The following is a 1,153,433-nucleotide window of genomic DNA, read 5'->3' as shown; positions in this document are numbered from 1 at the left end:
CGCTGGAGAAGCCTGCATTAGGGGGTTCCTGAAAGACTGAATGTTACATTACCGAGACACCGTGGTTTCCTGTCCTGGGCTTTCATTTAATATATCTGGCCGTTCAGAGGTTGGGTTAAATTCAATTGAACAAAATTAAGCAACATGTGGATAGCAAGGTAGTAAGCTGAGTTAGGAGGTTGCTACTGGCATTTGGTGTGTTTTTGAGTTTCATTCCTACCAAGGCTAACTCTGTTTCTTTAAAACTCTCAGTTAGAGCAATCACAGTCGTTTGAATAGATTTGATCTGTCCGCAACTCTGCATTATTACCACCAAAAGTATACTTTGCATAATTTTGTTGAAATTAAGTTAAATTTAGCCCCTGCTCATCAGGCTGGCTGAACTATACACTGAAAGCGGCTAATCAGCAAATAATTATAGCTGAAATTTGGAGCAGACGCACAATAATAAAGATGGCGGCTGAAAGGAAAGAAATACAAGCCAGAGCATCATTGAAGCGACTGAGTGACTGATATACACACATGACAAATAATAAAAATTAAAAACATTGTGTGAGGACTGGGCGCAGTCTTGGAGGTGGCAGGGCCTCATGTTGAGAACTATCTAGGAAGAGCTTCTGTCCCCTCCGCCAAAAAATGAAAGGTTGCTGAGGCTGGAGCATTTTCACATCACTTAATGGGGGTGCTCAGTGTAGCATCCTGCTACCAATTATAACAGACTCAGGTTTACCGTTTCACAGAGCCTTTATTCCACACATGTGTTCATGACCTCGTCCCTACTCTAACTGTCCCTAGACCGTCCCTCAGCTCCTCCCGTTCCTGTTAATCCCCTGGCTCCACCCCCCAAACACTAGACTGCATCACACAATATTACATCTCCCCCCCTGTTAACAAAATAAGCTTAGTGTCCAACATGTTTATAGTTCCTCAGTCAGCCACACAGGTCCGCGGGCCGCCCGTTCAAACTATGGAGACGCATCTCCATTTCCGTTGTGTGGCTTTCTGTTGCCTTGACGAGAGCATCCTTTATTACAGGAGTGCATCTTTGAAATTGCCAGACGTCTCGTGTGGTCTTCTTGTGCTCAGGTTTGTGGTGGTTTCCAATCAGCTTCTGGGTGATCCACTCATCTTCAGTTTCTGAGGTGACTGTGAAAGGCTCAGCTTGATGTCGGCAGTCTGTCTTCCTTTGTGGTTCTTGTTCGATTGATGCTCGATCTCCTTCATGAGGGAATGTTGTTCTGGTTCTCTTCCGAGCACCCGCATATGATTCTACTTCTTTTTGTCTTGACCGGTTGAGGGCAACACTGCCCTCCTGTTCAAAGTCATGTATACCAGACGGTAAGGCGCTATCTGAAGAGACCATCTTAGTTTGGTTCGGGGGATCATTCGCTGCCTCTGGTTGTCTCACCCACTCCCACTCGCGTTTGGAACTGGTGAACCCTTTGACTGTCTGGGCATGTGCATGTTTCTCTCTCATCTGATGATGATCTGTCCCTGTTAACACATCTGGCTTTCCTTGCAGAGTGACTGGATAGTCCTTTACCATCCGGTGGGTAATGTCCATTATATCGGTTTTCCTTCTGTAGGCCCTGCAGGTCAGCCTCGCTGACCCCATCAGGGGTGAAGGTATATTCTTTATGTCTTGATGTACCTGCGACTGACATGACAGATTGTCTTGTGGAGTGATTGAGTATTCAGAGACATTGGTGTGAGATACGTTACTCTTGATGGGAAGAATGTCCTTTGGTTCTGGGGTGTGTTCAGGTGGTTGACGCCATGGCTGTCGTCGGGACCATGACTCGGTCCACTCGAGGGATCGAACAGACATGCTTTCTAAATCGGAGGAGTCTTTTGTCGATTTCCTTTGATAACATTCCTTTGAGTGTGTCTTGAATGGAAGATTTCTGAAACAGGTAGGCCGTGACAAGCTGCTCCTAGAGTCGGAGTTCTCTTTGGGATATTTCTCCGGGTACCTTTCTCGAAGTGATTTCGGTGTCATCTTACTGGAGAGGTTGTTTGATAACCACATATTTATTTCTTGTGTTTGATCCCAGGGTATTTTGTCTCTGCCTCTCTCGTGTGATGATAATGGCCTCCTCTCAGTTTCTTCATTGTCTCGGATGTCGTGGATGCGTTTGTCTTCCCATTTCCGGTGTCTGAGTGGATCAGTCAGTCTTATGGGGTTTGCTTCTTCTTCCCGCTTGTTTTGTGCACTGACATCTGTGTTACGGGTGTGATCGTGTACCGATTTCCAGTGTTGACGTGACTGGTCCAGTCTTCTGTAGTTTGCCTTTCTTGCACATTTGTTGGGCAGGCTGTCATCTGGTCCATTGGTGCGATCTGTCCCACTTGAGGCTTGATCTGTTTCAGAATCGTTTGCACCATATGCTGAATGCCTCCTTGAGGTTGAATGACTCCTTGAGGTTGCATCCGTGAAGCTGTCGCAATCCTGGATCATCTCGGTCTTTTGTGTTGTTGACTCAGAGTATTTCATGTCACTTTGTCTCTCCCGTTGTCTTATCTCTGATCTGTCTTCACCCTCCCTCTTTCTGGTTTTGCTCGTTTCTTGGGCTTTATTCACAGACATGAGGGATGTCTCTTTCCTGGTATCTTGGTGTCTTGCATTCGGGTGCAATTCTTTTGATGTTTCTCTTGCTTTGATCCGCTCTCCCACTTTGGCTTTCCGGATGATTTCCTTTAGCGACCACTGCCCTCGAACGATCTTGTGTTTTGTATTAGAACTTGAACAGCCTTCGATTACCCGGGGGCGAATCACATCCTCATTTGTGAATGCGTTGAAATGGCAGCATTGTACCAGACTTTGCAACCTGGTGATGAAATTTGGCAATGATTCTCCTGGTTCCTGCTGTGCTGCATTAAAAGCGATGCGTTCATGATCCACGTCTTCCCTTGCGTTGAAATGAGTGCGTAGCGTCTCTTTGATGTTTCTATATGTCTCTGTGTCCTTTGCTGAAAAGGTTCTGATTAGGCGTCGGCCTTCGTGACCCACCAGCTGAAGTAGTAGTAGTAGACGTTTGCCATCTCTTCGCTCTCCGAATGTTTCAAGAAATGTATCCAGTGACTCCAGCCACCGGTTCCATCTGAGGCCCAAACTCTGGCTGCTGGTCTGTGTCACTGGGGGTGGTACCTCGATACAGATGTTGAGTTTTTGCTTTCCTTTCTTCACCGACATGACAGAGGAAACTCCTATTATACTAATGTCACAAGACTGTTCGCTATGCTTTCCTTATGATTCGATCACCCTCTGTGATCGAGATCTTGTGTATGATTGTCTCCTCTTTGATGTCAATTGCTTACTTTCATTTAGCACTGGAACTTACTTTGGGACTTGTATCCACTCGCGCTTGTGGTATTCTAGACTTGTATTTGCTCGGGCTTGTTGTATGTGGGGCTTGCATGGGCTGATGCTTGTTGCATTCGTGACTTATGTTTACTTTGCGTTCTTGTGCTTGTCTACTGCAGGACTTGCAGTTGCCTTTGCTTGTTTGTTCTCGAACGTTGTCCTCGCTTGGTCCTTGCATTCGTTTGTGTTTATCTCGTTGCAATTCTTGCATTTGCTAATGTGTATTCTTTTACGTTTGCCAATGCTTGTTCTGTTATATTTGCTAAGTCTTGTTCGCTTACATTCATCAGTGTTTGTTCTACTTACATTCGTCAATGCTTGTTCCTTTGTATTCGCCAGTGCTTGTTCCTTTCGTTCACTTACATTTATCAAGGCTTGTTCCTTTACCATTGCCAGTGTTTGATCTTTTATATTTGCCAATGCTTGTTCATTTACTCTTGCCAATGCTTGTTCATTTATATTTGCCAATGCTTGTTTCTATTGTTGACTTACATTTATCAAGGCTTGTTCCTCCAACTCGATCTGCCTGACTTCAAAATGGCCGACTCGGATCCCTGACAGGGGATTGGAGGAGTCGCCTGACTCCAAAATGGCCGCCGCTATGGGAATATCGTTTCCCACGAGATTTGAGCTCATCCAGTCTTCAAGCTTTCATTCTCTCAACTGGCACTCACCAGCAGTCGGTCTTCGCAGCGAGCAGCACCTCCACATGCTTCTTGGACACCAGCGAAGCAGGTAGGATCGGGGTGGGCTCCCGACCTTTGTATATTCCACCGCACCACTCGACCTCACGTACCCGGGGTGGGCACCCGGTTCTGGCGCACGACCGCGCTTTCTTCAACTGGGCAATCGCAGCGCTCACCAGCTCTCTTCCGCCTGGGTTCCACTCGACCAGATGGTCACAGAGCGGCGGACATTCACCACGGCCGTTTTCACTCTCGGCGGTGGTCCAGGCACCCGTGTCGCGACGGCAACTTCCTCAGGGTGCGGCGCGGGACAGGTCACTCATCTTCAGGGGTCCGGAGGATGGCAGGCTGCACCATCCCACCCTCGTCGCCAGCTGTAGCATCCTGCTACCAATTATAACAGACTCAGGTTTACCATTTCACAGAGCCTTTATTTCACACATGTGTTCATGACCTCGTCCCTACTCTAACTGTCCCTAGACCGTCCCTCAGCTCCTCCCGTTCCTGTTCCTCCCCTGGCTCCACCCCCCAAACACTAGAATGCATCACACAATCTTACACTCAGAGCTTTAAAAGACAAGCTGGAAACCCACTCGGAGCAGTGGTTTCCAGCTTGTATTCCCTGCCACCGTGTGATAACAACTCCTTACTGAGGGGCCATGTGCAGGGAGCAGATACGCATGACACACAATGGCACTGTCTGCAGATGCACTCTGAGTGAGATTATGTTTTTAATAAACAAGTTACTTATCTTTGGAAACTCTTTATCTGGTAGATACTCTGTTAGACCTGCCATCTTTAGAGTGGCTTACACCAATTTTTTTTCTTTTTTTTTTTTTGTTTTGTTTTATATAGCGCAAACTAGACCCGAGACATCGGATATCAGAGCACTTTACATGAGCACCAGTTACGTTACAGACGGACACATTCATTAGGTCTTGCAGACCTAGCGTTGCAGCGCGCACGTGCTGCTTGCTCTGCGAGGCATATTGTAGTGGAGGAGATTTTAGAAGTGGACTTGAACTGGCATTTGATTGTAGATGAGGCTTTTTAGTCCCTCCTTGTTACCGCCCAGTCTCCTTCTAGGGCGGCCCATCCGGGCTGGATCGTTTGCTTGCGGCGTTACACCCACGGTCTCCATAAGTCGGTGAGAACTTTTTTGTTTGTTATTTGCAGCGCGGTCATCTTTCACTTTAGGGACCGTGCTTGTTCATTTAATTGATTTGCTGCGCGGGCCGCTTTCACTGCACTGGTTTGTTGATTTAATTAATTTGGAGCGCGGTCAGCTGACTTTAGTGGCCGCGGTGGATTTATTTATTTAATTAATTTGGAGCGCAGTCCACTGACGTTAGCGGCCGCGCTTGGTTTATTTATTTAATTAATTTGGAGCGCTGTCCGCTGACTTTAGCGGCCGCGCTTGGTTTATTTACTTGTTTTTAATGGTTTTATTTGCTGTTTTCATCAAGTGTGGCACCTCAGTGCTCTTGCCACACCTCATACACAAGGTTGAAAAGGTTTTCTCCGCTGCTGGTGATCTGTGTGAGCTGGCACTGCAGTGCCTCCTATGGGCGCCTTCTGGATTTCAGGCACAGTTGATAGCTCAGTGTGCAGGGGTGGTGTGGGTCAGGGCACCCTCTCTCTGCTCGGCAGGTTGGCACCCTGGGGCGCGCCGCCGGCCTCTAAGCCCTCACTGATGATTTCTGGGTGCTACATCGTCCTGTGGCCTGTATCTGGACAGTGTGACAGTCTCTCTTCCTCGGGGTAAAGTGTTTGATAGAGGGCGACGGCTGGTACCCTCCATCATCACCCCCACCCTCTGCCCCAGATAACGCTGGTTAGAGACACTGAAGGAGCGTCCTCTTAGGTCTCAGCCCACATAGGACTCCACTCACTGTGACCCCCGCTCTCTATCCAGTCCCCCATCGCTGCCAGTCACCAGCCTTGGGCACTCTATAATGTCACTCTGTTTGATAAAGGGTTTAGAGCTACTGTGACATTATTCACCGGTGACCCCTTATTATCAGGACAATATGTCAAGCCCTGCGCGCCCCCCTCACACACACATGTGTAATGGCGCTTTTATTCGTACTTGGCTGACGTGTGCGCGCAGGAGCTTTTAGTGCCGGCTGGACAGGCCAGGCTCAGCTCTCTGCTGATGTATGTGCCTGCAGACGTGTGTGTGGGCAGGCCCTGTTAGTAACATGTGAGCAGACCTCACTGCTCTTCTAGCCCTGTTAGTGTTGAGTGGACAGGCCCTGTTAGTGCTGGTTGGGCAGACCCTGCTTCTCAAGGTCTGTTACTGCTTGGTGGAGTGGTCCTGTCCTAGTGTCTGCTGACGTATGTGCCTTCTGATGTGTGTGAGCAGGCTCTGTGGGCAGGCCCTGCTCCTCGAGGTCTGTTAGTGCTGGGTGGACAGGCCCTGTTAGTGCTGGGTGGGCAGGCCTGCTCTTTGAGGTCTGTTAGTGATGGGTGGACAGGCCCTGCTCTTTGAGGTCTCTTAGTGATGGGTGGACAGGCCCTGTTAGTTCTCTGTCGGCAGGCCCTGCTCTTTGTGGTCTGTTAGTGATGGGTGAACAGGCCCTTGCAGTGCTGGGTAGGCAGGCCCTGCTCTTTGAGGTATGTTAGTGATAGGTGGAGAGGCCCTGTTAGTGCTCTGTGGGCAGGCCCTGTTCTTTCAGGTCTGTTAGTGAAGGGTGGACAGGCCCTGTTAGTGCTGGGTGGGCAGTCCCTGTTCTTTGAGGTCCCTTAGTGTGGCCCTGTCCTGCTGTCTGCTGATGTACCTTCATTCTAACATGTGTGGGCACCGGGCCTGTTTGCCCTGCACTGAACGCCTTGTTGCTGCTGTGTGGGCAGGCCCTGCCCTACTGTCCGCTGATGCACTCTGCTCTCTGTACCTGGCGCTGTAAGCAATAAAGAGCCCTGGCACAATCATGGCTGTCTGGCACAGTGTCTCCCTCCATCTGTCCGGCTGTCTCCCTCTGTGTGCTCCGGGCCACGCAGACAGCCACAGACCCCGCAGGGTAAGATGGGGCTTCTGACGTGGCGCTTGATGGATGATGTGCGTTTACTGCTGGGGCAGCTTCATGTAGAGAGCGCTGCCCACTCCCCGGCAGGGGCCCACCGAAGCATCAACGCACAAGGCTTGTCAGCGAAGATGCTAAAACAAGCATTTGCAATACAATAGGTCTCACATTTACGCAAGTTTGAGCTATTCACATTGCAAATAACGATGCCTTTTATTTTTGTTTTTAAAACTTAAATAAAAGGCACTCATTTACAATGCCAATAGCTTTAACTTATGTAAATATGAGACCTATTGCATTGCAAATGCTTGTTTTTGTTAGGCACGGGGAGATTAAGTGATTTGCCCAGAATCACAGAATGTTGAGCGTCGCTGCTGAGACTCGAACCCGGTTCCCCAGCTTCGTGGTCGACCGCTCTAGCCCTAAAGCTACGTCCTCTCACCCTTACCTCCTCTTTTTGCTGATTCTTTTTGTTGGCCTTAGAACTCTGAGCACTTTACCACTGTTGACCAGAGCTAAAGTGCATGTGCTTCTCCCCAAAACATGGTAACATTGGTGTATACACATTTGGCATATTAAAACAATGTGTATGTCCCTTGTAAAGTGGTGTACCTTCTATCCAGGGCTTGTACATTAAATGCTAGTAGTTGGCCTGCAGCACTGATTGTGCCCTCCACTCAAATAGCCTTTTGTAGTGAAAGCGAAAACACTAGATTGAAGTTAACTCGTTTATTAATTAGGCCCCAAAACATCAAGTAGGAGATGCTTGGACAGCCTCCTCTCTCTCCTCCTCAACCGCCACGTTCAGCATTCCAACAAAAAGTGCTCATGCCATGGAATGCAACCAGTGGCTATGGTGTCACTACATGGACACAATACAAGCATTAAACATTACATCACAACCCACACTCCCCTCACCGGAAGGAAAATAATAAAATAACTTTAATCCTAAACCCAAAATAAAACATTGTAACAGAAGGTGACACACCATGTCATATCACAAAAAAAAATAGATACCTAATTGCATACATAGTTCTGGGGGGTTTTTGGTTTGGAAATCTTTCTTCTTAACCTACTCAACTTCACACAATTTACACCAGGTGAATGAATGAATGAATGAATGAAAGAATTTATAAAGCACAATAGCTGCCCTGAGACGTCCTAGCGCTAAATGAGTGATGCTTTCAGGTAAGACTGCTAAAAAGAGATTTTATTCAGCTTTCTTAAAAAGGAAGGTTTTTAGATGTTTGTGGAACAGGAGTAGGTTAGGCTCGGATCTCAGATGGAGAGCGAGGGAGTTCCACAGTTTGGCTGCGTTATTCAAGAATGACCGTCCCCGTATCTGGATCTCTTGATCCTGGGGACTGTGGCGAGGTAGGAGCGTGCTGATCGGAGCTGTTTGGTAGGGTGGTAGGGGATGATTAGGGAGTGATTGATGGCAGCCCCCGTTTTCCAGAACGCACGGTGGGAGATACAGAGGGTCTTGAAATTGATTCTCTCCCTGACAGGAAGCCAATGGAGGCTTTTTAGACCGGGCTTGGTCGGAAGGCAACGGGGGATCTGAAGCAGAGTTCGAGCAGCACTGTTTTGCATGATCTGAAGCTTCCGTAGGGTAGTTTGGGGGGCTCCCAGGTAAAGGGCGTCACTAAACTCAAGACGGGACAGAATTAGGCCTGGACTATGATCTGCCTTTCCCCAAAGGGCAGGAGGGGAAGGATCTTCCGAAGTAGCCTGAGAAGCCCGAAGCAAATGGCTGATAGTTTAGCTGCCTGACAATTGAAGCTGAGTAATTTGTCCAGCCAGATGCCGAGGCTCTTTATAGTGTCTTTGGGTGTAGGGGGGTGGGGTGGGCAAGGCAGGCAGGCCAGTGAGCTGATCGTAGAAGCAGGGGGATTGCCTAGGAGCATTAGCTCCATTTTGTCTCCATTTATTTTAAGGCATGAGGAGGTCATCCAGTTGTTGACCTCTTCTAGACAGCCCCTCAGGTTGTCCTGTGCTTTGTGTGAATCTGATTGATTGAGGGACACCACTAACTGAGTGTCGTCGGCATATATGATGATTTTTATCCCGAACCGACAGACTATCTCAGCTAGTGGACTCATGTAAATATTTAATAGCGTAGGGCTCAAAGAAGAGTCCTGCGGCACCCCACACCCCAGACGCTTGATGGGGGAGGTGATGTCACCCTCGAAAACCTGAAATGAACGATCATCCAAAAAAGATTCAAGCCAGGCAATTGCTGTCCCTGAGACTCCTAAGCTGGTGAGCCGGTGCAGAAGACTTTTGTGGTTCACAGTGTCGAAGGCAGCGCTTAGATTGAGGAAGATGACTGCCACCGATCCTCCCCGATCCAAGATCCTCCTGGAGGTAAATGGTTGTGCCTTCCCTTAGTGGTTTACCTATTTCGTGAATTCCATTAGTACCTCTATCAACATGAAAGATTTTAGGAAAGACCAAGCCAAGGTAACACGATTCGTACCAGTGATCTGGTAATCTGTAATAAGCTTTGTTCCCAGACAAAAAGTATATTCCCGGAAAAACTGGGTAATTTCCACCTTTAAATACCCATCCCTCTTTGATAATATAAGTATCTTCACATTGACCTGCACCCACAAAATAATTGTCATACACAGTGTTATCTCTTTAAATACATAATTTCCCTAACAATGGTGTATCTTTATTTATAGCCACATTTACATTATGTCCCTCAATATTATCATCTAAAAATGCCCACTTTGTAGATTTTGTCTGTTTCACTTTTTCTCGTCTCTTATATTGTTGTCTTCTTTCCTCAGCCATATTCAGAAAAACCTTCTCTTCATTTCTCATTTTACAAGTCAAATTATGTTTAAAGGCATAATCATGTGTTAATTCTTGTGTTTCTAAGAAATATTCGCCAAAAATGTTTGTAGGCTTAATCTGATTTAGTTCAGCAACAATTTTCAATTTTGCAAATACATCATCAGAATCATAAAAATAATATGCTAATTTTCCAGTTCTATCAAATAAACTTGTTATTACACTACAGGTTACTCCATATGTCAGTGGTAAATGATGGTAGGTCATACCCTCAGAAACAGATGCTGGTAATTTCACACATACATAACAGTCACTGGCATCCATTGTTCTTACACATTCAGATAATAATCTCGAAAAATTATTTTTAGAAAAGTCGCCGAGCAACTTATCTTGATGAATTTCAGGCCTATATACATGTAATTTTTCATTTTTCAAATCATCATTTTTATCTTTCAAACTCTCATTTGCTTTCAATTTTTAAAAATCAGGTCTAAAAGGAATGATAATAGCAAGAATTAACCATATTAACATTAATATTCCAGTGCAAAGTAGCCACGTTCTACACCATTTTCTAAAAATAGAACATTTAGATTTAATCACTTCATTAGTAGCCAATCTTTTTACCCTTAAATTGTCTGTTTTTAACCTTGTTTTCACTTACAATGTTCCCTTCAAGTTCAATTACAGCTTTTGTTTATATATGTGGCGCCGCGGCCAGGGCGACTGACTCTGGAATCTGGGGATCACGGTTCGATCCCCGGCGCCGGCAGCAGATTAGCCCAGGATCATGTGACTCTGGGCAATAGCATACTTAATCTTCCTGACGGCCCCCAGCGCCTAGAGACCCTCACGGGTGATTGTTCGCACTCTACAAATGTGGATTATATATATATATATATATATATATATGGAGCATGGCGGGAGGTACCCACGTTGGGTTATGAAATTGGGACTCAAAATACCACAATGCACCAGGTGACACGCCCACTACGGCGGACTTCAAAATCACGCTGCAAGTGCAGCGTCACTTCTTCCCTCCCCAGCGTCCAAATGCCGAGCCAGTGGAAAAGGGATTGTTTCCACAAATGCGTATGGCGACTGAGGCACACTGCGTGTGAATTGCTGGATTTGTATTCTGCAGGCTTCCATTAAATGATGTAACGACACGCTGTGTGGGCTTTCCAATTTTTGGGTGTTTACATATGGAGTATTAAGTGGCCTGCCTTGGTCACGGAAAGTCCCCACGGGAAACCGTGAGTCTTCGGCACTGTGGAGAAAGTAGTGCCAGCAGAACAGCGTGTAAACTTTGGCAGCCAAACAGAAGGCAGAATACTCACCTGGCACTCTCACGAACCTACTAAAGGTAAAGAACTGATTAGGAGCATAGCGGAAGGTTCCCACGTTGGGTTATGAAACTGGGACTCAAAATACCACAATGGACAAGGTGACACGCCCACTACAGCGGACTTCAAAATCACGCTGCACCTACCTTTTCATTTATCAGATCACGCAGCCATCTATTTAGAACTGGAGGGGTTTCCTAAGAGTCGTATGAGAAACTGGTCATTTGATCGTTCATTGCTCTCCTCGTTGGATGTTATCAATGCCCTCAATGTGGAGGTGCAGCATTACCTGGAGGATAATGTTGGAACAGCTTCTCCCGGAAGTGTATGGGATTCACTAAAGGCCTTCTTAAGGGGCCTTATAATAAATAAAGTTACACATAAGAATAAGATCTATAGAGAAGCTGTGACTTCCTTAGAAATGGAAATGGCCAGAGTCCAGACAGAAATAGTCATGCACCCGGATGCCCCTATGACCAAAGTACAGGAGTGGCAAAATAAAGTAGTTACTCTAAAAGGGGAATTGGGCTCAGTTCTGAACGCTCGGGTTCTAGAGAGATGGGAGGCAGGTAAGTTGGCTCATTTTGAGTATGGTGAGGGGGCTGGAAAGTTACTAGCCTGGAAAACAAAGACCGAGCAGGTCAGAAATAATATCTATTCAATTATCTCCAATGGCATAACATACTCTACTGATGAAGAAATCAGGGGGGTTCTCTGGGAATTTTTTAGTGAAATATACCGTGAGGACAAAAAAATTGAAATCGAACAAGTTGAAGGTTGGTTGACGGGAGTCTCTCTTCCTACACTCACATTAGAACAACGTGTTGTTTTAGATGATCCAATCTCCCAGGAAGAAGTGAGATTGGCAATTATTAATAGTAAAAAGGGAAGGGCATCCGGCCCAGACGGCTTGCCATCAGAAATTTATAAGGTTTTGAATTTAACAATCCTCCCTTTCCTTACCGAGTTGTTTAATGATATCCTCCAAGATGGAATGCTCCCTCCTATTTCTTGGAACAGTGCTTCAATAACATTGATACTGAAACCAGGAAAACCGGCAACTTGTAGTGGGTCATATAGACCAATCTCTATCCTGAACTCTGATTACAAAATCTTTGCATCAGTGTTAGCAAATAGGTTGGGGGCAGTTGCTGCAAGTATCCTGCACTCAGATCAAAAGGGGTTTGTAAAGGGACGCCAGCTCTATGAGTTGACCTATGATCTCATAGGAGCAATTGATATGGCTTCTGCAAAATCCCTTCCACTGGCTGTTCTCACTCTAGACGCCACCAAGGCTTTCGATAGGGTCAACTGGATATACCTATCGGAAGTCTTGGGAAAATTTAATATCGGCGAAAAATTTAGGCGTGCAGTGAGACTTTTGTATCAAAATCCATCTGCCTCTTTGTTAGTCAATGGTGAATTAACTAACCCATTTAACATCACGCGGGGGACCCGCCAGGGTTGCCCTCTTTCTCCCCTCCTATTCGACCTATATATTGAGCCTTTCGCTCAGCGGCTACGTGACGACTGTAACATCAAGCCCTTTAGCTTCGAGGGATGGGAGAAGAAGGTATCCCTGTATGCGGATGATGTCCTTGTTTTTACCTCTGAACTCCGCTCGGCTTTTCCAGCTATAATTTTGGCCCAGGATTATGGTAACATGTCTGGTTATGAAATCAATGCCTCGAAGACGGACATCATGGTCTGGAACGACCCTGAGCCTGTGGCAGGGGTTCAGTTAAGTTCTGTTTTACGCTACCTGGGCCTAAATATATATAATGATATAAACGAAATAGTTCCATCAAATTTTTCGTCTACTGCTAAGGAGTGTCGCAGATTGATGAAATCATGGTCTTCGCTTCCTTTATCTCTATTGGGCAGAGTCAACTTAATTAAAATGTCTATTCTCCCTAAAGTTACTTTTTTGTTTAATACCATCCCTCTTTTTTTTGAACCCTCTATGATAGCCAAACTTCAAAGTGATATAAGTTCTTTTATTTGGAATGATCACATCCCTAGAATAGCTTGGAAGAAACTAAGGCGCCGTAGGGAAAAGGGTGGTTTGGCGGCCCCTGATATCCAGCTATATGCGTGGGCTTTTCAATTCTCACACGCCAGGATGTTGTTAAAATCACCCATTAACTCTGCCTGTGGGTATATGTTTGCAGCATTGCTTAGAGGGGAAAAAATAGCTGAGCATGCATTCTTGTTTAAGTTTGGAGACCCCAAGTTTTTTAAGAAAATAAAACTGAAGGTTTTGCGAGATATATCTAAAACATGGTCGAAACTTAGGCGCTCCATTAAACTTGATTATTTCTCTGGTAGATCTCCACTCTGGAACTCACCCGGGTCCCCGAGTTGGCTTTTGGATGGTCTCGCAGCACCTCTGAGAGAGGCAGGATTGCAGGAGTGGGGGGACCTCTTTGTGGAGGGTAGATTACTCCCATGGGAGGTGTTATTCTCTAGGATAGGGCCAGGGCTCTCCAGGTTTAAATACCTGCAAATACGTAGCTGGGCACACTCACAGGTTTCTGCTAAGGGTAGATTTCAGTTAGGGGGTAATAGCAACATGGTCTCCCTCTTAATTGACAAGCCTATAACAAAGAAAGAGGTGTCATTCTGGTACAACCTACTACTGGAGGAGGTTGATGGTGAGTTTCATTTGCCCAACACATTGTGGGCCGCACACGTCCCAAATCAAAATGTGGAGAACCTGTGGTTTGAGTCCCTTAAGATCTTGTGGAATATAGTGAAACCATCTTGGTTACGCCGAAACCACCTTTTTACCCTACATAGGGCGTATTACTCGCCCGAGAGGCTCTCAAAGTTCCCAAACAATTCAGCAGTGGCATGCCCTAAATGTGGTCTGGTGGCGGCTTCTGATCTACACATGTTTTATGATTGCCCTTTGCTACTTTCTTTTTGGAATGCGGTCTGTCTTACACTCACTACCGCCTTAGGTTCCCAAGTCCGGCCATGCCCCGCTCTTATAATCTTTGGGTTTGCACCAGAATTCCAGGGTTCAGCAAAGAACTTACTCTTTTTTGGAATCTTGTTAGCCAGACGGGAAATCTGCAAGAAGTGGAAAGATCCGTTACCCCCCTCCCTGCAGGACTGGCGAATTTCAGTTCTACAAACATCAAAAATGGACCTACAAAGATCGGGTAATCCAGATAAGAGAAACTTTTGGTCTTTACTACATTGGCCATAGTTGAGTATGTGATCGGGGTTTTTTTTTTTTTTTTTTTTTTCCCCGAAGTCCAATGATTACGCTGTTTGGAAATCATTTTCTTTTACGTCTGTATACCCAATAGGGCGATTCGATATAGGATTGGGTACTTGACTGCAGCATACTACCCTGATGGCTATCTTGACGTGGTGCTGTGGGAGCATATAGAAGTACTGATGGGCGTACCACCTCATAACATCCAATGCCTATACCAGTTTATCTGTGACAGTACACTTATCTCTACGCACTACTACTCAGATACCAAGGGCGTGAATGAGGACAAAAAAAATAAAATTTAAAAAAAAAAAAAAAAAAAAAAATCACGCTGCAAGTGCAGCGTCACTTCTTGCCTCCCCAGCGTCCAAATGCAGAGCCAGTGAAAAAGGGATTGTATCCAGAAACGCGTATGGCGACTGAGGCACACTGCGAGTGAATTGCTGGATTTGTATTCTGCAGGCTTCCATTAAATGATGTAACGACACGCTGTGTGGGCTTTCCAATTTTTGGGTGTTTACATATGGAATATATATATATATATATATATATATATATATATATATATATATATATATATATATATATATATATATATATATATATATATATATATATATATATATATACACCCTTTCTTTTCACTGTTACTCCAAATCTCTTGAAAATCCTTTTTCTTTCTTTGTGTCACAGTTTACTCACTTTCTTTTTCAACACCTGGACAATGCAAGTTCTCCTGGCTGCTGTTTACTTCTCTTATTGTAGGCAGCACCATGTAGGTCCACTCAGGTGATTTATATTTTTGATTTGGTCTTCTCACTCTTTTTGGCCTTTGTACAATCTCTATTTTCTTTCCCAACAACTCTTTCTGACTGGTTATTTCATTTACTTGATTCTCTTGTGCTTTTGCTTTGTTAACCAGTTTGATTTTCAGTCCATCAATTTCTTTAGGCCAATTATCTCCTTTTGTCACCCTTTTTGTTTCAGGTTCAGTAGTGTTTTGCTCCACTCTCCAAGTTCGTTTTCTTGAACTTCTCCTCAATTGCGTTTCCTCATCACTGTCATCTGTCTCTGTTTCAGATCTTTCTATAGTTTCATTTATAATTAATTTTACAGAATCTTATTCTTTTTCGGATCTTAAATTCTCTTTGGTCAGTTCTTTCACACTGTTAGGAACTTCTCCATAGCTGGTACTTGGAAGCTCATCCTCATCGTGAGTTATTTCCTTTTCACCAGTTTCGAGATTTCGGTCCTGCTTTCAGAGCTTTCAGACTGTCCTTCAATATCTCCCGGATTATCATTTTTAGTTTCACTTAGCTCAGTGTCCTTAGTGGTATCAGTTTCTACCAAATCTCGACTTACAGGTCGATCCTCAAAATTTGGTATTTCAACAATTTCATTTTCTCCTTTTGATGCAGAGCTAGTATCTGATATCTCCAGATGTCGACGAACAGGTTGAGCTTCAGTATCTGGATCTTTTTCTGGTTCACCCTCAGTGTCTGAGTCAGTGGTGCTTTCACTCTCCTCCTGCAGATTTTCAGGCTCCGGCACGCGAATAGTGTGGCTGACGTCCACCCACCTTTTGACTCCAGCACATTTAACTGCAGTGGTACTAACCAGAATAACTTGTCGAGGTTTTTGCCAGCGAGGCACTAGACAATTTCTTCTCATGTGAATCTTTATCCAACCCCAATCTCCAGGGACTAGATCATGACCTGGATGTTTTTCTTTTGTTTGTGCCTCAGTTCCCACCTGATGGAACACAGAAGTTACTACGTCAGACAGATTTTTGCAGTAATCCAGTATGATATCATCATTTATGCTCAACAGTTTATCAACTGGTACAAATGCTTGTCTCATTACTCTTCCCATCAAACTCACATGGGGACTTAATCCTGTTCTTTTGTCAGGAGTACTCCTCAGGGTCATTAGAACAAGTGGCAATGCATTGGGCCATTTACTCCTGTGGCCAAACACATTTTCGCAATTCTGTTTTTTATTGTTCCATTTACTTGTTCAACCACCCCTGAAGCTTCTGGTCTGTAAGCACAGTGAAACTTTCGACGAATGTCCAGTGCTTCACAAATCATTATTCATTAGTTCATTGTGAAAATGAGTTCCACGATCTGTTTCAATTGTTACTGGTAAACCGTAGCGTGGTATTATCTCACGTAACAGGAGTTTGGCAACAGTCACTCCGTCATTCCTCCCAGTGGGGAATGCTTCAACCCATCGTGAAAATAAACATATGATCACAAGTACATATCCAAGTCTGTTACATGGTGGTAGTTCAATGAAATCCAACTTCATTCTTGTGAATGGACCTCCCTCCCGTCCTATGGATCCCAAACTCACAACAGTTTTCCTTCTTGGGTTCAATTGCTGACATACGAGACATCTCTGACAGAGACTCTCGGCAATCATCCTAAACTTGGGATTGTGCCTTGTCTGTCTAAACATTCTTATCATAGCATCTCTTCCAATGTGTGCTTGACCATGATACATTCGGGCCATATTTGAGATCATGTTATCAGGCATTACTGGTCTTTCATCTTTATAAACCCAAATTTCATTTTCTTCTCTTTGTCTACATCCTGCTTTTAACCAATTATATTTTTCTTCTTCACTAGCTTCTTCCTGCATTTGTTTTACCTCCTGCCATGTCTCAACTACTGTTGTTAGCATCAAAGGACTTGAAACATGTTCAGTTTGCCTATCCGGATTAATAGATGCAAGATTTTTGGCACAGTATTTTGCAATTGAATCTACATATTTATTACCACGAGTGATGTAATCATCTCCTTTTTTATGAGCTGCACATCTTACAACAGCTATCTTGCCTGGTAATTGAATGGCATCAATTAACATTTTCACAAATTCAGCATTTCTAATGGGGGATCCTGCCGAAGTCATATAACCTCTTTGGGACCACAGTTGACCATAATCATGGACAACCCCAAATCCATACAGACTGTCAGTCACTATGATGATCCTTATTTCTTTTCCCAAACACAATCTGTCAACAAACATCACATAATCAGATTCAGGTAAAGGTACATCTTTGATATCCGGTCTTGGTTTAGTGCAGTATTCTAGAACATCCAAACATTTGTTATCCACTTCATCTCTTACTTCCACATTGATGACATCGGTTAATAATGTAGATGGATTCACATTTACACATCTTGAAATTGTTACATTGTCTGCACCTAGAATTGTTTTCTCATATTTTGTCATTCTATTATTTGTAAGGTACTGTGTCTTGGTTCTAGTTAGGAGAATCTCCACCGAATGAGGTACATACACTCTCAAAGGAAATCCCATCACTATACCTTCACTTTGTTCAAGACTCATACTTGTAAATGCTACTGCTTCTAAGCATCCCGGCAACGCCCTTGCAACGGGATCTAAAACAGCAGAAAAGTATGCTATTGGCCTTCTCAGTTTTCCATGCCTCTGTATTAGAACTGACAATGCACATCCTTCTCTCTCACTGCAATATAATTAAAATTATTTTTCATAATCCGGCATTCCCAATGCTGGTGCTTCACATAAACTTGTTTTTAGCTGCTTAAAAGCTTCCAGTTCTGCCTTATCCAGTATTATTGGATCTTTTATGTCTGCTTTTGTCAATCTTTGTAATGGTGTAGCTATTAGTGAAAATCCACTAATCCATTGTCGACAGTATCCAACCATCCCAAGAAACATTCTCACCTGTCTCTATGTTTTTGGAGGTTTCATTCCTTGTATCATTTTAATTCTTTCTATTGTGACTTGTCTGAGTCCCTTAGCAATCTTGTGGCCCAAATATTGTACTTCTTTCTAACAAAATTGTAACTTTGATGGTGACACTTTATGTCCTTCTTCTGCGAGATGATTCAACAAAGCAACAGTATCTGAAACACATGCATCTTTTGTTTTTGACGCCACTAACAAATCATCAATGTACTGCACTAGAACTGACTCTCCAGGTAGACTTACATTTTGTGATAATTTCTTTAACAATTGATTAAAGATAGAGGGACTTTCAGTATACCCCTGAGGAATTCGGCACCATGCCAAAATATAGTCTCTCAATTGGAAAGCAAATATTGGTTGGCTTTCAGGGTGTAATGGAACAGTGAAGAACGCATTACATAGATCAATGACTGTATACCATTCTGCATCATGTGGAATTTGCTATAGAATTACTGCTGGATTTGGCACTATTGGGCAACATGGAACAACTATCCTATTTACCTTTCTCAGATCCTGTACTATTCTGAATGTTCCATTAGGCTTTTTCAATCCCATTATAGGCAAATTACAAAGACTGCTTTCTATTTGTCTCAAAATCCCTTGCTCAATCATTTTATTTATTACTGGTGTTATTCCTTCAATTGTTTCAGCTGTCATTTTGTACTGGGGAATATTCGGATAACTTATTCCTTCTTTCGCAGAAACATTCACAGGATCTACGTTTTTCATCAAACCAATATCTTCTCCTGTGAAATCCCACACGTGCTCTTTGACTACCTCTTTCAATTCATCAGGTATTTTCTTTCGATCAAACACAAGAACATACTATTCTTTTCTGCTTCTATTAGCGTCATTGTCCTTTTATACAAACTATCCTCGTCTGGAGTTTGAAGCTCAATGCCATCTGGTGAACAGTAAATGGCACAGTTAATTTTGCACAGTATATCCCTTCCAAGAAGATTTACAGGACTACTGTCACACACTACAAATCAATGCATGTCTTTGAAATTTCCAATCTCTATTTCAATTGGTTTTGTGAAGGACTTTTTAAGCTGCTGATTTGCTACACCTACAACTTTAATGTGTTCACCCGAGAGAGGAAGATTTTGAATTTCCACTGATCTAACAGTAGATCGGGTAGCACCTGTGTCCACTAGGAAAGTCACATCTACATCATTCACCTTCCCATTCACATATGGACCAGACTGATCTACCTCTAGAGTAGCGCCAAGCACGCACTCTTCTCCCTCTCTCAGGCACCGTCAGAAACTGTCATCCGACTCGCTACCATCTTCTTTCAGCCAATATTGCGGACTCACATGCACTCTGGGATTTCTTGTTACCTGATCTCCTGCGCAGAACCCTGTCTCTGTATTGTATCTCTGTAGGTTTACATTGTGAGGAAGAGGAGGTTGTGGCACTGACACTGTGGATTAACTACCTGTTGCTGTGGCGATGGCTGTTGAATTATCTCATTCTGCTCCTGCTGATTCAATGATGTATTTTCTGAATTAACCTTCGGTGGAAACTTACACTCTTTCCTTCAATGCCCCATCCTACTGCAATTATGACATGGATATTTCTTCTTTAATTCTTCTATATTTCCAGTTAATTTTGGCTTATTGAAATTTCCCTTTACTCTATTTTGGTTCCCTTCTGTAGTTTTATTTTCTAGTTGAGCTACTTGATGCTCTGCAACCTTTACTTGTGCCCTCATTGCTTTCTCCTTGAGTTTCCTTTGTTTTACTTCAATTTCATCACTACAGTATTTTGCAGGTCTCAAGACTTCGTCCACAGAACATGATTGCCATCCCATTAAATTATGCTTAATCATATCCCCTATTTCTGGTCTCAATCCGAACACAAAGCAATATACAAAATGACTCATATCCTTTTCATTCAATTCCTCATATCCACTATACTGTTTAAACACCAATAACAGTCTCTCATAAAATGTGTGAACTGACTCTTTGGCTTCTTGTATTGTCCTGTCTATTTATACCCAATCTGTCTCTTTTGGTGGAATTTTGTTTTTCAGAAACACTATAATTTGCTCATATTTTTGCATTACTTCAGGTTCTGGAGCACCTGTCACTTTATCTCGTGGATATTCAGCTTTTGGCCAGTCCACCGTAATCTTACACTCTGACCATAGATCGGCTGGTACTACTATGTCAAATAACCCATCTAAGTCTTCCCACAAAACCTTTGAAACTTTCACAAATCGATCTACTTGCCTATACCACTCTACTGGTTTTTCTCTCAATCTGGGAAAATCATTGGTGAATGATAAAATATCTTGTCTACTCCAAGGTACATGCACATATCCTCCTCCGGGTATTTCTCTAAAAAGAAATTATTTTACCACTTCTTCCTTTTCTCTTACTGGGAACGCTAATGTAGATTTGTCACTGCTTTCCTCTCTTTTCTTTGTCCAAATAATTTTCCACTTATCAATGTCTCCCCATTTTCTCAATAACACAATTAACTCTTTTATTTGAGGGATTCTCCCTGCTGTTTTCATATTTTCTATATCTTTGTCAGTAAAATCCACTCTATAGGTTTTCTGCAATGCTTTATATTTGTAAAAACCTACATCCATTTCACTTGCTAACCCTTCACATCGATCATGCATGCTTTTGGTTTCCACGTAATACTCTTACACATGAATGTGATCTCATCGTCCTGATAACTTTTTAATCTATCTGTACCAATCATTCCGATTATTAGTTCTTCCATATCAACTTTTAGTCTTACTACATCTAACAGTTTTGTTCCGTTTCTTTCAATTTTAAAGTTTTAATCCAATCACTTAATTCCTGCTCTGTTGGCCCTACTGGAGTTTGTGTTAAATCAATTTTCTCTACACTTTTCTCAGGAGTTATAGAACCAGACTCTGCTCCTGTTGGAAATTTATACGGGAGACTCTGATTAAATGTCAAATCCGGCGGTGTCATTTGATTAGTACGTTTAATTTCTGACAAGTCTGGGTAAACTTTTTCTTTTACTTTTTGTAAACTCTGATTTAAAGGAATAGTTAGAGACGGTTCTTCTATTTTCTGGTTTTCAAACACTGGGATTACAGGACCTATTGTTACTGGAACAGTTACGGCTTCTATATTTTTAGTAAGCTCCTGTATCTTTTCAGCCAATTCATTCGTTGAACGTATATATTCAAAAGTACTCTGTTGTGCTTCAACTTGTTGTTCTACTCTATTTCCAATTCTCTCTGTTCCATCCCCTTGTTTAGGTGTCCCAGTATATCTAGTTCCTATTAATGGAACATCCGAATCATATCTCATTTTTACTCTCTCTGGGACATCTCTGAAGTTTTAAAATCATTTTGGAGTTTCTCCTAGTCTATCCTCTAACTGTGGAGCACTTGGAGTTGTACCCATAGAATTTGCTTGGTATGGCGGTGGTCTCCTATTTAGGATCTCCTCCAGCACTGCATCCTCGGACCCACAATCCTCATAACTTCTTCTTCCTGTTTCTATATTATTCCTCTTTTCTGTACATTTTCGCCCTTTTTCCTCATCAACCAATCTAACCGGATACATACCATCACACATGATACCATTTCTCCACCTTCGCATTCTACTCTCATGTGTCTCTCCCCAAAATCCACGACCTCTATTCCTTGGTCCCATGTAACTCCGAACCTTTCTTGCTCTAAATCATGCATTTCATCTTCCCACTCAGCTAAAGCTTCAAACTGAGTTGGTCTAGGTCTTGGTTCATGCTTCATCACCTTTTCTATCAGATTCTTCAGAACTGCAAGACTGATAGATCCTACTTCTGGAAAAGCTAATTCACCATCATTTTTGGTACACCTTGCCCAATTTTCCAACCATATACATGTATGGTAGCCATAATACGTCATCATGTATGATGCAGGCGTTTTTGGCGGAGGAATTAATTTTCCCTCCCTTGTTTCAATTACTTTATCCTTTTTAAACACATTTTTTAATTTTTGAAACCATGAAGATTTCTCGTTCTCCAGTCCGTAATAAAATTCCATTTTGCTATTAATCTCCTGTCACACTCTTCCGTAAACTGCTTCGTAACACCAGCCTATCGCAGCGCGGTTCACACTAACGCACCAATTAGAACAAGATATGCTTCATTAGTGCTCAACCAATTATTTCACTGCTTTCGCTGATGCACCAATCAGCCCTTACTCTGTCTTAGTCACGCGGACCAATCCCAGCGCGACACATTTGACGTCAGCCTTTACAAAATTTATCGGCACACTGTATTTACACTTTTATACAACTAAAATCAGTTAGTAACCACATAAAACCACTCCATTGGTCTGTTTCGCTAAACCCAAAGGGATAGTTTCCTCAATCACACAAGATTTCTGTATTTCCAGTAGACAGCGCTTACCTCTTCTCTACCACAGAATTTTTACTTTCGCCGATAAAGTAGCACTTCTCTCTACCTTACCCTTCTCTCAAGCTTGGGTTAAACTTTATTACTCTCTCTGGGTAGAGTTTTAGCCAGAATGCACAATGATCCCTATGCTCAGGCCCAAGATTTCACAGGTTCCCCTCGCTATACATTCACCACTTTTACACGTAAAGGTCCCTAAACTTCTACCATACGACTTTGTCACCACTTTGAAACAGACTATGTGATGTGCGACTTCACTTGCCACACTTCCTCTGCCTGCAGACAGAGTGACCAGCTTCCCACACTTTCCGGAAGCCTTTTCCAGACTACATATAACGTAATGCGAACTCAACAGATGTTAGTCCAAAAATTCTGTACATAAAATTCTATATACTCTACCCTACACATCATATATCCTAGTCAACCTATAGGAACCATCCTCTGCTACCAAGTATAACTGGTGCAGCGCGGCTCCAAAAATTCTTCATAACCCATCACCTTATCCCACGGAGCTATTCACTAATTTCTCACAAATGGACCCATAACTTCTACCAATTATTCATTCACACATTTATTCTGCTCTGAGGATTCAGTGAAGACCAAAAGTAGAGCTGCGGGGCTATAACGGAGAGCCTAAACTTAAGATTTATACATTATGTACACCTGCAGCACAAATAAACAGACAAAAATTACATTCATGCAATTTCCAATTAGATTATGACAAATGCGTAGCCTTTATGACACACTACACAACAAATTAGTAAATTATGCTTGGCAATTTCATGCAGATTAATATCCCACGTGTATTTGTGTGTGTGCATTCTATTCTATGTTGGTTAATTTCAAAACCACATGTTTAGTACATATTACTGTTATGGAAAGTTATTTTCACAAGGGTTATACAAAAATGTTTGTTTCCACCTTGCTCCATCACCGTCTACATCACCACTGTGAGAAGTTGGCCAGGTATATGCTGTCCACTAATTAAAGTGGGCACCTTTCACCAGTCCAAACAACCCTTATGGTGATTTAAGTGGTCAAAGATAACCTTATAAAGCTATACAAGTGGTAGCTGTGGAGAGCAGCCTTCAGGGTTAGTCTTGAAGGAATGTTAAGCAGATTGTTTTACCAGAATGCAAACTTATAGTATTGGTTAAATGAAATGAGAACCGACACAGTAGTTATAAAAAACATGTATTCATTAATATAACACTCTCTAGTATGACACAGTATCTTCTACACAAAGATACTCTCAAAGCACCCAATATTGTAGCATAGAAACAATAGTAAATAGCACAAATACACAGTGGGTCCCAGGGGGGTACCAAACTATTTACTAAAATATTGGTATAAGAACCACGACTCAAGTCAAGACAGTGTCTAGAGGACATAGAATCGCTGGGACCCCAAGGAACCACCGAAGGTGAGTAAGTAGGGACCCCCCATGGAGGACTGGTGCACCGTACATCTCTATGGGGAAGTTGCGGTTGAAGTTTTAGAGTTTAAGGACCCTTCCCAGTGGACATCGAAGACACCACTTGGAAGTTAGGAGGTTGGAGAGCCCTCCCCACCGTGGATACTGTAGTTCCAGAGTTACCTATCCCAGGAGAGCCGGGTGCAGAGGTCTGAAGTGGTGTCGTAAACCGCTGCCGATCTCAATGGAACACTTCGAAGAAGTGCCACTGCTGGAAGGAAGAAAAGTGTCAGTTGGAATCTAAAGGTGGATTCTTGTCGAAGGGTACCTTAAAGCAGAGGTGACAGAGACTGGGTCATCTCAGAGTGACCATGGGCTTGGTAGATGAATGCCCACCGATGTCAGATGCTTCAGGTGTGCTGAGGGGGGAAACCGCTACTGTGGAGCTCCACGCCTCCACGTAGCACCTGCGCACCTGCCCTCACTCCTCTGCTCCTCCCACTCTCTACCTGAGTGATGATGGCGGCTCCCTCTGCAGCAGCAGCGGCGTTGGTCTCCGCGTTTTTTTTTATACCCTTATTGCCTGCATTGTAGCCTTCAAAAAAGCTGTGAAAGGTGGTGCCTCTTCTCGGCGGTTCCAATGTTTGCTTCCCTGAACTATGGAGTCCGTGGATCGGAGAATTGAGCACTTAAAGGGGCGGCGAGAGGCGCAGGCTGGCATTCGAAGCTCGGAGTCGTTCTGGGCTCAGCAGCGGCATTTCTTTCTGCATTCTCCTCTCCTCTCCCCTCTCGCGGGTGTTCCGTTGCGATGGCGGCTCGCTTCTGAGGCATTGGAGCTGCTCCTGGTCCTTTCTTCGTTGTCAGCCTGCTTCTGTCGAACTGCTTCTTCCTGGGTTGAGCTTGCTTCCTCTATGCAGAGTCTTGATATGATGTTGTTTCACTGCCCTTGCTGGGCTCTGCTCCTCCGAGGTGCTATGTGTCGGCAATAGTTCATGCTTGCTCAGTTTGCCCTATGTGGATTTTGGTTGGAGAGAACTACATATCCCACAATTCCCTGAGGTGTGTGTGTACCTATCCTCCAAACGGCGAAAACCTTGGCTGATAATAAGTGGAGACAGCAAGTGTCTTGGGACTTTTTCTTGACTTTTTCTGGATCATACCGTTATTTCCATTATTTCTCCATCTATTGGGTGCATTCTTCGGCATTTCCAGCGTGGAGAGGACTACGTTTCCCATAACTGCTTGCAGCATAGCCATATCACCAGCTGTGGAGAGACATTTTTTTTTGCCTAGCAGGGAGTTGTTAGGCGTTTGCTGGTGAGTGCTCTTCTTAGACTGCCCACAAGTGCCTATTATTGTCTACTTTTGCCTTCTATTTTCCTTTATATTTTTCTAAATCAATATTTAATGGGCAAACTTACAGGCGTGTGCGCTAAGGCGAGAGCCCGATGCCTCCAAGCAAAAGAAGAAGCGGCAAAGTTAGTAGGCCAGGAGGGCAAAGCGGACAAAGAGGATAAAGAGGGGATTTCCTCTGTGAGTTCTGAAGAAGAGTCAGAAGAGACGCTTACCAACGCTCTGAATATTAAATCTCTGGCTCAGTCTCTGGACAAAATTACTGTGGCTGATTCTACACAGATGGGAGATCCTAGACCAGATGCTGTGCAAGGTGTGACTCATCTAAACACACCAGGGACAAATAAACCTTTAAAACAGTTTCCCTTGTTTGAGACTAAGACTAATCTATCACTAATTACCAATCCCGCCCGCTCTTGCCTGGTTTAGCTCCGGCCTCAGTCTCAGCAAATATTGGTGCTGGATCCTCACAGGTCAGTGGTCCAGTTTCAAATATGCTAGACATAACACCTCCCCACTCCCTGAAGACTGTGGTTCCAAATGAGGTCGCTGTTTCGGATGCTTCAAGGCCAGTTTCTATTAATGCTTCGGTCAATCTTCATAATGTACCACTTGCTACGGAGGGAATGGATCTGTTAAGTCCTATTCTATCCATGGACACCGAGTTGTCTCAAGCCTCCGGACAAGCTACTGGAACAATGTAGATGACGGTTAAAGACATGTTAAATCTGATACTAGACGAAATACGGGAAGTTAAACAGTTCCAGAGGGCCGAGCTGGCAGGGATTCAAAATCATCTGGACAAAATTGAGGACCTTGTATCTACATTTCCCCCTCGCCTTCTGGAAGCCGAAGGCAGAATCTCCGTTTTAGAGGATGAGATGTCCAAAGTTAAGGCAGACGTTAAAACTGTTTCAAAATCATCCAAGGCTTTGGTAGATAAACTGGATGAACTGGAGAACTTTAATCGCAGATCAAATCTCAGAATAGTTGGGGTTCCATAAAAAATTGAGGGTTCTAATATGTTTCAGTGGGTATCCTCTTTTTTGTTACATGAAGTTATTCCTGAGTTTAAAGGGGATTTGAAGATTACCCGTGCTCATCGGGTTCCGGCTCAGCCCTTTGCCAATTCCACTCTCCCCCGCACCATTCTGTTAAATTTTGCAGACATTCGTATTAAGCAATCCATTCTCTCCAGGGCCATTAAACAGGGTCAATTTGCAGCAAATGCTACTACTAAATGCCAGATTTTCTCTGACATGTCCGCTGCGGCGGCCCGTCGAAGAAAAGAATTTGTAAAAATCTTACACCTGTTTAAAGCTAAGGGGGCTCAAGCCTCAATTGCACAGCAGTCAAAACTAAAAGTTTTGATTAAAGGCAAATTCCACTTGCTGACAGATGTAGAGGAGGCCCAAGAACTGCTTAGTAAAATGTCCCCGGGGTAATTAGCTCAACTTAATTCTTTTTGGTCCTGTATTTTTTATCTAACCCTTTTCTCTTTTTTTTTTTTTTTGGGACCATTGTCAGAAGGTGTAAGAATTTAGAATGTATTTTGAGGAGGGGCGAAGAGGGGTGGGGACGGTGTTCGGGAGGTAGTGGGGTGTGACACCAAGACACCTCTATGGTAAGGGAGAAGACCCAGTGGCAGGCGTGGTGGAGGGTTAAAGGAAGATGGCCACGGGTGAAGTTCAGGGTGGGGGTTTGGGTGGGTGGAAGAATAAAGGATGAAAATGGAGAAGTTTTTTGCAGTAGATTTCTGCTCAGTAAAATAGTATTTTCGCATGGATTCTTGCTATTCTATGGAAATGCATGCTTTGTGTTATTTACGATGTTGAAAAGTCTAACTTTTACAAATAGCACTATGTATTATTTCTTCTAAATGGGGGAGCTGAAATTGATTTAGTTTAATGTTAATGGTCTCAATAAAAGGAAAAAATGCGAGCCATAGAGTCATGGATTAGAATTGAGAACCCCACTGTAATTATGCTACAAGAGACTCATCTTACTCCATCTAAAAAGGAGGAGTTTTCAATGTTTAAAATCTGGGCTTTATTCCGGGGCTTTTTGTGTGCTAATTGCTCACAAACCGGAGTTGCTATTTTTCTGAATAAAAACTTGAAAGCTGAAATTATCCAGTCGGAACAGGATGGTTTGGGCCGTTGGCGCTGGGTTTCATGTTGTCTCAAAAATCGTCCAAAGCCTATTACTTTTGTTAGCTTCTATGCTCCTGTAGAGAATAATTCCCAGAGTTATGATGGTATGTTCCAATCCTTGTTATTAGTGGGAGGGGACCTTGTTATAGGCGCTGATTTTAACATACTTATGAACCCCAACTTAGTCTCTACCTTATCCCTCAAAGGACAGCCCAAACCTAAATCTCTAAGGACTATGTTACAATATATGTCAATTTTTGATTTATGTGATCCATGGCGCTTGAAGAATCCCAGGCAAACAGACTTTACTTGTTGGTCGGGCAGGTTTAAATCAGCCTCTCGAATTTACTTTTTTCTTGCTTCTAGTCAGTTAAACTTCTCCTCTCAGAAAATCTGGCATAGTGGCTTTTCAGACTATGCAATGGTGGTTATTAAGTTCGCCATGGGAGACAATATTAGTACTCCTAAACAATGGATTTTTAATAAAGCTTATTTACAAGAGACAAAATAGGTTACAGCTCTTAAATTAGAGATTACGGATTTTATTTTACATAATGCTGGCACAGCTCCCATACATATTATTTGGGACTCCCTGACGGCTTTTATTCGGGTCATCGTTATAAGCAAGGATGCAGCTGAATGGCTCGCGGTGAAAAAGATTAGGAATTAGTTATTACAAAAAATTCAGGACTTACAAAACAACGCTATCTGAACCCAACTTGTATTGTTCAGAAACAACTCAGTGAAGCAAAACGGGAACTATGTACCCATTATTTCACACAAACTGAAGAGGTTTTTCGCAGACAAACTCATATGAAGAAAGTAATTTTACGGGGACATTTTTGGCCTGGCAGGTTAAAGAACAAGCTGCCCTTAATAGGATACATTCGCTAAGAAATCCAGTAACTAATATTGTGTCATCAGACCAGGCTGAATTAAGCTCGATAATGTTCTCCCACTATCACAAAATCTATAATACACAGTATTCCATTGACCATCATAAACTGGCCGATTTTCTGGGTAGACATGCACTTCCGAGTCTATCATTGGGTGATCAATTTACCATGCGAAGCCTATTCACTATTGAGGAGGTTAATGTGGTTATAAACGATCTCCCACTGGGCAAAGCATGTGGCCCAGACAGCTTTCCTGCTGAATTTTTTAAGGCTTTCTTCAGTTCTTTTGTTGATCTTTTCTAACTAATATTAAATTCTATGCTTGATGATGGGCAGGTTCCCGCATCCTTTCATGAAGGCACAGTAGTTGGTTTTTTAAAAAAGGGGAAAGATCCTAAGAATCCAAACTCATACAGACCGATTACGTTATTAAATTTGGATTATAAAATCACCACCAAATTATTATCATCTCATTTTAATATCACAGCTGATTTAATTCATCCCGATCAAAATGGGTTTATCATAGGCCGCCAATTACTCACAAATACGCATTTTTTAACTGAGGAACTAGATTATTTTGAGTCATTTGGTGTTCCAGCTTTGGTTATTAGATGCAGAAAAAGCTTTTGATTTAGTAGTTTGGGATACACTTTTTATTATTTTGAAACATTTCGGGATCCCACAACAAATCATCAATTTCATACAGAATCTGTATACGGGTGCCACAGCTAATATAATTATTAATAAGTTATCAGCGGGTTCAATCTTAGTTCAGCGGGGAACTAGGCAGGGATGCCCCCTGTCTCCCATCCTTTTTGCCCACTTCATTGAACCTTTAGCTGTGGCAATTCGGAACTGTGTACAGATTATTCCTCCGGTCATTTCTATGCCCAAGATAAAACTTTATGCAGATGACATTATGCTACTTGTTAAGCCGGACCTTCAATCACAGACACAGGCTCTTCGGATCTTTGAAGAATTTGAGGTTTTAGGGGGCTATCGCATCAACAAAATTACCTGTGGGGGTGCTGACCCAGTATTACATCCAGATTTGAAGAGCTGTATTAATCCTAAACCTAAAAGATACCTGGGGATCTTATTCTCTCCTACAATCCAGGATCTTTATACACTTAATTATGTCCCTCTGCTCCAAAAGTTCCGCTCTATGTTTGTTCGTTGGGATCCATTACCATTAACCATTCTTGGTCGCATCGCTCTGATAAAAATGTCAATTCTTCCCCTTTTTAATTTTTACTTTTCTAATATTCCAGTATTTCTTCCTGTATCTTTTTTTGCGCGCATAAAATCCTTGTTCTCTAATTTTGTCTGGGCAAAAAAAACACCTAGAATCGACATACGGACCTTATATGAAGAAACCGAATATGGCGGCCTTTCTTTACCAAATTTAAAAGACTATTATAGTGCATATTTTGCGTTTTATTTCGATAGATTCAAAGATACAACTCCATGCACTGGTTTATTTACACATTTTTTCTTTGACTTAATCTCTTTAGAAATTCAGATTCCTTCCCCTCTCCTTGTCCCTAAATCACCCAAATTCGTTCGATACAAGATCCTGAATTGTTTTTTTAAATGACGGGATGCCATGACTAAGAAATAATCCCTTCGCGTTTTCAACCTAACTACTCCCCTAATTGGTGCCTTAGCTTTTTTTAAGGATTAAAATTGATCCCTCAATTATTATAAAATGGGGATGTGTTGGGTTTAAATCATTATCCGATTTTATGAGGCATGGATCTTGGCTATCTGTTAATGCAATGTCACGCATAATTCCCGGTAATTTCTTATTAATCAGGTCTTATAGGGTGATTTATGAATCTTTGGTACAACTCGATATTAGTCATATTAGTACCCCATCACAGTTGGCAGAAGATCTTTTTGTTAATGTCTCAATAAAGAAACCTGGGGATTGGAAGCATTGCTTGGCACAAAATCGAGAGGAAGAGCTGAGTGCCAAAGTTTTACGAAAATGGCATACACAGGAAAATTTAGTGTTACCCATAGTTATATGGAAAACTATTAATAAGTTCAATTTCAGTACACTACGGGGAGCTAATTGGCGCAGAATGCTTTTTTTTAGTAAATGGCTGTTATATCACACCCCTGCAATATTTGCCAAAATGTACGACAATACGCCCGCCAATTGCTTTAGATGTCTTCATTGCGATCAAGCTAATTATTGTCTATTGTCCAAATATTCATTTTTTCTGGGAAGAAATTTTCAATTTTCTTAAAACTTATTATGCAATTCCGATACTTTGTACTGTAAACTTAAAACTGTTTGGTTTCGATCCAGTTTGTAAACTCTCAGAATTTTTGGCTAAATTGGTATATATTGCAATGGCTGTTGCTAGATCTCTGCTATTCCAGAATTGGCGAACACCGCAGGTTCCTGTGTTTCAGGCGTGGTTTAATAAAATGAGAAGGGTCAGGAAATATGAACAGATGTACGCAAAACGGGTGGGGGGGGATAAAAAAGTTTGCAAAGATCTGGGGATTGTATTTTGAGTAACCTTTTCTTTTTATATTATGTTATATTGGCAAGAATGACCATGTGTATTTGTGAAGATTTTTTTCTTCTTTCTGTATTTGATTTAGGAAAACCTGCAATTTACTCCAATAAAAAAAAATTCAAAAAAAGAGGGGGTTCTTGACTCTGCAGCCACGGGGAACAGGAGATGTCAAGGACAACCAGGTGCCACATACGAGCTGCTCCATGAAGGATGTCAAGTGCTAAGGGGTCAGTGTCCAGCAGGAGCACCGACAAGCTTTGGCAACGGCAACCCACACAGAAGGTCAAAGAAGGTTACGGTTCGGACCAGCAAGGTCCAGGAGACTAACCAAAGCAAGGGGAGTCAGGGCAGGTCTGGAGAAATCAGGGGAGCCCAAGAAGAGCAAAGTTGACCCTCAAGTGGACTCACAGGCTGGAGGCACAGGAGTCGCAAGAGGACCTTGAGGGATTTCAGCAACAGCAGCCCACAGAGCACTCGGTGCGAGGAGGCTGGAGATCTTGGTAGGAAATAGTGCCAGAGGTTGGGGCTACTTGGAGCCCAATGCACTTGCTTTGGAAATGCCAACAAGTGTATGCACTTGCAAATTAACGCAGTGCACAGAGGTACGGGTATTGCAGCCCCAATGAGGAATTCTGGCCTGAAACTTGGTAAGAGGGCAGCTCAGACCTCGAGGGACGTAGGGACACACCTCCTGTATTGCTGGTGTCTTCGGAGTCCGTAGGAGCTCATGAGCAGCAGACCTGTCAGTCGTGATGTGGTGCCTGCAGATACAGGGGAGTGACTCCTTCACCCCAAGGGTGATATCTTTGGTTGTCATTGATGCCCCACAGGTTCTGCATGGAGCCTGTATGGTGCACAGGCACAGACAATGCTTTGAACTGAGAAGAGGGAGATGTAGTCAGGCTCAAACGAAGTCCAGAGTGTCCAGACAGTCAAAGTTCAGTGGTTTCTGGTTTAGAATCTTGTCCATGTCGAATCTAGGGTCCTACAGCCAGGTAAGCCCTTTTTGTACCCATGGCAGAGGGTTGGACAGATTCAGGGGACCCTCTTAGGGGAGGGTCTGTACAGTGGGGAGGTTACTCCCATGTCGATTTTTCCAGTTTCGCACTAGAATGTTTGAATTGGACTATGCACAGGGACAGCAAATGTGCCACTCAGGCAGACTTTCGGTCGCTGGCAAGTGCACCCTCCCAGGCCTAATACACTAAATCCTACCTGGGAGGTGGTCACACCTCCCTGTGACAGGATGCCTGTTGTTCTGCCATCCCCTGCTCGAACTTGGCTCAGCAGCAGGAGGGGATAAATGTGTCTCAGGTCGGCAGCAACTATTTTGTGATGTCCGGGACTAGAAGGCTGGTACCGGGAACACAAGGAAGCCCACGAAGCTCAATTATGAGGTATGGAATCATACCTCCCACACCGGTTTCAGCCAGTAAAAGTAAAAGAAACCACTTTTATACCTAGAACCTTGATAGATATATAAGGCATCCTCCATAACAATGTAACGGAGACACTTACTGAAGAGAAAGAAGGAAACATACAAGCACAACCAAGAAGATTGAACCAGGCCACCAAGAAGGTTGTAGGTAAAATGCACCGACATACACAACATAGAAGGCCAGACGACCATACGTGCAAGCAGACTCATAGATATATATGAAGTAAAAGACAGCTACAAGAGATTCATTCAAGAGATAGGCATATACTTGCCGAGACATTCCAATGTAAATGTATCAAAGGATAAATCTGCACATAAACATAGAAATACCCGTAGACACACAAGACATACGGGTAAAGCAAAAGTATATCCACTCCTCCAGAGGGAACACACATCCTCCACTAGGGAGTGGGAGGACGAGTAGTGGGAGAACAGAGGATACGTGCAGCATGCCTGCCTCACCCGAGGCTACTTCTGGTGTATACAGAAGTGTCCAGAAATGAAAAACAAAATATTTAAAAAACGTAATGACTTAGCCTAGAGGACTTGGTTTTAATCTGAAAAATGACTAGTCATTAGTATTTAAAAAGGTTTTGGATATAGCGGTAGTTGGGTTACTGAACTACCATATCACTGTTTAACAGAAGTCGACATGTTTCAGCTCTTCCGGCCCACAGAGGGTCAATGGAGCTTTCGTCAGGACAGAGAACAAACACTTAAACATATATGGCACATACACCCTTTATGTGTATGGTGAGAGTAACACAACGGAATTTCCGATCTGTGAAAGAAACCAACACGGTCATTGTGTCAACAGTGCATTAACTGGGTAAAGGCAGACAAAACACAAATTAGCATTACTAAATGCTGAAACGAGGAGTAAACCTAATTGTGGCTTAGCTCTCGAAAAGAGAGTACATAGGAGAAAATTCATGGGTGGATACTTCCAGGCTAAATGGCTTTAAGGACTTTTGTACAGGGTAAGGTGTGGAGTTCCAAAAAATAGAGGTGATTTTTGTGACGGATAAGATTTAGAGGTAAAGCGGCATAGTGACTATACATATCGCCGAGTACAAGTCTATACACAACTGGTGAAACGTTATACAAGAGAACGACTCGCATGTGCAGTGAGACTCGGGTGTAAGGAGACCTGGGTTTTACTAGAGGGGTTTACAACATATGTGGTTTGTGTTACCAACTTCATGCACACCCCAACGAAGACCCATAAGGTACCTGGTGTTTTCAGAGGTGTGGTATCCAACAGGGAATCAGAGTCGCATCTGGATTTACTCTGTATTCGGGATAATGTACATTCATTCAGGTTAGTATAGGTCGTCACCTTACCTTATTTCTTCTGGAGAACTCTAAGAACGCCATTCTTACCCATGCGGCACCAGTCTGTGGGCCTTGTGCTGGCTCTGCCCCTGGTTGTGGGCGGGTCATGAATTGCTGGTTATTTATAGGCCAACAACACAAAAAAAGGACCAGTTGTTGTAGTTTTTTAGGCCGCTAAACAGAATAGGCGTGAGGGGATTACGGAACCTGCTCGTGCATCTCAGGATCAGAGATACCTGGTGTTCATTAGGCAAGATGGAGATCTCTTTAGTTAAGTTGATTCCACGGAATGTGGTCATTCATTCCTATTTCATCTGTCTTTAAGCGATCAACCCATCTTTGTTCTTTATTAAAAAGAATTTGTTCTGCGTTTTGATCCTTGATTTCAAGCATTTCTAGTACCGTCCACTTCAACTCATCACATGTATGTCCAGCTTCTATGTAGTGGGTGCATAGTTTTGTTGAGTTCTTTTTCAATCTTACATTACTCCGATGTTCCCCTATGCGGAGTTTGACTTTCCGGCAAGTCATGCCCACATATTGCTTTTGGCAAGGACAGGTGATCATATAGATCACGTGCGAGGAGTTACAGTTAGTATGGCTCCTTTGAGTCCATTTAAGTTTGTCATTTAACTGTAATGTCTTGGTGCTAGATGTAAACTTACATACTCCGCATGTCCCACATGGATAGTGTCCTGTGACTGGCATCATATGTACATCTCTGATCGTAGACTTTAGGAGTGTTTTCCTGGGTCTGGTGTGTACCAGGAAGTCTTTTAAGTTCTTGGTTCTTTTGTTGGCAAAGCGTGGCTTTGGCCAATTCAATGTTCCAGAGGTCAATATTTGCCAGTTCTTCTTTATTAGTTTTTGCACCTCATAGGTAGCAGGGCAGAACGTGGTTACACAGGTTACGAGATCTTTGATGGGTTCTTTTTGTGTGCTTTGTAGTAGGCAGTCTCTGGGTTGGTTATAGGCTCTTTTTTTGCATTTTGATATTGTTTTTGCAGTGTAGTTTCTCTTTTTGAGTTTTTGGCTCAATTCGTCTGCTTGTTTTTTATAATCCTCCTTTTTACTACAGTTCCGTTTATGCCTCAGGAATTGGCTATATGGGAGATTATCTCGCAACGGACGTGGGTGATAGCTATCATAGGACAGCAAACAATTCTTAGCTGTTGGCTTAGTGAATGTTTTCGTCTCCAGTTTTCCGTTTTCCACGAATATGGTGAGGTCCAAGAAATCAATAGTTTTCTTGTGTGCTGTGGAGGTGAATTTAAGCCAGCGATCTCTGCTGTTTAGCCATTCCAGAAATGTTTCGAGGTCATTTTTTGTGTCCCAGATAAGGAGAACATCATCTATGTAACGTTTCCAGTATTTTATACTGGAAACGTACGGGTTGCTGTCGTGTAGGATGTTTTCTTCTTCAAGGCGGCTCACGTAGAGTCCTGCCACCGAAGGCGCAAACGCACTGCCCATGGATGTCCCATGGCATTGGAGAAACAACTGGCCATTGTACTCGAAATAGTTTTCTTGCAGTGCTAGTCTGCAGCATTCTAGTAAGAAGTGACGTGGAGTTTTGTATTTCCAGTCAAGCTTGAAAAGCAAGTCCTCCAACATGTTCAAAGTGTCTTCTTGAGGTAGGCTGGTGTAAAGGGATTCCACATCCAGCCCTACCAATAACATGTTATTTTGATCAAAAGTGATTCCCCCAATCTGGTTTAGTAGGTCTCTCGTGTCCTTGAGGTAAGTGGGTGTCTTTTGTACCAACGGTTTAAGGAACTCATCAGCAAACTTGGATAGGGGCTCGAGTAGGGAGCCGATTCCCGAGACTATCGGGCGTCCAGGTGGCGGTGTTTTGTTCTTGTGAGTTTTTGGTAACGAGTAGAAGAAAGGTATTTTCGGTGATTTCGGTGTTAAGAATTCCGCCTCTTTTTTCGAGATCCATCTGTTTATTTCTGCTTCGTGTACCATTATAGCGATTGTATTAGTCAATCTCTCAGTGGGATCTTCGTCCAATTGTTTGTAGAAGGTTTCGTTGGACAGTAGGGAAAGGCATTGTTCGTTGTAACCTTCTTTGGTAAGGATTACTACCCCGCCACCCTTATCAGCGGGTTTAATGATGATCGTCTCATTGTCTCTAAGTTCGAGCAGAGCCTGTTTTTCTTTTTTGCTCATGTTATGGTATACCTTTTTGTCTTTGTCCATTTTGTCGATTCCTTTCATTATGGCTTGTTCGAATGTTTGGACCTCGATAGGTACATTAGCTGGTGGAGGGCAGAATTTGGATTTTCTTCTAAGATTGGTGTCTCCCTCCATCGGGGGATTGTCAGAATTGCCAAAGAAAGCCTTAAGTTTGAGAGTTCTACAGAACTCTGCCGCTTCACACTTGAGTTTGAAGCGGTCCGTTGTAGGCGTCGGTACAAATCCCAGTCCTTTATTAAGGACGTTTTTTTGGTCTTCAGTGAGGGTGATTGTTGTTAGGTTCACTATGAGCGAATCTACTTGCTCGGTCCCGGTTGTGCTGAGGCCATGCTTCTCGTTTGCACGTTGGGTTGTTGGTCTTGCCACTTGAGATTTTTCTTTTTGCCTCTTGTGGTGTTGTGGCCCCTCGATAAAAAAGGCTGTGTTTGGTGTTGATTGGCATTGTTGGGCATATGTTGATTTTCCATTTGTTGCTGTTGGTTTGCATTAGGATGGTACGGATTCATCCAACCCGCAAAAGGTGGCATGTAAGGGGGATAGTAGGGCATTGGGTTGCCATGAAAGAACGGTGGTCTCTGCCATCTGTTGCCTCATCGGGGACGTGAGAACCTGAAGTTGTTCCGACCCCTTCTTGGGGTAGAACCATCAAAACTCGCTTCTGACCCATCTGAGGAAGTTCCTCCTGATGTGTCTCCATCAGTACCATCGTTGGTAGCAGTGAAGTCTTCCTTAGAATACGGGTGCATTTTCTCCTGGCTGAACTTTTTTAGTTCTTTTGCCAGTTTCTGTAGTTTGTTTTGTGTAAGATATTCTTGCGTATCTTCCATCTCTTTGTTAATTTCATCCAGACGCTTCTTGTATACCTGGGGATTGATGTTTTTCTTCATTTCATTTTCTAAATCTTGTATTTCTTGTAAAAGTGCGTCCGATAATCTTTTGGCTGTTTTCACTATTAATACAAGGTAATCCAGTGTACATTTCCACGAGATGGAAGACCAATCGCGTCGGAAGACTAAGTCGTGTAAAAAGATTCTCGGTGCGTTGGTGATCCATAAGCCTTTCGGCGCGGATTTAGATCTCAAATATTCGGTCATTATTATACCGTGTATTGCTGTCCGGATTTGCTCCCGTTTTTTTGTGGTCAGAGTGTCCCACTCGTCTGTCTGCGCGATTGTGTCGATGAGTTCTTGGTTCTGTAGTAACGACTGACCTGCTAGGATTTCGTCGATGTCACTGCCTGTAAAGCTTAAACCCATATTGTTCTCCATGGTTCCTCTCTCCAAGTGATTCAGAGTCTAGATAGTACTGTAACTAGGTCTCTGTAGAATCCCTGCAGCTGTGCGCTGCTTAAAGACTTATATCAAATCAAAAGAAGGGAAGAGGATAGGAAGTCCATTCGTTTCCCCTTAACTGATAGCTATTAATCAAAAGAGAATGGACACTTGTATCTGTAAAAACCATTAGTTTTTATCGAAGACCCTCATAGACATCCTGGAGTTGTTATAGCGGTATATCTTTTCATCCGCCCCATCAGGAGTCTTGGCATAGTCATCGGATCAACGAGTAACGTGCAGCATGCCTGCCTCACCCGAGGCTACTTCTGGTGTATACAGAAGTGTCCAGAAATGAAAAACAAAATATTTAAAAAACGTAATGACTTAGCCTAGAGGACTTGGTTTTAATCTGAAAAATGACTAGTCATTAGTATTTAAAAAGGTTTTGGATATAGCGGTAGTTGGGTTACTGAACTACCATATCACTGTTTAACAGAAGTCGACATGTTTCAGCTCTTCCGGCCCACAGAGGGTCAATGGAGCTTTCGTCAGGACAGAGAACAAACACTTAAACATATATGGCACATACACCCTTTATGTGTATGGTGAGAGTAACACAACGGAATTTCCGATCTGTGAAAGAAACCAACACGGTCATTGTGTCAACAGTGCATTAACTGGGTAAAGGCAGACAAAACACAAATTAGCATTACTAAATGCTGAAACGAGGAGTAAACCTAATTGTGGCTTAGCTCTCGAAAAGAGAGTACATAGGAGAAAATTCATGGGTGGATACTTCCAGGCTAAATGGCTTTAAGGACTTTTGTACAGGGTAAGGTGTGGAGTTCCAAAAAATAGAGGTGATTTTTGTGACGGATAAGATTTAGAGGTAAAGCGGCATAGTGACTATACATATCGCCGAGTACAAGTCTATACACAACTGGTGAAACGTTATACAAGAGAACGACTCGCATGTGCAGTGAGACTCGGGTGTAAGGAGACCTGGGTTTTACTAGAGGGGTTTACAACATATGTGGTTTGTGTTACCAACTTCATGCACACCCCAACGAAGACCCATAAGGTACCTGGTGTTTTCAGAGGTGTGGTATCCAACAGGGAATCAGAGTCGCATCTGGATTTACTCTGTATTCGGGATAATGTACATTCATTCAGGTTAGTATAGGTCGTCACCTTACCTTATTTCTTCTGGAGAACTCTAAGAACGCCATTCTTACCCATGCGGCACCAGTCTGTGGGCCTTGTGCTGGCTCTGCCCCTGGTTGTGGGCGGGTCATGAATTGCTGGTTATTTATAGGCCAACAACACAAAAAAAGGACCAGTTGTTGTAGTTTTTTAGGCCGCTAAACAGAATAGGCGTGAGGGGATTACGGAACCTGCTCGTGCATCTCAGGATCAGAGATACCTGGTGTTCATTAGGCAAGATGGAGATCTCTTTAGTTAAGTTGATTCCACGGAATGTGGTCATTCATTCCTATTTCATCTGTCTTTAAGCGATCAACCCATCTTTGTTCTTTATTAAAAAGAATTTGTTCTGCGTTTTGATCCTTGATTTCAAGCATTTCTAGTACCGTCCACTTCAACTCATCACATGTATGTCCAGCTTCTATGTAGTGGGTGCATAGTTTTGTTGAGTTCTTTTTCAATCTTACATTACTCCGATGTTCCCCTATGCGGAGTTTGACTTTCCGGCAAGTCATGCCCACATATTGCTTTTGGCAAGGACAGGTGATCATATAGATCACGTGCGAGGAGTTACAGTTAGTATGGCTCCTTTGAGTCCATTTAAGTTTGTCATTTAACTGTAATGTCTTGGTGCTAGATGTAAACTTACATACTCCGCATGTCCCACATGGATAGTGTCCTGTGACTGGCATCATATGTACATCTCTGATCGTAGACTTTAGGAGTGTTTTCCTGGGTCTGGTGTGTACCAGGAAGTCTTTTAAGTTCTTGGTTCTTTTGTTGGCAAAGCGTGGCTTTGGCCAATTCAATGTTCCAGAGGTCAATATTTGCCAGTTCTTCTTTATTAGTTTTTGCACCTCATAGGTAGCAGGGCAGAACGTGGTTACACAGGTTACGAGATCTTTGATGGGTTCTTTTTGTGTGCTTTGTAGTAGGCAGTCTCTGGGTTGGTTATAGGCTCTTTTTTTGCATTTTGATATTGTTTTTGCAGTGTAGTTTCTCTTTTTGAGTTTTTGGCTCAATTCGTCTGCTTGTTTTTTATAATCCTCCTTTTTACTACAGTTCCGTTTATGCCTCAGGAATTGGCTATATGGGAGATTATCTCGCAACGGACGTGGGTGATAGCTATCATAGGACAGCAAACAATTCTTAGCTGTTGGCTTAGTGAATGTTTTCGTCTCCAGTTTTCCGTTTTCCACGAATATGGTGAGGTCCAAGAAATCAATAGTTTTCTTGTGTGCTGTGGAGGTGAATTTAAGCCAGCGATCTCTGCTGTTTAGCCATTCCAGAAATGTTTCGAGGTCATTTTTTGTGTCCCAGATAAGGAGAACATCATCTATGTAACGTTTCCAGTATTTTATACTGGAAACGTACGGGTTGCTGTCGTGTAGGATGTTTTCTTCTTCAAGGCGGCTCACGTAGAGTCCTGCCACCGAAGGCGCAAACGCACTGCCCATGGATGTCCCATGGCATTGGAGAAACAACTGGCCATTGTACTCGAAATAGTTTTCTTGCAGTGCTAGTCTGCAGCATTCTAGTAAGAAGTGACGTGGAGTTTTGTATTTCCAGTCAAGCTTGAAAAGCAAGTCCTCCAACATGTTCAAAGTGTCTTCTTGAGGTAGGCTGGTGTAAAGGGATTCCACATCCAGCCCTACCAATAACATGTTATTTTGATCAAAAGTGATTCCCCCAATCTGGTTTAGTAGGTCTCTCGTGTCCTTGAGGTAAGTGGGTGTCTTTTGTACCAACGGTTTAAGGAACTCATCAGCAAACTTGGATAGGGGCTCGAGTAGGGAGCCGATTCCCGAGACTATCGGGCGTCCAGGTGGCGGTGTTTTGTTCTTGTGAGTTTTTGGTAACGAGTAGAAGAAAGGTATTTTCGGTGATTTCGGTGTTAAGAATTCCGCCTCTTTTTTCGAGATCCATCTGTTTATTTCTGCTTCGTGTACCATTATAGCGATTGTATTAGTCAATCTCTCAGTGGGATCTTCGTCCAATTGTTTGTAGAAGGTTTCGTTGGACAGTAGGGAAAGGCATTGTTCGTTGTAACCTTCTTTGGTAAGGATTACTACCCCGCCACCCTTATCAGCGGGTTTAATGATGATCGTCTCATTGTCTCTAAGTTCGAGCAGAGCCTGTTTTTCTTTTTTGCTCATGTTATGGTATACCTTTTTGTCTTTGTCCATTTTGTCGATTCCTTTCATTATGGCTTGTTCGAATGTTTGGACCTCGATAGGTACATTAGCTGGTGGAGGGCAGAATTTGGATTTTCTTCTAAGATTGGTGTCTCCCTCCATCGGGGGATTGTCAGAATTGCCAAAGAAAGCCTTAAGTTTGAGAGTTCTACAGAACTCTGCCGCTTCACACTTGAGTTTGAAGCGGTCCGTTGTAGGCGTCGGTACAAATCCCAGTCCTTTATTAAGGACGTTTTTTTGGTCTTCAGTGAGGGTGATTGTTGTTAGGTTCACTATGAGCGAATCTACTTGCTCGGTCCCGGTTGTGCTGAGGCCATGCTTCTCGTTTGCACGTTGGGTTGTTGGTCTTGCCACTTGAGATTTTTCTTTTTGCCTCTTGTGGTGTTGTGGCCCCTCGATAAAAAAGGCTGTGTTTGGTGTTGATTGGCATTGTTGGGCATATGTTGATTTTCCATTTGTTGCTGTTGGTTTGCATTAGGATGGTACGGATTCATCCAACCCGCAAAAGGTGGCATGTAAGGGGGATAGTAGGGCATTGGGTTGCCATGAAAGAACGGTGGTCTCTGCCATCTGTTGCCTCGTCGGGGACGTGAGAACCTGAAGTTGTTCCAACCCCTTCTTGGGGTAGAACCATCAAAACTCGCTTCTGACCCATCTGAGGAAGTTCCTCCTGATGTGTCTCCATCAGTACCATCGTTGGTAGCAGTGAAGTCTTCCTTAGAATACGGGTGCATTTTCTCCTGGCTGAACTTTTTTAGTTCTTTTGCCAGTTTCTGTAGTTTGTTTTGTGTAAGATATTCTTGCGTATCTTCCATCTCTTTGTTAATTTCATCCAGACGCTTCTTGTATACCTGGGGATTGATGTTTTTCTTCATTTCATTTTCTAAATCTTGTATTTCTTGTAAAAGTGCGTCCGATAATCTTTTGGCTGTTTTCACTATTAATACAAGGTAATCCAGTGTACATTTCCACGAGATGGAAGACCAATCGCGTCGGAAGACTAAGTCGTGTAAAAAGATTCTCGGTGCGTTGGTGATCCATAAGCCTTTCGGCGCGGATTTAGATCTCAAATATTCGGTCATTATTATACCGTGTATTGCTGTCCGGATTTGCTCCCGTTTTTTTGTGGTCAGAGTGTCCCACTCGTCTGTCTGCGCGATTGTGTCGATGAGTTCTTGGTTCTGTAGTAACGACTGACCTGCTAGGATTTCGTCGATGTCACTGCCTGTAAAGCTTAAACCCATATTGTTCTCCATGGTTCCTCTCTCCAAGTGATTCAGAGTCTAGATAGTACTGTAACTAGGTCTCTGTAGAATCCCTGCAGCTGTGCGCTGCTTAAAGACTTATATCAAATCAAAAGAAGGGAAGAGGATAGGAAGTCCATTCGTTTCCCCTTAACTGATAGCTATTAATCAAAAGAGAATGGACACTTGTATCTGTAAAAACCATTAGTTTTTATCGAAGACCCTCATAGACATCCTGGAGTTGTTATAGCGGTATATCTTTTCATCCGCCCCATCAGGAGTCTTGGCATAGTCATCGGATCAACGAGTAACGTGCAGCATGCCTGCCTCACCCGAGGCTACTTCTGGTGTATACAGAAGTGTCCAGAAATGAAAAACAAAATATTTAAAAAACGTAATGACTTAGCCTAGAGGACTTGGTTTTAATCTGAAAAATGACTAGTCATTAGTATTTAAAAAGGTTTTGGATATAGCGGTAGTTGGGTTACTGAACTACCATATCACTGTTTAACAGAAGTCGACATGTTTCAGCTCTTCCGGCCCACAGAGGGTCAATGGAGCTTTCGTCAGGACAGAGAACAAACACTTAAACATATATGGCACATACACCCTTTATGTGTATGGTGAGAGTAACACAACGGAATTTCCGATCTGTGAAAGAAACCAACACGGTCATTGTGTCAACAGTGCATTAACTGGGTAAAGGCAGACAAAACACAAATTAGCATTACTAAATGCTGAAACGAGGAGTAAACCTAATTGTGGCTTAGCTCTCGAAAAGAGAGTACATAGGAGAAAATTCATGGGTGGATACTTCCAGGCTAAATGGCTTTAAGGACTTTTGTACAGGGTAAGGTGTGGAGTTCCAAAAAATAGAGGTGATTTTTGTGACGGATAAGATTTAGAGGTAAAGCGGCATAGTGACTATACATATCGCTGAGTACAAGTCTATACACAACTGGTGAAACGTTATACAAGAGAACGACTCGCATGTGCAGTGAGACTCGGGTGTAAGGAGACCTGGGTTTTACTAGAGGGGTTTACAACATATGTGGTTTGTGTTACCAACTTCATGCACACCCCAACGAAGACCCATAAGGTACCTGGTGTTTTCAGAGGTGTGGTATCCAACAGGGAATCAGAGTCGCATCTGGATTTACTCTGTATTCGGGATAATGTACATTCATTCAGGTTAGTATAGGTCGTCACCTTACCTTATTTCTTCTGGAGAACTCTAAGAACGCCATTCTTACCCATGCGGCACCAGTCTGTGGGCCTTGTGCTGGCTCTGCCCCTGGTTGTGGGCGGGTCATGAATTGCTGGTTATTTATAGGCCAACAACACAAAAAAAGGACCAGTTGTTGTAGTTTTTTAGGCCGCTAAACAGAATAGGCGTGAGGGGATTACGGAACCTGCTCGTGCATCTCAGGATCAGAGATACCTGGTGTTCATTAGGCAAGATGGAGATCTCTTTAGTTAAGTTGATTCCACGGAATGTGGTCATTCATTCCTATTTCATCTGTCTTTAAGCGATCAACCCATCTTTGTTCTTTATTAAAAAGAATTTGTTCTGCGTTTTGATCCTTGATTTCAAGCATTTCTAGTACCGTCCACTTCAACTCATCACATGTATGTCCAGCTTCTATGTAGTGGGTGCATAGTTTTGTTGAGTTCTTTTTCAATCTTACATTACTCCGATGTTCCCCTATGCGGAGTTTGACTTTCCGGCAAGTCATGCCCACATATTGCTTTTGGCAAGGACAGGTGATCATATAGATCACGTGCGAGGAGTTACAGTTAGTATGGCTCCTTTGAGTCCATTTAAGTTTGTCATTTAACTGTAATGTCTTGGTGCTAGATGTAAACTTACATACTCCGCATGTCCCACATGGATAGTGTCCTGTGACTGGCATCATATGTACATCTCTGATCGTAGACTTTAGGAGTGTTTTCCTGGGTCTGGTGTGTACCAGGAAGTCTTTTAAGTTCTTGGTTCTTTTGTTGGCAAAGCGTGGCTTTGGCCAATTCAATGTTCCAGAGGTCAATATTTGCCAGTTCTTCTTTATTAGTTTTTGCACCTCATAGGTAGCAGGGCAGAACGTGGTTACACAGGTTACGAGATCTTTGATGGGTTCTTTTTGTGTGCTTTGTAGTAGGCAGTCTCTGGGTTGGTTATAGGCTCTTTTTTTGCATTTTGATATTGTTTTTGCAGTGTAGTTTCTCTTTTTGAGTTTTTGGCTCAATTCGTCTGCTTGTTTTTTATAATCCTCCTTTTTACTACAGTTCCGTTTATGCCTCAGGAATTGGCTATATGGGAGATTATCTCGCAACGGACGTGGGTGATAGCTATCATAGGACAGCAAACAATTCTTAGCTGTTGGCTTAGTGAATGTTTTCGTCTCCAGTTTTCCGTTTTCCACGAATATGGTGAGGTCCAAGAAATCAATAGTTTTCTTGTGTGCTGTGGAGGTGAATTTAAGCCAGCGATCTCTGCTGTTTAGCCATTCCAGAAATGTTTCGAGGTCATTTTTTGTGTCCCAGATAAGGAGAACATCATCTATGTAACGTTTCCAGTATTTTATACTGGAAACGTACGGGTTGCTGTCGTGTAGGATGTTTTCTTCTTCAAGGCGGCTCACGTAGAGTCCTGCCACCGAAGGCGCAAACGCACTGCCCATGGATGTCCCATGGCATTGGAGAAACAACTGGCCATTGTACTCGAAATAGTTTTCTTGCAGTGCTAGTCTGCAGCATTCTAGTAAGAAGTGACGTGGAGTTTTGTATTTCCAGTCAAGCTTGAAAAGCAAGTCCTCCAACATGTTCAAAGTGTCTTCTTGAGGTAGGCTGGTGTAAAGGGATTCCACATCCAGCCCTACCAATAACATGTTATTTTGATCAAAAGTGATTCCCCCAATCTGGTTTAGTAGGTCTCTCGTGTCCTTGAGGTAAGTGGGTGTCTTTTGTACCAACGGTTTAAGGAACTCATCAGCAAACTTGGATAGGGGCTCGAGTAGGGAGCCGATTCCCGAGACTATCGGGCGTCCAGGTGGCGGTGTTTTAAAGGACTGGGATTTGTACCGACGCCTACAACGGACCGCTTCAAACTCAAGTGTGAAGCGGCAGAGTTCTGTAGAACTCTCAAACTTAAGGCTTTCTTTGGCAATTCTGACAATCCCCCGATGGAGGGAGACACCAATCTTAGAAGAAAATCCAAATTCTGCCCTCCACCAGCTAATGTACCTATCGAGGTCCAAACATTCGAACAAGCCATAATGAAAGGAATCGACAAAATGGACAAAGACAAAAAGGTATACCATAACATGAGCAAAAAAGAAAAACAGGCTCTGCTCGAACTTAGAGACAATGAGACGATCATCATTAAACCCGCTGATAAGGGTGGCGGGGTAGTAATCCTTACCAAAGAAGGTTACAACGAACAATGCCTTTCCCTACTGTCCAACGAAACCTTCTACAAACAATTGGACGAAGATCCCACTGAGAGATTGACTAATACAATCGCTATAATGGTACACGAAGCAGAAATAAACAGATGGATCTCGAAAAAAGAGGCGGAATTCTTAACACCGAAATCACCGAAAATACCTTTCTTCTACTCGTTACCAAAAACTCACAAGAACAAAACACCGCCACCTGGACGCCCGATAGTCTCGGGAATCGGCTCCCTACTCGAGCCCCTATCCAAGTTTGCTGATGAGTTCCTTAAACCGTTGGTACAAAAGACACCCACTTACCTCAAGGACACGAGAGACCTACTAAACCAGATTGGGGGAATCACTTTTGATCAAAATAACATGTTATTGGTAGGGCTGGATGTGGAATCCCTTTACACCAGCCTACCTCAAGAAGACACTTTGAACATGTTGGAGGACTTGCTTTTCAAGCTTGACTGGAAATACAAAACTCCACGTCACTTCTTACTAGAATGCTGCAGACTAGCACTGCAAGAAAACTATTTCGAGTACAATGGCCAGTTGTTTCTCCAATGCAATGGGACATCCATGGGCAGTGCGTTTGCGCCTTCGGTGGCAGGACTCTACGTGAGCCGCCTTGAAGAAGAAAACATCCTACACGACAGCAACCCGTACGTTTCCAGTATAAAATACTGGAAACGTTACATAGATGATGTTCTCCTTATCTGGGACACAAAAAATGACCTCGAAACATTTCTGGAATGGCTAAACAGCAGAGATCGCTGGCTTAAATTCACCTCCACAGCACACAAGAAAACTATTGATTTCTTGGACCTCACCATATTCGTGGAAAACGGAAAACTGGAGACGAAAACATTCACTAAGCCAACAGCTAAGAATTGTTTGCTGTCCTATGATAGCTATCACCCACGTCCGTTGCGAGATAATCTCCCATATAGCCAATTCCTGAGGCATAAACGGAACTGTAGTAAAAAGGAGGATTATAAAAAACAAGCAGACGAATTGAGCCAAAAACTCAAAAAGAGAAACTACACTGCAAAAACAATATCAAAATGCAAAAAAAGAGCCTATAACCAACCCAGAGACTGCCTACTACAAAGCACACAAAAAGAACCCATCAAAGATCTCGTAACCTGTGTAACCACGTTCTGCCCTGCTACCTATGAGGTGCAAAAACTAATAAAGAAGAACTGGCAAATATTGACCTCTGGAACATTGAATTGGCCAAAGCCACGCTTTGCCAACAAAAGAACCAAGAACTTAAAAGACTTCCTGGTACACACCAGACCCAGGAAAACACTCCTAAAGTCTACGATCAGAGATGTACATATGATGCCAGTCACAGGACACTATCCATGTGGGACATGCGGAGTATGTAAGTTTACATCTAGCACCAAGACATTACAGTTAAATGACAAACTTAAATGGACTCAAAGGAGCCATACTAACTGTAACTCCTCGCACGTGATCTATATGATCACCTGTCCTTGCCAAAAGCAATATGTGGGCATGACTTGCCGGAAAGTCAAACTCCGCATAGGGGAACATCGGAGTAATGTAAGATTGAAAAAGAACTCAACAAAACTATGCACCCACTACATAGAAGCTGGACATACATGTGATGAGTTGAAGTGGACGGTACTAGAAATGCTTGAAATCAAGGATCAAAACGCAGAACAAATTCTTTTTAATAAAGAACAAAGATGGGTTGATCGCTTAAAGACAGATGAAATAGGAATGAATGACCACATTCCGTGGAATCAACTTAACTAAAGAGATCTCCATCTTGCCTAATGAACACCAGGTATCTCTGATCCTGAGATGCACGAGCAGGTTCCGTAATCCCCTCACGCCTATTCTGTTTAGCGGCCTAAAAAACTACAACAACTGGTCCTTTTTTTGTGTTGTTGGCCTATAAATAACCAGCAATTCATGACCCGCCCACAACCAGGGGCAGAGCCAGCACAAGGCCCACAGACTGGTGCCGCATGGGTAAGAATGGCGTTCTTAGAGTTCTCCAGAAGAAATAAGGTAAGGTGACGACCTATACTAACCTGAATGAATGTACATTATCCCGAATACAGAGTAAATCCAGATGCGACTCTGATTCCCTGTTGGATACCACACCTCTGAAAACACCAGGTACCTTATGGGTCTTCGTTGGGGTGTGCATGAAGTTGGTAACACAAACCACATATGTTGTAAACCCCTCTAGTAAAACCCAGGTCTCCTTACACCCGAGTCTCACTGCACATGCGAGTCGTTCTCTTGTATAACGTTTCACCAGTTGTGTATAGACTTGTACTCGGCGATATGTATAGTCACTATGCCGCTTTACCTCTAAATCTTATCCGTCACAAAAATCACCTCTATTTTTTGGAACTCCACACCTTACCCTGTACAAAAGTCCTTAAAGCCATTTAGCCTGGAAGTATCCACCCATGAATTTTCTCCTATGTACTCTCTTTTCGAGAGCTAAGCCACAATTAGGTTTACTCCTCGTTTCAGCATTTAGTAATGCTAATTTGTGTTTTGTCTGCCTTTACCCAGTTAATGCACTGTTGACACAATGACCGTGTTGGTTTCTTTCACAGATCGGAAATTCCGTTGTGTTACTCTCACCATACACATAAAGGGTGTATGTGCCATATATGTTTAAGTGTTTGTTCTCTGTCCTGACGAAAGCTCCATTGACCCTCTGTGGGCCGGAAGAGCTGAAACATGTCGACTTCTGTTAAACAGTGATATGGTAGTTCAGTAACCCAACTACCGCTATATCCAAAACCTTTTTAAATACTAATGACTAGTCATTTTTCAGATTAAAACCAAGTCCTCTAGGCTAAGTCATTACGTTTTTTAAATATTTTGTTTTTCATTTCTGGACACTTCTGTATACACCAGAAGTAGCCTCGGGTGAGGCAGGCATGCTGCACGTTACTCGTTGATCCGATGACTATGCCAAGACTCCTGATGGGGCGGATGAAAAGATATACCGCTATAACAACTCCAGGATGTCTATGAGGGTCTTCGATAAAAACTAATGGTTTTTACAGATACAAGTGTCCATTCTCTTTTGATTAATAGCTATCAGTTAAGGGGAAACGAATGGACTTCCTATCCTCTTCCCTTCTTTTGATTTGATATAAGTCTTTAAGCAGCGCACAGCTGCAGGGATTCTACAGAGACCTAGTTACAGTACTATCTAGACTCTGAATCACTTGGAGAGAGGAACCATGGAGAACAATATGGGTTTAAGCTTTACAGGCAGTGACATCGACGAAATCCTAGCAGGTCAGTCGTTACTACAGAACCAAGAACTCATCGACACAATCGCGCAGACAGACGAGTGGGACACTCTGACCACAAAAAAACGGGAGCAAATCCGGACAGCAATACACGGTATAATAATGACCGAATATTTGAGATCTAAATCCGCGCCGAAAGGCTTATGGATCACCAACGCACCGAGAATCTTTTTACACGACTTAGTCTTCCGACGCGATTGGTCTTCCATCTCGTGGAAATGTACACTGGATTACCTTGTATTAATAGTGAAAACAGCCAAAAGATTATCGGACGCACTTTTACAAGAAATACAAGATTTAGAAAATGAAATGAAGAAAAACATCAATCCCCAGGTATACAAGAAGCGTCTGGATGAAATTAACAAAGAGATGGAAGATACGCAAGAATATCTTACACAAAACAAACTACAGAAACTGGCAAAAGAACTAAAAAAGTTCAGCCAGGAGAAAATGCACCCGTATTCTAAGGAAGACTTCACTGCTACCAACGATGGTACTGATGGAGACACATCAGGAGGAACTTCCTCAGATGGGTCAGAAGCGAGTTTTGATGGTTCTACCCCAAGAAGGGGTCGGAACAACTTCAGGTTCTCACGTCCCCGACGAGGCAACAGATGGCAGAGACCACCGTTCTTTCATGGCAACCCAATGCCCTACTATCCCCCTTACATGCCACCTTTTGCGGGTTGGATGAATCCGTACCATCCTAATGCAAACCAACAGCAACAAATGGAAAATCAACATATGCCCAACAATGCCAATCAACACCAAACACAGCCTTTTTTATCGAGGGGCCACAACACCACAAGAGGCAAAAAGAAAAATCTCAAGTGGCAAGACCAACAACCCAACGTGCAAACGAGAAGCATGGCCTCAGCACAACCGGGACCGAGCAAGTAGATTCGCTCATAGTGAACCTAACAACAATCACCCTCACTGAAGACCAAAAAAACGTCCTTAATAAAGGACTGGGATTTGTACCGACGCCTACAACGGACCGCTTCAAACTCAAGTGTGAAGCGGCAGAGTTCTGTAGAACTCTCAAACTTAAGGCTTTCTTTGGCAATTCTGACAATCCCCCGATGGAGGGAGACACCAATCTTAGAAGAAAATCCAAATTCTGCCCTCCACCAGCTAATGTACCTATCGAGGTCCAAACATTCGAACAAGCCATAATGAAAGGAATCGACAAAATGGACAAAGACAAAAAGGTATACCATAACATGAGCAAAAAAGAAAAACAGGCTCTGCTCGAACTTAGAGACAATGAGACGATCATCATTAAACCCGCTGATAAGGGTGGCGGGGTAGTAATCCTTACCAAAGAAGGTTACAACGAACAATGCCTTTCCCTACTGTCCAACGAAACCTTCTACAAACAATTGGACGAAGATCCCACTGAGAGATTGACTAATACAATCGCTATAATGGTACACGAAGCAGAAATAAACAGATGGATCTCGAAAAAAGAGGCGGAATTCTTAACACCGAAATCACCGAAAATACCTTTCTTCTACTCGTTACCAAAAACTCACAAGAACAAAACACCGCCACCTGGACGCCCGATAGTCTCGGGAATCGGCTCCCTACTCGAGCCCCTATCCAAGTTTGCTGATGAGTTCCTTAAACCGTTGGTACAAAAGACACCCACTTACCTCAAGGACACGAGAGACCTACTAAACCAGATTGGGGGAATCACTTTTGATCAAAATAACATGTTATTGGTAGGGCTGGATGTGGAATCCCTTTACACCAGCCTACCTCAAGAAGACACTTTGAACATGTTGGAGGACTTGCTTTTCAAGCTTGACTGGAAATACAAAACTCCACGTCACTTCTTACTAGAATGCTGCAGACTAGCACTGCAAGAAAACTATTTCGAGTACAATGGCCAGTTGTTTCTCCAATGCCATGGGACATCCATGGGCAGTGCGTTTGCGCCTTCGGTGGCAGGACTCTACGTGAGCCGCCTTGAAGAAGAAAACATCCTACACGACAGCAACCCGTACGTTTCCAGTATAAAATACTGGAAACGTTACATAGATGATGTTCTCCTTATCTGGGACACAAAAAATGACCTCGAAACATTTCTGGAATGGCTAAACAGCAGAGATCGCTGGCTTAAATTCACCTCCACAGCACACAAGAAAACTATTGATTTCTTGGACCTCACCATATTCGTGGAAAACGGAAAACTGGAGACGAAAACATTCACTAAGCCAACAGCTAAGAATTGTTTGCTGTCCTATGATAGCTATCACCCACGTCCGTTGCGAGATAATCTCCCATATAGCCAATTCCTGAGGCATAAACGGAACTGTAGTAAAAAGGAGGATTATAAAAAACAAGCAGACGAATTGAGCCAAAAACTCAAAAAGAGAAACTACACTGCAAAAACAATATCAAAATGCAAAAAAAGAGCCTATAACCAACCCAGAGACTGCCTACTACAAAGCACACAAAAAGAACCCATCAAAGATCTCGTAACCTGTGTAACCACGTTCTGCCCTGCTACCTATGAGGTGCAAAAACTAATAAAGAAGAACTGGCAAATATTGACCTCTGGAACATTGAATTGGCCAAAGCCACGCTTTGCCAACAAAAGAACCAAGAACTTAAAAGACTTCCTGGTACACACCAGACCCAGGAAAACACTCCTAAAGTCTACGATCAGAGATGTACATATGATGCCAGTCACAGGACACTATCCATGTGGGACATGCGGAGTATGTAAGTTTACATCTAGCACCAAGACATTACAGTTAAATGACAAACTTAAATGGACTCAAAGGAGCCATACTAACTGTAACTCCTCGCACGTGATCTATATGATCACCTGTCCTTGCCAAAAGCAATATGTGGGCATGACTTGCCGGAAAGTCAAACTCCGCATAGGGGAACATCGGAGTAATGTAAGATTGAAAAAGAACTCAACAAAACTATGCACCCACTACATAGAAGCTGGACATACATGTGATGAGTTGAAGTGGACGGTACTAGAAATGCTTGAAATCAAGGATCAAAACGCAGAACAAATTCTTTTTAATAAAGAACAAAGATGGGTTGATCGCTTAAAGACAGATGAAATAGGAATGAATGACCACATTCCGTGGAATCAACTTAACTAAAGAGATCTCCATCTTGCCTAATGAACACCAGGTATCTCTGATCCTGAGATGCACGAGCAGGTTCCGTAATCCCCTCACGCCTATTCTGTTTAGCGGCCTAAAAAACTACAACAACTGGTCCTTTTTTTGTGTTGTTGGCCTATAAATAACCAGCAATTCATGACCCGCCCACAACCAGGGGCAGAGCCAGCACAAGGCCCACAGACTGGTGCCGCATGGGTAAGAATGGCGTTCTTAGAGTTCTCCAGAAGAAATAAGGTAAGGTGACGACCTATACTAACCTGAATGAATGTACATTATCCCGAATACAGAGTAAATCCAGATGCGACTCTGATTCCCTGTTGGATACCACACCTCTGAAAACACCAGGTACCTTATGGGTCTTCGTTGGGGTGTGCATGAAGTTGGTAACACAAACCACATATGTTGTAAACCCCTCTAGTAAAACCCAGGTCTCCTTACACCCGAGTCTCACTGCACATGCGAGTCGTTCTCTTGTATAACGTTTCACCAGTTGTGTATAGACTTGTACTCGGCGATATGTATAGTCACTATGCCGCTTTACCTCTAAATCTTATCCGTCACAAAAATCACCTCTATTTTTTGGAACTCCACACCTTACCCTGTACAAAAGTCCTTAAAGCCATTTAGCCTGGAAGTATCCACCCATGAATTTTCTCCTATGTACTCTCTTTTCGAGAGCTAAGCCACAATTAGGTTTACTCCTCGTTTCAGCATTTAGTAATGCTAATTTGTGTTTTGTCTGCCTTTACCCAGTTAATGCACTGTTGACACAATGACCGTGTTGGTTTCTTTCACAGATCGGAAATTCCGTTGTGTTACTCTCACCATACACATAAAGGGTGTATGTGCCATATATGTTTAAGTGTTTGTTCTCTGTCCTGACGAAAGCTCCATTGACCCTCTGTGGGCCGGAAGAGCTGAAACATGTCGACTTCTGTTAAACAGTGATATGGTAGTTCAGTAACCCAACTACCGCTATATCCAAAACCTTTTTAAATACTAATGACTAGTCATTTTTCAGATTAAAACCAAGTCCTCTAGGCTAAGTCATTACGTTTTTTAAATATTTTGTTTTTCATTTCTGGACACTTCTGTATACACCAGAAGTAGCCTCGGGTGAGGCAGGCATGCTGCACGTTACTCGTTGATCCGATGACTATGCCAAGACTCCTGATGGGGCGGATGAAAAGATATACCGCTATAACAACTCCAGGATGTCTATGAGGGTCTTCGATAAAAACTAATGGTTTTTACAGATACAAGTGTCCATTCTCTTTTGATTAATAGCTATCAGTTAAGGGGAAACGAATGGACTTCCTATCCTCTTCCCTTCTTTTGATTTGATATAAGAACAGAGGATACTCCAAGAACAGAGGTAATCAAGGAGAGACAGAAATAATACACCCGATTGTCATCAAGAAGAGGTTACGACAGAAAGTGAGGTGGGGACAGAAAGACAAGGCGTGAAAACAGCAACACAATGCTACATAAGAGTAGGAAATAGAGGGTATAACCCACTACAGCAAAACAAGGGAAACCGTCGTAGAATCAACACCACCGACTGAGGAATGGTTCAAGCAGGCGGTAACAGGTGAAATGAAAATAAACAGAATGTGAAGTCCACCATGAAGAAGAAGAAGAAAAAACGCAAAGGTGAAATAAAAGGGCTGGCAAAAACGAAGGACAATATATAGTTGATTTTGACAATCACGCATCATCCCATCCAACTCATGAAAGCAGGAGATGAGAAACAAGTAAGAAACATGAGCAACGTGTCATGGAAGCTTGAGGAAAGATAGGATATGCCCCATGAAAAAGTAATGAAATACCCCCACAAGGAAGGGGGGGGAATGAAACCTCTTTCATAGAAAACGGGGCGAACGCCACAAAGCCAGAGCAGAGGGAGGAAAGATACAAGAAAGGGAAACCCACCCTCTTGTGAAAGAAGGACACCAGTCGAGGATCCAAACCAGCAAGTGGACTGGAGTCCCAGGTGAAGAACAGCAGGTACAACAGTTACCCCACCATTACGATGGTAGATATATATATAAAACAGGCAAAAGAATACTAAACTGCTGGAGACAAAAGTCAGAGGAGCACGACAAGGCTGGAGTTGTGGAACCCAAGCATGAAGCAATAGGAATATAACACGAGAAATCAATGTGTTTCAGAGAGTATAACAAAACAAGGAGAAGGTACACACCAAAAAGGGTTGAAGATGGAAATGAAAGCAAATCAGGCCCAAGAGGTTGCCTGCCTGCGGCACCAGCATAGTTCATTGAGACATAAGGGCAGAGAAAAGAAGAAGGCGAAGTCCCTATAATGGTCACGAAGTGCATAAACAACGCACAAATATGCCTCCAAGGCTTACAAATTAAGGACCCCGAAAACGGGGAACAAGTCTAAAGTGCAACCAGATAGCATAAAGAGAATACCTGCCACAGAGTACGTACCCTGGTAGAAAAATGTAAGCGGCAAAGAAGCCAAAGAACAGACTTCCAGGAGACTGCAAAGTAAGATAAGTTTCAGATGACTGAAAATTAAACCTATCACTGACAGCATAAACAAGAAAAAAAATACCTGCAGAAAGCGGGAACACCACACCAGGCGTATCCCTGGTGGGGAGCGAAGAGCTCTGCCCTAGGAAGGTGGGAAAGAGTCAAAACAAGGGGAAACAACAGTCCCTGACGACCTTAGTACAACAGAGTTAAGACTCTGTACCACAAGGACTATCCCTGAACCGGCATAAAGCTGAGTCGGCGTGCACATCAAAAAGGGAGGTGCCATCAAAAGAAATGCTGACTAAAGCAGTTCGCACATCCTCCGAAAACTGCACCAACGTCACGTAGAGCAATGAAAAAGGCCATAGCCCAGCCAACAGAATCGGTAGTATCCATACCACAGCAGAAGCCAAGTTTGGCAGCTTGCTGCCCATCTTGTACCAGCAGAAAAAGAGCAATCTGGGCTTCCTTCGGAAGGAAGAGCAAGAGAGGTGCTCCACAGAGTCCCACAAGGTGTGGGAGAAGTAGGCAAGCACACAAGAAGTGTTCAGAAAGCACAAAGCCGCACTATAAGAAGAGAAAATATGCCAGCCACAAGCGTCAAATTGCCTGGCCTCTGTTTCCGGAGGGACAGTCGGAAGAAAGTCAATATTCTGTGTGGCTAAAGAAGCCTGAACCAAAAAGCTTTTAGTAGAGGGAAGTTTAAGGGGATAGTAGGGATTCTCCGGACCTGGGAGATGCCTGTGAGAAATTGAGCGATCCACAGGAGGTCCTGTTTCGAGTTTTGTCCAAGCACCCAACAGGATATCAAAAAGACCATCACTATAAGGAAGTACAGGCTATACATTAGACTGTGCAGGGTGTAGAACATTAATTAAGGGGTCTGTTGACAATTCCACCGAAGGACGGTGTAAATCTAGGGCAACCAAAACTCGATTGAGCATGTCCACCAGCGCGGAACTCGCCTCAGTAGCTAAACCAGGGGGAGACAGGAGGCTGGAGGCGGTGAAGATTGCAAGCCACTGGTGTCACCCAAGTCAAGTAACCATCCAGAATGTATAAGGGGTGGTGCTGTGTCCGAAATTGGTGGAGGACACACCACACTGTTTATAGACCTTCCACAATCATGGTACTCAGAAGGAAAAACCAGAGGAAGGAAGTCTGAGGCGGTCGGCTCCTTTTAAGCCGCATCGGACACCATGACCAAAGGCCGGCGACGCTGAGAAGGCGACGCCTCAACATCGGAAGGAGTGTCGATCAGCGTCGACGGCACCACCATCAGAGCCCGCACACAAGGGCCCAACTCCAACATTGAAGCTTGAAGACCAAAGGCGGGACCGAAGGTGGAAGCCACGATGGGCTGTGCACCAGTGCCACTGAGGTGTCACATACCAAAAGCCAACCTGAAGCCAAGGGAAAACCCAATGGTGGAGTCACAGGCACAATCTCATGCAATTCTGTGGAGTCCTAGGGTGCTCCAGAGGGAGGTAACGATCCACGAACAGAAAAAGGAGATTGAGAATATTGTCTTATCTGGGTTAAAAACGCCCTTGCCCCAGGAAGTGTGTGATGATGCGGGCAGACTCATGCCTCAGCACTTCAACAGAAGAGTGGGCAACAGCGGTAGACGACGAAGGTGGGAGGCGGCGAGACTTACCCCTAGTACGGCGCCTCAGCAACGTCGGAATCCAGGACAAGGCGCTGGAATGGATCATCTCCTTCCTCGACGGGAGAACACAGAGAGTCCGCCTACCACCGTACAAGTCAGAGGCCACCGAAGTCATCTGCGGCGTCCCCCAAGGATCATCTCTGAGCCCCACCCTCTTCAACGTCTACATGAGCCCCCTCGCGGCCATCGTACGCAAACACAACCTCAGCATAATCTCCTACGCCGACGACACCCAGCTGATCCTCTCCCTGACCAACGACCCCGCCGCCGCCAGAGCCAACCTGCACGAAGGGATGAAAGAGGTAGCCGAGTGGATGACGACCAGCCGCCTGAAACTGAACTCGGACAAGACGGAGGTCCTCATCCTGGGCTCCTCTCCCTCCGCCTGGGACGACTCCTGGTGGCCTCCCGCCCTGGGCACGCACCCAAACCGACAGACCATGCACGCAACCTGGGCTTCATCCTGGACTCCTCCCTCTCCATGACCAGGCAAGTCAACAACGTCTCCTCGGCATGCTTCAACATCCTACGCATGCTACGGAAGATCTTCTGGTGGATCCACACCGAGACCAGGAAGACCGTCACCCAGGCCCTCGTCACCAGCCGACTGGACTACGGCAACGCCCTCTACGCCGGTACCACCGCCAAGCTCCAGAAGAGACTCCAGCGGATCCAGAACGCCTCAGCCAGACTCATCCTCGACATCCCACGAACCAGCCACATCTCCGGACATCTGAGAGACCTTCACTGGCTCCCCGTCAACAAAAGAATCACCTTCCGCCTCCTCACCCACGCACACAAAGCCCTACACGACCAAGGCCCGAGCTACCTCAACAGCCGAGTCAACTTCTACGCTCCCAAACGCCACCTCCGATCAGCCAACCACGCCCTCGCCGCCGTCCCCCGCATCCGAAGAGCGACTACAGGAGGAAGGTCCTTCTCCTACCTGGCCGCCAAGACCTGGAACTCCCTCCCGACCGACCTGCGCCTGACCCAAGACCACCTCTCCTTCAGGAAGAAGCTGAAGACCTGGCTGTTCGAGCAGTAGCGGCTCCCCCCCCCCAGCGCCTTGAGACCCTACGGGTATGTAGCGCGCTTTATAAGTGTCACTGATTGATTGATTGATGTCAAAGGTGAATCACACCCGTGGGTACGACTCCTAGAATGGATGCGTAGTCAGTCCCTAGAACTCTTAGGGGGTCAAGGGCAATAAGAAGACCTCGAAGATTGTGACATCCGTGTCGCCACAAGCTTTCATGCAAAGTTCCCTGCATACTTTCGGTCAGTGCTGTTGACAAGAGTCGTACTCATTGGAGTCGTGGTGCTCACCCAGACACCACATGCAAATCGAGTAAGAGTCCATGGCAGACATTTGTCGACAACAGGCCTCACAAGGCTTAAACCCTGAGGACATTGAAGAAAGGCACTCTGCTTCGTTGGTGAAAAACATCAATTAGGCCAGCAACGGCTGGAGGAACTGCAGTGCGGATCCTCATGTTAACGCTGAAAAGGAACTGATATCAGCGGGTTGGGGGAGGGCATATATGGACTCTGTTGATGTCACATCCAGGAGTCGACGTTGCTGCAGAGTCGCTCAACCTCTCTGCTGATGCTTGAAGGTACTGTTGAGAAAATGTCCAGATCCCGTCTGGCATCGGTGGAGGATTCTAAGATAGGGACTCTGTGGCTAGATGTCTCTATCAGATTGTAGATTTAGGTTGATTTGGTTTCTTATCTCGCATGGAACTCCACTTTTTGCCAGGCTTCAGTCTATTGACCACATCTTTACCCTCTTGTTTGCTGTCACTATGAGTTTTTTTTTTTGTTATCTGCCAACACAGCCTTCGCACACCTTCCAGATAGTTCGGCCCTTTTGACAATGTCAATGACCTCGGGTAGCAATGCCTCTCCTTTCACCCACAGTTTGTCTTGAATAGCAGAATTTGTTGCATGCATGACAATTTGATCTCTAATTATTTCTTCATGTAAGGAGCCAAATCGACAAGCCAATGCCAGGTATTTTAAGGTGGAAACATAAACAATTGTTTCCACCTTCAACTGCTTTCTATAGTCGAATTTGTATCTGTCAATACTTACACACAATGTGGGCGCATAATAAATATATGTCTTACAACGCATTTAAAAAACATATCACCATCTCGTGGTTTTAAAAAAAAATTGTGATTATATACTTTCAACGCTAAAGGACCCAAAGAGTTTAAATTGTTTCCTTCTATCAGCAATAAAGTCATCATCCTCATCTAGCATAGCAATGTCATTAAGAAATTATTCTTTCCACTCTTGCAATTTAATTGAGTTCTCTCCAGAGGTTGGTGTAAAGGGTTTGAGGCAGAGTTAGGTTCAATGCACTGCTTGACCACATTACCAGTACACAAATAGCACCAACTGAAAAAAATGAGTAGCAAATGCCAATTAAAAAGACTTACACTACATCTGGTGTAGTGAAGACCGTGCCACACAGTGCATTCTGAGAATAAAGGAAAATGTCCTGCACTGGCTCCAAATATTGCCACTTGCAGCAGCTTGAGACAATAATATTAGAGATTGCGAATCTTGAGTGCAAGCCTTCAGGCGTGGTGCCACATTGGGAGACTCGTACACGTTAGTCTCTTTTGAATCCGATGCATGCAGTCAAATGAATCTGATGTGATTGGAAAGTTTGTCCGATGTTGTGTAAGGTTGAGAGACTAGTGCGCATCAGTCTCCATCAATCTCTATCTCCAGCAGCATCTAATATGCCTAGCGGGTACAAGAGCGTTCTGCCGCTGCGTCCATCACCTCATTGCATGGAGGAATACAAAATTTGCTAGCATTTGCGCCAAGAATTTTCAATTCTATTAAGGACACATAGGCGAGGATTATTGCTTCTCTTTCTCTACTGTCAAAAAACACAGCATGCCAATGAAAATGTTTTCACATAACATAAAACTACATTTCCCATGATGCTCTTGCACCAATCATGTCCCATCAGACCCTATAGGAGCCATCATCTCCTTCCCATAAACCTCTTTCTTTGCTCGAGTCTTTTAGTCCAAGTGCGAACATTAATCCAAAAATCAACAAACATTATCCTCCAATGTGGAAGAATTTAACCAAAACCGGGACTTCGTCCAACTTCTTCACCCAGAAGATTTTCTTATTCGGCCTTCTTTTCAGAACCTGAAATAAGTGAAGCAGAACAACCCGTAATCTCTGTTGATCAGAAATCATGTTACAAACGGGTGGGTAATTATTACAATACATATTGAAATAAAACAGAGTGGGATAATCCTTGCCTCCGTGTCCTTAATAGAATTAAAAATTCTTGGTGCGAAGTCTAGCATATTTTTTATTCTCTTACAGGACCGGAGACTTTGGATTATTGCTCTTTTAACGCTTATCAAATGCTACCATAGTTATTAACCCACCGGTTTATTATAAAATTGTTTAAAAGTAGACTCTGATGACTAATCAGCCAATCTCATAATGTCTTGAATGGTTGATCCAAACATAAAAGTTTTTGATGCCATGGCGCCACGTACAGAATGTGTCCCAAAAAGCTGACTATCAATACCAGCCTTCTGCATGACTGACTCCAACCATCTGGCTATTGTAGCAGCGGACACTGGCTTAAATGGTTTTTGTAAGGCAAGCAATAATTGTGTAGAACCTTCTGGTCGTAAGGACTGTGTACATTCTTCGTAAGCTTTAAGGCACTGCCCCACACATAGTTTAGCATTAGTGGGGAAAACATTATATTCAATACTATATGATAATGACTTTGTCCTGCCAGAAATATTAAATTAAATACCTTCTGGAGTAAATACTCTCCCTGTAAGATCCAGGGCTCTTACACAGTGGCGTAACAAACGCCCCCGCAGCCCCTGCAGTGCGGGGGGCACCAGTCTCTTCAGTAAATAAAGGGGGCCCCCCTCAGCTCTTCTGAGAGCTGTGAGAGAGGCTTGTGCTAAAGCAAGCCTCTCTCCCTCTAAAGCAGGCGCAGGCTGTCGGCAGCCTGCTCTGGACCCTGCACTGAATGAAGAGAAACAATGTAACAAGTTGCAATGTTTCTCTTCAGTCAGAGCGAGCAGGCCCGGAAAGAGGATGGGGTGAGGGCCCAGAGAGCAGGAGGCAGCACAGAGCACTGCTCGGGACCCTGACAAGGGTGGGAGTGGGGGCCCTCAGAGTCAGCATTCTCCAGGGCAAAGCTCATATGAGAAGGGATTAAGCAGCAAAATGGTGCCCTCCAGTAAGCACTCTTGTTAGAACGCACCGTGTGGGCGTCCGCAGGGGGGGGGCAAGGGGGGCCGAGAAGGGTGCAAGGCAGAGGGGGAGAAGGGTGCAAGGCAGAGAGGAGAAGGGTGCAAGGAAGAGAGGAGATGGGTGCAAGGCAGAGGGGAGAAGAATTGTGCAAGGTAGAGAGGAGAAGGTTGCAAGGCTGAGGGGAGAAGGGTGCAAGGCAGAGGGGAGAAGGGTGCAAGGCAGAGGGGAGAAGAGTGCAATGGGGAGGGGAGAAGGGTGCAAGGCAGAGGGGAGAAGGGTGAGAGAGTGGAGAGATATTGGAGTGAGAGAGAGTGGAGAGAGAGTGGAGAGAGTGAGTGGAGAGAGAGAGAGTGGAGAGAGAGAGTGGAGAGAGAGAGAGTGGAGAGAGAGAGAGTGGAGAGAGATAGAGTAGAGAGAGAGTAGAGAGAGAGAGTGGAGAGAGAGAGTGAAGAGAGAGAGTGGAGAGAGAGAGTGGAGAGAGAAAGTGGAGAGAGAGAGTGGAGAGAGAGTGGAGAGAGAGAGTGGAGAGAGGGAGTGGAGAGAGTGGAGAGAGAGAGTAGAGAGAGTAGAGAGAGTAGAGAGAGTAGAGAGAGTAGAGAGAGTGGATAGAGTGGAGAGAGTGGAGAGAGAGTAGAGTGAGAGTGGAGAGAGAGTAGAGAGAGACAGTGGAGAGAGAGTGGAGAGAGAGTGGAGAGCGAAAGGAGAGAGAGTGGAGAGAGAGTGGAGAGAGTAGAGAGAGTGGAGAGAGAGTAGAGAGAGTGGAGAGAGAGTAGAGAGAGAGTGGAGGGATAGAGTGGAAAGAGAGTGGGGAGAGAGAGTGGAGAGAGAGTGGAGTGCGAGAGGAGAGAGAGTGGAGAGAGAGTGGAGAGAGTAGAGAGAGTGGAGAGAGAGTAGAGAAAGAGTAGAGAGAGAGTGGAGAGAAAGAGTAGAGAGAGAGTGGAGGGATAGAGTGGAAAGAGAGTGGGGAGAGAGAGTGGAGAGACAGTGGAGAGATAAAGTGAGAGAGAGTAGAGAGAGAGTATAGAGAGTGGAGAGAGACAGTGGAGAGAGGCAGTGGAGAGAGAGAGAGAGAGAGAGGAGAGAGTAGAGAGAGAGTGGAGGGAGTGGAGAGCGAGTGGAGAGAGAGAGAGTGGAGAGAGAGAGTGAGAGAGAGTAGAGAGAGTTGAGAGAGAGAGAGAGCGAGGGGGAGTGGAGAGAGAGTAGAGAGAGAGTGGAGAGAGAGACAGTGGGGAGAGAGTGGAGAGAGACAGTGGAGAGAGAGAGTAGAGAGAGAGTGAGAGAGAGTGGGAAGAGAGTATAGAGAATGGAGAGAGACAGTGGAGAGAGACGATGGAGAGAGGCCATAGAGAGAGAGTGGAGGGAGTGAAGAGAGAGTGGAGAGAATAGAGAGAAAGAGTGGAGAGAGAGTGGAGAAAGACAGTGGAGAGAGAGAGAGTGGAGAGAGAGTGAAGAGAGAGAGTAGAGAGTAGAGACAGTTGAGAGACAGTGGAGAGAGACAGTGGAGAGAGAGAGTGGAGAGAGAGAGTGGAGAGAGAGAGAGAGTGGAGAGAGATTAGAGAGAGAGTGGAGAGAGAGAGAATAGAGAGAGAAGAGAGAGTAGAGAGAATGGAGGGAGAGCGTGGGGAGAGAGTGGAAAGAGAGTGGAGAGAGAGAGTGGAGAGAGAGTGAGAGAGAGTGAGAGAGAGAGAGAGGAGAGAGAGTATAGAGAGTGGAGTGAGATAGTGGAGAGAGACAGTGGAGAGAGACAGTGGAGAGAGACAGTGGAGAGAGACAGTGGAGAGAGAGAGAGAGAGTGGAGAGAGAGTAGAGAGAGAGTGGAGGGATAGGATGGAAAGAGAGTGGGGAGAGAGAGTGGAGAGACAGTGGAGAGAGAAAGTGAGAGAGAGTAGAGAGAGTAGAGAGAGTGGAGAGAGTGGAAAGAGAGTGGAGAGAGAGGGCGGGAGTGTGGAGAGAGAGTGGAGAGAGAGTGGAAAGAGAGTGGAAAGAGACAGTGGAGAGAGAGTGGAAAGAGACAGTGGAGAGAGAGAGTGGAGAGAGAGAGAGGAGAGAGAGAGAGTGGAGAGAGAGAGTGAGAGAGGGTAGAGTGAGAGTATAGAGAGTGGAGAGAGACAATGGAGAGAGAGAGACAGAGTGGAGAGAGAGTAGAGAGAGAGTGGAGGGAGTGGAGAGCGAGTGGAGAGAGAGAGAGAGTGTAGAGAGAGAGAGAGAGAGTAGAGAGAGTAGAGAGAGTAGAGAGAGTAGAGAGAGAGTGGAAAGAGAGTGGAAAGAGAGTGGAAAGAGAGTGGAAAGAGAGTGGAAAGAGAGTGGGGAGAGAGAGTGGAGAGAGAGAGTGGAGAGAGAGTGAGAGAGAGTAGAGAGAGATTGGAGGGAGTGGAGATAGAGTGGAGAAAGAGAGAGTGGAGAGAGAGAGAGTGGAGAGAGAGAGTGAGAGAGAGTAGAGAGAGAGTAGAGAGAGAGTGGAGGGAGTGGAGGGAGTGGAGGGAGTGGTGAGATAGTGGAGGGAGTGGAGAGAGAGTGAGAGAGTGAGTGAGAGAGAGGAGAGAGTATAGAGAGAGGAGAGAGGAGAGAGTATAGAGAGTGGAGAGAGACAGTGGAGAGACAGTGGAGAGAGACAGTGTAGAGAGAGAGTGGAGAGAGAGTAGAGAGAGAGTGGAGGGAGTGGAGATAGAGTGGAGGGAGAGAGTCAGAGAGAGTAGAGTGAGTGGAGAGAGAGGTGAGAGAGAGTGGAGAGAGAGTGGGGAGAGAGTGAAGAGAGAGTGAAAGAGAGAGTGGAGAGAGAGTGGAAAGAGACAGTGGAGAGAGAGAGAAGTGGAGAGAGAGTGAGAGAGAGTGAGAGAGAGTGAGAGAGAGAGAGAGAGAGAGAGACAGTGGAGAGAGACAGTGGAGAGAGACAGTGGAGAGAGAGTAGAGAGAGAGTAGAGGGAGTGGAGATGAAGTGGAGAGAGAGAGTCAGAGAGAGTAGAGAGAGTAGAGAGAGTGGAGAGAGTGGAAAGAGAGTGGAGAGAGAGTGGAGAGAGAGTGGAAAGAGACAGTGGAGAGAGAGAGTGGAGAGAGAGAGTGGAGAGAGAGAGTGAGAGAGGGTAGAGTGAGAGTATAGAGAGTGGAGAGAGACAATGGAGAGAGACAATGGAGAGAGAGAGACAGAGTGAAGAGAGAGTAGAGAGAGAGTGGAGGGAGTGTAGAGCGAGTGGAGAGAGAGAGAGTGTAGAGAGAGAGAGAGAGTAGAGAGAGTGGAGAGAGAGTGGAGAGAGAGTGGAGAGAGAGAGTGGAGAGAGACAGTGAGAGAGACATGTGAGAGAGAGTAGAGAGAGATTGGAGGGAGTGGAGATAGAGTGGAGAAAGAGAGAGTGGAGAGAGAGAGAGTGGAGAGAGAGTGAGAGAGTAGAGAGAGTAGAGTGGAGGGAGTGGAGGGAGTGGAGAGAGAGTGGAGGGAGTGGAGAGAGAGAGTGAGAGAGTGAGAGAGAGAGAGAGAGAGTGAGAAGAGAGATGAGAGAGAGAGAGAGAGAGAGAGGAGAGAGTATAGAGAGTGGAGAGAGACAGTGTAGAGGGAGAGAGAGTGGAGGGAGAGAGAGTGGAGAGAGAGAGAGTGGAGGGAGTGGAGAGAGAGTGGAGAGAGAGTGGAGATAGAGTGGAGAAAGATTGAGTGGAGAAAGAGAGAGTGGAGAGAGAGAGAGGAGAGAGAGAGTGAGAGAGAGTAGAGAGAGAGTAGAGAGAGAGTGGAGGGAGTGGAGATAGAGTGGAGAGAGAGTGAGGGAGAGAGAGTGAGAGAGAGAGAGGAGAGAGAGTATAGAGAGTGGAGATAGACAGTGGAGAGAGACAGTGGAGAGAGACAGTGGAGAGAGAGTGGAGAGAGAGTGGAGAGAGAGTGGAGAGAGAGAGTGGAGAGAGACAGTGGAGAGAGACAGTGGAGAGAGAGTAGAGAGAGAGTGGAGGGAGTGGAGATGAAGTGGAGAGAGAGAGTAGAGAGAGTAGAGAGAGTGGAAAGAGAGTGGAGAGAGAGTGGAAAGAGACAGTGGAGAGAGAGAGTGGAGGGAGAGAGTGAGAGAGAGTAGAGTGAGAGTATAGAGAGTGGAGAGAGACAGTGGAGAGAGACAATGGAGAGAGTAGAGAGAGTGGAGGGAGTGTAGAGCGAGTGGAGAGAGCGTGTAGAGAGAGTGAGAGAGAGAGTAGAGAGAGTAGAGAGAGTGGAGAGAGAGTGGAGAGAGAGTGGAGAGAGAGTGAAGAGAGAGAGTGGAGAGAGAGAGTGGAGAGAGAGAGTGGAGAGAGAGAGTGAGAGAGAGTAGAGAGAGAGTGGAGAGAGAGTGGAGATAGAGTGGAGAAAGATAGAGTGGAGAAAGAGAGAGTGGAGAGAGAGAGAGGAGAGAGAGAGTGAGAGAGAGTAGAGAGAGAGTAGAGAGAGAGTGGAGGGAGTGGAGATAGAGTGGAGAGAGAGTGAGAGAGAGAGAGGAGAGAGAGTATAGAGAGTGGAGATAGACAGTGGAGAGAGACAGTGGAGAGAGACAGTGGAGAGAGAGTGTAGAGAGAGTAGAGAGAGAGTGGAGGGAGTGGAGCTAGAGTGGAGAGAGAGAGTCAGAGAGAGTAGAGAGAGTGGAGAGAGAGTGGAGAGAGAGTGGAGAGAGAGTGGAGAGAGAGTGGAGAGAGAGTGGAAAGAGACAGTGGAGAGAGAGAGTGGAGAGAGAGAGAGTGCGAGAGAGTAGAGTGAGAGTATAGAGAGTGGAGAGAGACAGTGGAGAGAGACAATGGAGAGAGAGAGACAGAGTGGAGAGAGAGAGAGTAGAGAGAGAGTGGAGGGAGTGTAGAGTGAGTGTAGAGAGAGAGAGTGTGTAGAGAGAGAGTGAGAGAGAGAGAGTAGAGAGAGTGGAGAGAGAGAGTGGAGAGAGAGAGAGTGGAGAGAGAGTGGAGAGAGAGTGGAGAGAGAGTGAGGGAGAGTGGAGGGAGTGGAGATAGAGTAGAGAAAGAGAGAGTGGAGAGAGAGAGAGAGTGGAGAGAGAGAGTGAGAGAGAGAGAGAGTAGAGAGAGAGTAGAGAGAGAGTGGAGGGAGTGGAGATAGAGTGGAGAAAGATAGAGTGAGACAGAGGGAGAGAGTAGAGAGAGCGTGGAGAAAGAGACAGTGGAGAGAGAGTGTAGACAGTTGAGAGAGTGGAGGGAGTGGAGAGAGAGTGGAGAGAGAGAGAGTGGAGACAGAGTAGAGAGAGAGCGGAGAGAGAGTAGAGAGAAACAGTGGAGAGAGAGAGAGTGGAGAGAGAGTAGAGAGAGTAGAGAGAGTGCAGAGAGAGTGGAGAGAGAGTGGAGAGAGAGTGGAGAGAGAGTGGAGAGAGTGAGAGAGAGAGAGCGAGAGAGAGTGGAGAGGGAGAGAGTGGAGAGAGAGAGTGGAGAGAGACAGTGGAGAGAAAGTGGAGAGAGACAGTGGAGAGAGACAGTGGAGAGAGAGGGGCAAGAGTGGAGAGAGAGAGTGGAGAGAGAGTAGAGAGAGAGTGAGAGAAGAGAGAGAGAGTGGAGGGAGAGAGAGTGGAGGAGAGAGAGTGGAGGGAGAGAGTGTGGAGAGAGAGAGGACAGATAGAGAGTAGAGGGAGAGGGTGGGGAGAGAGAGGGGGTAGAGAGAGAGAGAGAGTGGAGAGAGTGGAGAGACAGTGGAGAGAGTGGAGAGACAATGGAGAGAGACAGTTTAGAGAGAGAGTGGGGAGAGAGTAGAGAGAGAGAGTGGAGTAGACAGTGGAGAGAGAGAGTGGGGAGACTGTGGAGAGAGTGAGCGAGAGAGAGTGGAGAGAGAGAGTGTGTAGAGAGAGAGTGAGAGAGAGACAGTAGAGAGAGTGGAGAGAGAGAGTGGAGAGAGAGAGAGTGGAGAGAGAGTGGAGAGAGAGTGGAGAGAGAGTGAGGGAGAGTGGAGGGAGTGGAGATAGAGTAGAGAAAGAGAGAGTGGAGAGAGAGAGAGAGTGGAGAGAGAGAGTGAGAGAGAGAGAGAGTAGAGAGAGAGTAGAGAGAGAGTGGAGGGAGTGGAGATAGAGTGGAGAAAGATAGAGTGAGACAGAGGGAGAGAGTAGAGAGAGCGTGGAGAAAGAGACAGTGGAGAGAGAGTGTAGACAGTTGAGAGAGTGGAGGGAGTGGAGAGAGAGTGGAGAGAGAGAGAGTGGAGACAGAGTAGAGAGAGAGCGGAGAGAGAGTAGAGAGAAACAGTGGAGAGAGAGAGAGTGGAGAGAGAGTAGAGAGAGTAGAGAGAGTGCAGAGAGAGTGGAGAGAGAGTGGAGAGAGAGTGGAGAGAGAGTGGAGAGAGAGTGGAGAGAGAGTGGAGAGAGTGAGCGAGAGAGAGTGGAGAGGGAGAGAGTGGAGAGAGAGAGTGGAGAGAGACAGTGGAGAGAAAGTGGAGAGAGACAGTGGAGCGAGAGGGGCAAGAGTGGAGAGAGAGAGTGGAGAGAGAGTAGAGAGAGAGTGAGAGAAGAGAGAGAGAGTGGAGGGAGAGAGAGTGGAGGAGAGAGAGTGGAGGGAGAGAGTGTGGAGAGAGAGAGGACAGATAGAGAGTAGAGGGAGAGAGTGTGGAGAGAGTGGACAGAGAGAGAGTGGAGAGAGAGAGAGTGGAGAGAGAGTGGACAGAGAGAGAGTAGAGAGAGAGGGTGGGGAGAGAGAGGGGGTAGAGAGAGAGAGAGAGTGGAGAGAGTGGAGAGACAGTGGAGAGAGTGGAGAGACAATGGAGAGAGACAGTTTAGAGAGAGAGTGGGGAGAGAGTAGAGAGAGAGAGTGGAGTAGACAGTGGAGAGAGAGAGTGGGGAGACTGTGGAGAGAGTGAGCGAGAGAGAGTGGAGAGAGAGAGAGTGGAGAGAGACAGTGGAGAGAGACAGTAGAGAGAGAGTGGAGAGAGAGAATGGAGAGAGAGAGTGGCGAGAGTGGAGAGAGAGTAGAGAGAGAGTGAGTGGAGGGAGAGATGGTAGAGAGTGAGTGGGGAAAGAGAGAGAGAGAGTGGGGAGAGAGAGAGAGTGGAAGGAGAGCGAGAGAGTGGAGGGAGAGAGAGAGAGAGGAGAGAGAGAGAGTGGAGAGAGAGAGAGTAGAGAGAGAGTGGAGAGAGAGAGAGTGGAGAGAGAGAGTAGAGAGGGAAAGGAGAGAGAGTAGAGGGAGACAGTGGAGAGAGGAGTGGAGAGAGGAGTGGAGAGAGAGTGGAGAGAGAGTGGAGAGAGAGTGAGAGTAGAGAGAGTAGAGAGAGTGGAGAGACAGTGGAGAGACAGTGGAGAGACACAGTGGAGAGAGGCAGTGGAGAGAGACAGTGGCGAGACAGTGGAGAGAGACAGTTTAGAGAGAGAGTGGAGAGAGAGAGTGGAGAGAGAGACAGTGGAGAGAGAGTGAGAGAGAGTAGAGAGAGAGAGAGAGAGTGGAGGAAGAGTGGAGATAGACAGTGGAGAGAGAGAGTGGAGAGACTGTGGAGAGAGTGGAGAGAGACAGTGGAGAGAGAGAGTGGAGAGAGAGTGGAGAGAGAGAGTGGAGAGAGAGTGGAGAGAGAGAATGGAGAGAGAGAGAGAGAGTGGCAAGAGTGGAGATAGAGGAGAGAGAGAGTGGAGGGAGTGGAGAGAGAGTACAGAGAGATAGAGAGAGAGAGAAGAGAGAGAGAGAGTGGAGGGAGAGAGAGTGGGGAGAGAGAGAGAGAGAGTGGGGAGAGAGAGAGAGTGGAGAGAGAGAGGGAGAGAGAGAGTGGAGAGAGAGAGAGAGAGTGGAGAGAGAGAGTGAAGGGAGACAGTGGAGAGAGAGTGGAGAGAGAGAGAGAGAGTGAGAGTGGAGAGAGAGAGTGGAGAGAGAGACAGTGGAGAGAGAGAGTGAGAGAGAGTAGAGGAAGAGTAGAGATAGTGGAGAGAGAGAGTGGAGAGACAGTGGAGAGAGTGAGCGAGAGAGAGTGGAGAGAGAGAGAGTGGAGAGAGACAGTGGAGAGAGAGTGGAGAGAGAGTGGAGAGAGAGTGGAGAGAGAATAGAGAGAGAGAGAGAGTGGCGAGAGTGGAGATAGAGGAGAGGGAGAGTGGAGGGAGTGGAGAGAGAGTACAGAGAGAGAGAGAGAAGAGAGAGAGTGGAGGGAGAGAGAGTAGAGAGAGAGTGGGGAGAGAGAGAGTGGGGAGAGAGAGAGAGTGGGGAGAGAGAGAGAGAGTGGGGAGAGAGAGAGAGTGGGGAGAGAGAGAGAGAGTGGGGAGAGAGAGAGAGTGGAGAGAGAGAGAGAGTGTAGAGAGAGAGAGAGAGTGGAGAGAGAGAGAGTGGAGAAAGAGAGTGAAGGGAGACAGTCGAGAGAGAGTGGAGAGAGAGAGAGAGAGTAGAGAGAGAGAGTGGAGAGAGAGAGTGGAGAGAGAGACAGTGGAGAGAGAGACAGTGGAGATAGAGTGGACAGAGTTGAGAGAGAGAATGGAGAGAGAGAGAGCGAGAGAGAGAGAGAGAGAGAGAGAGAGGGGAGAGACTAGAGACTGACTGACTCAGAGACTGAATACTGACTGACCGAGAGACTGACTGGCTGAGAAACTGACCGAGAGAGAAAGAGACTGACTGACAGAGCGAGACAGACCGACTGACTGACAGACTGACAGAGAGAGAGAGAGACTGACACTGACTGACTGACAGACTGACTGACTGAGAGAGACTGACTGACTGATAGAGAGACTGAATGACAGAGAGAGAGACTGACTGACTGACAGAGAGAGAGAGAGAGAGAGAGAGAGAGAGAGACTTTGATGGAATTGGGGTCACAGTGTGTAGGAAGCTATGCAATGCCTCTTAAGATTGCTATTGTCTACTAATAAAAATGTACTAGCAAAATTTGCTCTTTGTAGTTACATCTGCTTTTGAAATACTGCATTGTCGCATTGTCTAATGTTTTAAAACGGAAACAAGAAGGAGCAGTGGATGCACTTTTGTCTAAACTGAACGATGAGTGGGCCCAATGATGTATATCATGGCAGGAGTCTGCATCAGGAAACCCACCTAAAATTGGGCAAACTTCCCCGGCGTACTGATGGCAGGGACCCTGTAATGAATGGACCACCACCTATGATTGCCTGCTGGTAGACTAAGCCCAGCCTTTAACTCCACCATCCAGTGTTACTTATAACGGCTGGATTGGTGACAGTGGCGTAACAATAGCCCCGCATCCCCTGCAGTATGGCGGGTCGCTGGCCTGAGAGCTCTAGAACGGCACGGAGGATGGGAGTGGGGCCCCCTCCATGTAGTTTGCAGGGGGCCCCCTCAACTTTCGTTATGCCACTGTTCTTGCATCAGAAGAGCGTTTGCATGCCGATAAACACAAAAGCATAGCTAGTTTTGCTGACAAACTGCTTCCTGGAAAATAAAATTGAAACAACAAAAAAACATTGGCAAGGTAGATAAGTTGATAAGCGTGGCTCAAATTCACCCGAGTGACTTACCGCACTCACCTATAATCACTATATAGGAAGTCAGCCGGACAGTGGAGAAGAATGAACAAAAGTCTTTATTAGGCCAAACAACATCTCATATGAGAGGGCCCTGTCCGACCTCACTCCTAGGAGTGCGAACGAGAGGACTGACTCTCCGCATCACAGCAATACATTATAATGCAGAACAAACAGTAAGGGTACGCCCCTAATGGAAAATCACCGAAACTCGGAGCAGCGAACAATGCCATCATACAGCAGGCATCTGCACCTGCAAGGGATACATCGCTATCTCTACTCAAGGCCATGGAGCTAGGCTTCGGCGTCTCTGGGCATGAGAACATTACTGATAAAGAGACTTGTTAGTTTCGGCCACAGCAAGCCGAGAAACGAAAACTGCTGTCTTAGTGAATTTCTGTATTCCTGCGGGAGGGGCATATGAGCGAACAAGGCCCGCAGGCACAGAGGGATACACAAAATGGTGGCACACAGGCTAAGCTAAGAAACTAATATGGTCACACGTACATTTGAATATAAGTAAGGAGCAAGTAAAATAATTCAGCACAGGTGCATATACGAACTTCATCAGTTAGCCATATGATGCTAACTCACACATCATCAATGGGTAATTAGGGTATCGAAAAGTGAATTCTATCAGACCCTCCTTTTAGCATCATTGGCTAACTATGGCCTCATTTATTTGCCAAAAGGTAGTGCCGACATCCATTCTAGGGGCAGGACTTTTTCTACACCCTTATTTATTTCTTTAGTCTAGAACATCCTCTGCAATAAACATCAACCAACTTGCATCAGCAGGAATTTCAGTAATCATAGAAGTTGTATATTGACCAGGTAACTTCTTTTTCGGACGTAAATTCGTAGCACACATTGAGCAACATGGAGGGAGGCAATATACACAAAGGCAGCAAGTCAGAATTACACTCACCACTCCAACCAAACCCATCAATATTTTACAACCCCAGGAAGAGAAGGCACCCCAGAGCCACCCCTGTAAGGACCATGTCCCATTATCCTGATGTAGTTCAGTCGCTAATCTATGTAATTTCTGTACTGCCAAGTTAACAGTCGGGGCTGAGTCAGGTATATAAACGCAACAAGACGTCCCGATGACGCGACAGGCCCCGCCCCTATCAGCCAGTATGACGTCAAGCACCATCCTGTTCTGGATCGTAAACAGTCTCATAGCCTGAATCTCGACAGATATGTTAGTCGTAATGTCAGCTTCAGTGAGAACTACCTTTTCCATCACCCTGGACAGTCGCCTAATAGCCCTGCTGTTAAATATCGGACCCCAGAAAGGCAGCAAACCCTTAGAAAAATCAGTCCATTGTTGGTACGAAGTGTCCGTCTGATCAACGTCATCTACCTGAAGCTCCCTCCTTTTACGCTGCTCTTGTGGACTGGGGAATCGACGATGAGTTCTGTGATAATCAGAAGGAGCCACATATACAGGAGGAATCATGTAGGCTAGGTAACACACCCCACCCCAACCCTCGGGCAACCACAAGTATCCATTATCTCCGCACACGAAATAGATGCTGGGTGGGGCAATCAAAGAGGGGCTGAGAGGGAAACGTATCGATGCAGTCACATTACAGGAGCTATTACCAACTTTGATGGGACCCCTTCCCTCTATACAGAAATATGGAGAAGGACCTACCACAGCCAGGGGCACTAGAGACTTGGCACTATCATTACCCTTCGGGGGGTGTCTGTAAGACAGAGAGGCATTCAATTTCATGAAACTTTCCCTAACTTTGTCAGTATCATTTGGTATCAGAAACCGGCCCAACTTTTTCTCACATGTCTCTATAAATTTCTGGTCAAAACGTCCGTCAGTATATATTCGTCCAAGGGAAGATGGAAGTAGAGGGCGTACTTGCATAGTCATTGTCCACCCCCTATTCTGCAGTCGAGGAGTCAGGGAATCTGGCTGCTGGAAATATTTAACAAGACCTATGAGAGTATACCACCCCACACAACTATTCACAGGCGTCAAAGGGAGGGCAAGAAATCTGTCTTTCTTATAGGCAGCAGAAGGCAAGAGCCCACAAACCCAACAATCTGTCAAGTTGGTAGTGGCGTATGCATGGTGCAAAGTCTTAATAAAAACATTTTCTTTATAACCTTTTCTCAACATTCTTTCACCATAATCGACAGTAATCATATTATGTTCAGGAACGGCAGTGGGTGTGGGGGCAAACACATGAACGGGGTAAGCTTTATCCAGGAAAAACAATATTCCAAGAGTCACTATAAAAGCAATCAGAATAATAATGATGACCACGATCTTTCCCTTTCGGGGAAGGGCCAACCAGGGGGAATCAGGCACAGGTCTCGGAGGAGCCGCAAAGGGCTGCTCCTCATCAGGAATGGGGCGTCCAAAAGGATACATTCTCAAGAACGTTCAAAATCTACCAAAAACAAAAATGAAAGAGGACAAAAAAAAACAACACTTCTACTAAAAAAATAATCCCAGACAATCCTCAACCGGCCAGAGGGGTTCTTCAACCCTTAAAAGGGATCTTCTCCCTGTGTCCTTCAAAGCCTCACAGGCAGGCTTTTACCGTCCATACCTTATTCCAACGTCGCTGTTTAATTCGGGCCCCGCACCACTCTATAGTCTCATAACACACAATCTTCGGCTAAACACCAGGGCTCTTACAAGTCCATCCCTACCACTAAATCTTCGTATTCAGCAAGTTCACTAAGCCCTTCTTCCAGTGTTTAGTCCATCATATTTCAACACTGTTATTTATTTTCTTCGGGGCCGCAAATTGTATCGAGTGCTCCCTGGCACTTCGGGGTCAGTGAACAAAGCAGGTGTATCTGTGACAGATGCTGAACTCTCTGGTGTCTCTTCACTAGTAGCAACAGGAGTAGTAGAGCTCACTGAATTCTCTATTCCGCTTCGCTCTTCTCCGATCAGTGAAGCATCCGAGAAAGGAGCATACCTTGGTATATTCTCATGCTCTTCGTCAGCAATGCCGTCCTTTACCCACTGGTCATAGGGCAACGGGAGCGGGACCCTCTTCACATGTGAGGCGTGGGTCCACGCCTTCCTTCCTTCCACCCGAAGCGCCGTACGCGTGGTGAGGAGCACCTGGCGCGGCTCCGACCACCTTGGCTCCAGACAGGACTTCCGCTGATATCTTCGGACAACAACCCAGTCCCCTGGGTTGATGGAGTGTCCTGGGCCCTCCGGCAACGGCTTCAGAGTGTCTGCTACCTGCTGATGAATAGAACGAAGATCTTTAGTCAAAGCATACAGATAGTCTGTCAACAAAGGGTATGGTACTTCTGAAAAACATTTAGGCCTGGGCACTCCCCAGATATTGGCCGGGCGGCCGAATACTACTTCATGGGGGGAGACACCCGTTTTTGAGTTCACTGTTACTCTCGTGGAAAGCAAGGCTAAGGGAAGGGCATCTGGCCAACGGAGACCTGTACTCTCACATATTTTGGCCATTTTTAATTTGAGCGTGCCGTTAAATCGCTCCACAAGTCCTGCTGCCTGAGGATGTAAAGCTGAATGAAATTTCTGGGAAATCTGTAAGCCTTTGCATATTTGCTTGACTAGTTCTGCATTAAAGGACGTACCATTATCACTCCAGATCACCCTAGGTAATCCAAAGCGAGAAAAATACTCCTTTATCAACATTTTTGCAGTAGAAATGGCCGTGCAATCTTTCGTTGCGTACGCCTCCACCCACCTACTAAAGGCGCATACAACTACAAGGACATATTTTAAGTTGTTGACCCTTTCCATTTCAATGTAATCCATCTGAATCACCTCAAAAGGGAATGAAGGAGGTGCAAAGTTTCCCGTTGGGACAGGGGTACCCTTACCAGGATTATGCCTCAAACACACCATGCACTGTCGAACCAAGTGAGTGGCCACTTTAGAGATATTCTTATTGCTCCACACTGGGTCTAACAATTTACAAATGCCCTTTGCACTAACATGCGCAGGCCCATGCGCCATCGTCACTACTGGAAGAACATATGCATTCGGGAGTAACCATCGTCTCTTATCGGTCACATCTGTCCAACATTCATCCGCATCCAATCGTCCCTGCCCATCCTTCCATGCCCTCAATTCATCTTCTGTCGCTTTTCCCTGTATGTTCTTTACACTCTGTACAGTGTCTGAGAACATATGAACATCTGGGACCCATCTAGCTGGTCCTGCCACAAACATTTGTGGTAATTTTTCTCTAGCAGTCTCTTTTGCTGTTTCATCGGCGAAGGCATTGCCTCGTCCTACATCATCCACTATTGTCTTGTGTGCGCTACACTTTATCACAGCCAATCTTTTGGGTAGTGTCAGTGCCGCTAGCAGTCGTAATATCAGTGGGCCATGTTGTATGCGTTGTCCGTGAGAAGTCAGAAATCCCCGTTCTGCCCAAAGTCGCCCATAATTATGAGCCACGCCAAAGGCGTATTGGCTATCAGTATAAATGTTCACGTCCAGTCCCTCACTCAATTCACATGCTCTCAGTAGGGCTATAATCTCAGCAGCTTGGGCAGAATTGTAAGGTATCCTAGAAGTCTCCACTACGGTCTGTAATGTTGTTATTGCATATGCTGCTGTCGATGTACCGTCTGGCAATTTAAAACAGGACCCATCCACATACAACTCCCCGTCTGGTTCGTCCAAGGGCCTGTCTGTCAGATCCACCCTCCCCTTTGTCTCCTCTTCAGTCCTAAACAGACAGTCATGTATGTCATCGTCTTTTGTATCTGTGGGGATAGGTAACAATGTGGCCGGATTCAGTGTTGCGCACCTTTTGATCGTAACATGGGGTGCAAAAAGAGTCATCTCATAACCCGTAAGACGAGCACTAGTTAAGTGCTGCGTCTGTGTCCTGTTCAACAAAATGTCCACAGCATGCGGTACCATGACTGTGAGATCTGATCCCAATACAAGCCCTGCCGATTGTCTTATGGAGACCGCAGCAGCCGCCGTGGCTCTCAGACAACTCGGCAGCGCTCTTGCCACATTGTCAAGCATTGCAGAAAAATAAGCGCAAGGTCTCTGTTTCCCCCCGTAACACTGAGTTAAAACAGACAACGCGCAACCTTCCGCCTCATGTACGTAAAGAACAAAAGGCTTCTGGTAATCAGGTGTTCCAAGAACAGGCGCAGAACATAAAGCCGTTTTTAGTGACTCAAACGCTTCTTGACATGCGGGGGTCCAGGGTAGGGGTTCGCGCACTTCCTTGGTAGTCAGATACAATAGGGGTTTTGTTAGTAACGCATAGTTAGGTATCCACTGGCGACAATACGATGTTATGCCCAAGAACGCGCGCACCTCTCGCTGCGTGTTAGGTACCTTCATGTTATTAATAGCTTTTATGCGCTCTGGCGTCAATCTCCTCCCCACTTTCGAAAGGAGGTGACCGAGGTAGGTTACCTCCGTTCGACAGTATTGAAACTTTGGAAGGGACACTTTATGCCCTTTTTTAGCCAAATGGTGGAGTAATTTCACAGTAGCATCCCGACAACCCTTCTCGTCGTCCGATGCTATCAGGATATCATCCACATACTGCAACATGACGTTGCCAGGTGGAAGTTCCAGTTCATCCAATTGTGCCTTCAATGCTTGACTATATATACTCGGACTCTCAGTGTACCCCTGAGGAATTCTCTTAAAGCGGAAGCTTCGGCCAGCCAATGAGAATCCGAAGAGATAACGGCTGTCTTCATGTACTGGAATACTGAAGAAAGCATTTTTCAAATCTAGGACAGAGAAATATTTCGCAGAGGGGGGGATCATTGTCAATATTGTAGTGATGTCCGAGACCACCGGGTACTGTGGCTCCACTACTCTATTTACGTGTCGCAAATCAATCACAAATCTATAAACATCAGGAGTATTATCAGTAGCTTCAGGTGATCGTCTTTTGAGGATGGGTAAAATAGGGCTGTTACATATGTTCGAATCAGTCTCTTCCACTACCCCAGACCGTATTAAATCTTGTATTATTTGTAACAGGGCCTTCTCTTCCTCCCTAGGAATCCGGTACTGTGGAACCCTGGGTAATTTCGCTCCCACCTTGACTCTTATGGTCACCGGGGTAATATCCATTTCACCTACATCTGTATCATTGACAGCCCACAAGCTGTCGGGTATGCCCTGAAATTCAGGTGGTAATGGGTCATCTTTCGAAAAACATTGCAATGGGCGGGCGACATTCGGGCCCAAAGTGAGGTATACACCATCCGGGGAACAATAGATGGTGGCGTGCAACCTTTTCAATAGATCTAAGCCCAGCAAATTTTCCCCACAATTCGATGTCAATAGAAACGGTGAATCAACAGTGAAAGGGCCAATCGTTAACGTGAGAGGTTTAGAAATGGGGCTAATCACCGGAGTTCCTGCGAAACCCACAGAGATGTTACTTTTGCCAGACAGAGCCGCCCCTGGGACCCGAGAACGAGCCACTGAACTTTTCATTGCACCCGTATCCACTAGAAATTTTTGTTGAGACCCCAATAAGTCTGCTTCGACATAGGGTCCCCTCTGATCAACTTCCATAAGTACTGGTCCCATGCTCTGTCCTACGCTGTCCTAGTTGTGGGAGAACCCTGTCAAATCGTCCACCGAGTAATCATCGTTATAGTATTGACCACCACCCCTCTGCAACTGTTGTCTGTCTGTACCGTTGTCAAAGTAATTTCCTCCCGGTCTCCCGCCTCCTTCTGACCGTGTAGCCTGTCTCCCAAAATCGCCGCTACCTCTTCCTCGTCCCCTGCCTGGACCAGCGTTCGACTGAAGCAGTGGGCAGTCCCTCCACCAATGCCCCTCCTGCTTACACTTTGCGCACTGATTCGGTCCCAGCCTTTCCCTACTCTCACCTCTCCCAAAGCCGCCCCCTCGACTCGGCGCTACACCCCTTCCTCTGCCTCTAGCCACTTGCTGCAACAAAACTCTTGTCTTTAGATCCTTAGCCTTCTTTTCCTGCTTGTCCTTACTTTCATTTTCTCTGTGTTCATAATACTGTGCCATACTGAGAATACCCGAAGGAGAGGACGTTGTCCACGTGCTCTCCGACGCTTGCAGTCTTGCTGAAATTTCAGGCAATAAGTTCATGACAAACCTAACAAAAAGCCGTAACCCGCCATCTTGTGACACATCTTGCCCACTAAAATCTATGAACGTTTCCTCAAACCTCGTAAAGAAGTCCGAGACTGCCTCATCCTTTTTCTGCTTACAGGCCGTCAACTTGTCCCAATCTACCTTTTTCGGGGGAATGAGAGAATGCATATATTTTATTATGCGCCCTGGTAAAGCTAAAATCTCAGCCTTCGGCTTCTCCCCTGGCTTACGCTCCTTATCCCAGTCCTGCAACTCCTGCCACGTACCTCCTAACTCTTCCGTATGATCAGTACCCTTCACTTGCCGCCACACATCAACTGGGACCAAAAGTCCGAAAAACAACTCAACATCAGCTAAAGTCATCACAGTGGAAGACGCGGCTTCTGTTAGCTCTTTGTAGTAGGCAGTCGGGTTCTTTCTAGAATCTGGTAGCTGAGCCTTCAATGATAGTACCTCACTTCTCTTCCATGGCGTATACACCCATTGCTCCTGGAAATGCGCATCTATCCTGTCCCTAGTGACAGCCCTTGTAATAGGATCTACCACCTCGGGAATCTCGGGATGGAAAATAGGGTGCACCTCGCGCATAGGATGTAGACCTGGGAAATGGGGCATGCCTGTAGAGGGTAATTCATTTCTGTATTGTAATAGGGCACGTAAACTACTCATCACCTCTTTCACCCCGGTATTCGTTCTATAGGCTCCGGCCTGTATGTCTCGTAAAACCGCTGGAGCCACACCTCCATACCCCTGTTCCCATAGCGGTATCAGTACATTTGACATATGCCACAAAGCGTGCTGTTGCATCAAGGGCTCAAAATCCTTCATAGTGGACCAAATATCTTCAAACGAATAAATATTATTCCTGGCCCACTGACATGCCTGATTAGCCACCATACTCTTCTCATCTAAACCAACCGTAGAATGCGTAAGCAACTTCCGTACCTGCGAGAGTAATCCACTACCTGCGCCTCGACTCGGCGTTAGCATCTCCTGACTGGGGGTGGTACTAGCTGAAACAGTAGGGAGTGCTAAAGAAAATTGGGAGGGTGCGGGTGAAGTGGTCTGGAGTAATGAAACAAGGGGTGTCGAGGGCGAAAATTGTTGGGGGGCACTTGCTGAAGGACCCGGAACTCCACTACTGGGGGTTGGAACTGGCAGGGAGGGATACAAGGGCTGTGGGGCATAAGGGGGAGGGGGTCGGGTGTTCAAAATGTCTTCCATCTCATCTGGGTCGTCCTCTCGCACTACATAACTTTTATTTTCTTTCAACCTACAAAGTCTATCTGAGCGCTCCATACGTAGCGCATTCTCATTTCCAACCTGTTCTCTCGCCTTTTGCGCCATAGTCTGGGTGGACTTTTTATAAGCCTCTTTCTCGTCTCTCAGCTTGCGTTTCCTGGCCTCTTTCTGCCACACTCGCAAAGAATCAAACATACTCTGACGGCTACGCCTAGCAAACAATTTGTCTTGCAAATAATCCAATTTATCTTCATCGAAAGAACCCGTCAAAGGCCATTGTAAATCCACATTATCGGCAGTGTACCGGTGCCACAAAGTACCAAACAAAATCGGGACCAATCCATGCTTGACATACATATCAAAGCTTGGAGTGCCTTCAGGGGGTGCAGGTTGGCTCTCGGCCAGCCTAGTATCTGAGGGTCGACAACAACATCCAAAACATCGCAACTTACTAAAACACGGCATCTCTACTTCAGTGTGAAAGAAACACTTCACCACAGGCTTCGTTACCTTGAGTCGCTAGCTCGAGCTCGTTCATACACACATATAGACATACATTAGGAAACCACACACGCACATATACAATACCTCCAAACACGTGTTACCAAATGGGACAAGGCCCGTCGACCAAGTCCTGGGGAACCTGGACTCTACCGCAGACCGAACAGTACACTAACTGTTCTGAGGATGGGGAAACGAATCCGCTCCCCGTGCGGCACTACGGATCACTGCGCACTTTACCACGGGAGACCCAGGACTCACCTCCACTGAACCGCCACTCTAGGAGTTCAGGGCAAGCACCGGAGTCCACCCGCAATGAGCCACGCCTTCACCACAGTACCACCCGGTCGGATCTCTACAAACAATACATCTAGATATTTCCCCAACCTCGTCAAGTCTGTCAGAGCGCCTGCTCGCACTCCGAGTTCCCCGGAGCACACTAGCCCCAGGAGCACACCGGCTCCTCAAACCACTGGAGACACTCTAGTCTCCCGGAACACTCCCGTTCCTGCAACAATCACAGGCGGACCACTCACCTTCCGTAGGCGGCACCGACCTCTACCGTTCTCCACCTCCGGCTGCCAGGACCAACACGGTCAGCTTCAAGTTCTGCCTTCTGGACCCCGGCGTAAGATCCGAACCGGGACCTCTCCCGATCAGCAGGGTGGGGCAGCGCTGCGAGAACCAAGCTCGGCATCAGATGGGTACCCGGGCCCACCGTGCCGACCAGCGGGTCCCCGGCCTTCTGCTACCCACTTACGGGTGAGAAAGATCTTTATCGCGGGGTCCCTATTCGGGCGCCATCTGATAAGCGTGGCTCAAATCCACCCGAGTGACTTACCGCACTCACCTATAATCACTATATAGGAAGTCAGCCGGACAGTGGAGAAGAATGAACAAAAGTCTTTATTAGGCCAAACAACATCTCATATGAGAGGGCCCTGTCCGACCTCACTCCTAGGAGTGCGAACGAGAGGACTGACTCTCCGCATCACAGCAATACATTATAATGCAGAACAAACAGTAAGGGTACGCCCCTAATGGAAAATCACCGAAACTCGGAGCAGCGAACAATGCCATCATACAGCAGGCATCTGCACCTGCAAGGGATACATCGCTATCTCTACTCAAGGCCATGGAGCTAGGCTTCGGCGTCTCTGGGCATGAGAACATTACTGATAAAGAGACTTGTTAGTTTCGGCCACAGCAAGCCGAGAAACGAAAACTGCTGTCTTAGTGAATTTCTGTATTCCTGCGGGAGGGGCATATGAGCGAACAAGGCCCGCAGGCACAGAGGGATACACAAAATGGTGGCACACAGGCTAAGCTAAGAAACTAATATGGTCACACGTACATTTGAATATAAGTAAGGAGCAAGTAAAATAATTCAGCACAGGTGCATATACGAACTTCATCAGTTAGCCATATGATGCTAACTCACACATCATCAATGGGTAATTAGGGTATCGAAAGTGAATTCTATCAAAGTTATAGCAAAAAAGTTAAGTCACACTTACCCAATGGATCTAAGCGGACACACTTTTCATTTAGTATTTTTACTCTTTTTTCATTTTTCACGAAATTCATTTATATATGTCAGAGAAAGATACAATTTCAGTAGCAAACATTCACATGAAATTACACTTTTTACAACAAAAATTCAACACTCACTGTGAATGAGACATTTACATTTAAACACTATGTACACAATATATACATGAAACACAGACAAAAAAATGCCTATTCTAAATCAATATTTAAGGCACCAGTCCTATTATACAACCTATAAACAACAAGAGGCACTAGGTGTTTTTGCTAGCCTGCTTGTTTGTTTGTACTGGAACAATAGCAAATAATAGGGTCACAAAACAGGTGAAATCAAATCCATAATCACAATCCTGATACACCCTTCCTGAATCTTGTTCCAGTAGTATGTCAACGCGTTTCGAGCCCGCGTGTTAATGAGGGGCTCTCCTCAGGACCTGGACTGGAAACTGTCCTGAACTGAAGTGTCAGTTGTGTAGGGCCACAGTGTTCTTCTAGGGGCGCTCTGAAAATATGTATCTCAAATCGGTGTCTTTTATGTCGCCGATTTGTGAAACGAAGCAATGTGAGAGACGGAGTGCCGGAATAACAGCGGACCTTGAAAAGAAATTTTCCCTCGAAAACTACAGAAAGTGTGAGGGTCCCGCTCGACCGCCCGATTACGAGTAAACAGTGCCGGTGACCATAGTTAGAAGCAACGGACCCTTCATAAAAGACACCGATTTGAGATACATACTTTCAGAGCGCCCCTAGAAGAACACTGTGGCCCTACACAACTGACACTTCAGTTCAGGACAGTTTCCAGTCCAGGTCCTGAGGAGAGCCCCTCATTAACACACGGGCTCGAAACACGTTGACATACTACTGGAACAGGATTCAGGAAGGGCGTATCAGGATTGTGATTATGGATTTGATTTCACCTGTTTTGTGACCCTATTATTTGCTATTGTTCCAGTACAAACAAACAAGCAGGCTAGCAAAAACACCTAGTGCCTCTTGTTGTTTATAGGTTGTATAATAGGACTGGTGCCTTAAATATTGATTTAGAATAGGCATTTTTTGTCTGTGTTTCATGTATATATTGTGTACATAGTGTTTAAATGTAAATGTCTCATTCACAGTGAGTGTTGAATTTTTGTTGTAAAAAGTGTAATTTCATGTGAATGTTTGCTACTGAAATTGTATCTTTCTCTGACATATATAAATGAATTTCGTGAAAAATGAAAAAAGAGTAAAAATACTAAATGAAAAGTGTGTCCGCTTAGATCCATTGGGTAAGTGTGACTTAACTTTTTTGCTATAACTTATCTACCTTGCCAATGTTTTTTTGTTGTTTCAATTTGAGTGGTCTAGGCTAGGTAGTGTATAGACCCAGGCCTTTCTTGTTCCTCTTCCTGGAAAATAAGGCGTTAGCCGGCCATTTGTCAAATAGAGAAATGACTAGTGACACGTCCCATAAACAGGAATACTTAGGTTCAGGGGGTTTGGCCACTCTGATTCCTTTAAGCAACTTACACACGACTGGATGCATACCCACAGGTTTACCGTCCACCTCTGTATGGCCTGCTGATATGGGCGATCTGAAATTATTGACTAAACGATATGCTAAACCTTCCGAGGCTTTATCTGACAGGAAGTTCACAATGTGGGACAACTCTGCACCCCACGGGTTTCAAGTGCCATTCCACGCACCAACATACCCATCCTTTTGAGGAAATATAAATTTTTGGTCAAGTTGTGTTCCCTAGCGTGTACCCCACCGTCTCCATGTACCAGCTTAAAGTGCATGTAACTTCCCTCCTGTGCCAGCTATGAAGACGCAAATACATTTGCGTCCAACGTTAACATGTCTTCCTTCAAACCCACCCAGAATGGGTTGAATAGTCCGTTCCTAAGTATGCTATGCCAACGTCTTTTTGTAGTGTACTTTACACGTTTTTCAGCTCTGGCAAAGTAGGCCCTGAATTTCTGCCATCGAGCCTTTTTCTGGCTTCTGACTCTGAAAGCCTCAGCCCAGGCTGTCTCTGTACCCGTGAACTCTGACTTACTTCCAGCGCGGCCCACCGCGCTTAGCCCAGCCTGCTGCCTGCCAAGATTGACTACAACCTTCGAATTATCTGTTCCGCTCCTCGAAAATACATTCCTGCCTACTAGTTTAAGTAAACATTCCCCCAGCTGCAGAGCCGAAGGGCCGGCCTGTCTCCGTGCAAGTAATTCATAGCCTCTGTTACCATGCTCCCATGGAAGGCCCATGCCCCCACGCTTCTCATGCAGACACTCAGGCGCTTATACACGCACTCACAGTCAGTATAGAATAGCTTCTGCCCCAGAGACCTTTTCCGTTCAGATAATATGGTTCCCAAACATCAGATATCAGATATGATAGAAGTACAAGTTGATCTGACATGCCAGACTTCTGTCTCTTTCCGTCAGTGTAAATGTCAAGTCCCCTGCACCCTCCAGTTTCACGTCAATCACACGTCATGCAGCTGCGCGCGCATCCAAGCCTCCGATTTCTGCTGACATTGCAACATTTCTGTTTTGTGCCACCCACTTATGACACCTACCTGTGACGTTTCTAGCGCACACCTCTAGTTCACGCCTAGTCCACGCCTTCTGATTACGTACTAGTAACACGTGGATGCTGTTATCTTGTCTTCTCTCAGCTGTTACGCCTACTATATTGCTTTCCATGATGTGAATTAAGTATATAAGCTATGTATTGTCAATAAAATATTGCTCTATCCCTTCCTGAACCCCTTGTGGTTGCAGGAACCTGATATCCAGTTCCGGAACGATTCCTTTTTAAGGAATAAAACCCCTAAGAACTCTAACACCACGGACTCTGTTTCTTTCTTTCCGATTGAGTTATTATTGATTAAGTACTTACCTGCATAGAAATTAAGACGGTAAATTAAATATTTACGACATTTTGGCGCCCGAATAGGGACCCCTCCCCCACCCCACGCGCCGGTTGGTGCGTTGCAAGCTCTGTCCCCTGCCATCAGTTAGAAGGAAACTACGCGTACCGGCAGGATTTCCTGTATCTCCCTCTGGCCAACGGAGGTGACGAAGACTGCGATCAGCACCCAGACGAGGCGGTGAGGAGTGCGGAGGATCCCGACCAGAGCCTAGCCGAAAGAAGCAAGGTCCGAGGTGTCAAGAGGCCCACCAGTTTCCCGAAGTTTTCCGAAGTATCCACGTGTCGAGTCGAGTCGAGTCCGGTCCAGTCCAGTCGAGTTTTCCGAGGCCTTCTGTTTTCCGTGCTTCCCGGTGAGTACCATTGCTGGGACGTATCTAGACGGGTTTGGGTACACAAGTCCGGTCTGCACTGTTTTAGACAGTGTATCTGTACTGTTTAGCAGTACATCAGTTATTTCAAGTTTTTGCACTGTTTTTAGACAGTGTATCTGTGCTGTTTAGCAGTACATCCGGTATAGGGGGTAGTCATATATGTCTCAAATGTCTTTTCATGTGATTAATGTCGTGGTATGAGTGTGACTGTTTTTAATGTGCATTATTGTGTTCTTGTATAACTAACTGTATTCAGTATTAAGTAGGTAGGATTGAGCATTCAGTACTAAGTAAACAAGATGCCGTTTTTCAACAAGTTAAAGCAGATAGGAACTAGGAAAGGGATACTAGAGAAAGAAATTCCTATCCCCCCTAGGGACACTCCTGGAAATTTTATGTACCATAAGCATGGCTTAGATGCCATATTGTATCTAGATTTATGGGCCGATTATACTAAGCATCTAGACGAGAGACACAGATGGCCTGTTACCGGAACATGGGATGCCGAGTGCATCATGAAGGTAGAGGAAGCATTATGGAAAAAGAAAGCCAGACAATCTCAGAAAGACGCCATAGAGTTTTGGCGTAAGGAATCACATAAGCGTGCTGAAAAAGCACTACGTAGAGAAGACAGACTTAAAGAATCAGATCAAGCCCAAGAAAATGAATTAGTTACTGAAGGGATCCGAGTAAAATCAGAGCAAATAGACCGCGCACGAAACAATCTCGTAAACGGTGTATCTCGCGGCCGAGGGTTCGCCTGAGGCCATTTCAGAAATACCGAAAAATCTGCCGCCACCATTGATTCCAACTAAAGTAACTCACAGGACCACTAAAGACATATTCCTGAATTCCTATCTAGAGGATGTAGCACCCGCTTACACCAATCTGCCTGTTCGCGTCCCGCCTACTGACGGTGACGGGGGTGTCAACCCGCCTCCAGACCAAATTCTGCCACAACTGCAACCAGGTTTTCCCGTTCGATCGGCCATTCCTCCACCTCCACCACTTCCCGCACCTAAAGTTGATCTACCGAAACCACGTCTACCTGACCCTACTAAAAGACAAATTCAAGTACAGATACAGACTCCACAGAGAGATACTGTCCAAGCTTCCGCCTCAGGAGGTGAGACCGGGGGTCTTCGGACCCCGCCATTAACACACAGATCACACCTTAGGGATATGCAGAGTCCTTTCACGTTCAAATCACCCCGCCTCGACATACTCAAAGAACAACTTACAGTTTGCAGATATGATCCAGTACCCGGCAAAGACGATAGAATGATGATGGCATCACTACGGTTACGATCTGCTACTGATTTTCTGCTGTTATTTGCAGGAATGAAGGAGCGCCTAGATAGAATATATCACTTTGTTCAGACTGGGGAAGACCCTGACAGTATTAAGGATGCTATGGAGCATCAGAAAGTTGACACTCAAGCATATATACTACGTTTTTTCATAAATTGCTTAATAAGAGAACGAGACAGGCCTGAGACAGATCAGGATGAATTAGAGGGACTCAACAGGTGGGGCCAAAATATAGCTGAAGGAAAACATGATAAGGGGACTTGCATAGCCAGTATGTACAAGAAAATAAGAAAAGCAGTGATAGAAATACACGAAAAAGAGAAAGAAAAGGCTTCCTCCGAGGGGGAAGAAGAACTTGAAGAACCAGAAAAGACTACAGATACTATAGCGTATGTAGGTAAGGGAACTTACCTTAGGAAAGGCATTCGTCCAGAAAGCAAGAGAGTTTTTCTCTCTAGCTTAACCAACCCGAATTCTTCTGAACATCGGTTCCAGGAGACTGATAAAAGGCTTCGAGAACGAATGGGGTACCATGTACTCAATTCTATGGATGAACAAGAACTAGCCCGGTCAGCAATATTATGGGCTGACAATCCAGACATATACAATGATGACACCGTAGCACAGACATTCCTGAACCTTTCCCCAGACGAACAGAAATTAGCAGGTGTATACATGATTCAGCACCTCCTCACGTTATACAGAAACCAACATTCTGATCCAGGTCCCTTACACGAAACATTAGAAGCACTACTCATGGATAGATGGAGAGGTCTAAGTACCAAGTTAATACAAATAATTCTAGAACAACGACATAGATATAACACTTTCGTAAGCTCCGAATATGTTCCCGCTCCGCCCCCAGAAAGAAAAATGTATCATATGGAGCGTCTGCATGGCATTGAAAGTCAGAACCCCTTACGAGAAGTACATCCAGTTATGGGTGAGGATCATACCTTGAAACGTGTGTATGTACACACGCCTCTGACCAAGTTAGAACTGTTAGAAATGAAGAAACTAGTCCCGTGTCATGATAAAGACCCTGCAGGTTTTCACAGAGAACTTAAAGACATGTTACTGATGGGGGATTACACATATGAAGATATCATGAAAATGTTAAAGGTACTGCTGCCCATGGGCATCTACGAGAAACTAAAGGAAAAAGAATGGGAGGTGGGAGAGAAAAAGATTGTATGGGCAGAAATAGAAGACGAAGAGAACAAACGTGTCCCAGGGGTAGGCCTTGGGGAGAAAACTAAAGCATTACCAGGTTTGATAGTACAGGTTCTGCCAAGATTACTGACAACAAGAAAGGAAGACTGGGATGCAATCTCAGCATGTAAACAGAAACCCGACGAAGATACTAGTGACTTCTATTCAAGATTCGAGAAATGTTTTATTATTAATAGTGGTCTTAAACCAAGTAGCGAGTCGTACCCGCATCTTTTTGTATCAAAGTTAGTCGAGAATTCCCTGTTAGCAGTTAAAAACCGTGTATACAAGGTTGAGAGTACATGGCAAGCAAATACGCCATCACAGATGTTACAAATGTTACAATACCATCAGAACAGAATTAGAGAAGAACAGGATCAGGAACAGAAACGTATGAAAGACACGAAAATGAAAATGCTAGTAGCCCAGTCGGTCCCAACCGACGGCCACAGAAAGGGTACGACCCAGACAGGTCACACCACAGCTCCCGTTAAAGGGACATGCAACTATTGCAAGCAGCCAGGTCACTACGTACATGAATGTCCAGTTCTGAAACATAACATATCAACAGGGAAAACTAAAGAGAGACCGCATCCACCAAGACAAGATCAGGCCCAGCAACAGACCTCACAGAACGTACAGCCCATGCAGAACACGCAGCCTATGCATGCTTCATCTCATACAGCACAGACAGTAGCGGTATCACAGCCACAGCCAATTGCCGCGACTCAACAAGTTTCCCAACAGATGTACCAGTATGCCCAAGCTGCTTACCCCGATTACCAACGATACGCATGAAACAGCCTAGAGAGGGAGTTGGGTTTGCCTCTTATTGAAATTCCTGTAGATCAAGAAGGTCCTTATGTACACAGTCAAGTATTGGGAAAAGACAGAAAGTTTTTAATTGACACAGGGGCAAGCCGCACCACAATAAGCCATGACGAAGTCCCAGGGGCACCCCTCTCAGGCTCACAGAATGTTTCCCTTGGTTTTTCAGGACAGCCCATTGTAAATGAGGTATCAGAACCAGTCCCCCTGGCTGTGGGTCCATTATCACGTGTTACAGACTTGTTACTTACGAAATCATGTCCAGAAAATCTGTTAGGAATAAAAACATTGAAGGCTCTAGGAGCTATAATATGCTGTTCCCCGGAGGGAGTTAGACTCTTTCTGCGGGATTTCAAGGGTCATTATGTATTACGAGAGTTTGATGTCAGATTGAAAAATGTACCAGATCACTTGTGGGCAAAAGGCCCAACTGATGTAGATTGTATGCATATCACACCATACCGTGTTACACTCAAGACAGGAGTTGTCTTACCCCGAATCAGACAATACAAGTTACCACCTGATGCTGTAGTGGCTTTACTGGAAATCATTGAAGAGCTCATTGCCCAAGGAGTGGTCGTAGAGACCGACTCCAATATCTGTAATTCACCCATCATTCCAATTCTTAAACGTACTGATCCCAATGCACCGCCAGTATATCGGCTGGTGATTGATCTGCGAGAACTGAATAAATGCATTATACCACAGTACCCTGTGGTTCCCGATATCTCTTCCCTATTGACTGCTATTGATTCTGAAGCAACGTTCTTTACTGTAATTGACCTCAAGAACGCTTTCTTTAGTGTACCCATTGATCCAGAGAGCCAATACCTCTTCGGATTCAGTTTAAATGGACGAAGTTTCAAATTTTCCCGCGCACCTCAAGGATTCACAGAAAGCCCCAGCATCTATAGTCAAGCACTGAAAAGACAACTAGATTGTATTCAAATGCCAGTTAACACCGCTTTACTGCAATACGTCGATGATCTGCTGATCACCGCACGAAGTGAGCCCGAATGTGAACAAGCATCACTGACAGTTTTACATTTTCTGGCCAACAAGGGACACAAGGTGTCTCCTTCGAAGCTACAATTCTGTGTTCAGCAAGTTGTGTACTTGGGTCACTTGCTGTCCAAAGTGGGGAGACAGCTCACTCCCGATCGCATTCAGTTAATTGTAAATATGCCACAACCCCAGACACAAAAGGAAGTGCGGGCCTTTATAGGCCTCACCTCGTACTGCAGACAATGGATTCCTCAATATGCATTTCTAGCTAAACCACTCATCCAGTTAACGACACAGGAGGCAGCGACTTCGACTGCCCTTCCTTGGACTCAGGAACACACACAAGCCTTTGAGGAATTAAAGAAAGCATTATGTCGAGCACCAGTTTTAGCGACACCATGTTACAGTAAACCGTTTACACTTTTTGTTACAGAACGTGATGGCACAGCATTGTCTGTCCTCACTCAAGACCAAGCAGGTTCACATAAGCCTTGCGCTTATTTTTCAAGTACATTGGATTCAGTAGCCCAGGCACTCCCTGCGTGCTTAAAGTCAGTAGCAGCAACAGCATTAGCAATCAGACAGAGCGATTCAATTGTTTTAGGCCATCAGTTAACAGTACAAGTTCCACATTCTGTAGAGGTTCTTTTAAACAGAACCCAGACTCAGCACTTGACGATAGCACGACTGACAGGTTACGAATTAACGCTATTCCAGCCACACATAGAAATCAGACGCTGCAGCATTCTGAACCCCGCAACACTGTTACCTTCAATTATGACAGATCCAGCCCCGCATGATTGTATAGAGATCATTAATGCAGTAACAAAGCCTCGACGAGACTTAACAGATGTTCCACTGACAAATCCAGACCTGACACTTTATGTGGATGGTTCATGTATGAGAACAAGTACAGGAGAATTAGTGGCCGCGTATGCAGTGACCACTGAAACCGAAGTTAAAGAAACACATCGTATTGACACACTGTCCGCTCAAGCGGCAGAGCTTATTGCTCTGACCCGAGCCTGTATACTAGCCAAGAACAGAAATGTCAACATATACACTGATTCCCGTTATGCGTTCGGAGTTGTACACGACTTCGGAATGTTATGGCAAGAACGAGGTTTTTTGACCTCTCATGGTGCCAAGATCCAACACGGTCCCCTCATTCAAGCACTGTTAGAAGCAATACATCTGCCTTCAGGCATATCCGTCATGAAGTGAAATAAAGAAATGGACTGAACTAGGAGGGATCCAGACAGATCAAGGTTGGATGACGAAGGGAAAATCTACATGGTCCGGTTGGTTCTGGACAACGTTAACCGCTTGGGGATGGAAGATCCTATCCTTCCTAGGCATTGGCCTAGTCCTAGTATTCAGTTGCTGCCTGTGCTTACAGTGTGGGCCAGCGATTTGTGGACTGTGTGCCACATCATGCATTGAACATTCCAGTTTTCTTTCAAGACGTGAAAGAAAGAAAGAAGAGCAAATGATGTTACAAGAACAAACTGATCGATTCATGAGGATCGATATATCCTGAAGGGTCCATAGGGAACAAGGAGGGAATGAGGAAATATAAATTTTTGGTCAAGTTGTGTTCCCTAGCGTGTACCCCACCGTCTCCATGTACCAGCTTAAAGTGCATGTAACTTCCCTCCTGTGCCAGCTATGAAGACGCAAATACATTTGCGTCCAACGTTAACATGTCTTCTTTCAAACCCACCCAGAATGGGTTGAATAGTCCGTTCCTAAGTATGCTATGTCAACGTCTTTTTGTAGTGTACTTTACACGTTTTTCAGCTCTGGCAAAGTAGGCCCTGAATTTCTGCCATCGAGCCTTTTTCTGGCTTCTGACTCTGAAAGCCTCAGCCCAGGCTGTCTCTGTACCCGTGAACTCTGACTTACTTCCAGCGCGGCCCACCGCGCTTAGCCCAGCCTGCTGCCTGCCAAGACTGACTACAACCTTCGAATTATCTGTTCCGCTCCTCGAAAATACATTCCTGCCTACTAGTTTAAGTAAACATTCCCCCAGCTGCAGAGCCGAAGGGCCGGCCTGTCTCCGTGCAAGTAATTCATAGCCTCTGTTACCATGCTCCCATGGAAGGCCCATGCCCCCACGCTTCTCATGCAGACACTCAGGCGCTTATACACGCACTCACAGTCAGTATAGAATAGCTTCTGCCCCAGAGACCTTTTCCGTTCAGATAATATGGTTCCCAAACATCAGATATCAGATATGATAGAAGTACAAGTTGATCTGACATGCCAGACTTCTGTCTCTTTCCGTCAGTGTAAATGTCAAGTCCCCTGCACCCTGAGGTTCCGTGACAATCGTAAGTGGTGTTTTCGACTCGCACGAATATGGTCGAGTCTAGTATCTATGAACCGCAAATCACGAGTTTAGTAAGTGTGCGCAGTTTCGCAGTGCTAACTTAAACCGTTCGTTTGTTATGTGGGCTTCTCATCTGTACCCACGGGTTCCATCTTAGATACGGCATCCATTTTGTCTCTTGCCCTCAAGTAGTCAGCGAACGGACGCTGTCCGCTTCGCGACCCTGGGACTCCCAAGATATTTGCGGAAGACACATGTCCTTTGAAAGAGTCTTTATGACAAGGGGGTTGCTACTGTAAGGCAGATGGCGCCGCTCGAGGCTCATCTTGCCGCACGGACTTATTGTCTCAGCCGTGCATCTCATTAGGCACGTCCCTTTGATGCCTGTATCTCGTGCTTCCCGACACCTCCCCTTTTACACCCTTTCCGATCTCCCCACTGTCTCCGTCTTCCTCTGCACCTGTCTTCGTTCCTGTTTCGATCCACTTTACTGCTGATTGGAATTTGCTAATGGTGGGAAGATGGGTTTTTACAGTTGGGAACCACCAAATGTTTCCGTACTTATGTTCCGGACCTTGTATGTCTCAAAGCGACCAAAGCGACCCCTCTGGGAGCTAGATGTGGGAACTGAGTTGTAAACCTTTGTGTTCAATGTTGGCCGATGGGTAAAAAACTGTATAAAAGGAGCGATCCACAAAACCAATTTGAAGCAGTCTCCCCAAGTTGCACGTGTTGTACTTGTCGTGACTTCTGTGTTCCCTGCAGTAAATAAACCTTGACTCTTTGACGCCGAAGGAAGTGTCCCGTGTCTCTGTGACTCGTACGCCGGAGCAGGTTACCCACGAAGGTTTCAGGTGTTGTGCCCTGGCACCGCTGGGTCCAAAAGAACCCAGTCCTTCAGTTGGCGCCCAACGTGGGGCTGCATCAGTGGTACCGGTCCAAGCCCGACGATCGTGAGGAACTTCGTGTGAAATCTCCGAGGGAAGGTGCACCCCGCTTCATCGATCCTGTTGTCGAAATAAGTGGCCCGAAGACTTTTCCCGCGAAGATTCCCGCCTCCTAACGGCTGCGACGGACTGCTGCCCTGACTGTAGACCTGTTTTGGCGCCTGGCGTAGACCTTGGTATAGCGAGACGATTGACGGGCCTTCCTGAGGACGCCATTGATCTTTGAGTTAAGTATTTGTGGGTCGCTCCCAGAATCCTTGGTTGTAAACACTTTAGCGAGTGTTTTTGTTGTAGACACTTTAGCGAGTGTCTTTGTTGTAAACACTAGTGTTTTTGTTGTGCACGCTGTGTGAGTGTTTTTGTCAGTGACACTTTGCTAAGCGTACTTTGTTGTTGTTGTATTTGTTTGACGACTGCAGCCGCCAAAGACCGAGGGTTTTGTTCTTGCTGGGACTTGGTAAATCCCGTAACCCTTGAAGTTTGTGAAACTCGGCTAGCGTGCAAGATGCCTGGTCGCAGTACTTTGTTCAGTTGTTTTAGACCTTGTGGTGCGGATTCCCTGCTGGAGGACTCGTGTCCGATACCTCCGGTTGGAACTCCTACTTATGACTTATATAGCAAACATGGGCTAGGCCCGATTGCTTTTAACGATTATTGGATAAAATATACAAAGAAAGACGGCGATCTTCGTTGGCCACCTCATGGTAGCTTCGAAGCGTCGATCTTAGATAATTTGGAAATAAAGTTGTTCGAACGCAAATCTAGGCCGGCCATGTTTGATGCCTTTCGGTTGTGGCGCAAAGAAGCCCGACAGAAAGAGATCAGACAGAATAAACGTAGTGAGCGAGATAATGTTGCTACCATAGCGAAGAAAGCTGAGCAGTTTCAGCGTGATAAGGAGGATAAGGATAAGGAAGTGTTTGAGAGGCTACAGCGTATGTCCATAGATAAATGCTATCCTGCTTTGCCTACGGAGTCGGATAAGAAGGAAGAGGCAGTTGAGGATCCTTTAATGTCCTATCTTATGAAGTCGCCACCTCCGTACGTACAGGGTATCGCAGCTCCTGTGGTCCCTGCCGTACCTGTTCTTCCACCTGTTATTCCTCCACCAGTTCCTCAACCTGCACCCGCTCTTCCGACTATTCCTGCTCCTGTGCCTGTTTCAATTCCTACTGCTCCTCCGCTTCCACATACTCCTGCTCACACTACTGCTCCTGCGTTGTTAACCCCTGTTGTTGCTAATGTCTCTACTCCTTCTCTTGTTAGTCCTGTGTCTTATTCTTGTCCCTCTACTCGTAATCGTAATTCTCCTAGTGTGCCAAACTTCTTTCAGTCGCTTGGACCTGTTTTTGGGTCTGCTGGTTCTGATGGTCCTCAGAGACGTAGCCAGCTTCCTGCTAATAGAGAACGTGTTGCGCTATATAATATGGCGATGGGTTGGATAGTAAACCCTGTTAGAAATCCACCTCGTGTTGTCTTCGAAACGTTTGATCAATTCAACATACCTACTCAGAGATATGTGTTTGATGAAATGTGCAAGTTCCTACATGATCAGATAGCGGCCTTTGCGCCTGACGAGGTGCTGTACGCCCTGTCTGAACTTCGGCTTCAGTTCGCAACAGGACTGATAGTCGACACTAATGTCCGACGTGCTATTGAGCGGTTGTTATCTTTTCGTCCCGCTCCTATTCCTCATGCATTGTTCGTTGAGGACATTGAAAAACAAGATGAGTCTGGCCAATATCCTATGCGTGAAGTTCCGCCGGTTTGGGTACCAGCTGATAATACTAATGCTAATGCTCCAGTTGCGGCACATTTCCAGAGAGTGTGGATACACCTCCCATGGAAACGATCGGAAGTGCTTCAGGTGAAACAAACTTTACCCGATCCTCGCAAAAATCCTGCAGGGTATTATAAGGAATTATCGCAGCTCGTAGACGCTACGATAATGAATCTTGCCGATATCGACATGTTGTTTGGCAATGTCGTACCGCAACCGGTATGGGCCAAGATTCGTCACCAAGATCACGCAAATGAATTAGGTGGTGATTGGGCTGCTATTACAGCGGCAGACGCTGGACAAGTGGCTGCTACTAAACCCGATCAGTTGATTGAACTTCTTCCCCAGCGAATCATTACATTAATGAAAACGCTCATGCCAGCTATGAGGGTGAATTGGGATAAGTTGTCAGCCTGTAAGCAGAAGAAGGATGAGAGTGTTTCAGACTTCTTTACGAGATTTGAGGAAACATTCGTTGATCATAGTGGACAGGATATGGGTACAGAGGGTGGACAACGGTTGTTTGTGGATAAATTCGTATCGAACTTATTGCCCGACTTGTGCAATAAATTGAAGAATTCAGAAAGTGCGTGGGCCGTTTCTACCTCAGCTCAGATATTGGCCACGGCACAATATTACGAAAATAGAGAAAAAGAGGAAACTGACCGTGCTGATAAAAAGACGAAAGAGCTAAAAACTAAAGTGTTGTTGCAACAAGCATATCCGCCGCGTTCTAATCAGAATGCGTCTTCACAGAATAGACCGCAGTCGCAATCGAATCGATCGCAGCCGCGTAATGATTCCTCTTTCCAAAGATCTTCGTTAGGGTACAATCAATGTGCTTATTGTAGACAGGAGGGACACATTAAATTTAATTGTCCTGCTTTAAATGACCGTAATAGTGGTAATTCGTCCAGAGGAGGCCGTGGTGGTTCACAGAATACATCACGTGGTAGAGGTCATGGTGCTCAGAACGACCGTTCGGACAATTCATCTAATTCTAATAACTGTTTCGATCAACGTGGATCATCACAAGGACGATCTGCGCAGTATAATGTAGACGATTATTACGTCGATCAGGGAACTGACGATTGTAATTACTAGGACAGCCAAAGACAAGGAGAGGGAGTGGTATCAGTTCCGGTTGATCAGAGAGGGCCTTACGTCGCAGTTGCTACATCGGGCGTCGTTGAGCCTTTTCTGTTGGACACTGGTGCAGCGAAAAGTTCTATCATGCATTCGAAACTCCCTGGCGCACCTTTGTCTGGCTTAACAAATGTTTCCGTTGGATTCTCTGGCGCCCCCGTTAGCAATCCAGTTTCATGCCCTTTGCCCCTTAAAATTGGGCCTCGTGAGCTCGAAGCTCCGTTGATTTTAACCACGGGTTGTGGTGAAAACCTTTTGGGTCTGGATTTGCTTAAACGTTTGTATGCAACTTTGTATTGTTCTCCTGCGGGTGTAAAGCTTACGTTTGGCGAGAGAGTAGTCTCTCCCATGTATTTGTCTCTCGATAAGCTTCCACCGGAATTGGATTCTCTTCCTGCGTCTTTGTGGGCGACGGGTCCAAATGACGTGGGCCTACTTGATATCTCCCCTTATGTTGTTCAGTTGAAATCTAATGTGCGATTGCCACGTATTCCCCAATACCGTATCTCCCTTGATGGTGAACGAGCTTTGTTAGCGATCATCTATGATTTGATCGAGAAAGATGTTATTGAGGAGACACGGGGAAACGTGTGCAACAGCCCTGTACTGCCCATTCTTAAACGTACTGATCCTACTAAACCGCCTGTTTATCGTTTTGTTATCGATTTACGGGAGGTAAATAAAATTGTGGTTCCTCAATTCCCTGTTGTGCCTGACATCACGGCGCTACTGACTCTGATTCCAGCTACTGCTTCGTGGTTCTCGGTGATTGATTTGAAAAATGCGTTTTTCAGCATCCCGATTGCCGAAGAGAGCAGGGACCTTTTCGGTTTCTCTCTTGGTGGACGTAGCTTCCGCTTCAAACGCGCTCCTCAGGGCTACTGTGAAAGTCCATCGATTTACAGTCAAGCTTTGAAGGGTCAATTGGATGCGTTTAGGTTGCCGGTTGGTGCGGCTTTAATCCAATATGTCGATGACTTATTGGTGGCTGCTGATACTCAGGACATTTGCAAAATTGCTACGGTATCGTTGCTGCAACATCTCTGTGAGTTAAATCACAAGGTGTCACCTTCTAAACTCCAATATTGTTGTCAAGAAGTAACCTACCTAGGTCACTTATTGTCAAAGGAGGGAAGGAGATTGACCCCAGAGAGAATTGCAGCGATTGCGCGAATGGCTGTGCCACAAACCCAAAGAGATGTGCGTGCCTTTCTAGGTATCACGTCGTACTGCAGGCAGTGGATTCCTAATTTTTCATTGCTAGCGAAACCATTGGTGGCCCTTATGTGTAAGGATGTTTCTACTCCTTTACCATGGACGGAAGAATGTCAGAAAAGTTTTTCTGAATTACGTGATTCATTGTGTTCGGCTCCTGTGTTAGGTACTCCTGATTACAGCAAACCGTTCACGTTATATGTTCACGAGAGGGAAGGTTGTGCTTTGAGTGTCTTAACGCAACCTTTTGGTGGTAAGCAACGTCCATGTGCATATTTTTCCTCGACCTTAGACCCAGTAGCTAGAGCATTGCCGAGTTGTTTGAGAGCAACTGCGGCAGCTGCGGTCTCTATCCGACAATCAGCAGGATTGGTCATGGATAATATGCTCACGGTGATGGTTCCGCATGCAGTCGATACTCTTTTGAATCGAACGAAAACTCAGCACTTGACGAGTGCGAGGTTGTCCGGGTACGAGTTGACGCTTTTGGCAAGCCATATTCAGATAAAACGTTGTAATGTCCTAAATCCGGCAACTTTGTTACCAATTAGTGCAGAGTCAGATGACGTAGCAGAACATGACTGCTACTTGCGGACAGAGGAGGAAACGAAAGGTCGTGTGGACCTTAAAAACACCCCATTGGAAGACCCTGACGGCACCCTGTATGTGGATGGGTCATGTTTTAAATTGCCGAATGGTGATGTGACTACTGCTTATGCTGTTGTGACGTTGAATACTGTAGTTGAGACTGCGAGATTGAGTCAGAATTCTGCCCAAGCTGCAGAGCTGATTGCTCTTACTAGAGCATGTGTATTAGCAAAAGGTAGACGTGTGAATGTGTACACCGATAGTCAGTACGCTTTCGGTGTAGCGCATAGCTTTGGACGGTTGTGGCGAGAGCGTGGTTTCTTCACGTCGCATGGCACGAAAATACAGCATGGCCAGCTCGTGAACGATCTTTTGGATGCATTGACTTTGCCTGCTCAAGTTGCAATTGTTAAGTGTAGTGCGCATCGTAAAGTGACGGATGATGTTGGTCGTGGTAATGCGTTTGCAGACGAGATTGCTAAGGAGACTGCCCGGAACCTTAGCACTCGAATGTATGTGACGAGTTCGGTTAGGTGGCCTACAGAATCGAGTATGTGTGAGGATACCATAGAGAGTGTGAAAGCAATACAGAATGAGGCCACCGACACTGAAAAGATGAAGTGGAAAGAAAGTACGGGAAGGTTGGATGTGAATGGTTGTTGGATTGATTTGTCGGATCAGAAAAGATGGATGTTGCCTGATGCGTATGTGCTGGCCGTTGTGACAATGGCACATGGGTTAGCACATATTAGCGCGAAAGGTATCTGCAAGCTGTTGGCTGATGTGTGGAAGAATGATGGAATTGCGAAGTGTGCTGAACGTTTGGTGAAGAATTGTATGGTGTGTATAATGTACAATCCTGGCAAAGGAACCCCAACTCCCCCTGGCAGTTTTGCTCCTCCTTTGTATCCCTTTGAGGTGATCCAATTGGACTTCATCCATATGGAGCGATGCAATAACCTGAAATACGTTTTGGTTGTGGTTTGCGCATTCTCCCGATGGATCGAGGCCTATTCCCTCAAAGATAATACTGCTTTGTCTACTGCGAAAATCCTACTGAAGGAATACTTTCCTCGGTATGGAATGCCTAGAGTCGTGTGGTCAGATAACGGAAGTGAGTTTGTTGGAAGTGTGATGAAGAGTGTGTGTAAGGGCCTTGGAATTAATCAGAAATTCCATAGCGCCAATCATCCCCAGTCAGCTGGATTGGTTGAAGGGTACAATGGCACCCTTAAACTAAAACTAGCGAAGATTCAGGCTACGACTGGACTTTCGTGGCCTGACGCTTTGCCTCTAGCATTACTGTCAACTAGGGCGACTGTACACTCCCGACTAGGGCTTAGTCCCTATGAAATAGTGTTCGGCCGTCCTGCGAATGTGTGGGGGGTTCCTAGGCCAGGAATATTCGTTGATCTTGAGTATCCGATGTTGATTGATTACTTACATGACTTGACTGCTAAACTGAGATTAATTCATCAACAGGTTTATGACGCCTTGCCGACGCAGACGGAGGGTCCAGGCCACCAGCTCCAGCCCGGTGATTGGGTAGTCACCCGTAACTTCTCACGCAAGAAGAATCTGGACCCCCGTTTTGTTGGACCTTACCAGGTGCTCCTGGCCACGAGGACTGCCGTTCGTCTCGAGGGGCGGAAGAATTGGGTACATGCTACCCATTGTAAACGAGTCCCTATTCCTTTGCCGGCAGACCCGTGGGTGAGGAAAGGCATTGCGTCAACAGAAGCAGAGACATTGCCGGCGTTTGTACCTTTTAGCGACGCACAGCTTGTTGGTGAACACTCAGCGCAGCAGAAAGCCACTGTCGAACATTTGTCAGCAAAAGACTCAAGATCAAATCAACCAATTGATCAACAGGACGCTGTCTCTTCAACGGATCCTTTGTTCGACGAGCAGACACGTCCCGGGAAACATCGATATTCTTTGCGTTCTCATACTAAGGACAAATAAATTTTTTTCTTGTTTTGCTGAAACTGATAACTGCAATATCCTCGTTTCCCCTGATCAACTGTGAACAATTCGTATCATTGAAAATTGTTTTTTTACATGTATTAAGATTTTTTTCTTGTATCTTTTTCCTTCCACAGCTGAACTATTTGTGCTAAATAAAATACATATTGTGTATTGAGGGCCGTAGGGCCGCGCGCGTACTTCCTTCTGGACAGTAGGTCTTGACGCTAGGTTAAAGGCCGTCGGTTCCTAGGAACTCCTGGGAATTGACTATTGCTGCACAGAACGAAGTGCGTCAAGAAACGTTGCGGACGGTCGTAGGGAAATGGCATTTTCGAAGCTGAACGATTTGGAAGGAGCTCAGGCGTACAGAGTCAAACTGCAGAAACTCAGTCGTACTAAATGTTTTGTATTCCAATTGTTTGTACTGTTTTTAACTGCTTCTGCATTCTTGGCGGGTGGGGTGTATTATGCTATGTCTTACTTTTTACTTCCTACCCCTACTTCTACTCCTTACCCTAACCTTACTTCTATTACTTCTACTGTTTCTCCCCATTCCTTTCATATTTTACCGGAACACGAACAGGCTAGACGTGTAGAATTCCGCAACAATTCCTTTATCCAGCTCCTCCATCAGCATCAGTTAGTGGTTAACACTACTAATTGTTGGGTGTGTGGCTTGATGCCACATACTACGGGTAAGGGAATTCCATATCTGGTACTGCCGTATAGTTCCCAAGGGTCAGCTCGAGCATACCAAATAATGCTTCGAAGCGCACTGGGTTTCCACCCCTCTCCAGAACGTTCCCCCAAACCTGGTCCTACCTCGTATCAGTGGGTGCTATCGATGGCAATACAGGATTTGGAAGATGAGATCCATGATGCTTTTCTCATCCCTAAAGAAGAGGTACAAGCCTATAGGGTCCTAAGTAGAGGGGAATATAGTACGTTCACCAATGAAAAGCAGCTTAAAAGCTCGTCTCCAATATGGGTTGTACCCCACACTGGTAATTTTTGTCTTGTGGGTCGTGGTTCGCAAGCCTCACTTGGAGTAAGTGCTTGCACTGAAAGTTACCTTCTGCCAATGTCCCCGACCCCTGTGTTTCTGGCTGCCAAGGGTACGTACTTCATCTGTCATGATCGTGCATATACATGGTTGCCCTCAGACTTCATGGGCTCATGTTTTGTTGCAAATCTGTTGCCTCCGACGTTCACTGTAGATGCCGATTACCACAAGACTAGAGTTGTACGAGGCGTAATTAGCGAAGAGGATACTGCCGGTCAAGAGGCAGGAGACTTTTTCAAGGGTTTCCTCCCGTTTTGGGGACCTATGGTTAATAGTAGGAACCTGAGACATTTGACTCGAGTGGTAGAATCGACAGCTAACATTACTGCCAGTGCCCTTGGTAATATCACCACAGAACTTCAGGCGGAGAGACTTATGACGTTGCAAAACCGTATGGTTTTAGATGTCGTCTTGGCAGATCGCGGTGGGGTATGTAAAGTGATCCATTCGAGCTGTTGCATTTTCATACCTGATAATGCTCCTACTGTCTATCAAGCCATCTCGAAGTTGCATAAGATCTCCGAATCCATACACGTGGATGTAGGGGATTGGACGTTACTCGGTTGGTTTTGGGGCCTGATGTCGACTTGGGGTTGGAAGATTCTGATGATCATCGGGGTTGTGGTAGTGTTCCTGTTCACGTGTTGCCTTTGTGTGCAGTGTGGTTCTGCCTTATGTGGCCTCTGTGCTACAACGTGTATGAGACAACCACCTGTTACCAAGGGGACTCGGTCGGACAGAGCTATGCTACAACGACATCTTGATGGTCTGATGAATATCGAATATGATTCCGACTAGTGCTTGCCTACATGAGGGCAAAAGGAGCGTCTGAGGTTCCGTGACAATCGTAAGTGGTGTTTTCGACTCGCACGAATATGGTCGAGTCTAGTATCTATGAACCGCAAATCACGAGTTTAGTAAGTGTGCGCAGTTTCGCAGTGCTAACTTAAACCGTTCGTTTGTTATGTGGGCTTCTCATCTGTACCCACGGGTTCCATCTTAGATACGGCATCCATTTTGTCTCTTGCCCTCAAGTAGTCAGCGAACGGACGCTGTCCGCTTCGCGACCCTGGGACTCCCAAGATATTTGCGGAAGACACATGTCCTTTGAAAGAGTCTTTATGACAAGGGGGTTGCTACTGTAAGGCAGATGGCGCCGCTCGAGGCTCATCTTGCCGCACGGACTTATTGTCTCAGCCGTGCATCTCATTAGGCACGTCCCTTTGATGCCTGTATCTCGTGCTTCCCGACACCTCCCCTTTTACACCCTTTCCGATCTCCCCACTGTCTCCGTCTTCCTCTGCACCTGTCTTCGTTCCTGTTTCGATCCACTTTACTGCTGATTGGAATTTGCTAATGGTGGGAAGATGGGTTTTTACAGTTGGGAACCACCAAATGTTTCCGTACTTATGTTCCGGACCTTGTATGTCTCAAAGCGACCAAAGCGACCCCTCTGGGAGCTAGATGTGGGAACTGAGTTGTAAACCTTTGTGTTCAATGTTGGCCGATGGGTAAAAAACTGTATAAAAGGAGCGATCCACAAAACCAATTTGAAGCAGTCTCCCCAAGTTGCACGTGTTGTACTTGTCGTGACTTCTGTGTTCCCTGCAGTAAATAAACCTTGACTCTTTGACGCCGAAGGAAGTGTCCTGTGTCTCTGTGACTCGTACGCCGGAGCAGGTTACCCACGAAGGTTTCAGGTGTTGTGCCCTGGCACCGCTGGGTCCAAAAGAACCCAGTCCTTCAACCCTCCAGTTTCACGTCAATCACACGTCATGCAGCTGCGCGCGCATCCAAGCCTCCGATTTCTGCTGACATTGCAACATTTCTGTTTTGTGCCACCCACTTATGACACCTACCTGTGACGTTTCTAGCGCACACCTCTAGTTCACGCCTAGTCCACGCCTTCTGATTACGTACTAGTAACACGTGGATGCTGTTATCTTGTCTTCTCTCAGCTGTTACGCCTACTATATTGCTTTCCATGATGTGAATTAAGTATATAAGCTATGTATTGTCAATAAAATATTGCTCTATCCCTTCCTGAACCCCTTGTGGTTGCAGGAACCTGATATCCAGTTCCGGAACGATTCCTTTTTAAGGAATAAAACCCCTAAGAACTCTAACACCACGGACTCTGTTTCTTTCTTTCCGATTGAGTTATTATTGATTAAGTACTTACCTGCATAGAAATTAAGACGGTAAATTAAATATTTACGACACTTTCCAAGCTGAAGAATATCTTTTCCTTGTGGAAGGGCCCCAGGCCATTTTAATAAATGCAGAAGCATTGTCCAAAAAAACTGGCATTTCCCATTGTTGCCGGAAAGCCTCCATGCCATCAGGGACAACGGCCTTGAGGTCACCATCGGATGCCGTTCTCCATGCGGGCCCTGGAGTATCGTCTGAGACCAGGGGAGCACCTGGGAAAGTCGCAGCTCATCTAGCATCGGGAACCAGGACTGCGACTTCCACAGGGGGTCACCAAAATCACATCTGCCTGTTGTTGGGCTATGTGAGACGTCACTCTGAGAACCAGGATGAAGGGAGAAAAGCATAATTCAGACCCCCATACCAATCCTGGAGGAAGGCATTCATCGCCCTTGCTAATGGGTCCGGTCCCAAGCTGAAGAACGTCTGTAATTGACGGTAAAGTCTGGACGCAAAAAGGTCTATCTGGTAGGGACCCCATACAGCCTGTTACCACTGGAACAATTGAGGTTAGAATTGCCAATCGCTGTAGTCCTTTAGATACCTGGAATTCCAGTCCGCTACAGTGTTCACCTCACCCGGGATGTATTCCGATACCACTGATATCTGCCGACTCAGGCAATAGTGCCAAAAGTCCTTCGCTATCTCCACTAGTAGAGATGACCTCGTGCCTCCCAACTTGTTAATATATCTCACTGCTGAGATATTGTCTATTCTGAGAAGGGTGCAGCAAGAGACCTGCTTAGGGGAGAGTGTGCATATTGCAAAAGATCCTGACAACAACTCCAGACAGTTGATATGAAGGAGTAGCTCCTGAAGGGACCACCTTCCTCTTGTGGAGATATCTCCGCAACGTGCCCCCCAGCCCCAGTGGCTGGCGTCTGATTCTATAATGACTTCTGGTTGGGAGCCGAAGATAGCTCTGCCATTCCACGCTTCTACCACCATTGCATTTCCACCCGCACTTCCTGAGACACAGAAACCAGATCTGTCTAAGACAGACCCTTCCGAAGGTGCTGGAATTTTAGTCTCTGAAGGGCCAGGTAATGAAGAGGCCCGGGAAGGTTGCCTGTATGGATGAGGCCAGTAACCCCACTATTCTGGCAATTGTCCTGAGGGAGACTGACTGTTTGATCAGTACTAATGTGAGCTCCTTCTTGAGATCCTTTAATTTTGATTTGGGAAGACTCAGCTGAGCTGCCTGTGAATCTAAGACAAAACCCAGCAAATCCATTGTCTGAGAGGGGAAAAGGGCTGACTTGGGTTCGTTGATCACAAATCCCAAGTTCTGCAGAAGGGATATCATCATTTGCAAATGTTGATTGGCTAAGGATGGAGTCTGAGCCATGATAAGTATATTGTACAGATAGACTATCATGCGAATACCCTGTTCTCTTAAGTGAGCTATCACCGGCTTCATTACTTTGGTGAAACAACATGGAGCTGACGAAAGGAAGGGCCAAATACTCCAACCATTGGTTCCTCCATTGAAACTGCAGGAATCATCGATGGGGAGGGAAATCAGAATAGTCAGGTAAGCATCCTTTAGGTCTAATCGGACCATGCAAACTCCCTTTTTAAGTAAATCCGCTAATAGATGGATACTCTCCATTTTCAAGTGCTTGTAAACCATGGATTGAATTCCCTCAGGTTCAACACTAACCTGTGACCACCACCCTTCTTCTGCACTAAGAAGACATTGCTGCAGAATCCACGAGGCCCGTTGTCGCAGTAAGCAATTTCGTGCTTCTGCAGCAATTCTTCTATTTCTGGGTCTATAAAAACACACTCTTGTTGGGAAAAACTGAGTTGTCTAGGATAAGTGTCTTGGAGTGGTGTTTGATAGAATTTGAGATGGAAACCTTGAACAGTCTGCAAAATCCATGCATCTTGTGACAACTATTCCCAATTGTGGACGAAGAACTGAGTACGACCCCCCATGGGTAAGGGAGAAATTTCAGTTAACTCTTACCTGCAGAATTTTGGGATTGAAAGCCTGCTCTGTGTCCACCCCAGTTGAAGCGATGCTTGTTGAACCTCTGTCTCGTGGGATAGAAGTTTCCACCTCTGGTAGAGTCCCAGTCACCTCTACAGCGTCCGTAGTCTCCTCTCGAGGGACCTTGGTAATATTGGCGGCCTGGCAAGCGTCCCCTGCTTTGCCCAGCCCTGTTAAAAAGGCCTGCCTGAAAAACGCGTTTTATCCTGGATTGGGCCTTGTCCAAGGATGTAAAAGTACCCACATACTTCGAGACATCCTTAATAAATCTTTCGACAAAAATATTGCCTTCTGCAAGTGGACCCGGTTCATCCGAAGCCAGTTCCATAAGATTCGAATCCATCCGCATCAGCAGAGATTTGCGCCTCTCTGTTGAGATGGTGCAATTTGCATTTCCTAAGTGACATGTCACTCTCTGTGTCTCTGTGAGATATTTTCCTTGCAAGGATTTTAGAGAAAACGTTTGAGTCACAGTTTATAAGCGTGATCGGCCTTTTTGATCCCGTTTCTAATGGTGATTTGTCTTTTTTTAGGAAATATAGAGATTTTAGCATTGGACCAGGAAGCGGGCGGAGAGGACCCGTTAAAGATAAAGGTTAATAAAGAGGAGAAAATGGACTTTATTTGGGGAGCAAAAATGTTATAAAATTCCACAGGGATAGAAGTGTGGCTCACGGTGTAGAGCAGGCAGACCCGGAAGCTGAGGTCAGACCAGGGTTCAATTCCCGACGCGGCAGGGTCTTGAGCTCAAATGTCCACGGACTCGATAATTCTCGCTTCGGTGCCTGCTCTAATCATGGGTTCTCACTCTGCAACTCTGGGCATTAAGCTTGCTTAATCTCCACAACGGCCCCCCTGCGGCGGGATGCCTGGCTTTCACCTTGGGGATGCCCTGTAGGGGCTATCTCACAGGGAAAAGCCAGGACGGGTTCCCAAGGCAAGCGCCGGGAAACCTCCGGGTAGCTGTGCGCTCAATAAATGCAATAATAATAATAATAATAATAATCAACCCCTGCAGCTTTCCCATCCGGTAAACTGGCTAGGGCTTCGGCAATGTCTTCCCAAGTCGGAGTAACGTCAAGCTGATCGCGATTTTCCGTACTAAGTTGGGCTAGAGTTACTTCTTCTATGTATTTAGTGATCTCGTCCTCTCTTACATCTACTGAACTACTGTTCTTCATGGTATATAAATTAGAATAGAACTCTTGGAAGCCCTCTTGTACTTTACTGGGGTCATTAGTCTCCTCTCCCGTTGCAAGTTGGATCAACAGTATTTCACTACCTGCAACCTGCTGCCTGGTTTTAATAGCCAAATGATGGCCAATAAGGTCACTACATTGGCGTGGCTTGGATGCCGAGGAGGTAGGCAGCGTGAGCTCGGAGCTCCGTGCCCGATCCCGGAAAATATCCTGAAAATTCATTCGAACCCTGAGATAAAGGACATTATCCGGTACTGGACGGTACTGCGGAGGGTCCGGGACCCGCGGAAGACGACACCGAGCCTTCCCGCAGCAGTAACTTAACTTCGAAAGCTGAACTCGGCCGAGAAGTCGCGGACCCCAAAATGGCGGCGATGGCATGAGATCGCTTGTGACGGAGACATCTGCCCGGAGACCCACTGAAGACCGCTCCCGGATACGCTAGGGGTGCTGGCGGCCGTGTCGCGCCTCTCCCCAGGTGTTGGTAGAACTTTGGGCGCGCCCTTGGGCGGTGGTTGAGGACCGTCTTCTGATTGGGGCAACAACGGTGCGACAGTGACTCGAAGACGAGAACCCCGGATCTCAGGCGCAACTGGCGCTGGCCGAGCCACGACCGCTCGGTGCTTCCTGCCTCTTGGTGACATTTCTGGACCTGAGAACCCGGCCGGAGGACGGTGCCCGGCGACGCTCGGAGGGCGACCAAGAACATATTTGAGGACCACCGCCCATCCCGGCCCAGATGGGGAAACCGAAGGGGAAGGGGGATGGCGCGACCGACACTGAGGCGGCGGAAGGAGCAGAGAGAGACCAGGCGGCGCTACAGCGGATGCAGGATCGCATCCTGGAAGCCATCGCCACCATAAAGGATGCCCTACAGCAAGATATAGCTCAGGTGGCAACGGGCCTGGGCCTCCTGAAGGCCGACCACGACAAACTTAAGGACAGGGTGAAATCCGTGGAGACCACGGTTAAGGACTTAGCCCCGGCCCAGGCAACGGTGAAGGCCCAGATGGCCGACGTGATGGACCGTCTGAAGGTACTGGAAAGGAGGGCCGAGGATGCAGAAAACAGGAACAGGCGCAACAACGTACGCCTAGTGGGCCTGCCGGAGAAAATTGAAGGCGACGACATGGTGGGCTACTTGGATAACTGGCTGCGGACGGAGGTGGCACCTGAAGGCCTGTCCCCCTTCTTCTCCCTGGAGCGGGCACATAGAGTTCCGGCGCGTCCGCCAGCCTTAGGCCTTCCTCCTCGCCCGGTGGTGTTCAAGTTGCTCCATTATCGGGACAGAGACTGGCTTTTACAGAGGGCGAGAGAGGCAGGGCCCTTTCAAGTGGAAAACAACAGAGTCACCATGTTCCCGGACTACACGTTTGAGACTCAGCGACTTCGGGCAAACTTCTTGTCCCTCAAGCGCGAGCTCCGCCAGGAAGGCATCAAGTACTCCCTGTTGTTTCCAGCCAAGCTGAGAGTGGTGGTGGACGAAAAGTCTTTATTCTTTACGACTTCTGCGGATGCATGGGACTGGTGGGATACTTATAAGGCAGGAACGGACGGTGCTAAGGCCAGGGAGGAAGAGGCCAAGATGGAAAAGCCGATCAGACAGTCCCAACGGATCAGAAAGAATCGCAGGAGGACCGGGAAACCCTCGATGTCGCAGACGGAGGCGGAGAGGCAGGCGGCCCTACAGGCGGTGGTGGACTTATCTAGAGCCGCCAGGACTCAGTCTGGGAAGGGCACGGATTCGGAGGCCCCGGGAACGGGCTCAGAGACAGGACAATCAGAATTTGGTGGAGCCCGGGGCCCTATTGTGACGCCGCAGACCTCGGGAGAGATACTGGAGGCGTGTTGAACTGGTTTGGCGGAATGGACTCGTTGGTTGGACACCGGGCGATGGACCCGCAGCAGTGGAAAGACATTGATTGAGGTTTTGGGGATCTGTAATGTGGGGATTGTGGGGTGGAGCGCGCGGGGCTGATTTGTTGGAGGTTCTATAGCATTGAGCCGCGCCTTACTGGCCCCTAAGGTCATCGCAGTGGGGACTGCGAATATTACCACCTTTCCTTGAGGGGTGATCGGGAGTGTTGGTTTGGATGGGGGTACTTCCAGTTGCGGGGGGGCCTGTCCTGGGGGGGTGGGAGTTGCGAGCAGTTGGGGTTGCTCAAGGGGTTGTAGTTGTTGGAGGGGTTTGGCTTCCTGTTTGGAGAGGGTGGGGGGGAGGGCCCGTGGTCGCGGGAATTAGGCGAACACTGTTCTTTGCTGTATGGTCCGGTTGTGTAGGGGGGAATGGCTAGTACTGGAGCGTTGAAATGTGTGACCTGGAATGTGCGGGGCATGCAGTCCATGACGCGCAGACATAAGGTTCAGGCGTACCTCAAGCGTAGGGGGGTTCATATAGCGTTCCTGCAGGAGACGCACCTAAATAAGCAGGAAGGGGCGGCTCTACAAAGGCGCTGGAGGGGGCAGTTATTCTACACGTCATTTTCAGCATTTGCGAGGGGGACATTGATTTGGATACGGGCGGGGGTCCCCTTCCAAGTCTCGAAGTCATCGATAGACCCAGAGGGCAGATATGTGGCGGTGGAAGGAAGGCTGAGAGGCAGGATGATATCGCTCTGCAATGTGTATGCTCCTAATGTGGACCTGCCCGCTTTCTTGTCTAACGTCTCGGGCAAATTGGCAGGTTACTTGGCGGGGCCGGTCCTCCTGGGGGGGGACTTCAACTCGGTTGAGGATGTGCTACTAGATAGGTCCCATCCCCCGCTACGCGCGTCCCCAGCACATAGGATCGCCAAGCGTAGATTAGAATGGCAGGAGAGCTGGGCCCTCACGGATGCATGGAGGGCGTTGCACCCCACCACTAGGGATTACTCCTTTCACTCGCACCTGCATGATTTACATGTGAGGCTGGATGCGTTTCTTTGTTCGGAATGTGTGCTCCCTGCGGTGGGAGGGGCGGAATACTTGGCAAGGACGATATCGGACCACAACCCCTTGTTGATGTCTCTGGAATGGATGGTGACTGTTAACTGCGTGCCAACATGGCGCCTGCAACCTGACACCCTGGACGACTTGTTGTTCAGGGAGGCCCTGAGTGACCGTATCGAGAGGTATTTTGAGGATTACAGTGGTTCGGCTTCCACGAGGGCGGTTGAATGGGATGCTTTCAAGGTGGTGGTGCGGGGACACTGTATTGGGCACACGGCAGGGGCACGGAAGACTTTGTTGGACGACTTAGACAAGGCTGAGACACGGCTGAGGGATCTTGAGAAGAGGCGCCCGAATCGCCCAGAACTGCAGGAGGGGCTTAGCGGGGCGCGGGAGGGGCTGGCGGTAGAGCTAGAGCGGCTGCGTAGCTTCGACCACAAGGCATACGTGACGAGGGCGCATGCGGAAGGTGATAAGGCGGGGGCGATGTTGGCTTGGCTTGCTAACCCTATCCGGGGGGGAGGGCCGATCATGAGGATACAGGAGCCAGGGGAGGAGCCTTGCCACACCCAACCCGGGATCCTGAACAAGTTCCGAGCTTATTATGAGGGGCTCTACCTGAATGGTGATACGGGAGGGGCGGAGGAGCTTGAGGAGTTTTTGGACGGGCTAGAGTTGCCGCGAGTGGACGACTCGGAGGCAGAAGAGTTAGGGCGGCCAATCTCCCTCGGAGAAATAGGTTGCGCTGTAAAACAGATGGCTAGAAACAAGACCCCGGGCCTTGACGGTCTACCGATCGAATATTATGGCAAATACCTAGAGCATCTTGCTCCACGGCTGCGCGAGGTATACAATGAGGCGCAGGAGAAGGGCCGACTCCCGGGCTCTATGTGCGAGGCCCTTATGATCCCACTCTTGAAGCCGGGCAGAGAGGGTGCGGCGCTGTCCTCGTACCGTCCGTTATCTATGTTGACGACGGATTACAAAATCCTCAGTAAAATTCTGGCCAACAGATTGCTGGTGCACATGACGAGCCTGGTTCATGGTGACCAGTGCGGTTTCATACCGACACGCAACACCACTCATAACATCCGCAGACTCACGAGACTGATGGGTGTGGACTGGCCAGACACCGTCTCCCCATTTGTCCTGTCCATCGACATTGAGAAGGCATTTGACAGCCTCGAATGGGGATACCTGTATGAGGTGATGCGCCGCTTCGGGTTGGGAGACGGATATATACAGTGGACCAAGGTCCTCTATACTGAGGCGGTGGCGAGGGTCCGGGTGGGTGCGCTGATCTCGAGACAATACCCGATCAGGCGTGGCACTAGACAGGGTTGTTCCCTGTCCCCGCTGCTGTTTGCGTTAGCAATGGAACCCTTCGCTGCGGTAGCCAGACTGGGCCGCCACTACGCAGGTCTGCCTTTTAGGGGGAGGCCGCACCTCATCTCCCTTTACGCGGATGACTTGTTGATGTTTTTGGCCAATGCCGGCGCCGACCTTCAGGGGGCGCGGAGGCTACTGGAGCAGTTCGGTAGGTTATCGGGCCTGAGGGTCAACTGGCCTAAATCCTGTCTGTTTCCCCTGAGGCCGGGAGAGCCGTGCCCACTCACTGCTCAGGAACTCCGGTGGGAGCCGCGCTGCCTACATTATCTAGGGGTTTATGTTTACCACACCCCGTCCGACCTGCTGGATGGCAACGTAACTCGCTGTATCAACGCCCTGCGTGGATCTATGGATTTCTGGGCGACTCTACCGCTCTCGCTGGCTGGTAGAATTTCCCTGCTTAAAATGATAGCCCTGCCCAGGCTTTTGTACTATTTTAGGACACTGCCGGTATGGATCCCGAGTTCGGTTTTCAAACGCCTGAGGTCACTGATTATAGTGTTCCTGTGGGGCACGGGTAGGAGACGCATAGCGCTCGACACGCTGCTACGCCCCAAAGATGAGGGAGGTATGGCAGTGCCGGACTTCGAAGGATATTACCTCGCTGCCCAGCTGCAGACTTTTACTCAGGAGGTGGCAAGAGTTTATAGAGGTCCCGAGGACGCGAGAGTCGAAGGCACCCCGCGACACGTTCTGGCTTATATCACGCTGCACCAGAAACTCCGAGTGGGAGACCTGACGGTCGAGGAGCAGACTTTCCGTCTATGTTGGGACCGGGCCCGTAAGCGGGCGGGTGTCCGCCTTATGTACGCCCCCGAAATACCGTTGGGAATGGTCACTGCCCTCCCACATGGAGGTGACTGGTCACGCTTGCTCGGGTGGGAGGAGGCGGGAGTACACGTGCTGGGTGACCTCTACGAAGATGGGGTGTTGCTGCCGTTTCGGGACCTGCAAGAGAGATTTGACCTACCGAGGGGTGACTATCTGCTGCACGCGGCAGTCACAGGCGCCATGCGAGCCCACTGGGGAGAAGGGCTGCAGGAACCAGGTACCTCAATGGCCTGCCAGTACGCCATGATGGCGGCGGGAACCTTTAAGGCCGTCACATGCCTGTACTCGCGGATACAGCGGGAGGCCTTGCAACCTCTGGCAGCCCTGAAGGCCAAGTGGGAGCTGGACCTCCAGGTGGAGATACCAGACACGACCTGGGGCCAACTGCTGAGGAGGGCGCGGAAGAGCTCGAGGAATGCCAGGTTCCAATTAATCCACTTCTATGTTATCCACAGGGCATACCTTACGCCCGGGAAAATCCAACAGTACTTTGGGGCGACCGACGCTGCTTGCCCCAGATGTAATACAGCGGGGGCGGATTTCTGTCATATGCTGTGGGATTGCCCCTCTTTAGGCGACTACTGGCAGGAAGTTGGACGGGCCCTTAACGGGGCGACGGACAGGGATATCCAATACACTAAGGCAGTTGGCATCCTTCACTGGTTCCCACACACACCTAGAAATACGATGTCAAGTAAATTTATAGACTTAGGGCTTATCCTGGCCAAGCGGGAGATCACACGAAATTGGAAGTCCAGAGTGGGGCCCACGTATAAAAGATGGTATGGGGAGTGTCTGAGATGGGCCGCGTGTGATAGTACTCTACGATACCAGATGGCCTGGAGGTCGAATGATGAGAAAGCACTGGAAAGGGCGACTGCATGGGAGGTGATGGTGCAGGCGCTCAGGGATGTGGACGATGAGGGGCAGGAAGGCGAGAGCGAACTAGCCGGAGCAGACCCTAACACTATACAGGAGAACACACCTTAGCGATTGTTTGCTTCCTCCTGCAACACACCAGGCACTGATACATGGTTACTCAAGCGCAGCGCGACCACGGGGGAGGGCGGGTAGGAAGCTGGTTTGGAGGGATGTTGGGGTACCGAAATTTGGGGAGGGGGAGGGGCGTAAATCACAAAAGCATTCCAGGGTTATGTGCACAATGAAGCGGTCAGACAATGTAAGATGTATGAGACCAAGACGGAGATGAAGCTGCCCACATCGCAAGCGGGGAGAGCGCCCCGGACGAAAAACGAATGTATTCAACTGAACTGATCCATGTCAAACTCATTTTGCTGAATATCTTGTCTGTACTTTTATATTGGTGATGCAATAAAAATGATGTTACAAAAAAAAAAATAAGGTCACTACATTTGTAGTTTTTTTCACGCGTCGAGGCCCACTTAGCTGCAACCTTCTCTGCAAATACTGACCCAATTTCAGCTTTAATGAGTATCACTTCGTTTTGGGTAGACTCAGTATACCCCCCTGATTGAAAAATTCAAATTAGTTTCTCCTCTGCCTGTTTCAGCTTTTCTTGAAGTTCATAGATCAATAGTTTTTCTTTCTTGTTTTCCTAATTGAAAACCTAAGTGTCTCTCCCCGAATACCTGCCTTTAATGTGTCCCATATAGTCATAATTGAAGCCGATCCCATGTTTATCTCAAGAAATTCTTGAACCCCTGCTTGCATGTGTGTCCGATATCCTGCATCTTGTAATAGTGCTTTCTCGAAACTCCATTTCGGGTTTTCCCTCCAGTTTCCAAGTCCCCCAATGTTTAGAATAAGCTGATTGTGGTCTGACATAAAACGCACAGCAATATCTATGGAGCATGTGCGGAGTAGAGAGGACGAGATCAGAAAGTAATCTAATCTAGCAAATGACCGGTGTGGGGCTGAAAAGTAAGTATAGCCCGGCAGAGTAGAATTTATTTTAGCCCAGGCATCACTAAGCCCATGATTTTGAACTAGGATAACTATTGCTTGGTATACTCGGGGCTTCCTACCCACATAGTTCCATTTATCGTCCGCTTTCCAATTACAGGGCAGGTTGATATTAAGGTCGCCATAGATAATAATTGGAGAAGGCCAGTGGGCGAGCTCCCCTGTAATCCAGTTAATTATCCCTGGGTCGTCTGCGTTGCTCCCATAGATTGAACATAAGGTAAAAGGGAGATTAGGTGGCAGATGGCACTCTGCGATTACCCATCTGCCCAATGAGTCAGATTTCACGCAGGGGTATTTTAAAGGTAGTCTGCTTTCAGCCATGACCCCTACGCTTTTAATTTTCTCACCCTGTGTAGTACCCCCAATAGGTTTAAACCCCAGTGAATTCAGTAAGTGCTTTTGTGAACCCTCTGTATGCATTTCCTGGAGGCTAACAATATCGGCCCCCAGCTATCGTAAGTCTTGTGCTACTTTTTGTCTCTTTGTAGCTTCATTCAACCCCCATATGTTCACTTGAGCATTTTAAGAAGATTAAACCAATAAATTCTTGATCCCTTAAATGCGCTTGACTTTGTGAGCTTATTTACTTTACCAGGTGTTTTAACAAGTGATTGTGTGTAAAAAGAAAAAGTGTTCTCAATTCAGCCATTTCATTGCGATCCCCCCCCCCCCCCAATCCCCTCCTCTCTCAATGAGCAATCAGGAATAACCTGAGTAATGGTAGTCAGGAGAAAGTCTCTGCCACTAGATCACACCTTAGAAAGTTTAAGTAAGCCTTCGGCTAGGTCTAATCACACCTTATATAAAAACATTTAGATAGATGCACCCTAGATTCTTGATAGAGCTAATCAAAGAAAAGGGAGAACATAATGATAAAGAGAAAGAAAGAAGAGATCCCCGCCCCTTCCTCCTTCACCCCACCACCAAAAAGCATGGAGATAATCTCCTTAAGGTTAACCTGAGCCCTTCTTAGACTTGATTTCTCCCAGGTATTCACCAGCTTTAATCTTGGACAAAAAGATTTTAGAAGCCCCATTAAAGCTAACTTTAAGTCTGGCTGTGTTCATTAGATACACATGAGCTTCAATCTGTTGGAATGGGTAAATTAGCTGACGCAAGCGCCATCTTTGTTCTACCATCTGATGGCAAAAGTCAGGTTTCTCAAAAAAAGTTACCCCATTGGACCCCTTCAGAGAGTTGGGGCGGTCCTGGTCGTATACAAGTTGTCTAAGAAGAAAGTTTCTAAAGTACACCAAGAACGCCCTTGGTTGTCGTCCAGATGAGCTGCTGCCGTTGCGCTGTCATCTCAGATTAAAAGGGAAGCGATGTGGCCTTTGTACCGCATGGTCCCAGTCCCAGCTTGGATGCTCAGGAAAGGATTCTTGTAGAAGTTTCACTATGTAACGTCTAGGATCTTCTCCCTCCTTACCCTTCTGGGATTCCAAGCAGACGGAGGTTGTTTCTGCGTTGTCGATTCTCCTGTTCCTCCATTTTTGTCATTAGATCAAGCAGACAGGCGGTTTTGGAGTTGCTCTGATTTTATACAGAGGAGACCTCTATTTCCAAACACTTGGTGCCCCCTCGGTCGCTTATGTCAGTTCAGATTTTATTCAGTCTTCTCATGCCCCCTTGTAGTTTTTTAGCAGCCCCTTTCGCTGCACGGTTATCCGCTGAGCCTCTTCTTGGAATTCTTTTATAGAGGCTAGAATAAAAGCTAGTGAGGGTTCGGTAGGGTCTTCCGGTGCGCCCTTTGTGTTTTCCCACAGCGTCGTGTGAGAGTCATCTTCTTCAAGAGGGTAGGACATCTGTGAGTCTGAATAGTCCCACTTGAGCTGACTGCATCTTTTAGCCTTGCTTCTTGCCTTCCTAGGGCGTTGTACTGTTCCTGTGACCTTAAGTAAGTCCTCACTATTGTCTTTGCTTGTGTTAAACCCACCCTTGTCCGAGGAAGTCCCAGTGCCATCCGATACAGAGTAGAAGTTTTCAGTATCTGTCTCCGGTGTCCATGGGACTTGAGGGCCAGAAGCGGCTTCTAGACCCTGGATATAATTTTCAATACCGGCTTCAGGAGTTTTAGAAGTATTCTCTAGGGTACCTGTCATGGGGTCAGGATCACCTCCTGTTTTTGGACTACAAGAGTTAAAGATATCACGTTCCCCTGAACAGTCGGTCCCCCGGCATCTCCGTCTACATGAAGACAGGGGGGGGTCGAGTTGTCAACCGTTTCTTTCAGTCCACTCGTTGTCCCCATGCCTGCTTGTTGTACCCCTGCAGGGTTTCCCTTAGCTGAGGACATTCCTTGCTGAGTGATCAGCATAGTTGGCTCGTCAGTTAGCGAGTCCACGGGGGCACTTTTGGGGGGAGATGTGTGAGGTGCAGGGTTAGTCTTAGAGACTGTAGCAGGAAGTGGCCCCTTAGCTTAGCAATTGAAGGATGGGAGCCCACTAAGTCCTTATGTACACCACCACACCCGTGCCTCCCTACCGTTTTTTTGGGAACTGACCTCACGCTTGCTTTTGGACAGGTTCTCTCCTTGTCAAGTGTCTCCGGTGTCAGCGTTGGCAATAGCTGCTCTTGCCTTGCTGGTTTTTCCCATCTTTGCTCCCCTGGTCGACATATTCCTGGACCAGCGCCGATGCCGCTGAGCTCTCTTTCGTACCCAGATCTCAAGCTTAGAGAGGGTTGGAGCGAGTACCAATGAAGCAGCGCACCACACAATCCCAAAAAAAAAGCAGCCTCCGAAGCCCCCAACACACTTGTGCAGGCGCTAGCACCACCCGGGAACCTTTGAAGTCTTTGGATTTTACCGCATCCGCAATAAACAATTCGATAACGGCTGGCCGAGGGCATAGACCAATCATCTGCAGTCTCCTCGCTTTCTGGGTCTGATTCAGCATCTGCATTGCATCGCATCGCAGGGCGCCTAGCCGATGATCAATGTGGCTGGCGTGTGCAGCCGAGCTGCGTGAGTTTCACTCTGACTCCATCTTGCTCCGCACTGCCGCCAGCAGCCAGTCTCCAATAAACATCAAGGAGTACATTACCTATAGACAACATACACACAGGAAGGTTAGGAGTGTCTGAGCACTAATCCGCATTCTGATGGCCCTTTCTGGGCACTGAGGGAGGGAGGAGCTGACACTTGCAACTAAATAGGTTGAGTGCTACCCCCACTCCAAACGCTGATTACTCCATACTGATAGTCTGTAGCCAGGGCTGGGAAGAAGCACTTCTGTGCACTTTAAAGACCCTTCTTTGAAGTCACCCCCATTTTAAAGACGTGAGTCCCTTGCTCACTTTGCCACTGGATTCAAGCAAGCCAGGCTGAAGATGGCTGGAATGCTGGTTTCCGGTCCAGGGAAGGCATGGCTTGGCAGTTCGGGCTGGACTGCTCCCATGAGGCACAGGGTCAGACTGATTTACATATAGCCAAGTCTGAACTGGGGTGGCAGAGTGGGTTAAAGAACACTGATGGATTAAACCCAGATCTTTTGACTGGGTGTGAGTGTTTGATTGGTTCAGATGCTCCGTCCATTACCACCCCCTTTTGTACCGCTTTTGGCCGCCATAAGTGTGGCAGGGTATGCTCAGACGTGAGTCTCTTGCTCACTTTGCCACTGGATTCAAGCAAGCCGGGCTGAAGACGGCTGGAATGCCAGAAACCAGTCCTCGGACGCTTGTTTCCGGTCCAGGGAAGGCATGGCTTGGCAGTTCGGGCTGGACTGTTCCCATGAGGCACAGGGTCAGACTGATTTGCATATAGCCATGTCTGAACTGGGGTGGCAGAGTGGGTTAAAGAATGGTGATGGATTAAACCCAGATCTTTTGACTGGGTGTGAGAGTTTGATTGGTTCAGATGCTCCGTCCATTACCACCCCCTTTTGTACCGCTTTTGGGGGTAATTCTAAGGCAAGGAATCTATAACTAATGGCCTATTTCAGATATCAGTTTTACACAGTAACAGAGTTGAATAACAAAGCTGTCAGACTTGAGGCAGGAGCTTCAATTGCAGTATTGTTATTCTATGGATGGAAAAGATATGTACTGCATACAGGTATTTGCAAACAGTTGTAGAGGGTACCCTTTAGGACTCAAGGTTGTTGGGGGCTAAGGTCCAAAGTACCACCAGCAGTTCGGGTTTTCTTGCCCTGGTGTATATAGGTCCATAAGGGCTGGTCACGATGATAGCCTCGAGCATGGTTAGCTGTCAAACTTTGAAGGGACCAATCAATCAATCAAAATTGACTCAATTCGCATTTGATAAATGTATAAGAGTTCAAATATTTAAGTAGGCAAAATGGGTCCGCCGTCACCCTGGAAACAATCAATGATTATCCCAATTTATAAGAAGGGAAATCCATCGAATCCCGCTAACTATAGCCCAATCTCCCTTTTGGATTGAACAGCTAAGCTAATGGGGAGATTGCTAATAAATAGATTGGAGGATTGGGCAGTTGACAACAATGGTTTGGCAGAGATCCAATATGGATTTAGAAAGGAAAGGGGGACAGTAGATCAGTACTTAAATCTTGCCCTAATTGCAGTGAAATACGTCTGTGCTAAAAAGGAGAGTTTTATATGGACTTTATGAACTTGTCCTCAGCCTTTGACTGTGTGTGCCACAGTAATATGTGGGCCATCATGGAGTCCATGGGCATGGATAACGCCATCATTTATTTAATTAGGAAACTTTATAGAGATTCAGGGGCTGTAATCAGATACAGGAAACAGGGCGAATGCACAAAACCGTTTAAGTTCGAAAAGGGTGTCCGACAGGGATGTGTTCTCGCTCTATTCCTTTTTTTATTTATATACCAATACACTAAGCGAAGTCCTTAGTGCTAAATGTAAGGATGCTCCAGCTGTAGGCGGTATACCCGTGCCCGTCCTGCTTTAAGCAGATGATGCTGTCTTAATGGCCAGAACCCCATTGGCTATTACACACAAAGAAGGTCCCAGGGGTAAGTTTATAGACCCTACTGTTAAGCCCCCTGTATATAAGTGACACCAACCTAGAATTAACAGAGAGTCAAGAAACAAACAGACAATGTACCCCAATAAAGTTACACAGGAAATAGTTATTAAACTATGCGAGTTCCCATCAGTCCACCAACGAGACCGCCCTTCATCATCTGGGATCTCTGGTGCATAATTTCTGTCACATTAGAGGGTAAAAAACCTGTGCTGCCAGCACAGGTTTTTTACCCTCTAATGTGACAGAAATTATGCACCAGAGATCCCAGATGATGAAGGGCGGTCTCGTTGGTGGACTGATGAGAACTCGCATAGTTTAATAACTATTTCCTGTGTAACTTTATTTGGGTACATTGTCTGTTTGTTTCAGAACCCCATTGGCCCTACAGCGTTCTATTGGTATATATTCAGATTATTTGGCAGAGTTGGGTCTGTTTGTTAATAAATCTAAAACTTTTGTTATTGTGGTCGGTATCAGAAAGAAAAAACAAATAACCTTACAAATAAATGGGAGAACCCTGGAACGAGTGGAGAATTTTATGTATTTGGGTATACTTTTTGATGCCAAATTAAACTGGTCTGCAATGCTGTTAAATAGGGCAAATCTTATGAAAAAAGTACAGCACCTCTGTGGAAATTTGCTTCAAACCTAGGAAAGAAATTGAGTAAGGAAATGGTGGAAATTTATCTGGTAAAATCAGTATCCATAGCTTCCTATGTAGCTGCTATTTGGGACACAGCTCAAGTGGATGTTTTGCAAGCTGTAGAGGACAAATCTATAAAAAGATTGATGTCAATTCCAGGCTCTTGCCCGAGTATTATTGCTCATAAAGAATTTGGTCTCCCCTTAATAAATGATTCCCTCAAATTAGCTCAGCTTTTACTATGGCTAACAATTTGGAAAAGGAACTCTGCTGAACTAAATCAAATGGCGCTTGGGGATGTACTTACTCTTGACCGAGCCTCCATTATTCATTGGTTAGCATATGTAAAACAGTCTTTCAAAGATCTGGGTTTAGCAATCTTGTTCGATTCACCATGTAATTGCCTGACTTTACCCAAACCGAGGGTAAGAGATCTTTTTACTGCCATGTGCGATCATGATAGATGGTAGTTTGGTCTGCCCTGTTCCCATGATGCACTGGGCCAGGGACAGACTAATTTGCATGTAGCCAGGTTCTGAGCTGGGATGGTGCAGTGAGCTAAAAAATGGTGATGGATCAAGCCCTGATCTGTTGACTGGGTACAAGTGTTCTGCTTAATTCAGATACTTTGTCCATCACCACCCCCTTTTCTGAATCATGATAGATGGCAGCAAATAAGAATTTATATTTTCCCTTTAACCCCTCCCCTGCTGATGACGGAACCGCTCCGTCATCAGCCGCGGTGGCGCTGTGCTGATGACGGAGCGGTTCCGTCATGGTCCGCCCGACGCGGATTCCGCGCCTGCGCTGAGCATTCTATTGAGCGGGCGGGGCCTTGACGGAACCGCTCCGTCATAAGCACAGCGCAACCGACACTGCTGACGGAGCGGTTCCGTCACCAGCATGCGCCCGCCGCATTTCCGCCCGCCCCCTTACCACTGCGGCGGAATAGCCGCCGCAGTGAAGGGGTTAATAGTTGGCTACCCCTCAAAAGTTTACTCTTTTAATCAATTGTCTCCTTGCCCTTGTGACGAGCGGTCCATCCAATCCATTTCTCATATTTTATTCTTCTGCTTATTCTATACAACTGAGATGAGTACATTTATTATCCCAATGTTGCGAAAATTGAGTTTACACCCGCATTCCCAAGCTCTTGCAGTGTAAACTCATTGGAAACACCTTACACATATTTTAACTCAGCAAGTTTTTTATACTCAGTTTTAATGACTAGAAAGAGTTAATCCGCTGGAGGGGTTGTTTTATCAGATCTTTTCATTACTAAATAATGATATTTAGGCTTTTGTGAGTGCAATGCTTTTGCGGAGATGGATGTTCTTTGCTCCTTAAGTTTGTTTAGGACACTGCATGCTGCGTTTTAATATTTGAAAATAGCTAGATTGTATGTGTTATAGTCTTTTTTAATATTTGTACTTTATACATTTAGCAAATGCAAATACATTCAATGTTGATTGATTAACCTACCAAAACAACAGTGTCTGCAAAAGGGGACTTGGGGACAAATCCAGCAGAACCCAAAGGGGGGCTCAATTCATGGGGAATCCTAGGCCAAAGGGACACAGGCAGAAGACGTGTTCTCGGGCTGTGGGGCACGGGTTCAGAGGTGCTGGCTGGTGGGCCGCTTTAGTGTAGGAGGCTCTCACGGATCTCTGTATAACTACAGAGGAGGGAAAAGATGCACAGCAGGGTCACTCTCGGTGTGGAGCTCATCTCTCTTTCGTACTCCCTCGATGTGCAGGTAAGTCTTTTGGGGGGTCGTGTCTGGTCATAAACAAGCCTTGGAGGGCACAAGTGCCCCAGTAGTCAAGGTATTGGTGAAGGGGGCTCCTGGGGGGTCTAGCATCTTGAAACTGGCCAGAGAGACGGGGCTGGCCTCTAAAGCCTCAGGGACCTCCTTGTGTTGCACTGCTCCTTAAGAGGGCCCCATGGCCAAAAGCAAGGGTTACTGGACAGATGCAGGGGGATGGCTCCTCAACTCCAAGGAAGATGCTGCCTGTTTCTTGAAGTTGCTGGACGGTCCTCTACAGCTTTGGAAGGAGTTTAAGTTTTGGATGATTCAGGGCAACTGTCGATGTTCCAGCAGAAAGGCAGGGTTTGGACCCAAGTAGCGGTAAAGTCCTCCGTTCTCACGGTGACAGCTCTTCTTTGTCCTTCCTCCAGTTCCCAGTATAGAATCTGCATTCCTGGGGTCAGGGAAACCCCTAAATACTAAATTTAGGGGCATTAAGGGGAGTATAGGGTAGTAGGCAATGGTCTACTTACCTTTGCAATGACTACACCCCCTATTTGAACACTTCCTGGTTAGTGGGCATAAACCTGACCCAGAGTTGCTAGTTTCACCAAATCCAAGATGGTGAAAACCTTCTTTCATTGTTCACTTCAGGTAGCCCACCTTGGAATTGAGAGTAGCCTGTAAGTGAACACGCTTTCTGACTGCTTAATTTCCTGCCTGCTCTAGTGCAAAATGGGCCCCAGGATAGGGGGTGGCACTCCCGGGTCTAGGGGGAAGCCGGGGTCGTATACAAAGGTGGCAGAGGCTTTGAAGCCTTTAGCTTTGATATGCTAAATTCGCTAACCATTCTGTTAGAGGAGGTGTGATCACCCTCCTCCAGACAGGCATTATTTCTGTCCCCAGAGAGCGCAGGTTCTCACCTGCAGGGGGTCAGAAACTCGCCTGTAGTAACAGGCTGGGAAATACCAGTCAGCAAGCACACTACGAGACTAGCAGGATTCGGGGGCATCTCTAAGGTGCCCTCTTGCTGAATGTCATAATAAATCTAGTACTGGCATCAGTACAGATTTATTATGACGAGGTGTTTGATGCCAAACACCATTATTTTTAGTGAAGCCATTATGTAGCTAGGTAACTCGTAATGGCCAGTGCCCAAGACATATGCTTAAGATGGCTTTCTGATCACTTTCAATGTCATGCAAATGGAACCAGACATCTCTAGGGAATATCGGCTCATGCAGATATATGTCTTCACATATAAAATAATGCACCATGCTTTATGGCTCTAAGGCCTGCCCTAGAGGAGACTTACATATAATGTATGCAGTGGACAGGGGCATGGCACGGGCGCGCCGACTGTGCGCCAAAGGCGCGCCAAAGGCAAGCCCGTCTGCGCCTGTCCATGCCTGGACCGCGCCCAGCGCCAGGACCCCTGGCCCCCGAAGATGCCTGCCCACACGACGGACCTACGACGCCGCCACCCTCAACGCACTCAACGCCGGCCGAACCCCCGCCTGCTACCCAGCCACCCCGAAACGCACCCACGGACCCTTCACCTGCCAAGCCTGCACATTCACCTGCCTCCGGACCTGCACCGCACCCGCCAAGCCGAGCACCAGCAGCAACCACCAAGTGCATCCTGCTCAACACCCGCTCCGTCCACAGACACGCCAGCGAATTTTGGAACCTGCTCGACACAACCTCACCAGACATCGCCTTCCTCACAGAAACCTGGATGAACGCCTCCTCTGCACCCGACATCCCCATTGCCATCCCAGACGGATACAAGATCACCCGAAGGGACCGCACCAACCAGACTGGAGGAGGCATCGCCATCGTACACAAGAACACCATCCGCATCACAACCAACTCCAGCAACACCTTCTCCGCCGCCGAGCACCTCCACTTCCAGATACACACCGACCCAAAGACCACCCTCAGAGGCACCCTCGTCTACAGACCCCCGGGACCACGCACACAATTCAGCGAAGACATCACAGACTTCATCAGCCCGCACGCCCTCCCCTCCGCTGACTACATCCTCCTAGGGGACCTCAACTTCCACCTGGAGAACAACAAGGACCGCAACACCGCCGCCCTGGTGGACAACCTCGCAAACCTCGGACTCAAGCAACTGGTCAACACCCCCACCCACTACGGCGGCCACACGCTTGATCCCGCCTTCTCATCCAGCAAGCACATCACGTTCAGCCACTCCACCGGACTTCACTGGACCGACCACAGCTGCGTCCACTTCAGCTTCAGAAGAACAACGACCCACCACCCCCGCAACAGGTTCCTCACAGATCACCGCCGAGCAGCTCACCACCTCCCTCAGCCAGAACCCGCCCGCCAGCACAACGGACCCCAACGAAGCAGCCCACAACTTTACACAGTGGCTGACTGCCTGCGGAGAAGACCTCGCGCCACTGAAGAACTGTCGGGACACTCAAACACTCTCTTACCTGTAGGGTGCTTGAAGGGGTTTCGCAGAGACGCTATGAGCCAACTTCCCAGAGCTCTACTAAATAACCTATGGTTTTTTGAGTACACTAGGCTACACAATAGAATCCCGGGAGGAGGGCCGGGTACTGGACGCTGGCGATGTCCTGTTGTCGACCTGCGAGGCAACAAGACATATGTATAAGAATACTACCCTGAGTTGTTTTTTGAGCTAACAGTGTAAGACCCTCTGACCTTTAGTTCAGAAATTCTAAAGAAAACCTTCCTACCTGCGATCTTTAGGAATTGGGAGTGACGTCCAGTAGTCTTGTGATGGTGAAGATACAGTTTCAGAAGTCGTGTCAGCAGTAGGCGTAGTCAGAATGATGATTGCTTATTTTCTAGTACACAACAACAAAAGAGTAGACCAGGTCTGGGGGTAGTGCGTCACCAAACAGATGACTCTGATGCAATAAGATGCACATGTGTATCAGTGTTGCTGGAAATTATTGGACACAAAAGGCTAGAAAAGGTCCCATCAGACCACCCAGCTGGTGGAGTTTACGTCACGTGGGAGATTTGCTGATCAATCCTTACCACACCCAGCCTAACAGTGCTGTAGTGGAAAAGGATGTCCGCGGTCCAGCCATAATGATTCCAATGGAGTGGACTAAATAAAGTGCAGTGCTCAAAAAAATTAGTGATAAAGTAAAATTGGCTACACTGGCCCAGAGAGAGTGTACGTACTAAAGTCAGTGTGTCAATGGTTAAAAACACGCCTGGTAGAGAAGTTGAACTACCCAGTGGCGCTGTGCTAATCGGTCGACATGTTTCAGCATAAGGGGCCATTCCCCTGCTTTCTTCAGGACCTTGGGTATATGATCGCTACTGCTACTATAACCACACATGATAAAATAAGTTGGGGACTGAATAACTATACCGATAGACAGGACAAATACATATCTACCAGGAAGTAGAACGCTTGGACGTCCACTGGCGGAGGAGAAGCATTTCTTCTTCCTATCAACAAATAAGAGAATTTTTGTTGTACAGCAACATATAACACACATACATCTGCCCGCATACAGAGCAACCGCATAGAAAAACACTTGCAAGAATTATTTTACATTCTGCATATATAGGTTCAAGCATACTAGCTTAATCACACAGAGGAATTTCCTCGTGGTGATACTCACCCAGCCTTGTGTGGGTGACGACCTCACCTCACCCGGCAACCGCTCGGGAGTATGAGGCCCCGCTCTGCAGTGTAGAAAAGGGACAAAGTGAATACAAGATTCTACAGTGTCACAGCCAATTGCTCTACACCAATAACCCAACAAACGTGTGATAGGTGCTCAACTGCCAGACACAGTCCCCGCCACATCAACCCCAAAGGCACATTGTCCATCGCATATACTGCGAGATACAGCGAGTTACATAATTTGATGTCAACGCATGAAAGTATCCCTAAATACTTTGTAGAAAGCTGAAGGACACCTAAAGTAGAAAAAGTCTTACTCTAGACCTCTCATGTGGCGTTAGAAGAGGAACAAGTTGCCCTGAACAGACCTGCTGGACTAACCGTGTTACAGACCTCCTATGTAGAGGCTGGACAAGGAAAAACGGAGTCCTCTCTTAATGCATAGTGGCATCAGGGCTAAGAACCGGATGAGCCGAAAGGTTAGTTTCTATATACTAAACGAGCTAACTGAATTCCAGAAGCTAACTAACATAAGAAGGGTCCGGCGGGGTACTCACCTATCCGTCGGTACCCCTGTAGTTGCACCAAGCGGAAGTGGAGGTAATGATAGGTACGCCTTTCGCTGTTAAATAACCACCGTCCGGTGGTGAACAATGCGGAAAAGATTAGCCAGGCAAGCGCAAAGGGAGACACTAATCCGTTGCGCATGCGCGTTCCATTCCGGAATCACCGGTGAGGGTTAGAGAAATAAAGCATATTGTTTCGTTCATCAATTAGGGAGCATACAAGAATGATTGATCGCTAATGCGTTCGGAGCCCCCCAAGGGGGCCGCGTCATGTGCTCGGTCTGATGTCTGCCACCGAGCTAGTGCACATAGCCAACGCGAGGGAACACTACTCCTCTTGTCATGCGCCGGCAGTAAGTTATAACCAGGATTTATAAATTCTTGGTAAATGGCTCTAGCGTGTGCTCCACATAAGAAAAACAAGTAGCGTGTCTATGTAGGTTTTATTATCGTCATGGAGACGCGCACACTGGTTTGGGCTGAAAATTGTTTAGATGTAAGGGTCTGACATATTAGTTCTGAATATAAGTGTCAGTTGGAATACCTATGCAATATACCTACAACTCCACCTATTAATAGAAGGAAAAGCCGTTCTATGTGACCAGAAATGAGTTTGACAAAAGTAGCTCAGTACTGGAGCATGTCTCAAAATCCTCATAACTCATTCAGTGTTTTAAGTAATTATAATGTGGCCATGAGGGGTAGGATATTACAAAACAAGTGCCGTTGTGGGGAGGACGCGGCCGCGACCGGAAGGACAGAGAAGCAACACACACAATTAAGTTGGGTGAGCTAGGAAAATGCAAACACGTGGTGTTTACAATGAATATATAGACCCGCAACTGAAAAGTTGCTCTAAATACTACAAAACAAAACTGTATGGAGGGTCAAGGGGGATATTTAAAGACCTGTCTACTAAATCCCCTAGTCAGGTACACAACAACAAAAGAGTAGACCAAGTCTGGGGGTAGTGCGTCACCAAACAGATGACTCTGATGCGATAAGATGCACATGTGTATCAGTGTTGCTGGAAATTATTGGACACAAAAGGCTAGAAAAGGTCCCATCAGACCACCCAGCTGGTGGAGTTTACGTCACGTGGGAGATTTGCTGATCAATCCTTACCACACCCAGCCTTACAGTGCTGTAGTGGAAAAGGATGTCCGCGGTCCAGCCATAATGATTCCAATGGAGTGGACTAAATAAAGTGCAGTGCTCAAAAAAATTAGTGATAAAGTAAAATTGGCTACACTGGCTGTTAGACCTGGCACCTTGGCGTGAGTCTCCCTCCCACTTTTTGCTGATGTGCCTCCGATGTTTTGCTGGTTTTCCGATACTCAGGGCACTGCGCCACGGCTGATCCGTGCCGCAGTGCAAGTGCTCCCTACTGTAAATTGTACATACGATTGGTATCCATGATTGGTGCATTGGATTTACTGTTAGTCCCTAGTAAAGTGCACGAGAGAGTGCCGGGGCTTGTAGATGCCAATACTGCTGGTGGGCCTGCAGCGCTGGTTGCGCCACCCACCGAAGCAGCCGTAAAGATGTGTCTGGGAACTGCGACCGCAGAACCCGCGTGCGGTCTCGTACTGTCACGCTAGCTGGGCAAGTGTCCCCACTTGCCAGCACCGACCCTTCCCTTGACTACATATTAGTCACCCCTATGGTAGGCCTGCGGGCAGGGTGCGTTGTAGGTGCAAGGCAGGACAAGCCCTGATGTGCGTGGCATGTCCTAGTAGTGACTTACAACGAAGACCGTATTTCACTATTGAAGGCTACCTGCTCCATTAGGCCAGACTGAGCTGCGAGGATTATTACACCCTATAATCCCCGCAGGCTCAAGGAGCATGGTAGCGAGTCATGTTTAGTATGCCTGAACTCAGGATGATAAGATATTTCTTGTAGTCAAGTTTATTTTAATATCCTGGGTTTGCAAATGCTACTTTTAGAAAGTTAGCCTTTGCTTGCTTAACCATTTCAGCCGCCTCTGCTGGTATGTGTATCTGACTGTCTGGGATGTGTGAGTGACAGGGCTGGAGGGATGACAGGTGGTGAATGCGCAGATTACACCTTAGTGGGAGGTAGGAGTGCCTCTTGACTCGAACTGTCACTGTGCTCGGCCACCACAATGCTGGCTCCACCCTCCTGGGGAGCGGCGGATGACTCTGCCGGCACCTGGCCCAGGAAGGGCGAAGCCCCCATCAACAAGGTACTCTGGCCACCCCTGTCCGGACAATGCTGGCTCCACCTCCTGTGGGGCGTCTGATGCGCCTGCCCCTCACACTGAAAGCAGAAGCCGGAGTACACCCGCCGGGGTACTCCAGAACTGAGAGTGGCTATGCAAAGGCCCCCCTGGCCTGCGAGAACAAAAGAATTGGCCTATAAAAGAAGGAGCCCTGCTCCTTGAAAATTAGATCAGGTTTGGGCCACAGAAGGACTCTGCCCTACGAGAAGGACCGTAAGAGACAAGGAAGGGTGCTGACTCTTGCCTGTGTCTGGTGCCTTGCTGCTGAAGGAGAGGAAGACAAAAAGACTACGAAAAGACTTTTGCTCTACTTGTGCCAAACTCTGCTAAAGAGATCTCCAAGGGCTTGCAACTGAACTTGCCCCCTGACCAGCGTCCCAGGACCAGTGGACGCTACCCCCCTTGGAAGAAAGCGACTGCGGGTGCTGGCCATCGCCGCAGCACCGACGGAGGAATCTCCTCCAAGGCAACGACCTCCCGACCACCGTGACCGGGGCCCAAAGCAACAGCGGAAGCAAAGTAAGGACCAGCCGCCGCTGGCCCGAACACCGTGACCGCAACTGCACCGGGAGCCCGAGAGCAAAGCAAAGGAGGACCCGTCCGGTCCGAGCTCCCGAGGTGACTGCATAACGAGCAGCCACTCACCTGCAAAGACGGACAGTTGCCCTACGAGAATCCGCAAGGTCGGTAGTCTGCCCGACAGCCCGGCTGTGAGCCCACAGCTGCACCGACATTTGGCTGGGTACGTCCTGCACTTGGGGACCGTACTGCCACTTGTCACCACCGCACAGCCGCCACCTCCAGGGTCGGAGCGGGCGACGAGGAGAGGACCCTGCCGCCACAGAACACCGCTGCCCCGGATGACCAGTGACCTGCTCGGCTGAAGAGCCGCAACGATCAGCGACCCCGGGAAGGCAACGCGACGTGGGACAGATCCCCTGGAAGCCGCCGGCTCCACAAGAACTTTGAGTAACACCGGCCTACGGGCCTCAAGAGAACTGCATAAGAACTGTGGTAACCCGAATTGAGTAATCTGCAACCGTTTTCATAAAGTATATTGACTGTATTCGCAAGCCTGCTTAAAATCTATATAAAGATATATATTTTTACAGAATACAGTCTGGTCTCGTTGTGTGGTGGGTTGGTTGTAAAGGTGTACTGTTGCAAGTGTTTAACCCTATGTGCCCCAAAGATTAGCCTACGACTGCTTAAGCCACACTACCTAGAGGGTAAGCAGAGGTTGTCTGGAAGGTAACCCTCAGCCCTGACGAGGAAGAGAGAGTCCCTGCTTGTCGCTAGTGTTGCACTGCGCCAACTAGAGCCTCCCCCTTCCTACACTGGCCCAGAGAGAGTGTACGTACTAAAGTCAGTGTGTCAATGGTTAAAAACACGCCTGGTAGAGAAGTTGAACTACCCAGTGGCGCTGTGCTAATCGGTCGACATGTTTCAGCATAAGGGGCCATTCCCCTTCTTTCTTCAGGACCTTGGGTATATGATCGCTACTGCTACTATAACCACACATGATAATATAAGTTGGGGACTGAATAACTATACCGATAGACAGGACAAATACATATCTACCAGGAAGTAGAACGCTTGGACGTCCACTGGCGGAGGAGAAGCATTTCTTCTTCCTATCAACAAATAAGAGAATTTTTGTTGTACAGCAACATATAACACACATACATCTGGCCGCATACAGAGCAACCGCATAGAAAAACACTTGCAAGAATTATTTTACATTCTGCATATATAGGTTCAAGCATACTAGCTTAATCACACAGAGGAATTTCCTCGTGGTGATACTCACCCAGCCTTGTGTGGGTGACGACCTCACCTCACCCGGCAACCGCTCGGGAGTATGAGGCCCCACTCTGCAGTGTAGAAGAGGGACAAAGTGAATACAAGATTCTACAGTGTCACAGCCAATTGCTCTACACCAATAACCCAACAAACGTGTGATAGGTGCTCAACTGGCAGACACAGTCCCCGCCACATCAACCCCAAAGGCACATTGTCCATCGCATATACTGCGAGATACAGCGAGTTACATAATTTGATGTCAACGCATGAAAGTATCCCTAAATACTTTGTAGAAAGCTGAAGGACACCTAAAGTAGAAAAAGTCTTACTCTAGACCTCTCATGTGGCGTTAGAAGAGGAACAAGTTGCCCTGAACAGACCTGCTGGACAATCCGTGTTACAGACCTCCTATGTAGAGGCTGGACAAGGAAAAACGGAGTCCTCTCTTAATGCATAGTGGCATCAGGGCTAAGAACCGGATGAGCCGAAAGGTTAGTTTCTATATACTAAACGAGCTAACTGAATTCCAGAAGCTAACTAACATAAGAAGGGTCCGGCGGGGTACTCACCTATCCGTCGGTACCCCTGTAGTTGCACCAAGCGGAAGTGGAGGTAATGATAGGTACGCCTTTAGCTGTTAAATAACCACCGTCCGGTGGTGAACAATGCGGAAAAGATTAGCCAGGCAAGCGCGAAGGGAGACACTAATCCGTTGCGCATGCGCGTTCCATTCCGGAATCACCGGTGAGGGTTAGAGAAATAAAGCATATTGTTTCGTTCATCAATTAGGGAGCATACAAGAATGATTGATCGCTAATGCGTTCAGAGCCCCCCAAGGGGGCCGCGTCATGTGCTCGGTCTGATGTCTGCCACCGAGCTAGCGCACATAGCCAACGCGAGGGAACACTACTCCTCTTGTCATGCGCCGGCAGTAAGTTATAACCAGGATTTATAAATTCTTGGTAAATGGCTCTAGCGTGTGCTCCACATAAGAAAAACAAGTAGCGTGTCTATGTAGGTTTTATTATCGTCATGGAGACGCGCACACTGGTTTGGGCTGAAAATTGTTTAGATGTAAGGGTCTGACATATTAGTTCTGAATATAAGTGTCAGTTGGAATACCTATGCAATATACCTACAACTCCACCTATTAATAGAAGGAAAAGCCGTTCTATGTGACCAGAAATGAGTTTGTCAAAAGTAGCTCAGTACTGGAGCATGTCTCAAAATCCTCATAACTCATTCAGTGTTTTAAGTAATTATAATGTGGCCATGAGGGGTAGGATATTACAAAACAAGTGCCGTTGTGGGGAGGACGCGGCCGCGACCGGAAGGACAGAGAAGCAACACACACAATTAAGTTGGGTGAGCTAGGAAAATGCAAACACGTGGTGTTTACAATGAATATATAGACCCGCAACTGAAAAGTTGCTCTAAATACTACAAAACAAAACTGTATGGAGGGTCAAGGGGGATATTTAAAGACCTGTCTACTAAATCCCCTAGTCAGGTACACAACAACAAAAGAGTAGACCAGGTCTGGGGAGTGTGCGTCACCAAACAGATGACTCTGATGCGATAAGATGCACATGTGTATCAGTGTTGCTGGAAATTATTGGACACAAAAGGCTAGAAAAGGTCCCATCAGACCACCCAGCTGGTGGAGTTTACGTCACATGGGAGATTTGCTGATCAATACTTACCACACCCAGCCTTACAGTGCAGTAGTGGAAAAGGATGTCCGCGGTCCAGCCATAATGATTCCAATGGAGTGGACTAAATAAAGTGCAGTGCTCAAAAAAATTAGTGATAAAGTAAAATTGGCTACACTGGCCCAGAGAGAGTGTACGTACTAAAGTCAGTGTGTCAATGGTTAAAAACACGCCTGGTAGAGAAGTTGAACTACCCAGTGGCGCTGTGCTAATCGGTCGACATGTTTCAGCATAAGGGGCCATTCCCCTGCTTTCTTCAGGACCTTGGGTATATGATCGCTACTGCTACTATAACCACACATGATAAAATAAGTTGGGGACTGAATAACTATACCGATAGACAGGACAAATACATATCTACCAGGAAGTAGAACGCTTGGACGTCCACTGGCGGAGGAGAAGCATTTCTTCTTCCTATCAACAAATAAGAGAATTTTTGTTGTACAGCAACATATAACACACATACATCTGCCCGCATACAGAGCAACCGCATAGAAAAACACTTGCAAGAATTATTTTACATTCTGCATATATAGGTTCAAGCATACTAGCTTAATCACACAGAGGATTTTACTCGTGGTGATACTCATCCAGCCTTTGACAAACTCATTTCTGGTCACATAGAACGGCTTTTCCTTCTATTAATAGGTGGAGTTGTAGGTATATTGCATAGGTATTCCAACTGACACTTATATTCAGAACTAATATGTCAGACCCTTACATCTAAACAATTTTCAGCCCAAACCAGTGTGCGCGTCTCCATGACGATAATAAAACCTACATAGACACGCTACTTGTTTTTCTTATGTGGAGCACACGCTAGAGCCATTTACCAAGAATTTATAAATCCTGGTTATAACTTACTGCCGGCGCATGACAAGAGGAGTAGTGTTCCCTCGCGTTGGCTATGTGCGCTAGCTCGGTGGCAGACATTAGACCGAGCACATGACGCGGCTTCCTTTGGGGGCTCCGAACGCATTAGCAATCAATCATTCTTGTATGCTCCCTAATTGATGAACGAAACAATATGCTTTATTTCTCTAACCCTCACCGGTGATTCCGGAGTGGACGTCCAAGCGTTCTACTTCCTGGTAGATATGTATTTGTCCTGTCTATCGGTATAGTTATTCAGTCCCCAACTTATTTTATCATGTGTGGTTATAGTAGCAGTAGCGATCATATACCCAAGGTCCTGAAGAAAGCAGGGGAATGGCCCCTTATGCTGAAACATGTCGACCGATTAGCACAGCGCCACTGGGTAGTTCAACTTCTCTACCAGGCGTGTTTTTAACCATTGACACACTGACTTTAGTACGTACACTCTCTCTGGGCCAGTGTAGCCAATTTTACTTTATCACTAATTTTTTTGAGCACTGCACTTTATTTAGTCCACTCCATTGGAATCATTATGGCTGGACCGCGGACATCCTTTTCCACTACAGCACTGTAAGGCTGGGTGTGGTAAAGATTGATCAGCAAATCTCCCACGTGACGTAAACTCCACCAGCTGGGTGGTCTGATGGGACCTTTTCTAGCCTTTTGTGTCCAATAATTTCCAGCAACACTGATACACATGTGCATCTTATCGCATCAGAGTCATCTGTTTGGTGACGCACTACCCCCAGACCTGGTCTACTCTTTTGTTGTTGTGTACCTGACTAGGGGATTTAGTAGACAGGTCTTTAAATATCCCCCTTGACCCTCCATACAGTTTTGTTTTGTAGTATTTAGAGCAACTTTTCAGTTGCGGGTCTATATATTCATTGTAAACACCACGTGTTTGCATTTTCCTAGCTCACCCAACTTAATTGTGTGTGTTGCTTCTCTGTCCTTCCGGTCGCGGCCGCGTCCTCCCCACAACGGCACTTGTTTTGTAATATCCTACCCCTCATGGCCACATTATAATTACTTAAAACACTGAATGAGTTATGAGGATTTTGAGACATGCTCCAGTACTGAGCTACTTTTGACAAACTCATTTCTGGTCACATAGAACGGCTTTTCCTTCTATTAATAGGTGGAATTGTAGGTATATTGCATAGGTATTCCAACTGACACTTATATTCAGAACTAATATGTCAGACCCTTACATCTAAACAATTTTCAGCCCAAACCAGTGTGCGCGTCTCCATGACGATAATAAAACCTACATAGACACGCTACTTGTTTTTCTTATGTGGAGCACACGCTAGAGCCATTTACCAAGAATTTATAAATCCTGGTTATAACTTACTGCCGGCGCATGACAAGAGGAGTAGTGTTCCCTCGCGTTGGCTATGTGCGCTAGCTCGGTGGCAGACATCAGACCGAGCACATGACGCGGCCCCCTTGGGGGGCTCGGAACGCATTAGCGATCAATCATTCTTGTATGCTCCCTAATTGATAAACGAAACAATATGCTTTATTTCTCTAACCCTCACCGGTGATTCCGGAATGGAACGCGCATGCGCAACGGATTAGTGTCTCCCTTCGCGCTTGCCTGGCTAATCTTTTCCGCATTGTTCACCACCGGACGGTGGTTATTTAACAGCTAAAGGCGTACCTATCATTACCTCCACTTCCGCTTGGTGCAACTACAGGGGTACCGACGGATAGGTGAGTACCCCGCCGGACCCTTCTTATGTTAGTTAGCTTCTGGAATTCAGTTAGCTCGTTTAGTATATAGAAACTAACCTTTCGGCTCATCCGGTTCTTAGCCCTGATGCCACTATGCATTAAGAGAGGACTCCGTTTTTCCTTGTCCAGCCTCTACATAGGAGGTCTGTAACACGGTTAGTCCAGCAGGTCTGTTCAGGGCAACTTGTTCCTCTTCTAACGCCACATGAGAGGTCTAGAGTAAGACTTTTTCTACTTTAGGTGTCCTTCAGCCTTCTACAAAGTATTTAGGGATACTTTCATGCGTTGACATCAAATTATGTAACTCGCTGTATCTCGCAGTATATGCGATGGACAATGTGCCTTTGGGGTTGATGTGGCGGGGACTGTGTCTGGCAGTTGAGCACCTATCACACGTTTGTTGGGTTATTGGTGTAGAGCAATTGGCTGTGACACTGTAGAATCTTGTATTCACTTTGTCCCTTTTCGACACTGCAGAGCGGGGCCTCATACTCCCGAGCGGTTGCCGGGTGAGGTGAGGTGAGGTCGTCACCCACACAAGGCTGGGTGAGTATCACCACGAGGAAATTCCTCTGTGTGATTAAGCTAGTATGCTTGAACCTATATATGCAGAATGTAAAATAATTCTTGCAAGTGTTTTTCTATGCGGTTGCTCTGTATGCGGGCAGATGTATGTGTGTTATATGTTGCTGTACAACAAAAATTCTCTTATTTGTTGATAGGAAGAAGAAATGCTTCTCCTCCGCCAGTGGACGTCCAAGCGTTCTACTTCCTGGTAGATATGTATTTGTCCTGTCTATCGGTATAGTTATTCAGTCCCCAACTTATTTTATCATGTGTGGTTATAGTAGCAGTAGCGATCATATACCCAAGGTCCTGAAGAAAGCAGGGGAATGGCCCCTTATGCTGAAACATGTCGACCGATTAGCACAGCGCCACTGGGTAGTTCAACTTCTCTACCAGGCGTGTTTTTAACCATTGACACACTGACTTTAGTACGTACACTCTCTCTGGGCCAGTGTAGCCAATTTTACTTTATCACTAATTTTTTTGAGCACTGCACTTTATTTAGTCCACTCCATTGGAATCATTATGGCTGGACCGCGGACATCCTTTTCCACTACAGCACTGTAAGGCTGGGTGTGGTAAGGATTGATCAGCAAATCTCCCACGTGACGTAAACTCCACCAGCTGGGTGGTCTGATGGGACCTTTTCTAGCCTTTTGTGTCCAATAATTTCCAGCAACACTGATACACATGTGCATCTTATCGCATCAGAGTCATCTGTTTGGTGACGCACTACCCCCAGACCTGGTCTACTCTTTTGTTGTTGTGTACCTGACTAGGGGATTTAGTAGACAGGTCTTTAAATATCCCCCTTGACCCTCCATACAGTTTTGTTTTGTAGTGCTTATTTTCTAGAACATGAAAACACATGAATAAGTTTCTAATTTCTCTAACTGTTCTATTTAAACACTAGAACTTCACTTCCATCTTTACTTACTTCCTTCTGATTCTCCTATGTCTTTATACCATCATGTTTCTCTAAAAGTAAACAAATATCATGCAACACATTGCACATACAAACTACTTAAAAGCATTGAGTCCTTTAAATTCTCCTCGGTTTTCTTCAAAGCTTTGGTTGTAAAGAAATGTTCCAAAAATTGTTCCTTTAAATAATTGAGGATTATCTTTCAAGTTCTGTTCTGTCTTGCGATGGGCGCCAGAAAAAGAAACGTTCACTTAGCTTTCTTTCTGCTTCTTTTCTTTCCTTAGGTGTTTCTGCAATGCTGTGCTGCCATCTAGTGGTTTTCAGAAGAAGAGAAGAATCAACGCCGAGAATCAGGTGAGTTACCAGCTTTCCTCGATCCAAGCTGGAAGGCTAAGCGACGTGCTGCGTTGGGTGTGGCATCATATAGTCATGCCACACCCAAAACGGCTGTTACGTTGCACGTAGTGACGTGCCTTGATTCCCGACCCCCAGTAAAGAACCGGGTCGGGTCTTTCATTTGTTAGTGCTGAAAGCAGCTTGTAGACTGCTCAGCACCAATGCTTGTTTTAGTTCTGCTTAACTGCTGAAACGGAGCAAACCTGACACCAGTTCAAAACGCAAGGGAAATGCTTCTATGTCAAAATGAAAACGAGGAATAAAAACAAGCATTGCTACATGCAAGAGATATCTAAAGCACAATGAGCACTACAAAATAAAGTTATACACCTAAGCACATTAACCCATTCACATATACATATGGAGTGCTGGTTGGCACGGGACAGGGGAGGGGAGGGTTTCAAAAGGAGGAACAGTTTTTAGTTGCTCATGGGTGACGAAATGCATGTAACACTGTACTAGACATGATGTACAGTCCCTATAGAAATACAAGGGTTCAGAGGGGTGTATGAGAACTCAGAGCAAGATCGGGAATCATGACAGTACCCCCCTCTCAAAAGCCCCCCTAAGACCAAGGGTACTGGTTTTGGTTTGTCAGGATGTCTTCTATGAAAAAGTTTTACAAGTTTTGGAGAATGTTGAAGATTAGCAAGAGGCTCCCATGACCTTTCTTCAGGGCCATACCCCTTCCAATCCACCAAATAATGCAATTTACCTCTGATTCTCTTTGAATCCAGGATTGTTCGAACTTCAAATTCGGGTTGACCATCAATTTTAACAGTGGGGGGAGGAGCATTAAAACGAGTTTGTGGAAGAAATGGTTTTATCAGAGAAACATGGAAGACAGGATGAAATCGGTACTTGGATGGTAATGTTAATCGTACACATACTGGATTTAAAACCTTTTCAATGAGAAATGGTCCAATGAAGCGAGGACTTAATTTCCTACTGCTTTGTATTTTTAAATTTTTTGTGGATAACCACACCTTGTCTCCTATGGCATATGAAGGCTGTAAGGAACGATGTTTGTCAGACCTTTTTTTTTTAACTTCTTTAGAAACTGCCAAATGACGTTGTGCGAATTGTTGAATGGACACCAAATCTTGCACATAAGCAGAAACTGAAGGGGTTCTTTCAGACTGAGTTTTTTGACCTGGAATGTTTTGCGGATGAAAACCATAAGCACAAAAGAATGGGGACATATCAATGGATACATGATCGGAATTATTGTAAGCAAATTCTAGAGCCCATAATATATCTGACCATTCTTGTTCACAATCAGTCAACATGCATCGTAAGTATTGCTCTATGGTTTGATTTGTACGTTCTGTTAAACCATCCGTTTGTGGATGATAACTAGATGATGTTCGGATTTCCATGTGTAAATTTTTTCCCAACTGTTGCCAAAAATGAGAGATGAACTGAGGGCCCCTGTCAGAAATGACAACCGAGGGAATTCCATGCAATCTAACGATTTCCCTCATAAATACTTGAGTAAATTCTTTGGCTGTTGGTAATTTCTTTAAAGGGACAAAATGGGTCATACGTGTAAAATGATCTATGACAGTTAAGATGGTAGTAAAACCTGTTGAAGTACGGGGTAACTCCACAATAAAATCAAGTGATATTGTATGCCATGGTTGTGGAGGTAAGGGTAAAGGGCGTAATAAACCACTTGGAGCTTGATGCATTGACTTGTTTTGAATACAGATAGCACATGTTTTTACAAAATTTTGTACTTCATCAAACATCGATGGCCACCAAAAGGTTCGTTTTAGCAACTGATAAGTCTTAGTGACTCCTGGATGCGCAGTCAAAAGTGTATCATGATGTAAGTGAATTATCTGATTTCTCAAAGACGAAGATGGTACAAACACCTGAGTATTCATATACAAAAGATCATCTCTCCATTGTAATAATGGATAATCTTTTTTCCAATTCTGCATTTCTTTTGTCTTTAATTCTTTTTTGATGTCTTGTATTATATCATTATCAATTACGCCAACATGGAAACATTGGTCAGGCAAAATAGTCTGTGGTTGTTCTTTTTTTATATTACAATCATCATTAATTCCAATTCGTGACAAAGCATCAGCTTTGTTATTTTCTTTTCCTGGCCGGTATGTGATAACAAAATTATAATCATTAAAAAATATTGTCCATCTTAATTGGCGAGCAGAAAGAGCTTTGGCAGATCGTAAAGACTGTAAGTTGCGATGGTCAGTATAAATCGTGACCGGGTGATGGGCACCCAACAGGTAATGACGCCATTCTTCAAAGACAGCCTTTATCGCCAATAATTCCCTGTCAGCTATGGCATAATTTTGTTCTGTGGAAGTTAGTTTTCTGGAATAATAGGCAATTGGATGCATTTGTCCGGTATCTTTGTGTCTTTGCGATAGAATGCCTCCAATGGCAAATTGAGAAGCATCGGCTTCAACTATGAAAGGTTGGGATGGGTCAGGATGCATCAAAATGGGGGCTGTAGTGAATTGTTTCTTTAAGTCCTGAAAGTCCAATTCTGCGGTGTGATCCCATTCAAATTTGGTATTTTTTTTTAGTAATTTAGTAATTGGGGTTATAAGCTTAGAAAAGTCGTGAATAAACCGTCTATAAAAATTAGCAAATCCTAAAAAACTTTGGATTTGTTTTACAGATGTTAGGCTAGGCCACGCGAGTATAGACTGGATTTTCTTTGGGTTCATTTCAATTCCAGATGGAGTGATTATATACCCCAAAAAGTCAACTTTAGTAACATGAAACATGCTTTTTTCCAATTTCACAAACAGTGAATTTTTTTAAAAGCTGTTGAAGAATGGCTCTTACTTGTTTTACATGGTCTTCCTTGTTTTTGGAATAAATTAAAATGTCGTCGATGTACACAACACAACAGATGTCTAGATAATCTCTTAAGACCTCATTTATAAAAAACTGGAATGCTGCTGGGGCATTGCAGAGTCCGAAGGGCATGACTTGGTATTCATAAAGACCGAACTTAGTTCGAAATGCGGTCTTCCATTCATCGCCCTCTCGGACCCGTACAAGATGATACGCCCCTCGCAAATCCAGCTTCGTGTAAATAGTGGCGTCCTTAATTTGATCCAACAAGGTTGGTATTAGTGGTAAAGGGTACCTGTTCTTAATAGTCACATTGTTGAGGGCGCGGTAGTCTATGCACGTGCGCAATTCCCCCCCCTTCTTCGGTATGAAAAAGAGAGGCGAAGAGACCGGGGACTTAGAATGTCTAATGAAACCATTCTCTAGATATTCATCTAGATAAGCTCTTAAATGTTCATTCTCTGACTCGGTAAGTGCATAAATGCGACTACAAGGTAGTGTAGCTCCAGGTGTTAGGTCAATTCGGCAGTCGAAGTCTCTATGAGGTGGTAATGTGTTCGCTCTTTTTTTATCAAACACGTCAAGAAGATCTGTGTACTCGGATGGAACCCCCTGTATGGCTAACACATTTTCTGATGTTTTGGGAAAGTCATAACCTTGTATTAACAACTCAGAACTATGGTGGTGAAAACACACTGACTGACAATGTTCGGATTTGAACAATAATGTTTTTTGTACCCAGTTTATCTGCGGGTTATGTCGAACTAACCATGGGATTCCTAAAATAAGGCGAAACTGGGGAGCGTCAATTATAACAAAAGTAATGTCTTCAAAATGTTGTTCAGAACAAATCATGAGTAGATTTTCGGTATGAAATTGTATTGGGCCTGAGGTTAATTCTTTGCCATCCACTGCTCTTACAATCTCTGGGTTTAATTTTTGTAGCTTTTGAAACCCTAACTCAAGTATGAACTTAGTGTCAATAAAATTGCCTGTGGCTCCGGAGTCAATTAAGGCATCCACGGACCATGACAAGGCTTTATTGTTGAAGGATTGTATGGTCACCCTTATACTAAGATGGTTAGTTGAGACCGTAGGAACAATAGAGGCCAAACTTGACTGCTTACTCGACAAAGCGGCCTCAATTTTTGCCGAGTGATCTAGTTTTCCGACTGTTCTAAGACAGCCACCTCATTGCCCTTCCCTTTTGGTTTGTTTGGACGTGTAGGACACTCTTTTACGAAGTGACCTGATTTCCCACAGTACAAACACTGATTCATTTTCCTTCGCTTCTCCTTTTCCTCTTTAGTAAGTGGGCCTCTCAAAGTTCCGATTTGCATTGGTTCTCCCATGTCTTCCTTAGGAGATAAGTCACTTTTTGGATTAGATTTTTCTTTGAATACAAACATCTTATGATCAGTTTTCCCTTTCTCTCCCTTTCTTTCATTTAACCTGTGGTTTAATTTCACCACTAAATCTATGAATTCTCCACAATTTTCGGGCGGATCCAGGATTTGCGTAACCATATCCTTTAAGTCATCTCTTAGACCTCTATAAAACAGAGAGACTCTTTTTTCTTCAGGCCACTCAGCTTCAATCACTAATCGATTGAACAAGGAGATGTAATGAATTAAATCAGATGATCCCTGCTTCAAGTTAAGGAGTGCATGATCGGCTGACTGAACGAACACATGTTTGGCAAACAATTTTTTCATTGTCTCTTTGAACCGTCTAAAGTCATATAATAAAGGATCATTACGTTCCACTATGGGTACTGACCATAAAGCTGCATCACCCCCTAAATAAGAAAAAATGAAAGCTACCTTTGCAGAGTCATCAGGGAAAGCAGTTGGTTTTGCTATAAAATGTAGATGGCATTGATTCAGAAAAATAGTAAATTTCGCACTATCCCCATAAAACCTTTCCGGGGGAGCCAAGGGCACAGTAACTGGAGTTACAACTTGAATTTGCGTTGGGGCAGAGGCAGAGGTACTATGAAGAGTCTGCAAGTTTGGTTTAAAACTAGGTGGCTTTAAAATTGGCTTCTCTGCCGAAGGCGATCCCCATGGGTTAGAACTAGAAGTAAGGGTTGTTTGCATATTATTTTTCAAAGCTGAGATATCTCTACGCAACTCTGCATTCTCAGCTTTAATATCAGACAGAATTGCAGCAATATCCTGCAATGAGATCTGTGAAACTGGATTCATAGCGTCTGGGCGAACTTGTATTCGTGGGCTTAGCCTTCTGTCGGGACACTCAAACACTCTCTTACCTGTAGGGTGCTTGAAGGGGTTTCGCAGAGACGCTATGAGCCAACTTCCCAGAGCTCTACTAAATAACCTATGGTTTTTTTGAGTACACTAGGCTACACAATAGAATCCCGGGATGAGGGCCGGGTACTGGACGCTGGCGATGTCCTGTTGTCGACCTGCGAGGCAACAAGACATATGTAGAAGAATACTACCCTGAGTTGTTTTTTGAGCTAACAGTGTAAGACCCTCTGACCTTTAGTTCAGAAATTCTAAAGAAAACCTTCCTACCTGCGATCTTTAGGAATTGGGAGTGACGTCCAGTAGTCTTGTGATGGTGAAGATACAGTTTCAGAAGTCGTGTCAGCAGTAGGCGTAGTCAGAATGATGATTGCTTATTTTCTAGAACATGAAAACACATGAATAAGTTTCTAATTTCTCTAACTGTTCTATTTAAACACTAGAACTTCACTTCCATCTTTACTTACTTCCTTCTGATTCTCCTATGTCTTTATACCATCATGTTTCTCTAAAAGTAAACAAATATCATGCAACACATTGCACATACAAACTACTTAAAAGCATTGAGTCCTTTAAATTCTCCTTGGTTTTCTTCAAAGCTTTGGTTGTAAAGAAATGTTCCAAAAATTGTTCCTTTAAATAATTAAGGATTATCTTTCAAGTTCTGTTCTGTCTTGCGATGGGCGCCAGAAAAAGAAACGTTCACTTAGCTTTCTTTCTGCTTCTTTTCTTTCCTTAGGTGTTTCTGCAATGCTGTGCTGCCATCTAGTGGTTTCCAGAAGAAGAGAAGAATCAACGCCGAGAATCAGGTGAGTTACCAGCTTTCCTCGATCGAAGCTGGAAGGCTAAGCGACGTGCTGCGTTGGGTGTGGCATTATATAGTCATGCCACACCCAAAACGGCTGTTACGTTGCACGTAGTGACGTGCCTTGATTCCCGACCCCCCAGTAAAGAACCGGGTCGGGTCTTTCATTTGTTAGTGCTGAAAGCAGCTTGTAGACTGCTCAGCACCAATGCTTGTTTTAGTTCTGCTTAACTGCTGAAACGGAGCAAACCTGACACCAGTTCAAAACGCAAGGGAAATGCTTCTATGTCAAAATGAAAACGAGGAATAAAAACAAGCATTGCTACATGCAAGAGATATCTAAAGCACAATGAGCACTACAAAATAAAGTTATACACCTAAGCACATTAACCCATTCACATATACATATGGATATGGAGTGCTGGTTGGCACGGGACAGGGGAGGGTTTCAAAAGGAGGAACAGTTTTTAGTTGCTCATGGGTGACGAAATGCATGTAACACTGTACTAGACATGATGTACAGTCCCTATAGAAATACAAGGGTTCAGAGGGGTGTATGAGAACTCAGAGCAAGATCGGGAATCATGACAAGAACCCTCCCAGCAGACCCAGAAGCAAGAAAGCCACCTGGTTCACCGACGAACTCAAGGACTCCAAGTTGAAATGCCGCACCCTTGAGAAAGCCTGGCTCCTCGACCAGACCACAGACAAGATGACCACTCTCAAACAAGCCACCCGCAAGCACCACCAGCTCATCCGCACCACCAAGAAGAAATCACTGAAGGAACGACTGGACAACAACGCCCACGACAGCAAGGAACTCTTCAGCATCGTCAAGGAGTTCTGCAACCCCAGCTCCGGCAACAACAACATCACTCCTTCACAAGACCTCTGCGACTCTCTCGCCTCGTTCTTCCACCGCAAGATCGCCGACATCCACAACCGCTTCGGCGCACCATCCACGCACCCAACCGTCGAACCAACGCCCCCACCGCCACCCTCCGCACATGGACCACGGTGACCACCGAAGACACAGCCCGCACGATGAACACCATCCACTCCGGATCTCCAACCGACCCCTGCCCCCACCACGTCTTCAACAAGGCCGACTCCATCATCGCACCCCAACTCCGGGACATCATCAACATCTCCTTCAACACCGCCACCTTACCGGAGAGCTGGAAGCATGCCAAGCTCAGCGCCCTACTGAAGAAACCAGCAGCGGATCCCACCGACCTCAAGAACTTCCGCCCCATCTCGCTCCTCCCTTTTCCTGCCAAAGTCATCGAGAAGACCGTCAACAGACAGCTTGCCGCCTTCCTCGAGACGAACGGTTCCCTCGACCCCTCGCAGTCCGGTTTCCGAGCCAACCACAGCACCAAGACCGCCCTCATCGCAGCCACCGACGACATCAGAACCCTGCTCGACAACGGGGAAACAGCGGCCCTCATCCTCCTGGACCTCTCCGCAGCGCTCGACACTGTCTGCCACCGCAACCTAATCCAACGGCTCAGCAACACAGGTGTCCAAGAGAAGGCACTGGAATGGATCATCTCGTTCCTCGCCGGAAGAACACAGAGTCCGCCTCCACCCGTTTCGATCCGAGGCCACCTAAGTCATCTGCGGCGTACTGCAAGGATCATCACTCAGCCCCACCCTCTTCAACGTCTACATGAGACCCCTTGCAGCCATCGCACGCCAACACAACCTCAACATCATCTCCTATGCCGACGACACCCAACTGATCCTCTCCCTCACCAGAGACCCCGCCACCACCAGAACTAGCCTACACGAAGGGATGAAAGACGTCGCCGAGTGGATGAAGAACAGCCGCCTGAAACTGAACTCAGACAAGACGGAAGTCCTCATCCTGGGACCATCGCCCTCCACCTGGGACGACTCATGGTGGCCCCCCGCCCTGGGCATCACTCCCAAGCCAACAGACCACACACGCAACCTGGGCTTCATACTGGACTCCTCCCTCTCGATGACCAGACAAGTCAATGCCGTCTCCTCATCATGCTTCAACACCCTACGCATGCTCCGCAAGATCTTCCGAAGGATCCCGACCGAAACCAGGAAGACGGTCACCCAGGCACTCGTCACAAGCCGACTGGACTACAGAAACACCCTCTACGCCGGAACCACAGCCAAGCTACAGAAAAGACTCCAACGCATCCAGAACGCCTCCGCCCGACTCATCCTGGACATCCCCCGACGCAGCCACATCTCCGGCCACCTGATGGACCTGCACTGGCTCCCCGTCAGCAAGAGAATCACGTTCAGACTCCTCACCCACGCACACAAGTCCCTCCACGACCTGGGCCCCCAAGTACCTCAACGACCGCCTGACCTTCTACACACCCACCCGCCAACTACGTTCGACAAGCCACGCCCTCGCCGCCGTACCACACATCCGCAGAGCCACCGCCGGAGAAAGATCCTTCTTCTACCTGGCGGCCAAGACATAGAACTCCCTCCCCACCCACCTTTGGCTGACCCAGGACCATCTCGCCTTCAGGAGACAACTCAAGACCTGGCTGTTCGAGCAATAGCTGACCCATTCCCCCAAGCGCCTTGAGACCCTTCCGGGTGAGTAGTGCGCTATACAAATGCTATGATTGATTGATTGATTGATTGATTGAGTGTGCCATGTCGTGTTTTTTGGAATGGTTTGCACCATTTTGCACAGCTTGCACAGCCTGTCTGCATGCAATTTGGGTGTGGGTCCCTTCGAGTGGATAATACATACTGCAGCTCTGGGAAACTCTTTAAGTACTCATGCCCTAGGTACCAGGGATACCATTTACTAGGGACTTACAGGAGTGCTAAAGTCCTTGCCAATTGGGTTACAATTAGATGTTTAACTTGGTTTAAGTAAAAAAACACTGGCGGCCTGGTTAGCGGGGACTCAGTGCACTTTCAGTCCGAAAGCATCAGTACTAGGTCAAAAGGGGGGGGGGGTAATCATGTCACAAAGGGGCACTTTCTTACAAAAGAGAAACTACTCAGAAGTAAAGGGGTTTTTAAATGGCACCTGTCTCGGATCAGGTTTTCTTTTTTAATTCGGAAATACCATGATCAGTGGACAAAAATAGCAGCAGGCTTCACAAGGCATTATTAAATACTGAAAAGAGCACACAATAAAGAAGCAAAACTGTTACTTGGCAGCTAGGCAAGGAACTGGCATCCAAGTACTCCTCCTTACTTTTTGGTAAACAGTTTTTTCTACCAGCAGAGGAGACTGGCTTAGTCTTCCTTTCATCATGATCCATCAGAATTTAAAGAGGATAGTTAATATACCGTTCATTTATGGGATAAGATGGTGCAAGCATCACGAGTCTCAAGTTGAGTTACACTATCCTAAATTATTGCTCCCATCAGCTTGGGTATTACTTCATTAAAATGGTTTTCAATAGTTATTTTCCTTCAGTCTGGTCAACTTCCTTCTGTTGTTCCTACTCTTGTATTTGAATTCCCCAGTTTGGAAGCTTCTCTGTGACAAACCTCTCCTCCTTTAAATTGGGATCATTTTCTAGTTTGCATTAATCGATTGTTTGATTCCCTGTTTGTGACAGCTGTTCAAACTTTGCTGTAATAATCTATTTTGCAGAAAATTATTTTGCATTAGGAGCACAGCTTTGGATCCCAGAACAAAGCAGAGCCATCGACATTTAGGTGAGGGTATGGACCGAAAGAGTGGTGTATAAAGCTGGCTTAGTATTTGGTGGACACTTATTTAAGTGATGCACCTGGCACTAATCTAGGCAACCCTGATGGTGATTTTAGTGGTCTAGCACAAAATACAGTGGAGACCAAACCATATATTACGAAACTGGAATGTGAACTGCGACTGAAGTCAGGACTTGGACCAGGAGACTCAGAGGACAAGGGGACACAAGGAACCATCCAAGGTAAGTGTAGGAAGCTAGCTCTGTAAATACTATGCCAAAGTAAGGTATAGTGTTTACAGCGTCCATGACGTCTGCAGAGATTTAGTTGAGGCCAAACTATGTACGTCCCAACAGCTCTCTTTGAGGTAGTGTGGGCAAGCAGTCAGGCTTATCCAGATGGTGTGTTAAGCATTTATTGTATTCGCTCAATCAATGACTGATACACACACTCAGAGACAGACTGCAAACCAATGAGGTAAGTATAAAAAAATATATACTTATGTTTTATTTTAGAACAAAGCATGACTTGGAACAGGTGAGTAATATATACTTTCAAAATGCAAGACTGTTCAAGGTAATGCAGTTTTGCCTGGATTTACAATGGTTACAGGTTTGTATCACTTTTAAATGTAGTTTGTATCATTCAGTGAATACTTTCAGATTACTTTTGAGTTACTTTGGATTACTTTGAGTACTGAGTGTGGTATGCTTAAATACCTCACCTTAGAATCTCTACATACAAGGTAAGTACAACTTTTTATACTTTGCAATGGAGTTCACTTTTCTCCATACATTAACAGTTCCTCACAGAATATTTTTAGGCTCAGAATCTTATAACATGGGTTCCTTTGGGAGAAAAATGGTAATTGATTTTGAAGGTAAGTAATCACCTCACGAAGGTGAGATTAGGGGGCGAGGACCAAGGTTCACGAGGGTCTAGATAGGCACACAAGTTACACCACCAGCATCACTGGGACAGTATTGTGCAGGGGCCCAACGTTCACCAAGGGGGCCTTCGGTTAGGGACTGCTGACGAGCAGGCCACTCGGTTATGGAAGCAAAGCTCCAACAGTTAAGGTCAGCACTGGAGGGGCCAATGGCCAGCACAGGAGCTGCACCACCAGCGGCACTGAGGCAGTCGGGTGCATGGTGCAAAACAGACGTTGGGGATCCTGTGTTTCCCAATGGAGACCTTCGGTTTCACAAAGTTGCTGCAGGCTGGGTAGGGGGACTTCCTGAATGCGACCACTGGATGGAGAGGTAAGTTGGGATCTTGGGGGATGCCTGGATACAATCAGTTGGGCCATCCAAGCTGTGGGGCATTGGGTGCAGGGGTGACTTCTGGCATCAGATTTTCTTTCCAGCTCCGGTCGAGGTCATTCTTCAGGTTGTGGCTGCAGGCATCATCTGGAGTCTTGAGGGAGGTCGGGGCTCCGGACTCGCTGGGTTCTTGCTGTAGACAGGGTGTAGGGCTGGGGCCAAGACAGTTTGTGCCCTCTTCTCCTTCCTTGAATCTGCCTTTTTGAATCAGGGCTGCCCCTTAAATACTGTATTTAGGGGGCGTTTTGGGGGGTCTAGGGTTAGTGGCCAATGGGCTACTGACCTTAGGGTGACTACACTCACCTTCCCTGTCACATCACTGCAGTGTGCAGGCACCCTTTCCTGCTGAAAAACGAGCACTGGTAAGGGCAAAATCGCCGTTTTCCCGCCAACTTCATTCCCCTCTCCCTGACTGGGACACGCCCACTTCGAGGCCACGCCTCTTGCATTGCTCCCTCCCTACAAATATGTGCATGTTCCGGAAGCGCAGTGGACGAGCGCAGCGGGCGCGACGATTGCGCGCCAAAGGCGCGCATAAGGCAAGCTCGTCTGCACTCGTCAGCGCCGAGTCCGGGCCCTGGGCCACCCCCCCTGCATCTCAGCCACTACAGCACAGATGCTACAACATAGAAACCCTCTATGGACTAAGGCCCTCTGCCAGTGTCTGCACCCGGCATATTTATCCAGCCGAGGATCTGCCGCAAACCTGCCCCACTTGCCGACTCCCCCTCAAACACAAACCTAGCCTCGAACCCACACACGACTTTCGCATGTTCCTACTGAATTGCCGCTCCCTGCCTAAGCACTGCGCTGAAATGGCACTTTTGTTAGAGGAATACACTCCTGATATACTGTTCCTGACGGAAACCTGGCTCACCTCCGACTCCGATCCCGCGGTAGTAGATGCTCTACCGTCTGGCTTCCAAATCACAAGGCAAGACCGACCTAATGGGAGAGGAGGAGGCCTGGCTATTATCTACAAGGAACAATATCACTGCCGATTCATCTTTGAAACCATCCCGGACTGTGAGAGTCTTGGCTTTAATATCGAACTCTCACCCAACAGTTGCTTCTCTGGTACTCTTATCTACCGCCCCCCGGACCCCCCAAGCAGTTCCATTAAATATTACCATCCAGTGTGGCCGATAGAGTCAGTACCACCTCTAACTTCACCTTGCTAGGTGATCTCAATTTCCACTTCGACTCCCTCTCTGACCACACAGCCGCCACCCTGACAGACGATTTAGCGGCCCTGCAACTCACCCAACGTGTCACCTCCCCCGCTCACGCCAAAGGCCACTTGCTGGACCCTGTCTTCAGCAACTGCCCCGACCTCTTAGTCGGCTCACCAATCCCTCTGCCCTGGACAGACCACCTTTTGGTCCCCATCAGCTGGACTTCGTTCAAACCACCGTCACCCGCCCCTACCTCAAGGCTCAGGCGAGCCTGGTCGCGCCTCGAGGTTGACAACTGGTCTACCAAACTCACCAGCTCTCAACCCAGTGATCAGAAAGACCCTGTCCTAGCAAATCAAGCCTATGTCAACTGGATCACTCAAACTCTTGACGCTACTCTCCCAATGAGCAAGACTATGCTGAAGCGTTCCCAAAAAACTGCCCCTTGGTACATGCAGGCTCTCAGGGACAAGAGAAGCCTATGTAGAAGGTCGGAAAGATGCTGGCGTTTAGATGACTCAGCAGACAATAAAACTCACTACCGACAATCTATCGGCGACTACAAAGTTCAAATAAAAGCAGCCCAGTCCACCTATTTCGCCGAAAAAATTCTACAGGTCAAGTCCAAACCTAAGGAGATCTTCCAGATCGTTAAAAAGTTAACGAACCCCCCTCCTGCATTGCAGGTCGAGAAATCCGTCACTCATTGCAATGATGTCGCTGAATTTTTTTATCAGAAAGTAAACACTATCTATTCAGCCTTCCCCCCAAAAAAAATCAACTCATCTACCCAATCCAACTCACTATCTCAACACACCATGTCCCACTTTCCCCTACTAGACCATACCACCCTTGAACCACTAGCGCGCAGTGTTAAGTCCGGATCGCCGGATGATCCTGCTCCACCAGACATAATAATGGCTGCCTCTCAGATCACCCTGCCTATTATTAGGGAGGTACTAAACGCATCCATCACCTCCAGCACTGTACCGACCGTCTGGAATCAGGCCATGGTCATGTCGCTGCGTAAAAAACCCAATTTAGACCAGTCAGACTTGGCCAACTATCGCCCCATCTCCCTGCTCCCATGGGTGAGTAAGGTCTTAGAAAAATATATTAATCAACAGCCAGTGAACTTCCTGGAAAATCATCACGTACTAGATCCCACCCAGACGGGCTTCAGACCGAAACACGGGACCATGACCGCTCTCCTCATGGTCACCGAGGAAGCTAGAAAAATCCTGGATCAAGGAGGATCAGTGGCAGTGATCCTCCTTGATCTAAGCGCGGCATTTGACACGGTCAGTCATGACACCCTACTGGACCGTTTGTCCTGCGCCGGGATCAAGGACAAAGCCTGGACATGGTTTAAATCCTTTCTGGAGAACAGATCCTTCAGGGTCTTTGAGGGTGAGCCCGTCTCCTCTAGCAGACCTCTAAAGTGCGGAGTTCCTCAGGGCTCCTCTCTGAGCCCCGCACTCTTCAACCTGTATATGAGGCCACTGGCTGATGTTGTCCGCCCATTCGGAGTTAAGATCATCTCCTATGCGGACGACACGCAGCTGGTGGTCTCACTGGCGCAGGAGACTACCCGGCCTGCATCAGGTGGGCTTAGAGAATGCCTAGAGGAGGTGAAGACCTGGATGTCTTCATCATCCCTCAAGTTGAATGGGGATAAAACAGAGCTGATGCTCTTAGGCCCCCCAGATCTTGGCCTCCCCCCTCCTTGTGGCCTCCTTGTCTGCCCCGCCCCCCCCGCCCCCAAGAACAATATTAAGAGCCTCAGAGTGTGGCTAGACAGATCTCTGTCCTTCAACGCTCAAGCCACAAAACTATCAGCCACCTGTTTTGGCATCATGAGGATGCTAAATAAAATCTTCCCCCTCCTCCCCCTGGAAGCCAAACAGGTGGCCATACAAGGCCTCATACACTCACGCCTCGATTTCAACAATGTGCTCTATCTAGGCGCCCCAGATTACACTCTGCGCAGACTGCAGATAGTGCAGAACTGCGCAGCGCGCTTACTGCTCAAGATCCCTCGGAGACAATCAGTGAGGGCCGGTCTGGTCAGCCTTCACTGGCTACCGATTCGGCAGAGAGTCCTTTTTAAAGCTATGTGCATAGCCCACCAAGCATTCTGGGACACAGGCCCCAGCATTTCACGTGACCTAGTTACTCACTACATTCCCAACCGAAGCCTTCGCTCCAGCCAGACCTTTTTAGCAGTGGCGCCAAGAATAAAAAGATCCAGGTCAGGCGGAAGGACGTTCGCCTACAATGCGTCCAGAACCTGGAACACTCTGCCACTACATCTCAGAGCCAATCCCAACCTCACTGTGTTTCGTAAACAATTAAAGACTTTCCTGTTTAATTCCCCCCACTAATCCCTAGCTTCCTCCTCATCTGCTCTTCGGTAGGTTCTGGTTACCCTAGCGCTTGGACGCCTCCGGGCAGCAATCGCGCTCTACAAGTCTACAGGTTTACAGGTTTACACACTTGGTGTGCTCACCCCACGTGGGGGAGTAGACACTTTTCCTAATCCTGATTGGAGAGTGCCTGCCATCTGCAAGATGGCAGGCACTGAAGAGTGGGCATCACCTCGCCTACCCCACCTGAGGAGTGGGATTGGCAGAGGTAGGCACACCTTTTGGGCTGTTCTAATTTTTCCTGCCTGTCTTTCTGCCGAACATGGGGTGAGACAGGAAAGGGGCCTGCTCCTGATAGCAGGAGCGGCTGGGGGTTGAGTTGCAAAGGTGGCAGGCCTTGAAGCTCCCCTGCCATAGATGGCTCTTCCTGACCTGGGGGAGGTGTGAACACCTCTGCTGAGGAAAGGATTTGTTTTTGGGGTCAGGGAGTGAAGGCTCCCACCCCAGGGATCCAGAAACTTGTCTCATGGTGGTAGGCTGGTGTTTACTAGTCAGGGAACCCACCTTAGGCTGGTTGTTTTTCAGGGGGCATCTCCAAGTGCATTGTAAAATCAATTCCATACTGGCATCTGTGTGGGTTTATAATGCTGAGAGGTTTCGTACCAAACTTCCCAGAATTCAGTAAAGCTATTATGGTGCTGTGGAGTTCGCAATGACAAACTACCAGACCATATACTCTTTATGGCTTTACTGCACTTAAAATGTCTAAGAATCGACATAGACACTGTAGGGGTATAGTGCTCATGCAACTGTACTGTCACCAGTGGTATAATGCACCCAGCTAGAAGGGTGACTGATCTATACCATAAATAGTGGGTTACAGGCATTGCACACCGGGATCTGTGCCAAGTCGACTCTTCACTTTTCTCTGCTCCAAAACACACAGCCTGCAATGGCAGTGTGTGTGTGTTAAGGTACAGGACCTCTAAGGGTGGCAAAATATGTCTTGAAGCCCTTAGAGGTCTTCCCTAGTCACAGTGCACGTGGTACCCATAGTACCTTTTACAAGGGACTTACATGTGGCCAGAGGGATGAATTGTGGGTACAATTGTATAGTTTTGGGGACAAAACCACAGACCCTGGGAACCTGCCAACTGTCTCTGACACAACCTAGTGTCGAAAGTTCTGTAACAAAGATTTGCAAAGAAGGAGACAGATGTGACTATAACTACCATCCAAGTGTCAAGACTGATAAAAAAAACAAAAAGATGGTGCCCCTGGGGCGAATGGCATTCCCTTTGCTTTATTTAAAGAATCGCCCGACTTCTGGTCAGATCATCTTACAGATGTTTTCAATGATGTGGTTGAGAGAGGAGAAATACCGAACTCGTGGAAAGGCTCGCTTATAATTCCAATATTTAAAGAAGGCCACTGGCAACAGCCAGAAAATTACCGTCTAATTACCTTGCAGGACTCAGATGCAAAGTTGTTTGCCAGTATTCTTTTAATGAACTTACCAGAGTGGGCAAAAGAAGTGCAGGTAATACCCCCAAAACCAAACAGGCTTTGTCAAAGGCCTTGGTACAACAACAAATCCTTTAATATTAGCAATATTAACTGAAACGGCAATACGAGCAAAGTTACCCTTATATTTGTGTTTTGTAGATTTTAAATATGCTTTTGACTGTGTTGATCATGAGCTTTTTTGGGCCAAGCTTGCAAAACAAAGAATTCCAGTCAAGCTGTTAAAAATGATTAAACTCTTGCATTCCGATACTTGGGTTAGAGTGAAGATGGGTAATGGCTCAACGGTAACTAAAATAATTCCTACATCGAATGGGCTTAAACAGGGCTGTGTGTTAGTTCCCCTACTTTTTAATTTATTTTTATCGCATCTCACTTCTGACCTAAACAACATCAATGCCCACCCACCAAGGTTGGCTCAAACTCCGATATCAAACTTGCTATATGCGGACGATGTTGTTCTAATGAGCTATACAAAGGTGGGGATGCAACGACTGATCAATGGGATATCTAAATACGCCAAGGAAAACGGTATGCACATAAATGATGCCAAGACTAAAATGATGGTAATCACCAAAAATTTACGATTAAAGCATGAGCATACTTGGTTTTTAGAAGGCAAAAAAGTGGAACAAGTAAATGATTATAAGTACTTGGGAGTAACTTACGTGGATATTTGACAAGTAATCCTCCTCCCCTTCCTAAGCGCCTTGAAACCCTCTGGGTATGTAGTGCGCTATATAAATTCTATGACTTGACTTGACTGACTTGACAGCGATAATGGCAAGTTCGTATATCACAAACGTGAAATTACAAGGAAAGCGAACTCCATTATCGCTGCAATTAGATCTATCCAGAAATCCATTGGATACTTGTCTTAGCGCCCTTTATTAAAATCAATAGCAGCTAAACTACTGCCTTCTCTAACATATGGGAGTGAGGTGTTCAACGGGAGTGACGCAGAGATTATAAACACCTCGGTAGCAAAAACCTATTGTCATTTATTTTCACTCCCTAAGAATGCCTCACAAGCCCAAGTGAGGTTGGAATTTGGTCTGAACAACCAATCTTGTGCAAGAAAAGGAAATATAATGAAAGTCTGTAATGAAGAAAAAATGATTATGACAATGAAATTTCGCGTCTTCTTTGGCAAGAAGTAAGCAACAACTGTTCCTTAACTATTGCCTCCTATTTAAACCTGGCAATTAAGGACTATGGTTTAGCTCCTATTTGGAACAACACGGTCAAGCAGGAGAGTTTCAAGAAGACAGTAAACAAAATGACTGACTATCTCTCTTTGATAAAGGACAAAGATAATTTCATTAAAAGACAGCATGCGTGGTCAGTAGTAAATGGTTTTAAGAAAAAGAATATCCAAACCTATTTGGAAACATCATGGACGAAAAAAAATAAACAAATCTTTATGAATGCTAGGTTCGGTATCTTTCCAGGCTCATGTAATTTGGCACCATGGAAAAGAACTGATGAAATCAGGACGTGTACGCTTTGTAAATCTGGTCAAGAGAACATCATACACCTAATGTGCCTCTGCCCGAACCTGGAAGCGGAAAGAAAAGGTGTACTTAAGAAACTATTTAATGAACGAGGTGTAAGGACTTGTAGGCAGGCTCTTATGGCAACCTTAGATCCAGAAGACTTAGCAATTGATTCAGCATTCGTGAAATATCTCATATTGGCCAAAAAAAAGTTGGACGCTTGTGTTTGAATAGTCTATAACGACTGTCAAGATAATTAATGGAATAATTTTAAGGATCAGATTACTTTTTAATAGTTTTTTTAGGAGTATTTGAATATATATACTGGATTAGCATTTTAGATTTGTATAAGTCTTATCCGTTTTGTAAGATTTTAATTAATCAAACAAATGAAAACAAACTGAAACTGAAACTGACTGGAAGGGACCCATAGCACATCAAGTCAAAGTGCATCAGAAATCTGGCAAAAAGTGTGTGGGGGGGTGGGGTTACTGGAACAGAAACCCACTTCCCTTCAGAAAGTAACCCAGTAGCCCCGCAGAGTGGAAACACAGCCGTGTGTCCAACAGAAGACAACGGGGAAGTTGTGATTGTAGTTTTGAAGAAGAAGGATACTTCAGAGTTGACTCTGAAGAAACCCTGTGGAAGATAGAAGGGTTTTAAATTTTTTTTTATTGCATATACCATAGTTTACACAGCTTTCAGCCTACAACCCTGGGGCAGGCAGCACGTAACATAATTGTTTTAAAAGTAATTAACACAGCTGTTACGCCAACATCCCATGGGGATGGCAGCGAATCATACAATTATAATGCTCGGAAACATAGGTTCAAAAATGGATCCAGGTATAACCAATATGTTTATTCTAGCATATGTTACTAAAAAATAGAGAGTATCGGATTAGCACCGTGCACAAAGAATGACAACTTGACGGTTGTTTCGTGTTAAGACCCAGCCACACTTTACCCCATCAACAGACTGCAATCTGTACTAACGTACGTGATTATTGTGTCTCATGTGAAGGGTAGTCGCATCCAATCTGCAAGTGTTTACATTACTCTATGTGGTCAGATTTTTCCGGAGATCCACTCTACTCGACCCCTGCCTGCTTACAAAGGGTTCCCATATGTCTATAGGTTTGGATCTACTGGGCATTAACTCCCAATAGTGGGATAGTTGGTTTCTGCAGTAGGTGGCAGCAGTCAGCCACTCTGCTATCGTAGGAGGATGTTGTTTTTTCCAGTGTATGACCACCTGACGTTTTGAGAACAAAAGCAACATGGTCGTGAGCTTGAGGGAACCCTTTGGGACGTCTAAAACAAAACCCAGTAATGCTACCACTGGTGTCACCATTAATTGATTGTTAGTGATGTGGCCAATATGTCTAAATACCTCCGACCAGAATTGTGCTATTGGTCTGCAGTCCCAAGCCAAGTGGGAGAACGTGGCGCTCTGAGCGCCACATCTCCAGCATCTAGTATCAGGATGCAGGCCCATGGAGTGCAGTTGGGGTAGTGTGCGATATACTCTGTGTATAAAGTTGAAGTGAATAAGCTGCAATCTATAGTTTGGTGAGAGGTGTTCCAGTTGTAAACAACAGAAGAGCCATTGTTTTACTGTGGTAGATAGGTCAATGTCTCTCTCCCAGTCCACTTTAGATGTGGTGGAGATGATAGGAGAGTCTCCTTGTGTTATGCTGTAGATGCAGGTTATCAGTTTGCAGGGAGATGGATTTGATAATATATTTTCTAATGCAGGCAGTGTGTGAGGCGACTGTGGGAAGTCTTCATATCTGGCCCTGCATGCCGCCCTAATCCGATAATACAGCAGCATGTCCGACGCTATAGGTGTTTGCAATTTTCACATCTGCTGGAGTGTCATGAAAGTACCATCTGGGTATAGATCGCTCCCCTTCCCTAATTTATGAGCTCTTGCCCTCATTGTAGTTGTCTTGTCTATTAGTGAAATGTAAAATTGATACTTGTATAGCGCACTACTCACCCGCAAGGGTCTCAAGGCGCTTGTACGAATACCGCTGTGGAACCCATCCTGCCTTTCCCTGTGAGGCGTCCACTCCTGGGCACCCCCAAGGAGTGGAGCAAGAAGTGGATTTCTACCTATAGGCATGGATGGTGCATATAATACCTTTTGACACGCTCTTTTTGCTATGCCCCTCCATGCCCATCGGGTTGTTTCCACTGTGTATTTCCAAGTGCGGTCGCTTATAAGGCAGATATAGCGCTGTGTTGCACAAGTTACTACTTGTGTAATGATATATCTGTAAGAGACATTAGTTAGTGATAGATTCCTTACCTTAGAATATCCCCAGGCTTCAGACTGGATCCGGAAAATTTTGCGTAGCAATACCCCTGCGCGCCAGCAGGCGTCGTCCGCGGCTCCGCATCAGTCGTCGTGTCGTTAGCGCCGGAATGACGTCGTCGGAGTACTTAGACGCCGCCCATGCGCGCAGACGTCAGTTCTGATACACAGCTTTTCCGCGCCAGATACGCAGAGCCATGATAGAACCAACACTGGTGCCATGAAACTAGGGCCCTGAAAGGGGATGACCTTAACCCTAGATATCGGTTCGCAGAGCGGGGGGGATGGGTGGGTCGGTAAGGAATCTATCACTAACTAATGTCTCTTACAGATATATCGTTACACAAGTTGTAACTTGTGCATCTGAAAGAGACACGTTAGTGATAGATTCCTTACCTTAGAATAGATACCCCAGCAATACCAACCCCGGTGGTGGGTCTGCGAACCAATAATCACACCAGAAAGTCCTGGAGGACAGAACGGCCAAAGAAGCCATCCCTCCGGACTTGGCTGTCCAGGCAATAATGTCTCGCAAACGTGTGCAGCGAGGCCCACGTAGCTGCCTGGCAAATATCTTGCAAGGGTACTCCTCGGCCCAGGGCAGTTGTAGTCGCCGTGGCCCGAGTAGAATGAGCCCGTAGACCCACAGGGGGTTCCTTCTTCGCCAAGGAGTAACCAACCTGGATACACAAGATGATCCACCGCGAGATGGTCCGCTTGTGCACCGTCTTTCCCTTCTTAGTGCCCACGTAACCAACGAAGAGTTTGTCATCCACCCGGAACTGGCGTGTGCGATCTAGATAATAAGAGAGCGCACGTTTTGGGTCCAGACGGTGGAGCCTTTCTTCCTCTTTCCTTGGGTAGGAATGAAGGTCGCGTCCGCAACACAACCTTGTCCGGATGAACAGAGAGGAAAGGAGGAGTAGAAGAAAGAGCTTGGAGCTCACTTTCTTCTCCTGGCAGAGGTGATGGCAATCAGGAAGGCAGTTTTCAAGGTAAGAAGACGGAGAGGACAGTTATGGAGCGGCTCAAAGGGAGCACACATTAGATAAGTAAGTACAAGATTCAAGTCCCACGTGGGCATCACGAAGGGAACAGGAGGGAACATATGAGTGATGCCCTTTAAGATTCTGTTGACAATGGAGGACTTGAACAAAGAAGGCTGATCAGGTAGCCGTAAGAAGGCGGAAAGATCAGAAAGGTAGCCCTTGAGAGTGCCAGAGCAGAGCCCTGCTGGGCAAGAGAAAGAAGGAAGAGAAGAACCTCAGAGAGAGGGGCAGAGAGAGGATCCACAGCCTTTGCTGTGCACCATGCCACAAATCTGTTCCACCTGCAGGCTTATACCGACTTTGTGGAGGGACGCCTAGCTGCCAGAATGACATTACAGACTTCGGGAGGCAAGTCAAATGGCCTCAACTGTCGCCGCTCAATCTCCAAGCTTGTAGGTGGAGACTGGACAGGTTCGGGTGGAGGACCGTCCCCTGCTGCTGCGACAGAAGGTCCTCCCGAAGAGGCAGACGAATCGGGGGATCGACTGACATGCCGAGTAGCTCGGGATACCAGTATCTTTGTGCCCAGTCCGGAGCCACAAGGATAACCTGGGCCTGGTAGCGCCTGATCTTCTTCAGCACTCTGGGCAGAAGTGGCATAGGCGGAAAGGCGTTTAATAGACCGCAACTCCACTCGCGACGAAAAGCGAGTGCCGCCTTGGAAACTCCAACGCGCAGAACTGATGACATTGCGCGTTCTCTTCTGTGGCGAATAGATCTAACCAAGGCTCTCCCCACTGCTGAAAGAGGCCTTGCGCCACGTCCGAGTTCAGACGCCATTCGTGATCCATCATGCACCGTCGGCTGAGTTCGTCACACCCTGATGTTCCAGCCGCTATCAGAGGCGCAGAGGGTCCACGACCCCACCCCGCCTTGTTTGTTGCAGTACCACATGGCGGTGGTGTTGTCCGTGAACACTTGCACTACACTCCCCCGGATAGAGGGGAGGAATGCCTTCAGTGCAAGACGAATCACCCGCAGCTCCAAAAGGTTGATATGGAGCCGGGACTCCGCCGAAGACCAGAGGCCTCTGATCTCCGCCTCTCCCATGTGGCCTCCCAGCCCTGGAGGGACGCGTCCGTCACAACTACGTGCTCCGGGTGGGGTAGGGAGAGTGATCTGCCACTGACCCATTCGCGGTCCGTGACCCACCACTGCAGCTGTTTTGCAGTGCCCTCCGAGATCAGGACATGGTCGGACAAGTTGCCCTGATGCTGAGCCCACTGAAACTTCAGGTCCCACTGCAGAGCCCGCATCCGCCACCGGGAGTGATGCACAAGAAGGATGCAGGAGGCCATTAGCCCCAGTAGCCGCAGCGTCAACCTGACCGAGACCCGGGATAAAGGCTGAAATATCGGAATCAGAGCCTGAATACCCAGAACCCGCTATTCGGGTGGATAAACCTGAAACTGCGCAGAGTTCAGAACGCCTCCGATGAAGAGGAGCTCCTGAGAGGGACACAGGTGTGACTTCGGCATGTTGATGGAGAACCCCAGCAGATGCAGGAGATCGGCCGTAGTCTGGAGGTGGCTGACGACTGTCTGGGGCGAGCCCGCCTTCAACAACCAGTCGTCGAGGTAGGGGAAGCCTGAAACCTCTAAACTGCGCAGATGGGCTGCGACCACCGCCATCACTTTGGTGAACACCCGTGGGGCGCTGGTAAGGCTGAAGGGGAGCACAGTAAATTGAAAGGGCTTGTGGCTTACCGTGAACCTGAGGTAACGCTGATGGGCCGGCAGGACGGGGATGTGAAAATAGGCGTCTTGCAAGCCCAACGCTACCATCCAGTCTCCTGGGTCCAGGGCAGCTAAGACCTGAGCCAGAGTCAGCATCTTGAACTTCTCCTTCCGGAGGAAGCCGTTGACGTTCCGTAGGTCCAAGATAGGGCGTAGGCCCCCTTTGCCCTTCTTGGGTAGCAGAAAGTAGTGGGAGTAACAACCACACCCTACTTCTGGCCCAGGAACGTGCTCGATGGCCCCCTTGGCCAAGACGGCCTTGACTTCCTCTTGCAGAAGTTTCAAGTGATCCCTCGACACGCAGTGGAATTGAGGTGGCATGTCTGGAGGGGTCGCCTCGAAGGGGAGGGAGAAGCCCCTTTGGACGATTTGCAGCACCCACCTGTCCGACGTGACTGTGCTCCAGTGGAAGAGGTGATGGCAAACACTGCCCCCCACTGGCGTCACATGGGCCTGAAAGCACGGACTAGGAGGGTTTTGAGGCAGGTGCTGCGGGGGAAGGTGTGGACTGGCCACGTCATTGTCCCCGACCGCCGCCACGGCGGTTTCCACGGCCGCCACCGCGCTGTTGGACATTCTGCGGCACATGGCTGGCAGTACGTGTGGGGGCGCCCCTTCCTTGGCCACGAAAGGAGCGAAAGGCACCCGTTTGCTGGCGAGGGGCTGAGAGGCCCAAGGACTTGGCCGTAGCCCTGGAGTCCTTAAATATCGCTCCAGATCATGGTCTGCCTTGTCACCAAAGAGGAGACGGCCATCAAACGGCATGTCCAGCAGAGTGGCCTAGACATCAGCCGAAAAGTTGGCGGACCTCAACCAGGCGTGGCGTCGAACCGCCACTGTCGTTGCCATCGCCCTGCCCAGTGAGTCCGTGGTATCCAGCCCACACCGGATGGAATACTGTGCTGCATCTTGGACCTCCACAAGGGTTTGGGCGAGTTTTGCCCGGACCTCCTCCGGACACTGGCAGCACATCCGCGACCACGTCCCACAGGGTGTGGGTATAGCGGCCCAAGAGGCATGCGGTATTAACTGACCGCAGTCCCAAACTGAGGGACGAGAACACCTTCTTCCCGAACTGTTCTTACATCTTGGATTCCCGATCGGGCGGGGCCATCGGGAATGCGGTCTGGGAAGTGGAGGCCTGGATGATCAGGATCTCGGGGTGGGGTGGGTGGGCAAAAAGCAAGGGTCGCCCGGGGCCGGGCGGTAGCGTCTGGCCACGTTCCTATCCACAGGCGGACCTGTGGCGGGCTTGGACCAAGTGCCCACAAGAATGTCACACAAGGCCTCATTAAACGGCAGCAGAGGCTCACTGGAGCTTGCCTGCGGTTTAAGGACCTTTGTGAGGAGGTTAGTCCTCACGGCCGCAACAGGGAGTTCAAGGTTTAGGGCCTTGGCTGCCCGTGTCAACACTACACTATAAGCTGCCCCCTCCTCCGTAGCCACGGTGGGAGGGGAGACAAACCCAGTGTCTGGCGAAGTGTCAATGCCACTGGCCTCCCCAAGCTCATATGTCTAGTCCTGTGGTCACTGGCACTCCCGTGCCAGAGGGTCCTCAGACCCCTCCCAATCACCCTTGTCACCCATCTCCTGTAGCACAGGTTCAACAGATGGGTCCTGTTCATGGAAATAGAAATCTCCAAAAGCCGTCGGTAGCGGCGCCCATCGGTGCCGCTCCAGCGCCAGAACCGGACCAGGGGTGGGATTGGGGACGGCGCCAATAACAGGCACCGGGGGGGTGACACCCATAAGGCCGGCGTCGGCGAGGTCGACCGGCGATGACCCGGATCCAGAAGCGGATCCAGAGAGGGCCTGCGGCGCCGAGACCGAAGCACCCGACGGCGTCGGAGCCGAAGCGCCCGACCCGCTAGGCCCTCCAGCCGGGGCCGTTGGGCCCGAAGGCGCCACGGGACCCGGCTGAGGAGGGAGGGACTCCTTGGCCATGAGGTACTGCTCGACCTCCTCAGGCGTCGTGTCTTGCCCAGGGACCCGAAGGTGTGGGGCATACAGCGACTCCGGCGGAGCCGCGCGGGTGATGTCACCCGCATCGTGCGAGCGTCGGGGTGGGTCGGAGGAACAATGATGTCTCTCTGACCTCTTATGCCTCTTACCTGAGGATTTGGATCCAGACGACCGATGTCCACTCCCGGAGCTGCGAGGGCTCCGACCCCGCACCTGTCCCTCGACCTCCCGTGGGACCGGGACCTGGAGATGCGCGGGCCGACTGCCGGAGCTCCAGTCGCTTGCGAGACCGCTCTCGCCTAGCCTTAGACGTCAGGGCCCGGCAGTCGGAGCAGGTGCGGTCGTCGTGGTCGAGGCCTAAACACTTGAGGCACCGGCGATGGGGGTCAGTAACCGACATCAGTCGGTCGCACCTGGAACAGGGATTAAACCCGGGCATCCCTACCGGCACCGTAGGAGTCGAAGACTCGAGCAAAGAAAATGATCAAAAGGATCAAAAAGTTTAGTCAAAAAAGACTAAGGGGTAGAGCTTCTCCGAATCTGCGCTAGCTGGCGCGGAAAAAAGAAGAACTGACGTCAGCGCGCATGGGTGGCGTCTAAGTACTCCGACGACGTCATTCCGGCGCTAACGACGCCGACGACGGCCGCGGAGCCGCGGACGACGCCTGCTGGCGCGCAGGGGTATTGCTACTCAAACTTTTCCGGATCCAGTCTGACGCCTGGGGATATTCTAAGGTTAGGAATCTATCACTAACGTGTCTCTTTCAGATAAGTGGGGTAGGAGCAACTAGATCAATTTCAATGGCCACATGGGCTGATCGGGTGTCTGGTGCTCCCAATCCTCCCTGGGCAAAAGGCAGTGTCAGTAAACTCCATGAAACACAAGGTTGTTCTCTCGCCCAGACCAGTTCAATGATGTTAGAATAGAGTTTTTTGAAAAAGTGCGTGTTCAGCGGCATGGGAATGTTTACAAATGTATAGTAGTTTGGGCAATACCACCATTTTTGTAATTGCTATACGTCCAATTAATGATAATGGCAACTGTTTCCATCTCTGTATTTTACTTTCTAGCCAGTCTATCACTCTCCCGTAGTTTGTTAGCCATATTTCTGGAAAAGACCTACTAACCTGTATTCCCAGATAACGGATTGCACCCTCAGTTCACTGTATTGGAAATTCTGTGTCGAAAGGAGTTGTTGTATCTGTAAGCGGTAACATCGTGGATTTCGCCCAATTTATCTGTATACCCATTAACCCACCATACCAAATCAGTTGCTTTATGACTACGTCAAAGTTGTCCCTGGGATTTATTCAATGTATTGTAATATCATCGGCATACATTGATATCAGAAGGCCTCTGGATGTAACTCCTATGCTCTTGAGTGTGTGATGTTGTCTGAGCCTGGCTGCCAATGGTTCAGTGGCAATCACGAATAATAATGGCGATAGGGGGTGGCCCTGCCTTGTCCCCCATGTAATTTCGAAGGGTTCTGATACCTGTCAGTTTACTCTGACTCTCGCCATCGGATTTGTATATATTATTTGCAGTTGTTTAATAAATATGGGGCTAAGTCCCATGGGGGTCAGCAGAGTGAAAATGAATTTCCATTCTAAGGAATCAAAAGCTTTAGTGGCGTCTAACAATGCAGCCACTGGGGGGCCAGATAGTGCAGGAGTCCAAACACTGTTCTCAAATTGTGGGCAATCGAGCGACCTGGAATAAACCCAGATTGGTCCGACAATGCTATCTGCGGAAGCATCAGTTGCAACCGGTTAGCGATTAATTTGGCATATATCTTCGCATCAACGTTAATTAAGGACAGCAGACGATAAGAATCCGGCTTAGTTGGGTCCTTGTCGGGTTTCAGTAGCATGGTTATAGTGGCCTTGCGTACCGTTGGGGGGGGAGAATGCCTGTGTCCATAGCCTCTAAATACACCTGTAATAAACGGGGGAGGGAATATCAACATATTCCTTGTAAAAGGCTGCAGTTAATACGTCTGCTCCGGGGCCTTGCCAGCTGGCATGCTATTTATTACTTGCCTAATATCATCCACCGTGATCGGCAGTTCCATATATTCTAAGCACCTCTATTAAACCAGGCCAACACTACAGAATCTAGGTAATCGATTATATCTTCCTGAGATGGATTAGTTTGAGATGTGTATAACTGTTGATAAAATTGGGACATTGTATGTAAAATGTCCGGTGGTGTTCTGGCTACCACCCCGTTGTCTGTGTGTAGTTCTGTAATGTAATCAGAACCCCTTGGTGTTCTCCACCAGTGTTTTCCCAGAGCTCTCTCCCTCACCATAGCACCTCGTCTGCGTGTATTTATACATATAGGTTGTTTCTCTCACAGCTTCCTTCTGGAACTCTGTCAGTTTAGACCTAATTTCTGCTGTGGTGACAGGTGATGGAGTCAATAGTTGTGATCGTTCTAGCTCACTGATTTCACGCTCAAGTCTATGTAGTGTGGTTCGTATGTTCTTGAGAACTCCCGTTTTAAGGGCTATGCAGTTACCCCTTGTGACCAATTTAAATGCCTCCCACAATGATCCCAGTGATTCTACTGTGCCCTCGTTTAGTGTAAAGTATTCAACAATTTTTTTCACGTAATTCTTCCCGGAACACCTGGTCTAACAGTGCACCCGATGGAAATCTTCAAGTAAATGGTTGGATGTATGGTGCGGGTATTTGCAGTTTTATTTGTGTGGGTGCGTGATCAGAAAAAGTGCGCGGGTGGTGCGTGGCATCTATAACCCAGGTATGAAGGTCCCCGGAGACAAACCAATAAAACAGTCTCGACCATGCATTACGATGATGTGTCACACATGTACCTTCCCTTTTCATTGGGTGTAATGCCCTCCAGGAGTCAACTAAATGGATATCCGCTATAATGTCAGATAGCGCCGCTGCTGCTTTCGGACGAGGTTCACGCGATGCTCCCAGTCTGTCTGCCATGGCAGATAAAACCCCATTAAAATCACCCACCCCACACAGCACTGCTGTGTTACCCATTGCTTTAACTTTCTGCCAAATGTGCTGAAAGAATCCTGGGCTATCTGTGTTTGGGCCATATGTATTTATTATCACCATAGGTGTGTTGTATAATGTACCTTGCAGCATAATACATCTCCCTTCTCTATCTGAGATCGTGTGATGCAACCTCCATTGCAGTCCTTTGCGTATTAGTATTGCGACACTCCTGGAGTAGTTCGAGTAACCTGCTTCCACCACCTCTCCCCATCTGTTATTTCTGAGCTTACCCGTCGTAGTAGCTAAATGAGTTTCCTGTAATAAACAGATGTCTATCCCATGCCTCGTAAAATAAAAGTGGATCAATCTAGTCTTTCTGCGATCATTTAAGCCTCTAACATTTCACGTTACAGGTCAGGGATGTCACGGTGGTATCATGTGACATAAATATGCGTGGTCAATTGATCCAATACAGTTACTTGATTCATAAGCGAACATTGGTAAAGTGTGATGAGGCAATACTTGTGAACTGGCTTGCCAATGTGAATAAACTGGTGCTGGTCAGTCTCCTGTGTCTCGTGCATCTGTGCATTTACCATGGCAGTTCTACAAAACAGAACGCATCCCCCCCCTGATTCCACCCACACCATTCCCCCAATCAGGTTGTAATGCTCCCTCCCACATTCCCATTAATTGTAAACAAACAGTCCACAGTAGTGAACATGCAGAAATCATCCCATGAGGGTACCTGGGTCCGCCTGCAATACTACCCTGCCCTTATGGCAAGGTGGCCGAGCACATAACGTACTACCACGAACCGTGAAACCAATCAGTACTACATATTCCCATCTGCTGCTTAGGCGAACTATCAACAAACTATCGAACAGCATGGTCACATTTGTTGTTTCAATGTACTACCACAATCAAAAGTCCAAAAATTCCCAGTATCACAATGTTCCGAACACATCACTTATCTGTACAGCCAAAGCTCAGGTGCATCAATTGTTGTCGCTTAGATTATTCTCAGCCTGCGAGTCCCCAGCCGTCGCTGCTCCTTCGCCATTTGTTTCGCATATGCCAATGCTGCTTTTGCGTCAGTGAAAAAGGTGGGCTTGCCATGTCCTTGAATCCGTAATTTAGTAGGGTATATCAGAGCGTACTTGGTTCCAAGTTGTTGGAAGATTTTCTTTGTAGGGAGGAACTCCCTACGGGGTGCCTGAAATTGCAGTGTAAAGTTCGGATACATTGCGATGTTATTACCTTTATATTGTATAGCACCTTTCCCCCTAGCCAATTTGAGTATCGTGTCCCGATCTCTGTAATTGAGCACTCTTGCCAGAATTGGTCTTGCCGGTGCATCTGGCCGCGGTCTATTGCCAAACGATCGGTGCGCTCATTCAATTAGAAACATGGCGGACAGGTCTGGCCCGAAGAGGTCTATCATCATCGTCTCTATATAGTTCTTCATGTTTTGAATGTCCGTCGTTTCAGAAATTCCTGTGATTCTTATGTAACTTCTCCTTGATCTAGCTTCCAAGTTCTGTCTGATGGCATACAATACCTGGTCTATTTCATGCATTTTCTTTTCCATTCTGTCTGCCCCTCTTCTGTCTCTGTCACTCTCATTTCCAGGACACTCAGGTGGCCCTCCTGTTTTTCCACCCTTTGTGTCATTCTGTCCATTCTTTCCGCTAGTGAGTCCATTTTAGAGTCTATGCCTTGAACACTTGTTTTCATATCTTTGAACATTGTCCGAATGTCCTCTTCTGGCAGTTGACTTGCAGCGCTGTCTTCTGTATGATCCTGCTGACCGGTGTCTCCATCCACAGATTTGTTGGTTTTCCTGTCAAAGGTTATCCGGGGCTGGCGCATGTCAGGTTTCCCCATTGTGACCAGCTGCAATTTCTGAGATGTCGTAGGTTAACTATGCCCTTTGCATGCTGCACCCGAGTCAGGCGCCCTGCGTAGTTTGTCACTGCCCTTGTTGTTGCCACCCGAGGACGTTTATGCACCCACAGCTCAGTATCCCACTGATGTTTCACATCCTGTGTGCGTTTTAATGGCCGTTGGTCTTACTGACAGTCACTCCCTACTTATAGTCCACTGTGTTGTGACCTTGCAGATGGTCAGGCTGCCGTGTCCCCCGCCCAGACCGCATGAAGTATGGCTTGAAGTACACACTGGTATTGTTACCTATGCGCCCGGGCCGTGCTCCCGCAGTGTCCAGCAGCCCAAGCTTATCATATGTAAAATGGCAGAACTGTCCTTGGCAGTGTCTATCCTTCTCTTCTGAGCAGGGCGGCCCACCGACTGTGGTTTCCAATTCGTGCCTGGCACAACCGTCACTCACCGGTCATAATCACCCCTAGCCTGGACAGTGCGCTGGTATGAATCCTGTATCGCTGTAACAGTGGTGTTGTCTAGGCTACAATCTGCAGGTTCGTTCGACTTCCTCTGGCCACTGTAACAAGGGCGTGCTTTAGCCCGCAATCCCTAGGTTCAGATTCTGCCAATGTACCCAAAACAGAAAAGTTCATAAATCAACTTCAAGCCGTTCACCATAGCCGGTACCTCTAATATGCCCCAACAACATGTGTGCAGTGAAAGTCTGGAGTCCTGGCGGTGTTCCCGGTTACATGTCTTAGACCCGGTAGCAGCCTTATTTATCTCTATTACGATGTCAGCCCGGCGTTTATACAGCCCTCGAGGGCCCTCTGTGTGCTCAAAGCTTACTCCAGCAGGATTTGAGCCGGGCCTGGGCTTTGCGATACGGCTCTGGTTATCCACGGCCCGGATCAACAAAATGGCGGCTTCAATTCCGAATACCTCATCGTGGTTTGGAATTGGTCCAGGACAACGGATATCTCTCCTCTGCTCCGTGGTCCATGCAGGTATTCCCCTACGTGGCATCTCTGATGCTGCAGGCAGTTCCCCGACTACAAACACTAGTTCCCGCTGCTGCCACTATTTCCTATGGCACCCTGCAGATCCACCCAGCCCACAATCGTCCACAGTCCTCAGCACACCATGGTGCATCGCAAGAGCTCCGGGTGCACCACACCTTACCCAGAGACTCACGGCAGCACTCTGCGGAACACCGCACCAGCCCTCTTTCTGTCCACCCAGCCAGAGAGACTATCACTGTCTCCTTTCACCCAGATGCCTCGCACTGCGCTCCGGGGCGGCGCTTACTTGAGGTCCCGGCTGTGTGCGGTGGTCCCGCGAGCAGGCCTTTTCCCGTCCCGGGTCTTTCGACAGCTGGCAGCTCCGTCTCCACAGGGAGATACCCCCTCGCAACGCTGACTCGTCTGAAGGGTGTTTCACTTTATGTGGCTCATAGTCTACAGCAGAATTAACGGAAAAATGTCAGATTTTTAAGGCTCGGCCAGCGGAGCCGCTCTAATGCGCGGCCATCTCGCTACACAGCGAAGCCACGCCCCCATGGAATATAGACGGTTGGAGAGAAACCCACCCATGGATACCCCCGGAACCAGGATACCTACACCAGGGGTGCATAGGTGCGAAGTGACGTCGGAAACCGGCGTAGACCACAATGGTGGACTTCAGGAAAGATGCAGCTGGAGAACACTGTACAAGAGTCTGGTGGAATCCAAGGGAGAATTCTTTAAGTGACGAACCTGTAAGCAGAGGGGACAGAGTCTATGCCACTCGGAGGTGACCAGGAAGCACGGAAGAGCAATGCCCACTAATGTTAGACGGTTCAGAAGTGTTGACAGTGACCTAGTCGCTGTAGCTGTGAGGACCAGGCAACGCTGAGGAAGACCAGGAGCCGTGCACCAGCTGTCCCACACCGGAAGTTGAGAACCAGAGAGTTGGTGTCCTGCGTGACCACCAACAAGCCTTAGCAGCTGCAACTGACGTGGAGAGCAAAGAAGGAGCAACGTTGGGACCAGCAAGGTCCAAGGGATTCACCCCAAGCAGGAGAGTCAGAGCAGGCCTGAGCCAGCTGGAGAGCCCACTGGAGCAGAATACGACCCTCAAGAGGACCCATAGGCCGAAGACGCAGACCCTCAAAAGGACCCATTGGCCAAAAACGCAGGAGTCATCAGAGGGCCTAATGCAGCTCATCAAAAAGGAAGGCCCACGGTGCAGAGGATACAGTGAGCATGCTGTACTTGGCAGGAAGGGATGCTGGAGGCTGGGGCTTCTTGTAGCCCAAAGATCTCTGGAGTGCAGAGCCAACAAGCCTCGGCAACAGCAAGTTGACATGGTGCACAGGGGTTTGGTCCCAGCAGTTCCAAAGAGGGATACTGGTCTCAAAATTACAGGAAGGACAGGTCAGGCCACGAAGGAGTTGCATAACCACCACCTGTGTTGCGGAGCCTTTCGAAGTCCGTGGGACATCAGGAGTAGCAGACCAGTCAGCTCTGTTGCGGTGCATGCAGATGCAGGGGAGGGACTCCTTCACTCTAAGGGAGATTACTTCGGGTGTCCTGGTTGCCCACAGGTCTGTTGAAGATCCTGGAAGAAGCACAGACTAAAGACTAGCAGAACAGCGAGACCAGGAGCAGTAGGATTTGTCCTTGATACAGTCTGAGTTCAATTCAGCAAAGTCCAAGTGTCCAGATGGTTCAAGAGTGGTGTGGTTTCAAGCTTGAGTCTTGTCCCATGGCGAATCTGAGGACCCACCCACAGGTTAGCCCTTAAATATCCTAGGAAGGGGATCAGTACGACTCGGGGGTTCCCTCCCAGAGGAGGGTCTGGACAGATGGGAGGATACTCCCAGGTCCTTTGTCCAGTTTTGCGCGGGAGCCAAGGGCTCCCTGAACTGGCTCAAACCAGAGTATGCAAGAAGTGCATCAAAGCAGTCCGGTAGCGCTGGCTAGTGCCTCCACCGAAGCCCAGCCCAATAAGTCCTGTCTGGGAGGTGGTCACACCTTCCTGCAACCTGAAACCTATTGTTATCCCCTCCCCTGCTCGAGCATGGCTCAGCAGAAAAAGGGCAGAATGGTGCAGCAGCACTAGCTTGCTGTCAGATTCTGAAAGGTTGTAACCGGGAGTACCGGGGGGGAGGGTACCCTAAGGGAACCCCCTCCCCCCAGTACATGGGATCGTACTTCAACACTGGAATCAGTGATGGGGTATAATTCCAACACATTTAATACCAAACATGACCAGGTTCAGTGCAGCAACTATATAGTTAGATCTCCTGTAATGACTGATGCCTGCTATATGTATCAAAATGGCTGACTGCATTTACAAAGCCTGGAGAATCGACTCCAGGGTTTGTAGGGGTGTCCTATTCATGCAGGGGCACCCTCACACCTACAACAAAGCACCCTATACTCAGGACTGAAGAGCCTGCCATAGGGGTGACAGTGGTTTTAAGCGCAGTGACCTCAGATATGAGGAAACTTCTATTGGTCGTGAGAGAGGCAAGCAGTAACTCACACAGGATGCAATAGCAGGCCTGTAGTCACAGTTGACGTGGTCTCTCATGGGTGGCACAATACATGCTGCAGCCCATGGGAGACCCCTGGTGTACCGATGCCCTGGGTACCCCAGTACCATATACTAGAGACTTACAAGGGTAAACGAGTGTTCAACTGTGGATGTACAACAGTACTTACCAAGGTATAATGTATGCATAAACCACAGTGACTTGGGTCCTGATTAGCAGGATCTCAATCCGACTAATCAAAGTCTTACTGACACCAGGCAAAAAGTAGGTGTAACCATGCTTAAAGGATCCCACCTTCCTACATGCTGTATCAGTTGAAAGCATAATTACAGAATACTTCAAGCTCAATGGCAGGATTTTCAAAGTAACCTCACTAGCAATGTCTTCCACAGCGGTTATCTGATTTGGAAGCATTATCATATGAAGGGCTGGACTTTTTCTTGGGTGTGTCAACAAATCTTGCTGCGATTCAATACAAAACATTAATGGATCCCTTTTGTGGTTACATGGCAACAACCTCTCCAAGTTTCTGGTGTACTAAAAGTGAGGTTTGGGAATAAAATAACAGAGAGCTCATCTTCAGAAGTATTTCTTTGACCACACTAACATTAATTAAACCATGCCATTATTGTTCTTTTCTCAAACCATCATAAAACAATGTTACACCAGGTAGTGTTGAATTTAGAAACATTTTTCACAACTATTGGTGGAAACCGGCAAACAGATTGATTCATTCTTTACAAGTAAAACAGATTAATAGAATGGAATAGACGTCTATGGAGGAAACACCCACTAAGAACGCATCTTAAAGAATCTGATCAACATTGTGTCCCACTGGAGATACTTGCTCAGCAGGATCTAAAGCAGTTGGGGGTGGATGGAAATGAACAACTTAATTACCTTCTGTAATGCTTTTTAGGATATAGACTCCATCTAACCGTTGATTAATCACCTTAGACTATTTTCCAGGTGTCAGGCTATATCCAGAAAATCCTGAGCAGTATCTCTGTGCGCCGATAGGTGAAGTAGTTCTGTCGGCAGTGACATCACAGTGCTTATATAGATGTAAACCTCGCGACTTTAGCTTTTGTAGGAGAGTGTAAAAATTCACAGATGCGGAATGAGATAAATCAGCAGCAACAGTTACTGAATGAACAGCTACAAATACAGCGACAGGTGGTGATTCAGCAGAATGAGATACCTTCGCCGCCATTTCCAAATTATGTTAATGAGCAAAAATACAATACAGATACAGGATTCAGTGGAGTCCAGGAAAACAGACCTGATCCAGTTAAAATTGCAAACAAGCAGGGAAACTCATTTCCTAATGTTCCACAGTACAAGATGAAGCCAGAAACAATTCCTGTTATTGAAACATTCATTAAGCAGGGTGTCCTAAAAGAGATTGAGAACAGTCTTTGTAATTCACCAGATATGGGAATTGGAAAGCCAGATGAAATGTATAAAATAGTACAGGACCTGAGAAAGATTAACGAGATAGTTATCCCTTGTTGTCCTATTGTGCCTAAACCAGTAGAGATCGTTTATCAGATACCAAATGAGGCTGAATGGTATTGGGTTCCAATGCACCCAGAGAATCAAATAATTTTTGCTTTCAGGTTCCAAGAGAGAGAGAGAGAGTTCCCAGTCAGGTAACTATTGAGAGAATTAAAATGATTCAGGCAATGGAATTCCCACAGGTAAGAATGCTCCTAGGCATGGTTGCATACTGTTGCCAATGGATTTGTGCTTTCTCAGTATTTGCAAAACAATTGCGGAGACTGACTAAAGCAGATATAAAAGGCCCAATTGTCCTGACAGAAATTAAACTTGAGGCCTTTGAGCAATTTAAAAGGAGTTTGTGTGAAGCTCCTGTTCAGGGCATGCCAGACTTCAATAAAGAATCTGAGCCTCTAGACCAAATAGCAGAGATAAAATGTGCTGGAGAGAAAAATGATCATGTCTTAAAAGGCGATGAGCACGCAGGTACCATTGTTAAATTTTGTGCTCAGGAGTGGGTTGCAATCAATGGGGAAAAATTCAATGAACATGTTTCATGCATCCTCATACTAATCTTTGCAATTCAGACATGGCAAGAGTTAAAACAATTACAAGATGAGGCATATGATGAGGAGAAAAACACATGGTTCAAAGAAGGTTTCAGACAGCAAGAGGAGGATGAAATTTGGTTTTACAGAGATGACAGACCTATTATGCCCAATTGCATGATTGCTGACATGGCACAGATGTACCATGGTCCAGGTCATTTAGCAAGAGACACAATGATTCAACTGTTCAGGGAAACATGTCTGACATGCCAGAAAAACAATCCAGATCAAAAGACAATTGAGAATTGGGGAACCATAGGCCGGGAGGGTGGTTCATTTGCAAAAATTCAAATAGATTTCTTTGAAATGCCCCAACAAAACAAACTGAGATATGTCCTAGTCATCATTTATTTATTTTCAAAATGAGTGGAAGCTTTTCCAAAAAGAAAGAATAATACAGTTTCTGTATTCCATCAGTTGGGAATAGATGTGGAAAAGGAGCAGGCTCATGATTTATTGCCAAAAGACTTGGTCAGAACAAAGGTTCATCGGAGGAGAAACTGTCTAGTACCCAGGTGGCAGAAAGCAAGTCAGGTGACAACAGATACTGGATGGATGCATATCAGTAATACCCTTTGTGCACCTGCACCTGATAACATTGATTAAGTTAGTGAAGACACTACAACTGATTCAGACTCTGAAAAAGAAATTCCTGTAGAAAATCCAGATCTTGAAGATCGACAAGGTGGTCGACATCTGGATGATGATGTCAAAAATCCAGATCTTGAAGATCGACAAGGTGGTCGACATCTGGATGATGATGTCAATGTGAATGAAACATTGAATGAAGAAGATCTAGAGATTGTAATTCTAGATTCAGAAAATGATGAAAATCTGCTAGAAAAAGAATCTCAAGAAAAAGAGGAAGATTCAGAAGCAGAAAATTCTGAGCAAGAAGTTAATCAAGTCCAGGAGAGTATTGAAAAGCAGAAGAGTAGCCCTGAATGCGGGAACAAGAATCCTGAAACTGGGAAGCTGAAGGTGATCCCTGAAGAAGAGGAAGAATTACCAAGTACCAGCTGTAAGGATGGTGTTCCTAATGGAGTGAAGCTGCCGAGTAAAGAAGTTCCTTGGTACAGATTTAAAGTCTCAGAAAATGATACAGATGGGAGTGATGAAGAGTCTGAAATAAGAAAATTCAGAAAAAGGGCTTGAAAAGCTGAATGTAAAGAAAGCAAGCCTAAGAAGAAACTCTTGAGAAAAGGTGAAAGCAAGTCTAAGAAACTCTTGAGAAAAGGTGATGTCTGGCCTAAAGATTTAAAGTTCAAATTTGAAGGGTCAAGTCAGAAGAGTGATTCAGACAAAAAAGAGCAAGCTGGAGAGAAAATTGAAATGATTACCAGGAAGAGCAAAAGACCATTGAGACCAAATGTAAAATACAAGTCTCCAGAATGGGCCTACATAACTATTCCTCCAATAGTTGAAGAGTGCAGTAGCAGTCAAAATGGTGACAATGACTAGGTTTAGTTTTCTTTAAGTTGAGGTTTATTTTTGGCATAAGGCTGAAGAAATAATGTTAGGTGACACAAGGTCGAAGAAATTGTGTTAGCTGGAAACACTTCTATGTAAGACACTAGGTTGAAGAAAAGATGTTTTAGAATTTGAAAAAAGAAAAAAGGGGGTATATACTATGTACTAATTTTTCAAAAATTTTCAAAAATTTACTTTTTGTTTTGTTTTATACTACTCAGATTGATATTTGTTTTGTTGGTGCAATTCAAAATGTAGTTATGCAATTTAAACCGTAGTTTCCTAAATTCATTGGGGGTTGGGGATTCAAAGGTGGAAAGGATCCAACTTAGCTGAATAAAGAAAGGGTAAAGGATATAGAATTAGTAGAATGTAGGACTCAATACTCATTATGAGAGTTGCAGAAATATAGATGAAATTAGAGCTTAAATACTAATCCTGAGTAAGCCTGAAACATGTTCAATTGATAAAATTTTAAGTAAAATTTTTGGGTGTTTGGTGATTTTGAAATCACCAGATGAGGGAGTTGATGGAGCGAGCTTTAGAAAATATTTTATTCTAGCTCGTGATGTCATACTCTCATAACTTGAAATAATATATTAATGAGTGTTTGCATGATTTGTTTAATTAACTCAACCTAGATTAAGTTTGCACCACACATGAACACGCGGGAAACTAATTACATGTGCTCTTGTTGCATTTGCAAGTTTGTTTTTGTAACACATGATTAATATTGTCTTGTTTGTTATGTCTGTCCTATTGTCTTTGTCACTATTAATATGCGGCTGATCATTCATGGATGGGCTTTTATATGTGCTTACATGTTTGTCCTATGTTGTGATTGTCTGTTTGTGTATCATTTAATCATATTTTACTCTTTCAGAAACATAAAGCTGGATTACATGAAGAATGGTAGTTATTTTATGTGTTGCTTTATTTGTTTGCTTTTGCTAAATGTCTTTTATTAGTGGGTTAATTAATAATTAGCAAGGGCTGGGTGGTACAGAAGGGTTTGTTTTACCTGAATTAATTATTCTTTTGTGTTTGTTTAAATAATAGTTTTTCTGGAAAGTGACGCAAGCTAAAAGTGGCGCAGTGACGCAATCAGAAGCGGCGCAGAAAAGGCCTGCTGTTGTTGAAAGCCACATGAGACAACTTTATTTTGAAGTGGAAGAAAAGCCTTTTATTGTGAAATGGTTTAAAAAGAACTGCAAAAGGCACTCTGTGGAGTGGTTTGGTTGTGCCACGGAAAGCTCAGAACGGACAGGCTCAAGGTTGAAAGGAAGAGACGTGACAAGATTTTGTATTGCTTGAACATTTTTGCTACAAAATGTAGCAGACTAAGGAACTGTCGCCAGGATTCTGTGCATGAACAATGGCTCTGTGTAAAACCTGGTCTCATGGTGGAAGATGTCACAGTTTACTGTGGCGTGAGGTGATTCAGCCAATGGAGAGCCAGAATTCAGCTGTTGGAATGTGAAATTAGTTAGTTTAGCTGTAGTTTTAGGGTATAAGAATTAGCTCAAGGAGCAAACTTTTGGGCTTACGCTTCTTGATTCCAGAGGGACGTTCTGCTGTCCGATGAACATACGTTAGGAAAGGTAACTTTTAAAGACTTTGTTTCCAGGCGATGAGGGTAGAGACAGAGAGTTAGTTAGGTTTTGGAAATGCTCTCTTTCACTTATTTCTGCTAATGAATAATATTATCTTGAATTAAGCTCTCTTTATAAAATGCTGAATAAAACTTTCTTATGACATTTTCTAATGCTTGCTTAATAAAGTTCCAAACCTAAGTTTTCTTAAATATGTTTTAATAAACTTTTTAAAATGACAAGCTGGTTTTGTTTATTGAAACGAGTTCAATTTCAACATATAGTATCTATTCACCTCATGATTTCTTATGGGCCTGGTATTGATTGGTAAGTGTGATATTGGATTATGACATCATTTATAAAGAATTTTAGTTGCTGCGCTTCATCACTAGCTATGCACTGAAAATGTGAATCCACCCAAAAAAAATCAATGTTACTTTTAAAAACAGTGTGCAGTTGTGAGAAGTTGGTCTGATATATGATGCTCACTAGTTCTAGTGATCACCTTGTATCGGTCCAAACAATCCTTATGGTGATTGCTTGTAAGTCAACCTTATAGACCAGCTATCCTAATGGTAGCATGGACAAAGCAGTCTTTAGGCTAAACTCTTTTGGCATGTGAAGCCAGCCGTTTTACCACATATAACCCCTTGAATACCAAGTGAAAGGACACCACACAGGTTGTTATGAAAATAAACAGTATTTATTAACTAACATACACCTCTGAACTCTTTATGAGGTCAGAGGCCTAAGCACATGACAATACTAAGAAAGAAATACGAGTTAGTACAATATTTACAAGTGTGCCTTAGGGGCACGACAAACCATATGCTGGAAACAATGAAATGCGAGGAAAGAAAATAATGTAAGGAGATCAAGAGGCTGGAGGATCGCTGGGACTACGCTACCAACTAGGTAAGTAAGGAGCAGGAGGCCCACGGGACTCACGTGCAGAGTGGAAACTCTCACGCGAGATGCGTACCAACGTCTATGGATGCTACAGTTTAAAGAGTTACGGATTCCGGACGAACCCGGCTGGATGGAGGAAAAACAACAGTGGACCTGAACACTAGGATAGTGAACACAGACTTCAGCACCTAGAAGCTTTAGTTACCTAACCCACAGGCTGCGGGTGCATAGGGCTGGAGTGGTGTCGGGTTTGCTGCGTTGATCCTGATGAAGCCTGAAACAAGTAGTTGCTGGCAGGCGGCCAGATGAAGGAGTCCGGTGGTTCCAAGGATGGAACTAGGAAGAAGTCGTCCTGAAAAGGAAGGGGACAAAGTTGCGGTCACTAGCCAGTGACGGTGCTGGAACCAGGAGGGAACCAGATGCTGTCGCCGCGTTCAGGTGGAAGAAGGGACACTTCTCTCTGTAGCTGCGCGGACCAGGAGCTGTTCTTTACGACCAGGTTGGAGGCACGAGCTGTCCCACGTAGTCTGCTGCGGTTGGCGGTGTTGGATCGTCGATCTGGTCAACAGGCCTTGGCAAGTGCAAGCCACGCGGTGGAACAAAGATGGCGTCTGGTGCGGACCAGGAGGGTCCGGGGTGCTTCTCTTTTACAAGGAAGCAAGGGCCAGTCTGGGGGACCAGACCAGCAGTGGTGAAATCTTCAGGTCGTCGTCTCAGAGGTTACTAGCCAGCCGGCAAGTGACCTGACAACAGGAAAAGCAGCAACCAGGCAAAAGGGCCCCACGCAGATCACATGGATGCTGGGGGGCTGGTCTTTGATGCAGGAGCTGCGTCGGTGTGGGGCTTCTCAGACCCCAGTGCACTCACTCGAGGATCCCTCGGCGGTCGTGCTGGAAGCGCTGTGCAGGTTTCTTCAAGATGGCCATCTCCAAGTTGCTCGTCGCACCCACGGGTCCCAGCTGTGCTGTGGATGTGGGTAGAGGTCAGAGGAGTCTGGAGGTCCGGGTCTCGTCGAGCTGGGTCGTCGGGTTCCAGGAAGGAAGGACTTGCAGCAAACCGCACAGGAGCTTGATGGTGCCTGCAGAGCAGGATGGTCACTCCCTGACCATAGGGGAGATTCTTCAGTCTTCTGATAATCAGGAGGGCAAAGGTCAAGAGTTCTTCGTGGAAGTTGTCAATATTAATCTAATCTGGAATGGGACCAGCTCCTACCTTTATTAAGCTAAAGGGGGCTGCACTACGACTAGGTCCCTCCTCTGGGTGGGACCAGGAAGGGGGGTGGTTACACCCCCTTTCCTTTGTCTGGTCTTGCGCCAGCTCTGGGGCTGGAGTGCCCCAGGAACTGGTTTGGACCGGTGTATGCACAGGGACACCTTGTGCGCCCCAGGCATGTCTCATTCCTTTCAGCCCTGTCCTATCTAATACACAAAATCCTGTCTGGGGTGGTGCTGGCACCTCCCAAGGCAGGAAACCCTTTGTCCGAGCCTCCCTCGCTGGAAGGACTCCCAGCAGCAGGAGGTCAGACTTGTGTCTGTGTTGGCAGCATCCATTTTTTGATGCTGAGGCTCGAGTTAACTTTAACCGGGGTTCACAGTTACCTACATGTTGTGTCCCTCTAGAAGGGTGGAATGCTACCCCCGTCGCCAGAATTGGTGAGGGGGTAGTATTCCAATTCGTATGACACCTTACTCGACATGTTTTGATCATGCTATACCAAAGTTAGCATTTGACCGCGAGGTTCATAATGCACTTAAGAGTATATAGTATAGCGTTATCATGGAACAGCTATTAGGACTTGGTTCCGCAAGCTGCAAAGGGGCTCAGCTCATGCCAGAGCACCATCTCACATAATTCAAAGCACTCTGCCTTCAGGATTGATAAGGCCTGCCATAGGAGTGACTGATAGGAATATATGTGTCCATTTTAGGGTTAGATATAGGAATACTATATCTAAAGCAAAGGGTGATTACACCACCTTGCCCCAGCTGTCGAGCAGCCAGTTGTGTCTGTTTAGATGGCCAGCCAGGGGTGGCATAATACATGCTTCAGCCCCTGGTAGGCCCTGGGTACACCTATGCCCTGGGTACCTATAGTACACTGTACAGGGACTGATAAGGTGGCCCAGTACCAATTGGTAAATGCACCTAAGGTACATGCTTGTCAATTTAGAGAGAGAACAGCTAGGCTGTGGGTCTGATTAGCAGGCCCACAGCCAGGGAAAGTCGTAAACCAGTGAAGCAAAAAGCAAAAATCGGGGGTGACCATAGGATTGCAGACCCTACTCTCCTACAGCAGTGTCTCAAGGGATCTTTTGGGTAAAGAGCCCAATTCGCTGACTAGTTAGGGTTGTGTTAAATCTGCAGTTAGATGGAATCTCTACCAGAAAAAGTGTTGCCAAAGGTAAGTAGCTTGTTCTTCTGATAGAGATTTCTAACTGCTGGTTCCTCCCTTAGAATGCATATCCAAGCAATATCTGCCTGGAGGTGTGTTTGTGAACCGGCTTAGGCCCAAAAGTCCTGGAGGACTGAACGGGTGAAATATCTATCACAACGGACCTGACTGTCCAAGTAGTAGTGCTTCATGAATGTATGAAGGGACGTTCACATGGCAGTTTAGCAGATGTTCAGAAAAAGTACCCTGCATGCTAATGCAGTAGTGGTGGCTTTGACCCTGGTGGAGTGAACCCACAAGCCCTCAGGGGGTTGCTTCTTTGCAAGAGCGTGGCAGATTTTTATGTAAAGTACTATCCACTGGAGATGGTTAGTTTCTGCACAACCTTCCCCTTCTTCACTCCGGTGAGCCCAATGAAGAGCTGATCGTCCATGCCATGATCTTAGGAGAAATCACTCTAGAATGACAGAGCTCTTTGAGGATCCAAGTGGAGTCTCTCCTCTTGGACTGATGAGGTGGAGCGTAGAAAGCAGTCAGAGTAAAGAACAAGCTACTTAACTTTGGTAACGCCTTATCTGGTAGAGACAATCTAGTCGCAGATGTCTTACCTTTGATTAGCCCCAGGTGTCAGACTAAATCAGGAGGACATTTTTTGTGATCAGCTCCCCTGCATGTCGGTAGGTGGCATAGTTTGAGTCCACATGGTGTCGTTTCCATTGTCCGCGCTGGAAGGGATGTGCTCAGGGCCTATATAGGCACCACCCCGCGCACTGATGTCAGTTTCTTTTCGCAACTTTCCACACCAGAAGCGGAGAGGCACGTAAAGTACTGAACACTGGTGCGTGAGCCTAGAACACTGAAAGGGGATTAGCCCTGAATCTAAAATCTGCTCGCATAGCAGGGAAGAGGGGTGGATTGGTAAGGAATCTGTGGCTAGACAGTAGATTTCACACTAGAAAGTCCTGCAGGACCGAGGGGCCAAAGTGCCCATCCCTACAGACATGACTTTCCAGGCAGTAAAGCTTGGTAAACTTGGGCAGAGATGCTCACATTGCTGCCTGGCAGATATCCAGGACAGGGACTACACGTGCTAATGCAGGATTCACAGATTTCGCCCTAGTAGAATGAGCATGCAAAACCTCAGGGGGTTGCTTCTTGGCCAATATGTAGCAAATTTTGACAAGGAGCCCGATTCAATAGATGGCCGTTTCTGTATCACCTTTCCTGTCAGGGCTCCAACATAGCCCATGAAGAGTTGTTTGTCTACTTGGAACTCTTTTGTGCTGTCAAGGTAGAATAACAATTATTTTTTTGGGTCCAGCCGGTGGTCTTGCTCCTCTTCCTTAGTGGGATGAGGTGGATCGTAAAAGGTAGACAGGGTGATGGACTGGCCTACATGAAAGGGAGTGACCACTTTCGGAAGTAAGGAAATTCTAGTGTTAAGGTCGAGCTTGTCTGGTAAGATGATGAGGTATGGAGCCTAAGATGACAAGGTCTAGCACTCACTGACCCTGTGGGCAGATGTAATTGTCACTAGAAAGGCCTTCTTGATGGTAAAGAGCCTGACAGGAGAGTTGTGTAGCGGCTCAAATGGAGCAGACATCAGAAAAGCTAGAACTACATTTAGGTCCAACTGAGGCATGATGAAGGTGGAAACAGGTGTTGGGGGGGACTTTAAGAAACTTGTGTATAATAGGGGACTTGATTAGGCATGATCTGATACTTGCATGGATATTATTACAACAAAATAAAGAGAAATGATTGGATGATCTGGTAACCCCAGGAATGATGAAATAGCAGAAATATAGCCTTTGAAAGTGGCCAAAGCAAAGTCCTGGTGGGCAAGAGAAAGAATAAACAGTAGGACCTGAGAAAGGGGAGCAGAAAGGGGGTCAACCTGTTTTTCTGCACACCATATCATAAACTCGCCCAACAGCAGGCATATACTGCCTTGCTAGAGGGACGCCTGGCTTCCAAGATGACATTGCATACCTCAGGCAGAAGGTCAAAACATTGACCGGTTCAGGTGGAGAACCCTCCCCTGCTCCTGCGAAAGAAGATCCTCCTGAAGGGGCAACCTAATCAGAGGGCCGATGGTCATGCTCAGCAGCTTGAGATACCAGACTCTCAGAGCCCAGTCCAGAGCCACAAGGATGACGTTGTCCTGGTTGTTCCTGAACTTGTTGAGAACTCTGGCCAGGAGTGGTAAAGGCGGAAAGGCGTACAAGAGGCCTGAGCTATACTTGAGACAAAAAAGTGTGTCCAAGCAAGAGCCGCCTTGAAAATGTTAGTGCGCATAACTGCTGACATTGCGCGTTGTCAGCGGCTGCAAACAGATCCAATTGAGGTTCAACCCACTTATGAAAGAGACCTTGCACCACATCTAGATGGAGATGCCAGTCGTGATCCCCTAGGCATCCTTGACTGACTGTCTGCTCCGGCATTCAGAGATCCCACCAGGTGTTGAACCATCAGGGAAATGCCCAGACATTCCAGCCATGTCCAGAAACGCAGGGCCTCTTGCCAAAGGGTCCAAGACCCCACCAGTTTGTTGCAGTACGACATAGGGGTGGTGTTGATGGAATACCTAAACTAGCCTTCCATTTATGGAGGGTAGAAAGGCTTTCAATGCCAGTCGGATCGCCTGGAGCTCCAACAGGTTTATGTTGAATCCAGATTATGCTGGAGAGCAGAGGCCTCCAATCTCCACTTCTCAGAGATGGCCACCCTAGCCCAGGAGTGATGTAAAGGTCACTACAGTCAGCTCTCATTGGGGCTGTGAGAGTGGTCTGCCACTGACCCAATCGCAGTTTGTTAGCCACCACTACAGATCTTTGGCAGTTCCCTCCGAAATCTGAACCATGTCAGAGAGATTCACCTGATGCTGTGCTCACTGGAACTTCAGGTCCCACTGCAGAGCCTGCATTTTCTGGCGGGCATGTGTCACCAGCAGGAGTCCATGAGGCCCAGCAGCCTCAGTCCCTTTTTACCAAAATCCAGTCTAGAGGCTGAAACATCTGTATTGCAGCCTGAATATCCTGAACTCGCTGTTTGGGAGGATAAGCTGTGTACAGAACATCTCCAATGAAAGGGAGCGTGTGGGAAGGTGTCAGGTGTTACTTTGGCACGTTGGTAGTGAACCCCAGCGAGTGCAAGAGGTCTGCATAGACTGGAGGTGGGAGACAACTGCCTGGGACGAGCCCGCCCTCAGCAGTCAATAATCGAGTTATGGGAAGACTGGTATCCCTTATCGATGGAGATGAACTGCAGCCACCGCCATCACCTTGGTGAACACCAGAGGGGCGCAGATTAGCCCAAAGTGGAGCGCGGTGATCTGAAAGTGCTTGTCGCCTATCGTGAACTGCAGGTAACGGAGGCAGGCAGGATGGGAATGTGTAAGTAAGAGTCCTGAAAGTCCACAGCTACCATTTGAATGAAAAGGCCCAAGACCTGGCGGTAGCTCTGCTGTCCTTGAACCACTCCGGTGCTGTATCGGTCTTGTCCCCAAAGAGACTGGAGTGATCAAAGGGCATGTCCATGAGCAAGGACTGGACATCCTCTGAAACGCCAGTGGTTCTCAAACAAGCTTGGTGCCTAAGAGCCACTGACAAAGAAACCAATCGTATCCAGTTTATAGCGTATGGCGAATAGCTTGAGAGAGTTTGGCTCTGGACTTTTGCGAGACACTAGGTAGCATTTGCACAAATGAGTACCAGAGAGGGAGTATAGGCATGTGATGCTCACCAACTGCAGTGCCAGGCTGGTGGAAGAAAATATCTTCTTGCCAAAGGTATTCAGCCCCTAGGATTCCCTGTCTGGTGAAGGGTTAGGAAAGTGCTAGGATTTAGTTTGGAATTGAAAACTTGGAACACCAAGCTCTCTGGGGTGTGGTTATGGATGAGGGAGTTGGGGTCTCCTGGGGAGGGCCAATGTCCAATTCACAGTTGCTCTTGTGCAGGGCTTGGACCAGGCCCAGAGTAGGACGTCCATGACTGCTTCACTAAAAGGAAAGGCAGTTCAGAAGGGTGGACTCCTGGCTGAAGCACCTCCGTCAAGACGTTCATCTTGACAGCCACAGAGAGAAGCTGAACAGGACCTCAGATGCCCTCCTCATCACCATTGCAAATGAGGCTCTCTCCTCCGTAGCCGCAGTAGGAGTAAGAGACCAAGCCAGTATCTGAGGAGGTGTCCAATCCACTGGCATCTGCCAAATCCAGACACCCGCTGTCCTCATAGGTGCATAGGGACTGGTATTTATAAGGGTACAGTGGCTCCTTCCAATCTTCTCCAAGTCCTAGCCCATAGAAGTAGGGCTCAGGCTGCGGCCTGGATGGAATGTCACCAGTCGGCGCCTGGGTGGGCGTCGGATGGTGTCCATCCGACTCTGTGCTAGAGTCAGGAATAAGAATGGATGCCGGAGGGACTGGACCCAAGGAAGGTCAAGGTGAATCATCCGGCATCGGTTCAGATCTGTCCTTTGAACCAAAGGGCCCTACTGGTGGTGCAGGGCAAACCCATAGGTGGAATACCAGTCCCCTGCCCTCCCGACCAGTGTGACTCTAGGGCAGACCAGTGGGGATGGGCCGCCCAAAGATGGGATGCGAGGCCTCATAAAAATCTGTGCTGGGCAGTGGTCTCTTTGGCTCCTGCAAACTTGGGGAGGCGTGGAGACGGCCCAGGCACAGCCTCAACTCCGGAGTAAGGCCTTAAATGCCAACGTTTCCTTGTCTTATTGGATGGCTTAAACGGACGAGGTGAAGTCGAATACCTCTTCGACTACTTATTAGTTTCTTTTTGTGGGACTTACCTGAACATTCAGATGTCTGCCACAATAATTGATGGCTCTGCGACCAATCTTCGAGACCTCCCTTGCTACTGGGATCAAGATTGTTGCAGCTTCGCACATCGAGCAGCAAGGCACTTTAGGAATCGCTCCCCTCAAGGCCTTGGGGTGTATGGCATGACAATTGACAATGGCCTTGGTGTCGTGATCACGCTTGACACACCAGAGGCAGACAAAGTGTGGGTCAGTTGCAGATATTTGCCAGTGACAGGTGGCATAAAACCAGCCTTCCTCAGACATCCCTGCCAAACCAGAAAACAATGTCTCAAATATTCGTCGACAAAAGGTCAAAAAATGTCAGTCAAAAAAATGACTGAGGGTAGCTCTTCTCCGGATCTTCGCTGACTGGCACGAAAAGAACAGTTGTCAGTGCGCTGGGGTGGCGCCTATATAGGTACCATGCACGTCACTTCTGGTATTAACGATGCAACGTGGAGCAGAATAACGCCACCTACCAGCATGCAGGGGTACTGCTCATTAAATGATTCTGGATCCAGTCTGATGCCTGGGGGTAATTCTAAGTTAAGGAATCTGTGGCTAGAAGTCTCTATCTGAGCCTGAAGCTCACTGAATTGCCTGGCCGAGGTAATGGTCACTGGGAACACGGTTTTCATTGTCAAGAGCCTCAAAGGGCAGCATTGCAGGGGTGCTGTAGGAAAGGATGATCTGCTTTGATGGTCACTGTTGGAATTAGGTAGCCTGGCCTAGGGCAAGACTAACATTTAGAGGCACAGTGTAAAGGTTGCAGACCACCCAAAAGTAACTTCACGCAATAGCACTCAAAAAGAAAACACTACACCAAAATTATATGAAAATACGTACTGCTTTATGTAAAATTAATATTCTCTCTGTTGTCAAATTTAAGTATCTCACATGTAATTAGCTCAAAAACAGTTTAAATCACTTTCAGGGTCAACAATTACGCTTTTCAAATTATTGGCAGATTATCCCTTAATACATTCAGGTTGATTGGATTATAGCAGGAATACTTTTTCAAGTCTAAAACATAAGAGCGACCAACATTTGTAAAACAGATAAATCACCTGGACATTTGGCAAATAATTCTTACTCTTTTATAATTCAATCAAGTAATGTCTGTACCCAGCTTACTTTATATTATTTCCAAACACAGCTTTACTTTAAGTTTTGGCACAAACAACTTCTAAATCCCAGCAGAGCAACACTCCCATCTACATAAGAGACATTTAGATAATCTTATTACTCAAATGAAGGCCATTGGGTTAAGCCCACTTAAACCAGCATTTAATTATGCCCTTGTAGGTAGTCGAATGGAATTCTATGGAGTACACTATGCTTGATTTACACAGTACCAGTACCCTCCTTCTGATAGTACATAGTCATTGAGGGATTTCTCAAGTTCCCCCTCCCACTGAAGATTATACCACTGTGGAACAAAGCTCATTGAATGAGTTATTTCTTAATTGGGTCATAGCGTTTCTCTCCCCTTCCAATAATACCTCCTTACTTGCTTGTCAGGCGGTGATGTTCTGGTTGTATTAGAGGATGAGGGAGGGGCAGTGGTTAAGACAACGGGGAGACTCGTGCGGGTGGGGTATATTAATCTCTGAGGAGCCCCTCAGCTCTCCTCCGCGTACCACCAGCACTCAAAGAGGCAGAAGGCCTCAGAATACTTCAGCCGCTCTTGGGCTTTTAGGCTCTCCCTACCCGCTCGCGCTCGCCTCACCAGAGGGCGCTTGAACAGGGGGGAAGAGAAGCTCTTCTGCCTGGCTTCTGCCGAGGGACTCCCGGCGCCTTTCCTCACTCCACCCGGTGTCGCGCTGATCCTCTGGTCATGCGTGTGGGCTCCTCCTCACTCGGGAAGGGGTCGCGCTGTTCCCTGGGGCATGCGCAATGCGTCTCGCTCCTCCGCAGTTGCTCCCGCCTTCCTCGATCCGGCTCCACCTCACGGAGCCCGGCGTCGCCACAGAGCATGCGCGAGTGATCAGCGTCTTACCGCTGGAGGCCGCGCTGCACTTCCGATGCTGTCCTCTCCTCCCGGCTCACTCTACACGCCGCCGAAGACTTCCCTGGCTCCGCTCCTCACCTCAGCCCTTGGCACAGCTCCACAAGCGCGTCGCTTCCTCACACCGCTGAAAGGACAGCACGGCCAATTAAATTACCGGTCCGGCTCCCTCAGCGTTTCCACACCGACCCAGGTATAGAGCGACTCGTGGTCCTGCGGTCCCCGCTTCTCCAGCCCTGGTGGACGCAGGTAGGGGTTTGGCACCAGGGGGGGGCGCGATCTCAGCAGATAGGCAGCACTGGGGTACCAGCAGAACAAGGGGAGGGCACCAGGTTCAGCCCTTCTCTGTAGGAGAGTCCTTCTTTTCAATCTTCTCCAGAGGTTTACAAAGTAGGGGTCAGTCTAGAACCATTTACCAGTCCCTAGACTCCCTATGCTGGGCAGAGGACTGCACACCGCAGCGCTGCAGTCTCCTTCTCCTGAAGCTGTCCCTGTATAATTTTAGACAGGGGGCCAGCTAGGCGCCCAGGGTCTCCAGTAACTTCCCACAGCGGGGCCAGGACAAGTAACCAACAGGGGAGTTGGGGACTGGGCCAAATAGACAGCTTCCAAGTCCAGGAGATCAATCCAAAGTCCAATCTTCTCCCACCCTTAGCCACCACCTGTCCTCCAGCTGACTTCCACAGGTAGACAAAATGGCTGCCTCGCATTCCGCCTTATATAGGCTGCCCTTCAGTGGTCCAGAATGGACCAGAAGGTTCTGGAATGCCCTATGTTAGGCTATGGCCAAGTTCTGTTGGTGACAGTTGGGGCAGTTGGTGGCCACCATTTTAGGTGGTGCCAACTTTCCTGTCAGAACAGGCCTCTGGGCCTGAGGTAAAAGATTATGAGGGGGGAAGAAAACACCTATCCCCCTGACCAACACCTACAAAAAGTCAGTAGACACAAAAATTAACAAGGGTATGAGGGGCAAAAAGGGGACAAAATAAATAAAAATTAGGAGGGACTTCGCCAAAAAGCCAGACAGGTCTAACACGCGTCCCCCCCAGCTGAAAGTGGGGAGAACTACCCAACCCCTTGGGAGTCCTCATCACTAAGGCGGAAATACCTGGAGAGACCGTCTGCATTGGCGTGGTCCACTCCAGGCCGATGTTCCACCCGGAAGTCCATTCCCTGTAGGGAGATGGACCACCTCAACAACTTGGGATTTTCCCCCTTCCTAGCACCATGCTTGAAAAAGACCCCCATCTGCTGGCAGAACATTCTCAATTGGGGCACAGAATAGACTTCCAGGTTTTCCACCGCAAACTCCATGGTGAATCTGGCAAACCTGGATACACACCAGAAATTTCAGAGGGGTTAGGGTAACCTAAAACCAACTCCACCCACCACCAGGAATAAATTTAGAAAAAACAAAAAGACTAATTGGGAGGGCCGCAAGGAGAAAACTCCTGGTGTAGGTTGGGTGTATTACGCCAAATTACTAGTAAGTAGCTGCAACCAAGTCCGCAATCCCACCGCTAGGCACCAATATGTTGGAATTAGGTAGCCTGGCCTAGGGCAAGACTAACATTTAGAGGCACAGTGTAAAGGTTGCAGACCACCCAAAAGTAACTTCACGCAATAGCACTCAAAAAGAAAACACTACACCAAAATTATATGAAAATACGTACTGCTTTATGTAAAATTAATATTCTCTCTGTTGTCAAATTTAAGTATCTCACATGTAATTAGCTCAAAAACAGTTTAAATCACTTTCAGGGTCAACAATTACGCTTTTCAAATTATTGGCAGATTATCCCTTAATACATTCAGGTTGATTGGATTATAGCAGGAATACTTTTTCAAGTCTAAAACATAAGAGCGACCAACATTTGTAAAACAGATAAATCACCTGGACATTTGGCAAATAATTCTTACTCTTTTATAATTCAATCAAGTAATGTCTGTACCCAGCTTACTTTATATTATTTCCAAACACAGCTTTACTTTAAGTTTTGGCACAAACAACTTCTAAATCCCAGCAGAGCAACACTCCCATCTACATAAGAGACATTTAGATAATCTTATTACTCAAATGAAGGCCATTGGGTTAAGCCCACTTAAACCAGCATTTAATTATGCCCTTGTAGGTAGTCGAATGGAATTCTATGGAGTACACTATGCTTGATTTACACAGTACCAGTACCCTCCTTCTGATAGTACATAGTCATTGAGGGATTTCTCAAGTTCCCCCTCCCACTGAAGATTATACCACTGTGGAACAAAGCTCATTGAATGAGTTATTTCTTAATTGGGTTATAGCGTTTCTCTCCCCTTCCAATAATACCTCCTTACTTGCTTGTCAGGCGGTGATGTTCTGGTTGTATTAGAGGATGAGGGAGGGGCAGTGGTTAAGACAACGGGGAGACTCGTGCGGGTGGGGTATATTAATCTCTGAGGAGCCCCTCAGCTCTCCTCCGCGTACCACCAGCACTCAAAGAGGCAGAAGGCCTCAGAATACTTCAGCCGCTCTTGGGCTTTTAGGCTCTCCCTACCCGCTCGCGCTCGCCTCACCAGAGGGCGCTTGAACAGGGGGGAAGAGAAGCTCTTCTGCCTGGCTTCTGCCGAGGGACTCCCGGCGCCTTTCCTCACTCCACCCGGTGTCGCGCTGATCCTCTGGTCATGCGTGTGGGCTCCTCCTCACTCGGGAAGGGGTCGCGCTGTTCCCTGGGGCATGCGCAATGCGTCTCGCTCCTCCGCAGTTGCTCCCGCCTTCCTCGATCCGGCTCCACCTCACGGAGCCCGGCGTCGCCACAGAGCATGCGCGAGTGATCAGCGTCTTACCGCTGGAGGCCGCGCTGCACTTCCGATGCTGTCCTCTCCTCCCGGCTCACTCTACACGCCGCCGAAGACTTCCCTGGCTCCGCTCCTCACCTCAGCCCTTGGCACAGCTCCACAAGCGCGTCGCTTCCTCACACCGCTGAAAGGACAGCACGGCCAATTAAATTACCGGTCCGGCTCCCTCAGCGTTTCCACACCGACCCAGGTGTAGAGTGACTCGTGGTCCTGCGGTCCCCGCTTCTCCAGCCCTGGTGGACGCAGGTAGGGGTTTGGCACCAGGGGGGGGCGCGATCTCAGCAGATAGGCAGCACTGGGGTACCAGCAGAACAAGGGGAGGGCACCAGGTTCAGCCCTTCTCTGTAGGAGAGTCCTTCTTTTCAATCTTCTCCAGAGGTTTACAAAGTAGGGGTCAGTCTAGAACCATTTACCAGTCCCTAGACTCCCTATGCTGGGCAGAGGACTGCACACCGCAGCGCTGCAGTCTCCTTCTCCTGAAGCTGTCCCTGTATAATTTTAGACAGGGGGCCAGCTAGGCGCCCAGGGTCTCCAGTAACTTCCCACAGCGGGGCCAGGACAAGTAACCAACAGGGGAGTTTGGGACTGGGCCAAATAGACAGCTTCCAAGTCCAGGAGGTCAATCCAAAGTCCAATCTTCTCCCACCCTTAGCCACCACCTGTCCTCCAGCTGACTTCCACAGGTAGACAAAATGGCTGCCTCGCATTCCGCCTTATATAGGCTGCCCTTCAGTGGTCCAGAATGGACCAGAAGGTTCTGGAATGCCCTATGTTAGGCTATGGCCAAGTTCTGTTGGTGACAGTTGGGGCAGTTGGTGGCCACCATTTTAGGTGGTGCCAACTTTCCTGTCAGAACAGGCCTCTGGGCCTGAGGTAAAAGATTATGAGGGGGGAAGAAAACACCTATCCCCCTGACCAACACCTACAAAAAGTCAGTAGACACAAAAATTAACAAGGGTATGAGGGGCAAAAAGGGGACAAAATAAATAAAAATTAGGAGGGACTTCGCCAAAAAGCCAGACAGGTCTAACAGTCACCCTACTTTTTGCTGGTGTCCTTATGTTTTACTGATTAGTCTGATGGGTATCCTGCTAATCAGTACCCAGTCTCTGTTCTTCTTACCTAAATTGGACCTGGTGAGTACTTAGGTACCCCCCAGATTGGTTACTGATGTAACCTTGTGAGTTTCTAGTATAGGGTACCAAGGTATCCAAGGTACCCAGGGTCTAGGTACACCAGGGCCGCCCACCCCCCCCCCTCCCACCCATTGGCTGAGACATGTATTACACCACCAATGGGAGACCACTCAATTTGAGACTACATGCCTGCCATTGCAACTTGTGTAAGCTGGTGCTAGCACCACTTATGACAGATATACTTTTTCTTATGTCTGAGGTCACTGCACTTAAAACCTATAAGTTAATCCTGAAGGCAGGGTGCTGGGTTCTAAGTGTGAGGGTGCCCCTGCTCGGATCCATTCTCTCAGGTTGTAAGTGCATCAGCCATTACGATACAGAGTGGCCATGCGTCATTATGCGATGGCTATCTCTATACTGGCTGAAACAAACCCTGTTGTGTGTTGTATCAAACATGTTGGAAAAATACCCAAACACCGTAAACGGTGTTGGAGCTATTATTCCATGCAATGAAACGCTCCTCTGGGAGGCCCTCAGTGCTCCCAGTACCAGTCTTCTAGACCCAGACAGCAAACTATGGCTGCTGCCGACCAGAGACACTATTCTGCCCTCCTGCTGCTGACTCAAGCTCGAGCAGGGGAAGGCAGGACAATGGGTTTCCTGTCACAGAGAGGTATGACCACCTCCCAGACAGGTCTTTGTGTACTGGGACCGAGTGTTGGCACTTGCCAGTGCCACTAGACTGCTTTGAAGGGCACATTTGGTGCCCTCCTTGCATACTCCAGTTGAAACCAGTTCAGGGAGCCTTTGGCTCTCGCTCTGGCGTGAAACTGGGAAAAATGGGAGTATCCTCCCAACTGTCCAGCCCCTCCGCTGGGAGGGATCCCTGAATTGTCCCAACCCTTTCCTTATGGTACTTCAATCAATCAATCAGGGATTTATGAAACCCACTACTCACCCGTGGGGGTCTCAAGGCGCTGGGCCGTGGGGTACGAGTAGCTTCGTCTTAGCCTAAGAGCCTAAGAGTCAGGTGGTTCCTGAATGCTTGCAGTGAGGGGGTTCAGCTTATGTGGAGGGGGAGTTTGTTCCAGGTCTTTGCCGCGATGTAAGAGAAGGCTCTTCCTCCTGTTCTGGCTCTGCGGATGAGTGGGTGTTTCGGCCTGGGCACGGTTAGCAGAGCCTTAGGTTTCTCTTGGGTGCGTAGAAGGAGATTCTTTCATTGAGGTATTGGGTCTGGTGTTCTAGAGGAAATTGTAGGCGTTAGTGAGCAGCTTGAAGGTCACTCTTTTTGACAGGGAGCCAGTGGAGGTCTCTCAGGTGCTGGGTGATGTGGTCTTGTCGTGGGATGCAGAGGATGAGTCTGGCTGCAGTGTTCTGGATGGTCTGGAGTTTTCTGAGTAGAGATGTTGTTGTTCCCGGAGCAGAGGGCGTTCCTATAGTCCAGTCTGCTGGTTATGAGTGAGTGGGTGACAGACTTTCTGGATTCGGGGGCGATCCATTTGAAGTTCATGCAAAGGGTGCAGTGGGTACTGAAGCATGTGGAAGAAGTGGCATTAATCTGTTGCTTCATGGTGAGGAAGGAGTAGAGTATGATGCAGGCATGGTCCGTGGGTGTGGGAGGGTTGCCGAAGGCAGTGGGCCACCAGATGTTGTCCCATGCCGAGGGGATAGATCCGAGGACTTCTGTTTTCTCCAAGTTGAGCTTCAGGCAGCTGCTGCTCATCCAGGATGCAACATCTTTCATTCCTTACTGGAAGCTGTGTTTGGTGAGGGAGAAGATGAGCTGGGTGTCGTCAGCGTGGGATACTATACTCAGTCCATGCTTTCTGACCTTGGTAGCGAGGGGGGGCCACACAGATGTTGACGAGAGTGGGTCTGAGCGAGGATTCTTGGGTACTCCGCAGCTGATCTCTGTGGGCTCAGAGAGGAAGGACGGGAGTCTGATTCTTTGTGTTTGGCTGGTGAGGAAAGAGCGGATCCAGTCTAGTCTAGGCAGTTCCCTGTATGTTGGCACCGGGGAGTCTGGTGGTTAGTGTGCGGTAAGGGACGTTATCAAAGGCTGCTGAGAGGTCTAGCAGGATGCGGGCAGCTGTGTGGCCCTGAACGAGGAGAGAGCGGATGTTGTCTGTGGTGGCTAAGAGGGTGGTTTCGCTGCTGTGAAATCCAGATTGGGAGGTGTTGAGGATCAAGTTGGAATCTATGAAGTTCTTGAGCTGGTTGTTGACGATCTTCTCTGTGGCTTTGGCTGCAAAGGGGAGTAGAGAGATGGGTTCGTAGTTCTTGAGGTGCGTAAGGTCTGCTGAGGGTTTTTTGAGGATGGGCTTGACTTCTGCTTGTTTCCAGTCATGGAGGAACGTGCTGGTTTCAAAGGTGAAGTTGAAAGTACGTCGTAGTTCAGGTGCTATGGCGGCAGATCTGTGGAAGATGTGCGGTGGGCAGGGGCATGTGGGGGCTCCGGAGTGTATGTTCTATTATGGTCTTAGCGGTGTCTTCTGTGGTGACAGGGGTCCAGACGGTGATGGTCGGCTTGGTGGCATTGCCAATGGTAGATTTAGTGTCAGTGTCTTGGTTCTATTAGTTGAAGTTGCCACAGAGTCTTGACCTTGTGATGGAAGTAGGAGCAGAGTTTGTTGCAGAGGTCCTAGGAGGGACGGGAGCCTGGAATTTCGCTGGGGGTTTGGTGAATTCTTGTATGATGCTGAAGAGTTCCTTAGTGTGGCGGACGTCGGAGAGGATTAAGTCTTGGATGAAGTTCCTCTTCATGGGCCTGATGAGTAGGTGGTGTTCTGTCATGGTGGTTTTGTAGGCGGTGCGTGGTTCCAAGGTTTTGCTGTTCCTCCATGCTTTTTTGAGTCGTTGGCACGTGTGTCTGAATTCTTGGAGGTCGGTGGTGAACCAGGTGGCTTTCATGGGGCATTGTCTGTCGGAGTTCTGCAGGGGGGCGAGCGTGTTTGCGCATTCAGTGATCCATCTGTGGAGTTTGTTGGCTGCAGCATTGGCGTTGTTGTGGTTGGTGGAGGAACAAGGTTGAGGGTGGAGTGGAGGTGCTCTTCGGTGACCGTGCTCCAATTCTTGCGCGGGGGTGTGGTGTAAACTTGTGTGCAGTGAGTTTTGAAAAAGAAAAAATGGAGGCTGGGGTGGTCGGTCCGGAGGGGTTGCATGGTGTGGCTAAAGCAAATGTTGGACCTCCTGCGAAGATGGGGTCGAGGGTGTGTCCTGCCTTGTGGGTGGTGACTAGCTGTTTCAGTACGATGTTGGCGAGGTTGTCCAAAATGCGTGAAGTTGGGGTCGCTGAGGTTGTCGAGGTGGAAATTAAGCAGTACGTAGTCCATGGAGGCGAGGGCGTGATGTGGTCTGTGATGGGTGTGGTGAATGTGGTGCTGTCTTGATTCTACTAAGCAGGTGTAGAATTAGTAGTATGAGACTATTTAGAATTGTAGCTCATAATCCGTTTTTTATATAAACAAGGCCTATTCAGTAGTTCCCAGAAAGCGTGTTATATATTAAATAAATTTATCTGGGTATAGTTTTCTAGTATTAAAAAAAAATCATTCCTTATATTTTTTTAGTATCCATCTATTGTACATCCAGCTACTATCCATTATATGTACTTCCTCCTTCTCCCGTTCATGAGCCGAGTATTTATCTAGCGGTAACGACTACTTGGAGCAGGGAATTAACTATTTAATACTAGAGTCCATTTGGAAATTCATTTTTAAATTTTTTTTTTATTAAAAGACCTTTATTCTTATGAATCATAGCTTGCGTTACACAACACATATGTTCACGTATTTTGTAGTAATAGTGCAACTGGATCGCTGAGCTTCGTAATGTTGAACACAGCCATTTAGCCGGCATCCCGGGGGCCCGGCGGTGTACAAGGCAGCAATCCGTCGTAGCTAACATTGTGTGGTCACAACCCTTCAGCAGTGTATAGTGGGCCATAATCACTAGCAAGCATCTGAAATTCGCTCGTATCTAAGGTCTTAGGAAACCAAAGAAAAACCAGAAACAAATTAACTAACCCAACAATCCCCCACTCCCCCTCCCGAGTGCCTGCAATAATGTCCCAGTGTGCTAACTCCAATTATGTGTGACAGTGTACTAATATTACTCTACCTACAGTCATCATCTCGGAGACCCTTCTCCCCACTCCAATCCACCTGGACGGGACCCTGCTCGTACTATCTCTGATCCCCACCACACCTCCCCCGAAGCCCCCCTCTAAGGAACACTATGTCAACCACGGCACCTAGTCCTCCGTGGAATCCGGGAGGTCCATCGTCTCCGCACCATCCGAGCCCTCCTCGACCCCCCGCTGCATGTATTCCTGATAAAGACCCCAAAAGTTTTTTGGCCTGCTTCTAGGGGGGAGTAGTTCACTATAGAGTTCTGACTGAGTGCAGCAGTAGAGTAGGTCACCTGCCCACCTTTTCTTGGTGGGGAGAGGCCCCCTCATCCAGCACTGTGCCACCACTCTCCTAGCTGTCAGTAGGGCCATATCAACTAGACGACGCTGGGAGGCAGGGAGCGGCTTAGAATAACCCAACAGAGCCAGCTCTGGGCTGCTAGGTAGCTCCGAGCTCAGGATCTCACTGATCTCCGAGAAGACCTCTGCCCAGAATTTCTGAATGCCCGGGCAGTACCATGCCATATGGATAAAGTCTGCAACCGGCGTGTGACAACGTTCACACTCCGCCGACTGCCGTAGGCCGTACCGGTGGAGTCTCTCCGGGGTGTAGTATACCCGCTGAAGAAACTTAAAATGCACTAGCCTGTGCCTACCGTTGAGGGAGAGTCTACGCGTGCTGGAGCAGCAATACTTCCACATGTCGTCGTCAATTGGCGACTGCAGATCACCTTGCCACGCCTCTCTAGCCTTGGAGTACTGGATCTGCTGGTGTGTAATACCCAGCTTATTGAGGTTAGAGATTAGTTTACTAGGGGACTTGTTTTTAAGAACGTAGGTGAGCTCAGGGACCTCCGGGGGTTCCTCCATTGTCGGGCCCAGTACTTCCTTGAACGCAGACCGGAGTCTGTGGAACTGGAACCGCTGCAGCAGCGTAGTACCCGAGGGAGTGAGGGGGAGCTGATCCCATTTCTTCAAATTACCCGCTGCAAACAGTTCCTCCATTTTCACGAGCCCCAGCGCACAAAGCGCCTCCGTAACTCCCTTTTCCCCAAGGGGGTCCAGCCACAACACCCAGTCAATCTGCATTAGCGGCGAATACAAAAATTGACAGCCACGTGCACGGGTCAGCGAGTGCCATGCATGATTGGTAGACTTAAGGGAGTCCAATTGGCCGATGGAGCGATCCTCTGGAAGACAAGACGGTGGCTGGGAGGGGGAGAGGTTCTGTAAACAGGCGCTCCAGGATCACATGCGGTATGCGTGGGTCCCCATGGATCCACGAATGTAAATGCGACGCCTGCGCAATGCGGTCGTATCTTTCCATGTCAGGAGCCCCCCATTTCACAAGGGAGCATCAGAGTCGCCCATTGGACTCTAGGTTGTTTGCCTCCCCATGCCAATCTGATAAGCACTTGTGTAAGTTGTTTGAAGAAGGCTTTTGACAGGACCACCGGGATATTGTTAAAGAGGAAAAGGAACCTCGGCAGCACTATCATTTTCATGATAGCTATTCTGCCCATGAGAGATAGTGGAAGTTTACACCAAGCTTCAACGTCTTCTACAAGTTTATTGTAAGCTACGCCATAGTTGTCCCTGACCAAAACTTCCGGGTCAGTGTTTGGAAATTCATTTATGGCCTTCATTTATCAACAATGGCTCTTTGAGTATCAATTCATAATAAATGTATTATGGATGTGCCCTAAAATATGTTCTGGATGTACCTTAAATATCCGTTTGTTACTGGCTATTTAATTGCCTTACTATGAAGAGGATTGAGTATATTATATTAGTTCTGTTACCGTTCCCGCACACAGCTTCCGTACTACTGCAAGCCTACAAGTTTATCTATCTTTCTAACCTTACTTCAGAAAGAAACGATTACCCGTTTTTCACCGCACTTTGGTTTCAGAAGCGGATACCTTTAAGAATACGTGTGAATACTTTATGTGAACTCCCCATGTGGACATCTAAGTTTTACGTATAAAGGCGGGCCCGTAAATGCAACAGGTGATACTATTCCCAACGGCCACGGGACGCCAGCAGCTATCTTTTGCAGCGCCGGGGCTTTCATATATGCAGCACCGGGTTCTCTTTATTGGTAAGGACAGCTTTGCGCACTCGGTCAATCGTTCTGCACATTTCTGAGTCTCCTTAATTTTAGTTAATCACGCGATTCCTGCTTCTGAATATTGTAAATTATGTTTTTTATTCAGAATCTTATCGAGTGAATTTTAAGCATGAAGGTGCAACAGTAACTATCCATTGCAACGTTGTGGCATTGCTATAGGCAGCCTTCAATATTTTTACCGGTAAGGAAGACTTTTTGAATTCCATTAACCGTTTTGCTCAGATATTTAACTTCGGTATATTAAGCGGGTCCCTTTCTGAATATCGCGAATTGTGTCTTTTTATTTAGAAACCTATCGAGTGCCAAGTAAACAGGAAAGTGACACAGATATTTGAAACAGACACGGGAGATTTATACCCATATTTACGAGCAACTAGTTCTTCCAGTGTTGAGCAAATTTGTCTCGGTTGCTAACTGTGGCTAATACAACTACATTTACATGTAAGTTTAACCCACTCATTGACCGACATGAACTGTATCATCTTGTAAAAACTGTATGCACCAACAGAAGCATATTTGCAAACTATGGGGCTCACACCTTGTGTCTCACTCCCCTCTTTTTCATGACCGCATATAATTGCAACATAGAAATCGAGCGTGAGAAAGGGAAGGCGTTGTTTTTAGTTTGAATACTACAGTGCATCGATCGCCCTTACGTTAGTATTAGGTAAGTGGTTGTCTTTAATAAGCCCTAAGCCAGAAGCTAAACAGAAGTTAGTTTGTTTAATTGAAATATTTACTAGTCTCTTATTTTATGGTTTAAGATTCATATATAAAGAATGTCACTATGTGTCTTTAATTAATAAATCAGGATATTCATTTGGCACTAAACACAAAGATCGCCAATGAAGTTTAAAACATGCAATCCTTTAGGGGTCTATCTAAAAGGTTTTTCTCTGTCTAAAAAATAGATTTTTTAAAATGAGAACATATAATAATACAATATAATATACCGGTGATGCTTGTTAAAGCCCCCTACTGGATATACCTGCATCTTACTCCTAAACTGAGATTAGCAAGACCATCTAATATTAATACAGTATTAATGACATTACTGGTTGTTGAAACACATTAGTCTGTGTCAGTTATTTAGACAATTGTTTTCTGACGACCGGGACGTATTGTAACATTGTGGTGTTACTAAATACGATGTTTAACATTCATCCTCTTTTATCCACAGTCATTAAATGACATAATCTTACATCTCTGGAATACTATTGGTTAAGGGAACATGCGTTTACTATAGACATTGAGTGGAACTTTTTATAGTAAGTATATCTCTCTCGCATTATATGATTATATTTAGATATATCTAGAATCCATTTGATAATATCTATAATCACCAAGCAGTTATCATTATGAGTGACCGAATAGTCCTGGCCTTTTAGGTGGATCATTCCACTGGGTTCCTATCCATCTTAGTTTAGATAATTAACAACTGCTCAAATATATAAATATTAGCTTTGTACCTTGTTTAGCAATTATTATATTGCTACAGCAAGTAGGGAAGGAGTGCTATTTAGGAACTTGTTTTGAATTTGTTGTATAAATTGTTTTAGTTGATTTGAATTAATGATGTTGTATATGACACATTGACAGTGAAAAATAATTTTTTTAATTCATGTAATTGATTTTGTTTTTATATTTTTAACTATTCGTTTCAGACAGAAATCGTGGCTCCTGAAGAAGGCGTCACTTGTAACGCCGAAACGCGCGTCGGAAAGCATTGATTGCCACTACTTTGTTTTTTTAATACTATGTGATTATATTGTATTGAAATTGTATAATTTGCTTTTTTTAGTTTTTGTCTTATTTTATGTCATATTAGTGTTTATGATGTTTGGTTTTAATATGAAAACTTATTAAATGAAACAGAGCATTTTATATTTTATTGAGTTTGTGGTTCCTTTATGTATTTACCTTCCCCCTTTTCTTGCTAAGATTATGCCATGATATGCACACAGAAGTGGTGCATGGTCCAGGAGGCCTGTAGGCGAGGTTACCACGTAGAGTTGTTATGGGGTTGATCTGGAAATGGAGGTATTCCATGGGTACAGGAAAGCGTTTGTGCTGGCTGTAGTAAGTCGGAGGGAGTTTTTGTGCACAATGGCAAGTCCACCTTCATGGTGGTTGGGGCGGTTCTTCCTCTGGATCTTGTATCCATCCGAGATGGCCGTTGCGATGTCGGGTGCAGAGCTGGCGTTGGTCCAGGTCTCTGTGAGGAAGGGGACATCGGGCGACAGGTGTTGATATGGTCCCAGATCTCTACTGCTTGTTCGTGTAGGGAGCAGACGTTGAGGAGGAGGATGCAGCTGAGGGGTTTGGGCTCACCGGCGTCAGGTGGGTTGGAGGTAGCGGTGGGTGTCCGGAGGTGGGTGAAGGTGTGGCGGCAGGATAACTGGCCATGGGTGGTGTTTGGCATCGACAGCTGGCAGTTGCTGTTTGTTCCGGGATTGAGTGCATGGAGGGTAGTTGAGTCGTAGCAGTGGGTGGTCAGAGGACCAAGGTCCCTGGCCGCGGTCGAAATGGTCCCTGCAGCTGCCATTAGGTAGGGGTCAGGGGGAGAGAGAGCAGCTGGGGGAGGAACATGTGGGGGAGGGGCCAAAGGTGCAGCAGCGGCAGGAAGAAGGAGAGAAAGCAAAACGGGAAAATTTAAGACAGTACAAAATAGGCACAAAGAGACAAAAAACAACAAACAGACAAAAAGACACAAAGAGATAAAAACAGCAGGCACAGTTCGACAAAAAAACGAAAAACAGCAAGGCTCTCCCACTGGACCACCAGGGATGAGGCGCAGGCAGGAGCCTGCAGGTGGAGGAGGGCCTCGAAAACCTACCTAGAAGCAGAGCGGTGCAGGGGGAAGGAACACAACGATGGACTGCAGTAGGGGAGAGCAGTTTTCCTGACCAGGAGGTCAGAGGTCTTGCTACTTAAAGGCATAACTGTGGGTGGACCCAAGATTCGTCGTGGGTCAAGTTTCAGATCTGAAACCATTTCATCTTCCTCCATCTGGGCACTTTGGACTTCGCTCTTGAAACCAAAACTGCAACTGGGAAGACTCTTGCTGCTCATGGTCTTGTCATCCTGCCAGTCTTCTGCTTCATCTGTGCCTGTGCTCCATACAGGTTCTTCTACAGACCTGTGGACATCCAAGACACTCAAAGGAATGTCCCTTGAAGTGAAGGAGTCACTTCCTTGCATCAGCAGGCACCACAACAAAGCTGACCGGTCTACTGTTCTAGAGCTCCTAGGGACGCCGAAAGGTTCAGCAAAACAGGTGATGGTTCTCCAACTCCTTCGAGGCCTGCATTGTCTTCACAGAAAGTTTGAAGCCACTATCCCTCGGAACAGCTGGAGCCGTACCCCTATGCACCATGTCGACTTGACGTTGCCAAGGCTTGTTGACTCACCAGAGATATTCGGCCGCCAATAAGCTCCACCTCAAGCATCTCCTGCAACCAAGATCTTTGCCTGTGCGGCATTCTCTGCACCGTGGGCCTTCATCCTTTGGTGAGTTGCTAGAGGTCCACTGGCAACTCTTGTGCCTTCAGCCTGTGGGTCGTTTTGGGGGTATTCTTGGGCTCCCCTGCTTGCTTGGGGCCTGCTCTGACTTACCTGCTCGTGGTGAGTCACTTTGACCTGGCTGGTCCCGGTACTGCACCTTTTTCGACTACTATGCTGGGTACCGTTGCCAAGGCTTGTTGGTGCCTCTGCCGGACACTGAACCCCTGGCTCTTGACATCAGACGAGGGACAGCTCGTGTCCCACAGCGTCACCTGGTCCGCACAGCTCCAACTTCAAGAGCACCGTCAACTCTCCTGCATCCTAGACATCGGTGGGCATTTATCTTCCATGCCTCCTGGTCACTCTTGAGTGGCATCGACTGTCCCTTCTGCTTGCAGGTACCTCTCATCTTGAATCCACCTTTGTGGGTCCACAGGATTCACCTTCTTCGACCAGCATCTTCACTGAAGTCCTCCATTGTGGTCTATGGTGGTTTCTGACATCACTTTGCACCTATGCACCCGGCTTCCCTGGTGTAGATATCCTGGTTCCTGAGGTACCCACGTGCAGGGTAACTCTCCAACCTTCCATCTTCCACAAGGTTTCTTCAGGGTCCGCTGCAACTGCGACTTACCTATTGGCTTGTATTGAGCACGCTGTCATGTTCCTACTCTGCACACAGCCTCCGTGGGGTTCCCAAGTAGTTAACTTGGGTAGTTCCTTGGATCCCTAACTCTTCTGCATTTTCTGGGTTCAGTCCCGACTTAAGTCGTGGTTCGCATTACGCTATTTTAGTATATGGTTTGGTCTCCCCTGGAGATCATTGTGTTTTTGTGCTACTTATGTGTTCTATTATCAACGTACTGTGTAGATTGTGGTTATATCTCTGGGTAGGAGATATTGCAATGTGTTAGTGAGTGTTTATAATAAATACGTAATTATTATATCTACACTGTGCGGTTCTTTTTCACATAACCCATAAGATTAAGTACTGTTAAAATAAGCAGTGTTACACTCCTTCTGGACTAAGCCTGAAGGCTGCTCTCCACAGCTACCACTTAGGTTTCTAAGGTTGTCTAAGACCATGAAAATCGCCATACGGGTTGTCTGGATTAGTGCAGGGTGCTACACTTAAGTGAGCAACATATACTAAGCTAGCCTCCTATAGGCGCAAAGAGAGAACTTGGGTGAAAACTAAGCACCAAATAAAGGTCCCATTAGGTCAACAGAAAAAGAGTAGGTAGGAATAGATGTTTTAAACTTTACAAGAACTGAGTCACAACGGGTGACTTAAACAGGAAATAAAGGCATGGCAGCCACAAGAAAGCTCAAATGGCTGGCAAATAATCTTTAACTGTGCCCAAAGCAAGGCTTTGCCGGGCTAACAAAACCTCCTCAAGAAGTGCAGAAAGAGGGTCCACATGGTGTAAGGAACACCAAGCCGCCAACCTATCCCAACGGCAGGCGTAGACCGTTCTAGTGGAAAAACGGTTGACAGACAAAATGACATCATAAACTTCAGGAGAACGAAAACTCAAATGTCTCAGCTCAATCTCCATACATTAAGGTGGCGTATGTGCAAGTTTGAGAGTAGAACCATGCCCTATTGCTGCAACAAATCCTCCCGAAGTGGCAGCATGACTGGAGGACATATGCTCATGCTCAGGTGTTCCGGATACTCTCTGTGCCCAATTTAGAGCCACCAGGATAACTTGGGCCTAGTTGGTCCTGATCTTCTTGAGAACTCTGGACAGGAGTGGTATGGGTGGGAAGGCGTACAAGAGAACAGAGTTCCACTCGAGGTGGAATTCGTCTCTGAGCAAGAGTTGCTTTGGAAATTCCAGCACTCAGAAGTGCTGACTTTGTATGATCTTGGTGGACGTGAATAGATTTAGCCAATGTTCTGCCCACCACCTCCAGATGTTGACGCATTTATGATCTGCAAAGCATTACTGGCTGAGTTTTTCCGCTCTGGCATTCAGAGATCCCACCGATGTGGTACAACCAGGAAAATATTCTGTTTTTCCAATGATGTCAAGAGGCGGAAAGCCTCCTGACATTGAGTTCACAACCCCACCCTGCCCTGCTTGCTGCAGTACCACATGGCAGTGGTGCTGTCCGTGAACACCTGAACCAGCCTTCCTTGGATTGAATTAAAGAAGGTTTTCAATGCCAAGTGAATACCTCTCAACCTCAACAAGTTGATGTGGAGCTCAGATTCCACCAGAACAGAGTCCTCTGATCTCCACATCTCCTAGATGGCCACCACAACCAGGAATGACACATCTGTCACCACTGTGAGCTTTGGATGGGAATAGGAGAGGGGTCTTCCACTGACCCAACTGTAGTTCATCAGCCAGCACTGCAGATCTTTTGGAGTGTCCTTTTATATCTAGTCCAGGTCTGAAATATCACCCTGATGCACAAGTTACTTACCTTCTGTAACGATATATCTGTAAGAAACAGTAGTTAGTATTAGATTCCTTACCTTAGAATATCCCCAGGCATCAGTCTGGATTCGGAAATTTTTGCGTAGCAGTACCCCTGCGTGTCGGTAGGCGTTGTCTGCGGCTCCGCGCCCGTCGGCGCCGGGTAGACGTCACCGGAGTACTTAGACGCCGCCCTTGCGCGCTGACGTCAGTTCTTATACACAGCTTTTCCGCGCCAGAAACACAGAGCCATGATAAAAGCTAATACTGGTGCCATGAAACTAGGGCCCTCAAAGGGATGACCTTAACCCTAGATATCGGTTTGCAGAACGGGGAGAATGGGTGGGGCGGTAAGGAATCTAATACTAACTACTGTTTCTTACAGATATATCGTTACCGAAGGTAAGTAACTTGTGCATCTGAAGGTTAGTATTAGATTCCTTACCTTAGAATAGATACCCCAGCAATACCAACCCCGGTGGTGGGTCTGCAAATCTATAATCACACTAGAAAGTCCTGGAGAACGGAACGGCTGAAAAAGCCATCTCTCCGGACTTGGCTGTCCAGGCAGTAGTGTCTTGCAAACGTGTTCAGCGAGGCCCACGTAGCTGCCTGACAGATGTCCTGCAAGGGGACTCCCCGACCCAGGGCAGTAGTAGCCGCTGTGGCCAGAGTAGAATCGGCACGCAGCCCCACTGGAGGCTCCTTTTCAGCCAGGGAATAACGAGCCTTGATGCACAAGACGGCCCATCAAGAAATGGTTTGTTTGTGCACCGCCCGTCCTTTCTTAGCTCCCACGTAACCAACAAAGAGTTGATCATCCACCCGGAACTGGAGTGTGCGATCCAGATAGTATGAGAGCACACGTTTTGGGTCCAGGCGGTGGAGCCTCTCTTCCTCTTTCGAGGGATGCAGAGGCGGAAAGAAGGTGGGCAAGGTGATGGACTGCCCGATGTGGAAGGCTGTGACTACCTTGGGCAGGAAAGAGGGTCGCGTCCGCAACACAACTTTGTCCAGATGTACAGAAAGGAAAGGAGGCTGTGAAGAAAGGGCCTGGAGCTCACTCACTCTCCCGGCAGAGGTGATGCCAACCAGGAATGCAGTCTTAAGAGTGAGAAAAGAGGGGGCTGATCAGGTAGCCTTAAGAAGGCGGAAAGGGCAGAAAGGTAGCCCTTGCTAGTGCCCAGAGCAGAGCCCTGCTGGGCAAGAGAAAGAAGAAAGAGGAGAACCTCAGAAAGGGGGACAGAGTGGATCCACAGCCTTTGCTGTGCACCATGCCACAAATTTGTTCCACCTGCAGGCATATACCGATTTTGTGGAGGGACGCCTGGCTGCCAGAATCACATCACAGACTTCAGGAGGCAAGTGAAATGGCCTCAACTGTCGCCGCTTAATCTCCACACATGGTGGAGGCTGGACAGGTTTGGGTGGAGGACCGTCCCCTGCTGCTGCGACAGAAGGTCCTCCTGAAGAGGCAGACGAATCGGGGATTGACTGACATGCTGAGTAGCTCGGGATACCAGTATCTCCCATCGGGAGTGTAGTGCAGGTGTTCACGGACAATTCCACCGCCATGTGGTACTCCAACAAACAGAGTGGGGTGGGGTCCTCCCAAACCCGCTGTCCGGGAGGATAAACCCGAAACTGCGCCGAGTCTAGAACCGCTCCGATGAAGAGGAGTTTCTAAGAGGGACACAGGTGTGACTTCGGCACACTGATGGAGAACCCCAGCAGGTGCAGGAGGTCGGCAGTAGTCTGGAGGTGACTGACGACTGTCTGGGGCGAGCCCGCCTTCAACAACCAGTCATCGAGATATGGGAAGACTGACACCCTTAATCTGCGCAGATGAGCTGCGACCACCACCACCACTTTCGTGAACACCCGAGGGGAGCTGGTAAGGCCGAAGGGGAGCACGGTAAACTGAAAGTGCTCGTGGCCAACCATGAACCGCAGGTAACGCCGGTGGGCTGGCAGGACAGGGATGTGAAAATAGGCGTCCTGCAAGTCCAACGCTCCCATCCAGTCTCTCGGGTCTAGGGCAGCTAAGACCCGAGTCAAAGTCAGCATCTTGAATTTCTCCTTCCGGAGGAAGCCGTTGACGTTCCGCAGGTCAAAATATGGCGTAGGCCCCCTTTGCCCTTCTTGGGAACCAGAAAATAGTGAGAGTAACAACCACACCCTACTTCTGGCCCAGGAACGCGCTCAATGGCGCCCTTGGCCCAGAGGGATGTAACTTTCTCTTGCAGAAGTTGCAAGTGATCCCCCGACACGCGGTGGCATGGCTGGAGGGGTCACCTCTAAGGGGAGGACAATTTGCAGCACCCACCTGTCCGATGTCATGGTGCGCCAGTGGAGGTGATGGCGAACCCTGACGCCCACTGGCGTCAAATGGGCTTGAAAGCTCGGACTAGGAAGGCTTTGAGGCGGATGCTGCAGGGGTGAATGTGGACTGGCCTCGCCGTTGACCCCATTACTGTCACGGAGGTTACCACATCCGCCGCCGCACTGGATGTTAGTATGCGGCCCGTGGCTGGCAGAACGTGTGGGGACGCCCCTTCCTTAGCCACGAAAGGAGCAAAAGGCAGAAGTCTGCTGAAGCAGGGCCGACAGCCCAAGCACTTGGCCGTAGACCGGGAGTCCTTGAAGCGCTCAAGCGCACTATCTGCCTTGCCACCGAAAAGGTGGCTGCCATCGAACAGTATGTCCATGACGGTGTTCTGGACATCGGCCGAGAAGTTGGGGGACCTCAGCCGGGCGTAGCGGCAAACCATCACAGACATGGAAATCGCTCTTCCTAGCGAGTCCGTGGTATCCAGCACACATCGTATGGAATACCGCGCTGCATCTCGTCCCTCCGCGAGGGATTGAGTGAGCTTCATCCTGGCCCCTCCAGGCATTCCGGCAGCACGGCCGCAACCGTATCCCACAGGGAGTGGGTGTAACGGTCCAAAAGGCACGCAGTGTTGACCAACCGCAACCCCAAACTGAGGGAGGAGAAAATGTTCTTGTCAAATTGTTCATACCTTTTGGATTCCTGATCTGGCAGTGCAGTCAGGAATGCGGACTGGGAAGTAGAGGCCTGGATAACCAGGCTCTCGGGGTGGGGTGGGTGGTCAGGAAACTAGGGTCGCCCGGAGCAAGGCGGTGGCGCCTGGCGACGTTCCTATCTACAGGGGGATCTGTAGCGGGCCTGGACCAGGTGCCCAACAGGACGTCCGTGAGAGCCTCATTAAACAGCAGTAGAGGCTCCGGAGAGCTTACCTGCGTCTTAAGGACCTCTGTGAGGATGTTAGACCTCACCGCTGCGATGGGGAGCTCAAGAGCCAAGGCCTTGGCCACCCTCGTCAGCACCACACTATAAGCAGCCCCCTCCTCCGTAGCCACGGTAGGAGGGGAGACAAAACCAGTGTCTGGGGAGGTGTCCAGGCCACTGGCTTCCCCTAGCTCCTCTGTCCAGTCCTGAAATGACTGACACTCCCGTGCCAGAGGGTCCTCAGACCCCTCCCAATCTCCCTCGTCCTCCATCTCCTGGAATGCAGGGGTAAAGGATGGAGCTGGATCATAGAAGAATTGCTCTTCAGCCGGCATAGAATGCGGCGTCGATAGACGCCGGTCCGACGCCGGATCCGGACCGAGGGAGGTACCAGGGACGGCGTTGTGCGGGGGCGACACCCTTGGGGTCGACGCCGGCGGGGTCATAAGGTCGAACAGCTGCAACCCGGATCCGGATCAAAGTTGCCGACGGCACCGGGGCCGAAGCACCGGGCCCGCTTGGGCTCCCAGTCGGGACCGCGGGCCCGAAGGCGCCCCGGAACCCGACGGAGGAGAGAGGGACCTCATGGCCATGAGGAAGGCATCGATCTCCTCCGGGAATGGAGCAGGCCGCGATGTCTGCGGTTCTGACGGAGCACCGTGGGCGGTGACGCCCAAGATCCCCCCCCCCCCCCCCACCCCACCCGTGTCGCGCGATCATCAGGGGGCGGGGAGGGAGAGTCAGAAGAGCAATGTCGCCTCTTCGACTTCTTGTGCCTCTTACCTGAGGACCTTGAGCCCTACAAGTGGTGTCGACTCGCCGAGCTGTGATGACTCCGGCCCCGTGACTGGTCCCTCGACCTCCTCCCGGACCGGGACCTCAAGGGGCCGACTGCCGGATCTCGAGGTGCTTACGGGACCGCTCCCGCCTAGCTTTCAACGACAAGGCCCGGCAGTCTGGGCACGACTTGTCATCGTGGTCAGCCCCTAAGCAATACAGGTACCGGCGATGGGGGTCGGTAACCGACATCAGTCGGCAGAGGGCTTGAACCTGGGCATCCCTAGCGGCACCAATGGAGTCGTTCGACTCGAAAAACAGATCAAAAGGGATCAAAAAAGTTTAGTAAAAAAATGACTAAAGGGTACCACTTTCTCTGGACCGGCGCTTGCTGGCGTGGAAAAAAGAAGAACTGACGTCAGCCCACGAGGGCGGCGTGTAATTACTCTGGCGGCGCAATCCCGGCGCCAACTACGCCGACTATGGACGCGGAGCCGCAGACGACACCTTCCGATGGGCAGGGGTACTGCTATGCAAAAATTTCGGGATCCAGACTGACGCCTGGGGATATTCTAAGGTAAGGAATCTAATACTAAACTGTTTCTTTCAGATGCTCCGTCCTCTGGGACTTCATACCCCACAGCAGAGCCCACAAATGCCAATGTGCGCATTGTACCAGCAAGATGCAGGAGGCTATGAGACCCAGCAGTCTCAGAGTCAGTTTCTCTTAAATCTAGGATAGAGGCCGAAACATTAGAATCAGTACCTGAATATCCTGGACTTGCCGCTCCGGAGGATGATCGCTGAACTGTGCTGCACCCAGGACGGCTCACATGAGAGGGAGTCAGGGGGGACTTTGGCATGTTGATAGTGAACCCCAGCGAATGCAGAAGGCTTGCCCTAGTCTGGTTGCAGGCAACCACTTCCTGGAACAACCCGCCTTTAACAGACAGTCTTCACGGCAGGGGTAACAATGGAACCCCATACCTCTACAAATGGGCTGCAATCACAGACATCCCTTTCGTGAACTCCATGGGGCACTGGTGAGGCCAAAGGAGGACAACAGCGTGGCCCACTGTAAACCGGAGGAAACGCCAGGTGGACCAGAAGAATGTGGACTTGAAAATACCGGTCCTGCAGGTCAAGAGCCACCTGGATCCAGGGAAGACAGAACCTGAGCCAACGTGAGCATCTTCAATTTCTCTTTTTTTCAGTAAGGCATTTCGAGGGCACAGATCTAGTATAGGGCACAGGCCTCCATCATTCTTTGGTGCCAAACGGAAGCTAGTATAACAACCACGCCCTACGTCTGATGCGGGAACCCTCTCGATGACTCTTCGTAAAGCAATGAGATGCTCCGCCGTCCTTCATACTTACGATGGTGGGAGGAGCTGAGGTGTACCAAAAAGGACAGGCGTATCCTTTTTGCACAACCTGAAGCACCTACATATCGGATGCGATCACTGACCACTGGGGGAGGTGGTGGCCGATTCTGCAACTAACCGAAAGGCTGTGCTGGATGAAGGGTGCACTAATGTGGCTTGGAGCTTGCTGCTTCTGGAGGGGTGGCTGGGACTGGCATCCACAACCTTTTTGGGTGCCATGGCCCCATGCTCAAAAGAAATGAGAAGCCTGCTGGACTGGGAATGGTTGGTACTGCAGGCGCCCAAAGTTTCCCCTTCCATGTCCGCAATGGGGCGAAAGGACTGCTTTTGCGGCTGGGTTGAGAGGGAAAGGCCAATGGATCTGGCAGTGACTCTGTTCTCTCAAAAGCGCTTGAGTGCTGCTTTAGCTCTGTCACTAGAGAGGCGGGAGTCAGTAGCAGCTGCTATGGTGCCGTGGTGTTGAGGCGGGCAAGTGGGGGTGGGGGGAGGCGGGGAAGGTGTTTAAAAAAATTTATTTGGATTTACCTGACCGCCACCTCTCCTCTGGTCTTCATACTACGATGAGGCAAGAACAGGAAGGAAGCACCCAGGCTCCCTTAGCCAATCCCGATGCTGCTGATTGCCGCATCATGATTGGTCTGAGCGCCATGGCTCGGCGCTAAGAGTGGGAGTGGGCACCTGGGCGTGCACATACCACTCCTCTCCCGCTCGCTGGCAGCCTAGCTCAGCCCTGCCCGTCCCTTAATCAAAACTGTGCCAGCCCATTACCGTAAAAATAAAGTGATAATAACGTTATGTCATTATCATTTTATTTTTCATGTGGGGGAACGTCTTCCGGCTTAGCGGTGGAGCCGTCACTGGCGGGAGTTATTAAAGGGCATGGCATTCAGTTAAGACTGGACCTCTTCAGAGAAGACAGTGAACTATAACCAGGTGTGGTAATGTAGTGTCACCTTAGAAGCCATGGCTCTACTAAGGTAGTCTCTGTTGGTCAATCCACACCGAATGGCGAACTTTGCTGTATCCCTGCTGTCCACCAAACCTTGGTTGAGGATTTCACGGCCTACCGTGGGCAGTACAGGAAGCAGCTGAGCAAGGAATCCTAACATGGGAATATCATTCAAAGATGCATGCAGTGTTCACCGACTGCAGGGCAAGGCTAGTGAAGACACGTCTCCCAATGTTGTCAGGCCTCTTAGATTCCCTATTCAGTGGTTTGGTGGGGGACACACTTGGGTTTACCTTCGCTTTTGAGGCTTACACCACCAGTCTCATAGGGGAGGGGAGATGGGAGAGGAAGGCTGGGTCTCCCGGGGTGGGGTAGTGCAGCTGGGTAATATTTAAATGCACAGGAGTACCTGTATAAGGTTTTGTCCAGGCCCTCAGAAGCATGTTGGTGAGGTCTTTAATAAAAGGTAGTAGGGATTTGCCCAAGCCCCTGCTACCCCCAGGTTGTACCACCTCTGTCAAAACAATGGTCTTGATTTAGATGACTGGCATCTGGAGATAGAGAACCTCAGCTGCTCCGTCGATCACATTGGCAAAAGATGCGCATTCCTTTAAAACCTGGTCCAGGAAGTAAATCATGCCAGAGTCTGGGGAGGAGATGGTAAGACCTGCAAGGCACCAGCATCGATGTCACATTGTGGTACTGGGCAGGCGTCTGGGATAATGATCGACTCTTCTTCGAGCAGTGCCAGCGACGACGGATGGGACTGATGCAGGGGTGGATCCAGAGAGCCCAGCTGGCGAACCCATCAACCGTAACTCTGCAGGGGGACTTTTTGGCTAAGTGGGGATGGAAGGTGCTTCAGAGGGAGTCAGTGACCCAAAGGTGGGGTCAGTCAGGCAATGTGTAACTCGAGATATTGCGGAGTGGGCCCAAATGCTGGCTCAGTAGGTGGAGTGCAGGAGCGGGCATGGAATCATGATGCTGAGACAGTGCTTCGACGACATCTCAGGCCTTTTGTACTTACCTGACTTTGAGGAGGGTGTCTTCGAGCAGGAAGACAAGCATCTGCAGAAACAGCCCTGAGAGCTTCCATGGGAGCGAGAATGGGACCAGCAGCAGGGCAGAGCCTTCTCTTACCCCACTTCCAGGAGTTTCATTGCCCACTCACAAATCGCCTTCGGGTGCATCGACTTGCATCCCATACAGGCCTTGTCTCCTGACCCCAGTCACCGGAGACAAACCAAGAGGAGGTCGGACACAGACATCTTTCTGTGGCAATCCCTGCAAGGCTTGAATCCTGAAGGTTTTACAAGGGACATGTCCCAGCACACAAAGTAAAGCTCAAATTTGTCAACAAAAAGTTGGTCAAAAGAAGATGAGGTAGCTCTCCAGATCTGCGTCTATATAAGAACCGCAACGTCATTTCAAGTGCAGAAGACGCTGACTTGAAGCTGAACCATGCCACCTACTGATGCGCTGAGGTACTGCTCAAGATTTTCCAGATCCAGTCTGATACCGGAGGAATATTCTAAGATGAGGAGTGTGCAGTTAGAAGTCTATCACAAAAGCCCTCCTGATTTTAATGGTAGAACCAAAAGCTGCTCTTCATAAAATCAAGGTATAATATGTTAACAGTTTTTACAATGGCGACTCAGCTTAATGCTAGGGAACAGTAAAATAAAAACCTTAGTTCATTCGACAGTCTGATGTAACAAAATTAACTCGAAACCCCATTTTCAGAGCAAACCACCATTCTTTATTAGTTATTTCACTATATAATAAACCATCCACTTACAAAGCGCTGGTTTAAAAATGAATTGCATTATACAGAACTTACAAACCCACACACCTCAAATGTCATCCTATCACAAGGAACTCTGAGAGAGCGTAGGAAATCATGTTATTGCCATATTCTTGTTTTACTGCATAAAAAATACACCTCCAAGTTTTCAGTGGATGTGAGGAAAATATCTCTTCCCCCACCAATTAACCCTGTGAAAAAGCAAATTTTACTTTCAGGCATACCAAACCAAGACACAAGCAAAAATCAAGATGTACTCATGATTGTTTTACATAGTGTCATAAAAGTGAACACAATAAGGAAGGGGGTATGATAAGTCTAGGTCTTGGAGTTTCCAATGGTTTTTTCAAGTCACCAATTTCAGATAAAAGACAAACAATGTGGTTCTTTAATTCAACAAAGCTCTCAAGCACCACAAGCATGATGATTTATAATAAGGTGTCACTAGGAAAGCAAATATATTCCTAAAATCAATTATTAAAACCAGGCATATCGAGAATGATTCATGATGATCTTTTGAGTTTGTTTCAGAAACTTAGGACAAATCCCCAATTGCAGTTTTCAAAGAAAAACTGGAAAAGCAATGCTATTAGATGGCAGATACCTGCCTTGTCTTCTACCTTTAATTATAGCTATCAGGATGAATTGTCTGTTTTTGGTAGCACTCTTTTGCAATACAGTCTTTGGTATCAGGACTCAAACCACTTCAATCAACGTTCCACAAAGAAACCTTTCTGATGACAAGTTGTAACAACATTCTACTGTACATACATTTAATAATGGTACAGTGTGTTTAATTGAAAGGAATTGGGGGTTGATTAAATAAAACTCACCTTGTGACACTCGAAAAGTTATATCTTAAAACCATAACACAAAAACAATGCATTAGGTTTCAAATAGAATTTCAAGTCAATGAAAACTCACTCATTGTTCCTACATAAAGCGCAGGTCACAGTGAAATAAATATTGTTGTAATTACTAGAACAGGCTATCATCAATAGTCCAATAACATGAGCTCTGCAAGAGAGCTTGTAGCCAAAATCATGAGTTTAAATATCTTATATACCACAAATGTTATATTTGAGAGGTTATAGACAATGTTGCATACTGAGGTAGAGGAGCATGCAGTCATCAAATCAATCAGTAGGTCTAGAACATCAGGCAAGAGCAAGTAATGTTACTTTAAAGACACCAGATGCTGAAGTGAAAAGAAAATCGAAGGAATTTTAATAAAACAATTTTGTCCAATGGGTCTCTTGAGACACAGGAGGGAGACCTATTGTTCCTTTAAATTATGCACAGTCTAAAATACATTAAGCAGGCAAAACAGGAAGTCCCTGGTCTCCTACTTCTGGTTACTCAATTTAGGTGACTGAAAGGGGTCTCAATAAAAGAGCAGTAAGAAGCTATCTTTAATCAAAGATTTGATAAGCCATATGTCACTACTGGAAACCAATCTTATCTATGTAATTCTTTAAAGGTAAATGTGTGGTCTTAAAAACATGTAATTAGAAGTGAAGGATAAAACTCAAAATTGGGCGATTCATCCACATTATGAGCCACTGCTATCCAACAAAGACTTTACTGTACCATAAATAATTTGGACAAATCTTTCTAATTTAAGGTTGCCAGGCACATCACCAAAATGAACATATTTCAGGGGAGTGCACAGTACAAACATATATGGGCGTGTAAAGTGAAGAGACAAAGGCATGAAAGGGCAGAATCCAGTGTAACACACTTACATAGGACTTCTTAACCTAGGTCCTTTTCACATATGAAGCGGTCTGGAGAACCACTAAGCAAGACGATATTTCAGACCATGGAACAGTGTTTATTGACCTAGTTTCTAGTGGATCTTGAACTAGAAAGAGGTATGTAGCACCGTAATAGCAAAGGTACTGAGAAACCTATAAAGGAAGAAGGGTAATGTTCACATTTTGTGACCCGAGGGATATAGAAGGAGTTTATCTGGAGCAGACTGAGCTACGAAATTGCAAAGGGAGGAAATATGGCTATTCTGACCAGAGACAACCTAAAGAAAAAGATACATACTTTTAGTAAGGCTGGAGAGGTTTAAATGGTCAGTATTCATTTGATTATCTTTTTAGCAACTCAAAGAATGGGATGAAGCACGGTGGATGATAAATTAAGTTACCACTGCAAGGAGCTGCTCCTACAAATACCAAAGATAAGCAGAGATGGTGGAGCAATATCACCTGATCACAAGAACACTTGATGATTACCTGTCACTGGCCTAAACAGAGAAATATAATTTGTTAGTGTAACAACATATAGTCAGTCATGTCATTGTGAGTAAAACAAAATAGGGGCTCAGAAGGTCACCTCATACCAAAGTAAAAAGTGGAGTTTGCGCGCGTTGTGTGTGATGAAACATCATAAAAGGTAAGAGAAAAAGTGGAATTTAAAAAAGGATGATGTAATAGTAGTAACAGTTAGATGTGGACATGTGATCTTGAAAAAAAAAGGCCTTACCACTACCCGAACAAGCAAATCTAAATATGTGAAAGCAGCAATAAGATGGCTGATTATGTAAAAGCAGGCAATGTAAGGGTATGTATATAAGATGGAATACAAAATAGAAGGTGACTTAGCCCCTTAAGTGCTGCCTCGGTGCATTGGCCGACGGCAGCACTACCTCCCCAGTGCTGCGCACGACCATTGGACGTCCATTCAGCACTAGTTCCAATGGACAACGCAGCACTGGGGAGGTATGTTTAATAGCATCTATGAGGTTAAGGGGCAGAACGATGCCATCTGTCAGAGTGGGTGGATATGTTATGCAAACAATTTCAGATCCAGTGTGACTCCTTGGGGATACTTAAAAGATGAGCAACTTGAGGTTGAAAATATTGCTGTTGAAGAAAAAGTTACACCTGAGTGTCCCAAACCCACCACAGATGAGGATGCAAGAGGACACCTGAATAGAAAAATCAGAGCTCCACATCTCATGGTGGTAACGAATATTTGGAGGACTTGGATGCTCACTAAAATAGAGGTATGTTCTGCAGTGCAACACAAAAGTGGTCAACAGATTACTCTGCAAAAACGGACTAGTTACCAAGCACCCAAATCATACGGACAGTGATGCATGAAGGCAACAAAATGAAATGGATCAACAGATATCTTCTATAGTTAACCTTCAACAAAACAACCTTTCTAAAAACAATTTCAATTGCGAGTGAGGAATCAATAAATGTCACGATTTGTTAAAATATTGTCACTTTAAATATTACAAAATGCTTTTTGCCTTATCACCCCCCCTACCACCTCTGGAAATATGCATACCTTATACAAATAAAAGCCACATAAGATCCCAGTGTTTCCCATTTATGAGGATGTCCTTTTTCAGCACCTTCACAGGTCCATACGAATAAATTTAAATACAAAAACCCACTGTACAGCAAAGTATATAAATAAAAATACTGACATGCTAAGCGTCCTCAAACCCTAGCCAAGAACACTTCCCGTTTATGAAGGGTTTGGGTAAATTACTACTTATCAATCCAACTCCAGCCCTAAACATTTTTGGGCTTTGGCTAGATGTCAAAAACCTATTGAACTATTAATTGTTTATTATGTCTTACTGTAGTTTACAGTTTCTCTGGATAACATTATTTACTTCCATACTTCTATAATGAGCAAGGGGTATTCGGTAAGCCTTAACATGAACAAGGGGCATTTAACTAGTGAAACGAAAAATTATTTGGAAAAATAATAGGACACATACGTGTGATAAAACCCAGTTTGGGAAACAAGCTTTGCACATATCTATAAAATAGTAATTCACGAAAGGATAGCCATTCACAGGAGAAAAAAAAAGACCTACACTGGGTTATTGCTAGAGGAAAGAAAACTTATTTTTAAAAAATAAAATACAAGGGCCTTTATGTACTAACCCATGAGAACCTTCTATTTGCATAGCTAAAAACATTTTGGTGAATTAAATATGTATCCAACTTGAAGGGTCTGCCCCAAAATAGCCATAACGAATGCCATATCAGACTAAACAGAAAGTTTTCTTGTACTTCACTTTCAGGTAGTTAAAGCAAACAAACATATATAAATGGTGAGTGCAAATCAGTTAGGCACCGGATAACACTGCAGACAAAAGAAGGTCCATCCATCACACCTCAAACCTCATCCTTGCCACCACGCATGTTGCTGGGCATTCTTTATTTTACCATGAACTCTCAGAAAAAGCCTACCTAATCCAGCTGTCCAAAGTCGATTACTGTGGTCATTTGGTGTGGGAGAATCCTTCTTCTGCAACCTAGTAACTTGCTTTATTAGCAGTTAGCAATTGAAGTATTAAGTCTTAGGTGATGTAAAAGTACTAGATGGTTAGTGCTCAAGGATACAGCTTTCAAAATTGGAATGGCTATTTATCCCTCTTTCTAACAACTTTTCCTAGAATGGGAATGGACAGGAAGGTACTAAAGAGAGTGCTTTGTTACCAATAGTCCAATCTCAGTACTAGTTAACTCAATTGTTGAATTACTTAATTGTCGTTTAATGTAAAACTCACTTATACCAGTCCTTTTACTCCGTAAATTGGCTGTTATTGTATTTTTTGTCATCACTGTAGCTTACCTTTTGTATCTAGGCATAAGGTTATTCAATGTGTGGTACATGTTTTTTGTTAGTTCTACAAATTTGTACGACTAGTCTTCCACTAGTTCGCTTCCTGCTTAAAACTACTCAGTGATGCGGCTATTACTAATATCTGGCTCGGAACTACTATGAAAAGGCTTAATTTTTGTAATCAACAGAGGGTTATGATTGAAAATCTTACTCGGAAGGCCCTGTAAAGTCTTCTGTTGACTTCTGGGCTTGTTCTTGGAGATTAACTGCAGCTAGCTGGAACACGGAGAGAAGATCAAAGTCATTTTTTCTCATATCATCAACTACCAAGATGTACATTGTAGACACTTTGGATGAGAACAGAAGCTAACATGTTGGCCCAGTAATGGCCATTTTTTTAAGTTGTACTTTAATCCTTTAATGCCACATCATGTCAGCCCTCCACCCAACGTAACAGGATGACGCCAACGAAAATCGTTAAAAATGTATCTTTCTTAAAACAATAATTCTCTTCAACCACATGTAGGCTATCTTTCTTTTTGGAAATTGGGAACATGTTGCTTGTGCTATGCTGAAAGAAAATGCAATTCATGGCAGCGCCTCCATAACCTAAAAGGAAAGATGAGGAATTGAAGTTAAACTAGGACAACAGGAATGATGTCACCTGTTAATACCAAATGTAAATTGCGTTGATGCCAAAAAACATGATTTTGATGAGCGACACCTTTAAAGTGTCCCACTCTTAGCATACCCTTACAAGTTAAGATTGCTGGTCAGTGCAGAAGCTTTATAGGAGAACAGGAACCAAAATGAAGTGGGTTTGGCACGTCACACACCAACTGGCTGAAGAAAATCGTTGCCCGGTATCTCAATAGCCATTGATCAGCAGAGCAACATTTGACTTGTATGCAAGGGAGTCCGATGGATGCTCATGGACCAGCACTGTCATCTTAAGTTTTCAGTCAGCCACAACTTAAGCGTGGGATAGGTTTCAACAGAGGAATATTAGACCTTCACTCCAGAATATAGATGATGATTGTAATTCTTAACAGTTGAACACTGACTGTCACAAAGCAAAAAGGCAACAGCTAGAAAATTGACAACTTTGGCAACAGTTGCGCAAACTACGACAACTCAATGAGAAGTCTGCTTATCTTTTGAATGAAAATGCTATATGTCAATCAGATAATGCCATTTGCATCAAAAACAATACATGATTTTAAAGAGAATAATCAGTGAGATTTTTTTCAGCTGCAGCAAACCAAGTTTTTAGGTAGAGACAAGTTTTACAATAGCAGCCATGCCAGCAAACAGCAAGATAACCGCTAAATTCCTACATGGATCGCTTGTTGGAAAGTTTACAGTGAAATACTTGTGTTTGATCAAAATGTGCAGCACAGGAGAATTTAGAAATGGGATCTCGATATATGCACCAATTTTTCTATTGTTGCTTTTTATGTGCCTCCTTTATTTAGAATTCTTGCCATCAGTTCATGTACTAGAGGTGTATTTATTGGGGGTAGAGTAATTGGCCTTAAAGATCCTCCCATATTTTCTTGGCCTCATGTATAAACAAAGAAATACATTAAATGTGTTCTGGCGAACATACGGCACTGTTCTAATGTGTTGAGGTAAACTTTTAATATTACATCTTCTTGCTTTCTGCGATTACACTTAAGATATAGGACGCTGCAAACCAAAATAAATTATTGAAGAAACTAACAAATCCACAAGCATTGATTTTTCTTTTAGAACCACTACACAGCACACTACTGTTTATTCAGGATTCATGAATGTACCGACTAATTGACGGTGATCCCTCAGGATGTCCTCACTAGCTGTTGAGACTTCAAAGCCCTCACCGGGCGCACTTATGTTCCATGGTTGCTAGTGTTTTATTGCTGAAATGTAAGTTTGAAATCTGAGAATGGTTTAATCATTAGTGACAAGATATGATAATGAGTGCCAGATGGGGAGAGCTTTACCAAACCCCTCCTCCTCCTCCGAACCCAGTGAAGCCAAACGCCCACTATATGATCAGCTTGTGCAGACCTTTTTCCACTTCCATCTTTGGCAGAGGTGTAAATATTTGTGTACGTGCTAGCATACAGTGATGGGTTTCTGATAGGGAGCTCCAGCATGTAGAAAAATCCTAAGTAGGCTGCAACTTCCCCCTCACACCTTAACTTTTCAACAGGAGGCCTTTTTACTTGCATAAAGGCTTTTAATTAACTTATTTGGCATCTTAAATTGTTGTTTTTTAATAAAAAGGGACACATCTTAGTTGATTGATTTTCTTTCTTCGCTTCTGTTTTAATTTCTATTCCATCTTGTGTAAGTAGATCATGAACCAGAGACATTCTTTTATGTTCATCTTGCAGCAGTAAAGACAGAAACAGACAGATGTTCCAGTCATCGCTTTGCACCCTGCAGTGTGCGACCTTCAGGTACATGGAGCTCAGTGGCTAAACTGAACGAGGCAAGATCAATTGGTGTCCATAGAATCACACTCTTGTCCAAAATGTACCCGCCTGGAGCAACCTTCGTCATTTTCATCTAAAGCCTTTCCAAGTGATGCAGGGGCTGAAGAGGACTTGGAAACTTCGGTATTCCGTCGCTGGTAAAACAAGACATAGGCTGCTTTTGTCTGAAAAATTAAGAGAGTAATGTTAAAGTGGGCATCTGTATTTTGTAGTGATTTGTTTTTTTTAATTTATTTTTTTAGGTTTTGGGTCATTCTCAAATTACTAAGAAAACTGAAAAGACGAGTGTCCTAGTACAACCACTACTTAAATCATCTCAATAGGTAGTTATCTTTCGGTCTAGAAAACTAATATTGAATGTTCACACGACCCCTCTCAGAGTAGTTGTCATCAACCCTTTTTTCCTCCATACATTAGAAAGAGCCAAAGCAGAAAAATAACTTTCCAGCAATTAAAAAAGATATCATATTTTCCTCATTCTTTAACAAAGGGTAAATCATCTCTCCTACAATTTCAGCTCAAGGACAATGGAAACTTTTTTACACAATCTGTATTTCTCTATCTGTTGGACGCAATGAGTGGTCTGCTGCTTACTTCTTAAGCTTTAAGATATAATGTTTCTATTGATTCTTAAACTGCACTGTGTCAGGTTCGAGACCATTACCTGAAATGATATTATTGAATCTAAAAGCAAACCAAGTAATAAAAGTGACAAGGTGTGGTTATACCACTTAGTAACATCTCTTATTTACTGATCTTAGAAACCTTATAAGTGTACCATGAAGCGCTATTTAAAAAGCAAATCCTTAATAAACAAGTTAGTGGAACTTTACAGGTCTATGCAGTGTATTCATCTATACAGTTAGAACAATAAATGTGAAGGTAAAAATGGACAAGTTACTTACCTTTGGTAACACCTTATCTGGTAGACACAATGTAGCTGCAGATTCCTTCCATCAGAATAATTCCCAGGCGTCAAACTGGATCCAGAGATTTTTTGTGAGCAGTACCACTGTGCACCGGTAGGTGGTGGTGGTGTTTGGCTCCCCATGACGTCTTCCACGTCAGAAGTGACGTGCGCGTTGCCTACAAAGGCGTCACATTAGAGCGCTGACGTCAGTTTCTTTTGCTACTTTCCACGCCAGAAGTGTGGAGCCACGAAGAACACTGACCACTGGTGCGTTAACTAGGGCCCATAAAAGAGGAAACAAGCCTTAACTCTGAAATCCTTCCGAAGAGCGGGGATGAAAGGTAGGTCTATAAGAAGTCTGCGGCTAGATAGTCTCTCCCAGTTGAGGAGTTACTGAAGATAAGTAACTTGTTCATCTGATAAAGGCTTCTAGCCGCAGATTCCTTACCTTTGTATAGACACAAGCAATACTTCCCCAGAGGTGGGAGTGCCGAATGGATTATACCAGAAAGTCCTGTAGGACCAAACGGGCAAAGTGACCATAACGCCGGAAGAGACTCTAGGCAGCAGTGCTTCGTAAATGTGTGCAATGAAGCCCACGTTACTATCGGACAGATATTCAAGCAGGAACTCTGCGAGCTAACGCATTGGTCGCAGTATTGGCTCTGGTAGAATGAGCTTGCAAACCATCAGGAGGTTGATTTTTGCCAATGCGTGGCAGATCTTGATGCAGAGCACTATCCATCGTGAGATGGTCCATTTCTGCATCGCTCTCCCAGTCTTAGCTCCTATGTAGCCCAGAAATTGTTGATTGCCCACTCCGAACTCTTTTGTGTGGTCAAGGTTGAACAACAATGCCTTTGTTGGGTCCATCTGATGGAGTCTCTCCTCTTTTTAAAAAAAAATCTTTTTATTAACTTTGCAGAAAACAGTGGTGATCGTCACAATCAGACAGTTGAGACATACAATTGTACCTTAGGAAAGGGTTGTGTACCTTTGACATTACTCATTACAGTTCATCATTATACATTCAACAATGTGAGTGGTTCGTCAATCCCGGTAGTCTGGGGGGTTCGCAAATGCGGCCCCTGTATTCATTCCATTTGGACCAGATAGCAACCCATTTCTGTGGGCATCCCCTGGCTCCATAGACTGTCTTCGCCTGGAGGATGCACCAGTCCATGTCCGTTTTCCAGGGACCAAGTTTCGGAGGCAGCGCTGCCCCCCACAACTTAGCAATGTTCCTTTTTGCCATTGCAAATCCCAGTGTGGCAGAATTCCTCCCACGGGATGACAAGTCAGTGGGCTCCCAAATATTCAGTAGACACCTCTTTGCCTCGACTAGTATCTCCAACTCTCACACCTCCTGCATGCAGTGATGTATTTGTTGCCAATAAACCTGGAGCAATGGGCACTCCCATATAATGTGGAAGAATGTCCCTACCTCTCCACATCTCCTCCTGCAGAGCCCATCCGCGCTGCGGCCCATCAGTTGCAATCTTGTCCCTGAAATGTAAACTCGATGGAGAATTTTAAGCTGAATCAAGCAAAGTCTGGCTGATATGGATACTTCCTTAGGGGACGCTAGCGCACTTCTCCACTCTTCCTCGTCTATTTCCAACCCATCAGACTTCCATTTCCCTTTAAGGGATTGCAATATGTCTGGGGAGTTATTAATAATTTTTTTATATGTGAGGGAGATGGCATGTTTGGGAAGGTGGCCATCCAGTAATCTGTCCTCCAGGGGGTACGAGGCTGGGGGAAGAGTCCCTGGGAGGATGTTGGATTGGAGGGAGTGTCTGGCCTGCAAGTATCGGTAATATTCTCTTTGAGCAAGCTCATACGTATGTTGGAGTGATGCAAAGGACACAACACCACCTGAACCCCACAAGTCTTTTATGTGGGAGATCCCAATCAAGTCCCAGTTGCGGAACCCTTTGGTGCGGCTCAGAGTGCCCAGTCTTTCTGAAGCCCATAATGGGGTAGCCATAGTTAGAGTGTCGGCCCAGCCCAATTTCCGTTGCACTATGTGCCAGATTTGTACTGAGTGCTTGGTGGGCCCGGTAAGCCGGTATCTGCCAGGTTTGGAGTACAGCACAGCCTTAAAATCCCCCCCCCCCCCCGGTAAAAGCCAACAGTCCATTCCATACCCCGGGTCATTGCCATCGCAGTATGTGCCCTGATTAATGGCAGAGAGGTGCGCAGCCCAGTAGTACTTCCGAATGTCCGGGAGCGCTATGCCTCCATCAAACCAGCCCAATGTAAGCTTCTGGAGGGAAATACGAGGCGCCCTGGACCACAGTAGCTCTCGCAGCGTGGTCTCGAGAGATGCAAAATACGACTGCGGAACCAGGTCTGGGTAATTCTGCAGGGCATATAAAAATCTCGGCAACGCCATCATTTTAAAGAGTGACGCCCTACCTAGTAGGGACAACGGGAGCTTCCGCCAGGAGGCCGAGTCCCTCTTGAACCGTTGCAGAGGCGGCAGGAGATTCCTCTCATATCTGGAAGCCGTGTCTTTGGAGACAAAAATCCCCAGGTATTTAAACCCATCTGTGGCTATCTTAATCGGGCAATTCCGGGGGGCCGCCGGAGGGTCGCCATGAAGGACATAGATTACGGACTTGCCCCAGTTAATACTGTATCCTGAGTTCCTCCCGAAACTAGTAAAAATGTCCATTGCTACCATAAGTGACTTGCGAGGGCTCGCGAGGTAGAGAAGGATGTCATCTACGTAAAGCGATATCTTGTCTTCCCAACCGTCAGCCCAGCGGAGCCCCTTTAGGGAAAGGTCTTGTCTGATCCAGGCAGCTAGTGGCTCCAGAGACAGGGCAAAAAGCAAGGGCGAGAGGGGACACCCCTGTCGTGTCCCTCTCTCCAAAGCAAAGACCTCGGAGATTTTATTGTTGACAGTGACCTGGGCCAGGGGCTCAGAGTAGAGGAGACGCACCCACCCGATGAATTCGGGGCCGAAGCCCAGTTTGAAGAAGGACCGCCATCATATACGGCCACTCCAGGGTATCAAATGCCATAGCGGCATCAATGGATACCACCACTGCATCTTCCCAACAGTATGGCAGCACCTCAGCCCTCCGTGTAGACGGCGGAGTTTGAGCGCCATATTGCAGTGGGGCATAAAGCCAGACTGGTTCGGATGGACCAGTGACGGCAGGACTGGCTTGAGCCTATTGGCCAGAACCTTAGCCAGCATCTTGGGCTCCGCGTTCAGCAAAGATATAGGCCTATAAGAGGCACATGAGTCTCTAGATTTGCCATCCTTAGGGATGGCCACAATGGTGGCTATACGCTGGTCTCGCTGCAACATTCCCCTCTCCCTGTTTTCCTCAAACATCCGCTTCAAATATGGGCTGAGGCCGTCAGATTTAATCTTCTAAAGTTCAATAGGAAGCCTGTTGGGTCCCATGGCTTTCCCTGAGCGGAGGTTGCTAATAGCTCGACCCTGCTCTTCAGCCGAGAGCAGAGCCTTCAATGGTTTGTCGCTCTGCCTGTGAGGGTAGGCAGACGGATGTCTGTCAGCAGGTCCACTGAGTCCTCCTCCGGCCGGTCAGACCCTCTACAATAGACCTTACGGTAGTGGCGCTCAAACTCCTTAACAACCTCACGAGGTTCTGTGATAACTGCTCCTGACTCGGTCCTGAGCTCCGCCACTACTTTCTGTAACTGTTGTTTTTTGTCCAACCAAGCTATGAGCTTGCCTGCCTTGTCTCCCTGATCATAGATTCTGCCCTCTCTATCCCTAATAACGTTTTTGGCGGCATCAGTGGCAAACACCTTATATTCAGCCCTTTTGTGTTCAATCTGGTGGGTTATCTCTGGATCGCCCTCGGTTAGCACCGCAGCTTCCAACTCCCATAAATCTCCCTCCAGTTTGACCATTTGCGCCTCCCGCTCCTTGCGACGGCCCGCAATCGCCGAGAGGGCCTCCCCTCTAAGTACGGTTTTAAAAGCCTCCCATAACACCACCGAGGAGTCCACCGTACCATCATTATCCTCAAAGTATCGGTCAATCGCAAGTGCCAGAGCTTTCCGCGTGTCTGCATTACGGAGATACCAGGCATTGATCGGCACTATACTTCCCTCCAGTTGATCTGATAGTGAGATGGACCATCAACGGGGATTGGTCTGAAATGCCCAGCGCTAAGTGTGTGGCTTCTTGTACGGTGGTGCCATGCTGTAAAGGTGTTAATATGTAGTCTATGCGGGAGAATGAGCGATGAGGGCCTGAAAAGAAGGTGTACTGGCTGTCTTTGGGGTGTTTGAGACGCCATAAGTCAGTAACGCCAAATGTCTCGATGAAGTCCCCTAACCACATATGACCGGATGGTATGTCCCTTGGTGGATGTCTGTCACAGTGCCCCGAGACCACAGCGTTAAAATCCCCGAACCCACAAAGAGCTGCCCCTCGGGAAGGGAAAGGAGCAATTTTCCTAAATCCTGAAAAGATTGGGTTTGAAGCCCAGGCTATAACTAGTGACCAGGTTTATTCTGCGGCCCTCCCATTTACCCGAGAGAGCAGCATAGCGACCAAGTGTGTCAGAATCTGTATGGTCTATGACTAAGAGAAAGCTACGTCGTATCATGATACCCACCCCGCGGGACCCCGAAGTAAAACCAGCATGATTCACTAGAGAGTACCCCCAACTGTTAAGCGCATGGCAAGTGTTACCCAGTAGGTGGGTCTCCTGCAGGAGCACTACGTCCGGCAGGTTTCGTTTTATAAATTGCACAAAGGTTCTCTTGAGTTTATCCCCAGCCCATTGACGTTCCAACTCAGAATCCTGAGGCTTTTATCCCACCTCATAGCAGTACACAGTCCGAACTGCACTAAAAGCCCTGAAGCCCCTGGTACATTGCATTCTAATATTCACATCAATCTGATGTGACCACACCAAACAGTTCCCAACCCCCCCCGACAGCCCCCCCCAACTCCCCCCTCTCCCTCCCTAACTCCCCCCCAGACCCACCTCCCTGCTCCGTAGGTTCAGAACTACCCACTCTACTACTGAAGCAATTCTGGTGGTGCAATTAGCAGGCCAGAATCCAAGCTTTTATATGGCCCATGTTGCCCTCCTCATATTGCTTATGGAAAATGCACTCAGTTCACCTGGATGTGAGCTTGGGGATGGCCAATGTGCGACTACTACTGTGCAGCTCAGCTGCTAGTGGTGGTGGTCAAGGACTGGCTGAGTGGGGGCTAATAGGGGTTGTTTAGGGCCTAGATAAGATCAGAGGGAAGCTGTATGGTAATCACATCTCCTCACAGCTCCCTGAACCCCCAAGGCTGATTTTCTCGACCTGGTAGTTGGCAATGCAGTGGACTGGATGGGACAGGCAGGCCACGCTAGAGACTACACTGTGAGCGAGCAGTTGGCTCGGCCATGCCTCCTCCTTGTCTGGGTTCGGCGGTTGTGACAACATAAGGGTTTCCACGATAGGAGATGTCATTACAAAGGGCACAGGAGACAACCTATTGAGGCCTCTACAAAAACACAAAAACTAGTGACTTTGATAGAGCGGGCTGGCAAATAAACCTTGGCATAGACTTCTCTCTGCTGGATAATCTAACTGCAAATTTCTCACCTAGGGAATATTCCCCCCAGATGTCAGACTAGTTCTGGAACTCAAAAGCAGTTCTCCAGCATATTGTGCTGCTTTTGGCTGGTGTTGTTCAGCTCTGAAAATGATGAGCAGAGGTGCAATATAAAAATCACCCAGGCGTGCTGATGTCAGTTACTTTCCAAGTCTTGTCTGCGCACTCAGGCGCAGACCACATAAGCAAATTGGCACGATCAGTGCACAGATTTCTAGGTTGGGACCTTTTCAGAGGGAGAAAAAAGTCCATCCTACAGAATGGGGAAGAGGAATGGTCTGTGGAGAATATCCACCAGAAAAGGTACGTAATTTGTTTTTCTGATTAATATTTTAACCCCAGATTCCTTACCTACTGAATAGATCCCAAAGCAATACAATCCCTAGAGGAGAGTCTGTGGAATAGCTCGAACCAAAATGTTCAGCAACACCGATCAGGCAAAATGCCGGATGGTCCTGACTGACAAGGCAATAATGCTTTGTGATTGTGTGCGCTGATGCCAATGTAGGATCCTAACCGACATCCAGAACAGACGATCCACGTGCTAGTGCAGTAGTAGCCTTGGTTCAACAGAAAGGAGTCGTCAATTCTTCAGGAGGCAGCTTCCTAAATAACTCGTAGCAGATTTTGATGCAGAGGACTATCCACCCAGCGATGAAACTTTTCTGCACTGCATTGCCCATCTTGGCTCCCGAAAAGCCCACAGAGTTGGTTAGTATGATTAATATTGAAACGAAGGGCTCTCTTAGGGTTTAAGCAATGTAGTCTCTCCTCTCTTTCGATGGAAGCAAAAGAAGTTGGAAGAGGGATATTCTGCACTTATGGAAGGGTGTTACTACCTTTGGCAGTAATACAGCTCAAGTTCTCGGCACCAGCTCATCTGGGAAGACCTTCGTTTAAGGTGGCTTGACCGAAAGGGATCGCAGGTCATTCCCACGATAAGTTGTCGTGATCACGACCCAATAAAATGTTTTCAGGGAGAACAGATCACACATGCCAACGATTTTAAACTGGAAATGGGAGATTTCGAAATAAAAATCAGAGGAATGTATTTTCCCTATTGGTTTATATTGCAGCAAAAGCATTTTTAGGCAGGAAATACCTAAAAAAAGCAAATTTTCTAATATAAAAAAAATCTGGAGTCTCCTCCCTGAATTGGGCATATTGGCATATATGACAGATGTAGTGGACTGCAGTGCACTGGCTCAGATGGAGTGCACATTATAAAAGTGAGAACCAAATTCAAGTTCCACTGTGGCAACACAAAGGGCTTCGACTGAAACGTGCAGTAATCCTTTAAGACATCTCATCACAGTAGGGAATTCAAATAAGGAAGGCTGTTTTGGCAACCTCAAAACAGCAAAAAGAGGAGACAAATCTACTTTAACAGTGCCAAAATCAAGTCCCTGCTGGGCCAATAACAAAAGAAACAAGAACACTTCAGACAACTCGGTTAGTGTTGGGTCAATCAAAGTATTGTTGCACCAAGCAACAAACTTGCCCCAGAATATGGTGTACACTGGTTTGTAGACGCTTGGCTTCCAGCATCACATCAACAACTTCAGGAGAAAAATCAAAGGAGACCAGCTATTGCAACTCACTTAAAAAAAAGGGAGGTTGTAGAGTTCAGAGGCCCAGGTGCAGGACCCTAACCTTTTACAAGAGTAGATCCTTCCGAAGCAACAGCTTGATTGGAGGACAGATGCTCCTGCTCAGGAGATCTCACTACCACACCCACACCCCCTTATCCAGAGCCTCCAGGGTGACTTGGGCCTAGATAGCCGTGATTTTCACCAGACCTTGAGAAAAAGGGGAAGAGGTAGAAAAGCATTTAGGAGTCCCCTGCTCCACTTTCTCTGGAATGCGTCTCCGAGAAAGAGCATTCTTGAGAACTCCAGCGTGCAAATGTTTTGTCACTGCAAGTTCATGGTGGCAGAGAAGAGATCTAGGCAAGGTACTTCCCAGTTGTTGGAAGATGTTACTGTCATTTGTGATCCGTCAGGCATCAGTGATCCATCAGGCATCACTGAGTTCATCCATCATGGCGTCTAAAGATTCTGCAAGGTGGTTCATGACCAGGGAAATGCCCCAAAGATCGAGCCAGTTCCAGTGACAAAGTGCCCCTTGGTACAGGTTCAGGACCCTACCCTGCCCTACTTGTTGCAGTACCATATGGTGGTGTAGTCAGTCAAAACCGGAACAAGCCCCTCATTGATGGATGGTAAGAAGGTGTTCAGTGACAGGCATATGGCCTGTAACCCCAAAAAGTTGATGAGAAGGCAGGCCTTCCCTAGAGACTAGAGTCCTTTGATCTCCAACTCTCCCAGACCTGCCCATCCCAGCAATGATGCATCAGTCACCACCATAAGCTTGGGGTGGGGTAGGGTAGGGTGTCCAATTGCGGTTAAGCAGTCCCCACTGCAAATCTTGTGCAGTCCTCTCCGAGACCCTCATAGAATCCAACAGGTTCTATAGGTGCTGAGCCTACTGAAACTTTGGTTTCCGCATATGCTACCTGACAAAGTCACCGAGCAGGATGCAGGAGGCCAAGAAGCCCAGAAGTCTCACAGCCACTCTCACAGAGTGAAAAGTTTGAATGACCCAAATGTCCTGGGCTCATTGTGATGGAGGGAAGGCCCAAAACTGCAGCGTCTCAAGGATGCTACAATAAAACGGAGCCTCTGAAAGTAGTCAGGTCTGACTTTGGCACATTGGTCTTGAGCCCCAACAATATCAAGAGGTTCACCTTTGTCTGGGAATTAGCCTATAACTGACATCTTCAAGGTAGAGAAAAACTGGAATTACAACCTCCGAAGGTGTGCAACCAGCCGGGCAGCAATAGTAAAGCAGAAGTGGAACACAGCATATTGAAAATGGTCCTGACCCACACTGAACTGCAAGTAGCATCTATGGGACTGCAGTACAGGTACATTTAACTAGGTGTCCTCCAGGTCCAAAGCCATCCTTCATTTGCCTGGATGCATGGCAAAGAAAAATTGGGCTATCCTGATCTTGAATTTGTCCATCCACAAGTGTTCAGAGGACAGAGATCTAAAATAGGACGAAGGCATCCATCCTTCTTCGTTGCGAGGAAATAGTGAGAGTAAGAGCCACTGCCGATATCTGGGGTCTGAACCCCCTCCATGGCTTCTTCGGTCAAAAGGGCATGCAGGTGCGCATCTAAAACATAGTCTAATGTGGATAGAAGAGAAGGCGGATTGAAAAGGGATGGCTGGGTGATGTAAACAGAAATAAGATGCCACAAATAGATGCTCCAGGAAACAGGTTTATTGCAGCACAATAACAGGTAGGACCATCCCTCATCTGACCAGAGCTCCAACTGCCAACAGGGCGAAGGAGAACTCCAGAACAGGGAACACTCGCAGAAGTCTAGAGTGCTAGCCCCAGGGAAGAGCTAAGCACTGTACAACATATCTTCCCCCCTTAACAAGAAAAGAAAACAAAAATGAAAGGTAAAGCACAAGAAAAGATCAATGCACATAGTCATTCAGATAGGTGGGTGGACGACGGGAGCGAGAGCTCCTCAAACCGACACCCAACGAGGAAGAAGAGGAAAAAACAGGAACACAAGTGGTAGGGGTAGAATCAACCATAGAACTACTATGTACACTCAAAGAAGTAGAAGCATCCCCACTACCCACCTCCCCCCGTACAGTTGGCAGAGTGGTGGAGGAAGAACCACCAGAAGTCAACAAGTAACCATTGCACCCTCCTGAACCATTAGTCACCACATCATCAGGAGAAGAGCCTTTCCTCTTTTGGTATAGTGCTACTCTCCTGTAATTCCAACTCTCCCCATTGGACAGAACAATAAAATGTGGAAAGACTTTCTTCACTCTGTAGGGACCCCTAAACTTGCTAAGACCCTTAGTGCACCTACCCGGTTTTACCTTAACTAGATCGCCCACAGAGATAGGTAAAGAGACATTACTGTGAGGTAAAGGAACTTCATCATCTAAACCCCTTAACCAGGCAGGAGTTAATTTAGTCACTGGAGTACGCCCACGCATTAATTCAAAAGGGGATTTTTCCCCACTCTTATGAGGTGTTGACCTGTACGCCCAGACCAGTTCCTGGACACGCTCATGTGAAAAACAACCACTCTCCACGAACATCTGGATCACTCCCTTAACAAGACGGTTTACCCTTTCGCAAAGGCCATTTCCCTGCGGGTTGTAAAGGCTAGTCTTCTGATGTCTGATGCCACAATCACGTATAAACGAAGCCATCTTAGAGGACGTCAATTGAGTGCCATTATCTGAGATAAGGACAGAGGGGTATCCTTCATTCAAGAAAACACCCTTCATGAAATTAATGGTGGTGTCTGTGGTTATTTCCCTCACAAATTGCACACAAAGCCACTTCGAATAACAATCAATTATAACTATGGCATACTGTTGGTTTAAAGGTAGTTCACTCATAGGGCCTATGAAATCTAAACAGACACTGTGCCAAGGCACATTCTCAAAACCAATTTTCTGTGATGATTGTGAGCCAAGAATTTTCAGACGCTTCTCGCCTTCTTTGCAAAAGCTACACTTCAGTACACAGTCCACAGCATCCCTATCAACAGAGGGCCACCAAAAGTTTTCTCTGACACGACGCTGGGTGAGGCTTTGGCCCAAATGGCCTTCATGAGCCAAATCAAGAATCCTGCTCCTTAGCGAACCAGGAGGAACAAAGCGATCACCCCGCATCAGAACATCTTTTCCTTCTAAGGAAAGTTCATCTAAGACTTTCAAATACGGCCTAACTTGGGGGTCAACAGTGCTCTCCCTTCTTGCTCCTTTCGAGATAAGATTAATGACAGCCTTTAAAGTTTGATCTTCTTCCATACTTTTTGACCACTCGTCACGGGAAAAAGAACCACCACCTACAAACAAAACATCCTCCACAATAGCAACAGCTAGATCATCCAAAACATCCTTAGAAAGACCATCACAGCTAGAGGATCGAACAGGAAGCCACGACAAGCAATCTGCTTGGATGTTTTTCCAACCATGAACAAATTCAATCTCGCATTGGTAGTCCTGAAGTCGAGAGGCCAACCTCGCTAACCTTGGAGACCCCTTACCAGCACCACCTGGAGCTAAGACATTCACAAGGGGTTTATGATCCGTACGGAGAACAAACTTTTAACCCCACAAGTAGGTTCTAAAGTAGTTCGTGCCCCAAGCAGCAGCAAGAGCTTCACGCTCTATGACAGAGTAATTAGATTCCGAGACAGACAGGGGTCTGGACGCAAACGCAATGGTCCTCTCCACTCCTCCATGTTTTTGCAGGAGAACTGCACCAAGACCTATAGTACTGGCGTCAACCATCAAAATAGAGGACCGAGCAGTATCAAAAGGGGTAAGGACATTAGCAGATTTAAGTTCCCTTTTGATCATACTGAAGCAAGACTCATGCTCCGCTGTCCAATTGAACTTGACACCCTTCTTCAACAAGTATCTCAAGGGAGCGGTCTTTGCAGAGAAGTCTCTCACGAACTTCGAGTAAAACTCAATCAAACCCATGAACGACCGAAGTTGATCCTTGTCAACTGGGAAGGGAGCTAGTTCAATGGCCTCCAATAAGTTCCTCTTAGGTTTAATACCTTCCTCAGAGAGGCAAAAACCTAAGTATTCGATTTCTCTCAAAAGAAATGCACACTTCTCCCTTCTTAGCGTTAGGCCAGCATCATCTACTCTTCGTAACACATTATGTAAAATATCATTGTGCTCCTCCAAGGAATCTCCATGAATCAGGATGTCGTCCTGAAAGTATAATACTTTATCTAAACCCTTAAAGACCTCGGAAACAAGTCTCTGGAATACACTAGCGGCAGAGACAAGTCCGAAGGGTAACCTTGTGAATTGGAAGGTACCTTCGCTGGTGATGAATGCGGTCAAAGGTTTGGACTTGTCATCCAAGCAAATTTGATGGTACGCATGCTTTAGATCTAACTTACTAAAAAACTTGGACCCCTTCAGTGTCGAGACTAACTCATTAATGTTTGGTAATGGGAACACATCAGCAACAACGCACTTATTCAGTGAACGTAGGTCTATACAGAACCTAATTTTATTGTCAGGTTTTTGTGAAATCACTACTGGCGAAACCCACGGGGACGCCTCGATAGGTTCAATAATGCCACCTTGAAGCATCTCCTCCAAAGTAGCTTTAACCTCTTTACGTAAAGCGAAAGGGACTCTCCTCACTTTATGCTGGACAGGACAACTTCCTTCCTTAAGAATTATGTGATGGGAATAACCTACGAGTTCCCCCAATTGATCCCTAAACACATTTTTAAATGTATCCAGTATCTCATCAACAGATGAATTATCGACGATAGACACTGGATCATCAGACCTGGGATCAACCACAATGTGTAAATCATACTGATGGTGACGACCTAATATGGCTGGTCCATCTGTTGAAATATAGATTTTTCCAAATGCTGATCTATTTTTAAACTCAATCTTAGCCTCAAAATACCCCAACAGGTCAATTTTCTCGCCTTGATAGCCAGACGGAAAAATGTCACACTCTTTTAAAACTCTTTCACTCCACACACTCTTCATCAAGGAAAGTGGGATGATGGTCCACTTGGAACCTGTGTCCACCATGAGAGTGACAACTTTCTCGTCAATCCTAAAGTCAGCCTTAAAAGCACTTCCCCTTCGATCCCTGCAAGAACATACATTGTCATCCAAGTCCAATATCTTGTTCACATCACGCTTCAAATCGCCACAGTCATTTACTACAGTCACTCTTGAATTATTCCTATTTTTGCACATCTTTGCGAAATGCCCCATCTTTCCGCAACGAAGACACTCTTTATTGTTCGCAAAGCAGAACTTCGCATCTGAGGTATGTGAAGAACTCCCACACTTTGAACAGATTTTTTGACTATTCTTACTGTTTGACGATTGTGGTATATTCTTTTTCTGAAGAATATAGCCCTTTTTCCTGACAATAGCTATAGCCATTGCTTCATCATCACTATTGTCACTACACATACTTTTGTTGGAAACTTCTGCAACTTTTGTTTCCACACCACTCTTCTGTAACTCTCTCATACATTTCTCGCTCTCTTCTACTACTTTTGCTAACTCTATAGCAACTTTCAACGTAGGATTCTTCGCTGCCCATAACCGTTCTTGGACCTTCCTGTTGTTGGCCTGAACGATTAATTGGTCTCTAATTAGTTCTTCCGCCATTTGGCCGAAGTTGCACTTTACAGACAGTTGACGTAGCCGTGCAACAAATTCATCAATGCTCTCATCTGCCAACTGTTTGTTTTTATAAAACTTATATCTCTGTAGGACTAGGTTTTCTTCTTTACCAAAGCTGATTTCTAGCCGTGCCACCGCCTCTTTAAATTCATCAAATTCATCTAGCGACCCAGAAGGTAATGCTTGCGGTAAATATTGGAAAAGGCGCTGTCCTTCTTTGCCCAACGTGGTCATTAAAAGAGCTTTTTTTCGTTTTGGTGAAAAATCTTCTCCATCTAGAGCCTGAATATAATTATTGAACATGACAATCCAGTCTTCCCATGTTACAGATGGACTCCCAGGCTCACTCAAAAATTGCGGTGGAAGAGCAACATTGACTGCTTGGGCCATGAGGACAGTTTTAAATAGGCACGACAAAAATAAAAAAAAAATTTGCAGAGTACAGAGCACTTGTGACACAGTTTACAAGAAAAATGGTCCGCTTATTATTCTATTATTTTTGTCATATAATAGTCACTTACAGCGATAAATGTATCCAAAGTCCATTGACACTCGACGCTGTTTCAACGCTGTTTCTGGTAATAAACAGGGATATTCCGGTGGATTGTGTTTCCTAGGCAACCACCGACAACCAAAATGGCCGACAGCGTCGAGCGTAAGCTTGTTCACGTTTTAAACGTGATTACGAAGGTGCGCACGAAGAGGAATGCGCTTCAGCATACGAGCTTAGACACGCTCATGATGTCAACACTCCAGTGTAGACACGCACAACAATAGATGCGTTGCATGCGTTTCAGTGATGTGTACAGCGTGGTTGCTACGCGACACACCAGGACGCATTCAGATCGCGCTCACCGTCATCGAAGAGACGTTGATGGAGATGACGTCACTCACTTGGACGGCGGGGATGTCGGAAGAAGAAATCTTCAGAAAAATCCTTCCGAGATAGCGATCACCTCTGCCATGAAGAGTTGTTCTATGCAGTAAACCACACGGGGTTCGCGAGGGAGCTGGAGACTACCGTTCTGTGATTCTTCAAATAGACTGCAAAATCGATCAAGAAAGCTGTGGCCAGACACATCACCAGTCCAAGTCGCCAAATGATGTAAACAGAAATAAGATGCCACAAGTAGATGCTCCAGGAAACAGGTTTATTGCAGCACAAGAACAGGTAGGACCATCCCTCATCTGACCAGAGCTCCAACTGCCAACAGGGCGAAGGAGAACTCCAGAACAGGGAACACTCGCAGAAGTCTAGAGTGCTAGCCCCAGGGAAGAGCTAAGCACTGTACAACACTGGGCCTTGTAAATCTATCTGAAGGAACCACCTATTGGATGATACATTTAGCCACCACTGGAGAAAAAGTCTGATCCTGCCTCCTATGGGGCGGCCTTGAGCCACTAAGAGGAAAACCAAATTGGCTTGGAGGCTGATGGCAGAGGACTAAGGCTGCTGCCACGGAGTAGCTTGAATATGGTCTGTGTGATCCCCGCCACTGACCTCAAAAGGGCTGGGATGCCTGGTGTCGAGGAAATGGGGCTTGATATTACAAGTAAGCCAAACCTCTGTTGTAGCCTCAAACAGGGAAACTGCTGAGGGTGCATTATTGCCATTATGGAGAGACCCATCGAACACACTGTGGGCCACATTTCTTTGAAGCGTTCCAATGCTGAACTGGCCTTCTTGCCAAAAAGGCGATATCCATTGAATAGCATGATCATGTAAGAAACCTGCGCGTCATCAGAGAAGCCAGTTGATATTATCCTAGAGTGACACACAAGACCACTCTAGTTGTAACTGTGCTGCCCAAACAGTTGGACGTATGCCGTCCTGAAATAATTATATCGGACCATCCTGGATGGTTTGAGCCAAGTTGGCTTGAAACTCCTGAGGGACTGCAAGGAAGACCTCGCCAGTCATTTCCCATAATTCAAGGGAATTCAGAAAACTGAGCGACTGGAAGTCTAGGGTGGCTGAGAAAAGCATTGTTTTCTTGAATGCTTTATTTATTTTCAGCTCTGTCTCGGGATGTTAAAAGGAATAAATCTGGCTTCACCCTTCTAGTAGAAGTCTGAAGCACCAGCCTTTCTGGCGTAGGATGCTGTGCTAAGACGTCAGGGTCATTCTGTGGAGTCTGCCAACTGGCCTGTTCACCAGTGGACAGGAAGAAGGCTTGAAACAGGTGCCAATTAGGGTGTTATTCAGGGCTTCATTGAATGGTAGTAAAGGCTCAGAGGAAGTCTGCTCAGATTGCAAGACTTCTGTTAACACTTTGGTTTTTACTTCGAGATTACAGCTGCATGAGTAATACCTCTGCTGCCCATTTCATCAACGCAACAAAGGAAGCTCTCCTATGTTAATGGCTTAGGGGGAAAGCACAATCCATTGTCTGGGAAGTGTCAACCCACTGCCTCCTGCAAGTCCATGTTCAGATTGTCATCATCGTAGTAGGACGGAAAAGGATTCATATGATCTCCATAGGCTGGTGATCAGAGTCAGAACAGAAATGTGAGGCTCAGAGTTATGGCACTAAGTTGGACTGAACAAGATTAATTCGGCTAGGAGACAGATAGGTCTATTGGGGCAGGGTCTTCTTTCGCGCTGTCATAGGGACCGGCGTGGATTTAGGTGCCAGATTGGAAGTTGGCTCCAATGTTGGAGCAGAACCTCAGATGGGTTCAAGAGGCACAAACAGCGCATAGTGCACACCCACCAGCAGTAACCAAATTTGAGGCCTTTGTGGGTACTTGGGGCCCAGAGGTGCTATAAAGGGAGTTGGAACAATGCAGAAGAGATGCAACATGGCCTCTTAAAAGGCTTAAATCTGTTGTGACAATGCCCCAGCATTCTGGGCGGGGTTCATCCTGATCCACTGAAGAATCAACTCCTTAATGGGGGGCCAGAAGCAAGACTGAGAGGCACCCTGATATTCTTGCAACTTCTTAAGCTGAGAGTGGAGGCACTGAGACGAATCCCATTTGGCCTTCCTGTGCTTACTGGAGGTCCTGGACCACGACAAGAACCTGTTGCAGGAACTGCTTTGAGACCAGGAACAAGTTTGCACCCTCTACTTTGAGCATTTTGGTGTTCAGAGATGTACATCTTCTCGCTTTTAGGTTCGCCTTCAGATTCATAAGCAAAGAACAAAGGAGGGTTTGGGCTCTTAATCAGCACGGCCGGTCCTGTTCAGATTCATAAGGGCACACTTCTGGGGAACTTTCAGTTATGTCTTGAACCTACCAGAGGGACCAATTTTAATATAAACACGTTACCAAGGCTCTTACAGCAGATACTGGAAGACGCAGACTATGTGCAATGAGCATTGCTGATAGCACAGATGTTATCTGATTAGTACCCCAAAGTGTAAATTTGTACAGTGCCACTTCCGGACAGAGTTGTCACTCTTTGCTGGCAAGAAGACGCTTGTTTAGCCTTTCGGGTCTGGTGTTCAGAGACCTGGCCAGATGGTTGGCTACTAATCGAATGCCATTCTAGTGTGCCCAGGTCCAGAGCCTCAGCCCTTCTCAACAACGGAGGCGAGACCCACATTTCCCTGTTTGTTGACATACCACATTGCAGTCATGTTATCTGACAAGAACAAGATGGGTTGACCACAAAGGGATGGGAGGAAGGCCAGCCAAATTCCTTTAAGTTTGAGCAGGCTGATGGGTAGAATCTGCTTCTCCAGAGGCCTCTGATCTGCAACTGGGCAGGGAGGGGTGGGGGCACAGGGTACAGAGAGGTGGGGGCACAAAGTTGGAAGGGGGGGCGATAAGACAGGCACCCGCTGAGACTGGTGGCCCTCCACCAACCACTAGACCGGCTCTGCCAGTGTCCAAGGAGATCAAATGGTATCTGTCAGATTTCCCCTGTGCTAGAACCACTGCATGTAAAAGCACCAAATATGCCAGCATACACATGAACAAGTAGGGTACAGGAAGCCAGTTATGGCTATAAAATCAGCTGTACCCAGGTCAGCTCTAATTATCTGTCTGGAGGTATCCTTCTTCTCCTGAACCACCTCTGCCAAGTGGTTGGGTAAATCTGGTACCACCACCTGCACCAGACAAAAAAAGGAGTGTGTATACCTCCTCATCAAACAAGATGCATTAAGAGAGTAGAGTGGGGGACTTTTAGATGACCTTCGGCTCTGTCCAAATGGGCCTACAGGAAGGAATCCATTTTTTCCTCTGCACAGGAGGCTTGCACACTACAAGGTTTTTGGGAGAAGGGGGGATAGATACAAGTTGGATCTGCTGGTGATTACCTGTACCACCTGGTGATCAACTGATTCCATGCTAGGTAGATGTAGGATTCTATGAGGCAGATGTCACTGGGTCAAAAAAACACCTCATTGAATGGCTATACACGTTCAGAGGTGCTGGCTGAGGGCTCTAGTTCTCTAGTTGGATTTGGGTTCTATCAAGGGGGAGGGAAAAATCAAGGACACTGGCGGCGTTTCTGAGCAATGCATTGAATGAAGCCACCTAAGGAGGGCCTGGACCTGAGGGGCTGTCTATCTCTACTTATGGGGTGGTATCAATCTGTTAGCCTGTTGAAAGGCTAAGTAACCTGCCCTGTCAGATGAGAAGTTTGGAAGCAGATGGGTTTCCTCTATATTGTCATCAGTATCATGCTCTACTGGATCAAGCATTTTAAGTGGGTCAGTGTCTGAGCCAAAAAAGTTATTCAACATTTGCCAGTAAGACTGGCGTAATTTGTCCCACTGGTTCCTTGAATATTGCCTCCTGAACAAGACTCTCGGATTCCCCCCTGGTTCTTTGTAAGTGCATCTTAGTTTTGGCTCCACACTTAATAGAGGACACCTGTATCACTGCCACAGGTGCTGGCATCCGCAGGGCTGGAGAAAGCATCAAGGGGAGGTCAACCTGCCAAGACCTCAGTGCCGGGAAGCTTCCAGGTGGCATCAGGTATGTTTTATGAGGAACAGAGGGGAGGAATGGCTTTGCGGGAGCACCCAATGTCAAAATCCGAACAGAGCCCCAAAAGGTCTCATGACGCACAAAATCAATCCTGTGGAAACACTATATGCCTAAACTTCTCCATCATGAAGTGTGTAAAGAATGCTGGATCGGCTCGCAGCACAAGGAACTCTGGATAAGTCTTAGGTGACACCGGAAAAAGCAAAGATGGTTGAGGGGCCGGAATGGGCCCTGACATCCAATGCACTGCACTTGAATGTTAATTATGCTGAGAAACTATCTTTGAAAAACCGCTTAATAGTGAAGGTGAGGGAGAACGCTTTGGATTCACATCAAAGTCCCCCCAAAAAAAAAGAACTGATGCCAGTGTACCTGTGTCTGCGCAATGTGGCTTCAGTGATGTCCCAATCATGGCTATGGTGCAGAGTTGAACCTAGTGCTCCCTGCTTGCCCAGGAGAGCTATGAAAATTCAGATTCATGTTGGACGCCTGGGGATATTTTATAGGTGATGAATCTGCAGGAAGAAGCAACTATTGAAACAAGGAAACTTCCTCAGTGGGAGGCCCAAAGGAAACTTCAATTTCATCTCAGGGGAGGCATCCAGGCCACTGGAACTCCCTCCGGAGCCAAATAGTCAACGCTATCCATGCTGTTAGGAGGAAGGAAATTGTCTGCTTTAAATCTCTCACAATAGTCATTGTAAACTATAATGGGCATGTGAATGGGGTTTGAAGCAAGCCAAAAAAGTCCCAAACCCTGAAAAAAAATTAATCACGGTGCATAGTTATGTAAGGGAACTCTTCCTTTATCAACGGCTATGCTTTGTCTCATGGAGTGGTAAAGGGTTGGGATAGCCGGAGTAAAAGCCACAAACAGATTTATCCAGGGGCTTAAAACACTGGATATGGAGCAGAGGGCTCGGTTACAGAAGCCATTTCCTTGGTTCAAACCAGCACCTGTTGCATCTCCACCAAAAGAGATGACGTTGAAGCCGGAAGGATGACAACAGGAGCACCTATCAATCGGTTCTCAGATACTACCGTCAGCATATCAGAGCCAACAAACGCTCCATTGCTCACCAATTGCATCAAAAGCAGCACTAACAGCACTAAGGAAATCTTCGCCATAGTAAAAGACTTACCCCCACATGCATCAAAGTATTTTGGAATCGCAAACGGTGCGATTCCTTAAAATCGTCCGTTTGCGATTCCAAAATAGCTTTTTGGAATGCATCATTCAATTTTAGAATTTGCATCATTTTTGCGATTTCTAAAATTGCATTTGCTTTTAAGAAATCGCAAATATGCGATTTCTTAAAAGCAATGCATGAATATTTTTCACATTGCGAATTCGCAATTAGGGGGTTAAATTTACCGAGTGGTTGAACCACTCGGTAAATTTGGAAAAAGGTGTAAAAATGCTTAAAAATGCTTTTTTTAAGCAGTCATGTTACGGACACACATGTCCTTAGGACATGTGTGTGTGTAACATGATGCGAAAAATACATTTCAGGGGTGCAGGGGGGGGTCCTTTGGCCCCCCCCCTGCACCCATGAAATGCAGTAACAAATTGCGATTTTCAAAATGAAAATCGCAATTTGTTAAAGCCTTCCCATTGATCCCTATGGGCCTTTTGGCCCATAGGAAACAATGGGAAGTGCGAATTCGCACTTTGGAATTCGCATAATATTTGAGAATCGGTAAAAATTGCGATTTTTACAGATTCTCAAATATTTTGCAAAAATGTACATGCATCCCATTTTGCATTTCCTAATTTGCGATTCCCTAAAAATCGCAAATTAGGAAGTGCAAAATGAAACAATGATGCATGTGGGGGTTAAATTCTCAAGCAGCTAGCTCAATCTGTGTAAATCTCTCTCAGGACCTCTGCACGTATCTGTCCCTATTCTTGAGCAACACCCAGAGGATGACCTAACCACCTGGTCTACCATCACCACTCAAACCACAACAATTATGCAGTCCATACACTTCGAAGCACCCTCGAACCCCTGCCCTTACCATGACTTCACCAAAGAACTGGACCGAATAGCGCAGCTCTCACCTCCTGGAAGCATACCACAGTCCCCCGCCCCAAAAAAGAAAGCCTCAGCATATCCAAATGGTCAGCCAAATACCGGCATTTCTCCCTCCGATCATACTCGGCAAAGGCCATGGAAAAGATGATAAACAAATGCCTAGTAACCCACTTCAATGACAACCACCTCCTCAATACCACTCAATTTTGACTCGGCCCCATCACAGCACATTCTCATTGCTGCTACGAATGACATCTGGATGGTCAAAGACAGAAGCGACACTGCAGTCATCATCCTACTGGACTTTTCTGTAGCCTTTGGCACAGTATCCCACCCACTACTTATCCAACAACTGCATGAAGCCAGCATCCAAGGATGAACACTTTTCTGGATTTGCTCCTTCCTGACATGCTGCCCGCATTAGGTCAGCCTGGCGCTCTTCACCTCGGATGCAGTCAACCTCATCTGTGGATTCCCACTCAGCCTCACACTGTTCAATACCTACATGTTCCCACTCACCAGCATTCAACAAAGCTCACACAATCAACACTATATCCTACACTGAAGACACGCAGTGCTTACTCTCCCTCACTGACAAGACATAAAACACTGACCAATTTCTTTGCCTACATGACCTAAGTTGCCAGATGGATAAAAACCAACTAGCCCAAGCTCAACACCAACAAGAAGGAAGTAGCAATCTTCTGCAGAAACGCCTCGCTCCACCTGGTGGTTGCTTAACTCAGACCCACAGCCCTTCAAGGACCTATTCAAACAACCTTGGAAAAGTATTAAAAAAAAACAAGTCACCACGAGCAGAAGTGAAAGCAGTCCCCATTTCCTGCTTCCACGCACTCAAGATGCTCAAAAAGATCTTCGAAGAGCTGCCCACCAACACTCGCAGAACAGTCACCCAAACACTCATCACCAGCAAAGCTGGACTAGGGCAAAACCCTCCTTGCCAGAATCAATGCTCAAAATGACCAGAAGATTCCAGTCCATACAAAACTCAATGGCCAAGCTCTCCCTCAACCACCCATAAATCACCATGCACCTCAAACCGCTCCACCAGCTTCCAATCCAGTATAAACCAGCACTCTTTAAACTCCACATGCACACATACAAAGCTTTACTGAATTCCGCAAGAAACGGAAGGCCATGCTCTTCACCTCGCCCTGGCTATGGCTGAGCCTATACAGCTTTTGCTCAGCACCAGGATACCTTCACGGGGGCAGTCCTACGCTAAGCAAATCCACAAAAAATATCATACTGAAATGCTGTGTGAATCATGGGCTTCAAATAGTGGCCTAATTTTTGGCCTCGAAGATTAGATAATTTGGGTTTCTTGTAGCTCCTGGTATCCTCCTTTCGCATTAAAGCAGGACTCACCACAATTTGATCTTCAGAAGTCTTTGATACACTGCTGTCATCAAAATTATACCAGTTGCCATCGATTTTGTTCTTTGCAAATGCTGTATCTGAATCAGAAACAAAAACATAAAGTCCACACAAATAAATAGTTGTCTAAGTACTTAGCACCAAGAATAAACAAAATCTGTGTGAAACTCAACTCTACAATATTTACTATGATTTTTTCAAACATAAATTTGGAATTTTATAAGGTATTAAAAAAGGACAAACATTTATGTTAGTAGTCTAGATTTATTTCTCTTTGTAACTTTGTTATTAGTATGTCCATGATACAATCGGAAATTTAAATTTTAACATTCAAGTATCCACAGATCTCCACATAACTCTTTTGCCAGGTAGGTCAGTCAAAGAGACAAAAGGTACAACCAGATTCTATTCTTAAAGAACAAGTTACTCACCTTCGGTAACACATTATCTAGTAAAGACATAGTCTAGCCGCAGATTCCTTAACTTTTGAATTCTCCCCAGGTGCCAGACTGGATGCGGAAATTTTTCAGCAGTACCTCTGTGCGCCAGGGGACAGCGTTGTATGACTCAGCGATGACGTTGACTCCGGATGTGACGTCATTGAAGTCATACAAGTACCCTCCGGTGCGTAGACGTCAGTTTCTTCTGTTGAACCTTCCGTGCCTCAACACAAAGCCACTATAGAAACTGGCTGTGGAAACAGTGTGCCAAAAAAGATCAATGTATTTTTTAATAAATAACTAGAAAATAGAACTGAATGGTATGGCAATACCAAGTCAGGACCTACAAGGTAAGATCAAATGGTTTGTTGATGAGCGATCAATGGTGTATAAAACCAGTACTGAAAAAGGGTCAAACTCTTACAAGCAGACAAGGTCCATAAGAAAAGATCAAATGGTTCGGTAAAGCACATAGCTACTTGAAACACTGACCACCGGTGTATGAACCACAGTTATAAAAGGAAATACCTCTTACACTGCAAATCGTTCACAGAATGGATAGGATGGCTAGGATGTTAAGGAATCTGCAGCTAGACTATGTCTCTACCAGATAATGCATTACCGAAGGCAAGTAACTTGTCCATCTGATCAAGACATCTAGCTGCAGATTCCTTAACTTTTGAATTAAATACCATAGCTATACTAACCCGGAGGAGGGTCCGCAAACTAATCCTACAAAAGTTCTCAGAGAACCAGCTGGTCAAAATTAATAATAAACCAGACGTACGTAGGAATTAGAAGAAAAGCGCATGAGCTCCTTATAAAAACCGTAACAAATACCAAGGGAAATATAGATAAAAACAACACTACAGGCACAGAAAAAACATGCCAGAGGGCAGCTGAATAACACTGTGTCAGGAGACAACAGTCAACAGTAGGACAGTAGTATATGACTCAAAGGGTGAAATTAGCCTAAGGACTAGAAGGGCCAGAGGCAATTACCAATACCCTGTAAACTACAGTTCCCTACACCAGTAAGGAAGTATTCAAAAACACATTAGAGCTTAGATGGATAAACACATTCTTTGTAAAGTTGGATAGACTAATCCACAAACAAAAACAGATGCAAATCAAAACTCTAACCTTGGTGAAAACATACAAAATGACCACTACAAGGGTCCCATAACACATAGAACCCATAGAGACTAAAAGATGGCAATTATATGCATATATGCAGATATGAATAAGCCATATATAAAAAACAAACAATGCCCATATATATATATATATATATATATATACATACATATATATACATACACACACATTCAGTCATAGATAAAAGTATAGTGAAGAGAGAAGCAACAGCAACTCATAGTAAGATTTTCAAAAATACAACACAACAAAGCTTTATCTAAACATGCAGAACACAGATACATTAGCCCTCTATGTATGCCATATACCCTGGCTGACTTAGCATTAAGATAAGCTCAACTGCTCATAAGTATCCTGAGAGGCTGCTACTATCATCATACTAAAAGAAAACACAGTGAGATTAACCCTTGCCAACAAGCAAACACTTACGACCACACTTGCCAATTAGTCAAAATTAAGTACAACCCAACACACTGAAATCTCAAAAAGAGATATCCAATTCGAATATTGGACTGCAAGGAATATTGAACCAAACCGGACCGTAAAACAGATATCCTCCCAGAAAATGCTCGACATGGCTGTAAAAGCTAACCCCTAGGGTCAAAAATTTCCGACACTGCATTCCAGGTAAGATTACAAGCCGTGATCGCGGAATACCATGTCCTAAGAACAAAAGTAGTCCATAAACCTCCATAAAAGAAGGTAAGCGATATTAATATACTCATTCAAAATACAAAATAGAGCCATGAACTTGCCATATGTAACGCCTCCAAGAAAGAAATATCTATCAAGGGACAAAACTCCATGCACAGACCATCAACACACAACGTGGTAAAGTTGGCATAACCAACGTATAGGGCAGATTAACCTTTGCAAAAATCACAATGCAAAAGCAATCTGTGCACACCCCTGAATACAAAGCAAAGTGCACCCTGCCAAAACTAGCGAAAAGAACTGCAGTCAATTGAAGGACCGATCAAACAAGAATGTCCTAGTGGAAATCTTGGTTAAATCAGACCCAATAACTGCACTTAAGTGGAAATACAGAGTAGGTGTAAAGAATAAGCATACTCTCCTCTGTCTAAAAGGTCTCCCATAGGCATAAGCATGTCACTATAAGAGAGATTGAAAATCACAAATAATGCATACCAGCATGCCGGACTGCTTCCAAAAAAGCATGAGGCATAGGTAAACTTCCTAACCGGAGGAAACATCGCAAGCAAATAACCTCTTGAACATGAAGCCATCATCAGAGGTAAAAAGTAAAGGGAAAGCTATGCAATAGGTAACTGTGTACCACATAACCTGTCAAAGACAGTATTGAAACAATAATATCTGCTAACAGCAGAAACACATCAGGTGTCACCAACAGACAGAACTTATACCACACCACAGCACTACCATAACATGACCAGCCGTGAAAAAAACCAAAAGATGAATATCCCCCATACAACCCTAGTATAGGGGAAAAAATCAAACTTGTATAAATTTAGAAAAAGAGAAACAAAGACTGTTTCAAGAAAAACATGTGGAGTACACCGCCAGATTCAATGTCCAATATATATCTGTCCAATAATCCTATGTATTCTAAAATAGTCTTTATTTTTCTTGATGATAACACAGGACAGCCGACATGTTTCGTTCAGAAGACATGAACGTCATCAGAGTAGATGAGAAATGAAGAAGAAAGGTTCCTTTTCTTATTAACTCTTTCTTTTCTCTCTCAAATTGAGATGGCATTAAAGTCCTCAGAGTTAATCCGAACTCTATCACCAAAATGTTGGAATGTGATCATCAGGGACCTGTATAAATCCCTCAAAGCACATTGTAAGCACCCAAAAATAGTCTGAGCAAAGCACATTTTGATGGGGTTTTAAAAAAATGGGACTGATATACATATATTGGATATTGTATCTGGCATTGCACTGCACGTTTTTCTTGGACTTACCTGACCTTTTGGTGGCACCTTTGGAACAGCAAGTGCAGAGTTTGTGCACGCAGTAAAAAATATTTGTTAAGGACATGGGGACAAAGAGCGAGGTTGCGATTGGAGCTTGGGTTCGCTGTTTCATTTTGTCTTGTATAAGACCTTCTTTCACCTTGCCATCATGGAAACGCCGTAAAGCAGAGTCGGCCTGGGCACCAAAAAGATGGGTGCCATCAAAGGGCATATCGACCTAAGCAGCCTGGAAAGCTTCTGAAAAACCTGAGGTATGCAACCAGGTACCAATGAAGATGTGCCACAAAGGAAGCCATGGCCCGTCCTACTGAATCAGTAGTAGCCATGCCACATCTGATAATCAGCTTAGCTGCCTGCTGTTCATCCCGAATCAGCTGTTCAATATTAGACTGGAGGTCATCCAGAAGCACTGGCAACATAGTCTGAAAAATCCTATAGTCCTAGTTCTCTAAACTTTGGTTTTTTAACATAGTCTGAAAGTAATCCCACAAAGCATGAGAAAAAAAAACACCACCACAAGACATGTTAATGGATCTTAAAGAAGAACTCATCGAGGAAAAAATAGGTTTGCCACACGATTGTTTCCTAGAATCTCCATCCAATGGACCCTTAGGTAGAGAATCGATATTTTGTGAGGCTGAAGCAGCCTAAACTACCAAACTATGAGGGGTAGATTGCTTTTGAAGACTAGCTGGATCTCCCAGAGCAGACAAGTGGCTGCAAGATATACCCCGATCCACAAAGACCCCCATATCAGGCTTGGCCCAAGTGCCCAACGGTATGTCGTTCAGGGCCTCTCTATATGGTAAAACAGGCTCCACCCCTGTCTGTCCTTGATAAATGACATCAATAAGAGCATCGGTGGACTTATCTACCGTAGGCAGAGATAATTCCAATATTGTAGGTACTCTTTTCTACATATCTGCAAAAGAGGAACTCACCTCAGTAGCACGACTAGGAGGAGAAAGTAACCCAGAGCCTGGGGAAGAATCTAGCCCACTAGCCTCACCGAGTGCAGATAGCCAATTATTCTCTATAAGAGGTGGAGAAGTCTCTGAAATAGGCTATAATAGCCCAGACTCTTCAGTTTCACCCAATAAAAGGTGACTTTCAGAAGCCCCACCATGAGAGGAAAGTGGAAAAACAACATTCTCCTCAGTTGGCTATATATACTGAGCCCACACCGGATGGCGGTCGACTTGAGGAAGAGGAGAAATTACTTTTATCTGTGCCACCGACGTCAATGCCAGAGTCGGCTGTTCAAGGATGGATGCCGAAAGTGGAGACCCCAAAGGGCTGTACACTGGCGCCGAAGAGAATCAGCCCATGCCGACCGGCGCCGACCCAAAGACAGCCCAAAGTGCACCGAGGGCAAACCCACTGGCGTGCCTCCTCTCCCCTCCATGGGTCCTACTGTGCTCCAGAGAAAGGTGGGGGACCGAAGATAAGATGCAGAGAATAGTAATCTCGCATTTGGGCCATAGACGCCCCAGCTTCCAGGAAAAAAGGGGAGGCGCGGGATGGAGTTGTGTTCAGCCTCCTCAACCGGCAAGCGGGAGAAGCCGTGGGAGACTGATTCTCCACACGGCGAAGTAGGGGAGTGCCGTGACTTCAGATGCCTGCGCTTACCTTCGGGATGTTGATTGAGAGCGGCGGCTCCGTGAACAACCCTCTGAACGAGAAGGAGACCGTGGCCGACGAGAAGTCTCGGTAGACCGCGACATCCATGCTGCTAGAAGTTTTATACAAAGTTCCTTTAGCGCCTTCAGCTTCTGGTAAGAGCAGTGGTCTTCGGAGTTGTGGTGTTCCCCTAAACAACACATACAAATGGAGTGTGGGTTTTCCCTACTACATTGCAGTAAGCCGGAAGGCGCTATTTGACACCAGAGAGCGACACGCCCAGCTACTTCGCTGCCTAGATTTCAGGGCCTATCAGGCCAAAATGCATGCCGGGGGAGACTAGCCTGGCTAACTTTTAACCTGATTTCTCCACAGTGCGAATTCCCACAACTCCAATCGCCATGCTTCATCAATCATCGTCTTGAACTGTTACAAGTCAAGTAGATATATACACCGACTTTACAACATATTATAGATCTTTGTATGACCCCCCTTTCGTAAATGAAGCTGCCACTATACAGGCCACCTTAGAGGGCCACTTGTTACCAACTGTCGAGCCACTGGCCCGTGAGGATCTGCAACTTCCTATTACAGACCAAGAGATAAGAGCAGCCATTAAGGGATCAGCTTCATGTAAAACTCCTGGACTTGATGGTCTTCCAGACGAGTTTAATTGGACCTATGAAGACCTACTGGTCCCTAAGTTGCTGGAGTTGTATCAGGCAGCACTGGAGAAGAGCAACCTGCCCCCGACACTACGTGAATCCCTCATAGTTTTGCTACTAAAGTCAGGCAAGGAACCACTGAAATAGCCTCTTACCGTCTTCTTTCCATGTTAGGGACAGATTAGAAGATATGTAGCAAGGTCACTGTGGGCCGTCTACTGAAGCATATGCCCCAGCTTGTACACACGGATCAGAATGGCTTCATCCCTAATTGATTAACTAGCCTCAGCATCCGTAGACTCCACAGAGTGAAGGAGCTGGCACCGTCCCGCTGGCCATACGTAGCCTGCTTGGTAATAGACTTGGAAAGAGGGTTCCACACTGTGGACTGGACCTATATTTTGGCGACGCGCTCATGGTTCGGCATCCCAGGGCGCCTGCTACATCTCCTCCACTTATTTTATACAGACACCATGGCCCATGTAAAAGTAGGTCCATTAATTTCAGCTCAGTTTGTGATTAGCCAGGGTACCCGATCCGCGACGCCCACTGTCCATGCTCCTTTTTGCTTTATGGATGGAACCGCTCACCCACAGAAACCGGCCCCAGGATGCTTGTTTCTGGTTCAGGGAAGGGCTGGCTTGGCAGTTCTGGCTGGACTGTTCCTATGAGGCACAGGGTCAAGTCTGATTTGCATATAGCTGGGTCTGAACTGAGGTGGCGAAGTGAGCTAAAGGATGATGGATTCATCCCAGATCTGTGACTGGGGGTGAGTGTCTAAAAAGTTGCAGCGCTCCGTCCATCGTCTCCTTGCGTTTGCTTCACCCACCGACTGCTGCAAAAACAACAGTTGAGGGACAGAATGCAGAACAATGTCATACATTCACCCCAGTACAGAGATCTGGGCCAAAATCCATCGTTTTTTTGCACTCCACACCACCCCAGTTCAGACATGGCCATATGCAAATCAGCCTTGACCCTGTGCCTCATGGGAACAGTCCAGCCCGAACCGCCAAGCCATGTCTTTCCTGGACCGGAATCAAGCATCCTAGGACCGGTTTCTGGCTATCAGCCGTCTTCAGCCAGGATAGCTTGACTCCAGTGGTGTGGAGAGCATGGGACTCACGTCTGAGCATACCCATCCCACTCGGGTGACAAATGCAACAACAGTTGATGGACAGAATGCAGCACAATGTCATACAATCACCCCAGTACAGAGATCTGGGCCTAAATCCATCGTTTTTTTGCACTCCACTCCACACCACCTCAGTTCAGATATAGTCATATGCAAATCAGCCTTGACCCTGTGTCTCATGGGAACAGTCCAGCCCGAACTGCCAAGCTATGTCTTTCCAGGACCGGAATCAAGCATCCTAGGACCGGTTTCTGGCTATCAGCCTTCTTCAGCCAGGATAGCTTGACTCCAGTGGTGTGGAGAGCATGGGACTCACGTCTGAGCATACCCATCCCACTCGGGGTGACAAATGCAACAACAGTTGATGGACAGAATGCAGCACAATGTCATACATTCACCCCAGTACAGAGATCTGGGCCTAAATCCATCGTTTTTTTAAACTCGGGGTGACAAATGCAAAAACAACAGTTGATGGACAGAATGCAGAACAAGGTCATACATTCACCCCAGTTCATTGTTCTGCATTCTGTCCATCAACTGTTTTTGCATTTGTCACCCCGAGTGGGACGGGTATGCTCAGACGTGAGTCCCGTGCTCTCCACGCCACTGGAGTCAAGCTATCCTGGCTGAAGACGGCTGATAGCCAGAAACCGTTCCTAGGATGCTTGATTCCGGTCCAGGGAAGACATGGCTTGGCAGTTTAAATGAGATCGAGCTAATTGTGGAACTCCAACTATTTTGCCCGCCCTTTATGTGACTTTGTGATATTCTATGGCACCTGATCCTTCTATTTTTTTATATTATAAAATGGAGCCTTTAGTATCCTGTCATTCGCATGGTATGTTCTACAGCCAGTTTTAATTGAAGTTTTGCTACACTCGCTTCCCGGGAGGCAGAGTCAGGTTCTAATTGATTTGCTATGATGTCATTGATTAGCGGCCGGCCCTGGTGGTTGTAGGCCCACATTTGTAACTGGTTGAAGTATTAATAAAGGTTTTCCAAAAAAAAAAAAAAAAAAAAAAAGAATGCAGGCAGACGGTGCAGAGGATGTAGTGAGGGAGAAGATCTTGGTTACAAGAGATGCAGGAGACTCGAGCTTCTTGGAGCCCGAAGATCTCTGGAGAAGAGTCAACAGCAAGTTGACGTGGTGCACAGGGTTTCTGTTCCAGCAGTTCTGACTAGGGATACTGGCCTCAAAATCTGTTATAAGACAGTGCAGGCCTCCAGGGAGTTACAGAAGTACCACCTTTGTTGCTGAGCCTTGCGAAGTCCGGAGAACGTTAGGAGTAGCAGACCGGTCAACTTAGTTGCGGTGTCTGCAGATGCAGGGCGAGATCAACAGGATTTTCAGGTGATGTCCAGGCATCTTCATTGGATAGGCCATTTGATGTTGGTCACCTTATTGAAAAGAAAGCGGACTCTATCTGGAACACTTGAAATTCATGCTGCCTGTACCTATGTTCATTTTTAACAAAATACCTGCCAGGGCCCCTGTCAGGAAGCCATTGAAGGTTGCACCACCCATTGCCCCTGCCAGTGATTGTACCAACTGAACTATTAACCATTACACTCTCACATGTGTGACAATTCAGAATAATCCTGGGCCTCAAAGCTATAAGAATGCCTTTGGCAGCAAGTATTAGTAATGTTTACATATATTGAATTAATAAACCATTGTTGTTGCGCTCATCTTTAAATTAGGCAAACAGCGCCACCATGTGGCATACTGTCATGAGTGCCAGTGTTGACAAGTAAGTGGCGGTGCGCAGCACCGGAAACCACTGGCTCAGATTAAGCAATGGTACCAGGCAATTTCCTCAGCAGTTTCACTCCTTTCACTGCTTTTCAACATACAACCACACAATAGGAGTCAGAGTCAGACATTTTCTCCAAGGATGGCAAGTCTTCACTTTGGATGCATGGGTCCTCCAACTCATCAAGCAGGAATATGCGCACCCAATTTCTTTCTCCCTGTCATACCGGTTACACATCTACGGAGCTGCTGAAAGGTATGGAATAAAGCCAGATTAGGTATGCGGTCACTAACCAGTCAACTAATCACCCTAAGACGCAGGCTCATGAGGCCCTATCACCACGCTTCAAATAGACCATATTAGGTCATTTTTCATGATAATGCCTCACTAAGGGCCAACTCAAGCCCCGAGGCTAAACCTAGCAGCCGATTTTTGCTGTTAAGTTTTAGGACCATAGGCATTTAACATTTAGTTTAGAATTGAGGATTTTTGTAGGGATCAACAGAGGTCCTGATGAGTAGGCAGGGAGGGGGGTCTGCCTATGAAACATGTCATGTCAACAAAGTGGACCACACTTGTAATTCTACTTACTAACCCCCTTTTAATGTTCCCAGCTTGCGAAACCATTAAAGTTAATTTTTTCGACTAGCCAGGGAATTTTTAACCCATTTTTACACTACCATTCACGCAAATAGGTCCCTACACTCCCTAACACATATCACTATCCTCATCACATCACATAGCCTATTTTCAAAAATATAAGTGCTCCCGCGTCACTCGTAGGTCGAAGCACGCCCCGCCCCGTAGAGGGACGGGAAGACCCCAATGATGGGAGAATGACACTATGGGATTCATAGTGTGTGAGGGGTATTTTAAAACACACAGTGCCCTCATTCTGCCACCCGCAGAGAGGCCTAATTTTCACATTACAGTATATTCACGAGTTTAGAGAAATATACAAAATCATATAAAATTAGTCACCACTCACATTGATAGAATCCCATTGTTTACATTCCTACATCAACATGGATGACAGCATGAAAAACAGGCCCTTATTGCCAAATAAGCCATAGAGAGGATTCCGGCCTTGGAAGTGAGAACTGGGTGTTTATCCTGCTACCTGCTTGTGCCTAAGAAGGGTGGAGGCCATCATCCTGTTTGAGACCTCCGTCCTTTCAATGCCTTCCTGCTGAAGGACAAATTCAAGATACTCACGCTAACCAAGGTCTGGTCTGTCCTGTATCCCAGAGATGGTGATATTGGATGTGCAGGGTGCGTATTTCCATATTCCCATCTATTAACGCCCATATGCATTACCTGTGGTTTACCATGGGCCAGGAGCATTTTTCAGTTTGTGGTGCTTCCTTTTGGCCTTACAAGTTCACCTTGTGTGTTCACGAAAGTGATGGTGGTGGTTGCAGTGCACCTTCTGAGGTTGGTTGTACTAGTCTTCCTGTACCTTGACTGCTGGTTGTTTTAGACGGGCTGACCCCATTAGGTCTTAAGACCACAAACCTCCACACATCATTGGGGTTCACTATCAAAATGTCAAAGCCACAACTGACTTTCTTGCAGACTCTCCTGTTAATGGGACCTATGCTGGTTACAGTGCAGTTTAATGCCTTCCCCCTGCAGTGGGGAGTCCAGGATACTCGGGCTATGATCAAAATGTTTCAGCCTTTGTTCTGGATCTCAGTGAGTATGGCGTGGAGGCTGCTGGTACTATCAGCCACCTGCATTCGGTAGTTGAACACGCAATACAGCTCATGCAGGCTCTGCAATGAGACATGAAATCCCTTTGGCACAGCACCATGGTTACCTGTCGGGTTCTATCTAGGACACAGAGGAGACCACAGAAGATCTGCAGTTGAGGCTGCTAGACTATGTTTAGGTCAGTGGCAGCTTTGTGGTACTGCAACAAGCAGGAACGAGTGGAGTCTTGGGTGCAATGCCAGGAGGCTCTGCGTCTCTGAAAGTGGCTGACTGGCCGGAGCATTTCTGTGGTCGTGAACCATCTAGCGGGATCTCTGATTGCTAGGGTGGACAAACTCAGTTGCCAATGCCTTGCGGATCACGAATGGCAGTTACGCCCGGAGGTAGCGAAAGGCGTTTTTCAGCAATGCGGAGAACCCTGACCTGATCTTTTCGACATTGTCAAGAATAGCAATGTCCACATTTTTAGTGTTCGAGTTCCCAAAAAGGCTCCATTTGGTATACATTCCAGATAGTGCCGCTCTGGACTCCTGTATGCCTTTTTACCTCTACCCCTCCTGTCTCAAGTTCTGAAGATCAAGCCCAACCAATTGATTTGCTACAAAGAAAGCAGCCCCACTCTTGGAGGAGGGTGTCCCCCTACTTGTACCAAAAATTCCTGCAGCACTTAGGGTGCAAAATGGCCATCCTTCCTCACCTCGGACTCCAAGCAATAATGCTAAAGTGTGGAAGGAGGCCCATTTTGCCGCCTTACAGATGTCTATCACAGGGACACCTCTAGCCAAAGCTGAAGATGAAGACTTGGCTCTAGTAGAATGAGCTCTAATACCTTCAGGCTGCTCCTTCTTGGCCAAGGCATAGCAGAACTTGATGCACAAGATGATCCACCTGGAAAGCAGTCTCTTGTGGACAGCTTTGCCCTTCACTCTTCCCTTTTAACCAACAAAGAACTGATTGTACAGCCTCAAGTCCTTGGTACAAGTCCTCTGTACAAGTAGAAGCTGACTGCCTATTAGGGTCCAAGCGGTAAAGGCTCTCCTCTTTCTTGGAAGGGTGAGGGGGAGGCTAGAAGGTAGGTAAGGCCCTAGATGAAAAGGTGTGACCACCTTAGGCAGAAAAGCTGATCTGGCCATAAGAACCATCGTGTCTACATGGATGGTTGTAAAAGGAGGCTTAGAACTAAGAGCCTGAAGCTCACTTACCTTCGTAGCAGAGGTAAATGGTAACTAGAAAACAGTTTTGGATGTAAGAAGCCTCAAATCAGACAACTATGAAGAGGCTCAAAGGCAGAACCCATCAAGAAAGTCAGAACCAAATTTAAGTCCCACTGAGGCATAATAAAGGGAGTGGGAGGAAATCTATTAGTGAAGCCCTTAATGACCCTCATAACTATGGGAGACTTGAACAATGAAGGCTGGTCTGGCAAATAAAGGAAGTCTGAGCCAAGGAAAGTAAAAAGCTAAGAACAACCGATAAATGGGCCTTCAAGGGATCAATTGAGCGCTCTCCACACCACTTAACAAATCTGGCCCATCAACAGGAATAAACAGATTTGGTGGAGTGTCTTCAGGCCAATAAAGTGGGAGAGAGAGAGAAAGAACTCCGGTTTCCCCGTTCATTCTCCAGGCATGAAGGTGCAGGCTCAGGCATGAAGGTGCAGGCTCTGGTGGTGGGGATGTAGAACCTGCCCCTGCAACTGCGAGAGGAGGTCAGCCCTGAGAGGGAGACGGAGCGGCGGGTGAGATGAGAGATGAAGGTGGTCTGTGTACCACACCCTTCTTGGCCAATCCAGGCCGATCAATATGACTTGGGCTCTGTCATGGCAAGTCTTACTCAGAACCAGAGGAAATAAAGGGTATGGGAGGAAACACAGAAAAAGTCAGACTTCAATCTAATTGAAACGCGTCAACCAACGCTCCCACATCTGATACTGGAGACTGCAGAACGACGGGCAGTGTGCATTCCAGTGAGTGGCAAACAGGTCCAACCAAGGAAACCCACATCCTGAAAATGTGTGGTGGACCGCCTCCGGATGGAGACGCCACTTGTGATCAGCCGAGTATTGCCAACTGAGACTGTCCGCACGCACATTCAGCACTCCGGCCAAATGATTCGCAATTTACGCAAATCCGATGGTCCTGAGCCCAGGACCAAAGCCGCAGAGCCTCTCTGCAGAGACGATATGACCCTACTCCTCTGTGTTTGTTGATGTACCACATTGCGGTAGTGTTGTCTGTCAGGACCAGAACCAACTGACCACGAAGGGAGGGAAGAAAGGCCTTGAGAACCAACCAATTGCCCGCAATTCTATAAGATTGATATGAAGCAATCTTTCCTCTTGAGACCAAAGACTCTTGATCTCCAGATCCCCCAGGTGAGAACCCCACCCCATAGTGGAGGCATCCGTTATCACGTGGCCACTGGAGAAGGAGGTTGAAATATCTTCCCTTGAGCCAGATTGCCTGAAATACTCCACCATAACAGATCCACTGCAATGTCTCTGGTGATTCTGCCACCTCCTGGAGATCTCCGTTGTGTTTTAACTACTGCCTGTGGAGGCACCACTGAAGTGCCCTCATATGCCACGTGCATGGTTGATCCAACAGTATGCACGAAGCGAACAGACGAACGGACCGAGCAGGCACAAGACTTTCAGGACTGGAACTTCTGCCTCTAATTGAAACAACAAAATCATAGCCTGGATGTCTAGAATCCTCTGAGGAGTCGGAAAGGCAAGATTCACTGTAATGTTCAGTACTGCCCCTATGAACAGGTTGTGCCGAGAGGGCACCAGGTAAGATTTGGGTACATATACAGAAAAACCCAAGTCGAACAACAGCCAAGCTGTTTGCAGATGATGCAGCACTAAATCTGGAGACTTCGCTTAGAGCAGCCAGGCATCCAGATAGAAGCATACCGGAATCCCTGACCTTCCGAGATGAGCTGCCACCACCGCCATCACCTTTGTGAAGATCCGAGGTGTGGAAGTAAGGCAGAAAGGAAGGAACCGCAAACTGGCAGTTTTGAGATCCCACCGTAAAACAGAGATACTTCTGATGCGACTGCAGGATGAGGATGAGGGAATCCGCATCCTGCAAATCGATAGACACCATCCAGTCTTCCTGCCGCAGCGCTAGAAGAACCTGAGCTAGGGTCAACATCTTGAACTTCTCCTGCTTGAGGTAAAAATTCAAGACCCAGAGATCCAGGTTCGGTCTAACCCGCCTGTCCTTTTTGGGAATCGGGAAATATCGGGAGTAACACCCCAGATGCCTTTCCTGCTCCGAAACCATCTCTATCGCACCTTTCTGTAGCAAGGATAGGACCTCTTGCCACAGGAGCAACGGATGATCCTCCGAACACCAGCGCTGGCGAGGAGGGTAAAGAGGGGAAAGGCAGTGCATCTCCCTTCCACAAGGCCTTGGCCGAGTTTAGCCCGGACCTCCACTGGGCATTCTGGCAGCACGTCCGCGATTGTATCCCACAGAGAATGGGTGTAGCGGCCCAAGAGGCACGCAGTGTTGACTGACCCCAATCCTAAGCTCAGGGAGGAAAATACTTTCTTCCCATATTGTTCGTACCTCTTGGATTCCCGATCGGGGGAGCCTACGGAATGCGGTCTGGGAATTAGAGGCCTGGATAACCAGGCTCTCTGGGCTGGGGTGGGTAGACAGAAAGCAAGGGTCGCCCGGAGCCGGGCGGTGGCGCCTGGCCACGTTCCTATCCACAGGCTGACCTGTAGCAGGCTTGGACCAAGTGCCCAGAAGAACGTCAGATAAGGCCTCATTAAAGAGCAGCAGAGGCTCGGCCGAGCTTGACTGCGGTTTAAGGACCTCAGTGAAGAGGTTAGTCCTCACGGCCGCGACGGGGAGCTCAAGGCCCAAGGCCTTGGCCGCCCTCATCAGCACCACACTATAAGCCGCCCCCTCCTCCGTAGCCACGCTAGGAGGGGAGACAAAACCAGTGTCGGGCGAAGTGTCCAGACCACTGGCCTCCCCAAGCTCTCCTGTCCAGTCCACAGAAGACTGACACTCACATGCCAGAGGGTCCTCAGACCCCTCCCAATCCCCCTTGTCACCCATCGCCTAGTACTGAGGCTCAAAGGATGGGGCCGGGTCATAGAAATAGAAATCTACAAGTGGCGTTGAATACGGCGCCGGACCCGAATTGAGGGTAGGACCAATGACGGCTTCGTCCTGGGACGACGCCGGGGGCGACACCCTTGGGGCCGGCGCCAGCGTGGTCGACCGGTGGCGACCCGGATCCGGATCCAGAGGGGCCCTGCAGCGTCGGGATCGAAGTCGCAGATGGCGCCGGGGCCAAAGCACCCGACGGCGCCGGGGCCAAAGCACCCGGCTCGCGTGGGGACCCAGTCGGGCCGCTGGGCCTGAAGGCACCGCGGAACCCGAGGGAGGAGTGAGCGACCTCATGCCGAAAGGAAGGCCTCGATCACCTCTGGAGTCGCGTGCTGCCCAGGGACCGGCAGGTATGGAGCAGGCCACGACCCCGCGGCTCCGGCAGAGGGGCGGGGGCGGTGTCGCCCGGACGCCCAGCTGCGTCGCGCGAGCGTCGGGGGGAGTCAGAAGAGCGATGGTGCCTCTTCGACTTCTTGTGCCCCTTACTTGAGGACTTCGAGCCCGAAGACAGATGACGACTCCCTGAACTGTGGTGACTCCGGCCCCGCGACCAGTCCCTCGACCTTCTTTCGGATCGGGACCTCGACCGGCGCGGGGCGGACTGCCGAAGCTCGAGTCGCTTACAGGACCGCTCCAGTCTAGCTTTAGACGTCAGGGCCCGGCAGTCTGAGCAGGACTGGTCGTCGTGGTCCGGGCCTAGACAGTGCAGGCACCGGGCGATGGGGGTCGGTAACCGACATCAGTCGGTTGCAGTCGGCGCAGGGCTTGAACCCGGGCATCCCTAGCGGCACCTTCGGAGTCTAAAGACTTCGAAAATAGATCAAAAAGGATCGTAAAAAGTTAGTATAAAATTGACATGGGTACAGCTTTTTCCGCATCTGCGCTTGCTGCCGCGGAAAAAAGAAGAGCCGAAGTCAGCGCGCGGAGGCGGCATCTAAGTACTCAGACGATGTCATCACAGCGCCCACGACGGATGCGACGCTGCGGATGACGCCTACCGACGCGCATGGGTACTGCTACGCAAAAATTTCCGGATCCAGTCTGACGCCTGGGGATATTCTAAGGTAAGGAATCTATCACTAACGTGTCTCTTTCAGATGAGCTGTGCACCACAGCCAACAAGGATCCCACTACAGAACCAGAGGGCCTAACTGAACCGAGGGACACCCAGTCGGCATGGATTCAGTCAAGTCTCCTCTGACCTCTTTGGGGCTGAAAAGCGCACCAGAGGGAAAGACTCTTACCCGACTCCTCAATCAGAGGACGGGGAGGGGAATCGGACGCTGCGCATACATGGCAAATCCAGGGAATACAGCGACTTTGACCGATTATGTTGCAACTTACCTTTGGACATCAAGGTTGATGGTCGTCCACAGGAAGGACTGCTGGAGCAGGCTCTCCAGCATTCCTTGGAATGAGAAGGAGGCCGTGAGCTACCTGGAGCCTGCGACAACCACACCGCCAAGAGTTTCATGCAGCGTTCCCGCAACCCTTTTGGCCGAATTTGGCGACAGAAATCACAATCTTCTGAATCATGGTGTTTGCCAAGACACCACATACAAACAAGGGTCTGTGGCTGACATATGCCGCCACAGGATCCAAAAAGGTTTGAACCCCGAGGACATTTAGAAAAATAGACACTGTTCTGTTGACAAAAAACGTTGATAGGCGACAAAATAGCCCGGGAACCGCTCGCCGGATCTCTCCTGGAAGGACCTAAAGAAAGAAAATGGACGTCAGTGCGTCAGGGAGGTCTTATATGGACTATGTTGATGTCATTCTGGTGGACGACATCGCTACGGAGTCACTCAACACACTCTACCCACGCTGAATGATGGTACTGCTGTAGATAATCTTCCGGATTCTGGCAACTGGGATAATTCAAGGTAAGGAATCCTCAGCTAGATGTCTTCATCAGATATGAAATGTTACTTATTTTCAGTAACAATCTTTCTATGGATACTCTATCTACCTGCAGATTCTACACCTGGAACACCCCAGAAGTCAGATTGGATCCGAATCCTTTAGAGCTCTCACATTGCCGTTGGGAGCCACTGGCTTCAGTCAACGTCAGATGATAAACCTAAAGCCCTAAAGCACCTGCACTGGGGTAAGGACATGTTTCCATCCATTTTTTTGCAAGCCTGCAAGGCAAGCAGACAGATTGAAGACAGAGTAGTGCAGTAGCAATAGAAAAATTAGGATCTTATTAACTTGGCTTATAATTCATCCATCAAAGAGGCAAGTGGGTTAGTGAGGAATCTGCAGACAGATTGAAAATCCACCAGAGAGATCATTACCACAAGTGAATCTTTCTTCTAGTTGATTCTCCTACCAGCAGATTCCTCACCTGCAATACCCCACCATAGGAGGAGGGTTGATAGATGGATAGACAAGAAAATCCAGCTGAACGGACCTGGCATATTGTCCGTTCCTCAACACCTTGGAATCCAAGCATTAATGCTTGGCAGAAGTATACAGGGATGCTCACGTAGCCGCCTTGCACATCTCTGTGATGGGGACGCTTCTGGCAAGGGTGAAGTCGTAGACATGACTCTGGTGAAATGAACTCCTATACCTTCTGGTGGTTCTTCCTTGGTCAAGGCATACCAGGTTTTGATGTAAAGAATGATTCACCTCAAGAGGGTCCTTTGCTGCACAGATTTACCCTTAGCACTGCAGTACACCACGAAGGGCTAGTCATTCAGATTTCCTTGGTCCAAAGACAAGTTGACTACCTGCCTAGGATGCAACCAATCCTCCTCTTTTGAGGGATGAGGCAGGGGCAAAAGGTTGGGAGGGTAATGGACTGAGTCAGATGGAAAGAAGTCAACCCTTTTGGTAGGAAAGCAGCACTGGTTCTTAACACTAACTTGTCAAGGCAAAAATAGCTAAAATGAGGATGGGAACGAAGAGTTTGCAACTTACTCACCATCGGGCAGAGGAACTAGCCCCCAAAAACAACGTTCATAAGGGACAACTATGTAGGGCCCCAAATGGCCTCTCCATTAGAAAAGTCAAGAGTAAATGAAGGTCCCACTGAGGCAGAACCAAGGGAGCATATTTGTCAGCCCCTTTAAAAGAATGCAGGACAATAGGGAATGTATGGTCTGGCAGACAGAGGCCAAATGGAAGTACTATGTACTGGTAATGATCTTGACCTACGACAAACTTCAAGACTTTGCAATGTTTCTTTACTATTGGGTAATGAAAGCACGCATATTGGAGGTCTATCAAACAGAGCCAGTGTCACTGGTGTATCCGGGGATAGATCTAATGCAGTGCTTTCATTCTAAATTGTTCTCCTCAAATCCACTAGTTGGCTAGTTTCAAATCAAGAATGGGTCTGAACTCATTTCTGAGACCTTTCTTTTTCACCAGAAAGTAACGGAAATAAATGTATGTGTCTTGTTTGGGAAGAACTGTCTCCACCGCATACTTCTGGAGAAGTAGGTTTACTTCCAAGCACAAAATATGTAGATGGTGATTGGATGGTTTTGGTGGAATATATGGTGAACCTGAGACAATACCCATTCTATACAATATTTAATATCCAGGCATATTGTGTGCCACTCTGTTAGGAAATAAGAGATATTTGCTCCTACCGGAGGGGATAATGGAAGAGGGACAAGTAGAGATTCATGGTTTAGAGCCTGCAGCAGGCTTTCCCCCCTGAGCATGCTGTTGGGTGACTCTTCCCCTAGGCTGATGACGCTGCTGCTGTTAAGTTCTCTGCGGTTGGTTTTGTTGACTACCTTGGTACCAGTGAAGAGGTTGAACCCGCCATGGGTAAAAAAGGTGTTGGCAAGGTTTGTAGGTGTGCTTTTGCTTTTCTTTCGACTTTTTGAGACTTACTGCCTTCAGCTGAATAGTGTGTATCCTGAGAATGGAAGGTTAAGAATTTGTTGCTGGGATACATGTTTAAGGGCTGTAACACCGTGGCAGTATTCGTAGGTTGCTAGTTACGATGGGTCAGCAGAAGCACTAATGATTTGGTTGGAGATCATCATGACCACGTTGACCACTTTGAGGAAGTCCTCTCTTTTATGTCGAGTGAGGTTGTCTGCAAATCTTTGTAGAGACTCCCACACAGCTCTGTCCTATCTGCCCAGGTGAGCCGATGCACTTGCTGCCTTCATGGTGGTGGCGATACAGAAAAGGGGGTGGTGATGAACAGAGTGTCTGAATTAAGCAGACCACTCTTACCCAGTCCAAAGATCAGGGCTTGATCCATCACCGTTATTTATCTCACTGCCCCATCCCAGCTCAGAACCTGGCTATATGCAAATTAGTCTGTCCCTGGCCCAGTGCATCATGGGAACAGGGCAGACCAAACTACCAAGCCAATTCTTCACCAGAAAGGAGACAAGCTACCGGGGACCGGTTTCTGGCATTTCAGCCTCTTCGGCCCGGCTTGCTTGAATCCTGATGGAGCAGTGAGAAAGGGACTCATGTCTGAGTATACCCTGCCACACCTATAGTGGCCAAAAACGATACAGAAAAGGGGGTGGTGATGAACAGAGTGTCTGAATTAAGCAGACCACTCTTACCCAGTCCAAAGATCAGGGCTTGATCCATCACCGTTATTTATCTCACTGCCCCATCCCAGCTCAGAACCTGGCTATATGCAAATTAGTCTGTCCCTGGCCCAGTGCATCATGGGAACAGGGCAGACCAAACTACCAAGCCAATTCTTCACCAGAAAGGAGACAAGCTACCGGGGACCGGTTTCTGGCATTTCAGCCTCTTCGGCCCGGCTTGCTTGAATCCTGATGGAGCAGTGAGAAAGGGACTCATGTCTGAGTATACCCTGCCACACCTATAGTGGCCAAAAACGATACAGAAAAGGGGGTGGTGATGAACAGAGTGTCTGAATTAAGCAGACCACTCTTACCCAGTCCAAAGATCAGGGCTTGATCCATCACCGTTATTTATCTCACTGCCCCATCCCAGCTCAGAACCTGGCTATATGCAAATTAGTCTGTCCCTGGCCCAGTGCATCATGGGAACAGGGCAGACCAAACTACCAAGCCAATTCTTCACCAGAAAGGAGACAAGCTACCGGGGACCGGTTTCTGGCATTTCAGCCTCTTCGGCCCGGCTTGCTTGAATCCTGATGGAGCAGTGAGAAAGGGACTCATGTCTGAGTATACCCTGCCACACCTATAGTGGCCAAAAACGATACAGAAAAGGGGGTGGTGATGAACAGAGTGTCTGAATTAAGCAGACCACTCTTACCCAGTCCAAAGATCAGGGCTTGATCCATCACCGTTATTTATCTCACTGCCCCATCCCAGCTCAGAACCTGGCTATATGCAAATTAGTCTGTCCCTGGCCCAGTGCATCATGGGAACAGGGCAGACCAAACTACCAAGCCAATTCTTCACCAGAAAGGAGACAAGCTACCGGGGACCGGTTTCTGGCATTTCAACCTCTTCGGCCCGGCTTGCTTGAATCCTGATGGAGCAGTGAGAAAGGGACTCATGTCTGAGTATACCCTGCCACACCTATAGTGGCCAAAAACGATACAGAAAAGGGGGTGGTGATGGTAGTTTGGTTTGCCCTGTTCCCATCATGCACTGGGACAGGAACAGACTAATTTGCATACAGCCAGGTTCTGAAACTGGGATGGTGCAGTGAGCTAAAAAACGGTGTTGGATCTAGCCCTGATCTCTTGACTGGGTGAGAGCTTTCTGCTTAATTCAGAGACTCTGTCCCTCACCACCCCTTGTTGTACCTATTCATGGTGGTGGCAGCTGTACCGCAAACCCCACTGAGTTAAATGTTTTACTCTCCTTGTTTGGAGGCACTGTAGACGAAAGAGTGGTGGAATGTGGTTTCCTTGCTGCCAAAATGACCACAAAAAAGGGGGTGGGTCTGAGTGGACAAAAAGTAGGTCATGCTCTGGCAGATCTGTACTTCCTTTTACAGCCTAGACGGAGCAGATTGGGCAGAGGCCAGAGTGAGGAACAGGTCCATTGCTGGTTCTAACAGGTTCGAAAGAAATGACAGAAGACACTGATCTGTGGTGAAGACTTTCAAAAATGACAGATGTAGATGGTGCAGGAGCCAGCATCAGGATATTTAATTTTGAAGTGCCTCTCACCAGGACCTCCTGGAAGGTGCTGATATGATCCACTGGGGAAGCACTTGGCTGAGGAGAATCGAACAGTGTTGGTGAGTATCTGCTTGCACTGGGGGACAACTGGAGAAATTTGAATCCGGTCTGATATTATCCAACAAAATGGAGGAACCACTGAAAAGCCTTCATATGCCCTTGAACAAGTAGAATGAAATGGTCAGGAGGCCAGTAGCCAATAGGATTACTCAAGCCAGACACTAACCCCTGTCCAAAGCATTAAAATCATATCCTGAATGTCCTAGACACCCTTACCAGAGAAAGCCACCTCAATAAGCAGCAAACGCAGAGTGGGCTGGAGGTGGGACCCGAGCTGGCCGAAAACTCCAGACTGAAGAGCACAGAAAGACATTCGGTTCTGGAGATTCGGCAACACCAGCTGCGGCACACAGTCTTTAACAACCAATCATAAAGGGACAGAATGCATGCCTCTCCCAACTGCGCAGATTAACCACAATTACTGACATGACCTTCATAAAAACCTAAGGGGCTGATGTAAGGTCAAAAGGAAGTATTCCAAACGGATAGAGAGAAGGACCCACAAAAAGAACATACTTTTAGTGTGACTGCAGGACAGTTAAATGAAAATACTTATTCTGCAAACTGAGCAACACCATCCAATCCTTGGACTGCAAGGCCTGAAACCTTGGAGTCTTACACTTATTTTATCTCTGAGCATTCTCAGACATGTGTTCCTACTTTCGAAATAGAAAAACATCTACAAGTCCCAGAATCCAAGGGAAAAAAACAGGGCTGGGTGCATTACTTAGGATAGTTTGTGTACTCTCTTGTGGATACTATAACAATGGAAATGGCATAACATACTCCTGTTTGTGCAATTCAGTTAGCATGACTGAGCATCTCCAAGGTCTTACAGAAAAAGCACTTCAATACTTTAAATATCCAAAAAGGGTCGAAGCACATGGTCCTCCATGGAAAACAAAGTAGCAAAAGTAACATTTATAGTCTATATGTTTTGTGCCTCATCCCAAAAGGGATAGCACAGAATTGAGGAGGATTTTAGCACAATCAGCTAAAGTGGCAAATCAGATGAGAGGAAGTGAGGAGGATTTTTGAAAAATGAATGGGTATAACCCAAAACAGAAGGATATAACCATTCTCCACAGTCAGGAGGGCACAGAGGTTTAAACTGTCAACCACTGTGCAGCAAAATGAAAACATTTGCCCTTCCCCAATTGGCACTTATGTTTACTTAAGGACAAACTAAAATCCTTTGAGGCAGAAGAGGGCAAAAACGAGAATTGCTCCTGCAGATTGTGTTTGCCTCTGGAACCACCTCAGCCCCTGAAGCCACAAAAAACATGCTGTAACTGAGGAACTAGCTAAAACGGCCACCTCAGACGAAAGGAGTAGCGGATTGAAGATAGCAGGAATTTCTGGTGCTAGTGGTGAAATTGGCTTACCAGGGAACCCAAGCCCAGGTAGTGCGCTGTGGCATAGATCTATTTGAAGCACCAAAGTACCAAGTCAACCTTCTCCCTTAAAATAAACTATCAGAATACATCCAGGTGTGACAGCAGTGCTGATGGATCTGACAACAGTGTTAAGTACAAAATTCAAAATGTGTGTGGCCCCGTCCTCACCATCTCTGGCTTGGACGATGACACCTGTATCACCATACTCTGAGGCCAGCAGTGGAGAAAGAGGAACTTCAGGCAACCAAAGCCAGGCTATGGAATCTAGCTACCGCACAATTCACACCAATTTAACATAAAGAACGCTTTTTGCAGGGTTAGCCATTTGAAGGGGACTACAATGAAAAATTGCTTCAAATGCATTCAACAAAAACCTCTTGTTAATATTGGTTGTAGTCTGCTCCTGGCAAGCAGTGATTTCATAAAAGAGAAGAAAACAAGTTACTTACCTGTAACTTTGGTTCCCCAGTATTCGTAACTTTCAGATATTCCCATGCTTTTGTATCATTCCCCGTCGTCGGAATGGGAGTCTCTGTAATAAAATAAAATAGCAGTAGGTACAAAAGATAAAGAAAAAGGCCTAGGCCTCATTCACTTTTGTATCATATCCGCCTCTTTTTGCAAAAGAGACCAAACTTAGGCATCAGCCAATCAGAAGAGCCTCACCCCTTAGAACCCTCCTGAAGGAACCTCAGAGCCTCAGATTTTCATAGCCGTTGTGTAACAGTCACCATATCTGCTGAAGGCTGAGCTTTCGTCGGGGAGGTGGGTGGGCGCATGGGAATCTATGAAAGTTACCAATACTGGGGAACCAAAGTTACAGGTAAGTAACTTGTTTTCTTGCCCCTGTATTGGAATTTTCATAGATTCCCATACTTTTCTATCAGAGTAGCAAGCAGTAGGCAATAAAAAACAAATTTTGTAGCATAAATATACCTTGTAACAACCAGCAATGCATGAAGATACAAAATGTGCAGAATACTGAAGGTGGGATAGAAAGGAAAGCTCAATAATCAGTGGAAGAGGTTCCTCAGGACTTACTGACCCACCGCTGTGTCTTCCTGTTGAAAGAAGTCCAAGCAGTAATGCTTTGTAAAGGTGTGCACGCTGCTCCAAGTCGCAGCCCTGTAAATGTCTTTGATGTGCACTCCCGCGAAGAGAGCTGTTTAAGAAGCCACTGATCTTGTGGAATGCTCTCTAACTTTGCTGGTCAGTGGTTTACCCACTGCAGTATGGCAATGTAGAACGGCACTTGTAATCCACCTCGCAATACCTTGGTTTGATATTGGGAGACCTTTGCAAGGACCACGAAAAGCAATGAACAATTGGGAGGATTTACGGAATCCCTTGGTGCGATCCAAATAAAATTTTAAGCACCGTTGTATATCCAGAGAATGCAATGATCTTTCCGCTGGTGTAGTAGGGTGAGGAAAAAAAGCCTTAAGAATAACCAGCTCATTCAAGTGGAAGTCTGAGGGCACCTTGGGTATGAATTTCGAGTTCGTTCTCAAGATTACTGTATTTCTTTTGAACTGGAGAAACGGCTCTTGGATCGTAAGAGCCTGCAATGCCCCAATGCGTCTTGCAGATGTAAGAGCAAGAAGGAGAGCCAATTTCCAAGAAAGGAATTTCATGTCTGCTCGATGTATTGGCTCAAATGGGCCCTTCATGAGTTGAGTGAGGACCAAATTCAATTGCCAAGTAGGAGGCGGAGACCTCACCGGTGGGTAGGCACGAACAACCCTTTGAGAAATTATTTCACTATCCTGGAAGACCAAAGAGAAGGTCCAGACTCAGAGCGTCTGTATCTAGATATTGCTGCAAAATTAACTTTAATGGATGAATGGGCCAGCCCAGTCTTAGACCAGGACAAAAGATAAGGCAGAAGTTGATGAGGTTTTGAAGAAAAAGGGTCAACCCCTTCCTTCCTGCACCAAATACAAAATCTCTTCCATTTGAGACGGTAAGTCTTGTTCGTGGAAGGGGCTCTAGCCTGGGGGAGAACTTCTTTTATTTCATTAGAGATAGGAAGATTCATAAATTCTCGCTGTTTAGGAGCCATGCTGTCAGGTGCAAAGACTCCGGATCCGGATGACAAATTTGTCCTTCGGACATTGTGAGAATGTCTGGAATGGTTCTCGAGGGAAGAGGAGGAGCCAGCGACAAAGAATGGAGTTCCGTGAACTAGAACTGTCTCGGTCAAGCAGGGGCTATCAAAATCATCCTGCAAGGTTCCACTTTGATCTTCCTGATGAGTCTCGGGATCAGCGGAATGGGGGGAAAGGCGTAGACAAATGTCCTTGACCAGGCTATCGAAAGTGCATTCCCCAATGATCCTCAGTGGTGAAGCCTGCTTGCATAAGACCGGCATTTCTTGTTGGTCAGTGTGGCAAATAGATCTATTGTAGGTTTGCCCCACTGTTGAAAAACCTCGTCCAGAATCCGCTGATTCAGTTCCCACTCGTGACCGATCGAGGATCATCTGCTTAGTCTGTCTGCACTCTCGTTTAAAACCCCTGGTAGGTGTTCTGCCTGCAGAGATATCCTGTGAAGGATCCCCCATTCCCAGATTTCTTGAGCTTCCTGAGACAATGGGAGAGATCTGGTTCCTCCTTCTTTGTTGACGTAATGCATGGCCGTGGAGTTGTCCGTTCGGATGAGAAGCTTTGAACCTCTTAGGCAAGGGAGAAAAGCTTGAAGAGACAGTTTGATTGCTCTGAGCTCCAAGAGATTGATGTGGAGCCGACTGTTCTGTGGAGACCAATGTCCACTGACTTGCAGGTTCTCCATCACTGCTTCCCAACCATCCAAAGACGCATCTGTCGTCACCACCTGAGGAGACGGGTCGCTTACGAAGGATAGACCTTGGACAAGTTTTCCTGCTTTGTCCACCACAAGACCGCTTTTTTCATTGCGAGGTGATGGTCACCTTGTCGTCGAACGACTCATGTATCTGTTTCCATTTAATGTCCAGCTGCTCCTGAAGAGGACGCATTCTCAATCTGCAGTGTGGAATTAGAGGAATGCATGATGAAATCACCCCCAGAAAAGATTTGTAGCGGCGTACTGAAAGACACCTTCTTCTTTGCAAGTCTAGCGCCATGGTCTGCAGTTTTACTTGCCTCTCCAAGGTTGGGAAAGCTTTCTTGAGATCAGAGTTCAAGATCGCTCCCAGGAAGCGTGCTGTCCTGGACGGGACCAGAGAGGACTTCTCTCTGTTTAAAGTGAGACCTAAATTCTGAAACAGGTTGGTACATGCCTCAACCGCGTCCCTCGCGGCCTCCCTTGACGGAGCCTTCAGTAACCAATCGTCCAGTTAAGGAAAAACCTGAAAGTGATTCTTCCGTAGAAACGCTGCTACTGGTGCCAGCACTTTTGTGAATATTCTCTGGGCTGAGCGAAGACCAAAGGGCAAAACCCTGAACTGAAAGTGGCTCTTGGCTACTGTAAACCGTAGAAACCTTCTGAGTGCTGGGTGAATCGGAACATGAAAGTACGCATCTTCGAGATAGAGCGTGGCCATGAAATCCCCCGGGTTGATTAGACGTAGAATGTCTTGAAGAGAGACCATCCGGAAAGACAGGTTAGATGAGATAGGTGTTGAGCCCCCAGAGATCTAAAATGGGGCGCCATTTCTCTAGCGTCTTCCTGACCAGGAAGAACCTGGAATAAAATCCCTCTCCTCTTTGGGCAGAGGGGACCGGCTCTTTAGCACCCTTCAGGAGCATTTGATGAACTTCGAGCCGCAGAAGACGCAGATGTTTTGATGGAATGGCAGCAGGGGGCTTGGATGGAGGGATTTGCGTGAATTCCAAAGAAAGGCCCTTTCGAATGATGTTTAACACCCAACGGTCTGATGTTATCTTGGACCAATTCTGAAGGTATTGTGACACCCTGCCTCCTACTGATGATCTTTCGGAGGTGGGCACAGTAGGAAGAGCCAGGAGGCCGCTATTGTCTCTTGGTCGTATCATGTGCTTGGCGAGCCTGCTTCCCTCTGTTATTAGGTCTCGAGAATTTCGAGGACTGGCCGTGCCTTTGCTGATAAGTTTGGCTGTATTGTTGCGAACCTGAGCCATATGATGAGTACCTTTGCTGTTGATAAGAGCCTCTGTAGTTGGTGCTTTTGCCTCCAGAACTTCTAAAAGGAGCCTTACGGTACTGAAGCGTACCCAGAGATCTAGTGATCTCAGTATCTTTAATATCTTGGAGAGTGTCATCTATCAATTTTCCAAATAATGCTTCTCCATCAAAAGGAAGATCCAGGATTTTATTCTGGATTTCAGGTCTAAACCAAGTTGCCTTAAACCATCCCTGGCGACGAAGGACCGCAGCTGCAGGCAAAGAGCGGAATGCCGTTGTGGCAATGTCCACTGCACCAGTCAATGATTTCCATTGATGTTGCCTCACCTTTTTGCAAAACTTTTTTAGCCTCTGTTTTTGCCTCTGGAGGAAGTTGATCCAAGTATGGTGAAACATCACACCATAGTTGGCGATCGTATCTCCCCAATATCGCAAAGGCATTAGCTGCCCGCACTAGTAGACTCGCCATGGAAGAGAATCTTTTCCCGGCGTTATCTAACCTCCTGCCCTCTTTATCCGGAGGAGTTGTCAATGGAGCTGAGGGGTTGCGTGACTTTCTCTGCGCCCCTTGAGAAATAACCGAGTCCGGTCTCGGATGTCCCGTCAGGGACGCTGGACCACCTTCATGCGCTTTGTATTTTTGTCGAGGCGGGGTAGCACAGGGACCACCGTCGCTGGATTTTTCATTGCTTTAAGGCCCTCATCCCAAAGATGCTGGACAATAGGGATAGATCTTGTTGTCTTCTTATGAGGCTCTTTAAAATCGTATAAGAAACATTCAGTGGCAACGGAGGGCATAGATAGTTTGAATCTCACAGCTGCTCTCTCCATTAGCTTATGAAATCCCCCTATATCCGCTGGCGGGGAGTCCACCAGATCCGGACATGGAGATGCTGGGTCCGGGATGACAAATTCATCCCATTCTGTATCTTGATCAGTCCTGTCATCATCCGAGGAATCATCATTAGTGTTCACTGGAATCGAAGACTCCTGTGGAACCGGTGTCTGTGGCCGAGAGGACTCCTGGGCCGGCAATTCTGGTGCAGCCATTGCTGGAGTCGCAGGGATAGGCATGGCTTGAGTAATTGGAACAGCAGCAGGTTATAAACACCTAGACTTATAATCCTGTAGTATGCTGTGAAGGTCCTGTAAGAGACGATGGTACCGACACCATGTCTTGTCTCGAGTACTGTTGTGGTTGGGCAGAATGATGATGATTATAACCACATTACTGATTGTACTCCCCGTCAGAATCCGTGTTTTGGCTTTAAACCAGAAGCTGGGATGGACTGTTTGTATAGCCATAAGAGTCCTGGTCATCATCCTCTGATTCATCCTCATCCTCCTCTAAAAGTAGAGCTGGAGGCAAGGGGGTAACTCTCCTAGGAGATGTCATGTCCGGTGTAATCCTGGTCATTGAAATTGTAATCCTTTTTTCCGATGATAAAATAGTTGACGATCCCGTCGACAATGGTGCTGTTAATACTGCCGTCGTCGGCCTCGTCGATGGCGAAAGAACACTCGACGACGAGATGGGCGTCGTCGAAGCCCTCGACGACGACACTGTCGTCGTCACCACCGTCGACGAACACGTCGCTGTCATCTTAGTCGACATCGCTGTCGTCGTCAACACCGTCGTCGACAGAATCGATGTCGTCGACACAGCTACAACTGCCGTCGTCGACACTGTCTTCATCGACAATCCCGTCGACGTAGATTGCCCCGTGGACGAGCCCGTCGACGGTACTATTTTAAGCATAGGCTTCAATTTCTTCGCCGACGGCTCTTCATCGTCGATGACTTGGATCTTCTGTCAGACTTTCCAGAAGACTGAGAAGAGGGTTTCTTGAAGGCTGGAACAGTCTTCACACCCAAAGAAGGCGTAGATGGTCCCACCCTCTCCTTTTCACCATGGTGAGGAGATTCGACTGGACCTTGGCTCTCAGACTCTCTGGGGGTCTTTTTTGAGACCTTAGAAGGATGCTCCACAGAAGGGGAACCCCTACACCTTTTGACTGACCTAGCTAATGATGCTGAAGAAGAGTCCTCATCACTGGAGACTGTGTCCTTTCTGGACTTCAACTTCTGGAGCCATGTAAGAAGCCTACCCTCACAATCACGGAGGGTCTTGGTTGAAAAGGTGCGGCAGATCTTGCAGTCCGCAGCCTTATGATCAGTAGATGCAATCCTTATGCTTATCCTCAACAAATAGGCTTTTCTGGCCACAGGTGGAACATGGCTTGAAAAGGGCCTTCTTCTCTTTATTTGACAGCCTGGAAGGAACAGCTAACAACTTGTAGAGAAATCGTGAAGAAAAAAGTACTGAAGAGTAGAGATTGAGCAGAGCTCAAAGGAAACTCCCTAAGCACAACGTGCAGTAGAAAATCTGAGGCTCTGAGGTTCCTTCAGGAGGGTTCTAAGGGGTGAGGCTCTTCTGATTGGCTGATGCCTAAGTTTGGTCTCTTTTACAAAAAGAGGCGGATATGATACAAAAGGGAATGAGGCCTAGGCCTTTTTCTTTCTCTTTTGTACCTACTGCTATTTCATTTTGTTACCGAGACTCCCATTCCGACGACCGGGAATGATAAAAAAGCATGGGAAACTATGAAAGTTCCAATACTGGGGAAATCAGTATGCCTTGCTCGCAGAAATGAGCAATCTTGAGAACACCGCCGCATTACAGGATGTGAGACATGGTTTATTTTGAGGAGAACATAGATTTTCTTGTTCCATTATTCAAATAGTTTTCACTTATGATGGGTTACCCACCACTATGTATAAACTAATAAGCATTATCAAAGCCAACAGGTCCTTGTGTATTGAGCTAATGTATGAACATTAAACTCCTCAAAGCCTGTTAAGAAATTAAAGGTGGACTATATTGAAGTCTCCATTGCCTTCAATACAGACATGGTTTCATTGGCATTGAAAAAAAATGCCATCTGAGAACATAGCCTTCATTATAGGGCTTCCTTAGTTTCAATGAGGTAAAAAGTAAGGAAGATCTTTATTGAAAACTTTCCTTAATTCAACCTCCTTTTTTATATAAAACAAAAAAACAAAAAGGAAAGTTATTGAAATGCGGCACCTTTCAGTATTGCCAACCTTTCAATTCTAAGAAATGAAAAAAACTTGGTCCCATTGGCACTTAAGAGAAACCGCCAGGGGGAACAAGCAAAGAAGCACTCAGGGGAAGGAGATGAGAGGATAGCAGGTGGGGAACAAGCATCACAAATAGCATGAAGGTAGGGGCGGAAGAGAAATACAAAAAGGTGGCTGGTGGCAGGAGAAAGAAGTGCATGTGGAAGGAGGGAGAGGCGGAAACGGAGAACAGAAACAGAGGAAGAAAACAAGCCGGGAGCCAGCAAGACTCGACAGAGATGGCTTTACTTGTCAAGTAGTCTCTCTTGGAGTTCAATGCCATTAGTCGAGTGGAAGCAAAAGCATATACCCAAATTGCCAGTAGCATTAGGTGAGGTGAAAAATACTCCACTTGGAGTATGACTGAAAGAAGCTGATCAAAGTAAATCCAATGTTTGAAAGGGGCAGACCTAAAGCCCACTCCATGTATATTGAAGAAAATAATTCTGTTCAACAGCTATGAGGTCTAAACACAGACCAAAATCTAACCACAATTTTACATTTTCCTTTCCAAAAGGGATATAAAACTGTTATTTTGGCACTCCATTGTTGAGCCCTAAAAACATTCTACAAATGACCAAGTCTCAGAGTTATGGCTTCTTGAAGGTGGAGAGGACAAAAATGTGAAGAGTAAAAATCCTTAACCACATATTTTTACTGTTGTATTTCAATTATGTATGTTGAAAGGTCCTCAGTTATGAAAACATGGATCCCCGCTTTCTTATCAGATAATGTCGGGTCCACCTCCATCAACATTGTCTGGGATACTCTTGAAAGCCGGGATCCGGGGCAAAACGTTGAAATTTTCCTTTCACCACAATAAGACCGAAAAAATAAAAATGGCCTTACTAGATGAAGATCTGTGTAAAGCAGAAGAAGGACTTATTAAAACGATACAGGAAGGTAATCCAATTGCTAATGCAGAACGCAAAGTGGCTATTGCTAAGAATAAGATCTCGTCAATATTACTTGATAGAGCAGCTATTAAAGCTAATGTCAAAAAGGCTCAAATATACGAGTTAGGGGAAAAAATGGGCCACCAATTAGCTGTCAGAACCCGCGAAGAAACATCTTTTGCTTTAATCAAAGAAATTAGGGACCCGGATTTGGGCCTAAGATCAGATCCATCTGAAATAAGAACATCCTTTCAAAGGTTCTATAAGAACCTCTATCACGAGGATAATACCGAATGTGGTGATCCCAATATGTACTTGGAATCATTTACCCCGCCACACTTGGAAACTACTGATCAGGAGATTTTAGATGGTACAATCACTTATGATGAAATACTTTTAGCAATCAAGGGCCTGGCTAACGGAAAGGCAGCAGGCTTGGACGGGATTCTTTACCTTACATTCGCCCCTCAACTTGAGAATATCATAACTCCCCTTTTCCAAACTATCTTCTCCGGGAGGAACCCGCCAAGGTCGTGGTCCACTGCCAAGATAATAGTATTTCCCCAAAAAAATAAAGATGAGAAAGAATTGGGCTCATATCTACCAATCACACTGATTAACGGGGAATCTAAAATATATTCAAAAATACTGGCAAATCGATTGGCACCCATAATTCACAATATTGTTTCAGAAAGACAACATGACTTTGTCCCAGGAAGGTCCACGATTGATCATATACAAAGGGTTATTTCCCTTTTTGATTATACGGGGGTGACAGGAGACCCTATGGCCCTTATACTGCTCGACGCTGAGAAAGCGTTCGTAGGGTCTCCTGGAAATTCCTGTGGGCGGCACTTTCAAACTGTGGGATAGGCAGACAATATTTAACTGCAGTCCAACATCTCTATGTAAACCCAAGTGCTCAAGTTTTAATCAATGGGGCTTTATCTGATGGGTTCGCCATCACGCGGGGTACATGACAGGGTTGCCCCTGTTCGCCCCTCCTTTTTGCTATCTATATTGATGTTTTTATTCACAATTTGGAAAATAACAATTTAATTCCCTCAATTCAAGTGCGCAAAATAGAAACCAAATGTCTGGCATATGCCGACGATATAGCTATTACCACTGATGATCCGAATAACGCCATTAAATGGATAGAACGAGAAGCCCATGCTTTTGGCAAAGTTTCGGGTTATAAATTAAATTGTAGTAAAACCCAGATTATTATAAATAATAAAATTATGATGCAAGATCCTCGAATAATTAATAAAGCAATCTATCTAGGCGTGAGTATTGATGCCAAAACCTAGTTGACGATAATCTTAACCCCCTCATAAGTCGCACCAAGAAGGAACTACTGCACCTACATAATCTACAGCTCACTATTCGGGGGAGAGTAAATGGCGTCAAAATGCTATTTTTCCCGAAGTTTCTCTATTTCTTTCGTGCAATTAACTTAGAATACTCCCAAACAGTTTTTAAGAATATAGATAATTTGTTTTCACTTTTTATATGGGGATATCACAAGCCACGAAGAGCACTCAGGTGGGTTATATTACCTAGAGATCGGGGGGTTGGGCACTACCAAACTTTAAACTATATTATTGGGCAACAGTATTGAGATACAGCACATATCTTTTAAAAGCAGATATAGACGTTCATAATATCCCCACCCCACAAGAACTTATTCTGGGAGATGGCTGTGCAGGCTGCCTATGGCGGCATTCAAATGATGATTACTTTAAAAAGGTGACATTCAAGACCATTTCTAGCACTATTAAAATATGGCGGAATGTTAAAAAACTAGTCGGTTTAGGTCGGTTCTCTTTCTATACTCCTACAATACAAAATTCGGATCTCCCCGAAATATTTCAAGATTTAGTATCGAATAGATGGGCTGAATTGGGGATAAAACAACTGGGGTGCTTTTTTTCTGTGAATGGTATAAAGTCGTTTGAGGAACTAAAAACCGAATTCAAACTACCCAATAGAGATTTCTTCAAATACCTCCAAGTGCGGGATTTTATTTTAAAGAAAGGGGGAGGCCGTATTAAATTTCAACCATGGCAAACTATGGACAAATTACTATCTATAAAAACCCCTAAAATCGGGGAGATATATGAAGGGCTTAATTTACTTATGTCAGACGATATAGAGAAACATACGATGGCATGGCAGAGTAGACTTGGCATTTCTCCACGAACCTCTTTGGAAGCCTTGGAGATGTCAATATCAACCTTAATGTCTATGAAACTCCAAGCGCGATTTTATAAAACATTTTTTTCACTCTATTATACCCCAGACAAATTGGCAAAATTGGGGAATGGAACCAGGACATACTGTCAGAGGTGTTCCCTGCCATCAGCAGATTCAACTCACATGTCTGCTACTTGTCCTATATTAGGGAATACTATATCGACAATCTCTGACTTTCTTTCCAATCTCGCGCATTGCCGTATAAACATATCAGCCGAAGAAATTCTATTAGGTACGTCCAACATTCCACAACCACATTCAATGCATGGGCTTATATTCGTAGCCATGCCTGTTTTCAGACTGTGCATCGCGTCAGCCTGGATAGATCCATTAGCACCATCATTTGTAGAATGGAGAACAAGGCTTCTTGCAACCTGCAACCTAGAAGTAGCAATTTACAGAAACAAAGGGAGGATAAAGCGGCATAAAATGGGCACCTTTGCTTGATTGGATGCATGAGGAATGAAATGCTTGAATCGCTTAGGTCTTATATTAAGTTGTATATATATATATATATATATATATATATATATATATATATATATATTTATTTTTTTATTTTTTCCTTTCACTGAACAATTGGGTTTACTTCTCTCCATATCTGTTACAATCAACAAAATGTAAGATTTCGTTAACTGTTCTGCCGGGGTGGGGGTGGTGGGGTAATGATGTTTATAAAATTGAAATGCAAATAAAAACTGGTAAAAAAAAAAATGAAAGGTCCTCAGTCATGAGACAGGACCTAGTTCCAGTTATCCACGACATCATCTCGGATGAGGCAAAGCAGCTGTAAAAGCAGTAAACTGGTGCTGTCTTGTTGTCCAAATAAGAGTCTGAATCATTGAAAATATTTTGTAGACTTTCCAGTATGGTCGTGCTTTTTTGCCCACTCTTGATAGAACAGGATCTTAAAGCCCTTCCTTGAAAACTGGCTCTGTATGTTTTATATGCCATTTCTTTGAGCAACAGAGAGCAGCTGTCAGAAATAGTTAAAGGTGAAATAGGCATGTTCCTGTTGGTTCCCAAAGAAAAAGATCTTGTCTCAATTAATATCAGGGGTTCCTTGGGGTGGCTGTCTATGAGAGAATGCAGAAAAGACATTTAGTATGACAAAGAAGTCCATGTTGGAGGAGGGTTCAGTGAGAGCAGACACTGTTGAAGACGGACCTTTTTCTCAACTAACTGTGAAGGAAGGGAAATAAATAAATGGCATGTTAGGTAGGGGGCTGTTATGACCATGTCTTATGAACAAGGAGGATATGATTTTTCAGGTGACAGAGCTAAATTAGTTTGTCTTTATATGCAGCTATCCATGATCTCAGAAACCGACAGTCAAGTCAAAAAAAGTATTTTTCCATAAAATACAATGCAATTTAAATAGACAAACTTGAGTTATGTTTGTAGGTCTAACATATTGAAAAATATACAAAACTTTTAGGTATTTGTTTTCATCCATCAATCTATCCTCCATTAACATGGGAAAGGAAAATGAAAATGACATGCTATTCAATATTCACAGCACTTACTGCAAGTGCCATATACACCTGTATTTATAATTACTCAAATTAAAATGTTTTCTCAGATTGTGCATAGTGATTAATTTAGAGGAAAATGGATGGAGGAAAAGACCATGAGCAGAGCATGAAAGAGAAACCATATAACTTTTGTATAGACTATCGTCAGTTTGCTCAATTATCCCAGGGTGAAGGATTGAAGGACAAAAGCTCCTGAGGAAGCAAGTAAAGTCAAAGGGCAATTGATCTCAATTCTAGTAACATCAATGTATGTGAAAGACAACACAAACTCAGTGTAGAGACCATCCTCCCCTTACCCAGACAATCCACAAACCCCAATCGTTAGCCTTGTTGGTACTTACAATGGCCTCCTCCCATTCCTCCAAAGTGGTTTGAAACAGCTATGAGGTCATAAACATAGGGTGCTGCCTTTGGATCACAGACAAAGCTAGACATCTGTAAATTACTGAAAAGAACCAGAAATATTAACATTATAGCAGGCATAATGCACATTGATTGTCAACCAATGTCTACTTTTGCTTCCTTTACTACTAATCAATAGCTAGCAGCACACAAAAAGGCATGTGAGAGCATCCAGCAATAACTTTAAATATAATATAAAGCAACTATTTGCAAATATTTTCCTTTCTCAGAAATAGTCTAGTGTGCACATTTCGTGAAAAGAATTGATAACTTATCAATCTGCAAGAATAGATGCCACTTATATTTTGCATATGCAGATCTAATCACAGCTAAGAAAAACATACAACATTAACAACTTAACTGAGAAATACATGTGAGGAGTAACACAATGTAATAAATTGTACCAAGAAAAAGTATGCTGAAACCAGATGCACATACAATGAGAAAAGCGTGTAGACAAGAGCTCAAATCAATCTCCTTAGTGACTGCTGAATTCCTAGTTACTTCTCCCCTTCCCACTCATCCTTTCTCTCCGATGTACAACTCAGTCTTCGGTGTTTGATTCCAAACTAGTAGAAAGTAAAACACACTGGAAAAGATACAAGCGGATCCTTCGAGGAAGAGGAAATGATTGTCTAGGATTAGTGAAACTAGTAAAAGCTACTTTATATAAATGCAGCTCTAGAGGACTGACCTTTAACAGATTTATATGCTTTATACTTCTTGACATAGCTGGTACTTTGTCAAAATAGTACTTCCATTACTCTGCAAAAAGGTCAACCTTTGATTGGGTTTAAAAAATGGGTGTCCAAGTACTTAGGAACAGCTATTACTCAGCATGAAATGCATAGAGAGGAAGCTGCTATTCTCATTCCAGTCTTTCAGTTTCAAGTACTATGGCTGGAAGTAATGCTCAAAGGGTGTTGAGATTACAACAAAGAGCTTGAGTGAGGAACATGTTTTGGTGAACCTCTCTTGCAAAGGAAGAATGACAATTTTCAGTATGAATGGCATTCACAATGTTTACCTCTCTAACATGGTAACTATTGTTCATTTACACTAACTGCTTTTTGCTTATTTTTGTTATTACACCCAAATTTCCTTTTTCAAAAATAAAAATATAAGTATGACCAGAAAGAGAACCTTTGCACCCTATTCGCTCTTTCTCCCAAGGCCAGCAGCATATTACTTTCTTGCTTCCTCCTTGCTCACTTTTTGGCAGACTGGAGAACCCAGTAGCCTTCTTCCTTAACCTTTTCTGTTCTACCACGACCCATTAGTCAAACACAAATGTCTCCTTTCTCATGTCCCATTGGTTTTTAGGTCGTGGACCGTCGCACTGCGTAGCAGTACGCAGAGCCCGAGATTTAATGTTTCTTAGAGGGGGCTTGGAACCCGCCCCTCTTCTCCATTCGCTGGCTTCCTAAACGGAGGCCAGCCATTGGAGGAGAGGGGCATCACTCGGTTCAAGCCCCGTCTTTTTCGGATTCGGGGGCGTGTTTTTTTGCGTTCTTTCTATCTGTGACGTCATCTGTCACTCAGCAAAAAACACGCCCCCTATTCCGAAAATTTCGGACGTTTGCGGCAACCATTTTTTTTTGGGTTGTTGTGGTCAGTCACTGTTAAGGAGCTGCGTGCGGCCGGGGCGAGCTCCAGGTGGGCACTGGGCGCTGCCGCCGCCCGCCATCCCCCTGAGGATTACTCTGAGCTGCAGATTGAAAGCCACAGCTCGGGATTGTTTACTGTAAACCCAGCGCACAATCAGTCAGTCGGATGGAGGGTGAACTGGCTGCTAATGGAGTCGCGAGCCGTCCCTGGCACCCGCTGCACCTCTTGGCACACTTCAAGGTGCAATACACCAGGGCGCCCGAGCCGTCCCCTCGTGCTACGCTCGCTGCACCCATTGGCACACTTCGAGGCATCACCCGCGGCTCCATGACTCTCCCTCACTTTCTTCGCACTGTGACACTTAGAGAGCGCCCTCTCTCCACGCGCTACCCGGGCCCCCTCCTCACTTTCTTCTCCCACTATCGCAGCTTGACTAATCTCAGTCCTTCTCTCCCCTGCTCTCCCACTGTTCCTCCTCACCCATTAACCCCTGTCACGGGCTAACTGGCACCCTTCGCCCGTCTCCTGCTTTTGATGTAGCTCCCGCTCCCCTCTCCTAATCTCTTGTAACACGTGAGCGCGGCCTCTCTCCCCGCTATCCTCTGCCTTGAATTCCCCTCACCGTCAATCAAAGTGCGACGGTTCTCACTCCTTTCATCTCCTCTTCCTCACTTCTTTCAACTCCTCTCACACTTAGACACCATGCACGCTCTCTGCTCTTCCCCTCTTCTTTATCTCTCCCTCTCTTTACTCCCACCACACTTTGACAGCACACCGTCACTTTCTGCTCGTCCCCTGTCCTTCCTGTTTCTTTCCGTTTGTCTCTCCTCGCCCTGTCACAATCTGAGAGTGCGCTATCTCATCCTGATCTTTTATCTCTCCTCTCTCTTTTCACCCCAAGTTCACTGTGGGGCCCGGGCGTCCTCCCAACCCCCTTTCTTGCATTTTCCCTTGCTGGTCCCCTGCACTCTTGTCACACTGTTGTCAACAAACCCCCTTCAGAGTGCGACTGGACTCGTTCCTTTCCTGCTGTCTCCCGACCTCTCATTCGCGACACTCTCGTCACTCCCTGGTATAACCTCTCCCCTTCACTCTCCCCCTACTCTCGTACCCTGTCACAATTTAGCTGGGCGCCCCTCTACTCCCTGCTCTTGTCCTAGCCTATCCCTTCCTGGGACTTCACCCCCTACCCGCAAAACTTGCCAGCTCTGCCAGAAGCACGACTGACAGGCGGAAACATTGTCAGGGAGTGAGGGAAACGAGGCGTCGTCGCCACATGACGGCCAGGGACACAGAATCTCAGAGGCTAAGAGACGCTGCATGTTTACACAGAGACAACCAGCAGTCACTGGGAACAGGTAGGTCTGCTACTTGGGAGAGAGCTATGAAAAACATTGGGCCACAAACAGCTTCACAGCCTTGCCTCCGAGCTGTGAGAGACATGAATTCATTAATGCAATTGCACAACGCTGTGCTGCCTCAAGGCGCTGTGTGGTAGGAGAGGTGAAGATGGTAAGTCACAAATGGATCGGAGAAGCGGAGTGGCTTGTTTTTTGCGCCCGGGGGATTAAAAAGTAAAACCGAACTGCAAAGGCAAGGGGTTGGTGAGCAGAACCATTTAACTGGATTTGTAGCAGAGCAGTGGCATACCATAAAATGATGCCCCTCCTGCAGATTGACAAGAAGGACCCCCGATTCTCCTATATCTCAGACATTCATTGGCCTTGGACAGGCCCTTTCAAGGGTTGGGAGCACTTGAAGGGTTGCAGGGGCTGCAGGGGCCTGCCTTAGCCCCTGAGCAGGGGTGAGTAGGGCTTTAAGTTGCACCCCACTGAACCTACATCGAGCATCGTGCCATCTCATTTGGAAACACCCAAGAGAGAAATATTTTTTTTTGGTCAAAGGGATAGGGAATAGCTGTGCTTGCTCCCCCGGCTGTGCTTGCTCCCCTGCCCCCTGGCTGTGCTTGCTTCCTTGCCCCCTCGCTGTGCTTGCTCTCCTGTGTGTGTCGTGAGGTCGACCGGCGACGACCGGATCCGGAAGCGGATCCAGTGAGGTCCTGCGGCGCCAGGACCGAAGTTGCCGGCGGTGCCGGGGCCGAAGCACCCAGCTGCGTCGGGGCCGAAGCACCCGACCCGCTAGGGCCTCCAGTCGGGACTGTTGGGCCCAAAGGCGCCACGGAACCCGACTGAGGAGGGAGGGACCTCATGGCCATGAGGTACCGCTCGATCTCCTCTGGCGTCGCGCCGTGCCCAGGGACCCGAAGGTGTGGAGCAGGCGGCGATGCATGCGACTCCCACGGAGCCGCGTGGGCGGTGTCGCCCGAGCCCCCGGCCGCATCGTGCGAGCGTCAGGGTGGGTCGGAGGAACGATGACGTCTCTCCGACCTCTCATGCCTCTTACCTGAGGACTTGGAGCCTGACGACCGGTGTCCACTCCCGGAGCTGCGATGACTCAGACCTCGCGACCTGTCCCTCGACCTCCCGTGGGACCGGGACCTGGAGTGGCGCGGGCCGACTGCCGGAGCTCGAGCCGCTTGCGGGACCGCTCCCGCCTAGCCTTCAACGTCAGGGCCCGGCAGTCGGAGCAGGTGCGGTCATTGTGATCGAGGCCTAGGCCCTTCAGGCACCGGCGATGGGGGTCCATGACCGACATCAGTCGGTCGCACTTCGAGCAGGGTTTGAACCCGGGCATCCATACCGGCACCGATAGAGTCGAAGACTCGAAGAAAAAAAATGATCAAAAAGATCAAAAGTTTAGTCAAAAGACTAGGGGTAGAGCTTCTCCGAATCGGCGCTAGCTGGAGCGGAAAAAAGAAGAACTTTCGTCAGCGCGCATGGGCGGCGTCTAAGTACTGTGACAACGTCATTCCGGCGCTAACAACGCCGACGACGGACGCGGAGCCGCAGACGACGCCTACCGACGCTCAGGGGTATTGCTACGCAAAAATTTCCTGATCCAGTCTGACGCCTGGGGATATTCTAAGGTAAGGAATCTATCACTAACGTGTCTCTTTCAGATTTTATCACTACTAATGTTTCTTACAGGTATATCGATACCGAAGGTAAGTAACATGTGCATCTGAAAGAAACACTTCGTGATAGATTCCTTACCTTAGAATAGATACCCCAGCAATGCCAACCCCGGTGGAGGGTCTGCGAACCAAGATCACACCAGAAAGTCTTGGAGAACAGAACAGCCAAAGAAGCCATCTCTCCGGACTTAGCTGTCCAGGCAGAAATGCTTGGTAAACATGTGCAGCGAGGCCCACGTAGTGGCCTGACAGATGTCATGCAAGGGAACTCCCCGTCGCAAAGCAGTAGGATCTGCCTTCGCCATGGTAGAATGGGGGCATAGCCCCCCCGGAGGCTCCTTTTTAGCCAAAGAATAACAAGCCTTTATGCACAGAACTACCCACCGAGAGATGGTCTGCATGTGCATGGCCCGACTTTTCTTGGCACCCACATAGCCAACAAAGAGCTGGTCATCCACCCAGAACTGTTTTGTGCCGTTCAGGTAGAAGGAGAACGCACGTTTTGGGTCCAGACGGTGGAGCCTCTCCTCCTCTTTCGAGGGATGCAGAGGCGGAAATAACGTGGGCAAAGTGATGGTCTGCCTGATGTGAAAGGCAGTGACAACCTTTGGCAGAAAAGATGGACGAGTCTTCAGAACAACTTTGTGCGGATGGACAGAGAGAAAAGGAGGTTTAGAAGAGAGCCTGGAGCTCACTCACCCTTCTGGCAGAGGTGATAGCAACCAGGAAAGCAGTTTTCAAACTGAGAAGACGAAGAGGACAGTTGTGAAGTGGCTCAAAGGGAGCACCCATCAGATATGTTAGAATCAGGGTCAAGTCCCACTGAGGCATTATGAAAGGAACAGGAGGGAAAAGATGAGTAATGCCCTTTAAGAATCTATTTACAACAGGGCACTTGAAAAGGGAAGGCTGACCTGGAAGCCGTAAAAAGGCTGAAATGGCTGAGAGGTAGCCCTTGATAGTGTCCAGAGCAGAGCCTGCTGGGCCAAAGAAAGTAGAAATAAAAGGACCTCAGAAAGTGGGGCAGAAAGAGGATCCAGAGCCTTTACTGCGCACCATGCCACAAATGTATTCCACCTGCAGGCGTATACCGTCTTAGTGGAGGGACACCTGGCTGCCAAGATTACATCACAAACTTCAGGAGGCAGGTCAAAAGACGTCAGCTGCAGCTGTTCAATCTCCATGCAAAGAGGTGGAGGCTGGACAGGTTCGGGTGGAGGACCTTTCCCTGTTGCTGCGACAGAAGATCCTCCTGAAGAGGCAGTCGGATCGGGGGATCGATAGCCATGCTGAGTAGCTCGGGATACCATACTCTTCGAGCTCAGTCCGGAGCACAAGAATGACTTGGGTCCGGGCGCGCTTGATCTTCTTCAGCACTCTGGCTAGAAGTGGTGTAGGCGGAAAGGATTATAGTAGACCGCAAATCCACTTGCGACGAAAAGCGTCACCTAGCGAGTGCCGCCTTGGAAATTCCAACGAGCAGAACTGAGGAGAATGCGCGTTCTCTTTGGTGGCGAATAGATTTAACCAAGGCTCTCCTCAGTGCAGAAAGAGACCTTCCGCGACGTCCAAGTTCAGACGCCACTCGTGCTCCATCATGCACCGGCAGCTGAGTTTGTCCGCCTTGGCGTTCAGAGAACCTGCCAGGTGTTGAACCACCAGGGGAATGCCCTGATGTTCTAGCCATGTCCAGAGGGTCAGAGCCTCCTGACATAGGGTCCACGACCCCACCCCGCCCTGTTTGTTGCAGTACCACATGGCAGTGGTGTTGTCCGTGAACACCTGCACTACTCTTCCCCGAACAGAGGGAAGGAATGCCTTCAGTGCAAGTCAGATCGCCAGAAGCTCCAGAAGATTGATGTGGAGCCCGGACTCCACCGGAGACCAGAGTCCTCTGATCTCTGCCTCTCCCATGTGGCCACCCCATCCTAGGAGGGACGCATCCTTCACAACTGTATGTTCCGGTTGGGGAAGGGAGAGGGATCTGCCATTGGCCTAGTCTCGATACGTGAGCCACCACTGCAATTGCCGTTCAGTGCACTCTGAGATCTGGACACGATCGGAAAGGTTGCCCTGATGCTGTCCCCACTGGAACTTTATGTCCCACTGCAGAGCCCGCATATGCCATCTGGCATAATCCACTAGCAGGATGCAGGAGGCCATCAGGCCCATGAGCCGGAGGGTCATCCTGACCGAAACCCGGGATAGAGGCTAAAAGATCAGAATCATAGCCTGAATATCCCGGACTCGCTGCGAGGGAGGATAAACCTGTGCCGAGGCCAGAACTGCTCAGATGAAGAGGAGCTTCTGAGAGGGAATTAGGTGCGACTTCAGGACGTTGATGGAGAACCCCAGCAAATGCAGGTCAGGCGTAGCCTGGAGGCGGGAAACAACTGCCTGGGGCGAGCCCGCCTTAAACATCCAGTCTTCGAGATAGGGGGAAGACTGGAACCCCTGATCTGCGTAGATGAGCTGAGACCACCGCCATCACCTTCGTGAACACCCGTGGGAGCTGGTAAAGCCGAAGGGGAGTACGATAACCTGGAAGTGCTCGTGGCCTACCATGAACTGCAGGTAATACGCAGGACAGGATGTGGAAATATGTGTCCTGCAAGTCCAACGCTACCATCCAGTCTCCAGGGTCAAGGGCAGACCAGACCTGAGCTAGCGTCAACATCTTAAACTTCTCCTTCCGGAGGAAGCAGTTGACGTTCCTGAGGTCCAAGATAGGACACATGCCCTTGTCCTTCTTGGGGACCAGAAAGTAGTGGGAATAACAACCATGACCTACTTCTGGTCCAGGAAAGCGCTCAATGGCTCCCTTGGCCAAGAGGGCCGTGACTTCCTGCTGAAGAAGCGCAAGATGGTCCCCTGACGTGTGGTGGTTTTGCGGTGGCATGGCTGGAGGGGTAGTCTCGAAGGGGAGGGAGTAGCCCCTTCGGACTATTTGCAGCACCCACTTGTCCGAGGGGATGTTGCGCCAGTGGGGGAGATGATGGCGAATTCTGCCGCCCACTGACGTTTGATGGGCCTGAAAGTGCAGACTAGGAAGGCTTTGCAGTGGATGCTGCAGGGGTGGAGGTGGACTGACCCACCCGCTGGCCCCTAGAACTGCCTCGGCGGTTCCCACGTCCGTGCTTAGGATGTTGCTGAGCAGGCCTGTGGCTCAGGAACGAATGTGTTGGGGCAGCCCTCCAGTGGCCATGAAAGGAGCGAAAAGCAGTAGGTGGAGGAGGGCGATTGGCTGACAGACCCAAGTACTTGGCCGTAGCCCGTGAGTCCTTAAAGCTCTCCAGCGCACTATCTGCTTTATTGCCAAAGAGGCGAATGCCATCAAAGGGCATGTCCATCAGAGTGTTTTTGACACCCCCTGAGAAGCCAGTTGTCCTCAGCCAGGCGTGGCGCTGAAGCGCCACCGTCGTGGAAATCGCCCTGCCCAGTGAGTCGGCGGTATCAAGCCCACAACGAATGGTGAACTTAGCTGCGTCTCTCCCAGCTGCAATAGCTTGGGAGAGTACTGTCCGTGCCTCCTCCAGACAATTGCGCAGCACCTGCCTTCGGAGGTGCGGAAGGGAAAATGCTCTGGTAAGCAGAGGTTTGGACAACCAAGCTATCAGAAGTGAGTTACTGGGAGAGAAAGAGGGGGTCTCCCAGAGCGGGCGATGGGCCAGGTTCCTGGTACATAAGTTACTACTTGTGTAACAATATATCTGTAAGAGACATTAGTTCGCGACCGATCCTTTACCTTAGAATATACCAAGGCGTCAGACTGGATCCGAAACGTTTTTTTTCGCTAGCAGTACCTCTGCGAGTCAGTAGGTGGCGTTGTGCGCTCTGCGCCCGTCGCTGGCGTCTTATGCGCCGAGATGACGTCACAGAGACTACTTAGGCACCACCCATGAGCGCCGACGTCAGTTCTGTACATGACTTTCCGCTCCGGGAATGCAGAGCCATGCAAGAAACTGACCACTGGTACCATGAAACTAGGACCCTGAAAGGGATGACCTTAACCGTAGAAATCAGTTTGCAGAACTGGGAGGATGGGTGGGGAGGTAAGGAATCTATCACTAACTAATGTCTCTTACAGATATATCGTTACACAAGTAGTAACTTGTGCATCTGAAAAAGACACGTTAGTGATAGATTCCTTACCTTAGAAAAATAGATTCCTTACCTTAGAATAGATACCCCAGCAATACCAGCCCCGGTAGTGGGTCTGCGAACAAGATTACATCAGAAAGTCACGGAGAACAGAACGGCCAAAGAAGCAGTCTCTCCGGACTTGACTGTCAAGGCAGTAATGCTTGGTAAACGTGTGCACCGAGACCTACGTGGCTGCTTAACAAATGTCCTGCAAGGGAACGCCGCTTCCCAAGGCAGTAGTGGCTGCCGTTGCCCTGGTGGAATGGGCAAGCAGCCCCATAGGAGGCTCCTTCTTAGCCAATGAGTAACAAGCCTTCATGCAGAGAACAACCCACCGGGAGGTGGTCCGTTTGTGCATGGCTCGACCTTTTTTGGCGCCCAAATAGCCACAAAGAGCTGGTCATCCACTCGGAACTGTTGTGTGCGCTTCAGATAGAACGAGAGCGCACATTTTGAATCCAGATGGTGGAACCTCTCTTCCTCTTGAAGGATGCAGAGGCGGAAAGAAGGTGGGGAAAGTGATGGTCTGCCCAATGTGGAAAGGTGTGACAACCTTTGGCAGAAAAGATGGACGAGTCCTCAGAACAACTTTGCCCGGATGGACAGAGAGAAAAGGAGGTTTAGAAGAGAGCCTGGAGTTCTCACCCTTCTGGCGGAGGTGTTGGCAACCAGGAAAGCAGTTTTGAAAGTGAGAAGATGAAGAGGACAGTTGTGAAGTGGCTCAAAGGGAGCACACATCAGATATGTTAGAACCAGGGTCAAGTCCACTGAGGCATTATGAAAAAAAGAAGATCGGGTCCTTAAAACCACCTTGTCCGAATGAACAGAAAGGAAAGGAGGTTTAGAAGAAAAAGCCTGGAGCTCACTCACTCTCCTGGCAGAGGTGATAGCTACCAGGAAAGCTGTCTTGAGAGTAAGAAGACGCAAAGGACAGTTATAAAAGGGCTCGAAGGGAGCGCACATCAGATATATCAAGACAAGTTTCAAGCCCCATTGAGGCATGAGGAAAGGCACGGGAAGAAATGTGTGCCTAATGCCTTTCAGAAAATGGTTAACTGGGGACTTAAAAAGGGAAGGCTGATCTGGAAGCTGGAGAAAGGCGGAGATGGGTGAAAGATAACCTTTGATAGTGCCCAAAGCAGAGCCCTGCCGGGGCAAAAAACGAGGGAACAGAAGGACCACAGAAAGAGGGGCAGAAAGGGAATCTGGAGCTTGAGCTGTGCACCATGCCACAAACTTGTTCCACTTGCAGGTGCACATCGTTTAAGTGGAGGGACGCCTGGCTGCCAGAATAACATCACAGACTTCGGGAGGAAGATTGAAAGCTGTCAACTGTCCCCGCTCAATCTCCATGCATGGAGGTGGAGGCCGGGCGGGTTCGGGTGGAGGACCGTCCCCTGCTGCTGCGACAGAAGATCCTCCTGAAGAGGCAGTCGGATCGGGGGATCAAGCGCCATGTTGAGTAGCGCGTGATACCAGTATCTTTGTGACCAATCCAGAGCCACAATGATGACTTGGGCCTGGTCGCGCTGAATCTTCTTCAGCACTCTTGGCAGAAGTGGTATAGGCAGAAAGGCGCACAACAGACCAGAGTTCCCCTCGCGATGAAAATCGTCGCTGAGCGAGTACCGCCTTGGAAATTCCAATGCGCAGAACTGATGACATTGCGCGTTCTCTTCGGTAGTGAATTGATCTAACCAAGGCTTTCCCCACTGCAGAAAGAGACCTTATGCCACGCGTCCGAGTTCAGGTACCACGTCCGAGTTCAGATCCCATTTGTGATCCATCATGCACCGGCGGCTGAGTTTGTCCGCCCTGGCATTCAGAGAGCCTGCCAGGTGTTGAACCACCAAGGTAATGCCTTGATGTTCCAGCCAAGACCAGAGGCACAGAGCCTCCTGACATATGGTCCATGACCCCACCCCGCCCTGTTTGTTGCAGTACCACATGGCGGTGGTGTTGTCCGTGAACACCTGCACCACACTTCCCCGGACAGAGGGAAGGAATGCTTTCAGTGCAAGTCGGATCGCCCTAAGCTCCAAAAGGTTGATATGGAGCCGGGACTCCGCCGGAGACCAGAGGCCTCTGATCTCCGCATCTCCCAAGTGGCCGCCCCATCCCAGGAGGGACACATCAGTCACCACTGTGTGCTCCGGTTGGGGAAGGGAGAGGGATCTGCCATTGACCCAATCGCGATTTGTGAGCCACCGCTGCAATTGTCGTGCAGTGCCCTCCGAGATCTGAACATGATCGGACAGGTTGCCCTGATGCTGTGCTCACTGGAACTTCAGGTCCCACTGCAGAGCCTGCATATGCCTTCTGGCATGTTGCACTAGCAGGATGCAGGAGGCCATCAGGTTCAGGAGCCTGGACGGTCATCCTGACTGAAACCCGGGATAGAGGCTGAAAGATCGGAATCATAACCTGAATATCCTGGACTCGCTGCTCAGGAGGATAAACCCAAAACTGCCGGTGGGCCGGCAGGATGGTATATGAAAATATGCATCCTGCAAGTCCAATGCTACCATCCAGTCTCCAGGGTCGAGGGCAGCCAAGAGCTGAGCCAGAGTCAGAGTCAACATCTTGAACTTCTCCTTCCGTAGGAAGCCATTGACGTTCCTGAGGTCCAAGATTGGGCACAGCCCCCCTTTCTCCTTCTTGGGGACCAGAAAGTAATGGGAATAACAACCAAGTTCTACTTCTAGCCCCATTGGCCAAGAGGGCTGTGACTTCCTGATGGAGAAGCGCAAAGTGACCCCCGCCACCACGGCGGCTAGCACGTCCGCACTGAGGTTGGTTCTGTGCAGGCTTCTGGCTGAAAGAACGTGTAGGGGCGCCCCTTCTGTGGCCACGAAATGCAGACGTGGCCGGGCGTGTGGTGGAAAGACCCAAGTTCTTGGCCGTAGCCCTTGAGTCCTTAAAACGCTCCAGCGCACTGCCTTATCACCAAACAGGCGAGTGCCATCAAAGGGCATGTCCATGAGGGAACTCTGAACATCCCCTGAAAACCCAGTGGACCGCAACCAGGCATGGTGATGTAGGGCCACTGTGGTGGAGATTGCCCTACCCAGGGAGTCTGCGGTGTCCAGCCCACACCGGATGGCGAACTTTGCGACGTCTTTCCCCTCCACAACAGCTTGGGAAAGTACACCCTGAACCTCCTCTGGACACTGGGGCAACGTCTGCGCGACCGTGTCCCACACAGCCTGAGAATAGCGGCACAAGAGGCATGCAGTGTTGCAGACCGCAGCCCCTGGCAAGAGGAAAACTTTTTCTTGCCAAACTACTCCAGCTTCTTGGATTCCTTATCTGGCGGGCGGTAGGGAATGCGCTTTGGGAAGTGGAGGCCTTGATGACCAGGCTCTCCGGAGTGTGATGGTTCGTTAAAAAGGCAGGGTCACCTGGTGCCGGGCGATGACGCCTGGCCACGTTCTTATCCACAGGAACCCCTGAGGCATGTCTAGACCAGGTGCCCATCAAAACATCTGTTAAGGCCTCATTGAACGGAAGCAGAGGCTCCATAGAACTTGCCGCCGGCTGAAGAACTTCAGTGAGGAGGTTGGTTTTAGGAGCGACAGTAGACAGATTAAGGTCAAGGGCCTTAGCTGCTCTACGGAGCACCACAGTATATGTGGCGCCCTCCTCCATGACAGCAGGAGGAGACAGAAATCTAAGCTCAGAGGAGAGGTCAAGGCCACCTGCATCCTTCGACTCCTCCGCTCACTCCTGTTCAGACTCGCAGTGCCGTGCAAGAGGGTCCTCAGACCCCACCCAGTCGTCCCCCTCCTCCACTGCCTGAGGCACAGGCTGCTGCGGCGGGGGAGGGACAGGGGAATACAGATGGTTCAACTGCGCCGTTCCCGGTGCTGATCCGGCACCATGTCCCAATTAGGGTCCCAACCTGGAGCAAAATTATCCGGAAACCCTTTCAAGGGCAGAGTTGGGACGAACGCGACCCTTTGCGGCACCGGGAACAGAGCCGCGGGAGGCGCCGGTACCGCCGGCGGAGGACCCTGCGGCGCCCTCGGATGACCCTGTGGTGTCGGGGCCGGAGCCACCGGCTGAGGACCTTGTGGCGCCAAAGCCGCTGGTGGCAAGCAAGGGCCCTCAGCTGGGACCGGGGGGCCCAAAGGCGCAGATGGGAGCCCGAGGCCTGAAAAGGCAGTCCATGGCAGCAAGAAAGTCTTGCACCTGGGCCAGAGGCTGGTATTAAATGACCCCCCCCCCCCCCCCCCCCCGAAAACTGTCTAAACCGCTCTTGGATAAATTGCATTGGCTCTCAGTCCGTAATAGGGTAACATTTAAGACCTGCTGTTTAATACATAAAAGCCTAAACGGACTAGGGCCATCGCACTGGAGAGATAAATTCATCCCATATAATCTGGGTCGGTCCCTTAGATCCAGCCACCAGCTTCTCCTGAGAGTGCCTGCAGTAAGAAAGGCCAGACAGGGTGGTAAAGCCTTATCTGTAGTTGGTCCTATTTTATGGAATAAGCTCCCCTTTGAGCTTAGGCAATATTCTGAACATCTGACCTTTAGAAAGAAGCTCAAAACTTTCCTTTTTCAGAACTAATTTGCTATCCACTGACTGCTTGATCATGCTTCTGGTGTTAAGGGCACAGAGATACTCGGGTTGGAGTTGATTCAAGCGCGTTATAAACCCGCAAATAAAATAAATAAAATAAATAAATAAGAGTCGCCGACAGACCCGGATAAGGTGGGTAGGCCGCGGGACTCACAGGCTCCAACCGAGCCCCGGGGTAAGTACCCCTGGCCCCCTCGTCCGCATCTGGAGACCGACGGGGGACGTCGGAGAGTGCAAACACTTCTTTGACTTTTTCTTATGAGGTCTCTTATCTGATTCAGAGTGTGAAGACTTCGACCCCGAGGAACGATGGTGATGGCTCCGCGGTCGGTCCCTCGATCAACCCATGGACATCGAACGGCACAGAGACGAATGCCCGGTCTCCAGCAGCTTTCCGGACCACTCCCGCAAGCCCTTCGGAGCCATGGCCAGACAGTCGGAACATGACCGGGGGTCATGGTCACGGTCCAAACAGTAGAGCAAGAAGCCATGGGGTCGGCCACTGAAATCGCACAGCGACAGGTCCCGCAGGATTTAAACCCAGGCATCTCCACGCGCCACCAGGGGTTAAAGTCTCAAAGAAGTAGAGACAAAAGTCTCAAAAAAGTTAGTCAAAAAGTGACTAGGGTATGTGCTCTAACCAGATCTGCGCTTGCTGGCGCGGAAAAAGAAAGAACTGACATCAGTGCGCATGGGTGACGTCATCTCGGCGCTTATCACGCCAACGACGGACGCAGAGCTGCACGACGCCACCTACCGACGCGCAGGGGTACTGCTGACTAAAAACTTTCCGGATGCAGTCTGACGCCTGGGTATATTCTAGGGCAGAGGTCTTCAATCTGTGGGGCGCGACCCACAGGGGGGTCGTGGAGTCCTTGAAAGGGGGTCACAGATTCTGCAGAGTGCAGTTCAGGCGGTGGGCTGAACGAGGGTGCTCACGGTGGAGGCCTAATTCACACCGAGGTGTGAAAAACACCCAAGCCTCATTAACAAGTAAAAGGTCTTTTAAAGACCTGTCGAGTACTCGGGTGTGGCTGTGTGTGTGTCCCTGAAGCTGTTTCAGCCGAGCTCACATACACGAGCTGTGCAGGAGGGGGTGGGTGGGGGGGGGGCGGGGGTTGGGGGCTGGGGGAGTAGGCTGTAGTGTGCATAATGCAAAGCATTATCCTGATATTAAAGGTAAGCTTTAACAGTTTGGGATAATCTTTATTCTTCTGTGCTGAATTACTGAATTGTTCAACTAGTCGCTCTTCCTCCAAATAACCAGGGTTGGTGCCTCAATATAGCGGGGTAGGGCAGCAGACTACAGGCGCGATCTAGTGGTGGTGCCAAATAACAGCAAAAGTCCCCCCAAAAAATATGAACACATTTTCCTTTTATTAAAAGGTTTTCAGTGGCAAAACAGAATTTTTCCTCGATTGCTGAAAATTCTTGTATTGTAGCATATTTAAAGTTATAGTAAGGTCAAAGGGAAACAAAAAAAAATTCAAAGAATGTTGGATCTGAAAAGGAACATGGATATTCTAAGTAAGTCTATTTTGCAGCACGTCTGGTAGATAATAGCAATAGTACGTAATTTCATAGAAAAAAATAAATGGACTACAAATTGAGAGGGGGGGGGGCTTGGGGGAGCAGGCTGTAGTGTAGCCCTTTGAGTTCAATGGATGTTGCGCGCCTGGAGCTGTGGGTCCCGTGACACGTGACACCCGCCCAGCAGGGAGGCACAGAGATGCCCTCCCATGAGCGGGAAAGAAGAAGGAAGAAGACGCAGAGAGATACTGACCCCCCCCCCCATGAGAGAGGCACAGAAAAGGTAGGTGGATGAATGATGGGTGGATGGATGGATGTAAGGATGAAGGATTGGTGGATGTGTGAAAAGGTGGGTGGATGAAACGGTGGATGGATGGATGAAAGAGTGGATGGATGAAAGAGTGGATGGATGAAAGAGTGGATGGATGAAAGAGTGGATGGATGGAAGGGTGGATGGATGGAAGGGTGGATGGATGGAAGGGTGGATGGATGGAAGGGTGGATGGATGGAAGGGTGGATGGAAGGGTAGATGGATAAAGGGTGTATGGATGGATAAAAGGTTGCATGGATGAATAATGGATGGATGGATGTGTGAAAAGATGGGTGGATGAATGATGGGTGAATGGATGGATGAAAGGGTGGATGGATGAAGGATGGATGTATGGATGGAAGGAAGGATGAAAGGGTGGATGGGAGATGGATAGATGGATGAAGGATAGATGTAAGGATGTAAGGATGAAAGGGTGGATGGATGAAGGAAGGTTGCATGGATGAATGATGGCTGGATGGATGTGTAAAAAGATGGGTGGATGAATGGATGGATGAAAGGGTGGATGGATGAATGATGGATGTATGGATGGAAGGATGAAAAGGTGGATGGATGAAGGATAGATGTATGGATGGAAGGATGAAAGGGTGGACGGATGAAGGATGGATGGATGAAAGGGTGGATGGATGGATGTATAAAAGGTTGCATGGATGAATGATGCATGGGTGGATGTGTGAAAAGGTGGGGGGATGAATGATGGGTGGGTGGATGGATGGATGAAAGGGTGGGTGGATGGGTGGATGGATGTATGGATGAAAGGGTGGATGATGAAGGATGGATGTATGGATGGATGGGAGGATGAAAGGGTGGATGGATGTATGGATGGATAAAAGGTTGCATGGATGAATGATGGATGGATGTGTGAAAAGGTGGCTGGATAAATGATGGGTGGATGGATGGAAGGGTGGATGGGTAAAGGATGGATGTATGGATGGAAGGATGAAAGGGTGGATGGATGAAGGATGGATGTATGGATGGAAGGATGGAAGGGTGAATGGATGGATGTGTGAAAGTGTGGGTGGATGAATAATGGACGGATGTGATGAGGTCTAACAGGCACATTTATGGTTGTCAAAAGTTGATGATGAGGAGTACCAGTTTCTAGAAACTTTTGTTGGAAGGGGGTCCTTACGCCTAAAAAGGTTTTACAAGGGGTTCTCGGCATCACAAAGTTTGAAGACCTCTGTTCTAGGGTAAGGAATCTATCACTAACTTGACTCTTTCAGATATATATATTCATTCATTCATTACTGAGGGGCAGAAATCTTCAAAAAAGCATTCACTTATCGCATATGGTGGAACTGAGTCATACTGAGAAATGTTTTCTTAAAGATCAGAAGGCTAAAAATAAACTGCTTGCAACCAATTCATACAACAACCCTTTTACACAATCTTGACAGTGCCCAGGCATGAGTAATATTGAATAGAAATACCCCCAAAAGAAGCAAACGATGATAACATATTTGCTGTTTGCAGCAAAGTTGCCAATTACATTCATGGGGGTAATAAAACTGTATATCAGAATTGATAAATTAGTGTCTAAGTTACACTAAAAATTGAAAATGTTATTGTGGATGTAAAAACAAACATGTTGATGCTATGGTAACACTTATTGATGCTTCTAGGGACTGAACTCTTAACCCGGACAAAGGGTTTTTAATTTTGGGATTTTTTGGAAATAGGGAGAAATGATAATGTGTGAACAAACTATGTATTTAAAAAGACTGGCATTTAAATGAACTATCAATATAATTATGTGAACAAAAAGTCTCCTGATAGTGGAAGATAGTTAATATGAAAGCTGTACCTGATTGGAAAATGCACCACAGAGTCAATTTTATCCCTCCAATATCGATTGTATGAAAATCGTTTCAAATGCACCACTAAAATTTCTGGTAAGGACCACAGGTCAAACTTCTTGGTGGCTTGTTGATGCTTCTTGCAGTTAGGACAGTACCTGAAATGAACAACGATTACAAAAATAGTTAATAAAACCACAATTACAAGGTGGTTCATTTTTCATAAATGAAAAAAGTCGCATTTTAAGGGTAAATCTGTAGCATAGAAACCCTGCCTCTAGATGTGGTGACTGCTTATAGCTTAATTTTATAAATACGTTGCAGTGAGGAGCAAACAAACGCTATACATTTAGTTGCAAGTCACGAGGCGTTCCTTGATAATTGGCCATATTAGTAACAAAATATGAACAATGTTTTTTTACGGCAAAATGATGTCCATTTCAATGAAAAAGAGTAAACTGCATTTTTCAACCAAAATGGAGTTAGGTAAAGGGTAGAAAGGTGGCTTCGTTCTGCTAAAAGTGAAAATAGCAGAAAAGGCAAGATGGTGGAATTAAGTAAACTGTTAAACGTCAACAGAAAAAACACAAAAGAGGGTAGGGCAGTTAGGATGGAGATGACAAAACCAATAGGTTTAGTTTTATGCAGTGTATGCACAGAGGCACACTTACTATCAAAGTAGTACCCAGTGTAAAGCTCTTGGCTACCATGTCGATTCAAACCAACACAAATACACACGCACACAATCATGAAGTTAGCTACATACACTTAGATGAGAAGAAACATGTCATTTGTGGCACCTTCGCCCATTTATAAGGTCTTCTCAAAATCTTTGTATGCTGAAATGTTAAGTCTTTACTTGTATTGGTCAAATAAAAAACATGGCTACATCCCAGAATACAACGTTCTTTTAGTCATGTTAGAGCTAGTTGAACTGGTGATGCACAATGCATAAATACATTTATGCACACAAGGATATAAAAAAACTGTATACATTTGGTCTTAATCATATATATAATCTACCTTATTTTCGTTAGCTGCCTTAAAGGGATTTTATAGATTTCTACGTAAACATTTTATTGTGACTTTTGTAAGGAAAGTTTCCTGCATTGTGGGTATCCTACATTATTAATAAAAATTTGCTCCTAAAAACCATGCCATCTTGCAATGAAAATGCACATTAATAAGAACATTCAATGAACCATTATCATGTGGAATGCATAGCATGTCATCTAGAAAAACAGATTTGTCATGGCGAAATATTAATGACTTGTGGGTGCGGGTGGGAGGTGAAACAAACATAAAAGCACATTTCCTCTAGTCATGCAGCCTTGTTCTCCAAAAAAGTAGAGTAATGCAGTAATTAACCAAGCAGTAAGAACTGTAAGGGCATACACGTTATCCACCTTCAGAACTAATAAATACAGCGAATGGCATAGAGGCACAGTGAAACAGCTAAACGGCGTTTCGGATGGATACGTCGATCCCCAGAACCTTCACCTTAGAATGTTTTCCAGACAACAAACTGGTTGCGGATATTTTGTTTTTGTAGAGTTCCTGTGTGCTGTTCGGTGGCACCGTACAGCTCTGCAATGACTCTGTGCCGCCCTTTAATTGACGGAGCAGAGGAGCACAGAAGTGCCATCCCAGCGTGGTGACTTCCGTTGCTTTCCTTCCATGCACTCAAATACGGATCCGGAGCTCAGCTCCCTGCTTCATTGGCCTTCCAATGACTCCCAAAGGAATCCGTGTGGCAAGGGAGTAATATCCCCTACTAAATCTACAGGTTTCAAGTCGTGTCTCGACCACACAAGACCGATGTCGGTCTCGGACCTGCACGAGATGTCTTTGGAGTGTTGGCTCAGGGCAAGACCCCACGTCATGCGAGGAGTGTGCCATGCGAGGAGTGTGCCGTCACGAACCTGAAGGCGATCTGGGACAGGGAAGCTAAGCTGTATGTTGCTGAACACAAGTAGTAGTTGTGGGCCTTGCAACCCTGATATAGAGTTAAAGAACAAGTTAGATACATTTGGTAACAGTTTCTGGTAGAGAGTCTATCTAACCTCAGATTCCTCACCTTAGAATATTCCTCAGGCATCAGACTAGAGCCGGAAAATCTTGAACAGTACCCCTGCATGCAGATAGGTGGTGTAAAGTCAGCTCTGCATCCGAAGTGACATCTCTGTGCTCACATATACTACACCCTGATTCGCTGACATCCGTTTCTTTTGTTACTATTTCTGCGCCCAAAAATGTGGAGCCACATAAAAAACAAGTTTTAACCAGTGTGCAGTACTAAATAGGATCTTTTAGGTGAAGAGCCCAGTTTGAAGAACAGGGAGGATGGGCGGGTCGGTGAGGAATTTGCGGTTAGATAGTCTCTATAGCAGAAAACCTATTACTGAAAGTAATCCATTGTTATTCTGATAGAGATTTCTAACCGCAGGTTCTTCTCCCTAGAATAGATACCCAAGCAATACCTCCATGGAGTTGGGTCAACGAACTGGCTCAAATCAAAAACTTCTAGAGGATCGAATGGACAAAATGCCCATCTGAACGGACTGGATAGTCCAAGCAGTAGAGGTTTGCGAACGTGTGGATTGACACTCACATGGCAGCTTGGATAATATCCAGGTCAGGTACACCATGTGCTAATGCAGTAGTACCGGAATGGGCCCTGGTGGAATGGGCCTAAAAGCCCTCAGTAGGCTGCTTCTTAACAAGTGCCTAGCACTTTTTGATGCAGAGTAAAATCCTTTCAAAAATGGTCTGTTTCTGCACCGCCTTGCCTTTTTTTGTTCCTGTGAACCCACTGATTAGCGGATGGTCTACCCGGTGTTTTCTGGTACGATCGATGTAAAAAGAGGCCTCTTTTTGCATCACAACAATGGATTCTCTCCATTTACTGAGAAGGATGAGATGGGGCGAAAAATGTAGGCAGTGTAATGGTGCGGCTGACATGAAAGGGAATAAACACCTTTGGCAGAAAAGAGCTCCATGGCTGAAGACCCAGTTTGCTGAAGAACCAGTTTGTCCAGGGAAAATGGTGTATGAAGGGTGACCGAAAGACCTTGAGGCTCGCTGATCTCCTGGTCGATGTAATGGCTACTAGGAAAAGGGTCTTGATTGTCAGCAGAGGGCAGCTGTGTAAGAGGTCAAAGGGCAAACACGAGGTATGTCAGAACTAAACTAAGATCCCATTGGAGAATCATAAAAGGGGTAGGAGGGAGCAAATTCTGCAAACCGTTGAAAAAAACGAGTCACAACTAGTGACTTGAAGAAAGATGGTTGATCCGGCAGCCATAGAAAAGCTGAAATAGCTGAAAGGTAACCCTTAATGGTGCCAAAGGAAAGGCCTTGATGAGATAAAGATAATGCAAACAGGAACACCTCTGTCAAAGATGTAGAAAATGGGTCCACTTGGCGAGAAGAACTGTTATTGGCCAGGTTAGACACATGTAGCAACTCTGCAAATTTTCTTACATTGTCCTCTTTCTGGACAATAACATTTTAATGTGACCTTTTGCACATATCTGCATTTGTGACCATGTTGGAGTAGATTCTCTGAAACTTTTTTGCTTACACATCTGGCTTCATGTAACATTATCATGATGATCATGAAAACGGAGTACAAGGCCTTTTGCTCACGTTTTGCAAATGTTATTCTATCATCCATGGGGCGACAGGGCTTTCTAATTTCCCAAAAAAATGGTAATCTGCAAATACATCGCAAGGATGCTTTTTATTATAAATAAGCAACTCCGGGGTTTAGAGAGAGGAGACACTACAGCTGACATGAAGAGGTCCCTGCATACTGAGGCTTCACCAAGTAGCTGCCTAACAGCTCCGTGAGGGGTGTCCAGTTTGTGACGAAGACGGAGTCCTACATTCTGTTCCGTCAGGCAATGGGGTTAGATCTTCCCTTAGGGGAATTCTTGGCTCTAGATATACACGCCTACATATACTCAAGACGCAGATAGAGTAGCGATTGCATAGTAGGAGTACGCCCGATTAGCAGCTTGTTTTATATGCTGGCATATATACAGTATTCTTAGCACCATGATAGAACTATACCTGCTATTAAATATTTTGATGCTTGTAATCACTTTCATATGCTTCCGTCTACTGATTATTACAGCACATGTATTATATACAAGAACAACTTTGGTTCAATAAATATATTGAAGAACATCCCCATAGTGTATTATTTTTGTGAGTGGCTCACCTGTCATGTGCAATCTCCCCAGAGATGCTGATCTCATCTCAATCGGTGGCTGACCTCTACAGGACCCCACGAAGTTGCCTGCAGCGTCTACACGAAGGGTCCCTCTGACCGCAACCAGCTCCAACCAAGAAGATCTGGCACCAAAAGGTGCCCCTGAATCCTCGGCCCTCCATCCTTGGGGAGCCCAACTGATGGTGCATCTACCTCCCCCAGCCCTCCAGCTTACCAGCCCAGCCGGTGGTTACCTTCCGCCAGCCTGCTGGTATGAGTCGGCACCCTTTTTGTGTGACCGAGCTTCCCCATTGATACGCATTGGATCCCCGATACAGATTTTGCACCCTGCACGGGGCCGCCCCTGTGCCGCTGGTGGTGTAGCTTTGGTGCTGCCGTGTGCCCCCCCCCCCGTGCTGACCTCAAACCCCCAGGACCTGTGCCTTGAAACTGCAGGTACTTACCTGCACCCCGTGCCTCTTCGAAGTGCCTCCAGCCTCCACTGATTTACATTGGTTACAGTGACCTCTGCACCAGGCCGCCCCAGTGCGGCTGGTGGTGCAGAACCACCATTAAACGTAACATTGCCAGGTGTTGGTCCAAACCACCAAAGACTGGTATTGTAAGTAGAGTACTTACCTGCTAATGCACTGTTTTCCTTCCTCCAGCAGGATTGCATTGTATTTTATCCATTGCATACAATGGTCTGATCTTTCACATTGCTAACTGCTACTGCATTTTTGAAAGTATTACTGCTTTGAAAGCTGTTACTTACGAATATATGTTTATTCCACGATTACAAGTTCCACGCATGGCATTACCACACGAATTTTAGTTCGCATTTGTCTTTACCACGCAGCAATTGACAACGCATGTTTTTACTCCGCAATAATAACGTTATTAAACATCTCACGTCCCCTTTAAATTTACATAAAGATACTGATAGGCTACATGCAGTACGAAGGAAAAGATCGATGTTTTAAACAATTAAAAACAACAGATTCCCTTACATTTTCTTTTTCTTTTTTTCATAATGCGCTTAAATAATACCATATTTTTCAAAGTTTTGATTCTTATCTTACCCCTGTACGTCTTTCACCATCTGCCCTTTCTTCCACCGACCACGGAAACAAGCGTCAAAACACGTCTATCAAAACTGATAAAGGACTTCTATTATAACGTGTTCTTTCCTTGTTCGTTTTGAGGCATTGTAGAGCGTTTTTTTTAAGTTTTCTTCTTATTTATTTATTAATATCGGCTTGTTTTTTTTTTTCGGGGGGGGGGAGACCCCCCCCCCCCAACCTCCCTAGCCCCTAAATTCCCCCCCAAGCCCACGCAGATCGTACTGGCAGAACGACAGGAAGGAATACCACTCGCGTGGTAAAGACGGTCGTTGAAGGCATACGCGTGGGAAAGACCTTTGCGTGGTGAGTGACGCGTGGTAAACGTTATGCGTGCTATTTCCTTCGTAGTAAATGATGTTTCCCTTACTTACTTGCCACTGAGTATTACTTGGTTCAGAAATAAAATCATTTTTAATACAAAACAAATGGCCTGAACGCGGAGCCACTACAGAAACTGGCTGTCGAAACAGTGTGCCAAAAAAGATCAAAAATCTTCAAAACACGCCTGTCAAACATTTTCACAGTTGAGCAAGCTCATCGCGCGCCGGTCCCTAAACCTAAGCCGGGGGCATCGCCCAGGACCATAATTGCTAAAATCTTAAACTATAGGGACCGTGACGCCATCCTCCAGGCGGCAAGGCAGAAAGGCGACCTACAATACGAAGGAGCCACGATCCGTTTCTTCCCAGACTTCACACTACAAGTCCAGCTAAAAGGCGCTCTTTCGTGGGCGTGAAGGCGGTGCTCGGTGAACGAGGAATCAAGTACACAATGTTCTTCCCGGCTAAACTGAAAGTCATTGTGGGAGGCAAATCCCTGTTTTTCACCTCGCCAGCAAATGTCCAGAACTGGCTGGACAGAAAATCGCCACACGAGCAAGCACAACAGGACAACGGCACCTGGAGGGAGAGTCGGGTCACCTCGCCGGGATCCGCGGCTGGCGGGTCGGAGGTGGATGCCCAGAGCCAGCGTTCATGGCGGTCCAGATCCTCACTTAGGAGTGGTTATGGCCAAGAGGTGGGACAAAAGCCTCAAGGTACTGAGCTGGAATGTTAACGGGTTGGGGGACAAGCTAAAACTAACAATTGTATTGCAGTTTGTACTGTTGTAAGAGACCCATTTGTTGGGAAACACGTGCCATGCACTGAGCAGATGGGGGTAATCATTGGCGGTTCACTCCGGCTTCACCTCTGGGTCCCGGGGGGTGGGAATCCTTCTCCGTCGTAATTTCCCTCGCCTCATCGACCGCACTGAAACTGATCCTCAGGGTCGCTTCGCTGCTTTATCGGGGAAATGAAAGGGGAGTAGGCTGAACCTTGTTTCGACATATATCCCGCCGGGTCTCCAAACTCAATCCTTCCATGACCTGGGCAGGCTTTTCCTTTCCTTCCTGGAAGGTCAGCTCCTAGTGGGGGGCGACTTTAGCGCAGTAGTATAAGGAGAACTGGACAGACACCGACCCAGAGACATGCTGTTGGGGCACCAATGGCTCGCTGACTTCATGGAGGCATTCGGACTGGCTGATATCTGGCGTGTAAAACCCCCGACGGACAAACAGTACACCTTTTCAGGCCTGCACTGCTCTTTTTCCCGATTAGACTACATTCTGACTCCTATGCACCAGGGCATCCCACTCCAGGAAGTCACGCACTTAGCAAGGGGTATCTCGGATCACTCCCTGCTGTTGGCCCATCTCACGATTGGGAACAGGCGTGAAGGGTGTATTGCGTCTATTAACGCCTGGTATCTTCGTAATGAAGACCTGAGAAAGACGCTAACTCTCTCGATAGACCGATATTTTGAAAGTAATGACAGCTCGGTGGAATCCTCGGTGGTCTTGTGGGAGGCATTCAAGACCGTCCTCAGAGGGGAGGCCCTGTCGGCAATCGCCGGCCGGCACAAGGAAAGGGAGGCACAGATGGTGGCAATTGACACTGACCTTATTGAGTTGGAAAAGGCAGGGCATACTGTCGAGACCCAGGGACTCCCCACCGGATGCAGCTCAGGACAGCGGAATACAGGGCCCTGGCCACTGACGATCCCAAGACTTTGGCCAGAGATAGGGAGGGCAGAATATACGACCAAGGCGATAAGGCGGGTGAGCTCATTGCCTGGCTCGATAAAAAACAGCAGGCGCATAAAATAGTGGCTGAACTTAAGACTAACTCGGGAGCCATCATCACTGAACCCCGCGAAATAGTCACCGAATTTGCACAACACTTCCAGAGGGTGTATAGCAGAGGGTCTGACCGCCCTCAGGAGGATTCTGTGGCCTTACTGGCTGACATTAGGATGCCGGCTCTCTCTTCAGCCGAGCGAAACACCTTGGAGGCGCCACTCACCACAGAAGAGCTGGGGCGGACTATTAGGGATCTTCGCCCAGGTAAAGCTCTAGGGCCCAATGGCCTTTCGATCGAGCTGTACAAGCTCAAGCCCGATGGCATTAGACCCTACCTCAAGCGTATGTTTGAGGAAAGAAAGGTGAGGGGGGTGTTACCGTGTGATCAACGCTTAGCCACTATTGTGGCCATCCCTAAAGAAGGGAAACCAAGCGATTCCTGTGCCTCCTACAGGCCCATATCTTTACAAAATGCAGAGCCCAAAAAACTGGCCAAGGTCCTTGCCAACAGGTTCCAGACAGTCCTAAATACACTGGTCCACCCGGACCAATCGGGCTTCATGCCCTACCGGAACACCACCCTCAACCTCCGTCGCCTTAATGGAGTGATGGGGCGATGTCACACTATCCAGGAGGACGCGGTCGTGGTGTCACTTGACACCACAATGACATTCGACACGCTGGAATGGCCTTTTATGATGGCAGTGCTTCAGAAACTGGGCTTTAGCCCTAGTGTTATCGGATGGGTGCGTCTCCTCTACGCAGTGCCCCTGGCCCAGGTCACCGTCAACAATAAAACCTCGGAGGCCTTCGCCCTGGGAAAAGGGACGCGGCAGGGATGTCCCCTCTCGCCACTGCTGTTTGCCCTTTCTCTTGAGCCGCGAGCCGCCTGGATCAGACAGGACGTGTCTCTAAAGGGGCTTCGGTGGGCTGACGGTTGGGAGGACAGGATCTCGCTCTACGCGGACGACATCCTCCTTTACCTCTCACGACCTCGGAGGTCCCTTGTGGAGGCCCTGGACAGCTTCACTAACTTTGGTAAGAACTCAGGTTACAGTATTAACTGGAGTAAATCCCTCCTCTATGTCCTCCATGGGTATCCCCCGGTAGTTCCTAGAGACTGCTCAATTAAGGTGGTCACGGACGGATTTAAATATCTGGGAATTTTTATCTCTAAAGACAAAGCCATCATGTACGAGAGAAATCTTCTGCCGCCCCTACAGCTGCTTAAACGAGACTCCGCAACATGGCAGAAACTCCCGCTGTCCCTGCTGGGCCGAGCGGCTCTTTTTAAAATGATGGCGCTGCCAAGATTCCTCTATGCCCTACAAAACTACCCCGACCTGGTCCCGCAGTCTAACTTTACGGCTGTCGAAGCCGCACAAAGAGATCCCCTTTGGTCCGGCACTCCCAGAATATCCTTACAGAAATTAACACTGGGATGGTTTGACGGGGGTGTTGCACTCCCGGACATCCGCAAGTACTACTGGGCCGCACACCTCTCAGCTATCAACCAGAGCACGTATTGCGACAGCAACGACCCGGGATACAGAATGGACCGGTGGATCCTTCCCGGCGGGAACTTTGAGGCGCCGCTTTACTCAAAACCCGCAAGGTACTCGCTTACTGGCCAACACAGCACTCAGTTCAGATATGGCACATTGTTCAGCGCACACTGGGTTGGTCAAATACTCTTACACTGGTCACTCCATTATGGGTCTCTGAGCGACTTGGCAATCTGGGCCGCACAAAGGGGTTCCGAAACTGTGATCTAATTGGCATTTCCCAAGTTAGAGACCTGTGGGGTTCAGACGGGGTCAAGTCCTTTGCCTTACTCCAAAAGACGTACGAACTCGTACAAACTGAATATTTCCGATACCTGCAGGTCAGGCACTCCCTTCAGAAGAACATTCCACCAGGAACAACGCCCCCCCCAGGCCTCCCCTGGAGGATAGGTTACTAGATGGACACCTTCCAGAACATGCGATTTCCCTCACATACAAAAAACTAATAAACAACTCCCTGGACCCGTTGTTGGCTCTCAAATGGAAGTGGGAGGCTGACGGACTAGTGCTAGATGACTAAGAGTGGAGAAGTGCGCTTGCTTCCCCTAAGGAAGTGGCCATATCGTCCAGGCTGAGACTCATCCAGCTCAAAATACTACACCGGGTATATATTTCTGGTACTAGATGGAAGTTGATGGGATGCAGTGAAGAGGGTCTCTGTAGGAGGGGTTGTGGGGAGGTAGGAACCTTCATCCACATATTGTGGGAGTGCCCAGTGTTACAGGTCTATTGGAAACGTGTGATTCACTGTATGTAAGAGGTATGGGGTGGAGCTGTGACTGGAGGCTAAGAGGTGCCTTTTAAACATTTGGGAGCCCATGGACCTACCAGTAAAGGGGAGGCTATGGGTCACGCTAGGACAAGCAGTGGCGAAGCGGAACATTGCTAGACTGTGGGGGGCAATCGCGCCTCCAAAGATCAGCTCCTGGAAGAAGGACATGGACTGGTGCATGCTCCAGGAAAAGACAGTATACATGGCACGAGGGTGCCCCAAGAAATGGGGGGCGTTGTGGTCAAATTGGAATGAGTACAGAGGCAATATATGTGTAGCCGCTCAACCCTTACATACATACGAGGAGGCGGAAATGTAAGCTGCTTTACTTCACGCTGATGTAATCACTCTAATATCGACTGTGAACTATAGACTCTGTGTTCTTTATGGTGCGCTTTCATAATAATGTTGTACGACTGTGTTGACCACCTCTGGTTCTAAGCTGTTAATAAAAAGATTTAAAATAAAAATAAAAAATTCTTCAAAACATAAAGAAGAAATATCAAATGGTTTAATAATACCAGAAATGGGTTTTAAAGAAACCCTCCAAGAAAATCAATGAACACAGGTCTACCTGAAACTCTACGCCCTGGTTAATAAGCCCCATATGAGGGAAAAGGCTATGCACTTGATGGAGAGAGGTGGAATGGCAAAATTTAGTGTACGCCTTGCGAAGTCATACTTCAATAACTATAATTTGTACTAATGGAATGCTATGCGTGATTAACCAACATAGAATAAGAAATGCACCTACACGAATACACGCGGTTAACTAATTTTGCTTATGTTGCAATCATAATTAACTAATTTTGCGATTTTGTCATGTTACAAACTAATGAGCAGCTTTAAGATAATGGAATGCGGCATAAATGTGCTTTCGTTTATATGTTATTGTGGCAAGACGCGAGGATAAAGTGAGTATAACGCGTTTAAATGTGGATATTTGCTAGGTAACTACTAATAGGGAAAACCTTAGTAAAGGGGGAGGTAAACAGAAGGGTTAAATCACTGAAAATTAACGTTTATTTGTGTTTGTTTCTATGATAGTTCCCATTTTGACTTGTGAGGCCTAAAAGAAAATGGAGTCACTTGATTATTGTTGCCACAAAAGAAGTACGTATGCGCAAGTCTAAATGCGAGCTGCTTGTGCCTGGAGTGACTACGGTTCAAGGACATGTTAGCCTGGAAGTGCAGATGGCTGCCAAAATGATGAGCACAATGGTACAGAAAGTGGGAATACATGCTAAAGTTACAAGTAGGGAACAGGACTAGACCGGACTTTGGCTAAACAATGGACCCATTAGAAAATTGCGGACGGAAGGAAAAAAAAAATTGTGATGACGAGATGATGCTCATTTACCCCAAAATTGTCCAATCAGAACTCGAATTTAGGTTGAAAGTTACACTTTTAGATAGATAGAGCTAGTGAAAAAGGTATAAAAAGCGCTGGTTTTACTGAAGAAGGACCCCCTTTCTTCGATTGCTACCAGAGAAGCTGCTGGAATGCTGATTTTTCCTGATATGTAAGACTTTGCATAATTCTTATTTATTTTCACAGGGAGATGCACTTTATTTGAGAGTTTAGTTAAGGATGTTAGGAGAATAGATGATTATTTGGGAACTATCTGTCTTTTGCTAATACTTGCTATATAAAAAATTAAAAATGTCTGAGTTTTTTCTTAAATAAATGAACCTAGCGGTCTTGAATTTAAACCTTATTTTAAATGTCGTCCTTTTGAAATAAAGTAATAAATAAAGTAAATAATCTTAGACATGCTGAATTTGCTCTTAATACAAATTAGATAAATGGAGAATTAAGCTGGTCTTGAGTTTTCCTACGCCTAATTTTTTACTGGCAGATCCATTGATCTCATTGGTGGTGTGTCTAAATAAAATGTCGTATTAAATGAAAACCATGGTAAACTTATTTAAACTGCAGGTGTAAATATTATAAATATTCAATTTTAGTTTTAGATACTCCACTATGATACAGCAGCTTTTCCTTTGAATTTCACCGATCCATGAAGTAGAGTGTAAGTGTATATGGGTGATTTGCAGTGTTATGGGCCCCACTGATTGAGAATATGTTAAAAGTTGTACTTCAGGGAAAGGTGACAAGGATTTAGAAATGATTTCCGGAGGAGAGCTGCATCAGTAATTAGCTTGGTAGCAGAGCATTGGTTGCTAAAGAATTAGCTAGGATCATGTATAAAGTGTCACATAAGAGTTTTGATGTACAGAATTATGACTAACATCTGTTGACTTCGTATTGAGTTATATGTAGTCCTGAAAAGGCTTCAGAGTATTGCGTGAAGCTGGTGCCTCTGTCTGCAGGCAGAGGAAGTGTGGCAAGTGTAGTCGCACATCGCATAGTCTGTTTAAAAAAAAAAGTAGTATTGTCGTATACTGCGGTGGTATCGTCGTATATCACTGTTTAGGGACACTACGTATAAAAGGATAAATGTATAGCGAGGACAGTCTATAAAATCTTGGCCTTCAAGTACAGGGATCATTGCGTATCCTGGTTTAAAACTTATCGCTGAGAGAGCATTAGGGCTTAACCCGAGCTTGTAAGAAGGGTAAAGGCAGAGGCAAGCGCTGCTTTATCGGCGAGTGTAAAATGCTGTGGTAGAGTAGAGGTAAGCACTGTCTACCAGAAGGACAGAATCCTTGTATAATTGAGAAAACTATCACTTTTGTTTAGCGAGACAGACAAATGGAGTTGTTTAGTGTAAGTTACTAACCGATTTAGTCAAATATCTAGTAAATACGGCTTCTCGAAAAATCCTGTAAAGGAGGGGTCAGTCGGCGCTGCAGAAGCCGAAGCGCTGGTGACGTCAAAAGTGTCGTGCTGGGATTGGTCCTCGTGACCAAGACAGAGTAGGAGCTGATAGGTTCATCACGAAAAGCAGCAATACCATTGGTTAAACACTAAGAAGACTTATCTTGTTCTAATTGGTGCGTTAGTGTAAACCGCGCTGGGATAGGTTGGTGTTACGGAACAGCAACAGGGAAGTGCGCGATCTTTTGAAAGACCGGGAATTTACCGGAAAATGGATTACTATTATGGAGAAGAAAGAAAGAAACCTTCATGGTTTAAGAAATTAAAAAGTGTGTTTGTAAAGGATAAGGAAATTATTACAAGAGAGGGAAAAATACTTCCACCGCCAAAAACGCCTGCTTCCTATATGTTGTCGAAATATGGTTACCATACGTGTGTTTGGTTAGAGAATTGGTCAAGGTATACTAAAAATTATGGTGTATTAGCTTTCTCGGAAGGAGGATCACTTGATTTGGCTGTTTTCAGAAATTTGAGAGAAAAGATGATGAATCTTGACCCGAGACCTAGACCGACTCAATTTGAAGCTCTAGCTGAATGGGAGGACAAGATGCATGAGTTGGAAAGTGAAAGATTGCAAGGACATATCAGACCCAAAGGTAGATGTAAAAATCTATGGGGAGAGACACATGAGAGTAGAATGTGTAGATGGAGAAATGCTAATATGTGTGATGGCATGTATCCAGTCAGATTAGTGGATGATTATGAAGGACGGAAATGCACAGAGAAGAGAAAGAATGTAGAGACAGGGAACCAAAGCTATGGTGAAAGTGAATCAGAGGATGTTGTACTAGAGAAAATATTAAATAGAAGACCACCACAGTATCAACCAGGTTCTTTATGGACTACACCTAATGCTTCAATGGTAGATGAAAGGATTAATGAAACCCCAAAACAATTTTCTAATTTTAATGATTTACCTGAAAGAATGGAAGTGAGATATAATCCAAGTACCTCAATGACAGAACCAAGATTTACTGGTATCCCCAAACAAAGTAAGGAACGAGGAAATGTAAATAGTGTAGAAAAGCGAGTTGGGGAACAAGTCAGTACTGCTGAATATATAAGATCTACAAATGCATTGACAGAACAGATACAGGAACTTACAAAAACCATGGAAGCAGTAACAGTTCCAGTAACGATAGGACGTGTAATTCCAGTATTTGAGAATCAAAGAATAAAAGAGCCAAGTTTGACAATTCCTTTACAACAGAGTTTACAGAAATTAAAAGGAAACATTTATCCTGATTTGTCAGAAATCAAACGAACCAATAATGTAAATCCACCTGAATTGACTTTCAATCAGAGTTTCCCCTATAAATATGCGACCGGAGCAGAATCTGACTCTGCTACACCTGAAAAGAGCATAGAGAAAATAGACTTAACACAGACATCCGTAGGACCATCAGAGCAGGAATTAAGTGATTGGATCAAAACTTTGAAATTAAAAGAGCATGAACGTAAAGTATTGGACGTAGCAAAATTAAAAGTAGATATGGAAGAATTATTATTGGAACGATTGGAACAGATAGATTAAAAACGTACCAAGATGATGAACTTATGTTCATGTGTAAAAGCAGAACATGGAAAGCGAAGTCAGTACATGATCAGCTGGAAAATCTGGCAAATGATTTTGAAATAGAATTTGCAAAAAACAAATCATTGCAGAAATCCTAGAGTAGACTTTTCAGAAAAGGACATTGAAAACATGAATACTGCATGAAGATTACCCCAAACAATAGAATTAATTGTTTTGTTACGGAAATGGGGAGATGTGAATAAATGGAGAGTGAGATGGGCAAAGAAGAAAGAGGAGACCAGTGACAAATCAACATTAGCGTTTCCAGTTAGGGAAAAAGACAGTTGCAGATGAGTTCCCTATGAGAGAAATACCAGGAGGAGGATATGTATGTGTTCCATGGAGTAGACAGGATATATTATCATTTACGAATGATTTCCCTAGATTGAGTGAAAAACCAGTAGAATGGTATCGACAAGTAGATAGATTTGTGAAAGTTTCAAAAAAGTATTATGGGTTGATTTAGATGGATTATTTGACATAGTTGTGCCAGCAGATTTGTGGACAGAATGTAAAATCACTGTAAATTGGCCAAAAGAGGAATATCCTTGAGACAAAGTAACAGGTGCTCCGTCACCTGAAGTAATGAGAAAATATGAACAGGTGATTGTATTTCTGATGAATAAAATTCCACCAAAAGAGACAGATTGGGTGAAAATAGACAGAACCACACAGGAACCAAAGGAATCTGTACATTCATTTTATGAAAGACTGTTGTTAGTTTTTAAACAATACAGTGGGTATGAGGAGTTGGCACGAGTCATTTTATTTACAGATTTGTGTATGGATTAAGACTAGAAATTGGAGACATGATATGTCATAATATGATAGGTTGGCAATCAGGTACTGTAGATGAAGCTTTGAGAAAAGCAAAATATTGTAGTGAACAGATCGATGCTAAACAAAAGAAGCTGAAGGAAAAAGCTATGTGGGCGCAAGTGAAGGTAGCAGAACACCAAGAGGGGCAAATGGAAAATAAAAATAGTGATGTGAGTCAAGGAAAACCGAAAGGAAATTTCCCCAAAACAAAATTAGTAGGGAATATAGATGAGCTTAAGAAAAAGTTTCCTTGTCATAATTGCGGCAGGATAGGGCATTGGAAGAAAGAGTGTAAGTATCCACCAAGAGTTAATCCGGAAAATGCATCATTGAATCCACAGGTGCAGAATGAAGTAATTCAACAGCAACCGCAACAACAGCAGATAATCAGCAAAGTCAGGTGCCACAACCGCCACTTCCTCACAGTGTAAACCAACAGAGATACAGTGCAGAGACAGGATTCAGCGGAGTTGAGTGAATGTGAGTCCTCAGTATTGGTTGCAAGAAGGTGGGAGTGAGTCGGATGAAAGTTTCTGACGGTGACAGAGAGGAAGAAGAGTGTGTGCTTGGAGCCACTCTTTAGGTAGATCAGTCTGGTCCATTTGTAAGCGGAAAGGTGAATGATGTAGAAATAACTTTCCTAGTGGACACTGGTGCTCCCCGTTCTACTGTCAGATCATTGGAAGTCCAAAATCTTCTTCTTTCGGGAGACTCCATCCAAGTTGTAGGTGTTGCCAATAGACAGATTAAAACATCCTTGACACAACCAGTTGAAGTAGAGATTGGAAATTTCAAAGACATGCATCGATTTGTGTTGTACGATAGTCCAGTAAACTTGTTAGGACGAGTAATTTTGTGTAAGATGAACTGTGCCATATACTGTTCACCAGATAGCATAGAATTGCAAACCCCAGATGAAGATAGACTGCACAAAATGACCATGCTTATGATTGAGGCAGAACAAAACAAATTGTTTCCTGTGTTTGATCGAGAAAGACACCGGATGAATTGAAAAAGGTAGTAACAGAGAAGGTGTGGGATTTCACAGGTGAAGATATTGGGCTAATGAAATATGTAGATCCTGTAAAAGTCTCTATACAAGAAGGTGCAAGCTACCCGAATATTCCTCAGTATAAAATGACTTCAGAAATAATTGAAGGAATAACCCCAGTGATAAACAAAATGATTGAACAAGGCACACTAAGAGATAGAGAGTAGTCCTTGTAATTCGCCAATAATGGGGCTGAAAAAGCCAATCGGAACCTTTAGGATAGTACAGGATTTGAGAAAGGTTAATTAAATAGTTGTCACATGCTGTCCGATCGTACCAAATCCAGCAGTGATTTTATATCAAATTCCCCATGATGCAGAATGGTACACTGTGATTGATTTGTGTAATGCGTTCTTTACAGTTCTATAGCACCCAGAAAGCCAGCCAATTTTTGCGTTCATATTTGGAGATCGTATTTTGGCATGGTGCCAATTTCCTCAGGGGTATACTGAAAGTCCATCTATCTTTAATCAATTGCTAAATAAATCATTAGAGAGTTTGAACATGCCTGGAGAGTCTGTATTGGTTCAATATACTGACAATCTCCTTGTGGCATTGAAGACAAAAGATGCATGTGTAACGGATACCATTGCATTGTTGAATCATTTGGCTGAAGAGGGACAAAGTGTCTCTGTCAAAATTACAATTTTGTCAAAAAGAAGTACAGTATTTAGGTCATAAAATTGTCAAAGGAATTAGACAAGTCACTACAGAACAAATCAAAATGCTACAGGGAATGCAGCCACCAAAAACCAAAAGACAAGTGAGAATGTTCCTGGGAATGGTGGGTTATTGTAATCAATGGATTAGTGGATTTTCATTGATTGCGAAGCCACTACAGAGATTAACAATAGCAGATATCAGAGACCCTATAATTCTGACTAAAACTGAAATGGAAGCATTTGAACAGCTAAAAACTAGTTTATGTGAAGCACCAGCTTTAGGGATGCCAGACTATAAAAAGGAATTCGAACTGTATTGTAGTGAACGAGAAGGATGTGCATTGTCAGTACTGATTCAGAGACATGGAAAACTGAGAAAACCTATTGCGTATTTCTCAGCTGTTTTGGACCCTGTTGCAAAAGCATTGTCAGGTTGTCTGAAAGCAGTAGCAGCCACGAGCGTTAGTCTGGAACAGAGTGAAGGAATAGTGATGGGATTTCCTGTAAGAGTGTATGTACCTCACTCTGTGGAGATTCTCCTCACTAGAACGAAAACAGTATTTGACCAACAATAGAATGACCAAATATGAAAAGATAACTCTGGGAGCAGAAAATGAGACAATTTCTAGATGCGTAAATGTGAATCCTTCCACATTATTGCCTGACACAATGGAAACAGAAGTCAGACATGAAGTTGATCACAAATGCTTAGATGTTCTTGAATACTGTACCAAACCAAGAGCAGACATTAGAGATGAGCCATTGCCTGAATCTGATTATGTGATGTTTGTAGATGGTTTGTTTCCGAGAACAGATGAGGGTGTTTTGAGAGCAGCATATGCTGTCTGTACGGTGGCAGATGTACTGGAAGCTTCTTGTTTGAAAGGAATTCGTTCTGCTCAGATAGCAGAGTTGATTGCCCTGATTCGAGCATGTGAGTTGGGAAAAGAAATCAAAGTGACCATAGTGACTGACAGTCAGTATGGCTTTGGAGTTGTTCATGACAATGGACAGCTGTGGCTCCAAAGAGGTTATTTGACTTCTGCAGGAACACCCATACGTAATGCTGAATTTGTGCGAATGTTGCTTGATGCCATCTAACTGCAAGACAAATTGGCTGTGGTAAAATGTGCAGCACACAAAAAGGGGGATGACTATCACCTGAGGTAACAGGCATGTAGACTCAATTGCTAAATACTATGCCAAAAATCTTGCCTCTATCAATAAGGAAAGAGAGAAAGAACATGTTCCAAGTCCTTTAATAATAAAAACTGTAGTTGAAACTTGGCAGGAAGTGAGGCAAATGCAGGAAGAAGCTGATGAGGAAGAGAAAAATGTCTGGTTAAAAGCAGGATGTAGACAAAGAGAGGAAGATGAAATCTGGGTTTACAAAGATGAAAGACCAGTAATGCCTGATAGCATGATCTCAAATATGGCCCGAATGTACCATGGTCAAGCTCATATTGGGAGAGATGCCATGCTTCGCCTATTCAGACAGACGTGGTATAATCCTAAGTTTAGGATAATGGCTGAGAGCTTGTGTCAGAGATGCCTAGTTTGCCAGCAATTTAATCCAAACAGAAGAACTATTGTGAGTTTGGGAACCATAGGACGGAAGGGAGGTCCATTTACACGAATGCAATTGGATTTCATTGAGCTTCCGCCATGTAACAGTCTCAGATATGTTTTGGTGATCATCTGTTTGTTCTCCCGATGGGTAGAAGCTTTCCCCACAAGAAGGAATGATGGGCTAACTGTTGCAAAACTACTTTTAAGGGAAATAATTCCTAGGTTCGGTTTCCCAGTGACGATTGACACTGATCGTGGCCCACATTTCCAAAATGAACTCATACAAATGGTACGTGAAGCATTGGACATTCGTCAGACTGCATTGTGCTTACCGACCTGAGGCTTCAGGAGTGGTAGAGCAAGTTAATGGAACAATAAAAAACAGGATTGCAAAGATGTGCTTAGCTACAGGACTAAAGTGGCCTGATGCCTTGCCACTTGATCGATGAACCTAAGAAGCATTCCTGACAGGAAAACTAGATTGAGTCCACATGAGATCTTGATGGGAAGGGTGATGAGACAAGCATATGTACCAGTTAGTAAATTGTTAACAATTAATGATGACATCATACTGGATTACTGCAAAAACCTGTCTGACGTGGTAACTTCTGTGTTCCATCAGGTGGGAACTGAATCAAACACCAAAGAGAAAAGTCCAGCACTTGATCTAGTCCCTGGAGACTGGGTGAGAATAAAGGTACACCGCATAAGAAACTGTTTGGTGCCTCGTTGGCAGAGACCAAGACTAGTTGTTTTGGTTAGTACTACTGCAGTCAAATGTGCTGGAGTAAAGAGATAGGTACACGCAAGCCACACTATTCGTGTGCCTGAAAATAATAATAATAATCCACATTTGTAAAGCGCACAATCACCCGTAAGGGTCTTTAGGCGCTGGGGGCGTCGGGAAGATTAAGCAAGCTATTGCCCAGAGTCACATGGTGCTGGGCTAATCTGCCGCTGGCCCTGGGGATCGAACCGTGATCCCCAGATTCCGGAGTCAGTCATCCTGGCCGCGGCGCCACACCTGAAAACTTAAACGAAAAAGGTGTAAGCACAACTGATTCGGAGTCTGAATGTGAGCCAGAGAAAAGTTCAGATACTGAAGATCGACAGGAATGCCGATATCTGGAAGTATCAGATACTAGTTCAGCGTCTGAAGGAGAAGAAGAAAGTCCTGAAATACCGAATTCTGAAGATCAAGCTGAAGATCGAGAATTGGTAAAGACTGACACCAGTTAGAACACTGAGCAAAGAGAAGATAAAACTGGTGAAGAAGAAAATCCTGAAATACAGACTTGAAGCTCTGAAAGCAGGAACGAAAATCCTGACACTGGAAAAGAGGAAACAGCTCATGAAGAAGATGAGATTCCAAGTACCAGCTATGGAGAAGTTCCTAACAGAGTGAAAGAACTGTCAAAAGAGAAAACTGACTGAAAAAGAGAGCTGTGAAAATCATTATCAACGAAACTGTCGAAGACACTGAAAGTGAGACTGATGAGAGTGCAGATGAAACTCCATTAAGAAAGAGTCAGAGGAAAAGGGCTTGGAGAGTGGAATATAACACCATGGAGCCTAAGACAAAAACATTTTGTAAAGGAGATAATTGGCCTAAAGGAAATGATGGACTGAGATTTAAACTGGTTAACAAAGAAAGACAACAAGAAGAACAGGTCAATGAGATAACCAGTCAAAGGGAGGCATTGGGAAAGAAAATAGAAGTTGTGGAAACGCCAAAAAGAGTAAGAAGACCAAATCAGAAGTATAAATCACCTGAATGTTCGTACATAGTGTTACCTCCAATTGAAGAGCTAAACAGTAGCCATGAAAATTTGAGTTGCCCAAAGACAGATGGGAAAAGTGAGTTAAGAACTGAGCCACAAAGAACAGTGGTAATTGATCAAAAAGGACAAAGTGGAAAGTGAATCTGAAATTCAGAAGGGGAAAAAGGAAAGGGGCATTCTAAGTAGAAAGAAAATGTTGTAAGTGACACAAGGTCGAAGAAAATTCTGTTAGAAAACTAAAACTTGTAATTTACATTAGGTCGAAGAAAACTTGTTAGAAAAGAAGAGGCTTATAGGGGACATAAGGTCGAAGAAAACCTGTTAGCAAAACTCGCTGTGTAAAATTTTTGTTTTTTTTAAATGGCGTCTAAGGATCATAAAACAAATGTTCTATTTTTAGAAAATGGTGCAGGATGTGCTTAATATGTACTGGATTATTAATATTGATATTATACCTTTTCGAGATACCTTCGTGAAATTGAAACATGATGTGAGTTCAAGGCCCCAAGATGTGGAATCAAAACCGAATAAGCAGCATGTATATAGGCCAGAATTACATCAAGATAGCTCTATAAGCGACTTTACACATTTTCAAGATTGTTAAACGAGTATGTTAGAACAATGGACGCCAGTGACTGTTGTGTGTGTAAAATTACCTGTATCTGTTTCTGAGGGGGTGACCCATCATCACCTTCCACTTACATATGGAGTCACGTGTAGTGTGATTGCAAGCTTGTTTTCTCACACAGGCAAATTAGAGTACCATTATTCCAATTCAGATGAAGTGTTTGCGAAATTGAAAATAGATAATGCACTGAATAAGAAAAAGCCTGCTACAGTTATGGGAGAATATTTCTTAGAAGTAGAGGAGTTAAGTCACGATTATGCGTTTAAAAATAATTTAACATGTAAAATGAGAGTAGAAGAAAAGGCGTTCTTAGATATTGTTGAAGAAAGATTAATTGCTTATAAACGTAAAGAAAAAGTGAAGCATGAAAAATCAAAATATTGGACATTTAATGATGAAAATATTGATGAGAGAAATTTGAATGTAGCAATAAACAGACACTCCATTGTTAGGGACATTTTTTATTAGGAGAGACAATACCATGTATGACAATTATTTTGTGGGAGCAAGTCAATGTAAAGATACTAATCGAATCCAAGGGGGAGGGGGATTTAAAGGGGGAAATGATCCGGTTTTTCCAGGTGTGTATTTTATTTGTGGGAACAAGGCTTATTATAGACTACCTGACCACTGGTATGGGACATGCTATGTGGGTTTGGTCTTTCCTAAAAATATTCATGTAGATAGAGGTACTAATGGAATTCATGAGATAGGTAAACCTTTAAGTCGTAGAAAAAGAGAAAGTGTCATAGAAATAATAGGTGATGTTTTTGGAGCACTGATACCAGCAGTGGGAATATCTTTCAATGCAAATCAAATTCGAAGATTGTCAACGATAGTAGATAGTTTGTCAACAGACACAGCAGGTGGATTCCTAATGGTAAATACTGAAATGATTGCTATGAGAACTATGGTAATGCAAAATCGTCTTGCACTTGACATTATATTGGCAAAAGAAGGAGGAGTTTGTGGAATTTTTAAGGTACAGCTTTGCTGTATATACATTCCAGATAAAAGTCAAAACACTGAGAAATACATTACAAATATTACGGAATTGCATAGAGAAATTGAACCACTGGAGGTTGATGGTATTCTTGAACAACTTGGTATAAGTTTTACAGCAGTTAAACATTGGTTTCAAGAAATAGGTAGTTCAATTATAGGTAAAATACTAATTCCAGTAACAGTGATAGTATTAGTCATTTTAATGATAAGGTTATGTTGCATATACAGAAAAAGAAGGAATGTTAGAAAATAATTAAAGAAAATGATCCAAGAGAGACAAGAAAGAGAAAGAGAAAAAGGTGATATAGAAATGGAAGAATTTCAAGAAAAGATTTTTAAGGAGACAAGAGAAAAAGATACTAAAGTATAGACATACTAATCTGAAGAATTTGAAACATGTTCTGAAATAAAATTTTGCTAAATTTTGGGAGGTATTTGGTGATAAATCACCAAAGGGGGGAGTTGATGGAGCGAGGTGGAATTGCAAAATTTTGCGTACCCCTTGCGAAGTCATACTTCAATAAATATAATTTGTACTAATGGAATGCTATGCGTGATTAACCAACATAGAATAAGAAATGCACCTACACGAATACACACGGGAAACTAATTTTGCTTATGTTGCAATCATAATTAACTAATTATGTGATTTTGTCATGTTCCAAACTAATGAGCAGCTTTAAGATAACGGAATGCGGCATAAATGTGCTTTTGTTTATGTGCTATTGTGGCAAAACGGGAGGATAAAATGAGTATATCGCGTTTAAATGTGGCTATTTGCTAGGTAACTACTAATAGGGAAAACCTTAGTAAAGGGGGGAGGTAAACAGAAGGGTTAAATCACTTAAAATTAACGTTTATTTGTGTTTGTTTCTATGATAGTTCCAATTTTGACTCGTGAGACCTAAAAGAAAATGGAGTCACTCGATTATTGTGGCCACAAAAGAAGTACGCATGCGCAAGTCTGAATGCGAGCTGCTTGTGCCTGGAGTGACTACGGTTCAAGGACATGTTAGCCTGGAAGTGCAGATGGCTGCCAAAATGATGAGCACAATGGTACAGAACGTGGGAATACATGCTAAAGTTGCAAGTAGGGAACAGGACAAGGCCGGACTTTGGCTAAACAATTGACCCATTAGAAAATTGTGGACGGAAGGAAAAAAAATAATTTGTGATGACAAGATGATGCTCATCCACCCCAAAATTGTCCTATCAGAACTCGAATTTAGGTTGAAAGTTACACTTTTAGATAGATAGAGCTAGTGAAAAAGGTATAAAAAGTGCTGTTTTTACAGAAGAAGGACCCCGTTTCTTCGATTGCTACCAGAGATGCTGCTGGAATGCTGATTTTTTTCCTGATATGTAAGACTTTGCATAATTCTTCTTTCTTTTCACAGGGAGATGCACTTTATTTGAGAGTTTAGTTAGGGATGTTAGGAGAATAGATGATTATTTGGGAACTATCTGTCTTTTGCTAATACTTGCTATATAAAACAAATTAAAAATGTCTATCTGAGTTTTTTCTTAAATAAATGAATCTAGCTGTCCTGAATTTAAACCTTATTTTAAATGTCGTCCTTTTGAAATAAAGAAATAAAGTAAATAATCTTAGACATACTGAATTTGCTCTTAATAAAAATTAGATAAATGGAGAATTAAGCTGGTCTTGAGTTTTCCTACGCCTAATTTTTTTCTAGCAGATCCATTGATCTCATTGGTGGTGGGTCTAAATAAAATGTTGTATTAAATTAAAACCATGGTAAACGTATTTAAACTGCAGGTGTAAATAGTATAAATATTCAATTTTAGTTTTAGATACTCCACTACGATACAGCAGCTATTCCTTTGAATTTCACCGATCCATGAAGTAGAGTGTAAGTGTATAAGGGTGATTTGCAGTGTTATGGGCCCCACTGATTGAGAATATGTTAGAAGTTGCACTTCATGGATTGATGACATGGATTTAGAAATTATTTCCGGAGGAAGGCTGCATCACACTATAAACCAATCTGCAATGGTAATAAATGGCATGGGAAAAGCCAAACAGAACCTACACCAACACTACCAGGTTGTGTGTTAAATCACACCATTATGTGATATATTAACAGTACCAATGTAAAGGTATGATGATACCAAGAACACTTTCATAGAAAAAAACAAAGAAATTAAGAGTACTGGCTGGTGTGTCATTCAGAGGAAAAGAGAAAACGCACATCCATTTTACCACCCACGCACATTTGGAAATGGATGTTATTGAAACAAGTAAACAAAACCTAAGTGCCCAGGTCAAGGGATTTGTTTAGTGCAAACATAGATTGAGATAGTGATCACTGGTATATAAACCCAGCACTGAAAGGGTATTGCCATTACCCAAAAGGTAATTCGCAGAGCGGGGAGGATGGGCAGAGTGTTAAGAAATCTGCGGCTAGACTGTGTCTCTACCAGTACTAGCGCTACCGGAGATAAGTACATTTTACATTTGCTAATGACATCTAGCTGCAGATTCCTTAATTTTGAATTAAATACCATAGTTATACCCCTTTGGAGGAGGGTCTGTGAACTAATCCTACGAAATGTCTAGAAGAGAACGAGCCGGTAAAGACTAATAACCGGCCAAATGCATGTTGGAACAGCCAAACAAGAGCTAGGCTCTTAACAGAATACATGTCACGGTCACATAACATATGAATAAAAAAACTACCTTACAGGTTTGAAAGACTGGGCCCTAGAAGGAAAACACACATTTCAAATGCAATAAGTCTCATATTTGTGAGTTTGAGCTATTGACATTCTTAATGCTAATAGCTCAAACTTTAGTAAATGCGAGACCTATGGTATTACAAAAAAGCATCTGGCATTGTCTCGGCTGCTTGTAAAGTGAAAGCACGCACGGCTCGCTGAATGCAAGGAAAGCACGTAGTGCCTGCAGTAGGGAAAAACCTATTAAAGAAAATGGTGCTGACAGACGAAATTAAACATACTGTCTCACAACAGAAGTAAAAAGGCCATTTACCATGGGAGGTTTCAAATGAAGACAAGGCGGTACTAAGGAGGGACTAACCAGGCGATTAAGGAATCAGAAGCCAGCATTTGCAGAGAACACCACAAGAGAATGCAAAATATGGGTGGAGAGTGGGCGGAGCTTCAAATCCCTAACTCGATTCAGCATGCCTCGTAGAGCAGCGCATTCACTGCCCAGGCTCGACCAAAAGAGTCAATGCATGATAAGTCATATAGTCTGCAGTATTCAGGACCATAAATAATCAGAAAAAGAACGGTCCTGAGAACTAATTTCCCCTAAGAGAAAGCTTAACTACAACACCATCTTGGTATAAATCATTTAGTTTGAACAACCAAGAGAAAGCTTAATTACAACACCATCTTGGTATAAATCATTTAGTTTGAACAAAATGAAAAATCATTCATTCTATGCACCAACTGTATAACATCTTGCCACAAAGATTCATATTTAGAAACACACACACACAATATATGTGTGGTCAGACTCTCCGATTGGCTCGGAAATTCACAGGAGTTCAAAGGTCAATAACTACTGCCAGAACAAAACAATGTATAAAGTGTGTCTCCGTATAATCTTCAGTGCCATAGTCCAACAGACTGAACAGAATTTCGAGCTCTGAACAAGCTCAAACACCAAGACAAGCTAAAAAAAAAGAGAATCAACTGCATCACTGATTAAAATTGTTTTTTTTTATTTTAAAAATATGTGAGACACATCATATAGCCATGTATACTCTGTATGCTATCTGGAATTTGAGAAACCAGTTCCAAATATGCTTTTTCAATATTACTGAAAAAGGGTAATGCACCTAAAAGTGCAGTTCACCAGCATCCCATAAAATAAATCCTTGTACAACAGGCACCTACAACACCTGTGATACAAGACGATATATGAAACACAGCAGCAGATTCTATCATATATACACCGTACACCAAAAGACCACTCTGAAATGATGGGTTCGGTGAATATACGCAACCCAGAGAGAAACAAGCATTTACAATGCAATAGGTCTTGCACTGACATTATTTTGCGCTCTTGACGCAAACCACTTTTTTTTGTTAAACATAACTAAAATGCATTGTAATTTAAAATGGCAATAGCTAAGGGGAGAAAAATGCAGCGGATGAAACATAAAAAGGAAATAAAGAGGAAAACAAGACAGCAATGAACGAAAGGAACAGAATAAGGGAGAAAAGGAAGATAATGAAGGAAAGAGGGAGGAGGAAATAGAAAAAACATGAGGGGAGAGAAGAAGGAAAAAGAAGTAAAAGACTTGAATTGAAGAAGACAAAGAATAGGTAAGTGGTAGGGTAAATAATGAGAACTGTATGAATTAAAAGATAGAAAGTAGCATTAGGTCTAAAAGAAGGAAATACAAGAATGAAGGGAGTGAAAAGGAAATTATAGAAACAGAGAACGGACAGAGAAATAAACAGTTCATTGTGGTTTCATTTCTTCAAGGTGTGGTTATCCTTCCACTCACGTAGGTAACACACAGGTGTTGCTCTTTCACTGAGAAGTTCGGCTCTCAGCCTCATTCGTCTAATTCTCCATATTATGGTTTGATCAATCAATCATGAATGTGCATATGATACTCATTTGTATGTATGTGAAAGTGTTGGGCATGTGTTATGTGTGTCTGTGGCATTCCACTTTTGATACTGTTCGCTTTCTCTTGTTCAATGAATGGGCGACAACGTGTACTGTTAATAAACACCCAGGTCACTCGTTCTGTATTGAAATTTGACAAATCACTCATTCATTTCTTAGGATTCCTATGCCAGGGTACTAGTGATTTATGCCTTGTCTAGCTTTGCCTACAATACCACAATAATATGTGGCTGAGGATGGACAGATAAATAGTCTTAAAGTTCATAGATACAAGTTTTTTGAGCATTTTATGGTGTCCGGCTCTCATAGCGCGTTTTCCAGTTGCTATGATCACTTAACTCTTTGTGGTCTGGGCACCAACTATAGTGCATAGATAGAATGCAGCTGACTGAGTAACGAGGAATCGGGTCTGTAAATGGGATCGATAGATAGACAGATAGATAGATAGATAGAAAGGTGAGTGGATGGATGATGGGTTGTGTGTGCTTGCTTTCAGGGACTCTCGTGAGTTCAGAGTGAGAGGGCGCAGACACAAGCACACAGCCGAAGAGCCGCGCTGCATGCCTCCCTGTTGATGTGCGCCCCGCTCCATTTGTTAAACGCTGCTCAAAGACACCAACACCGAATAAAGCGGCCGCGCTGCTCCCCGCCCAGCACATTTCCAGAGTTCAATAAGTAATAGTTAATTAAAACCATTGCAATACAAGATTTAAAATTTACATCTACATGTAAAAAACAATATATCACTACAACCTTTAAATTCATTTATATACAACCAAAAATTTATCACCACACACAATTTTTCCTTTCCAATTAAATCATAAGATCTCCATTTTAAACGACCGAAAATAGATAAAAATTATTTAAAAGACAATTAAGAATCAAGTCTTGGCAGTTTCTTTTCCGCTACCTTCATGAACTTCACAAGACTACAGTTCAACTGAGGATCGTGGTTTATGAAAATTATCTAAAAGACAATTACGAAACCAGTCTTATTTTCTTTTCCACTACCTTTATGCACTTCACATTACTATAGTTTTCGTGGGATGCGAAGACTATCTGAAAGACAGTTAAGAGTCTTGGCATTTTCTTTACCACTGCCTTCATGAACCTCACAAGACTACAATTCAGCTGAGGATTGTCGGGTGCAAAGCAGGTAAGAACTGCCTGTCTTCGTGAGCGAATGGAATTTTAACAAATTCTTCCAGCAATTTGTCACAGGAACACAGCACATGCGGCATGTCCTCATGTACCGTACAACATAAGCGACAGAGGGAGCCCACCTTATCCTTTAACCAGTGTGGAAGGTGCAAAATACAGGGTAATAGACCCAGCCTGTAATTTAAAATTTTCATTTTGACTGTTTTTGAGTAGCCCAAATCAAGGTAGCTCCGTGGAGCCTGCGTAGAATACGTGTTCAGGATCATCCAGCCGTGTGACCTTTTTGCAAGTGATGCCTTGTCTTCAACCCAAGAGAGGTGTTTAATTGTTTTCCTGACCAGTCTTTTAAGCGTAATGTGGCTTTTGGGAGTGTCCCAAAGCTGATGTAAGCCAAGATTAGACAGGCTCCTTCTAAGGTACCTCGCGGCTGGTGAGGCTGGGAGTTGTGCTAATTCCTTCCATAAATAGTCAATTAAGGTTCCTTGCTTGGTTTTGCACGTTTTGTCGCAAACAGTTATGTATACCCCCTGTCTTACAAGGAGCTGTTTCTGGACGCCAAACTTGAGCCTAAATTGAGCCGGTGAGGTTTGATTAGGCAAGATAAAAATATTCCTATACGCAGCTATAACTGTTTTGTCCAGGGTCTTGGCATGTCTACCTCTCAGTACTTTGCTCCCATAAGTTATTGTTTTTTTTAAAGACGTGGTTTATTGGTTTTCTGCACAAAACATACATAAACATTTACATAACAATTGCCATCTCAACCTCATAGAGTCGATCGAAAACCCCCCATCAGTTATGCATTACATGTTATGTTGATATATCAGCTCTTTACAATCAGTGTACCAAATTAAACAAAGTCCTATGAAATATAGCCCCTCTACTCACTTCTACCAGAACTTTACCCTCCCTCCCTCCTCTCTAACTCCCCATCACCCACGCGCACAACCGTATCTATGCTTTTCATCATGCATTCACAGGAGTGACCATGTATTGATATATTTGATGCACCTGTCATGTCTCGGGCTATCCCCCAATCAATGATCTACTCCGCTCAGTCGTCTTGTGGCTCATACTATCGCAGTGCCTGCACTAAGGTCTCCCATGCCGTCGCTGCTTCTAACGCTTTATCATTGTTTCGCCTATGTGCCAGCTGATACTTTAACGCGCTTTCACTGTTGGCCCACTTTAGGAACTCGCCCCTCCACCTTTTGCTGCTGGGACCCACTGTTGCCTTCCAATGCTTCGTGATTTCTCGTTTTGCCAGTATAAGCCCCATGTCCACAAATTTACTTGTGATCTTATTTTTGGATGTGTGGGGGAACCAGTGCAGAATGCTAATGGCCATATCAAATACCAGTTGCCTCTTCGTTATCGCATTTAGGGTATCTCCCACCTCCTTCCAATAGAGTCCCATCGCTGGGCAGGACCACAACATACGTTCTAATTCTACCCCAGTTCTCGTGCATCTGGGGCATGCCGCTTCTTCTACCTTAAAGTATTTCCGGATCTTCCCTGGTGTCAAGTACGCTCTGTGGAGTATGTAGAAGTGTACCAGCTGGAACCTTGCGTTCCTCGTGCTCTTCCAGGCTCTTCGCACTATCTGTGTCCAGGCTGCCTCAGGGATATCTTTTCCTAAATCTATCTCCCACTTTCCTTTCAATGTGTCCAGGGGCGCTAATCCTTCATTGAGCATTCTGGAGTACAGACACGTGACCGCCTTAAAGGTCCCTGCCGCCATCATGGCATACTGGCAGGCCATCAATGTCTTAGGCTCCATCAGTCCTTCCCGCCAGTGCGCTTGTATCGCTCTTGTTAACGCTGCGTGTAACAAGAAACCTCCTCTCGGTAGGTCAAACCTCTCTTGGAGTGTATGGTAGGGTAGCATAGCACCATCCTCGTACAGGTCCCCCAACATTTGGAGTCCTGCTTCCTCCCATTTATGCAATTGTGACTAGTCTCCGCCGTGCGGTAGCGCAGTCACCATCCCAAGCGGTATTTCGGGTGCATACGGGTGCAATACTCCCGCCCAGCGTTGGGAGCGGTTCCAACAAAGTTTGAGCGTTTTCTCCTCCGTTAGGAGATCCCTGAGGTCTAACTTCTGCTGCAACGCTATAAACGAGAGAACGCGGCGCGGTATTCCTCTACCTCTCTTATGTTCCGGTCCTCTAAATTCCCATGCTATTTCTTGCGTGAAGATCTGCAGTTGGGCTGCTAAATAATACAACTCAAAGTCTGGGACCGCCAGTCCTCCCTCGGCCTTAGGCCGTATGAGCGTCACCTGTGCAACTCTACGCCTGCCCGCAGCCCAGAGGAAAGACACTATTAGCGATTTCACTCCCATAAGTTATTGTTGGCGACAGTTTGGGTTGTATCAAGTGTATGAGAGGCAGGAGAGACAGGCCAGTAAGTTTACTGTTTAATGCTTTTAGGGCAATTGCTGTGGCAACGCCTTTGCCTCTGATGCTCATTTTCTGTACAGTAAACTGGCCATTGTTATCAATTTTTACACCTAGATACTTATATACTGTTGTATCCTCAATACGAGCATTAGTCCAAAACCAGGTGAGTGACTTGTTCCTTTTTTTACTGATTGTCATTGTCTGTGTTTTCTCCAAGTTTATTGTCAGTTCATTTATATCAGAGTATCGCTGTGTTGCATTCACTAGATGTTGTAGCCCAACATCTCCAGAGTTGGCAGACAGAGACAGACAGACAGGGGAGTATGGAGGGAGCCTGACCTTGCCTCCGCAGCTGCCTCTTGCCGAGTCCGCAGATGTGCACCTTGGGGAAGATGTCCACCAGGTTGCCATTGCACAGGCCGCGGTTCTTGCTGGGGCTGCTCTGCCTCTTACTCGCCGAGGGCCTGTCCATGTGCTGCTCCAGCACCTGCCGCTTCTGCTGGATCAGCCCGCTGGCAATGGCCATGGTCGATGCCCACCCTCCGGGGAGGGATGGAGGACGTGTTAGCCCCGCTGCCGAGCCATGCTAACCCTGCTGGCACTGGTCACCGCAACCCATTCCCCTTGCATACCGGAGGATTATCGCGTGGTGATAGTCCATTACCGCCAATTACTAGAGGGGCACGTGGTAGGCAATCGCTGCCAGAATACATCTTCCTGACCACTTCACAACCACAATATTTCTGAAGACTCCTCCTAGAACCTGTCACTCATATCACTCAGCAGAAGAACCCCGCAGCTGTTCACCGCCACCGACCATCAGCAGGGCTCTCACCGCTACCAGCCACACAAAACTCTCCCTAAACACCTCCCAACCATCAACCTTCTCCAAAACCACTTCCCCTACCAGAACCTCTATCTGAAACCCCCTCACAACTCACAGGTACCAGAACCCACCTCCAACTCACCTCACCATCAACCCCATGCCTTACCTCCGCCAGCCAGTACAGTGCCTTTGCCTCGCCACCTCACCTCGAGGAGCTACAATAGACCTGCCCTCACAACTTCCCTGACAATGTGTGCTCATCACCCCCCTAGCCTGCCACTCGTGGAAAACCATTCCAGGGTAACCCTACTAACACATACGTACCACACTCGCCACAATCACTATTCCAACTGTTTCCACGTAATAACGAACTGTTTAGGACGGTGAGCCAACCGGTATTCCCGTAAAAGCTACCTACCATTGACACCACTGCAAAAAGGACATTACAGCACTCTGAGTACCAGGGACCACCACCTGCCAAGAGGTAAGTGCACCGCGCCACTGGATAACTAACCGGCTGTGTTCAGCCCTGTCAGCTAACAGCCACACCACCACAAACAACCAGATTGCTTGACCCACCGCATAATCACCACACATAACCCATAGTCACTTTGCGGTCTCCGACAAATCACACGTGCCTCCCTGCCACTTCACCCACAGCAATACACACTGCAGTAAGCGGGGTAATATCGAAAACCGCAAGCTTATGCTGGCTTCTCAAGTCAGGAAGGAGTAATAAGACAAGCAGAGAACGGGCAACTTTGGCGAGTACCCTGCCTTTCAGCAGACGTCCTCCCCCCGCAGGGGTGTGAAGAGCAGGAACGCCTGGTACCTGGGCCCTGGCTGCATGTTAGGTAAGAGGCAGACCAGCCCTCAGCCCCAGGGATATTGCTGATTTTCCCCCCCGAGTGGGGTCACAGGGTAGTGGGTGGTATGATCTTCATTCAGCTGCTCTTATGAGTGTCCGGACCCCCCCAGGAGCAGTACCTGGACAGTACTGGGTGGGGACAAGGGAATGGAGGATCTGGGCCAGCAGATCACAGAGCTGGGTCTGCTCAGTCATAAATTTAATCTTAGGAATTCAGCAGAGTGGTGGGGGTATTTAGGTTTGTGAGAATGCTAATGTTGTGATAGGGTGAAATGTAGGGTGTCAGCACGAGCGCATGCAAAAAAACAAAACGTGAAGGCAAGGAACATCAATACATAAGAGTGTAGCGAACATAACCAGAAGAAGTAACGCGATGACGCCAGGGTGCACGGAATTGCTGACACGCTAACTGCTTTTAATGTACAATGAAAGTAATAAAGTATACCACAATGCGTATGTACTTGTACAGAATCGAGAGGATTTTATAGCACTGCAGACACTGGAGAAGCATAAGTGGAAATGAGGGCTTCATTAAGCAAGGTAACAACGTGTCCCGCGCTTGGTTTGGAGTCAAATCAGGGAATTGGATGGACGTGTGTTGTTCTGGGGGTGGGCTGGGTGGAGGGTGGTTGCAAATGGGCAGGGTGGAGGGAGTGGCACAGCAGAGATTTGGGTGCCATTCGTTGGCGAGGGATGAGTGTGGGGCTTTGGCCGCCAACATGCAGCGGCGCGTGGGATACACGGTGGGGCAGAGGATGAGGATGGTGTAGAGCGGTGAAGTGCCAGTGGATGGCAACGGGGTGCAACAATGTGGATATGGGAGGGGGTATAATGGTTCTTGCCCAGTGCGGCGCCTGGGGGGGGGGGCGGGGGGGGGAGGCTTGGGGGTAGGGATGGTGCTTGTGGGGGCCTACGGCATGTGGGAGGCTCGGTGTATGTTTAAGAGTGGTCTGTGGGGCCCAATGGAACACAGTGGGCAGTGGCGGAGACCAGAGGGTGAGCGATGTGGCCTTATGGGCAGACCGGCCGACTGGAGTTTGGCTTGACATGCGCTGCTCCTGGGCAAATAGGTCAATGTCCTCAGGCGACCGCGAGCAGGGTTTTTGGCCTGGGGGTTATGCACAGAGTATCGCGTGGGGAGCGGCGAGAGGGGATGCAGGAGGCTCATTTTGTTCATGTTGTGGGGTGGGCGCAGGAGCACTGGGTTTTTGTGCAGGACAATAGCAGTGGATGGCAAGGTAGAAAGGGTAGCTGGGAGGGAGGGGGGGGGGGGGGTGGTCGAGGCTTGGACCGGCCTGCTATGGAGCAGGGGAGTTGAGTCTGAATCTCGGCGAGGCACAACATCCTGTGAGCGTGGGCGGTAATGTGTCTTCCAGAGTACCGCAGGGAAGGTGCTGGTCCTGGGGGGACGCAGCATAAGACACTTCAGTGTCTGGGCGGGTTCGAGGGAGACTGAGCAGGGGAAGGGGCATAGGGGCCCTCATTTCACCAGCTTAAGACAGGGCAGTTAGGGTCTAATTACAAGGCTAAGGTAAGGAAGGTTGCCAAGGAGGAGGTTTTGCAAGATAAGAATGGAGCCTGACCGGTCAGGATCCATTGGGCGGCCCCTCACATCTGGAAGGGGGGGGGGGGGGCGGAGGGTGTAGGGGGAGCAGGGTAGTTGCGGTGCCAGGCATTATAGGGCGCATCATGGTGGGAACAATGATGCGTAGTGCGGGGGTACGATGGGGCAAGGTCCCATATAACCATAGTGTCTAAGGTGGCACTCAGGAAAGTTTGGCCAGGGAGGGGTGAAGGAACACGGTGAAATGAAGGTGAGGCTGGAGGTGGTTTACGTGGGTGGTTGGAGAGCGGACAGGCACCTTTAGGAAGGAGTGGGGGTGCTTGTGGCGCGAGCCAGTGGGGATACACGGGGCTGTTGCTGCGGTCCAGTGTTGCAGGAAACGAATAAGGAATAGCATATGGGCGTGTAAGGTGAGCGTGTGCGGTCGGGAAAGGGGGGGGGGGGAGGGGGGGTGAGGGTTGTTGCACAGGTGGTGCAGTGCAGATAGTCCCCTTTAAGGCTGGCAGGGCATGAGGCATGGCAGGGGGACCTGGGACAGAGTGACATGCAGTTCCGTTGGGCGGTACTCCAGTGAGCGGGGTAATAAAGGCCAACCGCGAGCTTACGCTGGCTTCTAAAGTCGGGAAGGATTAATGAGACACAAGCAGAGAGCGGGCAACTTTGGCGAGTACTCCGCCCTTCAGCAGATGTCCTCCCCCCACAGGTGTGTGAAAAGGAGGAGAGGCTGGCACCCGGACCCTGGCTGCACGTTAGCTAAGAGGCAGACCAGCCCTCACCCCCAGGGATTTTGCTGCTTTTCCCTGAGGGGGTCACAGGGTAGTGGGCGGCGCAATCTTCATTCAGCTGCTCTCATGAGTGTCCTGACCCCCCCCCCCCCCCCCCACCCCCCATTATGCAATTATGGCACACGGAAATGGCTGGCTCCATCATCCGCAGCGACCTGCACTCGCTATGATGAAAGGAAGTGAGGTCACACCCACAGATCCTAGCTGCACCCAGGGACCACACCGGCCGGAACGGGAGGGGGAGATCAAAGGAGAGGAGGAGAGAGGTGAGAAGAATGGGTGGGGGAGAGGAGGCAACGAGGATTTAAACTCTGTACACGCCTCCTAAAGATAAGAAATAGCTTCACGACAGCGTGAAGCTAACAACCCAGTCCGGATGGGCAGTCCAAAAGGGAGACAGGGTGGTAACTAATAAGCATCCTTTTTAATGGGAAGCCAGCGTTTAGCATAAACGCTGACGCAACTCAATGAAAATGATAGGTTGGGCTTCAGGTCCCCTTCTGAAATCTCCTTGATCACAATAGCCCTCGCAGAGCGTAAAAAGCATGCGTGCTGCAACGCTAGGCGAGACCTAAAAAGGACGCACTCTGCCACCAACACAACACTGTAGGTGATTTGCTGTATGAAAAAGCTGCCTGTCAAAAGGTATCCGATACCACAAGAACATCCTTTCCAGAAGACAGGTAATGCCGATCAGGCAGAACCCTGTATGTCAAGAATATCAAAGGAAAAAGAAAATCTTATTATAGAGTCAAAAAATCCTTCTATTATAAAAGTGTCTCCCAGACCTTTAGAGACGATTGGCTGCCTGTTGGCGATCAAAATGGTCCAACACCCTAGGACATATTGTCTGAGGTCAAGGACAACAAGTCATCAAATTTACATCGGTCTTAGGACAAGTTGGTAAAACCTGTGCATCATAAATCTTTGGCTGCCAATTTACAGCACCACAATATGGAGCAGGGATAGGAATTGCCTGCAGTTGAGGTAACATTTATGCCTTCACTAGACACTATTCCTTTGCCATAATGGAAGAATTTGCAAACAAATAGCATTCAAATAATGCAACATATAGTATTAGCCAGAGCAATGCTTCAACTTGCTGAAGCACCGATCACTCGGAGTAGAATCACTATACACCAGCCTACAACTGGCATAATCACATGTAAATAAATGAACACTGAAGCCATATAACTTGTATACTGAACTGCTTCTAAGAAGCATGCAAAAGTTTTGCTTCCATATAGAAGTCACTAGAGGTTGTGGAGAAGTGTGGCTCAATGGTTAGAGCGGCTGACCCTGATGTAGAGGTCTGGCCCGGGACCAGGGTTCAATTCCCGCCTAGGCGGGTCTTGGGCTCAATTTCTCGCCTTGGTGCCTTGTCTAACCATGGGTCCCACTCTGTGACTCTGGGCAATAGCTTGCTTAATCTCCACGACGGCCCCAGCAGCGCTTGGATGCCTGGCTTCAGGAGTGGACATCTCACAGGAAAGCCAGGAAGGGTTCCACAGCGGTATGAGTGCAGCGCCGGGACGCACCGTTGCTGAGGCAGCCATGCGCTTTACAAGTACAACTACATTTACATTTATGCTGGTCCATTGGGGAAAGTGGTTCCGGATCCTTCCGCCAACAGGATGACTGTTGGTTGGATTACTTGCGAAAGCTGCTTTGGCAGCTGGTTGGGCGGGGAACTGGACACCACGCTGGGCATGTCTCCCATGTCCTTTTTGGGATTCATGACCCTAGCCACAAAAAGCCTGGGCAGCCTGCTGGGCTGGGGTGTAAAGCTGTCACTGTGGATGCCCATAAGTACCCAGTTAGTGGGAGGGGCAAAAGGCCTGCTGCTGTGATCGGAAAGCCCAGGGAGGCCAAGGGACCTGGCGGTCACTCCACTTTAATGAAAACACTTGGGCGCTTGTAATGCCCTGATAATTATGCCAATCACCAGGGCATACAACCTTATCCTTTCTTGGGACCCAAAAGGACACAATACTTCATATATACTTACTCAATAAAGGAATAATACTAACAACTAACTAAAGATATATATGGCTATTGCAGAGGAGCTTGCGAATAACAACGCCAACTGGCAACAACAACGCAAGAAACAATACTAGTGACGACAATAACAACAACCCGGGAAAACAACGTCACTCGGTAAACAACAAAAGAAACCAAGGGCCACAAGGTAACAACGTACCCCAGGGTACGAAAACACAACACAATACCGAGGGCCACAGGGTAACAACAATGCGAAACAAAGCCCACCCTGGTGGAACTAAAACAACGCGCACTCCTAACAATGGCTTGGGGTAGAATACTTACCACTTTAGGCTTCCCTGGATGAGAGCGGGACTTCCCTCTCTCAACAATTGCCTACAGGAAGGGAAACTTACCATACTTCCGGTGCTACAGCATTTGGTCAAAAGGGCCCTGACCTCCCGTCCCAAGGAACACAGACAAATAATTATATGCTCTGGGGTTTCTTTATTACACAATGATAGAAGGACAAAAGGAAGAAATCACTACTATGTCATGATAGGCCATCTATATCACTCACAGCACCAACTTCAAACTACCAATTATATGATCACTAAATGCAATCAGAATAACATATATATAGAACTTATATGTATACAAATATAAGGAACCTGAAAATAGGAGAAGATAGTTAGATAAGAACAGCTAGAAAATAAGAGTTAGTGGAACACCTCACCAAGTTTCTACACATTCCATTTCCACTTTGCCAGAGGGGAGTCAGTTTCTCCAGCCAAAACAGGATTCTCTGCTCCACCGTCACAGCTACAAGTCTGTACTGTGATTAACTACCAGAGATTAGGTCTCAGACAGCTCCTTTAGTACAAGTGGAAATGTATGACGAAGCTTCTAGCAAGCCTCGCTCCCTCTCTCTCTCTCATCAGATTCCGTACCACTCAGCGCCAAGGCCACAGCATCGGTTGATCAGGCCTTTGCTATGACTTTGAGACAGAGCCTGTACATTCCGCCGATAAGAACCGCTCTCTAATAAAAATGATTTTTAATCTTTCTGTACCTTTGTGATACTTTGTGACTGTATGTTCCTTTTGTAACTTGTACGCTTTTATCAATTCATTTCTGAATATCGAATAAAGCTTTTTTGAATTTGAATTTGAAAGAACTGGTTTCTACCAGCATGCAAAGTGCAGAAAACAAGTGAAAGCAAAACATAACTTCTCACCTAGAAAGGCTCAGAAGATGGAGACAGCTCACAAAATGGAGTGGCTTAGGCATAGGCCACTACTCGCGCAAAGAGTCAAAATTAGTATGAAAGATGGCATAAGATTATGCCAAAGCCAATGGGCGAGCCCTGCCATTAAGCACGATAAAGTCAGAAACAGAAAGGTACATAATCAAACCCTACTTTGTAGTGTGGCAGGCCTACACATCACCATGTTATGTGACAGTATAAATTGCAAAGCAAGATGACATGAGAGCATGTCAAATAGTCAGCACCTCCGTTAAGCAAGACAAAGTCAGAAACAGGCCTACACATCACTAGATTAGGCCAAAATATACTGAGATGGTGATGGGCAAGGGTCAAAATCGGGCCCTTTAACCATAAAATAGCTCAGTCACTACATGCGCTGTATTGGGTTTGTCCTCAAACAAGCTTGGCATGCCAATTTGAGATGATTTAATTTCCCCCCTAAATCCCAGAGGACCACAATCAGGTGTGGCAATGAAACACCACCACAGAGGTCATGGCCCTGCCTAGGGAGTGCGTCGTGTTCGGCTCACACATGATGGCGAACCTTGCTGCGTGCCAGACATCCACCAGAGCTTGGTTAAGGTTGGCACGGCCTTCTTCAGGAAGCATGGGGTGCAGCTGTGCATCCAAATCCAATAAGGTATGGGAGTATTGGGCCAAGAGACGTGGTATTCACCGACCGAAAAATCAAGCTGGCGGCGCACTCAATTTGCTTCCCAAAGGTATCCAGCATCTTAGATTCCTTATCCGTTGGGGTGGAAGGGAATCTAGTGTGGTTGACGTTGGCTGTGGAAGCTTGCACCACAAGGGTCTTAACGGAGGGATCCTGGGAGAGGAAGGCTAAGTTTCCCGGGGCAGGACGATGGCTACCATCAATTATGTTTATCTTAGGCCCCCAGAAGAACATCAGTAAGGCAATGACTGAAAGGAAGCAAAGGCCCAGCAGGGCTTGCCCCTGGGTGATGCAGCTCTGGTCCTGAACTTGAATGCCGGCAGTTGTAAGTGAAGGACCTCCGCTTCCCTGTGCATCACGGTCACAAAGGATGTGCTTTCCTGCTAAACAGGAGAGGAGAAAGAATGTCAGAGTCTGGGGAGGTGTCCAGGCTGCTGGCATCACTTAACTCTTCGTAGAAGTTTTCTTTCTAATCAGGATCATCCTAAAAAGGGGCCATTCCCGTCTTCTTCATCACCCTTTTCAGTTAGGAAGGGCTTGTCCAAAGGCAGCAAGTCCAGGGATGGGTGTGGTCTGAATGGTGCCTGTGTTGACGTCTAGCGGCGCTGGTGCAGCACGGATTCTGAGTAGGAGATTTGGATGAGTTTGTCAACCAGCAGCACCAGTGGCGTCTGGGTTGGAACTGGAGGGACTGTGGCTATTCGCACCTGTGGCGGTATCAAAACTGATCTGGGGACAGATCCAGAGGGCACAGAGGGCATCCAGGCAGCTTGCGGCTCTGTGTGGCTTGATGGTGCCCCAGAGGGAGTCGGCCCAAAGATGGTGTGCATGGCGTCACACAATTCTTTTAACTATGTGGGAGTTGCTCTAGGTCCGGGCCAGGATGTCAACTCTGCAGGTGGAGTGAAGGAACAGGGGCCTTGAAGTACAACGTTTTAGACTGGGAAACTGATGAACGCTTAGATTTCTTCTTGGACTTAGATGAAGTAGTGTTGGAGCGGGAAGGCTATTGTCTGCTGAACCAAGAATGCAGCAGATCATTCTACTGCCATGCTGCCAGGAGCTTCATAGATGCTTGCAAATAGACTTGGTGGTGCGGTAATTTGCAGATGCTGTGGAATTGGAGTTGAGGCTTGACACCAGGCACAAGAGACAATCCACGTGAAGGTCAGATACAGACAGCTGTCTGTGACATCCCCTGCAAGACTTAAGCCCCATAGGTTTGATAGGGATCATGTTCCTAGCACACTGGGAGCAATTGCTCAAAAATGGAGGCTGACAAAAAGTAGAAAAAAGCAGTCAAAAAGTAACCAAGGTAGCTCTCCAGATCCGCACTGTTGGCACAGGAAGAAAGGAACGGATGTCACTGTGCCGGGTGATGAATATTTGGCACCACAACTTTTGGAGGATGACATCAATGCAGACCTGTTAGACACGACTTATTGGCGTTTAGAGGTACTGCTCAAGATTTTTCAGGGAAAGTCCGACACCTGGGGGGGAAATCGAAGGTGAGGAATCTGCAGTTAGAAGTCCATCAGAATTCACTTTCTGGACCTCCAATGGAAGTGCTTCCTTTGATGATGTGGTAAATCAATGGGTAGTGGAGGTCTTGGAGAAACAACAGCTTTCTGTTAAAATTCAAGACAAATGTTCTAACAAAAAATCTGCAATCTAGACCAGCCTCGTTGAAGCCCTTGCTTCAGTTCAATGGAGCCCTTCCTTGCACCTTATTGGGCATTTGAAATAAGCCCTGTTCTTGCCCTCCGTTGTACAGGCAAGTGGTCATACACCACAGACATTCGTCTGGTAATCCTGATTTTCTACAAAACCTCAAACTCCAAGTCCAGGCTTTCATCAGCAAGGTGAAAACCAGTTCATTCCTACAACCACACTGGGCAGGGAGGCTAAGAGGATCGAGGCATTCAGAAAACTAATGTTCGCTTCAACTAGCCCAGCACTGAGGTCAATCAATGTTATTTGTTTATTGTAGTGATACACTCACACACTATGACATAGCCAGCAAGGTCCTGCCAGCTGTTCCAAAAGAACTGCGGGCCTCTTTGGCTCAAACCATTCAAGATGGTCAGAATCTGGACAAACACGATTTAAGCTGACCCTGATACTACTGATTCTCTGTGATGGACAGCTGGCATTAGTGTAGTGCTCCATCACTATGCATGGATGCATTTCACAAGTTTTCCAGGACATGCACAGTTCTCCAATATAGAGATGTATTTCAATGGCTCATGCCTATTGGCGAGAAAGCAGATTCGGTCTTGGAATGTTTCAAGGGGAGCAGAGCCATGGCATGCTCTGGCTCTCTGGGCCTTTAAGCCCCTGCCAACAGTTTATTCACCAGTTTAGGAAGCTGTGAGGGTACTCAAGAGGGGTGGCGTACAGGCAATACTAGGCTCTCCAGCCCCGACTGCAGTCACCGAACCTTTTGAGGCTTTGAACGTGGAGCTGGCAGGCCACACAAGTCATTATGGGCATCAGTCCTTCCAGTCTTTCCCCCTTTCCGCAACAACCAACAAGCCGCTTCAGTAGGCCATTAATGGTGCACAACCACCCTGTGGGAGGCAAAATCCATTACTTTATTCAGGGTGGCGATCCATCACATCTGACCGATGGCTCCTCCAGAAGGTTCAGCATGGTTATTCCTACCCTTTCTTTCTCCCCCACCACAACTCAGTCTCACACTAGAATGGCTTTCAGAGGAGTACTTGCCCATTCAAGTGCAGAGGATTTAAGTTTTATTCTCAGAAGGAGCCCAAGAGGGTTCAAAACTCTGAAATAGGGATAGATTTGAGGGTTTTAGCCTATCTTAGATCTTCACCCCGTGAATGCCTTCCTATGGAAGGACACATTTTAATTGCTCACACTGGCCCGTGTTCTGTCTGCCATGGATCCGGGCCCTGGATGGTGGCTTTGGACCTGAAGGATGAATATTTTCATATACCCTTATCCTGAAGTCCCCTGAAGTGTTACCTATGGTTCAAGTAGACCAGTAGCACTTTATTTGCCGTACTCCCCTTCAGCCTCAAGGGTGCCTTTGGGTGTTCACGAAAGATGACCTTGGTCGCCATCTGGGAAGGAGCATCTGCTCTCTGATCAGGCAGCCACTTCTGGAAGATCTTCTGTCACAGCAACAGGAGATGGTCCTTCATCCGAACCTGCATGCATGAAGTTAACTGGTTTTGACCTGTACTGGAAGTGGTAGATATCATCCTTGCAGCGAGGCGCCCTTCCACGAAGTCCATTTACACAAGGCGAAGGGACACATTTGTGAACTGTTGTGGAGCCACAAAACAGACCCATGTCAAACTGTTGGATGGTTTACATTTGTTTTTGTCATTGGCCCAGCAAGGCCTTGCAATGGGCACTATTAAAGGTGGAAAGGATGTGGTGTTATGGGTAAAGCTGCAGACTTCTTAACTGGGTAGGTAGGTTTGAGTCCTGGCGTTGGCTTATCCTGTGATTCAGGAAAAATCACTTCATCATTCAAAGCCCAAAAAATTAACCTGCCCGTGTGGAATGTAACAAGTGTTCATGTAAACTACTTTCATGTCCGATCGTGCTATATAAAACTGCAAAAATAAAAGGCTGTCAGTCCTTTGAGTCTCTTTATAGTTAGAAGTCCAGCAGTCCTTATTTAAATCACTTGTTGTGATTAAGTTCATTAGGGGATTGACACGCATGTTCCCTTCCACCAAATTTGTGATACCACAGCGGGGCTTTAACTTGACATTTCTAATGTTGTAGACCTTTGAGCCGATGCACAGCTGCTCAATCGTTCTTCAAGCTTTAAAGACTATATCCCTCATTGAAACCATTTTAGTTTGTTGCACGAGTAAGCTCAGGCACTGTTGGTGCAGAAGCACTATACCACCTCTTTTCCAAAAAACTGGTGTTGAAGACTCGGGCGGCCTGCTTGTCGAAAGTCATGATTCCTTTTCACATTGGATAATCCATCATGCTCTCAACGTTCTTTCCCCCACGTTACTGCATAGAAAAGGAGAGACTTCATCAGTTGAATATCATAAGAGCTTTGAACTTTTACATCAATCAGATCATGGACTATCCTGTAAACTATAAGCTTTTTGTGGGGTGCTCTGGGACAAAGAAGGGTAAGACTGTGCACTAAAGGATATTGCGGAGGTGGCTAGTCCTCACATTACCGCTGGCTATGCACTGGCCAATAAACAGCCCCCGGAAGGACCGAGTCACCATTTAACCAGGGCTTAGGCAGCTACCATTACGCTGGGACGAGGAGTGCCTATCCTGATAACTGCCAACCTGCGACATGGGCATTGGTGCACATGTTCACAAAGCACTACTGCCTTGCTAGCAAGGTTCAACTGAAAAGACTCATTGCTCCTTCGATCCTGCAGGTCTTTTTGATCAGAGTTCACGCCCTAGAGTATCTGCCTTTAGAAGGTACTAATTTGGTATCTATTTTAAAAGTGAGGAATCTGACATTCTTTTCTATTCTCTATCCAGCAGAGTTGTATGGAAGGAATTAGGGGTAACTCTGCAGGTGATGCAACTACCACCACGCTCTCAGGAGTAAGATGGTGCACGAGAAAGGCGAGATCACCAGGGAGCTGGCCTATGGTGACATGATACTTGTCGGTTCACTGGTGGACAAGAGCACGGTTTGGGCCAAGTGCCCATAAAAGGGCCAGTTAGTCTGCAAACCAGAGAACCTGTCTGTGAGGGCATCCGTCTTTACTTTGACTGAAGATTTTTGTAAATATAGCACTTCGGCTTCCTTTTCGAATACCATGATAAAGGAAGCGGACTATTCTATGGAAGAATTGGGGGTTGGGGAAGGTCGATGTGGTCATATTGTAGGCTGTCTCGAATATAATCAAAACCTTCTTGGCTTCGGTCACAGTCTGATATAAAGGTTTGATAGAATACTAGAGGCCAGCCTCTAGGCAAAAGTAGTGTCTTGTCTGAGTCAGAGGGAACGGGGGCTAGTTGCATAGCAACTGAACTTACACACATTCCTTGCCAAGATCGATATTACCTTTGGAGTCTAACAGGACAATGTGCTCGACGTCAGTTAGTGGTGTCTGGGCCGGCATCAACACGCCAGGCAGCAGTCATAGATGTGGTTCCAGGTGTAAAATTGACTCTGAGCTGAACCCCAAGGGACTTAATGAGGCATAGCCTGTGCTGAAGGCAGACCCATTGGAGGTACCTCAGCTGGACACCTCTGTGGATTCATCGGCCCCAAGGTGTGCAAGAGTTAGCTGGTAAAGTGCTGAAAATGTAAAGCATGGTCTCTTTGAATGCCTCAATTTGTTGCAGCATCACTTATGGTTTGGTACTTCAGTGTGCATTGAAATCAGCTGCTGCATTAGTTCCTTAGGGAAATGAAAGCAAGACATGGGAGCACCATGACGTTCTTTTGACTTCTCAGATAGAGTGGCAATGCTTGGATGAGGCAGTCTTTAACTTCATGCGCTTTTTTTTACTTCGACTTACATCGTGACAAAGATCTATTGTGGGACAGACCCCCAAAGTGGGTCTTAGTCCTTGACTTCAAGTGGGAATAGCCTTTGAGCTACTTCTGTCAATGTTCAGTGACATATAGCTTGGCTTCAGGGTCTGGAACACCTTCGGTTTCATCAGTACACACTACACATGTGCAACACCAGAGGCACACCTCATTGTGATTCGTCACAAACATTTGCTTGAGGCCGCCCCTACAAGATTTAAATACCTTTAGTTTTAGGAGGGAACTTATTCCTTTGCGCAACTGAAAATGTGGAAGAAAAAACAAATCAACTAATGAGAAATAATAGGATTGAGCTCTGGCTCCCTGTAGGTGCAAAAATAAAGAAACCAACGTCAGAGTGCTTAGGTGACACCTACATATATTCACTGGTAGTCACTTCTGTGGCAAAGCGGAGTTGACTTGGAGCAGTTTGACACAACCTCTTGGCAGAGAGGGTCTATGCTGAAAAATCTTCCAGATCCAGACCTGCGCCTGGGGATATTCTAAAACTAAGGAATCTGTTGTTAGAGGTATTCACCAGAAACAGTGCGACCACTGCAAATCTTTTGCAGTCTCCTGCTAAATCTGGATGGTACCAGATAGGTTCCCCTGGGCATGTGCTCATTGGGACTTCAAACACCATTGTAGTGCCTGCACATGCCATCTGGCGTGTTCAATCAGCACAATGCAGGAAGCCACAGTCCAAGTAGCCTCAGTTAGCCTCACTTAAATCCAGGATAGAGGGTGAAACACTGAGATCACAGCCTGAATATCCTGGACTGTCCGCTGTGCGGGTGGGGGAGATGAGAGGCATGAAATAAAGCACTGTTTCACGAATGGCTAATTCAGAAGAGTCCGATTTGACTTAGACATGACAGCAAACCCCAACAATGCTAGAAGGCTCATCACCATCAGGGGTGACCTACGACTGCCTGAGGTGAGTGCGCCTTTAACAGTCAATTGTCAAAGTAGGTAAAGACTGGAACACCGAATCCCCGAAGATGTGCTGCAACCACCACCGTCACTTTCATGAACATCCGAGGGGCACAGGGTAGGCAAAAGGAAAGCACTGCAAACTTAAAATGTTCCTGGCTCACTGTGAAATGCAGATAACATCTGTGGGTCTGCAGGAAAGGGATATGGGATTAAGCATCCTGCAGGTTCAACGCTAGCACCATCCAATTGCCAGAATACAGGTCAGATAGAACCTGGGCTAGCTTGAGTAGCTTGAATATGACCTTTTGCAGGAAAGCATAGAGAGACTGAAGATCTAAATTAGGATAAAGGCTTCCATTCAAAAGTAGAGGGAGTAACAACCAGTTCCTGCTCTGTCTTTAGAACCTTCTTTCTGGCCCCTTTGGCCAAAAGGACCTACACTTCTGCTGCAAAACAGACATGTCCTAATGGAGGTCGAAGGTGTGACATGGTAGAAAGAAAAGGGAGGACCCATTTGTTGGAAGTAATGTCTTGCCACCCTGAAGGTTAATGGTGGCTATTGCCACACAGGGTGGCAGCGTGCCGAAAATTACACAAAGTGGTTTTGAAACTATTGCCAAGGAAGACGGTGACTGAGTTGGCCCTGTTGTCCGGGGGGATGTCTCTGGGATCTATGGCCCCAACCACAAAAGGCTGGGAGGGTTGGTGTGCCAGTTGAATCCGGCATGGCCGATATGCCATACCCCTGACATATTCTTGAAAAAGCTAAAATGATTGGGGGTGTAGAAGGGCTCAAAGAACAAGCTGTGGCTTGACTCTTTGAAACACTCTAGGGCCTATCTGCCTTCTCAAAGAGGTAAGCTCCATCAAATGGCACATCCATCAAAGATGCCTCTACAACCCCTGACAAGACTATAGACAACATTCAGGTATGGCGCCGAAACACCACACTCCTGTCAATTGTCTGACCTGAGAAATCTGTTTTATCCAGGCCCGATTGGATAATAAATTCTGCTGCATATCTGCCATTTTCAATAGTTTGGCCAATCTCTCTGGCCTTGGAGGCTTCGTGAGAAATTCAAGATCACCTGGAACTGGTATGTGGCAACAAGCGATGTCTGTTGACTGGAATATTAGAACATGGTTTTGCCCAAGTGATCATCTGTAAGAGCCTCATCTTAAAGGGCTTATCAGGTGCCTGGCAAGGCTGAAGTACGTCCATAAGGATGTTTATTTGAGCTGCCATGGTCCAGAGCTACATGTCAAGGACCCCTGCAGTGCTCCTGATACCTACCGCAAGAGATGCACTTTCCTCCATGGTAGGACCAGAAGGGGAGACTGGCTTATTTGATAGTGAATTAAAAAAAATAAATAGATTGAAACAGTAGCGTTCCATTTGTTAATTTGGCAATATAAAGATAAATCTATATTAAAATTGCATATTAAAATATAATTAAGCCTAACAGCAACAGTGCTCAGACACTAAGAGCTATAGCAGCGTTAAGGTATCCGTAAGACTTGGACATCTTATATCAATTAATTTTAAAACCACACCCCTTGTTGGCACATGAATCATCAATGAAAAGTGCTAAGTGAGCCTTGCAGTTTTTATCCTTTATGTTCAGAAGAAAAGCTATCTGCCACTTGCAGCTAGGCCGTTTTCTTGGGCAACCTCAACCATAAACTTGGAGAATCTCACCATCAGCTTTTTAGAAGTTTTACTTTCCGTGGATGTAACACCATTGTTTTCTACAGAAAATTAAATTGTGAAGTCTCTGAGTGATTTTAGACGGAATATTTTATAAAAATTATTTTGTTAACTGCCCTATTTTGAGGCCTCCAAAAGTGTTGCCTATGTTATACTTGTGCTCTATTAGTCCTCCTCCTTGAAGGCTCCTTTGACTTTTTTGGCGCAGGGACGTTTGTGGAGCCTAGCATTGGCAGCCTTCCTGGAATTAACCTGAATCGCCAATATCAGGTGCTGTAACTCAATGCATGTTACACTTTGGAGCGAATCCTAGCAAACTCCTTGATGCGCTCAGGCTGGGGCCTGGGAGGAACCCCAGGAACAAGGGGCACCAGCATATAGGTCGTCAGTCTGTGCCCAACCTTCTATGCCTCCGGCAACTAACCCCCATGGCCACCCACTGCCGCGGCAGTAATCCACACCTGGTGGGTGACAAAGAGAAGGAAAATAGCCAAATATAAGCAGGGCAGCACTGGTGCAAAATACAGCCTTTTACCTTGTCCGTGAGCGTTTCAACTAGAACTGTACTGCTAACACCATCTCCGTACAGCGACTCCTCGCAGATTACTACATGAAGCCGTCTACTGCAGCTTGATAAGCAAATACAGAATATGTCAGACAGACAGCAGGCTTGGCTAAAAAGAGGGGGTCTGGAGTCAGCGGCCAATAGTTCTGGATCCAGTAATGTGGCTCAACCTCTCCCTCTGACCACTCCACTACTCGGTCGGCAGGTCAGCATACTGCTGCGTACTCACGTGTCAAAGCATTCCCACTTACTGTATCAGGAAGGAAGAGTGATGTTTAAAGCATACAGATTTGGTGTAGTGTTTGTACACGGCTGCGCAGTAGAGGCAGATTCGGAAGGATGGCAAAAAGCTGTGCCCCGACTGGCTTGGAGCACAGCCTCGGCTGAGGTCGAGAAGGAGTTCGCTCAGAGCTTCTTCTTTGACTTAGCCAAAGACTCCAACAGTGAGAAAGATGTGCCGCAAGAACTACTTCGGGACCATCCCCTCAACTTGGACTGGTCACAGCCATGGAGGCTTGCAGTGTGTCGCGAAGCAGAGCTTCGCTTCTTGATCAAGGATATCCTTTGGGTTCGGACTTCTCTGTACTTTTAATATGAGGATGACGGTCTTCAGTGATGCAGAGAGTGGCCAAGAAGCATGCAGGCTTTTGCGAATAAGTCTGTGAGGCTTTGTCTTGTTCTCATCCCTGTACCTATAGTTCCCTGTGAAAGCTTAGTTGTTTATGTCTGTACTTGAATAAGGATAGTTAACTGGAGGATCGCTTCTGCTTAAGTTGTATTGCCAGGAAGGAAACCAGTACTGAAGTCTGTCCCGAGTGGATCTAGAGGGCCCAACTAGAGCAGTGTGGGGATCCGCTGTTAGAAACCCAGATGGGAGGCCTCTATGCTCCTGGGGTTCTGTAGCCGCGCCAAAAGTGCAATAATGTTTCAAAAAGGTGCAGCATGGCATTGTAGAATTTCTTGATTTGCTGCCGTTTTGCTAACAGGACTGGAAACCAACTTTTGGAGTGCAACTTGGAGCCACGATGAACCCCTCGTGCCTTCTTTGGAGACTGATGGGTGGGACGGGGTCAAGTCCTGCTTATACTTCAAGAGCTTTTTGGGATTTTCCAAATCCCAGCAGGATGTCTTGCGGTCCTTCGATATGAAGTGCTTATCTTCCTGATCTTGAATGGCCTGGAGGTGCATTAAGATTCGGTCACTGCAGGCCTTCAAATGGTGGTCCGACCCCAGACACAACAGGCGCACCACATGTGGGTCAGTCAGACATTCCCCACAGGGTTGAAACCCTGTAGACTTGAGAGGAGACATAATTCCCTTGCCCACTAAAAAATAGTGCAATTTAGTGTCTCAATGAGACGAGGGGTAGCTCCGTGTCTGTTGCTGTAAAAAGGAAAGAACTGATATTCACACACATGCTGGCACGCAGGGGTACTGCTGAAAACTATGCGATCTAGTCTTCCGCCTAAACAAGTATTCCAAAAGTGAGGACTCTGAGGTTAGAAGATTTTATCAGAAAAAAAGTTACTGAGGGACTATGACATTGACACCGGGGAACGTTTCAAGCATGTGAATCTGTGACAGATACAACGTTTCTTGAGTAAACAATTAGAGCCTCTGTAAATTTAAAGGTAACTCTTGCACTAAGATGACTTACCAGGGGTCATGCTCCCCGAGTGTCTCCATGGTGGTAAACATTTCTATACAATCTTCTAGTGCCACCAGGGACTGCCTCTTATTCAAGGATTTCAGCATGCTTTCATGTTTGTCATGTGCCTACATAAAGGGAAGAAAACACAATGAATACATTAAAGCAAAAGCTAAAGATGTTGGATGTCAGAACTTTAACACTTAAATGTCAGTAATTTTGACCATATATTTGGACATTTCATGACCACTTACACAAAAACAAAATCACTGTTTCAATGAATGTACAATCCAATGAAGACATAAATGAGCAACAAATCACCATTATGTTCATTCCTTTTAGCTACCAGAGCAATCTTGGGTGTAAAGGAGGACTTAAATTGGAGAGTCTTGGCGCTCATCTCTGGCACAAGTAAGCAAAGAATGTAGACAGATGTTTAGTCTGCTAGCTCCAACTTTCCGGCTTAATACCTAGATTTTTCTTTGAATATATTACTTGGAAAAAAAAGATCTTCGAACACTAAACCCCAGCTTTATGCAATATACAAGGCAAAGAAACGTCAGAAAGATAATCAAGTAATATATATCAACAACATTTTTCTCTACATAATACAGATGGGAAAGAAAAGTAATAGTATCATGGTGCTCACAAGGAAAAGTCAGGAAATATAACCGCTCATGAAAGAAAGATTTTTAACAGGCAATCGCTAAACATGCAAAATAGCGAGCTGATGCTTATGGTCATGAATACAGCACAGAACAAGAATACAAAACAGACAAGCAATCACAAGTGAAGCAGTTACAAAGCAACTTAAAGGGACATGGAAAGGGGAGCAATCATACAATAAACAAAGACGCAACTTAAGATAGAACAGACTAAGATCCAAAAAGCGCGACTGTCTAGCTTCATAGGTAGAGGAACCAAAACCCGGGATTCCTCAGGAAAATCCCTAAAAAAAAGTCACTTGAGTCACTCTTTTGAGAAACCAGCAAAGAGACCTTAAGGGTAAGAAGCATGCACTACTTCCAAGGCCTATGATTGTGCAAAAAGGCTCTAAAAGAAGCATCAGATGCAAAAAAAAAATTTGAGTTTAAATGCTGTGTTGAGCACGGTATGGTTTATGGAGTATGGATTTTTGAATATGCACGAAATCAAGGTAAAATAAATTAAACGCTTTGGAATAACATTGCACCATTGTAACAGTCAAATCGCCACACAACTCACCAGGAGCTGAATCGCCATCCCTGACAGCGGAGCCCTCCCAGGAGCACCACCATTTCCGCCGACCTTGCCGCAGCTCCACTGTCGAGTACCTCCCCCCCCGCCGCAGCCTCGCAACAACTGTGCTGCCGCCGAGTGGGGGTGAGGGAAAGACTACATTTCCCAGCAGCCTCCGCGACCGGAAGTCGCGTCGAGGCGGAGCGCGCCAGGAGGCGCTTAAAAGCAGCCTTCAACCACCAAAGCACTGGGTAACAGTCAAATCGCCACACAACTCACCAGGAGCTGAATCGCCATCCCTGACAGCGGAGCCCTCCCAGGAGCACCACCATTTCCGCCGACCTTGCCGCAGCTCCAATGTCGAGTACCTCCCCCCCCGCCGCAGCCTCGCAACAACTGTGCTGCCGCCGAGTGGGGGTGAGGGAAAGACTACATTTCCCAGCAGCCTCCGCGACCGGAAGTCGCGTCGAGGCGGAGCGCGCCAGGAGGCGCTTAAAAACAGCCTTCAACATCCGCGTCGCGGGAGCGCGCGGGGCAGCGCCGGGCTAAGCCCGGGCAAAGGGCGGGCCCTCTGTGGCCCTCCGGGGACCGAGGAGTCCGGGACGGGCCATTCCCCTTTCATCTACGTTAAGGTACCCTAACACCCCTTGCTCTCTACCCGCTGCGTACCAAAGGGGAGCCTCTTATTACTGTTATACTTTGGAAAACAACGTGAAGATGTCCAAAACTAGAAAGACCCCCGTGGCCACTAGATCTGTAACAAGAACAATAAGTGCTCCTAAAACCCCTCTTCCTACAATAACCGCTATTGACTTAATGTTACAGAAAACAATCAGTGTGGTGGCTGACGCTATCCAGGACACTGAAAGACGACTATCTCTAACGCCAGACTTGTGTTTCCCGGATCTTTCTCTTCATACCACCGAAAACGTTAATTCTAAAGATAATACAATGAATTCACAAGAATCAATCTTAATGTTGTCCTTCACAGGGCTTCCAAGTCCCCAAACAAGAGACAACACCTCAACTGCCCTGACTATTCCCTCCCTAGGCAGCAGCAGGGACAATAGCCTTATAGTGCCTAGCAATAACGGAACTAATTCATGCTTGCCGTCCATAGACCACTCAGATCCTGGGTCTTTAACCTCGGCAGGTTTAACATTTACTGCACCTACAGGTATAGAACCTCCCCCGGCTAAGAGATCAGGGCCAAAAACTACAAATAGGTCCTGCAGACTGCGAAACAAAACAAAAACAACTATAGTTAAAAAAATACCTCGTTTAAAGGCCAAAAAACATCATTTAGCCAAAGATATTTGGTCCACTTTTAGACTGGCTAACCCAACACCCATAGCAGTAAATCTTTGTTCCCCTTTAACCAGTCAGGAGCTAGGGCCGTCCCTGAGCAAGCAGCAGACAGGCCCCACAGATATGACCACTGCCCACTCAGATCAGTCAGACAATATACTGACAAATAACAAGCTACTCCTGGGTCAACTAGAAGCCCTACTCAAGACTCTCCTGAAGCCCATTAGTGAGAGAGTCATTAACATCGAGAAGGCTCTAGGGAAATTTGAAAGGGCCCAAAACGATGCAACTTCCACTTTACTCAAAACATTGAACGCACCAAAAAACACTTCCACCTTTGTACCAGCTCGCAGCTCACTTGCCTCAAGTCATAATAAAGCAGTAAGGACAAAGCAAACTACCCACAACACTGCAAATAACCACACCCTGACAGCTTGCCTGGATAAAACTCCCCACTCTAAGCCGAGAAAAAATCTAGACACGGTGTCTAACCCTCCTCCCATAGTGGCCATTACCCTGACAAATGCCCAAAACCCAACAGACAATGAAACTGAGGATAGTGAATGGGCCGCCGAAAGTTCCCCAGCCAAACTAGTACAAACCCACCTAGAACAAACGAGTCAAACTAAAACAACACATTTGAGTATCCCTATATTGCAAACAGGGGATAAACTGCCAAAACCAGTGGCACTTAAAAGACCTCCCCACATAAACCTCCCCCCTGAATCCAGTCCTTATACCAGCGTTATGATTGGGGTTCCTAAATTACCGGAGGAGAAAACAGAATCTCACGCGGAACTAAAAAATAAGGTCAGCCACTGGCTGACAAATCATAGACCGATTCCACAACACATATTTGGCCATATCTCACATGTGAAAAGAGTAGACTGGGTGGGCACCAGATTCAAATCAACTGAGGGTGGCTGCATCGTGGTAACCTTCGGTGATAGTCGCGCAGCTAGTTTTGTGAACAGCTGGAAAAGTGGCGTGACCAACAGCCTGATCCGTACAATGGATCTAAGCTATTTTTACCCCTCCAATAATCCCGGTCACAATGTAAAACAACCACATTTAACCTATGGACAGGGGGGGCCGCCTGAGCAAACGGCGTATCATCTAGCTAGGGAAACCCCATGGCTGTATGAACCGCCTACCCCGCTGGACTACATTAACCAGAGAAATGAACCCCCATGGCCTAACAGGCAAAATAGACATCGTACAAACCATCAGGAGAGAAGGGAGTTTCTACCCCGCTCACAGTTTCAGCATTATCCACATCCACAACAGTTAAACATGCACTATGGGGTCCCTGTCTCAAACAGATATGACACGCTTTACGCCCCAGAATATCTGGACGAGATCGATTGACATACTGTACCCCTAATCCCCCTTCCCACATACTCAGAGTTTTTAAGTATGGAAACAGCTCCCAATAATCCAGTGAGTACTATACTAGAGTGTACAAATATTTCTACTCAAGGGTCAGATGTAATCCACGAGGCAGCGTCCTTAGCAATCCAGACAGAGAGCACACTGCCCCTACATGAGCTTAGTCCCTCACATCCGCCTACTCAAGTCCACTGCGGCATTGCCGGTGTCGTAAACTCTCTATCCAGCACTGATACACAAGCAGACACGATAACTGATCAAGGGAAACAAGTGACACCCCCACCTATAACCAACGCCCAGGAAGTAAGCCCAAATGTTACATCACCATGCCCCATAAAACGTTTGTCCTGGAACGTTGCAGGCCTGGCCTCCAAGGCAAAGGATCCAACATGGGTATCACACATAAAAGACTATACCATCTTGTGTTTTCAAGAAACATGGTTGGAAGACGTAAATGTACACATCGAAGGCTTCCAAAGCTTCTTCCTACCGGCAACTCCATCGAACAGTGGTAGATCAAAGGGGGGCTTGGCAGTTTACGTTAGCCTTGCACTCATCTGTCAGGTCTCTAACAGGGAATCTAACAACAGACACATCCAAACTCTGGTACTCAGGAGGGGCAAAAGGGCATTGACCCTCATTAACTTCTATAATGCTGTATCATCAAATAGGGAGTGCAACATTCTCCATCTACATAACTTCCTTAAAGTTAAAGCATCAAGTCTGCCCCGCAGCATCATCATTGCTGGAGACCTTAACACGCATCCATGTGGTAACCCTGCAGAAACACCAATTGGACTTTTAGGATGCAATAATAGATCTGGTTTCCACTTTGATCATTCGCCACGAGGTACCTATGTTAACAACCTAACTGATGACAGGAACCTGACAGTTGCAATGTCTATATCAGAGGATTCTTACATTTTTGACGTCCCCACGTACAAAGGTCCTAGAAACGGCACTTATATAGATCACATTCTCCTCTCAAGAGATCTCGTTGATCTAGTATTTGACTTTGAAATTCAAACAAGCTTGTTCAGCGACCATAATCCCATCTCCATGAAAATTAGAGGAGGTATCTTCGAACTTCGAAAGCCCAGGAAAGATTGTGGCCGTTTAAAGCCAATAAATGGAAATCGCCGTTTGAAGTGGTCAAAAGTCGACAGTGTTACCCTGTATAATTCAATTAATAACAGCTGTGGTAAAGAACTCGCACTATGTGCCTCCTCCACCACCTTACCTGAAGTGACCTTAACTGCCTTCTCAGTTGTGGTAGACAGAATTGGTGAACTGTTATCTATACCAGCGAAGGGACATCATGAACCCCACCCGAAATGGTTTGACCAAGCTTGCTCAAAGGCCGGACGAAATTTAAAAAAAGCACTAAAGGCCAACCCCAGAGATCCCATTCTTGTAAAAGAACTGAGAAACATCTACAAGACATCTCTAGCAGCCCGAAAGAAAGAAGTGAAGGCAAGCATCTGGGATTCCCTGAGTGATCCAGCAATTCTGGGTAATAGCTCTAAGTTTTGGAAGATTATAAATCAGCCCCTGTTCGACGACCCCAGTAACTCTGTGATCGGGACAAACATACCCGAGGATGAGTGGCTAACTCATTTCAGAACAATCTTCCAAAGTGACGATGCACAAGCAGACATTGATTTTAATACCCCTGACGAAGAATTATTGTGTTTTACAGTGGGGGAGGTAGTAAAGGGTATCCAGGGTCTGACTAGCAACAAAGCACCAGGCCCTGATGGTCTTCCCCCTGACCTCTTTAAATCAGATACTCAGCTATGGGCACCAGTCCTCACCGCAGTAATAAATGCTGGGATCTCCAAAGGTTGCCCGAAATCATGGGGGTCCTCGACCATAGTGCCTGTATTTAAGAAAGGGGATCGTAGAAGTGTAACATGTTACAGGCCAATATCATTGATCAACTCAATTGCCAAGGTGGTGGGGGGTATTATTTTAAATAGGCTAGTACTCTGGGCCAAGGAAAAAAACATTCTGTCACCCATCCAATACGGGTTTAGACCAGGTCATTCCACGATAGCGCAATGTCTGAACCTGTATCTAATAAACGGCAAATACACCCTGGCCAGAAAAGGGTCTATCCACATGGCCTTTATGGATTTATCATCCGCCTTCGACTGTGTCGACAGAGGTAGGCTCTGGGAGGTCATGCAAAAAATGGGTGTGGAGCAAAATCTCATAAATTTTTTATCAGCTTTACATTCGGACACCAGAGCAAATGTTCGCTTCACGCAGGATATGAAAGTAACTAGGGACTTCAGGATAAACCGCGGGGTTAGACAAGGGTGCATCCTAGCCCCGTTTCTTTTTAATCTTTATATTAACGACCTGGAGGAACACCTTCTAAAAACCGGCGCAGACTACCCCTACATAGGGAGGAAGGGCGTGCCCGTCTTGCTATATGCTGACGACGCCGTCCTAATCTCTAGAACAGCGATCGGCCTCCAAACTCTGCTTGATTCTTTTTTTGTATTTATGAATTCCCGTGGCCTGAGCATTAATAACTCGAAATCTTTCACCATGATGACCGGCTCAGGCCCCAAAAAAAGTTACCCCCATTCTGTTAACAACGAAAAAATACCGACAACTAGGACTTTTTCGTATCTTGGTGTCCTTTTTGACCACAAACTAACCTGGGCACCTGCAATACAAAAGAAAAAGGGCGAGATAGTGCGCGTAAATGCAGGTATAATGGACTTTGCTAAGAAAATGGGAAATAGCCCAGTGGCCGCTGTTCTGAAGTTATACCAAGCCAAAAGCATTGCAGTCGCATGCTATGGGAGTGAAATATGGGGTTCTGAATCCATAGACGCCCTTGAGGTCATTGAAAACAACTTTCTAAAGCAAGTTCTAAGGCTCCCTAGGGGTGCGGCAAACTTCTCTGTCCACACAGAACCAGGTATGCCTTATCTAAGTGATAGGATTGCGGTAAACCCCCTGCTATGCTGGCTAAACAGTTGGCTAAATCCAGATATACCCCTTACTAGAAACATCCTGCAAGAGGCTTTAGAGTGGGAAGGGAAGTACAAGATCCCGTGGTTAAAATATATTAAAAGATGCCTCTCTGAACTAGGCCGGCCTGACCTCTTTCTAGTCCCAGAGAAAATAACCAAATCTGATGTTATTTACGTGAAGAATACCTTTATGACAACTAGGTACTTAGCAAGGGAGGAAAGAGAGTATGCGAAAAACAGTGTGAGATTACATGCTCTCACCAAAACGACCCTCCATATAGAACCCTACCTAGTCTGGCCCTTGTCGGGACACGAACGCTTTTTGCTCACAAGGTTTCGATTTGACATGTTCCACCTTTTGCTAGCTGTACCAAGTGGGGCACACAGGGGCCAAGTGTTGCCAGCTTGTGGCTGCGACAATAAGTCTCCACAAGATCTGGCTCACTTTTTATTTTTCTGCTCATATTATATAGTCCCTCGTAAATTGTTTTTAAAACCTTTACTACAACGGCTCCATTTTGTACAATACAGACCAGCACTTTATTACCTTCAAATGCTAAATAGCGACAGCACCCTGTTCTTATGTAGTTTTTTGAAACTTGCACTTAAACACAGGAAAAGCATGGAAGGTTAATCAACGCTGTTCCCGATATGATTCTTCTTTTTTACATTGTATTTTTTACTGTTTTTAAACTATAAATTTGAAATTTCCGCTTGTGCTCATGTTGATGTGGTAATATATTTTATTTTTCGCACAAACTGTACCTTATGACTAATGTTTATGATATGTACTTTTATGATTGTTATATGCAAACAATCGAATAAAGATATTTTACTTACTTACTTACTTACATTGCACCAAATTAAGACCTTGTAGTTAATTATTTTGTGATAGGTGGATCATTAGCTGAGCTATTCCAATAGTCCTAGTACAAGACAACTTGGGACCAGGTGGTTTACAGTCAGCATTAACATACAACCTGTGTGGCCTACATAGATACCGAGAAGAGGAAACAATGTCCTTTGTAAAGTCCAAGAGTCACAGCAACCAGATGGTTCAGGAATGGTGAAGTGTAAATGTGGCCTCAAACTAAAATAGTACATCAAAGAGAAAAACCTTGTGCATGAATCTCCCAACAAATAGCCCCAGGTGCAAATAACCTCTCTAGGAGATCGGTGGAATCAAGTCTAGTGTAAGCTTCAAAGGATACCCTAGCAAAAGACCAGCACTTAGACAATTGCCTTTGTCCAATACTGGCACATAGTAATGAAAGGTGCCACTGGAACACTTTACCATGCAACTTTGAGACAACTAGTGCAGTCAGGATGCTTCAAGGTCAATCCCTGAACTACCACATGAAAAGCTCAATCCTGGCCTCTAAAGAGGCACCATAGGCAATAGGCCAAGGCCCTAAAAGCTCTTTTAGCGGGGTAGGCTGAGGAGCTCACTTGGCACTTACCGTAAAATGCAGAAAGATGACCCAAAATAGATACTCCATCCTTGCCTGCTCTGGAAGAGGGTTGAAAACAAACTATGGACCTTCAAGGGGAGGTTCTGGATGGGCCGAGTATCATGCTCCCCAGGGTGTCTGAGGTTTAACACCCTTATAAGAGGCCCTAATATTACTAAGTGCCATGCCAGGAAAAAGACCATTAGGATATAATTTACAAAGCCCCAATATGTAAACCGAAAGGCCACTGTGTGAGACAGTGTCATCCCTTTGTAGGGTACCTATGTGGAGAAAAGCCAATTTGGGGCTTCAAGCATTCAATGGGCAAGACCTGGCATTAGGCCATGCCTGGCACCTTGAGGGAAACCCCATGGTGCAACCTCAAAGGTTGCTTCAAGCAAGGTTTGTTATTCTGTTCTTTAGAGAGCTCCAGAAGAAAACTTGAAGTGAAGGACTGGGGCTTTGGAAGTCAGGAGGTAAGTAGGAAGAGAAGATGAGGTAGGAGCTGTATGGCGCTTTTATTTTTTCAAGTTATTTTTGTGCTTGGCAAAAAAATATCTCTATGCTCCAGCCTGGTTATCCCTTCAGTTTGAGAAAATGGTGCGAGAAATACTGCGTAGAAATATCAACAAGAAGAGCAGGTCTTGAAAAGTTCACTGAAAAAGACTAATTTTGAAACCACTGCAACTCATTTTAAAATTACAAGGATAAATTGATCCTGGTGGTGAGTCTAGTACTTTTAAACCCTGATTTTCGATTGTAAAACTGAGACAGAAAAGTATGTGGCCAGAGGCAAACTTCAGAAAAACCCCACAAAAATGCAAAGTGCTACTTCATTGAAAATGAATAGCTCACTGTCTGTCAGGTAAGGTTATGTCTAACTTTGATATTTATCTACACACTGGAAATTGTGAGATCAGCGTTCAAAGAATTATTTTCATGAAGCCCTTTTTGAGGGAGAGGGGGTAGAGTCAAAACTGTTAAAAGGTATTGTAGATGGCGGAAGCATTCATATAGACTTTTTGTGGGCGGAGAACCAGCCGGGAGCAGGTTTTGAAGATGCTCTCTTGGATAAATCCTTAGCTCTCAATGCACTTCCTCTCAGTTTTTCAATATCCCGTGGACATTTTCTGGGAACATTTAGCCGTATGGTTTTTAGAGACGCAAAGGATAGACAAACTGTGTGTGTCCCTTTCAGATTTATTTTTCCACACACTATATAACTAAAATAGTGAGTGCATGTTTTTTCTGTGGAGAGAAACTGAAGTAAATAGTTCCCACACCAGGCTAGCTGAATCTCACATCTAAATTGTACAACTGTGCGGGTAAACACATTCCTGACTAAATCTATTCACATAAGAAATGAACATGTGAGAAAAGAACACTGTTCAGTGATAGAAATTCCATACAACAGAAAAATATACTCCCAGTCAACTGCCAACAGAAGTATGCTTTAGGTGTGGAAGTTCTGGTTTTAAATTAACAAACCAGTTACTTCTCCATCAGAGCCTATTCTGACTTCATGTCGACAGTATTTCACGGTTTGGGATTTTAAAAAGTATTAAGAAAATTCGACGAGGACAGTGTTTAATATGACACCCCAAAGGGTTAATAAGCTAACTTTCAAAATAATTATTGGCAAAGTCAATAGGTACCCTTTTAAAATGCGAGTGCGAAGCTACTGTCTCTACCAATGCTTGTTTTAAAGCATAGTTAAAAAAAAAAAATCAAATTAGTCACTGGTCAGTCACAATGCACATATGCTTTTTGAGAAAATCTGTTCCAAGATGGTCGACAGCGTGTCACTAAGCAATCACACGCATGGTCACAATCTTCGAAAAGGAATTCCAAGATGACTAGCAGTGCATGTATGTGCTGTAACCACCCGCTTGCAGGTCTTATAACGAACCTGTAGCCATTATGGCTTTTGTTTTCAAATTAAATTTACAATTCAAAGATGAAAAATAGCCATTTTTGAGTGGATTGTAAATAGAAAAAAGCTGCACAAGCAGAACAAAAAAGAAATAACAGGGTGGCCTGATTATGCCGCTGCCGGGACCCTAGAGGAGAGGGGAGAGCACCAGAGTTATTGTGGTGGAAGCGACAAGTAGGAATGTGAGGATATGGGGTTAGAGGAAGAGCAATGTATGCCCAATGCTGTGCAGGAATGTATGCCCAATGCTTTGCTAAGAACGGAAGTGAGCAACTCGGCAGCACTGCTGCTGAGCTATAGCCGAAATATTTTGTAAAAAAATAAAAACTGTTACTGTAATCCTGTTTTTGCATTGTAGGAATCCTCACTGAAGTCATAAACACACACATACATATATATATATATACATATATATATACATATATATATATATATATATATATATACACACACACATACACATACACACAAAAATAGTGGATGTGGACATTTTGAAAAAAGACAAATACTTGTGTCAACTCAATATTAAAAAATAGAGGTAGCATTTACTTAACTATACTAATTTTGGAAGGACCTACATTGCAGCATCTAGGTGAAAACCCACAAAACTGGATTACCTTAAACTTCCCCATTGCAGCTGAATAAATGAAAGTAAAAGGGTCCTACCAGGAGGAGATTGCGTAAGGTCAAAACTGGCATACTGTCCCTTTAAGAAGCCAGCAGCTTTCAGCTCCCAACATACCTTGTCCAGGCAGTCTGCTTAACAGCCTTAATTCTTTTGAACGGTTCAGCAATAACTGGAAAATAGACCTTTAATAAAAGCCATTATTGACATTGGAAGAAGAGGGAGGGTTGTTTATGACAGGAAGTAACATTTTCTTCGGTATTATAGGATCCTCGCTGATAGTCCTAAATGTAGACTGGATTAGCAAGCTCATCCCTCTAAGAAAAGGTTTAACTAGTACCACTTTAACAATCAAAGACACCATGTTAAGCAAATACGTTTATTAATACTGCTTGCCCAACTAAAGTGTCTGCTCTAGTATCAGCATCTAAACAATAATGTTTAAAGAATGTTTGGATTGATTACCAAGTGGCTGTTTTACAAATATCTTTTAATGGGGCATTCTTAATCCAGGCAGCAGTGGCTGCCATCCCACTTCTGGAATTAGTCTTGGTTTTAACAGAAAGGGGTTGTTGGCTTATTGTTAACACATAGTAGAGGAAATTATCCATTTAGAAACAGCTTGTTTTGTAGACGCCATCCCAGTAAAGAGAAGGGGGTCTATCATTAGGAAACGGCTGACTGCTGTTTCTGAAATGCTTAGTCCTATCTAAAGAACAAGTTACTTACCTTCGGTATCGCATTATCTGATAGAGACAATATCTAGCTGCAGATTACTTATCTTTGAATTTCCCAGGCGTCAGACTGGATCCGGAAGATTGTTGCGTGAGCAGAACCCCTGCACGGTGGAAGGTGGCATTGATCAGCTCTGCGCAATGTCATCTGCATCAGAAATTAAGTTTGGTCACCTTTATAGGTGCCACCTCGGCACGCTGACGTCAGTTACCTTTAACACGTTTCAACGCCAGGAGCCATGAAATGCACTGACATTGGTGTGTCCAAACTAGGGCCCTGAAAGAGATCAGCCCTGACCATTATCAACTTGTCCGCAGAGCGGAGAAGATGGGTGGATCGGTAAGGAATCTGAAGCTAGATGGTCTCTACCAGATAATGCGTTACCGAAGGTAAGTAACTTGTTCATCAGAGACATGTAGTTGCATAATCCTAACCTTTGAACAGATACCCAAGCAATACTGTAGGAGGGTAGGATCCTTCTAGTATGGTTACCCCCACTTTTTGCCTGGTGTCAGCATGTTTTTGACCTAGTCTGTTTGGATCCTGCTAAACAGGACCCCAGCAACTGTGCTTTCTCCCCTAAATTGACATTGCAAGTATTTTGGTACCTCTACAATTGGCTACTGGTGTCCCTAGTATATGGTACTAAGGTACTCAGGGCATAGGTACTTCATGGGTCTCACATGTATTGTGCTACCATTCACTGGAATCCCGGAACCAGGACTATCGACAGTGACGACAAACGCCGCTGCTACAGTTCACTTGTGTGGGGCAGAGCTGCGAGTGAGAGTGCTTTCTCCTGGAGTGCTTTCTACGGGAGCCACAAGAACCTCCCAACACGGCAGGAGCTGTAAAACATTGCCGAGAGCAGTAGAAAGCCACGAGTTGCCCTCCTACGCGAACAGCTGTTCAGGGCGGCAGAGGCCGCCAATGTCTTTCAGCACGGCAGAGGCCGCGGGCAGCATACCTTGGCGGCCCGGGCTGCCAAGCGTTCTGTAGCACGACAGAAGCCGCAAGCATTTCGTTCCAAACAGCAGGAGTTGTTGGGCGTGGCCACGGAGCTGCGGAGTCCGCGAACAGCGTTTCCTAGGCAGCGGGAGCACATTGAAGATCGTGGTAGAAGCTGTGAAGGGTTTTCGAAACTCGGTCGAGCTAACGAGCCTCATCTGTAAGGAAGAGGAGCTTGTTTTCATTTTAGTGCTGGAGCCACGGCCGGTTGGAGCCATCAACAGCAGGAGCCCGGGCTTGGAGATTGGCAGCCGGCAAACGGAGCACAAGCCGGAGATAGAGCGGATCCGCCACTGAAAGCTCTGAAGGTAAACTTCCGCCCCCTCTTGGACTGCTTTACTCCCTCGGAGGGGGAGGTGCTGAGAGTTGAAGCCTTTCAGTTGTGCAGAGCAGAGAAGTTTGGTGTTGAGCCGTGATCACACCGAAGGAAAACTGGATACCTGACTACTGGTGTAATTAGTTAAATCGATAACCGTCAGTCAGAGCTTGAGCTAGAGCTAAAAACCCGAGCGAGACCACGGGAGAAGGCAAACGCTCGTTCGTGCTCATTGTGATCACCTTTTTCTGCGCACTTGCTCACTCCCACTTGCCCTCACCCACACACAGCTACTACTGAAGCCTGCTTGAAGCCGCGTGCGATTGCTTGAGCCATCGCAGTCTGCTGTCCTGCGACTGACTTGAGCTCTGCTCACAGTCCTCGTGAGCTACCTTGCTACAGCTTTCCTAAAACTCGCAAAGGGAAAAAAGGCGAGCTACAGCTGCTGAGAGCGGCTGACAGCACAAAACATCTTTCACCCATAGCACTAACTATCTGCATGTACGCGCACAGCATGGGACTCTGAGCTTTCAGGCAACTGTGAGAGTTTATCAGCAAGACTATCAGTTGCAGTGGCAGCGGCAACCGGGAATTTGGACTGTAGGGCAATATGAGTAGATCTGCAGAAAAAGGAATATAAGCACTTAGTAAAAGCAGAAACTGATAGTAAAGACAGCAAACCCAGCAAAAACTAGAGACAGCCGGTGAACAGCCCTGTTGACAGGAGCTGCTAGGGCGCAGGCAGCAGACAGTAGGAGAAAGAAAAAGAGAAGAGAGCGCAGTCTTCTTTAAGTGTCCAGTGAATGCCAGGTATGGCAAGCAAATGAGTAGCGATCTCCGCGGTCACCCTCATCTCTCCCGCATCTAGCGAGTTTTGGCACATCCAAAACCAGTACGCTGTACAATCATCTAGAAGGCCCAAGACGGGGAACCCTGGCTTTCTGCAATGAAACCGGACAAGCAAAGGACAAGCAAAGGATGCGTTCAGGGAAGCAGAGGAGTGTGGCCCCCAAAACAAAAAGAGACATCCAATGCCACCACCGACCAGTTACTTGACCTGTCACCAAGCGCATCTGGAAGCAAATCAGTTTGTGCTTCCCACTCATATACACAGGAAGCCGGCTCCGTTGGCTATAAACCATCTAGTTTTCAACCAAAAATAACGACAAAATTTGCCTTTCTGAAAGATGCAGGGGCAGCCGTCTTCTCAAGCAATTCGGAGACCACTGGGTTACCTATTCCTCTTAGTCCCACAATGAATATCCGTAAGGACAGATCAGGCGAGAAAATAGAGTTAAGCAATATGACTAATCAATCAAGATACGGACATCCGCAAGCTTATTGAGGCAGAGCCATCACAGGAGGGAGGTGACCCTAACATAACCACACTGTGCAGCTTAGGGGTCCCACCCCCAGTCTTGGCTGCAGGGAACAATCAAACCATAACCGCACTATCCCACCTAGAGACAATGAGCGACTTTGCACTTCCAGTCTTGGCTGCATGGAGCAATCAAACTATGACAGCAATATCTGACCTAGAGAGGAGAGACTTTGTGGACAAAAACATCTCCTTGCCAGGCTAGTCGAAACTCTATGCCCAAGCACATCAAGCCACCTACAAAGCCCACCACAAAGGGTAGAACAATCGATGTGATGGACCGGAGAGCGGACTCTTTTGCTACACCGTTGGCACCACAAGAGCACCCACTTCGCCGGGTGGAAGAGATCAAGCTCAGTCCCTAAACCTCGGGCAAGGCTGGGTTACGCCTCCTCTAGGTGAGGAAGATCCTCAAGCTGTGGAGAGAGATCTCTCCTTCTTAGAATCAAAAGAATGGGAAAACATGCTCACATCATACGGCAAAGACGCTTCCGACCATCCCAGGCCATCACCGGTCCCAAATGAGAGGAAGAATGAGGACTTGAAACAGAAGACGGCATGGGCCACAGCTGTGGACATTTTACAAAGGTCAGCCGATGCCATGACCTAGCAAGCAAATAAAATGGACATTCAAATTAGCCTACTGAACACATTGGCGGTGTATGTCACTAACATAGATGACAAAATCACAAATCTAAACAACTTGATCAGACGGGCCCAAGCGGATGTCGATCACCCGAGACATGGATGCGACTGCACACCAATAATTGAGAAACTAAGCACACTTCCAGAGATGATGGCAAATTTGATGGTGGACATCAAAGACATCACAAGTACAAAGCCTCTCCCCTCAAGAAACAGAGAAGATGCCAGACGCCCTGCAAACGAAGCCAAGACGATGGTAAACTCAGGGGAAAGACGGCCGTAGACAGGGCCACGTCTCCATCTCTGGCAATTCGGGTCACAGGTAGCACAATGATCGACCAACAAAAATCCTCAGCCGTAGACAAAGCAGATTATACCTCACCATCCCAATCAACGGCAAGGGGAAAAGACAAAGGAAGCGTAAAGGCTGCAATAAGATTCGCAGGAGCTGGCAAGATCAGAGTCTCTACCCACTGTTTAACACTCACAAACGAATAGACACAATCGTACAAAACAACCCAATAAGCACAAATAAGACAACCAAGGAAACAGAGCCCCGAACAATTCCCCCCATAGCGCCAAAAGCCACCAGACTGGCTCCCTATTTCTTGAGAAGGAAAAGGGAATTGCAGGAGCAGACCAGGAGCACTCAAGAAAAGGGGGGGAAACTGAGCCAACTTCTAACATCCAAATGGCATTCCCGGACCCCATGCCTCTGCCAAAAGGAAGAAGGCCAAAGGAGCACCAGGCTTATAGAGCTGCCGGGCAGCACCAATGCACTCAACCAAGCCCAAGTCAGCAGCCTGCTCAAAGATCACCAGGGCAATCTCTCTACATTGGTACAGGACAAAGGTGGTAAAGCGGAAATCGGATGCGGTGCATCCCCAACAGAGCTCAAGAGTACTGAACAGGTCGACATTCACAATCACGCACAAAGTAACGAAGGAGGAAACCCTTGGGCTTTTGACAGGTCCTTCCTCAACCCCCTGCGTGTTAAGACCTGAGCCATCACCTGGGGCTGATAATGCCCCCTCTCATGAAGCAAGTTGTGTACACCTTCTTGATAGCCTTCTCATGAAGCCACATCCTTCACGATTTTCTATCCAGAGTACAAGTCCAGAGGCAGTTGTGACATACTAAATCGTGGTAACATCATGAAACTGATAAAAGCCATCGCCCTATCTAACGCTGTAACTTCGCAAGACATCACTTCAATAGAATTTATAGCATCAAGCCAGGGTCAAATTAACGAAGCCACAAAGGTCACCTGGCGCTCGAGAGAGGCAATGAACAACATTCTAAGTCACTCAGAAACCTTCAACCAGTGGGGTATCACCATACTCCCTGGCAGGGAACCAGGATACCCTCATGTTCTGCAGGAAACCCAATTTACTGAGCGCCCGCAAGCAGAACAGAAGAAGGTCTACTCGGTCCTGAGGGGAGCCCGGGACAAAACTCCCACCCCGACTCGGAAGAACTAAAAGTAAGAAATGGCCAGCACACATCAAACAGGGTACTGGGTCAGGCCTGCACATGGTCATGGCTGGCGGAATCTTTAAATTCAACTAGGTTGCTACGCTGACAAAACAATTGAAGGCACAAGAAGTTTGCCCACTCAGGATTTGTTTGTGGAACATCAATGGGTTATCAAACAGAATGGGAGATGAAGCCATGATCTCTTATTTATGGTCATTTGAGATCCTAATGATACAAGAAACATGGCTCGCGGAGCCTCAGCACTTGGAAGGGTTCAAAACTCACCACACTCCAGCGATCAAAATAACACCGTCAGGACGAGGCAGTGGTGGCCTAGCTACTTACATATCAAAAAATAATGCAATTACATCATGGGACCTTGCAAACCCTTCCCATTCCCTCCAGTCTGTGGGAATCTCCTTCAGCACCCACCAAGGTCAGTTAAAAACAATAATCTTATTGAACGTGTACATCCGCCCAAATTCTGCATCCAGTCAAACACTCTCAAATGAGCTGCTAGCAACAGTGCTAAGAATGAGAACAGGATGTTTGAACCCAGATATCATATTATCTGGAGACTTTAACATGTGGCTTATGTCAAACCTACATAAAAATGAGGTAATAAAATCACAGGAAAGTGTTTCGGCCATACCACCGCAGGAACGTCCCGGATGGCAGAAGGAGGATCAGAAAGGCCGTATCTTACAAGGAAATTTAGAACATCTAGGCCTCAAAGCCTGAATGGGCCCTTCTCTCCTGATAACCACCTGGCCTCTCATTTGTATTGAATACTGGCGCATCATTAATTGACTACACCTTTGTTAACCTTTCTCTTTTGAATCAAGTAACTGTGTTTCGGCTTGGCAACCGACCAGAAAGTGATCACAGTCCTCAGGAAATTTTGCTTAGCACCAGTCTGGTGCAACATGCTGAGGTGGGGGCACTGGCTTCTGAAAGCTGTACGATTAATCTAAAATGTATCAAGTGCTCGTCAACAACCTACAGCACGTATCAACGGAAGCAAAACATATGATAGAGAGCACCTGTAGGTCAACTATAGATCAAATTGCAAACTGGACACGCTTTGTAAGCAAGTTGACAGCCAGACACGCAAAGCCAATTAGGCATGCAAAAACAACAGGGCCCCAACAGTCGATCTCCTGGGATCCGGTGATACAATCAGCAAAAAGTAGCATGAATCGGCTATGGAGGAAATTAAAAACAAAGCTAATGGATACATTGATCACAACCAAATTGAGAGAAGCTCACCGCCTTCTAAAGAAAGTAAAGAGAGAACATTGAAGGGCTCACTGGAACCTTTTTTGGGCCAAATTATATCAAGATATAAGATCAAATAACTCTGCGAGGTTCTGGTGCACCATAAATAGCCTTGGGGGTCGAGTCCCGAAAGTCACCTCATCAAACATACCGGAGGCAGAGTGGCATTCCTTCCTGCACAGCCACTTTAACGACCGACAAGACTACTTCCCGAATCAGGTCATTGGCACAAAGGGCACTAATGCTCTGACAGAGTTGATCTCACCTCCGGACCGCCTTATTAAAGGGCCAACAATGGAAGAGCGTTTGCACAAAAATCCTACAACTAAAAAGGAAACAGAAGGACAAGTTCAGGATAACAGCACTGAGCACAGCAAAGTCCCAGAGGACCAAATTGAAAGGCTGATAAAAAAAAGGGTCAGAAAGATGGGGCCCCAGGACCAGGTGGTATTCCTCTGGCCTTGTTTAGGGAGGATCCGGCCTTCTGGGCCTCCAAGCTAGCCCCAATTTTCACCTCCATCTTAGTACAGAACATCATTCCACCCTCCTGGCAAGGGTCAATTCTCGTTCAAATTTTCAAAGGTGGGGACAAAAAATTGCCAGGGAACTTTCGGTTGGTCGCTCTCAAAGTACTTTGCAGGGATCCTGCTGAACTCATTGCGGGAATGGGCCGAGGATCATTCAATAATCCCTCTAAACCAAGCTGGATTCACAAGTGAAACTGGCACAGCGGTTAACCTCAAGACTCTCTCGTGTCTGATAGACCAGGCGGAATCTAGTACCAGACTGTTTTACATGGGATTTATAGATTATAGATCGGCGTTCGACAAGGTCAACAGGGCGAAATTTTGGCAGAAGCTCTGCGCACTGAACATCCCAAACGGTTTACTAAGAGCCAGGCCCGGACTGGTCATTGCGGACACCGGGCAATCCCCCGGGGCGCAGCAAGGGCGGGGGCCGGTTTTGGGCCCTGGGGGCCGTTTTTGTTACAGGGCCAATTTAGCAGCATAGCGCCCTGTACAAAATTGGGCGAAAACCGACCCAAGCAAAGAGCTCGGTCGCACCCCCAGGGGGCCGTCCGAGCACTTTGCGAGGGCCGGTTTTGGTTCTCAGTCCGGCCCTGCTAAGACCCCTTGAATTACTGCACCAGGACAAATGGGTCAGGATAAAGATTGGCGATGGTTCTAGACTGTCTCAAACAAGGATGCGTCCTGGCCCCTACACTTTTTAACTTATTTCTATCGGATCTCCCAGAAGCCCTAAACACAGTTAATGCTCACCCTCCCAAACTGGGAATCCTACAGTTGTCAAACCTTTTATACGCCGATGACGTGGTCCTCCTAAGCAACACAAAGATTGGTTTACAAAGGCTCATGGACGCAACTGCCGCTTACTCAAACAAAAATGAGCTTCAGATAAATAATAAGAAAACTAAAACCTTGGCGGTTCGCCGGGGAAGGCCAAAGAAGATGGCATTGGTCCTAAACTCGGAAAGCATCACAGAATCTAAAAGCCATAAGTATTTAGGAGTCTTCTTAGACAACAATGGAAGATACAAAAGACATCGGGAAGAGCAAAAAAAGAAAGGAACAGCGCTAGCTTTTGCCCTCAGATCTATCCATTAGAAACTATTTGGCCCAACATTTGCCCCAACACTCCAGGTGGCACAGGCAAAAGTCATTCCACCCCCAACATATGGAAACGAGGCGCTAAAAGGACTGGATAGCGACCTACTAGATAAAATTATAGCTAAGATCTTTAGAACAGTCTTCCAGCTACCATCCTTTACGTCATCGGCACAAATTAGGCTGGAACTGGGTATTTGCAAACAATCGCTGGGCAGAATGGTGAATTTTCCTTCGTGTTGCCACAAGCTGAGGTCATCGAAAGAGGGCAGCCTAGCGGAACACCTATGATCCAATCTGGAATCATACACCAACACTGATTCTAGCGTTGAAAGTATGATCCCATGAACTGGGGACTCCTTAGGGGACCCCCTGCCTTTACTCCCGGTAACAGCCCCTAAGGGTCTGTAAGCAAGTTAGTGCTGCTGCCGACCACAAGCACAATTCTGCTCTCCTGCTGCTGAGCTGAGCTTGAGCAGGGGAAGGTAGAACAATAGGTTTGTTGTCACAGGGAAGTGTGACCACCTCCCGGAAAGGTCTTAATGCATTGTGCTGGGGTGGAGTCACTTGCCAGCGTCACCAGACTGCTTTGAAGGGCACATTTGGTTCCCTCCTTGCATACTCCAGTTTGCACCAGTTTAGGGAGCCGTTGCCTCCCACCCTGGTGCGAAACTGGACAAAAGACATGTGAGTATCCTCCCTCTGTGCAGCCCTTCCTTTTGGAGGGAACCCTTTGAGTTGTTCCAACCTTTTACTTGGGGTACTTAAGGGCTTACCCGTGGGTGGGTCCTTAGATTCATCATGGGATAACACAACTCTGAAACTAGGCCGCTCTCCGACCATCTGGACACTTGGACTTCGACTGGAACAGAGACTGCACCAAGAAAGACTCCTGCTGCTCCTGGTCTTGCTATTCTGCAAGTCTTCTTGGTCATCTGTGTCTGTGCTTCTGCAAAGTTCTTCAACTTCTCTCTGAAATTTGGAGGCCAGGATCTCTCGCCAGAACCACTGAGACTGAACCCCAGTGCACTGCGATGACTTACCAAGGCTTGTTGGCCCTGCATTCTAGAGATCGTCGGGCTACAAGAAGCTCCAGCCCCCAGCATCCCTTCCCTCTAAGATCAGCTTCCTCATCGCATCCTCTATCATCTTTGCAGAGCTGCTCGAGGTCCTCTTGCGACTCCTGTGCCTTGGGCCGGTGGATCTTCTGGAGGGTCTTTTACTGCTTCAGCAGGCTCCCTGCTTGCTTGGGCCTGCTCCGACTCTCCTGCTGTTGGTCAGTCCCTTGGAACTTGCTGGTCCCAAAGTTGGTCCTGTTCCACACGCCAGTGGTGGCTACCAAGGCTTGTTGGTGCTCCCGCCAGACACCGACCACCTAGTCACCGACATCCGACGTGGGACAGCTTGTGGCCAGCTCCTCAAAGCTGCAGCGACAAGGTCACCGTTGACTCTTCAGACCCTCCTGACATCGGGGGACACAGTTTCTCCGTGCCTCTAGGTCACCCCCGAGTGGCATAAAGTGTGTCTGCTTGCAGGTTCTTTACTTAACTGTACTTCGTGAAACTTACCTTACTGATTTTGAAGTATTCTAGTGTATTGTATGGATATCTTCGGGTAGGAGATATACCAATGTTATAGTGATATTGTGCTGTAATAAATAGACTTACTTTTGCTAAACACTGTGTGGTTCCTTTTCATCTGATCTACACTACAGATTAAACTGGTAAAACAAGCTGCTTATCACTCCTTAAAGATGAACCTGAAGGCTGCTCTCCACAGCTACCACTTTGAGAGCTTTCTATGGTTATCAAAGACAACTAAAACCACCATTAGGGTTGCCTGGAGTTGTGCTAGGTGCACCCCTTGAATAAGTGTGCACCATATAATAAGCCAACCTCCTACAGGGGGGAAAACGTGTGCTAGAAGCTTTTTAAAAACCTAGCCACAAAAGGTGACTTGAATTAAGAAGGTTGGTCGGGCAACAGCAAAAAAGCGAAATGGCTGCAAGATAACCTTCAACTGTACCCAGAGCAGAGCTCTCCTGGTCCAAAGACAGAGCAAACAGAAGAACCTCAGAGAGATGCAGAAAGAGGGTTGATGTGGGAATCACACCATGTAACAAACTTATCCCAACGGCAGGCGTACACTGACTTGGTGGAGAGACGCCTGGCTGTTAGAATAACATCAAACTTTGTGAGGAAGGTCAAATACGGTCAACTGTTGCTGCTTAAACTCCACACCTGAAGGTGAAGGGTGATCAGATTTGGGTGCAGAACCATCCCCTGTTGCTGCTACAGAAAGTCTTCTTGAACAGGCAGCCTGATCGGGAGACTGAAGATCATGCTCAACAGCTCGGGATACCAGACTCTTCGTGCCCAATCTGGAGCCAGAAGAATAACTTGGGCCTGGTCGTTCCTGATCTTCTTGAGAACTCTGGGCAGGAGCAGTATAAGTGGAAAGGCATACAGGAGTCCATTGGAGATGAAAAGTCCCCAAGCGAGAGTTGCCTTGGATCCTCAACGCCAAAACTGCAGACATGGCACATTTTAAGCAGTTGCACACCGATCAAACCAAGGCTCTCAACACTGTTGAAAGAGTCCATGCATCACTTCTGGGTAGAGATACCCTTTGTGATCAGCTAGTCATCTAGGCCCTGGTGTTCAGAGAGTTGACCCCACCAGGCAAAATGCCCTGGCGTTCCAGCCATGTCAAGAGATGCAGAGGCTCTTAAAGGGTTCACAATCCCACCCTAGCCTGTTTGGTGCAATAACACATTGAAGTGGTTCTGTCCGTGAATACTTGCATCAGCATTTCCTTTATCGAAGGGAGAATGTTTTTCAATGCCATGCGAATCCCCGAAGATCCAGCAGGTTGATGTGGAGTCAGGACTCGGCCAGAGTTCTCTTATCTCCACCTCTTCCAGATGGTCACCCCATCCCAGAAGTGATGCATCTGTCACCACAGTCTGCTCTGGTTGGGAAAGTTAGAGGGGTCTGCCGCCGACCCTATTGCAGGTCATCAGCCACCACTGCAGATCTTTCGCAGTTCCCTCAGAGATCCGGACCACGTTGGATTCCCCAAATGCAGCATCCACTGGGACTTCAGGTTGTTCTGCAGAGACTACTTATGCCAACAGGCATGAATTACAAGCCGGATGCAGAAAGTCAAGTTATTCTCACTGAAATCCAAGATATAGGCTGAAACATTGGTATCACAGCCTGAATATCCTTGACCCTCTGCTCGGGAGGATAGGCCCGAAACTGTACTGTGTCAGAACAGTGCAGCTGAAAAAGAGCATCTAAGATGGAGTCAGGTGCTAATATTGAACACCAGTAAGTGCAGAGGGCCCCCCTTGGTCTGAAGATGGAAGACAACTGTCTGGGGTGAGTCTGCCTTCAAAAGCCAGTTTCGTGATGGGGAAGACTGGCACGCTTAATCTCCGCAGATAAGCTGTGACTACCACCATCACTTTCGTTAACACCTGAGGGGCACTGGTAAGGCCGAAGCAGAGCACGGCAAATTGAAAGTGATTTTGGCATACCCCGAACCGCAGGTAATGTCTGTGGGCAAGCAGGAAAGGGAAATGGAGATGGAGATATGCATCCTGCAAGTCCAATGCTCCCATCCAGTCTCCTGGGTCCAGGGCAGACAATACTTGTATGAGCATCTTCAATGTCTCCTTTTTCAGGAAGAGATTGAGAAGGCGCAAGTCTAGCACAGGACAAACGCCTCCATCGTTGTTGGGCACCAGAAAGTAGCAGGAATCAACCATTAATTAATTGTGGGTTTGTAATGCGCTAGAATCGACTCCCGAAGGAGTATCTCTGCGCAGTAGACCGCTGGGCTTTCCCTGTGAGATGGTCCCTACTGGGTATCTCCAAGGTGAAACCAGGCATCCCCGGCGTATGTGGGGGGCCGTTGTGGAGATGAGGCAAGCTAATGCCCAGAGTTGCCGAGTGTGATCCCTGGTTAGAGTAGGCACCGAGGTGAGAATTATCGAGTTCGCTGACCCTGGTCCACGACCCTGCCGCGTCGGGAATTGAACCTTGGTCCCGGCCCGTCCTCTGTTCCCGGATCTGCCGCCTCTACCCAGTGAGCCACACCACTCCAACCATGACCTACTTCTGATTCTAGCACCCTCTCTATGGCTTCCCTGAGAAAGACAGTCAGCACTTCCTGGTGAAGCAAGGAGATGTGGTCCTCCATCAGCCAGTTGTAAGTGGGTGGCATGGGTGGAGGAGTAGTCACTAAGGGGAGGGATTAGTCCCATAGGACAATTTGCAAAACGCAACAGTCCAATGATACTGACCGCCAGTGTTGCAGGTGATGGCATATACTACCCCACACTGGATGCCCATGATGGCCGGAGGCTAAAACTGAAGGGGTTTGGAGGCTGCGGCTGCAGGGGGGGTGATGGAATGGCCCGACCTCTAGCCACCTGTCTCACATGGTCTTTGGGACCCAGGTCGTCAGCCCAGAAAAGGCTTGGAAGCCTGCTGGCAGTCGTAGCTGGGAGAGTATGTACGCTGTTGGGGCCAAATTCCATGGCCACGAAAGTGGTGGAAGGCGGACTGCAGATGATGAGGGGCTATAAACAAGCCCAAGGACTGGCAATAGCTCTGCTGTGCTTAAAGTGCTTCAGCACGGAGTCCGCCTTCTCTCTAAATTGATCGGCTCTCACCGCTCTCTTTAGTCATCCTAGGGCCAAGACGCCGCGGCATTCGAGCACTTTATAAGTACTTCAGTCAGTGAGTCAAGGGCATGTCCATAAGCAAGCCTTGGACATACACTGAAATGCCAGTGGCTCTCGCCCCGAAAGTGGTGAAGCAAGGCCACCAACGATGAAATCGCTCTACCAAGTGAATCGGTTGTGTCCAGTCCACATCATATGGTGAACTATGCTGTGTCTCTCCAGTCAGCAATAGCTTGGGAGAGTATGGCTTGGGCCTCCTCTGAGACCACAGGCAGCACCTGCACAACGAATCCCAGAATGTATGGGAATATCGGTCCCAAAGGCCCACAGTGTTCACTAACCGCAGTGCAAGGCTGGTGGAAGAGAACATTCTCTTGCCAAAGGTATCTGATAGAGACATCAAGATTCCTTACATTTGAACTTCTCAGGCTACAGGCTGGATCTGGAAGATTTTCCTTTAGCAGTACCTCTGCGCGCCGATGGGTGCAGTTGGTAGACTACGTGTGACATTGTCGGCGGCGTCTCAGTCATAGTGACGCCTGCGTTGTTTATCTAGGCGCCACCTCGGCTCGCTGACGTCCGTTCTTTTCTTTCTGAGCCAGCCAGCGTAGATCTGGTCAACTTTTAACAGACTTTTTGTCAATTTTTTTTATTGGTGTGTGGGTAACCCATCATGTCTAAAAACATTTCAGGATTCAAACCGTACGGCACCCGTCACCACGCTAGGTCAGTAATGGTTCCCCACCTTGTGCGTATTTGGTGCCTGGAGTGCGACCACGACCCAAAGTCGTGCTCTGACTGCTGGGCCACAGCTCTTAAAGCTTTGAGGAAGCGGCCCCTAAAGCTACTTACAGCCCAGTGTCAGGAGTCTCGGAGGTCTCATTTATGTTCTCGGTAGAGAGGAAGGTCTGAGTATCGTTCCGGGGGCTCAAGTCTTCATTTTCCCATTGGAAGTCCTCGAAGGGGTCAGGTTTAAGAAGCACAGCAAAAACAAAAGTCGAAGACCCCGTCAGTCACCTGACTGCACGGAAGAGTCTCCCCTGCCCTGCTGAAGGAATTTTATGACACCATGTGTGCAATATTTGGAAAAATGACCCAGCGGTCATACCTCTGGGCCCCGCGGGCTTAGCTGAAGGGGTTCAATTGGGTTCCACGCAGGTGGCTCCGATCCAGGTGCCCATGGTTCTCCATGGATCCGGACCGGTGCCACTCGCACATCCTCTACTTACCCCAAGGCCGCGTTCAATGCCGAGACTCCCAATGTCATTGGCACATGCCGGACATGTCAGCCCCATTCTCATCCCTTACGGCACGGAGCTAGCCCGGCATCCACTGGTGCCGGCAGAGCCCTTGGACTAGGTCGCATCCTCAGCCTAATTTGGAGAGGCTAAAATTGGAGAAAGATTCGGAGGGGACGCAGGACCCCTTAGAAGTCCATCTTTATACTTAAGAAATGGGCTGGTATGACGAATTGGGTGATGCCAGTAGCTTGGCTACCTCTCCAGAACCTGGCATGCTTTCCACTCCTTACCTGGCTACAGAGGTAGGAGCTCCTTTTGTTATTGTGGTACATAGGGCTGTAGAGGTCTTGGACCTGCAGCTTCCTGTCAAGACCAATATCTTATTAAAGGTCCTGCAGCCTGGCACCTCCACTTCAGAACCATTGTTGTCATTTAATGAAGCCTTGGCTGATGTTCATCTGGGCACTAGGTCCAAGCCCAGCATAGTGGCTCGTGTGAATAGGACAATCGCCCGCAGCTACCGCCCTGCTCAGGGGGACCCAGCTTTCCACAAATCTCACCCGACCGGCGAGAGCTTGGCAGTCCAATCCTCTACTTTTCGTGGCACGTTTCCTTCTGTACTGCCGGGTAGGGAATCCAAATGGCTAGAGAGCTTCTGAAAGAAAATATTTTCTTCCAGCAGCCTAGAATTGTGGTCGGTCAACACAGCATGCCTCTTGGGCTATTACTCTAATTTGTTATGGAAGACTGTTGCACACGTGCTGCCAAAACTCCTGGAGGAGGCCCGGACAGTTCTCTCCCATGCTGTTGCAGACGGGAGAGATGCAGCGAAGTTTATCATACGCTGTGGCCATTGACACGACAGACCCACTGGGGAGACCGATTTCCTTGGGATGTCCAAGCCAACCTTATAGACATGCCCTTTGATGGCTCTCTTCTCTTCAGTGATAGGGTGGACACGGCGCTACAGCACTTCAAGTAGTCAAGGGCAATGGCCAAGCCCTCGGGCCTCTCTGAATCATCTCGTCCTGTGTCTGCTTTTCGTGGCTACAGAAGAGGCTTCCAGCAGCGCCAGTCGTTTCCTAGCCAGAGGACCACACAAGTACTGTAACCTCTGTGCGGCCGACCCCGTGGGTCGGGTGCCAAAGGTCAGGTCAAGCCACAAACCCCCTCCCTCCTCCGCCTTCAAACCCTCCTATTCTGATCCTCCTTGATCATGGATGTCCAGTTGGTGGTAGAATACTCCATTCCCCTCCACCACTGGTGAGACATCACCTTGAACAGGTAGGTTTTACAGATAGTCCAAAGGGGCTACTCCCTCCCCTTTGAGGGTACCCCTCCCTCCATGCCTCCTACATATGATCGGCTGACGGAGGATCGCCTTGCTTTGAGAGGAAGTTGCAACTCTCTTTGCCAAGGGAGCCATAGCTAATGTTCCGGTGCCAGAAATAGGCGTGGTTGCTATTCCCACTACTTTCTGTTGCTCAAAAACGATGGAGGCCTTTGTTCTACCCTCGACCTCATAGTCCTCAGAAAAGAGAAGTTGAAGATGCTCACTCTTGCTTAGATTTTGTCTGCCCTGGACCCGGGAGACTGGATGGTAGCGTTGGACTTGTAGGACACCTATTTCCATATTACCATCCTGCCTGCTCATCAATGCTACCTGCGGGTTATGATGAGCCCAGAGCACTTACAACTGTGCTCCAACTCAGCCTCACCAGTGCCCCTCAGGAGCTCACCAAGGTGATGGCAGTGGTTGCAGCTTATCTGCGGTGATCAAGGGTTTCAGTCTTACCCTATCTCGACAACTGGCTGTTGAAGACAGGCTCGCCCCAGGCAGTCGTCTCAACTCCAGACTACAGTGAACCTCCTGCATCCGCTGATGTTCACTATCAACGTGCCGAAGTCACACCCGACTCCTTCCTAGACACTTCCTTTCATCTGAGCCATTCTGGGCATGGTGCAGTTTCTGGCCTATTCTCCCGAACGGCGAGTCCAGGATATTCAGGCTATGATACAGATGTTTCATCCTCTATCACGGATTAAGGTGAGATGGACTTTGAGGTTGCTGGGCCTCATGGCCTCCTACATCCTACTAGAGAATCATGTCGGATAGCTCATGCAGACTCTGCAGTGGGACCTGAAGTTCCAATTGGAGCAGCATCGGGGGAATCTCACCAACCAGGTCCAGATCTCAGAGGTAACTGCACAACATCTGCAGTGGTGGCTGACAAACTGCAAACAGTTCCCTTCTCCATCCAGATCTTACAGTGGTGACAGAGGAGGCACTTCTGGGATGGGGCGGCCATCTGGGGGAGGTGGAGATCAGAGGAAGTTTGGTCTCCGGTGGAAGCCGGGCTCCACATCAACCAGTTGGAGCTTTGTGCAACCTGACTGGCACTGAAAGCCTTCTTACCAACTCTCAAGGGAATGCTAGTTCAAGTGTTCAAGGACAATACCACCACCATGTGGTACTGTAACAAACAAGGCGGGTTGGGGTTGTGGACCCTTTGTCAGGAGGCGCTGCGTCTCTGGACCTGGCTGGAACAACAGGGTATATCCCTGGTGGTTCAACACCTGGCCGATTCACTGCAAAACCAGGAAGGGTGAACTCAGCAGTCGGTGCCAGGCGGATCACCTACGGCATCTCCATCTGGAGGTGGTGCAAGGACTCTTTCAGCGGTGGGGAGAGCCTTGTTTAGATCGCTTTGCCTCTGTTGAGAATGCGCAATGTCAGCAGTTTTGCGTGTTGGAGTTTCCAATGCGGCTCTTGCTCAGTGACACTTTTCGTTTCGAGTGGACCTCAGGCCTACTATATACATCTTTCTGCCCATACCACTCCTGTCCAGAGTGCTCAAGAAGATCAAGGGCGACCAGTCTTAAGTCATCCTTGTGGCTCCAGACTGAGCACAGAGTTTGGTATCCCCAGCTTCTGCAGATGAGCATCGATCTTCCGATTAGGCTGCCCCTTCGGAAGGACCTTCTGTTGAGGCAGCAGTGGAAGGTCTTCCGCCCGAACCTGTCCACCCTCCCACACCATTGTGTGGAGATTGAGCGGTAACAATTGACAGCATTCGACCTTCCTCCCAAAGAATCTAAAGTTACTCTTGCAGTCAGGCTTCCCTCTACTAAGTTGATATATGCCGGTCAATGGCAAACATTTTGTAAATATTGTACAGAAAGGTCTATTGACCGTCTGTCTGCTTCCCTTTCTGACATTCTCCTTTTTATCCCATCTCTTAGCCAGTGGGGCTCTCCTCTGGGCACTCTAAAGGGTTACCTTTCAGTCCTTTATGCCTTTCTAAGGTTGCCAGACCAAGCGTCACTCTTTAGTCCTCCATTGTAAATAGATTTCTGACGTGGCTTACATATCTGTTTCCCAGTGGAAACTTAACTTGGTGCTCACTTATCTAATGTGTGCACCATTTGAGCCGCTACACAATGGCCCCCTCCGGCTGCTCACTATCAAGACAGCCTTTTTAGTGGCAATGACTTCTCCCAGGAGGGTGAGAGGGTAGCAGGTACTTTATCAGCCTCCTTACTAGACTACCTTTCCAGACAAGGTAGTGCTCCGCACTAGGGCTTCTTTTTTGCCTAAAGGGGTGACACCCTTCCACCTAGGGCAATTGGCCACCTTGCCCACCTTATATGCTACTCCGCATCCTTCTAAGGAAGAAGAACATCCCTACCATCTGGACCCAAAAAGAGCATCATCGTTCTACCTACAATTGATGGACTGAATGCTGGACAATAGAAACATTAACCCCCATTCACAAGGATCTAGGTTTAATTCAATGTTCTTTTGCTCACGAAACCACCCCAGTTTAGACTTCACGATATGCAAATCAGTCTCGAACTAGTTCCTTATAGGAACAGTCCAGTCCGAACTGCCAAGTTAGGTCCTCCCTGGACCAGAAACAAGCATCCTGGGACCGGTTTTGGGACCTGGAGTAGTGTGGCTCAATGAGGAGTAGTGTGGCTCGATGATTAGAGCGGCAGACCCTGATGCAGAGGTCGAGCCCGGGACCAGGGTTCAATTCCCCGCCGGGTCTTGGGCTCAAAATTCCACAGACCTGATAATTCTCGCCTCGGTGCCTATTCCAATCATGGAGTCCCACTCTGCAACTCTGGGCAATAGCTTGCTTAATCTCCACAACGGCCCCCACAACGCTAAGGATGCCTGGCCTCCACCTTGGGGGTGCCCAGGAGTAGACGCCTCACAGGGAAAGCCAGGATGGGTTCCACAGCGGTATTCGTACAAGCGCCTTGAGACCCTTGCGGGTGAGTAGTGCGCTATAGAAGTATCAATTTACAATTTACAATTTACAATTTACGGTTCTGGGGAATCACCCCTCATCAGCCAGGCTAGCTTGAATCCAGTGGCGCAGTGAGTATGAGACCCATGTCTGGGCTTACCCTTCCCACTTAGGGCGACAACAGCAAAAGGAACAAATGATAAACGGAATGCTGAATAATGCAAACATTCCCCCTTAGTCACAAGGACCTGGGTTTAATCCATCGTTCTTTTGCTCACACCACCCCAGTTTGGACCAAGCCATGTGTCAAAATACTATGAGGGGCGCAGCAAAGTTGAAGACCCTTCACTACCTATACCCCAGAATATTAGTTAAGTTATAGCAAGTAAAGACATTGGATTATTAACACTTATAACATCTAAAATTACCTGATTTGGCATAACACAGTGTATAGTACAGTGGTGAGTTATAGTTAGTGTAGCAGGTGAGTTGACAAGATAGTGTATGGAGGTGCGAAAGGTATATTAATTGAAAGGTGGTGCGCAAGTATAAATGGGAGTAATAAATATAATTTAAAGTAATTTCAAAGTGGTGCGTAAATGGTAAATTTAACATGTAACTAAGTTTTGAATTTCTAATATTTGTGTAGTTTAATTTGGCTTTGAGATAAAAAAAAAGAAATAAGTGCGTAAGTAGCGCATAATTCATAGTGAAATGAAATGAAAAGTGATTTTCTAAAGTGCAAACTACCACTCCTATTGGAGTCTCTTGGCGCTATGAATAACAACAGATCAGAGGTGTAACATGAACTTAAATTAACTTTAGCCAGCAAGCGTCCGGTAAACCAAATATCCACGTCTTTAACAGTTTCCTAAACTGCACCTTCTGTTCAACGGCTAGGAGCTCCTTAGGCATACTATTCCAGGCTTTTGCTGCCAAAACAGTGGCTGTTCTTCTGCCTCTAGTATCTAATTTAAAAGCTGGAACCCTGAGCAGATTTGCAGTAGTAGACCATTTGCAGTAGTAGACCTTAATGTTCTTGCAGTGGTATGAGGCCTGAATCTTGCCGAGAGATAGCCTGGACCCAGATGACGATGGGCTCTAAAAGTTGTCACTAAGAGTTTAAACAAAACTCTTTTGTGGACCAGGAGCCAATGAAGAGCCATCAGTGCAGCTGAGGCCGATGCCCTACGTGGTAATCCCAAAACCAGTCTGGCTGCCGCGTGCTGGACCACCTGTAGTCTCCTCAGGATAGTTTTGTTAATTCCTGCAAGGAGACTATTACAGTAGTCCAGCCTCGATAGGTTAAGGGCCACCGCTACTGTCTTCTTGGCTGCCAGGAGGATCAAATTAAAAAACTTTCTCAGGGTTTTTATTAGCCCAAAGCAAGTCCAGGTCAATTTCAGAACATGAGGTTTGAAGGAATGAGCAGAGTCAAACCACGCGCCTAAATTCTTGGCCACTTCCACCGTTGATGGCGGCGCCGGCATATTATCTGGCCACCAATCCTTTGGTTGAAAGGGATTATCTTTACAAAATGGAAAGATTTCTGTCTTGTTGGTGTTACAACATAGGTGGTTTTCCCTCATCCATTGCAATACAGCTGTAAAACAGTTTTAAAATGTTCCCTCTGCATTAGTAGTGGTCTTGTCCAAGGAAAGGATCAATTGAGTATCGTCGGCGTACGACGTGATCTCGATCCCAAAGTTCGAGATCAGGGAGACCAGAGGGGCCATATATATGCTAAACAACAGAGGATTAAGGAAGCATCCTGAGGCACCCCTGCGGTAATAAGAACAAGGTTACTTACCTGTAAACAGGTGGTTCTCCAGTATTGGTGTCTTTCATAGATTCACATGCTTGAATATTCCCCGTCGTCGGAGTGGGAGTCCCACAGTAAATAAAATAGCAATATTACACTCAAAATATGTATATGTAAAAACATAACACATGAAATATACATTAGAAAAAAGTCAGTAAATGCCCAGACATAATTCCTACATAGGAATACATGGAAAGAGAAAAAACACTTGTAGCTTATTTCTGTCATTATGCTGGTCCAAACTGTAGCCAATCAGGCACCAGCAGCCCTCCAGAACCTTCTCCTCAGAGCTCAGTACCTCAGATTTTCGTAGCACAAGAGTGACCATAGAGTCTATGAGGAGGAGAGAGCCTCTGAGGGGAGGAGGGTGGGTCGCATGTGAATCTATGAAAGACACCAATACTGGAGAACCACCTGTTTACAGGTAAGTAACATTGTTCTTCTCCAGTATTAGGGTGTCTTTCATAGATTCACATGCTTGAATATAGAATAGAGAGCAGTAACAGCCGAGAAGGCTTCAATAGTGATGCAACAACATGGAACGACTTAATAAGACCAATAATATAGTCATGCAAGTCATAACAGTAGGAATGTTAAACCATAACGGAGGAGGGAAGACAGAGGCTCACCTTATTTAAAAAGATTGCGAAGTACAGCCTGTCCCACTGCAGTATCCACTTCGTTGATGGCACCCAGGAAGTAGAGTTTCGTGAACGTGTGCCTGCTGGACCACGTGGCTGCTCTGCAGAACTGATGTAGCGGTACACTGGCGAACAGGGCAGTAGAAGAATACATCGCCCGGGTAGAATGGGCCCTCACTAAAGATTGCAAACGCTTGCAGGCTTTTTGATGGCAGAAAGCAATGGCTGAAGAAACCCAACGAGCAATAGTTTGCTTGGTAACTGGACGCCCTTTGTGGAAGCGTCCATATGCTATAAACAATTGATCAGATTTGCCAAAAGGGGCCGTTCTGCTGATGTAGAATTTCAAAGCACCTTTTAATGTCCAAGGAGTGTAAACGCTGCTCCGCTGGAGACTGTGGATCGGCAAAGAAGGTTTTTAAGAAAACAGGTTCGTTAATGTGGAAATCCGAAGGCACCTTAGGCAAGAAGGTGGGATTGGTGCGAAGCACTTCACAATCAGGTTGGAATTGAAGAAAAGGAGGTTTTATAGTGAAGGCATGAATATCACTTATGCGACGTGATGAGGTCAGCGCAAGTAGAAGAGCTACCTTCCAGGTTAGAAACTTTAAGTCTGCCTTGTGTATAGGCTCAAATGGTGCCTTCATTAGTTGTGCCAACACGATGTTGAGGTGCCAAGTAGGAGGAGGGCACCGAATAGGTGGGAACTTTCGGAACAATCCCTTGAAGAATTGACAAATGATCCTTGAAGAACAGAGCGAGGTGGAGCCATCCTGGCGGAAGCGGGAAATTGCCGCCAGAAAAACTTTCAGTGTCGAATGGGAAAGCCCCGACTGAGCCAGTTGTAAAAAGAACGGGAGCAGCTGCGCAGGCGTGGAGCGAATAGGATGGACACCAGTAGCTGCGCACCAATGGCAAAACCTCTTCCATTTGAGCTTGTAGGTTTTCACTGTCGACGGAGCTCTGGCCTGAGCGAGAATGTCTCTACAGTCTGGCGAGATGTTTAGATGAGCAAATTCAAGGTGCTCAGGTTCCAGGCTGACAAATTCAGCGAGGAGCGGGCCGGATGGCAAATCTGACCCCTGTCCATCGTGAGGAGGTCCACCCGAGGATGAAGGAGGATGGGCTCGCACTGGGATAGAAGAAGCAGCTCCGAAAACCATGCCTGCCGAGGCCATCTGGGAGCGATCAGGAGAATGTGGCAAGGCCGCATCTTCCACAATACTCGAGGCACCAGCGGAATTGGAGGAAAACCGTAAGCAAACAGATTGCACCAGTTCATCAAAAGGGCATTACCGCGTGACCCGCGGTGGGGATGCCAGCTTGCGTAAGATGGGCATTACCGGTTTTCTGGAGTGGCAAAGAGATCCAGCGGCGGACAACCCCATCGTCGAAAAACTAGATCGAGTGTTGGTTGATGTAACTCCCACTCGTGGGTCGATGACGTGGATCTGCTTAAGGAATCCGCTAGGATGTTGGAGATGCCTGGGAGATGAACTGCGGTCAGAGTGATCTGGTGACTCAGAGCCCACTCCCAGATCGACTGCACCAGTCGAGACAAAAGTGGAGATTTGGTTCCGCCCTGCTTGTTGACATAGTGCATGCTGGTTGCATTGTCCGTCTGAATAAGAACTGATTCTCCTCGGATCAACGGATGGAACGACTTGAGTGTCAGAAAAATGGCCATCAACTCCAGCCTGTTGATGTGCCAGGCTGGCTGAGGCAGAGTCCACTTGTCCTTCATGGACAGGCCTTGAAGGTGTGCACCCCATCCTTCTAATGAAGCGTCCGTTGTAAGAGTAAGTTCTGGAGTGGTGGAAAGGAACGAAGTTCCTGCCGCAAGGTTGGATGGCTGTGCCCGCCATTTGAGAGCTGCCCTCATGCGAGCAGTTACACTGACTGACTATGTCATTGAAGGAACCGGTGACTTGGCGCCACTGTCGGTCCAATTCTTCCTGAATGGGGCGTGTCCGTAGTCTGTAATTTGGGATCAATGAAATGCACGATGACGCCATTCCCAGAAAGGACTTCAAGAGTCGGACACAAACTGACTGTTTTGCCGGAAGGAGGGACACTAAGCGAAGAATCTTTTGTTGACGCTCCTGAGACACAAATGCTTTTGCAAGAGTAGTGTCCAACGTTGCTCCTAGAAAATTCCTGCAGGGAGCTGGATCTAATTGGGACTGGTCGGCGTTTATGGAAAGGCCGAGGGAGCGAAACACCTCCTGACAAAGGCGCGTGTCCTGAAGTAGCTGACTGAGTGCGAGACTGTGACTTTAGGAGACAATCGTCCAGGTATGGAAACATTTGGATGCCCTGGAGACGCAGGTAAGCTACCACAGGAGCCAACACCTTCGTGAAGACGCGAGGGGTGGAGCGTAGGCCAAAAGGCAGCACTCTGAACTGGAGTCTCTTAGTCCCACACGGAAACGCAAGCACTTCCGATGCTGCGGAAGAATAGGGACATGGAAGTAGGCGTCTTGGAGGTCGATGGTAGTCATGAAGTCTCCCATGGAGAGAAGGTGTAAGATCTCTGTAGGAAGGTGGATATCTGACTATGGTTACCCCCAACTTTTTGCTTGGTGTTTTGCTGGTTTTTCAACTTAGTTGACCTGGGACCCTGCTATTCAGGGCCCCAGGCCCACTGCTCTCTCTGTAAAATGGATTCCATGTACCTTAGGTACATATCTAATTGGATACTGAGTCACCTTATCAGTCCCTGTACAGTGTACCTTAGGTACCCAGGGCATAGGTGTACCCAGGGCCTACCAGGGGCTGCAGCATGTATTATGCCACCCCTGGCTGGCCATCCAAATCTGACACAACTGGCTGCACGACAGCTGGGGCAAGGTGGTGTAATCACCCTTTGCTTTAGATATAGTATCCCTATATCTAACCCTAAAATGGACACATGTATTCCTATCAGTCACTCCTATGGCAGGCCTTAACAATCCTGAAGGCAGAGTGCTTGGAATCATGTGAGATGGTGCTCTGGCATGAGCTGAGCCCGTCTGCAGCTTGCGGAACCAAGTCCTAATAGCTGTTCCATGATAATGCGTACCATATACTCTTAAGTGCATTATAATCCTTGCGGTTATTTGCCAACTTTGGTATCGCTTTATCAAAACATGTCGAGTAAGGTTTCATACGAATTGGAATACTAACCCCTCGCCAATTCTGGCGACGGGGTTAGCATTCCACCCTTCTAGAGGGACACTACATGTATGTAACTGTGAACCCCGGTTAAAGCTAACTCGAGCCTCAGCATCACAAAATGGATGCTGCCACCACAAACACAAGTCTGACCTCCTGCTGCTGGGAGTCCGTCCAGCGAGGAGAGCTTGGACAAAGGGTTTCCTGTCAGGGGCGGTGCTAGCACCATCCCAGACGGGGTTTGTGTATCCCAGGTAGGCAGGGCTGAGAGGAAGGTGACTGCAAGTGGCACCCCGGTGCTCACTGTGCATATGCCGGCTTAAACCAGTTCCAGGGGCACACCGGCCCCTGAGCTGGGGAAAGTCTGGACAAGGGAGAGGGGTGTAACCACCCCCCTCCTGGTCCCACCCATGGGCAGGACCTAGTCGCGTGCCAGCCCCTTTTTTTAGAATAAAGGTAGGAGCGGGCCCCCTTCCCAAATTAGATAATTCGGAATCTTGACGACTTTCCACGAAAGAACTCTTGAACCTTTCTGAAGACTCTCACTTGTGGCTAAGGAGTAGCCACCCTGCACCAGTGGGCACCATCTAAGCGCATGCGGTTTGCTGTAAGTCCATCCTCCGGATCAAGCGACGAGACCCGGCTTCCCTGGCACCTCTGACCTCTACCTACATCATCAGCTCAGCTGAGATTCGTGGGTGTGACGAGACCGAGGGACCGGCCATCTTCAAGGCGGCACGACGATTATCAAGCACGACCGCCGAGGGATCCTCGAGTGAGTGCTTTGGGGTTTGAGAAGCCCTAACCCTGAGCAGCCCCAGCACCGAAGTCCAGCCCCCCAGCATCCACGAGATTTGCGTGGGGCCCTTCTGCTCTTTGCTGCTCACCGCGTTGTCCGGCTACTTGCCTGCTGGCTTGTGGCCCTCCTGACGACTAACCACGACACTTCCATCGCTGGTCTGGTTGCTCCAAACTGGCCCTTGCTCCCCTCCAACAGAGGAGCACCCCGGACACTCCTGGTCCACTCCAGACGCCATCTTGAGTCCACCGCGTGGGCTTGACTTTGCCAAGGCTTGTTGCTCCAATCCTGGTTTCAGCAGCGCCGACAGCAGACACCTTCGTGGGACAGCTCGCACCTCCATCCTGGTCGCCGACAACGCCTCCTGGTCCGAGAGACTGCAGAGCCCAGCGTCGCCCACTCACCTGGTCGAGGTGACTTCATCCGGTGCCATCCTGGTGCCCATCTGATCACTGGCTAGTGATCAAGAACTGAGTCCCCTCTGCTTTCAGGTCATCTTCAACTCCGATCCAGGCTTGGGTCGCATCGAACTTCATCACTGGTCGCCTGCCAGCAACTTCTTCTTTCAGGCTCCATAGACTGTAACAAGGAATCCAGACGTCTTTTGAACCCTATGCAGCCGCAGCCCCTGGGCTAGGTAACTTGAGCATTTCGGTGCTCCAACGTAGGTTCACTATCCAAGTGTCCAGATCCTTTTTCGTTTTCAGCCTAACTAGTCGGATTCGTCCGATAACACTAACTTTACGAAATCTAGCATCCATAGACTTTGTCCCGCATCCCGCGTGAGAGTGCACCCAATCTCCCTAGGCCTCCTGCTCCTAACCTGAAGGTTCTGTAGTGTAGTCCTAGCGATCCTAAAGCCTCTGGATCGAGTTACTTACCTGCTAGTATTTCGCATTCCACTTTTGTAGTATATGGTTTTTCGTGCCCCTCGGGCATTTGTGTAAATTGTGTGACTTAAAGTATTTTCTTAAGAGTTTTGTTGTGTGCTTAGCTCCCTGACTCATAAAGAGATCAGGGTAGACTTGTTATAAATAAATATCCTTTTATTTTCATAACAACTTGTGTGGTGTCCTTTCACTTGGTGTTCAAGGGGTATATGTGATGGTATAACAGCTGGCTTAACACGCCCTCTAGAGTTTAGCCTAAAGACTGCTCTTGTCCATGCTACTAGGATAGCTGGTCTATAAGGTTGACTTACAACCAATCATCAATAAGGGTTGTTTGGACTGATACATAGTGATCACTAGAATAGTGAGCACTGCATATCAGGCCAACTTCTCACAATCTCCACCAGTGTCAGCATGCAGAAGGATTGGCTCTGGAGATACTTGTTGAGTGCCCGCAAATCCAATATCGGCCGCCAATCCCCTGTCTTCATGAGTATAAGGAAAAAACGGGAATAGAATCCCCTTCCCCTTTGAGATTTGGGAACCACTTTGACGGCACCCTTCTTTATCATAAGATGAACTTGATGGAAAGTTCCCTGATGTGGGCTGGTGGTGGGCCCGATGGTGGAGGGGGAGGAGGGAGTTTGATGAACTCTAGAGCATGGCCCTTCTCTACAATGTCCAAAACCCAACGGTCCGAAGGGATGGAGGACCATTGGGAAAAGAACAGGGAGATTCGACCTCTAACTCTTGGGGGAAAAGGCAAGTCATTGTCTTTTGGGGGCAGATCCCCTGTAAGAAGATTTCCCCCTGTAGGATTTCGAAGACTGCTGTTGGTTGTTTGAGTAGCGCTGGTTGCCTTGGTTGTAGGAGCGATATTGATTGTTTCCTCCTCCAAAAGTATAAGAGGTGCCGCGTCCGCGTGCACCACGAAAAGACTGTTTCCGAAATTGTAAGGTCCTTAAAGAACAAGCAGTGTCAGTGTCTTTCTTGATGGATTGTAATGCCTCATCAACATGTGCTCCAAAAAGCGACTCCCCGTCATACGGAATATCCAGGATCTTCGCTTGCACCTCCTTGCGAAAGGATGTGCAACGCAACCAACCCTGCCTGCGTGCGTAGAACAGCCGCTCCAGCGAGCTGCCGGAAACCAGTACAGGCAATATCAACAGCACAGTCTATAATCTCCTCTGATGTTCTCTCTCCTTCTTGGAGGAGTTTTAAGGCTTCCGCCTTGGAAGCATCCGGAACCAGGGCTACGAAAGCAGACATGTCTGACCATATCTGGCGGTCTAGCGCCCTAAATTGCCCAAGGCATTAGCCGCACTTACTGTTGTTGAGGCCATTGTAGAAAACTTGCGGCCTATAGCGTCAAGGCGACTACCTTCTTGATCCGGTGGAGCAGTAACGGGAGATGCAGGGTTACAAGAACGACGCTGAGCAGCCTGGGCAACCACAGAATCTGCGCAATAAGGCATGCTGGAGATCAGACGGGCGCCTTATATTTCTTTTCCAGATGGGGCATCTGCGCCCGTAGGGAATTTGGCGTCTGCATTAACTTCACCCCTTCACTCTAAATAAAATCTATATTGGGAACCATATGGACTCGCTTGAATAGTTGATTTTTGAAATCATAGACGGAGCAATCCTCTTCCCTTTGGACTTGTGGTAACTTGAAGCGTTGAGCCGCCCTATCCATCAGCTGATGGAAACTAGCAATGTCCACCGGAGAAGAATCTCCTGGAGTAACCGGAGGGGGGGGGGGGGGGGGGGGGGGGGGGGGGGGAAGGCGGACGGTGTGAATTTGGTATTCATCCCAATCCGCCATATCATCGTCATCATCACGAACCGGTCCATCATCGCGGTCTGGTGGAATCTCATCTTTGTCATCAGCATACACTGTAGTGTGTATTCGGACTGACGTCTGTACTTGAGGAGCAGGAGTTGGCAGAGTTGACAGTGAAGTTGAAACAGGAACTTCAACAGGCGCAAGAGTAGAAGGTACTGTCGACATCTGTGGAGATGGCGGAAAACGCCTATTATAGTCGTCCAACATATGCTGGAGATTGGTGATGAGCGATAGAGGCAAAGTCGCAGTAGGAACTTGAATAGGTGCTTCCTCCTGTTGGAAATATTGGTCCTCATCATCCTCACCATAATCCTGGCACTTGATGACCAAGTCCGATGGACTGCGTGCGCCCTAAAGGACGCATGTACATCTTCTTCAGAGACCAGCTCCGAATCCATGGCAAGCAAGGGCGAGGCAGGCTGAGGATCACTGGTGATGGAAAGCTTGTCAACAGGCACCCTGCAACGCTGGTGAAGTGGGTCGACGGTGGCAGACCTAGTGGACGACCGTGGCAGCAAAGGCAGAGAGGCAAAAGTAGAAGATGTCGTCGACTGAGCCGACGATGACATAGGCGTCGACGGAACCAAACTTGAGGAATCCGTCGTCGACGGTACCGCCGTCGACGGTAAAGCCGCCGTCGACGGAGCTTTCGGTGACTGGGTCGACGACGAAGACTACTTCTTCGTCCACGTCGATGGAGTGGTCGTAGACGGTGTACTCGTCGACGGGGCCGTCGACGAAGTTGACTTCTTGAGAATTTTTCGTCGAAGATTTGGCCGTCGACGGTAGAGTTTTCTTCTTCGACGACGAAGCAATGGGTATGGTAGATGACACAGTCTTTAAACTGAGGGATACCTTTGTCGACGAGGACGTCAATGAGACAGCCGTCGACGATCCTGCAGCAGATGTCGTCGACACAGTCGCCGAGCCGGAGACGGCAGAATTCGTCGTCGGGACGAACGTCGACGCTCCCGTCGACGAAGAAACATGTTTTTTCACAGAAACATGAAGTGAAGATGCAGCAGACTCCCGAGAGCCAGGTCTCGTGGGCGTGGAAGTAGTAGGAGGTGATTAAGATACCGCAGGAGCCATAGGAAGAGACATTTTCTTCTTTTTAACGAATGGAGAGGGCAAGTCCTGCACACTACTACGTTTAGATGCTGCTTGAGAAGTACCAGACATTAGACTTTCAGCATCAGAAAGTAAATTATCCTTGTCCTTAAGTCTCTTAAGCCACAGGAGGAGACGGCCTTCCCTGTCCTTAAGGGTTTTTGTAGAAAAAGTTCTACAGAATTTACATTTACCCACCTCATGGTCAGGGTAAAGACAGTAAATACACTCACTGTGCGGATCTTCAGAGTAAAGGCGTAGCTTTCCACAAGAAGAGCAAGGTCTAAATAAAGACTTCTTACTTGGACATGCTGAAATCACAGGTAAAACCTGAAGAAAAGTTGAAAACTGAGCAGAGCTCAGGGAGATTCCCTTCACACGATGAGCGGTAGAAAATCTGAGGTATTGAGCTCTGAGGAGAAGGTTCTGGAGGGCTGCTGGCGCCTGATTGGCTACAGTTTGGACCAGCATAATGACAGGAATAGGCTACAAGTGTTTTTTCTCTTTCCATGTATTCCTATGTAGGAATTATGTCTGGGCATTTACTGACTTTTTTCTAATGTATATTTCATATGTTCTGTTTTTACATATACGTTTTATGAGTATGTTATTGCTATTTTATTTACCGTGGGACTCCCACTGCGACGATGGGGAATATTCAAGCATGTGAATCTATGAAAGTCACCCTAATACTGGAGAACTTGTACTGCTGACAAGAAAGGTCCCAACGAGATCGATTGTGTCCTATTTGTCAGGAAGGATGTAATCCATGTCAGTGCGTGATATGAAATACCACACAATCTCAATCTGGCTAGCAGAATTTTGTGTGAAATAGAATCAAACGCTGCTGACAGGTCTAAAAGGATCAAGACTGCTCACTTGCCCTCATCCAGGATGAATTTGATAGTATCTGATATTTCAAGTAAGGCAGACTCTGTTGAATATTTTGGTCAAAAACCGGATTGACGGGGATGAAGAATCTGTGCTGACTCTAGGTACTTAGAAAGCTCCTTATACACGATCTTCTCTGAGATTTTCCCTAAAATGGGTAGTAAAGATATGGGCCTATAGTTTGTAAGATTTGAGGAGTCTATGTTAGGCTTTTTCTTCAAGGGTTTTACTATAGCGAATTTCCATTCATCTGGCACCGTCCCTGTAGCTAGAGAGGAGTTCACAATATCATTAATCACTGGGTTAACAATGTCAATGATATGATGTAATAGCATCCGAGGCCAGGCACCCAGAGGCGATCCCGATTTACACGCCAAAACTACCTCTTTAGTCTGGGAGAGAGTAGCTGGTCAAAGGCTTGGAGGCCAAAACTACCATCACTGTTTATAGACCCCTGTACCCCAGAAGGCTCCAACTGGTCGTTATTCACAAAGTTCTTTTGTATGTCCTTCATTTTTTCATCAAAATAGATTGCTATATCTTCACATAGCTTTTGGGAGGGGGACATTTCTACGTGTACCCCCTTAGGATCAATGAATGATTTTACGATAGTAAAAATCTCTTTTTGATTGAATTTTGCCATCGTTATTTGACTATGGAAATATAACTTTTTAGCTGATTTAATAGCTGCGTGGTAACTTTTCCTAAATTTAAAAAAAATCAGACTATTAGATTCTACGTATCCCTTTCTCCATCTGCGTTCCAACTGTTTAGATTGCAGGTTTAGTCCTTCTAATTCTTTCAAGAACCAAGGATCCCTATGGGGTTTCCTTTTACTTGATCCAGCCGGGCGGCCAGCTGGAAGCAATTCCTCCCCTATCGATGACATCCAATCATGGAACCGCCGAGTGTCCTCCCCAGGTACCCCAGTGAGAGTTGGAACCTTGTCATCTGCCCCTGTTTGCAATGAGTTATTTGTAAGTAGGCGCTGCCACTCCTTCCTAGGTGGCCCTAGCGTTGTCTTCCTTACTCGGTCATCCTTAACATGGATCGGGTTATTTAATGGAATAAAACTATATTCCGACCAAATCTGTGGGGATGGCTTTCCTATCTGGAGTGGGCTGAGGTTAGTGCAGACCGCGTCCAGGGTATGCACTGCCCTATGTGTTGGCCCCTGAACCATTTGCTCCATGCCCAACAAATTAATTATCTCCACAAAGGATGTAACCCCTGGGCTACCGCATCCTTTCCAGGTGAAGATTAACATTGCCAAGTAGCGTGAAGTTAGCATACCTGAGCATAGCCTCACTAAGTGCATCGCCAAGTGAGTCCAGGAAAACCTTACTGTTACCTGGAGGACGGTACACTAGTGTCCCAGAAAAGGAGAAGGTATTATTAATAGCGTAACAGAAGCCCATATGTTCAGCTCCTTCAAGACCAGGAAGCGAGAAGACTATCCATAGCAGAGTCTTCTTATGTAGGATGGCTAGTCCTCCCCCTGACCCACTTTCTCTATCCACCCTGCATATTATAAAGTCTGGTGGCAGAGCAGCTACAATGTCCGGATTAGAGTCCTCTTTTAGCCAGGATTCCGTTACGCATAAGAAGTCTAGGTCGTTGTCCATAATCAGCTCCCTGACATCTAGGGCATGTAGGCCTAATGATCGTACATTTATCAAGCCTCCCCTAATGTGCCTCTGAAGACCCTCTCCTTTTACTTCATCTGTTCCCTTTTTCTTACCCCAGAAAGGTATGAGAGTTTTACATCCATAGCATGATATCGGACCCATGATGCTGTCCACATCCATGTGGTGTCCGCAGTCACTCTTAAGGTTTAACTCTAAGAGGTGTCTAGCTGAAAACGTCCTACCTAATTTAAAACGGGCAGAGTAACGGGCGCTGGTCGCGTCTTGGGCGCTGACGGGCCCAGACGGGCTTCCCTTTGGCGCGCCCGCTGCGCTTCCACGTTTATCCCTCCATTTATAGTAAGTTGACTTATAGACTAGACCATCTCTTACTCCAAAATGGCGGCCGAGACTATCCCACCGGAAGTGGGAAAAATAATGCGTCGCGCTCCCTCCACTCAATCAGCAGACGCTGTGGTGGACCGGGGAGCAGACGCTGAAATCGCAAAAACTTTCCAATTAAGAAGCGCCAACACAGGTACTCTAGTACAACCCCTTTATGCCTTTCTGAGTGAGCAGTTACAGCATGAAGTGCAAATATTGTTTCCAAGATACCTAAGCAGAATAAAAATCAGGCGCAGTGCATAAGGTAAGATACATAAACCAGTGCGATTAATAAGCTTAAAGTGAAATGGTTAGCTTGAAATAGATAAGTATAACTTTTATATGGCTAATGTCTGTGTAGTTTAAGTTGGGTTTCTATACCAAACAAAGTTTTCCTAACTAGAACTTATCTTTAACCTTTGTTTTTTGGGGGGGGGAATTGCAATGGATTTTATATTATTGATTTAAAAAAATATACGTAAGGCGGGCCTTAGCGCGGTGCTGGTCAGACCATCTACCACATCGCTGCACTCGCGCTGTTACTAGCGCAGAGTATTTTAATGCTTCCTGGTTTTGTATTTGGGTTCGTTTTTCTGTTTTATTTTACCCCTGCTTTTAGCCTGCTTGTTTGAAGCCTGCGCCCCTCTCTCCCCTTACCTGCATTTAAAAAACGGCATTCTCTGCCTGAAAAGCACCACCATTTCGGTGGGTCCGGGTCCTGGGGGTCATTTTGGGCGCCATCTTTGTTTGGGACACCTCAGCCAGCGGCGGCCGCCATCTTGGAGCGGACTCGCACGCTCAGGGCTGATTGGAGCGCCTATTTAAGGCGGGCCTTAGCGCGGTGCTGGTCAGACCATCTACCACATCGCTGCACTCGCGCTGTTACTAGCGCAGAGTATTTTAATGCTTCCTGGTTTTGTATTTGGGTTCGTTTTTCTGTTCTATTTTACCCCTGCTTTTAGCCTGCTTGTTTGAAGCCTGCGCCCCTCTCTCCCCTTACCTGCATTTAAAAAACGGCATTCTCTGCCTGAAAAGCACCACCATTTCGGTGGGTCCGGGTCCTGGGGGTCATTTTGGGCGCCATCTTTGTTTGGGACACCTCAGCCAGCGGCGGCCGCCATCTTGGAGCGGACTCGCACGCTCAGGGCTGATTGGAGCGCCTATTTAAGGCGGGCCTTAGCGCGGTGCTGGTCAGACCATCTACCACATCGCTGCACTCGCGCTGTTACTAGCGCAGAGTATTTTAATGCTTCCTGGTTTTGTATTTGGGTTCGTTTTTCTGTTCTATTGTACCCCTGCTTTTAGCCTGCTTGTTTGAAGCCTGCACCCCTCTCTCCCCTTACCTGCATTTAAAAAACGGCATTCTCTGCCTGAAAAGCACCACCATTTCGGTGGGTCCGGGTCCTGGGGGTCATTTTGGGCGCCATCTTTGTTTGGGACACCTCAGCCAGCGGCGGCCGCCATCTTGGAGCGGACTCGCACGCTCAGGGCTGATTGGAGCGCCTATTTAAGGCGGGCCTTAGCGCGGTGCTGGTCAGACCATCTACCACATCGCTGCACTCGCGCTGTTAGTAGCGCAGAGTATTTTAATGCTTCCTGGTTTTGTATTTGGGTTCGTTTTTCTGTTCTATTTTACCCCTGCTTTTAGCCTGCTTGTTTGAAGCCTGCGCCCCTCTCTCCCCTTACCTGCATTTAAAAAACGGCATTCTCTGCCTGAAAAGCACCACCATTTCGGTGGGTCCGGGTCCTGGGGGTCATTTTGGGCGCCATCTTTGTTTGGGACACCTCAGCCAGCGGCGGCCGCCATCTTGGAGCGGACTCGCACGCTCAGGGCTGATTGGAGCGCCTATTTAAGGCGGGCCTTAGCGCGGTGCTGGTCAGACCATCTACCACATCGCTGCACTCGCGCTGTTACTAGCGCAGAGTATTTTAATGCTTCCTGGTTTTGTATTTGGGTTCGTTTTTCTGTTCTATTTTACCCCTGCTTTTAGCCTGCTTGTTTGAAGCCTGCGCCCCTCTCTCCCCTTACCTGCATTTAAAAAACGGCATTCTCTGCCTGAAAAGCACCACCATTTCGGTGGGTCCGGGTCCTGGGGGTCATTTTGGGCGCCATCTTTGCTTGGGACACCTCAGCCAGCGGCGGCCGCCATCTTGGAGCGGACTCGCACGCTCAGGGCTGATTGGAGCGCCTATTTAAAGTCGCTCCCTCACGCGCAGCGTGACGCGCAGGTGGACGCCTTCGCTTAGCCTGAGTCGTGCCGGAGTCCTGCCCGTCTGCGCCCGTCAGCGTCCCGGAGGCGACGGGGCGGCGCCACTCTGGCTGAGATGATTTGTTACTCCTCTGCGACGTTGCGGGATATGCGGGGCAACTCTAGCTCCTGCCGTTCCGTTTTCCCGGGGCGATTTAAGGGTAAACGCTGTTGTCCGGGTTGTGGCTGGACGCCTTCCTGGACCCATGCCAATGTTCCTCGTCCTGCAACGGCTGGCGCACAGCATCTTTGTTTGCTGTTGAATACGAGGTCGGTAGGTTGCCATGCCCTACATATTTACGATCTTGTTAGAGAAAATCCCCTTTGCCTACTACTCACCGAAACCTGGTTGGGAGAGGCTTCCAACCCGGATGTCTTCTCAGCCATTCCTCCGGCGTATAATATCTTCCGGCAGGATAGAGCGAAGGGTAGAGGAGGGGGAGTGGCGGTAGTGGTGAAAAAGAGCGTTTCCTGCTCAGTTCTTCCCCTCAATTCCATCGGGAGCGCTGAGTCACTCGCCTTCACGCTCAGACTGTCCCCGGGCCAGGCTCTGAAGGGGTTGTTGGTTTATAGGCCACCGGGCCCTTTGGGTTCCTTCCTGGAAGATCTGCAGACAGCTGTCTCTGAGTTGGTGCTGACCTCACAGCACTGCGTCATGGCCGGGGATTTCAACTTCCACCTTGACGTAGCGGACGACCCGGATGCGGTTAAACTGTTGGATATTACATCTCCACTGGGTCTTATACCGTTCGTGTCGGGGCCAACTCATGAGAAGGGGCATACCCTGGATCAGGTGTTTTCGTCTGTCCCTCTTGTGGAGGTTGACACCCTGCCGGTGCTCTGGTCCGATCACAGGCTGATCAGATTTTCGGTACTGGAGAGTGCGCGGCCAGATAACAGTGCCTCGGTCTTGTCTAGACCGGCCTCGAGAGCGCTGCACAAAGTGACACCTGACATGCTGGAACAGGCGCTTCTGGACCACCCATGCCATCTTTCGGGCGATCTGGATAGCAAAAATGAGGCTCTGCAGCTGTGGCTCATTGACAGGCTGGACGATCTGGCCCCCAAGGCAGCCCCCCGATCCACGGTGGCACGGCAATCTGCACCGTGGTTTACCGAGGCTCTTCGTGCGGCTCGCAGCCAATGTAAGGTGGCCGAGAGGGCCTGGCGCCGTCTTTATGATGGGGAGGCTAAACTCGCCTATAAGGCGGCGGTGAAGGCCTACCATCAGGACATTCTGGGAGCTAAGAGGGACTATTTGGCTAGGAGGATCGAGGCATCCGCGAACTCCTGCAAGGAGATCTTCACAATTGTGAAGGAGTTCACGACCCCTAGTTCCCAATCGCCCCCTTTGGTTTCTTCGGACACGTGGGCAGGGGATCTTGCCGGCTTCTTTACTAATAAGATCAAGGCGATTCAGGCCTCCTTTGTGGAAGGACCGGAGGATGGAAGCGGCGTCACCGGGGCTGGGTGCGAACTTCCGCACATACCGGCGGCGGTGCTGTCTGATTTTCCTGCTGTTTCCAGCGATGTGTCCAGGCAGCTGCTGGCCAATCTGAAATCTGGCTCGCCACTCGACCCCTGTCCCGCCAAATTTTTGGCTGGGATGGCGGAGGTGGTGAACCCGCTGGTTAATCCCATCCTCAACGCCTCTTTGAGGGAGGGGAGGGTCCCTAGCTCTAGGAAAAGAGCGATGGTGATCCCCCTCCTTAAGAAACCAGGTCTTGACGCCGAGGCTCTGGCCAATTATAGGCCAATTTCACTTCTTCCGGCCCTCACGAAGATCACGGAAAAACACGTCCACGGTGTCCTGTCGCGCTTTTTGGAAGCTAACAATCTGCTCCACCCATCCCAATCCGGTTTCCGTCCTAACTTTAGTACGGAAACGGCATTGTTAGAGGTCACTGAGATCATCAGGGAGACTCTGGATGTCGGCGGGAGGGCCATGCTGGTCATGTTAGATCTATCGGCGGTCTTCGACACCGTCCCCCATAAGGCGCTCTTAGCGAGGCTTTATGACATCGGCCTTAGGGGGACGGCGCTCAGGTGGTTTACTTCCTTCCTTGAAGGCCGCCGCCAGACGGTCTGGGTTTCCCAGAGCTCTGCCGAGATGCCGCCATTGGGAGTTGGGGTTCCACAGGGTTCTGTGTTGAGCCCCACGTTATTTAACATCTTTATGTCCCCTTTGGCGGCCTTGGTGGAAGCATATGGGGCCCAGATCGTCTCCTACGCCGACGACACGCAACTCCTCTTCACTTGCGGGAAAGACCAGGAGTTCGATGGAGGAAGAATTCGGGACTGTCTTACATTGGTCTTTGACTGGTTCCAACGGAACAGTCTAAGGGCCAATTCTAGCAAGTCAGAGGTTCTGTTTTTTGGTTGCGTTGTCGATCCGGAGTGGCAGCATTGGTGGCCGTCCGACATGAGCCCTCCTGCACAGTCTTCGTTGGTGGCTAAAAATCTGGGTGTCAAGCTGGACAACCAGCTGTCGCTGCAAACACATTCTGGGTCTGGCGGGCACCTGTTATGGAATTTTAAAAATGCTCCGTAAATTCCTGCCCCTGCTGTCTGAGGAGCACAGGCGTATTACTGTGCAGGCTCTCGTCGGCTCTAGGCTAGACTATGCTAATGCCCTCTTCCTTGGCCTCCCTGATTACCTAGTTCAGCGCCTACAGGTGGTACAGAACTCTGCCGCCCGGGCTATCTTTGGCTTGCGTAGACGAGCCCGAGCTTCCGGGCTGCTACAGGCATTACACTGGCTGCCTATCCGGAAGCGGATCCAGTTTAAGTCCCTGACTCTGATGCATAAAGATTTAGATTATAGTTGTGCACAGCTTTGTATTAGGTTGTAGATTAAGGCGTGAATCGTGCACCTTTGTATACTCCCCGCTTTGGAGTATTACTATGAACTAAGAGACGCACTAGCACTGAGCGGCACTAGTGTCACAAAGGGCACTGATTATTCGTGTGCTGGATCAGCCAGCAAATTTCAATCAGGAAAGTATTCCAAGTTCAAAGTTCCTTTTCATTACAGTATTTTATTCATACTTCAGTCGAGATATTCATTAGTCCATAATCAGTATTTATTTACTTTTTACTACAGTTCATGGGTTCCCAACCATCCACTAGTTCCAATGCAATTCGGCCCACTGGCCTTCGTCTGGGAAATCTCTGAAACAAGGAGTGGTATCTGTCACTATATACACTTTAACAACAATAGGTAAATCATTTACATTTACAATTGACTAGCAACATTGATTTCACGAACATGCATGCAACATCTTTCAGGATGAACCCATCTTTGCATTTACCAGAGCGAAGAACCTTGGTGAAATCATAAAAAAATCGACTCCCACTAAACAACCTATTATTTTCAAAGGTACCATCCCTTGCAGAAACTGCAGCAACTGCAATAACATTATGGAGGGTAACACCATTACACACCCAATGCGGGGTAACAAAATCAGACTAATGGTTAATGGAACTTGTGACACGAAGAATGTCATCTATATGTTAAAATGCCCATGTGGTAAAGCATATGTGGGACAAACTGAACGCAAATTGAAAACAAGATTGACTGACCATAAAAGTAATATAAGAACAAAAGCAGCCAAATCAGCGGTTGCTAACCACTTCATTGAACAAAACCACCAGATTAATCAGATCAGAGCATGCATACTGGAAATTGTGGAAAAAGATGAGGAGAGAGACAACAAAAAGACTTTGTTAAAACGTGAAAACTATTGGATATTTCACTTACAGACTCTGCGCCCACAGGGGATTAATGAAAGAACTGAATTTGGTTGCTACTTATAAGCTTGTAATGATTCTATCATCATGTTTATGTATTTCTGTTTCCATGGTAGATTATCCATACATATCGTTTAATAGCGAAATGCTAGTATCGTTTTGAAATTATCACAAATTTTGTACTGGCCCTTTAACAAATGCAGGCGCGCCTTTAAAACACTTGAGTACAACCCACACACGTCACACGCCAACTTAGCACCGCGCTGATAGCTTCGGGTGCAGCGCCTAGAGAAACTACGTTCCCGTACAACCGGTAAGATAATACTGCTGCTAGTTCGCTCGTGATATCGCATAGCGCTTTAATCTTAGAACACAAAGCCTTCATTTAGAGCGTCCGAGCGTGCATGAAACAATAGCGTTTTGGGAACTGTGATTTGAATAACCATGCCGCATTATGCTTAACGGATTTGAGCTCCTTTAAAAGACACGTGAACTTCTTTTAATGATATTACCCTAAATGAGTATTGTTACATACGGCAGCTAAGCAATGCGTTTTTGTTAAGCATGACACTAACCTTTTAGGTTCCCTGCACTGAATTACCGGTTCGAACTTAATTAGTGTACTTATGGCTTTGACCACGGATTACAACACTGAATGAGTATGTAGACACGGGTTGTTTTAAATGGTTGCACCAAAAAATGCATGTTCGTGAAATCAATGTTGCTAGTCAATTGTAAATGTAAATGATTTACCTATTGTTGTTAAAGTGTATATAGTGACAGATACCACTCCTTGTTTCAGAGATTTCCCAGACGAAGGCCAGTGGGCCGAAATGCATTGGAACTAGTGGATGGTTGGGAACCCATGAACTGTAGTAAAAAGTAAATGAATACTGATTATGGACTAATGAATATCTCGACTGAAGTATGAATAAAATACTGTAATGAAAAGGAACTTTGAACTTGGAATACTTTCCTGATTGAAATTTGCTGGCTGATCCAGCACACGAATAATCAGTGCCCTTTGTGACACTAGTGCCGCTCAGTGCTAGTGCGTCTCTTAGTTCATAGTAATACTCCAAAGCGGGGAGTATACAAAGGTGCACGATTCACGCCTTAATCTACAACCTAATACAAAGCTGTGCACAACTATAATCTAAATCATAGATCTCACTCCTGCCACATAGTTGGAGCACGCATATGATCAAAATGCAATACGATGAAATTACAAGACTCACGGAGACAAAAGCTGATACTTTCGCATACACAAATGAGGAGTCTGCAAAAATATATTCACTCATCCATGAGGAAACAATTACATACACCACAACCAAATCCAAGGATCAACAAATGAAACAACTGTTGTACCTGTCACGTAAGATCATTAATCAACGACTCCACGCGAGCACCATGGTCAGATACCATAAAGCATCTAGAATCCCGAGGGGACTGAGAATTTTATTAAAGCCATCATTATGTAAAAATTCGAAAAAATTCACAGACAAATGGTATGCCATCTTGAATAAATGTTCCTTGGATCTTATCCTGTTAATAGTTGAAGAACTGTCTCAAATATTGGAGGAACTTGAAAATGAGATAACAACAGTAAAGGAAGAACTAAGTAAAATGATGACAACAGAAGAGCTTGAACAAATACTAGAGGAAACGAAGACCCAATTGGCAAAACACACTGAGGAGGTCAATGAAAGAAAATTAAGGAAATATCGTCGAGACACCATCGACTATAAATTAAATGAAGTATATAGCTGGGCAGAAGTGTATGCCAAAAGGAGACAAAACCGCCCATATACCCAACAGACTGATACTTCATCTTCGGACACAGATGGCACCTCCGACACAGCTGGTAAAAGACCCTCAAGAGCACCTACCACAGCTCCCACAAGCACTGCAGCTCAGCCTTTTTTAGGAGAAGGCCCCAGCGAAGGGGACGACCGAGGAGGTCAAGACGAAAGCACAGAACAAACGAAGGAGAAGGAGCCTCCACAAACCAGACAAACGATGTCCAAGAAAGACAAAAAGAAGACCAGGACAACCTAGTTATCAACATTTCCGATATCCACCTAAGTAAAATACAGATGAATACTTTACAAAAGGGCACATCATTTGTACCTACCACTAACACGAACCATCTAGAAGTCAATATAAGTTTCTTCAAGTTGATGAGAAAACTCAGATTGCGTCATTTTTTTACCAATGTAATAGGTGAACAACAGGACCAACAACCAAGCAAGGAAGATTCATTGAAAGGTCTCACCACCACCAGTACCTACATGGCCCCAATTAGCCATAAAACCTTGGACTTATTCGAACAACTGGTTAAACAAGACCTCAGTAAGATCAATTACCGCAAAAGAACAAAAAGTAAAAACCTCACTCAAAAAGAACTGGCTACTTTAAAAAATATAGCATCTAATCCTCACATCATCTGTCAGAGAGCGGACAAGGGTGGCGCTCTGGTCATCATGAATAAAGAGTACTACATGTCACAAGCCCAGGTGCATTTAAATGATGAGAACACCTATATGGAACTACACACAAACCCCACCAAGGACATCCAAGCAGTATTACAAAACATCATCACAGAAGGTATCAACAAAGGATGCGTGGATGATAAAATGAAAAAATACCTTACCATGAATCACCCTAAGACACCTAAATTTTACCTCACACCCAAGATCCACAAGGACCCCTTGCACCCACCTTGTCGCCCTATAGTATCAACATGTGGTAGTATACAGGAACCGATTGGGAAACTGCTAGATAAATATCTCCAACCTTATGTCATCACAATGAACTCCTTCATTAAGGACACTACAGACTTCCTAAACAAGTTGGCCAACGTGAAATTGGAACCGAATGAAAAGATACTCATGTGTACAATTGATGTACAAGCACTGTACACCTCCATACCCCATACTTTGGGGATCGAGGCCGTGGAAGCTGCTTTACTAGAGATGGAATATGATGAAAACATGAAAATATTCTTACTTGAGCTACTCAATTTCACGTTAATGCATAGTTTCTTTAAATGGGAAGACAAATGGTTCCTACAAAAGTCTGGCACCGCCATGGGAAATCCAGCAGCCCCAGCATACGCGAATATTTTCATGCATCAATATGAAAATAAACACATTTTACAGAACATACAATGGCAACAAGGGCTACGTCTATACTTGCGATTTATAGACGACATCTTTATCCTTTGGAAAGATACACAAGACCAACTCAGCACGAACATCCACCAGTTGAACTTGATTGATCCCAGAATCCAGTTCACTTACAATATAAGTGACACACATATCAACTACCTGGATGTAACAATTTCTAAAACAGGTGACAATTTTGAAACCACTCTATACACCAAGGCGACGGATCGCAATAACCTCCTGGCCTACCAAAGCTTCCACCCCACACCTCTCAAGCAACACCTTCCATACTCTCAACTACTCCGCGTACAAAGAATTGTCTCAGACCCAAAGGAATCTAAGTCACAAGCTATCAGCATGATTAACAAATTCAGAAAAAGAGGATATCCGGATGAAATATTGGAGGACGCTCACAAAAGAGCCACAGCAAAGAATAGACAGTCCCTACTCACATCCAAAACTAGTAAAGAAACCACCAAAATTACATGTGTGAGCAAATACTCCACAATCACTCCACAATTCAAGAAAATTATCAAAAAACATTGGCGTTTGCTCAAAACAGAATTAGACTTCAACAACATCTTTCAGGATGAAGCCATCTTTGCATTTACCAGAGCGAAGAACCTTGGTGAAATCATAAAAAAATCGACTCCCACTAAACAACCTATTATTTTCAAAGGTACCATCCCTTGCAGAAACTGCAGCAACTGCAATAACATTATGGAGGGTAACACCATTACACACCCAATGCGGGGTAACAAAATCAGACTAATGGTTAATGGAACTTGTGACACGAAGAATGTCATCTATATGTTAAAATGCCCATGTGGTAAAGCATATGTGGGACAAACTGAACGCAAATTGAAAACAAGATTGACTGACCATAAAAGTAATATAAGAACAAAAGCAGCCAAATCAGCGGTTGCTAACCACTTCATTGAACAAAACCACCAGATTAATCAGATCAGAGCATGCATACTGGAAATTGTGGAAAAAGATGAGGAGAGAGACAACAAAAAGACTTTGTTAAAACGTGAAAACTATTGGATATTTCACTTACAGACTCTGCGCCCACAGGGGATTAATGAAAGAACTGAATTTGGTTGCTACTTATAAGCTTGTAATGATTCTATCATCATGTTTATGTATTTCTGTTTCCATGGTAGATTATCCATACATATCGTTTAATAGCGAAATGCTAGTATCGTTTTGAAATTATCACAAATTTTGTACTGGCCCTTTAACAAATGCAGGCGCGCCTTTAAAACACTTGAGTACAACCCACACACGTCACACGCCAACTTAGCACCGCGCTGATAGCTTCGGGTGCAGCGCCTAGAGAAACTACGTTCCCGTACAACCGGTAAGATAATACTGCTGCTAGTTCGCTCGTGATATCGCATAGCGCTTTAATCTTAGAACACAAAGCCTTCATTTAGAGCGTCCGAGCGTGCATGAAACAATAGCGTTTTGGGAACTGTGATTTGAATAACCATGCCGCATTATGCTTAACGGATTTGAGCTCCTTTAAAAGACACGTGAACTTCTTTTAATGATATTACCCTAAATGAGTATTGTTACATACGGCAGCTAAGCAATGCGTTTTTGTTAAGCAAGACACTAACCTTTTAGGTTCCCTGCACTGAATTACCGGTTCGAACTTAATTAGTGTACTTATGGCTTTGACCACGGATTACAACACTGAATGAGTATGTAGACACGGGTTGTTTTAAATGGTTGCACCAAAAAATGCATGTTCGTGAAATCAATGTTGCTAGTCAATTGTAAATGTAAATGATTTACCTATTGTTGTTAAAGTGTATATAGTGACAGATACCACTCCTTGTTTCAGAGATTTCCCAGACGAAGGCCAGTGGGCCGAAATGCATTGGAACTAGTGGATGGTTGGGAACCCATGAACTGTAGTAAAAAGTAAATGAATACTGATTATGGACTAATGAATATCTCGACTGAAGTATGAATAAAATACTGTAATGAAAAGGAACTTTGAACTTGGAATACTTTCCTGATTGAAATTTGCTGGCTGATCCAGCACACGAATAATCAGTGCCCTTTGTGACACTAGTGCCGCTCAGTGCTAGTGCGTCTCTTAGTCTGATGCATAAAGCCCTGTTTGGATCAGGGGCCGGATACCTGCGGCGGAGACTGGCCTTCTATCGACCAGTCCGCTCCTTGCGCTCGGAATCCCTTTACAAAGCGGTGGTCCCTCGGGTGAGGAAGGCCCGTATGGGAGGACGCTCTTTCAGCTGCAAAGCTCCACAGCTGTGGAACTCGCTTCCTCTTTCGCTGCGCAGCACTGCCAATTTGTTCCAGTTCAGGAAAAGCCTGAAGACTTGGCTTTTTAATCTTTAGGCTGTTCTTATTGTTTCAGTTTCAGTTCTTTTTCTTTTTCTTATTTTTCTACTGTGTTGTGTTATTTTTATTCTGAGCTGCAGGTGGAAAGCGCCGGGACACTCTTTTTGAGTAGCCGTGCGCTATACAAGAGCGCTATAACATAACATAACATAACATAACAACGTAGTTTACTGTTTGCCAGTGGAGTGTAATTAAATGGAGTGTGTTACACTGGAATAGCATGCAGCAGAGTGAAGTTGAATACAGTGGAGTTGTGTAGAGACAAGTCGGATAGAGTGTCGTACAGTGGAGCGGCGTATAGTAAAGTGACAAATTGGAGTAGCGTGCACTTGTGTGGTATTGAGCATAGCATACAGTGCAGTGTGGTACAGTGGAGTTACGTACCCTCAATATTATAAAGTGTACTGGGTTACAGTGTAATGGCGTACAGTAGAGTGGCACAGACTGCAGGTTTGTACAGCGTAGGGTCATATTTTGGAAAGTCGCTAAGTAAAATAGCATATACTGCAGTGGTGTACAGGGGAGTGCGGTTAAGTGGTGAGGCGTAAAGTGGAATACCGTAGACTAGAGTGGCAGAGTGCAGTGATATACAGAGGAGTGGCATTCATTTAAGCAGTGTAAAATGAACTTCCGTAGAGTGGAGTAGTGTAGTAGCATAAAGTCAAATAGTGTACAGTGGAGTTGAGGTGATTGGAGCGGCGTACAGTTGAGTTCCGCACAGCGAAGTAGTGGACACTGGAGCGTTGTAGAGTTTAAGAAGGTACAGTGAAGCGGCATATAGTGGAGTAGCATATTGTGGGCTGGTGTGCAGTAGCGTATAGTGGAGTAGTGTTGAGTGGAATAATGTTCAGTGTAGTGGCATTAAGTCTAAAGACGTAAAGTACTGTGGCATATAGTGGAGTGTCGTACAGTGGAATAGGATTAGCTGTATAAGTGTAGAGTGTTGTAACTTACACCAGAGTGGGTTTTAGAAGAGTGGGCACAATTTTGTGTTATAAAGTGTAATATATTACAGTGGATTTTCGTAGAGTGCACTGGTGTATAGTGCAGTTGAGTACAATGGAGGGCCATACAATGGAATAGCATAGAGTGGAGTTACATACAGTGGAGTATTGTACAGTAGATTGGCATACAGTGTAGTGGCGTGCAGTAAAGTGGCAGATATTGCAGTGTTGTACAGTCCCTTCACATATATATATATATATACATATATATATATATATATATATATATATATATATATATATATATATATATGTTTTACTTTTTTCTAGGACTCTGGGCGGAGTGTCGAGTCCCAAGATGGTTGCCGCCAGATTCTGGTTGATGTCGTTGCAGCCAATCAAATCTCACCATGTAATCTGTTCGCCCCATGGAGTTTCATCAAACAGTGCCAAAGATATAGGCAAACTAAAAAAAATGCATTTCCTAGAGAAACACGAATATATATATATATATATATATATATATACACTCCTTGTTGTGGCTTTGTGGCTAGCATCCTGATCGCTGGTGGTGCAGGTGAGAAGCGGATACCACGCCAGCCTCTGTAATTATTCTAACACCTCCTCTCCATATTCAAAAGTAGCCCGCACTGACGTTCAATGTGGATTATCCTGTTTAATAACTGTCAGCATTCATTTCAATAGAAATAAACAAGAGCGCGTTTCGGCTATCCTCGCAGCCTTTGTCAACCTCACAAAAACACACACATTTTACAAAATATAAATGCTTCCCACAGGTGTTGCCAATTGTGTCCAAACAGAATTGTTACTGCCGTTTTCCCAAACTTGCAACTTTTTAAAGGTACATTTTTCTTTCTATGCAAACACCTGTGTTTGAACAAAGAATTGCATTTACGTAATTCTACAGTTTTAAATGTCATTTATTCTCCAATCGGTAAATAGCAGTGTGAGTGCCGCTTTCTTCAAAAATAAATGTCACTGTTGTATTTGCTACACTGAAGTGCTGGCAGAAGTTATCATGCACATTTCAAATAAGATAACAAGTGAGTGTACCTCAATTATCCAATGTCTATTGCCAGCCACGCACTCCATGTTATTTTTCTCATTAATAATAAAACAGTCCTTTACATTTGCTTCGCTCTCCTTCTTACTGATAAAACTGCTTGGGCGATTTGTTCTATTAAACAAATGGTGCCGCTATGTTTACAATGTTCCCTTTGAACGCGCTGTTCAACATAAGTTTAGAACTGCGCCCCAAATGGAGCCTGTACAAATGTAAAGGACTGTTTGTTCTGTGAACAACAGAAATACTAACCTCTGCCTCCTGATCATCAAAGTAAAGCTTCTTGTTTTCAGAATCCCAGTCAACGGCAACAGTGGAATATGCTGTGGAAAAAACAAAAGAAATATCTTGTTGTTTACGTCCTTGGGCATGAAGACGATATTCCACTTAAAATTATTCAATTTCAAGCATGGAAGATGGTAGGAATCTTTTATGTTAATTTACATCCAACCTATTTAACTACTGCAGGTAAAACAAACCTTAGTGGTTAGTGTAACAAAACTTAGTTACTGACAAAGAAAGTAGCATATCAATTTGAAATGTAAACGTTTTCAAAACGATACATAGTAGTGTTAGTTGAGTTCATTCACATTTGGAATGCCACCATTGTGTGGATGGTACTAGGAACCATGCAAAAATAGAGAGCGGAGGCAGATAACCTCCAAGTACATGGGCAGTGGCATTGTCACACCGTGGATAACTCCACATGCCTAACTGTCTAAGGATTGTTTAGGTGGAGAATAGATCTCTATACTGTGGGTGAATTACTTTCCCAAAACACTTCCAAGAATCTCCATTGTAACCACATAAGGTCATTATCACCTTAACCGCAGCAGTTTCCCGCCGCGGTGCGGGCTTACTGAAGAGTGGGCGGAGCTGCGTCGGCCGTTGGCGGCACTAGGGAGGTAGTGCTGCTGTCGGCCAACGGCCGATGCCAGCACGCAAGGTGTTAAACTGGGGATGGGGATTAAAACAAAATACATGCCTTCTGCGTTTCATCATCTCCTGGAACTGAAAATGTCTGCTGCCTATAATGAGATGGGTAACCTAAGGAAGGCTTGGGTCCTAAGCTAACTGGAATAGACCACTAATAATTATATACTTGGAAGTATCCAGTCGCTACTATTTAAAGTTTAATCAAGAAAGGAGCCAATGGAATAAATTCATATGCTCTTGTGATTGATTTAACAATTTTTCTAGGTTATTCCGTAACTGCAACAACATTCAATTCATGTCAAACATTAGGGACAACACATGCTGATGACATTTTATAACATCGGAAATACAAAAACAATAAAAAAAATATGAAACAGTATCTGCAAATGTGTAGAATACATTGATAAGTTGCGTGTAATCAAAGGACAATTACAAAAACACAAAAAGGGTACATAAAGCACCAGTCCATAAAATTGGGTTTATTTTTCTCTCTCTTACTAGAGTTCGAGGTTTTGTCAAGTGAGCTGTCTGAAGATGTCAGTCATTTTTCTCTAACACATAACATTTAAAGAAATAGCCTGTAAATGAATATTACAAATATTTCAAAATATATCAGGAATTTAACCCCTTCCCTGCGGCAGGAATTCCGCGCAGCGCTAGGGAGGGGGGGGCCCGAGCAGCGCTCGCATGCTCGTGACGGAGCCGCTCCGTCACGAGCCGCGGTTGCGCTGTGCTCATGACGGAGCGGTTCCGTCATGGCCCCGCCCGCTTAATAAAACGCGCCTCGCAGGCAGGGCCATGACGAACCGCTCCGTCATGAGCACAGCTCAGCCGATCCTCATAACGGAGCGGCTCCGTCATGAGCATGGGAGGGGCTATAAGCACAGTGTGATGCACACAGTTCTATAGGAGCAAAACAAACCAGATGCTTTACTTGGTGATGTGAATGACATATTTGCTGCACGATTTTCAGCTATCGTCATCAGCCAGGACAAGGAAGAAGGGTTGTCATGATAATAGAAGGCTAGTGTTTAATTCCCTCAACTTCTGTTGTTCATAAAGTTTCTCCCTAAAGTAAACACAAAAATGCACTTGAAGCTGTGCTTGCTGAGAGCAGTGATGGTGGCTAGAACGGTGCATACACCTTTTACAGAGCTCGACATTTCTGTGATCCGTTTTTTTTTTACTTACATTATCCAGCTCAGACGGTCTCAGTAGTTTGCTAATTTTATCAGAGATATTGCTTAAGCAATGAAAAGTGAGTTTTTTTTCTTGTTCTAGATTCAAGATATAAAGGAGAGGGCTGCCTCTACAGACAGTTTTTACAATCTTTTTTCCATTTAAAGGTGAGCTGCTTTTGCCTACTGACTACCATCTTCTTATGGATGAAGACTTTCTAAAGGAAACTACACCAAAAAATGTGCCCAACATTGGATAAGTGTGCAAACCAACCAGACTACTGGTCTATTCATACGGTTTGGGCAACCTCCAGCATCACACAGGTCATGAGGAGACATGGGTTTCTGATTCTGCAGGGTATGCTGATTTTCAACGACAATTCAGAGACTACCCAGACCATAATGTTCAAAATTAGCCTTGTCGTTCAATATTTATCTATCATATTTCCAGAAATGTATACTCCTAGAAAGAGCAAATGTGCTTGTTATAGAATTACGATGTATATCTATACGGTCAGGAGAACGGCCTGAGAGCAGGCTGCCATTTTACATTATGAGCTATTGAGATGATTGCATGGGGGACATCGTCCCATCTCTTATTAACAAAGTGTGATAGGGCGGAGCAGAATGACCCCTTTTGTCATGATACACCCCAGGGACATTTGAACAAAACATTCTCCCCTTTTTCTATGCAGCAAATGGAGAACTGGACATTGACAGATACAGACATGGCCTTACCCGAACTGGGACAGAAGGAGGACAATTGTTTCTTTAATTGGGCTGAGCTCGAGCAAAAACACGCCCCCAGGAGTGACGTGATCGAGGAAGTAAATACCGGAAATAACACCATACCGGTGTTTCCAGCACCCGGAGGAAGTGAAGGCGTGAGGAGAAGCGAGAACGAGAGAGAAGGAGGAGGGTTCAAGGACTGCGTGGAAAAGAAGACGAGTGGAGAAGACCGGAGAGCGGAGGCGGATCGTCACACAGTGAAGCCAGGAGGCCAACGTCAAGGCCCTTCGCCCAGCCACGCTTCAAGGGAAGCGTGGCTCTCCCAGGTATGTTCCCGTAACGCGGGCTGGGCAGGAATCAAGCGTTTTAAACCCCCCGAAACCCTCACACGAACGTCCCCTGCACTTCCCTGTTCCTCACAACACCGGCACTTCGTATAGCACTTCTTTTGAGCTAAAGAACTTGTGCATGTGTGTGAACCTCACCCCCTTTTCCCTGAATCACTGTATATAAAAGGGCACCCGACTGAAGCAAGTCTACCTTTTTTTCTTTTCTCTTGAAACTACGGGGGCGGCAACGACGGTCGAGCCAGCAACTACATGTCCCAGAAGCACCCGGGTGTGGAGAAGAACCGGACTGGAACATTGGAAAGAGCGACTCTCCCCCACTGGGATAGACCCTGAGCCTCCTCTTCCATATTACCGCACGTCGTCTGCTGCTAAAACCAATAAAACCGGCATTACGTTCACCCCCTGTGTCCATGAGTCCTTTCGCCCCGCAACACAAAGGTTATAAACTTTATGTAGATAACTTCTATACAGAAGTTCAGTTGTACAATTTGAATGCACCATAAAGGGTTCCACCAGGAGCTTGTTTTAAGAAGCTCCAAACGCACAAGTTACTTACCTTCGGTAACAATATATCTGTAAGAAACAGTAGTCAGTGTTAGATTCCTTACCTTAGAATATCCCAGGAGCAACAAACAAACAGGAGTAACCCGTTAACCCAATTGAGACCGGGTAATATTTATAACAAAAACAGTGTCTCAACAGGAATATCACTTTAGAGGGCGATTCTAACAAGAAAGAAAAAATCACAAACAACGAGGGGAAAAGGCAAGGGAGAACAAAGGATAATGCAAAGGTTGTTATTTACATATAATATTTACATATAGAGATACATAAATACAACTAATTATCAGTGACCAACAAACCAGATATGTACTGGCAGTGTATAAGTGAGTGAACGGCGCAGTGACACATGTGGTTGTGAACAACGTGAAGCGGAGCAAGTGAAGGTAAGTGAAGGTCAGGACAAATATTTACATTTACAGGCAAATAATCATTAATGGTAAATGACCAACAGAAAGCCGAAAATGGCGTTGTAGGGTCGACGGCGTTTCAACCTCTATCACTCGAGGTCATCATCAGGACGACGGTCACATGAATTAATATTGTGCTCTGTCGACCTAGAAAGTCTGAGTCCACGGCGGGGATCCCTTTCGCAGCTATAAGGGACTATGGTTAACCTCACCGAACAAATCGAACGGGAATCAAAAGGCAGTAATAGCCGAAGAGCAGGGGGAATTTTCATGCTCGGAAAGGTGGTGTAGAATGTGGCCACAAGATAAAAACTGCAGGCAGCAGGAGAAGAAGCCTGCGGAATCGGGCTGTCTCCTAGATGAGCAACGTCTATGGTGGTCCAGGGGGACGTGTAAACGCACAGAAGAAAAAACATCTTTCCTGTGTGGGGTATAGAAAGGGATAGCCGCTTTACAATTACTTAAAGCAAAAGCCGGGCAAGTCAGGCTGACTCGCAGAAGTGTCGCGAATATCCCCAGGCGTCAGACTGGATCTGGAAAGTTTTGAGTAGCAGTACCCCTGCGCGTCGGTAGGCGTCAGTCGTCGGCGTCGTGATTGCCGGGATGGCGTTGTCGGAGCACTTAGACGCGGCCCTCGCGTGCGGACATCAGTTCTTGTACATAGCTTTCCGTGCCAGGAACGCAGAGCCATGCCAGAGACAGACACTGCTGCCATGAAACTAGGGCCCTAAAAGGGAGATACCTTAACCCTAGATATCGGTTCGCAGAACGGGGAGGATGGGTGGGGCGGTAAGGAATCCAACACCAACTACTGTTTCTTACAGATATATCGTTACCGAAGGTAAGTAACTTGTGCATTTGAAAGAAACAGGTTAGTGTTAGATTCCTTACCTTAGAAAAGATAACCCAGCAATACCAACCCCGGTGGTGGGTCTGCGAACCAAGATCACACCAGAAAGTCCTGGAGAACGTAACGGCCAAAAAAGCCATCTCTCCGGACTTGGCTGTCCAGGCAGTAGTGCTTAGCAAACGTCTGAAGCGAGGCCCACGTAGACGCCTGACAGATGTTCTGCAAGGGGACTCCCAGACCCAGGGCAGTAGTAACTGCTGTGGCCCGAGTGGAATGGGCACGAAGCCCCAAAGGAGGCTCCACCTAAGCCAAAGAGTAATAGACCTTGATGCACAAAACGACACACCGAGAGATGGTCCGTTTGTGCACCGCCCGTCCCTACTTAGCGCCCACGTCACCAACAAAGAGCTGGTCGTCCAACCGGAACTGGCGTGTGCGGTCTAGATAAACGGAGAGCGCACGTTTTGGGTCCAGACGGTGGAGCCCTCTTCCTCTTTCGAGGGATGCAGAGGCGGACAGAAGGTGAGCAAGGTGATGGACTGCCTGATGTGAAAGGCTGTAACCACCTTGGGCAGGAAAGAAGGACGAGTTCTAAAGACAACTTTGTCCGGATGGACAGAGAGGAAAGGAGGTTTAGAAGATAGCGCCTAGAGCTCACTCACTCTCCTGGCAGAGGTGATGTCAACCATGAATGCAGTCTTAAGAGTCAGAAGACAAAGAGGGCAATTGCGAAGTTGCTCGAAAGGAGCGCACATCAAATAGGTTAGAACAAGGTTCAAGTCCCACAGAGGCATCACGAAAGGAACAGGAGAAAAAATGTGTGTGTGATGCCTTTCAAGAACCTATTTACAACAGGGGACTTGAAAAGAGAAGGCTGATCAGGAAGCCTCAAGAAGGCTGAAATGGCCGAGAGGTAGGCTTTGATAGTGCCCAGAGCAGAGCTGCAGGCATATACCGATTTAGTGGAGGGACGCCTGGCTGCCAGAATCACATCACATACTTCAGGAGGCAAGTCAAATGGCCTCAACTGTCGCTGCTCAATCTACACGCATGTAGGTGGAGACTGGACAGGTTCGGGTGGAGGACCGTCCCCTGCTGCTATGGCAGAAGGTCCTCCTGAAGAGGCAGACGAATCGGGGGGGTCGACTGACATGCTGAGTAGCTCGGGATACCAGTATCTTCGTGCTCAGTCCAGAGCCACAAGGATGACTCGGGCCCGTTCTCGCCGGAACTTCTGCAGCACTTCGGGCAGAAGTGGTATAGACAGAAAGGCATACAACAGACCGCAGCTCCACTCGCGACGAAAAGAGTCTGAGTGAGTGCCCCCTTGGAAATTCCAACGCGCAGAACTGATGACATTGCGCGTTCTCTTCGGTGGCGAATAGATCTAACCAAGGCTCTCCCCACTGCTGAAAGAGGCCTTGAGCCACGTCCGAGTTCAGACGCCATTCGTGATCCATCATGCACCGGCGGCTGAGTTCTTCCGCCCTGGCGTTCAGGAAACCTGCCAGGTGTTGAACCACGAGGGTGATGCCCTGGTGTTCCAGCCATTGCCAGGAGGCACAGAGCCTCCTGACAAGGGGTCCACAACCCCACCCCGCCCTGTTTGTTGCAGTACCACATGGCGGTGGTGTTGTCCGTGAACACCTGCACTACACTTCCCCAGACAGAGGGAAGGAATGCTATCAGTGCAAGCCAGATTGCCCGCAGCTCCAGAGGCCCCTGATCTCCCTCTCTGCCATGTGGCCTCCCCATCCCAGGAGGGACGCATTTGTCACGACTACGTGCTCCGGTTGGGGGAAGGGAGAGAGATCTGCTGCTGACCCAACCTCGGTCCTTGAGCTACCACTGCAACTGGCTCGCAGTGCCCTCCGAGATCAGGACATGGTTGGACAGGTTGCCCTGATGCTGTGCCCACTGAAACTTCAGGTTCTGTAGTAGGGGATTGTGAGAAGTTGGCCCGATATGCAACGTTCGCTATTCTAGCGACCGCTATGTATCGTTCCAACGACCCTTATGGTGTTTGGTTGTAAGTCAACCTATAGACCATCTATCCTAGTAGCGTGGATACGAGCAGTCTAAGGCTAAAGACTCGAGAGGGCGCGTTAAGCCAGCTGTTTACCACACATGTACCCCTTGAACACCCAGTGAAAGGACACCACGCAAGTGTTATGAAAATAAACAGTATATTTATTAAGAATCACAACAGCCCTGTACTCTTTATGAGGACAGGGTACTTAGCACAAACCAAATCTCTTTAGCAAAAGTGCACAGTTAAAACAAGTGTCCGAGGACACGGAAAGGTTAAGGCAAGTCGGAGGCGAGGGACTCGGGACCCTAGAGTAAGGAGGCTATGCAGGCACTGAATTGCCGAGTTACCTAGCCACGAGGGCTGCGGCTGCACAAGTCTTACAGGCGTCGGGGTCTTCGCTGACGAGCCAGGAGCCGGAAGAAAAAGGAGTTGCTGGCCGGCGACCAGTGATGAATAGTTCGTAGAGATCCAAGCCTGGATCGGAGATTGATGAAACCTGAAAGCAGAGGGGACCAAGTTCGTACTACTAGCCAGTAGTCAGAGGGTACCAGGAAGGCACCAGTTGGCCGTCACCTCGACCAGGTGAGTGGGCGACGCTAGGCTCTGCAGTCTCACGGACCAGGAGGCGTTGTCGGCGACCACGGTGGAGGTGCGAGCTGTCCCACGACGGATGACGCTGTCGGCGTCTTGAGTGGACCAGGAGGGTCCGGGGTGCTTCTCGAAAAGATGGAAGCAAGGGCCAGTCTGGAGCAACCAGACCAGCAGTGATGATTCTCGGATGTCGTCACAGAAGGACACAAGCCAGCGGCTAGTGACCAGACAACGTGCTGAGCAGCGAGCAGAAGGGCCCCACGCAGATCGTGGAGATGCTGGGGGACTGCACTTCGGAGCTGGAGCGGCTCAGGGTCGGGGCTTCTCGGACCCCAGAGCACTCACCAGAGAGTTACCTCGATGGTCGTGCTGGTTTTTAAGAGCGTGCAGGTTCTGATGATGGCCGGTCCCTCGAGGTCTCGTCGCACCCACAGATCACAGCTGAGCTGATGACGGGGGTAGAGGTCAGAGGTGCCAGGGAAGCCGGTTCTCGTCGAGCTGGGCCGTCGGATTCCTTGAGGAAGGACTTACAGCAAACCGCAGAGTTCTTAGATGGTGCCCGCTGATGCAGGGTGACTACTCCTTAGCCACAAGGGAGAAATCTTGAGAAGAGTCTTGAAGTCCTTTCGTAGAAAGTATTCTTGATTCAAAGATGATCTAATTTGGAAGGGTCCCCGCTCCGGCCTTTATCCTAAAGAAAGGGGTGGGTACATGACTAGGTCCTGCCCTAAGGGTGGGACCAGGAAGAGGGGTAGTTACACCCCTCTCCCCTGCCGGACTTTCCCCAGGCCAGGGCTGTCGCCCCTGGAACTGGTTCTAACCGGCAGATGCGTAGTGAGCACCGGGGTGCCACTCCGCAGTCACCTTCTCGCAAAAGCCCTACCTACCCAGAATACACAAACCCTGTCTGGGACGGTGCGAACACCGCCCTCGACAGGAAACCCTTTGTCCAAGCGCTCCTCGCTGGAAGGACTCCCAGCAGCAGGAGGTCAGACTCGTGTCTGTGGTGGCAGCATCCATTTTGTGGAGCTGAGGCTTTCGTTAACTTTAACCGGGGTTCACAGTTACGTACATGTCGTGTCCCTCTAGAAGGGCGGAATGCTAACCTCGTCGCCAGAGTTGGTGAGAGGGCAGCATCCCGATTCGTATGACACCTTACTCGACATGTCTTGATAACGCGTCACCGAAGTTACCGATGTGGCACGCGTTATCATGGAACAGCCATGGGGTCTTTTCTCCGCAAGCTGCAACCGGCTCGGCTCGGGCCAGAACACAGTTCACGCGAGCCCATGCACTCTGCCTTCAGGATTGTCAAGGCCTGCCATAGGAGTGACTGATAGGGACTCGGGTGTCCATTGTATGGTTAGATATAGAGCTACTATATCTCAAGCAAAGGGTGATTACACGACTTCGCCCCAGCTGTCATGCAGCCAGTTGTGTCAAATTTAGGAGGCCAGCCAGGGGTGGCATAATACACGCTGCAGCCCCTGGCGGCCCTGGGTACACCTATGCCCTGAGTTACAGGGTCTGATAAGGTGGCCCAGTACCAATTGGTAAATGCACCTAGGGTACATATCGTAATTTAGAAAGAGAACAGCCAGGCTGTGGGTCTGATTGGCAGGCCCACAGCCAGAGAAAGTCGTAAACCAGTGAAACAAAAGCAAAAAATCTGGGTGATCATAGGATTGCAGACCCTACTCTCCTACAGGGATATCGCTGTGGCTCCTGGGGCTGATGGCCTCCTGCATCCTTCTGGTGCATCACGCCAGGATGCGGATGCGGGCTCTGCAGTGGAAAGAGTAGTTTCTGTCCTGTAACTGCAGTTCTGTAGTAGGGGTATCTCTGTTATAGTCATAATCTAGTGAATAGTCCCGCCCATGTGCGTGGACCCCGGCAATCAAAAATAATCTCTTAAGTTGTCAAATCATGCAGACACTGCAAGACACTTAAGAGAGAATTTAAAGACAAATAATGCAGCCTATATCCACAGGCTACACTGTCCAGTACTTCAACTAGAAATTCCACCAAACAACACCACACACAACACAGCCTGCAGTTTCTACCATAGAGAAACTTGCCTCCACCAGTAAAAGACTCTGGAATGATAGAGAGGAAGGCATGGACAGACAAGCCCCATAGGCTGCCATTATGTGGCTTAAATAGGATACTGTGCCTTTAAGAGAACTTTCCAGAACTTTCAAGAACTTTCTCCCAGTATCCCAGAATGCATAGCAGGTCCCTCTTACTTTCAGTTCTTTTTTCCGGCTTCTGCTAACAGGACCCTGGCATTGAGCTCTCCCTTGTTTCAAGGGTTTATTGGATTTTTGTCACTTTTGTGTATAAAAGTGTTTGAGTTTAGCTTTCTGGGCGCTTTTCTTCTCTTCTGTGTGTTGGTTCAGCCGTTTTAGGGCTCTAAAATGCCTGGTCTTTTTGACAAGTGCCCAGCATGTGGAAGGAAGAAGGCCAAGAGTGATCCACATGACGTCTGCATAGTCTGTCTCCCTGAAGAACATGTCCCTGAAGACTGCGCCATCTGCCAGTAGTTTTCAGCAAGGACCCTGAGGGACAGGCTGAAGATTAGGCTTCAAGGCCTTGAAGAGAGACGTCTGCAGTCTGCAGGTGGGTCTGGGCAGGCTGGGAAGGTTCCCTCTGCCTCTGCTGAGGCCTCTGGGGGGCTCCCCAGAGGCAGGAAGGCCAGCAAACGGTCCCGGTCTCAGTCGGCATCGATTGCATCGACGACGACGTAGAGAGGGATGACGACGGTGTGTTCCCCGTCTCCCGGGGCTCCGGGTCGAGACGGCGTGACGACTCGACGTCGAAGGGCCTGAAGAGGCCGCCGTCGACTCCACCGTCGACGGCATCGTCGTCGTCATCGACGTCGGAGTCGACCTACCGACGTCGAAGATGGAGCGACAAGCATCGGCGCTCGCCGTCGAGGCGACACCGCCGATCGCCGTCGAGACAACGGTCGACGTCAAGGGGCTCCTAGACGTCGAGGACCTCAAGAAGGAGGAATCTACGCTAGTCGTCGATAACGGAACGTTCGACGTCGCGGAGGCGGCGTACGGCGTCAAGAAAGAAGAGGTCGACGTCGCAGAGGTGGCATTCGACGTCGTGGAAGAAGAGATCGACGTCGCGGAGGCGGCGTTCGACGCCGGAGTCGCGGAGGCGACGTTCGACGCCGGAAAAGCGACGCTCTGCGTCGAAAATGAAGAGATCGGCGTCTAGGAGTCGCTCCAACTCTCCTAAGCGGCGCAAGAGGAGTTCTGGCGCCAGAAGTCAGACTGGCTCTAGTGGAGGACGCAAGAGGAAGCGATCGCCTGCTGAAGGGGCTGCATCTCAGCCGTCTTCGCCGAAGGGGTCACCGGGCTCGGTGTACTCGTGGTATACACATCATCTCGGCCTAGGTCGCCACCTCCGCCTGTACCTAAGGAGGACCCTCCCACCAACCCTCCACTTCCGCCAGGCCGACCACTACCACCGCTTCCACCGCAGGGGCCTGCCCCTCGGTCAGTGATACCTCCGGTCCCTCCGCCGAGGTCCACGTCATTACCTCCTCTGCCGACACCTCCTAAGGGGACACCGAAACCTAGACCCCAGGAGAAACAGAGGAAGACTCCCCCACGGAAACCTGTGGAGCGGCCACGGGCTGGCAGATCACGCTCTCGCTGTAGGAGGAGGGAGCGATCGCGCCACAGATCATCCACGTGGTCGAGACACCGCCATATGAGGCACAGATCTCGCTCTCACACGAGGTCCTCAGGGACCAGGGACTACTCTCCAACCTTGTCGGGATCACCGGACAGGAGGGTGTCTCCGATTGATGACCTGGTGGCGTTCCATGATGTTCTTTTGAGAGGCGCTGCAAAGTTGGGCATATCTTTGACGGTGCCTACACCTAAGACATCCGTCATTTGGGACATTGCACCAGAAACACCTGTCTCGTCCCCTGCTGCCTCTTGTGCCGGGCCTGGAGGAACCGGCCATGGATCTTTTCCTCACCCCTGCGGTGACGAAGGCGGCTCCATCGAGATTGCTGAAAAAGTACCGGGCTCCCGATTCGGACCCGGCCTTTCTAAGGGCGGAACCTCCTCCGGATTCTGTGATTGTGACGGCGGCCCGCAAACAACATGCCACCACCCCGTCATCCACGGTTCCCCCGGATAAGGAGTCTAGATGGATGGATTCAGGAGGAAGGAAAGTATGTGGAACATCGGCGACCTCTATGAAGGCTGCGAGTGCCACGGCTTTGTTGGGACGCTACGACCGCGCCCTCTGGGACTCCCTCCAGCCGTTTGCGGAACACTTGCCTCGCGAGAAGCGGGAGGACTTCCAGGAAGTGCTGAATGAAGGGATGCTGGTAGCGAATCAGATTATCAGCGCTGCAGCAGACTCATCCCTATTAGCGGCACATGGTTTTTGCCATGGAGTTAACCAGCGACGTCACGCCTGGCTCCGCCTTACGTCACTGAAACCGGACGCACACCAGAGGGTAGCCAACCTTCCATTCTCTGGCGAGACCCTCTTTGGGAAACATGCGGATGACGAAATGTCCCGCATGAAGGCGGAGGCCGAGACGCTCACGGCTGTGAGCCTGGAAAAGCCCAAAGAAGTGAAGAAATTGTACCGCCCATTCCAACGGCGGTTCGGTGGGCAGGGCAGAGGACGTGGCCAAGCTTCGGGACAGTCGCAACAACACCAGTTCCGTAAGCCGTTCCAGAAACGCCAGAAGGGCAGAGGAGGCCAGCAGTCGGCTCCAGCGGCCAAGGGCCAGACCGGGTCTAGGCCCTAGGAACATACTTCCCCCGGATCTGTTACCCACTCCGGTAGGGGGAAGCATTCAATTTTTTCTGGCAGAGTGGAGAAAAATTACTCAGGACAAGTGGGTGCTGAATATTGTTTGCAATGGATACATTCTTCGGTTCACCAGCCCGCCTCCAGCAATTCCACCGGTCAGCTCGCAGTCTCAGCTGCGCGAGCTTCAGGCGGAAGCGGATATCCTGTTAAGGAAAAGGGCGATAGAAGACGTACCTCTGTCTCAGAGAGGAAGAGGTCTGTACTCCCGGTTCTTCCTCGTTCGCAAGAAGGACAAGAACGAGTTCAGGCCCATTCTGGACTTGCGACAGGCACACCAATGGATTCGCAGGGAAAAGTTTTGCATGCTGTCGTTGCATCAGATTTATCCTCAGTTGCAACAGGGAGACTGGCTATGTGCTATAGACCTACAGGATGCGTGCTTCCATGTGCCCATTGCACACAAACACAGGAAGTTCCTGCGGTTCCAAGTCGGCACCAATCACTATCAATACACAGTACTCCCATTCGGACTGAAGTCTGCGCCGAGAACATTCTCGAAGTGCATGGCGGTGGTAGCAGCACACCTGCGGAAGAACAAGGTGTTTGTCTACCCGTACCTGGACGATTGGTTGATCAAGGCATCCTCCTTCTCGGAAGCGCGAGAGCACACTTCCAGAAGACGTGCGTTCTCTTGAACAAGGTGGGGTTGCCCATCAACATGTCCAAGTCTGTCCCGACTCCGGTCCACTGCATACAGTACTTGGGAGCCTCCATCAATACGCTGTCAGCAAGCGTGTCTCCTTCGGAAGAGCGACTATTATCTCTCCTTCGGAAGGCTCAGGCTCTTATGACAACTCCATCTACAACAGTGAGGACGGTGTCTTCTCTACTGGGATCGATGGCCTCTTGTATCCACCTGACGCCACACGCACGGCTGCACATGAGACCGCTGCAGGAGTGCTTGGAGGACCAGTGGGATCAGAGGAAAGGATCTTGGGACGACAAGATACGACTGTCTCTGCATGCTCTTCAGTCTCTGAAGTGGTGGTGCTCAGCGGAGAATCTCCTCAGAGGGGTTCCCGTCCACAAGGACATTCCCACGCAGACTGTCGTGACGGATGCTTCTCTCCTGGGGTGGGGAGCGCACTCCGGAAACCTACAGATTCAAGGAACGTGGTCCCGATGGAGGCCACGTATCACATCAATTTCCTGGAACTCAGAGCTGTTCACTTGGCACTGAAGGCCTTTCTTCCGTCCTTCCAGACCAACTCTCTGCTTGTACAGACGGACAATACCACCACGATGTATTACCTCAACAAGCAGGGGGGCTCGAGATCACACACTCTGTCGCAGGAGGCGCAGGCGATCTGGCACTGGCTCCTAGCCAGAGGACTGACGATAACGGCTACCCATCTGCCAGGTGTGCAGAATGTTCAGGCAGACGCACTGAGCAGACTGGTTCAGGAAAACCACGAATGGGTCATAAACGAAGAAGTACTAGGAGAAGTCTTCGCAAGGTGGGGAACTCCAGACGTAGATCTGTTCGCCACCGCCGAAAACAGCAAATGCCGAGACTTCGCCTCCAGGTACTACCAGCAGGGAACGCTGGGGAATGAGTTATGGATCAACTGGTCGAACAGCTTTCTGTACGGTTTTCCTCCCATTCCCCTGATTCCGGCGGTGCTCATCAAGCTGGCCCGGTCCAGGGCTCGGATGATACTCGTTGCCCCGGAATGGCCCAGACAGTGGTGGTTCACGGACTTGCTTCACCGGTCTCTCCTTCCTCACATTCGGCTGCCATGCAGGCCGGACCTTCTCACGAAGTTCGGGGGACGGATGTTACACCCCAACCTCTCGTCTTTGAGTTTGGCGGCATGGCTCCTGAGATAGTGCAATATGGACATCTGAATCTGCCTGAGGATTGCATGGACATACTGAAGGAGTCTAAGAGACCTTCCACTCGGACTTCCTATGCTTACAAGTGGAAGAGGTTCTGTATCTGGTGCCAGTCTAAGAACCATGACCCGACGACGTACAAGGAAGAGGTTATCCTTCCTTACCTTCTACATTTGGCGCAGTCTGGACTTAATGTTCATTCCATTAAGGTTCATCTCGCTGCATTGACTGCCTACAGGAAATGCCCTTCACAGACTTCCTTTTTCCAGATCCCTGTGATCAAAGATTTTCTGGAAGGCTTGAAGAAAGTATTCCCTCCTGTCAGGCTTCCTTCGCCTTCATGGGAACTGAATGTGGTGCTGTCCAAGTTGATGAAGGAGCCTTTTGAACCTATTCATAAGGCTTCGTTGCAGCACCTGTCCTGGAAGGCGGAGTTCCTCGTGGCCATTACATCGGCCCGCAGGGTGAGTGAAATTCAGGCGTTGTGTTGCCAAGAACCTTATACTGTATTTCATGCTGCTAAGGTTGTTATGCGTACTCACCCTAAATTTCTTCCCAAGGTTATTTCTGATTTTCATGTCAACCAGACCATAACTTTGCCTACGTTTTTTCAGAATCCTTCATCTCCAGCGGAAAGGTCTCTCCATTCCCTGGATGTTAGGAGGGTGTTGACATTTTATCTGGATAAAACCAAAGATATTCGTAGGTCTGACCAGTTGTTTATCAATTATGGATCAGTCAGGACGGGTCTTGCTATCTCTAAGTAGTCCATTTCTAGGTGGATTGTGTCCTGCATACAATTGTGTTACCAAAAAGCTAATAAGACCTTAGGAGGTAAGCCTAAGGCTCATTCCACCAGGGGCAAAGCTGCCACGACAGCCTTGCTCCGTAACGTGCCGATTGCTGAAATCTGCAAAGCAGCCACTTGGAAGTCGGTTCATACCTTTGCTAAGCATTACTGCCTGGACACTGATGCCAGGGCAGATGCTCAGGTTGGACAGGCTTCGCTGCGCAATTTGTTCGCACAATAGTGGTGTTAATTTCTTTCTCCACTGCCGCTTTGGTGTGGGGATGGGCTTGCCATTCTATTCTCTAGATTATGACTATACACAGAGATCCCCTACTACAGAAGGAGTAGTTTCTGTCCTGTAACTCCAGTTCTGTAGTAGGGGTATCTCTGTTATAGTCATAAGCGCCCGCCCTCCTCCCCGGTGGAGATAATTTTTCATGTAAGGAATGCTACAGGTCTGGCGTGCTACGCCTTCAAAAAGAACTGAAAGTAAGAGGGACCTGCTATGCATTCTGGGACACTGGGAGAAAGTTCTGGAAAGTTCTCTTAAAGGCACAGTATCCTATTTAAGCCACATAATGGCAGCCTATGGGGCTTGTCTGTCCATGCCTTCCTCTCTATCATTCCAGAGTCTTTTACTGGTGGAGGCAAGCTTCTCTATGGTAGAAACTGCAGGCTGCGTTGTGTGTGGTGTTGTTTGGTGGAATTTCTAGTTGAAGTACTGGACAGTGTAGCCTGTGGATATAGGCTGCATTATTTGTCTTTAAATTCTCTCTTAAGTGTCTTGCAGTGTCTGCATGATTTGACAACTTAAGAGATCATTTTTGATTGCCGGGGTCCACGCACATGGGCGGGACTATTCACTAGATTATGACTATAACAGAGATACCCCTACTACAGAACTGCAGTTACAGGACAGAAACTACTCTTTTCACTGCAGAGCCCGCATCCGCATCCTGGCGTGATGCACCAGAAGGATGCAGGAGGCCATCAGCCCCAGGAGCCACAGCGTCAACCTGACCGAGACCCGGGTTAAAGGCTGAAAGATCAAAATCAGAGCCTGAATATCCCAAACCCGCTGTTCGGGAGGATAAACCCGAAACTGCGCTGAGTCCAGAAGCGCTCTGATTAAAAAGGAGCTTCTGAGAGGGGCACAGGTGTGACTTCGGCACGTTGATGGAGAACCCCAGTGAGTGCAGGAGGTCGGCTGTAGTCTGGAGTTGGGAGACGACTGTCTGGGGCGAGCCCGCCTTCAACAACCAATCGTCGAGATAGGGGAAAACTGAAACCCCTAATCTGCGCTGATGAGCTGCGACCACCGCCATCACTTTCGTGAACACCAGTGGGGTGCTGGTAAGGCCGAAGGGGAGCACGGTAAACTGAAAGTACGCATGGCCTACCGTTAACCGCAGGTAACACCGGTGGGCCGGCAGGACGGGGATGTGGAAATACGCATCCTGCAAGTCCAACACTACCATCCAGTCTCCTGGGTCCAGTGCAGCTAAGACCTGAGCCAACGTCAGTATCTTGAACTTTTCCTTTCGGAGGAAGCCGTTGACACTCCATAGGTCCAAGATAGGGCATAGGCCTCCTTTGCCCTTTTTGGGTACCAGAAAGTAGTAGGAATAGCAACAACATCCTACTCATGGCCCAGGAACGCGCTCGATGGCCCCCTTGACCAAGAGGGCCGTAACTTCCTCCTGCAGAAGTTGCAAGTGATCCCCGACATGCAGTGATACTGCGGTGGCATGGCTGGAGGGGTCGCTTTGAAGGGGAGGGAATAGCCCCTTCGGAAGATTTGCAGCACCCACCTGTCTGATGTGATGGTACTCCAGCGTGAGTGATGGCGAACCCTGCCCCCCACTGGCGTTGAATGAGCCTGAAAGCTTGGACTAGGAGAACTTTAAGGCAGATGCTGCGGGCGGATGTGGACTGACCTTGCTGTTGTCCGCCGGCACCGCCACGGCGGTTACCACGTCCACGACCGCGTTTAGGTTGGTTCAGCGGCCTGTGGCTAGCTGGACCTGTGGGGTTGCCCCTTCCTTAGCCACAAAAGGCGGAAGTTTGCTGGCGTTGGCCGAGGCCCAAGGACTTGGCCGTAGCCCTGGAGTCCCTGAAGCGCTCTGGCGCATATCCGCCTTGTCGCCAAAGAGGTGACGGCCATCAAAAGGCATGTCCAGAAGGGTGGCTTGGACATCCCCCGAAAAGTTGGCGGACTTCAGCCAGGCGTGGCGGCGAACCGCCATTGTCGTTGCAATCGCCCTACCCAGCGAGTCTGTGGTATCAAGTCCACACCGTATTGAATAGCGTGCCGCATCCCGTCCCTCCGCTAGGGAAAGCTTTGCCTGGACCTCCACCGGGCACTGCCGCAGCACTTCCGCAACCGTACCCCACAGAGAGTGGGTGTAACGGCCCAAAAGGCAGGCGGTGTTGACTGACAGCAACCCCAAACTCAGGGAGAACAGTTTCTTCCACTACTGATCTACCTTTTGGACTCCCGATCCGGAGCAGCGGTCGGGAATGTAGTCTGGGAGGTGGGGTGAACGGACAGGAAGCTGGGGTTGCCTGGAGCCCGGCGGTGGCGTCGGGCCATGTTCCGATCTACAGCTAGGCCCGTAGAGGGCTTGGACCAGGTGCCCACCAGAACGTCAGGGAGGGCTTCGTTAAACGGCAGGAGAGGCTTCGCTGAGCTTGCCTGCGGTTTGAGCACCTCAGTGAGGAGGTTAATCCTCACGGCCGCGACAGGGAGCTCAAGAGCCAATGCCTTGGCTGCCCTAGTCAACACCACGCTGTAAGCAGCCCCCCTCCTCTGTAGCCACGGTAGGAGGGGAGACAAATCCAGTGTCGGGCGAAGTGTCCAGACCACTGGCCTCCCCCAGCTCGTCTTCCCAGTCCTGGCTCAACTGGCACTGCAGTGCCAAAGGGTCCTCAGACCCCTCCCAGTTCTCCTCATCATCCATCTCCTGATAGTCAGGAAAAAATGATGGAGCCGGGTCGTCGGTGAAGAGCTCACAGACCAGCGTTGAAGACGGCGCCGGGCTGTGCCGGTCCGACGCCGGATCTGGACCGGGGCTGGAACCGGGGACTACGTCGTCCGGGGACGGCGCCCGGGGAGACACCCTTGGTGATGGCACCAGCGGAGGGGTCGTAAGGTCGACTGGCATCGTCCAGGCCTGGATCCTGAGAAGCCCTGCGGCGGCGGGACTGGAGTAGTCAACGGCGCCGAGGCCGAAGCACCCGACGGCGCCGGAGCCGCTGGCCCGCTAGGGCTCCCAGACGGACCCATGGGTCTCAAAGGTGCCTCAGCGGGTTCTGACAGAGGGAAGCGCGACCTCGTGGCCGTGAGGAAAGCACTAATCTTCTCCGGGGTCGCATGCAGCCCAGGGAATGGCAGGTATGGAGCTGGAAGCGGTGCGTGCAGCTCGCTCGGTGTCGCCCGAACCCCCGGCCGCTTCGTGAGAGCGTTGGGGGGGGGGGGGTCTGGGTATCGGGGGTGATTGGGGGGGGGGGGGGGGGGGGGGGGGAGTCGGAAGAGCCATGACGCCTCTTCGACTTCTTTTTCGAGTGCCTCGACTTACCTGAGGACTTGGAGCACGATGAGTGGTGTCCTCCTGGACCGGGACCTCGACGCTTACGGGACCGCTCCCGCCTAGCCTTCGTGGTCAAGGCCCGGCAGTCGGGGCACGACTTGTCATCGTAGTCGGCCCAAGACAGTAAAGGCACCAACGGTGGGGGTCGGGCACCGACATCAAGAGGTGACAATCGTCGCAGGGTTTTTACCCGGGCATCCCTACCAGCACCGCGAGTCGAGGATCGACTCGCGAATGTGATCCAAAATAGTTAGTCAAAAATGACTAAGAGAACCGCTCTTCCCGGATCTGCGCTTGCTGGCACGGAAAAAAGAAGAACTGACGTCAGCAAGGGGTACTGCTACGCAAAACTTTCCGGATCCAATCTGACGCCTGGGGATAGTCTAAGGTAAGGAATCTAACACTACCCTGTTTCTTTCAGATTGGCCAGAGCAGTGAGTTACGTGGTAACAGACTGGTGACATTCATAGGTAGGTGGGAAGTTTATGTGCTCAATACACTACATGATGAGAGCATTTATTCAGTCATGGTTTGCGGTCAGTTTGCATAAGTAAACATGTATACTTGATTATAACAAATACATGAGCGGTGTTGATGAAAATGACCAGGTTCTTCAACGATATATTGTGAGTCATAAAACTCACACATGGTATATGAAGTCTGCTAGCCACCTGAATTCTGTAGCAACATACAATGCATATGCATATGTTGTTATTGGCTTTTCACCATCAGAATACTGATGTCTTTCCTCGACTTTCAGATGGTTGTTATGGAAAGGCTTACTGCTGTAGAATCTGCGGCTTCTACTTTATTGGTAGTGAAGGATATTGCAAGGCTGCAGGATCACACTCTGCCAACAGCATTCCTGCAATAGACCAATAGTCGCTGATGTCTACAAGGCAGAGTATGTGCTTGACAAGGAAAGAAGCAGGGGGGGGGATATTCCTGCCACCAATACCATTTCAGCCCTGCCTGTGTTTTTCACACAAAAGCGAAGTTCTGGGAAACTGACAGAAGTGGAGCACACAAATTGAGTAAGCGTATGCACCAAATGACTGTTCATGGATACATTCTGTGGCACATTATTTGAATAGCTAAATAGCTTTTTAAATTGCAAACCTGGAAAGCAAGATCGTATTTCAAGAACTTTTCGTCCTAAATTAGATTTGATCCTCTGTGTCTTTACTGACTCCAGTAAAGAAGTAAATGTTGGTCTTCAATACTGTGTTGAAAGATGGTGGAGGTTCTGGCTGCTGCTACCGGAATATCAATGTAGGGGGCACTTAAAAGGTGGCGGTTTGTTGACATGAGTGTTGCGCTGGGCCCACGACTATTAGTATGAATGGCTCTGAATAGTTACCATGGCTTCCAGCTTCTTTGGTTCCCTATCTGGAGGTGCGGGGGGGAATGCTCCTGAATTCTACGTGGTGGTGGACGAAGCTTGCACTACTACACTTTCTATTGGGGGGAGAGGAGTTGTGGTCTAGAAGTCTGCATCCCCCACAGTCGGTCTATCAGTGGACTATTAGTCTATATCCTGGAGGGGCAGAAGAGGACTTGTCCCAAACTGTTTTCTTAGGCTCAAATAAAGCCTCATCAGTGCGGCTCCAGCCAGCATTGGAAACATGCCTTGTGAAATGCCTCTGTTGTCAAAGGATACCAAGGGAAAACCCATGAGCAGTATCCCAATCAGAATCCTGAGCAGAACCATGAGACCGCAGGTGCACCGGGGGGGGGGGGAGGCTTCTGCATTCCAGAAGATAGCCGCATTCGTTGGACCCAGCATCAGTAACTCCAGGTAGTTATGAAGAGGCCCGGAATCAAACACAGCAATGGGGCTAGAGCCAGCAGAGGTCCCAATGGTGGCATAAGCAAAGGAACAGGGGTAGGAGCTAGAGAGTGGAGCAGCTTTGCTGGTAAAGGAGTCTTGGGTGGACTGATGGCTACAAGCTCTGAAGAGAACTCCGCATGATGAGGGGGAATGTTGAGGTGATATAGCTCATGACCAGGAGCAATGTGAAGGTCTGGAATTGGCCAGTCTCCTCCTTTTCTAGAGTTTCTCATCTTCTACTTGGATGACCAAGAACGTATTTGTGCAATCCTAACTTGATGTGCACAGTCTTGTAGATTACCTCCTAACCTCCTTGTAATGTAAAGCACCCTGTTGCTTCCTAGCTAGGTTAATGCTCTATAACTACCAATACATACATACAAACAAGAAAACGTTGTAAATTTGAGCCTGACTGAGAACAGTGTTGGGCCCAAAGTCATAAAATGATTGACCTCCCAATCACGGATTGCCTTGGTGTTCATGAGGACGTATTTCTTACATGAACTGCAGTTGTTCTTCGGCCCAAAGAACCACAGGCAGACCTAGTGAGGGTCAGAGATGGATATGTGTACATGCCAGGATTGAGATGGGTTAAGCACCGATTTTCGAGTGGGGCACCTCTCTAAAGCAGTGCACAAAATTTAGAGAAAAAGTATGATAATATCAAGGACAGCCTCTCTGGATCTGGAAAGGGTGTGGAAAAATGCAACCCACGTCAGGCACCAAGGTGGCACTATATATAGCACCCGTTACATCACATCCGTGCTGCAACCGATTTCTTGATAGAACAAGCACCACCCTTAGGCACAATAGAGCTAGTGCACAGTTTCTGGATTCAGTCTGCCACCTGGAGATATTCAAAAGGCGAAGAATCTGCAGGTAAAAGTACCCATCAGAAGATTTGTTTATTAATATGGAATGCATCAAAAATCAAGGAGAAAAGGTAGAGTGACTGCATTAACTTTTCCTGACAGAATATGGGGCTATTCTCACTGATTAGCAGGCATGATAGCAATCACAAAATAAGTTACATCACAACAGAAGCCTTAGACTCAAAGGGTTAGCGCATTAACCGGTCTAGAATCAGAACAGACTTCACGGTAGAATACGCTACTTGACTGCAAGGGGGAGAAATGAAACAAGCTGGTAGATATTAGACAGTCTATACCACAGCAGAGTATTCCCATATTTTAGTTCCTGTATTCACTGATGCTGACTGGCTGGTCTTTGAGTGTCCACTTGGTAGCTCAACTCAGTCACAAAGCCAACATCCCATTATTCACCATGCAGGTGAGTGGGTCTAAGAGTATAGATTGTATGGAGCAATACAACTTTTCCCACATGTTTTACATTGGAATCTGTTGGCAGACGTTATGGGAGCTGCCAAAATGATTAGCTCTCAAGAGTAGAAGATTGGTGGCAAGAACCTCAGAAATAAGGTGCTCAAGCTGAGCTAAAGTAGATAGAGGAGCAGAATTAGCTCTCTGGATGGATTATAGGTGCTTTCAGTAAGGGAAGTGGGCAGTCTTCCTCTGAAGAGAAGTAGGATGTTAGTGCAATACACTAAGTGGGGCAAGCTGGATGTCGGGCATGCAGGGCTGCCCTTGTTATTTTGAAGGGCTCTTGGAATAGGACTCAGGAGAAAAAAAGGCTAAAGTAATTGCCCATCCAATGTCTCCTCTGGAATCTCGAAGTCTTGCCAGCAGAAGAGGTGACTTACTCAACCCTGGCATTTGTGAAGGCTGTATTGCAGGGAATCCCCAGTTTTCTATGACTGTGCTGGAGACATTTCTTTCATTTTTGTCAGTCAATGTATTTCAGACCTCAAATGAGCTTATGAAATCTAGCTTTAGAGAACCATCCATCCTCCTCAATGCACTAACCCTCAGGGTTTCTGATTAGTTCTTCGACTTCCAGAACTCAGTGAGCAATGTTTAAATCCACATATTACAGGCGCACTTTAGTATGTTAACAGTTAATCACTGCTATTTTATTCATCCATTCTAAAAAAGTGAAGCACTGACCAGTTATGTAGACAAAAGCTCATGATTGCTTATAGTGAATAACCCCATATTTCAGAATCATCAATAGGCTACGAAAATATTCATAATTCAATATCAGAGGTAGGAGTCGAACCAAGTGGCATTCTAAAAAAAGAAAATCTGCCTTTTAAAAGTGTTTCATATGATTCTAACACCGAGTCGTCTTGCATTCAATAATTATTCCCAAATCGGAAGTATTCTTTTTTTAAATGTGTGAAATGCACTCTTTATACCCCTGTCCTTCAAGCTAGCCCCACATTGTTGTCTCTGTATTCGCCTTCTAGTTACTATTATTTCTTTTTGCCTTAAACAGTTCATGTTGCATAACTTATCATACTTCCTCATTGATTGGTTAAATTGGCCATGCGTTTGTGTTAACATTCCGATTAGACAAAACAAAGGGGATGGGGTGGAAAGTACCTGTAACCCACTCTTCCAGGCAAAAGGTAAGGCTATATACACTCTACTGAGAGAACTACCAATGTGTGACCGCTTAAATAGAGAGGATTCAGAACAATGAATTTGCAACATATTTGTGAAAGCACAAGAGTGAAATGCAGTGTTTCATCTGCAGAACTTCGGCACAGTTCTGAATAGCATAGTATTGTGGTAGCGGTCTGCTCATCATTGCAAGGAACGGGTGGACAAAAGGGAGATGCACTGTCGCTTACCTCCAAAGTGGTACTTGAGCTAATTCATAGTTCTCACATGCTGCTCAGAGGCCACGACACAGCTTTGTTTTAACCCTTCCCCCCTTCTTATTAAATGTGTTATGGTGCAAGGTCACGTAACCAATAGCAGGAGCAAATAAGAAAACAGGGTGTTGGTTAGTGCATTTCTCCCAACTTTACCCAATCACAGGTAAGAACAAATTTAAATACAAGAGAGGAACTAAAAGCAAAAGTGCTCGGAGTAAACTGACCACAGCCATTAAAATCTTGTCAGTCTTGAGAGTACTCGAGGTCCCAAACTACTAAGAGAACTTAAAATGTCGCTAGGGATAATTTGAATTGGACAGGGAGTGATAAATCAAAGAATATGATGAGGGACCATTAATTTCTCAGCCAACAGTGAATGTTTGCATCTTTATTACAAGGTCCCATAATACTTGAAGGAAGTTGTGCATTTACAAACCGGATTAGTGTTAGTTCTTTTGCAGGGTTATCCCCAAACTTTTTGCCTTCCTCCGCCTATTTTTCTGACCTTCTTTTTGTTGGCTTCAGGACTCTGGGCACTTTTCCACTGCTAATCAGTGCTAAAGGGCATGTGTTCTCTCCTCTAAACATGGTATGATTAGTTTACACCTGTTTGGCATATATGATTTACCTGGAAGTCCCTCGTAAAATGGTATCCCATTTACCCAGGGCCTGTAAATTAAATACTACTAGTGGGCCTGCAGCACCGCTTGTGCCACCCACAGATGTAGCCTTTCAAACCTCTCTCAGGCCTGCCACCACAGGGCCTGTGTGCGCAGTTTACTGCCACTTTCACTTGCCATTTAAGACTACTTGTCAAGCCTTAAACTTCCCTTTTTCTACACAAAGGTCACCCCTAAGGGAAGGGTGCTGTGCAAGTAAAAGGTAGGACATGAGCCTTTATGTGCAGCATGTCCTCATAGTGACTATTTCGTTTTCCTTTGGTGTTTGGCCTACTACTTGAAAAGCCGAGCATGGGCATTCCCTTATATATTTTTAAGCGGTAATTCATGATCAGAAAGTAGTGGAGCGGTAATGTTTGGTATGTTTAGAAGAGTTGTGATAAATCCTACTTACTGGTGCAGTTGGATTTTACATAGCTATTTTAGAAATGGCACTTTTAGAAAGTGCAAAAGACACACAAATGATAGATGGAATGTGGAACAAATCAAACATTCACTCCCAGTCAATAAATCTGAGTTAAATCAATTGTTCCTTTGCTCACCATGCCACCCCAGCTCAGACCCAGCCATATGCTCCTCATGTGGTCCTCTCTGGACCAGAAACAAGCATACTCGGACCGGTTTCAGTGTATCACCCCATATCGGGCCAGGCCAGCTTGAATCTGGTGCAATAGAGAGCACAACTTGATTAAGCCTAGATCTGTGACTGAGGGTCAATGTTTGATTTGTTCAGCATTCCGTCCATCATCTGTTCTTTTTACTTTAAGAAAGTGTGCATTTCACTGTTTATAACTCTGTGCTTAGCAACCGGACTCCAACACAAGTTTCAGCTAGGGTGACTGCTACACTAGGTGCATACTTTCCAGACATCCACAACACATTAATGGCTGGGTGTGACAGGGGATACATCCACATTCAACTGCATACTGATAGTCTTCCTGGGCTAGGGAAGGGAGAGGTGGTTGACACTTAACATTTGCATAGGTTGTGTCCTGCCCTGACACAAAGGGCTGAGTTACCCCCTATTGATCATCTGGAGCCAAGGCAGGGTTGGAAGGGATTGTTGCGCACTTCAAATGGTTCCTTTGAAGTCACCCCCTGATCAAAGACAATTTTGGGTATAAGTATTGGGCTCTGACCCCCCCACCCCCCTTTTTTTTTTTTTAGACACTGCGTGGAGTTGTAGCCAGAGGTTGCTGGCTTTACAAACTGCACACTGCCAGAGGACTGCTCTGCTGGCAGGAGGAACTGCCATTTTGACTACTTGCTTTGCTGTGCTGGCCTGTTGCCTGCTGGGCTGCTGGAGGGACTGCCACTCTGCTGACGTAACACTAATGTGCTGACCCGCCTGCTCCTCACCTTGTGTCCCAGTGTTCTCCAAGGGCATGTTGGCTTGCCCCCTGTTTTTGCAATTTCAGGGGCATCAAAAATTGCACTTACACACTGCTGCCGTGGGACTCTGCCACCTGTGAATCTGGCAGCAGTGTGTTCTAAAGTGGGAGCCATGATTGACTGTCCGAGCTGTATAACCAGTGTGTGGAGCGATTCTCTTGAGCTGAGTGCTTTATATATGATCCCAGAGCAACAGAGGCCCTTTCTCCTTGAAGGAAGCACCCCCCCCCCCCTCCCCCCCAGAAGATGTAGCGCTACGTGAGGACATCCTGCGAGGCCCTAACCCCCACCCTATTGCCAGCACCCCTGTGGAAGGCAATTTCAGGAAGAGCAGCGCCGCATTCCCATACAACGCATTGTCTGGGAAACTAGTGTGTCCCTTGAGCCGGCGCCCCCACTCGACTAGTGCTATGGGAAGAAGATGCCACGAGGGAGCCTGGGGGCCTCTAGTGTTAGAGTTGAGCCCTGTTCAAACCCACCCCATTCAGAGAGAGAGAGAGATCAGTTACCTGTTGGCCATTTCCAGTCTGGGCTGTCTTCACCCGAGGTGTGCCGCTTACAGGGTGGTTGACTTTCCGAGCAGCGCCTGGGCCCACCTACCCCTTGGAAGGGGGAAGCTGCCACAGTGTTACCTGCTTCTTGAGGCTGCATCTATAAGGTACTGTACACCTCTGCAGCTGCAATGGGTGCTCCCAGGAAGCAGGATTGGTAGCCGAGGAACCAAGCAAGTTCCTTCGCATGCCCCCGAAGTTGAGCGCCACAGCACGAAGAAGCAACTAATTATCACTGACGCACTAGCCCTGGGCTCACTGTCCTTTTGACTGCTGGTTTGCGTACTTTACATAGGAGGGTCTGAAACCTTTCCATTTTGCTCATTTCACCCGTGCGAACACTGCTAGTTCTGGGTGCTGCTTGAATTGACAAAGTACTTCTGTGAGACTTCACAGAAATTACTATATAATGTGCAGTAAACAAAATGGTGCTCCTGCGCCCTATATTGTGTTCATTAAAGCAATTGTTTCAGTCAAGCCATAGTGATCACCGTAACCCTGCTAATCGCAGTGCAGGGGTTCCTACGCATATGTATCTTTACTGTTACTGATATGTTTTTCTGCTGCATGTCATGCCTTAAGTATTTTCTGCTGTATGTTGTCTTTTTGCCTTATATAGTCCAGGACAACAAGTGTTATCTGAGTAGTTACACTGGATACACAGTATTTACGATTCATGTAGCTTTGGTTTGATTTTATGTAAAAAAAAAAAAAATTTTTATATAATCCTGTGTAAAGTCTTTTTTGTGGTGTATTCAATGTGTTGCTGTGTGAGTGTGTTGCGCAAACGCTTTACAAATTGGCTCTAAAAAGCCTGACTGCTTGGCGCCAAGCTACCAGACGGTGAGCACAGGTTATCGCTGGTGTGTAACTTACTTAGTCAAACTACATAGTTGGGTTCTGCCTGGCTTAGGTGCATACCCCATTTCTAACAATTGGTAATTATGGACTTGGAACTTCAGGCCAGCAGAGAATTACATATACAACACATAGTGCGGTGAAAATCCTTAGGCAGGCAGTCAAATCACATGTAGTAAAGTTTTTTAGTATGTTGTTACTTTTCCTATGCCAGTTCTGGATTAAAATGAAAAGGAATAGAGTTTTCATTTATGCGTACAGAACATTAGCAAAGAAACAGCACACACATTAAGATATGGTGTCTCCCCTGACATTGTAGAATGTTAAGAATAACAGAACGTGGCAGGATTAATAAAAACAGAACATTCTCTGTGAGAATTGGGGCAGTTCAAAGAAGACATATCTAAATCACAACCAACACTCCATCCACCATTCTTGCTTAGCACTTCCCCCACAAACAGCCAATAATACGTACAGTTTAGTCTGGGGATCGTTCCATCTGCTGTGATTGAATTGATGTCTGACGTCCCATAAGAATTCACAATACTGATACTGAAGAGTTTCTTTCGGCAACTCTGGGCTTTCACTTTCTTTGGAACATTACTGACTGGAGAGGGTGCCCGTTCTGCATGCTCATCTTCAACCTTGACCTCAGGCTGGTCTTTCATATCTTCCTTTGCTATCTGCAGGAACTCCTCAACAGCATTCTGATGATCCATCTCATCTTCCTCACCTACAATAAGGAACAAAACAGTCATTCACCGCACATATTCATGGACTGGAGCATTGGTGCAAATATGTCCTCAGTCTTCCCTCACAAGTATTAAGTCATCTAAATCAATGACTGCATCTCTTGATTTAAGTTCATCAACAATAAATATAGGTGAACGCATTTGCAAATACCTTCAGGGAGATATAGCGTAACCCAAAAAGGCTTAAATGAGTAGTAGTAGTATAATTATGCTGGATGTTTCCCTACTATTTAGTTACAATCTTGTAAATATTTTTCAAATATTTGTTTTTAAATAAATACTTATTTTTAAATGAAACTAGTTAAATAAAACAGATTAGAGGAACGCAAGCACTGAAAGCTGACTCCATCCTTTTAAGGCTCTCAACCAATGAACACCAGAAAGTCTTGCCGCAAGTTACTTACCACTATTTTTCATTAAGCTTAGCGACTGACTACTTTTCTTTCTTCAACAGGAAATGGTAGAACGGGCAGTTTATAAAGAAGGATGTCTAACATTGGACAACGAAAATCCGGAGATATTCCAGATTTCTAAAATATCTACAAGTATGGAATGTACGTATAATTACTTGAAATGAGAATCACGGACGATGTTATCCTGTAAATAAATCAGGACTTCAGCTATCCGAGCAACTTTGAAAAAACTTTGAGTAGATAAAGACAGCCATGATTGAGAATTAAGACCAGCCATTAGCTCAGGCTTCTACAACCAGTAGCAGGTGAGCTACTGGAAGCTATCCATCTACTTGTAAGTAGCTCTCCTCTGTGCAGCCAAGCTTACTAAATTAGAAACTTTTGCTTGGCTGAATTAATATAGGCATACCAAAACTGAAACAGCATGCATGAGAAAATGTGTGTATTTTCAGACTTTAATTTAATGTATAGAGAAAGTTGGTGGAAATTCTAAAATATATTAATCATATTAATCCACATTTCTAATAATAATCCACATTTGGTCTCCAGGCGCTGGGGACCGTCTGGAAGATTAAACAAGCTATTGCCCAGAGTCACATGGTGCAGGGCTAATCTGCCGCCGTCGCCGGGGATCCAACCGTGATCCCCAGATTCCAGCGTCCGTTGCCCTGGCCGCGGCGCCACACCTCTGCCTTGAGGATACTTAGTGCTAATATTATTACATTGGTGCTATGGAAATTGCAACTATAGTTGTTAGCCATGTAGAAGCATGAACACAGCTTTTTAGTTTTGTTTTTTACATTACAACTGGCAATCCTGCATGATGCAATTTTGGGAATCTTGCATACAGTGATCACTAATGTAATCTTGTCTGAGGTGGTCACTATTACAACATTAATTATAATAGTAGCTCACTATGATTTTCATTGAACATGAAGGAGTTTTTGTATCCCAGAAAATGTTGGAGACACCTGGTGTAGGCAGTAAAGTTAGCTAAATAAAAAATTAAAAACCTTGTTGCGGGCTTTTTACTGGTCACATCCAACATAGGCCTACCATGCATCCTGGTCAATATGTTATCAAATGCATTTGCAGATGTAGTTACTCTCACACGGTCATCGTGGTTTTGAAGTTGAAGCACAAGTTACTACTTGTGTAACAATATATCTGTAAGAGACATTAGTTAGTGATCGATTCATTACCTTGGAATATCCCCAGGCATCAGACTGGATCCGGAAAGTTCTGCTTAGCAGTACCCCTGAGCGCCAGTAGGTGGTGTCCTGCAGCTCCGAGTCAGCCACTGGCATCGTAAGCGCCGAGATGGCGTCACAGAGAGTACTTAGGCGCCACCCATGCGTGTAGACGTCAGTTCTTTACACGACTTTCCATGCCAGGAACGCAGAGCCATGTAAAATACTTACCATTGGTGCATAAAACTAGGACCCTAAAAGGATGACCTTAACCCTAGTAATCAGTTTGCAGAACGGAGAGGATGAGTGGGGCGGTAAGGAATCTATCACTAACTAATGTCTCTTACAGATATATCGTTACACAAGTAGTAACTTGTGCATCTGAAAGAGACACGTTAGTGATAGAACAGAGACCCCAGCAATACCAACACCGCTGGTGGGTCTGCAAACAAGATTACACTAGAAAGTCACAGAGCACAGAACAGCCAAAAAAGCTGTCCCTCCAGACTTGACTGTCAAGGCAGTAGTGCTTGGTAAACGTGTGCAGTGAGGCCCACATAGCTGCCTGACAAATGTCCTGCAAGGGAACGCAGTGTCCCAAGGCAGTAGTGCCTGCCGTTGCCCTGGTGGAATGGGCATGCAGCCTCATAGGAGGCTCCTTCTGTGCTTTGATGCACAGAACGATCCACCGGGAGATGGTCCGCTTGTGCATGGCCCGCCCTTTTTTGGCACCCACATATCCAACAAAGAGCTGGTCATCCACCCGGAACAGTTGTGTACGCTGCAGATAGAATGCGAGTGCCCGTTTTGGCTCCAGACGGTGGAGCCTCTCCTCCTCCCTCGAGGGATGAGGAGACAGAAAGAAGGTGGGAAAAATGATGGCCTGTCTGATGTGGAAGGGCGTAACAACCTTTGGCAAGAAAGAAGGGCGGGTCCTTAAAACCACCTTGTCCAGATGAACAGAAAGGAAAGGAGATTTGGAAGAAAGAGCCTGGAGCTCACTCACTCTTCTGGCAGAGGTGATAGCAACCAGGAAAGCAGTCTTTAAGGTGAGAACGCGTAAAGGACAGGTGTTAAGCGGCTCAAAGGGAGCGCACATCAAATAAGTCAACACAAGACTAAAGTCCCAATGAGGCATTATAAACGAAACTGGAGGGAACGTGTATGTAATGCCTTTCAGGAAATGGTTAACCACGGGGACTTAAAAAGAGAAAGCTGATAAGAAAGCCGTAGAAAGGCGGAGATGGCAGAAAGATAACCTTTGATAGTGCCCAGAGCAGAGTCATGCTGGGCCAAGGAAAGAAGGAACAGAAGGACTTCTAAAAGAGGGGCAGAAAGGGGATCCACAGCCTTCGCTGTGGACCATGCTACAAATTTGTTCCACCTGCAGGCGTATACCGTTTTAGTGGAGGGACGCCTGGCTGCCAAAACAACATCACAGACTTCGAGAGGAAGATCGAAAGTGGTCAACTGTCGCCGCTCAATCTCCACGCATGGAGGTGGAGGCTGGACAAGTTCGGGTGAAGGACTGTCCCCTGCTGCTGAGACAAAAGATCCTCCCGAAGAGGCAGATGGAACGGAGGATCAATCTTAAAGCTGAGTAGCTCAGGAAACCAGTATCTTCTTGCCCAATCTGGAGCCACAAGGATGATTTGGGCCCGGTCGAGCCTGGTCTTCTCCAGCACTCTGGGCAGAAGTGGTATAGGCGTCCAACAGACAACCCTACTCGCAACGAAAAGCGTCACAGAGCAAGTGCCGCCTTTGAAATTTCAACGCGCAGAAACTGATGACATTGCACATTCCCTTTGGTTGCGAATAGATCTAACCAAGGCTCTCCCCATCGCTGAAAGAGACCTTGCGCCACCTCAGAGTTCAGACACGATTCGTGATCCATCAAGCAAAGGCGGCTCAGTTCGTCCGCCCTGGGGTTCAGAGACCCTGCCAGGTGTTGAACCACCAAGGTAATGCCTTGAGGTTCCAGCAATGTCCAGAGGCGCAGAGCCACACGGGATAGGGTCGAGGACCCCACCCCACCCGGTTTGTTGCAATACACACATGGCGGTGGTGTTGCCCGTTAATACCTGCCCCACACTTCCCCAGACAGAGGGAAGGAATGCCTTCAGTGCAAGACGGATTGCCCGCAGCTCCAAAAGGTTGATATGGAGCCGGGGCTCCACCAGAGAGCAGAGGCCTCGGATCTCCGCCTCTCCTAAGTGGCCACCCCATCCAAGGAGGGACGCATCCTTCACCACTGTGTGCTCCAGTGGGGAAAGGGAGAGGGATCTGCCATGGACCAAATCGCGATTCGTGAGCCCCCACTGCAATTGTTGTGCAGTGCCCTCCGAGATCTGGACATGATCGGACAGGTTGCCCTGATGCTGTGCCCACTTAGAACTGCAGATACCGCATATGCCCTCTGGCATGTGTTACCAGCAGGATGCAGGAGGCCATCAGGCCCAGGAGCCGTAGGGTCATCCTGACTGAAACCCGGGAAAGAGGATGAAAGATCGGAATCATAGCCTGAATATCCCAGACTCGCTGCTCGGGAGGATAAACCCGAAACAGTGTCGAATCCAGAACCGCTCCGATAAAGGGGAGCTTCTGAGAGGGACTCCGGTGTGACTTCAGCACGTTGATGTAGAACCCCAGCAGTTGCAGGAGGTCAGCCGTAGTCTGAAGGTGGCAGACAACTGTTTGGGGCGAGCCCGCTTTCAACAACCAGTCGTCGAGGTAGGGGAAGACGGACACCCCTGACCTGCACAGATGAGCTGCGACCGCGCCATCACCTTCCTGAACACCCAAGGGGCGCTGGTAAGGCCAAAGGAGAGCACGGCAAAAGGAAACTGCTCCTGACCTACCATGAACCGCAGGTAACGCCGGTGGGCCGGCAGAACGGGGATGGAAAATAAGCGTCCTGCAAGTCCAACACTACCATCCAGTCTCCAGGGTCCAGGGCAGCCAGGACCTGAGCCAGAGTCAGCATCTTGAACTTCTCCTCCCGGAGGAAGTGATTGACGTCCTTTGTCCTTCTTGGGGACCAGAAAGTAGTGGGAATAACAACCACTCCCCACTTCCTGCCCGGACCGTACTCGATGGCCCCCTTGGCCAAGAGGGCAGTGACTTCCTGTTGGAGAAGAACGAAATGATCCCCAGACAAGGGGTGGCACAAGGTGGCACGGCTGGAGGGGAGGACTGAAAGGGAAGGGAATAACAACTGCGGATTATCTGCAGAACCCACTTGTCCGACGTAATGTCGCACCAGTGGGGGAAGTGGTGGCGGATCCTGTCACCCACTGTAGTGGGGTGCTCCGCAAAGCTCGGACTAGGAAGGTTTGGAGGTAGGAGCAGCGGGGGTGAAGGTGGACTGATCGCACGCTGATTCCCTGCCCCGCCCCTGCGGAAGCTGCGACCATGGCCGCGTTGAGGCCGGTTCTGCACAGGCTTGTTGAAGGAACGTGCCTAGGTGCCTCTGCCCTGGCCACAAAAGGAACGAAAACTAGAAGTGGCCAGGTTCTTAGCAGAAAGACCCAAGGACTTGGCCGTGGCCTGCGAGTCCTTAAAACGCTCCAAAGCACTGTTGGCCTTATTGCCAAACAAGCGATGCCATCGAAGAGCATATCCAAGCGCAAAATCTGGACATCGGGCGAGTACCCAGTCGAACGTAATCAGGCGTGGCGTCGCAACACCACCGTTGTAGACATCGCCCTGCCCAACGAGTCTGTGGTGTCCAAACCACACCAAATGGCGAACTTAGCCGCATCCTTTCCTTCAGCAATCGCCTGAGAAAGGACAGCCTGGACTTCCTCAGGACACTGAGGCAACACCTGAGCAGCGTTATCCCACACTGCATGAGAGTAGTGGCCCAACAAGCAGGGGGTGTTTACCGACCGCAGCACCAAGCTGGCTGAAGAGAACAACCGCTTACCAAACTGTTCTAGTTTCTTGGAATCCTCATCCAGCGGAGCCGTGGGAAAAGTACTCTGCGTCGTCAAACCCCGGATGACCAGACTCTCAGGCGTGAGAGGTTGCCAGGTGCTGTCATCTGGCAACGTTTTTATCCACTGGAGCTCCCGTGGCCGGCCGCAACCAAATGCCCAAGAAGACGTCGGTAAGGGCGTCATTGAAGGGAAGCAACAGCTCCGACGAAGTAGACGCCGTCTGGAGCACCTCTGTGAGGAGGTTGGTTTTGAAGGCCACTGTGGGGAGGTCGAGGTTGAGAGCCTCAGCAGCCCGACAGAGCACCATCCTGTAGGAAGCGCCCTCCTCCATCGTAGGTGGGGGAGAGGCAAACCCCGGGTCAGAAGAGACATCGAGGTAGCCGGCGTCTTCCAGGTCGTCCACCCAATCCTGCTCGGAGTCACACTGCCGGGCAAGGGGGTCCTCGGATCCTTCCCAGTCTTTCTCCGCCTTCGGCACAGGAGGGGGCGGTCGTGGCGGCAGGGCCGGAGCAAGGACAAATCGTTTGATACGGCGCCGGCTGTGGCCGGACCGCCACCTCCCAATGCGGATCCCGGTTCGGAACAAAATGGTCCTAGAACCGGGGCACGGGCGGAATAAACAGCACCAAGTGCTGCACCAAGGGCAGCGTTCGGGCTGGAGCCGGCAACGCTGTACCTCATGGCGCCGGGGCTGGATCCGCTGGCGGATCAGCCGGGCCGATAGGATCTTGACACAGGAACGCGGGCCCCAAGGTGGGCCGGCGGGAGCCCGAGGCCTAAAAAGACGGTCCATGGCAGAAAGAAACTCTTGCACCTGTTCAGGAGTCGCTGACGGACCGGGTAGGGCGGGGGCAGACCGTGGGACTCCCAGGCTCCAGAGGAGCCGCAGGGGCGGAGCCCCTCTCCTCCTCGTCTGCCTCTGAGGAGCGACGGGGGGACGTTGCAGAGCGAACACACTTCTTAGACTTCTTTTTAGGACGTCGCTTACCAGAATCCGAAGGCGAAGACTTGGGAGCCCGAGGAGCGACGACTCCAGTCCCGTGAACGGTACAGGGAATGGCCCCTAGACCCGGAGCTGCGGTGTGACGAATGCCGGACCTCCAGCAATTTCCAGCGCCGCTCCCCCAAGGCCTTAGAGGCCATGGCCCGACAGTCCCAAGAGTCGTGATCAGTCTCCAGGCAGTAGAGGCAAACATCGTGGGGGTCCGCCACCGACATATTATGGCAGCAGGCCCCACAGGACTTAAAGCCAGGCATCCCTAGGTGCACCAGGAGAAAAAGGGGGAGACCAAAGTCTCAAATAGTAGTCAAAAAGTGACTAAGGTATGTGCTCAATCCGGATCTACGCTTGCTGGCACAGAAAAGGAAAGAACTGACGTGAGCGCTCATGGGTGGCCCCTAAGTACTCTCCGTGACGTCATCTTGGCGCTTACGACGCCAGTGACGGACGCAGAGTCACAGGACGCCACCTACTGATGCGCAGGGGTACTGCTAAGCAAAACTTTCCGGATCCATTCTGACGCCTGGGGATATTCTAAGGTAAGGAATCTATCACCAACATGTCTCTTACAGATTGTGGTTTCAACACAGTGGCTGTGAGTGAAAAAAACACCTCCTCCTCTTCAATGCCAGGGAACTTGGCAAGAAGCATCTGCTTCCGGCTTGTGATATGAAATAGCGCCATTGCACTTCTTTCAGTGTGTGTTTCCCTGTGCAAAAGACAATTACTCAGAGGTATTTTGCTGCTGTATTCCAACACATGGATGAGAGTTACATTGGGAGATGGTGCAAGGCTGTCAAGAAAGGTTGTATCCACCAAAGAACTGAAACAAGGCTGTGTCCTGGCCCCGCATCTATTTAACCTCTTCATGGCTGACCTGGCCCCAAAACTCAATAAGATCGGATCTCATCCTCCCAAACTGGGAACTTTATCACTAGCTTACTTATCATATGTGGATGATGTTGTTTTGATGAGCCTAACTAAGATCGGCTTACGAAGAGCACTTACAGGAATGCTCGAATATATTGCTGACAATAAACTAGAGATAAATACAGCAAAAAGCAAAACAATGCTGATTAGTAGACATCAGAAGGCAAAACGGTAATTCCAATTAGAGGGCAAAAAACTAGAAGCAGTACCTAAGTATAAGTATTTGGGCTTCTATATTGACAACAGGCACAATGATCGGGACCAAAAAGCATATAGGACACAGAGGACAAACGCCTTATCATTTGCCTTCAGGTCTTTAGTGGAAAAACTGAAGGGGCTATCATTTAAACCCCTATTAGCAGTAATAAAAGCCAAGATGTTACCAATATTAACATATGGCAGTACAGCACTACAGGGGAAAGATACTGACCTCCTAAACAAGTCTCAAGTCTCAATTTATAAACGAGACTTTCAAATTCATCAGTCCACCTCCCCAGCACAGGTAAGACTAGAGCTTGGGGTAATCAATGAAACACTCGGGAGAATGTACGAATCAATTAAGCAATGGTACACCCTCAAGCTAAATGCAGCAGGATTGGAATTGAACAAGGCTTTGTGGGACGAATTAGAGAAGGATGAAAAATCCCCATATAACCAATATCTAAAAAAAGCACTACTAGAAACCTGCACAGGTGGGCTCTGGGAAACCAATTTGACCTACTCATCCTTCAAGCAAACCATAAATAAATCAGCTACATTTTCTTCCTTGTTGGTTGATAAGAACATCCTCAGAAAGAGAAAACACACCTGGATGGTAATTACTAATTATAAAACACTTACCCCAGCGCCATACCTAAACATCTTGTTCTCGGTTTACAAAAAGTTGCAACTAATGGCTTTGTGTTTAGGCAATCTGCCGTCTACTGCCGATCAGCCAACAAGGGCTCACAAAGGGCCGAAAGATTGTAGACTATGTGGAAGTAGTAAAGAGGATTTTGTCCACATGGTCTGCACATGTCCCAAATTATCACAAGCGTGAATCTCTATTAAAACAAGCCATGAATACCAGAGGTAGAAGGACTTGCAGATCCGCAAATATAGCGGCTTTGGAACCGACAGACGTTACACTGAGCTGTAAACGAATAAAGTTTAATTCCGTACATACACAAGCATTAAAATAATAAAAAGTAAAATTCAAAAAGGGAAACTATTGTGGAGCAACGCTCGTTAATATCAAACCAGACTGACTGCCCCTGAGATTGCACTCGCTTCTGGGATACAATGGTGAATAAGGCAAGAACATTTGGAGAAATATTCACTCTTGTAAAGACTTATCAATAATGTACCTGGAAAAATCTGAAGTTTATTAAGAGACTAATTGAATTACGACATCTCCATACAAAACTGAGTGTTAATAACTGTCAAATAAAAGATTCTTCTACGTTTTTTCTGGTTTTATAGAAAAAAAACCTTTTATATTGCAGTGGTTTTAACTAACTGAAACAATAAACAATCTTGAATCTTTAAAAGACAATTACTCGGATGCGGAGTTATAGGCCTACGGCGAGTAGTTGGTTGCTAAACCTGCTAAAATGTTTTTTCAATAAGGCAACCTCAGTATAGACTTCCGTATTTTCCATCTGAGTCATCTTATTGCAAGTATACATGACCATACATAGTGTCCGGTCTCTATGCCCATAGAGGCACTGTTTACAGTCAGAATCTGTGAGCTCCGGATGAGCGCTTTAGCCACAGGTTAGAAACTAGATTTGCTGTTTGTTAACTTTGAGAAGCAGTATTTGGATCACTGACTTGACATGCCAGTTTCAGCTTCTATCTTGGAAATCAATGGTGATGTTCCATTGTTCTGGCACGCTTCCTCACACTGCCATCTCAACCACCATCTGGGTTTCGTCTGTGTCCTCATTGGACACAAGGCCATTACCACATGACGAACACTCCCAACATCTCCAGACGTCACGAGTCCAGTAACTGACTTGCTGGTAGGAGGGGTACGGGAAACACTTAAGAGAATAACACAAGAGAGCTAGGGCCGGTGTTATAACATAGGTCTCTCATACACAGTCTCACCTGTTCTTGAAGGTCGACAATTTTCTAAAGGTACCTATGACAACGTCCAGTATCCGGCCCCCTTCCCTGTCTCTTATCAAGCTCCCTTATTTATATTTACATCTGCAGGCAGTAAGATAGGTTAGATGGAGTTGGGTCCATATCGTCCCTGCGGAATCACGCCGTGCGGGCTATAAGATAAGCACCGCAATGTTGCGCCCTGACAACAAGCGCTAAACCGCCGGGTGGCGTGATAGGGTGTGATTTTGGAACACTGAGTGGAAGACACGTAAGGCCGCAATCGCAGCAACAAAATCTGTGTAGTTGGTCTCCCTGGGGGTACAGAGGAGGGCGACATGGTAACTTACCTTGAACGTTGGCTCCGGAAGGAGGTCATCCCGAATCTTCTAACACCCTTCTTCGCTTTGGAGCTGGCCTACAGAGTACCATCCACACCATTGGCCCTGGGTCACCTGCCCCATCCTGTGGTGGCGGGACTGCTCCACGGACAGGCGGCCCCTTCATGTGGACAATAGCAAGGTGTGTTTCCCAACTTCACTGTCACTGTACAAGTTAAACAGGCTTTTTTTCTGGAGGTGAAGAAGGCCCTCCAGGATGAGGGCCTGCAATACTCTATGCTCCCGGCCAAGCTCAAAATCATACTGGATGGCACCCCGCACTTCTGTGAGGAGCCAGGTGGGGCCTGGGACTGGTTTGAAGCCTCCAGAGCTGGATCAACCCTTCTGGTGATCCGGCCTAAAGCATGCGCACCCAGTCGCAGATCAAGGAAACTATGATGGGGAACTCTGCGGAGGGGGACCCTGAAAAACCGTACCCATCGCAGACGGAACCAGGGTGAGCGGCGGCGCTCCAGGTGTAATGATTCTTCCAGCCCCTCACTCACTCTGACGACAACAAAGACAAGGCAATGCTATGTTGTTCAACTTATAAACCGTAAACCATATTTGTAGTCAAAGACCTTGTTTTTTAGGTTTTACTACATTTGTTATGTCCATACGTTCCTTTTGCCAATGCTTGTTTAAAGTATAGTATTTCATGGTAATTCTCCAAAGCACTAATGACTTTGTCCCCTCCGAGCTCCGGTACTCTACACCGGTGGCCGCCATCTTGGCTCCTCACGAGGTATAAATACCAGCCACGCTCAGCCTTCAGTGCGGATTATTTGGAGGACTGAAATTTCTGGATGCCGCTGTTGTTCTGACAATAGACGGACTATTTCCCTCGTTGTTACTCTCGTGCAGATTCGTTTGCTGAGGATCCTCCCCCTTGCTCCACGGTGCAGGTAGGATCTTTCCTAGTTGAATAGTGCCAGGCCGGTTTCTTTGTTGGAGTCAGAGCTGCTGCATAGGTTTGTTACATCTCAGTTGGAGCAGACCCCTTAGGCAGTTGCTGCATTGTTTATTACTGCTCCGTGGGAGTGGCCCCCTGGGCAGTTGCCGCATTATTTGTTACCGCTCCTTGGGAGCGGCGCCCTGGGGCAGGTGCCGCATTAATCATTACCGCTCCATGGGAGTGGCCCCCTGGGCAATTGAAGGACTTGAAAGGAGCACTCATTACCACAGTTACTATATTTGAACCAATCTTCCATAATTCTTATATGTTAATAATGAATATCGATACAGAACGTGAAAGACTTAGAACATTGCTACTCTGCATGCAGAAACGATTCATATCAAGACCCAAAAAGGTAATCAAAAGACTTGAAACAGGGGTACGTGCCATACGAAAGAATGTACAACAAACTAAAAAGGTAATTGATATTTTCCAATCAGAAAAGACTTGGAACATTGATGCATTACTTAAGAACAGTTGATATCAAACAGAGAAAAAGCCGCAGTAAACAACCATTGTCACAAGGACAAAAGACAATTATTATTGGCAGTAATCTTGATGCAGCTATTTCTACGCTGAAATTCTGAACCTTTTTCTTTTCAGATATATAGCATTAATATAACTTTATATACATTGATATCTGTACATGTATAATTTCTAGGTGTTAGTAGATACGATGAATAATAACCCAAGGTATTGTTTAGTTCCCTCCCTAATTCCCTTCCCCCGTCTAGCCACTGTGATACTTTGTGCAATTAAGCCTGAGTTGAAGCTGCTGGAAGGTGGGCCTCTTGTGGTTACTGCTCCTGACGAACATATAGACTGTGACACCAGACCACTGCTGAAATTACAGTGCTGCATGGGTCGGATTCTGGGACAAGTACCCCGTCCTACCGTCAGTCGATGGTCTCAGAGTATGAACTCTCTTTGGTAGATGGAGTTGGCCCTTCTGAGGTGACTCCGCAATCTGTAGATGACCCGATTTGAGGATCTGTGAAGTGGGTCTTTTGGCCAATTAGGGATTATGTTTTTGAAAGTAGGGGCCCTGCCCAGACGGCTAGTGAGGGCCTATGAGTACTCCCTGCTTGCATTGGCTGCTCCTGGGGGACCCTGTGGACTTGAGTGAACATGCTTGGGCGGAGACTTGTTTCTAGACGGTAAGCAGTAAATGGGCTGGAGTAGAACTGAATGCGGCAGAACACCCTGGCTTCTCTCTCACTAACTTGCTCCTGGCAGGACACCGGAGGAGGCCTTTTTAGGGAAATAAAAAGAGAGGGCCCACAATCAAAAAGGATAGGGCACTATATAAAACTGTCAAGTCACAAATTTTTCCCTTTGAAACCACTCCATTCCTTTAGTAAACTATTCACTCATACACTGAAGACACAAGGCAATTACATCTGTCTTAAAGTATTACTAATTTGTAACAATCTCAACGGCTAGTGCTATTGAACAAATCCTTTTTTCTATTGTGCCCATCTGTTTCTCAAATTTTGCACCAGTTGGGCATACTTAAGGACATTGATTGTCTTGTGTAATCTCTGCTTGTTCTATTGGTTTTATATTGTTGATTTTAAGTATTTTCTAACAGTTTTTCATGATACCTTCTTTGCAGTGCATTTTTAGCTCCGATTGATTTTTAATATTTGCAATGATATATGAAATGTTTTGTGATTAAAGGTTCAGAAAAACTTTGCAATTGTTTATAGCACTTGACTTACTAAGATTGGGGTTATGAGTGTATAGTGCATGGTAATCTGCCCTTCAATGTATGAACAGATGACGGTAGTGGTAGTGTGCGGTTTCAAAGGGGAATGGAGGCCTTTTTAGGACACTGTTGACACATTGAGTTTAGGGGGCAGCCGTTGCTGGGCTGCTCTTGGGATGGAGAGTTCACGGTTGGGGTCATTGTTTGTCTCAGGGGTTGCACTATATGTTGCTGTGGGAGGTTTGGGCATGGGGGGATTGTGTTGAAAGCACGGAACACACATACTGGTAGTTCAGATGCCTGATCAAGGCTAAATACTTAACTTCTTGCAGTGGAATATCTGGGGGATGGATTCAGAGGCTAAACATCATAATATTCACAGGTACTTGAAGTAAAGGGGTGTACACATAGCTATGCTCCAGGAGATGCATCTTAATGGGGTGGAGATTGAGCACTTATGACGTAGACGGCGGGACTAGCTGTACGCTACCTCCTATTCTGCTGATGCTCAGTAGGCGCTCATGGATCAGAGCAGGGACACACCTCGAACATGTTCATTCCACTATTGATAGGGAGGGACGCAATGTCTTGCCTAATGGTAAATTGCTGGGTACAGACTGCACCATAGAGTGTTTATGCTCTGAACTAGGACCAAGTGGAGTCCTTCCAGTCCTTCTCAGGAGCCCTGGTGCCTTTGGTGATGGAAGATCTACTCCTGGGGGGATTTTAATTGTGTGGCCGATGTCAAGTTAGACTACTCCACCCACCCTTTGCCCGGAGCGCTGGCTCATAAGACGGGGAGGGCCTCCGTGAGTTGTTGGCACCCTGGGAGTTAACAGTTGCCTGGAGAACCCAGCATGGGGGGTTAGAGATTACATTTATTTCTCCCACATTTATCAATTACACACCCAGCTGAATACATTTGTCTGCTCCAACAGGCTCAGCCAGTGCATGGCTAGCAGAGTACTTGGGCCGTAAACTTCTGGAACACAGCCCATTATTGTTTGGCTTTTGACTAGTGGAAGACCACCCTACGATCCCCACATGGTGAATCAACCCAACGTTCCTTGAGGAAGCTTGCTTTAGAGAGTCTCTGAAGGAGGCTGTCAAAGGGTACTTCAAGCTTAATCAGGGCGCAGTGTCCTCTGGCCTAGTGGAATGGGATGCATTTAAAGTGGTGGTTTGTGGCCATTGTCTGGGTCACTTGGTTGGTGTCCTGTTGGAGTTAGACAGGGAATTACGGTCCCTAGATAACACATTACACAGGCTAGACAATGACTTTGGAACCAATGAGATGTTATTGCCTAGGCTTCGGAGGCACAGGAACAATATAACACCGCCTTGGAACACCTACAATGTCACGATTACTAACAGTATGAGGCAAGGGCCCATGACAAAGAGGGACGGTCAGGGTCTTGGCCTGTCTCATTCAACCTGAACCCGAAGTGTGTCGGTCATCTAAACTTGTACAGGAGACAATAGGACGCTCTATTGCCCGGGAGCTAGCAACGCCACCTTAAGGGACTATTATGAAAAACTCTGAACCTCTCCCGCCAGGGATTCAGACCACTTTTCTTGCTTGGGAGACCAGGGAGGATCTTCGGGGCCCTGTGCAAGAGCAAGAGATTAGTTTGCTATCAAGGAAATGGCCACAGATAAGACCACAGTCCCGGACGGCATACCTGCAGAGTTTGCTCCACATTTGGTGCATGGAGCCAGAGCTTCAGCATTCCGTCCCCTGTCCATGCTCAACATGGACTTCAAAATACTTAGCAAAGTCCTGGCCCTCAGCTAATGCCCCATAGGCAGAGCTGATCTATGGTCACCAAAATGGCTTCATTCCGGCCCGTAGCACTTTCCTTAACCTTCGGCAGCTGTATCATGTCCTCTATCAGCTGAAAATGCAGACTCAAGCAGGCACCACACTCCTGTCAGTAGATTTTGAAGTGCTTGAAAAGGCCTTCGACACAGTGCATTGGGATTTTTCCTGTTTGAGGTCATGCGCCGAGTGTGACTGGGGAAGCGCTGGATTTACTGAGTTAAATTGCTGTACTCTACGATGAAGTCACGGGTAAAGACGGGCACCACTATCTTGCAACAATTCCATATCTACAAAGGTACAAGGCAGGGCCTTCCCTTGTCCCCTGCCTCCTTTTTGTTTGTGCTTGCCATCGAACCACTGACTGAACTTTTCAGTTGAAAAGGCATGGGTACCGGCATGGTGATTGAGGGTCAGGAACATATATCTTTATACGCAGATGACCTACTAATATAATTAGCGGAATGTGTCACAGGTGCAGCTGTGGCAACGCGCTTCCTGGAAGAATTTGGGTCTCACTTCGGGTCAATATGGCTAAAACTTGCCTGTGTCTCCGGGAATCCAATAGCCGCCTGTTTTACCACTGGACTGGACCTGGTCCCCTATATCCTTTTGGTATCAAGGTGTACAGGTGTTTCATACACTGGATGATTTGCAGGAGGGTAATTTAGTTTAAGCCCTGCAGTCTCTTAAATCCTGTATCCCGTTTTGGAGGTCTCTTAAATTTGCTGATTATGGTCAGGAACTCCATACACAAAATGGTCATGCTCCTGAGGTTGCTTTAATTTTTATTAATCTAGCGGTTGTGGTGCCGTCCTCTTGGATCCGGCAGCTGGACACCCTGCTTAGGGAACTCATCTGAGATGGGGCTGTCATAGAGTGTCTCTCAATGTTCTTCGCCGTCCTCCTGATGAAGGCACCTGAGAGTCCAAGACTTCGAACTGTAATTTTTGGCAGCGCAAGTCCAGTTAGTCACTCGTTGCCTGACAGAGTGCACCAGGAGGAATTGGGTCCAGAGGAGACGGCACTCTTTGCCCAGTGGGCTTGTGACTATTGGCAACTGCTATCAATTGGGCTTGTGATCCCTCGGAAGGAGAGGATATCCCAGTATGCCGAGCCCCCAGGCCAGTTACTGATTTATAAGGCCCTGATGCACACCTTTAGGGACTTGTGGGCAGGAGACATGAGGAGCTGGCGCAACACACAGTGCTTAAGTTGTTGGTGTTCCATGTGTTTGCCACAACATTTGGTGACATTATGTAGCAGGGATTCTGCTCCTACACAGAACTGTGCATAGAGACTTGGAACCTCAGTGAATTAGGGTGTGCCAAAACTCACCTTAGTAGCCAAAATCCCCTACCAGACTAGCAATCAGTGTCTCATTGGTTCTTCCATAACCCCAATGATTAGACAACCCAGAACATGGAACTTAGAATACCTCAAGCAATGTGGAACACATGAACACTCTTTCGTTATACTCTCATACCAGTCCAGAACAGGGAGTAAAAGGAGACACGAGCAAGTTTGAAATATTTATTTCTAATGCTGTGTTCTCAAGCGCAGTATCTTAGCTAATACAAGCAAACAATTATATGCAAAAAGATTATCAGCATAGTTACTATTCCATAAAATACAAAGGGAGAAAACATATTACAATGCTAAATAGAAACGGGTTAGAATACACCTATATCTCACCCTCCCTTGCTAGTAGGTTATTTTAGATCTACAGAAGGTCTCTTAGGATTACAAGGGCGGCCCCATACCACTGGTCCTAGCAGAAATGGATCACATCAGTTTCTGCCATAGCTCTCTGCATGCGAATGTTCTCCAAGTGTGTGTTATCATGCCTACGCAGTGCATTATTAAACGCGCCAAAATCAGAGGTGGCCGCAGCTGCATATATGTTATGTCTAGAACGTTCGCTGATCAGTCCGAACAACAACCACTGTGTTGAAATAACCTTGAAGGCCTTGGCACTCACTGTTCAGACAAAGCTTACCAAGCAAGGCGGCTAATATAGAAAAACATTTTTCTCGTGTGAAGCAAAACACTCTAAACATTTATAATAATGTGTGCCGTGTGCAAAGACAGCAGAAAGGAAAAATGGCGTTTAAACTTCTAATAAGCTCATGCCAACTTAACACAGTGTAAATGCAAGGCTCGTCCCCATGACACCATCCCTTGATACGAGCACGGATAAGAAAAAGGGGCAAATTTGGAAAGCAGAGTTCAGGAACGACAGTAAGAACCAAGTTCAAATTGCCACAGTGAAAAACAGGAACAATTCCATAAATCGTCAGTTTTAGCAACTGAAATACGGAAGCCAATAAGGCTGGGTGGAAAAAGTAAAATCGAGAAAAAAAATATATATATCCGATGTCCAACATGTGACATCGGTCATGTGTGAGAGAGAGAGAGAAGCGATAACATATCTCACTCCAACAATGTATATGCAAAATATGTAGCAACAGCCTCCAATAGGAAGCCACTGTCCTCATCTGAAAACAGTTCAGCCATCCAATTCAGAAAAGGGAATGAACATACATGTTCCTCAATTATCAGAGCCTCTAGCACCTTCTGAGGGCAACTCAGTGTTTCTTCAAGGTAGCTGCGTGCCAAGAAATCTTGCGCCGCTGTGAAAACATTCCACCGCTCAGGACTCCATGCATCGCTGCAAAGGCCATAATCCCTCTGCCAGAACAAAGCAATTCCTGAGCAACTAAGGGGCTCATAAGCTGATCATAATCCGCATTGGGAGACACCGTATTGCAGGGACACGAATCCAGGGCCCAGTCGAAATCGCAACTCAGGCAATGAAAGACAGTCTGGACGCATTTGAGAAAAAGGAAAATCAAAACGATAATCCATAAGCCGCACTTAAGATAGCAAGAGGCAGCGCTCCATAATATTCAAGCATTCGGTTGCGGAGCAGCAACAGTCGCGACAGATCTTCTCGCAACACAGGACGGGCATCCATTTTGAAATAAACAAAACAACAGAAGTACACCTGCAACCAGAGCCAGCATTAAGGGAAATCCACCAAACAGGCTGGAAAAAAATCGAAATAAAGTATGCCGGGAACACACCAAATATAGTTTGAAAAGAAGTCACAAGGCCGCTGCTAACAACTTTAAAAAAGTGAGCCAGCCCTGTGGTGGCGGATGCATTAAAGATAGTGTGAATTAATTCACCGAAATGCAAGGGCAAATCCGTATTTGCTCTTATACGACTCATCTTGTTGAACTCTGCTTTCAAGGTCGGAATCGTCGGCCAGATGGAATTAAGCTTCCCATGCGGAGTAGGAAACATTACATTTTTACAACAAACTACACGCTCACTGACCGTAACCATGTAAGGAATTCCAGCTACCATCCCACAAAAATCTCCATTATTTAAAAGTAAATAACTCCCGTTTGCCAGTAATGTGAATGTTGGTATGATAGCAGGTGTCGGTGTACCTTTCAAAATACAGGCTAAATTCGTCTCATTCTGGTTACAAGAGCCATGTAATTGGATATTCCTACACAATAATGAGTGATCTGGTGTTGTAGTGCAATCTTCACCATTCAAGTAAACCTTTTCCCTCCCTAAGGCACCTATAGGTAAATGGTAGAGACCAAGCTTCATGAAGATAAGTAGTGCCCAGAGGTTCATATCTGCCTATTACATAGTACTTCATACAGGCCTCTAAATTGAAAAGGGGAAAGGTAAAGTTATCAACCCGTGGATAAGCCACGTTGCAGAATTTGTTTCGCCCACCGATAAGGGTAACGGTTCTAACTTTTCAGTGTGTAACATAGAAAATGTGGCATCTTTCATTGACCTAAAACGTTGCTTGTCAGTCAAATTAAATGGGGCAAATAATGATGAAGTATTCATGTAGTGCCATGGCACTTTTCCAGATTTTAAGGTCTGCAAGGTCAAGGCAAACTGTATAACAGAACGCAGTTGATTTTGGCCATGGTACAAAACAGACACATTTTCTTGCACAATATCAACAACAGATGAAACAATATTATCCAATGTGTAAATGTAGGAAGAAAGCGTGTTAATGCTGTTATCTACAATAGCGAGCACTTTTTCTAAATTTGCTTGATCTATAGCTCTAATGCGGGAAGCTACCTCAATTTGGGACAGTTTCCAAACCTCGTTGTAAATAGCATATATCCATCTTTTAGATCTGCCGGAAGTCGGGCCTTTCACAAAATCATTCAGATCAACATCGTCAGTCAATTTAGATAAATGCAGCTTAACTGACGCCAAAGTGGAATGTTTGAGCCAACTCTGACCTAATTTGCCTACAGAATATGAAGTCACAGAATGGCCACTTTCAAAACGGGGATCCACCCTGACCTGTGAGTAGCCTGGAGCTAAACCCAGAAAACGATGCAGGCAACAATCTGCACTTTTCTGCCACAGTAACCAACCCTTAGGATCCAAACTGGATATGTTAAAGGTAGAATTCAGTAACAGAGTCTGTAATTCTCTGATGGAAAACTTGGTATTATCCCAACCAGAATATCCTTCTAATTCAGGAAAAGATGGAGCATTTAATTTTTTAGTAGTAACCAATCCAAAGCAAGTTGTTTGTGAAATTGTAGAATTCAAAAACAACATATGGTTCGGGATGAGGCAAGCACCTTGCAAAGCCTCGGTGCCTTGCACTTGCCAACCTTTATAACCCCAAGCAGATTTAAGATCAATAGTATCTTTCCACAGCTCGTAGCCCCCAACAGCCAATTGGTCTAAAAAGGACCTTGAATACAATCATTTTGTGTGGGTAAGTCTAACCTTGGAAGAGGACTTTTCAGTCATTTTAAAATAAAATGCATTGGGATTTGACTGATTAAAATCAGTAAAATAAGTGAACCTCTTTAAAAGAGATGTGGAACTGCCTTGTACAGGAGCGGGACAATGTTCCCATTGTGTGTAATTAACCATATTCCTCCTGGTGTTAGCCTTATGCAAGTAGTGATTGCCAAAGTGTTGATAACAAAACAAATCACCATAATTTGTGTATTCTAGATACAGATCTTCAGCATCAAAGGCAGCATAATATTTCAAATCAGAAAACAAAGCCTCTACGGCCTGAACATCCCAATCATCAGAACGTATATTTTGTTTAATCACATCCCCCACAGAAACTCTTAGGACATTTGGGACATTAATAACCTCAGTGGGTCCGTGAATTTGAAATCTAATAGCATCCCACACAATCCCATCTAAGACGGGCCAAGCAGTTATGTTAACAAAAGCCAGGTCCCTCTTCAATCTGTATGACGAGGAATGGGGAGCCAATGTTCCATTAATATGTCGAATGCATGTTCTCTCTTCAACATAGTGTCCGTTGACAAGGCGGAAAAAATACACCAAAAATCCAAAAGAAATGAATAGGTTAATTGAAAAAAGCACCAACCAAATGTAGGTCCAAGGAGGAATCAACTTTTTTTGTTAAACCACGATGCAAAAATTTAGATCTTTGAAGGGGTCTTCGATGTGTGAGAGTCAGTGTCAAATGAAAATCTGGACTCTGCAGCCAAACATGTTTGCAAATCAGACATCGATAAGTCAGTGGGGTAAGTATACTCAGTCTCATCAAGGTGAGCATCAGATAGAGAACTTAAAGGACTTGAAACTGCAGGCATCTCGAAGGCAACGTCAGGCCTGGAGTTAGGAGCCGGGGCCAAAACAGAATTTCTCAAAATCGATGGACATGAGACCGCAGGAGTCATACTAACAAGAATCGGCCACTCTGTGTAGTTTGACATTGTCAATGGAGATGTACCTTTGTTCTTTACGACCAGGAAGTGGTGGTAAAATTACTGTTCTTGTGCCCTTCACACCAAGCACTGGAACTGGAGCTCGATATGAGGGACCAAATTCTTTCTTGTTTTCGATCTTCTCTGGAACCAGTTCTCCAACTTGGGGTAGCCGGCCAACTACCGGAATCTGCAATGCAGCATCAGATGTGGAGGGCAAGTGTTCCTTTGCAAGACTGTCTCTCGCCTCTTGTAGATTCTGTAAAACATGACCATATTCATCTACATCAAAGGGGGCAGCAACCGCCGCCTGGTCTAGAGCGTCAAGGTCCGGGATGAACACTTTGATAACAAAGAGCATTTCGTATGGGGTCCGCCCACCCAGAGACCTTCTATGGATATTATTAAGTGCACGTTGCACGCTAGTTAGGTGGGCTAGCCAGTACCTGCCAGTGCCTATAACCCTAGCTGTCAAAGACTGCTTTAAATCTTGGTTCATTCGTTCCACAACACTATTACCCTCAGGTCTGTATGGAGACAAAAACTTGACTTGGACCCTCAACGAAGTCATGGCATCCTTGTACGCCTTAGAGGCGAAAGCAGGACCGTGATCCGAATGGAAGGTACCACAGGCAAAAATCCTTACAAAGACACGCAAGTCTCTTATGACTGTTCGCGAATCAGCGCTGCGGTGTGGCCACACCCACACAAAGTGTGCAAGAATCAACTGCAACTAAGATGTACTTATACGCAGTATCAGAGGAAAAAGGACCGCAGTGATCTAAATAAACACAACTAAGTGGTTTATTAGAAATGAACAACTGTGTCTGGGGCGGAAGCGCAGCAGTTGAAGGCTTAATCTGCTGGCAAATGTCACATTGAAGGACATAATCACGCATCTGATTGTACAGTCCCCGCCACCAGAAACGTTGTTGTAACAGATACAGTAGCCGAAACGCCTGAATGCGCAGACGCAACACCCTCGTGAGCAGCTGTAATCAGTGTGGAACTGCGGTACGCATTGGGTATCAGTCTTTCACCAACGTCTGGTATTTTCACATAAGGAACTTTATCAGGACTTAAGTGATATGAATATTTCGAAGGGAAACTCTTAGGATATTTACTTCCCTTCTCAGTAGCGGCTACAGCTGCCAAGATGTCATCATCAATCTTACTTTTGGAACGTGTAACTGCTGCAACCAAATGTGTAGATACAGCTGTTTTTGCGGCCTCATCGTCCAAACTATTGCCAACAGCGTGAACTCTCACGCACTGATGACCAAGAGTGTGAATTACAGACACGAGTGGCAACTGCTCTTTAAGCTCAGCCACTCGGACCCAGATTTTTTTATGTTTTATTTTGCTACCCTTGGAATCACGAAAATCATTCTGAACCCAAAAGAACAGGTTTTCATTGTAAGACTGGACACAGTAGTAAGAATCACTCACAATAAGAGTCGTCACACTAGGATCAGTGTACTCCAATGCAAGCATCAGAGCACGGAGCTCTGCCAATTGTGCGGTAAAGTTCCCGCAATGTCTGTGTTTGCACGACATCGGACTTGAACTCATCATTCACCATGGTACCTACCACAATGGCACAAGCTGAGACGTATGACTGTTCAGACCCATGCGCAACATGCGCTGAACCATCAGTGTAAATGATACAATGGAAATCCTCCTAAGGCCGCATAGTCAATGGCGCAGGATGAACAAACTCATACTGCAAAAACTCTTGTGACTGTAAGGAGGCATCAAAAATAAACGTGACATCCGGAGATGTCAATGATGCTGCCCATTGTATCCACTGTGGGTGCAAAGCGTTAGAATTCGGTACACTGGCCTTCGTCACTGCCTCTAGGGCAGGATACAGGGTAACTACCAACATGCGTTTTCCCTGCGACAGTACACGTCCCTTAAGAATCGGTACAAAAGGGGGTGGGGATGGACGGAGCATCTGAACCAATCAAACACTCCCACCCAGTCAACAGATCTAGGTTTAATCCATCACCGTTCTTTAGCCCACTCTGCTACCCCAGTTCAGACATGGCCATATGCAAATCAGTCTGACCCTGTGCCTCATGGGAACAGTCCAGCCCGAACTGCCAAGCCATGTCTTCCCTGGACCGGAAACAAGCTTCCTAGGACCGGTTTCTGGCATTACAGCCGTCTTCAGTCAGGCTTGCAAGGGCCTTAGCCCACTTCTGCAAAATTCAACGCATGCTCCTTAGACACTGTGTGCGCGAAACTAGGGAGGATTACCTCCTCCCCTCTCTGAGCCGCGAGCACAAAAGGTGGGGGCCAGTCAGCCTCCGCTAACAATATGTCATAGGTAGTTGTAAGATTTTCCCAAAATACCCCTTTTATGGTACATTGTATGTCACCTTCAATTAAAAGGACAATTTCAAAAGCCTATCAGGGGGAGCTACTCTAGTATCAGCTGTCTCGACAACAACATATTGGTCAGTCGCTGTCACCTTCAGTAGTGGACGCAGGGCCTCTCACACTATGGTAATCTCCGCGGCACTGTCCAACAACGCCAGCTCCCACGTCTGATTCCGAAGCTGCGTTCTCACTATCTGTGGCATATCTTGCTGTTAAAGCGGCAACTTTCTTTTTCTGAAACTGGGGTCTTTTCTGTGAGGAATCGTCCTGCTTGCCTTTTCAGTCTTTCGGGCGGGGCTGGTCGCGACTCTACTGGCCACCTCGACCTCGGCCGCCGCCTCCACCACTGGACGATGAGGCCGATGTGTCCTGTAAAGAACAAGGAGACCGTTGATCAGGAACCTGAAAACGATCAGGCGACTTAATCGTAGAGCGGTCGCGCAACTCAAACGCACTCAGTAGACGCATGCTCTGGTGATGGGGGACGGGACTCCTGTTTCTGTTGCTGTTTCCCCTGTTTTTTATTACTGTTCCAATTTTTCTTTGGAGCCGTGGTTTGAACATCTGTTTCAGACTTCGCACTCAGAGTTTGTTTTTTATCTTTAGCAGAAAAGGGCTTGCCACTTAAACTATTGCGGCCAATGGTTTTAGAAGCCGCCGTAATAATTCTCTGCATCTGTCTGGGTTTGTGGGCATCGGAGACCTCCCGTAAGGCATTCACCACTTAAAAGTTCACTGCATCTCCCTTTATATTAGAAAGGACCAGATCAGAAACTACATCAAATGAGCCTACGAGTCTCATTCCCAATTCAACCGCAGCCTCCGGTCCGTGTTCATCTTGAACATGCTTAATGACCGTCGGAAGGACAGCCATTGAAGGAGTGCCGAAGCACCTTGTGTATACTGCCGCAAAATCTTACCCAATGACTCACAGTCACCGGCTTCCGGTACCAAGTCCTTGGGCAAACTAATTGTAAGAATCCTGTGTTTTTCCACGAGAGTCGAATTAGGAAATACTGCTTCCAGCTGGTCACATTTCTCGGCAAGCCAAAAAGGCATATCATCCTTATCTTGGGGACGCTTGCCCATTACTGCATTGACCATCACAGGACTAAGCTTCATTCCACTCGGTCCAGCTGGAAGAGCCGCAACTCCAGGGGCCCCGCCCGGGAAATTGCAGGTGATATATTGAACCAGGGCCCTGATAACACTGATCGCAGAGTTAAATAGGGGCCTCAATTCAGCAACGGGGACAGTCCCCACGTGAGGATGCGGGGTAAATCCAGCCAACACAGGCCAAGAAGCGCCTTGGATGGACAAAGGACCTAATCGAGGCACCGTTAAACTATGGGGAAGGGCGCCATTAAACCAAACAGGGTGCTGCCATGCAGAAATCGGAACCTCCTGTGTCCTATATGGAACATATTCCCTGGGCACGGGTGTGTGAGTATAAGTGTGAAACACCCGAGTAGCTGCATCCACAGCGGGAAACGTTACCCATGAGTAGTAAATCTCAAAAGGGTATGCCACCTCAGCACTCACTACAAAAATAACTGCCATGCCCTCCAAGCCGCCATTAAAAGCTTGCAAATAATTGCGTAGCGCAATGAGACTATGCTGCGGTATGTCAATGTCAGCCATAGCGACACAGGGAAGTAAAGGTACAATGTAAAACAATGTAGCACAACTGGGTAGTAATTCAAAAGGAAACCGTTCTGATAGATTCAGGCTTGAAAAAACCTATGTAACTATAGGTAGGTTTGTCCGACACTACTGTTATCCGGAAACAATAGTGAAGGGGTTAAGGACTTAATGAAGTACTACTTAAGCGTCATGTAATAAGACCACCCACGTTGGGCGCCATGTAGCAGGGATTCTGCTCCTACACAGAACTCACTGTTCAGACAAAGCTTACCAAGCAAGGCTGCTAATATAGAAAAACATTATTCTCGTGTGAAGCAAAACACTCTGCTAAACTCTAAACATTTATAATAATGTGTGCTGTGTGCAAAGGCAGCAGAAAGGAAAAATGGCATTTAAATTTCTAATAAGCTCATGCCAACTTAACACAGTGTAAATGCAAGGCTCATCCCCATGACAATGGTTCTACAGGGCCCTTGCCAGGATGGTTCGGAATCCTTTGTTGGTCCTCAGCCACAGATGGGGAGGTGTGTTGGGACACAACCATACAGACTCGAGTGGCACAGGGCTCTGGAGTACCCTAAAAAGGGTTCCAGAAACACGAGATTGAAATATATACAATTTAATTATGCCTATATAACTTACATGACACCTCAGAGGATTAAGGTCATATAAGGGGGAGAGCCATGGGACTGCCCTAGATGTCGATTTCTGGACACAGACTTGTGCCAAATAGCCTGGAGCTGCCCCCGCCTCTGGCTGTTCTGGAATACGGTGATATGCATCCTGAATACTATTCTGGTTTGGGCTGGTCTTCCCCTTGGAGGTCTGTCTCTTGGGTTTGTTCTCTAGACCTAAACCACAGAAGATGGACTCTAGGTTTTTGGATTTGGCTTTGAAACTGGCTAGGAAGTGGATAGCAATGACCTGGAAATCTGAGATGGGCTGGTTGTAAAGACCTGGGTGAAAGATGTCACTATGTGCCCCACCACACGCTTGAATATACCACTAAGGTCGCGTTTTGTTTTCAAAAGGACGGTGATAGTGACACTCCTTTATTTTGAGAACAAGAAAACAAACGAAGGTAGGCTACCTTCCTTGATTGTTAGATTTTATCTAACGTGACACACTGGTTGTACGCTGCCTCGCTAGTAACGCAATTTTCCCCCACATTGTAGATCCAACCTTGATGGTCACGCCGCACGTTTGATTTTGCCACTATTCGGCAGTTCTTAAAGAATAAGGTATGCTTCCCTCTCCATTTTTGATCTGTTTTCGTAACTAGAGAAACAAACGGACAAAAATTGCAACTTACACACATCTTAAAAAATCTTTTTAGGCATCTCTGTCTGCCACATTAATTAGCAACAGGACCATCATAAGACCCTTCACGAAATCCTCCTTCTAACAGAATTGGTATGTAGCCCAGAACTGTTTGTAGCCATTGCATGGAAATAAGGAATCCACATGCTAGGTTAAGTAAAACAATGTCTTTGCATCTTGCAGATACAAAGAATCTACAGCCCTGATGAAAGACCAGTGACTTTGCGCCTGGTCTTGAAACTCGTCGGCAGTGTTGTTTGGGAGAAATAAATCACAATTTTTAAGATACTAGGACCGGCTGGTCCAGTATTCAAGCGTCTATAAGTCATTGAGTTACTTATATTTTTTCCCCCCAAACTTAGTTTCTCTCATCAATTGATTGTAATAATTGTTGTTTGTGACATAATTATTATCATTTTTTTGTAATGCTTAATGTTGAAATGTTTTCTAATGTGTAAATAATGTTTGTCTTTAATGTATGTACAAAGTCTATTTATCCTTGTAAATATTTGAATTTATGGTCTTTTTTTCTGCTATGAGTTTTTGCAAATATGAAAAAGATATAAAATAATGGACACAAAGTAACGCTGTCTAGGGAAGTGACAATAAATTGGTTTCGTACCCTTCAAAAACAGGTATTGAGTAATTGTGGTGTGGGCACTGTGTGTTGATTGCGATTTATATAGGGTCTAGCCCCCACCACGTAAAGGACCTAACCCCTGTTGTTCACAACTATGTGGGCCAGAGCGGAGAGGACTCTGCTCAGGGAGGATGCTTGAGGAGTGCGGAGACGCACAATTGTGGGGCTGTGCATGGAAGTGCTAGAGGTCTTGGAACATCAGGCGGGGGATACCAAGGTGGGATCAGATATGCAGGAAGGCCTCGAAGAAGGAGACTACTACTGGTGAGGAGTAGAAAATGCACTAGGTGTGGCCCTCATCTGCACCCCTGGGTGGGGGTCCGCCCCCCACACCCCTGAACAGGATTTGAATCTCAGGGATGTTTGCTGCCTGCCCTTCTGGATCCCTGCTCCCCGGGTGTTCCCTCCCAGCCTCAAGTAGGCGGTCTACCTACTCACGCTCCAATATCCTTTACTATTAATGGCTGGTTTGCACCCTGGGACAGGTTTTTGTTTTGTCTGCTTAGTTCCACGTTTCCCCTTTCCCTTACTCCTGGCCAACTGTTTATATGACAATGAGACATGACACAGTCATATCTATTGGGGCACTGCTATGTTCAGATTGTGGGTCATGCACTGGGTAGGTCCCCAGGGAAAGATCTGCCAATGATGAGGTTCTCCTAAGTTATTCATATGCTGCTCCCCCTGAAGTGCTCCTTTTGTTCGACATGTTCTTTTTTTTACTGCAATATTCATTAACTTTACCAGATTAAATCGACTTAACTGTGATTTACTTGTGACCCGTCTTGAATTCTGTATGCTGCACATTACAAATAGCAATAAAAATGCATTAAAAAAAATAAACAAACATCAGTCAATAAGTTGCTGACCCATGTAAAAAATGCAGTTTCTGTTGAGGCAGTAAATACCAAGTAAAAGAGCCTGTTATGTCATCAAGCAGCACATGCTGTGCGAGAGCTTCTGTAGGCTTTTATATTGTTTTAATTTTATGTTATTTAAATGTATTATGTGAAATTGTATAATTATATATTACATTTTAGATTTCTATAATCTACATGTTGAGGTTAAAAATAGTCTCCACCCTCATCCTTTGACTCTTTTGCAGAACAAGGCACTGCTCTCTCCTTTCCCACCTCATCAGTTCTGGAATGGGCCTACAGATGCCCCTGGAAGAAGGACCTCAGGATGAGACTGATGGAAGATACACTTCTCTCAAGTAAATCGTTCACCTCGCAAAGGCCCTGGACTGTTATACCTACTCCTTTCTGTCCAACCCAGTTGTATTTGTCTAAAGGCAGATAGCAAAGGAGGGTTACAAGCAAAATGCCTTTATTCCTACCTCAAGTTAACGGTTAATGATGGAAAAGTACTAACTATGCACATTTACACTGTAGATTTCTTTGTTTAACCAAATGTATAAATGTCACACCTTTCAGCCTTGTATGTCAGAGCACAGCCAACAGAACACACTTTAAGGTATTATACTGATTGATATTAAATATCTTAGCTCTCTCTTTCTTAGTGTCAGCCTTATGATGACATAAGTTTGTATCCTGGCTATTAAGAATTTCTGGACCCAGTAAGGGTAATTCCATAGACCACTCCCTTGACTGTACTTCTTTTTCTGAGAGGAGAAAGGGATCATCATCTTCCTTGAGAAGGATTTGGTAAAGCCGTCTACCTCGAAGTAGATGCCCCTGGGTTGGGGGCATGATAGTTGAAGCCTCTGAGTGCCTGGCTTCCCTGGGGAAGGAGAGCTGCAGTACATGGTTTGACAGTTTCATCAGTTATTTATACAGCCTAAGAGTGTATACGAATAATTTGCTTAACTTTAATAACACTCTTTCTAGTGGATGCCCTAACTGCAGATTCCTCACACCTTCAGAATATCCCCTATCTCCAGGGGTCAATCTAGATCCAAAAGTTTTTTCAGCATAGCCTCTGCACACCAGTACTTGGCATCATACAGCTCTGCGTTGATCCCGCGCCACCTGGGAACCTACGCTGAAGCTGCATGTAGGCTCTACTCTAGCACGTTGACATCCGTTTCTTTCGGGACACTGTCCACATGGAGCATAAAACAATTGTTTGTCCCAGTGTGCATCTCTCTAATTTTGGAAACTCTTCAAATGGGAAAGAGTCAATTCCCCAAAACAGGGATGGAAGAGGGAGGCGAGGAATCTGCGATTAGAGTCTTCCCCGGAAAGAGCATAACCAAAGTTAAGTAACTTGCTCTTCTGAGGGATATTTATAATTGCATATTCATCATCTTTAGAATAGATGTCAAAGCAGTACCTCTACTGTTGGCAGTGGGTCTGCAGAATGACTCAGACCAAAATATTCCGCAGGACCAAACATTAAAATGACCTTCCCTACAGGCTTAGGTGTTTCATAACCATGTACACTGAAGCCATCGTTATAGCCTGACAAATATGCAGGACAGGCACTGTGTGTGCTAACCCGGTGGTAGAAGCACTGGCCCTGGAGGAGTAGGTCCTTCCTAGATCTTTCTGGAGGCTGCCTCTGGGCAATCATGTAGCAGATCTCAATGCAGAAGACTACCCAACTGGACAAAGTCCTTTTCTGTACTGCCTTGCCTTTCTTTGCCCAAGAGAACACCACATAGAGCTGATCTTCAACCCGATGGTATTTGGCGATTGATATCAAAACAATGGAGCCTCAATTCCTCTTTCAACAGGTGAAGTTGGGCAATAAATGTCGTAAGAGTGATGGACTGTGACTTGAAAAGGTGCCACAACCTTCAGGAGAAAGGCTGCTTTAATCCTCAGCAAGTTTCTCCAGAACGGTGGGGTAGGGTGTTTGGAAATATCAAGCTTGAAGCTCACTAGTGCAAAGAGCTGAGCTTGTCACAGTAAAAAAAGACTGTCTTCAGGGTCAGCAGACAGAGGACAACTGTGAGCAGCTCAAAAGGTGTACACAAAAACAAAGTAAGGACCAAACCAAGGTCCCACTGTTGCACCACAAGTAGTTTAGGAATAAACATGGATCAAACCTTCGAGAGATCGCACCACAACTGGTGAACAAGGACATATTGAAAAAGGACAGTTGGACCGGTAAGTGCAAAAAGTAAAAAGGCTTACTGCTACCCTATAACTATCCCCAATGGAAGTCCTAGCCCATCCAAAGGCAAAACTACCAAGACATCCAACTATCTGGCCTGCAAAGGGTCAGTTTTACAGGTTCCACACCAGGGCACAAACTTGTACTAGCGTCCAGTGTACCCAGATTTTGTAGAAGGATGTCTGGCATTTCGGGTATCACACTCACGGCCCCTAGGACAAGTTGGGTCTGGTCCTTCCTGACCATCTTCAGAGTTCGCAGCAGGAAGGCATATTGGAGTCCCGTGCTCCACTAGCAGCAACTGAGAAACTCTGTGTGCAAAAAAGCTGACTTTGCGCATTCTCACCAGCAGCAAAGAGATCAAGCCAGTGTTATACCAATTGTTTGAAGATGTCCTGTGCCACCATTGGGAGTAACTGCAATTGATCGTTAGGCTTTGGTAGCGGAGTATGTCTACACTGGGATTTACAGATCCCATTGGGTAGCACATTGATCAGGAACTGCCCGGATGATTAGACCAGTTCAAGAGGTGCAAGGCCTTGTAGTACAGTGCCCATGATCCCACTCCGCCTTGCTTGTTTCAATACCACATGTTATGTTAATCAGATCTGCAACAAGCATGGCTGCTCCCAAAGGGCTTCCCAGCAATCAAGAGAAAGACTGACACAGAAAAATCTACACAACAAGGCCAGCACGAGTAGAAAAGAAAGGAGAGAACAGTTAAGGACAAGGTCTGTTGCACGAACAGTGTGTCTTGAATTGTATGCGCTGGGTCATCAGCAGTCAATGCAAGTCTTGTAAATGAGATATGAAATGATGGTCATAAATGTGGCAAAGAAGCCACTTAGCACCATTTGGAATTGTGACATTTTTTAATGCAGCCAGAACAGAGCCCAGTTACAGCACGTTGGATAGTCCAGGCGTGATGTTAGATTGGCCCAGACTATAGTCTTTTGTGTAGAAGGAAAGGCCAATAGAATCATCTTTTAATAGTCCAAAAATTCAGATGGACGCTGCTCTAATTTGGGTCTCTAAAGATAGATTGCTGTCAATGCAAACATGGCAGTGGTGTGAAGACCAGAACCAGCCTCCCATTGATGGATAGCCAGAAGGCTTTCAAAGGCAAGAAAATGCCACGCCAACTCCAACCGGCTGAAGTGGATGTGGAGATGGGTTTCCACTGGAGACCAGAGTCCTCAGATCATCACCTCTCCTAGATGATCTCCACAACTGAGCAACAAGCCTTCTGTGACCACCATCAACTCTGGGAGGGGTAGGGAGAGGGATCCACAGCTGGTCTAACTGCAGTTAAACAGTCACCACTGAAGACTTTTTTCAATCTCCTCCGACACCTGGATGGAATCTGAAATGCTAACTTGGTGCTGGGCCCAGTGAGACTTCAGATCCCACTGCAAAGTCTGCATTTGCCACCTGGCATGGTCGACGAGCGGATGCAGTCCATTTTGCCAAGAAGCCTCGGAGTCAAACTCACTGAGACAAGGCGGATACATCAGGATCACAGTTCGAATGTCCTAGACTGGTTGATCCAAAGGGAAGGCCCAAAAGTGCACTGTATCCAGAATGGCTCAGAGGAAAGGGAGCACATGTGGAGTCAGGTGTGATTTTTGCACATAGATCCTGAATCCCATTTATGTAAAGAGATTTGCAGTCCTGTGGAAGTGATACATGACTGACAGTGGCAAGTTTGTCTTCATAAGTCAGTCATCGAAGTAGGGGGGAGACTGGAACACCTATTCAGTGAAGGTTTCAAGCAATTACTTCCATCACCTTTGTGGACACCCAAGGGTCACTGGTGAGATGGAAGGAGAGCACAGAAAACTGAAAATGCTCTAGGACCACCTTTAACCGCAGGAACCTTTTGTGGGCCAGCAGGACAACCACACAGAAATAAGCATTTTACAGGTCAAACACAACAATCCTATTCCCTGAATCCAGGGCAGGTAAAACCAGGACTAGCTTGAGCATCTCGAATTTGTCCTCCTGCAGAAAGAAATTGAAGAGTTGAAGATATGAAATAGAATGAAAGCCTCCCCCTTCTGTGGCATGAAGAAATAACAGGAGTAAAATGAAGTCCAATCTCCAATGCCAGGCCTCTCTCTATGGCTCCTTCCTCCAAAAGAACCATAACTTCCTTCATCAAAATTGACAAATTGTCCCCCAGAAGCAGCTCAGATGTAGGCGGAAGAGGTGGCGGGACAGAAATAAAATGGCAGGGAGTAGTACCTTTGGACTACCTGAAGGATCCATTTATTATGTAATTGCTTGCCACCGATGGAGAAGAATAATGATTCTGTATCCTACAGGGTGGTCGTGTGCCGCCAAGGGCAAACTATAGTGCAGGGGCGACTCCTCCGCTAAGGGGGAGGAGCATCGCCCCACTGCTCGTTGAGCAGTGGAAAATAAAAATAAAATGATAACAAGAAGTTATTACCATTTTATTTTTCTTTGTGACTCTAGCCAGGGGGCTGGGCTCCCCGCCGTCAGAGGGAGCAGGAGAGGTTTGCACTCCCTCCCTAATTGCGCATAACGAATTGGTTGGCCCTTTCGGGCCGGCTAAACAGTCATGTGCACTTGGCAGGTCTTCCACTGTGCTGTGTTGCACAGCCCAGTGGAGAACATGTCGAGCCTCCCAGGTACTGCCTGAGCGGCCAAACAGGCCGCTCAGACCAATCACGACGCAGCGTCTTGATTGGCTGGGGGAGTCCGGGAGCCTGGGTGCTTCCAATGCAGCAGATAAGACTGAGGAGAGACGTGGGGCGGCGAAAAGGTAAGTTTATTTTTTATTTTTCCTAGTTCCGACCCTTCTGCCTGAACAGTCTGCCATTCCGATTTTATTAAATTGTTTGAATAATTAAAATCATTACAACAAAGATTGCACCCTGCTAGTCAGCCATAAAACCCTCCATGCACAGTATTTCAATGATTATTTGAGCATTTACCTTATATCACCAGTTTAGATGATTCAGAGGATGTCAGAAAGTTCCCAGGCCTCTTTTTAGAGGTTCTGAATCCTAGTTTGCAAACCCAATTTAAAACACATGCCAACTAATAAAATTTACAGGTAAAACTGTGCAATTCCCATTATTGATCATAACCCACCCTAACAAAGAGCATCCATCCAAGAATTCACCACACAAAAGAGTACTTGAAGCACCTTGACGAAGGTCCAATGACAATATTTCTCTTAGTGCCTATTGGGTCAACTTGTGTTGATTTAAATAGTGCAAAACGATGCCTGGGTCTTGTATTTTAATTGACATAATCCTGTTCGAAACCTCAGTTTATTAAGTAGGACCTCTAATAATACCTTCAATAACCCAGCATAATAAAGTGTTTGCTCTTCTCAGAATCTAAAGACCCTAGTTAACATTCAATTGAGATTTCACAATTTCCATTACTGCACACAGTCCACCCAAATAAAGGGCTCTAATAAAGTGCTTGCAATGCCAGTATCTAAAATCCCTTCTTAAACTTCAGTTAAAACGGTTCAGTTCCCAGTATTGCTCACAACCCATCCTAATAACGTGCTGATAGATCAGAGAATGTAATCCCTAGTTATTCCCACAAGAGAGTTACCTCATGCACCTAGATTAAAGTGCGGTATCAGTATTATCGAATGCACATATCTCATATTTCCTCCCTAATGTTACAGGGTTGAAATAGCTGCCTTTTGCTGTAGGTCTGACACCGATTTAATGTATCGTAGGAAACGGCCTGAAACTGGCATGAGACAACTTTTAGGCAGCAGAGGATTAAGTCCCTATATGATTTAATGTTCAAAGCGCAGTGCATTGGACGTATCCAAAACTGCTTCTAAGGTTTTATCCTTTTACAGATGCAAAACACATGCAAGAAGGATTCCTGAGATTTAATACATAGACTACATTGTTAACTTATATCTGCATTTTGGCGTCCATACCAGTAAAATCTTAGTAGTATCAGACCAAAATGCAGCCTCAAAAGTTTATATTTTGCCTTGTTGGTGAGGGGCAAACTCAAATAATCTGGCTGGGTGCCCAGAGTGTAACGATCAGTTGCTCAAATGCTGTGCGCCTTGTTCTTTAAGTCCTGTAGGTCTTAGTCTCCTGATAGTGCTTTTGTGTTCATTAACAATTTTGCTATAGCATTATTCGAGAGGTTTGTGCTGATTTTACGCATTAAAAAATTTGATGGACTTCATTAAAAAGAACCTCAAATTCAGAGTTTGGCTCCTGGATTTTCCTCCAATAAAGTTGTTTCAATATACTAGCTTTTCGCGATTCTTAATTTTAAGCAGTAAGATATCCATTTAGCGAGCAATACAATGTCCTATTTGGAGAGATTAAATTGCAGCCTAATTTTTGCTTGGCTTTTTCAGTCTGGGAGAGGAAACTGCCGTCTATGTTGCGCTCATTGCTGTTTGTCCAGGAATTCAGATAACTGTTATTTAAACATTAGGACTCCGTATGAGAGAGCAGGCATCACTTTGTATCCCACAACTGTTAGTAGTGCTCTTTCCTTTAGGCAAGCCAAATTCTTTTTTAGATTTCCCATTGTACACATTATGTCCTTAGCCTATACCTTTAGTTCTTCTTCTTGTGCGGTTTTTGCCACCGTTTTCGTTCAGGTGCACACCCAGGTATTAACATTTTTTCACTCCCTCTAGGTGTTATCCCTTAATATGCCAAACCTCCTTTTGACCAGTTTCCTGCCAACTATCACGGTTTTGGTTTTGTTTAGGGTGATCTTGATGGCACTTTCTGTACAGTAGTGGGCAAGGGTGTCAAGTGAGCTCTGTAAGCCAACATCGGTACGATCTAGGATGACCATCTCGTCTGCATATTGAAGTATTTGACCTTTTTCTGGCTAATGATAGGGGAACATTATCTGGGGCTGTCGAGATGGCTTTCCAGGGTCTGCCATATAAAGGTTAACCAGAAGAGGAGCAAGAACACATCCCAGTATAAGGCCTTTGTAATAATTTTCTCTGAGGTAGACCAGTTCATTGTTAATTTAATCTCTACCTGTATCGCTGTAGAGTGACTCAATTGCTTTCAATAACAGGTGAGAGATCCCCCATCTATTTATCTACAGCCTGCCTCTTGAGACTTTATCTAAAGCGTTCCTGAACTCGAGGAAGGTTGCATAGAGTGGTGAAGATATCGGGCAATAGGCATACTCTATTAGACAAGACAGAGTGAGCAAGTTGTCCATGAAGTTACAGTTTGCTTGAAACTCAGATTGGAACCATGGGTTAAATTATTTTTTTGTGTCCCAGGCTTCTAACTCCTCATTTAGTAATCAAACATAGCATTTCCCCTCCATCTCCAGCAAAGCCACCATGCAGAAATTTCCTGACAAAAGCCGGCTCCCCTTCCTGTGAATGGTATTAGAATAGACCCACGCCTGCTGTCAGGAACCACTTATGCAAAAACAGTCAGTGTAGACGGACGTCAGGATCGATTTCCAAAAGAAGAGGTTTGTTTTGCGAAGATCAGCAGGCAAACCATTTGGCCCTTGGGCACCTGCCGCTATTAGTTTACTTAACGTCTTGCTAACTTTTATTTTGCTAGACCACTGGATGCTTGCTTTAGGATTTGTTTCATCTCTTACAGGTGGCTCCTCTCTTTCCGATGTCAGTAGCAGGTTCTCACTGGCCGCAAGACCCACTAAATTGGAAAACCCTTTGATATATGTTAGTTAGTTGTTGCTCTCCCTCCACTCTAAAGGTTTCCCTGATGATGTATTCTATCCCCTGCTTATTTGCGGTTTTGACCTTATTACTGAAAGTGCTGGGTCCAGTTTATATAGCTGTTCAATATATTCCGTCAACTGCTTTTGGCGAGATGTTACTATTTGTGGGTTTATTTGCAAAACCCCAAAATGTCTTTGGTTCTCTTGATTTGATGGCAGCATGGAGTCTGGCCCAATTTAGTTTGCCCTTCTTTATTTTATCGCCTATCTTTGCTTTCTGTAAACTTGCCTTAAAAGTTTGATTTGATCTTTCAGCTCCTTATATGTGAGATTTTATTCCTGTAATTTTGCAGGGCTCATTTAGTTCTTTTCTTTCTTGCCAGGCTTCAAGACCACAGATAGAGTGGTGTGGGCTGTAAGCATTTCCCCAACTGCTGTTGCTCTCAGCTCTTCCTTGTAAGAATGTTATAATTTTCCCGACTTTTCATAGGATTATTTTCCCTGTTCTGTTTTAGTCTGTTTAAGAGGTTTATTACATTTATTTTTATTTCTGAGGAATTTTCCCACTACAAGGCAATTCGATTATTGCTTTAGTTAGCCATCAGCAATAGTTTAAGGAGATGTTGCCAACTACTGATGATTTTGAATGACAATAGAGGGTGGTCAATCAATATTATTGGCGTATTCTGAAAGTCCTGGATGAAGTGGGAGTGATAAATAGAGGTCCAAATATTATCTAGAGTGACAAATCTGAAAGGGGAGATGAGCCTATAAGTCACCAGAGTGTCACTCTTTGTCCTACCATTCAGGTACTGCAACCCCAGTGATTTCAGTGTGTTTGCCAGATTCTCACGAAGGCCTCTTTTCTGTACTTACTGAAGCACCGGAGGGATAGTCCAATAGGTATTCTCCATTTCTTTCCATTCCTCAGCACAACTTGCCCAATAGACTTATGACAAAATCACATCCGATTAATAGTAAAGCATCCACATACTCTTAATTTGACGGCCTCCAGTCTCTCAAACAGGATTCTAGTTGTGTTGCGCTTCCTGACAGGTGTTGGCTGGAGAAATATATTTCCAATTATCAGCGTTTGATTGCATCACCATTGCCTGTCCAAATTTTAAGGTATTAACCATCCAATCAAATTTTATTTGTATCAACAATTCACCACTTGGGTGGTCACCGTATGGGGTGGGCTGGGCAGGAGCATCGATTTCCATATAGTCTGGCAAACTGTTCCTCTTCCAGCCTCCATGTCTCTTGCAGGCATAGAACGTATATTCACCATTAGTTCCATTAATTCTATTTTTTTTCCTCCTCATCCCGTCATCTTTTACATTCCAAAAACAGACCCATTATTCTTTGCCCGATTGATGCTCTCCTTGGTCCTCATTAAGGTTGCAGATTTGTTGTTCTCGTTAGCCAATCCCATTTTGTAGCCATGTCTCATAATGCATCCGAGTTCCTGCCCAGGTTGTTGAAGGACTCGAGGGCAAGGCTAGCTGATGAAAATATCTTCTTTCCAAATGCTTCAATTGTTTTCGACTCTCTGTATGGCAGGATCCAAGGAAAATAATTGAGGTTAATCCTTCCATTAGATGCCAGCATGACCAGGCTCTTAAGTGTCGGGTGCTGCATCATGAAAGGGGAGTCACATAGGGCAGATCTGTGGCATTGTGCCCCCTGTGTTCACATGTCGCCAGAAGCAGGGTTTAGCCCAAGCAGCAATTAGTGTGTCGGTTAGGGCTTTATCAAAGAGAAATATAGGTTCAAATGACGTCTGTCCAGGTTGTAAAATATCAGTGAGGAATTTGGTTTTTACCTCAACCGAGTGTCACTCCACGTCAACAACTTCAGGCGCTTATTTGATGACAAGGGTGAATGAGGTGGGCTCTTCCATGAAGGGTCATGGAAGAATCCAACCACAGGACAGGGGAAGTGTCAAGTCCACTGGCCTCTTGTAGCTCCAATTAATAAAAACTGTCACTATCATATTGTGAGGGAAATTCATCCCTATTATCAGCATCATCACCATTGTCACAATAAGCTTGATGACTCTGGTCTGAGTCCAATCCCAAAAGTTTTTGGAGCACTGGAGGCAAATCCTAGGCAAAGGCACTGTCTTATCAGAGTCCGATGGTACTGGGGCAGGGGTCTCCAATAAGTAGCTCGTGAGCAACTGTAGTTCTCCAGCTACCTCAGTGTAGCTCCCCTGTGTGCAGCCCAGCTTATTAAATTAGGAAGCTTTTGCTTGGTTGAATTATTATACATATAAAATTCATTTGTGTATACAACCCTAATAATATTAGGTGCTCTCAAAGCGTTCCATAGAACATTAGTAGCTCTCAGTACAGAAAAGATTGGAGACACCTGTAACTGGGGCCAGATGGTTGAGAAATGTGCTGGGGTGCGACTTTAGCCAAAGACGAGACTGAGTTTGGAGTCAGACTGCACAATGGGACTGACGTCCTCCTCTGGAGTTGGGTTGCCATTCACGCAGCAGGAAGAAGCATGGATTGTGATGTCGGGCATAGAGTCTGTTCTGAAGCCCGCTCTGAACCCAATGTGATTTCAGTAGCACACACTGTCGAGGGTGGACCTTGCCGGTTGAAGCCTCTGAGGATCTAAGGTGCCCGAAGGCATGTGAAAGAGAGCTGGTAGGATGCCAAAGATTCAAAGCACTGCCTCAATAAATGTCCCAATCCGTTGTGGTGTGGTCAACCGCCCTAAATATTCAGGGTGCATCGGGATCAGTCATGGAACTGACCACATGGTAGGGCATTGGGTGTGACAGAGGGGCACTGTGATGAGTCCGCTGATTTCAAGCGCAAGAAATCCAACATGGTGGCGGTCCTATCTCACACAGGTAGCAAGGGAGGCATTCTAGCCCATGAGACTCGCAGCGGAGGCGTCGTCGCAAGAGAGGGGAGTAAAAAAAAGAACCACCAGAGGAAATCGAGGACGTTCAGAGCATGGAGCGAATGAAGAGCAACGGCATGAACGAACCACACGGAGCGAAACAGAGACCCAAGGCAAGGAGGAGAAGAAGACTAGTGCACTGACCACACCGAGAGAATCAAAGAGGCTGGTTCTCCCTTCACCATGGCCCAGGAGGGTCGTGGATACAGGCAAGTACTGCTTGCACGTTTATTTTCATTAAAAGGGTGGTGGGCGAGGGGCGTGGCTAAGATGGCGGGCTAGGCGGGCGTGGTTTGCCTCGGCTCCCCGGCCTGAACCTCGATTTCGCCCTTTTCCTACAGCAGCGGCCACCCACTCGGGCGATTACTGCCCGGCAGAACAGATAGGAGACCGCGGCCGGCGTGAGTGACCCCCGGCCTGCACGGCAAGACAGGAGAGGGAGAGGCAGCTCCGGCTCGGAGCGGGTAACGGCCGCAATTGCGGAGGGTCCCGGGAGCGGCTCAGGCCGACGGAAGCGGAAGACCATCCCGAGGTCTATTGCGGGAGCGGCGAGTGAGTAGAGCTGCTGGCCCAGCGGAGGACCGGAGGGAAAGGGAGGCCCTCAGAGCGGTGGAGCACGGCGACCGGCCGACTCCCAGCAGGCGGGCGGATTTGCGCGAGTCCCCGGCTCCAGGCCTAGGCGGCCCTGCTGCAGCCCGGTTGGCGGGACACCGGAGGGTACGGAGAGCGGTGCGGCCGCACCTGGCCCTTGCTGGAGTGGCTGACGGGGAGCGGACGCTAGAGGAGACCCGGCAACATCACGGGGTACGGGCGACGGCCGGGAGAGAAGATCGGCCTGCCCACCACCCTTCGCCGGCAGGAGCCCTGAATTGAGGCCCCGGCTTCGGGCCTAGCCTACCTGGTGCGGCTGAGAGGCCGGATAGATCCAGCGGGACCCGGCAGCGGCCAAGCGGACCCTGGGAGAGGAAGGGGTGACTCCCACAACACACGGGGCCCATGCACGAGGCCTGACCTTCGCCGACGCAGAAGGTGAGATCGCGCGTTTCCGGAGGGCGCGTGCAGAGAGTGGCCTGTGGCAACGCAACCTTTAGCTGGCCCGGGGGGCAGGACAGGAGCCTCGTTGCTGGCGCGGGGACTGCCCGTTGCGCAGGGGGCCTGAAGACCACGGCAGGATACCGCACCGATTGCCGGGGGACCGGCCTGGGGCCTGCACGCCTGGCCCGGCGGGAGCAGGTTAAAACAGTGAGCTGGGGCTGGACCTAGGGGTGCCGGCGGGGCAGATTGACCCCCCGAAGGTGTCGAAGAAGGAGGACCTCCCGCACGCTCCCACTGCGGCCCTGGGAGCCTTGGAATATAGGAAGGCCCTAACCGGAGCGAGGGCTGGGCTGCCCATCTCGGGGGACAGGGAGCTCGAGTCCCCGGCGGGAGGCGTAGTGGACATTTGACGGGGCCGGCCTGGACGTGGCACACTTGCTTACAGAGGGAGGGGGTGCACCAAGCGGACGAGGCTCAGTGTTGAGGTGGAGGCCGAGAGAGGCAGCAGGCGGCTGCGGCTGGTGTGGGCGGTCCAGGCAGCCACCTGGGGGCCAGAGTGAGCTTCCCCTGAGCCTGTGTGCGGCGCAGTCCGGGCCCTGGTGGCAGCATGGCCAACGCGAGTCGCAGGACTAATCGTACCATCCCGGATATGCTCCACAAGCCTACCAGCAAAGGGGGGAAGACTCAGACGCCCCCCTCCACTCCGGCTGATACTGGGACGCAACTTCTGGAAGAGCATGACGCCCCCATCACCCGCATTTTTCTGGAGTCGCTCTTCAACACTCTCAGGGAAGACTTCCAGGCTCTTAAGCAGGACATTGCTGGCGACCAGCGAGAACTCCGGCGGGATTTGGATGGCCTGGGGGAAAGAGTGGCAGCGGTGGAGGAGACTGGCCACGCACGCAGCGAAGAGCTTGTACACCTGCAGCAGGAAGTCCTCCGCCTTCAGGAACAGCAGGTTGGCCTACAGGCGCACGCGGAAGATATGGAAAACCGCTCCCGGAGAAATAATATACGGGTCAGGAATGTCCCACAGAACGCTGAAGGTAATAGCGTCACAGGATATCTGCAAGACCTCTTCCGGGAGATTCTAGGTGAGGCGGAGGACTTCCCTATTCGTATTGATCGGGCCCACAGGGTGGGCCTGCCAAGACGGGCCCCGGCCCCTCCGCCTGATATCCTGGCTTACCTCCCGGACTTCCCGTTGAAGGAGCGAATCCTCCAGGAGGCCCGACGGAAGCAACCTCTACAATTTCGAGGGGTACATGTGGCGCCATACCAGGACCTGTCTGCTATCACACTGCAGAAGAGGCACGAATTTAAAGTTGTGACGGCCTTTCTGCGCGAGAAGGAGATACCGTACTCCTGGGGACACCCGTTTCGGATCATCTTCAAATGGCAGGGAAAGCTGCACCAACTTCGCTCCCTCAGAGACACCTGCGCCCTCTTGAGCATCGACCTGCCAGACCCCTCGGACACGGAGGAGGGGTCACCCCATGGCTCCCAAAACGGAGCGGCGCATCGCAATCGGGAGGACTGGCAGAGAGTGCACGACCGGCGCAATCGTGGGGCACGTTTGAGGCCAGACCCCGCGACTATTGCCCAGGAACAAGCAGCAGCGGTCCAGGAGGTGGAGAGGGACACCGCCATTCCTCCTTGAGCAGTAGGCTGGGGGTTGCACATCACACATTGCCTTGACGGGAGGGGGGCCGGGGTGGCGCCGCCACTGCCACGTTCCCTGCAGAGACCTTCTACGGACTGGTATAACTCACCGGGACCGGGACAATGGTTGATTTTCATTGGTTTCAAGTTTGGATTCTGTTGGGGGAGGTGGGGGGGAAGGGTGGGTGGTCCCAGGCGGGTTGGGCTGAGTGGGACATGACGGTTGGGGTTAGGGCGGGTCTGACTTTTGGAGGGATGGGAGGGGGAGGATGGGGGGGGGGCACCTTCTTGTCCGCCGAATCTGAAGGCTTCCTAGCACCTTTACCTCTCGAGCCTCAGCTACGCACTGCATGAGAACTCGCACGCACTCCACATCTGGTAGTATGCCTCCACTGACTATCCTCTCCCTGAACGTCAGGGGACTTAATAGCCCCAACAAGCGCAGGGCAATCCTTTCCCTGTTGGAGTGCTCACAGGCGGACGTCTGCCTCCTTCAGGAGACTCACTTGCTATCCAAGGACCACCACAGGCTTAGGTCCCGCGCCTTCCCGGTGCAACACTTCTCTTCCGCGTCCAAGAAAGTAGCTGGGGTGGCCATACTGGTGGCACGGTCCTTCCAGGGGCGAGTGCTGCAGAGGGAGGCAGAGGTCAAAGGCAGACTGCTACTCCTTGGCTTTCAGGTGGCAGGTCAGACACTACTCATAGGATCCATATATGCCCCTAATGAAGGGCAAGAAAGATTTCTGCACTCTGCACTTTAAACCGCCACAGCCAACACACACCAACACCTGTTACTGGGGGGGGGGGAGACCTGAATCTGGTATTCCACAATATCGCCGATCGCTCCAACCAGAGGGTGGGACAGGTGGGGGCGTTATCGGCAGAGGGCCATGCGCAGCTTGCAGATCTGGGTCTTACGGATCTATGGAGACACTTGCACCCACATGACACGGCATATACACATTACTCGGCAGCCCATAAGTCTTACGCGCGGCTGGACTATCTGCTTTGCTTTGCTCTGCTCTGCTCAACTGGCGTCCCGCATGCGTGGGGTTGAGATACACCCAGCCTCACTCTCAGACCACTCACCGATCTCAGCATCCTTCTTAGTGCCCGATACACCCAACCCGCAGCGACACTGGCGCCTACGCGACGGTTTGCTGCGGTGCCCTTCCACTGTGGAGAAGATCAAAGCAGCAATCGGTCAATTCCTCGCACATAATGCCAACGGTGACACCATCAAAGCTACACAGTGGGCTACACTAAAAGCAGTCCTCAGGGGCGAGTTTATTTCCCTGGCGGTGGCCAACAATAGGGAGCGGACGCAGAAAAGGGCGGAACTCACAGCGCGTACGGGAACTTGAGCAGCTACACCAACGCACTGGAGCGGCTAGGGCGTGGCGCCAGCTGTGCGTAGAACGGAAGATGCTCGCCGCACTCGACCAGGACGTCGCGGAATTCGCGGCTATACGCCTGAAGCATGCCTACTAAACCGGCAGGGACCGATGCGGGAGACTGATGGCATGTAAGCTGCGAGAACAGCGGCAACAGAGGCATGTCCACTCCATCCGGAATGCCCAGGGTGATATGCAGACCGAGGACGCTGCCATTGCAGCATCGTTCGGGTCCTTCTACACTGATCTGTACGAAGCGGACGGGCTAGGCGTGGAAGGTAGCGGTGAGTACTTAGACGGGGCACTTCTCCCGTCATTGACTGAAGCACAGTCCCAGTTCCTCGACAGACCCATTGGACTGGAGGAGGTCATCTCCGCGATTTCCCATCTCAAACTGGGGAAATCCCCGGGCCCCGATGGCTTCACTGCGGCCTTTTATAAGACCTTCTGCCAACAGGTGGCCCCCCTGTTGAGGGACCTCTTCAACACCTTTGATCAGGCCGGGGCTATCCACCCAGATCTTCTAGAGGCGGCGATATCGGTGATTCACAAGGCCGGTAAAGACCCCACTCAGTGCGGATCCTATAGACCGATTTCGCTACTGAATGTAGACCTTAAGCTCTACACAGGTATTCTCGCGAGCCGTCTGGCGCCGTACATGCAACAACTTGTCGAACCCAACCAGGCGGGCTTTATCCCTCAGCGGCAGACGAATGACAACACCAGACGCGTCCTCCACCTTATTGAGGCGGGCCCGGGATGCATGCTCCTGGCGATCGATGCTGAAAAAGCATTCGACAGGGTGCACTGGCCCTACCTTGACCAGGCGCTCCAGAGATTCGGCCTCGGAGAGATTACCCGGAATCGGATATTTAATTGCTAACGTCAGCCCACCGCGACGGTACGGGTCAATGGCCACACCTCCCCGCGCTTCCCGATAGGTAGGGGGACCAGGCAGGGATGCCCACTCTCCCCTCTCCTGTTTGCGCTCTATATGGAGCCGCTGGCGCAGAGAGTTAGACGTCACCAGCGCATTAAGGGCATCCCCTTTGGGGGCGATACGCACAAGATCAGCCTGTATGCTGATGATGTCCTGCTCTCCTTGATGGACCCTATGCAGTCTTTGCGAGCGCTTTTTGTGGAATTACACTCCTTCGCGCAGGCCTCGGGCTTTAAAATCAACGTTGGGAAGTCAGTGGCCCTGAACGTGTCCCTGCCCCCCGACGTATTCGCAGACACCAAGGCTGAGTTCGCTCTGCAGTGGTCTGCTTCCACAGTCCCCTACTTAGGGGTTCTACTGGCGCCGACGGTGCGGGGAACAACGGAAGCCAATTACACCAAGTTGAGCGCACAAATAACAGACGTTGAGGAGGTGGAACCGCCTTACGCTCTCCTGGCTTGGACGTATCGCAGCGGTCAAGATGACCCTTCTGCCACAAATTTTATACATCTTCCAGACCCTGCCCCTGTGCCCCCGACGGGCTGGCTCCAGAAGACGCAAGCGGATCTGACACGCTTCATCTGGAATGGACGATGCCCCCGCTTCAAGCAGCGGATAGCGACTCTCCCACCTGCACATGGTGGCGTGGGTATGCCAGATCTCACACTGTACTTTCAGGCGGCACAGATGCGCACCCTGGTCGAATGGTACCAGCTGGAGTCTAGCAAACACTGGCTCTTCCAGGACCAGGCGGTCGCCGGTCGACCGCTCCAGGGTGTACCCTTTCTGCCGCGATGCCATAGGCCCCCCAACCTCTACGCTTCCTACATCACAAGCACGGTGATGAAGGTTTGGGATCAAGTGGCAGTCCGGAGTGAACTCACTTCGTTTCCATCTCTGCTGACGCCCATATTCGGGAATCCCGACTTCACCCCGGGCCTTGACCCACAGCGTTATAAAGCATGGAGGTCCACTCCCTGTAGAGAGGTGGGACATATGTTCAATTTGGAAGGCGTCCTCTCTTTTCAGAAAGTGAAAGAGGACTACGGGATCCAGGAGGCGGACAGGCTCCAGTATTTACAGGTACGGCACTGGGTTCTTCAGCCTTCAGTTCCGCCAGGGGCGCAGCGTTTCCTTACTCCCTATGAGAAATGGCTCCTCACGCGCAAGTCAGAGAAAAAACTGCTTTCCGACCTGTACCAACACTTGCTCCTCCCTCACATATACACCTACCATCCAGGGAAAGCCAGGTGGGAGGAGGACCTGGGGAGGCAACTTAAGCAGAAGGAGTGGGAGGGGATTTACCACAGGGCCAGACACTCGGCCTATCACACTGGCCTCACCCAAACCCTGACTAAAGTGGCCATGTACTGGTACCATACACCGGCGCGTCTCCATCACTGGGATCCCAAGACCAGCGATCGATGTTGGAGGGGATGTGGGGGGCGGGGTACACTCGTAGACCTACTTTGGGACTGTGCGAAGCTGCGGCATTACTGGGACACCATTCTAGACCTTGTGGATGCACACTTGGACACCCAGCTCCCTAGGTTCCCGGCCTATATCCTCCTTGGTCTGCCGAACGCACTAATGTACCCCTTGAAATCCATGCGGGGGAGGTTGATTGCCATAGCGCTAGGTGCCGCGGTACAGAACATTGTAGCACGATGGAGAGACCCCCAGCCCCCTATTCATCTGGGCTGGCTACACAGACTTTGGACAGTTTTGGGGATGGAGAAGCTGTCCCTGACAGCGGCAGGACGGGGCGAGGAGTTTGCAGATATCTGGAGGCCATTCTTGTCGTTGCTCACCGGGGAATTTAGGGAGCTGAGTTGTCCCCGATACCTGAGACTGTTGCACCTTGAGGACACCCCGCTACCAGAGCGTAAGAAGAAGACTTGCAGGCGTAGAGCTCAGAATGGACAAATTTAGGAACTGTACCTTGCGGATGGCTGGGCTGGTTGGGGTTCTGGGAGGATCACTGGACGGACAAGAAGGGGGTGGGGGATGGGACGGGGGGGGGTAGTTTGGATGGGTTGGGGGGGCTGTTTGGGGGGGTTGTTTGGGGCTTGAATTGGAGGCTTAGCTACTTTCAGCTTCCGACAAGTTGCACTACCTTTTGACGCGGCCGGCCCTTCTGGGTTGTAGGCGGCTTGCTGTGTTTAATAATCCTGACTGTTCGCTGTGCCCATTATGTTTTCATCTAAGCATTGTAACGGAGTGGCCGGTGCGCCTTTGAGCACAGGTCGGTAAACATTTTGCTCTGAATAAACAGATTTAATACTAAAAGGGTGGTGGGCCAGAGTACGGGGTGCACCAAACTAAGCATGTAATCCCTTACTTAGGCACTACAATATTAAAATACGGGTGAAGGTGTGCACATCCCCAACCCCCTTTCAGCATATAAAAAAAAAAAAAGACCAGTGTTTTTTTCCCTTTATTTCTTCTCCCTCTGTGTCCTATATCTCCAACGGAGGACTATAACCTGGTGACGAGGAGGACAGCTTGGGGAACCGGAGGGTTCAGCCAGACACCTGTCACGCAGCAAGCTTCTACCCCCGTTTTGGCACCTTAAAAGAAATAAATACATTAAAACATCTATCCTCTCTTCCAGTCAACTGTGTGTGAAGGGTTCAGGGAAACCTAGTGGGGCCCATGCCAGGACAGGCACCTTCACATTCTTGAGAGTTATCAGAAGGAGAGGAGCAAGGCTGGATGAAGCCCATTTGGACTTTTTGTGCTTCTTTTTGGACTTGGATGTACCCAAATACATGGACCACAATGTCAACTTGTCATGGGAACTGGCAGAGAGCGAAAATGGCTCTGCATCCTTCATGCTCCTGGATCATTGCCCAACCCAAACAAAAAATACACTTCATGGGGTCTGTCACAGGCACCTGTTTGCACCAGTCTCATGTTTAAGCCCTGTAGTTTTAGGGCGAGACCTGTTCCTTTGCAGACTAGAGAGAAATTTTGAGAGAAAAATACTCCTCAACTTATGTGAAATGTTAGGAGCTATCTCCTAATTCATGTGTGAAGGCACAGAAAGAAAGGGATGGATGTCTGTGTAGGTGGCCCCTATGTGTGGCTCTGCAAGTTTCCCTTCCATGCAAGTTAATAGTGAGACTGTTAGGTGGGAGCCTGCACAATCACTCTTATATAGGGTATAACTTTTAGATGGACAATTTCTATATAGGAGCCCAGCTGTTCAGAAAGCTGTACAAAGCTGGCACTATGGCTTGTAGTACAATTCAAAATCACTACAAAGGACTCCCTCAGGAATTTGTAAGAAATGTCTAAAAAGGCCAGAGCAGTTTGCAGCAACAAACTGCTGGCTGTGAAATTCTCAGATGGGAAGGAAGTAAAGTATTCACTACAATTAACAATGAGGAGGAGTATTGCTTTGAACAGGAGAAGAGGGGTGGGGGAATCTATGTGGTAGAAATGATGTGGGGTCCTGCAGATTGTGGAAACTTTCCTCACCATATGAGGAATGCTTGATTTTAGACCACATTTTTGATGTTTGCATTCTAGGTAAGAAAGTCTACTGGGATTCATGCAAAAGACCAACCTGGACTTCTGTAGATGTCTTCTTTTCAGAAATGGCTGCCACTCAGAAGCGTATGAAATGCAGATCAGTGCAGGCCCAAATACCACTATCACCAAAATAGGTCAATTTTGAAGGCAACATTTGATATCACCACAATGTGTTTTGGGGATCATCTTGTTGCAGCTGCTAGGCCCAGCCACACAACTAAGGAAACATTTTTGTATTGGGATAAGCGTAGGAACACTGAATTGTAGAACATTTGTTATATCCAACTTAATCTCTCTCCATTTTTGGCCTATATATGTTAAGCCAGTGTGAAAGAAAGAACACATTTTGTAAAACTTCCTCTAAATGACATGATAATATGGATGACCCCAAAAGAAATTGCACAAATGGGCACATTTCATAAATGCACAGCTTTTCACATTTTTCACTCATTAGATTTTACCGTATGACACGTGGAATTGTAGGTAAACAATGAAAAATCACTATAAGCTGAAACTCAGTTGTTGGCTCTTTGCATCACTTGTTGTTGGACAACCACCAAACACTATATTTCCCTGAAATCAGAAGGGGCTAACAGAGGTAACTGTATATTACTTTTGTAAATCAGCCATCTCAGATAAAAAAAACAGGAGAAATCATTAACCTATTTTGACATTTTTCTCTTTATTTTCATTATTTTCTAGTTCACATGTTTCCACCACACACTGCAAGAAGAGAAAACCCAGCAGTAATAGGAAAAACAGATTACCAGTTCCAAAAATGTCAACTGTGTTGTTTCACAACTGCCTAATGCTGAAAGCTAGAAAGAGGGTGTTCATAGCACATAGCTAACCTTTTAATGAATCCCAAATAGTACTTATAAAATAAAAATAACTTTTCTCTCTTATTTATACTTTCTCGTTTCACCCCATGTGAAACCACAAAGCCTAGGCGCATTTAGAATCTTAAACATGCAAGATAAAAAGGAGGACATTTGGAGTGGATATCTTTTGTTAAAAAATGTAAAGAAAAAAAGGTATAAAGGCTGAAGTGCGAAGCTCCCCAGAGATTTAAGGAACAAAAAAATACAACACCACCAAAAGGCATAGCACAGACCTCACGGAACAGCTCTGCACAGGCTCCAAATGCGTTAACATAAAGAAGATAAGAAGCAAATTAAGGTAAATGTAAAACAAGGTCAAACATAAGCATGAACAGGGCAAATGACGCCATGGAAATTGTGATTCGGAGCACAGAAACAGAGGGCATCTCACAGGTAAGGTTAATGACTTGTGGAGTCCACCGAAAAGCATGCGAAGAGGAACCACAGGCATGTACTGGTTAAAAGCAACCACGGTAAACGGTCTATGGAGTTCATCCATGATTGACTTAAGAGGAATCCACAGGCATGCATGCACTGGCAATAGGCAGCCCGGGTAGGTGCTCTCAGGAGCCAATCTGTGAGTGAGCTGATGGCAAACACACAGCGCGTATATGGCAGACAAAACTGCAATATAGTTGGTAGTAGAGTAATGCTTTAGAACGAATATTAGAAGTAAGTTAGACGAATTGGGTAAGAAGATGGATTTGGCCAGGACAGTTTAAGAAGGAGACGTTCTGGCCCATGAAAGCCCAAATAGGGGGGACATCACAGAATGATGTCCTTTTTCTCTTTGCCCATCAACTCAATGCCCAGGTCAGATACTCCTTGAGAAGGAACTGCGTAAGGGCAGGGAATGTCAATCACCAGAAGAACATGTAAGGAGCTGAGGGAAAAGGAGTTTTTGGGTGAATCCACAAGGACCAATTGCAAAGTTGGGAGGAACAATTGCAGCACTGCTTCCTCACATGCAGGGTTAAGGGGTAGGAAGTTCCAGCCCATGAATGTCTTATGCAACCACTTGTTTGGAAGATAGCGAGCACCAAAGTAAGAGAGCTGAATGGTTTAGGTGGCAGGGGCTGAGGTACATTTCAGAGCTGGGTTAAAACCAAAGCGTTTAGCAGGAAAAAAAAGACTTGTTTACATTTGATTTGGTGAGGTGGGCAGTAAAGGGAATCACTCAACTCTCAACCACAGCATTGAGGAAAACTAGTTTCCTACTTGCTCTATTCAAATTTCACGCTGATACATAAATGGGTTAGGTGACCAACACCGAAAGAGTATAAATACAGCTAAACCTGTGCAATGGTTTGCCCTTTCAGGCACTTTGTCCTCAAAATCAAAGCTTGATGAAGGTATTTATGTCCGGGGACATGAAACATCAGCACCATCTCACTAGTCACTGTACAGTCATAATTTGAGCAAAGGGCACATGGTTGTACCAAATTCAGAGCTTTTACAAAAAAATATGTTGCTAAAGGTGTTATGATTTTCACAGCAAGGAAAACAGCCACCATATATATTAGCAGCACACACTTCGATAGTTTTAGAAATTCACCTTCATACATTCCATTAGAGCCATTGCAAACCCCACTCATGGAAGTATACTCTTCAGGTAAAGGATACTTAATGAAGCGTCTAAAAGAAAAAACAAATAATAAATTACTCAGGAGCAAAATAAAACGTAAATGTGATTGCACAACAAAGCACATCTATGAAGAAACAAATGAGATGCGCTAGATTGAAATTAGTTATGACAAGTCTCATCAGAGCAGGTTTCAATGACATTTGATTGATTTGATTCAAATTAACTAGGTGAATGTACATACATTTTAGGAACAAGTCACTTACCTTTGTTAAAGTTATTTCTTGTACATACTCTCTCTAGCTGCAGATTCCTCACCCTGTGAATATTCCCACAGACCTCCAACTGGATCCAGAAACTTCTCAGCAGTACCTCTGCATGCCGTTAGGTGGCATCGTGCGACTCTCCACCAGCATCGTTTAACTCCAGAAATGACGTGCAGCACTGCATATAAATATCACCCATGTGATTGGTTGTCAGTTGCTTTCTGGGATGTCCACGTCTTTAGACGCAGAACCCACCGACAAATTGGTGTGATCCGTGTGCATATTTCTAGATTGCCACCTTTTTAGATGGAAAGAGTCCAGTTCACAGAACAGAAAGATGTAAGGGTCAGTGAGGAGTCTGCAGTTGAGTAGCCACCAGAAAGATAGTTACCAAATGTAGGTAACTTATTCTTCTGATGGATACTTCTAACCGCAGATTTGTCACCTTGTGAATAGATACCAAAGCTGTACCTCCCAAGGAGGGGAGTGATCTGGCTCAGACCAAAATGTCCTACAGAACCTAGCTGGAAATGTCCCCATCAACAGACCTTACTGTTGAGCCAGTAGTGCTTTGTGAAGGTGTGTACCGAAGCCCATGGGTCTGCCTGACCATGTCCTGGACACGCAGACAGCGTGCTAGTGCAGTGATAGCTGCATGGGACCTGGTTTAATGAGCCTGTAAGTCATCTAAAGGCTGCTGCTTAGCCAGTGCACAGCAGGTATTTTGGAGAGAACTACACATCAGGAGATGGCCTGTTTGTGCAGTGCCTTACCCTTCTTTGCTCTGGAAAAAACATACTAAGCTCTGAACGGCCACATGATGGTCCTTGGTTTGAGCGATAAAGACGCTCAATGCTCTTTTAGGATCCAAGAGATGGACTTTCTCTTCCTCCATGGAGGGATGACGTGCAGCAAAGAGTCAGGAGGGTGAAATCCTGACTAATTTGAAAAGGAGTGACCTCTTTAGGTAGAAAGGAAGTCTGGGTCCTCAAAAATAGTGATTCGGGAAGAAGATACTGTAAGGTGGATTTACAGAGAGAGCTTGTAGTTTATTCACATGTCCAGCCGATATTAAGTTGATGAGAATGACAGCCTTTACTGTCAGAAGCCTCAATGGACAACTGTGCAGTGGCTCAACAAGGGTGCACATTAAGAATGTGAGGAATAAGTTTAAGTTACATTGGGGAATCACAAAGGTTGCGAAGCTGGTGGTAGGAACAAGTGTCCCAAACCTTTCAAAAGCTTTATCACAACTGGCAATTTAAATAACGAAAGCTGACCCAGCAACCACAAGAAGGCCGATTGAGCTGCTAAGTAGCCCTTAACAGTGCCCTAAAAAGTCCTTGCTAGGCACGGGACAAAAGAAAGAGCAAAATTTCAGGCAACTTTGCCTGTAAATAGCCAGTTTGTGTGGTGCCACACCAATTCACAATTTTTCCCCAAACGCTGGTGCACACTGATTTAATGTAGGGGGTGACTCGCCGCCAGGATTAAATTAACAACCTGAGGATGCAGGTCAAAGGGAGTCATCAGTTGCTACTCAATCTCCAAGCATGGAGATGCAAAGTGTGCAGGCCCGGGTGCAAAACTCTGCCCTGCTGCTGCAACAAAAGATCCTGCAGAAATGGCAGCTTGATCAGAAGACAAATACTCATGCCTAGAAATTCCAGATACCACACTCTCCTGGCACAATCTGAGACCACTAGGATGACTTGGGCCCAGTGGTTCCGGATATTCAGATTTCGAGGCAGAAGAGGCAGTGTTAGTTATAATTTCCACTCTAGACAGAATAAGTCTCTAAGACAGAGTATGTGCCACCTCCGGGTATAACTGCCATTTGTGATCTGCTAGGCATCTGCGACTAAGTTTGTCCACCCAAGCATTTAAAGATACTGCCAGGTGGGTCACCACTAGGGAAATCTCTTGGTGGTCCTGCCACTGTCAGGGACACAAGGCCTCCCGGCACAGGTTCCAAGATTGCACCAGCTTTGCAGTGGTGTTGTCCACAACTACCTGCACCAACCTTCCTTTGATGGTAGGCTGGAATGCTTTCAAACGCCAAGCAAATCATTCTGCACTCCACCAAGCAGAAGTGGGTTTATTATTTATTTATTCAAGAGTTTTATATAGTGCTGGCTAGACCCGGAGGTATCAGAGCGCTTTACATGAGCATCAGATCATAGTTATAGGTTACATCATTACAAAGGTTACACAGTTCTTAGAGCATGGAAACATAGTTACATGTAAGGTCAAGATAAACAATAAGCACAAATACGCAGGCAAGGTGGGAGATTCAGGGGAGGGGGGGTTGGAGCACGGGAAGTAGACAGATAATGAGGGCGGGTAAGGGGAGGGGAGGGTGAGAGATACAGCATGGGAAGAGGAGGGGAAGGGTGATGGTGACACAAACTGGTAGACGAGTCAAAGCAACGTCCAAAGTCCAGTAAGCTGTGATCCCAGGGTAGACAAGGGGAGAGAGGACAGGGGAGAGAGGATAGGGGCTAGGGAAGAGACAATAAGGAGAGACGATAAGAAGTCTGCCTAAAGACCGAATCGGTAGGTGACGACCAAGGAGGGAATCCACGGCCCATCTCCCCTATAGCTAAACCAGGTAGCTCCATCGGGCATCAGACAAAATAGTTCAGTCTCAATACATTGAGAGAGGAGGGAAGGAGAGAAAAATAGAGGGAGGATGCGGGAGGAGACGAGGGGAGAGACAAAAGGAAGTGTAACAATGTGGTTCAACAATATACCAGAAAAAGAACAACAAGTAAACATTAAATAGAACAGTCAGCAATACATTAGGGGAGGAGAGAAAGGAGAGATAAAGTAGTGGGGGGTAGGGGAGGAGAGAGAGTGAGGATAAGGGAAGAGACAACCGTAGAGACGAAAGGAAGTCGGTCTAAAAACCGACTGGGTAGGTGACGACCAAGGAGGGAATCCACTGCCCATCTCCCCCATAGCTAAAACCAGGTAGCTCCATCGGACATCATACAAAATAGTTCAGTCTCAAGTGGCGAGGGAAGAGGTTCACAGAAAAACAGGGTTGGGACAAAGGGCAGGGGCATGCAAGGGCAGAGGACAGAAGCTGGAAAGAGTAGAAGCGGAGGGGGGGGTTGGGGGAAGCGGGAAGGTAAGGTCAGGAGAGACGCAGGTGCGTTAGTCCGAAGTCCGGCTTGGTAGGTGATAGTCAAAGGAGGGAGCCCAAAGTCAATATCCCCCATAGCTAACGAGGTAGCTCCATCGGGCATCATACAAAAGTATGCAGGTAGCCCCTCAATTTGTATGCCCCAAGTCCTGCAGTAGAGCTCCAGTCTGCACTCATGCACCACTCGCGGTGCCATACCCTGGATCATACATATGGGTAGTGGCGCGTGCTATAGAGTCTGGACACAGCCTCCAGAGCACCATGCAGCGCGATCATCAGTGCCGTCAGATCCAACAGCAGCAATTTTGGAAAGGAGTATAAAAATAGAACTCTTCACTAGCAGGCAAGGTTTCCACAAATTCCAGTGTGGTTATATCAATTGGCTGGGCATTTTAAGGGCGATCATCATCCCCGGCACTGGCATGCATGACCCACGATGGAACCATCTCCTGTCCCCCATTTGCGCCGGAGCCGCCATTTTGATGAAGGGAACCATTATCCTGCTGCTCACAATGAACTCCACACCACTTTCCCCATGCCTTAAGCAGCAAAAGCTCTTTCAGATGTCGCAAAATGTCACACTTCTAGGTGGGGGCGGGCACATTAATCAACAGTCTACACGCCATATATACGTACACGGATGTGCCTCTGCCATAGTGTTCACCCGGACCCAGCGCACATTAGCATCAATGTTTTCTTCCACAGCTCAGTGCGGTCGCAGCCTCCAGGAAGTCCGTGTCGCTACTTACAGCAGTTCCAAATCCCAGCTGGGCTCAACTTCGCAGTCCGCTGCCGTCTGCCCCAGCGCGCCCCGACTCTACTCTCTCCTATGCCGCCGCCATTTTCGGCACTTCTCGACGGCCGTACCTCCAGTGCAGTCCGCACACTCTGATATCGTCCCTGCCGGCAGCACGCCTCTCCGCACCCGAAAGTGTGCACAGGCAGGCTCCCCTCCACGATCTCGTCCAGCGCCTCCTTGCTCAAGCACTTGTGCCGGCGCAGGATGTCCTCCTTGCTGAGGCGGTAGCGCTCGGTGGCCCTCTTCAGGTTGGGCTCCTCTAGCTCCTGGAAGATGGCGGCGCCGATGGACAGATAGAAGATGATGCTGAGGTCAGCACGGGGCCCCTGTGAATCTTCTAATCTCTACCTCTCCCAGATAGCCTCCGCAACCCAGCAGGGAGGCGTCCGCAACCCAGCAGGGAGGCGTCCCCAACCCAGCAGGGAGGCGTCCGCAACCCAGCAGGGAGGCGTCCGCAACCCAGCAGGGAGGCGTCCGCAACCCAGCAGGGAGGCGTCCGCAACCCAGCAGGGAGGCGTCCGCAACCCAGCAGGGAGGCGTCCGCAACCCAGCAGGGAGGCGTCCGCAACCCAGCAGGGAGGCGTCCGCAACCCAGCAGGGAGGCGTCCGCAACCCAGCAGGGAGGCGTCCGCAACCCAGCAGTGAGGCTTCCACAACCCAGCAGTGAGGCGTCCACAACCCAGCAGTGAGGCGTCCACAACCCAGCAGTGAGGCGTCCACAACCCAGCAGTGAGGCGTCCACAACCCAGCAGTGAGGCGTCCACAAACCAGCAGTGAGGCGCCCACAACCCAGCCGTGATGCGTCCACAAACCAGCAGTGATGCGTCCACAAACCAGCAGTGATGCGTCCACAAACCAGCAGTGATGCGTCCACAAACCAGCAGTGATGCGTCCACAAACCAGCAGTGATGCATCCACAACCCAGCAGTGATGCATCCACAACCCAGCAGTGATGCGTTTTTGATCATCGCTGGCTTTGGGTGGGATAAGGTGAGAGGCCTGCCACTAATCGCGGTCCAGTACTGCAGGTGTTTTGTAAACCCCTCCAAAATCTGGGTACAATCTGAAAGATTTTCCTGATGTTGAGCCAACTCTGATCCAATCACAATTTGTCAACCACTACTGCAGGTCCTTTGCAGACTCTTCCAAAATCTGGAATAGGCCAGAGAAAGTCCCCTGGGGCATCAGGTTCCAGTTCAGAGCTGCATATGCTGCAAGTCCTATTACACAAGAAGGATGGAGGAGGCCAACGATCTCAGCAGTGTCATCTGCACATAGATGCAAGACAGAGGCTGGAACATCGGGATTATAGCCACAATATTCTGGACTGCCTGTTCCAGGAGAAAGGCAAAAAACTGCTGCATATCTAGAATTTCTCAGATGAAAGAGACCATCTGTTATGTGTCAGGTGTGACTTTGGCTCGTTGGTAGTGAATCCCAATTCTGTTAGTAGATTCTATACTGTCTGGAGATGGCAGACGACTGCCTGGGGGAGCTCGCCTTCAGCAGAGAGGTAGGGGAAGACTCAGGTACCATCGACCTTCGCAGATGTGCTCTGACTATTGCCGTCACATTCTTGAATACTAGAAGGACGCTGGGGAGCCCAAAGAGAGCACTGAGAACTTTGAAAATGCCACTGGCCCACCGTTAACCACAGGTAGCGGCTGTAGGCATGCAAATCAGGATTATGACAAGATCTAAAATAGGATCAAGACCTCTATCCTCCTTTGACACAAGGAAGTATGAGTTACACCCACTTCCTACTCCGGAGGTCAGAAACATCGCTACGGTGGCTTCTGGCCAAAAGGGCCCACACCTTCAGAATCAAGACAAACAGGTGGCCTTCCCTCACCCACCCTGACGGTGGTGGAAGGTGCAGCAGAGTGGAAAGAAATGGGAGAAGGTAGCCCTGATGGACACTTTTCTGAAGTGACTTCTTGCCACCCTTGAAGGAAATATCACCTCCTGCCTCTGACAGGATGCCCGTGCACCAGAAAGGACATACTAAAGTGGTTTTGCTGCTGCTGCTGGTGCTGGGGACTGAGATGCATGCTGTCCTTGCTTTTGTGATGTTTGTCTCCGAGATCAGTAGCCCCGGTCGCAAAGGAATGAAAGGCTGGAGGTGGAGTCTGATTTTGGCAAAATGGAAAACCTCTACTGTAGCCACGGAGTGGGCAAAATTGCTGGCAGAATTGTCTTGTGGGAGCAGAAATACTGAAGGAATGTCCAGTGGCTCTGCTTTACGTGAAACATTCTAATGAGAAGTTTATTTTTTTGCCAAAAAGGCAAGAGTTTAAGGAGGCCTGGACATCCTAGGAGAAGACGGTAGACCTCATCCAAGTGTGTTGCTGAAGCAACACACTAGTATACATTGCTTGCCATAAGCAGTCAATCACATCCAATCCACAGCAAATGACAAATTATGCGGCATCACGACTGTCCTAAATAGCCTAGGTAAAACGTGTCACAGAATCCCAAGGACAAGAGAATATTGACCCAGAAAACATCTGGCATTCACAGAGTTGGAGGCCAGAGTGGTGCATGAAAATAAAATACCCAAATATCTCTAAGTGTTTGAATTTACAATCAGGCAGAGTAGTAGAGAAGGCAATGGGATTAATTTAGCTGGTGGACACCTGTACCACCAGACTCTCTAGTGTTCAGAGTGGAGTGACAAAGGCCGGGTTGCCTGGTGCAGGAGATGCCAACATGCAACCTGCCTGTTAACTAGCAGACCTGAACAAGGTTTCAAGCAGTTACCCAAAAGAGTATCCGTATAAGATTATTAAAATGTAGAGGATTGTACTAAAACTAGAACCTCCGCAGCCCTTCACATCACAAAAGCAAAAGAGGAGCTTTCCTCTGTGACACGACTTGGGGGTGAGGGGTGGGGGTTGTCACAGGGCCCATATCAGGTGAAGTATACAGCCCACCAGCATGTTAAAGATCTTCATACTAGTTTTCTTAGTCTTACTGGGGAACATAGAAATCCTGTTCATCATAGTTATCAGTGTCTCAGTCTGTGCAGAAAAAATGTAAAGTGTGGACCCTACCACGTGCTAAGGGCAAAGTATTGGAATCAGAAGGGTTGGCCAAAGGCTGCATGCAGGCTGGAGCCAGGTGCGACCTTGGTCAATGTCTTGGTGGAGTCTGCTCAGAGTCAGATACTACTATAGGCTGCACATTCTCCTGTAACATCGACTGTGTCAGCTTCATCATCAATGTAAAAGGAACCAGTGAGGGGGATGGTGCCAGAACCATAGTTGGCACTGGAGCTGTTGCTGAACCCAATGCGCGCCCTTGGGACACAGCCGGCGTAGAAAGCAGACCCACCGGCAGGAGTCTGGCTGGAGGCCCCTGTGGATCCTTGGGGTCCAAAGGCACATCAGAGGGAACCAGTAAGGTGTAAAATATATGATCAGCATGGTATCTCTGAAGGACCCTACTTGCTGCAATGTCACTGTCAGAGCCAGGAATTAAGGATACACTGAGACCAAACTCTGAATCGCCTCCATTGGGAGCGAAACCAGAAGGCTCGCTAATGCTCTCACTCCCTATCTGGACTCAGAGAATGGCAGGAAGGGGTTGATCCCTGATTTGACTTCTTTTTATATTTTTTAGTCTTACCGTAAGACTTCGATTGAGATGAAGATCTGTTATAGGAACGACTTCAGGAATGGGAACAGGACCTTCCTTTCAACTTCAACCTTTTGTGGCATGGAGTCTTCTTGTGTTGGGTTACATGAAGTTTGTGCTCACATTACCGTATGGACTACACACTTTGGGTTCATCTTCACTCAGTCATAGCAGGCCTTGGAGTTGTGGCCTGATCCCATGCACCACAAGCAGACTTCATGAGAGTCTGTCACAGACATTTGTTTGTGACAGTCTCTACACAGTTTAAATACTGTTGCTCTAGGCCCGTCTAGGGAGTGACATTTTCCCTTCAACACGGGTTAATTTTGGAAAACGTTTGGTCAAAATAACAAGGAAAAAGCTCCAGATCCACGCTTGGAGGCAAAGAAAGAAAGGAAGTGAAGTCAGCTTATATGCATCTCTGTATATCACTTCCGGAGCGGAGCATCGGTCCACAGCTGTACAACACCACCTACGAACACACACGAGAACTGCGGTTAGAAGTATCCATCAGAAAAAAGTATCTTGGACGCAAATAAAGTCAACCCAAAGTAAAGGCAACATTTTCTATTTTTTAGGTTTTATTAAAAATTAATCAAATAAACATAAAAAAACAACAAGCATTTGCAAAGCAAGTCAATTTGACATTCCTAATGGGATGGAAAGTAGTGAAGCTAAAATGAATGTTTTTTGCAGCCGCCCATGGGGATGACACTATGAAAGATGAGCAGCCCTCAGTAAGCTAATGCAGGCTCAATGGGACAGAGCAGCGTAAGAGACAAAGGCACTAAGGATAGAGACAGGGCTAAGAGAGCTCCACAAGAGGTTGAAAAGTGGGCAGCCACAATGCAAAACTAAGAGTAGGCAAAGGGATTGAAAGAGAGCCTGATGGGTTGAACATACTCCACCCCCACATGGCTAGATACCCACACAGTCAGTGGTTGTGGGGTCAGTATAGGCAGTGGAGAGCTGCTGGTCCATCATGAGCTCCCCAGGCCAGAACACTTAATAAACATGATGGAAGCTCTAGGAAAGTAGAATCTGCTTTTATGGTTACACCCAATTTTTACCTGGTATCAGTATGGATTTGCTAATCAGGACCCCAGCATCTGTACTCCATCCCTTAACAGGTTCTGGTAAGTACTTTGGTACCTCCAAAATTGGCTACTAGTGTACCCTTATAAGTCCCCTAGTATATGGTACTGAGGTACCCAGGGCATAGGTACACCAGGTGTTTCCCACGGGCTGCAGAATGTATTGTGCCATCCATGGGAGTCCACTTAAACTGTGACTACAGGCCTGCCATTGCAGCCTGTGTGAAATGGTGCTTGCACCCCTCACAACAGATATTGTTTTCATTATATCTAAGGTCACTGCACTTAAGACCTATAAGTCACCCCTAAGGCAGGCTCTTCAGTCCCGAGGGCAGGGTGCTTTGCTACAAGTGTGAGGGTGCCCCTGCATGAGCAGGACACCCCTACAAATGCCAGAGTCGATTCTCCAGGCTTTTTGTTAAGTGGTGTCAGCCATTCTAAGGAGTATAGTGGACATCAGTCATTATGAGATGTCTAAGTATATAATGGCTGCCCTGAACCTGGTCATATTTGGTATCAAACATATTGGAATCCTATCCAAACACCGATTCCAGGGCTGGAAGTATGATCCAATGTACTGGGGGCTCCTTAGGGGACCCCGCCTTGTACTTCCGGTAACAGCCTTTCAGTGTCTGTCAGCTAGCTAGTGCTGCTGCCGAACACAGACCCGATTCTGCCCTCCTACTGCTGAGCTGAGCTCAAGCAGGGGAAGTTAGAAAAACAGGAAACAGTCACAGGGAGGTGTGACAACCGCACATATAGGACTTAGTGCATTGGGCTGGGGTGGGGGTGTTTTGTAGCACCAGTAGACTGCTTTGAAGGGCACATTTGATGATTTCCTTGCATCCTTTGTTTGAGCCAGTTCAGGAACTCTTATTTCTATGCTCTGTTGCAATACTGGACAAAGGACAGGGGAGTATTCTCCCCTCTATCCAGCCCCTCCTGAGAGGGACCCCTAAGTCGTTTGAACCCTTTCCCTAAGATACTAAAGGGCCCCCCTGTGTTGGGTCCTTAGATTTGTCATGGAACAAAACTCACCTCTTAAACCAAGACACTCTTCGACCATCTGGAAACTTGGACTTCGACTGGAACTGAGACTGCATCAAGGAATACTCCTGTTCTCGCTGTTTTTCAAGTCTTGTATGCCATCTGTGCTTTATCCAGGTTCTCCACAAGGCCTTTGGGCATCAAGGACATCTTGGAGTGAAGGAGTCCCTCCCGGCATCTACAGGCACCGAAACAAAGCTGACCAGTCCGCTGCTCCTGCCGCCCTACGGACTTCCCCAGTCCCACCAACACAGGTGGTGGATCTGCAGCCCCCTAGAGGCCCGATCTGTCTTCTCTGCAATTCTAAAGACAGCATCCCTTGTCGGAGCAGCTGGAACCAAACAGCTGCGCACCGGGTTGACTTGCCGCAGCCAAGGCTTGTTAGTTCTGCACTCCAGAGACCTTCGGGCTACAAGAAGCCCCAGCCTCCAACACCTCATCCCTCGAAGATCAGAGTCCTCACTGCATTCTCTGCACCGCGGGCCTTCATCCTTAGTGAGCTGCCTGAGATCCTTGTGCGACTCCTGTGCCTTTGGACTGTGGGTTCTCTCGAGGGTCTTCCTTTGCTTCAGTGGGCTTCCTTGCTTGCTCGTGACTGCTCTGACTCACTTACACTTGGTGAGTCCCTTGGACCTTGCTGGTCCCAACATTTGCATCATTTCGCTTTTCATGCAATTTGGGGCTACCAAGGCTTGTTTGTGCTCCCCCGGACACCAACCACCAACATCATCCGTGGGACAGTTCGTGCACGGCTCCTGGTCTTCCTCTGCATCACCTGGTCCTCATAGCTTCAGCAACAAGCTCAACGTCTTCACTCCTTAACCTCTCAACCTCAATGGGCATTCTGCTTCATGAACCTCGTTTTCATCTCTGGGTGGCATAGACTCTGCTTGTAGGTTCTCCCCTTCAACAATTCACCCTTGGATTTCACCAGACACCTTCACAGTCATCTCCAGCGGCATCTTCTTCAAAGTATCCTACTGTCGTCTACGGCAGGGTATGACGTCACTTCACCCCTATGCACCCGGCTTCCCTGCTGCAGGTAACCTGGTTCCTTAAGAATCCACGGGTGGGGTGGCTCTCCAACCTTCTGTCTTTCAATGGGTTTCTTAAGGGTCCTCTGGGAAGGCTCCTTCTTTAAAACTGCAACCGCAACTTCTCCATTGACTTCCAAAGGGGACGCAGCTGTGTTTTCACTCTGCACACAGCCTCTGCGGAGTTCCTGGTTAATTACCTTGGGTGGTTCTTTGTGTCCCCAGCTCCTCTGAGTGTTCTAATCCAAGTCCTGTTCTCCCTTGTAGTTCGCATTCCACTTTCTTAGTATATGGTTTGGTCCCCCTGGAGACTAGTGTATATTTGTGCTACTCACCTGATTATTTTGAAGTATTCTTGTGTGCATTGTTTTGTTTTTTTAAACATTTTTATTGTTTTTGCAGCAAGGAAAAACATACAACAAGCATGTCAGTATCGAGCAACACTCCCACATCCCCAACCCCTTACCCCCCCCCCCCCCCCCACCACCCCCTTCATAGTCCAGGACCCCAATACCATCGTCCAAGTGTTCAGCCATTGCAATCCTCCAAGTCCTTTTCAGCAAGATCTTCCGGTCCCATAAGCCCATCCCCTCCATGGCAATCATATATGCAAGTGTTTGCGCCCCCTTAGAGCCCTCCATCCAATCCATGATATTGTCATTTATCGCACACTCTGCGGAACTTCTTTGGGCACCCTCTTGCTTTGTACGTGACCCTTTCGGCTGCCATGTAGAGGTCCATTCCCCTCCTCCATTCCTCTAGCTGTGGTATGTCAGGCGCCCCCCATTTCCTGGCTAAGTCCCTTTTGGCCACTACCAGGGCTAGTACTAGAAAAATCAGCAGTGGACGGGCCAAGTCTACATCATTGGTCATCCCCAGGAGTATGAGCTTCGGGTCTGACGGAATGTCTGTCCCTAGCACCTCTCCCAGTTCGGCAAGGACCTCTCCCCAGTAAGTTTGAATGCGTGGGCATGACCAGATTGTGTGCAAGAAATCTCCGCTATCGTGGCCGCAGCGCAGGCAGCAGGGGTTGGATATTCTCCCCATTTTATATCGGCGCACTCTATCAAACTAGGACCTATGTAAGATCTTAAACTGGATCAAACTGAGACGTGATTTAATTGCTACCTCCCTAGGGTGCATCAATACCACACCCCAGTCCACGTCATCCATGTCCCCCACTTCCTGTTCCCATGTGGTCAGAGGCCTTCCAATCTGTTTGGTCTATTATTCATGATAGTTTTATATGTTAGGGATAGTGCCTTCTCAGGGATCCTTTCCTGCAGAAGGCGGCCTTCCAACGGAGCGTATTCAGGGAGTGCCTCTAGCAATGCCCCCTCTGCCCTCCTCGCATGTCTCAATTGCATATACTTAAAAAAATTGGGAGCAGTGGAGCCCAAATTCTGTTTGCAGTGATGGAAAGGATTGCAGCGCCCCATTTTTAGTTACGTCTTCTAAAGTAGAGATGCCTATAGCGTCCCATCCCTGAAACCCTCTTAGCTTGCTAAGTTCCTTCAGCCAAGTGCAGTCCCACAGCGGTATTTGCTCCGTTGGTCTATGTTCCCATTTAATTGCCTTAGTTTCCCTTTTCCATGCCCCCAGCGTGATTTTAGTAGCCGGCAGTAGTCTGGCCTGCCCGCTTCCTCCGTAAATGTAGTGTAGACATGTGTGGGTTCCCATAGTGTGCCTTTCCAGTGCATAGGTGGGGTGTGTGGCGGGTGCATGTATCCATTCATTAATGGGGGCCAGGTGTTCCACCCAGTAGTAGGCCTCTAGATCCGGAAGTGAAATCCCCCCATCATATTGGTGTCTCTGTAGGGTCGATAGTGCTACTCTAGGGTGCTTTCTCAGCCACAAGTAGGACCTCAGTTCCGCATCAATATCTTGGAAGACCTTACATTTCATGGGGAAGTATTCATTTTGGAATGCATATAAGAATCTCGGGAGCGAGATCATTTTAAACATAGCTGCCCGTCCAAGAATCGTCAGGGGGAGAGATTGCCATCTGCTAGCGTCTTCTGTGAAATTACGTATGACACGATTAATGTTTCGTTCGTAGGAAAGGTCACCGTCTGTTGTGATAAATATCCCCAGGTACATAGACCCCTCTCCAGTTGTCTGCAGTCTCTCAGGCAATGTGGGCCACTCGTCCCTTCTCCGAGGGTCATAGAGTGTCGACTTGTGCCAGTTGATCTGGTACCCAGACTTGGCTCCGTATCGGTCTAGTTCATCAAACAGTGCCGGTATAGTGATTTCCGGTTCCATAACAAAGCAGGACATCGTCCGCGTATAGGGACAGTTTTTCATCGTTTTCCTCTGCTTGCCCTATCTGGAATCCTGTAATCCCTATGTTCTGTCTAACCGCGCAGGCCATTACCTCAATAGAGAGGGCAAACAACAAGGGAGACAGGGGGCATCCCTGCCTGGTTCCCCGTTGTATAGGAAAAGTCTTCGACAGTGCCCCGTTAACCCTAACTCTAGCACTAGGACAGGTGTATAGTAGACTAATTTTATGTCTGTACTTGGGTCCAAATCCCAGGTGTTTCAATACCCCCTCCAGAAAAGGCCAGTGGACCGCATCAAACGCCTTTTCTGCGTCTGGGGATAAGAACCAGTGAGGCTCTGTCCTGCTTCCTACCTGCCGGAGCCAGTTATGAGTCCTCCGTATATTATATCTAGTTGCCCTTTCCGGGATGAAGCCCGTTTGGTCAAGATGGACCAGCCCCGGTATGACCCGTCTCCGGTGGAGAGCCAGAATTGTTGCATAGAGCTTCGCCTCCACATTTAGGAGGGAAATGAGGCGGTAGGACGAGCAATCCTCCGCTGGCTTCCCCTGCTTGTGGATTGGGACAATTGTGGCCTGTCTGAGGTCCAGCGGGACTGTCCCTCCTCCTCAGCGTCCAGGAAGAGGCCCAGTAAGTGGCGAGTCAGGAGATCTGCCGTTTTTTTGAAGAATTCCGCGGGGAAGCCGTTTGGGCCCAGAGCCTTTCCAGCGCGGAGTTTGGTCAATGCCACCCTAACTTCCTCCTCAGTTATATCTGTCTCCAGGTCTTTTTGATCAGCCTCCTCAAGCTTCGGGAGGTTGATATTCGCCATATATTGCAGCACATCCTCTTTTGACTCTAAGTCACGCGCTTCATAAAAGGTTTTATAGCACTCATCGAATGCATCCGCTATCTTGGCATCTGTGCGGGCCCACCCACCATGACCATCCTTTACCTTTTCCACCCATTTGTCGTCCCTCTCCTTCCTGCTTAGCCATGCCAAGAGCCTTCCAGATTTGTCTCCCACATCATAGATAGGGTGCAGAGTCGCCAACGCCTGTGCCTTTGCCTCCCCCGTCACTAATTGCTTATACTGGACTTGCAGAGGCGTCGAAGTTTCCCCGGGTCCCTGTTGAGCAGGGGGTCATTTTCCATCGCCAGTATCTGTGTTTCTAGGTCCTGGATCTCAGCCTGGACTTTTTTCCTATCTTCCGCCAGTCTACACTGCGCCCTATCTCGGAGTACCACTTTAAGTGCCTCCCAAAGAACTACCTGCGAGTCCACAGAGTCTATATTCTCTGCCAGGTACACCTTCACGTCTGCTCTCAGCCCCTTCAGGATTTCCGAGTTTTGTAGGTCCCATGCCGACAGTCTGAGTGTCTTGGGCCCCTCCCTCCTTTTCCTACCTACCTCTAGTAGCAATGGTGAGTGGTCAGACACCCCACGGGCACAGTACTCTGCTGAATCTGACACCTGCAGTGTCTGCCGCGCCATGAAAATATAGTCCAGGCGAGAGTATACTTTGTGTGCTCCGGAGAAGAAGGAATATGTCTTGGCGTCCGGATGGAGCCATCTCTAGACATCAAGCAGACCGAGCACAGTCATAGATTTGGCGAGCGGTGTCACAGTCTGGGGTCTGTCGCGATCACCTGTTCTATCCACCATGGGCTTCATTACGTCGTTAAAGTCTCCCCCAAGGATTTGAATAGTGTCTGATGTGTTAAGGATAATATCCGAGACTCCCTTTAGTGTACCTGCCTGAAGTTTGGGTAGGGCATAGGCTGAGACAAACGTGTATTCCTTCCTTCCCCACTTTCCGCGTACTCCCACGTATGTGCCCTGCTGATCTGTCCATACCTGTGCCACTCTCATAGGTAGATGCTTTTTAATCAGGATTGCCACTCCTCTGGAGCCCGAGGTTAACCCTGCATGAGCCAGGACTCTATATTGCCCCCTTGCCAGAAAGGCACATTTAGTGCCCTGCAAGTGAGTTTCCTGAAGGAGTACTACATCCGCCCCTTATCTTTTCACATAGTTGGTAACTAGTCCCCGTTTGATCTTACAGCCCAGGCCGTTTATGTTCCAGGTCAGCACCTTAAAGCCCTCCCTAGGCACGATTTCTCTTTCTGGGTTACCCATAAGCGTATCTGTGGAATGAGATCTGATGGCATCTCACGTCCTGTGGTGGAATTCATTGTGTAGTGCGCGTGTATGCTCGACATGACATGATAAAGAACAAACCTCCCCCCCCGTCGCTTCGCATTTGATTTTCCTGACATGACCCGAACCTTCCCCCACCCTCCCTCCTCCCCCTCTCCCATCCCCCAACTCCCTCAAACTGGCAACACCAGCAATTGCCCCCTATTTCCCCCTCTCCACCACCCCCTTCAGTCTCAACTTCTGTAGAACCAAGACTACTAGCGGAGAGGGTCTATCGCCCCCCCTTGGGTCCCCCCCACTTAGCCTATGGTTGCACCTTACGTAGCAGGCAAGTTTCCCGCCCCCGCCCGATCAACCTGCAATGATGAAGAACATAGCATTGAAATAAATAAACAATAAGTGAAGGGGTGTTTGTAACTAGCGTGCCCCCTCAACGATGAGCTGCTTTCTCAGGTACCAGTCCTGTCCCTTGTCAGGAATGTGAGTCCTGTGTCCCAGTGTCCAGATCTACCGTGAGGCCGGGCGTCTCCTGCTCCAGCTCTCGGATTGTAGTCACTAGGGGATGTAAGGAGTGTCCTACTTCCTCCCCTTCTGATGTTCGGCCACCCAAGTCTTCTTCTTCGGAGCCATCATGACTGACCAGGCAACTGAACCTGGACCCCGACGCTGCTGCTTTCCCCGCTGAAGGTGTCGAGCTCCGTCCTCTCCGTCCCGACGTGTTGGGACCAGGATATGGAGTCGTCTGTGTGTGACTTCTGGTCCGCGGTTTCTTGACTCTTTGGGTCTTAGGGGGGCTGCGTCTTAGGTTGGCGGTTGCCATCTCGTCCTTATCCTGCGACCGTCGTCCCACGGAGTATAGGCGGTTCCTCCAGCCACTGCCAGGCCTCTTCCGGGTGGTTGAAAAAGTGTGTCCTGCCCTCAAATATCACTTTCAGTTTAGCTGGGAAGAGCAACATGTACGTTATGTGTAGGTCTCTCAACTTGGTTTTTACGGTATCATAGGAGCGTCTTTGTTTCTGCACCTCCTGGCTGTAATCTGGGAAGATCATAATGTTCGTATTTTCTAGACTTATCTCCCCCATCTTCCTGGCTTCTCGTAGTATTAGATCTCTGTCTGCAAAGTTTAGGAAACGTGCGATGATCGGTCGCGGCCGCGCTCCCTCCGGCGGTTGCGCCAGTAGTGCCCTATGTGCCCGTTCAATTACAAAGCAGTTCGAGAATTGAGCCTGTGGGAACGTTGTCTTCAGCCAGGAGTATAGATAAGTCACCATGTTTGCCCCTTCAATGCCTTCTCTAAAACCTATAAAGCGTAGGTTGTTGCGTCTCGCCCTGTTTTCCGCATCATCCACCTTCCATAGCAGTTGCCGGTGGGATGCTTGAAGTTCCACCATGTCTTTCCGGAGGGTGGTGAGAGAATCTTCCGCCTCGCTGATCGGTGTCTCCGCCGTCGTCACCCTCTTCGTCAAATTCCGCAAATCCTGGTGCAGCAGCAGCACCTCAGAGCCTACCTCGCCGATCTTGGCCTCCAGAGCCTCCGTCCTAGACGCTTATATCGCCTCCATCAGCATTGCAGTGTCCGAACGCGCGCCAGAGACTACCGGGATCGCCTCCTTCTGTCGATGGGCCGTGGCATAATTATCCATGGTCTCCTGCCGTGTGGGTTTAACCACTGGATCTCTTTTCCCCATCACGCCCTCCTTTGGGCTCTCCCCTCTCTAGACGGGTCTCTCTTGTACTCCTTACCGTCTGTTTTACTTTCATGGGAGAGAGGGGGGGGGATAGTGTGACGACCTTCATGGATCACTGTTGTGACAGTGTTGTGTGACAGCGTCGCACGACAGCCCTGTCTTTCTGCTGTAGGTCCTCTGAATGGGTCCCCGCCTTTTCTTGTACTATAATCCAACTTGCGCCGCTCTCCTGTTTGTGCTCCAATAAACTGGGTCCTCCTGTGGCGTGTGGGGTCGGGTATGGAGTGGATGGTCCTCCTCTGCTGCACTTCACGTCTCTCTTTTATTGCTGGGGTCACCGTGTCACTTTGGCACCCTGCAGGGCTCGCTTGCTCTCGTGGCGCTGGCGCTCCGTACCCCTCAGCTGCGTCTCCCCCTCAGCCCTCTCCTAGTGTCGTCTTGGGGTGCCCAGGCGGCCGACGGCGCAATGAGGGTCTGGTCTTGATCTCTATGCCCTCCGTTTCCAGCTTCTCTCTTCAGGGCCAGCGCAGCATGCTGGGGGGCTGTAGTATGGGTGTAGCTATCGTTGATGCGTAGTAGCTCTTTAATTCTTGTGGTGTGGGTATTTGGAGACTTACGAGTTTTATGGCTGTCGTGGGTTTGCCTTGTACTAGACCAACGCAACCGGTTTCATTAATCCTGGCTGGATATCATGGTTCATGAGATTGGGTTTACTACAGGAGCTGCAGGCCGCTCTGGTCTTCACTACGCATCTCTTCTCCAGCCGCCTCCTGGTGACCCGCCACCCTCAGCCCAGCCAGTGCCAGCTCTCCGAATCGCGGCCCTCACCACGAGCCCTTCGCGCACCTGCGCCTCCTCTATGGGTCCGGCTCCCGGATCGCCTCCCCTTCTGCACATCAGGTCCCGGTGTGGTTTGGTGGGTTCCGCCGGCCGCCTCCGGTCTCCCGCTTTCAACCACACGCGTGTCCCGCCTCGGGCTGCGTCTGTCTGCATTCCGCGACCTTCCCTTGGCCTGGTGCGCGGCTCGTTACCGTCTCGGACGGGACTCAGGCACTTCCCAGGGGCCCGCTCCAACAGGCCGTTGCCAGTGTCCACAAGACCGCTGCATCGGGGTACGGCTCGTTGTGGCAGCACTCCGCTTTACCGCTTGTGTCATGGTTAATGAGATTGGGTTTACTACAGGAGCTGCAGGCCGCTCTGGTGTTCACTACGCAGCTCTTTTCCAGCCGCCTCCTGGTGACCCGCCACCCTCAGCCCAGCCAGTGCCAGCTCTCCGAATCGCGGCCCTCACCACGAGCCCTTCCCGCACCTGCGCCTCCTCTATGGGTCCCGGCTCCCGGATCGCCTCCCCTTCCGCACATCAGGTCCCGGTGTGGTTTGGTGGGTTCCGCCGGCCGCCTCCGGTCTCCCGCTTTCAACCACACGCGTGTCCCGCCTCGGGCTGCGTCTGCGCGACCTTCCCTTGGCCTGGTGCGCGGCTTGCTTACCGTCTCGGACGGGACTCAGGCACTTCCCAGGGGCCCGCTCCAACAGGCCGTTGCCAGTGTCCGCAAGACCGCTGCATCGGGGTACTGCTCGTTGTGGCAGCGCTCCTCTTCACCGCTTGTGTCTGCCACCCTCAGGCACTTTCGATGTCAAAGTCCGGGATCGGGGCACTATGTCTCTTGGCCCGTTTCAGTGCAGCCGGCCGTCATCTTGGTGAAGGCATCCCGCGCGACCGGCTCTTCTATGTCGGATTACTCTGTTTAACGGAGAGGTTCGGCGTTTTCTCTGTCTCTGCAGGCTCCTGGACCTCTTCGGACCCACACTCGTCGTGCTAGAGACTCAGGACTGATAATTAAGTCGGATCTTGAAACAGCTCATCGGGAGCTACTCCGGAGCACGTCCTATCCGGCCATGCTGTTGGCCACGCCCCGCTTGTGTGCATTGTTGATATCTCAGAGTAGGAGTTACACCAATGTATTAGTGATTGTTGATTGTGCTGTGTAATAAATACTTATTTTTTATAAAACACGGAGGATAATTTTCATCTAATCTACAAAGACTATTAAATGTGGTAAAACAAGGTGCTTTACACTCCGAGATAAGCCCCAAGGCTGCTCTCCGTAGCTACCACTTTGAGAGCTTTCTTTGCTTATCAAAGACCACTAAAATCACCATAAGGGTTGCCTAGATTACTGCAAGGTGCATCACTCCTAAGAGTGTGCACCATATACTAAGCCAGACTCCTACAGAGGCTTATTATGTAGGCCTCAACAAAATACTGTTTTTAAGCTGCAACAGAGCATTTTCAAGATGGCCAACTGAAAACCCAAGATGCCCATCCCTGATGATTTGATGATAATGAGTTTGAGGATGCCTTCTGGCAATCAGGAATTCTAACTGCACAAAACAAATCTAATAAGACAGCCATGCTACTACCAGCCTTCACATCTAGCAGCATTAAAAAAAGCGTTCTGCAGTGGAAAACAACTTAGGAATGAGAAAGAATTAAATATGTTATCATCTAACAGAAAACAGAAAAGGTAAGACTAAACTACTCATGTGGGCTGATACAGGATGTGATCGCCAAAGAGTTAATCCAACTAATCAAGGTTTCTGAGCCAAAGCCAAGGAGAGCTTGCACAGAAAACAATATGTGCACCAACAGCGGCACAGGTGCCATCAAAACTAAAGATGGGTTTAGAAATTCATATATTGACTACATAAACCCCTTTTAATTTCCCAAACTTAGGTGCAGTGTTGCCACTCCTCAACAAAACATTCTGACCTTGTAAACGAGAGATAAAAGAAACCAAGGCTGGCCTGTTCCCCATGTATACCAATACAATGTGTGACGCTCTCTGTGTGACTGAAAACAAAGTGAGGGAGAAAATTAAAGCCAGCCATCCAATCTAATAGGGATGCATTTAAGGTGACCATCTCTCTCCAAGTAATTTTGGACACTTTTTCCAGTCTTGGACTTTTGTGTTGACACGTTATTTACCTTTGGTCACATTTTTTTCTGGTAGAGACTATTCAAACGCAGAGTCATCACCTGAGGATATTACCCATGAGTCAGACTGAATCCAAAAAGTCTTGGGCAGTACCTCTACACACTGGTAAGTGGTGTCAGCAGTTCTGCATCAACTTTGTCCGTGGAAGGGACAAGTGCTGACATCAATTTCTATTGTGACTATTTCCCTGTCAAAAACGCAAAGCCACGTCAGAATGATTTGTGATCAGTGTGCAGAGTCTAACAGGATCTTTTAGGTAAAAAGCCCAGTTTGCAGAACAGGGAGAATGGGGGAGTCAATTAGGAATCTACAGTTAGATAGAGTCCCTACCAGAAGACGTGTTATTGAAGCCTTCTAATATCTCCCTAGTGGTGGGTCTGCGAACTGGAGGACGGAATGGGCAAAATGCCTTTCTCGATGGAACAAACTGTCCAGGAACTAGTGTTAAGTGATTGTGGGGACTGACGCCCATGTAGGAGCCCAACTGATGTCCAGGAAAGGCATTCTGCATGCTAACATAGCAGTAGCAGCCTGGAGTCAGGTGGAATTAGCCCCAAGCCTTCAGGGGCTGCTTCTTAGCTAGTGTGTAACTTTGTATGTGTTGTAAATGTATATTGTACATATTTTTGTTGAATTTTGTTGATTGAGGTTGGCATATGAAATGATTATTGGTCCTAACCAGATATGCAATTAGAATAAATAAATTGTGGTTATTGACCAAGAATGAGCAATGGATGTGACTTCATTGAAATATATGTGAATTTGATGGGATATTGAACCAGTGGATAGGAGTAATTAAATGTACCCCATTAGGAATCTTTAGGATATTTGTTCCTCCACATCACTTTTTGTTTTGTGTATCTTAGCTAGTGCGTAGCAGATTTTGATGCAGAGTACAATCCACTGAGATTTCTGCACCACCTTACCTTTTTCTGCTGCAGCAAATCCAATAAAGAGCTGGCAGTTCACCCAGATTACTTAAGGTGCAATCAATGTAAAAGGAGAGGGCTCTTTTTGGGTCCACACAATGGAGTTTCTTCCCTTCCTTAGAAATATGTTCGAAAATTAATTATTGACCGACATGGAAGGGGGATCACCACCCTCGGCAAGAAAGAGGCACAAGGTAGATGAGCCAATTTTTCTTGATACGAGCTGGTGTATAGGGTGTTAACAGAAAGAGCAAGAAGCATGGTCAACCTCCTAGCCAATGTGTTTGCCATTAAGAAGACTGTCTTAAATGGCAGAAGCCTCAAAGGGAAGCTGTGCATAAGTTCAAAGGGAGAACGCAAAAGAAAATTTAAGACCAAATTAAGGTCCCACTGGGGCATAACAAAAGGGGTAGGTGGGAACAGAGGCTGTATGCCCTTAAGAAATGTGGTACATCAGGTAACTTAAAACAGAGAGGGTTGATCTAACAACCGCCAACAAGCCAAAACGACCGGCAGGTAACCTTCAACAGTGCCCAGAGCAAAACCCTGAAGGACTAAAGATAACACAAACAGCAACTCCGAAAGAGAAGCAGAACAGGGGCCAACATATCATGATCAGCACCAAGCCAGAAACTTGGCCCAACGGCAGGTGTATCCAGTCTTTGAGGGACACCAGACTGCCAGAATAACAATGCAGATTTAGGAAGGAAGATTAAAGACACTTAACTGTCGATGGTCAGCCTCCAACATAAAGTTAGAGAGTGTGTAGATTAGAGTGAAAGACCCTGAGCTGTTGCTGTAACGGGAGATCCTCCCACAGGGTCAGCCTGATCAGAGAACATCTGTTCATGTACAGGAGTTCTGGATACCACACTCTTCATGCTCAATCCAGAGCCACGAAGTTGACTTGGGCCCAGTTGGTTCAGATGTTCGCAAGAAAGCTTTAGGAATGGTATCAGCGAAAAGGCATACAGCAGTCCTGAGTTACATTCTAAATGGAAAACTACTTTGAGCGAGAACCGCTTTGGAAAGTCCAGCACGAAATACTGACATTGTGCGTTCTCGGCAGAGGCAAACAGATCGAGCCAAGATTCTCTCTTCGTTCTCAGAAGACACCATGCACTACCTAAGCATGCAGACGTCATTTGTGATCTGCAAGGCATCGAAGGCTGAGTTCATCTGCCCTGGTGTTCAGAGATTCACCCCCAGGAGTTGCAAAAGCAGAAGGATGTCCGGATGCTCCAGCCATGTCCTGGCACAGGATCCACAAACACACTCCACCTGGTTTGCTGCAATACCACATGGTAGTGGTATTGTTTAGAACACTTGGAACAGCCTTCTTGTGATGGCTGTGAGGATGGCTTTCAACGTGAAGCAGATGGCCCTTAGTTTAAGAAGATTGATATGGAGCAGAGTCTCAGCCAGAGATCAGAGCCCTCTGATCTCCACCACTCTCAGGTTGCCACCCCAACCGAGAAGTGATATATCCGCCACACAACTGTCAGCAGTGGGTGGGGAAGGGAGAGGTCTGCCTCTGAGCCAATCACAGTTTGTCACCCGCTACTGGAGGTCTTTCGAAGACTCCACCGAAATATGAACTCGGTCAGAGAGATTTGCCTGGTGCTGTGCCCACAGGGACTTCACATCCTACTGCAGAGAACGCATGTGCCACCTGGGGTGTTTCACCAGCAGGATGCAGGAGGACTTCAGATCCAGTATCCCCTGAGCAGTCTCACTGAAATGAAAGACAGGCTGAAACATCTGGATTATACCCCAAATGTCCCACACTCTTGGCTTTGCAGAATAAACTTGCAAATACATAGTGTGTGTCCAAAACTGCTCTGCTGAAAGGGAGTATTTGAGAAGGAGTCAGGATTAATGTAGTAATGTTGATATTGAACTCCAGCGAGTGCAAAAGGTTCGCTGTGTCTGGAGGTGTGGGACATCTTCCTGGGGCGAGCCCGCATTCAGCAGCCAGTCATCGAGTTAGGGATACACGGAGACCCCTGACCTCCAAAGATGTGTTGCAACAACCGCCACAGTGAACCACAGGTAACACTTGCGGCCTGCAGGATGGGAATGTGGAAATATGCATCCTGGAGGTTGAACGCTACCATCTAGACTCTGGGATCCAGGGCAGATATGACCTTGGGCTAGGGTGAGTATTTTGAACCTCTCCTTTCGTAGTAAGGCTTTGAGAGGGAAAAGATCTAGGATAGGGCAGAGACCTACTTCTCTTTCAGCACCAGAAAGTAGGAGGAATAACAACCACAACCTACTTTTGATGCAGGTACCCACTAAATGGCTCCTTTTCCCAAAAGAGCCAGCACATCCTCACGTAGCAAGAAGAGGTTGCCATACATCAGTCAATATGAAACTGGTGGCAAAGGTGGTGAGTTTTCCAGAAATGGGAGGGTATAACCCCATTGAATAACTGGTAGCACCCACTTGTCTTATGCTATAGCTCGACACTGTGGCAGACGGTGCATGAACCTGCCACCAACAGAAGGACTGTGCTTTGTTGAGGGCATTATAAAGAGGCTTGGGCAATTATTATGTGCACTGGAGTAAAGGTTCAGGGCTTGGCTGAGCCTCCAGGAGGATGTCTGAGGGCTTCACTGAAGGGAAGCAGACCCTCTGTGAAGGATAGTTCCGGTTGCAGTACCTTTGTCAAGACACTGGTCTTGACCTGGATGGAAGGGACATGTAGGTTAAGGACCTCTGCTGCTCGGCTTACCACCATAGTGAAAGATGCCCCTTTCTCAATACAGAAGGTACTGGAGGTCAGACCAAGCTTTCTTATACCACTTGTCCTCATTGTAGGAGTGGGCCAGTTCATCAGATGGGTCACGGAACACATGAACGCAGGGGTCAGTGTCACTATATTGACAAAGAAACTTGTGTCTCCTGAACTGAAAATACTTGACCAATGGTAGCAATGTCAGGACAGATCATTCCTTGGCAATTGTGAATCTCAGCTGGGGAGGGGTAACTGCCTCTAAAAGAGCTGTGTTTTCCTAAACCTACATGTGAACTGTCTGTTGGGCAAAGATTTAGAAACTTTAGCCTGGTCTGAAGTAGAGTTCAGGGCACTTGCAGAGATGATGGGCATCTCAGTCAGTGCCTTTGCAGTCACTAGGGCTAAGGCCAAGAGACTAGGCACAGAGGGAGCCCAGAATCCTGGAAAAATGGACCAGGCAGCTACCAAGAGAAGGAGCAGTAAGGGTCAAGATTTATACTCCTCCCAAAATCCCAGTGAGGATCAGTCTCCTGAGGTAGCTGCCATCTACACCTTTGAAGGACCTGTCCCCGAGGAACTTTGGCCTGACAAAGCAGATTTCTTGATGGCCGGGGGACCTTCCAGGGCAGACGTGAGTGTGGAGCAGAAACCCTGCCCCTCTCAAACAGCTCAGACAGCAAGCTGCTGCTGAAGAGACAGGGAATGTCAGTGGATCCCACAGGATTTATTGGGAAACTGGGCTCCTATTTTATGAGAATATAGACCCCAAAGCCTGGTGCCACCAGGAGGTTGGTCATACCTAAAACATTCAGGGGTTTTCTATTGACCCTAGCACATGACATTCCCCATGCATGACATCTTGGGCAAAGCAAGACTTGGGACAGGCTTGTCCCTCACTTTCACTGGCCCCACAGGTCTGAGGATACCAAGGAGTATTGTTGCTCCTCTTTTACCTGCCAAACCAGTGATAAGTCATGTGGCACTCCAAAGGCACCCTTAATTCCACTTACAGTGGCAGGGGTAGATACTGTAGGTCCCTCAAACCCTTCAACAGCATCTTGACATAGTTACATACTAGTAATGGTGGACCATGCCACTAGGTAACCAGAGCATTTTCCCCTTAGGACCACTTCAGCACCTATGCTGGCTACGGCCCTCCTGGAAAACTTTTCCCGAGTTGGGTTTCCTAAGGATGTCTTGTCAGACAGCGGTACTAACTTCATGTCTAGCTACATCACTGCTATGTGGAAGGAGTGTGGTGTAAACTACAAGTTTATCACTCCCGATCACCCACAGTGCAATGGGCGTGTTGAAAGATGTAACCACCTCCCAGACAGGACTTAGTGTATAGGGCTTGGTGGGGGCCCTTGCCAGCACCACCAGACTGCTTTGAAGGGCACACTTGGTGCCCTCCTTGCATACTCCAGTTTGAGCCAGTTCAGAGAGCGATCTGATTGTGTATTCCTGGTAGATGTTCTGCCAGGAGGTAAATGTTTTGAGGAATGGCCCATTTCCATATGCTTCGCGCTAGTTGTGAAAGCTGAAAAGTGTGTATCCCGCCTTGTTTTTGTATGTAATACATTGATGTCATGTTGTCTGTAAGGATCAAGACAGCTTTGCGTACCAGCAAGAGTTGAAAAGACTTTAGTGCTAGAAAGATTGCCAGTAACTCCAGGTGATTTATGTGGAGTTGTGTCTGTTGATGGGTCCATATACCCTGTACGGTTTGGTTTTGGAGATTAGCTCCCCAGCCGGAGAGCGATGAGTCTGTGGTGAGCACTATCTGTGGAACCCAGCCAATGAACGGCCGCCCCTTGGATAGGTTTTGTGTGTTCCACCACTGCAGAGAGTGATGAGTGCGGCTGTCCACCAACACTAGATCTGTTAAGTGACCTTGAGCTTGGTTCCACTGAGGTGCTAAACATTCTTGTAAGGGACGCATTTGAAGTCTTGCATAAGAAACGATGAGGATGCAAGAGGCCATCATCCATATTAGCTGCATGAACACTCTAGCTGGAAGTGAGTGTTGAGGTTAAAATCTTGATACTAGACCTTGCATGCTGGCTATCCTGACTGCATTGGGGTATGCAAGGGCTTTTGAGGTATCTATTGTGGGACCTAGATACTGAATGAGTGGGACCGTCGAAAGTGTGACTTGGGTAGGTTTATTGTGAATCCCAAGTTGTGGAGCAGCTGGATTGTTCTGTGTGTATTGTGTACACAGTGTGTGTGTGACGTGGCTTTTATGAGTCAGTCGTCGAGATAAGGAAACACGTGAATGTGTTGTCTGCGCAAATGAGCTGCGACTACTGCGAGACATTTTGTGAAGACTCTGGGTGCTGTAGTCACCCCGAATGGGAGGACTTAGAATTGATATTGCTGTCCGTCCACAACAAACCGAAGATATTTTCTGTGAGCGGGGTGAGTGGGAATATGAAAGTTGGCGTCCTTGAGATCTAGAGTGTCAAGGAAATCGCCCTGTTGGAGCAGTGGGAGAACTTGTTGGAGAGTGATCATGTGTAAGTAGTCTGACTGTATGTAGAGATTTAACAGTCGGAGGTCTAGTATTGGTCAGAGAGTACCGTCCTTCTATGGGGCTAGAAAGTAAAGGAAGTAAACCCTTGTTCCTTGATGAGGTAAGGGAACTGGTTCTATTGCGTGTTTTTGTAATAAAGAGAGAATCTCTTGTTTTAACAGTGTCAGATGTTCTGTGGACATTGGATGTTGTTTGGGGGGTGAGTTCCAGGTAGTAAACATACTGGATAATTTGTCTTACCCACTTGTCTGTGGTGATGGAATTCCAGGTAGGAACTGACAGTCTTCCCCCGACTGGAGTGGAATGTTCGGGGGAAGTGGAGGGAAGTCACTGTTTTGTAGTAGGAGAGATGCAGAAATTATTACTGCGGCCTCTGCCCTTGTTGTTGTTGCCTCTATAACCTCCTCTGAAATAACCTCTGCTAGGGGAGGTTTGAGGAGTGTTTTTGTAGGAGGATGAGGTGTTGTCCGTCCCAATAGTTTTAAAGGCGCCCCTATAAAAGGAGTCACAAAAAGAACCTCTAGTATTTGTTGCCTCTAGGGCTCCCATGGACTTCATTTTTTCCAAAGCTGTGTCTACAGTGGGTCCAAATAAGTGTTCTTGGTCAAAGGGTTTATTAAGAATTGTGGACTGCACATCCTGTTTAAACCTAGATATAAGTAGCCATGCGTGTCTGCGTAGAAAAACACTTGTGTTAACTGTAGGAGAGTAGGGTCTGCAATCCTATGGTCACCCCAGATTTTTGCTTTTTGCTTCACTGGTTTACGACTTTCCCTGGCTGTGAGCCTGCTAATCAGACCCACAGCCTAGCTGTTCTCTCTCTAAATTGACATCCAAGTACCTTAGGTGCATTTACCAATTGGTATTGGGTCACTCTTGTAAGTTCTTGTACAGTGTACCATAGGTACCCAGGGCATAAGTGAACCCAAGGCCTACCAGGGGCTGCAGCATGTATTATGCCACCCCTGGGTGGCCCTCCAAATCTGACACAACTGGCTGATCAATCAGCTCGGGCAAGGTGGTGTAATCACCCTTTGCTTTAGATATAGTATACCTATATCTAAACCTAAAATGGACACATATACTCCTATAAGTCACGCCTATGGCAGGCCTTAACAATCCTGGAGGCAGAGTGCTTGGAATTATGTGAGATAGTGCTCTGGCATGAGCTGAGCCTGTTTACAGCTTTCGGAACCAAGTCCTTGAGCTGCTTCCATGATAACGCTATACCATATACTCTTAAGTGCATTATAATTCTCGCGGTTATTGCTAACTTTGGCATAGCATTATCAAAACATGTCGAGTAAGGTGTCATACGAATTGGAATACTACCCCCTCGCCAATTCTGGTGACGGGGGAAGCATTCCACCCTTCTAGAAGGACACAACATGTATGTGACTGTGAACCCGGTTAAAGTTAACCCGAGCCTCAGTATCACAAAATATATGCTGCCACCACAGACACAAGTCTGACCTCCTGCTGCTGGGAGTCCTTCCAGCGAGGGAGGCTTGGACAAAGGGTTTCCTGCCTTGGGAGGTGCTAGCACCACCCCAGACAGGATTTTATGTATTGGGTAGGACAGGGCTGAAAGGAATGAGACATGCCTGGGGCACACAAGGTGTCCCTGTGCATACACCAGTCTAAACCAGTTCCTGGGGCTCTCCAGCCCCAGCTCTGGCGCAAGACCGGACAAAGGATAGGGGGTGTAACCACCCCCCTTCCTGGTCCCACCCATAGGAGGGACCTAGTGATAGTACAGCCCCCTTTAGCAGGATAAAGGTAGGAGCTGGTCCCATTCCGAGTTAGATTAATCCTGAACTGAAAATCTACAAGAAACTCTGGACTTCGACTTTCTGAACAGAAGACTGAAGAAATCTCCCTTGTGGGCAAGGAGTGTCCACCCTGCACAAGCAGGCACCATCAGCGTCCAGCGGCTTCCCTTTGTCGTCTTCCCTCGAGGGTCCAGACTTCAGAGCCCGACGAGACCAAGATTCCCAGACCTCTCCGACCTCTACCTAAATCTGCAGCACAGCCGAGATCCATGGGTGCTACGAGACACGTGGGACCGGCCATCTTGAAAGAAGCAGCACTTCGCTCCAGCACGGCTTCTGAGGTAACCTCGTCCAAGTGCTTTGGGGACTGAGAAGCCCCGATCCCGAGCAGCTCCTGCACAGAAGACCAGCCCTCCAGCATCCACGAGATCTGCGTGGGGCCCTTCTGCCGGTTTGCTGCTCGACGCGTTGTCTGGTCACTTGCCGGCTGGCTAGTGACCTCCTAGACGACTAACCTTGAAATCCAATCTGCTGGTCTGGTTGCTCCAGACTGGCCCTTGCTTCCCTGCAAAGGAGAAGCACCCCGGACCCTCCTGGTCCACTCCAGATGCAGTTTCCACTCACCGCGTGGGTTGCCTTTGCCAAGGCCTGTTGACTCCAAATCCGGATCCGACACCGCCGACAGCGAGAGCCTGCGTGGGACAGCTCGTGCCTCCATCCTGGTCATCGAAGACACTACCTGGTCCACGTGGCTGCAGAGACAAGCGTCCACTCTTCACCTGATCGCGACGACATCTGGTTCCACTCCTGGTTCCACGCCAGTCACTGGCTAGTGACTTTGAACATTGTCCCCTCTGCTTTCAGGTTCTCCTCTTCACTGATCCACCCTTGGATCACACCGGAAATCTTCCTCCAGATCGCCTGCAGCATCTTTTCTTCCAGGCTCCTTAGACTTCAACGCCGGAACCCGACACAACTTCGCACCTATGCACCCGCAGCCTGTGGGTTAGGTGACAAGAGCATTTCGGTGCTCAAGGGTAGATTGACTCTCCTAGTGTCCAGTTCCACAGTCGTTTTAGTCCTACATAATCAGGATTGTCCGTACTCACCTTTTACTTGAACTGTACTGCCCATAGACACTGTTACGCATCTCGCGTGTGAGTTCAATCTCTGCACGCGCGTTCCGTGGGCCTCCTATTACTTACCTAGAGTTAGGGTAGTGTGGTCCCAGCGATCCTACAGCCTCTGGACAGCTCCATTCCTTCTATCAACTTTCACATTCCACTTACTTAGTATATGGTTTGTTGTGCCCTAGGGCAACATTGTAACTGTGCAACTTATTATTTTTCATAAGAGATTGTCATGTGCTTAGCCCTCTGATCTCAAAGAGTTCAGAGGTGTATGTTAGTTAATAAATATATTGTTTGTTTTCATAACAACCTGTGTGGTGTCCTTTCACTTGGTATTCAAGGGGTTATATGTGGTAAAACAGCTGGCTTCACATGCCAAAAGAGTTTAGCCTAAGACTGCTTTGTCCATGCTACCATTAGGATAGCTGGTCTATAAGGTTGACTTACAACCAATCACCATAAGGGTTGTTTGGACTGATACAAGGTGATCACTAGAACTAGTGAGCATCATATATCAGGCCAACTTCTCACATTAACTGCACGAGATGCTGTGTCGGCTGCATCAAGAGCACACTTTATAGAAGTGTTTGTAATTCATTTTCCCTCTTGTATGAGGTCATTAGCCTTAGCCCTATACTGATCAGGAAGATGTTGTATGAGCTTTTCAAGCTCAATGTAATGAGCCCTATCTTACCTGGCTAGATAAGCTTGGGTATTGGCAATGTGTCAGTGATTCATTGCTTGTGAGGCAATGCGTTTGTCAGATGCGTCTAGTAATTTAGACTCCTTATCTGGAGGTGGGGTATCTCTTGATATTTGAGAATTTGCTAGTTCACGTGCATTTGACACAACCAAGGAATTAAGAGAGCTTTGCTTTAATATAAGCTGGATTGTTGGGCACTGGTTTATATTTTTTCTCGAACCTGGGGTTGAGAACTCTAGCCCTGACAGGATTTTTAAAACCGTCAAGTGCATGTTTGATGATACCTTTTAACATAGGTAGAATGCTTGTTGATTTTTGTGACTGTGTGCAAGTCCCTAACAAAAACTCTGCCTCCAGTGGGTTGGAGTGTAATTCTACCCCATGATATTGTGCAGCTCTATTAATGAGCTGTGCAAAACCTATGTTGTCGTCTGGGGGGATGGCCTAGATGGGTAGGAGTCTGGATTGGGGAGATCTGGGACATCTGGTGGATTATCATAATCCTCCTAAGGATCAGATGGTGGGAGAGTAGTGTCATCATCATTATTCTCTTGGTTCCAATTTGCTCTTTTTCAGCTCTGAAGATTTGTGGTCTGGTTGTGGCTCCGAGGGTTTATCCTGATGGAGTTTCAGTGCCAAATGCTTTTGTTACGGTACCGGGGATGGTAGTTCGGTACCAATGCATGGCTGGCTCGGTCCAGAGTCGCCTGAAGGCTTGTCTTTGGACTTCGGAGCCGAGTCAGAGGGGGGCTTTTGAAGTTTTGTCAAAGTGTCGACCTGAGCCGGAAGGCGAAGGCGTTACCGGAGCCTTATGTTTTTGATAAGGGTTAAGGGTTTTGATGTCTGTACTCACAGTTGGTTGACCTGGAGTAACCGTCTGATCTACGTCCTCTGATTCGTCGGCCTCGGAGACTCTGATGTCTTCATTGTCCAGTTCTTGTTCATCTGGAGCATCGGAGCCTGCATTGAGGATGCCGTCCGACACCGAGGTACTGGATCGAGACATTACGTGACGTCGAGTCCGGCAATCACGTATGATTTTCTTCGATAGAAATAAAGCGCAGACTGGGCAATCTTTGTCCTTGTGTTCTGGAGAGAGACAAAGGTTACAGACCTCGTTGAGATCATTGTGTGGGAATTTGGCACCACACAGGGGCCATTTTTTGAATGGAGTTCCTTCCATTAGCTGAAGGGCCTGATGGCACGGATAGGCCCAATGGCCCGCGTCAACGACCGGAATAGAAGGAGTTGAGATTTTTGTTGGATGCACGTCAAGGAGCACAATCGAAAAACAATACTGTAGAGCGGTGAAGGATTGCGCGTCTAATACCACACCGGCCCCCATCTGTTTACATCCGAACTCGATGGCGGAAAAAAAACAATCTGAAGATGGAGTCGATGCCCATGCGCACTATCATAAGGCGGAGTCACCTATCTCGTGCCTACAAAGACTTCTTCCACAGAAACAAAGTGCAAACATCCGAGCTCAACACCAGATGGCAATCTATGCTAAAGTATACAAATTACCGCTCATATGCCTCAAACAGCTATATTAACTGGATGTTGATTTAGAGCTCCTGGATGTTAATTTAGACGCTCTCACCTTATTATTTCTCAGGAAAATCCTTTTTAGGTTTCGCCTGGGGCACGGAGCTTTAGCTTCGCCCCCAGGAGAAATCTTTAGTTTTCAGTATGGGGGACTTGAATCCGCCCTCTGTTCCATTGGCTAGCTCCATAAATGGAGGCTAGCCATTGAACAGAGATCTGTCCGTCATTCACGGACCAGATTTGTGGGCGTTCCTGCATTTTTTTCCCTCTCCACCCTTTTTGCATCGTCATTGGGTGGTGGGCGGAGTTTCGTTTTTTTTTGTGTGTGTTTGTTTTCCTCATTTAATGCCGACCACGGCCGCCGGAAGAAGTCCAGGTGAGTGCGTTCCTCCCCCCCCCCCTCCCGCTGTCCATGCGCCGTTCCCGCCCCCCCTCCCGTGTGTCACTTTTACACTTTGTACGTCGACCGCCAAAACACAAGAGAACAGCTATAGAATAGCTTGTGTTCTCATTACCGTCGCATTTTACGTACTCTGCTTATACAGGACATACTGTTACAGTTAGGTAATCTGCACTAATTGTATTGCGGTCGCATTTATACAGTGTTTATTAGCCCCGGCGAGAAGTTGTCCGTACGTGATAACTTTGCATAAACCGGAAGCTGACTGTGCCGGTAAAAGGTTCCAGCACGGATGTCTCCTCCAAGCCACTCGCATAAAAGTAAGCCGCTGCTCCTTCGAGTCCGGAAGCCGGGGCTGTGCTCACACTCTCCGGGGCGGCTGAATGAAATGCCTGCCTTCCTCTTGTCGTTTCCTACCAGGGGAGTGTGCAGGGTGGGTCCGGCAGGGGTAGTGACAGCCGCCTTCATCTGTAAAGCAACCTTGTTAAAACAAATTTTGTTGTGTGTAAATGAAGCTCTTATTTCCTCGTGGTGTCATATTGTGTTTGTTTTCTTTGTTGAGATGTTTGCTGTGAGTTAACCCACTCTGTGCCCTTGGCTACATGCCACATTGTAGTCCCGCTTCTGTATTTATGTATAGGCTATCCCGATTTTTAGTTTTCAAAATCTGGCCCCTGTTACTGAGACTCGGAGAAGCACAACATTTCTGCGTGCTTCGACGCAGCCAAACACAATGGAAGGCTTCCCCGGTGAACCCTGGAGATGGCTGCAGCGTTCTGCGCATGCTCAAGTGATTCCACTTGCGGGCAGGTCGACTCAAGAGCTCTCTGAACAAGCCCAGCGCCTCTCCTGAAAGGCCTCAGGCCCTTCCTGGTGCGCAAAGGCGGCTCCAGTGCCTTCACGGGGCCATAAAAACCACAGCCGTCAGCACTGTTGAACCGCCCTTCAGTGCAGACGAAAGGCCGGTATAATAATATAGTCGGATATGTCTGCCTCAGCTTGCTCAGCTGGGCCTGGTGAAAGGAGCATCTGTCTGTGTGCTGTGGAGGGTATCCCCCACCCCTCACCCACCCCACCCCACACACTCTCCCGGGGAAGCTGTATCACGGGTGATCTCTGCAGATAAAACCGGGGAGGAGGTGTTGGCGGGGAGTGCTGGAGCCGGCTCGGATTTATGAGAGGAGACAGACACCCGACCGTGTCTTCATCTGCACTACGTCAGTTATTACCACACAGCTGGGCCGCTACGGTGCAGAAGGCCCCCGTCCCGCTCTCCTCTGTGAAACTGTAACAGTATGGTTGTTACAAAAATCTGAATAGCGGTCTGCAGCCGCTAGAATGGCCTTGCAGCGCTGTTCTAGTTTCGTCACCTTAACTCCCTGATCTCTAGGATAGAACGGCCCCCAGACTGTTTTCTGTTTTATTGGTCGGGCTCAACAGCAGCGTAGGCTGACTTCAAGCACTTTTTTTCGTTGTGTGACTGTTGGAGGTGTTTGCAGGGCCTGAACGGGGCACAGCAGCCCCTTCCCTTCCATTCCCTGAGACAGAGGTGCCATCAGCAGACCCGGGCTTTCCAAAACTGCCATGGCCTACAATACCTCCGCCTCCTTCCCGAAATGTCTGGGGAGAGAAATAATCGCCCTGGTCATGTGCCACATGGAGGGCGGGATATGTCCACTGTTAGGATTGAAGTATGTCTCTTTGGTAACTTCCTCTAAATTACCCGCATCCATACATGCACACTTAACAAACGGAGACATGCATATGAAGGCACTACCACTCTGCACACAGCTGCTGCATAAACTGCAATGCAGCGAGCAAAGGAAAGCACTAGTCTGTCATAGACGCAGACTTGTGAAGTATTTAAGCAGGTTCTCTCGATTTGAACACTTCCTAGGCAGTTATGTCGGTGAGGGTTCAAGGTGTGCAATGCAATAGGTCGCACATTTGCAAAAGTTTAAGCTATTGCCATTGTAAATAACAATACCATTTATTTATCTGTTTTCAAAACCAACACAACAAACATTTTGTCATTTACAATGCCAATAGCTCTAACTTTTGCAAAGGCGAGACCGTTGCATTGCAAATGCTTATTTTAAAACTTAATTTCGTGACTACATTGGTTGTTGCAAACAGATGTTTTAAAAGTTGCAGTAATTCAATTTCCTTGCTCGAAGAAACCCTCCTACATATAATAGCTGCTTTGATTTCAGGATTGCATATACATCTATGTATTTTCTATCAATTGCAGAAGCATACTGATGTATGATAACTAACTTTTTTCGCTTTTTATGTAGTCTGGTTAATACCCTGGAAGATGTAGAGTGAGATCCTTCATCTTATTCTTTTTCGTCTATTTTTTTTTTTAATCATTACACATGTATGAATACACAAGAGTGCATGAGAATAATTGCTGGTAGTTTTTAAAGCATTTCTCAAATCATAGCAGAATCAGGGTGTTTCCTAACATATGTCGATGACCGGGTGCTCTTCTTGGTATTAACACGAATAATCATTTCATGCCTATTTGGGTTATAGCTCAAATGCTTTTGTAGTTCTCCTATCGAGGGTGTCGTTAAAGGCCTACGGATGCTTCACTAAGCAGACTCAAGTTTCATCACAAAAAGAAACCTATAATTCTCTGCTTTTCGAAGCTCGCTAGAGGAATGATACAATACACTGGAGATGGACCATTATGCATAGGTAACCACAGATTAAGAAAGGGAGTGCGTACATCTGCATTACAGCTCAATTAGCTGCTGAACAACTGGCGAAAAAAAGCCCCCGTTACTGGAATCATTCTCAACCGAGAAAAACTAAAACTTTCCGAGCATTTTTAAAGCAACAAGTCCAGCCTTGGCAATCTGGTGTGATGGTTAACTTGTATTTCTCTGTTGCAAGCATATTCCACGAAAATAAGAAGCAGAAAAAAACAAAAAGCTTGCTACTCCGTAAACATGGTGGCAAGATGCATGCAATAAAATGAAAAAAAATAATAAAACCGTGCGAGTGCTTCGTAGCAGGCATACTTACCTACAGGTTTTTAGTTTTAATGCACATCACCGGAAAATTCTTTGAATTGATGCATAGCAAAAGTACAATTGACTTCGAATTACAGAAACATGAAGGAAATGGAAAAAAAACATAATTGGCTAAGTATCCATCCTGAATCAGAAGTGTACTTATTAGGCGGCTGTGTACATGTACCCATGCTTGCACTCACAGTGCAAGAGGGACCGTGGTGGAAATGGGCAGACCCATTGCCACTTGCTATATGCTGTTGGAAATGCAAACAGAATATGAAACAAATTTGAAACAAGCTGGCACAGCCCCTGTAAAAGTGCAGCAATTATGCTAGGAAGAGCTGTCATAGTTAGTTTAAAAGTACAGCAGATTTTCCATTAATGGTCCTAAGCACGAACAACTTTTCTATCACATTAATGAAGTTCTACTTTACTGCTGAGTGCAGAGACAGTGAGTGCAGAGACAGGGAGTGCAGAGACAGGGAGTGCAGAGACAGGGAGTGCAGAGACAGGGAGTGCAGAGACAGGGAGTGCAGAGACAGGGAGTGCAGAGACAGGGAGTGCAGAGACAGGGAGTGCAGAGACAGGGAGTGCAGAGACAGGGAGTGCAGAGACAGGGAGTGCAGAGACAGGGAGTGCAGAGACAGGGAGTGCAGAGACAGTGAGTGCAGAGACAGTGAGTGCAGAGACAGTGAGTGCAGAGACAGTGAGTGCAGAGACAGTGAGTGCAGAGACAATGAGTGCAGAGACAATGAGTGCAGACTGACAGTGAGTGCAGACTGACAGTGAGTGCAGAGACAATGAGTGCAGACTGACAGTGAGTGCAGACTGACAGTGAGTGCAGACTGACAGTGAGTGCAGACTGACAGTGAGTGCAGACTGACAGTGAGTGCAGACTGACAGTGAGTGCAGAGTGACAATGAGTGCAGAGTGACAATGAGTGCAGAGTGACAGTGAGTGCAGAGTGACAGTGAGTGCAGAGTGACAGTGAGTGCAGAGTGAGTGCAGAGTGAGTGCAGAGTGAGTGCAGAGTGAGTGCAGAGTGAGTGCAGAGTGAGTGCAGAGTGAGTGCAGAGTGACAGCGAGTGCAGACTGAGTGCAGAGACAGTGAGTGCAGAGACAGTGAGTGCAGAGACAGTGAGTGCAGAGACAGTGAGTGCAGAGACAATGAGTGCAGACTGACAGTGAGTGCAGAGACAATGAGTGCAGAGACAATGAGTGCAGAGACAATGAGTGCAGACTGACAGTGAGTGCAGACTGACAGTGAGTGCAGAGTGACAATGAGTGCAGAGTGACAATGAGTGCAGAGTGAGTGCAGAGTGACAGTGAGTGCAGAGTGACAGTGAGTGCAGACTGAGTGCAGAGTGAGTGCAGAGACAGTGAGTGCAGAGTGACAGTGAGTGCAGACTGAGTGCAGAGTGACAGAGTGCAGACTGAGTGCAGAGTGACAGTGAGTGCAGACTGAGTGCAGAGTGACAGTGAGTGCACTGGCCGCTTTGTAGAAGGCCGAGATAACATTTTTGTTCTGCTGGCATAATCTGACATACTTTTTATAAACTCATGTTTCACCTTTCATGAAATTTCCGAAGTTATGCAATTACGCCACATTGCTCAATATGCCCCTTGATTTTACCTAAAATTTGTAGTAAGGGCCCTAGATGAATATTTATCCCTTGGTATAATGTATACTTTGAGTTTCTTACCCCAAACATAGACCTTTATAGTAGAAGACATGGCATAATTTAGGTGCCTTATTTATAGGTTTTGGTGCATTGATGCATTGATGTTATTGCGTTTATGTATAATTTTTAGAGTTCAGAAATCGAACTAGTGTTTTAATAATGCCAATATAGATTTTTTTTTAGTAAGTGTGCAGCATGATTCTGTTTTAGTTTTCCTATTATTATTTGCATGCAACAAATTATTTAGGAGTTTGCTGAGCATAATTGTGTTTTGGCCCTGCACGACGTTCACTCTTGCCTTTTTTTAAGCTTTCTGAAGCTATTGGCATTGTAAATGACAATGGCATTTATTTATTTATTTTCAAAACAAACACAGATAAAAATGTTGTCATTTACAATGCCAATAGCTCAAACTTTTCAAAAGGCGAAACCATTGCATTGTAAATGCTTGTTTTAAATGGAGTCTAAGGAAGACAAATATTTTTGAGAGAAAGAAGACCTCACAATTTTAGTAGTTCTTCAATCTGAAACAGTAATGAATTATCTGGGGGCTCCTGATAATATTTAACCCTTTCGATGCTGATGACGAGCTCAGCTCGTCATCACCCACGGGTGTCGTGTGCTGATGACGAGCTGAGCTCGTCATGGTGCCACTAAAATGGCATTTTTCAGCAGAGGGGGGGGGGAAAACGCCCAGCAGCCATGTGGTTAATACAATAGTTCATTTTAATTCAAATTAAAGCACAAGTTACTACTTGTGTAACGATATATCTGTAAGAGACATTAGTTAGTGATAGATTCCTTACCTTAGAATATCCCCAGGCGTCAGACTGGATCCGGAATTTTTTTGCGTAGCAGTACCCTTGCACGTCGGTAGGCGTCGTCTGCAGCTCCGCGTCAGTCGTCGGCGCCGTGATGACATCGGAGTACTTAGACGCCGCCTCCGCGTGCTGACGTCAGTTCTTAGACACAGCTTTTCAGCACCAAAAACGCAGAGCCATGTCAAAAACCAACACTGGTGCCATTGAAACTAGGGCCCTGAAAGGGGATGACCTTAACCGTTTGCAGAACGGGAAGGATGGGAGGGTCGGTAAGGAATCTATCACTAACTAATGTCTCTTACAGATATATCGTTACACAAGTAGTAACTTGTGCATCTGAAAGAGACAGGTTAGTGATAGATTCCTTACCTTAGAATAGATACCCCAGCAATACCAACCCTGGTGGTGGGTCTGCGAACCAATAATCACACCAGAAAGTCCTGGAGGACGGAAGAGCCAAAGAAGCCATCCCTCCGGACTTGGCTGTCCAGGCAGTAGTGTCTTGCGAACGTGTGCAGCGAGGCCCACGTAGCTGCCTGACAAATGTCCTGCAAGGGGACTCCTCGGTCCAGGGCAGTAGTAGTCGCCGTGGCTCGAGTGGAATGGGCCCTCAGCCCAACAGGAGGTTCCTTTTTAGCCAAAGAGTAGCACGCTTGGATGCACAACACGATCCACCAAGAGGTGGTCCGTTTGTGCACCGACCGTCCTTTCTTAGCGCCCACGTAACCAACAAAGAGTTGTTCATCCACCCGGAACTGGCGTGTGCGATCCAGATAGTATGAGAGCGCACGTTTTGGGTCCATACGGTGGAGCCTCTCTTACTCTTTCGAGGGATGCAGAGGCGGAAAGAAGGTGGGCAAGGTGATGGACTACCCGATGTGGAAGGTTGTGACTACCTTGGGCAGGAAAGAGGGTTTTGTCCACAACACAACCTTGTCCGGATGGACAGAAAGGAAAGGAGGTTTAGAGGATAGAGCCTGGAGCTTACTCACTCTCCTGGCAGAGGTGATGGCAACCAGGAAAGCAGTCTTCAGAGTAAGAAGATGGATAGGACAGTTGTGAAGTGGCTCAAAGGGAGCAGATATCAGAAAAGTAAGAACCAGGTTCAAGTCCCACTGAGGCATCACAAAGGGAACAGGTGGAAACTTATGTGTGATGCCCTTCAGAAAACGATTTACAATAGGGGACTTGAACAAGGATGGTTGATCAGGCAGCCTTAGGAAGGATGAAAGGGCAGAAAGGTAGCCCTTGATAGTGCCCAGAGCAGAGCCCTGCTGGGCAAGAGAAAGAAGGAAGAGAAGAACCTCAGAAAGAGGGGCAGAGAGAGGATCCACAGCCTTTGCTGTGCACCATGCCACAAATCTGTTCCACCTGCAGGCGTATACAGACTTTGTGGAGGGACGCCTGGCTGCCAGAATGATATTACAGACTTCAAAAGGCAAGTCAAATGGCCTCAACTGTCTCCGCTCAATCTCCAAGCATGGAGGTGGAGACTGGACAGGTTCGGGTGGAGGACCGTCCCCTGTTGCTGTGACAGAAGGTCCTCCTGAAGAGGCAGACGAACCGGGGGATCGACTGACATACTGAGTAGCTCGGAAACCAGTACCTTTGTGCCCAGTCCGGAGCCACAAGGATGACTTGGGCCCGGTAGCGTTTGATTTTCATCAACACTCTGGGCAGAAGTGGTATAGGCGGAAAGGCGTACAACAGTCCGCAACTCCACTCGCGACGAAAAGTGTCTCCGAGCGAGTGCCGCCTTGGAAATTCCAACGCGCATAACTGATGACATTGCGCGTTCTCTTCTGTGGTGAATAGATCTAACCAAGGCTCTCCCCAATGCTGAAAGAGGCCTTGCGCCACGTCAGAGTTCAGACGCCATTCATGATCCATCATACACCGACGGCTGAGTTCAGACGCCCTGGCTTTCATAGAACCTGCCGCCAGGTATTGAACCACCAGGGTCACGCCCTGATGTTCCAGCCATTGCCAGAGGCGCAGAGCCTCCTGGCATAGGGTTCACGACCCCACCCCTCCCTGTTTGTTGCAGTACCACATGGTGGTGGTGTTGTCCGTGAACACCTGCACTAAACTCCCTCGGACAGAGGGGAAGAATGCCTTCAGTGCAAGACGAATCGCCCGCAGCTACAAAAGGTTGATATGGAGCAGGGACTCCGCCAGAGACCAGAGGCCTCTGATCTCCGCTTCTCCTATGTGGCTTCCCCAGCCCTGGAGGGACGCGTCCGTCACAACTATGTGCTCCGGTTGGGGAAGGGAGAGGGATCTGCCGCTGACCCAATTGCGGTCCGTGAGCCACCACTGCAGCTGTCTAGCAGTGCCCTCTGAGATTAGGACATGGTCGGACAGGTTGCCTTGATGCTGGGCCCACTGAAACTTCAGGTCCCAATGCAGAGCCCGTATCCGCAAACGGGCGTGATGCACCAGAAGGATGCAGGAAGCCATCAGCCTCAGAAGCTGCAGCGTCAACCTGACCGACACTCAGGATAAAGGCTGAAAGATCGGAATCAGAGCCTGAATATCCCATACCCGCTGCTCAGGGGGATAAACCCGAAACCGCGCCGAGTCGAGAACCGCTCCGATGAAGCGGAGCTTCTGAGAGGGACACAGGTGTGACTTCGGCACGTTGATGGAGAACCCCAGCAGGTGCAGGAGATCCGCCGTCGTCTGGAGGTGGCTGACAACTGTCTGGGGCGAGCCCGCCTTCAACAACCAGTCGTCGAGGTAGGGGAAGACTGAAACGCCTAACCTGCGCAGATGAGCTGCGACCACCGCCATCACTTTCGTGAACACCCGTGGGGCGCTGGTAAGGCCGAAGGAGAGCACGGTAAACTGAAAGTGCTCGTGGCCTACCGTGAACTGCAGGTAGCGCCGGTGGGCCGGCAGGACGGGGATGTGGAAATAAGCGTCCTGCAAGTCCAACGCTACCATCCAGTCTCCTGGGTCCAGGGCAGCGAAGACCTGAGCCAATGTCAGCATTTTGAACTTCTCCTTCCGTAGGAAGCCGTTGACGTTCCGCAGGTCCAAGATAGGGCGTAGGCCCCCTTTGCCCTTCTTGGGTATCAGAAAGTAGTGGGAGTAGCAACCCCACCCTACTTCTGGCCCAGGAACGCGCTCAATGGCACCCTTGGCCAAGAGGGCCGCAACTTCCTCCTGCAGAAGCCGCAGATGATACCCCCCGATACGCGGTGGTATTGCGGTGGCATGGCAGGAGGGGTCGTCTCGAAGGGGAGGGAGTAGCCCCTTCGGACGAATTGCAGCACCCACCTGTCCGATGTGACAGTGCGCCAGTGGGAGTGGTGATGACGAACCCTGCCCCCCACTGGCGTCACATGGGCCTGAAAGCACGGACTAGGAGGGTTTTGAGGCGGATGCTGCGGGGGAAGGTGTGGACTGGTCTCGCCGTTGTCCCCGACCGCCTCCAAGGCGATTTCCACGGCCACCACCCCGTTGGATGTTAGTCTGCTGTGCCTGGCTGGCAGCAAGTGTGGGGGCGCCCCTTCCTTGGCCACGAAAGGAGCGAAAGGCACCCGTTTGCTGGCGCGGGGCAGAGAGGCCCAAGGGCTTGGCCGTAGCCATGGAGTCCTTAAAGCGCTCAAGTGCATGGTCTGCCTTGTCGCCAAACAGGCGACAGCCATCAAACGGCATGTCCGTGAAGGTATTCTGGACATCGGCCGAAAAGTTGGCGGACCTCAACCAGGCGTGGCAACGAATCGCCACCGTCTTTGCCATTGCTCTGCCCATTGAGTCGGTGGTATCCAGCCCCCACCGGATGAAGAAACATGGCGCATCTTGACCCTCCGCAAGGGCTTGGGCGAGTTTAGCCTTGACCTCCGCCGGGCATTGTGGCAGCACGTCCGCGTGCCACAGGGAGTGGGTGTAACGGCCCAAGAGGCATGCGATGTTGGAAGACCGCAGTCCCAAACTAAGGGAGGAGAATATTTTCTTTCCATAATTCTCATACCTCTTGGATTCCCGATCAGGCGGAGCCGACGGGAATGTGGTATGGGAATTAGAGGCCTGGATGACCAGGCTCTCGGGGGTGGGGTGGGTGGACATTAAACAAGGGTCGCCCGGGGCCGGGCCGTGGCGTCTGGCCACGTTCCTATCTACAGGCTGGCCTGTAGCGGGCCGGGACCAAGTGCCCAAAAGAACGTCTGTCAAGGCCTCATTAAACGGCAGCATGTTGAGCTTGACTGTGGTTTAAGGACCTCAGGGAGGAGGTTAGTCCTCACGGCCGCGACAGGGAGCTCAAGGCCCAAGGCCTTGGCTGCCCGCGTCAACACCACACTGAAGGTTGCCTCCTCCTCCGTAGGGGGGAGGGGGGGGGGGGGAGACAAAACCAGTGTCCGGCGAAGTGTCCAGACCACTGTCATCCCCAAGTCCACCTGTCCAGTCTTCCTGGGACTGACACTCACGTGTCAGAGGGTCCTCAGACCCCTCCCAATACTCCTCTTCACCCATCTCCTGATAATCAGGGTTGTCAAAGGACGGGGCCGGTTCACTGAAGTAAAACTCCCCAAGCGGCGTTGAAAGCGGCGCCCAGCGATGCCGGAACTGGGTCGAGGGAAGTATTGGGGACGGCGCCGCCCGAGGACGGTGACACCTGTGGAACCGGCGCCGATTAAGTCGTCAGGTCGACCGGCGACGATCCGGATCCAGAAGCGGATCCAGTGGGGCCCGAAGGTGCCGGGCCCGAAGGCGCCGGCGGGCCGAAGCACCCGACCCGCTAGGGTCCCCAGACGAGTCCGCTGGGCCCGAAGGCACCGCGGAACCCATCTGAGTAAAGAGGGACCTCATGGCCATGAGGAAACGCTCAATCTACTCCGGCGTTGCTTGCTGCCCAGGGACGGGAGGGTATGGGGCAGGTCGTGACGCCCGCAACTCTGACAGAGCCGCGTGGGCGGTGTCACCCGAACCCCTGGCCGCATCGCGCGAGCGTCGGGGGAGCGTCGGGGGAGTCGGAAGAGCGATGACTTCTCTTCGACTTCTTGTACTTACCTGGCGACGACTTCGACCCAGAGGAGTGATGTCGACTCCCGGAGCTATGATGGCTCCGCCCCAGCGACCGGTCCCTCGACCTCCGTCCGGACCGGGACCTCTCACGGCGCGGGCCGACTGCCGGAGCTCGAGCCGCTTGCGGGACCGCTCCCGCCTAGCCTTCGAGGTTAAGGCCAGACAGTCGGAGCAGGTCTTGTCGTCATGATAGACGCTGAGACAGTGGAGGCACCGATGGTAAGGGTCGGTGACCGACATCAGTCGGTCGCAGTCCCCACAAGGCTTAAAACCTAGCATCCCTATCGGCACCGATCGGAGTCGAAGACTCGAGAAATGATCAAAAAGATCTCAAAAAAGTTAGTCAAAAAGTGACTAAGGTACCACTTTTTCCGGATCTGCGCTGCTGGCGCGGAAAAAAGAAGCACCGACGTCAGCACGCAGTGGCGGCGTCTAAGTACGCCGACGACGTCATCACAGCGCCCACGACGCGACGACTGATGCGGAGCCGCAGACTACGCCTACCGACACGCAAGGGTACTGCTACGCAAAAATTTCCGGATCCAGTCTGAAGCCTGGGAATATTCTAAGGTAAGGAATCGAAATTTGCCTAGCTTACGTAACGGTAAGTTTCAATTCTATTAAGGACACGGAGGCGAGGATTATGCTATATCTTCCTTCGCTTTATTAACATAAAGAAACCACAGCAGCTCAGGAAAAGATATAATAAGAACACAAGATGCTTTAAACATAAAGCATTGACGTAATGTTCAACAAAAAATCAACAACAACTCCCAAGAGTCTCTTTGCTTATAATAATAGCCCATAGTCCTTTGTCTCTGTCCATCGTCCCTATATAACCGGACTTCCCATCATCTTCCTCCTCTTTCTTCGCGCAGATCACGCTTAAGCCTCATTGGTCCTGTTTAGCACCGTCGTTGCCTGCCAAAAAAGGAACAGCATCAGCGAGGTGGCCCAGGAAATGCGACAACAAGGCGAGGAGCACTCAGTGAACAACACAGTACCGACAACGTAAAGAAAAACGCTTTACTTACTGCCATACGGGTGGGTAGAGACACCACTGTAGTCCGGGTGGGATAATCCTCGCCTCCGTGTCCTTAATAGAATTGAAACTTACCGTTACGTAAGCTAGGCAAATTTCGATTCTATGTCAGGACCGGAGGCTTCAGATTATGCTAGTTTAAAGCTTACTTACCACCAACTGAGCCAAATCCACCACCGGCTTAAAATAAAACCTCTTGAAGGTGGAATCCGAGGACCAGTCCGCTGCTCGCATAAGGTCCTCCAGACGAGCACCCACCGAGAATGCCTTAGAGGCCATGGCCCCCCTGGCGGAGTGTGCTCCAAAGAGAGAAGTATTGATGCCCGCTTCCTGCATGACCCAACGCACCCACCGAGCAATAGTGGGGGAGGAGACAGCTTTGTGTGGCTTCCGCAGGGCAATCAACAACTGACGCTCGCCCGGAGGGGGCAGATCCAAGGTCAGGTCCTCATATGCTTTGAGGCATTGCACGACACACAACTTAGGAGTGTCAGTAAAGGCTGGATAAGAAATGGAACGCGACGACGTCTTAGTGCGTCGGCCCACCGTAAAGGTAACCCCATCCGGGGAAAAAATGCGTGCAGAAACATCCAGCGCGCGCACGTCCGAGACGCGCCTACACGAGACCAGACATAACAACATGGCTAATTTCGCCGAGAGCTCCTTAAGAGACAGATAAGAATTCGCTGGCCACGACAGGAACAGATTCAGAACCAAATTGACGTCCCAAAGGACGGAGTACCTGGGTTCTGGCGGCAGTGCGAGGCGAACCGCTCGCAGAAGCCGGCACACAAAAGGGTGTTCCCCTACCGGACGGCCATCGATGTTATCATGGCCCGCCGATATCGCCGACCGGATAGCATTGATCGTCCTATACGCTAAACCCTTGTCGGCTAAATGAGCCAGGAAATTCAGCACGGGAACAAGGCCGGCGACCATGGGATCCAAACCCCTTCGTAAACACCAACGCATCCACTTAAGCCAAGCGGATCTGTAACGCTTCGTCGTACTATCGGCCCATGCTTTGGAGAGCAAGTGCGCAGCTGACCCCGAAAGGCCCGGGAGCGTCCAGCGTCTCCTGAGAGCCTCCACGCCACGAGGCGGAGAGTGTTCTGCATGACTAGAGGGTGAGGTTCCTGATCCGGGCTCGTCAGGAGCAGAGGAAACAGGGGGAGTAGGATTGGAAAATCCCAAGAAAGTTCCAGAAGAACCGGAAACCATACTTGAGACCTCCACAGCGGTGTAACCAACACCAGGTCCGCGCCCTGGCGGCGTATTTGAGCCGCCGTTCGCATGATCATGGAGAACGGGGGAAACGCAAACGGCTGTTCCCGACTCCAATCCTGCAAGAACGCGTCCGTGGCCTCCGCCAGAGGGTCCGGCCTCCAGCTGTAGAACCGCGGCAGCTGGTGGTCGAGACGGGACGCGAAGAGGTCCACCGAGAAGGGGCCCCAAAGGGAGTGTAGCCACCGGAAGACTCCCGGATCCAGTTTCCACTGGCTGGCATCCCTGAGATGTCAAGAGTGCCAATCCGCTACCTGATTGCACTGGCCTGGCAGATACTCCGCCGTCACCGCAATGTGACGAGACAGGCAATAATCCCAGAAGTCCTTCGCTAAGTCCGCCAAGGCGCGGGACCGAGGACCCCCTAGGTGGTTCACATACCGGACCGCCGAAATATTGTCCATCCGTAGCAGGACACAGGCCTTGACCGAATCTTTGGTCCAACAGCGAACAGCGAAGGAGCCCGCTAGGAGCTCCAAACAATTGATATGCAATTGTTGTTCTTCTGACGACCAGGCGCCGCCGGTGGAAAAATCCCCGCACCGGGCGCCCCAGCCCGACCTGCTGGCGTCGGACTCTATGACCAAGTCCGGAGCCGACCCGAAGATCGCTCGCCCATTCCATGCCTCCATGTGAGACAGCCACCATGACATCTCCTCCTTCACTTCGTCCGTGAGGGGGACCCACTGATCGTAACACATCCCACGGCGCAAATGCTGCGCCTTCAGGCGCTGAAGAGCCCTGTAGTGCAGCGGGCCTGGGAAAATCGCCTGGATGGAGGACGATAGAAGACCCACCACCTTGGCGACATGGCGCAGTGACGTACGGTCCCTCGCGATCGTCTGCCGAAGCAGGTGCCGTATCTTTGCGACCTTCCGACCCGGTAGGCTCAAGACCGCCTGTACCGAGTCCACCACGAAACCTAAAAAGGTGATCTGCTGAGAGGGAACCAAAACCGACTTGGAGCCGTTGATGACGAACCCCAGTCTCTGAAGCAGGCCGACAGCTTGACCCAGCTGTCCTGCCAGCACCTCTGGGCACTGCCCCATGAGGAGGATGTCGTCTAAGTATACTAGCATACGGACCCCCTGACTTCTGAGAAACTCCACTACCGGGTGGAGGACCTTCGTGAAGCACCACGGGGCCGAAGAAAGACCGAACTGCAGGGCGGTGAATTCGAACACCTTGCCGTCCCACAGGAATTGTAGGAAACGACGATGAGGGGGGTGGATGGGAACGACCAAGTAGGCATCCTTGAGATCCAGTCGCACCATCCAATCCAGAGGGAGGAGCACGTCCCGAAGGAGGTGGATCCCCTCCATCTTGAAGTGACGGTAGACCAACCACCCATTGAACTCCTTGAGATTGATCACAGGCCTCTTGCCCCCATCTGTCTTGTCTACCAAGAAGACGTTGCTGAGGAACCCATGTGGATGGCGCGTTGATAGACGGATGGCTCCCTTGCGCAGCAAGTCTGAGACCTCCTCGTCTATCAATCGCGCGTCGGAGTCTGAAAAAACCATCGGGCGCGGGGGCCTCGCTTGAGTTGGCTGGTCGTAAAACTCTATATGGAAACCTCTCACAGTTTGCAAAACCCAAGCATCGGCAGTGAGCAACTCCCACTCCCCGTAAAAGCTTGCCAGCCGCCCCCCAATCGGAACTTGATCCAAGCAAAGTACACTTACCGGGGGCATTTCCTTGTCCGGAGTTCTTCTTGAACCCTCTGCCGTCATAGCGCTGTCCCCTCGTGGGGTAGAAGTTGGTGTAGTTGGCCGAGGTCTGGTACTGACCTCTTCCGGAGCCTTGTCCACGGTTGTTGGTCTGCTGACCACGGCCGATCGCGCGGCCCCTGCCGCGACCGGCCCCTCTAGAAAAACGCTGGTGGAACACCCTCTTGATGCTGGACTGGGCCTTGTCCAGCGACTTGAACGTATTCACGAACTTTCCCAGTTCGCGGATGAAAGGCTCACCGAAGAGGCCACCCTGGGCCACGGCACCTGCCTCCGACGAGGCCAGGTCTCCCAGCTTCGGATCCAGCTTGATAAGGAGCGAACGCCTCCTCTCCGTGGATAGGGCACAGTTGGCGTTGCCCAAAAATACGATCACCCTCTGGGCCCAGTTGGAGAGCACCTCCGGTGAAATGGCGGTGCCATTCGCTCGAGCCTCCTCCACCATATCAAGGATCTTCGTGGCGGGCCCGACCGCATCCAACAGCTTGTCCTGGCAGGCCCGCCAGGACCGGTCGATCCCCTTCCTGGGGTGCTTCATGAATTTCGCCAGGAAGGTGGCCATCTTGGGGTCCAATTCTGGTGTCATGGCCACTTTCCCTTCCAGAGTAGGCCGAGGGCATTCCCCGCGCAGGCAACCCCTCGCCTCCTTCTCCAGGGGCTTGCGCAGCCTGCCCGCGACAAACTTCGCCACCGTCTCCCCCGGGGCCCAGGCCGCGGATCGGGGGTGGACGATCTCGTCCGGGTCCAGCATGCCCGACTCGTCTCGGGGCATCTCCTTCGCTGAAGGTGTCGGGAGCCAGGAGCGGGTCGACTCCCCGTCGTCATCTGTGTCCGGAGAGTCGTAGATCGGGGAGGCGGGCGCCGTAGACACGTCGCCCGAAGTGCCAGGGTCCACTAAGGGCGCCGGAGGCACCGCCGTCGCCTTGGCCAGGAAGGCGTCACGAAGCCGCTCGAAAGCGCCCTTGTCCACGCCTTGGGCCTCCGATGAAGGTCCCTCACCACGGGGCCTCTTCGGAGCGGGTGGCAACCCGCCGGACGTCCCCGGGAGCTCGGGGGATGGAGGCACCTGCGCCGCTGCCAGCTTCGCACACTCCTCCACGATGCGGGCAGAAAGGCGGTCCTCCATGGGCCCTACCACCTCCGTCACGCAACGATAGATGGAGTTGTCCACCGCCTGATAAAACTCATCATCCTGCAGATAGGGGCAGGCCTCCTCATCGTACTCCCCTTCCATCTCGGAACCAAGGGCAAATGCGGGCACCCAAGAGGGCGGCAACCGAGAAAGTTCTCGAATGTGGGCAGGCCCAGCGGCTGCGATCACGTTTTGGGCCAGCTGACGTGGCAGGTGGGCTGCACCAACCCCCAAGCGCGCAGACCCTCCTCGCCGGGACCGGGTCTACGTACCCCTCAAGCGCGCTAGGCCACACACGGGAAAGAGGTGCACAGATCTCGCCCGAGGGCGATTCACGCGGTCAGAACCGCTATACAGACCCCAGAGGGCGTCAAAATTGGTAAAGTACAGACCCGGATCACCAGGTGTCAGAGGGGTACGCGAGGGTCGGCCCCTGCGCAAGCAGACCCCACGGCGCGGCTCCTCGCACTGCGGAGGCGCGCCGGAGGGTCGGCGAGACGACAGGCCGCCCCCTTGCGGTCTATGTACACACCGCACACAAGTGGGAATAAAGTCGCGTAGGAACGATAGAACGTTCCCGCAACCGGGGACTCTGAAAGGGAAATACCATGCAAGGAGTCCCCAAAGACCGCACACAAGACAATCAATCACAATAAAAAGAAGTCGGAATAGAAAAGCACTTATCTGGCTGCGGAGCAGCGAAGAAAGAGGAGGAAGATGATGGGAAGTCCGGTTATATAGGGACGATGGACAGAGACAAAGGACTATGGGCTATTATTATAAGCAAAGAGACTCTTGGGAGTTGTTGTTGATTTTTTGTTGAACATTACGTCAATGCTTTATGTTTAAAGCATCTTGTGTTCTTATTATATCTTTTCCTGAGCTGCTGTGGTTTCTTTATGTTAATAAAGCGAAGGAAGATATAGCATAATCTGAAGCCTCCGGTCCTGACATAGAATCTATCACTAACGTGTCTCTTTCAGATAGTTATATGTATGCTACTACAACTTAAAATTTGAACAAAAATGACATGCTGTAACTGCAGATATCACTTGACTATTTCATACAAGATGTTAAAATAATTTTACATTGGTATAAAGTAAACAATAGAACATTTTTAATGGTACCTCTAACTTTAGAGCCATAATGCTGGATTGCCAAGGTAAAAGGAGGCAAAAGCTGTAGAAAACAGCAAAATGAAATTCCAAGGAGAAATAATAAGAACAATTATTGCAAAGGCCTACTTACCGAATACGTTCAAAAACAACATCATACAAGTAATCTACAGTAAGGATGTGTTTTGGTACGGAGATTAGCAAAGGTTGACCGTAGAGGACTGTCCCACTGGATGGATTTGCTTGTCGCATTCTCCTTTCTCTGAAGTAAATTTGAAGAGTGAGACATTCTGAACCACTATTGCTTGGACTGGAAACTTGGTATCTATAAAGAATAAAGCATGACAAAATCACAAATATTTAAGTAGAGGAAAAATTCAACAAAGCACAAGTTAGAAAATAAATGTCAAACTGGTTTAAAAATATTTTCCAAGTTTACATTTTTGGCACTGTGTGCTACATGTTCACCATTTCAAAGACTTACAATTAGCTCCAAACTACATATAATTCTAAAAGGAGAGCGTCAATAATGGGGTTGTTTCCATAAAAAAGATGAAAGTGACCTCAGACAATAAGAGAAAAACTTGAGTTGTCTGTGTCACCTGGAAAATAAAGCTTGAAAACTCCATATGGCCGATAGTCATGAATCCACAACTTATGACATATTGCCCCTAAAATCATCTCTCAGATTCAGCTGATTCAATGCATCAGCAGCGCAAAGGTAGATTAGTATTAGTATGTGGAGTTCATCCAAAACATTGCCCTTCCTCCAACAACCCCATCCCCTACTGATGGGTTTCGCCACCAAATGGGCATCACAATCCCAGCTAAATATTAAAAACTAAGTTACCATACTGCCAACTTGCCCCATCACCCAGCATCATCTCCCTCCACAGGTACAGAAAAAAATACCTGTGGCCTGTCACCTTCACCCACCACTCTACAAATCTCACTATTTCACAAATGGAATACCTGGTGCCCTACCACCATCCCACACCTTCCTTTGTGACGCCCGGTTATCCCAGTCTGTAGAGAAAAAAAACCCTAATGTCATTTCACACTTCAGACAAGGCATTCCCACCTCCCCCCAAAGCCATGAGTCTGCACTTAGCAGAAGACCAAAAAGTATGCTTTGCCCGGGCAGCACCTTTACGAGAGTCTCTCACAACATGGCCTTTATTTCAGGGAAAATGGTTGTTGAAAATGCAGTAGCCATTCTTGCATTCCCATATCTCCCTAGGTCCTCTAGAGTCTAAAAGGAGGAGGTGGATCCAGTCAGACAGACCTGGGATTCAGGGCCTTGAGCTTCCCTTCGTGATGTCTGAGCAGTGAATAAACCAGTTTCAAAACCAGCGTTTACCCTAACGGCTTCCGATTCAAGTCAAACATAAAATACAATCTCAACGCGTTCCGGCTATAGGATAGCCTTGCTCAGCCTTGGTGAGCAAGGCTATTGTATAACCAAAACGCGTTGAACTTCTGGTCAAATGTAATTATGAAAAAAACAGCACTCTGCAAGTGTGCAGACTCCTTTCTGTTGATGGTATAGAAGGTGAGTGGAAAATATTTGCACAGAGGTTAGGAGAACACAGCAACGTGGTCCACCATCCCCAATCAGGGGTCCCTGGTCATCCACTAACACAAGAATATATATGTTGCTCATAAAGATAAAACTCCATTCCATTGGCACTCTGCTAGCGATAGCTGAAAAGGGAATACATAGATGGAGCAGATGCAAATAACACAGTCTATTATTAGTTACCATCATACTGAGAAGTTACAGATGCATCTCCTTTTTGTAGACCACAGCAAAAGTGTTGCAAAAATTGAAAAAAAAACAAGTTGCACATTTTCAACCAATCCACAAATGGCAAAAGTATGGAGTGTGTAGAATCTATATTGATTTATGCTGCAAAACCACGTCGGGTCCCTGCCACGCAGAAACACTAAGCTTTGCAATCGAGAAATGGACAAAAACATAGGCAAAGCCAGTAGAATCTCAACAAATTGATGCACCCACACTAGGCTAAGCTAGAACATAGAATTCAGCATCAATAGGCAGGTGTCATCTAGATCTGTTCTCTAACTAGTGTAAAACCTCCTCCATGAAGAGATCATGTCAAGACAAGGTAGGACCAGGGTGAATGTTCTAAAGGGTCCTGCAAAGTTGAACTATGTTGGCACTGATGGAATGCTGGACAGCTCTTTATATGAAGAATTTGGGGTGGAAGGGGATTAGGGCAGGCATTAAAACAATTTGGGATCTATGGAGAGGGACAGTAAAGTAGGTCTCATTTTGTACAGTCTGTGAAAGAACAGAGAAACCTCTTCGCTAGAGATGTCAATAATTTTGGTAGGCATGGTGACCTTCGTACCAGTGACCCACTTGCACTACTTAATGGTATCTATGTACTGGCTAGCTAGGAGATGATTTGCAGAACTTTGGAAAGATGTTGAGCCTCAACTATTCCTGTGAGGAGCTCCCTTACCTATCAACTTGATAATACCTATTGCCGTGCTCGCTAGGGAAGAAGCGTGCCAGCTAGGTTAAAGCTGTTCCCACAATGTGGTTAGCTTAGCTTATAGGTGGAGCTTCTTGAAGACAGGTGTTGTGAGGTGCATGATTCAGTGCTAGAGTTAATGAGAAGTGTGCCCAATACCACTCCCGTACGCCTCAGTACCCTTCCTGTTTAATAATATCATTCACATGTTGCATTTAGAAAACGAACAGAGCCCTCATATTAGCCCTTCAATCAGCAGTCACCTTTGTAAATCAACATGTTGGGGTATAAAACACAAAGTATGGTCGTGTCCTATTTATGCACAGTCCCAGACTCTGCAGTGCTTTTATTTTACAGCTTAGAGGGGCTATTTGTGGCTCCACCATAAGGGGACAGGGCCATCAATGAATGGAAATAGGTAAAAGATTGGACATATGACTGCTCACCTCTACGTCCTAGGTGGCATCTCCAGAATCAATTTGAAAATAATAACTATGATTAGGATGTTTAGTTTTCAGTGTTTATTTTTTGTGGATTTCAGTGGTGTTTTCGGAGTGTTTTAAAATTCCTAGTGGAAGAAAAAAGAAAAAAAGACAGCACCGAGTACTCAAAAATAAAAGAAATTCCAGTAACTACTCAAGAGGCAACAAGCAATAACAACACCAACAACACGTTACAAAACCAAGTAAAAAGAGATATCGGTACTCAAACGAAAAGGTCATCAAATAAGGGATCCCAGAACAACCCCCAGGAGCCAATTACATATTCCTTAAAGAAACTCTTTAGAGAAGACACAACAAACGTACACAACCTATACCCTATTTTTGCAAACACCAAAAACAACTCAATAATACCTAACTCAGCGACTGATTTAGGTAAAAAACCCAATACCACACTTGACGGAAAACATGAGAAGGACACACAGCAAATCAAGAAGAACCACAAAGGAGCCGGAAAAAAAAGAGGAAAACCACTAAGAAGAATCAAAAAGAAGAAAGCGCGTAGGCTCAAATTTCAGAAAGCAACTATCTCTCCCTCACCCCAGCAAGAGCCCGAAGAACGCACGAATACACCGACTCCCATCAAGGGAACAAATCGAAACGTGGCAGTAAACACTGACACAAACATTTCTCAACTAAATACCACCTTAAACCCAAGAGCTGAAAAATTTCATCCCAATCAAACAACTTTAGGGACAAGGGAGCGCTTTAAAGGGTCAGAAAATCATGATAAAAACCCTCCATCTGGAGAAGAAATATTAACTAAATATTTACAAATTACAGAACTCTTCCCCACAGATTGTGTCCCACTAAACCGCGGTAGAATACTCAATCTATTCCAACAAATTACAACTTTGCACACTTTAACAAGTAAAGAAATTGACTTTGTAACATTCCCAGATAGAGATAACACCAAAACTGCGGTGGTAGTATTTTGGTCGCCGGTATTACCAGGGATCATCCTTAGAGAACAGGAAACCTTACATAAATTTGGCTATGATCTGATTCCAATAATCGAAATGACAGACAACAAATCGAAAAAATGGCACAAAGGAACTTTATGGGAAAACCCCCACACTCACACCAAAACTACCAACAATATTGATGATGCAGTAACTAATTCCATTCCAAATCAAAATCTAAGGATCTTAGTAAAAAACGGAGAAAGAGAAGTTTGGAACCAAGATACGGAAGCAATGGAAGCAGCAAAACTACTCCAGTCATGGTCATGGATTTCTGAGTCACTAAACGGAGGGAAAAGCGCGAAGTTTTCGACTCACTCCGTTTAGCAATGGCCTCTTGATAACATCATGGAATATGGCAGGGAAAACCACAGATAAAATGACGGAAGCCACAAAAAATTGTCCGGATATACTGGCACTACAGGAAACGTGGTCAACAAAAACCTTTAACCAGGACAGTTATTTCGTGTACGATATTCCTGCGCAGGAAACCAAACGGGGACACGCAAAGGGAGGGATAGCTATCCTACTAAGGGATGAGTATCTCTGGGCCCAAGAAATTCTTTATACCAACTCTAAGCAATTCCAGTGCATAAAGATCAAGACGGTGACTCACCCCTCAGACCCTCAAAAAGGTTTACTCCTTTTTAACGTTTACGTCCCCCCCGGATCAAAGGAAAACATCCAATTCAAGGAAACCCTTGACGCCATTCAGCAAATAATTGAAGCTCAATCTTACCTGCCATTCCTAATCATGGGTGATCTTAATGGTAAAATATCAAACATCGAAATCTCTGATTGGCCGAATTGGTACAAGGAAGAAGCTCTAGAAATACCGGTGCCGACATTCCCGACTAATAGCAGGGCAGACAAAAGAGGGAAAATTCTACTGGCATCACTCCCAATACTTAATGGAACTATATTGAACGGGAACGTAGAAGGAGACATCCCCGCATCCCATACACGACGGGGAAATGGCACCCTTTCAATTCTAGACTACATGATCTGCAGTATGGAACTGTATGAGACAGCTACACATTTGCACACCGACTTTTCAGAAGAGAGTGACCATGCAACCTTATCACTACATACGCAATGGAAAATAACCCACTGCTCACCTAGCCTAATTACGAACAAATATGGCACAGTTGAGATAAAAATAAACCAAAGACGGATCTACTGGAACTCAACCATGTTAGATAAAATAACAACGTCAATTGATACTAACCATCTATTATCCATGGAATACTCTGTTAATCTAATAACGAATTTTGAAACCATCATTGAGAATCTAAAGCAAGTCTTTCTAAACAAATTGAAACAAGCGATATTAGGAAAAAATAAAAACAGAAATCATATTTCGAACTCTGCAATTGCAAAAAAACTAAACCAACTTATTAGAGCCCAATATGTGGATCGCTCAATTTCAAGACAGGTAGAAATAAATAAATTGAAAAACCAACTCAAGAGGGAAAGGCAACGCCTAAAAAGAATAATGCAGGATAAAAACTGGATTGATTTACAAATCGCGGCAAAAATGCGCAACAAACGATCATACTGGTCACTAATCGCAAAGGAAACCGGGACAAAAAAGACCCTGCATTCCATCCCAGTGTCACCTCAAGACTGGGAAACCTAGCCTTATACAAAGAAAACACGAGTAGCAAAGCCGCCGAAAACACAGGGAGCTACAGCGAAAGAAACAACGATCCGATTGGAAGGACCTCCCCGCTCGCAATAGAAATACACATCCGAAAGGCAAGATCTACAGGGGCATCCGGCCCAGACCAAATACCAATCAAGGTCCTGCAGGCAGACCCTAAGGGTTGGAGTAAGTTGTTCTCCCCCCTTTTTAACTACATTCTCAAAACAGCAATAGTGCCAAAATCCTGGAAGGGGAGTATTATAATACCGATTTTTAAAAAAGGATCAAGACATCTGGCCGGCAACTATCGCCAAATAGCATTACTAGATGCCACGGGTAAAATCTTTGCCGCTGAAGTGTTGGACCAACTTAAAAACTGGGCATTTTCAGAGGATCTAATCCCCTTATATCAGGCAGGTTTCAGGCCAAAGCACTCGGTCATCGATAACATTGCGACACTACAAACTATCCTCGACAAGTACGTGGTAGGAAAGTCCCAACCGGTATACGCAGCTTTTATAGACTTTTCTACCGCTTTTGATCGAGTAGACAGACCCTCCCTCTGGAAAAAACTGAGGAAGCTAAGGATCCCAGAACAACTTCTACAAGTCATAATTACACTGCATTCACAAACGTGGTGCCAAGTGCAGATGGGGAGCGATAAGGGTCTGACCAACACAATTCCCACAGCAAATGGACTAAAGCAAGGATGCCTTCTAGCCCCCTTGTTATTCTCACTATACCTTAGTGATCTGCCTCAGCATTTGCAACAAGCACCTAGTTTGCCCCCAAAGATCGCTGCCCAAAACGTTCACGTCCTCCTATACGCAGACGATATCGTAATGTTAGATCTTACGCCCTTTGGTCTGCAAAGACTTCTAGACTCTTTAAATAAATACACCCAGGAAAACTACTTAGTTCCAAATCTTACTAAAACAAAAATAGTTTCCTTCTCCGGAAGAAAAAGGAGTACCAAATTCCGCTGGAAACTCGGAGCTGGAATAATAGAAGAGACCGACGAATACACCTACTTGGGCAGGATTTTCACAAAAACATTAAAAAACAACAAACAAGTTAACAACCTGACCAAAAAATCCGAGGTGCACGCTGGAGCCCTTCAAAGACTATATACTGCCTCCGGTAATAGACACTTTTCATCTCTTCTTAAAGTTTATAGCACAAAGATACCCCCAGTTCTATCATTTGCTTTGGAACACATTCCAATAAAACAGTGGTCATTCCTGGACCAAACAGAAGGGAAGATACTAAGGAAAATGCTGAAGGTATCACAATCCACTCCGGTGCAAGCTCTCCGCCTCGAATTTTCTCTCACCAGCTCATTTTCAAGAGCCATTGCAAACGTTGTCAGGTGGGCATATAATCTGCTACACGCAAAGGATGGAACCCTCCGTTCACTACTCAAAGCCGAGACCTTCGATCATGGTGCCTCAAAACAAGTATTCTTTACCAACATGACCACCGCTTTTAAACTAGCGGAGATCAACGTCAACCTGCTGCTCACGTGGACACCACCACAACTGAAACTCTTTTTAAAATGTTTAACTCCTAGACTCAGCTACGACTTTGACTCTTCACATTGTGCCAAACTGACCTTGTATAGAAACTTTGCGGAAACATTGGCCCCAAAGCAAGTCCAACAATATATAGACTTTAATCTTTCGCACGGCGCTAGGAGAACAATTACTCTGTTACGGCTTGGCATTTTACCAACACTATCTCTAACGTCAAGATGGAACTCAAATGGTTCTACATCATGTAATTTTTGCAATGGAGGAGAGCAGGATGTAGAACATCTTTTATTTACATGCCCAAATCCAAAACTAGTGGCAGCGAGGAGAAAATATCTGAGTCCTATATACATCAACTGCCGTATCACTACTGTAAAGGACTTGATTATAGTATGCAAATCTCCGCCCAATGAACTAGTTTGTTTTAACTTTTATAAATTTTTAAAACCCTTTTTAGCTTTGTACTAATATGAAACTTTAAGCGTATCTGTAACTGAATTTTATCGTAAAAATTTGTGGTCCTCAGTAGAGTACCAAAACAAATAAAAATAAACTTGAAAAAAACTTGAAAACTTGAGTGTTTCTCCAGTATTTACAAAGCACCTTTTTAGCATTTATAGTTATATAACACGTATTTAAATTAAAAGAGAAGTTATGCAGGTTATGTAGTGTCGTCCCATCTGCAGTGTGTCCAATGGACTTATGTAAGACAATTTCAAGAAGAAATGCGTTACTTACCTGTAACTGCAGTTATCCAGTATTGGTATCTTTCATAGATTCACATTCCTGAATCATTCCCCGTCGTCCAGACGGGAGTCTCCGGTACATAGAAAAGTAATGTCCTATAGACATACATAGAGAAAAGTAGGCCTAAGGGCCTTGCCTTAGTAGCCTTTGTCCTTTTGTAAAAAGGACCAAACTCCAGAAGGTAGCCAATCAGCTACCACCTCCCTCTAGAACCTTCCTGTCAGGGGCCTCAGTCTCTCAGATTTTCGTACGCACCAAGCTAGGTAGGCGTAATACTTGTTAGAGAAAGAAGTGAGTCCTTCCAGGGGAGGCGGGAGGGTTGCATGTGAATCTATGAAAGACACCAATACTGGATAACTGCAGTTACAGGTAAGTAACGCATTTCTTATCCAGTATTATGGGTGTCTTTCATAGATTCACATGCCTGAATCAGAGTAGTAAGCAGTACATTATGCACATTTCTGATGGAACAGCATACAGTAGTCGGAGATAATACATATCATACGACTAAAAGCCATCAACAAGTAACAAGAAATAAATAAATGTGCATACCAGCGAAGGATGGCGGGAAGGAGGAAGGCTCACCTCACTGGAATAGATGGCGAAGCACAGCCTGGCTTACTGCTGCATCCTGCATCAGTTCCGTATCCAGGTAGTAGTGCCTGGTGAAGGTATGCAGCGACTTCCAGGTCGCTGCCCTGCAAATGTCCAATATTGGCACCCCAGCAAAGAGCGCTGCCGATGTGGACACAGCTCTTGTAGAATGAGCTCTTACTTTGGAGTGTAACGGGCGTCCTGCTTTGTTGTGGCAAAAGGCAATTGCCGAAGATATCCATTGTGAAACACTTTACTTGGAAAGCGGCATGCCTTTTCTTGGTCTACTGAAAGCGATGAAAAGCTGGTTCGTTTTCCTAAAATGTTTTGTCTTGTCGAGGTAAAATTTAAGACACCTCTTCAGGTCCAAAGAGTGCAGGGATCTTTCAGCTGCAGTGCCGGGATTTGGGAAGAAAGATCGGAGGACTAGGGGTTCATTTAAATGAAAGTCTGACGGGACCTTAGGAATAAATCGAGGGTTAGTTCTTAAAACCACTCTGTCTTCCTTGAACTGCATGAAGGGATTTTGTATTGAGAGAGCCTGTAGTTCACTGACCCTTCTTGCTGAGGTCAGGGCCAATAGAAGGGCCGTTTTCCAGGAGATCTATTTGATATCTGCTCTGTGAGTAGGGTCGAAAGGGTGCTTCATCAACTGGTTGAGGACCACATTTAGATGCCATGTTGGTGGAACTCTCCGTGAGCGAGGAAAGGATCTGTAAAGCCCCTTAAGGAATTGTTTTATTAACCTGTGTGACCAGAGAGAGGGTCCTTTTGAAGTTCTTGTAAAGCAAGAAATTGCTGCCAAATGTACTCTGATAGAGGCATGCGCAAATCCCGCCTGTGCCAGGTGTAGCAGATATGGTAGTAACTGCTCCGGAGTAGCCTTAAAGATCTTTGTCCTTACACCAAATGCAAAAAGTGTTACCATTTTAACGAATAGGTCTTATTTGTGCTGTCTGCTCTTGCTTTTGCGAGGACATCTTTGCACTCCTGCGGAATGTCTAGTTGACAGAACTCTCGGTACTCAGGAGCTAAGCCGATAATCTGAGAGATTTCAGATTTGGGTGCTGTACCTGGCCGTTGGACATCGTGAACAGGGACGGATGTTGGCCCAGACGGATTGGCGGGTGGACTGAGAGGTGATGGAGGTCCAAGAACCAATGCTACCTCGGCCAGAACGGGGCAATCAGACTCAGGGTGCAGTGTTCGGTCTTCATTTTTCGGAGGACTCTTGGTATCTGGGGAAATGGCGGAAATGCATACGCAAACACGTTGCACCATGCGATGGAAAATGCATTTCCGAGGGACCGCAGTTGGGGATGCCAACTTGCGAAGTTGCGGCATTTGGCGTTCTCCCAGGTGGCAAAAAGGTCGATCTGCGGTCTTCCCCATTCCGAAAAGATGTGATCTAGCACTTATTGTTCTAGCTCCCATTTGTGGGACAGTGATCTCTGTCCGCTTAGAGCATCTGCTATGATGTTGTCCTTGCCTGGGACATACTCCGCTGACAGCGTGATACTGTGGAGCACAAGCCAGTTCCAGATTTTCTGCGATTTGCGAGATGGTTTCCTCCCTGTTTGTTCAAGTAGTGCATTGTCGTAGTGTTGTCGGTCCTGACAAGCACTGGGGTGTTCTGGGTGCGCGGTAGGAAAGCCTGCAGAGATAGAAAAACTGACCTCAGCTCTAGGAGATTGATATGGAGCTGCTTTTCCTGGTCCGTCCACTTGCCGCTGATCTGCAGCTCTTGAAGGACCGCTCCCCAACCCTCTAGGGAGGCATCCGTAGTTATCACATGTGGAGCTGCAGGCAGCAGAAATGTTAGTCCTTGCGAGAGGTTTTTGGACGACCTCCACCATAGCAAGGCCTTGGACATTTGCTGTGTTATCATAATGCGATCCTTGAAAGAGCCTGTGCTCTGAGTCCATTGCCTGGTCAAGGCCTCCTGCAGAGGGCGCATTCTGAGCCGACAGTGTGGAATAAGCAGGATACATGAGGACATCATCCCCAGGAGGGACTTGAAAGTACGGACCGGCAAAGTTTTTCGAGGCAACTGCGGTGGCCAGAGTGATAAGCTTGTGCTTCCTTTCCTGAGATGGAAATGCTTTTGAACATTCCGTATCCAATGTCGCCCCGAGAAAGGTAAGAACTCGGGAGGGCTGTAAGGTTGACTTCTCGTGATTGAGCGTCAGACCCAGCTGCTGGAAAAGACTGAGACAGGCGCTGGAAGACTTGACTGCGCCTTTCAAAGATGGTGCTTTTACCAGCCAGTCATCCAGGTATGGGAAGACTTGGTGTCCTTGTTGACGTAGGAAGGCTGCCACTGGGGAGAGGCACTGTAGAAAAAATTAAGAAAATTTATAATCTATTCCCTGCAAAGCCCACGATTAGTCCTTCATAATTTGAAATTATATCTGAACTTACTAGCATTCCAGAATTAGACCAGAAGTCTTTGACAGGCTCTGTCAAAAAGTCAAATCAGGTTCGTCTCTAGACCACCTAAAGCCCGAACATTTCAGGAAAGCAGATGCTACAGTGCTTGAACCTTTGAGAGCCATCATTAATACGTCATTGACGACGTCAGAAATTCCCACTAAATGGAAAGAGGCGTGGGTAAATCCCATAATTAAAAAACCCAATTTAGATCCGACAAAACCCGAAAACTACAGGCCTATATCCCTCTTACCATGGCCAGCCAAGGTTACTGAGTCTTACGTGAACACCATCTTAACGGAACACCTCTATGCCAATAACATCTTGGACGCCTCCCAGCATGGTTTCCGTGCAGACCATAGCACAGAGACGGCACTTCTCAGTGTGACAGAACATCTTAGGTCCATTAGAGACTCCGGTCAAACGGCAGCGCTGATCCTACTCGACCTCAGCGCTGCCTATGATACGGTCTCACACGAGGTGCTTCTGTACAGACTGGAGGCAGCAGGGGTGAAGAGCTCAGCCCTGGCCTGGTTTAAAGCATTTCTGACAGACAGATCTTTTCAGGTAGCTATCCCCCCATTCCTCTCAAAAAAGAGTAACATAATGCAGGGAGTACCCCAGGGCTCAGCGCTCAGCCCCACACTCTTTAATTTATATGTCCAACCGCTAGCTGAGATCGCCAAGGAGTGGGACCTGTCCATCGTCTCATATGCTGACGATACTCAGCTGGTGGTGACATTGAGTGATGATAACGGAGCAGGAGCGCTGAATTTTAAACATGGCCTCGCTGCAGTAACTGAATGGCTGACGGCCAATTATTTACAACTTAATGCAGACAAAACGGAGGTGCTAATAGTAGGAAAAGATACCAAAGCCTGGGGAAAGGACTGGTGGCCGGAGATTCTTGGCCCTCCTCCTGACCCCAAAACAGAGGTAAAGAACTTGGGGGTGTGGTTCGACTCAGCCCTGAGCTTTATCGGCCACACCAAAAAAATTGCTGCCACTAGTTTTGGTATCTTGCGTAACCTGCGACCTATACTAACATTTTTTGACCCCTCTACACGTCAGTTGATTATCCAAGCCACAATCCTTTCTGGCATAGATTATGCCAATTCCTTACTCCTGGGAGCTAATCAAGCGGGAAAAAAAGTCTGCAGCGTGTCCAAAACGCGGCAGCATGGGCCCTAACAGGGCTTCCCCGGTTTGAGTCCGTAACCAACACTCTGGTAAAATTGCACTGGCTACCGGTGGAAAAAAGAATCAATTTCAAGGCCCTGTGCTTGGCCTTTAAGATCCTAAAAAAATCTTCACCCCCCATGTTATGTCATCTTATAACGCATTACACTCCCAATAGATCCCTCAGATCAGAAGGACAAAACTTGGTCACGATTCCTCGTGTCAGACTCGCCCGCACGGGCGGACGTTCCTTACAATATATGGCTGCTAAACTATGGAACGCACTACCACTGTGGATTCGAAGCATAAATGACCTTTTATCCTTTAGAAAGGCAATTAAGACCCACTTGTTCTGCTAAGCTGACCCTAAAGCTTGTGGTATGTTGCGCTCTCTCCTGTCTGGTCCAGCGCCGGGACGCTCCTTCTCTGGGGCAGCCGTTGCGCTATATAAGCAGCTGTAACATAACATAACATAACTTAGTGAAAATTCTGAGTGCCGACTTGAGGCTGAATGGGAGGACAGAGAATTGATAGTGCTGAGCTGCCACGGTGAATCTGAGGTATTTCCTGTGGCCTTTGTGAATAGTGATGTGGTAGTATGCTTCTTGCAGGTCTAAAGACGTCAAAGTCTCCTTCCTCTAGTGACCCCAGGATCTCTTGGATAGTCACCATATGGAACTATTGACTCTTCAAGAATGTGTGGAGTGCCCTGAGGTCTAGGATGGGCCTCCATTTCTTCCCTTTCTTTCGTATTAGAAAGAAGCGGAAATAGAATCCCTTTCCTCTGTGAGTTGCTGGTACTCGCTCTATTGCTCCTTTCTTTAACATTGAAGAGACCTCTTAAAGAAGTAATCGTAAACGCCTGTGTTGAAGCTTGCGAGGAGGAGTTATCGGGGGAATTGAATTGAGTTCCAACGAAAGTCCGAATTGGATCAATTGGAGCACCCACCGATCCGTTGTAATTGATCTCCAATTGTCGAGGAAGTGTGTTAGTATTTCCACCAAGTTTGAAAAAATGAAATTGTGGACGGACTGGCTGTTGGAAAAGGTCATTGGCGTCCGCCAGCAGTTTTCCTCTGATTTTTTTCCCCTGTAGTTAGACCTTCCATACGAGGTCTGACTACCTTGTTGCTGTTGTCGCTGTTGATATTGCGATCTGCCTTGGTTATAGGAATATGAGTATTTGCTCTGGTAAGAACCTCTGTAAGAGGATTGACCTCTACCTCTGCTCCCTCGAAAGGACTGGTTCTTAAACTGCAATGTGCCCAGCGCTCGTGCTGTGTCCGTATCTTTTTTGATCGTTTGTAGGGCCTCATCGATTTTCTCCCCAAAAAGGTGTTGGCCGTCGTAGGGTATGTCCAGTACCTTAGTTTGGACCGCTTGGCGAAAGGATGTAGCCTTAAGCCACCCCTGCCTTCGCAAGACCGCGGCCCCTGCTAGCTGTCTGAAGCCGGTCATTGCCACATCTACGGCACAATCGATAATTTCTGATGCCGATGTTTGGCCTTCCTTAAGGAGTGATTGTACTTCTTCTTTCAAGTTATCTGGTAGTTCCGCCAGATACAGGGCAATATACTCCCACATTTGCCTATTGTAGTGGCCTAGTAGCGCAATGGAATTAGCCACTTTCACAGTCATGGCCGACGTGGTGGAAAAGCGTTTGCCAATACGGTCAAGCTTCCTGCCCTCCTTGTCCGGTGGAGCTGACAATGGGGAAGCCGGATTCCTCGAGTTCTTTTTTGCTGCCTGAGTAACCACAGAATCTGGCTTGGGATGCCCAGTAAGGCAGGCTGCTGCTGTTGTTGGTGCCTTATACTTCTAGTCCAGCCGAGGGACTACTGCGGAGACCAAGGCTGGTGTCTACATCAGCTGTTTTCCCTGTTCCCATATGTGCTCAATGATTGGAATTGATCTTGTTGTTTTCCTAACAGGGTCTTTAAAATCATATAGGAAGCAGTCTGTTTCATGGGATTCCATTTTCATATGGAATCTCGTGGCCGCTCTCTCCACCAAATTGTGAAATCCGCCAATGTCCACTGGCGGTGAGTCCGAGGTAGTGGGTTCAGGTGTGCCCGGAGATGGAGCGATGTAGTCCTCATCGTCCCTGTGGTCGGACTGGTCGTCCCGAACCTCTCCCTCTTCTGGTTCTTCGACTTCTTCGTCAGAAGACGGGAGATTGTGCACTGGTTCTCTTTCCTGACGGATCACCAAAGGTGATGGTCTAGGACGTGAGGATGGTGTCGGTCCAGATGTAACTGGATTTGCTTCCATTGAAGGGGCAGTGGTTGGATCAGGAAACCGCTGCTTGTAGTCTTGGATCAAGAACCGTAAGTCTGAAACTATAGACACCGGAAGGCAAACCATAGGTGTAACCTCCGTCTGGACATGCAAATTTTCAGCCTCTTCTGTATAAGCCATATTATCTCCCTCTTCATCTGTGCTTTGGCACTTTACTATGAGATCCGAAGGACTGGTGGCCTGTCCGTACTGGTCTTCGTCTGATTCCTTGTCCTACAGTATATGTGATGGGGGTAGCTTTTGCACCCTACTTGGAGAGGTTAAGTCAGGGGTTATTGGTTGTTTCGTGCTCTTTTTCGTAGGCGGCTGACTGGCAGCTGACAATGGAAAAATCAAGTCCAATTGTTCCCATAGCGTCGACGATGGAGTCGTCGACGGTGTCGTCGTCGACTGAGTTTCAATAGTCGTCTATGATGGTTTCGTCGACGCTACCTTTCTCGACGGTTCCGTCGTCGATGGCGCGCTCGTCGCCGAGGTCTTCGTCGATGGTGTTTGTCGACGGTATCCTCGTCGACGGTATTCTCGTCGACGGTACCTTCGTCGACGGCCCAGTCGTAGATGGTGCGCTCGTCGACGATGTCTTCGTCGTCGACGATGTCTTTACCGTCGTCGGTGTCTTCGACGACGGCACGCCAGACGACCAGGGTGTCTTCGTCGACGGTGTCGACGGTTTTAGCTTCGTCGTTGACGCGGATGTCGTCGTCGACGGGATCTTCGTCGAGGGCTTTGTAATGAGGATAATCGACGACACAGGCTTGCCCGCAGTCGACGATGGTATAGTTGTCGTCGTTGAGAATGCTGACGCCATCGTTGTCGACACCGTCGTCGATGTAGAAACAGACTGTAGACCCAGTCTTCTTCAGCGCTGAGGTTTCGTCGACGACGACGGCGCAGGTCCTTGTCAGACATTGTAGATTTTACCTCAGAAGACTTTTTGGCAGTCTTTTTAGGAGGAACGTCTGTAGGGCTAGGGGAAGCAACCCTTGGCCTCTTCAAGGATAATTTAAATGAAACTGAAGCCATCTCACGGTCTTCTGAAAACTCCAGGTCGTCTGTTTTTCAGCCTGTTCAACTAGAGGAGCAGCCGGCCTTCTCTGTCTTTTAGTGTTTTTGTATAGAATGTTCTACAAATTCTACACTCTTTAGGAGAATGGTCTGGATAAAGACAGTATAAGCAGGTTTCATGCTTATCATCGACATGGAGCCTCTTCTTACTAAAAGAAGAGCAACCTCTGAAGAGACCCTTCTTCTGTTGATCAGCCATGGTGTATTTATGAAGGAAATATCCAATTTCTGAGAAGAAAAGAGTAAAGTAGGAAACCTGAGAACTCAGGTGGGGACTCCCTAGCACAACGTGCGGTAGAAAATCTGAGAGACTGAGGCTTCTGACAGGAAGGTTCTAGAGGGAGGTGGTAGCTGATTGGCTACCTTCTGGAGTTTGGTCCTTTTTACAAAAGGACATAGATAGGCTACTAAGGCAAGGCCCTTAGGCCTACTTTTCTCTATGTATGCCTATAGGACATTACTTTTCTATGTACCGGAGACTCCCGTCTCGACGACGGGGAATGATTCAGGCATATGAATCTATGAAAGACACCCATAATACTGGATAATCTAAAGTCAGTGCGCTACACTCTCACATCTCAATTCTCTCTCTCGCCACATTAACTCCCACACTCTGCCAGTACTCATTTCTTATGTACAGGACTAATAATGGATTTTAAAATGTGAGAGTGCTATATTCAAAAATTTTAATAAATTCCTGGACACTGTTGGGGGTCATTCACCTATTCCTGATTGCATATAATGACATTGGAGTGGTGGTCAACCTGCCCACAGCATTGCACCTTGCGGGACCTTTTACATTTTGAATTATACCAGATCAATTTGTAGCCCTTCATCCCAAGGCACCTGACACTTGATGCCTTTTTCGCAGGTGACCTGCTATCAATATGGACTAGTTAGACAAGGGGGGTGGATGTTGCAAAGGGTTTTACCCATTCTGAATCTACAGGTAAATGTGATAGAATATATTGGCCAATATTCTTAGGACCCAGACATTTCACTAACAAGTGAAACAATTAAATACTGCCAAGATCAAATAGGATTCTATTGTTTCTAGAGTCTCTACCGTGTATAAATTAGATTAGCCCTAAAACATGCTTCAAAACCATACATCTTTAGTCCAAGCAAACAAAACTAAGGAAACAAAAAGGAAGAAACCCAAGCACACAAACTGAGGAAACAAAAGAAATAAGAAATAATGTTTCAATGACATCTCAAAACAACAAATTCAAGCAGAAGAATATTAGACCAGTCTTTTTTGCTCAAGACTTGGTCAAGGGAAAAGGAAAAGAGGAAAGCCAAGAAATACCTGGCGTTAAGATCTCGAGGCTGACTGCAAAGAGATGGGATACACCTGGAGTCAGGTTGAAATGAAAGCCCAGGACAGAGATGCCTGGAGAGTCCTAGTTGAGGGCCTATACCCCTGGAGGGGTAGTAGGGATAAGTAGGTCTTTCTTGATTCTATTTATTTTTATTTATTTATTTATTGCCATTTATAAAGCGCGACAAATACCCGCATTCTTCCGTGTATAAAAAAAGATACATTGTATTGGTTCTTGCAAAAGACATTAAAATGACTCATTATCTCTTACTTTCCTTTCTTTGAATGCCATTTTAGTATATGATTGTGCAGGTGTTTTTTAGTTTTAGTGTTTATATATTTACACTAATGAGGGCAGTTTCCCTTTCACTGGTTTTTCATCTGTTATAGGGTTAACCTCAAAACAGGATTGCCTAACTATAAACTGTCACCAACAGGGTGGTCTGTATTGGAACACTGAGTAAGAAGCATTGACAAATTCAAGTGGCCATTTGTTTTATGACATTTATATTCACTGGTATGTTGACTTTAAATATTCCAAAATGACTCCTTTACAGTAGGGAACTGAGTCGCTGTTAAATTAACAAACCACTGGATCACTCAAACTCAAAGGCATTATCTTGTAGGAATGATTGACAAATATTTGCAACTCTTAATAAATGCAGGCAACAATGTCAGCTTGGAGTAGATTCACTTAACTTCCCACATGTTTTGTCAAATGTTGAATAATCGTTCATATAAGAATTACATTCTGCAGTAAATTGTATAATTTGGTAATCTCTTAGTTGGTTGTTCAACACCTACTGGCATTTGGTAATTTTTATAACTGCAAAAATATTTTCATAATCTTGGTCGATTCACAACCAAACGATTCACTATTTTTAAGAGAAATCCATATAAAATGTAATATCAGTGCATTATTTAGTACTATACAACAGTTGATATATTTACACATATATATCATCTCTGTCCATGATATGGTTCAATCCCTCCTCCATTCTGAAAATCTTATGGAACCGATGATTATAAACATCTGCCACCACCATCTAGAGAAGAGAGGAAAAACACTTTAAGAGCACTTACATTTAGTGAAAAGAAAGAATGATGACTTTTCTGTTTAAAGTGTATACATTAGTTAGGAAATACAACACAGAGTATGTCACATATTTTCCTTTATTCAATGTACATTAACTCAAGTTTGACAGTGCAGTATGCAAATCTAGTAGATGGTACATTCGCCAACAATATACTTCATTACTATGTTAACTTCTACCAGAACAATGTATTATCCTTACTGTGCGACCGGGTCTTCACCATACTCGGCAAGACCCGCCATCTACAACACCCGGATCCACCTCGAACCCTAGGTGAGATTCCGTCAACCACAGCCCTGCCAGAAACTATCAAAGCAGAACCCGCTTTAGACGTTTTTTTGCGTTAATGTGCCAACATTTCATTTTTGCTAAAATTAGTTTTCCTCTTTTACCCCAAAGTTGTGAATACTACGACTATTACTATTCGGCTTCATTCGCCGCAAGCATCATTCTCCATCGCTCTCTCACGTAAATCTTGATATACTCCCATAAAGACGCTCGCATTGCGTGAACACCCGATCAGGACCGGGTTGGAAGTATCACCGTTCCACTGGTGAGTGACTTCTTTCTTCCTACTCCTCCGCCCAATCTCAGCAAACGTTGTTATTTCCATAGAACATACCTTCGTCATTTTAAATAAATACCCTTATTTTCATTTTCCTTGCAGACCCCGCTCCTCATGACCTTTTAACAGGTACCCCCTCTCACTATCCTTGCCGCCAAATCGCCACCCTCGTCGGTTTCTACTCGTAATCTGTTTATGTTTTTCTTTTCCTCCACACCTTGGTATTTTCTTCCATACTTGTGTACTTCTGTATCTCAACCTTTTACCACTATCCTATTTGTATTGAAGCGTTCGTCAGATGGCTACCGGTTCACTAAAAATGTAATATATGTGTAAATGTGCAAATGAATTGTGCGACCGTATATTGACCTTTTCACCCAAAATGTGATCATAATTCCAAACTGTAAATTCTGCACATACGGATTTGGGGTTTCGCCTCCTTTTCTCATTGTTTTCTACTATATGTACACTTTTTCCACATTGTAAAAAATACTAGCATCGTATACTAATTTATGTGTATGTAATATAATTTCTGAAAACAGTGTACACACTACCCCAACTACATGCGAAATGTTACTTCATGCTCCAACTATGAATGTCTTTACAATTACGGCTTACTCTAGAGAGGGGCATGTATATACACACCATATATATTTCCTCTGTCTTTTAGCAGATACCGGTAACCCCAGACTAACAGACAATATGAACCACTCTGACCAAATTAGAATGTGTACATCTAAACCGATTCGTTTAGAGAAAACTGCATTACCTTTTGTCTCCCTCTGCAGATGGCTGTTATCCGGGCCGTAAATAACTTTCTATTTATTTTCACTGAAGTTTCCTTCTCAATACACTTTTTGACCCTTAGTTATGCTCATCATGCAAACTGTTGTAATCTTTTATTTTTCTTATGATCAAACCACTTGTCTTCCCTTATTCTATCCTGGGACATCCACTTCCCCCCTCTCCACACCGCACCTTCCTTTTTCAATTTCAGGTGTCACCACATGTCAATATATTGTATTCGATCCTTATGAAAAGTGACCAGGTCCCAGCCAGGTCACTACGGCTATATCACTTATGTGCTTACCAAAGGTTTTTTTCCTCCCTCCAAAACACAAGAATTTATGTACACATTGTATCGCCATTTTGGCTATATAAATAACAGCAGCAAGCTTTCTCTCACTAAACCACTTAGGGATTTGGTCCGCTACATTCACTCACAATATGTCACTTCATGTACTTGTTTTTTTCACTTACCTCACACTTCGGTTCCCACACACACACGCACTTCCACTTTCTTTGACCACTGGCCTACTATCTATCTTTTCCGCTCTCTCTTTTGACCCCCCTTTATGTGTTCTTTCTTCATTTAAAAGTCAGTACTCACCTCCCCCCCTTTTTTGTCACCCCCAGCCCTGAAGAGTCACAGGTTAACTCCCTGCTTGACGAAACACGTGTCGGCTGGTTTCATGTTCTCAATATATGCATTTCAATAAAAAGAACGACACAAAAAGAACACATCCGTGTCACTCCATCCTTATCATTTGTTTGGTGATCATTCATATCACACTGATTTGTTGTGTGCATCGGTTTTTGCTTATCCTTACTGTTATCTATGCTCACACCTTGGGTGAGGCAGTGTATTTTACTAGACATATCTTTTATTCATAAACTCTTTGTTTAGATATCATGTGTAACTAAATTATCTGCTTCTCTCGAGGTGCCATGCATTGGTGATGAAGCTAGGGCCTTAATGGGGCCCAAAGAACAAGTTACTTACCTTCGGTAAAGCTTTTTTTGGTGGATACAGTATCTGCCTGTGGATTCCTCACCTTGTGAATATCCCCTGCGCCATGAGCATTCGGAAATATTTCGTAGCTCTCCACGCCAATGAGGACGGCGTCACAGAAGCATGGCTCCTCTTGTGGCTCAGCTGACGTCACCGGAGCTATAAGAGCCTCGTTGGCGTGATGATGTTAGTTCCGCCCTTTTTTCCGTGCCTTAGAAGCACACGGACGGACAGACACAAATATATACAGTATACACAGTACATAGTATTCAAACCAACACACACAGTGTGAAATAAATGCAGCAAAGCAAAAAGAGTAACACACTTCCATTGAAAGTAACAGATGGGCAATATCAACATTACAGGTATAAAAGGGTGGACAACGGGAAGGCGGGTGGGTCAGTGAGGAATCCACAGGCAGATACTTTATCCACCAGAAAAAGCGTTACCAAAGGTAAGTAACTTGTTCTTATGATGGATACATCTGCCAGTGGATTTCTCACCATGTGAATAGAGTCCCACAGCAGTCCCCACTCACGAAGGAGGGTGTCCACCCTTCTATACCAAAAAGTCCTGTAGGACGGAACGCGCAAAGTGACTGTCCCTTCTCACCTCAGAATCTGAGCAGTAATGCTTAACGAAAGTGTGGAGGGAGGCCCAAGTTGCCGCTCTACAAATGTCCTCCACAGGAACACCCCTAGATAAGGCAGATGTAGAAGACTTTGCTCTGGTAGAGTGAGCTCTTCTACCCTCTGGAGGATCCTTACTGGCCAAAGAGTAACAGATCTTGATACACAAGATGATCCATCTGGAAAGGGTGTGCTTGTGCACCGCTCTGCCTTTCCTGCAGCCAATGAAGCCCACGAAGAGCTTGTCATCAACTTGAAAGTCTTTAGTCCTATCGAGGTCAAAACTCACCACCCTTTTAGGGTCCAAGCGGTGAAGCCGCTCCTCTTCCTTGGAACGGTGAGGGGGAGGATAGAAGGTAGGAAGGGTAATGGACTGCCCCAGATGGAAAGGAGTTACCACCTTAGGCAGAAAAGCAGCCCTGGTCCTGAGAACCATTCTATCAGCATGAATGGACAAGAAAGGAGGTTTTGAACTCAGAGCTTGAAGCTCACTTAACCCTCCTTGCCGAGGTAATGGCAACAAGAAATACTGTTTTAAAAGACAATAGTCTCAAGGGACACTTGTGCAAGGGCTCAAAGGAAAAACCCATCAAGTAGGTTAAGACAAGATTTAAGTCCCATTGAGGCACAATAAAGGGAGTGGGCGGGAACTTATTATTAAGACCCTTAGTGAACCTTAACACAACGGGTGACTTGAACAAAGACAAGCAAAAGAACGCTGACAAAGCAGATAAATAGCCCTTCACAGTAGCCACAGCAAGACCCTGCTGGGCTAGATCGAGAGCAAACTGAAGGATGTTGGATAAACGAGCCCTCAAAAAGGTCAATAGACTTCTCCCCACACCAACTGACACATTTGAACCACCTATAGGAATAGATAGACTTGGGGGAGTGTGGCCTGGCCGAAAGTATAACGTTCACATCAGGTGGAAGAAAGAAAGAATTCAGGTTGTCCATTCAATCTCCAGGCAAGAAGGTGTAAGCTCTGGAGGAGAGGGTGTACAACCTACCCCTGCGAGAGGAGGTCTGCCCTGAGAGGGAGACAGAGTGGAGGGTGTGATGAGAGGAAGTAGATCTGTGTACCACACCCTTCTTGGCCAATCCAGAGCGATCAAAATGGCTTGGGCCCGGTCTTAGCAAATGTTATTCAGAACCCGAGAAATCAAGGGTATGGGAGGAAACGCGTAAAGGAGTTGAGAACCCCAACTCAACTGAAACACGTTCCCCAACGCTCCCCGCATCGGATACTGGAGACTGCAGAATGACGGGCAGTGAGCATTCTCGTGAGTGGCAAACAGGTCCAACTGAGGAGTTCCCCACGTCCGAAAGACGTAACGAACCACCTCCGGATGAAGCCTTCACTCGTGGTCGGCAGAGAACTGCCGACTGAGATGGTCTGCACGCACATTCAGAACTCCGGCCAAATGATTTATCAGACAAATCTGATGGTCCTGAATCCAGGACCAGAGCCGCAGAGCCACTCTGCTGAGGCAATGCAACCCCACTCCTTCCTGCTGGTTGACATACCACATTGCGGTAGTGTTGTCCATCAGGACTTGAACCGACTGACTGCGAAGAGAAGGGAGGAAGGCCTTGAGTGTGAAAAGTATTGCACGCAACTCCATAAGGTTGATATGAAGCAACCTCTCCTCTGGAGACCAAAGACCCTTGATCTCCAGGTCCCCCAGATGAGCACCGCACCCTAGAGTGGATGCATCTGTTATTACTGTGGCCACTGATGGAGGCAGATTAAAGGGATTTCCTTGAGACAGATTGGCCTCCACGCTCCACCAATACAGATCCGCTGCAGCTTCTCTGGCGATCCTGACTGACTCCCTGAGATCTCCATTGAGCTGATACCACTGGAGTGCCCTCATGTGCCAGCGTACATGGTTGCCCAACAGGATGCAGGAAGCAAACAGACCGAGCAGACGAAGGACCTTCAGGACTGGAACAGCGGCTTCATTGTAGAATAAAGGGATCATTTCCTGAAAGTTGAGAACCCTTTGTGAAGGTAGGAATGCTCGACACACAGTAGTGTCCAGTACCGCTCCTATGAACAGGTTGCGCTCAGAGGGCACCAGGTGAGACTTGGGCACTGTAATGGCTGCCCTTTTCTGGCTCCTTTAAGGGGAAGAATGATGGAGAGTGACTCCAGCCTATCATCCCCATAGCATAGGGATTAGGACTATAGACAGGGCCCCTGCCTTCCATATATTAGAGTATTTTCGTGTCACTTTCCTTAATATAGGGCTTATGAATTTAAGTTAGGGGATAGATATACAAGTATTAGTCATGATTTGCCTATTTGCTAACATGTTAGGATATTTTCCATGGAGTTACGCATATTGTGGGCCCCGTAGGCCTTAAACGAGACAGACTCCATTTTGCTTTAGGCCCGGTAGCTCGAGAAGGCTTTCTAGGTCAAGTGTAGTGTTTTAGTTTCAAGCTGTTGTTTGCTTGGAGAGAACCGGCTCAGGCTGGCCCTTATCGAAGGAATGTATTTTTCTCTACACCGAAGACACAACTTCAGGCCGGTCGGCTGGGAACGTGTCCTTGGTACGGGGAGGTACAAGAATTTGGTGGGCGGCAGGTTACTGGCCGTAGCTTTCCATGAAGGAACGGGCTTTGATATTAGCGAAGGTGTTAGTCAGTTTTGTCAGTTAGTCCGTAGGCGGCATCTAGCCGTTAGCATCTCTGCCATTAATTATCTCATGGCGGACAGTCGCCATCTTTGAAGTCCGAGAAAGATTTAAGACCGAAACTCTCTGAGAAAGACTGAAGGAGAATTAGCGCGGAGCGCACTGATACAGAGAGAGAGAGAGACGGTAGCTTATAACCAGCAAGGTTCCGGTGCCCTGGAGGGAAGCAGACGAGGTTGAGCCTAGCGGTGCAGACGTGTACTTGTGACGGCTGGGGTGTGACTGCAAGGCGAGCCAGGACACAGAGACGAGAAGGGAACCTAGATGACTGCCGAGTCCAGACTTCATATTAACCAGGTGACCTCCGTCCTTTTCCCAATTAGCACGCGTTCTAATCTTTACCTTTTCTTTGCAGAAATTATGTTGCATAGTAATGTGATTTGCGTTTATTGTCAATAAATATCCTAATTCTTATAGAATTACAGTGTGCCTCGTGTTCCTGTTCAATCTCGGTAAATGCATCTCCTAGTTGAGAGTTGTTTATGTGAACGGATGTGAAATCCCGATCAGGTAAATGGTGATCGAACAAAGAGGGAGTGAGTGGACCTTTGATGCCAAGAATAGGAGGTACATCATATAATTTGGGAACCGTATTAAAAGTCATTATTATAGTTTTATCCCGAGTAGATAACTGAGACATTGTCCTGATGACTGTTCATAGGAATGTGGTCGTCGTTGATATGCGGCGTTAGTGAGAACGTTGGGTAGGAGACCAGCGTGTATACCCACAAGATTGTGGCTTGAATAAGTGAGAGCGTCAGGGGGGAGACTGGCGTGGAGGTTTGCCGGATTGCGAACCGTTTGGAAAAGGGAGCATTGGGTTCTGCAGGCCCATGTGTAGTCGCACCGGATTGTGTGTCAGATCTGCCCCAGGGTAGACCGGTCTGGGTCGGGGTGGCCGCGAGACCAACTGATGTGAATAAGATATTGTAGAAAATCTATGCATGTGTATTGTTATTCCCCATCCTTAGGTGCGACCTGTATATATATCTGTATATCTATCCATTGTGAATACATTCTAAGGAGGGAAGGTGAGTACGTTTTGGCTGGGTCATAGGGGCCCCTGGGGGCTGATCCCATCTAAGCGGAAAATCCAGCCATTACAGGCACGTTTATCAAAAAACCCAATTCGTACAACAGCTGGGTTGTCACTTGCAGATGATGAAGCACCTTCTCTGGCAACTCCGCTTTGAGCAGCCAGTCATCCAGATACGGGAAAACCGGAATCCCCAATCTCCTGAGATGGGCTGCCAGCACCTTGGTTAAGACTCGATGTGCAGTAGTAAGTTCAAACGGGAGAACCGCAAACTGACAGTGTTGCGATCCTACCGTAAAGCACAAGTTACTTACCTTCGGTAACGATATATCTGTAAGAAACAATAGTTAGTATTAGATTCCTTACTTTAGAATATCCCCAGGCGTCAGACTGGATCCCGAAACTTTTGCATAGCTGTACCCTTGTGCGTTGGTAGGCGTCGTCTGCGGCTCCGCGTCTGTCGTTGGCGCCGTGATTACGTCGCCGGAGTACTTAGACGCCGCCCACGCACGCTGACGTCAGTTCTTCTTTTTCCCGCGCCAGCAAGCACAGATCCGGCAAAAGTTGTACCCTAGTAAATTTTTGACTAACTTTTTTGATCCTTTTTGATCATCTTTCGAAGTCTCTCGACTCCGGCGGTGCCGGTAAGGATGCCCAGGTTCAAACCCTGCGCCGATTGTTGCAGAATGATGTCGGGAACCGACCCCCATCGCCGGTGCCTCTACCTCTATATCTCCTGTAACTGGAACCTCTAGGCTGCACCTGAAGGACCAGAGACTTAGCGATGGCCTTGCTGTCTTTGAACCTTTCTAAAGCCGAATCAACTTTTTTTCTAAACAGCCCAGAACCATCGAAAGGGAGGTCAAGAAGAGTTGCCTGCACATCCAGAGAGAACTCCGATGACTTCAGCAAAGCACTTCTCCTCGTGGCAACAGAAGATCCCATAAACCTGGCAACAGAGTCCGCAGTGTCCAGACCACTCTATATTACCTGGCGTGCAGCTGCTGGAGTGTCTGCCAAGACCTCATTAAAATTCGGTCTGTTCTCCTCAGACAATTTAGGAGCAAGCTGTTTTGCAGAGTCCATTAGTGCATGAATGTAACGACCCAAAAGACAGTTGGCATTTGTGGACTTCAAGGCCATACTTGCTGAGGAGAACACCCTTTTAGCCGATTGATCAAGCTTTTTAGAGTACATCTCCAGGGACTTGAATAAAGGCCCCAGAAGATTTCTTAGAACAGGCAGCCTGAAACACCAGGCTCTCAGGAGAAGATGAGGGATATCCAGGAGCCGCCCTATACCTCCTAGCAACAGACTTAGAAACCACTGGAGCTGAAAAGAGCTTACGCCAGACCTCCAAAACTGGTTCAGTGATGGCATTATTAAAAGGCAATGAAGGCTCTATGACAGTCATGTTAAAGTTTTGTAGAGCGCTCAAATCACCCTGGGGCATTGCGGCGCTTACTAGGCAGAAGAAATATTCCTTAAGGGGAAGACATACAGATGAGTCAAGCAGAGTTGCAAAAACAGGTAGGCTTTCAGCTGTTTCCTGAAGACATTATAGCTTGTGATTTTACGTAGAGCCTGCGGAAGTTGGTTCCAATACCTTGGTACTAAAAATAAAAAATGCTCTACCACCGTACGGACCAGCCGAATTCGGGGAATCTGTAAAAGATCCTGAGCACTGGATCTGAGATTCCTACAAGGGGAGTATTTCTGTAATTTTTTCCGCAAATACAGAGGGCGTTTTTCATTCAATGCATTATGCGCCAGGAAACAAATCTTAAAGACAGACCTTTTCTTTACTGACAGCCAATGCAGTTTCTACAACAGGGTTACTGAAGGGGAACCTGCTGACTGATTTAAAATCATTCTGGCTGACGTACTTTGAACTACTTGAAGTTTGGCCAGTAGTGTCTCTCCAACTTCCGTCAGCAGGGCATTCCCGTAGTCCAAGCGGCTATTTACCATGGCCTGTACTAGTGTTCTATGATGGGGGACGGGTATAGAAGGTAGAATTTTTCTCAGAAGTCGGAGGCTGTAGTAACACAAACTTGTCGTGGCCAAAATATGATCTTTCATGTTCAGCACCCAGTCAAGTTTTAGCCCCAGGGTTTTTTACTGTCAGTTTAGGAGAAGGGGCAAGTCCCAAGTGAGTTGGCCACCAGTCTTCTGACCAGACATCCATGGCTTTCCCCATAAGCATCACTTCGTTTTTTTCCGGGTTCAACTGGAGACAGTTGGCTGTCACCCAGTCGGAGATGGCAAGCATACCGGTGGCAAAACGGTCTTTGTCTAGTGCTGGGTTCAGACCGATGGTAAATATCAGCTGCATATTATCAGGATAAGAGATGATCTCGAAGCCCAGCCGCTCGACAATCCTTGCCAATGTAGCCATATATAGGTTAAAGAGAGTTGGGCTTAAACAGGAAATGTCAGGTACCCCGCAAGGCTTACCTTAGCTTGCGAAGTAATCCCGCAGAGACGACAAGTGCAATCGCCCCTATACCCAGCTTACCCAGTGGAGATGATGCACCAAGCTGGGATGAGATGGGACCAGGGAAGGGAGCTAAAGATGAAGGGAAGGAGCCCTGTAGTTCCAGGAGAGGACGTTCTCTTGGCTCGGGAAGGATCAGGAACACGAGCTGGCAGGGAGACAAAGGAAGACCCAGTAAGAAGATTGCTCCCCTTCCCAACCCTACGTGCACCTCTATACACATAAGAACGTTAACTACCTGGCAGCAGTACCATGGCTCTGGAAGACATCTTTAGCAGGGAAAAGAAATGATGCTCCAGCATGCTCAGCAACCCAAGGGTAAGTGCTCCTGCGCTGCTTAGGCAGAGGAAGGAAAAGCGCATCAGCGTGAAATGAAACAAACCAAAGGAAGGCCTCCAGAGCAGTGTGGGGTTTCAACAAGTTAAGCGCTTCAGCGCGATGCAGGGAAAACAATGTTATGCGCTCCAGCGCGTTGTGGGGATTAAACAAGAAAGGCGCTTCAGCGCGATGTGGAAATATCAGATTACCGGTCAGGTCCGATGAAGGCAGCACCAGGACGGGTTCTGGCCAGGATTCGAAGCGCCGACCCGGCGGGAACCGCAGCAATTAAGCGGATTCCCGCGGAAGCGCTGGGTGGGTGGAGGCGGTACTGGTTTGTGGACTAGACCGCAATCTTCCTCTGCACGATAACGTTGCTCCTCCAAAATTCTCTGCGCCTCTCGCCTGGACCTCATCCTCGGCGGATCTGGCGTCAGCGGGGCCAGACACGACTCCGATGGACCCGATGTCAGCATCGAACACGGATCCGGAGGCACAGCCTGAGACGAGAGAAGTCAAGCTGAAGGTGAAGGAAATGGCGTTGATGTCCCCGGCGCCGGGAAATGCCAGGACGGCGCCGCCGGAAGAAATGGCATAAAGGGAGCCTGAGCATAAGCCTGAGGCACTCCCAGGTTAAAGGCCATAGGACCCATGGGACCCGAAGGTGATCCAGAGGGGTACATAGCTCTTGCAAAGACTCCATACATTGCATTTAAGTAATGTGATGGCTCTTGACACGGGCCAGGGAAAGGTGGGTAAGCGCCCAGTACAAACTCAGGCTGAGAATTACCGGGCTCGGAGCAAGCGGCGCCAACAGTGGAGCCAATGGTGTAGAAGACTCATCAGGTACTGGAGCCTTTTCCATCAGAGCCAGAGAATAAACCGGCGTTGGAGATGGAGCCGACGTGGGAGATTGCACAGGTGAAGCTGCAGGCGAAGCCGAACGAACAGGAGGACCCTGCTTCGATCCTGAAGGGGATGGAGAGACTAGTCCTTACGATGTTGAGAAACTGGTGAAGTCTACTTCGGAGATCATCCATATCTGAATGGTGTAGAGAGCCGTGCCTCTTCTTCTTTGTGTGCTTCTTTGACTTTAAAGAAGAACCCGACGTCTACTTCGAACCCGACGTCTACTTCGAACCCGACGTCTACTTCGAACCCGACGTCTACTTCGAACCCGACGTCTACTTCGAACCAGACGTCTACTTCGAACCAGACGTCTACTTCGAACCAGACGTCTACTTCGAACCAGACGTCTACTTCGAACCAGACGTCTACTTCGAACCAGACGTCTACTTCGAACCAGACGTCTACTTCGAACCAGACGTCTACTTCGAACCAGACGTCTACTTCGAACCAGACGTCTACTTCGAACCCGACCTCAATCTTGACCTTCTTCGACCTCTCTTCTGCTTTCTCATCTTCGCCATGAATAACTTGGCCTTCTCCTTTAAAGCCTTCGGGTTTATCTTACGACAGCAAGCACAACCCTCAACGTCGTGATCCGATGATAGGCACCAGACAATCCTCGTGGGGGTCCGTGATGGACATATGCCCCCCACACTCTCTACAGGGCTTGAAACCAGACTTACTTGATGACATCTTCAAAAAATAAACAAGAGAAGCAATCTAGAAACACAAAGTAGCAACAAAACTACGGAGAGTCCCAGAAAACCGCTTGCGTCGACGGCGCGGAAAAAGGGAAGGGACGTCATCATGACGACAAGGCTCTCTTATGGCTCCGGTGTCGTCAGCGGAGCCACGAGCGGAGCCATGCTTCTGTGACGTCATCCTCGTCAGCGTGGAGAGCTACGAAAAATTTCTGAATGCTGCTGGCGCAGGGGATCCTCACAAGGTGAGGAATCCACTGGCATATGTATCCATCAGAATGTCCTTGCATGCATACTGTTGAAGAGGAGAGGCGGCAGACATTTAGTGTTCTGGGACAGTGATATTGCCTCAATTAATAGTCACCAGTCTTTTCGCCAGCACCATAACTGCAAATTCCTGTGCAACAGGTATATCATGCACGAAACTGGAGACACAGCTGCTTCATAAAGGAGGAGGCAGTAATGCAGTAATCCGCCATGCCCAAGGAACATCAAAAGGGCCGAATCCTACCTCGAATGCATGACACCTCCAGCACTGTGAGTCTACTCGGAGACCTTTTTAGCTAATATTTAGGGGTTAAATTGATTCTGTGGATAAGGAAGTAATGAATTAGCCTGTCTATTAAGGAGAGATTTCTTCAGTTTGGGTGAGACAAAATGCCCATTGTTCATCCCTGATTATCAAACCCAGGTCTGCTTCCCATTTACCTTTGATTAACAATTCAGTGTCTCAGCTTTTATGGTGTATAGTCCGGAGACTAAATATCAATCTGAGTTCACTCTCAGGTGACAGAGTGAGCTGCTGGGGGGATTAATTGATGAACGATGTATATATAGTTTGGCATGGAGCCTGGAGGTGTTGATAAAGGAAGATTATTGCTAGGATGCTAAGTGAGTTATGGTTGAATGCCTGCAACAACAGGAAGTTGCCCACAGGATACGTGTCATTTAATGAGTTCAACCCTATTCTGGACAGTTGAATTTTGCCTTTAGCTTCTAGCGTCAGCAGATTATTTAGCAAACTCAGAACAGGAGAATACAACCGTATTTGGCCTGCGGGTTTGTTTGAATCTTTCCAGACTACTGAGTTGAAAGATTTAGAAGTTATCATTACAAAGTGACACAGAATCATTGTGAAACTGAGAGGAAGTACAACATCCAAAACTTTACCACCAAGAGTGGGAGGAACAGAGGAGGATGGAATCAATCAAGTGCTGGTGCCATTAATGTTAATCAACCATATCTAATGTCTAATGCAGTGCTATGTGGATATTTTTTTTTTTTTTACTAGGATAATGTGTATATATATATATATATATATATATATATATATACACATATATACATACACACACTCAGCGAGGCTGTTTGCGGGCTGATGAATAGACAAACAGGCAGGCAATTAGTAAATTGGAGCTCTTTCTCTTCACGCAACGTTCAAGCTGCCTAGGAGTAAGAGCTGTGTAGCCTCAAAACGCATCAGCCCAATGATATTAAAAGACTTGATTGAGGATGCTAGGTTTTCTCTTTTGAAGAAACCTGATGGTATTGCATACACTATTGAGTGCGTCCTTGAATGCCTTGGGCACTTTGTTGGAATATATATATATATATATATATATATATATATATATATATATATATATATATATATATATATATATATATATAAATTTATTTATTGAGCAATTTGTATCGCGCAAACTAAACCCGAAGGTGTCAAGGCGCCTATCAAAAACAGATCAAAAAGTATGCAGAGCACCACTACAGGTATGCGCGTGTGAAGAGATGGGTCTTTAAGGCAGATCTAAAGGCTTGAAGAGTGGGGCGGGACCTTACTTCCAGAGGGAGAGCATTCCACCATTTAGGGGCCAGATTGGAGAAGGCCTTGCCTCCCCATCTTGTCTTTCTGACACGAGGCACAGAAAGTAGAAGTTTATGTGAGGAACGAAGATTCCTGCCGGGGTTGTACAGAGACAGGATAGATCCAATGCCCGTAGGGCTAGTTTTAGCTAAGGCTTTGTACACCATACACATGGATTTAAAAAGGATGCGATCCCCGACGGGGAGCCAGTGGAGCTGCTTCCGAGCATCGGTGGCAGAGGCACGTTTGGGCAAGTCGAGAACAAATCTCGCTGCCGCGTTCTGGACTACCTGCAAGCGCTGCAGCTGACTCTTATTCAGTCCGGCATACAGCGCATTGCAGTAGTCCAGACGGGACATCAAAACTCCCGCCACTTCCAAACCTCGACAGCGGCAAGGAAGGCGGAGAAGGAGACTCTGACCCCAGTAGTTCTTCAGGCAAGTTGTTTCTTTTATTTCATTTCAGCACAACCCATGTATGACGAGTTTCGGGCTACCAGAGCCCTTGTTCACATATGGTTGAATACTGCACCATTGTTTATTATACATGCAAAATGTGTGTTTGGTAACCACCCACTCCATCTAGTTCCAGTCACATGTCCATAGAAATGGGCAAAAGACTAGTTGCAAACATTTTCCTAGGTTAAACCATCGGAATCTTACCCAGAAAAACATAAAAAACCAATATGGAATTATATCTTAAGTACATTTAAATAAATATACAAAAACTAATATAAATTATACATGTATAAATACATAAATACCATATTTCTTCAAACGGAATAAATCGGATTAATTCAACATGTTTGCAATCGACATATTTATAAGCAACAAAGAATGTTTTTCTACCTGGATATATCAAAGGTATAATAAAGTGCATTAGTGAATACTCAAATTTTAAAGTGCAGATTTTTTCTAAAGTGCAATATGATGCATAACTGTGCAAATGAGGCAATATAAATATAAAGTGCAGTACTATTTACAACAAGACCGATATAAATATAATTCCATTGCAAACATATATTAATATTATCAACAGTAAAATTCCATCCTGGAAGATACTATGAAAATTCATATAAAAGAAATATTTTTTTGCTAAAACATCATTATTCCTAAAATACAGGTCTTAAAAAGGTTAAAAAAGGGGAAAATTCATAGACAATTTTATATAGGATTGGTTCCAGCAACAGATATTTTTTGCCAAATCACATAGTAGGGCCTGACGCAGTTTATAAAAAATTATACATATCCTCTGTGTTATTTAAACCCTGTGGCCACTTACTGTCCAATTCAAGAATGAATTTTGTTTCTAACTGTCTGAGCTGACACTCCCCAATATCTCCTATTTTTGATTTAGGTATGGCACTGATCACGTAATAGGATAGACAGTTAATGTCATTAGCATGACACCTCTTGAAATGTCAAGCCACAGGGTAGGCTGGATCACTGTGTAAAATGGGAATATTCTGACGTGCACCTGCAGCTTAGTCTACCAATGTAGTTAAGGCCACAGGTGCACTTTAGAACATTTACAGCATACTCTGTTTTACAATTTCAGCTGCCCTTAATGGAAACTGGAGAAGCATTAAAAGGGGTGCAATAACTTGTCTTATTACAGCCAAACTTACACGCTTGGCACATAGTGCACCTCCTAAATCCTCTAGTGGGTTGTAACCATTTGGTTACTTTACGTGTCTCAGGGGAACTTTTATCCAGATCTATAGCCATGGACTTTCCTTTTCTAAACGTGATGGTTAGACTCATGGCCAATTGGTTGCAAAAGATATTATTAGTTAGCACTATTGGCCAATGTTTCTGCATGATGGCTCTAAGTTTCATCTCCTGTTTACAGAAAGTAGTAATTAGTCTCGGGGTGTCGCTATTGTTAGACAAAGAAATAGGAGCGGGTACTATTTCAGTATCCTCACTCTGGAAGAGGGTCTGTCTAGGTCTCTTTTCTGCTTTACTAATAGCCTCGCCAATGATTTTATCACTGTATCCTCGTACTTTTAGTCTTCTCCGCATTTCTTCTTGACATCTTACAAAATCTTCTTCATTGCTGCAGATACGCTTTGACCTGAGAATTTCTCCATACGGTATACTCGCTATTAAATGCCTAGGATGGAAACTATTGGCGTGCAATGTAATGTTGCCAGACGTAGGCTTTCTGAAAAGCGTGCTTTCGAGTTTACCATTTTTAACGTGAAGCCTCAACGTCTATGAATTAGATTTGTGTTTTGGGAATGTGGGAGGTAAACCTCAAATGCATAGAATTGTTATTAATATCAGTGATGCATTCCTGAGCTTCTGTAATATTTCCTCGCCATAACAAAAACACATCCATGTATCTGCAGCAACGTGTTGTGTAAAAGATGTCAAGTGCCTACCCCTGAGGATCTGTTCCTCCCACCAGCCAACATGAAGGCAAGCATAACTGGGGGAGAAACCGGCCCCCATAGAGACTCCCCTCTGCTGTTTAAAGATCTCATTGTTGAAGAGAAATAAGTTGTTGTTGAGACACCATTCAATGAGCTCAACAACTTTGTGTTCATAGTACTGGCTCGGTCTGTTCAAAAAATCTTTGACAGCTCTGAGTCCCTGTATGTGGTCAATGCTTGTATATAAAGATTCTATATCAAGCTTTATTAATAGCAAGTCATCTGTCCAAACCAAGTTATCTATTTTTTTTAAGGAAATCACCTGTATCCTTAACATAGTTTGGAAGAGACTTGACTATACTCTGTAAGAAATAATCAATGTACTGATCTACATTTTCACCTACAATATTAATGGCCGAAATGATTGGCCTGCCTGGAACAGGCATAGTTCCTTTATGTAATTTAGGTATTAAATATAGGACAGATAATACAGGAAACTCTTTGCACATGAATTTATACTCCTCACTTGATATGAGACCTTCCCTTCTCCATTGTGCCAATAACTTTTGCAAAACCCCTTTGGCCTTATCATATTCCTTGGAAGTAGATTTTACATAACATCTTTCATTGTTCAATTGTCTATAGGCTTCTGCCAAATATTGTTTCTTGGGCCATAAAACTAGGTTACCACCTTTGTTGGATTTTTTTATAACAATTTCACAATTGTCACTCAGTTTTTTCATTAGTTTATCGTATGCCAATTTTTTAAAAAACACATCACGTGGTTTTCTATTCTTATTGACAGAAAGATTAAATTTTTTCAAATCATTAATAATCATGTCATGATATGTATTGATTGCGTCTTTGAGCATGAGGTACAAAGGATGATTAGGTTTGAAGGGACGGATCCCAGCTCCTTACGGAGTATAATTGATTTTACGTAGTCTCTCCAAGTCAACATCATCATTTAACAATAGTGAATCATCCTGGTTGTTTAGCTCATGCAATGTAAGCAAATTTGAAACATCGGAGGCCAACAATAATGGTGCCACTTCATCATCTTGGACCAAATTTTTGTCCGGTTGTTGTTGGAGGGCTTTAAGCACAAAACATTTCCTACGTTTAGCTTCCTAATGAAGCAATACACATCTATACGCGTACGCGCATAGTTAAAATCATCGCCTGGACAAAAGTTCAATCCAAGAGCCAACAATTGTTTCTATGTCTTTGTTAACTCTATGGTTGTTAGATTGATGACACTATTGTCTGTTATCGCCGTTTCTTCTGCCAAAACGCTTTCTTTTTTGTGTTTTGCTTTCCACCTTTTGCGCATATCTTGCCTTCTTTGATTTCTAAGTTTCCTTCTGGCTTCTTTTGCTGCCTTGGTCGTAGTGTTTTCAGTGCCTCCTCCACTAAAAAAATCAAGCTCTTGGCTTACACTTAATTTGGTTTTACTAACACTTGTGCAGTCCAATTCAGTACTCGATTCACTTGTTAGGGACACAGTATCTGTATTGGAGGAATCATCATTTAGGCCTGTAGATGTGGGGACATTATTTTCATTATTTTTTGTTTTCTCACTATATTGTTTCCTCTTTACCGTATCGAATTTGCGAGCGAAAGTGAATATTTGGCCATTTTCATAGTCCGCCAGATCCCTAGCGAACGTATGCGATTTCCTGAATTTTATTTTTTCCTTTTTTTTTCAGTCTTTCCTTTATGGCCTCTTTCGTTTTAGTTATATATTCAGATGTTTCCATTTTGTCCAATTCAATATTTATTTCCTCTATTTCTTTCAATAGTTCAAGACGGTCGATGTTGGCATACTTAATTAAAATATGCACCAAATTCATTGAGGCAGCTAAATTATTTTCGCCCCATTCACGCAGCATATTAGGATTGGGCTTGTCAAAACTGGGTGCCAGCAGGATCCTCAACCCCCGCGGCACTCGGCCCACTTCGGCATATTTTGAGAGCACCTTGTGCTCCCACCACTTAGTTATTTCCAATCTGGATTTTTTCTCCAAGTTTCTCTATAAGTTTTTGGCATCAGCATTTTTATCGTTTTCAGTGCTTGGCATTTGAGCTGTGTTGCGAGAGGTGCTCGGCAGATTTCCGATTACCTCTTCTGCCGCCATTTCCCCTTCATTTCTGTCTCCACTGACATCGTGGGCTGATTTATTTCGGTGTTAATTTATGTAAGAAACAACAGTCTCCGGATGGTTATCTGTCGTCTTGCCTCAAGCTACTTCTCTCCGCCTTCAGATTCTGCCAATTCATCACCCCCCGGCGTCTGGATGAGGTCATCAGGGTCCTCCGACCCAGTCAATCACGTACTCTCGTTGGTGTAACTTCTCTGCAGTAGTAGGGGGCAGCCACCAATTGTCCACCACGGATCCACTCGATTCCGGCTGAAGGCGGCTTCCAGCTCCTGGGGAGGGGTTCTGGTAACGGAGGCAACCGACCTCCGTGAACAATATCCACAGCAAAACTCCCACCACTTCCAAACCTCGACAGCGGCGAGGAAGGCGAAGGAGACTCGGACCCCATTAGTTCTTCAGGCAAGTTGTTTCTTTTATTTCATTTCACCACAACCCACATACAACGCGTTTCGGGCTACCAGAGCCCTTGTTCACATACGGTTAGGTACTGCGCCAATGTTTTTTATACATGCAAAATGTGTGTTTGGTAACCACCCACTCCATCTAGTTCCGGTCACATGTCCATAGAAATGGGCAAAAGATTAGTTGCAAACATTTTCCTAGGTTAAACCATCGGAATCTTACCCAGAAAAACATAAAATGCCAATATGGAATTATATCGTAAGTACATTTAAATAAATATACAAAAACAAATATAAATACATGTATAAATACATAAATATAATATTTTTTCAAACTAAATAAATAGAATTAATCCAACATATTGTTTGTAATTGACATATTTATAAGCAACAAATAATGTTTTTCTACCTGGATAAATCCAAGGTATAATTATAAAAATAGTAAATCCTAGGCAACTGTGGGGTCCTGAAGGATATCCGGTACAATGGCACAACAAAAATGTGAGCACGACAAATATAGGCTAATGCAGTGTACAGGAAGAATTAACAATGAAAACTATAAAAAATATACAATTCAATTATTATAAAGTATACATCACAAGTTAAAAAAGCAAATCTCATTGGTATTGTTACAATTGTTGACAAAGATTTCAACATATATTTTCAAACATGTGTTAAATCAAATATCATACATAAATGGTAAAAACAGATACAATTATAAAAACAACCAAGTGGGTAAATTAATAATCTCTATATTTATAAGCAACAAATAATGTTTTTCTACCTGGATAAATCCAAGGTATAATAAAGTGCATTAGTGAATACTCAAGTTTTAAAGTGCAATATGATGCATAACTGTGCAAATATATATATATTTTAAAAAAAATAGTATTATATTAAGATGTAAGAGAATACATATCTCCACTTTAGTGAATCAAAAGCCTTGGTGGCATAGCCAAAAAAGGGGAATGCATCCTGCTCTGGTTGTAGTTGGTCCATAACAAAACACATTTGCACACAAACTGTGTGATGAGGACAGACTTGGACAAAGCCAGATTGATTTTGGATAACTAGATCCAGCTGCAGTGGGAGAAGTATATTCACAAGGATCCTTGCAAAGTTCTGACTGTCCATGTTAATATGAGACAAATACATTAGGGTTCTCACTGGATGGTGGGCGTGTCGGTTTTGATCAGGGGTAGCTGCAAGGCTTTGCATCTGATGGGGGTAGGAAGCACTGATTTTGCTTCTTCATAGATTGTTAAAATAGAGTGGGCTAGGGCAGCTATATGATCTATATGTATAATTCATCTATCGGCCCATCACTACCAATTGCTTTGCAAGTTTTGCACGCTCTGGACAGCAACTAAGATATGCTAGAGTCTGGAACAGCAGTTGGATATTCAAGATAACATTTCATTGGTGAGTATCTGGAAAATGCATTCTTGGGCCTTTGAAAGGAATCACATTAAGGTCGTGGTGGATGCGGACTGTGGCTGCAAACTCCATTTTACATAGCCAGTCCCGTACCTAAGGTCAAGTTAAGTTCACCTTCCTATAGTAAGGTACAGGGAAATATCGATATCAAGTTGCCATTACCACTAAAATAAAAAAATGAGGGGCAGTCTGGGTTTGGATTGCAAGTGTTGACAATAGTGGCATCCTAGTAGCCTACTATCCCTTACAATATCCGATATCTCCCTTCAGTATTTACAGCTACATCTAGGTGGTAGGAATGACAAAATCTAACCAGAATGACGACACCTCGGAATAAGCGGAATAGGACTTAAAGAAGCAGAGTGCTCCATCCACATTGTGGTTCCAACTATTGGTTAGATGTATTTATTGAACAGCGGCGAAATCTACATTATGCCTACTTAAAACCACTAATACAAACCTGAATTTATAGGGGTAGATGATCTTTTCCCCAATGTCCCAGGTTGTAATAAATAATCCACTCTATTTTATAATCATGCATCTGAGATGCTAAGATATAATGGCCTTGGATGTGTACGCTCTTATTGTGTTGATTAGAGAAGATAATATTGAACCGCTGCTTCAGAATTGTAGACTAGCAAACTGCAATATAGAGCAAGTTACCAATCCACCCCTCACACACGGACCACAACTGGTCAGTGATATCTAGCCTCATTGACCATCTAGCTGCACCAGGTGCCTGTGTCCATAAATAAGGGCACATCCACAGTGGAAATCAACCAGCACAGAAGGCAATGAGCATGAGGGCAATAAGGACGTGGCAAACAAAAACAACCCACCAGTAGATAGAGGTGTCTGGGACAATATGTTAGGCAGGCGTTCAGTCATAACTACTGAGCTGTTTGCCTTAATCATGCAGTACTAATCACCAGTGAGCAGAAGATTACCCTTGGTGCTGCTCCCTCATTGGATGAGTACAGTAATGCCAAGAAGTAGATGAGCTATGCCACAAGAAGAATATGTTAATTTCAGAACAGACCTTGACCAACATTGCCGCCCTCTTCCCATACAGCAGAATGGTGTGCATATTGAATACGGTCAGTTAGAAGACTGTTTACAGTAAGCAGCAATTGGAAAATCTGAAGCAGGAGAGATATGTAGGTTAACAGAACTTGAATGATAGTATCAATGAAGTAGGAACTATGATCTTGGAGCAGCTGTAAGTAATTAGTTTTCCATGGAAGTGCAAAGGGCCACCCACTGACCCTCCCAACTATTTCCCTTGGGATCCTATGACTGTCTTCTTCAGAAAAGAGACAGTTAGGCGTGGATCGTTGAAGTATGGTTTTCGCCTGCCATGATCTCTAGGTGAGCTGGCTAGATAATGAGTGTGTGTTGGCTTGTAGTTTTTCTTTACTGTTATGAATGCCTCATGAACTGAAACTGTGATGATCCAGGAAGCTAGAGATAGAAAAGCCTTAATAGGATAATTTGCACATTTTTCATTATAGTCTTAAATAGTGTTGGGATCTCATCCTCTGCCTTACTGGACAAACCCACATCACACCCCACCTCATGCAACTCCACTGGCTCCCCGTACAGAAAAGATGCCAATTCAAGCTGCTGACCCATGCACACAAGGCTCTACACAACCAAGGATCCACCTACATTAACCACTGCATACATTAACCACCTCCTGAACTTCCCCCAACCGTCGAGAAGACTATGCTCTGCCTTCCTTTCACATGCCCATATTTCCGCATCTACCGAAGCAGAAGTGGAGGGTAGCTACTTATCGCACATTGTAGCAAAGACCTGGGACAGCCTCCCCAAGCACCTCCGGACCATCACCTCACTTCCGGAATTCCAAAAGTCCCTCAAGATATGGTTGTCCGAATAAGCCTCCGAGACCTTCAAGCGCCTGGATACCCTATCGGATGATTAGCCACGCTTTATAAATCCTGATTGATTGATTGATGTCTATGTTTTTTTTTGTGGGCATGTTAATATAGGTTTTGCTGTGCACCAGGCAGGTTAGGTCTCAGTAAGAGGTGGGCACTCTTCCCTACACTATAAATAAGAGCAAGAATGTTGACCTATCAAACATGTAAGAGAGTAGCAACACTAAACTATTTCCTCTTTTCATCTATCCTGTATTTGTCAACTCTAAAAATCTGGTTATATAATTGTCATTTTTTCTTGACCAGGTATGTTGGTCCTCTTACCTGAAATTTTTTTTCCAGTCTATCTCGCATATCCCCTTCTATGTTGTCTGTTTTCCCTCCCACACCCTACCCTGCACTCTACTCTGCGTGCGCCGCGACACACCGCACTGCGACACTCAACTGTATAACACTTGCAATTTTACTCTCACCGCTTTCCTTTCCCATTGTCCCTGCACATTACCCCTCCCTTACCTCCTCATTTTTTATCATCTTTGGAATCTTGAGACGGAGCTCAACTTAGAATGTTGGTGACTAACTGCTGTGAGAGGAGGTTGATCGAGAGATAGGTGAGCTTAGAAACATACGATTTAGTCTTAAATATTGGACTTACCTCATGCAGTGTCTTGTTGGATTACAATATTTTGGCAACGAGGATGGGATACTGCACAGGGGACATCGGTGCACGTCACCCCTGTGAATTATATGTTGCGGGAGAAAACAGTTTTGGGAACGGTTGTCAAGTTTCCTGAGGAACGAGATCCATCAAGAGGTGGCACAGGGATAAGGAGCTGCATAGCTTCCAGACGCGTGGTTCTTTAAGTGAAGATTTGATGACCCGCTCTTTTCCTTTGAAGTACTCGGATTGGGGAACAGCTGGCAGTCCGATTCTGAACAAATGGGGAGGGGCTGCTATCTGCCCTGCTCTGCGTCTCCGAGCAGCCTGCAGGCCATGCTCTGTGACTCTGTGACTCTGTGTGGCACACCAGCAGTGTCCCTACCCGTCTTATGGCAGCACTAGAGTTAGAGACCGCTTTCACTAGAGGCACTAAACGAAGACTGAGCTTACAGCGACCGCCCTCACCAAAGACACTAAAAGAAGACTGTGTGCTCCTCTCATGCGTCGGAAGGTTCTCACTCCATACGTAGCGGTAAGGAAAGTGGACTTCGGCAGATAGGGCATTCCTCATTACATGAAAAGGATAGCGCTCTCAGTTAAATTAGTGTTGCCCTCAACTGTGCTTGCGCAGCCAAAGTGTAGTGGCTGTTGGTCTGTTAAGATGCATTCTGCACGTTCCTCTGGACATCGGAGGATCAGCGCTCTCTGCTCAGACAGTTGTTGCCCTCTACAGTTGCCTGTGCAGCCAAAGCAAATTGGTTATCAGACTGCTGCATTCTCCCCGTGTAAATGACAGAGGTAGGGTGTGACTGATCTTACAACCGTGCTGACCGTAGAAGCGCTTTGATGTGGACCCGTCTGGTGTGAAAGCATTTGTTTATGTCATCAGCAGAGGTGGTGTCATATCCTGTCCTCAGCCAGTTAGTCGCTTGAGAGCAGCATCCGAAAGTGAAATAAATTGCATTTTAATTTCCGCATAACTGGTGTTCTAGGTTACAGAGTTTTGCATTTAGGAAGAAATCGTCATCATCACTAAAGCCAGTATGAGCCAGACTCCTCCATTGTTAAATAACGCCGGGGAACCAAATTTGCCCTGGCATAAATGGATAAAAATCTTTAATACATATCCAATAGCCACAGGTGGAGAAAAGTTTTCATCAATGCACAAACAGCATATATTATTACACAATTTCGGTGTGCTAGGCAGAAAAGTCTATGAAGATACTGAAGTATATGATTCTCATTAAACAAGCGGAGAAGATAAAGATGTGTTCCAATCCATGCTAGTTAAACTGGGAAGTCATTTTAATGAAACTACTAATGTTGTGTTAGAAAGACACAAATTCTTTAATAGAACACAAGAGAAACAGGAAAAAGTTGCAACATATGTTGCAGTACTCAAGGTCTCTCAGCTGCATGTACATTTTGCGCCCTGTAGGAAGCTAGCTCTGTACATACTATACCAAAGTAAGGTATAGTGTGCACAGAGTCCAGGGAGTCCCCAGAGGTATAGCAGAGGCTAAATTAGGTAAGTACCAACAGCTCTCTTTGTGGTAGTGTGGGTGAGCAGTTAGGCTTATCCAGAGGGTATGTTAAGAATGTATTGTATGCACTTCAATCAAGACTGATGCACACACTCAGTTACCGAATCCAGACCAATTGAGTAAGTATAAAAAAAAAGGTACACTTGTATTTTATTTCTAGAACCAAGAATGACTTGGTACAGGTTTGTATATATACTTGGAATGCATGATTTCACAATGAAATGCAGTTATGATATAATTTTGCAATAGTTACAGGTCCTTATTGATTCAGAAAGCAGTTTGCATTACACAATAATTACTTTTAGAATATGTTTCAGTTACTTTTAGATTATTTTGAGTACTGGGGGTGGTGCCTAGATACCATCTCACACAAGAAAGGGGAAAGGGTCAAAGCACAACTCTACCACCCCGAACCCCCAAAAGTCACCTCAAACACAAAGAGGGGTGGCGAGGAAACAACCACACTTAAAGATGAAACATGCAGTGGCACACATAATGTTTTGAAAAACTGCCCTCACTCTCACACAAAAGTGTGAGCCATGCTTCATCATCGGTCTACTTACAAAACGCCCCGGCGTAGCCACGCTCAGGGCGGAGCATAGGGGGGGGGGGGGGGGGGGGGGGGGGGACACAAAAAACACAGAACAAACAGACGGAAACAAAGATGGAAGTGACAACAGTGATCACAACAGAAATAGTGTTTAACCCCAGTCATGGGTAAAGTGATAGAACAAAAATGCAGTTTGGCTAGTGAAGTAAAACTGGCTCATGGATACCCCTCATGCCTTTATTCTTGGGTTCCAAGGTCAGGATTAAAAACCGAATGGAAGATGGTGGTGTTAAGTAAGGAGGTCAGGATCCTATAACACCCCTCCTTAAACTGCTAGAGTCAACATGTTTCAACCTAATAGTGCCCCCATACAGCAGGTCATGTCGGTCTTCTTCAGGACGTCTACCAGTCCCAGTCTCTTAACAAAAAAAACCATACCGTAATCAGAAGCTAAAGCGGTAACAAATAATCAATTCGATCTCGCCCATTTGGAGGGAATTCCGCCAACACGGTATCAATATACAGAGTTTATTGGAAAATTAAACTCAAAATGGCGCCAGGTGGGAGGAGCTCCAAGGAACACAACTGCTCCGGTGGAGGCTCAGACACCTCTTGTGCCCGTTGCCTTAACACCGTCTACACGGTTAGGGACTGCTTACAAGCAGGCCACTTGGGTGTGGGAGCAAAGCTCCTGAGGTTAAGGTCAGCACTGTAGGGGCCAACAACCAGCACAGGAGCTGCACCACCAGAGGCACTGGGGAGACTGGGTGCAAGGTGTCAAAAAGAATTTGGGGACACTGTGCTGTTCAATGGAGACCTTTGGTACGGCGAAGTTGCTGCAGGCTTGGACAGGGAGACTTCCTGAAGGCGACCACCGGCTGGAGAGGTAAGTTAGGTTCTTTGGGGATGCCAGGACACCATCAGTTGGGCCACCTAAGGTAAAGGGGTGTCAGGGTGTCTTCTGGCATCATCAGGTTTCCTTACCAGCTACGGTCGCGGTCGGGGGGGGGGGGGGGGGGGAGCCTTAAGACGGAGGATGCAGGCTTTCGGCTTGGAGCTTGAGGGAGGTCGGGATCACCCGATCCCAGGTCAGGATCGCTGGAAAGACCTTCTTGTGGTGTTGGGCCGTTTGAACTCGGGCCGAAGGCATCGGGTGCAGAATCGCGGGGTCGCTTGAATCCAGATCCTGGTCTTGGAGTCGTTGTGGAGCAAATCCGGTGCTCACAGGAGACAGAGTCTTTAAGGTGAGTGCAGGGTAGGTCCTCCGGGCTGTGGGGGGCTGCTGGCTATGCCATTTTCTTCGCTGTAGGCAGGTCGGAGTCGGGACAGGTCGGTAAGGCTCGGTGCCAAAGCAGTAGGTGTCCTCTTCATCTTGGATCAGCACAACCAGTCAGTCCTTCTTTCTTCCTCGAATCTGAGGAGGCAAAGTTCATGGTTGCCCCTAAATACTAGATTTAGTGGCATTTATAGGGGAGTGCAAGGTGAGAACAATGGGTTGGCAGAGTCTCCTCATCTCCAAGATGGAGGGGGCTGAGATGTGTGCTTCATTTTGCCTCCCCCACCTGAGGTGTTGGGTTGGCGAAGGTGGGCATACCTCTCTTCCTAGCTTGGTTTTCCTAACAATTCTCCTGCAGAACCAGTGGGAGAAAGTTGCTTGGGGCAGCAAAATGCAGGGACAGCTACCAAAGGTGGAAGGCCTTTGAAGCTTCCCCTTAGTGGACCCAGCCCATCCTGGGGGGAGGAGGCACAACACCTCTGCCCAGGATGGGCTTTGTTTCTGGACCCAGAGAGCGGAGGCTCTTTACCCAGGGGTCCACCATTTGCTACCACCTGTCTGGTGGTAGCAAATGGTGGGCAGCCATTCACGGACCACACTAGGGTGGGTTGTTTTTTTAGGGGGCATCTCTAAGATGCTCTTTGAGTGCATTTTACAATAAATTCCACACAGGCATTAGTGTTTGTTTAATGTGCTGAGAAGTTTGCTACCAAACTTCCCAGTTTTTAGTAAAGCCATTATGGAGCTGTGGAGTGCATAGTGACCAACTCCCAGACCATATACTCTTTAAGGCTTTACTACACTTACAATATCTAAGAAAGGATCTAGTCACCGTAGGGCTAAAGGGTTCATGCCACTGTACCCTCACCGGAGGGCTAATGTGCCCTGCTAGAGGGATGACTTACCTAGGCCTCAGGCAGTGGGTTGCAGGCATGGCACATAGGGATGTGTGTCATGTTGACTTCACTTTTCTCTGCACCAAAGCACACAGCATGCAATGGCAGTGCGTTGGTGTTAAGGTACAGGGCTTCTAAGGGTGGCAAAATAGGTGCTGTAGCCCTTAGAGGTCTTCCCTGCTCCAAGTGCCCTTGGTACCCATGGTACCTTTTACAAGGGCTTTACCTGTGGGCAGAGATTTTCCAATTGTAGGTATAAAGGTACAGTTGGGAAAGAAGAAAGACCCTGGGAACCTGATTGGCAGGGATCCAGGACAGAGCAAGCCAGGCTGCATCAGATGTCAGGCAAAAGGTGGGGGGTAACCATGCAAAAAGGGGCCCTTTCCTACAGATGGGAGACGCCATCTTTGTTGGGAATAAGAAAATAAGGAGAGTTGCATCCTTGTCTTCACTCATTCTGTGGAACCAACTCCATGGCCCATCAGCACAACAACCTCCTGCATCTAAGCACAAGCATGATCTTCAGTGGTGACATACAGAAGAAGACAGATGGGAGGAGGAAGGTCCTGGAAGGGGAGGCCATGCACCTTGTTCCACAATATGAAGAGCATATTGGTTTGTCATGATTGAATGCAGCATAACTAGGGGATAGGACATCCCATATCCCCCAGAGAATAGATATGCCCTCTAGGGTGACAAAGTGGCTTTGAAGGACGTGAAGGGAGGAAGAAGAGGCTTACTTTCACAACTGCTTCTTGAACCAGCATGCTTTATGTATCCGTAAAAGAAATCTTTTGATTGCTTGACAGGCTGGGAAGATTGGCTCTCCCGAAAGGGCAGTCTTCTGTAGACTTTAGTAAACCTGCAGGACTGTTAAAGGAGATCGTTTCCATCCCTGCTCAAAGCTCTTCAAAGCTGTTGGTCTTCACACTGAAAATGCGAGCTCCGTCAAAGGTATTTTCAAAACATTTGTTTTGACGTTGCCTGAAAACCCAATAGAGCACAACCAAGCATGGCAGCAGATGTCAACATTAGAGCCCATCGATCTCACAAATAAATCCAGAGCCAAGGCCAGTGAAGAGGATCTGTCTCACCATATCCTGCCCACTGCACACAACTTCCACAAAATTGTCACAAAGGTCATCAGGGAGGTTCAGATTGACCATTTGTGCCATTTTCCACAAGGAGTGGGATTAAAGGGCCAGAAGGCAAGCTGTATTTATGCAGCTAGGTGCAAAGCTTCCCAAAGAGAAGACAGTCTTCCCCTTTGCTTCCTTGCTTCAAATGGAGTTGTAGAAAGAAAAAGTCAGGGTTCTCTTTTTAGAAAGAGGATAATCTAATTTTCCTACAGATAGACTTTATAAAGGAGAGCCATTTCCTGCTTTTCTTTTAATCTGATGTACACTGGTTTGCAGTGGTGTTTCAGTCAAATATACTGACATGTTAGTTGGATAACTGCAAAAACAGGAATATTGCCTTATTGTGCATACTTTCGTTTTAATCCGATTTGATTGGAAAATATTTTTAATGAAACAATTGTGTTTGTGAATCTGGCACATAATCAGAGATAGTCTAACGTTTTAGAAAAATCTTAAGAATCCCATGGTGAAAAGACAGACATCTTTGAATTGGCGAGCTAAGTTTCCAAAGGTGATTCAAAGATCAGGTCAGATTATTCCCCAGTTTTACACCCATAAACAGGAATTTCACTGTTCTTTCTTACATCTTTTTGATCAGAGAAGCACAAAATGTCCTTTTGGTGAATTTCTCTACAGATAAACGTGACGTATCTGCTGAATGATAAAACAGTAACCTCCTTTTCTTATTAAAGTTTCCCTGGAAGAGGATGAGCTAAGTGGCAATCTTGTGGAATATGTTTGGAAAGCAAGATAGATCTGCTTTACAATTGTGAGTAATGGGTCAATGAAGGTCTCAGACTACATAACTATATCGAATATGCCTCCTTATTCCCCTTGCCATCACCCGCATGTTATTACAACGCAGTCGTTACAACGACAGCGTTGTAACAATGCATACCATTACCCCTCAAGTGGTGCTGGATGTTGGAATAGTATAATTTACTATTTCAACTCCAGTCTGTGTGGACAGTAGGGAAGGTGTTGGATTTCAAATCCAACACATTCTTCCACCTCCTCAAGTCGTTGTTATGACTTGCTGGGTAATTGTATGCACTGGTACAACGGGGTCGTTCTAACTAACTCATTGTAACAACATGAGGGGTGACTGATTCGTAGTGAGGGCTGTTTACCAACTATATTAGCTAAGATAACTGAAAGAAAATACTTTCCCTCGGCCCAGTGGCAACCCCACATAGGGAAACTTGAGAGGGCTGCACCTTCGAGGAAATCTTCAAAGAGAATGTAAAACTCTTAAAAGTAGAAGTCATCTGTACAAGATTTTTGGTTTAAAAAAAAAGGGAAGGGGGAGGAGCCAAGATGGCGACCAGGTCGGACGTGTAGTCCCTCGGCTCCGAGGACCATCTCCTCCTCTGAGACTATCCTGCCGGAGATCCTGCACCGAAGCGGAGGATTATGACAGCGGCTGTGCTCCGACGACCTGCTGCGAAATCCCGGGGCTTTTGCTTCCCTGCAAGTGGGAGAAACGATCGAGCGCAGCTGGCGGCCCGCAGCAGCACTGAGACCGGGACCTCGAGTTGACGTCGAGGCCGGCCGCCAGGCTCACAACATCGGGCTTTGGCGACTAAGGGGTATCGGTCGGGACTTTACTGAGTGGCAGCCGGACTTGCAACCTATGCCCCACTGCATCACTGACACAGAGACAAGCGAGACTGGCGACCTGATTGCGGAAATTATGCGACCATAGGGACCTGGACTGTTTGCCAAAGTTCTGCCCGCGCACTTTCCCGCTAACGGCGGGGAGCTCCCGAATTTACCGAGCATTCGACATCTAACAGGACGATGTCTTGGGTGGACTATGTTTATGGCCACATCCTGGCTCCGTCAGCTGTTCTCCACGATGCGGAAACCTGATGCCCTATGGTGCGCAGCCCGATCCGATTCGGAGTGTCTCTGCCTGATACTGTGAAAGGCACAACATAATACATCTTGAGGAGTCGGGTACAACTTGTGTTCACGGACGTGTTGAGCGGGGAGACATGTCTGGAAGGGTACGTGATACTGCTCAGGGCTATGGTGCTTTACTGGCTGTGGTTCTTTCCCTTCACCACGATATGGTACACTCTGTTTGCACCCTGATCAGCAAGATGGACGACATGCTGAGTGTATCGGGTCACGTGAAAATGGATGACTCGCAGGGTCGCAGCGTCTCTCCTCGCTCCATGACTGCCTGTGACAAGATGGCTGCCGTTTGCGACAGTGGCGGCTTTGGGATCCCGAGCCTCGTAACGATTCCCGCTGCGGATGGTGATCTCCCGAGACGATGTGTGCCTCCAGGGTTTTTATCGCGCCAGGAGTTTTCTCCCCGCGTAGTGATCGCTGTTCCCCGAGATCCGCCCCAGAAGGAGCTAGACATTGAGATCTTCTTCCCTGACCCGGTTATGCTCCGCAAAGCGAAGATGGTGTACTTTGTACCCTCCCTGGGATCACTGGCTTTACTCGTGCTTGACACATCTGGGTGTTTATACCACAGTGACACTTTTGGACTACCGAACACGCCTTCCTCGGTTGCACTGGTGTGCAGCGGCGGTAAGGAGAAAACGGGACAGGGATAAACGCTTCTTCCTACGGACTGGCAGATTCCTCGTTATTGACCGTGGCAGATGGGTGGCGTGCTGTTATCTCTGATGGTGCGGTGTGTTGACTTCGTGCTTTACACTGTTTTGCTGCGAACTGATTCATGTCACCGGACTACCTACCTTGTGTTCATATTGTACTTGCGGGAGGGTGCAGCCGAGGGGCGGCTTCCCTTTGGATTTCCATAGTTCGCAGTGGTGGAGAAGAGAGAATGGGTCAGGGGTGTGCGCTTGTGCTCATGGTTTGGCGGTTTCCTTGTTGCTGCCCTGGACATGTGGGTTGTGTGTTGCTACTTTTGACTACGCTGTGTGCTGCTTTTGTGCTTCCAACTTCTTTTGGTTGTAATGTTTATCATCACCGGACATCTTCCTTTGTGCTGTTATTGGCCTTACGGGAGGGTGGAGCCGGGGGACGGGTGGTGGGCTCCTCCCCGTCTTTCTTTATTTAATGAGAGTTTTAGATTAGGACCCTTTTCTTACTCTCTATATTTCGGGACTCCTTTTATTGGGCGACAGGCACACTGCTAGGGGGGGGGGTAGGCCGTAGCCAGGTGCAGGGTGGGGGGTCGATGGGGGGGTTTTTGTTTTTATTTTTTGGTTCTATGGGCCTTCTATTCTTTTTCTTTTTCTTTCTATTCTGGGTTTAGACGTTTATCTTCTGGGTGGTGCGCAGCGATTCTGGCATTTTCTTACATTGTGTATTTGTCTATCCTGATCGTACGAGGCCGGAACCAACTTGTTGTGCTGCGATATCCTGCTCCTGTCTATCCTTCAGAAAAAACTTTTAAAAAGTAGACCTCAGTATTTCTGTAACAGATCCTTTGCGCTTTATTATGTTGCAATGTACTGTATCTGTGAGCCCTTGGGCTCTTTGCTGAGTTGTATTTGTGATTTCTATCAATAAAGGTCTTCCAAAAATTAAAAAAAAAAAAAAAAAAAAAAAAGGGAAGGGTAACTGAAAAAACAAAATCTTGGAAAGAGCAGAAAGCACTCCAATAACTCACTTCTCAGGATCTGCAGGGGATATCTGAAGATTTCCATCAAGAAGAATACCTTAAACGAGTGAGGTTTATGCCTCTCCACCTAATTGTTTGGGTCTGCTATGTAGCCAACTTATAGGTTGTATACACTGCTGTGTTTAATTTTTCTTTTTGCTGTTAAGTTAAATGTACTGATGGTGAATAATTCAAAGTATGTAAACCTACAAAAAGGCCCTTCTGTTTAAGGATCGATTTCTAGCTAAGAAGACACAATTTAGCAACATCAATAAACTAAATACCAAACCAGATAAAATTGCTTGCCCATTTCAATACTGTAAAATTCAATATGATATTCAGATGTAGCATCAAAATAAATCGTAGGCCATTTATGTAAAGAGGTCTTACACTCTCTGCAGGTATCTTGGTGAGATTTGACAGAGCTGTACATAGGTCAGCCACTGCTCCCATTTTTGGAACTGTTACACGGTACTGAAAAACAAAATGGTACATTTTGTGGATCATTTATCACATTTGTCAAATAAGAAACATTAAGTGATTCAGCTGTTAACCAATTACAGATAGTTAATAGACCACAGTAAATGACAAAACATTACTTCCTGTAGCCAACTCATCGAAAACACTCTTGGAGCTCAAAATGGTAGAGGAAAACTAGTGCAATACAGAGAGCTCTCCTTAAGTAAACATATGTGAGGAGCTATGTTAGGTAGGATGGACCTTTTACTGAAATGGGAGTATTACACTTGTTGGAGTGTAAAGTTCCAGGCTGTTTTATCAGACCTCAGCAGCCTAACCATTTGGGCAGACATAGCAACGTAATGTGTAAACTGTAATGTAAAAGATAACATACATTGCATGTTAGCAAATGCATCTAAACCTCAGGTGAGCCACAGTTGCCATTCAACAATAGATGGAGCAATAAGGTAAGAACAAGTTACTTACCTTCGGTATGGCTCTCTATGATGCATACTCTAACCGAAAATTGCTCACATTTAGAATATTCCTAGTCGCTATATTGCAGCTGAGATGTTCAAGCAACAGCTGTTGAGTGCTGCCTCAGGACTTCAAGGTAAACTTGCACTGCTCTGGAAGTGTCAGGGCAGAGCCACAAATGGGCGCTACCACAACACATCATTCTATTCCTGCGCCCCTCAGATGAGAATAAACGTACTCAAATTACAGGTATCAGTGTGCAATAGACAAACTGAGGATCTTTTTAGAATGTGCAAATATCAACTTCACAGAACAGTGAAGAGGGTTGAAAGGAGGTATCTGCGATTAAAGTATTCACCAGAAAGAGGATTACCAAAGGTAAGTAAAACTGTTTTCCTGTACGGATACTTCTAACCATGGATTCCTCTTCTTTACAAAGGATACCTACGGATTACCTCCCAACAGGCTGAGCACTGAGGAATGTATACAAACCAAAAAGTCATGCAGGTGTGGGAGGCCAAAACGTGTCCCCCGCCAGTGGACCTGGCTGTCAAAGAAGTAGAGTTTTGTGAATGCTTACACCAACACCCATGTTGCAGCAAGGCATATATCTAACATAGGAATACCTCGCTAATGCCGACATGATGGCCTAAGCCTTTGATCTGGTGGAAGTAGCCCCAAGGCCTTCAGGGGCATTCTTCTTAGCCTGGGAGCAACACTTTTATATACAGGACTATCCATCTTGACATAGCTTTCTTCTGTACCGCTTTCTCTTAGTACCAGCACATTTCACAAAGAGTTGATAATTAACATAATACTGTTGTGTTTTCAATGTAAAAAAGGCTTTTTTGGGGTTAAGGAGCAGAAGACTCCTCTTATTTCAATGGATGAGGTAGAGACAAAAGCAAGCACAGTGAGGGTGTCCTACTTGAAAGGTTGATACCGCTTTAGACAGAAAGGAGGCCCGGGTCCCCAGCACCGATATGTCTGGAAAGGTGGTGGCTTACAGAGGCTGAACTAACATAGCCTGCAGCTGTATATCACCATGTGCAGAGGTTATCACAAAGAGAAAATCCATTTTCATAGCCAAGCGCAGCAAGGAATAATTGTAAATAGGCTTAAATAGCAGGCACGAGGAACCAAATTACGGTCCCACTGAGTCATTATCAAAGACTTTGGGAGCACACGTGTTCGGTCTTTCAGAAAACACATAACAATAGGTGATTTGAAATGAAAAGACTGATCTGGAAAACATAAAAAGGTTGAACAACAAGTTACTTCTGATGGATACATCTGCCAGTGGATTCCTGACCTTGTGAATAGATTCCCACAGCAGTCCCACTCCCGGAGGAGGGTGTCCCCCCTTCTATACCAAGAAATCCTGAAGGACAGAGCACGCAAAGTGACCATCCCTCCTCACCTCGTAATCTAAGCAGTAATGCTTCGCAAAGGTGTGGAGGGAAGCCCAAGTTGCCACTGTACAAATGTCCTCTACAGGAACACCTCTAGACAAAGCAGATGTAGAAAACTTTGCTCTAGTGGAATGAGCTCTTAAACCTTCTGGAGGTTCCTTACCGGCCAGAGAGTAGCATATCTTGATACACAAGACAATCCATCTTGACAAAGTACGCTTGTGCACAGCTTTGCCTCTTCTGGCACCAACAAAACCCACGAAGAGTTGGTCATCAACTCTGAACGCTCTGGTTCCGACAAGGTAGAAGCTCACCGCCCTCTTTGGGTCCAAGCAGTGAAGCCACTTCTTGGAAGGGTGAGGGGGAGGATAGAAGGTAGGGAGGGTGATGGACTGCCCCAGATTGAAGGGAGTTACCACCTTAGGCAGAAAAGCAGCCCTGGTCCGGAGTACCATTCTTTCAGCATGAATGGTCAAGAACGGGGATTTTGAACTTAGAGCTTCAAGCTCACTTACCCTACTTGCCGAGGTAATCGCAATCAGACAGACCGTTTTAAAAGATAACAACCTCAAGGGACAACTGTGCAAGGGCTCGAAAGGTGAAGCCATTAAGAAAGTAAGGACAAGATTCAAGTCCCATTGAGGCACAATAAAAGGAGTGGGAGGAAATGTATTCATAAGGCCTTTTAAGAACCTTAAAACAATAGGTGACTTAAATAAGGGCGGTTAGTCCAGCAGGCAAAGAAATGCCGACAAGGCCGAAAGGTAACCCTTCACTGTCGCTACAGCAAATCCTTGATGAGCCAAAGAGGTGCAAACTGAAGAATGTCGGATAAGCGAGCCTTCAAGGGGTCAATGGACTTCTCTCCACACCAAGAGACAAATTTGGACCACCTATAAGAGTAGATAGACTTGGTGGAATGATGCCTGGCTGATAAAATGACATCCACCACATCATGTGGGAGAGAAAAAGAATTCAGGTTGCCCCGTTCAATCTCCAGACATGAAGGTGTAAGGTCTGGAGGTGGGGGTGTAGAACCTGCCACTCCATCTGACAGAGGAGGTCTGCCCTGAGAGGGAGATGGAGGGGCGGGCACGAGGAGAGGTGGAGAAGATCTGTGTATCACACCCTTCTTGGCCAATCCGGGGCGATCAATATGACTTGGGTCCAGTCTTGGCGAATCTTCCTCAGAACCCGAGGAATCAAGGTTTTGTGAGGAAACGCGTAAAGGAGTTGTGAGCCCCAACTCAACTGAAACGAGTCCCCCAAAGCTCCCTGCATCGGAGACTGGAGACTGCAGAATGACGGGCAGTGAGCATTCTCTTGAGTGGCAAACCGGTTCACCTGAGGAGTTCCCCACGTCCGAAAGACGTGACGAACCACCTCCGGATGAAGCCTCCACTCGTGGTCGGCCGAGAACTGCCGACTGAGACTGTCTGCACGTACGTTCAAAACTTCGGCCAGATGATTTGCCATCAAACAAATCTGATGGTCCTAAACTCAGGACCAGAGACGCAGAGCCTCTCTACAAAGGCAATGCAATCCCACTCCTCCGTGCTTGCTGACATACCACATCGCAGTAGTGTTGTCCGTCAGGACTTGCACCGACTGACCTTGAAGGGAAGGGAGAAAGGCCTTGAGCACCAAACGTATCGCCCGTATCTCTAGAAGGTTTATGTGATGTAACCTTTCTTCTGGAGACCAAAGACTCTTGATCTCCAGATCCCCCAGATGAGCACCCCCACCCTAGGGTGGATGCGTCCGTTATCACTGTGGCCACCGATGGAGGCAGATTAAAGGTCTTTCCTTGAGACAGATTGCCTTCCACTCTCCACCAAGATAGATCCGCTGCAGCTTCTCTGGAGATCCTCACTGACTCCCCAAGATCTCCGTTGTGTTGATACCACTGCCTGTGGAGGCACCACTGGAGTGCCCTCATGTGCCAGCATGCATGGTTGACCAACAGAATGCAGGAAGACATCAGACCGAGCAGACGAAGGACCTTCAGGACTGGAACGACCGCTTCATTGTAAAATAAAGGAATAATTTCCTGTATGTCGAGAATCCTTTGTGGAGGAGGGAATGCCTGACACACAGTGGTATCCAGTACCGCACCTATGAACAGGTTGCGCTGGGAGGGCACCAGGTGAGATTTGGGTACATTTATCGAAAATGAGTAAAGTCAGCGAAGAGGTTTAATAGTGTTTCAGAAATGGTGGCGCTCAACTGGTCACGTTAAGGAAGGCAGAAGATTAATGAATAGAATGAAAGAGTATCAGGCTTGGTGCATCTTGGTCAGAGGAAAACCACAACCTCTGTAAGGGAGAAGAAGGCACGGTGCCCCATCTTCCAGAAACTGAAACCAAAACCAGAGCACACAATAATAATAATTTCTCGTAAATAGTATCACAAATGTCTACGCAAGAAGGGATTTTGATCACCACAAGAGATTTTTATAAGGTGTTTGTTTATTCACCAGTGGTGTCCCCTGTCAAGGAGAGTTACCACAGAAAAACACAAGTCCAGCCGACACGTGTTTCGTCAACGGCATTAGCCGTGACTCTTCAGGGCCGATTAAACGTGTGGAGATACTTGGTCGGGGGACCGGTGATATTTCCAACCCGGTTCTAATCGGGTAGTTAAGAAGAGAACGGAAAGTTGAGTCAGTTTCCAAAAGGAAAATTAAGAATGGCGGAGGACGTGCGGATAAAGACGTCCTCATGAAGCAATGGCTGTGAGCCAAAGCTACAGACGTGACGGATAAGTCGGTTCCCACATCCGGTAACCGACTTATCCGTCACGTCTGTAGCTTTGGCCCACAGCCATTGCTTCATGAGGACGTCTTTATCCGCAAGTCCTCCGCCATTCTTCATTTTCCTTTTGGAAACTGACTCAACTTTCCGTTCTCTTCTTAACTTCCCGAATAGGACCGGGTTGGAAATATCACCGGTCCCCCGACCAAGTATCTCCACACGTTTAATCAGCCCTGAAGAGTCACGGCTAATGCTGTTGACGAAACACGTGTCGGCTGGACTTGTGTTTTTCTGTGGTAACTCTTCTTGACAGGGGACACCACTGGCGAATAAACAAACAACTTATAAAAATCTCTTGTGGTGATCAAAATCCCTTCTTGCGTAAACATTTGTGATACTATTCACGAGAAATTATTATTATTGTGTGCTCTGGTTTTGGTTACATTTATCGAAAAGCCCAATCTGAACAACAACTGAGTTGTGACCTGCAGATGATGGAGCACCTTCTCTGGAGACTCTGCTTTGATCAGCCAATCGTCCAGATAAGGGAATACTGGTATCCCCGACCTTCTGAGATGTGCTGCCACCACCGCCATCACTTTGGTGAAGACTCGAGGTGCAGTAGTAAGACCAAAAGGAAGGACCGCAAACAGGTAATGTTGCGACCCCACCGTGAAACGGAGATACTTCCTGTGCGACTTCAGGATGGGAATATGAAAATACGCATCCTGCAAGTCGATCGACACCATCCAGTCTTCTTCCAGCAGCGCTTGAAGAACCTGCGCAAGGGTGAGCATCTTGAACTTCGCCTGTTTCAGAAAGAGATTCAAGGCCCTGAGGTCCAGGATTGGACGAAGTCGGCCATCCTTCTTGGGTATCAGGAAATACCGGGAATAGCATCCCTGACCCCTTTCCGGCTCTGGAACCACCTCTATCGCACCTTTCCTTAGTAACGCCAGGACTTCCTCTTGTAGGAGAAGAAGGTGGTCCTCTGTGCAAAACCCTTGGCAAGGAGGGTAATTTGGGGGAAATTCCCGAAAGGGAAGAGCATACCCAACTCCACGAGATTGAGAACCCAAAGGTCCGATGTGACAGATTCCCAATCCCGCAGAAAATGAGTAAGCCGACCCCCTACAGAACCAGCATAATCCGGAATGGCGGATATAGGGCTGCTTTGCTGTGGTTGGAGGGGGATGGGAAGAGGAAGAGGAGGAGGAGGAGGAGGAGGAGGAGGAGGAGGAGGAGGAGGAGGAGGAGGAGGAGGAGGAGGAGGAGGAGGAGGAGGAGGAGGAGGAGGAAGCTTGACTACCTATTGGGCGGCCTCTGTTTCTGCCCCTGTACGACTTGTACAGAGGATTCTGCTGCTGTTGCTGCTGCTGTGGTTGCTTGTAAGAGCGAAAGGAAGATCTCCCAAATCCTCTGTATCTCTTACCTGATGTACATCTGGTCTGAAGGCCCAAAGACCTAGCCATCGCCCTACTGTCCTTGAACTTTTCCAAGGCAGCATAAGCCTTTTTTTCGAACAGGCGAGAACCATCAAATGGAAGATCTATTAAAGTAGCCTGTACATCAGGGGAAAATTCAGAAGACTTCAGCCAAGCAGCTCTCCTGGTGGCAACAGATGATCCCATGACCCTTGCCACAGAGTCAGCCGTATTCAAACCGCTCTGGATCACCTGGCGAGCAGCAGCCTGAGTGTCCGCAAGAACCTCATTGAAGTTCTGCCTATCCTCTTCCGGTATCTTTTGTACCAACTGTTTTGCAGAGTCCATCAAAGCGTGTATATAGCGTCTTAGAAGGCACGTAGCATTTGTAGACTTGAGAGCCATGCTAGCTGAAGAGAATACCTTTTTAGCCGATTGGTCCAGCTTTTTAGACTCCTTATCAGCAGGTACCTGCGGAAAAGCTCCAGTTGATGTCTTGGAACAGGCTGCCTGTACAACTAAACTCTCTGGAGACAGATGAGTTGAGAGAAAGTCAGGATCTCCAGGAGCCACCCTATATCTCCTAGAAACAGCCCTTGATACAGCAGGTGATGAGAAGGGCTTTTTCCACACTTCCAAGACAGGCTCTGTAATTGCCTCATTAAAAGGCAGCATAGGTTCCACCTCTGAAGAGGGAGAATGGAGTACCTCAGTCAAAATATTAGACTTAAACTCGGCAGTGGGCAGATTGAGATCCAATAGTTCAGCTGCCTTTCTGATCACCATGTGATATGGCGCAGCATCCTTCGAAGGGACGTCAGGAGTTGAGGAAAGTTCCCACTCTTGAGATAATTCCAGACCACTAGCCTCCTTAAGTTCTTCAAAGAAGTCATCGGAGTCGTGCAGCTCACCTTCTTCAATTTCCTGTGCTCTATATCTACACTCCACCAAAAGCCTTTAAGCCTCCCGCCTAGACCTCATCTTCGGGGTCGACGAAGCCACAACTGACTCAGACGGAGCCAGTGCCGGCGTGGAACTCTGAGCCGGTGGAGCAGTATGGAGTGCACAAGGTCGGACCGGAGCCGGTGAAGAGGGAATCGGCGTAGACAACCTCGCGCCGAAAAATGCCAAGCCGGCGTCGGCATAAAAGGCATAAACGGCACCGGTGCATATGCCTGAGAGACGCCCAGGTTAAAGGCCATCGGACCCATGGGACCAGTCGGTGCTCCAGAGGGGTACATGGCTCTCGAGAAGACATCATACATAGCATTTAAATAACGCGTAGAGTCTTGTCCTGGGCCTGGAAATGGAGGGTATTGACCCTCAGGCTGCTCCTGCCGAGGTGCAGGAACTGAATCAGTCAAATGCTCTGGCTGATGCTCCGGAGTCGCAGACCCTTCTGGCAATGGAGCCTCTTCCTCTTCTCGAAGTGGAAAATGAGACGGAGCAGGAGACTGATTCGATGCCGGAGCCGGAGAATGCTCCGGAGACTCTACAGGCGAAGTCTCACCTTCCGGACCCGGAACCGATTAAGGAGACACATAATCCTTCCGATGTCTTCTACCTAGAGACTTCGACTTAGTGTCCGAATCCTTCTCAGAATAGCGTCGAGACCCATGCTTCCTCTTCTTGTGCTTCTTCTTGGATCGAGAAGCATGCCCCGAACACGACCTCGAAGGCGACCTCGAACGCGACCTCAACCGTTACTTCGAACTCTTCCTATCTTTCTTGCCTTTCTTCTTCGCTACAAGAAGCTTCGCCTCTCTTTCTCTCAGCGTTTTGGGGTTCATTTTCTTGCAGGAAGGACACCCTTGGACATCATGGTCAGAAGAAAGGCACCATACGCAGTCATGTGGATCCGTTATGGACATCTTCCCGCACTCTCCGCACGGCTTGAACCCAGTCTTCTTTGATGACATCTCAACAGGAAAAAAAAGAAACAAGAAAGCACTAGAAATAATCAACAGTAACAGAGTTACCACGTAGCTACTGAGGATCCCTAAAAAAACACAGTTCTGCTCCCGAAATGACATGCGGAGCCTATAGGCACAACTGCAACGCGGTGACGTCATTTGCTCAAGAGACTGTCCATGCTCCAGACGCAGAACCCCAAAAACATATTGCTAAAGCAGTATGCACTTTCCTAGTCTTGGGATCTTATTAATGGATAGTGTCCAATAACAGAAGAGGGAGAATCAGAGGGTCGGGGGAGGAATTTGCGGCTAGAGTCTCTACCACAGAGTTACCAAATTCTAATGACATTTTTTTCTGATAGAGACTGATAGAGACTTCTAGCTGTAGATTTCTCACCTTTTGATTAGATTCCAAAGCAGTACCTATTAGTTGGTGGGTCTGTGCATGGACTCAATCCAGAAAGTGCTGCAGGACCGAGCAGGCCAAGTGCTTTCTCTACGAACCTGACTGTGCAGACAATAGAGCTTTGTGAGCATATGGAGGGACGCCCATGTAGCCGCCTGGCAAAGTCTAGGGCAGGGACTCTGAATGCTAATGCAGTAGAAACAGCTTTGGACCGGTTAGAAGGAGCACACTTCCTCCCGGAGGCGGTTATTTAGCCAATGTATAGTAGTTCTTAATGCAGAGCACCACCCGATGGAAGATGGTTCTCTTCTGTACAGCCTTGACTTTTTTTACCCTCGAGAACCCCAGAAAGAGCCGATTGTCCACCTAGGGGTCTTTGGTACGATTTATGTAGAAGCTTAGCACCCTCTTGGTGTTAAAGTTATGAAGTACCTCCTCCTCATAAAGAGGGGTGAGGGGGAGCATATTACGCCAGCAGGGTAATAGTCTGAATGACAGAACGCCATCACAACTTTTAGCAAGCCGGATGCTGGAATCCACAGAACCAGTTTGTCTGCAAAGAAGGTGGTGTACGGCGGGTTAACACAAAGAGCTTGAAGCTCAATCGCACGTAGCACTGATGTTATGGCAACTAGGAATACTATCTTAAGGTTGAGAAGCCGCAAGGAACAGCTGTGAAGCGGCTCAAATGGGGTGCTCATTAGAAATGTGAGGACAAAGTTAAAGACCTGCTGACGCAAGATAGAGAAAAGGAGAGGAAACAAGTGTTGTAACCCTTTCATAAACTAGCATAACGGGGCATTTGTATAAAGAGGGCTGAACCGGCAACCGCAGAAAGGTACCCTTTAACTGCACGCAGGCTAAGAACAAAACAAACAATAACACATCAGACAGCTTTGCCTGAATAGAGTTGATCTGAAGAGAATCGCACTAAGCCACAAATCTGTTCCACCACTTTTGTATAAAAGTTTTTGTCAAGGGGAGCCTGACTGCCAATGTGACATCAACCACCTATGGAGAAAGATCAAAGCTGTTCAGCTGTCGCCGCTCAATCTCCATGCATGAAGGTGGACATTGCGAAGGCCTGGGTGCAGAACCCTGCCCTTTACTGCAAAAGTAAAACCTCCCTTGGGAGCAGCTTGATCAGAGGACAGATGTTTAAGCCCAGGAGCTCTGGATATCTTCGTGCCCAATACGGAGCCGCTAGGATGACTTGGGCCCAGTCTGTCCTGATTTTCTTGAGAACTCGGGCAGGAGTGGTATAGGCGGAAAGGCATACGGGTGTCCCAAGTTCCACCTGAGGCAAAACGCATCTATGAGCAAGAGAAGCCTTGTAAACACCAATGTGCAGAAGTGCTGGCAGTGCACGTTCTTGGTGGGAGAGATGAGATCAGGCCAAGGTGCTCTCTATTTGTGTAAGAGACTATACCGCACCTCCAAATAGAACTGTGATTCGCGATGTGCTAATGACGGAGTTAGTCTGCCCTGGCATGCAATGATCCTGCCAGGTGGTACTTACTTATGCCTACTACCCCTTCTGGGGTATAGGACATCAACCAGGCCAGCCATCTCTGTCCTGGGCTTTTCTTTAATCTGACTCGCCTTGCAGTAAGCCTTGAGGCCTCAGCACCAGGTGTTTCTTGGCCTTCCTATTTCTTTTCTTGCAGGTCATTCCCTCGTAAGAGTACCTGATGATTCTTATGAGTTCATCTGGCACACCGTAGTGGCGGAGAAGTTTGCAAAGGGTCTCTCGGTCCACATTGTCGAATGACTTCTCATAGTCAATGAAGTTGACAGAGGGGTGAGTTCCATTCCATCGAATGCTCAATGATGATGCGCAGTGTTGCAATCTGGTCTGTGCACTATCCATCTTGGCGGAAGCCATCTTGCTGGCCTCACAGCTGTGTCAACTTATTTCTTCATTCTGTTCAGGATGACTCTGTGGCACACTTTGGCTGAGACTAATGGAAGAGTTATTCCTCTGTAGTTTGCACAGTTACTCAGGTCACCTTTTTTTGGGAATCTTGATGAGATATCCCTCCTCCTTCCAGTCTGATGGCACCTTTTCCTCTTTCCAGATCGTTCCAAACATGGGGTAGAGCAGGTCTACTGATGATTCAATGTCAGCCTTCAGTGCCTCTGCAGGAATGTCATCAGGTCCAGCTGCCTTTCCGATATCTCAGCTGTTTGATAGCTTGGTTGGTCTGCTACAGACTATTGATATGTCCTTGTCAACTAGCTGCATGTCTGGTGGAGACTGCGGCACAGTCTGGTTCATCAGTTCTTCAAAGTGCTCCACTCATCTCTGCTGTTAGCATTTGTTACCGATGATTGTCTTCCCAGCTTTATCTTTAACAGGACGTTCTTTATCTACCAGAGAGTTTCCTTGTTGTGTCAAGTTTCCATTGCATTCTGCTTCCTGGGCTTCTGTGGCAAGACCATCGTTGAATTTCTCATGTCCGCACATAGGTTTCTCTGCGCTTCCTTGTTGGTTTTGATATATTCACCTTAAACTTTCGCTTTTTCTGCTCTTTTACGGCTGTTGACTGCAGCTTTATTTTCCTTTCTCTCTTGGATTTTGCAGAGAGTCTTGGTGAAGATACATTCATTACCTTGGTGTTTCTTGGGACCCAGTACCTCCCGGCAGGTTGATGTCACTGTTTTTTGTTCTTCTTCCTCTGACTTTCTTCTGTATCTCTGTCGTGAGCAAGGCCGGTCCCAAGCCCAGCTGTGAAAGTAAGCGGGTTATTCTTGGGGCTATCTACCATGTAAAAAAATACTAGCTACAGAAACGTCACCCAGAAAACCAAAAGGCCATTGGGAGAGAGGAATCTCCTTCCTGGAGAGCTGTGATGCCGTGTGCTGAAAGCCAGAGCTCCTTGGGAGCCAGAAAGCCCATCCACCTGCTTTCGACTAAGACTTTCACTGTCCGGACATGGTATGGAAGGACAATGTACGAGACAGCCAAGACAGCCCAAGTGGCTGTGGAGGTGACAAAAATACAACATTTCCCTGCTTGGCAAGACCAGATGGATACAGTCAGGACAGAAAAGACTGGCTCCTGGAGGATGCCATTGTATTCTGGACATGAGGAAGAGAACGCCACACATACTCCGGGAGCAGCACTGAAAAACAAATAACTTACCTTCAGTAACGCATTATCTGGTAGAGGCTATCTAGCTGCAGATGCCTTAACTTTGAATTTCCCAGGTGTCAGGCTGAATCCGTAAACTCTTGCTGGGAAATACACGTTGTGCGCACCATCGGATGGCTCCATTCGGCGCTGCAGGACGTCGTCTGTAGCGTCTGTTATGACGTCCCAGTACCTATATAGGTGTCACCCATGCACGCAGACTTCTGTACTTTCCATTTTGTCCACGCCAGAAATGCAGAGCTAGGAAGTAAGTGATTAATCGTGTGCAAAACTAGGGCCCTGAAAAGGGGAGTAACTCTAGCCCTAATGAAATCAGTCTCCAAAGCGGGGAGGCATGGGTGGGGCTGTAAGGAATCTGCAGCTATATAGAGTCCCTACCAGATAATGCGTTACCAATGGTAAGTAAATTGTTAATCTGATAGAGACTTCTAGCTGCAGATTCCTTACCTTTGAATTAGATACCCAATCCACACCATCTCGGCGGTAGGTTACGGACCAATACCTTGTACTAGGAAGTCCAGCAGGACCGACCAGGCAAAATGCCCTATCCCTATGGACCAGACTGTCCAGGCAGTAGTGCTTAGTGTGTGCAAAGATGTCCACGTTGCCACCTGACAGATGTCAAGGAATGGGAGACCCCGAGCCAAGGCTGTAGTCGCAGCCTTTCCCCTGGTGGAATGGGCCCTTAATCCCTCAGGGGACAGCTTCTTAGCCAAGGCATAGCAGATCGTAATGCAGAGAACAACCTAGCGAGAGATGGTCCTTTTCTACATTGCCAGTCCCTTCTTGGCTTCCACGTACCCCACAAAGAGTTGGACGTCCACCAGTAACTCTTTTGTGCGGTCAAGGTACAACGGCAAGGCTCTTTTTTGGTCGATAAGGTGGAGACGCTCCTCTTCCTTAGAAGGATGCTAGGGAGCAAAGAAGGAGGGCAGAGTGATGGATTGACCCAGATGAAATGGGGTCACAACCTTTGGCAAGAAAGATGCATGGGTGCGAAGCATCACTTTGTCTGGAAAAGATATCATGTAGGGAGCCGGTCAAGATAGCGCCTGCAACTCACTCACGCTCCTGGCAGAAGTAATCGCTACTAAAAAGGCTGTCTTGATGGTAAGCAGCTGGAGGGGACAGTTGTGTAAAGGCCCTAAGCGAGCAGACAAGATACGTGAGGACAAAATTTAAGTCCCACTGCGGCATTAGAAAGGGCCTGGGTGAAAACATGGGCACCAGCCCCTCTAAAAACCTATTTACAATTGGAGAGAGGGAGCAAGAGAGGGTTGGTCTGGCAGCCACAAAAAAGCAAACAGAGCAGAAAGATAACCCTTGAGAGTTCCCAAAGTTCCCTGCCAACAGCAGGCATATACTGTCTTAGTGGAGGGCGCCTGGCCGCCAAAATATTACATCTTTGGGAGGAAGGTCAAAGTCATCAACGGCTGCTGCTCAATCTCAAACGCATGGAAGCGCAGAGTTGACCGGATCGGGTAGAGAACCCTCCCCCTGCTTCTGTGACAGAAGATCCTCCCAAAGGTACAGCCTGATCGAATGATCGATGCTCATTCTCAAAAGCTATGGATACCACACTCTCCTCACCCAGTCAGGAGCCACAAGGATGACTTGGGCCCGGCCGATCCTGGTCTTTTTCAGAATTTTGGGCAGGAGTGGTATGGGTGTAAAGGTGTAAAGCAGGCCTGAGCTCCACTCGCAACGAAAGGTGTCACAGAGTGATAGCCACATTGGAAACTCCAACGTGCAGTATTGCGGACACTGTGCGTTCTCTTCGGAGGTGAACAATTCCAACCAAGGTTCGCCGCACTGCTGTAAGAGACCTTGCGCCACCTCCAATTAGAGAGGCCAATCGAGATCAGCTAGGCATCGACGGCTGAGTTAGTCCGCCCTGTCTTTCAGAGAACCTGCCAGGTGTTGAACCACCAGGGTTATGCCCTGCTGTTCCAGCAATATCCAAAGAGACGAAGGGCCTCTCGACAAAGCATCCACAACTCCACCCCGCCCTGCTTGTTGCAGTACCACATGGTGGTCGTGTTGTCCTTGAACACCTGCACTAACTTTATCTTGACAGAGGGAAGAAATGCTTTGAATGCAATCAAATTGCTCGAAGCTCGAATAAATTTATGTGGAGCCCAGACTCCATTGGAGACCAGGGTCCCCTGATCTCCAACACTCCCAGATGGCCACCCCCTTCTAGAAGTGACGTATCTGTCACAACTGTGAGCTATGATTGGGGAAGGGAGAGGGGTCTGCCACTGACCCATTTGCTGTTCGTCAGCCACCACTGCAGATCATTAGCAGTTCCTTCTGAGATATGGACCATGTTTGTGAGATTTCCTCAATGCTGTGCCCACTCGAACTGCAGGTCCCACTGCAAAGCCTGCATACGCCACTTGGCATGCATTACGAACAGGATACAGGAGGCCATGAGGCCCAACAGCCTCTGAGTCAGTTTCATCCAAATCCAGGAAAGAAGCTGAAACAGTGGAATCATAACCTGAATATCTTGGACTCGCTGCTCGGGAGGATAGGGCCGAAATTGCACTGTGTCCAGAACAGTTCCAATGAAAGGGAGTGTCTGAGAAGGAATCAGGTGTGACTTTGGCACGTTTCTAGAGAACCCCAGCAAATGCTGGAGATTCACCGTAGTCTGAAGGTGGGAGTAGGCAGCTTGGGGTGAAGACTCCTTCAACAGCCAGTCGTCGAGGTAGGGGAAGACTGAAACCCCTAACCTGTACAGATAAACTGTGACCACATCCATCACCTTGGTGAACACCTGAGGGGCACTGGTAAGGCCAAAGGGAAGCACGGTAAACTGAAAAGTGCTTGCAGCCTACCTTGAACCGTAGGTAACGCCTGTGGCCCGGCAGGATGGGGATGTGAAAATACACATCCTACAGGTCTAACGCTACCATCCAGTCTTCTTGGTCTAGGGAAGACCAGACCTGAGCATCTTGAACCTCTTCTTGAGGAAGAGATTGATGGTCCGCAGATCTAAAATGGGCTCCAACCCTTTGTTCTTCTTCAGAATCAGGAAGTAGCGGGAATTACAGCCACTGCCTACTTCTGAAAAGGGAACACTTTCTATAGCTCCCTTGGCCAACAGAGCTGTAACTTCCACCCCGAGCAATTTCAGAGGAACCTCTGTCAGCCGTTACCGATTTGGCAGAATGGGAGAAGGAAAGGAAGAGAATAGCCTTCCTGAATGATCTGCAAGACCCACTTGTCCTATGTTAGGGACCTCCAGTGGGGCAATGAGGATGGATTCTCCTGCCAACTGGAGTAGTATGGTCTTACAATGTCAGACCAGGAGTGCTTGGAAGCAGAGGCTGCTGAGGATAGGGTGGCGGACTACTTCTGGCTCCCATTCCTCGGTCGGAATGAACCATGTCCACATCCCCGCACGGCTTGGTAATCCTGCACAGGATGGTGGCTTGGATAGGGCTAACGTGGTTGGAAACCCCTTCCGTTGTCACGAAAAGGGCAAACAGTAGACTGGCCACGAGGAGTAGAAGGAAGGCACAAGGATCTGACCATAGCTTGAGAGTCCTTGAACCTCACTAGAACCAAATCTGCCTTTTCCATAAAAAGACTGGTTCCGTCAAAGGGCATGTCATCAAATTCGCCTGGACATCACCCGAGAAGCCAGTTGTCATCAGCCAGGCTCAAAGCCACTGTCATGGAAATCGATCTGCCCAAGGAATCCATAGTATCAGGGCCACACCTTATGGTGAAATTTGAAGCATCTCTCCCAACCTTTACAGCTTGAGCAAGCACAGTCCGTGCCTCCTCTAGCACTTGTGGCAGCACTTGCGCAACCGTCTCCCAAAGGGAGTGGGAAAAACAGCCCAACAAGCATGCAGTATTCACTGATCGCAATGCCAGGCGGGAGTAAGAATACATCTTCCCTATCCGGGGGGGGGGGCAGAAGGGAACGCGCTCTGGGATGTAGAGGCCTGCACCACCAAACTTTCAGGGGTGGGGTGTTGACTGAGGAACTTTTGGTCGCCCATCGCTGGGCGATGGCAGTGTGCCGTTGTCCTATTCACAGGAGCCCCTGTGCTAGGCTTGGACCACATGCCTAGAAGGACATCAGTTAATGCTTTGTTAAAGGGCAAAAGGGGTTCCGAGGTGAAAGCCTCAGGTTGAAGCACTTAAGTCAGGAGATTAGTCCCATAGGTTCAATCGGCGTCATGAGACGTCATTCCAACTCTGTGTCATCGGGGATAAGGAACAGGCTGGTGCTGCTGGTGGGCACCATAGCCACCCACATAGAGTCCGACGCTGGAGGAGGTCACAATGGCATAACTGGCGTTGACCCAGATCGGATCACTGAGGCCCAACTGGCAACGTGAGTCGGAGCAGACGCTGTCGAACCAGATAGGGCACCTTCCGACTCCACGGGGCTCAAGGGCTCACCAGAGGGGTCAGCCGATTCAAAGACGAGGTGCATGGTCTCATAAAATTCTTTAATTTGATCGGGTCGTGCCGGTTCACAGAAAGGGAGGGAGACAAGAAGTCACCCCTGGCTCCAGCTCTTCAGAACCGTGCCTATAGCGTAGGATGACAGCCAAGGTGAAGATGAATTCTGCTTGGATAATTTCTTGTGCCTCTTCCCCGCAGTGTCCCGAAGACCTTCAGTGGGAAAAATATCTTAGGGCTCCGGGAGGGTCCTGCAATCTCTTCTGTGATCAGGACCTCCGCGGAGTCTAGCTGGACGGTGTCAACTGCGTGGCCTTCGGAGCTTCATAGCCTGCTCCACCAAGGCCTTGGGAGCCATAGCCTGACAGTCCGAGCATGACTTTGAATCATGGTCGCGCTAGAGACACCAGAGGCAGACGAAGTGGGGGTCGGTAACAGACATCATGCGGTGACAGGCACCGCATGGCTTGAACATGGTCTTCCTTGAAGACATCCTTGTACAAGAAAGTGGAGAAAATTCTGAATTCGACAAAAAGTCAAGAAAAAAACCTGGCAAAAATGTGAAAGAGGGGTAGCTCTTCCTGTATCGGAGCTTAACTAGTGCAGAAAGAAAATAACTGACATCCGTGCGCCAGGGTGATGCCTATATAGGTACCGCGACATCATAACAGACACTACCCAAGCTGTCATGCAGAGCAAAATGAAGACACCAGACGGCGCGCGCAAGGGGTATTGCTCAGATAAAGCTTCCGGGTCCAGCCGGATACCTAGGAAATTCAAAGGTAAGACATCTGCAACTGGAAGTCTCTATCAGCAGCCAACAGAGGTCTGATTGGATGGGAATCCCATGGTCACATAATCATCATAGTGACCTTCCGCACAAAGGAAAAGAGGATCAACATGAATGGTATCCAGTGCTATGCACCTTCAAATGATAGCAACAAAGAGGGAAAATAACAGCATTACAACAGACTCCAGTCCATCCTGGAGAAATGTCTTGAGAGAGATTGGAGCTACAACACTGGGTATGATGTAGCCATTGGGCTACCATGCCCTTGGCGACATGAACGAGGATGGTGAAAGGCTTGCTGATCTCTGTGGCCTCAACCATCTGGTGATGGGTGGTAGTTTAATACCACACAAAAGAATACCCAAGACAATGTGGTTACTAGACCAGTCAGCAGAGAATTAGATCGGCCATGTCTACATTGCTAAAAAGTTCCGGAGGTCCTGCAGGATGTGAGAGTGATGAGAAATGGACGTGGCGTCAGACCAAGCATGAATGGAACCGACAAACCAATGCCAGCGATATAACACCACCCTCCTCAAAGATGCACAGAAATGGAGTGAATACTCATTCACTCTCAATAAGCCAGATGGCTCATCACCAGGAAAATTCTGTCGACTTAGTCTTAGAAAGCAACTAGGACTGTGTGAAGGGTTGGGATAAGGGGGCTCTTAGTCACGAAACAAGTCCACTCCAATAAGGCGCAAATTGGGTTTTATTTTTCGGTATATTCTACGGTTCACAGAGGCCAGTGTAAAAAAGTAACTTAAGGGACAAATATGAAGAAAAATAATAGGTCTTCGGAACAATTCTTATAAGTCTGCTTTTCCTTGTTTCAGTCTTTTGTAGGGGAGGTTTCCCTGACCTCTTTCGGTTTGTAGCGGTATGCGGGTCCCTACTATCTCTCTCGTGTTAGGATTCCCAGTCGTCCGACCTTCCGGAATAATACAACGCGTGCAATGGTGTGAACCAGAAAACGAAAGAAACAAAACAAAAACTAGGGTCAGGCTTCCGTTTCTTTTGGCGCATGTCTAATTAAGGGAAGGGGTTGAAGACACAGTAGTGCAGGCTTCAACACACTCTACCAGCTAAGGGGGTGTGCATGTGAGAGGGGGGGGGGGGGGGGGCTTGGAGGGTGTGCGGTGCACCAGCGGCTAAATACCTGAGACGCCCAGCAATCCCACGTCCTCTCTCCCTCTCCACCCTATACCTAGCAAGACACATGACTGCGTACCTGGGAAAGCCACACGCCTCTGGGAGTGTGGCTGGGCGGAAAACTGGGTCGTAGGCCTCCAGGCAGTTCCTCTGGTCCTCGGTCCAGGTCTTCCTCCGGCGTACCCCAGGCACTCACGGTTCTCTTCTCTGCTTCGTCCTCGCAGTCAGCTCTCCGTTGTCCAGTCGCGTTCTCCGGGTGGGTCTCTCTTCCTGGTCTCCCTTCGGTCTTTTCCTGGGTCACTGGTCTTCTGATTGGAGGGGTATATGTGAGGTCATCAAATTGGGCGTGGCTTCCCTCCGGGCTCATTTCTTGGAAGGAGTATGTCCCAGTGTCTGGGGACTCCTCGAACCAGACTGCCCCGGTACCAGGACTCCAACTCTAGGGCTGAAATTAAACTATGTCATAACCCTCAGGAGGGGGGAAGTCCACCAATCTATTGGTTTGTCTGTCTCTGTAGGTTTCTCCAACGGGGAGGTGATGCCCGACACGTTACAGACTGCTAGTAGGAACGGACTTGAAAACTCAAAAGAGCGGTCTTTTCTCACATTTGGCAATGTAGAGCTTGGCTTCATTCTTCATGATGGCTTGCTGATGCATCAGGGAACATCTGTCACTGGACAGAGTCATGTGCAAAGCAGTACGTAGATTGGGGACTACAAGTCCCAGGGTACCACGTTCGGCAGCTATAAGGGGTGTGCTATGCTATATAAAATAGGAGACCCTCTGTGCTCACTATTTTGATAGGCCAGAAGAGGAAAGTGCCTTGCTTCTCCAAGGAGCAAGTGGCAAGTCCTTGCCTACTGAACAGCCTCTTAAAAAGCCACATAAATTCTCTCCCCTGAGATAGTAGGAGCACAGATGCATGTCACCATTAATATTGTTTTTGTCCAACAGAAAGAAAGACTGTACTGTACTCAGCACTAAATGGCTGTTTGTGACAGAGAGAACCTACAGAAATGACCTGATTTAGTTGGTTGGGGTGTTACTATAGATACTCTGAGCGCCTCATACCAGTTGTCTTCACCGTTTTCTACAGGGGACTAGTAACTATAAAGGTCATCAGACCGCTACCACTTGTCCCCAAATTCAGGCTTATTGAAAAAATAAGTCACTGGCTCTGATATAAGGGGTCTTCACCTGGTCGGAGTTGAATGATGCCCGCCCTGCTACGTATCACAGTTAGGGATTAAGATGAGGATGGCTCCTTAATGGCCTTGTGATGCATTTGGGAGCATCTGTCACAGCACTGATGCAGGTCACCATTGATCTTATTTTTGTTCAATAGACAAAAACAATGTACTGCACTTGGTGCTAAATTGCTGTTTGTGACAGAGAGAACCTACAAAAATTACCTGATTCAGAGATTGGCCTAAACACATCACATACAGTGACTGGGCGTCCAGGTAAAGGGTAACAGGTTATAGGTGTCGGTCTTTAGGCATGGAATGGGCATGGGGACAGAAACTCTGCCACCACTCCTTCAGTCCTCCAGGCAATCAGCCATGCACCACTACATAAGACAGTGCTTACTGGCTGTTGAGACCAGAATTCCTGGTTGTAAACCTCAGACATCTGGAAACCACAGGGTGAAGAAACTATTACAAGGCTCTGTGAAAGAACTTAACTAAGGACAACTTGCCAACAAGAAGAGCTGAACCAAAGCAGCAAACCCCAATAATGTCACTTTCCAGGAGGAAGTTAAACATTAAGTCGGTCGCCAGTAGGTAGTTATAGTTAGGACCTATTTTCCATAGAAAATTCGCAACATTCTATCCTCAATAACTTTGGCGCCGGTCGATGAATCTTTGCAAATTTTTCAAAACTTGCGGGGCGCTCCTGTCCGCTTCGATCGTCAAAATTTCAGGTTGATTCATCAGTTGGGGGGGGGGATGGGGGGCCGAGGAAAAAGGGGGGGGGTCCCAAAACTAGTTTTCCCCGTGCAATTTCCCATAGGAAACTTTAGACACTGCTACAGCACAAACTGCTGAATGGAATTTGTCAAAAAGGTAGCACTTGGGGAGGTCAGTGGGCAGCTAATCCACCAAATTGAGTGATATGATCAGGAGCCTAAACTGGGTGGATACCTGGCGACACATGCACGGTGCCAAGCGAGAATATACATTTTTATCCGCTGTCCACAAATCCTTCTCTAGGCAGGATTACGTTTTTGTCCCCAGGGCGGCGCTGGGTAGTGTGGAGTCTGCAGATATATTACTGTGTGGGCTGTCGGACCATTCATCCACTACAACCGACATCTGCTTGGATAGGAGGCGACAGCCGTTTCGCTGGCGGCTCTCTGTTTGGCATCTGCAGATGGTGGACTATCAGAAGCACATGGGCGAAGCAATTGCTCATTTCCTGACCGAGAATGTGGGGACGGTAGCGGATAAGGCGACGTTTTGGGAGGCCATGAAACCCACATTGTGGGGAGTAGATATTGCCTGGTGCGCGGTGGCTCGGAGCAGGCGCAGGGTGGCCTTAGTTCAGGCCGAGGCTGAGATCGAGGTGTTGGAGCGTCGCGTTAGAGCGGAGGGGGAGGACCTGGCAGTTGGGCAGCTATTACTGGCGCAACAGTCCTATGCCTCGCTATTGCTGGATGAGGCGCGACAGTTGTGATGGCGACCCGCAGTAGAGTATACCAGTGGGGGGACAAATCGGGGACGATGCAGCATTCGCACCCACCAAGCCGAACACCAGCAGTAACCACCTCAAGTGCATCCTGCTCAACACCCGCTCCGTCCACAGACACGCCATCGAACTCTGGAACCTCCTGGACGCCACAGCCCCTGACGTTGCCTTCCTCACGGAGACCTGGATGAACGCCTCGTCAGCTCCCGACATCGCCATCGCTATCCCAGAGGGCTACAAGATCGTCCGGAGGGACCGCAACGCCAACCAGATGGGAGGAGGCATCGCCATCATCCACAAGAACACCATCCGTCTCACGACCAGCACCGACAACACCCTGACCAGCGCCGAACACCTGCATTTCCAGATCCACACCAACCCGAACACCACCCTCAGAGGCACCCTGATCTACCGACCCCCGGGACCACGCACACAATTCAGCGAGGACATCGCCGACTTCGTCAGCCCGCTTGCCCTCCCCTCCGCTGACTACATCCTCCTGGGAGACCTCAACTTCCACCTGGAGAACAACAACGACCACAACACCACCACCCTGCTCGACAACCTCGCCAACCTGGGACTCAAGCAACTGGTGTCCACCCCCACCCACCTTGCCGGACACACACTCGACGCCGTCTTCTCATCCAGCACAGACATCGACTTCAGCCACGCCACAGAGCTTCAATGGACGGACCACAGCTGCGTCCACTTCACCTTCAAGAGAACGACGACCCACCATCACCAGCAACAGGCCTCCCGCAGAGGCTGGAACAAGATCACAGCAGACCAGCTCGCCACCTCCCTGAGCCAGCACCCTCCTGCCAGCTCAGCGAACCCCAGCCAGGCCGCTGACAACCTCACGAAGTGGATCAGCAACTGCGCGGACGAACTCGCCCCACTGAGGACCCCGCCCAGCAGACCCGGCAGCAAGAAGGCCCCATGGTTCAACGACGAACTCAAGAGCTCCAAGAAGAACTGCCGAGCCCTCGAGAAAGTCTGGAAAAGGGAACCGACACCGGACAACAGGACCTCCCTCAAGCTTGCCACCCGGAAGCACCACCAGCTGATCCGCGCCGCCAAGAAAACAGCATTCAAGGACCGGTTGGACAACAACGCACACAACTGCAAGGAACTCTTCAACATCGTGAAAGAGCTGTCCAACCCCAGCGCAGGAAACAACGACATCACCCCATCGCAAGACCTCTGCAACTCCCTCGCCTCATACTTCCACAACAAGATCACAGACATACACAGCAGCTTCGAAAACCAACCAACGCACACCATGACCGAACAACCACCCCCCACCACCACCCTCCACGCCTGGACCCCGATCAGCACCGAAGACACCATCCGCACAATGAACTCCATCCACTCCGGATCACCGACCGACCCCTGCCCTCACCACGTCTTCAACAAGGCCGACGCTGTCATCGCACCCCACCTGCGAGACATCATCAACACATCCTTCAACACCGCCACCTTCCCGAAGAGCTGGAAGCACGCCGAACTCAGCGCTCTACTCAAGAAACCAACAGCGGACCCCACCGACCTCAAGAATTACCGCCCCATCTCGCTTCTCCCGTTTCCAGCCAAAGTCATCGAGAAGACCGTCAACAAGCAGATGGCCGCCTTCCTCGAGACGAACGGATCCCTCGACCCCTCACAGTCCGGCTTCCGTGCCAATCACAGCACCGAGACCGCCCTCATCGCCGCCACCGATGACATCCGGGCCCTGATGGACAATGGAGAAACAGCGGCCCTCATCCTCCTAGACCTCTCCGCGGCTTTCGACACGGTCTGCCACCGCACCCTGGTACGGCGCCTCAGCAACGTCGGAATCCAGGACAAGGCGCTGGAATGGATCATCTCCTTCCTCGGCGGAAGAACACAGAGAGTCCGCCTACCACCATACAAGTCAGAGGCCTCCGAAGTCATCTGCGGCGTCCCCCAAGGATCTTCTCTGAGCCCCACCCTCTTCAACATCTACATGAGCCCCCTCGCGGCCATCGTACGCAAACACAACCTCAGCATAATCTCCTACGCCGACGACACCCAGCTGATCCTCTCCCTGACCAACGACCCCGCCGCCGCCAGAGCCAACCTACACGAAGGGATGAAAGAGGTAGCCGAGTGGATGACGACCAGCCGCCTGAAGCTGAACTCGGACAAGGCTCCTCACCCTCTGCCTGGGACGACTCCTGGTGGCCTCCCGCCCTGGGCACCGCACCCAAACCGACAGACCATGCACGCAACCTGGGCTTCATCCTGGACTCCTCCCTCTCCATGACCAGGCAAGTCAACGCCGTCTCCTCGTCGTGCTTCAACATCCTACGCATGCTACGGAAGATCTTCTGGTGGATCCCCACAGAGACCAGGAAGACCGTCACCCAGGCCCTCGTCACCAGCCGACTGGACTACGGCAACGCCCTCTACGCCGGCACCACCGCCAAGCTCCAGAAGAGACTCCAGCGGATCCAAAACACCTCAGCCAGACTCATCCTCGACATCCCACGAACCAGCCACATCTCCGGACATCTGAGAGACCTCCACTGGCTCCCCGTCAGCAAGAGAGTCACCTTCCGCCTCCTCACCCACGCACACAAAGCCCTACACGACCAAGGCCCGAGCTACCTCAACAGCCGAGTCAACTTCTACGCTCCCAAACGCCACCTCCGATCAGCCAACCACGCCCTCGCCGCCGTCCCCCGCATCCGAAGAGCGACTACAGGAGGAAGGTCCTTCTCCTACCTGGCCGCCAAGACCTGGAACTCCCTCCCGACCGACCTGCGCCTGACCCTAGACCACCTCTCCTTCAGGAAGAAGCTGAAGACCTGGCTGTTCGAGCAGTAGCGGCACCCCCCCCCCCCCCCAGCGCCTTGAGACCCTACGGGTATGTAGCGCGCTTTACAAATGTCACTGATTGATTGATTGATTCGACACTGTCAGCCACCACACCCATGTCCAACGCCTCAGCAACACCGGCATCCAAGAGAAGGCACTGGAGTGGATCATCTCGTTCCTCGCCGGAAGAACACAGTGAGTCTGCCTCCCCGTTTCACTCCGAGGCCGCTGAAGTCATCTGCGGCGTCCCGCAAGGATCGTCACTCAGCCCCACCCTCTTCAACGTCTACATGAGACCCCTTGCTGCCATCGCACGCCAACACATGCTCAACATCATCTCCTACGCCGACGACACCCAGCTGATCCTCTCCCTCACCAGAGACCCCGACACCGCCAGAACCAGACTCCACGAAGGGATGAAAGACGTTGCCGAGTGGATGAAGAACAGCTGCCTGAAACTGAACTCAGACAAGACGGAAGTCCTCATCCTGGGACCATCGCCCTCCGCATGGGACGTCTCCTGGTGGCCCCCAGCCCTGGGCTCCGCTCCCAAGCCAACAGACCACGCACGCAACCTGGGCTTCATTCTGGACTCCTCCCTCTCTATGACCAGACAAGTCAACGCCGTCTCATCATGCTTTCACACCCTTCGCATGCTTCGCAAGATCTTCCGATGGATCCAGACCGAAACCAGGAAGACGGTCAGCCAGGCCCTCATCACCAGCCGTCTGGACTACGGAAACACCCTCTACGCCGGGACCACAACCAAGCTACAGAAAAGACTCCAACGAATCCAGAACGCCACCGCCCGACTCATCCTGGACATCCCCGACGCAGCCACATCTCCAGCCACCTGAGGGACCTGCACTGGCTCCCCGTCAACAAGAGGATCACGTTCAGGCTCCTCACCCACGCACCCAAGTCTCTCCACGACCTGGGCCCCAAGTACCTCAACGACCGCCTGACCTTCTACACGCCCACCCGCCAGCTACGATCTACTAGCCTCGCCCTCGCCGCCGTACCACGCATCCGAAGAGCCACCGCCGAAGGCCGGTCCTTCTACCTGGCTGCCAAGACATGGAACTCCCTGGCCATCCACCTTCGGCTGACACAGGACCACCTCGCCTTCAGGAGACCACTCCAGACTTGGCTGTTCGAGCAGTGGCGGACCCCCTACCCCAAAGCGCCTTGAGACCCTTCCGGGTGAGCAGTGCGCTATACAAGTATTATGATTAATTGATTGATTGATTGATTGATTGACTATGTTACACCGACTGTCAGGGCGTGTTTCAGGCGCAGACCCTCCCAGGGATACAGGATTGTACGGGGTCTCCGGTCACAGATCCCAAAGAGCTTGCCAAGGGCTTTGCTGCTTACTACGCAGATCTCTATGCCCCAAATGAACGCATTCCCGCGGATTTAGTAGAGAAGTTCATTGCTGATCTGCCACCGTGAGAGGTCTCCGATGCAGTGCGGGAACGCCTTGAACTTCCGTTGACGTAGTAGGAGCTGGGTACCCCTCAAAGTGAACTTAACACGGGCAAGGCTCCCGGACCTAATGGGTTCCCCAGCGAATTTTCTAAGAAATATCATCTGCAACTCGGGGCGCACTATATGGCATTAGTAGAAGAGGCCAGGGAACAAGGCTGTCTTCCTCCGGACTGGAGGCATGCGGAGGTGTTAGTGTTCCACAAGCCCTGTCGGCCCCCGGAGCAGCAAGCCTCATACCGCCCGATCTCCCTGTTGAATGTGGAGGCCAAGATTTTGGCCAAGGCCTTGGCCAATAGGTTACTGCCGTAGATTACAGATCTTATACACCACGACCAAGCTGGCGTTATGCCTCAGTGGGAGACGAGGCACAATATTCGGCGGGCTCACGTGGCAGTGGCGGCAGTCCGGTCTACGGGGGTGCAGACGGCACTTTTCCTGGCCGATATGGACAGGGCGTTTGACTCGCTAAGTTGGACATACTTGTTTGCGCTCCTGCCCCGGCTCAATTTTGGACCCCACTTCATGTCGTATCTGCGATTATTGTATACTGATTTGACGGCATCTGTCAGAGTGGCGGGGGCTATGTCCTCGAGCATTGCTATTGGAAGAGGTACCAGACAGGGCTGCCCCCTCTCGCCCTACCTGTTTGCTCTGGCTATGGAGCCGTTAGCCGCATGGGAACGTATGGATGCGCAGATGCAGGGGCTTGAATGGGAGCAGGGGCCATCGGATAAAATAGCGTTATACGCAGATGATGTCCTGTTCTTTTTAACGGACCTTAATAGGTCGGGCCCGTCCCTGCGCATTTTACAGATCTTCGGCGAGACCTCGGACTGTACATGAACCCGCGTAAATCTACACTTTTGGTGTTGGGGAGTGGCCCGGAGGTTGGGGACTGGGCCTCAGCGCTTCAGGTGGCGGTTGGGGGCATTAAATATCTGGGGGTGTTCCTGTCAGAGATTCCCACGGTATCTTAGGATCGAAATATAGCGCCGGTCTGGGAGCAGATATCAAAACGTGGTCCGCATGCCCCTGACTATATATGGTAGGCCGGCCATTTTTAAAATGGTGGCCTTGCCTCGGCTGCTCTACCAACTACAAAATCACCCCCATCACATTTCGCCCCATTGGTTCAGGCAAGTGGACTCTGCCATAGGTCAATTTCTCTGGGTGGGAGGTACAGTCGCATCTTCTAGTGTTAAATGAATAGTGGTACGGGGACAGGGGGGACCCAGCCTATGCCTTGGAGCGATTCTTGATGGGGCCCCACACGCTACATACTGTTGTATACGCGGCCAAGGTGCGAAAGGCACTGCCGCCAGTTACGCAGGTAGTGTTTGAGATTTGGAAACAGGCTCTGTCGTATGGGGTGGTGGAGGACCCTTACAGGGGAAACTCCCCTTTGGCATAACGGACGTCTGCCTGGTCTGGCGACACTGCAGAGCTTTACGGGATGGGATGATATAGGGATATCTAAACTGGGGGATGTCCTGTCAGGGGTGACCCTTAAGTCCTTTCAGGAGCTGAGCACTGAATATGATATGCCCCGCACAAATTTTTTTAAATACCTGCAGTTCCGCCACGCTCTTGCCCCGTGCCTAGAGGGGTTGACCTCCCTCCCAGAGTTTAGCCCTTTAGAAGCTAGGGTGTTCATGGGAGATTTGGAGACAAAAAAAATATCACGCATTTATCAGTCCCTGATTATACACTGTTCCTTCTCATTGAAGAAATTAAGGGAAACTTGGGAGAATGACGTCGGAACACTGGAGGAAGAAGATTGGAGGGAGGCCCTGGCAAGCCCTAGGGGTGCTGCCATTCCTATCCGCCTAAGGCTTATCCAATTTAAATACCTGCATAGGGTGTATTTTACTAGGCAGCGGTTGTGGTGAGGGGACCTTATTGCATCACCGGAATGCATTAGATGTGGCCAGGAAGTAGGGATATTCCTTCACACAGTGAGGAGTTGTGGCTCCCTAGATAGATTCTGGAATGGGTTGTGGGATGGACTGGCTGAGGCACTGGGGTGGGAGCTCCCTCATACACCACAGTTAGGCCTATTGCATGTGATGGATGGGGTAGGGGGCAACATCTATAAGAGGCACCTGCTGCTCCTAGGATTTACGTTAGCCAAGAGAGATGTAGCCAGGGCGTGAGGTGCCGGGTTTTTAGGAACCCGGTGGTGCTAGGGGTAACACCCGGGGACCTCTGAGTTCTCCCTGTTCCGGACCACAGAAACACAGAGTCTTCTAGGTGAAGTCAGAGATCTAGTTTTATTGGCTGCAACCAAGTAACAAGCGTCCTAGAATTACAACAGCACGGGCTGTAAGTTCTCAGGAGACTGTTCGTTTTTACAGAACCAGCCTTCTCCTTTTATACAAAATATTGCACTTCAGGCAAGAATTCTTGAGTTTACGATATGGTCATAGACATATTTACACAATAAAGCAAAGAGCGAAGTCACGACGGCCAACCTATATTTTAGATGTCCAGTTTGTGATAGATGACCCAGCCCAGCCAGGAATTACAATCAGATATCGATGAAACCTCAATAAAACAGGGCACCTCCTGGTCATAAAACTGGTCATAAACAAGAAACATGGACAGGTGTATGTGTGTAGAAAACATGGTCTGTAGGTGGTGAATGGTTTATGGCATGTTATGTATTGATGCTATCTCATTCGGCCACTGGGCGAGGGGCTGCCCGAACAGGTTTGGCTGGAGGCAGTAGAGTCAGTTTGGCCAGGTCATGGGGAAGTCAGCTAAGGTGGACGTGTCCTTTCAGATCGAGCTCGGTCTTCATCAATTGACTATATGAGGGCAAGTCATAAGATGGATGCCGTTCACAAAATGGAGTCCGAGGGTTCGGAACGGAAACCATGATTTAAGGGTGTTAGCATTGCTCAATCATGACGCAAATGCACAGGGATAGTGTCCTAATCATTACCGGTCTGCCGATACCAAATTCGTCATGGTACGACGATATTTTGTGACACGAGTGTTGGACCTTGATACCGGTATTACAGCAGGGTCCAGAATTTCAGAACCACAGACCCTCCTTTTGCCCTCATATAAGGCAATAGCTCATGTTAATCTGAGTCCAAATCTGTATTGATGAATTCATGGAGATGCTGCTGTAGCATCATTCTGTTGCTCAATTCGTCCCTTGACACAGGCTTCCTTACACATGCAGTAGCACAGAGGCTACATATTGCAGGAGCGCACTGTACAAACAGGCAGAACATAAACAGAACGGCTAAGATCATCCCAATGAAGATCAGGGTTTTCCATCCCCAGGCAGAGATCAGTTCCCAGAACCACCCTAGCAGAGACCAATCCCCTCTATCCACATGAAGGGAATCAGAGATTTTGTGTAGTTTGGATATGGCCTGGTACACTGTCGGAGCATTATCGGGGATGAAAATGCAGCAACTGGATTGGATCACCCTACATACACCACCACGGTCTGCAAGTATGACATCTAGGGCAACCCGGTTCCGAAGAGTCATGAGCCGGTCCGACTGGAGCTCGGCTGTCAAATTACTAAGGGCACCGGCCGTTTCGGTCACGGCGGATTCAACTATCCTTGTTAGCTGGCGAATGTTCCTGCTGTTCACCATAGGCCCCCAAAAGGGGAGAAAACCCTTTACGAAGTCCCCAAATTCTTGACCCGCAGTGTCGTCTTGACTCACGACACCCCTAACTGTCCTTGTCCGATGGTAATCTGCCCCGGCCGTATCGGTGGGTGGCAGCAGAAACGAGATGAAACATGTGCCCGAGAAGTCAGGGGGCAACCAAGTGTATGCCTTGTCATGGCAGACGAAGTATGTACCCTTAGCCGCCAAGAATGGAGGGGAAGTTCGGGATGGAAACACGTACGTTTCTGTGCAAACACTCTTCCCCAACTGTGCTTTGGGATACCTGCCAATACCTTGCAGACATAGGTGACCTCGGTGGGGTACTACCCAAACTGAGGAGGATTTCTTCGATTTCTGGCCCTCGCTTAAGGAAATCCCATACTTGGTGATGTTCCACCTACTGTATGGGGTAAACTCATCCTTGGGAGTTGCTCTGACCGTGTCAATATCTCTACTCATATTTTTGATTCCTGCCACTAGTGCCTTGTTGTTTGAGTTTTCCCCTCGAACGTATGGTTCAAGGGAGAACAGGAACATGGTCTGAAAAGCCCACAAAGAACCGGAATAGCTGAATGGCAGGACGAAGTAGGGGATACCCTTATCGGTTGTGTGTGGCATGAGTCCGCATATCCAACAGTTCATAGTGTTCATGACAGATTGGTGCTGGTGTAGGAGCAGGACAAATGAATTATTTACAAATTCTAGTCTTCTGGCGGACTCGTGTTCAGGTAGTGGATGGAAGGAGTGTGTAGGAACAGTAGGAGGAGGTGTGAGCTGGGTGTTGGGCATGAATGGAACTCGAAAAATGGACAGAGCATAGCCAGTTAAAAACATTATTATACTACACAACATTGAGATGCTTAATACTAGAGATCGTCTCCTTGCCATTACAGTGCATATTTTCTTTTCAAAGTTCATGGGTCTAGCAGGTCTCTCCACCCTCGGAAACTCCATCCTCTAGTTGCTGCCCGCGGTGGGAGTTTGATTCTGCCAAGCAGTGCGCTCTGTCCAGTCCGGGGTAATTCCCTCAGACCGACCAGAACCGTTGACCTAGGCGTCCCCAGCTGCACTCCTCAGACTTCAACCGCGGCCCTAGCAGCAGAACCGGATGGCGGTTCGAAAATCAAAAATGAGCTAGTTCCCTGGGCGAGAGAGCTGTAAAATCAAAAATAGTTCATGGGAAAAAGGGAAAAGTGCCTCAATATGTTTATTTAGTTCTTTCGTCTGGACCTCAGATTATATCGCTGTTTCCCAGGCACGGTGTGGTCTTCAAACAACGTTTCAGGTTCTGTAGTGTCCAACTGCATTGACGGTGGCACAGATTCTTGCAAAATATGATCACTCTCCTTTTCTGTACCAGTTCCTTTCAGTCGTGCATCGCTGAAGAGCGTAAAGCGAGGTACAGTTTCAGTCTCAGAGTCAGCGATTCCGTCCTGGACCCACTGGTCATATGGAAGAGGAAGAGGGACCCGTTTACAATGGGTCCCGTGGATCCAGTTCTTCTTTCCTTCCACCCGAACAGCTGATCTTGTGGAAAGAAGGACGAGGTATGGCCCGGTCCACCTGGGCTGCTCGTTGTTTGTGCGCTGAAAATTCCGCACCAACACCCAGGTGCCAGGTTCAATGGAGTGACCTGGATCGTCGGAGGCTGGCGGAGAGGAACTGTGAACCTGTTGGTGTAAAACACGCAATTTAGTTGTCAATTCGTGTAAATAGTCAAGCAGTACAGGATGCTCTATCTCACTGAGCTTTTTGGGCCTCGGTACCCCCCATATATTTGCTGGGCGCCCAAACACGATTTTGTTTGGGCTAAGTCCCAGCCTAGAATGGACAATCATTCTGGTAGATAGGAGTGCTAAAGGCAAGGCGTCAGGCCATTTAAGACCTGTGCTGGCTTGGATCTTGGCTAATTTCAGTTTTAGCGTGCCGTTGTAGCACTCTACTAATCCTGCTGATTGGGGGTGATTCGCAGCGTGAAATTTCTGGTGGATGCCTATACATTCGCACACTCGCTTCATCACCCGTCCCACGAATTCACTTCCATTACCACTCCAGATCATTCTAGGCATCCCGAACCTAGGGAAGAATTCCTTGACAAGGGCTTTGGCAGTTGAAAATGTAGTGTTGTCCTTAAGGGGGTATGCTTCCACCCACCTGGAGAAGGCGCAGACTACAACAAGCACATATTTCAGATTGTTGCACCTCTCCATGTGGATGAAATCGAGCTGCAAAACCTCGAACGATATGTTGGAGGCGCAAAATGACCAGCTGGAGTTGGGGTCCCCCTACCGGGATTGTACTGCAAACACACCATACAATTCCTGACCAAATTCTCTGCGCATTTCGGGATACCACTATCCTGCCATACTGGGGCCAATAGTTTACAGATTCCTTTTACACTGATGTGCGCCATTCCATGGGCCATTGTCACCACTGCGAGTACATATGCGTCGGGTAACAGCCATCGTTGGTGCTCTGACAATTCGACCCAACAACCATTCGCATCCAATCTTCCCTTGCTTTCTCTCCATTCATTCACCTCTTTTTCAGTGGCATCAGCTTGCATAGACTTCACACTTTCAATAGTGTCCTCACACATACCCACATCAGGGATCCATCTAGCAGGACCTACAACATACATCCGACTCATTGTGTTCCTTGCAGTCTCTTTCGCAACCTCGTCGGCGAATGCAATCCCACGACCAACATCATCTTGAATCTTTTTATGTGCCCTGCACTTTATAATCGCAACTTGTAGCGGTAAGGTCAGTGACTCGAGGAGCTCGTTAACTAGCTGGCCATGTTGGATTTTCGCACCATGTGACGTCAGGAACCCACGTTCTCGCCACAATCGTCCAAAGCTATGGGCTACGCCAAAGGCGTATTGGCTATCAGTATACACATTCACTCGCTTTCCTTCTGCCAACACACATGCTCTTGTAAGTGCTATTAGCTCTGCTGCTTGTGCGGAATTTTGGGGGATGCGTGCGGTCCCAACGAAGGTGTGCAATGTTGTTACGGCATATGCTGCAGTCGTATCACCATTTGGCAACTTGAAGCATGAACCCATAAAGTGTCATTACATTCAGGAAGGGGAGTGTCCTGCAAGTCTACTCTCCCTTTTGTCTCTTCTTCTGTCCTAAAACAGCAATCATGCATTTCGACCTTATTTATCTCAGTTGGAATGGGCAATAGCGTGGCGGGGTTGAGTATATCGCACCTTTTTATGTGAACATGACTCGCTAACAGTGTCAGTTCATAGCTTGACAGTCGAGCACTAGTTAAATGCTGCGTCTTCGCTCTGTTCAGTAAAATGTCTACTGCATGTGGTACCATAACGATCAGTGTATTATTCATGACTAACCCAGCAGACTGTCGGATACAGACAGCTGCTGCAGCAGTGGCCCTCAAGCAACTTGGTAATGCCTTAGCTACAGGATCTAGGGTTGCTGAGAAGTATGCGCATGGGCGCTGTTTGCTCCCAAAGTATTGTGTTAGGACTGATAATGCGCAACCTTCCTTCTCATGGACGTATAACGTAAAAGGCTTACTGTAGTCGGGGTTGCCCAACACAGGAGCCGAACACAATGCATCACGCAACTTGTGGAAACTTGTCTGACAATCCTCAGACCAAGGCATAGGATCGGGTGTGTCTTTATGGATTAGTGCCAGCAAAGGTTTAGCCAGTAGGGAGAAGTTCGGTATCCATTGCCTACAGTACGATGTAATGCCCAAGAAGGCACGCACTTCTCTTTGTGTCCTCGGGGCACTCAATCTTGCAATTGCTTGTATTCTTTCTGGGGTCAGTCTCCTTCCCTACTTCGATAAGATGTGACCTAGGTAGGTCACCTCTTGTCGGCAAAATTGCAGTTTTGAAAGAGAGACTTTGTGTTTCATGTCGCATAAATGACGCAACAACGACAATGTGGCTCGTTTGCAAATCTCTTCAGTATCTGCAGCGATCAGTAAATCGTCTACATACTGAATCAGAGTCGCACCATCAGGTAGAACAATCGTATCGAGTTGTGTTTTCAGAGCTTGACTGAATATAGATGGACTTTCACAATAGCCCTGAGGAGCGCGTTTGAAGCGAAGCTTCGCCCTCCTAAATTGAAGCCAAAAATGTCTCTGCTCTCCTCAGCAATCGGGATGCTGAAGAAGGCGTTCTTCAGGTCAATCACCGAAAACCAAGTGGCTGAAGCTGGAACCATTGTCAATAAGGCAGTAATGTCGGGGACGACTGGAAACTGCGGTACAACGATCTTATTGACTTCTCTGAGATCAATCACGAACCTGTACACAGGGGGCTGTGAAGGATCAGTACGCTTTAAGACAGGCAAAATAGGACTGTTACAAATGTTGCCTGTTGTTTCCTCAATGACGTCTTTCTCAATCAGATCGTAAATAATCGTCAACAATGCTTTCTCACATTCGCTAGAGATCTTGTATTGTGGAATACGTGGCAACCTAACATTGGCTTTCAATGTTATGACATACGGTGCTATCTCCAAAAGACCTACATCATTAGAACCACTAGCCCAAAGTATATCTGGATGAGATGACAATTCAATTGGAACATTCTCCCTTGCCAAATATATTGGAGAAATCACTTTCTTACCAAGTGTAAGTTGTACTCCAGAAGGAGAACAGTACAAGGTAGCATGTAATCTATTTAACAAATCCAAACCTAACAAGTTTTCGCCACAACCTGTTGTAAGAATAAGGGGTGTTTCTAATTCGCATGGGCCAACAGAAAGGGGCATAGGACTAGAGATCGGGTTTCTAACCGGGGCGCCAGAAAAACCTACTGAAACATTCATTTCGCCTGACAAAGGTGCGCCAGGAAGTTTTGAGTGCATAATCGAACTTTTTGTAGCACCAGTATCCAGCAGAAATGGTTCCGACACTCCTGATGTAATCACCTCGACATAGGGTCCATACTGGAACTGAAACAACTCCCTCTCTTTGTCCATGGCTGTCCTAGCAATTATTGCTCTCATTCTCGTTCTCTGGGTAGTAGTCATCAGCATAGTACTGAGCTGACCTAGAAGACGCATTATTCTGTTGATCAAAGCTATTCATAGAATTCTGAGGCGGGAAAGAAGTGGTATTCTGGGGGAAATTTCCACGCCCCCTACCTCTAGTAGCCTGTTGAACACCTCTACTTCCTGCACCGGAAACACCATTTAGACGTCGCGCTAGAGCTGGACAATTATTTTTGAAATGACCCTCTTCTTTGCAATAGGCACACTGATTCGGGCCATACGGAAAACGCTGATGGGAAAACTCGTTTCTTTGCGCGTTCCTCGAATACTGCTGTGGTTGTTGATAATTGGGCTGGCTAGGCGTGCGAGGCGGATAGGCTTGCTGGAGAAGAACTTTAGTTTTTAAATCTTTGGTCTTTGTCTGCCTTATCTAGCACGTCTTTGCGTCTATTTTCGTAGTACTGGGCTGTGGCTAAAATCTGCGCGGACGTTGAAACAGCCCAAGCACTCTCTGAATCTTTTAATTTATTGCACAGTTCAGGGAACAAATTATGTACGAATTTGTCAACAAACAATCTTTGGCCATCCTCGGTAGCCATATCCTGACCACTGTGATCGACGAAAGTCTCTTCAAATCTCGTGAAAAAGTCAGACACATTCTCGTCTTTCTTTTGCTTGCATGCAGACAACTTATCCCAATTAACACGCAGTTCAGGCATTAACGTCTTCATGTACGTGATAATTCTACCAGGGAGTTCAGCTATTAAAGGCTCTGGTTTGGAACCACCAACTTGTCTAGCATCTGCAGCAGTAATGTTAGCCCACGTGTCACCTAGTTCCCGATCATGATCTGCATGACGAATTTTACTCCATAAAGGCTGTGGAACAACATTCCCAAACAACATGTCTATATCCGCTAAATTCATTATACATGAGCTGGCAGTCTGTGATAATTCCTTATAATACCCTGCAGGATTTTTACGGGGATCAGGTAAAGTCTGTTTGAGTGCTAAAACTTCAGATCTTTTCCAGGGGACATGAACCCACACACGCTGGAAATGCGGCAGAATTGGTGGATTTACATTCGCATCACCTTCCCTCCATACTGGAGGAACCTCTCTCATAGGGTATTGTCGCGCCTTTTTCCTATCTGACACGTCATCTTCATACAATGATCTAGAGACATTTCCCTTACTCCTATAGGATAATAACAGATCTATTGCTTTTTCTACATCGGCACCTACAATCATGCCTTCATAGAACCTAAATCGCATACGAAATAATTCCTGCATTTTGCGTTTGGGATCATTTATCTCCAAATCTTCGCAGAGGTATACACACATCTCTTCAAATACGTATCTCTGAGTGGGTGCATCCCACTGACGGAAAACTTCCATAACAGACTGAACATCATATCTAACAGTGTCAGTGATCCATTTGCGTGCTAACTCATTCAGCACTCCTCGTTCCTCGTAATCAGGCAGTTGACTACGCAAATGTCTACGTTCTATTTTAGGGGTCGTTTTAGGCGACCCAAAGAAAGGTGAAAACAGACCAGTGACAGTACTTGCCACTTTCTGTCGAACAGAGGGAGAAGCTTGCGGAGAGGCAGATGCGCCAGAAAAGACAGGCTGATGTAAAGAGGAAGTCGAAGCAATAGCAGAAGAAGTCGAAGCAGTAGGAGAAGTAGTATCAGGATAAACAGGTGGAGCGGTAGGCAAAGTTGTAGAAGAGGTAGACGGAGTATGTAGCAAAGGCGGCGGCCCTTGAGAAGGCTGCGCCGGAGAAGTATGAACCAGCTGAAGAGGAGCTGGTGCTTGTGCAAGAACTGTATTTCGTGCGCCGGGGCGCGGTATAACGAAACGCTTCGGGGGTCCAACAATACTCTATGTATATGGGGGTGGTGAATTTAACAAATGGGACATTAATGGATCTTTATCGGGTGTCCCCTTGGAATCTTGTCCCTCATGTAGCATTTATCTACTGCTAGTTTCTTGCTTCTGAGCATTTGTTCACTTTCCTGCTCTTCCTCATTATCCCTGTATGCGATGGCAGCTTATACCATTGACATACCTTTTTTGTTTTTCTTTGCTAATTTTATTTCTTTCTGTTTGGCTTCTTTGCGCCATAAGCGAAAGGAGTCAAACATCGCCGGCCGGGCTTTCTTCTTAAACAGTTTGACCTCGAGGTTGTCTAAGACTTCTGAGTCAAAACTACCATATTGGGGCCATTTTAAAACACCATCTTTGCGGGTGTATTTTATCCATACCTCATATGTGATAGGGCCTACTCCGTGCTTGATATACAACTCATATGTTGGAGTTCCAATCGGAGGAACCGGACACGAATCCTCTAATCGGGAGTCCTTACTACAACCAAGACAAAACAAGTTTCCAAGTCTGCTAAGACCAGGCATCTTCGCTCACTAGTCTAGCTTCAAACTTCAAGGGATTATCTAACTATGATATTTTCGTGAATACACGAATCCCTCGGTTTTGGCGCTTGTAAGTACCAAACAAACCGTATCTCAAGGATACCAAAACTAAGAACCAAACTAAGGACTGGGAGATGCTCCACTTATACTTAACTGAAGTATTGAAGATCGATGACGTCACTAGAAGACTTGTCTATCGTTTCGCTCTACCAAGGATGACTGGGTCCAAAACAGGGCGATAGTCAGGGCAGCAGTCCTTCGTAGCCGTCGAGACGCGGGGAACCTCGCAGCAAAGACCTTCGGAACCACGTCGACATACAGGGGTCGCTGAAGTGGCTGGCCGTCCTCTGGAATTTTCACACGAAGCTTCTCACGAACATCTGGCTTGGACCGTCACCGCTTGATACCGCCCCGAGTTGGGCGCCAACTGAAGTGCCGGGATTTTAGGAACCCGGTGGTGCCAGGGGTAACACCCGGGGACCTCTGAGTTCTCCCTGTTCCGGACCACAGAAACACAGAGTCTTCTAGGTGAAGTCAGAGATCGAGTTTTATTGGCTGCAACCAAGTAACAAGCGTCCTAGAATTACAACAGCACGGGCTGTAAGTTCTCAGGAGACTGTTCGTTTTTACAGAACCAGCCTTCTCCTTTTATACAAAATATTGCACTTCAGGCAGGAATTCTTGAGTTTACGATATGGTCATAGACATATTTACACAATAAAGCAAAGAGAGAAGTCACGACGGCCAACCTATATTTTAGATGTCCAGTTTGTGATAGATGACCCAGCCCAGCCCGGAATTACAATCAGATATCGATGAAACTTCAATAAAACAGGGCACCTCCTGGTCATAAAACTGGTCATAAACAAGAAACATGGACAGGTGTATGTGTGTAGAAAACATGGTCTGTAGGTGGTGAATGGTTTATGGCATGTTATGTATTGATGCTATCTCATTCGGCCACTGGGCGAGGGGCTGCCCGAACAGGTTTGGCTGGAGGCAGTAGAGTCAGTTTGGCCAGGTCATGGGGAAGTCAGCTAAGGTGGACGTGTCCTTTCAGATCGAGCTCGGTCTTAATCAATTGACTATATGAGGGCAAGTCATAAGATGGATGCCGTTCACAAAATGGAGTCCGAGGGTTCGGAACGGAAACCATGATTTAAGGGTGTTAGCATTGCTCAATCATGACGCAAATGCACAGGGATAGTGTCCTAATCATTACCGGTCTGCCGATACCAAATTCGTCATGGTACGACAATATTTTGTGATGCGGGTGTTGGACCTTGATACCGGTATTACAGCAGGGTCCAGAATTTCAGAACCACAGGCGTGGAAAGATCCACGGGCCCCATCAATAGTGGCATGGAAGAGAGGGCTTGATTTTTGCACGGGGATGGAGAGGCCCATATTTCTTGCCCGGGGATGCCCACGTAAGCATTATAAAAATTTGGAAGAGGTGGGCCGACTTTAGGGGAATATGGCTTGAGCCTCCAGCAGAACAGGACCCTTCATTGGATCTATGAGAGCGCTATGATATTAGGTGTGTGCATACAGTTTGCGGAGGGAGGGAGGGAGGGATCCAGGCGGGGGGAGGGGTGTTGGGGGGAGGGAGGGAGGGATGTTCATTGAATTGATTATGTTATATTGATAACAGTGTAAAAAGACAAAGTCGATTGCAGTGTTATTATTGTGCATATTTGACTGGAAGATACCTCTGGGGTACAGAGCTCTGCGATATGTTTACGATCTGTCAAAAATTTTGTTTAAAAAAAGGTAGCACTTGGTTCAGAAAGATCCCTTTTTGTTAAATTGAGTAAATCCGTTCAGTAGTTGCTGAGAAAATAAAAAATAAAAAAGTTTCGATATCTATGGCCGCGGAGGATACGCGCACCCTTTGCGCACGAGCTTCATGCTAATTGGCTGTCAACACTCCAAACCAGGAAGTGTTGGCAGCCATCTTGAGCCTGGGTCGAACGAGGCACAAGAAATCAGTGAAAGAAATCCGCAAAACACGAAAAGGAGGCAGGGTAGAAACACCCTGACACCCTAGGCCTGCTTAGGGGGTCCCACAAGGACCCCCAGGGCCCCACAAAATGTTTTCTTTTTCTTTGTTTAAAATCGCCAAAATCCACGCAGGGTGCGCGGATCCGGCCGAAAAAAAAAAAAAAAAGAAGCATGGGCTCCTGCGCTTCGTTAATAATTAGCCCCCGGGTGGGCCGAATCCAGGGGGCAATCTATGAATTGTGATGGGGGGCCCCCCAGCCCCGGGGAACGCCACCCCCAGGGCTTTTCAAACTTATGTGCAGGGGGGGTTCGCAGCCCCCCCAGCCCCGGGGACCGCCACCACGAGGTTTTAAAAATACATGGTGAGGTTCCGTGACAATTGTAAGTGGTGTTTTCGACTCGTACGAATATGGTCGAGTCTAGTATCTATGAACCGCAAATGACGAGTTTAGTAAGTGTGCGCAGTTTCGCTGTACTGACTTAAACCGTTCGTTTGTTACGTGGGTTTTTCATCTGTACCCACGGGTTCCATCTTAGATACGGCATCCATTTTGTCTCTTGCCCTCAAGTAGTCAGCAAACGGACGCTGTCCGTTTCGCGACCCTGGGACTCCCAAGATATTTGCGGAAGAACACATGTCCTTTGTAAGCGTCTTTATGACGAGGGGGTTGCTACTGTAAGGCAGATGGCGCCGCTCGAGGCTCATCTTGCCGCACGGACTTATTGTCTCAGCCGTGCATCTCATTAAGCACGTCCCTTTGATGCCTGTATCTCGTGCTTCTCGATACCTCCCCTTTTACACCCTTTCCGATCTCCCCACTGTCTCCGTCTTCCTCTGCACCTGTCTTCGTTCCTATTTCGATCTACTTTATTGCTGATTGGAATTTGCTAATGGTGGGAAGATGGGTTTTACAGTTGGGAACCGCCAAATGTTTCCGTACTTATGTTCCGGACCTTATGTGTTTCAAAGTGACCAAAGCGACCCCTCTGAGAGCAAAATGTGGGAACCGGGTTGTAAACTATTGTGTCTCATGTGATCTTATGGGTAAAAACTGTATAAAAGGAGCGATCCACAAAACCAATTTGAAGCAGTCTCCCCGAACTACACTCGATGTACTTCCTGTGACTTCTGTGTTCCCTGCAGTAAATAAACCTTGACTCTTTGACGCCGAAGGAAGTGTCCCGTGTCTCTGTGACTTGTACGCCGGAGCAGGTTACCCACGAAGGTTTCAGGTGTTGTGCCCTGGCACCGCTGGGTCCAAAAGAGCCCAGTCCTTCAGTTGGCGCCCAACGTGGGGCTGCATCAGTGGTACCGGTCCAAGCCCGACGATCGTGAGGAACTTCGTGTGAAATCTCCGAGGGAAGGTGCACCCCGCTTCATCGATCCTGTTGTCGAAATAAGTGGCCCGAAGACTTTTCCCGCGAAGATTCCCGCCTCCTGACGGCTGCGACGGACTGCTGCCCTGACTGTAGACCTGTTTTGGCGCCTGGCGTAGACCTTGGTATAGCGAGACGATAGACGGGCCTTCCTGAGGACGCCATTGATCTCTGAGTTAAGTATTTGTGGGTCGCTCCCAGAGTCCTTGGTTGTAAACACTTTTAGCGAGTGTTTTTGTTGTAGACACTTTAGCGGGTGTCTTTGTTGTAAACACTTTAGCGAGTGTTTTTGTTGTACACGCTGTGTGAGTGTTTTTGTCGGTGACACTTTGCTAGCGTACTTTGTTGTTGTATTTGTTTGACGACTGCAGCCGCCAAAGACCGAGGGTTTTGTTCTTGCTGGGACTTGGTAAATCCCGTAACCCTTGAAGTTTGTGAAACTCGGCTAGTGTGCAAGATGCCTGGTCGCAGTACTTTGTTCAGTTGCTTTAGACCTTGTGGTGCGGATTCCCTGCTGGAGGACTCGTGTCCGATACCTCCGGTTGGAACTCCTACTTATGACCTATATAGCAAACATGGGCTAGGCCCGATTGCTTTTAACGATTATTGGATAAAATATACAAAGAAAGACGGTGATCTTCGTTGGCCACCTCACGGTAGCTTCGAAGCGTCGATCTTAGATAATTTGGAAATAAAGTTGTTCGAACGCAAATCTAGGCCGGCCATGTTTGATGCCTTTCGGTTCTGGCGCAAAGAAGCCCGACAGAAAGAGATCAGACAGAATAAACGTAGTGAGCGAGATAATGTTGCTACCATAGTGAAGAAAGCTGAGCAGTTTCAGCGTGATAAGGAGGATAAGGATAAGGAAGTGTTTGAGAGGCTACAGCGTATGTCCATAGATAAATGCTATCCTGCTTTGCCTACGGAGTCGGATAAGAAGGAAGAGGCCGTTGAGGATTCTTTAATGTCCTATCTTATGAAGTCGCCACCTCCGTACGTACAGGGTATCGCAGCTCCTGTGGTCCCTGCCGTACCTGTTCTTCCACCTGTTATTCCTCCACCAGTTCCTCAACCTGCACCCGCTCTTCCGACTGTTCCTGCTCCTTTGCCTGTTTCTATTCCTACTGCTCCTCCGCTTCCACATACTCCTGCTCACGCTACTGCTCCTGTGTTGTTAACCCCTGTTGTTGCTAATGTTTCTACTCCTTCTCTTGTTAGTCCTGTATCTTACTCTTGTCCCTCTGCTCGTAACCGTAATTCTCCCAGTGTGTCTAACTTCTTTCAGTCGCTCGGACCTGTTTTTGGGTCTGCTGGTTCTGATGGTCCTCAGAGACGTAGCCAGCTTCCTGCTAATAGAGAACGTGTTGCGCTATGCAATATGGCGATGGGTTGGATAGTAAACCCTGTTAGAAACCCACCTCGTGTTGTCCTCGAAACGTTTGATCAATTCAACATACCTACTCAGAGATATGTGTTTGATGAAATGTGCAAGTTCTTACATGATCAGATAGTGGCCTTTGCGCCTGACGAGGTGCTGTACGCCCTGTCTGAACTTCGGCTTCAGTTCGCAACTGGACTGATAGTCGACACTAATGTCCGACGCGCTATTGAGCGGTTGTTATCTCTTCGTCCCGCTCCTATTCCTCATGCATTGTTCGTTGAGGACATTGAGAAAGGAGATGAGTCTGGCCAATATCCTATGCGTGAAGTTCCGCCGGTTTGGATACCAGCTGATAATACTAATGCTGCCCAGCCAGTTCCGGCGCATTTCCAGAGAGTGTGGATACACCTCCCATGGAAACGATCGGAAGTGCTTCAGGTGAAACAAACTTTGCCCGATCCTCGCAAAAATCCTGCAGGGTATTATAAGGAATTATCGCAGCTCGTAGACGCTACGATAATGAATCTTGCCGATATCGACATGTTGTTTGGCAATGTCGTACCGCAACCGGTATGGGCCAAGATTCGTCACCAAGATCACACAAATGAATTAGGTGGTGATTGGGCTGCCATTACAGCGGCAGACGCTGGACAAGTGGCTGCTACTAAACCCGATCAGTTGATTGAACTTCTTCCCCAGCGAATCATTACATTAATGAAAACGCTTATGCCAGCTATGAGGGTAAATTGGGACAAGTTGTCAGCCTGTAAGCAGAAGAAAGATGAGAGTGTTTCAGACTTCTTCACAAGGTTCGAGGAAACATTCGTTGATCATAGTGGACAGGATATGGGTACTGAGGGTGGACAAAGGTTGTTTGTGGATAAATTCGTATCGAACTTATTGCCCGACTTGAGCCATAAATTGAAAAATTCAGAAAGTGCGTGGGCTGTTTCTACCTCAGCTCAGATATTGGCTACGGCACAATATTACGAAAATAGAGAAAAAGAGGAAAATGACCGTGCTGATAAAAAGACGAAAGAGCTGAAAACTAAAGTATTGTTGCAACAAGCATATCCGCCGCGTTCTAATCAGAATGCGCCTCAGCAGAATAGATCACAGTCGCAATCGAATCGATCGCAGCCGCGTAATGATTCCTCTTTTCAACGATCTTCGTTAGGGTACAATCAATGTGCTTATTGTAGCCGTAATAGTGGTAATTCGTCTAGAGGAGGCCGTGGTGGTTCACAGAATACATCACGTGGTAGAGGTCGTGGTGCTCAGAACGACCGTTCTGACAATTCATCTAATTCTAATAACTGTTTCGATCAACGTGGATCATCACAAGGACGATCTGCGCAGTACAATGTAGACGATTATTACGTCGATCAGGGAACTGACGATAGTAATTACTAGGACAGCCAAAGACAAGGAGAGGGAGTGGTATCAGTTCCGGTTGATCAGAGAGGGCCTTACGTCGCAGTTGCTACATCGGGCGTCGTTGAGCCTTTTCTGTTGGACACTGGTGCAGCGAAAAGTTCTATCATGCATTCGAAACTCCCTGGCGCACCTTTGTCTGGCTTAACAAATGTTTCCGTTGGATTCTCTGGCGCCCCCGTTAGCAATCCAGTTTCACGCCCTTTGCCCCTTAAAATTGGGCCTCGTGAGCTCGAAGCTCCGTTGATTTTGACCACTGGTTGTGGTGAAAATCTTTTGGGTTTGGATTTGCTTAAACGTTTGTATGCAACTTTGTATTGTTCTCCTGCAGGTGTAAAGCTTACGTTCGGAGAGAGAGTAGTCTCTCCCATGTATTTGTCTCTCGATAAGCTTCCACCGGAATTGGATTCTCTTCCTGCGTCTTTGTGGGCGACGGGTCCAAATGATGTGGGCCTACTTGATATCTCCCCTTATGTTGTTCAGTTGAAATCGAATGTGCGATTGCCACGTATTCCCCAATACCGTATCTCCCTTGATGGTGAACGAGCTTTGTTAGCGATCATCTATGATTTGATCGAGAAAGATGTTATTGAGGAGACTCGGGGAAACGTGTGCAATAGCCCTGTACTGCCCATTCTTAAACGTACTGATCCTACCAAACCGCCTGTTTATCGTTTTGTTATCGATTTACGGGAGGTAAATAAAATTGTGGTTCCTCAATTCCCTGTTGTGCCTGACATCACGGCGCTACTGACTCTGATTCCAGCTACTGCTTCGTGGTTCTCGGTGATTGATTTGAAAAATGCGTTTTTCAGCATCCCGATTGCCGAAGAGAGCAGGGACCTTTTCGGTTTCTCTCTTGGTGGACGTAGCTTCCGGTTCAAACGCGCTCCTCAGGGCTACTGTGAAAGTCCATCGATTTACAGTCAAGCTTTGAAGGGTCAACTGGATGCGTTTAGGTTGCCGGTTGGTGCGGCTTTAATCCAATATGTCGACGACTTATTGGTGGCTGCTGATACTCAGGACATTTGCAAAATTGCTCCGGTATCGTTGCTGCAACATCTCTGTGAGTTAAATCACAAGGTGTCACCTTCTAAACTCCAATATTGTTGTCAAGAAGTAACCTATCTAGGTCACTTATTGTCAAAGGAGGGAAGGAGATTGACCCCAGAGAGAATTGCAGCGATTGCGCGAATGGCTGTGCCACAAACCCAAAGAGATGTGCGTGCCTTTCTAGGTATCACGTCGTACTGCAGGCAGTGGATTCCTAATTTTTCATTGCTAGCGAAACCATTGGTGGCTCTTACGTGTAAGGATGTTTCAACTCCTTTACCATGGACGGAAGAATGTCAGAAAAGTTTTTCTGAATTACGTGATTCATTGTGTTCGGCTCCTGTGTTAGGTACCCCTGATTACAGTAAGCCGTTCACTTTATATGTTCACGAGAGGGAAGGTTGTGCTTTGAGTGTCTTAACGCAACCTTTTGGTGGTAAGCAACGTCCATGTGCATATTTTTCCTCGACCTTAGACCCAGTAGCTAGAGCATTGCCGAGTTGTTTGAGAGCAACTGCGGCAGCTGCGGTCTCTATCCGACAATCAGCAGGATTGGTCATGGATAATATGCTTACGGTGATGGTTCCGCATGCAGTCGATACTCTTTTGAACCGTACGAAAACTCAGCACTTGACGAGTGCGAGGTTATCTGGGTACGAATTGACGCTCTTGGCAAGCCATATTCAGATAAAACGTTGTAATGTCCTAAATCCGGCAACTTTGTTACCAATTAGTGCAGAGTCAGATGCAGTAACAGAACATGACTGTTACTTGCGGACAGAGGAGGAAACAAAAGGTCGAGTGGACCTTAAAAACACCCCATTGGAAGACCCGGAGGGCACTCTGTATGTGGATGGGTCATGTTTTAAATTGCCGAATGGTGATGTGACTACTGCTTATGCTGTTGTGACGTTGAATACTGTTGTTGAGACTGCAAGATTGAATCAGAATTCTGCCCAAGCTGCAGAGCTGATTGCTCTCACTAGAGCATGTGTATTAGCAAAAGGGAAACGTGTGAATGTGTACACCGATAGCCAGTACGCTTTCGGTGTAGCGCATAGCTTTGGACGGTTGTGGCGAGAGCGTGGTTTCTTCACGTCACATGGCACGAAAATACAGCATGGCCAGCTTGTGAACGATCTTTTGGATGCATTGACTTTGCCTGCTCAAGTTGCAATTGTTAAGTGTAGTGCGCATCGTAAAGTGACGGATGATGTTGGTCGTGGTAATGCGTTTGCAGATGAGATTGCTAAGGAGACTGCCCGGAACCTTAGCACTCGAATGTATGTGACGAGTTCGGTTAGGTGGCCTACAGAATCGAGTATGTGTGAGGATACTATAGAGAGTGTGAAAGCAATACAGAATGAGGCCACCGACACTGAAAAGATGAAGTGGAAAGAAAGTACGGGAAGGTTGGATGTGAATGGTTGCTGGATTGATTTGTCAGATCAGAAAAGATGGATGTTGCCTGATGCGTATGTACTGGCCGTTGTGACAATGGCACACGGGTTAGCACATATTAGCGCGAAAGGTATTTGCAAGTTGTTGGCTGCTGTGTGGAAGAATGATGGAATTACTAAGTGTGCTGAACGCTTGGTGAAGAATTGTATGGTGTGTATAATGTACAATCCTGGCAAAGGAACCCCAACTCCCCCTGGCAGTTTTGCTCCTCCTTCGTATCCCTTTGAGGTGATCCAATTGGACTTCATCCATATGGAGCGATGCAATAACCTGAAATATGTTTTGGTTGTGGTTTGCGCATTCTCCCGATGGATCGAGGCCTATCCCCTCAAGGATAATACTGCTTTGTCTACTGCGAAAATCCTACTGAAGGAATACTTTCCTCGGTATGGAATGCCTAGAGTCGTGTGGTCTGATAACGGAAGTGAGTTTGTTGGAAGTGTGATGAAGAGTGTGTGTAAGGGCCTTGGAATTAATCAGAAATTCCATAGCGCCAATCATCCCCAGTCAGCTGGATTGGTTGAAGGGTACAATGGCACCCTTAAACTAAAGCTAGCGAAGATTCAGGCTACGACTGGACTTTCGTGGCCTGACGCTTTGCCTCTAGCATTACTGTCAACTAGGGCGACTGTACACTCCCGAATAGGGCTTAGTCCCTATGAAATAGTGTTCGGCCGTCCTGCGAATGTGTGGGGGGTTCCTAGGCCAGGTATATTCGTTGATCTTGAGTATCCGATGTTGATTGATTACTTACATGACTTGACTGCTAAACTGAGGTTAATTCATCAACAGGTTTACGACGCCTTGCCGACGCAGACGGAGGGTCCAGGCCACCAGCTCCAGCCCGGAGATTGGGTAGTTACCCGTAATTTTTCACGCAAGAAGAATCTGGACCCCCGTTTCACCGGACCTTACCAGGTGCTCCTGGCCACGAGGACTGCCGTTCGTCTTGAGGGGCGGAAGAATTGGGTACATGCTACCCATTGTAAGCGAGTCCCTATTCCTTTGCCGGCAGACCCGTGGGTGAGGAAAGGCATTGCGTCAACAGAAGCAGAAACATTGCCGGCGTTTGTACCTTTTAGCGACGCACAGCTTGTTGGTGAACACTCAGCGCAGCAGAAAGCCACTGTTGAACATTTGTCAGCAAAAGACTCAAGATCAAATCAACCAATTGATCAACAGGACGCTGTCTCTTCAACGGATCCTTTGTTCGACGAGCAGACACGTCTCGGGAAACATCGATATTCTCTGCGTTCTCATACTAAGGACAAATAAAATTTTCTTGCTTTGCTGAATTGATAACTGCAATATCCTCGTTTCCCCTGATCAACTTTGAACAATTCGTATCATTGAAAATTGTTTTGTACATATAATAAGCTTCTTCCTTGTATCTTTTCCTTCCACAGCTGAAATATTGTGCTAAATAAAATACATATTGTGTATTGAGGGCCGTAGGGCCGCGCGCGTACTTCCTTCTGGACAGTAGGTCTTGACGCTAGGTTAAAGGCCGTCGGTTCCTAGGAACTCCTGGGGATTGACTATTGCTGCACAGAACGAAGTGCGTCAAGAAACGTTGCGGACGGTCGTAGGGAAATGGCATTTTCGAAGCTGAATGATTTGGAGGGAACTCAGGCGTATAGAGTCCAGCTGCAGAAACTTAGTCGTACTAAATGTTTTGTATTCCAATTGTTTGTATTGTTTCTGACTGCTTCTGCATTTTTGGCGGGTGGGGTGTATTACACTATGTCTTACTTCTTACTTCCTACCCCTACTCCTACTCCTTACCCTAATCTTACTTCTACTGCTTCTCCTCATTCCTTTCATATGTTACCGGAACACGAACAGGCTAGACGTGTAGAATTCCGCAACAATTCCTTTATCCAGCTCCTCCATCAGCATCAGTTAGTGGTTAACACTACTAATTGTTGGGTGTGTGGGTTGATGCCACATACTACGGGTAAGGGAATTCCATATCTGGTGTTACCGTATAGTTCCCAAGGGTCAGCTCGAGCATTTCAAACAATGCTTCGAAGCGCACTGGGTTTCCACCCCACTCCAGAACAACGTTCCCCCAACCCTGGTCCTACCTCGTATCAGTGGGTGCTATCGATGGCAATAGCGGATATGGAAGATGAGATCCATGATGCTTTTCTCATCCCTAAAGAAGAGGTACAAGCCTATAGGGTCCTAAGTAGAGGGGAATATAGTACGTTCACTAATGAAAAGCAGCTTAAAAGCTCGCCTCCAATATGGGTCGTACCCCACACTGGTAATCTTTGTCTTGTGGGTCGTGGTTCGCAAGCCTCACTTGGAGCAAGTGCTTGCACTGAAAGTTATCTTCTGCCAATGTCCCCGACCCCTGTGTTTCTGGCTGCCAAGGGTACATACTTTATCTGTCATGATCGTGCATACACATGGTTGCCCACAGACTTCATGGGCTCATGTTTCGTTGCAAATCTGTTGCCTCCGACGTTCACTGTAGATGCCGATTATCATAAGACTAGAGTTGTACGAGGCGTAATCAGCGAAGAGGATACTGCCGGTCAAGAGGCAGGAGACTTTTTCAAGGGTTTCCTCCCGTTTTGGGGACCTATGGTTAATAGTAGGAACCTGAGACATTTGACTCGAGTGGTAGAATCGACAGCTAACATTACTGCCAGTGCCCTTGGTAATATCACCACAGAACTTCAGGCGGAGAGACTTATGACGTTGCAAAACCGTATGGTTTTAGATGTCGTCTTGGCAGATCGCGGTGGGGTATGTAAGGTGATCCATTCGAGCTGCTGCATTTTCATTCCAGATAATGCTCCTACTGTCTATCAAGCCATCTCGAAGTTGCATAAGATCTCCGAATCCATACACGTGGATGTAGGGGATTGGACACTACTTGGATGGTTTTGGGGCCTGGTATCGACTTGGGGTTGGAAGATTCTGATGATCATCGGGGTCGTGGTAGTGTTCCTGTTCACGTGTTGCCTTTGTGTGCAGTGTGGTCCTGCCTTATGTGGCCTCTGTGCTACAACGTGTATGAGACAACCATCTGTTACCAAGGGGACTCGGTTGGACAGAGCTATGCTACAACGACATCTTGATGGTCTGATGAATATCGAATATGATTCCGACTAGTGCTTGCCTACATGAGGGCAAAAGGAGCGTCTGAGGTTCCGTGACAATTGTAAGTGGTGTTTTCGACTCGTACGAATATGGTCGAGTCTAGTATCTATGAACCGCAAATGACGAGTTTAGTAAGTGTGCGCAGTTTCGCTGTACTGACTTAAACCGTTCGTTTGTTACGTGGGTTTTTCATCTGTACCCACGGGTTCCATCTTAGATACGGCATCCATTTTGTCTCTTGCCCTCAAGTAGTCAGCAAACGGACGCTGTCCGTTTCGCGACCCTGGGACTCCCAAGATATTTGCGGAAGAACACATGTCCTTTGTAAGCGTCTTTATGACGAGGGGGTTGCTACTGTAAGGCAGATGGCGCCGCTCGAGGCTCATCTTGCCGCACGGACTTATTGTCTCAGCCGTGCATCTCATTAAGCACGTCCCTTTGATGCCTGTATCTCGTGCTTCTCGATACCTCCCCTTTTACACCCTTTCCGATCTCCCCACTGTCTCCGTCTTCCTCTGCACCTGTCTTCGTTCCTATTTCGATCTACTTTATTGCTGATTGGAATTTGCTAATGGTGGGAAGATGGGTTTTACAGTTGGGAACCGCCAAATGTTTCCGTACTTATGTTCCGGACCTTATGTGTTTCAAAGTGACCAAAGCGACCCCTCTGAGAGCAAAATGTGGGAACCGGGTTGTAAACTATTGTGTCTCATGTTATCTTATGGGTAAAAACTGTATAAAAGGAGCGATCCACAAAACCAATTTGAAGCAGTCTCCCCGAACTACACTCGATGTACTTCCTGTGACTTCTGTGTTCCCTGCAGTAAATAAACCTTGACTCTTTGACGCCGAAGGAAGTGTCCCGTGTCTCTGTGACTTGTACGCCGGAGCAGGTTACCCACGAAGGTTTCAGGTGTTGTGCCCTGGCACCGCTGGGTCCAAAAGAGCCCAGTCCTTCAATGGGTGTGTGGGGCTCAAACGCCCCCCAATCCCGAGGACCGCCAATCCCCGGGGCTTTAAGAAAATATTTGTGGGGGCTCATGGCCCCCCAGCAGCCCTGGGGACGGCCACCCCCAGGGCTTGTATTGCATTTTGAAATAACTAAATAAAAAACTGTTGGGGGGGGCACGTGGCCCCCCTCCTGGAGCCCTGTCATGGCCCTGGGGACCCCCACCCCCCAGGGCCGACTCCTGCAGTGTCCAGGGGTGCCCACCCCTGGTACACTGCTGTTTGCTATGGCAGGGCGGGAACCTCACGGCTCCCGCCCTGCTATAGCAAACTGCTTTGGTTTTTGGAAGAGTGCTCTCTTCCAAAAACCAAAGACGATTGCTTTTCCACGCGGGAGCTGCATCCTAGCAGCTCCCCATGTGGAAAAGCAATGCCGGCTCCTGAAGGTCGCGGGGAACCGACGAGACCGTGGGGGGATTGGGGTCCCCCCCACGGTCCCCAACAGAGAGGGCCCGCTCCAATGGGAAGGGGTCCCCGGGGCTAGAAGTGGCCCGGAAGGCCCCCCCCGCCCCAAAACAAAAAACAAACAAAAAAAAAGGCAGCCCTGGGGAATGGTGTCCCCGGGGCCATAAGTGGCCTGAGGAGGGGGGCAGCGCAACCCCCCTCCAAATCAATTAATAATAATTTTTTTAAAAAGGCCATGCCCCGGGGATGGGGTCCCGGGGCAGATTATGGCCTGCTTCCAATTTATTTTATTTTTTTAAAATAGGGGGCAGGCCCTGGGGGATGGGGTCTCCGGGGCCAATACAGCAGAAAAAGAAGGGGAGTCATACAGCCCCCCCTTCTTAAATTGTTTTATTTTTTATTTTTAAAAGTACGGTATCGTGCCGGAGGCCCCACCCCCCCATGCAGCACTCTGCAAATGCAGTCCCTGGCGCATTTGCAGATGGGGACCAACTAGCCCACCAGTAACCTCCAGTATGCGCCAAGGAGCTGCGTTGCAGAGAGGTGTTCTGAGGCCACGCCCCTTTTTACACCTCTCCGCAACGCAGCTCTGTGGCGCTTAAGGGAGGTACCTGGTGGGCTAGTTGCACCCCAGGGACCCTCCGGATTCAAGGGGAGTTAATCCCCCAACTTAAAACGCGCTGCAGGGTGCGTTTGCACAGTGGTGAAAGGAGGAGGCGGGGCCTGAGTTGAAATGTGTGCAAACACCCTGTGGCGCGTTTTAAGTTGGAGAATTAATTCCTCTTCAATCCTGAGGGTCCCTTGGGGGCCAACTAGCCCACCAGGTACCTCCACTATGCGCCAGAGAGCTGCATTGCAGAGAGGTGTTTAGAGGCCACACCCCTTTTTACTTCTCTGCAACGCAGCTCTCTGGCGGGCTAGTTGGCCCCCAAGGGACCCTCCGGATTGAAGAGGAATTAATTTACCAACTTAAAACGCACCACAGAGCGTGTTTGCAGACATGTAACCTCAGGCCTCGCCCCCTTCCTTCACCATTGTGCAAACGTGCCCCCTGGCGAGTTGTAAGTTGGGGAATTAATTCCTCTTTAATACCGAGGGTCCCTGAGGGCGAACTAGCCCACCAGATACCTCCAGTATGCGCCAGGGAGCTGCGTTGCAGAGAGGTGTTCCTAGGCCACGCCCCTTTTCACACCTTTCTGTAACACAGCTCTGTGGCGCTTACTGGAGGTACCTAATGGGCTAGTTTGACCCTAGAGACCCTCAGGATTCAAGGGGACTTAATCTCCCAACTTAATACAGACACAGGGAGCGTTTACACAGTTGCGAAGGGACGGGCCTGAGGTGACCTGTGCAAACACGCCCTGTGGCGTGTTTTAAGTTGGGTAAACAATTCCCCTTCAATCCTGACAGCCCCTGGAAGCCAACTAGCCCACCCGGTGCTTCCAGTAAGAGAGGTGGTCCAGGCCTTACCCCTTTATACACCTCTCTGTAACGGCGCTTACTGGAGGTACCTAGTGGGCTAGTTTAACCCTAGGGACCTTCAGGATTCAAGGGGACTTAATCTTCCAAATTAAAACGCCCACAGGGCGTGTTTACACAGTGGGGAAGGGAGGGGACGGGGCCTGAGGTGACGTGTGCAAACACGCCCTGTGGCGCGTTTTAAGTTGGGGAAATAATTCCCCTTCAATCCTGAGGGCCCCTGCGGGCCAACTAGCCCACAAGGTGCTTCCAGTAATTGCACTAAGTGCACTGCGCTGCATTGCAGAGAGGTGGACTAGGCCATGTCCCTTTTTACACCTCTCTGCAACGCAGCTCTGTGGCACTTACTGGAGGTACCTAGTGGGCTAGTTGGACCCTAGGGACCCTCAGGATTCAAGGGGACTTTATCTCCCAACTTAAACTGCCCACAGGTCGTGTTTGCACACATGTCATGTCAGGCCTCCCCTCCCCTCACCAGTGTGCAAAAGTACCCTTTGGCGCATTTTAGGAGGTAGTTTTAATTCCCCTGCCCTATTATATACTAGGGGCTTACAGAGGAGGCCATGCTAATCACAGGGGGACCCCAACGCATAGTGTTCCCTAGTGTATGTAGGTGTTTTAACTGTATTCTAAGTGTCTTTGAACATAGCACTGACTCTAGGACTGGTTAGTCAGACTCAGTTACCACCAGTACCTGTCTGAAAAATTTGAGGGTACAGGATGATTTTGCAAAAAGGCTTCTTTCTGCTCCTCTGTTCTTTCTGCACGTTTTCCTTCTTCCTGAACTTTTCTTGATCTTTGAGGACTTCTGTTGCTTCTTTCTGCATTTCTTTTTTTCTTTCTGTGAGTTTTTTTTTTCTTTCGTCACATGTCCTACCTCTGTAGGCATAGTTAGAAACTAGCATTTAAAAAAATCTTTGAAATTCACTTAAAAAAACAGTCTCGTTAAAGTTAGAAATTATCATTTAAAAAACCTTTAAGATGTCATGAGTGATGTCACTGACAATGTCATGAGTGATGTAATATGTGACGTCATCAGCAGTGCATTGCAGGCACGCGAGTTATAGTTAGCGGAACTAACTATAACAGGGAAATGTCCAGCTAACTATAAAGCCGTTATATATATATATCCAGTCACTTCGTCCGACGCCTGCACGTCTCAATCCTTGTCTTGGGACTGCTTTCCAAAAAAGACGAACAAGTCAAACCCAATCCTGGTGCAAAATTTCAGTGCTTTATTTTCTCAATAGAATTACCACCCAGCAAGCCCGCATGACGCGTTTCACCTCTAGCCAGAGGCTTGATCACATGATGTGCTGCTGAAACTGATAAGGGTACTTATAGAGCAAAACATAGGAGGAGTTTAATAGTAACATCCTACCTTTCTTAACCCTATAGAGATCTGTAAACATTTGTTTGTAACCAAATTTTCATTTTCATAATTGAAGACATAGTGTTAATTTGGCCACAATATAGCAAATTGTGCAATTGTCGCCAAAAACTGTGCAAATTATGTAATATGAACTGTAAACCTACTACAAAAAATAATTATATATATATATATATATATATATATATATATATATATATATATATATATATATGTATATATATATATATATATATACACACATACATATATATATATATATATACACACACATATATACACATATATACACACACACACACACACACACACACACACATCTAGGTTCAATAAACCAAAATCTTGCTCTTCAATCATCTCATGTTAAGATCTGAGTAGTCTCATAACTAAAGCCCTACTCACAACTTTCATGCAATCCCTCTTCCTAATATAGATGGGTGCCCTATCCTACAAGTCTCTTCCAAAATCTTAAATGAGGCACAGCCTGAGCAGCAGCCCATCCCTACTGACCCAAATCCATTCCCCTCCTCCTACACAAGGTCCCATACCCTCGAAGCATCATCACAACAAGAAGACTAAGAGGCATCAACTAAACAGACTGCTCTTCAATGCGAGATCCATGAACAAGAACAGTCTCAAATCTTAAAATATGTAAATTACTATAAGAAACTGCACCACACCTCACTTTCATCGCACACACATGGCTCCACACACATCTGCCATTAAGCAAGTCCACTGGAATACAGCATTAACTAAATTCTGTTGACGTGATTAGAGGTAGCTTAGTAGTCATCCTCAAGAAATCTTTGCACATATCATGCTTTGAACGCTTCACCACAAGCGACTGTGAATCATTGCTTGCAAGTAGTCACCCCACTCCAACCTTTGCTTGCTTCTTTCTATTGATCCAGCAACCAACACCCAACAACTGAAAGGTTAAAGTGAGTAAGGCTCTACTAAACCATCGCAACCTGAACATTCTAGGAGACTTCAACAGTTGGATTGACAAGAATAATTGAACAATCACTGCTGCCTTCATGTCCAATCTTCAGACCTTCAAACTCCAACAGATCATAACAAGGCCAGTTACAAAATTAACAACATATTTGCCCCTTAGCCGTGTCTCTGTAATTGACAACACATAAGTCATCTCTAGCAAAACAACAAGTCATTGCTTTCAGGATCAACATACATACCTATATTACCTCGAAGACCGCAACACACAAACACGCAGCCACATGCAGAGCATTAAAAAAAAAAGAACCTCTCAACACTGAACTCTTATCTTGAAAGAACACAAATCAGTGTGCAACTTCAGGATGTACCTACCTTCTACAACTGAATCTCTACAGAATTGGACAACCAGAAAATACTAATCTCAAGAAACTGACAATGGCAAGATCAGAAAAAAAGCATATTGTGGTATCTCTCTTTACAGAGTATTTGAGCATTGCTGTGTTTGTGAGGTTAGGCTGTGGTTGTGATAATATGAGTTTGTGTTGTTCTAGAATGTATGAGTAGGGGTTCGGAGAATCTCTGAGAGAATGTTGAGCCATCAGGGGTGTAAATAAAGATATTTTGAGCTTCCTTCTCACAGCCTGCGAGGTGTGTCTTTACAATGCCACAATGGCGACGAGTTTAAAGGTTAATCATTAAACATCTCAGCGCAAAGAGGAAAGTATACATTGAGAGTTCTTGCACTGAGAGGGGGAGAAAGGCAGTGCTTGTTTGCTAACTACGCAACAGTTACTGGGACCAATCTTAGTGCAGAAAGAAAGTACTCACTTATCTTACACTGCTTGGGAGGAGAGGGATAGGAAGTACTTGAGACATTACCTGAACCTAGACCTGAAGATCAAAGGAACATGGATGAATGAGAGATTTGCATCTTAACATTTTTATCTACATCCTCTACTACAATAATGGAGAGAGATCATTTTGGATTAAGGGTCGGGAGGAATCAGTTGAAGATTATACCAGTTTAAGAAAAGATGCTTAAATTTGTATATTTGGTGGTAGCTACAAATATACAACATAACTGTCAATAAGATGGTAACTACAGAAGAAAAAATATAGGAAGCTGTTTGAGGGTTGAGAAAAAAATGAGAAAGTTATCGAAAGGGGCTCAAAGATTTGAGGGAGAGCTTTGGGTTAAAGCGGTCTGGCGATGGAGCTAATAATGTGTGTTCTGATTTGTATTCTAATTGTACTTTGTGTGGAGAGAAGGGGCATTTTGCTAAATATTGCAAAAGTCATAAAAAGAAAGCTATACCCAAAGAGGTTCAGAGAGTCAAAAAATTATTTACCAAGCTGATGAGATCAATGATGAAAACAAAAATAATCACCCATGTGAGTTGGTTAAAAAAAAAAAATCAATCTAAAGAGTTAATGAGATTTGACTTGCACTCTGTTGACAATTATTTCTAAGGCAACTTTTGAATAGAATTTTAAAGGAAATGTGTCATTATGTGAGTTAGATATACATCCTGGTGGTTTCCCGATTGATATGTTGGGTCATCTTGTTTGCATGCTTGAATTGGAGAATTTGCAGCACCCATGGGAAAATGTTTGTCACTCAAGGGTGATAATCTCATTGGGTGGCGTCATCAAAAGTTATTGTTGTAAAACTTTATCCCAATGCCAATCCACCTGTACAAATTCAGGAAATTGCACATCAAGAATCTGAATATCAGCAGGTTTAAAAAAAAAAGGGTTTAATACCTGGATGGGTTGTTTTAAAGTATGCAAAGAAGTGTCCCTGCAACCCTTCCTTTAAGTAAATTTCTAACTGAATCGTAGATTCAAAATGCAAATGATTTATTACCCTGTATGTGTGCTACCACTGAACAGAGAGATGCGACCCAACTATCTCCCCTTATATTTGGACAATCTATAGAGGGCTGGGGAAACCACAGCCTAAGTGGAGCACAGCTATAGGACAACCAACTGTTGTCTCAATAAGTTATTCAAAGCAATCTAAACATAATCAATGGCTCAAGGCATTCAAAATTTATCAAATGTTGGTCTGCACGATGTTATCATAAATATACATGAATCAAAATAAGAATCAATTGATTGCAATATTTCTTACAAATCAATAACAAATCATTAGTTATGTGTAAACATAAAGAGCATGTACTCCATTCAATACATTATTCCAAACAGAATGCACATATAAATACAAAGATCCCAATGCATTTCGGGTTCCTCAAATTAACCCTTCATCAGGGGATGACGTTCGAGAAGTATCCAAATGTTTCAAAATTTAATGAACACCACAGGAAAACCTACAACACAATACATGACGTGTGTCAATTTATATGTCACTTTTCAAAGTTACTAAAGTTACGAAAGACAAATGTAAAAGATTAAAGAATTTGCACTCTCAAAAGTATAAAGGAAAAGGTGCGAGGAAACAGTATGAAATGAGGTGTGACAAAACTATGTTTTTGGCTGGTGAATACCAAAGAGTGAATTCTACCGTGCTGTGATTGGTTAGCTACCATATATATCCATCCACTGATTACAACCCCATGAATCCATGAGTGTTCCACAGTGCCATGCTCAGAAAGTATATAAAGTCAAGGTTGTTGCCAAACAAATGCTCATAAGTGTTCCAGCATCTTTTGCAATGTTATATGCCATATAAGGAACCGGGTTCTTACCCCTACTGGAGTTCAATGCACACCTTGGTTCGATGAAGTTGCAATAGAAAAATTGTGTGCCTAAAAGAACACATATCTAATGAGACTAGTGTGACTCACATGTCTCCAAATATCATATGAGGGTGTCTCAAAACACGCCCTTACCTTTAGTTCTTATTCGGTGTATGGTGGGAAGGTACACCGAATGCGGAAAAAGCACCCAAGGGTATTCCGCCTTCTGTAAAAGCAATAATGAAACACTGTCTTAATACCATAGTGGTTTCTGCCTGTGCCAAACCTAAATGCGCTTACGCAAGAAAGCGTTATGAACCTCCGTCTTGCGATGTTTTACGTTGCCGCGATGTCCAAAATAGAGGATGCCGATCCCTAGGATGAGAAGTATTCATTGGTAATCTAGCCTCAAGGTTCGAGTGTGGGAAAGTCACAGAAAAAGCGACCAACTATCGCTCACCAGTTCGAATCCAATGTGAAAAACCGTCAGCCGGCAAACAGCTCTTTCACTCTCTGGTCTCTGTGTGGAATGGTAGAAAAGTGCCCATCATGCTCCGCGAATTTAAAGGAGCAACTCACATTTGTAGTCGTAGAAATGTTTAATCACCCGATCAATGAACGAACAAAAAACCGTCCAAAGATCCAGGGTGAGTAAAAGTCCCCGTTGTATTGTGCAAAATATGGGATTAGACATTAAAACTATTGGAAGATAAATGAAATAGTAAGGAGAGATTTCGGTCTAAACTACTATTCAGTGATAGGCAATCCAACCGAGCACCAGTTAGGAAATGATAAATAACTTTAATAGGCCAGTGAACATCATAACCTCAAATGTACAAGAACAAGAATGTGTTGATTTCCTAACTAAGAGACAACTCAAATATCAAAATCTAGCAATAACGATAGGTCTAACTGCACTGCCATACTGCGGAAATGAAGGAACCTTCACTGTACAGGAAAATAAAAAAGACCTGTAATTTTACTCAGCTGAGAAAATAACTAACAAAATAGGTAAATGCTGAGGTGCTGGAGCACCAGGGCCAAATGGCATCTCACAGCCATCTTTAAAAACGACCCCGCTTTCTGAAGCAACCAGCTGGCCACACTTTTCAAGGAAGTAGAGCTACTAAATCGAATACCACCCAGCTGGCAAGGCTCAATTATTACACCAATATGTAAAGGGGGAAGACCGCTCTAACCTGAAAAATGACAGGCTTATTGCGCTAAAAGATGTAGAAGCAAAGAACCACGCCTCTTTGATCTTGGCAGACCTGATCTGCTGGTCGGATAAACTCAATTTGATCCCAATAAATCAGATGGGCTTCAGAAAGGGGTTCGGCACACTCACCAATATTTGATCTCTTCCCCTAATAGCAGAAAAATCTATAAAAAGGTTGTGTGCGCTCTGCACTTAAAGCATTATGGATAGAACTAGAGACTGAAAAAAAGCACTCTACAACCAATACCTCTATAAAGCGCTAACAACAACATGCACTGATGATCTGTGAACAACATGCACTGATGATCTGTGAAAAAAAACTTCCCTTTACAACATTTAAACAAGCCATAAACAAAGCCACTAAACTTCATTCCTTGCTACTTGAGAAAAACATATTTAGTCATATATCTCACGCCTGGATGGTGAGCAACAATTACAAAGCCTTAAAACCAGTCGCTCAACTAAATCCCACATTTGCAGTACATCTATAAAAAAAACACCTAATGGCTCTCCGTTTTGGAAAGCTACCGTCAGTAGCGGACTACCCAAGCTAGAAATATAAAGTGGCTATAGTATGCCGACTTTGTGGTAGTCAAAAAGATCTCATTCATCTAATTTGTATATGGCCGACACTACATACAGCAAGAGTCACTTTATTAAGAAAAGCCCTCATTGGCAGAGAAATAAGGACATGTACAGCTGCTATTACGAAAGGGCTAGAACTGTCAGACCCCCAAATGAACTGCAAGCGGAACACATTTCTCAGAATTAGCTAACAGGTTTTAAAACCGCAGCCCAATAGGTGTATTTATTCATCTATCTTTCTATATGGTAATTAAATACAATACTTATCATGGTAGTAAGTGGAGTCACGCTTTTTCCACAGGAACAAACAATTATTCAATGTACTCAATCTTCAAATTAACTAGTTGCCATATTTTGTATTTTAAGAAAGCAAAGTTAAAAGTAAAGTTGGTGAAGCTTTATTCACTACACTCATCAAATAACTCACTTATATGAAGTAATGCAAGAAGCATGCATTCTAAAACCCTAACCACGGTCAGGAGCCATGATGCACATATTGTAACCACGATCAACTGTCGCCATGAGGCTCGTTGGATCAAAAAGAGCTTTTCAAATCATCAAAACAAACATTAGCTAAATCTATTAAATTAGCCTATATTAGGAATGCACTCTGCCTGACTTTTGCCAGACATTCTAGGATGTAAAATTGAGAACATTCGATGAATATGTATCTCACTGATCGCATGATCACATGTGCACCCCTCAAAACAAGTAATTTTGTCTTAAACTAAGAAATGTTTTACACTCTAATTGTATTTCTTCATGCGAAAATTGTTATGGTCTTAATTAACTGAGCAATAATCTTACCAAGTGATATTTTGTCTACTAACGTGAAATTTCTCAAATAAGTTTTTAAGCAAGAATTTTCCCAATTGCAATTTGTCTGAAAATGGACCACAATTTTGCTCAAGGGTATTTGAACAGTTTTTGGGAGAGTGTGGTATAATACACATGAAAAGCTCAAGTTACCATCCAGAAACTAACGGAGCTATTGAAAGATTTAATAAAACATTGAAGGAAACTTTTCAACTGGCTACAGGAAACAACTTAAATTGGAGAAAAATGTTACAGGTGAGGACCACAGCACATAGAATGACTCCCTACACTTCAAATGGAAAAACCGACCTGAATTATTCAATGGAAGAGCTCCCAATTCATTACTTTGTCTGAAGAGATGATTTAGGATACATGCATGAAACTTAATGGTCTAAGCCAGGGGTCTCCAACATTTTCTGGGAATATGAGTAATGGTGGAATACGAGGCGGACGCTTATCCCCCCAACAACGCACGAGACCTGTCACACCAGGGTTGCGTTTGTAACGGACCCCCACATATACCCCACGCCACAGAAACATTACGCCTGCCGCACCCGAGACGCACGCCACGAGAGACACGCCCCCACTGCCTGCACCCAGCACCCTCTTCTTTTCCATTTTTCTTTCCCCCCCCCCCTTTTTTTCTTACTTTTTGACCTACATTCACCAGTCTCTATTTCAACCATATTGTTACTGGGTTGATTATTCCTCATATACAATAGATCTTTAGATGTTGGTGTCGAAACGGCTTAACCGCACGACACGTTTGTTTGATTGTTTGCATTATAAGCTTTTGAATATCACATTCTCACCCTGGAATGTAACTGGAACATAACGCATACATGCGGAAACATCTGGAATATCGTGTCATTTGACCAAGGTCTAGTAACAACGGTGGGACTGACAAGTCCGCAAGACACAACCATACCGCGAATCACAGACCAGGGGCCACATGCAGTCCTCGCTACTCAGACATAGCAAACTGCTCGCAGCTGACAATTACAGCACCAACTGTTTCTACGAACACGAACCATAATGCAGAGAACTTGGCACTACTATAACACAGCTCCCCCCAGCATCGTGTTCACTGAAAAGTGCAGTGGGGATACGCTCTTAACAAGCACAGCAACGCTCGGGTAGGCAGAGCTTTATCAAGTTTACTTTATGCTAATCGTATTGCCTCATTATCAGCCCTGTGCAATGTAATATGTGACTAATGTTTCTAAATGTATCACCGCAATACGTGACTGTAATGAAAGATTGAGGAGATGGTTTGTATAAGTTTATTGCTGAGAGCATTGTAAAGTGTAGTGATAATATGTTGTAAGAAATAAAACCAATAAAATATATTCAACAAAAAAAATGAGTAATGGTGGAATAGTGACCACATCAGACAAGATTACATTAGTGGCCACCGTATGCAAGATTACCAATAGTGCATCACGCAGGGTTGCCAGTTGTAATGTGGGGAAAAAAAAACTTGTCAATGTGGAATTCCGCTACATGGATAACAACTATAGTTGCAATTTACCTAGCACAAATGTTATAATATCAGCAATAAGTATCCCCTACGCCACATGATTAATGTATTATGGAAACCATTTTCTCTAAACTTTAGTTTAAACTCTGAAAATACACGCATTTTACTCTTGCTTGCACTCGTTTCAATTTTGATATGCTTACATTAATTCAGCCAAGCAAAGGCTTTAAATGGAGTAGGCTCGGGTGCTGCACAGAGGAGAGCTATTTATAAGTAGATAGAGAGCTAGAAGTAGCTCAAGAACTACTGGTTGGGGAAGGCTAGTCTCAGCAGATGGAAGGAAAGGGAAATTGATCTTCAAAAAGAAAAAAGAATTATTTTGATAAAAGGAAAAATGTGTGTAACATTTGTATACAGATTGGTGATATGGTCAAAATCTTAACTGTGACTTTTCCAGTATTCTACAGATTCACTTAAGTTCATGAAGTGATGAAGACATCCAAGAACACTGTAAAAACAGATCATGGAAGAGTGGAATTTGAATTGTGTTGTAGTTGTAAAAGCAAAGAGATCTCGAACTGATTAGGACAGTGACAAACATGGGTTTGGTGCTGTTTCTATTCCAGATGTTGTAGAAAATGTCTGCCAACATAGAAGTCTCAGGGTACACAGTTGGCCTGGATAGCTTGATCATTTTGTCAGTAATTAACTATTTGTGCTGTTTCTATATTTTATCCTTTTTGAGTATCTGAAACTCAATCTACGCAACTAGTTAATTTTTCTTGCAGAAAGTTCTAGAAATATTAAAATAGAATTTTTAATAAGGTCAATGTTATCATACAATGTTTAATGATCTTCATTTTTTTTGTTTTGATGACGCTTCCAGTTATACAGAGGGAGAAGTGTGGGGTCTCTTAATAGAACATTTAATCATTGCTGTGTTTGTGGTGTTAGGCTGTGCTCATGGTTATATGAGCTCATAACATCCTAGAATGTATGAGGAGCGGTTTGGGGGCAGTTGGAGACGGCTAGGCAGTCAAGGGGGCCGGCTGGGGTGTTGACAATACAGATAGTTTGAGCTTCCGACTCACGGCCCTCCGAGGTGGGTGTATCTCTACAATTCCACACAAATCAGCATCCTACAACACAAATCGAGGAAGACAAGGGATGAAAATGACAGACTCCTACTGTACTTCTGTAATAGAGCCAACAGAACCACAAAAAACTCTACATGCCTAACTGATGCAGACTACCCATCTAATTAAGTCCAAAAGAGTACAGCAGAATTCCATAATTAAGACAGCCAAAACACAAAGACCCCTCAATCGTAAACCCTCAGTGACAAAATCTCCATAGAACTGATCTCAAACACTAAAAAGACAGAAACCTACTATAGGTATACAACAGCTAATACTCCCATTATGCATATTAGCATCACAGCAGTTATGATCATCACCAGTCTCCCATTTCTCACCACTTAAAAGCAGGCCATTAGAGCCACCTTCATACCCACCTCCCCACAAATCTTCAAAACTGTTATTTGCACAAACTGTGCATGCTAGCTAGAAGTTTCCAAAAGAAGTCCATGGAAATAGAATCATTTTCAGCGGAGTAAACACCGTACAGTCCTCAAGAAGAATCCCAACCCATCCAATCCAGCAAACTATATGCCAATCTCCAAAGACCTGTTTGAATGAGCAATCTTAATTCAACTTTCCCATTTAGTGGAGGGAAATAATCTGATGTTCTATCAACAATTTCAATTAAAGCCAGAGGGTGGCACCATACAGGATGACCCAAACAGCAGGGTGGACAAAAAGAGAACTGCCCAATTGCTTCTGGACTTATCAGCAGGACTGTTCACAGACACTGCTACATACATTCCATCTGAGATGGGAATACACAAAGAATGCCCTAAAATTGACTGCCTGAAACGTCAAAGACTAATAGAGCTCTGTTTCCCTACCACCATTCATAACCACCCTTTACACAACATTGTTGGGTTGCTCAGTGGTCGATCATGGCTGAGGCCCACAAGCATCTCTCAAACTCAGACAAGCCAGCTTCCTTTGAAGCGGTTAGTATAGGTGCCAAAAATCCAGAGTGGGACAAAGCTGGATTTTGTAAATGCCAAGATAACATTTCGGACTCACTGTTTTTCTTTGCTTCTCAAAACGCTCCAACATGGCAAGGATAGAAGCTGCAAGAAGGCAGGGCGCCACAAGGCCAGGTAACTTTACTACAAGGTGCCTATGTACCTGTTTTCAGTACGCCACAAAGCTCCATCAAGACAAGCTAAGTTTTCATTCTCACCTTGTATACAACCTTCCTGAGAAAGCCTCAGAACTTGGTAGTAGTCCTCTGGAGTTTTTAAAAATACAACCTACTAAGTCCCATGTTTCTCCAACTGCTGAGAAAATACATTCTGGTTAGTCTTTCAGTCCTGAGCACCTCAGGCAGGATTCTAGCCACTAGGCCACTCTTTAGATATATCTCCAGCAGGATCCACCCAGTCCTCTGTGGTCATGCAAGCCCTCCTGGAGTCTGGAGTCATTCTGCTTTTTGTGTTCCAAAGGAAGCAAACAGGAGATCCTCTGTGTCGACCTTCAGAGAGTATTTCCAGTCATCAGATGTCGGCAGAAGTCTTTGAGTACTCTTCTTCCAGAAGCCCTCATCCTTCAAGAAAGACTTGTTCTTCTTCAGCCTTCCCAGATCCAGTAATATTTTGAGGAGAGGTGGTTTAAGAGCCTAATATATCCTACCTAAAAGACTAGTGATTGGAGAAATTCTGCCTCCAAGTCCCAACTATTTTCTCACAGTCACCTCACAACCTTTTGCAGCACTTATTTGTCTTTCAGTAAAATTATCCAGGAGCCCCAGTTTCAACATGGCTTTACACATCTGCCAACAGGCACACCTGCTTAAAGCTCTTAATGTGGACGTCTAGAGGGGATCTGGTAATGAATTGGAGAAGCCCTCCCGAGCATCTCTTAGACAAATGAGTAAGTGCTAGGCTGTCCTTTGCACTGCCAAAAGTTCCAATTCACTCCCAGATAGCTAATTCCTGATAAATGCTCAGCAATTAATATCATCCAGCTCTTCCGCAGCTCACCGGCAGGCCACAGACTTCTGTGCCAGGGCATTAACTTTCCTAGCCAAGGATGTGTATTCCAGTTCTGAAGGTTGTGATGGGTGGCAGCACTGTTCTATAGTACATTTTTATAAAGTTACTTTTCACTCTAGTTCTCAAAAAGCAGATGTCACCATTATACAGATTGTGAACACTAAGGGCCTGATTTAGACCTCGACAGATGGGCTACTCAATCACAACGGTGATGGATATCCTGCCTGCCAAACAATAAATCCCATGGAGCTATATTTCAGGAGAAAGGATATCCACCACCGTTGTAACGGAGAGACCCGTCCGCGGAGTTCTAAGTCAGGCCCTAAGTGGGAAATAGATGTTAAGGACATTTGCTCCTTCAGATGGTAAATTTACAAGACTATCTAACAGCAATCTATTAATAACCATCATCGGGTCACTCTTAAGCATCAAAATATATGGCCTATTTTAGTGCTAACTGCTACACTCCTAATAACAGACATGGCAGTATCTAATATATAGTTACAGTCTTGAATGTTCTGTGGAAGACTAGGATAATTTCCAGTGAAGAGTTGGCATCACCTAGTTTAACTGGCAATTGTTCACATGGTATCAGCCACACACCCATCATTGGCGAGAAGAGCATTTAAATTCTATGTAAGAGACTATTTTGAATGAGACTGCTTAGTTAAAAACATTATAAATTATGTATCTTTTCCCCAAAGATGCACAAAATGCAGTGCCACAAGAAAGACTATATGTTAGCCATGGCCTGAGCGTTCACACTTGTATACTCCAGATTTTAGCCTAGTAGTATACCTAAAGAAGTACAATCAATAAGTAGGAGGAAGAAGTTAGATGTAGGAGTTAAATACTTAGATATATATATATGTGATAACTTCCACTCTTACCTGCATAGGCTTGAGCTGGGGATCAGCCCACACAAAGCAAACTTCCATTGTGCGATCTTTTTTCATGGGTAAAGGTAGAGTCAAATAACAAAATGGATCAAAAGTCACAGAAACTTTGGCACACTCTGGACACACCAAGGTGGATTTAAAAAGACCATGGAAAATGTCAACGATTATAGAATTGTTCCGCAGCCTGTGGTTATTCCAAGCCTCTTCTGCCACCACCTTAAAATTAGAATGGAGAACACATTTGTGTTAAAAGTGCAAAAACATATGCTTACTTAAGTCATGATTCTCAAACCATTTATAAATTTAAGCAAACAATGTTCATTAAAATATCTGTAATGACTGTGGTACTGAATGTCATCAAAAGTGGGTATCACCCTAGAATTTTGAAAATCATTTTATCAGTGACTATAGGAAAATACAATAATGAGGCTAGCAGCACAGTTTAACTCAGTTGAGCATATCTGTATAAAAACAAAATTAACAGCTTGATATTAAACGGGGATAAACTATTTATTGTATACACAGAAGGGTCCAAACAATCCCTCTATGGGCAATTTGGCAGTGCTTCTGGGGTTAGAATTTCATGTACACCCAATAGCCAGTGACCCTGTACCCTTACTGCACCTTCAGTTCTTTAATGGAGCAAACCTCAATTGGTGCATTGTCAGAGTATGAAAAGACTGCAATTTCTTTAGGGAGTACATCAAATATGTATAATTTCTGTAAATAATTTAGACCTTTTCTCTAGGAACGTCTGCAAAAAGAACACAAAATTCCGAATTTTATCCTGTACGTCAGTGGAAACCAATGGAATGTTTTAAATGTGGACTTTCTACGATCTTACTATTTCCTGTTAATACTCAGTCTGACCACCTAGTTTTGTCACCTTTGTCACCCAATGACCAGTTTACATCCCAGACAGGGACCACAAAAATCCACATTGTCTCTTTATGCCCGCAGTTATCATCTCTTCCGGCCATGGGCAATAGGCCAGGCCGCATAAGTGAGGTGCTATTGTTATAGGGGGAGTCAGAGAACATTGGTGCGTGGTAGGAATTTTGTTTGTATTTTCCTACAGAATCTGGAACATTCCCTCACAGAAATGCGAGTGATTTTAGCAAAATTTTGAATTAGTTTTGCAGGGCATTCCTAGTAAGAAGAAGTGTAATTCACACAATTCACACCATCCTCAGCTTGCCTGGGTGTCTAGTTCTCAGAAATGTCCAGGTATGATAGGTTTTCGGAGTGGCAGCTAAGCCCGAGCCCAAATTCCACACCTATATACATAGCCTAAAACAGTGTTTTTTTATACTAAAGATTTGAAGTCTGCACGTTGCATTTTGGGGCCCTTCTTGTTGGCGCTAGCCCTGGCACATACGTTGGGTACAGTTTTTATCATGAGAAGTGTTGGAACAAAGGACAGTAGAACATTTGTTAATACCAATTGGATTTTTCTCATGTGAGGAACTGGGGTGTATTATATGGTGTGGTTGTGTGACCTCACCGAGTAATATACTACTATACCTTTTAGGACCAGTCAAGTTTCATTTGGTAAACCTAAGCTCAAACCTGTGTAACTGTAGCACTAAGGAGTCAGGCTTACACTAAGAAAAAAGTGTAAAGCATTTAAACAGCACCAAAGCAATTGAAGACGAAAAACTCAACACTCGAAAAATCTGACACTAAATTATGATACTATATATTATGATATTAAATGTATAATGCGATATATTTTTTACTTTATGGGCATCAAAATAAAAAAAATCCACCAAAGGGTCCTGTAGATCAAGATTTTACATAAAAGTAAATCTAAGACTTTTTATTTAACCGCATCCAACAAATTTGGCACTAAGAAACATTTTCAAGAAATGCATTCACTTAGAGTTACTTTGGGCGACCAAACCCAGCAGAGAGCCAGTCAGGGGGTTCAGCAAGGCCCAACATAATAGTTACCTGCTGCCTTCAGTTCAGTACCAGTGTCAGTAGTTCCTTACCATTGACTTCAAAGGAGTGGTACTGATGCAAGTGGTGAAGCATGCTGAAGATGCTGAGCAGTTGATGGGGTCTTCCTGGCGTACTCCTCGGTCCACGTGAGGCGATTCCTACCACAGGGTTCGACATCCCAGAAAGCCTTCTCTGGGTCAGCAAAAGTCTAGTCACCCATTGGCTATTAGTCACCTGACACAGCAGTTTCCTTCTTTAGGTGATGACTCGCCTTCTGCATAACCAAGCTGACTCAGACGATTCTCCCGAGTACAGCAGACTTGGGTGCAACTTTTGAGCATCAGGTCCAGATCTCTTGGCTGCAAGGAACAGCGATCGGGCTACCAACTCGCCATAGCAGGCTTTCTCAGCTTTTGTGGCCCTATGTTCCCAACAGTAAAACAGCCATCTAACTCTTGGAGTCTCCGTTTCAAGCTGGGCTTAGGAGGCAACTTCTCCACAAGAAGGACACAGCACACACAGTCCCTTTCTTCACTAACCCAAGGAGAAGCAGCTGCAGCTCAACATGGGTGCAGCCTCGTCCTCACGGGTTCAGAGTCAGCAGGGCAGTCCTTCTTTGGACTTCTTCTAGTCAAGCAAGATCTTAGTTCAGTGGGGCTAGGAGCGCCTCTTTTATGCCCATAAAACATCCTTAAGGGAGGTCGCAGTCACTAGCCAATGGCCTACCAGGGTCCAGCTCGCCTGATGACAACTTCCTGGTATGTGTGGCATCTAGCAATCCCGGACTGCTCTATATTGCCAACTCTTAAGATGGCAGAATCCCTCTCACGTCTTCAAAAGCTCAGTGGCACGGGGCGTGGCCGACAGCCGGCGGGAATGGTCGCTTGCTAGTGCGACTCCCGACCCTTGCCCGACGATCCGCCTCATAGATCCGTTTGCAGACTGGGGACTCCCCTGCCATTAGGGAGTACCCCGTCCGGAACCGACTGTGCTTGATTGTGCGAGGTGCTGGCCCTGTCGAGGCTCCTCGGAGGCAGGTGGAACCAGATTTCGTGAGGTCCCCCGGGGCCCACAAGATGGCGGCTATGTCGGAGCCCCGACCAGCCTCCTGAGCGATCTGGCTGGGTGTGAAGAGACCCGCACTGGAGTCTGAACCCGCCTCGCCTCCCCGCCGCTTACCGGACCTGCTCTCTGCCCTGCCGAGCTGAGGCGGGCCCCCTGAGAGACTGTAAAGGATATCCCTGACCTGAGTGGAGGAGTGCAGTGGAGATCGCTTTCGTGCCGGGGCGCCATTTACGCGACGCCCCGGCTTTGAGGCCTGCCACCTGCGGGGATCCGGTTCGCCCATATCTCGCCGGCTGGATCCGGATCTGGGTCGACACCCGTCTAGCCTCGTCGCCGCTCGCCGGACCTCTTCTCCGTCCTGCTAGGACGAGATTGACCCCCAGTGAGTGACTTTGCAGCTGTATTGGGACTAAGTAGGGGAGGTGCTGCAGAGATTGCTTGCGTGCCGGGGCGCCAACCACGCGACGCCCCGGCTTTCGGGTCCATCGTCTTTGGAGCTCAGGTGAGCTCTCCTTTTGCCCTGTGGAGATTTGTGCCCCCCCCCCGCCTGCAGCCTGCAGGTTGGGCTTGAACTGGAGTTGCGAGAGGTGTGCCCCGGGGGCCCTGGAGCGTTCCTGTTCTCACCGACCTTGCACTGAGCCTCCTCTGAGGTGCTGTCTTCGGCGTTGTGATGTCCACTGGAGACCAGGACTGTATATGATCCTGCGTGGGGAGAGCTGGATACTTACCTACTGTACACACAGCACTCTTTCTGTTTGACCCTGTTCGGCTGCGGGGGTGGCCCTCCTGACGTTGCGTCCCTCAGTGCCCTGGCAGTCAGTGCCTTCATTCTGCGCCTGGGTGGCGACCCTCCCCTTTGACCCCACTGTTACATTGCTGCTCCACAGAGACCTGATACACACGATTGCTCTTCCACGCAGGTGGGCTTGAACCCTTCTGGGGCAGTCCCGTGCGCCCCGTGGATCTTGCCGAGATGCCTCGCGCTCTGTGTCCGGACCCTTAGACCCTGAGGCGGCCTGTGCCTGCGAACACCAGCGAGGTGGGCCTTGCTGGTGCCGAGGCGAGTGGCTCCAGCGCTGCTGTGGAGCATGCTCCTGATCGGATCCAACGCCGTGGTGAGTGCTGGTCCCCATCCTCTATCTTGATGCCACTGGATTCAAGCAAGCCGGGCTGAAGATGGCTGGAATGCCAGAAACCGGTCCTCGGAAGCTTGTTTACGGTCCAGGGAAGACATGGCTTGGCAGTGCGGGCTGGCCTGTTTCCATGAGGCACAGGGTTAGACTGATTTGCATATAGCCATGTCTGAACTGGGGTGGCAGAGTGGGCTAAAGAACGGTGATGGATTAAACCCAGATCTTTTGACTGGGTGTGAGTGTTTGATTGATTCAGATGCTCCGTCCATCACCACCCCCTTTTGTACCGCATATGCCAGAGAGTCAAGAACTCTTCACCGGTACTCTAGATGGAGTGGAGTGACATCCCCCGGCTGCGGCGGACCTTATCTAAATGAGCTGTGGTCTCTGATACACGGCTCCCTGGCAATTGCAGCAGCTGCCCGAGGCAACTGACTTCCTCCTTTCGTATTGACGTTTGTTTCTGGGTCCTGTTTCCTTTGGCCGAGATCGGGCCGCACCAGCTGACTGACAAGTAACTTTTTTATTATGTGAATGCTGCATAAGTCTTATGTTATGATCTTACAAATGTATTATATTTATAGTGTTTCATCGAGTCGGGCAAGCGGCACTGGCGGCTCACTTAGTACCCCAATTACGAGTGGGAGGGCGACAGGCACTCTGCCTAGTTGGGGTGTGGATAGTTCTGAATCCGCGGGCAGGGAAGCAGGGTGGGGGGAAGGGGTGTGGGGTGGGGGGTTTGGCAATGTTTTGTTGCTATTATGTTGTTGTTCACTTTTGTCCTTAGCAGAGTTTTCTATGGTCATCTAGTCTCACTCATCTATCCCTGTGCCTTCAGCAGAGTCGTCTTTAGTCTTGCTTTTTTGGTTGTCCAAGATTCCATGTTGCATGGCCTGATGCCCGGTCTGTTACCCAGTTCCAGGGGAACTCATGCTCTAATCTGTCCCATGCTCAGAGGGATCCCGGGGCCTGGCTGCCACAGGTGGTTCCTTCCCGGACGATCCATCAACTTGACCCCCCCACTCTCACAGTTGCGGCTCAACAACTCTCTAGTTCCCTTACTATCCTCACATGGAACGTTAATGGCTTAGGTCATAAAATAAAACGAAGTGTGGTCCTTCAGTTCCTTAGGCGATTTTGTTTTGTTGCAAGAAACACACTTGGTCGCTAACACCTGTCAGGCGCTACAGAGAGGGGGCTATAAGCTTCTGGCCCACGCAGGGTTTACCTCTGGGTCCCGAGGTACCGGGATTTTAGTTAGGAAAACTCTTTCACTCACTCACGGTGCTGGGCCGACCCCCTGGGCCGCTTTGCTTTAGTAGAGGCCACCTGAGAGGGACGTCCCTTTAACATCATTTCTGTGTACCTCCCGCCAACCTTAATACGAGAATCCCTTAAGGAACTGGGCACTCAATTGTTAAGCCTCTCCTCGGGTACACTCATAATTGGAGGGGATTTTAACATCACATTGTGTGAGGACCTGGACCGTAGGCCCAGGAGAGGATCGCACCGTCAGAGCTCAGACTTGGCCGACTTCGCCCATGCTTTGGGAGTAGCAGACATTTGGCGCCTTCACTATCCGGACACATCATATTTCACGCACTACTCTAATGCACACAATAGTATGTCCAGAATCGATTATTTTGCCCCATCGCGGACATCGGTTGCTTTGTCCGCCCGAGAGGTCTCCCTTGTGGTATATCCGATCACTCTCCACTCAAGGTGGACCTCACTTATAATCGCCGGATGGTGCGGGGACCTATTGTTATCAATCCCTGGCTCTTGCAGATTCCTGACATTAGAGAGGCACTGCGGGAGCGTACTGAACTCTATTTTGCTGAAAACGTTGGCTCAGTGGACTCGGCGGTTACGCTTTGGGAGGCCTACGTGGCAGTTGTGAAGGGTGAAGCACTTGCCCTTAAGACTAGTTATCTGCGTAAGCATGCGAGCAAATCACGCAGGCTGAAACGGACCTTGTCAATCTTGAGGCGTCCCATAATGCGGCACCCTCCGATTCCACTGCTGCTCGTCTCCGTACCCAACAACTGACCTATAAGGCGCTGGCCCAGGAGCAGGCGCAGGCGCGGCTGCTTCACACGCGTCATCGGGTCTATGAGTTTGGGGATAGTGCTGGCAAGATGCTTGCATGGTTGGAGCGTCGAGACCAGGGAACTAGATGGGTGTCGTCCATAACTAGACCAGATGGATCTGTGGTGGTGGATCCCCAAGATATTGCAGAGGCATTTGCAGACCACCTTGAGCAGGTCTATACAGCTGGCAACGGCTATTCGTCTGCTGAATCCAGACAACTGTTGGAGGAGATGCTTCTTCCGACCATCTCGGAATCAGATCGGCTTGCCTTAGATGCCGACATCTCCGCGGATGAGCTCACTAGGGCGCTCTTCGCTGTGAACTCCGGCAAGGCTATGGGCCCCGATGGAGTCCCTGTGGAATTCCTGAAAGGGATGATCCCTGACATAATTCCCCATCTCTTAAATATGTTTACGGAGAGCCTAGAACTCTGGGTTCTCCCTCTCGACCAAAGACTGGCCTCGATCGCGGTCATTCTAAAACCCGCCAAGTCTCCCACTGCCTGTAGCTCCTATCGGCCGATTTCCTTAATCAGCGCTGGGGCCAAGGTCCTGGCTAAACTACTGGCTACTCGTCTTCTCCTGGTGCTCCCTTCTCTAATACACGACTATCAGTCTGGTTTTCTCCCAGGCCGTAACACAGCGCTGAATCTCCGCAGAGTGCAAAACATGTTGAGCCGTCAGCCCACTTTGTCTCAAGATGCTGCTATATTATCCCTCGACGCAGCGATGGCGTTCGATTCGATCGAATGGCCATACCTGTTTAAGGTCCTCCACCGCTTCTGCTTTGGACCCCACGTCATTGGATGGGTGTGTCTTTTGTATACGGACCTCTTGGGTCAGGTCCGGGTTAATAATTTCACATCCCGGAGGATTCCTCTTCATCGAGGCACCAGGCAGGGCTGCCCACTCTCCCCCCTGTTGTTCGCCCTCACCCTGGAGCCTCTGGCTCACTGGGTCCGCACAGATGCCTCCATCAGAGGCCTACGCTGGAGCGACGAGACGGAGGACAAGATCTCTCTGTATGCAGACGACATCCTGATCTAGGTCTCGTCCCCACAGTCCTCCATCAACAGCCTGTTTCACGTCCTTACCAACTTTGGAAAGTATTCGGGATACGCTATAAACTGGACTAAATCGGTGTTGTATATGCTACATGGTCCACCGTCTCGCCTGCCTAGAGGGTTTTCTATCACAATAGCCACTGAAGGTTTTATGTACCTTGGTATCTTTATTACATTTTATTTCAAAATGTTCAATGACCACAATCTGCGGGGCCCCTTACGTAGGCTCCGCAGCGACGTTGCTCATTGGCGATCGCTCCCGCTCTCTCTCCCGGGACGGGCGGCAGTGTTTAAAATGTTGGCGCTTCCATGCTTCCTGTATGTCCTACAGAATTGCCCCATCCCCATCCCAGACTCATATTTCAAAGCGGTGGAAAGCGAGTTCCGACTGCTACTCTGGGACAGCGGGCCGCCCGGATTGCACTCTGCAAGTTGTTCCAGGGCTGGAATGATGGGGGTATAGCCCTCCCTAACCTCCGTCTTTATTATTGGGCCTCTCAGCTTGTGGCGATCAATCACTGGGTACACAGTTCACCTCTGCATCCGGCCTTCCACTTGGATAGATGTCAAACTGGACGAAAGGGTTATCTGGGGGTCCTATATGGTAAACCTACCAAAACTAGATATGTTGGGCCTATGGCGCATACGGTGGATATTTGGCACAGAGCCAATAGAAGATTGGGATGGGCTAACAGACTTACCAAAGCCTTGCCTCTGTGGTTTACAAAAAGCTTGGGTTCCCTCTGTTTTTCCCAGGGCTTCGACAAATGGGACGCGATTGGGATTTCTGAGGTCGGAGACCTGGTCCACAAGGGCAAATTGTTGTCCTTTAGTGACCTCCAAGCTAAATATGCCCTCGCACCCACTGAGTTCTTCAGATACCTACAAATCACATACACTCTTCAAGCCGCTTTTCCAGACCTCACGTCCATACCTGATACCTCCCCTTTGGAGGACAGGCTGCTGTCAGAACCCCTTCCTGAAAAGGCCATCTCCCTTACCTACTGTAAGCTCTGCAATAATCTCCCAGACTCCTTCCTGTCACTACGGACCAAACGGGAGGCAGACTTGGTTCTCTTAGATGAGGAGGACTGGCGATCGGCACTAATGTTCCCGAGGGAATCAGCTATTTGTCACAGGTTTAGATTGATCCAACTAAAAGTGTTACACAGAGTGTACATGTCCGCCCTTACCCTGGCTAAAATTGGACGGCGCCCAGACACATTGTGCCTACGTGGTTGTGGACTCCCTGGCACCTTTTACCACATCTTATGGGATTGCCCGGTGATACAGCGGTTCTGGACGGCTACGCTGCGTAAAATGAGCAGCTCCCTGGGTAAAACACTCTCCACGTCGCCTAGGGAATGTGTCCTCAACATTTGGGGGCCAAAGTACCTGGGTGTCCTGGAGCTACAATGGGCGGCACTGGGGTTTCTGTTGGTCAAGCGCTCCATAGCGATGGGGTGGGGCTCCCCGGACAGACCAATGGTGGTGGGTTGGATGGCTGCAATGGATCAATGCATGATAGCTGAGAAGACTGTGTGTAAAATAAGAGGTTGGCCCAAGGTATGGGACAAGAAATGGGGACACTTGAATGCATACTGTGGCGAACTGTGTGACTCTCCTACAGTAGAATTAGCAATGCACCATGAAAGGTCCGGGGGTGGATGTATACGCTAGGGGGTAATGGATTTGACTTCGATGTGTCTCTACATATGTTTTTTCTATGAAACTTGTGGTAGTCCCCTGATTATGTTTCATACTTATAAGGGCCTAGGGTGATGCAACACCATTAGTCCGATCTGGACCCTTAAGACTGACTGTATGCTTTTTGACTCTGTGCTGGATGTATTTATTTGAGTTTTGTTCCTGTTTAAAAAAAAAAAGATGTGCTGAGACTATCCTTTATGTGTCCACTGCAGGTTTTGATTTCCTTTCACTATTATTTTGCTATAATTTATATGCCGTCCGACCTCAGGGATGTGGACTGAATGGCTGTGTACTGCAATCTAACTTGATTATTGCTCCTGGTCTTATACCTGCATGTACGCAGATGTGATTGCAGCATTTGTTTTCTTGACAAACCACCACAATAAAAACATTTTTTTTTAAATTAAAAAAAGCTTGGTGGCACAACCTAGAGGTACCATTCAAGGAAAAACTGGTCTGGACACTGGTTTCCCCTCTCTGCACACTGGTTTCCCCTCTCTGCCACGACGCCAACCTGTCTACCCAAACACATGAGTAACCCCTCTTGAGTATGTTTATCCCTTCTGAAGGTTGCCTACTGGGCTAACAACCCTTGTGGCTTCTTTTAAGGAGCAGGTAACACCTCTTCCATAGGTACGCCTCCATTATTACATGTCCTGGGAACCGTTTACACGTCTTCCCAGGCAAGCAGAAGGCAGGTCCACGGCAAACATCAGCAAATGGCCACTGGAAACTTAGGCAACTGAGTAGCAACTTTCTAAAAATTGCATGTGGCAACAAGTTACACTAATCTGGAATTTGGCATCAAGTGGGGCTTAATGTAGTGACTTGTTTGATGCCCTGAAGTATCAACTTTGGTAGTCCATTCCAGAAGTTATCAGAGCTGTGTTGTCAGCATGTAACTCTGTAATGGCAGATGGGTCTACAAATCTCTATTGCAGCAAAAAGGACAATTTAGGAATTTTTTGCTGCCAGAACACGTTGAACAGATCTCCTTTTTAATAGGTTTTACTATGCCTTAGGAATCGATAGGCCTGCTGTAGGGATGAACATTATAAAAAGAGTTTGGGGGTTGTCATTGCTGAAAAAGGCAAAGTTGAGTTGGCAGTTGTAAACTGCTCTTCCAATCGGTAGTGGTAGACTGGGAGCCATGCTTTACCTTATCCCACTCAGGGTGGCACAATAAGTTCTGTAGTCCTGGATGCGGTTTGCTGCTCGTTTGCTGGCCAGGACATCTATGCTCATAACAACCTTGTTGTAAGGAGGGTCTGTTTCTACAGGACAGATAAAAGGAGCCAACTTCACCTGTGGTGCGTGACACGTGAATGCGCATGTCCGGGCCAAAAGCTGGCTAGTCTGTGCCTGTCCATGCCCAAACGAGGCTAGTCCACCTCTCTCGGCCCAAGTAGTCTCAGGATTACAGAAATCCTGGTATGATATTCCGTATCTACTAATTTCAGATAAAACGACTGAGCTTGGGGTCAGGAGGATAACTTAATTATGAGAACATGAAAACCAGCACAAGGAACCGTAGGGAAAAATTGTAAAACGACAAATGTCATAAACTACCTCACAGAGGAAATGGCCTTAATTAACAGCGAGATCGGTAATGTGGAAGAAAAACTAGCCACAACCAAGAGCGCTGTTAATTAGGTTCTGTGTAGTGTTGTCGTGGAAACTACTGAAGAGATTTTACCGACCATAATGGAGTATTCAAAATCACCTGATACAGTCCCAGAGGTAACGAGTATAAACATTACAAAACAGGCACCATACGTATTAAATACACCACTAGACATAGCAGATCTCTCACATAGCCAGGAGTTCAATTCACCTGCGGCGAAAAGAGTGGACAGCCACCGGGAACAATGAACACCAAACCCAAGCTGAAAACGTGAACTCCTGGTTCAAGTGAGAAAGGTTATTGTGCTGATGGACGTAACAATGAGCAAGAGCCCACGCAAAGCAAGAATATTGAGGCACTTGTCAAAAAAGGTTCATGCAAAGTTGGACAATCCTGATAGGAAACTTATTTGAAATCATTGAATTGGAGTCTCATCACTCGTACTAGTTTAAAATAAAAAAATGTTTTAAAAAAGGATTGGCATAGCCAATAGGTCTCGCCTTTGGGACCTTATAAGTATTTAGCCACGCAACAGTTAAAGTTGTTGCACCAAGGATATTGTGTTGCATAACTAAATACTTAGAAGGGCCCAAAAACAAGAACGATTGGCTATGCCAATGCTTGTTTTTAAAAAAAAGCATATGTCTAGAGAATATTACTTTCAATAAAAGTCACTGATCTCATTGATATAATTTAATGTATTGCATTGAAACACAAATATTGAAGTAAACCCTTTTTTATAAAAATACTTTACGGTATGTGACATTTGTGAGAATTACATGCCAAATCTTTAGATAGCTCTTCTTGTGTGGCTCTTACACCAAGAATACCCCCTATCTTGTGCTCGTTCTATAAATTTAGTTCCCACTCTAACATGGCCGACACATTGATAGAGGGGTCAGAGGCGCTGATAAACATTGTAAGGATTGCAACGTTTAACTTCATCTGTCTCTTATCATGCTGTTGATATTATCAAGAGTAAATTCACGCACGTAGTTTAGTTAGGCAATGCACTTCTGTATTTTATAAATTAATTGGATTATTTGTCACTATCCACACATTTTGTGTTATATGTAATGGATTTTTGTATGTACTAAGTTATTAAAAAAAAATGAAAAAAAAATAATTTCTATATAAAAGTTGATATAAAAAACAATAAAATATTAGAATGTATCAATATATATCTTTAGTGTCAGTTTAGTCATTAGCGTTTAGTTTTCCTTCTCTTTAGTTTAACAGGCACAAAACCCGGTGCAACTTTGCCCTCTTACCCCAAATGTTGTTTCCTTGCCAGGGTTTATCCTATTAGGCAGGGGCCCCTTTCTTTCTAAAATAGAATGTTCCATAGGGTTTAGAGTATCCACGCTGAACGTTTTGGTGACTGCGTATTTTTACTTTTTCTTTTAGATACTTTTTGCCTGAACCCAACATGTTGCGTAATTACACAATGGCCCGCCCACAGCCTTGTGGCAAACTGGCAATGTAGTAACATGTGTCTTTGAAGAAACTTTTCTCCTGAGCTTCACGCAACAGATCAATAGAGACCAGCAGAAGCAGGGATCATGCTGCTGAGGAAGGTGTGGCAGGGTATACTCAGACATGAGTCCCTTTCTCACTGCTCCATCAGGATTCAAGCAAGCTGGGCCGAAGAAGGCTGAAATGCCAGAAACCGGTCCCCGGTAGCTTGTTTCCTTTCTGGTGAAGAATTGGCTTGGTAGTTTAGTCTGCCCTGTTCCCATGATGCACTGGGCCAGGGACAGACTGATTTGCATATAGCCAGGTTCTGAGCTGGGATGGGGCAGTGAGATAAATAACGGTGATGGATCAAGCCCTGATCTTTGGACTGGGTAAGAGTGGTCTGTTTAACTCAGACACTCTGTTCATCACCACCCCCTTTTTGTAAATCGTTTTTGGCCACTATAGGTGTGGCAGGGTATACTCAGACATGAGTCCCTTTCTCACTGCTCCATCAGGATTCAAGCAAGACGGGCCGAAGAAGGCTGAAATGCCAGAAACCGGTCCCCGGTAGCTTGTTTCCTTTCTGGTGAAGAATTGGCTTGGTAGTTTAGTCTGCCCTGTTCCCATGATGCACTGGGCCAGGGACAGACTGATTTGCATATAGCCAGGTTCTGAGCTGGGATGGGGCAGTGAGATAAATAACGGTGATGGATCAAGCCCTGATCTTTGGACTGGGTAAGAGTGGTCTGTTTAACTCAGACACTCTGTTCATCACCACCCCCTTTTTGTAAATCGCTGAGGAAGGTACGGCATGGGAATAGTCACTGTTAACTGGGGGTTAATTTACAAATCCCACGTACTTTCTGCAACAGTTGAGAAGTTGCACTGGCCGTGCTCGAGGGACAGTTGTTTTTCTTTCGTAAGTAGACTACTAACTACAACAATATAGAAAGTTAATTAGTTGTTAAAGTGTGTCATTCAAATGGCGGGCGCGCGGGAGGGGCACCGCGGAGGTCAAGGACAGATGTTGGAGGCGGCCGCATGGAGGTAACAACTGGACAGTGACATGTTATTTGCGTTGTTAAGCCGTGATCTTTCACACTGCAAAGTTTGAAGAAACGTTTGTAAACCATTTGGTGCCCACGAAAAGAAAAAAAAAGCGCAAGTGGTGCGCACGGGACGTGAAAAAGTGCTGTGCACGTCACGCGCGCCTGTGCGCGTTCTAGCAAGCTGGTCGCTGCATTGGGAGCACTTCCTAAAGCCCCTACTAAATGTCTCACCAAGCAGCGCATGCGCGCTGACTCGGCGAGACCTAAAAAGCATGTCCAACCCAGAATGGTGAAAGAGTATATAACAATCAACAATCTATAGCAGAAAACACAGTTACATAAACTGAATATTCAGTATCTAATAGTTCTCAAAAGGTATCGTCAATGTGATGCCATCAAATGATATACAAAGTGTGCAATCCTTCAGAGGCTCATAAGGGGCATATTCATCTATTCCTTTAACACTTTGGGAGGCTGTAATTGCACAGCAATCAGGCGAAGTGTGTTTGGGAACAACAGTGACTGCACCAGAGACATTACATTTGTTGTCAGATGTTAATCCCTGTGTCATTATTCTAAAAGATGTTCCAAAACTGGAATCACGTGATAGAAAACTGGTGGTACTTAAAAACCAAAATTGTGCACCGAATGCAAAAATACATATTTTTTTATATAATGGAATAATAATGGTGCGGGGGCGTGGCTAGCCAGCCAACATGGCGGACGTGTCCGAGTGGAGCTCCGTCTTCAGAACCCTAATTATCCTGATGTTTACCCTACAAGAGGTGTTTCCCGTGCTCGCGCTGTGCGGAGCTGGTGCAGGGACGCAGCGGGGAGCCTGTAGAGTCCAGCGGATTCCGGTTAGGGGCCACGGCGACTGAGGCTGACCGCGAGAGGCGGCAGTGAGGCCCGTGACAAAATGACGCGAAAGGTTCCCGGCAGCCGTTGAAATGACTGAACGCTGCCGCGGGTTGCCGGGTGTTGTTCCGGGCCCTGAGCATCCCGCGAGTCCCGCTGAGGAGCCGGCGCTGCTGGGAGGCGTGAGTGGCAGTTGGCCGAGACAGCCGGAGAAGCGTGCTGAGCAGACCGGGGACGCAGCGGCTCTCGCGGCCGGCGAGGACTACGACCTGGCGCCTCCCCTTGGAGCCTGAGACCAGCACAGACTTGCGGATCCCCCCGGCCGCGAAGCGGCTGCCAGGCGGAGGGAGATAATTCTACGCTGGGGCTGCTGGAGTGACTTCCGGTTATAACCCCCACGTGGTGAGGAGCAGGACCCGGGGGCGGACGGGGGGAGTCCCGCGGAGGTGCCATAGCTCAGCAGATGGTGGCGCCCTGGGACGTCTAGGCAGTGACTGCGGAGCCTGGAGGCCCCGATGGTGGACTGGGAGCTCGGGAGCTGCGTGTGAAAAGTGGAGGAAGCAGTATTGCGTGCAAGATGGGAAGTGCAGTGGACTGTAGGCCGCACTGCTCCGGAACCGGCCGAGTGGGAAGAGACCCGTGCCCGACGCCTGGCTTGACTTGTGCTGCAGCGGCGCCCTAGGAGCGAGGCTGGAGCTGGGGGCTACGTTGGCGGAGGCTGAGGGGAGAGGTCGCCCAGAGATTTGCAGCGGTTCGTGGGGCACGCACACAGGTCAGTCAGGGGTTTGGTGACATCCAGGCCAGCACGACAAGGGAACATTGTGCTGCACGTGTTAGAGTGCTGGACAGTGTTTGAGGACGAACTCAGTATCCCCAGGCTGCACCCCCTTATTGGACAGGGTTGCGCACCCATTTTGAGACCTGGGCGCCATTTTGGTGTTGGCGCCAATTTTAGCCGCCGCGGCTCCTTAGGCGGTCCACACTTGGTGCGTGATCAGCGCCACCCAAGAGGAAGGTGACAGGTGTCTGGGACTGAGCGGGGTGAGTCGAAATCACCCATTGTGGTGCTGTGGTCTCCGCTGCCCGGGGCCATTGAGGCGAAGCTGCTGCAGTTGCTTGTAGAGGGGGCATTGGTGAAGAGGACTCTGGGGATAGAGTGGGTGCACCCCTGCTGAAGGCCGCGGTGAAAGTCGGACGATCGCCGGAGGCACCCACGGGGTCGACATTGGCTGCTGGGTGCTGCGGCCCGACCGGTGCCTGCACCCAGTCCGGATAGACAGCTTCCCAGTCAAGGCTGGTGGCACTGGACTGGTGAGGTAACTCCTCCACAAAGACACTGGTGGGGGCCTGGCGCTGGACGACTGGTGACCGTCGGCGGGTGTGGATGCCTTCTGCGCAGCAGCTGGTGATGGGCAGGCTTAGGGATAAATCCCTGCAGAGGCAGCAGGCGGCTGATGGGCCGGGCTCTTTGCACGGACTGCAGAGTGACAACGCTGAACCAGTGGTGGCCCTTGCAACCAAGATGGACTCTGTACTGGTGGCGGTGGAGTGCATAGGCACCACATTGGAACAAACTAAGGCATCCCTGGAGGCCCTGATTGACAAGGTCACATCTGACTTCACCCTACTTCATGCGGACCACCGTAAGCTGGCAGAGACAGTTGCTGTGCAGTGTCAGTCGTTCCAAGAGTTAAGACCGGTGGTGCAGAATCACGCTTCGGCGCTCCAGGACATTATAGACAGGGTCCATGTGCAGGAGGATCTCATCGAGGACGCGGAAGGGCGCTCCAGACGCAACAATGTTCAGGTGGTCAGACTCCCGGAAGTCGAAGAATGGAAAGAACAGGAGAGGTATATTGAGAACTGGCTGCGGCAGCTCCTGCCTCCGGGTATGTTGTCCCCGCACTTTGTAGTAGAAAGGGCGCACAGGGTGCCAGCACAGAAGCCTTGGCCCAGGCCCAGCCTCGCCCGTTCCTCTTCAAGCTACTCAACTATCGTGACCGGGATGTGGTGCTGCGCGACACCAGGAAGCTGGATGACCGGACCGTGGGGAGCAGCCGTGTGACGTTCTTTCCAGACTACACGGCAGCAGTGCAGAGACGGAGGGGCACATACCTGGCGGTGAAGAAGCAGCTGCGGGAACTAGGACAGCTGTACTCTCTGCTGTTCCCCTCTCGCCTTCGCGTGGTTACCAAGGAGGGAGCCCGCTTCTTTGATACACCATCAGATTTCTGGGAATGGCTAGAGGAGACGGGACAGTGGAAGGGTGCAAGACCTATGGGCCCAGGGGAGGGCGAATGGCAGGTACAGAGATCAAGAAAACGCAGGAAACAAGGCGCCCGTCGAGGCTCGGGCCCGGCCCAAATGCACCCAAGTCCGGAGAAAATGCGACTCGAAAGGCAGGAAGCACTTGAGGCGGTTGCGACCCTAGGAGCGGCGCATGGTGTGGTCCGAGCGGCCTCTCAAAGACACAGCGAACATGGCATGAGTGGCTCGTCATGACCCACCCACAGTACTTTCAGAAGACCTGAATATGCCAGTGGTAACACCAGACAGCTGACCTCCTTATGTGATGTGACCTGTGGCGGACATGCAGGGGCCCCTGTCTCTGACTTTGCAGTCGATTGTGATTTCCTTCTCATAATATTATTGTGCGCGCTGATGTGCTATGTTTGCTTTTATTCAACCATGATTGCGCAACTGTGGACAGCTGAGAGACTGCTTGCATATGGGTGTCTTGGCAGGCTCGGTACTGGCGGGTACTGGGTGTACGCTGCGCTTGCGGGCTCTCCTGCCTACGTCCTGCACCGGTCTGGTATGCCTATAGGTCCTAGCTGTTCCAAACACCTCTAGAACATCCGGGTGGTCTGAGTTAGGGGTGAAATGTAGTGCAGTTGTTGACAGCAGGCGCACCCAGCCAGCCTTTGCGCTGAACTAGCACATTATTGTGTGGTGGATCTTGTTGAGGTTTGGAGGTATGCCTTCTTGGGGGCTCGCCCTTTTTGTTACACCGTTTGTGATTGTTTACCTGTTTCAGTTTGGGCACACTGACCTTCCTTTCCCCGAGGGTGTTCGTAGGCCCCCCTTTTGGGTGTTCCTCTGGCCTTGTGCGCGTGTGCAATGTTCTGACACATACTAACATACTGACCTGGAACATCCGCGGTATGCACACCCCGTCGCGCCGCTACTCGGTCTTTTCCTACTTGCAGCGTCATGGGGTGAGTATTGCTCTTATTCAGGAGAAGCATATGACACAAATTGAGCTTGATAGACTCCACAGGTGCTGGAGGGAGCAGATATTTGGTACGACCTTCTCTGCGCATGCGCGTGGCACTTTGATATGGGTGAGGGCGGGTGTCCCCTTTATCTGTACGGACGCGCTGGTAGATCCGGCGGGAAGATACTCCTTAGTGCAGGGGCGGTTGAATGGTCAGGAAATCCTGTTCGGATCCCTTTATGCCCCAAACACAGACCAGCCCTCCTATCTGGAAAGCCTGAATCAAATCCTTCACCCATACACTGGTCTCCCTTGGCTGATTCGAGGGGATTTTAACATGGTACTTGACGTGCATCTGGACCCTCCGAGCTGAGACAGTGGCATCCAATGCGCAAGCGTTTAGGGACTGGCTTTCGCACTGGGAGGTGCATGACCTCTGGCACGTGCAGCACCCCATAGAATATACTCCTACTACTCTTCAGTACATGATATACATGTCCGGCTGGATCGGATCATAGGTACCCAGTCGCTGCTCTCGCTCCTTGCCAAATCAGAATACCTAGATAGAACGCACTCTGATAACAACCCCCTATGGTTTCAGATTAGTTGGGAGGCGGATCGGCCACCTGTACCTACGTGGCGGCTGCAGCCTGCGACGCTCGTGCATGCCGAGTTCTGCTCATTGCTGGGCACGGCCATCTAAGCTTACTTTGAGGCCAATGAAGGGACAGCGAGCAGCGCCTCGGTGGAATGGGAAGCACATAAAGCAGCTATTCGTGGGCACTGCATGGGAGCCACATGGAATATACGCAAAAAGTTGTCAGTCTCCCTGATGCACTTGGAGTCGGAGCTCTTACAATACGAGAGGGAAGGTGAGGGAACGGGTGAGCACTCGCGCACACTAAGCAACCTGCGTGCCAGGCATGCAGCCCTTATGCAACAGCTGCGATGCCATAACTATGCGGCGCACACGGCTAGGACGCACGCCAAAGCGAACAGAGCTGGTCGGCTGCAGGCCTGGTTAGTGCAGAGGGATGGTCGCGGAGTCCCGATAGGAGCTCTGTCCACAGCGGAAGGGGAAATGGTGTTCACACAGCGAGAAACCCATTGTGTTCTGACTGACCACTATAAGCAGATGTACAGAGCCCGCGGCACTGGCACTAGCCATGCTTTAGAGGTGTTTCTAGCCACTGCTACTTTGCCTGCGGCATCTGAGGAGCACAGAGGTGACCTTAATGGCCCCCTCACTCTGGAGGAGGTGGGGGTTGCGATCCGGGATATGGCGATGGGGAAAACCCCCGGGCCGGATGGCCTACCCGTCGAGTACTATAAGGCGAATAGGGATATTCTTGCGCCCCTGCTCCTTCAGCTGTACAACACAGCCATAGGCAACGGCTCGTCCCCCCCCCGTCCATGCGGGAAGCGTTTCTTGTCTCCCTGCCCAAACCGCACAGAGACCTCACTGCTTTGGGTTTGTACAGACCGCTGGCAATGCTGAATGTGGACTATAAAGTTTTCGCAACAATACTTGCAGGGTGGCTTGCGCCGGTGGTCCCCTGTCTAGTGCACTCCGATCCTAATGGGTTTGTGCCAACAAGATCCACATCCCTGAACCTTAGGAGGTTTTTTAGGGTAGCGGCTGAAGCGACAAAGGAATGGCCCAGGACGGGATGTCTGATAATAGACCTGGAAAAGGCCTTTGATTGCCTGGAGTGGGGGTACCTGGCTGCGGTCCTATCGCGATATGACCTCGACGCGTGGTTTCTACAGATGATTGAGCTCCTCTATAAAAATCCTGTGGTCCAGGTGAGACTGGGCCCCTATATTTCCGAAGCAATGGCGGTGGGCGGGGGCACTCGGCAGGGATGCCCTCTGCCCCCGTTGCGGTTCGCATTGGCTGTGGAACCCTTGGCGGTGGCATTGCGGCAGTCTCTGGGAGACGGATTCCCCTTGGGAGATGCGATTCACCAGCTATCGCTTTATCCTGATGACCTGCTGGTGTTTGTGAAGGACGTGACACGCATACCGGAGCAGCAAGCTCACTTATTGGGACAGTTTGCTGTCATCTCGGGGCTCCGGGTAAACGCAGGCAAGTCCTGTCTCTATGCATTTAACGCCGAGGTAGAAGACCCAGGGTACTGTCTTGACGGCACGAGAGTCTGATGGCAGGCTACCACCTTCAGATATTTAGGGATCCAGATCTACCAGCAACCGGCGGACCTATTCGATGGCAACCTGGTGCGGGCGGTGAAAGCGCTTCGATCCCAGATACGCTTTTGGCCCTCACTCCCGCTGACCATCACAGGTAGGGTAGCCCTTGCCAAGATGGTCATGCTTCCTCTACTCCTGTATTATTTTGTCAATCTGCCTCTCTATATCCCGGCCTCTTTCTTTTCGTCTCTTAATGCGGTTCTGCGGGACTTCATATGGGGCGTATCCTGGCATTGATTGGCGCTAGTGAAGCTTTCCCTGCCAACTGACAGTGGAGGGCTGGCCGCCCCCTGTTTCGAGCATTACTATCTGGCCGTGCAACTCCAATGGATCGCCCGCTGGTTGGCGGATAGAGGTAGGGATGATACCGCTACAGTTGAGCCACTGCACTCGCTGGAGCGAGTCACCAGGCTTTTCCACCCTCTGGCGCCGCCCACGAGGCCCAATCCACTGTGCTTTCGTAGGGTCCTTTACCTCACACGAGGAGTGCTCCGGTATGCGCCTGCGCTGCCTCTGGAGGGTTTTCCGGGAGGTGAGGGGGTCCTCACACGCCCCATGCTAGAACACTGGAGGGCGGCAGACGTCTAGACGCTGGGTGACATTTTTAGAGACGGTGCGTTGGTGGCGTACGAGACATTGGTCACCGAGGACGGGCTTCCCCCTGGGGGGTTCCTGCTGCATCGCTCCATAGTGTCAAAGATGATAGCCAAGTGGGGAGACATGGCGTCAGAGCCTGAACAGCATTTAACTATGCAGTATCTCCACGTCATGGGAAGGGGCAAACATCTGGTCCGCTGGTTTGCTGGGTCACTGCAGATACACACGGGGACTTCTTTGGCTCCGCTCAGGGGTAAATGGGAGCGTGACATGGCAGGCAGCTATCCGATAAATAGTGGGAGAGAATCCTAAAAAAGCCCGGTGCGCATTCCCAGGAATCTGCGCTTTCGCCAGATACAACTTTTTGTAGTTCATAGGGCCTACCTCACGCCTGAGCTTATCAATAGATATTTCCACCGTGTAGACGCGCCCTGCCCCAGATGCGGCAAGGTGGGCAACGGCTCCTCCACCTCTTCTGGACCTGCCCTAGGCTGGGCTCCTACTGGAGCATAATTGGTGAGCTGCTCACGGAATGCACTGGTCGTATCATACCCCTTGACTGGCCAGAATACATTTTGCATCATTTTAGGAGGCCGCCCAAAGATAAGGTGTCGTCCCGCTTTTTAGACCTAGGGATGGTGGTGGCTAAACGCCTCCTTACGAGGTGCTGGAAGGCTCGTGACCCACCAAGTGTGCAGGCATGAACCTCCTCCTTTCAAGCGTGGGCCCGGGCGGAGTGGGTGGCCATGTTATGTTATGTTATGTTATATGATGTTATATGAGACTAATAATGCGCTCAATTACTCCTGAGTATCCTGGCGCGATATGGACTGCACACAAGCGGAAGGAGAAAAATTAGAAAGCCTGATTGAAAAGATGAGTTTTAGGAAGTTTCTTAAAACAACGGAAGTCCTGGGTGTGGCGCAACGAGACAGGAAGACTACTCCAGAGAGTAGCTACCTTGACCGAAAGTGACTGACCCCCCATCCTAGAGCGACGGAAGCGGGGGTGGCCATCAGACGGTGGGAAGCAGATCATAGGGATCGATGAGTGGTGTAGAAGGCCACCCGTTTCCTGATGTAGGAGCATCCTGAGTCATGCAGAGCTCTGTGAGCTAAAGTGAGGGCCTTAAACTGCACCCGCTGGACCACTGGCAGCCAGGTCACACAAGTGTGACCTTACACTGGATCTCTTCGAGATGTTAAATAAGAGTCTGGCCACCGCGTTCAGGATCAGTTGAAGTTTGTTCACCAAATACCCCGGAATGCCTATAAAAAGCATATTGGCGTAGTCCAGGCGGGACAAAATAAGTGCCTGCGCCACCATTTCCTTCGCCGTCTGAGGGAGCATAGGGAAGAATCGACTCGGCGACTTGAGTGTACCAAAACAGACACTCGTTAGTCTCCTGATGTGTTCAGAGAACCTGAGATCCTCCCCGAACCAAACTCCCAAGTTCTTAGCCGGGCCACCCTCAGAAAGTGGGCGGGGGAAATCAGGGGGGCACAAGGCTTCTGTAAAAAGTGGTGGAAATTGGCCATACAGCAGAATTTCAGATTTCCCCTCGTTGCACTTGAGTTTGGCCTGTGCCAGCCATGTAAACACGGCGGCACAGCAACTCTGTGCAGCCCCTGTACACAAATCGGGCCATTCCAAGTGAATAGAAGCTGGGTGTCGTCAGCATACGCCAGGAGTCAGATAGATGTTAAAAAGCAATGGGCTCTTGGGGGGCGTGGCTTAGCGAGCCATCATGGCTGACACAGCCTAAAGACGCTCCGTCCCGCCATCCATTAATCCGACGATTTATCCTGCTTCCACTCGCTCCAGAGTGCCCCAGCGGGGAGATTTCGGCATCGGATACCGGCACCGAGACCCACACGAACTTTGGGCGGTACTAGCGCACCGGGGACCGCAGACCGAGACCCCACGCTGTGAGGCCTACATCGCACAGTGAAGCCGGGACCTTGAGCTTCGTGGTTCCGGCGGCGAAGGAGGGGACGGGCGGCAGTGCGAGCGCTGGTCCCCAGGCTGGTGGGACAGGTGCAGACGCCCAGAGGCACGGCTCAGTCCCCTGCACAATCCAGCGACGGTGCCCAAACACCAGCGATCAAGGCCTCCAGGGCGGCGAAGGGCGGTGCAGCCTGGAGTGGCTGGAGATACCGGGACCTAAATTTTGGAGCATCCCTGGAGACGGAGTTGGACGCCGGCCCGAGGCTCCCCCTCCCCCGTGCCGCAACAGACAGCAGCGACACGTACAGTAAGGGGGTAGAAGGAATGCTGACAGAGGCGTGTTAGGGGCCAGATTCATTTGCACATCTGATGGGGGCCGGCAGCAGCCTTTCCGGCGGTCGGAACGGGCTGCATCGGCAGTAGGGGTCGTACCTGGGCCTCATTGGGGGATGCCTGGTGATTAGCAGCCTATGGTCTGGGTGGAGCTGAGGGTCACACGCCGTAGGCAGTCTCTGGACCTCCTCAATTGGCGCATGCTGGCCGGGACAGTGCAAGTTGGGGTCCACAGGCCCCGGGAGATGCGCCGCATAAGGAACAGCCGCGAGAGCCCTATCATAATCCCCGTAGGTGGCGAATTGGGTCGCGTCTGCAGAGCTGGGGGACGCAGAGAGAATCCTATCCAATTCGGCGGTCAGATCGGGCCCCGGCGAGGAGGCGCATAGAGCGGGACGCTTGCTATAAGGCCAGTATTGGGGTCCCTGAGCCACAGACCTGACGGCCGGGACTGAGAGCTACACACCGTGGTACAGACGCCGCCCGGACAGTTGCGGGAGGCAAGCACGGAACATTGGCAACAGAGGCGGTTTGTACACGAAGGTAACAACAGCCGATTCCTGGGGAAGATTATTGCCTGTGGCCAGTAGTCATGACGCGGGGAGGCGCCCCCAAACAAGGCCCCATAGACAAATTTACAGGCCCCAGTGGCAGTGCGGGGCGACCGGCGGTCGTCAGGATGCTGGGCCGGACAACGCCACTCTCATGGCAGCCATTACGCAATCCCGAGATATGATGGACGCAAAAATAGGGGCTGTGGGGTCTGATGTGACATTATTGCGCCAAGACTTGAGGAACGCAGTGTCCCGCATCACAGAGACTGAAACGCGCCTCTCCGGAGTGGAAGATGACGTTGAGACCCTGAAGCGCAAGGTGGCAACCATGGAGTCGGTCCAGGAGGGCTTCGCTCTCCGCGTGGAGGATGCAGAAGGACGCACCAGGCGGAACAACCTACGCCTTATGGGACTGCCCGAGGGATGTGAGAAGGGCAACATGGAGGGCTTCTTGACGGAGTGGCTGGAGGGCTGGCTCCCCACGGGGTCGCTTTCCCGCTGCTTTGTGATTGAGCGGGCACACCGGGCCCTCATACAGAAACCGCCGGAGGGTGCACGGTCACGACCGGTGATTGCTAAACTCCTCAATTACCATGACTGGGACAATATCCTGAAAATCGCCAGAGAGAAGGAGCTGTTGCTCTATGAGAACCATCAAATTATGATTTACCCGGATTATACCCGCATGGTGCAGCAACAGCGGCAATCATTCACGGCGGCCAAGACCCGCCTACGAGATCTGAAACTCCCATTCGCCTTGCTGTATCCGGCCCGGCTGCGGGTGGTGTTCCAGTCGCGCACTCACTTCTACAATACCCCGGAGGAGGTGTTTCAGTGGACAGACGAGACAATGCCGGTCAGAGTGCACACAACCCCCGGGTTAGAGATGGACTCTTCTCAGCGCGGGCCACAGTCACAGGCCTCTCGAGGGACTAGGTGACAGAATAATTGGAGGTCCAGGTCCCGGCAGCGAACAACATCCGAGAGTGTGTCGGAAAGGGAGAAAGGAGCCCCTGACAGCCAAGTCGATAGAACCTGAGGCAGCACCCAACTAATTTTGGGGAATGTACCAGACTGCGACTCTGCACATTCAGCTGTATATTGGTGGACATGTATCCTAAGTATTTTCACATACTGGTATTGTGGTGGGGGTAGGTGGCTCCGCTGGAGTCGATACTCATATCATGTTAGGAACTAGTGGGCACGAGGGAGCCGGGTGGGGGAAGTTCTGGGTGGGCAACACCCCAAGGAAAAGGAGGGTAGTCGGTAATAGCGGGAGGGGGACAGTTGATGGGGATCCATTGGGGTAAATGGCTTCCGGCCTCCCGATGGGGGTCGGTTACATACTACGCCACGACAGGTACTTCAATGTTCCTGAGGTATTATTCGGGGAGGGGGGGGTCGGGGCAGTTGGAGTTTGGGGACCAGTTCGGGGGGGTGGGGGGGGAGGGAGGAGGGGTCGCATGGTCTCATGGCAGTCTGGATTGTTGAATTGAGTGTACAAGTCGGGTCCACTGGCTGGAAGTTCATTTTTGATGTCCCTTGATGGCAGGGTCTGAGCATAGAGCCCGGGGGTCCGGGGTCTCCCTTAGAGTCCTCAGTTGGAACGTCCGCGGAATTCTAGATAAGATCAAGAGGGGGGCTGTGTTACGGCAGGCGAAGAGGGTGGGGGCAGATGTGCTTCTACTCCAAGAAACTCACCTTTTAGGCACAAAAACACCATGCTTACAGCAATTTGGCTTTCATCAAGTTTTTCATGCTGGCTTTACGAGAGGCTCGAGGGGGGTGGCTATACTTATACACCTCAGGATCCCCTATGTCCATTCCACTCAGTGGGTCGATGTACAGGGTCGATATATCATCATCAAGGGTACCATAGGTAAGGAACCGCTAGTGTTCGGGAGTGTCTATGCCCCACCCCCCCTGCAGTGGTCCCTGGTTGAAAAGCTGCTTGGCATTTGGGCTGACTTACCAGATGCCCTACAAGTTGTAGGAGGGGATTGGAATTATGTCATGGATAGTCAAAGGTATGGGTACCGTCCTGGGAGCGGTGAAGTGGTAGGTCCCCCCACTAAACTCCATGTCATAGTGCGAGGTCTGAACTGGGTAGACACATGGCGGCATCTACATGGCATCACGAGGGGTTACACATACATATCCGCGGTCCATAAATCCTTCTCTAGACTGGATTACCTCTTTGTCCCAGGTGCTATGTAACATAGGGTAGAAGCAGCGGATATCCTGCCGCTGGAACTTTCGGAACACTCTACATTTACAGTAGACATAGGTTTAAATAGGGAGCGGAGGCCATTCCGATGGCGCCTCTCCACCTGGCATCTGCAGCAACCGGACTATCAGAAGCATATGGGAGAGGCCATCGCCAATTTTTTGACAGACAATGTAGGGTCAGTAGCTGAGGTGAGCACAGTCTAGGAGTCAAAGAAGCCAACACTCAGGGGGGTGGACATAGCATGGTGCCCGGCAGCGCGAAACAAGCATAGGGAGGATCTGGTTCGAGCGGAGGCAAATATTGCAGCGTTAGAGCTCTGGGGGAGTATGGAAGGGGGACACGAGCGGCAGGGCAACATCTCCTGGCGCAGCAGTCCTATGCGTCCATGCTTATGGATGAAGCGAAACAGATATGGCTTGCTACACGCAGCCAGGTCAACCAATAGGGGTACAAATACGGGACGATGCTTCACCGGCTCTGTCAAGGTACATTCCAGGTCCAGGTCCTACCCGGGATATTGGACGCGGCGGGGTCCCAGGTCACGGATCCAACGGCATTGGCAGAGGGGTTTGCCTCCTACTATGCCGATCTCTATGCCTCGCATGAATGTCTCACGGCCGATGTGATTGTCAAGTTCCTAGCGGACTTGCCGCCGCGCGCAGTCCCAGATGAGGTGAGGGACCACCTAGCGCTCCCCCTCACAGAAGAGGAGCTGGGCACAGCACTGAGTGAACTTAACACGGGCAAAGCACCCGGGCCCAATGGGTTCCCCAGCGAATTCTACAAGAAATATCACTTACAGCTGGGGGCACATTATAGAGTGGCTGTTGAGGAGGCCAGGGAAAGGGGCAGCCTGCCACCCGACTGGAGACACGCAGAAGTGGTCGTCTTCCATAAACCTGGCCGGCTCCCCGAGCAGCATGCCTCGTACCGCCCGATTTCCTTATTAAATGTAGAAGCAAAAATTCTAGCTAAGGCGTTGGCCAATCGACTTCTGCCCTACATGACTGATCTAGTCCACCCGGATCAGGCCGGCTTTATGCCCCAGAGGGCAACCAGACATAACATTCGAAGAGCGCATGTGGCGGTGGCGGAAGTACGGAACACCGTGGTGCCTGCGGCACTTCTACTGGCAGATATGGACAGGGCATTCTATTCCCTGAGTTAGGTCTACTTATTCGCCCTCCTTTCGCGGCTGAACCTATGCCCCGCTTTCTGTCATATATCCAGCTGCTGTATACAGACCTGACGGCCTCAGTCAGGGTGGCAGGCGTTACCTCCTCTAGTTTTCGCATTCGAAGGGGCACCCGACAGGGTTGCCCCCTCTCGCCCTATTTATTCGCTTTGGCCATGGAGCCGCTGGACAGGTAGGTGTGCATGGACGCGCAATTGCATGGCTTCCAGTAGGAACGAGGCCTGTCCGATAGAATTGCGCTTTATGCGGACAAAGTCTTATTTTTTTAAGCAGACATTGACAGGTCAGGACCACGCATCATGGAAATCATGCAGATTTTTGGCGAGACATCCGGACTGTATATGAATCATCGCAAATCCACTCTTTGGGTACTGGGGGGACATACCCGGGCAGGGGCATGGGCATCAGTGCTACAAGTGGCAACGGGTGGCTTAAAATACCTGGGCGTCTTCCTATCCGAGATCCCAGCGATATCCTGGGAGCGGAATGTAGTGCCGGTGTGGGAGCGGGCCAAGGCAGACATCAAACTCTGGTACCGTATGCCATTGACTATATACGGCAGGTCGGCGATATTTAAAATGGTGGCCCTCCCCAGGTTGCTATACCAACTACAAAATCAGCCCTACCCGATCCCCCCCCCCCCCTCCGTGGTTCAGACAGGTCAACGCGGTCCTAGGACAGTTCCTCTGGACGGGGGGCACAATACGTGTTGCAGTGCGTACATGCTTCCTCTCCTCCTACTGTGGCGGCTTGGCGACGTCAGATATCCTATCCTATCCTATTATCAGGCATCCCACCTACTCCTGCTAAACGATTGATGGTATGGGGAAAGGAGATACCCAGCATATGCTTTGGAGCGCCATCTAATGGGGACCTCTTCGCTTCATACCATATTCGACGCGGCGCAGCGCAGTTACGGAAAATGCTGCCACCCGGCACGCAGTTAGTCTTTTAGATTTGGAGGCATGCCCTGCGGAGCATGGGATGGTGGAACAAGTTGACGCCGAAACCCCCCTTTGGCGTAATGGTAGATTCCCTGGTCTAGCCGCGATACAAGGCTTTGGGGGGTGGAACAACATTGGGATTTCTACATTGGGGGATGTCGTGTCAGGGGTGACCCTTAAGTCCTTTCAAGAGTTAAGCCAGGAGTTTGGTATGCGCCGCACCCAGTTCTTTCGCTACCTTCAATATCGCCACGCCCTCTCCCCGTGCTTAGAGGGATTGGAATCTCTCCCTGACTTTAGCCCCATAGAGGCCAAGGTGTTTATGGGAGACCTAGGTCCCAAAAAGATATCCCATATATACCAAACCTTAGTCACACATTGTTCCACATCACTACAGAAACTGCAGAAGTCTTGGGAGTCGGATGTGGGGGACCTGGATGAAGAGGATTGGAGGGAAGCGCTGGCAGGGCCTAGGGGTGCAGCCATCTCTATACGCCTTCGGCTTATACAATTCAAGTACCGCCATAGGGTGTATTTTACCAGGCATCGCTTATGGAGGGCGGGCCTAATAGCGTCCCCGGACTGTTTGCGTTGTGGGCAGGAAGCGGGGACGTTCCTGCATACAGTCTGGAGCTGCCCGGCCCTGGCTAGATTTTGGAGAGGGGTGTTGGACTGCTTATCTGTAGTGCGGTGGTGGGAAATCCCCCGAACACCACGATTGGGGCTCCTGCATGTCTTAGAAGGGGTGGGAGGGAATGTGTACAAGAGGCATTTGCTTATGTTGGGCCTTACCCTGGCCAAGAGGGATGTAGCAAGAGTCTAGAAAGACACACAAGCTCCTTCGGTTCCAGCGTGGAAGAGGGGGCTTGATTTTTGCATGGGGCTAGAGGAACCGATTTATGTGGCCAGAGGTTGCCCACGAGAACACTACAAAATTTGGAAGAGGTGTGGCTAGAGCCTCCTGAGGACCGAGACCAGCTGGTAGATGCGGGATGAGATGTTACTTACAGGGGGGGGGGGGGGGGGGGAGTGGGAGGGGTTGGGGGGGCAATGTTTAACCTTGTATTTTTTAATGGTTGACATATTCTTTCAGCTGAAAATAAGATTTGGCTTTATTTGATGTGGCTCTAATATCCTGCGGTTACCTCTGGGGTACAGAGGCCTGCACCTTGTAAACAATCTTCAATAAAATCTGTTTAAAAAAAAAAAAGCAATGGGCTCAAAGTCAGGACCTCCCTGGCCGAGGATGAGAAAGGAAGCATCCAGACCTGCTGAGTGCGGGCATCCAAAAAAGATTCCAGCCAGGCCCACACTGCCCCAGAGAAGCCTATGGCAGATAGGCGGGAGAGAAGAAGCTGGTGAGGTACCGTGTCAAAGGCCGCAGAGAGGTCCAATAAAATCAGACCGCTCTGCCGCCCCCATCCAGGCACTCCCTAATTGCCTCCGCCATCTCCACCAGCGCGGTCTCTGTGCTGTAAGATGTTCTGAATCCTGACTGGGCCAGATGCAAAGCCCCAGAAGTTTCCCCAAAGGCTTCCAGTTGGCGGAAAGCCACCTTTTCGCAAACTTTGGCCAATGCTGGTAGTAAGGAAATCGGACGATAATTGGCTGGTAACAAGGGGTCCGCCGTCGGTTTTTTGAGAAGAGGGAGAAGCTTAGCTTGCTTCCATTGTCCCGGTACAGTCACCAACTGAAGTGACCTATTGACAATGGTCGTAACTTCAGTGCACACAATATCAGCCACCCCTGCTAGGACTCTGGCCGGGCATGGGTCAGAGGGAGAGCCTGCCTTAAGAGATTTGAGAATAGTAAGGATGTCAGAATTCTCAACCAGGGCAAACAGCGAGAATAGGGAGTTAGGAGGGGTACAGCAAGGGGATGCTAGGGGAAATCTCTGCAGTGCCACTGATAAAGCCAGGCTTTCCTGAATTAGTTGAATTTTATTAATAAAAAATGCTGAAAGTTCCTCACACCGTCCCGGGGAGGCAGGGATGGCCTTATGTTCCGCGCAGGGCGACATAAAGCTTTTAACAATCGAACAAATCTCTTTACTATTGTTATTGGTTATCGGCTTTCATTATTCTATCAGCATAAAAATCGCTTTTTGCTTTCCTGACCGCTGTATAGTAAATTCTCTGTGCCGCGCGCAGATCGGATTTAGCTGCTGGGCAGTAAGCAACCAGCCACTGGCGTTCCAACTTTTTACAGCCCAGTTTCATCTCCTTTAAAAAAAGGGAATACCAGGGCTGAGAGGGGGAAGGCCGGTGAGCCTTGGTAGGCAAAGATTTGCACGAGGATTCAACCCCCGGCTAACCCAGGTGTTAAACCGGTCAACTGCGTCCTCAAGGTCAGCAGCAGGGTCCACCTGGGAGTGGTTAAGGGTCTCTATTAGCCCATATACAGAGAGGAAACAGTGGGGCTCGGCAAAGAACCAATGGCGGAGCGCTGGGAACACATGCTCAACGCCTTGCAGTTACCGGGTGTCAGTATTCGAGCAAGGGGAAGTCCCTAGCTGCTGAAGCAGAGTTTTCCAAGTAATCGTTGTAGATTTTCGGAACTAGTGGAAGTAGCCCTGCCGTATTTGGACTGCATGAGCTGTCTAAATATGGTTATGATTCTTATGCCTATATAAGGATATGGTGATTTATACCTATATAAGGGCATGAATCGGGAAAATTACAATAGGGCCCTAAAATGTTATACAACACCCACTCCACGTTATAATGTTCAGCTATGTTCAAGCACTAAAAACATATAGCATGTGCTTTACAATCTCACCCAAAAATACTTATAAAATTCATTAGAAATGGTTGCACACGAAAAAAACATTTTTAGCATTTGTACTGAACGCATTTAAAAGCAATGATTTCATTGTAAGCCCACAATATCATATTGGAAATGCTAACTCAATGAATCATGAAATAAGATTTATGGAATGGCTCTTGGTTACAGAAAGGAACATTTTCGAGACCATCCCATAGCATAATATACAAGCTATTTTAGGTTTGCACATTTAGGTCAATATTGTTTCTAGGAAGTATTCGAAGAATTATGGTTCTCTAAGAATAGTCCTACTTTAGGCAGATTGCCAAAGTTCATTACGTTTTTGAAAAAAGTCAAGTCAAATCGTAGAAAAAAAATAGAGTTCCAAAGTTAGAAGCTTTTGTTTTGAAAAAAGTGAAGGTCGAATTTCAGAGTTGACAGAACGCTGTGTGCCATCTCCAAAAGTTATTCTCGGTGTCATGAGAAAACATTAAGTCGTCTAGGCTGGCAAAGAAATAGTCTATCACAGTAGATGAAAGTTGAACCACTTCATTAAGAAGGTCAATTGTACACAGATGTGAAACATCGCCGTCAGCGTCAGTCGCATTAGCAATGCTCGCAGTTGTTGGTACCTGTGTGCCTGTTGGTCCGCGTATCTCACCTTCAGCTGGAATTGCCGGTGAGATCTCATCAGAGACTGGATGGCCGGTAACGGCCTTAAACTTAACACCGAGAAGACGGAGGTTGTCATCTTTGGGAAAATGTCCCCGGGTTGGTTGTCCTCGTGGTGGCCTCCAGCATTGGGAGCTTTGCCTATTCCTGCCCCAAGGGTGAGGAATCTGGGAGTCATCTTTGATGAGTCTTAATTTTGTCTCCCATGCCAATCAAACAGCTTCCACTGCTTTTCACAAGCTCAGGCTCATAAAGAAAATGATCCCGTTCCTTCCAGAAAGTGCCAGAAAAACTGTGGTTAGCACACTGGTGCTTTCCTCTCTGGATTATTGCAATGGCCTATTTTCCTTCGCACAGGCTCGGGTGGTTAATAAATTGCAAACGATTCAGAATGCCGCTGCAAGACTGCTCTCTAGGATCCCAAAATTTAAATCGATTACGCAAATTATTCGGAATGATAATTGGCCGACGATTAAAAATCGGATCAAATTCAAAACCTTATGCCCGACATTCAAAGCGCTACACAAACAAGGCCCGCAGTTTCTTAGGGAGCAGCTCATATCCTACTGCCCTACCAGACAATTAAGATCCATGACAGTATCAACTAGTGGTACCGCGGACGAGGACGGTCTCCTGGGGAGATAGGTGTTTTGTGGTCATAGCAGCCAGACTGTGGAATTCACTTCCGGTACAGATTAGGTCAAGTAACTCTCTTCGTCAGTTCCGGAAAAGGCTGAAGACCTGGTTGTTTAACAAGTAACCTGTCAATACACCTAGTAACTGGACCGGTCTCTCTCCCCCTCTTCCTTCTTAGGAGGCATTAACTGATTCTATAGCGCCGAGACGCCCACAGGCATTTGTTCGCGCTCTATGAATACCAAAAATAAATAAATGAATGCAGTCATCAGGATTGGTAGCCGTTGGGAGCAACAATACATGAACCGTTACCGGACCCAGTAAAGCGTCAACATCCGTTGGCATTGCTGATGGAAGTGTTAGACAGATATCCAACACGCATTCCTCTCTACAAAAGCAGGCATCGTAATACAGGTAAGATGCCATCTTGCCAGATTGGTCTGAATGACAGGAACCATGTGGTATTCAGATCTCTCAAACGAGCCAAGCCAAGGATCTGTGTTATTCTTTCACGATAAGTCATTGCCAGAAAAGCATTCTTCATGGTAATTTGGGTATCGCTGGTGGCCGGACTTGCCATAACGGAGCAGGAGGATTAGAAATTGTATCCCTGCTACGAGTCCCCCGCCGAACACAGAATGCACAAAGTTAGGAAAAATGCCCAGGACTGCTTCAAATGGTGCTAACAGTCCCGAATAAATCGTCTTAAATACATGTACAATACCGCTGGTATCAGACATGTTTAAGATACGACCTAACATTTCTGCGAAATGTATGGGTCAGTTTGTTGATAATAATGCATGTATCTCTGCAGTGGATCGTGCAACTTGCAGATCTTTACGTCTCTCTGGACGAGGTCAGTGGCACAGTTTTTTGCAAAAAGAATGGCTTTCATTCTGCTTAAAGCAGATGTTCAGTGAAGGCCATAGTGGCGACTCTCCATCTGTCTTAGTTTTTGGAAACAATTCTTGAATACAACAAGTGACCCTGGCTGACACACTAACCAGATAGGCTGTCCCTGGCATCATTCCACAACAGCTGTGATCATTCAGCAGTATGTAGCTTCCATTGGAAAGCTGCCTAAAAATTGGATCCATCACCGCTGCCGGGGAACCCTGCAGGTGGCATGATAATTTGTTTGTAGAACCCTCACAAGCTCCATGTAAATTAATGCCTTGACACAGAAGTGTACTGCTTAACGTGGTTTTGCAATTTTTACCAGTAAGAAATACCTCCTTTTCCCCACTCCAACATTTGTGTGTGTATGGTAAATCCCAGGTCGACTTTATGTACTCTTTACCCAACCTTTCATACAGGCCTGCTGGTATGTGTTTTAAGCAATACTAAAACTGGAAAATCGTCACTGGTATCGTGATGGTGCCATGTATTATTCATTCAACTGATGGTTTCTCAGAAACAGTCAATGGTAATCTCTCCAGTTTTTCTATGATTAGCACCGAATAGCCTGCTCCCCTCTGTGCCAAAGAGATTTGTTTATCTGTAAGGTTAAATACAGTAAACAGTGACGTGGTGTTGATTAGACGCCGAGGCACATAGCCAGAATGAACGTTTTGTAACATCCAGCCTAGCAGCATTATAGAACGTAATTGAGACTGGCCATGTTGTAACATTAGCAAGTCCTGTTCCATTATGTCAATGGCAGAGGATACGATGCTGTCCAAAGAATAAATTCTGGACAACAGAGTTATTAACCCATTGTCAACCACAGAGAGAGCTTTCTCTAAATTAATACGATCAATTTCTCATATTCGTACTGCAGTTTCCATTTGCGTGACTTTCCATGCTTCATTGTAAGCAGCGTAAATACCAGCATATATGAAACGTTTAGGACGTGGTTTACGAGGTCCAAGTAAGAATTCTCGTAAGTCAACGCCATCTTTAAGTAAAGTTAAGTGTTTTATATCTGGGAGTGTGAATTTTTTTAGCCATTCAAGACACTATTTTCCTACACTGTAAGTTGTTATTATCCCTGGATGTTGTCTTTAGACATATCTTGGATCTGGACTAGTTACTGTAAACCCTTGTGTCTTGTTCAGGAATCAATCTTGACAGTTATTTGTTTCTGTTGGCCACATTAACCATTTTTTCCATTCTGGATTAGTTCTGTTTTGTAGTAAAATATAATTTACGTCTACCTCCTCAACTGTAGTTATATTACTATCAGGTGTGGCCTTGGGTATGGACGATTTGCTTAAATCTTTTATCTTAGCCAGGCCAAGACAAGATGTCTGTTGAACAGTTTCATTTAAGAACAGTATTTGTTCTGGGATGATGCAGGCTCTGAATAATGCTTCTAAGCCTTGCAACTGCCAGTGTTTTGTGCCCCAAACAGTTTTTGTCTCAATGTTGTCTTTCCAAAAGTCAAATCCTAATGTGGACAATTGAGCATAAAAGGCCGCAGAATAAATTTGTTCAGTATTTGTTAACATACTTTCATGCCTGTCTTATTAACATTTTTAAAGTAAAAGCTTTCTGGATTTGTGACATTAAAACCTGTAAAGTATGGACATTTTCTATAGAATGTTTTAGAGCTACCTTTTAGAGGTGTTGGACAATGTTCCCATTGATTATAAGTTAAAACATTTCTAGGGTTTGCAGATTTGTGCAAATAATGATGACCAAAATGATTAAAACATTACATTTCTTCATAATTTGATGAACCTTCTAAGTATTCATGTTTTGGAAATTTTGCTGACATTTCTAAGTCTGCCATCATGTTATTAACAGTCTCAAAGTCCCGATCATCAGAAAATGTACTCAAACAAAATCACTCAGGGAAACCTTAAATTGATGTGGAATCTTCAGCAGCTCAACAGGGCCATAAATCTCATAATCAGTTCTATCCCATGCTATCCCACCAGGTAGAGGAACGGCTGTGATGTTCACTGATGACATGTCTCGTTGTTACGCAGGATCTTGGTCAGAGTGTAGCGTGCAGACTGCTTATGTGCAGATAGACAAATCTTTTATAACTGTTCGGGCATCAGCCGAGTGCTGAGGCCAAATCCAAATTAATCTTGAGCATGAATCCACTGCAACCATGAGGTATTTATAGTTACCATCCCTTTGTAGGGGACCACAGTGGTCCAGATAAACACATGCTAATGGTTTATCTGAAATTTACAGGGGTGTCTGCGCAGGACGTTTCACTGTTGAAACTTTCATTTTCTGGCAGATTTCACATTTGAAAACATAGTTTCTGATTTGTTTCCTCATGCGTGGCCACCACTATCTTTGTTTTAATAATGAAACTGTGGCGGAAACACCTGCATGTGCAGAGGCAAGCCCTTCACTTGCTGCTAAGATTAGCCCTAACCTGTGTTCCATGTTTGGGATTACTCTATCCCCCACTCCAGGGATCCGAGCAAACTGAACATTATTTGCATCAGTTATATATGAGTACTTGAGTGGAAAGCCTTTGGAAGTGCTTTATCACTGTCTTTTATTGAAGCAGTGACAGCTTGCATTATTTTGCTGTCTATTTTTGAACGAGTGATTGCAGCTACTGAAGCCGGTTGCACAGCTGCCTTCGCAGCTTCATCAGCCAATGAATTCCCTTCAACGTAAACGCCATCACGCTGATGACTCAGTGTATGGATCACATGAGTCTTTTGTAGTTCTTTCTTTAAAAGAACTACTTGTTCCCAAAGCCTTTTATGCTTAATTGTGCCACCTTTTGCATCTTTAAATTCATTTTGAACCCAGTTCTGCAGATATTCATTGTAAGACTGGACGCAGTAATACGAATCGCACACTAGGAGTGTGGGGAATTCGCGATCGGTATTTTCCTACGCCATCTTGGAAGCCTGTAGTTCAGCTCGCTGAACTGTACAGTCTCCTAGAGATTGAGTTTTTGTTACCATAGGTCTGAATTTACCATCGCGCCAGCGACCTTTAACAATCGTGCACACAGCACTATAAACTTGTTTTCACCCAAGTGCGGGCTGTGCTGATCCATCTGTATATATAATATAGACGTAGAGTTCTATAGGCAGAATTTCAGTAGGCAGAGGACATTCTTGTTCGTATTGGATAAATTCTTGTGTGTCGCAGCAAGAGAATTAACCCATTGTATCCATCTTGGATGTAGAGCTTTTGCATTTGGAATGCTTGCCTTGGTCACTGACTCTAAGGCAGGTACAGGAGTAACGACTTAAGCGTTTACCCTATGCTAGGGCTCTCTTTTGCTGCCGCAGTTTGAACCACTGTCAGAATTTTTTCTGTTGAAGTGAATTTCATTTCAGCTTGGTGTACAAGTGTGACTAGTAAGCTATTGGTACCTTATCACCTTCATTAAAGGTTAGGTATGTGAATCCGCATCTCCCTGGGATGATTTGGATTACAAGATTGAGTTCGTTTACGCGTGTTTGTAAATGGGTTGTTGCTAACAGGTCTGTTTGCACTGAACACAAAATTTCTATGTGTTTGTGAGTCCAATTAGTAGGTTTGAAATCAGGTTTGATTAGTTCGTAGAGAGGTTTAACCCTTTCTGCGTAGTTTAGAATGCAAGTTCTTCCGAAATCCAGGAATTCTAGAACTAACTAGGTTTTTCAGCGTTTTTGGAGGTTGGAGCAGCGCACATTTTTCTAAAATGTTTGCTGCCAGGCTTTTGCCTTCACTTGAAAGTTCATATCCTAAGAATAGGACGTTGAGGTGGGCAATTCTTGATATTTTAAAGTTGAATTTATATCCTTCAAAGGCGAATCCCAGTATTATGGTGTTCACCCCATTCAAGTGTCTGTCCAAATCATTGTCTGTAAGATAGATGTCATCGACATAAGATAATGCCTCATCATCGTACGTTTGTAGTAACTCTGTTACTCTGGCTGAAATTAACCCTGGACTGTTCTTGAATCCCTGGGGGAGAAAACAAAAGTGTGGTTGTGTCCCCATTATTGAGAAAGCTGTCAAATACCTGCTTTCAGGTGCAATGTTTTGACAGAAGAAACAGTTTGAAATATCTAATGTTGTTTTGTACTTTTTGCGAATGATGTTATTCATCAGTGCTGCACTATGTGCATTTTGTACTGCAAAGGTTTTGCAACAGGAATTTAAATGTCTGTAGTCCAAAACTAGATGATATGTATTGTCTGGTTAGGACACAGGAAACAAAGGATTGTTCATGGATGAGGTGCATGCTTCAATCACCCCTTGGTATTCAAGTTGATCTAGGATCTCGCTGACCTGCTTTTTAGATTCTGGTTTAACTGGATACTGCTTCTGAGCAGTTGGTTGATTTTTTAACTGGATCTTATGGTGAAGAGAATCCTCATCCCACCCCACATGATTTTTATATACTGCTGGTGCCTAGGCCACAGCCCATTTTCTGGCATAGGTATATGTTTTATGAATAGGAATAGGATTTGTGAAGGCTGGCAAAATTATCTCTTCGCCATGTGGGCCCTCCCTGACAAATTCAGGTGGCCAGTCTTTTTCAGCCAGATGGATGTCATAACCGTTAAATAGTTTTTCCCAAAAGAGTGCTTTTATTTTCCTAGTTATATCCTCCTTTATTCAGAGTGTTACTTCATATAACGTATGTGGTACACTAACCCTAGTATCTGCAGTTTCAACCTGAATGCATTCATTCAGGTCCACTGTCTACAGATGATCCTTCAGGGTCGTGCGAGCTATGGTAACCTCTGCTGCGCTGTCCAGCATTGTCTGGGCCCACTCCACGTTCTTGAGTTGTGTCCTCAAGATCCTTGGCATGTCTGATTTTAAGACTTGCTACCTTTTTTTTGGTGAATTGAGTTTTCTTATTTTTCGGAACGTCTTGATCGTCTTTGGACTTCACGCGTTCTTTGTGTTCTGATCGTCCTCTTGTTTCGGATTTCTAAGAGGAAGTCTGAGAGGTACGAGAGGAACGTGTATAGTACCTTGATATCTATCAGGTTTTCTCAAATTATCCCTGTTTGAGGTTATACCTCTTTTCAGAGGGCTCCTTTTGAGAAGATCTACCTCTGGATTGAGAACGCTTCTCTTTAAGAAGTGTTGGTCTAGTATTTTCCCACTTCTTTTTAGGAGCGGTGAGTGTTTTTAACAAAAACCTTTTCAGGATTTTCTGTTAGTTCGGGCTGTACAGGTTTCCGTCCCAAACTATCTCTTCCTAGTTCTTCATAGAATTTTTCTATTATTCTGGCCAGTTCAAATTGTTGCTCAGTTACATCAAGTTCTTTTAGTTTTTGGCTGATTGCCACGGAGGCTGCTTCACCTTCAATATTAGCTAATGTTATAGCGGAGACCTGTTTGAAATCTTTCAGCAATTTTATACCCAGATTTAAAGCAGTCTCTGCCCCGTACTCATTTTGAATCGGTTTCAGGACGTCTGGTATTACCGCCATGGGCGGAACACCATGTGTTTTTGTGTAGATTGCAACAAAGACTGTACCCCAAGTGTCACAGCCAAGTGTCACAGTCCTCCAGGTGTGGTGCGATCCCCATTGGTAAACAGATTGAAGAATCCTGTGTTTCTCATGAGGTGTACTATCGGGAAATACTGCCTCAATTTGAGTAATTTTCTGAGCTAACCAGAATGGAATTAGTTCCCTTTTTGTGGGTAATTTACCGATGACTGATTGTATAGTCTGTGGTGTAATTTTGTTTGTGTTCCCCTGATAAGGGGCGTGCTGTGGAATTCTTATGTGAGTAAAGACAGTTCCCAACAGGTATTATGCGAAGACAGTTTTGGAAATGTATGCAATATGCATTACAAAGAAAGGAAAACCAAGGAGTCAAATGCTTTTCTTTTCAGAAAGGGTAGTCTTATTTTCAAAAGCAAAAGGAAAAAACTTTCAAGGGTCAATACAGTTAAAGCAGCAGTGTACAGAGTGGATCTTGTGACAACCCGGTGACACTTGGTGCAAGTGCTATATACAATCAGTGACAAGTGGGTGTGCAAGTGTTAAAAACAACAGCAAAGGCGACGCATTAATCAGGGTATAAACATCAAATAATGGCCCCAACAGAGACAAGTAGCAATCACTTGAAACACAATTATTTGTATGGGAGCACAAGACGTGAAATGCGTCGTAAAATTCAAGCTGTCTAGTCGACGGCGTTTCGATCCCCATTAGTCGGGATCGTCATCAGGACGGGGTTGTCGATGGGAACAGTGCTGTGGACAGAAAGGGCAGTTTGAGCGCGGGGTCTGGGATTGACGTACGGGCAGGGGAAGGGGAAGTGCACAGGTGTTTGATCTGTATTACGGACTAAGAAGTGTCATGATGTGGGGGCGGTGAGGGCCGGAATGGGCCGGGGGTTAGTGACATAGGGAGTGGCTAGGGTACTGCAGGATGCGGGGGAGAAGCCGTTATAGCTCAGTCAGCCTAGGTGGTCATTAAGCTAGTGAATGGGGTCGCCGCATATGGAAAGTAGGAAACTCACACTTATGCTCAGGCAGGAAGGCGTAGTTGAAATCCTGTTTTTAGAGACTCGATGGTCCAAGGTTACTGGGGAGCAAGTGGTAGACAGAGTTTTAGAGGAAGGCTAAACATATTGGCTACGACTAGAAACCACGGTAACTGTCATTACCTGAATGTTTCTTCCGTCTGGGCGGCGAGTAATACTGGCCAGGCCTGAGGGGGGGACAGAGAGGACAAGTACTTAGAGTGAGCCCAGTACGGTATCAAGAGACCGCCATAAGTCTATATGTAAAGGAGCGCTTGACGCGCGGTGCAGAATGTCTCTTACCTGACTGAATCAGGGCTGTAGACCGTAACCGGGGCTCTGCTGTCAAACGGGTTGCAGGCAATAAATGCGCTAGCTACCCGTGGCCGTGTTCTTCCCTAATATAAATCAGGAAGTAAACGGCTTGGGGGCGGAGTCACGTGACGGTCAGGGGCGGAGAGGGGGAGTGTCCGGCACGGATACCGGAGAGGTATTGGCTGGTGAGAGGGCTGGGGATTGACTCCTAACAACATCGAGGGAGGACTACAAGGTGTGTAAGGAGGTTGCCTTGGTAACACTCGAGAAAGTCGAATCAGCACTAATTCAGACCGAACGCGTATGACGCGGAGGGCGCGTGTTAGGTGGAAGTCCGCAACACTCCGGTATTGGATGGAGACGGGCAGGTTGCGAACATAGTTACACTCTTACTATTAGAGTTGCCCCATGGAACATAGTGAGAAACATTTCAGGTTATGAATGTATACACTGGGCATTTTTTCATGATGCATTCAGGATAACGCGGGTCATCCAAATGTCAGGTCATTTTATTCGAGCTTACTTATGGCATAGGAGTGATGGGACAAAACAAATGATTCAACATATGAAGATACAAGTCTGGTATAAAACCGGGTGGTTAGATACATGGCGATAGTCTATATAGAGGGACAGTTGCCTGGGACCTCATCCGAGGTTAAATGATACTGACATTTAAAGTGGACTTCAAGTCATTTTTCTTTCATTTAAAAAAAACAACGACATCACATTTCTTTGCATCAATCAAGAGGCAGTTAGAAAAGGAATAGATATATACAGTTTGAAAGAGGAATTAGATGGAGATAGTGTTTGTCCATTCATCAAGGGTATTTAACCCCTGGTTTACAGAGTCCACTCGTGCAATCCATTTGCATTCTGCTCTGTTGAGTAGGGCTGCCATGTTGCCACCCCTGATAGGCAGTGTTGGTTTTTCAATGACTAACCATCTTAGGTCAGTGTCCTTATGTGATTTTTCCAAGAAATGTGCGACCAGTGGAGCCGTAAGTACTTTGCAGTTAATTCTGCTTTTGTGCTGTATTATCCGTTGTTTGACCATTTGGGTGGTCTGGCCAATATAGATTAGTTCGCATGGACAGCGGATAGCATAGATGACGTTTTGGGTCTTACAGTTTGAGTGGTGGGAAAGTTGATGAGTCTGTCCATTACAAACAAATTCCTTGGTGTTGTAGGTTAGCTCGCAGACGCTACATGATTGGCATTTGAAGTGTCCAATTACTGAGGGCATTCCCCATGCAGCAGTGATGGTATGTTTGTCCGTTGTGACAGTGGGCCATGTGATGGCTCGAACAAGATGGTTGGCAATGTTGTTGCCTCTTTGGTATGAGAAAAGCGGTGGTTCATGAAATTGTTCATCAAACCGTAACACTGCCCAATTTTTCTTGATTATTTTTGCTACTCTGTTGCTGTCTGGGCTAAAAACAGAGACAAAAGGAATTCTATTCATGGATTTTCTGTTTTGGTTTGGCACTAGTAGATCCTCGCGGTGGTTATACCACGCGCGTTTCTTCGCTTGGTTAATCAGGCGTCGTGGGTATCCCCTGTTTATAAGTTTTATGGCCAGGATGTCTGCCTCTCTGAAGTAGTCCTTGCGCCATTTACAATTGCGCCGGATTCGGAGGAATTGGCCGAATGGAAGTCCATCTCGTAAGCCCCTTGGGTGGTTACTAGAGTAGTGCAATAGGGTATTTCGTTCTGTTGGCTTGCGGAAGAGCGATGTTCCAAGTTTACCTTCTTCTGCGTGTATAATGACATCCAGGAATGGTAGATCAGGTGGAATTCTTATAGCAGGTTGGACTGTTAATGTCCGCATGACATATTGTACCAATTGTCTATGGATTTTAATTAATTGTTTTAGCTGTGCCAACAGTTCTACATCTGTCATTCTTTCAATGTCAGGATGGGGTGTATAGCTGGCAAGTACCAGCCAGGATGCTCCTGGGCTACCTAGTGGACTGAGCCTGGTAATGCGATTTTGATGTTGTAGGGTGCCTTTAAACCAGAGATGATGGTTCTTGGTAAGTTAGTGGAATTTCAATGTCCTCGAAAAGAACGTATTCCGCTGGATGTTCCTCTATCTTATAGAAGGAGAACACATGTGTTGTTGGATTTGCTTGTGGAAAGAATCCATGAATAGAATACCTGTCTGCCGATATTCATGTGCCTCCATGACAAATATAACCCTACCACCTCTTGGTGATAGGCCATTTTCTATAAGCTTTATAGCTATGGTTTTCTGCACATTTTCTGGGATGTTTATAGCATCCACATCGTCAGGTCGGAAACCTGTAGTTTCAAGACCTGGTTGGTTTTCATTTACTGCAGTTCCACTTCCTCCGGGTTTGTCATTGTCTGACATTTTGTTGATTAGTTTTGCAGAGCAAGTTTCAAGGAAATAAAGATAAGGTGACCAATATTTTGAAACACTATCCTTCAACGTTGAACAAAAAAACAAACTAATAAATAGGATTTTTCGTCCTACTTAGTTATGGCGGATTATTTATCCTTTAACCCACTCCAGACGTCTATTGGAGTTTTTACGGGATAAAGGGGTCTCTATGAAAAGCACGACTGAGTTACTCTAGTATCTTGCGTTAAAAAAGTGCCTTACCAAACTTTGGGCGCCATGTAGTGTAGTCCTATATTCCAATAGGCTCTGTGCATTGGAATATTATATCATAGATGTGACGTAGGACTTCTGTCTACTAGGTCTCTATCGAAATATATTAGACTTAATTGTGAGTGCCAGCTAGCTCAGATGTCACTAGAAACTTTCTCGAGTTCACAAGAAGGGATTTAGTTTCTGACAGCCGCATAAACATGACATCTTTGTTTCCCCAAGATAAAACTGATCTTCAGAGTCGTGGTAACAAAAGATAGATATTTTACTTAGTCAATCGTGCATGCTTCGTTTCACCAGAGGTGCAGAGAAATAGATAGATGGGCGTTTTCAATAAAATGATTTATGTAACAGTCTTCTTTCTCAAGCATAAGAAATGAACTGCTACAATCGTAAAACTGATTGCAAAATATAATGCGCACAGTAAAAAGAGTAGAATAAAATAATACTGTAGGAGCATTGTATGGTTCCTAGACCATAGATAAATACATACATAAATAACAGAGGCTAAAAAGTATACAACTGATGCTTCTAAGATACACCTACCCCGGTATACCTAACCTAAGCCTAGTACGAGGGAAGGAGTAAGTGAGGTGTAGCATAAATGTAGTATTCTTTGCCAGGAATCTGTCCATGATTTCTCTTAGGGTCTAATCAGCTCCATACCTTGCTTTAGAATGAAGGAGGTCAGGCGCAGGACTCGATTTCCCACCAACCCACAAGGGTAGCTTGGACACACTGAAGCTGGATTTCTCGGCAGGAGAAAAGACAGTGTCTCTTTCAGTGCGTCTGCTGGAGGGTCAGCTTCCTTCGGCACTTGCAGTAGCAGGGCGGGTCGGGCAAGTAGATAGTCGAACTGCTCCAAACCACCTTGTTTTTGGTATGGCAAGTGTGGGCATATTTATACCTTGAAGGTGCAGAGATTGACGTAAAGGTGGACATAATAATGCCATCAAAGAGTCTCAGTTCTTTGAAAACTCCATGAGTTCTTGGACATGTCAGTATTCGAGCAAGGGGTAGTCCCTAGCTGCTGAAGGCAAGTCTTCCAAGAAATCTTTGTAGATTTTCAGAACTAGAGGAAGTAGCCCTGCCGTATTTGGACTGCATGAGCTATGTCTAAATATGGTTATGATTCCTATGCCTATATAAGGATATGGTTATTTATACCTTTATAAGGGCATGAATCGGGAACATTACAATAGGGTCCTAAAATGTTATTCAACAAGAGGAAGATTATAGCTGTCACACTGGGCTTATTCTATAAACCCACAGCAAGAGTTATTCAGTTGCAAAGGCCATTGCTCCAACCCTGAATGAACCAGAAGCAGACTGAAAGAACAAATCTGAGAATGATTAAATCCAACAGATTTGGTCCATTGCTCAGTTGTAGTGAGGTGGACTGACAATTGGAGGGCAGAGAGCTAGGGTCTGGCCTTAAGGAACCAGTGGAAATAAATGACCAATGAAAAGGGAGGGAGGAGAAATTACCAGATAGCCATGAGGCACTAGGAACCAATGGTAACACATTAACTATTATTCCATGGAACGCGGCCTGAATTACAAACAAAATATTTATTAAAAAGTTCTTAGAAACCAAGTAGACGAATGAGCAACCCCCGAAACTAGCTCTCTTGATTATAGGGATGGCAAAAAGGAAGAGGTTGTTTGATCTCAGCTCTCTGCAAAGGCTGTATGGGGTGATAAAGTGCTGAAGGATATGTTGGCCCAAACCTCCCTGACTCGGGTGGCAACCCACCTTCCTGTGAAAAATTTGATGCTTTCTTCACCAAGAAATCAAGACTCATCTCTACTGACCTCGCCTCTGGGAAGGCACTTTTACCTTCCTCTAGTGCCGCTTCACCCCTGGACATCTTTGATAAGCGCTCGACCATCACGAACACCAAGAACAATGCGTCATGGGGCACCTTTACCTCACTTAGTGAAATAGACATCCACAAGATTCTTCAGAATATCAAACCTTCCAACCTCCGGTCATCTTCAAAGAAATCAAGAATGCACTCATCCCCACTTGGACAAGGATTGTAAACGCTTCCTATCTCAAAGCACGATCCCCGACTGCCTAAAAGCAGCTCAAGTTTCACCTATACAAACAAAAGCCAATGTTGACTAATCTGATCTCAACGACTTCCGCCCCATCTCCAACATCCCCACACTAGCGCAACTCCTAGAAAAATGTGTACAATACCAACTTTGTGCTCACATAGAGAAGTACCATCTCCTAGACCAGCATCAATCCGGTTTTCGGAAGGGGCACAGCACGGAATCGGCCCTCACACACGTTATGGAAGACATTTTAAAAATGCTTGACCAAGACAAATCCTGTCTCCTGGTCCTCATTGACCTTTCCTCAGCATTCGAAATGGTTAATCATGACAACCTCCTATCCATCCTGCAAAACAGAATGGGTTTTTCGGATCGGTGCTACAATGGTTCTCATCCTTCCTTCATCACAGATCACAAAGAGTCAAGGCAAACCACTCTCTCTCACAGCCCTCTCCAGTACTCATGGGGGTCCCCCCCCCAAGGGTCCGCCTTTTCTCCTAGCCTCTTCAACCTCTTCTTGGAACCTCTAGCTAACTCACTAAACTCCACGAACATTTTCTTCCACATGTATGCTGACGATACACAACTCTATTTTAAAATCTTATCCCGGGAAAACATCTCACTCAATATCCTAACGTCTACTCAAAACTGGTTAACTGAGAACCTTCTTCGGCTCAACACCGCCAAAATGGAATTCCTGGTCATCTCCCCCTGAATCACATCCCTAAGTTACACCTCTGGTTGATGCATCTCAGCCAAATCTCTCGGAGTCACCATGGACAAGCACTTGAATATGAAAAATCATATCAGCACCGTAAGTAAGGGAGCAAAGCACTTGATGAGGACTCTCAGAAATATTAAACCCTTCCTGCCACAAAATTATTTCAAGCCGGTGGTCCAAGCGCTTTTCTTGCCAAGGCAAGATTACGGCAGTGCTACCCTCTGGGGCCTTCCCAAATACGCCCTGGCTCCACTAAGGGCTTCACTGAACACAGAGGATAGACCAGGCACCACACGAAACAAGCACCTATCCCCAGTCCTAAAATATCTCAAATGGCTACCTTACGAAGCACAAATTCAGTTAAAGATTGCCGTTCTGACGCACAAAGCCCTTCATTTCAATACCCCCAGGTACCTGGCGCAAAATCTTGAACTATCTTATAGGGAGAGAGCATCAAGAAGTACCACTACTTTCTTCCTGAAACCACTCATCCTCTGCAAAAAGAGATCTTGTCAAGGAGCGTTCTCTGGTGCTGCCCCAAAGATATGGAACTCCCTTCCACCAGATGAGCGCAGTCTCTCCTAGACGACGGCGTTCAAATTGGAAGCTAAGTTTCCTAAAGAGCAAATTCTTACCTTAGGAGAGAACTGCACACTTGTTCAGTGACATTGCTCCAGCTTTCATAGAAACTCTATTTGATATAGCACTGTTTAACTGCTCATTATTACCCCTCTTCGTTACCCGCGTACATCTGTGTATTGTGTTTCTTTCCTTTTCCCATTTGAGGTTTCGATATTGCATTTTGTCCTTCCCTCCATCCTATTGTAAAGTGCTCCGATATCCTTCAGGATCTTGTTCGCGCTATATAAAATGTTATAAATCAATAAACACATTTTTTATCCTATGGGCAATACACAAGGCCTTAATTATATTATTTTGTTTATAGGCAGCAAATGGAGTTGATCAAGAGCCAATCGTGCTGATTGAATTCTGGGCAAGCCCAGCAGTGCTTGAGCCACAGCATTCTGAGTGACCTGCAACTTTACATAACAGGGGCTGCATAGGTAAAGAGAATTGCCATAATTGAGACAGGAAAGTACCAGGCCTTGGACCACCGTCCTATGACATTCCATAGGGATCCACTTGAGCATCTTCCTAAGAGATCTTAAGAGGCCAGGTAACAGCAACTTTCTTTGCCTGGGAGCCCATGGTTAGAACTTTGTCCAAAATGACTCCAATGCTCTTAACATCTCGTTGGGGATGGAGCCCAGAGACTATTTATCCCAGAGCGAGGAATTGTTTCGGACCACAATTACCTCGGTTTTAACCCTGTTCAGCTTGAGAAAGCTTGTCGCCATCCAACTGGTCATCTGTTCCAGACCGGTAGAGTCTTTCAAAAGTTGCTTCAATGTTCGGTGACAGGGAGACCATCTGAGTGTCATCCGCATAGGACACCATGGTAAAACCTAAGGCACAAATGATTTCTGATATAGGCTGGACATACACATTAAACAGTGTAGGGCTCAGTGTAGAGCCCTGCGGCACTCCACACTCAAGTCAATGTGTCTCCGATAGGAAAGGCCATTCACTGACTTGAAAGCTCCTGTTAGCTAGAAACGAAGTTAGCAATTTTAATGCCATTCTTGTGATTCTAATATCTTCTAGCCTCTGACATAGAATTGAGTGGGAGACTATATCAAAAGCTGTGCTCAAATCCAGAAAAATGAGCATAGCTAACCCACCCTGGTCCAGTGTCTTTTTAAGGTCCTCCGTGGCCAATAAGAGCGATCTCTCAAAAACCAGTCTGCGTGTGGTGCAGTAAAATTTATAGAGTCCAACAAGTCAGAGAGAACAACATTCAACAGTTTTTCCAGGATTTCACTTTCCCCAGAAAGTAGTGAAACGGGTCTCTAGTTTTTTGCCTTGCAGGGTCCAAGGAAGGTCTTTTAACAATGGACAAATAATTGCATGTTTCCATGCATTAGGAACACACCCACTCTCCAAGATCAACTGTAGATGACCGTTAGAGAAGATGCAAAGAACTCTCCCCCTTTCAGCAAGATATCTATGGGAGCAGGGTCCAGAGGCGAGACCAACTGAACTGTTTGATGCCATTAGAATATCTTTCTTGCTCAATTTTGGGAATATTGGGGAATATAAAATAAAAAATGTCTGAGTACCATAAACACCTCACAGCTAGTGTGTTTGCAGGAAACCTAGGAAGTAGGGGTGTTGCGTGCTTATCTAGGTTCCTGATCGATACTGTAACCTTATGCCCCTATTCGGCTATAAATCCATTTATTCCCTATATTGGCATAACCGTTCAAGTGCGATTTTCTGAAAAGTCATCTCTGGCCTCACACGAACAGCGCCACATTCCAGCATGACTCTCTGCTACTTCCTTTGCGACCAATTAGTGCAATGACAGAGCAGCAGTCACTATCTGATATTCCTAGATAACACTCCGAGTTCTTCAACAAGATAAAAACTTAGCAAACCTGGAAATCCCCGCTTGCTATGTTTTGATTAGTAATGGAACTCTAATGAGCAACTGATAACTGTCACTTCCTAGTGACATCTTTAATTGACGTCTTATGTCCAGCAAACTTGCGTCAAACCCGGCACCTGTCAGGTATAAATATTACCAACGTTGCCTTAAGCAATGCGAAGCTGTGAGCTGTTAGCTGTGAGCTACTGTTGCTGATGCCAGCTGCCTGCATGACCCTGTGTTGGTAAAAACTAGCACTCTGTCGCTGCAGCCTGCTATCCTGTGGTGGTGAAGCTGCTGATTACCATTATCGCCGCTACAGCGCGACCTATGGTGCAGTACGCTTGAGGAGCCGTGCAGCCGTCCTCTGCGAAGACATCCAGCCCAGCTGCCCGCGGACGCTGTCACCCCTCCTTCCTCGACGCGCTGAGAGAAGCCGCTGCCTTTCTCGTGCAGAGAAATCCAGTCCCGGCGCTTCCAGTTTACCCTCGCGGGTGACTGGGATATCGAGAGAGACCCCTGAAGGAGATACCAATCCTCCATCATTCTATTCAGAGGTATGGTGTTGACTAAACCCTTAGACGAGAATTCTTGAAACAAACCTTGGCAAAACCAACTTAACTTAAGCTACTTACTTACTCCCCCTTCTCACGTGTTAGGCTTAGGTCAGGCACACTGGGGTAGGCTTAGTTAGAAGCACCAGTTGAGTATGTTAGCCTAATGTATATATGACTGTATATATGTTTTATTACTTTTAAACCGTTGTATGGCTAAGAAACCATATCAATGCTTTTACAGTTCTATTTCGCAATACTTATCTTACTGTACGTACTTTTTATAATAACAGTTATTGCAATTGTGGCAATACATTTCTCTTGTACGAGAAGAAAGACTGTTCAATAAATGTTAACCCTTTATTGATACACGCCCGTCTCTCTATTCTCTACATACTGTGAAAGTAAACTGCACTAGACTGACTGAGTGAAATCTGTGTCTATTGTTTCACACGACCCTAGAGATCGACTCTTGATCTGAGGAGCAAAGTTGTCATGTTGCACGGTTGTTGGAAAACTGAATCCCTTCTTGTCTGTGCCAAGGAAGCTGATCACTTCCTATGCAGAGAAGAAAGTTTCCAGTGACCTCTGAGCTAGTTGGTAACACAACCCAATTAAGTTTAGCATAGTCAGTGGAGGCCTGGAATATAAGCAGTTCCACGTCGATACTACTGTTTATGTTATTCCAATGCGCAGGGCCTAGTGGGAAACTAGGAACTACACTACAGGGGGTTTGGGTGTCCAAGGCTTCGTTAGTATCATTTCGCCAGCACTGTCCTTGAATAGTGGAAAAGCCAAATGAGGCATGGCGGTATTAAAGTCTACAATAGCGCCAATAATCAAAGAAAACTTACACAAAATCATGGTTCTTTGAAATCATATAGGCGGTGGCCAGTTGCATGTCCCACACAATTCTTATGGAAAAGCTATAAATGAGCTGACATTTAAATATAATCTAACATTATTGGAACAGAATATTGTTAAAAACAAGGCTCCCCACCCTACTTAGAGAGGGAATGCTTGTTTTTAAATTGTATTCATCTGTACTTTTATGATCTTATATTATAAGTATTGAATAAAGTAATTGACAGACTGATAGGTTTTCTATTATTAATCACATAAAACTTTCGGAAAATGGTATGGGGTTATTTAATTCGTTTGGGGTTCAACCAAGTATTTTTAGTGATCATATTCCTTTAATATTAGTACGAAACATTGAATTAAAATGTGTAGCAGGACCGTAACTAGCAACATCAGGTCATAATAGCATACGTCTTAATTAGACAGGGGTTAATTAAATTTCCTTTTTAGAAAGGACTGCAAACGGGAATTTAGAAGATTTTATCACCTGTACAGAATGGGAGGCTGACCCAGGTAAGATATTGGTAGCTTTTGGTAATAGAACAGAAATAGCTGATAGTTTAATAGTGGCAAATAAGGATACAAATAAAAAGCATACAGGGTGGTTTGATCAATGTACACGGGCTAATCAATATCTTAGAAAGTCATTGCGGTCAATACCCAGAAACAAGAATTTAAAGTTTTAAGATTCATATATAAACACGTACTGGATAGGAGGAAGAAGGAATTGCAGGAACAGGCCAGGGTTAACCAAGAACATGCAGCAGAAACTAAAGACAGTCTCTCTTTCTATTATTATGCCGTTTCTTAGGGATGATTCAGCTTCCAAGGGTGAGGCACTAGTTACCCCAGCAGACTGGCTTAGTACTTTGATGGATCTTTAATCCCAAGATTGAAATGGTTGCACTGCTGCTAGAATCTAAGCAATCACCTGCACTGCCTTACCTAGAGCCAGTAAGCAGGAGGAAATAAGTACTGCAATTGAAAAAAGGGCAGCAGGAGAAGCCTGTAACCCTGATGGGGTTCCGGTGGATGAGTTAAAATTCTTGATAACCAACTGAGCGCCATGACTGATAAGTTGGCAATACAGCAGCTCGTGGATGCTTCTCTCCATCATGATCAGAGAGCATTATAGTGCTGATTTTTTAGAAACGCGGTAGAGGATATGTAAATCCAATAATCCTCCTGGACTCATCTGCTAAACTCATGCAAAGAATAATCCTGGAAAGACTCGAAACCTGGGCACTGGACAATTTTGTGCGGAGTCGCAGTATGGGTTTAGAAGGGATACTGGGACAGTGGACCAGTGTATTATTATGAACCTCCTTGTCCGCAAATATATAATAGCCCGGCAAGGTGACATGCACCTTTGTTTCATAGACCTGAACTATACCTTCAATCTTGTTAAAAACGCCAAATTGAGACAGACTAAGGAAAAAATGGGTGCCCTTTGGATACCATCTTGCACCTGTCACAGCTGTATGATTCTCTTGTGGCACAAGTGTAAAATGGTACAAACTGAGAATAAGTCTAGGATTTAGGGTCAGAAGAGGCATTAGACAAGGGTGTGTTCTGGCAACAAGTAAATGCGGATGCCCCATGAGTTGGGAAGAGGCAGGCCCCTATCCTCCTATATGCAGATAAAGCAGTGCTGTTATCCAGGACCGCTAACAGTTTGCAACCTCTGATAGATACATTTTCTGCGCATATGGAGGAGAGAGATTTGAAGTTATATCTAACAAAAACATTTACAATGGTATGTGTGAATGGAAACCCCCACCTCCCAAAAAAAAAGACGTATTGTGTTAGGGAACAGAGTTAATGCAAACCCATAACTTTCCATATTTGGGTATTCAATTTTCTCGATGCCCAATATAAGGCGCCCAAATGAGAAGTGCAAAATTAAAATTTCTAAGGACAACTGAAGCAATCTTTAGGTTTGCCAGGAAAATGAGGAATAAACCAATAAGAGAAATGTTACAACTATAAAAAAGCAAATGCCAGTCAGGGGTTATATATGGGTCCTCTAAAATGGGTACGACAAACAGAACAGTATTGCAGATGCATGAGAATATCTTTCTGCGTAGACTTTTGGCAGTGCCACAATCAACATTAACTTACATTACACATAAAGAACTAGATGTATCTTATGTAGAAGACAATACAGATAAGCCTGATTACCACATGGCATACCATTTGGCGCAAGATAGGCACAAAGGTTACCAAGGAAATAACAGGAAATTGCTTATTACCTGACAGCACTCCTAAATACCCTGGCTAGCTCACATAAGTAAATTGTTAACGGAGGTAGACAAAACAATCACAAAAGAAGACCCCACCAATAGCCTGCAATATAGCAAGGAGGAACGGAGAATGATCCTTACAGGGAAAATGGAAGCCATAAGAGTAAAAAAGAGAAATGTCTAAAACATCTGTACGTAGATATTGTTCAGGATACACTAAACAAGGTATACAAGGTACTTGATTACCGGTTCTAATGTTCAAAATAGATCTTATCTTACTCTATTACCGTTAGGGATCATACAATATATGGTTGCTTTTCCTAAAATGGAGGTGTGGAGTGAAAAAAATCCTAAATGACTGATGGAAAAATGATTTAATCCACTGCATTTTAGTTTATTCTGTAATTTTTATAAAGATCCTAGAAAACGATTTTTGAAGCCATTGATTTTACCAATGAAATGTATTTACTTAGATACTTCTGATTTTTTATGTAAACTCAAAGATGTTTGTTATGTTGTATCCTCTTAAATATTAATGGCAAATAAGAGAAGGGAGTGCATCTTTCACCTAGAAAATGTAACTTTTGAGGAAGAATAATGTTAATATTGGGTCGATGCTTAAATCGTTATTGCAACATGCCTTGTTACTTGCGTAATTCACCTGAACTTTGCAGAATGATTATTTTAGGATTTTTTTCTACAGCAACAGGTTTCGCATTTTGCACAATGAGTGTTAGCTTAAAATTTAGCCTTACTGCTGATCTTTGGGATTTTGATCATTTTCTATATTTATTATGTTAGTATCTGAATAACAATATTTTACACCAGTTTTCATTTGTTGAGGGTATGGTGGATCTGTATGTGAGTTTTCTGCCTTTTAATTGAACAGAGATGTGATGTGCTGGTAGATCTTTATATCTGACTGACTAAGAACTTGCTCTTACTTTAAGATAAGATATCCTTTTGTAGTATACCATTGTTAAATAAGGATTTGCTGCAAATATGTGTTTTTAAATTGAAGTTTTTATTATTTTATGAATTAAATTTAATCCCAAAAACAAAAAAGATTTTTGATGATGATGAAGTGCTGTAGTTCCTGAGGGGACATTTCTAACTTTCAGGCCTTGGGTACCTCTGGTACCTTCTATTAGGGACTTAGCAATAAGCTAGCTGGCCAATTAAGAATATGCCAATCAAACAGATATGTTTAAGGGTCAGGACACTGGCATCAAGGTCTGGTAAACAGGTCTCGGTGCACTCCCAGTTGAAAAACAAGAATCATCCGTTCCAAACTTTAGGGGTGACCATACGAAAAAAAGGAATTTCCTTATATCTACATTTGTAGCTTCCCAATGTAAGCAGTGTGCAAAAGAGAACACTTTCTGCAAAATGCGCTCTGAATATTCACATACTATGGCTCGTCCACTTTGGTGTTCAGTGAGGCCACTAATTTGTCACGATGGAGAGCACTTAAAGGTTCAGCAATTTCAGGAGATGGAGTGCCTGGAATAGGACCAGTGACTCGAATACCATCCTCTTTGTTGCAAATTGAAACTTTCTTCTGATGGATACATCTTCTGAAAGATTCCTCACCTTATGAATTAATCCCAAAGAAATACCTCAAAGGGAGGTGGGATGGAGAAGAGTCTGTTAGCCAAAGAAATCATGAAACACAGCAAGGGCAAAGTGCTACATGCCTGACACTAAGACAGAAGTGCTTTGCAAAAATATTCAAAGACTACCAGGTAGCTGCCACACAGCCCATCTGATGTTGGCCACCACAATACCTCTGGAAAGAGCTTTGAAGTCAGCAAGGGTAGAATGAGTAGAAATGCCCTCCGGATTAGCTTTTTTTGAAAGTGCACTGCAGCCATCCACAGCATACAAATGTTCCAGCAGTCTCTGCAAATGGATATGGCAGCAAGCTTCCTAGCTGCCAAGATGTTGTCCTTAACATCATCAGGACGGCAAAAAGAATCTAGCTAGCACCACTTAATGTTGTCCACATTTGCTGTGGACAGGGGTGGGGTGGGGGCACCACCATCCTGCTGTAGTAGCAGATTGACTGTCTTAGATTGGAAAATAAGGTAAAATCCTAAGTGCCAACGGATCAGCCATCATCTTTCTTGGAAACCAAGGAGAAATGGTAGTAAAAGCCCATGCCTCACTCAAGAAGCATCAACTCTGGCCTCTTTTTCAAGCAAAGCAAGGGTAACCGCCTCCAGGATCAAGGCCTGAGTCGGAAAGCACACTCCAAAGGAGGGGAGATAGTCTGTTATCGAGGAGTGGAAAGGAAGGGCACATTTGATTTGCTATAGTCCATGGGGATTCAGAGTCTAAGTCTTAGAGCCTGCAGGAATGGACTCCCCCTTGGAGAATAGCCCAGAGGGTTGAGGGTCTGTCATGAAAAGTTCCCACACATCACATACTGCTAGGCACTGACGTTTGGGGCCAGCGACTGACATGGAACTCTGTTTCACCTTTTTAGGCGCAGCAGTTTGCCAGATTTCAAGGAATAGTACGACATTGAGACTCTGACCAGTGCCACACACAACACTCCTACAACGATTATGACAATCTTAAAATAATGCTTTCCTAGTCTTTCTTAGCATGCTCCCTGGAGTGTGACTTGCAGTATGGAGAGGTAGTCTACTTGAATTTGTGGTATTTCTAAAGACATTTAGACCAAAAGGCATCAAAGCGCTATGAACGGAGAACAGAGTGAACCATGGCAACCCAAAGCAGGCAACCCATCTTAATACCACCCTTAACAGAAGTCTAATCCACAAAAAGCAAAGTTTTAATTTGCTTACAGAACAGCAGGTGAGAGATCAGGCTCCTGTTAAGTTCAGGGAGGAAGTTCCACAGCCTGACAACTGCCACTGTGAAAGCACGTTTCCTCACCTGGTTTTCTTACATTGTGGAAATGCTACCTTATGGCTTCCGGCTGATCCCAGAGGTCTCCTGGGAACATACCAATTCAGGTTTGTCCTTAGATAGCTCGATCCCCGAGACTGAAGGCCTTCAAGCGTCAAGCAAAGTGCTTTAAATGATACCCATTTCTTTGTAGGCAACCAGTGAAGGTATCTCAAACCTTCGCTGACCAAGAAATATTTGGGTACTCCCGGGGATCAAGCGTGCGGCCACATTCTGAATGATTTGGAGCCTGTTTAATGAAAGTTGGTTAGTGTTTAAATACAGGGCATAGAAGAAGACCGAAGGATGCCTTCCATGTCAGACGCTGCAGTGACACACCCACTCATTTGGAAAGTGCATGATCAAGTTCTCAGTGTGAAGAAAGTGCTGTTCTGGTTGGATAAACCCTCTCTTTAAGCTCTTAATCTCTTTTTTTGCTAGAGAGAGCCACACAACAAGCTGATAGATCACTCCATGCTCCCTGGAAATATCTATGTAAGCTTAAGGGCCTTCTTATGGTCCATTCAATGTAGTTTTTCCTTCTATATCGAGGAGTGGGGGGAAGCAAAGAACGCTGGTGGAGTGATGGGTTGCCCAACATGTAAGGGAATCATGACTTAGTAAGAAGGCCGCCTGAGTCCCCACCACTAATTTGTAAGCGGAAAAGGTGGTCTAGGGCGGCTGCACTGAGTGCCTATAGTTCACTCATAACAAGCTGAGGTAAACGCAATTTGGAATACATTCTTCAAAGTGAGGAGACGCAGAAAGCAGCTATAAATCGGCTTGCAGGGCATACAAAAATGGAACGTAAAAAACAAATGAAGATTCCCACTGTAGCATCACAAACTGCTTGGACGGAAACTGTGTCACATCTTTAAGACAGATCACAGTAGTTGATATGAACATGGACGGTTGTTCCATAAACCACGAAGGCCGACGGGGTCTATAACCTTTTACAGTGCTCACTGCAAGGCTTGCTGGTAAATACACAACACAAGCAAAAGGATTTGACAACTTTGCCTATAGGGGGTCTGTAACAGGTCAAAAATGAGCCCCAGCAGCCAGAACTAATAGATTTCAAGAAAGCGCACCTAGCAGTGAGAATTACATCCACCACTTCAGTCAGTAAATCAAATACAGTCAATTGCAGCAACTAGATCTCCATGGATGCAGGTGCAAGCAACAGATTAGAGCAGAGGAACCTGCCATTGTTGCGGGCACTTTAAGTCCGCCACCCCCCAGGCTGCAACTTATTTTTGTACTCCACGAGATACAGCTTCATCTCCCAGTCTCAAATGACCTTGGGGTGCATAGGTGTTCATGTATCACATGACTTAGGGTTGTGCTTTCAGCTAAGGCACCAAAGAAACACGTCATGCAGGTCTTTGACCAACATCTGCCTTCTGCAGTCTCAGCATCCTGTTCCTTTCGATGGGGACATTGTTCCTCAGCACAGTGTGAAATGTTTGTAAGTCATTGCAAAACCAGACAATGGCTGAGCTGGGGCTCTGGTTCAACATCAGAAAGCAGGGAAAGAAAGGACAACGTCAGCACGCAGGGATTGCACTCATATGCAGTCCCACTCCATCACTTCCAGGGCACTACAGAACCACACAGAGCTGCACACCACCTCCAAGCAGCAAGCGGGAGAACTACTACAAACAAATCTCAGATCGAATTTGGCACTTAAAGAATATAGTAGTAACATGAGGAATCTGCGGTTAGAAGTATTGATCATAACACATGAAATTGGAAATTCATAAACAGAGATTAGCATCCTCACATAGAACACAGTTGACTGGATGAGACGGTTTAAAGTTTGAGCTACAGGCCAATATAAGTCCTGATATTTAGTTAAGGCTATTGACATCAAAGGAGTGCTGATAGTAACAAGGGCATAGAGAACTTCTCTGGTAATTTCAGGTTTGTGCGCAGTATTTGTGGTGCAAAAATAAATCCCTCACAAAAAAGAATAGCTGTTCTCTTCAAGAATTAAGGTGGACAACATAAACGACATGCATAAGGAAATGGCAACTTGGCTAACTAAAATCCAAGCATGGTACTCCAAGGTCAATCTGGCAGGAAAAATTCCCATGGAGGTCCACTTTCTGCATCTAAGTTGCAGCTGAATGGAGAAAATTCCATCATCTCTGCATTTGGTACCCCTACAATTTATAGGGGAGTTTTCAGTCCATTGTACTTCCTAAAGCTCAACGGAGGGTTAAATGTGGCAGATGAAAACATTCCCTTATGTAGTCAGTAAGGTGCACACTTACAGTACGTAATGAATGTAAACAGACAAGTGCTAACTCTTGTGGAACCCTTAGGGATCCATCCAACATCTTTTTGGGTTGCCTTACATGGCAGCATTGTGCATCAATCTACTGAGTCTCCAGGGATCAGATGCTTCAATGGTTCCAGCCCATATTGTAATTATGCAATCTTCTGTTACATGGAGTCTGTATGCTGACGTTACTTGGTGCTGAAAGAAAGTGTATCTGGATTTAAGAACGTCTCTGTGGCCTACTAATTTAAATTCACTCAGAACTACAGTATGCAGGTGAGTGAAAAGTTAGATTGTCTCCAACATGTGCTCAGGCACTGCTGACAGATGTACCTACTATAACATTTTCTGGAATTCATCAACACACAGAGAAGGAATACACACTACTTATCAAGTGCTGATAAGCCCACGTCTGTTTTATATTTTCTTTTTTGGGTGCTTTTCTTTTTTGGGTGCTAACTCTGGCTGTGGAGTGGTTTCAGTCTAAGAAATAGCAGTTAACAGCATTAAACATTCACATAGGAGTATACTGGCTTCGACCAATGGTCCTAATAGTTTAGGTGCACCCATCCAAGTAGTAGGCTAAACGAGAAAGTTATTTACCTTCAGTAATCCCCTCTTGATGGACTTTTGGACGCAGATTCCTCACCTTCTGAATAGGGATGTATGACAGTACAATGCGATCATTTTGATTGCGGTACTTTACATCACCGTTTTTACAACGCAAGTCGTTACAACGACTTGAGTTGGAGGGCGCTGGATTGAGGATTAATATGTTTTTCTATTCCAACTCCAGCCCATGTAACAGTAGGGAAGGTGTTGGAATAGAAAATCACACTATTCCTTAACCAAGAGTGCCATCCAGCGCAAGTCGTAGTAATGACTTGTGTTGTAATGGCTGCGTGGTAAAGGTTGTACGGTGTAAACACCGTGTTGTAAACAATGTTTCCCTCTGAATAATCTCCAGGCATGAGACTAGATTTGTAAAATTTTCAGCAGTACCTCTGAGCCTTGGAAGTTGGCACCTTGAGGCTTCGCACTAATGCAGATCTGCTTCAGAAATGAAGTGTTGGGTATAGGTACCACTTCAGCCTGTAGGCATTATTTGCTTTCGTGACAGTCTGTGCCCGGAGTTGCAAAGTCCAAAAAGCAATTTGGTAGATATTGTGCAGATTCTTAGACTTGAGATCTTATTAATCGATAGAGTACAACAACAGAACTGAGAGGATCAGTGAAGAATCTGAGGCTAGAGTCTATACCAGAGAAGAGCATTGCTGAAGGTAAGTAAATTGCTATTCTGATAGAGACTTCCAGCAGCAAATTCCACACTTTTGGAATAGATACTAAAGCAATACCTAATCAGAGGTGGGACTGTGGATGGACTCAAAATGCCCCTCTCTGTGAAAATGATTTTCCAGGTAATAATTGAGAGAAAGTGCCATCTTTCTTGCATTGGTATGCCCCCACTTATTGCTGAATTGTTTTGACTTAGTGTGCCCTGGGCTCCTGCAAATCAGGTACCCAGGGCCTGTGTCTCTTCCCTAAAACTGTATTGAAGCTAAAACCCAATTGGCATCTCTGGCCACCTGTCAGCCCCTGATAAATGGTACCCTAGGTACCCCCGGGCATGGTGACCAGAGAAGGCCCCTAAGGACTGCAGCACTTATTGTTCGACCCTTAGGGACCCTGCAACCTGACACCCACACACTGCCTTGGCAGACTGAGTGGCCTGGTGCAGAACTAACCAAAGTCTCAGCATGGCACCCATCCCTGTGTGCCATGCCCACAAACCCCCTGCCCTGGCATCCATCAGTCACCCCTCTAGCTGGGTGCCCCATGCCAGTGGTGTGGGCACAGGTGCATGAGCCCTGTACCCCTACAGTACCCAGGGCCATTCCTGGGCACTGTAAGTGCAGTGATGCCATTAACAGTATATGGTGCTGGGAGGTTGTCATTAAGAACTCCACAGCACCATAATGGCTACACAAAAGACTGACAAGTTTGATATAAAACTTCTCAGCACATTAAACCCAAATTGATGCCAGTGTGGGATTTAATGTAAAATGCATTACAGAGGGCATCTTAGAGATGCCCCCTGAAACCTAACCTACAATCCACGTCTGGTCTGAGAGGCTGCCTAGGCTGCCACACCGCAGACATGTTGCTGGACCCCTGGGAGGAGAGCCCCCGCTCTCCTGAGCCTGCAACAATGCACATCCTGGGCGAGGTGCTAGGTCTCATCCCCCAGGATGGGCATGGGGAAGCTTCAAAGGCATACGGCCTATGTGAGCTTCTCCAGACCACTTGCTGTATGTACTCAGCAACTGGCCCCCACACATTCAGACCCCTACACTAGGAAAGGGGGTGTGCCAGCCTGTGCCTACTCCACCCCTCAGGTGGGAGAGGCGAGGTGAAGCACAACTCGGGGCTCCAGCCATCTTGAAGATAGGGAGCCCTGCCCAATTAGAGAGAGGCTCCTGCCCCCCTCCGACAGGAGAGGAGCAGGATAGGGGGTGTACTCACCTCAGGACAGGGACCTATTGGTCCCTCGCCCTTCCCCTACCTGTAACAACCCTAAATGTAGTATTTAGGGGCACCCTGAACTTTCCTTCCTCAGATCCCGATTTCGAAACAAGAAAGAAGACCAAAAAGAAGAAGCCCCGCTATGCAGCTGCTAACAGGAAGACGACACCAACTGACTTGGCCCCAGCCCTAAAGGCCTGTTGATCCTTGAACCTGCTCCTGCTAAATCCCGGCGTCTACTGCTGACAGCAACCTAGAGAACCTGCCTGCCTTGACCCTCTTAGAGACTGGTACTCCCACAAGCAGTGGCTCTGCTCAAACAGCAATACCCCTGGTGCCAGTCAGGAACCGCAAATCCAGCCCACTCTGCACCCGCCGAGCCCGGCCTGTGCCCAAGTGGACAAAGAACCCGAGGACGTCCCCCCAGCGATTCTGACCTGGAATCCAGTGCCCAAGGACGCTGCTCGACGACCCAGACGACGCCTGCAGACTCAGAATCATGGACCCCTCCTACTGAGACGAGCAGAGGGTAAGATTTCCCAGTGTCCAAAGACCTACCCTCCAAGATCCCAACTGACCCCTCGAAGTGTTGGTCACTCCAGAAGATCCACCGTCTCCGGGCCTGCAGCCTTTGTTCCCTTTTCAAGATCTCCATTGAATAACATTGAGCGCCCGATGGCTCAAAAGCATCCTGCACCCAGCCGCCTGAGGGCCCCTGGCAGTGCAACCTGTGTCCTATCCTACTTCCCCATTTGCCCTGAGCAAGTGACCAGGAGCCCAGCTGCCACAGCCGCGTGGCCTGCTAGCCGGCAGCCACCAACCAAAGGCCCCCTGCCTCTCATTGGATAACATTGGTCCTAACTACCTCTGTACCCGGCTGCCCCTCTGCTGAGGGTGTACCAACTGTACCTACCTGACGCCGGGAGACCCCCAAGTCTATGCCCAGAACCTTAACTCTGCTAGCCGAGTACTTACCTAAAAGCAGATAACTCACTTTTCTTCCATAGGCTAACATTGACTGGTTTCACTCAGAAATTGTTCTAAGTGTGGATTTTTGGAACTTTAAAATATTCACCTAAACTCAGTCAAACTACGAATCCCGATTTACTCACCTGTGATCAGGAGAGACCTCAGTGCTGCACCTTCTAGCCCGGCACAAACCCTGAAAAGTAATTTTAACCGTACTTACCAGTAACCTGAATTTTCTTCCATAGGAAACCATTGACTGTTTTTCTGTGGAATTTCTTCTAAGTGTCGATTTTTGCAAATTACAAATATTCTTTAAAAATTGTACCAACTACCAAAACGTAATTACTTACCTGTCTTAGGTAGAGGTCCCAGTGCTGAACTTAAGAGTCCAGTACTGGATTACAAAAATACGTGAACATACTTTACCTGCAAATTGAATTTTCTTCCATAGGAAACAGACTGTTTTTCTGTGAAATTTCTTTTAAGTGTCGATTTTTTGGAAACTACAAATATTCTTTAAAAATCGTACCAACTACCAAAACGTAATTACTTACCTGATTTAGATAAAGGACCCAGTGCTGAACTTAGGAGTCCAGTACTGGATTACAAAAGTAACGAGTACCTACTTTACCTGCAACTTGAATTTTGAATTTCCTTCCGTAGGATAACATTGGTAATGTCAGCTCAACTTTTAAAATACAATAATATTCCTTAAAAATTACTACTGTAACCAAAACGTTTTACTTAACTGCTTACAGCGTATGTCCTGGGACTGAATCTAGGATCCAGTCCAGGGGTTAGAAAAGTAATCTACACAGTAACTAATTGCATTCAACTAGAAATTGGCATTGAAGTCAATGTAGCATTGTGTTTGAAATTGTGTTGCCTATTGCAACAAACTGTAACTATTGCATTCAACAAGTCTATTGCCTATTTAAAAAGTACTTAACTACAATAAGTCATTCTGAGAAAGTATATTTTGCTACCTTGTTGGTTCTAAAATAAAACTATATCTTTTGATATAAAACAATTGGCCTAGAGTTCAGTTCTTGAGTGTGTGAGACCATTTGTTGACTGAGTGTACAACAAATGCTTTACACTGTCCTCTGATACTGCCTTACTTCTCGACCAAGCAACCACGTTAGAGAGTAAGGTATATCTAACTTTAGCCTCTGCCATCCCTCTGGGGACTGTGGACTCTGTGCACACTGTACCGGTCTTTGGTCCAGTATATACAGAGCCACTTTCTTACAATAATACTTTAGCGGATGAAGGGATGCCCACGTAGCTGCATGGCATATGCCCAAGAGATGGACTCCACTTGGCAATACAGTGGTAGCACCTATGGCCCTGGTAGAGTGAGAGTAGTCCTACCAGAGGTTGTTCTTTACCAATGCATAGCAGATCTTAATACAGAGCATGATCCAGCAAGCTCCTTTTCTGCACTGCCTTGCTGTTTTTTGGCTCCAGCGAACCCCACAATGTGTTGATCATCCATCCCGTGGTCTTTGGAATGATGTATGTAGAAGTTGAGTGCTCTTTTGGGGTCCAAGTGATGGATCCTCTCCTCTTCCGCAGAGCACAGAACGATGGCAGGGTGATGATTTGACTGCCGTGGAAGCGTCAAAACATTTTCCAGAAAAGAGGCCTTGTTGTGTAGAACCAGTTTTTCTCTGAAGGAGGAAGTGTAAGATAGATTGACACAAAGACTCTGAATCTAACTGTGCCCAAAGCAAAGCCTTGCTGGGCAAAAGACAGGACAAATAGCAGAACATCAGGTAAGTAGGTCTGGAGAGGTACAATCTGGCGTGTGCCGCACTGAGCCACAAAACTGTCCCAACGACAGGTGTACACAGTGTTTAAGGAGATGACATTAACCACCTCAGGAGGAAGGTAGGAGTTCAGCTGTTGCCACTCAATCTTCAAGCATGAAGGAGGAGATTGCAAAGGCCCGGGTGTAGAACTCCGTCCTGTTGCTGCAACAGGCCAGAGGAACAGCCTTGTCGGAAGGCACATGCTCGAGCCCAGGACCTCTGGATATCATACTCACCCTGCTCAATCAGGAGCCACTTGAATTTTATTCAGGCCTGATTTTCTTGAGAACTTGGCGAAAAGTGGTATTGGCGAAAAGGCATACAGGAGTCCAGAGTTCCACTCAAGGTGGAACATGGCTTCAAGAGAGATACGCCTTGGAAACTCCAAAGCGTAGAACTGCTGATATTGCACATTCTCACCAGTAGCAAACAGATTGAAGTAAGGTTCTCTAGTTTTTGGAAGAATGCTTGCACCACCTACAGGTGCAGCTGCTATTCGTAATTTAATAGGCCTCAGCAGCTGAGCTTGTCCGCCCTGGCGTTCAATGATCCTGCCCAGTGGTTCGCCACAATGAAAATTCCACGCTGGTCTACCCATTTCCTGAGCCGCAATGCCTCCTGTCACAGGATCAGTGATACCACCTCAATCTGTTTATTGCAGTACCACTTGGCAGTGCCGTTGCCCGAGTCCCTGGACCAGCCTCCCAGTGATTGATGGCAGAAAGGCTTTCAAAACCAAACAAATGGCCATGAGCTCCAGAAAGTTTATGTGGAACCGGTACTCCCACAACCCAGAGGCCTCTGATCTCCAACTCTACCAAGTGGCCTCCCCAAAAAGGTGTGCACTTCCTGCCATAAAATAGAAAGTGGTGGTTGGGGTAGGGGGGGGGGGGGGGGGGGGGGGTGTTCCACGCAGGCCTTGGCAGCGGAGCACCACGGCCTGTACCATGAAACTGCTGGGGTCTCAGAGGGCTGGATTAGTTGGCAGTAAGGGACACTTCAGCCAAAGCTGCAAAAGGAATGGTGGTGCTGTTGCGGTTGGGGAGTGTGGGCGGATAGCCCTGAAGCGAGCAGTAGCCCTGCTTTTCTTACAGCACTCAAACGCGGAATACGCTTTTTCAACAAGTAGGCAACTCCCAGGCGGTCGCAGCCACAAATGGTGGCAAATGGCAAACCTGATGTCAATGACCTGCTCTATGGAATCGGTGGTGTCCAAGCCACAACAAATCGTGAACGTGGCAGCATCGAGACCATCTTAAATCGCAAGAGAAAGTACAGGGTGAAAATGTTCGGGCAGATTAGGGATGACTTGCGCCACATAATCCCAAAGGGCGTGCGAGTATCATCCCAACAATCAGCTGGCATTGACAGAATGGAGGGCTACGCTGAAAGAAGAAGAGGCAAAGTTGCCAAACTTTTCCACAGGCTTACGTTCCCTATCAAGGAGTGAGGTGGGAAATGTGTTTGGATTAGAGCAGATGTTAGAAGCATGCATCACTAGGCTTTCCGGTGAGCAGTGCTGCGAAACAAAGGTTGGGTTGTTAATGAAATTTGTCTATCTTGAGGGGCCTGAGCAAGGTATGGCCCATATCCCCAATAAAATATCAGTCAGTGCCTGGGTAAAAGGAAGAAGGGACTCAGATGGTGTTTGCCCCAGTTGGTGCATCTACGTTAAGGCATTAGTTATAACCTGCAAGTTGGGGAGTTGGAGTTCAAGTACTTCAGGTGTGTTCCACATCACCACAGCATAAGACGTGGACTTTTCTGTGGCCAGTCTAGGAGAAGATAAAAGAGCCGCCTCTGGGGGAGATATAGAGGACACTAGCCTCCTGTAAGTCCATGTACCAATTGTCATCTTGGAAGGGCTGACGAAACTAGTCACATGGGTCATAACCATTATCCCAGTCAGTCCCAAAAAGTGACTGAAGAGAATGTTTTCTAGACTGTTGCAAGTCAAAAGGGAAGCGGTGCCTCAGGTGTATTCGGGCAGGACGTCAGTTGAGGTCGAACGGGCATCGGAGAGGACAACTTGCGCTGGTTCTTGCATCGATATACCTGAATCCAACCTAGGTTGTGGTGCCAGCAGCCGAGTCGAGCCAAAAGCTAGAGGCAAAGTAAGTGTGGAGGGTCCATCTGCCGCTGAGGGCCAACCCACCAACGGTATCCCAGGTGGAAGGCCTCTTGACTCGTTGGAGCCAGATCAAGAAGGTTGGTGGTGCCCCAGCCACTGTTCAAGAAAATGAGTGGTGAGAGGGAGCAGAGCCCACCTAGAATTGTAATGTTTTTCTATGCCTACCTGAGGGCTTGGAGGGCAACGAAAATCGACCTCAGAGGCTGCTCTGATGAATTTGGGAAACAGGAATAGAAGTGAACTTAAGACATTGAGTTAACTCCAGGCCCCACAGGCACACCCTGACTAGGATCAAACACAGACATCTGTTTGCAGCAGTCCACACACTGCTTGAAACCTTTCATTTTAAGGGGCAACAACCCTTGAAAACTGAAGAATTTTAGTATGGAAAATCATTCTAAATGTCTGAGACTAGAGAGCACTCCGTGTCAATAGAACCTGCTAGAAAGAAACTGGCATCACCTTGCGAAAGTGGTGCCTATGTACACCCCGTATGTAATTTCCAGAAAGGACTGGCGTCAATCAAGAAACCACTTTCAAGCGCACAGAGACTGCTGAAAAGTTTCTAGATCCAGTGTGACGCCTGGGGAATATTCAAAAGTTGTTCCTAAACACTTTCTATGAAATTTGTGATTACTCCGATATAATGGGCTTACCTTTTAATAATGAAAATAAATTCTATTTTGTCAATTTTCTAGTCTATTAGGCTGAAAATAGTTATTTAATGTGTGTCTATCTTCTGAAAAGAAATCTATTTAGCAGGGCAAGCAGATATAATCCTCAAACTACTGCGGTTAGCACATTTTGTGGAGAATTATATACAGTAAATCAAAAGACAGGGGGGTACTAGGAGCAAGATCAAGGTCCAGAACCCATTCTCCAATAAAGCAACGTATACATACAAAAGGGGGGTAGTTGTACCTATGAAAAAAAAGAAAGCCTAATGAGATGCGTGGGTGGAAATTTCATTTAAGGGGAGGGTCTTCCTAATGGAAGATTGAGCCCTCACACACCCAGATGGGTGTCATTATTGGGCTTATCTCATCATGGGGCTGGCGCTGCAATACCCCACGGGCACTGAAAGAGGGCTCTTTCGGGAAGTTCTTCGCTTTGAGCCGTGTGAGTGAGGGTATGTGAACACAGGTACAGTGTATATAGAAAGATCAGTGATTTAAAACTAAGTAAGGAGTATCCAGAATGTTTTTTTTCATACATGATCCCCCTTGGCAGGGTTAAAAATAAAAGTGTCAAAATGTGTTACTGGTATGTGATGGGCAGTGGCAGTTTCTACACATAGAAGTCTTTAGAAGGTCAACATGTTTCACGCATGTTGGTCCAGGAGGGACCCTTGGCGTTTCTTCAGGACCAAATGAAAAGTATAAGGGATCCCTACCATACAACTCAGTGGGTTTATTGGTAAAAAAAAGGAATAACCTAAAAAGAAATATCTCAAGGGGCATGCTTAGGTAAACTTTACCAGATTGTGAGGTCCCTAAATGATATCGCTGGTGGAAGCCGGGTGAATTGTTTAATAGCCCGCACTGACCTATGCCTTATTGTGCCTCTGCCTCTGCTCTGACCTGCTTGTCGGGGACAGTCAGCCACGGCCACCAAGAGATTGCGGCCCCTGAGGACTTGAAACCCCGGAACCACCCGCGGCGCGCACGCCGCCTACGCTGCATCCGAGCGCCAGGAGGCGCTGGAAAAGACTCTGGGGCTCCCGCCCTGCGGGACGCACGGGGGCGTGCCCGGGCCAAGGGCTGGCTCGTCCACGCCTGCAAAGACCGGATAAGGCTGGGCTGGATCCACCCTCTTGGCCTTTACTTGTAAAATCTTGCAGTGAGACAATTTCTGGTCTGGACTGTTGTCTAGCCAACCTATTGAGTGGGTTGCTTGCTGAGGTATATTGCGGGCTATTCAGTGGTGCCATTGTTATACCTCAGGGAGCAGGGTACTACACTAGTGTTTGGGTTTTAATCTCGAGTGGGTGCAGGGGGGGTAAACTCCGAGTGTTTATTATGGGGAGAAGGAAGACTCAAGTTTGTCAAGAGGGGACAAAGGTTGCCACTAGGGCCAATGTCACAACTATGGACGACTTCCTGATAAGAGCTGCTTCTGTGATTGATAGGAAATTGAATTAGTTAATAGGCGTTTGTCCAGATCTCCCTTAAGAGGTGCACCATTGCAGAAGGGGGGGGCAATACTGTAACAAGGGAAACTGTTATTGATTTGCTGAGTTCATTATCATCTCCTGGGCTGAGTGACAACTCCCAGTTAACTGGAGACGTATCACTCTTGCAGGGTTCCCCCCGTCAGGCTCCCCATAGAGTACTCTCTCCAACTGTAATTATTGCGAATAAGGTGAGCGGGGGATTAGAACCCCTGCTGGGCTCGGAGGGGCCCGATGGCACTGTGAATCATGTGCCTCGGGTAGCACCCTGTAATGTGGGCCCATTAGGAAATATCAAGGGGGCCCTCAGGTCAAGTGGGAGTGCTAAAAGGAAGTCCAAGCCAATAGTCAGGCAGGCTAAAAAACTTAAACCAAATGTACCCTTTAATTCAGTCCCTTAAAATAAGGTAGGTGCCAATCTATTGAAAAATATAGTTAACCAGGACATGTTGGAAGCATTTAAATCCATCATGGGTTGCATGTTGGATGATAGGTTGAGTCCCATTGTAGAAAAATTGGACCATATTGAGAACATTCTGGTAGACCTCAACAAGCTTTCACAGATTACACATATTCCTAATTCTGTACTTCCTAATTCAAATGTCTCTACGATGCCATGCCCTATCCCTCCATCTGTAGAAGTGGCAGTCTGCCAACCCCCATTAGCATTCAAAACCGTAGCGTAAATGTGGCTGGAAAAGATTTAGGTGGAGTAGCTGATGGTGTAAGTCTTGGACCAGATACAGTCAGGGCTTGTCCTATTATCGGGCAGGACCAGGCTCTGCAGAGGACAGGAAGAGCCTTAGCCGATCACCAGGGACCCCCCCCAACTCCTGCCCCCACTTCCGCCAATCAGAATTTAGTAGTTGTTGATCTTCGACCACAATCCACGCCCCTGGTAGTGATTTTGACAAATGTCCCACCACTCCCCCTTGGATCTCAGGAAATGAATGTAATGTAAATGTAAATGTCAAGGTATTTGTAGAGCGCACTGCCATCAAGCGGTTTCCTGGCGCTATTACTCATACCGCTGTGGAACCCTTCCTGGCTTTCCCTGTGAAGTGTCCACTCCTGGGCACCCCCAGGGTGAAGCCAGGCATCTTAGCGCGGTTGGGGCCGGTGTGGAGGTTAAGCACGCTATTGCCCAGAGTTGCAGCGTGGTGCCCATGATTAGAATAGGCACCGAGGCGAGAATCGTCAGGTCCGAGGAAATTGAGCCCAAGACCCGCCGAGGCGGGAATTGAACCCTGGTCCCAGGCCAGAACTCTGCATCAGGGTCTGCCGCTCTAACCACTGAGCCACATTCCTCCACTCAACTCTGAAATAAGGTAACTTATTGGCTATCAAGTAATACTTCACTGGGACCTATGGTGGAATGTAATATATTAATGGTGCGCCGAGTGGGGTGGATAGGGAGCTCGCGGAAACATGAAGGGGGCGATTGTATTATTGTGAATTTTAACTGCAGCTACCTTGAGGATAGAATGCTTTGGAAGGTTTACCTTAATTCTCCTAACCGTGATTTTGGCATAAAAGCCCTCCCATTGGGTTTCTTCTATAAGGTTACCAGAAGCTGGTTGAATTCAAAATTTGCCAATTAACGGTCGGGCTCAGAGATCTACTGTGGCGTTGAGGATGGGCAACAGCCGGTTCCCCGGCTGGAGCTCTCGAATAGGTTTTCAGCCCTTTCTAGGATGGAAGAGTGCGATTGACTACACTCGAGGCCTGCATCAGTAGGAGCATCAACCCAAAGGCATGAGGAATCTTGCATAACCACACAAGATATTGTGTCTGGTGGTGTGGTAGGGTTGGGGAAACTTAGCGCCCGGAGTAAGGCTTCCGTATCGGCAGGAATCCAGGTAAAGCAACATAACCAGGAAACGTATAATGTTGTGCCATGGAATATTGCAGGCTTAGCTGGGAAAATCAGGGACCCGACGTGGCTGCAGTTCATCAGGCAGTTTTCTGTGATTTGTTTGCAGGAGACCTGGCAGGTTGATTGCAGCCTATCGTTGGAGGGTTATAAAGCTTTTTTTTGTCCCAGCAATACCATCAGTACATGGCAGAGCTAGTGGTGGTTTGGCCATATTTATAGCATTGGCAGTGTCTTGTAAGATCTAGCTAGTCCCTTTCTTTAATAAAAACACACAAGCAATCATTCTGAAAAGAGGAAAGAACAATCTGGTTATTATTAATTTTTATAATTCTATGGCTTTACGGGGGAGTGTAAAAGTGCTCAGTCATGCACCCTTTTAAGGAAGATGAGTGGCTCTGTCACAAATAGCCTTATGATAGTGGGAGATTTCAACATCCACCCTTGTGGTGACCCGGTAATTGTTTGTATGGAGGAGCTGGGGTGTGCAAGGATGCAGGGCTTTCATTTTGAGCACTCGGCACAGAGGGATGCCCTAAGCAACATGCTCAACTTTTTTGACTTGCTCCCAGTAATGACATTTTCGCACCCGCTTTGTAAACAGCCTGTACCCTTGTTTAAAGGCTGGTATGAGGGCTCTTTCATTGATCATATTTTGATCTCTGCTGATTTACAGAGCCATTTACAAAGGTTTGCAATCATTGAAAGTGCATTCAGTGACCATAACCCTGTCTGTGTACTTCTGGGATGGGGACGGTTGTTGAGTCAAGACAGGATTTTGGTGGCAGGCAGGATGAAACCTATAGATGGAAGGCGCAGAATAAAGTTGTCACAGATTGCTCCAGATCAATTCCATAGTGAGGTGAAAGTTAAATGTGCAGCTGAGATCACATCTTGTATGTCTTCTGATACTTGTCCTGGGGAAGTTCTTAGTGCCTTTGATGGCATTATTTCTAAGGTAGGGAATCTGCTAAGTGCCCCTCACCACAGATCTTCGTTCTCTGAACCTCGATGGTTTGATGCCTCTTGCTCTAAGGCTGCTAGACTATTAAAGGAAGCCTTAAAAATCACACGAGAGATCAATCTATGCTTAGTGCCCAACGCTGCTTATATAAGCAGGCTCTGGATTCTAGGAAGAGAGAACTGTAGGAGGAAACTTGGCGTGAATTACTGGAGCCCAGCATCCTAGCAAGTAGCTCCAGATTTTGGGGCATCATTAATGGCCCCATATTTGAGAAGTCACGGATGGAGAAATGGGCACCAATATAACAGAATGAATGGGGGTACATTTTACTTCTATTTTTACGGGTGGGCTGGATCCTGAAAAACGCTGAGATAGGGGTAATATGTCTGTTCCGATAATATTTGAGCAGAACCAGGTGGAGTCGGGTATCTTAGGGTTATCTGGCAATAAAGCGCCAGGACCGGATGGTATACCGCCGGACCTTTTTAAATCTAATCCTCAGTTTTGGGCTCCGGTCCTGGCGGCTGTGATCAACGCAGCGACCAGTATCGGGTGTCCGGAGTCCTGGGGTACGTCTACCATTGTACCGGTTTTCAAGAAGGTGGACCGAAATAGCACTTTGTGCTATAGACCGATCTCCCTTATTGATTCTGTGGTCAAGGTCGTTGGTGGGGTAATCTTGAGAAGATTAGCCTCCTGGGCAGAGGAGAATGCGATCCGCTCGGGGTATTCCACCTTATCCCAATGACTTAATTTATATCTGATCCAGGGGAAATATACAATCGCCCGTCAGGGTACACTCTACATGGCCTTCATGGATTTATCCTCCACTTTTGATTGCGTCAATCGGGGGAAATTGTGGCAATCCATGAGGGCCATGGGGGTGGAGGATAACTTGGTTGGATTTCTCGAGGACCTGCTTAGGGATACCAGGGCGAATATCAGATACGCCAACGATCTTCGGGTTTCTAGGGACTTTAACATAGAGAGGGTTGTTCAGCAGGGATGCATTTTGGCCCAGTTTTTATTCAATCCTTATAAACGACCTATATAAGGTGCTGGTATCAACAGGGACTGATTTTCGTTATGTGGGAAGCCGGGGTCTGCCCGTCCTGCTTTACGCGGATGACGAGGTCCTCATTGCTAGAACAGCAAAGGGTTTGCAGACCCTGCTTGATTCCTTTTGGAGTTTTATGAAGAATCTCGACCTAGCAATTAACAACTCCAAATCATACATCATGCAGGTCGGGTCCCGTCCCAAGAAAGTGGATCCTTTTAAAGTAGGCATTGAAAGGGTGCCCCTGACAACGACATTTTCCTATTTGGGCGTCCTGATGGATGATAAATTGAACTGGGGGCCCCTCATTCAGAGGACTAAGGGGGAGGTTACACGGGCCATCAAAGCAATCTTCAACTTTGCCGCCAAAATGGGTAAGCGCCTTGTGGCGGCAATGTTGAAGTTATACCAGGCGAAAAGTGTCGCTATTGCGAATCATAGGAGTGGACTATGGGGCTATGCTACAACTAATGCCATACAGGTGGTGGAGAACAACTTTTTAAAACGCCTCCTTGGAGTGCCTAGGGGTACATCTAATTTGGTGAACCACGAAGAAGTGGGGCTGCCTTCTATTAGTGACAACTTGGCTATGCACCCCTTGTTGCTCTGGCTCAATTGTTGGCTGAACGATGAGTTCGCTCTTAACCACCAGATTTTAAGGGATATTTTAAGTCTGGATTTCATGCTACGAATTCCATGGTTAAAATATATTAAGAGCTGTTTTGAGGAGCTAGGGCGGCCTGACTTCTTTTTAAAACCTGATCTTATTACCTTGGAGGATGTGGCCTAGGTCAAGCAGACTGCTATGATAATTAAAAAGCTTGAGAGAGATCATATTGAACTGGGGAAACCCAGTGTTCGCAAATATGTGATGCTCAAAACCACCCCCACCACGGAACCATATCTTCTGTGGCCACTATCAACCCATGAGCGGTTTTTATTGATCAGGTTTCGTTTGGATTATCATCATTTGCTTTGAGCGGTTCCAAAGGGGATCTGTAGGGGACAAGTGCTTGCACCCTGTGGCTGCGACAGAGTCTCTCCACAGGATTTGCTGCACTTTGTGTTTTTCTGTACTTTTTATACTGTCCCTCGTAGATATTTTTTTATTCCTTTATTATAGAAGCTGAACTTTATCCAGGTCCGCCCTGCTCTATTTTATCTACAATTGCTGAAACCAGACTGTATCCCATTTGTAGTAGGTTTTTTAAAGTCTGCCTTGCGATCAATAATATGTATGGAGTATTGATAGTCACTATCTGCTTTATCACTTTTTAGCTTTTGAGTCTGTATTTCGTACATTGTTTGTTTGGCCCTGTATACCCTCTATAATCATGTGTCAGGTGCTTATATTTTAACCCTATTGTATTGTAATTGGATTTATTACTATTTTTAAAGATATGTCCTGTATTTTATAAACATTTTTATGGTGCTGTGTAACTTTTATGGTTTTATTCATAAAACTGAATAAAGTATTTTGAAAGAAAGATAACTATAGCCAACCTACACGAAGACAAAAGAAATTAGTGGAGAGGTTTAACAAATGCAATATATACATAGGCTTGTTGTGCTGGCAAGCAGCCTTCTTAGAAAGATACAGGTAAGTTTTAAGCAATCCCTTTTGTGTATTTAAAACAGGCTAGGAGCGCAGTGGTCACTCCATAGTGAATCCAGAAACACTATGATGCAACCTATCAGACAAGTGACATACTGGTAGTGCCACAAAATAGACCCAGATAGAAGTTAGTAAACCTGGGTTATCAAATCATGAAATGCAAACCGGCTCAAAGAACAATCGTCACTTTATAATAAAGCACTGAAGATGATCAAATACAGTGTGTCATGCGAATGATTTAGTGATAGTCCATTGACACATACTGATAGACCAAGACAGACAAACATACACATGATCCATTAGTAACTTGGTGATCAATAATCAAAAACAGGGGGTCAAGTAGTCTTATAGAGACAGAAAATAACGACTCCGATCAACCCTGCCACCATTTTTAAAATGGCGGCTCTATAATGATGTTATTTACCCATCATATTGGTAATTCATTTTAATATTCTTTTTGATTCAGGTTTTCTGCTGATTAAAATTCGCAAACAGCAGCAAAGCAGGTGATAGCAAAGGATATTTACCTCCTGACAGAGTGTTGCTAACTACACAATCTGAAGACTCCTCCAACAAAGAAAAATGTGTCATTCCAAACTAATCCGAAAGAAAAACTCACATCAACTGCGGATCGACAGAAGAGTTTGAGATGCTACAGAAATACAGCAAGACGAAGTTCACAAAAGAATGAAACTGATGAATGAAGATAATCAAATATTTTATCATTGTAACAGCAAGTGCTACAAGTCATGTGCAATAGAATAAAGTCTGGAAATTGTCAAAATGTAGCATAAACCAGTGAATCATAAATAGAATTCTGAGTCTTCTGAGAAAGCTAAGACAACCAAACTCACTGCCCATCCACTTAGAAGATCAACCCCTCGTCCACTTCCAACAAACTGATCAGAAAGCAGAGGACCTTCAAAGTGTAATCTGTGGTTTGGCCAGAACAAGGGCCAAAGGGGTTTGACGAAAGAACAAAGCACAGAGTATGAGAGTCTCAAAGGGAAAACATGTTTTAATCTGCAGCTAGTTTATTCCAAGATGAAGTTTTCAACCGAGTAGCTGAACTAAACTGCGGATTTGTATGCCCACCCAGACTGCACGCGTGCATACATTCTAAAATATGAATGTAAAATGAGCTCCCAGCAACAATGTAACCCCCAGCCCTCAGTTAAGTTTGCACTCTTTGAAAAAGCAAATTAAGTTTGAAAACCATTCTTGAGTACTGGCTACGGGTTCAAGTGAAATCAGAAATATTGGTCAACAATGATGAAACTTATTGATCCGTAATAATAAAATGAAGATTTTTCTTGAGAATGCACAACAGAATTCGTTTTTGTTAGTCTAACAAAAAGATTGAGCCACTTGTGGTGTTCTCAGCTGATTTGACTTCTTAAGTTCTTGCTGCCAAAATAAGTTCATAGGATTTAGTAAAATCACTGTAAACCATTTTAAGAAACGTCCTGAACGATTTAGATTTTGAACTTAATGACAAATTTTGTGATGCCCCTGAGCTCCACAATTCATGGGAGTTAACAAGAATGCCTGATGTTGTATTATTATTGTTAGATCATTGTTTAATATCAGCAAAGCAAAACTGTTACAAACTAAAGTCCTTGTGTTTGGAACAGAAGCAGACAAAATTGATGATGACTTTGAAGATATAAGCGAAGAAGTGAAAGACAGACCCATGAATCGACGGGATTCTGCTGTGCAAATGTATTGCATTTTCCAAATCATGTTTTAGGATTTAGATCAAGGCCTAAAGAAAACTCCGGTACACATGGTGACTACCCAAGCAAACTATTACAAGTGCAAAATAAGAGCTAATCACTTCAACGAATAGGATTGGTGCATCAACAAGTTCTAATGGCATAATACAGAGCAGGAACTTGTTACTAGCTCATGCTGTAAAATCTTGTGAATCCGACAGCACACTACTTCCAAGTCACTTTACCACAACAGGATTTACAATTGGTGTGCTTGATAATTTTGATTTTTAAGACCTCTTCTTTGTCGGGAACATCCAGCACACATGAGACTATCATGGTGCTTTTTCAAGGCTAACAATGACTTAGCTGTTGGAAAACAAGATGCGTCAGCTGTAGGCATAACCAAACAAAGCTCCAAAATTATGACCCAACTGCATTGCCAACATGTGCAAAATCACTACAAGCCATCAACATTTCCCAGTCTACCTGAAAGTTTCACAGTGGCTGAGGACAAAGACCTTCCACCTCATGCTGCGGTCCGCATAGCTGATTTAACTGAATTTATCATAACACTTATTCAGTGCGGACTGACGGCTAAAGAAAAGCCAGTTCCTCCGTGGGCTGGCATTCTTGCTCTGATCTCCCAGAATATCATTCCACTGAGGAAGGGTGGGTTTTTGTATTAACAAATCCCTAGGCAACTAATTATTTATTTCACAATGTACTTCACACTTGACAATGTATTATTATGAAGGTTAAGTGTACAGATGAACAAAAACTAAAATACTCTTAGTTACAAAATATCTAAAAAAAACAATGATATTCAATGTCTGTGAGATTGCATGACAAGTTAAAAACAAAATAATTCATAAGCATTCCTCTCGGACAATCGGACATTCAATAACCAGAGCAAAAACATGATTATCTGAATACAGAAATACTGAATGATAACCTGGATAAAAATCCTACAGTGATTTAAACATCTTTCTTATAAAATAACAATTAATATTTGATAGAGATCATTCTTTTCAATTAATAAAGCGATAAATAGTATATCACAGTAAATATATACAATCGGGGGGGGGGGGGGAATTGTGAATTCAATTATTGATGAATCTTCTTGGAATACAGTCTAAGAGCATTTTGGTGACCCAGGACATCAGGAAAGCCACAGACAAAATATACCAATATTTGAGTAGCAAAAAACTGGTGTGAGCAGAAATATTCAATTGAATTGAAGAATGGAAGAATGAGGCGGGTCAAATGGTTTAAGCAGACCACTTCGAGACGTCACTTAAAGTTGGTGATCTGCACGAGACCTTCGCTTCAGCCTGGGAAGACCGTAAGGTTGGGTTTTTACCAGTAATATCTCCAGTCACAAACTATGCAAACGTATACACAGACCTAAAAGATTTTCCAATAAGTGCATGCTCAGCTTGAAGACCAGCCTATCCGGTCAGTTTTCTGTAATGAAGATGTTTTCTGTATTGTAGCTGACATTTTTATGAGCAATCCAGTAGAATTTGATAATCTTTTTCTAATGATGGACATTTTTCACATGGTGTTGCAGTGTGTAGGAAGTAATTCAGTGGATGTAGCATAGACGATGCACTTACTGAGGCTGAAATCTTTGAAAGGACAACAGTCCAGTCAGCATTGAACGGAACTCATATTAGTTTGTTATAAGGTATGCTCATCACATACGTGGCTATAGAAACATTGCGTTGGAATCTTTTCTCGGACAAGAATGACAAATTAGGTTTGGATATCTTATTTCAGAAGTGAACAAGGCACAAGTTGCACTTCATTCAAATGTCATAGGGCAAGATGAAGGAACCTTTTTAGCGGTCACAAATGGGAAATCGGCCCAGTTGCCCCTGCTAAAAAGGGTTGGGGTATGTGCAAACCCTGTAACCTGTGGGATACTGTGCACAAGGGCTCGTGAAAATAGTGACGTCGCCAGCGACACATGAGGAACTATGTAAAGCGACAGGAAGGGGTGCAACAAAAAAAACCACAAGTTTAGCTGAGATTTACATAGTTGGGATACCCAAACAATAAAAGCTAATATATACAAAGGAAATCAAGCTGGGTACCCTTGAGGAAATAGCGCCAAAATCTTTGTTGTAGGAGTCAACAGCGTTTCGGCCTGTTGAAGTATTTAGACCAAAGTGTCGCTGTACATACTTCCTCACATGTCACTTGCGCCGTCACCATTTTCATGAGCACTGCTACACAGTATTCCACAAGTTACATGCCATTTAATGTAATGCAGTGCTACCCTTACATATGTTTGAATATATGAAGTTAAATATGAAAAATATATGCATTTATTGAACTCAATTCTATGTTGTCCCCAAACAATCTTTGTCTCCCTGGTTTCTCCTTCCGCTCCCAGCAATTAATTGTGCTGCTTGAAATTTACCTTTAGCTAACACCCTTAGAGACATTGTTGTATGTTACAGTATTCTTATCAAGGCACATATTCTTACAGGAGATGACACTATGAGCAAAATTGGAACAACGCTTGGACCTTAAACTGCTGAACCTGTGGAGTTTCTAAAAGTATTTGCGGAGATAGAAGAAGAATGTGACTTTAAAGACATAGAAAAATACCTTCCGCATGTGTAGAAAACGAGCACAGAGTGTCACACATTTAATTTTCTTCAGTACAGAGAGTTCAAGAGATCAGTCCTGCCAAGTGACCTCCCACAGACATCATATTCTGTGCGTGGACATATTAAAATAGCGTTCTACTTGATCAGAAGGTGAGTAAATGTTTCGGATCATGACTACGGTATGTAGAGAAAGATCTGTGTAAATCTGGTTGGGAAGATATTAATAGGGTGCTAAAACCTACTAAATTTCTGAAGCCTCTACCCACAGAACTTACAGGTACATGTAAACCCTGTGATAAAAGAGGTCCCTGTCGATATGCTCTTCTCAAATGTACAACATTCTGCAAATGAACCACAAACGATTGCCAAAACACAAAGTAAACTATAAAAATGTGTATAAAACAGGAGTGGTAAACATTTTTTCATATTCAGATCATAAACATTGTTAGGTGTATACATAAAAGTATGAAAAGACCATTATTATGCGTTTAGTTCTATACATGTCTCTTCTTCCCCTATTAAATCTGCCATTTTGGGAAATGGCGAAAGGGTTGCTGTGATTTTCTGTCTCGGGAGGGAGGGAGGGAGTGGGGGCAAGGGGGGAGGGGGGCAGAGAGAAAAACCAGCTATGAATTTGGGTGTTTGGGGGACACAAAGTACCTGAGGTAAGCGTCATTCTAGCCTCATTGTTGGAGGATTTGGTAGGAATGGTGTCTGACAAGCTGCTTTCTGGGGACATTGTCTAAACAGATCTGGTGTGGGGCACATTGTTAATGTGTGCTGATGGGTAGATGTGAAAAGTATTTTTCATGCCACAGTTGTCATCCTCTCTCTACTGCACGAGTTAGCAACCTCCGCCCAAGCCCCGTGGGCTGATCGACCTATCAGTGGCATTGTGATTAAACAAGGGGCTCTCCATACTACTATGGATTTATGAAAAATTGTATTTAGAAATAGACTGTAGAAAATTAGAGCCGTTGTGTTTTTTTGTTTAATTGAACAAGCAGCATTCCTTGTGCATCTCTCTCTCCCTCCACACTATCAAACATCTCATTGTGCTCTACAAGCTTCAACCCTCTAGTGGAAGTTTGCCTTAATCTCAGCCTTTTTACCCTCTAGCATTCCTCACTGTCCTTCACCTTCTTCTTGGCTACGAGTGCTCTAAAGGTTTCCTTCCTTTTTGCCGAAGGGCCCCTCGCCATTTTCCTTTGGGTTCACATGCCAGCTATCCTCTTTGAAGTAGTCCCCATCCACACCTGCAGAGAATTACTTTGTCAGTCATTCTTTGTACCACAAAGCCCCCCTGTATTACCTCCAGGTTTTCTCTCCCCTCCTTGGCGCTGCTACTTAACTCCACCATACCTTTACAGACTTTCTCCAAGGACATGTCTATACTCTGATTCAGTGAAAAGGTCTGGATTGTTTATAGAAGGTACATTTGGATACATTTCAGTGTGTGATTTGTGAAATCTCTGGAATCGTGCAAGAGTAGTTTGAATGCCATATTCCCTACATGATTCTTGTACTGATCTGTTACCTTAATTTCCCTCAAATTGTAAAGCGCTCCAATATCCTTCGGGATCAAGTCCGCGCTATATAACATTTTATAAATAAAAAAAGACATTCATGGGGATTTATACAAAAGACTATTAGGTGACAGTGCGGTACTGAGAACCAATTGATTCATGGATAAAACTGTTTAAGCCTCTCGGTCTGCCTGCGTTCCATTTATACCTCTATTTATGATATATATATACATATATAAATCACAAAGATCAACCAGCTTTGCTGCAGAAATGCCAAAATAATTTGTCTCTTTCTATCTCAGCGTGGATGGCAATATGCTAATTGTATATTTAAACACAGATAGAAAACAGACATTTGAGGTGAGCCAATTCAGAGCGTCGCTGGTGTTGTAGGGTGCTCTATACAGAGCTGCTCTCCCTCAACTTAGGAACTGCCCAGCATTTATGCAGCACCTTATGCCTGAAAGAGATCGATAGATAAATATCCATATATAGATATCTGTGTTTCTAAATATAGATATATAGTGATAGTTATAGATATCCATATACATCTAAAAACTACTTCTGGAAAGTTTTGCTGAGACTTTTCAAATGGCTTCAAAGATATTAGCAAAACGAAACTCTGACCTAACTATAAATACACAGTGGGGAACGCTACTATATAAATGTATGTCTGTGTGTACACAATCTCTGACATCATTGATGACATCATCCAAGCGTCTTTTGTACACACTACTTTATAAACTATTAAGTATGGCAATATGAAGCCTGAATGTAAGTTCAAAATAGCTCAGAGTAATATATAGCATCATTACTGCGATCATAGATACAACTCCCATAAGCGTAGCAAGCATGTCTTATCTGCAACATTGACCCTACACCATACACTTTACAGGTAGCCTAGCTCACATTAACAACCAAGCACAGATATATGGGAAACCCTTAATGCACACGCTGTTCAAACTGTACTCAACTGTTCTGAGAAAGCCAAGTTCCTCGAGATACTCAAAGTCTATTCCCAAATTAATATCCTACAATGGACAGCCTTTATCTGTGGCATGCCCCTAACAGTCACCAACCCTACACTGAGAAATGAAGCAGATATGAGTAGAAAAGTGGGTACTGTTAACAGTGTTAACTCTATGAGGAGAGTTTATTCTGTACCACACTGTTTTGGAGACAGTGAAACTCATGTGAAATACACCATAGGGTATCAAAAAGTATCTAAGAATAGTGTACACTCTATGCAAAACTTCTTTAAAAAGTAATCATTTGCTTAAAATAACAAAGATCGGAAAGTGCTAAAGGTCATACTCCATACAGCTTTCAAACTGTGCAGAAAACGTTTACGATATCCCATCTTTTGAAGCGAAAAAAGCACATGTACACAGGTTAGTACCAGGTGCACAAAGTCTTCAATGGTATGTACAAATCGTCATACTAAGATGACTATCTAAATACTCAAGGCTGCTTACAATACTTAGCATCTACTACGTAGAATCTTTTCCCGGTTGAAAACTTTTTTTACCGAACTAAAAACCTGTGTGGAACGGAACGTACTGCACACAAATTGTCAACTGTCACCTGCACGCACAGTTACTCCTGAATACAAAAATGTATAACTTGTTCAATACCTCTACACACCTTTGATGCATTAGGAGCACATGAGTTCTGTAAACACACCCATTAGCTGGACACAGGCTGTGCAAAATCAGGTAGAAAAGTAATATGGTAGTTACGCGTGACTAAGTAAACTATAAAAAAAAAAACACTTATTGATGTAATTTATTGTGTCATTTGAGAGGTCATACATGATGTCATAGAACAGGTCATACATTATGTAATATGCAAGGTCATAAGCAGTGCATGGTGGGGGTGCAAGTTATACTCAGCTCTGCTAACTAACTGGTGAAATTCTGAGTTGAAAATGTTAATGTTGTCACTGACTAACGCTCCTAACTAGAACATTACTTTAACCTTTGTGTTTTTTTCAGTGAATTCCTACGTTTTTTGGGAAAATTTAGTTTTACTTTTATTAATGATTTTAGCGCCGTTTGTCGAATGTTGACGAAATTTTCCCAAATAAAAGTTCATGCACATCAGCTCCTTCCTAGAAAATTTTGGGGTGAATGCCCAAGCAGGGACCAGGAGTAAGCGGACGGGTACCAAAAAGCATGCCATTTCCTTCAGGGTTTTTTTTATCTGCCAAAACAGCTCTACGGAATTACACCAAATTTGGCAAAAAGTTTGATCTTCACTCAGAATGCATGCATTTTACAACTTGGTATAAACTCATTCAGTAGTTTTTTAAAGAAATTAATGTTCAACATTCGGGGGGGCGGAGCTTGCAGGCAGCAAGGATGGCCGCCTAATTCCCTAGCTCCGCCGACACCACCATCTATCCTTAAATATCCTTCATTAAAGCTCGAAATTTGGCTACCTTCCCGAATTACCACGCATCGGAAGTGCCCGGGAACCTTCAGAGCCGACGGCAAGAGAGCGGCTTGGAGCATAAGGCGACGGGAAGCCGGAGTTCGGACGGGAGGCGGTAGGCCGCAATCCGCGGTCCCCAGTGCATCCTGGATCCAAGCGACGTCGCAGTGCGTGCAGCTGGAAGAGGCGAGCCGGCCCCTGGGTCCGGGAGACAGTGACCGGAGCTCCGCGAACCCTGGTCTGGGACAGACCCCATACTGCGGGGCCCTGTGAGAGTTGGGCGAATGCAAGACGAGAGATCCGGACCGCCGAGTAACGGTGAGAACACGCCGTTCTGAGACGGCGCAATTTCGGAGCCCTTGACGCTGCCGGATCGGAGCAGCGGCCTTGGTGAGCCAGGTGGAGCGAGGGCATAGCAGAGACAATACAGCGGCAGTCTAGGGTGGCAAGGAGCCGGCGGTCGGCAAGGGCGGAGCGGCTGCATTCCCGTGGGAACCCACGGCCTCGGCGGCTTGATTCGCAAGGCGACACTGCCACCAGGCCCTGCATCCAGCCACACACACAAGGGCTCTTTAGCGTATCCTTCAGTCGAGCTCCTCCGCAGACCGTGACTTACGCTAAGCAGGGGACTGCATCGAGGGCAAGGCCGAACTAAGGTGATTGCAGTTTGAGGAGCTGCGCCCAGGTGGACAACGGCTTACCTGGAGTCGGACCCGGCTCGAGGGTTGACCTCCCCATACCCCACTGGATCCTGTTGTGAGAGACAGGGGGTGGATCTCCACTGTGCCGCCATGGACGCACATCGGACCGCGCGGCGCCAACTCTCCTGCCCCCTCTCTAGGCGACATAGTCCTCCCGCAAAGTCTTGCGGTCAGGTCTACTGTGCCGGCATGGGAAAAGGGGACACGAAGCAGAGCAGACTCCTTTTCTCGCAGCGGCGGATGCCGGCGCAGAGCCCTCCGACCCAGCGCAATGAGGACGCAGGGCCGGAAGAGGCCCAGGTGGAGGACTCGGACCTCAAAACCATGCTCCGTTCAATGGAGCAGAGTATCCAGTCAAGCATAACCGCGCTGGGATCCAAGATGGACGCCATGTCCTACAGGATGGACCGCATGGCGGAACGTCTGGATAAACATGATATGGCTGAAAGAAGACTCACAGAAGTAGAGGAGGCTCAGACGGAGCTGGACACTGCGCACAGGCACGTGGAGACTCATGAGATCTCTACAGGACAAGACGGAGGATTTGGAGGCGCGGTCTCGTCGCTGTAACCGTCTAATCACAGGCCTGCCGGAGTCTACTCAGACTAGTAAGATGGAACTCTTCGTGGAGCGGCTGCTCACCATGCTCCTGGGAGAAGGAGTGTTCTTGGCGATGTTCATGGTGGAACGGGCCCATAGATCTCTGGGCCCGCAGCCGAAGCCGGGATTGCCTCCTCGCCCAATTTTGCGAAATTACTAAACTATAGGGACAGGGACACTGCACTTAGACTAGCGCGAGCTAAAGGAGAATTGCAATTTGAGGGCTCCGCTATCTCTATATTTCCAGATTTCACGGCCAGGGTGCAGGAAGCCCGTAAACACTTTGCCCCACACAAGAAGCACCTTCGGGAATTGGGCTTAGACTACGCTATGCTATATCCGGCCAAATTGAGGGTCAACAAACAGGGCCACTCGCACATTTTCACGGACCGTACGGAGCTCCAAAAGGCCTTGAAAACCTGGTCTAAGGAAAAGAGGAATGGCAGGGCGGACCAGCAGAACGACAATGGCCAACTGGATGAGCAGGAGTGATCTGGAGACGACTACTTGCTGGAGGGGTGGCCCTGCAGTGGATTCTGGTTGAGGCGGAGGCCTCTCACCGTGTGGTGGATTGGAGACGATTGGACTGCCCACAGCACGCACCTAATGCTTTATGCAGATAAGTAATGATTGGGTTTTGGGAGTGTAAAGCCTGCATATCTGGAACATTATAAGTCAAAGAAGGTTGGTGACATAGCACCTCGCTCCCAATTCTTGCTTCACTGCGGACGGAGCCTGCTCCAATATTGGGGACGGAGAGATAGACATTAATCTCCGGTAGAGCGTGCCGATATGGCGCATGACATTGCTCTGATTTTTTCAGTGGTGGTGCGTGGCGGGGGGGGGGGGGCATGCCTCTGCGTAGAAAGGTTGTTGTTGAATGGGCGCTGATCTGCGACATTTGCCCCTGCGCGCATTGCTTTCATTGGAATTGCGAATGTTGTTGGGGTGGGATGGGTGGGTTGGGGACCGGAAAGACCAGGTTGGGGTGGGTCTGCTGTGGGTGGGGGGATGGAGGGATGGGCAATTGGTGTTCATGTTAGTAGCTTTGCTGCTGGTTCCTCAAGCTGACCAAATGCGTGGGTGTTGTGTTGTGATGACTCTCGACTGTTGCCCTTCCCTATGGCACAGATGACTAGTACCGCCGGAGCGCACACTGGAAACTCAATGGAAACCCTTCGAGCTTTAACCTGGAATGTCAGGGGATTGAATGATTACAGGAAATTGCGGAAGGTGTTACACTATTTGCAAAGACACCATATTGACATGGCACTTATCCAGGAAACACATCTCCCTCTCAATAGTAAAATGTTACAACACAGGGGTTTGTCAGGCAACGCCACGGCAGCCGGGTTTACTACACACTCACGGGGAGTACTGACTTGGGTAAATCCGAGATCTAAACTGGACTTGAGACTCGTACATGCTGACCCAGAGGGTAGGTACCTCATCTCTAGATGCTCGGGTAAGGGACACGAGCTACTGGTGGTTAATGTGTACGGGCAAACTACGACTCTCCGGAGTTCTACAAAAAGCTAGCACGGAGTTGCCGAGCATTCCCCACCTGTCAGATGCTCTGGGGTGGGGACTTCAACCTGGTGATGAATCCGGACTTAGATAGGTCTTCAGGGCCGCGGGGCGGCCCTCCTGCGGCAGCAGTTGCACTGCAGGATGCCTTACTGACACTAGACCTGGTTGACGTGTGGAGAGGGAGAAACCCCACTAGTGGAGGCTACACACATTACTCTGCATTTCACGACATCCATACCAGGATAGATTACTGGCTGGCTTCCTATTCTACATCTAGATACATACTGTCCTGTACGGTTTTAGCACGCACTCTCTCGGATCACTCGCCTATACTGCTGGTCCTTGAGACTCCGTTGCGTAGGATCCCTCCCTTCACTTGACCTTTCCCCCGCACTCACTACTAGACGAAAACATTAGAGGAGAATTGGCAACTAAAATAGATTTTTTTTTCAAAGTAAATATAGGCTTCGTTGATAGCTTTCAGACAGTGTGGGAAGCATTTAAGGTGTTCATACGGGGAGTGGCCATGGCCAAGCACTCCAGTGTTCTCAAGGCAATTCGTCAACACCTGAAATATCTGGAGTCGCAACTGTTGGAACTGGAGACTAAACAACTGTCCGACCCTGACCCTGAAATAGCGACCCAAATCAAATCCCTTGTCTCCGATTACAACGAAGAGGCTGACAGGAAAGTTTACCATATGGGTAAATACGCGACGGCAAGAACCTATGGAGAAAGTGAGCGTCCTAGTTCTCTATTAGCCAACTTGATACGCAACAGCAAGAGGGCCCCGAAATTGACTGAACTGGTGACGACCGCTAAGGGGGTTGTCACGTCGGATGATGAGATCTTGAGGGAGTTCAGAGACTTCTACTCTGTGTTGTACACTTCTAGGCCAGACAATCTGGAGGCTGACATGGACGAATACCTAGACCACATACAAATGCCATTCTTAAAACAATCTGACAGGGAGTTCTTAATGTCCCCTATACAGGGAGAAGAGATATTGGAAGCTCTGACTAGTATGCGCGAACACAGCGCTCCGGGGGCGGATGGATTGACCGTGGGCTTTTATAAGGCGTTTAAAGATAAATTAATTCCACATCTTTCCTCTCTTTTCAATGAGATATGCGAAGAAGGGTACATGCCTCAGTCTATGAGAGAGGCATTGATAGTCCCCATTCTCAAGCCTGGTAAACCTCATAATGCCTGTGGTTCGTACAGACCATTATCTTCATTGAATGTGGATGCGAAGCTGTAAGCCAAGGTTCTTGCTACACGACTTGCTTTAATAGCCCCAGAAATAGTGGCTCCGGAGCAGTCCGGATTTATCCCAGGGAGGAATCTGAACTACAACATCCGCACGGTATTGGGGACCATTCAACACGTTCGATAGGACTCGAGGGCGGTTGCCATCTTCTTAGACATGGAGAAGGCCTTTGACTCCGTGGAGTGGCCCTTCCTGCTGCGGGTTTTGCGAAGGCTGGGCCTCGAGGAACCATTCTTGCAAATGATTGGCGCTTTGTACTGGAAGCCGCTGGCCAGACTGCACCTAGGAGATCGAGTGTCTGACACATTTGAAATCAGTAGGGGCACCAGACAGGGCTGTCCTCTCTCTCCATTGCTGTATGTGCTGGTCGCAGAACCTCTGGCCTGTGCGCTAAGGGAATACAATGAGGAAATATAAATTTTATGGTCAAGTTGTGTTCCCTAGCGTGTACCCCACCGTCTCCATGTACCAGCTCAAAGTGCATGTAACTTCCCTCCTGTGCCAGCTATGAAGACGCAAATACATTTGCGTCCAACGTTAACATGTCCTCTTTCAGACCCACCCTGAATGGGTTGAATAGTCCGTTCCTAAGTATGCTATGCCAACGTCTTTTTGTAGTGTACTTTACCCGTTTTTCAGCTCTGGCAAAGTAGGCCCTGAATTTCTGCCATCGAGCCTTTTTTCTGGCTTCTGACTCTGAAAGCCTCAGCCCAGGCTGCCTCTGTACCCGTGAACTCTGACTTACTTCCAGCGCGGCCCACCGCTCAGCCTGCTGCCTGCCAAGACTGACTACAACCTTCAAATTATCTGTTCCGCTCCTCGAAAATACATTCCTGCCTACTAGTTTAAGTAAACATCCCCCAGCTACAGAGCCGAAGGGCCGGCCTGTCTCCATGCAAGTAATTCATAGCCTCTGTTACCATGCTCCCATGGAAGGCCCATGCCCCCACGCTTCTCATGCGGACACTCAGGCGCTTATACACGCACTCACAGTCAGTATAGAATAGCTTCTGCCCCAGAGACCTTTTCCGTTCAAGATAATATGGTTCCCAAACATCAGATATCAGATATGATAGAAGTACGAGTTGATCTGACATGCCAGACTTCTGTCTCTTTCCGTCAGTGTAAATGTCAAGCCCCCTGCACCCTCCAGTTTCACGTCAATCACACGTCATGCAGCTGCGCGCGCATCCAAGCCTCTGATTTCTGCTGACATTGCAACATTTCTGTTTAGTGCCACCCCCTTGTGACACCTACCTGTGACGTTTCTAGCGCACACCTCTAGTTCACGCCTAGTCCACGCCTTCTGATTACGTACTGGTAACACGTGGATGCTGTTATCTTGTCTTCTCTCAGCTGTTACGCCTTCTATATTGGTTTCTATGGTGTAAATTAAGTATATAAGCTATGTATTGTCAATAAAATATTGCTCTATCCCTTCCTGGACCCTGTGTGGTGCCAGGAACCTGATATCCAGTTCCGGAACGATTCCTTTTTAAGGAATAAAACCCCTAAGAACTCTAACACCACGGACTCTGTTTCTTTCTTTCCGATTGAGTTATTATTGATTAAGTACTTACCTGCATAGAAATTAAGACGGTAAATTAAATATTTACGACAACCATTGGCACGAGGAATTAGCTTCCCGTCATATAAGATTGCGATTTCAACTTATGCTGATGATACACTTTTGTATGTCCGCAACCCTGAAGCAAACCTCACTTCAGTCTTACGAGAGGTGGTCCGCTTCGGAGCGCTCTCCGGCCTTAAAATTAACTGGAATAAGTCAGTCGTATTCCCGCTGACGCCGGCGATGACCCGCTTTGACTTGGAGTATCCGTTGCAATATTTAGGAATCATGATTCACTCTGACTCGGAGGTGTTGTTCCGTGAGAACTATGGGGTGGCCTTTAGCAAATGCGAAGATGACGTGGAGAGGTGGTGCAGACTCCCATTGTCATTGATGGGACGCATTGCCACCATGACTATGGTGGTGCTGCCCCGATTCCTCTTCCTTTTTAATACTTTACCTATCATACTGTCGAGGGCTTTCTTCAAGAACCTGACGAAACTCATGGTTCGTTTAGCCTGGGGCGGGAAACAGCCGAGAGTGCAATGGAACACTCTCACACTCCCGTACGAGCTGGGGGGCCTGGGAGCTCCAGACATGGAGCGTTACTACAGAGTGGCGCAGGCTACTCACTTACATACATGGCTGCATGGAGAAGACACCATCCCGCATGTAAGGATGGAGAGATTGTTTGTGGACCCCCATCCACTGCCGGCCAAGATTTGTACTCCCATGGACCGCAGAGTTGGAGTACTGGACTCAATCACTGCCACGAAACACACGTGGTGCTCGCTCTTGAAGGCCAGGGGAGGCGACTTGATTTACTCCCCCCTAATGGCTGTGGAATGGATGCAGTGGCTGCCGCCGGTTGAGGAGAAGGGAGTAGTTCGAGCGTTGCAGGAGTTAGGTATAGTTACCGCCGGGGAGCTGTTTGAAGACGGCACTGTAAAAACTTGGGAGCAGGTCACTCAAGCGGCAGATAGCGCTTCTCTAATACAGAAGTTTCAGTTTCACAGAGTTCGTAGTGCTCTGAGAGACATACTGGGACCAGATATGGAGGAACCTCCTGAGCTACCGGAACTGTCCCACGTTAATAACTCGAAGGACTCACGCAAAATGCAAACGCACTTATACAAAGCGATCACTCCCCATAGAGCCCAGGAACCCTCGAAGGCCAGGCTTGCTTGGCAGAGTGATCTACAGATCACTATAGACGACACTATGTGGAAATACTGCTGTATGAACACCAGAAAGCTCTCCTTAAATGGGAGGCACCGGCTTATACTCTTCAAATTTCTGCAGAGGGTTTATTACACTCCGGAACGTTTATATAGGTACGGTCTTAGACAAACCCCGGAATGTGAGAGGTGTCACGCCCCTTCGGCCTACTTCCTCCACTTGGCATGGAGTTGCCCCAAAATACATGACTTCTGGGAGTCTGTGATAACGGAACTGGGAGAAATACTTGCTTTTGAACTGCCGGCGGATCCGGTCCTTGCACTGCTGGGACACTCCAGGGACCTGCCGGTGACACTGCGACGACTGGCAGACATGGGATTATTGTTGGCCCGGTGTGTAGTGGCACACTGTTGGATGAGGGGCCCCCTTCCGATGAAAAAACAGTGGGCTAGGGATATAATATATTGCTGCACCCAGTCGGAAAATTACAGTGAATTACCCCCCCCCCCAACACCCCCCCCCCCCCCCCCGAGCCGCCAAAAGAACTTCTGGGGTCTATATAATACCTTCAGAAGTACCAAAGAGGACACTCATGATACCCAGCCTGACGTACAAAAGGAGACACAATAGTGCTGGTAGAACGTTCACACACAACCACATAGTGGAAGCATCCTGCTGTTCTGGTGCTGGGGTTGGTCAGGAACCCTGCGAGGAGGGCACGCCACTTCTCAACAGATATACACACACACCGGGAGGGCTGAGGCGTTTCTCTCGCTCTTGATTCCAGTGGCCCGGCATGGGTTGATACACTTAAGATACTTTGTGAGGACTGCACAAATGGAAGTACATCACACTACCAGATACGTCACGTAGGGAGTCAGCTAGACAACACTTAGACTTGGGAGCTAGGTTAGGAACCGGGGGGGGGGGGGGGGGGGGGGAGTTACAGGGTGTTGATATCTTAAGGGTGGGGGGGTAGTACTTCGGGGGCTTTTAAGTCAGCGAAAGTTGTCTTAACCCAGAAAATACACCTGTGTTGCCTTCTGACACGAGAAGCTATACACTGTATGGACATAGGGATGTTTAGATATTCAGCGACCGGCTTTTGCGCTTACAATCCAATTCTCAGAACTGTTCTCTTTGCAAGTGACACTGTACGCCGCCGGACCCCAGGGTTGTCGGCACAATGGCTGTGAATCCGCAAATGATTGAAAGATTGCTCGTGGAAGACGTTGCACTGCCGGCCCGGGAGGTTGTAGGCTGCTAGCCGTGTATGAACCGGAGTACACTAATAAAGGTGTAAAAAAAAAAAAAAGGTGCGGTGGCCAAGATGGCGGGCTGAGAGGTCGCACTTGCCGAGAGCTCCCGGGCCCCTGAAACCCTGCACCGCTCACAACCGCTGATTCCCCCCCCTGGATCGAGCGGTGACTGAGCCTAGAGATCCCTGTGGTGGTGTGGAGTGATCGTTGAACCCTGAGTGCCCCGCCGGAGGTGCGATTCTGACCGAGATGGCCCGGGGCGGAGCCCGCTGGGCGGCTTGTGTGCGATCCAGGGGCCGCGAGACCTTCAGGCTTGGGGTCTCGACGGTGTGCTCTGCCGACTGTGTGTGACCTGCTGGAGTGTCTGCACCGCGGTGTCCGAGTGGGTGCCGAGGTGGACTTCGCCGGCGGAGCGGAGCCGAACAGAGGTAGTCGACGAGAGCGGAGCCGAACGGAGGAGGTCGACGGAAGCGGAGTCGGCCTCCGGCTGCTACGCAAGTTCGGGGCTTGAGAGCACACGCCTCGTGCGGCCGTTCCGGCCCGGCCCTGGTCGTGGCGGAGTGGTGTTGCGCCTCCGGAGCATTTATCCAACTAAGCGTACCGGCCCCGGCTGCCTACGCCCCGCGAGCCTGCCCTCCGGCTGTGTCTCTTGCCACTGGACTCGCGACGGGGGTAGGCCTCACTCCCTGGGCGTTGGCCCATTGACTGTAACGGGCGGCCATTTTGCGAACTCCGGACCGGCTGCCCGGCCTTGCTCGGGGCCTCTGTGTGACGGTGCTTCCTGGCCGTAGTATAGCTGCCCTGGTGACCTCTTCGCCGAGCGATGGCCATCGGTGCTTTCCGCACCGCCGAGATGTCGAATGCCAGGGGTCAAAGGAGGGGCGATCGGACTTGTTGGGACGCGGTGCCCTACGCAGCGGAGGGAGCCAAACCGCTACGACCTCCCCGGCCCCTTCCAGGGGCGCTGAAGGCGGGGAGCCCCCGGTGACACGATCGTTCCTGGAGTCGCTGTTTAGCTCCTTGCGGGAGGATTTTTCAGACTTTGAAGCAGGAGGTGGCCGGGGAGGTCCGCGAGATACAGAGAGAGGTGGACTCCCTGGGGGAGCGGGTCCACACCGTGGAGGAAGCTGGTCATTCCAGGGACGAGGAGATCACCCACCTGCAGCAAGAGGTCCTGCGGCTGCGGGAGCAACAGATTGAGCTGCAGGCCCACGCGAGGACCTCGAAAACCGGTCCAGGCGGAACAACATCAGGGTCCGAGGCGTCCCGTCCGGCGAGGAGGGTTAAGACGTGACCGCATACCTGGAGGCCCTCTTCCGTGCAATTTTGGGGGAGTCAGAGGACTTTCAAGTTCGCATCGACAGGGCGCACCGGGTGGGGCGCCCCCGCAGGGCTACGGCGCCCCCCCGGACATTTTGGCCTTCCTGCCGGACTTCCCCCTGAAGGAGCGGATCCTCCGCGAGGCGCGGCAGCAGCCTTTCTGATTTCGAGACCACCCGGTGGCCCTCTATCAGGATTTATCTACGGTCACACTGCAGAAGAGAAAGTCCTTTAAAATCGCCACGGACTTCCTCCGGGAGCAGGGGACACAGTACTCTTGGGGGCACCCTTTCCGCCTGATTTTTCGATGGAACGGAACATTGCACCAGCTCCGGTCCCTCCAGGATGTCTGCGCAGTATTGGGCATCACAGCATCGGATACGGACACCCCGGCGCCGCGCCGCAGACGAAGCACTCTAGACGGTTGGCAACAGGCTGGGGAGAGGCGCTCCCCGCCGCCGGAGCGCCCGGACTCGCCCACGATTCGGGCGGACATGTCGGGCGCCATCCAGGAGGCCTCCAGAGTGACGGCGACCGGTGAAGTGGCCCTGACGGCCTGAACTTACTCCGGGGGGAGTCTACACTAGCCTTTTCTTATTGCAGGTGCGGGGTTTCTGGGGGTGGGTGGGGTAGGATGGCGAGTGCAGGTGATGGTGGCTGGACGTCCACTAGATTGACCTTCCACGGCCTTGTCCGATAAGGACCGGACTGGGACAATGACTTCTTTGAATGACTTGAGAAGCAGGGAGCGGGAATGGGAATTGCAAGGGGGTGTTTTGAGTTTGGGGGTCTGCAAGGGGATTGGGAGTTGGGAGCGGTGTGGGGTTGGGTGTGTGAAGTTCCAGGGGAAGGGGGGGGTTCCCTTAGTTGTGGGGTTTCGGGGTTTGGGAACTGTACTGTGCCGTAGGGATGTCTGCGTTTGCTGTGCGCTGAGGTTTCGTGGAATGGCCTCCATGTTCGCTTGCTGGGCCTTGTCCACCTACACGTGTGTTTCAAAGATTCCCCTGCTTGATGGCTCTTAAAGTTGTTACTCTGAATGTGAAAGGGCTGAATAACCCGGTTAAAAGGCGGGCGGTACTGTCTCTGTTGGAGAACTCCCAGGCTGATATCTGCCTGCTACAAGAGACCCATCTGCTAGCCAAAGACTGTCCCAGAATGCGTACCCCCAAGTTCCCCACGCAGCTTTTCTCCTCCAGCGCTTCCAAAACGGCAGGGGTGGCACTTCTGTTCTCCAGGGGGTTCAGGGGGGAGATCTTACAAAAGGTGGCGGAACAGAAAGGGAGGCTCTTGGCCTACAGGATTAGGGTGGGAAGCTTGGTGCTGACTGTCGGCTCTATCTACGGCCCCAATGACCGTCAGGATCAATTCTTGCACAGGGCACTGGAAGACGTGGCGTCCACCTCTGATAGGCACATAGTGTTGGGGGGAGATCTGAATCTGGTATTCGACGCGGCTCTAGACAGGTCTGTGCAACTGCGCCACCAGTTGGGAGAGCTTTCGGGCTCGGTTCGCACCCGACTTGAGGAGCTGGACTTGCATGACATGTGGCGCCACCTCCACCCTACTACCCGTGCGTACTCTTACTTCTCACACGCACACAAGTCCTATGCGCGACTGGACCATCTACTTGTGTCGGGCCCGATGCTCGTTTTAGCCTCGAATGTTGACATGGGGGTCCTCTCTCTTTCCGATCATGCGCCGGTGGAGGGTGCCTTCAATCTACCCCCGGTGGCTCGGCCGAGAGGGGTCTGGGGACTCCGGGACACACTATTGCACAGGCGGTCGACGGTGGAACAGATTCGCGCGGCCATCGCGGACTTCCAGCGCGTAAACGATAATGACGACACCTCCCGCGCGACGCAATGGGCGGCCCTGAAGGCTGTGCTCCGGGGCGAATTTATCGCTATCTCCTCAGCGGAAAATAAGGATCGACAGCTCAAGAGGGACGAGCTTACCCGGCAGGTGCGGGAGCTGGAGCAGGTCCATCATAGGACGGGAGCCCCCAGAGTCTGGAGGCAGCTGAAAGCCGCCAGGAAACTCTTGTCTGCCCTGGACATGGACCGGGCGGAGTACGCGATGCTTCGTCTGAAGCACAAGTATTATACCGGTGGCGACCGATGCGGACGGCTCCTGGCCAACAAGCTCAGGGTGCAACACCAACAGCACCGAGTGAAGGAGTTGGTTAACCCGGCCGGAGGCTCTGTCACGGAAGACGAGCAAATTGCGGACGTTTTCCATAGTTTTTACGCAGACCTCTACACTGGCGAGGCCCCTTCCGCCCGGGCGGAGGCGGACTATCTGGAGTCGGTGCCGCTCCCGTCGTTAACGCCGGATCAGGCCCAGTATCTGGAACGGGAGATCCGTATCGAGGAGGTGGTCACAGCGATCTCCCGGCTCAAACCGGGCAAGGCCCCGGGCCCGGATGGCTTCATCCCTCTTTTTTATAAAACCTTCTGTCAGGAGCTGGCACCTCTGTTGACCCGCCTCTTCAACACATTCTCGGAGCCGGGTGCCATTCCCCCCGAATTTCTTCAGGCCACGGTCTCCGTGATCCCGAAACCGGGCAAGGACCGGACTGCCTGTGGGCCCTACCGTCCTATCTCGCTGCTGAACACGGACTTGAAAGTGTTCACCAGCATCTTGGCAGCGCGCCTGGCACTACATCTCCCAGGCATGGTCGACTCGGATCAGGCAGGCTTCGTGCCTGGCAGGCAGACGGTGGACAACACAAAGAGGGTGACTCATATTCTGGAGAAGGCTTCCAGGATCCCCGGGGAAAGAATGCTCCTTTCCATAGACGCGGAGAAGGCTTTTGACAGGGTACACTGGCCCTACCTGGAGAAGGTCTTGGGCAAGTTCGGGATAGGCGAGAAGTTCCGGCACCTGATCTTCAACTGCTACCGGTTCCCGTCCGCGGTGGTCCGAGTGAACGGGGGCAGTTCCCGACCCTTTCCCATAGAACTGGGTACGCGACAAGGATGTCCACTGTCCCCTTTGCTCTTTGCTCTTTATATGGAGCCGTTTGCTCAAAGGGTCCGGCAGAAGCCCGATATCATCGGAGTCAAGATGGGCGAATTTCATCACGCGATTAGCCTATCCGCAGATGACGTCATTTTGACGCTCGATGACCCACGGAGGTCGCTTCCGGCTTGCATTGCGGAATTGGACCTCTTCGCCGCGGTGGCGGGCTTTAAGGTGAACCTCGGGAAATCAGCTGCCCTCGACATTTCGCTCGCCAGCGCCACCAGGGCGGAATTGCAGAGGCTTTACCCTCTGAGTTGGTCCGGGGACCGGATTCCGTATCTAGGGATCCTGTTGGCACCCTCCCTCCCGGCGATGGTCACGGCCAATTATGCGGCTTTGAGCACGAAAATCAGAGAGGAACTGGGTCGGTGGGATAAGGGCACGTTGTCGCTGCTAGGTAGGGTGGCCGCAGTGAAGATGACCCTCCTGCCTCAGGTACTATACCTGTTTAGGGCGTTGCCGCTCCAGCCCCCCACAGGGTGGCTCGCGGAGACTCAATCGGCCATTGCGCGGTTTGTGTGGCAGGGCCGTAGACCACGGATTAAAAGGAACATCGCTACGCTGGCGCCTGAATCTGGGGGGCTAGGGATACCTGATTTACGGAAATACTTCCAGGCCGCCCAACTTCGCTATCTGGTGGAATGGAGCCGGTGGGAGTCAGACAAACACTGGCTGTTCCAGGATCAGGCGGTTGCAGGCAGAACGCTACAGGAGGTGCCATTCTTGAGGCAGGCTCATCGACCCCCTAACCTTTACGCATCTCTTGTGACGCGTGTCCCACTTCGGGCGTGGGACTCGGTGGCCGTTAGGCATGAACTCACTACCTTTCCCTCTCCCTTCACGCCGTTAATTGGCAATCCGGACTTCGGCCCGGGAACTGAGCCTGGCGCTTACGGTCGCTGGCGGGCAGCCCGCTGTTGCACTTTGTATCACCTGTATGGCCCAGAGGGTGTCATCCCCTTCCAGGACTTACGGCGGGACTACGGCCTCCCTGAGACGGAGCGCATGAGGTATATGCAGGCGCGCCACTGGGCGCTACAACCCCAAGTGCGCGAAAAAGCGGACCGGGAGATCACGGTGTACGAGCGCTGGTTAATCACTCGCACGTCGGACGCTAAACTTATCTCTGATTTGTATAGGATGCTGCAGCCCCCCCTTTCACATTCACAACCCCGGTCGGGAGCGCTGGGAACGGGAGCTCGGACGAGTATTGAGTCACACAGAATGGGACCACATCTCCTACCGCTCACGCCACTCTGCCTATCACACGGGGCTCACGGAGACCTTCACCAAAATTTCGACCTATTGGTACCGCACTCCTGAGAAATTACATGAGATGGATAGGTCAATACCGGGGACGTGCTGGCGTAACTGTGGCCAAACTGGCATGCTTACACACATACTGTGGGATTGTCCCCTTTTGGCTTCTTACTGGGAGGAGGTTCTTAGCGAGGTGGATAAATGTTTTGAGATAGAGCTGCCACGGTTCCCTGCCTATGTCCTACTGGGATTGCCGAATGGGTTGATGTACCCCCTCAGGTCTAGAAGGGGTAGACAGATTGCGATAGCTCTAGGGTCAGCGGTGCAAAACATTCTCATACACTGGCGCTCCACCACGCTCCCTACTGTTGTCGGCTGGCTGCATAGATTATGGCATGTCCTTGGCATGGAAAAAATGTCCTTAGTGGCACTGGGGGATACAGATGCTTTTGAGGAGCTGTGGGCGCCTTTCCATGGCCTGTTGTGTTCTGAGTTCAGGGAGATCACCTGCCCTAGGTATCTCAGGCTGTTGCGGCTGACACCGCCACCGGATCCGCCTGTTTGATTGGTCGGAGGTGGCGTTGAGTAGCGGAGTCAACCGGAGGGTCGCTATGAGGGGAGAGCAGATGATCATTGGCACAGTACAGGGGGTGGGTTGGGGTGCAGTAGTTGGGGGGTTTTGTTGGTTGGGTAGGTTATGGAGCAGGGTTGTTTCCCCACCTTTCTTCCCCCCCCCTTTTTTTTTCCCCTTCCCCCTTCCCCCTTCCCCCCCTTCCCCCTTCCCCCCCTTCCCTCTCCCCCTTCCTCCCCCTTCCCCCCCCCTTCTTTATGTCTTTAACCACAGGCGCGCAAGCTGTGTTTCCATGCCGGATGGTGCCTACTGAGGGAACAGAATTGCTTTGATGTATCTAATGTACCGTACGCTTTGATTGTGGGGCACCTGTGGTTTTTCATTCTCTTGCACGGTTTCCTTCCTTACCCTGCTTCAATAAAATACTGTAAACCTAAAAAAAAAAAAAATTATGTTCAACATTAATAGATATCTAGATAATAGAGTGATCTGATTGGTCTCCCATTCAGTTACCTCGTGAAGGCAAGAAGCTCTAGGGAGTTCAATAAGAGCTTGGGCTTGGATTGGCTGACCGCAACAGAAAGATAATGTGGTCATCATGTCAGTACACAGGGATGCTGTCCACATGTCCTGAAAAAAGAAAACGATTATAAATTGGCAAAGTATCACAATTAGGTCATACTTGTACCGACGCTGTGCTGCAGGTATCAGTCGAAGAGCCAGGTCTTGAGTCCCTTCCTGCGAGGCTGAGCTGCGGAGGTGGAGGGATAGCCAGTTCTTAAATTTGGTGGCAAGGTGGGAAAAGGAGCGTCCTCTGGAGTGGCAGCGGGGCATGTGTGGCATCTGTGAACGGAGAGGATGAAACTGGGAGTATGGTGGACATGCAGACAGTAGTTCATGCAGAAGCAGGCTGAGGAGATGGCGCTGCCCTGATGTTTCTCGGAGAGCTACTCGTCCAGGATGATGCGGAGGATGTGGGCACTGTCTTTTGGGCTGGGGGTGGGCCTGAGTTCCGATGGTCACCAGAAGTCATTCCAGAAGGCGGTGTGTCGGCAGAAGATCAGAACTTCGGTTTTGTCAGTGCTGAGCTTCAGGCAGTTGTCCTTCATCCAGGCTGACACATTCTTCATTCAGTTGTGGAAGCTTGTCTTCGTCGAGGTGGGGTTCGCTGAGAGCTAGACACGAGCTGGGCATCGTCGGCATAGGAAAGGATGTTTATGTTGCGCTATCTGATGAAGTCTGCGAGTGGTGTCATATAGATGTTGAAGAGGGTTGGACTGAGGGATGAACCTTGGGGGATGCCGCAGATGGTGTGCTTGGGTTGTGAGATGAAGGGAGGGAGGCGGGTTTTCTCTGGGAGACACCGCAAGAAAGAATGCCATCCATTTGAGCGCATCGTCTGTAATTCCAATCTGGCATAGTCGAACGAGGAGTGTGTGGTGGGAGATGGTGTCGAAGGCTGCAAAGAGGTCAAGCTGGGTCAGGGCGCCTGATTTTCCTCTGTCGAGAAGGGTGGGGATGTTGTCTGTTACGGCTATCGGGGCAGTCTCCGTGCTGTGTTTGACTTCGACACCTGATTGGGAAGGGTCCAGTAAGTTGTTTCTCTCCAGTGTTCAGTAAGTTGGAACTTGATGGCTTTCTCCAGGAGTGAGCAGGGAACAGGAGTAGTAAGACAGAACGGTAGTTCTGGAGCTCGCAGGGCTCTGCTCTTGAGGAGTGGTCTCACCTCCGCGTGTTTCCAGACATCAGGGAAGGTGGCGGTGGTTATGGAGGGGCTTAGGTTAGTGGTGAACTAGTGGTTGATCTCGTCTCTTCTGAGGCTGAAAATCCAGTAGGGGCATGGTTCGGTGAGTTCTCCTGAGTGGAATGAGTTCATAAGAGTGGCAGTGTTTGATGTGCTGAGTTGTTCTCATGGGGAGAGCGGCTGGTCGGTGGTGGTGGTCCATGGACTGCTGCGGAGGTCGGAGGGTTGGAAATAGAAGTTTCTATAGATGGTTTCTATCTTTTTTCAGCTTTTAGCTGACGGTGGTAGTCGCATAGGGCTGACTTGAAGGCTCGCTCAGTGAGGCTCCTGCTGGTGCACCATCTTCTTTCTAATTGTTTGCACCTGCGTTTCGACATGTTGAGTTCTGGGGTACATCAGCTGGTTTGTTTGATAAGTCTGTGCTTTTTGACTAGTTTGGTGGGAGCGACTGTCTGTGGTGCTGGTGATTAAGGCGTTAAAGCACTCTACTGCCTGTTACATGTTTATGGAGCTGTTGGGCTTTGTGATACTGAGTGACTTGGACCATAGGTACCGAGTGACCTTGGTCCATCTGCGGAAGGGGGTGCTGTGGTAACTGAGGGTGGTGCAGGGAGGTCCATTGAGGGTGAAGTGTACAATTGAGTGAGATCAGGTGAGATCCGAGTTGGAGCTGTATCGGATTCTGTTGCTGGACACGAAGATGTGGTCTAGCCGTGTCCTGCTTTGTGCGTGTGGTCTGACCAGCTGTTTGAGGCCGATGTTGACCAGTCTTTCCAGGAGGTCGGTGGAGTTCGTGTCAGTGGAGTCATTCAGGGGTAAGTTAAGGTCTCCCAGGAAGACAATGTTCGGATTCGGTGGCGAGAGGGGTGATAAATTCGGCAATGGCGTCTATGAGGCCGATTGGTGGTCCTGGAGGTCTGTATGTGAGGGTGCTTTTGATGATAGTGTTGTCAGTCAGGAGCTGGAAGTTCATGTGTTCCATGACCGGCGTGGTTTTGTCATCGGTGATGGTGGAGGTGATCGATTCCTTGTGTACGTGACAATGTCAGGAGTCGACGTGGGATAAGCTAGGTCTCTGTGATGAAGGTCACATCAGGCCGAGGGTGAGGATGGGGTCTCAGACTTCGGTAGCGTGTGTGCAGAGTTATTTTCAATTTACTATAACATCACTTTAAGCTTTCGTTTACAATAGTAATTCGAAAATGAGTAAAGCCAGACTGGCAGTCACTTTCTGACCTTCACTTGAGCAAGGGTGAGGCAACAATGTACGTTTTCACTGGCCAACAAGTGCAAGTGTGCATATGCCACCCATCATAACTTTGTTAAACCATGGCTTCTCTTGCCCCAGCCCTGGCTTGCCATTCTGCATGGAATCCTTGCACCTTACTAAAATGGCACAGCAAGCGCCAATTTTTGATGTGGCCTGGGCACTTTAGCTTTCAGATCTACTTGCCCGGGATACCCATCTATCAGAGTGATCCTGGAAGCTGCCTCTGCAGGGGGTGTGCTAGCCTTTAACCATGTGACCTGGCATCATCAGAGTCATTAGCTCTGATGACTGACACTGGGTCACATGTAGTAAACAGATACACTGTGCGTGTTTTAGCTGTGCAGGGACATTGTGTCTGTTTATAGTAGTAAATGTCAACACCTGCAAAAACATCTATGGCTTCAAAAAAAGAAAAGAAAGGTTTCTTGGTAGGTTGTCTCAGAGCTAGACACCAAAAAGCTAAGCAAAGCATACAACTGCAAAAATGGACCCACCATTACAATAAGATTCTTGTTCGACACAATTGGCTCTGGAGAGGGGGTCCGGGGCGGGAGGGAGTGGGGGCAGAGAGAAAAAACAGCTATGAATTTGGGTGTTTGGGGGACATGGAGTACCTGAGGCAAGCGTCATTCTAGCCTCATTGTTGGAGGATTTGCTAGGAATGGTGCTACGATTTTATATATTTATGGGAATTTATACAAAAGACTATTAGGTGACAGTGCGGAACTGAGAACCAATTGATTCATGGATAAAACAGTTCAAGCCTCTTTGTCTGCCTGCGTTTCTTTTTTACCTCTCTCTTTATGCCCCGCTGTGTTGAGACAATAAGTCCTGGAGATCTAGAGAGACTTTTTGAAGCACCAACAATAGACCGGGGTTTTGAAAAACATTTCTCTAATGCCTCCAGCTCCTCTGAGAAAGGCTTGATGAGTTAAATGGCCAGTTCGGCCCAGACTTTGATATTATAAAATAAATCTTCCTTATGAACAAGACTAGTACTACAGCAACCTTAATTCCACACAACATTTGTCATCATGAAGTTGCACAGGAAAATGCAAATGCAATGCGCTTCTTATTTAGGATTCTTGTACAAAACACCATTATGTTTTTCGTATTGTCCTTGGCTTGAAAGAAAAAAAATTCTTAACTACGTATAATGCATTAAAGAAATAAAATTCAACATATTCTATTTTATAGAGCAATTATGTCAAGCAAAGGACCTGTGGGCTGCAAGATGACTATAGTTTAAAATTGCAGCCTTTGTCACCACTAGCCATTATATGCTTTCAAAGCTAAAAACAGTTATACTTTTTAAAGCATTTTCATTCACATAATCTCCAAAGTAAAAAGCTTAACATTGCATACTCCACCAAAGAGGAAACTAAGCTTAAAGTGTTAATAAGTTATGGAATCAAAACAGAGGGGAGGGGGATGAGGGAGGATGAAGAGGCAAAAAATAAAATAATTGAGGGGGAGGTAGTAAAGTGATTTGCTCAAGGTCATACAGCAAATAAGTGGTGGTGAAAGGATGCACACCTGGGCCTCCAGGTTTCACTGCTTTGTGCTCCAACCACTGGGCAGATCTATTGGTGTTAAGAAGGCGTTTTCGTGGTGCCCACACATCATACCGAATCAGGCCTGCCATTGGCATCTTTGAGCTCCAGGTATGGTTTCCTCTTCACTCGATTCAAATCTTCGTGCAAGCCATCTAGAAGAAACGCCAGAAGCTCCTGCGAGTCTTGCTGCTGATACCCAGAAAACTGAGGCGCAAACCGTCCAACTTGCGTCTGAAATAAATTAAAATATCGAACCATTAAACCTATGATTGACAAACTGACCTTACCAACCTTTCACATGCTTTACCTTTTGTTCTGTGCAAAAAAGATTACTTACCTACAATAATGGCTCTAAAAAAGGGAAGGCTATATTGTAATATGTAGTTTTATCCCCCTGTCAGAATATCTTCCTATTGGACTGATCAATCAAGCGCTCATGGCTGCGTAGGACAATCATGTCATTACGCCTATATTCATTTAGTTGGAAGAATGCAGGGCAGGTAGAATAACCCACTCCAAGCGGGGAAGGAGGAAAAATGCTACACACAAGATTATACACGTCAGTTTTAGAGAAGCGGTACTTTCCCTTATACCGTCAACCAAGCAAATAACTGAAAAATTGGGGGATTGACACAAAGGAAGAAAACATCACTTTCCTTTGATTCTTTTCTACTTAGTCACCATGGGTATTTCCTCTGACCTCAATTAGGTAGTATAGCTCCACTCAGGCGCAGAATCCCGGAAGACAAATTTTAAAGATTCAGGTTTCCCAGATCAATAAAAATAAAAGGAAACCTGTCCAGAAACGTTTACTGTAGTTTTTGTATTCAATTAGCAAAAAAAAGAGAGAATTCCCTTTAAGGCTCTTTCTGGTGTTATTTTTATTGCCGATTCCTCATATTTAGAATATCCCCAGGTGTCAGACTTGAGCCGCAGAATTTTGTAGCAATGCTCCCACTTGCCGATAGGTGGTGCTGTGTGGCTCCATGATGGCACTGTACTTATGCCACCACTGCATGCTGATGCTAGCTTCTTAGAGCCTTCCTCTTCAGCGTCTCCTAACACGGATCATAGAACAGGATATTTTGTACTGTGTCCTCATCTTCAAACTTGGAATCTTATTATGGGTTGAGAAAGCCACTCCACTCAAAGCGAGAAGCGAGGGCAATTAGGAATCTGCAGTTGGCTGTATTCATCACAACTTAAATCAGCAGTACGTTTTGCTGGGAAATACCACTTAAAATAGTGTAAATTACATAAAACAGGAAATGGTGTCCCAATATAAAATAATGAATACAATAAAATAATGACTATTGTAAGACTGCACCATCCCTTCATGACCAGCAGGGTTTCAGATAGTTCATTTTTGGACATTTAGTAAGATATGCATGTTCAGTAACCTCTCAAAATCGGAAGTTCTGAAAGCAGGAAGGTGGGCGGGTTGTTATGAATCCAGAGGAAGTACACATGGGAAAGTACTATTATTACAAGTAACTTCATTCTTACCATGAGATCCACTTAGATATTCTCATAAAATGTACAAATCAGCTGTAAGCTACCCCAACCTAGAAAGTATGATCAAGCCTACAGAATATGACCTTTACACTATTAAGTTACAAAGAGAAGTTTGACACACCAAAGTACCCACCTTTCAGTCTGTGTCCAATGTCTAACAAAGGTATGGACTCATCAATAAGTGGCCTACTTACAGATGTCAGGATTGAGGACATTACACAGGTCACAGCAGTGCAATGTCTTCTTGTGTATGTGGGCCCTGGGCTTACAATGGAATGATCCATCTGTCTCATAACAGGTAACAATGTGAGAAACTACCCACCTCGCTATGATCTGCTGAGTTGCTTGACCTTCTAAAACTCATCTGCCTACTCAAAATATCATAAAGTACATTTAACATCAAGAGTACGTAAGAACCATACTGCTGATAATGACAGATTTGGGAAAACAGTTAAATGAACATCTGAAACAACTTTTGGAACAAATGAAGTTCTAAAAGACTATGTTATGATGAAAGAATTATACTGTTCATCAGTGCAAAGAGATTGAAGATTACTCTTCTAGCCGATGTAACTGTCACTAAAACAGCCACCTTCCATGAAAGGTGATGTAAATCAGTCATAGTTGATAGAGAACGTCAGCTGGGCCTTAATACTATTCATATACAGTATTTTGATTTTCCTTCTTTGCCTATTTTATACATATTGAATGAGCAATGAAAATAAGATTGCTTATATAAATATTGGGTACTCATAATTCTCTTTTGATGCTACTTAGTTGCTCTATTTACTGTGAATGCAAGAATAATAATATTGCTAAGAAAAATCCAGAGAAGAGTAGCTATTATTTGAACCGTCTCTTGTACTACAGCTTAGAATATCTATGAGAAGCATGTAATTCAAATTTTCTCAAGGATTTATGGGGAATCCCCTTACTATAAACAGACATTCACTCTTGTGCTTTTGCCCAAAGGGTGTCCCAATCAATTTGTAGAGAACCACAGTCAATTGCCAGGTAGCAGGAGCGTTTAAATGGGGAAAACAATTAGGAACTTCCAGTAAATCTTTATTAACATTTAAATAGTGAAGACATATGCCCTAGAAGTCTTAAAGGCAGCTAGGACAACTAAACACACTGTACCTAAAGAACATTTTTAACTTTGTCAGAACAGGACAACACGGCAGTAAATACAGTCTCATCTTGGCTTTTTCTAGGGTCCATTTGTCTTGCATATGAAGATCCTCTAGATGAGCATTTGCCTCTCAGAATCTCAATGCGGTCACTAGGCAACTTCATTTATCCATACTGTAGGACCTCCAGAGCCAGGTGGTTAAGTTAAGCATAGGAAGTCTGGGATGGCAGAATTCTGCCAGACATCTTCAACACCGATCTGACCTCATCGGGTGGTAGAAGAAAGTCAAGACCAACCTGAGGCAATAAAAGTGATCATCCTGATGACAAGTCTGAACCTTTAGATTCGCCTGGGAAGAAGAAGGATCAGAAAAAAGCATACAGAAATCCTCTTGACAAACTTGTTGAAAGTGTATCCCAGAGACAAAGATTCTGAAAACCTGGAGGAGTGAACTGGGCACTTTCTGTTTGCTTCTGTAACAATATAGGTCCATTTATGGATGCCTAGAGGAGATGTCTACCAACACCTCGTCATTTGCAACATAGTCCTGCTATTCTAACAAATCACAACTTTGTATTTGTATTTCGCAGTCCTGGAAGATCTACTGTCACCCTTGTGTCCCAAAGAAGCTTTGGATGAGATGAGCCTTTAATTAGCTAGTCGTTCAAATATAAACTATTCTTGCTGGGGTATGCTGGTAGTGTTGCCACAACTTTTGAAAGAGCCCTGGGCTGTCTCCAGTCCAAAATCAAGTACTTTGTATTGATGGTAATTTTTTGCCAATCTTGAAGTTCAGAAAAAAAAAAAACTAACATGTGCGTTGGGTTCTTGAAATAAGTGCAGTCTGTTTGAGAGCTTATGGAATGCAATAAGATCAGCAAGATTCTTAAAGGTATGCAATGTGGAGAACCCAGTGAAAACTCACACCAACCAGATGAGCAGAATTTGCAGGCTGCAACGACAAGGGAATATAAAAAAAGGGGTTGTCTACTTGGACAGTCTCTAGGAACAGCAGACGTCATGATGTCTGCTTTAAGGGTCATGATATGTTTCCTTTTCCCTCCATCTCTTGCAATAACACCCACATGGTCATCTTTCGCTGGACTCTCAACGATACGAAAGTCAGTGTAATGTACGCTGACGATATTGTGCGGATCAGCAGAACACCGATAGGGATACAACATCTAATCAGCACAACTTTCAATTACACAACAGTGAACAGCCTAAGCATCAATTTCTCAAAAACAAAAATAATAAGGGATACATGCTAAGACATCATCAGCAAGGTTCTTCTGGCACATGGCAGGGGTAACACTGGAAACAGTGGATGAAGACAAGTACCTGGGCGTATTTGTGGACAGAAAAGGCTCATTTCAAGAAAAAAAGGAAACAATAAAACTGAGGGGAACCAGCATAGCAATTGCACTAAGAAGCCTTAACACGAAAGCAGTCGGCCGCAGCTTCACCCCCCCTGCTTCAAGTGATTCATGCAAAATTAACTCCAGCCATAACTTACGGAAGCGAATGCCTCCGAGGGAGGGATGCTCAGCTATTGAATAGCACAATAGCGAAGGCCATGAGAATGATCTTTAGCCTGCCCAACTACACCTCTCAGGCACAAATAAGGCTGGAATTCGGCCTGAGAAATCAAACGCTAGAAAGAATGGGTGCCTACGCCAAAAGATGGCACAAAATCCAGGGAGGAGAAGACGCAATTCTGAATCATTACCTATGGAAAGAGATAGAAAGTAAGAGCAATAGCGCAGCTGCAAAATATCTAAAGCATTCAATAAACTCCTTGTGCCTATAAGAAGCCTGGAAGTGCAGCGGGTCCCACAACACCTTCAAACAGCTAGTTAACAAATCAGTAAGATCAATCTCGTTAATAGAGGACAAAGTAAGCCTAGCCAACAGGGCTCATGGTTGGATAGTTATCCAAAACTACACCAGCAGCTTCTGCCAAAGCTATTTAGGAGTTGGGTTCACCAGGCACACAAAGGAGAAGTTCTTATGCTTACGGCTGGGCTTACATCCATCACAAAATCATCTCCCCCCATGGAAAAGGCCCCAAGCGACAATGAACTGCCGAATATACGGGAACGCAAAAGAGGACATCCTGCACTTAATATGCACCTGCAAATGGTCTGGACAAAGAGAGCAGATATCATCTAAAACCGTCCCTAAATAAGCTAGGAATAAGAAAGTGCCAGAAGGCGGTCAAGGCTTGCTTTGATGGAAAAAACATTCAACTAGCAAGCCATCTTGTCAAATTCTTGGAGATAGCGGAAATGAAACAAGAATGATAGAAGGCAGGCAAAGGGCAAGCAAATCCAAAGGGACAAAGAAAATCTAACTACCTCCTCATTATGGGCAAGATACAGCCACCCGAATGCCTGCCAGCATACAACAAAATAGTAGAAGCTGAGCGCTACGAACTCAATGACTCCCTCAAATAACAATCTTTTATGCACTAAGCCTATATCACAGCGCGGCTCAAACCCAGTAGCAAGACTTTTAACGCAGCAACCTTAAGCTATATAAGGGACTTACTTTTTTAATCCATGTCCAAAGAAGCGTAAATCTCTGTAGAAAGTTTTATTTTGCCAGATGAAGCTATTATTTTATATCCTATTTTAACAATTGTATTTTAATAATGTATTATATGCTACTCTTTGCAACAGTATTAATTAACTGAGCAATAAAGATTTACTTACTCATCATTCCGTCTATCATTTGTGCCTTCTGTTTTTACGTTATAGTATTAAGAAAATAAAGTTATTAAGAAAAGAATAAACTGAGGGGCTGACATAGCTCTCAGAAGTATGGTTCCAATGGGAAAAAGGGAAGAAATATACAGGATGTAATATTTTGACTGAAATCATAATGTTCATGATATCTAGTCAGCCCTACCATGAAACATTCAGTGGAGACTGTGCTTGCTCTTTGATCTCTTCAAGGATAATGCTTGGGTTCACAGTGGAGATACTGAATCAAGTACTGAATCCCTAGGTAGAGGACAAACGATGGCCTGCATATAAATGTAATACTTAAAACATACTGCTGGGAGTACTTCCGTTTCATCCTCACTGAGTTTGTGCAGAGAGATAGATGAAAAACACTTTATTCTGACATAACATTCTGGATTGAGGACAGTGGATTATCTAGGAAAAGGTGATCTTCAGAATATGATGAAAATATATATTCATAATACCAGATTTCAATGCATTCTGTCTGGTCATTGCTTCTTGTCCTTTCAAGAAAAAGTTTCACTGCACGTATAATCAGGAGTGATAGTATGCCTTAGGACTGACAGAAGTTTAACAAAAGTCATATTTACTGGGTAGTCCATTCCATTCCAGAGTATGAAACATACGAAGCAAACCGAAGGAGAAGATGGAGCGCCAAAACTTTTTCAGGCACTTACCCCCAGTCACAGAGCTGGGTTGAATCCATCATCTTACTTTAGCTCACATCGCCACCCCAGTTCAGACCGAGCTATATGCAAATCAGTCTTGACCCTGTTCTTAAGGGAACAGTCTAGCCCGAACTGCCATGCCAGGTCTTTCCTGGACCAGAAAAAAGCATCTTGGGACCAGTTTCGGGGTAACACCCCTTATAAGCCAGGCTGGCTTGAATCCAGTGGCAAAGTGAGTCAGGGACCCACGTCTGGACACACCCTGCCAACTTAGGGTGAACAAAGCAAACACAAGGAGATGATGGAAGGACCGCTGAAACTTTTTAGACACTCCGCTCCAGTCACAGATCTGGGTTGAATCTTTATCTCACTTCGCCACCCCAGTTCATGAAAAATACAAGCCTGTTACATAATACTGAAGGGGTTTTCAGCGTCTAGAATGATGACATATCATAATTTAAAGTCTTTGAAATAATCGTTAGGAGGTTGAAAACTAATTTTGTGTTGAAAGTAGGACCCTTTTCTTAATCAAGGGTTCATAAACTGTTGTAGTGAAATAATAAAGATTATTGCCTGTATGTTACATTATGCATTATTCATGGACAAAGGACAGCAATGTTTTGTTAATTGTGGATCTGTGCCCATTTTAAGCAAATGACTAGTCACTGACACATTTTTGTGGGGTCTATGTGCCAGAACAACAAGTAAAGAGAAAGAAGTTTCAGTGCCAGCAATTCCAGGAGGCAGTGGCAGAATTCTGGTAAGAAGTAATATAGGCTTGGTGATTGGAGTCCTCATACAGAGAATTATATTGTTTTCTGTGACGCCCTTCTCAATGTAGGACCGGTCTAATGTGGTATTTGCTAGACCCCTGATAAAGTGAAAGAGGATTCAATTACCTTCACCTGCAGAAGACATGGTGTTACTTTGGAGAATGCAAAAAGAACAATTGATGGACAGAATGCAGAACAATGTCATACATTCCCCCGAGTTCAGAGATCTGGGCCTAAGTCCATCGGTTTTTTGCTCCCCATACCATTCCAGTTTGAACCCAGCCATATGCAAATCAGTCTTGACCTGGCTGCAAACCACAGGAGCAGTACAGCCCACATGCCAGGCCAAGTACTACCTGGAGTGGAAACAAGCATCCTAGGACCGGTTTTGGGGTTTCGGCCCTCATCAACAAGGATAGCTTGACTCCAGCGGCATGGAGAGCACGGGACCCACGTCTGTGAATACCCTTACCACTCGGGTGACAAATGCAAAAAGAACAATTGATGGACAGAATGCAGAACAATGTCATACATTCACCCCAGTACAGAGGTCTGGGCCTAAATCCATCATTTTCTTCCCTTCCCAAGCCATTCCAATTTCAATCCAGCCATATACAAATCAGTCTTGACCCTGCGCCCAATGGGAGCAGTCCAGCACGAACTGCCAGGCCAGGTCCTACCTGGACTGGAAACAAGCATACTAGGACCGGTTTCGGGGTTTAGCCCCTCATCAGCCAGGCTAGTTTGACTCCAGTGGAATGGAGAGCACGGGACCCACTTATTTATTTGTATATATTTTATGACTGAATGGGGGCTCCTGAAAACTGGTAACTATACTGTTTTGGCCATCAGAGATACACCTGAATGTGAACTCAGGGAATTAAAAGGACAGTGGGAAGCTGACTTGGGGTAGAATCTGTTCATTTGGAAGTTGCCTGCTGGTAAGGAGTTGCAGGCAGATACTGATGCTTTATTCAGGAACAAGTGACCACATCAGGAGCTATGAAGCAACCAGATTAGCCTCCAGCAATAGACTGAAACTTCAGTTGACAAGCACCACACCTGCACCTTGGCATTCCACATTGGACATGATTCACAACATTCCACACCAGGCTAGGACAGAAGACAGGCTACCTTAGAATCTCACAGACCAAGATTGCCAACCTGCTGTAATGCCATAACCAATATCCCTAGAAATTACAGAGTCAAGAGGATTAATTTTAACTGTGCACACTTACCCAACATCGAAGCCCTTACACAATATGTACAGATAATTCTCTTAAGTGCACAGAAGTTGAGGTGTCCTCTACCCACATGTTGAGGGCATACTCTATAATTCATTGCTTGTGGGAAGTGGTTTCTAAACAAGTCAATAAATAAATAAGAAAAAGAGTGGGTGCTGGTAATCTCTTCCAATGTGCAAATTATTCAATTAAATTACCTGCATTACAGCCTGAAAAGGATTTAGAAGATGGGATGAATGCATTTCCCTACTTGTGTTCAATGCTGTACCTTTTACAATGTGATACAGGAGTGTCTGCCCATTCAGAGATTATTGCAGTGAATACATGATTCACTAAGGTACGTCTTGGGCATTACTATTGTGCCAGACCCTAATGTGGCGATATTGGGGTTAACGGAGGGTTGGGTGAACTTTAGGATGCAGAAAACCTTGCCAGGGTTGGGTTTTGGTTGGAAAGCAGGATCTTGCACAATGTTGACGAAGCAATAGACCTCCCCTGATAAAAGACTGGTACAGAGGAAAGGAGTAATGTGCATCTGCAGAAAGGATGGTCTATCAATGGAGGGGGGTGGCTGTAAATATTTGATCTAGAGTCCATGGTTAACCAGTCAGTATGAATGCTAATTGTTCAATGTGACGGATCCTCTCAGAGAGCTACATCTGTAGCATAATATTGCTTGGACATGAGATCTTTTAGTTAACTGCCATTTTTGTAAAGAATTATGGTCTTTTGTTGGCTGCTATACAAATGAACAAAAAGTAAGTTTGTCAAAAAAAAAAAAGTTGTGCAAACCAAATTTTGCCTATTGGGTTTAATTTCCATCCCTACAGCTAAAAAGTCCAATTGTAAATTAATCGATCAGGCGATGATATAGGCTAAAAGATAAATCGGGATGACTTAGAAGTTTACATTCATACCTTCTACAACAAGAAAAAGAAACCAAGCGAAACAAAAATCACTGACTGAAAAATAATGGTCAATGCGTAGTGTTAGAGCATGGTTGTCTTGAAAAGCAGGTTACCTTAAAGGGGGCAGCATGGGGAATCACTGTGACACACTGCACAGGGAGCAGAGACAGACACAGAACTTCAATGTAAGTTGTATCGTCAGCGTTCCATCTCCTACACTTACTCCCTCATGCTCCCGCCAGAGATTACATACTCACATTAAATCTACAACAGAGAATGCCTTTATGGAGAATACCACAATGAAATGTCAATAGAAAGAATATATCAGCCATATTTAAAAAAAAAAGAAAGAATATATCAGCAAAATCAACACTATAATGGTTTAACTGCTTAGGCAAGGCAGTTTGTGGTGATAAAGGAAAGGTTCGTTTCAGGGCTTTTATAAGGATTAGGTTTACATGAAGTGTCAACTTGACAGTCACAGACAAGGTTACAATTTAAGCTGGTGCTATATTTTACAGAAGACAAACCATATGACTCTGGGTCAGTGAAAGGTACAGGATACAGGCAGAGTAAACAGCAGCTAGGTAAAGTCAAGATGGTTGGTTGGTAGGGTAAGGGACAGAAGTAAGGGAATGGTTTATGGCCAGAGACTGTGTGACAGAACATAATGGTTTAAAACACCGTATTTGTGGAGGAACTAATTGGGGCAGTTTCATTCTGGCACTCAAGAAAATGTCAATTTGAAAAACAGCTGGTGATATTCACAGTTAAAAATTCAATGTAATGGTAATTCCTTGTCATTACTTTGTTGTCGTGGGAAACATTAGCAGTAGTGTAGTTCAACAATGATTTCATTATTTTCCTCTCACTCTTGCAATCTGTCCCAGGTTTATTCCTTAACCTGCACACAGGTCAGTTCTACACTATTCAAGGTTTAGTGCAGGGTGGTTGCCTGACCTCCACTCTGCAAAACCTTAACAAAAAAATTAATTTTTCACTTTTCACTGATTTGCAACCGAAATTGGTAGTGTCAAGAGTTAGTAAAAGCAAAACCATGATTGGAAAACAACTTTGCCTACCTTGAATATGCGTGGAGCAACATACGAATTTCTACCGGACCACATCTGTTTAACCAGGTCAGCGTACGCCACAGCGATCTCTCCTTTCATGCCGAGAGGGTTTTGACGATTTATTTCCAATTCGTACTTATCAGTCAGGAAATAATCAGTCAAAGGTTGAGTATTACTCAAACACTAAAAGAAAAAACATTAATACATATGTATAATTATAAACAAGCATATAAACAAAAGTAAATGTATACACATGAGAAAATCTATATTAAATCAGGTCTTCAGTTAAGATTATTCTGATGGGTGTTAAAGCGTAACCCTATTACACACGCAAATAACATGTCATGTCTAATAGGTAACCTAAAAAGGCTTGAAATTAGTAATTTGGCTGCAGTTGTACACATTTTCTGCATTGAAATTAATGGGATTTCAGACACCGCTTGTGACCTCACGTATTACATCACTCATGAGGTTCTATTACATCACTGATTACATCAGGAATTCTATCTTTGATGACAACACTTTGAATGGCAAGGCTGCTTATTGTAGTTACTTTAGTTAATTATAACTGGTGAATTTCAGTAGTTATTTTTAGTTTATAACATCATATTTAAACTGGAATTCTAAAGTTATAGTCAATATAACTCACGCCCCTCCATACAAAGGGTTGTAAACTCGCTAGTCAAGACTACATGACATAAAACTCGCCACTCTACGATGCACAGTGTTCTCATAAATGATGTCATTTGAGATGTCATCAGTGTTGCTATAAATGCAATGATTTCACATTGTATAAGTGAGGCCATATGAAAGGGTATATATAAGCTGTAGAGGGTCGAGTTATAGTTAATGTAGTCTGGCAAGTGAGTTTGCAGCACTGTACAGAGGTGCGAGAGTTATAGAAATACGCGAATTAACGGCTGGGATGAATTATGAAGTAATAACTGCAAAGTTATAGCTAAAAGTTTTGAATTTCTAAAGTTTGTGTAGTTTAAGTTGGTTTTCTATAGGAATAATAAATTACATTTTCCTAAATAGAACTAAGCTTTAACTTTTGTTTTTTTCATGAAAGTTGTATGTTTTTCATTCTAAAAAAATGCATTTGTAACAGAACACACACTAAATCCCTCATTTTTCTTTCTATGCTTTGTAGAGTGGCATGTAGTATATTTGAGTGGCGTGTCGTACACTGAAGTAGTACATCTTACAGTGGACTGGAGTGCCATTTCATAGAGTGTTGCCCAGTGCTGTAGGAATTTAGAAGCATGGAGTGGAGGGGAGTGTTACGGAGAGGAGTGTCTTAGAGCGGAGTGTCGCATAGTGTCTTAACCCCTTCCATGCGGCCGCGATTCCCCTGGTGTGCTGTAAACAACACAAACAGGGGCGGGCCGTGACGAACCCCAGCCGTCATCAGCGCACGCGCACCGTAGTGCATGACGGCTGGGGTTCGTCATCAGCATGGAAGGGGTTAAAATACAGTGTTGTTGAGTGAATTAGAGTATAGTAAAGTGTTGTAGGGTGGCATAAGTGTTGTTGAGTTGAGTGCTGTGTCATACAGTGGAGTGGCGTGCCATGTCAGGAGGAGTAGTGTGTCGTAGAGTGGCATTGAGCCGAGTAGAGTCTCGTAGAGTGGAGCGAAATAGAGTGTTACAGACGGGATTAAAGTAGAGTTGAGTCAAGTGGATTGGCGTAGAGTGGTGTGGTGTGGAAGTGGAGAGTTGGAAAGTGTCGTAGAGTGGAGGAGAGGCAGAGAGAAGTACAGTGTGCTCGAATGAAGTGGCATAGAGTGTCTTACAGTCAAGTGGCAGCGAGTGTAGTAGTTTGTCAGTAAATTGGAGAGGAAGGCATAGAGGGAGTTGTGTAGAGTGGAGTGCAGTAGAGTAGAGGTGCTTACAGTGAAGTAGAGTGATGGAGTGGAGTGCCTGAGAGTGTAGTACAGTGTCATGGCATAGAGTGGAGTTGGCTAAAGTGGAATTGCATAGTGTGTTGTGGCATACAGTATTGTGAAGTTAAATACAGTGGAGTGGCGTAGAGTGGCGTGTCGTAGAATAGAGTAGTGTGTCATACAGTGGAGGGGAGGAGCGTGAAGTGTTGTAGAGTAGGGAGCGGGGTGTATTTTGCATTTTCCATCTACTTTTTAGACAGACACAGCAGCAAAATGGCTTAGTACTGGTTTTTCATGTGAGATATTACTTATAACTGTTTCTAACTTATAGGAACACGAGGCACTTAGCCAAAGTCTGAATAGTTATTGAAAAGTATCTTTTAATGTTATAACATGTATATATTTTTTTTAACGTAGTACTTATTGAACTTTAAAAAAAAAAAAAAGGTTTATTACAAAGAATAAAACAATTTTTTATTGTTGTTTATTATAGTTTTGTTGGTCATAAATACTTTTTTTTTACAATTTCAAAAGTTACCTTTTTAAAAAATATATAGAAAAATAAATATGTCTCCCCTACCTACTCACTCTTCTGTACACTGGCCCAAGTCTTCCTAAAGGTGAACAGATAGTAATTTTGTATATATAATGTACAAACCCAGAATATAGCCTGTGCTGTAAAAAATATGGCTTTTATTTTGATAAGGGCTTTAATGAGCCAATCATATAACACGGTCAGCGCCTTGTACCACAAAAGTAATAGGGTATATTTTATATGCAATATCATTTTTAAAGGATCATAAGTTTATATGCATTATAATTTTTAAACTACTAGCCCAATTTACATATACTACCAAAAAGGACTCTTTCCACTACAATCTACATTCCTGCCAAATTTCAGCAACATCTGTTCAGTAATTTTCTCACTACGTCTATGTAAAACGCATTGGTGGTAAACGTGTTTTAGGACCCCTTTTCTTCTTTGACCACCGTAACTTATGGCTACAACAGTCTGCATTGTCCGGTTATGTAGACAAACAAAGGCAAAGCCAATAGGTCTTTGAAATCGAAGAGCTATTGCCGTGGTCAATGTTAATGTCTTCTAGCCATGTTAAATAGTGGCGAAAGGGGGATCCCTGGCGATTTCCCCTACCTGGTTGCCACTCTTCAGACTTTGCGCCTCCAAGTTTAACCCTAGCACGAGGAGCGGTATACAGCATGCAAATCCAGCTACAAAATTTGGGACCCAGCCCCACAGTGCGCAAGACCTCAAGAAGGTATCCCCAGTTCAGTGTGTCGACTGCCTTGGCGAGGTCAAATAACACCAACACCATTTATTCCTCCTGATCCCGCACATCATGTAGCATGTGATTAAGCCGCTGCAGATTCATAGTTGTGTTTCGTCCCGGTATGAACCCACACTGGTCCTCATGGACCAGAGGAGTCATGTATGGCGCTAAGCAAGAGGCCAGGAGATTATATAGGATTTTAACATCTGTGTTGATCATCGTGATCGGACGGTATGATGAAAGCTCATGGGCATCCCCTCCAGGCTTCAGAATCATGCATATTTCCCCTTGTGTCATGCTCGGTGGTAGAACTCCGCGTTCGAATGCCTCGGTATAAACCTGCGACAGAAGTCGGGGAAGCGTACCCGTGAATGCTTGATAGAACTCGGGAGGGAACCAGTCACAACCCGGGTGAGGTTCCGTGACAATTATAAGTGGTGTTTTCGACTCGTTCGAATATGGACGAGTTTGGTATCTATGAACCGCAAATGACAAGCCTAGTGGGTGTACGCGTTTTCGCTACGCTGGCCTAAAGCGTCTTATTCGTGGGTTTCTTCATCTAAACCCACGAGTTCCATTTTAGATACGGCATCCATTTTGTCTCTTGCCCTCAAGTAGCCAGCGAACGGACACTGTCCGCTTCGTAACCCTGGGATCTCCAAGCTCTTGCGGAAGACACGTGTTCCTTTGAGGGTGTCTTTATGATGAGGGGGATGATACTGCAAAGGCAGATGGCCCCGCTCGAGGCTCATCTTGCCGTGCCGGTCTATTGTTTCAGCCGTGCATTCATTAGGCACGACTCCTTTGATCCTGCAATCGTGTTTCCGATATCGCCCCCTACACCAATCTGCTGTCTATCTTTGTCTTCTTTCCACCTGTTTCTGTCTTCTCTCAAACTTGTTTACAGCCGGAATGGAATGTACTTAATGTTGGGATAATGTACTTTTACAGTTGGGAACCGGCGATGCTACTGTAATTATGTTCCGGGATCCTGAATACATGAAAGCAGCCCTTTTGAAATTTACTGTGGGAACTGAGTTGTAACCTTTTGTTCGCCATGTTGTGCTATGACGGAAATCTGTATAAAAGGAGCGATCCACTATTGCAATTTGAAGCAGTCTCCTAGAACCTACACACGTTGTACTTCTTGTGACTTCTGTGTTCCCTGCAGCAAATAAACCTCGATCTTTGACGCCGAAGGAAGTGTCCTGTGTCTCTGTAATTTGTACGCCGGAACAGGTAACCCACGAAGGTTTCAGGTGTTGTCCCCTGGCACCGCTGGGCCTTAGAATAGCCCAGTCCTTCAGTTGGCGCCCAACGTGGGGCGACATCAGTGGTACCGGTCCAAAGCCCGACGATCGTGAGGAACTTCGTGTGAAATCTCCGAGGGAAGGTGCATCCCGCTTCATCGATCCTGTTGTCGAAACAAGTGGCCCGAAGACTTTTCCCGCGAAGATCCCCGCCTCCTGACGGCTGCGACGGACTGATGCCCTGACTGTTGACCTGTTTTGGTGCCTGGCGTAGTCCTTTGTACAGCGCGGCGATTGACGGGCCTTCCTGGTGACGCCATTGCTCTTTCAGTTAAGTATTTGTGGGTCGCTCCCAGAGTCCTTGGTTGTTGTTGTTGCTTGGTTGTTTGCATGGTTCCATTGCATTTGTGGTTCTTAGTATTTGGTTCTTAGTTGTTGGGTTTTGACGATTGCAATTGCCAAAATCCGAGGGTTTTGCATTTTTGCAAGGACATCGTAATCCAATAACCCTTGAAGTTTGTGAAACTCTGTTAGTGTGCACGATGCCTGGCCGTAGTACTTTGTTTAGTTGCTTTAGAAGTTGTGGTGCGGATTCCCGATAGGAGGATTCATGTCCGATACCTCCAGTTGGAACTCCGGTCTATGAGTTATATAGTCGACATGGAGTGGGTCCTATTGCATATAATGATTGCTGGATCCGCTACACTAAGGATGACGGTGTCCTTAGTTGGCCACCTCATGGTAGTTTCGAAACAGCAATTAAGGATAATCTAGAAGCAAAATTGTTCAAAAAGAAGTCTAGGCCGGCCATGTTTGATTCCTTTCGGTTATGGCGTAAGGAGGCCAAGCAGAAAGAAATCAAACAGCTTAAAAGAAATAAGAGGGAAGGTATTGTTACGACGATGAGAAATGCAGAGCAGTTTCAGCGAGACAAAGAAGAGAAGGAAAAGGAAGTTTTTGATAGACTACAACGTATGGCGGTGGATAAGTGTTATCCCGTTTTACCGTCGAGTACTGATAAGAAGGGAGAGGAAGCAGTAGAGGACCCCTTGTTGTCCTATCTACTGAAGTCACCACCTCCATACGCACAGGATACTACAGCCCCTGTGGTTCCTCCTGTTCCTCAACCTGTCGTTCCGGCAGCTGCTGGTCAGCCTGTCGCTGGTCCTGTTCTTCCGAATCCTCTTGTTCCCCAAGTCGTCCCTATTCCCTTACCTGCTCCTGTTCCCACTGCTCCACTGCCTATACCTTCTCAGTCTACTCCTGCTCTTTTGGCTACTCCTACTGCTCCTGTGTTTAGTCCCCATGTTGTTGCTCCTGTACTTCTCTCCTCTTCTCCGTCTGTTCGTAGTCGCATACCTAATACTGTTGCTAATCTTTACTCTCCTTTTGGACCGATTCTTGGGTACGATGTTTCTGATGTCCCTCAAAGACGAAGTCAAATTCCTGATGGTAGATAACGTGATACGTTAATAAAAATGGCGCGTCATTGGATTAGGTATCCCACTAAACATACCCCGCGCATAATTTTTGAGACGTTCTCCCAATTTAATGAGCCCACACAGAGATTTGTGTTTGAGGAAATGTGTAAATGTTTACGAGAAGTAATGGATAATGATGAGGTAGACAATGTGCCACCCGATGTAACTGAACTTCAACATCAGTTTTCGAGTGGTATGATCGTGGGTAGTAATGTTCGACGTGCTGTAGAACATCTATCTTTTCGGCCTACTGTACTACCTCGAGCACTGTTTAAGGACGAAACTGAGGAATGGATGGAAACACCTGGTCAGTATCCCATGCGAGAAGTTCCCCCAGTGTGGATGCCAGGTGATGCTAATGTCGCTCCTCCGATTTTGCCACACTTCCAGAGAGTTTGGATACACCTCCCATGGAAGCGAACGGAAGTTTTGCTGGTGAAACAATCTCTACCTGACCCCCGTAAAAATCCGGCTGGTTCTTATAAAGAGTTATCCCAACTTGTGGATGCTACTATCATGAACCTCGCCGATATCGACATGTTAGGTAACGTAGTACCTCAACCAATTTGGGCGAAAATACGTCAAGAGAATCACGCAGCTGAGTTAGGCGGTGATTGGGCTGCACTTGTAGCGGCTGACGCATTGCAGGTTGGTGGGGCTAAGCCTGAGCAGTTAATTACGGCTCTGCCTCAAGGAATCATTACACTTATGCCAGCAATGAAAGTTAATTGGGATAAACTGTCTGCGTGCAAGCAAAAGAAGGACGAGAGTGTCTCCGATTTCTTTACGAGATTTGAGGAGGCATTCATCGATCATAGTAGTCAGGATATGAGCACTGAGGGAGGTCAGCGATTATTTGTAGATAAATTTGTATCGAATTTGTTGCCTGACCTTAGCAACAAATTGAAAAATTCTGATAGTTCGTGGGCTGTTTCTACCTCTGCTCAGATATTAGCTATGGCTCAATATTACGAAAATAGGGAAAAGGAGGAAACTGATCGTGCGGATAAGAAGACAAAGGATCTCAAAACGAAAGTTTTGTTGCAGCAAGCGTATCCTCCACGTTCGAATCAGAATGACTCTCGGCAACAGAATAGATCACAATCACAATTTTCTAGGTCGCAGTCGCGTAATGACTCTTCCACGCCGAGATCTATGCTCGGATATAATCAATGTGCATACTGTAGAGGTGAGGGTCATTTGAAGTTTGATTGTCCGGTTCTGCGTGACCGAAATAATGGTGGTTCAGCTCGAGGAGGTCGTAGTGGTCCTCAACAAGCTTCGCGTGGTAGAGGTCGTGGTGTTACTCAAAATCAGAACGATTGTTCCAATAATTCATCGGATTCAAATAATTATTTTGATCAGCGTGGTTCATCGTCAGGTAGATCTGCACAGTATCATGTGGATGACTGTTACGTCGAGCATGATATGGATGACGGTAATTACTAGAACAGCCACAGACAAAGAGGGAGTAGTATCAGTTCCGGTTGATCAGAGAGGGCCTTACGTAGCAGTTGCCACATCGGGCGTAGTTGAGCCTTTTCTGTTGGACACTGGTGCAGCGAAAAGTTCCATCATGCATTCGAAACTCCCTGGCGCACCTTTGTCTGGCTTAACGAATGTTTCCGTTGGATTCTCTGGCGCCCCCGTTAGCAATCCGGTTTCTTGCCCGTTGCCCCTTACAATTGGGCCTCGTGAGCTGAAAGCTCCTTTGATTTTGACTACTGGTTGTGGTGAGAATCTTTTGGGCCTGGATTTGCTGAAACGGTTATATGCGACTTTGTACTGTTCTCCTGCGGGAGTGGAGCTTACTTTAGGTCAGAGAGTGATCTCTCCTATGTATTTGTCAACTGATAAGCTCCCACCGGAATTGAGTTCTCTTCCTAAGTCTTTGTGGGCTACAGGTCCCAATGATGTGGGCCTGCTGGACATCTCACCTTATGTTGTCCAATTGAAATCGAATGTATGATTGCCACGTATTCCTCAGTATCGGATCTCTCTCGATGGTGAACGAGCATTGTTAGCGATCATCTATGACTTGATCAAGAAAGAAGTTATCGAGGAAACTCTGGGAAATGTGTGCAATAGTCCTGTGTTACCTATTTTGAAACGCACTGATCCATCTAAGCCTCCTGTGTATCGTTTTGTCATTGATTTACGGGAGGTGAACAAAATTGTGATTCCACAATTTCCTGTGGTGCCGGACATTACGGCTTTACTGACTCTGATTCCAGCCTCTGCTTCTTGGTTCTCAGTGATCGATCTGAAGAATGCTTTCTTTAGCATTCCGATTGCTGAGGAAAGCAGAGATCTATTCGGCTTCTCATTGGGTGGTCGCAGCTTCAGGTTTAAACGCGCTCCCCAGGGCTATTGTGAGAGTCCATCGATATACAGCCAAGCCCTGAAGAGTCAACTTGATGCATTTGTATTACCGGCTGGTGCGGCCTTGATCCAGTATGTTGATGACTTGTTGGTGGCTGCTGACACCAAAGAGATTTGCAAAACTGCTACAGTATCGCTGTTACAGCATCTCTGTGACTTACATCATAAGGTGCCACCTTCTAAACTGCAATATTGTTGTCAAGAAGTAACCTATCTAGGTCACTTATTGTCAAAGGAGGGAAGAAGGTTGACCCCAGAGAGAATTGCAGCGATCGCTCGAATGACTGTGCCAACAACTCAGAGAGATGTGCGTGCCTTTCTAGGTATCACGTCATACTGCAGGCAATGGATTCCAAATTTTTCATTGCTAGCGAAGCCATTAGTAGCCCTCACGTGCAAGGACGTTCCGACTCCTTTGCCATGGACTGAAGAGTGTCAGAAAAGTTTTTCTGAATTGCGTTATGCGTTGTGTTCGGCTCCTGTGTTAGGTACTCCTGACTACAGCAAGCCGTTTACACTATACGTTCACGAGAGAGAGGGTTGTGCGTGGAGTGTCTTGACGCAGCAATTTGGTGGTAAGCAGCGTCCATGTGCATATTTTTCCTCGACCTTGGACCCAGTAGCTAGAGCATTGCCGAGTTGTCTAAGAGTGACAGCGGCGGCTGCGGTGTCCATCCGACAATCTGCAGTATTGGTCATGGATAATATGCTTACGGTGATGGTTCCGCATGCAGTTGACACTCTTTTAAAATCGTACAAAAACCCAACACTTGACGAGCGCAAGGTTGTCCGGTTTTGAGTTGACGCTTTTGGCAAGTCATATACAAATAAAGCGCTGCAATGTACTAAACCCGGCGACGTTTTTGCCGACTAATATGGAATCAGATGATGTACCACCACATGATTGTTATTTGCGAACTGAGGAAGAAACGAAGGGTCGTGTTGACCTAAAAAACACTCCATTGGCAGATCCCGATGGTACTTTGTATGTTGATGGTTAGTGCTTTAAGTTGCCGAATGGTGATGTGACGACTGCGTATGCTGTGGTGACGTTGAGTACGGTTGTGGAAACTGCGAGATTGAGTCAGAATTCCGCGCAGGCGGCAGAGTTGATTGCGTTGACGAGAGCGTGTGTTTTGTCAAAGGGAAAGCGAGTGAATGTGTTTACTGATAGTCAATATGCTTTTGGCGTTGCACATAGCTTTGGTCGTCTGTGGAGAGAAAGAGGATTTATGACATCGCATGGCACAAAGATCCAACACGGACAGCTCGTGAACGATCTTTTGGACGCACTTACATTGCCTAAGCCGAAAAGTGACGGATGATGTTGGTCGTGTTAACGCGTTTGCGGATGAGATTGCTAAAGAGACAGCTAAGAACCTTGCAACCCGAATGTACGTTACGAGTTCAGTAAGGTGGCCTGCAGAGACTGGTATGTGTGAGGACACTGTTGAGAGCGTGAAAGCGATTCAGAATGAGGCCACCGAAACTGAAAAGATTACGTGGAAAGAAAGCACGGGAAAGTTAGATGCGCACGGATGTTGGATTGATTTGTCGGAAAATCAGAGATGGATGTTGCCGGATGCATATGTACTAGCCGTTGTGACTATGGCTCACGGCTTGTCACATATTAGTGCGAAAGGTATTTGCAAGTTGCTGTCCCCTGTATGGAAGAATGATGGTATCGCTAATTGTGCTGAGAGCGTGGTTAAGAATTGTATGGTATGTATGATGTACAATCCTGGCAAGGGCACTCCTACCCCACTTGGCCATTTTGCTCCTCCTACATGTCCCTTTGAAGTTATCCAACTGGACTTCATCCATATGGAGAGATGCAATAACCTGAAGTACGTTTTAGTTGTAGTTTGCGCATTCTCCAGATGGATCGAGGCTTATCCTCTTAAAGATAATACCGCTTTGTCCACAGCGAAAGTCCTACTGAAGGAATACTTTCCTCGGTATGGAATGCCACGGATTGTATGGTCAGATAACGGAAGTGAGTTTGTGGGGAGTGTGATGCAGAGTGTGTGTAAAGGCCTTGGAATTAGACAAAAATTCATTAGTGCCAATCATCCCCAGTCAGCAGGTTTAGTCGAAGGGTACAATGGTACTCTGAAACTGAAACTTGCTAAGATTCAAGCTACGACTGGTTTGTCATGGCCTGATGCCTTGCCTCTGGCTCTCTTGTCGACCAGGGCGACTGTACACTCTCGAGTAGGGCTTAGCCCATATGAGATTGTGTTCGGCCGTCCTGCGAACATTTGGGGGGTCCCGAGGCCCAAGGCCTTCGATAGTCCTGAGTACCCAATGTTAATTGATTATCTTCATGATCTGACTGCTAAACTGAGGTTAATTCATCAACAGGTCTTTGAAGCACTGCCGGCACAGACTGAGGGTCCTGGGCATCGGCTCCAACCGGGTGACTGGGTGGTTACCCGTAATTTCGTCAGGAAGCGCAATTTGGAGCCGAGATTCGTTGGACCATTCCAGGTCCTCCTTGCCACAAGAACTGCAGTTCGTCTGGAAGGCCGGAAAAATTGGGTGCATGCCACCCACACTAAAAAGGTGCCTATACCTTTACCGGCAGATTCGTGGGTGAGGACAGGAATCGCCGCAACGGAGACCGAGACCCCGATAAAATTTGTGCCGTTCAGTGATGCTCAACTTGTAGAAGACACTTCATTGCAGTCAGACACATTTGTTGAACCTTCATCATCGGAAAACTCAAGACTTGAACTGTCATCTGATCGACAGGACTCTGTTTCGCAACCTGAACAATTATTTGAAGAGCAGACTCGTCCTGGAAGAAGCAGATATTTTCTTCGTTCTCACAACAAAGACTAATAAAACACTTTTTGCCTTTTTCCCCTTTTTGAATTCATATTACCCCTTATTGTCATTTTTAACATTATGAACAATTGCATCTTCCATTAATTCTTGAGTTCTTTCCCACGTATGTTTCTTTTTCCACAGCTAAGAGATTTGCACTAAAATTAAATGTTTGATTAAAGAAAACCTTACATCCGGGTTGACCGTAGGGCCGTGCGGGTACTTCCTTCTGTTTAGCAGGTTCCTGACACTAGGTCGGTACTTTTGTCGATTCCTGGGAACTCCTGGGAATTGATAATCGCTACTCAGAACGAAGTGCGTCAAGAACGTTGCGGACGGTTTTTACAGGATGGAATTCTCAAAGTTGTCGGAAATGGAGAAGATGTTAGTTCAAAGATCGACGTTACATAGGGTTGTACGAACAAAATGCTTTCTGTTTCAGGTGTTCCTGCTGTTCTTAACTGTTTCTATGCTACTGGTGGGTGGAGTGTATTTTGGACTGCAGTCGTTATTGCCTTCTGCTTTACCTACTTCTTCTTCTGAACCAAAATCTACTCCCACTATTTCTCCACATTCCTTCCATCCTCTGCCCCAACATGAACAGATTAGACGTGCGGAATTCATGAACAACTCCTTTGTCCAGCTTCTTCATCAGCATCAGTTGGTGATGAACACTACTAACTGTTGGGTGTGTGGTTTAATGCCACATACCATGGATCGTGGAATTCCGTATTTGGTCCTTCCTTATAGTTCCCAGGGGTCAGCTCGAGCATTCCAAACCATGTTTCGAAGCGCACTAGATTCCTACCCCTATCGAGAGCCACGCACTGCAGATCATGGTCCTGACCCGTACCACAAGCCTTTGGCAAGAGCGATTGCCGATTTAGATAAAGATATTTTTGACGCATCGCTTATCCCAGAGGAAGAGGTGCGAGCATACAGGGATCTGAGTGAGGCTGAGTATAGCATGTCAGTGGGTGATAGACAGCTTAAAAGCTAGTCTCCGATCTGGATCGTACCCCATCTTGGTAATTTCTGCTTGAAAGGTCTTGGCCGAAGTCCGCGAGCTCAGCTTGGGAGGAGTGCTTGCACTGAAACGTATGTTTTACCAACACTCTCTTCCCCTGTTCTTTTGACTGCCAAGGGTACATACTTTGTATGTTACGACCGCGCATATACATGGTTGCCTCGTGATTTCTCGGGCACCTGTTATATTGCTAATCTGTTGCCGCCGACCTTCACAGTTGGGTCGGACTATCACAAGACTAGAGTTGTGAGAGGCGTTATTAGCGAAGAAGACACTGCCGGTCAAGAAGCAGGAGACTTCTTTAAGGGTTTCCTGCCGTTTTGGGGACCTATGATCAATAGTAGGAACCTGAGACAGTTGACTCGTGTGGGGAATCGACTGCTAATATAACTGCAAGTGCTCTTGGTAACCTGACCGCAGAGCTTCAGGCGGATAGGCTTATGACGTTACAAAACCGTATGGTTTTAGATGTTGTTCTTGCAGATAGAGGTAATGTATGTATTTTCATCCCTGATAACGCTCCAACTGTTAATCAAGCCATCTCGAAGTTGCATAAGATCTCCGAGTCCATACACGTGGATGTAGGTGATTGGACGCTACTAGGATGGTTTTGGGGTCGGATGTCGACGTGGGGTTGGAAGATTCTGATGATCATTGGGGTTGTTGTAGCATTTCTGTTCACGTGTTGTCTTTGCGTACAGTGTGGTCCTGCCTTATGTGGCCTCTGTGCTACGACGTGTATAAGATGGCCATCTGTTACCAAGGAAGCATTGATGGATAGAATAATGTTGCAGGAACATCTGAATGATCTGATGAATATCGAGATCGATTCTGATATCGACTAGTGCTTGCCTACATGAGGGCAAAAGGAGCGTCTGAGGTTCCGTGACAATTATAAGTGGTGTTTTCGACTCGTTCGAATATGGACGAGTTTGGTATCTATGAACCGCAAATGACGAGCCTAGTGGGTGTACGCGTTTTCGCTACGCTGGCCTAAAGCGTTTGTCTTATTCGTGGGTTTCTTCATCTAAACCCACGGGTTCCATTTTAGATACGGCATCCACTTTGTCTCTTGCCCTCAAGTAGCCAGCGAACGGACACTGTCCGCTTCGTGACCCTGGGATCCCCAAGCTCTTGCGGAAGACACGTGTTCCTTTGAGGGTGTCTTTATGATGAGGGGGATGATCCTGCAAAGGCAGATGGCCCCGCTCGAGGCTCATCTTGCTGTGCCGGTCTATTGTTTCAGCCGTGCATTCATTAGGCACGACTCCTTTGATCCTGCAATCGTGTTTCCGATATCGCCCCCTACACCAATCTGCTGTCTATCTTTGTCTTCTTTCCACCTGTTTCTGTCTTCTCTCAAAATCGTTTACAGCCGGAATGGAATGTACTTAATGTTGGGATAATGTACTTTTACAGTTGGGAACCGGCGATGCTACTGTAATTATGTTCCGGGATCCTGAATACATGAAAGCAGCCCTTTTGAAATTTACTGTGGGAACTGAGTTGTAACCTTTTGTTCGCCATGTTGTGCTATGACGGAAATCTGTATAAAAGGAGCGATCCACTATTGCAATTTGAAGCAGTCTCCTAGAACCTACACACGTGCTTCTTGTGACTTCTGTATTCCCTGCAGCAAATAAACCTCGATCTTTGACGCCGAAGGAAGTGTCCCGTGTCTCTGTAATTTGTACGCCGGAACAGGTAACCCACAAAGGTTTCAGGTGTTGTCCCCTGGCACCGCTGGGCCTTAGAATAGCCCAGTCCTTCACAGGGAATTGGCTCATCGCAGATGCTGCAGTGCAGATTGTATCTCACCCTGCGTTAGGGGTTCGTCTAGTTCCTTCTGCGCTTGTTTAGGGAGATACCGTAGGGGCAGATTCTGGAGATAAGGGAGGTAGGAGGCCTTACTGATCGTTGGGTCTGCAGTATATAATAATTCGAGATGTGATTGGAGTACCCGCAACAATCCCATCTCAGAGTGCACTAGGTTCCCCGTGGGCTCCCGCAAAGCCACAACCGCAGGAGGCGTGTTTCCGGCGGAGAATTCAGGCAAGAAGACGGCCCAATTTATCCCCTTCCCTATGAATGCGTTGTCTGTACTGTGTAAGAGTATATTTGTCTAGCCTGTCCCAAATATCATGGATGCGTTCCCGAGGCCACGCGCCCCATCCCTCCCTGATGAATCAGGGGTCTCAGAGATCTGAACTTCCAAGAGGCGACGTACCTCCTCCTGCAACTCTTGTTGAAGTTGCTTCCAAACCCCACATGTAAGGCTTATACATGCCCCTCATTACCGCCTTCAGGGAGTCCCATTTCGTGGCCCGCTATAGGTCTGACCCGGCCCAGTTTAGGTCAACGTTGTCGGTCATGGCCGTTTCTAGGTGGTGCCGCCCTACCTCATCCTAAATTATCTCCGCCGGCAATCTTCTGTGGGCAACATATCGGACCCCCCCAGTTGACCACACACGCCACTGGGGAATGATCAGAGCGTAATCACGCGTGGTGGTTCACCTCAACGGACATAGCTACATCAGGGTTAGCGAGTAAAACCCTATCCAAGCGACTATATGTACTATGAGTGGATGAATAACAAGTGTTCACTTTCTGGGTCGGGTGTCTCTGGCGCCATACATCTTAGGCTTCTTTATTCCCCATAACTGCCCAGAGTTTCATTGTCCTCCTTGGTTTCGTGCCAGTGCAGGGCGGGTACCTGTCAAGGACGGGGTCTAGGACACAATTAAAATCCCCTACCCAAAATAGCAGTACCTCTAGCTCCGATACCAGCACCTCTTGCAGTGCCTGAAAGAAGTCCGGGTCATCTGTATTTGGGGCATAAGTGTTAGTTATAGCAACATCCCTACCATCAAGCTTAGCTCTAAGCAGCAAGTATCGCCCATTAATGTCCGCTTTCACATATTGGATGGCGAACAGGACCCGAGGGGCCACCCACACAATGACTCCCATAGCATAGGTAGAGAATGAAGTGTGGAAGACCTGTCCCCGCCACTTCTTCGCCAATTTCTGAGCCCCTTCTTCCGTGAGGTGAGTTTCTTGGAGGCATGCTTCCAAGACCCGATACCTGCGGAGAGAAGACAGGACCTCTTGGTGCATGTGCCCAGCTCCTTCACATTCCTGCTTAGAAATTTAAACCACATGTACTATAGAGTATCCAATCCCCATGTGATCCATGTCCCATATAGTTACCTAAGCCCTGTGCCCTAAAAGCGATACGTTCAATGCCGAAGAAAAAACAACACCCCCAGGAAACACCCTCCCACGAGCAATTTACTGACAACACATGCAAAAATGCCCTTCCCATGCTGGTGCCAGGTCATGCACAGCTGTCCCATTAGCCCAAACTGGGCTAGAACGAATCCACAAAGGAAGAAGAAAACCCCCCCTCCCCAAAGTCCAGCTGCCGATGCACCAAGCCATCTCTTGGCGCAATACAATGTCCCAAACTGCCCCATTGTGAACCCAAGAGACACACATAGGGTATTGAGTAGCCAATCCCACCAAATGTATAGAACTTCTGCTCTAATTCGACATTAACTCTCCCAAGATCCTGCCAGACAGCAGTCACCAGGCCTCTGAGAGCCTGCCCCCACCACCCCAGCAACAGAAAGAGAGAAAAAAAGGATATCATCTTCACGGCGGTGCTGTATGAGGAGTAAATGGGTCCATGATTGTTTCTGGAACCACGTGAGTGGACGACAGGAGAGTCTCTGGCACCAGGTTCTCTTCAGGAGTCTCTGTTACAGGCAGTGAGGGGGGGGGGGGTGGGGGGGGGGGGGGGGGGATTGTCTGAATCCGATGACTCCAAGCGTAAGGCGCCATTGTCCCCCCACCGTGATTCGCGATCTCTCCTTCTGGGTGGCGTCCACAAGCTGACCCCCTGCGCCTGCCCATGCGGCCCCCGGATGGTCTGGTCCCCCAGGTACTCCGGGATTCCCATCGCTCACGCTGGGGGAGGGCCTCTCTCCTGATCTCAAGCCATTCCCATACCTCCTTCGGAGAGTCAAAAAAACGGGCCTTTCCATTTGTTATCACTTTGAGTTTTGATGGGTACAGTAATATGTACTGTAGGTGGAGATCATGTAGTTTCTGCATGATGCCGAGAAAGGATTTCCTTTCATTCCTGCACCTGGCAGGTGTAATCCCGATAAATGGATACCTTGGCATTATCGAAAGTGAGGTCCGCCGCTTCTCTTGCTGCTTTCAAAATACAGTCTCTGTCCCGATAGTTCAAAATTTTGGTATGATGGCCCTGGGAGGCACCCCTGGCGGCGGAGGAGGAACCAGCACTCTGTGGGCCCTCTCCACCACAAAGACCTCTGACAGGCCTATGGGACATAGTTTGGTTCATATACAGTTTTCCAGAAAGCGCTCCACATTAGCCTGTTCCGAGATCTCCAGAATACCCAGGACCCTGATGTTGCTTAGACGGGCCCGCCCCTCAGCCTCCACCGCCCGTCGTTCTAGCGCTTCGGTGGTGTTGGTGAGCTGGGAGACCTGTTGCTTCAGAGAGGCCACTTCTCCCTCGAGTTGGACGATGTCACCCTCGACTGTGGAGACCTTATCCGTCACCTTCCGCAGGTCCGCCTGCAGTAAATTCACATCAATGGAGACCGTCTCGATTTGTTTCTCCAAAGCAGTGTGAGACCTCTGGATCGCCTCTAGGAGCTCAGCCCGGGATGGCTCGTTAGCGGCATCTTCCTTGCCATCTTGGCCCGTTTGACGAGTAATTTGTTGCCTGGCTAGGCGCTGCGTGGTATACTGCGTGATGGTGGTGGGGTTGGAGACACGAGGTAGCCTGTCCTTACCCATGGCGGAAGCCTCAGTAAAGAGCACCAGGTTCCGCAGGTATCTCAATCCTCAAACTCAGGTCCCCTGTACAGGGCTAGTGGTGGCATAATTATGTCACTCCTGCAGGTGACACCAATAGAGCAGAGGCCAGGCAAGCCCGGGCAGGCCCCAGGGCCGGGTCCCAAAAGGGGCCCGCGAGCAAGCAGCTCCAATGCGATGGGGCCTATACAGTCACGCGCCGTCAAGGGCCCCCACAGGGCTCCAGAACATCCAAAGCTCCCCCCCATGCTGGCCCCCAACCCGACAGTCTTTTGGAGGATGTCCAAGGGGTGGCTGGGACCCCACTCGCAGCAGGAGGGAGAACCCCACTTCAAGAAAGCCACCCCCTTGCAGGCCGCAAACAATAAAAGGAAATGTCTCAGGGGGCCCCTCAGGCACCAGCAGGAGTATCCTTGAATGCCCCACCAAGGAGGACGAAGCAGGCCAAAGCTCCACGCCCCAGGGTGCAGGCCAACCTGTGTGGCCGGGCCGATCACGATCGGGCAGCCCCAGCAGCTTCCTCGCCGGTCAGGGAGAGAGATCACAGTCATCCGCCACCACCAGGGGGCCACCGATAACCGCCCCCCCAAGGCCCCCACTCGGGGTTGTATTGCAGCTCAGTGCGCACCTCACAGGACACTCCGGAGCCAACGGGTGCTGGGGGGAGGGGCCGGGAAAGGGGCTGTGCCTGCACTTCACTCAAAGGACCCCCTATGTCAGCAAGCAGCCCCGCATCAGGCGCCTGTGTCTCCAGGTTAATTGATAGTATACCCGGCCCCCAGGAGCATCTGTCCTCTCACCGTCCAACTGTGAAGGCCGGGGCCCGCAGAGTACGGGAGGCCCCCAATGACTGAGGGCACCTCCACTCAAGCCGGGACAGAAATGCCGCACTCAAGGCCCGCAGAGATCTCCGGCGGTCGCAGGCCTTGTCCCTGGCCTTGCGTGATTCCAGGCAGACAGTCGAGGCAGCACATTACTTGCTCCTCCCGGTCCCGCGTTTCTCCCGGGGAGACCCCTGCAGCATACAGAAGTTCATCTGCACAGGGGGAGCTGTCATGGGCATCTGTGGACAGGATTAAGTGGCTGGGCGTTAAGGAGCCAAAGGAGCTCACGTCCTGTCAGCCATGCAGCTTGGCCACACCCTCCCTTTGGTGTAAATACTTAGCTGGAACCACAGGAGACAACCTTGGAGACATTTGGAGTTCCTGAAAGGTTGACTGAAGGAGTGAAATCGCGATTCGGTGATTAAGTCCTGGAGTACTCCGAATCAGAAGTCTTTGGCAATCTCCTCCATTTAAACTTCTAGACTCAAAATGATGTTTGACATCGATGGAGAGTGCACTGTTAACGTCGACTGATGCCTCAAAGTCAAACAGTTTCTTGACACCAATTGCCTCAACAGTTAGCAAGACGTAAAAGTCCAACACTAATCAGAAACAACATCTCTAAGTTGAGTGACACCTTCCCTCAGATCTCACCCAATGGAGAGTCTGTGCAAAGAACAGAAGGTAGAATGGTTTAAGTGGTGCCTTTATACGAGCCCCAAATGTTTCTGATGTAAATCCAGCCTTAACTCCTGTAGGCCCCGAAGCCTGGCATACTTCCTATCCTTCAGGGTGTGCCTGGACATTTATGCAAAAGAGAGGGAGATCAGAATGTTTGAAGTTTATTTTACTTGCATAGTTAATTAAAACCAGCTCTCGTCCTGTTCAGCCATATACTGGGTTTGCCACATGGGCTCTGCTTGCACAATGATGTCTAGCTGGTGCTAGACGGACATGTTCGATAAGAGGTCGTTAGATCCTATTGTCCATCTGCATATCGGACTAACTCTGTAGCATTCCACCAGTTTTGGTATTCTCTGTTCGGCCACTGTCAGAAATTTCATAAATCTGCAGTTTAATTTGGTGTTTGACGGAGTCAGGCAGGCGAGCACCGCTTGCCTTCTGGTGCCAATCCCTCTTTGCTTTAATTGGTCTTAAGAAGCATTTGGTGTGCTTGTTGCAGTTCTTCACATAGACGATTACGTGAAGTATGTCACCATTGTTGGGAGTTACATAGCCTGCAGGTCTCATTACCGTCTTTCCTCAACCATGGTGGTAGGTGCCCTGTGCATGGCAGAACCCCTAGTCTGTACTTTAGAATATTCATTTTTGTAGCTTTATGGTAAGTAACCCTGGTTGAAATAGGTTTGTGGAGTTAATGATTTGTATGAATTTAAGGTCATCCATGCATGCAATCTTTTTGAGAATAGTGCCTTATCCTTCAATTTCCAGACTATTTTTTTTAAAATTGCTATGCCCAAGTTGTTTGTCCCAGAGCTCTGAGAGTTTAGTGACTTCCAAGGCCAACTCAAGGTAATTCCTTGCCTCAGAAGAATCCCTGCTTTGTATATCACTCCATAGCAGAGAGTTTAGTGTATTTGTGGTAGCGCTTCTTAGTTTAGGCAAACAGATGATGTATGCTTCGTACCTGGCTAGATCTTGTTTTTGCAGGCTGAACTCGTGTCTTATTTGAGCCGGAGATGTGTAAGGCGGAAGCGAGAACATTGTTCTATAGGCTTTGACCTGTATGCTATCCAGGTCTTTAGAATCTCTTCCCCGATTTGCCTCGCTACCGTAGGTGATCGAGGGAAGCAGTTTCGCCTGGATTACCTTCAGAAACGGGGTCCTAGTCGGACCCATCAGTTGGGTTACCAGATGTTTCATCATCCTGGCAATCAATGAGCCTCTCCTTCCTATTTCCTGCTTCTGGTGCGCGAAAGAGCCTTCTTTGCCAAATGTGACTCCCAGGTATTTGTACTCACAAGCTGGCTCAATTTTTATGCCACCAAGAGACCAGCTCTTCTGTTGTTTTTTGTTGGTGTTAATTGACATTGTACGTGTCTTGCTGAGGTTTATTTTTAAGTTGTTTTCCATGGCGTATTTCTGCATTTCAGTCAGAAGTCGTTGAAGGCTAATGTAAGTGTGACTGAGTAGCACTACGTGGTCTGCATACAAAAGGTTGCTCAAGGCTTTCCCTCCTATCCTCGGTGAGTGAGAATTTCAGGCATTGAATGCTTTCGGTAGGTCCGCCATAAAAAGATTGAACAAGGTTGGCGCAAGCACGCACCCTTGTTTCAAACCTTTAGTAGTTGGTACTTTTGAGGACAGGTGGGTGCCACTTCCTAGTTTCACCTCCATCCAGGTGTCCGTGTGAAGGAGCATCAGCATATTTAGGGTCGACTGTGGTAGGCCCCATTGTGCTAGTTTCCCCCATAATCTGCCTCTCTCGATGTTATCGAATGAGGCGCTGAAGTCGATATAACACAAATGTAAGGGAATCTTAGATTTTGCTGCGTCGATTATTAATAACATGGCAAGGATGTTTGTTGATGTTCCCGTTGTTTTTCGAAAGCCTGTCTGATTCAGCGGTATTATCAGGTTTGACTCAGCCCAAAGTGTAAGCTCCTCTAATATAGCGCCGGCAAATATTTTGCCTAGTTATCAATAAGGGCTACTAAGCGGTAGTTGTTTGGGTCAGCCTTGTCTCCTTTTTGGTAGATTGGGACAATCGTCGAACCCTTCCAGGATTCTGTAATTCTGTTTAGTAACCGGATTTCCAAGAATAGGAGTTTTAAAGAGGTCAGACCACTCTTTATTCTTTGCTTTATAGAGGGCAGGTGGAATGCCATTTGGGCCCGGGGCGTCTTCTTTCCTGCCTTTGGCTATCTGCTTTTTAATTAAGTCTGACTGCTGGCCCCTCGATATCTGAGAGGTTGATTTTTATGCCTGAGAAGGCCAGTTCCCGTGTCTCTGGGGTACATGTTTTCGAATTTCTCTCTGGAATCTTGCTATTCCCCATTTTGGCTCCAAGATGCTCTGTGTGGTCGTTGAAGTGGCTGGAGAGGTATTTTATCCAGGTCTCTTCAGTGATATGAGATGCTATTTCTTTGTGCTGCGGATGCATGAACCCATTTACTGGTTCCCAGAAGCGGGCACTGTTGTTACTGTTAAGGTCGTATAGGAGTTTGGCCCATGCTTCATTTTCACCATCTCTCTTGATGTTCCATTTTAGTTGTTTGTGCGCTGCCCTTTGAGGTTTCAACACTGCTCGTAAGCTGATGTTTTTAGGAGCTTTTCTCAGCTTGCGTAGTCAGTTTACTGATCTTTTGAGATTTCTTAGTTGTACTCTCTGTTCTTTCTTTAGATTGCTTTTGCTACCCTCTTTGCGAAGATTGTCCTTTGAGGGGAAAGTAGCTGCAAGCTTTTTTAGCAGTATTGCAGTAAAGTGAGCCCAATAAGTGATGTGCCCAGCTGCAGCCGATGCTTGGATATCAAAGAATTGAAGTGCAGCTTCGGCGCTTGAAGGTTCGTATTGGCAGTCGCAAAAAACACAGTTGATGGACAGAATGCAGAACAATGTCCTACATTCACCCGAGTACAAAGATCTGGACCTAAATCCATAGTTATTTTGCACTCCACACCACCCTAGGTCAGACACTGGCTATATGCAAATCAGCCTTGACCCTGTGCCTCATGGGAACAGTCCAGCCCGAACTACCAAGCCATGTCTTTCCTAGACCGGAATCAAGCATCCAAGGACCGGTTTCTGGCTATCAGCCTTCTTCAGCCTGAATAGCTTGACTCCAGTGATGTGGAGAGCCTGGGATTCACGTCTGAGCATACCCAGCCCACTTGGGGTTAAAATTGCAAAAAACACAGTTGATGGACAGAATGCAGAACAATGTCTTACACGCACCCCAGTACAAAGATCTGGGCCTAAATCCATCTTTTTTTGCACTCCACACCACCGTTGGTCAGACAATGGCTATATGCAAATCAACCTTGACCCTGTGCCTCATGGGAACAGTCCAGCCTAAACTACCAAGCCATGTCTTTCCTAGACCGGAATCAAGCCTCCAAGGACCGGTTTCTGGCTATCAGCCTTCTTCAGCCTGAATAGCTTGACTCCAGTGATGTGGAGAGCCTGGGATTCACGTCTGAGCATACCCAGCCCACTTGGGGTTAAAATTGCAAAAAACACAGTTGATGGACAGAATGCAGAACAATGTCTTACACTCACCCCAGTACAAAGATCTGGGCCTAAATCCATCTTTTTTTGCACTCCACACCACCGTAGGTCAGACAATGGCTATATGCAAATCAACCTTGACCCTGTGCCTCATGGGAACAGTCCAGCCTAAACTACCAAGCCATGTCTTTCCTAGACCGGAATCAAGCATCCAAGGACCGGTTTCTGGCTATCAGCCTTCTTCAGCCTGAATAGCTTGACTCCAGTGATGTGGAGAGCCTGGGATTCACGTCTGAGCATACCCAGCCCACTTGGGGTTAAAATTGCAAAAAACACAGTTGATGGACAGAATGCAGAACAATGTCTTACACTCACCCCAGTACAAAGATCTGGGCCTAAATCCATCTTTTTTTGCACTCCACACCACCGTAGGTCAGACAATGGCTATATGCAAATCAACCTTGACCCTGTGCCTCATGGGAACAGTCCAGCCTAAACTACCAAGCCATGTCTTTCCTAGACCGGAATCAAGCCTCCAAGGACCGGTTTCTGCATTGGCAGTCGTGCATTTAATTATTTTTTGATTCAAGGAGTGAATCGGCCCCGTAGTTGTGTCTGGCCTAATTAAGGTAGGCGTCTTGGATATTATGTGACTTTCCTGGGTGCGATGATCACTGTCACCCTTGTCGCCCATTCTGAAACCCGAAATGTAAGGGAACAGCGCAAGGCTTGAGAAGGTGTAGTCCAGAATGGAGCTTGTTGTGGTCGAGTAAAAGGAATTGACTGGAGGAGCGTCTGCCACAAATCTCCCATTTAGTGCCCGAAGATTTTGGTGTTCTAAGTCGTTAAGAAAGCGGCTATTGCGACGTTTTTTCCTGTCCAGAAGGACGCTTTGCAATGGTATATTATAAATTCTGTTTAGAGCCAGATCAGAATGGGTCTTTACAACAAAAATGATATTTCATGTAGATAAAATGAAAATTCCTGTCAGGGATTTATTTAAAGCACTTAAAATGTCATTAGTGATGAAACAAAGTGTAATTTGTAAAGTTTTGAAAGATTTCCAATGAGAAAAAAGCCCAAAAGACCCAACTCTGTGTTCCAAGATCCTGTTTTTACTGGAACTGGAAAAAAGAACTGACAATTCAACTTGAGGGTCATGATGAGACACTGGAGGAGGAGGATTCCTTAAAGGCACTGTGACCATTTGTCAACCTATATCTATGGCAACTTGTCTAACACTAACCTGTTTTTTCTTTCTTTTCAGAAAGGTTCAGGAAAGCTGTTCCTAGTCACTTTTTGTTATATTAGTTACTATTTGAATAATTTGCATAGACTTTGTTTAGCTAAATTGACAAATTAAATCGGACCCATTTTTATCCTTTATATGGTCATGCAGAGATTTTTTTTATTTCTTAAAATACACATTTCTAATGAAAATCATATATACTTTAAGAGCTCTCCGTGGACAGGAATATTGAGTACTTATGGCTCTTAAGGAGGAACTAATACCACAAAAAACCTAGGCTGTATAGGCACTTATAAAGTTTACCTTTATTTTATATATACCATTTGTTGCATTGATATTGCAAACCTGACTCCCCTTTCACTAATTAATGGGGTAGTTGGTATATCTTAGAATTGTGCCTCCTTTATACATTCACCTGGTTCCCAATAGCTAAAAGACAGTTGTGAGACCACTCGTACCACACACACTTTCAACGCAAATAGTGAAGTGCTAGAAACGAAATAAATGTGAGAGAGCAAGATGGCACCTCACGGGCGCACCACCAACGGGAACCTGGCTGGTACTTGCCAGGATAGCCCAGTTCTCATCATTGGCACCATCAAGCTCAGAAAGAAAAAGAATTGGTGTCCAGAAACTCATAAGAAGACAACCAAAACTACTTTTTCCTTCTTTTTAACCCCATACCCAGCACAAGAGACAGAATAAAATTGCATTTCTGTGTTGGTGTGTGTGTTTTATATGTAGTTTTGACACTTTATTGGTCACTTCTTTTTGTTTGTTTTTCACTGCATCTTTTCACAAAAACTCTTCTTGTGAGTTTCTGGACTCTAATTCTTTTTCTTTCTGAGCTTGATGGTGCCAATGATGAGAACAGGGCTATCCTGGCGAGTACCAGCCAGGTTCCCGTTGGTGGTGCGCCCGTGAGGTGCCATCTTGCTCTCACACATTTTTTTCGTTTCTAGCACTATACTATTTGCGTTGAAAGTGTGTGTGGTATGAGTGGTCTCACAACTGTCTTTTAGCTATTGGGAACCAGGTGAATGTATAAAGGAGGCACAATTCTAAGATATACCAACTACCCCATTAATTAGTGAAAGGGGAGTCAGGTTTGCAATATCAATGCAACAAATGGTATATATAAAATAAAGGTAAACTTTATAAGTACCTATACAGCCTAGGTTTTTTGTGGTATTAGTTGCATATTGAATGGAGGGCAACCTATGACTAGCTTTACCCTCTAAGCTCCTTTTGTTTTTGAATCTTAAGGAGGAACCCCTGGAGGAGAACAAGTACTAATGCAAGATGCCATTAAACGCATATGGTTATATGTGTGGCAGCCATTTTAGAATGGTAAAAGACACATTATCAAAAACAAACAGGGAGGGTAGGGTCAAAGGGAAAGGTTTAAAGACCTACTACTGGTTCACTTCCCCAGCAACATCATATGAATAACAAACAAGAACCTAGGAGGTCTATAGGCCAAACAACTTGCTGGTGAAACTGGCAAGTCTATCGATATGTCAGTTGGTGCTACAGTCACCATGTAACAGTGTCTAAAGAATAAGAAGAGAGCGAGAGACACGTGTGAAAAAAAAAAAAAAGGAGAGAGTAGTGATATCTAAGACTATTAGAAAACTGGTCAAATCAAATCCAGTACACATTATTTGAGCATACAACCTGTACCTACAGTTATATACACATCCTCCTGGTCAGTGGACGCTCAACGTGATCCAACATGACAGGGGATTGGACCTCACCTCACCTGGACCGTGCTCAGGTATACGAGGCCCGCACTCAGTCGGTGCCACCAAACTCGCCTGAGGCTTGGGGGAGGCCGTCCAGGTGAGGTGAGGTCCAGTCCCCTGTCATGTTGGATCACGTTGAGCGTCCACTGACAAGGAGGATGTGTATATAACTGTAGGTACAGGTTGTATCGTTCCTACTTATACCCTTTTTTCACCGATTTGATAGATGTATTATTGATTTCACGTACATATAAAAAGGTAGCAACTTTCTTTAGAGCAGTGGCCCTGATGAAAGCCAAGGGACTAGTTGCCCGGTAGGCAGAAACATGTTAGCCCGAATTGAGACAGTCATTTGTTCCATACTGTCGTTTGCGCTGTTCCTATTTTTTAATTAGGGGATGTGCCTAGTTCCCATTAAAGTGTTTGTTTAGACATATCACCCTATTTTAGACTCACTACTTTATTGTATGTTGCACTGTATTTTCACCACTCTTCACGAACCATCATAATCAGACCAACAAATGGAGGCTCATTTCACTGTAGACCGCATCCAGTACTTACTACGACTGTGTGGCATGAGGTCTAGATGATCGAAGGACCCGCCAGGTCACAGTGTGGACGGCCAAATGATAGGACTGATCACCTGTCATGTTTGATGGTTATCCACAAATAATGTGTACTGGATTTGGTTTGACCAGTTTTCTAATAGAGTCTTAGACATCACTACTCAATCTCGCTCTTTTTTTTCCTCACAAGTGTCTCTCGCTCTCTTCTTATTCTTTAGACACTGTTACATGGTGACTGTAGCACCAACTGACATATCGATAGACTTGCCAGTTTCGCCAGCAAGTTGCTTGGCCTATAGACCTCCTAGGTTCTTGTTTGTTATTCAAAAGACACATTATAACATTGATCACTGCCCATATTGCGGCAGGAGGCACAATGTGCAAGGAAGCCCTGGGGGTAAGGGAGGGGTCGAAAGTAGTGAGTAAGGGGCTTACTCAAAGCCTACACTATTATCTCTTTCTAGAATTGCTACAATGTATATTGGTGCTGCTCACACCGGTCCTAGATGTACGCAACTCAGGGCCCACTTCTACCACAATGTACGGGGCTGTTATGCAATACCGGCCTATTGGAGGGAAATCCTGGGGATTATAAAAGAGATCATGGTGAGTGCACTTCCACAGGTGCCACCACAGTGTTTATGAGTCCGGTGCCTAGACACAAAGTTAGGAGGGTTCATAGAATTGGTCTTGATAGTGGCCAAGAGAAACATTTAATGAACTGGAAGGATTGCACTGCTCCTGGTGTAGGAAAATGGTTGAGGGATATGACCAAATGGACACAGGCTGAGATCTTGACAATATTGGCTCTTAATAAAAGTGGAGTCAGTAGAATCAGCCTTTATACTGACTTATTGGTCAAGAAGCGGAGGGAAAAGTGAAGTTTCTAGGTAAGAGTCCATGTCAAGAGTACCCAGCTGTTAAGGGTGCATCTAATGTGAATACGGAAGCCACTCTAGAGTTACAACAGCCACACAAACATGCTTGGCTCTATGGCATACTTGCAGTGCAGTTGTAAACTGCTCGTGGAATTGATCAAGGCAAATTGAAAGGCACTACGGTACAAATTAAAGGTGACAGTTCTAGAGTGGTGCAGTCCCTGTCCTGAACCATGTTTTTTTTATCTTCTGGAGCGAAGTTTGGAATTATAAAAGATTTTTCTTTTTAAGTTTCCTTTTAATTTTACAGCAGACTACAAAAACAGCTAAACTTCAAAGCGCAGGCATTCAAATGTATTTAAAACAAGAAGCATGGCAATTCTTTATGAAAACAAGTTCGAGCATTTTTTTTAACTGACAAAAAAATTATTTGGTGAAAAAATAAATTAATGCAGTCCACTACACGTATATGGCAAAACCACTTTGAAAACTACTGCCTCTAAGCAAAGGCAAGAGAGGCACCTGTGAATAAGGAGGCACATTTCAAGTAAATGACAAGTTGTACCTCCAGATGGTGTGGGCCTGTACACAGAACAGAATGAAAAATTATATTGATTCATAGTAGAATTTTTAGTAAAAGAGTACTAACACAACCCACTCTCTAATAAAATCACAAATAGTTTGTATCATAAAAGCAAATGCATTGTACTTAGGGCTCCCGGTTTTATGGTAATTTCTTTTTTTACATTTATGTCTCTTTATCCATATTTATTTTTGTGCCATTTTATTGGTAGTTATCCATATTTATTTTATGCTTTGAATATAAATGGAGTTGTTAAATGGTATATTTCCACATTTATGTAACGGATAAACATGCACTCCTACTTTGATGCCTATTGTGTTTTAGCAAATTAAGTAGCAAGTTAAGCAGCCAAATATAACGAAACACTACACGCACAGAAAAATATTAGCATTATATAAAATCTGCTTAGTAGTGGGTCTGGTTTTCATGAAGGACAACAAGTAGTGTTACTCACAAGTAGCACAATCATCAGTATTTTTTACGCTTCAAAAAATAAATAGACAAGAAATGTTTATTTTCGGTCTGTATTTATCTGCAAAAAGCATTAACAATTGAACATTAGAAGCCTTAATAGTAATCCCTGTTTTATTAGTATGAATATGCTACAGTGACTGGGTTAATAGACAAAGGCATGAGTTTTGCAACTTTGAACATTTCAGAGATTGTTATGATTTCATTACCTGTAATGCAGAATTCATAAAGCAGGTGTTTCCCAGGTTGCTGAGTCCACACTGTCCTGGTCGTGTCAGCAAATCAGATTCTCTAAAAGCGTAGTTGTTAAAAGAGGATCCACAAGTCCTATAAGATAACAAAACCATAGAAATGGGTAACCTGCTCTTAAGCACCCCAGTGGCTTTCAATGTGCTTCATGATTAGCCATTTAAATTGAATCAGATGTGTTTTATTGGTAAGAAACAGCAAGGATGTTTACATTTGGATACACTCATCACTTGAAGAATATTAACTAGAGGATGTGAGGGGTTTGAGTACTAGGCAACGTTCAGAAACATTATCACTTGCGGGTTACTGGGACCCCATTTCTAGAAGAAAGGTGGCCTTCAGTAAATCACACATTTGTAAGGCAATCCTCTGGCATCTGGCCAGCTCGACAATAGAAAGGATATCTAATGGCCTTACTGTAGAAGTTTAGGATTTTCCTCAACTTACTACAGAATAAGGTGCTTTTAAGTGTCGAAGTGGGGTAGTTTCTTGCATGAAACTGGATTATAACTCAAGTGCAATTTAATTGGTAAATGGTGCACTTGATATAATGTTGGAGACATGAGCTCCTATTTCTTCACTTCTGATAACAGTCTTGCCGCTAAGTTGTGTACAAGATGTAGGCACTGCAGGTCTCACTCCTTAGTTCCCAAACAAAGAACTTAGGATTTGGGAGGAAGAGCTGAGGCTATCTTTTAATAGGAAGTTGGATGGTGTTTAGTTTACACCATAATAGCGCTGTGCAATGCAGCCATTTAATGAACAATCCATAATATGTTATCACAGAAAACTAAAATATTGGCGCTACAAAAATGCAGGAAACTGTCCACCTGTATAGCAAAAAGAATAAAAATATTTTCTCCTGCAACTTTTATTAGCCAAGGGGCATAGTGGACACACTGGGTTAGTAATATCTCCACCACAAGGGATAGGCCACCCACAATTTCCTACACAAGCCCAATCTGTAGGACACTTCTCTACCTCTCTTCCAGGTGACATATGAAGGCAAATTAAGGTATTGTCTTTGCAGCCGAATCCCCAAACATATAGCCATTTATGCTGGGGACTTCCGCTGAGCACTCTGGAGTCCAGGGCAGTCGGTAAGCCATCAAAGCACTCCCCTGTTAGGCACTACAGTAAATTTAGATTATTGGTAGTGTTGCACCATGTATAATGATACTTGGTAATTGTGAATATCCTTGGCATGATGCTACTCTCATACAATGCATCCCCAGCACATTGGTAGTAATACTTCGCACCTTGTTGGCATCCACAGCTTTATACCACACCTCTGGTAAAAAATCTGGTTCTAGCAAAATGGTGAAAATTCCTGGCATACTATTAACATCCATTGTATTAGTGTGGCTATCGCTGGAATAATGCTGTCTTGACAGAATGGTGGTCAGTCTTGATATATTGTGCGCAACAGTAGTTCGGTGGTGTCTACCCCATTGCATAATGGTGGTTTAGGTAGTTTGGAAGTCTTTTTTGGCCAACTGTGGACATCCATTATGCCAATCCTGGCATAATGGTAACACCTTGTAACACTGTGGACATCCATGACAAAATGGGGGTTCTGGCAGCACTGAAATGTTCTTGACCAACTGTAAATAACTCCATCACACCCACAACTGCTGCACTTGCATGATGATGCCCACCAAGGAAGAATTCTAGCACTGACTTTATGGTGGTAATTTTGAACATATTCTGGGCAGTCAAAGTAAGATGGAGCCAAGGATCAAATGTAACTGGAAAGAAGTCAATTTAATTGTTTCAGTTAATTAAAATTATAACAATTTCGGAATAAAATATAAATATTATAATTCATAGCATCATAATAAAATATGCCGATCACTGCTAACACAAACTGTCCTAAGAACTAGACTAGTCGTTAAAATAGTGCCACATATATGCCTGGTTTATGAAAATAGCCAATACTGTGGCCAGCCTGCAGCTTCACTTAGTAAGAGAATTGAGCTATATTTGTACAAATATGCAGGAGTAGGGAGAACATTTTGTTCAGGCTGGTGTTCAACTGTCCCACTTTACATTGGTAGATATAAGTGCAAAACTATTGCAATGTTTGTGCAAATTCGTAATACCGAATGCAAGCTTGAGATCAGCATGTACATTCGATTCGATCATAGCTAATACAGTTTTGGTCATAAAATTAATCAACGCAGAGATCGTCCCCCATAGGGAAGTCTGTCTTGCAGGTGTGCCTCTTTATCCTGAGTTGTCGATTGGGACCATGGTGAAGAATTTAACAAATTTACAGTTTAACTGCGGGTCCCCTGGATTGAGGCACGCTATTATTGATTCTCTGAATGTAAGGATACCTCTGCCATTAAAGCTTCTTGTTAGCTATTGCGAGCGTAGCTAGTGAAGTTTTTGACAGATGCACATCCAGTGGATGAAATCCTCGTTTTCCCCTTTAGAGTCTGCATGATATGGGATCAGTGTATTTCCCCGGATGATTTTGCTAAGGCAGGTACACTACCAGTATGCAGGAACATAAGTCGGCGTTTTGTATGTGGACTCTTTCTTGGCGGTTTCCATTCCCGCTGTACCGCCTACACTGTTGCCTGCACGGGTGGGGTGGGACCAGGTCCCCCAGCCCCTCCTCTCCTGCAGGACTCCTCCAAGAACCAGTCTTGCCTAACTCCCCCCCGCCCCTGTTTCCCCCCCCCCTCCCCGACCTGCAGCCGCAGCGACACTACATCCTCAGCCGTCCACACTCCCACACGGCCCACATAGGGTGCGCCATACACAGCTAGGACCCCAGATACACTATTGTACACGCATACACTAATCCAACAGTTGTTGAAGTGTTTCCCCCTCCCCCCCTTCTTTTAATTCCCAGTTATGTCTCTTGGGTGGCAAAGAGAATGTTTCTGCTGTACTCAAGATGATACTAGATTTCCCCTCCCCGTTTACTTTACACACAATGCCTGTTGATCACTGCCGGGAGCAAGAGACTGAAACCCAGCGACCCGTATGGCCATGTGGGATATAATCCTGCCTTTGACTGCTAATGTGCCAACCAGGGTACGCGACCCAAGACAATTGGTTGCTGGATTACATGACCACCTTGGTCCTTCTGCGGCGCTGCGGGCCACGAGCACTACGGCCCGAGACATTTCCTGGCACTGCCACTTACGGACTAATGCATCTCCCCTGGCTACTGTTTATTTTCACTCATGTATAATTGACATGTCAAAATGTGCTACTTGCTGGGTACCGTTTGTAGTAATTTTTTCTTTTTATGTCATTGTATGAATGCTTGCCTTCTTATCTGTGAAACTAAATAAAGTTTGGGACCATTGGTCTTAAAAAAAAAAAAAAGAACCAGTCTTGCCTAGTGATACTTTGCTCCACATCTTCAGCCACCTCAACGTCTTCTGGGTAGTCGAAGAAGTGTGACTTTCACCTCAAAATCACTCTCAATCTGACTGGATCTTATGTATTAACATGGAAGGCATTCCGCATTTTGTGCCTGCAAAAATGTATCAATCCTACAACGTGCCAAGAATAACTGTTACTGCCTTAGCTGCTCTACCTAGCCAAGTCAGGACTTAAGTTAACTTCTATAAAGTTACAACTTGCAGCTACTTCTGCATACAAACATATCTTTGATAAAACTATTATACAGGACATCTGTCAGAGGAGTTTCTAGAGGGCATTAAAAAAGTGTTTGGTACTGCAGGAAGACACACACATTCCAGGGACCTGAATGTAATAGTTGGCAAGGTACTACATTCTTCCTTCAAGCCTACACACAAGGCCTCTTCAGAGTATTTAAGGTGAAAGCACCTCTCCAAACAGGAGTCATCTCAGCACAATAGGGAAAGCTAAGCTTTATGCTGGAATTAACCTTATCTGTTATCTACAAAAATAAAGTAGTTATGAGAACACATTATACATTACTCTCTCAGATGATTTCAGGCACCACATAAATCTTTCAACATGGTTTGCCTCCAATTGAAAGACGGCCACAACCACTGCATTTTAGAAGAATTTGTAAGTTTACTAAGACTAACAGCACAAGAAAAATAAAATATTTGTTTGTCAGTTATGGGACGGTTAACAAAGATTTAGCCATTTCATGTTGGATAGTTTCTTACAGTCTTCTTTGTTATCAGTAACACTAACAAAACTATTTGGTAGGCCCCATCCCCATTGTGGAGATCTGCAAAGCATCCACTAGTAAGTTAAGTCAAACATTTATGGGAAAACAGTCTGGTAGGGCAGACTTCCTTTTCGGTCCAAGGAAGACCTGGTCTGGCAGGTCAGGCTGGACTGTTCCTATGAGGAATAGGGACAAGACTGATTTGCATAAGGCTGGGTCTGAACTGGGGTGGCGAAGTCAGCAGAAGAAAAAGGATGGATTCAACCCAGATCGAATAGTGACGGGGGTGGGGAGTGTAAGAAAGATATCAGCGCTCCGTCCATCATCTTATTGTGTTTGCAGGCAGACTTCATTGACAAATGTACTTGAGGAGAGAGCCACTTTCCTAGTTTTCCCTGCTTTCTTACAGGATAGGCTTGCTACTCCCTTATGTGCTTACGACCATGAAAGAGATCCTTGAGGAGACGGGAAGAATATGTTACTGCATGCTCCTGCCATCTAATGTTGGGTCTGTAAACTTACAACTTGTTTTTCTTGGACGAAGTCGTGAGAGTCACAAGGTACAGTGACTCCTCCCTTAGTTGGTAATGAGCATTTGTCGCACAGCATGTGAGCATAGAGATGGAGTACTAGATAGGACAATTTGATCACTATGCAAGAAGTTATATACAAAAAGCTTTAATATGTAAAGAAAAGAGTGTATATCAGCAACTCCAAGGAAGGCAGGTGGGCACATGTGAATCTTCAGCACTAAACGCTGCGAACAAATGCTTACAGGGTACATATTCCATTCAAAGCATGTGCAGGCGTAGATAATTATATTCTTCAAAGACTGTAAAACAGTGCTCCCTCAAGTGGCAGCTGGCAAAGGGATAAAGCACTGGAGTCAATGCTCCAAAAACAGTCTTGTTGGGGTGCTACAACATACACATAGTAATGCTTTGAAAATGTGTACGACATGGACAATGTAGATGCCTTACAAATGACTGCAATGGAAGTGTTCCCATTGTGAACAGACAAAGATTCCTGACCAATTCATCCATATAGCATACCCAAGGACGGTGGGAAGCTGGAGGTGAAGTTTTGGCATTTGGAGCATTGGTGAAGACGCTGGCACTGCAACAAATGTTTGGGCTGTTGACACTACTGTAGAGAGCGATGGGTGCTGGCCCACACCAACACTAGATATTCCAAGTGACCCTCTGCTTGAGACCATTGTGCTGATAAATCCAGCTGGTGCAGATGCATGTGCAAAAACAACAGTTGATGGACAGAATGCAGAACAATGTCATACATTCACCCCAGTACAGAGATCTGGGCCTACATCCATCGTTTTTTGCACTCCACTCCACACCACCCCAGTTCAGATATAGTCATATGCAAATCAGCCTAGACCCTGTGCCTCATGGGAACAGTCCAGCCCGAACTGCCAAGCTATGTCTTTCCAGTACCGGAATCAAGCATCCTAGGACCGGTTTCTGGCTATCAGCCGCCTTCAGCCAGGATAGCTTGACTCCAGTGGTGTGGAGAGCATGGGACCCACGTCTGAGCATACCCATCCCACTTGGGGTGACAAATGCAAAAACAACAGTTGATGAACGGAATGCAAAACAATGTCATACATTCACCCCAGTACAGAGATCTGGACCTAAATCCGTCGTTTTTTTGCACTCCACACCACCCCAGTTCAGACATGGCCATATGCAAGTCAGCCTTGACCCTGTGCCTCATGGGAACAGTCCAGCCTGAACTGCTAAGCCGTGTCTTGACATTGTTCTGCATTCTGTCCATCAACTGTTGTTTTTGCATTTGTCACCCTGAGTGGGATAGGGATGCTCAGACGTGAGTCCTATGCTCTCCACACCACTGGAGTCAAGCTATCCTGGCTGAAGACAGCTGATAGCCAGAAACCGGTCCTAGGATGCTTGATTCCGGTCCAGGAAAGACATGGCTTGGCAGTTCGGGCTGGACTGTTCCCATGAGGCACAGGGTCAAGGCGGATTTGCATATGGCCATGTCTGAACTGGGGTGGTGTGGAGTGCAAAAAAACCATGGATTTAGGCCCAGATCTCTGTACTGGGGTGAATGTATGGCATTGTTCTGCATTCTGTCCATCAGCTGTTTTTGCAAGCATGTGCAGTCTGGCAAGGGGGGGGGGGTATGGATATGGATATAGATATGGATTAGATCATCATTCCAAGGAGGTCCATAACTGATCTTTCTGTTTCCTGACCATTTGGCTGGAAAAGTGTTACTGAAATGTCTGCACCCTGGGCTGGCTGTGATATGCGGTGACAGCGGCTGTTTTGAGAACGGCCCCCAAGAAGGGCTTGAGCCAAAGGGGTTGGAGGTGGGACTTCGCAGCATTTATGGTGAACCCCAGTCTGTGGAGGAGAGATATTGGTGGCTTGGGTGTGAGCGAAACAAGACTGCTTACCTGCACTCTTAATCAGCCAATCGTCAAGGTATGGTAATAAGTGAATACCCCTCTTCTGAAATGCGTGGCTACCACCACTAGGCATTTGGTGAATACTTCGGGTGCTGTGGTGATACTGAATGGCAAAACTTTGAACTAATAATGTTGAGCACTTACCATAAAACGTAGGTAGCGGCGGTGAGTGGGAATGGACCAGATGGATCCTTATGAAGAAAGGGAGCGTGTCCAGAAGCCTGGGCGTTTACGGGCTTACACACGGTCAACTACTAGTGACCCTGGAAGCATATGCTAATGAATGTAAGGTGGGTCCACTTGATATGTGTTTATATTTTATATCCAACCTAGGTGTGACCTCTCTCATCTTATTGGGATTTTATAGGTCTCAGATGTGGCCTTGAGCATAACCTTAGGCATAGGCAGGAACTCAAGGGTGCAGTGGGTTTTGGATGATGTTTCGACCAGGAAGTCTTCATCATCTTTGACAACGTGCATATCAACTTTGTTATGTGGTTGCCCTCTGTATACCTTAGTGGTACATAGTGCTGTCATCAGGGAGGGAAGGCTTGGCTGGGCACAGATATGACTGATTTGCCCTGGGATCAATGTTGCAGTCATCTCACATATCATCTAGAGATTAAGGGGCATAGGACTGGTCGTAGGGATAAGTAGGGTGGAGTGGGCTGTCCTCCCCATAAAACAAGTGTAGTGAACCTCCTGTAAATATGGAGGTGAAGCATAAGGTAAAGGTGGTAGAGGAAGTGGTGGTGAAAGAGGAGGAGGTTGAGCATTGAAGGGGCTAGAGCTCGTCCTTGAGTTTAAGTTTGAGAGATGGAGGGGACTGCAAAGCAATCTGCTGCCCAAAAGTCGATTTCCTATTCTTTGGGAGAGTTTCCTGTGGCATCTTTGTGAAGATCTTCCCCTACCTAAGGATGCATAAACAGATGCCCTGGCAGGCATCTGACGCCTTCTACAGCCGTTGGAGCATGGGCTGCTTAAGATTCCTCAAAGTTGGTCATCAACAGCAATTTTCGGTGTCAAGGGAGCCTTCGGTGTTGAGGGTGATCATTGAGCCGATGTAGGATTGGACAATATAATGGATTTCAGTGCCAGTTTTAAAGGTCCTGCTGTAAGGGGCCTTAGCCTTGTGCAAGATCCTTGCGGCAGAGGAGGCAGGGTTGCCTTCTCCAAAGTCTTCATTCTGTGCCGACGATGGGCCGAAGGCAGTGGTGGCATGACAGGTTGTTGTTTAGGCTCTGGGATTGACATCCAACACCCTCTGGGGTAATGATTTGCCTCTACAAGTATCCGCTGTACAGGCACGGGTTGTATGTGGGAGCAGACCCTACTCACGGTCGAAGTCTTCTTCCATGGTTATGAAGCACAGAGGTCTTGGCTAGGGTTCTGAAGTTGGCTATAGTTATTGCACCAATTAATTTTAGTACATTATAAATGCTGGCCTCTTATTTCCTCTGAGTGTACCCAGAAAGCTAGCCCAGACTTCTTTGGGTGATGCAGCAGAGCAGCATCCGAACAAGGTGGCACTGGTACCAATAATAAGTCGTAGCATGTCCACTAGTCTTGCTGTATTCTAAGAGGCATTGAAAGTCTGCTCAGACTGTGTGTTCCTGTTCATTTAGGAAGAGTACTGATGCTGGAACACTCCAGTGCTGTACTGTGATAACTAATGAGTGGTTGGGCATTGCACGACTCAAATTATTGGATTGTGTGCATTCTATCCATAAGGTATTTGCAAGCAAACATTTCCCTGCTCCACGAGGTGGATTCTCTGGACACAAGGACAAAATCTGATCTAAAACTTCTTAAATAAACATGAACGCTTCCATCCTGTGTTAAAGGTAAACGCTTCCTTCATTACTGTGCCCTTGATCAACACTGGAAGGAGAAGGTTTCTGAACACGTTAGATGAAACTCAGCACAGTAATTACAGTAACTCACTGCATTTATTTTACTTTACAGAGTTTTATATAGCACGAACTTGACCCGAATCGGGTATCAGAGCGCTTTACATAGTACCAGTTGCATTACATGAGGAGACATTCATGTTTGTGCCCTCGCATGAAACAGGCCTTGTGCGGGTCAGCCTGAGAACTGCCTGAATCGGATGAGGCAGTACTTGAATCTAGTCATCAAGTGCATACATGGAAGAGAGTGGTAGTATTTTGAATATTTAGTACCCGCCACAGAACTAAAAGAATGCTCTTATGTGAAGGACTTTAAAGGGCAACAAACTAATAGGCAAAAAATGAAGTGCACAGAAATTATATGGAGCTGGGAAAATGCACTACAACAAACTTTTTAAATGACCGATTTCTTTTTGAAAGAGCTTTTGTCTAGTCCTATCTGCAACTGCAGTAAATAACAAACCATTGGGAAGGAAGGGAGTTATATAAGAAAATAGTATCTAAAAAGCTACTAAAAAAGACAATAATTAAAACAAGAAAAATAAGCAGATAAGACGGTTAGACGAATCCGAGCACATAAGATTCTGTCAAAGAAGCATTCGTTTTCTTACCCCCGGACACCACCAGAACCGCTGTTACCTCCACAGGAGCTGCTATCACCATTAGTAATGGTAGATGAGGAAGGGGAGTAAAAACTTGTAGTGGTTTTTGAAGATATAGTACAATTTCTGCTGGTTGCTGTGCTTGGTCTGTGAAAGATACAAGTAGAATATCATGGATGACACTACTTACTACAGAGAGAGCCAATATAAACAATTTGAATGTAGTTTCATAGTTCTAAAAAACATTTGAGGCTTTTTTTTTATTATAGTATGATTAGTACGATATGTAGAAAAAAATATCCAGAAAAAAAGGAAACCTATCCAAGTGCTCCTATTTCAGATTCTATTATTTTATATTTTAACATGAGCCACTTCTGAAAACAAGCATTGAAAAAACTATTGGTCTCACATTTGTTTGAGTTCGAGCTGGAGCTATTGGGATTGTAAATGGCAATGACTTTTACCTGTGTGTTAAGGAATGTATTAATGTACGTACGTATGTATGTATGTGGTATGTAGTGGAATTATGTGTGTTGGATTCGATTAGTTAGTTGTGTGAATGTGTGGCATGGAATTGTGTGGATTGGCTTTGTGTAGTGGAATTATGTGGAATATTATTTTGTGTTGTGAAGTGGTATTTAATTATATGTGTGCTGTTGAATCTTGTGACACAATGTGAAATTGTGTGGTGTGGATCAAATGTATGCGGTGTGTTGGGTAATTGAGTTGAGTTGTATTATGTGGTTTGGTGTTGAATTATGTGGTATGGATTGCAAATGTTTGGAGTTAAATTGGGTGGTGTGGAACTGTGTGGATAGCGCTATATAAATGCCAACACACGCTATATAAATGCCAACCTGTTAGGTGAAGAAAAATAAGAAACATCGGAGTTAATCTTCAGGGTTGGATGTTAAAAAAAAACAGAAAGAGTTAGAGCTATTGGTGTTGTAAATGTAAATGTCTGACTTCTATGTTATGGATTGAAGAGGATGTATGTGGTAAAGTGGAATTAGGTGGGTTGGATTGGAATTGTCAGTAGTTGCATTGTGTGGCATGGAATTGTGAGATGTAGAGTGGATTTTGGTCGTCAAATTACGTGGCATGGTGTGCAGTTGTATTGAAGAACAAGTTACTTACCTTCGGTAACGCTTTTTCCGGTGGATACATTGTCTGCCTGTGGAATCCTTAACCTTTGAACTACCCCTGCACCAGCATTCCAGGGAAACATTTTCATCTCTCTTGCACGTCGACGAGGAAGTCACAATAGCACGGCTCCACTCACGATTCTGTATGACGTTACTGGAGCCATAAGAAGACCTCGTCGGCGTGCGGACATCAGTTCCACCCATTTTTCCGTACCTTTGAGGTGAATGGGTGGACCGACAACATATTGCAAGTATACACAGTATACAATATTTACTCAAATATGCCCAGTATATAAATGAAATAAGAAGGAAAATCTTAAACTAAGACATTTTCTAAAAACAATCATCTCAGCAAGGCAAACATAGAAATCGAAAAATGTCCAGCATAAAAACCTTTTCGGTATACGTAGGTAGACAACGGGAGGAGGGTGGGTTAGTGAGGAATCCGCCAGAAAAAGCTTTACTGAAGGTAAGTAACTTGTTCTTCTGATGGATACCTCTGCCTGTGGATTACTCACCTTTTGAATTGAATCCCCAAGCAGCCCAGCTCCTGGCGAAGGGTGTCCGCCTACTCATACCAAAAAGTCCTGCAGCACAGAACGTGCAAATTGGCCGTCCCTCCTCACCTCTGAATTCAAGCAATAATGCTTCGCGAAAGTGTGGCGGAATGCCAATGTTGCCGCCATACAGATGTCCACAACAGGGACACCTCTAGCAAAAGCTGAAGTTGAAGACTTTGCTCTAGTTGAATGAGCTCAAATACCTTCAGGCGGCTCCTTTTTGGCCAAGTTGTAGCAGTTCTTGATGCACAAGATTATCCACCAGGAAATAGTTCTCTTATGGACAGCTTTGCCCTTAATTTGTCCCACGTAACCAACAAAGAGCTGGTCGCCCAGCCTCAAGTTCTTGGTTCTGTACAAGTAGAAGCTGACAGCCCTTCTAGGTTCAAGGCAGTGAAGTCTCTCCTCCTCCTTGGAAGGGTGAGGATAAAAGGTAGGCAAGTTGGTAGACTGCTCCAGATGAAAAGGTGTAACCATTTTAAGCAGGAAAGCAGATCTAATCCTAAGATCCAACTTGTCTGCATGGATGGTTGTAAAAAGAGGCTTAGAACTAAGCGCCTGAAGCTCACTTACCCTCCTGGCAAAGGTAGTAGCAACCAGAAAAATAGTTTTGAAAGTGAGAAGCGTAAATGGGCAACTATGAAGAGACTCAAAAGGGGAACCCATCAGGAAAGTAAGAACTAAATTCAAGTCCCACAGAGGTAAAATGAAGGGAGTAGGAGGAAATGTATTAATGAGGCCCTTAATGAAACTCATAACTAAAGGGGACTTGAACGACGAAGGTAGTATGGCAAACAAAGCTAGGCCAACAAAGCAGCCAAGTAACCTTTAACAGTAGCCACAGTACGACCATGCTGGGATAGGAAAAGTGAAAAACTAAGCACATCAGATAAATGGGCCTTTAAAGGATCCATTGACCTCTCTCCACACCATTTCACCAATCTGGCCTATTTACAGGAGTAAACAAATTTGGTGGAGTGTCTTCTGGCCAATAAAATAGCATCCACCACATCCCGTGGGCGAGAGAAAGCACTCCGGTTGCCTCGTTCAATCTCCAGGCATGAAGGTGCAGGCTCAGAAGGTGGGGGTGAAGACCCTGTGACTGCAAGAGGAGGTCAACCTTGAGAGGGAGACAGAGCGAGGGTGCGATGAGAGGTGAAGGAGGTCTGTGTATCACACCCTTCTTGGCCAATCTGGGGCCATCAATATGACTTGGGCCTGGTCTTGGTAAATATTCCTCAGAATTCAAGGAATCAAGGTTATGGGAGGAAATGCGCAGAGGAGTTGCGAGCCCCAATCCAACTGAAATGGATCCAACGCTTCCCACATCAGATACTGGAGAACGACAGGCAGTGCACGTTCTCGTGAGTGGCAAAAAGGTCCAACCAAGGAAACCCCCACATCCTGAAGACGTGATGGACCACCCGAGGATGAAGACGCCACCTGTGATCGGCCGAGAATTGCAGACAGACTGTCCGCAAGAACATTCAGTACTCTCTGAAGACACAATATGACCCTACTCCTCCCTGTTTGTTGATGTACAACATCGTGGTAGTGTTGTCTGTGAGGACCACAACCCACTGACCCCAAAGGGAGGGAAGAAAGGCCTTGAGTACCAAACGTATTGCCCGCAAATCCAGAAGATTGATGTGAAGCAGTCTCTCCTCTAGACCAAAAGCCCTTGATCTCCAGATCCCCCAGATGAGTACCCCACCCTAGAGTGGAGGCATCCGTTATTAATGTGACCACTAGAGATGAAGGTTGAAATGGCTTCCCTTGAGACAGGTTGCCTGAAACACTCCACCATAACAGATCCGCTGCAGTGTCCCTGAGGATTCTGACCACCTCCCTGAGATCTCAGTTGTGTTGAAACCACTGCCTGAGGAGGTACCACAGGAGGGCCCTCATATGCCAGCGTGCATGGTTTACCAACAGTATGCAGGAAGCAAACAGACTGAGCAGGCGCAAAACTTTCATGAATGGAACTTCTGCTCCTCCTTGAAAAAACAGAATCATGGCCTGGATGTCTAAAATCCTCTGGAGGTGTATAGGCTCGATTCACAGTTGTGTCCAGTACTGCCCCTATGAACAGGTTGCTCTGAGAGGGCACTGGGTGAGATTTGGGTACATTTATCGAAAAACCCAAGTCGAACAGGCGAGTCATTAACTGCAGATGATGCAGCACCAACTCTGGAGACTTCGCCTTGAGCAGCCAGTCGTCCAGATATGGGAATACCGTGATCCCCGACCTTCTGAGATGAGCTGCAACCATCACCATCACCTTTGTGAAGGCTTGTGGTGCAGAAGTAAGCCTAAATGGCAGAAACGCTAACTGGTGGTGTTGGGATCCCACCGTAAAACAGAGATACTTCCAATGCGCCTTCAGAATGGGAATATGGAAAGACTCATCCTTGAAATCGATGGACACCATCGAGTCTTCCTGGTGAAGCGCCAGAAGAGCTTGAACTGGGGTCAACATCTTGAAATTCTCCTGCTGGAGGTAAAAATTCAGGACCTGAGGTCTAGGATCGGCCTCAACCAAAAGTCCTTTTTGTGTATCAGGAAATACCGGGAGTAGCATCCCTGACCCTGTTCCTGATTCGGAACCACCTCTATTGCACCTTTCTGAAGCAAGGTAAGAACCTCCTGTTGCAGGAGCAACAGATGATCCTCCGAACACCAGCCCTAGCAAAGAGAGTAAGGAGGGGGAAATTCCTGGAAAGGAAGGGCATACACATTTTCTACAAGATTCAAAACCCAAAGAACTGATTTAACAGATTTCCAATTTTGTAGAAAATGGGACACCCGGCCTCCTACGGGACCAACATGTTACAAGATGGAGGATCTAGAGTGTCTTCTCTGCAGAATCAGTGGGGTGGAGGAGAGGGGGGGGGGGTAACAGGAGAGCTGGAGGAGGAAGAGGACTGTTGCAGAGAGGCCCCGCAGACAGCCTCTTCCCTTGCCTCTGTAAGACTTGAAGACTTGTACAGTGGGTTCTGCTCCTGCGGACACCCTCAAAAGGAAGTCTCATTTCCAAACCCACAAAATCTTCTACATCCATAGCCCCCAGGCTGGGACTGTAGGCCTAAGAACCTCAGGCGGCCCGGCTATCTTTGAAGCGTTGTAGAGCAGAATGTGCCTTTGCCCCAAAGAGCATGGATCCATCAAAAGGCAGATCAAGCAGAGCGGTCTGCACATCTGGAGAAAAAACAGAAAATCTCAACCAGGTGTGCCGCTTTGTAGCCACCGAGGAGCCAAACACTGGCGAATGAGTCTGCCGTATCCAGGCCCGACTGAATCACCTGATGGGCTGCCACTTGTGTATCAGCCAACTCCTCCAGAAAAATGACCTTGAATGTCAGACAGTTTAGGAGCCATCTCTTTGGCCAAAGCATGAAAATACTTTCCCAACAACCATGTAGCGTTTGTTGATTTTAAGGCCATATTTGCTGAGCAGAAAACCTTTTTGGCTGATTGTTCAAGCTTTTTTGAGTCCATGTCCCTGTCCCCCGGGGTGGCGAGGAAGGATCCCGCCGACTGTTTGGAAGAAAATGAAGCTTGAACCACTATGCTCTCTAGTGAAGGATGGGAGGTCAGAAAAGCTGGATCCCCGGGAGCTGTCTTATAGCATCTTGCCACTGCTCTCGAAACCGTCAGAGCAGACATAGGCTTCTGCCACACTTCCAGAACTGGCTCAGTTAAAGCCTCATTGAATGGTAGAAAAGGCTCAACAACTGAAGAAGGAGAGTGCAAGACTTCAGTCAAGATATTAGACCTGACCTCAGCTGTGACAATTGCAAGTTCAACATGTCAGCTGTCTTTCTGATTACAGTATGATAAGGAGCCACATCCTGAGAAAGCATTGTTTTTGGGGAAGAAAGCTCCCACTCAGGGGAAGTGTCCAACCCACTGGCCTCCTGAAGGCCTTCAAAGTCATCTAAAGAGTCAAGAATGTCCCCTTCTGCTTGATCCTGCTGTCCCCGTTACTACTCTTCTTCCAGCAGCCTCTGGGACTCCCTCCTGTAATGCATCTTCTAGATCGGCGGCGGTGCCACGTGCGGCACCGAAGGACATCCATCAGTGGCAGTCAGCGTCGCCGCTCAAAGCCGGGAAGGCATCGGCCCAAAACCAGACTGTGCTGGAGACTGTGAAACCAGCCTCAAGAATCTCGGCACCGGGAGATGCCATGAAGGTGCCATGGGCATAAAGGGCACGAAAGGTGCCTGGGCATATTGCTGGGAGATGCCCAAATTGAAAGCAAGCAGACCCATGAGGCCAGCCGACGCACCGTATGGGTTCCCCGCTTTGGCAAACATGCCAAACATCGCATTTAGAAAATGAGTGGGATCCACACCCGGACCAGGAAAGGGTGGAGAAGGATCCAGAAATGGCCTGGTCTGGATCCGACAGACTACATAGTGGCAGTGGCATCTGGGACACCGGAGCAGGCGAAGCCAGAGGAGCACAAGAAGACTCCCTGGGCACCGGCGAATCTTGGGGCCAGAGAATGGACAGGAGTCACCTGCGGAGAAGGCGAGATGCCGTCTTTACCAGGACAACGCTGAACAGGAGAAGCCGACCTCTAAGACTTGCCTTTCGATCACAGACATCGGATCCATGACAACAACTCTTTTTGTGCTTCTTAGACAACCTCGAGTTGTGCGGGGTAGACTTGGATCATTCAAGGCCTCTCTTCTCCTTTCTTGCCCAGGTCATGAATAGCTTTGCTTTTCGCTCTTTAAGTGCCTTCGGATTCATTTTCCGACAAGATGAACATCCTTGGACGTCGTGACCTGATGACAGACATCAAAGGCAATCTTTGTGGGGGTCCGTTATGGACATCTGACCCACACACTCCCTACAGGTCTTGAACCCAGACTTCTTTTGTGCAGCCGTAGCACAGTTACAAAGAAATAGGTAACTATAACAAGGTTATATCCAAAGGAAAAGGAGTGCACCAGAAAAACCGTTACTCGTCCACGGCACAGAAAAAAAAGGAACGGTGAACGCACGCGGGCTAGGTCTTCTTATGGCTCCAGTGACGTCATACGGAGCCGCAAGTGGAGCCGTGCTATTGGGACGTCCTCATCGCCGTGGGAGAGCTATGAAAAAGTTTCCGTGGAATGCTGGTGCAGGGGTAATTCAAAAGGGGAGGAATCCACAGGCAGATGCATCCTTCAGAATTACTTTATACTGTTACAATATATAACCATAAAAGTATACATGTATACAAGAGACCACCCAGTTAAAATGCAGAATAAAAACACAGTTAAGAATAAATAATTGCTATTTTAGGCTCCCTAGATACAACAACAAAGTATATCAAGTTCTTAGAAATCTGGACAAAATCTGGTATAAAAAGCTAATAGAACAAACTTTGATAAAAATGCGTTATATGCCAACGCTATGTATGTAATAGATTCAATACAAATGTTTTTCTGTGTGGTTTATCGAAGATGACAAAATGTGTGGAAAAGTGGACTGTGTCGCTAAGTAACAGCATGTAATGACATAATGACGGTGCCTGTTCTCTTACATAAATAAAGTTTTTAAAAAAGTGTTATATGCAGAAGTGGTGGACAAGCAAAAACCTCAAAGCCTCGAGGGTCCGCCATACAAGTCCCGATCACTCTTATTGGATTCTCCTCATAGATGGCAGGAGGTGCTATATAACAAAAATCACCTTAGGAGTTACAACAATTAAAATATAAAAAATATAAAAAATGTTAACCACAGTGATTAAAGGTCTGGTCACCTTGTATAAAGCAAGTGTTAAACCAGAATCATGGGATTAATCAGCACAGGTCTGTATCAGATAATTGAGCAAGGGAACTTGGGACCAGGGCTACGTGTGAAGTATGCTGCACGGGGAACATGGCGGCCAAAAACTAACGGCTGCAGGCGGAGCCTCTGAGATGTGTGGCGCTCGCGTAGCAGCATGCTGATGATCAGCTAATCACCCGGAGCCTCGGAGCTATCGGAAGCCGAATGAAGTCTGATTTTTCCAGCGTTCGTGTTTTTTCTCTGTGAGCTACAGCCTCACCTCGCCGCCGCCCTTCTGCTTTATTTCTTTTGTGTTCGCTCTACGTCGCCTTGAGAAGAACGAAACATCGATGGTGAGCGAAATTCCCGTCGAGCCCGGGAGTGCAGTCGCAGAGCCGCTGAGCTGCCGGATACTGGACGCCGCGAAGGAGTGGAGGCGGCGGTCTCCTAGCGCCCTTAGGAGCTTTTTTCAACACAGCACTGCACTGGTAGCGGCGGTGGCTTCCGCATCTAGCAGAGGGAAAGTAGGAGAGGGAGAGGGAGAGGTATTCGGAGGGAGCAACGTTAGCAGTAAGAGCTCACTGCTACACCTTTGCTTGGTCTGTTCGGTTTGCTCCTCAAATTGTGATAAGGAGCACTCGGTCTCTGGTTCCGGAGAGGCAGACTGGGGGGTACCTAGGGGGGGTTTGGGGTGCCATCATACCACCAATAAACATAATAAAAGTATTTAGAGTGTATGGAGATTAGGGTAGAGTCTGAGTGGGAGACAGACCGCAGCCTGTCTAAAACCAAAACTGCCGCCTCCCCCAAAGCAGTAGTCAGGCGATATTCATTACGCAATAGAGCCCTGGCTAACCTCCCAGCCCAGTCTAAAATAAGGGCAGGACTCCCACCGATAGTGGAAGTCAAAGCTGGCATTAGACAGACAAGAGGAACCAACGAGCCACAGGATACACCGCAAGATACCCCAGGCAAGGGAAAGCGGAAAAATAAAAAACAAAAGAAAGCTGGTCTTTCTGCAAAAGTAACTCCATCTCTGAAATCCTACTACAAGATCTGTGGCAACACCTCTACTTCTACCTCAGTTTCCGCTTTGGCTCTTAAACAAGCTATGGCCACTAAGGGAGCCTCGGGCCCAGCTCCTCTTGCCCTTTCAGCTCCTGCTCCAAATTACACCAGTCCGGGTAGCGAGGTTAGGGAGGCAAGCGATTTGCCACCTCCCAGGAGCCCCCCAGAAATGTCTGGGTCTTCTATACAGGAGGGCTCAATTGAAGTTCATCCATCAGTGGAGCTCTCGAATAGCTTTTCTGCTCTTGATTTACAGGATCCACATATGGAGGGTACGCCAGATTCTCTTCTGGAAAAGAGAGTAGGGGAGGAAAACTCTGAAGAACCGATTTTAACGCATTCCACTCGAGTCTCGGATATTCCTTCTGAGATCCACTCCGATACTCCCGAAGCCCCGGCTACCCATCAAGACAACCCCAATATACCCCCTCCTCCCCAAGCTTCTTCGTCTGGGACGTTGGCTGATATCTTGTTAAATCTACGGGACGATATAGGTAGGAGATTCGATGACATTAGTCTCCGAAGTTGTAAATCTCCTACCAATCAAGAGTCTATTCAGGCCTCATGTGATCTTTTATCATCGAAGGTCGAGGAAATTTCGTGGAGAACCGATGTACTGGAAGCTGAGATACCGAAAATAAAGGAATCCACAGAGGCTTCTTCTCTCACGATGAATAAACTGTTACAGCAGAATCAGGAGTTATATGACGACATTGAGCGGCTGGAGAATCACTCTAGAAAAAACAATCTGAAATTACTGAATATTCCGGAGGATATCGAGGGAAGCGATCTTAAGAACTTTGTAGTTTCCCTTTTGAAGACTAACATCCTAAAGTCTTCGGGTGAAGACTGATCTGTCTGTGGACATTCAAAGGGTTCATCGCGACCCATAGAGAAGATCTCCTGCGAAAGCCCGCCCCAGGAAGATACTTGTTAATTTCTTGACTTATTCTCTTAAAGAGAAGATTCTATCTCTGGCCCTAAAAGCAGGTGAACTGAAATGTAACTCAACTTCCACCCCTTTCTCTTTTTCTGTCCGGTCAGATGTCTTCCATCCGACAGCCACAAGGCAGTGGGAGCTGGGCAAAAGGATGGCTATATTGAACCAGTTAGGCGCCAAGACCCAACTCAGATTTCCTGCATCTTTACGAATAATGTGGGATAACCATATGTACAACATGAGGCATCTGGAGGAGGTTGATTCTCTAATTGACAAGATTAGCACTGGTGGGGTTGCAGTGGGAGAAAATGAAAAAATAGTGTCCTCATACCCTGCTTTGGTATTACTGTATATGGCAGCTTGGGCCTCTGGATTTAGGAGGGAGAGAAGTGAGGCAGGACATCACGGGCACAAAGATAAAGGTTATCTCATGGAACGTTAACGGGTTGCGATTTAGCCGAAGACAGAGGCTGGTTATGAAATATCTTGAACAGTCGGCTGCACATGTGTTTCTTATACAGGAAACACATTTAAGCTACTCTGAGACTAGGGAAGTCTTCGGTAAATATAAATGGATAGAGCATTCTCTCTGCTCTCAACATACAACACATAATAAGGGGGTTGCTGTCCTGATAGGAAAGGGAGCTAATAGCACTATCAACTCTGTGTTAACAGATTGCTCTGGTAGGTGGATCTTGGTGCGGGCAACTTTGGGAGGGACCGAAGTCACTCTGGCATCCTATTATGGCCCTAACCTAGATGACCCCACTTGCCTTCTCAAGGTACAGGCCAACCTGATAGAGGTCCCAACTCCAATACTAATAGGGGGTGATTTCAATGTGCTTCTTAACCCCACATGTTGCAGGTCAAATCATAGTAGATATGCAGCAGCTCCACAAACTAGGCGAGCAATGATCAACATGATCCACGATCTTGGCCTGGTCGATGTTTGGGAAGCTAAAGTGGGATTGGGTTTGGGTTCACGTATTTTAGTAAAAAGCACGGCCACTCCTCGAGAATAGACTATATCCTCACTGACAGAGCAAGTTTAGAAAATGTGATAGACATCTCCATTCTTCCATCTGTCCTTTCGGATCATGCACCTATAACATTTGTATATATGGGAAGTACAGTTAAACCCCCTTCTCGGTGGACATTAAACAGAGGTATGCTGCAGGATCAGGAGTTAATTAGTAACATAAGGGAATCTACTGTTAGGTTTTTCCTAGACAATGTAGGGTCAACATCTCCTGACTATGTATGGGATGCCTTTAAGGCCTATATTCGAGGGGTATTCCATAGTTTGATATCTTCGAAAAACAAGCAAGATAGGCTGGAATTCCAAAAAATGGATGTGGAGATATCTAGATTAGAAAATGCTAGGATGCACTGTCAACCTGGGGCAACCCATCTAATCCTTAAAGAATTAGATCAAGTTTGTTTTGAGTACAGAATTAAGTTGGAAGAAAAAGTGAGAGCCCAATGGGAGGTTCATAGAATGGAGAACTAGGAGTATGGAGAAAGAGCAAGTGCTACCCTAAGCTTGGAAGACCAAAGCTGATAGAGCTAAAAATAATAATAATAGATGAGGTTGGCACAACGTCAAGTAAACATGAAGGAATGCAGCAATGCCTCCTCTCTTTATTCTCCCAACTATATAAAGAAGATGCCGTACCAGATGTTGACAGTATCCAAGCATGGTTAAATAATAAGGCTCTACCATCATTGACCAGGGATAGCCAGGAGATGCTAGAAAGGCCGATCACTGAGGAAGAAATCAGGCTTCATATTAAAAAGATTAAAAACAATAAAGCTGCTGGGACAGATGCCCTCCCAGGTGAAGTCTATAAGATTCTCGACGATATAATTACTCCTAGATTGCATGAGTTATTTAACTATATCTACTCATTAGAGGGGGGAATCCATCCATCCTGGAAAGAAGCAACCATCGTGCTTATACTAAAACCTGGAAAAAATCCTTTAAAGGCGGATTCCTACAGGCCAATCTCCCTGCTAAATGCAGATTATAAGATCTTCGCTAGCGTTTTGGCAGGGAGATTGGTCAGGGTGGTTCCGCAATTAATAGGAGTAGATCAAAAGGGATTTATTCCGGGACGCTATATACAGGAACAGTCTCTACAACTAATAGGCTGTATAGACCTGGCAGTTGCACGAGCAGAGCCCCTTGCAGTGGCCGCATATGACGCAGCTAAAGCGTTGGACCGCGTCAGCTGGCCCTTTGTTTGGGAAACACTTAGAGTAATGGGATTCGGCACAGCGTTTATAAGATCTCTAGTTAAATGCTACGAGGGGGCTTCGGTTACTATCCTCTTAAATGGGATATTAACATCTAGGTTCAAAATCCAGAGGGGTACACACAGGGGTGTCCTATTTCACCCCTGCTGTTAGAAATATATATATATATATATATATATATATATTCACAGAAAAAACCATAGGTTATAGACCATATATAGTTAGGAATTTGCATTTACAAAACCTTGAAAATTCACTGAAAAAACCATAGGTTATAGACCATATATAGTTAGGGATTAGCATTTAAAAAACCTTATTTTATTTGCACAAAACCATTGAAATTCCATATATAGTTAGTTGCACTAACTATATATCGCGGACCCGCAATCCACTGCTAATGATGTCACATATTACATCATTCATGACATGGTCAGTGACATCACTGATGACATCACTGATGACATCTCAAATGACATCACTGATGACATCACTGATGACATCACTGATGACATCACTGATGACATCACTGATGACATCACTGATGACATCACTGATGACAACACCCAGTGACTGTATGCTTCTGTAAAGTTAAAATATGTCTTACATATTGAAGAATGAGTGGATGTATAAGTGTCTGGATGAAGGATTTAGTAGGTGCATGACTGACTGTATGAGAGAATGATTAAATGTGTCTCACTGAGTGTATGGGTTAGTGATTAAAGTGTCTTAATTTGGCAATCATTATTTATGTTGTTCTGTAAACTGCTGCATGTTTAAATCAGTAGCTATATCAGTAACTATATGGGTTATTGAATGGTTGCCCAAGTATTTGTATGGGAGACTGAGTATGTGTGTGGGTGGCTGGGAGGTGTATAACTCTGTGCATAGATGTGTGAGCAGTTGATTCCCTAGGTGTATGGGTTCAAAAGTGCATGTAGAAACAGCTGTATGGACAGTTGACTGTGTGCATGAGTATATTGGTGAGTGAATGGATATCTCAGTGCTACATGTCAAAGTAAGTACATATGTAAAACACACTCCATGTGAGAGTTGACATATATAAATAACTGAACATAAGAGCCAGTGAATGTGTGAGTGGCTGTATGAATCATTGTGAACTTGTATCAAGGATTGTATAAGAGAGTAAATATGTGTTACTATATGTTTGAATAAGTAAGGTGTGTATAACTGTATAGTTGAGGAAATGGAGATGTGATTGATTCTTTGCATGACTGACTAGGTGTGTGAGTAACTCCATGGATGTGTGACAGTCTGTGAGTGCCTGTTTACACTGAGTGTATCTAAGGTTATATTAGAGTCTGAAGATGTATTATCACATAAATGATATCATCAGTGATGTAATCAGTAATGTCAAATGAGATGTCATCAGTGATGTCATCAGTGATGTCATTTGAGATGTCATCAGTGATGTCATCAGTGATGTCATTTGAGATGTCATCAGTGATGTCATCAGTGATGTCACTGACCATGTCATAAATGATGTAATATGTGACATCATTAGCAGTGGATTGCGGGTCCGCGATATATAGTTAGTGCAACTAACTATATATGGAATTTCAATGGTTTTGTGCAAATAAAATAAGGTTTTTTAAATGCTAATCCCTAACTATATATGGTCTATAACCTATGGTTTTTTCAGTGAATTTTCAAGGTTTTGTAAATGCAAATTCCTAACTATATATGGTCTATAACCTATGGTTTTTTCTGTGAATTTCATTGGTTTTTTAAAAGCTAATATCTATAGCTGTAAAATATATTCTTTATTAAGTGACGTATCACGTAGCCCGTGAGACGCCTCATGATGCATCGCATAACCGTGACGTATCGTCTCTGCAGCGCAAACCAAACCCAAAACGTAAGCGCGCCAGAACACGCTTAAAGATATATATATATTTTTTTAACCTTAATTAGACAAAATCCACACGTGCACATATCACAAACGTTCAAAAAACACAATATGTCGGACTCCCGTTACGCTGCCGGTTAGCTGCCCGGTTAACGTACCAGGAAGCACCTTTACCGCGAAAAATCGCATTTTTTTTTCTTTTGCCCCGCAGGGAACTTTAATAGCCCCCTCATCAATCCTAGGGGTTCAGGAGGGGTCTGCCTTACCCCTTTCATTCATTTACACCTTTTTTTTTTCCACCTCTTGTCTCTCGATCCTACCGAGAGACAAGATGGCGGCCGCTCTGGACTGTTTACAATGTTGACAGCCAATCAGCTACTCCTCAGGATTTTTTTTTTTTTTTTGGGCCCCGCGTGGTTTTATAATATCCCCCTCATCAATCCTATGGGGTCAGAAGGGGTCTACCTTGCCCTCTTTCCTTCATTTCCCCCTTTGTTTTGGTCTCCTCTTGTCTCTTGATCCTACCGAGAGACAAGATGGCGGCCGCTCCGGACTGTTTACAATGTTGACAGCCAATCAGCTACTCCTCAGACTCCCGTTACACTGCCGGTTAGCTTCCCGGTTAGCTGCCCGGTTCGCTTACCAAGACGCGTCTCTACGGCGAAAAAAATCGTTTTTTTTTTTTTTTTGGCGCCCCGCGTGGCTCTATAATATCCCCCTCATCAATCCTAGGGGGTCAGAAGGAGTCTACCTTGCCCCCTTTCCTTCATTTCCCCCTTTGTTTTGGCCTCCTCTTGTCTCTCGATCCTACCGAGAGACAAGATGGCGGCCGCTCCGGACTGTTTAGAATGTTGACAGACACCGGAGGGCCAATCAGCTTCGCACCGCAAAGTTCCGATACGCGAAAAGTTCGCTAACCGGATCGCTGCCCGGAGCGCTGTTACAGATATATATCTTGATTTAAACGTTAATTTCTCAAAATCCACTGAAGCACATATATTGAGACCTAGCAAAGGCACATCGGGCTAACAGTCCCTACAATTTTGCCAAGTTTCGTGGAAATCCATTCAGCCGTTCAGGCTAAAAGTGAGTCCAACCGCCCTATGGAAATTAACATGGGAAAAACGCGTTTTGGGACCCCCCTTTTTTCTCGGCCCCCCCTTGACGAACCCCCCCCAAATTTCCAGGAGCTGCTCAGAAACAAAATGTGCCATTTTCCTGAAAATTTCAGCCGATTCCGTCCACAAACGCCAAAGTTATTAGACATAGAATTTTCAGAAATCCCATAGGGAAAAAAATCCTAAATATATATATATATATATATATATATATATATATATATATATATATATATATATATATATATATATATATATATATATATATATATATATATATATATATATATCTCGAACCCCTTGTGCAAGCACTTAGGTTAGATGCCCAGATTACCCCCTTTTGCGTACAAGATCTTAATATCAAACTTGCCCTATATGCACACGATCTGTTAGTCTACACTAGTAACCCTACTGTGGTTTTGCCTAAAGTGGAGGACACTTTAAGTGAGTTTGGACGATACTCAGTTATGCCGTTAATCCTTCCAAGACGGAGATAATGTGTTTGGGGGTTGAAGGATGGGAAAAGAGTGTCAGCTCTGGATTTAAATATCTGGGAATTAATATTGAGCAGTACCTAGCAAACATTCCTTTGATAAATTTGAGGAGAGTCTTAAAGGAAATTGATCATCTCTTCCTTAGGTGGAGGAATCTTCCGCTCACAATATATGGCCGAGTGAACATAGTCAAAATGGTACTTTTGCCTAAACTAACATATCTGTTCAGCGCCATCCCCCTCGACTTCCCTGGTAAACTTCTTGGGAAAATCCAGAGCAAGCTCGGAAGATTTATTTGGGCCAATAAAACCTCCAGACTATTGTGGAAGAAGTTAAAGAGAAGGGTGGCTTAGCATTACCAGATATCCTCTGTTACTGTCTTAGATTCCAGTTTAAAAATATTCGAGGTTTACTGGCTAGTCCCACTGATAATAACTGGGGGAGGATCCTGGAAGCCATGGTAAAGCAGGAGGGGGGACTGAATTTTTATATAAGTTCGGGCCACCAGGTTCTTCAAGAAAGTACGTCTAAAGGTGATTAGATCTGCACTTAACACTTGGCAAAATCTTAAAGCAAGGTGGGGGATAAAATATTACTCAGATTTTGCCCCTATCTGGGACTCCCCTGGACTCCCTGACTGCTTAAAAGATAGCTTAGCTGTCCCAATAGAGCATGCTGGTATCCAGATATGGTCTGATATAATATCTATAGATGGAATCCTACCCTAGGAGGTTTTGAGAGCAAAGAATGGAGATTCCTTTTCTCGCTTTAAATCTCTACAACTTTGCTCATGGTATACGGCAGAAAAGGCGATCATAGGTGGGAACTATGAGGTAGAGTTAAAACTCCTAAATCCAGCTCCCATGAAAAAAAAGAGGTTGGGATATGGTATAGAGATTTACTAGACAGAGAGGACATTGAGCTACCTCCACCATATCTTGTTTGGGATTCTTTTATATTGAAGAACAGCTCTGCGGAGTTTTACTTTCTATCTATTAACAATGTATATAAGTTTGTTAAGTCTGCTTCTTTGAAGAAAAAACATTTTTTCACTATTAATAGGTTGTACTATACCCCCAAAAAAATTGCTACGTTCGCTCCAGGTCCATCCCCTGTTGCCCTAAATGTGGTATAATAGTAGCAGATGATCTGCATATGTTTTTCGAGTGTACTCAGTTAAGGGGCTATTGGCAGAATATAGAGTTGGCCTAGTCTGGAATTTTTGGTCTAGGGATCACTTTAGATCTAGTCATGGTTATATTTGGCCTGAGCCAGTCCCTTTTAAATCACCCGTCTAGATCACAAATGGGCCTATTTCTTTGTTTGATCTTGTTGGCCCGAAGGGAAATTTGGATACTATGGAAAGATTCGGCCCCTCCAGCATACGAGAAGTGGGTTCGGGCGGCATTTAACATGGCGAGACTTGATAAAAGAGAAGGAAACATCTGGTCGCCACTGGTTTGCTGGGGCAAGGAACTTAGACTGGTGTAATGACAGTCCGATGATTACACCAAGCCTCGTACAAAGAGGCTGGCCTGGTGGGCCCAAAAGCGAATGCAGCAACATGGACCCAGGGCGTTCAGGATCAACAGGGTCTTTTATGTTATGATGGCAGACATTTCGGTGCTAGGAGGACAAAAAAAAAAAAAAAAAAAAGTATGCAATAAAAGCATAAAGTGCATTAAGAAAAAGAAATTATTCCGAGGGGTGCCATATACTATCTTTGATGAAGTTCCCACTTAGCAAATTGAAAAACACTACCCTTCGCTCCAATCCCTGGAATACCACTGGAGTATAAAGTGCCAGTGCATGCATAACCATATGTAGATAATGTAAAATGAAAAGTGATAAAAACAACTTACAAACCTTGTGCCAAGAGGGTTCAGGCAGTTAAATAATCTAAAATATCTGCAATATCCCTAAGAACTGGTCTCCCTAGTTAATTTTCTTTATCGTTAAATACCATATGGCTGCCAGGAATTTGCAGACGGAAAAAATATCTTGTTCACTTGTTTCTGTAATATGTATTTTAAGTGCAGTAGTGCGATCCTTAAGGCATGGTATTCTGCATAATGTTTATGTTTATTAAAACTTTTATAGCGCGCTCTATTACCACGGGGTATCCTGGCGCGGATGGAGCTATCAAACACTTCTGTTGCTTTTTATATGCAAGACAAAAAAAATAAAGCATGTCCGATAGACTCAGTGGCTTCACAACCCATTGGGCTATTAGTCAATGCAGGTGAAGGGAGCTACCGGTAAAGTGCCCACCCTGAGCTTGATAAAAAGTGTTTGTACATACAGGTTTACAACCATATCTAAGTAAGGTTCAATCTCAAAGCCGCACGTAAATGAGAGAAAAACATCAGTGACCAAATTGGTTTTGAAGGCGATTCCTCCCAGGATGAACGACCAATAGGCCATTTTTTTTTAATCAAATATATTTTATTGAGTTCCACAAAGCGATATCATACATACATTGAACAAAAAACAACAGGGGGCAAAGCTACTGCACCCGTCCCCAATGCTGCACAGGACCCAACTGTACATCCATTAAGCGAGGCGTAACCTGGTGTTCATGTATGCTCGCATAGTGGGGGACATGCCCCACGGTGTCCACTAGAACTCTTTTCCACCAACCACCCTATAGACCCACCCGCCCCAACCTACCCCAACTGTGTCCTACCCTCCCCTTCTTCAACCCCCCCCTCCCGCTCCCCCACCCGCCCGGTGTGTTCCTTGTAGCGCTTAGAGGTGACTATTCAGGGTTCAGGCTAGACCATGTGTTCCACTCTGGCTGTCTCGTCCCAAAACCCTTCCGCCAGTTTCAGAACCCTGAGATACTTCGGACATGTAAGCTCCGTAAATTCTTGGGAGAGCAGAGAGATGAGTGGCTGCCATACTTCTCTGAAAGTTTCGGATGTCTGTGTGAGCGAGGCCTGTATCTTCTCCATCCCCATGACATACCACAATCTGTGTAGCCACCCCGTGTGCGTGGGCTTCCTCGTGGTCCCCCATAGCGACAGGATATGTTGGGATGCTGCCCCCATCGCCAATCCCATCTGTTTTCCCCGAGTAGACTTGAGTGGGAACGTTAGGTTGTTTGGGAGTCCAAGTATCGCATAAGCCGGGAAGCGTGGAATGTCGGTGTCAGAGTGGGTGTCTATGTCTTTAAGTACAGCCTCCCAATATTCCCGTACCTCGATGCATTCCCACAGAATGTGTAGCATGGTCCCCGTGTGTCCACACCCTCTCCAGCATTTGGGGTCTTTGCTTGGGTTTCCCTGGTGTAGGCGTTCAGGCGTTAAGTGCCAGTAATAGGCGATCTTCACTGCCGCCTCATTGCTAGCTGTATATCTGGCCGTGTGGTGAGCACGGTAGTATATGTCATTCCATTCTTTATCAGAAAGAGTGCGCCCTAGTTCCTTCTCCCAGCGCCTCTGCCCGGCTGATTTCTCTGTAGGGGGAGGCGGGGACAGCATTAGATATAATTCAGTGATGGACCTTGTGTCCGAAGTTTTGGTCATGATCCATCGCTCATAGGGGGTAAGGGGACGACTGGCTAGAGGCGCCACATCTGCGTGCGTTAGCCAGTGCCTAAGCTGGAAGTACTGGTATCGGAGTGGCTTATCAAGTGTGTAGTCCGCTGTCACTATGTCCCAGGTCAAAAAGCCTTCCGTGTCGAACAAGTGGCCTGCGGAGCGGCATTCGGACTGTCGCCACTGAGGGAACGAGCTCGGAGACCTGCCTGGGGGGAACGCCGGGTTGTCTAACAGAGGTGTCATGGGGGAGGGAAAAGTCGTCAGGCCCCTCGGGACCGCGGTTGCATCCCATACTTGTAAAAGAGTCCTGGTGATAGGGGATAGGGGATTTCTTGAGGTATGGCGGTCTGTCGGGACGCGCCAGGAAGGGAACTTTCCAAAGGGGCAGGCCCGCCATGGCCCTGTCCTGGAATAACCAGTGCTTTCCCGAAGTCGGCCTAGACCACTCCAGAAGGAATCTGAGCTGGGATGCCTGGAAGTATCGCCGCAAGTCCGGGACCCCTAAGCCCCCCTCAGCCGTTACCCTCGTGACCAAGTCGCGAAGCAGCCTGGACCTTTTATTTGCCCAAACATAGTGGTTCAGGGTGTCCTGTAGTTTCTTCAGCATCCCCAGTGGGGGGGTGACTGGGATAGTCTGGAATACGTAGAGGATCTTGGGCAAAAGGGACATTTTAATGGCTGACATTCGCCCCAACCACGAGAGCGGCTGTTGTTTCCACCTCGCTATGTCCCCTTGAACGCGTGTCAGGAGTTTAGTGTAGTTAAGGTCGACCATTTGGGTAGTCGCAGGCGTCAGGTCAATCCCCAGATACTGTATGGTGGTGCTGACCTCGAGCCCCCCTATGTGCAGCGATGCCCTGTTAGCTGGCCGGGTGTTGCTACCTAACGGCAGGACGACGGACTTTGTATATTCATTTTGAAGCCCGACACCTCTCCGAACGCGTTCATTTCCGACAGGAAGGCCGGCAAGGAGACTCTTGGGCTATCCACCGCCACAAGGATATCGTCCGCGTAGAGGCTTAAGGTTTGCTCCATGCCCCCGAACCTGATCCCGGTAATGGCATTATTGTCCCGAACACGCTGGGCAAACGGCTCAATATAGAGAGTGAACAGGAGCGGTGAGAGCGGACAGCCCTGTCGTGTGCCTCTTTGGATGTCGAATGGCTTGGAGCTAACCCCATTGACTTTGATGGTCGCCCTTGGGGATGTATAGCATCCTGCCACCCATGAGCGGAAACGGGGACCCACGCCGAACTTAGTCAGCGTGTGTTCCAGGAATCTCCAGTCAACTCTGTCGAACGCCTTCTCGGCATCGACCGAGAGCAGTGCTGCGTCAGAGGCGTTGAAATTAGCTTTGTCTATGACATGCATTATGCTCTTAGTGTTGTCTGCGCACTGCCGGGACGGGACGAAGCCCGCCTGGTCCGGTTCGATGATGCCTGGCAGGCACAGGCCCAGACGGGAGGCCAGAATGCCCGTGAAGAGCTTAAGGTCGAGGAGCGAAATCGGCCTGTACACCGCGCAGCGCGAGGGGTCCTTGCCCGGCTTCGGAAGGACTATGACCTCTGCCTCTAACATCTCCTTCGGGATCGAGCCTGGGCCCCCGAACGAGTTAAACAGTTTCGTGAGGACCGGCGCCAGGAGAGAGCAAAAGGTCTTGTAAAAGCCCGCGGAGAAGCCGTCTGGGCCCGGGGCCTTCAAGGGCTTGAGACGGGCAATGGCCGCTATGACTTCTTCCAGGCGGAAAGGGGCGTCCGGCACTTTAGAGTTAATTTCATTAAGAGCAGTGACCTCCATAGTCTCCAGGTAGGCCCTCCCCGCCTCCTCCCCGACGGCCTGGTCTGCGGCATATAGCTGCGCATAGAAGGCTCGGAATGCCTCCGCTATGCGGTCATCCTCCCGGACCTCGTCGCCGTCGTCTCCGCGTATCACCGGGATCTGGGAGCGGACACTTTTAGCCTTAAGTTTGCTAGCCAGCAAGCGACCAGTCTGGTCTCCCCCTACGTAGCACGTGTGGCGAAGGCGGAGCGCCGCATATTCTGCCCTGTCCAGGTCCAGACTCGCCAATTGTGCTCTGGCCGCTTTCAGTTTGCGCCAAATCCGGGGGGCGCCCGTCCGGCAGTGAACCCGCTCCAGCTCCAGCACCTGCGTCTCTAATTCCCGCCTCTGTTCCTTACGCTCCCCATTGTCCGCCGCCGCGGTTGCCATAATTTCGCCCCTAATGACTGCCTTAAGCGCCCCCTTCAGTGTCGCCTGGGCCACCTCCCCGGTGTCGTTATGATCCAGGTAAGTGGTAATGCTTTGGGACAGTTGTTGTACCACCCCCTTGCGGGAGAGTAGACTTTCCCTGAGTCGCCACCTGCCCCTATGTGGAGGTGTGCGCAGGACTGTCAGTTGAAGGACCACCGCGTCGTGGTCTGAAAGTGTCGCTGGTGTTATGTCAATGTCCTGAACCATGGGGACCACGTCTGTGGAGCCCAGGAAGTGGTCTATTCTGGCGTATGTGTGGTGCACAGGTGAATAAAAGGTGTATCCCGGGGTGGTATGATGCAAGTCCCGCCATATGTCAATCAGCCCTCTGTCCCTCAGCCACTGCTTCCCGGTGGCCGACAGTGCCCCTGTGTCCCCAAACCTCTTCCCGGACCTATCCAACTCATTGTCCATGACCAGGTTCATGTCCCCTCCCACCAGCACAAGCCTCATATCGCCCGACAACACTTCAGACAGCGCTCCCTTCAAAAAGACCTCTTGTTTAGTGTTGGGTGCGTAAATGGAACCTAACGTGAAGGAAGAAGTGCTTATATGTATTGTGTGCGCTAGGAGTCTGACCCTGATCTCAGCCACCTTACTCCCCACCCGCCCTCTAAAGTGTCTGGCCACCAGTATAGCTACGCCCGCTTTTTTTAGGTCTCGGCTAAAAGACGCGCGTAAGCGCGTCTCCGCCGAGATCTTATGTCAGCGAGTAGCAGTCCCAGGAGACAGTCCAGGTCGCGCGCATTTCCTGTTGAGGCGATTGCCGCGGGCCGCGCGCTCTGCCACTGTCTCCTGAGAAGCTTCAAACACGCCTGCGCATACACGCATACACACACGCATGCACACAGACATCCCTACCAATACGGGAGCCGCCCGCTCGCCCCCCCCCCCCCCCGCCGACAGATGCGCACCTTTTAAAAACTCTCCAGCAACGGGCCCCTTATGCCGTTACTGCTCCGGTGATCAACCATTTTTCAGCGCTTTCAATTGCCCACTATCCCGGCACTCTCGCCCCCCCTTCGCATGCCTCCCAGTGCCTCGTCCGCTCTCTCCTTTGCCCACGATACTGCACCCACCCCTCCCCCACCTCGCCTCACACTCTACGCCGCACCTCTTCTGACAATTCCCCCAGCGCCCACGCACGCACATAGACACACACCCCCGGACACACACACATACACGCGCGCACAAGCACACACACACGTGCACCAAGGCCCCCCATCGCACACATACATATACACACACAAGCGCCCCCCCCCCAAGTAAGGGCACTTACCGCCACTCCGGAGATCTGCAGCCTCAACCACTGCTTCTCCGGCCAGACACTCGTGGGTGCGGGCTTCGCGCACAAGGCGGAAGTCCCGCCCCCACCATAGCTTTCGTTTTCAGGAGTGCGCGCGCTGTAGCAACAATGGTAACACTTTCATTCTCAGCCAGCCCATCATAGGAGGGTCACGCAGAAGGGGGCGTGCTTTGTGCTTCCTCCACAGCCACGCAGAGGAAATAAACACGGGGCCAACCGCGTAGCTGGGGGGGCGGGCTCATCGTCTCGTCATTTAATGGTACAAGTATCTTATTCAGGACTCGTCCAGCTTGTTAGTCTGTACCGGGGGACCTCACTTGGGTTTCATCATGGGGAAAGGTTAAGTAACTGCGTATCAGGAGCAGATCGTTCGCGTGATGACTGGCAGACCGTGTAAGTGCACAACGTACACCTATCTAGCAGGATGGACCAGCCGCCGCCCCACAGAAGATGCCGGTGGTTAGGAGTGTTTATAGCAGCCACTGTGGCGTATTTATTATCTGAGGTATGGTCCCCTTGGTTGGGCTGTTCCAGCAGAATCAGGCAGTCCCAGAAGTTATCCCCATGCTAGGAGCCGATAATGTAGCAGGTGCCCAGCATCCGGCGGAACCACCCTCTGTTTTGTAAATGACTGTGATTCACAATGGTTTGGCCTTGGCAGTAGTTGGGCATTGGGTACTTTACTGGTCCGGAGCTTGCCCCCGGCATAGGGGCGGTGATCACTAGTTCCAAGTCTCAAGGCTGCGAGATCGTCGAGGCTCCAGCCCCAGTGTAGCACTGATTCCCAACTCTCACAATGTTGGCTCAGTCCCGAGGTTTTTTGTAATAAGTGGGGTGGGACACCAAAGCCACCGGTCCCCAGTTGGCTGTGCTTGTTAATGTGGAGCACTTTGTCTAATACTGCCTGTGTCCGCCTTGGTTTTATCTCGCCTGGAAAGCGCCTTGCAAGAGGTCTGCCCGGTCCCTGAACCCGTGTGGGCCTCCAGTTCAGTGGGCGGCAGCCGGGTCGCACTGCTGCCCAGGGTAAAGGGTGGGTTGATCGGGGAGGGGTGAATGCGATTCCTTACCCCTATTACAGTGGCTGCTTTGTCTTGGTGGTGCAGTGTTCGCCACGCCGCTCCGAAGTCAGGTGGGAAGGAGAGGGGGCACCCGATGATGGGAGCCAGGCAGGTCTTCGTCCCTACTGGAGCCGCCGGCTTTGTTTGTGGACCACCTCAGATCAGTGGCCTCCGGGTAAGGTATATAGGGAGCGGCAGTATCAATTGGAGTCACTCCTGCGAGCAGCTTGTCCTATTTCCTCCCGTGGATCTACACTTGGGCGAGGTGTGTATTCTAGTGCGCCTACTTCCACCGTGTCTCGCTTTGGCCTTACCTCGGAGAGCGCCGTGATTAGGAGGGGAGGCGAGGGCAAAAGCATACAATCTGCATATCATTCAGTGCGGCATGCGCTCCGCAGGTACTGCAATGATGGTAGCCTCGTCTGCAACAGAAAACATGCAGATATTTAGGGGCTTTTGTCGCGACTCTGGTGGAGCTCCTGTCTTAAGGCGCCATCTTCATCGGCGCCAAGCCATAACCCCCCTCGGTGGTGTTTCTTGTTTTAAAATACTTTTTTTCCTTCCTCGAGTGTTAACTGTTCTGACCGAATCTGGGATCTAGTGTCATTTTTCTTAAAGCATTTGCCGAGTCTTTGATGAGGCACTGTGTCACATCTCATTTGGGCTATTTCTTTTGGCCTACACTGGAATCCGGGACGCAACTTGCTGCTTGGTTTTAGGTCTTTTTAGAAAAGGGGGTGGTGATGAACAGAGTGTCTGAATTAAGCAGACCACTCTTACCCAGTCCAAAGATCAGGGCTTGATCCATCACCGTTATTTATCTCACTGCCCCATCCCAGATCAGAACCTGGCTATATGCAAATCAGTCTGTCCCTGGCCCAGTGCATCATGGGAACAGGGCAGACTAAACTACCAAGCCAATTCTTCACCAGAAAGGAGACAAGCTACCGGGGACCGGTTTCTGGCATTTCAGCCGTCTTCGGCCCGGCTTGCTTGAATCCTGATGGAGCAGTGAGAAAGGGTGCTGTGTATTGGCAATGTTAATGACAATGCCATTTATTTGTGATTTAAAGAAAAAAAAAATGTCATGAGCAATGCCAATAGCTCTACCATTAATGATGCCGAGACCATTGCATTGCAAATGCTTGTCTCAGTGGTCGTGGAGTAAAATTGGTGGGGGAAGGCTCTTGCTTTCATGCGATGCCAGTCTTTCGCTAACAGGTGCGTTTCTTGTAACAGACAGATTGCGGCCTCAGAGCGCTCAAGGAATGAGAGAACTGCCCTCCTCTTGATAGGGTTATTGAGTCTCTTTACATTAAGGGAGAGGATACGTATGCTGTCAACAGCCATGGGTATATGAGCGTCCCGCCCGCCCTAACTCGAGCCCCAAGCCATCCCTACCCCGAGTTCCTGTCGCTAGTCCGGGTTGAACACACCGAGCTCCACCCCCCCTTGCCCTCCCCACCCCCAACTCCCCCCCGCCCCCCTGATGTGCCGGAACTGCTCCAGTGCGGATCCGCAAGGACAGGGCAATGTTATTTGGTATAAGGATCTGTTCATAGCATGAAGTGCTGTAAATTCACAGGTTCAGCATACTCCTGCAATCCAGTGTTGGGCTAAGACATGTGCAAGTTATTTTTGTTGGCAGTAGCCTCTTGAGTTGCTGAAATGGAGGGACTACTTTTGTTATGTACTGAGCATAAGCACAGTCTCTATATTAAATTGTCACTCAATGGGTCATTCTCTACAGATTGCAATAATAAATAGTGTGAGTGGTGTGCAATGTGTATTAAGAAATAGAAAAAAGGTGATCTGCAATGAACACACAGTTCCTGGGAGGAGGACAGGCCCACATAAATCGACAGAAGTACACGCTACAAACAGATGTTTTCAGGCTTAGTAACATTTTTACTCCTAGCCCGTTGCTGTAGACACACATGCTTACTATTTAGTATAAAGCAGTACCCTCAAAGTGGTTGCTAGGATGTGGATGACACAGATACTTGAATCAAGGCTCTTAAAACCGTTTGTCCCACCATTGCTTGCTGAGAGACTAAATTATCCACACATTAGCACTTGGAAAAAGAGTCATAAGTTGACCAGATGGCTACTTTACACATATCTCCTATTTGGATGATCTAAAAATATCCATGACCTACACCCAAGCCAAAAGGCTCTGCTGACGTGCAAGTCCTTGTCTCTTCAGGCAGAAATGGAGGCTGTAATCCACCATCCACCATGAGGCCCAGATCTCAGGACCGGAATCCGAGCTAGAGTCAGAAACTTCAGAATCATCACCTGAATATAGTGATCCTCTGAAGAGAAGGAAAGGCCTTCATGTTGGTTCTGTGGAGCAATGTCCCTATAAAAGTTCAGCCTCTCTTTGGGAGAGAGTTTGGGCTTTTGGACTCCAATGGTAAAGCCTATGTCATGGAGGAGAGTCGCCCTTCGCTGGACACAGACCTTTGTTCCTAGACCAGTATGAGGGCACCATAAACACAAGCCAGTTGTCCAATACAGAAATACATGACACCAACCCATTATGAATATGATTAAGCCGTCGCCAACACTGCCAGCACCTTCATAAAGAAGGCTGGTGTTTGCCAGTGGGCAGGAAAGATTGGAAGATGCAGGTAAGCGTCTGAAAGTCCAGGAATGCCAAACCATTCTTCTGAGGTCAAGGCAAACAGGACTTGGCTGAGGGAGTGCATGCTAAATATGCCCTGCTGAAAGAAGAAATTCAGAAGGCAGTAGTCCAGGATGGCAACTTAGCGAGTTTCGGCCTATGTGCTGGGTGCCAAAGCCCATATAGGAGCTATATAACGAGGCATCAAGGTCAGAGTACCTAAGCCCAAACAAACCGGCTAACCTATGAGAAATGGCCAAAAGGGTGGCAGGGCAATCTAAAGCAGATCCAGCATAAGAAGCCAGAAGGATTCGTTCTATGAGAGGTCGGTCAATGAATACAGAAACTTTGGTCTCATCTGTTTTTTCAGAGCCAGGATTTTGCAAAATGACAAAGAAGAATATGGTTCTGGGAAACAGCAAGGAGACTCCAAACAGCCCCAGGAGGAGGACCATTTCCCTAAGGAAGAAGGCTTCTATTTATGATGCTTTTTGTGGGGAGATCTCTTTGTGAGACATTCCCTTTAGGGTGACTTAGGTTTCGGAGAGGGAGACCATTAGGCATTTCCATGTGGGACTTGGGCAAAAATAGCTGGGCCCCCAGCTCCCATATGGCTTTCAGTTGCATGGAGGCCCAGGAGTCACAGGACATGTGCTGTGTTCCAACCCCAGATAGCAAATGCAGAGGTCACGGGAGCCAAAAGAGACATTTTATTGAGTCATCTTCTACAAGGCTTAATGCCAGAAGACCTTCTGAGGATAGATTTGACCGAGTCACCAATGCCACTCAATATACACATCCAGTCAGTCAGTCAAGGAAGTCTTTATTCGATTTACATCATAAAAGACATACTATACAATACAGCACAAATCCAGATAAAATATCATGATACTTCTGGCAACCAATGCGGATCTGGTACCCAGCGAGCGACATACAGGCCTCAGCCAGGCTTGTCTGGGTTGTGAATACATTGGGCAACAGAAGAGGAAGTGGTCGACTGTTTCCGCCTCCTCCACACAAAAGGGACATTTGTCAGAACTACCAGAATTCCATGAGCAGGTTAGCCCTCTGAGCGGGAGAGAGCCTACTCTTAACTGGTGATGGAGTTTACGATCTAACGGTTTTGTAATAATGTCCCAATATTCCTTGTAGTGGGGAGAGTCCTTAATGGCAAGGAATAAAGCAGTCATACAGCTTCCCATAACAGATATCACCCTATTTTCCCTGATCCTGCTCCAATAAATTTCCTTAAGATGCTTCTTAGAGGGGAAAACAGCAGTAACTGGATCCACCCATAAGGATCCCAGCCCCATATCCATCAGGCAAGCCTCTATTACTGATAGCCAGGGAATCCTGTGTGCACCCCAAAGCTCCTTTACTTCGAAAAGGGCCTTCGCATACAATGACAGTTCCGGTGTCGTCCACAGGCGCCACCAAAACGCCAATGGTCTATACCGTATCACGTCTTCCACGGGGTCACATCCTAGGTCATATGATAGAGGTATACGAGGTGTTGATTGGGGTAGCCCTATTGCCGATCTAAAAAATTTATTCTGTGCGACCCTAAGTTGGGAAGTGTTGCTAAACCCCCACAGTTCTGCTTCATACATAATGGCTGGTAATATTTTGGAACCATAAATTTTAATCAAGGGGCCCAAAGGTTTGGTTAGGGAGTTTCTGTGCTCCTTTAACAGGGCACCACCAAGTTGGGCATGCTTAAGAGTTAGGAGGTCTAGTTGCGGTTTCCAACTAAGGTTTTCACTAAAGGTGACACCCAAGTATGTGAAGACGGCTGTCTGTTCAAGGATGACCCCACCAATGTTGACCCTGGCTTCAACTGGTCTTGTGCCACGGAAGACCATAAATTTGGTCTTCCCTACTTTGACTTCCAGCTCATGTTCTCGGCAGAAAAGCTTAAAGTGAGACAGTGCGAGTTGTAACCCCTGTCTTGCCGGCAAAGGAAGGTGCGTCAGTCGGGTGGTTATGAAAATAATTCATAACCCCATTAATGAACAGAGAAAACAAAGTGGGAGCTAACAAACACCCTTGTCTGACCCCTTTAGAAACCTCAAAACTGTCGGTCACCTCCCCAGGCTTACCCCATCGAACTCTAGCATACGTATCAGTCAGTCAGTCAAAATACTCTTTATTCGATTTTTGTTAAAATCATAAAAGGCATGAAGCAAGCACAATACAGTATTTAAAAGCATCACTTGATCACGTTAAAAAAGAATAGTTTTCTGCATAATAATTACATTCCATCAGATTGTTGCATGCAATAGTACAAATCTATTTACAAATGTTAAAAATGTTCCTTTAGAAACAAATTTGAGTTAAAACAGGTCAATCTGGGGTAGTCTTTTTTTCCTAGTTCTAAATGCCGCAGTTAGAAAGCAAGCAACACTAAACATGGTGTAAGTATCTGCTAACATTTGAAGGAAGATTAAGGCTGGCCTTATTTGAGTAAAGCCCGCTGCCTTCAGAACAGGGAATAGATATTTCTTCCTTTCACTGCTATAAAAGTCACAAAAAAATATAAAATGAAGGGTGTCTTGAACTGAGAAGTTATCACAACCGCATGGCGGGCCATCATCAGGTTTTGACCACACCGGGTAATTTCCTAAGGAGTAATGAATTAAATTCATCCTGAATTTGGTCAATAGGAGTCTGTGAAGAGGATTAGTCACGGTTTTTAAGTAGGGTTCCATGGTGGGTGAAATAGTTAAAACAATATGTGCCCTCACCATGGGTTTCCTCAATTCCAAATCTTCTCTATCCATACGAGCCCTCTCCAAAAACATCTGCTTAATCCACCTAACATCCTCCCTCCTAATATTAGATGGGTCATTAAAAAGTTCCGGTCTCCCCAGCATTAGAAAGGTAGATTTAATAAATTTTAGCCAGGGGATTCTCATGGCGTTATCCCTTGCAATGACGTCCTTAAGGATAGCATGGTTTAGCGTCAGCTCGGGATTCAACCACGTTTTGACCCAGAAAAGGAGGGGTGCTAATTTAAGTTTATCAGAGATGTATGGTAAGCCTATTTCCTCGTGAATAGAGAAGGTAGGTGTGGAGTCTGGGACAGATAGAATATTCCTGATGATACCGTTTTCTACCCTCTGGATTTTTGCCGTCTCTGCGTAACCCCAAATCGCAGAACCATACATGGCGATTGGAACGCACTTACTATTATAAATTTTGACCACAGCCTCCATTGGTTTTGCTCCCAATCGTTTTGTAAAGGCCAGCAAGGCTGATGAGGATCGTGCTAAGCTAAGACTTTTAGCTTTGACCTGAGGAACCCAGGACCCTCTTTGATCAAAAAGGACTCCCAGGTAAGGAAAGACTGGGACCCTAGAAAGGATCTCCCCTTTACAAATAAAGGATTTTTTCTGCAGCATATTTACTTTATGACCAATGATCATGGTGTGGGACTTGGAGACATTAATTTTCAAGTCCAGGTTCTCCATGAAGGAACCAAAACGGTCCAGAAGAATCTGTAAGCTAATCCCTGTTCGTGCTATCAGGACGGCATCGTCCGCGTATAGGAGGGCTGGGATCTGAGCACCTCCTACACGTGGAACATCCGCCGATCTTGTTTCTAGGTGTTTCCCGAGACCATTTATATAAATAGTAAAAAGAAGGGGGGCTAGGATGCAACCCTGGCGCACCCCTTTTTCAGAATTAAAACTTTCTGTGCACCTACCGTCCCTGGTGACTCTTATTTTTGCCTTGAGATCTTGATGTAGCCTTGCCATAAATGACACCAAGGGCTCCTCTATACCTAACTCTAATAGGGTAGTCCATAGCTTACTTCTATTCACCAGGTCGAAGGCCGAGGAGAGGTCCATGAAGGCCAGGCTAGCATACGTATGTTCATGCAGGTTGATGAGGAAGGCTACCAACTCTTTAGGCATACCCAACCCCAATAGTACTTCCCACAGCTTAATCCTCGGGGCTAGATCTAATGCGGACCTTAGGTCCACGAAGGCCGCATATAGCATGCCACCCCCCAGGAATTTGAATTTAAAAATATTTATTAAGCGCACGATTACCAGGCGGTTTCTTGGCGCTGGGGGAGCAGACCCTGGGGAGCAGAAAGAGTGGGAGCTAGGGTGAAAAAGCCTGTGAGAAAAGATGAGTTTTGAGCACCCGTCGGAACTCAGGATATGTCACTGTTAACCTGATGGCTAGAGGAAGGGAATTCCAGGAGGCGGGAGCCAGGATGGAGAACTTCGTACCCCCGGATTTGATCTTCCTAAACCGGGGGACCGAAAGGAGAGAGAAGGAAGAAGAGCGCAATTGTCTGCTAGGAATGTAAGCCTTGATTTTAGAGTTGATGAAAGCTGGGGCAGTTCTGGCAAGGGCCTGGAAGGTCTTGCATCCCATCTTAAAAAGAGCGCGTTCCCTAATGGGAAGCCAATGAAGGGCTCTAAGTAGCGGGGTGACATGATGTGACTTGGGAAGAGCATAGGCTAAGCGAGCGGCTTGGTTTTGGACCAATTGGAGACGCCGAAGGGCATAGGCAGGAACCCCACTGTACAGAATGTTGCCATAGTCCAGGCGTGAGAGGACCATGGCCATAAGGATAAGTTTAAGAGCTGCAAAGAAAAAGAACCGTGAAATCTTTTGAATAGTGCGTAGGGCGAAGAAACAAGAAGAAACCACCGTGCTAATCTGGGAGTGTAAAGTGAGGGGTTGGTTGAGTGTTATCCCTAGTGCTATAACTGAGGGAGAAGGTAATGGGGGAGGGCCAAAGGAAGGGGGCCAAAAAGCAGGAGTCCAGGGACTAGAGCTGCCGCCAGTGAGAACAAGCTCGGTTTGATCAGGGTTGAGTTTAAGGTGGTTGAAGTTCATCCAATCCCTGATAAAAACCATAACAGATTGAAAGTTGTGAATGGAAAGTGGGGAATCAGAAAGATTAAAAATGAGCTGGAGGTCGTCGGCATAATTGAATACCGTGACCCCCATCTTCTGTAAAGCAAAGATGAGGGGGAAAATGTATAAATTAAACAAAAGAGGGGAAAGAGAGGAGCCTTGGGGAACGCCACACTGCACCCTGCGTGAGGGAGCAGAAAAGTCTGCCAGATGGACGGCCTGCGTGCGATCCCTCAGGCCAAAGCTGACCCCCCGATGCCCGCCGCCTCGACACGGGTAATGAGGATGGTGTGCTCCACCGTGTCGAAGGCGGCGGACAAGTCAAGGAGAACGAGGGCCTGGGGCAAGTTGATATCCATCCCCTCTCTGAGCGTGTCCATGACCGAGATGACTACCTTTTCGGTAGAGTGTAGCAGGCGAAAGCCCGCCTGACACTGCGCTAGGCAGCAGCTGTCCTCAATAAAAGAACTGAGGACTTTAGTGACATGGCGCTCTTGGACTTTACCCAGAAATGGGAGGAGGGAAATAGGACGGTAGTTGGTGAGAGAAGTAGGGTCGGCGCCAGGCTTCTTCAGGATAGGAATAATGGCAGCCGATTTGTGAGGTGAAGGGACAACACCCTGCTTGAGGGAGTCATTGAAGAAAGTGAGTGGGGGTAGGGGACACGCCGAGAAGATCTCTCTCAAAATGTGAGCCGGGCAAATGTCAGAGGGGGATCCCGACTTACTCGTTGGAGCAGAGAAAGAAAGGTTTTCCTCGTCAAGGGGACTATCTGATCTAATTGGGAAATGTTAGACGGTGGATGGGGGTCATACAATGCCGGGGAGGGCGGGGGTATGTTAGCCTTAATGACCGCAATTTTCTCAATAAAAAAAGTCATTGAGAGAATCGCAGAGGGATTGGGAGGGGGGGGGGCTTGAGGGCAACTGTCTGAGGAGGCCAACTCATAGACTGTGGCAAAGATTTCCCTGGGATGGTTTTCGGCCGAGAGAATTTTGAAAGAGAAGTAGTTGGTCTTAGCATTAAGAATGGATTTTTTATAATCATTTAAGACGGAGGTATACTTGGATTTTAGCGTCGGACAGTAAGCGCGTCTCCAGGCGCGCTCTGCCTGGCGCACTGCAAGTTTTTTCTCTTTGAGGTCAGTACTAAACCATCTATTGCCATCATGGGCGCGTCTAATTCTGACGCGCCTGAGAGGAGCCACTTGGTCGCAGGCACTAGACAGCCATTTCTTAATGGAGTATGCTTGAGATGGCCAGGAGGACCTCTTTCCAGTATAGGAGCATAACCCTAAATGCCTGGTCTAGGGTACCAATGTGGGACATAAGCCCCGCCTGGAGGGGTGTTAATACATCAAAATCAGCCATCCAGTATTGAATACGACCCAGAAGAATGCGGGCCACAATTTTTTGTACCGCGTCTATAAGACTAAATGGACGATAATTCCCCGGGGCAGAGCGATCGCCCTTCTTGTAGATAGGCAATATCTCTACCCCTAACCATGAAGCGGGAACTAGTGCTCCACTAGCAAGGGCATTGAATAACATGGTCAAATATGAAACCCATAGATCTTGCTCATGTTTAAATAAATCGGCAGGAATACACTCTGGGCCAGGTGCTTTGCCGCTCGGATTGCCCTTTAGGACGGCCTTCACCTCACTTGGTGCAAAAAAACAGAGAGTCCTCACTCATAGGAAACTGAGTCTCAGCTGGAGGCCTACTCTTAAGTTTAAACTGGTTTTCGAAGTACGAAACCCAGACCTGTGGCTCCACATGGTTTACGGGAACTTGATCCTGCATGCGATTGCCCCATTTTTAGCAGGTGCCAGAATTGAGTCATATTCCGCCCCTCACAAGCCTGTAGCAGCCCCCTCCAGCGGTCCTCATCCCAATTCCTCTTAGCAGTTAGTTGGCGATATACATCCAGAAGTAGATTTGTAAATGTACCACCACCTGGTGGTGCTGGAGTTTAAATGTTAGTGAAAACGTTTTCCAGACCAGTCTGAAGCCTAGAAAGTAGTGAAGAGGTTTTCTGAAACATTTATCCACCAGAAAGGTGATTGTGGCACCCATCTTACATATGAGACTTTAAGGTCACATTGAAGACTTAAGGTTTTCTTTAGTATAGGAGGTTTGAAAATATTGATCAATCCTCTTGCAAGCTCTGGTATGGAAATGGAATTTCCAATTGCAATTGTAAGTTTTCAACAGAGTCTTTCTAAGTGCACATGTGCATTATACTAAATACATAGGAGCACTTCTTACATCAACAGACTGCAAAGCCTTCAGTAAGTGTTTGTGGTCATGGCAGCAAATCAACTGTTTTCTATGAAGTGCTAAAACAACTTCTGAAAAGAAACGCAGGAGAGTGGGCACAAATATTCAGTCTTATGTACCAGAAAATATGTCTCTTAAAAGATGGAACTTCTAACTCTACGTAGAGATGCGGCTGCACCAAAGAAGAGACCTGCCATTAAAGGAACTCATGAGCAATAAAATGCATTGATTCAAACAGGGGGATCATAAGTCTCGTTAGTTCAACATTTAAATCAAATGCTGGCCTTGAAAATGCTGTAGGTGGGAATATTCCCTTTCATCCTTCCATAAAGGCACTTGTGAATGGGATCTTAAAATAGATTGAAACAGTTTTTCAATACACAGCAACTATGGCCAAAATTATGTCTATAAACATGCATGCCAGATTTGATTTTTATAAGTATAACAAAGTAGAAAAATGTTTCTACTGAGACTATCTGTGATATTGCAAAGTGATAAACAAAAAATACTTCCACTGTATAGCGAGCACTGGTAATAGGCCGTTGGGCTTGCCGAAGAATCACTGAGAGCCTGGCTTAGTGTATGGTGCTCACTTATGTAAGTGCATCACCCTGCACAAATCCAGACAACCCATATGGTGATTAGTGTTCTTAGACAACCTTAGAAAGTTCTTTACATGATTGCTGTGGACAGCAGCCTTCAGGCTTAGTCCAGAAGGAGTGTAAAGCAGTTTGTTTTACCAGTACTTAATCTTATGGTATAGGTTAAGTGAAACACATTTGTACAACCTCCTACCCAGAGATAGAAACACAATACACACAATACTTAGGAAATAGAGCACGTAAGTAGCACAAATACAAAGTGGTCTCCAGGGGGGACCAAACCGTATATACTAAAATAGTGGAATGCGAACTACGACTCCAGACAGGAGTGAACCCAGAAGACGTAGAAGTGTTGGGTACCCAAGGAACCACCAAAGGTAGGTAAGCAGGAACCCCACGGACGACGTGTGCAGAGCGTGAACACCACTGCCTGAACAACACAAGTCAATGGGTAAGTCGAGGTTGCAGTTTTAAAGAAAAAGGACACTTAACAGCAGACCCTGAAGAAACCCCGTGGAAAATGGAAGGTTGGAGAGTCACCCCATCTGTGGATACCCCAGGGGTGCCGCTCGTAGTCAGACTTTTGCCGGGAATCACTCTTGGCCTCCTGCCACACGGGGAACGTATCCCTCACCTGCTGTGCTGGACTTCAAGCCGAGCTGGGTCCAATACTGGACCGCAGGACTGGGAGGACCAGTGTTCTTTGCGGCGAGTGACCGGCCGCACTTGGGTCCTCTTCCGGCCTCACCGCCCTAATCAGTCACGCCCTTTTCCGCATTCGCGGGCGCATGCCAGGCGAAGCCCGGGCCAAAGCCGGGCCCGTTTTAGCCCGTTCTAGACCGGGCAAGACCGGACAGGGCCACCCCCTTTGGTTCTTTTTCTTCGTCTACATTTCCATAGCGCCTCGTAACCAGGAGCCCTCGTAAAACGAACACAGCCAATTTTACTGACGGCGGATGAAAATGTCGGGACGGGAGACAAGGGCTAAACGAACGACACCGAGTCGTGGAGTATCAGGTACACTGGACAATTTCCTAACTAGAGCCAGCTCTCGCCTAACCCATGAAATAACTATCATTGAGCGGCGGCTGTCGCAGGAAATTGCTACTGCTAAAAGATCATCATTGGGCCACATAGCGAATGCAAATACCCCAGAGAGGGATCGTGTAATGAATGTTATTGAATTGTTTGAAAATGGTGGTGGTCCTACAAACATGGAGAGGGTGGGCCCTGGGGACTACGCACCCTTATCGGGTGACTCTATTCTTCCACCAATACTAGAGTCGAATGTCCTACCCACCACGATTGATACTCCACTAGAGGATAGTCTTGAAAGACCACCACTCAATAGCTAAGGGGGAACCGGGAGGGGGCGGTCCCAAAAAGAAAAAGCATGCGGAAGAAAGTCTAAAATGCTAAACGCACTATTCCATCAGATACAATAGGGCAGATGATACCGGGGGAAGATCCCATAGCTGTCATCGACATAGCTCCCTCTGTGGCAATCAGTGTACCCACACCTAACCTAGTAGCCCCGAGTGCCAGTACTCGAGATCCACTGGGGAAAAACTCATTATTGATGAACCCAGAGGTCCCAAGTGCAAGCATCGGAGCTTCAACGGGGAATGACCTACGGCTGATGAACTTGGCCGAAGTCTTAAAATCTGTGCTAAAACCATTAGAAGCCAGACTTGCAAGCCTAGAATTGAGGTTGATTAATACAGAAAATGCCATTGTAGGGAAACCAAACTGAGGAAAAAATAATAAGGCTATCCAGAGGGGGGTAAAGCCAGTGGCTGACCAAGGGGAGAAACCCGTTGCCAATATTCCCAGCCCACCTCCTTCCAACCACACAGGGCAGTGTAGGTCACACCAAAACCCATTGCCTCAACCCTCCGCTAACAACTTAACAGCAGCTAGCAAAGCCATTCCTAACTCAAAGACCGATGCACTTGAGGGCCGTACACAGAACAAGAAACTGGTATTAGATTTACCCCCTGGGCGAGCCCCTACGTGGTAGTCCTAACAGGAGTCCCCCAGCTGGATGCTGCAGGAAAGGAATCCTTTCAATCACTTTAGAACAAGGCAGCCGATTGGCTTAACAAAAACAGACCATTACCCGGTCGATTCGGCAGTGAGATCCTGATGGTTAGAAGAGTTCCCTGGGTGGGCAGCACTCTCAAAAATCTTGGCGGAGACTGTGTCCTGATAAACTTCAGGGACCCGAGGACCGTCTCCCACATATGTGCTTGGCCATACCAGGATCTTGAGACATCCATCAAGCCCGTTCCACTATCATTCTTCTACCCGCCCGCCCCATTTCGTGCCAACATAGGGATGGAGGATGGTTGGACGAGGGTGGAGGCAAGGGGGAGAGGAGGGCATATAGGGGCACATCCTATAAAACCCAATCGCCTACCCTATACTTGAGCAACAACCAGTTCAGTTGTCTGGATGCAGTTGACCAACGGCAGCTGAAAGAGGGGGCGGTAGGCGTCGAGGGGCCAACCCCTGAATCAAACACTACCCAGGTTATGATCGCAGGAAGTCCCCCAGGAAAACAACCACCTATGATACAGGGAGGTAGCCAATTAGTGGATAGTCAGTCAAGGCCACTGGCTGGGGCATCTTTACCAAATATCAATCAGTCTATTATATCAGACGAATTAGAAATTGCTTCACCTACCCCAGTTAGCTTGAACGTTCACATAGGCACCGACCTACACACATGGGAAAGCACATCAAAAGACGGCACCCTGTCGATACGGTCCTGGAACCTGGCTGGCTTGCCCAATAAAATGATGTGCCCAGATTAGGGATCGTTCATTGATAATAGCGACATATCCCTCTTACAGGAAACCTGGGCCAGAGAGGCCCAATCGCGCATTGGTTTTGCGTCTTTTAGTATTCCAGCCCGATGGGCGGGTAGGGGACGTCCTTCAGGAGGTTTAACAATATGGGTGGGTGCCCATCTGGGCTGCAAGGGTAAATCCATGAACACAAGGTCCAAAGATGTGCAATGTGTGATTCTGGAGTGGCCCAATGACTTCAAGTTAGCACTAGTCAATGTGTATTCCAGACCTGTAAACATAACCTCAGAGTCAAGAACAATCTAAAAACTATCTTTATTCTTAGATACCATTCCATCAGGGGGAATCCTTAAGCTTGCAAACAAATCAACCAATAAACCCACCGGCCCACCCCTAGAGATATACAAACTGCAGGCAAGGGGGGCAGTAACGTATGGCGGCGAACTCTGGGGCCATTCATGCAGATCAGAGATCCTCTCTGCAGAAAACACATTTTTGAGACAGCTGCTGACTCTGCCCTCTAGTACACCTCTGCTACCCGTTTTTTTGCCCAGTGTATAAGAAACTCAGAGGGCACTGGATCAAACCGTTCTGTAAAAACCTGGGGCTAAACCAGTGCATGCAAGCCTATAGGATTTTTAAAACGGATTTATCTACTTTGACTGTCTTTACTGTATCAAACTACTTGGAAGCAATGTGGCATAAGCGCAGGTTATTATTGAAAAGGGATTACATTGTATATATATGTGGTATAATTGATTTTTGTGTGTGTACCGCAATTGCTATACTCGCTTGGTTTTATATTTTTTAACTGTGTTACACTTTTTTGCTAGAATACTGTAAGAATAACCTACTGCTTTTGTATTTTATAGTTTGTATTTCTATTGTTGTGAATATCTTTTATGGCTTTGACTGGCCGAAATAAAGATCCAGTGAATGAATGATACCCCAGGAACCAGGATACCTACACCAGTAAAGCTGGGTGCATAGGTGTCAAGTGACATCAGAAACCCCTGTAGACCACAATGGAGGACTTCAGCAAAGATGCCGTTGGAGAAGAAGACGAAGGAATCCGGTGACACCCAAGGGTTGATTCAAGATGAAAGGTACCTGCAAGCAGAGGGGACAGAGTCTATGCCACTCAGGAGTGAACAGGAGGCACGAAGACAAATGCCCAACCGATGTTGGAGATGCAGGTGAGGTTAAAGGTGCCCTTGAAGTTGCAGCTGTGTGGGCCAGGTGACTCTGTAGGAGACCCCGGAGCAGTTCATGGGCTGTCTCCCACATCGGATGTCGAGAGCCCAGGCCCCAGTGTCCGGTAGGGGCACCAACAAGCCTTGGCAGCAGCAAACAACGTGGTTGACGAAAAAGGTGCAGTGTCGGTACTATCAAGGTCCAAGTGACTCGCCACAAGCAGGTAAGTTGGAGTAGGCCAGAGCAAGCAGGAGAGAGCACTGAAGCCAAAGAAGACCCTCAAGAGCACCCACGTGCCAAAAGGTACAGATCCTCGAGATGCTGACCAATGAAGAAGGAGCATGGTACAGTGGAAGAAAATGAGGTTGTAGCTTCTTGGAGCCCAAAGATCTCTGGAGGAGAGAGCCATCAAGCCTTGGCAACGGCAAGTCGACGTGGTGCACAGGGGATCAGTTTCAGAGGTTCTGATGAGGGATACTGGCCTCAAATTCAGTATGAAGAGAGTGCAGGCCTTGAGGGAGTTGCAGAACCACCACCTGTGTTGCTGAGCCTTTGAGAGTCCATGGGAGCCCAGAATCAACAGACCAGTCAGCTGTGTTGCCTGTAGATGCAGTGGAGTGACTTCTTCACTTCAAGGGAGATTCCTTCAAGTGTCCTGGATGTCCACAGGCCTGGTGAAGAACCTGTGTGGATCATGGGCACAGACGTTGCAGAAGACCAGCAGGACAACGAGATCAGGAGCAGCTGGAATCTTCGCCGTTGCAGTCTCAGTTCCCAAAGCAAAGTCCAGAGTGTCCAGACGGTTGAAGTTGAAGTGGTATGTGATCTGAATATTGTCCCACAACGAATCTAGGGACCCACCCACAGGTAAGCCCTTAACTACCCTTAGGAAAGGGTTGGGAAGATTCAGGGGTCTCTCCCAGAGGAGGGGCTGGACAATGGGGAGCTTTCTCCCATGTCCTTTGTCCAGTTTTGCGCCAGAGCAGGAGCAAATGGCTGCCGTAACTGGAGTATGCAAGGAGGGCACCAAATGTGCCCGACAAGCAGTCTCAGTGGTGCTGTCAAGCGCCCCCACCCTGTCCCAATACACTAATCCCTGTCTGGGAGGTGGTCACACATCCCTGTAACAGGCTATCTTTTGTTCTGCCTTCCCCTGCTAGAGCTTGGCTCAGGAGCTGGAGGGCAGAACGTGTCTCTGGTTGGCAGCAGCCATAGCTTGCTGTCCGGTTCTGGAAGACTTGTAATGGGAGCACTGAGGGTCTCCCAAAAGAGCTGTACAGTGCATGGAATCATATCTCCCACACCGTATGATTCCAACATGTTTGATACCAAACAGGGTTAGTTACAGCCAGTTTAGAGATGGTCATTGTGTAATGATACACGGCCCCTCTATATGTTATAATGGCTGATGCACTTACAACACAGAAGAATGGACTCTGAAGGTTGTAGGGGTGCCATGCTCAGGCAGGGGCACCCTCACACTTAAGCCCCAGCACCCTGTCTTCATGATTGAAAGGTCTGCCTTAGGAGTGACATATAGGTTTTTACGTGTAGTGACCTCAGATATAGGGAAACCTATATCTGTTGTAAGTGGTGTTTGCACCAGCTTAGACAGGCTACAATGGCAGGCCTTTAGTCACATTTTGAGTGGTCTCTCATGGGTGGCATAATACATGCTGCAGCCCATAGGAGACCCCTGGAGTACCAATGCCCCTGGGTACCTTAGTACCATATACTGGGGACTTACAAGGGTACACCAGTAGCCAATCTGGAGGGTACCTAGGTACTCATGTCCAATTTAGAGAGGAAGCACAGAGAATGTGGTCCTGATTAGCAGGATCCCATCTGACAAGCCAGGGAAACGTAATGACATCAGCAAAAAGTGGGGGTGACCATGAAAGCCAATCCTACTTTCTTACAATCACACTACATTTCCCTTTACTCTTACATCCATAACCCAAACCACAAATTTTAGTGATTTATTTCCTGAAGCTTTAAAGTTATCACTGCTGTAGGAAAATAGGTATTTTTCAGTGGAGATCTTTGAAGGGAATGAACAGACAGAACTAAAAGAGACTAGTGCCAAAGCTGCTGTGCCCTTGTGGGAGAAATTAAGATCACTTCCAGAAAACCCCATCTCGAAATTCCACACCACCTAAGGGATTAATGGCATTACAGAAAAAAACTTAAAAAACATCCCTGGCTAACCTATCCTAAGGGCCTTACCTAAAGACAGGGTAATGCGTAAATCTGGAGGCACAGTTTTTAGTTTTTTGTTGTTTGCACTTCACACAAAGAAGTCCTCTTCTACTTTCACGCACTTTCATAAGTAACTTTGTATCAGCTTGGTGTTAAGCTCCCACTGATTTATCTCCTGATGGCCTCTGCTCAGGACGCTAGTAAAGTCATTGTCTACCCTTGGCAGATGTTCTGCCAGGAGATTACGGTGATGATTAAGATTATGTATACCATGAGACAGCAGTATGCACTCTTCTGCAGTTACACCTATTACGTTGCTGTGAAGCCTGTATGAACTAGATATTGGCCCAGTGAAGGAGGGGGACCGTAATGATATACACCGAAGGCTGCAGCTTTCAGCTTTAAATAAATTTGTTTGATTCAACGAGAGCTGTTCATGCTGAACCTTGAAACCCCCCCACCCACCAACACTTGACCCTCTCAAGCCCCAGTCGCCCATGTTCATTGGTGTACTAAATACTGCAGTAACAAGTGCATCTGTAAGCCAGAGTTTTGTATTTGCACTATGCACGATACCATCATCTCTAAAGGTTTAACTACTTTAAATGCTGTAAAATCTAATCAAGAGCAGGTAGCCTCTGAAGTGTCAAAACTCCCTTCTGCAAAAACTCTCTTTAATTGGATGATTGTCGGTCAATTAAAAACAGCCGAGGTGGAGTATACGTGCCAGATGGGGTGTTTCCTAATGCATGCGGCCGCAATTGCAGAACCTTGGCTGAACCTGCTGCTAACCTGCCTGCTGAGAAGACTGGTACTGCCTTCAACTGCCAACGCTCGTTGGTGCTGCCTGCGGTGAGTGGGGCGTGACCCGGTCCAGGCTGTGGCTGCAGAAGCGGGCGTGGGCCTGGGAGAGAGCTGTGACCTGCAAGCTGTGAAGGGTGGCTAGCCGGCGCGAGGTGCGGAGGCTGGGGGTTCTCACCTCGCCTTGGAGTGGAGAGTGCAGCTCTGGGTCTGCAGAGCTGGGACCGTTGCTGAACTGATTGTAGGGCACCAACATATATCGACTCCCAGCAGAGGGATTTCCTGCTGAGGCCTTTGCAAGTGACTACCGTTTGAACGCTGGTCGTCTGCCTCCCTTTTTGCCTGGTGCTCCTTGTGTCCCCCCTTGACCTGCTACCTGCAGCCTCAGAGACCTGCCCGCAGATGGTGGGGTGTGCTGCTTGGTTGTACAAGAGTATTCAGAGCTGCATCATATAAAAAAAGATTATTGCTAGCCCTTGACGTTCAGCGCATGTTGTATCTGTGGAGCAGGAACTGTGCATAAGTGCTAAAGCTGTACGGTGGTGATATGGCTCGACTTTGACAAAACCGTCTGATTATTGCTAGACTTTAACTGCCGCCGGTTCCTTGGAGATTGTCTGCCTGCCCTGTGGGTAGGTGTGCAAGGGGCAGACGGCGAGGCAGTGTTTGGGTCTGGGGCTTTAACTGGATTTGTGACCTGCTGCAGGCTCCTTGAGACTACTTTCTCCCCCCTGACATCCCATACTCTACTGTCCTCATTTAGCATCTGAAATAGGTGGAGTATTCATAGGGGGTGTGTGAGAAGTTGGCCTGATATATAGTGCTCACTATTCTAGTGATCACTGTGTATCATACCAAACGACCCTTATTGATGATTGGTTGTAAGTCAACCTTATAGACCAGCTATCCTAGTAGCGTGGACAAAAGCAGTCTTCAGGCTAAACTCTAGAGGGTGTGTTAAGCCAGCTGTTTTACCATCACATATACCCCTTGAACACCAAGTGAAAGGACACCACACAAGTTATGAAAATAAAGTATATTTATTTATAACAAGTCTACCCTGAACTCTTTATGAGTCAGGGAGATAAGCACAATTCAAAACTCTTACCAAAAATACTTCAAGTTCCACAATTTATACAAATGCCCGAGGGGCACGAAAAACCATATACACTAAAAGTGGAATGCGAAATACTAGCAGGTAAGTAACAAGATCCAGAGGCTTCAGGATCGCTAGGACTACACTACTAAACACTAAGGTTAGGAGCAGGAGGCCTAGGGAGATCAGGTGCAGAGTGTGCACTCCCACGTGGGATGCGGGACAAAGTCTATGGAGGCTAGTATTTCTAAAGTTACTGTTATCGGACGAATCAGACTAGGTAGACTTAAAACGAAAAAGGATCTGGACACTTGGATAGTGAACCTGCGTTGGAGCACCGAAATGCTCGGGTTACCTAGCCCAGGGGCTGCGGCTGCATAGGGTTCAAAAGACGTCGGGAATGCTCGTTGTAGTCTATGGAGCCTGAAAGAAGAAGTTGCTGGCAGGCGACCAGTGAAGATGTTCGGTGTGATCCAAGCCTGGATCGGTGATGGAGACGACCTGAAAGCAGAGGGGACTCAGTTGTTAATCACTAGCCAGTGATTGTGTGGGCACCAGGATGGCACCGGATGAAGTCACCTCGACCAGGTGAGTGGGCGACGCTGGACTCTGCAGCCACACGGGCTAGGAGGCGTTGTCGGCAACCAGGCTGGAGGTGCGAGCTGTCCCACGAAGGTGTCTGCTGTCGGCGATGCTGGACCCAAGATGGGGGCAACAAACCTTGGCAAAGGCAAGCCCACCCGGTGGAGTCAAGATGGCGTCTGGAGTGGACCAGGAGGGTCCGGGGTGCTCCTCTTTTGGAGGGGAGCAAGGGCCAGTCTGGAGCAACCAGACCAGCAGGGAAATCGTCGTGGTACGTCGTCAGGAGGGCCACTAGCCAACGGGCAAGCGACCGGACAACGTGGCAAGCAGCGGAGAGCAGAAGGGCCCCACGCAGATCTCGAGGATGCTGGGGGGCTGGACTTCGGTGCTGGAGCTGCTCTGGGTTGGGGCTTCTCAAACCCACGTGCACTCACTCGAGGGTCCCTCGGAGGTCGTGCTGGTTAAGCGTCGTGCAGGTTTTGAAGATGGCCGGTCCCTCAGGTCTCGTCGCACCCACGAATCTCAGCTGGGCTGATGATGCAGGTAGAGGTCAGAGATGCCAGGGAATCCGGGTCTCGTCGAGCTGGTCAGACTTGATCCGGAGGATGGACGTGCAGCAAACCGCGATGCTTAGGTGGTGCCTGCGGGTGCAGGGTGGCTACTCCTTAGCCACAAGGGAGAGCCTTCAAAGAAAGTCAAGAGTTCCTTTCGTGGAAAGTAGTTCAAGATTCAAGATCTCATTTGGGAAGGGGGCCCGCTCCTACCTTTATTCTAAGAAAAGGGGCTGGCACGCGACTAGGTCCTGCCCATGGGTGGGACCAGGAGGGGGGTGGTTACACCCCTCTACCTCGTCCTGACTTTCCCCAGCTTAGGGGCTGGGGTGCCCCTGGAACTGGTTTGAGCCGGCATATGCACAGTGAGCACCGGGTTGCCACTTGTAGTCATCCTTCCTCTCAGCCCTGCCTACCTGGGATACACAAAACCCTGTCTGAGATGGTGCTAGCACCGCCCCTGACAGGAAACCCTTTGTCTGAGCTCTCCTCGCTGGAAGGACTCCCAGCAGCAGGAGGTCAGACTTGTGTCTGTGGTGGCAGCATCCATTTTGAGATGCTGAGGCTCGAGTTAACTTTAACCGGGGTTCACAGTTACATACATGTCGTGTCCCTCTAGAAGGGTGGAATGCTAACCCCATCGCCAGAATTGGCGAGGGGTTAGTATTCCAATTCGTATGACACCTTACTCGACATGTTTTGATAAAGCGATACCAAAGTTAGCAAATAACCGCGAGGATTATTATGCACTTAAGAGTATATGGTACGCGTTATCATGGAATAGCTATTAGGACTTGGTTCCGCAAGCTGCAAACGGGCTCAGCTCATGCCAGAGCACCATCTAACATAATTCCAAGCACTCTGCCTTCAGGATTGTTAAGGCCTGCCATTGGAGTGACTGATAGGAATACATGTGTCCATTTTAGGGTTAGATATAGGGATACTATATCTAAAGCAAAGGGTGTTTACACCACCTTGCCCCAGCTGTCGTGCAGCCAGTTGTGTCAGATTTGGATGGCCAGCCAGGGGTGGCATAATACATGCTGCAGCCCCTGGTAGGCCCTGGGTACACCTATGCCCTGGATACCTAAGGTATGCTGTACAGGGACTGATAAGGTGGCCCAGTACCAATTGGTAAATGCACCTAAGGTACATGTGTGTCAATTTAGAGAGAGAACAGCTAGGCTGTGGGTCTGATTAGCAGGCCCACAGCCAGGGACAGTTGTAAACCAGTGAAGCAAAAAGCAAAAATTGGGGGTGACCATAGGATTGCAGACCCCACTCTCCTACAGGGTGGACATGGGGAGAACTGATAAATCACAGCCTCGCCTCACTTTTGAGGTGCGCAAATCGTTGAAAACTTTGCAGAAGGCAGCGTCTGACTCAGAGGCGATGCCCAAAATCACAACCCTTCCACTCATGAATCCACACTGCTGGCTATGCAATGCAGTCTTCAGTCCATAGCGGACATAATGGCAGCACTAAACCACCGACTTGACCATATTTCGCCACAGCTGGAAAAACAGAACGCTCGAATGGGGAAGGTGGAGCGGCGGGTATTGAAGGCGGAAGATGGCCTAAGTGATGTAACTGAGAAGACGCTTAATATGGAGAAAGTATTAGCCTTTATCCAGGCCAAGAATGTGGGCTTAGAAGCACGGTCCCAGCGCAATAATATTAGACTTACTGGGCTGCCGGAATCCACCAATGTGGGAAAAATGGAGACCTTCAAACAAAACCTCATTAAAGAAATATTTGGCGCTGATCAACCCTCTGAAATGTTCATTGTTGAGCGTGCTCACCGCTCTCTTGCCGCTAAAACCTGTCCCGGGAGCCCCTCCCCGCCCTATCATAGCTCGAGCTTTGAACAATAGGGACCGAGACACTATTTTAAGGATGGCGAGGGACAAAGGCAATATAGTACACCAGGCAACTCACTGGCCTTCTTCCCCGACTTCACAGTGGCTGTGCAGGCAGCCAGACTATAATTTGGCAGAGTGAAAAAATTTCTGCAAACGGAAGGGGTCCCATATGCAATGTTCTACCCTGCCCATTGACGTATAGGCTTGAACGGAGATTGCAATATCTTTTAAAATCCAAAAGCCGCTCTTGAACACACTAAACAGTTAAAGCGCAGGAGATGGGAGGCTAGCGCTACACCAGATGAGGAGGAGCATTAGAGAGATGTGTGAACTCGTTAGATCGTATACCCTCATGTGCTCTCTTAGACTACTCCTGATACATCTTTACATTGGTGCTTACGTACCCGGGCGACTCTCCAACACGCAAAGCATTTGAACCGCAGGAAGTGCGGACCAGACATGGCCCAAGAAGTAACGGACAAACTGAACTTTCTGGGGTTGCTGTTATTGAACTATCTATGTTTAACTTATTCATTTTGATTTTCCACTCCAGAATGTATCGTTTACAGGTTATGACATGTCCTGTTAGGATGAGCCTTAATGGAGGTGTCTCACAACTACAGAAGACATTGTTATCTGTTATACTGTGAGCCAAGCGACTGAAGTGTCTACATCCTGGCACAGTATGGGACCTGCTTGGCCAGCTCCTACTAAGTGGGAGGCTAGTAGCACTCTGTGCCCTGGAATTGGGTGTACCCTAAATGCATGTTGCTCTTTATGGGTACGTTGGGGGGTGGGGGTTGTGATATTGTGATGGCTTTGGCGAGTTGGGGACGCTGAAGTGGGTGGGGGTTAGGGGATTTGTTTTGGGGAAGGCAGAAAGACATTGTGACTGTGCTGGGCATCCTCTGTTCCGGAATACTATGGTACTTCAGACACGCATTGTACGCATTATTGTGCAGGTGTTCAGTTAATGATGGCTTGATAATATGAACAGTACAGTTTGGTTCCTCACCTGGAATGTACGTGGGCTCAACACTCCCAAAAAGATAAGATCAGTATTTGCATATTTGGATCCCATGGGAGTGCAAGTAGCCTTATTGCAAGAGACTCACCTAACTAGTGACTCGGCTAAAAAAGTGGATGCGCGCTGGGCAAGTGCTAGAGTTGCGTCCTCTTACTCTACCTACTTTAGGCGTGTGCTGACTCTTGCAAAGAAAGATGTTCCATTTACTGTGGTTCGATCTGACACAGATGAGCATGGACGAGTTGTAAACATACATGGACAATTAGGTGGCATGAGTGTGCTGTTGGTGAATGTGTATGGCCCAAACACGGATGATCCATCTTTTTAATCAGATGTGTGGCGCAAGATTTCTACATTCCCTCAGGCTGCAATCATCTGGGGAGGTGATTTTAATGTTTGTCTGGATGCTACCTTGGATAGAGTTGGCAGTAGTGAGGCGAGGCCTAAACCGGCTGCAGAAGTGCTACTGGGGTTACTAGATGCAGGACACTTGAATGATATCTGGGGTCTTCGGCATCCCGTTGGTCGAGAGAGCACATTCATATCTTCTGTCCACGGGTCTTGGCCCCTTATAGACTTCTGGCTTGTCTCAGAAGTGGTTTGTACTTGGGCAGTGGGGGTGAACCATGGGGTTTACACACTTTCGCACCATTTTCCCGTAATCCTTGAATTACAGGTTCCCACCTGTGAACCACCACCCTTTGTGTGGTGATTGCAACCAACTGAGTTAACTGATCTAGTATTTAGAAAGACAATTGCAGAGGCGATTTGAAACTTATTTTGCGGGTCTGAGGACAGTGCGGGAGTGCTTTGGGAGGCGTTTAAAGTGACCATTAGGGGGGCTTGCACAGGGGCACAGTCTGGTGTGTTGTTTGATATCAGACATAGGATTAAAAAATAGGCGTCCGATATCTCTACGCTCGAACCGGAGTATGAGACTAATCCTTCCCCAGCAAAACTGGCTGAAATAAGAGTACTGGTCACGGAACAAAACAAAACAGGTGACCAGGAGCTATTGCACTGTTCCCGTCAGAGAACTGCTCGCTACTATGGAGAGGGAGGCCGTCCCGGTCGTTCCCTAGCGCAAAAACTGGCAGTGCCGTATAGTCGGGAGCATATAACGTAATTATTAGATATGGACGGGGTTGACGATGTGACTTACGTCACGGATCCTCAGCATAGACTTAATGCCCTGCTACGTGAATTTTTAATTTTTGGCAGACTATCAGGCGTCACTATAAATTGGAGCAAGTCCCAGTTTTTCCCACTGACCCCCGCGGTATCCGAATTCCCCATAGATTATCGTATTAACGGTGCCACTCCGACCTAAAGTACCTGGGAGTTCAGGTCTCGAGAGACAGGGAGGAGACGTTGCGGATGAATTATGTGGTACGGCCATGATGAAATTGAAGGATACTATCACACGCTGGATCGCGTTGCCTTTGCCGATGGCGGGGAGAGTCTTGCTTATCAAAATTGTCATATTACCTTGTTTCTTATACGTCTTCCTTAATATACCTTATCATCCGGGTGCCTTGTTTTTCAAAACCTTGAAATCGGAACTGACTAGGCTAGTCTGGGGAGGGCGACAGCCGAGGCTTCAGTGGGCTGTTATGATACAGCCGTATAGCAAAGGGGGGCTTTGACATCCCAGATTTGGAGGCAGACTATCTCAGTGCTCAGGCGCACTATGTCTCCCATTGGATTACACCCACGCGATATATGCCGCAGATAGCGGTGGAGGACTGGATTGCACAACCTCTGCCCCTGAATGGCATGGTCCATGGTCCAACTAATGTCCTGGAGACGCCGCCAACCACGGTGTCTTGCACTATCGATGCATGGCAGAAAATACTCCACAAATTGCGGATTCCCCTGCTTTATGCACCGCGTATGCCCCTGACCTATCACCCAAAAGTGACTGATACAGGAAACTGGTTTTCAAAATATGTGCAAGCGCCTTCACATGACACTGTGGGGGGATCTGTTCCTTAATGGGGAGTTTCGATCTAAGGAGCAATTTTTTGGCGACACTATCCCTAACCCCCTAGAGATTTTCTACTATATACGGCTACGGGAGGGAATGAAGAGCCTCATCTCAGACTACCCGTGAGAACCGGAAGTTGTCCCTCCCCTGAATGTTGTACTGGGCAGCACTGATGGCACACACTTGGTATCAAGCATATACATTAGCCTTCGAACACACACTCCAGAGGTGGTAGGGACGGCCAGGAGGCACTGGAGCGCTGACTTAGGGAGAGAGATCACTGATGGGCAATGGGAATACTGTTGTGAAGTAACGGGACGAATCACCTCAAGCTACCGATTTAAGATTATCCATTATAAATTCCTGCATAGAGTATATTACACGCCTACCAGGAAATATAGATTTAAACTAGTGGACACAGACTGCTGTGAAAGATGTAGGCAACCAGGGCCTGGTTTTTTCCATCTGGCTTGGGAATGCCCAAAGATATGGCAATATTGGGAGCAGATACATGATGCACTGGAACATATGCTGAATTTGAGCTTTGATAAAGGACCCCATGACCTTCATCCTTGGGCACACGGCACACATACCTACGGGCAGCAGAAAGTTCGTAGATATTGCTCTATTGCTGGCTAAACTGAGACTTGCATGTCGATGGGGGAGGGGGAGAGCCCCGAAGTTTAAAGAATGGTTACAGGATATGATTTACTGTCAAGACCAGGTTAGAATCTATGCCGAGACGCAGCCCATGGCCTCGAGGCCCAAGGACATATGGGGACCATTACAGGCCTATGTGTTGCAACAAGGAACAACTGATGTGGATGTCGAGGGTCGGACGAGGGTCGGGGTGGATGAGGTTGGGGAAACATCCAAATCGCTAATGAAGGTACCAAAGTTGATGACTGATTTCTGCTGGGAAGTTCGGGTGAAGGTGGCGACATTTGTAGAACTTATATGGTTTCCAATGATATGCAATTTGTTTATGACTTATATGTCACTGCTGTGTCCTAATTTTTATTGTGTACCTCTGTATAATCATACACTGCCTCTTTATAATTTTCATTTATGTGCAAGGAAATGAACTTCTGCACACTATAAGATGTCATAGATTGCTTGATTTGGAATGTGTCATTAACGTGCTTACTGTGCTGTCTTTTTGAACTGTACTTGAAAATGCCAAAAATAAAGTAAAGCACAAGTTACTACTTGTGTAACAATATATCTGTAAGAGACATTAGTTAGTGATAGATTCCATACCTTAGAATATCCCCAGGCGTCAGACTGGATCCGGAAAATGTTTGCGTAGCAGTACCCTTGCGCGTCGGTAGGCGTCATCTGCGGCTCCGCATTCGTCCTCGGCGCCGTGATGACGTCGGAGTACTTAGACGCCGCCTCCGCGTGCTGACGTCAGTTCTTAGCCACAGCTTTTCCGCGCCAGGAACGCAGAGCTATGCTAAAAACCAACACTGGTGCCATTGAAACTAGGGCCCTGAAAGGGGATGACCTTAACCCTAGATATCGGTTCGCAGAACGAGGAGGATGGGTGGGTCGGTAAGGAATCCATCACTAACTAATGTCTCTTACAGATATATCGTTACACAAGTAGTAACTTGTGCATCTGAAAGAGACACGTTGGTGATAGATTCCTTACCTTAGAATAGATACCCCAGCAATGCCAACCCCGGTGGTGGGTCTGCGAACCAATAATCACACCAGAAAGTCTTGGAGGACAGAACGGCCAAAGAAGCCATCCCTCCGGACTTGTCTGTCCAGGCAATCGTGTCTTGCAAACGTGTGCAGCGAGGCTCACGTAGCTGCCTGGCAAAGGTCCTGCAAGGGCACTCCTCGGCCCAGGGCAGTTGTAGTCGCCATGGAACGAGCCCTAAGCCCAACAGGGGGTTCCTTCTTAGACAAGGAGTAACACCCCTGGATACACAAGATGATCCACCGCGAGATGGTCCGCTTGTGCACCGCCTTTCCCTTCTTAGCGCCCACGGACCGGGAACGGACGTGTGCGATCCAGATAGTACGAGAGCGCACGTTTTGGGTCCAGAAGGTGGAGCCTCTCTTCCTCTTTCGAGGGATGCGGAGGCGGAAGGAAGGTGGGCAAGGTAATGGGCTGCCCAATGTGGAAGGCCGTGACAACCTTGGGCAGGAAAGAGGGTCTTGTCCGCAACACAACCTTGTCCAGATGGACAGAAAGGAAAGAAGGTTTAGAGGATAAGGCCTGGAGCTCACTCACTCTCCTGGCAGAGGTGATGGCAACCAGGAATGCAGTCTTCAGAGTAAGAAGATGGATAGGACAGTTGTGAAGTGGCTCAAAGGGAGCAGATATCAGAAAAGTAAGAACCAGGTTCAAGTCCCACTGAGGCATCACAAAGGGAACAGGTGGAAACGTATGTGTGATGTCTTTCAGGAATCGATTAACAGGGCACCTAAACAAGGAAGGTTGATCAGGCAGCCTCAGAAAGGCTGAAAGGGCAGAAAGGTAGCTCTTGATAGTGCCCAGAGCAGAGTCCTGCTGGGCAAGAGAAAGAAGGAAGAGAAGAACCTCAGAAAGAGGGGCAGAGAGATGATCCACAGCCTTTGCTGTGCACCATGCCACAAATCTGTTCCACCTGCAGGCGTATACCGACTTTGTGGAGGGACGCCTGGCTGCCAGAAGGATGTTACATACTTCAGGAGGCAAGTCAAATGGCCTCAACTGTCGCCGCTCAATCTCCAAGCATGGAGGTGGAGACTGGACAGGTTCGGGTGGAGGACCGTCCCCTGCTGCTGCGACAGAAGGTCCTCCTGAAGAGGCAGACGAACCGGGGGATCGACTGACATACTGAGTAGCTTGGGATACCAGTATCTTCGTGCCCAGTCCGGAGCCACAAGGATGACTTGTGCCTGGTCGCACTTGATCTTCTTCAGCACTCTGGGCAGAAGTGGTATAGGCGGAAAGGAGTACAACAGACCGCAACTCCACTCGCGACGAAAAGCGTCTCCGAGCGAGTGCCGCCTTGGAAATTCCAACTTGCAGAACTGATGACATTGCACGTTCTCTTCGGTGGCGAATAGATCTAACCAAGGCTCTCCCCACTGCTGATAGAGGTCTTGCGCCACGTCCGAGTTCAGACGCCATTCGTGATCCATCATGCACCGGCGGCTGAGTTCGTCCGCCCTGGCGTTCAGAGAACCTGCCAGGCGTTGAACCACCAGGGTCACACCCTGATGTTCCAGACACTGCCAAAGGCGCAGAGCCTCTTGGCAGAGGGTCCACAACCCCACCCCGCCCTGTTTGTTGCAGTACCACATGGCGGTGGTGTTGTCCGTGAACACCTGCACTACACTCCCCCGGACAGAGGGGAGGAATGCCTTCAGTGCTAGACGAATCGCCCGCAGCTCCAAAAGGTTGATATGGAGCCGGGACTCCGCCGGAGACCAGAGTCCTCTGATCTCCGCCTCTCCCATGTGGCCTCCCCAGCCCTGGAGGGACGCATCCGTCACAACCACGTGCTCTGGTTGGGGAAGGGAGAGGGATCTGCCGCTGACCCAATCATGGTCCGTGAGCCACCACTGCAGCTGTCTCGCAGTGCCCTCCGAGATCAGGACATGGGCGGACAGGTTGCCCTGATGCTGGGCCCACTGAAACTTCAGGTCCCACTGCAGAGCCCCCATCCGCCAACGGGCGTGATGCACCAGAAGGATCCAGGAAGCCATCAGCCCCAGAAGCCGCAGCGTCAACCTGACCGAAACTCGGGATGAAGGCTGAAAGAGTGGAACCAGTGCCTGTATATCCCGAACCCGCTGCTCGGGTGGGTAAACCCGAAACTGAGTCGAGAACCGCTCCGATGAAAAGGAGCTTCTGAGAGGGACACAGGTGTGACTTTGGCACATTGATGGAGAACCCCAGCAGGTGCAAGAGGTCTGCCGTCGTCTGGAGGTGGCTGACGACTGTCTGGGGCGAGCCCGCCTTCAACAACCAGTCTTCGAGGTAGGAGAAGACTGAAACCCCTAACCTGCGCAGATTAGCTGCAACCATCGCCATCCCTTTCGTGAACACCCGTGGGGCGCTGGTAAGGCCGAAGGGGAGCATGGTAAACTGAAAGTGCTCGTGGCCTACCGTGAACCGTAGGTAGCGCCGGTGGGCTGGCAGGACGGGGATGTGGAAATAAGCGTCCTGCAAGTCCAACGCTACCATCCAGTCTCCTGGGTCCAGGGCAGCGAAGACGTGAGCCAGAGTCAGCATTTTGAACTTCTCCTTCCGGAGGAAGCCGTTGACGTTCCGTAGGTCCAAGATAGGGCGTAGGCCCCCTTTGCCCTTCTTGGGTACCAGAAAGTAGTGGGAGTAGCAACCAGGTTCTACTTCTGGCCCAGGAACACGATCGAAGGCCCCCTTGGCCAAGAGGGCCGAAACTTCCTCCTGCAGAAGCCGCAAATGATCCCCCGATACGCGGTAGTGTTGCGGTGGCATGGCTGGAGGGGTCGTCTCGAAGGTGAGGGAGAAGCCCCTTCGGACGATTTGCAGCACCCACCTGTCCGACGTGACAGTGCGCTAGTGAGAGTGGTGATGGCGAACCCTGCCCCCCACTGGTGCCACATGGGCCGAAAAGCACGGACTAGGAGGGTTTTGAGGCGGATGCCGCGGGGGAGGTGTGGACTGGCCGTTGTCCCCGACCGCCACCACAGCGATTTCCACGGCCGCCACCACACTGGATGTTAGTCTGCGGTGCGTGGCTGGCAGCACGTGTGGGGGCGCCCCTTCCTTGGCCACAAAAGGAGCGAAAGGCACCCGTTTGCTGGCGCGGGCCTAGAGGCCCAAGGGCTTGGCCGTAGCCCTAGAGTCCTTAAAGCTGCCTTGTCGTCAAAAAGGCGACGGCCATCAAACGGCATGTCCATCAGTGTGTTCTGGACATCGGACGAAAAGTTGGCGGACCTCAACCAGGTGTGGCGACGAATCGCGACCGTCGTTACCATCGCTCTACCTAGTGAGTCGGTGGTATTCAGCCCACACCGGATAGAATATTTTGCTACATCCCGGCCTTCCACAAGGGCTTGGCCGAGTTTGGCCTGTACCTCCAACGGACACTCTGGCAGCAATTCCCCGACCGTATCCCACAGAGAGTGGGTGTAGCGGCCCAAGAGGCATGCGGTGTTGGAAGACCGCAGTCCCAGGCTAAGGGAGGAGAATACCTTTTTGCCGTATTGCTCATACCTCTTGTATTCCCTGTCCGGCGGAGCCGACGTAAATGCGGTCTGGGAATTTGATGCCAGGATGACCACGCTCTCAGGGGTGGGGTGGGTGGACAGGAAACATGGGTCGCCCGGGGCCAGGCAGTGGCGTCTGGCCACTTTCCCATCTACGGGCGAACCCGTAGCGGGCCTGAACCAAGTGCTCAAAAGAACGTCGGTCAAGGCCTCATTAAAGGGCAGCAGAGGCTCAGCCGAGCTGGACTGCGGTTTAAGAACCTCAGTGAGGAGGTTAGTCCTCACGGCCGCAACGGGGAGCTCAAGGCCCAAGGCCTTGGCTGCCCTCATCAACACCACGCTGTAGGTTGCCTCCTCCTCCGTAGCCACGGTAGAAGGTGAGACAAAGAAAGCGTCTGGCGATGTGTCCAGATCACTGGCATCCCCAAGTCCACCTGTCCAGTCCTCTTGAGACTGACACTCTTGGGTCAGAGGGTCCTCAGACCCCTCCCAATACTCCTCTTCACCCATCCCCTGATAGTCAGGGTTGTCAAACGATGAGGCCGGTTCATAGAAGCTAAACTCCCCAAGCGGCATCGAAAGCGGTGCCCAGCGGCGCCGTTCCGACGCCGGAAAGAGGGAGGCATCGGGATGGTGCCGCCCGAGGACGGCGCCGGAGGTGACACCTGTGGGACCTGTGCCGGTGAGGTCGTTAGGTCAACCGGCGACGACCCGGATCCCGAAGCGGATCCAGTGAGATCCTGCGGCGCCGGGCCCGAAGGCGTCAGAGGCGTCGGGGCCAAAGCCCCCGACCCGCTAGGAGCCCCAGACGGGTCTGCTGGGCCCGAAGGCGCCGTGGAACCCGTCGGGGAAGAGAGGTTCCTCATGGCCATGAGAAATCGCTCGATCTCCCCCGGCATCGCGTCTTGCCCAGGGACCGGAGGGTGTGGAGCAGGCCGCGACGCCCGCGACTCTGGCGGAGCCACGTGGGCGGTGTCACCCAAACCCCCGGCCGTGTCGAGCGAGCGTGGGGGGGGTTAGGGGGGGGGGGGGTAGTCGGAAGAGCGATGACTTCTCTTTGACTTCTTGTGCTTCTTACCTGATGACGACTTCGACCCGGAGGAGCGATGCAGACTCTCTTAGCTGTGATGGCTCCGGCCCTGCGACCTGTCCCTCGACCTCCTGCGGGACCGGACCTCTCTCGCACGGGCCGACTGCCGGAGTTAGAGTCGCTTGCTTTCGAAGTAAGGGCCCGGCAGTCGCGGCAGGCCTCGTCGTCGTGGTCGGCGCCGAGACAGTGGAGACACCGACAGTGAGGATCCGTGACCGACATCAGTCGGGCGCAATCCGCACAGGGCTTGCAAACAGGCATCCCTAGGCCAGTCCGGAGTCGCAAGACTCAAGAAAATATGATCAAAAGAGATCAAAAAGACTAGTCAAAAAGTGACTAAAGTACTGCTTTTTCCAGATCTCCGCTTGCTGGCGCAGAAAAAAGAAGAAAAACTGACGTCAGCACGCGGAGGCGGCGTCTAAGTACTCCGACAACGTCATCACGGCGCCCACGACGACGGGCGCGGAGCGCAGACGACGCCTACCGACGCGCAAGGGTACTGCTACGTAAAAATTTGTGGATCCAGTCTGACGCCTGGGGATATTCTAAGGTAAGGAATCTATCACTAACGTGTCTCTTTCAGATTTAAAAAAAAAAAAAAAAAAGATATGGACGGGGTTGCCTGCTACTCAACACCAGAGACTTGTGATGCAGTTTTGCAATTTTACACCCGGCTCTACGCCGCTAAGTGCTCTCCACTGCCTGAAGAGATCGACTCATATCTGGACGATGTTGCGTTATGGTGGCTCTCTAATTTGCATCATGAATTCCTTATGCAATCGTTTGATATAGAGGATGTTAAATTGGCCAAATTGTCCCTACCGACCTGTAAGGCCGCAGAGATGGAGGGGCTGCCCAGTGAATTCTACAAGGCTTATGCGTCGGATCTTGCCCCCTGACTCCTGGACGTCTATGCGGAGGCCTAAGAGAAGGGACAATTACCGCCTTCTCTCAAGGAGGCTCTGCTTGTAACTATTGAAACCAGATAAGCCTCCAAATTAGTGGGAGTCCTATCGGCATCTCTGGTTCATTAATATTGATGCGAAGATCCTGCAAAATTTATTCCACCAGGATACAACTGCTTGTCCCTCTTCTGGTCCTGCCTGACCAGTCTGGGTTTGTCACTGCACCCTCTACGACTTACAGCCTCCGCACGGTTTTCTCCACCTTACACTATTTTGACTCAGACTTCAAGGCAGTTGCTGTGCTGCTAGATGCAGCAAAAGCTTTTGATTCTTTACAAAGGCCTTATATGTTCACTGCATTGACCAGGATGGGCTTTCCATAGTTTTTCTTGCAATGGCTTAGAGTGCTCTATAACAATCCGGTTGCTCGGGTGTGTGTTAATGGATGGGTGTCATCGACGTTCCCTATTGAAAGAAGCACGCGGCAGGGGTGCCCTGGTCACTAATGCTCTTCTCGATTTTCTTGGAGCCCCTGGCCTGTAAACTCCGCCAGAAGCATGCAGCAGCTGCCTTGCGTTTTCGGCAGAGACCTCTCGTAGTCTCCCTTTATGCCGACGACATGTTACTTTATGTCCGCGAGCCCTCCATGTTTCTGCCAGAACTGCTCAGGGTGTATGTAAAATTTGAAAGGATCTCTGGTCTCGGGATCAACTGGCTAAAGTTGGTGGTGTTTCCACTAATGACGCATACGAAAGAGGTGGAGCTGAATTATCCACTAACCTGGATGTCCGATCCAGTGAAATATCTAGGGGTGTGGCTGCACAGGGGTCCGGATATGGTGGTATCTGAGAACTATGGCCATACGGTCACGCGTATCACTGAACTGGCAGAGCGGTGAGTGCATCTGCCCCCCTCACTGGCAGGTAGGATAGCGCTTGTAAAGATGACCGTCCATCCCAAACTGCTCTATTTCTTTGTCAACATTCCTATAAAACGGCATGTGGCGCTGTTTAAAACACTTCAATCATTAGTGCTGACATTTGTATGGGGCGGTAAGAAACCCAGATGCAGGTAGTATCTTCTGATTCAGCCCTTTGACCGGGGCAGGTTTGAGGCCCCCGATCTCAGACTATTGTCTGTGCGTTCAGGCGCAGTTTGTGCACTACTGGCATTTCCCCCAGCGGTTTCAGCCTCATGTAGCTATTGAATTGGAAGCCGTCCTTCCAATGCCACTGCCGGCGGCAATCTTGTCAGGCGGCACAGGTGGCCCGAGGACTGACAAACCCTGTAAAATGCATGGCGTGGGCTTGGCGAATGCTCGCGAAACAGGCTTATTTATCCTTTTTATATGCTCCATTGCTACCCTTGGCATTGCACCCTGATATTTCTGCGGCACGAGAGAAGCCGGCCTTACGTGAGTTGGCTAAAGTGGGTATCTCTCGGATAGGGGAATTGTACATGCATGGTCAATTCAAGACATTGCAGGAGGCACAGAATGGTACAGATCATGGTTTTACGTTTGGCTTTACATATGTCAGAGTTCGGCAAGCGATTAGGGCTGTCTATCCGGAATATCCGGCAGAACCCACTACTCCGCGGGCATTGCAAGCGATGCTGGCGGGAGTGGGGTGTAAGGGCTTAATAACTAAACTTTACATCGCTTCCTTGCGAGAGCAAGAACAGTGCGATCACCCCTCCTGTCTCAGATGGCAGACAGCATTGAGAAACACCCTCTCGCCGGACATTTGGACGGAATGTTGTGAACTTACTGGTCGGCTTACAGCGAACTGCAATCTCAGAATAATTCACTTCAAACTTTTACATCAATTATACTATACCCCTTTACAACTCTGTAGACATGGTTTAGGAGAGACCGCTAACTTCATGCGGTGTGGGAGGGCGGATGCCGACTTCCTACATGTGGCATGGTTGTGTGCAGGTGTGTTTGCATTCTGGACTGACGTGATGAAGAGGTTTATTTTTTTATTTTATTTTATGGAATTTTTAATGCGCAGCTACTACCCAAGGGTGTCTAGGCGCAGATATCGTGCGCCTTTACTGATATCGTGTTGGAACCCGTGTACTGCACTCCCGAAATTTGCCTTCTTGGGTATGTTAAACACCTTAAGCCCTGTAACAGACGTATGGTTGCAGTTTCCACTTTGTTTGCAAAGAGGGCGGTCACGCAATGTTGAGGTGCTAAGACCATTCCAACGGTAAAGAAGTGGCTTTGTGACTTGCTTTACTGTAGGGACCAGTTGTTGATCTATGAGGAGTTGCCAGAGACTTCTCGTCTCAAGAATTTCTGGGCCCTGCTCATTGCATACCAGTAAAGAGGGTTTTTTCACTATTGTTACCCTGTATCAGACTTGCATTTATTAGCTGTCACTATGTCGGTTGAAACCAATAAACATTAAAAAAAAAAATAACTTTACATTATCAATCCCCGGTTGGGGTACAGTTTATTCTGAGTCTACTCTTAGACTTTGCTATTAGTTAAACGCAACGTTATGCTTATACTATTACAGTGTCAATTTGAAAATGGGGTAGGAGGAGTGATACTTCTTGTATTTTCTTCTCATCTTCTCTGTTTTCTCGCCTGTTCAGTTTTCCTCAGGATGTCTTATATTCTTTTTCATCCTTGGTATCTGGACAACATTTTGTTGTCAGTCTTCCCTTGTCCATTATAGTTCCCTTAATGTGGTGTGTTCCTCTTTCTTCTATGTTTAGGTGTTCCTTCATTCACTTCTTCGTGTGTCTGGATGCAAATCTAGTGTTAAGTTTGTGTTGTGCTGTGTCCTTCCTCCTTGCATGCCTGTCTGGCCAGTGGGTGTGTTTGGGGATAGTCTCTGGTGCTCTTACGTCTATCTGCTACTTGTTTTTTCTTATCCCACCTATTGTATTCTACTCTTCAGCTCCGCACCGACCCTTCTATTTATCCTGTTTTGGGGGCTGCCTGGGCCCCCCAAATCGGCCCCTGCTCGAGAGGTGGTGTGATGACAACTGCCCAGTAAGATCTGCGGGACCGGGGGCCTCCTGAGCACTTTGGAGTCCCGATGCAGCTCCCGGGCCAGGAGCTGGCCGATATACAAGATGGCGGCGCCTGCGGCGCAGTTCTTTTGGGGGAGCTTCGTCGCGGGATAACTGTCCCCGCCTGGTGACCTGGGAGTGCAGCCTTGGGGCTGTGGGCACGGGGGGGGAAGCATAGGGAACCCCTGTGGCCCTGGCTGAGCGGAGGAGACTGTGCAGATATCCCGGAGCTACACTTGACCGGGTGACATGTGTGGGCGAGCTCGGCCTGCAAACCGAGAGCCAAAACAATTATTCCACTTTTGGAACAACTATGTATCAAATCATTGATGAAATGTATTGTTAGTATATTCTGTATCTCAGATATCTTGTCTTTTTGTCTGCTATTTTAGTTGTTTTGCACAGTATGAGAGTGAGTATGAATGTATATATGGTGAGATAGTTCGGTATGATAGATGGAATTTTTAGTGATATAATTGTGTTTCTTCAGTACTTGTTGGGGGTATGTCGAATTGTTCTTTATGTTAATTGCACCGTACAAGATCTCATAAAAGATATGTCTATTTTTGATAAACTTTATTGACAATGAAAATAAACAATTCAGAAAAGAAAAATAAATACAATGAAAAATAAAATGCCAACCTGAAAGTCTTTGATGTGTTGCATCCACTGAAAGGTACAGATTAATTCATTTTGAAAATACAGTTCAGTCTAGAGGTTCTTTAGTGGTATCGTTTTTCTTGTTTTTCTCCCTCCTCTAGACCTAAAACTAATTTCGGGAGTCCCCTTGCTATACATGTGCCTGCTGCACATCGGAGGCCCTCACTGGAGGAGAGGTGCGGGATCACTACAAGCCCCTGAAGGGCTACTGCAGCATACCGCTCGACAATGGCCCGTTTGCCTGTGGCGGGCTTCGGTGGGCGGACCGTGTGATGGCAGCGCTGCTGCTTGTGCGCTCCTCCCCCACCCCGCGGCGGAGAGGAAGACACTGCAGGGCTTAGTGCGGACCAGCGGGCAGCTATGAACTTGGCTCTGCTGAAATGAGAGGGGCAGCTAAGTTGGTGCACCGGCGCGGAGCCTGGCTGGGAGGCGAGAAGAGGTGGTTTTGTCCTGCAGCCTTCTTTGAAGAGACTTGAGGTGGAGGGACAGCGCAGGATCGGCTGCTGCCCCGAGTGGCGCTGCCACTGGAAACCTGAACTGCTAGCCTGAGGTGAGCTGAGGAGGTGGGGCTGCGTTGGAACGGCGCTGCTGGCTGTGTCGTGTCCTCCCCCCGCCCCTCCCCCTCTCGGACGGCATTGCAGGGATCACTGTGGGAGCCCATGGGAGTCCACTAGTGGGCTACTGGACCTGGAGTACTGGCATGGCTCGTCTGGTGGGGGCGCCTGATGCCCATCCTTAAGTGCTCCTGAGCGGATTGCGGAGCGGTGTCCCCGCTGGGGGGCCCAGTTCAGTGTCCTGCATTGCAGCGGACATTGCCTATGCAGCTGGGCTCCCCTTACCCTGTGGCGCATAGACTTTGTGAACGGCGCACTATGCATGATTGGACAGTAATGTGTGGGGGTACTGCAGCTTGGTAGTGACAGGAAATCAGCTGAGAGGAGCACCTCATAGTGTATCTGCTGCCTGGGCTGTTCTGGTTGGTGGTGCCGCTCTCTGGGGCTGCAGCCCCAGGAATCTTTGGTGTCTGGGAAACTCACCTCTTGCTGCTTTGCCGGGCTAGACTTGCCTGGTCTTGGCCCTTCCTGACTTTCGGGGCCTGTGAGTTACTGCTCAGCCCACTCACTCCTTGTCTCTTGCTGCGGGGGGGGCAGCAATCGGCTGGCTTAGACTGTAGCGTTCTAATCTAGGACCCTGATCGATACTGTGACCTTATGCCCCTATTCGGCTATAAATCCATTTATTCCCTATATTGGCATAACCGTTCAAGTGCAATATTCAGAAACTCGTCTCTGGCCTCACACAAACAGAGCCACATTTCAGAATAGCTTTCTCTGCCACTTCCTTTGCAACCAATTAGTGCAATGACATAGCAGAAGTCACTATCTGAGATTCCTAGATTAACACTCTGAGTTCTTCAACAAGATAAAAACTCAGCAAACCTGGAAATCCCCGCTTGCTGTGTTTTGATTAGTAATAGAACTCTAATGAGCACTGATAGACGATCACTTCCTAGTGACATCTTTATTGACGTCTTATGTCCAAAAACTTACGTCAAACAAGGCACCTTTCAGGTATAAATATTACCAACGTTGCCTTAAGCAAATGCTGATGTTGCTGCTGTTTCGCTGAAGCTGATGCTGCCAGCTATCTCGCTGCTGCTGAAGTAGCTGTCATGCTGATGATACCATAGCTGCTATCGCTACTGCTATCGCTGCTAACTAGCGAACGATGGTGTGGTGAACTGCCCGCGGACGCTGCCCCTCCTCCTCCTCCTCCTCGACGCGCTGAGAAGAGACGCTGTCTTTCTCCTGCAGAGAAATCCAGCTCCGGCGTTTCTAGTCTACCCTTGCGGGTGACTGGGATATCGAGTCCTGAGGGAGATACTAGACCTCCGTCATTCTATTCCAGAGGTATGGTTAAACCCTTAGAGAGAATTCTTGAAGCAAACCTTGGCAAAACCAACTTAACTTAAAGCTACTTACTTACTCCCATCCCAAGTATTAGGCTTAGGTCAGGTACACTGGGGTAGGCTTAGTTAGAAGCACCAGTTGAGTATTTTAGCCTAATGTATATATGAATGTATATATGTTTTATTCATTTTAAACCATTGTATGGCTAAGAAACCATATCAATGCTTTTACAGTATTATTTCGCAATACTCATCTTACTGTACGTACTTTTTATAATAACAAGTCTTTCAATTGTGGCAATTCATTTCTCTTGTACGAGAAGAAAGACTGTTCAATAAATGTTACCCTTTTGTAAGTCCTTGATTGTGGCCTTTGACGTGTTGGGTACTTTTGGAAGATATTCGGGCCTAGTCATTAACTGGTCGAAATCTTACCTTTACGTACTTGGTGGAGAGACCCCACGTCTTCCCAGGGGCTGTACTATACAGATCGCGAGGCAGGGTTTCAAGTACCTGGGCGTTTATATATCAACTGATGCCCGGACACGATACTCCAATAATTTGCTTCCCCCTCTTGCGCGCCTTCGGCGCGACGTGGAGGGTTGGAGAAGGCTGCCGCTGTCCCCGCTTGGACGTGCGGCGTTGTTTAAGATGATGTCCCTGCCCAGATTCTTGTATGCGCTTCAGAACACACAGGACCCCGTCCCTTCTAAATACTTTAAGGAGGTTGAAGGTTTGCAGCGGGCCCTCCTGTGGGAGGGTAGGCCACGTATTGCTGTTGCCAAGTTGACGATCCCTTGGTACGCCGGCGGTATCGCTTTGCCTGATATCCGGAGGTACTACTGGGCCTCTCAACTTGCCGCTCTTAACCATGGCTTTTATGGACCGGCTGACAGCCCGGGGTATGCCATGGATCGGTGGCTCCTGGACGATGGGAAGTACTACAGAGCACTATACTCAAGATCTCTGGATGGAAGAATGACGGGTCCCACCAGGACCGCTGTGCACATTTGAAGGGCCATTACGAAAGCACAGGGATGGCAGGGTAGGCTTACTATGGCTACTCCACTCTATGACTCTGACCTGTTGGGTAGGATGTGGCATACAAAGGGATTTGACCGGTGGGACCTCATTGGAATCTCCAAAGTCGACGATATGATGGCCAGGGGTGAGATAAAGTCTTTTGACGCTCTGCAAACTGAATTTCAATTGGGAACCACTGAATATTTTAGATACGCTCAATTGCGACATGCCCTTGCAGCAGCATTGCCGGCAGGAGAGAAGGACCCCGAATCGTCCCCGCTGGAAGATAGGGTACTGGACGGCCATATGCCAGACAGTGCCATTTCCCTGATCTATAAAAAGTTGATCAACGTCCGCACGGACCTTTTGTTGGGTGTGAGAGACCAGTGGGTGCGTGATGGAGTTGAACTGGATGAAGAGGACTGGCAGTGTGCGGTGTCTTCCCCTAAAGAGGTGGCAATTTCGGCCAGATTGCGTCTGGTTCAATTGAAGATTCTCCACAGAGTCTATGTGACTGGCCCCAGGATAATTCATATGGGACTCTCAGTGGACGGTCTTTGTAGGCGTGGTTGTGGAGAACTGGCCACATTCTTGCACATCATCTGGGAGTGCCATTCTATAGCCTCTTACTGGAAACGAGTGCATGCGGTGATGCGTGAGGTAACGGGGGTGGACTTGCCAGCGGAGGCCCGGCGCTGTCTGTTGAATGTGTGGGGTCCCACGGACTACAATAATGCCCAAACTCAATGGGTCACGCTGGGGAACATGGCGGCTAAGCGGGACATCGCCCAGAAGTGGTGGGCCCAATCTCCCCCCTCTGTGGAACTATGGAAGACCAATATGGATTGGTACATGCTTCGTGAGAAGACAGTGTACGTGGCTAGGGGTAAACCCAGGAGGTGGAGAGTGGTCTGGGGGGCCTGGAATGAATACAGGGGTGACATTTGTTTACCTCCCGATGTTGACCCGATAGAGGATCGTCTTTCTCCCTAGCCCTCCCTTCCAACCATCTTATCATTTGGCTGATATCCTGATTCTCTTCCCCCCGCGTTCATTTGCTTTATACAGTATAGTTGTTCTGTGAAGCCGCTTGGCCCTGCCTACCTCCCGGGACTGTGCGTTGTCGCTTTTGCACTATTCCTTTTTCTTAGTGTTTCTTTTTCGTTAGTATTTCATAGGTTTATTGTTCTCACATTATAAAATTAAACCGGATATGTTCTTTGACCTGTTTTGGGCGCACCTTCTATCCGTTCTCTACAATGCTGCCTAGCCTCAGGGATGTAAGGCTGAATAGCTGTGTGCTTTGGATTTTAAATAAAGGTTTTCCCAAAAATAAATAAATAAATAAATGTTACCCTTTATTGACAACGCCCGTCTCTCTATTCTCTACATATTGTGAAAGTAAACTGCACAACCACTGACTGAGTAAAATAACTGTCTATTGTTTCACACGACCCTAGAGATTGACTCTTGATCTGAGGAGCAAAGTTGTCATGTTGCACGGTTGTTGGAAAACTGAATCCCTTCTTGTCTGTACCAGGGAAGCTGATCACTTCCTATTCAGTCAAGAAAGTTTCCAGTGACCTCTGAGCTAGTTGGTAACAAACCAAATTAAGATTAGCATAGTCAGTGGAGGCCTGGAAGATGCGCACTTCTACGTCGATACTACTGTTTGTTATTCCAATGCGCAGGGCCTATTGGGAAAATAGGAACTACACTACAAGACGTGGCTGGGCCCCCCCCCCCCCTCCTGAGCTGGGCTGTGCCTGTGGAGTCCAACCATGGGGAAACCCCGGGAAAAGCAAGGGGGCCCTTCCCTGGACAGCGAGGAGCCGGACGCGGAGCGGGGGCCACGAGACCCGGTGACTGCTCCTCCTGGATTACTCCAGCAACACCAAATGGACCAAATCCTACAGGCCATAGCAGACACTAAAACGGCCCTCCAGCAGGATATAGCGCAGGTAGCGACAGGATTGGGTCTCTTGAACGCTGATCATGCTAAATTGTCCGACAGGGTGCGACAGACGGAGGTTAAGTTGGATGAAATGGAGCCTGCACAGCGTACATTTGATGCTCAAATGGGTGACGTCATGACCCGGCTGAGGACCTTGGAGAAGAGAGCTAACGAAACAGAAGGCCGCAATAGAATGAACAAAGTCTGCGTGGTCGGCCTACCGGAACGGATCGAGGGGACTGATATGGTGGCCTACTTAGAGCGCTGGTTCCGGGATGTGGTTGCACTAGAAGGCCTGCCGCAGTTCTATACACTGGAAAGGGCCCACAGAGTGCCGGCACGCCCACCGGATCCTGGACATCCACCTCGACCGGTGGTGGCACGCCTCCTTCACTATAGAGGCAAGAGACCTACTCTTTCACATAGCCAAGACCTCGGGCCCCTATGCTGTGCATAATAGCAATATTACACTATTTCCAGATTACACATTTGAGGTGCAGCGAGCCAGGGCTTCCTTTTTGGCGGTCAAACACGCCCTCCGTGATGAAGGATTACAATATTCTTTGATGTTCCCGGCCCGATTACGGATTATCATAGACGGCAAAACTCACTTTAGCAATAGCCCTGAGGAGGCCTGGACATGGCTGGAAGAATAGCGAGCCGGCAAGGGAGAGGCTGGTCTGCCCTCGCGGCAACCGGCGATAGAGCAGCGACTTCGTCGACCCCGCCGGAATTGCAGACGGCGCTCGGTGCCTGGGGGCACTTCGCTGTCCCAGACTGAGGCGGAGCGCCTGGCGGCGCTAGAGGCTGTTGCGGTCATTGCTGGGGCCGAGGCCCCATTGCAAATGGCATCCACAGGCTCGGAAAAAGAAGCCGATGATACGGAGTCTGAGCTGTCTGGGTCTGGAAGCCAGATTCTTCCCAAGGTGAACCGGGAACAGCGGATGACATGGTGGATGCTCCATGACAAACAAGGTAGACTGTGACTTAACCTGTGGGTGCTGCCGCTCCGCGCCTTCTGGGTCACTGTGCGGCGGGCGACTGGAGCCTGGGGTGTCCGGGACTCTGGGGTGCCGGCAGGGTCACCTGGTCACCACATTGCTTTTATTTTGTTGATTGGGGGGGGGACTGTCACCTTCATTCGGGGGGTTTGGATCCTAATGGGGGGGGTTGGTGCTGGGATGTTGACTGGCTGTTGTATTGCTAGGTTCTATCCTACCCTCACCGGATGGTTCCCAGTTAGTGCGCCTTTGATATCTGTTGAAGGAGTTTGTTGGGGTCAGTTTGGATGGGATTCACATGGGATTCACTATATTAGTGCCTGTTCGGGGGGGGGGGGGTAGTGGTAAGGGTGGGATTGGGATTGTTGGGGTTGAAGGGGAGATTGGATTGGGGAATGGTACTCACCGGCGTGTTTTGGAGGGAGCGGCGATTTACTGTGCTCTTACAATCAGATTATGGGTTCGTTACCTGATGTAAATTGTATGACTTGGAATGTGCGGGGTTTACACTCTATGCCACGGCGATACAAGGTCCACTCCTATCTAGTACGCAGGGGCGCGCAGATAGTATTCTTACAGGAGACACACCTAAGACTGAGGGGTTAGCATTGCAGCTTAGGTGGCGAGGGCAGCTTTAATATACTACCTTTTCGGCTTTTGCAAGAGGGGTCTTGATTTGGGTCGGAGCGAAGGTTCCTTTTCAGATGACTGACCAGTTAGTAGACCCCGTGGGCCACTATATGGTGGTTGTGGGATGCCTGTACGGACGAGATGTGACCCTTTGCAGTATGTACGCCCCTAATGTGAAACAGGCGACTTTCTTTGCTCACATGTCTGAAACACTGGCCGTCTATTTCACGAACCCGGTACTGTTAGGGGGAGATTTTAACTCCATAGCGGACGTGTCCCTCGATAGATCCCATCCCCGTTGCCTGATGCCCCAATTCATAAACTATCAAAGGTCAGGTCTCAGTGGCAAGATAGCTGGGGACTTATAGATGTGTGGCGGGCACAACACCCTGGAGAACGCGATTATTCATACTTTTCGGCCTTACATGATTTACATGTGAGACTTGATGCGGTTTTATGTAGTGCAGGCCTGGCTGCTATGGTAGCTCGTAGTGAATATCTATTGCGTACCATCTCAGACCATAACCCGCTGTTGGTGAGTTTCTGCTGGGACCTGGAGCGCCCGGCCGTACCGTCCTGGCGATTGCGCCCGTAGATGTTGGACGACCAGGTCTTCCACACTGAGCTGGAGATGGGGATAGAGCGATACTTTAGCGATAATGAGGGTACAGCTACGACGACTGTACTAGAGTGGGATGCCTTTAAAGTGGTGATCCGGGGCTTGTGTATTACTAAATGGGTGGGAGTGAGAAAGATGTTATTGCAAGAAATTGTCTCCGCAGAGAACACACTTAGGGAAGCCGAGCGTACCCACTCAACTAACTCTGAAGAGCGGGACCTGGTTTTGAGGTCTAAAGAGGCAGTAGCGGTAGTCGTAGAGCGCTTGAGGTGCTTCGACCATAGAGCTTATTTGGCTCATGCGCATGCAGAAAGGGATAAGGTGAATACTTTACTGGCGTGGTTGGCAGACCCCCTCCCTAGAAACTCATATTCTAGCGCTGGCCTCCCCGATGAGACAAATGGAATACACTCAGCATCAGATCAATACCCGATTTCGTAACTATTATGCAGATTTGTAGGATAGCCAGCTGCAGGACGGTGACGCAGACATGCGTGAGTTTTTGGAAGATCTTGAACTACCCATCGTAGATGCGGAGCAGGCTGACTCTAGGCCAAGACATTACGCTGTCTGAAATTAGATGTGCTATCAAACACATGGCGCACAACAAAACTCCGAGATTCGATGGCCTGCCCATCCAGTTTTATTCGACCTATATAGACATCCTTGCCCCTAGGTTATTATGGGTTTTTAAAGAGGCTAGGGAGCTGGGGGTTCTGACGACTTCGGTTAGGGAGGCTGTTATCATCCATCTTCTAAAGCCAGGGAAAGCCCCTACTGACCCCTCTGCGTATCGCCCCCCTGTCCATGCTCACCAATGATTACAAGATTTTGAGTCGTGTTCTGGCCGATTGGCTCCTCCCGCACATGGTCCGGTTGGTCTACCCTGACCAGGCTGGCTTCATTCCTACTCGCAATACCCCAGGCAGCGTGCGCCTATTGCTACGCATCCTGGGTGGGGACCATGATGGAGGCAAACTGGCGGCAATCCTCTCTGTGGATATTGCGAAAGCGTTTGATAGCTTAGAATGGCCCTATTTGTTTTTTGTTATGAGTGCCTTTGGACTTGGTCGGTGACGTCAGCGGAGTCGCAAGCGATGTCGTGTCTCTATGACGTCCGAGTCCAGGTCGGCGCGAGGCTACAAAAGAATTTCCGAATGTTGCTGGCGCAAGGGGGATATTCACAAGGTGAGGAATCCACACGGCAGATGTATCTATCAGAAATTATACTCATCAGCAAGTGCAAGAGTGAAGATAGGAAAGGTCATCTCCTCCTCATATCCAGTGGAGCGAGGCACACAACAAAGATGCCCACTATCCCCGTTCTTGTTTGCCCTGGCCATAGAACCATTGGCTCTCAGGGCTCGACTGGGGAGGGCAATCCAGGGCCTACGTCTCCGTGTACAGCCGCACTTTATCTCGTTATACGCGGATGATCTGTTGCTGTTTTTATAGGACGCGGGCAATGATTTAGAGGGGGCGCGGGCATTGCTTCATAGATTCGGGGAAATTTCCGGTCTCAGGGTCAACTGGGCGAAGACTTTTATTTTCCCGGTTGACCCGGCATGCAACCCGCCTGCACCCGCACATAACATTAAGTGGGAGCCCCACTGCCTTCCTTATTTAGGGACACATATTTACCATACTCAGGAAGACTTGCTGGATGGCAACATTGGCAGGGCGATGCGAGGTCTTGAGAATAGCATGCAATTTTGGGAAACTTTGCCTCCATCGGTGGCAGGTCGTGTTGCCTTATTGAAAATGGTGGCACTTCCCCGGCTGCTTTATTATTTCCGAACATTGTCGTTGTGGATACCAGCTGCCTACTTTAGGCAGCTCCGAACTATAGTGGGTGGCTTCATCTGAGGGAGACAGAGTGGCGCTGGATACATTGATGCGCCTGAGAGCGGAGGGAGGGCTTGCAGTCTCCGACTTCGAGTTGTATTATCTGGCTACACAATTCCAAGGGCTTACCCAGGCAGTGCCGCTGGAATTCAGAGGCCCTAAGCGGGAATTTGAGCCGGATGTCCCTCGGCATGTGCTGTCATTTGTTGTGCTCCAGCAAAAATTACGTATGGACTCATTGTCCGCTGAGGAACGTACTACAAGGCTTTGCTGGAGACGTTACCACAATAGAGTCAAGATGCAATGCCCTTATGCCCCGGAGATACCCTTGGGTGTGTGTACCGCCCTTCCACACGGTGGAGATTGGTTGGCCCTCACGGAGTGGGAGGCTCTTGGACTGCAAGTAATAGGGGACCTGTACGAAGATGGCGCTTTATTGCCCTATAGTGGACTGCAGGAGAGATTCGGGCTCCCGCGGGGACACTATCCAATTCATACAGCCTTGATAGCCGCTGTCCAAAAATACTGGGGTTGGGGCATCTCGGAACCGCCGGTGAGCTTAGCGTGTCAATATGTAGTAATGGCAGCGGGCACCTATAAGGCCATCACCTGCCTATATAGACGTATGCTCGAGGAGGGGTTGCCGCCACTACGGAAGTTACGTGACTAATGGACGACAGATATTGGAAAAGATATACCGGACCTGGCCTGGTCGCAGATAGTTAAGAGGGCATGCAAGAGCACTAGAAATGCCAGATTCCAATTGGTTCATTTCTTCATACTGCACAGGGCCTCCCTCACCCCGGCGAAGATCAACCAATATTTTCACGTAGACACAGCAGAGTGCCCCCGCTGACTGCTAGTGGACGCGGGCCTTTTTCATATGCTATGGGATTGTCCACATTTGGACACATACTGGGAGGATGTAGTAGTATTACTTTGTAATATTACGGAGAGGCAGATTGCGCCGGACAAGGGTACCTGCCTACTGCATTGGTTCCCCCACACTAACAAGACCAAAATAACAAGTACATTTCTGGATTTGGGATTGGTGCTTGCCAAAAGAGAAATTACAACTCATTGGAAAGCTGCGGGAGGGCCCAGTTTTGCCAGATGGAAGGCTGCGTTGCTTACATGGGCAGGGAGTGAAAGTATAGTTTGCCTGCAGCAGGCCAGAGGTCCCATAATGATAAGGCACTAGAAGCAGCCCGGGCGTGGGAAGCCCTGGTCATAGAATTGAAGGCTATAGATGCGGACTCTGGTTCGGAACTGAGCGAACATACAGAGGATGGATGTAATGATACAATTATCATTACAAGGATAAAGGAACGTGTGAGTATGCTCCTCCCCCTGCTATAGTCCTGTTCTTCTACATTGTTGTCTGTATGGTACCCTGTATTTTTTTCTCCCAGTTATTACTGAGCTAACTTACGCAGTTGTAAATGACACGCCGGTGAGAGTGGGCGAGTTGAGGGAGGGATGTGGGAGGGTGGAGTAGTTTGATTTATTGCTATATGGCTCTGCAGCTCGTGCATACGTATGTTGCAGTTGGGTATTCTGGCGCTAATAATAGCATATTGGCACTGCTTAGCTGTTACTTGACGATTGTACATTATTCACCCTGGATTATTGCCCTAATTGTATTATCGAATATCGTATGCTTTATCAGTTCCTAAGCGAGATCGCAGAGCCTGTACTGAAATACTTGACCATTATGTGAGTTGTTCGTGGTGGAAAAACAAACAGATTTTTTAAAAAAAAGGGGGAGGATGGGTTATATCTATCCATGTATATTTATCTTTTGCTTCCTCTTCTTTTACTTCCACCTATCTTTCTGCTCTCTCGTCTTTGTTCACGTCATGCATTTATTCAGCTGCTCTTGTGTTCCTGCCATTTTTTTCCTTTTCCTGGTTCACCTTGTTTTAGCTTCTTTCAGGTAACCATATTTATGCTTCTGTTATATAGGAAAGGGGGATATGTAGTATCCTGTTCATGTGAATGTCCTGCCATTATCTCCCTACCTGTTCAGCCAGTGTAAATGGGCTATATGGAATGTTTGAGTGATGTTGCGTATTGGAAAGTTTGGGTGCCTGTGAGGTTAAGTGTGACAGTTAGAGAATGGGCTAAGCAGCGGGCTGCTCCTGGTGGGGCTGCTACCCTAGAAGTCTTCTACCTGTAACTTACTTCAATAAATCATCTTAAACGACATCTTTTTTTTTTTAATACCGTTTTTATTGCAGGAAAAGATGCAATTCACATATGTACAATATTACAACCCCATGGGCGTCGCCTCGCCCGACTTTCTTCAATGAAAAGATACACAGCCATTCAGCCCGCAACCCGGGGGTCGGGCGGCGTTAGTCACCGGGTCAACCTGCTTGCCATCATACACATATGATTGTTGTTTCATTCGGAGTGATCGATCCTGCTTTTAACATTTTCTCCCCACGCCCTTCTTATCGTCCCTCCCCCCCATCCCTCCCCTTCTGCCCAACTACCCACCAACCCCAACTTAAACGTAGCCCTCCCCCCTCGAGTGCTCGACCCTGCGCCTAAGCTCTGCCTCAAAGTTCCCTTGTATGTGCAATCAGGAGTGATAGTGCCGTGTTGGGAATGTTCAACTGGTTAGCAATTGGGCGCTACAACACTTGACTCCGAAAGGCTGTCCACATCTTTTAACGTGCTGTCCCTGAGCGCCTGCACTAGCATCTCCCATTCCATGGCCGCTTCCTGCGCTTTATCGTCTGATCTGCGGCGGGCCAATTGATACCTAAGCGTGCTCTCGCTAGCGGCCCATTTAAGCATTTCATTAGTCCACCTTCGCAGCGTAGGGCATCGTTTCGACTTCCAGTTCCTCGTTAGTTCCCGTTTTGCTAAGATCTGACCCATATCTACAAACTTGCTAGAAATTCTGTTCTTGGGCGTATGCGGGAACCAGTGTAATAAGCCCACAGCCTTGGAGATTTGTAATTCCCGGTCAGTAACAGTATTCAAGGTCTCAATAACCTCCCTCCAGTAATCCCGCAAGTGTGCGCAGTCCCAGAGCATATGGCCCAGGTCCGCCCCCACTGTATTACACCTGGGGCACGCCGCATCCGCCACTCCGAAATACTTTTCAATCCTCCTGGGTGTGAGATAGGCCCTATGCAGTACATAGAAGTGGATCAGCTGAAAGCGGGCATTCCTTGTGCTCTTTCTCGCTCGCCGCACTATCTGTGCCCATGTGGTGTCGGGGATCTCAGTCCCCAGTTCCAGCTCCCAAGTCTCTTTCAGCGTGGTTAGGGGTTGCAGCGTTTCACGTGACATTCGCGAGTAGATGCACGTTACTGCCTTGTACGTACCGGCCGCCATCATGGTGTATTGACAAGCCATGGACGTCGGGGGCTCTTGAGTTCCCTCCTCCCATTGTGCCTGCATCGCACGTGTTATGGCTGCGTGCATTAAAAAGTCCCCCTTCGGAAGGTCGAAGCGGTCTTGCAGCATCTGATAGGGGATCAGTTCCCCGTCCTCATATAGGTCTCCCAGTACCTGCAGTTCAGCCTCCTCCCATCTCTGTAGCCTCAACCAATCGCCCCCATGCGGGAGTGCCGTTACCATACCGAGGGGTATCTCAGGCGCATACATGCGTCGCACCCCAGCCCGTTTCTACGCTCGGTTCCAGCAGAGTCTGTACGTCTGTTCTTCCAGCGACAGATCCCTAAGATACAGTTTTTGCTGCAAGGTGATGAAGGCTAGTACATGCGGGGGTGCCCGCCCCTCTGTCCTCCTCCGGTCCACGGTACGCTCTCGCCACCTCCTGCGTGAAGGTCTGCAGCTGCGCAGCCAAGTAGTATAACTCAAAATCGGGGACAACCATGCCCCCCTCATCTTTCGGCCGGAGCAGCGTTGTCAGAGCAATTCTGCGCCTGCCCGTACCCCAAAGGAAGGAGATCAATAAAGATCTCAGCGGGAGGAGGAGCTACACGGGCATCCAAGATGGTCGCGTGAGCAGAGAGCTCCCGAGACCCGCACCGCCCTTCTTTATCTATCCTACACTTATCCTGATCATTTCGACGGGCTTTTGAAATACTACTCTCACTGATGCGGACGATCCTTTTTTGGTCGAAATCGGACCTTGGGGACCATTTTTCTGTCGTCTTCAACTTTTTGGCCTGCCCACGGACGCGACCGGGGACTCGGCTACCTACTGTGGCCGACCTGTAATTCAACAACAACGGCTGCCTGGCATCTGTCCCACCGGAGGTGCACCACTTTCACTTTCGGTTTCCTGCCTCACGGACTCTGTCTCCTCCTACTCTGTCTTCGCCTGCTGCCCTCACGGTGCACACTTCCCATCATTGGACTGGCAAGGAGGCCTGCGGTACTCCCTCTTCGAACTGCACGTTGGAGTTTTTGGATTTTTCCTCCGTCTCACTGCTTCTCCTGGGTACTCGGCCGCCATCGAATGCGACATGGCGACAAAACCTGAGGCCGAAAAACGCAGGAAGACTGTAACCCGGGGGGGGGGTCGATCCAGTCCAATATGATCGAACGCTACACCCAGCCGAGAGGCTCCCCCGGTGTCACAAGCGTGGGCGCTGAAGGACCTCAAACGGATATGCCGTCTTCCTCGGAAGTATCGCTCCAAGACCTGTTGGCTGCCATCTCTGGACTTAAGGCCGATATGAGTCAGCAATACGAAGCCATCGTGTCCAAGATAGACACGGTGGCTGTGGATGTTACTCTTATTCGGGCCGATCTTGCCAAAACGAATGAGAGGGTGAAGGCACTAGATCTTAAGGCGTCAAGCCTGGTAACGGACATGGCGGAGGCGCAGTCTGAGATTGGAAATCTGCGTGCCTCGCATGATCTGCTGCTCAAGCGAATGGAGGACTATGACAACAGGGCCAGGCGGAATAACATACGCCTAGTTGGAGTGCCGGAAAGTGATGGTGCTGCCTCGATCGACTTATTGGTCGAGGAACTTATTGTTGCTAAACTTGCTCCGGTTGGACTCAGTAAGTTCTTTGCCGTAGAGCGCGCCTATCGTTTTCCAGGAGGACAAGTGAAACCAGGAGGCCCGCCGAGGCCTATCATTGCAAGACTATTTCACTATCGAGACAGAGACGCTATCCTCCAGGCCGCCCGTAAACACGGCCCGTTGAAATATGACAATAACTCTATCTCCATCTATCCTGATTTCACTCCCCAAGTGCAGCGACAAAGGTCGGGGTTCCTCGGAGTGAAGCGTCGCCTGAGAGATCGGGGACTGAAGTACGCCATGTTGTTTCCAGCCCGACTGCGGATTGAATTTAGAGAACGTGCCTACTTTTTTGATCAGCCGGAGCGTGCTGCCGACTGATTGGACTTGTTGCCGACAGATGACTCTGGGAGCGGAGGCCCTGGTGGTGCGGAAGGTGGTGCAACGGCCCAGGAGTAACATGGGGCCCCCGGAGGTCCAGATTGAGACTACGTATTGTACTGAGTAATTTCACTGTGTGCTCTATGGTTCTGCCCGTGGCGGTGCGGGAACGGGTGATTTCTCCCTTCCTCCTCGGGGGGTTCTTTGTGTAGATAAGATGGGGCGACAGGCACACTGCAGTTGGGGGTGGCTTTTTAGTCAGCAGGGGTGCAGGGAGGGGGGTGTTGTAACGGGTTTCTGTTTGGGGGTTGGTTCCTGGGGACTTGGTTTGTTTCGTTTAGTTTGTTATGTCTCTTTTTTCATGGTATTTCACAGATTGCAATCATTCCGAACTTGGGGTTGTTGAGGGGGATGGGGGTGGAATGTCTTTGTCGCAATGGGGGGGGGTGAAATGCGGGTTCTTTCTTGGAACGTAAACGGGTTGGGTGACAGGATCAAGCGGGGCATTGTGCTACAATTTTTGAGGCGTCATGCCCCCGATGTTGTGTTCCTTCAGGAGACCCACTTAATTGGAAATGCTTGTAAAGCCCTCGACCGCCGGGGTTATCGCCTGGTCGCACATGCTGGTTTCACTTCTGGGTCCCGGGGTGTGGGTATCATGGTGAAGTCTTCCCTTGCTCTCGCTATTGACGAGGTTATCCTTGACGGCCGTGGGCGGTATGCTGCTGTTTCTGGGAGGTGGGAGGGTAAACAGATTGTGTTGGTTGTTGTCTATATTCCCCCGGGGCTGCAGGCTACCACCTATGCCGACCTTGGCAGGACTTTCCTTGGCCTTCCTGATGGATTGTTAATCTTGGGCGGGGACTTCAATTCTGTTATGTCTGGTGAATGTGATCGACTTCCCCCTAGGGTCTTGCTGCCGTCCCAGATGTGGCTCAATGAGATGGCTGATACTTTTGGCCTAGTGGATGTTTGGCGCTCATTACACCCCACACTCCAGCAGTATACTTTTCACTCTGGTGCGCATGGCAGCCTCTCCCGTATCGATTATTTCTTTATGTTAGCTTCCACTCTGTCCACTGTCCGGGAGGTACGACATCTTCCCCGGGGTATCTCGGACCATTCCCCCTTGCTGGTTAGGATTTCTGTGGGTGGTCTACTTGGTAACAGGGTCCCCCCGGTCCCTCCCTGGCATTTCCGAAGCCCCCGGCTCCGCTCAGATTTGGTTAAGGCCATTGATTGCTACTTCGATGAGAATGTGGGCTCAGTCACCTCCCCTACTGTTCTTTGGGAGGCCTTCAAGACGGTTACCAGGGGTTCCGCCCTATCACTCATTGCCGCAGAGCGTAGGGTAAAGAGGGAGGCTGTTCTGGCTCTTGAAACTGAGATCACTGCGCTTGAAAGTGAGTTGGGTGGGGATGACACGCCTGCATTGCTGCACACTCTGGAACTAAAACAAGCTGACTATAAAGCTTGTGTCACTGATGCTGCTAAATTGATGCGAGCGAATCAACTAGGCCGACTGTATGATGTGGGTGACAAGGCTAGCAAGCTCCTGGCGTGGCTGCATAAGGCTGAACGAGCGAGTCATTTTGTGCCTGTCATTGTTCGCGAATCCGGTGAGTGTGTCTCCGATCCTGGTGAAATTGTTGATTGCTTTGTGGACCACTTCCGGAAGGTTTATACGCCTGTTAGTGATCGGGATGAGGCTGATTCCAGGCTACTATTGCGAGATATTGCCCTACCTACTGTTTCAGATGAGGATGGTCTTGTCTTGGAGGCCCCTTTCACCGTTGATGAGATTGCCCTTGCTATCCGAGCTTTGCGCTCGGGAAAGGCGATGGGCCCAAATGGACTGCCCATTGAACTTTACAAACTTTGTCCGGACAAGATGGCCGCCCATCTGCGCCACATGTTTCTCGAGGCGGTTGAGGCTGGGAGCCTCCCCCTCGAGCAGCGCCTTGCTACCATAGTGGTCATTTATAAGGATGGCAAGCCTCGTGACCGCTGCGCTTCATACCGCCCCATCTCTCTCCTGAACGCAGAACCCAAAATCCTGGCCAAGGTTCTGGCCAATCGGTTGCTTAAGGTGATTTGCGACCTGATCCATCCGGATCAATCCGGTTTCATCCCGCACAGGAACACGGCCCTTAATCTGCGTAGGCTCCACAGTGTTCTCGCGAGAGCTCCAATTCTCGCCGAGCCGGCAGTGGTCGCCTCCTTAGACGCCACTATGGCTTTCGACACTATCGAATGGCCCTACCTCTGGGCGGCTCTCGCTAAGTTTGGCTTTGGCCCTAATTTCATCGCATGGGTCAGGCTCCTTTACGAACGGCCATTGGCCCAGGTTGTGGTAAATGGTAGATGCTCTGACCCCTTCCCCTTAGGCCGTGGCACTCGTCAGGGCTGTCCGCTCTCCCCGCTTCTATTCGCATTGGCGCTTGAGCCCCTTGCTGCATGGCTTCGGTGGGAACCCTCTATTAAGGGGATTAGATGGTCTCCAGATCTTGAGGATCGTGTCTCCTTGTACGCGGATGATATCCTTCTTTATCTTACTTCCCCTCAAAAGTCGCTCAACGTCCTCTTCGACGTTCTCACATCCTTTGGTAAGAACTCAGGACTAGTCATCAACTGGACTAAGTCCTGTGTTTACATCATAGCCGGGGCTCTGCCGCCTCTACCTCGCAGGTTTCCCATACTGGTAGCGACCGACGGCTTCAAGTATTTGGGGATCTATGTTTCGATGGTCTCTTCGGTCCGCTATGAGCGGAACTTGTATGCTCCGCTCCGTAGACTCAAGCAAGACGTTCGACGGTGGCGTGAATTGCCCTTATCCCCATTGGGCCGGGCGGCACTCTTTAAAATGATGTCGCTTCCCCGATTTCTTTACGCCCTGCAGAATTTTTTCGATCCTGTCCCTGCTCGCTACTTCCGTGAGGTTGAGAGTTTACAGAGACAACTGATTTGGGATGGCCGTGCCCGTATTGCCTTGTCCAAACTCACCCTCTCATGGTATGATGGTGGTATTGCGTTGCCGGATATCAGACGATATTACTGGGCCTCGCACCTGAGCGCTATCAACCATGCGACGTACGCTCCGGAACCCGCTCCCGCCTTTGCTTTGGATAAACTATTATTACCCGGTGGCAACTTTAATAGGGCTCTGTACTCAAAGGCACCTTTTCGACTCCTTACAGGCCCGACGAAATGTGCAGTGCGGGCATGGAGAGATGCTACTGTGGCCACGGGCTGGGGTGGTAGGCTAACACGTATGACGCCATTGTATGACTCGGATCGGTTGGGCAATCTGTGGAAGACGAAAGGATTTGAGAAGTGGGACATGATTGGGATCAGTAAGGTGGAGGATCTATGGGCACGGGGCGCTGTTAAATCCTTCGAGGTATTGAAACTGGAATACCGGCTCGATGATAGAGAGCACTTCCGGTATATGCAGGTTCGACATGCCTTGTCCTCCGTCTTTCCATCCGGTACCGATATCCCGCAGTCCTCCCCTTTGGAGGATCGTGTTCTTGACGGCCATGTCCCCGATAGCACTATTTCCTTGATATACAAAAAGCTTGTCAACAATAGGGCTGACCAACTTGAGAAGCTTCGTGCTTCCTGGACGGCTGACTGGCTCGAACTAGACGACGAGGACTGGCAGTCAGCTGTATCCTCCCCTAAGGAGGTGGCTATTCCGGCTCGGCTTCGCTTTGTCCAGTTGAAGATCCTCCACCGTGTGTATCTGACTGGAATGAGTCTGGTGCGATTGGGTTTGGTTTCGGATGGACGATGCAGGCGTGGGTGTGGTATGGATGGTACCTTCCTTCATATTCTGTGGGAATGCCCGATGATTGTAGCTTTTTGGTCCAGAGTGCATGATGTTATGGGTCGTGTCACCGGGATCCCACTCCTTCCCGAAACACGACGTTGTCTGCTGAATGTGTGGGAACCGTCTGATTGTAATGCTGCCCAGACACTTTGGGTTACTCTGGGCAACATGGTCGCAAAGAGAGATATAGCGCAGCTCTGGGGCTCCCCTAGATTACCATTGCTCAGTGCCTGGAAAGAGAACATGGACTGGTGCATGTTCCGAGAAAAAACTGTATGAGGCGCGGGGGCTTCCTAAGAAATGGTCCAGGGTCTGGGCTCAGTGGAATTCGTACCGCGGAGACATTTGCTCTCCTCCGCTGGACTATGAGGTTCCTCTCCCCTCCTCTCCATGATTTACGTTCCTTTTCCAATTTCCAGTACACGCTTTGTTTTCTTCTCGTGCTCGCCCCCCCCTCGCCATATGTGTCTCTTTATTTATTAACCTTCTCCCCCCCCTCCCGCGACCCTTGCCACTATGATACCATGTGTTTGTGTGTTGTTGTTCTTTTCGACAAAAACATAAAATTAAACCTTTCTTATCCTATTTATATGGCGCTATGTTCTATCCGATAATGTTGTCTCGAGAGATTGCTTTAACAACGTACTGTCTCCTAATTTACTTTTTAATCATCCTGTTTATGTCATAGCGGCCGGCCCTGCGGGGTTGTAGGCAGACGCTGTGTATTGTGCATTCATAAATAAAGGTTTTAAAATAAAAAATAAAAAAATAAAAAAATAAAGATCTCAGCTGCCGGAAGATCGACCTAGGTATCCATACAGGCAGCCCACAGAAGTAATAAAGAAGGCGCGGCAGGGCTATCATTTTTACCAGGGATATACGTCCCGTGACCGACAGCGGGAGAGTAGACCAGAAGGATATATTACCACGTAGCGCCCGTATACATCGACCTACGTTGCCCTCTAGCAGGTCCGCAGCCTTGTGGTATATGTACACCCCCAGGTATTTGAGGCAATCCGGCGCCCAGGCCAACTGTGTGCGGATGTTAGGTTCCTGTTCACCGTGACGTAACGGGAACAGGCACGACTTGGGCCAGTTCACCCGCAGCCCAGATAGTCTGCCAAAGGCCACCAGTAGTTTTTCCGCCCCCTCCAGTGCCTCCCTCGGGTTTTCTAGATATAGCAGGAGATAGTCTGCATACAGCGAGACAAGGTGTGGCTGTCCCCGATAAGTCAAGCCCGCGAAGGAGATCCCCTTCCTGACTTCAGCCGCGAAGGGCTCGATCGCTAAAGCGAACAGCAGGGGAGATAAGGAACATCCCTGCCGGGTGCCTCGGCTAACTGGGTACGGGTCCGACACAAGGGGACCCACCCGCACCAGTGCAACCGCCGAGGCGTATAGGACTTTCGTCCAACCTTTGTACCCGTCCCCAAGGCCGAAGTGTTGCATAACCCGGTATAGGTACTCCCACTCCAGGCTGTCGAATGCTTTTTCTAGGTCGATCGACAAGACCACCGGCGTGTACGTGGCAGGCCACTGTTCTCCCAGCAGGCAAATCAATCGACGTATATTAGCAGTCGTGTTGCGCGCTGCAATGAAGCCAGATTGGTCTTTGTGGACCAGCACCGTTATGTGCTGCAGCAACCTGGTCGCCAAGATGGTACTCAGGATTTTGTAGTCCACCGTCAACATGGATAGTGGCCTGTAGGAGGCTGGATGCTTGCTCTCTCTACCCGGCTTCAGGAGCTGAATCAGGAGCGCCTCACACATGGAGGCAGGCAGCCTCCCCAGAGCCTTGGCTTCGTTATACACCGCCTGAAGCCCCGGGGCAAGTAGGTCAATATATTTGCTATAAAATTCGACCGGAAGCCCATCCAGGCCCAGGGTTTTGTTTCTGGCCATTTTCTTCACCGCACTCCTTATCTCGCCCAGTTCTATGCCCCTGCCCAGAGCCTCCGCCTGTTCTGGTTTCAATCGCGGCAGCTGCAGGCCCCCCAAGAAAGCGGTTATCTCCGTCTCCCGCCCCTCGAGCGCGCTCTAGTAAAGCGTCTCTTAGTACGAGCGGAAGCGCTCCAGAATCTCCACTTGGGTGAGGCGGACTAGGCCGTCCTCCCCCTCAATGGCTAAAATAGGGTGGCTTCGTCTTGTGGGGTTGGCCAACCAGGCTAGCAGCGTCCCCGCTTTGTCCCCCTCCGTGTGCGCCCTTACTGAGTAGGATTTATAGTCGAAACAGCGAAGCTGTTCCATCTCCACAGCCACCGCTTCCTTGGCAGCACTCACCATCTCTTGTAGCTCCGGGAGGTTGGGTCGCTCCTTCTCGGCCGCGCGCAATGTTGTTTCTGCCCTGTCCAGATCATCTAGCAAAGATTTACGGGCCCCCGAGTACTTTCCTATACAATGGCCACTGACAACTGTCTTAAAGGCATCCCACTCATATGCTCTAGTCGATGCCGTGCCCTCATTCTCCTCGAAGTAGCACGTGACCCGATCCCCCAGCGTTTCCCTGAACACCAAGTCATCTGGCGTGTCCGGCCTCAGTTGCCACGTTGAGACCCGCGAGGTCTCAGTCATCCAATTGAGGGTCCGCAGCAGGGGGTGGTGGTCAGAGATCGTGCGTGCAAGGTATTCCGAGTTGGATACCACCGGTAACACCTGCGAGGAGCACAAGAATGTGTCCAGGCATACATGGAGGTCGTGCAGCTCAGAGTAGAAGGAATAGTCCCTCACCGTTACCGTTGGGTGGTGCACCCTCCAGGCGTCCTGGAGTTCCCAACTATCTTAAACTACATCTTGCCTGCGTGGACCTCATTACTAGCTTAGAAAAGCGAACAAGGGGCACCGGGTTTCGTGCATGGATGTTTTAAGAAATGCATACGTTGAACACTTCAGAACACAAAGTGATCAAACAAGCTATTGCTCGATATTCTGTTTATTTAAATACTTCAATTTTTGTTTGTCATTTTTTATACTGTTTTATCAAAAAATATATATAATTAGTACACATGATAGTACATACAATTCATATTGGACACTTTCTTGCTTCTAATAGTCCTTTGCAATGTATCTGGTACATGATCTACATTGATTTCATTATGTACCCACGATTCATTCTACAGAAGACAATTAATCACAAAAACTAATTACAATATGTTGGCTAATCACGACGATTGATGATAATATCTATATTAGTACAACAATTATAATCAGAATATCCTTGGTAGTAATGTACAGAACCATTCATCAACGTGTTTCGGCCACTGCCTTCCTCAGGAATTCTGTATTACCAGTGAAAACATTTGTATAGCATGATTTCCTATTTTTGGCGTCCTGATATAGAGGATGTACTCTCTCTATGAGTTATTGTACAGTAGCATGAAGGTATCCAGATACTTTTTTTTTGATGTGTCAAAGTTTTACAAGCTGCTGTTAAGTTTGTATTGAATATGTCCCAGCACGGGGTTTAAAAGGGGTTGTTGCGCGTAGCCTTATGCCTGCTGTATTCTTAATAGATTCTAGGGTCGAGTTTCAATTGGTGACGGTAAAGCTGTAGCCCTTATTCACTGCCTTTGACACTCCTCGAGGGAAAAAGGGGTGTTGCATGTAGTTTTATCTCTGTTGTATTCTTGTTAGATTCTAGGTTCAAGTTTCAATTGGTGACGATAAAGCTGTGTTTCATATTCACCGCGCTCGTTACGCCTCGGGGGACTTGATTCTTGGGGTTAAGCCAAGTCGTGTGTTCCGATCTGACTTCACGCAGGTGAGAAAGCAGACCTCATTACTACAATTGCCTGTAACTTACTCACTCTTTCTGCCAATGGAAAGGCTTTCCCCAACTGCTAGTCTAGTGTTAAACCTAGAAATGTGATCTTTGTTTGGGGTATCAACAATAAGTTGTTCCTGTTAAAAGTGAGATCTAATATTTGGCACAGATTGATGCAAGCATTCATGGAATTTTTCCTTGGTCTCCAGATGATGGCTCTTTGACTAACCAGTCATCCAGGAACACCAGATAACCTGCTCTCCTGAAAAAAGAGCACCTGGAGTGTGACATTTAGTGAATATTCTTGGTGCTGATTTGAGCCCAAAGAGGAGTGCCTTTAACTGGTACAGAGGACCCACTACAGAGAATCAAAGGTGCTTCCTGTGTTCGATGAATGGGTATGCGGAAATAAGCATCCTGAAGGTCCAAAGACGTCAAAAAATCCCTGTCCTGCATCATCAGAATGACTTTTTGCAGAGTAAAGTTGGATTCTTTTGGGATTTGGAGACAATTTCTATGGTACCTTTGGAAAGAAAGATGAGGATTTTCATTTGCATCTCTTTCAAGTGAATATGATGCTCTTTTCTTGGTGGACAAACTTGGGTGTCTCTGAATGAAATTCAACATATGGCCTGACTGGACAATTTGTAACACCCACTTGTATTATTTTCTTCCATGCAGGATCAAAAAGGGAATCCACCCCTGCCCCCCCCCCCCAACATTTGAGGACAAGAAGAAAAGGGGGAAACAAGCTGGGAGTCATGCTCTTTTGATTTTCATGGGTACGTACTTGGGAGGAAACCCTCTTTCTTCCTGTAGACCTCCCATATGGTTCCCTTTGATTCGGATTAAAGGAGTTTCCCTGGTCATATCCAGGCAGTCTTTGAGAATAATATGGGCATCCTTGACCTCCATACTCGTTGAATCCTGCTCTGAAATGGTGATCTTCATGAGCCACATATAGTTGATGTACCAAATCTGGCATATTGCAACAGCCCGAACGCATTTACTGTATCAGTGTTGGGTTTAGGCATTGCAAAGCATGTTTACCAAAAAAAGTTATCACATTAAAAGGCATTTCAAATATTTTAGATTGGACACCAACAAGGAAAGCTGTAGATTTTAGCCAGCCTGCCTCATTAGCACAGTCCCTCCTGTTAAATGGCAAAAACCAGTATTTGAAGCATCCATCGCCATGTCAATAATGAAAGAAGAAGTCTGTTCTTCATTCAGAATAGCTCTTGACGTTGCTCTCCTATCCTCAGGAATAAGATCCAGTAATGGAGCTATGTGATACCACATCTGGCAATATTAATGACCTAGAATCACCAGGACATTGGCTGTCTTAATTGATTTTGGTGCCACAGAGAAAATTATCAGCCCCACATTGCCAATACATTTGCCATTCTTATCTGGCAGGCTGGACGACAGCATTATTGGGGTCTTGGTTCTTCTTTCAGCTGCTGAATAAATTACAGAGGCCGGTCTAGAATGACCAGTGAGGCAAGCTGGTGCTGAATCTGGAGATTTATATTGCTTTTCCAGATGAGGCATCACAGCTGGACCTGTAGCAAGTGTCTTCCTTAATTTCAGATCTCCTGACCACACAATCAAGAAAAGGTATAGATTTAACATATTTCTGAGGTTGCTCTTCAAAGTCTTAGACAAAACATGGTTGATCTACAGAAGTCATTGGTAGGTTGAATTTCTTGGCAGCTCTTTCAATCAACAAATGAAATTTAGAGACATCATCCGTAGCATATTGTGAGATTGGTCCATCAATTACCCTTGGGACAATAAAATCTTGTCCATCCTCACCCCTTACATCACCATCTAGTGGTAGTTCACCTTCATTTCCTTCTATATCCGAATAGCTAAGATCATTAAAGTAATCATCGTCCATGTCTTCTCCATTTACCAACCCCCTTGGCATTGGAGTGAGAGACAGCAGTGATGGCTGCCTAAGAGGTGAAACTGGTAAAGGAGTAGTTTGAGGAGGCTGGCGGAAGGGAGCAGCAGGCAGGCCAATGTAACAACTTAGTAAACTTGTCCATATTTTTTACAACATTGATAAACATGCCAGTGGCACTTCAATCATATCTGGCTCTCTATAGTATCTAGGTGGTTTCCATTCGAGTACTTCCAGATTTGTACTCCTGCTGACAAACATTCACTGTAGGACTCATGGTCCAAAAGCATTCCCTTCAAAATCTGGGACATATCAAGCATCCAATTGAGTTGGGCTGTAAGCTGTTATTGAGGCATTATCACTAGCCTCTGACTGGAATAATTGTATTTTAGGCACATCTGTGGCCCTCAAAGGAGAAAATATATTTCATCCCGTGTTTAGTTATAGACTTCGTAGATCCCAATGGTGATGCCTTCGCTAATATGGTCCTTGCCATCGATGGTATAGGTTGATGACAGCGATGGCATTAAAGTTTATGACATCAACGGTCTCAAAATCGACAAGGTTTCATTCGTATCTTTTTTGTTGTCACAAGTGAGTCTCTGTAGGACTTAGTCAGCAGAGGAGGTGGGTGCAAGCGCTGTCCCACATCGATCATGCTCCGGAAACTGTAGCAGCCCAAAGATCTCCCTGGTCCAGAAATAAAACAATCTTCCCTAAAAACAACTCCCAGTACAGTTGATCGAAAGAAAGGGTTGGTTCAAATCCAGGGCAAACCAAAATGGAAACAGTTACAGGTTCACTGAATGGTTAGAGCAGAGCTCTGACAGGGGACTTCCTTGAACATGAAGTGCGGTAGGAATCTGAGCTATGATAGCCTCTAGGGGTAGTAGGTGCTTAAGCTTCCCCCAAATTGGCTGAAGTTTGGGTTCTTTCTAATAAAGTGGATGTGTTACTAAACATACTATGTTACTTCAGGCCTATAGCCACTTTACAATATATATTGTATGTTCTAAATTTTTACAGTGTACTACTAGTTTAATGTACCAGGGATTCCCAGCATGACAATGAGGGATCATGCAAACATGTGAGCATATAAAAGATCCAATGTTGCAGAAAAAGATTGTAATAGGATCAAATCAAGACACTTCTCTTGGTGATGCACAAATGATACACACAGAAATCTGATTTTCACACATTATCTTTTGTGCTCCTTATAGTTTTCTCAGTAAAAAGGTATTGTCGATGTAAACTTACTGGGCATTCCAAAGGAAAATATGCTGTTTGTAAATAACAGTATGTTGCCACAAGATGCTACCGTTGCATTCAAAAATCACCCCGCCTCAAGTACAATAAAGGTAAGTGGGTCGTAAATGTTTGTCGTTCTAAAAATTGGGTTGCAGTTCTGAAAAGTTTGAGATGCGCTGATCTAGGAGTTTTAAAAAGGCAAAGATGTCCTTTAGATGCACTATGCTAATGCAATGCCTCTCAGAACTAATTTTACTCTCATTTAACCCTCCTTCTAGGCTTAAGATGCTTCAATGTAAATTTGTTAAAAGCAAATTCGGCCTGTTCAGCTTTTTTAAAGGGTGCTTTTTTTTGTTGTTAACATTGTGCATGTTAAATTTGTAAACTCTTACAAAATAATCTGTGGAAAAAAATGTTCAGGGGTCGCCCCACCCAGCAAATAACTACTTTAACGTTTACAACTATCAATGACGAGCCTACGGAGCAGAACACTACACACTGGAAGCATTATTTTAAGGATACTATTCTACATTTGTTTAATGCTTACTACAAGATGCAAGCCAGTGTAGTAGAAACACGTTGTCGTCACGGAAAACTACGTCTCTAAGCGCACTCAAAAGAAAGTCAAGCCAATGCCACTTACTTTCCTTGAAGTGTTTGCCGAGGCCAAGTACCATCTTCATTCTTCTGTTCAATCACTAACACCTGGAAGTATATAATTGAACAAAAGCCAAAGTCAACAGCAATTTTGTTTTAGATGTCAATAGAACATAGTTTGCATTGTTTCTATAAAGCATATTGCTATGAGAAACGTTTGTCGGATTTCATAAAATATGTGTTTCCACTAAATAGCCAAGTCTAACAAAAGGACAGGATGTGCTGGAATATGACCTGAATGATTGCCCACGGTAAAGCGCAAGCATTCAACTCATGTTTGTTCTTTTTATGAGATAGACTGCCATGTTTAGCTAAATAAATGTAGCAACGTATTCACCACTATCATTGCAATTGGTACTTAAAATAATAAAAGCTGATTGAACATTTAAAAGCACACTTTAAATTAGTACTTTCAAAATGTGTGGTATTGTCAATTTTAATGTCAGGTCTCCAAACCCTTTCTCAACACATATCCTAAAAGTTTCTTTTCAGATAACTATATTTGAAACAGTGCACAGCAATAGTAGAGGCACATATCACCAGGCCAAAACAATCTCAGAGCAGCTGGTGTGATCCTAGCCCTGAGAAGCCTAACCAAAGACTCATCAAAAGATGAAGAATCAAAACATTCAGACTTGGAAAAAAGGTCCTAGAATCTCAATGTGAACGAATGAAATGAGATTTTGAAAACTTTTTATTCAGAAAATAGTTGGAAACAACAAACCCTGATGGAATCTAAGTAAATAGCACGTGTGGGGTAAAGTGACAAAATAAAGGAAGAAAGAGGGCATTGACACAATTTATCTCTTCAGAAAAGCACGATATCAAGAATTTAAAACAAGTACCCAAGATTGTTTTGGTACAGCAATCTGGGAGCATTCCTAATGTCAGATGTGTAGTCCCAATCACAGTTTAAACTATTTTCCAAACAAGAAAGACTCACAATATCAAGTATACAAGGACACTAGTTTGTAAGCATTTGGTTTTGTGTCTGCCAACACAGATTTTCAGAGTCAAAATACTTTTCAAGATCACCTCTAATTACCAATACTACTTTTCCAAATAATTTACCTGCACCCGTCTTTGCAATGGATATATTAGCTCTGGTGAATACCAACCGGACTACAAATACTCATATTTTGCAGTGTATGTCTACTCAGATTTTTAAATTGTTGAATTTGCTGCTGACCCATAGGGTTTGGAGATTTGCGTTTGCTAGCTTAGCACTGGCCATCCTGAAGCTGCGTTATGAGATGTGAGGATTTTGAAACCAATCATATTGTGATACAAATTTGCAGTATGTTGTACCCTGGCAAGCATGCATTTTAGGATCAAACTACACTTCTAAATTAGGCACAAACAGATCCATTACCCCTACTTAGCATACAAGCCAAACACACCAAAATAAAATTACGACATAAACAAGATTTTCAGATCAATTTAGGAATAATCAAGTATACACAAACTGGTGGTGAGGGTGGCAAGCAAAGTGCGCACAGGTGTCTGTTCTGGGATACTTATTCTCAAAGTTCTGAGCATGCTCTAGTTTATGTGGTCCCACCGCCACTGGACCACTAACTACAATCTGTACAAAAGGAACATGTGATTCATCTAAATAATGATAGTGTTCCAAGCAGTGCGCTCATATATTGTCCATTCTACGTGTATCCAACCAAGAAAATCCCAAGGGAGTCTTGTTTAATTGGAAAGCCAATTCCGAATTGGTTATTCAATCCAATTTTTTAACACAAAAGGTACATTATCCAATTTATCCACCCAACGCGTTTCGTTCTACGCGGACATCAGGGCTCCTAATATCATGATAATCATATGACTTTAAATTCCATGCCGTGCCCCCATCCATTTCTAGTATCAATCTTTATTGAAAACGTCAATTACGTTCCACGCTTCTTTCTAGCGCGTCCCCAACACTGTCCTTCTTTCGTACACTGTTGGTGGAATGTAACTTGACGTTTGCAATAAACAAAGATTATGAGCGCACTGCTTGGAACACGATCCTTATTTCGATGAATCACACACTCCTTTTGTATAGATGTAAGTTAGGAATACATGGACAGCTATTTCAGTGATATGTTTAGATGCATGTAGTCAAATACTGGAATCAGCTCCCCTTACATTTGCAGAAATGTACTTCCTATTTGACCTTCAGGAAGCTCCTTAAAACTTTTCTGTTCTAAATCACATCTGTCTTCATGGTTCCACCTCCTGTCCTCATGGTTTTGCAAGGTGAAGCGCCGAGATGCCTCCGGGTGATTCGAGAGCTATATAAAAACCCCTAACATAACATAACATAATCTAGCAAATGCTGGCGGATTATGAGAGACCTAACTTTCACAGGTACACAAATTACAAGTCCTTCAAAAATAGCGTTGTATCGAAATTATTATAATTCAAGAGGGAGAATTATTTGGGGGGCTTGGTCAAAGATGGGCCATCCAACATGGAGATCATCTTGAGCAAAACAGTATCTAAAAGTCAAGGATCAGGGAATTCACCACTAGCATGAACAATGTGTTTGACTAATCTGACAATATATAAAAAAAAAAACTGTAATGCATGAATTGAGTGCTAGAGATGCGAGGAAGCACCAAGGTAACTTTTTAAAACATGTGGAAGAATGATTCATTCACATGTCAGAGGTAGCAGGAAGAGCTTTAAATAAAGGGTGTTTACAATTCCTTTGCAGCTAAAAGTAATAAATTAACCAATAATGCCCAAGTTAAGAGTCTCCTGGTAAGTTAAATTATGTGCAGGAACTTGGATCTTAAATAGAGGAACAAGGATCTTTTGATGCAATAAGCACTAAAATATCAAGTGTTGCGCTCTTTTAACGATCCCTAGGACAGTGTTATGTATCAGAAGCGATGAATATAAATAATCCAAAAAAAAGGACACTTAATCAGTCCAGAACTGTCCTCCACTGGGCATAGCATAGACAACATAGTATCATAGTGAGATGGAAAACAGAAATAGGAGTTTGGAGTGCTGATAGTTGATCTGAAAATGAGACTGCCATCCAACCTTAATCTTTGGTACCTATTTTTTAATATGCTTAAAATTTCCCTGCCATCGAGTACCACCTTTGAAATATTTCCTGTATTCTTTTATATGTATAAATTAATGGATTGCGTACAACTTTCATTATATTCATGTGTTTCATCACTAAACATGTGCTAGATTACATATTGTTACTACTAAATTCATAAATTGACCTGACAAACGGGGGCTGGACTTGTGCCTTGTGTGCACCTTTGGAAGGACGGGCTGCATTGCGGTCATACTCTGCCCTACCTGCTGATCACCGAGACCCGGACCAGGACCTATTCTACACCACTTGTCCCGGGTCTCAAGAATCTGTTATGGGGAGGGCAAAAGGTGGCTTGTTGGTTTTATTGTCTGTGCACCTCCCAGTATATGTAAGATCTTGCCTTACAGTTGGTTTCCACTCCCAAATATTGGAATTAGAAGTTAACAGGGGCAGGGACATCCTGTTGATCAATCATTACAACAATACTTTTGATCCTACCAGCACTTCTGTTGTGGATGAACTTGAAGTAGCCCTGAACAAAATCTGTAATAAATCACCCAAATCATATGACATTATTTGGGGGGTGACTTTAATATTAGAACTTGCCCGCACTCTTATACCTCTGCTTGTGGGTTTGATGGGGATACTGGGGAGAACTTAGCACACTTTTTACACTCCCCATATGGGGTCTCTCTTAACAATCTCTTGTTAAAGTACGACTTGGTTATTCATCAGCCTGCCCCTGATAAAGAGGGTAATATCGCTCCTACTTTTACTGGGAGGGATACAGCCTCTGTTATCGACTACCTGTTGATTTCGACCCAGATTGTTCCGTTCTGTACGGTCCAGATTATTGTGGACTTTGGTATGAGCGACCATAACGCCCTAACAATGTCTATCCTTATATGGGGCTCAAGAAAGGTTTTCTCCGGTAGGGTTGTAGGTGACATTATCCCATGTAGGCAAAACGGGATACGGATCAAATGGTGTGTAGAAAAATCTGAGAAACTACACCGTATAGCTGTGATAGCTGGTACCAAAGCGATATTCCGTTGCCTCGAAATCGATGCTCCACCTGAAAGTACTATAAATGATTTTGAGGCACTTGGTACTATAATCAAGAAATCCCTTACTAATAACAAGGGCACAACTAAACGGGAAACGCTAGGCTGGTTCGATCAAGCTTGTACTATGGCGCTAAAAGCCCTTAAGAAGGCCCTATCTAATCTCCCTAGAGATAGGGAAGTGGTTAAAACTCTGAGGGCCAAATACAACACCGAATTGAAGCGTAGGAAACAAGAACTCAGAGAACAAGCCTGGGATGACCTGAATAAAGCCGCAGCCCTCCGGGATAGTAAACTGTTCTGGAGTACAATCAATAGTCCATTCCTCCAGAAGGAAGAATTCCCAGTCCTCACTGCCCAAGTAAGTGAAGATAGTTGGGTTTTACATTTTACTGGGATTTTTGACCCAATTAGGGAGATCCAAAATAATACCTGTAATAACCCCATTATACCACCTCAGACATTGGGAATTACCCTCCATGAAGTCGACATGGCAATCAACACCAGCAAAGGGGGGGAAGGCCCCAGGACCGGACGGGGTCCCGATTGACCTCTATAAATACGATCTGGCCCTGCGGAGCCCACTATTGACCCACATTTTTAATGCTGCGGTCGACTACAATACCCCGGTACCGTGGAGTGAATCCATAATCATACCAATCTATAAAAAGGGAGAAAGAGGAGAGGCTAAGAACTACCGCTCTATCTCCCTTCTGGATTCCTCACTTAAAATCATGAGCAGGGTCCTACTGATACGCCTGGAAGAATGGGCCGAAGATAATAACATTCTTGCACCATCCCAACACGGCTTCAGAAAGGGTCTTGGCACAATAGAAGAGTGTAGTAACTTAAATCTCCTAATAGGAAAATACACTAAGGCCAAACTGGGTTCTTTGTTCCTATGTTTTGCGGACCTCTCTAGTGCCTTCGATCTGGTGGATCATACCCTGTTGTGGACAACCTTACTTGACATGGGTGCACCTTCTGCTATTATCCACTTCCTAGCAAGACTTTATTCCAACCTATCAGCCCAGATCCGCTATGGACCAGAAGGGGAATGTACTAGAAAGATTATGCTTAAATCTGGTATCAGGCAGGGCTATGTCCTGGCCCCGTTGCTTTTTTCCCTTTTTATTAATTCAATTGAGCAGGAATTAAAAAATGTCCAAGCAGATGCCCCGCAAGCAGGAGGCCAACCTATCCCGGTGTTGCTTTACGCCGACGATACTGTTCTACTCTCAAGAACCCCAATAGGCCTCCAGAAGCTTATGAACTGTTTTTATGATTTTATACAGGGAAAGAAACTCAAAATTAACAACTCAAAAACATTTATTATGTCATGCGGTAAGAAGGTAAATCATCCTAAACCTTTTTATTTTAAAGAAAACCGTATTGAGGTTGTGGATAATTTCTGTTATCTGGGCATTACCTTTAACAATGGAGGGTCCTGGACCCCAGAGCAAAATAATGTAAAAGCAAGGATGGGGAAGGCTTCCCTAGGTGTTTTCTGTTTTGCCACTAAACTGGGAAGCCGACGGATTCCAGACATGTTAAATATTTACAGACACAGATGTGCTTCAATAGCACTATACGGCTCAGGGGTTTGGGGATATTGGACTTCAAGGGACCTGCAAATATTGGAAAATGTATTCCTAAAACGATTACTTTGCCTTCCACCCTCGGCATCCACCGACCTTACCCACAAAGAACTTGGGCTGGATTACATAGCCGACCTAATTGGATTGAGACCATTAATGGTATGGAGTACTATTTGGACCAAGGACGAAACAAGCTTTACTAAGGAAATTATTAAAGACTGTCTGCATTTGGATAAAGTTTACAAAATCCCTTGGTTAAAGTATGTGATCTCTACCTTCAGTGAACTTTATGATATGGATGTATGTAAAGATCCTGCAAGTGTAATTACTCTATCCAAACAGGAGGTTAAAGGCGAATTTCTGAGGGTTAAATTTAATAAGCGTAAAGTTGAAACAAGAGACTACTCAACCCACGCCTTTTATTTTTCCAATATAGATGAAGGACTTGGGCTACCCATGTACCTTAAAGTCATTAGTAGACGGTCCCATCAATTTGTCCTTTCCAGATTTAGACTTGGTATTGTACATAATCTGGAGGCATTTCCAACGATGAAAAACCATTCTGCCACTCCTTGCCCATGCGACGGATTAACTAAACAAAGTACTTTGCACTTTCTGTTAATTTGTCCCTTGTATAAATCCCTGCGTATCTTTTATCTTAAACCTTTGTTTAAGAAATATTCTGTGTTCACTACAGGAAATGCTATGAAACTATTATTTTCACTTGCTAGCCCAGATCTATGTTTTTTTACTGCCACCTTCATTTTAAAATCTATTACCGCAAGAAAAAGTATGGTTTTCTAGTAACACATTCATCATAACTACTGCTGCTAGTCTATGTTTTACATATTAAGTAATGTTATGATATGATATGTACTTCCCCTGTGTAATATTACATGTGTCATGTTTTAACTTGCATACTTTTATGATGTTTTTACAACAATCGAATAAAGTTTATGAAATGAATGACTTGACAAACTCTCCCAGCTAACCAGAAGTTACTGTTAATGTAGTTACAGGAACACAAGTCTAAATAATGGGAGGACTGTATTCTTAGTTTTTAGATAGTTTTGTATTATCAGGCCCTTTCAGTTCATTACAAGTAAATAATTTAAAAATAAATACCTGAAAACAAAACAAACAGTAATGTACAGCTATATATACATGGGGGGGGTCACTACCTACTTATGCAGCTAGAGTTCTGTAAATCACTTTTCCTGTTAAAGTCCAAGGCAACTTCAGAGCTTGTTATCCTGAATGTTGAGCCAGAACATCCCAATACCCACCTGACCTTCTTCAGGTCTACTCCATGATACTCTAAGCAGTGCATGGTCAAACTCACCACTCTGCCTATACCATTAAAAACACAAAAAGAACAATTGATGGCCAGAATGCTTAATACTGTCAAACACTCTTGGGCGTGGCAAGCACCATGGCTGAGTAGCTGCGCACCGCGCGAGCTCCGCTGGCCTGAGATAATCATGCCAGATATCCTGACCCTCAATGCCAAACATTGCTTCCTACCTCGGTCGGAGACTCCTGGGGACAAATGGTGTGTTGCGAGACCCGGGGATCTGAACGGGTGCTCCGCAAATCCGCACTTCAAGCCGCGGTGGGCTTCATGTCAAGATGGCGCCTTGCCCGGCTTGACCAACTCGCTTCCAGCCGGAGGTGAGGCCTGAGGGCCTAAAGCGGAGACAGGGGAGCGGAGGCTCCCGAAAGAGGTACAGCGGACGCTCCCGGCTGATGGCACACCGTGAGAGACTGGATTGGAAACTGAAGAATGGCGGCTCGAGGGAGGTGGCACCGGTGCGGGCTCTGTAGGATGCTTCAACAGGAGGTGAGAAGTGGAGCCGCCCTGGCCAGGGCTCATTGTCGCGCTACCTAGAGACGACCCAGCGCGCAGAAGGAAGGGACTCTGGTGGTGGTTGGGGTGACGTCTGGGGCGCAGCTCTGGGAGCTACCCTGTGGAGGTTGAGGGAAGGTGGCACCTGTGACTGTATTCGTGGAGGGTCGATGACGCTGAAAATGGGGCCAGCAGAAATAATTTACGCTTCATAGAATTTGCAGAAAATGTTGAAGGGACTAACCGGGACAATTTCTCCTGACCTTTTTGAAGGACACTCTGCCGCAGGCTCAGTTTCCACATGCTTCATTAAAGAAAAGGACCTACCGGATGCCCGCCACTCGACCTCCACCGGGGGCTTCACCCATACCACCGATAGACACTTAATTCTGCGGGATCTGAGGATAAAAGGTGAGGTGAACTTTCAGAATAGCTGAGTGATGGTGTTTCCAGACTACTCACGGGATGTCCAGAAACAACAGCGAACCTTTGACCTTGTGAAGACGAAGCTCCGCACGCTGGGGATCCAGTATATGCTGTTACTCCCCACCAAACTTAAGGTCATCTTCCCGGATTCCACAGTGTGCTTTCAATCTCCGGAGGAGGCCTGGGCATGGATCGAGGAGCGCCCTAGCCGGAGGCGTCAGCTGCCCCCAAACCCAGAGATAACCCGCAAAGAAAGAAGCGACCCCCAGCCGTGAAAAACCGCATAAGAAACTACGAGGACGTACACTGAGGACAAGAAATGAGGTTAAGAGCCAGACTGGGAGGTCCCTGCAGTCCCGGGGACAGAGGTTACAACCCTCGGACACCGATGATGACCCCACTGAAGATCATGGGTAGCGAACTATGCAGCTCTCCAGTGAGAATCTGAACACTGACTACTCCGAGAAAGATGACTCGGCGGATGCTGATTGCGCCCCTCACCCACTCGAAAGCATCCAGCAACTGGAGGCACCAGACCCTGGCCCACTGGTTGATGGACGCATCAGACATGCTCACTTAATACTGGCAAAGAGGGCCCTGCTGTGGGGTCAGATTAGCAAAACAATGAAGGACAGTAGTAAGACCTTGAGGCCACCAGGACTCATTGGGACAGCGGCCTAACAAAGGGAAGTATAGTGTGAACGCTTATTGTATTTCCTTTGCTTTAGTTTTTTGGTAGGGGGAGAGGGGGGGGATACAATGGGGGTGACAGACCTCTTGTAGAATACCTGTGCCAGAGTTGTCACGTTGACGAATTGGGGGATTGTGCGGGTACCTGAAAAGTGTAGGGAGGGGGATGAGCAGTTACTGCATGACCACTGTGAGACGGTTATTGCCCGATATTTTTGTTTGTTCGGTTTTATTTCTTGAATGTGAAACCAGGGCGGGATAGAATGGGAAGGGGTGCTCCTTATGAGCGGGAGAGGGAACGTGTGACTTTACTGAGAGGCCATGATGGCTAAGGAACGCTTCACGGTCCTTACGTGGAATGTCAATGGCTTAGGCAACAAATGAAGCGAGGTCTGATTTCTGCTTATATTAAACGACTTAAGCCGGATATTGTACTCCTGCAAGAGACATCTGATGGGGTCGAGTTGTCCCTTTTTGGCCAGAGGGCACTACATCCTTCTGGGACACACGGGTTTCACTAAAGGCTCAAGAGGGGTTGCGATTCTTGTCAAAAAGTCCCCCCCATTTCATGTTGCCCACAGGTTGATAGACCCAGATGGGACCTATGTGGCGGTGCAGGGCACCTGGAGACAAAAGCAATTTTTCGTGGCAAGTCTATATGCTCCTCGACGATTGCAGCAACGCATGCTAGATAAGCTCACAGGGCTTCTCCTGCAATCTGGGCCTGGTACACACATCTTGGGGGGAGATTTTAATGACGTTATCGAACCAATGATGGCCAGTACACAAACACGATTAGGACAACACAACCCCACAGCAATGGCACAATTCCAACATGCATTGGGGTTGACTGATTTGTGGCTCCGACACCACCTGAGTCTACGGACCTACTCCTATTTCTCAGGGGCACATAGGGTATTCTCAAGGCTGGATTACCTCTTTGCCCCTGCAGGGGAGGTCAGTGGGGTGGATAAAATAGAATATTTGGCCAGGGGCATTTCAAGTCACTCCCCACTCTTGCTGACAAAGGGAAGAAAGGCTGGCTGCCAGTCAACAAACTGTTGACTAAGCTCCTGGGTGCTAAAAGATAAAAAGGTGGCGGATGAATTAAGAGTAGAGTCGGAACTGTACTTTAAAGAGAACAGTGGTTCAGTCCAATCGGCAATTACCCTATGGGAGGCCTACAAGGCGGTACTCCGAGACAGAGCACAGAATATTGTGGCCCATAAAAAAAAGGGAAATCCAATAGCTGGCGACTTTGAAGGTTTTTTTTTTTTTTTAAATAATGTCCAACACTCACCCCAAGGACAGAGATCTGGCCTAAATCCATTGTTTTGTTGCTCACCACACCACCTCAGTTTCAACCTAGCCATATGTAAAACAGTCTTGACCCTGCTTCCCCTGGGAAGAGTCCAGCCTGAACTGCCAAGTCAGGACCTTACCCCCAGCACCAACATCTTAAGTCTTAAAATTAGGATTTTTCTCAGTTTAGTAGTAGTAAAGTTGAGGAACATCCTAATTTTAAGACTTTCGGTATTCACAGAAGGCATTAAGGAGTCCTAAAGTTAGGACTTCTAACTTCTGTGAATACCGAAATGAGTAAGTGCCTTCTGTGAATACCAAAATGATAGTAAGTTTAGGATTTTGTCTTAAGTTAGTTCTGTGAATCTGGCTCACTGTGATGGTGCAATACCTTCAAGCACTTTTGTAAAGACGTACAGGCTTTTGTCAGTCTGAACAGGAAAACCACATACTAATAGTGCTGAGATCCTACAGTGAACTGAGTAGCGCCTGTAGCAGTGGAGGCCTGGAATAAGAAAGTAGTTCTCCTGAATATCAAAGATTGGCAAGCAATCTGTGGTATTCAAGCCCAAAAAGACTATGTTAAGGGACCAGATCTTAAATGTTTCCCACCTAATTAAGATATTCAAAAGGCTGAGGACTAGGATGGGATTTAGGTCTTAATTCTCTCGACGAAGGAAGAAGTTAAGGGAATTTTATTCCACACTGCTCTCTTTTAGAAGGACATCCTCTGTTGCCCTTCCGAGGTCTCCTTTTTTTAGTAAGACGTGGACTTTGCCTCTAGAATCAGGGCTTGTGCCGGACACCGTTCCGTGGAGGATGTCTGGAGAAGAGAATAATAAAGGAAAGGATGTAGCCCCAGCAGATCAGGAGGATGACTCTGCAATCAGTCAGGCATGCCTCCAACTGGTAACAATAGGAGGAACACCTTACCAAAAGATGGTGTCCTGAGAAGGTGGAGTCAGATAGGGTTGGAAGGAGCAGATCTTGCAGTCAGCTATAGGAATTGGATCTGCTTCTGCTGTCCCTTAGATCCACTCCTGCTCTTAAAGGAGTGAAATAATTGCTGGGAGGTTTGGACTAGTTTATATGGACGCTTCTGTCAAGACTGTACAACTCTAGATTAGCTACAGAATTTTCAATGTTGTTAGCAGAACTGCCATGCAGTTGACGATAGGCCTCTGCACAAGCCATAGCTCTATTGTTCTTCAGTGTTCCAGGGAGAAAATCAGCGTTCTATCCGAATTGCAGTTTATCATCAAATGGATTGTCAATAAACCCAGCCTAAACATCTTATGAGAAGGAGGGAGAACAAATCTGAGCACGCTAAGAAACAGTAATGGTGCCCAGAGTCAAAGACAACACTTCAATAGTGGTTTTGATGCATCCAGTCCATCACTCACCAAGCTGATAATCATAAGCATTGGAAACTCAAATAAGGTTGGACATATTGGCCTAGAAGCAGTTGATATCAGATAATATCTTCACCTTTTAACTACTTGGCCAGCGCCAAGGTTGGCTTTGTTGGTTAGTGTGAAAGAATTAATGGGTCATACTTCGTCTCAGACAGCTGAGTCTGCGGAGAGACAACATCAGGAGGCATCGGGGTCAAAGCTGTATCAGTCTCCAAGCTTGCAGGAACATGCTGTCATTAATAAGTGGGCCAAAGGGTGACCGAGCTATCCAGATTAGATCCAGCATACCAAGCTGGACAACCTCAACTTTTGTGGGGTTGGCTGATGGACCCGAAAACTCCAGTCTTGTGTTTAGAGAAGAGTTCTTGCCAGATGACGAGTCAAAAAACGAGGTTGAGACTCAGGAGCAGGGCAGACTCCCCAGTTTGTTTGGAGAAGATCTTTTGAGAGAACATTTCCTGGAGAATGACATAACTTTAGGAGAACTCGGCATCTCTTTGCAGGCCTTAGTCAAAACATTGCTTGGCCTCTTGCTCCCAAAATGACCCTCAGGGTGATGGACGAACAGGCATCAAAGTTGAAGCATTACGTTCCAAACAAAAATAACAATCAAATGTCATGGGGATCTAAAAGGCACATTTTCTATCAGCATCTTACATAAGTTTTGAAGACATGACCTTCTGGGGAGACATTTGACCTAGTAGCTATCGAAGAGCAGAGGACATTTCTCAGGAAACACCAACAATGCTCCAGACTGCATTGATGAGGCGCAGAAAAAAACAGAAACCAGACTTCAGTGTGACAGCTAGTGCACAACATACTCCAGTGAATGCACCCTCAGATGCAGGTGGACCCACGGGAATCAGTTCTTGGGAAAAGGTATAAGGACTATTTTGAAGCCTGGAATGCAGTATACATATGGTGATGAATCTTTGGGAAGATGTATCAATCACAAAATAGTTCCCCCTGCACAATAATGCAAAGTTTAAAGTCAGAAGTGGAAGGAGACAACTCAACCCATCAAAAAACTGAGAGAACAAAATGCTCCTTGGACAGGATAAACAGGAATGGGGAGGAAAGCCACTGGCTCAGAACCAAGGAACTGAGATGAGCAGAGGGCATACACAATGCCACAATGCTGAATACATTTGTATTGGCCAGAATACGTTTGACAACAGGCAACTAGAGCAGTCTGTATATAAGCCCTAAAAAGTATTTCCAACACAGTGAAAAGCCTGGAAGAGAGATTTTGATTTTTCCAATATTAATGGTAGTGCATCTTTTCTGCAGTATCGGATATAGCTTACCTGTCCCTGATAAAGACCAGCGTCTTGCACAGTGCTGTCTGGTTTACTCAGCTGTTCAAAGGTGTTGCTCATGTATTTGTTCCATAGTCTGGTTTCCTTCTCCTTGGGAATATTAAAACGATTTCGCATCTCTTTTTCAATAGTTTCTATTTTGAAAAAATGTAAAACATCTCATTAGTATCAAGTTACAAACCCATCAATGACTACAGTAGTTCCTTTTCAGCAATTATAGGTATTATGTCAATGAGCACTTCATCAATGCACCACCCCATTATATCGTCCTAAACCATTGTCTCTAGAATTATTCATAGTGCTCAGCTAAGCAATTAAGCATTCCTGATATTGTAATGTAAGGCAAATTTGTATAGAGTAGCTGCCACCCCAAGGGTATCCTGGCGCTTAGAATACCAATCAGCCACTGTGTGTATCTAACCAAAATTAAGCATGGTTCTAATCTCTGGGAAACAATCTGGTTTTCAGCTCCTTCCTGAAACTTGACAAGGTGTTCAGTTGTCTAAGCTCTGGAGGCAGAGCGTTCCAAAGTCTTGATGCTGTAGAGCTAAAAGATATGCCACTCATTCAAGCTTTATTGACAAAAGGAACACAAACCAGAATAGTGGAGGAACAACGCAGGCATCTAACAGGAGAATACCATACGAATTTCCTCTGCAGCAACTTTAGCCCTATTTTATGTATTGCCCTATAGACAATGCAAAGTGCCTTAAAGTGGACTCTTTGCGCAATGGGCAGCCAATGTAAATCCTTTAGGGCAAGTGACGCAGAGGCTCTGCGTGGTCGATTTAACGCCAGCTTAGCCGCCATAATCTGTACTCTTTGTAAAAAAAATTATCAGAGAGGTTGGGGCACCCAGAAGAAGTGCATTGCAATAGTCCATTCTGCTTAGAACAGTACTGCACACAACTTGAGATCTAGCTGAAACAGGTAATAACAGGAGAATCTTCCGAAGAGCTCGAAGCAGAGATAGAAAAGTGTTCAGTTTTATTTACTTGAGAATCCAGTTGTAAATTACTGTCTATCATCACTCCTAGGTTGCGCACTGTCTTAGCGGGCAGTGGAGCATTGTTAGCAGAGCCTGGCCAAAAATCTACTGGGAGAGGTCGGAGGATTTTGCCTGCAGTACAGCAGAGAACGTCAGTCTTGACCCCGGTAAATTGTAAAGAGTTTCCTCTCAACCATTCCGCTGTTTTATGCATACAGCTATGGAATTTTTCCAAAGGCACTGCTTTATTGCCCTTAACGGAGAAGACTAGCTGAGTGTCGTCCGCATAATTTATGACATCAATGCCAAAGGATTTTATCAGAACAATAAGTGGGCGAATATAAAGATTAAACAGAATTGGGCTGAGCCTTGTGGGACCCCATGTTTAACATCTCTATTCTGAGAGGTAAATGGCGATAATGTCACTGCCTGCTGCCTATTAGAAAGATAGGACTGCAGCCAGTCCCGAGCCCTGCCCACAACACCCATCTCCTCCAATCTCTTAATCAAATCTGATGATTAACTGTATCGAATGCAGCGGACGTGTCAAGCAGCACTAAAATGGCTATCTGACCACTGTCAGCCCGCATTCTCAGGTCATCCAAGACTACCTCCAGGGCAGTCTCAGTGCCATGTGCAGGGCGAAACCCAAATTGGACTTCGTACAATTGACATGCTAGAGGACAGTTCGGTTGTCGGAGGCTGTGTTAGTTTTAGCTGTGTGTGTGCCCGCGAGTGTTTTTAAATAATCTGTTTTAGTGTGTGTGAATGGACCCTGAAATTGTACTCGGTCTTAAAAATTACGTATTTGCACCTCTATTCTTTGCACACTTACCGGTTACCCGAAGTCGGTGCCAGTTTCGCCTAGTACCTCCCCGGTCCACCGCAGCCATTAGCGGGCTGTTTGCGTGGAAGGAGTTGTGAGTGGCGGATACTCACTTCCTGTGTGCTGTGCTCCTCTGCCATTTTGGGTGAGGAGACTGTCTAGTTCTGCAAAAAACTAGGCGGTAGCCCCAGTGAAAAGGGGCAGATGGTGCGGAAGCGCCGGCGGCGCGCGCGCGCGCCAAAGGCAAGCCCATCTGCGCCCGTCCGTGCCAGATGCCAGACATGCTGTCCCTTTCACCAGAGGTGGGCTATCCTATGCCCAGAACGATCTTTTAGCAATTAGGAATCAGGTGAACAGCTGCAGACGGTCCTGTGGGGACGCTATTGAGGGCCATTTTTGTTGCTTGCGGTGTGGCTTCGATGCTACGCCTACGCCGTCACCACGCAGTCACCCCCTCCTGTCCAGGAAGCATATTAGTATTTTTAATCTCAATTGCCAGTCCTTAGCAAAACACTACGCAGATGTCCAGGATCTATTAGAAGACGCCTCTCAAGACGTCCTCTTCCTTACAGAGACGTGACTCTCTGATGTCATGATTGCCGAGCCAGGCTGGTGCCCCCAGTAGGATATAGCATTCTCACTCTTAACAGGGAGACTAGAGGCAGGGCATCGTGGCCATTTTCAAATCCTGCTACTCCTGCACTTTCGTAAAGCAGGTCATAGCCGGATGCGAATGCGCACACTTTAAGGTTACATTGAGCCCAAATTATACGATGTCAGGGCTCCTCGTATACAAGCCCCCTGGACCGTCCAAAGACTTTAAGGCAGCTCTGGCGGAGACGGTCAGCACTCTGGCGGTTAACGCCGCTAACTTCACCGTCACTGGGGATCAGAACCTTCATCTGGATAATCATGAAGACACTGATGTAGCTAATTTTGTAGCTGCCCTAGTGGCTTGCCAGCTAGCGCAACAGGTTTCAGGTCCGAGGCACATTGCCGGCCATCTGCTGGACCCAGTCTTCACGAATATACCCTCTCTCCCAGTGCACGCACCCATCCCCATGGGCTGGTCAGACCACTACTTGGTCCCTATGACTCTCCAGGGTATAACTACTCCATGGAGTAAGGATTGGACGACCTCCCTCAAAAGCCCATGGCATAAATTGAACTGGGACCAATTTTACGCTGGTCTCTCGATTACTAGCCAGAGTTTGTCGGACGATCCTAATGAGGCACACAGGGTGTTTTCCAACTGGATTAGCCAGCCGTTTGACAGCCTAATTCCTGAGAAATTGTCTACGAACCGCAAATCTAAATCTAGACCATGGTATAAAGGCGAGCTGGCCAATATGCGCAAGGTCTGTAAGAGACTGGAGCGTATATGGAGAAGGGACTTCAATCCCACCTCGAAGGATATCTATAGGGTGGCGATTAATAGGTACCACAAGGCCATTCAACTGGCACGAGCAGCATTCTAAGCCAATCAAATCCGTGAGAGTGACAATCCAGCGAAGAGCGTATTCTCGATACTCTCTAGCCTGCAGACCCTGCAGCAGGTCGCTGCAGGGCCTACTATTAAGTCCAATGAGCAGTGTGAGCACCCTGCTACCTTTTTTCTTAGGAAGATGGAGAACATCTATAGGTCTTTTCCAACTGCACCTATTACCTCGCAGGAGTCATTGTGCTGTCAAAAGGCCAATACCCTAGATGTGTTTCTGCCGATCCCTGCAAATAAGCTGCAAACATTGTACAGTAAATTTAAGTCAGGATCCCCTGCAGACCCTCTCAAACCAGACCAATTTAGGAAAGTGCTCCCTGCGATCATATCTTCTTTGGGTCAAGTGATAAACAGCTCCCTCACCATAGCTACCGTGCCTAGGGCATGGAAATAGGCCATGGTGATACCCCTGCTCAAAAACCCTCTCTGGACCTGGCTAAACCAGAAAACTACCGCCCTATTTCCCTGCTCCCTTGGGCGACAAAGATCACAGAGGCTTATGTCAACTCCCTCCCGTCGGACTTCCGGACCACGAATAACAGCCTGGACCCCTCCCAGAATGGCTTTCGGACAGTTCACAGCACGGATTCTGCTCTCCTGGCTGTGACAGAACATCTTTGGGCAGCACTGGATGCTGGGCGAAGGTCAGCACTAATACTATTGGATCTCAGTGCTGCATTTCACAGTGTCCCATGCCATTCTGTTGCGACGCAAGGAGGAGGCCGGAATTGCTGGTCCGGCCATGTAGTGGGTTACCTCGTTCCTTGGTGAGAGGTAATTTGTGGTAACAGTCCGCCCTTATGCCTCGGGCGTACACCCTATCAAACAAGGGGTGCCACAGGGTTTCTCCCTCAGCCCCCTGTTATTTAATCTCTACGTCCAACCCTTGGCTTTAGTAGCTAAGAGCAGAGGACTGACCATAGTCTCCTACGCCGACGATACACAGTTGGTGGTGGCGCTCTCGAACTATGCTGAGCGGGACGCCCTTCAGTTTCAGGGCGATCTGGTGGCAGTCGCAGAGTGGATGACCACCAACTGTCTCCAGCTGAATGCCAGCAAGTCAGAGGTATTGCTGGTGGGGAAGGACCATGGTCAGTGGAGCGAACGCTGGTGGCCTGCAAGCCTTGGTAGTGCCCCCCTCCTAAGTAGGCTGTTAAAAATCTGGGGGTATGGCTGGTCTAGTCTCTTAGCTTCAGAGTTCAAACCAAAAAGGTGGCAGGGACCTGCTTCGGGCTACTGCGGGGGCTTAGACCCCTATTGGGTTTCTTTGATGCACCCACTCGACAGGTCATCATCCAGGCATTAATAATTTCAAGATTGGACTATGCCTGCTCTCTGTACCTAGGGTTCAATAAGGCTGAAATTCTGAGGCTACAGAGGGCACAAAACGCAGCGGCAAGAACCCTACTCGGTTTACGCAGGGCCTGCCAGGTGGCAGACTCCATCCGTTGACTGCACTGGTTGCCTATGGCCAGGCAAATTGAATTCAAGGTTCTCTGCATCACTTTCAAGGCCCTGAGATTTACCACCCCAGTATCCTGGCCAATCTGCTGTCGCCATATGTCCCCTCACGACATCTCCGCTCCTTAGGGCAACACCTGGTGGTGGTTCCCCGGACACGGAGAGTCCGTGCTGGAGGTCGTTCTTTTCGCAGTAGGGTGGCTCTCCTCTTGAACTCACTACCTGCTCACATCCGCGGCCTTAACTATCTGGAATTCGGGATGGCCATTAAAACACCTCTTTCCAGCACCATAGACCACCTTTCTGCTCCATCCAAACGTGTCAGTTGCTCTGCTGTTAGCGCTGAGACCCCCTTTTGCTGGGGCAGCTGTTGCGCTCTACAAGTTGTGATAACATATCAGCAAAGGTTTTAAAACACTGCAATCCAGAAGCAAACGTTTTGAGCAAGTGTTTGTTGTACTTTTTTAAAGTGTACCTCATGGCCGTAAGTGAATATTAGTGAAAAAATACCACAATTTTGTTACCAGCGAACAATGTTTTTTGTCTCTGTAGTTTGTGTTGCTCTTTATACCAATAATAAGATACCACCTTTGCATTATTTCAATAGTTTTCTATAATGGTACTAAAATAAACACTAATTTTGTATCCAGTTTTGGGACTTTTTATAGCATGGTGGACAGTGTTGGACTGCATGGTTAATCAAACTACAAAACTCAGAGTACAACCTGCAAATTAGATGGTCAAGCCGAATGACTTAAGTGTCACCTTTAGAAGATTTAAGATGTTCATCCCTGAAGCACCTCACACATTCCATGTGTACACTCATCGCTAAGGTTCTACATTCTAAAGTTTCCGGTTTATTTTGATCCTTTAACTTAATTATTTATCAAATAAATAGGAAAGAAGAAGAGACAAGAGTCTGCCAAGTAAGGACCAGGCCCCTAAACCAATATCTATACCTGTAATCACAACCTACTACAACCTGCTTAGTGTTAAGATTCTTCAACCTCTCAGATAATGCAACCTCTACATTCTCAGCCTCCTCTTTGAGACTCTAAGAAATTGCTACTCATGTCAAACTGCTTCACCAATTGCATTTCTTTAATTTGTTATGACATATTAAATCATATACACAGGTATTCACCAAACACTTGAAAAGCATTTACTTATTAAGCTTTAATTTACACTTGTATGATTGGGAGACTGCAGCAAATACTACAAAAATAATATTTTTAACAACTACAGAAGAGGTGGTTTCCATACGTGTACATAGTCAAAGGAGAATATCCCTTTCAAAAGTGCTGCACGGTCTTCTGTAATTACACTAGCCCAGCCCTCCATATAGGGGGCCAGGAAATGATAATTTTTTTTTAAACAGATTTATTTGTATATATAATGCATAGCTCCGGAGTCGTCTGCACACATCAATACATCAACAATATAATTCTAGACATTTTGTTCCTAAATCAACAAAAAAACCTCCCCCCTCCCTCCGTTTGTGTCAACGTTGCCACTAATATACACGAACACATCTTAGAATTAAATGCCCAGTCCAGCGGAACACTCCCTCCTGTCCACACATGTGCCACCAGTCAGTTTCAGTTTAAGTTTATTTGTTTGATTAATTAAAATCTCACAAAAATGTGACCTTAGAGAAAATATCAGCATCAATACACATTTAAAACATCGTGCAAATAGTAAATGTCATTAAAAAGAGAGAGAAAAAAAGAGAGAGAAAAAGAGAGAGAAAAAGAGAAAAATATAACTAGATAAAATTTTCGTTAGGACTTTTGGCAATCACATTTAAAATTTTTACAAAAGCAACATTCATTGGTAGGTCATTCAGGTTTAAGCACGCCATTATTGCTTGTCTACAGGTTCTTATTTCCCGTTCATTAAACAACCTCCTGAGGATTAACCTTCTTTTTGAGTCTATGGCAGGGCACAGACATACCAAGTGCACAATGTCTTCTTTTCCCCCCTTGCAGTCTACATAACGTATGCCCCTCATTTGACTTCCAGGGTGGAAGATGACACAAACCTGGCCATAGACCAAAGCGTGCTCCTATAAATGTTCGCTTACTTTGGACTGACCATGCAGTATGAAGGTATGGTTGGACTTGTTTTTTTTTGTAGCCGTTTATGATTGGCCATGAGTGCTTTCGTTTTACTAATAGAGCCTTGTCTTTTAGCAGCGATAGGTGAGTAACCAGCTTATTGATTGTTTTTTTAAAGCTTTCCTGCGTTATTGTGTTTTCCCAGATTGCTGATACTCCAAATTCTTCTTTTGCGATGTTTAGGTATTTCCACGCTTGCAGTTTCTGGTTATCTTTCACCTCTCTCCACAAAGCTATAGACAATTGATTATCCTGATCATTCTTTACTCTATTCCAAACCTTTAATATTTGGCCTTGCCGGACATATAGCGGATTGTTCATACCGAATTCCATCCTTATTTGCGCTTGTGAGGCATTACATGGTAGGGTGAATAATATTTTATAGGTTTTTGCCACAGCATTGTTGATAAATACGGCATCCTTCCCGTTTAGCACTTCAGCACCATATGTTCGGGATGGTAGTAGCTTGGCAGCTATGATTTTTAACAGTGGCCCGTATGACAGTGCAGATAGATTCTTTTGAAGGGTTCTAAATGCCGCAATCAAGCTGTTCGCCTTCCTTACAATATCTTCCCTTTGTGGTACAAAACTTCCGGTCTCATTAAAAAGGACACCGAGATATCGATAACTCTCCACTTGCTCTAGTTGAGTTTGTCCCAGCAACCATTTCATCTTTTGTCTTTTTCTTCCTGTCACAATCATTATTTTTGTTTTAGTCTCGTTTATTATCATTTGGTTATCCTTCGCATATTTAACTGTACGATCGATCAGTCTTTGCAGTCCCACTTTTGTGTGGCTCAGCTACACCACATCGTCTGCTTATAGCAAGTTAGACATTTGTTTTCCAGCTACCCTAGGTGGATGTGAGTTTACCTCATTTAATGAGTTAGTAAGATCGGCCACAAATAAGTTGAAGAGTAAAGGTGCAAGCACGCATGCCTGCTTAAGGCCACGAGTCACCAGTATTTTGTTGGTCAGAGCTCGGCCATCACCTATCCTCGCCTTGACCCAGTTTTCAGAATATAATATCTTAATAAGAGTCAGTAGTGAGCCAGGGATTCCGTAGCCCTCGAGTTTTTTCCATAGGAGGGATCCATTTACTAGGTCAAAGGCCGAACTGAAATCGACAAAACAAAAATAAAGTGACTGTTTAGATAAAAGTGTCTTATCCATTAAAACTGATAAAATTAACAAATTGGTTGTGGTGCCTAAGCCCTTAACGAAGCCGGTTTGGTATGGGGGAAGTATTGACTTTTCCTTGACCCAATCTATCAAGATTGATAATAAGAGTCCTGCGAATAACTTAGCGTCCGTATCTTGCAGGGTGATCAGGCGATAATTCTCCGGTAGTTGCCAATTACCCTTTTTGAACACGGGCGATATAATTGACCCTCTCCTGGATTGTGGTATTTGCCCTGTGTGGATAATTTCATTGAAAACCTTTATCAGATAGGTGGCCTATAATAGGGGGTCCTCTTTGTAGAGGGCAAAAGGGATACCGTTGGGGCCCGGATCTCCATCCTTTTGTCTCTTTATTAAGTTTGCTACCTCAGTGATTGTGAAATTTATCACCTGATCCGTTTCAATTGGTCTTTCAGTGGGCTCTTTGTGGCCCCCACCGTTGGTAACTGATTCAATTTCGACGAAAAGGTTTTTTTTAAGAAACCTTACCAAGTCCTCTTCTGATATTGGCGAGGCTATTACATACTTGTTTGGTCTGTTTATTTCGTTAATAATATTCCAAAATTCTCTGGAGTTTGGTTGGTTACTAGCGTAAAAGATTTTTGTCCTTAGCTCTTGTTGGGTTTTGTTTTTTTCAGACCATATTAATTTCCTCAAATTACTATTCGTATTTCTGAGTTGTATCCTGAGATCTTCATTATCCGGCATCTTGGTTAGTTGTTTCCTCAATTTGTTACGGGTCCGCCTCACTTTTTTAATTGTGTGTGGAAGATTGATTTTGTTATCACTTTTTATTATTTTTTTTTCCTTAAATTTCGATTTCTTATTAGTTGTGTTTTCGTTATCCAACTCTATTGCCTTTTCGGTAAATTGTTCCCAACATAATATTGCTGATTGTGTTGCATGCTTTTCAAAACATTCAACTGCCAATTATTGGGCCCTTTTTTCCACAACATATGCCACCAGTCAAATAGTTGGAAGGGCAGCCCTCTCAGACGGCGGGTCCGATCCAACCCTCGATAATCCGCCCATCTCTTCCAGATCTTAAAATGCTTTCGAGGGCACCCCCTGTCCATAAACACAGGTTGCACAAGACCCATACAGAAGTCCATCCCGTTTTTCCAGGCCGCTAACGGCGGAGCTTGAGGTGCCTTCCACGCCCTGGCAATGTCTCTCTTTGCCAGCGTAAGGCCCAACAATGGTAGATGGCGCTTGTACCTATTGCCCCTTATCCCCTCCATCACATGCAACAGAGCTAATTTCGGTGTACGTGGGAGCTCCCACCCCAAGACTTCTGACATGCAGGCAAACACCCCTCTCCAGAACCTTTGCAATCCCGAGCACCCCCAGACCGTTTGTATTAGTGTACCCTCTGCCACCCCGCAACGAAGGCAATCGGGTGAGCTGATCATTCCCGCTCTCCAAAGGCGCTCTTGGGTAAAGTATGTGCGGGGCAGATATTTAAATTTAATCAGGCATAAGCGCGTGGAGATTGCTGCACCCCTTGCACTAGCTAGTGCCTCTGCCCAGTCCTCCTCCTCTAAGTCCTCCCCTACGTCTCCTCCCCATGCAGCCCTACGTTTGTGAAGGTCAGTGGAGCAGTGGTGCACCAGGGTTTGATAGATGCGTGAATTTTTTTTGTCTAGGAGCTCACCCATAAAAACCCTGGCCTCTAGAGGACTAAATTCAGGGAGAGACCCCATGTCAGTCAGGTAGGGCAGCAGCGCATGCCTAAACTGCAAGTATTTAAAGAATTGGGAACGTGGCATCCAGTATTCCTCCTGCAAATTCTGAAAGGACTTCAGGGTACCTCCTGTCATGACATCGCCTAATGAAGAAATCCCTATCGCGTCCCGGCCCTTGAATCCCCGCAGGGCTCTCAGATCAGGAAACCGACCATTGTGCCGAAGGGGAGTCTCCTGAGTCAGTACGTTCCACCACCCCATCCTACCCAGTGCTCGCTTCCAGACATAAAAAGACCACCTGTGTGGCGGACGGAAGACACATCCGGTGCGGTGCGGAGTATAACAGGGCTTGTACAGACTAAGAGCCCATTAAGTGCCGCTCCACGGCATAGGCCGGGTCTCCCCGATCCCCATACAACCACTCGTTGAGCACCAGCAGGTGCGCCGCCTGATAATAGGAGAAATCATCAGACGTAGCAAGCCCCCCGTGTAGGTGGATAAAAAAACATGTTTGCAGAGCCACCCGTGCAGTCCCCCTCTCCCACAGAAACCCACCCAACGCCGAGTTGACCTGCTGAAACCATCGGGGTGGAATCCGGAAGGGATGATTTTGTAGTTGATACACTAAGCGGGGGAAGCGCCACCATTTTAAAAATAGTTAAACTGCCATAGATCGTTAAAGGCATGCGAGACCAAACCTTCAAGTCTTCGCGCGCGCAGTCCCATACCGGAGTGAGATTGCGGTCACGGGAGGCATTCGCCTCATCCGACAAGTACACTCCCAAGTATTTAATCCCATTGGTAGCAAGCTGCAGGCCAGAAGCCCATGTGCCCACCCGCCGGCGGCCTCCCAGGACCCACAACGTCGATTTACCCGGGTTTAGATACAGGCCGGAGGTTTCACCAAAAATCTGTAGGATACGAAGCAGCCGCGGCCCCGACCTGTCTGTAATGAAAAACAAGAAGTCATCGGCATATAGTGCTATTTTGTCGGTGAGGCCTGGTGCCCACCTAAAACCCTTGAGTTGGGCATCTATGCGGACCCACGCGGCCAAGGGGTCTATGGCGAGCGTGAAAAGATAGGGGGAGAGGGGACAGCCCTGCCGAGTGCCCCTCCAGACCGGGAAGGAGCACGAAATCGCCCCCCCCCCCCACCACCTCCACTCGCACAGACGCCGTAAGGCCCGCATACAATAACTGGAGATACGCAAGGCAAATAAATAGATCCAGCTCAGGGAATCAAATGCCCTGTCCATATCCGCTAGAAATAATGCTGCATGCTCCCCCAATCTCTCCCAAGCCGAAACAGCAACATTGGCACGCCTAATATTGTGGCGAGTCACCCTCCGAGGCATGAAACCCGCCTGGTCGGGGTGGACTAGATCCGCGATATGGGGCCTGAGCCTGTTAGCCAAGGCCTTAGCAAGGACCTTGGCCTCAGTATTGAGTAACGATATGGGGCGGTAAGACGCGTGATTTTTGGGGGGCCTGCCCGGTTTTAAAAAGACTACTACTTCTGCATGCCTCCAGTCAGGGGAGAGCGAACCCCCTTCGCGTGCCTCCTCGACCACCGGACGAAAATGAGGGCCCAGCTGCGTATGGAACCGCCGAAAAAATTCACACGGGAAGTCGTAGGGCCCAGGGGCCTTGCTCGGACTCATCGTCAGATAGTGGCCTGTCTAATTAATAAGTCCCGCACGTCGTCTGTGACAGACCGCGGGGGAAGATAATCGATAAATCGATGTACTTCATCGTCCGCCAGACACTCCCTGGGAGCATACAGCTCCTCATAGTATGCTGCGAAGTTCTCAGCGATGGCAGAGGGCTTCGTGACGGGCACCCCCTCCGGATCCACCAACTGAGGTAGAGGATGTGCATGTAGCATACCCTGACATAAGCGGTGCAGCATCTTACTTGATTTGTCGTCCCATTGGTAAACACGGCTACGCATGGCCAGGCAGGCCTTCCGTGCCTCTTCCATCAAAACAGCGGTGTATTGCTGTTGAGCCATTGCAAGTTGGCGTCTGGCCGGTCCACCACCCTCCTCCCGGCCCTTCTGCTCCAGCACCTTGATGGCCGCCTCCCGCTGCACAAAGTCTCTTTGCTGCTCCCTACACGCCACTGCGCACCAAGATATGTCAACACCCCGTATTGTGGGCTTTAACGCCTCCCATAGGACAGCCGGGGAGTCTACAGATCCCACATTGGAGATCAGGTAGTCGTGAATCTCTTTGGTCAAGTGTTCCCTATACTCGTCTTTCAGAAGGTGCCACCCTGACATGCGCCACAGGAAGGGCTGTCTACCCGGGCCTATCCGAAAAGTAAAGACTACCGGTGAGTGGTCCGAAAAGGCTCTCGGCAGGATTGCGGCCGACACTATTCTATGCATCAGTCCTCTAGGGACAAAGATGTAGGCCAGTCGGGAAAATGAGTCGTGCACCGTCGAAAAGTATGTGTACTCCCTACGGAAACCGTGTATATATTTCCGTACGTCCACCCAGTCAAGTCCTGTAGATAGGGCGAGTAGTTTCGTGGTAGGACCCCCCACCCCAGCCGTCGCCCTACTCTGACACCTGTCGCAGCCCGGGTCCATCACAATTCCAGTCCCCCCCGACCACAGCCAGGGCATCCGGCATGTCTTCCCAAAGAGTCATAAGGCGCTCCACTAGAGGCCACAGCAAGGGCGGCGGAGCGTAAACGCTGCCCAATGTCACCCCGTCTCCCCCTATCCTGCCCTGCACAATAACATATCTGCCCTGGGTGTCGGTCCAGAGTCCGTCATGTGTGAAGGAGACCCTGTGGTGTATTAATATTGCAACCCCCCCTCAACCCCCTCGTGAACCCTGAATGATATACCTGGTGGTCCCATGGAGAAGGAGGACATCAGCCCCGGCCCTTTTAGCATGACGAAGCACTGCCCCCCATTTCACCTTATCCAGCACCCCGCGCACGTTCCAACTAAGTATGCGCAGGCTGCCAGGGGCTACCCGCCCTCCCACCTCGGTGTCAGACATGGTGGATAAACTCCAAGCGGTCTATATGTGTTCCTGCGGCTCGGCAAGCTAGCAATATGGCATACAGACAACAACAAAACATGCACAAACAGCCCCCCCAACTCCACCTCCCCTCGCAAACCCCCCCCCCCCCTCCGCCCCCCACCCCGTACCTCACCAACATAGAAGCAGCTGTCGGGGTCGGATCGCAGCCAAGTCTCCAACGGGGGAACATGTGCCACCCCCTCCAGTGGATCCCCAAACGATAACCCACAACTCCAGGGCTTCACTCCTGCCCACCCACACCTGCGGGGCTAGGCTCCCAGCCCTTAGAATCAAGCCCTACTAGACATCCCTTCATATCATACTGTAATGTCAAGGCAGAGGGTCCCCAGCGTCATTTCACTTCAGGTTGCTGCTCCGGTGACGGATCCCCCCCCCCCGCCGCAGTGCGGAGCCAGAACGAGAGCTGCGACCAGACCACGATCTCCTGCTCCTCTGCCGCTGACTCCGAAGACCTTCACGGGTCAGCCCACTCGAGGAAGAATCCGATTCTCTGCCTGGCGGCATGTTGACGAGTAGCTTCACTATTTCATCCGTCCACTTGAACACCTCCTCCGGGGAATCTAAGAATAACGTGCGTGATTCGAAGATGACCCCTAACCTGGACAGGTACAACAGAGTGTACTGCAGCTTGAGGCCTCGAAGTTGCGCCTTAGCAGCAAGGAAGGATTGTCGCTGCTGTTGCACTAGGCGTGTGTAGTCCAGAAAGATTAGGATGGTCGCGTTTTCACACATGAGGGAGGCCTTGATCCGCGCCTGCCGCAGGATAGCGTCCCGATCACCATTGTTAAGAAATTTAGATAGGATAGGTCTCGGGCGTGCCCCTGGGGGGGGGGCTTCTGCATAAAAGCCCTGTGGGTCCGTTCCACTACAAAACGAGACGTACGTCCGGGGGGGAAGCCAGCTCTCCAACCACTGGGCCAGAAAACATTCCACGTTGTCCCCCTCACAGCCCTCTGCAAATCCCACAAACCGTAGATTGCTCTGCCGAGCTCGCCCTTCGGCATCCTCCACCCTCATGGCTAGGCCCTTCTGCAGCTTCTCCATGTCCGCAACCTTCTTCTTCAGGATAGACACGTCATCTTCCACCTCCGAGATAAGGGTCTCCGTGCCCGTGATGCGTTCAACGGCGTTTCGAAGGTCTTGCCGGAGCAACGTCACGTCCGAGCCCACCGCCCCAATCTTGGCGTCTTGGTGATTGCTGCTAAGAGCGCGGCATTATCTTGTATCTGGCTCTGCGACCCCGCAGCCCCAGCTGCGAGGCCGGCCTCTGTGAATTTGTCTATAGGCCCCTGCTTAGTATGGCCTCCGGGGCGATCACGCGTCAGCGCTGCTCAGCACTTTTTGCCAGAAGACACCTCCCACGTAGGGGCGCAGAGTCCAGAAAAACAGCGGCCAAGCCAACCAAAGATCCCTCCAGCGGCCACTTACCCCCCCCCCCCTATCCAGAGGCGGTCCACTTCCAGCACTGCGGGCCATGGCCCCAGTTTCAGCCCACGGGGGTTATAGCACTGCTCCGGCCGCAGCAAGAATGTGTGGGGCCTGCCTGAACCGGGGCACCCCGCAGTGGCACTCCTCACCGGCACCTCTCAGCACCAGACACCCGCTCCTCGTCCCCAGCCGCCACCTTGGTCCGACCACCGACCGTCCCCGCCACCACTCGCAGCAACCACCAACAGCTCACGACAGGGAAGTGGAGGAGTGGGAAATGTAGACGGGGGGTCCTGGGCGCACTCACTGTCCCAGCAAATCTTCTCCGGTTACGGACAGCACACCAGGCCCTCCGGCCGCGCGCCGACACCCCCAGAGACAGCGCAGCGAATCCGAGCCGCACCCCGCTGATCCTGTCAACCGAGCCTCCTCAATCAGACCACCTGTGGTGCCACCTCGTCCCTCGCCGCAGTCGTAGGGCTCACTGTGGGATCAGACGATGTGCCAGGCCCAGTCTCAGACTGCATCCTCCGGGCGCCGAAGTAAGTCCAAAATGGTGACCGCAGCCGCCGGCCTCATCAGCGGATCGTGCTGTTCAGCGACAGCCGGAGCACTAGCCCCCGCCTACCCGCCGCTGTGTTGGGGTCCGGACCGTCTCGGGCCCGCTCTGCGCCGACTGCCCAACTCCAGCCTCGCCGACCGAGAGGCGCCCTGCCAGCTCGGCTAATCATTGGGGGTCCCAGCCTGTCCTCTGCCGGCCCCCTCTGTAGGCCACGCCGCCTCTGCCCGGCTCCCACACCTCGCCACCGCCAGGAATCCGCCTACACAGCCGCCGGAGGATCGCTGCCAGGTAAGCAACCTCACCGGGGCAAAGAGCTGTGAAAGGGACGTCTAAGGGCAGGATATTATATCAGGATAGTTAGAGGCTGATCGGAGCTCATGCACTACGCGACCGCCATTGCCGCTGGCCGAGCCACGCCCCCTGATTCATGGACTCTTGACAGTCTGAGGTGAGCAGCCACAAAATAAATCATCACTGAAGACCTGTGGAACAGTTGCATGCCAAAGGGCAGAACAGTCAATTGGCAGTGCAGAGATCCCACTGTGAAGAAAAAGGTAACGTGTGAGCAGGGAGGATCCCCAAATTGAGACATGCTCCAAAGAGGTTCAGGTACTCAGTTGCAGGGTCTGGACCAGCTTGGAGGGCTGCCAACTGCCTGGTCAGGAAGGAGAGCCCAGCGAGCACAACGTAGGACATTTTTTAGCATTGCAAGGAAGAATCTGCTTTGTCTTCGAACAATGTCTGGCCATCAAGAAGCATATCCATTTGGGTAGGCTGGATGCCCATTGAAAAGCCCAATTAGCACATTCTAGCATGTCTGCATAGGGTAGGAACTGTAAACAGAGAATGGTCCATCGTATCAGCACATATAGGCCACATTATCTAAGCTGTACCTTACCAGTTTGAAGAACATACTTTTCATGTGGCCCGGGAGCTTAATCAAATTATTTCTTTTTCTCTCAGGACAATGAATACCTTCTGTGTGGACACAAGGCGCTGGCAGTACACAAAGGTAGTCTACCAGAGACCAAAAAAAGCTTTCACCCTATGGAGTCAAGACTTTTGGACTTCAAGACCGTTGAGACAAAAGGAAAATACTGGGGTTTGGCTTACTGTAGAGGCTTAAACCAACTAACTCTTATGAGAAAACGGGTCTAAGATGTTGGTATTAAACCACGCAACTCTAGGGCATCGCGCAATCTGCTAGTAAACTTCCAGGACCAAAAATCTCTCTCTCAGCCAACTATCACTGGTTATTTTAGGGCTTCGTTAAACAGTAGAAGAGGCTATAGTGCCAGTAAACACGGCTGTAGAATTTCTGTAACAATGTTGGACTTCGGCTCACCAGAAAACTCAAGTGACATCACCCCCGCCCTCCCGCCCTCTCGACCTCCACCACCCCTGCTTTGTATGAAACAGTCATAAATGAACAAACATCTCCTGTAGTAGGACCCAAAGGATAGGGACTAAAACCATCTAGAAATGTATATAGGGTACTGTCACTTTAAAGATCTTTTGGAAGTTAAGCCTAGTATCTGCAACATGAGAAGGGAGGAGATGATCAGCCTCCAAATCCTGATCCTCAGTGTGCCTAAGATCCAGAAGGAAATGCCCAGCACTCTTAAACCTAAGCCACATCGTTCTTCCACACAAGCAAACATCCAGATTCTGAGTTGGGAAAAAGGTCAGATGCAGTGTTTAAACAAATGTTGCCAGCATCTTGGGGTGGAGGAGGTTTCTTTGGAAGCACTTCCAATGTCAGAGTTTGTGGAGGCATGACACTGGGTGCCAATGTGGCTGAAACCATCAAGCCCAAATGGTCTGGCTCATCTTTGGAACCCAGAAGGGATCAGAAAGAGAAGAGTCCTGAGGATAGCCAACGTATCCTGGGATACTTTTTTTTTAAAAACTGCGATAGGAGGGCATTGAGGAATAGTGTCACAAACGGTCTACAACAGTCCAGTGAGTGGGACCATTTCCTGGAAAAACAGGGCATGTCCATTTGATGAGGTTGCTTTTTCTTTTGCAAAGGCCCTTTTGAAGGAGTGCAATCAGTCAAGGGACTTCTTGATTGTGGGGACTTCTTATGGGCCCAAGCACAAATGATGTAGATTCCCCATCCCGGAGGCCAAGAAGTACAAAAGTCATAGCTGAAGCATCATGGTCAGGCACGGGACACGCCATACAGACGTTATGGGATCTGACAGGGATGACATCTTGTCACATCGACAGAGCTTAAACCCAAAGTGCAGACTTTAAAACATTGTGTCCGCAAAACACCGAAGAAGACCTCAGAAATCACTTTAATAAACAATATTAAATCAGGACCTGACTCTAGGCAGAGCCGTATAAAGACTGCTGTTTACACCTCTTGGATTGTGGAACCTCAAAAGGAGATGCACTACTCCACAAGGTGGAGCAGGAAAGGTATTTCTCGAACAAAACTATCATGATTCTGTCATAAAATGAGGAATTTGGGTTAGAAAATATCTATCATTTTCTGTATCACAACTTCCGGGATGTTGATTGGCTTATGACCTGAATCTTTGTTAGCACAGCCCTATGATACCACTTTGCATCATGTCGAGTGGATAGTAATGAACTTCTCTTAAAGAATAAAATGTGCCTTGTTGCAATGAGACTTTTACTCACTTCAACGAAGGCAGACTCCATGCCTGTCTGCTTATTTGATTTATGCTTACAGATTTTCCATTGCCTTGCAACCGAGCAGTCCCCATGTCAGACTGTTATCCGACTTGATATTCAGACACTCCCTTTACATACGAATTGAGTAGTTTTATGCTAGTACTTTGCGCCAACAGTTGTTTCCAGAACTAAGAAGAGAACAACGCTTGATTAAGTAATAAAGGAGATAGAAATTTAGAATAAATTACCATATGCATTGTTAGATCTAGCAGAGGCCTATTGAGCTAATTTAGGAAAAACCTAAATAATTAATATGAAAACCTCTTTACCTGAAAAAGAAGAACATTACATTGCACTATTGAAGCAAACTAAACAATAAGCCATTTCAAAATAAATTGAAATATAGTTGTGGTTCTGGCAGCAACTTCCTTGATTATTGCAACATATGAGAACATTTCGACATGGCTTCCTCCTAAGGTGCACATAAATGCAGTACAAGAAAACACCGGGAAATGAACCCCATTTTGAGTATTTTATGTAGAGGAAAAACAGAGAAGAGCAAAAAACATGCACGCAGGAAACTGGTTTGTTAAACTTTAAAAGCCACTTTTTCCTCAGCAACTTTAAAATCGATGTTAGTGCAAATAGATAAAGGCCTTGCAAATTAAATGTGCGGCCTGGCTGTATTTGACACATATGGAAATATTATTTGCTAATTATTAAAAATGCTCCCTCACATCAAAACAGCACTGTCTAGTATTACAGTTGGTATCTTTATTAAACATTTCCCATTTCGAAAAAACCCAAACTTTTTTTTCACGCCAAGTACACCAAAATAAACAATCTAAAAAATACAAAGAAAAATGTGTGACATGTCCTATACTGTAATCTCTGGAATTTTGTGACATTTACAAACTACTTGGCCGTAGGCAATAATTATCATATACACAATTCTAAAAAGGCAACATGGTACTCGAGATGGCACCTTAATTTACCCACAATTCTGATTCAGTTGTTCTGCACACCAATGAACTTCAACCAAGGATAGTCTTGTTCACTGTAATGTTAAACATTTGTCCATTTCCATGCCTTTGGAACTTTGGACAGACACTCCTTTGCTGGTTTTTACTCTCCAGTCTCCCACTTTTTATGGGACAAATAGTTTACCTTTAGTAGATAATAATTAAAATCACCACCTCTAGGATACATTTTAGAGGAACTAATACTCATTCCCTAAACATCAATCATGTGAGCATTTCATCTTCCTTTAAAGTAAACAATCAAACATACTTTGTTAAGTTAGACTGGGTCTTCCTCATTCCAATCCCTTTGATCTGCGCAGTCCTGGTTATTTTTTTCTGGCTCTCACTCATGTGAACATTGCTACGTCCTTTAATTAGACCTTATTAATCAATTCAAATACATTTAACTGAAGCTTTGTCATCTATTCCTCAGCCCAAGTCGTCAACTAGACTCAGATCTTATCGCTAATTGTCGCTTGTGTGTTTTAGTATCCATTACTCAATAGTTTTGAGTACGCAGTTTCAAACAAATAGAGATGGAAACAAATTACCTTCACATTTAGATCTTTGGTTATTGATGTATTTTATTTATGCAGTCTCAATAAGAAGTACACAAAGCTCTTGGTCCTGTTTATTCGCCAAGGGCTATCTAGTCACAGACCAATATTACATTTTGGCCCCACATGGATATTAGAACACATAAGAACAATCAGTAATAAGGATAAGAGGTATCCTATGGCACTGCATTATCAAAGGGAACATGATGGAAATCCAACCTCATTTAAAGGTTATGAAATTAACTTAGTGGCTAAGCTGGGAAGAGGTGATGAATATGAAGACGAAGGCAAATGGAATCTGATATTAGTGTTTCTAAAAGGTGCAAAACTTTTTCATATCCTAAAAGCCCAGAAAAAAAAAATATATATATATATACACTATATACATACATATACACACACACACACACACATATATATATATACACATATACACACACACACACACACACACACACACACGCACACACACACACACACACATATATATACATATACATACACATACCCATTTTTGGCTAATTTAAAAATCATACAGATCCCTTAGCCTTTTCGGTGCTCAGGACGGCTTCTGGCCATCCAATGTCACAGTGGGCTTGTGCCAAGGATGGCCGGGGCCGTCCGAATTCTACCCACTTATAAATTCTCCTGCACAGCGGGAGAATTTGCGCAGCACTAAAGGGATTAAAGGGGGGGGGGTGTTTGGAGGCCGGGTCGGGGAAGCAGAAAAAGTATCATCTTGCTAATAACTTTTAATGGGATGTCATCAGCAGTTCATGCTCTGCTAACTATAACTGGTGAATTTCTGCATTTGTTTTTTTGTTAAAAATGTTAATGTTGTCAATGACATTCACCCATTATTTAATCTTGGGTTTTTTCTTCAGTGACTATACAGACACATGCAGGGATATACATATAGGAACTCTCGCACATGTACCAGAGCAGCCACCTCTGTGGAACGAGAGGAAAAAAAGAATAGAGGCTCAACAAGACGTCAAACAGGTGAAAACCACTGTGAAGGAGATAAAGCAGACAGGGGTCCAATGGTGGAATCATGAGATAAAACTAAGCAGTGATCAATGTCTAAAGTTAAACCTTTCACAGCAGCAGTGAAAGTAGTACTTCAGCAAGATTCACATTTTATGCAAGTGCAAACATCAATTATGTGAATACCCAAACAGACGTACATCAATATAAGGAAAGGAAAAGTTACCTATCTGTAATCCTAGTTCTCCTCACGGGAATTCCTCATTAAAATCACAAGCACTGAACTGTCCTGCCAACGGGATACCAGGGCACTTATATAAGCCTATACATATGCTCAAAGCTTTTCAGTAGGAAAGAGTTCTTTAAATTGAAAGAAAAAGCGGTCCTAGCACTCAAATAAGCTAAAACTGATTGGACAAAATGTACACAATTTCCTTTTTTTAAAGAAGCCACTTAAACATATAGCCACCAATTCGGCAAAAGGGGACTAAAAACTTCTTTCACGCCACACTGGAGACAATAAGAGAAATACACTGTATGTTCACTGGTCTAGGGAAGTCAGGTGGTGGTTTATGACTTTGATGAGGATTCCACTGGAAGCCTCATCACTCAAACAGAACTAGGAATACAGGTAAGGTACTTCTTTATCCATCTGGGTATCCTCATCAACAGTCACAGGTGAAGACTAATAAAAGGTCGCTCAACCAATTATAAAATGCCACAAAAGGGCACATAAAACGTCAGTAAGATTCCTCAAAGAAGCATGGCCTAGCTGGGCATATTCCCTTAAGTCTGAATCAAGACAATATTGTCCTGTAAACATAAGGATGAACCTCCATGTTTGGTTGTTTTTCTCTGAACTGGGGACATTTCTCAGAGCGGAGGCAGCGGCTTTTCCTCTGGTTGAATGGTCTACCAGGGATAGATGTATTGACTAACTGGTGACAAAGTAACATACAAGACACCGTCCATCTTGAGATGAACTGCTTTGTCGAAGGTAGACCAGTTCTTAAATGACAATAGTTTAAGAACAGACAATCAGTCTACTTAGAATCTTTTCTAGTGTCTAAAAACAAATGTAAAACTATTCAAGTCTAAAATGTGAAGGACTCTTTCCGCCAGAACTGATGGATTCGGAAAAAAGTAGAGATTTAACTTGGATGAGTTCTTACGGACACAGAGTTCTTATGGAACACAGTGTAAGGTTCTTGTGAACATAACGTCAATCTCACTCACTCTAACATTTGAGTTAACAGCTGCCAAAAAGGCAGATTTCGGTGTCAAATATTGGAATGATTTTGTATGTATAAGCTCAAAGAATGGACCCATTTACTTGGATAGGACTATGTTTCGCTCCCAATATGTAGATGAGGATCTAGTAGGAGGAAATCTTTCTCTAATACCCATCCAGAAATCTTTTAAAGCAGGCATTCTAAAGAAAGAGGGTTGTGAATGAGATTTCACAAAGTCAGATATTGCCATTAGGTGTACCTTATTTGGTAAAAAAAATGCAGTCCTGATCTAGCTAGAAGTAGCAGGTATGGAATCACCAATTCATCCTAATATTTGGAGAGATCTTAGTTCTTTTGGATACTCTAGATGTAGAACCTCTCCCATTTAAAATTAAGTGATGTCCTGGTAGAAGGATGTTTCGCTTCACTCAAAACGTCCATACAATGCTGCGGCAACTTTAATTGGCAATACTGTAGGATTTCAGAAGCCAGGTCGCTAAATTAAATGATGGAAAGTTGGATGCAAGATCTGGCCACTCAACTTCCACCGGAAATTCTCTCTGGAAGGAAGCTTCCTATGTAGCCGCTTAGATAGATGTAATAAGGTCTGGTAACCACTACTGGCACAGCCACTCAGAAACCATTGGGATCATTTGTATTGATGCATTCATAAAGTGTGATACTTCACCTAATGCAGGGGTATCCTGGCACTCTTGCAAATCATTTGTGAGGAACCAAGACAAAATGGGTCACATCATTCTCACTGTGCAATGGTACTATTTTATCAATACAGCTGGGATCAACAGAATCCAGTGGGACGGAATGCCATCTTTAGCAAAATTGTATTCTCCTTCAGTCTTGGTAGATAGTCCCTGGAGACATATTCTGGGCAATCTTTTTGTGTCTCTGCAAACAGGCCTAGCTGAAGAGACCCCTCGATTTGAAATACGCTTTGCAACACTTAGTTGTTGAGAACCCACTCTTGGATTTCTCGGAGTGATCCATTGAGCGAGTCCGCTTCAGCATCTCTGGCAAAAGAATTGCCATGATGAGCAAGCCTCCTGCTATGAGCAATTTCCTTATCTTTTGAATTTTGGAACAGGTTCCTCCTTGCTTGTTCATTGTTCAGGTAATACATTGTTGTTGCATTGTGTGTCTAACCCATCAGGGACTTTGTCTTGAAAGATGAAAGAATGATTTTAGTGCCGGATGCACTGCTCCCAATTTCAAACAAGTGACATGATGGGTGTTTGCCTTCATCCACAGTATTCATTGTCCCTAGGGAGGATTCAGGTGTGTAGCCTACTCTTGAAAAGAACCACCTGAGACAATTGCCTGTGTTGGTACATTTTGGTGAAAAAGAACTCCCTTCAGAAGATAATTGACTTGGCACCACCAACAAAATAACCGGATCGCTGAGTGGGACAGTAAACTTGCTTTCTCAGCTGCCCGTATGTAGCAACATTGGTTCTCCAGGAACAGGTGTAGTGGGCTTGTGTTGCCTGGCAAGAGGAACGTGAATGATGAGGCCATCCATCAAAGCAGGTATAATAGCTGGCCTGCCATAAGAGAAGGAGCTTGTAATAAACTGCAACACTTCAGACAGATAGATCTCTCCTCCAAACAATACACTTTTGTAAACAAGTGTCCAAAGTGCAAGCAAAAAGAATATCTTATGAATCATAGAGGCAGTGGATTTTTTTTTTAGGTGGACATGCAGACCCAGATGGCAATGGACGTTTGAAACTATCTGGAAATGATTTAGAGTTTCCTCCAAATTATTAACCAGTCATACGGATAGCAACAGACTAACATCTTCTGCCTCCTGAGATGTACTGCGAAAACCGCCATTCATTTTGAGAATGCTTGTGACTTCCACCATAATCGAGGACTCTGAACTGGACGATTTGTTGTCTACCACAAGCTGTAGGACCTTCTGACGTTTAGTATAGAGATGTAAAAGTAAGCATCCTCAAGGTCTATGGCACATATCCATTCTTCCCCGTCATAAATGATGGTAAATCTGTTGTATAGCAAAAATCCTGAACTTCTCCTTTATTAATTTGTTACGTTTGTAGTTCTGGAGTAGAGTACGAGTCTGAATTCCTGTTTTGAGCCATTTTTTCCTGAACCAGAAAGCAAAAGTAACAAATTCCAATTCCACTTCCTTATGGAAAGGAGGGACTTACTCTAAATACATTAATGTGCTTCCATCTTGAGACCACTGACTCAGATAGGAACTTGGTCTCAAAATTAGCCAAGTACAAGGGGCTGCAGAGTCAGAGGAATCCACAGTTGACTGGATTCGAGATGAGCATTCCTCCCTTTAGGACCTCTCTGCTTCAATGGTTTACTAGGAGGAGAGTGCAGGATCTGCTGAGACTATTGGTAACTTAGTTAACAAGCATTTGCAATGCAATAGGTCTCGCACTAGATCAGTTTGAGTGTTGGTGTAGTCAATAATATTGCAATCGAAAGTGGTTTGCGTTGTAAAAGTATTTTTAATATTTTTTAATATATGCATTGGCATTTTGACAAAGTAGGTAAGTATGGTGTTATATATAAGAAATGTAAAAAAGTTATGAATTTGTATACATAGGATACATTTTCAGATGGTTTGCAGTTTATGGCATTGGTGTCTGTTGAGCAAGAATGAGAATGTCATAAAGGATTAACTGAAACGGGGAGAGTGGACAGCCCTGACACCTACTGTTTACAAAATAGGTTGTGCATACACAAGTATTCCTATAAGGAAGGATAAAACCCAAATGGCCCAAGAAACCAGAAAGGTTGAGTGTGATGGGCTCGAATGGCTGATGGTATGCATACTGATCTGGGCGAACTTGGCGAAATCGTGTCTGTGATTGATGAACATCGTTGAGCTATGTCAGTCTACTTTGCAAAAAAATACTTAAACTAGCTCCGATTGAAATTGCTGTTTTAATTCAAGAAGCTTCAGGATGGAAAACAGCGGACACGCATACAGGCTCTGCCTCAGTACAGGGTTAAATAGCTGAAACTGGAGTTGCGGAAAAGGTTCAAGACAAGACTATGGGACTTCGAAATATACAAACGAGAAGCATGCCATGATGGAGCACAACACACGAGGGGACTGCAAAGAAAACTATGAGGCACACATGCTAACTCGCCTTATTTGAGAGGAACACTCCAGCTACGAGGACGAAACCTAATGCACTCTGCAACGACTGTTACGTTTTGCATCCTTCTCTAATCCACTATCCTGACTGACTTCAACGCAAGTCAGTGGGCTGGCGAAGGAAAAACAAATTTTTCATCATCAAATTAACCATTGTGAGAATTTGAAATGATGATAGTAAATTAATGTCGGGGCTAGAGACTCTTTATGCACCCTCATTTGGAGAATCTAACCTAATCTCATGCGCTTGATTAAAAAACAAAAGACCGTTTTTCTATGGCACCTCTCCAAAACACTCATCCAGTCAGATCAACGGCAACCGAAAATTCACAACGACTCAGTATTTAAAAATCAAAAGAATTAATTTGCCCTTTCTAGGAGGAGAGTCACCGGAGCCACTCAAACAGGGGAAGCGGGCACCTCTCCTGAGGAGGAGCCGCAAGTGAGCCCAGCGCCACGTTTAGCACACGGGGACCGCAGCACGTGAGAAGCACCCCGCACTGGGAGATGCGAGAGAATGAACAACTGGGGAAACTGAGGCGAGCAGCTCACCTGTAGAGCAGGGGTGAAATCTTGAACTAGAGAGAGCCGCTGCTCACCAAGTCCAGAGGCAGGGATGGCAGCGCCGGTGCCTTCTCTCAAGGGCACTTGGGAGGAAACCTGGACTGGAATCCCAAAGGGGAGGAGGAATAGCTGACAGGACGGACTTCAAGCCCGGCGCCTCCTTCCACTGATCCCGCTCTGTGTGGGGCGCCAGGCCTGGGACGTGAAGCGCTGAAATCGAGGAGACAATAAGAGTGAGAGGGAGTATCAGCGGGGTCGGTCCGTATGAACAAGTTACTTACCTTCGGTAACTCTTTTTCTGGTAGATACTATATCTGCCTGTGGATTCCTCACCTTGTGAATATCCCCCTTGCGTCAGCAACATTCGGAAATTCTTTTCGTAGCCTCGCGCCGACGTGGATAGGACGTCACAGAGACGCGACTCCGCTGACGTCACCGACGCCTATAATAGGCCCACGCCGGCGTGACGACATCAGTTTCGCCCTTTTTTCCGTGCCATCGAGGCACACGGACGGACCAATGACAGTAGAAATACACAAAGTATACACAATACACAATTGTCAAGGAGAAACATACAGTCTGAAGTAAATGCAAGAAATCAACTGAAACAACTCCTTAACATTACAATATATAAACAATACATAACAGTAACTCTGGTAAAGAAGAGTGGACAACGGGGAGGCGGGTGGGTCAGTGAGGAATCCACAGGCAGATATAGTATCTACCAGAAAAAGCGTTACCGAAGGTAAGTAACTTGTTCTTCTGATAGATACATCTGCCGTGTGGATTCCTCACCTTGTGAATAGAGTCCCACAGCAGTCCCCACTCCCGGAGGAGGGTGTCCACTCTTCTAAACCAGGAAATCCTGAAGTACAGAGCGCGCAAAGTGACCTTCCCTCCTCACCTCGGCATCTAAGCAGTAATGCTTCGCGAAAGTGTGGAGGAAAGACCAAGTAGCCGCCCTACAAATGTCCTCAACAGAAACACCTCTAGACAACGCAGAGGTTGACGACTTAGCTCTAGTGGAATGAGCCCTAATAATCTCTGGAGGTTCCTTACCGGCCAAAGAGTAGCAGATCTTTATACACAGAATGATCCATCTCGACAAGGTTCACTTATGGACCACTCTCCCTCTCTTGCAGCAGGCAAATCCAACGAAGAGCTGGTCATCTAAGCGACAGTCTTTAGTTCTGTCCAAATAAAAAGACACCACCCTTTTGGGGTCCAGACGGTGCAACCTCTCCTCCTCCTTGGAACGGTGCGGGGGAGGATAAAAGGTAGGGAGGGTAATGGATTGACCAAGGTGGAAAGGAGTCACCAAGTTAGGAAGAAAAGCAGCCCTGGTCCTTAGAACCATTCGATCATCATGAATGGTCAGGAAAGGGGGCTTGGAACTAAGGACTTGAAGCTCACTCACCCTCCTTGCAGAGGTTATTGCAACGAGGAAAACTGCCTTAAAGGTTAAATGCCTCATAGGACATTTATGAAGAGGCTCAAAGGGAGCGCCCATCAGAAAGGTCAAGACAAGATTTAAGTCCCACTGAGGCACAATAAAAGGAGTAGGAGGTAACTTGTTTATGAGACCCTTCAAAAACCTTAAAATTACAGGAAACTTAAAAAGAGAGGGCTGGTCAGGCAAACAAATAAAAGCCAACAGCGCCGAAAGATAGCCCTTAACCGTGGCAACAGCAAGCCCTTGCTGCGCCAAAGAAAGTGCAAACCGGAGAACATCAGACAAACGGGCTCTTAAAGGGTCAATATCATTCTCATCATACCATGAGACAAATCTTGACCATCTATATGAATAGACTGTCTTAGTGGAGTCACGCCTGGCTGACAAGATGACATCCACCACGTCAGGCGTGTTAGAATAGGAAATCAGGTTGCCCCGTTCAATCTCCAGGCATGAAGGTGCAATGACTGGAGGTGGGGGTGTAGAACCTGCCCCTCCATCTGAGAGAGAAGGTCTGCCCTGAGAGGGAGACGGAGCAGCGGGTGAGAGGAGAGGTGGAGTAGATCTGTATACCACAGCCTTCTTGGCCAGTCCGGGGCGACCAATATAACTTGGGCCCGGTCTTGGCGAATCTTCCTCAGAACCCGAGGAATCAAGGGTATGGGAGGAAACGCGTAAAGGAGTTGATTTCCCCAACTCAACTGAAACGCGTCCCCCAAGGCTCCTTGCATCGGATACTGGAGGCAGCAGAATGACGGGCAGTGAGCATTCTCGCGAGTGGCAAACAGGTCCACCCGAGGATTCCCCCACGTCCGAAAGACATGACGAACCACCTCCGGGTGAAGCCTCCACTCGTGGTCGGCAGAGAACTGCCGACTGAGACTGTCTGCACGCACGTTCAGAACTCCGGCCAGATGATTTGCCATCAGACAAATCTGGTGGTCCTGAGCCCAGGACCAGAGACGCAGAGCCTCTCTGCAAAGACACTGCGACCCCACTCCTCCCTGCTTGTTGATGTACCACATCGCGGTCATGTTGTCAGTCAGGACTTGTATCGACCGACCGCGAAGGGAAGGGAGGAAGGCCTTGAGCGCCAAACGTATCGCCCGCAATTCTAGAAGGTTGATGTAAAGCAACCTTTCCTCTGGAGACCAAAGACCCTTGACCTCCAGATCCCCCAGATGAGCACCCCACCCTAGAGTGGATGCATCCGCTATCACCGTGGCCACCGATGGAGGTAGATGAAAAGGCTTTTCTTGCGACAGGTTGCCTTCCACGCTCCAAGACCGATCCGCTGCAATTTCTCTGGAGATCCTCACTGACTCCCCGAGATCTCCGTTGTGCTGATACCACTGCCTGCGGGGACACCACTGAAGTGCCCTCATGTGCCAGCATGCATGGTTGACCAACAGAATGCAAGAAGCCATCAGACCGAGCAGGCGAAGGACCTTCAGGACTGGAACTACCGCTCCATTGAAAAATAAAGGAATCATTTCCTGAATGTCGCGAATCCTTTGAGGAGGAGGGAATGCACGACAAACAGAAGTGTCCAGTACAGCACCTATGAACAGGTTGCGCTGGGAGGGCACCAGGTAAGACTTGGGTACATTTATCGAAAAACCCAACCTGAACAACAACTGAGTTGTCTCTTGCAGATGATGGAGCAACTTCTCTGACGACTCCGCTTTGATCAGCCAATCGTCCAAATAAGGGAACACATGTATCCCCGACCTCCTGAGATGAGCTGCCACCACCGCCATCACCTTGGTGAAGATTCGAGGCGCAGTAGTAAGACCAAACGGAAGGACCGCAAACTGGTAGTGTTGCGATCCCACCGTAAAACAGAGATACTTCCTGTGCGACTTCAGGATTGGAATGTGGAAATACGCATCCTGCAAGTCGAGCGACACCATCCAGTCTCCTTCCAGCAGCGCTTGAAGAACCTGAACAAGGGTGAGCATCTTGAATTTCTCCTGCTTCAGATAGAGATTCAAGATCCTGAGATCCAGGATTGGACGTAGTCTGCCATCCTTCTTGGGAATCAGGAAATACCGGGAGTAGCATCCCTGACCCCTTTCCTGCTCTGGGACCACCTCTATCGCACCCTTTCGTAACAGAGTTAGCCCCTCCTCCCGCAGAAGAGACAGATGTTCCTCGATGCAAAAGCCTTGACAAGGAGGGTAATTGGGAGGGAATTCCCGAAAGGAAAGGGCATACCCATTTTCTACAAGATTGAGAACCCAAAGATCTGACGTAACCGATTCCCAATCCTGTAGAAAATGGGTAAGCCGACCCCCAACCGGACCCACATGATCCTGAACAGCGGATCTAGGGCTGCTTTTCTGTGGCAGGGGGGTTGGAAGAGGTGGAGGAGGAAGATGCCCGACGTCCACGAGGACGCGCTCTTTGCTTTCCCCTGTACGATCTGTACATAGAATTTTGCTGCTGCTGCTGTTGGCCTTGCCGGAAATTCCGAAAGGAGCAACCAAAGCCCCTGAACCGCCTGTTGGTCGAAGAGCCTCTGATCTGGAGACCTAAAGACTTAGCGGTCGCTCTGCAATCCTTAAATCTCTCACGGGCCGCATCCGCTTTCTTCCCAAAGAGACCAGAACCATCAAAAGGAAGATCCAGCAAAGTCGCCTGAACATCAGCCGAAAAGTCTGAGGACTTCAACCAGGCTGACCTCCTAGTGGCGACAGCAGTGCCCATGATACGAGCCACAGAGTCGGCAGTGTCCAGACAACTTTGAATAACCTGGCGAGCCGCCGCCTGAGTATCAGAGATCACTTCCTCAAAATCCTTCCTGCTGGCATCAGGAACTTTAGGAACCAGGACACGCAAAGAATCCATCAGGGCATGCACATATCTCCCCATCAGACAAGTGGCATTAGTTGACTTCAACGCCATGCTTGCCGAAGAAAAGGTCTTTTTTGCAACCTGGTCTTGTTTCTTCGCTTCCTTCTCACAAGGAACCTGAGGAAAGGCACTAAGACTCTTCTTAGAACAGGCAGCCTGAATGACCAGGCTCTCTGGCGAAGGATGAGAAGACAGAAAAGCCGGGTCCTCAGGTGCAGCCCTGTACCTTCTCGCAACACTCTTAGAAACAGCAGGAGCCGACAAAGGTTTCTTCCACACCTCCATAATGGGATCCGTCAAGGCATCATTAAATGGAAGCAAAGGCTCAACCACGGAACTCGGAGAATGCAAGACCTCAGTGAGGATATTGGATTTAAACTCCACCGTTGGCAAAGTCAATTGAAGAAGTTCAGCAGCCTTCCTCATAACCAGATGGTAAGGTTGGATATCCTTAGAAGGAGCACCAGAGCCTGAGGGCAAATCCCACTCTGGAGAGAAATCAAGACTTCCTGAATCTGCCAACTCCTCAAAACAGCTCTCCTCCAATTCACCTTCCTCTACATCAGAATGTGAATCCAGGTACCTTTGCTCTTCCAAAAGGCGTTGAGCTTCCCTTCTGGACCTCTCCTTCACACGCCTCGCAGCCGGATCCACCTGCGGCTCCGTCGGATTCTGGGCCGACGCCGGTATCGAATCCGATGGCACAGAGGAATGCCCTCGAGGACGATCTGGAGCGGGCGACGCCGGCGACTTCGGCGGAGCCGGGAATTGCCAATGCGGCGTCGGAGCCGGCATGTACGGCATGAACAGAGCCGGAGGATAGGAGTGAGGAACACCCAGGCTGAAAGCCAAAGGACCCATGGGACCCGAAAGTGCACCAGAGGGGTACCACGCCCTTGAGAAGACGCCATACATAGCGTTAAGAAACGCTGAAGGGTCCTGGCCTGGGGCAGGAAAGGGCGGTTGAAAACCATCAGGCCGGTCCTGAGGAGGGATCGGATTCGGCTCTTCAACAGGCGCAGAATCCACATCCTCCCGAGCCTCTTCCTCTTCACGGGCCGGGGACGGCGCCGGAGACGGATTCGGAGCCGGAGTGAGAGATCGCCCATGCGACTCCGAAGGCGAGGCCTCACCTTCAGACTCAGAGACTTCCAGAGTAACCACCTTCGAGCGTACCTTCTTCGGTGACCTCGAGCCCCGCTCCTTACCAGAACCACGTTGGGACTCATGTCTCCTCTTCTTATGTTTCTTCTTCGACTTTGAAACATGATCCGATGCCGACCTCGAAGACGACCCCTCTCGAGAACCAGACCTCGACCTTGCCCTCAACCTCGCCCTTCAAGAACGAGACCTCAACGATTTCTCCTTCCCAGCCTTCATCTTCGCAACCAGGAGTTTGGCCTCTCTCTCCCTCAGGGCCTTTGGGTTCATCTTCCGACATGAAGAACAATCTTGCACATCATGGTCGCAACTCAAACACCAGATGCAGTCATCATGCGGGTCGGTAATAGACATCATTTTACAGCACTCCCTGCAGGGCTTGAAGCCGGTCTTCTTGGATGACATCATCGAAGAGACAGGCTACAAAGAAGCAGAAATTTGCAACAAAATGGCAACAAAGTACCAGTTGGCTACAGAGATTCCCGATAACCGTTAGCGTCGACGACGCGGAAAAAAGGGAACTGATCTCATCACGCCGGCGTGGGCCTATTATAGGCGTCAGTGACGTCAGCGGAGTCGCGAGCGGAGCCGTGTGTCTGTGACGTCCTATCCACGTCGGTGCGAGGCTACGAAAAGAATTTCAGAATGTTGCTGACGCAAGGGGGATATTCACAAGGTGAGGAATCCACACGGCAGATGTATCTATCAGAAAGGTAGATGCAGGGCTTTAAGTGTGATAAAAAAAATTGCAGCATCCCGCGAGTGGTGGAAGCGTGTCTGTGTCTGAATGCATATGAGTTCACATGTGAGCACAAGCCGTGAGCATGCACATCGGTGTGAGCGAAACTGAAAGCGTGGGGAGCGCAAGAACAGACGCTGCTAACGCCGCCGTACATGCTCACAGCTCATGTCTCCAAAAGAGCGCATTCACAGCGCATGTCTCCAATGTGTTTCCACGCTCGTGCAACTCTCCTGTCCCACTTCGCTAAGCTATCCGGCAACAAGTCTCGTTTACTTACTCGAACAGCGCATGGGGATGCATCGGTACGCAAGACGTAAAAAGGAGCAGAATGTAATACATCCGGGTACCAGAGGCGAGGAGGCGGATGAAGCGTTTCCGGGTCAGCAGAGGCGGCTGCTACAGGCAAGGGGTGCGCTGGGGACGCGGCGTCCGCTTCCACTCGGTTTCGGCGCATGGCTGTTGGGTGCAGTTTTAATTATGCAACAAAGGCCAGGCGATGCGGCGGGGATACGGGGAGTCACGACAAGAGCCAGGTGAGTGGGGGGTGGCTGCGTGCATGTGGTATATATATATATATATATATATATATATATATATATATATATACACAGTGTGTGTCTTTGTGCGCATGCGTGAGTGAGGCTGTGAATGGGAGGCAGGGGATGTGCACGGCGCCGTGCGCGCCCTCGAGGAGGAATCTGAGACAGCAGAGGCGCGTGCCCGAACGCGGTCTCAGATTCCCCCGAAACCGCTGATAATAGGTCCTTCGCTGACGCTCGACCTAAAAAGGCATAGAAGGAGCCCAGTAATGTGAGAGGCACTGATAAAAAAAAGATTTAAAAAAGGAGATACCGATTTTACAGGTAATAGGGTGGAGGACATCTCTCTTGTAGTGGCGGAAGCTCCGGAATATTCTGAGTCGGATATGTGCGGCAGCCTCCCTTTCTTCAAATAGCGAAGCCAACCTGAAGACAGCTGTACAGATAGGGCATTTCACAATAAATACAGGTATTCAGACAGAAAACAAACATGCCAGAAAATCAATGGAAAACAAACCTAGCCCACAGGGATATTGACTGTGAGAATTGTGAAAGGTTTGTTAAGGTTTCCAAAGATTAAAAAAAGACAGCGTTCAGTGCTCTAGAGATCCTGTTTCCACGTGTCGGAAACATAAAATGTATCCAACTCTCACTGTGGAGCATGATGGGACACAGGAGGAAGGGAGAGGTCCTTAAAGCACACTGCCAGTTTTTTACTCATATCTGTGGCAGACTATATGTTAATATTGACCTTCCTTTCCTTTAAAACATTTCGTGAAAGATATTATTGGTTACCTTTTGCTGAATTAATAACTACGCACTTCACTGGTTTTCGTTTATCAAATGACAAATAAATTAAACCTAGCTAATTTTAGCCTATTAGTATTAATGCAGTTCAGAAACCGGGTTTTCTTTGTTTATGGGCCCTTTTCTATGGAAATAATTTGCACATAAGTGTATATTTTTAGTGCTTTGGGATCTCACACATCCAGGAGACTATTCAGCGCTTATGACTATTGATGATTAAGCGGTCATCGAGAAATGGAATTATATGAATATTGTAAAGCAAATCCCATAAAGTAAAGGACACATTTCAGTTTGTGCAAAGCAAAGTCCGTCTCTCTGCAATAGAAACATCTTGTTAAACATTACTGCTCAACGACTCATGTTCCAAATAGAATAACACTGCAAAGCAGTGCACGTTTTCTACTCCATCTCAATTTCAAGGGCACAGCTTGTCAAAAATGCAGATTTTAAGTGCATAAAAATGAGTGTAGTAAAAATTACAATGGTGTCTCTATGGTTCAAACAATGGTACATTTTAAATTTCCTACTTTTTGATTGGAAAAAAAGGAATCGTATCAGCATTCTAATTTTGGAACAGTTAGGTATCAACATAGTTTAGTATGCGTACATGCTACCAAATACACAGCAACATCTGTTCGCATCTCACCTATTGTATCTGCTTTACTGAACTGATGAGTCTTCAAATTATCCGGGTCACTGTTTTCACACAGCTTCAACTCTAGCAAGTAGACTTCTACTTTGCAGTGTTTCACGAAAAGCCCATGCTCAATAACCTGCAACAAAAGGTAATTTAGCAATAATGTACGTGAACAGTCCAAAAATAAACAAATGCATACGTACACAACTTTCAATTCAGCCTGGAACACAGGCCTTTTTTTGGATAATGCCTACACATTTACCACTACAAGCCAGTCTCAGACTCCAAAATGGTTAGTCTAAAACCAAAATAAAAAAGGGTGGACATATTTTTCTGAATGCAGAAACATAGCTTCAACTACACTATTAGTTTTAAGTTTTTTTAATTGTCGGATTCTTTAAATGAGAGGCATATAACTTCCAGTAGGCATCTGGTATTGTCCTAAACAGACAAATACAGAAACAACTGGGGGTAGTAATGGAGGTAAACAAAGCCCTCACACACAGTACCATGTACCAACGCTCTCTAAGGGAGGGGGGGGGGGGGTGGACTACAGATGACTAAGCGTAAACTAGGCCCTAATACTGAGGGGGCCATCGCTAAGAAGTCTGGAACTCTTGATGGGTACATAAAAAGGCTGTGGGTGCTCTGGACAAAGAGATCCTGGCTCTCCTCAGCCTCTTTAACAGATTGTGAAGACCCCACTGGTCATATTGGTCGGGAATGTGTGGACTGAACCTTTCCAAATAAAGGAGTTTCCTCCCCGCCTGCCCACGTTGTGAACCAAAACCTGCCAAACAGAAAAAAAGGCTCAAACTCTCAAAATGTTGGCTAACTCACTCAAGCCAGCATTTCTGGTGCCTCCCATATCGATGGAACATTATGATTGTAAAGAGGACATTGGAGGTCTGCTTAAGCCAATCTGCAAGGAGACTGTTGACCTTATCAAGTATAAGCTGCTAGGGTTGTATGACTGCCTGCGGTGCATTGAGGCAAAATGAATGATTAAGGCCACTAGACCTGACCATTACAAGTCTTGTGAAAGGGACAACAATTTGAGATAGCAGCCCCAAAGCTCTCCTTAGGAGCAATGACCCCCAGACGAGGAACCGGCGTGGATGCCCATCTGTCCAACCAACACAGCCACTGTGTCCGACACAGGTACTGTATTCCCAGTCTGAGGGAACCTGTACCACCCGAAACATGAGTGAGATGACACTTTGCAGCAAGAAATTCTAACCATTCCGCTAAACTTCAGAGTTAACATTTGGTTGTACCTCAAGATGTGATCTTTCCCCAGTCAGGTGCCCCATGTTATCATTACGGCAAATTATAGCAAATGTCCCAATGCTGCACCCCGATGTGAATGAGTCCATTCCGGAACTCATTAATAAAACGGTCCATTGGATTAAGGGGAATTCTAGATTTCAGGGTTATTTCCTGGGATCCTTATGGCTAGGAGGGAGGTATGGATCAGGAAAATGTATGTGGAATTCCAGGGGGATTTTGTTGTAACTTTTCGGAACCTAGGAGATTAGCCGTGATCTGGGCCACTCCGGTATCTACTCTCCCATGCCCAACACACTAGAATCTTGCTTAATCATAATTAATCCTATGTGTAAAAAAGACACCCAGGCAACCGAATAAGATAAATGTAACTATTTCTGGGGACACAGCTCATAATGCGAATATTCTGTTATGGAATATTGCTGTCCTTGCAAGCTAGATATGTTTAGTATTTTGATACAGATTACATTGCCAATCTTAACACTGCCTGATTTTATTGTTGGTCTTGATGCACAGTTAGCTTTTTCATATAAAGGACTTCAAATTATTTTAGATGGGAATTTTAATGTTAAATTGGGGTCAACTCAGGTAGAAAATCAGCAAACCATGTTTGATTATCTTACCATTGGAAGTGACAGGCACCCCAGAAAAGGGGGGTGTCAGGGGTGTCAGGTCCTCTTCCAACCAACTCATCAAAACGTTCGACCTCCTTAATATCATGGAACTTTGGAACCCACTTTATACGAATAAAACTACCTTTGAGAGGGGGAGTGCTCTTCAGTTATAGACTATATATTTGTCTGCCGTGACCCGTGTGCCAGGGTATCCCCAGGGCTGCAATTAACGAAAGCCCAGAGTGACCACAACCCATTAAGCCTTGGCCTATGTATTGCAGGACAGGGGGTTGAGGGGTAGGGGGTTGGGTGGAGAGGTTGGGGGGTATGGGCTTGGGGGGCTAAAATTGTAACCTCGCGGTCTCTAATATTCAAGACCCATGGCCTGGGATTGCACCCAACATGGAGAAATGTTGATATGAACGTTTTCCTGGGCAAAACTTTTGCCAACTACCTCCTGATGGTACTTGATTGCCTTGGCCTGTCTGAGAGCCACCAGGTTGTGTCCACCCGATTGGTTGAGCTGGGATCAGTGAGGAGTATTCTGCTTATGAAATTGAGCAGACCAAGTCAAGATGAGCACAAGTGGTTCTACTAATCCTGCAGAAAAGCCTCAATGTGACTCCATGAGGCCCTTAAGAAAATACCAAGGGATGCATATAGAGTGCACCAATGCAGAGTGGACTATAAGTGCTCCCAAAGGGCAAGACGTAAAGAGCTTCAGAATGACTCTTGGGGCAAGTTGGTTATGACCTGCAGGCTGAAAGACAAGAGCGCTCTGGGCTGCCACTGAACATATTAAATTGCGTGAGAATAAAATTCATTTCTGCTATTATCCCCATTGGCCAAGAAGCTTGGGTTAATCAAAACCTACACCCCACTGTAGATGCCCCTATTAGGACTAATCATAACTGCTCATTAAATAGCTTTCCCCTCATTAATCCAACTCAATGTCAGGAGTTGCTGGTGAGAGTGAAATCCGGTGCCCCTTCGGATAAGTGCCTGCCCTATATTTTAAAAGACTGCCTCTCAGCTATCCCGGCCCCGGCATGCACCCTTCTAAATGATTCACTGACTTCCGGCTTGGTTCCCCTTGCATTTAAGGTGGCTACGGTCATACCGCTTTTGAAAAAACCCAGGGTGGATCATACCTGTAATGCAAACTATCGACCGACTTCCCTCCTGCCATTCCTGGCAAAGGTATTGGAGGCTCATGTGGCCAAATGCCTTTCCAACTTCATGGAAGAAGCTGGGTGCCTTGACCCACATCAGGCGGGATTCCGCTGCGTCCATTCGACTGAGGCAGTAGTAGTCTCGGTACTCGACTCGCTCCGTGAATGTGCAGACAAATGTTCCCCTCAGGCTTTGGTGCTCTTGGATTTGTCAGCCGCATTTGACACGGTCGATCATACCATCTTGATCGACTTGTCACTCCGGGGCACGGCAGCCAGCTGGTTGAAGTCCTTCCTTGAGGGCCGTACTCAGGCAGTCCGCATGGGTGACCTGGTGGGCACCACTCAGACCATCACGTGTGGTGTACCCCAGGGATCTTCCCTGTCACCTCACTTGTTTAATCTCTACATCTTCCCACTCAGTCAGGCTCTTAGAGATAGACAGGTGACAGTGCTCAACTATGCGGACGACCTGCAATTACTGTTCACAATGGATAATTCTGATGCTTCCATATCTACCTTCCTATCTACCTTGAGGTTCATTCAAGCGTGGATGGACAAAAACCACCTGAAATTGAACCCAGGTAAAACGGAGCTGGTCCTCACAGGAGACAGTGCTAAATATTGGGGCCCGTACTACTGGCCGTCAGAAATGGGCCAAGCACCAATTCCCTCTACCTCAGCAAAGACACTGGGAGTCATTGTGAACAGTGACCTATCACTCAAAGCACAAGTAGGTCAGGTAGTCTCTTAGGGCTTTTTTCAACTCAGGAAAATTCGGAAGGTTCGCCGTCTTTTCACACGAGAGGCCTTGACGCAGGTGGTGAGCGCCACTCTGATCTCCCATTTAGACTACGCCAACTCGATCTGGGCTTGCCTCTGTACCTTCTTAAATCAGCCTAGATGGCAACCTGCCACCCCACTCCTGTCAAAACTCCACTGGCTCCCTGTGGCTCAGCACAGTACCTTCAAGGCGGGCTGCATGATCTTTAAAGCTCTACACTGCAAATGTCCCAAATTCATCGAGAGACTTATCATAAAGTATGTCCCGGTTAGAAATCTGCGCTCGGTCAATCAAGGTTTCCTTCAGATACCATCTTTTAAGCGCAAACGTGCGGGCGGATGCAGATTCGGATCACTGGCCCCACGGCTGTGGAACACCTTCCCTCTGGAGATCCGGCTTTGCCCTGACCTTCTAGCCAATAGAAAGAGTCCCCCTGCCAGGAATGATGAGAGGGGGTCCCAGGTGGGATACGCTTTTGATAGGGAGGGGAGGAATGTCAGGAGAATACCTAAGACCAAAGGGACGAATAGACCACAAAGAGGATCATAGAAAATATATATTTTTTATTTTGTTAATTTAGTGCATTTAGTCATATTAACAAGATGTTCAGAGATTATACATGTAAAAATTCATAGAGTCATCAGTGCTGTTAATCATTTTTAAAGATCAGTTCATAAAAAATAAACATAAGGAAAACATAGGCAAGATATACAGTGTTCCACTCACTCCGGGAGATAAAACAGGGGGCTCAACAGGCACTCTAAGTCTAAAAATTCATTCATACTCTAACACATTCAGTCACTTCATACAGATAATAAACATAAAGCCTGCAACAAAAAGGAGATGGAATTATGGTTGCATGGACGTGGGTACACTCTATGAGAGGCAAGGAGATGAAATATTGTTGCCTTTCCTGATAGCAAACACCGTAATAATGCCAACGCGCGTTTCGGTGGGGGGCACCTTCGTCAGGGCTGGCAGGAAAGAGTAGGGAGGGGAACACACAAGCTGAGGGGAATGAGGGTTGAGGACTCTAGAGAACAAGGTCCTTCCTGGAGGATCGTAGGATAGGGTGGTAATGGTTCTCAGCGATGGGTGAGAAAAAGATCATGCTGGTATCCAGGTGAGAAACTGATCAGCGAATGGATAGCGAGCGATCAATTTTTGGAAGGCGCTGGTTTCCTTTGTTTAGGGGGCACTAGTATATATGTAAATAGCTGTTCAGCGGTAAAATGACGGCCATCACATTTGAAAGGCGAGAGCTTCCTTAGTTTGGGGAGCACTGGATATATTACGGTAAACACGGCCGCGTCTGGAGGCTAGAGATGTAAAGGCGTAAATTGGACGCTAGGTGGGTTGTGCAGGTAGAGACTAAGATTGCGGGGGTTCAGCACACCGCCACTTTTTTTATTACACTACAGGGGATGGTACATGGAGATTCCATCATGCTCTCCTTCAGGGGCGATTATCGCAACAATATCCCCGATGCCGCCCCCCACACCACCACCTCCCAACATCGCTGCTTATGTTTATCAGGCGCTCAGCTCTTGGGGATCGTACACTCGCTCGCGCTGCAAGCTCAGGCACACAATTTTCCTAAATACAACATGTTCGGTGACAACACGCATCATCCTGCACCTGGGCTCACCCTCCTGCGTGCCTTAGGGACGGGAATCAAATCAAAGTGGTTCCAGCCTTACCGGATTGCGATCCGCAATCTTAGGCAGTATGCGTGTCTCCACAATGGCATATATCTGGGGGTACCACATCTTGCTACGAGGTGGAACCTCAACGACAGACCCAGCTTGGTTAATGGAAAACTACACTGAATTACCATAATAAATATTATAGGTTTATAGATGTTCCTGTGCCCTATGTTCTGGCATTTCTTTCCGTATAACTTATGAAAGGTATGCAGATACACTGTGACCTGCACATTTATGGTGATTGAAGTGTTTATTTAATGATCCAATTTGCACTGCCTGCCCTGAAGGTCTTGATATAGGTCTTTTATGCATTGTATAGTCAGGATAATAATCACTATACAATATTCTTGGTTAGTATGCGCAGTAATAATGGGTTGTCTGCAATTGTCCGCAGCTTAAAAATCGGCATTGCAAAATGCCCCCGGGGCTAATGGGGCCAAGCTTTTCACATCAATCATTTTTAACACAGCCCAGTTCTGCCCACAATAGCTCCCATGTCGGTGCTTAAAAACAAACTATATATCACTGCAAGCAAAAGAAAAAGTAAAAACATTGACTTTTACAACACCAATAACTCTAACTTTCACAAACGCGAGACCGATTCCATTGCAAATGCTTGTCTAATTTCGGCACTTGCACTTTACTTGACTGTATTATCATTGGTCATAGGATACCCAAAAAGTAGGACGACTTAAATTTTTTTCTTTCTTGATATATTGGTGGCCCAGATTATGGTGTTCCAGTTACTGCTAACAAGACTGATTCCTACTTTAAGATAGTAAGCTGGAACATAGCAGGGATAAGATCAAAATGTGATGACCCAAATTGGATAAAGTTAATTAAAGCTAACAATGTGATAGCCTTACAGGAAACTTGGGATCCCCTCAATACCTTTTGGGTGGATGGTTACAAATCCTACTTTGTACCAGCACAACCCTCTGCTTCGGGGAGGGCTAGGGGAGGTCTGATGCTCCTCCTATCAGTAAATCTGAAGGGAATGGCAAGATCTTTAGATTCAGCCTCTCCAAACTGCCAAATAGTCGAGTTTTCCACCAACAAAAATTGGAAAATTCTGATAAATAATTTGTATAATTCAGCTGAAGGTGAACACCCTACCGAACATTTGTGTTTTATAGATCAATTTATTGAGAATTATAAGTCTCAAACTATTTTATTTGATATTATTTTGATGGGAGATTTTAATATACATTTATGTAATTTTAATTGTCAAATCACTGATGAGTACAGCCAAATTTTTGCATCTCCCCAACATTTCGAACATACTCAGAGGGGCCAATCATTGGAAGACACTTTGGCAAGCGCAGGTCTCTTTGAGCCTGGTTTTATTGATAGAAATGAGAGAGTACCAACGTACAGTGCAAGAGGAGTGGAGTCAATTATTGATTTCATATTTCTGACTCCAGCTCTACTGGACCATGTTATATCATATAATGCACATAACACTCCTTTTAGTGATCACAACCCGGTCCATTTGGTCCTGAAAGCAGGTTTTTTACGTGTGGATGGCCCCAACAACCCTAGGGCCCAAATTAGTGTGATCACTAGTGACCAGGGAAGAAGGCTGAAGTGGGCAAAAATAGTTCCAGCCCACTTTTTAGATAGCCTGCGTACTAAGAGGTGTGACGATTTTGATAAATGCTCTGATGGGGCTACTCCTACAGGGGAGACCATCAGAGCCTTTGGGGAGATCTGCAAGCAAATTGCTAAAGACCTAACTCTCCCTTCAAGACCTAGCAGGAGAAAAGCAAAGAAATGGTTTGACTCAAATTCTTCGAAAGCTCACAGAAATGTAATGAAAGCTCTTAAGACAATACCGAGAGATAAAGCCCTAATAGTTAAACTTAGAACGGAATACAAATCTAGCATACATAGGCGTAAATCAGAAATCAAAAATGAAACATGGGATAGCCTTATGACAGACGCGGTTCTAAAGGATAGCTCTAAATTTTGGGCCATTGTTAATAGCCCACTTCTGACGGGTGAGGACAATGACAAGCTCAAAATAAACATCCCTGAAGATGACTGGGTGAAACACTTCGAAGCTATCTACGCAAGCAACAAAGTACATGCCCCATTTGTGCCCCCTATTACTTGTCCAGTTCTTGCACCTTTAGAGTTTACAGAAGCAGAGGTGGCAAAAGCTATAATTGATTCAGATAGCAACAAGGCTCCTGGCCCCGCCGGCGTCCCTACTGATCTGTATATGGCAGACGTTACACTCTGGGCCCCAATCTTACAGAATGTGTTTAATTCTTCAACCTCCTCTGGCTTTCCTTCTTCATGGGCTCAATCCATTATTATCCCCATTTTTAAAAAAGGCCAGAGAGGAGACCCAAGGTCTTACAGGCCAATATCTCTCATAGACTCCCCTGTAAAAAAATTAGGTAAGGTCCTGCTGGCAAAGATATCCGATTGGGTCTCGGATAATAACATTCTTGCCGAGTCCCAATATGGGTTCAGACCCGGTAGAGGCACTGTGGACCAGTGTCTCAACCTGTATCTTTTAATCAACAAATATACGGTATCCACCAAGGGCTCTATTTATATGGGATTCATGGACTTGTCCACGGCTTTTGATCTAGTGAATAGATCAAAGCTGTGGACAACTCTATTGGATATGGGGATTGACCCCAGCCTGGTCTTTTTTATGGCGGATCTCCATAGAGATTTACAAGCGACCGTCAGAATGACACAATAAGGCTCCTGCACTAGGCACTTTAGATCTGGGAGAGGGGTGAGGCAAGGGTGCATCTTGGCCCCTTTGCTGTTCACCCTATATGTCAATGCCCTAGACAAATCCCTCGAAACGGCTACCCAGGATGTCCCGCGTATAGGAAGCCGTTCCATTCCTGTGCTCCTATAGGCGGACGATGCTGTTCTTTTAGCACATACCCAGTTAGCCCTACAACGGCTATTGCACCGTTTCGGGGAGTTTATGTCCTCCCTAGACCTAGTGATTAACACCTCCAAGTCTCCTGCCATGGCTGTGGGGCCGGGTAAGAACAGAGCACAGTCCTTTTATTGCAGAGGGGTTGAGGTTCAAGGTGTGAGAGCATTTACATATCTAAGGGTTCTGTTTGACAACGGTTGCTCATGGACGGCCCAGAAGTTGGCAAAAAAGAACGCTTTGGTACGAGCGGGTTCTGCACTATTAAAATTAATAAAGCATTTGGGCGGACGACCTTATGAGGCAATCCTTAAATTATATAAGGCCAAATGTCTTGCCCTAACCCTTTATGGTTCAGCAATTTGGGGGTATACGAACATGATAGAGGTACAAAGGGCTGAAAATAAATTGTTTCGTTCATTTTTAACGGTCCCACAGTCTACCCCAACATTTGCTGTTCACCAAGAGCTAGGCATGGGATTTGTTGGTTATGTTATGTTAAAATCAATTTGTAAAGCGCTCGTACGCCCGTGGGCTTCATGGCGCTATAGGAAGTATGAAGAGTCTGAACAACATAACACTAAGCTGACAGAGGTTAATGGTAGGCTTGAGAGAATAACCAGGTTTAGTCCCTTGCAGAAGGTGAGCAAATCCTTACTCTGCCTAATCGGCAAGGGGATGGAGTTCCAAAATGAAGCTGCTAGATGGCGAAAGCAGCAGCCGCCCTGTCGCTTCCTTTTGAAGCGAGACACCTCCAATAAGGATTTTTGAGCGGAGCGCAGGCTTCTAGTGGGAGTATATTTAGAAACCAGGCTGCAAATAAAGGCAGGGCCTTTATCTTGTGTGGCCTTGAAGGTGATACAGCCAGCTTTAAAGGCAATGCGTTGGGAAATCGGAAGCCAGTGTAGCATTTCTAGTCCTGGTTTGATAGAAGACCATTTTGGCTGTTTTAGGATGAGTCTGGCCGCCTGGTTCTGGACTAGTTGAAGTCTCCTTGATAGGCCCACTGGGAGTCCCAGGTAAACGCTATTGGAATAGTCCAAGCGGGACATAACCAGGGCAATAATGACCTGGATTAAGGCAGACTGGGTAAGTAGGTGAGCCTGATTAGTTTAGCACCCCTCACGTGTTGGCTCAAAACCTGGCTCAATCCTGAGCTAACATTGAACTGTCTAATAATAAGAAATTGTATCGGTTTGGAGAGGGGGATCAAAATCCCATGGTTATCCTACATCAAAGTAACATTTGCTAAATTGGGGCAACCAGAAATTTTTTATCCCCTGGAAGGTATTGTTAAAGGTGATATACTTTGGGTCAAAAGGCACTTCTTGTCCATGAAACTACTGGAAAGAGAGGCCGAGGAACTAGCAAAACCATCTGTGAGAGAGCACTTTTTGCTAGTCACTTCCCCTTTCTTGGAACAGTACCAAAGAGTCGTTTCCAAACCTTTCCATCGTTGGCTCTTAATTAGATTTCGGTTTAACCAGGTAGATCTTTTATTAGGAAACTATCAGACATGGAGCACCCCAGACAAGGCTCCTTTTTGTGACTACGATAACTGTTCAATGCAAAATACCATCCATTTCATGTTCTTTTGTAAGCATTACTCAACATTGAGGAAAAAATTCATCATCCCACTCTTAAGAGGGTTGGGGTTCCATCAGGTTAAACCAGCTCTAATGTATCTTCAACTGTTGAATAATACCTGGACTATATTTAACATTGCAAGTTATCTTGTCGCAGCTGTAAGATCCAAGAAACTTAGAGATCACGATATAAATGGTTTATGAATTTTCTCCCCTTTTGTAAAGTAAATTTAAAAGATTTGAATTCTGTAAATAACTTTTAATTTGTAAAATTGCTGTGCTAAATTTTTTGTATTTTTAATGTTTTTATCATCATGTTTTTAATGTGTACTTTTATGATTTTAATTAATCTAATAAAGTGATTTTGACTTGACCTTTGCCGCCTTTTGAGGTTTTTAATCCCTTTTATGCATTGTACTGTTTCGAGATGTTTTAGTGTGCTCCTCCTTTGTGATGTACTACTATGATTACTCTGATCAACTTTATTTCGGTTAAGTTGAAATCATGCTGTTCACTTTTGAGAGACAATTGTGAGAAAGGTTCCAGGAGACCAAAAAAGAACAATGCTTCTGCTTGAAAGAGTAGAAGGATGGCTGGCTTATTAATTCAAAGAAAATACCCTTAAGGGAGAACTAGGATTACAACACAACTATCTTCATCGTGGGATTGTCCAATATTCTTTAGCACTATAATAGGATCCCACCCTTGGAGGTTAGAGACAGGTAAACAAGTAAGAAAACAACATGTAAACAAGTAGCACAGCCAGGCTTGGCCCTCTAGAGTGACAAGTAGCAAAGCCAGGATTAGCCCACTAGAGTGACAAGTAGCACAGCCAGGTTTGGCCCACTAGAGTGTCTGTTCATGAGTCAGAGTCAATGATGTGTGTGGCTGATGCCCGGATTGACCTCCAGATTGCCTGGTGCAAATTTCAGCAATCAAGACCCTTTTTGCTAACAGCAGCGGCTACCCTTTCTCTTAGGGAATGAATGTTTATACTGAGGTAATATGAATTTTTATGGTCAATTGTGTCCCCTATCGTAGACCCCAACGGCTCCATGTACGTGCTTCAAGTACATGTAAGTTCCCTCCACAACCAGCTATGAAGACGCAAATACATTTGCGTCCAACGTTAACATGTCCTATTTCAGATCCACCATGAATGGATCGAATATTCAGTTCCTAAGTATGCCTTGCCACCGTCTTTACATGGTGTACTTTTCACGTTTTCCTGGCGAGTTAGGCCCTGTTTCCTGCCATTCAAGCCTTTTTCTGCTTTCTGCCTCTGGAAGCTGCAGCTTGGACCTGCATCTGTGTCCATAACCTTTACCTTACTCCCTGCGCGGCTAGCGGTGCCTGGCTCGGACTGCTTGCCTGCCAAGACTGTATTTTGCCTTCATGTTATCTACTCCGCTCCTCGAAAATACATTCCTGTCTAGTAGTTTAGGTAAACATCCTTCCCAGCTGCAGAGCAAAGGGCCCGGCCTTTCTGTCTCCATGCAAGTAATTCATAGCTCCCGTTACCATGGTAGGCCCATGGCCCCCTTGTTTTACACGTAGACACGTAGTCACATATGCACGCACTAGCAGTCAGTATAGAATAGCCTCTGCCCGAGAGACCTTTCCTTCTAGATAATATAGTTCCTCAAACACAAGATATCAGATATGATTTGGGATTAGGTTGTTCTGACACGCCAGACTTCTGTCTCCCTGTATAGCGCAAATGTCAAGTCCCCTTCACCCTCCAGTTACACGTCAATCACACGTCATGCTGCTGCGCGTGCATCTCTGCCACATATTTCTGCTGACACTGCAGGATTCTTCTAAGGATCCGCCCACTTGTGACACCTCTATGTGACGTTTCTAGCACACACCTTCGTGTACGTCCTAGTGCACGCCTTCTGATTACGTATTGTTACACATGTGTGTTCTTATCTCGTTTCTTTCAGCTGTTACGCCTTCTGGACCCATCACCACTGTAATACATTGACTATATATATGATGTACTGTTAATAAAGCATTGTGATTCCCTTCCTGAACCCTCGTGGTGATGGAACATGATACCTGGTTCGAACCAATTCCTTTTTAAGGAATAAAACCCTTATAAACTCAGATGCCACGGACTCTGCCTCTCATTTTTTTGATTGAGTTATTCTTATTGAACTTTACCGCATAAATTAAGTATAGGTAATTTTATTTACCACATAATTGGCGCCCGAACAGGTACCCCTCCCCCACTTTACGCGCCGGCGGTGCGTTTCAGGCCAGGTCCCCTGCCACAGCCGTGACGGACAACGACGCGTACCCGCAGGATTTCCTGTATCTCCCTCAGGCCAACGGAGGTGACTGAGACTGCGATCGACACCCAGACGAGGCGGTAAGGAGTGCGGAGGATCCCGACCAGAGCCCAGCCGAGAGAGCAAGGTCCGAGGTGTTCAGAGGCCCACCAGTTCCGAAGTTCCGAAGTACCTACGTCGCGAGTCGAGTCCAGTCCAGTCCAGTCCGGTCCGGTCCAGTCCAGTGTCGAGTTTCCGAGGCCTTCCGATTCCGTGCTTCCCGGTGAGTACCGTTGCTGGGGACGCATCTAGACGGGTGCATTAATTTGTGTCCGGTCAAGACGGGTTTGGGTACGCAGACCCGGTCTGCACTGTTTTAGCAGTGTATCTGTACTGTTTAGCAGTACATCCAGTATTAAGTTATCTAGTTAATGTTCACTTCGAAATGTTTTAAATGTGTTTCTATGTCGTGGTATGAGTGATTGTCTGGTCTTCATTACTGTGTTTATTGTATTGCGTGTGTTCAAGTTCGAGTAAGTATCGAGTTATCAAGCACTGAGTTTCGAAAATGCCGCTGTTCTCCAAGCTACGACAGATAGGAACTAGAAAAGGGATTCTAGAAGAGGCAGTGCCTGTTCCACCTAGGGACACTCCAGGGCACTTTATGTACCACAAGCATGGCTTGGATGCCGTATTATATCTCGACTTGTGGGTGGACTACACCAAAGATTTGGCAGAGAATCAAAGATGGCCCGTTAGAGGGACATGGGATGCCGAGTGCATCATGAGAGTAGAAGAAGCGTTATGGAAAAAGAAAGCCTGACAGTCACAGAAAGATGCCATTGAACTATGGCGTAAAGAATCGCACAGACGCACAGAGAAAGCACTCAGAGAAGCAGAGAAGAGTAGAGAGCATTCCGAAAGAGCTAGAGAAAATGAACTACTAGAGGAAGGAGAACGAGTCAAAATAGAACAACACGACAGACAAAGAAGTGCACTTATGACAGGATTGTATCCAGTCCTGGCCGAGGGCCTGCCCAAGGCGACCCCAGAAGCACCGAAAGATCTGCCCCCTCCATTGGTTCCGACTAAATTACGTCACAAGACCGCAGCAGAGATTTTCCTTTCTTCGTATTTAGACGATGTAGCACCCGCATACACCAATGTTCCAGCTGCACCTATACTTCCCCAACGACAGGCCACTCCTCCACCACTTCCTGCACCCCCCATTAACCCTATCAATCCTCTTAACACTTTTGGGCCTGATACGGCCCTACCGACAGATCATGTTCAAGCCTCCGCTTCAGGAGGTGCATCAGGAGGTTTCCAGACCCCGCCACCAGTACATCGATTAAATACTAAAGAACTAGCAATGCAACGTACTCCCAAACCGATTACCAATGAAAAAGCGAAAGAACTTATCACATACTGTAGATATGACCCCATACCAGGCAAAGATGGTTGCATGTTATTAGCCTCAATACGTATAAGACGTGCTGCAGACTTTTTAGTCCTGTTTCCAGGAATAAAAGCTAATCTAGACAGGATATATCATTTTGTTCAGACGGGGGAGGGTCCGGAATGTGTTGACGAGGCCATGGCGCATCAGAAAGTAGACATTCTGAGCCTACTATTGAGATTCCTCATAAACTGTTTCATAGGAGAACGAGACCGGCCTGGTGTAAATGAAGAAGAGATGAAGGTATTAACTGCATGGAGTCAGAATATTTCAGACGGAAAACATGATAAACAAAATTGTATAGAGAGCATGTACAGAAAGATTCGTAAAGAAGTAGTAGTATTCCATGCAAAAGAGAAAGCTGAAAGGGAAGCAAAATCAGACGAGAATAAATCCTCAGAGGATGAGCCAGAGACAGAAGATAGAGGAACGATAGCATATGTGGGAAGGGGTAGATCCTTTAATAAACCGATACGTCCAGAAAGCAAGAGACTTTTTCACTCTGCTATGTCAAATCCAAAGACCCCTGAACATCTATTTCAGGCTACCGATAAAATACTTCAAGAACAAATGGGGTACCATGTACTCGATTCCATGGACGAACAAGAATTAGCCAGGTCAGCAGTACAATGGGCTGACAATTCTGATAAATATAGTGATGATGCATTAGCGCAGACCTTTTTGAATCTTTCACCAGACGAACAGCGACTAGCTAGTATGTATATGATACAGCACCTCCTTATATTATATAAGAGCCAACATTCTGATCCAGGTCCCTTACCTGATGTATTAATAGAATTACTCATGAATAAATGGAGGGGCCTGGGTACCGATTTAATTAAGCTTATTCTAGAACATAGACACAGATATAGTGCTTTCCTGAATCCACAGTTTGTTCCAGCTCCACTCCCAGAAAGAAAAATGTTTTACATAGACAGACAAAATCCCTTGCGAGAAGTGCATCCAGTCAGGAATGATGATAATACCTTTAGACGCGTGTTTGTGTACACGCCCATAACAAAAATGGAATTATTAGAAATGAAGAAATTAGTGCCTAGCCACGATAAGGACCCTGCAGGTTTCCACCGTGAAATCAAAGACATGTTACTCATGGGTGATTATACCTATCCCGACATCATGAAAATATTGAAAGTATTATTGCCTGCCGGTGTTTACGAGAAACTCAAAGAAAAAGAATGGGAGGTGGGAGAGCAAAAGATTGATTGGGCTGCATTAGAGAACGAAGAAAATACTCGAACCCCAGGCCTAGGGCTTGGGGACAAAACCAAAGCATTACCAGGATTGTTAGTACAAGTTTTGCCACGTTTATTAGCAACGAAAAAGGAGGACTGGGATGCAATCTCAGCCTGTAAACAGAAACCCGATGAAGACACTAGTGATTTTTATTCCCGATTTGAGAAATGTTTTATTATTAATAGTGGTCTGAAAGCAAGTAGCGAGTCATATCCACATCTTTTTGTATCTAAGTTAGTCGAGAATTCCCTGCCCCAAGTTAAGAATCGTGTACTGAAAGTCGAGAGCACATGGCAAGCAAACACGCCTTCCCAAATGTTACAAATGTTACAGTACCACCAGAACAGAATTAGGGAAGAACATGATCACGAACAAAGACGTATGAAAGACACGAAAATGAAAATGCTAGTTGCTCAGTCAGTCCCAGCTGACGGTCAGAAAAAGGGCATGACACAGTCCAATAATTCAGCAGCTCCTGTTAAAGGGACATGCAACTATTGTAAACAACCAGGTCACTATATAAACGATTGTGCAGTTTTGAAACACAATATAGCTACAGGTAAAACTAAAGAGAGACCGCGCCAACCTAGACCAGATCAGGTCCAACAACAAGTACCGCAGAATGCACAGCCTATGCAGGCTTCACAACAGACAGTACAGACCGTAGCGGTACCACAGTCACAACCGATTGCCGCAACACAACATACAACTCAGCAGATGTACCAGTATGCCCAAACTGATTATCCCGATTATCAGCGATACACATGAAACAGCCTAGAGAGGGAAGTTGGCTTGCCTCTTATTGAGGTTCCTGTAGATCAAGAGGGTCCTTACGTTCATAGTCAAGTATTAGGTAAAGATAGAAAGTTTTTGATTGACACAGGGGCAAGCAGAACAACGATAAGTCACGACGAGGTTCCAGGGGCACCCCTCTCAGGCTCCCAGAATGTTTCCCTTGGATTTTCAGGCAAACCTATTGTAAATGAAGTATCGAAACCAGTACCTCTTTTAGTTGGTCCGTTATCTCGCACTACAGATTTGTTATTAACGAAATCATGTCCAGAAAACTTGTTAGGTATCAAGACATTGAAAGCTCTAGGAGCTGTCATTTGCTGTTCTCCGGAAGGAGTAAGACTGTTTTTACGTGACTTTAAGGGTCATTATGTGTTGAGAGATATTGATCCCAGATTACAGAATGTACCTGCACATTTATGGGCGCAAGGCCCCACTGATGTAGGTTGTATGCACATTACTCCATATCGTGTCACACTTAAACCAGGAGTTGTTTTACCACGAATCCGACAATACAAGTTACCCCCAGATGCTGTAGTGGCTTTACTGAAAATCATTGACGAGCTCATTGCACAAGGAGTGGTTGTAGAAACCGACTCGAATTTATGTAATTCTCCTATCATTCCAATTCTTAAACGCACTGATCCAAATGCACCCCCAGTTTATCGATTAGTTATCGATTTGCGCGAATTGAATAAATGCATTGTACCGCAGTACCCTGTGGTCCCAGACATCTCCTCTCTATTGACAGCTATTGATTCTGAGGCAACATTCTTTACTGTAATTGATCTGAAGAACGCCTTCTTTAGTGTCCCAATTGATCCGGAAAGCCAATATCTCTTCGGATTCTGTTTAAATGGTCGAAGCTTCAAATTTGCACGCGCACCTCAAGGATTCACAGAAAGCCCCAGCATCTATAGCCAAGCACTGAAAAGACAACTCGACAGTATTCACATGCCTGACAACACTGCCCTACTTCAGTATGTCGATGATCTATTGATCACCGCTCGAAGTGAATATGAATGTGAACAAGCATCACTGACGGTTTTGCATTTCCTGGCTGACAAGGGGCACAAGGTGTCCCCTTCGAAGCTGCAATTCTGTGTTCAGCAAGTGGTTTACCTTGGGCACTTGCTGTCCAAAGAGGTGAGACAGCTAACACCTGACCGCATCCAGTTAATTGTAAACATGTCACCACCCAAGACACAAAAGGAGGTACGGGCTTTTATAGGCCTCACTTCTTACTGTAGACAATGGATCCCTCAGTATGCATTTCTAGCCAAGCCACTCATACAGTTGACAACACAGGAGGCAGCGTCTTCGACTGCCCTCCCATGGACTCAGGAACATACACAAGCTTTTGACGACTTAAAGAAAGCCTTATGTCAAGCACCAGTTTTAGCGACACCATGTTACAGCAAGCCTTTTACACTTTTTGTCACAGAACGTGAAGGTACTGCATTGTCAGTACTCACTCAGGATCAAGCAGGTTCACACAAACCGTGTGCTTACTTTTCTAGTACATTGGATCCAGTAGCCCAGGCCTTGCCTGCGTGCTTGAAATCTGTAGCAGCAACAGCCCTAGCAATCAGACAAAGTGATTCCATAGTGTTAGGACATCAATTGACAGTACAAGTTCCACACTCCGTGGAAGTTCTTTTAAACCGAACACAGACTCAACACTTGACTATAGCACGACTGACAGGGTATGAATTGACATTGTTTCAGCCACACATAGAAATTAGACGTTGTAATACATTGAACCCTGCTACACTTCTGCCATTAACTGAAACAGACCCATTGGCACATGATTGCATTGAAGTCATTACCATCACAACGAAACCCAGACAAGACTTGACAGACACCGGATTACCAGATCCAGACCTGACACTTTATGTGGATGGTTCATGCATGAGAACAAGTACAGGAGAGTTAGTGGCCGCATATGCAGTCACAACAGAAACTGAAGTCATAGAAACGAATTGTATTGACACAATGTCGGCTCAAGCAGCAGAGCTCATCGCTCTGACACAAGCCTGTATTCAAGCCAAGAACAAGAGAGTTAACATATACACAGATTCGCGTTATGCATTCGGAGTCGTACACGACTTCGGAGTACTCTGGCGAGAGAGAGGTTTTTTGACTTCTCACGGTGCCAAGATCCAACACGGACCCCTCATTCAAGCTCTGTTAGAAGCAATACATTTGCCTACAGCCATATCCATCATGAAGTGCAAGGCACATACGAAAGTCACAGATACCATTTCCCAGGGTAATGACCTGGCAGACCGAACAGTCAAGCATACAGCTCAGAATCAGACTCACACAACTGACCTGACAAAGACAATAGTCGCGATACCGACACATTGCATGACAGTTAAGGATCCCGCCCTAGATGTAATTGACATACAGACACATGCTACACCAGACGAAATAAAGAAATGGACCGAACTAGGAGGGATCCAGACAGAACAGGGATGGATGACGAAGGGAAAATCTACATGGTTTCTCCCCGACTCTATGGTTCAAGTTATCATTAACACAGTACACAGTCCAGCACATTTAGGAGAAAAAGCCATGTTAGACAGTATTCAAAATCTTTGGTTCAATAAACATTTACGAGCAGCAGCCAAACAGAAAGTGCGTACTTGCATGATCTGTTGCCAGTTCAATCCAGGTAAAAGCATTCCTGTAGAGCAAGGTGGATTTCATCCTCCCGATCACCCTTTTGAAGTCCTCCAGATGGATTATATCCAGATGGAACGCTGTCGAGGATTCAAATATGTCCTCGTAGTTGTATGTGCACTCTCCCGTTGGACAGAAGCATATCCAGTCCCAGATTACACTGCTCCGACCACTGCCAAGCAGCTGGTTCGTGAATTCTTCCCCAGGTATGGTTGCCCCATATCGTATACTCAGATAACGGTCAGCCATTCTCGTCCGAGCTTATGAAGCAGGTATCACTCCTGCTAGGCTATCAGTGGAAGTTCCACTGTGTCCGACATCCCGAGGCAGCAGGTCTCGTGGAGCGCCATAATCAGACTCTGAAAATTCGTCTTGCCAAGATCTGTAGAGAGAAAGGTGTCGACTGGATAGTAGCTTTGCCAGTTGCACTCTTTTATATGAGAATGGTAGCTCACTCCAGAACAGGGCTATCCCCGTACGAGGTGGTCTTTGGTAGGCCACCGAATAAGTGGGGGACGCCTCTGCCGAGAAAAATTACCGATGTTGATTGTAATATGCTGATAGATTACCTTGCCTCCTTGATGTCTGCACTACAATCATGTCGTTCACAGGTTGCTGCAGCCTTTCCCGACAACACCGAGGTGAAGCCACATGAGATCGTTCCAGGGGACCTTGTATTCGTGAGGAACTTTGACAGAAGAAGTCCGCTGGAGCCCCGTTGGCAGGCGCCGAAGCTAGTACTATTGATGACAAGGACTGCAAACAAAGTGGAGGGCCGCAAGGGCTGGCTTCACTCGAGTCATGTCAAAAAATACCATGGACTGCCGCCAGATCTAGACTCCCAGCCCGGCCCTCCTCCACAGACTGACTCAAAACTCCCCCTGGTGGAGAAAACTTCTTCTCAGGAGTATAAATCCAAGTTGAGGTCTAGCAATTCAGACAGTTTAATTGTTTAAGTCCTCCCCTAGGTGAATCGGTTAGATAAGTTTCTGACATGTATTCCCTAGACCCCAATAGAGAGAGAGATAGACAGAAACAGCTCAAGAAACGTGAATATTGTAAATCCCTGCGTAGTCACTGTATTGTGACTTTACTGATTATGTTTTTTCTGAGTCTTTTGATTATTGCTGCAAGTATACTGTTACACTTATATTATCCTATTTTCAAACGTGCATATGCTTCTTCAAATGACACGGTCGAACACACTTTTAGTGAACTGCGCCCGCATGAGTTGTCTTACCGACTTGCGCTGCGCAACAATACATTCATTAGTATGTTACACCATTCCCATCAGACCAGCAATGCTACCAATTGTTGGATATGTGGCCGACTCCCTCCCTATCAGAAATACAAGGGAGTTCTGCCCCTCTTTCCGTACCCGTTCACACACAATGGTTCCTGTGGTGCATGGTTTAGTTTGATTAATTCCTTAAATTCTGATTCCGTAGTTTACCAGGGCAACTGGGTATGGGGAAACCTGAACACTGTTTTGCATAAAGTATGTTTCCCTGACAAGGAGGGTCTTCCCCAAAGGACAGGGACCGATCTAGAAAATGAAGTATATGGATTAGGTAACTTTACACTTAACCTCATGATTCTGAATGTCCAGTCCGAAGTCGACTCAGTCCTACCTGCTATGTCCGTATTACCAGTTAAAGGTGAATTATGTGTCAGAAAGAATGGTTCAGTACACCTAGGTCATAGTACATGTACTACTGTGATCGAATTCAGTGATAAAGGCAAGTCTACATTCAAGGCTTCCAGACATTCCTATTTCATTTGTGGTCATACCGCATATTTACGTTTACCTCTAGACTGGGATGGTACCTGTTACATTGCATTCCTTCTGCCACCTGTTTTTCTAGCCCCTCCTGATTATCATAGGGATTCCCATCTAGTACACAATAGATCCAAGAGAGATCTCCCGATTGTCGACTACACTGAAACGGCATGGGAGCAATACACAGACTTCAATAAAGGTTTCTTTCCATACTTAGGTGCTGTCTTTAATAGTAAGTTGATACGTAAATTAACCAGAACCCTTGAAGCTGTAGTGAATGAAACTACTTCCGCCCTAGGCAACTTAACAGAGGAACAGTCTGCTATGAGACTTGTCGTTCTTCAAAATCGTCTTGTCCTTGACGTCATCCTGGCCGATAGGGGCGGAGCTTGTAGAGTCATCGGATCGAGCTGCTGTGTTTTCATTCCAGAAAACGCGCCATCAGTATATAGAGCCATAACCCGTCTTCACAAAATTGCAAGTCAGATACACCAGAATCCAGGCACCTGGACTTGGTCCAGTTGGTTCTGGAGCGTGTTATCAGCCTGGGGATGGAAAGTCCTATCCTTCCTGGGAATAGCCCTTCTTATAGTATTCAGTTGTTGCCTATGTCTGCAACGTGGGCCAGCGATTTGCGGCTTGTGCGCCACATCATGTATTCCTCATTCAAGTCCACATTCAAAATCACGTCGGAAGAAAGAAGAGCAAATGATGTTACATGAACAAATTGATAGATTAATGAGGATTGATATATCATGAAGGGTCCGTAGGGGACAAGGAGGGAATGAGGTAATATGAATTTTTATGGTCAATTGTGTCCCCTATCGTAGACCCCAACGGCTCCATGTACGTGCTTCAAGTACATGTAAGTTCCCTCCACAACCAGCTATGAAGACGCAAATACATTTGCGTCCAACGTTAACATGTCCTCTTTCAGATCCACCATGAATGGATCGAATATTCAGTTCCTAAGTATGCCTTGCCACCGTCTTTACATGGTGTACTTTTCACGTTTTCCTGGCTCTGGCGAGTTAGGCCCTGTTTCCTGCCATTCAAGCCTTTTTCTGCTTTCTGCCTCTGGAAGCTGCAGCTTGGACCTGCATCTGTGTCCATAACCTTTACCTTACTCCCTGCGCGGCTAGTGGTGCCTGGTTCGGACTGCTTGCCTGCCAAGACTGTATTTTGCCTTCAAGTTATCTACTCTGCTCCTCGAAAATACATTCCTGTCTAGTAGTTTAGGTAAACATTGTGGATGTGATGCAATGTCTTGTATATAGGGTTTGTTCCCTTTCAACTGGTGCTGATTTCATAACTACTGGCTTGTGTCTCGAACTGCTAACTTTGGGATCGAACGGAGGTGATTATTAGGGATCGGCGGGAATATGTGCAGGCAGAGGTCTTCTGTGTAACTACTCGTGTTAGGTCGACGGACTGTGGCTGCGTACGTGGAGGAGAGGGAACCATAACAGCTATTCCTGAGCTATGGTGTGATTCTAGTGGTTGGGTCGACAGTAGCAGGACCTTCCTGGTGTATGTGATTTGATTCCCTGTGTTCATCTATCGGCCTGATCGGGGACATGTGTGTCGTCTGTCACTCGGATGCAGTGGGTGGTTATTCTAGTGTGGTCTGCTGTTTGAATTGATGTAATAGTTGTGCCCATTCAAAGGATATAGGGTGTTTGCATGTTTCTCTCACTTCTTCATCTCTTATCACTTCCTCCTCCGCTGCACCCCATTTCTTCACTGCTCCCACACAGGCCTCCACTGGGGGTCCTCAAGTACATAGCTATTCCTCTCTTAGCCAGTACGATAGCAAGGGACATTAAGCGAATCTGCACCTGGTCAGTCTTTCGCCTCCTGAACACCCCCAGGGCGCATGCTTCCCTCGTGCATATATCTATAAGGTTCGTCATGGCTCGGACTGTCTCATGTATGTTATCCCCGGACTGTTGTATTGTGGGGCAAGAACATATGCTTAAAGCTAGCCTTCGGGGCCTGGCACCGGAGTAATTTGAACTGAGTCTCTGGGTAAAAACGTTGATGGCGTTTTGGTGTTTGATATGCCCCAAGCAGAATATTGAATTGTACGTTTTTAAATTGCATGTTGCTGGACACTTTTGTGGGTATTCCAGGGCTTGCTCCCACTCCTTGTCATTTAATGACTGACCTACTTCGCCCTCCCATGTCTGAGTGAGTTTAGGGACTTGAGAATCAGTTCCTGGAGGGGTTTGGATAGCCATGTAATTTGATGTCCGCCCGCTCCCATATGTAGTATTGTGTGTATTACCGGGTGCGTCGGTGGTTCCCCCCTCAGTCAAGTCCCAGAATGGACGACTACTGGGTAACATTTGAATAGTTCTCATCCTTGTCATCTATGGACTTTAATTCAAGAAACCAGCTTCACTCAATACTTTTTCTCTACCTCAAAAATGTTAATGCATCAATACTCAATTCTATCATTGTTTCTTGTCGAAATATACAGGTCTCCACTGGGACTAATGCTATTAAAAAAGGATGCAATCATTTATCAGTATGCTAGGACACTGACTTAGAGAGTTTCAAACCAACAGATATTGCAATTGTAAGCTGCCTCGGGCCTATGCTCTAGCCATGCAGCATCGGATCTATGATGTGGGTGATAAAGCACTGAAACTACTGGCATGGCTAGAGTGCCAGGACAGGAAACGCTTATGGTGTCCAAGGTTAGAAATGAATCTGGTTCCATCTGCTCGACCAGCACGGACATAGCAGAGGCCTTTGCGGCTCGTTTCGAGCGAGTTTACTCCCCAGCCTGCACGAGATCAGAGAAGGACTGTGTGGAATTTCTGTGTGACATTGCCCTCCCCACGTTGACCGCAGAGATAAGTTACCGGCTTGAGGGGGATTTTACAGTAGAAGAGTTTAGTAATGCCCTGAACTCCCTGCAGTATGGGAAAGCCTTCCGGTCAAATGGTCTTCCAATTGAGATCTACAAAAGACAAGCTACAAATCTAACAATCTCAAGATGTTCAACGAAGTGCGCAAGCTCGGGGAGCTCCCTCCTGATCAAAGGGAGGCTATGTTTGTAGTGATTCATAAGGCAGGGAAACCTGCAGACCAGTGTTCTTCATACCGTCCTATATCCATGATCAATGTGGAAGCCAAGGCCCTGGCGGATAGGTTAATTTCTGTCATCACGGACTTAGTGCACATCGACCAATCCGGGTTTATGCCCCATAGAAGCACCCGCCATAATTTGCAATGCCTGTACATGATCAAGGATGTGGTGGATACTCAGACGGCATTGATGGCGCTGGACGGCTAAATGACCTTTGATAGTATAGAATGGCCCTATCTGTTCATGATGCTCCAGAGGCTGGGCTTAGGAACGGTCTTCTGCAGTTGGGTATGTCTCCTACATGAAAAACCAACGGCCCGAGTGAGAGTTAATGGGGCAGTATCGAGGGCCTTCGCCCTGCGGAGAGGCACCAGGCAGTGTTGCCCTCTGTCTCCTCTCCTCTTCACTCTAGCTCTGGAACCACTGGGTCAGGAGGGATACCACGATCTGGGGACTGGCAGCAGTGGAAGGGTGGGAAGAGTATCTCCCGTTACGCTGATATCATCAATCTTTACCTGGCGCAGCCATATCACTCGATAGCCCAGATGCTCCACATTTTTTAGCTGTCTGGCAGCTACTCTGGCTATACCATTGGCTGTAGACAGGAGGGCTCTTTATTTCATATCTTATGCGAGTGGAGATCATCCCCTATTGGACAAGGGTCACATATCATGACCAGGGTGGTGGGAGGGACAGTGCAGATGGAGCCAAAGTGGCTATTAATGGAACTCTGGCTGGTCAAAGCAGCGGGGTGGCAAAACTGAATATTGCTAGAGGGTGGGGGGGGGGGGGGGGAGGGGGGGGAGACGTACAGTCAGCCCTGCGATGGGAAGACTGGCAGCGTGACCTTGACTGGTGCCAAAGGGCAGAGAAAACAATATATAAAAATAGGGGTGTACTAAAAAGTGGAAAAAAGTGTGGACACCCTGGCGCAGGTACAGAGAAACTGGTGCAATCATGGAAGGATAGGAAGGTTGGGATTGGCTTATCATCCTTGTTGTTCCCTACTGATAACAGCGATGTCAATGACCAATAGAGGACAATGTTTATACATATCTCAGCACTAAAGAAAAGGCAACTTTCTAACTCCTCCCACTCCGAAATCTAAGAATGCTTTCTACAGACTTCATGAAAATGACCAAGCATTGGTGCTCTCACATCTAGAATGTAACACTACTGTAGATCGCTTACCAAATCTAATTTAGCTCCAATCTCTTACTCAAAGAAGCATAGAAATTTGATATTTTAATCATTTTACGATCCTAACTAGGACTACCTGTTAAAGCCAGAATGAACTTAAAAATGAATGAATCACAGCTTTGTACATGATGCATGCACCTCTGAAGTCACATCAGTCTACCTGATACATGAAGGGAAACTTCACACTACAGGACAATTAAAAGACCCCAGTATCAAGTACTGCAATTACTTCAAAATACCATATACTAACAAAACAAAATGTTTTGAATTACATCTTGACTTGCCCAAGACAAAAAATCGCCTCCTACCTAATAACTGATGCAGACTGGTTATCTTTTCGAAGGCCCTGGAAACTTCGATCTTCTTGCACTACCTACATGAATAGTGCGTCCGCTCCCCTTCCATTCCATTCCATCTCTACATCCATTATTAAATATATTACACTTGGTATTATTATCTACTACATGGGAAGGGCTGTGGTGCCAAAGGCAGTCCAAATATTGCTAATTTAAAATAGGAAAATCGAATAAATGTCATGTTTGAGTGGTCATTGAGAAATACTTTAAGTTCTGAACAGCAAAACACAATACACAAGAAACATCTGTAATGTATTCAAGAAGTACGTTTCTTACGAAGACATGAGGTGACTGCAACATGTAGAAGGTATCGCTAGTCGTGGTGCAAAGACAAGGCTCCCATGGCAACATTTAAAGAGCATTTCCCCCACCCCCCCCAACACCTCCCCATTTGCAACACTGTATTCATTCAGCAGCATTAGCTGAATCACAATGCAACAAAAAGCTTGGAAAAAACGTGAAGCTTAAAATACCAAAGCCGCACGTTTTCTTAAAAGCTGAAAACAGCTATTCGAACACATATATCTGAACTGTGAAATGCGGCCTCTGTGGAAGAATAGGCCATACAGAATGACAGTCAGCACTGCAAAAACAATATTCCCTAACCTTTAGCGTCTACCACAAAGGGACAGAACGTGTTTTACACATTGAACGCGTTTCCTCCATGGAATGTGCTGTAACTGTACAGAACTTGTGCTATTTTGAGCGGCATAAGTCTTTCTTTCTCCTGTTTTAGCATGTGCAATTTGTGAAACAATACAAACAAAACATACAAAGATCAAAAAATGTCATAAAATGTATGAATACCAAATATATCAGTGAAGCAATCTCTCATGGACTAAACAGCAATCCTTCAAAACAGAATATACATTTATTACAAACGTAAAAAAAATATCATGATGAATAAAAATAATAAATACTCACTTTTCGTACAATGGGCTGCTGGCCCTCCAAACAGCCATACCAATTTACTAAATTCTCCCAGGCTTCCGTAGGAACCAACATATAATCCAGTTCATCAATGAGATGTTCCTTTAAGATTTGGCTTTCCGGATCTGAAATTGTAGGACAACTTTATGAGCCGACAATAGAATTCATGAGCTGTCTGTTGAAGTCTGTAAAGTATACATGAAGCTTGCATGTTTCCTAGACCACGGAGGTCCAACCATAACATTCAAAACTTAAAATATACATATTCTTTATCTCCAAGTAGCCCTAGAGCTTCTGATGGGTGATCTGATCATACAATCATCTGCAATTTTATAACTGTTGATAATAAAACAATATAAGCTGTCACAGAATTATCAATTATATTGTTGATTCTTCAATTACAGCAAAATCATTTCCTGGAAGAATTAAAACTTTAAATAGATTCTCTTGTAGAGGTCTGTTGCCCAACAGGTTAGGTGGCAATTGGATGGGGTCTCTGCCCGCAGTGACAGTAGCACAAAATAAACTGTAATGAAGGCTTTGGTTACATCACAACAACAGTGGAGTTAAATAAAAGCATTTCCATATAAGCCATATATGGGATTTACATACCTCCCTCTTCATGAGCAAGTGAGAGTTAGGTGTTCAATACCACTGCAGGCAGGGCAGTATGATCATCCCGACAAATGAGTTCTTAAATGAAGCGAATTTCCAGTTGCCATGCTTTATGTACATATGTCTCCTAATAGCCCATCTCCTGCATTGAACACATTCTTTGAGTACTATCACTTTCAAGGAAGGCATTCTTGTTCCACCACCCATTAAAGAAAGAGTTTTAGCCTTAGAGCCCAGGCCACTTACTTCTCCCCAGGTTTCACCCGTTGCCTCCTTCATGAGTTCATGTTGTTTCAGTCTGGCAAGAACTATAACTAATCCTGCCCTTACGCATTATACTGAATGCTCATTCTGTCTTGTAGACCATGATCCACCAGGAATCCCAAGGCTACAGTGCTTAAGAACCACAACAAACGACAACTATTAGAGCAAGTTAATGCTTGCACTGACATTCACAAGTAAACACGGCCGTCGCCTCTAGGTCACTTGGAGCACATCACGCCCATCCCCGGTCAGGAATTTGAAAACGAGATGCTTACCTGTAACTATGGTTCTCCAGTATTAGTATCTTTCATAGATTCAAAAGCTTGAAACATCCCAGTCGTCGTAGTGGGAGTCCCACGGAATCCTTTTAAAAGCAGTAGATATTATCATAGGCTATAATAATGCAAAGAACCGTCACTGCAATAGCCTACCTACTTTCTTTTGTAAAACAGAACCAAACGTAAGTAATAGCCAATCAGGTAACAGCACCCTGTAGAACACTCCCAAGAGAATCTAACGTCCTCAGATTTTCAAGCACAAGTGTGAAACTCTATCTTGAGGAAATAAGGAAAGCCTCTCAGGGGAGGAGGGTGGGTTGCATGTGAATCTACAAAAGATAACTAAACTGGACTGTAGTTACAGTTAAGTAACTCATTTTCTTCTCCAGTATTGGATCTTTCTTAGATTCACATGCTCTTGAATCAGAGTAGTTAGCAGTTGCATAGAAACAAGCAATATATATACCCGTAGAGGATGGGGGTAACACAAAACACACACACAAAAACACACACACACACACGCACACACACAAAAATACAAACACACACAAAATATACAGTGACCTAGCCCTGGACAACACATCCCTACATTTCTGGAGAATGTCTAAATCTTTGAATTCATGTGCCACGCATGCAACTGAAAATAAGCTGCATGCGGGTGCAGGATGTGTCATTTGCTCAAGGTCAGTAGAGTTATTACTGTAAGGCGAAATGGCTTGGACGAGTAGCTCTGTGAACGAATGCTGCCGGAGCCAACGTGGAGCAATGAGGATCAGCGGGCACGGTTCCCTTTTCATCTTCATTAGGACTCTGGAGATAAGAGGGCATGGGGGATAAGCGTAAGCAAAGATTCCTGACTATCTCATCAAAAGCGTATTCCCCATGACCCCCTCGGAGGTTCCCTGCTGGTGAAGAACCAGCATCTTTGGTTCTCTTGAGATGCAAAGAGGTCTAAGTTAGGTGGTCCCCATTTCTGGAAGATGGAATCGAGAATTAACTGATCGCATTCCCACTCGTTTGTCCTGTTCTGCTCAAGGTGTCGGATAGGTTGTTTCTCACTCCTGGAAGATGTACCGCCTTGATGATGATGAAGTACAGTAACACCCACTCCTTGATCTTCTGAGCTTCCAAAGAAAGAATCGGTGACCTCGCTTGTTGAGATACTGCATGCAGGTGGTATGGTCTGTACAAATGCGGATGGAGGATGCTCGTATTCTTGGGGGAAAAAACTGAAGAACTAGGAAAATTGCCCTCAATTCCAGGAAGTTGATGTGCATCTTGGAGAGAGAGAGAGGCTCCATTTGCCACTTACTTGAAGGTCTCGAAGGTGCCCCCGTCAGCCTTCCAATAGAGCCTCCGTGGTCAGATGGAATGTATTCGAGATGAGGAGGGATGTTCAATCTCTCAACTATGTGGTGCACTATGCCAGTATAATGAGGATGACCGAGGAAAGGTATTTGACAAATGGAAAACTAAATTAAACTTAGTTGGGAATGAGGCTGAAAAATCACTTAGGTTAGGAAACACTATCTTAAGGTTGCAAACCTGCAGGCACAATATTATAAGACTCTATTCGAACTATATTACACACCACATAGAATAGCTCGCTGGGGGGGTATGAGTGGGATCCTCTGCCCAAGATGTCAGAGTATGGCGGCTGACACAACACACATGTTTGCAGCTTGTCCTAAACTAGACCCCTTTAAAAAAGCTATGGAAGAATTTTTTTAAGAGGAATCGGATATTCCTATTAAATTAACTAATGAGATCATGGTTCTTGGGGTGGCAAAGGAGGGGCAGGATGTACCTCATCAAGAATGTTTGTTTATTGCAATGACGCTGAGCCGGCTTTGTATTGCAACGGTATGGAAAGACTAATCCTCCTTCGTTTCAACAATGGCTCTCGAAATTATTAGCTATCTATATTCTAGAGAAAACCTTATATGAAAAAAGGCGTTAATGCAAAGCGATTGGGGAAACAGATATGGGCCCCAGTAGAAAAATGGAAACCAAAATTAGACGGGTAATCTAAAAGGGGGATAGACTTATGCTTGCTTATTCTTGTAGGATTATAGTAGACGGTGTTAAAAATTGCTTAGCCCTCTCCAGATTTTTTTTTTTAACTGTTTATTTTTAAATTATGTTTTGCACTTCGTTTGGTACTTTAAGTGACTAGGCTTTAATTGAATAATTTCTGTCGTAATAGATATATTTGTCAAAAATAATTAATTGTTTTCACTGTGACTTTCTGATGATGAAATAAAAAAATAAAAAAAATAAAAAAAGAACTTTAAGTGGAGAGAGGAATGTCAAGCCCACACAGAGATTGCTGGCAAACTGCCACCAAAGAAGTGCTTTTTTCATGATTATATTGATCTGAATAATGCCCTCGAATGATCCGGTCACCTGAAGCTACTGCCTGTCCAACTGCTCTTTGAAAGGTCTCATCCTGAGACGTGCATGAGGCACCATGAGGATGGCAGAGGACATTATGCCGAGAAAGTATTTGAGGAATCTGACAGAAACAAACTCTTTTGAGCACACTGTGAGCCAGGGATAGTATGGTTATTTGCCTTTCTGTTGATAAGAATGGCTGGTTTTGGAGGGTATCCAACATCGCTCTGAGAAATGTTATCTATTGAGAAGGTGTGAGAAGGTTTTTGTGGTAATGGACTGCAAGGCCTAGAGAACAAAACAGTTGTAGACAGATGAAAATGGCCTCCAAGGCCTGGTGAAGAGAAGGAGCCTTCACTAGCCAACCGTTGAGATATGGGAAAAACTGCAAGCCTCTTAGGTATGCTGCCATGGAAGCAAGACATTTGGTAAATACCAGAGGAGCTGAGCAGAGGTTGAAGGGAAGGACCTTAAACTGATAGTGCACGCCTGCCACAGAGAAACCTTCGATGTTTGAGATGGATAGGAATATGGAAATACGCATCCTGTAAATCGAGACTGGCCAGAAAATCCGAATGGTTCAGAAGTTGTAATATCTCCTGGAGGGTTACCATGCAGAAGGATGGTTTATGCAGATATTTGTTGAGCTTTCTGAGGTCCAGAATGAGACGCCCTTCTCCCGATTTCTTCTTCAAAGAAAAAAGTGGCAGTAGAAGCCCATTCCCCTTTTAGAGTGTGGTACAGATGCTATAGCTCCATCACCACCCCTTGTTGTTAAATATTTTGTCCACCATAAGCGTGGAAGGGTATCCTCAGATGTGAGTCCCTTGTTCATTGCACCATCAGGATTCAAGCAAGCCGGGTCGACGACGGCTGAAATGCCAGAAACCGGTCCCCGGAAGCTCGTTTCCTTCCCAGTGTAAGAATTGGCTTGGTAGTTTGGTTTGCCCTGTTCCCATCATGCACTGGGACAGGAACAGACTAATTTGCATATAGCCAGGTTCTGAGCTGGGATGGTGCAGTGAACTAAAAAACGGTGTTGGATCTAGCCCTGATCTCTTGACTGGGTGAGAGTATTCTGCTCAATTCAGAAACTCTGTCCATCAACACCCCTTGTTGTTAAATATTTTGTCCACCATAAGCGTGGAAGGGTATACTCAGATGTGAGTCCCTTGCTCATTGCACCATCAGGATTCAAGCAAGCCGGGCCGACGACGGCTGAAATGCCAGAAACCGGTCCCCGGAAGCTTGTTTCCTTCCCAGTGTAAGAATTAGCTTGGTAGTTTGGTTTGCCCTGTTCCCATCATGCACTGGGACAGGAACAGACTAATTTGCATATAGCCAGGTTCTGAGCTGGGATGGTGCAGTGAACTAAAAAACTGTGTTGGATCTAGCCCTGATCTCTTGACTGGGTGAGAGTATTCTGCTTAATTCAGAAACTCTGTCCATCACCACCCCTTGTTGTTAAATAGCTCCTTTTTGTAGCATTACGAATGCTTCCTTCTCTAGTAACGGAACATAGGGTGGTAGTGATTTTTGTGGTGGGTGAGGAGGTGGTACTGTGACAAACTCCAGGGTATGGCCATATTTAATTATATCCACGACCTATCTGTCTGTGGTAATTTTTTGCCATTGACTGAAATAGCGCGAGATGCGGGTTCCTCTTGATAAAATTACAGGCGGGGGAGAGTCACAGGCGCCGGGATATTGTCAGGGTTTCCCAACAGTATTGCTGGACTGCACAGGTTGTTTACTAAATGAGTTATAGGTCCGGGGTTGGTATTTTCAAACCTCCACAAAAATTAATAACTTCCTCTACCACGGACTCCACAAAAGGGGGTCTTCCTGTATTGGAGCGTGCCCAAAGCCTTAGCCGTCTCGATGTCTTCCTTAATGGTCTGTAAGGCATCATCAATATGCTTACCAAAAAGCGTATTGCCATCAAAAGGCATATCTAGGATTTTGCTTTGCACCTCAGGGCGAAATGTTTTTCTCAACCAGCATTGCCCCCTAAGGACAGCTGCTCCATCGAACTGACAAAAGGCCAGAGAAGCCACATCTATGGACACATCAATGATCTCGGAGGCAGACCTTTCTCCTTCAAGAAGAATCTTTCTTGCCTCTGGTCTCTTGTCCTCTGGAAGGAGGTCCAGATATGGAGCGGTATCGGACCACATGTGGCAGTTGTACCTTCCCAATATCGCTAGGGCATTAGCTGCATGCAAAGTAGTGTCTAAGGTGGTGGTAAACCTTTTGCCAATATCATCAAGGCGCCTTCCTTCTTTGTCAGGTGGCGCAGTGATAGGCGCTGAAGGATTCCTTGACCTCCGTTGTGCAGCTTGAGTTATCACAGGGTCTGGTTTGGGTGTGCCCTACCAGACAAGCTGGCGCATCATCAAGAGCCTTGTATTTTTAATCTATTCTAGGCAAAACAGCAATGACTGTAGCAGTGTTTTCATACCCTATACACCTTCCTTCCAAATACGGTATATAATAGGTATTGCTCTCACAGTCTTCCAAGATAAGTCTTTAAAATCATAAAGAAAGCAGTCAGACTTCTTGACAGTCATTGATAACTGAAAGAGAGAAGCTGCCCTTTCCATCAATGCATGGAAGCTGCATGGAAGCAGCCAATATCCTCCGGCGGAGAATCTGCTGTCTGAGGAGGGGGAAGCAGGTGTTGAGATTACGTAATCTTCCCACTCACTGCCAGTGGATCTTGTACCTTGAGGTTCACCATCCTCTATCTCCCCATCATCAGAGGTATTATGGTGTTCCAAAGGTGAAACACTATCTGTCACAGGCGACGTTCTAGACAGAGGCAGAGGTGCACTCAAAGGAAAACTAATACGATAATACTGCAACAGGTCTTGCAATTTTTGGACTAATGTCACAGGAAGGTGGACCATGGGTTCACAAACCGGTTCCGTGTATTGCAGCTTTGATGTGGAGTGTGAAAGTCCTGCTGATAATATCCCTTATAATCGTCTTCATCATCATCCGGATGCTTGACGTGAAGCTCAGAGGGTCCGTGGGCAGGGCCAGGTATGTCATCTTCATCGGGCTCCTCCAAAAATGTTGAAGGAGGTAAAGGGGAAACCAATGAAGGATTTTGGAGAAAACGCCTAATCGCCAACAAGAACATTGTTGACTAATATAATGGTGTATGTTGTAACGTCGATGGTCACTTGAGGCCAGGAGCAGCATATAGCATAGTGAGCCTAGTCGACGGCAGTGGTGTCTGTGTCGATAAGGACATAATAGGACGAAATTATCGTTGCCGACGATACGGAACTGTTGTAGTTGTTGTCGATGAAGAGGTGGTCGTCGACGAGGATGTAGACTTCGACAAGAAAGTGGTCATCGACTGAGAAGACAGTCAATGAGTAAGTCGTCGGAGGTGATGGTACCTTCGCTGTCGCTACAAGCATCATTGTGGAGCTACAATTGATGGCGCAGCAGAGACCTTGATAAACGATGGGTTTTTCGAAGACAAGATAGTTGACGACTATGCGGGGGAAACATGCCTAGACCTGTTTTTTTTAAAATCCAACATTTCGAAGAAGATATCTGGTAATTTTGAAGAAAAAACTGATTAGAGCTCAGGGAGATTCCCGTTCACATGACATGGGGTAGAAGTCTGAGGAACTCGACCTCTCTTGGGAGTGTACTACAGGGTGCTCTCACCTGATAATAAGTTTGGCTCTTTTTTAAAAAGAAAGTAGGCTATTGCAGTGACTGTTTTTTGGATTATAGCCCAGGGGCGGTGGGTGACATTTGAAAGTGTTGAGGCGCAAATTGATTTGCATACTGCACCGTAGCGAGCGAGCCCGACCCCCCTCCCCCCCCAAGAAAATTTTGAAGAAAAATCGTGCATTTTCAAGCAAATTTGGGAAAGCAGGAAGGTTAATAAAGCAATTGTGAAAGTGCAGTTATTACATTAATAGATGGCATAACATAGGTAGCTGCTTATTCAGTATATCCACAGACCTTCATACATTCCGTCCTATTACGCTCAGGTGCTGATTTCAGACTAAAAGACTTTCATGAAAATCTCAGCTCTAAGAGTAGAAGAAGTTGCACAGTAGTTGGGAAACAGCCTTCACAAAGCATTGGGAACCACGCCTTACCTTTACCAGCACATTCTTTGCAACGATAAAAAGTGTTTTCTTGAAATATATATTGGGGGGGAGAGACACCGAGAGCAGCAAACTAGGTGCTTGCCGGCCAAAGCAAAAATGAGGCCTGGCCCCACCCCCACTCACATCTATTACATTGTATCCCGACTCCAGGTCCTAGAAGACTTGAGTGCCCTGGAGTCTGCAAAACTATGGCTTCATATGGGCAGAGCTGTAGCAGTCCATAGTTGTGGATTCTCATCTGTCGATCAAAAGCCCAGAGACCCCCAAACATCTACTGAGCACCCCAACAAATACCACACTACATGTCTGGGTCGAGCTCAATCATAAACTAGCATAAACCACATATACCTTCCCTTATACACCCATCCATTTCAGGCAGTCCTTCACACCAGCATTTAGTCCTTGGCCCTTTGAGGCCTGGAGGAAGGGTGACTCTTATGGTGAGTGACCTATATAGTAATGGGAAATGTCAAGATGTGTAATAATTGCAAACAGAACTTTACCTTGTAGACACAGAAAGGTTCCACTATGCACAGCTTAGGGTATTGCCCTCAACTATCAAGGACGCGATCTCCAGAGACCTGACATCTGTAGAGAAATGTATTAGGCAAGCTAAAGACCAAAAGGGATTATCTCCAAACTATACCAGTTACTACTAGTAGAGACACTATCAAACTAATACCCATACACAAATAGATGGAATGTATTGTTAGGGGAGGCGCCTACAGATCAACAATATTCACACCTAAGGTGGGACCAAACAAGGTACTCCACACTTTTCTGGCAAAGAAACACATTTTAAATTACTGTAGGACTGGTATATACATCTGGCGAAACTCCACAAATAATACCCTAGTGCTAGTGCGCATCGCTGCGCTGGCGAGATTGTGATAACATAGGTGATCTACTTCATATGTCGTGGCCTTGTCCCAAAAATACGGTTCTTTTGTGGGGAGGTACGAGCAGGAATACGCTCCAGGTATTAATCAATAGCATGCTCGACTATGGATGCTTACGAGGTACTCTGAGGTAGGGAGTGTGTGCCACACCCACTCAGGAGTAACCAATGTTTAACTACTTAGAATGTCCTTGATTGTACCTACTACCATCTACAGGGTAGAGAATGACTAGAATGGATTGACAGTAAGTACAAACCAATCTAGAAAGTACTCTATGTCTAAAACAGTACAACCACAGCATAATAGGTTGGCATCAGAGAAACAATTAGGCAGTTAGCCATATGAAGAATTTCCATGTCTGAAGAATTTTTGCCACTGGAATTTCTTATTCACTGCTCCTCCTCTTCATATTGACAGCAGTGTTTCACGTTTCCTTTTCCTAGGAAGTGGAAGCCTTGTTTTCTTGCACCCAATCTACACCAAGGACCCTGTTGTGACACCTCAAAAGGAAACAATCACTCTCTCAATTTCCAGATATGCTAAGCAATCAACTGTCATAAGTGGTTTCGCACTACCCTCTTACTTTCCATGTGGACCAATCACTTGGGTTTGCACAGGAAATTGATTTTTGGGGTTTTCTAATAAATTTGACACCATTTGATGAGTCTTCACTAAACTTTGATACAAACACTCACTTCCTTCATGGAAAGTTCCATCGAGCTGGTGCCAAGGAAAAAAAGGAGGAGGCCCAAATTGTGTTTTCCCATGCAAATTTCCATAGGAAAATTGAATAGCATTACACCAAATTTGGCAGAACGTTCAGATATTTACCCAGAAAATGTCCTTTTTGTGATTTAGTGTAAATCCATTCAGTAGATTGAGAAACTAAGGTTCAAAATGTATGTATATATAAAGATAACGCTGTATCGTGCTCCAGAGGGTCAATAAAGATCTGATTGGCTGCTTCACATCAAAAAAGATGTTTGGTAGCCATTTTAAGACTCTGGGACTCAATCCCTTAAAAAAATAAAAATAAAAAACAAAAAAGGATTGAGAGTAGGGCAGGGATACCCTGCCACGCCTGGCCTGCTGAGGGGATCCTAGAAGGAGCCATGGGCCGCTTCCCGTTTGCACCCAGGCTTGGAAATGTTGTGGGTGACCCACATGGGGCAGGGACACCCATCCTACCAGTCAAGGCTCCATAATGCGCTGTGAGGGCTATTTATACATATTGGCATGTCCTTGTGGTGTCCCTAGAAGGTGCAAATGCACCACAAACCTTTTCTTTATAGTGGGGGGAGGCTGCAGGGAGCACAGCAGCCCACTAAGGACCATCAATCAAAAAACCTTGCAATAAGTCTCCTGGGTCATTGAATACATTACCCCAGAAGTGTTAACCAAACATTATTTTTGTTTTTAAACACTTCAAGCTAGAACTGTATGCTCTACATCTGGAGTTGAAGTCATTAAATCTTCGCCCCCCCACCCCCCCTCGCCCCCCCCCCCCACTGCTTTGCAGTGGGACGGTAGCCTCGACCTACAAATTGGATGCTTTGCAATTCTTATACATGTTCATTTCATATGAATAAACGTTTCTGACTGACTGCCTTTATATTGTTAAAAAAAAACCTCAGCAATTCACGGGAAAAAAGTGAAGGTTAAAGTGACATATTTAGGTGAAAATTGCAGTTAAAACACAAAAACAAATGTTTTTAAATACAGGAATAGTTAAGTGAGCCAACTATAAGCTGCGCCCCACAATGACCCGCCTATGACCAAACTTATTATGTCACTCATGATGTGTTCAATGACTTAATCATTCGCGGATGCTCCCGCAAAGCAGTAGTGGGGGGTGAGGGAGGGATAAAATAAGGATCACATACTTGCTGGCTGGCCACCACCTCTCTTCTGTTGTCTTCGTCCTCTTCCTGTCTTCTGTTTACACAGGAAGCACCCAGACTCCACTAAGCCAATCACAACACTACAATGCAGATCGGTGTCTAACCAGGAATATGTAGGGAATCTCCATGTGAAAGGGGCAGCTCTTTTCAGAGGATAATAGGTGAATGGTCCAAGAATGTTTATGGCAGTATTGTGCATTCCGTAACTCGGGAGGGGGGGGGGGGAGGGGGGGGGGCGGACCATGTACCAGAAATAAGGCAGTAATCATTTCTGGTAAGAATGTCATGGGGGGCAGAATAGAGTGTGAACCCACCCGCCCCGGGAGTTTAAGCTCTCCAAACATCAACCAGGTCCGACTGTGCAGCTATGTCCCTTATAGCTTTAGCTGCTGCTGAAGGGTGCTGGGGAGGGCCCTTTGAGCGATCCAACTGCGGGTCTACCACACAATTAAGATCCACCCCCCCCCATATTAGTGCCAATGTATTGTGTTTGTGCAGTTGTGTGAATAGTTTGTTATAAAACTGGATCATCATAGTTTGGGTCCATATATGTGGACAACCTGCAGATCTAAGCCCTTGCCATGACACCTTGCAATCGCGGTCCCTCCCTCCCTCCCTCCCTCTCGCGGTCCCTCCCTCCGTCCCTCTCGCGGTCCCTCCCTCCCTCTCGCGGTCCCTCCCTCCCTCCCTCTCGCGTTCCCTCCCTCCCGTTCGCGTTCCCTCCCTCTCGTTCGCGGTCCCTCCCTCCCTCCCGTTCGCGTTCCCTCCCTCCCTCCCTCTCACGGTCCCTCCCTCCCTCCCTCTCACGGTCCCTCCCTCCCTCCCTCTCACGGTCCCTCCCTCCCTCTCGCGGTCCCTCCCTCCCTCTCGCGGTCCCCTCCCTCCCTCCCTCTCGCGGTCCCCTCCCTCCCTCCCTCTCGCGGTCCCCTCCCTCCCTCCCTCCCTCTCGCGGTCCCCTCCCTCCCTCCCTCTCGCGGTCCCCTCCCTCCCTCCCTCTCGCGGTCCCCTCCCTCCCTCCCTCCCTCTCGCGGTCCCCTCCCTCCCTCCCTCTCGCGGTCCCCTCCCTCCCTCCCTCTCGCGGTCCCCTCCCTCCCTCCCTCTCGCGGTCCCCTCCCTCCCTCTCGCGGTCCCCTCCCTCCCTCTCGCGGTCCGTTCCCTCCCTCTCGCGTTCCCTCCCTCTCGCGTTCCCTCCCTCTCGCGTTCCCTCCCTCTCGCGTTCCCTCCCTCTCGCGTTCCCTCCCTCTCGCGTTCCCTCCCTCTCGCGTTCCCTCCCTCTCGCGTTCCCTCCCTCTCGCGCTCCCTCCCTCTCGCGTTCCCTCCCTCTCGCGTTCCCTCCCTCTCGCGTTCCCTCCCTCTCGCGTTCCCTCCCTCTCGCGTTCCCTCCCTCTCGCGTTCCCTCCCTCTCTCGTGGTCGGTCTCTCGTGGTCGGTCTCTCTCTCGTGGTCGGTCTCTCTCTCGTGGTCGGTCTCTCTCTCTCTCTCTCTCTCGTGTTCTCTCTCGTTCTCTCTCTCTCATATATACTAAATCCACAACACAATTTATTAGATGTTATTCCCTGCACTTTCCTTACATTGTTTGCAAACAACACTACATAAAACTGATAAAAATGAAAAGATCTTGAAATGTTAAATAATTAAAATACCTGCAAAGAGTCCTGAATTGTCAATAGGTCCTGGATAGATGTTGCGTTCACCCATATTATACATGTCCCAGCTGTCATAACCAACATATTTTTTCCACTGTTTGAACCAACGGCTATCAATTAAGTACCTGGAAAAAAATGAAAAAGCAACATTATTCATAAAAAAAAAAAAGAATAGACTATAGCCAGAATTATTAACTTTTTTAAATAAAGTAATATTATAAGGGTTGCTGAGAGCAAAGCCCTCTTTGTTGGTTTTCCAGTGAAAAAAAGAGAAACTGAAAACTACTGCAGAGAAAAGGATGCTACCAAAAAAATACAACATTATAGATTACTGAGCACATACTATTTGAAAGGGCTTACCGTAATTGGATTTAAAACTATTAAATAACCAAACACAGAATAAACAAAGGTCTAGCATGTCAAAACAGAACTCTATTGACTCAGCTCGTGGCCAAGTAGAATGGGTAGCAGTACAACAAGAAGGATTTCTATTGCTCTTTAAAATTAGGAATAGGGGTACACAGGGAAATATGGCTGTTAAATTAAGGTGGATGCTTTAATGGATTTGAAAAAGCTAAAGCTGAATCAATTGAAAATCCTGCTTAATTCTTAAATTAGCGCTGTTGGCTACAAGGCAGACGTAGGGATTTGCTGATTCACCTGTGGAGTCATATCTTGGACATATTACTAAATAGTCAAATGGGTCAGAGCTAGATCTCAAAGACTAAACAGGGATTTAAAATGGGACTGTAAGGCACTATAGGCTGAATGGAATATGGAATGTGGGACTGAATGTAATAGGAGGATTGTGGTACTGCTAGTCAAGTAGCCAGGGGAGCGTCTGAGACTGCCATTTCAAATTGGCACTGTACATTTTTTCACAGGGTTCACGTTACTCCAGAAATACTGCATAAGTTACAAATAGAACAACCAAATTCCTGCCCTAGTTGTCATGCAAATGATGGACATTTGTATATAGTTTGTCAGTTTTGTGTCATCCGTATATTGGGACACTAATGTTAACAAAATGAACAGAGTAGCGAGAAAAAGATGGCGCATCGGACAAAGCATTCTTAGCTTGAAATAATTTGGGGAACATAAAGTATGCATTTATGGCCCTTTGTATGGTATTGGCACTTATGAGAGTAGCCATGAATTGGAAGCATCACTATGTCCCAATGTTAATAAAAGGCTGGATGTTGTGAGGGAAAGAATGGTTGTTGAGAAATGGATGGGTGCATGCCTAACAGCCAGACAGATGTTAAACTTCCCAAAAATTAAAGCTAATGGAGGAAATTGGTGAGGGTGTTGATTTATCAGGATACACTTCTATCATACAGTTCTTTATTGTTCCTTAGGGTGTACACTAATTAGAAAATCTGAATATTAGAAAAATGGCTGACGTAAAAAATGTGCTAAGTAGCATGTCATTCGGGGTACATGCTTCAAAGCCACGTGCTAATTGTCTTTTTATTGCAGTTATAGGTATGAAAATAATCCACAGTTTAAAAAAAACTACAATAAAGTCAAAACAGGGGCTTATAGTAACATATTAACGTTATACATTTTGGCACATATTGAGACGTTTAGGTCAATCAGACAATGTCACTCTAAAAGTAAAGGTCTTACTCTGAACTCAAGCATGCTCACTTTACAAGTAATTGTTGGGATGATCACACTGGGCTGACATGGCTGGAATCTAGAGGAAGCTCAATGCAGAGGTTTCCAATTTGCAGCGTAGAAAATGCAGCCGCAAAAGTTGACTTCTGCCCTCCAGGCTCAGTTCAACACTGAAAGAGCCAACAAACATCTAAAGCTATCCTACTCCGAGAGGTCCAAGGAAACAGATCCTCTGCAGGAGGAGGAATAGGACTACAGCTGGAGGAGGAAAGGTGCCGCAGTGAGTTTTAAGACTCTCCCCTCAACTCCCAAGCAGGAACAGACAGAATCAATAGGTTGGAGTCTTCTGCCCTCTGTTACTTTAAACCTTCCACGGGGGACCCAAGCAGCTGTTCAGCGTTTCTGGACTGCGCACAAGTCTCTGTAAATTTACCAATGGTTTCTTAGCTCCGGTTAATAACTGCTCATGTCTCTGTAAATTCAACAATGATGCCTTCGCTCTGGTTGAATATGAACACAATCTTAAAATAGTATGAACATCTTGTGCCAAAGGACTAGAGTAAGAAGGAAGCTATTGCATTCATCTGGCATTAATAGTTTTTGCTGCATTGTTGTTAGGTCAAGCGCATGAGAGGTTATTATTATACGATCAGATTCCTTTCAGACACCTGTTCTCCTATCAAACACAACTTGAGACCTCAGGCATTGCCCAGGTTGTAAAGCACCCCCTTCGCTGAGAAAGGGGGAGGTGTATGAAGAAACACTAGAAAAGTAATTCTAACAAATAAATGAGGGGCTGTTCTCAATTGCTTTTCATCATTATAGCAATCTTCTGAATAAAAGCTTGTGAATCCTTCTTGCCAAGAATCAGCAAAAAAGGCTTTTATCCAAAGGTAAAGATCCTCATGGATCAAATGGCATGACAAGCAGCAATGACCAAACTGAGAACCTACCAGCGAGCCAGATTTCTGATCAGTGAACGCAAACCGAGAAACCATCAACATATTGATTAACTTCCTTTTTTTTCTTTTTAGAAAGGAAAAAAAAAAAAAAAAAAAAACAAATCAGGCCCAGTAAGGTATTTTTTTTTAAACAAAGCAGGGTCACAAATTAAAAAATGTTGGGAAAGGTGGGCAGATAAATAGGCATTCTTTTCTGCTGAATCTAGATGACTGGAATGCTAGGTAATTCCAGGAGGTTGTGGATTAAGAATAGAACCCCATTTAGAGTAGTGCTCCAGAGAGCCTAACTAATCGGGTAAATAAAATCAGGTGACCTAGTTAGAGGGAATGCATTGGCAATGCCCGAATTTCGCCACTGAAGGAGGAGCATGTGAAAGCTCAATAATTATATTTTGTGGGGGGGGCGTGGCTTGGACGCCGGTGCAAATGGCGGCGTAGTTTCGTCCTCCTCCGAGCGGCTGAACAAGAATGCTGTGGAAGGCTGCAATCCGCCTCCAATCCTGCCTGAAACGGGTACCTGGGCGTCGGAAGACCTGATCCAGAGACGGTGAAAGTTTGACTCGGTTCCGACCCACAGGAGAGGAGCTGACTGCCCGTTTGCCCTGACCGAGGAGGCTGCGCTCTGCGACGGAGCCCGACCCCGGACACAACCACGTGGTCCCCCGGTCTCCCGGAGGTTCAACCACGCTGCTCACTCACTAAGGACTGTTGGGGGTCTCCCTGGGCAGCGCAGGGCCGAGAATCTACATGGCATTGACGCAGTGAGTAAGAGGGCAGAGGCGAGGCGATCAGTGGGGCGGTTGACTGCTCGATGTTATAAAATACCGCGCTGGCAAATCTTAATGGCGGCCACCCAGTGAGCCTGTCTCCGCAAATCAAGCACCCTGCACCAAGATCACGATCTGCAGACAAATGCATATGCCTGTGAGGAAACTGATGTAATATAAATTCGGACCAACGCTCAGATGCAGCTTTTCTGAAATAATGCTGCAAGCAGGATCTTTTACGCTATATGAAGGACTGTGATGTATGTTTAAAATGGCGGTCCCTTGCTAAGCTGTGACCTGGTGCCTGAATACCATGATGAGCACTGTGGCCTCTGTTATGCTAGCAAGACCTGTAGGAAGATTAATAGAATAATTGACCGCGCTCTGTGAAATAATGTTGCAAGCACATGTAAGAACAACTATAGCAATCATTCCTAGAGCCTAGCTTGAATTTCTGTCGCAGTTGACATCAAGGCACTGGATAGCCCTCCAGGAATTCTGGGAAAGCTGGTGGCATGTATATGGACTGAGTCTGTGACACTGTGTATGATGTGCTGGTTGAACCTCTGCAGCAACTATTGCTAGCGCTATTTACAAGGGTACGAGTAACATTTAGTGATTTAAATGATATTTACAAGGTGCAACACGAGCATTGTGCAAACGGCGGCTCCTGCTGTTGGATGTGCTCCTATGATCTCTCTTCAATAAAAATCGTCTTTCACTATTCACGACGCAGCGCAATTCACGACGCAACGCAACGCAATTCAGTACCCGCGCCGTGAGTTGGTGGAACTCAGAACAAGACAGCGTCAGGTCTAATCGATGCGCACAACTACAACTTAAGGATGGGAGACAAAGAAAACGGCGTAACTTCTAAACGCCTGAAATCTAACCCACCGACGCCAGTCAAAGGAAATAAAGAAATGACGGATGCCATGGCAACAATTTTGAGCAGGCTGGAAGAGGTTAGGGACTTGGCCAAATCCACCAAGGAAGAGGTGGTAGCTATTCACCAGGATATCAAAGACATCAACTCAAGAATTACAGAGTCCGAGGCCAGGATAAGCAAACTGGAAGACTTTGAGAATAAAACATGTGGAGCGATCAAGAACCTCTCCTTATGCTCAGACCACCTTGTGAAAAAAGTTGCGGAATTGGAAGACAGAAACAGAAGGGGGAACCTAAGAATTTTTGGCATGCCGGAAAAAGCAGAGGAATCACATGGCACATGCATACCCTTCCTCGAGGAGTGGTTCACGCAGGCCACAAATCTAACCTTCACTCAGCCACTAGAGTTTGATAGAGCACACAGGGTACCAGGTCGAATTTCTATGGATCAGAAGGGCCCAAGAGCGATCGTGTGTAAACCGCTAAGATATCAGCACACAGAGCAGATACTTACCTTCGCCCGCAAACATAACCATGTGCTATGGAAAGGTCACAAAATCTTCATCTCACAGGACTTCAGTAAGGAGACTATGGACATCAGGAAAGCCTTCCTCGCAATGAGACCCCAACTGAAGTCACTTGGTCACATGTATGGCTTTATTGGTCCGACGAAATTTAGAGTAACCATACAAGGGGTGACACATGTGTTCTCTGACCCGAGAAAACTGCGACAACTCCTGTTCGACCAGGACGATGGTACCATGGAGGTCTCCCCTTCAGCTTAACAAGGTGCCTCTTCAGCTGGCTCAGGATGAGTTTAGGATTGAACTTTTGGTACTGTTATTCTCATATTCCTGAATCCACATTGAAGTTTCTATCGGAACTGGGACTGACATGAGGCTCTCTTGTCTGGTATTGCTAAAGAGGTGATAACAACGTCTGTAATTGACAGAAACTAATAAGGGCACGCCCGCATGGGGTCTGGTTCTGGCCAACTTTGTCTGGCACGTTAATGGTTCATGTATCTTTTGGGCCGCCTGTCAGCGTGTCCTTTGGAATCCGGATCTGTTTCAGAGCGATCTCTTGTATCCTTGATTGGAAATGGACTCACAATGATTATATCTGTGCTGCCACGATACTGCCCGTGTCCCTCCTGGACCTCGAGAAGTACTGTGCTGTGGTGTTGTTTTATAGCACTCCCATTGGTGTCAGGTGCACCCACAATAACTCTTCTACAGTTGCTGTTGTGCTTGCTGAGTGAAGCTCTGAAGTACTAAAGTATGAAGTACTATGCTGTGATGTGGAGTTGTTTTATGGCACTCCCATTGATAATAACTGATGATGTTGTGCTTGGTTTATGATACTGAAGTTAAGGTATTGACCTTCCTGCGCTCAAGGTCATGGCACCATTGTTGTCTATAGTTTATTGTTGCCTACATACTTGGCTTATTCCTTCACTAAATTTGGATTGCAGCCCCAAAGATTAATAGTTATGAGTAAGCTGCTTGGAGGCGGCCTCGTGGTCGTCATTCCCGAGTCGCCATGTTCTGTTGTTTCTACTATTGGGGAGGGAGGGGTGGGTTGAGGGTGAGGGAGGAGGGTGGAGGGAGGTTGGTAGGGGTGAAGGGGGGGATTGTTTTTGCATTTTGTATTTCGTTTTGTTTAGGTTTGTCCATCTTGCATCCTAACTTGCATACATTGCACCACATTGTGTTCCGGAACTTACACTCTGTCCGCCGACTCCATACAAAAAGTACTAGCCCTGTATTCAATGAGAGATATGACTTTGCTGGCTTGAACGAAGGGATGAGACCCTCTTTTCGATCCAACTTTTGCGCATACACATGGGTCATGAGACGGTATCACTTATTGTATAATCGATGGCTCATGTAATGAACACTCCAATAGGGACAACAACTATAGCTAATCTTCGAATATTATCTTTAAATGTTAAAGGTCTCAACCAGCCAGTTAAACGTCAAAAAGTACTGGATTATCTACGTAGACAACGTGGAGATATAGCCTTACTGCAGGAGACAAAACTAGAGGCGAAGCTATTTCATACACTGCGTAACAAATATTACACCGAAGTGATAGGCTCTGAAGCAATCTCAAAAAAGAATGGGGTGGTGATGCTGGTGGCCAAGAATGCAAATGTGGACATAGTCTCTACTACAACAGACACGAAAGGGAGGTGGATTTCGGCGAAATTACTCAAGGATGACACTGAGTTCTTTATCACAACTGTTTATGCCCCAAATACACACGATCCGTCCTTCTGGGTAGGCCTATCAAAGCAGATCATCTCCATTCCTGACACAGCACTCCATATTCTGGCAGGCGACTTCAATCTCCCATATGACCCTGTATTGGATAGGGACTCTAAATGCGTCTTTCGCCCAGGCAAAGCCCATAGGGCATTCATGAAACTATGCAATAGATTCCATATGGTGGACACGTGGCGCTTACTGCATCCTGATGGTAGAGACTACTCCTTCTACTCCCCGCCACATGACTCGTTCTCGAGAATTGACTATATACTCATATCTAACAACGCAGTGGCAAGAGTTGAAGACGCGGACATTGCTCCCAGATTAGTCTCTGATCATTCATGCGTCTCCCTTACACTGTCTAATCTTAAGCCATCTACCCGTCAATCTATGTGGCGATTCAATGATATTATTCTTAATGACACAAAACACAAAGAAACCCTTGACACCGCCATTAGAGATTTTTTATTGACCAATAGGAGAGGGGACACTTCAGACACCATCCGTTGGGAGGCATTGAAATCCACTATAAGGGGACTTATTATAAAAATATCCTCTGCTATTAATAAAAACCGCACTGCGGCCTTGCTGAAGTTAGAAGAGGACATTTCGAAACTTCAGCAAAAATACCTGATGTGTAGGGACCCTGCAACCCTAAATGAACTGTCCAATCAAAAATACACCTACAATAAACTTATCAGTGAGAAGGCAGGAATTTGGCTTGACAGGAAGAAGCGTTTTAAAATCTGCAACTCAAACAAGGCAGGGAAAGGGTTAGCGGCTTATCTTAAATTTAAAATTCAGAAGAACACCATTAATTCCTTAATCGATGACAATGGTACTCCTAACTCTGATCCCACTAAGATTGCGAACATTTTTAAAGACTTTTATGAGAAACTCTATGCTAGGAACATACACGTTGACAATGAAAAAATGGAGAAGTATCTCTCAGACTGCACACTACCAACACCTACGGCCGCAGAAAAGGAAGCTTTAAATGAACCGATCTCTGAATCGGAGGTTGTTAACGCAATCAAATGCCTTAAAAAAGGGAAAGCCCCTGGTCCTGATGGCTATACTGCTCCATTTTATAAGACTTTTGCCCATATTCTTGCAACTCCTCTATTAGAAGTTTTTCAAGAAATTAGTACCACAGGAGAGGTAAAAGGAACTATGGCTGAGGCCGTAATTGCTGTAATACCAAAAGAAGGAAAAGATCATAAACTCCCCAAAAATTACAGGCCTATCTCACTGATAAATTTAGATTGTAAGCTCCTGGCATCGATTTTAGCAAAACGCATCCAGAAGGTTCTGCCGACCCTAATACACCCCTCGCAAGCGGGATTCCTGAAAAACAGGCTTTCGAGCGACAACACGAGAATTCTGGCTCACGTTATTGAAAAAGCGAAATTCTTAACCACGCCCACCGTGGCTATCACACTAGACGCGGAAAAAGCGTTTGACAAAGTTGACTGGACTTATTTAAATGCTGTACTACACAAATTCGACCTGGGTCCCCTATTCACTAGGTTAGTCATGTCCCTCTACGCCTGTCCCTCTGCTAGAGTACGGGCTGGTGGCGCCTTTTCCTCCCACTTTAGTCTAGAACAAGGCACTAGGCAGGGTTGCCCATTGTCCCCGTCCTTATTCCTCCTGGCAATTGAACCCTTTTTGTACTATATTAGGGAAAACCCTGAAATTGCAGGAGTTCAGTTTGCAGGCTGTACAATCAAACTCACGGCCTATGCTGATGACGTATTGGTCATGAGTGAAAAAGCTGATAAGGCTATACCGGCGCTACTCTCCACAATCGAAGAATTCTCAAGTGTATCTGGGTACTCCCTAAACAAGGATAAAACTGAGGTGAAGTCGTTAAACAATCTGTGTGATAAAAACATCCTGGGCGAATCCGGGCTGACCTGGCAACCGAAGAGTTTTAAATACTTAGGTCTGGAATTTGAAAGGAACTTGGTAACCACCCTAAAAATTAATGAGGAGATTCTCTACAAAAAAATACAAAAACTCTTAGATGGCTGGTCCCCAAAGTTCCTCTCATGGTGGGGTAGGGCGGAAACATTAAAAATGATGATCAGTCCCTTGGTGAACTATATGGCATGTATGCTCCCCATGACCTTCTCGGAGGATTTTCTACATAAAGTCGAGAAGTCGTTAACGGACTTCCTGTGGAAAGGGAAGAAACCGAGAATTGCCATGAGGAAACTGCAATTGCCAAAGCTTAAAGGGGGCTTAGGTCTACCAAATTTCAGAGACTACCAAACCGCCTTTCTCTGCAGACAAGGAGCTTCCTGGTTTACCGAAGACCCCATTTATACGCCCTTATGGATCGACATTGAGAAATCCATTGTCGGAAAGGCCCCGCTGTCTGCTGTACTCACAATGGATCTCTCACACCTTACGAATTCTAAATACATCATACTCAATACTAAGAGGGCTCTCTTGAGGTTAGATCGCACTCACAAAACTGGTCTACAGATCCATAACTCTTCATCTGCTTCCTTGTGGCGTAACCCGTCAATCAAAATTGGCGGATCGCCCATAATATGGGACCACTGGTCTGAAAAAGGTGTTAATGTAATTGCTGATCTACACGAAAATAACATGCCACTACCATTCTCAACTCTGCAGGCTAGACACTCCCTATTACCGATTGACTTTTACTCGTTCCTGAAGCTAAAGTCAGCCTTATCTAGCAGATCGTTCAAACTAGCGATGCCTTGGCTAAAATCTATGCTCCCTCACTTTCAATCCTCTGGACATTTTGTCTCAAAAATATATAAACTTCTTGCACCAACACCCAACAAATCGATGAGGCGTAACGAAGCCAAATGGGAATCAGAACCAAACAATACTGGCATAAGCATAGACTGGGTCAAGATACATGCATCAGCACTCACACATAAGGTCTCGCCGATACTATCACAGACCAAATATATGATCCTTAACAGGGCTTTCTGGACCCCACAACGACTATTTAAGGTTGGCCTACGAGACACACCGACCTGCTGGAACTGCTCGTCGGATATTGGTGACCTTCCGCACATGCTATTTGATTGCCCCATGCTTCAAACATATTGGACTAAAATCTTTGACTACATTGGGCACACGTTTGACATACATCCTGCTAGGGAGTTCATCTACATTATCCTGGGGGCTTTAGACCCACTACTAAAGGGGGACCATGACCGTCAGCTCCTGGATCTCCTGCTAACACTAGCATGCAAGGTAGTCCTATGCAATTGGAAATCAGCGTCTGAGGTCTCTTTTAATGCATGGAGGGAATGGCTAGCCTGCATTAGGGGCACTGACAATCCCGCTCTTCACTCATCACCATGGCAGGTTACCAACAAAAAACTATGGTCTTCTCTAGACCAGGCCTCCTTCACTTTTGAGCCACCATGATACACCACCAATGAGTTCAACACTCAGTAAATGTGGGGTTGCCCGATGCACGAATTATAATGGTCTTATCCCACCCATATGGGCTTACCAGATTTAGATACAATGTGCAGGGACGACAAAGTATACCTGGTATTATTTGACTAGACTTGGATGGAGAGCTCTACGGAACCGTGCACAACTGTAAGATTGCAATGATGGCATATTTTATTGTTTACCTTGTTCATTTATTTATTTATTTATTTATTTATTTGTTTATCCATTTATTTATTTATTCATTCAACTCATTCATCTCGTCTCACTTACAGATCCGGTCTGCTGTTACCCTCTAGTTTTCATTATGCTTTATTTTCCGTTACTGTATGTATTTTTATATGCACTGACCCATGCTTGACCACGGCGTTTCTCCAATACGAATGTAACTATTGATGCCTTATGACCGTTATCATTTCTGTTTTTGCTCAATAAAAAAGATTTGAAATAAAAAAAAAAAAGAATTATGGAAAAAAAAAAAAATAATAATAATAATTATATTTTGTTCACCACGTTGAGAATCAGACTCATTCTAACTGTACCTGTACCAAATTAGAATGCCAACTGTTCCGGTCTTCTTTAACCTTGAAAGAATATGGCCCAGGGCCATATCTCCCATCTTGAGGAATTTATCTCAAGGGGCTTCAATCTCCCTGCAATACTTAAAGCGTATCTGCTGCAGTTCAGAGGTAGAAGCACGACTATCATTACCATAACAAACCAGATTAGGTGTTAAAAGATCACGAGGTACTATGGGACCACATGTTCTGTCACTTGGGATTTTCCAGTGAAGAGCTAATACAAAAGCCTATACAAGGAGGGTTTACCACTTGAACTGACAGTTGAGGTTTACAGAATGAAGAAGTTTCTAAATGAATATGATCCTTTGCTGACTTCAGCTCAGAAACTAGCCTCATAATTCCCCAAAGACAAGAAAAACAAGCTGCTAAAAGACGCCATTTCACTGAATGGAATACTTCAAGAGCCTTCAACAGCTTACTCGCAAAAGGGAGGCATTTTTTCTAGGCTTATTAGACATGGTAATGAACTGAAGAAAAAACATTACCAAGTAGGTGGTGCAACAAAAACAGGAAAAAAATACCCAAAAAGTTGAATCATCAGAAGCCCTTTCATCATCTTGCTGGCAAGTGGACATAAACTGTCAAGTGTTTGAGGGCATGTCTGCTGATGGAGGCGAGCATACTTAAGATTATGTCTTTTACAAAAAGTTAAGTGACATTATAATTTGAGAAACTGTCTTCTGGCCCTTCCAGTGGCATGGTATTCCCAACCAAGTGGCCAGTGTGTCTGGACAATAAGCCTTGAAATGTTTTTCTACCTGACCACACATATAGACTATGCTAATGAGCTACCATGAAGATCAATGAAGTTCACAAGATGTAGAATCATTAGGTAGATATTGGACAGGACAAAGTTCTTCTGTGGAGCTTGATATGGACATCTAAATGGAAAAGAGATATTACAATTTGAGAGATTGCTAGTCTCCACAGAATCACATTTCTTGCTCTCACAAGGCAAGAGCTACAAATCTGATTTTACTCTTCATTTTAAAGACCAGTATTTCTTTGTGAAAAGAAAATTAATTTTAAAGGTTTCAAGGATTAAAGAAAGATCTCAGTGCACACACGCTCAACACTGCACCATGCAGAATAAGAAAGCAGCAGGGATGTTATCAGTTTTCTACAAGCTGTAGTTGGGACAGGTCAAACCCCGCTACTGACAGTTAAAACACAATAGGTCAAGAATTAAGGCAGAAAAACAGCAAGAACATGGAAAATAAGGGGGAGATACGACAGACCAATTTCCAACGTACACCAACATTAGAGGGCCAAGATAAAACTTTGGCCACAGTTAACGACTATGAAAGATGTTTTTAGGATCGCTGTTACAGAGGTAATTTTCTTAAGGGCACGCACTAAATGACTGCCTGCTTTTATTCACCTTTTAATGCAACAATAGCAAAACAATGCATTAGCTTCTTCTTGAGAAAAAAGCAGGGGCCATCAATTGCTATGTGGTACAGAAAAAACGGATAACAAGGGCCATGGTAAAAACACATATTTCATGGAGAATCTGGCAAGTGTCCCTACGTAAAGGTGCCCTAATATAGAGTATCTTTGTCTAACAGAAAACTCTTGTTCTGAACTGGAACAAAAGCCTTGAAGTTATTTGTAAAAGACTAATCTTAGACAAGCATTGGAAATGCAATAGGTCTAATTTGTTTGAGAGAGAGCTGTTGACATTGCAAATGGCAAAGTCTTTTATGTATGTGTTATAGAGTCCATGTATGCGGTGTATAGTGGAATTAGAAGGGTTGGATTAGAGGAGTTGTGGAATCGTGTGGTGTTGATTTATGGAGTGGAATTACGTGGCACGGTGTGCTATGAAAATATGTGGATAAGGATGTGGTATTGAGTGTACTGGAATTATGTGGAGTTGGATTGTGTTATGGTGTGGAGTTATGTGGTGTGGAATGGATTCAAGTGGTGTTGAATTCTGAGGAATGGAACAGTGTGACACTGGATGACATTATGTTGAGTGGAATTATGCACTGCTGTCAGAACCTGCCGAATGCCTGCGATCGCCGGTGAGCCGGCCACAGTGATTTATTAAGCTACTGTCTAGAGTCTGAACGCCCTTCGGTGTCAGTGCATACACAAAGCAGTGATTATTTCCGCTCTCCTGCTGCAGACATGACCCAGGCAGTATTATAAGCTCCCTTTCAAAGGGGCCATTCGGGGTTTCTGAGCAATATCTTTGATGGAAAAAGAGGGATGGGGTGGGTGCCTAGTGATCAAGCTCCAGGTTTTCAACAAATGGTTGGTTTTCCGCCATTTCAAGGTGGAGGGCATCCACCTCCTCCACAATCTTCTGAGGCCAACAATGGAATGGGAAGATCGGATCTCCAAGATGCTTACCACATGGTTCCAATCTTTCCGCCCCATCTATGGTTCTTACAGTTCCAATGGAAAGGCCAGACTTTCAAATTTGCCATTCTCCCTTTCAGACTATCCTCGGTCCCCTGGTGTCTCACTAAAGTCCTCAAACCAGTGATCGAACGTCTCCGGGATTCTTGGACAACATGCTTCTCAAGGATCAATGCCCGCAAATGTTGCTCGGCCATCTGAACAAGACGGTGGATCACGTACAGGCTCTGGGTTTCATTATCAACAGCTAGAAATCAGCCTAGGTTCCTTCCAGGACCCTCAAATTTTTCAGTTTTGTGATCAACTCGGTGGACTCGACACAGTCTGCCAACTTAGGAAGATGACAAAAAAAAATCAAGAGGGGAACGCATCACTTGTCCTGCGTAACCAGGATTTTCAATTTTTCGTTCAGTGTACCAATAAAAAACCCTCATTCACGTACAGAGGATGGCATTGGCGCTATATCTTGATTCTCCGCCTGGCTATTAAAAACAAGGACCCTCTCCAAAAAAACAAATTTCCCTGCCTCAGATTGCCAGAATGGTCAGCCTTCTTTCCTCTTTTATCCAGGCCATCTTTCCAGGGCCCCTTCATTTCCGTGCCCCCTCAAAGTCTGAAGGCCTCACATCAATGTTGTGGTCTCACATTCACTCAGTTTATTCCCCTTTCACAGGAGTCAGGGACGAGCTGGGCTGGTGGCTTACACACAAGGAGGCCTGGAACCGATGAGACATTTTTGGCTCCAGGCTAGGTCTTGTGATCTAGTCAGATGCCATGGATTTACCACAGACTGCACATGGTCCTCCAAAGAGCAGTCCCTCCACATGAACTGCCAGAGAAAAGGCCCAGTGTAGTGTGCTTCTCAAGAAGGGCAATGAAGTGGCAGTCCATTACATCAAGTCAAAAGTGTGATAACCTGCACTCCTAACAATGTGCTTCTTTGATCAATTGTAATCAACTATGGTTTGGTGCTGTCCCAAATCCAGACTAGCCCGTGTCAGGTGAACAACTAAAGAGGAAACAGACAGAACCCGTTTGTTGGGACGCACTGTTCACATGCCCATTCAGGTGCCTAATTTTTCTAAAAAATTACTTGTTGCTAATATGGACTGCCCCATCCAGATTATGGCAAATGTTCAACAATATTACTAACCAAAATGTTTAAGAAAGAAAAACATGCTAATATATGATCAAATCAAATGATTGAAACTCTTCATTTTTTGTTTTTAATTTCAGTTAATTTAAGTTCATGGATGTTCACGTAGTTTCACAGAAAATAATCCATTCATGAAGATCATAGGGTAGTGGTATTTCCCAGTTATTCACATCACCCAATGCATTTCGGTATCTCCTTCATCAGGGGAATACTATGATGAACATTTGTAATTCTTACCAACCCGATCGTTGGTGATTCTTGTATCTCCAGAAAATGTCGGACTATGAAGTTCACGTTCGAATCTCCAAACGAACACCACCGTACTGCCAGCGTCTCTTCACTTTCGTTCTAAAGCCTTCGAACCCGCCTCACTCCACGTTTAAACCAGCCGCTGCCATAGCGTATGTCATTACATCAACCATCTGGGAGGCAAGGCCTTCTCGGATCTAGCCAAGGAGTTTTGAGAGCAGTGCCTCTCACATCAAGTCTTGGTAATGGCGGAAACTCTCCCAGGGTCGGCCAACCATGTTGCAGATTGGCAATCACGCCATCTACGGGACACGAGCCTGTGGAAGTTGCTCCCATTCATGTTCTTAGCTTACTTGGACCAATGAGGCCTGTTCACTCTCGATCTTTTTGTCGATCTTTTTGTGTCCTGCTTCGATCACCGACTTCCCCAGTTCTTCAGCTGAAGGCCTGATCCCGCAGCAGTAGCAAAAGAGATGTTCCTCCAGGACGGGTCGAAGGAGAGCGGTTATGCTTCCCCAACCCCTCCTCGCCATGATCATGAGGTTTGCGGCGTAAACTCACAGGTAGATGGTAGACCTGGTGGTAGTGATGCCACGCTGGAAGCCGCAAGTCTGGTTTGCACTTCAAATGGAACTTTCTTGGGACTTTCAAATCCATCTACCCCTAGATTCAGCTCTCCTCAGCGATCCCTACAATAATCCCCATCCTCTGGGGAAGAACGGGTCCCTCTAACTTATGGCATAGTGTATTGCAGGTTGTGATTGCAAGTCCCAGGACTTTCGAGAAACACTGTGAACATATTCTCGAGCCTGGGCGGACAGTATGGTCAAACGCTACTGGTTAGCTAGGTGTTGATGACTGGGCTGGTGCCAGCATGGGATCTGGCTCCTTTGGGGTCCAATGTTGTCAGCATACTGAATTTTTGGGCGCAGGAGAAATTGGCCAACAGGTCCATTAATACCTTTCAATCCGAAATTTTGGTGGAACATGCCTTAGTGGCAATGCTCCCATGAGTTAACATCCTTTGGTCCAGAAGTTGTGCAGGGGTATCTGGTTAGCTCTTCCTCTGGAGCCTTGTTACTCGGTTCTTTAGGGTGTCAATAAGGTCCTGAACATTTTTACAGTGCGACCTAGCAACAACTACCTTTCAGGTAAACAGCTGTAGGCCAAGCAGGCCTAAAGCTCTTTACACCAATCCAGTTGTATGGGTAAGTGGCTGTATGGATGAGTGGCTGTATGGGTGAGTGTGTGTGTGCTTGTGTCAGTAACTGCATAGGTTAGTGAGTATATGTTAGTATCTGTATGAATAAGTGAGTGGGTGTGTGTAAAACTGAATAGGTGGCTAAGTGGCTGTCAGATTGACTATGGATGAGTGACTATGGGTGAGTGAGTATCTCTATGGTTGACTGACAGTGTGTGAGTGGATGTATGGGTGTATGAGTAGATGTGTGTGTGTAGACATATGAATCAGTGAGTAAGTACTGCATCAATGGTTTTGAGAATGATAGTGTGGAAGTTGGAATGAGTGTATGAAAGGTTATATTGGGCTGTGAGTGGGTGCGTCAGAATCTGTTATTGATATCACCAGCGATGTCATTTGCACCACCTGGCGCACCACTTGTTGGGGGATGAAGTACACTTAGCTCTTGAGGGTCCTTGGGGGCCAACGACCCCTCCCGTTATTTCCAGTCAGACCCACATAGCTGGATTACTGAGAGATTGTCAGAGGCCACGCCCCCTTTCTAAACCACTATGCAAATGTGCCTCCTGGCGACAAATGCTTGGGGGAAGAAGTCCCCTTTAGTCCTGAGGCCCTCAGGAAGCAAGAGGACCTTATCTCCCCCACCAGCAGTGCGCTGAGATGTGCATTTGCTGAGTAGTGGAGAAAGGGGGTGCGGCCTCAGACCTCTCAGCAATCCCACTGTCTGGGACTTACTGGAGGTCTTATTGACCCCTAAGCACCCTCCACAGCCAAAGGGACATCATCCCCCAACTAACAGCATGCCAGGAGGCGCATTTGCAGAGTGGTGGAGAAAGGGGGCGGGTCTCCAGCAAGTTGACAACTTTTTTCTTTCTTTGTAAGGATGGTCGAGTGGCCGCCCCTTCCCTGGGCCATTTTGGGACAGAGGACCCCATCCCCCCGGGTCCTGTCTTTGTTTTTTTAATATATATATATTTGAAAGGGAGGGTGGCTGAGCGGTCCCCCTCCCGGACCATTTTCGGCCCCGGGGACCCCATCGCCCCAAAGCGTCACTTTATTTTCTAAGAAAAAAAGGGAGGTGACCACATGGTTTCAGTCCCCACCCCACCCCCCCCAAGAGCTGATATTGTCCCCAGGGACCACATTGGCCAGGGCCAGGTCTCTTCGTTGGAGAACACGGGGGAACCTGACCCAGGGAGCTTTTAACATGCAGCTCCCTGCATCCCAAAGCAATGTTCGTTTCCCTGCACACTTCACAGAGGGCAGGGAAACAGACATGTTCTGCTCTCTTGTTGCCACGCGGCCCCCTTCCTTTGTTGAATGAGCTCCGGGGAGGTGCTGGAGGTCGGCAACGGACCCCTTCATTATGGTATTTGTGCCCCAGGAATGTGGCGATACCCGGGGCTGTGTGTAGGAGGTGGAGTCCTGGAACCCCCCCCAATGTATTTTTTTATGTTAGCCCTGGAGAGGTGGCAGTCCCTGGAGCTGCAGGGGAGGCCATAGGGCCTCTCCCGCATTTATTTTTAAAAACAAAATTTTATGTTTGTGCAAGGGGAGGTGGTGGTTCCCAGGGCAGCGACGGAGCCGCAAGGCTCCCCATCGTATAATTAAATTACTGCCCCAGGGATATGGCGGTCCCCGAGGCTGTGGGAGAGGCCATAGGGCCTTCCTCGCATTATTTTTATATTACATTTGTGTACCACGGAGGTGGCTGTTCCTAAGGCAGCCCCAGAGATGCGAAGCTCCTCCGCCTAGATTAATGATACTGCCCCGGGGAGGTGGCCGTCCCTGCAGCTTTGAATAGCCCTGGTATGGGGGCCCCGTGCACGCCCGTGCTTCATTTCCACAATCCACCCGGGGACCTGGCCCACCGAGGATTATTCCAAAGCAAGCGCAGGCTCTCGCATGTGCTTTTTAAAAATGTTATTTTGCAGCGGATTCATCAAATCAAACCGCGAGTACGAGTCAAATTTAAAATAAAAAAAGAAATGCTTTTTCTCCCAGTGGGGTGGGGGGGGGTGGGAGTCCGGGTATTCCTACGCTGCCACCTTTTTTTGTTTTTTAACTTTTTTTCTGGGACTCAGTTTCAATCAGAGTCTCGAGATGGCTACCATCACTTCCTGGTTGAAGTGTTGACAGCCAATCAAATTTTAGTAGGATTATAGAGTCCACTGCAAGTACTTACGTCCCCAGATATCTATATTTTTGAAAGATAAATAAATATCGCAAAAACTTCTAAATGAGTTTACAACAAAACACCAAAAGCACGCTTTCTTGACCAACATCTAGCTTTCTGCCAATTTTGATTTAAATCAGTTTAGCAGTCTGGGATGTAGTCGTGCTCAAAAAATGAAAAGTCCCTATAGACTGAACATGGGGAAATGCATTTGAGACCCTTCTCTTATCTCGGCCCGCTTGACGGATCACCCCAAAACTTTCAACAAAGCAGCTGAACCAAAAAGGAGAAGTTCTGTGAACATTTTGTGAAGATTCATTAAGTGGCTCCAAAGTTATTAACAGAACAAAAAAGGATTTTCCTATGGAACCTTTGGTCCCAACTAAAACTACCTACTTGCAACTGCCATTAGGGAGGGGGGGGGATATAAGAATATATATATATATTCTTTTTTTTAGCAAAATAAACGAATTTTGGAGGTCATTACATACAGGGATTACAGTGGTCTAGTCTTATTTTAATAGTGAGTGAAGTGTTCCATTGAAGGAAGTGTGCCTTGTGATGAGGTTTGTAGGTCGTGCTTTGACGGCTGCCAGCTTTATAAGGATCAATGGAATGGATTGCCAAAGGGCTTGGCTGAAGCGGTCTTTAGAGTAAAGATTAGGAGTCTAATATGACTAATTAATAAAGTTGACTTGATAGATAAGCATTACCATCCATATAAGTCCCATTCCGATCTGTGAGGTATACATGATCAGTATAGCCAGGAGGTGAATCTACACAGGATACTATTGTTTTATGATAAATACATCATGGCAAATACTCAAGAAATATTGAGGTATAAGCAAGGAATAATCTTCAATTACTAAGAAGGTCCCATCTGTTGAAATAGGCACTGGCCTTTAAAAACTGTGAAACCTTGTGTTTATGTTTACAATATGTAAATATGCACTTGCACTTTAATCATTGAATTGTTGTTTATAAGTGAGATTATTGAGTTTTGTTTATTCTTATCTCAGGGATTTTAACTGTTGTTTACGTGTAGATCTGCTTTTAAGCAGAATAACAAATGTTTTTATTTGCAAAATACCCATTTCCGATGTATTCGAAAATGCTAAAATGGCCGCCGTATTTACAAACAACTGTATTCTTTACTGTGAGTCCTTTCACTGTGTTTACTACTTTTTCCATGCATCAACCCCTTCCATGCGGCCGTGATTCCCCTGGTGTGCTGTAAACAACACGAACAGGGGCGGGGCGTGACGAACCCCAGCCGTCATCAGCACACGAGCACCGTAGTGCATGACGGCTGGGGTTCGTCATCAGCATGGAAGGGGTTAAAGGAGGGTTTCTAGACAACGCAAAAACATTGTGATCAAGGGAGCTTGACTCCCGAAACGCGTTGATGACATTGCTGTAACTAAATAAAAGAAAGCCTAAGAAACGATATTCGTGAGTGCCTGGATGATTTCAATGGAAGCGTAACTGGAATCGAAATATATATATATATATATATATATATATATATATATATATATATATATATATATATATATATATATATATATATATATATATATATATATATATATATATATATATATATATATATATATATATATATATATATATATATATATATATATATATATATATATATATATATATATATATATATATATATATATATATATATATATATATATATATATATATATATATATATATATATATATTCTCCTTTCACATTTATCATGCTCCCAGTCATTGACCCACTAAGAGACTTATGCACTCACAAACACACTCAGTCATGCACCAACACACTATTTCCGACACCCACTTGACACTCATGCACCTACTCACAGATCTAGTCAGTGATGTACTTCGTTTCAAATACACAAACGCATTCATGCACCTATTAACAGATCATCTGAGACTCATGCAACCAATTACAGATCCATTGAGAAACTGATGCACCCAGTCATAGATGTCCTGAGACAGTCACGCAGTTTGTTATATAACCATTGAGAGACTGATGCACCATCTTACAGATCCACTGAAACACTTATAGTGAATGAGAGACTTACTGATGCTGTGATGTATGCAGTCAGTTTCCACTTAAAGATTTATACACTGTGTTATAGCGATATGAAGTGAGTTATACATGCTATTATAGACTCTTTTTAGATAGTAATGTGTTTAGTGTGTTGGTTAGAATTAATTTTGCAGTTATAAGTTTTGTATGTGGTGGTGGCTATTAAATGTTTTGTTTTGTCATTGCGCAGTGGTCGCAGCTACCGATATCATTGCAGCTTCCAGCATTGTCAGGAAAACAGACATTTGGTTAACAAGATTGTTTTTATACAAACTCCCTACAGGAATAGGACTTAACAGTGCAGTAATAAACCCCTAGTGTCTAAAATACTGTAAAATGGGTGCATATGTGTTTTACACCTCTTATAGGAGCCATCATCGCAGTTACTGAACTCATCAAGACCATCGCTGACTGACACTGACAACCCTTGGAGCTCCCTCTTTTGGCCTCAGGAGCTGGGTGATGCTCCAACCCTACCCCCAGTGGTTAAGAGCCTGGGCATCAAAGTAGACGCTACGCTCTCACTGGCCACCCAAGTTCTCAGTGTTCGGCAACTGCATGGGCCTACTCCGGCGATGAAGGAGACTCTCCTCCATCCTCTCCTTCTCCACTATGAGAACGGTGGTAGCCACCTTGATCTTGTCTCGCCTGGATTATGGCAACTCGCTCTATATTGGACTACCAGACTCCCTCACGGGCAAACTTCAGATAATTATGAATGACGCCGCCAGGCTAATTTTTAAACTTCCTAGACGCACACTGACTTCACCCCTACTACAACGTCTCCACTGGCTGCCCATAAAACAGAGGGCCAAATTCAAGGGCCTCTGCATTGCTCACAAGGCCCTATATGGTCAGGCCCCAAACTATATAAAACAACGTCTTGAGAAATACATCCCAGGACGCTCGCTAAGATAATCCTCAAGGGCTTATTACACTGCCCCGCTTCAAATACACCACCAAGGGTGGCCGAGCCTTCACCATCCTCCTCCCAACACTGTGGAGCAAGCTGCCCAGCCAGCTCCGGACGGAAAATCGCCTTCTTCCCTTTAGAAAAAAACTGAAAACTATCCTCTTCACAGAAGCTTGGTCCTAATTGTGTTACTCTCCCTGGAATTGTCGCTGCTCTTCTTGAAGTGCTTAGAGACCTTCCGGTATTAAGCGCTCTACAAATCAAAATTAACAATAACAAATTGGCGTCATCACGAAGACGGAAAGATGGGTTAAAAATGTGTTTTTCAAAAGACTTACTAGAAAAATGTGGTTATGGGGAGGTTATAGTTAGGAAATGGATTTTAAAAAACCTTAGAAATTCACAGAAGAAAATAACCCAGAGGTTACAGGGACGTTATAGTTAAGCTGACATTTCACTCGTACAAAGCCAGAGAAATTCAGCAGTTATAGCTAGCTGAGCTAACTATAATTTGCTCCTCCGTAATGCACTGCTTATAACCTCCATATTACATCACTCATGACATGGTTAGTGACATCACTGACATCCACTAAAGCACCCACTCGCACCTACTCACACCCTCTTTGAACCATTTATACACCCACTCCAACACAACCATTCACAAACCCATACCAGTTGTTCCTAGATTTCAGCTGTGGAAGGAAACAACTAAGAGGCCATCAGAGTAAGAGCAGGGAAACTAGAACAACAAGAAAGTCATCCAAAAATGAGAATGACGCCGACTTAAAGCCCACTATGTGTAGTATTGTATGATATATGGCCAGCTAGAGATATCTGTAGTAGACCCTCCAAAAAAGCATGCAAGGTGTCACAGCCTGCATGGGAAGTGTAGTAAGATGATCAACTATTACCATATCTACTGTTGACAATATTTCTCTGTCCACCTTAAACACAACTTAACGTTCACCACCTTGCAAACAGAATGCATGTAAATTTGACATATAATTTGTGATTAATTTAGATGGGAGTTAATTATTACATAAAAATAACATCCAAAGATCGAGGATAAGCCACTGTGAAGTAGCTCCTTTTCAAAATGTAGAACAAATTATTCACATGTACTGTTCAAACATAACCACTCAACGGGGGATGCTTATATAACAAGCATTTGCAATACAATAGGTATCGCATTTCGAGAATTTTAGCTATTGCCATTGTAAATGACAAGGTCTTATTTATGTGGTTTGAAAACCTGCAAGCGGTACCTAAACACACATTCTGTGCTTATAGTCCTTGCTTATGAACAGCAAGGCTGGCAGTAAAAGAGGCTCAGTTACTGCCAGCCTTGCTTCTCATAAGCAATGACTGGAAGTACAAAGTACAAATAAGATTAATCGCTTTAAAATGTAACAAAATAATTCTTAATTCCAGATTAGGTTGTACTCTATGTGGAGCTGATGAAGGGAAATTTATAGAAGGTCTAATATAAATGAGATGTGGTAGGTGCAGTACAGCAAGCTGCGCCTAGATGTCCCTAGTGAGCAAGGCACCAGCACTGCTGGTCTAGGTGCAGAAGCACAAGCTGTGCCTAGAGGTCCCTAGTGAGCATCATAAACTTTGAAGATATGGTAGATCTACCCTACCCATAATGCATTGCATGCAAGACAATACCACAAGTAAATTCAAATAGCTATGTCCATGTATACAATTAGTAGCTTTGAAATGTGACAAAATAATTATTATATTAATTCCAGATTAGGCTGTACTCTATGTGGAGCTGATTAAGGGAAATTTATAGAAGGTTTAATATAAACGTGAGATCTGCTAGCGAGTAAAGTAATCACTGCCAATCTCGTTTAGGACTCAGGTAGTGTCCTGTCTGAAGGACTTTAAGAAAGTTGTGCCTTGAGGCTGTAATTAAAACCTAGGGCGTAGCAACACATGTAACAGGGGCTGTCCTCATGGGAGGTTACAAGAAGAGACAAGGTGGTACTAAGGAGGGAGTACAAAGCCTAAAGACCCATGAAAAGCCACCATTTACAAAGGACAGGGACAGGAGCCATTTAAAAAGATGGGTGGGAAGTAAATTAAGCTTTATCCACATATCCCGAATACAGCACGTCTCGAAGAGACAGCACAAGTGCTGCCTAGGCGAGACCTAAAAACCAATGGGTAAGTGATATTTTAAAGTAATGTTACACTGGGCAGACCAGCAAACCCAGATGCATAGGCTGTCGCTACTGATGGGCGTGGGACCCAAAAGAATGTAAGACTAAAGAGAGTTAAGGATGCGATCATTTTCCTTAGTCTAGGCAGTGCCAAAACAAATGGCTACAACCCTGGCGAAGGGGAATATACATATGCGATTTGTTTTTTGTTATATAAATGGGTAATATGTACTCTGATGATACAATCCACAACGAATGGATATTAAAAGACCACATGAAAACACTCATTTTATTTTTCTTTGGGTTTAAAATATAACACGTCAATTATACTGTGCCATTGATTATGAAAAAGACAATTAAGAGCAGTTAAAAAAAAACTGAACATTGCATCCCCTCTTTAAAAAAAAAAAATTGGGATTATCAGAACCACCCGGCTGCTGAAAGGCATACAATGGGGAGGTGGTTGGGAAGATAGGGTATCCCTGTACGCCGACGATATGCTCGTCTACCTCATGGACCTCACGAACAGCATCCCGGTCCTACTGGCGCTGTGCGAAAGCCACGGTACAGCTTCGGGCTATAAACTTAACTGGTCCAAGTCCATAATCTACATGGTGCAGGGCGACCTTCCAGCTTTGCCTGAAGATTGCCAATTGCTCGTAGAACACATCTCCTTTAAGTACCTAGGGATACGGATCACGAGGGACCACTCAACCTTCCTTGAACTGAATCTTAAGCCCCAGCTGGACAGGCTGAAGGCGGACGTGCGCCTCTGGAAAAATCTCCCCTTAACATTATTAGGCAGAGCAGCGCTCTTTAAGATGATGGCGCTGCCTCGCTTCCTCTATGTCCTGGAAAACACGCCGGCGATGGTCCCCGTATCATTCTTCCGCCACGTGTCGGCACAATTGTCCGGCCTTTTGTGGGGAGACAAACCGGCTAGGGTTGCGCAGTTGAAGTTAACTAGAGACTGGTATAGTGGGGGGATAGCCCTCCCCAACCTCGAACTGTACTACTGGGCCGCACACCTCAAGGTGATCAACCAGTGGGTCCACGCGGCACATGACGACCCGGCATATGAGGCGGATAGGCACCAACTGGGCACGTCCACCCTTCTGGCCCCACTCTACAACAAAGGAATGGTAAGAAAGTTGGAGGGACCCACCAAACACACAGTAGCCATCTGGCACAAAGCGCAACGACGGCTGGCATGGGAGGGAGTGATCACTAAACTCACGCCACTATGGGATACCAAAGCCCTCGGTAACCTGCGCAGTTCAAAAGGGTTTGATCAATGGGATACCATTGGGATATCCACGGTGGGCGACCTGTGGACAAGGGAAGGCGTGCTCTCCTTTGCGACCCTGAGGGAGCAATACAACCTTGAGGTGACCGAAACATACAGATACATACAAATTAGGCACGCACTCTTGTCAGTGTTGGAACCAGGTGTGACGCTTCCGGAATCTGCTCCGTTAGAGGACCGATTGCTTACGGATTACATGGAGTCCAGTGCAACCTCCCTCACCTACCGCAAACTAATGAACAACCTGCCGGATCCCCTTGGAAAGCTGAAAGAATACTGGGAGGACGAGATAGGAGACCTGGATGAGGCAGAATGGAACGCAGCCCTGGCATCGCCCAGGGAGGCGGGTATTTCCACCCGATTCAGGCTGGTCCAATTCAAAGTACTACATAGGGTCTACTACACCCGCACTACACTATATAAAATACACAGAGCAGAACACCCGTATTGCCTGAGAAATTGTGGGGAGGAGCGTACACTGTTCCACACTATATGGACCTGCCCAAATATACAGGACTACTGGAGGCGTGTCACACGCACGATCAGCCAGACCCTCCAGAACCCGTTCACGCCGGACCCCAGAGTCTGTCTCCTGAATGTGTGGGGCCCAACAGATTTGTCACTGCATGCGAAAGGTTGGGTGGTCATTGGCGTAATGATGGCAAAGCGTGATATCGCGAAAAATTGGGGGGCACTGGAGGCACCGACACTGGCGCAATGGTGCAGGAATATGGACGTGCTCATGGTGACAGAGAGGGCAGTGTATCAACAGAGACATAATCCACGAAAATGGAACAGAATTTGGACACCATGGAATACCTATAGGGGGGACATTTGTGAGCCTCTGCCCGAGGGGGGAGGATGGGGACAGCTCAGGAGACGATGAGGATCTGGAGTAATGGGAGGGGGGAAGAGGGAGACCCAGATGCAACGCGTGGCACAAGGACCTGGGGAATGTAAATGAAGGCGAGAGTGTTATTACCAGAGACTGTTTTTAGGGCTGCTGAATGCCTATATACACACCAATGTTGCAATAGACTACTGTTTAGGATCGTGGACTTTAACCCTTGAAGTAGCAAGTTTTAAGTTGGGGGGGTAAAAAATAAAAAGTTGCTCTATTGATCGTAGGCAGCTGAATGTTGACGCTGCTCTACAGAACGAATGACTGTCATTGTATACCATGTGATAGCAACAACAAAAATAAAATTTAAAAAAAAAATTGGAGGTACAAGCAACTTCAAAGAGGAGAACTTGTAAAGTTAAATGTAAAAGAAATTTTTAGCCACTTTATATGGATAGAATTTTGATGACTAACAGATGACTACAGATGACAATGCTCTTAAGTAAATCCAGTTTTACCACAACTGAATATCGGTCTTCCCAGTTTCATTTCTGTCATCGTTTACTTTTACCTTTCTCAGAACTGCTGGGTTCGCATTTACCAGAAACTGGAAGCAATGAGTATCCGTGAAAAAATAAACACAGAACAGGCACCGGTGACTGAGGAATTAATTGACAGGGTTCCTAAATGGCCGCATAATATCAGAAACACCTTTATCATTGGTGGTTTTAGACAACATCACTTTGCAATAAATAGTTTCTACTCTGCTTTTTCCATTCTAATGACACGTCTCCAAGATGCTGTGTATTCAGAAATCATTTTTTGAGTGGCTTAGACGAGGGTGCCAATATACAGCCAAAAATAAAATACGAGGAGGTATATATAAATAAATATGAGCAAAGATTCAGTGACACAGCATGACATGAAACAGTAAAATGAAGTACATTTCAAATGATTTTGTAAGGTATCCATCTTGCTCTCAAATAGTTTCGAATTAAGATTACGAGAACAAAAGCGAGGGAGTGATATATTTTTGAGAATAATATTAGGTAAACAATCCAGTGAGAAAATTAGTAGATCAGTCAGAGTATTTCGTTGGCTAGACAGGAAAATATTTGGGGAGGTGAGTAAGTGGGTGATTGAGTAGAGGGGGACTAAATTAGTGAATGCCTTCGTGGGTTTACGCGACTGACTTGAATCATGAGACTAACACACAAGTTAAATGTGAGAATGAGTAAGATAAGAGTATCTCAGTGGGGGGCATGGCCACAGGGCACAAGAAGATGGACGTGCATTCGAGAGCTCGGCTGCCTCTAACCTATCCATATTCAATTCTGATACTACTGGGGTCCATATGGCATGCAGCCCTGAGGGTGGGGTCCAGCGGGATACCTCCTCTAGCCTGAAGTGAAGCGAAGTGAAACGTGAGCAGGCAGAGATGCAGACGATCCAAGATGGAGTACAGGACAGGAGTCTGAGCAACAGACACCTGTGCAACTGCCAGAAATGGAGGAGGAGAGGAGATGGACTAGGGACGCCACGACACCTGGAGCCCGATGAGCCTGAGAAGTTACCTGGGACTAACAACGTGAGGTACTGGCTAGTAGGCAGTGAGAGCAAGAGAGGCCCAACTGCTCCCTGCATTGCTGGTGGGCCTGAGAACCAATCAGGCCTAGCGGGACTGATGCCCTCTGAGGGCCCTGGGTGAAGCCAAGGTTTGCTGGAAGTGGCATCGAGGTGAAGATGGACTTTGTGGCCCACTGGTGGGGGTAGGAGTAGGCCCCCACCCATGGAGGACTGTATGAGCCATGCTCAGGCAAGAAAATACAGAGAGACCTTGGAAACACACGGGTGGATATATCAACAACAGTTCAGTGGTCTTTTTCCCCAGACTACACTCTGACGGTTCAACTTAGGAGAGCCTCATTCACAGAAGCGAAGATAACCTGGTCTCCAACTCCAATACATGCTTTTATTCCCAGCACAGCTCAAGCTCATTATGCACGACCTTGTGCTTTTCTTTGACAATACCGTGGATGAGTGGGACCGTATAGAGTCACCCCGGGATGTACTTGATGGAACCAAAGGTCAGCGTATCCCCAGACCACGGAGGTGCAGGCAGTACCACAGAGACCGATCCACAGGGTTGCCCATCTAAATAAGAGATTAATCTGCGCAGAGTAGCAGCACACGCCGAAGAGAATCAAGTGGGCAGCTTGCTTTGTCTGGAACCAAGAGAACACATGTCAGACTAGTCTTGAGATGACAAGGATTTGGCTACAGAGTTCTTATTCCCTACTGATGTCTATGTCATTCCCCCTGGGGTTCTGGTTTAGGTTAAGGAGAGGGGCGAAGTCTGCGACCAAGCTGTATTACTAGCCCGAGACCGAAGATGGAACAGTTGAGGGCAGCATGGATGGATATGGACTTGGGATGGCGAGTATAAGGTGGCTACAGCATGTATTTATGTATGGTGGCTTGCTGTCCCCTGCCAGTGCTTCTCTGAAAAAACATTTAAGTTGGAGCAGACTTGGCACTATATTGGTGATTATTGGAGTTCTGGGTACTGGACCGTTGTCAGTGCGCCCTGGGAAGTGGAGGTTGGGGACAGTTCGACCATGTTGAACAAGTGCAGCACATTCAGGCCAAAGCATCACTGTGGGTTCTCCTACGAGCAGGGAGATCAGCAGCTGGAACTCTGGAGTCCGGAGACACTAGGTATTCTTGCATTTGAAAGCAAACTAGATGGGGAGTGCGATCTCAAGTCTACAACCAATTTTGAGGGAGCAGGTCTTTGCTACAACTTATTCCTCATTTGCAGATTTGAATTCAAGCAAGGGTCCCTTTCAAGTGCACTTTGCAGGTAACAGACAATAAAGGCAGGTACATTATCATACATTATCATACTTGAATGGGAACCATTAGAGATGGGAATTAAGTAAATCCTCAATATAAACTAATTCCTAGAGACAGCGCCACATTTAAGCGATTACACCCGGATGACCAGAAAACCAGCGAGCTTGGGGAGTTTTCAGACCAACTGTGTGGCAGACTGTTCTACACCCTCCCTATTACTGAAGTCTCCGATATGTAGGGTAGACCGTTTCTTCTGGGAATAGGTGAAAAATTGGGACCTTCAAGATCTCTGGAGACATAGAAATAGGTTGGCGAGGGAACATTCATACTACTCTCCGTACACGATTCATACGTCTGACTGGACAAACTGTTTGTTCTTCACTGGTAGTGGGAATGAAGATATAGATGGAATTCCTTCACACATTTTCAGACCACAAACTACTACGGATGTCGATTGGGATGGGGACGAACGGGTCTCTGATCCCCAACTGGACACTGCGACCTGAATTACTACAGGATCCCCTATTCAGAGACTCTATTGGACTCCTCTGATACTATTGAAGGGTACTATTAGAGAGTACTTCCAACACAACAGTTGCATAGCACACACACACACAATACGAGAGGTGTTTAAACTGGTGGCTAGAGGTCATTGGCTGGGTAAACAAGTCTGATTCTGCAAGGAATTCCCTTCAAGAACTAAAAGTCAGCGCACTGGCAGTTCCATCTCTGTGTCCAGACCGAATAGAGGCACAAGGTGGAAGTAGTGAAGCGACTTGAAGTATTTTCATATAAGGGATATTTGGATCAATGTGACTCCGAAGGGGGCAGAGCTGGAAGACATTTAGCATGGCTGGTCAACCCTGTGCGCAGCATGAGAATAGTGCATGTACTCACAGACAGCAGAGGTACACTAAAACATTTACAAATAGATAGCCACAATACAGTTGTACAATATTATAGGGAGATATATAGTGCATCGTACCTGGACACGGGTGTTATACAGAGGTTCCTGGACGGGGCACGTTACCTACAATTGCGACTGTTAGACATTAGGCCAACAGATTGCAGAACAGGAGGTAAGGGGGGCAGTAAAAAATGAACCACAGGAAAGCCCTCTGGACTGGATGGTCTCCTAGTGGAGTTCTATAAAGCATTTGCATCACATATCACTCCTCATCTGAGGGAGTTGTACAATGTGGCCTGGGAAGAACTACCTGTAGAGAGGTTTTATTGATATCCCTTCCTAAACCTCATATTAACACAGAGGATACCTCTTTCTATTGCCCCTTGTCGATGTTAAATCCAGCCGCTTGCAAAGCCAACTGTAACAGCAGATTAAAGTAGATCAAAATGAGTTTCTCCCACAGCGAAGACCCTACTTAAACATTAAGCAAAAGATACACAATGATGAACAGGATGTGGGTCAAAACAAACATTCGAGTCAAGAGATCAGGATTAAATCAATTGTTCTTTTGTTCACCATGCCACCCCAGTTTAGAACCAGCAATATGTAAAACAGTCTTGACCCTGCTCCTCATGGGAACAGTCCAGCCCGAAAGGTCGAGCCAGGTCCTCCCTGGACCAGAAACAAACATCTTGGGACCAGTTGCGGGGTATCACCCCTCATCAGCCAGGATGGTTTGAATCCAGTAGCAGAGTGATCCCGGGACCCACGTCTGGGCACAGCCAGCACACTTAGGGCGAGAAAGCAAAAGACACAATTGATGGACAAGTCTGGCATGGCTGATGAGTGGTAATACCTCAATACCGGTCCCAGAATGTTTTTTTCTGCTCTAGGGAGGACTTGGCCAGGCAGTTCAAGCTGGACTATTCCCATGGGGTGCAGGGTCATGACCGATTTGCATATAGCTGGGTTTAAACTGGAATGGCATGGGGAGCAAAACAACGATTGATTTAGACCCAGATCTCTGTACTGGGGTGAATGTTTGACATTGTTCAACTTTCTGTTCATAAATTGTTCTTTTTGCATCCTCCTTAAACATTAGGCATCTGTTTCAAGTGCTGTAAAAGACCTCACTAGAGAGCCCCCTGAGGTAGCAGTTTTTCTGTTGACTTAGAAATGGCCTTCGATACTATTTAGTGCCATTTTATGCTTGTGGTGATACATAGTAGGACCTTAGGACACAAGTTGTACAGACTGATAGAGCTAACTTATGCTGGGGCACATAGACTTAAGACAGGTCAGGTTATCTCCCTGCTTGCAGTGCCCATCAAACCTTTTAAAAGCATTATTAAAAAGGAGGGCCAAGGAAGGGACATACCACTGCACGATAGGGAACATAACATTTCCCTTTAAGCAGACAACACTCTTCTATTACTGCAAAACTCTGGTATGGGGATAACTTCTGATGATCCGGATGCTGCAACTACTGGAGGAGGTACCGGGACTAAACAAATTGTGAGAAGATTCATTTCTTCCGAGTGCGCAGGAAAGTCCAAGAAATCCCACAAGTGAGCAGAGCCCCTAGCATTAACTGGGAACCCCAAGTGTTTCACTACCTAGGGTTCAGAATTTAACACTAGGACATAGAATGCAGCGATTTCCATGTATAAGCGCGCTCACTGAAGAGCAGCGTTACATTCTGGTGCACGCTTAAGCTCCATATTATGGCAAGAAAAGAGCTCACGAAGATGACTATATTACCAAGGGTACTCTACCTATTAGTGAACCTCCCAAACTGGATCCCTCAGTTGTGGTTCTAGACCCTAGATACACTAATACGCAATTTAATATGGGACAGAGGTAGGTTTCAGGCTTCCTTGCGCACAACCAGGAAGGGTTTACTGAGAGTCCCACATTTCAAATTGGACCATATCACTGCCAAGATACAGTGGTTGGCTTGATGGGCGTCCAGTCTGAACACTGCAATGGGAGTGGGGTCTTGGTGGCCCTTATGCTAGGAGAACACCTCTGCGTGGGGCCTTTGGGCTGCGTTGCGGAGGACAGACTTCCACCACAAGTGGAAATCTATACAAAAATAATTAATTTCCAACTATATGCACTGGTGATACCCTTGGTCAGCCTCCTTATGCTGAAAAAGAGCATTTTTAGGGTGCATAGATGAGCTAGATGGACAGACACAGAACAACTGATGGCGGGAGACTGCTAGAGGGAGAGTAAACGGAGGACTCTGGATGTCCTCATCACAGATGTTGGTGCCAGCTTCACAATTCCCGATGTATGCCTCACTGGCGAGGGCAATACAACATGAATTGTGGCAAATCCTTCCATTTGGAGGTAGGCCCAAGTAGTTTCCTGCCTTACAAATTAGCCTTAGTTAGGACTAAGGCAGATCTAATGCCAACGACCTATCTGACTCCGGATAGGTCGAGTCCAGAGCAGAGAAGAATGAGCTGGAATACGTGAACATATTCACACAGTGTCATAAAACACAAGATTCTGATACACCCAGTTAAATTACCTCCACATGACCTACCTTACACCACAAACTGGATAGATTCCATGGGACAGGAGATAGGGGGTGCTTAAGATGTAACAACCTAGATACTGACTGTATCCATATGAGCAGGTCTTGTCATCACATGGCACAGCGCAATTCTGCCCGGCTGGAACGGGAGAGCTGGAGCATAAATTAGATCAGTCAGAGCTCCTGCGGTAGGAAGTATGGTTACTAGGGCTACTCTCCCAGCCACAAAGTTTTTGAACCTGGGTTTGGTTCTCGCTAGAACTCTTGTGATGATCACCTGGGGACTATCCTACTGCAGGTGCAAGAGAGGCGTTGAGTAATAGAGAAGGAGTCTGTTCGGAAAGAGGCCTGCTTGACTGTCAAGTGCTGATGAGAGGGTGGCTGACTTGTCAAACTTTAAGGGTATGGGAGAACGGTTGAATGATGGTCTTAATAATTACTGCCAAGTTAATGACAGATATATGAGCCTTCACTGATTGTAATGTGCCTGGTGCTCAATATTTGATTCAACAATATGGGAACATATGGCTGATGACTTTTTAATGAATGCCCGATGATAATTCACAGTTATTTCTTAGTGTGCTTTATCTTAGCATTTTGCTATTTTTCTTTCGGTTTAATATAGAATTATGTGGCAGTAGCCACTTCATTGATGTTTTGACACTTCAGGATGAACATATCCATACCTATGGAATCTGAGAGACTGGCTACTCCGTAAGTAAACTGTATTGATTGATGCTCAAGAATTAACCTCTCTCAGATGTGTACATAGTCCGTTTTAAAAAAAACGAATACAAATAGTTTAAAAATAAAAACAGTTTGAGGGTGTTCGTGAATAACTACATATACGAGGGCGTGGCTTGAGCCCCGATGGGTGAGGCGGCGTGAGCCGACGGCTCCGTGCTCGACCCCTAGATTATCCTGGTTAAAACTCCTGAAACCGGCTGAGTTTGACGAGAAGAGTGTACGAGGATTAGATCGTGGGAATCCGACAAAAACTGAGGACCCTACAGCCCCGCAGCGTCCTGGGCGTGGATTTTACCACTATCGGACACTGGAGGAGGACAGCAAGATGGCGGCCGAGGATTGTAGCGGAAGCAGACCTGCACCGGCTTCATAGCGGCAGCGCAGGCAGACAGAGTGTCCCGAGGGCTGTAGGGCCAAATTGGCAGCGGACCCGCCGGAACGAGTGACCAGCAGCGAGGATCGGCAGAGAGTGCTGGTAGCTGCATACCCGGGAGGCACTGCATCGGAGCTGGGTCCAAGATGGCGGCCATGACCTGGCAAGACTCCAGCCCATAGCCCAAGAAAAAAGGGGATCAGAGACCATACAACGGGGCGATCCGCTGGGAACAGCGATCTGAGTGTCTGGCCGTTGCTGCGGTGATAGTGGACTGAGATCAGCGGATCAGCAGAGCAATGCCCTAGAGCTGCGCGACTCCACCTATAACTCCTGGAGGCCCGGCACGCCACTGGAAGCGCAATCGAGCGTTTGGGGCTCCACCAGCCGGCGGAGGAGGTGTGCGGCAGCGAGAGGAGCCCAACTGCGGTCCCCGGTAAGTGTGATGGTCGGGCCTGCGCCCGATACTGCGGAGGTGGGGCGGGAAGCAGGTCTGGGCCTCGCATGAGCTGGGGATGGGGGGGGAGTGTGACCAGCTGAGCCGGATTGTCGCACCAGGCCCGAGCTAGGAGAGTGCGGGGAACAGGAGCAACCAGGGATTGTCATCGGCGCCCTCCGAGCTTGACGGGTGTACCCCTGGGGGCCTGTCGTCACAGCAAGCAAGGTGTAGCATTGAGAAGAAGCTCGCGCTGCATTGTAGAACAGTTACCGCCTTCCTGGTGATCATACAAGGGGCTCAGCATTAGCAAGGGCGAGCAATCTAGTGCCCTACTGGGCTGCACACTACGAAGGAGGCCCCAGCGCCCACGGGACGGTGAAGAAGACCGGGCCTAATCTTATGTGCGGCACAGGGAGCAGTAAACATCCACAGAGCTAATAGCATACAGGAGAGGCAGCAATAGATCCAGGGCCCCACAGGACTGTCCGTACCCGGCCTGTGGGCGCTCAAGAGGCTTGGGGGGGGGGATTGCTAGACGGCAAAGCCCATACTGGACAGTGTAACTACCACCATAAGCCATGAAACCAAAGGGCAGGAAAGAGAAAGCTCAAGGACAGGATGATTCCCAGGGTGCGAGAAATGAACTTGAGGAAGAGCTAACGGGAATAGGGCTGCGCCAACACCTGGATAAGATACTGGAGGCGATAGCTGCGACAAAAGACTCCCTTCACCAAGACATTGCGCAGGTGGCGACTGGGCTCGGGCTCCTGCGCGCAGATCACTCGAAACTAGCAGACAGGGTAAGGGAATACGAACTGGCTATCCAAGAACTGAAACCGGCACAAACGACAACGGACGCCAGGCTAGGAAATGCTCTTGCACGCCGGAAGACACAGAAAGTAGAAACCGGCGCAATAACATACGTGTGGTGGGTCTGCCGGAAAAAAGTGACGGAACGGATATGATCGCATACTTGGAGGGCTGGCTTAAAACGGAGGTTGCACCGGAGGGACTGACTTCCTTCTTTACGCTCGAAAGGGCGCATAGGGTGCCAGCACGGCCGCCGTTGCCGGGCCGTCCTCCGCGTCCAGTGGTGGCTAAGCTGCTTCATTACAAAAGATAGGGACATCCTGATCCAAAAGGCACGCACAGCGGGACTCTTTAAGGTCGGCAACGCCACAGTTACTATATTCCCGGATTACACTCAAGATGTCCAGAGACGCAGGGCCTCTATCTGGCGATCAAAAAAGAACTGCGAGACAAGGGGATCCAATATTCCCTGATATTCCAAGCGAAGCGGAGAGTGATCCTGGATGGCACGACTCATTTCTTCCAAATGCTTGAGGAGGCGTGGACATGGTTCGAAACGTATAAAGCAGGCACGGACCGCCGGACCCAAGGACATGCTGGGCCACCAAAGCTCTATCAGATGCGCAAGTCTCAACGACTACGGAAATGGTCAAAGAATCTGCAGAAACAACAGCTGGCCCAAATGGCGACGGACAGGCAGGGTGCCCTGGCTGTAACAGCGGAAATTACGGGATCGCAGAAAACGGGATCAGTGATAGGGACAGACTCGGATGATGACGGAAGGAGATCGGAGGCAGAACATTCGGAATCAGACAGCACTAAAGGACCTGTGGTCACACCACGGACGGCGGAAGGAATGCTGGACGAATAACGTGCGAACTGGATTCCTGTGGACTGTGGGTTCACCATGACCCGCTCACTTGCACGGCTGAGCCTAGCGGCACTGGAGCATTCATATTCTCAAACTGGTACTATTTGGAGTCTGTAGCGGGGCGGCTTGGGCGGGCGCTGCTCCCTGTTGGACTAAGTCGCACTTCCACTGCCCTTAAGGCTACCTGTGGTGACTACCACAGAATAGTGTTGTGTGTGTTGTTGTGAAGTTTGGATGGGGGCTGATAGCTTACTATTGGGTCCTGTTCTGGGAGGGGGGTTCATGGGGTGTTATTTGGGTGCTTGACGATTGTGTGGGCAAAACGGCCGTGCAATGGGCGAGAATGCGAAGTTATTGTAATGGGGACATTACATGATTTGAAATGTATCACGTGGAATGTGAGAGGCTTGCATACAATGACTAGGCGCCATAAAGTACATGCCTATTTGCTGAGAAGAGGAATCCATATAGCCCTATTGCAGGAGACACATCTTACTAGGGCAAAGGGCCAAGCGCTGCAGCGTAGATGAAGGGGTCAGGTCTTCAGCAGAGCGTACTCTGCGTTCGCTAGGGGGGTGCTCTTATGGATACGGGGGGAGTCCCTTTTCAGGCCACCAGGCAGATACTAGATCAGGAGTGCAGAAATGCAGCAGTAGAGGGTAGGCTTTATGGCAGGGACATTGTGCTATGTAGTATATACTCCCCTAATGTAGAACAAGCTAGTTTCTTGGCTACCCTGTTGGGCGCGCTGGCACCATACCTGGTTGGCCCAGCTGTAATAGGGGGAGATTTCAACGCCATTGCAGACGTAGACATGGATAGATCACATCCTCCTCTGGCGGCTGACGCGGTTCGGAAACTAGATCTGACTGGCAAGACAAGTGGGGGCTTAATGATGTATGGCGAGCACACCATCCCTATGATAGGGATTATTCATTCTTTTCCTCCATACATGAGCTTCATGTCCGAATTGATGCCATCCTGTGTTCCCATTCGATTGCCCATGTGGCGGCATATACCGAGTACCTCACTAGAACTATCTCTGATCACAATCCACTGTTGATGTCGGTCAAATGGAAAAGAGCGAGATCTGCAGTTCCGACATGGCTCTTGCGCCCTGATACTTTGGAAGACCAGGTGTTTTGAGCGGAGGTGGGAGAAGGTATCGATAGCTATTTTCAGGAGAACCAAGGGACGGCGACCACGAGAGCAGTAGAATGGGATGCCTTTAAAGTGGTCATTAGAGGGATCTGCATCACTAAATACTCAGGGACCAGGAAGAAGGTGCTGGACGACGTGGCGAATGCGGAGAGGGTTCTAAGGGACCTGGAACAACGGAGACCGGAACAACCGACGTTACAGGGGCAGCTAATGGAGGCTAGGGAGCTACTAGCGGCGGAGACTGAGAGGCTACGTTGTTTTGACCAAAAAGGGTATCTAGCGAAAGTTCATGCGGAGGGGGATAAAGTTGGCACTCTGTTGGCCAAACTGGCTGATCCAGTGCCGAGGAGTGGCCCAATTATGCGGATAGAACTGGACACTGGTTTGCTGGTTCACTCGCAGTCGCTGGTGAGGTCTCAGTTCGCTACTTATTATAAATCCCTGTATAGCAGTAGACGGGTGGGAACAGAGGCGGACATAGAGGAATACTTAGAGAGGACCCCGTTACCACAGCTAGGTAGGGACCAAGCTAAATTATTGGGGCAGGACATCGCATTGGCTGAAATACGCGGTGCAATTAAACACATGGCCCGGAACAAGACACCGGGACCAGATGGGCTACCTATCGAATTTTACACTCAGTACGTTGACGCACTGGCTCCCCAATTGCTAGAGTTATATCGGGAGGCGAGGAAGGAGGGTCGACTACCATGCTCGATGCGTGAAGCACTGATCATCCCTCTCTTGAAACCGGGACGTTCAGATGTGGACGTGGTCTCCTATCGGCCGTTATCCATGCTAACAGTGGACTATAAAATCTTGAGCCGGATACTGGCGATCCGACTCATGCCGCACATGAAGTCACTGGTTCACGCGGACCAAGCGGGGTTTATCCCCACACGGTGCACAGCCTTGAATATTCGTCGCTTCCTACGAGTTATTGCAGAGAACCAGGAGGAGCTGGGCTCCGCAGCGGTCCTCTCTGTGGACATAGAAAAGGCGTTCGACAGCCTGGAATGGGCCTTCTTCCATAAAGTCCTGAGCCGATTCGGACTGGGTGACCAGTTTGTGCAGTGGACAAAAGGTGCTGTACTCCTCGGCCATGGCCAGGGTAAAACTGGGAGAGGTGATCTCTGACCAATACCCAATCATGAGAGGGACGAGGCAGGGCTGTTCGTTGTCGCCGCTGCTGTTCGCACTGGCGATAGAACCTCTTGCAATCCAGGCGCGATCAGGACTGTTGTATAGGGGGCTGTTGCACCGGGATAGCCCACATTATATTTCGCTGTACGCCGACGATTTGCTTCTCTTCCTCCGGGATGCTGAGGCCGATCTACGTGGGGCTACGTCCCTGCTGTCCCAGTTTGGGACGGTCTCCGGACTCAAGGTAAACTGGAATAAGACATGCCTCTTCCCGACTCGCCAGGGTCTGCCTCATCCCGCATCCCTGGGGGAGATCACGTGGGAACCAACATGCCTCACCTACTTGGGGGTTCGGATTTATCACAACTACAGGGATCTGTTGGAAGGCAATGTAGGACGCTGTATTAGGGCCTTGAAGGGCTGTATGGAGTTCTGGTCGACGCTCCCCCTCTCGGTAATGGGCAGAATAGCGTTGCTCAAGATGGTAGCACTTCCCAGACTACTGTGCTACTTCCGTACTTTACCGATCCGGATCCCGCCGCGAATATTTAAAGACCTGAGATCGCGGACTGTGGGCTTCATCTGGGGCAGCGGTAGACGGCGAGTAGCACTAACTACGTTGATGAGACCCAGGCTCGAAGGCGGACTGGCAGTGCCTGATTTTGAGCTCTACTATCTGGCAGCACAATTGCAGGTCCTAACACAAAATATAGCACGAGAATATCGGGGACCCGAAGATAGGCAGGGACAGGAGATAATGCGCCACGTCCTGGCCTACATAGCTCTGCAACAAAAACTTGATATGAAGAATTTGACTGGGGAGGAGCGGACCCTGCGGCTTTGCTGGAATAGAACCCAACATAAAGCAGGGGTTACCCACCCATATGCGCCGGCGATCCCGCTGGGCATGTTGATGGCATTGCCGCATGGGGGGGGGGGACTGGACTCCATTAGCAAACTGGGAACAGCTAGGTATACAGATGGTGGGGGATTTATACCTGAACGGGGAACTAATACCCTTTCCTGAATTACGAGACATGTGTGGGCTCCCGGAAGGGGATTTTTTGAATCATGCAGCGGTCACAACCGCGATTCAAAAGCACTGGAGAAAAGGGAGAGCAGAACCTGAGCCGACACTTGCTTGCCAGTATACCGTGATGGCGGCAGGGACTGTTAAAGCAGTAACGTGCCTATACTCCCAACTGCTGCGGGAGGGCTTGCGCCCCTTGACGGCTTTTAAAGCGAAATGGGAAGAGAGCATAGGCCGCCCGATCCCAGATGCCACATTGGACCATATTCTCAAGAGGGCATGGAAGGGTAATAGGAACGCTAGGCTCCAACAAATTCAATATTTCATCCTACACAGGGCCTATCTAACCCCAGGCAAAATCCAGAAATATTTCCGGGTCCAAAACGCGGCATGTCCCAGGTGTCAAGAGGAAGATGTCGAACTAGAACACATGCTATGGTTATGCCCACGAATGTAGGGTTATTGGGAGGAAATAGGGGAACTCTTGAATGCAGTAACAGACGGACAACTCGAATGTGGTATGGCCACCTGTTTATTGCACTGGTTTCCACACACTGCTAGGACCAAGATAACCAGCAAATTTATTGATCTGGGGCTCTTATTGGCTAAACGTGAAATCACCTGGCATTGGAAGGCGAAAGAGGGACCTTCGAGCGGGCGGTGGCAAAGAGAATTCTGCAAGTGGGCAGGCAGCGAAAGTGTAGTGAGGCTCTGATAGGCTACCCGCATAGGCAATGAAAAAGCGCTAGAGATGGCTAGATCATGGGAGGCCCTAGTTCAGACTTTGAGGGATTATCAAACAACAGAAGAGTATGAATGAGCGCTCTACATCCATGTGATTGGTACATACGGTACATAGCTTTGCTAGCCCTTTGGAGCACTGTTGTGATAGGTTGTGAGATTCTGACAGTGCCCACACCACCGATTTTATTAAAGGGGGAGAGTGTTGAGGGGAGGGAAGGGCTGAGTATTGGAACGGGAGCGTATCTGAAAGTAGGGGTATACTACGATATCGGTTTCTTTTGTTGTATGATGATTGCATTGAATTAATAATGCAAGCTTTACAGAAAGTAGGGAAGGGCAATAGTAAAGCAGGGGAGAAGTGACCGAGTAGTAGTTGTAGAGATAACTTAATATTGTTTCCAGGGACTGGTTAAAGTTTGTAGGTTGGGGGGAAGGGAGAAAAAGAAAAGCAGATACAAGGAATTCTTGTTGATTGATCACAATTGTATTTATATTGCGTATGGGCTGACACCACTTTCCTGATTCATGCCGCCCGACCTCCGGGTCGCACATGCCGGACGCTGGACTGTTGATCGTACTAGATATACACTGTACTACTCTGCAATAAAAATATATTTAAAAAAATAATAACTACATATACGATTCAGAGCCTTCAGATACCCAAGGTGTGCAATCGACTGGTCAGATGGTGAAACCAAATGCCATGAAAATGGCATCACTTGCCAGTGACTGAACAGCTATACGCCAAATAATGCCATTAAATGCCCAGGAAGTTACAGGTTTGTAACATTATGGGCTGTTTTTACATACCTAAAGCCACTACCATCTTTATCCTAAGGAAGGCCATGACATTATTCAGATATAATATGATGTGTGTTAGCATTTGCCCTCAAGTGGAAGCTTAGACCAACTATTCTACAGCACTAATGTGCCACATAAGGATCATACACTTACGAGCCGTCAAAACCAGGCAAAGAAGTCATACCATTAAAGTGCCTCGCTCGGTCTTTCAAGCATAATCACATGACAACGGCTTATTAGGAGGAACTCGTTTATGGTTTGGAAATCTTACTCTACACCTAAGGTTCAGGACTGGCTATTTGATTAACTAACAGAGCTGAGGTTTTTTTTTCTTAGCAAAATAGCATCGATTTTTAGGATTTCACTCCAGTGTTCATTGAAACAGAGGGTGAAGGACTTTGAAAGTAAGCCAAGCAACATGACATCTCAAAAACGTTCCTGCATTTTGTGGTAGTGGGAACTTGGTCTGGTTTCAGCCAATTGTATGCATAGTCAGAGTATTTTTCTCCACTTTGCTTTTTATTTTTTATTCTTTATCTTATTCTTTTGTTTTTAAAAAGTCTGTCTTCCCAGTACCCGGTTCTGGGTCTATTAATTATAAATACTTTTAAAGAACAGCATTCGATGAGGGGCTCAGCAAGGACCTTTGTGAAATATGAGGAGTTTATTCCCCCCCATGCCCTTAGTGCGCGCTAGGCATGGAAGGTGGTAGAGCCCAGTAACCCTAAGAATTGGGAACGGCCTTCTACCATGCCCAGGCTCACATTCACAGTTGCCTCTACCAGTCCTATAGTTGTGCCTAATGGACACCAAGAACAGGGCATATCCTTCGTAAAATATGCCTACCACTAGTTTCCAGAAAGCACAGCTTGAAGTTGTCATTAGAGAACAAGGAATAGCTTCTGCCAGAGGTTATTCAATTGATATTTTATTTTAAAAATAAAGAATGTTTCATCCAGCTTAAATTCCTTTGGAAAATTGTAGAAACACCACCCGCAAATATGCCGTACTTGGGAAGCCACAAAAAAAAAAAAACCCACGAACCTTTTGCCACAATTAAAAAAAAACTGCCTTATATTGAAAGGGAACACAGGATGCGAGAGATTCTTTCAACAAGAACCGTCAAAAGCATTCAGATACTGAAGTAGCAGTAAGTTTACCTGCAGTAGGCAAATGTGACAAGTCAATATTCGAAAACATTCGGCTGTGGTGGGGAATGATCTAGAACTGCCACAACCGGCTCACAACAAGCATTTACAATGAAACGGTCTCGCCTTTGGAAAAGTTAGAGCTATTGGAATTGTAAATGACAACACTTTTATTTGCTTATGTGTTGGTCTTAGAAACAGATAAATAAATGGCATTGTCATTTACAATGCCAATAGATTAATCTTTCGCAAATACGAGACCTATTGCATTAGCACTCACAGAGCCACACACACACAGCCACACACAGACCCACACACAGACCCACACACAGACCCACACACAGACAGCCTTCTGAATTTTTTTTGTTAAGGTGTAATGTTAAAATAACATCACAAAGGGCTATTCATCGTGCATTGCTTTTTGATTTACCAGCCATTGCCCTCCCACTGTCATGGCATTCCCTCGCTTGCCCTCTCCACTGTCGGGGCACTTTCAACACTGTCGGAGCATTCCACAGATGACACTGCTCCCTCCACTGCCAAGGTAATCTCCCCCAGCAGGGCACTGCTGACACAGAGGCATTCTCCCACTTATAACACACTGCCCTCCCCACTGACATGGCATTCTGCCCCCTGCTGACACTGGGGGCTTTCTCCTACTTATAGCACACTGCCCCCCCCCCCACGGACATGGCATTCCCCCCCCCCTGCTGACACTACTTGTAGCACACTGCCCTCCCACTGGCATGGCATTCTCCCACTTGCAGGGCACTGCTGACACCGAGGGCATTCTCCAACTTGTAGAACACTGCCCTCCTGACTGGCATGGCATTCTCCCCCTGCTGACACTGAGGGGCATTCTCCTACTTGTAGCTGTCTGCCCCCCCCACTGACAGGTCAGTCTTCCCCCTGCAGGGCACCGATGACCATTATCACACTTGTAGCACACTCCCTCCCCACTGGCATGCCATTCCCTCACTGACCAGGCATTCTCCCACTGCCCTCCACTGACGGGGAACTTTCAAGAGTGTTGCAGCATTCCACTGATGACGCAGCCCTCCCTCCCCTCTGACAGCTCAGTCACCCTCTTGCAGGACATTGCTGACACTGACGCTCACTCTCCCACTTTCAGGACACTGCCCCCCCCACCCCACCCCCACGCACTCTCCCCTTCGCAGGACAGCGCTCCTGGGGACCCTTCCTAGCAGCCAGCGCTCACTCTGTGACAGTAGCAGCAGCGCCCCCTCCCTCCCCCCCCCCCCGGCCCTGGCTGGATACCCCTGACTGACAGCCTCCCTCCTCCCAGCCCCAGCTCTCACCTGACAGGTACACCCCGGGGGTTCTCGCACGCAACGCTCTCGGTGCTGCTCCCGCTGAAGTTGCTGGTCTCGCGCTGCTGTTCTGGGCTGACCCCTCTGCAGCCGCGGCACACGCTGGGGGCACGTGCTCGTGCTCCTTTCGCACGAAACGGAGGGGGGTAAACTGGGAGGGTAGTGCTGGCGACATCGACGAGGGACCAAATCATTGCTGCGACGGCCAGGGCTAGCGCAATGTTGTGTTCCTCTTTTGGTAGTACGCCTGCTTTTAGAGCGCTCCCTGTGTAAAAGGCACATGGAGGGGAACTACCCTCGCTGAAACTACTGATCCTCTTTCCGGAAAGGTTGTGTATCCTCCCCCTTACCCCTCCTCAACACACAGTCCTCAATGTTGCGTGGGTCGGCACAACAAAGAGGATTGAAGATAGTGAGAAAGAGGGAGTCAGATCAATTTGTACGCCACTATCGAGAGTACATTGAGAGGATAGAGATCACAACAAAGAAAAGAATATGGTATCTACCTGCACTGCAGTCTGCGAACCCCCCGCCACACCCACTGCTCAGGGCCCGTTCACCTGTTCAGTATCAGTCCCCAGACTAGGCCTGCCGGTAACGTTCTCTCGGTCTAACGGGGTCTCTGAAGCCTCCACCCCGCCGCCGCCTCCTCCACCTATTCCTCCTCCTCCTCCTCGGGTATCAGGGCTGCTCTTGTTTTCTCATCCGCACCGGCCACGCGCGCTCACAAGTTGCTATTGAGGAGACACGAGGTCGCGCAACAGCTGTTGTGAAGGAGAAAGCGTGCGGCCCGACTCAAGAATGGGTGAGGAAACAGAATAACGCAATGACTGCTTGCACGCATAAAACGTAGAACATCAAGTACGTCAGTGTACGTGTTATATGCAATGCCGCTTGCGGAGCAAGGGGCCTTGGGAAACCTCAGACGTCAATGGAGTTTGATAGGTTGCAACCAATAAGGGAGGAGCCAAGCGATCTGGTCTTCTCACCTACCGTAAACATGCATCCATGATAAACATCTGTAAGTCGTTTGTTTGATGCTAGTATGGTCGCAAGCAATACAAAAATGTTTAAATGAAACGATTACATGTATGGAGATATATATATATATTTCATATTTGTGAGAAATGTATATGCACCACTGGGGAAGGACATCTCATCTTTGTTCATGATAAGCATTATTATTATTATTATTATTATTATTATTATTATGGCTCTTATATAGCGCCGGAATCGACCCCCGAAGGGGTATCTCCGCTCTTGCCTTGGGAACCCGTCCTGGCTTTTCCCTGTGAGATAGCCCCTACAGGGCATCCACAAGGTGAAAGCCAGGCATCCCGCCGCGGGGGGCCGTTGTGGAGATTAAGCAAGCTTAATGCCCAGAGTTGCAGAGTGTGAACCCATGATTAGGTCAGGCACCGAAGCGAGAATTATCGAGTCCATGGACATTTGAGCTCAAGACCCGGCCGCGTCAGGAATTGAACCCTGGTCCCGGGTCTGACCTCTGCTTCAGGGTCTGCCTGAAAGCCGTGCATATAGTTTCCACGCCGGCCTGCCTCAGGCATTTCATCGGACCCTGGCCTTTGCGTGTTTTATGGGCAGGAGGAGCTATACCCAGAGCCTTAGCCCCGTCCTTTTCAGACTGGGGGGCATGTTTAGGTTTCGCCTGGGGCACGGTGCTCCTAGCTCCGCCCCCAGGAGAAATCTTTAGTTTTGCAGTATGGGGGGACTTGAATCCGCCCTCTGTTCCATTGGCTAGCTCCATAAATGGAGGCTAGCCATTGGAACAGAGATCTGTCCGTCACGGCCGGACCAGATTTGTGGGCGTTCCCGAGATTTTTTCCATCTCCACCCTTTTCGCATCTTCATCAAGGCCTTGGGCGGGGTTTATTTTATTTTTTTAGTCCGTTTCGTTTGGTCATTGTGCGGCCGAACTCCGCCAGAGGAAGTCCAGGTCCAGGTGAGTGCTGGTCGTTCCCGTCCCCCCTCCGTGTGCCCGTCCCCCCTCCCGCTCTCCGTGTGCATACAGGCCAGTCCTCTGGATAGGCAGTCCCGTCCCTGCCGGTGCAGCCCTGTGAAACTCTCCGTCTCCTCCCGGGAACAGAAGGCGCTGGCTACCGTCCTCACGGCCGCACAGCCGCCTTCTTCGCAGCATGTTAATCATGCAGAGAGCAAGCCAGCCGGTGATTGTAATTCAGGAGCTAAAGGGGCTTTCGATGTGACGCTCCCGGCGCCGCAGAGGCCCTGAGATGTGCTGCAGGAAGTGATGCATGTTACAGGGAAAGCCGGCTCCAGGGAGCGCTCAGCGCACACTTAATAAAGGAGGCCCCGGGGCATACTGCGCTACACACTGCGAGAGCGGCTTCTGTCGCACACGGTGAGGGCCGCCTCCCCGCCACACGCACGCTGCCCGCCACACCACGAATTCTGCATGCCTGAAACGGCGTGCATGTCACACAGGGAGATCCGTGTCTAGTGCGCAGGGAGTGCTGCCTGCTTGTGAGGGCCTCTCTGTCACATACTGCGACTGACGCCTGCCTAAAGAGCTGTCCATCACAAGCAGCGAGCTCCAGCCGCCACTGAGGGGCTCCGTCACGAACCGCGAGTGAAGTCTGCGTGAGGCTGCCCATCACACACTTGCTGCAATACGTGGCACTCCAGAGAGTGAAGGTCGCAGAGACTGTTCAAGAAACACCGAGCTCTGGCTAAGGGGCTGTCCATCTCACGCACAAAATGCTGCTCGAGGGAATCTCTCTTTCACATACTGCGAGCTCCGTCTCAAGCCGTCACACCCAGCCAGTGCGGCTGGAAAGAAGCTGCCCTTCACACAGAGGCCGTCACCTGCTTTAACTAGGCTAGCCGGCACACGAGAGTGGTAAGAGAGGCTGCCAGCAACAGTGTGCTATTTTAGACAGTCTACTGCACTCACAGTGAGTGAGTGTTGAATGCCTCAGACAGGCAGTCACATAATGTAAGCGCTGGCTGAGAGCCTCAGTCGGATATTGCGAGGGCTGACTGACAGCTGCTATTCTTCCCACGGGGGCTACTTCCTGTTTTAGAAAGCCTGGGCGTCACATATCGTGAGTGTTGCATGAGAGAGGCTGTCTGTGACACGGGGCGCTGCGTGCGAGAGGCTGGCCTTCGCACAGCAGGTGCCGCGTACGTTATGTTATGTTATATATTTTTGCATGGCTGCCCCAACACCGTGGCATCCCAGCGCTGGCGGTCGGAAAGTCAGGGAAGGAGAAGCTAGACAGCTAAAACATCGACCAGGTATACTCAGTTTCTAAATGCCCAGGGGACATGTGTGCACCATGCCTTCACACCATGGAGCTAAATGGACGCAAACAACTATATTTTGATCTGTTTTTTGAATGCCCAGTGGTCTTGTGTGCTACGAATGGCAAGAGGAATGGAGTTCTATAAGGTGGGGGCCAAAGCCCTAAATGAGCACCCACCCTCCCCCCTTCCCCCTGCTCCCACGCACCCGAGTAGTGCAAGCCAGGTACAGATCTGCGGAGCATAGCGCTTGCGCTGGGACATAAAACGTGTCTCTGGCCATGTAGGATATTATGGGTGCTACAGAGTTTTAAACTAAATTCACCGTTCAATAGGCAACCAGTGAAGATGGCGCAAAAGATGAGGCGTGACAGTCCTTAGGGAGGCATGGGCAAAAAGTATGCGAGCAGCCGCATTCTCCGACATGTTGTCCATCACATATTCTGAACACTTCACGAGGCTCCCCGTTACCCACACGGACTGCAGCCTCCTTGATATACGCCACACCGAGCGAGTGAGGCCTGAAAGTCTGTGCGTGACACACAGCAAGGGCTGCCTGTCTATCAGAGCAAGCGCTAAGTGTGAGGCTGTCTCCCAAGCACAGCAAATGCTGCCAGCAAACACAGTGGCGGCGGAGGGAGACTGTCAAACGCAGTAAGCATTGATCGAGAGCGGATGCCGTTTACTCTCAAACGGAGTGACGCCGTCCATCACACACGTCACGGCTCTGCAGAGGATGCCAATCACTGGCACATATTCACGTCTACCACAACAACCAACTGCGACAGGTCCACACATATAAATCATCATATACAGTTACCACACGCAAGCAGTGACTGCCTCAGACCCATACTGCCAAAGTGCGAGTGTAACATTTGTGCATGCACTACACGGTTGTATGACAAAGGCACGCATGATTGAACCACGCGGGCCTCTACAACGCTGTCCTAACCACAAAAGCGTCTAAACCACTTTCAATTTCGTGGTAAAGGCACGATTGGTAAATGTATATGATTGGTAAAGACGACTACTGCCCCAACCCCCCCTTCCTGCCCTAAACCCTAAAATCATATCCCCATACACCCCCCCCCCCGCCCTGAGGCCTAAAACCTGCTGTGTGTACAAAACTTGAATTTGGAACATTTTGTTGATTTGTATTGCTTTCCATGGGCACATTATAGCATATTATAGAGCGAACACTGGTATGCGAGCTAGCATTACATTATAGCACCTTTTCTATAGAACATCTTACATGAGCCACATTGCTGTGGGGTGGAGCGGATGTCTGGCAGTAGTTTTCTGCCGCTGGCCATAGTAAGTTCTGAAGTTCAGGCCTTCCCTCTGCTCTTCTACAGATAAGAGACCCTCAAGAATAGCTAAAGAGTGAGTGTGGACGATGCTGCCACAATGCACCACAGCTAAATTCTAGTGCATATAGTTAAATGAGCAAATGTATGCATGCACCTGCACGAATAGCCTCCCTCTCCTTTCTGCCTCTTTTCCTTCCTGCCCTCCCTCTCTCTCTCCTGCCCTCTCTTCCTTTAGACCGCTCTTCCTTCTTCCTTCTTACTCCTGCTCTCCTTAACTTCTATATCTATCACTTCTTCTCTTGCACTCAGTCTCCATCTCTCTCCCTCTTGCCCTCTCTCTTTATCTTACAATCTCTCCTTCTTGCCCTCGCTCTCCTGTCTTCTCTCACACTCCTGGCTTCACTAACATGCTAACATGCTTTATGAAATAAAGGGTATTCTAATTCACTGTGCATCTGCAACTAATTTCATTATAAATGCAATCCATATTTCTGTGTAAAGTAAAACACATCAACGTTTTACATATAATTCAAAGAAGTTAGAAAAGGCCATTTGTCAAAAGCAATACCAAAAGCTCAAACTTTAACAACGGCGAAACCATTGCATGGTAAATGCTTGTTTTGACTGAGGATGTCACAGAGAAAGAAACGAAAAAACATGCCCCCAATCCGAAAAAGACTGGTTTTAGATAGTCACTGGGACCTCTTATCCAATGGCTGGCCAGCGTTTAAGAGGCCAGCCAATGGAGAAGAGGGGTGGGGTTAACCTCGCTACTAAAAGACATTAAATCTCGCCAGCGAGTCTGCGCATGTGCGCAGCCTACAATAGCCGAGACCTAAAAAGGAGACCCTGCGCCCTTAAGCAAAACAAAGCCCCATGATAAAAGTCAACAAAAAGGGAGACATGTCGCTCTTCAGCAAAACAAAAACACGTGAGATAAGTGGGCTTCCAGAATATACATGCCACCCTGCAAGACAAACTGAAATAAAAGTACAACACATCACTGTAGCCCAAAAAAAAAAAACCACATACATATCACGACTTTCAATGCAGTCAATTCCCAGCCAAAACTACTAATACGGTGAGGATTGACTGGTAACTGATGCAGAACTACCAGGAAATTCCAAGCCATACATATGGCATGGGGCAGGATTACCAGGGATATTTCTGTTGCCACATTGATTCTTCAAGAAATACCACATTAATGGCTAATTTTTCTGGGGAATGTTTCAACAAGTTATGCCTAGGAAGGGGGGGCGCTTGAGGGCGCACACGCAGTATGGCCGCACTGTAGTGAGGCTCCTGCAGCCTGGATAACATATCCTTAATTTATCCTTACAAACCGGCAAGTGATTAAGTTGTAACTTCAGCAGGATATGCTATAATACATTCCCCAGCCTCAGTGAAAGTTTGGAGGCGATCCACAACTGGAGCGAGCACTGGTGAGGTTCGAGAGCTGTGACCGAGACCTGGCTGAAACTGCGCACAGCGAGAGAGGTGGCGCCCTAGGACTACGGGAGACCGCTGCATCACACGAAGGAAACAGGCCGCGTCGGCCCCGGCTGCAAATTCGAGAGCAGTTACGTGAGCGGCTACGGAGCAGCAGTTAGCGCTATACCACACAGCTCCAAAGGCTAAGGCTGCATTACAACATGACAGAAGAGTGAATGGGTGTGGACCAGACTCACCGTTTGCGGGGCTGCCTTGAAGTGAACGCGAGAGGCCTTGAGCTCCCAGTCGTCAACGGCCCGACTTGGGATTGCCGCCTGTTATATTCCCCAGACAATCTGCTGCAGGGGTGAAGAGCAGATACGCAGACGGCGGACACATAAGAGCCCAGCATTTCAGCTCGGCATACACCCACCTAATTTAGGCGCACATCGAGGAGCAAACCCCCCCCCCTCCCCCCCCGCACCGGACGAGTGGCAGGCAAATAGCTAGTGCATTCTAAAACAACAGAACTACGAAACAGAGGCGCCGCTCCTTGCAACTGTACAGGGAACATTGCAAACACTGCTTAGGGGACCTGGGAAGCACCCCCCGCTATCGTCAGGTCACCGATACACACTTGAGGTCACCAAAGGCTGCAGATTGCCCACTTTACACCAGATTGACGGGGAAGACGCCAAGATACTTTGCTTACTGGAAATAACGGACGCCACTGAGGTGTGAGGCTTATTGCGTAATCTACAACTTGAACGCAATCTGCCTCAGGCAACCTTCCGACTGTGCCTACCCGCATCCTCCCAGCTGGGATTGGAACCTGGGCAGCGCAGAGGACGCAAGGAGCGCTATTTAGGCCTTGGAAGGCCACACCAGCTTACTGCAGTGAGGAGGCGGCTGGATCAGCGATAGGGGTAAAAAACTGCTAATCTGCGCAATATTAGCCTGTCACAGACGACAGCGACACCATGGGTAAACAGGATACCCGCCAACCAAAGCTCAGTTTCGACACCACAGGAAGAAGAGGCCCAAAACCAACGACGAGCACCGGTGGAGCGAACAGAGATGGACATGCAGCAGATTCTATTGGAAATGCGCCAGGGATTTGCCACAGTTGTGGATAAAGTAGACCGCATGTCTTCTAGGATGGACGCCATTGAACACAAGCTTGACCTCCATGATGAGAGAATCACTAAAGCCGAGCGGCGGATCTCTGATAATGATGGTATCACAGCCTCCCACTCGACACAGTTGGCGCGAAGGAACAACCTCCTGCGCGTAATTGCAGAGAAAAATGAAGACTTGGAGGCCCGCAGCCGGCGCAACAACATCCGCGTAACGGACATTCCAGAATCCACAAACACTGGGCGCATGGAGGACTTTATAGGAAAACTTCTACTTACTGCGATTAGTTTAGAAGCATTCACCTCACAATTTATAGTTGAGAGCCCACCGATCCCTTGGACCGCACCCCAAGCCCGGAGCCCCACCGAGACCCATTATTGCATGCCTGCTGAACTATCGAGATCGTGATGTAGCTCTGAGGCCAGCGCGCACCCAAAAGAACCTGTCATACGACTGAGTCCCCTTCTCGATATACCCGGATTTTACGCCGATGGTACAGGAAGAACGGCGTAAGTTTATTGAAGTTAAAAAGAAACTACGAGTAGCACAAATTTATTATGCCTTGCTGTACCCCGCACGACTGCGAGTAATGCACCAAGGACTACAGCGGATTTTCACCAATCCACAACAGGCGGAAGACTATCTGCGCGCAATAAAGAGACCGACACCGAATGCTGACGGTGGGAGCCCTGCACAGCAAAATGACGCCCGTGAGTTGGACGAGGAGGCCTGACACCCAAAATCTGACTCTGATGGGCCGTACCCCGTTTCATGAACTTTGAAGGTCGAAGCCCTCCGCTTGGAGCAACTGCCGAAGCCAAGGACAATAGATGACTGAACCACGCCAGTGGTATACAACTTTGCAGGTGGTAATGTATTCCAGGCCTGCTTCCGCGCCTCAGAAGAGCCCAAGGGTCACCCAGGTAGTAGGGCTAGAGGTGCGGGAAGTGTTAGTGCAGCTCCCTCTGGCTGCACCCCAGCGGGAGTTCCCCCATTTTGGTTTATGATTCGGGGAGCTCATGGGGATATTCCAAAAAGTTGCGGGTGGGACGGATATAGTACTGGCAAGTTGGGGTTGCTTCAGTGGATGGAGGGTGGGACTTGGGGACAGATGCATGGGGACACAAGTTTTGTGATGCGCTTTGTTAGAGACGCTTTGTTTACCAGTAAATTTAGTGTAGATGTTGATTCACCCAACTCTCAAGAAGCATTTGGAATGAGGGGGGAGGGGGGATGTTATGGGGTACACTGTTCCATATACACACAACATATATACGTTGATCAGAGAACATACAATAAAGTGCGGAGGGGAGGTCGGGCAAGGGTGCGCTCCATGCTACAAGACACTGAACTGGCTTATTTGGCAACTGAAAGGGGCTGCCCATCGGCACCTCCACGCATATTATTTAACAGCAACACCCCATCGCCGCAATGGGTCTGACTGAGCTAAATATCATCACTTGGAATGTGCAAGGGCTAGGCGACCCGCGTAAAAAACGCCAAGTACTGTTGTATCTGGACAGACATAACATACATGTTGCCTGTCTACAGGAAACACATTCCAAATCAAACGTAGACAATGCATTTGCTCGGCGATGGGCAGAACACGGAGTATTCGCCTCGTACTCTTCCTACTCTAGAGGTACGGCGATAATAATAAAAAGGAGTCATCAACAGCTAGCCGGCGTCGATGGCGGACGCGTGAGCCCTCGGCTCCACGCAAAGCTCCAGAATTATCCTGCTTAAATATCCTTGATAAGCTCGAATTGGCTATAGCGGGCAAGGGGCTATCTGCTGGCACCCCGGGCGACCTTCGAAGATCCTGTCGGCGGGTCGCGGAGAGCGAATTCCTGTACATCCTGGTGCATTGCGACTGGGGACTCGCTCGGAGCGGACTAGGCCGAGAGCAGCGGACTATCCTAGTGAGGAGGCCGGGCGACGTCACTGTACGTGCGGCCATACCATCGGCAACCGCCGCGGGCTGTGCAAGCCGAGACATATCTGGCACGGGCACTGGTTGGTGATTGGAGAAGCAGCGGAGCAGCGGAGTACCCACACTGCGGAGCTACGCCACGTGGTGGGGAGACATTGGTCCCGGCGTAGCTGCCTTGCTCGCCTACACAGTGCACGGGAGATTTCGCCTTCTGCGGAGAGACTGAGCGTCTGGGACGACTGAACAAGACTGGCTCCCAATTGGCACTGAGCTGCTCTGGGAACTACTGGCGGAGAGGTGCTGCCGCCCGCTGCAGCCGCCATTTTCTTCGCTTCGGCCGCCTGACCGCTAGAGTTGTGGTATCGGGAGCGGCGGTGGATACTTGTTCGGCCTGTGCGGCGAACGGCCTCGCACTGTGAATAAGATGGGGAAAAACGACGCGAACCAGGGGAAGATCTCCTTTGAACGGCGCCGTCCGAAAGGTTCGGAGGTTCCGGCACCAGACTCATCGCCGAAGGGCGCGGCAGCAGCGCCGGCCCAGGCTCCAACGGAGCTCCGGGACATGTTGGCAGCCATGGAGAAAGGCATCCAGGAAAGTATTGCAGCAGTGGGCACCAAAATAGACGCTCTATCGTACAGAATGGACCGTATGGCAGAGCGCGTGGACAAACATGCGGAGCGCCTTGACATGGCGGAGCGCCGGCTCACTGAGGCCGAGGAAGCCCAGATGGAATGGGACAAGGAGCGCAAGCAATTCGACAGACTTCTGACCGTCATAAGGGACAAGACGGAGGACCTGGAGGCCCGTTCCCGCAGATCCAACCTGCGAATCACGGGTGTGGCGGAATCCACGCAAACGGGGAAAATGGAACTGTATGTGGAGAAACTCCTGAAAGCACTCCTGGGAGAAGAAGTTTTTTCCCCCATGTTCATTGTGGAACGCGCCCACCGCACGCTGGGCCCGCAGCCCCAGCCTGGCTTGCCACCTCGCCCCATAATCGCGAAATTGCTCAACTACCGCGACCGGGACACGGCTCTGAGAGTGGCGCGAGAGAAGGGCAACCTTCAGCATGAGGGCATGAATATCTCCCTCTACCCGGACTTCACCGCCAAAGTGCAAGAGGAGCGGCGACAGTTCGCGCCATACAAGAAGCAACTCAGAGCGCTAGGCCTTGACTACGCCATGTTGTATCCAGCCAAGCTTCGGATCAACACTGGAGGGAAGTCACACTTCTTCACGGACCCGAAGGAACTGCACAAATCCCTTAAAACCTGGATGCGGGAGAGGAAGGAGAACCGGAGTAGCCGGGAGGACGAGGAGGAGGTATCCCTGGAGGAACAGGACTGAATGGCGACCGGGGATGGGACCGACTCTGCACACGTGAACCAGGTCACGGTCCCGGACATTGGGGACACCCCGACCTGGAGATAGCGCCTGATCCACGCAATTGGAACGGACAACCTGGTTACCCTATGGCGCTGGTAAGGGGGTATGTACCTCGCGGCAATATACACTAAGCCGGGGTGGCTGAACAAAGGGGTGCTGAGTGACACTTTTAATCCAGCCTTGAGCACTGACATTTGCATGGAGCTGAGGGGGAGCAGAACTCGCAAACTTTTGATACCGTTAGGGGTGAACTGCATTGGTGCGCTCTGCCCTTGAGCTTTTGGTTGGTTTTTTTTGTTCACTGCGAGGTGGGTGTCGGACTATTTGACACCACACCGTTTGGGGATTCATGGGGGGGGGATGTGGGGTCTGCCTGGCCAGGTTGGGGGAGGTCGGCTGTGGGTGGGTCACTGTTCTTGGGGTGGGTGACGATTCTGGGGAGGGGAGAGGGGAAGTTTGGTTGGGGTTAGTGACGGGGTTTGCCAGTGATGTGTGTGTATTGGGGTGCCTTGCTGTTCTTGTCCGCAGGCGCCGGAAGACGAACATGGGTGGGGGTGTCCTACTGTGTCCCGCTTTATCCCATTTATTGGTCCACGCTCTGATCCCGCCTGACAATGGCTAATACCACACCGACTACGCATACACAGGCCCGCAATGGGCTGAATTTAATGACGTGGAATGTGCGGGGACTGAACGACTTCCGCAAAGTACGGAAAGTTCTCCACTACCTTCACAGGCACCATGTTGACATAGCTCTGCTGCAGGAGACACACCTACCACTCTCCAGCAGAATGCTTAGGTCCAGGGGGCTATCGGGGAACACTGTGGCGGCGGGCTTCACTACACATGCCCGCGGGGTGTTAATCTGGGTTAACCCGAAGTCACAACTGCAGCTTACTCCGGTACACTCGGATCCAGACGGTAGATATGTACTGGCGAGATGTGTGGGTAAGGGGTTGGACATGCTGCTGGTGAACGTCTACGGCCCTAACTATGACCACCCTGAATTCTACAAGACCCTGGCAGCTATTGCAAGAACACACACACAACCTTGGGTACTCTGGGGCGGGGACTTTAATTTTGTGTTTGATCCGTCGCTAGACCGCTCTGCGGGACCTGCCCGCAGACCTGTTGCCTCGGCCACGTACATGGCGGCTGAGATGGTCAAATCTGACTTGCTGGACGTCTGGAGGGAAAAACATCCGAGGGCGGGTGGGTTTACGCACTACTCTGCATTTCACGACATTCACACCAGGATAGACTACTGGCTGGCAACTCCCCTGGTACTCAATAATATTCACACGTGCACAGTCCTCCCACGCACACTCTCAGACCACGCTCCTATTCTCCTCCACCTCGCAGCTCCCAGAAAGGGGATCCCGGCCTTCACATGGCGGTTCCCGCCTTTTGCACTGCTGGACGAGGCCTTCAGGGGGGAACTGGCGGAGGCTATAGAACAGTTCTTTACTGAAAACGTAGGCACAGTGGAAGACTTCTTCACGGTGTGGGAGGCATTCAAGGTATACATCAGGGGGGTGGCGATTTCGAAACATTCTGGAGTGTTGAGAGCCATACGTAGGGACCTCACCACACTGGAGACGAAGATGGCTGCTTTGGAGGCGGAACAGCTGCGACTGGGCAGCGAGACCGGAACCGAAGCCCTGTCCCAACTCCTGTCTGAGTTTCAAGCGCTAGCGGATAGAGAGGTCCTTTATATGGGCAAATACGCCACGGCGAGACAATATGGGGAGGGTGAGAGGCCTGGAGCGCTCCTTGCACGTATGGCTCGTAACACCAGACGACCACTGGTCGTAGAGGGCCTGAAGACCCCGGAGGGGGACACGGTGACTGACGAGGAGCAGATCCTCCACACATTCAGGAGTTACTATGCGGAACTATACCGTACGAAAACACGGGGTGTGGAGGGTGAGATGGAAGACTACCTGGACCATTTAGCCATGCCGTTCCTCAAGAATTCGGACAGGGAATTCTTAATGGCCCCCTTCCACCAAGACGAGATATTAGAGGCACTGGCGAGCATGCGCTCGTGTAGCGCGCCGGGGTCGGACGGTCTTACGGTTGAGTTTTATAAGGCATTTCAGGACCTACTGTTGCCACACATAATCACACTTTTTGATGCCATTTGCGAGAACGGGGAAATGCCGACCACCATGCGCGAGGCGCTGCTTATCACCATCCCCAAGCCCGGTAAACCCCCCGATCTCTGCGGCTCGTACAGACCCCTCAGTCTACTGAATGTAGACGCCAAAATCTATGCAAAGGTCCTAGCTACTCGTCTGGCCCTATTAGTACCTGGGCTGGTCGCCCCGGAACAGTCCGGGTTTGTCCCGTGCAGGAATCTGACCTACAATATCAGGACAGTGTTGGGCGTGATGCAGCATATTAAGCAGGATAATAGCGCATTGGCGATCTTTTTAGACATGGAGAAGGCGTTCGACTCGGTTGAATGGCCCTTCATGGTTCGGGTGTTGCGCAAGTTGGGACTGGGCGAACAGTTCCTTCAGCAGGTTGGCGCACTGTACCATCGTCCCTTCGCTAGGCTCCGACTGGGTGACAGGGTAACGGACCCGATAGACATAAGCAGAGGCACCCGACAGGGCTGCCCTTTGTCACCGCTACTTTACGCTCTGGTGGCGGAACCCCTGGCGTGCGCCATGCGGGAGTATCACAGCCTAGAGGGGATTAGCTTCCCCACATACAAGATAGGGATTTCAACCTACGCAGACGACACGCTGCTGTATGTCCGAGAACCGGAAGTCAATCTGCCTGCGGTCCTCCGAGAGGTGGTCCGTTTTGGCTCACTATCAGGCCTGAAAGTGAATTGGGACAAGTCGATCGCGTTCCCGCTCACTCCGGTGACGCAGCAATTCGACATGGACTACCCACTGCAGTGGTCCGCCGACTCAGTTCGCTACCTGGGCATCCAACTTCATTCGGACCCGGAAGTCCTTGTTCGAGATAACTATGGAGTTGCCTATAACAAACTAGTGGACGATGTGGATCAGTGGATTCGTCTCCCACTCTCCCTCTCGGGTAGGATTGCACTGATGAAGATGGTGGTGCTCCCCCGGTTCTTGTTCCTCTTTCTGAATTTGCCGGTGGTTTTGACTAAGACCTTCTTTCGACAACTCACCTCGGTGTTGGTGAAACTGGCCTGGGGGGGGAAACAGCCTCGGGTTGGTTGGAAGACTTTGACCCTGCCCTGCGAAATGGGGGGACTGGGAGCACCAGACCTAGAACGGTATTACAGAGTCGCCCAGGCGTCGCACTTATACTCCTGGGTACACGGTGACTCGCGGATCCCGCACCTTATACTGGAGCGGCTGTTCGCAGCTCCGCTCCCTCTCCCTGCCACTGTCTGCTTGCCCACGGACCGCGCAACTGGCCGAATGGTCTCGCTGAAAGCGACCAACCACGCCTGGAACTGCCTGGTGCGCGCGCGGGGCTGTACACTACTTTACTCCCCACTGTTACCGGTGGAGTGGGCCCTTTGGCTCGATCCGCTCGGCGAGAAGGGAGTAATCAAAGCGCTGTGTTCTCTTGGCGTCACCAAGATGGAACACCTGTTTGAGGGAGGCGTGCTCAAAACCTGGGACCAGCTACCAGTCGCCGGGGCGGGACACACTCTTTTACAAAAATTCCAATACCATAGGCTCCGCTCGGCCTTTCGTGAACTACTGGGACCAGAGCTGGAGGAACCTGAAGAGATCCCGGAACTGACTTATATACTGAAGTCCACCTCCGCGGCGAAACTCATCACACAGCTTAACAAGCTTGGTGTGACACAGCAGCGTCTGCAACCGTCGAAGGCCAGGGAGGCCTGGCAGGCAGACCTACAATCTCCCATAGACGACGGAATGTGGCGCTACTGCTGCACAAGCACGCGCAAGATCACATTAAACAGTCGGCACCGCCTGGTGCATTTCAAATATTTACAACGAGTGTATTACACCCCTGCTCGCCTACACCGCTATGGCCTCCGCACATCGGCCGAGTGCGAGCGCTGCCGGACTCCGACAGCAGATTTTTTCCATTTGGCATGGCTGTGCCCTGGAGTGCAGGCATTCTGGGCTGAGGTCTTTGCGGAACTTGAGCAGATACTAGGGGAGCCATTGTCTCGAGCCCCTGCCTTGGCGCTACTCGGCTACTCGAAACCTCTGGCCCCGGGACTGCGTCGTTTGGTGGACCTGGCGCTGCTCCTTGCCAGGCGAGTGGTGGCGACATGCTGGATGAGGGGACCCCTCCCCACCAAAGCTGCATGGCTACGAGACCTGCAGTACTGTTGTACCCAGACGGAGCTGTATAGCGACCTCCTTCCACCCAGAAGCAGGCCAAAGAATTTTTGGGACCTCTACAAAGAGTACAAGCAGAGAAGTGAGGAGATAGACTCTGACTCCGCTGAGGAGGTGGAGCTGCATGACAGGGTAGTAGAGATCGAAGCCCATACTGACCTCGGGGACACGGGGGAGGTGGGAGGGGGGAGGCCCCTGGCTGACTGAGGGTAGCTGTGAGTACCAGTTGACGAGTTGCTGATGGATAGCTATACTAGAGTAGGTTTGTGGGGGGGACGGGATGGGGACACGGGGTTGGGACACTTGGGAGGTAGCATAGTCGGGATGGATTAGACAGGCACACAGTCACACACACGCGGGCGGGGGGGGGGGGTTTGTTGGGACTGTTTACATTTTTTGTTAGGGTAACCTGGACGTTGGATCGCTATCTAGCAAGTGGACAAACGGATTGCCAGTTGACACACCACTACAGTACACTACTTGCATTGGGAGTACTCGCTTGACACTGTTGCACAACTTCCTTCCTACTTTGCCGCCGGGCCTCCGGGATGCTGGCACTAAGGCTGTGTACTATCGACATCTACTTGAGTTTGTGTATCTGGTGCTATATGTGATGTTTACTGATGCTCATGTGATAATGCTGGTGCTGTCAATGGCTATGCTGTCAATAAAGATCTGTTTTAAAAAAAAAAAAAAAATAAATAAAAAGGAGGTGCACAGTTTAGGTAGCGGGCAGCAAGGGTGACCCGTCTGGGAGATACTGCTTAACATGGGGACGACTGGGACACGTTTCACTAACCTTTGTCAGTTGCTACGGCCCCAATGTTGATGACCCCCTCTTCTTCACAGACCTGTGGGCTGCAATATTAGTCACGAGCCCGGATCGCATCATCTGGGGAGGAAACTTTAATGTGACATACGATCCAGCAGTGGATAGATCACATCCTGCTCCACATCACTACACTAAGTCACACACCGAGCTGCGAGCAATTTTGAATGAATACGAGCTAGTGGACGCCTGGAGGCATTTGCACCCGGATACATGTGAGGGTACACACACCACTGTACAAGCAACGTCATGGGCACGTTTAGATTACATATTTATGTCCAAAGAGTTATGTCCCATGATTGTCAAGGTGCAGCACTTGGCCAAAACCTATTTGGATCACGCACCAGTGAAACTAACCCTAGCTGCAGATGACCTGGGTCCCCAAAAACCCCCCTGGAGATTACAACCCACAATGCTACTTGATACATGTTTCCAGGAGGAGCTCCGGGAAGAAGTGTTAAATTTTTTCCAGTGCAATAAAGGGTCCGTGGATAGTGTCGAGGTGATTTGGGAAGCTTTTAAGGTAAGACAGAGGGATTTGCATATCGAAAGGGGCGGGAGTCCTAAAAAGCATACAGCATACGCTCACCACACTAGACCACGACTTAAAACGAACTCCATAGCATTACACCCTACTGCAACAACGCGCGCCAAAATCAGGGACAAACTGACAGAATATAGAGATGAAGCTAATAGAGAATCGAAATTCAAAGGTCGATACTGGTCGGCTCGCGTGTATGGGGAGGGGGGGGGGGTAGGGGAACACCCAGGCAAAGTGCTAGCAGCAACGATAAAAATGATGAGGCCGGTGAACGTAGTACTTGAAATAGAGGGGGAAGATGGGAGACTATACCAGGATATGGTACATATCATGAATGCCTTCACCGTTCATTACGCTAAATTATACACCTCCACTAGATCAACCAAACTAGACTTAACTGAATATCTGGCAGACGTATCATTGGCATGGTTGAGTGACACACACAGCGTTTCCTCAGCACGCCATTCGAGTTAGACGAGGAGAGAGATGCTATAATGCATATGCAATCGGGCATAGCCACCGGATCGGACGGCATCCCCATAGAATTCTATAAAACATATATTGATTTTATGGCCCCTGCACTACATGAGGTATATGAAGACGCCCTTGAGGTAGGCCACTTACCCCCTCTATGAGAATGGCCGTTATAACATCTCTTCTAAACCTGGGAAAGCACCGCAGCAATGCAATTCCTACAGGCCCTTGTCGCTACTTAAGACAGATGTCAAAATTCCAGCTAAACTTATAGCCACGCGTCTCAATCTCCTCATGGAGAACCTAATATTGCCGGACCAATCCGGCTTTGTGCCTGGCGGAGCAACCTCGCACAATCTGAGGACCTTCTTCTCGGTCTTGAATACGGTCTCCGAAGAGTTACCCTTGGCGGCCATATTCCTAGATGCTACCAAAGCATTCGACTCACTGGAGTGGGACTATGTGTTTGCAGTCATGAAACTTATGGGGTTCCCCCTATCTTTCTTGCATGGATCAGGCTATTGTATGAATCCCCCGTGGCCAAAGTGGCTATTAATGGGAAATTATCGCATGACATACCCATAACGAGAGGCACTAGACAGGGGTGTCCACTATCCCCCCTACTTTTTGCGATCGCAGTGGAACCACTGGCGGCAAAACTGAGGCAACGCCATAATGACAAAGCTCTACAGTGCAATCTACGACAAATCCTGGTCTCCATGTATGCAGACGACATTACATTGTATATTCGAGACCCCCAACAGAACATGAATCCCCTTCTTAGGGAATTCATAACATTCGGTAGGCTCTCTGGAGTTAAAATAAATTGGAGCAAATCGTGCTGCTTCCCCCTCACAACAGCGAAGGCTAAGTTCCCCATGGATTAACCCATACCCTGGAGTACGGATGAGTTTAAATACTTGGGGATCCGTATAACCAAGGACAGAGAGGAACTGATGAGAACGAACTATGGGACGACTATGGTCCACATTTCAGACACGGTTACGGGCTGGATCGCTTTGCCTCTTTCCATCGCGGGCAGGGCCGCATTGATAAAAATGGTACTACTACCTAAGCTACTATATCTATTTCTTAACATTCCTTTCTACCCTGGAAGGTACTTTTTTCAACGTTTGAAGAAGGAACGGATTAGACTCATTTGGGGTGGCAAAACCTGAGACTGAAATGGGAGGTGCCGACGCGGTCATATGCGCAGGGATGGTTTGGAATCCCCGACTTCGAGCTCTACTATTATAGCGCGCAAGCACACTATGCATTTTTTGGGATATATCAGCCAAGGTATATGCCTCAAATAGCGACAGATCACTGGCTGGCGCACCCAATCCCCATAGAGGGCGCACTGTTTGTCCCATTGCCGGGCAGAGACAGGACATAGTCCACTGTAATGAGCACAAACAACGCTTGGTCTCATATAGGTGGCATGCTAGATGCAACCTTCTTATACTCGCCACTTCTACCACTGGTCTACCATCCTGCCATCCCCCTGCTATAGGAGGTGATATTTCACAGGCTGTTGGAGCGCACCAAGATCAAGACCTGGGGTACCATGAAGGTGCGTTTAGATCCCGCGAGCAAATGTTCATAGGTACACCGCATATTTGAAATTTGAAATTTGGGGTATTTATAGAGCGCAGCGTTCGCTCCGGAGGGAGCATCATGGCGCTGAGAGTCCTTGAGGCCATGTCGAAGAGTGGTAGGTGGGAGGCTAGATGGAGGCTTTGGTCCAGTCGTCAGGGAGGTTAAAAATCCATGTCTTGAGAAGTTTTCTAAAAGGCTTCTCTAGGGTCTGTTGTCTTAGGTGTTTGGGCATGCTATTCCAGGCTTTGATGGCCAGGGAGCTTAGGGTTTTCCCTCCTTTAGACTTCAGGTTAAACCTGGCGGAGGACATGAGATTTTCATGGGCGGAGCGGAGGGAACGACTCGGGTTGTAGTGTGGGAAGCGTCTAGTGAGATAAATAGGACCCGTATTGTTGAAGGCCCGAAAGGCAACGATGAGAATCTTGAACAGTATTCTCTTGTGCAGGGGTAGCCAGTGTAGGGTCTTTAGGGCTGCAGAGATTGAGGATTTGCGGGGTAATTTTAGGACGAGGCGGGCGGCAGTGTGTAGAACGCTTTGGAGTTTGGAAAGAGTGGACTTCTTGGTCCCAGCCAGGAGGCCGTTACAGTAGTCCACACGCGAGAGAATGAGGGCTACTGTTACCGTTTTTCTGGCCTCGAGGGGGAGAAAGTCAAAAAAACTTTGAGGGATTTGATTATACCGAAGCATCTGCCGGCCACGGTCGTGGCATGTTGGTCAAAGGAAAGATCAGAGTCAAAAAGTACCCCGAGGTTTCTGGCTGTAGTGACGGTCTGGGGGGGGGCAACAGAGTTATCCGGCCACCAGAGGGCTGGACAGAAGGAAGTGTTTTTTCCAATGGGGAGGATCTCTGTTTTACTAGAGTTGCACCGATGGTGGTTGGAGTCCATCCATTGGAAGACGGCACTAAGGCAATTTTTGAGATTGAGCTCTGCATTATTGGAGTTGTCATCTAGGGGGATGATCAACTGAGTATCGTCGGCATACGACAGGTATGCCGAATGATTCAATCAGAGTGAGGAGAGGGATAAGGTAAATATTGAAAAGGAGGGGACTTAGGATGGACCCTTGAGGAACACCGGAGGAGACCTTTTTCTCTTTAGATTGAAAAGGGCCCAGGGCGACAGTTTGGAACCTGTCGCTGAGAAAAGGTCTGATCCATGATAGGGCTGAGTCAGAGATGCCAATGTCTATTAGTCTGTTAATCAGGATAGAGTGGGATATGGTGTCGAACGCTGCCGTGAGGTCTAGAAGAATCAGAATGGCTTTCTTCCTCTGATCTTGCAACGTTTTGATGGTGTCAGTCAATTCAATTAAGGCAGTTTCGGTTGAATGTTTAGGTCGAAACCCGGATTGCTGAGGGTGAAGTATGTTGTGGGTATCCAGGTAGGTTTTAAGTTCTTTATGGACTAATTGTTCAGTTATTTTTCCCAGAGCGGGGAGAAGGGTGATAGGACGGAGATTGGTCAAGTCCACAGGGGATTTATTAGCTTTTTTCATGAGTGGTTTGACAACACCCCTTTTCCATAGGCGAGGAACAGATCCAGAACTGAGAGACAGGTTGATAATGTCATTGATGGTAGGGTTTATCTCATCAATGATTAGATGAAGAATCTTGGGGGGGCAGGGATCGGAGGGGGAGCCGGATTTGCAGGATAGAATAGCATCTCTGGTTTGGGCCAGAGTGACCGGGGTGAAATTTTTAAGACTGCCAACTGTTGAGCAAGGTTGGTCGGGATGGGGGGGTTTGGGGAGGAGGGAAGTTCTTTTGAATGGAGGCGATTTTTTCGTCAAAGTATTCTGAGATCTTGTCGCAAAGCGCTTGGGATGGGGGAATTTCGGTTTGGAGAGTTTTGGGATGAGTGAAGGTCTTAACTATTGAGAATAGGGTTTTTTGTTTTTGACTGGCTTCATTGATGGCTTTTACGTAGAACGTTCTCTTGGCCGATTTGATGCAAGAGAGGTAGTTTTTCCTTTGGAGTATATAGGCGCGGCGGTCGTCATGGTCATAGGTTCGACGCCAGTTACGCTCAGCTTTCCTGCACAGTAGGTGTGCGGAGGCTAAGTCAGGTGTGAACCAGGGGGCATTGTTTTTGGTTTTCTTCGGAGTTCTATCAGGGTGATTGTTGGGGCTCCGTTTTGTGACTTCTTGTGTAATCCAGTTGTGGAAGAGGTCGGTGTCCCTTTCAATGTTTCCGGATAGAGAGGGGAAGTGGGCTTGGAGAATGGGATTAAGGATAAGATTTTCCTGGACAATTTTCCAGTTGACAGAGTGATCGCGGTGAAGATTGATTTTATTGATAGTTTGAGGGCGGCTGCTAGAGATGTGGAATGGGATCAGGCTGTGATCAGTCCATATCTGGGGTAGGGGGGGCAGGGTGATGAGAGAAGGGAGATTAGAGCAGACACCATCAAGGGTGTGACCTAGTAAATGAGTAGGTAACGTGACACTTTGTAGAAGATGGAAGATTTTGAGTGACTGAAGGAAATTACTGGTTTGTGAGTCGGATGAGGACTCAAGGTGCAAATTAAAGTCCTCTAGAAGGGTAAAATGAGGGTAACGAAGTAGGAGGTGTCCCAGAGCGTCGTTAAGGGAGTCAAGGAATTTGGAAGCGTTGCCAGGTGGACGGTAGATCAGACCACCTGAGAAGGAAAGGGATTGGCTGAGTTTGATGGAGAAGCCCATACCTTCTGTGTCAGTGAGTGGGTCTAAGCTGAAAGTATGACAGTTGAAGGTGTTTTTAAGAATAATTGCAACACCTCCACCGCAGCATACTCACAGCATACTCTGTTAGATTTTATTTTATATATCTAACAGCATACTCTGTTAGATTTTATTTTATATATTAGACTGCGGTAAGGCCTCAGAGCGCCTACAGCAGACTTTCCGAATGAACATCCCGTTTTTATGCCACTACACAGGATTCTGCTGGGTGGGACAGCCAAGAAGTTGGTGTTGATTATTTATAAAACAGTCCAAGGGTTGCCGGAATTTGACCCCCCAAGGGCCAGGGTGAACTGGAACCAGGAACTGGGGTTCGAACTGACGGATAGGCAGTGGAACTTTTGTACACAACAAACAGAGCGCATTTCAGCGAGCAGCAGGCTTAGAATTATCCACTATAAGTTTCTTCATCGGCTATACTTCACCCCTGCACGCATGCATAGGCATCACCTATGAGACTCGGACACTTGCGATCGGTGTCATGCTCCAGGAGCGGATTTCTTACATTTAGCGTGGGCCTGTGAGGAGATACAGAACTACTGGGCGCATGTCTTTGCGGCACTATCAGACATCATTAATGAAGAGATTGCCCCCTCACCGGTTCTAGCACTCCTGGGATACGTGGAGCCCATCCAGGCAGTACACTGTAAATATACTGCACTTGCGCTCCTCCTGGCCCAACGGCGAGTAGCGTGTAAATGGGGTAGAGGGAGAGCGCCTAAATTTAAGGATTGGTTAAATGATCTTGTCTACTGTCAGGAACAACTGGTGACTTATGAAGAGCTGCTACCACCCACCTCGAGACCGACAGATATCTGGGCACCCCTGACGTGCTATTTGATTACGCGCACCGACACAGACACTCTGTAGAATCTTGCTGTTTGATTACTCAGAGATCACTGGATGGAGTCCTGCTTGATTTTGGAGGCTAGATAGAGTGGTTCGGCGTAGGTATACCGGGCCACAGGATGTACATTGATTGACAGACTAATGCCTAACACACATGACTGACACACAAGCTGCGAGCCATGTCCTCACTAGCTGCCTCAGCGTTTTTCTGGTTCTTGCTACTACACTGTCCTCTTAAATGGATGTTATATGCTGTAACAGCACATTGCGAAATGGATACTGTGATATATACCAGTAAACTTCCATAGAGAAGTGTATTGTGGGAGGGCCTTTACGGGTGCCTTTCCAATATGATGTGGTATGGGTGCGTGCCTGTGATGACCTCTACTTACTGCACACGATAATGACTGCTATTCTTTATGTCTCTTCCGCACTGTATAATTGTCCATGTGTTGAATGGTTTTGTACCTTATGTGAAGAAAATCAATAAACAGTTTAAAAAAAAAAAAAGTTATGCCTAGGAATAGGTTTCAGGAAAACCCTGTGGTATTACTAGATGCCTAAAACAAACAGTGACAAGCAAAATCTTATGGCCCATTCCTGTAAGGACGGGGGAGGGTTAACACTCACCACGCTCCTAGCTTATGCATATACCACCCCTCCCATCTTCATGAGGTCTCGCAGAGCCAAGCTACTACAGATTACACAGTCCCATAGACCGTGCTTAATTTGAAGGTGGCGCCCACTCGCACTCATTTTTACTCATCAGACTTTGTCGCAATTTTTCCATCCTTCTTTCTCTCTCTTGCTCTGGGTCAAAGGGAGAAAGCAGGGATGACAAAGAAACTGCTAGAACAGATAAAGTGACACCAGGTGTTTGGTAATGGATAAAAGAGGCCGCTGATCTACTCTGATCACACTGTTTTAATACAAAGGCCTGACTCCTGAGTATGCATGCAAAACCTCGTCTGAGACAACACACAGCGCAAAGGCAATGGGATTCCTATTTTAGCATGGAACATAGCTAGATTGCAATCACAGCTCGAAGATAACGAATGGGTGGCATTTGTAACTTCCCAAGAGAGCTGCTGTTTTGACAATGATGAATCCAACTTCCTCTTCCATTCAAACACTCCAATTTCAGAATGTGATGATTTGTGTTCCAATATGTGGCTGGGAACTGTACAATTCACATGTATAACACATGCAACCTGGACTAGAGTAAAAGTAAGAAGTTCATATTGGTATTGCATCTGGAAACTAAAATGCAGGTGGGTTGCTGGGAATCACTTTCTGGAATGCATTAACCCCTTCCCTGCGCTGCGAATTTCGCGGGGGGCTAGGGGGTGGGCATGGCGGTTCGGCTCTCATGATGGCTCCACGCCGGCATGCCTTACGGGTGGTGTGTACTCATGATGGCGTGGTGCCATCACAACCCCGCCCGCTCAGTAGTTTTTCCACACAGGCGGGGAATTAGTGCCGCGTGGGAGGAGCAGCAGAGTAATAACGGCTCCACGCTGTCATGAGCACACGCCTACCGTGACTCATGACGGCGTGGAGCCATCATGAGCACCGAAGGGGTTAATTGCAGATTAGAATTAAAAACGCACGGTAGTGGTACATTAAATATAAATGAATCTGGAAACAAGTTAAATAAAAGCATAAAAACAATCGTAGTTTGGGACACAATGTTAGAATTCATAAAATGTAAATTTGACTTTGGAAAACTATTGTATTGAATTGTACTGGGTTTTTAAATCACATTTCTGGATAGTCTGGTGGTGTTATTTATTTACTGCTCCATACCAGTGACAAAGATATTGGGGCACGCAACTTGTATCAGCTGCTTGATGCATGGCTGAAAGAGTGGTTTTGTGGTTTGACCCTTATTGGACATGTTAGGTGAAGAGTGTGAGGTATAATAGTAGAGGATGTGTTGTAGACGAGAGTCTCTGCATCGGCTCAACATTCTGTGATTCTGGGCAAATCACTTAATCTCTCTGTGCCTAAAATAAATAAATAAATGAATGTGACATTGTTTAAAGCAACTGGTGCTCTTGTAAAGCACTCCAATACCTTTGGGTTGAGTTTGCAAGATATAAAACTGTAAAAATTACAGAATATAAAAAAAAATATTAAAATATGATGACATAGTGGGCATATGTCACATGGAGTTTAGCTGCACATAAGTGTTGCAGAGGGTGTAAGAAACACTCAGCCGCACCTGCATGCACTCCAGATGGAACCCACTGTTCATGTCCATCAGAATTGACATGGAATACAGCGCTGACCAACTACCAACCGGAGACCATACGTATATTGGAGGCAATGTTAAATCAGAAGTAGTATTAATGATAGGATAAAGTTTTCCCTGTCGTACAATATAAAGACACTGCAAGTCACCAAGGAGTTCCCAGACTAAATATAGGTGCAAAGCAGAAGGACAAGTAGAACATTCCCCTTCCTGCAAATATATTAAAGCCTTGGACCTAGATAATCAAAGATTTTACAAAATGCTGCTTAGAAATCACATTTGCTGCACTGTGTCACGTGACGAGGAGAAAAGTATCATACCTACAGAAATATGGGACTCTCCTGCTCTCTTCCTAGTGGTACCGCACAATCAGGCTGTTGAGTGCCATGCACACACATTTACATCATTTTACAGGGGCATCTGCATGAGTCTTGCATATGTTTTGTACGGGAAGGGCACGTTTTCAGTACAAAATACTATGCATAGACTAACTTTAAAAAACTTGTCCCACTTCGGATGTATGCTGTGCAGTGCAGCACACATGCAAAGTGGGAAACGTTAGGAGAAATAAAAGCATTTCTCCTTTTAATGCCAGTTTCAAAATGGCATTTTTCATGGCACATAACCCTTCCTACTTTTGTAAGTAAATAGGGCTTTTCCATGAAAAAACATGGGTGGTCGCAAGAGAACGCACATATACAACCAATGCAAAAACCCCTTTGCAGTGCAACACACAAGCCAAGTGGGAACAGTTAGGAGAAATAAAAACATTTCTCCTTTTTATTGCCTGCAACCCATGCAACACCCCCATTTGCAGAGTAATGCAAAACTAAGGGCTTCATTGCATTTCTTTGAGGGAACTAAAGTTTTGCGCTCAAAAGTACATAAGTACATTTTCAAATTTCACAAAATGTTTTGTTATTTGGCCTTGGTGTCTTGCTCTTTCATGTTCATTACAGATAAGAAGTATGAAAGCAGAATCTGTACTGTGAAATTAAGCATACCAAATGCACTTACAATTTTTTTTCCAAAAATATAGAAGAATCAGTTTCATGCAAGTCAGGTTAACAAGGCTGTGGATCTGGTTGAGTAGAAACTTGTAGCGATTCTAACTTACTTGCAATGACCTATAGTGTGGGAAAAAATAAACCCCTTTGCATGAATATCTTCATTGCTGTTCACCTTTTCTTTTTAGAAAAAAAATATTTAAAAGGAATAGTCAGCTCCCATTTTCATTGGGTAAACTGCCTTTTATATTGGCTGCTGGCAGCAGGTATTTGGATGTCTGAACTCAACAGTAGTAACTTATATAGTTGGGCAGCTAGGTTGTTTCTTTATTATAGATGTGTTCCACTCAATGGTTATAAAGAAATGTGGCACGGGCATTTATACAGAGATTGGAGGTTTCAGCACATTATGTGAAGTCGGTCTAGAAGCATCAGGGAGAAACAGAAGAGGAACTAATTAGAGGTTAAAAGATCAAAGTATTGATGTATAATGTTCACTCAGTAGAAACAAAGGAGTAATCCATTGGAGGGATTGTTAAACTACAAAGGAGTCTATCCATGTATGACATGAAATCAACCACCAAATCAGGGGTGTATGGAGTTCAGCCAGGGTGGAGTGGGGAGGGTCTCGGAGAATAGGAGAACAGAGATTGAAGAGAACCAAACCCTGGCTGAAGCCCTTGCATTGAACAGGCACACACAGGGAACACACCACAGACAGACAATTTTATCCTTCTTCCTTTTAGTTGGATACCGGCATGGACAAGTTGAAGGGAGAGATATAAGTGAGCTGAACAACATTTACAAGAGGGAGGAAGGAAGGGCTGGTCTGCAGCAGGCTCAACTACTTCACCTGCAGGTCAATAGAGATTTGAAGAGACCAGCCCTTAAGGTGGAGGTAGTCAGCATAAGGCAGGAAGGAAGCAAGGGGCTACAGGTTATGAACGTAACCCATTGACTTGAACACAATGCGATACACATGGGTGGAAAAACAACACAAAGTAGAGGAGGAGTACTGTAGATGCACAATCACAACAAATGGATGCCTTTAAACATTCTGACTTTCTCAAACATAAGTGGGGTACCTAAGACCACTCACACATAACACCAAGAGTGCACAAGTCAAAAGTAAAACCTGAGGACTATGAGAATAGTTCATTACATGGATTGAAGTTGTCTAATTGGAATAAGATAGCCTATCTATTTCACACTTACTCACAAATACCTGTCAACTGTCACAGTTGACATCTTGAGCCAGACCACTTTATACCAGCAACACTTTTCAATATGCAACTCATGCATTGTTTGGAAAAGTGAGTCTGCAAATTCCAGAATACCAAAAAGGAGTTGGCTAAAAAGCACAACTAAATGAAATCAGCCCTGCATTTTGAGGCCAGTTGGCAGTCCTGACCACCTCCTCTCTCTTTGATGCAGACATTTGGCCATTGCATCAGGCCTATTTGGCCAGTGCCTGAATTAGCCACCTATAAAAAAGAATTCCTGGAGGTGAGGGCTATGTTAAGGATTAAGAACATTCCATGGCTCTCACATATTAAGGCAGTTAGTACCAGGATTGGTTTACCAGAGTTGTGGGATAAGCCTGAAGAAACTTGTCCAGGGGTATCCAAGACAGAGTTGGTCCACCACTTTAGGTACCACAATCTACTAGTTATCCGTAGTCGCACTACAGTGGGAAGACTAACAGTAGAGTTTCTCCAAGTAAAAATAGAATCTAAAAAGGAGGATTTTTTGGATCTAATCTATTCCCCACTGGCGAGAAAACCTCTACTTGCAATTCAGGATTGGCAGTCTCCCGCTCAGAGCATTCACCAGCAAATGGGCAAATACCGAGAATCACGTGTGCCCGGCATGTAATTATATCCTAGAAGATGAATTCCATGTTCTGTGTTTTTTGCCCTGCCTGTCCGGTTACAAGGAAATGTTGGCTGATACCACTTTGTACAAACCTAGGTTTCAGTCAATGTGCCCAAGCACGTAGGGTTTTAAAATATGACACCCATCCCCCAATTGTCTTTGCGGGATCGCGGTTCCTAATTGGTATGTGGCACAGACACAGAAATTTTTGTAAAGATCTGTAATTATATTACTGTATTTAATGTTCATCTTGATAACTACTTAATGTTTAATTCGATTTTAGATGCTTGAATTTTATTGGATATGTATTTATTGTTTTACTTATTCAATGTGCAATGTATGTATTTTATCTGCACTTTAATGGTCCGTGGTGACCGAAATAAAGTTATTGATGATGATGATAAAATCTTGTTAATTAAAGTTCCACGGGACCACTTCCCACTCCAAACTTTTGTTTTACGTTCACAGTAGGAAAGTGTTTTAAGATTACCACTTCGCCTTTGTGAATGGTATGCAACTACCTTTGAAGAGTTGGTAACCTAAGAATGGTTTGCAACCCAATTATGTACGCAAACAATTGTTACATAGCATTTTTAAATGCAACAGGTATAATGGACCCACCCCTTCCAAATTTTTATTTGGTATGCATTTCTAAACCCTTCTTTTTGATTTGGCAAGGAAGTGCTTGGCAATCTATTGTTTCTGTGATGGTTTACAACAAAGAAGTGGTCCTTGTGTTCACTAACCAAAGCAAATACCTTCCATGAGCCCTTCCTACACTATCCTAAAATGTATACATTTACGCTCACTGCATGTCCTGCTTCCAGCAGTCTTTACAATCTTACCAACATGTAAACATTTTTAAACAATTCAATGCAAAAGCTTATTTTCCCATCCACTGAACCACTATTATGTTACTGTCATTGCTCGGGCCATGCCCCCTCAAACAAATATTCCTGGCTACGGGCCTGGTTGCATGTAAGACTGTTTAAGATTAAAAAGAAAAAGCACACTTGATAGATGTCACAAATACTTATTTGAAACCAAATCAGTATGGTAAACATGTGGCTCAAGCGGTTATAAACGAAGTAATTTGTAGAATAAAGGCCAAGGTGAACCCTAGTGTAACATACATTATATTAGTCTGTGGAGGCTTCAACATCCATCTGCCCAAAGGCCTATGGAAAGACCCAACAAGCAAAGAGGAGGCGAGCGGGGGCATCCTGTGGTCAGATATTGGAAGCTCTATCCCACTCAACAGACACAGAAAAGGAAGATTGTTTGCAAACCACCTATCCAGTCTACAATTAAGATTCTTAAATGGCCAAATCATCTTGAATAGCCTTGCAACCCCTATCTTTAAAAGCAATAGAATAATTAATGTGATTGATTACATCCTAGTCCCAGATGAACTATGAGAATTGGCGAGGGACATGGAGGTAGAGGAACGTCAAGAGAGGGACCACAATCCTCTAGGCTTTAAATATGGAATCCTGCCTAGACTCAACAACCTCACATGCTTCACTGCCAGTATCTTCCCAGATAATAGTAGGAGAGTGGTAAAATAGAATGTGGAAGCCTACTTAGAAGATGAGTAGGCCGATTGAGTCCAAAAAAAGGGTTCTTGATCAACATCTGTGCTGCTGAGGACAATGACCATAATGTCATATTAGAAAAATTACAATGCTGTGTCAAGTGAGCTCATGCACTTCAAGTCTGCACCATGGGCAGTTAGGAATAACAGTGAGAAAAAGAATTGGCAGAGCCAATAGGTCTCTCCTTTGGTACCTGCTGGTTTGGTAGTGCATTTGGCAATGCTCTACAGCGTTGGCAAAATACTGTGTAGCATGGGCAAAAAAACAAAAAACATTAATTATACGTGTGCTCGGCCTGTATCTCATGACATAATGTAAGCTCACTCTGGTTAGTGTGATATGAGTGAAACGTTTTCATCTGGAAACGGTAGCAGAATGAATACAATGTGGGTGAAGGCACGTATGTTTAATACAAAACCAGATCAAAGGGTATCTGCTGCCTTGGAACACAAATGACTATCTTTTACCTCATGGTGAAAGTATTGTGTTCTGCAGAAATTACTGTACTGCATCTTTAAGTTGAGGAGTGGATAACTAAAGATAGGTTCATATACAATAAAGAGAGGTCAAGGAACACAAGACATCACAGTAAATCTGCATTGTGAAAGAGCATTGGATTGCTACCATACAATCAGCCCCTAGAGGGCGTAAACACAAGTACAGTGTATTATAAATTTTTCGGCCTTCTACAAATGCTGCCATACATAAGGTCCCTAGAGGGCAAACTACTCCGAGATGTAGAGCAAAAACTCTAGCTGTGGGAGAGCTTGAAAATGCATTAGAAGGCAGGGACGGTGATGAAAGAGGTTACCCCAAACTTAAAGGGAGGACCTGGAAGTTGACCAGAAAAGGAAGGCCACGTTGTGCTGAACAATTTGGTGGTGGTCCCGGTGCCCTGGGACCACAACAGGTTGAGATGTGAATGAAAAGCCATTTTAAAGGCGATGCCTGCAAAACACAATGGGGAGAGTTTGCAGCAAACAGTGAATTTGATAGTAGCGGATCTGCTGCTGTGCCATGATGAGTCGCAGTGATATTTGCTTGTTTTGTTGACAATGCAACCTCACGTGTACCCAAGCAGTCAACACTAGTTCTATAATGGAAAGTAGCACCATGATATGCAGATATCGCAATCTACGCCAAATTTCTTTTAAATATTCTGTGAGGAGATAAGAATAATTACAGCCCAGTTTACGGAAGAAGCCTGGAATGAGTGCTGCGGGGATGAGGTAGTAGCTGGATGCCTTTAAGCTGCCACAACAAAGACGAGCAGGAAAGGTATAAAAAATAGCCCCAGACACAAACTGATAAGCACTAAAGTGCAAAGTTATCAGTTGTTGGGAGGTGCTCTTAGGGAGTAAAGAAAACACAAGCACTTACAATGCAAGGGTCTCGCCTTTGCAAAAGTTAGAGCTATTGGCATTGTAGATGACAATTTTTTTATCAATGTGTTGGATTTGAAAACAGATAAATAAATGGCATTGTCATGTACAATGCCAATAGCTTAATCTCTTACAAATGCGAGACCTATTGCATTTGCACCCACACACAGAGAGCCACACACACACACGGATGTGGTGGATCTGGTGGTGGTGGATGTGGTGGTGGAGGGTGTGGTGGTGGAGGGTGTGGTGGTGGAGGGTGTGGCGGTGGAGGATGTGGCGGTGGAGGATGTGGCGGTGGAGGATGTGGCGGTGGAGGATGTGGCGGTGGAGGATGTGGCGGTGGAGGATGTGGCGGTGGAGGATGTGGCTGTGGTTGATGTTGTGGTGGTAGATGTGGTGTGTGTGGTGGTTCACATCACTCCTCATCCCTCACTGTGAGGGGTCACATAGCTCCCCCAACTCTCACTGCGAGGGTTCACACAGCTCCCCATCTTTCACTCAATAGTGTCTAAAGCTGTCCCCCCCGGCAGAGCGTCTTCCAGAGACGGCGGCTGAGCCTCAAATCACAAACATGCAAAAGTAGCGAGAAGGGTAATTTAAACTGCGGTCTGGCATTTCACAATCAGCAGCTCACCCGCACCTCAATTTGCAATTAAATTTGATAATCAAAGCCTGCCTCCGCTGGGGCAGACGTGGTTGTAAGTGCTGCTGTGAAGGATGACAGTAAAGTATAAATTGGCCAGCAAGGGATTTCATTTATATGAATTTACAGCACTAGTTTAGGACTTGTTGAATAACAATCAAAGTACCTAAATTTGAGTTCAATCAGCGGCTGTTCGAATAAATTTAAAAGTTTCTAACAATGAGAAAGCACAAGATGTTACCACACTAACATCAAAAATAGAGTAATTGAATAATAAAACATGAAACCAGGATAATTTTCTTGTCTGAGAGGTTATTATTTTTACTTTCAGGACAAAGAATAAATCTGTACACAAAATCAACAATAACATAAAGCAGGGTACATACAAAGATATATAATGGATACTAAAGGTATTGGTTACTTTTCCTATAATATATCCATGAATACTGTCCAAACTGCTAAAGAGGTGACAACTTGATTTCTACTATTAATCAGGAGAAAATCAACAGTCGGTACAAGTCATACAATGCAGAATTGGACCATGTGGGTCGACGTTTCGGTCTTATCTTGATCATTTACAAGACCATCATCAGGACGGAATATTGATATATACAAGGTTGACCCTTTTTTTATTCCAGCTCACGACACTTATGGGTTTAAGTGACGGCCTCAGCTAATTTCTTTGAGAAGCGGGCAATGTGCAGACTCAATTATGAGTGTCACGCACTTGTGTATACAGCAGTTTTGCGAAAGGCAGATTCTGGTGATTTAGTCAAATCGCGATTCTTTTGCCAAGTATTCACAGTTATTTATTATAATTGCGGAGCGTCAGCAACGAACAGTCCGGAGAGTGAAGGATGACAGGCATGCAGGCGCTCTCCCAATCAGGACGTCTCCACTACTCCTTTCACCTTATGGGAGCCACGCACACCCTGAACCCTACGTCTCCACTGCTCCTGTCACGTTAACACACCGCTTTTTATAATGAGACACAAGACTGCTGCTGCAGGGCCACTCTTTGACTATCGTATTGGGTGGAAGGTTTTAGGAAAGGGGGGCGCTGAATGTAGAACACTCGGTATCATACTCTGCCTAGCAATTCTGTGCACCCTCCCTGGTTGTGCGCTATCCGCAATTAAATGAAAATCTTCACACAGGTGCTAACGTCCACTGGGAGCCGAACACATAACGACAATACCCATTTACAAATGCGAATATACGGTCAGTGTAGTAGACATCTTATATTCCCAAAGAAACATTCCTCACCTGTATAATAACAGGACTTAGGCCCGGCCGTAGAATAGTCTGGGGCAGAGCAGGAGTCACGTATTCTCTACCAATTTGTGTGGCTGTAATTACAATCAAAAACCCAATCAACTACATATCTCTCGTGCCTCCATCAACGTATACCGCCCTCTTATCCCAGACACTTACTTAGTCTTTAGGCAATCAGCTCCGTCATTATTTCGGTTCTATTTAATTGTTAAATCCGCTGTAATTGCCTGTAATGTCCAAATGATAAAATCAGTAATCTGCACTACCCACGAAACTGCGAATGAACGCTACTATGCTAGCTTAGACGTGCATGCACGTACCTCCTGTGAGCCCCAGCCGCGATTCAGGCATCGTCCTTCTCTCCTGAATGCTATTGCGGAAGTGTGTATACCGTGCATGCGTTATATGCACAGATTTCAACTAGACCGTAAATTCAACTTCCGCATTGAGCGCTCGAACTCGGCGGAAACGGATAAGGTGAACAATGTTAGGAAACATCTATACTTCACTCTTAATAATTCTGAATAGATATAACATCAAGCGAATGCGTGGTCATATGCGGGCCTATCTACGGGTTGTCTCAAAAAGTAAGTGTCACACATCGTAATGCACCAAGAACAATAGAAACGAAAGTGGAGAGACCCAACCAAGTTCCTGAGCCTCTGTTTAGTTCACTCAGTCTAGGAACTAGAATCCCCTAATAGAGCCTTTTGTGTGGTTGCTCATGATTACGGTTTGATACATGTGGCGGAGCCCTTGCGTGAAATGATGCTCAAAAATGTGGCGTCATTTAAAATATCACTTCCACAGTGTATGCAGCATACGGGTTCTGAGAAAAAACGTTCAAAAACGTGGTGTCGAATTGCGATCCGGTGACTGCAACCCACCCCTGCAAAACACATGTTGAAAATGACCAAAGCATGCCGAGACAAAGAGGGAAAAAAAAGAAAAAAAAAAAAAAAAAACACCACATCCGCCCACTGCCAGAATGACGTCACAAAGGGGCGGAGAACGAAAAAAATAAATAAATAAATAAATAGCCGGAACGCCCACGACTCTGCTCCGGCAATGATGGATAGATCTCTCTTCCAATGGCTAGCCTCCATTTATGGAGCTAGCCAATGGAAGAGCAGGCGGGACAAAGCCCCTGTACTGATCTAACATAAGATTTCGCCTGCGCGAACGCTGCTGCGCAGCGGACTCCAGGCGAAACCCAACAAAAAGGAAGGACAAAGAGGAAGGATTAACTAATAGCAACCAAGTATTTTTGAAGGACAATCAAAAGGATGAAGAAAAAGGCATTTTGCTTGCTGTAAGCCCACAGAGTGGATACAGCATGTCTCGAAGAGACAGCGCATGCGCTGCCTAGGATCGACCTAGAATTGATACTGGTTGTTTTGACAAGGAGTGCAGAATTTCCAAGCTAGAAGTCATAAAAGCATGCCAGGACTGGCAGTTCTCGTCAGCAAATGGTCTAGCATGTAAGACTGTAAAGAGAAAATTTAAAGCCCTATTGCGGAACAAGAAACTAAATTACCAATAAGGAGTCTGAAACGACCTGATAAAGTCAGCAGAAAATATATATATTTTTGAGGGGAAATTTCAAGAGTAGTTAGGGATGGACCAAATAGACAAGACCTCTACATTTGCGCACAGACCTGAGGTTGATCATTATAAGGCCATGTACCACAACAGCAACTACAACCAGAAGTGCCCACCAATCTCATACTAATTGAACAATTAAATATTTTGTGCCAAGAAGTAGAAAGAGCGATCTTAAAGCAGAAGGTCAATAAAGCATCAGGCCCCAATCACGTTCCAACAGACATGGTTTGCTCTGTTCGTAAAGTCTGGTCAATGGCTCTGACCAAGATACTCAATGCACCCCAGGGGAAAAGTTATATCCCCCTCTCAAGGTGATCTGCCATAACAGTATCCTTCCACAGAAGGAAAGTAAGCTACTACTTAGTAACTATTGCCCTATATCATTACTGGATAGTACAAAGAAAATATTTGCCTGCATTCTTTTAAATAGGCTACAGGCTTTGGCAGACCAAAGCACGGTTCTAAAAGACATACAGGCGTGATTCCTTAAGGGCAGCAGCATCATTAATCAAGCTGTAAAATTATATAGGATATGTGTTAAGTACATAAGTGTTTACGTCTCCCTTATATTTACCAAATACAGATCTCATATCAGCATTTGATGTGGTTAATAGAGCTAAACTATGGCAATCGCTAAAAGAACTGAAGTGGAAAAAGCCCTCCTCCCAGCCATAAAAATCCTGCATGAATAAGTAGCACCAGCTATGGAAGCACAGGGGAATTCAGTTCTTACTTTAAATTTTGTTCAGGTGTACAATAGGGCTGCGTACTCGTCCCCGCTACTGTTCTCCCTCTTATTCAATGACTAAAAAATTCCTCTGTAGAGGGAACCCGAACGTCCCCAAGCTGTGCAATAAAAAGTTAGTCATGCCTTTTGCCCATGACGCAGCAATATTGTCATGTACCCAAAATGAAATACATACTCCGCTCAACTTCAAGTGCTTTTTCAGCTAAAAGGATTTACATATTAACACATGAAAGAAAAAAATAATGCCAAAACAGGCCCAACTTTAAGAAAATCTGCAAGGATAGCTGGACAGGTGCTTGGAAAGGATAAGAACTAGGATATTACCTGGGGGGGGCAAACTGACCTGGCAAGGCCATGTCGAAAAAGCAGCCAACACTTTGCAGCACTCAGCAAATGCCATTCTGCGGTTTAAGTATAAAATCGGCTGCCATGCCCAGAGTGTCATCTTTCAAGTATATAGGCAAAAAGCAGAGGCTGCAGTAGTATATGTCGCCGAGCTACGGGGATAGAGCTACAAGTGACTCCAAAGAATTGAAAAATCCTTTTTAGGTCTCGCCTAGCGAAAGCGGTGCATGTGCTCCTCTTGCTATTGTAAGTACCTTTTGGAATCGATTCTCCGAAGGGCTTGCGTGCACGCGTCTGCATGGACAAACATGGCTGCTCTTGCCATTTGTCCATAGTAGACAGAATGCGCGTGTCCGTAGGGACTGTTGACGGTCCAACGCCATTTTGCATTTGTGTCCTAGCAACGGACCCTCCCCCTGACCCGCCATCCCTCCGATCCCTGCCTCTGACACTCTCTGTCACATCATTGCCGGGGTCACACTCCCCCCCCCCCCCCCCCCACTCTTCACTCCGTGTGAAACCATTGTCCGCCCCCAGTGCGCCTCGTCACACAAAGCGCCTCATTAACATCTCAAATGGCCCTTAAACACACACAAAACGCCCCCGACTGTGTGCCTCTTCTTCCCTTATGGTTTAAAAGGGCTTTTGTGTAGTACAGGACTCTCAAGTGAACTGTGCTTTTAACCCTATGGAAACCGAGTATCTGAGACGGAGTCCCCCCCACCCCTCCACTGAAGTACTGTGGACACCCACGTCAGTCCTCTGGGTCCGAGGGTAAAGGGGTGTGACTTTTTTTAAGGCGCACACTACACCCTCCAATAAGTGAGTGTAAACCCTGGTCACATGCCTCCCGTCCCCATCCCCCCACCCCAGTCTTGGCCCATTCTTAGCACAGGGGAAGACACCAGCTTCATTTTAGGAAGAAACAAGCATCAAAAACGCAATAGGTCTCGCCTTTAATTAAGTTAAAGTCATTTGCTTTGCTATACAATGCCATTAGCAAAGCAAATGGCTTTAACTTATTAAAGGCGAGACCTATTGCATTTTCAATGCTTGTTAGGGTCTCTATTGAATTTGAGTCAGGGCAGGCCATTTCTGCCCCTATTCTTGGATTTGGGACTGATGTCCATTTCTGACACTGTTGCCCTGGCCACAGTGTTGTATTGGCTATGTCAAAATTGCCATTGGCCATCATATCTCATAGCGTTTCTTAAAGTATCATTTGCAGGCAAATCCCAGCGTAACACTTGCTCAGTGTGTGTCAAAAAAAATGGATGAACAAGCTTTGCCTTTGTCATCTCTGGTCTAACCCAGTCCATATTTGTCATCTCTGGTCTAAACCAGCAAGTATTGTTTGTGATATGGCAGGTATTGTCGGCTTTCTGAGCTCAAAACGAGAGTCTTGCATTGAACTTGCACACTCCTCAAAATTGATTGACAAATACTTGCAAGTAAAACAATAGCTGGGCATGGAAAAACATCCAAATGAAATTGCTACCGATACAAGTCACTTAAAATTCCAATTAGGCGCTTTACCTGGCTAAATTTGTTGCTAATCAACCCATGACTGAATTCTATGACAGCAAACTTGAGGTTGGGAGACATTCCTGCTGTTTTGCTTTAAATGGCTCATACCACAATGTAAGCAATTTTCTATCACAACTTGCTCCAAAGCACTTTAGTTTTGCCTTAAAACAGATTTTGTGGCGATATATATGTCCATGGCAAGCTATATATTATCTTTTCATGTATATCTTCTAGCGTGACGAATCTTTTTTTGGCATGATGAATTATTACTAATACAAGTTCGGGGTAAGTGTTCTTGGGGTGCCGCTGCGCTTGAGCTGTGCTTGAGGTGATTGCGGCGTGCACAGGAAACTCTTCATTTTATGCGAGGCATTTCCCTTCACTGGTGCCGTTTTCCTTTCCCCACGGACCTACTTGCTGAAAGCGCTGCCACATAGCGCCCTGATTGAGAGTGGCGCTTACTGAACTAAGACCGCTTTCCTGTGGGGGACCGCAAGTCCCAGGACTTCCTCTGGCCTAGTCCACCTGGCCCGGACCTTCGCCAAGCCTACAGCCCCAGTCAGGATTTAACTGCCAGAACATCCCCGCGGTGCGGGAGCGTCCCGGCAGAAGCCCGGGACAAGGGCGGGACAGTTTGTGGCCAGAGGAGGCCGGGCAGGGGCCCTCCTCTTGGTCCTGCAGAAGGGACTTTCCTTGGACATCATTTACCAGAAGTAAGAACTATCCCTCGCTTGATCATCTGCAGGCTGGTAGACTCTGATGTCACATGCTATAGTGTAAGCCCCTAGCTATACTATTCCAATTACCGGACATTTGCTTTTTTGTCACTCTCTCATCATTCCTTCTTTAACATATACAAATAGGGGAAAATTAGTTTCCTAACAATGCCCCAAAAAAGCAGGGCCCCTCTAAGCCTGCATTAACTAGCTTGACGGCGATCGATCGTATGCTCCAGAAAACCAGGGTGGTGGCTAACACCATTGAGCATACAGAGAGACGCCTTTCTCTTCCTGTTGGATCTCTTCCGCCTTTTTTACCAACTAACACATCTACGACCACCATCAATTCACAGGACTCACTCTTGGGTCCATCTTTTGTATCTCTCCCAGGTATACACTACGCTGCTAACTCTCATAACAGCGTTCCTAGCAGAGGTATCACATCAGAGTTCTCCCCCCCCCCTTAACCAGATTATCTTTGACCCCCTCTCTTTTTGTTAACGAGTCACAAACAGATAGATCCCTTGCCTCAGCCGGAGGATCTCATTCCTATTGAGATCGGTGGTCTTCCAACAAAACCAATTTCGATCCCAGCTACCCCACCAAACGTGAGGCAATTAACCCCGAGGGTTACAACTAGAGGTCAAAAAGCCAAGTTTAAGGCAAATAATTGTAACTTAGAACATTCATCCACAATCGTTAAGGGGATAGCGGGAGCTATATAAACAGAAAGAGACAGCTATTAATTCAAATACATAAAGGGGCTTAACAACAGAAAAGCCTGTCTCAGATCTCACATCGGTTTCAATCAACTATAGTGGTCCCCAAAACATAAGTAAGGATACTTTAGTCAGTTCTCCATCCCAACCATTACACACTATGGGGTAAGTAAGTAACTTTAGCTTTATTCGATTTTTAAGTATAAAATCATAAAAGCACATTGCAAAATATATACACAATTACATTTCAAATCATTTCAATTCGTTTCAAATCATATCACGGTAGATAACCTTATGATATAAAAACTTTTAAGAAAAGTCAGGAAGTGAATCAATAATATGTCCAGTCAGGGGCTGTGTGTTGAAAGCCCCTCACCCCGGAGCTGTATAGGCCCAGCCAAAAGTTAGTCTCTTCGATAATCTTGAATGGGGGTGTAGTGATTCTCTAGGATAAAAATCAGTTAGCCCCCAGGTGTGTATAGGTCTGTCTCCTATCTGTGGTTTCCAAGATTGGAGGTAAGGGACAACATTGCTATTATTGAACTTTATCAGCACCAGATCACCGGATCTCTCTTTCCGAACCGGACCCAGCCATCCCACCCTTCTAACACATTGTATTCTACCATCAATGTAAGGGGGTAGGGGTCTATTCTTTGTTAGCCAAAATAGTGCCTTATTTCTCAGCTCCGGTTCACTTTCAGTTTTTCCCTTCGAGAGTTCCGGCACCCCAGACAGGACACCCACGAACGGGGCAGCCTCCGGTGGTAGATGGATATGATTTGTTTTCCTTTGCATGTTCCTTATCTTGGGGAGTGGCCCTTTAGGTGGTATTGTTACATTATTCAGCCCCGTTGTAAAGGAACAGCTAGGTAATGTTTTTATTTTGATGGGAACTTTCTCGCTGGGTTGAGTTGGCATACCTGGGGTTGCCCGTTGGAGTTGGAAGACACTACTTTGTGGAGTTGTTAAAGACTTTACAGTATCACGTGAAGGCTGTGATAGATTGGAGTCTGCCAAGTTTTTTGGGGGGAGCGAGTTTGTCTTAATCTTATCCTCTATTGCCGTGATCCTATCTCCAAGATTGTTCATTCTTTCTATTAACGGGTGTATTGCAGCATTAATCATAGTTTGTATCTGGGCCAAGAGTGTTGGTGTAATTGAGGGTACAAGCAATTTATTCTCCTTAGCATGGGTGCCTGTATGTTTGTCCGCTGATCGGTTTCTTTCGCCAGAGGGGTCCTGGAAAATCATTATAGGGTTCGTGATACCTGATTCAGGTGGACAGAGAGAAGTACCCAAGCGGTTTCCATAGGGTGGGGATAATGAGCTGGGATGGGGGCTTGTGAAGACTGTAGGACAAAAGGAGGCATTAGTATGCTCTGATGTCGACTTAACGGCCGCATATTTGGAATGGCATAAACTATTACGTTCCTCAAGGAATGATAAGTTTGGTGATGCGACGGCAGACTGGGGGGAATGATGTCACTATAGGAACAGTCGGTGAACAATCGGTCTGGTGCTATTGTTACGGGTTGTTGGACTGTAGACGGTGTTGTCTTAATTAGGTATCGAACCATCGTTCCCTTGGCCAGGTCCCTAGACCCAGTAGGTGTTTTCGGGGCCCCCTTACAAGACATGCTGTGAGTAGCAGCAGTCACCTGCTTGGGCTTGAAAAACTTTGCACAAGATGTCTTACCTATTTTGAATGCACGGTCAGGGGAGGTGGCCCGTCCCGGCCTCCTCTGGCCTATGATGGCCTTAGATGGTCCCGCCTTGTCCCGGCCTTAACCCGGCGCTCCCGCGACGCGGGACTACTGAGGGACTTTTGTAGCGCCTGCTGGCGCGGAAGTGCTATCCCGCGGCTTCCTGCCGCAAGGCAGGCTGGGGATTGTAGTCTCCCCCGCACAGCGCGATGTCAGGGGCTGCGGCGGCGGGGGGGAGACAGCTGGCAGGGTCCCGCTGAAGAAGAAAAAGGTATGTGCTCCCAGCCACACAGGGCTTCTCTGGTCCGATTTTGCGTGGCCGCCCGCTCCCCTGGGACCACTGAGGGACTTTTGTAGCGCCTCCTGGCGCGGATGTGCTATCTGTCGGCTTCCTGCCGCAAGGCAGGCTGGGGATTGTAGTCTCCCCCGCACAGCGCGATGTCAGGGGCTGCGGCGGCGGGGGGAGACAGCTGGCAGGGTCCCGCTGAAGAAGAAAAAGGTATGTGCTCCCAGCCACACAGGGCTTCTCTGGTCCGATTTTGCGTGGCCGCCCGCTCCCCTGGGACCACTGAGGGACTTTTGTAGCGCCTCCTGGCGCGGATGTGCTACCCCGCGGCTTCCTGCCGCAAGGCAGGCTGGGGATTGTAGTCTCCCCCGCACAGCGCGATGTCAGGGGCTGCGGCGGCGGGGGGAGACAGCTGGCAGGGTCCCGCTGAAGAAGAAAAAGGTATGTGCTCCCAGCCACACAGGGCTTCTCTGGTCCGATTTTGCATGGGGTTATTTAACAAGATAGAAATACTAATGAAATCTCTTATGGCACCCCTTCTTGAAAGGGTAAAACGCATTGGTGATATATTAGACAATCTGGAAAAATAATGGTAGTCAGCCAGTCAACCTCAGGGCAGCCACCTAGAGTAGCACAATTAAAAACAGCAACGAAGCAACCCTGCCCCGATAACCGGAACACTCCCTCAAACAATAGGTCCCAACCCTTGCCTGCCCATAGATCGCTAACAAAAAGTGCAAGGACTGCTGTGGATCCTGTGGTCAGACCAACACGAACAACTCTAAGAGCAGCGGCACCCTTAGGTCAGGGTATCATTGTGGAGGGGCAGGTGGGACTGACTCCTAATACAACAAAGGATCTCCCCCACCCCAAAAAGCCAAGTAGGTCCATCTCACGCATAGATCTGCCCCCACAATCGCTACCATAAACGGTAGTCTTAGTTGGTGCCCTGGAACTTCCTAAAGGAAGATTAGAATCTTTCCCCGAGTTACGAAACAAAGAGGCCCACTGGCTCAATAAGAACAGGCCCCTGCCTCCAGGCATTTCGGGGCAAATACTATTCGCTAGGAGGATACGTTGGCTGGGCCACAGAAGAAAGGAAATCCCGGGGGATTGTATTGTTCTAAACTTTGGGGATAAGCTGGTCGTAGAACACATCTCCAGCTGGCCCCTGCAGTCTATTGAGACGAACATCCTTGTTAAGGACCTGAGCTTTTTCTACCCTCACCTGGGCCCAATATAACCTTTTAACCAACATTGGGATACTGCAAATAGAGCCCATCTAGACGGAGGGGGGGTTAGATACAATGTACCAACTTTTAATTATTTTGATAAGCTTTCAGACTTGGATCAGGTAGACTGACTCGTATGCAGCCCTCCGACCCAAATTACAGTGCCGGGTGTTCTCGATAGTTACTCATCTTTACTTAACCCACTACATAGTGGTGTTACAACTATAGAAGCTGTACCCAACCCTGCACAGCTTTGTAATCGCTTGGACGATATAGATGTTGTCCCTAAGCTTGTAGTATCCCATCCTGACCCTACCCTGGGCATCCTGTTTTGGAATATTGCGGGTCTCCGCCAGAAGGTTGGAAATAGTTCTTGGTTGGATTTTATCCACAACTATAGCGCCGTAAGCCTCCAGGAAAGATGGGCAACGACAGAGCTCCAAACTCCGGGGTACAGAGCCTTCTTTCCCCAGCATTACCATCTACCTCGGGCAGGGCAAAGGGTGGACTGGTTACTTATGTATTTAATACACTCCAACTTTCAAGTATTGATCCAGTTAAACTGGAATCAAATTATCAAATACTTATTCTTCATCAAAGCCATGTGTGTGCTGTACCTAATAAGAGCACGCTGTAGTTCCATGGGAGTGCGAGCCAGAATAACTGCGTCGTCCGCATAGAGTAGGACCGGAATTGGAGGATTTAAATTTAATTTTTTTTAAATTTATTGTATGGAGGGCCCGGCTACCTGTCAACATTGCTTTTTCCAGGCCATTTGTGTACAAATTAAATAAAAATGGGGCCAGGACACAACCCTGCCTTACCCCGCGGTCCACTCTGAATGACTTTGTTAATTCTCCCTCTGTGCCATATCTAACTTTGGCAGTTGCATCTGAGTATAGTTCGCGGAGGAACGTTAAAATAGGAGGCTCTATGCCCATGTCTGCCATGATTGACCAGAGCTTATTGTGGTTGACACAGTCAAAAGCTGCGGAGAGGTCAACGCATGCCATATAAAGAGCCCCTCCTTTGGCATTAACATATTTCCCTATTAGTAGGGATAGGTTAAGTGCTTGCTCAGTCGTTCCTAACCCCTCGCGGAACCCAAATTGCAGGTCGGAAAGAACTTTGTTTACTGAGGTCCACGATTGGAGGGGGTGTAAAAGGACACGTCCAGCCACTTTCCCTAGTGAATCCAGGAGGGAGATTGGGCGGTAACCAGATGGAGATTGCCGATCTCCCTTTTTAAAAATAGGTACAAGGATTGACTGGGACCAGGTGTCTAAGGCCCACATCACAAGTTGCCTGCAGGACCCTTGTTATAATGGGGGACCATACGTCCAAATTGGACTTAAACAGATCAATTGGGGCCCCGTCGGGGCCTGGAACCTTACCATTTTTACTTGCCTTAAGGGCAAGTTCCACCTCCTCGTGGAGTATATGAGTGGGCAGCGGGAAGTACGTCTGAACCGTCTCAGATGGGGTAGGATGGTTTGCAGTTAACAAAGAGCCGAATATCCGCTCGAAATACTCGACCCACACGTGCCCGTCAATCGCTACGTCCATGCTGGGCTTATCTGTGGTGTTTGTTAAAAAGGGAGACTTCACCACCCTCCAAAACAAGCATTAGAAATGCAATAGGTCTCGCAGCATTAGAGTTAGTGCTTTTAGAATTGTTTATGGGTTTTTTGTTGTAAATTTTTTGCATTTTTATTTTTTGTAGCCAATGCTAAAGAATTACAAATCAAAAAAGCAATAAACAATTGTAAAAGCTTTAACTAAAAATCCTGTGAGACCTATTGCACTGTGTGAGGGTGAGGTGTTGAGGGTGAGTGAGGGTGGGGGTGAGTGAGGGTGGGGGTGAGTGAGGAGTTGAGGGTGAGTGAGGTGTTGAGGGTGAGTGAGGTGTTGAGGGTGAGTGAGGTGTTGAGGGTGAGTGAGGTGTTGAGGGTGAGTGAGAGTGAGAGTGAGTGAGGGTGAGGGTGAGTGAGAGTGAGAGTGAGTGAGGGTGAGGGTGAGGGAGGGTTATTGTGAGTGAGAGTGAGAGTGAGTGAGGGTGAGGGTGAGGGAGGGTTATTGTGAGTGAGGGTGAGGGTGAGTGAGAGTGAGAGGGAGGGTTATTGTGAGTGAGGGTGAGGGTGAGGGAGGGTTATTGTGAGTGAGGGTGAGGGTGAGTGAGAGTGAGAGGGAGGGTTATTGTGAGTGAGGGTGAGGGTGAGGGAGGGTTATTGTGAGTGAGGGTGAGGGTGAGGGAGGGTTATTCTGAGTTAGGGGTTGAGGGTGGGTGAGGGTGAGGGTGAGGTGTTGAGGGTGAGTGAGGATGAGTGAGGGTGAGGGTGAGGTGTTGAGGATGAGTGAGGGTGAGGGTGAGGTGTTGAGGATGAGTGAGGGTGAGGGTGAGGTGTTGAGGGTGAGTGAGGGTGAGTGAGGGTGAGTGAGGGTGAGTGAGGATGAGTGAGGGTGAGGGTGAGGTGTTGAGGATGAGTGAGGGTGAGGGTGAGGTGTTGAGGGTGAGGTGTTGAGGATGAGTGAGGGTGAGGGTGAGGTGTTGAGGATGAGTGAGGGTGAGGGTGAGGTGTTGAGGGTGAGTGAGGGTGAGTGAGGGTGAGTGAGGGTGAGTGAGGGTGAGTGAGGGTGAGTGAGGGTGAGTGAGGGTGAGTGAGTGAGGGTGAGTGAGGGTGAGTGAGTGAGGGTGAGTGAGGGTGAGTGAGGGTGAGTGAGTGAGGGTGAGTGAGGGTGAGTGAGGGTGAGTGAGGGTGAGTGAGTGAGGGTGAGTGAGGGTGAGTGAGGGTGAGTGAGGGTGAGTGAGGGTGAGTGAGGGTGAGTGAGGGTGAGTGAGGGTGAGTGAGGGTGAGTGAGGGTGAGTGAGGGTGAGTGAGGGTGAGTGAGGGTGAGTGAGGGTGAGTGAGGGTGAGTGAGGGTGAGTGAGGGTGAGTGAGGGTGAGTGAGGGTGAGTGAGGGTGAGTGAGGGTGAGTGAGGGTGAGTGAGGGTGAGTGAGGGTGAGTGAGGGTGAGTGAGGGTGAGTGAGGGTGAGTGAGGGTGAGTGAGGGTGAGTGAGGGTGAGTGAGGGTGAGTGAGGGTGAGTGAGGGTGAGTGAGGGTGAGTGAGGGTGAGTGAGTGAGGGTGAGTGAGGGTGAGTGAGGGTGAGTGAGGGTGAGTGAGGGTGAGTGAGGGTGAGTGAGGGTGAGTGAGGGTGAGTGAGTGAGGGTGAGTGAGGGTGAGTGAGGGTGAGTGAGGGTGAGTGAGGGTGAGTGAGGGTGAGTGAGGGTGAGTGAGGGTGAGTGAGGGTGAGTGAGGGTGAGTGAGGGTGAGTGAGGGTGAGTGAGGGTGAGTGAGGGTGAGTGAGGGTGAGTGAGTGAGGGTGAGTGAGGGTGAGTGAGTGAGGGTGAGTGAGGGTGAGTGAGTGAGGGTGAGTGAGGGTGAGTGAGGGTGAGTGAGGGTGAGTGAGGGTGAGTGAGGGTGAGTGAGGGTGAGTGAGGGTGAGTGAGTGAGGGTGAGTGAGGGTGAGTGAGGGTGAGTGAGGGTGAGTGAGTGAGGGTGAGTGAGGGTGAGTGAGGGTGAGTGAGGGTGGTTGAGGGTGAGTGAGGGTGGTTGAGGGTGAGGGTGGTTGAGGGTGAGGGGTTGAGGGTGAGGGGTTGAGGGTGAGGGGTTGAGGGTGAGGGGTTGAGGGTGAGGGGTTGAGGGTGAGGGGTTGAGGGTGAGGGGTTGAGGGTGAGGGGTTGAGGGTGAGGGGTTGAGGGTGAGGGGTTGAGGGTGAGGGGTTGAGGGTGAGGGGTTGAGGGTGAGGGGTTGAGGGTGAGGGGTTGAGGGTGAGGGGTTGAGGGTGAGGGGTTGAGGGTGAGGGGTTGAGGGTGAGGGGTTGAGGGTGAGGGGTTGAGGGTGAGGGGTTGAGGGTGAGGGGTTGAGGGTGAGGGGTTGAGGGTGAGGGGTTGAGGGTGAGGGGTTGAGGGTGAGGGGTTGAGGGTGAGGGGTTGAGGGTGAGGGGTTGAGGGTGAGGGGTTGAGGGTGAGGGGTTGAGGGTGAGGGGTTGAGGGTGAGGGGTTGAGGGTGAGGGGTTGAGGGTGAGGGGTTGAGGGTGAGGGGTTGAGGGTGAGGGGTTGAGGGTGAGGGGTTGAGGGTGAGGGGTTGAGGGTGAGGGGTTGAGGGTGAGGGGTTGAGGGTGAGGGGTTGAGGGTGAGGGGTTGAGGGTGAGGGGTTGAGGGTGAGGGGTTGAGGGTGAGGGGTTGAGGGTGAGGGGTTGAGGGTGAGGGGTTGAGGGTGAGGGGTTGAGGGTGAGGGGTTGAGGGTGAGGTGTTGAGGGTGAGGTGTTGAGGGTGAGGTGTTGAGGGTGAGGTGTTGAGGGTGAGGTGTTGAGGGTGAGGTGTTGAGGGTGAGGTGTTGAGGGTGAGGTGTTGAGGGTGAGGTGTTGAGGGTGAGGTGTTGAGGGTGAGGTGTAGCGGGTGAGGTGTAGCGGGTGATTGAGTGTGAGTGAGTGAGGGTGAGGTGTTGAGGGTGAGTGAGGGTGAGTGAGTGTGTGGTGTTGAGGGTGAGTGAGGATGAGTTAGAGTGAGGGTGAGTGTGGATTTGAGGGTGAGGCGTTGAGGGTGAGGCGTTGCGGGTGAGTGAGGGTGAGAGTGATTGAGTGTGAGTGAGTGTCAGTGAGGGTGAGGTGTTGAGTGTGAGTGAGGATGAGTGTGAGTGATGGTGAGTCATGTGTTGAGGGTGAGTGAGGTGTTGAGGGTGAGTGAGGAGTTGAGGGTGAGTGATGTTCAGGCTGACTGAGGGTAAGTGAAATTGTATTTATGCGTCTCAGAGGACTGAAATCAGTGAACAGCGAAATGGTCCTGAGAACTGTCCAGTTTCCGTAAGGTTGTGGATTTCTTGTTCCTACAGTACTTCCAATGGCTTTATTGGCTTTATTTTGGTAGAGATTTTTTTCACAGCAGACTTACATGTGGGAGAATAAGTATGGCTTTGGCGTGTTCCTCCGGTCCTTGGCCAAGATCAACTTTATCTCCTGCTCCCTGACGGACCATCGGGGCATTAGGGAACATAGTGAACAAGCTGCAGTGTTATAGTCAGAGCAAATACACCACTTGCAGATGTCATGAGGAACTGATAACGGCAACTATCTTTGGCACTGACAGTAAGGTTTGAACCCTGAAACCTTCAGAGGAGGCATTTGACCAAGATGCGGTTGGAGCTCGTGAAGCATACATAGAGAGCTCAGGAAAAACATGAGCTCATGCCAGCACACTCGTTGCTAGTTATTATATGCCGGTGATGTGATTTCCAGCGGGTGGGATCATGCCTACAGCCGCAAGGGTCGACCTGATGGCCCTGGAGTATTAATGCTGGGGATACCTTTTCCAGATCTGTTTGAGGCCTGGTGAATATTTATAAGATGAAGAATCTGCAGGAAACCGTGTCCATCAAAACTGTCATCTACTAGGCAATGATTGGAAAAAAAAAAAGATCCTAGGAATTGAACAATAATAAAAGCTTCATTTCTGCAAAAAATAATAAAATTAAAAAAAAAGAACCAAGGCAGCAGGTGATGAGATGATATTTTTTTAATAACGTCTATTGAAAACATCCGTTTCCTTGGTGCAATCAAATATTTGTCCCATGGACTGGTGCAAGACCTACCTTTTGCTTATTCTTTTTTTTTATATAGCATCCCTGTATACTTAAAAAGGTAACTATACAGCTTATTGTCCAGCATTGGATTTAATCTTGTAAATCGGACATTGGTGTATTTGTACGTTAGTTATATATGCATATCCACTAGAATACCATGACAACACTTTATTTCACTTAATTGGAGATATTTGTTCATAGCTGCTCATTTCCAAAGAGTTTAAGTAGTTGCAATGTTTTCACAAGCACTGAATGGGCTTGGTATTAATGTATGCGATAGTGAGCTATGCTTATTACTGATCAGGATTATGGCAATGTTCGCGAAAAATAGTATGTAGTCTTTGCAATTCACTGAATAGGTTAAGGGTTTTTTACAATGTTAAAGATTTAGGAGTTATGCGTATTTTGTGTGAAAAGATGGAGATTTCCAAAAAGCCAGAACCTTCCTCTCGGACACAGTATTTCGACTCTCTGGTAGTTAAACAAGGGTAGCACCTAAACAATAACGGACCGGTGCGCTATATTCTCCTCTATTGCTAGGCAGAGTGCCAGAACACAAGTGCACGCGCAATCCACACACGCGCATTGTTTGTCTTTCCTCTCATGCATGCAAATGGACTGGTGAGTTTAGGGAAATTGACTGCCAGAAAATGCTTCTCTTTTCACGCCAATGTTTAAGCGATACTTTGACTAACACAAGATTTGCATGAGTAAACCAGGCTTTATCACGTGTAAAAAAGACACTGGACTGAATGGAGTTCACGCAGGCTGTCTCACTGCGTTCCAATTTTAAACTCTCCTATTTTTAAAGGGCACAAAGGAATATTTCTTGAATAGACGTTTTCTGCAGGCATCTTACGAGATGTTATCTTTGCTTTCGATTCGGAGAAAACTGCTCTAATAACGGCTGTAGCCTGTATTCTTAGAAGTGTAACTGCGTGTGCAGACAGGATAAAATGCAACACATTCTGAAAATGCAGTATTCAAAATGAAAAATAGTCACCCAAATCTGTAGAGCAGTTAAGCACCTTCTGCCCAACGTTGTTCATGTTTTACTTTAGGACACAAATCAAAATCATCTTTCTGCAAGTTTTATTTTTTATTTACTTCTTCTTTACTTTGACTGCACGCTCCTGAGCCTGCGAATTCTCCTACTGTTGCACTTCTTGCCAACAAGGGTTAACATTTGTGAGAATACGTGGAGATAGAAGATCTTGGCGCAGAACCGGTTCCCGTTTGTTGTTCTTCAGATGAAGAGGGGCAGGTAAGGTCTCTCCTTAGAAGAGATGATCAGCCACTTGAAGGACAGAGGGAAGGAACAGAGAAGTGTCTATGTCGACCTGGTCACTCCTTTGAATCAGCTGGTGAGACCAAAGAAAGACCAAAGACATGAGGGGATTTTTCAGCTCACAACAAACAAGACGGACGGACGGAAGAGAGGGGAGGGGGGAGGAGAAATGCGACACGGCGGGAGGGGGCGGAGCGGGTAAACAGACGAGAGGGGAGGGGGGAGGAGAAATGCGACACGGCGGGAGGGGGCGGAGCGGGTAAACATAGACGGACGTGCACGCGCTTTTAAGGTCAATGCGCATGCGCATAAGCTCAATGCGCATGCGCATTGACCTTAAAAGTCACGGGCACTGCAAGGAATCGCCACGATTCCTTGCAGTGTAGATAAAGAGTGGATAAGTCGCAATACTCTCGCTTGCTCGATGCGCATGCGCATCGACAGGCGAGACCTAAAAAGGCACTGTCCCTCATAGTGCAGGATTTATGTAGTTGTGTCCAGAGTTCTTGTTTAAGAATCTTTTTCCTGGACTTTAGGGCCTGATTATAGGTCCTTCTAAGAGCTGCAATGTCCTTGGGGTCTACAGCAGATAAAGAAAACTGAATGAACGAATCCAGATTAGAAATAGCTTCCAATCTAGAACTCCTCCCTTTTAGGAGAGCCCTTTCTCACTGGTGCAGTTAAATGATGCTCTCTTCAAGCATTACGGTCTCAGACAATCCTTCTTTGTGAAAAGGCTCTACAACAACATACTGTAGAAAGCTTAAATTAAAAAGTATGCGACTATGCATTCCTACCTACGTCTAAAATATCCAGATTGAATAGGATTTGTGTCGAAAATAATTATTACGTAACTAAGAAACAGACCGCACTAACCTAGGGCTCGGGTGAAATGCTGGACATGACATCCCTATGGGACATCTTGCGTATGCACATGCATTTGGCACAGACGATTACATCACTTTCTTGGGTGCTTGCCTTCAGTATTACGTAATATAGGCACTGATTTGAATGGTTTACTACTCTTTGACCATGCAATCACGGAAGAGAGGAGTTGGACCTTACCAAATGGTTTAATATACATATGCCTTGAAATTAAACAACCATCACAATTTAAACTCATGACCTGAAAAAGAATCTGAAAAAAAAAACACAAGCTATACTACAGTAGCATACAAGTCTGGTTGAGCTCTCCCATGGGGCAACCATCAAAAACTAAGATTCTCCTAATGGGTGCAAAATTAAATGAATTCCAATAGTAATCCTTTGCAATATTCTCAAACATTAAACTCAATTCAGCATAGAACCCCCCCAAAAAACCTCTCCTCTGACCATATCATGCAATAACCAACTGTGATTGAATCAGATTCTTGCTTTGTGGGACAAGTAGATAACAGAATGCCTTCAAATTGCCATGTTACCTACCAAATAAAGTACTTCTGGCTATCAAGTGTGACCCCAGTACAGGCAAAGCCTGCATGCAGAGCTCACCAGAACACTGCTCAAGACAACTTCAAATGCAAGAGAGCACAGCTGCCCTAGCACGAGCCATAGAAAATAAAAACATCATGGTGTCTCACTGCCCAACACTAAAAGCCAGGAAACAATTCGATAGCAAGTAGCTTGTGAAAGAAAACGGTGCATGGGCTGGGGTCAACAACTCAAGACAATACCTATGCTATGATTAAACTACTGAAATCGCATGTGTCAGCCCCACTTTCAACTAGGAACAAGTATACTACTGAAGTCAACAACAACACCCTTCAACCGTGATTATGGAAGCCTTACTCAAAACTTCTGAACCTTTATGATGCACACACCTGAACCTGATCAACAACTGAAGTGTAATCCGTCGAAAAAGACTACCAGCCTGAGCCTGTAAGAATATGTAGGAGTATATAGATGCAGTTGCTTACTTTTAGAAGTGTATGACTTTTTGAACTCACTGGGAAATATTTCTAATTTACAACTTTAACTGCAGCCAGAGGTAAGGAATTAGTAGTTCCTTAGCAGTGACAATATTTCAGTGGGCAGGAAGTGTCCCGTGCGGTTTGTTATGGGATCATCACAATTAGAAGAGCTGTGTGCATTTTGCAATAGAGTTACAACATGTAACACCTTAGCACTTGGGAGAATGCAGCCTTTTTAGGTCTTGGCTAGATAGCGCATGCACGGTCTCGAAAATACGTGTTATATTCTATCTGTGGGCTAACCGGCGGCTCCTCTCCTACCATTGGTAAACATCAGGGTCTCTCTCATGTTCTTTGATGCTATTCGTCATGGCACGTGGGCATCATGCCCTCTTCTTGTGTTTGACCCACCCATAGTGCAAGGATTATAGCTCCTTACACTGCTTCCGGTTTGCAGAGCTAATTTTTTCAAGCACTCCTTATGAATACTTGTGTTTGCAAACCATTTCCATTGAACAGATACCACTATAATGCATGCATGTGTACATAAACAAATGTATTTCTTAAAAAGTTGGTAAAACACAAACAGTATTTGTTTATTTTTTGCACGATTCGATGGTATTGGGCGTTCCCTCTATCGTTTGTCTTGCCATAGTGCTAACACCATATTTTCACAAGAACAAGGGAACCCAAAAGGTATATCATAGGGACCTTGGGCAGTATCAATTTACAAAAGAGAATGGTCCCTATATGTGGACAGGATAGCAAAAAATAATAATCATACACCTAATAAGTAGTATGTTTCTTTGTCCAGCCGGACAAGAATTTTATTTTAAATGATCAAGTTCATAGAGGGAGTTTTAAGACCAAGATAACAAGTGGGCACAGCCGTGACCCACAACATTTAAGACAAAACAACAAAGAAATGGCCAAAATGGCAAAGCGAAAATCTGTCTGTATACTATTGTTCAGTGCTACAGACTCAATCTCTTAAACATAACCATACCATTGCATCAAACAATATAGCATTCATCATATTGCATATGGGGTTTTTTGTCAACAACGTTTTGATGCCTTTTTAAATTATGACATCATCAGAACAAGAATTATCAGCATTATTGTTTTGTTCAACAATTATTAACACAATGCCTATTATCGCATTAATGTCGGTTTACTCGCTGGTTGCCTCGTTCTGGGTTACTGATGAGAAACCAGCGAGTAAACCGACATTAATGCGATAATAGAATCATATTAATATTGCGATAATAGAATCGTCAAAACGATTAATCATATTGCATTTTTAATGTCCATTTTAGTATGTTTAACAGACTATGCATTGCCAAATAAACGTATATATCATACTACTACTAACAACAATGTCAAAAGGTGCACAATGGTTCGTTTAGTGACAAAAACAAGATTACATGTGAGCGATACCATCGAAGGGTGATGGTAGAATTATCAAAAAGGAGATTCAGTTGGGGGACAAATATCAAATCAGGAGAGGGTGATGTAACAAATCGAAAGTAGACGAGGGACATAGTTCAGTAAGTGTTCGGGGAGATAAAAAAAAGTTGAGCCCCACTGATGTCAAGAAGATAGGGGGATTAGGGAGGTAAAATGAGCGAACAAGGGGACTGAAAAGACGGAATGTTGCAACGGAAACAAAAAATTGATTAAAAGCGCAATAGGATTAAAGAGCAGAAAGATGGCACAACTCCAAGTGTGCACATGCAAAGGTAGGTAAGTTAGGATAGTCAAAGCAGGCACGAAAGGAACACCGCGATGAAGGGGCAAATATATGAAAAATGGGAAGAAAAGATAGTATAAAGGTATACGAAAGTAAAGTTTGAAATGACACGAAGGAGATCAAATAAAAGGTGGGCATGCAATTGAGCGTACAGGGGAAACGACATTAAGAGGAGCAGAGAAGACTAAACTAATAAAAGGGTGCTGCTCCAACAGCAGCAATGGCCATTAGCAAAAAGCAATGGCAAAAAGCAATTAACCAACAATAGCCATTAGGCTTGTGTCCGTACACAGAAGCAAGAAGCCTCTGCTGCTCCATCCACAACCCTTCAAAGCTTTGCGCAATATCACTTCCTACCACACCTGCTGCTGACACTTCCAAGTCAGCCTGGGACTTAAGTGTTGTGGAGTACTAGGTGAGAACTCTAAGAGCAACTGGTATATCTGAACGTGAAGGAATAGCCGCTCGGTTGTCACTTGGGGGGACGAAACCAGGCTATTACCAGCATCTCTTCTCGTACTTCCAAGGGTCACCCCTCCCCGGGTACTCGGTAGCCCCACTGCCAGGCCCATGACACAGCACTCCCAACACACTCACCAATTCTCTCCATTGCGCAGAGAAGCCTTCAGCAACTCCCCCAGCTCCGCTCTCTGGACCTCGGGCGGTGGGTCCCGTTGCGCTGCGGGAGACTCGAGACTCAGGACGCCCGGTTCGCTGCCTCCTTCCGCCATGCCTGGGTTTGAGAATCTACTGTGTGTGTGTCTGTGATGGCCTGTCAGTTATTGCGCCTGCGCGTGCGCTGCAACCACACAGGGCAGCAGTTTCAGCAGCGGTCACGGAAGGGCTGTGATTCAACCATCCACACTGCGCGGACCTTCTTACACCGTACAGCTCATTCGGTTAAAGCTGCACTTTAAACCCCGCCCTGTCTGTAAGATAGGAATTGAATGTTCCGCACCTAACAAGGGCACTGTGGGAGTCGAGACGATTTACCCACACAACATGGTCGCTATCCAGCCTCTGTGTACTTATTTAGAAACGCTGTTCTAGTCTTTGTCTATTACGTTCCGATTAGAACGGCACGTGCTCAAATACTCGGAGTAGCCAATTGAGATTTAGAAAATGCTGCGAGCCTGACCTGCTTCTGCCACGTTAAAGTCAGGCAAACGTCTCTGTTCCTCATCAGAGGTCTTGTAATCAGCACAATTTGTGACTTTTTCAGCATGAAGTTCAAGGTTTTGTGCCACGGCGCCAACCAGACGTAAGTTATACTGTCTGCGGAATGCTACGTGGTCCTCGACATTGAAGAAAGCAGTGTCGTTCGCAGCGATCTAAAATAGTTCATCCACTGGTTATATGGGTGGGGGTGGGGGGTTGATATTTTATTGCACCTCGTAAATTCATAACTGAGGAGTGTTGAACTTTATCATATCAGGTGCAATAAATAACCCATTCCACTTATTCTCTGCGCATTTCCCCACTTCTTGCTTTATAACCGCTCTCTGTGTCTCTGTTAGGTGTCTTTAATTCAAGTATGTTTTTTTATAGTCTGCAGGTCTTTCTCTCACTGGTTTCTCTTTTCTCTTTATTCTCTCTCATGTGCTCACATTCAGTTCTTTTGCACACATATCGCATCATTACCTAGCTCTCGATCTTTCTCTCACTCAGCTGTGTCTTGCTTACTTAACTCTAGTTTGCGTTTCATGATCTGAATTGTATCCCTCTCCTCACCGTAGTTCTGCCGCCTATGTGGAGTCGGCAAGGAAGACATTATTCATGTTGTTTGCATTTGCCCTAGCCTGTTACGCCCATCTTTTAACCCCTTCGCTGCGGCGGCTATTCCGCCGCAGCGCTAAGGGGGCGGGGGGGCCGCGCGGTGCTCACACTTTGGTGACGGAACCGCTCTGTCACCAGCCTCGGGTGAGCTGTGCTGATGACGGAGCGGTTCGTCATGGCCCCGCCTGCTCAATAGAACGCCCAGCGCAGGCGCGGAATCTGCGCCGTGCAGGCGCGTTGGGCAGGCCATGACGGAACCGCTCCGTCATCAGCACAGCGCCACCGCGGCTGATGACGGAGCGGTTCCGTCATCAGCATCTATGCGGTTAAGCAGCACGGTATTCGAACATGCAGGCAGGCAGTTACACTCTGCTGTAATCCAGTCGAAACAAAACTAAACTGCAGGCTCACAAAGTTCTTCGACTTAGTAACAAAAAGGCACAAGAGCATGCAGTGCGTGGACCAACAAAACAAGACCTGAGCAGGGCCTTGCCTGGCGGCAGCTGGAATCACCTTAAGCATAAGCTTAAGCATAACAACCTATTAAAAAGATAACAAAAACATGCATATTAACATGGGATGCAATAGAATTTCTCTCACAAAATTAATATACAGCAAAAGGGATTTTCTCAGATAGCTTCCCAAATCTCGCCTATGGCGAGTAATAAAAACCCAGCACGTGACAAAACAAGATAATGTCATTGTACATCAACTTGGGACAAGTGTGATGGATGCGATGCGAGCTCCACATGCAAACAATAATACACCAGTGATACTGGTGTGTCTTCTCATCATCCAACTCATTAAGTTTCCTCTCCTTTTTTTTACATAAAATCATATATACACACATTAGAACTACTACACCTTATCCTAGGCTTTACGGGTATACCAGTGAACTTGTCAGGGAGGGGGTGGGTTCCTTGTAATCACACTCTAATTACGGAGACAGGATCGGGTAATAGTAAATGCATGCTTCCATGATATAGATATCATCCATTCAGAATTCTTCAGGCCAGAATAGAAGCCCTGTTAGAGCAATTTCATAGTTTCATAGCTTAGAGGTTAAATGCTAGGTCTCAGTATTTAATTCTCTTCTAGGAGTATATCTAGTTCCTCTTGCGTTGTTTCACAAAATTTTGTGTTGTGTATTATTTTAATAATGAGCGCATTGCAACAAATGAGGATCATTTCTATTGGAATAAAGCCATATGTTAACTACCTTTCCGGATTCAGCAAATTTCATTACATTTGGGGACGAACTTCATTCACCCATTAATGCCCCTCGGCATTTGGATTTTAATATTTTTTTCACAATGTTTCTTTGTGACAAGTTGCCTGGTTGCTCTTCACTCAGCTCACTGTTTCCGCATGGCGCTCTGAATGCGTTATCCCTGTTCTTGGTTTGGGTCACGCCTGTGCTTTCTCTTCGTTCTTCAGCAGCCTCCTCAGCATACTTTGGTAAAGGTTTTGGGTTTCTTGGCAACACCTCCGCACCCGGCAAGCTACTTGGTGACGTAACATGCAATAGCCATCTTGGATCGGTCTAGTTTGTGTACATAGGATTACGCTTTATTTTGTGTTTGATTTCAATGATCTTGAACTACGTTTGCAATTGTAAGGATCCTAATTTGCAGCTGGTGCTAAGAAGAGTCAGAGCACTTTGGGTAATAATTATTTCAACTTTTCTTGGTTACCACAGGAACTGTGCATTTGTGGTGAGTTGTGCATTCTATTTTATTTTCTCTCATACTTGCACTAAGGGAATCCTTACAGTTTAATTGGATGTTTCTTGTTGCATGTTGAATTATCATGGCTGCACCACAACAAATTAAACCGCCTCCTCCTTTTTTGGCTCAGCCGGGTAAACCTACTCTAAGGTGGGCATTTGGTTTCACATGTTTGAAATCACCTGGTGGCCATTGACAGTTATCACTATGAACATACATTCACACTACTGTATGGTAGTTTGGGTTTGACCGCGCAGCAAATTGTTGACAAGTTACCACCTATAGAGAGACCTCGTGGCCAATCTGAGGATGATACATGGAATGTATAGGTAGAGGCAGTTGAAAGGCTACGTAAACAATTTGCTGAGGAACCTAGTATCATTATGGAAAAACATAACTTTGTTAAAAGCAAATAACTTCTTGAGGAAAGAGTTGAGTGTGTGGCTGCTCTGAGAATGTTGGCAGTCACATGCGAGTTTGGTTCCAACGTGAAAACATACATTTGTGACCAGTTCATTTTCAATTGCTCGTCCAGGAAAATTCTGGAGCATTTACTCAGTTGCTGCAACTTATAGACCTGGCCAAAAGTATATAAAGATCATTAATCTCCTCAAAAGTTTTAAATCCGGCGTCTACAGTGAATTTGGTTTCAAGTACAATTCCTGAAGATGAAGAGGATTTGTTGTGCACAAATAAACCTTCTTCTTTCTAGCTTTGCATTAGGGAGAACTAACTAGCGCCAGGACATCTCTGGGTATTCGTGCGCTCTAGAAGTTTCCATAACATAACATAACACAGTAATCAGTAGAAGAAAGTCTTTTGCACAGAATAGAAATACCAGGAAATCTTCAACTTGCTGTTACCATTGTGGTTCTAAAAATCACATTTGTAAATTTCCTGGTTGTCCAGGGGTGGGCAAACGTTGCATGTCTTGCAAAACATTTGGTCATTTCTAAATGGTGTGCAGGGGTAGTAAAGCACCTGTGCACATCAGTAATATTGATGTTGACACCTACACAGATTCTATCAGCAATGTGGTTCTAAACATTGAATGTAACACTGCACATCTGTGAAAGGTTTCTACAGAGGAGAGGTGGTCCACACGGCAGAAGAGACGAGAAACCTTGAGGGATACGCCAGGGATTTAATCCCTTAATAAATTTACAAACCGGACCAAATGTTGAAACTTACTGTGTATAGAATGACGAAGCATACAGAACACATAAAATTGTAAATAGCCTTGAGAAAGCCCTGGCGCAATCCGCCACAGGGGCGAAACACGTGTCGGCTGTCTACGTCTTTATCCTCACAAATAAAGAGCAATTTTTCTATAAAGAACGGACTCCTTTGATTCTATTCATACAAAAAGGATTGAGCCTAAGGATAATAAGATGTAACGCCTAACACACTCATCATCCTCTCTAAAGACATCTGTGAAAGGTCCAGCTTGTGATGCCTTAATTGATGATTTTTCTTTACGGGTTATAGCGGGCTCAGTCTGGCCAATTACTAATATTCGTGACACCACATTTTATGACAAATGGGGCATAGGGAAAGTTCTTTCTTTACCTGATATAAATCCCAAAGCATTTGGTGAGAAACCCATAGATATGTTAAGTTTCTTTACAGCGAAAATACAGTGTCTTGGTACAGAGGCTCTTACTAAAGTGTATGTTGCCATCAAAGGTAAGAACAATATTGGGTGGCAGGACCTAGCCAAGACGGGTCTATACCTTGTTCCTGGTTCACTTACTCCAGTTGTTGCAGGTAACATACCTGACAAATTGACATGTAGTATAGAGGAACCGGTTGAAACAATTCCGGATAAGTACAAAGAGGTGTTAAACTAACAAGTTGGGACTGTCAAGGGTTTCGTGCACCATATCAAGCTAAAACCTAATGTTACATCTTTTGTTTACAAAGTGCGTGAGGTTTCTTCATCTGTCAGGGAAGATCTTAAACATATGCTAAAGGATCTTTGTACACAAGGTGTCATAGTACCTGTAGTGTCATCTTAGTGGGTGGCTCTTATTGTAGTTGCATAAAAAAAGACAGAGAAGCTCAGGTTCTATGCGGACTCGAGAACCTTAAACGATAACATTTTCGCAGATTGTCATCCCCTGCCTAGGATAGAAGAGATGTTGCCTAACCTGGGCAGTGCAAAATGGTTTTCTGTTAATGATTTGAGGTCGACTTACCACCAAATCAAGTTAGATGAAGTCTTGCAGGAACTGACGGCTTTTGTCATGCCTTTTGGTGCCTACAAATATTTAAGGTTATCATTTGGGCTGGCAACCGCTGCCAGTGTTTTTCAAAAACTCATGGACGTCTTATTTGCTTATATAAAAGGAGTTTACGCTTATCAGGATGGCATACTAGTTTCTGCAAATTCCCTCAAAGAACATAGTATTATTCTTGACAAAGTGTTATATGTTTAATGCATAGAGGTATGACAGTCAGGAAGGATAAGTGTAAGTTTGCCACGAAAGAGTTGGAATATTTGGAACACACCATATCTAAATCTGGAATTAAACCAAAATTTTCCTTGGTGAAGGCCATTAAGGAGGCAAGCGCACCCACAGATCATGATGCGCTTCGCTCTGTCTAAGGTCTTGCTGAGTACTACGCACAATTTGTTTCAGGTTACGGATTAGCAGTGGAACCCCTCAGGTTTTCTTTAAGGAAAGGTCAGAAATGTACGTGGTCTGGGGAAGTTCAACTGCTTTTGAAAAGGTAAAGACTTAATTGTGGAGGCACCAGCGCTATCTGCTTTTAGAGAAGGCTGCACTTCACTTATCAGCGTAGATGGCAGTCTGCAGGGGATGGGTGCTGTTGTGAGCCAGATAGTTGGAGGCAAAGAACAAACCATCGCGTTTGCCTCCAGATCACTCAGGAAATTTGAGAAGCAGTATAGTACCATTGAGCGTGAGGCATTGGTATGCATCTGGGCAGTTCAAACATTTAAGAGACATCTGGGACATGTGTTTTGAACTTCATAGGGATCATAAACCCTTAGTTTTTATCTTCACAGGGGGCATTCATAACAATGTGTGGGCCAGATTAAGGGGACTTGTATCTAAATTACACAAGTATAGCTTCACCATTAGTCATGGATCTGGGAGTAAGAAATTTAGAGCTAACAGTGTCTTTCCCGGATGCCTTTGCCGGAGTTTGATGAAGAAAATGACCATGATGACATTGTATTGTATTGTATTGTAATTGCATTTATATAGCGCTTACTACCCCTGACGAGGCGTCAAAGCGCTTTTTCGGCGGGTAGCACGCTACTCCGGGACCCATAGAAGATTAGTGTTGAATTGGTATAGTGAAACATGCAAGTACATTTTAAGTGGTGCACTTGGCCTGCACATACACGTTGTATTTTAAACGCAGTTTTACCGTTATCAGAATGGGTAATTGGCGATTCCTGCAAGATTTACCAGCATGGCGACGCACAGCAGAGGTCGTAACTTGCAGAGGATGTGGCAAAGTAGCTGAAACTCTGATGCACGTGGTCTGCCTCTGCCCAACCTTTAACTCCGAACGCAGGTCCAAACTTAAAGCTGATTGGAACAACCTGGGCGTCCGATCCTGCAGGCAAGCGATTATAGTGGCCTTGAACCCCGAAAATACCTCCTTAAACATAAAACTCACAAAATTCATTCAGCTGGCATACCGCAACCTTAACCAAATCGGGTCCAGCCAACGCTGCCCCCCCCCCTATATTTTTTAATCCTGATGTTCTTAACAATAGCTTTTAACTTTGAGGGGGGACAAAATGAAATCCTATCATTGAATTAGGACTGTTGGCGGTTCTGCACATGTATGGCATCACTGGCAACGGGTATTTTATAAAAGGGTTGACAGGAAAAGTATCCTACATAATACGCCTTAATCTACTCCTTTTTTTTTTCTTCTCTTTTTTTCACCATTTTCGCCTTGTGTATTTATTTTTCTTTTAAACTGTTCTGGATTAAGGAGGCCCAAGATCGGATAACCTCTTCTTTTACACTGCCGCATATTAACTGCTACATGTTTTCTTCTTGTTTTTAACAGTCGCTGTACATTGTGAACTTTATAACTTCTTTTAAAGATATATGTTTATATCTAAATAAAGAATTTTGAATTGATTTGATTTGAAGTGGTGGATATGTTAATCAGTTATTTGGATTTGGAATGATAGCAGAAGGATAGAGGAGGCCAAAGGTTTGTATTTATTTATCGCTCGCTTGTTGACGCATGCTATTCAGGAAGCCTATAAAGGATTAGTGGTGAATTAATATGGTGAAATATGAGGTGATTTCAGTGGTGGATATTAGTCTGTTACTTGGAGTGAGAAGGATAGCGGATTGATAAAAGGGGAAGAAAGATTTGCATTCATATAGCACTTGTTACCCCTGATGGGTGTTGAAGCACTTTTCTGGCGAGTAGCACGCCACTCCGGAACCCATAAAGGATTAGTGTTGAAAATTAGTATAGTATAAATATGAAGTAATTTGAGTAGTAGATATGTTATTCAGTTATTTGGTCAGTATATTAGTATAGTTGAATTTGGAATATGGAATTTGAGAAGTGAACATGTTAGTCTGTTAATTTTGATTGAAAAGGATAGTGGAGGGATAAAAGAGTGAAGGATTTTTAATTTTTATTTTTAAGGTCTTAGCAGTAGGAAGAGGTTTTTGGATGAGTAAAAATAAGTTTTGGAGGGAAGGAGTCAGAGGGGAGAGTTTAGAAAGGTTTGTTTTAGGGGATCTGTGTAGTAAAAAGAGGTGTCAGATGATGCAGGGAGGGGTAGAGCAGGAGAGAGTCTAGAAAGGGTTATTTTGGCGATCATAGTAGTGGTATGGGGTTTGGGATAAATGAGTGTGGATGTAGAGGATATATTGATAGATGTATAGGATGAGAGCTAGGGTAGTGCATTAGAAGGAGTAGTAGAAAGAAGTTTGAGATGAGTCAGAAGGTTGGGCTAGAAAATATATAGAACGAAGTATAGGCTGATAAATAGGCTAGTGCATTGGAAATGCTAAATTAGAAGAACGTGATAAATATATAGATCCATAAGTACATTGAAAGTATATAGATACATAAAGGAGGTAAGTATATTTAGATTAAATATATTGATAGAGGCACAGGATGAGAAATAGGGTAGTGTATTGGATATGCTTTTTCAGTAGAAAAGGAACAGACACACAGATCCAAGTACATAGAAGGTACATAGATGCACAATGGAAGTATGTACATGTAAACCAAAGATTATTTTTATTTATTGATGAATATTATTATTATTATTATTATTTTATTTTTTATTTTCTCTTAACAACATAATTATTTTACATGTTTTATAGAGTAATACACAAAGATAGGTACATATCTATATTGAAAACAAATTCTTATATACAGAGGGATAGGCTGTAAATTTCATTTTCCGTATGGTGCTTATGTGGGGAAGAGTCAGATCTTGAATAGTTTTCTGAAGATAAGGTGGTTGTCGGTGGATCTTATGATATAGGGTAAAGAGTTCCATAGTTTGGCTGCTTGAACAGAGAAGGATGTGCCACCCATGGTTTTTTTCTTGTATGGTGGGATTTCGAGGCGAGATGCTCCTTTAGAGCGGTGTCAAGTTGGTATCAAGTTGGTGCTTACATTGTCAGAGGTTGGCCTGGTATTAATGTTTAGATGTTTACAGGGTGATTTAATAACATATGCACAGGTAGCTAGTGAGCCTTTACTTGTCAATGGGTTGATCTTAAGAGGTGATACACATGTTCCTCCCACTAAAATGTGTCCTTCAATATTTTCTAAAGCATATCACGGGCATCTAGGTACCACTAAGACGTACATGCGCATTAAGGAACATTACTTGTGTCCTGCCTTACATAGCCATGTTAGGCTCACTGTGGATAAGTGTCCTGAGTGCTTACTATCCGAAAGACATTAAAAATCAAACAAAGCACCTTTACTTCCGGTTCCATTTCCAAACTCACCCTGGGATAAAGTAGGTCTAGCTTTTTTAATACCATATGTTTCTTTGCCAGTAAATGTGAGATATGCCATTTTATTGGTTGATTATTTTTCAAAGTGGCAATATTTTTCTTTTGTACATTTTTCCTCCACCGTCACAGCAATTAATTTCTTGGAACATGTTTTTGCCATAGAGGGTTTACCCAGATCTCTCGTAATAGACAATTAATTACATTTCGTGCCAGGGTAAATGCTTGACTTTTTGGGGAACATGATTTCAAACACGCGTTTCTCTCTATTCACCATCTTCCTACGGTTTGGTGGAGAGAGGGAACAAGGTGATAAAAGAAGCTGTGCCAACAGCCACTGCAGCAAGGTTGGATGTGAAACAGTTTCTCAAGCAGAAGGTTTGAGAGTATAACATAACACCACATTGCACCACAGGAGTCACTCCATTCATGTTGTTGAGAGGAAGAGGAGTTCACTCCACTTCGTTTCCAACATGGTTGAAGGATCAACTTGCAATCAAAGAGACTAATGTTTGCTTGATGGTTAAAGTGAAGGTTGTTCCACGTGTTGAGAAGAAAGAGGCCAAAATGACACTTTGGGAGCCACACTCTCACTCGGGACATTTACCGACGCGACTGGCACCCGGTGGCAGAGGGCTGTCGCTAGCTTCGCTTCCGCACTCCTCAGGCTTTTTAAAAATCTGTACTATTAACTGTGGCATTGTTTTAAACTTTTCTTGTGATTCCTTACCTTCCTGCCTCGCCCCTAGCCCCGGCAATGCTGAGTGCCGATTGATAGGAGGGATGCTGGGGTTGTTCCTACTTCCGGGCAGTGGCAGGTCAGCGCTCTAGCCTTATCGCGCTTGGCCTTACTTAAACCTGGGCTCATGCGCACGCGCAGCGGACGCGACTGGCACCCGGTGGCAGAGGGCTGTCGCTAGCTTCGCGCGCGCACTCCTCAGGCTTTTTAAAAATCTGTACTATTAACTGTAGCATTGTTTTAAACTTTTCTTGTGATTCCTTACCTTCCTGCCTCGCCCCTAGCCCCGGTCCGGCACGGCTGAGTGCCGATTGATCGGAGGGCTGCTGGGGTTGTTCCTACTTCCGGACAGTGGCAGGTCAGCGCTCTAGCCTTATCGCGCTTGGCCTTACTTAAACCTGGGCTCATGCTCACGCGCAGCGGAAGCGTGCAGCGGGCACGCCAGCGGCGCGCCAAAGGCAAGCCCGTCTGCGCCCATCCGTGGCCGATTGGGGCTCGGGGCGGGTCACTATGCCCAATTCCTCAATTACACAACCACACAACTTCTAGCACTTCAGGGTAATTGGTCGCTTAGCACCCCTACCCTCACACGTATAGGAATCCTTGGTATTGCACAATCTAATCCCTCTCCTTCTTTTCCCCTGAAATCTGGATTACCTAACCTCCCAGTACCACCTGTTACTCCGGATACTCTCTCCCCGTGTTCCCCTTTCCTCTGTCCCCCTCCTGCAGTATCCGCTCTTCTTCTCAACACCCGCTCAGCGGTTAAACACCAGCTGGAGCTTTTCAACGTTTTAGACACGGTCAAACTCGATATTCTATTTCTCACTGAAACTTGGTTCTCATCTGACTCCCTGCCTGATGTCCTAGTGGCCCTGCCCGACTCATAATATATCCTGCGCGCCGACCGCCCCGAAGGAAAGGTTGGAGGCGGGGTGGCCTTAATTGCCCGCTCCGACCTCAAGTTCCAGCTTCTATCATTCCCTTCCATCGCTGCTGTTGACTTTTTGGTTCCTCGATCCTTCTCCTTTGTGGTTCCACTCACTTGTGCACTCTTTAATCACCCTCCCCAACCCATGCCCCACTTTCTTCCCGCAATACAGGAGCTGCTGGCTGTGAGAAGGTGGCCTGATATGCAGTGCTCACTATTCTAGTGAACACTATGTATCAGTCAAGCAACCCTTATTGATGATTGGTTGTAAGTCAACCTTATAGACCAGCTATCCTAGTAGCGTGGATACGAGCAGCCTAAGGCTAAAGACTCGAGAGGGCGTGTTAAGCCAGCTGTTATACCACATATACCCCTTGAACACCAAGTGAAAGGACACCACACAAGTGTTATGAAAATAAACAGTTATTTATTAAGAATCACAACAGCCCTGTACTCTTTATGAGGACAGGGTACTAAGCACAAACCAAAACTCTTACAAAAATACTTAAGTTAGCACAGTATATACAAATGCCCGAGGGGCACGGAAAACCATATACTTGAAAAGTGGAATGCGAAATTACTAGCAGGTAAGTACAGTACTACTAGGCTTTGGAATCGCTAGGACTTGACTATAGAATCGTTAGATTACTTCTAGGAGACCCAGGGGACTCGGGTGCAGTGTGTGCACTCTCACGCGAGATGCGGGACAAAGTCTATGGTAGCTAGGAATTGCAAAGTTAGTGTTCTCGGGCGAACCCGACCTGGTAGGAAGAAAACGAAAGTGGATTCTGACCCTTGGATACTGAGGCTATGCTGGGGCACCGAAATGCCGAAGTTACCTAGCCCAGGGGCTGCAGCTGCATAGGACTCAAAGGACGTCGGGAATCCTCGTTGACGGACCAGGAGCCTGGAAGAAAGAAGTTGCTGGCAGGCGACCAGTGAAGAAAGTTCGATGGATCCAAGCCTGGATCGAAGGAAGATGACACCTGAAAGTAGAGGGGACCAAGTTCGTGACTACTAGCCAGTAGTCAGTGGGCACCAGGAGGGCACCGGATGGTAGCCACCTCGACTAGGCGAGTGGGTGACGCTGTGCTCGGAGATCTCACGGACCAGGAGGCGTTGTCGGCGACCAGGATGGAGGAGCGAGCTGTCCCACGAAGATAGAAGCTGTCGGCGTCGCTGAACCCAGGATTGGGCAACAAAGCCTTGGCAAATTCAAGCCCACGCGGTGGACCTAAAATGGCGTCTGGAGTGGACCAGGAGGGTCCGGGGTGCCTCTCTTGAAGAAGGAAGCAAGGGCCAGTCTGGAGCAACCAGACCAGCAGCAGTGATGTCGTCGGGCGTCGTTCAGAAGGCCACAAGCCAGCCGGCTAGTAGCCAAACAACGCGGTGCACAGCAAACAGCAGAAGGGCCCCACGCAGATCGTGGAGATGCAGGGAGGCTGATCTTGGGTGCTGGAGCTGCGCAGGGTTGGGGCTTCTCGGACCCCAAAGCACTCACCAGTGGAGGACTCGGTGGGCTTGTTACAAAGAAGTCGTGCAGTCTTGGCGATCGTCGGTCCCTCGAGGTCTCGTCGCACTCACGGTTCTCAGCTTTGCTGTAGAGGTGAGTAGAGGTCAGAGGTGCCAGGGAAGCCGGGTCTCGTCGCGCTGGGTCGTCGGATTCGTGAAGAAGGACTTGCAGCAGACCGCAGTGTTCTTAGGATGGTGCCTGCGGATGCAGGGTGACTACTCCTTAGCCACAAGGGAGAATCTTGAGGAAGAAATCTTGAAGTCCTTTCGCAGAAAGTCGTGTCTTGATTCCAAAGATGATCTAATTTGAACAGGGGGCCCGCTCCCATCTTTATACTAAAAAAGGGGGCTGACCCGGTGACTAGGTCCTGCCTATGGGTGGGACTAGGAGGGGGGTGGTTACACCCCTCTGCCATGCCGGACTTTCCCCAGGCCAGGGGCTGGTGTGCCCCTGGAACTGGTTCTGACCGGCCTGTGCGTAGTGAGCACCGGGGTGCCACTCAGCAGTCACCTTCCTGAAAAGCCCTGCCTACCCAGGATACACAAAACCATGTCTGGGACGGTGCTAGCACCGCCCCTGACAGGAAACCCTTTGTCCAGGCTCCCCTCACTGGAAGGACTCCCAGCTGCAGGGGGTCAGACTCGTGTCTGTGGTGGCAACATCCATTTTGTGGAGCTGAGGCTTCGTTTAACTTTAACCGGGGTTCACAGTTACATACATGTTGTGTCCCTCTAGAAGGGTGGAATGCTAACCCCGTCGCCAGAATTGGCGAGGGGTTAGTATTCCAATTCGTATGACACCTTACTCGACATGTTTTGATAAAGCAATACCAAAGATAGCATTTAACCGCGAGGATTATAATGCACTTAAGAGTATATGGTATGCAATATCATGGAACAGCTATTAGGACTTGGTTCCGCAAGCTGCAGACAGGCTCAGCTCATGCCAGAGCACCATCTCACACGATTCCAAGCACTCTGCCTTCAGGATTGTCAAGGCCTGCCATAGGAGTGACTGATAGGAATCTGTGTGTCCATTTTAGGGTTAGGTATAGGTATACTACACCTACAGCAAAGGGTGATTACACGACTTTGCCCCAGCTGTCATGCAGCCAGTTGTGTCAAATTTAGGAGGCCAGCCAGTGGTGGCATAATACATGCTTCGGCCCCTGGCAGCCCTGGGTACACCCATGCCCTGAGTTACAGGGTCTGATAGGGGGCCCAGTACCAATTGGAAATGCACCTAGGGTACATGGAATCCATTTTACAGAGAGAGCAGTAGGCCTGGGGTCCTGATTGGCAGGGCCCCAGGTCGACTATGTCAAAAACCAGCTAAAACACAGGGCAAAAAGTTGGGGGCAACCATAGTCAGGAGGTACCTTCCTACACAACCCCCCCCCCCCAAACGAAAGGAGATAAGGCTATCCTTGTCCAGGTAAGCCTCTATTACCTAAGTGGCCATATAAGGAAGGACCAGCTCTGGCTTGGTTTCCCCCTGTGTCATGGTCCACTAGGCAACCCCTCACCCTAAGGGCATCTGAGGGTCTCCACCATAGGGAATCTCTGTCTCTGGTGTGTCTTGGGAAAGAAGAAGGCTGATGCTGGGATGGAGTACTGAAGTGAGGCTCCTCTACCTTTGGGCTCAACTTCCTCCAATCACCATTCATCATGTGTGCCTTTCTTTCTTTAGCTGAGATGCACTGAGCTCTCAGGGTCAGCCTCTGGCTACCTAAAGCTGGAGGCTGAGTCCCTCTGTTTGGCTTACTGGAGGGACAGGTCAGGTCTGGGGTTTTTAGGCCCCATGTTTGGCTGTGCCCAACAGTGTCCAGCTGTGGGAGGTCCCTAACTACTTTTAAGGGGGATCCCTCAGGAGTCTGTTTTATTTTCACTTGGCTAGGTTTACCAGCTTCAGTGATCCTAATCTGCTGATTAAGGGGTTCTTTTGGACAGGGGGCCCTTTGGGGTCCACCACTGGCCTCCCTGATCTCTTCAGCCCTGGGCTGACTGAGGCAGGGTAGAGAGGTGCAGGTTACCTGCTCCAGACTGGGTCCCACCTGGGAAGGGTCCACTGCCATCAGGGGCTCTGCCAGGCTAGGCCTGACTACCTCTGGGGCAGTTCCTTCAACAGGGGTAGAGTCAGTTCCCTGAGGAGGCTGGCTCTCACCTAGTGTCTGGGAGGGGGAGGACTCTTCTTCCTCCTCAATGCTCTCTGTTTGAGTGGAGTGATCCATTGTTTCAGGCTTCACAATCTCACTATCCGTTTGAGTAGAGGCTGAGACCATTTCAACCTTGCCAACCTTTTCAGGAGGGCACTCAGTTTGTGTTTGGGCTGTGACTGTCACAGCCCTCCTATCCTGTTCTGGAAAGTCTGTCTGAGCCTGGGCAGTGGCTACCACTGCCCTTCCAACCTTTTCAGGGAGGAATGGTGCTTGGACTGGGGCTGTAGCTATTACTGCCCCACTAACCTGTCTGGATAGGCCTATCATTCTGGAGTGAGTTTCTTGTTCCACCTCAGCCCATGCTGAGAGTTCCAGGTCATTCCCCAGTAAGCAATCTACAGGTAGGTTATCTGTCACTGCCACTCTCATGGGCCCTGTGACATTACCCCAGCTGAGCTTGACTACTGCCATGGGATGCCTTCTCTTCACTCCATGAATGTCCGTCACCTGATAAGTAAAACCAGGGGTCAGTTGAGCAGAGGGGACCAGATGGTCAATCCCCATGGTGATGCTGGCCCCTGTGTCTCTGAATGCCTCAACCTTCTGACCATTCACTAAAACCTCTTGTCTATACTTCCCCAAAAGGTGGGGTCCAGTAGTGAAGTTGGCAAACCCCATGCCAGTCTCACAGACAAGAGTGTGGTCAGGGGACCTGGCTAGGCCATAGTCCACCTGATTGCCCAAAGTAATGCCCACCACATTCTTGGGGGCACTCCCACCACCTGGGGGATTACCACTAGTGGTAACAGGAGGTTTAGGAGTATTACCTGGGGGTATATTTCCCTTATTACCATTTTTAGGGCAACTGGCATCACTTTTGTAATGACCCACCTGTTTACAGGTATGGCAATAAGGTTTCTTCTGTTCTGAAGGAGTGTTCTGGGACCCACCACCCTTGTTGGAGTTTTGGGGCCCTTGGGAAGTCTTCTCTGTGGATTTATCCCCACCCTCCTCTTGAGGCTTGGTTGATTCCTTTTTCTGGTCACCACCCTGGTTTTTAGGCCTGACCCTGGTTCTGACCCATTTGTCTGCCCTCTTACCCAATTCCTGTGGAGAGGTCAGATCAGAGTCTACCAGGTGCTGATGTAATAACTGGTTCTGACAATTATTTAAGATTTGCTCCCTCATAATTAGATTATACAATCCTTTAAAATCAGTAACCTTACTACCCAGTAGCCAGCCTTCAAAAGCCTTAGTGGCACAATCAACAAAGTCAGTCCAATCTTGAGACTGAGTTTTCTGGGTGTCTCTGAACAGCATCCTGTATTGTTCAGTGGTTAAACCAAACCCATCAACCAGTGTATTCTTCAAGATTTGGTAATTGTTAGCATCCTCAACTCTAGTAGTGAGAAGCTTATCTCTACCTTTACCATCAAAGGAGAGCCACAAGATAGCTGCCCACTGACTTTGGGGAACACCCTGCACAGTGCAGGCCCTCTCCAAAGCAGTAATCCATTTGTGGATGTCATCCCCTTGTTTAAAGGGGGGCACTATCTTACTCAGGTGCTTTGTATCAAAACTCCTTTCCCTATTGCTAGGTTTATTGCTGCCACCAGTGGGCTGTAGCCCACATAATTCTTGCTCTCTAGCAAGGGCAAGTCTCTCTTTGGCCAGGGCAAGTTCTTCCCTTTCAATCCTCAGTTTGATTGCCCTTTCTTCAGCTTCATACACTCTCCTCTTAGGGGAAGACATCCCTCTGTGAGAAGAGTTGAGAGAGCCATTGGTTCGAAGGGATCTGTTAGAGCCTCTTGATAGAGACCTAACTCGTCCATTCCCAATGTTAAGCTGACCTGAGAGTGGGCCCAGGAGTCCCCCAGTACCAAGCTCATGTCTGCTTAAGTTGGACCTGGTTAGTCTACTGACTTCTACCTGTCCCTTATCTGCCTCATCCCCTGACAACTGGTCCTCATCCTCATCCTCAGCATCATCTGCTTCCTGGAGGGGATGGTCCTGGCTATCAAAGGGTCCCTGTAAGGAGGGCAAACTCCCCTCTGGATTAGAAGGGTCTGGGTTACCAGCCCTACTGGCATCATAAGCCTCTAAGAGACCAATCAGAAAGGAGGTTGTGGGGTTAGACCCCTGTTTTAGCTTCCTGAGGGTACACACTTGTCTCATCTCATGGAAGCTAAGAGCAGCATATTTTGAAGTGAGGGCCTGTGGAGGGTCCACTGACACAAGGGGATACTCAGAGTGTCCTCCTTTGTCTGACATGCTGATTCTAGTGTGGTGTAAGTGATGCACCTACCTACACTATGTGTTTGCCTACTGATCCCTTGCTAAGAGTTGCAGCCAAGGTGTGCTAAGCCTTGAGGAGCTGCAACAGCTGGTTCAGTAGAACTCAGAGTATTCTAAGCTTAGTTATATGTACTAACAGTACTTATGTGATCTTTCAGCAAGATATTCTTAGGATACGTGTGGTAAAACAACAGCAAGCTCAAATCCCACCCGCTGCTCACCAATGGTAGAAGGTGGCCTGATATGCAGTGCTCACTATTCTAGTGAACACTATGTATCAGTCCAGCAACCCTTATTGATGATTGGTTGTAAGTCAACCTTATAGACCAGCTATCCTAGTAGCGTGGATACGAGCAGTCTAAGGCTAAAGACTCGAGAGGGCGTGTTAAGCCAGCTGTTATACCACATATACCCCTTGAACACCAAGTGAAAGGACACCACACAAGTGTTATGAAAATAAACAGTTATTTATTAAGAATCACAACAGCCCTGTACTCTTTATGAGGACAGGGTACTAAGCACAAACCAAAACTCTTACAAAAATACTTAAGTTAGCACAGTATATACAAATGCCCGAGGGGCACGGAAAACCATATACTTGAAAAGTGGAATGCGAAATTACTAGCAGGTAAGTACAGTACTACTAGGCTTTGGAATCGCTAGGACTTGACTATAGAATCGTTAGATTACTTCTAGGAGACCCAGGGGACTCGGGTGCAGTGTGTGCACTCTCACGCGAGATGCGGGACAAAGTCTATGGTAGCTAGGAATTGCAAAGTTAGTGTTCTCGGGCGAACCCGACCTGGTAGGAAGAAAACGAAAGTGGATTCTGACCCTTGGATACTGAGGCTATGCTGGAGCACCGAAATGCGGAAGTTACCTAGCCCAGGGGCTGCAGCTGCATAGGACTCAAAGGACGTCGGGAATCCTCGTTGACGTACCAGGAGCCTGGAAGAAAGAAGTTGCTGGCAGGCGACCAGTGAAGAAAGTTTGATGGATCCAAGCCTGGATCGAAGGAAGATGACACCTGAAAGCAGAGGGGACCAAGTTCGTGACTACTAGCCAGTAGTCAGTGGGCACCAGGAGGGCACCGGATGGTAGCCACCTCGACTAGGCGAGTGGGTGACGCTGTGCTCGGAGATCTCACGGACCAGGAGGCGTTGTCGGCGACCAGGATGGAGAAGCGAGCTGTCCCACGAAGATAGAAGCTGTCGGCGTCGCTGAACCCAGGATTGGGCAACAAAGCCTTGGCAAATTCAAGCCCACGCGGTGGACCTAAAATGGCGTCTAGAGTGGACCAGGAGGGTCCGGGGTGCCTCTCTTGAAGAAGGAAGCAAGGGCCAGTCTGGAGCAACCAGACCAGCAGCAGTGATGTCGTCGGGCGTCGTTCAGAAGGCCACAAGCCAGCCGGCTAGTAGCCAAACAACGCGGTGCACAGCAAACAGCAGAAGGGCCCCACGCAGATCGTGGAGATGCAGGGAGGCTGATCTTGGGTGCTGGAGCTGCGCAGGGTTGGGGCTTCTCGGACCCCAAAGCACTCACCAGTGGAGGACTCGGTGGGCTTGTTACAAAGAAGTCGTGCAGTCTTGGCGATCGTCGGTCCCTCGAGGTCTCGTCACACTCACGGTTCTCAGCTTTGCTGTAGAGGTGAGTAGAGGTCAGAGGTGCCAGGGAAGCCGGGTCTCGTCGCGCTGGGTCGTCGGATTCGTGAAGAAGGACTTGCAGCAGACCGCAGTGTTCTTAGGATGGTGCCTGCGGATGCAGGGTGACTACTCCTTAGCCACAAGGGAGAATCTTGAGGAAGAAATCTTGAAGTCCTTTCGCAGAAAGTCGTGTCTTGATTCCAAAGATGATCTAATTTGAACAGGGGGCCCGCTCCCATCTTTATACTAAAAAAGGGGGCTGACCCGGTGACTAGGTCCTGCCTATGGGTGGGACTAGGAGGGGGGTGGTTACACCCCTCTGCCATGCTGGACTTTCCCCAGGCCAGGGGCTGGTGTGCCCTTGGAACTGGTTCTGACCGGCCTATGCGTAGTGAGCACCGGGGTGCCACTCAGCAGTCACCTTCCTGAAAAGCCCTGCCTACCCAGGATACACAAAACCATGTCTGGGACGGTGCTAGCACCGCCCCTGACAGGAAACCCTTTGTCCAGGCTCCCCTCGCTGGAAGGACTCCCAGCTGCAGGGGGTCAGACTCGTGTCTGTGGTGGCAGCATCCTTTTTGTGGAGCTGAGGCTTCGTTTAACTTTAACCGGGGTTCACAGTTACATACATGTCGTGTCCTTCTAGAAGGGTGGAATGCTAACCCCGTCGCCAGAATTGGCGAGGGGTTAGTATTCCAATTCGTATGACACCTTACTCGACATGTTTTGATAAAGCAATACCAAAGATAGCATTTAACCGCAAGGATTATAATGCACTTAAGAGTATATGGTATGCGATATCATGGAACAGCTATTAGGACTTGGTTCCGCAAGCTGCAGACAGGCTCAGCTCATGCCAGAGCACCATCTCACACGATTCCAAGCACTCTGCCTTCAGGATTGTCAAGGCCTGCCATAGGAGTGACTGATAGGAATCTGTGTGTCCATTTTAGGGTTAGGTATAGGTATACTACACCTACAGCAAAGGGTGATTACACGACTTTGCCCCAGCTGTCATGCAGCCAGTTGTGTCAAATTTAGGAGGCCAGCCAGGGGTGGCATAATACATGCTTCGGCCCCTGGCAGCCCTGGGTACACCCATGCCCTGAGTTACAGGGTCTGATAGGGTGGCCCAGTACCAATTGGAAATGCACCTAGGGTACATGGAATCCATTTTACAGAGAGAGCAGTAGGCCTGGGGTCCTGATTGGCAGGGCCCCAGGTCGACTATGTCAAAAACCAGCTAAAACACAGGGCAAAAAGTTGGGGGCAACCATAGTCAGGAGGTACCTTCCTACACTGGCCACCTTGGTGGTCAACAATTCCTCTGTCCTAGCTTTAGGTGATTTCAACTTCTGGCCCAACGACCCTCATGAAGACTGTATGTCCAAAGACTTTACAGAATCACTCTGCAAACTGAATCTCACCTCACATATACACTCCCCCACACACACTTACGGCCATACTTTGGATCAAGTATGGTCAAGCAATTTATCCATCTCCTCTCCCCTAGTTTTCCCTTGTCCGTGGTCTGACTACTTTACCATTTCCTTTTCCCTTGACATAACTATGGCCGCAAAGCTTCCCCTCCCTAGTAATACTTGGGCCCGTAACTGGAAAAATGTGGACCTCGCCACACTCTGTTCCTCCCTCTCTGTTTCACCCCCCCAACTTAGCTGACGTCTCTCCTAACCTCCAGGCTGCCACCATCAATAGCTGGCTCTCTGTTACCTGCGATCAAGTGGCCCCCCTTAAACGGGTTAGAACTTGCCGCCCTCACGAGGCTAACAGATGGTTTAATACCGCGCTCAAAGACACAAAACTTGCACTTAGACAGGCAGAGCGCCATTTGAGGCGTGGCTACTGCCCTGTTTTAAAATTAAAATACACCACCCTACTCCATGATTATAAGAAAGCTATCCTTCTTGCAAAATCAGAATACTTTTCCTCCAAGATTTTCCTTGCAGCAAACAAATCTAAAGAAATTTTTTACCATTGTTCACGATTTAGCCACTTCCGACAGTCACCCCAAGCCAGTTCCCTCACAATCCCTCTGCACTTCCCTCAACGATTACTTCATTGAGAAAATCGCCATCATCAAGCTCAACATTCCCCCGCCCTCCCCTTCCTTCCTATGTCCCCAACCTCCGTTGAACACTTGTTTTTTAGATCAATTTACCCCGATCTCTAAGCAAGTCTTTTTTACTCAGCTCAGGAAAGTTAAATCAGGTTCCCCCTCTGACAGCTGCCCGGCCCACATCCTGAGAGAGATCTTTTCCACCTGTCCTGAGCCCCCACTAACCCTTCTAAACAACTCTCTTATTCAGGGCATTGTCCCTGACTCGTTTAAATCAGCCAAAGTCATTCCCATACTAAAAGAAACAGGTGCTGATCCCACTTCTCTTGTCAATTTTCGCCCCATTTTCCCTACTTCCGTTCCTGGGAAAGATTTTGGAGAGCCATATCACCACCTGCCTCAGCGCCTTTATTAAGGAGAGTCACTTCTTAGCTTCTCACCAGGCAGGCTTCCGTCCCTTACATTCCACTGAATCTGTTGTCCTCACTGTCCTGGATGAGCTCAGAGGAAGTGCTGACACCAACTCCCCTCAGGCCTTTGACACGGTCGTCCATTCTATCCTTCTCGACTGTGTCAGGGGCGCCGGCATTCGAGGACCCGCTTTGGCCTGGCTCACCTCCTTCCTTGAGAATCATAAACAGGCTGTTCAACTGGCAAGCTTTTTCGCTCCCACCCGCTGCGTCCACTGCGGGGTTCCCCAGGGTTCCTCTGTTTCCCCTCTCCTTTTTAACCTCTACATTCTTCCCCTCATATCCGCACTACAGCAAATGGAGGTCACGGTATTCAACTATGCCGATGACCTCCAGCTTATCTTTAACCTTTCTCCTTCCCCAGCCTCAATTCTCAATTGCCAAACTATCATGATTTTTATTAGTGACTGGATGAACGGTAATCATTTAAAACTAAACCCTGACAAGACCGAGTTGGTACTTGCAGGCGGTTCCCCCAGTCCCTGGAACCCAACCTTCTGGCCCCCTTCCCTTGGCCCCCCCCCTCACCCTCCACTTCTGTAAAAACCCTAGGAATAAAAGTCAGCAAGGACCTCACTATGCGCTCCCAGATCAGTACTGTGATTTCTTCATGCTTTCTGACTTTACGGACCATACAAAAAATCTCTAGTTTTTTCACTTTTCCTGCCCTGAATATCATCCTTCTTGCCATGATCATTTCACGCCTCGACTATGGCAACGGCATTTATGTAGATGTTCCAGCATATGAACTCCGACGCTTACAACTCATTCAAAATCAGGCTGCTCGACTGATCTACACATTTCCCAAGTTCCATCACGTCGCTCTGCTGCTAAAAACCTTGCACTGGCTGCCCATTCTTGAGCGATCTCTATTTAAAATGGGCTGCACGATCTTTCTGGCTTTGGCTGGTACTGCTACTGCCTTTATCAGCTCCAAAATTAAGGCTTATGCCCCCACTAGAGACCTGCGCTCATCTTCGCAGTTCCTCCTATTCGCTCACCACTTCAGGAGGAAAACATTTGGAGGCATGAGGTTCTCCACTCTGGCTCCCCCCTTCTGGAACGCCCTTCCCATCAGATCCATTTCCGTTTATTCTGATTTCCGGAAAGCCCTTAAGACCTTCCTCTTCTTCCGCGCCTTTTCACTCTAAGCAACTCCTTCTTTTCCTTCCTGGGCCTTTCCGTCCCCAGCGCCAAGAAACCGCATGGTGATCGAGCGCTATATAAAACCCTTAACTTCAACTTCTACCCTAAGGTTGAAGATTACGTTTTGATTAAAAAACCCATCATGGCGAGGAAAAGGGAGTCAATTTTTTCTTTCCCAACTAAAGTGTTGAGTTAGCATTGGTTCAGTTATGTTGGAAGACAAAGGCTGGTGGAGCGTGCAGAACCTTGTGAGGCTGTCCCATCAGCAAGCCAAAATCATTAATCACTAGAAATGTTCTGGCACAGATTTGGATTGGACGCAATGGGTACAACCTGCAATGGGTTGCGAGGTGTCCATTCTATTTCAAAATTCAATCATCAGTGTTAATGGGAGTACACATAATCATACTGGTGGAACTCCCACAGTAGCATGCACAAGGTTAGGTTTTCATTTAAGAGTGCATTGTATGATATGCCCCGCAGGGAGCAGTAGGCAAAATACCAGCTGACCGAGTCAGATATCCATGGGATTCTGAGCTGACCTGTCACTGCCTGTCTTGGGGAAAGTTTCTATTGGAATAAAGCCTTATTTTAACTACCTTTCGAGAGTCGGACGCTTTCCTTACAGTTACTCCCCTGTTTGTTAAAATTCTGGAGATCGGTTTGTGACTTGATCGGGGAAGTCACTGACAGAAACTACATCTGTAGTTTTGAGGCCAATATCTAGGGTTTATTTAAACAAGAAATGGCATCTAAAATGGAAGTCAGGTTTGCTGATTTGGCATGCATTCTGTCCTAGAGGCAGATAGCCATGGGTTTGAAGTCACCAAAGGCCACACATTTCAATGTCTGGACCAAAGAGTTGCTTAAATGGGCAGAGGTGGAGAGGGACACTCTTCATGCTGTGCAGAAAGGAAAGGTTGGGGCAATGGGCATAAACATGTGGGATACATGGTTACAGGGGCACAACTCGACTCAAACTTGGGAGGGAGTTAGTATTAAAGAGTGTTGGTGGGGCTACCAGTTCGCACACCAGGGCCTGAGACAGTATTAGAATACACGTTTGGAAGGCCATAGTGACGGGTTTAGCGCACTAACATATGGAAAATACATTTGTCCATGCCTGTTCTTTCCTGCAGTAGCACATTAAAGCCAGATCTTTTGTCTTCACCAATGCATTCTCATGAAGCACTGAAAACTGCTGGAACTCCGTGACGCCACCAGACCTAGGAGCATCAGATGTCTGCAAGATGGTTGGTACCAAGCAAGTCCTGTTCATGTCCGCTATGAAAGCATTGAAAGCTTACTGGAAAAGTGTATTTTCTGATTTAAAAAAGTAATATGAACAGCATAAAGATAAAATGTTTCCAGGGAACAAGATATGTGTGTGTAAATCTCCCAGTGTGCCCAATAAAGTGATCCCACAGACATTGAGAAGTAGACATGAGGTGTGAAGAATAAACCAAGATAAAGAAAATTGTGTGTTTCTTTCTAGCTGTCACAAAATTATAATAAGAAGCTGGATACTTGTTCACAATGTAAAAGCATGCATGTGTTGATATCTCTATAGTATGGACCTAACCCGAGAGCAACAGAGTGTTGCCCATTATGGGAGGTGATGGAAAATGATGCAAGATTGTATAAATCAAGTGGTGGCTTATATCTTTTTGTTACACACACTTACACTAGTATGTTACACATTTACATTTTATACACCTTGTAATTAAATGATTTCCCAGAACTTCACAGTTTCCAGTAGGTGCAAAGCTGGATTCAAATAAAGTCAGATCAACAGCTTAGCCACTAGACCACACCTCTTCCTTAGTTGATGTATTTGAACTTTCAAAAAAAGAATCAAACATTCAATTTTGCCACTCCTTGTGAACGCTAATGTTCATAGAACCAATAAAAGTCACTGTTCCTATCAGAAAGAAAACAGGGGTTACTAAGGTCGTCCTACTACTCTGTTAGTGGGACACAGTGTGTCCTAATCATGATGCCCTCACATACCCCGAAGGATGTCATGCTTCATCATTGGGTAGGTGCTCCTTGTCTGGCTGGCGCGGCAATGACCCAAAGGGTCACTTTTTCTGAGATCTTTTGATAAAGCTGTGTGGGTGCATGGGGGTAAAAGGCAGTGTAGTCCTAAAAATGAGGCTTAAAAAATGACTGGTGTGAGAATAGGTACATTTATTAAAGAAGTGGTCCCTCTGTCATTGTTAAAATCCAAGAAAGTGGTGCTGCTGTGAGGGGTGTAATGGCCCTCTGTAGCTAGTTATGTAGCATACCCCTAATGGATATGCTTTGGTTGAACATGTTTTGCGCTATCTCGCGGTCTCTGGAGGAGATCCAAAAGCGCTACTTCAGGAACAGTAAGTAAAGATAAGAATAGATCAGGGAGTTAAATGGCTATATTGATCTAGTGCCACTAGAAAAATAGAGGAGTAGTACCCTAGAACGACAAAGGTAAGAATATAGCAACATGAGAAACATTAGTTTAGATGTATAGATTAATACACTTTAAGATGACCTAGATCTCCCGTTGGTGGGCCAAGTGCTTGTGGTAATCTGCTTTATATTTTTAGCATATAATGTGTGCAGCTATAGGTGAGCTATATAGGACATAGGTATCGTATGACATGACAAACAAACATAAAAGATGGTGTACATTTGAATTTACCATGGCAACGATGTTGAAATGTGTACTCCAGGACATAGGCACAAGAGATTAGGTATCGTTTATCGTGGTTGCCATGGTAGGTATAGTACTGGTGTAAATAACACTATGAAATAAAAATGAAATAAAGTAAACCATACTGCTAGGCCCCGCCATTGATGGCAAACCTCAGACCACTGTGTTTGTTGAGTAACAACAGTAATAATAATAGTGTGCTCACCCCTTAAAATTATCCCATGAGAATCGGTCTGTGGGTCACGCGAGTCCTATGGAAATAGAGATACGGCAGCGGTAGTATTAGGAAAGAACAGCATGCTGCTACCTTTTCTCACGCTAACTGCCAAAGTGTCTCAGAGCTGGGATTATACTCCAAGGCTCGACAAATCCACTGCCTGACCGTCGCCTTAACGGAAGGGATCCTGCCTACCCTTGGTGGGCTCAGCTTCCGAACCCTAGCCAGGCTGGGGTGAGCCTCCCCAGGCCCGATAGACCCCCCCCTATCCCCAGTGCCCAAACCCTCGGCTGGCTTCTAGGACAGGGGGGCTCCCACACCCGGGGCCCGCCAGATGGAGCTCAAGCCCCGGGCCCGGTCCCAGCTTCCGAACCCTTAGCCAGGCCGGGGGGAGCCTCCCTGGGCCCTGATGGACCCCTGTCCCCAGCACCTGGACCCTTGGCTTGTTTGCAGGTTGGAGGGGCTCCCGCACCCTGGGGCCCACCAGACGGAGCTCATGCCCAGGGTCTGTACCCAGCTTCAGAACACTAGCCAGGCTGGGGAGAGCCTTCCTTGCCCCGATGGACCCCGTCTCAACGGCCCGGACCCTCGGCTGGCTTGCAGGACTGGGGGCTCCCGCACCCCGTTGCCCACCGGATGGAGATCAAGCCCCGGGCCCAGTACCAGCTTCTGAACCCCAGCCAGGCCAAGGAGAGCCTCCACAGGCCCCGACGGACCCCAGCGCCCCGACCCTCGGCTGGCCTGCAGGACGGGGGCTCCCACATCCAGGGGCCCGCCGGATGAAGTTTAAGCCCCGGGCCCAGCTTCCAATCCTAGCCAGGCCGGGGAGAGCCTACCAGGGCCCTGATGAATCCCTGTTCCCAGCTTCCGGACCCTCGGCTGGCTTGCAGGATGGGGGACCCCCGCACCCTGGGGCCCGCCGGACAGAGCTCAAGCCCTGGGCCCAGTCCCAGTCCCAGCTTCCAACCCTAGCCAGGCCAGAGAGAGCCCATTTTTCTTGACTAAAAAGCCCCAAGTAGTGGAGGCTTACAGAACCCTGGGGAAGGATAAAAGTTAGAGGCAGCCCGGAACGTCCGGTATGCCGGCCATCAGGTTTCCTGGCCAGCAGGGCCATCTGGTCGCCCAACCTGCAGGGCCATCTGGTCGTGCAGCCAGGTGACCAGATGGCCTGGGAGGGTGCCGTACCCAGTCACCCTTGCAGTCCAGACAACAGCGAGGGTGGCCAGGCGCTCCTCTGGAGGCTCCTTCCCAGGGGCTGCTCGCCTCCCTAATCCACTTGTGCAGAAGCAATGGGAAGGGCGGCCATCTGGTCACCCTGTTGACCCGCAAGGGATGGTGGCCGTCTTTGCTCCTGTCCCCAAGCGAGCAGCTCTATGCAACGGCCCCGAGTGAAGCCGGCTATCCCAGGCCAACCTAGGCTCCACAGCACTGCGGCATTGTTACGGTTCAGGGGGGATTCTTACTTAGAGGCGTTGAGTCATAATCCCACAGATGGTAGCTTTGCTCCATTGGCTCCTCAGCCAAGCACATACACCAAATGTCTGAACCTGTGATTCCTCTCGTACTAAGTAGGATTACTATTGCAACAACACATCATCAGTAGGGTAAAACTAACCTGTCTTATGATGGTATAAACACAGCTCACGTTCCCTTTATGTGGGTGAACAGTCCAACTCTTGGTGAATTCTGCTTCACAATGATAGGAAGAGCTGACATCAAAGGATCATAAAGCAACGTCGCTTTGAACGCTTGGCCGCCACAAGCCAGTTATCCTTGTGGTAACTTTTGTGACACCTCCTGCTTGAAACCCAAAAAGTCAGAAGGATCGTGAGGCCCCGCTTTCACTGTCTATTCATACTAAAAATCGAGATCAAGCAAGCTTTTGCCCTTCTGCTCCGCTGGAGGTTTCTGTCCTCCCTGAGCTCACCTTAGAAGACCTGCGTTATCGTTTGACAGGTGTACCGCCCCAGTAAAATTCCCCACCTGCCACTGTCCCTGGAGCGGGTCACGCCCGGCAGATGCCAGGCACTTGGAGCCAGAAGCGAGAGCCCCACTGGGCTTTCCTCCCGCCTCACCATGTCAGTGAAAAAACTATAAGAGTAGTGCTATTTCACTGGCGGCCCGAGGGCCTCCCACTTATCCTACACCTCTCATTTCTCTTCAGAGTGCCAGACTAGAGTCAAGCTCAACTGGGACTTCTTTCCCAGCTGATTCTGCCAAGCTCATTCCCTTGGCTGTGGTCTCGTTAGATAGTGGGTAGGGACAGTGGGAATCTCCTTCATCCATTCATGTGTGTCACTAATTAGATGACAAGGCATTTGGCTATTTCTGTACCACCTCGCGGTGGCTCATTCTGGGTTATTATGCAGCCCATCAGCGTCAATTCGGTTTTGCTTCCAACAATGCAACATTCTTTCGCTCCGGAGTACAGCCACACTGAACGCTGTCCTCACTGGAACTAGGATCACGTATAGGCCAGAGATAGTATTCCAACAATTTAAAATTGTCTACGAACAGTCCTGAGAAATTAAAATATGATTAGGAGGACATCAATAATCAATGGGTGATAATTATGTGTATGCGATTATTTGAGACCTATTCATCATTCAAGACATGCCAATAAGTATGATGTACACAACTATATCTAAATTGTTATAAGCACACAATTATAAAAAAATACACATCTATAAATTGCACATCTAACTAGAAAAAGCACATCTATAAAATTCTAAAAATTAATCTATAAAATTAATTCACTTCTATACTAAATCTTGTGTCCACTATAAACCTATATGTTAAAACAATATGCTTTATAGGGGTGACGTGTGCTGTAAGAAAGTGTACATCTCAGTATAAGCTTGATACTCAATTGTCCATGAATACTTGGCACATTTTAAGAGTGTCCATTAAAGTAGTCAGGCAAACATTTTTCCTGAATGGGAATGACATTTGCACAACTAAATCAGCCAGAACAACATCATTACATTGAGGCCAATCACCACGACATCCAACGATAAAGCCATGAAATTTTGCAGTGTTGCATTTTGTGAGATCTTTGATTTGCTGTGACGGATCCTGATAGTATTTCACTTTACTCTCAAACGCTAATTCAAGGGAATTCTGTGAGTTTTCATACAAATTGACACATCAATCACTACAGCTGTACCATTTTTGGTAGACACTCCATCTGGTTTTCATAGTTCACCTTGATTATTCTTAACAGGAGGTTCCCTATATGCCATCCAACCACACCTTTTTGCTCTATCAATGTGCCATTCCAAAATTTTGTTATGTCTTTTTATCCTAATGTCCTTAGTTTTAGGACATGCGCCTGAAATATGAGAAATTGTTTTGCAAACATCATTATAATACCTACATGTAGCAAATGCACCATTTCTTCCCCTAGTGATGGAGGAGGCACTGCCGCATTGATTCTCCTCCATCTCTCCGCCGCGTTTGACACTGTTGACCATACTCTCCTGCTTCACCGATTAAAAACCTTGGGTGTGGATGGCACTGGCACTGCTAGCTTCCTTTTTGCAGGAGAGGAGATCAACAGTGTCTTTCAATGGGTTCAATTTGGCTCCCTATCTGCTGCCATGCGGAGTTCCGCAGAGCAGCTCGCTGAGTCCTTCGTTATTCAATGTCTATGTCTCCGAACTTGCTCCGTTGATCAGAGAGTTTGGTTTTATGTTAACATCTGTAATGGCAGAGTTTTTGGCTCTATTTAGCAGTGATATAGATCTTAGTCTTGCTCACATCTAGGATAGGTATTCTTAGCCTGTGTTGGCCCTTTTAAGCCCTTTCTTCCAGACCTAGAAGAGGATAGCTGCTTAATATGATGATAGATCCCTTATTCTTGACTCTAACCTGTCTATTGCCTATTGGCTTTGACATACTTGACACATTGGTATGGTTTATGTAGGTATTCTGGCAGAGCTAAGGGGCATTTCATCCCTTTCAGGCCTACAGGCCTAGAGCTAGAGGGACTCCATCTTGAGGGAGCTGAGAGGCTTTTTAGAGTAAAGGTAACGTTTATAGTTAAAACTGTTGTTCGCCCTAAGCGAACCGGAGAGAACCGGCCAGAGCTGAATCTAATCAGGAATTGTTCCCGGGCTCAGGTCTCTAGACGAAACAAGCAGACTGGTCACTGTGGGAGCGTCTAGCGCAAGGAGCCTGGTGCATGGGATTGGTGGGAGGAAGCTGCTGGCTGGAACTTTCCATGAGGAAACAGCATTCTATATCAGTGAAGTGCAGAGGCGGAGCCAGTGAGTCGAGTGGAGGTGGCGGAGCCAGTCAGTCGTGTTGAGGTGGAGGAGTGGTAAGCAGTCGAGTGGAGTTGGCAGAGAGAGAGGGTTCAAGCTGGAGAGAGCCGAGTTGAATAGTGAGCTGGAACTGAAGGAAGCAGTCAGAAGCAGTTACTTATCAGGAGGAGGTGTGAATAGCTGGAGTCTGAAGTAATGCCTTTTAGAAGAGACGGAGGAGAGATCGTGGACTAACCTGTGGGAGCAGATGGAGTTAATTGGACATTGGCGCAGAGACAGAGTGAACAAGCTAGTGGAATGAAAAGCATTAGAGCGGCAGGAACCTTTAGATTGAAGCTGGAAGGTGGAGACAGTTCGTGGGGGAGAGGAGTCCAGTGCAAAGTGATCAGCGCAGAGGTGTATCCAAGAGTGCAGGAGAGAGAGAGAGTCTGAGATGAGCCAAGGCACAGACGAGAGAGGAACCCAGATGACAGCTAGAACAAGACTTCACACTAATCAGGTGATATCCATTTCATCACATTAGTTTACTTTACACTTGCATCTTAATCTTGTTCTTATTCCCTAGGCTATTGTATGTCTAATCTTTTCCCTTTCAGCGGTGTGTTATAAATTGTATGTCTAATCCTTTTCTTTCAGCGGGGTGTTAAAGTTACTGCTAGTTATAGAGACCCCATAGTTTTGTATATGTGTATTATTGTTACAATAAACTTCCCCATTAATTAGTGAATTAGTGTGTATGAGTTTTTTTATGATAAAGCTATCTTAGCTTCTAGCCAGTTGCCGTTGAGCCACTGATGGATCAGAAGGGAGTAGGAGCGCTTAAATCAAGGAATAACTCAATCACATAGTGTGTATATCTTTGTCCCCATACAGTGAGGGTAATCTCCTTTCCTGGTAGGTATTACTGTTTGAACAGATGCTACCCCTGATCAGGTAAGTAATAGTGAGGGAGAGAGGAGACCTGCAACTAAGGGACCAAGTTAGTACACCCTCCCATAATCCTGTAAACAGCGTCTTCTGTTCCAAAGCATAGGTAACCTTTTTCTCCTAGTCTGAATAAATAGAGAGAACAGGGAGCCCTTGAGCTAGGGAATTGTTGACACTAAGTAATTCGGCTATCCCATAATATTATTGTAGTAGCAGACCCTTAGTGAAGAGACATATATCTGAAGGTGTTCATAGGAATGTGGTTGTCGTTGATATACGGCGTTAGTGAGAACGCTGGGGAGGATTACCAGAGTGGATACCCACAGGATTGTGGCTTGTGTAAGTGAGAGCGTCAGGGGGGATGACTGGCGTGGAGGTTTGCCGGATTGCGAACCGTTTGGAAATAAGGGAGAGCACTGGGGCTGCAGACCCACGTGTGTAGACGCACCGGATTGTGTGTCATATCTGCCCCAGGGTAGATTAGTCTGGGTCTGAGTGGCCGCGAGACTATAAGTTATCCTTAGTAATCAGTGAGTATTCTTAGTATCCCTATAGATTTAGTGGTGTTTCTAATAATATGAGCTTGTATATTGCGAGTTCCCCATCCTCAGGTAGGTACCCAGGTGCCTGGATAGATGGTCCTGAGGAGGGAGGTGGTTACGTTCTGGCTGGGTTGGAGGGGCCCCTAGGGGCTGATCCCATCTAATCAGAAAACCCGGCCATGACATCTGGCGTCTAGGAACAGTTTACGAAGCCTGTGTGATCTGGCCATGTGCTTTGAGAGTTTCCCATGTGTTGTGGGGGAGTGCCCTGAGCGCCAGTTCCATCTGGCGTAGTTTGGCAGTTTATGTAGCCTGTGTGATCTATGGGCTTGAACAGTTGCAGCGTGAGGAGATTGCATTACATCATGGCATTTGGCTTATTCAGGGTGGAAGGAATGGTTTTCATCTTGGTGTTTAAACTGTCAGGGTTGAAGGATGGCATTACATGAGGGAGCCAGTTACATCTTTGTGATGGTCCAATTGTATAAATGTGTGCAAAAATGCTTTTAAATTGCCCATTAAATTGCTTGCTGCATCTGCTTATGCTGTGCAATGTGAAATGTGTTCATTGTTATATGATTTGTGGAGTTCTTTGCATATAGCTCCTTGTAAATATGGCTTGTGAATAGCGCCATGTTATTGTGGCTTGTGAGGTGCATGTTCTCATGTTGACCTGCTGTGTTCCTTGTGAATTGCGCCTTGGATATATTGTTTGTGAAGAGTTTGTCTTGTGAATAGCGCCATGTGGTCATGGCTTGGACAGGGCATGTTATCATTACGTTAGGCAGGAGAGAGCTGGATCTCTCTCGGGTGCTTGGGGATAACGTTTTGAAAATGTGTGTACGTGTTATCTGTAAACGTGAAGAGATGTGCTCATGACTTTCCCATGTATCCATGGACATTGGGGAATGATTGTGCTTGAGCTGCCAAAGGTTAATATCTTGAATTGAGATGGCAGTCTTTATTTTTAACATGCTGTTAACACGCATGGTTATCTGACCTGACTATAAAAGTCAGTGGATTATTTGTGGTTTGATTTTGACTTTTACTGGTTCCTGGGTCTGCCTACGTGCTTTGTCAGCTTCTTGCCGGAAAGGTAACATCTTGTGCTTTGCGAAGGGCTCTGTTAAATGCGTCTACGTATTTGTGTGGGTTTGCCTTGGAACTGATGACTTCATGTGTCTGACTCTTAGGGGTCGGTCGGTTATAAATCAACCAGTCGGATAGAGATAAGGGTTTGCACGGAGAGAGTAAATGTGCTTCTTAATATGCATCCACCGACGTGTGGAGAATTATTTTTGAATGCATGATTTAAAATCTGTGAAATGTTAAAAAGATGGCCCAGTTAGAGTGCACGCTACGGGGCTGTTTTCATTAATTATTTCTTTGAGGGTTTTCCATCTAGAAAGGAATGTGCTGGCCGATGCTTTGCAATGATCACAGGTTGAGAATAATCAATCTTGCCCGACAGTGCATGGTAACATGTGCTTTTAATTAGTGAAAGGCAACCGTGTGCTTTTAAAATGTATTTGTGTTCTCATTATTATTTTCCCAAATGCAAACTGAACCTTTTTTTTTCTAATGTGACTGTATGCAGCAAAACCGGCATTGGTAAGTTAACCAACTCAGTTAGAAAATAATTGGCTGTTTGGTAAGATATGAATGTGGCCCTTTTATTAGGTTGAATTGAAAAGTTTGCGCTATAAATTATACTGTAATGCATATTTACATGTTGCCCCTGGTTGAACAAAATACAATGGTGAAATGTGTCTGCATTTTGTGTTGTTTTAAAATTATTTCTCTTTCAACGGCTGACAATATATGTTTTTAATACCTTGCACGATAAACATGCTGCCTGATAGATATATGTGCAGAGAAATATTAAACCCAATAGTCCATGTTAATTCGGTTTTTTTTTTAAAAGCAGTCTGTATAATCTTGTGTGCAGAAGTAAATTGGCCCTTTTTGTATGTTGATCTGCATGCTCAATAACTGCTCATATTTCTAATGTCTTGCCTTTAGCTGAATTAGTTAGACAAAAGTCCTTTTAGAAAGTGGAGCTTTTAAGTAGCAGTACATTGTAACAGAATTGTTTTTTTTTTTTTTTCTTTTTTTTTTTTTTTTTTTTAAATGCTAGCTTTCGTTAGTTAGAGAAATCAAGCCTGGGAACAGTTTCCAAAGGAATTTGTTTGTCGACCTTGGCAGACCAGCTGGTTTGTGAAGACGGGTTTTTTCCTCTGCAGGCTTCGACTGCAGCCTGTCCTGTTATGATTGGCTACAATCCAATTTTGTTCCTCGGACTGCATGTTTATGTAAGGGTGGGGTGAACTCGCTCTTCCTGGCTGTCGGCGCAGACAGCTTCATTGCCTGCTGATAAGGGTTTCTTGCAGACTCTTGGCCCTTGGAGTTAGTTAGATACAGTAGGCCTGGGCGGGCTTCCCTGATCAGGGAATGGGAGGCTTGCAGCGCCCTGCTCCTGCTGTGAGATCATCACTTGGCAGTGATTCAAATTGCTTCACACTGTAGCCTGGCTCCTGCGTATTCTGAAGGGAGGGGCTGTCTCACAGAGGATTAGGGTATGATTAGACCATTCTGAATGTCCTTAAAAATTAGATTTTGAATGTTTTTAATTAATTAGGATATTTTCTTTTCAATAATGAAAGGCACCCGGGGTGCTTTTTGAATAGAAAATTTTATCATGCAAGATTAATGATACTTGTTTTCTTGTCCTAGGATTGCTGGGTTGTGGTGTTGGTGCGTGGGTCGCCCCCCCCCCCACTTCCTTTCTTATTTTAGTTTTTTACTTTCATGTTTTTATGTTAGTTTGTTATTTTTGGAAGATGGATCCAGACCAGCCCAGACCGGAAGGGTGGTGGATGGCCGCATCGGAGGAAGTGTCCGGATACCGAAGATGCAGGGTGGTGACCTACACTGATGTCCCAAAATTGACATTGGACTTTTTTTTTGTTTTGAAAAAAAAACCAATTATACTTTTTTTTTATTTGTGACAGAATCGCAAAAGGATTTGGTTATATAATTCCTTGGCCTGCATTATTCCCATGTTTTTCTTTGCAATCACTATGAGCAGGCCCCACTTTTAAAAAAAACAACAAACATGTCACCTATTATAGTTTTCCTGTTTTCTTCAAAACAGTTTTTGCCAATGAAGGACTTTTTTTTTTTTTTTTTAATGGTGGTGCACACATGTGTTCCACAGTGTGAAGAAACTAGGTGTTATATATATACACCAGCTATCTTGTAGAAATGGGGTTGTTTTTGTTTTACTGTTATTACAATTTCACCTTAATTGATCAAAGGGTGGTTACCCTAGACTTTAGGTTGTCCTGGGAGGTGTGTCTTTTAGTATGATTATGTATTAATGTTTTCCCAGACCTTGAAAATAATTTGTCATGTCTATTTCTCAGATTTCACCAAAATGTTTGCTTAAGTTGACCATAGTAGGTAGGCCTCATTTAGGCCCATTGTTATTTTCATCTCGCAAACAAGCCCCTACACCATTAGATTTCATGAGTCATCATTAGCTTAAGTTGACCATAGTAGGTAGGCCTCATTTAGGCCCTTTGTTGTTTTCTCATTAGAAGTTGAAACACATCTAGTTCTTAAGTTGTCCGAAGTAGGTAGGCCCCATTTAGGCCCCTTGCTGTTTTCATTCAATACATAAGTCCCTACATCACTAGACTTCACCAGTTGTCACTAGAAGTTGAGGCACATTTAGTTTGAGGATGCTTTGGTTAGTTTCTGTTGTTATCAGATCCAATCTCAGATATGTTTCAGCATTCAAGTCAAGGGTGCTTTGATTTGTTTTCAGTTGGTTGTTAGGTTTGTATTCCCTACAATCGAGTTTCAGGTAGAATTTCCTTAAGTTGTCATTCTTTTTAGAGAGTTTTTTGGTTTTTGGTTTGTTGATAGATTGTGTTGATGTTTGGTTATATGGATGTTGTTGTTTATAGATGTTCGCAAGATAAGGATCTAAGGGTGGAATGTAATGGCAGAGTTTTTGGCTCTATTTAGCAGTGATATAGATCTTAGTCTTGCTCACATCTAGGATAGGTATTCTTAGCCTGTGTTGGCCCTTTTAAGCCCTTTCTTCCAGACCTAGAAGAGGATAGCTGCTTAATATGATGATAGATCCCTTATTCTTGACTCTAACCTGTCTATTGCCTATTGGCTTTGACATACTTGACACATTGGTATGGTTTATGTAGGTATTCTGGCAGAGCTAAGGGGCATTTCATCCCTTTCAGGCCTACAGGCCTAGAGCTAGAGGGACTCCATCTTGAGGGAGCTGAGAGGCTTTTTAGAGTAAAGGTAACGTTTATAGTTAAAACTGTTGTTCGCCCTAAGCGAACCGGAGAGAACCGGCCAGAGCTGAATCTAATCAGGAATTGTTCCCGGGCTCAGGTCTCTAGACGAAACAAGCAGACTGGTCACTGTCGGAGCGTCTAGCGCAAGGAGCCTGGTGCATGGGATTGGTGGGAGGAAGCTGCTGGCTGGAACTTTCCATGAGGAAACAGCATTCTATATCAGTGAAGTGCAGAGGCGGAGCCAGTGAGTCGAGTGGAGGTGGCGGAGCCAGTCAGTCGTGTTGAGGTGGAGGAGTGGTAAGCAGTCGAGTGAAGTTGGCAGAGAGAGAGGGTTCAAGCTGGAGAGAGCTGAGTTGAATAGTGAGCTGGAACTGAAGGAAGCAGTCAGAAGCAGTTACTTATCAGGAGGAGGTGTGAATAGCTGGAGTCTGAAGTAATGCCTTTTAGAAGAGACGGAGGAGAGATCGTGGACTAACCTGTGGGAGCAGATGGAGTTAATTGGACATTGGCGCAGAGACAGAGTGAACAAGCTAGTGGAATGAAAAGCATTAGAGCGGCAGGAACCATTAGATTGAAGCTGGAAGGTGGAGACAGTTCGTGGGGGAGAGGAGTCCAGTGCAAAGTGATCAGCGCAGAGGTGTATCCAAGAGTGCAGGAGAGAGAGAGAGTCTGAGATGAGCCAAGGCACAGACGAGAGAGGAACCCAGATGACAGCTAGAACAAGACTTCACACTAATCAGGTGATATCCATTTCATCACATTAGTTTACTTTACACTTGCATCTTAATCTTGTTCTTATTCCCTAGGCTATTGTATGTCTAATCTTTTCCCTTTCAGCGGTGTGTTATAAATTGTATGTCTAATCCTTTTCTTTCAGCGGGGTGTTAAAGTTACTGCTAGTTATAGAGACCCCATAGTTTTGTATATGTGTATTATTGTTACAATAAACTTCCCCATTAATTAGTGAATTAGTGTGTATGAGTTTTTTTATGATAAAGCTATCTTAGCTTCTAGCCAGTTGCCGTTGAGCCACTGATGGATCAGAAGGGAGTAGGAGTGCTTAAATCAAGGAATAACTCAATCACATAGTGTGTATATCTTTGTCCCCATACAGTGAGGGTAATCTCCTTTCCTGGTAGGTATTACTGTTTGAACAGATGCTACCCCTGATCAGGTAAGTAAGTAATAGTGAGGGAGACCTGCAACTAAGGGACCAAGTTAGTACACCCTCCCATAATCCTGTAAACAGCGTCTTCTGTTCCAAAGCATAGGTAACCTTTTTCTCCTAGTCTGAATAAATAGAGAGAACAGGGAGCCCTTGAGCTAGGGAATTGTTGACACTAAGTAATTCGGCTATCCCATAATATTATTGTAGTAGCAGACCCTTAGTGAAGAGACATATATCTGAAGGTGTTCATAGGAATGTGGTCGTCGTTGATATACGGCGTTAGTGAGAACGCTGGGGAGGATTACCAGCGTGGATACCCACAGGATTGTGGCTTGTGTAAGTGAGAGCGTCAGGGGGGATGACTGGCGTGGAGGTTTGCCGGATTGCGAACCGTTTGGAAATAAGGGAGAGCACTGGGGCTGCAGACCCACGTGTGTAGACGCACCGGATTGTGTGTCATATCTGCCCCAGGGTAGATTAGTCTGGGTCTGAGTGGCCGCGAGACTATAAGTTATCCTTAGTAATCAGTGAGTATTCTTAGTATCCCTATAGATTTAGTGGTGTTTCTAATAATATGAGCTTGTATATTGCGAGTTCCCCATCCTCAGGTAGGTACCCAGGTGCCTGGATAGATGGTCCTGAGGAGGTGGTTACGTTCTGGCTGGGTTGGAGGGGCCCCTAGGGGCTGATCCCATCTAATCAGAAAACCCGGCCATGACAACATCCTATGCAGACGATTCGCAGATTGTGGTAGCAGCATATAAAAACCAGGTCTCTCCTGCTTTGCAGTTTCAAAACTGCATGGCTGCGATCAACAATTGGATGAGTAGGCATTATCTCAAATTAAATTCCGACAAGACGGAAGTCCTGATTTTCGGGAACTTGCAGCCCTCCTGGAGTAATCTTTGGTGGCCAGCGGAAATGGGTGCCCTGCCTACCCCAACGGCAAAAACTAAAAACTTGGGTGTGTTGATTGATAAAAGACTGTTGTTTGCTCAACAAACGAATGCCATCGTGTCTGCTTCCCACTTCCTTATAAAGAAAATTAGGAAGGTACTACCCTATATTCCAGCGCAGACCAAGAAAGTGGTGATTACCTCCCTTATACAGTCCAAGCTGGATTACTGCAATGGGCTTTATTTGAATGCCCAGAAGCAGTGTCTGAGAAAACTCCAGGTAGTGCAGAATTTGGTGGCTCGCCTCTTGTTGAATCTGCCGCTGCATGTCTGTTGCAGAGGAAATTCGGAAGCTGCACTTGCTGCCAGTGGAGCAAATATTTAAATGTAAGGCTCTCTGTGTGGCCCATAAAGCCCGGATGCACAATGGCCCATCTTTTTTTCAGAAGCTTTTTTTTGTGGTATCAGCCAGCTAGACAGCTCCGTTCTACCGGGGCAAATTTGCTGGTGGTGCCTAAGTTCCGGACCTTGCACTGGGCGGGCGGAGCTTCCAGCACAGCACATCCAGGTTGTGGAACTCTCTTCCACTTGAGATCAGGAAGGCTAGTTCCCTCCTGAGTTTTAGAAAAAGCCTAAAAACTTGGTTATTTCAGTGAGGGGTGTTTTGTGGGGTTACTTGCTGTCCTTAGCATTGAGACACCATTTTGGTATTTGTGCGCTCTATAAATAGCATTGTCATTATCATCATTAGTGATGGTTTCTCTAGTATATAAAACATTTGAAGTATTTTATACCATCACCTTGGACAGGGAGATTTGCCTATTTCTCAAATTCTTCTTTTCTCCAATCATATGTTGCTAACAAATTCAAATCATAGCTCAGAAGCCTACCGTCTAAAATGTTGAGTTTGTGCGTTTTGATGATGTTATCAATTTTTTCATTCATATCTTCTCCTGCATACATGAATGAATGAGCTATGTACAGATCTTTTTTTTTTTTTAAATTCTTTTTATTGTTGCATCAGAAGGATCACACATGCAAAGGATCAGCACACGGTAGAGCGTCAACATTCCGCTCTAGCCGTCAGTCACGCAACTTTTCTGATGTTGTTGGACATAATACCCCTCAATAGAACTCTTGCTTTTGAACAAGCCACAGAAAGAGAAAACAATAAACCAGAAACGTCCCTTAAAACAGCAGGTCTCTACCCTCTCCCTCCCATCGTCCCCTCCCGGTCTCCACTCCCCCCCGCTCAAGTGTTCCTGTCAGTCCCTTGCGTAGGAACTGGGCAGTAAGGTATACAGTTATCAAGCATGCAATCCCGGCGTCTAGTCTATCCTGACCAGGGTTCCATAGGCTTCACGTTACCAGTTCACAATGTCTCATTCTAGTCCGTGGTATTGCCTCCACTTAGCCCACACCCTCCGAAACTTTTTGGGGCATCCCCTGGCTTTGTAGGTCACTCCGCCGCCATGTACAGATCCAGTCCACGCCTCCATTCCTCCAAGTCTGGTTTTTCAGGCGCCCCCCAGCGCCGTGCGATATCTCGTTTTGCCACTACTAGCGCTAATACCAGAAAGATGATCAAGGGGCGGGGTAGGTCTACTTCTGTGGTATTGCCCAGCAGTGCTAATCTAGGGTCTCGCGGAAGGTCCGCCCCCAGTACCTCCCCTAGTACCAGGAACACACCCTCCCAGTATTCTTGGATGACTGCACATCCCCAGATTATGTAGAAGAAATCCGCACTCTGCTGGCGGCATCTAAGGCATGTCGTGTCAGGTACTCTGCCCATTCTAAATAATCTCACCCTGTCAAAGTATGATCTGTGCAGTACCTTAAATTGAATAAGACGGAGCCTCGACTTGATTGCCACCTCCCTTGGATGCATGAGGGGGAGCTCCCAGTCTAGATCCTCCATGTTACCCACGTCTGCCTCCCATTTCACTCGTAGGCCCTGCAGATCCCCTAGCATGTTGTTGGTCAAGGTTTTATATGTGAGGGACACCGCCCCCCTCCCTATCTGTTCCTGCAGCAGTCTACCCTCTAATGGAGCATATTCTGGAAGGTCCGAGAGTGTAATGTTTTGTGCCCTCCATGCGTGTTTCAGTTGAGCGTATTTGTAATATTGGGTGTTGAGCAGGCCAAATTCGTCTTGGAGTGCTTGGAATGTTTTCAGGTCTCCCCTTGCTATCACGTCCCCCACTGTGGAGATGCCAATATCGTCCCACCTTCTAAAGCCTTTCAGTTTATGGAGCTCTCCCAACCATTTGCAGCACCAGAGTGGTGTCTGTCTAGTGGGCCTTTTTTCCCAGCCCATTCTTTTGGACGCCCTATACCAAGCCGTTAACGTAATCCTGGTGGCAGGGAGGAACTGCTGTCCCACCGTTTCCCCATAGAGATAGTGTAGTATAGTTTTACTCGACCATTTAGACCTTTCCAGGGCATAGGTAGGGTGGTCGGCTGCCGTGTGCAGCCATTCGTTAATTGGGGCGAGATGTTCCGCCCAGTAGTATGCCTCTAGGTTGGGGAGCGAAATCCCCCCACTGTACTGATGGCGCTGTAGGGTGGAGAGTGCCACTCTCGGCTGTTTCCCCAGCCACAGGAAGGCGCGCAGGTCAGCGTGGATTGTATCCAGGGTCTTATTTGGCAAAGGATAGTACTCGTTCTGGAGTGCATAGAGGAATTTAGGGAGGACGACCATTTTATATAGTGCAGCACGCCCCAGTATGGTGAGCGGGAGCTGTCTCCACCTGTCCATCTCAGTCGTGGCTTCCAGCATTATGCGGGCTAAGTTGGTAGTGAAAGAGCGTGTCCTGTCTAGTGTTATAAAGATTCCTAGGTATTGGAAGCCGTCTTTAGTGTGTATAAGTGACTCTGGCAGGCAGGCTCCCCTCTCCTTGCCTTGTAGATCGTAGAGGATCGATTTATGCCAATTTATTGTGTGTCCTGCTGGCGCCCCAAAGTTGCCGAGCTCTCTGAACAGTGCTGGGATAGTCGTGTCTGGGTCTGTCACGAACAATAGTACGTCGTCGGCATACAGGGATTTTTTTCCTGTGTGGCAACTGAGTCCCCCCATGTAAACCCTTTGACTGTCTGGTTCTGCCTGACTCTTATCGCTAAAATCTCGATGGTGAGGGTGAATAGGAGGGGGGACAGTGGACTGAGTAGAGGAGTTGAACCCATTTCAAGTACTTAGGTCCAAACCCAAACCGTCGGAGGGTCTCCATCAGGAAAGGCCAGTGGACTGCGTCGAATGCCTTCTCCGCATCCAGGGAGAGGAACCAGTGGGGTTCACTTCTCTTAGAGACCTCTTGCAGCCAGTTGTGGGTGCGATGGAGGTTTAGTTTAGTCGCCCTATCAGGAAGAAAGCCGGATTGGTCCATATGCACTAACTCAGTGATGACCTGTCGCAGGCGCCGAGCCAGGACTGTGGCCAGAATTTTTGTCTCTATATTTAACAGTGAGATTGGGCGGTAGGAGGAGCAGTCATATCTAGGTTTCCCCTCTTTGTAAATTGGCACAATGATGGGCAGGCCTAGGTCAGGAGGGAGACTCCCGGTATGATTCGGTAAATAGGGCCTTCATGTGCCGCTGCAATAAGTCCGCAGTTCGTTTAAAGAATTCCGCCGGAAAGCCATTCGGCCCCGGAGCCTTCCCTTGCTTCAGCGCCGCTATGGCTTCCGATAACTCCTCCAGGGTTAAGTCCGCCTCTAAGGCCACACTAGCTTCTGTGGATAGGGTAGGCACCTCCATGTCGCCCATGTATTGTTGGGCGTCCCCACTGTCGCCCAGTTCCCTGGCCCTGTAGAAGTCCTCATAGTAGGACGCAAAGGCTTCCGCTGAGCTATGTACAGATCTGGAGCTGCCCTGAGATATAATAAACTATTGACTTTATTGAGACCAATTTGTGTACATAGTTGTGGTATACTGAGGCCCCCAAATGATCTTTTCGAATATAGGAGACCTTCACATGTGTTTGCAGGAAGGTGTAGAAAATGTTTGACATACGTTTTTATTGTTTGATCCAGAACATTTAAAGTTTTTGCTTCTGTTCCTGTCATTTCCAATTTGAATGATAGTTTAGGGACCTAGTACTGACACAAAATGTCGATTTTCTGCGTGGGCTTAAGTGGTAGATTATCAATTTTTTTAGCCCTATTCACAAGAACCTCATTAATTTTGCCATTGCATGTATGGCCAGTGTGTGGATAAAAGGAGGTATCTCTCATTTTCTCCTGGATGAATGTTTTCAATATTTTCTTTTTCAAACTGCCATGGTTTATATTTGCTAATCAGGATTTTATCTTTATGGTGACTGATATAAAATCCATGTGTCTTTTTCACATTACGTTTTATTCCTGTTGTTTTACTGAACTTTTCAATGATTTTTAGATTTGTACTCATTCCTTCCCATGTGCTGCTGAGTACTGCGATGTCATCGGCAAAGGCAAGAGTGATTTGCTCAATAAGACCATCCGATCCAAATCGTTTTGATGTTTTTCTGAAGATCACAGATCAGAGGATCCATGGCAATGTTAAATAGTAGTGGGGATAAAGAGTAACCTTGTTTAACCCCAGATTTCATTGTTATTTCAGGAGTTGCTTTGTTGTTCTTTCCCTTGAAAAACGTTGTTTAGTCAGTGTACAAGTCTTTTATTATGTCTCTGATGTATGATGGAACTCTGTGCCTTGCAAGATTCTGTATAATGTGACCATGGCTGACAGAGTCGAAGGCTTTTGAGATATCTATGAACACTACTGCTAATTAGTGACTGTTTTTCCGTGCCCCTTTTATGATATTTTGCAGGAGAGTCAGATTCTCAAGACAACCTCTCACCTTCATGAAGCCTTTTTGTCTTGTATTCAATTCAACAAAAAATGAGTCTTTTAGTTAGTATTTTTGTTAATAACTTTATGAATGCAGTACGGATGGTAATTGGACGACAGTTACTGATTTTCTTAAGTTCACTAATCGGTACATTCTTGGGTATCAAAAATGATCAGTTCTTTTTGATACTTACTGGTACTCTTCTCATCGACAACCAAGACGATAACATTCTGGGCAGCAGTCTTGGTTGCCTGCTGTGCACTTTATACAAGTCATTCAGACCAATCTTATCAGGCCCCACTGCTTTCTTTAAAACGGAGTCCTCGAAGGCAGAAGTTATTTCGAGCAGTGTCATTTCTTTACATAAATTTCTAATTTTCTAATCCTCTGGTATACGATCAATCGGCATGAATTTAGGGTTTTTCTTGATTTTTTTCTCAATTATGTTTTTGTAGTATTGAAAAATTTCATCAGCACTGATTTGACAAGTGGCATCTTCTGCCCCATCAGTGATAATCCTGGCAATTTTTCTTTTGGTCTTTTTTAAACCTTGCCTGGTGTTCTTTATAGCTGCCCTTTGCTTTGGCATAATTTTTCTTGTGCATCCGATTAAGCCTTCCGTTTTTTTGTTATCTTGTTCCCTACTGAGGCATTCTGGTGCTCATCTTGAGCAGAGTTTATAGGCTCATTATTGAGTTCACTTGCTGGTTCATTTGTTGGTACACATGCTGGTGCATGACTTATATCAGTGGTATTTTCTGAGACATGTCACTACCTCATCCATCAGATACATAGCAGCATCGTGTTGCTCTATGTTTTGGGTGTACTTCTCGATTTCTGTGAATCTATCTTCCAGCTCATCAACGTTCTTGATTTTTTGCGCACGTTTGCGATTGATAAAGTCTCTGTGCTTTTCTGTTGTTACTTCCACTGTAACCTCTGGTTCATCGCAAGAGTCATTTTCAGAAACATTTGATGCTTGCAGTACATCTTTTGCCGATTTTTTTGCTTTTATCTCTTCTATCTCTTCTTTTTTCTGTAATTTGTTTTCTGTTTTTATTGTCAAAATGTGGAACCATCAGCGCATTCATATTCCTCTTGTTTTCAAATACTTTTTCCAATTCTGGTAGTAGCAGTATTTCTTACTGTGACCATAATTTTGACAGTTTGCTGCTTGCTAGAGCTGCTAGTCTAGCCTCATTTTGCGCTCTTGGATGTGCATGTCGAGCATGTTGAGAAACCCCAATCTTTTTTTTTTTTTTTTTTAAATTTTTGAAAACCTTTATTCGTGCATTCAGAGAAGTACAAATAGTGGCCTACAACCGTCAGGCCGGCCACAAACATTATTAAGCACGGGTGCATGCAATATCAAGGCGCGACAGCATATCGGTAGTAAATAACATATAGTCAGCAGTTACACTGTAAAGCACTTGCCTTCGCGCCTCAGGAGTAATGAAGGTCATTTTTAAAAAAAATTTCGTAGCTACTAGTAGGGACCAACTATTTTGCAATAATGATTAGAATACTAACAAAAGGAAGGAAAAAAGAACAGGGTCCGCGTAAACAGAAAATAGCAACCTCGGCAGAGGCATACACAGCCCAGCAATCCCGAGGGCAAAACCCACAATAGGTATCATGAGGCCAAACAATTGCGCAACCAGGATAGTGGACCCGTGGTCCCATCAGCATCCACCGCCACCCGCCCGTCAACATCAGCAACACGGACCCAAGACAGAGGAAGAAGAAATAAAATAAGAGGAAAAAACAAGGCACCATAGAAACATCAAAAAATAAAACCCGTCCCCCAACCCCCACCCTATACGCATGCGAGGCTACGGCCTACCCCCCCCCCCCAGCAGCGCACCTGTCGCCCCATAAACCCGAAATATAGAAGAAAGTAAGAGAGAGAAAAAGAAAAAGAACACCTTTGATATAGGGAGCAAGAAAGGAGAATCCAGTCTAAAACTCCCACAACACCTAACCCCGGGGGAGGGCCATTTTGTACATGTCGCGGACTCCACCACCCGCACTAGAGTCACAGCGCAGCAACTACAGCAAGCATTTACATAAGTCATCTTCCCCATTGGGGGAAAGATTCTCAGCCAGGGCCCCCGAGCGCAGCCAGGCACTGCAGCAATCCGAGTCTCCGCCAGCCGAACAAACAGTGCAGGGCCACCTCAGCAACCATTGTCCCCGGATCTCCCGCCCGTGAATACCACCACACCATTAGGAAGAACAGAGCCAGGCACATCCTCCCCATCGACCGACCAGGCATGAAGTCAAAAATTAGCCATAAGCAACAATTATCCCCGGTCGCTAGTCCGCAAAGGCTATCACAACAGTAAACAGGGCAAAAAGAGCTGACATATATTCACAGCCTGTTATGAATAAGAACCATTAAAAGCAGCACATATGATGTCACAGGATAGCGTCCCGTTAGCAGATTGAAAAGTGCAGCACAAGAGCGGGCATTTCGGGGGAACACAGTCAGAAGGAGAGTGCAGTAACGTGACGCAAACAGTCCGGCACACCAGGCAACTGCAGTCACAATGGATGTAACAAAAAAAAAACAGTACGAGTCAAGTCCCACCAGCCAGCTTTTAAAAGTGTTGAACGGATTCCCTTCAGCCCTGGCCAGATCTTGACTGACTCTTCGGAGATGGCCGACAGGGGAGGTCCGGGCCAGACAATGCAGGAAGACAAGATGGCCACCACTGGTGATGAAGAAGGAGGCAGAGGCAAGATGGACGCCTCCCGGCACTTTCAATACTGTAGACGCACAGGAGAAACACCCCAAGACTCAAGATTCGCTTTTCACACCCCCGTCTGAGAAAAGTTCTTCCCAGGGCTGCAGATGTAAAGGGGAACGAGACAGACGAAGGCAGAGTCTGATACACTAACCTTGCAGTCGAGAAAGTTGCAATGTTCGACTGGAGAGGAAACATTGTAGCTCCTATGAGGGTATCGTCCCGTCGCTGAAGGTGAGGCAGAGAGACAGGCAACAGCTCTCCGCACGAATTCTGCGCCTCAGAGCCCCCGGATAAAGTCAGCAGGGGCGAGCCAGCACAGTTCTGGTAGCTGGTAGGTCTCCCGGGACTCAGAAGAAGGACATCGTCGAGGCGCCCACTTATCCTTTGGAAGGAGACATAACAGTCTTGGCGGAGCTTGGTCAATGCGGCAAGAACGGTCCCGTATGTCGGCTCAGAGGATAGAGCCTCCGGTCCCGTTTCAGGGGATTGCATAGGTGTCGCATCCTTCAGTTCTTCGGAGAACCGGTCGGCATAGTCGCGGCTCCGGACAGCCCCAGCTCGCACGGGGAAAGTGGCCGCCATCGCTTCCTCCCAGGGGTGCAAGCACGATGAAGGGGCCAGGCACGGCACGAAGATAGCACCAGGCGGGCCGTCGTCGCTTACACCGCTCACGGATACGGAGCGTCGCACAGGAGATACCATTAACAATCCGCCGCGAGAAAATGCAATCGCCGGAGTGACCAGTAGAAGGGAGTCCGATGTTGGTTCCGCAACCCTCGGCGGAGCGGAGGCGAACGGGCACAGGTCCCAGGCTTCGGCGATGATTTCTCCGGCGGTATAGCTCGCAGGAATCCCGGAGGCACACGGGCAGCCTCAGCGCGGACACAGCATCACGCCGCCACGGTCAGAATGCAGAGTATAAGACAGGATTACAGCGCTGGAAGTACAGGCTCGCGGAGCCGAGACTCGGCACGTCTTTTCAGGTCGCCATCTTGGCTCCTCCCCCCCGAGAAACCCCAATCTTGGTTCCACAGTCTTGGTCACAGAGGCTGCACAGGAATGGCAGCTCTCCTTTTTGAGGTCTTCCTTTACATTTGGCATAATGGCATGCAATATTGTGGTATTCGGCTTCTTTATCACATTTTGAGCAGTACGTTTTAAGATAGAAGCCTTTGTGCTTGTTGGAGACATGTTTTCTCAGTTCTTTAAAAGTTCCCAATATGTCTCCACACAAGTCACATTTATACTTTTCATTTTTGTATTTCCAATAAGTGACTTTTTTGTGTAGTCACTTTTCTTTGTCATTACATCTTTGCTGACCTCGTACACATCGGGAAGATTTTCAAAGTTTGTTGTACCAATGTCATTCTTGGCTGAGGCGGCCACAAACTCCATGGATTCGCTGAGATCTACTGTTGTCTTCTTCTGCTGCAGAGGGTGAACTAAGGCCTATATCGTGATCTGAATCCTTGTTGCATTGTTTGAAGCGGGTGCTGGTTTGTCAAATTTGGTGAGGAGGTTAATGATTTCTGGAAAAGACAGCACCTCCTCCGCCATCTTAACAGGATTTTTATTCTCCAGGAACTACCCCATCTGGAATTGGGTTTGTTTGCTTCGCCATTTCTCACTATCACGCTCGCTGCCATGATAGAACCTTGTTTGGCATATCTCTATAGACTTCTCTACGCAGAGTCTAGTACTACAGAGGCAGTTACCAGCGGGACTACTGGGAGGTAAAGGCCACTACAACCGAAAATAGGTTAAGAGAGTCATAGTTATTCACGCCATTTACCCGCGCTTCATTGAATTTCTTCACTTTGACATTCAATGCACTGGGCAGAAATCAAATCGCGTCAACTACCACCTCGGGCCTTCGCGATGATTTGTTTTAATTAAACAGTCGGATTCCCCTGGTCCGCACCAGTTCTATGTCTGCTGCTAGGCGCCGGAAAGGGTAGAACAGCTAGGGCGATCCATAGGAAGGGCATGGCCCTCGTATAGAGTCGCCGCCGCCCCGGAGGGAGGTGCCTCGTCCAGCCGCCGCACACGCCCAGCCCCGCTTCATGCCCCAGCCCGACCAACCCAGCCCTTGGAGCCAATCCTTATCCCAAAGTTACAGATCTGACTTTCCGACTTCCCTTACCTACATTGTTCCAAATTGCCAGAGGCTGTTCACCTTGGAGACCTGCAGCGGATATGGGTACGGCCTGGCGTGAGATTTACATCACCTCCCCATTATTTTCAAGGACCAGCGAGAGCTCACCAGACGCCGCCAGAACTGCGACTCTTTCCAAGGCTCGGACCCCTCTCTCGGGGCGGACCCATTCCAGGACGACCGGCTCTGTGATCATTTGCGTTACTGCAACGGATGCCGCGAGGGCACCTGTCTCTGCCACCCGGGTTCGGGCATCTGAACCAGACTCCCTTTCAATCGGCCGAGAGCAACGGAGGCCATCGCCCATCCCTTCCAAACGGTGCTCGCCCATCTCTTAGGACCGACTGACCCATGTTCAACTGCTGGTTCAAATGGAACCCTTCTCCACTTCAGCCTTCAAAGTTCTCGTTTGAATATTTGCTACTACCACCAAGATCTGCACCGGTGGCGGCTCCACCCGGGCCCTCGCCCCGGGCTTCTGTGCGCACGGCAGCAGCCCTCGTACTCGTAGCGGCTTAGCCCCCACGGCTCTCAGCGCCGGTGACGGCCGGGTATGGGCCCAACACTCCAGCGCCATCCATTTTCAGGTATAGGTGATTCGGCAGGTGAGTTCTTACACACTCCTAGCGGATTCCTACTTCCATGGCCTACGTCCTGCTGTCTATATCAACCAACACCTTTTCTGAGGTCTGATGAGCGTCGGCATCGGGCGCCTTAACTCGGCATTTGGTTCATCCCGCAGCACCAGTTCTGCTTACCAAAAGTGCCCAACTAGGCACTCTCAATGCCCGGCTCCATGCCAGCGAGCCGGGCTTCTTACCCATTTAAAGTTTGAGAATAGGTTGAGATCATTTCGGCCCCAAGACCTCTAATATTCACCTTACCAGATAAAACTGGGGTCTCTGAGAGCCAGCTATCCTGAGGAAAACTTTGGAGGAAACCAGCTACTAGATGGTTCGATTAGTCTTTCGCCCTTATACCCAGGTTGGATGACCGATTTGCATGTCAGGACCGCTACAGACCGCCACCAGAGTTTCCTCTGACTTCGCCCTGCCCAGGCATAGTTCACCATCTTTCGGGTCCTATCACGCAAGCTCATGGTGCACCTCCCCAATGGAGCAGGCGATACGGGTCAGTGGGGCGCCCGCCGCTGGAAGCATGGCAGGATCCCACCTCAGCGGCGCACACCGGCCCTCACCTTCATTGCGCCACAGGGTTTAGCTCGGCCCTCCGACTCAGGCACGTGTTAGACTCCTTGGTCCATGTTTGAAGACAGGTCAGGTGGGTAACTGACATTGCTCCAGAACAACACAGTCAGGGTGCACTGAGACCATCCGCCCCAATGGAGAGTCGCACCGGGAGCAGGGTGCCCCATCCCCCCTCCCCCAACCCAACGTTGTCCCGAGGGGCGGCCGGGAGCGAGTGCCCGGGGGAGGGCACGGAGGCGGTCAAATCTTCCTCTACCCCGCAGACACAGCAAAGCTGCTGCGAGGGGGGCTGTAACACACTCCACCGAAGCAGAGGGCCACCTGCCACCCTAAAGCCTTCCCAGCCGTCCCGAATCCAGTCACGGCGCACCGCCACGGAGGAAATGCACCCTGCTGGGGCCGGATAAGGCCCGGGTGCTTGTCCCGTGGAGGGGATCTGGAACTCCTGGGCCACCGACTTTCCCGCCGTGTTGAATCCTCCGGATGGACTGCACCGACCCCACCCATTTACCTCTCGATAGCTTCACGCCCTCTTGAACTCTCTCTTCAAAGTTCTTTTCAACTTTCCCTTATGGTACTTGCTGGTTATCGGTCTTGCGCCCGTATTTAGCCTTAGATGGAGTTTACCACCCGCCCTGGGCTGTATTCCCAAGCAACCCGGCTCAGAGAAGACCCGATCCCAGCATGCCGGGGGCCACTACTAGCCTAACACCGTCTGCGGGGTGAGCCTCGATCAGAAGGAGCAACGCCAGGGAGTCGGTCTTCTGTATGCCACATTTCCCGCGCCTGCCGCCGGGCGGGGGTTCGGCCCTGGGCTCTTCCCCCTTCACTCGCCGTTACTGAGGGAATGCTGGTTAGTTTATTTTTCTCTGCTTAGTAATATGCTTAAATTCAGCGGGTCGCCACATCTGATCTGAGGTCGTAGTCCGAAAAAAAGCCGAAGCATTAAGGGGGAGCCGGGAAAGGCCAGGCCCCTGCCAGAGCATGCAACGCTCGCCCTTTTTCCCCAGATCGGATCTGGAGGCCTTCCCCGGGAAGCCGGCCGCGGAGGTGGGCGCCCGAGGCACGTGCGCGCAGGCAGCTTGTGAAACACCACAGACAGCCACATTCGCCTACCTGCGGGTGCAGGAGAGGCAGGAGGAAGGCGATGCCGTCCGTCCACCGCTTGCACGGCGAGACAGCCCGGGAACCCTGTTCAAGGCTTCCCCTCTGGGAGTTAGACTGCACCGTTGTGAGAAAAAAAAAAGTTACCAGGCGCTCTGCCCAGGAGTCCCCCCTCACCCACCCATGGACGAGGAAGGGTGTTCCCGGAATGATGGGAGCAGGCAGCCCTGCGCCGCTGGTACCTCCCGGAGTAACTGGGAGGGACCATACGAGTCTTCAAACCCCTCGGCCCAGCTGCAAGCGAACGGGTCGAACCGGGTACCTGGCAACGAGGGAGGATCGCCCCACCTACATGTCAGCCGTCTGTTGCCGGGCGGCCCGTGCCGTGCTGGTGGGCTGCCGAACAGCCCACCCCACCCTTGCCCGGGTCATAAGCGCCTTAAGGGAAGAGCCAGGTGCCTCCCCATCCCGCATGCCGCCCACCGAGAGGAGCCGGGTTCCCCTCGCTGGCCCTCGGCTCCTTCTCTTCCAGGCCGCTCTGCCGCGTGAGAAGGGCCGCTCCTCAGTTGCCTGAAGCCTGGTCGGGCCGGGGACTCGGGCGTGGGAGGGGCCAGGCGGTGGCAGGGCCTTTTGAGGGGGGAGTCGTCCCAGCCCGGAGATGCACTGCCATTCGGTTTCCCCCCACCGCGGGGGTCGTGCCAGGTGAGCTTGGGTTCCGTCTCGGGAGGGCCTACCTCTTTGCCCTTCCCAGAGAGGGACAAGGGACAGGGGCTGCCCCCGCCCCGGTCCCTCACACGTCGGTCAGGCCCTCCCCGGGGAAAGAGGCCCACCAAAGTCCCGGTCCTCACCCGAGCGCCCTATGCGGCCACGGGCGGCTCCACCAGCCTTTCGGTGTGTGCTTGTAGGAGGCGGCCGCGGGCTTCGGGCTTTCAGCGTCAGTTGCTCGGGCCGCTCCACCGTTAATGATCCTTCCGCAGGTTCACCTACGGAAACCTTGTTATGACTTTTACTTCCTCTAGATAGTTAAGTTTGATCGTCTTCTCCCCGAGGACCTCACTAAACCATCCAATCGGTAGTAGGGACAGTTGTGTACAAAGGGCAGGGACTTAATCAATGCAAGCTTATGACCCGCACTTACTGGGAATTCCTCATTCATCGGATATAATTGCAATTCCCAATCCCTATCACGAACGAGGTTAAGCGGGTTACCCGCATCTGTCAGCGAAGGGTAGACACATGCTGATCTGTTCAGTGTAGCGTGCGTGCTGCCCCGGACCTTTAAGGGCATCACAGACCTGGTATTGCTTTCAGCGAGTGAGTAAAACCAGTGCAGAGGGACAGACAGGTGAGAGGTGCTTTTGAACTGGGTTTGTGAATATGCAGGTAGGTCGCTTTGGGGAGGGGGGGTATGGGTGTTTGGGGTGTAACACCTCCCTAATGTGTTTTCTGATAAATAGATGGGTGCATGTGCTTTCAGTCGGGTAAAGTGAGGTGTCTCGAATTTCATTCTGAATTATTTTAATACACACGGACAGAAACCTACACACACTCGCTCCCTCTCTCTTGAACTCTCTCTGTGACGAGGGGAGCCAGCCAGAAACAGAGAACGGAAACCCTCTGACTTCAAAGATTAGAGATAGACCTGTCTCACCTCTCTTCCCACAGCAACCTGAAAATTGGAAACGGGCAAGACCACCGCTCTTCCTGCCTGCCGATGAAAGTGGAGCTTGCTTCTTTAACTGGGCCGAGTTTGCGGAAAGCCCCGCCCGTGGATGGCGTTGCAGAGCCTGAGCCGGTAAAACCAGGAAGTGAAGAAAGAAAAGTGTGTCTTACACCCGGAGGAGAAAGCGAATACGGTGAGAGTGCAGAGACGACCCAGAGGAGGAGACTGGACGAAGCTGAAAGAGAGGAGCCTTCCCAACGTCCACCGGAGCCAGGAGGCCAACGACACAGCGTATCGCCCAGCCACGCTTCAGGAGAAGCGCGGCTCACACAGGTACGTTTGCATATCTCGGGTTGGGCGGGGAGGAATGTTTTAAGCCCCCATAACCTCACCAGCGAGAAACCCAGTCACTCCCCCTCCTGAGCACGACTGGCATGAATACCCAGTTTCTTCCTTTTTTTTGCCTTTTTGTTTTGCACCGAGTGACTCCTCACCCCCTTTCCCTGAGCACTGTACATATGTGGACACCTGACTGAAACCAGTCTTTGTCTTTCCCTTTTCTGTATGATCCGGACCGGCGACGGGCCTTGTGATCACCCTGGAGTGGAGGAAGAAAGGAAAAGGCTTTCTGAGAGGGTGTGTATCCCCGGATAAGGAGCAGGAAGCGTCCCTACCCTATTACAGACTCAGTACTAGGAGAAATAAACAATTAAAACCAATAAAAATTGGATTAACACAAATTAACGTCTCAACTTTTTCGAATAAAAATTGCTACTGACAAGTGGGTCACTCCAGCGGTATCGTCCAAAGAAGAGATCATGGACAAAATGTATTTAGAGCAGTGTTTGTAGGCTTTGCCATATAACACCCAGAAATGGCTGCGTCAACACTCAAACCTGACTACTGCCCAAGCCCTGGAAATGGCCTCTACCTTCGCCAGGGCTCAACTCCGGCTGCATCTTTGGGAACCCGAAAAAACCTCCCGGCTATCAACCAACAAGACGGAAAAGAAATCTCGAACCAGCAGCGAAGCCTACCACCCCCTCCCCCTCAAACCTGAGACCCCCAGTTTCCGGGGTCTGCAATGTTTTGAATGTGGGCCTAGGGGCCTATTATCAGACTATGCCCCCAAAGAAAAACGGCAGAAGAACCCATGGAAGTGGGATACCTCCCCAAGACCATTCTATACTCGGCTGAACTGGTGAGTGTAAGGGTGAATGGGGGAGACATTAAAGCCCTCCTTGATTCTGGTTGTAAACAATCAGTAATAAATGGGGTTTTCGTTAAACCCAACCAGGTGATTCCCAACTCCTGGGTCTATATTAAGTGTGTCCATGGGGATGTAAAATCTTATCCCACAGCAAACATACCCTTAGAGTTGACCGGGGGAAAGGCTTGCACCGTAAGGGTGGGGGTACTCGAGACCCTTCCAGAGGAAATCATTATTGGGACAGACAACCCTAATTTCCTGGATTTGTTCACCCACACCCTCAAACTGTCCACTTCCCCAAAGTACCCGAAAGGTAAAGATCCCCCTGCTATACCGGCCTTACTATACCCTGAACCTTGGGCAAGCGATAGAAGCTTTAAGTTCGCCCAAACTAATGATGCCACACTGTTCAATGCCTGGGAACAGGCCCATATCTCCCAAGATACCCCTGACCCCAGGTTTCCCCATTTCATTATCAGGGAAGGGCTCCTCTATAGGCAAGGTGGTAAGGCTGGCCCTCTTCAGCTTCTCATACCCATGTGCTTTCGAGAACAAATCATGTTTTATGCTCACACACACCTACTAGCCGGTCACCTAGGGAGCGAGAAAACCACACAAAATGTATTAAGGCATTTCTAATGGCCGGGGGTATACAAGGACATCAAGACCCATTGCCAAACCTGTGAGATATGCCAAAAGAGGAACACCCACCGCCCTCCCGCTGTTCCATTGCAACCACTCCCGATAATAGGCACCCCATTTGAAAGAGTGGGAATGGATTTGATAGGGCCCCTCCCAAGAACCAAAAAAGGAAATCTTTACGCGCTCTTCATAGTAGACTATGCCACCAGGTTCCCCGAGGCATTTCTACTGAAAGTCCTGACCTCCCGAGTCATATCTGAGAAGCTTATCGAACTGTTCTCTCGGGTAGGGTTTCCTAAAGAGATCTTAACCGATCAAGGCACGCCTTTGTGTCCAGGCTGATGCGGGAGGTTAGCAAGTTGCTGGATCTTGGACACATTAAAACATCAGTGTATCACCCGCAAATGGACGGACTCGTCGAGCGCTAAAATGGCACCCTCAATCCACCCTCAAAAAGATGCTCTCGGTGAACGGGACGGAGTAGGATCGTATACTACCCTTGGCCCTGTAAGTCATCAGAGGACAGACCCAAAGCAGTCTCGGATGCTCGTCGTTTGAGCTACTATACGGCCGTCAAACCAGAACACTTCTCGAGATGACGAAGGAAGCGTGGGAAACAGAAGAAGCGGGAGAAGAACGTAACATATTGGAATACAGCCAAACCTTGAAAAACCAACTAGGGAAGATACGAGAGTTGGCATACTCCAACCTTGAGAAAAGCCAGGAGAAACAAAAAACATACTACGACAAGGGAAAACGTTGGAGAAATGCTTAAAGTAGACGATTGGGCGTTGGTCTTGTTTCCCTCCAGCACAAAAAAAATTCAGGCAGAATGGATGGGGCCTTATAAAGTGACCGGGACAGTAGGAAGAACAAGCTACAGGTTACAGATCTCCTCCCACAAGAGCCAGACCTACCATATAAACTCTTTGAAAAAGTGTATCGGACCACCCCCAAAGAACAGCCACCTTACCATACCCACGGGCTCTTCCCCTGAGTCAACACTTGAACTCCTGGTGGTAAATAATGATCTCCAAAGACAAGAACAAGAAGGTCTGCAGAAGGTTCTGTTGCCTTTCTCTTCGCTGTTTTCTGACCTCCCTGGAAAGACCTCAGTGATCGAACATCGAATTGTGACCCCGCCGGGAGCAGCGGTCAAACAGCGACCTTAAAGGATACCAGCTGCGAAAAGGAAGGACGTACAGAGAGAAGTACAAGAGATGCTGCGTCTCGGAGTAATAAGACCGTCCAGGAGTGAGTGGTCCTCACCAATAGTAATGGTCCCAAAACCAGATGAGAGTGCAAGATTTTGTATGGACTTCCGTGCCTTGAACCATATATCCTTGTTTGATGCCTACCCGATACCTCGTATAGATGAGCTCATAGAAAAGCTGGGGGAGGCCAAATACATAAGTACGTTGGACTTGACCAAAGGCTACTGGCAAGTGGCCCTAAAAGAAGAGGATTGGAAAAAGACGGCCTTTGTGACCCCGGACGGGCCCTGAGTTCAACGTACTCCCCTTCGGTGATTACGGGGCGGGGGTGGTAGGCTTCGCTGCATGGAGCGCCCACAACTTTTCAGTGCCTTATGACTGAAATCTTATGTCAACACCATGCCTTCAGCTCCGCGTACCTAGATGACATCATAGTCTTTAGTCCATCGTGGGAGATTCACCTTGAACACCTGCGAACCATCCTGGGAGCCCTGAAAACCGCTGGCCTTCATGTGAATTCAAAGAAGTCACGCATAGGCTATCACAAAGTCTAATACCTGGGGAATCTACTCGGACATGGAGTAATTAAGCCTCAGATAGAGAAAGTACGGGCGATTGCAGAAACCCCTTTCCCCAAGAATGAAATAGAAATTAGGGTTTTCCTGGGGCTTATCGGATATTACCGCCGTTTTATCCCCTCCTTTACGGAGATAGCAGCTCCCTTGACCGACACACTAAACAAGCATTTACAAGCAACGGTTTCGCCTTTGGAGAAGTTAGAGCTATTGGCATTGTAAATGACAACATTTTTATTTATGTGTTGGTTTTGAAAACAGATAAATAAATGGTATAGTCATTTACATTGCCAATAGCTTAATCTCTCGCAAATGTGAGAACTATTGTACCCTACGGACGAGCTCAGCATACAGCAATTACTACCACACACACACACACACCCAGAGCCACACACACACCGAGCCAGCCACACACACCCAGAGCCAGCCACACACACCCAGAGCCAGCCACACACACCCAGAGCCACACACACACACACACACACACACCCAGAGCCCCCCACACACACACAACCAGAGTAGTCACATACACACACCCACTGGAGCAGTCACACACACACCCACTGGAGCAGTCACACACACACACACACACTGGAGCAGTCACACACACACACACACACACACACTGGAGCAGTCACATATACACACACACACACTCTGGAGCAGTCACATACACACACACACACACACTCTGGAGTAGTCACAAACACACACACACACACTCTGGAGCAGTCACATACACACACACACTCTGGAGCAGTCACATACACACACACACACACACACTCTGGAGCAGTCACATACACACACACACACACACCCTGGAGCAGTCACATACACACACACACACACTCTGGAGCAGTCACACACACACCCAGGAGCAGTCACACACACACACCCAGGAGCAGTCACACACACACACACACACACACTCTGGAGCAGTCACATGCACGCACACACTGGAGCAGTCACATGCACGCACACACTGGAGCAGTCACACACGCACACACTGGAGCAGTCACACACGCACACATTCTGGAGCAGTCACATACACACACACATACACACACTGGAGCAGTCACACACACACACATATTTCATATATACCTTGTGTGGTGTCCTTTCATTTGGTATTCAAGGGATTATTATTGGTAAAGCAGCTGGCTTCACATGCTCTCTGAAGTTTTAGCCTAAGACTGCTTTGTCCATGCTACCACTAGGATAGCTGGTTTATAAGGTTGACTTTACAACCATCACCTGAAGGTTGTTTGGACTGATACAGGGTACCCACTAGAATAGTGGACATCATATACCAGGCCAACTTCTCAAAAAGGCAATCAAAAAGGGCTTGGCTTTAAGGTGGAATGGCCTCAGCAGTTATAGAATTTAAAATCTACATCTAAGAAAGACTAGCATTTCATGAGTTCTGCATTTAGTTCCATTAAAACATTACTAGGCAGAGAAACAGAATGCAGATCTCAAGTTCTATATCCTATTAAAAATGTGCAGCTCATTCAGCCAGAGTTTCTTTGTATTCTATAATGGTAACTCAAAATTACAAATACAGGAGAAAAATGAAAAAGACTACACAAACTTCAATGTGTTTCTATGAGGGGAAGCAGAAGACGATGAATTGAAGTCCATAGACATGTGAAGAGAATTATTTACATAGCGCACTGGGGGTCTAAAATAACATATTTGGGGCTCTTTTTCAAACTTGCATATATAGAATTGTAAAAATGTTGGCTAGGTAACACCTTTCAGAATAAAACACCCCCTCTCACGTGCTATTGTAAGTTATGGGGTCGGGCCGGGGATCCCAAGCATTGTACGATGGGCTCCACTCACACCGATTCACTTCTCATAGTCTGCTGTGAGGCGCAAACGAGGCAAGGAAGCACAGCAGGGACTATTAAAGGAAAGACACTTCTGTTCATGGTGTAAGGGAAGGGATGGGGAAACGTCACTATACATATCAAGTAATGTGCAGTTACTCGGCCCTCTGCCGAAAACAGGGACATGCTCTTAAATTAGTAAAAAGTGCCGACTGCCCTTGAAAAAATGAGATATATATATATATAGGGGTCCCAGACCAAGCACAGAATCAATTACTAATTTTTTACAATATTTTGTTAAATTGATCCAAACAGATGAGGGTGCCCAGTGTTTTTTATTTTCACTGCACCGTTATAACCATTCAATGATCATTGGAAAAATGAGGCCATCTGGTCACCCTATCCCAAATCGTCAATGCCTGTCTCAGTGATTTCTACCGCCTCATCTCTATTTTGGACCTCTTTCCGTGCAGGTGCATACCTGTATCCTTCCTCTCTCATCACCATACTTTTATTTCTCGCCTCTCACTATGCTTGACTATTTCATAAATCTTCTTCCACCACGCATACTCACGTCTCCACTCTCTCCCATGTCTGTGCAGTCTTTTTTTTCTCCCCTGCCTTGTGTACGGAGGGAGGCCAGAGTCTTCTCCCCCCACCACTCCACTCCACCTCTCAGTGCAGGCCTGTTTCCTCTACTCACACTCCCTGCGCAACTCCGGGCCTCCTTTTCTTTTCTGTTTAGTCTCTGTGCGTGCACGTCTTGTCTTCAGTACCTTTTTATCTTCTCAGCGAATTCCTATATCCTCATAACTCACGATCTCTGACCTTGTCTGCCTACTGGGCCACCTCTTCTCTACAAGCCTGGGTCCTCTCGTTTCACCCTCCCTTGGCATGCGTACTACACACCTCCCTATGTCTCCTTTCGTTTCATCCTCTTCCTCTGTGCAGTGTGCACGCACGCCTTGTATTTTGTATCTCTCTTCTCTGTGCATGCCTGCCTCCTTTACATTCACCCTCTCCTCCCCGAGCATGGCGGACTCTTCTTTCTCTTGACCTCCACTGTGGTGGATGCCTGTCTCCTCTAGCCTTGTGCACATACATCTCCTGTGCCTCTCTCTCTCTCTCTCTCTCTCTCTCTCTCTCTTTCTCTCGCACTGCCTCTCTCTCCCCCCTTATCTCTCTCCCTTTCTCTCTCTGCCTGTCTCTTGCGCACCTTGTCTCCCTGCGCACCCCTCCCTTCCTTCGGTCTGCTCTTGGCCCCCCTGCATCCCCCCCCCCCAGCATCTCTGTACGCTTCCGGTCTCCCATGCTTCCCCCATCTACCAATGCCCACCCCTCTCTGGACCCCAGGTTTGATCGCATACATTTTTACAGCTGCGCAGCGCCGCTAAAACAAGGATGTAAAGCGATACAAAATGTTCCCTTTATTATTCATGTCAGGCAGCACAAGAACCAGAAAACACGGGGAGGGGGGCGGACACAAGGACAGCGGGAGGGGGGCGGGAACGGGCACAGGACAGGGGGGGGCGGGAACGGCGCACGGACAGCGGGAGGGGGGGGGCGGGAACCGGCACAGAACAAAATACCTAAACTTACAAAGTGAAAACACATTTATAAACAAAATACTCTTTACCTGATCGCTTCGTGGGAACTCGAATCTTGAACTAACTCCAACAACAGACTCATGTAAAATGAAGAGAAAAGGGCGACTCGAAAAAAAAAATAACACACACCCACCGCCGCGATGACGAACAGAAGTGGGTGGAGAGGGAAAAAATCGCGGGAACGCCCCTGAATCTAGTCCGGCCTTGACGGACAGATCCGGCTCCCAATGGCTAGCCTCCATTTATGGAGCTAGCCAATGGGAGCCGAGGGACGTTCCTGAAGTCCTTATTGGAATCAATGGATTTCGCCTGCACCGAAAAGCTGCGCAGAGCGCAGCCTTCGGCAGGCGAAACCCAAAAAGGACTCCAAACCCAAAATCTATCAATACCCCACATCTTCCATGTGCGGTGCATTCAGTTCCCTGAAGAGAGCAATCACCACCCTTCCGGTGTTAACCTCCCCGGACTTTACCCATCCCTTCCTCCTACACACAGACGCATCAGAGTATGGGGTGGGGGCTGTCCCATCCCAGCTGTCTCCTGACGGGGTGGAACATCCAATACTTTACATCAGAAGGAAGCTTTTCATTCGGGAGTTAAAATATCAAACCATCGAGAAGGAGTGTCTCGCTATCAAATGGGCGGTAGACAAATTAAGATATTACCTCGAGGGGCACCCATTCACCCTATACTCAGATCATGCTCCTCTTCAATGGATGAGCCGCAACATCTCTCAAAATCCCTGAGTACAGAGATGGTTTCTCTCCCTCCAACCCTTTTCCTTTAGCGTATGCCATCGAAAGGGAACTGACAATAGCAATGCTGACTTTCTCTCTCGTTTACCTCTTCCCAATCGGGAGAATCCAGGGGGGGTGGTATGTGACGAGGGGAGTGTTACAAAGAATGCTGGGCTGTTCCTAAAACTAATGAATGTATGTGTCACACTGATGTATGGATACTGTAAGGTCTCAGTGAGTCCTACAGTTGGGCATCCATTTTGTTGGATATAATGCCCTCACACACCCTTTCAGGTGTCACTGTAGTAGTAAATGCTTTATTTGTTGATTAATTAAAATCATTACAAAAACAAAAATATATAACAAGCACAAAGACTGATTGAACAAATATGAATACAATGCCAAAATATAACATGCCCAACATCGGATTAACCGTTTTCTAGTTTTGGAGGTAAAGTGCATAAGTACATGTGATAGCAGCTTATAATTTCCAGTTAAAGTGCACTGAGCTCACATGATAAAAATTAAAATTAAAATGCTAAATACAAGCAACCAATATGACTAAATTTCTAAAATGACTATAACTATTAGCAACAGCGATACAATAGTATCCCAACATCAATACTAAGATGACCTGTGCTTTCAGCAGCAACTAAAAAATGCATTACATTTTCCACTGACAAAACTAAAGTGCCGCGTGCTGACAATAACATATTTACTAATACATTTTAAAACTGATCTGTACATCATAGCACCATACTCCAGTCTTAAAAATCATTGGCTCGATCGTAGCTACAAAAGTTACCAAACAACATTAAAATATCGCAAGGTTTTAGAATGATTTAAAAGTACCTAAAAATTGCCCACATACTCCCTAAAAACAGTAAAATCATTACTTCGCACCCAGCAAATTTATCAATTACTTTAGGAATCAGCCTTATATAATTTCTTTTCAGCTTTAAGGATAAATTGTACAAATTGCTGTGTATTATAGACATTGACTCCACTTAAGCAGGATATTAATGCAGATCTACAAGTTCTAACTCCTAATTCTTTAAAGATAGGTTTTAAAATTTACTTCCTTTCCTGACACATTTTTGAGCATAGTGTAACAATGTGCAGCAACGTTTCCTCAAACAACACGCACAGCCTACAAACATTTGATGACCATTTATACTCCCACTTAAGGGTTCCATCTTTAGTTGGATAAATGCCGAACCTTAAGAGCATAAATTTATTTTTAAGCAAGGGTTTTAAATAGTTTTAAATGAAAAAGTAAATATGGTTGGGCATACAATTTCTCAAAAGAATTTGCTTATAGTCCAGAAGTGGGTTCTTTTTCTTAGCTCATCTTTATCCATAATTTCTGACAGTAGAGCAACGGTTGTATTCAACATCTTTTTATATACCATGATGCTCCTCACTTCATCGACCAGATTTGGGCATTCGAAACATAAAAGGCACTCAGATAGGTAATCCTGCCAGCTTCTTGAACATTGGCCTTTCGAGATCTCGCACCAGCACAGGCTTGCTAACGTGCCCTCCTCCGCTCGAGATAATACCAGTAAAGTTTTTTAAAATGCGGCTTGGCGGACCAAAATCTGGTTCCTTAAGCCATATTCCAGTCTTAAATTAGAATGTGGGATCTGTCTGGGTATCCTAAAAACTGATTTGTAAGTCCTTATAACTATGTCCTCTAACAATTTTGCATCCTTACCCTTAAAAATTATTGATCCATAGTCCAGGGAGGGAATGAGCTTTGCTCTCATAACTTTAAGTAAATTATCATAATTAGGACATAATAACTTATCTCGCAGTTTTCGAAGGGAATAGGCAAGAGAAGTTCCTTTAGCCTCCAAATTATTAAAATGCTGTCTAAATGACAGTCCATCGTCAAATGTAATTCCCAAATACTTGTAGGATTTTACACAGTCTATAGTTAGGCCATTATATTCAAATCCTTTACCCCTAATTTACCCTTTCCTATTAACATTATTATTTTTTTTTTGTTGTTAATTGTTTAGCCATTTTGAGTAACGTATATGTTAAATGAATTTATTAGTCTTTTCAAGCCTATTATAGTATGACTGAGTAAAATAGTATCATCTGCATACTGTAAATATTTAATTTCTTTACCCATCACAGTGGGCGAGTGCGAAATTACATTATTAAAATGGGCTGGAGATCGGCCATAAATAAATTAAAAAGGCAAGGGGCGAGCACACACCCCTGTTTCAAGCCGACATTTGTATCTAGTCGACGGTTGGTGTGTCTGCCATCGCCAATTTTAATCTGGACCCAAGAATTGGAGTACAATAAATTAATCATTTTTAGAAGAGTTTGTGATATACCCCAATTAAGAAGCTTCTTCCAGAGAATATTCCTGGGAACGGAATCAAAGGCGGCTTTTAGGTCGATAAAACATATGTACAATTTTTGTTTCCTACATTTTGCTCTTTCGCCTAATCTATACTAATATAATAAAGAGAGAGCCCAAACCTTTGAGGCGGGTAATCTCAGAAACCACAGCACCAATCACAACACTCGATACAGTGTTAGAAAGGGAAGTTGCAGCAGAAGGACATATGCTATGCAGACGCCCACCATATACATTTAAAAGGTAAAAGAACCGTGCCAGAAAAGTAGTCCCCTGTGGGCGTGTCTGCTTTGTGCTGTGGGTGTGTGCTGGGTGCGTGACAAACGCTGGGGGCGTGTGGTACGTTCCACCCTTCATGCCATGTCTCATACCGTGTGCTGTGGGCGTGTGCTGGGGGCGTGGGCGTGTCTGGGGCGCGGGATTATGGGAAAAAAAGCGTGTGTTGTGCCCAATATTTCATTGTTTTTTCTTCCCAGGTTCTGTACATTCCAGCTCCGGGTGTGCTTGCCCCGCGCTCCCAGTGACGTGCACCTGCTTTACTGTATGGAGGTCAGGCATGGCGCTATTCCCAAGGGCCGGAAGGAGCGCAAACAGGGGGCATTGTGCAGGAAATGTAATCTCGCCGTAACTTCCGGTGACGCCTGAAGCGCACACTGGAGATTTTCCACTCCTGTTGCGCACAGGCCTCGTGCCACGCACATCCAGACACAAGGCCCGCCTCCACGGAAATAGCAAGAAAGGGACTATCCCTCCCCTGGGAATATGTGATGATATTCCGCAAACCAACATCCCACATACCATCATTCCGCAATTTTTAGAACGTGGAACTATTACTCCGCAAAGACATCATTTCTAAAACTTTTACAACGCATATGACTTTATCACGCATGCCATTATAACGCAAATGCATGTGTGGTAAAGTCATATACATTGTAAAAGTACATTATTAAAACATCAAATAAATGTTTGTACATATGTGTATATATGTGTGTGTATATATATATATATATTACCTACTGGCGGTCGCCAGTAGGTATATATAGTTAGGATTTTTTCTCTATGGGATTTTTGAAAATTCTATGTCTAATAACTTTGGCGTTTGTGGACGGAATTGGCTGAAATTTTCAGGAAAATGGAACATTTTGTTTCTGAGCAGCCCCTGACAATTTGGGGAGGTTTCATCAAGGGGGGGCCGAGACAAAAGGGGGGTCCCAAAACGCGTTTTTCCCATGTTAATTTCCATAGGGCGGTTGGCCTCACTTTTAGCTCGAACGGCTGAATGGATTTGCACGAAACTTGGCAAAATTGTAGGGACTGTTAGCCCGATGTGCCTTTGCTAGGTCTCAATATATGTGCTCCAGTGGATTTTGAGTAATTTAGGTTAAAAAAAAGATATATATCTGGGCGGAGCCTAACCACACATCTGATCTGATTGGCTGTCAGCACTTCATCCAAGAAGTGTTGGCAGCCATCTTGGGACCAATATACATGATAGCACCTCATTAAAAAGCATTGTAGTTAATAGAGGGTTTTAGGACTTTAGTTACATTATAAATCATTTGTTGATGGTACCATACTCGTTTTAGGAATTGTGGTGGGTTCTAAGGTGATTTTACCATGTGAAAAAACCTTCTGCTGTGATATCATGAATATTGTTTGAAAGAAAACTAATATCTCATGATTTTCCCACAGTGGTTTGGAAGGGGATCTATAAGCTAAACTGAAAGCATATTTTCTGTAAATTCACATTATCTTTCTCAGTCATGTGAAAATGAAGTCTGACATTCTCAGTAAAACATGTACATCCAACAAGGACAGAGACTGTCAGTTGATTCCTTTGTGTTCTACTGCAGCCTCCTAGAGTGTTCTAAAGAACAACTAGAGCGCTAACAGTCCTACTTATTACAAAGGTATGGCACACTTGAAGCCATCTTGATTGGAATAAAGTGGTAACTCTTAAAACATTTAATTTAAAAAGAAACAACATGAGGGGGTATATTTTGCCATAGAAAGTATGATTAGTGCTGCAGAATGAAAAATTAGGGCACATTTTGAGTGACTTCTCAAATCCTTTTCTATTTCATTAAAACATTCTGACATGCAGTCTCCCAAAATGGCCACCAGAGACAAAAGAGCCCAAATGTAGCCCAAATATCACCCAGATGTAGCCCAAGTATAGCCCAATGACAGAATGTCCCAGAGTGTTCTAAAGAACAACTAGAGCGCTAACAGTCCTACTTATTACAAAGGTATGGCACACCTGAAGCCATCTTGATTGGAATAAAGTGGTAACTCTTAAAACATTTAATTTAAAAAGAAACAACATGAGGGGGTATATTTTGCCATAGAAAGTATGATTAGTGCTGCAGAATGAAAAATTAGGGCACATTTTGAGTGACTTCTCAAATCCTTTTCTATTTCATTAAAACATTCTGACATGCAGTCTCCCAAAATGGCCACCAGAGACAAAAGAGCCCAAATGTAGCCCAAATATCACCCAGATGTAGCCCAAGTATAGCCCAATGACAGAATGTCCCAGAGTGTTCTAAAGAACAACTAGAGCGCTAACAGTCCTACTTATTACAAAGGTATAGCACACCTGGAGCCATTGTGATGGGAATAAAGTGGTAACTCTTAAAACATTTAATTTAAAAAGGAACAAAATGAGGGGGTATATTATGCAATAGAAGGTATTATTAGTGCTGCAGAAAGAAAAATTAGGGCACATTTTGAGTGACTTTTCAAATCCTCTTCTATTTCATTAAAAAATTCTGACATGCAGTCTCCCAAAATGGCCACCAGAGACAAAAGAGCCCAAATGTAGCCCAAATATCACCAGATGTAGCCCAAGTATAGCCCAATGACAGAATGTCCCAGAGTGTTCTAAAGAACAACTAGAGCGCTAACAGTCCTACTTATTACAAAGGTATGGCACACCTGAAGCCATCTTGATTGGAATAAAGTGGTAACTCTTAAAACATTTAATTTAAAAAGGAACAAAATGAGGGGGTATATTTTGCCATATGAATTATGATTAGTGCTGCAGAAAGAAAAATTAGGGCACATTTTGAGTGACTTCTCAAACCCTCTTCAATTTCATTAAAAAATTCTGACATACAGTCTCCCAAGATGGCCACCAGAGACAAAAGAGCCTAAATGTAGCCCAAATATCACCCAGATGTACCCCAAGTATAGCCCAATGACAGAATGTCCCAGAGTGTTCTAAATAAAAACTAGAGCGCTAACAGTCTTACTTATGACAAAAGTATGGCACACCAGAAGCCATCTTGATTGGAATGAAGTGGTAAGTCTGAAAACACTCAATTTAAAAAGGAACAACATGAGGGGGTTAATTTTGCCATAGAAAGTATGATTAGTGCTTCAGAAAGAAAAATTAGGGATCATTTTGAGTGACTTCTCAAATCCTCTTCTATTTCATTAAAAAAATTCTGACATGCAGACTGAAACATGCACTTTGAATACCAGCAGCAGACGTCCCTGGTGAGCAGTAGCTTTACTACAGTGATCTAATGTGCAACTAGAGTGCTAACATTCAGAATTTATGGCAAATGTGTGACACATCTGAATGCCTTCTTGATGGAACCAAAGTAAACAAGCATTGAAAATGCAATAGATCTCGCCCTCGTTTAAGTTAAAGCCATTCTGTTTGTAATGAGGTGGCTTTTTAGCTTTGCTTTTATTAGTGTTTTTTCAACTTTCATGTAAATAACATGCATCTGTATGCATATAAGTATATGTATGCATGCATTTATGTTTGTATTTATATAGATATACAGATGATATATGTTTATATATGTATGTATATATATATATATTCACTGAAAAAACCATAGGCTATAGACCATATATAGTTAGGAATTAGCATTTACAAAACCTTGAAAATTCACTGAAAAAAACATAGGTTATAGACCATATATAGTTAGGAATTAGCATTTACAAAACCTTGAAAATTCACTGAAAAAACCATAGGTTATAGACCATATATAGTTAGGAATTCGCATTTACAAAACCTTATTTTACTCACACAAAACCATTGAAATTCCATATATAGTTAGTTGCACTAACTATATATCGCGCACCCGCAATCCACTGCTGATGATGTCACATATTACATCATTCATGACATGGTCAGTGACATCACTGATGACATCACTGATGACATCTCAAATGACATCACTGATGACATCACTGATGACAACATCCAGTGACTGTATGTTTCTGTAAAGTTAAAATATGTCTTACATATTGAAGAATGAGTGGATGTATAAGTGTCTGGATGAAGGATTTAGTAGGTGCATGACTGACTGTATGAGTGAGTGATTAAATGTGTCTCACTGAGTGCATGGGTTAGTGACTAAACTGTCTTAATTTGTGCATCATTATGTCTGTTGTTCTGTAAACTGTTGCATGTGTTGATAAGTAGCTATATGAGTAACTATATGGGTTATTGATTGGTTGCCCAAGTATGTGTATGGGAGACTGAGTGTGTGTGTGGGTGGCTGGGAGGTGTATGACTCTGTGCATAGATGTGTGAGCAGTTGATTCACTAGATGTATGGTTTCAAAAGTGCATGTGGAAACAGCTGTATGGGCGGTTGACTGTGTGCATGAGTGTATTGGTGAGTGAATGGATATCTCAGTGCTACATGTCAAAGTAAGTACATATGTAAAACACAGTACATGTGAGAGTTGACATATATAAATAACTGTGCATAAGAGCCAGTGAATGTGTGAGTGGCTGTATGGATCATTGTGAACTTGTATCAGGGATTGTATAAGAGAGTAAATATGTGTTAGTATATGTTTGAATAAGTAAAGTTTGTATAACTGTATAGTTGAGGAAATGGAGGTGTGATTGATTCTTTGCATGACTGACTAGGTGTGTGAGTAACTCCATGGATGAGTGACAGTCTGTGAGTGTCTGTTTACACTGATTGTATCTAAGGTTATATTAGAGTCTGAAGAGGTTCATCGTATTATCACATGAATGATATCATCAGTGATGTGATCAGTAATGTCAAATGAGATGTCATCAGTGATGTCATCAGTGATGTCATTTAAGATGTCATCAGTGATGTCATTTGAGATGTCATCAGTGATGTCATCAGTGATGTCACTGACCATGTCATGAATGATGTAATATGTGACATCATCAGCAGTGGATTGCGGGTGCGCGATATATAGTTAGTGCAACTAACTATATATGGAATTTCAATGGTTTTGTGTGAGTAAAATAAGGTTTTGTAAATGCGAATTCCTAACTATATATGGTCTATAACCTATGGTTTTTTCAGTGAATATATATATATGTATATATATATATATATATATATATATATATATATATATATATTGGTTACCAAACAGCATTCACTCCGATCAAGGACGGCACTGGCACCGTGAATTCAACTCAAGAAAAAGTTTTAATCCATAAAGCTGCTAGAGACGCGTTTATATATACACACATTTTTTTAATTCAATTAAAACATTTATTCTTTTAAATTGCATTATTTATATTATTTTTATTTAATATTTTATTTCATTACCCTTTACACCCTAAAAACTAATCCCACCCTGCTCCCTTTAAATACCCCTGCACCCCATAATCATAACCCACCCTTACTCTTTAAAATACTCCAACACCCTTAAACACTAACCCATCTTAACCCTATAAATATACCCTGTACCTCAAAACCCAAACCTATCCCTAAACCCTAAAAATACCCCTGTACCCCAAAACCCAAACCTAGCCCTGAACCCTAAAAATACCACTGTACCCTAAAACCCAAACCTACCCCCTGAACCCTAAAATACCCCTGTACCCCAAAACCCAAACCTAGCCCTGCACCCTTAAAATACCCCTGTACCCCAAAACCCAAACCTACCCCTGAACCCTAAAAATACCCCTGTACCCCAAAACCCAAACCTAGCCCTGAACCCTAAAAATAATCCTGTACCCCAAAACTCAAACCTACCCCTGAACGCTAAAATACCCCTGTACCCCAAAACCCAAACCTAGCCCTAAACCCTAAAAATACCCCTCTGCCCCAAAACCCAAATCTAGCCCTGAACCCTAAAAATACCCCTGTACCCCAAAACCCATACCTATCCCTAAACCCTAAAACTACCCCTGTACCCCATAAACCAAAACTATATCTGAACCCTTAAAATACCCAAACACCCCAAAACATATACCTCAGTACCCCAAAACATACCCCTATACCCATACTTACCCTATCCAAACATTAAAAAAAAACATGCTTTTACCATTCATGCATTTACAACGAATTTCGTTGTAAATGTATGCGTGGTAAAAGCATATAAAATGTAATGCCATGCGTTATAATGGCATTGCGGAGTCATGGTACTTTCGTAATGAAAGTATGCGGAGTCATGGTATGCAGAAAGAAAGTTGCGGAATAATGGGTGTTTACCCTACCCTGGTAAATACATTGGTGGCACGGCGGCCCACATCTCCAGCAATGAAGTACCGAAAAATTATTTACCACCTCCCAATTATTCACAACCAATCCCATTACCAATAATCAGTCGGTTGGAGTGCAGAAGGTCCAATCGTTTATTATAACAAACAAACTCTGCTAGAGGAGCTCCTTGCGACCTAACCCCACGAGGTCCGCCAAGAAGACTGCTGGCACATTATCAGAACATCACATATATACAGTTACATTCACGAAACGGTTACCCAAGATGGAAAAATACAAGTTGGTACAGGTTGGTGCAGGGGGAAAGTCCATATATGGGAGACAAAGCGCTCTTGGTTTAGCTCATCCTAGATTAGTAAGGTTGTATGGGTGACTCCCTTCTGCTAACTCCGAGACAGTCCGCCCCGCTCCCCTCCCGGAATGTGCCTATCAGGCCTCCTCCTGCTACCTATGACCTTGACAGGCCTAACGAGCTGAAACAGCAGTATTGCAACAGTTGGGCTAATTCTCAGGAGAACGACTTCGGTGCAAGAATTGAATGGGGTCTGTTAATGTAAGACATCGAGCGAGGCCACAAAATGGCATTGGTCAAGTCAAGCAAGTGTAAAACGTGAAAAGCGGTGCAGGTTAGAAATCTGAAATACTGCAATTCGGGTTCATGCTAATGTTTGCGTATGTGTGGTAAGTAATTTAGATACATCATGCTAATTCCAAAGCATCGATTATATGCTTCGCATAAGCGGAAATCAATTCCGGTTCCTCAAATCCTCCTTTTAGCGTGGTGTAGCTAAATACAAAGCGGGCATTAATCTCTGAAAACCTTCTCGTCAATGGCCATTAATTCATGAATCTCCTGTTGTAGCATCTGAATCTTGGCGGGAACTGGGGCAGGGACGCACAGAGTCGTTACTCTGGAAGCGCAATAGGAGCAACAAGCCGGGCCACATTGTATCAGGACGCAACAGGTAAAAATAACACCGGCTGCTCCACCCAAGATTAACAAGAATTTCCATCCCCAGGTGGACAAGAGCCCCCAGAACCAGCCGGACAGTGACCAGGACCCGTTGTCAGTATGAATTTTGGATGCTATGCGATGCAGCTTTTGAATGGCCAAATGAACAGTGGGGGCGGAGTCTGGAATATATACACAGCAGGAGCTGCCAATCACTTGGCATGCTCCGCCTCGATCAGCCAAGATAACGTTCAAAACCATACGGTTTTGGAGCGCCACGAGCCTGGTCGCCTGAAGCTCAGCCGTAAGATTGGCCAAGATATCAGTGCTGATGTTAATGACATTTTCTACTATTCTGGACAACCTCCTTATTTCTCTGCTATTAAAGATAGGTCCCCAGAATGGGACCAAACCTTTGGTAAAATCCATGAACTGCTGCAAGGAGGTGTCAGTCTGATCAACTTCTGTTGCGATTAGCTGTCTACGTTGCCTATTGGGTACTGCGCTCGCTGGGTGTAGCTGGTGTGTTCTGTGATAGTCAGACGGTGCTATGTATACAGGTGGGTACAGGAAGGACAGATAGCAGTGCCCAGCCCAATCACGTGGTAACCAAGTGTAAGCATTTTCCCCACACACAAAATACACATTGGGTGGCGTTAACAATGGTGGACTACTGAGTTTCTTCATACGATAGGTATAATTGCAGATACTGTCACCAACCTGTACATGCCCCATCCCCTGTACACAGAAATCGGAGGAAGTATTTAAAATAGGAATGGGTCCAATGCGGACGCTTGTAACATTTTGTTCAACAAAAAGCTGGAAATATTGAGAAGCATTAAAATAGTTAAAATCATAGAGTTCATCCTGCAGCCAGGTACTGTTCCTAACCTCCATGTACCTATTCATACCCGCCTGAGGGTCTATCGATCCCCGTCCCTGTTACCTTGTGGGTCAAATCCCGGATGTTCCTCGATATATGCTAAAATCATATTATAATCATTCACATTGTAATGCCTGTGATTTTCTATATAATGATGGTACATGGCGGAAAACAGTTTGAACCATGCTTGACAGCTCCCTAGATAGGACAGTGGTAGTGAGAGGAACAGATCGTGATTGTGCACAACAGAAGGCAGAAGCCCTCAAACCCAGCAGTCAGTAGTGTTGGTAGCACTGTGCGTCTGATGAAGCATTTCAACAAATACATTTTTCGCATAGGTCTGGCGATGTCGGGCGCTGTCGTTCTTTGTGGGGTGCTAGGGTGAACAGCAAATGCTCAGGTGGTGCAACAGTAGATGGTAAAAATGTGTGCAAGGGGTATTTATGCTCTAGATATACGAATAAGCCCATAAAAACAGCTATTATAACAGTCATAACCAACAAAAAGGCTACCTTGACCCTCGTAGTCCAGGTTGAAAACATTGGTTCATAGAATGGTACGTGTTGGGGTGCAATGGGAAATTCTTCTTCAAGTACAATACGACCAAAAGGGTACATTCCTAGCTAAAAGTCCAAAAAATAAACTCGGGCCTAGCAGTCCGTTCTGCCAGAGGGTTCTTCTCCCTGTGTCTGTCAGAGTCTCACAGGTAGACTCCTATCGTTCATCCCAAGAAAACAAAGAGTTGTGGTCAGAATGATCCCGTTGTACAACCTGGCCGTTCACAGAGGATAGTCTTTCTTTCTGAACAGAGCACAGTGATCAAAGTTCCAGCTCTCAACGGGTTCAGTCTAGTGTCTCGCTCAGTACCTCAGACCGGCAAACTAGCAAACCCTATCTATTCAATCGAGTCTTTCCTTATCTCCTAGTGGTGGGGTCTGAGGCACCGTGGTGTTTTCTCGGCCGCAGGTTGTATCGCACATGACCCGGAACTTCCTGATCAGAAAATAGCACTGCAGGTATCTCTCTCTCATTAGAACTTTCGCTTGCCGGGGTACTCAAAACAGGATTCAAAGCAATTGCAGATTCAGCAGAGACCGGTTCACCTGATCTCGTCACTCCCTCCTCTTGCCTTTGTTCAATCTCGCAGGCGTCGGAGAAGGGTACGAATGCAGCAGCTCTCTCAGTTCCCTGTGTCAGAATTCCCCCTGGGCGTCGCTGATCATTCCGAAGTGGAAGCAGCAGTTTTTTCAGATGGGAAACATGTATCCAATGTTTCCTCCCATCCACTTCGACAGCCGTTCGGGTGGCAAGTAGGATCTGCCGTGGCTCGGACCACCTCGGAGCCAGGCTGGTGTCTTGTTCAAACTTCTTTACTAGAACCCACTGGCCGTGTTGTAGTCGATGTCTGGGGCCCTCTGGCAGAGGCTGCAGTACAGTTGCTACCTGCTGCTGAATAGAACGGAGATCTTTAGTCAGGGCATACAGGTAATCAATCAACATAGAATATTCTATATCAGAAAAGGATCGTGGTGTGGGCACCCCCCATATATTAGCGGGCCAGCCGAATGTGATCTCATAAGGAGAAAGGCCGGAACGAGAATGTGGGGTAACCCGCAGGGACATGAGAGCCAAGGGCAAGGTGTCAGGCCATTTCAACCCCGTGCTTTCTTGAATCTTGGCCATCTTGAGCTTTAAAATCCCATTGTATTTTTCCACGAGCCCTGCTGATTGTGGGTGTCGGGCTGCGTGAAATTTCTGCTTTATTTGTAAACCATCACAAATATGCTTAACAAGTGCCCCATGGAAGTGCCCCCCATTGTCTGACCAGATCAAGCGGGGCAAACCGAATCGGGGCACAAACTCCTTGAGAAGGGCCTTAGCTGTGGCCAGGGCAGTATTCTAGTTGGTAGGGTAGGCCTCAACCCATTTGCTAAAAGCACAAACTACCACCAGAACGTATTTTAAATTATTAACACGCTCCATATGGATGTAATCCATCTGGAATACTTCAAAAGGCAGAGTTGGATGTGCAAAGTTCCCACTCAGGACATTTTCTCCCTTCCCCGGGTTGTGTTGCAAACAGACCATGCAGTATTGGACTAACCGGATAGCCGTCCTTTGTATATTAGGGTTGTTCCATACTGGGTCCAGGAGCCCGCAAATGCCTTTTGCTCCTACGTGGGCAGGGCTGTGAGCCATAGTCACAACGGCCTGTACTAATGCATTGGGTAGTAACCACCTCTGTTTCTCTGTCAGATCAATCCAACAATTGTTTTCGTCTAGTCTCCCTACTTCCTTTTCCCATCTTTCTAATTCTGCGGGGGTGGCTTCCTTTTGTAATTCTCTCACGCTTTCCATAGTATTATCAAACAATTCAGATTCCTCCACCCATCTTGCGGAGGACGTCACAAACATTGCTGACATTGGGGATTGAGCTATCTGTTTGGCCACCTGATCTGCAAAAGCATTTCCTTCCCACACTTCGTCCACTATTGCCTTGTGTGCACTGCATTTGATGATGGCTAATTTTTTGGGCAGAGTGAGGGCATCTAACAACCGTAATACCAGAGGGCCGTTCTGTATTTTCTGACCATGGGAAGTAAGGAAACCCCGCTCCCTCCACAGCCGCCCAAAACTATGGGCCACGCCGAAGGCGTATTGGCTGTCTGTATATATGTTAACTTCGAGTCCTTCACTCAGTCAGTCAGTCAATGATCTTTATTCGGATTAAACATCCATAAAAGTACATAAATCACAGCATCATGAAATATAATACAAGACACAAAGTCCAATGCGCTTACTGAATAAAAAAGATAAAATCACATAATAAAAACGTCTGGTTCATCATAGTAGGTATTTACAGTTAACTTCAAGGATAAAAATGTCAATAGTTTTTAGATTCGCATTAAAAAAAGACTACGATTGGCGGCTCTTCAGAGATCATTTCTATAATATGTGCAAAAGACAAAAGACCTTCACTCAATTCACAGGCTCGTAGTAAAGCCACTAGTTCAGCAGCTTGGGCTGACCGGTGGGGTACTCGAAATGTTTCGACTACTGTCTTCAAAGTGTTAATTGCATACGCAGCTGTTGTTGTTCCATCTGCTAATTTAAAACAGGATCCGTCCACATATAATTCCCCCTGAGGGTCAGGGAGAGGAATGTCGGTAAGGTCAATTCTTCCTTTAGTTTCTTCCTCGGTACGGTAAATGCAATCATGTGTATCATTGGTCATTTCACTCGGAGGGAGTGGTAACAGTGTGGCTGGATTTAGTGTTGCACATCGTGTGATCGTGATGTGTGGTGCAAACATTGTCAATTCATACCCAGTGAGGCGTGCACTTGTGAGATGCTGTATTTTTGTTTTATTTAGCAATGTCTCCACAGCATGCGGCACCATCACTGTCAGATTGGAATTTAGAACGAGTCCTTCCGACTGCCGGATGGCCACCGCAACAGCTGCTGTGGCCCTCAGACAGCTAGGAAGTGCTCTGGCGACATTATCCAATGTGGCCGACAAATAAGCACAAGGTCTTTGCTTACCACCAAAGTCCTGCGTCAACACTGAGAGTGAGCAACCGTCGACCTCATGCACGTATAGTACAAAAGGTTTACGGTAGTCAGGAGTGCCCAAGACAGGAGCAGAACATAAAGCAGTTTTTAAAGAGTCAAAAAAGTGCTGACATTCATCCGTCCAGGGGAAGGGATCATGCACGTCCTTAGTAGTCAGATGCAACAGAGGTTTAGCGAGCAATGAAAAGTTAGGTATCCATTGGCGACAGTAAGAAGTGATGCCAAGAAAAGCACGAACTTCGTGCTGCGTGCAAGGAACAGACATATTAGAAATGGTAATAATACGCTCAGGGGTTAGTCGCCTACCCTCCTTCGACAGTAGATGACCTAGGTAGGTTACCTCCTGTCGACAGTATTGGAATTTAGACAAGGACACCTTATTCCCTTTTGCAGCCAATGGTGTAGTAATTTAACGGTTGCCGCCTTGCAGCCTTCTTCTGTGTTTGAAGCAATTAGCAGCTCATCCACATATTGCAACAATACGTTGCCTTCCGGCAAGTTCAGGTCGTCCAACAGAGCCTTAAGGGCTTGGCTATAGATATAGATGCTCGGACTTTCAGTATAGCCTTGAGGTGCGCGACAGAAGCGGAAGCTTCGGCCAGATAACGAGAATCCGAAAATCTGTCTGCTATCGGGATGGATAGGGATGCTGAAGAAGGCATTTTTCAGGTCTATAACCGAAAAATACTGGGCAGTTGGTGGAATCATCGTGAGGATCGTGGTGATGTCGGTCACCACAGGATACTGTGGCACAACAATCTTATTAACGGCTCTAAGGTCAATCACAAAACGGTAAGCATCACCATGTCCCTGTGCACCGGAATCAGAATTCTTTTTCAAAATCGGGAGAATCGGGCTATTGCAAATATTAGCAGCCGTTTCTTCCACCACCCCTTTGTCAATGAGATCTTGAATAATGGACAGCGGAGCCCGTTCACCGGCTGGTGCTATTTTATACTGCTGGATGCGTGGTAATTTCGCGCCAGTTTTCAACGTAATATGGACCGGGGGAGTATCCAGCTTACCCACATCCGCATCCCCGGTTGCCCATAGGGTCGCGGGAATGCCATCAAACTCAGGGGGAAGAGGTTCGTTTTTAGCAAAACATTGTTTCATGGAGTCAGTGTAGGGTTGTATCGTCAAGTAAACCCCATCAGCAGAGCAATGTATTGTGGCATTCAACTTTTTCAACATATCCAAGCCCAACAAATTCTCCCCACAATGCGTAGTAAGCAGAAAAGGCGTTTCAATAGTGGCGGGACCAATCATAAAGGGGGTTTTGAGATGGGACTGACAACCGGGACTCCCGAGAATCCCACGGAAACATTATTTTGCCCGGACAGAGCCGCCCCTGGAACCAATGATCGAGCAACTGAACTATTCATTGCCCCCGTGTCAATTAGGAAATTCTCAGAAGTCCCCATCACTTCTTCTTTTAAATAAGGTCCCTGTTGATTGACCGGGATCGACACTTGGCCCTTACTCTGTCCCTGGCTGTCCTATGCGTGGACATACGAATCCTGATCCTCACATGCGTAATCCTCATGATAATACTGCCTGCCTTGGTGACCATCGAAATGATTTCGTTCAGACTTGCCTGATCCTTCCTCCCTGCGCATATCACTCCGATCGGGGCCACCTCGTCCTCGTCCTCGCCCTCGGACTGCACCGTTCTGGGCAAGCAACAACGGACACTGTGCTTTCCAATGTCCTTCCTCTCTACAATATGAACATTGGTTTAACCCCACCGTTGGAGCCCCGCCTGTGCCTCTGCCTGCGCCCGTCCCTCTGGACATGGGCCCTCTGGCCCCTCTCCCCCCTCCTTGTCCTCGGACGACTTGCTGAAGCAGCACCCGAGTTTTGAGGTCTTTGGCCTTCTTCTCCACTTTATCCTTGCTCTCGTTCTCTCTATGTTCGTAGTACTGAGCCATACTCAAAATCACGGAAGGGGTGGAGGTAGTCCAGGTACTCTCTGCAGATTGTAACCGTGCAGAGGTTTCAGGGGCCAGGTTTGTTACAAACCTGTTCACAAACAACCTAGTTCCACCCTCCGTGGCCAAATCATGCCCACTGAAATCGATGAAGACCCCTTTGAATCTAGTGAAGAAGCCGGAAACACTTTCATCCTTTTTCTGCCTACAAGCTGTCAGTTTATCCCAGTCAACTTTTCGAGGAGGTATTAAGGTGTGCATATACGTTATTATTTTTGCCGGAATAGAAGTTATTTCATTCCTAGGCTTATCTCCTAGTTTGCGATCTCGGTCCCAACCCTTCAAGTCATCCCAGGTCCCCCCTAGTTCAGCATGACCAGTGTTGTGTACCTGCTGCCATATATCGACAAGAACCAGTAACCCAAAGAATAACTCGACATCTGCGAGGGTCATTACGGCAGAGGCCGCTGCCTCGGTCAGTTCTTTATAATAGGCGGTCAGATTCTTACGGGGGTCAGGTAGTTGGGATTTCAGAGCAAGAACTTCGCTTCTTTTCCACGGAGTGTATACCCATTGCTCCTGAAATCAAGCATCCACCGAGCCCGTATCACCTGCTGGGCATTATCGCGTAGTTCCGGAATTTCGGGATGATAGATAGGGTGTACTTCTCGCATGGGATGTTGAGAAGTCCAAATGGGACTCTTTAAAAATATCCTGTCTCGATATTTAACCAATGTGTCTACATTCTTATACACATCCTGTGGATCCATGTTGAATTTATGGGTCCAATCTCGAATGTTATATAGTATCTGAGGGGCACTACCATTATCGAAGCTGACCTCCCAAGCTCGGATGAGGGAATTGGACATGTGGAACAACACGCGTTGCTGCATTACCGGCTGTAGATCTTTTAGGGTACTCCATATGTCTGCTACAGTATATACATCGTACCGTATCCATTTAACAACCTGATCTGCGAATGCTTCCTTTTCGCCATATTCCACAGATGATCTAGTGAAAAGTTGTTTACCGTCCAACCCTCCCGGCCCCCCTTTTGGTGTCTGTCCCGATTCTCCGGGCATCGTGCTGGCTGATTGGGACGTCCACACGGGACTCGGGACGCTTAACAGTGTATGGGGTGATTCTAGGGCATGCCTAAGGTCCGGGACGAGGGTGGCCAGGTCTCTCACTGAGGTAGATGGGGCACTGACATTCCCCTGGGGGGTGAGAGACCCGCGTTCCTCCGGTGCGGAGGCTTGGGGCGCAGCCACCACTTGAACGGGTCCCGCAGGGTAGATGCGTTGTGGAGCATATGTTGGGGGAGGTCTTTTATCTAACAGATCTTCTATCTCATCTTCAGTCTCATTTCGCGTTACATAGCTCTTATCCACCTGTAACCTAAACTGTCTATCCGCATACTCAATATTTTTCTCTGTCCTGTTCTTGTTATGTGCAATGGCTTTCTGAGTTACAGTTTGCCCTTGCTGTATCTTTAGAAGTTTCTCGGACCGAATGCGTCTCCTCTTCGCCTCTTTCTGCCATTTGTTAAGCGTGTCAAACATAGCCTGTCTGCTGCGCTTAGCGAAGAGGCGCTCTTGTAAATACTGAATCTTTTTCTCGTCAAAAGACCCAGTTTTCAGCCATTGTAGTTCCACATTATCCTTCGTGTACTTGTACCACAAAGTATTAAAAAGAAGGGGACCTATCCCGTGCTTGCAATACATATCATGGCTGGGTGTTCCTTCCGGGTGGGCTGGCTGGCTTTCGTCCAACCTCTTGCTCCCTCGGTGAACGCAGCCAAAGCATAATTTACTAAAACACGGCATTGCCCTTCTCTACCGAATTCGAGCTGAAAAAGAATCGAAGATTATTGTTCATAACACAGAAGAATCAATGATTATTAATCACAACCCTCTCGTACACATGGCCATGCTTTCATTCAAAGTCACTCTTTCATTGTAAAACAAACCTTCAGTTTGACATGAAAACGAAAACACAGATATTTGCAAACGTAAAAACGAAAAACACAGACTTTTGCAAACAAAAGGTGGAGCCCGTTGACTCCCACCTATGGAGAACTCTTTTCAAATCTTTAAAGCTGCAAAAATGTCTTCTTGTAACAGTCTTGTCCTTAGACTGCCCAGAGATAGCTACACAGGTTTCTAAACCACAGACCAACCTACAGGCCATCCGACAGTATTCATGGTTCACCTCCCGAACTATGCTGGCTAAGCCCGCTTTTTCAAGCGCCGCTCCAGATCTGTCCGAGTGCTACCCAATCTCAACTGCCGGCGTTCCTGAGAGCAGTCCGGCGAGTGAGAACCGCAATTCCCACAGAGGCGTCTAATCTCTATCTCTAGTTATCCCACACAAACCAGACCAGAGGCATCTGCACGTGCAATTTCAATGTTGCCCCGTCAGACCCCCTATTCAGAGTTTCTCCGTGACCACAGGTCACCAAATGCCAAGTACCAAGTCCAAAATTGCAAAACGTTATCCAACACATAACGAGACAAGACACTCACCTGGTGCACTCAGGTCAGATTGTACGTTCTTCAGTGCCATCTTTTGCTAAGGCCAACAGGCTGGTTCTCGGGTTACACCCGAAAGACTCCGGCGTGTGGTCACTAGCAGCTGGGGTCTCGCGATCGGGAGAGCAGAGCAGACCCCTAATTCTTTTTGGTCTATTCGTCAACCCCCCGATCAAGATCACCCCTTTCAATGTCCCGCTTCTCTTCTGATTACAGAGGGACGACCCAAACGCGGAGTCCCGGCGGAGTCGCCAACTGAAGTACCCAAAAATTATTTACCACCTCCCAATTAGAGTTACATTCACAACCAATCCCATTCCCATTACCAATAATCAGTCGGTTGGCAGTGCAGAAGGTCCAATCGTTTATTATAACAAACAAACTCTGCTAGAGGAGCTCCTTGCGACCTAACCCCACAAGGTCCGCCAAGAAGACTGCTGGCACATTAGAACATCACATATGTACAGTTACATTCTCGAATCCGTTACCCAAGATGGAAAAATACAAGTTGGTACAGGTTGGTGCAGGGGGAAAGTCCATATATGGGAGACAAAGCGCTCTTGGTTTAGCTCATCCTAGATTAGCAAGGTTGTACGGGTGACTCCTTTCTGCTAACTCCGAGACAGTCCGCCCCGCACCCCTCCCGGAATGTGCCGATCAGGCCTCCTCCTGCTACCTATGACCTTGACAGGCCTAACGAGTTGAAACAGCAGTATTGCAACAGTTGGGCTATTTCTCAGGAGAACGACTTCGGTGCAAGAATTGAATGGGGTCGGTTAATGTAAGACATCGAGCGAGGCCACAAAATGGTGTCGGTCAAGTCAAGCAAGTGTAAAACGTGAAAAGCGGTGCAGGTTAGAAATCTGAAATACTGCAATTCGGGTTCATGCTAATGTTTGCGTATGTGTGGTAAGTAATTTAGATACATCATGCTAATTCCAAAGCATCGATTATATGCTTCGCATAAGCGGAAATCAATTCCGGTTCCTCAGCAACATACTCATATTTTTTCACCACCCATTTGAAAAATGCACAGGTCTCTCTCATTGATGGCCAGCACCAACATACACTTTTAGAGACACCTCCCGCCACAAGTTCTAGAATTGCGAACTTTAGAGCTTGGGAGCTACGTTCGAATCTCGGCATCAGCTAAACATCCTGTGATTCCAGGCAAATCGCTTTGTCTCCCCGTGCCTACCACAAATGAATGTGTTCTTCTGTAATGTAAATTGTGCTCATGCCATGTTGTCGAGTTCGTGCTATATAATATTGCAAGGAACAATAAAGTAGGGAAACTCGAGTTCACACACCACTGAACGCGCACTCTTAAGTGCATCAGCAGTGCACTGTGAATCGGAGCGTTTCACAGGCCTGTCACAGATAAGAAATGCTATCAAAACGAAATCCTACAAAACAATATACTACTGGCCGGCATCAATTAATACCCAGACAACGTCGGGACGGGCTGCTAGTAATGTTAATAAAATAAAATTTGTCAGAGTCGATTCACCCTTCCTAAAACCTGTTTGAAAAATGGGAATCAATTCTTCTCTTAGCGCCCAGGATTCCAACTCATCTAACAGACAACTTGCAAAAATTTTCGCCTCAACATCTGTGAGGGTTATTAGTCGATAAGTTGCCGGGTTGTCCAGAGGGCTGCTTTTATAAATCGGCTGTATAATGCTTCCCCGCCATGAGTCCGGTGTCATGCTTCATCATCTGGGCTGCTCCTCGTTGAGTCGGCGGTGCAATACCCAACGGGCAACACCTCAAAGAGGGGCACTTTGGCGGAGATCTTTTATCCAACTGCCGTCAGGTGAAGTGCGGGTGTGGGGCCAGAGGAGCGTAGACGTATATGTGAATTAAAATAAAGCTAGGAATACCAGGATCAAGTTTATTCTGGGGGTCCCCTGCTTTAATTAAAAAGAAAGACTGGCCGAAACTCGCTGGAATGTTATGTTTCCTGAACGAGTATTGGTCAGTGTGTGCTCTAAATGGTCGACATGTTTCTCGCGTGTGTACAATGACTCGCGATTCTTCAGGACCTTAATAAAGAAAATATCTTTAATGGAAAAACTGTCTACGTTTAATGGGATCTACCCGAGTATCTAGTATATTATCATAAATATCTCACAACAAGGAAAAGGTGCTCCATGTGGTAGTGTACCTGTGTTGCTCTGCATCTAATGGGTAAAGTATACACGCTACAACAGTACCCGGCGGACTGTGCATCGGGTTCAGACATCCAAAATCTGGTTATAGTCTCCCGTGTCAGCAACTGCTCCACCTACCCAACACCCGGACCCGGCGGCGTGGGTAGGTCGAGCAGTTGGTGACACGGGAGACTAGAGACCATCCATACATCGGTGTGACACGTACATTCGTTAGTTTGAGGAACAGCCAAGCATTCTTTGTAACACTTACGTCTTTAGGGCATACGCTGTGGTTGGACCTACCACTCTTGAAGAGTGGGAATCGCCCAATCAAACCCTCTCCCCCTTGTTGTATACAATGTGACGAGGGGAGCCAGTCAGAAACCGAGAACAGAAACCATCTGACTTCAAAGATTAGGGAGAGACCTGTCTCACCTCTCTTCCCACAGCAACCTGAAAATTGGAAACGGGCAGAGCCACCGCTCTTCCTGCCTGCCGATGAAAGTGGAGCTTGCTTCTTTAACTGGGCCGAGTTTGCGAAAAGCCCCGCCCCCGTGGATGACGTTGCAGAGGCTGACCCGGGAAAACCAGGAAGTGAAAAAAAGGAAGGTGTGTCTTACACCCGGAGGAGAAAGCGAATACGGTGAGAGTGCAGAGACGACCCAGAGGAGGAGACCGGACGAAGCTGAAAGAGAGGAGACCTCCCGACGTCCACCGGAACCAGGAGGCCAACGACACGGCGTATCGCCCAGCCACGCTTCAGGGGAAGCGTGGCTCACACAGGTACATTCGCGTATCTCTGGTTGGGCGGGGACGAAGTGTTTTAAGCCCCCGTAACCTCACCAGCGAGTAACCCAGTCACTCCCCCTCCTGAGCACGACTGGCACAAATACCCAGTTGCTTCCTTTTTTTTTTGCCTTTTTGTTTTGCACCGAGTGACTCCTCACCCCCTTTCCCCGAGCACTGTACAAATGTGGACACCCGACTGAAACCAGTCTTTGTCTTTCCCTTTTCCATATGATCCGGACCGGCGATGGGCCTTGTGATCACCCTGGAGTGGAGGAAGAAAGGAAAAGGCTTCCTGAGAGGGCCCGTATCCCCGGATAAGGAGCAGGAGGCGTCCCTACCCTATTACAGACTCAGTACTAGGAGAAAGAAACAATTAAAACGAATAAAAACTGGGATAACACAAATTAACGTCTCAGCAATTTCCTCTACCTTGCTAACACTCTCACACCTGCCTGTTTGGATGTGTGTGTTCAAGAATACACAAACTGTTGCGAGACCACCAGTGAGAGGAGTGATCCCATCGAAGCCTAAGTGTGACATTTTGCCTGTGTGGAGACCTGAGGGCAAGGATAAACTCAACGAGAGTAACACCCTCTAAATTGGTGTGAGTTGAGAGGTATGGTGTTGTGGCAGCCATAGTACAAATCCGAATAACCCAAGCACCAGGGCACCAATACCATGGTGAACTTTTTACCTCTGTTCCCAACATCCCACAACACAGTGTGTGCCAGGTTAACTCATGCACACACCCAAAAGAGAGGTAAGGAAAGACAACAAGGCAGGCACAATTAATGCCCTACATGAAGAGATTCCAATAAAATGTTTACCATCATGAAGGGATGTTACATCATCTTTCTGTTTTTGATGTAAATGTTTAGTGCATTACCCAGTCTTTAAATTTGGAGGGAAACCCCAAATTATGAGAAATATGGCCTCCATCCACACTGCCCCGAGTGCTTGGCTCCTTTGAATGTCCTTGGAAATGCACACCAGCCAGGCAATGGTTGGCTCTCTTGTTCCACCTTGGTATTCTTCTCATCAACTTCTCTACGAGTGCAGGCAATTCGTTCAATCACACACTCACTCTCTACTGTCTCCATCTACATCATGGACATCCACACCCCAAAACAACTACAATAGCCTGAGACGTATTCCACCAATGATCGTTTCAAATAACAAAGTGAGCCATTGGACTTCACAACTTTCATAGTCTGCCGTACTTTTGGAATCAGAAGGTCTGATCTTAACACAGTCCTCCTGAGACACTTTCATTTTAGATCACAATTCACAAACCTTGATAGAATCATATTGTCTCTTGGGGACACTTTGCTTGTGTGACACAACACTGACCAACGTGTCATCATCAGTTAGCAGTTTGAAGAAGAGGGTGTAGTACTCATCTGCATATTGTATAGATGAATGCACGTTATGCAAGTCCAATTGTCATGGATGCCGGAACCCTTGTGAGAGATGTGAGTGTAGTACGCTGTGTATTTTGTTGCAAAAGTGGAAAGTGCAGTACCCTGTCACCAGTGGTTGTATGGGGAAGTAACCATCACATGCAAAGTTGAGTAAGAGAAGCACCCTGTCACTGGAGGTTGTATGCTGTTATTATCCCGTGGTATGTGAAGTTGGAGAGGTGTAGTACCCTGTCATGAGAAGTTGCATAGGAAAATACCCATGGTGTCCTCCATTGAGGAAGTGTAGTACCCTGTTGTGGGAACTTCCATGATGTGTGATGTGAGAAAAGAGAAGTACCATGTTGCAAGAAGTTGCAAAGGTAAGTACCCCATTAAGTGAAAATGTGGGGAAGTGTAGTAACTTGTGGCGTTGTGTGTGATACCCATAAGTTTCACCTGAGTGTGCTATGGATGCAGTCGTCTTTCTTTATACATGGCAAGATTTATCAGGAGTGTGGTACAGGTAGGAAAGTATGTTTGTTATTTTCTTGTAGTGCATTTTATTCAGTTGCATGTAATGGAGTTGGTCAGTATTTGAATGGAAGTGTTTGGTGTAGCTCTGGTGTGTTGTAGGTGACTACGTCTTTATCAGCAGCTGTGGTCTGGAGTAAATGGTTGTATTGATGGACTGCTGTAGTGGTGATTATTATGTTGTGTGAATAGTTTTTCAGTATGCATCTACTGGAGGCTGTCATGTTCGTAAGATGTCCCAAAGTCTTGCAGTTTCCAGAGTGCGTGGAGCAGGGGGCAGATTATGGGCTTTCTTCGGACTGACACTTGGTCCTGTTATTTTGGCAAGCTAGTATGACTGGGTGTGAGGCATGTTGGAGTTACTGGGCTGTACTTTTCTGTGTGATTGTACAGCAGAGTGTTCTGTTATGTTATGTTATTTTATTTTTATACAGGGCAAATCACTACTGGTCTCTAAGCGCTTCAGAGAAGTAGCACGTCACTGCATGTCTGCAAGGACGGAGCATTAGACAGATCTCAATGTCTCTCTAAACAGGTGAGTTTTTAACAGCTTTCTAAAGGGGAGCAGGGCCGATTTCTTGCGCAGGCTCTCCGGTAAATCATTCCAGATCCGTGGAAGGAGGACCGAGAACCCTCTGCCCCCTTTAGTCTTAAGGTTGTACCTGGAAGAGGCTAGCCTACAGGCCTTCGAAGAACGTAGAACCCGTCTAGGCACGTACTTTTGCACTCTGTCTTTTATATATTTTGGTGCATCCCCATACATAGCCTTGTGGGCTATACACAGGCTCTTAAATTGCACTCGCAATGGGTTTATGTGTGTTGCTTGTGGACGATGGAGAAAGTATGAGAGTTTGTTTAGTATGTGTCACCTGCGTAGTTTAAAAATGTGAGATATTTCTTTGGATATTGTGTTTGAGTATAGTTGTGATGACAGGTTTTCTGTTTGAGTATGGTCATGGGAATATTGTGTTGAGGTTATACACTGTTAAACTTTTTGTTTGTGTTTAGTTTTGTGCCTTGAATGTGTAGACTTAAAGAAGACAGGAAAACCCTTTGTCGATGGAAACCCGGGGGTTTTGTGCCCTGGCTGTCGCAGGACTTGGTGCCTGTGACTACATACTCTGTGTTCATTAATGCTGTGTGCCGTCAGTGTGAGTGACGTCAGTGGAAGCCACAAGTCTTGCAGGTCTTGGATTGTTAACCGTGTTAGTCACAATCTAGCTGTCTTGTTTCTTTATGTGACTTGAAGCGTGGGGAGCCTCCTGTCTAGACCTTTCGCAGAGTTTCTGTGACTGCTCTTTATTGTCTTCGTGTGTCTGCATGGGTATTGAGTTACACAGGTTGTTGTTGCATGAATGTGTAAGCAAGACATTTTGAAGACTGAGCGATTGTGAATGATTGTCCCAGTAATTGGAAGTGAATGGCTGTTTTTTTGTTTTCTTGTTTGTCAGAAAGGGAGTTGTGTAGTAACCTGTGCATCCCTAATCCTCATATGTCTGAGCTGGTGTCTGGAATGCTGACAGTGAGTGATGTTATAAAAGGTTGGTGTGTGGTGTGGAGTGGAAGCTAGGAGACAAGGACATTTGAAAGGAGGCTGAAGTCCTGATAGGACCTACCTACTATTCCTGTAAGAGTCTAACATGAAACAAAGAGCTTAACTCCTGCCTTAGTTGCTCCAGATGCTTGTATGATGACCCTGCCCTCTGACTATAACAACAACCTGAGGTTATTTGACCAAAGTCGACACAAAATGTGGTCTAGTAAGAGGTTATTTGACAACAGTGGAAACATGATGTGGTCTAGTAAGAAGCAACCTACAAGCAGATAGCTGTGGAAATGCCTCACTGCACTGTGCGGGAACAGCACAGAAGCTATCATCAGACACCATCACACAGAAACTGTCCCACACTTGACACCAACAAATCAGTGTAATGATGGTCATAAACAACATTAATCAGAGCAATACCATACTGTTAACGCAGTGCCGTCTTAACGCATGGGCACCAGGGGCGGTGGGTGACATTTCAAAGTAGTGGGGCGCAAAGTGATTTGCATACAGCACCGTAGCGAGTGAGCGCAGCGAGCGAGCCAGAACCCCAAAAGGGGGGTTTAGTGGGGTTACCCCCCCAAGAAAATTTGGGAAAAAAAGAAGAAAAATCGTGCATTTTCAAGTAAATTTGAGAAGGCAGGAAGGTTAATAAAGCAATTGTGAAAGTGCAGTTATTACATTAATAGATGGCATAACATAGATAGCTGCTTATTCAGTATAACCACAGAGCTTCATACATTCCGTCCTATTACGCTCAGGTGCTGAATTCAGACTATAAGACTTTCATGAAAATCTCAGCTCTAAGAGTAGAAGAAGTTGCACAGCAGTTGGGAAACAACCATCACAAAGCATTAGGAAAATGAAAGGCAATTACTTGAAAGCAAACTGAAAGCAATGCATCAAGTAGTAACTTAAAGCAATGCATCCAGCAAAACAGTGCATGCAGTCAACCATACAAAAGTAAACTAAAGCAAGTGTGAACCTGTGAACCTTCACTTTGAAAGCAGGGTGCTAGTCAACAGGCCAGTCACATACATTTAAACTGAAGAAGAGTACACCTCAGCATGCAGGCTCCAACATAAAAGCACCAAGCAAGTCAAACAGTTTAATGAAAGAAAAATGAAAGCAATACATCCAGCAAACTAGACAGTGACTCAAAAAGTAAACTGAAGCAAGTGCACACTGAAAGGAATGCGCAGTCATAAGTCAGACATTCACATAAAAGCAACTTACCAAGACACCCAATCAATTACATGGGAAAAACTTGAGCCAATACACCCAGAAAACCAGACCAGCACACCAAAGCATCCCACCCTTGATTGGATGGCAGCTGTGCTCTTAGAGTCACCCCTCAGTTTTTTGGCAGGGTTGAGCACCCCCCAGTTTTATTCCCTCTGCGTCTGAAGGGGAGACAGGCAAAAGGGGTCATAATGGGACATCTGGCACAGCCACTTTGTAATCGAGGACACCCACCCAGCTCAAGACTGAGTTACAGGCTGATCTTAAATCTTTAAACAACCACAAGGGTCTCCAGCTAGTTGGTTCTTGAGCCAAAAGAGTCCTCAGCTCACTGGGAGTCTTTACATCGCGCCTGAGATGACATGACAATGCCCCTTAATCCCGAGCAACTGCGGGGACTAGTCTGGGTCTGGATCTGACTTGGTAAGAGCAGAATACAAAAAGTAATGGGTAGGTGGTAACCCACTTCAAGTGAAGGAGCTATAAGGAACCTAAGCGCACTGGTGTTGATACCACTAACAGGGTAGCTCTGGCTTTCTCAGGGTGGGTGTCAGCTGTGTGATGAAACCAGCATGTGAAGCAGTTACCTCAAACAAACTAAAACCAATGCACTCATCAAGACAAGGAGTTACATGAAATCAAATAGAAAACCACCATCAAGCCAGGTAGTCACCTAAAGGCAAATTGAAGTGACTGCACACTATGGGAAGTGCACTTCACCAGCCAGCCTATTACACTAAAGGAAAATAAAAGCAATGCTCCCAGTAAACAAGACAACATAAATTGAAAATGTTTTCCCGCAGGACCAACAGTCACAAAAAGTAAAGAAACAGAACGAAGTCAGAGGCACTCCAGGAATCCAGGTAGTCACACAAAATCATAACTGATTGATCAAACTGTGTACTGAAAACTATTGCAAATAAGACAATTATATCAGAACAAACTAGTCACAGGGAAACAAACGCATGCACCCATCAAGCCATGCATCACAAGTCAGCAAACGGAATCGAATTAAACCAGCAATACTTGGTGTCACTCAAAAGCAAGTATAAAGTGCACTTCAGCAAGCAGGTCAGCCACATTAACAGGAAACTTTCGAGGATACACCCCAAAAAGTCATAGAATCAGTTGCAAAAAAAACAAATGCACTCCAGCAACATAGGAAGTCGAATGAACACCACTGTACATAACAGCACTGTACATAACGCACACATTACACAGAGACTAGCAATCATAGGTGTGTAAAACAGTGTATAGGACATGTTATATAAGAAACGACAACAAGGGGTCAATTCGCTCCACTCTTTGTGAATACGGCATCATATTGTTATATCTGAGCCCCCCTCCCTAATTCCTTTGAGACATGCCTTACCCCCACCCACATACATACATTATCTCGCCCCTCGCGCCCTAATTCTTAACCCCTTTCCGAAAACCCCTTTTCCTTTTTGGGAATCGCTGCCCCCATCTGTCTCTCTCTCCGGTATTCACCACCTCCATCACATTCCGTCTCCTCGGCATCTCCGCTGTGCCTGTCACTTATTACTCCCTGTCTCTTTCTTTATGAGGCTATCATTTCCCACTCCACCCTTTACCCCGCGCACACTTTATTGAAATGAATTTTGGATAAAGGCCTCCTAATCCCATTAACAGTGATCTTCTGTGAGAGGGTGGGGGCTAAGGTCGTCGCGAGCCTTGAAGGCCTGCTCCCAGACCAGGATCTGACACTATACACTAGATGGAGGCAGGGCACCGGCAGGCGGCGCGCAGGATAGCACCTGACGTCCTGTGTCTGTATGTGCTCTCCATGCCACTGGAGCCAAGCTATCCTAGCTGATGAGGGGGTAAAACTCCGAAACCGGTCCCAGGATGCTGGTTTCAGGTTCAGTACCTGGCCTGGCAGTTCTGGCTGGACTGTTCTCATGACGGACAGGGTCAAGACTGATTTGCATATGACTGGGTTCAAACTGGAATTCCATGGGCAGCAAAAAACAATGGATTTAGGCCCAGATCTCTGTACTGCAATGAATGTATGACATTGTTCTACATTCTGTCCATCAATTATTCTTTTTGTATTTGTCACCCAGAGTGGGACGGGTATGCCCAGAAGTGGTTCCTGTGCTCTCCATGCCACTGGAACCAAGCTATCCTCAGTATCCTGGCTGATGAGGGGTGAAACCCCCAAACCGGTCCTAGGTTGCTTGTTTCCAGTCCAGGGAGGCCATGGCTTGGCAGTTGGGCTGGACTGTTCCCCTAGGGCGCAGGGTCAAGACTGATTTGTATGTGGCTGGGTTCAAACTGGCTGGGTTCCAAATGGTATGGCATGGGGAGCAAACAACGATGGATTTAGGGGGCCCAGATCTCTGTACTGGGGTGAATGCATGACATTGTTCAACATTCTGTCCGTCAGTTGTTCTTTTTGCATGTGCATACGTGCACCAAGGCACGCCAGTGCGCCGGAGGCACACCCAGTCAGCACACCAGGTTACTTAAGTGCCAGGGTGTCTGAGAACTTGTGTCGCTGTGTGTCAGTGTATACCACAGCCAAGACATAGGGGGTCAGACTCCTGCCAGGACTCCGGGGTGTCAGGGTATCTGGCAGAAGCATAGCCAGTGTGTCATTGTCCTTAGTGCAAGGAAGGAAATGCCCCCCCCTGGGCCGCTGTTTGAACTGTGAAAGGTAGCAGTAATCGGGGTTTGATGGGCCCCTCTGGGCCCCGGTGCCACTGCAGCTGATGCGCTGCCCCACTGGAAGCTACACCCCTGGTATCTGTGCCCTCAGCGAGTTGTCTGACGTGTCAAAGGCTGAGGATAGTTCTAAAATCATGAGATCAGAAAAGATCTGGTGGCGTGCCTGAAAATTAGAAACCTATTACAGCACAGTTGGAGTAGAGAAGCCTGGCCAAAAAAGCCGGAGTGTGCAGGGTCAAGCTATGATGACGACGACAAAGGAAAAAAGTTTCTTGAGGAAAATCCGAGGGAAAGAACTGCCGGATTTATGAGAATCCATGAAAAACAACAGGTGAGAGTGAAACACTGAATAACACAGAGCGCAAAGAAAGAGACAAAACAAAAGCGCTCACTAAAGAGGATGCTACCAGCCGCGGGTTTGGCTCCAGGCAGAAATGTTAAAGTCTCATCTAATGACGCCAGTGGAATAAGAACCAAAGGGAGGTAAAACCAGGTAAATCATGAAAAGAGAAGGGAGGTCGTGAAAATGGCGAACCTGCAGGTTCAAGGCAGGGAGATGATCGTCCCAACATGGGTCGGCCATATGCGGCCTCCTCAAGTCTGGCTCTACCGACTGAGTGCGCCACCACCCTGTCCCAGACCTGGATTTGCCTTGGACCCTCTTCCCACCCCACCCCTCCATCCCACACGTTCACACACCCCAGCCTTGCCTCGTAACCCCAGATACCGTTTGTCCCCACGGACTGGTTCTGTCAGATCTCCTCAGACAACGGCTAGGCCCCGGCTGCGGCCACCCCACGCTGCCCTCCCCCGGCCCTGTCCCCAGCACGCACCTTCTGTCCCCTGGCAGGCAGATCCCTCTTGCATTGTTGGCAGCGGGCATCAGGCGGCTGGCAGGGATTGGTAGGGACTCGCCCGCGCCTGACCCTCAGCCCGTGTAGGCCCCGCCAGCCTGTCTTCCCCTCAGCGGGGCCCCTGCGGCGGGCCTGACACATGAGGCCCGGACAATGGCACCAGCGCCGGCCGCCCCCATAGCTTGGATTCCAGGGCATCCCCAGGGGCGAGGGCACAGGGGAGGCCCTCGGCTGGCGCTGCTGCGCGAGGGTTAATGATACGGAGATGACTAGCGCCAGGAGGCGGCCTGTGTGGGAACAAGTGTACGGCGGTGCCGGCCCCACGCACGCCTTTCTCAGAGAGGCCTCTGCTGCGCAGCGTGTAATTCTGTAGGGAGGGAGGGAGTCAGCAAAGGTCATTTAATGTACATGAAGTTAACGTATCTCAGACTGCCATGTCCGCCCTGTGTCTGCCCCTCACTTGCGCCCTGACAACCGTGTCTGTCTGTCCTCTGCTTTCTGCTCCTCTCTCCATGCCTGGCCCTCCATTGCTCCGCTCCACCTCAGCATGGCTGTGTTTGTCCCCCATCTGTACTCTGCGCCTGTGCTGCCCCTGTTCCCCCTCTTCGATTGTCCCACCTCTGCATCACTGTTTGTCTCCCATCTACCCTCTCCCTCCGATCTGTCCATCTCTGTCCCTTCTGCCAGTCTCTCCCCTGAATCAACCTGCATCTGTACTGCTCTCTGCAGCCCTCTTGCTCAGTGGCGGCAGCCGCGGTGAGTCCATTGGGTTACCTCAGAGACCGGCGATCCAAGGGCTATTAAAAGCCATTTCACAAGCAGTTGGCTAATCTCTGAAGGCATTTTCCTGTCCGTTAAGCGGGCCAACATCCTCCTCGCAGCACATGCGACAGTGTGTGTGTGTGTGTGTGTGTGTGTGTGTGTGCCAACCCCACGCGCGGCATCCAATGATGGATGCTGCGTGGTGGACCAGCCAATCCTGGCGCTGCATGCAGCGCCAGGATTGGCTAGGGGGGCACATTTGCTGCTCGCCCTGTCGCCTTTGAAAACCCGGGCTGTGGCAGGCGAACAGGGCCCTGGGTCCCGCTGGGGAACTTACAGTGCGCATGCTTGAGATAGTTGCCAACTATCCCAAGCATGCGCACAGTGCACTGTAAGTTCCCCAGAGGGACTGCGCACTACGGTCTGCTGCAGCCTGAGTGTCACTCAAGCTGCAGGCCACCCCCCCTGCACAATTCCCGGCGGTGGGCTGAGGCTGATTGTTGCTGCTGCAATGTATTTTATAGATAGGATTGTTGCGTTCGGCGGCCGCGATGCGGGTCCATTGTGGCTGGGGGGGCTACGCCCCTACGCCCCAATGGACGCACCACGGCTGATGGGCACGCTGGGCAATTGTCCCAGAGGCCCCATTAACATAGGGCCCACATGCAGACCTGAATGTAACACTCATTTTCCGTTAAACATTTTTATTCCTGTGAGTGGTTGTGTAGACAGTGTCCAGTGCACTGCTTTGCCCAGGGATCTATAATGCTGTTAAGACAGCCCTGTGTCAACAACTAGGGTGTGAGAATTTAATGCTTGTAAGTCTTCTTAGAACCTTTACCCCACTCTCAACATTCCACAACATTGTAGCGAATATCCCCAAAGCAATGCACAGGTATATTGGCATAGCATTACTAATTGCAAAAAGAGAGTTGGCCATTCACTGGGGTCGTAGGAGCACGCCAACACTCAAACAGTGGCTTAAAAGTTTAATGTATGGTGATACTAACAGCAAATTATATGCTCAACTACAACCCCCAACATATAGGCCTAGGGATATATGGCAGCCTTTGAGAGATTATTTGAGAGACAGGGTTACCGTAGAGAACATACAACTAGAAAAAGTATCAGACGGTCTAGAGAGAGACTACGAGTCTTACTATGGAGACATCAAAAGAAATGTTATGTGATGAACAACGTGATGTGACTATGTGTCATGCTGCACGCAAATTCCCATATTTGGAAAAAGTGCCCATCAGCTCCCACCTGGTGCCGCCCTACATCATTTGGGCTGTCCTTACCCAGGAGAAAGTGCAGTATGTCTATCAGTGTAGTATTGATAGATAAACCAACTTCAGAAAAAATCCAAAGTTGTGCTGGTAGGACTGTTAGATTGTCTATTATGGGTAGCTGAATTACAGTGCCAAATTAAATACGTGAAAATAGTGCAATGTTAAAATTAGGTAATGATTGAGTGGATAGAGAAATGTTTTATTAGATTCCCTCAAAACTCCTAATATTAAAATGTGAGAAAACAAACAGATTTAACATAATATCTGTCAATCAGTAGGGTCAACATGTTTCAGCAAAAGTGACTCTAAATATGTCACTGCTTTCTTCAGGACTTAGATGTAAATGGCTACTGTATTAGAAAAGGAAAAATATCACCTGTATATTTTTCTCAAATTCATTCAATCTTCTCCACTGTGATTGGTGAAAAGAAAACATATACACATACAAATGAGAAAACATAGTAGAAACGTAGAAAGGCAATTGCAATTTGTTTTGCCACATATTAGATACTTGATTTGATTTATACAAGATTGGTCACAATATCACCATATGCTTACAGCTGAATTTCTAGTCACCTTACCTAAATTTTGTAGGAGGAATAGCATCACCCCACCTGGCTGCTGCTCAGGTAAGAGGAGCACCGCTCTAGTAAAAAACACAAAACACGACACTTGTACTCACACCAAAAGGCCACGTGTCTTTCACAGACCCAATTCATTAATTACATTTACTTCGCTTCTCGTGTTCAAGTGAAACACAAGTCATCCTCATGTAGTGCTGTTGTCACAGAAAAGATTATTGCATGGAGACGCTTTTTGTTTTAAAGCAGGTCAATATTATCTATTGCTTGTAATGGTATCAGAAAGCGTGGAACTCAGAGATTGTTCTACCACATATCCACTATTATCCAAATGATAATCGGCCAAAATAAATGCTCAATTGTATCGTTATTCAGCGAGCAAGTGTTTCGCTTTTGGCATTTAAAATAGCACACTCTGTCGGGTTCCCAGGCGGAAACACCGAATATATTATGGCATTGCGCACCAGTTGGTCAACCTCCATCGTTGACTACTAGCGACGCTTTTTATGAGTAAGCGTCAGCTAGTTATTTGTATTGGGGTATAAAAAGCGCCGAGCATGAAAACTATCTTTGCGTCGCCGGGCTACCATGCTTTGCAAGCTTCAATATATTTATAGTTAGCGGGCAAAGCGTTTTGAGGCAGTTATTTTTATACATTATTTCGGGTTACTATCCGGAAGAACCAGATGCTTTGTTGTATTACGCGCTACTGCAACAGTTATTTTAGCACGTTTCTGCGGCTCCCCGATCGGAAACCCCGAATGTTTTGTGGTTTTAAGCGCTAATCGGTCAGCATTGTTACCCGCTTACCTTCCCGTCGGTACACCAAGCGTCCCTCTGGGCAATCTGGGGGGGGGCGCCGGTGTACTAGCAAAGTGCCATTTTGACCCTCCCGGTGTCATGTGACTCTTCGAGCACGTGACATAGTGGACTACAAAACGAACCCAGATTCATGGGAAATGTAGTTCATTTTGAAAACAAGGGGTTATACGTGGGTTTTGTGAAATGTATAACTTCAGAACTACAAGTAGGCCTTGCAAATACAGGAAAAGAGTTTGTCTCGGCATTGGTGACACTCCTTTGCAGCGCGATAGTGTCTGATTGGTGTAAGCTCGTAGTATAAAGGTTTAACTTCCCAAAAAGCCTGTATACAATTTAGTCCTGCATACTTGGCAACCAGGAATTTCATCTTGCTATGTAACATAATAAATAAAGCTACAAGATGAATGACCTATCTCCTGAGGCGGAAGCCGGGAGCGCCACTCATGTAATTTCTCTTGTTTTAAAAATTTGATTGTCACGAATAATACTGTGTTTTTAACTCACCCACTCGTGAGACCACCTCAGGGCACTTGCTCTCTTCGGACCGGCCCGCGCAGCCGATCTTAGCGCTGCCGCGAAGCCTGCCACAACACACCCCCTGACGCCATTACCGGCGAAGACAGAGGCCACGACCCTTTTTAGGCCACGCCCACTGCCGCCTGGTATAAAGACGCTGATCTACAAGCGCCATAACTAGATTGACCTATCTCCTGAGGCAGAAGCCGGGAGCGCCACTCGTGTAATTTCTCTTCTTTTAAAAATTTGATTGTCACGAATATTACTGTGTTTTTAACTCACCCGCTCGTGAGACCACCTCAAGGCACTTGCTCTCCCCGGACCGGCCCGCGCAGCGGATCTTAGCACTGCCGCGAAGCCTGCCACAACACACCCCCTGACGCCATTACCGGCGAGGACAGAGGCCACGCCCCTTTTTAGGCCACACCCACTTCACCCCCTTCCCCCCGCATAAACAATGTGCCTCTGCCGGAAGCGCAGCGGACGAGCGCAGCGGGAGCGCCGTTTGTGCGCTGAAGGCGCGCCTAAGGCAAGCCCGTCTGCGCCCGTCCGCGCCAAGCCGAGCCCGAGGCCCAGGACCCATGCCTCAACCTCATCCTTACCTCTGAGGTATACCCAGGAAACCCTCCTCAATCTCAGGGACTCTACCCCCACCCCCTGTCACAGCATTATCCCTTTAAGTGACGGACACTCCCACTGTTCTAACTGTCCATATAGACTAACACCACGAATCCCTTCGAAAGCACGTTGGATCGGGATGGCCCTGCTGAACTGCAGATCCCTCCCGAAACACCAAGCAGAAATTAACATGCTTCTGCAAGACTCCGAGATAGAGATTCTCTTTCTAACCGAAACATGGATCAATTCCAACTCGGACCCGGACATAGTCCAAACATTACCGTCGGGCTACCTAATCAAGCATCATGACAGACCCTCCGGGACTGGTGGCGGAATAGCGGTCATCTACCAAGATTATCTGTCTTGTCACTTCAAGGACAGCCCAATCCAGGACTGCGAAAACGTCCTGTTTTCTGTCCACCTACCCCCATCCACAACTCTTTCAGGGATACTAGTCTACCGTCCCCCAGGACAGCAGCGACTCTTTTGCAACTCCCTTGTGGAAACCACCTCCTCTCTTGCCTGCTTGTCCCCTAATTTCACGGTTCTAGGAGATTTAAATCTCCATTTTGACGACCCTACAAACAATATCGCCGAAGACCTAAAAAAGGACCTAGCCTCCCTGAACCTCCACCTGAAAGGCAACCAGCCCACCCACTCCAAGGGCCACCTGTTGGATCCCATTTTTTCTAACCTCACGAGGCTAGCTGTGAACAACCCCCTCCCTGTCCCCTGGTCAGACCACTTTCTAATCCCCTTCAAACTCCAACTTTTGTCTGAAACTCCGGTGAGAGATCCCCCCCAAGCACCATCCCGTCCGTGGCAAAAACTGGACACGGCCTTATGGGCTCAAGCACCGGACTCCACCACACCTCTGCTGGACCCTGACCCCTCCAGAGCTGACACTCAACTCCGCGACTGGATTGATCAAACCCTTGATGCCATCCTCCCTGTTAAACCCCACCCTAGTAAAAAGAGAACTCCTAAGTCTCCCTGGTATACTCAAGAACTACGCGAACTTAGGAAAAAATGCAAAAAACTTGAATGCCTTTGGAGAAAGGACTGGGCCTCGGAAAATAAAAACAAATTTAGGTCTGCCCTAAAGCAATACAAAACTTGCATAAAAAACACCCAGGCAACCTTCTACGAGCAAAAAATACAAGCTGCAGCCAACTCAGCCAAAGAAACGTATCGCATAGTACGTCTTCTCACCAAAACCCCAGACCCTATGCCCATACCTGACCCATCGGGCACCAGATGCAATCAGCTAGCCGAGTTCTTCTCTACAAAAATCTATAATATCCTCAAATCCCTCCCCCCTCCCAACACCGCACTACTCCCCGTCACCGCTCCTTCTTGTTCGGAGGCCCCATGCCTCCATACATTCTCTCAGGTGACCACAGAACTATTCCTGACTACTTTACAATCAGTGAAGAGCGGGGCTCCCTCGGATCCAGCTCCTACGAGCAAACTGAAACTGATCGCCAACACGATTGCTGCCCCATTCACCAAACTCATCAATGCTTCTCTGACACTGGGTACTGTCCCAACCAACTGGAAAAAAGCCACAGTCAGGGCACTTCTTAAAAAACCCCACCTCGATCCTACGGACCTCTCCAATTTCAGACCCATCTCTCTCCTCCCGGCTATCAGTAAAGTGGCGAGCGAATTGTCAACCACCAATTATCCTGCTTCCTGGAATCTAACAAACTTCTGCGCCAATCCCAGACTGGGTTCAGACCAGGACAGGGAACAGACACCGCATTACTAGCCGTGGTCGAAGAGGCAAGAACCATCATAGACGCAGGAGGATCAGTGGCAGTGATCCTCCTTGATCTGAGTGCCGCCTTCGACACGGTGGACCATGCTATCCTCATCCATCGGCTTAGCTTGGTGGGAGTAGTTAGGTCTAAAGCTCTCCCGCTTCAGTGTTGAGGGCTCCTCCCTGAGCCCCACACTTTTTAATGTTTATATGTCCCCCCTAGAGGACATTATAACCCCATTCGGCATAAAGACAGTTATGTATACCGATGACACACAACTGGTAGTCTCCATCAGCCAGTCAAGGAAAAGCCTAGACAACCTAGCAGTCTGCCTCGAGAACATCTCCCACTGGATGAGCGAATCACGCCTTAAACTGAATGGCGAGAAGTCCGAGATCCTTCTCTTGGGAAACCCACGCAAACTTCCCCCATCCCTCTTATGGCCAAGCTGTATGGGATCACCTCCCACCCCCAAACCAGAGGTCAAAAGCCTGGGCATCTGGTTAGATCAAGACCTTAACTTCAAAACCCAGGCCAGAAAAACCACAGGCACCTGATTTGGCCTTATTCAAACAGCTCGGAAAGTCCTGCACTTAATCCCCTTTCAATCTAGGAAACTGCTCATGCAGGGCTTAGTGAATTCCAGACTGGACTACGGAAACGCCCTTTATCTGGGGGCCCCCGCCTCGGTTATCCACAGACTGCAGTGCGCTCAAAATGCTGCTGCCAGACTCCTAACAGGGACCAAAGCGAGATGCTCAGCCAAACCAGCCCTCAAAAGCCTACACTGGCTACCGGTCAAGGAAAGGATCACTTTTAAGACTCTCTGCATCTCACACAAGATCATGCACGGCAGAGGCCCACCAATTCTAAGTTCCCTTGTTAAACCCCACCAGTCGAACAGGCATCTCAGATCAGACTCCCTCTCCTTGGCTAGCGTCCCCAGAATACAAAAGGCCCGCTCTGGGGGGCGACTGTTCTCCTACAATGCCCCTAAACTGTGGAACTCCCTTCCAATCTCCATGCGAAGAGAATGCAACCTACTTGCCTTTCGTAGGCAACTAAAAACATGGCTCTTTCCATAGTACCCTCCCCCCCCCCGGAGCCATAGGTCGACCGACAGCGCTGGGACGCCCTAGGGTAGTTACGTGCTTTACAAATCCGTATCCAAATCCAAATCCAAATCCATGTTATAGACGTGTAACTCTTAGCTAAAAGCTGAATTTCAGAAAAGAATGGTAAATTCAATATGTACACAGTGTGTATTGGATGCTCTATATTGGGCATGTCACTGAGATGTTTATAATGACATCCATGGGATATCTTCGTTTAAACCCATTTTGTCACTATTCAGACAATAGACCCACTTTTGTTCCCGTTTAAAAAGATAGTTTGATATATCCACAACATGTTCTGGTATTAGTGGTTGTTCCAGAACAGTCCATTGAAAATCATTTGGACCATGGCCTTTTTCTAAGAAATGTGCCGTGAGTCTTGTAGCTTGTCTCCGACAGCGGATGGTACTCTTATGCTCTGATATTCTGACTTTAATGCGCCTAGTCGTCATGCCGACATAGCGCAATTGGCAGGGGCAGGTGATTAGATATATCAGGTTTTCGCTGTTACAGTTGGTAAAACTGCGTTGCTCCCATGCTCTGTTGGTGCCAATGTCGATAGAAGTTGATTTACAAGTCTGGGGACAAGCAGCACAAATGCCACAAGGTTGATGGCCCGTTACTGCAGGTGAATCCCAAAGTGTCCCTATCTGACGAGGTGATTTACTTTTAGGTCTGGTATGGACAAGTTTATCTTTGAGATTAGGTCCCCTTTTGAAAGCAAAATGGGGTTGTGCTATTTGGTCTCCCCCTGTATTGAGAATAGACCAATGTTTATGAACAATTTTTTTAAGTTCATTAGATCTTGTATTGAAAGTGTTGACAAAAGTCAAGCGATCCATTCTCTCTTTCTCTTGTTGTGGTTCCAGCAACCCTTCGCGATTGTTGTTAGAGGCGCGTATTTTTGATTGACGAACCACCTTCTTGGGATATCCTCTTTCCAGTAGTTGTTCTTCCAATTCGGTGGCATGTTTTACAAAGCTAGTTTTGTCTGAGCAATTTCGTTGGACTCTTAAAAATTGCCCAAACGGCAAATTATTCCTCAATGACCTAGGATGACAGCTGTCATAGCTGAGAAGAGAATTCCGGGCCCTCGGTTTTTTGTACAGTTCTGAATGGAGCCCATCTGGTTTCACAGTGATCAAGAGATCTAAAAAGGGTAATTCAACTCTGTTATGTTCAACTGTGAATTTCAAATACGGATTCTGAGCATTGAGCCACTGGTGGAAAAGCAAGAGATTATCCAAAGTTCCATGCCAAATTACTAAAATATCATCGATATATCGCTTCCATGTGCGAAGCGATTGATGAAATGGATTGTCAGATGTTAGCACAATGCTCTGCTCAAAATTGTGGACATATAAATTTGCCAAGCTTGGCGCGAAAACGCTGCCCATACTAGTTCCAGCAATCTGGAGGTACAATGAATCTTCAAATTTGAAATAATTCTCTTTCATGGCTATCTCTGCCAGAGTCATAATTAAAGAGACAGAAGTGATAGTAGATGGTTCGCTCTCTTCGAGTAACTGTCTCACCACTTCCAAAGTTTCTGTTTGTGGGATTGAAGTATATAATGATTCCACATCAAAGGAAACTAAGATATCTGTGGATTGGTCAAATTCAATTTCAGGTAAAAGTCTCAGAACATCTGTCGTGTCTTTGAGGTACGTTGGCATCTTCCTGACCATTGGATTGAGAAAGTGGTCTACGAAAGTTGATAAAGGTTCAAGGAGAGAACCAATCCCTGAAATTATTGGCCGTCCTGGTGGTGGACGTTGAGGCTTGTGTACCTTCGGTAAGGTATAAAAATAAGGTACCATTGGATTGCAGTTTCTCAAGTAAGCAGCCTCATTCGGGGTGATCCAACCTTCACTGACACCTTCTTCAACTAAATTGCCTATGATGTTTTTCAGCCGTTCTGTAGGATCGATAGATAATAGAGTGTAAGACCTAGTGTCCTGTAGTTGGCGTAGGCACTCATCTCTATAGGTGGTGCTATCCTGTAAAACGATAGCACCACCTTTATCTGCAGGTTTTATCGTGATCTTGTCTTTTGATGTCAATGAGCGTAGTGCATCTTGTTCTTTCTTGGGTAAGTTCACAAATGAATTTTTCTTTGACTGGAAGAGTAAGGTTAAATCATTTTCAATTGCTTTCTCGAAAGCAATGACTTCAGCTGGTATGCCAGTGAGAGGAGGAATGAATGTTGACGGTTTCTTTAGACCTGTATTAGTATTGGCTAAGTCTGGTGATTCTTGAGTTTTCTTAGCAAAGAAGAAGTGTAATCTAATTTTTCTAAAATGTTTTGGCTATTTCCATTCTGGCCAAAAAGGGGTCACCTTCATGTGTTGTGACAAACCCCAATCCTCTATTAAGGAGAGCTTCTTCAGTTTCTGATATATTGTAGGAACTCAAGTTTATCACAAGATTGTCTCGTTGCTTGTCCCTGCCGCCTCCTGCGGGATTTTCTTGCCATTCCTCAGATCCATCGTAGATGTTTGTGGAGGATTCGTCCATTGGACCCGTCGATTGAATCCCGGTCTTTTGCGACCTATTGTTCCTCTTTGGCCATGCCCTAAAAAAGGCTGCATATTAGGATCATAATGGAATTGAGGATGACCAAATTGTCCCATAGGTGGTTGAAAAGGAGGGGCTCCATACATCCAAGGGTTCGGCTGAAACCAGGGAGGAACTTGATTTTGATAGTTATTCCTCCAAAATCTCCCTTTACCTCTTCCTCTATTTTTGTTAGGCTGGGTTCCCTGCGCCTGAACTGTCTGAGTCGCTAGACTGATCGTCCGAGCTAGAAGTCGCATAGGTTGATCTACCTTTCTGTCCATTTCTGTTGAAAGGTGTTGGTACGTAAGACTCGCTGGTGTAAGGGTAAACTTTTTCGGTTGAGAACCTGGCAAGATCTTTCTTACATTTCTCCAGTTTGGCAAAGAGGATGGATTCCTTGAACTCTTTATTTTGTTTATTACTGTCATCTTGATTGGTCTTGAAACTCGTGCCCTTGAGGGTAGTTCTAATCTGACCTTCTAAAACTTGAATTTCAATTAATATCTTGTCAGCTACCCTTTTGGCAGTTTTTATTATTAGGACAAGCCAGTCCCGTGTACACTTCCAGGCTACCATGGACCAATCTTTTAGGAAGTCTTTATCCTCTAAAAAAAGCCTGGGGGCATTGGTAGCGATTAGACCAGTTGGTGCGCAATTGCCACGGAGGTATTCAGCCATCGGTATTCCGTGGACTATAGTTCTTGAATGGCTTTTTTTTAACATTAGGACTTTAGCCCAGCCTTCTATGTTGGTGCTGACTGCCACCGGTAGATGTTCCAGGAGGCTAGGATTCTCATTGATGATAGACTGGATTTCCTCCTCTTCAAAAGCTAGACCTAAGTTTGTGGCCATGATTAGAAATGAACTGCGAGAGTGTCCGACAACGCGACAAACACTAAGGGTGAATACAAAGTCAAGTCTGTGAAAACGATCTAGGCATAGTAAGTGGTAACAACTCACTTACAATTAATTAATCTGGACCCGCAGCCACAGCTGCTCAGTAATTAGAAAAAAGAACGTTCGAGTGGGGTCCTAGGGCTACTTTAACGACCCAACAGACACATGCCCTGTTAACACCATACAACTAGAAAAAGTATCTGAGGGTCTAGAGAGAGACTACGAGTCTTACTATGGAGACATCAAAAGAAATGTTATGTGATGAACAACGTGATGTGACTATGTGTCATGCTGCACGCAAATTCCCATATTTGGAAAAAGTGCCCATCAGCTCCCACCTGGTGCCGCCCTAGATCATTTGGGCTCGCCTTACCCAGGAGAAAGTGCAGTATGTCTATCAGTGTAGTATTGATAGATAAACCAACTTCAGAAAAAAATCCAAAGTTGTGCTGGTAGGACTGTTACATTGTCTATTATGGGTAGCTGAATTACAGTGCCAAATTAAATACGTGAAAATAGTGCAATGTTAAAATTAGGTAATGATTGAGTGGATAGAGAAATGTTTTATTAGATTCCCTCAAAACTCCTAATATTAAAATGTGAGAAAACAAACAGATTTAACATAATATCTGTCAATCAGTAGGGTCAACATGTTTCAGCAAAAGTGACTCTAAATATGTCACTGCTTTCTTCAGGACCTAGATGTAAATGGCTACTGTATTAGAAAAGGAAAAATATCACCTGTATATTTTTTTCAAATTCATTCAATTTTCTCCACTGTGATTGGTGAAAAGAAAACATATACACATACAAATGAGAAACATAGTAGAAACGTAGAAAGGCAATTGCAATTTGTTTTGCCACATATTAGATACTTGATTTGATCTATACAAGATTGGTCACAATATCACCATATGCTTACAGCTGAATTTCTAGTCACCTTACCTAAATTTTGTAGGAGGAATAGCATCACCCCACCTGGCTGCTGCTCAGGTAAGAGGAGCACCGCTCTAGTAAAAAACACAAAACACGACACTTGTACTCACACCAAAAGGCCACGTGTCTTTCACAGACCCAATTCATTAATTACATTTACTTCGCTTCTCGTGTTCAAGTGAAACACAAGTCCTCCTCATGTAGTGCTGATGTCACAGAAAAGATTATTGCATGGAGACACTTTTTGTTTTAAAGCAGGTCAATATTATCAATTGCTTGTAATGGTATCTGAAAGCGTGGAACTCAGAGATTGTTCTACCACATATCCACGATTATCCAAATGAGAAGCAGCCAAAATAAATGCTCAATTGTATCGTTATTCAGCGAGCAAGTGTTTCGCTTTTGGCATTTAAAATAGCACACTCTGTCGGGTTCCCAGCCGGAAACACCGAATATATTATGGCATTGCGCACCAGTTGGTCAACCACCATCGTTGACTACTAGCGACGCTTTTTATGAGTAAGCGTCAGCTAGTTATTTGTATTGGGGTATAAAAAGCGCCGAGCATGTAAACTATCTTTGCGTCGCCGGGCTACCATGCTTTGCAAGCTCCAATATATTTATAGTTAGCGGGCAAAGCGTTTTGAGGCAGTTATTTTTATACATTATTTCGGGTTACTATCCGGAAGAACCGGATGCTTTGTTGTATTACGCGCTACTGCAACAGTTATTTTAGCACGTTTCTTCGGCTCCCCGATCGGAAACCCCGAATGTTTTGTGGTATTAAGCGCTAATCGGTCAGCATTGTTACCCGCTTACCTTCCCGTCGGTACACCAAGCGTCCCTCTGGGCAATCTGGGGGGGCGTCGGTGTACTAGCAAAGCGCCATTTTGACCCTCCCGGTGTCATGTGACTCTTCGAGCACGTGACATAGTGGACTACAAAACAAACCCAGATTCATGGGAAATGTAGTTCATTTTGAAAACAAGGGGTTATACGTGGTTTTTGTGAAATGTATAACTTCAAGAACTACAAGTAGGCCTTACAAATACGGAAAGGAGTTTATCTCGGCATTGGTGAGACTCCTTTGCAGCGCGATAGTGTCTGATTGGTGTAAGCTCGTAGTATAAAGGTTTAACTTCCCAAAAAGTGTGTATACAATTTAGTCCTGCATACTTGGCAACCAGGAATTTCATCTTGCTATGTAACATAATAAATAAAGCTACCAGATGAATGATGTTATAGACGTGTAACTCTTAGCTAAAAGCTGAATTTAAGAAAAGAATGGTAAATTCAATATGTACACAGTGTGTATTGGCCGCTCTATATTGGACATGTCACTGAGATGTTTATAATGACATCCATGGGATATCTTCGTTTAAACCCATTTTGTCACTATTCAGACGATAGACCCACTTTTGTTCCCATTTAAAAAGATAGTTTGATATATCCACAACATGTTCTGGTATTAGTGGTTGTTCCAGAACAGTCCATTGAAAATCATTTGGACCATAGCCTTTTTCTAAGAATGTGCAGTGAGTCTTGTAGCTTGTCTCCGACAGCGGATGGTACTCTTATGCTCTGATATTCTGACTTTAATGCGCCTAGTCGTCATGCCGACATAGCGCAATTGGCAGGGGCAGGTGATTAGATATATACCGTAGAGAACAGCCAATGAGCACCACGTACAACAATGGTAGAAGTTGATTGGACTCTGGACACATAGCGTGGGAAAAGGGAGGGACAAGATAACTATTAAGTACTATAGGCACCCGAGTGGAACTAACAGAAGTGAAAAACAATCTAGTATCAACTACAAAATTATCCTTTTAGTATCCCTTTGTCGTGGTTTTGCCAGGTTAACTCAGTACTGGGGCTATTCCTGTGGACTGAAAAGTCCCCTAGGGTGGCTCTACGCACGTGTTTCCAATCTACGTATTGCGGTGGCTTGGCCGTGTTCGATATCCTGAACTATTATATGGCCTCCCACATGCTTGTCCTGAATGAGTGTTGGTATGGGGATTGTACCGACCCAGCCTACTTACTGGAGCGAACACTCATGGGAACCCACTCCTTACATACCATACTCTACTCTGCAACGATGCGTCGCGTCCTCCCCTCTAATACTACTGTGGTGTTTCGGGTTTGGAGTCAAGCCTTGCGTAAAATTGGATGGTGGGGTAGACTTATCAAGGAGACCCCATTGTGTCAAATGGATTGCTGCCCCAACTGGCTGGTCTGGCGGGCTTCCGAGACTGAGATGCCATCGGGATCTCTACCCTTGAAGATGTGATGCAGGGTACGACTCTTAAATCTTTTACGCAACTTCAGCAGGACTTTACTATGTCCAAGACCCAATTCTACAAATATTTGCAGCTTCGCCATGCTCTTCTCCCTAGTGTTTCTAAACTGGAGTCCCCTCCAGACTTCAGTCCTATTGAAGTCAAACTGTTCATGGGGGATCTCCAGGATCATAACATTTCCAAAATATACCACTCCTTAGTGGCTAATAGTTCCACCACTTTGGGTAGACTCCAGGGGTCCTGGGAGGAGGATCTAGGCCCATTGGAAAGCGAAGACTGGATAGAGGCCCTTTATTCCCCTAGAGAGGCTGCTATCGCTATGCGGCTCTGCTTAATTCACTTCAACTATTTACACCGGGTGTATTATACCCGTGTTAGTCTATATAGGGCTGGACTGATATCCTCTCCGCTTTGCCTGCACTACCAGCAAGAAGATGGCACCTCTTTTCATACAGTGTGGCAGTGTGGGGTGATTGTGCGATTCTGGCAGAGAGTGTTGGCGTGCCTGTCAGAGGCTCTGTGATGGGACCTTCCCTATTCACCTAGGCCTGCACTCATACATGTTATGGAAGGGATTGGAGGCAACATTTACAAACGCCACCTAATGTTTTTGGGTTTTACGCTAGCTAAACGTGACATTGCAGGCCATTGGAAGGCGGCTGCCTCACCCCCTTTGGCGGCATGGAAGAATGGCTTAGACTTCAATATGGGTCTGGAGCTTCTGATTTTCAAGGCCAGGTGATGTCGGCGTAAACAAACAAAGATCTGTAAGCGCTGGGCTGATTATAGAGGACTTTCGTTAGAATCCGCCTCACTTGGTATGGACGCGCACTGAAGATGGTATGTTACAGTGTAGTTCGGGAGTGGCTTGGCTTGGCGGGGCCTTCCTCTGTATTTCCTTGTGATTTCGTTTCTCACTGTGAGGGATGAGCTGCAATTGCTGGGGGAGGCTATATTGACAGTGTATTGGAGGGGTGGGAGTTTATTACTTTTCTTTTGTTGTTATTACATGTTGCCTTATAATTTGTACAGCATAAACGTCAATGCTTTTATGTATCGTATATGTGGCAGAGGTTCTCTGGGTTTCAGGGCTCTGCAGAATATTTGTGGCTTGACACAATAACATTTGTTTAAAAAAAAACAACGATCTAGTAATGTAATATGTGTTGCACACCGTTGTATATTAGCGCAAAGTGATGCACTATCTTGAATAATGATAGGTATGATGTAACTGACGATGTCATGAATACTGAGACAATGAGCATTGTTGTACTGTTGATTGTAGTTATTTATTTATTTATTGTCGAGACAAAATAATAAATAAACTTAAAAAACATTACACAACATTGCGTGCTGGGACAGTATGCTCATGCACACAAAATGTTGGTGTAATGGGTAATGGGAAGACAACAAGGTGCAACACCAAGACAGTATATTAACAAATAAAATATTTATCACGAACGGATATTGCATATAGTTGACCACAGCTTATATCTGGAAAAGAGCTAAAGTGTGACAGTTACATTCATATTTTAGAACTTGAGCGTTAGAGGGCATGTGCTTGTATGTCATTTTTCAGAAGTTAAGAAAACAGTCTCTTTGTCTCAGCATATTATCCAAACTTCATTTGTTGTAGGGGGGTAGGGTGGTTTTCCACCAGAGGCAATACCATTATTGTATATCACTTTTTTCTTATGTTTGAAAAAAATGTGTGAGAACAATTGCAATAACTATCTCTTAACAAATTATGCTCTTGATGGCAGATAATGCATTGTTCTCTGTGATGAATAATTCACTATTTAAAACAAACACTTTTTTGCCACGTTACCACAGTACCACGAAAATAGGTGTGTGATAATATGTGGCGAGATTGTATGTGACTATTCGAGGAGATGCAGAGTAATTCAGGTACAAAATAAAATCAAACAACACAACAGCACATTAGCAGTTAAGCTGCTTCTTATGTGGGATGTGGACTCCCAAGAATGTACTGGGGTGACAACAACCGGTTCACAGTTAACTTGTGGTGCATGATCACTATGCCACTGTTTTCATAGTGTTTTTATGCAATGCCAATTACAGGATATTTATTGCAGGCACTAGATTATTTTAATCTTAATTCTATTTCTGCATGCATTCTTATGATCGATGCGGAAAAAGCATTTGATTTAGTTAACTGGTCAATGTTATTTTTTTCCTTGGGCTATTTTGGATTTCCCGCCCCTATTATTAATATGCTACAAAACATTTATGAGGGGGCATCTGCCCAGGTGATAATAAACGCCAAGCAAGCAGGGAAGATTAGAATAAAACGAGGCACAAGGCAAGGTTGCCCTTTATCTCCCCTGCTTTTTACCTTTTTTATCGAACCCCTGGTAATTAAAATAAGAAATAATAACGCAATATCTGCCCCAATTGCCGGAATGTCGAAGTTAAAATTATTCGCAGACGACATTATTCTTTATATGGTTCCCGATAAAGAAAATATAGAAAATCTTATGAAAGAGTTACAGAAATATGAGAAGGTAGGGGGTTACAAAATCAACAAAAAGAAAACTGAGGTTCTTATTCTGAATACTGATTTAGACTTCCTTCCGTCAGATTTACAGTCTCTAGCTGAAAAAAGGAACCCAATAAGATATCTTGGGATTTACGTGACCAGAGACTATCAAGAACTTTTTCAATTGAATTACGTAAGAACTATGAATAAAATCAAGAGCCTTTTAGAACATTGGGATATACTGCCCCTATCATTGATTGGCAGAGTGGCATTGATAAAGATGAACATATTACCGCTGCTTTTATTTTTGTTTAGTAATATCCCAATTAAAGTTAATTTGGCCTTTTTTAATGAACTAGATTCCATGATAAGAAGATTTATTTGGAATAAAAAGGCCAATAGAGTCAAACTTGCGGTAATTCAACTTCCAGTTAACCAAGGTGGACTTGCTCTTCCCCATTTTTATACATACTACGAGGCAGCTTTTTTTGATATAATGGCAGGATTATTAAAGGCTAGACAGACAAGAGGCAATTTTTTTTAATAGAATGTTTGAGGAATCAGGTTCTCAAATTTCTATTTTCTTAAAAACGGCAAAACTTCCAAAGAGAACACGATATAAGACACTGGTGGGGTATTCATCAAGATTACAGCTTTTATTTAAAAAACATGGCCCAGATGGATCCATCTATTTGAAACTTTCGGAATGTACTAAAATGGGTCTTAAGATCTCTTCAAACCATTTGTCAGAATGGGAATTGGCCGGATTTTGTGAAATAAGGCATCTCCTCACGCAAAATACGTTAATTAGCTGGCAAATGGTCAGAGACAGAAGGCATCCAAATCGGCTCATGTTCTTTCAATATTTACAACTGAGTTATTTTATAAAAAAAGTTATAGGAAATCTTGATAGAACACCTAATGCTTTGTTAACAGCGCTATATGGGGAGAAACATAAGGGTATTGGATTTTGGTATAAAAAGTTACCTCTTCCGGGTTCAACCAATATAATAGGCAACCATCTGGAGAAAATAAGTCTCACAACACAGTGTGTGGTGTCTGACAAAGATTGGGAGACAATAAGCTGCTTAGGGAATAGGGCACTCCGAGCAGCCAATTATAAGAGGATGTCTTTTCTTTGTCGTTGGTTGGCATATTATACCCCGGAAGCTCTTCAAAGAATGTTCCCCGAATACGAAAATAAATGTTTTAGATGCAAAACTAGGGGACAGGGTGGCTGGCATCATATTTTCTTCTCATGCCCAAAGTTAGAATCCTTCTGGGGGGAGATTTTCACAGATCTGGAGATGGCAATAGGGAAAATTCTTTCTCCAGAAGTGGAAGTTGCCCTTTTTGGCATTAGTAAAGACAGGAACAAGTTCAATGAATCAGAAGAAGTGTTTATCTTTATTTCCTCCGCCGTAGCAAGGTCTCTGAATCTGCAAAATTGGAAATCCACGGTGTGTCCTTGCCATGTTAAGTCGGTTAATAAAATGAAGAGAACTTATAATTTTGAGAGAGCCTATGCAGGTAGAGTGGGTGCAACTGCAAGATTCGAAAGGAATTGGAAATATCTTGACCAGCTTGAACTATTAAAAGGAAGGTGATTGTTATATCCTAGCTAATTGAAAGACGGCATTACATTTATATCTGAGGAAATATTAGTATTCGTATGCTATGCTATATCGAATTGCTAAGTACTTTTATCATGTTATCAGTTCTGTTTCTATATATCAGTACTTTATTGCACTAGTCACTTTATACAGGCTGAGAAGAGAAAAGAGAAAAGAAAAAGAGAAGAAATTCTTTTTTTTTTTTTTTTTTTTTCCACACACAATAGCACTAACACTGTCAAGTGCCGGTTTTTCTATTTTTGCATTAGCAATTTATGAACGAAATATTTCATGTAATTATATATTGGCACGTAAATGCATTAGTCACTTTATTAAGGCTACATGTTGCACATAATAACACCTTCAAGCGTTGGTCGTCCTACTCTTTGTATTTGCACTCTATGTTCAGTATAATAATAGCAATATTATTCTTGATGTTGCCCTTTTATCACCAGTTGTTTATTGATTGGATAATCTTAAATTATATATTATTTTTACTGTGGTATTCTATTGTCTAGGGTTGTCTCTTGGATTTTATAAATTTTTTGGCTAATGTGCGTCTAATTATGAAGAAATTTAATGTACCATTGTATTGTCTTTACCTACGGCTTGTAATAAAAAACGTATATAAAAAAAAAGAACAGTTTTGCAATTAAACATGATTTTGGTTTTACACGTCTCTTGTATTTCTAATAGCGTGTGCACTATCCAGTTGATGTTGCATCAAGGTGGATTTTGCACTAAATGTAATTTTGACCTAAATGTGATTTTTCACTTAAATGTGATTCCTCAGTTTTGCACCAATGGTAATTTCTCACCTCGATGTGCTGTTTTCCAAATGTGATGCCATAGTGTACACATCATTTACTCCTAACGTGATATCTTGCTAACACATTTTCTCTTTGTGCTGACTAATTTTGCATTCGTGTTACCACACTCCAGCTGACTTTGCATTCTTTGAGCATGTAAACATGATTTTGCACTTAAATGTGTTTTTGCACCTAAAAGGTTTCACACACTGCCGCGGACGTTACACAAAGGGAGATGTTGCACCTAAATTACAGTTGTTCTCACAATCCTGCTGCTATGAGTGAACATAGTTTGGGGATTAAGGGATGAGTCCTAGCACTCATAACTACAAGCTTTTGTATTTCCTAAGTTGTTCAATGAGTTTTAGAGGCACCTAAAGAGTCTTAATAAATGTGTAGGGAAATCTATGTTATTTCATGTATAATGTTCCCAATTTAAGGGCACATGCACGTTCCATTATAGTACACCAGCTAACATGAGTTTTGCAATACTATCGCTTCTTTAGGGCTGCAATGTACCGTTCTCTTAGTATCCCCTCGATGGTTGTGTTCTTTTGTTACAGATTTTTTTAAATTATAATTGTTACAAGTTTCTTGAGTAGTGTAAATTGAAATTCAACTCAAGTGTTTAGCAAAAAGAATTTGTTCTGAAATGGAAACAAAGATGCTGGTGCTTATGAACAGGCATGAAATGTGTTTGCAGTATCTTTGGCATGCTGTTATTTAGACTCATCTGAGAACGGATTGTCCCCCATTTACATAATGAGATACACCAACGAATAGGACCTCCAGTTCTCCCCTGAAGTCCTCAATTCTTGTAAGCATGCGATTATCAGTAAATTGCTGAAAAAAACATCCCAGAATCCCGCCAAGACTGAGAATTATAGATCTTCCAGGCTTCAGTAAGATCTTAGAGACACTGGTCAGTGGACACCTGACCGTTTTTCTGGAGGCCCATAACCTTTTGCATCAGACGCAGACCAGTTGCAGATCTGGCTACAGTCCCGAGACAGCTCCCTTTATTAGCAATGGAAGATCTCAAGAAAACCCTGGATCAAGGAGGGTCAGCTGCGCTCATTCTTTTTGATTTTAGTGCAGCGTATGACACTGTGCTCCACCTCATCCTCCAACGTAGGCTGGAGGTGCTTGGGATAACGGGAAAAGTACAACTATGGCTGACCTCTTTCCTTGACAACAGGAGCTTCTGAGTCAGGGAAGGCTCCTATTTGTCGGAGGTTCATCAGCTGAAGTGCTGTGTGCTTCAGGGTTAATCTTTTAAGGTATAAGTATGGTCCCTGGTTGACATTTTCTGCTCGTTTAGTTTCACCATGGTGTCATACGCTGACGACACCTAGATTGTTGTCTCTCTGGCACCAAATGTTCGTCAAAATGCTGCAAACTTATCCAACTGTCTGCAAGAAGTTAATAATTGGATGGCTACAAGTTGCCTTAAACTAAACGGCGATAAGACGTAGGTTATGGTGACTGGGTACAATCCATCTCTCTGGGACCACCTTATTTGGCCTTCATCCCTGGGAGACCGCCCATTCCCCACATCGCAAGATAAGAGCCTGGGTGTTCTTCTGGATAAGGACCTCACTATGGCCTCCCAGGCCAAGAAAGTGCACACAAGATAAAACATGCTCAGGGTCCACACATCTTAAGCCATTTAATACTCTCGCATCTTAACACAAGAGACAGTGGATAGTGATTAGACTCTTGAGGCGGAAGCCGGGAGTCAGGGACCGCAACTTTCATCTTTTTAACTCCTGCACGTTATTTGTTGTATTGTTAAACGCTGCAAATCTGTGTGATATTTTAACAAAAACCTGCAGACCACTTTGTGGTTGCATAATTATTTTAATAGTGTTCCTGCCCTACCTCCACATTTGCTCTCCCATGGGATCCAGGGAATCCACGCGATTTCAGGCGGCCGATTAAGGGCACTTGAGACGCGGGACTAGGCACTCCGAATCTTTCACAGGTGCCATATTGGGTGTACTTGAGGTCGGCTGGCTAGTGTTCAGGGCGATTAGGCGCTGCACTACATATAGAGCCGAACTTCTTTCAACTTGTGATAGTGATTAGACTCTTGAGGCGGAAGCCGGGAGTCAGGGACCGCAACTTTCATCTTTTTAACTCCTGCACGTTATTTGTTGTATTGTTAAACGAGGCAAATCTGTGTGATATTTTAACAAAAACCTGCAGACCGCTTTGTGGTTGCATAATTATTTTAATAGTGTTCCTGCCCTACCTCCACATTTGCTCTCCCAGGGAATCCACACGATTTCAGGCGGCCGATTAAGGGCACTTGAGACGCGGGACTAGGCACTCCGAATCTTTCACAGGCGCCATATTGGGTGTACCTGAGGTCGGCTGGCTAGTGTTCAGGGCGATTAGGCCCTGCACTACAAATAGAGCCGAACTTCTTTCAACTTGTTGATAGTGATTAGACTCTTGAGGCGGAAGCCGGGAGTCAGGGACCGCAACTTTCATCTTTTTAACTCCTGCACGTTATTTGCTGTATTGGTAAACGCTGCAAATCTGTGTGATATTTTAACAAAAACCTGCAGACCGCTTTGTGGTTGCATAATTATTTTAATAGTGTTCCTGCCCTACCTCCACATTTGCTCTCCCAGGGAATCCAGGGAATCCACGCGATTTCAGGTGGCCGATTAAGGGCACTTGAGACGCGGGACTAGGCACTCCGAATCTTTCACAGGCGCCATATTGGGTGTACCTGAGGTCGGCTGGCTAGTGTTCAGGGCAATTAGGCCCTGCACTATATATAGAGCCGAACGTCTTTCAACTTGTTGATAGTGATTAGACTCTTGAGGCGGAAGCCAGGAGTCAGGGACCGCAACTTTCATCTTTTTAACTCCTGCACGTTATTTGTTGTATTGTTAAACGCTGCAAATCTGTGTGATATTTTTATCAAAAACCTGCAGACCGCTTTGTGGTTGCATAATTATTTTAATAGTGTTCCTGCCCTACCTCCACATTTGCTCTCCCAGGGAATCCAGGGAATCTACGGGATTTCAGGCGGCCTATTAAGGGCACTTGAGACGCGGGACTAGGCACTCAGAATCTTTCACAGGCGCCATATTGGGTGTACCTGAGGTCGGCTGGCTAGTGTTCAGGGCGATTAGGCCCTGCACTACATATAGAGCCGAACTTCTTTCAACTTGCTAATAGTGATTAGACTCTTGAGGCTGATGCCGGGAGTCAGGGACCGCAACTTTCATCTTTTTAACTCCTGCACGTTATTTGTTGTATTGTTAAACGCTGCAAATCTGCGTGATATTTTAACAAAAACCTGCAGACCGCTTTGTGGTTGCTTAATTATTTTAATAGTGTTCCTGCCCTACCTCCACATTTGCTCTCCCAGGGAATCCACGCGATTTCAGGCGGCCGATTAAGGGCACTTGAGACGTGGGACTAGGCACTCCGAATCTTTGACAGGCGCCATATTGGGTGTACCTGAGGTCGGCTGGCTAGTGTTCAGGGCGATTAGGCCCTGCACTACAAAATGCCTTTCACTTTACGTTCGCGCAGCGGGCGCACCAATGGCGCGCCGTAGGTGCGCCAGAGGTAAGCCCGTCTGCGCTCGTCCGCGCTAGACCGAGCTCAGAACCCAGGACCCTGGCGGTTAACCCCCATTTGCCTCTAGAATACACCAGGGACTCATTGTTGCAACTGAGGCAGAGCTCTCGGCCCCTTTGTGCACACTCTATCATAATGGGTGGCCCTGTAAAGCACTGCCTGCACTGCCCATATACGCTAGCTACTGATGAATCCTGCCAACTCCCCCACATGGTAATGAATATGGCCTTAGTGAACTGCAGATCTTTGCCGAAACACACTCAAGAAATATATATAATTTTAGAAGATCTCCGGCTGGGGATCCTTTTCCTGACGGAAACATGGTTAGGGCCGGACTCCGATCCAGATATTGTTAAGTCCCTACCCCCGGGATTTCTCATCCAGCACCTGGATCGATCAAAGGGAAAGGGAGGGGGAATTTCTATAATCTATAAAGATCATCTTTCCTGCCCCTTATCTGACTGTGAAAATGTCCACTTCACCATCCAAGCCTCCCCGTGTAAATCCCTCTCGGGAATTCTCATCTATCGCCCCCCAGGCACTATAGGACAATTCTGCAGTTCACTTTTAGAAAACTCCCTAGCTCTGGCCATCACTCTCCCCAACTTTATGATTCTAGGGGACTTAAACATCCATTTTGACAATGGCGGAGACAAGATAGCCTCCGAATTGGCACTGGATCTAGCAACCTACCAGATCCAGCTGGGGAGCCACCAACCTACCCACACTTTGGGGCATCTCTTGGACCCCATCTTTTCTAATATCCCCGACCTTAAAGTATCTACTCCCATTCCGGTACCATGGTCAGATCATTTCCTTATACTGTTTAACTGGCAATTCCCGACCACTCACCGCCCTAGACTTACCCCCAGTAGGCTCGCACGTCTATGGGCTAAACTGGACCCGGAAGAATGGAAGTTCACTTTGGACATATCACCTCCAATTGGTGAGATGGACCCCCTAGCAGCGGATATTAAGTTTTCAACGTGGATTGAAAATTCACTGGATATAGTCCTTCCGAAAAAATCCACCCGGAAACCTCGAGGCAAAACTACCTCGCCCTGGTTCACTGAGGAAATTCGACTCTTAAAAAAACTTTGTAACAAATCGGAGAGGGCTTGGAGGAAGGACTTTGATGCCCACAAGAAACAGGACTATAAGAGCATGATTCTCAAATATAAAAAGGCGCTTAAACTAGTACAAGCCACATTTTTTGAAGAAAAAATTAGATCTTCAACTAATTCGTCGAGGGAAACGTTTCAAATTGCGAAAAAGCTCTTAAAAACTCCTGACCCTCCCTCCCCTGTGGATCCATCAGTTAGCCGCTGTAATGGGCTTGCCGAGTTCTTCGATTTAAAGATTCAAAAAATGTTGAACCATCTCCCCCGGCACATTACTAGTGACATCTTTGACCCACAAGATCCGCCTCGACCAGTGCCACAGCACTCTAAGCCCAATTTGGATATGTTTGCTCCTATAACTTAAGACATACTTTCCTCCATCTTCCAATCAATTAAAAGCGGCTCGCCACTAGATCCGGCCCCACTGAACATCTTAAAACTAGTGACCCCTGCCATACTTTCACCCATGGCGAATTTGATTAATGCTTCGCTATCCCATGGCATTGTACCCCCTAGTTGGAAAAAGGCAGTTGTTAAAGCCCGGATCACAAAACCCAATCTGGACCCTTTGAAATTGAATAACTTTCGGCCAATTTCCTTATTGCCAGGCGTCAGCAAGGTGGCAGAAAAATACATCAATCGCCAGCTATCTGACTACCTCGAAAGAAATGGTTTGCTCAAACCCTCACAGACAGGCTTTCGCCCGGGCCAGAGCACTGAGACTGCAATGATAGTGGTAGTGGAAGAGGCCAGAAAGATCATAGATTCAGGAGGATCAGTGGCAGTGATCCTCCTGGATCTGAGTGCGGCTTTCGACACCGTGAACCACTCTATCCTGGCCCATAGGCTGGAGGAACGGGGGATCTCGGGGCTAGCCCTATCCTGGCTCAAATCCTTCTTGCATAGCCGCTCATTTCAGGTGGCGGACGGGAATTTCATCTCTAAAATAACTCCTGTAGACTGTGACGTTCCTCAGGGCTCTTCTTTGAGCCCTACACTTTTCAACGTGTACATGTCCCCCTTAGAAAAGATTGTCACCCCATATGGTATTAAGCTGTTGACCTATGCTGACGACATCCAGTTGGTGGTGTCCCTAAGTCAGCAAGACCACCCCTCCATAGATCTTTACTCCTGTCTCGGGGACATAACCAGATGGATGGACAAGTCTCATCTTAAGCTGAACGGTAACAAGACTGAGATCTTGATCCCGGGCGACCAATCACACTTTCGCCCGTAGACCTTGTGGCCCCCGTGTATGGGTCCACCCCCAATCCCTAAACCAGACATTAAAAGCTTGGAGATCTGGTTGGATGAAGGCCTTACATTTACCACCCAAGCCAGGAAAACAGCTGCAATCTGCTATGGCCTCCTTCGCATGTCTCGAAAAATCTTACCTCTTCTTCCCACTCAATCACAAAAGCTCTTGATTCAAGGCGTCGTATTGTCCCGTTTGGACTACGGCAATGCCCTTTACCTTGGGCCCCCTAATAAAGTGACTGCAAAGCTTCAGGTCGTACAAAACACTGCTGCCTGGCTCCTTATGGCCACAAACAACCGTCGCTCAGCCAAACCAGCCCTTAGGTCACTTCATTGGCTGCCCATTCAAGAAAGGGTGCACTTCAAGGCTTTATGCACTACTCACAAAATTCTGCACGGCAAGGCCCCCCCATCCTAAAGGATTTGGTTGTTCCTTACAAAACGAATAGAACCCTTCGCTCCACACACCTTAACCTGACGTCTATACCCAGGATCAAAAAGGCCCGATCTGGGGGTCGTCTTTTCTCATATAACGCCTCCAAACTGTGGAACGCATTACCACCAGACATCCGAGCCCAGCCCAACCTCCTCTCGTTTCGTAAACTTTTGAAGACCTGGTTGTTCCCTTGATGGCCCCCCTCCACGTCATTTGTCTTTTCACTAGCGCTGGGACGCTTACGGGCAGCCATGCGCTCTATAAATCTGTAAACATAAACATAAACATAAACTTGAGGTCAAACAACTGCTCCCCGCTGGTCGTTCCAAGAATCAAAAGGGCCAGAAGTGGAGGGTGGTCATTCACTTACTTAGTGTCCAGGCTCTGGAACTTCCTCCCCACCCACTTAAGAGCCAATGGTAATCTGTCCCGCTTCAGAAAGCAATTAAAGACTCACTTGTTCATCTAGTTAGTACACTATCTCTCTCTTACAATTTCTGTCAGCGCTAGGAAGTCCGTGTTGGGTAGCCATGCGCATTATAAGATTTGGTAACATAACATTTCAGAACCTCCTACTAGACATTACACCACTTCCCTGCTCGTCATACACTTGGAGGTACCACAGTAGTGTCACAGTATCTACCCAAAACAAGCATTTGCAGTGCAATAGGTCTCACATTAGGAAAGTTTGAGCTATTGGTATTGTAAATGGCACATTTTTTATTTATGTGTTGGTTTTGAAAATAGCGAAATTAATAGATTTGTCATTTACAATGCCAATAGTTATAACTTTCGCAAATGTGACACCTGTAGCATTTGTAATGCAATATGTGTTGTATTTACGTGACTTAGATGTATTGCTATTACACATAACAATGGCTTTTAATTTTTTTAAATAATTAATACTTAAATAAAAGTTATTGTAATTTATAATGGCAATAGCTTAAACTTTTGTAAGTAACTTTTGTGAAGATTATGTTCCGTGTATTTTATTGTGACGAAAATCCAAGAACAGAAGTGAAATATTAACATATTTTTGTGACATTTGTAATAAAGCTTGAAGCATTGAGAGAACATATTTGAGCCAGTTGTTGTTGAATGGTTGCACATATTGATGCTGTGGTGGCGCTGAGTGATGTTGTGGTGGTGACGAGTGATGCTGTGGTGTTCAGTGATGCTGTGGTAGCGCATAGTGATGTTGTGGTGCCCCTGAGTGATGCTATGGTGGTGCTGAGAGATGCTGTGGTGATGCGATAGATAGAGTGAGTGCGATAGATAGATAGAGTGAGTGCGATAGAGTGAGGGCGATAGATAGATAGATAGATAGATAGATAGATAGATAGATAGATAGATAGATAGATAGATAGATAGATAGATAGATAGATAGAGTGAGGGCAAGAGAAATGGAGGGAGGGCGATAGATAGATAGAGTGAGGGCGATAGACAGATAGAGTGAGGGCGACAGACAGATAGATAGAGTGATGGTGATAGATAGAATGAGGGTGATAGATACAGTGAGTGAGATAGATAGATTGATAGATAGATAGATGGTTGTGTGTGTGGTTGTGGTTGTGTGTGGTTGTGGCTGTGTGTGGTTGTGTGTGTGTGGTTGTGTGTGTGGTTGTGGTTGTGTGTGTTGTGTGTGTGTGGTTGTGTGTGTGGGGTTGTGTGTGTTGTGTTTGGGGTTGTGTGTGTGGTTGTGTGGTTGAGTGTGGTTGTGTGCTTGTGGTTGTGTGTGTGGTTGTGTGTGTGTGGTGGAATGTAACTGTTACCACAGATTTTTTAGCACGCAGTTTCGTTACCACGGATCCATTACCACGCAGGATCCATTACCACGGATACCTTTACCACGCATTTTTTTACAACGCAGGTACTATTACAACGCATACCATTACATCGTAAGTTTAGGTAAGTTTAAAGGTAAGTATTGGGGTATTGGGTTTGGGTTTTGGGGTACAGGGTTTTTTAGGTTTTAGGGTTGGGTTTGGGTTTTGGGGTACAGGGGTATTTTTAGGTTTTAGGGCTGGGTTTGGGTTTTGGGGTACAGGGGTATTTTTAGGTTTTAGGGCTGGGTTTGGGTTTTGGGGTACAGGGGTATTTTTAGGTTTTAGGGTTGGGTTTGGGTTTTGGGGTACAGGGGTATTTTTAGGTTTTAGGGCTGGGTTTGGGTTTTGGGGTACAGGGGTATTTTTAGGTTTTAGGGTTGGGTTTGGGTTTTGGGGTACAGGGGTATTTTTAGGTTTTAGGGTTGGGTTTGGGTTTTGGGGTACAGGGGTATTTTTAGGTTTTAGGGCTGGGTTTGGGTTTTGGGGTACAGGGGTATTTTTAGGTTTTAGGGCTGGGTTTGGGTTTTGGGGTACAGGGGTATTTTTAGGTTTTAGGGCTGGGTTTGGGTTTTGGGGTACAGGGGTATTTTTCGGTTTTAGGGTTGGGTTTGGGTTTTGGGGTACAGGGGTATTTTTAGGTTTTAGGGCTGGGTTTGGGTTTTGGGGTACAGGGGTATTTTTAGGTTTTAGGGCTGGGTTTGGGTTTTGGGGTACAGGGGTATTTTTAGGTTTTAGGGCTGGGTTTGGGTTTTGGGGTACAGGGGTATTTTTAATATATATTTAAGAAAATTACAATTAAAAATAATTTCATTAATATAATTATTTAATGATTAAATAATGAATAATTAAATTAAATATTTAAAAAATAATTATTTAAAATATAATAATGATTTATTAAATTAAATATTACAAAAATATATTTTTTAAAATATATATACTTACCTATACTTACGTTGTAATGGTATGCGTTGTAATAGTATGTGCGTTGTAGTGTATTGCGTTGTAAGGGTATCCGTTGTAACATGACCTGCGTTGTAAAAAATCCGTGGTAATGGTATGCGTGCTAAAAGTACGCGTGGTAACGTGGTACATCCGTGTGTGGTTGTGTGTGTGTAGTTGTGTGTGTGTGGGGGTTGTGTGTGTGGGGTTGTGTGTGTGTGTGGGGTTGTGTGTGTGTGTGGGGGGTTGTGTGTGTGGGGGGTTGTGTGTGGGGGGGGTTGTGTGTGGGGGGTTGTGTGTGGAAGGGTTGTGTGCGCATGGGTGGGGGTGTGTGTGGGGTATGGGTGTGGGTGTGTGTGAGGGGGGTTGTGTGTGTGTGTGGGGCTGTGTGTGTGGGGGGGTTGTGTGCGTGAATGAAAATATGAACCAGTGCAAATGTAATGCGTCCATCACCATTAGGAAGGGTTCCAGGAAAGGGCAGAGTACTCTATTAAGCAAAAGGAGCGCTAAAAGGGTCTCTTAATGTGAACAGTGGAGCAGTGTTCTCATCTCTGTACAGTGGCCCCCGGATCTGTGCATTAGGGTCATCAAAAGCAAACTGCGAAA

At 46.9% G+C, this 1,153,433-nt stretch overlaps 1 protein-coding gene, 1 long non-coding RNA gene and 2 pseudogenes across 2 annotated transcripts; 1 reads left to right on the top strand and 3 right to left on the bottom strand.

The window, feature by feature from the left end:
• Window positions 1–205,463: 205,463 nt before the first annotated feature.
• On the top strand, window positions 205,464–212,397 carry LOC147692549 (uncharacterized). The gene is made up of 2 exons (XR_015300047.1): window positions 205,464–208,137; window positions 208,287–212,397. It is a non-coding gene; the product is annotated as an uncharacterized LOC147692549 (long non-coding RNA).
• A 27-nt stretch (window positions 212,398–212,424) lies between these two features.
• On the bottom strand, window positions 212,425–1,036,572 carry USP4 (ubiquitin specific peptidase 4). The gene is made up of 22 exons (XM_086938769.1): window positions 1,036,216–1,036,572; window positions 942,409–942,536; window positions 930,268–930,398; window positions 904,400–904,526; window positions 871,213–871,358; window positions 858,502–858,563; window positions 774,054–774,191; window positions 764,915–765,032; window positions 737,219–737,392; window positions 727,222–727,380; window positions 629,094–629,318; window positions 565,165–565,248; window positions 533,686–533,780; window positions 516,097–516,288; window positions 467,187–467,266; window positions 418,040–418,297; window positions 391,055–391,125; window positions 334,513–334,631; window positions 286,261–286,410; window positions 269,165–269,268; window positions 234,748–234,836; window positions 212,425–212,783 (listed from the first exon to the last, which is right to left on the bottom strand). The coding sequence occupies exons 1-22, from the start codon at window positions 1,036,347–1,036,349 to the stop codon at window positions 212,622–212,624; spliced, it is 2,946 nt and encodes a 981-aa protein (XP_086794895.1). The 5' UTR covers window positions 1,036,350–1,036,572; the 3' UTR covers window positions 212,425–212,621.
• Window positions 1,036,573–1,062,421: 25,849 nt separating this feature from the next.
• LOC147692547 (28S ribosomal RNA) lies at window positions 1,062,422–1,063,208 on the bottom strand (annotated as a pseudogene; the record flags this gene model as incomplete).
• A 19,644-nt stretch (window positions 1,063,209–1,082,852) lies between these two features.
• On the bottom strand, window positions 1,082,853–1,084,955 carry LOC147692546 (28S ribosomal RNA; annotated as a pseudogene).
• Window positions 1,084,956–1,153,433: the final 68,478 nt, after the last annotated feature.

Source organism: Lissotriton vulgaris, chromosome 9, assembly GCF_964263255.1.
Source record: "Lissotriton vulgaris chromosome 9, aLisVul1.2, whole genome shotgun sequence".
In the NCBI taxonomy this organism is placed as follows: Eukaryota; Metazoa; Chordata; class Amphibia; order Caudata; family Salamandridae; genus Lissotriton; species Lissotriton vulgaris.
This window is presented reverse-complemented; position numbering and strand designations above follow the sequence as displayed.

What these genes read in the sequence shown, in the direction of transcription:
- USP4 (XM_086938769.1), bottom strand. Translation starts at nt 1,036,349, where the DNA reads ATGGCGGAAGGAGGCAGCGAACCGGGCGTCCTGAGTCTCGAGTCTCCC. An exon ending in CAGTAAAGCAGATACAATAG is followed by an intron (nt 871,359 to 904,399) that starts GTGAGATGCGAA and finishes TTTTCAAAATAG; the next exon opens with AAACTATTGAAAAAGAGATG. An exon ending in GACAGAGATGATATATATGT is followed by an intron (nt 516,289 to 533,685) that starts GTAAATATATCA and finishes TATTCTTTATAG; the next exon opens with ATACCAAGTTTCCAGTCCAA.